The sequence below is a fragment of the Globicephala melas genome, chromosome 2 (genome assembly GCF_963455315.2).
Source record: "Globicephala melas chromosome 2, mGloMel1.2, whole genome shotgun sequence".
Taxonomy (NCBI): Eukaryota; Metazoa; Chordata; class Mammalia; order Artiodactyla; family Delphinidae; genus Globicephala; species Globicephala melas.
This window is the reverse complement of record NC_083315.2, coordinates 30698161-31824370: the sequence shown is the minus strand read 5'-3', so window position 1 is coordinate 31824370 and position 1126210 is coordinate 30698161. Positions and strand designations below refer to the sequence as shown.

At 46.3% G+C, this 1126210-nt stretch overlaps 10 protein-coding genes, 1 long non-coding RNA gene, 1 other non-coding gene and 3 pseudogenes across 26 annotated transcripts; 8 read left to right on the top strand and 7 right to left on the bottom strand.

Annotated features, from left to right (window-relative positions):
* Positions 1 to 2165: 2165 nt before the first annotated feature.
* KLF13 (KLF transcription factor 13) lies at positions 2166 to 46296 on the bottom strand. The gene is made up of 2 exons (XM_030878434.3): positions 45200 to 46296; positions 2166 to 6560 (listed from the first exon to the last, which is right to left on the bottom strand). The coding sequence occupies exons 1-2, from the start codon at positions 45786 to 45788 to the stop codon at positions 6271 to 6273; spliced, it is 879 nt and encodes a 292-aa protein (XP_030734294.1). The 5' UTR covers positions 45789 to 46296; the 3' UTR covers positions 2166 to 6270.
* A 181391-nt stretch (positions 46297 to 227687) lies between these two features.
* On the top strand, positions 227688 to 302484 carry TRPM1 (transient receptor potential cation channel subfamily M member 1). The gene is made up of 26 exons (XM_060293737.1): positions 227688 to 227823; positions 228905 to 229100; positions 231653 to 231866; positions 232495 to 232619; positions 233713 to 233884; positions 237648 to 237822; positions 238256 to 238379; positions 239739 to 239811; positions 240482 to 240582; positions 247747 to 247920; positions 249013 to 249147; positions 249893 to 249943; positions 252769 to 252909; positions 253794 to 253823; positions 259573 to 259865; positions 262284 to 262512; positions 273320 to 273442; positions 273986 to 274117; positions 276170 to 276298; positions 278632 to 278883; positions 279977 to 280151; positions 281665 to 281685; positions 282454 to 282598; positions 284053 to 284255; positions 285325 to 285457; positions 300651 to 302484. Exons 2-26 carry the CDS (start codon positions 229098 to 229100, stop codon positions 301906 to 301908), a joined length of 4611 nt encoding a protein of 1536 aa, XP_060149720.1. The 5' UTR covers positions 227688 to 227823; positions 228905 to 229097; the 3' UTR covers positions 301909 to 302484.
* On the top strand, positions 257284 to 258372 carry LOC115864572 (palmitoyl-protein thioesterase ABHD10, mitochondrial pseudogene; annotated as a pseudogene).
* LOC132596809 (uncharacterized) lies at positions 289600 to 311588 on the bottom strand. Of its 2 annotated transcripts, XR_009562817.1 has the most exons (4): positions 310891 to 311588; positions 310691 to 310779; positions 300634 to 301326; positions 289600 to 290161 (listed from the first exon to the last, which is right to left on the bottom strand). It is a non-coding gene; the product is annotated as an uncharacterized lncRNA (long non-coding RNA). The 2 variants fall into 2 exon arrangements; XR_009562816.1 differs by lacking the exon at positions 289600 to 290161 and having other exon boundaries at positions 298066 to 301326.
* A 188-nt stretch (positions 311589 to 311776) lies between these two features.
* On the top strand, positions 311777 to 356261 carry MTMR10 (myotubularin related protein 10). Its single transcript, XM_030878420.3, has 16 exons — positions 311777 to 312187; positions 312729 to 312789; positions 323255 to 323391; positions 325181 to 325253; positions 326036 to 326178; positions 332483 to 332573; positions 338738 to 338921; positions 340863 to 340950; positions 341032 to 341120; positions 343511 to 343641; positions 344755 to 344824; positions 345421 to 345491; positions 349207 to 349376; positions 350498 to 350668; positions 351910 to 352092; positions 353181 to 356261. Exons 1-16 carry the CDS (start codon positions 312128 to 312130, stop codon positions 353775 to 353777), a joined length of 2319 nt encoding a protein of 772 aa, XP_030734280.1. The 5' UTR covers positions 311777 to 312127; the 3' UTR covers positions 353778 to 356261.
* On the bottom strand, positions 353360 to 385520 carry FAN1 (FANCD2 and FANCI associated nuclease 1). The gene is made up of 14 exons (XM_070044845.1): positions 385458 to 385520; positions 383574 to 384980; positions 380664 to 380804; positions 377799 to 378000; positions 376009 to 376242; positions 371385 to 371516; positions 370643 to 370751; positions 369433 to 369552; positions 365965 to 366129; positions 365372 to 365519; positions 361623 to 361726; positions 360893 to 361087; positions 360157 to 360285; positions 353360 to 357493 (listed from the first exon to the last, which is right to left on the bottom strand). The coding sequence occupies exons 2-14, from the start codon at positions 384826 to 384828 to the stop codon at positions 357356 to 357358; spliced, it is 3072 nt and encodes a 1023-aa protein (XP_069900946.1). The 5' UTR covers positions 384829 to 384980; positions 385458 to 385520; the 3' UTR covers positions 353360 to 357355.
* An 11203-nt stretch (positions 385521 to 396723) lies between these two features.
* MPHOSPH10 (M-phase phosphoprotein 10) lies at positions 396724 to 412770 on the bottom strand. Its single transcript, XM_030878410.2, has 11 exons — positions 412639 to 412770; positions 410134 to 410812; positions 409424 to 409578; positions 408728 to 408899; positions 406495 to 406636; positions 405568 to 405635; positions 403983 to 404120; positions 401393 to 401503; positions 398558 to 398665; positions 397316 to 397546; positions 396724 to 396956 (listed from the first exon to the last, which is right to left on the bottom strand). Exons 1-11 carry the CDS (start codon positions 412725 to 412727, stop codon positions 396807 to 396809), a joined length of 2043 nt encoding a protein of 680 aa, XP_030734270.1. The 5' UTR covers positions 412728 to 412770; the 3' UTR covers positions 396724 to 396806.
* Positions 412771 to 413229: 459 nt separating this feature from the next.
* On the top strand, positions 413230 to 439080 carry MCEE (methylmalonyl-CoA epimerase). Its single transcript, XM_030878409.3, has 3 exons — positions 413230 to 413321; positions 421691 to 422028; positions 438640 to 439080. Exons 1-3 carry the CDS (start codon positions 413282 to 413284, stop codon positions 438790 to 438792), a joined length of 531 nt encoding a protein of 176 aa, XP_030734269.1. The 5' UTR covers positions 413230 to 413281; the 3' UTR covers positions 438793 to 439080.
* Positions 439081 to 452621: 13541 nt separating this feature from the next.
* On the top strand, positions 452622 to 453488 carry LOC138842563 (decreased expression in renal and prostate cancer protein-like). Its single transcript, XM_070045032.1, has one exon. The coding sequence runs from the start codon at positions 452622 to 452624 to the stop codon at positions 453486 to 453488; it is 867 nt and encodes a 288-aa protein (XP_069901133.1).
* Positions 452862 to 651298, top strand: APBA2 (amyloid beta precursor protein binding family A member 2). Of its 7 annotated transcripts, XM_060293724.1 has the most exons (16): positions 453301 to 453441; positions 489154 to 489269; positions 529645 to 529771; positions 541873 to 541926; positions 589518 to 590508; positions 606827 to 606907; positions 607973 to 608009; positions 626073 to 626218; positions 626951 to 626986; positions 628984 to 629070; positions 634797 to 634982; positions 638638 to 638817; positions 639671 to 639883; positions 641376 to 641495; positions 648197 to 648337; positions 651104 to 651298. In XM_060293724.1, the coding sequence occupies exons 5-16, from the start codon at positions 589558 to 589560 to the stop codon at positions 651173 to 651175; spliced, it is 2250 nt and encodes a 749-aa protein (XP_060149707.1). In that variant the 5' UTR covers positions 453301 to 453441; positions 489154 to 489269; positions 529645 to 529771; positions 541873 to 541926; positions 589518 to 589557; the 3' UTR covers positions 651176 to 651298. The 7 variants fall into 7 exon arrangements, with proteins under 7 accessions (XP_060149706.1, XP_060149707.1, XP_060149705.1 ...); XM_060293723.1 differs by lacking the exons at positions 453301 to 453441; positions 529645 to 529771 and adding an exon at positions 452862 to 453039; XM_060293722.1 differs by lacking the exon at positions 529645 to 529771.
* On the top strand, positions 467677 to 467952 carry LOC115864565 (NADH dehydrogenase [ubiquinone] 1 alpha subcomplex subunit 1 pseudogene; annotated as a pseudogene).
* A 1237-nt stretch (positions 651299 to 652535) lies between the features above and the next one.
* ENTREP2 (endosomal transmembrane epsin interactor 2) lies at positions 652536 to 1023651 on the bottom strand. 8 transcript variants are annotated; one of them, XR_009562815.1, is made up of 12 exons: positions 1023365 to 1023640; positions 827379 to 827435; positions 753653 to 753763; positions 717435 to 717569; positions 683935 to 684042; positions 674949 to 675109; positions 674271 to 674406; positions 667698 to 667773; positions 657920 to 658141; positions 657254 to 657328; positions 654006 to 656186; positions 652536 to 652907 (listed from the first exon to the last, which is right to left on the bottom strand). XR_009562815.1 is itself a non-coding variant. In XM_060293731.1 (12 exons), the coding sequence occupies exons 1-12, from the start codon at positions 1016588 to 1016590 to the stop codon at positions 655864 to 655866; spliced, it is 1485 nt and encodes a 494-aa protein (XP_060149714.1). In that variant the 5' UTR covers positions 1016591 to 1016686; the 3' UTR covers positions 652918 to 655863. The 8 variants fall into 8 exon arrangements, 7 of the variants coding, with proteins under 7 accessions (XP_060149714.1, XP_030734266.1, XP_060149715.1 ...); XM_060293731.1 differs by lacking the exons at positions 652536 to 652907; positions 1023365 to 1023640 and adding exons at positions 1009800 to 1009843; positions 1016554 to 1016686 and having other exon boundaries at positions 652918 to 656186; XM_030878406.2 differs by lacking the exon at positions 652536 to 652907 and having other exon boundaries at positions 652918 to 656186.
* NSMCE3 (NSE3 homolog, SMC5-SMC6 complex component) lies at positions 755883 to 757448 on the bottom strand. The gene has a single exon (XM_030878407.2). It carries the CDS (start codon positions 757357 to 757359, stop codon positions 756520 to 756522), a length of 840 nt encoding a protein of 279 aa, XP_030734267.1. The 5' UTR covers positions 757360 to 757448; the 3' UTR covers positions 755883 to 756519.
* LOC115864736 (U6 spliceosomal RNA) lies at positions 885273 to 885379 on the bottom strand. Its single transcript, XR_004044099.1, has one exon. It is a non-coding gene; the product is annotated as a U6 spliceosomal RNA (small nuclear RNA).
* Positions 1023652 to 1121718: 98067 nt separating the features above from the next.
* LOC115864560 (heat shock cognate 71 kDa protein pseudogene) lies at positions 1121719 to 1123749 on the top strand (annotated as a pseudogene).
* Positions 1123750 to 1126210: the final 2461 nt, after the last annotated feature.

The window sequence follows — 1126210 nt, the reverse complement described above, 5'->3', positions numbered from 1 at the left end:
GTTGTTGCTATTTTACGTTTCTTCATGGTTTTCACGTAGCCTATGTATGAAGAGGTGATGAGAATCACAGTCCTGGGTCTGTGCCTGGTAGAGCTGCGACCGTGGGGCGGAAGCACAGCCGTGGTCCAGGCCCTCTCCCTGCCCTGCCCGTCTCGGACAGGCCCTGCTTCGGAAAGCGGCTGGGGCAGTTCATGACCATGGGAGATGGACCACAACAGATGCTGTCCCTCCCCGCAGATCCCGGGGACCCCTGGCCCTGTCTCCACAGTGCCAGCCTGGCCCCCGTGGCAGAGCAGTTTGGGGTCAGTCTCCAAGGCTGACCTGGGGGACCTAGGTGGGCTGCATCTAGGGCATTTTCTGGACAAGCGCTGTGCCCTGCACGGGAACCTGCTTTTCTTTTCAGCGCTCCTGGGGATTGAGGCTGATAAGCTTTCTGTGGGGTGGGAGGGGGAATGTGATGATCCGAGGGCCCCGGGGTAGAGCCAGAAGAGCACTGACCCCCTGCAAAGCCTTCGCCCTCTCCCAGTGTTAAGGCCTGCCAGTTCCAGGCTGGTGTGCGCCCCTCAGCCAACCACATCCAACTGCTTGAGCTGGGTCATTTCAGTTCCCTCCCCTCCCAGAGCCTCTCCAACGCCCATCAAAGGACCGGCTCTGGCAAATAATGAATCATAAATTTTATTTCAAAATGTAAACGTCACTAAACATGCATACACGTTAAAACAATAAAATTTACAATTTAGTTAATTTTTTTTTTTTTTGCATAGGACATCATTACAATATAGAATCTATGCCTTACAAAATACATACAAAGTTTTATCCGAGCAAGCCAAGGCCAGATTGGGAACTGTACAACTGTAATACTTCACTGTAGTGATCCAGGAAAGACGAAACATGGCCTTCGGAAGCATGGTGTGGTGCTGGTTAAAAAAAACAACAAAGAAAGTTCCTATGGAAAAGGAAAACGTGTGCTCGATGGAAATGGTCTTGGACCCTTGGATTCTACCTTGGGATTTTGGCAAACAATTCCAGAGAAGCTCCATCGATGGCTTTGGGAGGAGGAGGGGCCCCTTGTGCAGAGACCCGGCGTGCACCCGGCCCACCCACACAGCAATTCCCGGCCCCGTGGGAGCCACAGCGGCCCGCGCCCGACAACCCACAGCTGCTCGGGAGAGCGACGCCTCCAGCCCGCAGGGTCCTCGGCACTTGGCACAAGGGACTCTCCAAGGTGAGGCGAGGGAGCGAAGCCTGCCACTCACACCCAGACAGGCACCCCGACCCAGGACTGGACGCTTCCCCCCGGGTGTCTGAGCCACACTGGGAAGTGGCCCCCTGCTCCATGGAAGGCAGGCTGGGGATGGAGGCATCTGGCCTCGGAGAGGCGGCCCTGGGCTGAGTGGGAGAGACGGCCTTCACCCAGACCTGTGGTTGCCGGGCAGGCATTCAGCTTGGTTTCCAAACGAGCACGTGCAGCAGCCTGTCGCCATGTCACTAGGAAGACGTCCCGAGCCCTGAGAGAAAGCTGCCTACGCGGCCCCGCTGACCCCCATGCATCCTGTGTCCCCCGCAGGGAATGCATGATGCGCGGGGCAGGGGAAGCCACTTTCTCCCATCCTGTTCATCTTTAAATAAAAGGAGTAAGGTTTTAAAGCTGCATGAGAAGGGGAGAGGCTGAGTGGGGTCGGGGGAACACTGCAAGTCCAATACCTCGATGGGGGTCAGTAGAAACCAAGTGTGGCCCCAGGCTCACGCCTCCCACCGAGTCCAACTCTTCTAACTGATGAGAGACAGAGTAGCAGGTGGGGGAAGGGCCTCTCCCTAAACGGTGTTCAGGCATTAATCAGTAGTAAGTTGGACTGTGCATCCGAATTCTGGTACAAAATTCTCTGGGATGTGTCTGGGACAAACCTTTGAAAACTCAGCCTCAGAATCGGGAAAATCAGTTACAGGACCTGGCTTTTCCCAGGGTGATCCTGAATTCAAAAAGGGTCAGCCCACACCCTTGATTTTAGCTTTGGAAAATATGGTCACCAGAATCGCACGTGGAATCTTTGGACAGAAAGATGTGGGTGACCTGCAAAGCATTTCTTACCGGCTACAACATGATGGATATAACAGGCCCTTCAAACCTTCCAGCACTCAGTCTTTAAATGACTTTGGAAAAAGGGTTTGGAAAAAAAAAAAAGTGATAGCTGTCAGAAGTCAAAAACATCAGGTAGCCTTGTAAACACAGCCGAAACCAGGAGTTGAGAAATGAGGGGACGCTATTGCTCAGATCACGCTTCCCTGTTCAGTGGCCCTCTCGTTTGCTGAGCTCTAGGGGCGAGTCCCTGGGGCGTGCTTGGACGCTGGCAGCCACCTTAGCACCTGCTTCTGGCAAGAAAAGCGGCCAGTCTTCTGGAGACACTGGGCTGGGGGGAGGGGAGGAGACTTGGAGACCCCGCTTCTGCCGCACTTCACTTGGACCCCAGAAAGCCACCAGCCCTGTCTGTGTGTCCCCAGAAGAGGGCTGGGGGCCATCTGTGGCCCAGCTGTCTGTCCCCACCTCCGAATCACCTTCCCTGGTCTGAGCTGTGACCCAGGGCATGGAGAGGTCTGGGGACCCCAGTGCTGCTGAAGTTTGCACCTGGAGGCTGCACCCTGGCGAATCCTGCACCTGCCCGGATGCGTGGCCTCAGAATAAAGGGGGATCGTCGTGCACCCCGAGTGCCGTGGGTGGGGTGCAGCAGGATGTAGGTAGGGCACCTCCAGGACCACATTCCCATCGAGGGCATCACTGCCCATTCCTACATAGCACCCAACAGGAGAGGACCCCAGGGCCCTTCGTGGAAGGGGCTGCGTTTTTCCCGATGGCTGTAGAATAGGGTAGGTGTATGGGGAGCTGACAACCCTAACATGGCTGACGCAAAGAGGGCTTCCTTGTTCGGGACATGGGCTGAACACCAGCCCCCTGGTTGAGTCCAGGGTCACCTGTAGGCCTTTTTGGAGGGAAACTCTCCCTTCAGTCAGGCAACCTTTGTTTTGAGATCTCTGCCCCCTTGGCCTTGCAAGCACTGGAGTCGGCCACAAAAGAAAGGTTTGAGTTTTCGCTACTGTTTCTAGGAGCTCTGGGGGTTCCTCACTCACACTGAAGCCAGCAAGCATGGCCATAAACCAGAAAAATGAAAGACCCTGAAACAAACCCAGGCCGGGAAGACAATTCTACATCTTAGAAAAAAATACAGGCTGTTCAGCAGGGTCGCCAACCGTGTAACTGCTTTCCGTGGGGGTCTGAGCGAGTGCGGCCTTCCGGGGCCTGCCACCGCACGCTTCTTTTCCACACGCACTCCACGTGTCGCGATGATGAGATGCTAGCAAGAGCCCATTCGAACTTAGCCTGAGATACATGGATTTTTCCCACCCTTCAAGTGAGATGAATTTTAGCCCCAGATGAGTCAGGTTGCCTGCTGGCTGGAACCCCAGGCCGAGTGCTTGGGGCTGCCGGGCGGGAGTTCCCTCCAGGTGACCCGCGGCAGAAGTACGGTGGCCTGTCTCCCGACCAGGCCCACTTCAGAAGGACCGCAACCTGCCATCAGAGAACTACTTTGGGAACGAAGACACACTCATCTGCCGAAAAGAGCCAACGCCTGCATATTTCTGTTTTAAGGCAATGTCACCCTTCCATCTATCAGACGGAACAGCCCTGGGTCACTTAGAGAAAACATTAAATTAAGTGCTCTCTTTGGAAACAGCAAACGCCCGCTCTCCCTCCCCCACCCTCCCACCCCGCCTCTAAAACAAACCACTCTTCTTTTATTCCACGATGACTGGGTTTAGAGTCCTTTTGCCCCCTTCCTATATGCAGAGAGCAGGGGGGTCAGAAACCCTTGTTGCTCCGCGATGCTGCGGGCAGGTCACAGGAAGCGCGGCCCCTCGGGGCACGTGGCTTCTCCCTGCCTTCAGGGACCCGTGCGGGGCGAGCACACCAAAGGACTTTGGAATAAAATTCCTGAACCTGGAATGTGAGTTCCTGAGACATGAAGTGTATTCGGAGTGTGGCGTTCTCTGCCCCACCCAGAAACAACTTTGGGAGGGACCTCCGAGGGCCCTTCCGGGCCTCACTTTGGAACCGGGCGTGAAGAGCTCTCACCCCAGGTGCTCAGGGCGCGGCTCCGTCCAGGTGGCCAGCACGTCCCGTTCTCTCTCCTGGACCAAATGCGAGCAGGGCTGTCACACAACCCAACGAGAGCCAGGGTGGGGCCACCCCCTCACCCCCTCACCCCACGACATTCCCGCCTGGTTCCCACCCATAGCAAGAGCAACGCTCCCGCACAGCTCAGGAGCTACCACGCTACTCAGAAGCCACCACCACACCACTGGCTGATCCCAGCTGACACACAGCAGAGTTAGAGATGGCAACCAGAGCGCTGCAGACAGCAGCCTGCCTGCCCCTGGCTGCTAGGGACGGAGGGTGCCCATCTGCTCTGGAGCCGCCCAGGGGCTACGAGCACCAGCTGGGCCTGGGTCTCCGGGGTTCCTCTGTGCTGCATCCCTCGCCACGACCGGCTCGGGGTGGAAGCAGAATGACCACAACCAAGGCACTCTGGGCTCAGGGAAGCCCCTCTATGGCCCTCTGAGGTCCCAAGGATCATCCCTCCTCATCGAAATGAACAGAGGTCTCTGCAAGATACCCCAAGTCCTTCCCAAACCCACACTCCCTGCCCCAACACACACACACACACACACACACACACACACACACACACTCACACTCACACACACTGTCCTGGGGACTTGTATTTACAGGCCCCGACTCCCTGGAGGAAGGGAAGGGAGGTGACTGGGCAGGTGGTGGCTTCAGCTCTCCACTGAGGAGTGCGCTGGAGCCCGGCCTGACCCACCTGCCCAGGTCAGAGCTCCGGGAGAGACGTCCCCGGCTCTCTGCCCGCCCCCGTCAGCACGGAAAGGCTGGCGGTGGGGCCCTGCACCCTACTGCCCCACAGGCCGGGGCCTCCCAGGTAGGAGGGGAAGGGAGGAGTCCAGGGGACACAGGGCTCATGGAGAAGCTGAGGGTTCGCTAATTCTGAGCTGGGGACACGGTGGGTCTGAAAAAAGCGTTTCCCACAACTTCCGTCCGGTGTTCCCCAGGGAGGAAAGAGAATGCACGTTCTCCGACTGCATTTCCCATGACATCCCCCTCGCCACCCCCCAACGTTCCAAGTCACAATGTTCCGGTCTCTTGCTACGGAACAGTCTCTGTGAAGAGCCGAGCGCGGCCACAGCAAGCCACACACACAGAGCGTCTGGCCGGGTGGCCCCGCTTTACCCATCGTGTCAAACAAAGGCATCCCAAGAGCAGGGCCGGTCGGGGAGAATGTGGGAACTGGACGCACCAATGACACCTTCGGACACCCTTGTAGGAGGCCAGTCAAAGAACGTGGTGTAATAGTGGAAGGTCCTGGGGCCTTCTGTGGGGACACAGCAGCGGGCGGGGGCCCTGGCCATGTGGACATCAGATGGTGCGGCCGGCTGCCCAACACGGGTTTGCATCTCTGCTTCCGGCGCTCCGAGGGGGACCTGGGCAGGGTCCCGGAGGCGAGGACCCCTACAGTCTCCCTGGGGAGTCCTCCCCTTACCCATCACGGCTTAAGGCGTCCCTCTGAGCCGTCTGCATTCTGAGCCCACTGCCAGCTGGGGCGAGGCTGAAGCTGGGCAGGGGGCAGGAAGAGGGAGTCGCGGGCCCTGCTTAGGGGGTCTGCCCTGAAAGCACAAGGTCGGTGACCACGGCTCCAAACTAACCGACCGGCCTATCCGCCGCCTGCGCTGAGCTTCACCTGCACTGCCTTGCCCCCAGTGTGTGCCCAAACCTAAAAGGAAATTCCAGAGTGCAAATCTATGTACAGAGTAAGGCGGCAGGAAGGGGGTGTCCTCACTGACCTCGTGGAACATGTCCATCCCTGAGAAAGGGGGGTTCAACACCGCTGAATCACCTTCGTGGGTATGTCTCTTGTGCAATCGTGGATGGTGTTTTTTGGAATTTTTTCGTTGTTTTTTTACAAATTTGACACCTGAGGTGAAGAAAATCGTTTTTTTTGTTGTCATTGACTTCATAAAGTTCTCTCTCTTCTGATTACAAAAGGAAACGACACGGAATCACGGGAGGAAGTGAGAGCATCTGCTCATGGCTATGGTAAGGAGGAGGGGCCGCGGGGCTGGGCGGGGCCTAGGGTGGGCGTGGCAAGGAAGGGCGTGGCTTGCCGCGGGCCCCGCCCCACCCCGCCCCGCCGCCGGCGCTCAGGGCGAGCTGGCCGGGCTGATGGTGGGGCTGCTGGCGTCCGAGCGGCTGTAGTCGCTGAGTGAGCCGGTCCGCGAGCCCCCGCCGCGCCGCTGCAGCATCCCTGGGTGGAAGTTGGCGTGGCGGCGCGCGTGCTTGGTCAGGTGGTCGCTGCGCATGAAGCGCTTGTCGCAGATGGGGCAGCTGAACTTCTTCTCGCCCGTGTGCGTGCGGTAGTGCCGCGCCAGCTCGTCAGAGCGCGCGAACTTCTTGTTGCAGTCCTGCCAGCTGCAGGCGAAGGGGCGCTCCCCTGTGGGCGACACGGCAGAGGGAGGGTCAGTCACAGCCCACACCCAAGCCTGCCCCTCCCTCCCTGCGCACCTCCCTCGGTGCCCCGTCTCTGACAGCCTCGGCGACAAATCCTTCAGGGTACAGGTGTGGGTGCCAGCGCCCTCCTGTCCGCAGGGTGGATGTAAGCAGACATCTCCCGAGAGGAAATGCCAGCATGCCAGGTGCTGCGGCCCCCTCAAGTACCCGGCACGGCGTGCCACACAGCACCCTCTGCAGGGTCAGCTGTCCCTAGGCGGTGGCGGGGAGCACAGGCCGGTCCCTGGGCTCTAAGAAGGGAAACTAGGAGGAGAGGGTGGAGGGGTCAGGGAGAGCTCGCAGGCCTGCAACTTTGGCCACAGCACCCTGGCCCCACCAGGAGCCCTACTCCAGAGGCCCCAAGCCCTGCAGGGCCTGCAGACAATTTGCTGACGCCAGCGCCCAGCCACCATTCAGATGGTCCACAGTCTCCTCATCTGTAACATGAATGGGTCAGGATGGACTATTTCCAGGGCCTGACAGTCTGTGACCGAGATGTCTGTTTACCGCAACAGGCTCCAACTAGAGTCTGCAGCTCCTCCTCTCAGAGATCTTCCAACATGGCCAACAGGCAGCACAGGAGGAGGCTGCGGGGTGACACCTAGCAGGGGGAGGTAAGGAAGGCTGGCTACGGTCAGCACCTCGTCCCTCCCTCCCATCCCCTGCTCAGGGCAAGGGTCAGGCCAGCCTTTACCCAGGCAAACTCTGAACCACGCACACACACAAAAGACATCAATTGCACAGGGAGAACCAGCAGGGGGTTCTAGCACCCCAGAATGCAGCCCTCTGGCACTGGGGCTGGCCACACCGTACACTTTCCTGCCCCGTTTCTCCCCCTCCCTCCCGGACTCTGGCCCTGAAGCTGAGAGCCAGCCCTTGAAGCTGGTCCACCAGTGCCTCAGCAGAGGAAATCGACACGGCCCACTCCAAATGAGCCCATCAACCTTAAATATAAACAGACACCCAAAGATGGCCAGACATCCAAGGAAAACCAGTGGCATGAAAGGGAAAGGCCAAGAGCAACAAAACCACTGACTCCAGAGGAAAAAAGAGTAAAGCCGGGAAACAGAAGAGAATATTAAGCTAAAAATTCTAATTAGCATTCTCAAAGAAATTTCAGATAAAATTTTATGCATAAAGCAAACAGGATAAAAAGGAAGTTCAGAGAACAAAAAATAGTGTTTAGAAGTTGAGAGTGTTGCTGCCCAAACAAAAATTCCATAGAAAAGCTGGAAACGTACTCAAGGAAATATCCCAGAAAAAGAGAACCAAAAAAACAGCTCTAGAAAACGTGAATGCTGCAGTGTTCTCTGTCTCCTAGCAATGCTGAGGCTGAGAGCTGTGTGTGGCTCTGTTTGCTCTCCTTATCGATTTTGTTATGGGGGGGGCAGGGTGGGGCGGGGTGGTTTCACAATCAAGCAAGAGAGCAAACCATCACTTCCCATCTGTTACTAACAGTAAGAGCTAGAAGTTCAGCGTCACGGAATCAATCCTGTGGGTACGACATCTAACTAACAGAAGACACTGAGGAAAAGAACAAAAAAATGGAGAAGAGGAAATTACCAAAGAAACAATAGAACAGTATCTGTCAGAGTGAAAAAAGGAGACAGGAAACTAACATGGAAAGGGTTATTAGCACAGAGGTGGGCCGAGGAGTGAGGAAAGGCTCCTGCTGTGAGAATACCTGCAGCGTCAGAACACTAGGTAACAAGAGACCCCAAAACTTACTGGAGAGAAAGGGGAGAAGCAGGTCGTCCGGGAGGGAGCAAGGCTGCAACACACACCAGACTTCTCGTAAGTTACACTAGCTGCTAGATGACAGAGAAACACAGCCTCCCAAGTTTACCTTGCACACTCTAGCAAAAATAAGAAAAAACTGAGAAGCCAGGGAAGTAAGCGAACAATGAAGGGTCATCCCAGGACAAGAGTGAGGGAGACTTGGTGGGCCACTGGAGCTGTGGGCCAGGAATCACAGAGGGAGGGTTACAAGAAGAAAGGGAGTTCCATGTACCATAGAGCATGATCAAGAGGCTGAACACATTTCAGGACACGGCCAAGGCACATACTATTCTTTGGTTGAAGGGAAAAAAGAGAGGCAATTAGTAACTCCAGGAAAAATAGAAGACATGTAAGAAAATTGTCTAAATTAGAAGCAAACTAAAATGCCACATGATTACGAGCAACGAAGGAAGAGCTCTGAGCCAAACACTGTTTCAGGGGCTTTTTGTGTATTATTTGTCCTTCACAACAACCCCGTGAGGTGGCAGAAGGGAATGCAGTTCCAAACAGAGGCCCTGGCATACGGAAGCAACATTCACACAGTCGTGATCATGTGAACCCCAGCACTACTTGTCAGTGTTTAGAATCGATCTTATAGACAAAGCCCATACCACTGATTCGTGGCCCCAGGAGAGAATGTGGGTTTAAGGGAGAGGTAGGAATACACCCATGTGCAGTCAAAGGAAATCTCTAAATGAGGTTAAAAGCTATAAGGATAATCAACAAAAGAATTAAAAACAATCATATAACCATCAATTCAGAAGGAGGTGGGGGAGGGGTAGGAATGAGGTAATTCCTTAAATTTCAGGGTAGGGAGGTAACGGATGGCATCTAAAGTTGATAAAATGAGAAACAGTAATAAAATCATACAGTTTTATTTATGGCAGTAACCACCGAGACAACTAAAATCAGAGCAGTATTGATCTCTAGAGAATAAGGCTGGACTGGGAAGAGGATATTTTTGCTGCTGCAAACTCTTTTGTGTTATGTGTCTTTTAAAAAAATCATATGCATTTATGTCTTTGATAACAATAAAAAGGAATGCAGAAAAGTAATTCTTTAAATATCTAGCCCAACACCAAGTCAGAATTTTAAAACTGTTAATCGGTTCTGGGGGCGGGGGGAAGAATCAATACAAAGTTTGAGAAATACCGCACACTAATCCCACCCTAGGAGATTCACAGCGCAGTTATCATTTAAGTGTTTGGAAAGGTCCAGCACGAAATACAGTGGCGTCCTTTCACGTGACCGGCGCTGCACTCAAGACTTTGGTGCACCAGGTCCAACAGATGAGGCTCAGCTCCTCTCTCCGTGGTGTACTGATGCGTGGCCTCAGACAAAGGCCTCACTGCCTGCAGGGGGGGGTAAATAGTGGCCCCACCAAAGATACGTCCAAGTCCTGACCCCTGGAACCTGTCAATGTGACCTTATTTGGGAAAAAGGTCTTTGCAGATACAATTAAGGTAGGGATCATGAGATGAGATCACAAACATTAGAAGAAAAGGGGGAAGGACTCCAGGGAGTGATGTACCCGTAAGCCAGGGGACTCGGAGTCTGGGGCAGCCACCAGACACTGGGAGGGGGGACTAACGCTGCCAACACTTTGACTTCACACTTCAGCGCTCCAAAACAGTGAGAGAGCATACTTCTGTTGTTCTAGGCCACCCAGTTTGTGGTTAATTGGTTACAAAAGCCACAGGAAATGAACACAGTGCCCCATCCTCACAGTGGGGTCCACGTGGGGACTCTACAGGGTTGCACACAACCAGCCCTTGGCACTGCGCCTGGTACAGGCCCAGTGCTTACTCCCGAGATGTTATTTTTGCTCTTATCTATTATTCTTGTCAACTAGGTCTCCTCGGATTTGGGCCTGCCGGGAGGGGCAGGGGGTGGGGGTGCTGGGCACAGAACCAACCCAAAGCCACACTCAGCCTTGCTTCCTAATGAACCCTGTGTCCTCACTGGGAGGCTTGTCCTTTTCAGGGTCCTTCTGCTGCAACCCTGGGAGGCGCATTAGATGTATATAATTAGAGACGGGATGCATGACCCCAGGGCGGCAGCGAAAGGCAGCATCCAACAGGATGGGATGTTGGTGCCCGGCAGCCCGGTGGCAGGTGGGGAAAGCCCAGCATCACTACTCGGCCGGCACGCAGCCCTTGGCCTACTGGGGCATCAGCAGCACGACACTTTTATGGAGCACAAAAGCAGTGCCCAGCCCTGGGAACGTGGGTGTGATGTCGACAGACAGGGCTCTCCCTGGTCCGTCCTCTATTCTTCTGTCAGCCCGTTCCAGGTGACCAATAAGCTGGTCCACAGACAGACGGATAAACCATTCAGAAGTTATGATGCAGGCTGGCGAGGAGCACCACCGGCTTTTGCTTGGTTGGCCTCTGAGTGGTGACATTCAAGCGGCACCGGGGAGGCTGACCAGGGGCAGCGGGAGAACTGCGAACGGATGGGGCAAAGGCAGCCTGTACAGGGAGACAGAGACCAGAGACCTCCACAACAGCACTGCTCACCCTTTTAGTAAGGAACCCGGGGAGCTTTTGTTCACCTGGGTTATGCCCATTGGCATTTATCGTAGAAATTAAAACAAAAACATTTAAACTCAAGCACATATTCCAGTAGCTGTCAGAAGGATGATGACATCACACATCATGCAGCCTCTGGAACATTCCACTGTATTCTTTTGAGAAAATAAAGGACAAATAATGCTATTGTTGAGAAAATAGTTCTGACCTCAACTGGAGGGTCTGGAGTCCCTGCAGGTGTCTCTGGGCCTCACTTTGAAAACCGCCACTGCCGCTCAGGGACTCACCCCAGGTGGCACGTGGCTGAGCTGAGCTAGGGGAGGGGCGGTTGCACCCAGAGCGGGGCAGGGGTCAGCAGGTCCGGGACCGGCGGGGCGTGCACCCGTGCACCAAACAAAGCCGAGCCTCTTCCTGGCCAGGCTCAAGTTCCGCACCTGCCTCCTCCTGGGATGCGACCGGGAAACAGCAGCGGTACCGCGGGGCTGCCACCGGAGGGAGCTAGGCCCAGCGCACAAGGGACCCAGACCCCAGACCCCTGAAGGGGGCCCAGGCCTCCTGCAGCCTCCCTGGAGCCTAAGCCTGGGGTGCGCACAGGTCGCTCTGCCCGCGCCCCCCTTCAGAAGCCAGGAGGGCGGCAGGTGTGTGGGCGTAGGGGGCACTGGGACAGGATGGCGAGAGGGCCTAGTGAGGGAAGGAGGAAGGGGGCTGGAAGCACAGGGAGGAGGGAGGGCCAGGGTCACTGTAGGGGGCGCTGGGGACCCCGGGGTTGGAGGGTGGGTACCCGCCAGTAGGTGCTAGGCCCCAAGGAGCCAGGACTGAGGGGTGTGGGTAACGGTGGGGGCAGGTCGAGGACCTGCTGGTGCTGGTCGTTGGGGGCGCAGTGTGGGCGCCGGGCCTGGGGGTATGCAGTGGCGGGAGGTGTATAGTTGGGGGCGGGCGCAGGCAGGTAGCAGGTCGTGCGGGCGGGCCGGGGGCAGGCAGGGCGGGGGTTACATAAATGTTCCCTGGCACCCTGCGAGGCGGCCGAGAGCAGTTGCCTCATCTTATCAGGGAACAGGGCGTCCCACACTCTTGCCCAAGCCGCAAGCCTGGGCGGGAACAGTATGTTCTCTCCGAGAAGCCACAAGAGGCTCCTCGCGGAGCCACCCGCCTTGGCCCCGCCCCAGGCCCGCCCCCCGCAGGTGCAGCTGGGCTCACTAGTGCGCATGCTCCGGCTCAGACCGCCTCCTGCTCGCCCTCCGTCAAGGGCGTGTTCCCCGTGACCTCCCTCGCCCCATCCAGCCTCGGCCAAACTGCCAGCCTCCACGGGGTGAAGGGAGGTGCTGGCTCCAACAGCACCTACAAAAAAGACCATCGTGGCTCTTTTCTGTCTGTGAGCCTCTGGTGGGCAGTCAGGGGCGGGGAGTTGGGGTGTGTGTGTGTGTGTGCCCTGAGCCAGGACCACAGCAACATCTGCAGAACAGGGCCCCTTCTGGGCGGTGAGTGCCGGGGCTCTACTGGCCCGGGCTCGGGGAAGCCTGGCTGGGCTTCCCTCCGTGGAAGGGAGAAGGGGGGAGAGGCATCTCTGACCAGGGGCCCTGGGACAGAAAAGCAGATGGTGCAGGGGTACCCAGGCCTGCAAGAGCAGAACTCAGTGAGCACAAGGCATCTATGCAGGTGTGTGTCTGGGGGGGATGATGGTGAGAGGCAGGGCTGGTCCAGAGAGTCAGAGGGTGGCACGGGGAGAGGCCTCCACAGAGAAACAGCTGCTCCCGGGCTCCCAGGCCCCAGCTACTCGCTGCTAGCAAGAGGCCTGTCATTCATCAATAGATAGCTCCAATCTGTGGTCGCCAGCATAGGGCTGCTTCCAGCTCCCAACCTCAAAACGGCCACGTTCTTCACTCCTGGGAGGCCCGCTCTCCCTCCCACTCTGAGGCATCTCGGCAGATGGCCGACCAACCACCAGCCTCTAAGGAAAGCCAAGCTGGTTGGGGTCAGCAGAAAGGCCTGTCCTCCGAGGGGGAGGCTGACTTCCCTATTTTCTTTAGGAGGACATTCGACTACTCTGCCGGTGGTTTACAGACCCACATGGAGCTGACACACAGATGCCCCATCTCCTGGGAAGTCCAGGCTGCAAGCTCTTACCCACCATTGTACAGGTGAGGGAGGTGAGGCCCAGGAAAGAGAGTTGCCACTCCGTGGGGTCCCCCTCACCCTAGGACTCAGCAGGCAGAAGAGGCGATTTCGGCATGGAAGCAGCCTCTGCAGGGGTCAGCGCCTGCCCCTCCCCAACTCCTGCACTCCTACTCATTTGTCATGGCCGCATCTCACAGTAACGGTGAGGGTTAAGTGGGAGAACACACAGGTGCTCAGAGGAGATATGCTGTTATCACTGGTGGGGCTCCTGGGGGCGTCCCCAGCCAGACACCAGCCAGTGCTCATCTCTGCTGAAACAGCCTGGCCCTGGCCTTGCCCCTGCCCTGGGTGCTCTCCTCCACCGCTGCTGTGGTGCACGCGTGTGGCTCATCACACGCTCCTGTGTACTCTCGCACATGCCAGGGCTGGCAGGACATGAAAGGAGGCGGCACCTGGCTGGAGACTGCTACACACAGCCTGGGGGCACGGGTTAAACGAGAAAATCCGCCTTCTGCAGATGCGTGTGTCTCCACGTTTGTACAATGGATGCAGGTGTATTTTTAAAAGTAGACATTTTGGGTTGTTGCTTTGCCTTGCTTTGTTTTGGAATAGGATAACTTGATCCTAAAATTCATTCAGAAAAATAAACACATAGAAACAGCCAGAAAAATGCTGAAGAAGGAGAATGAGGTGGGGGGACTGGACCACCAGATACAACATGCCGTTGCACAAGCTGCTGACCGGCAGTGGAGCACAGCGGAAATGCCTGGACCAGATTCTAAGATCATAGGAACTGTGTAGCAGAAAGCAGTGACACCTAAGGCAAGGCAGAAGGGCAGTGTCCAAAAATGTCTTAGGACAACTAGGTAACAACCAGTCCATGCTTCACACCTTAAACCAGGGTAAGTTCTGAAGGGATCAAAGATTTAAATGGGAAAAGTGAAACCACAGATGTTCTAGGGGAAAACCTGAGAACATTCCTTTAAAATGCTAAGATAGAAGTTCTTTCTATGAATCAAAGTCTAAAACCCATAAGTGAAAAGATTGATAAATTTGACAACAAAGTATAAAATATGTCTCCACAGAGAAAGTCACAAGGAAAGGCAAAAAAATAAATAACAAACTGAGAAAAATATATCTGCAGCTCTTGTTACAAAGGGCTAATCTCCAATACAGGAAGAGTTCACAGAAATTAAAAGGAAAACATAATACTCAATAGAAAAATAGGCAAGGGCTGTGGCTGACAGTTCATAAACAGGAGGTACAATGACTCCTGAACATCTGACAAGATGCTCAACATCGCCCATCAGGAGACAAATATAAATGAACCCCCAGAGACACCTGACTTTTCACCTGTCAGGGCGCTGAGACGGTGAGAACAGGTACTCCCACACTTTGCTGATGGAAGTACAAACTGCCACAATGTCTACGGAGGCCGACTTGGCAATAACTATCCAAGTGACAGATGTGCGTATCCTCTGAACTCACAACTCGGGGGAGCTATCTTACAGACACACCTGCACGCCTGCAAGATGGGATGTGTGCCTGACTACGCGGGGCGGTGCAGCAAAAGCCTCAAAACAATTCATGCCCTTCCAGGGCCCGTTACCTAAATTGAACAGACACCCGTAAGACAGAATCCTGTGAAGAAGGAGTGGAACACGTTCTGAACTGAGACGGAAAGGTCTCTGAGGGACAGCGCTGAGTGAGAAAAGCAAGGTCCTGAGCAGAACGCGCGGTCAGGAGGCTGAGTACTGCGTGCACACCCATGCACGTCTGCCTGTGTCTGCAGAGGTGCTCTGGGGGGGCATCTGAGAACCTGGAGCCGAGGATGGTGGGGGCAGAGAGCTGAGCGCACAGAGGGCAAGGGGGACTTGGAGAACTTTCCTTGGGAGATGACTTACCCGGATTTTGAAACACACAGTGCATTTACCTATTCAAAAAATTAAAAACAAATCTGTAGCAAACTAGGAAACAGTAGCCACAAATAACACAAATTGAAAAGCGGGTGTTAAATGAACAACGCTCGCATTCCTGGCCAGGCTGTTTCCACAGCACATCCCAAATCCCACTGCCACAGATACCAGTCCAAGGGCTCCCCTTAGAACCTGGCAGGGGGGTGGGCCTGAGAGCATGAGAAACTCAGGAACAGCAATTAAGTCCAATCTACTTTTCTAGAAGGAGTTCCCAGGGCAGGACCCCAGGGCTCCAGAGCCCCTGGTCCCACTGCAAACGGGGTTGGAAGGCATTCCCTTATAAAGAGTTTGACAGACCTGGCCTGACTTAAAAGACCACGGTGACGCATTCTAACAACAGCAGACCCAGGGCTGTAATCATGCACTGGAGGTCCCCCAGGCTCCTGTCATAAAAGCCGCTCTGTTCACCCTCCCACAACTGACTGACCCTTTGGAACCAGCCCAGGTGGACGGGGCAGGCGCCAGCTGCCACCCTTCCTCCCCTTGCAGCCCAGGCGAATTCACCCCACTGTCAGGACGCAGACCCCAAATTCCAGGCAGGAGAATCGGTGTCCTCGGCCAGAGCTCGGTGAAGAGGTAGGAACTGGGAGTCCTGTTCAGGCTACTGGGAAAGGGTTTCCTCTCGGACCATAAAAAGCCAGGATGAGGGCAGGGTGTGCGCGGGGCAGGGGGAGCGCGCACAGCGTGGAAGAGCCTCTGGGGCCTTGTGGGACTGGGACATCGGGGGTGGCACAGTCACCGGCGGCCACACGGAGAGGTCCGAAGAGACTCACACCGGAGCCAGACCGCAGGCCAAGCCCCTGGCCAACCTGGCCACCCCCGCCCCAAAGAAGCCGACTCTTCAAGGTCAGCCGGGGCCCCTGGGAGAGGGCCTGGTCCGGTGGGCCACGCGACCCCCTTCCTGTGCCACTCACCACGGACACAGCAGCGGCCTGCTCTCACCCGCTTCTCCACACAGCCTGTGCAACCACTCTGGCCCCACTTCCTCTTCCTGGGCCCCCTCCCCCAGCCCTCAGTTCCTCGCCGCTGTGCCTGCCGGGTAGGCCTGGATGGCAGGGACCCCACGGCGCACAGGCGTGTACTCTCGAGGTGCGCTACTTGGGACCCCACCCACCCCAAGACGCAGGCAGGGGTCAGGACGGACCATCTCAGAGACGGGAACTGAGGTCGAAAGTCAGAGTGACCTCCCCCAGCTCACACAAGGCGTGGCTGGCCCGCGTCCAGCTTTCCTCCTTTCCCACCGTGGACCGGGCTCGGCTGTGGCCAGCTGCCCATGCTGACCTCGGCCACAACGTCCCAGGTGAGAGCAGGAGAGGAAACCCTGGAGGCCACTGGCCCATCACCCAGATGGGGCCCAGAGGCCGGCACCTGCCGCCGAGACCACCCTCCCCACTCATCCCAGAATGCCCCCCCCGGCTCCCCAGGGAGGAGCCAGCAGCCCCCAAGCCTGGGCAGGGGTGTCCCTGCCTGCACCCAACGTGTGCCAAGTGCCGGGCGGCTCTCTCCTGAGAGGCTGGCCTGTCTGCAAGGACTGGGCGCCCAGAGGCAGCACCCTCAAAACCAGAGCCCGGCACCCCGCCTCCAGGCCCAGCACCTACACCTGGCCTGTTCCAGGTGCAAGAAGCAAGCCCTGTTTCCCTCAGGGAAAGAGTCACGAGGCTCAAACAAAACAGAGCCAAACAATGGACTTTTCAGAGTTGACTTCATAAAGCAAATAAATCAGAATAAAAATAAATAAGCCATTATACTATAGTCCTAAAATGCCTTTGGTTTTTGAGGGAGCTGATGCAAAAAAAAAAACCTCAGTCACTGACCTACTTTTGCTACAACAGTTGAAGATGCAGAAGACCTACCCCAGACACCCAGGAAGGAGCCCAGGAAAGCTCCCGGGCCCCACCCTCAGCAGCCCAGGTCACCAGATCCACCAGTGCCCGGCTAGCCTCGGCCACTTGGAGCAGTTTATACCCAGTTTTGTTTGTGGAGAGCAGATGCTGGAGCAGTAGGCCGGAGGCCTTGCCCTGCAGCAAACCTGGGTGCTGTTCCGTGCATCCCGGGCTGCACACACGGCGCAGGGGGGCCACCCACCACCCCGCGCTCTCCCCACCTGAAGAGATCCGCACTGCCCACTTTGACGGGGAACAGCACTCTCGGGGGCCTTCCAGATCAGGGGACAAAGGCCGGCCCCTCCCCTGTCACAGGCCTGGCTAGGGCCTGCCCTTCTCCTCACATCCTACCTGGTCCTCCACCTGTGCTTATGCCCTCCTCCGGCACAGCCTGGAGCAGATGTCCAAGGGGGCTGACCCTGGGGACACGGGCCAGGAAGGAAAGCAGAAGCCATTCTGAAATCCTCACCCCTGCAGTGCCCCCAGAAACCTCAGGGCTGGAGCGACCCCTTCCTCTACAGGTTCGCAGGGGACTAATGCCTAGGGAGGGCCAGTGAAAGCTTCCTCCTCCCCCCGGGACCCCGAGATGGTGCTCCTTGGAGTCGCCCCCAAGGTCACCGGAACCAGGTTTCACGTGCTGGGTGGGGCGGGTGAGCATGGAGCCGGCCGGCTGTCTCTCTGATGTTCTCGCAAACCACAGGCTGGGGTCCACTTACACACGCAGTTCCATTCCCACGGGCCAACCAGGAACATAGACCACAGAGCGGCTGAGCCCCACTGTCCTGTGCACATGGGAGACACACGTGCTGCAGAGCTATAACTGCAGGAAGGGCGCACGGTTATCTTGGGTGATCTAGGGAAGACGGGACTCACACACGTCCTTTCTGAATTCCTATAGTTTTCAACTGCACTGTTTTTTGCAGTCAGAAAGAATGCAATACACCAGTGACGTATACATACGCGTCCATACATATCTATATACGTATACAGATATTACAGACTTCTGTTACAGAATAACAGTCTCACTAAACTCCAGCTCAGCTGAATGGGCCTGCTTCCATGGAAGCCACCAGCACCCCTGGCCTCTGCTGAGGGAGCAGCGCTCATTTACACGCACGGGCGCACATGCCTGCAAAGGTCAAAAGGACCACATGCCAGGAATTTCAGAAAGGTGTTTTCCCTGTGCTTGCTAAGGGTTACAAAACACATTGGAAAATTTCCGTTCCCAAGGTCCCCTTTCAAATGGCAATAAGAAAATACCAATGGTTTCTGCCAGCAGGTGGCCAGCAGCCACTCCAGAAAAGGGCTCTGGAGTCTGGCTCTGTGTCTCTCACACACACACACACACACACACACACACACACACACACACACACACACACACACACACACACACACACACACACACACACACACACACACACACACACACACACACACACACGACTGGCTCACAACCCCATGCTTCTCCTAAAGGGACATGCAGGGAGAGGCATATCGGCTCCCACCCCAAAAGCTTCCAGATCCCGGACTACTACCCACAAGGGACTTTCTCCAGGTGATTGAACGCCCTGAGCGACTCGTGAGCTGAACCCAAAGAACAGACACATGTTTCCACTTCTTTCCTCTCTGTTTGATGGTCACTTCACTAAGTGCCTCCAGAGAGAAGTTGCGAGCATCTTCCCCGAGCTGAGGGGAGCGACTCGGTCAAGGCCCCGGCCCCCTTGACTGCAGTCTTGGGGGGAACATCCCCTGCCCGGGAATCTGTGATCTGCTGCACACTAGCCCTGGCAGCCGCTGACAGCCTGGGAGGGACATTTCAGGCCTTTCAGGCTATCTCATCAGAGGTTTTCTCAAACACCCCAGAAAGGCAAGGACATGAGTCTGGAATCCAAAACTAAAGATCCAGGTTTATTGACTTGATAAAAATGTTCTTCACGTGAGGCTGATCAAAAGCAAAGGGAACTCGTGTCGAAAATATATAAAGAACTCTTAAATCTCAACAGTAAGTGAACATTTGATTGTAGCACTGAACAAAAGACCCAAACTCAACTGAAGATGTACAGATGGCAAACACCATGTGAAAAACGCTCAATATCATTTACCATCAAGGAAATGCAGGTAAAACCATGAAATGGCACTACACACAAGTGAGAGTGGCTAGAATCCAAAAAACTGACCGTGCTGAACGCTGGTGGAGTAGCTGAAACTCTCGTTTGCTGCTGGCGACAATGCAATGTGGGACAGTCATTTTATAAGACGGTTTGACAGTTTCTCATGAGGTTAAACACAGACTCACTAGACAAGGCAGCAATCCCACCCTAGGCATTCGCCACGGGAAAAGACCCTTTATTCACAATCGGCCAACACTGGAAGTCGGCATTTTCTGCAGGTGAGTGGATGAACACGAGCTGCATCCACACAGCGGAGCACAATTCAACCATAAAAAGAAAGGAACCACTGATTCCTGCACACACAGACGGATGCACCTTAAATGCGTCTTGCGAAGTCGAAAAAGCTAGACCCCAAAATCTGTACCTTGTGTGACTATTCAGATGACCTTACACCAAAGGTAAAAACCAAGGACAGAACACACACCAGGGGTTCTAGGGGTTGAAGGATTGGGAAGTGGTTGACCACACAGGGGCATTTTTAGGGCGATGGAACTGTTGTGCCTGGTGCTGGGATGGTGGATACAAGACCCTGCATTTGTCAAAACCCATAAGCTGTACTTCACCATGAATGCGCTTGAATATTTGCAAATGTTTAGTCTGAAAAGGCGGCTGGGGATCCCGGGATGGAAGGCAGACTGGGACGGCAGACTCTGGCCCTATTACAAACACATGGCATGGCCTCCGGGGGTGGGGGATTGGGCAGGGACAAGGAGCCGTCAGGAGGAACTGCACTTGAACAAAGCTCTAGCTTCTCACGAGAGAATCCAGGGTAGACCATCCCCGAAATGCTTCACACGTATGCTGGGGCTGAACAAACAGGTGAACGCACGGTGGGTGGTGGGAGCCTGTGTCTCGCTGTTGGAGAGGGTGGTTATAGCTGAACCAGGGGGAGGCCAGTGAGCCCTTCCTGGGGGGCTGCCCTGGTGTCTGAGATGTCATGAACTCATGAGACAGTGTGAACCCATGCTTAGACGCGAGTGCACACAGAGGGATAAATGAGTAACGGTATAAAGGCTACGACTCATCCATGTTTCCTGGCTCTGTCCACCGGGAAGGGCTAGAAGCAGCAATACCCTGGGAGCAAGGAGCACCACAGCACCCAGATCTTGGTTTCTAAATACCACTTTCCAGTAGAAGGAAACAGGGATCTGTGGAGGAATGGCTCATTCTAGGACTAGAGCGGGAAACACACAAGACCAGCCTGAAGCAGCTTGTGAGGCCAGAAAGTGAGGAAGTGCACAGAAGCCAACATGTGGGGGGCAGCTCCAAGGGACACAGGAGCTAACCTGACCCAGTCCCTGCCCAAGGCTGGAACGTTTGAGCAACAAAGTAAGTATCAGCAGTAAGTCACGTGGGTACCACTCTCCTACTGATATGAAGTGATGAGAAGAGCACTTCACCTCTGTGGTAGTTTCCCCCCAAAGCCATAAACCCAGTCTCACCCCAAGACAAACACAAGACAAATACAAATTGAGGGACATTCTACACAATCCCTGGCTACCATCTCTCACAACTGTCAAGGTCAGGGGAAACAGGAAAGTCTGGGAACCTGTCCCAGCCAAGAGAAGCCTAAAGAGAGCTGACAGCTATAGTTCAAATAGTGAACTATGGAAAACCCATTGCACTCACATTTTGTGATCATGACAGCAGTGACCATGTGGCTTATTTCTGAGCAATAAGTCAGTACTTCTTAGATACTGCAAAGGGCTAGTACAGTGCCACTTGGGTAAAAAAGCAAATGCTGGTGAAAGTAAGTGATTTCCGAGGTTCCTCAGATGTGTTAGCACTGGCTCACACAGTGGCCACCTTTGCCAGCCAGACACTTCCCTGCTCAACACTTGCCCATTCCAAGGACAAATGTGTAGGAGCTGCTTGGCGACTGTGGCAGAAACAGCTAAGTGCCCACTGGCCCAGCACCCACTGTCCGGGTCTTCTTTTTCTTTCTTTTTGTTTTTTGTTTTTTTTGTATTTTAGAGTCTTCTCTTTCCAGACAACATGACTTTAGCTTTTGCAGCAGCATTGCACCAGGTTAAAATGCTTCCTGCCCGACTCCCTTGCAGCTATGATGGGCCTTGAAAACTGATTCTGGCCAATGAGTTCTGGATGAACCACGAGGTGTATTTTCATGATGAGGGGGGCTATATCAACTCTGCTTTTCATGCTTCCTCAGGGCACGTCCTCCCCACCCAGAGCCAGTCCCCCCTGCCTAGGTGAGTCCTCCCAGCCCGGAGTGAGTTCCAACGTTGCAGGACCAGCAGAGTCATGCGATCACCACCCTCTGGGGCAGCCCTCTCCTCTCCCCACAAAGTTGCCTTCTTGTTTGCCCTAAGAAGACTGCTGGCTGGGTGGGGCTCTGGCTGTCCTTCCTGGATAACATCTCTAGACAAAAGGAGGGCCCTGGCTGGTGGGCTGGACAACACAGCCCGAGAGGCAGCAGTGGCACCTGCGATGGGAAGGGGCTTTCCCTCCCAGCGCTGCGGCAGGTACACCCCCAGGCAGCTCCCGGCTTCTGGGCAGCACTCTGAGTCACCACCGACCATCAGACATCTGAGAAGAGCCTCTGACGTGGGCGGGCGGGCCAGAGCGCCAAACAGGCCAGCAGAAAGAGGCAGCCCAGGGGATGCAGAGGGGCGGAGATGAAACTTCCAGAGCTGTCACTCATGCTCAGAGGTAAGATATGGTGTCTGTGAAGCAAGAACAGGATGCTCCTTAAAGAGAGGAGACCCAGAAACTGGGTCTGAAAGCAAGGACACAGCAGGGGGATACGGCAGAGACTCAAATCTCAATCTCAGGGTTGCAAAGAGAACACTGAGAAAGTCTCACAGAAAAAGAGTTAAAGACAAATAAATGGATGACAAGTGAGCAAAAGTAAGAAAATGGAAGGATCCAGGTAAAGGAGCCCAGAGAGCCCAAGGACACAGAGGTGGGCCGTCATCCAGGGCGGGCAATGACGAGGCCACATTCAGGACCGGAACCTGGGCCAGGCAGCCCCGATTGAGACCACGCCCACAGCAGTTCCAAGGAGAGAGGAGCACATCAGGTACCGAGATCAGGAGTCAGGTGGCCGTGTCCTGGGAGCTGCCTGCTCCCTGTGATGCGGCTCTGACGGTGGGTGGGCATAGGGACAGGCGGGGGACCCTCTCCACTCCTCAGCTCCGTGGTCACCGGTGGAGGGAGGAGCGTGCTTTGGGCTTCGACTGTCTTTATTCCACGTTACTCGGCGCTACTCTAGCCTGAGACATGTTAGACTTTGGTTTCCGAATGGGGGCGCTCTGACACGTTAGGGGGTGTCCGGCGTCCCCTGCAGAGAACGGAGGGCGGCGGGGCTGCGGGGTGCTGCTCGCAGGCTCTGCTCTCTTGTCCAGCAGGCCTGGCCAGGAGGCCACCCTGCTCGCTGGACCTTACCCTTCCCCCGGTCCCCGAGGCCCACTCGCTGCTCCCCAGGCTGGGCTTTGGTCAGTGGCTCCGGGCCTGCCCTCTTGAGGCCAGGGTGGTGGCCTGCAGGCCGGGCTGGGGCCCTGGGCCCCGGTTGGGGAGCGGGCCTGGCCGAGCCAAGCGCCACGTTGGACCCCAGACTCTCCACGTCTCCTTGGCCCTGGAGGCTGGGGAGTTGCAGCCTCCAGGGGTCCGAGAGCCAGGAAGGGCCATGGGGGAGTGGGAGCGTTCCCAGAAACAGCCTGGTTTCTGTTTAAAAGGAGAAACAGAAGAGTCCTCCTCCTCTTCCTCACGTCCGTGCCCCAAGGGTGTAGGGTCCCCGCTGAGAGGGCCTGGGGGTCCCCGCGGCAGGCCCCAGGCCGCCCCCACTCCCGGCCAGATGGCTGTGGGAACTCTGGCCACAGACACCGCCGCCCCCCTTCCTGGCGCTATTCTTGGTGTGTGTCTCCCTTTGGGGGGAGGACGAGGGTGGAAATGATCAGAAGCTAAAATTAGCAAACGGCGAACAATTGAGGCCAGGAATCTGAGGTCGGCTGAGGATAACGATTTGTTTTCTGTGGCCCTGAGGTGGTTTGAGCAATAAAGGGAATTGAAAATGAAAACAAATCTGGAAGCTGCCCAACCCCTGCCAGGACCAGGCCAGACACGGGGCAGCTCGGGGTGGGCCAGCCAGATGGCAGGGACTCTACCCAGCAGGGCCCCTCCCGGGGCTCCCCTCCTCCCTCCCACGGGGACTTCCTGCTGCCGCCCTTCGAGCCGGCCTTCTCCCCCACGGCCTTGGTGACTTCCCTGGCACTAGCCTGGCTGACTTCTTCTCCCGTGGAGGCGCGGGGGGGGGGGGGGGGCGGCGGGTGTGGGCGGCGGGCCTCAGCGGGTGTAAACCCCCCGTGGTTGTGCCGTGAAGCCAGGCCTCCGAGCTCCTGCCTAGTTCCACGGGGACTCGCCTTTTCACCTGACCCAGTAAAACTGTCTGGGGACAGACCCGGAACTCAGGCCCAACGAGGGTCTCGCCAGGTCACACGGCGGAGTGAGGCGGGGTGGGGGGTGGGGAGGCAGAGGCCCTGAGCACACAGGGCGTGGCTAGGAGGCGGGCACTTTGACTCCCGACCGCCCCCAGGGGGGCCGGCCGCACGGTGGCCGCAGATGGACAAAGGGAGGGCAGCCGGCTCATCGGCACTAGGCGGTCAGGGAGCTGCACTCCCCTAGAGGTCGCACCCAGCGGTCCTGGGACCTGGAAGCAACGTCCCCCTTCCTTCTAAGGGCACTCGGCTTGGCCCTTCAATGCACAGCCTTTGCTAAAGCCCCCAGGGGCCTGGAACGCAGAGGCCACGAGGAGGCCCTGGCCCCGAGGATGGGGCTTCGTCCCCAAGACACAGCGACTGCCCTCGGAGACCCTTCCACGGGGCCAGCCCAGGGCCAGGGGCTGGAGCCACCGTGTGTGACTCCATTGTCACACGTGCACTCATCTCAGTCACCGAAGCTGCCGCAGGGTGCATGCCAGCCCACACCTAGCCAGGAGGGCCCAGACCCACACTCCCCCGGGAGGGGGGGGACGGCCAAGGCTGCATTTACATCTCCAGAAGCGCTGACCAGGGCCTGGCCGGCCACCGCCCTGGCCACCAGAGCCATATGTTCAGAGCAGAGAGGCAGGGGGTCTTGAGGGGTGGAATCGGAGTCCAGGCAGAGAGTCCCCGGCGGACGCCAGGGCTGAGGAGAGATGGAAAGCTCTGGGCGTGGCCTGAGCCCCAGAGATGAGAAAAGCTTCTGCGGCCGCCTTCCCAGGGCCAAGAGACAGTGGCGTCTGAGGCCAAACCACACGCCCTCCAGCCCTGAGGGCCGGGAGGTGCGGTGTACGACAGGGCAGTCTGAGCGTCCTGGGGTAAAGAGCGGGTCTGGGGCCTTCCCAGCCAGCCAAGTCCTGCAAAGCCCTTTGTCGACTTAAGAAAAATATATATGCACAACGCGAGAGCTCCAAGTTAAGCTGTATTTGGGGCAAAATGAAGACTGCAGCCCAGGAGACAGCGTTTCAGATAGCTCTGAGAAACTGCTCCGAGGAGGGGAGGGGAGGGGAGAGGAGGGGCCAGGATACACAGGAATTTTGCAACAAAGAGCAGGTAATTGGGAACGTCAAAAAGTTTTGTTAAATAAAGAAAACCAGATATCTCAAGTTAAGGAATTTAGCGCTTTTCTGGGTGTGGGAAGACGCTGGGCTCACTGAAATCCTTCCTTTGATGTGCACCTCAGCTATCTGGGGCCTGTATTTTCACATCCTGAGTTTCCTCAGGGCTCACCGCAGGGAGTGGCTGCAGTCTGATGACTGCTAGAAGGCAGGTATTCTTTTCAGCCCTGAGTTTTCTCAGGGCTCACCGGCTCTCCTTGGAGAGTTGCAATCATTGGTGACTGTGACATCCTTTGTTTATTGATATGGCAGGAAATATTCCATTTATAAATATTCCATTCCATTTATAAATATTCCATTTATCACCCTGGACACCTAACAACACCCTTCCTGCCAGGGTGCCGGCTGGGTGCTCTCACACACATTCTTCCTTTCTAGAAGGCAATTTGCCCCGAAATGCACATTCCCTTGCTGGCTCCCAGGACAATCACAAGGACAAGCCCAACCTGGGTGACAGAAGAGCAAGTCACAGGAGGTGTCACAGCTCCTCAACCCAGGGCCCGGTTAGGACACCAGGGACGAACAGATGAGGACGCACTGGGCAACCGTGAAAGGCCAGGTCCAAGAGCCAGTAGGCACTTTGGAGATGTGACCATGACAGAACGTTACAGTGAGTGGGAAAGGGCCAAACGTAAAATGACCGTGTGGGACGATACCACGTTTAATGTTAAAATAGACACGGGCTGACCTGTTAACGTAGTAGCTCGTGGGATTAAAGTTATTGCTTTTCCTCCTTGTTAAGTTTTCTCTCAATACTTTCCTGTCTCCCAAATCCTTTCACGAACATGCTTGACTTTTTAAATCAGAAATAAAAACAAATGCAATGCACTGAAATTGCAGTCTTCCAGTAAAGTCAACTTCTTACGAGAAATAGGAACACTCTCACATCTAACCTGGTCCCAGAGCACCAAGAGCGAGTCATAACATGGGTGGAGCACACATTTTCCAACTGTTGATGGGACCCAACTCAGAAGCTGCCACCCGGTCCAGGGATGGTGGATTTGGGTCATCTGAAAAGGCATGTCATTGCCAGGGACACTATGGAGCTCTCCGCGTGGCTGTCCACCCTCCTGGTGTCCTTAGTCTTGCCATCACTATTCATGTTCTTGCAGAAAGGTCCTCAAAGCTGGGCTCCTCACAGGTTCAAAACTGCTGCAGCCCCACCAGCACCCTGGCTTCTGGCCCGGCTTGCGGGGCATCTCAGAACCTGGTGGGCCTCGCCTGTTGCACTGGCCCGGACCACCCCTGAGGCCCTCCTAGAAGGCTGTCCCCACACCAAAGCCACCCTGTGGGCCCCTTGAAGTCAGCCAGGAGGCTTCTTTACACGTCCAACTGCTTTCTCTAAACACGAGTGGGTGAAGACAGGACCTAAGGGGGGCACTCTGCCTGAAACCTCACATACATCCCCCGAGACCTGTAATGAGATGAAGCTCACAGACGTCCACGCGTGGAAGAGCCTGGGCCACCTATGGGACGACCCTCCCCCACACTAGGATCACTGGGTCCCCATGCCCACTCCCCGCTGTGACTCAGGCAGACCCTTCCCCTCTGGCCTGCAACTTGCATACTGGCTTCAAAACAGAGGCCACAGGCCAGACCGCTCTGAAAGCTCGGGGACCCTGGGACCCTCTGAAGGGCTTCACACAGTAGGGAAGAGCCACACCATCCAGAGGAACGGCCACAACTCCCGTGACGGCTTCTCCCAGGACTTGGTGGCTTCGGCAACTCCCCTAGTGCTCCTGGTTCATCCAAGGCCACACGGCCGACTGCTGATTCTGCCGCCGGCTTTATGGGATTCTAGGGACGCTCGACCTTGTCTGCTTTAGTTAATTCACACCCAACCTCACACGGGCTGAGAGGCGCCGGAAGCTGTGACCCGCAGGGAGCCCCACAGGCCCAAGACAGGGTCGGGAAGCAGCCTGGAGGGACTGAAGCCCCCTCCTGCCACCCGCGCTTCTGACTCCCATCCTCCCGCTGGGCCCCCATCTCCTCCTCAGCCACCTGGTGGGCACCCCCGCAGGCTCACGCGGCAAGAGGCCAGGGCAAGCATCAGAGGGGAGGTGGCTAACCAGGGCTGACAGGCTGACACCGGCCAGGCCCAGAGACGGGGTCCAGGGCTGGGCAAGCACAAGGCAAGCACACCCGAAATCCCCGGCCCCCTGGACAACGGCCGCTCAACCGACCGGAGGGCTACTCCTCCCACCGCGGCCCCACGGGCACACACTTCCCACGGGGGCCGGGCAGGAGCTGCTCTGGGAACAGAGTGCCCGGGTCAAGACCGTGGGTGGGTCCCTGGAGAGCTCGGGGCAGCAGCACTTCCATGGGTCCCGGGACGCCCCCAGTGGAATGACAGTCGCACAGTGTGATGCTACAAAGCCCCTGTGGGTGGGCGGTAGGCCCCCACTCCCCCCCACAGCTGCACTTCAGTTCCAGACAGAACACAGGCCTCCACAAACAGCCCACGGTGGCCACCACGGCTGCAAAGCAGAGCCCAAGGCGTGGAGGCTGGCGAGCAGTCATGTCTGGACAGGTGGCTGTGCGGCTGTGACCTCGCGGCCAGGCCTGGGTGCCAGGAGGGCTTCCGGGGCTGAACACTGGTGAACTGTCCCCCAAGGGTGAGGACAGGGCCAAGCAACTGCTCTGGGAGGTACAACTGGGTGCCACATAATCTCTCTTTTTTGAGCTTTTCTGAAATTTCCCAAATCATTTACAGTTAACGTATCATTTTCAATAACGTGTGTGCACGTGTGCCATGCGTGGCCCTCCTCCTCCCAGAGAGCACTAGGGCTGGGCTGACACAGCCAGACCCTTGGGTTCTGCTGTCACTTTAGCGCAAAGCCAAGTCGGAGAGGGTAGCAGGGGCCACCAGCCACTCCGGTGTGCTTCGCCGAATCCTCTTCTCTTCCCTCGCGTGGGCAGCCTGACATCCTGCCAAGTCCTGTGCGCTTTTCTTCACTTTCCTCACCAGCAGAGAAACCCAGGGTTTGGGTCTTGCCTTCAGAAGTAGACAAGGGGTGCCCAGCAAGAGGAGGAGGAAGCCACCAGAGCCGAGGCTGACCGCGGGGAGCCGTCAGGAAAGCCGGGCTGCAAGCACTCGAGCATGAGAAGGGCTGCTAGGAACACACCTTCCCTCCTCCTGGGCGGGGGCTGTGCATTCCCCCAAAGATGCCCATGGAGGGGAGGGGCACACATGCAGTCCTGAGGCCCAGAAGCCGGGGGACATGAAGAGCACCATGACACCCACTTCTCCTTTCTTCTTCCCCTGGCCTCCTGAGTCATGCCGCTCCGCCCCCCCTTCTCTCCCCTCCCTTGGTGCCCCCAGCCAGACCCTGCTGGTAAGGAGCCCGCACAGGACTCCCCTTCCCACCATCCCTCACGACCCCTGGATGCCCACAGTCTGGGCCTGGCTCTCATCACCAAGGCAACATCCCTCCAGCCCAGACCTGCCTCCAGAGGAGCCCCTCTGACTTGCCCTTTGCCCCCCACCCCCCAGTGGCTGGGCGGTGCCTCTCTGCTCCCACCCCCAAGCCCCCCTCCCTTACAGGAAACTGGCTCGTAGCTTTGGAAAGACCCCCCCCCTTCCCCTCTCCCCACCCACAAGCACCAAGAATGGCGCTTCTCAAACCTCCGCCAGTCCAGCGTGGCCTCGGCACAGGAGCCAGCACTCTGGTGACCCAGGTCTCCCAAGTGGTCCCCAGGCTCGGCTGCAGGAGCCTTCTCCTCGGGAGCCTTGGTGCTGCCAGAGAAGCTCTGGGGGGATGCCTGTGATGCCAGGGAGACACAGCCCCAGCTCTGTGCCTCTCTGAGCGGTTTCTTAGCCCCCAGGCACTCCCACCTCCTGAGTGTGGCCCCACCACAGCCCTGGCTGAAGGCCAACGGGCAGGGCCCCTGCCCTGCCGGCCACCCAACCCACTGCTCCTGTAGGTACCTCCCCGATGGCAGGGGCTGTGGCGCGGTGGGCGGGGAAGCCGGCGCCGCAGGGCCACCAGCCCACCTATGGACTGACCACATGGGCCGACGACCGGGGGCCCGGGACATCCTTGAATGGGAACTGAAAGGTTCGGAGAACAGGTGATGCTTTCATTTCTTCTTCAATTGAAGGTGATGCCTTTGAAAGAGGAGGCATGGAAGTGAGCCGCTGTGACAATGTGGGCATCACCTCATGGAAGCCCCTCCCTAGAGCAGAGGCTGGGTTGAGGGTGGCAGGGTTCACCCCTGGCCTGGAAGCCCCCGAGGCCGAGGTCCAGGTAGGAAGAGGGAGAAGGAAGAGGTGGCAGTGGGGCTCCAGCAGGACCGGGCCCGGGGAGATGAGTGGAGCCAGGCTGCAGCTGGGGAAGGTGGCCCAGGGGTGACCGAATGTGGACGGTGGCATGGGGAGGAGTCCTGAGCACGTCCGTCTTACTTCTCACCAAGGGGTTGGGGACCAGCCCGGGAGGAAAGGCAGCTGGTGCTAAGGAGGCGCTCTGAGCTGAGAGAGGGAGGGAGAGAGAGAGGGGGAGAGAGGGAGGGAGGGAGAGAGAGATTGTGTGTGTGTGTGTGTGTGTGTGTGTGTGTGTGAGGGGGAGAGAGGGAGGGAGGGAGAGAGAGATTGTGTGTGTGTGTGTGTGTGTGTGTGTGTGTGTGTGTGTGTGTGTGTGTGTGTGTGTGTGTGTGTGTGTGGCGGGGTCAGGAAAAGGAAGAGGATACTTTCGCAACACAGATGGGTGATCTTCCCAGAAGCAGTGGAGCCCAGCTCATCGACCTGGTGTCCTGTGTGGAAGGTCGGGTTCCTGTGGGGACACACAGGCTGGAGGCTCACCCGGGTGCTGGGCGGCGGGGGCCTTTGCCAGGACTGGGGCTCGTGGGCACACTCGGGTGCTCGGGACGGCACAAGGAAAGCCTGTCCTCCGACGCCCTTCCCCTAGAACTGGGATCAGAGTCGGTGACCACTGACTTCACCCACAGGGTAGGAGAGGCGACGAGCCAGTGGGGGCTGAGGCCCACCCAGGAGGGCTCCCGGTCATACATGGGAAGGTACGGATAAAACACGGAGACCTGCCACCAGCCAGCTGAGCGGGTGCCCTGGGTCAGCGGTGTCCTGTGTTGGGAGGCGCCCACCCGCACCTGCTGCGGGGACTCAGCTCGGCCTCACGGCAGCGACAACCCCAGACCAGGTGGGTGCTGCCCAGCGGGGACATCAGGCCCCCCACTGTCGCCGGTGAAGGGGCGGGGGCAGCAGGAGCGGCTCAGCTCTCCGCCTTTTGAGACCCCACCCACTCCTCACCCTCACTCAGTGCCTCCTTTCACCCCAGGGTGCCCTCACCAAACGCTGTGCACAGGGCCCCACGGTGGGAGAGGCGCAGGCCTCCCAGGCCCAGGGCAGCTCACAGGGACAGGGCCGCATGGCGCTGGCCGTGCAACACCAAGTCCTCTAGGGACAGAAATGCCAGCCACAGGCAGGGTCTCGGCGGCACTCAGGGGACCGTGAAGAACCCCCCACCGTCCCCTGCCCCAGCACTGTCCAGGCACCCCACAAACACAGCTGCACACGCAGGTCCGTGTGGGCCACTGGCCAGGCCAGCCCCCAGCCCTGGCCCTGTCACCTTGACCCGCAGCCCTTCTCTCTCCTCGACAGCCCAGTGCTCCTGGGCCGGGCTGCAGCGGGGGCCGGGACCTCAACGCCCGGGAGCGTGTGGCCTCACGTGCCTCCTGGCTGGCCGACCCTGTCCCCTGGTGTGGCCCGGGTCGCATCACTGCCTCCTCGACCACAAGCCTGTGAAAGGCCCAAGAGGAAGCACCTGCCCCAGACCACAGGCCCCAACTCCCCGGCCTGGCCCCAAGCGTCGGGGCACCCAGCCTGCGGCCTCGGGCGCTGGACCTCGGCCCGCCGTGTAGAGGCAGGACCCTGCCCCAGCCTTGGGGCAGCCGGCACTATCCTCCAGGAGCGCAGAGGGGCCCTGACCACAGCCCCTCCCGCCCCACCCCTGCCGGCCATCCTGCCGGCTCCTTACTGCCCTGGAATCCACTGAGATGTGCTGACAGAAAGGTTCTACTGCTTTTAGGGAAAAAAATCTGTAAGCCTCAGAACCAGGACTCATTCTCCACATTCTTAGGACAGATCCTGTGACCCCGGCGTTTGGCCTCAAGGAGGAGTGTTGAAGGACAGCCCAGGCCTCCCGGAGCTCTCCCTTCTCACAGGTGGAAAGATGCCCCTCAGGCCAGGCTCCGGAGCAGGGGGTGACCCCCCATGAGCCAGGCCCACATCGGTGGGGCAGGGGCAGGCCACCCCAAATACCAAGCACCCGGCTGCGGCCAGTTTCCAGCCTGCTCCCAGCGGCCCAGCTGGACTTACGGGACACGTCTGTGCTACGGCCCCGGCCTGAAAATGGGGGCGAGGGCAGTGAAGAAGACGCTCAGGAAACCACTCTGCTGACCCCCAGCCCCGGGGCAGGAGTGGGGGGGGGTGTGGACCAGATGTCAGGACAAACCGGGTTCCCCGTTTGCACAGGAGGGAGGGGCGCGAGGCCTGCCTCTGGGGCAGGAGTAACAGGCTCCGACCTGACCTCGCAGGCACCAGGCACAGTGGGCAAGGAGGGGCCCCTGAGGGACAACTCTGCCCCCAAGGAAGATGGAAAAGCAGACGGAACCTGGACCAAGAGATGCCAGTCCCGGCCTGGGAGCCAAGGCGCCCTCGGGCCATCCGCCCCAGGCTTTGCAAGACTCCATCCTCCAAGGGGTCAGCAGCGGCCACCGTTGGAGCCTGCAAACCAGAGAGCATCCCATGACCTGGCTGGCCGGCTCTTAACAGCTCTGGGCCATGTGAGCAAAAAACCCTCCCTGGTCATTTCCTGTGCTTGGAAATCGTACCCTAACACATGAATCCTGGTCGGCATCACTGCGGCCCAGAGTGCTGCCGGCACAGGTGGGCACATGTGAGGGCAGAAGCGCCTTCCCGTTGTGGTCCCCACACAAGGCTGGACCCCATTCGCGCCTCCTTGCCTTCTCAAGCAGGTGAGCATCCTGAGGGCAGGAGTGGGGAGGGGCTCAGGTGTCGCTGGGCATGGCAGGGCAGGGTGAGGCCTTGCAGGTACAAAGCTACGGGAGTGCTGGGTGCGCCGGGGCTCAGGGGTCTCTCCACACTGAGGGCCGGGTCACTCCAGCCCACACGAGCAGGGGAGGAACACAGGTCCTCAGCACCCTCCTCCGTCCGAGCAAACCCCTGGAACAGCCCCTGCCCCGCTGGGGCACTCACAAATGTCCTCTGAAACGAGATGCCAGGACAGAGGAAGGACGGCCACGCTGGTGCCCAGGTGTCACCTCAGGATACAGGCCCTCAGCTCTCATACTCCTTCAATGTCGTCCCCTCAGACCACACAGGAAGCATCTTAATGCCAAACGCACTTATGCGAGGGTGAAAACCTAGCAGGAAAGGGGCACGAACTGTGGTTCCACAGCTGAAAAGCCAGCCTCAGGAGTGCTTTCATGCTTCCCTCTAGGAAACAATTCTCGTATCTGAAAACATAAAGCTGTGGCCCAAAAAAGAGAGAAGAAAGGGGGAATAAATCCACAGACGGCCCGAAGCTCCTGAGAGCAACTACCCCTGCAAACAAGAGGTGGGAAGCTACTGAGACCAGCAGCCCAGGAGGCCGTCAAACAGCGCCTGTCAGTCCTGAGCGGGATCCCCTGGCCCCGGGGACGGTGCCCTCTACCTGAAGGGGCCGCTTCCACTGCAAACAAGATCTCTAGCCTTCCGACCGAAGAGGCTGCCAGTCACGAAAGCCTCCCCGAGGTGGGCACCCCTCCCAACGACGGCCGGCTTCTGGAAGCCCCACCCAGAGTGCCCCATCCATCCGGGTGGGGTCATCTGGCAGGAATGGCATAGCCACTCATCACCATGAGACGGCAGAGACCAGTGACGCCCAGCAGAGAGGAGGTGGAGGGCGCCACCCCTACTTCTACCCCAGGCCGCGGGCACACCCAGAGCTGCTCTGGGGATAGGGGCCTGGGCTGTCACCTCAAGGTTCCAGTTCAGGGACTTCCCTGGCGGCACAGTGATTAAGAATCCTCCTGCCAACACAGGGGACATGGGTTCGAGCCCTGGTCTGGGAAGATCCCACAGGCCTCGGAGCAACTAAGCCCCACAAGCTGTGCGCCACAACTACTGAGTCTGCGCTCTAGAGCCCACAAGCCACAACTACTGTGGCCCGCACACCTAGAGCCCATGCTCCACAACAAGAGAAGCCACTCCAATGAGAAGCCCGCGCACTGCAATGAAGAGTAGCCCCTGTTCGCCGCAACTAGGCAAAGCCCGCGCGCAGCAACGAAGACCCAACACAGCCAAAAATTAATTAATTAATTAAAAAAAAAAGGTTCCAGTTCAGCGGCTTCTGTCTTTAAAGAGTGTGGCCAGGGCCAAGCGGCTGGTACCTGGTAACAAATGAGGCTCACCTGCATGGGCACCACTCCCTAGCCTAAGCACAGCCTCTGGGCAGCAGGCTTCCATAGCAACAGGCCTTGGGAGCCACACTGTCTGCACTGCCTTTCTGTGGCCCAGGATAGACTGGCACTTGCCAGGCGGGAGCTGAGGCTGGGACACAGCTCACCCACATGCAGAGCCACAGGGCAGCTCCAGGAGGCCCTGAGACATGAGCTGGCACCTGCTTCAAAAAAGTAGTTCTGAATCATCTGTTTCTTTCCAAAAGAGAAGTCAGCAAAACTGTCCATTCTGAAATTCTGCTCCCACAGGTTAAACAGACACACACACTCATATACACACATGCACACAACACACACTACACATACACCACACACAAACACACACCTCCCAATGGGTGCCTTACACACAGTCTCAGAGGACAGAGGTCAGCGTGCCCAGCCTGCTTCACAGCTGAGAACCTGGAGCCAGGCTCCCTCTGTTCTCCCTCCAAGGCCAGGCGTCCTCAGCAATGCTGCACTTTGCCTCTGTTTAAATGACTGTGCACAATCAGACAAAAAGGCCTTTCTCTGATAAAAACAAAACACCGAGAGGCTCCTGACCAAGGTTACTAAGACACAGCACACGTGGAGTCAAGCTTCCATGAGCCCGGGATGAGGCACAGCAACAGCACGGGACTCTAAGTCCAAAGTCCAGACGGTCAGGACTTACAAAGGGCACAGGGCACCAGGCACCAGACAGAACCTCTGACACCCTGCCCCGGTGACCCCAACAGACCCCTCCGCAGGGAGCTGCTTCCCACGCAGCTACCCGCGTGGGGTCGACAGGGAGGCCGGAGTGGGGGCCCAGGGGGCAGCCCTGTCTGTGCCGAGGGTAGGGAGCCAAGGGGCCTGCACACCCCCCGTGAAGATGGGCCCCTGGGCACAAACCTGCCGTGCCTCTGCAGACGGCCTCCTGGGTCGGATCCACTCATGGTAAAATCGGTGAGGTCAGCTTTCTTGCAGACTCACCTGGCACCTCCTCGGTGGGGGCAGACGCCTCTGCAGGAGCTAATTCACAGGTGGATGGAGCAGGGCAGCCCAAGGCAGCCCCAGGTAAAGGGCAAGGCCTGCCGCCAAGTCTCACCCACAGAGAGGTGCTCCCGTCCTGGCCCGGACCCTCTCAGGCACTCCCACTGAGATGGGACACCAGCCCAGCCACCGACGAGAGCAGTTACAGCTTAACATCAAACACCAAAGTGTCACCTTGTACCAAGGTATAAACTAGTTCATACCGTGGCCTCCCAGGAGGACCTGGCATGTGGTGGGGAGGGCGTTGCTTGGGCTCAGACAGACTTCTGGGCGCTTGTTATGGGGCTCTGAACACCCTGAGATGAGAGAGGCATCTCCCCAAAACTCGACGGAGCGTCATCAACCTCCAAGCCCACACAATCCCGGGGCAGTGTTTACGCAAGCACTCCCGCGCCGGGATCCTGCCAGCGCCCCGGCCTGCAACCGTGCCAGCTGTCAGCAGTGGGGGCCCTTTGTGCCACCCCCGCCCTGCCACGCCAGGGCCTCTCCACAGCTGAAAAGAAAATGCCCATGAATCACTGCAAGAAACATGCCTCCTGTAAAGGGAATATAAACGTTTATTAAGAAATTCTAGGAACCAGGTCAGGCATCTTGGTATCTTAGTCACTCCAGCTAATTAAAGAAAAAAAAAATCAAAATAGAAGCCCATCCTAGGAATATGAGACAACGAGAGCTTCTCTTGCCACAAGTACTTTGAGCCGCGGCTCAGCCGGTTGCCAAGGGGACCCAGTGTTTACCTCTCCCTCTGCTGTGTAGGAGGATGCTGACCTACCAGGAACAGCTAGGCCACTGCCTCTAACACCCCACAGGAAGGGCCGCCAGGGTGTCCCCAGGGGCCCAGACGACGGAGGAGGAAGCCACAGCCCCACCCCAGACCTCTGCCCATCGGTCTCCGGTCTCCGGGGCTGAGCCAGGCCACAGAACAAAGGAGAGGCGTCTCCAGGCCTCCCCAGCCTCCTGGGCCCTGCTCCCCAGCACACGGACCCTCCCCTGTGCCGGACCCTCCCCTGTGCCGAGGACTGGAAACCCCTGAGGGCAGGTTAAAAATGTGCTTAGACCCCAGGTGTGAGGAGAGGAGGAGGGAGCGGGGTGGAGGGAGAAGGGGAGGAGGAAATGTGAGGACCAGGCTGCACCCTCCACTGGGCAGCCACAGAGCTCGGCTCAGACCCCCATGCCAGGCTGCTGGCCCCGATCGAGGGCACAATGGCCCCAGAACAAGTACCCCACTGAGGCCTGGGAATTCACAACCTCCAGCTCGACTCCAGGATGCCCGCTCCACCCTAAGGCCAGCGCTGCCCCTATAGCCTCAGCTGGACACACACTGCGCCTTCCTCCTGGCTCCTGCAGGGCAAGCCTCGGCATGACAAGCCCCCTGCCTGCCGCAGCAGGAGCCACCTGGCCAGAGGCCTCCCGATGGGCTTCCTTCCACAGAAACAACTGTCCTGAGCTTTGGTTCGCATGCCTGCACACACACACGTGCACACACGTGTCTGCCTCCCGAGGCCCCGTGCAGTGCTGAACACGTGACGGGAGGAGCTGAATATGGGAAGGAGTTAAAACACTTGGTTCGTAAGTCAGGGAGACGAGCAGGGAAAGGGAGAGAAAGGGTGACGTTTTCCAAAAGCTAAAGTGAGTGAACTTAAGACTGACGCAACCTGTCCAAAGCAGGATGCTAGCACGGAACACCCAGCCCAGTATCAGGGAAGGACAGCTTCAAATCAGCACCTGTAAGAAGCCAAGGCTGAATTTCCTGCAAACCCCAGAGGCCTGCCAGTAACTTAGGGCAACCACCCTGATCGCCAATACGACATCACGAGGCCTATGCTGTGAATGCTCGGGGCCCCACCTCGAAGAGGGCTCGGAGAAAATACTAAAAGACATTTCATCATCATAAAAGATGGCATCCTGCAAAGGCCCTCAGACTCTCCCGGGGGAATACCCCCAGTGCCTTAGGCCAAGCAACAAGGCAACTTTATTTTTGAAAATTTTCTGGCTGTGCCGCACAGCATGTGGGATCTTACTTCCCCAACCAGGGATCGAACCCATGCCCCCTGCAATGGAAGTGCAGAGCCCTAACCACTGGACTGCCAGGGAATTCCCAAGGCAACTTTTGAAAACAGGATTTGCCATGCAAGCCGCCCAGAGAGGGCACTCTGGAAAAGACAAGGAAACCTGGGGAACCACCCTTGGCACCCAGGGCTGCAGGAGCTGGAGTCCCTGGGGGCCTCCTAACGCCACAACGCCTGTGCTCAGTGACAAAAATGGCAACTGATGAACAAACATGGGGAAATCCTTCCAGAGTGGGACTCGGGTAAGACCTCAGTGATGGGTGGAGGGGACCTGTGGATGGCGTCTACACCGCCTGAGCCCCACCGCCCTGCCATGCTCACTCAGCATGCCCAGTGGGAAAGGACCACCCACAGCCAGTGGGCAAACCAGAGTGGCCGGTTGGGGATGGAGGACAATGGTTAGAGGTTAGGGAAGCACGTGGGACTGCCCATCACGCAGTGATAGTATCAGTGGCAACTACGTGACTCATTCCCACTCACTGTCCCTCCTCCAGTGAAAACCTGTGAGGTTTGTTGCGGATAAGGGAGCACCCACGGTGCCAACCCCCCACCTCCCAGACCCTCTCCCTGATCTCAGACTTGGTTTTGAGCAACTCAGCCAGCCAAAGGCCCAGGCAAAATACCACTCCCCACCAAAGACACGCCTGGGCCCCTGGGGCCCCGCTCCGCCCCTCCTAGTGGGCTGAGGCTCGTGTGCGCCTTTTCTGGTTCCTCTCTTTCCCAACACTTTCTTGCAAAAACCTCTAGTTTTGATCTGCCATTAACTTTAGCTTCTTCCTCTGGCCCCCAAACAAGTTCTCTATCCTTTTTTTTTTTTTTTTTAGTGAGCATTTATACAACAAAAGTGAGTTAAAAACAAGTGAAAAGCTCAGAGAAGGAATTTACAGGAGAAGGAAATTCCTGTACTGCTCCCACTGGAGGAGAATGACCTTGGGTCAACTTAACCCAAGGGCATGAGGAGCCCCATCCGGGCCCCAGGTCCCTGCCTGGCTGCCCAGCCAGCACCCTGCTGGGGCCCCTCCCCGGGTGGGGGCAGGAAGCCCCCTGAGCTCCTGAGACCGCTTCACCCTCTTTCACACCTGAGCTTCCTTCCCACTGGCCACGTCTGCAGGACAAAGGCCGGCGCCAGAAGCCCCTTCGAGGCAGGAGCCTGACACAGGCAGAGCCACGCGCTCTCTGGTGAGTGACTGCCAACTAGCAAAGCTCTCCCACCACGCGCCCTGGGCTCTGGCTCCAGGAGCCAGGCCTGGGCCCTGTGCTCCGGGACCACGGGTCGCCCATCTGTGCAGGCAGGCCACGCCCCTGTGGCAGCAGCGCAGGGACATTTAAACTGAGGCATCAAGTCTCAGCACTTTTCCGAACAGGTCACCTTGGGACAGACTGGCCAATGGCCACAGAGTGCGGCCAAGTTCCTGGTTAGCAAGTGTTTTTTGCGTGATGAACTTCAAAAAAGGAGAACAATAAACAGATCCCCACCTCCACCCCCCGCACACACATCACAGTTAAAACCTGGAGCGTGCCCCGTGCTGTGCGTTCAGAACAATGTCAGTGCAGATGCCGCTCTGGGCCAGGCCGCCCGCACCACACACACGAGGCCCATGGCAAACGGGGAGGATGCCCCAGTCCACCCGGCTCAGCAGGGGACCGGGAGCAGGTGGAGGACACGGCAGAGCCCAGCCACCAGAGGAGCGAGGGGACGCAGCCCCCTCACTGCAGGGCCTCTACGCTGGGGGGGGAGGGTGGGCCCCGACGTGTAAAACTGAGCGTGGAACTGGGAGTCACAGGTTCCACAGAAACACGCTCCAGCCTCGGATGCTCAGGTCAGCCACAACACACAGGGTACCGCGCGCGTGCGTGCGTGCGTGTGTGTGTGTGGCAGAACTTGGGTTGGGTGAGGAGTCCTTCTGTCCTACGTTAAGTGCCTCGTGTCAAATCACTGCCTGCAGGGTAGAAAGTTAGAGTTCCAGCCTCCATTGTATTGGCCCAGGGCAGTGGCCAAGGCCTTCTGAGCCCGGTGCTCGGCTCTGGGGGCCTCTGTCCCCACTGCCCCATCCCAGCCACACCGCAGCAGCTGCTTCTGACCCGCCAGGCTAGGCGAACACTCAGAAGGTTGTTCCCATCTTGACGGGACACTGACTTCTCAAGAAAATAATCCCATTTGGGGCTGTGAAAGGAAAGGAAAACAGGCTCAGGTGTGTGGACTTAGATCCGTATTTGGGTTTTTTCTGGAAAGCATGTTGAGACCCACCAGGAAATTAAGTGTGTCACCGGCTGCAGGCCCTGCCCGCCCAGGCCTGGGAGACAGGTCACCAGCAGGCACAGAGCCGAGGTGTGGGTGGGCTGACTGAGAAGAACATGCCCACGAACACCTCCTGAGCTGCTCCAAATACCATCTGGAAACATCTGATCCAACGTAAAATCAGGGGATCCGGTTTGTTTGGGGGAAGGAGCTCCTAAGACTCTCCTGAGCTGCACTTTTACTTTAAAAAGACTTCCGACAACAAACCTGAAAAACCCAGCACCTGTCCAGTCAAGGACATTGGAGGATGAACAGAAGCCTGGCAGGTGGACTGGGCAGAAGGGGCTGAATAAAGGTGAGCAGACGGCACCCCAGCACGGTACCTGGCTCCGCGAAGGACCAGCAGCACCCTACCCTGGCCCTCTGGAAAGCCACGGTCTCAGAGCGTCACTTACTGTCAAAAAAGAACAGCCCTGTACAGCAGAGAAGCCTGGCAGACACCACTTCACCCGCGATCCAGCACTGTGGTGCACAGAGGGCCCAGCATCACCTGCGTTGTAGTTTTGACCAAAGATTGTTTAAAGTGGATCTAATCATGAGGAAACAATGAGACCAATGCAGATTGTGGGATCGTTCCATACGTCAACTGGCTTGGATCCCTGAAATGCCAATGCACCAAAGACCAAAAGATGGGGGGGCACACTAGTGTCTCTTAGTGTCAGATTGAGGGATACTAAAGAATTAGGACAACCAAATGCAATGTGTGATTAACCGCATCCCGGCTCCTGTATGGGCCACCTGGGAGGGTCACTAGAGAAGCTCAATATGGACTGTATGTTAGATAACGTGTAATATTTAGAGAGATGAGAGGCAGGGGAGGGAGAAAACATAATATTTAGAGAGGGAAGGTGGGAAAGAGGGAAGAAAGGATTTTTAAAAAGGGTGACAGAATATTAACTAATGACTCAAGAAGAAGAGTATTTGAATGTTCATCCTACAACCCCTTAACGTTTCAGAAGTAATGAGAATTTGTGGGGGAAACGGTGTGCGAAGGGCACTTGGGCTTCTAACACCCTGAGGCCCTGCTCATCCGCCGTTCCCTGGAACCCGGTGGAGACAGGCACGAGGGCACACCCACACCCCGAAGCCGGGGAGGCTCCACCCTCATCTGCTGTGCAACCTCCAGCATATTTCTTAACCCATCTGAGCCTGAGTGTCCTTATCTAAAAACTAGTAATAATTGCAGTGCCTGTTCCATAGGGTCCTTGTGAAGATGAAACAGTGTACTGGAAAGTACTGCAAAGGGAAGGCCCAGCCCCTGGCAAGCTGCGTGGATGTGCACGACACAGCGTGAGCACTGAGTGCGTCATTCTACAAGTTTTTATTTTAAAAACTATTTTTACTGCCTTCTTAGGGCACAAACCAGACACACCTTAACAGTGCCCTGAGAGCTCCAGATCTCTGTTGGGAAGGTCAGGTGTCACGGAGCGCAGGCCCCGGGCACGGCAGGGAGGACCTTGCAGCCTCTGCAGATGCCCTGGGTCTGCTCCAGTGCTGTGGGGTTTTGTGGGGTTTCTCAAGTTATATATTTAAACACACATGCGTGCGTGTGAATAACCCTTTGGTTTGCTTCCTCCCTTGCTTTTAGGCACCAGCAACGTATCTTACCCTTGCCCTATTGATATGCCACGTCTAGGAATCAAACAACCACCGGGATTCAGGATTCAGCCTGTCAGAGCAGGCAGGCCCTGAGAGCGTGGGGGCCGCCACGAGTGGACTCAGCAGCACCTTCTGGGAAGGGGCAGAGCCCCCAACCCTGTTGGTTCCAGAGGCTTGAAGCCACACACACAGGGCCTCTGGCTAAGTGAAGCGTGGTCCTAATCAGATGCTCACACAGGAGGGAGGGCCTCAAATCCGCTTTCAGCCAGGGGAGCGGGGAGCAAATGGCATCACATCGGTGCCCCCCACACCCGCCCAGTGCAGGCCATGCCAGGAGGCCGCCGGGGGCACACCTGACTGCGGCAGGGGCTGCGGGCCACCGGGTAAGCTGAGTCAGGATGGCAGGACAGCCGGTCGTGAGGGATGCAAGAGTAACAATGGTTTTGTTGAGTTTGTTTCAAATGTTCTCAATATGATGCTTTCACGTGTACAAAAGGAGAACTGGAAGAAGTTTAAAAAAAAAAAAAAAGTCAGCCAGAGACACAGCAGGAAACTTAGCACCGGGGAGACCAAGATCTGTCAGCCTGTTTCCTTTCAAAACATAATGTGTCCTTTAAGTCAACAGAGTAGCTCTACCACACATTTAAATGCTGCCTATGCCCCCGTCACTACCACCACCAGGTCTCAATCCCACACGAACGCCAGCTGGACACCAAGACACGCACCAGAGTCTACTGCTGCATGGCTTCTAACAGCACACAAACAAGAAGAGCAGCGCAGCTGTGCTTCCAGCAGGTAAGAGACTGGGTAAGTGACAATACAGGCACACAGCCGCACCCTGGAGTACTATGCAGCCACGAAAAAGAACGAAGCTGCCTCACTGAGCAAATACACAGGACAAAAGCCTCGGTGGAATGTGTTTGGTGGATCCTACATGTGTGTTTTTAAATCACCTACTCCATGGATGCACGTGCTTGCGTGTATACACAAAAGTCCATTAGAAGGGTCTGGAAAGGGATGCACCAGTAAAGGGCAACAGTGGTTAGCTGGGGGAGGGGAGGGTTGCACATTCTGTCTACACACTTCTGCACTGTTTGAAGAGTTTCACAACTAGGCCCACTGGCAGCCTGCGACTGTGAGCGAGCAGGGGCGGGAGCTGCTGGCCTGGCCGTGTCCTAGACAAAGTGCTGGCCTTCTGCCAGCTTGGTTTGCTCTGGGCGAAGGAGATCCTGGCCAGCCACCCTCCACTCTGACAGGCTGCCTTTCCAACGCAGCTGCCCAGGGGAGCACCTGCCAGGGGTCCGGGCGGGCAGCGTGCTTGGAAACCATGTTCTAAAGCCAGAGTTTGGGTTGGGGGAGGGGACCTAAATCCTTGCCCCAGTAATCTCACTGGGGATCGAATCCCTCGTTCAGTGGGTCAGGGTAAATTTCAAAGAAATCCTGCCCCAAATTATCACAGGAAATGGCTGAGACAGTGAAGTCTCACTCTACTTTCCACCCCACCCCACACAGGGCCAGGTGGCTAGGAACATCTCTCTGGGGCTGCAGGAGGGAGGGGCTGTGTCCAGCACAGTGCCCACCTTCCTGGCCAGGCCCCCAGAGCTGCTGAGACGGGCCCAGCCCAGGATGCAAGGAGAGGTTTTCGCCACTAGCGCTGGAGGGAAAACAGGGCACAGAGGCATTGTGAAAACAATCCTTTGTGGGAACAAATAGGTAGGAATGTATTTGTGATATGTCTGCCTAGAAAGACTGCGGCCACTCTGCTTGGTGCTCACCAAGCACCCCCTGCCCCCCGCCCCATCCTGGACAACAGGCAGGAACCTCCTCCAACATGTGCGACCTGGACAGCTGCGGGGGGCGGGCGGGGAGTCTGCCCTCAGAGGGGTCCAGAGCTTCCCTTCTCTAAGTCCTTGAATTTTCAAATCAGAGCCCTTCAGCCTCCAAGAAAATCTGTTCCTGGTCTAGGCAGTCACCAAAGCGAGTCTTAGCAAACCTCCCAGGTCTGGGCTGGGAAGCTACGAACAAGCAAATAACAAGGGGCTCAAGTTGCAAAGACGTTTGTGTCTCTGTTTTGTTTTATCATGAGCTTGCTATAACATCAACAGTTACCTAAATGTGACAGAGGGTCATGAGTTCCTAGGATGACCATTGGGGGACCACACAGCCACAGAGCTAACCAGGACAAGCAGCAGCTCTTTGCGTGCAGTCGGTTAGGGGTGGGGGTGGGAGATCAGAGCAGAGCCAGGAAGCCCAGGTGCCCCCAGAGTCAAAGATGCCCCTAGGGGACTTCCCTAGCAGCCCAGAGATTAAGACTTCACCTTCCAATGCAGGGGGTGAGGGTTCAATTCCTGGTTGGGGAGCTAAGATCCCACATGCTCCGCAGCCAAAAAAACAAAACATAGAACAGAAGCAATACCGTAGCAAATTCAATAAAGACTTTAAAAATGGTCCACATCAAAAAAAAAAAAAAAAAAAAACCATGACCCTAGGAACTCTCAAAGTAATTTCACGTACACACATCCTCGTTTCCCGCACACCTTCCAGGTGGTCAAGGGAGACATCACCAAGCTGCAGGGAGACCTGGGAACCAGTCCCTGGTCACAAAGCTAGGCAGAGCAAGGTGCCAACTGCCTCCTTGGCTACAGGTCATTTTGGTATTCACTCCCCACCATACAATTGCTATGGGAGTAGGGGGGGTCCCTAATGAAAGGCCTGGCATGACCTGAGCCACTGCCTGCAGAGACCACCCCTCCCACCACAGAACACTCTGGGAGCCCACAAACCAGGGGCTGTTGCTCGGGTCTTCCCAGGGTCACCTCTCGGTCACCCCCTGCAGCCAACTTGCCTTTCCTCTCCCTTCTGTGGGCTACCTCTGTCCCCTCTATGAACACCAGTGACTTATGCTCTGCACACCTGGGCTTAGCCTGGAAATAGGCTTCCTGGAGGTGCCCTGGACCAGAGGTAGATTCTTGGTTCATAAGCAGATTCACCTGGGGGACCCCTTAAACTGCAGTCAACATCTGGTACCTGGAAATCTGCATTTCCGAAGGCCCCAAGGGAACCCTGTGCACTCCTGACTTGGAGGTCTACAACTGCTCTGGAGGTGGGGCTCCAGAGTTTCTGCACACCTGGAGGTTGGGGCCGGCTTCCTGCTCTAAGAACAGACACAGTACTTTGCAGGCAAAGTACGGATCCATCCTCTTCTGGCTGCCTTGGGCTTACAGGCACCCCAGAGAGGCTGGCTTCCACCCCACTGTGAAGGCGCGGGTTCCCAGCGCCCCTGACTCAAGCATCTAGCCATCCTGCCCTGTGCTGCGCAGGGCACATGGACCCTGGACCAGGGGGGCTGAGGCAACCCGGAAGGCATCCCCCGGCGGAGGCCCGGGCGAGCCCCGCCCCGGGCCAGTCCCTCCGCAATTCGCGAAGCTGGCTACCGGGTGCTGCCGGGTGGAAGGCCACAGTAAAAGAGGCTGCAGAAAGGTTTTCCAATCAAGTTCCCTACCCAGTACTGGCCTCGCCTCAACGAGGTACTCAACCCCAGCCGCACCCCAATCCCTGGCCCCGCCCGGGTACTCGGGGTCCACCAGGCTCCAAACCTCGCTTCGCCCCTCCCCCACGACCACACCCACTCTTGCAGTAACGTCCCCACCCCCCTCATGAGTCCACACAGCCCGAACTCTGACTCAGACAGCCTAGAAACGGCCCGCCTTCACCCGCGACCCCACCACCTGCCACGTGGTTTGAGCGGCCACAGCATGGGACCAGAAATGCGGGGACAGCCTCGGGGGGGAAGAGGTCGTGAGATCCACGGTACCTGACACCCGCAGACCTTGGGCCGACTCAGTTCCAAATGTACCGGGAGAAACAGCCTTTCAGCTCTAGGTTCTTGAAGACTACTGCGGTTTTTAAATCAGTCATGTAATCAGTTTGTGAGTTATTTTACAAATGAGAAGATGAAACCTTTGATCACGAAGTTAATAGTATAAAGGCTTAAAAACTGTCCCAAAGGTGGAAGACCTAAGTGTCCAGAAGAGTTCGCGTAAGCTCAGATGAAATACACGATTCTTTAAACCAAACTGGGAAAGAAAGGTTGTTTACCCATTAAAAGGTTGTTTCCACTTTTGTGTTTAAAAAACAAAAAACCACCACAGAGGAATCAATGACAAAGTCCCGGACTCGCGCGAAGGGAAATGCTGCCCTGGGGTCGGGGGCGGGCGGCGGTCCGCGGATCCCAGGCTGCCGGCTCCGGCTGCCCGCCCCCGTGCAGGTGCTGCCTGCCCGCATCCGGCCCCGGCAGGTGAGAGCACGGCGGGGAGGAGGGCGGCGCAAACCCACGGGCAGGAGGCAGGGCGCTCCTTTCGAGAGAAAGCGCAGCGGGCCCCAGGAGCCCCTCGGGTCCGGCGCGCCCCCGCCGGCCGGAGGGGCGGGGCTCCCACAAAGAGCCGCGAGAGAGGACCCGGGACCGCCCCCCGCGTCGGCCGCCGCTGGCTCTGGTTTCGACAAATTAAACCTTAGAGCGCTGGAAAAATTACAGGAAGAGAAGAGCGAAGAATGTGCCGAGTGGCTGGAGGCAGCCCTGTCCCCGCGTGAACTCCGCCCGCCGCGCGCCCGGGCCGGCCCCTCCCCACCCGAGCGCGCGCCCGGCCGGCGGGGGAGGGGCCGGGCGAGGACACCCCTCCCCCGCGGCTCCCGGGCCGCCCACCTCCCCCGGCCGCAACCGCGGCCCCCACCCAGCTAGCCGGCACCTGCCCTTGCGCCCCCCGGCCTGGGCGGGGTCCCCGCCCCCGGCCCCGGCCCTGATGACGACGATCGCCCCCGCGGCCCCGCCCGAGCGCGCCCGGGGAGGGGGCGTGCCCGGCGGGGGCGCGGTCGCCGGGCGGGCGCCGGCTCCCAGCGCCGGGACCCGCCTCGCGCGGTGCGCGGGGTGTCGCCCGCAGCCCCAAGCGGCTCGGACAGGGGCGAGGCCCCTACCGTTCCCGGCCCGACCTCCCCTCGCTACCCGCCGGCGGCTCCGGGGGCGTGGCCGGGCAACTCGCACTGGCCCCGGGCCGCCCCACTGACCTGTGTGAGTTCTCAGGTGCGCCTTGAGGTGCGAGGATTTCCCGTAAACTTTCTCGCAGCCCGCGTAGTGGCACTTGTGCTTTCTCTGCGGGGACTCGAGGTCGGCGCGACTTCGACCCCGCCGGCCCCTTTGTCTGAGGCCGGGCTCGCCGCTCCCCGCGGGCCCCGGCTCTCGCTCCGGCTCCAGCCCCGCCTCGGGCTCGGGCTCGGGCTCGCTCCACGCCGGGCTGAGGGGCGCGGCCGCCGCGCCACCGGCGCCGGGGGAGGTGGGCTCGGAGGCGGGTGGTGGCGCGGGCGGCAGGCGGCAGGGGGTCCTCGCCTTCCGGGCCGCGGCGCCCTCTCTGCGCTCCGCGGGGGCGGGCGCTGGCGCTTGTTGGTTAAGGTCCGCCAGGATCCGCGCCACTACGAAGAGCGAGGCGCTGTCCTTGCCGTCGCGGCGCTCTTCGACGCGGGGCAGCGTGGCGGCGACAGCGGCCGCGCCCTCGGGTCCGGGCTGCGGCCCCTCCCGCGGCCCGTGCACAACCGCTCGGCTCGACATGGACACGAGGCACTCGGCGGCGAAGTGGTCCACATAGGCGGCGGCTGCCATGCTGCGGGCTCCGGCCGGCGGGCGGGCGGCACTGCTGGTCGCTGCGAGTCGTCAGCGGCGCATCCGCACCCACGGCCTCCGGAGAGCTGGCGGGGGGCGGGGGCGCGGCGCGCCCTCTCCGCGGGCTGGGCTGGGCGCGCAGCCGCCTCTGCCGTCACCCGCGCGGCTCCGCGTCTGCGAGGCGCCCGCCTGGCTGGGCACCGAAGAGTGAGCGCATGGGGGGCGCGGGCGAGTTGGGTCCCCGCGGGGCGTCAGGGGAGGCCTGCCCTAAGGATGCCGAGTGGCGACGTTAGGGACGACCGCGCCAAGTCGCGGCCGCAGCCTCGCCGCGCATTGTGGCAGGCGGGACAGCCGCCGCGCGCGCCGCGGCTCGGTGTGGGCGGCCCGGCCCCGGGGGTGGGCGGGGCCGGGGCCACATCTGGACCCGACGTCAGCCCCCAGCCACATCCTGGCGGCGCAGGTTACAGGCGGCGGCGGCGGCGGCAGCGGAGAGCTGCGCACGCGGAGGGGGCGGGGATCCCGGAGCGCGCATCGGCGGGATGGAGCGGTCACGCGCCCACGCCTGGGGAGGAGGCGTGGCCGAGGACAAGGGCGGACGCCATTGGCCCTCAGGTTCGCGGCAGGGCCAATCCGTACAGAGAGAGGCGCCCACCCGGCCTCGGGGCGTGCGCGTGCCGATGGGCGTGCCCCCTTGGCCGGCGGGAGGAGGGGCGGAAATTGGAGCCCGGAGCCGGGCACGCTGACGCACGACGTCCGAGGGCGGCGGGCTGGGGCGGGGCCGCGCCCCCTCCTTTCTGCGGCGGGGACCCCGCGGGGTATTTTCCTGTCGGAGCTTTTGTACCGTGACAGCCTTGAACCCCGGCGCGGAGACGAGCGCTCTGAAGGGCGCCCCTTTGTCCCTCTAGCCCCGCCTGTGCTGGGCGCGGCGGAGAGCTCGCCTTGCGGGGCTCGCCTCCGCTTCTCCCTTTCCTCTCCGGAGTGAGGTGCCCGGCGAGGAGGCGTGTCCGCTCCAGCCGGCGCGGAACAACCTCGCCGCACCCCGCCGAAGCCGGGTTCTTGGGCGGCCTCGCCGCGAGAAAGATCGCTCGCCCTCTGCACGCTCCTCCCCTGCTGAGTCCGGCGCTCGGCCCTGCCCGGCCGGGAGCGGGGTCTCGGGTGGGGAGCGGCCACTCCCGCCGGAGGGACCCGGAGCTCCCCGACCGTCCGGCGGCCGGGGATCGAGCCGCGCCGCGCTGCCCTTGAGCCCGGGTCATCCGGAGCCCGGCTGGCCCCAAGCTGGTGGTTAGCCTGGCAGCGCGGGTGATGTGTCCACCGCATCTTGCGTTCGCAGGAGTGAACTACGTGCCGGGGCGTCGGCGCCGCCGCTTAGGGAACGCAGGGCCCCTTCCTCCGCCTCCCCTCCCCAGGCCCGCTGCCAACTTCTCCCGGCTGCCCCTCTCCCACCTCAGCCGGGGAGGCTTCAAAAGCCACCGGCTGCGAGGGCCCCGCCCACCGCGCCTCACCCACCCACTGTCGGGCCTGGCGGAGGAAATGCTCCCTGCCCCGCCCCGCCCACTTGCCCTTGGCCCTCACCGGCGCCCTCACCCTCACTCTTCTCTAGGCCCCGCCCCCCCGCCGTTCTGCTACAGGCCTAGGCCATCACCATAGAGGGTAGAGACCGGAACCGATCGCAGCAAGCCCCTGACCCGGGGAGACTGGCCGGCGTCTGCAGCTCTTAATGGACGTTCAAACATGTCAGCTGCCCGCGGGGAGCCTGGAGAGGGAGGGCAGCCCAGGCACTGGATCCCTGCGGACCGGAGAAGAGGGGTGGGTGGGACAAAGTCATTCTGCGCACAAAATTAATAGCAGCCATTCTCACAGAATTAATTTGGGGCCTGGGTAGAAAAATCTCTTTCCAGGTCACTAAGGAGGAACGGAGACAGGCATTCTGCGTTGCATGTCATGGTGACCTGTAAACTGGTGTGGACGTTTGGGCGCCCTGGGTATCTGTGACTAAAACCCTAAAGTTCCTTCTCACTGGTGGAGTCCGTGCCCCCGGGAAGACCACACGGCATGCTATTTGGGGGGGGGGCTCTGTACCAGACAGCTGGGTCAGGTTCCTCTAAGATGGTCTCCTATTGGCAGGAAGTAGTCATTCTTCTCCCAGGCAGATTGTGTTGATGACATTTAAGAGATTTGTGTTCTGACCAAATAATGATTCAGAATGTTCCTGCAGTCTCACCACATGTCACAATCAGTCACTTCATTAAGGATGGAGCTGGCCCTACGTTGACTTACCAGCCACCCATCCCCTCCCCATCCCTCTCCAGCCAGCAGTATTCTGCCCAAGTCTTCGAGGTACCACATCTCTCCACTTTCTCCATGATCCCTCAGGACACCCCAGCCTAGGACACACACCTAGGAGTAGGCACCCTTCTAGACATTAGGCTTTGACCATTGACAAGACACCTGCCCTGGGTGAGGGGAGGCAGGCCTGGGTCAAGGGTCATCTGCACTGACACATACCCCACCCCCATCCACAGCCCGAAACAGCCCACAGGCCTCCGCCTGGATGCAGCCTCCCTGAGGATTTTGGCTGTGCCCCTGTGGCATTCTGGAGGCAAAACTCAGCCCCTTGGTTTATTTCTCAGGCCTTTAATGATTGTTCATGGGGACTTCCCTGGTGGTCCAGTGGTTAAGACTCCACGCTGCCAATGCAGGGGGCCCGGGTTCGATATCTGGTCAGGGAGCTAGAGCCCACATGCATGCCGCAACTAAGGAGCCCGCCTGCTGCAACTAAGACCCGGTGCGACCAAATAAATGAATAAATGTTTTACAAAATAAAATAAAATAAATAAATGATTGTTTATGGAAGGAGGCCCCAGGGCCCAGCAGACTACCCCAATCCCACATGGGAGTATCTTCCAGATACATATAGTTGTCTTCCCCAGAGGAAAATCTCACCATAGCCACGGGCCTGTGTTTTCCTTGCTTAAGAGGATTTTGACAGAGGTGGCTTCTGTACGTATTAGGTGGGTGAGGATCTAGTGTCAGATGGAAGGAACAGGATAAACAAAAGCAGGGTAGGGAGGATCAGCCCAGAGAAAGTGAATGGGGATGTGTCTGGAGTGAAGAGGCTGGACTGGAAAGGGGGCTGAGGTTTCCGCTGGAGGTGGTGGATTGACAGTATGTGTTGACTCTGACTTTTGGAGCCTCCTGACACAGGAGTAAGTTTGCTTGCTCTAAGGCAGAAATTGGCAAGAATGGGGCAAGCAAGGGAAGAAGTAACTGCAACAGGGTTGTTGAAGCTAAAATACTCAGCAGTCCTGAGAAAACGAAATCTTGAAATGGTAGCCAGGAAGGAAAACCAAGAACAAACTCTGGAGTCCCCCGAAGGTTCACCAATGGATGGCACTAGGCACCTCTGGATGCGGGCGTGAATGGAGGCTAAGATAATAGCTGGCATAAAGTCTGCTTAAGAAGCGCCCAGATCCTCTCACCAGATCTGTGCTGCCTTCCCCATCCTGATAAAAACTAGATGTCTGTCATCTAAAGAAGGTAAAAGGACACATCTTGGGCCGAGAGATACCATTCACAATTAAGGGCAGAGGTTCCATAATAGGAACAGAGGGGTTAAATGAACCTATAGGTGTTAGATGCTGAGAACATGCCCCATCCCCTCTTCTGGGTTTTCAGAATGGCCGCAGCCAGGAGGCTGAAAGGGTCTTTCCTGGGGCATTAGACCAGGCTGAGGGGAAGACCTAAACTTTCTGACACCTGTGGTTGCCCAAGGGAGCAGCCAGACCACCCTAGAGGGAAGGGCGCAAGTAATGAGCCCCAACGTGTGCAGAGCTTCTAATCGGGGTTTCACAGGCAGCCGAAGCTGACCCAGCATCTCAGGAAAGCCTGTGTCATGAAACCTAAAGCCCAATAGATTTTTTTAAATCAACTTGGAGGAAACAGAGACTATGCAGAGAGAAGTACATGGCAACGTAGTCATCAATAATGTCATCAGAGAAAATATCGCAACCCATGAAGCGAGGCCACATATAAAGAAACATTCGGAGAACAAACAAAAAGTGTTCTTGGAAATTTAAAGTAGCAGAAATGAAAAAAAAAAAAACCTCCAGAGAGGGATTGGAAGATAAAGTTGAGGAAATCTCTATGAAAGAAGAACAAAAGGAACCCCAAAAATGGGAAGCAGGAGAGAAAAAAATAAAGGGGGACCATCCAGAAAGTCCTTCGATCAAATAATAGGAACCCCAAAAGAGTGATCAGAGAAACACGGGTGGCAGGGGGTGGAAGTGGGGGGAATCATCATTTAATTCATCCTTAAAAAAATCTCTAAAACTCAGGGGCATGCACTGAAAGGGCCCACAGGGAGCTCAACGGGAAAAAATAGTTCTACCCCAAGGCACATCACTGTTGAAGTTCAGAATAATGGGGACCAAAGTGTCCTGACATTAGAAGTAGGTCACACAGAGATGGTCAGGAGCCAGAAGGCGAGAGGCAAAGCCTTGAGAATCTAAAGGAAAATTATTCTCCAGTCTTTACCCAGTGAAAATATAAACCAAGTACTTTGAGATGAATGAGATCTCAAAAATTTTTACCCATGGGTTCTTTCTCATGGTAGGATGCTACCAGAGATAATTCTTCACCAAAATAAAGAAGCCAATGGAGAAAGAGGGAGGCATGTGATCCAGGAAGGAGGCATTCAATGCAGAAGGGAGGGGAGGGGTGCAGAGGGCCACCAGGCCAGGCTGGAGCAGGTCAAATGCTCCATGGACATTTCGTCAGGAGGTGAAATAGACAGGATCCCTGTATCCATCAGGAGAAGCTGGGCCCGAAGTACAAACCACCTGCAAATCTCAAAGTTTTTTTTCTGGGCTTCCCTGGTGGCGCAGTGGTTGAGAGCCCGCCTGCCGATGCAGGGGACACGGGTTCGTGCCCCGATCCGGGAAGATCCCACATGCTGCGGAGCGGCTGGGCCTGAGATCCATGGCTGCTGAGCCTGCGTGTCCGGAGCCTGTGCTCTGCAACGGGAGAGGCCACAGCAGTGAGAGGCCCGCGTACCGCAAAAAAAAAAAGGTTTTTTTCTGGCCGTGCTACACATCCATCGTGAGTTGCCTGGGGACACCCAGGTCGATGGAGCAGCCTCTGTCTAGAACATGCCGGTCGCCATGGTAGAGGGACCCAGAGGTGTCCCTCATGCTTTCTTTCACACAAGATACACTGTCCCTCTCCCCAGGTGGGAAAACTTTTAAATCCTGACCTAGGGGCCAGAGACAGGGAAATCGGAGATGAGAAGGAAAACAGGGATTCAAGGCCAAGGGAGGTAGCATCCTGCTCGAGATCGAGGACCTCTGTAGGCGGCTCCACCCCACTCCCAGCTCCAATACACAATCTCAACATTCAGTGATGGAGAGGGACAGAATGACACAACAAACAGCCCAATTCAGAAAGAGGAGGAGGGGGAGATCCCAGCAGACAGTGTCCATTAGCAATTCTGAGACCCTGCTGGACAGATTTTGCCCCTCATCCTGGAGTGACTGGGTGAATAGTCCCAGTCTCACTCCCTGGGAGTCCCAGCCACCCAATTGTTCTACGGGCCCTGCTCCACCTTGCGGGGTTCCTCCTCCACCATCATCCTCCTTGGCTGTATGTTGCGGGAGAGGGGCCATGGGAATATGCCTTCCTTGGAGGCTGAGCAGTTTCCCCAGCCCACTCGCAGCCTGTAGAAGGTTAGAGGTGAAGGGTCATCTTAAGTTCCAGCCACAAACTGTATTAGTGCTTGTACATGGTTTATTTTGCCCTACTAGTTCCTCAACACTCTAGTTAATGTCTTACCTAATCTGTTCGATTCCAGCTTGCTTCATTGTCAGTGGCCACTCTCAAGGGCCTCACAAGACATATTTGTCTCAACTGAATTGCAGCTTCTTTCAGCCTCTTGGTCTTTGATGGTAGAGGAACACCCTCAAGTCTCTTTAGTCTCTGAAACTTCTAAGTTATCCCAGGGGACAATGTATCCCACGTTCTACCGCTGGCTATGTGATGACCATCCTTCCAACCTCCACAATCAGTGTCCTCACTGCCCACTGGACCAGCCTTTATACCAATGTCACATGCCTTTTTTTCCATTGCAGCCATGCCCCACTCCTGGTTACCGTTTTCTGTACCAGTCAGGAGCAGCTAAGTTATGCTTCAGTAACAAATAGTTCCAAAACTCAGTGGCTTCAAACACCATAAGTTTAGTTCTTAGTACCTGGAGGGTTGGCTGAGCACTCTGCTCTGTGGCGTGATCATTCCCACCCCAGCATCCAGATGGACAGAGCAATCCCTCTCTGGAACACTGACAGTCACCACATCAGAGGGAAGAAGGAAGGTCTGGCAATTAAATGCTTGGCCCAGAAATGACGCACATCACTTGTGCTCTTAGCTAGTCACATGGACCATCCTGCCCACAGGGAGCCAGGGGCAGCCCCACAATGTCCCCAGAAGGCAAGGAGCTGAACTGTGCTGAAAGCGTTAATGGTTTACACAAAATCTGATGTGACCTGAGAAAACTGGCAAAGAGTTTGGGGATGGATTAATGGTAAGGACATATAAAACTAAGCAAACGGAAGATAATCAAGAGCTCCAGAGAGAACAAAAGAAAGTCCATTGTCACTGACCACTTGGTTCAGCTGCAGACAGTATTTCCATAATGATCATTGTAAACAAGGAACATTGATCTAATGGAGGAACCAGGCCCCCAGAGATGCCCACGTGGGCAGAGGCGGCGGGAGGAAAGGGAGCCAAGTCCACACCTACATCTCGGAGATCAACCAACATCACCCCAGACCAAAACCTTGGGAGGCGGCAGTGTGATTGTGTGTGATGGCAGAATTCCACTGTGGCCCCCCACCTCCCCACCCCTGGTGTCCACACCTCCTCCCAGTCAGCCCAACACCAGCCCAGCTGTTTCTGTGAAGGGCTTTTGCAGATGTGAATTCAGTGCCACATCAGTTGACCTTAAGATGGGGAAGATTATCTGAGTGGGCCTGACCCAATCACATGAGCCCTTTCATCTGGGTCTAGGGTCGGAGACAGGGAGGTCAGGGAGATTGGAAGCAGGAGTGGGGTTTGAGGCACGAGAGATTCTCTGTTGCTGGCTTTGAAGGTAGAAGGGCCTCATGGCAAGGAACATGGGGGGCTGGGAGTGGCCTCCAGCTGACAGCAGACTGTCAGGAACAGAGGGCCTCAGTCCTACAACCACAAAGAACAGAATACTGCCACAGCCACCTGAGCTTGGAACAGGGCCTCAGGCCCCAGAGGAGAACATGGGCTCAGGCAATACCTTGGTTTTGGCCTGAGACAGAAAACCCAGCTGCACCATGCCCAGACTTCTGACCTACAGAACCGCAGGCCATAAATGTGTGTTTCCAGCTAAGCTTGCGGCAATTTATTATGCAGCAAAAGGAAACAAATGCATATACTGTTTGAGTTGTGGAAACGATCAGGTAAAAGAGGCAAGTAGGATTGTCCCTGGGGAGGGGGAAGGAGGGAAGGGAAGGGATTAGAGATGGCTATGTTTCCTAACCTTGCAGCTTTAAGCTATCTGCATGTAGAACTTTGATGTAAGGAAAAACTAAAATTGAAAGATCATGTCAGAGACTACCAGCCTCCCAATTACTTTCAATGGAATGTTTGTGTCCTCCCCAGATTCATATGTTGAAACCTAACACCCAATGATGCTATTAGGAGGTGGGCCTTTGTGAGGTGATTAGGTCATAAGGGTGGGACCCTCATGAATGGGATTAGTGTCCCTATAAAGGAACCCCACAGAGCTCCCTCACCCCTTCTGCGTGTGGGGACATAGTGAGAAGACAGCCACCTATGAACCAGGTCCTCATCAGACATCGACCATGCTTGGTACCTTGATCTTGGACTTCCAGCCTCCAGAACTGTGAGAAATAAATATTTGCTGTTTATAAGCCGCCCAGTCTATGGTATTCTGTTACAGCAGCCCAAACGGACTAAGACATCAACAAAATCCATCGCCTCTTTCCACAGCAGTGAGCAACCATACTTCCCACACACCTGTGCAGTTAGGTGTGACCAGGTAATTAGGTCCCCAGGGCAGGACTATGAGTCGAGGGGCTGTGGGCTTTTAAGAGAGTGAATCTCTCTCCTGCATCTTCTCGTTTCCTTTCTGCCTGCTGGATGCTTATGTAAACAAAGCCCTAGGGGATGATGGAGTCACGAAATAGAGGAGGCTGGAACCCAGAAATCTGGCCCAGGGTGCTCGCAGATGGTCACTGTGTTTGAGCCATAATAATCCAGGGCCTACCTGTTACTGCAGCTGAGCCTACCTTCACTAATACAAAGGTGGGAGGGGGTGGAGGGGATGGAAGGCAAACAACAGAAGAAGGCATATGAGGAGAGGGCTTGGTGGCATGTGGAGTGAGGTCTGTGCTTTGTGCTATAGTGTTCTTCTCTGGGGCTGGCTTCCTGGTGGCAGCCAGGGTTGCCAGCTCTGGGCATCATCCCTCCTCCTTCCCAGGGAGTCACTGATGGCTTGCCATGCTAATAGGAGAACAAGCCATTCTCTGTTGTATGACATGGGGGTGGAGCAGAAACCCTTTTCCACGTCCTGTCTCCCAGTGGTCCTGGAGTGCAGAATAATTCATCAGGGTCCAAATGATGAAAGCCAGCTTCACATCTGGTGCACGTTTACATGGGGAAAGATTAAAACCAGAAATGCTTCTGAGACCCAGCCATCCAAAGACTTAAGAGATATTTACAGGGTCGGCAACAAATGTATGAGGAAAGCATGTTAAAATGATGGATAGTCCCTTCCAGGCTTGCTGGAGCAGATGGCTCCCACTCCTGAGCTCAAGTGACGTGGGACCCCCCCCCCCCCCGACTTCACGATGATCTGGGAGGGTCTCTGGTCTCAATGGTAATTGTCTGTTCTTTTGTGAACCGCCTCCTCTGCCCCGACAATAAACCCCTAGTAGTCTGCCATTCGTAACTCGTAATCCCCTCCCTGGTGGATGCTCTGGGCCAGATGTTGCGTTTTATCCTTTTGAGTTGACTCTGAAATTCTTTCCCAGCACCGGTCAAGGACAATAAGTCCCAACCTTCAGGTAACGCTTCATAGCTCCCCTGACACGTTGACACACGTGGAAAAGGCACAAGAAAGGGGCCACTCCTTCCCACTCGACAGGTGAGAAAACCGAGCCTCAGTCAGGCAGAGAGAATTCCCCAAGGCCATACCTAGCAAGATGCAGAGGACGGGTTCTTTGGCCTCGCCATGGTGCCTGCATCCCCAACCTCTGGGAAGCTAGCTAATGAATGTGGGGATTTATCAGATCCATTAAATAAGAGCCAGGTTAGTCCATTCTGGGCTCTCATGGGAATCCTGTCTAATAAGTATTCCCGTTAATGGGAATGGGTGGATTTGCCATGAACGATGTAGGATAAAGACTCTAATTCTTGGCTGTTTGCATGTAGGACTTAGTGAAGAACTGAAGGATGATTGACAGGACACAAGGCAAGCAGTATTCTTCTTGTCAGTGATGAAGGGAGTTAGAAAGTGGGGCTGGGTCATGCCCAGTCAGGTGGGCACTTCGGTTTGGGCACCGGGGGTCTGCGGTCACCTTCCGGATCACATCCTCGTGCATTCACTTGGTTTTCTGGGCTTGGGCTTCCTATGTAGGATGGTACATTGAGAGAGTCAGTAGCTATTAGACCTGATTTTACAGTTCAACTAGTGGATTTAAAATTTTTTCCAAATGTAGTATGAGTTGGTTCTTTCTACTCGAGGCTCTTTGAACCGGAGCTTTCTGACTTGGGATTTGGTCTTTGGTATGAAACTTCTTTCGCATGTAAAGCAGAGAACTGCACAACCAGGGCTATTGATGTTCCAGGGAGAAAAAAAAAAAAAAAGTAATGTTTTCCCCCAAGGAAAAGGAAAGGAGAAGTTGAAAATGAATTAGTTTTAATCACATTTCAGGTAACTTGAGAGCAGCCAAGAGGCTGCCATCTCTAACCAGAAGTCATTTCCTGAAAGTCCAGAAATAGTTCCCACTGCAAACGGCTGACGGAGGCCCTTTGAGTGGTTTGCATTGGCTCTGGTGGGTCACCAGGAGGCAAGTCCTCCAAAGGCTCCTCTCCAAGGGGACAAGGATGCCCCTGGCTCTGGGCTAGCCACTAGACAGTGCTCTGTGACATTCAGTGCCTCGGGGCATGCAGCCCCTCAGGAAATGGGTCCTCAGTGAATGTGCCGTGTCCTTGAAGTCTCCCCTTAAAGACCTTTATCCACCCACGTGTCATTATGAAGCAGTAACTCCCAGGCTGGGAGAGCCTGACTCAGAGACTGGACCCTCTCCAAAGTGGGTCTGGTGGGCTGGCTTCCAAGAGCAAGTGTCCCAAGAGATGGAGATGGAAGGGCACAGCATTTTTTTTTTGCAGTACGCGGGCCTCTCACTGTCGTGGCCTCTCCCATTGCGGGCACAGGCTCCGGACGCGCAGGCTCAGCGGCCACGGCTCACGGGCCCAGCTGCTCCACGGCATGTGGGATCTTCCCGGACCGGGGCACGAACCCGTGTCCCCTGCATCGGCAGGCGGACTCTCAACCACTGCGCCACCAGGGAAGCCCTGGGCACAGCATTTTAAAAACCTGGCACCCAGAAGTCACATGGCAGTACTTACTTCCACAGTACTCTCTGGACTGGGGCAGTCACAAGGTTCCCTGCTTCAGGGAGGACACCTCTTGATGGGCGAGTAGCAAGGTTCTAGAAGAGTGTATGGGATGGGATGTATTTCTATGGCATTCTTTAGGAAATAAAACCTGCCATAGGGAGTGAGGGTGCCAGAGGCCTTTCCATGCAGAAGTGGGATGGTGTCTAATTCTACAGCAGTTCATAAGGACATTGGGGAGGCCTGAAAAGCCACAGCCCTATCTCCCTTCCCTCCTCCTGGGAAACCGAAGCTCTTTTTGAGAAAAAGAGGTGTTATTTTCTTTTAAAGATAAACTATAATTTTATGTGTCAAGGTGAGATACGTCTCCACTTCAAACTGTGGTCACTGTGGAATCTGGCCCCAGCGGGAGAGAGGCTCCAGCAGTCCGAGGGTGAGTTCCTGAGATGGTACCCAAGGCCACTTCCCAGAGGGAATGCTGAGAATGCCCCCCACAGAGCCCTGCTGCACCCTGGATGTGTCTCCCAGGGCCTTTGCAGGAGAGACAGGAGAAAATGTAATCTCTGGTCTTCCCAGCCTCCCTCGGAGGATCCCAATGGGATCTTAGGGGGCCCATGGAGATATGGCATCCCAGAAACCCCAGGACAGGGAGAGGTGGACCCTTGTCACCTTCTGCTCGCCGTGTGTGCCGGGGCTTCCTGTGGGAAGGCCTGGAGGGATAAGGCCTGGGGAAGCACGACAGTGGGACATGTGGACAGCAGAGCTGCCTGGCCGTCCTCTGGGTCCTTCCTTCTGTGGGCACTGCGGCTGCTTCTCTCCACCTGCTGTGCACAGAGTCTCCAGGGAACAGAGCCCCAGGAGGAGGCCTGATGGATGGAGGGACAGTCCTGCTGGTGGGTGGTTCACACAGCAGGCCTCCTGAGGGCCCTGGTCAGCAGGGCAGCTGCCCCACTGAGTATCTCGGATCCACCCTGCTGCAGGGGGAGCATGGGGAGAAGCGTGTAGCTGGAGCCAGGGGGCTTCCTAGATGCAGCCAGCAGAGGGGGAGGGGGTGTCTGGTTTGGAGACCCAGCTGGACCACCTCTACCACCTGGCGTCCGCATCCTAAAGTCAGAAGCATCCTCCTCCATCAGAGGATAAACACCCCAGTGTTAGAAAGGGCTCCAGATGATGCCCCACCCATGGGAGACAGCCACCAGTGGTAGCAGAAGGGGCAGGAGGGCAGGGTGTGGGTGGAACCACGCCTGGACTGTCCCAGACACCCTCAAACTCGGGGGCACCACAGAGGGTCAAACGGCTCTTGCTTTTCTCCCCAACACTTTACTTTGAAAGTTTTCACCCTGAAAGAGGAATGCATCGAACACCCTTTATGCAGATTCACCAGTTGTTGAGTTTTTGCCATGCTTCCCTTTATTTCTCTTTCCGTATATCTTTCTGTATCTATTTTTTCCTGAATTGTTTGAAAGTATGTTGTTAACATCATGACACCTTACTCCTAAATATTTCCAAAAATGAGGACTTGCTCCTTGAGAAGCCACAAAGCCATCATTGCATCTAAGAGGTTCATCGTCCTTTTATGACAGTTACATAATATGCAAACCATATTTAAATTTTTTGCAAAGGCTTTTAAGCTCTTTTTCTAGCCACACATCTCTTCTTTATCAATCAAACTGAGAAAGCCACACTCTCACTCAAACACGCCCTACCTTAGGTATCTCTATGGAGCCTGCCCACCTTGACACTGGGTGGGGGGTGGTGAGGGAGTCACCAGGGACCAGGATATCTCACTGTCCCCCTGCTATCCTGGTCTGGCCCTGAAGGGATGGAGCTGAGCCCTGACAAAGGCACCATGGGTTTTCCTGCCTTTAAGCGGCTTGGTCTTTAGACCAAGGCTTTAGACTGTAGACCTGGGCTATCTCAAGCCACAGGGCTGCCCTCAGGCCCCCAGGCATCTGTAGCCTTGTCCCCACCTGGTCACCATCTCACGCCTTCTTATAAAGATAGAGAAGAACACCCATCCCCTCCCTCAAACTGCCTTCCAGAAGGAAGGGGATTATGTCTGGAAGAAATCACTAGTCTACATTTGTCCACTCACAGATGACACCAAGCACTGTTCTCTGGTCCCCACCATGGCCCCATGGTATGGGCTGAATATTTGTGTTCCCCTCAATCCATTTGTTGGAGCTCCAACCCCCAATGTATTAAGAGATGGGAGGTAATTAGGTTTAGAGGAGGTCATGAGTAGGACCCCCATGATGGGATTAGTGCCCTTATCAGGAGTGGAAGAGACACCAGAGCTTCTTCTCTCCACCCAGTAAGGACACAGCAAGAAGCTGGTTGTCTGCAAGCCAGGAAGAGAGTTCTCACCAGATATTGAATCTGTCGGCATCTTGATCTTGGATTCCCAGCCTCCAGAACTTTGAGAAGTACATGTCTGTTGTCTGAGTCACCCAGCCTACAGGATTTTGTTACAGCAACCAGAGCTGACTGAGGCAGCCTGTGAGGAGGGGATAACTTTCCCACTGCACAGGGGAAGCCCTCTCTGAGAGGCGTAGGGGCCATACCAAGTCACACCCAGGGCCTAGGTTGCAGCCCTGTCCGGATTCCAAGCCCAGCTGATCAGTTGGAAATGCTTTGGGCTGCAAGTAACAGAACCCAGTCAACAGTCTCTTAAATAAACAGGGATCTCCCATCAGAAGATGACAGGGCTGGAGAAGTGCTCAGGGTGCCCATGGGGGCCCAGCATCTTCTCCCTACCCCTTCACCATCTTTAAATGTTGGCGTTTTGCTCTAGAAACACTGGCCACAGCTCCAGGTCTGCAACTGGAGCTAGAAGCTGAATCGGGGGGCTGGGGGGAAACACAGAAGAACACGACCTATACCCTCTGTAAGAAGCAGCAGCTTTCCCAGAAGACTTCTGCTTTATCTTAGCTCACCATGCCAGTCTCTGAGTAGATTGATGAAGCAATTCTCTGGGGCATGTCCCGTGTCGCCTCACCCCCCAACCCACCCAGCACCTGTTAACAGAGCCTGCTTTCTGACTCGGGGTGTTTGCCAAGTCGGGACTGTCCAGGAAGTCATTGAAATTCACAGTGCCCTGTAAGGTTTCATAGGATCCCTAGCAAGTGAGCATGCTCTGGTGTGTGGTGTTTGTTTTCCTAGTGGGAAGGGGCAGAAGACGGGGTGTTTCTAATTCCATACCTCTGGCCCATCTCTAAAATGTTCCAGGGTTTTCATGGTGAGGGTTGATGGCCTGTTTGTTGGAGGGATTTTCAAGTGCGCCATGGGCTTGGTCAAGGTGGCAGTGACCCCACGGAGCCTCCTCGCAGGCGGGAAGGGGGATCCCCTGGAGGTCCTTCTTCCTCCAGCCATGCATCATGGCTCTACCTTCTCCTGCTAAGATAAATGATGTCACACAGGATCACTGTAAAGTGGTTGGCCCTGGCAAGGGCTCAGTTCCTGGTCCAGTGGCCAGGCTGCCCTAAATGCCGCCCTTGCACTGTGACACTGAGTCTTGGGGTGACCAGGCCCCTCCCAATACTCCCACTTAGCCAGCCAGCCCTCTCTCCTCCAGGCCCAGCCTACCTGCAGCCTCTCCTTACAGCCTCCCCCCAACATGCCTCCTTTTTCGCCCGTGCTCCTCTCTGGCCCCCATTTCTCCTCCTGAGGCCCGGGCTCAGCCCTAACTTCCCCAGCTGATGAGAGTTATCTTGCCCGTGGCCGCACCTTTTTGTCATTAGCTGTGCTGGGCTCAGGCCTTCACAGGGGGCTGTGCTCCTGGGCTCCTCCAGCAGGACCCCCCACCTGGCCCCCCGGGGATCATAGGCACCCTCCACCTTCCTTGGGCCTCTGGTCAGTTTTGGACTTTGGGAAGTCCCAGAAGGAAATCACAGGGAGAGAGGAGGAGGGGCCCTCCCCTGGGGTCATCCTTGGGAGCAGGTCATGGCTTTGAAGGAACCCCTTTCCACTCAGCTGTTTCCCGGTTCCAGGTACTGCCTGCCTGCCCCATGAGGACCCTGGATGGTAATGGCCCCTCGCCTGCTCTTACTTCCCCGAGGGGATGCCCTGTCCCTGTGATTTCCCTACTTGCTAGCATCCTTGTCAAGGCCACATGCACTCCCCCAGGCATGTGGGCGCATTTGCATCTGTGGCCAGCCCGACCCTTGCCCCTCCAGGTTAGCTGGAAACACATACAGGGTTAAATGTTTCTCCCGAAAGCCGGGGTAACTGCAGTGTTCCCCACTGGAATACAGTTGTAAAGTGGATCTAGTTCCACAAATACTGGCTGATTGTAGGTATTGAGGTGTGGCTTCTGGGCTTAGTACCCAGGGCACCAGATCGCAGATGCTCACAGCCAGGACAGGAGGCCCTGAGTCAGGAGAAGGCAGCCGAGCTCTGGGGAGCCTCCGGGAGGAGTTTCCAGGGAAGGTGAGGCATGTGCGGGGGGCTGGGTGGGTGGGCTACCGGGTTTGCGGGTCCACCAAGGAAGAGAGGGTGTTGGGGTGCGATGGCAAAGGCAGCCCAGGACCAATGAGGCGTGCTCAGGGGCCGGGAAGTCTGACCGGCTGGAGAAGAGCCCTCCGAGAGGCAGGTGCCGCCTGCTGATGGCAGGGCCCTAGGAGCTTGTCAAGGGCAGAGGGTCATATGTTGGGGAGTCCCCGACACAGGCAGGGGCCCACGAGGGGCTCCAAGGGGAGTGCACAGGTTGGCCGAGGCAGCTGGATGCCCTAAGGAAGGATGGGTAAGGGAGGAAGGGAGAAGCTTCAGACGTTCAGGAAAGAAAAAGAGGAGGAGGGGCCTGAAGCCTTGGGGCAGCTGAGAGGATCATATGTTGAGGAGCTGGGTCCGCGGCTCTGCTGTGTGACACTGGGCTGGCTAGTGAACCTCTCTGAGCCTGCTTCCCCAGCTAAAAAAGCTGCTTTGTGGGTGGGGCATCAAATAATGCAATGCTCCAGGGGCTTCCCTGGTGGCGCAGTGGTTGAGAGTCCGCCTGCCCATGCAGGGGACACGGGTTCGTGCCCCGGTCGGGGAAGATCCCACATGCTGCGGAGCGGCTGGGCCCGTGAGCCGTGGCCGCTGAGCCTGCGCGTCCAGAGCCTGTGCTCCGCAACGGGAGAGGCCACAGCAGTGAGAGGCCCGCGTACTGCAAAAAAAAAAAAAAAAAATGCAATGCTCCAGCCTGGGTGTGGCACCCACCACGTAGCAGGTGCGTGTCCCCAGGCAGTGGTTTTCCCTCCTTCGAGTCTAGTGTCACTGTTGGTGACCTGGAGACCTCACTTCACCAGGCAAGGTCAGCCCCTCCCCCGGCCCCAGGCCTCTGGGTCTGACCCGGGCCGTGTCCCTTGCAAGGGCCGTGCTCGCCCCGCGGAGCCCGGAGGCCCCTGGGCGGCGGCTCAGGGAGCAGACGCAGGCAGCTGCTGCTGGCCCCGCAATGTGGCTTTTGTCAGCCGGGGTGGCTGTGGAGCTCAGGATGACCTGGGCTGGGGAACAATTCCCCAGGCTCGCCCGAGCACGGCTGCAAGCTCTCAACAAAGCCATTGGGCGTGGGGCGCAGTGCGGCCTTGGGCCCCACTTTTGTGATGCAGATGTGGCAGGAGGGGCCCAGCCTGCTCCCCCAGCCAGCCCCGTCCCAGCCACTTTGTGATGCAGATGAAGCAAGGCCTCCGGCACTTGCAGGGCGTTCCTGCCTGTCCCCACCACCCTCCCCAGCCAGGCTTAATGACTGTTACCCGGCACTGGCCTGGCCCGGCCCTGGCCCTCCGGGACTCTCAGTTCAGCAGGAGATGCCAGGACCAGAGAAAAGAAGTGGAGGCAGAAGACCACCTTGAATCGCACGACCAGCTGGGAAGGATGAGACCAGGCTCCTACGTGCAGACGGCACTCAGGCCACGCTGGCCAGGCCAGAGGACAGCGTCTGGGGTGGACAGCCTCGTAGGCAGAGGTACAGCAAGTGCCAAGGCCCCGATGTGGCTGGCCAGCTGCAGGAGGAGACTGGCTGGTGGGAGGAAGGCTCCTCCCTGGACTCCTGGGCTTCTGAAGGAAAGGGCCTGATCCCCACACAGTCGGGCACCCTTCCGGCCCCACCACACATTAGCCTGGAGGGTGAGTTAGCAATTTCTCTGAGCCTTTGTTTCGTCGTCTGGAAAACGAGGATAGGAGTGGCCTCTATCACAGGGTTCTGTTGAAATGAAATTAGATAATCCAGAAAAAATATTGAGTTCAGTGCCCAGCACATAACAGGTACGCAATGGCTGATAGCGATGGACAGACATTTGGCAATATTTATCAAACTTAGAGATGCATACACCCATTTCCCTATAATGCTACTTCTAGGAATTTATCCTACAAATGTCCTCACGTGTACAAAATGACACACATTCAAGGTTATTCTTCACAGATCTGTTTGCAGCAGCCAGAGATTGGAAATGACCCAACTGTCCATCTCCAGGGGTTGGTCACGTGGATTATGACCTGTCCACTCATGTAACAGTCCTCTTTTTCTGGGTGGGCGGGGGGGGGGGTGGCCTGTGGCGTGACTTGAGGGATTTTAGTTCCCGGACCAGGGATTGAACCTGGGCCCGGGCAGTGAAAGCACCGAGTCCTAACCACTGGACTGCCAGGGAATTCCCATGAACAGTCCTCTTCAGCTGAAACAAGAATGAGCATGCCCTTGTGTACTGGTACAGGGGACCTGATCGCACAGGAGCTGCAAGGGGTAAACATGGCCCTGCGCAACAAAGTCAGTGCCCTAGGAAAGGAGTGAGGCCCAGCATCACAGGGGCCTGGGGTCCACTGGCCCGGGGAGGGGGAGGATGTGCCAGGAAGGGTGGCATGCAGGGCCAGGGTAGTGGACGCACACACGCCTGGAGGTAGAGATTCTCTCCTGCAGAAAGGAACTGTCTTGGGGCAAGGTGGTGGCTCACAACACTGTGGGGATGGGGTGATGCAACCGGCCACCATGGCAACAACAGGCAGTTGTAATTTTCAGAAGGTGGGCAGTGCCCCGAGCACAGCAAGAGGCTACAGGCCCCCAGCAGGACTGCCTCTGGGAGGTGCCTTAGTCACCCTGGGTGTGCACGTGGCCACAGCAGTGTGACTCCCCGTCTGTAAAATGAGGATCTGACCCGTGAGGCCTCTGCACCTCGGGGCCTGGGAGGAGAGATGGAGGGAAAGGCTGGGAGCATGCGGTAGAGCAGGCACAGGGCTCCACTGATGCAAAGGCTGTTAGCCTCCCACGACCGGCCAAGAGGGACGGCCTCATCCCTCTTCTGTTCCCTGTCGCCCTCATCAGAGAGGGCTGCGTGCACCCCTAAATTTCTGTCACCAAAGCATCTTCCAGATAAGTTAATAACGACTAGAGAAAAGAAAGAAGGCAGACTGCGTTTCCTTTGGGCACGGGGCTTCCCAGCCATGCTGCCCACAGGGGCTGCGGCCTGAACCCAGGAGTGAGTCCCCGCCAGTCCGTCCACCTGCTTTCCAAGCCCCTTGCCCCCACCCGAGCCCTTCCAGTCTTTTTTATCAGGTTTATTTATTTTTTGCAGTGCACACGGGCTTTCTCTAGTTGCTGTGATCCAGGGCTACCCTTCTTTGCTCTACGCGGGCTTCTCATTGTGGTGGCTTCTCTTGTTGTGGAGCACGGGCTCCAGGCACACGGGCTTCAGTAGTTGTGGCGCACGGGCTTAGTTGCTCTGTGCCGTGTGGGATCTTCCCAGACCAGGGCTCAAACCCATGTCCCCTGCATTGGCAGGTGGATTCTTAACCACTGCGCCACCAGGGGAGTCCAACCCTTCCAGCTTTGAACCTGCTTGCAAAGTCATCCTACCACCCCTGGCTCCCCAGGAAGGCCCCGCCCCGACCCGACTGCTGGTCTCGCCCCTTGGCCTGAAGTCAATCTCCCTTGGGACATCACCAGCTATGAGGGAGGTGAGGGTGGGGGTCTGATTCTGGTGCTCAGCATCTCCCAGGCCTGACCCTTCTGGGAAGGACTGCAAGGGATCTCTGACCTCTGGATGTGGCGACCCCGGTCCAGTGGGCAGCCCTTCCTCTGTCCACATGGGACCAGGACACACAGGGCTCTTTCCACTGTGGAGACACCGTGTAGATGGATACAGGGGCAGGAACAGGCAAGGATATTGGGGGTGTCCTGTCTGCTTCCCTCCTCCTGCAGGTTCTCCAGGGGGTGCCCTGCCCCCTCCGCCCCTGCCTGGTGAGACCAGGCTGGCTCCAGGCATCTGCCTCCCTGTCCCTGCTTCTCCATGGCTGTCTCACTGACACCCCACAACCTGTGCATCAGCCCTGTCAAGAGCCTCTACCCTTATACCCCACCCTGCTCCACTCACACAGGCACCAGGGGCTGGAATGAGGAGGGGCTTAGAGTGCCAGCTCTGTCCTGGGGTGGCAGGGAGGGTGGGGCACCGCTGGCGTGCAACAGCTACCACGCTTATCACGAATAACGGGGAAAATCCACGCAATGTTCTAGGTCAAATTACATCTTGTGCGGACGGATTTGCAGGACGCCCTCTTGGGTCTTATTCACTCTCAGCTGGCGGGGGGATGGGTCTGGAGACACCCCTCCCCCAAGGTGTGAACTGATGCTCCTTTGTCTTTCACAGACATCTGTGCTAGTAGTGTGTGATCCCCATCACCACGGGAATAGTTTTATCTTCTGCAGAGGGAGTTTTTGGGGGGAGAGTGGTTTGAATGGCAAGGCTTTGGAGGAGCCTGAGGTCCTCTGCCCCTCCCTCTCCCCCAGGTGGAGTCAGACCCCGACGCCCCTCTCCCAGCCAGGTGGGCCCTGGTGAGGCTCGGGGCTCTGGGCTGTTGGCATCACCGCTGCCGGGGTAGGGGTGATTCCTGCGGGCTTGGCTTGGGGTCAGGGCTGCCCACAGTCGTGTTTGGGGTGTGGTCCCTTTACGCTGTACAAGCACAAAACCATCCCCCCATAGTCTTGAACTAACCAAGAAGATCTGCCCCAGCCAAATGACAGAAATACTGTGAGAAGCGAAGCATCTGTCATTTAGAGATAAGAGTCTATTTTAGGTTGAACCTGTTTAAAGATTATGTTCCTTTCATTCGAAATGCCACCTGGCAGTGCCAGCCTACGGGCACTTTGCAGCTTTGGGGACGAGTGTTCGATCTCTCTGGGCCTCAGTGGCTCTGTCGGAGAGTCCAGGGGCTGGGCTCAGATCCTCACCTTCCACCTGGGCCCTGAGGGCATAGACACATGCCCCTTCCCGCCCAGGCCCTGAGGACAAGAGATGCTCCACCCCAAGGCCCTGAGAGCAAGAGGCACCCCCCCACCCCCGCCAGGCCCTGAGGGCATGCTGGCTTCTCTAGACAATGGCTGTGGGGCGCAAACAGGGTGCCAGAGGTTCCCTCCCTGCTATGACAGTGGAAGCCCAGGGAACCTACAGCAACAAGGTCCAGAAACAAGCATGCTCGTCTCATCTCTGGGCCAGGGACCAAGCAGGGACCGCCCTGAGGCCTGTGCTCCTACTGCCCCCTGCCTTCCCAGCACAGGCCTCAGTGACTCCTTCCAGGGGTTTCCATGGCACAGATGACAACACTGGCTCTGAGAGGTGGCCTGGGCCTCCCATTCCCACTTCCAACCTGCTGGCCTCACCCCCTTCCCCTGGCCCGCAGCTTCTCCATGGCCACACTCCAGGGAGGACCTAGGGAATCCCGCTCTGCAGAATCTCATCCCGGAGCTGGACCCTTGCTGGGTCAGGGAGGGATGAGGGACCCTCCAGCCTGGCCCGGACAGACGGCACACCTGGGCGTATGTTTCTGCTCTGGGGTCTTCTCTGCCCACACCCTCTCCCAGCGACCCGCACACTGGGGCTGCTTCTGTTCACTTGCCCTCCGGCCTTCCTCCCAGGCTGTCACTTCTTCAGCAGAGAGCTCATGGCATCCGGAGAGGGCGTGCCTGCTCCCTCCGTCCCACGGTATCCCTGCCCCTCCCCCAGGCACACAGAAAAGTCTGGACTGGTCAGGGGATGGATATCCCCAATCCAGAAGCATCTCTCCACTTACCTCACCTTGATTAGGGGGGTTGCTATGGTGTTGGGGGTGTAGGGGGGCCCTCAGGGCTGGGGCCTTTCTCTACTGGTCTGGGAAAGTCTGTCTCAGCCACCAGTCCCATGTAATCATCCACAGAACTGAAATGAGTTAAACTCTTTGGGAGAGGCAGGCCCAGGTAGAAAGGCCTTTTTTTGCATTTTTTAAAAAGCCTGATGAAAATCCAATCCAATAAACATCTGAGGGAGCTGCTTCTTAAATTAAGTTTGACGTGTTACGATGTCATTCGAAAAGTAGAACCAAAACAGACGTCCCCCTGCATTTCTTTCCTAAACATTTCAGTGAATGAAAAGCCATTTTCTTGTGAGGTCTTTTATGGAGAACACTGGGCTCTGGACCCTCCCTCCAGAAGGCCTGATCTGGTGGGGACGCACTCAGGCCTGATAAGATCTCAGGCAGTGGGTCTGGTCCTATTAAGGCCCTGCGGACTAATCTCCAGCAGGCAGAGGACAGTCGGTGCCCACTGAACCAGGGACAGCTCTTTTTCTCAGATCCAGGACAAGTTTCTCAGGCATGACGCATCTCCCCTCCCCTTGAATGCTCTACTCAAAGAGGACAGCCAGGCAAGTGGGGAGGGGGACAATGTGGGTAGCTCACCAGCACTGCCCTTGACCTCTAAGGGAAGAAATGAGGAGGGGTCTTCCCTCCCAGGGTGCTCCCGAGAGCCGGGCTGGCTGGACATCCAGGCCCCGGCTGTGACCCGGCACCCAGACCTGCCCCACACGGGTAGGACACCGACTAGGGCGGGACGGGAGCAGAGCAGGCACTGTCCCCGCTGGGCACACACTTCACCCACACCCGGCCTTGTCATTGAGGAACCCTCACAGTCAGCGCTCTCCCCGGTCCAGAGGGGAGAAAACCCGGGGCCCGAGGAGACCTCCGCCTCTGCCCCAGTGCCAGCTCTGGAAACTCAGACCTCTCCTGAGACCCCAGCCAGGCCCGGCCAGTGCTGTGGAGTCAGCATTGAGGGTCTCCAAGAACCAAATTTTTTTTTTTTTAAAAGAGATGAAAATAGACTTGCCAACTTGTTTGTTTTTCTTTTTTGGCCGCGCGGCTTGTGGGGGTCTTAGCTCCCCAACCAGGGATCGAACCCAACCCCTCGGCAGTGAAACACGGAATCCTAACCACTATGTGGCCAGGGAATTCCCTGTCAACTTCTTATGTTGTCAATTAAAGGCGTTATGGCAAAAAACATCCTCTACCTACCATGAAGATTTCATTGAAAAAGAATGTTTTTACATCTGAAAAAAATATTTAAAAAAATAGATACATTCAGCTTTATACAAATTGACCAGGCTGCCCTCGTTTTCTCATTTTACCTGAGACCAGGGGGCTCTGAGTCGGCCTGGCGGGGTGGCTTGGTGGTGCCAGGGCACCGTGCAGGCCCTGCTAGCTGGGGACGGACAGCCAGGTCTCTGCTGAGGTTGCCCACTCCCCGGACACAGCCCTCCAGGGTCCCAGGGGTCCTGGGAAGCAGCGAGGCCAGCCCAGGTGTTTTCTGGACAGCATCTGGCCCGGGGCTCAGAGGACTGAGCAGGGTGCATCCTCCCTCCCCAGCCTGGCATCTCTGGCTTCCAGGGCTGGCACTGCCGGCCGGCCAGGGCTGCCCCAAACACGCGGCCTGTGCTCTGAGCCAGCTGCCAAACAAAGGAGCACTGTGAGCCTCCGCCTGGCGGGTGAGCACATGACGGCAGAGGGTGGGCGGTGGGCTGGACGGCTGCGCCCCGCCGCCTTCCTCCTGGCCAGGGCTCCCCGTCCTTGCATCTGACCCCACAAAGCAGGAGCCCGGCCAGACAGGGTTTGGGGGGTCGCGGGGACAGAAGAAAACACGGAGTTGTTATACCCTAGGGGAGGCCTCTTGTCCAGGGTCTTTGAGCTGGGGTCCTCCTGGGGCCTGCCCAGCACCTGGGCCTGGACTTCATCCAAGCCTTGTCCTTTGCCCTCTGTCACCGACACCTTCTCCAAGAGAGGACCTCAGGGTCCAGCATCCTCAGAGCCATGGCCCCGGGGAAGGGTGCACTGTGGGCCCGAGCCTGCCCCCAGCCCAGGGCCCCCGACACTCATCCTCCCTTCCCAGGGCACAGGGTCTCTGACATGGGGCCCCCAGCCTGTGCCACACTTGGCAGCCAGGAAGAAAACAGAGCCCCAGCGCCCCAGCTGTGACCCCAGGAGTGCGGCTTCCACACGAAACAGAGAAGAGCAAGACCGCTCTGCCCATGTCCGCCGACTCCTGCAGGGAGCCCCCAGATCTGCTCAGGGCTCTCACCATCTGAAAAACAAACCAACCCCAAATACCCCGACCAAAAAGCAGAGGGTCTTCCATACCCCAGCGTGTGCACGTCCACCACGGCATCCCTCTCCTTCCCAAACTCCGAATGACAAGGGAACGGTTGGTGTATTGAAACATCTTCTACACCATGGAATACTCCACTGTTGAAAAAATACTTACAAAAGACCCCAAACCAATATGAAAAGCATAGAGACCCCAGCTATTTCTCTGAAGACCCCATCTCGGTGAAGGGACCACCACCCTCCTCCTGGCCTAGCACCTCCCCAGGGTCCTCCCTCCCCTTGTTCTCTGCATCCCTCTGTCACACACCGTATGGGGGCCAGTGCCCCCCTCAGAGCCCCAAGAGGACCCTGTTCTAGAGTCCTCCTCCAGCTGGGCCCCTCCCCAAGGTGGACACGCCCACCCAGAGGCCACACCCCTTGAAAGCAGAACCTGGGACCTGCAAGTTCCCTGCCAATTGTCCCCACCTGCTTCCCGGGCTTTTGAGAGTAGGTGCGAAGGGAGCAGGTGGGCTGGCCAGGCTGCTTCCCTGGGCCGACCTGGGCATCTAGGACACTCCCTTTGGGCCTGGCCTGGTGGTTGTATGTCAAGGTGAGTGGATAGAAGGTATTTCATCAATGGTGTGTCCGGCTTGACTGGTCACTTTCCCACGCTGGGACGCTGGGCAGCTGGCCTCGCTCAGTGCTCTGCCCGGCAGGCATGCAGGACACCTTGGCCAGTGGCTTTCAGATCGGTCCCCTCCCTGGGCACTGCTGCCTGAGCTGCGCGTTGCACTCGCCAGCCCTCCTCCCCTGATGCTGACATGAGGCCAGACCTTGCTCCTTCCAGAGGCTCTGCGCACAGAAGAAGCAGCTCCAGCCTGGATACTTGGGGCCGGATCCCACCCCTGCACCCACCTCCTCCCTCCCCATGCACCCTGGGCACGTTGACCCCATGCCCTTGCATGCAGTCCTCCAGGTTTTAGAAGTGACTTCCCTCTTGGTCCCCCACTCTCTTCTCCCCGCTCCTGGAGAGCACAGGGGCTGCCTACCCATCCAATTTGAGGCCAATTTTGATTCGGGCTCCCCTCTTCTCCCCGATGATTTGGGGAGCAGTCTTCCTAACCCTCATCCCCTTTCCTGTCCTGCCAATAAGATGGGAGCACAAGTCTGATGGGGGTCCCCGGGGAAGGCTTCCTCTCTGAGAAGCTAGCCGCACCAATGTTGCCATGTCGGGATGTCACCTCTTTTACCAGCTGAGGGTGAAGCTACACCTTGAGGAGGGTTGAGCCTGGCATGAGGTGGCCATGGCTGTCCTTGCCTCTCCCTGGACTTCCTGCCACGACGTGGTCATCTCCGGACTCTGTCCAGCTTGAGCCTGGGTCTTTGTCATTGCAGCCCAATGCACGCCCTGCAGGTAGCCCTGCCCCCTCCCAGGATCAGCCCCTCATGTGGTGTTCAGCCCTCACAGTACATCCCTGAGGGCAAAGGTCACCTCTTGCCCATCGCCACGCCATGCCCTCACCCACCCCTGCCCCCGCGTGCTGGCTGCAGGCCAGACGCCTCCAGCGGTGTTCGGAAGACTTTGCTGGGACAACACGTTTCTTGTAAAAATGTCCACGGGTGAACCTGCCTGTTTTGTTGGGCAACATCCTCAAGATCCATGTGGTATTAGATTTCTGAGCTGGGAAAACATTTCTCTCTCCCTAGAGATTAATTAGCAGCTTCTATTACAGGCCTGCAGTCTCTATGCACAGTTCCAAAATCTAAATATTTCTGAAAGCCAAAATTTTTCCTGTAAATTAGTGGCTGACTCATTTGGTGGCAAAACCTGCCCTGGTCAGATATAAGGATTGTCAAAGTCTTAGAGTGAATATTTGCCCATTTCACCGCAGAAACATAAACGCACTTGATAACGCGTTGCTGCCTCGAGTCCTGTAAGGGTGTTGACGTGCAGCATATGCACTTTATTCCTGGTCTAAAATGCAAATGTTCTGAATTCAGAAAAACCTCTTCCCCCAAGGGCTTCTGGTAAGGACTCAACGGACTGTGGTAAATAGCAGGAACTTTGTAACATGTTTATTTTCCTTTTTTGCCCTGGCTGCCAAGAAGGTCAGATTTAAATAATTAAACTTATTCCCAACAATTAACCTTTGTCTAAAGTTTCTTAGGAGAATTATCCTGTCTTCTTATAACTTGCCTTTAAAAAATGATCTGTGCCATACAGCTTTCTTGAATTTGTGTATCTGATTTGAATTTTACCTGCATCACATTATCATCATTTAAGCAAAATGAGTATAAACTTATCACAAATGAGTGAATCCAGAGGACAGATGGGCCCTAAGTGTCCCTGTCTGCCATCCTGCCACCTGGGGGGTAGGGATGGGGGTGGGGCTGACACGATTATGGATCGTGTCTCTGTGCCTCCCTGCACGCCCAGGGGAAACAAGAGGCACTCCCCTGCCACCCCTGTGACCTCCATCCTGGTGGCTTTTCAGTCAGTGCATCCACTCTTGACAAACAACCAGCCACCACCCAGATGCAGGGACAGCCCACTTCAAGTCAGTGCCGATAACTCGCTTGCCCGTTTGCATCGTTGACTGACTTCTCCCCAGTTCTTCCATCAGATCCATCTTACTAGAAAACCTCAACAATAATGTCTGCACAAGTCATACATAGGGAGTCAATTTTAATATAAAATTATTTGTGAGGATATATAGAGGACAGGGTACATATGCTTATTATAATAATAAGGGTGACAATTGCTACATGATGAGGATTATGGGTGATTCTTTTATTTTTTTGACTTGCCATTCTGAATTTTCAACGATGAATAAGTATTACTTTTGTAATAACAATAAAGAATACAAGTTTGTTCTTAATCCCCTTTGCAAATACTATTACAGAGCAGTTTCTCAGGGCATGGCAACATTTTTCTAACCAAAAGCTTCACTGGATCTTCATAAGACACTTCCATGTGGATAAGCCAGAAATTTATCTTAAAATGCAATCCAACTGCACAAAAATTACTCCAGTTGAATTTCTGACTCTGTCTCCTTCACTGGGTAACATTTAAAAAGCTATTTAGAGCTTTGTCTACATGACATCAAAGCAGTCAGATAAGTCAATCATTCCAGTAGAAATAAACAGATTTTCACTTCTAAATATGACAGAGCGCTGGCAGCAGCCTAGCCCTCCTGCTGCAAATAAGTTGAAAACTGGGGAAAAAACCCCAAAACCAAAATATATATAAAACGACTGTTTGCAGACATTGGACAACAGGCAGTGAGGGAATGTGATCCCTCAGAGAAGCTAAACAAACACGACGAACCCATAATCTACCTGGCTTCTTGCCTGCTGGCATTTACTGAAGCCCAGCGTAGAGAGGAGACCCCAGCAGAGAACAGCAGTCCCATTGAGCTGAGGAGACAAAGACTGGAGTTTGGGGAGGCTCAGGAAGCTGGAATTTGTGAGGTAGAGGTCTGCATGGAGAGATCCAGGCAGAAAAGGAATTCAGAAATCTGCACAGGGTCCTTCTGTGTCTGTGGATGGGCACCACTGTGGACCTGCACAAGGGGGGATGGGCTGGACCAAGACAAGCACAAGATGCTGAAGGTATCACAGTCCTGAGTGCTCACTGGGTGGGAGGTGCTCCAGTTCAGACCAGCCAGAGCGGGTAGTCCTCACTGAATCCTGCATTATTTCAACAAAGACCCCAGAAAGGCCACACCTTAAGAATAAGGCTGAACAATGGAAAACAGTATGGAGGTTCCTCAAAAAACTAAAAATAGAGCGGCCATATGATCCAGCAATCCCAATCCTGGGCATATATACCCTGACAAAACTGAAATTCAAAAAGATCCACGCAGGGCTTCCCTGGTGGCGCAGTGGTTGAGAGTCTGCCTGCCAATGCAGGGGAGACGGGTTCGAGCCCTGGTCTGGGAGGATCCCGCGTGCCGTGGGGCAGCTGGGCCCATGAGCCACAACTACTGAGCCTGCGCGTCTGGAGCCTGTGCTCCGCAACAGGAGAGGCCATGATAGTGAGAGGCCCGCGCACCGCGATGAAGGGTGGCCCCCGCTTGCCACAACTAGAGAAAGCCCTCGCACAGAAACGAAGACCCAACACAGCAAAATAAATAAATAAATTAAAAAAAAAAAAAGATCCATGCACCCCTATGTTCATGGCAGCACTATTCACAATAGCCAAGACATGGAAACAACGTAAATGTCCATTGACAGAGGAGTGGATAAAGAAGATGTGGTACATATATACAATGGAATATTACTCAGCCATAAAAAAGAAGGAAATAATGCCATTTGCAGCAACTTGGATGGACCTAGAGATTATCATACTAAGTGAAGTAAGTCAGACAGAGGAAGATGAATATAATATGATATCACTTATATGTGGAATCTAAAAAATGATACAAATGAACTTATCTACTAAACAGAAAGAGAATCATGGGCATACAGAACAGACTTGTGGTTGCCAAGGGGGAGGGGTTTGGGGGAGGGATGGAGTGGGAGGTTGGGATTAGCAGATGCAAACTCTTATATATAGACTGGATAAACAACAAGGTCCTGCTGTATAGCAGAGGGAACTGTATTCAATATCCTGTGATAAACCATAATGGAAAAGAATATAAAAAAGAATATATATGTATATGTACATGTGTGTGTATATATATATATATATGTATAACTGAATCACTTTGCTCTACAGCAGAAATTGACACAACATTGTAAACCAACTAGACTTCAATAAAACAACAACAAAAAAATAGGGTTGAGATGGCCATAGATAAGGTTTAACAAAGTTTCCAGACATATTTTGAGAGGTTCAAATGGATGTACAGAGGAATTAAGTGCTTGTCAGAACAAAATGCAACACTCTGTAAGGAAAGAAAATAAAATCCAGACTTTAACAGTATAATATTCCCAAGTCCAGCATTCAATAAAAATTTCTGGACATGCCAAAAATGGTAGAGAAATGTAACCCATACCAAAATGTAACCCATACCAAACTCAAATAAATTCTTGACCAAAACATCGTATTCAAAATGCTAAATGTAAAGACAGATGAAAAACTCTTGAAAGCAGCCAGAGAAAAATGACACAAGTCAAGGCACAAGAGTTTGAATGACAGTGGATTTCTTATCAAAAACCATGGAAGATAGAAGATCATGGCACAACATTTTTAAAGTACTGAAAAAACAAACAAATGAACAAACACCTCAACACTGTCCCCCAAGATTCTATACCCAGTGAAAATATCCTACAGGAATGAAGGTGAAATGAAGACATTGTAAGATAAAGAAAAACCCAGAAAATGTGTTGCCAGTAGACCTGCCCTAACAAATATTCTAAAAAACGTTTTTAGATGTGAGGGAAATGATGCCAGAGGGAAATTGGGAACTTCAGGAACTAAGGAAGTACAGAGTGGCAAATATCTGAGTAGACATAACAGGCTACTTTTATCCCCTTAAATTCTGAAAGTACAAAGCGTAACACTGTCAGATGGGATTTTCGATGCATGTAAATATAATATATATGACAACTACAGCGTAGAGGAGGGTATGGAGACTAACGCATGCTAAGATTTAAAAATTTCTCTTGAAGTGATAAAATATTAACTCTATGTAGATTTTGAAAAGTTAAGAATGTGTATTGTAATACGTAGTGCAACCACTTTTTTTAAAGTACAAAGAGTAAAAAACTCAAGAATTAAAATGGAATACTAAAGAATATTTATTTATTTATTTATTTTTAAGAATCGATTTTATTTATTTTTAGTTGCATTGGGTCTTCATTGCTGCACACAGGTTTTCTGTAGTCGTGGCGAGCGGGGGCTACTCTTCAATGTGGTGTGGGGGCTTCTCATTGCGGTGGCTTCTCTTGTTGTGGAGCACGGGCTCTAGGTGCGTGGACTTCAGTAGTTGTGGCACACAGGCTCAGTAGTTGTGGTTCACGGGCTTAGTTGCTCCATGGCATGTGGGATCATCCCGGACCAGGGATCGAACCCGTGTCCTCTGCATTGGCAGGCTGATGCTTAACCACTGCGCCACCAGGGAAGTCCCACTAAAGAATATTTAAATAATCTAAATGAAAGAAGAAAAAAGGGAAACACCAGAACAAAAAATAATGGGAAGAAACAGAAAATAAATAATGAAATGGCGAACTATATCCAAAAGAATCAAAAATTACTTTAAATGTAAATGATGGAAACACAGAAATTAAAAGAGGTTATCAAAATGGAATAAAAAACAAGAACCCTTGTTTTTTATATGCAGTTTGTAATAAACGCAAAGGTAGGGATTCAGTAAATGTTTAGTAGAATTCACCAATGAAACTCTCTGGATCTGGAGATCCTTTTTCAAAAAAATTTAACTGCAAATTCCATTTTTTCAAATGACAAAACCCGGGTTCTGATAGTTTGTAGTTTTCAAAGGCTTGATTCATTTCATCTAAGTTATCAAATTTATTTGCATAGAGTTGTTCATAGAATTCCCTTATTGTCTTTTTAATATCTGTGGGGTGTGTCATGATATCCCCTCTCTAAGTACTGATGTAGGTAAGTTGTACTTTCTTTTTTCTTTGTCAATCTGGCTTGCAGCTAATTAACTTTATTGAGCTTTTCAAATAACAATTTTTCTGTTCTACACAATCCCTTACAGTTGGGAGTTTGATAGAGATTGTGATGAACCTGCAGATCAATTTGGAGAGTACTGCTATCTTAATAATATCGTCTTCCAGTCAATGAACATGTGATATCTCCCCACTTATTTAGGTCTTCTTTAATTTCTTTCAATGATGTTTTGTAGTTTTTAGTGAAAAAGTACTGCACTTGGATTGTTAAAATTAATCCTAAGTATTTTATTTTTTTGATGCAATCATAAGTTGAATTGCTTTATTAATTTCATTTTCAGATTGCTCATTGCTAGTGTATAAGAATGCAATTGATTTTCTATATCAATCTTGTATCCTGCAACCTTGTTGAGATCATTTGTTAGTTGTGAGAGTTTTTTTTTTTTTTTAGTGGATTCTTTATGATTTTCTGAATACTAGATCATGCCATATGCAAATAGAGAGAGTTTTACTTCTTCCTTATCAATCTGGATGTCTTTTATTTCTTTTTCTTGCCTAATTCCCCTGGCTAGAAGCTCCAGCATAATGTTAAATAGAAATGGTCAGAGTAGACATCCTTCTGCTCTTCATCTTAGGAGGAAAGCATTCAGTCTTCCATAATTAAATGTGACGTTTGCTGTGGGTTTTTCACAGATGCTCTTTGTTAGTTGAGAATGTTCCTTATGTTCCTAGTCTGTTGAGTGTGTTTTTTTTAAGTTATGAAAGAGTGTTGAATTTTATCAAATGATTTTTCTCCATCTTTTGAGATGTCCATGTGGTTTTGTCTTTCATTCTATTAATATAGTTTGTTACTATATTATTATTTATTAATACATGTTATTTTCATATGTTGAACCAATCTTGCATTCCTGGGATAAATACTACTTTGTCGTGGTGTATAATTCTTTTTACATTTTGCTACCTTTGGCTTTTTAGTATTTTGTTAAGAATTTTTGCATCTATATTCCTGAGGGATATTGGTCTCTATTTTTCTTTTCCAATAATACTTCTGGTTTTGGCAGGTGAGAATTCTATCAATGAACCACCAATGCTGTCTCTGGTTTTGGAATCAGGGTAATCTTGGCCTTATAGAATGAGTTGGGAAGTGTGCCCACCCCTTCTAATTTATGGACATGTGAAGGATTCCTACTAATTTTCTTTAAACATTTGGTAGAATTCATCACTGAAGCCATGTAGTTCTAGGTTCTTCTTCGTGGGAAGTTTTGTGATTACTATTCAATCTCTTCACTTGTTATACGTATGTCTATTCAGATTTTCTATTTCTTCTTGAGTTGTTTTCAATAGTTTGTGTCTTTCTAGAAGCTTGTCCATTTCACCTAGATTATTTAATTTGTTGGCGTGCAGTTGTTCATAGTATTCCCTTATAACCCTTTCTATTTCTGAATAGAAATTCCATTTCAGTAGTAATATCTCCTCTTTTATTTCTAATTTAGTCATTTAATTCCTCTTTCTATCTTTCTTTTTATGGGGAGGAACTAGCCTATTTAAAAGTTTGATAACTTTGTTGATATTTTCAACGAATTTAACTTGTGGTTTCACTGATTTTCTGTATTGTTTTTCTCACTCTCTATTTAATTTATTTCAGCTCTAATCTTTACTATATCCTTCCTCTGCCTGATTCGTGTTTAGTTTTCTCCACTTTTTCTAGTTTCTTAAGGTGGAAGTTTAGGTTCTTATTTGACATCTTTCTTTTTTTTAAATATAGGTACTTACAGCTATAAATTTCCCTCTAAGCTGTGATTTCATGACATCCATAAGTTTTGGTATAATTTGCTTTCATTTGATTCATCTCAAAGTATTTTCTAATCTCCTTTGTGATTTCTTTTTGGACCCTTTGGTTATTTAAGAGTGTTTTGCTTTGTTTCCATATATTTGCACATGTATCAAATTTTCTTCCAAATGATTTTTGGAAAATGTGCAAAGGCAATTCCATGAAAAAAAGTAGGTTTTTGAACAAATAATAATGTAACGATTGGGCATTCATGTACAAAAATAAACCTCAATCTAACCTTTGCATGTTGTAAAAAATGTATTCAAAGTTGATCATAAATCTAAATGTAAAACTATAAGCTTTTTAGAAGTAAATATAGCAGAGAGTTCTTAGACATGACATCAAAAGCATAATCTATTTAAAAAATGTAAACTGGAGTTCACCAAAAGTTAACACTTTTACTCTACATAAGGTACTATTAAAATAATGAAAAGGCAAACTACAGACTTAGAGATAATATTTGTAAGTGACAGATCTGACATATATCCAGAATATATAAAGCAATCCCTCAAACTCAACCCTAAGAAACAACCCAGTTTTTTTAACTGAGCAATACCAAGTGTGGGTGAGGATGCGGTCATTGCTGGTGGGACTGTAAAGTGGTTCAGCCACAGTCTAGCAGGTTCATATATATTTAAGCATTTACATTTACTATATGACCCAGCAATCCCACTCCTAAGAATTTTCCCTGGAGAAGTAAAAACTTAGGTTTACGCCTGTACACAAAATGTTACAGCAGCTCTTTTCTTAATCACCCAAAACTGGAAACAACCAAATATACTTCAGTGGATGAATGGATAAGCATTCTTACAATGGAATACTTCCCAGCAATAAAAAGGCCAGATTACAGATACATGCAACCACATTGATGAACCACAAAGGTATTAATCTGGGTGAAAGAAGCCAGTGCAAAAAAGTTACATACTGTGTGATTTTATATATATGACATTCTAGAAATGACAAAAATATGCGGCAGGAGCACAGACTAGGGGTTTCCTAGATTTAGGTGTGGGCAGAGATTCTGACCACAGAAGGCAGCATAAAGGAATTTGGGGGGACGTGAAACCGTTCTGTATCCTGGAGGTGGTGGTTAAGCGAATCTACACATGTATTAACATGCACAGGACTGTACTCCAAGAAAAGAAAAGATTGTTTTACTGTGTGTTAGTGTTAACAATATAAATCTGAAAAACAAATACTGGATGGTCTTAACAGAAGATGAAACGTGCAGAAGAAAAGGTAGTGAGCTTGAAGACCAGAAACTACCCTGAAGCACAGAGAGAAAAACAGCTGAGGGACATGAACACACTCACCTGTACGGCAATATCAGGGAGTGAAAGTTACCTCTAATTGGAATCCTCAGAGAGGGCGTGGGCAGATAAGATATATGAAGAAATAGTGATGGAAAACGTTCCCCATTTGATGAAAAATATAAACACACAAATCTAAAGCATGCAATGGAACCTAAGAAGAATCAATACGAAGAAAATCCCAGCAAAGGTCATTTCATTCAAATCACTAAAAAGGTGTGATGAGAAAATCTTAAAATCGACCAGGAGTAAAAGACACATTATGTATGGAGAACAAAGTTAATAATGCACATGAGAAACAATGCAGGGCAGAAGACAGTCAAATGAATGTCTTTAAAGTGCTCGGGGCCAGGGAAGTGTTAACGTTTTGGCGTAGAACAAATTTCTTCAGAAGAGAGTTGACAGTTTACAACAATAATATCAATGTGTTATGAGATTTATTACTTATGTAGAAGTAATGTATCTGATAACAAAGGATGGAAGGGGGAGATGAAAGTCCATGATTTTAAGGTTTACATCTTATTTGAGCAAGTAGAATATTACTTGAAGAGTTAACAATGGACATTATAAATCTAAAGTCACTAGTAAAAGGATAAAGATAATAGGTATAGTTAATGAGCCAATAGAAGAGATTAAATGGAATAGTTAGAAATACAAATCTAAAAAAAGGAAAGAAAAAATGAACAGGTGGACAAAAAGAAGACAAATAGCAAGATGGAGAATTTAAAGCCAACCGTAACTATCATTTTAAAGAAGAAACTAAATTAAAAGGCAGAGAATGTTGTACTGAATTTTTAAAAAGACCCAAATAATATTGTTATCTATAAGAGATATACTTTTAATATAAACCCCAGAGAGGTAAACAGTAAAAGGATGGAAAAATATGTATTATGCAAACACTAATCATAGGTAATTTGAATTGCTTCCTTAATACCAGATAAGGTAGACTTCAGAAAATTAGTACCAGATAAGGAAGAACATTTCATATTAATAAAGAGATCCATTCATCAAAAAGACATAATCATCTACTATGGGTGAACTGTGTCCCACCCCCAATATATACATTGAAGCCTTAACCCCCAATGTGACTATATCAGGAGATTGTCTTTAGGGGGCAATTAAGTTTCAGTGAGGTCATAAGGGTGGAGCCCTAATCCAATAGGACCTTATAAGAAGGGGAAGAGACCAGAACTCTGTCTCTGTCTGGCACATAAAGAGCCTAGGGGAAGACTACCAAGGAGAGAGGCTTTGCCAGAAACCAAACCCTGTTGAACCTTATCTAGCCTCCAGACTTTCTAGCCTCCAGAATTAATGTCTGTTGTTTAAGCCACCCAGTCTATGGTATTTATGACGCAGGCCCAGCCAACTAAGGCAGCATCTTAAATGCATATGCACATAATAAGAGAGCTTCAAAACACACCAGGCAAAAACGCATGGAACTGAAAAGAGAGATAGACAAGTCTCTTATTATAGTGGGAGATTTCAACACAAGATGCCCAGAAAAACATTAAGGATACAAAAGACTTGAACAATGCTATCGACCTACTTGACCTAATTGACATTTAATCACACAACTGTAGAAGGCACGTTATTTTCATGTGCACAAGTGGCATTCACCAAACAGGCCATGTGTTGGGTCATAAACCAGATCTCAGTACACTTAAAAGGGTTGGAAAAAGTACAGTAGTACAGTACTCTGACCACAGTGAAATTCAACTGGAAATCAATGGCCTGAAGGTGTCTGGATAATCACCACATACTTGGAAGTTATACAAGATACTCCTAAAAATTCCATGGGTCAAAGAAGAAATAACAGGGAGGATGAGAAAGTCTTTTGGACGGTATGATAGTGAAAACACAACCTATCAAAAATCTCAGGATACAGTTAAATAGTGTTTTGAGGGAAACTGAGGGCTTTAAATACTTGTATTAGAAAGGAGACAGGTGGGTGACACCTGTATCCATGACACTTTGGGAGGGGGCAGAGATGACACAGGATGGGCCGTGTGGCAGAGTGAGGGGTTAGGCACGGGGTCCTGAGCAAACAGAGGGAACCAGACAGGTGAGTCAGTGCCTGGTGGGGGGCTGGGGGGTTGGGGCCTGAGCCCCTTGAGTCTGAAGATGGAATCATGCTTTCTGGAGTTCACTGCCACCCAAATGCCCAGAGAAGCCGACGGGCAGTTTGGCGGGTGCTGGCAGAGGAGGTTGGAGCTGACGGGGGTGGGGTTTGGTGGGTGGCTGAGACCTGGTGGTGCAGGGGCTCAGACACCTAGCCAGCCCGAGTCTGTCTGAAGCCTCACAGCCTCCTTCCTGGAACTGACTGCCTGGGCTTTCGCATCCCATCTCTCTGAGCGGGGACAGGCCGGGCTGCTGTTCTGACCTTGCAGTGAAATCTGAATAATTGATGCTCCAGTCTAATGTTTCACCCAATTGTCATAAGGCAAGAAACACAAGCCCAGTGTGCAGGGAACAGGGCCCAGGACAAAGGCCGTTTTCATCGCCCCCGTTCCCCGGCCTCAGGTCTGGGGGGGCGGGGGCGTTTCTCCCCAGCACATGATCTGTGACAGGCGTCCTGTGTTCTCTCCCCTCCCGGGGGAGCAGAGGGAGGGATGATTGGGGAGGAGGCTCCCCAAGGACAGCGGAGCGGGGCTGCCTCCCTGCCCCCACCCCCTCCTGGCATGTGTCATCCGGAGCGTGTGCCCAGCTGTTGCTGGCTACCCGCTTGGCACCAGCTTCTCTGCTCAGAGCTGCTGCACGGCTGGCCCTACAAACACAGAGCTCTCACCCAAACAAACAGCGTAGATGGGGCCCCAGGGGCCTGCGGGCTCTGCGTGCTGGGCGGCGGGTACACGGGGAAGGGGGTGGGGAGGACATCCTAAGGACTCCCTGAGCTCCAGGCAGAGTCCAACCCTGTCTGGATTTCTGGCACTGGGGGGCTACGTATCATCTGTCACACCCTGAGGGAAACACCCACAGTCGATGAACTACAATCACACAGTTCCGTGAGCAGGGAGTAGGTGACAGTCAGACCGCTTCTGAGTAGGCACCCACTGCCGTGACAGCATGTCTGGGCGGGAGCGGGGGTTGCATGGGGGTGTCGACGCCAATCTGGTCACCGTTGGAGCTGCAGGAACAGGACTGGTGGGGTGGGATGCGGCTGGCTTCCCTGCAAGTTTTCCCAAATCAGTCATCCGTACTGTCCTGGAATGGCCCAGGAATCCTTAGTGAGCTCGAGTGAAGCCCGCTCTCCCCAGGTGAAGAGCACTGGGCCCTGGAGTCATTTTCGTAGTTTTGGGGCTCAGAGAATTAAGAGGGTCCACACCTTTTCCAGACGAAGAAGGGAACATCCTGGAAAGAAGATGAGGTTCTCTGGCCGGGTGTGGGGACCTTGCTGGTGGCATCTGGCAGCTTGCAGACCGAGCCTGGGCTTCTGGTGGTGAGAAAGGGCGTGGGACTTGAAGATTGCGGGGCAGAGCTGAGAGCAGGCCCAGCGCAGAACCAAAGCGCAGGCCCTTTGTTCAAAAAGGCACGAGGGCTTCCCTGGTGGCGCAGTGGTTGAGAGTCCGCCTGCCGATGCGGGGAACACGGGTTCGTGCCCCGGTCCGGGAAGATCCCACATGCCGCGGAGCGGCTGGGCCCGTGAGCCATGGCCGCTGAGCCTGCGCGTCCGGAGCCTGCGCTCTGCAGCGGGAGAGGCCACAACAGTGAGAGGCCCGTGTATCGCAAAAAAAAAAAAAAAGGCACGGGACGCGGCGGGGGGGTGGGGGAGCATTATCCTTTCTTCCAGGTCTCTCAACCTGTCATGGGTTTTTAACATTTTCTCTTTACTATTGTACTCCTTTGGACTTTGCACTCGTGGAGTGAGTGCAGACCCTCAGGGCTCTGCCCTGCACATCTGTGTGTGGGGTGTGTGTGCCTGACCCTCCCCGTACCCCATCCGGGCCCCCCAGAGAGTGGGCAGCTGAGAACCCCCACTGACTTCCCTTACAAAATGCAGATTCAAGGATAAAACTATGAAGAATTTCAAGGGACTTCCCTGGTGGCACAGTTGTTAAGAATCCGCCTGCCAAGGCAGGGGACACGGGTTCGAGCCCTGGTCCAGGAAGATCCCACATGCCGCGGAGCAACTAAGCCCGTGCACCACGACTACTGAGCCTGTGCCTGCGCTCTAGAGCCCGTGAGCCACAGCTACTGAGCCCACGTGCCACAACTACTGAAGCCCACACGCCTAGAGGCCGTGCTCCGCAACAAGAGAAGCCACCACGATGAGAAGCCCGCGCACCGCAACGAAGAGTGGTCCCCGCTCGCCACAACTAGAGAAAGCCCGCACACAGCAGCAACGAAGACCAAACGCAGCCAAAAGTAAAAATAAATAAATAAAATAATTGGAATCTTCTTAAAACAATAAAAGAATTTCTAAAGGGTGACTGCAGAGCCTTAAATCCTAAGCATGGCCCCTTCTGAGCGCTGGGCCTGTGCAGAGGTGGCACCCTCCCAGCTGGCTGTGTCTGCTGGGGCCTTTCTAAGACTAAGAGTGCTGGGCGCCTTGCTTGGGAGGCTGCTGGGTCTGGGTCAAGCCTTCACCCCAGGCAGCCCGAGGCAGCCACACCAGCGTGGAGAGTCAAGTTCAAGGCGGAGGGAAAGCCGTGCTGAACTGGAAACGGGATGGGAGCACACACCAGGGAGCTCTGTCCAGATCCTTTCTGGAGAGCCCCCATCCAACAGACCCCCTGGGAAAACAACCACCCAAGATGATGGCCCCCGGGGCCAAAGACCTGCTGACACAGTGGGTACAGAAGCCAGCCCCCTTCCCCGTCTGGCAGTTGCAGAGGCCCCAGGGTGACTGTAGGGCCCGCTGAGGCCTCAGGTGCCATGACATCCTGGGTCCTTCACCCCTCTGCCCAGTCCTGCCCTCTTCCCTTCTTTACACTTTCGGGGTACGTCTCCCAGTAAGAAGACTTTACATGGGATCACTTGCCAATGCCTGGCACAGATGGTTCGGGCGCAGGCGGTGGGTGGAACAAGCCACAACCCAGGGGCCGCAGCCTTTTCACCAAGGGTGAGCCAAGACGCAGTCCAGGGAATGGGACCTGCCGGCTGCCTGGGAGGGGTGTGAGGGACACAGGGGCAGGGGGCAGGCTGCTCTGAGACCACTGGTTGTGGAAGAGAGACATGACAGACCAATTCAGCCCGAAACGTGAAGGCCGGCGGGCCTCCCTGGAGCATCTCAGGAATTCTGATCTGGTGGGTGGTGAGGTTTGGGGGATAAAGGAGAGGATGAATGAGCTCAGGAGTTCCTCCTACGAGTGGTGGAGCTCTCGGCCTCGGAGCGAGACTTCTGCAAGGTCAGGGCTGTGGCGGGAGAGGTCTGGGTACATACAGAGGAGAACCTGAACTGCAGATCCCTTGAGCACACAGGACTGTGTGAGCGACCCCTCCCTTGCAGGAGGAAGTGCTCACCCCCACTCCCATCCTGCTAGAGGCCCACCCCGCCTGGCAGGTGTCTCACCAGACAATGGCTCCCTGGGGACCTACCTCCACCCTCCCTCCCTCTGGCAACCTGACTGCAGAGTTAAATCCCAGTGCAGCCCGACTGGGGAGGCGTGGACCTGCTGAGGCAGGGGAGAATTTGTTAATTTTAGTTTTTTTATTGTGGTAAAACACACATATAGCGTAAAGTTACCATCTTAACCACCTTGAAGTGTAAAATTCAGCCGTGTGAAGTACATTCACACTGCTGTGAAACTATCATTACCATCCTCTCCAGAACCCCTTTCATCTTGCAAAACTGAACCTCTGTCTCCATGAAACACAGGCCCCTCATTGCCCTCCCCACCCCCCCCCCACCCGCCGTCCGCAGCTCCAGGAAACCACCGTCTACCTTCCGCTATAAATTCGACTGCTCTGGGGACCTCACATAAGTGGAATCATCCATTGTTTGTCCTTTCATGTCTGGCTTATCTCTGCTAAGCATAATGTCTTCCAGGTTCATCCGTGTTGGAGCAGGTGTCAGAATGGGCGGGGAGGGGCTTTATGCCAAAGTCATGCAGGCTCAGGTGGGACCTGGCAGGACTGGGTCCTGAGGATGCAGGGGTGAGGAGGGCAGAACGCGGATAAGGAGAGCCGTCCATGCGGGTACACTGAGATGCGCACTTCGTGCCCTAGCGAGGACCCCAGGAGACAGTGCTACACTGTGCCCTGGGATGGCTCCTGGAAGGCGTGGAGGGAAGACGGCTCACATGGCTCTGCGCACGGGACCAAAGGCTCAGAGTGAGGCTGGAAAACCCAGGAGGGGCTGACAGACCCAAAGTGACAAGCAGGGCGCTGGTGAGGGGCACAGCGCATCGCTGTGTGCATTCCCTGTGGGTCAGGGCTGGTGGTGGAAGTTGCTGCAGGGACCCCACAGCGATGGGAACGAGAGGGTCTCAGTGGAACAGAGGACAGATGGTGGGGTCAGAAGCAAGGGGAAGGCAGTGACCTCAGTGACTCCAAGATCAGAGCAGCAGCTGGGGGCCTGCCGAGCAGGACCCACAGAGGCGAGCGGGATGGGCAGTCAACGAGGGTACTGCTTAATTTATAGAGTAAGTAACACTGGGGATGGACAATCAGGGGGCCGGGAGCAGCCACACCACGATGCCTGAGCCAGTAGTCAGACCTGGAGCCCAGCCTGAAGGACAGGCCAGCTCTGTGCAGGAGGCCCTGCCACCCCACAGCAGGTGTAGGCAGTGGCGACTCCCGGTCTTTCACTGGGGGACCACGCCCAGGAAGAGGGGAACACGGGAGACTTTTTAGGACTGTTGGACACAGGCTCCGAATTGATACTAACGAATGGAGACTGGGGGGGCTCACCACGGCCCCCTTGTGGGGAGGAGCAGGTGGGGTCAGGGCTCAGGTCAGGCTCCCGGCAGTCCCCTGCGTCGTTTCCCCACATCCTGATCGGATCGTTGAGATGCAGCTTCTTGGTGGTCAGCAGAACCTCCATGTGGGTTCCTTAATCTCGCGGGCAAGAGCTATCAGAGTGGGGAGGGCCAAGGGGAAGCGTCTGAAACCGCCCCCTCCCCTGGCCAGGATAGGAGATCAAAAATAGTACCACGTCCCAAGGGGGATGGCAGAGATGAGTGCCACTCTCGAAAAAATCCAGTAATTCAGGGGTGGTGGCCCCTGTCATATCCCCATTAGTTCACAGGTGTGGAGCTACAAAAAACTAGATCTATGATGGTAGATTATCACGAAATTATGGACTAAGTTGTGTCCCCCCCCATCCCCACCCCCAACTTCCTATGTTGGAGCCCTAACCACCCACGTGACTGTGTTTGGAGATGCGCCCTTTAAGGAGGGAGTCAAGGTCGACCGAGGACTGGTATTTTTTTTTTTTTTAAAGATGTCGGGGGTAGGAGTTTATTAATTAATTTATTTATTTTTGCTGTGTTGGGTCTTCGTTTCTGTGCGAGGGCTTTCTCTAGTTGTGGCAAGCGGGGGCCACTCTTCATCGTGGTGCACGGGCCTCTCACTATCGCGGCCTGTCTTTTTGCGGAGCACAGGCTCCAGACACTCAGGCTCAGTAGTTGTGGCTCACGGGCCTAGTTGCTCTGCGGCATGTGGGATCCTCCCAGACCAGGGCTCGAACCCGTGTCCCCTGCATTAGCAGGCAGATTCTCAACCACTGCGCCACCAGGGAAGCCCCTGGTATTTTTATAAGAGGAAAAGACACCAGTGATTTCTCTCCCTCTGCGCATACTCAGAGCAGGGCCATGCGGGGACCCAGTGAGAAGGCAGCTGTCTACAACCCAAGGAGCCTCAGGGGAAACCAACCCCGACAGCACCTTAAACTTGGACTTCCAGCCTCCAGAATGAGAGAAAACAAATTTCTCTTGTTTAAGCCGAGAGTCTGTGCTGTTCCGTTAGAGCAGCCCAAGCTTTCTATTCCATGAAAGCCCAACTTCTTTAAGCAGCAGCAGGTCAGAGGACCGGTCTAGCATAGAGATGAACACTGTTCAAGTGCCTGGGAATGTGGTCCTTTCCATCCCTGCGAGAAGAGGCTCAGAAACACTTTGCATCTGTGCTGGGTGGACCGCAGCACACATTTATCCAAAGGGGCCTGGGCTGTCTGGTCATCTCATGAACGGACTATTCATGTACACTGAGTTCTTCTTACAAACGGCTTGTCCTCCAAGCTCATCACAAATAGAGTCCGTTGTTTTTGGCTAATCTAAAAAACGGATAAAAATCACTCATGCCGGGGGTGGGTGGGAGTTGGCAGAGGCGGGAGGCGTGCTGGGACTGCAGGAAGGGCGAAGGGGTCCAGGCAGTCTGCTCACTAGAGGCAGCGACAGGAGAGCAGCCCCAGGTCGGGAGAGAGGAAGGGGTGCTGGAGATGGTCCCCGTGTGAGGGGCTGAACACACAGCACCAGTGGCAGGCGGCGGGGAGGCCTGTCTGGCAGGGGAGCAGGGGCCTGGCTGCAGATGGGAACACTTTGCAGATCCACCAGGCAGACCCCGGGGGGTCTGGGGACAGATCTGGATGGGGAAGCATTGAACGTGATAGCTGGGCGGAGCCCCACGTTCTTACAGCCAGTAGAAATGGGGCCCCGCCTGTGTGGGCCCCAGAGCCTGATCTCGGAGCACAGGCCCCACGCGGAGGGTCCCTATAGGACCCAGCTTGTACAGTGGCAACCAGGACCCACGCCAGGCGCCCCATGAGAGCACAGCCTGGAACTCATTGCTGACGCTGAGACGTTCCTGAGGTCCCAGGACCTGTGCTCTGTTGGGCCCCTCTGTCATCAGCCCGGCTTTGTCCCTGCTGCCTATTAATGCTCAGATGGGAACTGCAGCCCCTCTCCTCCACGAGCCCTCACGTGACAAGCCCCAAGCAGCGCTGATGTGATGGATGGGCTGGGCCCACACAGCCTCAGACACTCACGCTGAGCATTCCTGCCCCGCCCCGCCCAGGTCTCCCAGCCTCCTTGCCCCACCTGTTTGTGGCCTGGGCCTTCGGGAGTGGGGGGACCAGCCTCTCCTTCACCGCCCTCCCCCACCACTCTGCAGGTGGCTCAGAGCAGCTAGGAGCCTGGCAGCCTGGGACTCATCAAGCCATGGCATCTTCCGGTGGGGAATTCCAGAGCCAGACATTAGGATAATGAAACTGTTTCTACCTTGTTCCTTTGGGAACGAAGCAGGAGGTGCAACGAGCATGGGGTGTGGTGAAGTGGCCGGCCCTGCGGGGAGCCCACCCACCTGCCTCAGCCTCCAGGCCTCAGGGCTCTGAGAAGCAGGGGTAATGAGGCTGACTGAGGAGGAGGAGTTCCTCCACCACTCCTTCTCCACCTGCTCTGGGACCCTGTCCCCGAATGGCCCCCCCTGACAGGAGGTGCCCGGGGAGAAGGGATCGCAGTGCATTCACATCACCTGTGGCTGTGGCAGCCCCGGGGGCGACGTGGCCGTTGGTCCTCTGCACCCCACCTGTGACGCTCTTGGGATCCCTTCTCACATGTGCCCCCACTTCCTGCCAGGCCTCTAGCTGCCACCCCACCTCATAAGGTGCAGTGAGGATAGGATGAGAAACCCATCCAGCCCTCTTAAACCCCACCTGTGAGGGCACTGGGAAGGCCTGGCCTCCTGTCTAGTGGGGTCCTTGGGGCCTCGTGGCCGCCAGGGGCCAAGAGAGACCAAGGAGGCAGCGGCTGACGGAGGGCAGTCCTAAACGCTCGGCAGCCCTGCAAGGGGAGGGCTTCAGGCCCCAGCGCCCCTGGACCAGGCCTTGCACCCAGGATGCCTTTCTGTTGTTTGTTTTTGAGGGAGATCTTTTGAAAATTAGAGTAAACATGAAAAGAATGAATAGATGCATGTTTCCTTAATGTCAGCTTTTACTCTTTTTGTTTTGCAAATTTATTAATTTACTTTAATTTTGTTTTGGCTGCTCTGCACAGCTTGCAGGATCTCAGTTCCTCAACCAGGGATTGAACCTGGGCCATGGCAGTGAAAGCGCTGAATCCTAACAACGAGACCACCAGGGAACTCCCGGCTTTTACTCTTTCACACATTGGCGTCGAGTTCATTTTATCCAAAAGATTCAGGGGTTCTGCCCAGCATTTTCTCTGTAGTGTCCTGGACACTTAAGGCTCAGAGTGGCCACATCCTGGAAAGACGTCCCAGATCACCGGGGCAACGAGCCCACGTGGCCTGAGCAGCCCTGGGAAGAACAGCCCGAGGGATGAGGGAGAGCCCCGGGTGGGAGGGATGCCTCACACACCCCAGGTTTGCAGGGGAGGCTCCCTGTCCCGGGTGGCCCTGGAGACAGAATTAGGGTCTCTGGGGGGAGTAGCAGGGCCTTTGCATCTGCACGAAGGGCAGGGCTGAGGCCCACAGATGCACAAGGGGCACAGGACCGGCAGCAGAGAAGGGTGACCCTCATGGGTCCCCAGTCCAGCGGTCAGGGCAGCAGGGGAGGGTCCTCTCCTCCCTCCGAGAGCACATGATTCGGGACTGTGGGGTCACCTCGCCCACCACCCTTCTAAGGTATCCAGCTTCCATCAGGCCTGGGAGGCAGTTCCCGCTCTGGAGGCTGAGGATGGGGTCTGGGTCTGGGTCCAAATCCCTGTTCCTTGGCTGACCGGCCTCAGGAGCTGGACGGACGCTGGGGTAACTTCTGCAAACTGAAGCTTCCTGGTTTAGAAAATGGGATCAGGATCCGCACGTACACCCCAGGGTTTCGTGAGGAGGAAGCAGGATAACAAAACCATGGCTCTCAGCCACTGCCCGGAGGAGGGCTCTGTCTGAGTAGAGCTGCCGGGCCCGGGAGCCCAGCTGGAGGCCTGGCCAGAGAGGGGCAGCCCGGGCAGGCTTCTCAGTGCAGCACAGCACAGCGCTTGGGCTCCGAGGGACCGTCTGACGGGGTTGCAGCTTGCGGTGAGGGGGCAGGGCAGTGCCTGCATGTCCTCCCAGAGCAGAGGGAGCTCCAGGGCGGCCGCAGAGGCTCCTCCAGACTGGTCCTGAACCCCAAAGGGTGTTCTTCCCTCGGCGGGGAGCTGCGTGAGGCCCCTCTGCGTGCACACAGGTTCCTAGACAGAGCCAAAGCTCTGGCCGCCACATGTGGCTCTGAGCTCCCCCACCAGTGAGGGCAGGGCCTGGGGCCGTGGGGCATGTCTGGAAGCTACCAGAGTGAGCTGGTGTCCAGGGCTCAGGAGGGAAGGGGCCCTGGGGCAGGATGCACGGGACTCCTGACCCCCGGCCACACCCAGGCGGGCGGCCCCACCGTCGGGATCCTGCCTGGACTTCTACCAAAAGCCACACCCTCCCAAGCACTGCGGTTTAATTTTAATTTTTCTTTCCATTGCCAGGAACAGCCCAGCCCTCTGCGGAGGTCTCCTGAGACTGCCCTTTACAGCGGCAAGTGCAAAGTCCTCGGCCTGGCAGCCAGCTCTCTTACCGGAACCTGGGCCTGCCCAGCTCTGCCAAACCGAATGGGCTGCAGCTCCTGGAAGGCAGAGCACCCCGACCCCGACCCCGCCGGCCTCCGAGCTGGCCCGTCTCCGCCCTGGGAGGCCCCCTGCTCCCACCCTCTGCAGAGGACGGGGATCACAGGTGCGGCTCCAGCCTCTTGAGCCGTGCCCACCGCTATGGAGTCCGCAGGGCCTGTAGGCCGTTTCATCCTCCAAACTGGCCTTGGTATTGTTAGTAGCTCCATTTTGCAGTTGGGGTCTCTGAAGCTGAAGCAGAAAACTAGGAAGGCTGGAGCTGGGATTGAAACCTGGACCACCAGGGCCATCCTGGCGGGTGAAGCCGGTGAGCAGCCCACCAGTCCCTTGTTCTCAGGCCAGCCCGGCCACATCTGGGCCTCCTGACTGAGCTTTATGACCTGGAGGTCGGCGCGCCTGTGTTTGCAGCTCCCTGCCAGGCCCTGGGCCGGGGGGCTCAGGGCCTGGGGAGCTGACATGGACACGCCCTCCTCCCCATACTGACCACCAACGACTGAGGGAGCAGGGTGGGCGGGGCTAGGTGTTCCAAAGAGGGTGCCTTCACCTTCCCACCCCCCACGGCAGATGCCAGGGCCAGGCAGGCGGTAATGCTTTAATATCCTTGAATCAGACCATCACCAGGAGGAGCCGGTCCAGGCCTCAGCCTTGTGACGTCACAGAGGGCGAAGCATCTGGTCCATTCTAGAACCTTCTTGCCTGCCTCTTTCCCATGACCCCAAGGCCTGCGTCAGTTCCAGCCCTGCCCAGGGGGACACCTCAGACAGCCATCTGCTGCGTGCACAGCTTTTGCCCCTGTGCTGAACCGTCAGCCTGAGACGTGCCTCGACCTCGGCTAGGTCACAAGTTCATTTTCTCAGCAGCCTGCTCTCCCAAGAAGTAAGGACCTTTGAGTCCTTAAATATGCTCTATTTCTGAAGATCGACTCGCAAGACTTAAACGGTTTTAGTGTCTTCTGGGAGAGCTAAACCAGCTTCCAGCCCGCACCAAGTTCACATCCCAACAGAAGACCCCTGCCCCGTGAGGAGTCCACTAACAACCACCCTGGAGCTTTCCAGCACCGCTGGGTGGGAACTCAGACTCATCTTGTGATTTCAAGAGTGCCCGGCCCTGTTCTGACCGTGCACGGGAATACAAGGGCACAGGTCATCTACAACCAGGAGGAGAGAATGTCAACGTGAAATCAAGGGCCACTGAGTTAAACTGACAGCCGTTGTGCCGGGGGGGGGGGGTCTGTGGGCTCTATTCCTGCCCTTGGTGCCCCCTCAGTGTTTCAAGGGAACTACAACTCCCAGACGCCCTTGCAGCCATTTTGGGTTAGGAGCTGCCAATGGGAGGCCCTGGAAGGCGGTGACAAAGTGGGAGGCAGAGAGGAGCCCGCTTGCTGCTGGCTGCAGCTCCGATGGTGGCGGTGGGTGATGCTTCCTTGCAGTGACCTTGACAGTGGCCCCAGGAGCTTGAGCCACAGAGATGATGGGGGCTGGGGGTTACTGCTCAGGGGCCGAGGTGGCACCTCCAGAAGCTCAAATCCAGGTGCTGGGCTGGAGCAGCTTCCGGATTTCCGAGTGACACACGCTCGTCACCTATTCGCTCCTCTGACCTTTACAACACCTTCGTTACCAATTCCCACCACTAAATCCCTTCTGCTGAAAATAACTGGAGTGGTTTCTGTTTTCCGGGCTGGAAATGAACTGGCGGTGGAGCTGTCTGCTGGTTAAGTGCTTCCAGGTCTGGACATGAAGCCAGCTCTTTTCTGGCTCTCCCAGCTGTCTCCACACCTCAAGCCAGTCCTCTTTCCTGTCGCGCCTGCCTGGGCCCTGAGCCGGCTCCTCTCCCCACCCCCGCATGGGGCCCTGGGTCAGGGGAGGAACGTGCTGTGCTTGGGGACAGTCTGGGACTGCCTTCCTGAGTCATTCCGAGGCTGAGGCTCCAGTGTTTATTCTTGTCCAGCTTCCCGGGATTTCTAGAGTTCTCCCGACCCCAGCATCATTATTCCAGTCCTCTTTCGAGGATCTCTGAGCCCTAGTTTCTAGGGAATCCCACGTCCATCCCCTGCTCAGGCTCCTCTTCCCCAGCTCTCCCTTCCCCCTTCTCCCTTACAGCTGACTTCTGATTAAAATACCAAGATTGGGAGCTTCCTGGGTGGCGCAGTGGTTGAGAGTCCGCCTGCCGATGTAGGGAACGTGGGTTCGTGCCCCGGTCTGGGAGGATCCCACAAGCCGCGGAGTGGCTGGGCCCGTGAGCCATGGCCGCTGAGCCTGCGCGTCCGGAGCCTGTGCTCCACAACGGGAGAGGCCACAACAGTGAGAGGCCCGTGTACCGCAAAAATAAAAATAAAAATAAAAGCCAAGATTGCAGTGTGGCCCTGAGAGCGGCCCCTTGGTCTCATGGAGGACAGAGTTCTCTGGAAGGTGGCGTGGAGATGAGTCACCTTTTCCACGTTCCCAGAGGACACCACCTGACAGACCGCAATGTCTCTGCTGCACAGAGTCCACCTCCCCAAACAATTCTCTATTATTCTCGGGATTCCGTGAGCCGCAACAGTCACCTAGCCTTGACTGGGATCACCGTTTTTGACAGTGTTCACTTGGCAGTGGGGCTGAGCTGGCAGGGCCGAGAAGGCTTGCCCACCGCTCAGCTCTTGGTGGTCTCCACGTGGCCTGTCTGCGTGGGTAGGGCTTCCTCACAGCATGGCAGCCTCGGGGCGGCCCAGCTTCTCAGGTGGTGTGCAAAGGTGTGTGTGTGCCCTGGCAAGGGCAGGGGAGGGTGCTGAGGGAGAGGGCAGGATTGCAGGTGAAGCGTAAAGGTGTCATTTCCTCAGCTTATGATCCAGCATCGGGGCCCACACTGCAGTCTCGGGGGCCCAACTAATGCACATGCCTGGGACAGCGCTCTCTGAGCTTCCCCACGGGCTCCTGTGCACCATTACATGTCTGGCAGGAGCAGTGGGGCCCAGAAGGTGACCAGCAAGCGAGACAGTGCCCTGGAGGGGAGGAGGCCACAGAGACAACAGCCGCAGGAGGTGACAAAGACTTTCTCCCCGACCAAAGCCCAGCCAGCCGCTCTGACTGGGCTTTAACTGTGGCCCATAGAAACTGCAGACTCTCAGCACAGGTTTGTTTGTTTTTTTTTTTTTTTTGTGGTACGCGGGCCTCTCACTGCTGTGGCCTCTCCCGTTGCGGAGCACAGGCTCCGGACACGCAGGCCCAGCAGCCACGGGTCACGGGCCCAGCCGCTCCGCGGCATGTGGGATCTTCCCGGACCGGGGCATGAACCCGTGTCCCCTGCATCGGCAGGCGGACTCAACCACTGCGCCACCAGGGAAGCCCTCTCAGCACAGTTTTGTCCACTCTCCCCACCGTCACACACACTAAGCGACTTGACTAAACCTCAGCTCAAGGCTGCAAGCCTAGGATGAGACCTCAAGTTCCTGCCTGAGAAAACTCAGTGCCCCCAGGAGAATCGGTCTGTCCCGGTCAAACCCTGGTGATAGACAGAGAGGCCCCTACCCGCTGTGAGAGCAGTTACTTCACAATGATTGTCTCTGCCCTTTGAGATGTCCACCTCCCACCACCCAGGACTTTCCCCTCCAGGATGTGGGAGCTGTCTCTCAAGAATGCAAACGTTCAGGAAGTCACCTCACCCTGCCAGTCCTCTGTCTGGGAGGGTAAGCGTCCCATTTGGTGGGTGGGCACCTTGCTCTAACTTGCACCGCTGCCTCTAGTCCTAAAGACACAAGAAATTCCTTTCTCGCACCAGCTAACAAACCCAGTGGCCTGGGCCCTTGCCCCAACACACTCCAGCCTTTAAAAAATCTGCCCTGCGTTTCTCCGAAGTTGAGTTCCCTTTGCACTGGGCCCTCTTGCCTTCTGCAATAGTTATTCCTGAACAAAGCCTATCCCCCGCCTTGGCTTTGGCTGGGTCCGGCTTTGCTTATCTTTGCCGGGGGTGGGGGAAGTGAGGGGTGCTGGGGTCTCACTCTCACTGTTCCCTGCACGCATCCTGCGGGTGTCCCCTGCTCCCATCTTTAAGTAGTCTCTGCAAGGATTGGTGACACATAAAATAATGCTGATTTGTCACGGGTGACGGTCACGGAACTGAAGGCGACGCGATGGGCGTGCTGGTGGGATGGGCGCTTTCCCAGCATGGGCCAGGGAAGCGCAGAGAGGCCCAGGGCGCAGTGCCCTCGTGCTCTTACAAAATGCTCCTGGAATTAAAGTGCAATTTTTCCTTTTCCTTTTTTTTTTTTTTTTTTCCGCAGAGAGAAAACTTTTTCAGGACCGGACTCCACCCCTCCAGGCCTGAATCTGTCATGAAGCAGGCGTTTGATAAGAGTCTCCTGAACTGGCATGGTTTTCCCAGGTCTGTAGCTCGGGGCGTGAGTTTAGATCAGGGCCACCTTCACGCACGCACGGCAGCCGGACTCCGGGCCAAGCTGCTGGAGACCTGGGTGGGCAAGCCCCCTCCCCTCACCACCTCTGACCCCCAGGCTTCAGACTGAAGGTGTCCAGTGGAGAGGGGACCTGGGGCAGAGGGCAGGGAGTCAATCCGATCAAACTCGGCCGGGAACCTGGGGGGCCACCACTCTTGGGGACTGTAAGCTTAAATGACTGTGGACATGAGATGTTAATATGGAAACATAAATGCCAACCCCACCAGCGTGAGCCTCTGTGGTGGGGGGAGCATAGACAGCTCGGGGGAGGGAAGGCCCCCGGGTGCGTGCGTGTGTGTGTGTGTGTGCGCCCCTGTGCACGTGTGTGCATTTCCATGTATGTTCATGATGGGGTGTGCGCAGTGCAGCTTCTGCATGGTGGGTGGCCACCAGGTCTCAGGGGTCTGGGCAGGGCTGAGAAAGGAGCGGTACCTGCAGGCATTGGCCTTGGGAACGGGGACAGCTGTTCTGGCATCACTGAGAGGTCAGAAGATGACACGAGGGGCCCTGGGGGCTGGGGTCTTCTGGTGCCTGGCTCCTCCCTGGGAGGCTGGGGTTCACTTCCTGGTCCTGACAGAGGCTGGGCCCTCAACACGCCTGCAGCACCCACCCCCCCTAGTGTCCCCGATTCCTGAAACGTTGTCTCCTGCAGAGAACAGAGTGGATCCAAGCCTGGGGTGGAGGGTGGTAGTGGGCAGGGGGATGAACCAGAAGGCCTCCTTCTGGAAGGAGGAGAGCCAGTGCTGAGCCTGTGATCGGCAGCCCGGCCTGGTGACCCCAACAACCTATAGATCCCCAGGATAAAAGATGGGGGGCCCTACCACCGATGACGAACACAAAACAGGGGCCTCTGTGGACATGCCAGCAGCTCCTTCCCAGACCTTCTGTCTTCTGGGGCACCCTCTGCAGCCGCCTCTGCCCACCTCCCCACCAGCCGGGTCTGTCCTGTCTCCTGGGGACCCAGTTCTGCTCTCAAGAATAGCGGCCTCGGGTCCCCAGTGCACCCAGGCGCCCCGTGGTGAAACGTCAGCAGCACCCCTGGGGCCGCTCTGCCGCCCACCCCTCTCCGGCCTCAGCCAGAGGACAGAGCCCACGTCCCGTGGTCCACACTCTTCCCCATCAGGCGGGGGTCTTTGGGGACTTGAAAAGCAGTACCACCCTGGCAAACCTTCTCTCCTCGCCTTTAACGTAAACAAAACTGCCACGCACGCAGCGATATGAAGGCTGAAGCCTCGGGCCCAACTGCAGCTGTTTTTCTCTTCTTGTGGTTTCTCCTTGGGGTTAAGCAATGCTTCATTTCTCGGCATAACGACCAACCCAGGCCTCTCTCCGCAGTATCAACACGTCTGTTGGGTGGGGGGACTGGGGGGCTGGGAGGGGGCTCCGTGCCAGCCCTTGGGTCCCTGGGCTCCTTCCTGGCCTGTTCATAGCGAAGGAATGAGAGACCCCAGTGTCCTCCTAGGGCACTGGGCAGAGGGGGAGGCTGCTGAGCAGGGTTCTAGAAAGATTAAGACACGGTGAACGCCAGTCACAGCGGCCAGCGCTCTTGGGAGAGACATTTATCACCTACTGCATGGTACCAGCGTCTCCATGAGAGAAGGCACCCTGGCTCTGGGCCGGCACCCCCTTTCCTCGACCAGGCCGGGCTGCCCGGGGCCCCCATTCCGGTTTCCTGGAAATCAGCCCTGCCCTGTTTCCTCTTCTCATCCCTCACCGCACGCCCGGCCCCGGGGGGCCCTCCAGGTGTCAGGTGCTCACCACCTGTGGACTCATTTCTGAGACTGGGGAGGTCACCACAGGGTGGCTGGAAGTTGTGGAGAGGGCCCAGCACCCAGGGCTGATGAGCTTCCCGGCACCATTCGAGGGCTTCCCTGCACACCTGCATCCATGCCGGCCCTCAGGGGCTCCCACACCAGGAGAGGGTGTCCTCTTTGCCTGGGAGGCAGCTCCTGACCTCGACCCAGGCCTTCCTGCCGGCTCCCTGGGGCTGCCCTACCCACCCCGCAGGTCCCCAGGGTTCTCTAGGTCTTCCAGCTCCGCGACCAGACCTCTCCCTGCCTGGCTGTGGCCCCGGGGCCACACTGCGATGGACCCCAGCATCCTGGCCCACGCCAGGTGTTGTTCAGGGTGGCTGTGCTCTGAGTGATTCCACTTCCCTAGCTCTCCCTACAGTGGGCGGCCCTGGGAACCTAACCACAGTCTCTGGGGAGTCTTTGGCCTCCTGATAGAAGCAGAGCCACGCAGCTGGACAGCCCCATCCCCTCCCTGACTCCTCGATTGTGGGCCCGATCTGGAGTCCTCGCTGGTGGGAGAGACAGGCCTGGAGGATGCTCTGAAAGAGGGAGCCTGGACCACTGCCACGGCAACCTGCCGGGGCCTCCTGCTACGAGGCAAACAGCTTCCCTAAGCCTCTGCCAGGTTGTCTGCCTCTCGCAGGGGATGCATTCCTGACTGCTCAGAGCACCTGGAGTGCAGAGGAGGGGGCCAGCATCCTCTGACCCCTGCTCCCCTGTTCCCATGGCCTCAAGAGTGCAAGTTCCTCAGCGAGGGTGCACGCAACCCACCGGCTGTGATCTGAGCGGTGTCTTCTCTGAGCCTGTGCGGGCCTCCAGAAGCCCCTTTGCCACTCTCTCCCTGTCAACCCCTCTGGCCCAGAGTCTGCAAAGAGGGAGAGAGAAGGTGGGGTCTGGTGGGTCTGAAGCAGTCAGCTGGGCTGGAGTCTTCAGTATCAGTTCTTTGTAACCAGCCAGGGTGCAGAGCACTTCCTGAAATGTGCGGTTCTCCTCCCCCAGTGTCACATAGGGTCACCCACAGGACTTGTTTCCCTGCGGTGCTCTGAGACCCCACCCTAGTGCTCTGTCCAGGACAGGGCGCCCCTGCTGGAGGCCTGGGGACTGTACAAGGGGCTCCCTGAAGCTGCCACCACAAGCTCGGGACCTCACAGCCCCCTTCTCCCTCCTTCTCAAAGCCCAGAGTTTCTGGGTCTCACTCCTCAGGGTCTTCTTCTGCATCTTAAGCCTACAGCTAAATTTAAGCCTCAAGCTGCCACATGCAGGGTTCCTGAAGGTAGCCATGGGACGGGGCCCAGAGAGGGGCTGCCCGGGAGCCCAGGTGCTGCCCCAGTAGAACGCCCGACCAGCCGGGGAGGGTCTGCTGGGAAGACGCCACCTGGGCCATCATCTTCCATCCCACCCGTGACTGGGAGATGGAACCAGAGGAGAGAACAGCTCAGAAACCTGCTACAACAGTGGGGTTTCGGTTCAGCCAGCGTTTGGGGAACCTCGGCTCCGTGCCAGGACAGTGGCACCAAGAGGAACGAGCCAGATGCCACGGGACAGAACTGATTCCTAGATCTCCAGCCTGCCTGAGGGCAGGGGGAAGTTCTGGAGGCCTGGAGAGGGCGGGAAGCCGGGCTGGGTCGGGGGAGGGAGAGGGAGCGGCGCAGAAAGGGTGGCTGCAGCTCGGAGGGTGCAGGGCAGGAATCTGAGCATTACGTTGTATAAAGGAACACTTTCAGGTCCCCAGCCGAGGGTGACAGGCACAGGCCAGAGGTCCGGGAAGATTGCACCAGTGGTGCTGGCAGCATTTGAAGGCGGGATTGCCATGGCCTTCTAGGGGGATTCACGTGGGCCTTTCTGAGTGATGGAGTCAATGTGGGGTAAGTGAAGAGATCCTGGGAGGACAGTCACCTTATAAGTAGAAATGCAGTCCCCGGTTCTCGACCTCGCTGGATGAGGGATGCCGCCGACACTACAGAATGAGCTGCGGGATAAACATTTCCACAGTCCCCAAGGTCTTCGTGCTTAGGCCAGGTTTTCTAGAGCAAGAGAAATTCTGCAAACAAAAAAAAAAACCTATGCACGATTTAGGTCTTTTGCAAATAACCAATTCTAGCTGGCTTTACACAAAAAGAGGAACTTAAAGCAAGAAAGTCACACTGGAGTTTCTAAGAGCCCAAGGGCAGGGTGCGGCAGCCTCGGGAACCTCGGCCTGGGGCATCTCGGGATACAGGGTCTCCTCACCCCTTCAGAGGGGCTCTCTCTGCAGGGCGTGGTCTGTCCAGACCCCACTGTACAAAATGACGGCCCCCAGATCTCCCTCAAGTTTACGTCTCTGCAAAATGAGCTGGGGTCTCCTGGGGCCAGTTCCATCCTCCCGAGGAGGGGCTCTGGTGGTCCTGGCTTGGGTCTGGCTCCTGTCTCCTGGGCCAATCGGTGGGGCTGGTGTGGTGGCAAAGTCACACCGGGGACACTACTGTCTTTACAAGCAGAACTATTTTACCCCCCAAACAAAATCCTACCTGAAACTAAATATGCCGGGGGCATCCCTGGTGACGGCAGGCAGAGGGCACCAGGGCGCTCAGCGTCTGCCGTGCTCACCTCCTTCCCTCCATGAACCCCAAACAAACCTTCAGAGCCCATTTGAGAAATAAACAGGTCTTCCCTCCCTCAACACAGAGCTTACCCTCCTCCCCCAGGCTGCTGTCACCTCTCCTCCTCAACAGTGCACACCTCCTGGGTCCCAGGGGGCACCCCAGCCTCCCTGGGGGTCTGCTCTGGGTGGCAAATGGAGGGGCTGGTGGTGAGCGGGGTCAAGGATGTGCCTAGCATGCTTGCTGACATGACAGCTCCTCCATCCCTGCCCCTTCCAGAAGCCTCCTTCTGCCTGGACTCCTGCAAGGCCTAGGGGCCCAGAGCTCGCCCCTCCCTGGGCCAGCTGCACAGACCACAGTCAGGGGTCCCCTGGTTTCCCACCGCCACTGGCCCATGCAGGTCCTCTCATGAACCAGTAGTTTGACGGAGGAAACAACTTGCAGAGAAGCGAAAGGAAAATAAGGCAAACGGTACCAGCTCTTCTGCTACGTGTCAGGTCACTTACATTATCCAATGAATCCCTACAATAACCCACATCTTTATGAACGAATAGACCAGAGCCTGGAGCAGATCAAGTCCCCAAGGTCGCATAGCTGGTAGATGGCTGAGCAGATGCTCACGACTCTAAAGCCCTCACTTTCTGCAGTACCGCATCCGGAGTGGCATGAGCTGTCAGTGCCCAGTGGAGACCCGGAGCCCTGGGTCCCATCCACAGTGACCTCGTGCACACGGTGAGTGCGTCGTCCGGATTAGTTGACTCTAACCATGTCTCTCCCTGCTTGGAATCCTACAAGAGCCCCCGTGCTGTGCAAACATGCCACACGCCTAGGTAGGGAGGTTGGGCCGCTGTCTGCCACATCTGTGCTGCTCGTCAAGAGGCTGCCTACAGCTTCACAGATGAGTCAGTTCTGCACGTGACACACCCGTCCTGCCCGGTGCCTTGCACTGCGCTCATCCTTCTCCCCCACCCCGATGAATGAACTCCCCCCAAGACCATACTTCCTGGCATCTCCAGACACCTGCAGCTCCCTCTTCCCAGAGGGCCCTTCCCTCTCTGCAACCACGGCTGCACCCTCAGTCCCCTGAGCTTGCTGTGCTATTCGGGCCTGTTACAGGCCAAATGGGCTGTGATGGACTGAATTATTTCCTCCCCCCAAATTCAGAGGTTGAGGTCCCAACCCCCAGTACCTCAGAATGTGATCGTATTTAGACATGGGGTCTCTAAAGAAGAAATTAAGGTTAAATGAGGTCACCACAGTGGGCCTTATCCAATCTGACCAGCGTCCTTATGAAAAGGAGAGATTAGGACACAGACACGCGCAGAGGGACGACCACGTGAGGACACGGGGAGGAGACGGGCCATCTTCTCCAAGAAGCCAAGAAAACCAACCCTGCTGACACTTCACTCTTGGACTTCCGGCCTCCAAAATTGTGACAAAATTAATTTCTGTTGTTTAATTCACCGAGTCTGCAGCCCTGGCAGACTCATCCTACACAGAGAGGTGTTTAGAAGGTCTGTGTGCAGGGCCCCGGGCACACAGGGTGGGGAGGGGCTCTGGGCCCAGTCTCAGAGAAGGCGGTGGAACCTGTTCAAACACGGGTGGGTAGGGGGTTGCTCGGGGTGCCTGGGAAAATTGTGTCACCCTTCTTGGCCTCAACACTGCTCATCTCACAGAGCTGGGGTCACATCCAAGACAATGCCGGGGAAAGCCCTGCAAAGTCTGCAAATCACCTTTCAAACGTTCGTTTCTCTTTCTCCTGTTACAGCAACCGCCCAAGTTAGCAAAATGCACAGAATACGACCCTGAAACACAAGAGGTGGCCGGTGCCCTGATTCGTGAGTCCTGCAAAGACACGTGTCACGGCTGCCACTCCTCGGGGTCACACCAGCGGGGGGCCCTCCTGACTCTTCAGATCCAGCGGCAGAGCTGCTCTGCTCCCCCGGCGAGCCTGGGCGCCTGCAGTGGGCCAGGCAAAGGGCGCACAGAGACCACCAAGATCTGGTCCTACCCCCCGGAGGGACTCTGGCTTGGAAGGCATCTAGGGTGACCAGCCTTCTGGTTTGCTGGGACTGAGAGGGTTCCTGGGGCTCAGGACTTCTGAAAGACAGTGCCAGGCAAATGCATAGAAAACTCCAGAAGCAGCTGGCCTGGAAGAATGGTGAGCAGCCTGCTGAAGACATAGCTTTGGCACCAGCAGGAACCCACATCTCTGGGGCCGGCGTTGTCCTGAGGATGCCCTGCAGCCGTGTGTGTTGCTGCTTCTCCTACGAGCCCAGGGGTCCAGGGATGGGCGTGGGAGGGGACTCCTCAAAGTGTAACACCAAATAACCCCCTCGCCGAGTGCTGGCTGCCCAGCCCTGCAACTTGCGGCGTCATTGGTTTGCTAGCCTTGGTCCCCGGGGGGGTGGGGCAACCCTCCCCGAGTACAGAAGACCAGAGTCCCGCTGAGTGGGCAGTGGAGACTGACACCGGCTGTGTTGGAATCCTCAGGCTCCTTCACCAACAGGCGAAGAAGGGGGACCTTCTACTGCCTGGAGGGTATCCATCCTGATCCCAAGGGGAGGCTGGGAGCTGCTACGCACAGAGGCAGGAATAACCGGTCTGGGAGTCACGGGAGGCTCTGGGGCTCCTCTCAGGGCCCCCTGTCCAACCATAGAGTCAGGCAGAAGGTCCAACTACAACCAAGGCGGGAGACAAGCCTTCCCAGCTGAAGCTGAGCGAGCCCCCAGGTGAAGGGCTCCATCAGCTGCGGTGTGGACCTGGGTGGCCCTGGAGCCTGGGGGGTCCTGGCCACCAAAGGACCTCAGGACTAGTTATAGAAACGAAAACCAGCTGCCATGGGACATGCTCTTTCTTGTTTGCTGTGTATAGAATATTTTCCGTCCTCCTTTTCCTAGTTTTAAAATTTTGGTAAACTTTTTATGGAACTATAACATAAATACAGAAAAGCACACAAACGCAAAGTGTACAGCCAGGGGCACACAGGTGAAGACATCTGTGTATCCACGCCCAGATCAAGACACGAATGTGGGGGAGGGATAAATTAGGAGTTTGGGATTAACAGATACGCACTACCGTATATAAAATAGATAAACAAGGATCTACTGCATAGTACAGAGAACTACACTCAGTATTTTGTAATAACCTATAAGGGAAAGAATCTGAAAAAAAATAGATATATGTGTATGTATAACTGAATCACTTTGCTATACACCTGAAACCAACACAACATTGTAAATCAACTATACTTCAATAAAAATAAATTAATTAGTTTAAAAAAGACAGAACATGGCCAGCGCCCAGATGCTTCCCTGAGGGCCCACTCCCCAAAAGGTAACTACTGCTACCAAAGGGTTTTGCCTATTTTGAACTTCATATGCATGAACTCGTGCAGTCTATACTCTAAGGTAGGAGCTGGCTTCTTTCACTCAACTCAGTGTGTATAAGATTCATCGACGTTGTGTGTCGTATGTAGGCTGCCCACACTGCTTGCTGTGAAGGTTCTTTTTGTGCAGATACAAGCATTTGCTTATCTCTTCTACTGGTGATGGTTATTTGGGTGGTTTCCCATGTTTGCTTATTGCCAAGTGCTGCTTACATGTCTTTTGGTGACATACATAAGCGTTTCTGTTGCATACGTTCCTAGGAGTGGAGCTGCTGGGTGGTAGGTGTGTCTGTACTCAGCTTCGGTGATAAACACCTGTTTTCCAAAGTGATGATGCCAAGTTCTACTCCTCCCAGGAGTGTGTGGGCTCTGCTTTTTCCAGACCCTCAGCAATGCTCAGGAATCTGCCTTTTTCATTCTAGCCTGTTTGATGTGCGGGTGTTTATTTGTTTTTGTTTTTGTTTGTTTTTTTTCATTTCTCTCTCTCTTCTTTCTTGCACAGCTTTATTGAGATATAATGTATCCATTTAAAGTATCCAATTAAATAGATTTTAGTTTCTTCGTACAGTTATACAGTCACCACCACAATTTTAGAACATTATCGTCACCCCAAAAGAAGCCCCAAACCCTTTAGCTATCACCCCCAACATCCTATGCCTCCCAGTGCCTGGCAACCACGAATCTATTTTGTCTCTATAGACTTGCCTATTCTGGACATTTCCTATAAAAAGAATTATATAATATGTGGTCTTTTGTGACTAGTTTCTTTCAATTAGCTTGGTATTTTCAAGGTTCATCCATGCTATATCATGTATTAGTACTTAATTTCTTTTTATGGCCAAGAAATATTCCATTGCATGAGTAGACTGCGTTTTGTTTATCCAGTCACCATTTTAAAACATTTGAGCTGTGCCCACTTTTTGACTCTTATGGATAAAGCTGCTCTGAAATTCATATGCAAATTGTTGTGTAGACATATATTTTTGTTTCTCTTGGGTAGACACTGAAGAGCAGAATTGCTGGGTCAAATGGTAACTCTATATTTAACTTTTGAGGAACTTCCAGACTCTTTTCCAAAGTGTCTGCATCATTTAGCATTCCCACTGGCAAGGTATATGAGTTCTGATTTCTCTGCATTCCCACCAGACATCCTCATGTGTGAAGGGGCATTTCTTTTGGTTTTGATGTTTTATTTTTTTAAAATAATACTCTTTCTTTCTTTCTTTCTTTTTTTTTGTTTGATGTTCGGGGTAGGAGTTTATTAATTAATTTATTTATTTTTGCTGTGCTGGGTCTTCGTTTCTGTGCGAGGGCTTTCTCTAGTTGTGGCAAGTGGGGGCCACTCTTCATTGCGGTGCACGGGCCTCTCACTATCGCGGCCTCTCTTGTTGTGGAGCACAGGCTCCAGACACGCCTCTCTTGTTGTGGAGCACAGGCTCCAGACACGCAGGCTCCGTAGTTGTGGCTCACGGGCCTAGTTGCTCCGCGGCATGTGGGATTCTCCCAGACCAGGGCTCGAACCCATGTCCCCTGCACTGGTAGGCAGATTCTTAACCACTACACCACCAGGGAAGCCCTGCTGTTTTCATTGGTGTTTCCTTGACGACTTGTGAAGTTGAGCACTTTCTCATATGTTTATTGGCCACTAGGACACACTCTTGTAAAGTGCAGCCCCCCAAGCCTTCAACCACTTTTCCCTGTTGGATTGTCTGCCATCTTCTGTTGATTTCTAGGAGCTCTTTATGTCTTCTGGCTATGAGTCTTTCGTCAAATATATGTGTTGCAAACATCTTCTCACAGCTGTGACTTGCCTTTTCACTCTCTCATGGAATCTTTTGAACAGAAGTTCTTCATTTTAATATAGTCAGCCTGCTTTATCCATTTCCCCTTCCTTTCTTCCCTTCCTCCTCATCTTCGTCTTCATCTTCCTCTTTGTAATCTCTTCAGGGAACTGCCATGCCCCCAGTCCTTGTAGACATCCATTTTACCATATGGCCAAGCACCGTGGCACTGTCCTCTTCCAAGCCTAACTTTCAATGGTGCTCCTCCCAGGCAGCCCTGGGCAATGACTGAGTACCACCAATATGGTGCGATGAAGTGTTCCATTGTCCACCTGCAGTGAGCCCGTCCCTGTATTCAAGCTCAGACAGGTGACTAACCCCATCACAGACCCCACTTGGAGGGCTTGGCTGAATCAGCCTGGGTACAGTCAGAAAAACGGAAACCACTCTAGGTAGTTGCCACAGAGGAAAGTAAGACAAAGAACTGGTTACAAAGGCGTGGAAGGATGGAAGCGTGAAAGGGAGAAAGAGAGGACCAGCAAACCCAAGGCAGAAGGGATGGTATCAGGTATAAAAAGCACTAGTACCGCAGCCACAATATTTGTTTTTGAACTGGACTTGACTCCTACGATGGAATCTCTTTAGCTCCTATATACCTGAAAATTTACCAATAACTCTTGGGAATTCTTTCCACAGTATGAGCATTCTTAACCAATGAACGTGCTCACAGCAAACACGTGAAAAGATTTCCCTCTGAAGTTTCTCCGTCCTTTAATATGCCGAGCATCCCCCAGCTCTGGCATCCCCCAGATGATGGCAAGAAGCAAAAATCATGCCTCACAACGTGACAGATGGCACACACCGCCTTCAAAAAGTAGTTAAGGGTGATGTTCAATTACGAAGGAGTGGAGTTGTGGGTGGCAAAAGGAGCCAGATTTGTTCTGTCTGAGAGAAGATGCTGGGTGTAAGTTTCACCGGCCTGGTGAGCTGCAGTGCGTCCAGTTACAGAACCACATGCCAGGCACTTAGCTGTCTTGGGGTGACTACGTGTGCTGTTTTGAACAGCTCTAGGCAAAGTGAATAGATTCAATGTTATTGTCTCCAGTTTGGTTCACAGTGAGAGTACAAGGGGCTGAAAGAGTGACAGAAAAGAACAAATATGTCTAACAGACATATATTAGGAAGCCACATTCATGAAATAATCTATGGTTTCAGATCATTCAATATTCTATGCAATGAATATGACCACTAGAGCAGGGGTCTGGGTAGCGGGAGCCAAAGCACTTCCGTTTGGACATCACACTCACACTGCTCTGTGAAAGGAAGCTGCAAGGACTCAGTGTGCTTCTAGACACTACAGTCTTGGATGTGGAGCCAGAAATATGGCAGAATATATACTTGTAGAAATTAGAATTTTTAAAAAACACATTGCTTTGTTTGCTAAAAAATTAAAATTTGAAAACAATTTAAAAGAAGCACTAATACCCTCAGGCTAGAGCCCAGAGCTTGCACCTCCTGTTGCCCTACTGGAGAGGCTGGGGCTGGGGGAGAAGCTGGGGCTGGGGGAGAAGCTGGGGCTGGGGGAGAAGCTGGGGATGGGGGAGAAGCTGGGGCTGGGGGAGAAGCAGGGGCTGGGGGGAGAAGCAGGGGCTTGGGGAGAAGCTGGCGCTGGGGGAGAAGCTGGGGATGGGGGAGAAGCTGGGGATGGGGGAGAAGCTGGGGCTGGGGGGAGAAGCTGGGGATGGGGGAGAAGCTGGGGATGGGGGAGAAGCAGGGGCTTGGGGGAGAAGCAGGGGCTTGGGGAGAGGCTGGAGCTGGGGGAGAAGCTGGGGCTGGGGGAGAAGCTGGGGCTGGGGGAGAAGCAGGGGCTTGGGGGAGAAGCTGGCGCTGGGGGAGAAGCTGGAGCTGGGGGAGAAGCTGGGGATGGGGGAGAAGCAGGGGCTTGGGGAGAAGCTGGCGCTGGGGGAGAAGCTGGGGCTGGGGGAGAAGCAGGGGCTTGGGGGAGAAGCAGGGGCTTGGGGAGAAGCTGGGGCTGGGGGAGAGGCTGGGGCTTGGGGAGAAGCTGGGGCTGGGGGGAGAAGCTGGCGCTGGGGGAGAAGCTGGGGATGGGGGAGAAGCAGGGGCTTGGGGGAGAAGCAGGGGCTTGGGGAGAAGCAGGGGCTTGGGGAGAGGCTGGAGCTGGGGGAGAAGCTGGGGCTGGGGGAGAAGCTGGGGCTGGGGGAGAAGCAGGGGCTTGGGGGAGAAGCTGGCGCTGGGGGAGAAGCTGGAGCTGGGGGAGAAGCAGGGGCTTGGGGGAGAAGCAGGGGCTTGGGGAGAAGCTGGGGCTGGGGGAGAGGCTGGGGCTTGGGGAGAAGCTGGGGCTGGGGGGAGAAGCTGGCGCTGGGGGAGAAGCTGGGGATGGGGGAGAAGCAGGGGCTTGGGGGAGAAGCAGGGGCTTGGGGAGAAGCTGGGGCTGGGGGAGAAGCTGGCGCTGGGGGAGAAGCTGGGGCTGGGGGAGAAGCAGGGGCTTGGGGGAGAAGCAGGGGCTTGGGGAGAAGCTGGCGCTGGGGGAGAAGCTGGGGATGGGGGAGAAGCTGGCACTGGGGGAGAAGCTGGGGCTGGGGGAGAAGCAGGGGCTTGGGGGAGAAGCAGGGGCTTGGGGAGAAGCTGGCGCTGGGGGAGAAGCTGGGGATGGGGGAGAAGCAGGGGCTTGGGGGAGAAGCAGGGGCTTGGGGAGAAGCTGGCGCTGGGGGAGAAGCTGGGGATGGGGGAGAAGCAGGGGCTTGGGGGAGAAGCAGGGGCTTGGGGAGAAGCTGGGGCTGGGGGAGAGGCTGGGGCTTGGGGAGAAGCTGGGGCTGGGGGGAGAAGCTGGCGCTGGGGGAGAAGCTGGGGACGTTGGTCCTGGGTCTGGGTGGAGGCCCCTTCATGGCCAGGGCTGCAATTCCTGTGAAGGTGCTGCCTCTGCCAGGGGTCCTGGGGTCCATAATCACCTGACCACTGCTGCTACTACTGCTGTCCTATCCAAGCAGACACTTCCTCTTCCCTCTTGCCTCTGAGCTCCAGCTGGGCCTCCTGGAAGGACCAACACAGACGCAGTGGGCATGGAGCCCAGGGCAGAGCTCAGAACGCACTTGCCAGCACTGCCCACCTGTGCCCAGGGGTCCGCTCTCAGCTGCATGAAGTGCTGCTCTCCGGAGGGGCTGGGGCGCCATCCACACCCCTCTACGTGGTGCCTTAGCTCATCCTCTGTGTGGGGTTCATGGACAGCTTCCTGCGGAAGGCTTTGCTAAGCAACGACACTGCAGTGCCTTGAGGCTGCTGGTTTCTGCACATCTTCCTCACTGGAGACAGTTTCCTGAGGGCGGAGGATGTACCCTATTTGCACCTGGGCCGTAAACCTTGTGTTTGTTGAATGAATGATTGAATCCGGAATGAAGGAATGAGAGGTCTGCGCTTGGGAAAACTGGGGGTAGGTTGGGGTTTTTTTTTTCTCTGCATAGTATCTTCTTTCCATACTCCCAAGATCATAGATTCCCCAGCACGGCCCTCCCTGCCCCAGTGTGTCCTCCACATCTGGACCTGCGCCTGGTATCTGAGGATGTGTGATTGGCACTGTGTTGTCAAGGGGCTATTCCTGAGACTTGTGGCATAAAACACAGCTGGCTATTTCTAACCAGGACTATTTATAGAGAATTTATGGAAAAATAGTTACTTGTTTGAACAAATTTGGAAAATTCGGGTTTAAGCACCTTAAACATGATTTTTTAACTCTCTGAGATTTTCTCAGTAGTTTAATACGCTGATGTGACACTCCAGGAAGGGCACAAGTTAGCTGAGTTCTTCAAACTTGTGTAATCAAAAAAAAAAAAAACAACCCTTCGTTTTAGGAATATCTAAGCAGAGTTTGGTAGTTGGTAAAAATCTGACTTTATTTTTATTCTTTTAATTTAATTTTTATTTTGTATTGGTTTATAGTTGATTTATAGTTGATTACAATGTTGTGTTAGTTTCAGGTGTACAGAAAAGTGATTCAGTTATATGTATACATGTATCTATTCTTTTTCAGATTCCTTTCCCATATAGGTTATTACAGAATATTGAGTAGAGTCCCCTGTGCTATTCGGTAGGTCCTTGTTTTTTATCTATTTTATATACAGTAGTGTGTATATGTTAATCCCAAACTCCTAATTTATCCCTCTCCCCCCCCTTTCCCCTTTGGTAGCCATAAGATTGTTTTCTAAGTCTGTGAGTCTATTTCTGTTTTGTAAATAAGTTCATTGTATCATATTTTAGATTCCACATATAAGTGATATCGTATGATATTTGTCTTTCTCTTTCTGACTTACTTCACTTAGTATGATAATATCTAGGTCCATCCACGTTGCTGCAAATGGCATTCTTGCTTTCTTTTTGTTATGACTGAGTAATATTCCATTGTATTGGGTTGGCCAAAAAGTTCATTCAAGTTTTTCCGTAACATCTTATGGAAAAACCCAAACGAGATTTTTGGTCAACCCAATATATATATACTACATCTTCTTTACCCATTCATCTGTTGATGGACATTTAGGTTGCTTCCATGTCCTGGCTATTGTAAATAGTGCTACTATCCATGCATTGGGGTGCATAGATCATTTTGAATTATGTTTTTCTCCAGATATGTGCTCAGGAATGGGACTGCAGGATCATAGGTGGTTCTATTTTTAGATTTTTAAGAAACCTCCACGGACTTCCCTGGTGGCGCAGTGGTTAAGAATCCACCTGCCAGTGCAAGGGACAGGGGTTCGACCCCTGGTCTGGGAAGATCCCACATGCCACGGAGCAACTAAGCCGGTGCGCGACAACTACTGAGCCTGTGCCCTAGAGCCTGCGAGCCACAACTGCTGAAGCTTGGGCACCTATAGCCCATGCTTCACGACAAGAGAAGCCACTGCAATGAGAATCCCGTGCACCTCAACCAAGAGTAGCCCCCACTCGCCACAACTAGAAAAAGCCCGCACACAGCAATGAAGACCCAACGCAGCCAAAAATAAATAAATTAATTAAAAAAACAACCCCCCCCCAAAAAAAACTTATAAAAAAAAAAAAAAGAAACCTCCACACTGTTCTCCACAGTGGCTGCACCAATTTACATTCCCACCAACAGTGTAGGAGGGCTCCCTTCTCTACACACCCTCTCCAGCATTTATTGTAATCTGACTTTAAATATATTTATTTCGAAAACTCTTTGAATAGACAACATGTGCACACGGTATGAAATTCAATAGACACAGACAGAATATTATCCAGCCATAAAAAAAGAAGGAAATCTTGTCATTTGTGACAACACGGAGGGACCTTAAGGGCATTATGCTAAGTAAAGTAAGTCACGCAGAGAAAGATGAATGCCTTATGATCTCATACGTGAAATCTAAAAAAAAACCCCAAACAAACTAAATTCATAGAAACAGAGAACAGATTGGTGGTTGGCAGAGGCAGGGTGCGGGGTGTGTGTAAAATGGGTGAAGGGAGTCAAGGTACAGCTTCACTTATAACATGAATAAATCCTGGGGGTGTAATGTAAAGCGTGGCGACTATAGTTGGTAACGCTGTGGCGTGTATTTGAAAGTTGCTAAGAGACTAGATCTTGAAAGTTTTCATCGCAAGAAAAAAGTTGTAGCTACGTATAGTGATGGATGTTATCTAGACTCGTGGTGATCGTTTTGTGCTATATACAAATATCGAATCATTATGTTGTTCACCTGAAACTAATATAATGTTATATGCCAATTATATCTCAGTTTTGAAATAAAGAGAAAAAAAATAGACTGTTTCTAAAACAGTACGGAGAGAAACCCACATCTCAGGACTGGCTCCATGAGCCTGAGACTTGAGGTTGTCTATTGCCACGGGGCCCAACTTCTGCCCCAAGGGAGCAGGTTGCATGGTCCTTTCTCTCAGGATCTGAGATGGGTGTGGGTGCAGGTGGCCACCCTGCCGTCGTGGCCCCAGGCTGCCTGAGTGGCCTCGGTCCTGGGCATGGGATGGAGCTGAGAACCGGAGAACGAGGCCCGGACCTTGGAGGTACTGGACACACCAGTCGTTGCAGGAAAAGAGGGAAGCGAAGGCCATCGCCTGGTGCTCACTTCTTGGTGTCCTCTAAGCTCTGTCTCACCGGATACGCACAGAAGGAGCACACTCAGATGTGTCAGCCCCGCAGGTGCAGTGTTGGCCAGAATCATAGGGAAGAAGCACCGCCATCCAAATGAGGACCAATGGGTCCAGCATCCGGACCTCGGAACCCGCACGCTGGGCTCTGCTGGATTTCACAGCTACATCCATTCAGGGGGTAGACAGGCCACACGAGACCTTCCAGAAGGGGACAGTACAGCAAAGACTGTACTGAAAGACGGACGTGCCTTTGGACCAAGGCCTCTACCAATTTAGGGCTGGGAAGCTGCAAACACCTCGGGTTGCGGGCCCTGATGGTGCTGCTGGAGAACTGATCACAACCGGCAAGGAGAGACAGGAGAGTGCCTGCCGGCCCCTGGAACTAGGTTGAACACAGGAGCCCAGCTCAGAGCTGGCTATACAGGCTTGGGGTGTGGAGAAAAAGGGTGTGGGTGTTTCTGGGTCACTTACCATCAGACCCCTCACATGGGAAGGCAGGGACGCACACCCAGTTAGAAGCCTTGCAGTAGCCCAGGACTTGGAGTGGAGACTGCCCACCCCAATTTCCTTCTCTCCTGGCTGGTGGATCACAGGGCAGATGCTGTCATTGCTTTTTTACTGCATGGGGAGTTCGGCAGACCCCAACACGAATGGGGCACTTTGAGGGGTCACCCCTGACCTGCCAAGATTTGGGGGAGGGTGGTTCTAGACAGCTTTGGTTGTGGTATCATTTATTTATCACCGTATAATAAACCACCTCGAAACAGCATAAAATTAAAAGTATTGGTAATTTTGCTGCTGAATCTGGGACTTCTGTCCCAGGGCTTCTGCCAGTAGCTGCCTGTGGGAACGCCAAGTCTTCCAGTTTTTCTAGTCAGTCTAGAAAACCAATTTTCTTAAATATGGAAACTTCTCACTTTTAGCTAATTTTAAAACTACAGGGGCTACACAAGAGCAGCCCAGGGGCAGCCAGCTTGTGCCTCTGCCTTGCCTTGCAAGGTCAATTTGGAATGGCCCAGGGCAGGTAAGGCATTCCAGAAGCTTCTCTACTCAGCACACTGTTTGGTGCCTTGCCTGGGGTGTTCAGAGCCAGGCGTGGGTGAAAGGTGAAGTGGTGAAGGAGTGAGGAGAAAGGCTTCCCAGAGAAACCCCACTTGTTTTCTTGAGATCCAGGCAGTGGCTGAAGGCCAGAAGGTGGAGGATTACTGAAGACCATCTTCACCTCCTTAGTCTGACCTCCCTCTGGTCCTAAAACTACATTCTCTAGATGCTATCTCTTTCCCTCCAAAGCAAAAGGGAGCATGCATTAAGATTTAGCAACCCCTCACACCCTAGTGAGAATAATATCTCCACGCTGCATCTGACCGTGAGTAGGTAGTGAAGTTGTGTAGCAAGGAGGGAAGAATGCTGTCTGAGAAGGGCCAAGGGAGCTTCAGTGAACAGACAGCGTGGAGCCCAGAAAGGAAGATGAAAGGTGAACCGTTCGACAATATTCCTTTTACAAGGACACAATTGAATTTTACATTTTTATGGGGTGAACCAACACCCCCCCATCATGGGTCTATTAAAGTCCTAACCCCCAGGATCTCAGAATGTGATTGTATTTGGAGATTGGGACTTTAAAGAGGTAATTAAGGTGAAACAAAGTCACTCAGGTGAGCCCTTATCTCCTGTGACTAGTGTCCTTGTAAGAAAAGGAGATTAGAACACAGACATAGAGGGAAGACCATGTGAGGGTTCAGGGAGGAGATGCTCGCCTACATTCTAAGGAGAGAGACGCAGAACACAGCCCTGCTAGCACCGTGATGTTGCACAACTTAAAAGTTGAGTGTTATGTTTTATTTGGTGGACAAATTTGAGGACTTAAGCCGGGGACCCAGCATTTCAGATAATCTAAGGAACTGCTCCAAAGAGGCAAGGGCAGGAGGTGGGGTGGAAACCAGGATGTATAGGAGTTTTTGCAACAAAGACCAAGTCTCAGAACATCAAAAGATTACTGTTAATTAAAGAAAACCAGCATCTCAAGTTAAGGAATTTAGTGCTTGTCTGTGTATGGGAAGATGCAAGAGTCTGGGCTCACTGACATCATTCCTTTGATGTGCACCTCAGCTATCTGGGGCCAGTATCCTCTGCTTTCTCATCCTGAACCCCCTCAGGGTGCACTGTTAGGGGTGGCTGCAGTTTCTGATGGTTTGATGGTGGGCATTCTCTTTCCATCCTGAGTTCCCTCAGGGCTCAGCATCTGGGTGTCTATAATGTGATGGCTTGATGGCTGCAACATCGTGTGTCCATTGATACAGCAGGTGGTATTTTTCACTCACAGCCTTTTGCACCCACTGGCTAGATTTCCACATTGTAACAATAGGGCTTCACTCCTTTGGAGGACATATCGGATGGTCTCACTGAATCAAAATTCTCCCAAGGAAGGGTCATATTCTAAAAAATTGGTGTTGCCAACATGCGTGTGCTCTGACAGCAGTTCTGAGGGAAGAGCTCAGCACCCCGAACCTGAATCTCTCTCACCTAACCGCAGGTAAGGGACATTTGTCTTTTCCTGACCATGACCCAAATCTCCTCCTGCACTGGCAGGGAGTGCCCCATGGTGGGAGTTTGGTGGGAGGTGACTTCTGAAGCCAAAGTAGCAAGACCGTCCTTCCTCACCAGCCCACCCACCCAGCAGGGCACACAGGCCTGTGACCCGGGGGACGCTCCTGCATGAGGCCTGGGCTCCCCGTGAGAGGCGACATCATGAAGGGATGCCTAGACTTGGTACCCAGCCGGGCAGTGGGCTGCCCCAGATGGTAGGGCAGCAGCACCACCCTGACTGGCCCGGTCTGCAGTTCGGCTGCGCACGTGTGCCTACTCCACGTTCCCTTGGTTCCTGGGTGTTTTCCAAGCTTGGTTCTGCAGCCTTGCTTCCTGGTGTCCTTCTAGTAAAGGCCCTTTCTGCTGAGTCATGCCAGTTGTTCTGCGTTGCCTGCTGCCAGGCTCTAGCTATTGGTCTGGTGCCCAGGAGGGGAGGTGGGGCTGGTCCCCCGGAAGCTGGCATGATCTTAAAAGGCACTTGTGTGGTGCATGCAGTCTTTAAGCAACGGACGGGGACTCTGTCTTCGGCGAGTGGGAACGAAACCCGAGGGAGCCCTGGAGGAGTTCAGGGGACTCTGGGGGCTCCAGGCTGTCCAGTCCCAATCTCCCCATCCCAGTTGTCAGCCCCTGCCCTTTCTGATCTGGGCCTTGGTGTTTGCTGGCCTGTGCAGGAAGGAGACGAATTACACACCAAAGTAGCTGCTGAACCTGCCTAGTACGGACCTGGGGGTTCATCTGAGGGGGCGAAAGTGTAAGCAGGTTAGAGAGATCCACTGATATGAGAGCATTTGGCCATCACACAGAACTCAACATCCTGGAATGCGTCCTAGAATGATTCCTTCGGAATGGCTCTGGGAAGCTTGAGAAAAGCCGTGAATGGCCTAGTTTTTAAAGAGAATGGCAATGGGAAAGCAATGCCAGAACGTGCAAAGCAGACTGTGGAGGAAAGATCAAAGCTCAGGGAAGGAGCCTGCAAGACCACAGACAGAGAAAACAATCTTGGGGTTACCGAAGGGGAAAGGTGGGAAGGGATAACAGAGGTGTATGGGATTAACAGATACACACTACTATGCATAAAATAGATAAACAACAAGGACCTATGGTATAGCACAGGGAACTATATTCAATATCTTGTAATAACCTATAAAGGAAAAGAATCTGAAAAAGAATATATATATATATATATATAATGAAATCACTTTGCTGTACATCTAAAACTAACACAACATTGTAAGTCAACTATACTTCAATAAAAAACAAAACTAAACAAAAAGAATTGGTCAACTCTATGAGACTGGAAACCCCAGTATCTGACTCTGCTCCTTGGAAGGTCTGGAGGACACTTACCAAGATGGTAAGGAATTCACTGGTGGGGGGAGGCGCTGGCCACATTAAGAAGCTCGGTGGAGGCTGTCTCCGGCAGGGCAGCCAGGGCTGGTGGTAGGAGGTCTGATCACAGAACAGGGCTCCTAGAAGCAGTGGGGGTGACAGACCCCTGGAACAGCAAGGACCAGCAGCAGCCCGTAACTGCAGCACTTGTTTTTTCAAGTGGGTGTGATGACCATAATTATTATAATGGGCTACAAGGTCAGAATGAGGGGGAAGGGGGTGACGTTCTACTTTCAGAGGTCCATGCAATGGAGATGGCTTATAGCACAAGGTGTTCCTAGGGGCAAAACAGACGGGCAACCATCTAAGGTACTGCTGAACAGGCATAATCAAAAGTGTCAAAAATGGATTCACACAAAAATGTCTATCAGCTGGATGAAGAAAATGTGGCATATCCATACACAGAAATATTATTTGACCATAAAAAGGAATGTCACACTGTCACATGCTACACAATGGGAAAGACACCTGTCATGAAAGGTTGCATATTGTATAATTCCATTTGTATCAAATGCCCAGTATTCTGGCAAATACAGAGAGAAGTAGGTTAATCATTGCTGGGGGTGGTAAAGGGGGTGAACTGAGTCTGACTGCCAACAGGTACAGGGTTTCTTCCAGGGGTGATGGGAATGTTCTGGAATCAGATAGTGGCAATGGTTGCACAACCTTGTGAATTACTAAAAACCACTAAGTTGTACACTTTAAAACGGTGACTTGGATGTTGTATGGATTATATCTCAAGAAGAAAAGAGATGTATTCACAGAAGGCTATGGAAAGTCATGGTCTTCTGCCCATTTTCCAGACCTGAGCTGGTTTTCACATATAGACCCCATCGACTGAAGAGTAGGCTGAGTCCCACAGTGAGTGTAGACAGCAGTGATTCCTTCAGTCCTTCTCTGAAAGGGCCTGTGGCCGTCTCTTTGGGAAATGCGTCCTGGGAAAGGGGATTAACCAGGTTTGCAAGGGTGGTGGGATATGGTCCGGGGTGATACTGCTACTTGTAGTGCCATCAGGCCTTCCTGTTAGGGTGAGGGCACATGGGAGTTAGGTAACAAATGGATTCCTGACTCAAATCCATCACAGTGTGTTCCCTGGGCCCAGAGAACCGTCTGCTAATGTCCCGAGTTCTTGAATGTTTGACTAGAATGAACTCACTCAACAGTGAGCAGAACCCACAAATTGTTCCTTGTCCTGTAGAATAGGGGCTATGTGGGAAGGCCAAGTGGCAGCCCTGGAACTGGCCCCCTCTAGGTAAGATACTAATTCAGAGACAATACTACATTGGGGGTGAGGTGGAAAGGAGGATTATCAGAGAGTAGTGCCACTCAAAAACTTCAAGGTGGTAGCGCCCATCACCACCCCAGTTTAATTCACTAGTGTTTAATTTAATTGACTAGAATTTAAATCACTAGTATCTTCCCTGCAAAGACCACCCAGGTCAGGTGGGTGACAGTGGGCTACCGCAAACTGACCATGCAATAGTCCAACTGCAGCCACTGTCCCCTATCGGAGTTTCTTTATTAAACCAGATTAATATAGCCTTCACTCCACGGCCCGTAGCTATTGACCTGATGAATTTCATCTTTTCCATACCCATCAGAAGGAGGACCAACTCGTACTCACGTGTGGTGAACAAAAGTAAACACTAGTTTCAGGGGTAGAATGTAATGATTCAACATATGTATATATTATCAAACAATCACCATGGTAAGTCTAGTTAACATCCATCATCACACAGAGTTATCAATTTTTTTTCTTGTGATGAGAACTTGTAAGATCTACTCTCTTAGCAATTTTCAAATACACCACACAGCGTGATTAACTACAGTCACCACGCAGTACATCATATCCCCAGGACTTACTTATTTCATAACTGGAATTTTGTACTTTTTGACCCCCTTCACCCATCTCACCCACCGTTTCACACTTCACCCATGAATTCTTAATATATAAAAATCTGAACTCAATATGTTTATGCTCCACCCAGCAGAACAAGGACCTTGGACACTTGAACTCCATGTAACTCATGCTTGACATGTGTGTTTTCCTGTCTAGAACTTTAATTCTATCCTGATTTTCCCAATCCCACCAGGTATTATTCACACTGCTGGTAAAACCAATGGTTGTATTTATTTACCCTTACATGTCCTTTCTTCCACCTCAAGCCTCCATCTGAGATCTCTTTCATTCTCTTGAAATACATTTTTCAGAACTCCCTTCAATAAGAGTCATCTGGTAAGAAACTCCCTGAGTCTTTTTTTTTTTTTTTTTGCGTACGCGGGCCTCTCACTCTTGTGGCCTCTCCCGTTGCGGAGCACAGGCTCCGGACGCGTTGGCCCAGCAGCCATGGCTCACAGGCCCAGCCGCTCCGCGGCACGTGGGATCTTCCCGGACCGGGGCACGAACCCGTGTCGCCTGAATCGGCAGGCGGACTCTCAATCACTGCGCCACCAAGGAAGTCCTCACCTTCATTCTTGAAAGATTTTTCCCCTGAGTAGAAAATAATTAGTTTAGACAATTGTCCTATGAAGTTCTTTTTCCAGAGTAAATCTTACATAGTTGTCCAAAAAGTAAGGCAGAGACAGAGAGACAGAGACAGAGACAGAGACAGAGAGCGTGCTCCTGGTTGAAGCAAGGATGGGAGGTCCAGAACCTTCTTTGCTCAACCTGCCCCTCCTCTCAATCAGCCTTGAGCACCTCCTGGAAATGCCAGAGAGCCCCAGGATACAGTTTGCAAATTATTAACTTAAAAACTTACAAATCAACATAAACTCTCCATTGCTTAGACACTAAGAAAATCCAAAGGCCAGCACTGGTTGTGTCCATCCTGCCCTGTTCAGGGAAAAGACTCCCTGCATCTGAGGCAGGGGCTCTTCTGACTTGAAGAGGCCATTGTGCTGTGGGGCATAAATGAATTCTTACATCCGTGGCAACCACAGGGGGCCATGAAGGTTGCACACTACTCAAAGGCTTCCTTCTGAGGAGGCAAGTGGGTGTGAAGTCTAGTGCATGACCTACTCTTCTGACTGGTCCTGGATTAGATTAGGTCCCCTCTCTTCTAATTCACATGAAGGTTCTATACAAGCCAACCGTGGCCCTATGACCAGGATGAAATGTCATGATCACCACTCCTGCCTTTCTGAGCTCAGGGCCCGTACTCACTGGGCACTATAGACTTCACTGTAATTCTGACCCCAGGAAGGGGTGCCCTGGGTGGGGAATATAAGTGTTCAGACCTAGAAGGGAAACTTCCCATGCGCAAGTGAATTGGTGTCTGACTTATAGCCTTTATGTGTGCATGTGGGTGGGGGTGGGGGATTGACATCCCTGGACCCAGCAGGATTCCAGGAACTGAGGACCAGCCTTTGGCCCTGAAACCCCTGGAAGGCCCTTGGGAGATGCGCCCAGGCCTTCAGTCGAGGTCTCCCGCCCATCCTGGTATCAGTGTGGCCCTCCACTGCTGGCTGGGAGCCAGTCTTAACTTTCTGTCCACCCCCTCTTCCACTGACCCAGTGATAAAGCCTGGGATGAAACCCAGCCAACCAAAGAACGAGGCCGCCAGCAGCGTCTAATGCTCCCCTGGTGCCCGGGCCTGTGGTGATGGGAAAACACACATTGTTTGGGGGCGTTGCGGATACAGTACAGATTATTTTTAGCAAATTGTTCTGACTTAGTGAAAAACCTGAAAGATAGTGTTGATAATCATCCTTATTTTGGTGCCACAGATGGCACTGCTATAATTAGCTGCTTGTTTCTGGGTGATTCTGCTGTTCCCATGAGAAGACACCTTGGCTGGTGCAGAAATACATCCCTGAAGGTTGTCTTTATTGTTCAGTTCGGGGCTTGATCTTTCACTCTTTACCCTTAAGTATTAACAACACTTGTGAGAAAAAGTAAATTATTCACACGTCTCTGAAGCTAATATTAGCCTGAGCAAAAATGAGAGGGTTGGGTCCTCTTTGTTATCTGATCCTAGTGACAACTGGGAATTATGCCCTGCTGCCTGCCCTCCTCCTCTGAGGTACTTCCTGGGCCCCCAGCCAAGCCAGGCTCCTTTACCTCCTTCCACCCTGCACTCTCTTTCATATCAGCGTTTGTCATTTGTAATTGCAGATTTATCTGTGAGGTACTTGGACTAATGCCTGTCCCCTCCGCAGGACCATAAGCTCCACAGGGAAGAGACTGGAGCTCTGTGTGCTGTCCCCAGAGCCTAGGACAGGGACATCAGTGAAATGCCACTGCCAGAGTCAGGAGCGTGGGGAACCCACAGCCCCCAGCTCTCTTCACTGTCCCCCACCTGTGGGCTCACGGCACGGGCCTCTCTGTGCAGTGACAAGCAGTTAACAAAGCCACCCATCTTCGGGCAGAGGCATCATGGGATTTTCATGTGGAATGTGAATAAGATAAGGCTGAAAAGGGTGAAGCACATGTGAGCTGATGATCCTACTACAGCAAGTCCCCTACATACGAACAAGTTCCCATCCGAGAGCGCCTTCGTAAGTCCAATTTGTTCGTAAGTCCAACAAAGTTAGCCTAGGTATCCACCTAACACAATCGGCTCTATAGTACTGTACTATAATAGGTGTATAATACTTTTCACACAAATAATACATAAAAAACAAGCCAACACAAAAAATACAGAAAACATTTTTAATCTTACAGTACAGTACCTTGAAAAGTACAGTAGTATGGTACAGCAGCTGGCATACGGGGGCACGTTTGTAACTTTGAAAGTTCGAAACTTGAAGGTTTGTATGCAGGGGACTTACTGTATTAAAATTAGGTATGGGGCAGGGGGAGAAAGAGAATTGGAATTCCAGTAAGAGCGTCAGTTTCCTGGGAGCTGGTGTCTCTTTCAAGAGCTGGTCACAGCCACAGCCCAATCCTTCACAGATCTTTCTCTGGCAACAGGCCTCTGTCTTTTGCTAACTCCTTTCATAACCATTGCACCCTGAGTTGGGGTCAGCACCATTGTCTAAAGCAGGATCAGTGTAAGCAAGTAATAGATTTTCTCGAGAACATCTTATGAGATGAATCATCTGAACCTTTCCCTTTCCCCTGCCTAGTAGGAAGGATGGGCACTTTCCTCTGGATATGGCGGTCCTGCTTTGGCATCGCCTTCAATCCCATACATTTATTAAGAAGCATCATAGTGTCCAGTGCAGAGCCATGACTAACTCTTAGGCAACCCACATGGTAGCAAAACTGTGATGTGGTAAAAACAGTTTCTGGAAAGCACAGAGCCTCCCATACAGCAGGTATCCAATCAGTGCATCTCCCATCACCGTCCGTGGAAGCAACCTCTAAGACAGCGCTCAGGATCGTGCCCCCTGGTGCTCATACCCTCATGCAGAATCCTCCCACACCGTGCCAGGGCCAATAGAACAGGGCAAAAGTGATGGTGTGACATTTCCAAGATTAGGTCATAAAAGGCACTGCAGCTTCCTCTGTGGTTGAGCACTCTGTCTGTCTCTGTCTCTGTGTCTCTCTCTGGGATCACTTGCTCTTGGAGAAGCCAGGCTGTGAGCAGCCCTTTGGAGATGCCCACGTGGTGAGGAGCTGAGGCCTCCCGCCAGCAGTCCCTTGAGCGAGCGACCTAGAAAGCAGATTCTCCAGCACCAGTCAAGCCTCCAGAGACCCTGCCAGGGAAACCTCATGAGGGTCCTTGAACTACAACACCCAGGGGGCTGCTCCCAGATTCCTCACCCTCAGAACCTGTGTGCCATAATGCTGTTCAGGTGTGTGGTCATCGTTTGTCACACAGAGAAGGTAACTCATACACTAGCCGACTGCACCTCTGTCTCCTGGCTCTGCTGAGTCAGCCGGGAGCTCCGTTCTCTCTTAGCAGTGTACCCACCTTCCTTCTCCCCACTTCTGTCTCCTCACCAGCCGCCCCCTCCCGCTATAGCTCTCTGACCCTGGCTCAGCATTGACCATGACAGAGGGAAGGGCAAGGCTCCGGGGAAACCAGGGAGCCTCATGGTCCTGACCCCTGGCCTGAGAAGGAAACTTGACCTTGCTCCCCTCTCCATACATGGCTCAGCCCCATTTCCTAACTCTTCCCAACACTGGAACTCTTCTCCCCTCCATCCTTCTCATCTCACTGCAGGGGAGCCATGTCACCACCTACTTTCTTCAAACTGCCTGAGGACCATCACTCTCCTTGTCCAGTCCTGACCTCTTCCCTGCGTCCCAGCACCAGTGGCCCGTATTCCTTGGAGGCAATATTCCACCAACAAATCCGACTGCCGTAATTTGATGAGAGCTCCTGCAGAAAAGGGCAGGGAAGGTCTCCCACTGGCTGCTCAGGTCCAGGACTGCTCTACCCTGGGCACCGAGCAGACAGAGACCACTTCCATTGGATAAATGTCCCAATTTCCCAGTCTCCTGCACCCTCCTGCTGCTGACCCCTCCCCACTCCTGTCCCCACACCCGGTTCTGTAACACACCAGCTAAGACAGTGGGCCAGCTATGGGAGCCTCCTTCTCCTTTTCGGATTAAGTTTTCTTTTTTTTTTTCCTTAATTTTTTGGCCACGCCACGTGGCATGCGGGTTCTAGTTCCCTGACCAGGGATCGAACCGGCACCCTCTGCAGTGGAAGCGCAGAGTCTTAACCACCGGACCACCAGGGAAGTCCCAAGTTTTCAAGTCCCAGTTTTGAAAAACTGATCCCCACGTGTAGTGCACAATTCAAATAGTTTAGGCTCGTGATGAAATGCAGCTGTCCTTTGCCTCTCTCTCTCATCCCACAGTCCCACTCCCTAGCGACCACGGCTTTTCTTCTTTTTTATTTGCTTCTGAAAAAATAAGGATATGTGCTTTTAAAAAATGTATTATACCTTGAAATTGTTTTTGACTCTCTATTATAATTGTGGAGGATTTGACACTTGTACTCCACTGTGCTCCCACTTTCCTCCCTTACCCATCATCCTAATGTATCTTTAGATCATAATTTTTGCTTAAATTAATAGTCAGTGTTTACATTACCAGGACTATTGCTCATTGCTGAGCCAAACAGCATATGACCAGTATGTTCCTTTCTTATAATCCGCCCCTCCCACCACACTGGAGGTAAGTGCCGCCTTTCATTATTTTCAATGTCCTGATGGCTAACTTTCCCCCAAATGCTTCCACATTTCTGTCAAACTCCTATCAACTGTTGTTTCAAACGCTCTCACACATCAGGTAATCTAGCAGCTCTTCCTTCCCTGGAGGCCTCCCTCCCAGGCCGTCTGACTTGGTGCTCAGATCTGAACAGTTGCTCTCTTGGTCTGTGGTACAAACTATTACCTTGGGGCTTCTCTTGGCCTCTCTGTTGAGCTAGGTGCCCTACTTCCTGTGCCCCATGTCCTCCTCTTTCTTGGTTTACATGCTTGTTTTGCTGGAGCACATCCTCTAGTATCTCTCTAAGAAAGGATATACAGAAAGTAAAAATGTAAAGATGTTGCACACCTAGCAATACTTTTATACTCCCTCATCCTTGAAAGATAATTTGACTAGATGTAGAAATCTAGGTTGAAAATACTTTAAAAATTTCAAAGGCATCATTGTATTGTCTGTATCTTCCACCGTTGTGAAGTCTAATGCCATTGTAATACTTAAACCTTTGTGTGTATCAAGCTGTACCCGCCCCGCTCCCAACCTACCAGTTTGTAGGATTTTCCCTTTATTCCTGATGTTTCAGGTTTCATAATAACACATCGTGGTGTGGAATTTTAAGAGCTCCTGGTCCTGGCACTTGATGAGCTCTCTCTAGCTGGAGGCTCCCACCCTTCAGTTGGCAATTTTCTTGTATTGTTTCTTTGCAAATGTCTCTCCTTTGTTTTCTCTGTTCTCTCCTTTTGCAACTACAATTAGTAGGACACTGAATCGTCTGGACCAACCTTCTAGCTGTCTTTTTTTCCTTATTGTCAATCTCTGTCTTTTTCTAGAGGTTTCCTCCACCCTACCTTCTACCCCATCTATTAGGAATCCTCTTTCATGGGCTTTGATGACCCCTTCCTTACAGAATATTGATCTTGTCTCTTGGATGCAAATATCCTTGAAAATATTATGATAGTTTCATTAAGAGCTTCTCTTCTGCTGCCTTCTCTCTAATTCCTCTGAGTGCATTTTTTCTGTTTGCTTCATGCTGGCAGGTTCATTCACATATTCAGGGATCCTGGGCAACCTGTTCATAGTCAAGAGAGCAACACTAAAGTGCTCTTTGAAGATTTGTTGGGAGGAGGGAGTTTTAGGCTGGTGGGTAAAGCAGATTTCTTTGTTGAGCAACCTCATAGGTAAGCATTTGCAGGTCTCTTCTCTAGGGACATGTGCCCTCCCTGGAGTGCAGAGGTCATGCTGCTCTCTTCCTGGGGTAGAGTTGGGAAGGTGCTTTTGTGAGTGCTCTTAGTGTGAATTCTTTCTTCTTATACCCCAGCTCCTTTCAGTCCAGAATCCCAGCCCACCTTCTTCTGTCCCTGGGGTCCCTGAGCCCAGAGCCACCCTTCTCCAATTTCTCCAAAGAACAAACTTCCAGGTTTGTCTGGAGGTTGCAGTGGAGGAACACTGGGGTCCCACTGGCTTCCTAGACAGAGTTTGGATCAACTCCTTTTCTTGCCTTGACCACCCCTATGTCATTCCCACCTCCTGTAGAGCCAGCTGCATCCCCCTGCCCGGGCTCCTGGGTTCCAGAGTGGACGAGTGGAAGGGCCTGATTCTTGGCAGTAGACTCCCCCCCCCCCCCGTAGGTGTTCAGGTCCCAGCGTCCTCCTCTCGGCCCCACCTCTCTTGCATGTCAATCTACTCATCAGGAAAATGGACGTAACTGTGGTTCCCTCCCCTGAGGTTGCTGCGAGGTAGAAATGAGGTCACGGTGGTACCATCACCATGATGGCAGCCCCTCGGGCAAGCTCTGTTCCCCAGTGCACATTCTGTTTTTCCCACACAGGCCCAGGAAGAGGAGCCACACCCAGGGATGATGTGGAGTACTCGAGCTGAGTGCACCGAGCCAGGGAACGCTGTCCCCTCCACACATCCCGCCCCTGCCCATCCACGCAGCTGAGTGTGCCAAGAAAGGATGCTGCACTGGCTGTTTCACAGCCTCCCCAAAGGCTGCTGTCGGCCCCCTCCCTCCATACCCACGGACAGAAACACGCGCAAATGCAAAATAACAACGGTAATAATGTGAGCCGGCAGCTGAGACCTGTACGGCTAATGACAGTTTGAAAGAAGGATGAGCAGGCTCTAGGCCATCTACCCACCTACTTTTCAAATTACCTTCTCCAACCTTCGAAATGATGTCTGACTTTAGTAGGAAAGATGTGTGTGTTCACCACGCAAGGGAAGGTGAGCCTCGCAGAGCAGCCCTTGCTCTGTGCTTTTGGCGGTTTAACCTGTCTGCTGCAGAAGGCCCCTGGAAGAGGGCGGGCCCAGGGGGCGGCAGCAGGAAATGCTGAGGGGTGTCGCAGGGCCTGGGCCTGCTGCTGTGACCCAGGTTGGCCCACCTCCTACCCCTCCCCAGGGCTGTCGGGGCAGGAAGCCTTGCCTGGAGCCTCTGATGCCTGGAGGCCTGGCCAGACACGTGGACAGGCCCATCTCATTCCCACAGCTGTGCCCCTCGAATAGTATGTGGCCACGGTGGGTACACATATTTCAAATGTATTACAGAAAAGCCATTAAGCTTTGGGGTGGTTCATTTAACGACCTGGATATTGTCAGATGCTAGTTTAGGAAAATACAAGCTTAAATGTACATCATGTGGTAGAAGAAAAGCATTTGTTAGTTGCAGTGTCCTTCTCCTAAGGGGAAGGTGTGGTGGGTCTGAGACAGGCTGGGACCTGGGACCTGGGACCCTTTGCTTCAGTGCTTGCACCTGGACAAACGTCTGTCTCCTTTAGCAACAAAATACAAAGAAACTATAAGGGACTAGAAATAACTGCATGCATGGGCAGTTGGGGCAAATTCTGGACAACAACATACAAAAAGACCAAAAACCCAACTGCCACTTCTGAAGGTCAGGAGCAAAAGCAGGGCACTGCATATGCTCCCTGCACACAACACCACCAAGGGGATGGGCAGACCACCTAAGCCAACCCTCCAGCCTGAGCCCTGGACCCGCCCCTACCCTCACCCCATATAAGGAACCAGCTCGCCCTGCTTCGGGGAGCGGACAAGCAAGGGAACATGTTGTTTGTCCTCGCTCCTCACTGCTGCAACAGGGGCCCCAGTATAAGCCTTGCCTGAATTTTTGTCTGACCTCTGATCAATTTCTATTGATTAAGCAGGCCAAGAACCCTGGTCGGTAGCAGGTCTTTGCTCCCCAGCCAGGGGAATGAGTGGGGGAAGAAGGAGGAGAAGTGGGGTGAGAGGGGTGGAAATCTAAGGGAAGGTCCCTGAAGCCACTGGGACCCTGCCTAGGGTGAGAGGAAAGGGAGCTGCAGGGAAGGGCACCTTCGGGAAGGGATTCCTGGGCTGACTTGCTGCACCCTGGGGATGCAGAGCCCTCATGAGCACGCTTATGAGTTAATTCCTGGAGGGACAGGGAGTGAAAAAAGGCCGAATCCTGTTCTGAGTTGGCCCCATAAGAGCCCCACACTCAGGGTGCTGCCTCCGTCTCGGAGCTCCACCTGTGAAGTGGACAGCAGCCTTCCTGGCACATCAGTATGAACCCGCTTTGCCTCTCAAGTGGACCTTGGCTCTGGCCATGAGATCTGGGGACCCAGGAGCGATGCTCCAGGCAACTGCTGGGGTTTGGGCTGGTAAGAAAATAAGTCAATTGCAAAAGTGTCTGCAAGTCTGGCCGGTCCTTCCTGCGGGGGCTCTGACTGTGCTGTGCGTTGTCTTTCCAGGGCAGGTGATATGGACACCCGCCCCCCACCCCTCACCCCATCCCCCACACCCCACCCCAGCAGCAAGGCAGACCCCACTTCCGGCCCACAGCAGGCAATAGGGGAGCTGGGGCAGGCGGCCTCCCAAAGGCAAGGCTTTGATGGATAAAAATCTGAAAACGCACTTCATGCCAGAGTGAAACTTTAAAACAAGATGAAGGAGAAGAGAGTGGGAAACGGGTCTCCCACCACCTACCCCAGACCCCAGACCCCTTCTGTAGATGCCTTAGTCCTTTCAGGCTGCTGTAACAGAGTGCAGAGACTGGTGGCTTAGAAACCATAGCATTTTATCTCACACAGCTCTGGAGGCAGGAGATCAAGGTGTCAGTGTGCTTGGGATCTGGTGAGGGCTCTCTTCCAATGGCAGATGGTGGCCTTTTCTGTGTCCTCGTGTTGTGGAAAGAGAGTGAGACAGCTCTCTGGAGCCCCTTTTATAAGGGCACTAATCCCATTCATGAGAGCTCCACCCTCATGACCTAATCACCTCCCATCAGCCCCACCTCATAATAGCATCGTCACAGTGGTGGTTTAGGATTTCAATATATGAATTTGGGTGGGGAACAAACATTCAGTCTGTAACACCAATAAACACCAGAGGAACCCATGACACCAGTTTCCATGTTTTATGTGTCCTTCCAGGAATTAATTTCTATGCTTCTACACATAGACACACACACACATACACACACACACACACAAATGAAAGGATTCTACACACACTCTCTCTAGCTTCCTCTTTTTCATGAAGTATACTGTTATATACTTTGAGGGTTGCTATATATCATAGACCTACATATATACCTTTTTAAAAACATGACTGATAATTCCATATTAGGGATGTGCTATAATTTAATTAATATTATCATTGCTAGTATGTAGGTTGTTTCCACCCTTTTACAACCATAAGCAATGCTTCCACGAGCCTTGTGATAAACATCCTTGCACATGCATGTGAGAACACATACAGGACAAAGTCCAAAAATGGGATTGCTGGGCTGGAGCACACACATGTCTGTGGTTCTGACACACGTGCCCAAATCCCCCACAGGGTTTGTCCTTCTGGCGCAGTGGTTATCAAATGTTCTCAAACTTGGCCAATCTGATTTAGGTCTAAAGTAAGTTTCCACAGATGTTTCAGCCTGCATCTCTCTTACTGTAAGTGAGACTAAGCCTCTTTTCAAATGTTTAGAAGCATTTTCCTTTCCTGCGAAGGATTTCTATCCATTTTCCAATTCAGTTCTTGGGTGTTTTCCTTACTGATTTATAGCAGCCCTGTGCCTGTGACATAAATCGCATATATTATTATGCATATGATACTGTTTTCATATCATAGACATAAAGATACCTCGTTGTTTTAATGACTGCATGATAATTTCATTTTAGGGATGGGCCATAATTTTATTCTCAGTGGATCTTTTGCCTTTTTACTTTAATCAGATGCTTTCTGCCAGGCAGAAATATTTGGTTTTTATCTGGTATCAATTATGCTATTTATGGCCTGGGGTTTTGTAACATAAGCCTCCAGTCCTGGGAGCCCCTTTTAAGGCATCGTGGTGGCCAATGCATCTCCATGAAGCAGTGTCCCCAAGATGAGAAAGTTGCCACCTAAAAAGGTGTCTGACCCACATGGCAGTGTCCCCAGACACGGCCCCACCCCCTCCTATCACAAGTGTGACCCTCTCAGAGCAGGGGCCCGGGGCCAGCTTCAAGCACTCCTGCAGCCAGGGAGGAAAGGCCCAAGGCAGAGTTTTGGGTGGGAGGCCAGGTAGGGGGGGTCCCACACACTCTTCTCCAAGGCTGGAAGTGCCCGAGGCTGCCCCAGCTTCCTGCCGCCTGGTCTTTCCTGCCCAGCTTTCTTCATCCTGGAGAAACACGGTCCCCTGGGCCATCTTTGGCCCACGGGACACTGCCAAACATAGCAGTGAGCGGCTACTTTGTGCCAGGACCTGCCCTCCGGGTTGGGACTATGCTGCCCGCTGCGGAGGTCAGAGCTGCCCAGAACCCCAGGAGGGAAAGCCAACCAGAGGCGGGAGGCAGCAGGTGAGGCAGGACTCGAGGACCAGAGCCGGGGCTGCTTCCCATCGCGGACTTGGTGCGGAGACCCTGCCAAGCCGAGCGGGACGCCCCCGCACCCCCGGGGGGCAGTGCCCGCCCAGGACCCCAGCGACCCTGACGCCTTCGGGGCACCGGCCAGGCTCTGCGGGCTGGCGGGCTAGGGCTCCGGTTCTGACTTAACGCTGATTCTCGGTTTTCTCATCTATAAAAAGCAGGTGATGCTACGGCAGCCCCTGACGTCGGTGAGGAGTGACCCACGCGAATCCTCGGATCAGTGAGCGCTGCTCAGTGAGTGTAGATGGAGGGCCGCGAGCTGAGGCCACCCACCGGCCCAGTCAGGCACCACACACACGTACACACTCACTCATCCGGAATCACATGTCCCTGGCATTTTACTATGTAATCCTTACTGCAATGCTTCGCAGATGGGGTACATCTCAGTCATAGATTTTAGCACGCCCTGCACCTCCAGGATTTACCTGGACCACAAGGTCCCGATACGCCCCCTCTCCTGGGGGATGCTGTAGGATTTGGAGTAAAAAGTCAAATCGCACCTGTTAGCCCCGGAAAGGTGAGTCCCTCGCCCCGCTCCCAGAGGTGGTGACAGGCATAGGTATATCAGGTACTTGACAAATGCTGGCTTCCTTGGGACTGCCACTGCTTTCCCTGCAGAGCCGCCCAACTGCATAGGATGCTGGAGTGCTCGTGCAGTGACCACCGTGTTCGCTGGGAGGCGGGGTGGGAGCGGGCTGGGGCTGCCCCACAGGTGTCCCGCCAATCTCTCTGAGGCCCCAGCAAAGAGTTTTGCATTTAGAAGGTCAGGAAATGGTCCTTCTCACTGGGCTGCCTTGAATTATTTCAGCTGCACCAAGGTATTTCAAAGTCAGACCAAATAAACATTTGCATCTAAAAAAGGCAAAACAGGGTCATTTGAAATAGAGAAGAAAGCTTTCCCGTATCCGGAGGGTGAGGCCAGACTTTCCAGAGAAGCTGTGCTGGGTTTGCTTTGGTTTTGTGTGTTTGCCAAGGCACGGAGCTCCTCTTGATTCAGGAGGAAAGTATTTTCTTTTAAATAAAATGTGAGCCGACCTAAGTTTCCTTCCCTGATTTGCTCAGTGGCTACCCCGGCCCCCTGCAGCTGTCGGGACCGAATATTTAAAGGGTTTGCTTTTCCTGAGACGGCAACCATGACCCACTGGGCGTTATCAAGCAGTCAGGCCAGGACGGGGAGGAAGGGCTGCTCCCAGGCTCCCACTCGGCATCCCCCGCACGGGGTCAGACGCGACCCTCACCTGCCTCCTCCCTCTTCACGTTGGGCCCCGTGCCCAGGAGACACAGCCCCTCTTTTCCTGAAGAGTCTGGACCGAAACCAGTGTGGCAATCACCTTCTTTTCTTTTCTTCTAGCAATTATTCCCGCCCTCCCCCGGCTTAAACGCATCTTCTCAGTTAAACCTGAAGGGAGGGGACGTCTGCTACTACATTCCGTGTGCTGCCTCCATCCCCACCCGCCGTAGCATTTCCACCAATCGCTGAGCTCCTGGATGGCAACAGGGACAGAACACACCCTGGCCTCACCTGAGGTACGGATGCTCTCACACAGGTAGGTGCTGGCGTCTAAGCAGTCCACCCTCTGACTCTCACAGCATTCCTGCCTCAGAGGAGCGTCTACACAGACCCCGGCCCCTCCCGACCCTCCCTCTCCTCCAGGACCCCTTGCTCATTCATTCATTCAACCCTGCAGACACTGGGCTCAAGACGGCTCATTCATCACATCCAGGTACGTCCCCCTCCTCAGATCCTGTGAAACAGCAGAATAAATATAAAAACAAATACTTGGAAGCCCTGGAAAACTAGAAAAAGCGCCACCGGCAGACCAAGATGTGAGGGAATTTCCAGAAGAGAGAAAGCAGATGAGGTCAGATTAGTGGTGAAACGCAACATCGCCGAGGACCCACAAGGCTGGACCCCCGCCTGGAAGTGAGGGCGCAGTGGCCGCGGAGAAGCAGCCAGACACGGACATCTATGGGGAGAGGTACCTGAAGGGCCACCCAGGCAGCTGAGCCGGTGCCCCGCTTGCCCCTGGGATAAAGTCAGAGGGCAGCTTTAAAACACAACCGGGACCTGCAAGAGGCACCCCAGAGAGAGAGCAGGGCCGCTGCCCCATAACTGCAGTAAAATGAGACAGTATCCCCAAATCAGAGGCCCGTGGAGGCGCTCTGCCCTTGCACATCCCCGCCCGGCGTCAGGGGTGCAGGCTTGCTGTGACCGGAGTGGACAGTCCCTTACAGAGGGGATGTTTACTTGTGGGATCCATCAAGACCACAGTCCTCACACATGCTATGTTCAGGACCCTCTTGCCAGCTTAAAAAGGCTTGAGGGCCCCATAGAGCTTTCACTTCTCTGGAGCAAACTTATTGCTATTTACTGTAATAGAAGTGAAAATGAAGGAAAATTTTAAATATTTATGCATTTATTTAAACATGGTAATAAAGCCATCACACATGAACACAAATAACGTTTCTGAAAATAGCTCTTTTTCTAAAAATAGTTTATTTAGTAAGAAGACTGACACTGTTCTATATTTTTGTAAATCTCGCCAATGTCTGGCTTAACGGACAGCTGGATTTTCATATGTGTTTCTGATTTCAATCTGTTATGACACTGGAAAACTCTGCTGAACGCTCATGAGAGAAAAATGTCTTTGTATTCCTATTAAATAGTTCTGAGTCTGTGGACCCCCGCGAAAGAGTCTCGGGAACCCTCGGAGGTCCACAGACCACACTTTGAGAGCCACTGTCCTGAGACTCACTTACAAATGGGATGACAACCAAGAGTCCCCACACATTTGAAGAAGATTCTCTTGTGATGAATTCTTTCAATTCCTCTAAAAAGTATTAACTCACGTAGGCAGGTAAGTAAGTAGAGGTGATGGGTACTTAGATGGATGAACAAGGACTGAGCAGGCAGAGCTCTGGGTCACGAGGCTTCTCCGGGGTCCCCTGCGTGGCACCCAGGAGTGGGTGGGGGGTGGACCCTGGAGGAGGGGCGCCGCCCAGAGCCAGGCCCTGACATCTGGCATCGCTACTCTCCTTCCTTCTCTGCGATTCGCTCCAGCAGGTCCTGGAGCCCAAGTCCTCCCAGCAGATACAGTCAGTCGGTGAACCGTGATCTCATCGAAAGATGCACAGCTTTCGGGAGGGTCCAGGATCGATGAACCTAGATTAGTGGGAAGAGCGGCCCTAGGCGCTGTTGGGGGGAAGAGGGCTGGCTGACAGAAGGCCGGGGGTGGGGGTCAGGCACAAGGGGGGTGCGGCATCCTGAGCCCTGGACCCCTTAGACCTAGAAGGCAGATGCACCTTTCACCCATTTCAACCTTTCCTCCAGGGCTGGCCTAGGGCCCGGGAAGGAGGCAGGGGGGCGGTCTCCGGCCTCCATCTTCCTCCCGCTCACCCCGCCTCCTCCCCCCTCCCGCCCCTCCCAATCCTCCTCCCCTTCTCCTCTCCCTTCCTCTTCCTTTCTTTCTCCCCCCTCCGGCCCACTTGCTCCCGTCCTTCCCCTCCCCTCCCCCTCCTGTCCCTCCCCACCCTCCTCCGGCCCCCCTCCGTTATCCTCCTCTCCCCTCCCCCGTTCCCCTCCCGCGGCTCCGGCTCTCCGCCCCCCCTCCCCGGCGGCAGAGGCGGGCGGGGCGGCCCCGGGTTCGGGCCTCGCCTGGCGGCTCGCACCTGCTCGGCGGCCGCGTGGATCTCCGTGGGCGGGCTGGCGGGAAAGTGGGTCAGCGCGGGGCCGCGGCGGCTGCTGCTGTGCTTGGGGGACGCCCGGGGACCGGAGGCCTCTGCTGGGAGAGAGCGGGAGGCGGCCGCGTGCGACGCCGAGGGTACGGGGCCGCTGCGCCCCTTCCGCCCCGGAGTGCGCGCGGGGCCGGTGGAGTGCGACGGCCGCCGCAGCCGCCTCCCTCCGCGGTGCCTGGCCCGCAGCGCCCAGCACGCCCTCATGTCTTCCGACCCTGCCGGTCCTAGGGCCCCCGCTCCGGGACGTGGTCCCCGCCACCCCTCCCTGCCCCCTAGTGCCAGCCCCGGGCCTGCGCAGCCTGGAGCCCAGCCCTGGAGCGCTCCCCCGTGAGCATCTCTCCGACGCCCCCAGACCCTGGCTCTTCCGCCCGGGTGTTCTGGGCCTGGGTCTGCCCCCCGGGAAGCCCCCGAGAGCACCGATGCCAGGCGGCCCTCTCGTCTCTCCTCCCCGGGCGGTCCTCCTGCCCGTAGCCCCGCAGAGCGCTGCCCAGCTGCCAGCACCCCGGCAGCCCTGGTGCGGCTGCCCCGTAGGCTGTGCCCCTGGCCCCGCTGCAGATCCAGGTCACTGTCCTGGGGCAAGGACCGGTCACGGGACCGTGGAGGTGACCCGGCCCTCCAGCCAGCAGACCCCGGGTCTACCCCCAGCAATCTCCCACCCTCGGCAAACAGGCAGTGTCAAGGCCCTGCTGCGTCCTTGTAGGGCCGCCTGGTCCTGTACTCCCCGTGAACTACGCAGGTAGGCCTCGGGGCTCTACCGTCTCCTAACACACTCTGAGCTCTCCCACCTTGGAGCTCCTCCTGGAGTCCTGGAAAGCCCTACCTACCCCTTGGTCACCTGACCAATGGGTCACATTAGCCCAGAACCTTCCCAAAGCCTCTCACCAGAATGCTGTTCCTTCCCCAGGTTTGCATCCTCTCCCACAGTTTGCATCCTTCAGTAACCGTGTGGGTCCAGGAGGCTGGCTTCTGAACGCCCAGTGGAGCTGAGCTGGAAGGGTCAGGGTCTGCCACAGGCTCCTGGTGTGAGAAGACTTTGCTGTGGGAAGCCTGCATTAACCGCATCACTGAGATCGTGCCTGTCCTCTGTATTCAGCACCCGGCCACGGTCGAGACTGGGAAGACCCCTCATTAGTCTGGACCCAGGTCCCTGGAGCTCACCCGACTGGCCAACATTTGGTACCTCCCCTCCCACCCCAGGCTCTTAGGGCTGACATTAGCTCACGAGCCCTCCGCAAGTCCACGTAAAGGGACAGTTGGACACTTGGAAGCCGCCCACCCACACCGGGAGGGGTGAGGGCAGGGGTAAGGTGTGGGAAGAAAGAGAGTTGAGACAGGAAACTGGTTAAAAAACATTCTTCAGCACCTGGAGAAGCTCTAGTAAAGCAGTCAGGGGCTGCTCTGCTGGGCATCCGGGCTTCAGGTCAGCCAGCGCTGCAGTTGAGGGCCCACCCCGTCCCCTTCCTAGCTCTCCCTGTGGGGAAGGGGGGGCAGACGTGTTCCCCAGACTGCGCCAGGCAGGCCCTCAGCCAGGTCGACCAAGCATGGGTGCTCCAGAGTGAAAAGGACCTGAAACCCATCGGGCCCCGGACTCCCAAGCTCCTCACCCTCCCACCTGCAGACCCTTTGTTTTGAAAACTTTCACATGTTAAATAAATGGCAGTTAAATAGGAAAGAATCTGCATAACTTCTGACTGTGACCCTTACGGAGTTGGGCGGAGGGGATGCATCCACAGATTACACACAGGCAGATTACACACCCGCAGGGCTGGATTTGAACACCCGGTTTGCCACAAGAGCTGCCAGTTCATGCCACTTCCTACCCTTGGCGACAATGCGGCCTCAGAGCCCTAGCCCTGCCAGCTGGCTCTCAGGCGCTAGGACTTTAGACAAATCATCAAAACAAACGCAGAGCCTTGCGGATCTCTCGGTAAACACCATTCAGGAAAAGCCAGGCGGGCCCTGGCCATTTGGTTACAAGAAAGATTTCGATTCAGTTTAGCTTTGTTTTTGTTTGACTTTTTGGTCACAGGCTTGGTTATCACCTTTGGGAATCTTCCTTCCCATAAACTCCGGCGGAGTTCTGAGGTTCAGAAGTTCTCAGGGAAACCGACACTGGTTAATAAGGCTTGGAAGGGGCTTTTTTCATGAAGTAATCCTCCTTTAATGTCTGTTTACAGCTGGGCTCCACGTAGCAACAACCTCTGATTAAATGCCCAGTGTATGCTGGGGCAAGAGACGAATAATTGCAGTGCTTCATTTTCCCATGTGAAGATTAATGAAAGCTTTGCTCATTTTGTTAGTGTGGGAAAGAGGCAATGTTTGTATCTGGGCTTGAAAACTTTTCGGTATTGCTGTCCTGACACAGTGTGGTGCAGCGTGGGTTCTCCCTGTCATGGTTACTATACACCTTTGAGAACAGAACAAGCTTTTGGTGCCAGACCGTACGGTGGGGCATGGAAAGAGGTGTTCCCAGCCTGCCTTATATGTAAGGTTACACACTTACGTGGCAGGACACATTTCTTTCCCAAACACTAGATAAGTAATACACTCCACAAATGAAGATCATTTGTCATTAAAGATCTCAGCATTACTAATGTCTTAGACCTGCCACCAGGCTTTTCTCAAGCAAGAGAAGAAAATATGCCTACCTGTATAGCTTCTCATGGAACTTTCCTGCTCCGACCATGTGGGGGGGATGGAAAGGGCCTGATCTAGGAGTCAGAAGTCTGTTCAGGGATGAATTTGGCTATGACCTGCCTGCATTACGCTGCTGCGGAAGTCACTGTCCTTCTCTGGGTCTCAACTGCATTATATGTTAATAGAAGAGTAATCTCCCTTCCTTCCTCCCTCCTTCCCTTCCCTTCCTTCTTTTCCTTTTTTCTTTTTTTATTATGGAAATTTTCCATTTCAAACATAACCAAAAGTAGAGAGAATAGTAAGATGAGCCCTCATGTACCCCTCACCAGCTTCAGCAGTTACCATCACAGAAACCACCTTGTTTCATCTTTGCTTCCATTCACCCCACCCCCAGCTTATTTTGAAACAAATCCCTAAACATCAGTAATTTCATCCGTAAACATTTCAGAATTATATGACCTATCTATTGCTGCTGTCGAGTTGCTTGAAACAGCAATACTCTATTACGTCAAGATGCTGTGGGTTGACAGTTTGGGCTGGGACCAGCTGGACAGTTCTTCTGTTGGTTCTGTCTGGCTGTCTCACGTGAATGCATTTAACTGGTGACTTGGCTGTAGCCAGACAGTCTTTGATGGCCTCTTGTCTGGCAGCTGGTCAGGGTGCCTCCGTTGTCTACAAGGCCCCTCCAGCAGGCTAGCTCAGGCTTGCTGTCATGGTGGCAGCGTTTCATGAGTTTCCAGTGGCAAGAGAAGGCAAGCCCCAAGGAACAGCTACTTTCCAAGTCTCTGCTGGTGCCATGTTTGCTAATGTCCCATTTGCCACAAGTCGTGTAGCCCAGCCCAGAATCAACATGGGAGGGGGAGAGAAATGTACAAGGACATAGAAGCAGGGAGAGTAATTCACTGGGGGCTATTACTGCAGCAGTCTACCTTAGGGATATATTCCTCAAACATAAGCCCTCCCCCCTTTAACATAACCACAATTCCATTATCAAAGCTTACCAAATTAACTGCAAATCTTTAATATGGACGGTATCCACTGTATCTAAATTCCCCCATTGTCACATAAATGTGGAGAAATGGGAACCTTTGTGCAGCCACAGTGGGAAACAGAATAAAACGGGGGTCAGTATTGTTTGTGTGTAACCGTTAAGTTTTATATGAGTGTATCCACTCTTTTACAGTGTGAAATATATTTCTTTATCATCAAATAAGTTCTAGAAACCCTGGATTGGTTAATCCCAAAGGCTCCTTTGGGCACCAAGATTCTGCAGTTGTGTGTGCAATGTTTACAGAAACATGCCCGTGGCTTTAGGAACAAGCCCGTCTCTTCCAATGGTGAGGTTCTCAGGCAGCTCACCTTCCCTGGCGCTCACTGTCTCTAGGGCAGGGGACAGTGAAAGCGACAAGATCTGAAGAGTGCTGCTTTCTGCTATGATGATCCTTTCTGGCCAGTGGTTTTATCGTAGCATCTGGGTACATCTGCTTCCAGAAGTTCCCTCGCCTTCTGCTGATCCAGAGCTGCTACTGAAGCTACCGTCTGAGCATCTCCAGAAAGCCCTGGGTGCCCAGCAGGGTCCACCCTCAGAAACCCCACTGGAGCTCTGCAGTGTCCTACTGACTCATCTGAGGTCTTTTTGGGATTCTGCAGGGCTACGCTGGCTAGGCCAAATCGTTCAGGGAGGCTGAGTCACTTCCATGGGAGTATCTGCACATGGGACCCTCAAAACCCTTAAAGCACAAGGGCTGCCTGACCCCACACCCTTGCCTTACTTGCACCAGATGTGTCGGGAGACCAGGACACCCAAGGAGGAACTGGAAGGGGCTCAGCCTTCGTGCTTTCCTGTGGTTGGTTCAGGGTGGGCACGTGACCCGGAGGCCCAGGAGAGGAGCGTTTCCAGGAGAGGTTTCCCTCTGTCATGAGACAAGTGCACCACTTCCTTCCTGCTGGGGTCCTGGGGAGTGTGGAGTGTTGAGGATGTGGCCCCTGTGATCCATGGAGGAGAATTTGGACTATGCTGGGTGGGCCAGGGAGATGATGGGGAAGGCATGGCAGAGCCTCGGCAGTCACCCACAATCTCTCTCTCAAGCTTCTCGTGAAGGGCCTCCCCCACCGACACCACCCACAACCAGATGCTCTGAGCCTTGCAGCCAGTGGTGTCTGGCTGAGAGTCTCCTGCTCTTTGTTTGTGGAAGAGACACAGGCAGGGACCACGTGGGAGGTCTCTGGTAGGCCCCATGTGTTCCCGTGTTCCCACTTCGGGAGCTCCAAAAGTTGGTGGGCTTTGGTGCCTGCCTGGCACAGGTGCAGAGGAAGGATGCCCCATCCGCTGCAGACCCATCGCGGTGGGAGTGAGCAAGGGTGGTGGCAGGCTGCCCACTTTGTAATAAGCAAAGGGGAAGGGGCTCTCCAGAAACCAGGGCAGTTGTAACACTTCCAAGGACCTCCGGCTTTGGTCTGAGTAAGCACACCCCATTGTGATTTTATTGTCATTTGTTGTCACTTGAGCGGTCCCTTTAAGATTTCACCAACTTTAATTCTCTCAGGTGCTGTCATCTGTGCAGTAATACGGCTCGAGTCCTCGCAAGTTCAGTTGAAATATACAGTTTTCCCAGATGCAATATAGGAATTATTCTCTAAAATGTAACCGCACTATCTTAGGTCTGAACAGCCATTTAGCCAGGGCGGATCCGGATTCTGTGGGGTCTGAAGATTATATACTTGTGAGCCTCCTTTATGAATTAAATGTTGCAAATACAAAATTAGGGATGGAAGTGAATATTTAGAATGAGAAAATAAATCACAACTAATTAGAAACTTTAAAGTGCTGAAAAATGCCACAAACCCTGTAAATCCAGAAATATAACATAACACTAAAAAAATTAACTTCCTGACATAATTATATAATACTTGTTTTTCTGCATTTTTGGCTAGACTCTGATCACCTTTTTATAATCACCTTCTTACTGTATAATCACCTTCTTTTGTCATTTTTTAAATAAAGTGTATAAAAGACAATTTTTTGATGGCACAGGGGTCAGCGAACCTTTCCTGTAAAGGACCTAACAGTAAATATATTAGGCTTCATGGCCATGGGGTCTCTGTCACAGCTACTCAGCTCTGCCACTGCAGCATGAAAGCAGCCCTGGACGATGTGCAAACAAACAAGCATGGTTATGTTCCAATAAAACTTTATTTACAAAAACAGATGCCAACCTGGGAAGTGACATCAGCGAGATGGTAGACTAGGAAGCCACAGACACGATGACTCAACAACAATATATAGTCCATAAAGTCCTTACGAGGACTCCAGAAACCGGTTAGGAGGTCACAACATCCCAGGAAACTGAAAGCTAAGAAGAGCTGCACTGAAACAGGTAAGAAAAGCCATTTCATTTAAACCACATCAGCCCTTCCCCCAAGCAGGCACAGCTCACTATCAGGAGAAAGTGTCCAACTCCCAGCTTCTCCCTTGAGAGGAAAAGAGTGGAACATATATCCAACATTCCAGCTTCTCAGTGGGCTGCCCAAGAGACTGGTTTCTGTCTTGCCTGTCCCAGAGTGTGGACGCCTGGGGGCCACTGAAAACAACAGAGATCTCATGGCTTGTGGTGACACCAGAGTGCCTCCCCTACCACACACAGACACTAACACAGCTTGCTGTGATCAGGAGAAAGTGCCTAGCTCATGGCTTCTCCCTTGGGAGGGAAAGAGGACAATGAAACAAGGGTCCGACATTCCAGCTTTTTGGGGGGGCGCTGCCCGAGGAACTGGTTTCCGTTTTTCCTGACTCAGAGCACTGATGGAACTAGCAGATCTTAGATGCCTGGGGCCGCAGAGAACAAAAGAAAGCTCAGTGGCTTGATGCAGCTCCAGAGAACTTGTAGTACTAAAAGAAGACACCAGAGGGAGCTAAAGACTACAAGCTCCTGAGAAAGAAATCAGCAAACCTGTCTAGTTAGGAAATTACACAAACCCAGAGAGGACACATCCCCACAAAAGGTGTGAGAGGTCCTCAGAAGCTCTAGCCAGGCTTATTGGTGAAGGTCTTCCCCTGTACAAAGCCAGTCCATAAAGACTTGGAAGAGTGACTTTTTCAATTGCACAGAAGACAACATAAAGTAGCAAGAAATCAGAAAGAAGAACTAGGAAAACATGGCCCAACCAAAGGGACAAAATAAATCTCCAAAACCAACCTTAAAGAAACAGAGATCTATTAATTACCTGAAAAAAATCCAAATAATGATCTTAAAAGGAACACAAATAGACAGCTAAACAAAATCAGAAAAACAATGCATGAACAAAATGAGGATATCAATAAAGAGAAGCTATTAAAAGGAGCCAAACAGAATTTCCAGAACTGAAGAATATAATAACTGAATTGCAAAATTCACTGGAGGGGATCAACAACAGACTTGGTCAAGCAGAAGAAAGAATTAGCAAACTCTAAGACAGGTCATTTGAAATTATTGAGTCAGGGGAACAAAAAGAAAAAAGAATGAAGAAAAGTGAACAAGCCTAAGGAACATATGCAACACCATCAAGTGGTCCAATATTCACATTATGAAAGTCCCAGAAGGAAAAGAGGGGAAAGGGCAGAAAGATTATTTAAAGAAACAGTGGCCAAAAACTTCCTACATCTGAGGAAGGAAATGAACATCCAAATTCAAGCATCTCAAAAGACTCCAACGAGGATAAGTCCAAAGATGTCCACACAAGACACATTATAATCAAACTGTTAAAAGTCAGAGACAGAGAGAGAATCTTTTGGGCCTCTCACTGCTGTGGCCTTTCCCGTTGCTGAGCACAGGCTCCGGACGCGCAGGCTCAGCGGCCATGGCTCACGGGCCTAGCCGCTCCGCGGCATGTGGGATCTTCCCGGACCGGGACACGAACCCATGTCCCCTGCATCAGCAGGCAGACTCTCAACCACTGCGCCACCAGGGAAGCCCAGAGAGAGAATCTTGAAAGCAGCAAGAGGGACTCATCACACACAAGGGAGCTCCTAAAAAATTATCAACAGATTTCTCAGCAGAAATATTACAGCCAGATGGGAGTGGGATGACATATTCAAAGTGCTGAAAAAGAAAAACCTGCCAACAAAGAATACCATATCAGGAAAAACTTTCCTTCAAAAATGAAGGAAAAATAAAAACTTTCCTGGATAAACAAAAGCTGAAGGAGTTCATCACCATGAGACCTGCCTTACAAGAAATGCTAAAGGGAGTCCTCCAAGACGAAACAAAAGAATACTAGATAGCAACACAAAAGCATACAAAATTATAAAGCTCTCTGCTAAAGGAAAGTATGTAAACAAATACAGAAGTATGTAATACTATAATGGTGGTGTGTAAATTACTTTTAATTCAGTTGTAGATTTTAAAAGATAAAGGCATAAAAAATAACTATCACAATAAAACTTGTCAATGGATTCAAAATATAAAAAGATGTAATTTGTGACATCTATTACATAAAGCAAGAGGGAGAGATGTAAAGAAGTAGAGTTTTTGTGTGCGATTGAAGTTAAGTTGTTATCAGTTTGAAACAGATTGTTGTAACTATAAGATGTTTTATGTAATCCGCATCACAAACACAAAGAAAACACCTATAGAAGATGCATGAAAGAGAATGAGAAAGGGATCCAAGCATGCCACTATAAGAAATCAACAAAACATAATAGGAAGTTAGCTATAAGACATACAGAAAACTATGAAAAAACGGCATTAGTAAATCCATTGATGTCAGTAACTAATTTAAATGTAAATGGATTAAACTGCCCGATCAAGAGAATGGCCGAATGGATTAAAAAACAAGATCCAGTTATATTGTCTACATGAGACTCACTTGATGTGAGGACATACATAGGCTGAAAGTGAAAGATGGAAAAAGATATTCCATGCAAAGAGTAACCAAAAGAGAGCAGGATTGGCCATACTTATATAAGACTAAATAGAATTTAAGTCAAAACTATCACTAGAGATAAAAAGACATTATTTAATGATAAAAGGGTTAATTCATCAAAAGATATAACAATTATAAACATATATGCGCCTAACAGCAGAACACCCAAATACACAAAGCAAACACTGACAGAATTAAAGAGAGAAACAGACAGTAACACAATATTAGTAGGTGATTTCGGGACCCCACTTTTATTAATGAATAGATCAACCAAACAAAAGCTCATTAAGGAAATACTTGAATAGTACTTTAGACCAATTAGAGCTAGCAGACATATACAGAACACCCCCACTCAACAATAACAGAATACACATTCTTCTCAAGTGAAAGTGGAACATTCTCCAAGAAAGATCACATGCTAGGTCACAAACCAAGTCTTAACAAATTTAGGAAGATTGAAATCATACCAAGTGTCTTTCCAACCACCACAGAATAAAACTAGAATTCAAAAGCAGGAAGATAAATAGAAAATTCACAAATATGTGGAAATTTAAAAACACACTCTTGAACAACCAATGTGTCATAGAATAATTCACAAGAGAAATTAGAAAGTTAGAATCCCTTGAGACAAATGAAAATGAAAACACAACATACCAAAACTTTTGGGATGCAGCAAAAGCAATACTAAGAAGGAAGTGTATAGTCGTAAATGCCTATATTAAAGGAGAAGAAAGATCTTACATCAACAACAACTTAATTTTAAACCACAAGGAAAAAAAGAAGAAGAACAAACTAGACCCAAAGTCCCAAAGTTAGCAGAAGGAAAGAAATAATAAAGATTAGAGATGAAATAAATGAAATAGAGAATAAAAACATAGAAAAAAAATTGAGTTGATTTTTGAAAAGACCACAAAATTGATAAACCCTTAGCTAGACTAAGAAAAAGAGAGCGAGAAGACTCAAATAACAAATTTCAGAAATGAGAGGAGATATTGCAACTGATGCCACAGAAATAAAAAGGATTATGAGACTATTATGAACAATTATATACCAACTAGCTGGATAACCTGGAAGAAAGTGCTAACTTGCAGACACAAGCAATCTACTAACATGGAGTCATGAAGAAATAAAAAATCTGAATAGAGTTATAACTAGTAAGGAGATTGAATCAGTAATCAAACACCAACAAAGAAATATCCTGGATCAGATGGCTTCACTGGTAAAAGAGTAAAGAAGAATTTACACCAATCTCTCTCAAACAAACACTTCCAAAACTCAAAGAGGACAAAACACATCCAAAATCATTTTACAAGGCCAGCATTAAGAGAACTACAAATCAATATACCTGATGAATATTGATACAAAAATCCTCAACAAAATACTAGTAAACTGAATTCAACAGCACATTAAAAGGAATATACACCATGACCAAGTAGGATTTGTCCCTGGGATGCAATACGGTCCAACGTATGAACATCAATTAATGCATACACAACATTAACAGAATAAAGGACAAAAATCGCTCAATCATCTTGACTGATGCAGAAAAAGCATTTGACAAAAAGAATAAAAAACAAAATAAAATTAGAAAGATAAAAAAAATATTAGGAAAAATAAAAATAGAATTGAAACAACTGCAACAAGGTAAAATAAAACCACAAAAGAAAAAATGGGAGGGGGAACAAGCGAAAAGGAGAGAACAATAAGAAAGTATAAAGAATAAAATAAAATTAGAAAAGTAAAAGATTTATTAGAAAAACTAAAAATATAAATGAATCAACAACAATGAATCAACAGGGTAAAACAATCTAAAAGAAAAAAAGAAAAAAAAAAAAGGTCCTGGCTATGGGGGGCAGAGTTTAGCAGGGCTGGAACTTAGGCAGCGGTGGGGTTTAGGGTGGGGTGGAGCTTAGGTGGGGCAACTTTCAAGCATGGGGCGGGGCCTCTGCTTAGGACCTGCGTAGAAGGGGAGAGACAGCACATCCAAAGGGGGGCCTCTGGAGTGTGGAGTTCTGGAGTTTGGAGGTAAGGCCCTGGGTGAGGGTGTGGGGCGGGGCTTGGGTTCTTTATAACAGGAGGGAGGCTCTGAGGGCAGAGGATCAGGCCCGGGAGCCCAACAGGCTCCCTGGTGCCTAAGTGGCCAGGGAAAGCATTGGCAGCGTTCCCTTCCATTCCTCCATGCCTTTCCCTCACCGTCTCCCCCAGGGTCTCCCCTGTCCCCGCTGGACCCCTAACTGTGGTGGGTCCCACTGGGTGTAGGAACTCCTCCCTTCGCCCAGCCACCCCTCAGGGACTCCAGTCCCATCCTGCCTCCACTTCTCCTCCCCCTCATTCCCCCCACGCCCCACGTCCTTCCTACCTGGTCGCAGGGTGCTCCCCTTAGGTGTCCGTGGTCCCCCACCAGTGACTGGTAGGTGGCCTAGTTGTGCAAAGACGTGAAACGTCCTCCTAGACCATCGTCTTGACTCCGCCCCCATTTCACTATTTTGGTGGTGAATTTTTCCAACTGTTTCAACTGGAGTCATTGGACATTGTCAGGAGGAGATACATCTGAGACAAAAACATAATCTGATACTATGTGACATATAAAGAGTGTAACTTCACACAGATGTCCCCGCAGATTGTAATAGTGCTTCTACAAGTATGCCCTGTGTGCACAGAACTTATGATACACGCCTGGCTTGCAGAGACGGGTGGCTGGGAGAGGCGGGGGTCTCAGTGGATACTGGTGATGACTTGCCTGCTCCGTCTGGGCTGGGGACTCAGGCAGGAGGACTCCACATCCTTGGATCTGCTACACCCAATTCTCCACCCTCAAGCCTCCTGCTTGCCCTGAGCTGGCCTTTCCCCAGGGCCAGGTTGGGCGGCCCTTCCCCTCTGCTCACCTGGAAGGAGCCAGCTCCTGTCCTCCTTCTTGTCCACTCAGAGGGGTGGAGGGAGGCGCCTACAGCAGGCAGCCCCCACAGACCACCTTCTGGGGGTTCAAGTCCTCTCTTGTGGATTTCATGAGGCGGAGAGTCCCAGCGGACTTGTGGGTGGTGGTGAGGGTTGGAGAAGCCCAGGTAAGCAGCAATGGAAGGGACACCAGGCAGCCTGGAACCCCAGCCAGGAGGGCTCAGCTCCCACTGCCCCCCTGGCCTGACAGAAGAATGCCTGGATGAGCTCACGATCCCTTTGAACAAGCCAAGTTCTCCCTGAACATCTTTTTGATCCATATCTTGGGGTGATTTCTCCTCCTTGGGGGACTCACAGAGAGGAAATGGTATGAAGAGCCAGCAACCTGGGCACCCACGGTACCTCGTGGAGGCTTGGTTTTCTGGAAGCAGCGAGGGCCCTCAGTGGTGTTAGGGTGTTAGCGCAAGATGAGGACAGAGAAGCCATGCCCCTCCTGGGCCTCTGGGTCAGGTTTGTGTGGTACCTTTGGGGTGGGCTCTGAGCCCCCTGCTCCCTGAATCCAAGTCTCCTGCACCCAGCTTCCTATGGAAACTCACCGAGGCAGAGAAACTCACTGCTGGGGCCCTTAAGCCTGCGGGATTCCATCCCTTTGGTGGGATCGAGGGCTTTGGGGGATCGAGGTGCTCTGTCTCCCACCCACACCCCGCCCATCTTGTGGGGGCCTGAGCAGCAGGCAGATGGGGCCGTGTCTTCCTAACCCCTGAGCCGGCCATTCAGGGCACCTCTGTCCAAAGCAGCCATGACAGTCAGGGGGCTTTCATCCCTCTGTGCAGGCGGTCGGAGCAGCTGGGGCCGCACGGAGCCCTGCTTCCGGCCGCGGAGGCGGAGGGGAGGACCAGGCACTGGACTTTCTCTCCCTCCCTGCGTCTGCCCTGGGACCACCACAGTGTTAAGGGAGCTCGGGGTCCCATCACCACGCTGGCTGCTATTATGGAAAAGGAGGTTTGCAGTGGGAGCGGCAGGGGGTGACTTGCACTGCACACTGTCACAAACCAGGCCGTTGACGAGCAGTGGCCCTGGTGTGTTCTGTGACAGGATGAGGCCCTCGGGGTGCTCCCCAAAAATCCCCGGTAGACTCCAAGCGCCCCGAGGGCAGGGTGGGTTTTAAGTCTCTCTTGCTCATCTTTGTTTCTCGGATACCCAGTGGGCCCTTAAGAAGCGTTTGTCGACTGACTCTATGTTATTCTGGACACAAGGTAGAATTTGTTGTAAAAGATGAGTTAAGCATACTTACTTCATTCCTACGTGGCCATTTCTGCTGTTAGTGGGTTCTGGAATCCAGCTCTTACATAATTTAATGTCTGGTCAAGAGGAAAAGACTCACAACCCGCAGTCTTTAGGTGATGAGCTTCTCCCGAGGGCCAACGTCCCCGTAACCGGTGAGCCCAGGCCACATCTCCATCCTGGGCCAGGTGACGGTCTTCCAGGCCACCTCCCTTCTCCTGTCCAAAGGAGAAGCCAGGCAAGGACCCTGCCAGGGGTCGGGGCTGCAAGGATTTCCAGGGGGTGTGGGTATATGGAAGGTCTGAGAGCCAGCAGGGTCTTCATGGGTGGGCCCACGATGAACAGGCTGACAGATGTCCCTTTCCAGGGTCATATGAAAGCTGTGTGGTCGGGAGGGGGCCATCCTGAGAGCTAGGGAGGTGACAAGACTCCAGGCAGGCTGGTGGCCTGGCTCTGCCTCTCTCTGGATAGGTGACACTAGCAAGTTGTTCAGTTGCACTGGGCCTTCGTTTTCTCATGTGTAGAATGGGGATGATAATAGTGTGTACTTCGTAGCCTTACGGCAAGGTTTGAATAAATGAATTCATATATGTAAAATGCTTCAGCAGTGCCTGATCCGTGATGGGCGTGATGTCAGTGCTGACTTTGCTCTCTGGCAGAAGACGTCAACCCCCAGCCAGTGGCTCCACATTTCTGATGGGTAGCCAGGGTCGCGTCACACTGCTCACGGCTGGGCAGACCCATGGGTGACCGACCCAGAGAGACAGGGCCCAAACCCAAACTTTGGGAGTCATCTCTGACCCACAGGTGAGCCTCAGAGGTGGTGGAGCATTGGGGAAAGTGGGAGAGAGCAAGAGAGGCGGCGGGACAGCTCCCAGCCAGCCTTCCTGAAGGTTCCGCTGTGCGCCAGTGAGGAGCGGCTGGGAGGTTGCCCACCGCATCAGACACAGTCCAGACAGCACTCAGCCCAGAACCCGTGTGTGGGAGGGAGGGTGTGGGGCCTGGGCGGTGGGGGGTGGGGGTGGGGGGAGCCCTGGGCTAGAGCCAGGATGCAGGCCAGGGAAATGAGGATGGGGCAGAGTGACATCACTGGGCCTCCCTGCTGGGGGGGACCCCTGTCTCATGGGGACGCAGCCGCACTGGTTCTGAAGGGGATGGGGACTCAGGTGGCAGGGACAGCACTGCCTGGGCTGAGCCCATATGAGAAGTGGCCCTGGACACGCAGCCGGGCGGCAGGGGCTGGTGACACAGCAGCCGGGCTCTGAAACATTCCCATTATATGACACAGAGCAGGTCATATCAGCACAGATCGAGGATGACAGATTTAGGAAGTCAGAGGGTCCAACCTGCTGCTCCTGGGAGCGGAAGCCGAGGCCCAGGCGAAAGCACCCAGCAGGGCCCGACCTGCAGAGACTCGGAGGGGCTGGAGGACGTCCCCTGGACGTGGACTGGCCTCTTTGCTACGTCAGGTCCATTCCCAGGCCTCTTCTTCCACCAGGAGGCTCTGCATGAACTCTTTCCAGTTGAAATACTGGCTGGTTCTTGCAGGCAAGAAACCTCCAGGGCTGAGTCTGACTGTTGTCAGAAAGTGGCTGACAGGCCCCACCTGCTGGCGACAGGCGTGGGGAGGGGAGGCCCTCGGTGACTCGGAGACTCGGTGACTCGCAGCACCGGCCTGCCAGGCTGATAGCTGGAGCCGGGGGTGGTCGTGAGCAGGGCACCTCCTCACCCAGAGCTCCGTGGGCCCATTGCTTCTTCCCCTTCAAATCCCCTCTTTCATAAATGAACTTATCTACAAAACAGAAACAGACTCACAGACATAAAGAACAGACTTGTGGTTGCCAAGGGGGAAAGGGAGTGGGGGAGGGATGGATTGGGAGTTTGGGATTAGCAGATGCAAACTAGTATATAAAGGGTGGATGAACAACAAGGTCCTCCTGTATAGCACAGGGAACTATATTCAATATCCCTGTGATAAACATAATGGAAGAGAATATGCAAAAGAAAATATATATGTATGACTGAATCACTTTGCCGTACAGCAGAAATTAACACTACATTGTCAGTCAACTATACTTCAATAAAATAAATTTTAAAAATAAATCTCCTTGTTTCACTCATTACAGAAGCCACACACACATTCACATACCTGGACACAAATGTAAAAGAGAAACCAAGGCCAATTTTTGCTCCACGTTAACTGCTGGTAAGTTATGAACTTCCTTAATGGAAAGAAAACTCTGAGAAGCCGCAAGCTTGTGTTTTGCTTCTGACTGTTTCTAGGTGAGCGTGATGCAGTGGAAGAGGCCCAGGGAAGTGGGCGGGTGGGATGGGCGGGGGTCGGGCCCCCACTCTGGTCAGAGCCACCAGACTGCCACCTGGTGCTCGGGGTCTTGGCCAGCAAAGGGGAGGGGGCTGCTGGCAGCCGATGACATTCCCTCCACAGTTTCTGCCCCGGACCCTGTACCCACCTCCCCAGGGCCAGGAGCCCGAGGCGGCCGGTTAGGACAGCTGTCCTAAACCCAGCAGCTCTCCCAGCCCTCCAGGCCAGGGGAGCCCAGCACCCACGACGACGAGCTGGGACCAGGATGTCACAGACGTGGGTCTGGAGCAAGCAGGGTGGGGCGTGAGGGATGAGAAAGGCAGAGGCCGGCCGTGGAGGGGAGGCTGAGGCCCAGGCTCCCCTCACTTGGGGCAGCTTTACAGAAGGAGCTTCTGGGCAAGGCTGTGTTCAGGGCGTGGATCCCCAGGGTCCCCCTCCTCTTGTAACTCAGGGAATCATGCAGGAGCTGGGGAGAATCCCCCATCCAGGGGAGGCCCTCCCCGGCTGTTTCCTGAGGACGCCAGGCAGGCAGGCTGACACCTGGGTTTTCTCTGCTGGAGGAGTTTTTACAGCTGAGACTGGAGCTGGTGTCTTGGCCCAAAGGTCGGGGTCTAGAGGAAGAGATGGGAAGGGGTGCCTCGTGACTGGGAGGCAGAGACGAGCTGGGAGAGTGAGGCGGATGGGAAAGGGGTCTTCCTTCAGTGTGGCCATGAGACACACTGCCAGCTCCCGGCCCTCTGTGAGGACGGCAGGAAAACACGCCCGCCCGCCCATTGCTCAGTATGAGAGTGTAGAGATGGGATAAAGTACAGAGAATGACTTCAAAGGTGCAGGGCGAGCCCTGAGGTCACCCCTGGGTGGCTCCCCACATCTCGATTGTGTTTAAAATGCTCGTGAGAAGTCCCTGGACCCTTGAAGGCCACTTGCGTGCACTCCAGAAGCAGGTGCATTTTTCCAGGCTAAAGAGAAGTAAGTTCAATGAGAGGCTGGGCCCTCGAGGGGACCACTCGAGCAGCATCACGGTGGTTGATGTAGGAGCAGGAGATGAATCCCGAGGACCTGCTAACCGAGGGGGGTGGGGGGGATCATATTATCACTTGCATCTCTGGCTCATTTCAAGATTCCCTCTTTGCCTTTGTCTTTCAACAGGTTGATTGTGATGTGTCTTTGCATGGGTTTCTTTGAGTTGATCCTACTTGGAACTTACTGAGTTTCTTGGATTTATATATTTTCTTTCATCATCTAGTCTTCAAGTGTGCTGATTCTTTCTTTTCCCTGCTCAAAACTCATTTTATATCTCTCTAGTGAAATTTTCATTTCAGTTATTATATTTTTCAGCTCCAGAATTTCTTTTCGGATCCTTTTTATAATTTCTATCTCTTTATCTCTTTGGATCCTTTTTATAATTTCTATCTCTTTATCAATACACTCATTTTGTTCATATGTTGTTTTCCTGTCTTTGTGCATTTATTTCTTCCTTTAGTTCTTTGAGCACCTTTAAAGTCTTCACCTAGTTAGTTCACCATCTGGACTTACTCAGGGACAGTTTACGTTGATTTATTTTGATCCTTTTGATGATCCATACTTTCCTGTTTCTTTGTAAACCTTGTGACTTCTTTTGTTCAAAAGTAGACACTTTGTTCTTATAATGTGGTAAATCTAGAAATCAATACCTCCCCCTTCTCCAGCGTGTGTGTGTGTGTGTGTGTGTGTGTGTGTGTGTGTGTGTGTGTATTTTATTGTTGTAGGGTATCTCTTTGCTGGGAATTAGCCCCAGATAAAAGCTTAAGATTTTCTCAAGTCTTTTCTGAGATTGTGCCTTCCCCTGCACGTGCATGGTGACTTTCTAACACCCATATGCAGTTGTTTTTGAATGTCCTAATCCTTAAATTTCTGGATCCCAAAGGGGAAAAAGAGAAAAGAGGAAAAAATCAAATTCTGATCCTTTAAATTCCGTGGAAACCGCATCAGCTGGTGGGGGTGGAAACAATAGCAATCAAAGGCAGACGTCAGCAATCAGAACACAGAACCCTGAAATTTAGAAGACAAAGTCTTTATTGCCCACCTGGGCTCCGGCAAGCCCCATCAGGAATTTGGGCACAGAGGCCTGCCACAGGCCTGGGGGGTGGGGGAATGGGTAGCTGATACCCACACTGAAGGCTGAAATTAGCCACAGTTTACCAGCCAAGCTTTCCCTGGGAGCCCCACATGTTCAGATAGACTCCAGGGTGTTGTCCCAGACTAGTCGTTTCAGAACTGTTTCTGCTAGCACAATTGTCAACTAGGGGAGAGATGGGTTCTTGGTGCTCCCTACTCTACCATCTTCCTCGAATTCATTTGAGTTTTTTTTTTAATAACTTCTATTTCTTTGCTTCGATTTTCCACTTTTTATTTGTTTCAAGAGAATTTGTAATTAATTGTGAAATCATTTTTATGGTGGTTGCCGTAAAATCTTTGTCAAATAAATCCAACATCTGATTCATCTCAGTGTGCGCCTCAGTTGATTGCTTTTCTCATTTAAATTGCAATTTTCTTGGTGGTTAGTGTGATGTGTATTTTCTGTTGTAGCCTCAACATTTTGGCTATTATGTTAAGGAACTCTGGGTCCTATTTCGAGTTTTTATCTTAGTAGGCCGTCACCCTGTTTAGGTTTAGCAATGCAGCTATGACCTACTTTTGTGAGCTGTGTTCTAATGACAATCAAAATTTCCAAGTCTTTGTCATGCATCATGCTTTTCTTAGTCTGTTTGGTTTATCTCATGCAACTGGGGCTCCTACTGGTCCCTACTGGTGATGCTTGAGAAGGAAGAAGGAACTTCCTCAGACCAGACCCCCTGGTGCCTCTAGGTGGGGGAGGGTAGTCTCCAGCCCACAGGGCAGAGTGCTTCCTGGGCTAGGCGTTTGGAGTGGCAGGAGAGCAGTTCCCTTAACCTGGATTCCCCCTGGACAGTGCTGCCCACTGCCCATCTGTCTCAGTCTCAGGGGCACACGAAGACCTCCCAACCAGCCACTTGTTAGGGTGGTTCCTCTGGCCTTATGCCGCCTGGCTGCATGCTGTCCAGGTGTGAGAGGGGAGTCCTGGACCTGGCAGGGAAGAGGGTCACTTCATCTGACTGCTTACTGACCACAGAGCTTCTGATCAACCCCCCTCACCAGTCCTGCTGGGCTTGCCTGGTGTGGCTGGTGGGACTTCCATTCAAACAAGGGGAGGAAAGATTCCACCTGGGCCATTTCCTGTTGCTAGATTGGTGGTCAGGAAGCACTGGTCCTAGGTCAATTTTTTCATTAGGGTGGGGGGGTTATATGATATCCCACCTCCATGTTGTTCGTCCAGTCCTGGGGCCCCTGACCAGTTTGCCTTCATCGTACAGCTGTTCAGAGTTCTTGTTTGATTGTCTTTCGTGTTATTTCCAGGACTTATGATTGTATTTCATAGGGAAGAGTAGAAAGAGACAAGTATAAATCATCTTGTCTGGACAAGAAGTCTGGGTCTGATGATTGCTATAAGCTACTAAGTTTTGGGGTAATTTGTTGCATATCCAGAGTAACTGGGACACTCTTTAAGAAAAAAAAAATCAACATGTCACACTTTTGTAAATTGAGTCAACAAAGGCATGGGAACGTGTGGCTAGAGCCCTTCCCAGGACCTTGGGAGTGTCCTAGACAAGTGAGGGTGTTACCAACCAGGGCCCTTGGCCCCCTTAATCAATAGAAATTGATCAGAGACCAGACAAGAAATTCAGGCAAGTCTTTCCTGGGACCCCTGCTGCAGCAGAGGGGAGTGAGAACAAACAACACATTCCCTTGCTGGCTCCCGGAAAGGGGCCGGTGGGGGGTGGGTGGGGGGGATGGGCTGGTTCCTTATATGGGGTAAAGGGTAGGGGCGGGTCTAGGGGTTGGGCTGGAGAGGGGGGCTTAGGTGGTTTGCCCACCCTTTGGTGGTGGTGTGTGCACGGGGCATGCACGCTACCCTGTTTTTTCACCCTACACCGTGTTTCTGCTCCCGGCTCTTCAGAAGTGGCAGTTGGGTTTTTGGTTTTTGTATGTTGTCGTCCAGAATTTGTCCCAACTGCACATACACGCAGTTATTTTTACTTTTGATCAATTTACTTATTTTATTTATTTATTTTTGACTGTGTTGGGTGTTCGTTGCTGCACGCGGGCTTTCTCTAGTTGAGGCGAGCGGGGTCTGTTCTTTGTTGCAGTGCGTGGGCTTATTGCCGTGGCTTCTCATTGCAGAGCACGGGCTCTAGGCTCGCGGGCTTCAGTAGTTGCAGCACGCGGGCTCAGTAGTTGTGGCTCACAGGCTCTAGAGCACAGGCTCAGTAGTTGCAGCACACGGGCTTAGTTGCTCCACGGCATGTGGGATCTTCCCAGACCAGGGATCGAACCCGTGTCCCCTGCATTGGCAGGTGGATTCTCAACTACTGCGCCACCAGGGAAGCCCCATGCACACAGTTATTTTCAGTCCCTTATAGTTTCTTTGTATTTTGTTGCTGGAGGAGAGGTGTGTCCAGGTGCAAGCACTGCAGCAAAGGGTCCAAGGTCCCAGCCTGTCTCATTTGGTTCTGGATGGGAAGTTCCACCAGCTTCCTGGGCGACCACTGTCTGCCCCTAATCTTTGAAGAGCAGCAGTGGGCCATTCTCCCCAGGGCCCTTGTGAGGATGTATAGGTAATATATAGGGGGGTCCTCGGCACATGCAATGTAATGATGCTTGACAAGTTATTGCCCTCACCTTTGCTCTGTGCAGTTTTTAAGTCTCTCAGTTACATTTGTAATTAAGTATTTTATGCATGGAGTACATTTTGAGACTCTCAGGTAATTCCCTACTTGCTCTAGGCAGGCAGAAGGGGAGAGGAAGAAATGAAGAAAAACACAACAAAAAGGAAGTAGGGCATTTATCAGGAAGGCAAAGGAGTCCCTCCCCCAACCCCATCCCTAGCAGACCTTCCTTTACATCTCATTGGACGGAAAGGATTCTCCCACATCACCCTGCAAGGGAAGTGGGCACATGCTGCCCCAAACAAAGCTCCATGCTGTGTGTACAAAGAGGAGGAGAAAGACTAGGAAAGTCCTTAGCAGTGTTTGTGTAGTTGGCTTTGACAGCTTCCCTCAGGGCCTAATGACTCAGTCAGTCCCGAATCCTCATGGCCAAAGTGTCATGTAGCATGTAGCATGTCATGTAGCATGCCTGCTACTCAAGCATGGTCGAGGGACCAGCGGCATGAACATCCCCAGGAGTTTATTGGGAATTGAGTGTGCAGATCCCCGGGATAATACATGCGCATTACAGACTGATGTGAGCTGGTCCACCTCATTTTTTCTATTCTGAAGGACATCGTGGGGAGGTCATGCCATCCTGGGTTCCACACAGATCTCAAATTGGAAGCCCCCAGCTCTGGCTGTCCTGGTCATCTAGAGTCAACAGGGCTTCCAATGATCCCCATCTGAATCTGCCTTGTTGGGGCAGTAGAGTGTAGATGGTATGGTATAGGAACTAGGTGAAGACAGCGGGTGTAGATGGTAGGGTACAGGCAGTAGGTGTAGACAGTGGGGTGTCACTGTGGAGGCCAACAGAGTGGAATAAATGCTGAGAACGCGGATAGGGTGCTAATGCTGGGCTGCATACTTTACTGTCATCACATTTGCAGCTCATGATTATAAGCATAATTATTAATAATTCAATAATAAACGAATTGTTCCCCTTTGTGTAACCAGCTGAATAAGCTTGTTTGCTAAAAAAGAGACAACAGGCCCCCAATGGAGTCACTTGTGCTAAGCTCCCATTGAGACAGGCTGGGACTTGGGACCTGGGACCCTTTGCTGCAGTGCTGCAATGCTTGCACCTGGACAAACACCTCCTCAAGCAACAAAATGCAAACTATAAAGAACAAAAAAATAACTACATGCATGCACAGTTGGGGCAAATTATGGACAAGATACAAAAAGACCAAAAACCCAGCTGCCGCTTCTGAAGAGCTCAGAGCAAAAGCAGGGGGTCAGGAGCAAAAGCAGGGTACTGTGCGTGCCCCCTGCACACACCACCACCAAAGGGGTGGCCAGACCACCTAAGCCACCCCTGGACACACCCCTACCCTCACCCCATATAAGGAACAAGCTTGCCCCCTTCAGGGAACAAGCAAGGGAACCTGTTGCTAGTTCTCACCCCACCCCCCCACCCCCTTCTGCAGGAGGGGCCCCAATAAAGCCTTGCTTGAATTTCTTGTCTGGCGTCTGACCAGTTTCTATTGATTAATGAGGCCAAGAACTCTGGCTGGTAACACTGTCACCAAAACAAGACTTAATACCTAACTTAATTACAGTTTCAACTTCTCCCAGGAGTGGAATCTTAAACTAGTCCATCAGAAATTACCTGGCTGGAAATGTAAAGTAGATAGCTAGTGGGAAGCAGCTGCATAGCACAAGGAGATCAGCTCAGTGCTTTGTGACCACCCAGAGGAGTGGGATAGGGAGGGTGGGAGGGAGATGCAAGAGGGAGGGGATATGGGGATATTCATATGCATATAGCTGACTCACTTTGTTATACAGCAGAAACTAACACAACATTGTCAAGCAATTATACTCCAATAAAGATGCTAAAAAAAAAAAAAAAGAAAGAAATCACCTGGTTGGTACTAGCGAGGTCATCATCAGCCTGCTGGACCCCTGTCCCCCCCCCTCCAAAAGAAGGTGACTTTGCCACAAACAATCCACTCTTTGCTGGTAACTTCCTTGTCCTGCCCCCTTCTGCCTATAAAAATCTTTCATTTTGTACAGGGAGCTCCATTCTATCTGCTAGATGGGATGCTGCCCCGATTTATGAATTGTTGAACAAAGCCAGTTAGGTCTTTAAACTTTCCTCAGTTGACTTTGTTTTTTAACAGAACATTGTGTGTAATTGGAAAGCTGGTGCATTGCGCAAGGTAATATTGGTGGAGACTGCAGCCCAACACTGCTTCCAGGAAGAGGGTAATTACTCTCTCTTTGTTCTCAATGCCAACCTGAAAAATCTGTGGGGCTCATTGATGACTATACGATTTCAGACCCAGGTATCCCTCTTCTAGGTCCTCAGTGTCACCCCCAATAACATCCCAATGCGCTGAGTGAGGGGCCCAGCTCAAGGATTGGAACTCGCTGGCCGTCTGCTGGCCGTGGTCCAGGGTCCTTCTTGGGACAGTGTGAGCACGGCCTGCGGAGCATCAGTGCCGGCCCCCAGCCCGATTAAGCTCTGGAGCAGAGACCTCCAGCTCGGTCCCTGGACCTCTCCAAACCTCTCCACGTGGGGGCACAATCCCACCCGCAGCTCTGACTACTCCAGAGGGACAGGCAGGGCTTGCAGGACTGGCCCACTGCACAGCGTCCCCAAGTCTAGGACCAGTCACGGCATCCGCTCAGAGGATGGCCACCCCTGCTTCTCCTTGGGACACTTGCAGCCACGTTTCTTTTCTCTCTTTCTCTCTGGATTTTATGCCTTCACAAATGTGATGACATTTCTAAAGTTCCGAGTTGGTGAGGTTTAAGATATTTGCAGACACGCTTCAGAAAACCAGTGCTTAAAGAAACTGGAGTTCGTCCAGGTCATGTCTTCGGTCAAATGCTCATCTCGAGAAATCCAGATTTTATTTGCTCATCTGATAAGAAAAACAATGGGCAATCTCTAGGTCCATCCATGTTGCTGCAAATGGCATTATTTCATTCTTCTTCTATGGCTGAGTAGTATTCCATTGTGTATATATATACCACATCTTCTTTATCCATTCCTCTGTCGATGGACACTTAGGTTGCTTCCATGTCTTGGCTATTGTGACTAGTGCTGCTATGAACATTGGGGTGCATGGATCTTTTCAAATTCTGGTTTTCTCCAGATATACGCCCGGGAGTGGGATTGCTGGTGAAGTGATAAATTAGGAGATTGGGATTAACATATACACACTACTATATATAAAATAAATAACTAACAAGGACCTACTGTATAGCACAGGGAACTCTACTCAATATTCTGTAATAACCTGTATGGGAAAATAATCTGAGAAAGAGTGGATATATGTGTAGGTATAACTGAACCACTTTGCTGTACACCTGAAACTAACACAACATTGTAAATCAACTATACTCCAATAAAAATTTTAAAAAATAACAACAAAACACAATGGGCAATATGTCAACAGCCAGATTTTTTAAGGAGTTTGTTCAAATTATACTGTCTTAAAAATGAGCTTTTCTGCTCTCTTATTAATGGAGAGGACACAATTATTAGGATCTTGCCCAGTTAAAAGTGGGTGTCTTCATGGATTTTGCATACAAACATGTGTGTATGTGTGTGTGTGTTAACTATGCAGCCCTCAGGAAGGAGCAGGGACCATTCAGTCACTGCAAGTATCACCAGGCAGCATGATGGCCCTGAACTTCCTTACTCGGTGGGACCCTCAGCTCCTTCCTGGCACCCATGAGACCCCCCAGAGACATGGACCACCTTTCAGACTCTCTGTCCATTTCCCAGCACATCAGGGACTCAGCAAACTCTCACTGAGGGCAGAGATGAAGAGAAGGGCTGGTTTCTATTTGTCAAAAACAAATTCTGGGGCAGTACATTCGCTGCATCAAAGTCACCCTGACCGGGAGGGCCATGCACACAGAGGTGGGTTTTCCCCGGGGCAAGTGAAGCTCAGACGCAGGCCCCTCACTTTTATGGCCCTTGCCAAGGCCCTGTACCTACTTCTGCACTTGTAAGTTTGTAATAGTTTCTTCAAGAGGTTGCCCCAAATTGTACAAGCTTTGGGCCTTGCTAAACGCAGACCTGACCTTATAGATGCACCTAGAAACACAGGGAAGGGAGGCTGTGAACCTGCCGGGATCCAATTGGCTGCAGACCCGGATTCCACTGAAAGTGGCTGCTGGAGCCCCACCCACTGTGGTTCTCTGCCTCATTGTGGGCGGGGAAGACGGAGCACCTTGACAATGGCACCCTGCACACCCCCATCTGTGGGTGAGACAGTGAGAAAAGCGAGTGATATGGGTTGGCCTAGAACAACTCCACTACAGCAAACAGGATCCCAAAGCCCCTGTCCGGGACCTTCCTGTCCCACCATACGCCCACCAGGACCAACAGCTGCCTTGTCATCTTGTTCCCTCCATGAAAAAGGAGGGGTTTGTCCACAATGCTTTCCATGCTCTGTGGCAACAGATGATAAATGAAAGCATCAGCCTTGTGGATTAGTATGGGCAGGAAAATATGATGTGGTGTGTGGCACGGCATGGCACGATGTCTGGTGTATGGTGTGGTCTGTAATATAGTATGGTGTGGTATGGTGTGATATGTGAAATGACATGACATTCTTTTTTTGTTTGTTTGTTTTTTGCAGTACGCGGGCCTCTCACTGTTGTGGCCTCTCCCATTGCGGAGCACAGGTTCCGGACGCGCAGGCTCAGCGGCCATGGCTCACGGGTCCAGCCGCTCCGCGGGATGTGGGATCCTCCCGGACCGGGGCACGAACCCGCGTCTGCTGCATTGGCAGGCGGCCTCTCAACCACTGCGCCACCAGGGAAGCCCCGACATGACATTCTTGAACTCGGAGTTTTTAGGATGTTGGTGATATCAGCCCACGTAGCCTTTCCTCTGGGATCCACCTCTAGTGCTCATCGACCCTGGAATCCAGAGTGACAAGAGGGGTCTGCCTACACTGCCCACCCTGCCCCTGGGTCTTCTGTCCGATGGTGTTATGAGTTGGAAGGTGTCCCCTCCAAAATTCCTCTGTGGAAGTTCTCATGTTACCCCAGGATCTCAGAATGTGACCTCCTTTAGTAGGAGGGTCTTTGCAGAGGTAGTCAAGTTAAAACAAGGATGTCATTTTACCCTCACAGCCACCCGTTGGGCCCATGAGAGGATGAGGGGCCCCAGCTCAGAGTTCTGTCCACAGCTTCGCCTCCGCTGCTCCCAGGGGTCTCTCAGGCCCCTTTGCTTCCTTTCCTGTCTCATTCATAAGAGTCAGCCCTGCCCACACTATATCGTCATTGGCTCCAGGGACACTCTTAAATTCACCTCGCTCTTCCCCATTGCTTTCCCACCCATACCCAGCAAATGTGCTCAGTCCTTTGCAAATGTCAGACACTCAACAAATGGATGTTGAAAACAGCAGAATGGGTGACCGTGGCCCCCATTTGTCACCGTAAAACCTCAATCACGGCAGCCAGACCTCAGGCCTTACGTGACGGAGTTTCCTGCAGTTTACAAGGGACTGAGGGCCGCTAGGGCTTTTGCAGCTGTGGGAAATAAAGACGCCCGAAGTCCCACGGCCGCCACGTGGCCGGGCCAGCACTGAGCCCAGATCTCCCGGCACGGAGCAGGCAGTCTCGGGGAGAGGGCAGGGCCACCTGTCTTGTCCTGCGATACAGGGGCAGATGGGGGGCCAGATGGGCCATAGGGAGGACAAAAGCCACCCCGGGCTGCTCTCCCAATACAGGTGATCACCCCAGCTTCTGTGTACGGGCTCAGCTCCGGCCTGGCTCCACAGGCTTGCCTTTAATCCTGATTTAGGACGCTCCCTAATGCAGGACACTTAAGCCCGGGGAATGGGGCAGGAGTAATAACATTTGGGCTTAGTGTGAAGTTAATTCTTTCCACTCTTTGGGGTCTGGAGATCGCGGAGAGCGTGGGTTTCTCAGGCACATGTAAGGACATGAGCTCTCTCGGGCTCTGTGTTTGCAGTAGGTTCCCACCCAGTCTGCTCCCACCCGGGGAGGAGCCCTCCTCCCCGCAACCTTGACCTTTCTTTGGGTGCTGCTATGAGGAGACATTTTTCTTCATTGGCCCCAAACAGCAAAGCCTTTCTGTGTCCTGATAAACCAGGGGGCACACTTTTAAGAGGCAGACGAGTCTATAGAAAGAGGGGGAAGGAAGGAGAGAGACGGAGAGGCAGAAAGAGAAAACAGCAGAGAGATAGAAGGACAGAGAGAGGAAGAGATTTACACACACAGTCAGGGCAAACATAATGTTCTTAGTGAAAACCAGAGGCTCCTGCAGCCCTGACACCCAGACTTGATGAATAGATGAAGATACAGCTGAGTGCCAGGCCCACCTAGAGCAGACATTACTGATCCATTGCAGAGTTCTTTATTCCTGGCTTGTTTCAGGTGTCTTCCAACCCAGAGACCCGGCAACCACAACCCTATATATTTGGCAAGAAACTCTATCAGAGCAGTCATTTTATTCTGTATTTGGTAAATATTTATTTTTTTTGGAGGTGGGGGGAAAGTCTGTGAATGGGAGTCTTTTTTTTTTTTAATTGAAGTATAGTTGGTTTACTATAGGATGTGTTAATTTCTGGTGTACAGCAAAGCGATTCAGTTATATGTACCTATATATTCTTTTTCATATTCTTTTCCATTATAGGTTATTACAAGATACTGAATATAGTTCCCTGTGCTATACAGTAGGACCTTGTTATCTATTTTATATATAGTAGTTTGTATTTGTTAATCCCAAACTCCTAATTTATCCCTCCCTCCCTTTCCACTTTGGTAACCATAAGCTTGTTTTCTATGTCTGTGAGTCTGTTTCTGTTTTGTAAATACGTTCATTTGTATCATTTTTTTTTAGATTCCACATATAAGTGATACCGTATGATATTTGTCTTCTTCTGTCTGACTTACTTCACTTAGTATGATAATCTCTAGGCCCATCTATGTTGCTGCAAATGGCATTATTTCATCCCTTTTTATGGCTGTGTAGTATTCCATTGTATATATGTACCACATCTTCTTTATCCATTTATCTGTTGATGGACATTTAGGCTGTTTCCATATCTTGGCTATTGTAAATAATGCTTCTATGAACATTGGGGTCCATGTATCTTTTTGAACTAGTTTTCTCTGGGTATATGCCCAAGAGTGGGATTGCTGGATAATACAGCAACTCTAGTTTTAGTTTCTTCAGGAACCTCCATATTGTTCTCCATAGTGGCTGCACCAATTTACATTCCCACCAACAGAGCAGGAGGGTTCCCTTTTCTCCACACCCTCTCCAGCATTTATTGTTTGTAGACTCTTTAATGATGGCCTTTCTGACTGCTGTGAGGTGAGACCTCATTGTGGTTTGGATTTGCATTTCTCTAATAATTAGCGATGTTGAGCATCTTTTCATGTGCCTGTTTGGCATTCTGTAGGTCTTCTTTGGAGAAATGTCTACTTAGGTCTTCTGCATTCCTGGTAAATATTTACATTTACTGTCCCACTGGCAGAAGGTAAGCTCCTTCGGGGTGGGGATCTTGTCTTTAGGAATGAAACTGACCTAGAAGTTTCTAAACAGTGGATGATGTCAATCATTAGGGCTCATTCTTTCTGAATCAACCCCTCCTGCTCCCACTCCAAGTTCAGCAGCTCTGCCCACAGAGTCCTGGAGCTGAAAGATGGACCCCCCCCCCCCCCCGCCGCCTGCAACCACCAGGGAAATATCCAGATTTCCTTCATCAGTGACTCATGGCAAAATCTCCCCAGTGAGCTGGGGTGAGAGCCTCCCGGTGTCACCGGGAGACAGGTTTGCAGGCAGGGAAAGTGTCAGAGGGGGAAGGAGGGAGGGAAAAACTCATGTTTCCACAGATGCAGCTGTGGGATCGGTCCTTCTGTACCAAGTACAGGTTTGATTCTCTTCAGACCAGTGTTAGCGTAAAATAACTTTATTGTTGAACGCTAAGAGTCTAAAGGTAGTAGGATTGTATCTGGTATGTGTGTTAAATCATTAATAATCAGAGCTTTTGATTAACCAGAACTCCCAATTGGGATGGCTAGTGAGGATTGATTCGGCAACTATGCCTCTAACTGCACCTGAGAACTTCAAAATCATCCATCCCCTTTTTTTTTTTTTTTTTTTTTTTGCGGTACGCGGGCCTCTCACTGTTGTGGCCTGCTCCCATTGCAGAGCACAGGTTCCGGACGCGCAGGCTCAGCGGCCATGGCTCACGAGCCCAGCCACTCTGTAGCATGTGGGATCTTCCCGGACCGGGGCACGAACCCACGTCCCCTGCATCAGCAGGCAGACTCTCAACCACTGCGCCACCAGAGAAGCCCTCGTCCACCCCCTTTAACCACCAGACAAGGTCCCTTACACCAGGTGGCCTCCATTCAAATTCCTTCTGCCTCAAGCCTGTTTTTTTTCCCCCCCATTCCATCTCAGCTGAGAACTCAATTAGCACCTGTCAGATCAGTAAACACAGGATGTTGCAGCCATCAAGCCATCACATTATAGCCACCCGGAAAGTGAGCCTTGAGGGAGCTCAGGATGGAAATAGGATGCCCACCATCTAGCAGTCAGACACTGCAGTCACCCCCAACGGTGCACCCGAGGGGCTTCAGGATGAGAAAACGCAGGATACTGGCCCCAGATAGCTGAGGTGCACATCAAAGGAATGATTTCAGTGAGCCCAAATTCTTGCATCTTCCCACACATAGAAAAGCCCTAAATTCCTTAACTTGAGATATCTGGTTTTCTTTAATTAACAGTAATCTTTTGATGTTCCAGCTACCTGATTCTGTTGCAAAAACTCCTATATATCCTGGTTCCCCACTTTGGAACAGTTTCTCAGAGTTATCTGAGATGCGGTGTCCCGGGCTTAGGTTCTCAGATTTGTCCACCAAATAAAACTTAACTCTCAACTTTCAGGTTGTGCATCTTTTTTCAGTCAACACAGCTTAGGGATAAACTGTTACTTTTAACTCTAAATAAACATGTTACACATCATCCCCTTTTCTTATCTGCCTGAGCTCACCTAGAACAAACATGATTAGGAGTCATTTCTGTCTTTATCTCCTTGATTGTAGGGCTGGGATGAGGGCGTTGCTTCCTGATGCCACAGACAAATCGGACAGTTGCCTCTCTCTTCAGCCAGCCTTCGGGAAACTCCACCCAAACTCCACGTCTTTGCTGCTCCAGGGTTACTTGGAACATTCCGGGGTATCACTGAGCTATTCAAACTCAGCAGCCTGCCCACAGACCCTACCTCTTCACTATCCCAGCCGTCTATTTTGCAAACAACACAAGGGAAGGATGTCAGCAGGTCAGTGTTGACACTTTGGAGACCAGTCGTGGAGAACAGGCCGCAGCCAATGCTGTGCTCGACGGCTCCAAAGTAGATGTGCAGGACCCGGCAGGCGGCCGCCCTCACTGCCCCTTCATAAAGAGTGTGACTGTCCCTCATAAAGATGCCCCATCCTCTTATCCAGACACACTGTTCCAGACACCATGACCTAGCCTATGTGTGTCCAGCTGGCCGAGCTGAAAGCAGGCAGCTGCCCCTTGACCGCCTGGGCTGGGAAAGGGAGGGTCCAACCCCTCGGCCTCCTGAGCAGGAACCAGAGCCTCCAGGAGGGCACCCTTCTCAACACATGGATGGGAGTGGATAGAGAACAAAACCCCACAATTGTCCCCCCATGGCTGCTGAGTGTACTTCCACGTCCCCGGAACTTCACCGGCCTGGGGAGGTATAAATTGGGAGTTTGGGTTTAGAAGGTACAAACTACTATATATAAAATAAACAACAAGGACTTACTGTATAGCCCAGGGAACAACTATATTCAATAGCTTGTAATGACCTATAATGGAAAAGAATCTGAAAAAGAATATATATGTGTGTGTGTGTGTGTGTGCGTGCGTGTGCGTGCGTGTATAACTGAATCCCTTTGCTGTACACCTGAAACGAATACAACTTTGTAACTCAAATATACTTCAATTAAAAAAACCAAAGAAACATGAAAAAAACGAGACCCAAATGTTCAACCAAAGGCAAGGATGCGGGGTCCGGAGAAACAAATCACGGGTCATGTGATGGACAGATTCTGACGGACAGTCCCCTCACTGCTCAGACCTGTGGGGCTGTCAGTCAGGATGCTTCCCTGAGCAGCTGCCCCTTCGCCCACATGGGGATTCCAGGCTCAGAGGCCACGGTCTGGCTGCTGTGCCAAGGACAAGGCGAGGAAGAGAGATGGGGAGAGAAGATGTGATCAGGGGAGCGTGGAGGCTCCTCCTCCATCGTCCTTCTCGCCTGCTTCCTTCAACTAGAAGAAATGTGCCACACGCAGGGCGCACCCCTTCCTTTTCCTTGAAAGCAAGAGAAACTACCATTTAAGCAAAAGAGGAAGCAGCCGGGCATCTTGGAGCGGGTTTTGTTTATTCTTCAGACACTCTGCTCAGTAGCGGCCCTGGAAGGAAGTTGAACAAAGGAGGCGCCGTCACGAGGGGGAAGGCTTCGGGAAAGGTGGGCGGCAAATTGGATGGGGGCCGAGAAGGACATGGGAGAAAACAGACTTTAAACCCTGACCCCTTCTCTCAAAAAAGAAAAGTACGTTAAAAAAAAGTGCAATGTATAATCCTATACGTATATAATTATTTTTCATGACATAAATAATACCGTAACATGCTCTATTTGTATAAAATCAAGCAACACACAAAAAAGCAAAAATCCACCTTAATTATCCTCCCCACGTGGGTGCCCCAGTCCCCCTCCCTGGACCTGCTCCTCTCAGCTGCTTTTTGGCCTCTTGCCGTACATTCAGGGCCGACAGACGGTGTGTAAACACACGGGAGGATGCAGTCTGGGAAGACAGTATCAAACACTTGTCCTGTATCCACTTAAAACTGTAGCTGGGATGTCTTTCCATAGCCCCACCTCACTCTGCAGCACCTGCCTACTATCTCAGAGTATGGATGTACCATCGTCTACTTACCAACCCCCTACCAATAAATACCTAAGTAGTTTGCAGGTTCAGTGAGAACCAGCAATGTTTCAATGAGAATTTTACTCACAGCTTTGTGTCCACGTGTGCACGTCTCTTGGCGGTAGATGGCCAAGAAGTGGATTTTGAATATTCATAGAAGCGGCCATTTGCTTTCCGTACCAAGTAAATTTCTTTGCCCATTTAAGTTTTTTTCTTCTCCAGAAATTTTTCTTTTTTCGGTACGCGGGCGTCTCACTGTTGTGGCGTCTCCCGTTGCGGAGCACAGCCTCCGGACACGCAGGCTTAGCGGCCATGGTTCACGGGCCAAGCCGCTCCGCAGCATGTGGGATCTTTCCGGACCGGGGCACGAACCCGCGTCCCCTGCATCAGCAGGTGGACTCTCAACCACTGCGCCACCAGGCAAGCCCTGCAGAAATTTTATAAAAGAAAATAAGTAGCACCTGAAATCTCAAAACTCTGAGATAATAAACATTACCATTTTTTATACATACACACGCGCACACACAAAGACACCCACATCTACATGAGTGGGCCTCACCAGCATGCATTATTATAAAAAACTTAAGTGTAAGGTCGGATCTTAACAAACGGCACCGCGAAACAGAGGAAAGCTTCAAGTGAGCTTTATTAGGGAGCGCTCCCGGGCGAGGTTCACTGGTCCGAGAGAAAGGGGCCCGAGAAGTCGCACCCGGGCGAGGGTTGGGCAAGACTTTATAGGGGAAGAAGGGAAAGGGGTGTGGTGAATCTGGGAGGGCGCAGGGTATTCCTTATTTGGTGGTCTTTTCGGGTATCCTGGGGGACCGTTAGTCCCGCCCCTCGAAAGGCGGGGCTGGGTTCAAAGTCCCCAGGTCAGTTCCTGGAACTGGGTGGTCCGGAGAATTTCGGTCTGATGCAACCTGTGAATCTGATTGTGTTCCCCTGCCTCGGGCCAGTTGGCCTTACATTAAGTACTCTTTGAATGCAGTCATTTTCCTTTTGACTTTCTCTCTCTTTCAACTCCCCACCTCCCTCAGGCACTAATCTTTTTAATCTAATATGGACTTCTGGTTAAACATGGTGGACTGAAAATATGCATTAACCTCTGCTCCCTCCCCAAACCCCACTAAAATGACAGTAAATGGATGACAAAGGCATTATCCCTAAAAGACAAAGAGATCAGCAGAATACCGGACAGCACTCGAGAAATGCCCAGGACATTTGGGAAGCTGGAAAGCAGCTGGGTTGACCGCTATCCTTGATTCAGCAGGGCTGGGGGAGCTGAAACCTCGCTGCCTTCAGTGGCAAGCCCACAGCTGATTTGCCCCTGATGACCCCAGACATTTCAGTATTGAGGGGCATCTGAAATCCTTTGGGAAAATATGAAATCAGAAGCAGTTTTAAGTCAGCCCAATAAGCAATTTGATCTCCAGGTGGTCTCCTTCACCCCTCAAGTGACTTCCCTCCCCTCTCCTGGTAGGAGATGAAGTTGCTGTCTGCTGGGGTTGAATCATAAGGCCCGTGGATGTGGGAACCCCATGCACAGCCCAGGGAATGAATTCCACTCTGGACACAGGGCACAAGTGGACGCGAAATGCTTGGGACCACTCCTCCCTGTGAAACTTAACAGCCAAGCTTATCCTCCCAAGTCAGAGGCTGGGGGGTTTCTCTCTGCAAGAATTACTTTATAGAAAAGATACACAGATGCTGGTGTTACCAAGGCTGTTGCCCCAGAATCACACCCCTGCCTTCCCTCAGATGGAAACCAATTACTCTTATCTAAGTTTTGGGAGAAAGCTACAAAAAGATAAAAACAAGAACTGGTTAGAACCAACTAGGCCCAAGATAGAAGGAGACTTGACATCCAGTGGACCTTGAGCCTCATTACATGCGCATTGTAATTCATTAGCTAAATGATACACCCATCAGCCCTTGACAGTTGACAGTTGCCATGACAACAACCAGAAACTCCCCTGCAAGGGGAGTTGCCTCAGTTCCGGGACCAAACCACAACCCTGTTCTCAGATAACTCATGAATATTCCTCAAACTCTTTCCAAATCCCTCCTTTTTAACTCAACCCTCCTATAGATTTGATGTCTCCCACCAACACCCCCCCTCACAATTGGGTTGAGCAGTTGATTTGCAAGCTAGGTTCCCACTTCTCCATCCTTTGACCATTGAATAAAGCTTGTGCTATTCCAGTCTCAGCATCAGTTTCATCACTGGCTGCATGAATCTGATCAAAAAAAGAAGATGGCGAAGATGAGAGATCTTGGCCCGGCCTAGGATCCCAGTGTGGGTTCAGTCGACCAATTTGGTAACACTAGCAAGTCCCAAATACCAGGTCCACGCCAGCCCCCTCTTCACTGAACTCAGCAGTCAGGCACGCTCTCCAAGCTCTTATTCCTAAAAAGAACATTTGAGAAGAGCTCATCACAGGAAAGACAGAAACCAAACCAAATCAAAGGAAAAAGAACTCAGAAGAAACAGAAGCAAGGCAAGGAGCAGAAGAAAAAAAATTTCTTTTAATACAATATCTTCAGAGAGACAAGTGAGTATTGCATCTGTGGTACCAGATGTTATTTTTTAAATGTAATTTATTTATTTATTTTTGGCCGCACTGCATGGTTTGCAGGATCTTAGTTCCCTGACCAGGGATCAAACCTGTGCCCTCTGCAGTGGAAGCACGGAGTCCTAACCACTGGACCACCAAGGAATTCCCCAAAAGTGTAATTTAGGGAGTGAACAACAGCTCTTGGAAATTAATAACTCAATAGCTAAATTCAATTTTAAGGATGGCAGGAAAAGCTGGGGACATTTCCAGAAGATAGGATCGAAAGACAAAGTCAAGGACGTTAGGAGATAAAAAGATTTAAAAAAAAAAATCAGAGCATCAATCTAGAAGGCCCAACATCTGAAGAATAGGAGTTCCAGAAAGAAAAAGCAGAGAAAATGAGGGAATGGGGGGGTGGCGGTGGGAATTTAAGAAATACTAATTGTGTGGCTGGACCACACTGGCTGCAATTTGCCACCTCCCCTTTCTGCATGACTGAGCTGTAGCCTACTCACAAGGAATGCACCCAAACCAGATGAGTTCCCTGCCAACTTGTACCCTTGCCTCCATGTGATATGAAATTGAAGAATGCCTTTTTGCTGGTGCAGAGATGGTTAATGCTGCTCAAGGAATAATGGTCAAGAGACCCGGGTAAAAATCCCGGCTCCTTTCGGACTAGATGTGCTTCTCCCTTAGTAGTCAGATTCTGTATTTAGCTTTGGCCCCTTTAAATTCCCCTGTACCCCTTTCCATGGTGCATTGTGTAACAGGGAATGCTTCCAGATCCCTGTCTGCCCATCCTACCTGTATGTAAATTACATGCAATAAACTTCATAATTGTACTTTATGGAGTGCCTGCTTTTTTTTTTTTTTTTGGCTGCCTTGGGTCTTCATTGCTGCACGCGGGCTTTCTCTAGTTGTGGTGAGCGGGGGCTGCTCTTCATTGCAGACCATGGGCTTCTCACTGTGGTGGCTTCTCTTGTTGCAGAGCACGGGCTCTAGGTGTGTGGGTTTCAGTACTTGTGGCGCATGGGCTCAGTAGTTGTGGCTCGCAGGCTCTAGAGCGCAGGCTTAGTAGTTGCGGTGCACGGGCTTAGTTGCTACGAGGCATGTGGGATCTTCCCGGACCAGGGCACGAACCTGTGTCCCCTGCATTGGCAGGTGGATTCTTTTTTTTTTTTTTTTTTGCGGTACGTGGGCCTCTCACTGTTGTGGCCTCTCCCGTTGCGGAGCACAGGCTCTGGACGCGCAGGCTCAGCGGCCATGGCTCACGGGCCTAGCTGCTCCGCGGCATGTGGGATCTTCCTGGACCGGGGCACGAACCCGTGTCCCCTGCATCGGCAGGCAGACTCTCAACCACTGCGCCACCAGGGAAGCCCGGCAGGTGGATTCTTAATCACTGCGCCACCAGGGAAGTCTCGTCTGCTTTGTTTTTTGGTCTCAAAGTTCTTTCTCAGTTCTGAGGATATTATTCAATATCTTTTGAACAATAACGTTTCCTAGAACTGAATAACATGATTTTCCAGATTGAATGAGCCCATTGTTTCCTCCATAATTTTTTTAAAAAATACCATACCAAGGTACATCATACTGAGATTTCAGTACACAGGAGATAAAGCAATAACCTCCAAATAGGAAAAAGAAAATCACATTCAAAAGATCATGAATCAAAATGGCAAGGCACTTCTCAACAGAACATCGGGAGCTAAATATAATGGAGCAATGCTCTCAGTATTTTGAGGAAAATGATTTCCAGGCTAACATTTTTATACCCAGCCACAGCATCAATCAGATATGAAGGTAGAATAAAAACATTTTCAGTTAGGCAATATCTTAAAAAATTATACCTCATATATCCTTTAACAAAAAGCTATTGAGCACCAAGTGAGGAGGCAAACCAAGAAAGAGGAAAACATGGGCTCTAGGAAGCAGGGTCTCACACAGGAACAAAGTGGAGGGACAGAGCGCCTGAGTGCCAGCCCAGAATGAACAGGCAATTGACACAGGATGTACATAAAAGGCCGTGTTGCCAGGTTAACAGGGGAGAAAGCGCATACCCAGGGCTCAGAGGAAGGAGCTGTGACCCAAGGGGCTGGGCCTTTGTTCTGATCTTGCTTCCAGACTCTGGAGTTTGGGTTCCGTCCTCTGGAGGCTCAGCCTGCAGCTGTGGGCTGTCTGCCCCGCTTTGCCCATTTCTGCTCTGCCCACCCAAATCCCTCCCGTGTGACCACCCTTTGCAGCCATCAGTTTCTCAAAGTGGATTTACTTTCAATCGCCATTTGCTAAATCTGCCCCCTCTAAACCTTGGGGGGAATGTAGGGATTAAGCCTGATTACAGATGTTATAGAAGGGCCCGCCTGGGAGCACCGGAGCGGGAGTGGCTGGAACTGGCACCCGCTCCGCCTGGGCTGACCCAGCTGCCCCGCGGGGGCTCCAGGCTCTGGACCCCTTTGCCCGGCCCCGCAGGGCCACCACGGGGGCTGTGCCTCCACCCATCCAGGGATGCGGGAGGCATGCTCATGGGTTCCTTGAAGAAGATGAGCAGCTCCTTCAAAAGGGGTTCACTCAAGAGCTCCACGTCGGGGTCACAGAAGGTGAGTGAGCCGGAGGGCAGCCTGCGCGCAGGGGGACCACAGGACGGGGGATGTGGGTTTCCCGCTGTACCGCTTTGCAGCGCCCACAGAGGATGGGGATGGGGGCCCACGTCTAAAGCTCCTGCATCAGAACCACTTCTCGTGAGGGGGCCTCACACTTCCCGTCACTGTACCCGACACCCATACCCTCTAGGACTGCCCCACCTTGCACACGCTCCCCACGGCACACGGGGAGGCGCTGGGAGTGTGAGCCGTGCAAGTGTGGAGTCTCACACCGTGATGCTGCCCCCTTAGCTCTCGGTGTCATGCCTCCCATTTCACCTTCATTCCTCATCACGTTTGTGCGAGAATCATGTGGACTTGGGGAACCCTCAAGTGACCATCAGAGACACCTCAGAGGCCCCGGGAAGGGCCAGGTGGCTCCCAGGACTCAGAGCAGGCTGAGGGGAAGGGGCTGTGAAGCCCCCGCCCCTGGGCCCCGGACAGGGCCTTGCAAAGAGGTGTGCTGATTTGGACACCTACATGTGCTTTTCCCAGGTGGCCGGACTGGGGGCCCTGGGCACCCAGGGCTGCCTTAAATGACCCTCTGAGTGCAGGGGGCCTGGACAGGCCACCACCTCACCCTGCTGCCCTGACTACCACTCAGAGGGGTGGTGAGATCCAGCCAGGGGCCCAGCCTGGGCCACCCTGGAGGCCTCTGGACACCTCCTTATCTCCCCAGGCTCAGGGGGGATCTCTGCTTCTTCTGTGGCGTGCCCACTGAGGGCAGAGGTAGGGGAGGCAGCGGAGGTGCTCGAAGTGCACGAGCAGGGGCACACCCTGTGTGGGCAGAGGGGACAAATTTCTCCCACGAGCTCTCACTAGCACCACGTGCAGGTGGTGCTCCAGGAGCTGGACCCGAGCCGGGAAAGGTCACTCACCTGGGCTGGAAGCCGAGGGGTCACCACACAGCTCACCAGGCTTCAGAGTCCCAGCTGTAACTGGGTGGGCAGGTGTGGGCAAGTCTCTCACATCCCATGAGCCTGAAAATACAAACGGAAAAAATGGAAGGCTTTCTTTTTTTAATAAAGAGTTAAAACTAAAAAAACTAAAAAAAAAAAAAAAAAAAAGAGTTAAAACTGCTTCAGAAATAGGAAGGCCCCATCCCTGGGGGGCTCCGTGGGGCATCTATCTGCTTTTGTGCATGTATGAGTCAGCGTTCTTTTTAGGGACAGCGCACACCCATGTCTTGTGCATATCAAAATCTGCAAACCTACCGCAGCACTTGGCAGGAACAAGAGACTCAGGTGCAGCCTGGGGCCACGTGACCTCCTCCTCCCTAAACCAACCCGTCCACACAGCTCTTGATGATAAAGTCTGAAAAGGAGCAGGCTTTTGTTTTTCTCGAAAGTGACGTCTCCTGTTGACCTGTGCCAGGTGTTCTGCCTCATGCTGGTGATGGCATGGGAGCTGGGGAGGCCCCAAGTTGTAATAGGCAGGTTCTGGGCGCAGGAATTCGACAAGATGGGAGGAGGGGGAAGCACTTAAATTTTGCTCAAGACTGAAAAACAGCACCTCACTTATACACACACACTCACGACTTTTGCTGCAGGACCACACACTGCCAGTTACAAGTCTAAGAACAAAGATCTCCGCCACGGCCCCCCACCCTACTTCCGAGGAGACAAACTCCTCGAAAAGCAGAGAAAGTCTTAATGGCATCCTTTGCCCTGTTTATAACAGCCCTCAAGCTGAGAAGCAAAATTGCTGATAGAAAAGTGAATGACGACACCTATGGCTATGAAGGAAGCTGCTCTTTAAGGCGGGGCCAGGAAACAGCCACAAAGTCACACAGGCAGAAAGTGCACGGTGCTCATTCTGCTCTCTCACATACTTGGCCCTACTTTGACATCACTAGCTTGCTGCCAGTTCCCTATTTCCTAACCAGAAGCCACATCCCTCTGCCCAGTGTTCACTGAAACACACTAGCTGTCCCCACGGGAAAAAAAGCAACACAAGGTACAGCGTGTACAAGCCTCCCTGGGCTCATCTCGGCCGGACCTCTCATTGTCAAAGGCAGATCTGACCCTTTGTCCACGTCTGGTCAGCTCTTCCCGCTTCTGAGGCTCTTCCTTTGCTTTTAGACAGACAGGGATGGCCAGCGTGCAGTCCCGGGGCCATGAACAAAACCCAGTGGACTTTGGAGCCCCTGGAGCTCCATCCTCAGCTCCATCCTCAGAAGGTCCCCCTTCCAGAAAAAGCCTCGAGTATTTATGTGGGAGATAGAAAATGTGCCTGTGATTCTTTGTCTTCACTTTGATCCCTGTCTACATTTTATTTAGCTAAAAGATGCAGACAACGTTTAGAGCCCACAGCCAAGGTCCTAAAGACAACTAAATAATAGTACAGCCCAGCAATTATACCCTAGAGTCGACCTCGAAAAATTGTACACAAATGCTCGTGTCAGCATCGCGTGCTGCAGAAAATCAGAGAGAACCAAACGATCCATCTAGGAGAGTGAGGATCAGCCTCTGTTTATTCAAACAATGGAATACTCTACAACTCTTGAGATGAATAAGCAAGCCACTTGTCTCGACATGGATGCATTGAATAAAAAAGCGAACCCTGAAAGTGCACTCTTTACAGAAATTCTAGAACACAGGAAAATTCCACATAAATACATATATTTCTTCAGGGTGGAGGTGGTTAGCTGTATCTGTAATGTACTCTCTCTCTCCCCCTCCTTCCTTCCCTCCGTCCTTTTAAAGCGGAAAAAAAAAAAATACGAAGCACATATGGAAAGTCAAAGCATCTGTAACAGGACTGTGGGTCCTCACTTATCTGTTGTATTAGTCATGTCTCTGATTTTGAAATCAAAGGCATGTTTTCATGACTTTTAAAAACTGTTCTAATACTTTTAAAGGAGGCCACGGGGAGAGTGAGGGTAAACCCAAGTGTCCTGACCTGGGGCTGCCCCAGCTGACCCCACAGAAGATGAATTCTGAGTGATGACAAAGCACATTACAAAGTCAGGCTGAGAAGGGACTCCTGTAAACTCGCCCTGAGTTTTCTGAGCTTCCTTCTTCCGGTCAGTGTGCTTTGCTGGCCCCCTAGCTTCAGGCTGGGGTCACGGCCATCGGTGTCACCTCCTGCAGCCCCGCCACCCCTCCCCGCAGAGCAGCAGCGGCAGGAGGTGTGTGTCCAGGTCAGGGACAGGGCTCCTACCTCAATAACCTTTGGCACTAGGACCAGATCCAGCTCCCCAAGGGGTCGTGCCAACCCCACTTCTCAGAGGGCCTTGCTGGAACCTAGGGTGTCATGTACACCCACATAGCCTGCATCTGGAATCCACTTGAATGCAGAATTCCACACGTAAATCCAAAACAATCCCCATTCTGGAGCGGGAGGGGACCCCGGCTCCCCACTCCTTGGTAAAGGCCCTGAAGGTACCAGACCCATCCCAAACTCACCCGTCCCTCTACGGCTTCCCCGTCACACACAGAGCAAAAACTGAAATCTGAGGGTGGTGAATGGCCACTTGTGGTCTTGTTAAATTTTCAATCCATTATAGACCGGTACCTTCATAGAATGCAATAAAAATGAATTACTAAAAAATGAAATTTTACAAAGATATACAAAACTGAAGCCTTAAGGTTTGTAAAAAAGTTATTAAATTTAACAAACGTCCATTGATTCCTTCAAATTGCTGACCGACGCTGCTCTTGCCTTCTGCCCTAATGGTCTGCAGCCCATGCTGGGAGCACAGTGTGAGTCCAAGTGTCCAGGAGACCACACGTTCCATTTAATCCCCGCCCCCACCCCGGGGAGCAGGGACTCTGGTCCCCTTTCAGGCTGAGAAAGAGTCGCAGAGCGGAGCCAAGCCAGGGGAGCCTCAAGCCGGCCCCGTCTTTCCCCAGGCGCTGCGGTGCCTGACCCGCCAGCCTCTGAGCTGGGCAGGGGGGCTTGGGGGGGCTCCCGGGCCGAGGAACAGGCCCCAGACCCCGTGCCCACACCTGAGCAGAGTTCCCCAGGCAGCCGGGCAACCCGTGGGAGAAGGGGCACAGGGCCTGGGTGAGGTAGGGGTGCCACAGCGGGCCCCAGCCTGCGGACAAGCCAGCCAGCCGGCAGATGCTCCCTTCACCCACGTGACGATGGGTATTCCTGGGGACAGTGTGTCCAGCATGTCTCTGGGGCCGATGGGTTTGCCCCACCTGCCGGCAGGTCTCAGCTTCTCCTTTGCTTGGATTCCTCCCTGTTGTGCAGCCCCTACCTTTAGCCCGGGGGCAGAAAGATCACGGGTCTGGTTCTTCCACTCTGAGAGGCCCAGACCAGGTCGGGGAGTGGGGAGGAGGGCAAGGAATGGGCTTTGGGGTCATTGGCTCAAAGGACACTGCCCTCTGCAGGACCAGAGAAGGGGCGACGGAAGGAACTGCCAGGGAGACACGAGGCCAGAGGTGGTGGGTTGGGCTGCGGGCTCTGTGTTTGAGGAGGTTGGCGGGGAGGACGATGGAGGGGAAGCACCCAGGGGCTCAGGGCTGATGCTGCGTCCAGGCTGGGCTGAGAGGCACCCCTGGGCTGCTCAGGAGTCGAGACCTGGCCAGAGCCCCCCGTGGCTGCTGCATCGTCCATCTAGCACCCCCCCCCCCCACCTGTGGCTGCTGCATCGTCCATCTAGCCTGCAGCTCTTGCTTCCCGCAAATACTCAGGGGGAGCTGCGTGACCCTGGGCAGGTTCTGCCCCTACCCCGCCCCAGGGTAAAGGGGATGCCAGGGGGAGAGACCCTTGGAAGGCGGCCCTGTGGATTCCGTGGAGGACTCTGGCCAGGAGAGTCGGGAAACATTCGGTTGTTTTGTTCAGTCAGCCTGAGGGTGAAGGACAGGCATCACAGGCTTGAGTAAAAATCTCTGATGCGTTGGGAGTGGCTGTACTTAACGAGATGTCCTCTTGCTTCAGAACCCCCAGGGGACCCTCTAAAACCTAACACCAACTAAACCCTGGAGACAGCAGCCCCAGGGCGTGCTGAGCCCCAAACTAGAGGGACCACAGAGTCCCCTGTTAGAGATTCACAGCACACACCAGCATATTAAAGGTTCTGATAAGTCTTGCAAGAAAGAAACTTCCATTTAACTCAACATGCCCTACAGAAACCATTTTCATGTCACTAGTTTTGGAGCCCAGGCCTGAAACACCATGCTAGGCTACAGGAAAGGCAGGAGTTGGCTCCTGGGGGTGAAATACAGAATCCCCCTCACTCCTGATTCCTGCACAACCTTCATCCACCCAGGCCCCGGGGTGCGGCCGTCATGGAATGCCGAAATGTTTGTGAAAGAAAGGAGGAGAAGAAAAAGATTTTGCCACCAAAAGTCACTATCAAAATGTTGAAGTTCACCAGCAGAATATTTTTAAGTTGTAGCTGACACTCTTGGCAGGATGTCTGAAGGAAAGAGGATTTGAAAGGTGCACATAACCGGCCACTGCAGCCACTGCACCCCGAGGGCTCCGTGCGGCTCCCAGTTCACGCGCAAAGGCGCGAAGACAGCATCCGGTTTTCAGGCCCCCTCCAGTTACACACAGCAAGCGATTGCTGAATGCCTTGCAAACACTTGGTTTCTTAAAAACAGCCAGAGACCCTCCCTCCTTAATCTGATCTGGAATGCTGTTTTCTCAGGGATTTATATGACGTCACTGGGGGATGCAGCCAGACGGGTCTCCTCAGAGACCAGGGTAACTCTTTTAGCTGCGCGCACTTCTGAAAGCCACCTTCTCTCACCCACCCCCAACCCCAAAGCCATCAGGGGCCTCTGGTCTTGCTCTGTCCATTCCTGTGTTTCCCAGTGTCACCCAGAGCGTCCCCAAAAGCCACAGTGGCACCCCAGGCAGCCAGCAACCTGGAAGTTTTCGTGTCCTCCGAGGTGGGCCAGAGCCCTGGGGGGAGGGTCTCTCCCAGCTCCTCTCTGGCTCCTCTTTTCCTTCTCCTTCACCCCAGGTTTTGCATCCCGCCTGGTCTCCCCAGCCCTCACCCAGGTCCCAGCACCTGCCCCCTTCCACCCTCAGGTCCCTCCCAGGCAGAATGGTGATGCTTGTGGTTAGGCTGATCCAGTGTTTTCCCAGCATCCTGACGTGTGACATTTTCCTGTAAAGGGTCCAGCCGTATCTCAGCCCTCGGGGTGTGCATGTGCGGGGTGTGGGAGCTTGTTCTATTTCTAGGTGTGGTGTACAGGGCATCTGCGGGCTGCCCAGGGCCACGGCAGACCCCTGGTGTTCAACCCCGGGTGCCCGGCTCCTAGCAAGCCCCGGAGATGATCAGCCCACCCAGCCGTTTTATAGCCGGCAGAACTGAGGCCACCCTGGGCGCTGTCTGCATGCTGGTCAACCAGACAGCCGCCACCCTGCTCCTCAAAGGTTTCTGGGGGAGGACTAAATACAATTGCTCCCGGAGGTGGCACGATGAGCATCCTGGAACAGCATCAAGCCAATGGGAGCTCTCCTTCTCTGGCCTGGATGCTGGGCTTCTGTAACTTGCAGGAGGACAACACCCACCAGCTGCTCTTTCATCTTTCTGTTCTCCCATGGGGGAGGGACAAGCTTCCCCCATTCCCAGAACAAGGCCACTCCTGCACGGTGAGAGGCCCACAGGCACCTGACAGCTCCTCCTGGCTGACTCATTTGTTCCTGGGGACTTCGATCTCCATGATGGAGAAGGAGCCTTCCCCCCTTCGCCACGTGGGGTGCTGCTCAGTCAGAGCAGCCACCCTGAGGTCCACAGCTGGAGGGTTTTCCTGGGACCTCATCGCTCACCCCAGGCTTATTAGCACAATTTCATTCTTTCATCTGCGTTTCAAAAGGTCCAGAGGCCAGGGCCCTGCTGTCCTTAGGCCTATGGTTCTGATCCATTTCATTGGAAGATCTTTGAATGGGAAAGTCATCTTGTGGCTTTGTCCCTTCGTGAGACCCCTGGGCTTTGCCTGGCCTGTCTCCCTTCCCTCCAAAGACACACTGAGCAGCTCTTGGGGAAGGCTGAGGATGCAGTGGCAGCCCTGGTGACCTCCGACCCTCCCCTTGCTCCCTGGTCCGTGTTGCATTTCTTCCATTGCACACAGCAGATCAGAAGCCACAAACCAGGGCTTCCCTGGTGGCACAACGGTTAAGAATCTGCCTGTCAATGCAGGGGACACGGGTTTGAGCCCTGGGCCGGGAAGATCCCACATGCCGCGGAGCAACTAAGCCCATGCGCCACAACTGCTGAGCCTGAGCTCTAGAGCCTGTGAGCCACAACTACTGAAGCCTGCACGCCTAGAGCCCGTGCTCCGCAACAAGAGAAGCCACTGCAGTGAGGGGCTGCGAGCCATGGCAAGGAGTGGCCCCACTCGCCGTAACTAGAGAAAGCCCACGCACAGCAACGAAGACCCAATGCAGCCAAAAATAAATAAATAAATTTATTAAAAAAAAAAAAGAAGCCACAAACCAAGCCCTTCACCAGACCTGCCATCCGTAGAAGGCAGCTCAGCTGCCCCCCACCTCCCTGGGGCCTCAGCTCTCTTCAAAATTCCCTCCCCAGGAGTTTTTCGGCAGCTAAGAAAATTCATGGCTTCTCCACATCAAGTCCATCTGTGTCTTGGGACACGCTTCCTCTTGTGAATGCAAGTAAATGTCTGGAAAAGGTGCGACTGACCCTGAGAGGTATCACACCATCTAACAGTGGGCTTTGCTGGCATCCTTGATCATCAGCTCTGGGGCGACACCAGCACCCAATCTGAGAGCAGCCTGGAGTGCTAGAAAAGAGCCAGGGGGAGGGGGGAGGCCTCAGTCCAAATCCCAGTTTTGCTGTGTGGCCACAGGGAAGCCACTCAACCCCTGTGGGCTTCAGTTTCCTCATCAGTAAGATGAGTTGGTTCTGCATGTACCTTTTCACTAGAAAATTCCTTCCTTTCTACATGTTTTATGCCATGAAAAACGAAAAAAAAAAAAAAAAAAAACCCAAACAAACTTGTAACAGGTCACAGGTTTAATTTTTAGAACACTGGCTGAAAGGCAAACCAAATCCCATGACGATCCGCTAGGAAGTTGTTGGTAGAAATGTGACATGGTTCTCTGCAAACCCACCGTGGTGTTTTAGTAAAGCCAGGTGCCCGCCGTCATTCCCCAGCGAGCACATCTGAGCCCTGCTGCATGCTGTGGGGTTCCTTCTGGAGCTCAGGGGCCACTGATGGCAAATCAGAAAACAACACCACTGTCAGGGGCAGACATCCAGCAGGGTCAGCCTGAAGATGTGCACCACGAAGGGCCAGAACATGAGGACAGGGGCTGCAATTCTTCGTTGGTCCCAGGGAAGGAGACATTGAGCAGAGGTCAAGGAGGGGAGGGAAGGAGCCATCCAGACGCCTGTAGGAAGAGCATTCAGGCAGAGGGAACAGCCAGTGCAAAGGTCCTGGAGCAGGAGGGTGTCTGGTGAGTTGGAGGAGAGTGGAGAGGGAAAGAACTGGGGCGGGGGGCGTGGGGAGCAGCAGGAAACAGAGAAGGACCTGGAGGCCCTCAGCTCTGGAGGCCACCGCACAGAACTTTACTGCAGTTGGCTTTTACCTGTTATGAAGGGTTTTGATTCAATAGTAAAAGGGAGATTGTCCAGGAAGGCTGAGATTTGGGATTTGTTGCAGGGGGGGAGAGGTTGAGCTAATTGTCTCTGGATTAGACTGGATTTCCCTTGCCACAGGCTTGGAAGAAATGCTGGCTTGAACAATGCAGTGCTCCAGATGCTTTCTAATTTTACATGATGCTGTGACATGTATTTCACGGTGGAAGACAGTCCCTGTGTTCATAGGGCAAGCATGACAGGGGCTGGCAGGGTGAGGGGAAACACACAGGGAAACAGAGACAACATTGCAGTGGCTGGGGCGTCCTGCTCCCCTGAAACCCCAGAGTCCACGTCAGCGCCTTCCTGGCCCCCTGCTGCCCGTCCCCCTCACCCCACATGCAGAGGAAGCAGCACAAGCCCCCCCCCCTCCCTGAGATAAAGCCCACCAGCCACATTTTGCTTACGGCTCCTACACGCTCAGACTGAAAAGTATACACACGTGGAGGGGTTTGCAGGTGGAATCATCTTTACTCAAATGGGATCACATAATTCTCATCACTGCAACTTTAGTGGTCCATTTACTCTTTCAGGGAGCATCCCTATAAACTAGTACATTTAGAGCTAACTCTCTCGCATTTCTGGGTATTTCATCCATATGTGTGTACCTGTAATGAGGACTTTCTTTCCCCCCCGCCCCTTCCCTGCCCACGTAGCTATGCATGTGTAACACGGCTTCATTATCACTGTGCTCCAATGAGCAGGCAGTAGAGTCTGTGCACATAGAATGTGTACACATATCTTGGGTTCTTGTCAGTGTTTGCTTCTAAAGATGGGATCAAAATTAACACGTTTCTCTGTATTTTGGGACATAGATGATTTAAGATTCTTGAAACCAGGCCAATCCCTTCATTTGAGGAAACCGAGGCCCAGAAAGGGGTGACCTGCTAGACTTGACTGGGCCTCCCTTGCCCCGCAAGACCCTGTCCCCCTCCCCCCTCCCCCCTCAGCGCTTCTGCCGACATGGCGCCCCGCGGCTCCGCCCACTGGTCCTGCGGTCTGAGAGCCTTGCACGCGCTGCTCCCTCCCCCGGGCTTCCTCCCCCGGGCTGCCCTCCCCAGATGCCTCACTCATTCACTCCTTCAGGCCACCCCGTCTGCAGCAGCCACCCCCCTTAATTTTCCCTCTTTACATGACGGATCCGCTTGTTTATTCATGCTCAGTCTGACTAGAGTAACAGCTCCAGAGAACAGAGCTCCGTCCACCTTGGCGGCCCAGCTCCGCAAAACTGCAGCCCGAGTGAGTGAGAGGGTTTCCTTGGGCCTGGAGGGCCCTGTCGGGGACGAGCCCGCCGTGGGGTCAGCGTTTCCCTTGTGCTCCTTGGCATTCTTTTCCTTCATTTCCTTTCTGCAGCCAGATTCCCACCATCCGCCTCTCCAGCCCCTCTGTGGTTAGAGAGACTCTCTGGTACCAAAAACGAACAAAATACATCTGCACTTGAATCCCCCTGCCCACTGCGAGGTGTTCCAACTATAGATGCCAGAGGTCTCCCTTGGGAGGGGTGCTGCAGCCAGCCACGCCTCCTTCCCTAGGGTCTCCTATCCCCCCAGGCCCTCGGAAGAAAATGCGCTTTTTAATACCGGTAGTCGTGGTTAATAGCAAAGGGGGTCTCTCTGGCTGGAGATCTGAGGGGCGCTCATTTTGCTGGGTAGCCGGTGGCCGTTCTAATACAGAATTAGGGCTCGTTGGGTAGTAACAAAGAAATTGACTCTACCTGGCTGTTTACCAACTGGGACCGGGCAAGTCCCAAACGCCACCGAAGTGCTGGGTCAGCCAGCTGAGCGCGGTGTCGTGGCGGATGGCCTTAGGCTTGGACGAGAAGCCCCCACTGCATCCTCCGCTGGTCCTGCGGATGCGCTAAGCGCGCCTTTCTGCTCCTGGACCCTGCGGATGCGTCTGTAGCCTCGGCAGAACCCGGTGCGCTTTTCTTGGGTTCCTGGAGCGGCTCCTCAGGGCCGTGGGAAAGGGCGCGGGACATCCTGGCGAGATGGAGGCCCCTCGCTGGGAGGTCAGAGGTAGAGGAGCCGCTCTGGGGCCACGGAGACCGTGGGAGGAAGGGTGTGCGCTCAGGGGGCCAGGCAGCCCTGGGGGTCATGGACTCGCCTGCAGCCCGCCCCCTTGGGCTGCAGGATCCCCAACAATCCCGAGACAGGGGGCTGAGGGTGACTTTCAAGGGTAATCCGCGTAATGGCCCAGGAAGTGGGGTGGCAGCTGGCGCGGCTAATGCTCCTTAATATCCGCTTTCATGTGATTAATGGCTGTGGATAAATCCTTGAACCCGGCAAAGCGGGCCGACGGCTAAGCCTGGCCGAGAGCATCACTTTGGGTTATGTTGGGAGCGGGGAGTATTTCAGCGATTTAACATTTTAACGCAACAGTTTGAGGACAGCAGCCATTTCTATTTAGTAGAAATACTAAAAGCCAAATAATAAAAGAGGTGAGGACCTGAACTCATGGAGAGGGCAGAAGGGACAGGAGGGAGCCTGGTGCTGGGGCTTGAAAACGGCCGGAGCCCCAAGTGCCTTTTCACTGCTCCTCCCGCGGGGCTCGCGTGTCTCCTGCTGCACCTGGACCACTCTAGGCTGCACCAGTGATAACACCACGAGTGTTCTGCCACTATATCGTCTACGCATCTTTTCTCAGTATGTGGTCCCATCTGCTTCTCACCAGGGGTAAACAGCAGGATCAGTGCAGACGGGTCAGATGCCAGGAGGGGCATTAGGCAGGTCCACAGACGCACCAGGCATTAACCCTTCAGTTGCCAGTTCATGGAGAGGTGCCCAGGGTCCCAGGGGAGGCACTAGGGCACCTGGGCAGCTCTGGGCAATGGCTATTTCCTGACCTATATGGAGGCATCCTGATATTTTCCCATCTGGAAGTGCATCCTGCTGAAGACCAGCCCTGCCTGTAACATGGAGCAGGCAGGTGCTTGCTTCCTAAATTACAGGTGAGAAAACTGAGGCTCAGAGAGCTCTGGAACCTGCAAATGTCCCCACCAGAGCCAAGCACTGGCTGAATTCGACATGTTCTTTCCCCTCTGCCAAGTTGGCCTGCTGCTGGAACTGAGGGTCATTGCCCCAAGGCGGCTCTCACTCATTCTCCAATGTTCCATAACCTCTGGGCCAGGAGAGGCACAACACACAGGTGTCAGATGTCCCCGCCCACCTGTCCTCAGGGGAGGAGCCCTTGTCTCTCTCCCAGGAACAGCGGGCTGCGCGGAGACAGCTGCCTCTGCCTGGGGCACCCAGTGGCTGCTCTCCCTGAACGCACCCTCCCTCCTCATCCTTCCTGGTTCTCGGTGGTGGTGGTGGGGGGAGGGGCATTCCTGCGGCACCTCTTCACTCCCCACAAGCAGCCAATTTCCATGCCAGCGTCTAGGGCCGCCCTCAGAGCGACCACAGACAGCTGACAGATACCCGGGCTCTCCTGAGCATGTGCTAAAGTTGTAAGTCAGCATTGTTCTTTATACCCATGACTTTTACCCTATACAGCCGACCTCCATTCCCATTTATAAGACCCTGCTGATCAATGGTATGAGGTTGAGCCATTGACAAATTGCCATTTGTATGGGTCAAAACCAGCCAACCAGCAGCAATATTCTGTTCTTTCAGGGAGTTGTCAAATTAGAGCCAGCTACAGCTCTGTGGAGGTCAGGTGGGCTCTGGAGGCGGCCAGGTGGGGGCAGCAGAGAGCTGAGCCGGCACAGCCAGGGTCCACAGGTGGGGCTGGGGCCAGAGCCAGGGCCAGAGAATGACCTGTCAGGGGCCCACCAGATGACCCAAAGTGAGAGGGCCACACTGCCTGGGAGCCCTTGGCTGGACAGAGCTGGAGGGTGAGCACAAGGGTGGCACCGTTACTGGGGCCTTGCACCAGCCGCTCGGGATAGGCCCTCCTGCCCAGTGTAGGCCAGCTCACCTGCAAAGCCCCCCTCCCCATCCTACCCCCACTCCCCGACCCCAGTCCACAGTGGAGAGATGACCTGGCCAAGAGCAGCGCCACACAAGGCTGGGGAGGCTGACCCACACACAGCTCCCGGTGACTGAGACCCTGAGCCCAGTTTGGGCTTGTGTGTTTCCCACAGGATTCCTTTCCACTCCTGCTGGTGCCCAAGGAAGCCCCACGCGAGCAACATGGGGGCCTCGGCACTGGATGCAGGCTCCTTTGGTTTGAAGCCAGAGGGGCTTTTGTCAGGATTGGCTACAAAATTTGCTGGGTCCAGTGCAAAAGAAAAACGCTGGCTTTTTGTTCAAAACTGATTCGAATTTCAAGACATCAGGAGCAGAGCATAAGACCAAGGGCAGAGTCCTTCTGCGGGCAGGACCCCCTGTGAGTCACAGGTTGGGGTTCATGAAACCGGCTCTGGCTTCGTCTTGAGCCTGGATCCTGTCTGGAGTGGGTTTGGGGAGGGGGCGGCTGCCTTCTGCACATCCATCTGCGCCCAGCAGAGATGCCGGCGGCTCCAAAGCTCTGGAAGCAGGGAACCCCTGGCCCGGGCAGCCAGTGGTGTCCATACTGCCCTTCCCACCCCCTAATTGTGAGCAGGAAGGGAGCTGTGACACCTGAAATAAGAACAGCACCAAAGTCCTGAGGCTCAGAGGCAGCATGGGAACCTTCCAGGTGAAATGGGGAGTGTGCCCAGGTACGCACACACCTGTGTGACCCGGCCTGGTCACAGCAGCCAGCATCTTTTACAGTTCATGGCTTCTCGGGAGTAGGGCTCAGACAAGAGAATTAGGAACAAAGATAAAACCATGCAGTTCCACAAGAGAAGGAGGAGAAGGGCGGAGGAGGAGAGGGGCCAGACTCTACGGCAGCTGGCTGGGGCAGCCCAGGGCACCGAGATAAGGATGCTGTCATCTATTTCCGTCCCACGGCTGAATATTGCATGTTGCCGTGGATTGCTGAATAGTGTACATTTCACTCCTGGGCGGCAGCAGGCTTGGTCCCTCCCAAGGTAGGATGGTCACCATTCCTGATGAGCGCATTCTGGAGCTCATGGCGAAGAGGGGAGCCTTCCATCCTGTCTGCCCTGTTTGACAGAGTGGGGAGGGGTCCACAGTCAAAGACCTGGCTGATGAGCTCCAATGTCTGTCCTGGCTCTGCCGAGGACCAGCTGTGATGTACACTGTCACCGGCTCCCTGGGCTGAGTATCCTCATCTGTAAGACAAAGGAAAGAATGCCGCCTTCCTTCCTCACCAGGTATAGACCTGCTTGCCACGGAGGCCCCAACCTCCAGCCCCCAGGCATTATTTTCTTTCTAACACTTAGACCAGATTGGTTCATTTCATATCCTGGGAGGCCGGTGTCTGCCCTAAGATGTCTGAAGATCTCTGGTCCTCCCATTCAACGGTCACTGCTGGTTCCTGTAAATTCTTGATGCCCGCCCCTCCCCACGCAGCCCCAGAGCCTCCGAAGGAAGCTCCTGCAGCTCTCGTCACCACCATCATATCCCAAGTGTGGAACTGCACCCTTTGCGACCCACCCCCCAAACAACCTTTAGCCAAGGCGGTTATATGAGGCCGAGGTGTAGTGAGGGTTTGGGAGCAACCGTGAGATCAAAATGGAATGTTAGGATCGCCATCTCCCTGTGCTGAGCTGCCCCAGCCTGCTGCCATGGAGCTCTGCCCCCTCCCACCTTCCCTTGCCCATCCAATTCACCTCACTTATCTTGTTTATTTGCCATCTCTGTGTCTTCTTCGGTGAGGTGTCCAGATCTTTTGTCCATTTTTAAATTGGGTTGTGTGTTTTCTTACTGTTGAATTTTAAGGATTCTGTATATTGGGGATGTAAGTGCTTTATCAGATGTGTCTTTTGCAAATATTTTCTCCGCGTCTCTGGTTTGTTTTTCCATTCTCTTAACAGTGTCTTTCACAGAGTAGAAGTTTTTCATTTTAATAAAGTCCAACGTATCCATTTTTTTTCTTTCGTAGATCATTCTTTTGTTACTGTATCCACAGTCATCACCAAACCTAAGGTAACCTAGATTTTCTCCTATGTTATCTTCTAGAATTTTATAATTTTGTGTTTTACATTTAGGTATTTAGTCCACTTTGAGTTAATTTTAGTGAAAGGTGTAATTTATTTGCATGTAGATGTCTGCTTGTTCCAGCACCATTTGTTAGAAAGACATCCCTTCTCCATTGGATTGCCTTTGATCCTTTGTCAACGATCAGTATATTGTATTTGTATGGGTCTATTTTGGGGCTCTCTATTCTGTTCCATTGATCTATTTGTCTATTTTTTTCTGCACTAATACCACACTATCTTAATTATTGGAGCTTTATAGTAAGACTTGAAGTCAGTCCTCTGGCTTTTTTCTTGTTCAGTTTTGTGTTAGCTATTCTGATCTTTTGCCTTTCCATATATACTTTAGAATCAGTTTGTCAATATCCAAAACATACCTTACTTTGGGGGATTTTTAATTTCTCACCATTAGTTATGATGTTAGCTGTAGAGTTTCTGTAAGTTATCTTTATTAAGTTGAGAAAGTTTTCCTCTGTTCCTAGTTGTTAAGAGTTTTTATGATTTACAGATATTGGATTTTGTCAAATGTATTTACTGCATCTGTTGATATAATCATGTGATTTTTCCTTCTTAACTTGTTGATGTGATGGATGACACGAATGTTGAGCATGAATGAAGGTATCCTTGAATACCCGGAATAAATCCCACTTAGTCATGATGTTTAACTCTTTTTATACATTATTGGATTCAATTTGCTAATATTTTGCTGAGGAATTTTTCATCTATTTTCATGAGAGAAATATTGCTGTAATTTTCTTGTAATGTCTTTGTCTAGTTTGGGGATTAGGATAATGCTGGCCTTGTAGAATAAGTTAGAAAGTGCTCCCTTTGCTTCTATCTTCTGGAAGAGATTGTAGAGAATTGATATAGTTTCTTCCTTAAATGTGTTGTATAAATCACTAGTGAACTCATCTAGTTTCCTGGTGCTTTCTGTATTGGTAGCTTATTAACTACTGGCTCAGTGTTTTAGTAGATATGAACCTATTCAGGTTATCTATTTCTCCTGTGTGAGTTTTGATAGATGGTATCATTCAAGGAATTGATTCATTTCATCTAGGTTATCAAATTTGTGTACATAAAGTTGTTCATAGTATTCCTTTATTACGCTTTGAATGTCCATGAGGTCAGTAGTGATAGCTTCTCTTTGATAATGATATTAATAACCATGTCTTCTCTCTTTTTTCTTGGTTAGCCTGGCTAGAGGTTTATCGATGTTATTAATCTTTTCAAAAAGTTAGCTTTTGGTTTTATTTATTTTCTCTGTTGAGTCTCTGTTTTTCATTTCATTGATGTCTGCTCAGATTTTTATTATTTCTTTTCTTGTGCTTGTATTAGATTTAATTTGTTCTTCTTTCTCTAGTCTCCTAAGGCAGAAGCTTAGCCTGTTAATTTTCGGTATTCCTTCTTTTTAGTAAATGCATCAAGGCTATATATTTCCACCTAAGCACTACTGTTGCTGCATCCCACAGATTTTGATTAGATGTTTTTACATTTTTATTTAGCTCAAAATATTTTAAAATTTCTTTTGAGATTTCTTCTTTGACCCATGTGTTATTTAGAAGTGTGTTATTTAATCCCTGAATATTTGGGGATTTTCCAGCTATGTTTCTATTACTTATCTCTAGTTTAATTCCATTGTGGTCTGAGAACATATTTCGTCTGATTGCTAGTCATTTCAATTTGTTGAGGTGTGTTTTACATCCCCAGATGTGGTCTATCTTGGTGAATGTTCCACGTGAGTTTGAGAAGAATGTATAATCTGCTGTTGTTGGGTGAAGTATTCTATAAATGACAACTAGGTCCAGTTTACTGATGGTGCTATTCAGCTCAACTATATCCTTATTGATTGTCTGCCTATTGGATCTGTAAATTATTTATAGAGGTCTGCTGAAGTGGATTAGTCTATTTCACCTTACAGTTCTATCCGTTTTGTCTCACTTATTTTGATTCTCTGTTGTTAGGTACATAGTCATTAAGAATTGTTATGTCTTCCTGGAGAATTTTCCTCTTTACACTATGTATTGCCCTTTTTATCTCTGATAAATTTCCTTTTCCTGAAGTCTGCTTTGTCTGGAATTAATATAGCCAGTCCAGCTTCCTTTTGATCTGTGCTAGCGTGGTAGAGTCTTTCCTCACATTTTTACTTTTTGATTTTTTATGTTTAAGGTGGGTTTCATGTAGACATAATATAGTTGTGCCTTGTTTTCATTATACATTCTGACATTTCTGTCTTTTAATTGGTGGGTTTAGACTAACCACTTTTAAAGTGATTATTAATATAGTCAGATTAATATCTACCATATTAGTAACTCTTTTCTATTAATTGCATTTGTCCTTCTTTGTTTTTAAAACTTTCCCTCTTTTTCTTCCTTCTCGGGTATTAATTGATCATTTTATATGATTCAATTTTCTCTCATCTCTTAACTTATCAATTATACTTCTTTATAAAATTTTTAAGCAGTTGCCCTAAAGTTTGCAATATACATTTGCAACTAATCTAAGTCCACTTTAATAACACTGTGTCACTTCGTGGGTAATATAACAGAGTATTCCCATTTCCTGTCTTCTATTCCTTATAACGTTCTGTCATTCATTTCTCTTACCTATAAGCTATAATCACCCAATACATTGTTACTATTATTTTAAAATAGTTAGCTATTAGATTAATTGATAATAAAAATAAAAAGGTTTATTTTACTTTCATGTATACCTTCTCTAACATTCTTCCTTTCTTTATGTAGATCTGAGTTTCTGACCCATATCTTTTTCTTCACTTGAAGAATTTCTTCTAGCATTTTTTTCTACTGGTGACAAATTCCCTCAATTTTTTGTCTGAGAGAGTATTTATTTCTCTATTTCTATAGGATAATTTCTCTGGATACAGAATTCTAGGTTATTGGGGTTTTTTTCAGTACTTTATTTCACTCCATTCTCTTCTTGCTTGCATGGTTTCTGATGTGATTCTGATATAATTCTTATCCTTCTTCCTCTATAGGTAAGGTGTTTTTTTATTCTCTTGCTTCTGTCAAGATTTTCTCTTTGTCTTTGGTTTTCTGCTGTTTGAATATGATATGGCTAGGTGCTGATTTTTTGATATTTATTGTGCTTGGCGTTCTCCAAGTTTCCTGGATCTGTGGTTTGAGGTCTGTCATTAATTTTAGAAAATGCTCAGCCATTATTACCTCAAATATTTCTTCTGCTCCTTTTTTTCTTCTCCCTCTGGTATTCCCATTATGTATCTGGTATTCCTTTTGTAATTGTTCTATAGTTCTTAGATATTATATTTCTTTTTTTTTCATTCTTTTTCCTCTTTGCATTTCAGTTTTGGAAGTTTCTATTGATATCTTCAAACTCACTGATTCTTTTCTCAGCCATGTTCAGTCTACTGGTGAGCCCATCAAAGGCATTGTTCATTGCTGTTAAAGTGCTTTTGATTTGATTTGATTTCCTTTTGATTCTTTTTTAGAGTTTCCATCTCTCTGCTTACATTACCCCTCTTTTTGCATGTTGTTCTTTTTTTTCCACTAGAGCCCTTAGTATGTAATCATAATTATTTTAAATTCCTAGTCTGCTGATTCCAAAATCTCTGCTGTATCTGAGTCCAGTTCTGTTGTTTGTGTTGTCTCTTCAGACTGTTTTTCCTTGTCTGCTAGCTTGCTGTGTAATTTTTTGTTGAAAGCCAGACATGTTATATTGGATAATAAGAACTGAGGTAAATATAACTTTAGTTTGATGGTTTATATTTATCTGGCTAGGAGTTACACTGTGTTTACTGTTTACTGTATCTGTAGGTGTCTAAGGCTTTACTTTCCTCTAGTGTCTTTCTTTTTTTGCTCTCCCTGTTGTCTTTGAGTTCCCTTGAAACTCCTTAGAGTCTGAGCCTTGCGGTTCACTTGGCTGTAACCCTATTATTATATAGGAGCCATGTTGTGGTGGTAAGGTATGAGGGGCAGAGAAGCATCCTATCAACCTAAGATCAGGTCTCAGTCTTTTAGTGAGCCTGTGCCCCTGGGCTCTGACCTTCACAAGTGCTTCTCAGCGTTTTTTCTCCCACTTACAGGAGAGAAGAAGACTGGAGGGGTTTGGAGTTGGGTATTTCCCTTTCCCCACATCGTTTAGGTTCTGACTAAGTAGTTTCCCTTGAGGGCAGATGGGGAACAGAAGGCCCCCCGGCATGTTTCAAAATGGATATGTTTCCTCTCCTGCTGCCAGAAGCATGGGGAGATTTTTCTCTGATCTTCACCATGAGAGCCTCATGGGGGTTCCTGGAGGTAATACTCACAAAATTGGGGGGGCCTCCTAAGACTGGGCCCCCTGGAGTTTTTAACTCTCAAGCTGGTCCAGTCTGCTTCCAGCAATTTGTCAATTACAGTTTAAGGTTTCCTAGCCTTTCCTGGGTGGTGGAGAGGGCAAGCTGGGGGACATGGGGGAGTCTGAAGTTGCATGTGTCAAATACATTTGAACCAGGTCATCTCTGAGAGTCTGTGCACTTTGGATCAGTGACCCTACCTGCATAGATTTCATAATGGATGAAACTATGGGTAAATCATTCCCCCCAGCCATCCAAACTTAGCCTCAGAGCTTTTGCCCTTAGAGATGAGACTGTTTAGCTAAATTTATCTCTGGTCACTTTCATGGCTTTAGAAGGCTGTGATTCTCTGTACTTTCCTGTCTCTCCAGTTTTCTGGGTGTTACTTCCTATGACCTTGATTCTCTTATGGATTTAAGAAGATTTTTCTTGTTGTAAGAGTGGGAGTGATTGGGACTTCCCTGGTGGCACAGTGGTTAAGAATCTGCCTGCCATTGCAGGGGACATGGGTTCGATCCCTGGTCTGGGAAGATCCCACATGCCACAGAGCAACTAAGCCCGTGCACCGCAACTACTGAGCCTGTGCTCTAGAGCCTGTGAGCCACAACTACTGAGCCATCAGGCCACAACTACTGAAGCCCGTGTGCCTAGAGCCTATGCTCTGCTACAAGAGAAGCCACCACAATGAGAAGCCTGTGCACTGCAACAAAGAGTAGCTCCCACTCGCTGCAACTAGAGAAAGCCCATGTGCAGCAACAAAGACCCAATGCAGCCAAAAATAAAACATTAAAAAAGAAAAAAGAGTGATGACTTTCAACATCTTTACATATCCAAGCAGAAAACAGAAGTAATTTTCAAGTATTTAAATTCTGTATCTATTTTAAATCCCATGCGATATTACTGCTATTATTTTATATAGTTATCCATGTAAATGTACACACACATGTACTATTTTCATTGTTCTTTATTCCTTTCTGCTCCATACTTCCATCTGTGATATTTTTAGCTCTCTCTGAAGAACGCCCTTTGTAATTCTTTTAATATGTGCTTGTTATCTATAAGCCCTCTGTTACTCTTTGCCTGAAAAAGATTATATTTTCCTTTCATTGTTGAAGGATATTTTTCTGGGCATAAAACTCTAGGTTGGCAATTGTTTCCTCTCAGCCCTCCGAATAGATCATTTCATTCTCTTTTGACTTTCTTTATTTCTGTGGAGAAATCAGCTGCCTTTTTTAGTAGCTGTCTGCTCTGTTGAAGCTAATCTGATTTTTTCTCTGCAAACTCTTAAGGCTTTCTCTTTGGTTTTCAGCAATTTCGCTATAGTATGTCTAGATACACATTTCTCTGTATTTATTCTGCTTGGAGTTGATTGGGATTCACAAGTTGTGGATTAATATCTTTCATCAGTTTGGAAAATTCTCCGCCACTATCTTTTCAGATGTTGTTTCTACTCTGTTTTTCTCTACTCCTTCTGGGATTCCATATAAACACTGTGAGAACTTTTTTATTGAATTCTCTGTCTTTTATCCTTTCTTCTATGTTTTCCTTACTTTTCTCTCTCCTACTCCATTCTGAATAATTTCTTTTAATTTGGCTTCCAATGCATTACTTCTCCCTTTAGTTGGTCTAATATATTGTTAATCCAATCCATAGATTCTTAACTCCAGTTACTAAATTTTTCAGTTCTAAAATTTCTAGTTGGCTGCTTTTCTAAGCTGTTAAGGTATTTTTTATCATTTTACACTTTCTGCAAAAATTTTAAACTTTGTCTTGATCATGTAAGGATTATTGCATTAAAGTCTGTATCTGGTAATTCATGGAACCCCTGGAGTTCTTTTCTATTGTCTGTTGTTTCTGCTGGTTCTTTTTCATGTTGTCATGTATCCCAAAGTGTCTGCTTATGTTTGGCTGTGTGTCAAATAAATTATATTTGAGAAATCATTTGTAGAAATAATTTGAGGCTTAGGATGATGCTATTTTCTTTCAGAGAGGATTTTCTTTCTTTCTTTTTTTTTTGCGGTATGCGGGCCTCCCACTGCTGTGGCCTCTCCCGCTGCGGAGCACAGGCTCCGAACGCGCAGGCCCAGCGGCCACGGCTCACGGGCCCAGCCGCTCTGCGGCATGTGGGATCCTCGCGGCATGTGGGATTCTCCCAGACCAGGGCACAAACCCGCGTCCCCCGTATCGGCAGGCAGACTCTCAACAACTGCGCCACCAGGGAAGCCCAAAAAGGAAGGAAATTCTGACACATGCTACAACACAGATGAGCCTTGAGGATATTATGCTAAGTGAAATAAGCCAGATACAAAAAGAAAAATATTGTGTGATTCCACTTAAATGAGGTACCAGAACCCTCAAAGTCATAGAGACAGAAGGTAGAATAGAAATTGCCAGGGGGTATGGGGGAGGGGAGAGTGAGTGAAAAAGTTCTGGAGTTGGATAGTGGTGATGGTTACACAACAAGTGAAAGTACTTAATGCCATGAAACTGTACACTCTAAAATAGTTAAAATTATAATTTTTATGTTGTATATAGTTTACCACAATAAAAAAGTTTTAAGTTAATTAATTTAGAGTGTTTTATAGGTGTGTAAAAAAATGTTGGCTGTTATTAGCTATTCTGAGATGGGGACAAAGAGGAGGAGCAGATGATATTTCATCATTAAAGAGCCTCGGGGCTGTTTGGACATGTCATGGAGAAGCCACCCACTTCTCCTGTTTCCAGGTTAGAGTCTAGCCCATCCCCTGCAGTTTCCCAGACTACTAGGTCAGGCAACTTCCCACTTCCCCATGCCCCACGATGACCTGACACTAGGGCCATGGTTTCCAGAGTGGCAGAGCAGAACCCTCAGAAATATTTCCATTTCTAAACCTATACTCACATTTACTTGCACACACGTAAAAATCTTTATGTTAAATGCCCTGGCCAGCAGGGCATTTAACACTCAGGGGAATACCTACCAGGCCCATGGGGACTCCTGGGCTATGATGATGTCCCGCCCGGGGTCGGGGAGCTCACATCTGGCAGGGACCATCGGCCTGTGCACAATCGTTCCCATCCAAGGCGGAATGGAAGATGCTAGGGAGCCAAGGACAGCACAGCCCCCAGGCTGGACCATCCAGGAAAGAGTGCGTCCTGCTGGAGATGCTGCCCCCGCGTAGAGCCTGGCACAGAAAGTGGGGCCCACTCTTCACAACATGCTGGATAAAACGTCAAAGTCCAGGAAAGAGGAGGGAAGAAGGGCGGTCTGTAGATCCCTGCAGGGAAAGGGCAGAGTCAGCTGGTTTGATGGGGGTGAGAGCAGGACCACAGAGGTGGGTTTGCACAGAATGCTGAGCACAACCAGTGGTCCTGCAGAGTGCCCTCCAGTAGCCACAGGACAGTCACCAGAGCACCCTCTGTCCCTGGCTGTCTCCAGGTCCTGTCTGGCAGGGGGCTCAGGGGGCAGATCCTGGAGTCTGAGAGGGCAGGAGTCCGCCTCCTCTTCCCCATGATTTAGCTGGGACACTTCTGTCAGGTACCATTCCCTGACTGGAGGTGGGTGAAAGTGTGTCACAGTGGGAGTGATTCGGACAGAACCCACATTGGTAGTTGATCCCACCTCACCAAAGCCAAGGGAGGTTTCAATAGGGACCATCAGCCTCCCATCTCCATGGACCTCAGGGAGGCAGTTTGCTTCAATACAGAACAGTCATCAGCCCCTCAGACGGTTAAGCTCCTGGTACCTGAGGGTGAGGCTTCCCAAACCCTTCCTTGTGACACTTTGGATCTGAGAGACATTTGCTGGTACTTCAGAAGAAAAGGGGGGATTCAGGGTCAAACTAGTTTGGGAAATGCTGGGTTACCTAAAAGCAAAGAGGTTTCTTCATTGTAGGACTTCTCAGAGCCTTTCACATCCTAACATGTGAATCTCTAAGAGGAAAATACAGTATGCAGAGTGGCCCCAGTTAGTTCACATGGGATCATTTTTTGAGAACATCCAAGCTCTGAGGAGCCCAGTTTAGAAATTTAGAGATTTTATTTTATTATATTTCTGGGCAGGCTCGATTCTCTAAGAGCAGCATCTCTGAGTTAGGAGCCCCTCAGAGCAGATGACATTCCTCTTCATCCCAGTGACTTAAAAAAAAAAAAAGTTTAATTGGTACCTTGGGAGGAGGGAACTGGGCATGACGGGAAGGAGAAACCTCAGCTAACGAAGTTTCCCAGCACTAGGGGAAATTTGGGACTCGTTGCTAACAATCTCTTTAGCCAGCGTGTTTGTCATTTGCTTGCTTTCTGAATCAACTGGGAAAGAAATGATGACCTGAAAAAGGTAGAATGATTCAGCCCTGAGAAAGAAGGAAATCCTGCCCCCCCCCTTTTTTTTGACAACTCAGATGGACCTTGAGGGCATTATACTAAGTGAACTAAGTCAGACAGAGAAAGACAAATACTGTATTATATCACTTATACATGGATTCTTTAAAAGTTAAGCTTTTTTAGGCTCTCAGAGAAACAGTGATGATTACTAGGGGCTAGGTGGTGGGGAAAATGGGGAGAAGCTGGTCGAAGGGTACAAAGTTTCAGTTTAAGATGAACAAATTTGAGTATCTAATGAACAGCATGGTGATGATAGTAAAATACTGTGTCACACAGCTGCATGTTAGGAAGAGAGTAGATCTTAAATATTCTCACCACAAGAAAAGAAATGGTGACAGGGTGGAGATGGTAGCTAATACTATGGTGGTAACCATTTTGCAGTTTATCAATGTATCAGATCGACCCTAGTACACCTAAAACTTACACAATGTTGTGTGTCAATCATATCTCAATAAAGCTGGAAAAAAAATAAATGTAATATGAGACCTTGGAACAGAAAAAGAACATTAGATAAAAAACTAAGGCAATCTGAATAAAGCATAATCTTTAGTTAGTAATAATATGTCAATGTTAGCTCATTAACAATATACCATAGTATATATGGTACCATAGTAATGTATGCCACATGTACACATTTATATCATAGTATAAATGGACCATAATAGTATGTTAATATTATTAGAAGAGTACAGGGGAGACGGAAACTCTCTATACTGTCTTCTCAATTTTTCTGTGAATCTAAAACTGTTTTTAAAAATAAAGTCTATTAAAAAAATTTTTTTTGAAATAGAATGCTAGAATCTTTCCTGCTGTTTCCAGAACTGGCCCTTACCCACTGTAAGCTCTGTGCTCTCACACTGGCCACCTCCCTCCAGAGCGGTCCTGCCTGCTCAGAGACTTCAGGAGACTTTTTTCCAAGAGATTACAAATCAAAGACTTGTTCCTAATTAAAATAAGATTCAAGCGACAGGAGTACTCAATGCCTAGAACATTTTGTTTAAAGCTTTACTGAGATTTACAGGATGTTCCTAAATTTTTGTTTTGGTGCTTTTTTTTTTTTCATTGGTTATTGCAACAAAATTGGATAAAATCCAAATTTTAGTAGCGGTGAAGCGTCACTCAGAAGAGATGAGGCTGGTAGGAGATTATCTTGAACACCATTACGAGCTCTCCCTTTCCAATGAGACGTGAGGTGTGAGACAAATAACTTATGCTAAAAGGATCACTGGGAGATAAAAGGGGAACCTGGAGCTTCAGGAAGCCAGCTGTGCCTTCTCACAGATGGGCCCTGAAAGGTGCCTCAAAACACGGACACCCGTGACAAAGGAGAGCCCTGTGCGTAGAACGTGTCCGTGCTCTGAGGCATCTTTCGGGGCCCATCTGTGAGAAGGCACAGCTGGCTTCCTGAAGCTCCAGCTTCTCCTTTTATCTCCCAGAGATTCTGTGCTGATGCAGGCCGCTGCTATAAACAAAGTCAGACAGAGGCAAAATGACTTCTTGTATGGTTCCTGCCCAAAGCTCTCCTCAGAAACACAGACATCTCAAAGGAAGACAAGGTCACACTGACTTCCACATAATTGGACCCACATTTCGGGAGACTCGCCATCACTCCAGAGTGAAGATTAAAGAAGTATTAGCCACGGCGTTTGGAATTTTGAATAAGTGCCCTCCTCGCTCCCACCAGAGGGCAGAAGATTACATTCAGACGTGTAGCGACTCCAACACTGTGATGCGGTGGGGCTTCTTACACGTGGGTGGTGGGCTTACAGATGAACCAGATGTCAGGAACTTGGTAAGAAAGAAAACCAGCTAGGAAAATGCTCACTCCTTGGCACTTCCAGAAGCTCCAGCCTTGGCCAGGCCAGCCCGCAGCAGCAGAAGGTACATTCCCTCTTTGCCCAGACTGGCCACCCCAGATCCTGACATTCACACCATTGTGAGACTCCTACAAAGCTTTGAGACAGTTGGTCATTTCCACCGCAAAATCACCGGCTTTCTTTTCACTGTAGAGATTATTCTGGAAACTATAATGTAGTCAACGTTTGGCAGGGTTTTTCTGCCCATGGACTTGTGATCCCAGGACACTTCATCTGCCAACATTACAACATAACCCACTGAGAAGCCAAAAATAAATAAATAAAAGAGAAGAGAAAAAGAATGAAAAGAAAGCTCCCGTGATCAAACAGGAAGCGGTTGTCCACTTGGGATCCTCCCGTTGGTCCTTCCATGGGAGGCTCTCTGGGCCTGTGTCCTGCACTGCAGAGTGGCCGGCACTCCAGCTTCCGCCAGCCTGGAGCTGCGTGCAGAGGAGGAGGGCGATGCGAAAAGGCTGCTGCCAATATTCAGCTACTGACCAGCCAGGCATCCTTTGGAGAGTGACCGACACATTTTGGCCAACTTGGTCCTTGAGGTTCACCAGGAAGACCCTCTGCCTGTCAGACAGAGAGAGGGGAGCTTCCCAGGCCTGCAGACCAAATGTTTGAGGATCTTCTTTCCCCCAAGTGGCAAAAGTTACCTTGTTCTTCGGGCAGTCGGTGGAGGATTTCCAGAGCAGTGGAGGCAAAGTTTATGATGATCAAAGGCATTGATGGGCCTATGAGTCTCTGCCTGATCTAGTTATCCATTTATTTATTTATTTATTTATTTATTTATTTATTATTATTATTATTTTTTGCGGTACACGGGCCTCTCACTGTTGTGGCCTCTCCCGTTTGCGGAGCACAGGCTCCAGACGCGCAGACTCAGCGGCCATGGCTCACAGGCCCAGCCGCTCTATGGCATGTGGGATCTTCCCGGATAAGGGCACGAACCCGCGTCCCCTGCATCGGCAGGCGGACTCTCAACCACTGCGCCACCAGGGAAGCCCTATTTATTTTTATGATTATCCTGATCACAACACCAAAGGTTTTCATTTCTGCTCTAGCCTTCCTCATGCTAGAGGCATTGTTCGATGAAACATGAGTTTCATTTACAAAGCAAATGTATTTGTTTAATATATCTACCACTTTAGCTTCTTGATTTCGGAGATTCTGCTGATGGAGTCGCTCACAAGTCAACACCATCTGGTTTTAAACTTTATGTAAAAAATTCAGAGATATGGAAAGTGGATGCTCACACCTGCAGCCGATCCCAGGAGTAGTATAGTTTGCCACACAGATATAAGTCCTACCTCAAATGAGACTTTGAGAAGGAAGGTATTTGGAACAGGGCCTCCAGGTCAGGATTCACAAACCTTTTGCTTGGCCAGTGCTGGCCTGAGCCCTCGGCACTCCCCCGCGCTCTCCTACCTGCCCTCATGTCCCAGCCTGGTCTTCTCCTTTCCCTCCCTCCCCATCACCTGTCCTAGCCTGGGACCCATGCTCCAGTCCACAGGGCCTGCTGGTCTGCCTGCAGACCTCCTGTATCCCACCTCCAGCTCTTTGCCTAAAGCGCCTCCTTTCAAATCTGCCACCTGGACTTGCACCCAAACTACATGCCCAGATGAAGCAACCCCCCCTTCTTTTAACAAGTTCTCTCTCCTTTCATATTTTCCTGTGGCTTGGCAAGTGTGATTAGAAAGAATCCCATGGCCTGCCTTGTATTCCAGTGTGTCGGTGTCAGTGCCATCTCCCCCATTAGCCTGTGAACCTCGGGAGTCATGTCTGAGCCATGCCCACTGCACAGCCTAGAAGAGGCTATGTCAGTGGTGAATTGAGTCAAGTGGACAGAAAATAGCAAGGAAGCAAGAAGCCAAGGCTAGTAAGTAAAGTTAAGAGACATATGTGACAAACTGGGGGAAATTATCTGCCACTTTATCATAGTCACAAGCTTGCCATCTTTAATATATATGAACAAGATTTAAACACAGAGGAAAGAGCCCTATAAAATGACCAGGGGATGTGGAAAGTTCACAGAAACAGAATGCAGGTGGCCCTTAAACATGGAAAGATGCCCAGACTTACTCATACTAATATAAATGCACATTAAAACTACACCGAGGGCTTCCCTGGTGGCGCAGTGGTTAAGAATCCGCCTACCAACGCGGGGGACATGGGTTCGAGCCCTGGTCTGGGAAGATCCCACGTGCCGCGGAGCAACTAAGCCCGTGCACCACAACTACTGAAGCCTTTGCGCCTAGAGCCTGTACTCCGCAACAAGAGAAGCCACTGCAATGAGAAGCCCACGCAACGAAGAGTAGCCCCCACTGGCCTCAAAAAGAGAAAGCCCGAGCACAGTAATGAAGATCCAATGCAGCCAAAAATAAATAAATAAAAATATTTTTAAAAAAACTACATTGACCTACAGACATCTAGTAGAATACTCCACCCAACAGCAAGAGAATACACATTCTTCTCAAGTTCACATGGAACATTCACCAGGATAGACTATATGCTAAGCCTATGTAAGTTTAAAAGGATTGAAATCATACAAAGTATGTTCTCAACCACAGTGGAATTAAATTAGAAATCAATGACAGAGAGAAATATGAGAAATTCACAAACATGTGGACCTTAAACTATATACTCCTAAGCAACCAGTGGGCTAAAGATGTCACATGAAAAATTAGAAACTACTTTAAGATGAAGAAAAGTGAAAGCACAACATACTAAAACTTATGAGATGCAGCTAAAGCAGTGCTCGGGGGAAACTGATAGCTGTGGACACCTATATTAATAATGAAAGACCTCAAATCAATAATCCAACCTTCAGCTTTGGAAAACTAGAAAAAGAAGAGCAAACTAAACCCGAATCAAGTAGAAGAAAGGAAATAAGACTAGAGTAGAAAGAAATAAAATACAGAATAGAAAAAACAGTTGAAGAAATCAATGAAACCAAAAGTTGGTTTTTTCAAAAGATCAACAAAATTGATAAATCAGCTAGACTAACCAAGAAAAAAGGGAGAAGACTCAAGTTAGTAAAATCAAGAACGAAAAACAGGATACCACTACTGCTTTTCTAGAAATAAAAAGGATTTTAAGGGAATACCATGAACAACTACATGCCAACAAATAAAAAACCCAGATGTAATGGACAAATTCCTGAAAAGACACAAATTATTGAAGCTGGCTCAAGAAGAAATAGAAATATCTGAATAAATCTGTAAAAAGTAAAGAGATTGAACTATTAATTTTAAAATTTCCCACAAAGAAAACCCCAGGCTCAGATGGTTTCGCTTGTAAATTCCACCAAACTTGTAAAGAAGAATTAATACCAATCTTTCACCAGCTCTTACAGAAAATAGAAGAGAGAGGACATTCCCCAAGTCGTTCTATGAAGCCAGGATTACCCTGATACAAAAACCAGACAAGAGCATCACAAGAAAAGAAAACTATAGACCAAAACTCTACTGAGACACCATTTCTGAATAAGATTGGCAAAAAACCCAAAAGTTTAACAGCACATTGTGTAGACAAGGCTGCAGGGAAACAGAACTCTCGTAAAATGCTGGTGGAAACGCAAGATGGTACAACCTCCATGAAGGGGAATTTTGCAATATTAGCAAAATTACATGTGCATTTACCCTTAATCCCAGTAATCTCACTGTTACGAAACTAGAGATGACTGGCAAAATGCAAAAGGAACGTGACAAGGCTTTTTGTTGCTATGTGATTTCTAAAGACCAAAACCCACCTAAGCGTCCATCTGGTCGAATCAATTTTTCATCCATTCACTCAAGGATCTGGGCTACGCAGCTACAAAAAGAAATGAGATACGGCTAAGCAATCCCCAGGAAAAGTGGAGAAGTGCAAAAAAAGCAAGGTGGCAATAAGTGTGTAAAGTCCTCTACCATTTCTGTGAAAAAGATACATGTATCTATATAGACACAGAATTAATATTATATACTAATACTCAAAAGCAGACAGATTAAAACAAAAAAAATGTTTTAAAGTTTAATCTTGGGGAGATACTAAAGTTTACTACGGGGGAGATAGAAATAGTAGCCAGACACTTCCAAATAAATCTTGTTTGCAGTTTTGACTTGGGAACTGTTTATATTATATATTTATATATACATAAACTTCATAGTTCTGACTACTGAAAAGACCTAGAAACAATTCAATTCAGAAGCGGATACTGGTTTCTAAATACCACTTCCCACTAAAAAGAACCATGGCTCCTTGGAGGAATAGCCAAGTCCAGGTCTAGGGGAAGAAATGTACAAGATGAGCCCGATAGCAAGGAACTTCTCAGATGCTCCTGGTGTCATGCCAGAAGGATTCAGGAGCCCATGTGAAATTGGGACAATTCACAACAGTAAGGAAACAGTAAAGGAAATTAGTGTTGTGGATTGAAACGCATCAAGTATGTTTCAAGTTCAACGCATGAACTATGAATTCACAGCTGACACTCTGGAAAAAGAAACATGTTAGTCACCTTGGGAGGGTGCCAGGGAACAAACTCATTTCTCTGGAAATGGAAACCTTTTCCCTGCCTTTCCTGTGTGAACGGTGTTAACCGACGTAGTCAGGGGAAGCTTCTTGTAGATGAATTCTACAAGAATAGAATAAACGAGGCTAATAAACAAGACAGGGATGGTGGAATGACGTCACCATCTTGCAAGTCCTAGTGATGTCCAGGCTGTAGACCATCGCCATCAAGGTCCACTGACCTCACAGAAGGGAGAAAAGCGACATTAGGTGGAAGGACAGACACCACCCGTGAATCTTGCCAGGAAGTCCTCCCTGGACCGGAACAGGCTTTGAGATCTCACTGTTGGTAGGGAAATGCAGGGGACAGAGGACCAAGAGAAAAACATCATGGGCTTGTCTCCGATTCTCCTTGGAGGGAACCCAAACCAAGACCCCCCCAGACAGAGTGTGGGCGCTGCCTCCACCCGGGGCGCCCCTGCCGCCTTCTCAGGGGTCCACACTGCAGGGACGCACGGTCACTGTCCCCATTCCCCTCACCAGCTGTGACCCTGTGACCACAGGCAAGCTGCTCACTTCCTCAGAGCCTCGGTGTCCTCATTCTTCACCCAGGAGAAGAAGTACGCCCACCTCTGAGGCTGGGTGACGACTGAGTGGATTAATTCACAGACTGCAGACCTGGTACCACGTAACTACCTGCCCAGTGCTTCTTTCCTGTCGCTGGTCTTGGTGCCGTTGCCATTGGCTCGGACGGCTCCCTGGACACGTAATAATCCTCACACACGAAGAGCCCGTCCACAGCTCTAGAACGTCGTTCCCAAGCACCTTGCCATACGAGGAAGAGACCCCCCAAGAATGGGGATGCTGCCCAGGATCCCCTGCCCCCTGCAGCCCTGGCTCAGAGCCTGCCAACAGGAATATAATGGGAGCCACAGCAGTGAGCCCCAAGAGGTCTTCGCAAATCTTCTAGTAGTCACTTTTTTAAAAAGTAAATGGAAGCAGGTGAAAAAAAATAATAATACATTTTATTCAGAAAAAAAATCAGATTGCAAATTTTTTTTATAGAGAAAAAATCACATATATTTTTATTAACATAACCTGTTAGCATATTATATTCCTTTCTGGTCCTTTTTTCTCAAAGTATATTTTTACAGTTAGAGTCAAACAGTACATAAAATTGACTCCTACTTTCCTCCTAGGATGAATCATATTGAAATTTAACATATTGAAATAAAATATATTAAAATACTAATGATATATATTTAAAATAATACATTATTTTCAACCCCAAACATCCAAAATATCATTTCAACATGTAATCAGTAAAAAATATTATCACCAGTCTTGGCCATCCCATGTTTTTTATGCTCAGAGCACATCTCAGTGTGCACCGGCTGCATTTCAAGTGCTTGGTCACCAGGCAGACGGGGCTCAGGCCACCATGTTGCATGTGGCAGTCCCAGGGTGCCGGCCCCAGGAAGGAAGGGTGCTGGCTTGCAGAGGTCTGGGGATCGCATTCTCTCTGTGTTATCTGACCCTGAGAAGGGGTCTATGTGACCATTAACAGTCGTGTTCACTGGCTGGAGAGGCACTTACTGGCCAGCTGGGATGGGGCTGTCCTTGGCACTGACCACGTGGCTTCATGCTTTGTAGCCATGGTGCGGTCCCTCCCGTGGGGCCTCCCTGGCTGCTCCCAGTCTGATTCCTGATGTCCCAGGAATGCCCTGCATCAATAATTCTGCCTTGGCCATGCAGTCAGACCTACAGCCACTTACAGCATCCCCTCTGCCCCCGAGGGACTCCTGCTAAAAGCCGTGAGTCTATCAGGCCTGCAGAGCCATCAACAGTTTATAAGGCAGACAACTCTGCTGCCGGGCCAGAGCAGTGGCTGGGCAGGCGGACACTGCCGGGCTCACCCCCAGGCTGTGCACCTGCAAAGCACGGCGGAAGTCACACTTCATCCCCCGCAACCCCCATGCACCCACTCTGCTGGGGCAAGGTTGTCAACCTTTGGTGGGCACAGACCTGAGAGAAGCTGCTGAAAGCAAAGGATGGACCCCCTCCCTAGAAAATGGCCCAGCCCCCCTGCCCAATCCTGCATCCACGTCCAGAATTCAGAGGCTCCCCGAGCCCCTGGGCATCCCCCCGGTGTGGGTACGAACTCCTGCAGCTTGCGGTGGGGACTGGTTCCAGGCTCAGGCTGCAGCCCCTGGGCTCTATGGGATGAACACGACAGCCGGGGCCAGTCAATCTCCTCCCCGCTTCACAGGCTCTCTGGGCAAGCAGCCACGTGACTCACATGAGCCTCAGTCTCCTCATCTGTAAAGTGGGAACTGCCCTAACGGCCCTTGGGTCCAACCTGTCTGCACCTCTGTCCCTTCCTGTGATGAGGGAGGCAGCCCAGGCCGAGGAGACTTACAGGTGGGAGGCTGGGGTGGGTGACTCCCCTGCGTGGAGGGTCACGTAAGGGAGAATTTCAGGGTTTGGATGTCTTCTTTCCTGTCAGGCTGAGAAAGCTCACTGATCACTGGCTTAACCATGCGTTATAGCAAACCCCAAAAGCTCTCCTTAGGGCGGTTTTGGGGTGACTATGGATACAGGTCACTCGGGCTGCTGATGGAGTAGGGACCGCGAGTCTTAGGGGCGCCTAGACAAGGATGACAGTCACATGGGACTCACGCCGCCCTCGCACTGGAGTTCACCTCAACCTCTGGTCCAGCTTCAGATGATCTGAAAAGGATTAGTGATTAGTGCCATGTGCTGCCTTCCCCCAGCTCCCCAGGGCTGGGCACCGCCGGCCTGATGAGGGGCTTCTGAAAGAACCATTTTGTCCAATTGTCTCAATTATGCAAATAGTGCTGACATTTCTAGCTGAAGGGCTGGTTGGGGGAGGGTCACTTCAAAGGGAAAGCTCTCGCTCCCCTCCCCTCCCCCCAGATCCCAAGGCTGCTTTTGTGGGATCCCCCATTGAGCAGCCTGGCGTGGGTTTGGCCGTGGTTTCCTTTCCAGGCCTGGGAGCAAGGTCACGAGACCGTAGCCTCATGGGGATCATGAGGGATCAGCATAGGGGCTCACATGCTCTTCCTGCGGATGTTCCCTCTTAAAGGGTGGGCCCTCCTCAGCCATCCTCCTGCCTGGCCAGAGGAGGAGGCCGAAGGAGGCCGGCTGCACCCTCTCCACCCTGCTGCTGCGGCAGGTAAGCTCTGATGTGGGTAAGCTCAGGCTGGCTGGACAAGGTCCTGTGGGAATGACCAATGAATCCATGCTCCCTGAGGGGACAGGCCCCTTGTAGCTGACCATCACCAGGCTTCAGCATCTAAATGCAGGGGCCGGGGGTCTGCTGGGAAGCCCCCAGCTCCAGGGCTCAGCATCCTGGCCTCTCAGTCCCTAGCACCTCCACTCTTGCTTCCCGGAGAATGTGAGTCTTCCCGAGAGCCTCCGAGAGCGCTGAAGTTCCTGGCGTTTATCAGCCAATATTTTAACCGTTAGTTAAAACCTCAGGGGAAAGACTGATTCGGCTGTGAAGAGAGCTGGAGATTCCTTCTCACTGCCATGGGTAGTGGGAGCTGGTTTGTGGAAGGCAGTTCCGCAGTAGGTGCCCAAGTCCAACAGTTTCATGTCTAGGGATCCATCCTAAGGAAATAATCCTAAAGGAGTAATGTAAATATAAGCCAACATTCTAGAGCGTCGTTCGCTACAGTCACACATAGGAAACAATCCAAATGCCCCAAATCGAGGGTTGGGCACATAAATCATGGTCTATCCACAGGATGAGATGTAATGTAGTCACTTTTTAAATGACAGAGAGGAATGCATAACGACAATGTAGGATGATCACATTTCTCATTACACACATACACACAGACACGTCTAATCTATTTGTAGGAAAAAGCCGAGGAATACATTGAAATGTTAGCCAATATTTTAGATGGAGGCTGTATGCGTGATGTTTATTTATTCCTTTGTACATTTCTTTTTCTTTTACTTTAACAATATTCTATAACAAATACATCTTCCTTTTGTTACCAGAAGTTGTATCTTTTTTTTTTTTTAACCTTAGCAAATATAAGCAGAAATAGTGGGGATGTGGGAAAGGATGAAAATATTCACGGGAATTGTTCCTGGTTGACCAGAGATAGGAGATGAGAATAAAACAGGGGAGAGAGGTCGGGAGAAAAAAGACAAGACAAATTTGCTCTGTCTGAATCAAGTATTTAGGGAGGAATTGAGAAGGGAGATAGGCCTCTCTGGGAGTGGACTTGAATAATATGGGCTTGATTTTTGGGAAGGGTTGTCTTTGGGAATGTTCGCCAAATTACATTTTGCAAACCGTCACGCAGCAGTTTTAATTCGTGGCGTTTGCAGTGATATTTGTAGCATAAAGTGGTCGCTCCCTGCCGTGTATTTTAGGCCCCAGAAACTGTAATTGGAAACATCAATGAATGTGGAGGGTGTTGCTGTCATTGTTTATGTTTTATTGGTTATTTTCCAGGAGAAGTCTGGGATTTTGTTTGGTTTGGCTCTTTGCAACCTCATTTATTTGCTTTGCAAAGTTGATAAGTACAAGACACAGAATGACGCTCCGGCATCATAAGTGGTTAGTCGTCATTCTGAACTAAGTGAAAACAAAACAGACTTTCTATTAACTTACAATCCTCTCAACTTGGAGCATTAGGTATTTTTAGAAAATTCTCTTTTGCTTTGTTTGAAAATGTTTTCAAGATGTCCTATAATTCTGTGTGTGTGTGTGTGTGTGTGTGTGTGTGTGTGTGTGTGTGTGTGTGTGTGTAAGTTCTGGACCTGGGAACATAGAAGCCCTCAACCAGGGGACTAATTGGACCTAGTCTCTGACCTAGAGATTAATGGGGTTCAACATCTTAACACCTCCATTAAAAAGACAGTCTCTGATTCACTTTGTTATACAGCAGAAACTAACAACATTGTAAAACAGTTATACTCCAGTAAAGATGTTAAAAAAACCAAAAAGAGTCACCAGGGATACGTTGAGACATAGAAGGATCTTACCTGCCCCTCTTTCTCTAGATTTAATGTTAGACTCAGCAGTCAGTGAATGAATGACAGCATCCGTTGGGAGCAACCAGGGTCCAGGAAACGGCTGGTGCACACGTCACACACAGCAGCAAGTTTCCTAGGCTCCCATAGAAAGCACCTACTAGAATTTATCTTTACGTTTTCCAGAAACTGTGTCTTCAATTGCTATTCAAGGAGGGGGGAAGAATGCATTTATTATGCTAGAGATGCTTAAAGAAAACTAGCTAATGTCAGCCCACAGAACTCCCGTCCGCAGCTGCTGGGGCCTTCTTGTTGCTGGGTGCCTCCCCGCCACTGCTTCTGGCTGTCACCCCCCTGGTCTGCCTTCTCCATGAACATGGGGAGGACAGAGTGTCCCACTTCTGTTCCCCAAGGGTTGGTCATGCTTGATATGCCCCAAGGTAAAGGTAATGCTGAATTAGCGGATGGCCTCTCTCCATGGACCATGGCCTCCGTGGAGACAGGGCATCAGAGCGGGCAAATTCATCAGGCATGGTGAGGTAGAAAGCATGCTGGCCAGAGAGCATGACAACAGCATCCTATTTTGTTTGTTACTCGTTGTAAAAGTGATATATGAATATGTAAAGTTGTACAACCATGTGGAAGAGCCAAGTATAGGTCCTGCTTCACATACTTCTCCTAATCCACTCCCCACTGCTGACCACGCTTGGTGGTTTGATGTCTGTCATTCTGGACTAGGGCTGCCCGATCACCTGGGGCACAGATATCATTTTACATTGTAGAGTAGCTGCATCCAAAAGAGGTGAAGCAATGTCAAAATAAGTGAAATTAATATAAAAACATATTTAACTCAATATATCCCCAATATGATCATTTCAATATGTAGCCAACATAAAAAGCACATTAGTGAGATACTGTGTGTCGTTTTTTGAATACAAAGTCTTCAAAATCCAGCCAAACATCTTTTCTTTTTGAGGTCTAATGTTAGACATAGCAAATGGTAGTTTGCTGTTTTAAACTCACAGCTCATCTCAACTCAGACCGGGCTGGATTTCAGATGCCCAATAAGCCACATGTAGCCAATGGCTACCACGTTGGATTCTAGACGTTTACATCTCAAGGTTGGTTCTTGCACAGCTGGATAGTACCAGAAAGATCTTACTACAACTTTTTTTCGGTTCATAATAGAGACAGTTACACTTTAGAACTTAGAGTTCTATTTTAGTCTTTTTAATAAGTGCATGATACAGTCCATCGTAATTGGTTCAACCAGTCCCCGATGTAGATGAAGAAAAAATTGGTGCTTTCCAATTTTTCACTCAGTTCAAAAGATACTGCAACGAACACCCATATATGGCCTTGTACACGTCAAGGTATTTCCAGATAACAGGTCCCTGGAAGCGGGTGTGCTGGTCAAAGGGTGTGTGACTGGACTCGACAGATGCTGTCCCACTCCCTTCCAAAGACATGCTGCCAGAGGTCTGCGAGAGGGGCGCCGGCTCTCAGCCAAACTGGCCACCAACTGGCCTTGGGATTTGGACCTCAGTCCCCTTAAAACCGAAGTAAAACCTAAGGGTTGGCCTAAACACTCCTGAGTTCCTGAATGCCCAGCTCCGTGGCTGTCATGGCGGTGGTTCCAGCCCATCCGTTTGGCGCATAGAGTGGTATGTGGGTGAGAGGTGCCCGTGTCACCTTCAGCAGGGCTGGCTTGGAGGGCAGGTGAGCAAACGAGCTCCGCACCACCTTGACTGAGGTCAGAAGACAACACTCAGCGAAGACCCTAACTCTGTTATTTGTACAATTACGATTACACTAATTCTTATTGATATGGGATCACGTATTAAGTGTTGTCACAGCGAAGAGGCAGCGGGGCAAGGGACAGCCCAGGCAGGCAGGCTTCTCAGCTGCCAGCCTCGGGCATGCCTCCTGATGGCGTGGCATCCCGTACCCTTCCCCACCCCGGGGGCCCCAGTTCACACCACAGTCCCTGAGGGAATAGGAGTGCTGGCTACCCAGGAGCCGACACCTCACAGGTCTACGGCCTGGGTCTGTGTTCACGCATGCCACCCATGCTCTGGGCATCCTCACAGGTCCCGAGAATCCTGGGAGAGGAAGCCCGGGGGACAGGAACCTGGAGGGGGTTGAAGGACTGAAAGCACCCCTGAAAAGGAAAGGGCATCCCCCACCGGGGCCAGGTGGGCACAGGGGGACTGGCCTGGTCCTGCCACCCTCTCTTCCATGGGCACAGGACTGCACCCTCCCCACCACTGAAAACCAGATCGGGATCTCAGGCAACTACAGGGAGTCCCTGTAAACAGCACCTTCCTAACTCACTTGCCCTTCTAAGCAAGTTGTCCGGGTGATGCTGGCCAAGCCAGGAAGGGGCACTGGGGAGGGACCCCCAGATCCCTGTTTTCATCCCCAGGCTCCCAGGCAACCAGGGAGGGGCTGGTGAATGGGAGGAAGGGAAGCTTGAACCAAGCATCTATCCCCTGCTACGTGATTCTTTTTCTCTCTCCTCCTTTTGTTTATTCTTTTAAAATATTTTATCATGAAATACAGTATTTATAAGAAGTGTATATCTGCATAGAGTTTAAAGAAGAATAACAAAGCAAGTCTTGTGTATTACCACTCGGACCCCCCTGGTTCTCCTCTCCTCTCCCACAAACACCCTGACTTTTGTGATGCTCACCCCTTTACTTTTCTTTTCTCTCTTGTTTTGCTTTGAGGTTGACATGGTTTTAAGTTTAAAAAATAATTTATTGAGATGAAATTCATATAACATCAAATTAACCACTTTAAGCTGAACAGCTCAGTGGTATTTAGTACATTCACGATGTTGTGCCGTCACCACCACCTCTATCTAGCTGATCAGAACATTTCCATCACTACAAATTAAAACGCTGAACCCATTAAGTGACTTCTTCCCATTCCCGTTTCCTCCACCCTCTTGGAAACCACCAGTTTGTGTTCTGTCTCTATGGATTTATCTATTCTAGTTAATTATTAATCTAAGTGGAATCATACGGTGAATTACTGTGTCTGGCTTCTCTCCCTCAACATAACATTTTCAAGGTTCATGCACATTGTAGCCTGTATCAGTACTTCGTTCCTTTTTGTGGCTGAATAATAATCCCATTGTATGTATGTACCACAGTTGGCTTATCCATTCATTTCCTGAATGGCTTTTGAGCCATTTCCACCTTTTGGATATTGTGAATAGTGCTACTCTGAACATGAGTGTACATGTACCTCTTTGAGTACCTGTTTTCAATTCTTTGGGGTATCTACCTAGCAGTGAAACCACTGGGTCATATGGTAATTCTACATTTAACTTTTTAAGGAACTGCCAACCTCTTTTCCAAAGCAGCCGTATCATTTTAACGTTTCTACCAGCAATGTATGAGGGTTCCAATTTCTCCACATACTTGACAATACTAATTACAGTTGACCCTTGAACAATGTGGGGGGTTAGAGGTGCTGACCCCCCAGCACAGTCGAAAATCCACATACTGCTATCTCTGCCTCAAAAACAAAGACATTGATAAATGATTCACCCAAGGGCAGGAAATGAAGAAGTCTGGCTAGAATCAGGACTCAAACCCTAGTTCTTTTGATTCCACACATTATGATCTACAATCAGACACAAACTTTTCCCCACATGCAGTTAAAGATCTGTAAAGTGAAAATACAGATACTGTATTCATTGAGAAAATCCTCACGTAAGTGGACCCGTGCAGTTCAAACCAGTGTTGTTCAATGGTCAGCTATACTTCCTTTTGTTTTGGGAAGCTCTTTTATTATGGCCATCCTGGTAGGGGTGAAATGGTACTTAATGGTTTTGATTTGCACTTCCCTGATGACTAGTGATGTTGAGCATCTTTTCATGTGTTTGGCCATTTGTACATCTGCCTTGGATAAATATCTATTCAAGTCCTTCACCCATTTTTAAAATTGGATTGTTTCTCTTTTTGTTTTTGAGTTGTGAGACTTTTTTTTTTTTTTTGCGGTACGCGGGCCTCTCACTGCTGTGGCCTCTCCCGTTGCGGAGCACAGGCTCCGGACGCGCAGGCTCAGCGGCCATGGCTCACGGGCCCAGCCGCTCCGCGGCATGCGGGATCTTCCCGGATCGGGGCACGAACCCGTATCCCCTGCATCGGCAGGCGGTCTCTCAACCACTGCGTCACCAGGGAAGCCCGTGAGACTTTTTAATATGTTCTGGATACTAGACCCTTGCCAAATATATGATTTGCAAATATTTTTCTCTCATTCTGTAGGTTGTCTTTCACTTTCTTGATAGTGTCCTTTGAAGCACAAACATTTAAATTTTGATGAAATCCAGTTTATCTATTTCTTCAATTATTGTATTATACCAAAAGCATGAGTCTATGAATCCGTTGCTAAAACCAAGGTCGTGAAGATTTACCCCTATGTTTTTTTCTAAGAGTGTGATGGTTTTAGCTCTTACATTTAGGACTGGTCTGTTTTGAGTTAATTTTTGTATATAGTATGAGATAGGAGTCCAAATCCATCCTTTTCCATATGGATATCCAATTTTCCCAGCACCATTTGTTGAAAAGACTTTCCTTTTTGCTGGCCTTGCAGTGACCATCCTACGGGCCAGCAGTCCCTAGCCTCTTTGTGTCACAGGAACCCAGGGTGGCTCTCAGGCCCGTCTCCGCCCCCATCCCCATGCCCCCAGGAACGTGCCTTCTGGGTTGTGAGCCCAGGTCCACACAACATGGACCTCACCACTGCCATCCAGCAGCTATGTGGCCAGCAGGAGGGTCAGCCTGCCAGGGTCACTAGCCACTGTTGTGGGCCAGGTGCCAGCCATGTTGGAGTCTGAGGGAGAAGGACCAACGCGCCCTCTATAGGCACTCCTCAGAATACGCTCCCCTGATTTGAACTGCATGGGAGAAATTTGATAAGAACTCTATGATCAAAAAGCATGACTATATATAAGGCCTGGCACTGCCCTACATGCTGGCATGTCATTGTCAACCCTCACACAACCACCCAGGGGACTCCCAGCCCCAGGACTCTGAGCTGATCAGAAATGACCTTTGCACAATATTGCAAGGTCACAAAGCAAGCAACAACACAGCCTGCCTTTAAAATACTGATATTGTGTTCACCAAGGATTTTTTTTGCATTGATTTCATTTTTTTAATGTTGTGTGAAATGTTATTTACCTTAATCACTGAATTTGCGGTGCCCCAACATGAGTGCCTGACTGGCCTCACCCTAACCCCGGCCCCCGCCCATCAGCCGAGAAAGGTCCAAGAGCATTTCACCCACTCAGCAGATTCTGAGTGAGCCCGGATTTCTTCCCCGGGGTCCAGAGGCAGGCCTACCCTCAGAAGCATATCCTCTGACCTGTCTCTCCTACACTGGAACATGCAGTTCCTTGAGAGGAAAGACCCAAACGGAGGGGCAGGAAGCTGAGCGCAGCACGGGCAGTGGGGCTCAAAAGCTTGTTAAAATACAGAGTCCTTGGCCCCAATTCTGATTCCAGGGCCTGGAGTGGAGCCCGGATATCTGCAGGTTTTTTTTTTTAACATCTTTATTAGAGTTATATCCGACATAAGCAGATGTCATAAGTAGATATCATATGCATAAGCTGATGTGAGTTGGTCCCACGAGGCCTTCATTCCAGGATATCAATGCTGTGTTAGCTTCTGCTTTATAACAAAGTGAATCAGTTATACATATACATATGTCTCCATATCTCTCCCCTCTTGCGTCTCCCTCCCTCCCACCCTCCCTATCCCACCCCTCTAGGTGGTCACAAAGCACGAAGCTGATCTCCCTGTGCTATGCGGCTGCTTCCCACTAGCTATCTATTTTATGTTTGGTCGTGTATATATGTCCATGCCACTCTCTCACTTCGTCCCACCTTACCCTTTCCCCTCCCCGTGTCCTCAAGTCCATTCTCTACATCTACGTCTTTACTCCCGTCTTGCCCCTAGGTTCTTCATGACCATTTTTTCTTTTTTTTTTTTTAAATTCCATATATATGTGTTAGCATACGGTATTTGTTTTTCTCTTTCTGACTTACTCACTCTGTATGACAGACTCTAGGTCCATCCACCTCACTACAAATAACTCAATTTTGTTTCTTTTTATGGCTGAGTAATATTCCATTGTATATATGTGCCACATCTTCTTTATCCATTCAGCTGTTGATGGACACTTAGGTTGCTTCCATGTCCTGGCTATTGTAAATAGAGCTGCAATGATCATTTTGGTACATGACTCTTTTTGAATTATGGTTTTCTCAGGGTATATGCCCAGTAGTGGGATTGCTGGGTCATATGGTAGTTCTATTTTAAGTTTTTTAAGGACCCTCCGTACTGTTCTCCATAGTGGCTGTATCAATTTACATCCCCACCAACAGTGCAAGAGGGTTCCCTTTTCTCCACACCCTCTCCAGCATTTATTGTTTGTAGATTTTTTGGTGATGGCCATTCTGACCGGTGTGAGATGATATCTCATTGTAGTTTTGATTTTCTGCCGTTTTTTAAATTTTTATTTTCAATTGTGGTCAAGTACACATAACGTAAAATTTAGCATTGTAACCGTTTTTCAGGGTACAGTTCGTTGGCATTAGGTACATTCACATTGCTGTGCAACCACCACTACCATCCATTTCCAGAGCTTTTTCATCTTCCCAAACTGAAACTCTGCCCCCATTAAACACTAACTTCCCATTTCCCCTCCCCCAGCCCCTGGCAGCCACCTTTCTACTTTCTGTCTCTCTGAATTAGACAATTCTAGGGACCTCATATAAGTGAAATTAGACAGTATTTGTCCTTTTGTGACTGGCTTATTTCACTTCACATAAAGTCCTCAAGGTTCATGCATAGTGTAGCTGGTGTCAGAATTTCCTTCCTTTTTTAAGGCTAAATAATATTCCCTTGTATGGATAGACCACACTTCCATCCACTGATAGACACTTGGGTGGCATCCTCCTTTTAGCTATTGTGAATCACGCTGCTATGAACATGGCTGTACAAATATCTCTTCAAGACCCTGCTTTCAATTCTTTTGGGTATATACTCAGGGGTGGAATTACTGGGTCATATGATAATTCTGTATTTAATTTAATTCTATATTTAAATTTTGAGGAACCATCACACTGTTTCCCACAGCAAACGCACCATTTTTAAATCCTACCAATAGTGCACAAGTGTTCCAATTTCTCCATGTCCTCACCAACACTTGTTATTTTCTGGGTTTTTTTTTTTTCTTTTGATAGTAGCCATCCAAATGCTGTAAACTGGTATCTCACTGTGCATTTCTCTAATGATTAGTGATGCTGAGTATGTTTTCATGTACCTGTTGGCCGTTCGTATATCTTCTTTGGAAAATGTTTATTCAAGTCCTTTGCCCTATTTATTTAGTTATTTATTTAGTTAGTTATATTTTGGCTGCATTTGGTCTTCATTGCTGTGCGCAGGCTTTCTCTAGTTGCGGCGAGTGGGGGCTACTCTCCATTGCAGTGTACAGGCTTCCCATTGAGGTGGCTTCTCTTGTTGCGGAGCATGGGCTCTAGGCATGCGGGCTTCAGTAGTTGTGGCTCGCGGGCTCTAGAGCTCAGGCTCAGTAGTTGTGGTGCACAGGCTTAGTTTCTCTGTGGCACGTGGGATCTTCCCAGACCAGGGCTCGAACCCATGTCCCCTGCATTGGCAGGTAGATTCTTAACCACTGCGCCACCAGGGAAGTCCCTTTTGCCCTTTTTTAAATCAGGTTGTTTATTTTTGTTGTTGTTGAGTTGTAGGAGTTCTTTATATATTCTGGATATTAATCCCTTATCAGATATATGATGTGTAAATATTTCCTCACATCCCATAATTGCCAAATATCTGCATCTTTAACAACCTCCCCCATAATACACTTTAAGGAACACTGGCCCAGACTCTGAGGACACCTTTCCAGAAGCAAGTTTCTGGGCCAGGCTGTACGTAGGGGCAGGGGAAGGTACCATCAGGAGGGCTGGCTCCACTCAGCACCTGCTAACCCATTCCAGGAGAGGGGTGGACCCTGGCCTGAATACACACTACCTAGATACGGGTCTCTGGCTCTGGAAGAAGAAGGCTGTAAGGGTGGCGCAGGTTCTGGTGCTCAGAAATTGGTGGCTTCCCCCATTCACAGAACAAGGCATGTCCCAGGGCACGACCTCATTCAAATTGTGATCCTGAAAAGCAGGGGTTGTCCCGGAGTCCATCCTATGATGGGGAAGGAAGACCACCCACAGCTGTAAAGCACAGCTTGTGTTGAGGAGTGTCTGCCTGGCTTAGCTTTGTGCAACCCTGTAAATGGGGAGCAGAGACATCTGACCCCCAGGCAGGGGTGTGACCTGCAGGAGCTCTCTGCTCAGATTCCAGACCTGGGGCTAAAATGATGGGGTGGGGTCTCCCTGAAGGGCCACAGTGGGGAGTCGCAGCCAAACCACCCAGAAGCGACCTGTTGGACCTGGGGCCAGGGCCTCCTACAGTAGTGGGGTGAGAGAGTAAAGTGTGGGGCGGGAAGGAAGGATTGTGGGTTTTAATCCTCTGTGCATGTGAAGATGGGTGGTTTGTGCCAGCGCTCTGGAGAGCTCCCAGGCACGTAGGTGCTGCCCCAGGTGGGGTCTGCAGGTGCCCCCAGCGGCCAGGCAAGGGCAGGGCGGGGTGTGTGGTGACCCACTGTCCCCTGCAGCTCTGCAGGACATCAGTCAGAGTCCCCACGTCCCCAGGGCGGTCCAGAGCAGCCGGAAGTCAAGGTTTTCACAAAGGACTCTCCCTCTCGGTTAATAACAACAGCTAATTCTTCTCTTAATACAAGGTCAAACCAAGTCCACGTGTGGGCCAAGTGCAGCTGTGGGATGAGAGCGTGAGACGTCTGCTCTAAATAGACACATGAAGACAGCGGTTTCTTTCAGCTAAATTGGTCCACAAATCAGTCATTTCACTGTGGCATTTGCTGTTAATTTTGGCCCACGAAACAGAGCCGCTGAGTAAACAGAGACTCGCCCAGCAGCAAACCAGCTCTTAGGTTCCCAAACCACTTCCTGAGGCCGAGGCCCGGCTGCCCTGTTGCCTCGGTCCCACTCTCCCCTCCCCACCTCCCCTGTCCCCCCATCCCAGCCCTGCCTTCTCCAGGGTGTCCCCCTGCAGCCTGCCCTACCCTCCTGCACCCTCCCCAGAGGCTCCTCCCCGTCTACGTGGACCTGTTCCAGAACGTCCTGGTGCCCCTGCTTCCCGGTGAACCTCTCCCGGGGGTGAGGCTGGCTGTCTACACTTCCTCAGGCCTTTGCCCTAAAGCCACATAAAAATCCAGAGGATGATCGAGCATCCTGTGACCACCCCCCGGATCGTACAAAGGCTACCTCGGTCATGTTTGTAGCAGATACTTCCTTCTTTTCTTCCTTTCTTTAAGCAAACAAACAGGGCTTCCCTGGTGGCGCAGTGGTTGAGAGTCCGCCTGCCGATGCAGGGAACAGGAGTTCGTTCCCTGGTCTGGGAAGATCCCACATGCCGCGGAGCGGCTGGGCCCGTGAGCCATGGCCGCTGAGCCTGCGCGTCCGGAGCCTGTGCTCCGCAACGGGAGAGGCCACAACAGTGAGGGGCCCACGTACCGCAAAACAAACAAACAAGCTGTCAGGGCCCGTTCCCACGCCCATCAGCCCACTTCTCTCTCACTTCCCTCCCACACCTTCCGGCCCATCGTGGGCACACGGTCCCTGGTAGACAGCACTCCGAGGCCCCCGAGACGCTGTGTCTGTCCTCCGCCTCCCCGGCCTTGCATCCTCAGCCCCCTCCACTGCTCCTGGGGGTTCAGGGCCGCCGCCTTCCTCTCTTCTTCCTGCAGTCACTCCATCAGCAAGCAATCCCAGTGACTCTCACTGTCTAGCATTATCTAGATATCGCCTGTGTGCTGAGTCCCATTCGTGCCACCAGCTGCTACACGACACCTCTGCCCTCCCTGCAGGTCCAGTGGGCGCCTGGAGCCTACAGTGTCCACTGCTGGGAGCTGGCTTTCCTCCTCAGGCTGGGCCTGCGTGGCCCCCTCCACAAATCACACCACCAGCCGCCCGCTCCGCCAGCCAGAAACCCAGGGTCGCGCTTGGGCTCCTCCCCTCCCTCCATCCTCACGGGCAGCAGGTCCCTTCCCCGCCTGCCAGCCACACCGAGTATCTCCTGTCCGCCCACCCACTCCCAGCCTAGCCCCGGCCTCCAACCTCTCTGGCCTGGACCACACTCCGGTCTTCCCACGGGTGCCCTGCCCCCCTTTGCCCATGTATAATCCAGTCTCACCAGCTCATGTCACTCCCTGCTCACCAGTCACTGTGGCCTAAAGGCCCTGCAGAATGAGCCCCACCTGCCTCCCCAGTCACCAGTTATTCCACATTCCCAGCCCAAGCCCCTCAGCCACCCCCCAACCCCGCAGCTCTTCCCACTACACACTGTTCCCTCAGTACGCACTGTTCCCTCCCCCTAGAATTCTCTGCCAGTCTTTCCGTTCTCAGTTGAAATGTGGAACATGTTTGGCAAAGACTTCCCAATGCAACAAGGCCCCGGCCCCATGTGCACACCCCGTACTCTTTCATACCCTCTTCTCTTGTCCCTTCCTACTGTTCCCCAATCTGCAGTGCTCTGGCTTATTTGCTGCCTTGTTCGTTGGCCATGAGCTGTTACCTGACAGCAATGGAAGCCTGGCTCACCTCCACCCCAGCTGGTGGCTCTGCACGCAGCCTCACACTGGCCACACAACGGGCCCCCACATACACGGGGTGTACGAAGATATGGCAGCTTGGTCTGTGCCTGCTCTTCCCTTACCAAGAGAAGCCCCCACTCAAACGTTCCTCTCGTGCTGGGTCCTCTCCTGCCGCTCCACAGCCCAGCCCCCTCCTACTCAGATGCGGGGTGGCACAAGGCATCTGCCCTCCCCCCCCAAACCCCGTTCCCTTGCCTTTCTGCTCCTTGGTACCACCCCTCCCCCTCCGCTCTCCAAACCTGTCCTCACTGTACTGCTTCCCACCTGCTGCTCCACCCAGCCCACCACGCCCCGGCCCCAAGCGTCTTCCAGCCACCTCTCCAAATCCTGCCCACCCTTTGAGACTTAACTCCCTGCACTTACCCACCCCCTGAACTCCCAGCCCCTCGTGGTCTCTGAACCACCAGTTGAAGCCTTGCTGACACGCCACCTCTGTTTCTGTTTGCATCTTACTACCCTGTGATAGAAATGCAGTCGTCCCCCCTCATCCGTGATTTTGTTTTCTGCAGTTTCAGTTACTTGCGATCAACCCAGTCTGAAAATATTAAATGGAAAACCTATTGACAGAGAATGTCTTATTCTTTTTTTTTTTTTAGAGTTGCAGAAAATTGACAACTGTTCTATGATTCAGGTAACAATCCCCTACTGATAAACAGCAGGTGACTCCAAGCCTTTTGATATCATAAGCAGTGATGCAGTAAATAACCCTGGACATGCGTCATTTGTTCAGGCATATCTGTAGAATAAAATCCTAAAAATGGCACGTCAAAAGGTATAAGCTTCATAATTGTGACAAATTATTGCCAAATCACCCTCGATGGCGAATGTACCAATTTCCAGTCCCAGCAGTGGTGTTATATGAATACGTATTTCCTCACAACCTCCAATATTTTTTTTTCTTGGAAAATACTTTAATTCTCCCAAAGAGCCATTCCAAAAAAAAAAAAAAAAAACCAAAATACATGAAGGAGAGATATACACTAAGATAGAAAAAACTTGGTAGCTACATAGGACATCAAAAACTGACCCATTCAAGAAGATGCTACATTAAGTCCTTTTTAAAATGATTAATATAATACCTTTTAAATAATTCAGAGATAAAAGTTCCAATTTTAAAAAGAAGAGGACAAATCAGATAGCATAGTTAGAACTTACGGGGTGATTTCACCAATTAGACAAAAGAAAAAATTGTCCAGTCTTCCTGCAGTCATCAGAGGCCTGCTCAACAGGTGAACATGAACATCTGCTCAGAGATACTCAGGATATTGGTCAAACTAATAGAAACAAAGCATTCACATAGTAAAGAAAATATATCACTAAGATCGAAGACTGGATATGCTTATGCTAATTGGCTTTCACCATGTATTTTCTTCACTAACAGCCACTTCTCATGGATATAGTTTGTAGTCATAAAAATAAATTATTTTATAAAACAACAAATCCCAATTGCATGTTAATATTGTTCAACTCCTCTTAGAATGGTTCACTTAGGAAATGTCCAAGTATATAATCGTGCTGTCAGACCTCAGAGTGACCTGAAAATTCTTCCCGTCACACTCATCCCAGGAACACTTTGCCTTTTGCCTTTTTGTTTTAATATATCATCATCATGTTATAGTGAATATTGCTATTTAATTTTCCATAAATAAACATTCTAAACTTTTGTATATGATATGAGAATAGTTTTCTGGTTGGCCAGAAAATAGTAATAGTAATTTTGCTCAAAAATATAGGTGCTTATAATCAAACAATGGGATTTATGGTACACACTTCAAAAATGCTGAAGATCAAAGAGTATAGCAACTGTGAATATACTTAAGGATTATCATTTAGTTAGTTTATATTATTCTACCAGTTTAATACACAAATTGTAACCTTCTAATTGCTAGTTCCAAAGACTCACATTGTACATAAAGAATCTTCAACAGCTGTCAAAATTCTCTACTTTTTCTTTCCTATAAATGTCTCGATTGGGAAAGATAAACACAAAAAGAACTGTATGGTTTTCATTAAAATAGGAAAAATAGAAATTAGGGAACACTGCATCCTTTACAGCATCCTGGGTCCCTAGAATCCTCGTGGAAATACACAGTTGCCAGTGATACTAACCAAACAGAATGACGGTTTTTTCCAGGGATAAGTAGCACCTACTTTATACTTCTGGAAGGAGGGGAGTGTTATAGCTTCTTGACTTCTCCCACTGCTTGAGATTCTGGAAAGGGTTTGCCAACTACCTGATATATGTATACCAGGTACATCTAGCATGGAGGAATTTACTGAGAGGTAGGTGAGTTATAGGTCAAATCTCAAGCTTCCCTGAGCATTTGTCCAGAACTAGGCCCCAGACTTCCTTGAAGGCTCCCTCAACATATGTTCAACCACACTTGTATTTGGGAGGTTCTTATATTGAACATGGTCTAAGGACCACAGTTACAAATCCATTTCTCCACAGTCTACTCCTTGATCCTTAATGAGTTATTTAGCCAGTAACCATGAGGTATATATTTTTGTGTATTTTGTAACTGGGGATCATAAATCCCCAGACATATATAAGTATGATTTTATGGAACACAATCTGTTCTTTTTGAGCATCATCATGGACTTAGGGTTTTTTACAGATTCAACTAGTTCTAGTTATTATAATCATGGTCTTTTTCATATTTAAATTATCAAAATTCAGTCAATAAAAGGTCTTTGAAGTTGGCATCTTTGTCAGTACTTCTAAACATCTTGGAAAGTATTCTTGCTTTCTCACAACAATAATATATTCTAGACCAGTCTTATTTATTCTGGCTGCAAACATAAATGCAGTGTTCTCCAAACAATTCTGGCTCATTTTAGTTGACAATAGTATCTGCAGAAGGCCAACAAACAAGATATTTAAACTCAGAGAGCCTTAGTTTCCTCTCTACAATGAGTATTTTAGAACACACTGAGCACGCTGAAAATGTTTTCTAAATACTATTACCCATTATACAGAACCAGGGCTCCTTGGAGAAATGGCTCACTTTAAGCCTGGGTGAAGAAGTGAACAAGACAGGCATATAGTATCTTGTTACAGAAAGAAAATAAGTACTCAAAACAATGTGCTACCTAGAAAAAAATTTAACAAAAGAAGTGATTCAGTGTACAAAAGACTTGTACACTTGAAATTATAAAACATTGTTGAAAGAAATTAAAGAAGATTTAAACAAATGGAAAGATAGCCTATGTTCACAAATTGAAATGCTTAACATAATTAAAATGGCAATATTCCCCAAACTGATGAAGTGATTCAGCACAATCCCCATCTAAATCCTAGCTGCTTTTTTTTTCCTCCCAGAAATCAACAAGCAGAGCCTCATATTCATATGGAAATACAAGGGACCCAGGAAAACCAAAACAATCTTGCTCCCTCTGCTATATTTTGGAAGAGTTTGAGAAAGATAGGTGTTAGCTCTTCTCTAAAAGTTTGATAGAATTTGCCTGTGAAGCCATCTGGTCCTGGACTTTTGTTTGTTGGAAGATTTTTAACACAATTTCAATTTCAGTGTTTGTGATTGGTCTGTTCATATTTTCTATTTCTTCCTGGTTCACTCTTGGAGGGTTGTGCTTTTCTAAGAATTTGTGCATTTCTTCCAAGTTGTCCATTTTATTGGCATATAGTTGCTTGTAGTAATCTCTCATGATCCTTTGTATTTCTGCAGTGTCAGTTGTTACTTCTTTTTCATTTCTAATTCTATTGATTTGAGTCTTCTCCCTTTTTTTCTTGATGAGTCTGGCTAATGTTTTATCAATTTTGTTTATCTTCTCAAAGAACCAGCTTTTAGTTTTATTGATCTTTACTATTGTTTCCTTCATTTCTTTTTCATTTATTTCTGATCTGATCTTTATGATTTCTTTCTTTCTGCTAACTTTGGGTTTTTTTGTTCTTCTTTCTCTAATTGCTTTAGGTGTGAGGTTAGGCAGTTTATTTGAGATGTTTCATGTTTCTTGAGGTAGGACTGCATTGCTATAAACTTCCCTCTTAGAACTGCTTTTGCTGCATCCCATAGGTTTTGGATTGTTGTGTTATCATTGTCATTTGTTTCTAGGTATTTTTTTATTTCTTCAGTGATCTCTTGGTTATTTAGTAGTGCATTGTTTAGCCTCCATGTGTTCGTATTTTTTTACAGATTTTTTTCCTGTAACTGATATCTAGTCTCATAGTGTTGTGGTTGGAAAAGATACTTGATACAATTTCAATTTTCTTAAATTTACAAAGGCTTGATTGGTGACCCAAGATATGATCTATCCTGGAGAATGTTCCATGAGCACTTGAGAAGAAAGTGTATTCTGTTGCTTTTGGATGGAATGTCCTATAAATATCAATTAAGTCCATCTTGTTTAATGTGTCATTTAAGGCTTGTGTTTCCTTATTTATTTTCATTTTGGGTGATCTGTCCACTGGTGAAAGTGGGGTGTTACAGTTCCCTACTATTATTGTGTTACTGTCGATTTCTCCTTTTATGGCTGTTAGCATTAGCCTTATGTATTGAGGTTCTCCTCTGTTGGGTGCATAAATATTTACAATTGTTATATTTTCTTCTTGGATCGATCCCTTGATCATTATGTAGTGTCCTTCTTTGTCTCCTGTAATAGTCTTTATTTTAAAGTCTATTTTGTCTGATATGGGAACTGCTACGCCTGCTTTCTTTTGATTTCCATTTGCATGGAATATCTTTTTCCATCCCCTCACTTTCAATATGCATGTGTCTTTAGGTCTGAAGTGGGTCTCTTGTAGACAGCATATATATGGGTCTTGTTTTTGTATCCATTCAGCCAGTCTATGTCTTTTGGTTGGAGCATTTAATTCATTTACATTTAAGGTAGTTATTGATATGTATGCTCCTATTACCATTTTCTTAATTGTTTTGAGTTTGTTTTTGTAGGTCTTTTCCTTCTCTTGTGTTTCCTGACAAGAGAAGTTCCTTTAACATTTGTTGTAAAGCTGGTTTGGTGCTGCTGAATTCCCTTAGCTTTTGCTTGTCTGTAAAGGTTTTAATTTCTCTAACAAAACTGAATGAGATCCTTGCTGGGTAGAGTCATCTTGGTAGTAGGTTTTTCCCTTTCATCACTTTAAATATGTCCTGCCAGTCCCTTCTGGCTTGCAGAGTTTCTGCTGAAAGATCAGCTCTTAACATTATGGGGATTCCCTTGTGCGTTACTGTTGTTTTTCCCTTGCTGCTTTTAATATGTTTTCTTTGTGTTTAATTTTTGAAAGTTTGATAAATATGTGTCTTGGCATGTTTCTCCTTGGATTTATCCTGTATGGGACTCTCTGCGCTTCCTGGACTTGACTATCTCCTTTCCCATATTAGGGAAGTTTTCAACTATAATCTCTTCAAATATTTTCTCAGACCCTTTTTTTTTCTCTTCTTCTTCTGGGACCCCTATAATTCGAATGTTGGTGCCTTTAATGTTGTCCCAGAGGTCTCTGAAACTGTCTCAATTCTTTTCATTCTTTTTTCTTTATTCTGTTTTGTGGTAGTTATTTCCACTATTTTATTGTCCAGGTCACTTATCCGTTCTTCTGCCTCAGTTATTCTGCTATTGATTCCTTCTAGTAAATTTTTAATTTCATTTATTGTGTTGTTCATCATTGTTTGTTTGCTCTTTAGTTCTTCTAGATCCTTGTTAAATGTTTCTTGTATTTTCTCCATTCTGTTTCCAAGATTTTGGATCATCTTTACTATCATTACTCTGAATTCTTTTTCAGGTAGGTTGCCTATTTTGTCTTCATTTGTTTGGTCTGGTGGGTTTTTACCTTGCTCCTTCATCTGCTGTGTATTTCTCTGTCTTCTCATTTTGCTTAACTTACTGTGTTTGGGGTCTCCTTTTTGCAGGCTGCAGGTTCGTATTTCCCGTTGCTTTTGGTGTCTGCCCCCAGTGGGTAAGTTTGGTTCAGTGGTTTGTGTAGTCTTCCTGGTGGAGGGGACTGGTTCCTGTGTTCTGGTGGATGAGGCTGGATCTTGTCTTTCTGGTGGGCAGGACTGCGTCCAGTGGTGTGTTTTGGGGTGTTTGTGAACTTATTATGATTTTAGGCTGCCTCTCTGCTAACGGGTGGGGTTGTGTTCCTGTCTTGCTAGTTGCTTGGTATAGGGTGCCCATCACTGTAGCTTGCTGGTTGTTGAGTGGAGCTGGGTGCTGGTGTTGAGATGGAGATCTCTGGGAGAGCTTTCCCTGTTTGATATTACGTGGGGCTGAGAGGTGTGGTGGACCAATGTCCTGAACTCGGCTCTCCCACCTCAGAGGCTCAGCCCTGAGACCAGTCTGGAGCACCAAGACCCTGTCAGCCACTTGGCTCAGAAGAAAAGGGAGAAAAAGAAAGAAAGAGAGAAAGAGAGAAAGAGAGAGAGAGAGAGAGAGAGAGAGAGAGAGAGCGAGAAAGAAAGAGAGAAAGGAAGGAAGGAAGGAAGAAAGAAAGAAAGAAAGAAAGAAAGAAAGAAAGAAAGAAAGAAAGAAAGGTATTAAAATACAAAATAAAAAAATTAAGAATAAAAAAATTAAAAAGTATTTAAAAAAAGAAAGAAGAGAGCAACCAAACCAAAAAACAAATCCACCAATGATAACAAGTGCTAAAAACTATACTAAAAAAACAAAAACAAAAAACCGGACAGACAGAACCCTAGGACAAATGGTAAAAGTAAAGTTATACAGACAAAATCATACAAAGAAGCATACACATACACACTCACAAAAAGAGAAAAAGGAAAAAATACATATTTTTCTTTTAAAATAAAGGAAGAGGGCAACCAAATCAATAAACAAATCTACCAATGATAATAAGCTCTAAATACTAAACTAAAATAAACATAAAACCAAAAACAAATTAGATGCAGAAAGCAAACCCCAAGTCTATAGTTGCTCCCAAAGTCCACCGCCTCAATTTTGGGATGATTCGTTGTCTATACAGGTCTTCCACAGATGCAGGGTACATCAAGTTGATTGTGGAGATTTAATCCACTGCTCCTGAGGCTGCTGGGAGAAATTTCCCTTTCTCTTCTTTGTTCGCACAGCTCCTGGGGTTCAGCTTTGGATTTGGCCCTGCCTCTGCATGTAGGTCGTCTGAGGGCATCTTTTGGGAAGTCTGAGGTCTTCTGCCAGTGTTCAGTAGGTGTTCTATAGGAATTGTTCCACATGTAGGTATACTTCTGATGTATTTGTGGGGAGAAAGGTGATCTCCACCTCTTACTCCTCCGCCATCTTGAAGGTCCTTCTGCTGATATTATCAGTGTTGGGTGGGGATGAAGCGACAATCTGCCAAAATCTGAACCATCCTTGCCAGGTTTGGGGTTTCTGTAGAGATGTTACCTCTACCAGGTCTGACTGCCATAGCGCAGGAAAATAGTGCAGTCATTCCTCCTAGCGTAGAATGTACTTCAGAAGAAGATGTTTAAGGGGTCAGTGGCCCCTCGCTGTCTCCCTGGAGGCAGCCCTACAACAGTTGCCGCAGTCAGAGCACCACCCCGAGGTGGGGTACATCAAGCCTGCCCTCAGCTCTCGGATCCCACCTCCAATATTTTTAATTCTAAAAATAACATTCAGTGAATCTGAGCACCAGTTAGAAAAATTACCTGTAAATTAATTAATAAAAAATGACTATGGTGTGTGGGGAGCCTGAAAGTCTGGAGAAGATGGGGTCTTGAGAGCAAATCAAAGACCTGACCCTAGACTGGCCGACTTTGTCAGCTTCTCCGGTAACTCACGTCCACACCAGGCTCCGTGGGGCACTGGCTTACTCCAGGGGCATCATTGTTCTCCCTTTGCAGACTCTGACTAGCATACAAAACCCAGGTTGTAGCCCTATGGAAACCATGAATACATACTTCTGAGCCATTTCTCTTAAAAGAAACCAGAGCTAAGATCCTGAAGGACTTGTGTCCACCATTCTTGGACGTGTCTATTCAGATGTTTTGGACAGACTTCCTGTTACTACTCATTTTATAAAAGCAAAAGAATGAACTCTGAGGATGGCTTGGGAATATCTTGGTCTAATTTCCACTTTTTTTCTCTTCCAGGGACAGAAATCTTGGATAGAAAAAACCTTTTGCAAACGAGAATGTATCTTTGTAATTCCCAGCACTAAAGATCCTAACAGGTAAGTTGGAAGCCATAATTAAGACATTATTCAAACTTGCACTTCTCTGCCAGTTGCCAGCAACGATTCTGGTGTTTGGGGGAGGGAGAGAAGAAGTCAAGGACAGCTAGAACTTATGCCCCATGTGAGTCATTAACCAGGGAGTCACCTGGGCTATAAGTTCCTCTGTCAAGATGCAGACAGCCTCAGGGGAGAGGCGCTGTCCTCCATTCACTCATGTGAGTTTTCACAAGCAGATGGGCCCACACTTTCCTCTTAGACTTAGTGAGATCAAGGAGCTGAGGGCTTTAGACAGATTTCCAGGGTATCTTCTGGCCTTTTTGTTAGAGTTCCTAATGTTATAACACACTGGGAAGAGAAGGGCAAACTAAACCTGAAAGAAAGAAAAGGGAGGAAATAATAGAGAATAGAATGGGAGTTAATGAAATAGAAAATCTTAAAACGATAGAGAAAAATCAATGAAATCAAAAGCTGTTTCTTGGAAAAGAGCCACAAAATTGACAAACCTTTAGCTAGATTGATGAAGAAAGAGAGAAGACTTAATTCTAAATCTAAAATCTTAATTCTAGAATCAGAAATGAAGAGACATTGCTACCAATCTTACAGAAATAGAAATGAGTGTAAAGGAACACTATGACCTGTATACCAATGACAATAAATTAGATAACTTAGATGAAATGGACAAATTCCTAGAAAGACACAAACTGCCAAAATGATTCAAGAAGAAATACATAATCTGAAGAAACCTATAAGAAGTGAAGAGGCAGGATTAGTCATCAAAAATTACCTACAGGGGCTTCCCTGGTGGCACAGTGGTTGAGAGTCCGCCTGCTGATGCAGGGGACATGGGTTCGTGCCCCGGTCCGGGAGGATCCCACATGCTGCGGAGCGGCTGGGCCCGTGAGCCATGGCCGCTGGGCCTGCACGTCCGGAGCCTGTGCTCCGCAACGGGAGAGGCCACAACAGTGAGAGGCCCACGTACCACAAAAAAAAAAAAAAAAAAAAATTACCTACAAAGAAAAGCTTAGGTCCAGAGGGCTTCACAGTTGAATTTTACCAAATATTTAAAGAAGAACTGATACCAATTCTTCCCAAGCTCTTTCAAAAAATAGAAGATGAGAGAGCACTTCCCAACTCATTTTATGAGGCCAGTACTACCTTGATATTAAAACCAGACAAAGACAGCACAAGAAAGGGCAATTACAGATTAATATCTCTTGTGAATATGGATGCAGAAATCTTGAACAAATACTATCAAACCAAATCCAAAAACATATAAAAAGAATTACACATCATAACCAACTGGGATTTATCCCAGGAATGCAAGGTTGTTTTCACAGCAGAAAATCAATTAATGCAATACATCAAATTCATAGAATAAAAAACAAAAATCACATGATCACCTCAACTGACACCAAGAAAGTGTTTGACAAAATCCAACACCTTTTTACGATTTAAAAAAAAAACAGAAAACTAGGACTAGAAGAGAACTTTCTCAACCTGATAAAGAGCTTCTGTGAAAAATCCATGGCTAACATCATACTTAGTGGTGAAAGATTGGATGCTTGCCCCTAACATCAGAGACAAGACAAGGATGTTCAGTCTTACCACTTCTATTAAAATTTTACTAGAGGTTCTAACCAAGGCAATTAGGTAAGAGAAAGAAATAAAAGGCACCCGTATTGGAAAGGAAGAAATAAAACTATTTCTATCAGCAGATGACATAATCTTGTATATAGAAAATCCTAAGGAATCACTAAAAAACTATTATAACTACTGAAGAAGTTCAGCAAGTTTGCAGCATACAAAATCAATATACAAAAATCATATATATTTCTATAAGCTTGCAATGAACAATATGAAAATGAAACTAACAGAACAATTCCATACACAATAGTATCAAAAAGAATTAGACACTTAGGGATAAACTTAACAAAAGAATTACAAAATTTATATCTGAGGGGCTTCTCTGGTGGTCCAGTGGTTAGGACTCACTGCCGTGGGCCCAGGCTCAATCACTGGTTGGAGAACTAAGATCCCACAAGCTGCGTGGCACGACCAAAAAAAAATAATAATAACAAAACTTATATCTGAAAACTATAAAACATTGTTGAAAGAAATTAATGACAATCTAAATAATTGGGAAAACATTCCATGTTCATGGATTGGAAGACTTAACATAGTTAAGATGGCAATATTCCCAAAATGACCTACAGATTCAAAGCAATCTCTATCAGAATTCCAGCTGACTTCTTTCTAGAAATTGACAAACTGATTGATATGGAATTGCAAGGGACACAGGATAGCCAAAATAATCTAATAAAAAAAGAACAAAGTAGGAGGACTCACTTTACATGATTTCAAAACTTACTACAGACCTACGCTAATCAAAGTAGTATGGTACTGGAGTAAGGGTAGACATACAGACCAATGGAATAGAACTGAGAGTCCAGAAAGAAACCCATTCATCTATAACCAACTGATATTTCAGCAAGGTTGCCTAAACCAATGGGGAAAGATTAGTCTCTTCATCAAATGGTGCTGAACACCTGGACATCAAAGGAATGGATTTAAGTCCCTACATAACACGATATAAAAAAATTAACTCAAAATCGATCAAATATCAGATGTAAGAGATAAAACTATAAAACTCTTAAACAAAAACATAGGAGTAAATCTTCATGACCTTGGATTTGGCAAATAATTCTTTGAAATGACACCAAAAGTATGAGCAGCAAAAGCAGCAAAACAAATATTCTTTCTTTCTTTCTTTCTTTTCTTTTCTTTCTTTCTTTCTTTCTTTACATCTTTATTGGAGTATAATTGCTTTACAATGGTGTGTTAGTTTCTGCTTTATAACAAAGTGAATCAGTTATACATACACATATGTTCCCATATCTCTTCCCTCTTGTGTCTCCCTCCCTATCCCACCCTCCAGGCGGTCACAAAGCACCAAGCTGATCTCCCTGTGCTATGTGGCTGCTTCCCACTAGCTATCTACCTTATGTTTGGTAGTGTATATATGTCCATGCCTCTCTCTCGCTTTGTCACAGCTTACCCTTACCCCTCCCCATATACTCAAGTCCATTCTCTAGTAGGTCTGTGTCTTTATTCCTGTCTTACCCCTAGGTTCTTCATGACATTTTTTTCCCCTTAAATTCCATATATATGTGTTAGCATATGGTATTTGTCTTTCTTTTTCTGACTTACTTCACTCTGTATGACAGACTCTAGGTCTATCCACCTCATTACAAATAGCTCAATTTCGTTTCTTTTTATGGCTGAGTAATATTCCATTGTATATATGTGCCACATCTTCTTTATCCATTCAGCTGTGGATGGACCCTTAGGTTGCTTCCATGTCCTGGCTATTGTAAACAGAGCTGCAATGAACATTTTGGTACCTGACTCTTTTTGAATTATGTTTTTCTCAGGGTATATGTCCAGTAGTGGGATTACTAGGTCATATGGTAGTTCTATTTGTAGTTTTTTAAGGACCCTCTGTACTGTTCTCCATAGTGGCTGTATCAATTTACATCCCCACCAACAGTGCAAGAGGGTTCCCTTTTCTCCACACCCTCTCCAGCATTTATTGTTTCTAGATTTTTTGATGATGGCCATTCTGACTGGTGTGAGATGATATCTCATTGTAGTTTTGATTTGCATTTCTCTAATGATTAATGAAGTTGAGCATTCTTTCATGTGTTTGTTGGCAGTCTGTATGTCTTCTTTGGAGAAATGTCTATTTAGGTCTTCTGCCCATTTTTGGATTGGGTTGTTTGTTTTTTTGTTATTGAGCTGCATGAGCTGCTTATAAATTTTGGAGATTAATCCTTTGTCAGTTGCTTCATTTGCAAATATTTTCTCCCATTGATTTGAGTCTTCTCCCTTTTCTTCTTGATGAGTCTGGCTAATGGTTTATTAATTTTGTTTATCTTCTCAAAGAACCAGCTTTTAGTTTTATTGATCTTTGCTATCATTTCCTTCGTTTCTTTTTCATTTATTTCTGATCTGATTTTTATGATTTCATTCCTTCTGCTAACTTTTGGGGAGTTTTTGTTCTTCTTTCTCTAATTGCTTTAGGTGCAAGGGTAGGTTGTTTATTCGAGATGTTTCCTGTTTCTTAAGGTAGGATTGTATTGCTATAAACTTCCCTCTTAGAACTGCTTTTGCTGCATCCCATAGATTTTGGGTTGTCGTGTCTCCATTGTCATTTGTTTCTAGATATTTTTTTATTTCCTCTTGATTTCTTCAGTGATCACTTCGTTATTAAGTAGTGTATTGTTTAGCCTCCATGTGTTTGTATTTTTTACAGATCCTTTCCTGTAATTGATATCTAGTCTCATAGCGTTGTGGTCGGAAAAGATACTTGAAACAATTTCAATTTTCTTAAATTTACCAAGGCTTGACTTGTGACCCAAGATATGATCTATCCTGGAGAATGTTCCATGAGCACTTGAGAAAAATGTGTATTCTGCTGTTTTTGGATGGAATGTCCTATAAATATCAATTAAGTCCATCTTGTTTAATGTATCATTTAAAGCTTGTGTTTCCTTATTTATTTTCATTTTGGATGATCTGTCCATTGGTGAAAGTGGGGTGTTAAAGTCCCCTACTATGATTGTGTTACTGTCGATTTCCCCTTTTATGGCTATTAGTATTTGCCATATGTATTGAGGTGCTCCTATGTTGGGTGCATAAATATTTACAATTGTTGTATCTTCTTCTTGGATCGATCCCTTGATCATTATGTAGTGTCGTTCTTTGTCTCTTCTAATATTCTTTATTTTAAAGTCTATTTTGTCTGATATGAGAATTGCTACTCCAGCTTTCTTTTGTTTTCCATTTGCATGAAATATCTTTTTCCATCCCCTTACTTTCAGTCTGTATGTGTCTCTAGGTCTGAAGTGGGTCTCTTGTAGACAGCAAATATATGGGTCTTGTTTTTGTATCCATTCAGCCAATCTGTGTCTTTTGGTGGGAGCATTTAGTCCATTTACATTTAAGGTAATTATCGATATGCATGTTCCTATTCCCATTTTCTTAATTGTTTTGGGTTCGTTATTGTAGGTCTTTCCCTTCTCTTGTGTTTCTTGCCTAGAGAAGTTCCTTTAGCAGTTGCTGTAAAGCTGGTTTGGTGGTGCTGAACTCTCTCAGCTTTTGCTTGTTTGTAAAGGTTTTAATTTCTCCATCAAATCTGAATGAGATCCTTGCTGGGTAGAGTAATCTTGGTTGTAGGTTTTTCTCCTTCATCACTTTAAATATGTCCTGCCAGTCCCTTCTGGCTTGCAGAGTTTCTGCTGAAAGATCAGCTCTTAACATTATGGGGATTCCCTTGTGTGTTATTGTTGTTTTTCCCTTGATGCTTTTAATATGTTTTCTTTGTGTTTAAGTTTTGAAAGTTTGATTAATATGTGTCTTGGTATATATCTCCTTGGATTTATCCTATATGGGACTCTCTGTGCTTCCTGGACTTGATTAATTATTTCCTTTCCCATATTAGGGAAGTTTTCAACTATAATCTCTTCAAATATTTCCTCAGTCCCTTTCTTTTTCTCTTCTTCTTCTGGAACCCCTATAATTCGAATGTTGGTGTGTTTAATGTTGTCCCAGAGGTCTCTCAGACTATCCTCAGTTCTTTTCATTCTTTTTTCTTTATTCTGCTCTGCAGTAGTTATTTCCACTATTTTATCTTCCAGGTCACTTATCCGTTCTTCTGCCTCAGTTATTCTGCTATTGATCCCATCTAGAGTATTTTTAATTTCATTTATTGTGTTGTTCATCATTGTTTGTTTGCTCTTTAGTTCTTCTAGGTCCTTGTTAAATGTTTCTTGCATTTTGTCTATTCTATTTCCACAGTTTTGGATCAGCTTTACTATCATTATTCTGCATTCTTTTTCAGGTAGACTGCCTATTTCCTCTTCACTTGTTAGGTCTGGTGGGGTTTTATCTTGCTCCTTCATCTGCTGTGTGTTTTTCTGTCTTCTCATTTTGCTTATCTTACTGTGTTTGGGGTCTCCTTTTTGCAGGCTGCAGGTTCGTAGTTCCCGTTGGTTTTGGTGTCTGTCCGCAGTGGCTAAGGTTGGTTCAGTGGGTTGCGTAGGCTTCCTGGTGGAGGGGACTAGTGCCTGTGTTCTTGTGGATAAGGCTGGATCTTGTCTTTCTGGTGGGTAGGTCCACGTCTGGTGGTGTGTTTTTGGGTGTCTGTGGACTTATTATGATTTTAGGCAGCCTCTCTGCTAATGGGTGGGGTTGTGTTCCTGTCTTGCTAGTTGTTTGGCATAGGGTGTCCAGCACTGTAGCTTGCTGGTCGTTGAGTGAAGCTGGGTGCTGGTGTTGAGATGGAGATCTCTGGGAGATTTTTGCCGTTTGATATTATGTGGAGCTGAGAGGTCTCTTATGGACCAGTGTCCTGAAGTTGGCTCTCCCCCCTCAGAGGCACAGCACTGACTCCTGACTGCAGCACCAAGAGCCTTTCATCCACACAGCTCAGAATAAAAGGGAGAAAAAGTAGAAAGAAAGAATTAGTAGAAGAAGAAAGAAAGAAAGAAGGGAGGGAGGGAGGGAGGAAGGAAGGAGGGAGGGAAGGAAGGAAAAAAAGAAGATAAAGTAAAATAAAGTAAGATAAAATATAATAAAGTTATTAAAATTAAAAGATAATTATTAAGAAAAAAGAAAACGGATGGTTAGAACCCTAGGACAAATGGTGGAAGCAAAGCTATAGACATACTCTCACACAGAAGCATACACATACACACTCACAAAAAGAGGAAAAGGGGAAAAAATCATAAATCTTGCTCTCAAAGTCCACCTCCTCAATTGGGGATGATTCATTGTCTATTCCTGTATTCCACAGATGCAGGGTATATCAAGTTGATTGTGGAGCTTTAATCGCTGCTTCTGAGGCTGCTGGGAGAGATTTTCCTTTCTCTTCTTGGTTCTCACAGCTCTCAGGGCCTCAGCTTTGGATTTGGCCCCGCCTCTGCGTGTAGGTCGCTGGAGGGCGTCTGTTCTTCGCTCAGACAGGACGGGGTTAAAGGAGCCGCTGCTTCCGGGGCTCTGGCTCACTCAGGGAGGGGGGGGGAGGGGCACGTAGTGCGGGGCGGACCTGCGGCGGCAGAGGCCGGCGTGACGTTGCACCAGCCTGAGGCGAGTCGTCCGTTCTCCCAGGGGAGTTGTTCCTGGATTCCGGGACCCTGGCAGTGGCGGGCTGCACAGGCTCCCCGGAAGCGGGGTGTGGTTAGTGATCTGTGCTCGCACACAGGCTTCTTGGTGGAGGCAGCAGCAGCCTTAGCGTCTCATGCCCGTCTCTGGGGCCCGCGGTTTTAGCCGCGGCTCGTGCCCATCTCTGGAGCTCCTTTAAGCAGCTCTCTTAATCCCCCCTCCTCACGCACCAGGAAACAATGAGGGAAGAAAAAGTCTCTTGCCTCTTCGGCAGGTCCAGACTTTTCCCCGGACTCCCTCCCGGCCACCGGTGGCGCACTAACGCCCTGCAGGCTGTGTTCATGCCGCCAACCCCATTCCTCTCCCTGCGCTCCGACCGAAGCCCGAGCCTCAGCTCCCAGCCCCGCCCGCCCCGGCGGGTGAGCAGACAAGCCTCTCGGCTGGTGAGTGCCGGTCGGCCCTGATCCTCTGTGTGGGAGTGTCTCCGCTTTGCCCTCCGCACCCCTGTTGCTGTGCTCTCCTCCGCGGCTCCGAAGCTTTCCCCCTCCGCCACCCGCAGTCTCCGCCCGCGAAGGGGCTTCCTAGTGTGTGGATACCTTTCCTCCTCCTCGGCTCCCTCCCACTGGTGCAGGTCCCGTCCCTATCCTTTTGTCTCTGTTTATTCTGTTTTCTTTTGCTCTACCCAGGTACGTGGGGGGTTTCTTGCCTTTTGGGAGGTCTGAGGTCTTCCGCCAGCGCTCAGTAGGTGTTCTGTAGGAGTTGTTCCACGTGTAGATGTATTTCTGGTGTATCTGCGGGGAGGAAGGTGATCTCCGCGTCTTACCCTGCCGCCATCTTCCCGGAAGCCCCCCTCTTCTGAATAACTAGGCTTTAAAATGCTTAGGCCCTGGATTCTACCTCACCCAGTTTCTGACTAAAACTGAAGTGGATTTAGCCCCTACCTGGCTTCCGAATAACTAGGCTTTAAAATGCTTAGGCCCTGGATTCTACCTCAGCAAGTTTCTGCCTAAAACTGAATGGATTTAGGCCCTAAGCAGCTTCTGAATAACTAGGCTTTAAAATGGTTAGGCCCTGGATTCTACCTCAGCCAGTTTCTAAAACTGAAGTAAATATACTTTCAATGTTACTTGTGTAGAGAAATGTTTTACATTTCTTTAGCAACAGAATAATTCAATAATATTGAAAAATCATTGCAGGTCAACTCTGCATGGGGGAGCGTGATTGTCCTTTGTCACAGAATATTCAGTGATTGATGGCCATAGTCATGTTGTCAGGACACCAGAAAGACTAAAAATGTGTTCAGTAGGGAAGGGCAACCATCCAATGTGTTTAGAATAGTCTGGTATTTATACTTTTCTGGTATGGAAATAGATATGCATTGATTATCTGGAAAAGGACATCATAAGTGGCATTTCTGTCTCCAGTAAAGCTGGATAAGGAAGGTGTTAGGCTGCTTCTGTTCAGGTTAACTCATCTTAAGGAGGAAAATGTTATAGAAAGACTGAGCTTTGCCTTTGTTTTCAGGTGTTGCTGTGGCCAGCTCACCAACCAGCATATCCCCCCTCTGCCGAGCGTAACAGCCAGCAAAAATGGAGAGGAGAACAAGCAGGTGGAGACTCAGCCCGAAAAATGGTCTGTTGGCAAACACACCCAGAGCTACCCAACAGATTCCTACGGGATTCTCGAATTCCAGGGTGGCGGATACTCCAATAAAGCCATGGTAAGAGGGGCCTTGGGAAGGGATGCCACTGAGCCGCAGCTTCCATCAGAGGCCCCGCCTCCCGGACTGCAGACACCTGGGTCTTCTTTCAGGGGTGTGGCTCTATCTTCCTAGAGTTTTCAATGCAAAGACAGGAAATATATCCACACACTCGAGTTTTTAGCCATGAGATTTGGAAACTGGGCGCTATGATAGGGAACACGGAGTATCCTTTAAATCCGTACCAAGATTGTGAATTCATACATCACAGTCCAGCCCCACTCTACAAAGATACCACCCCATCTCCAGTGATGAGAGACGAATTATGTTGTTTGTTTTTTAGGGTTGTTTGGGACTTTGTTTTGTTTTTTCTCACAGTGGACATTTACCACCCCCCTTACATGGGTTAGGAGTTTCTGGAAATATTTCCCTCTGAAGTCCACACACAGCCTCTCTGGGCTTGCATTCAGCTGGCCCAAGAAGACGGAGGCCTTTCACATTTGCATGTAAACAGGGAATGCCCTCTGCCTTTCTCATGAGCCCTGCCAAGAGGGGAGGCGTCAGCACTGTGATCCCTTTCAGCTCATTCTGAATAATGCTCTCACGTGCCCAGTGAGACCATTTTTGCAATTTCATTCTATTTCACCGGCCCAACATCATTGTTCAAATAAAATTCAGTTGTGTTCCAAAGACCACAACGTAAGGTCTTCTGGAAGGGCACCCTGCCTACTGGCCTGGACACAAAGAGGCTGTTCACAGGGGCCAAGGCATCTGCTCATTAACCTCTTCTTCACCTTGAGGGGAAGGTCCAGCCCCGAGGTTGGCTGTTGATCCCCATTCCCAGCACCCACTCCCTCCTCATCGTCCTGGCCAACCTCTGGATCCACATTCTAGCTGAGCCAGCTATGGAATTTTTAAAAAAATTTTTTATTGGAGTATAGTTGATTTACACTATTGCGTTAGTTTCTGCTGTACAGAAAAGTGAATCAGTTATACACAGACATACATCCACTCTTTTTAAGATTCTTTTCCCATATAGTCATTACAGAGTGTTGAGTAGAGTTCCCTGTGCTATACAGTAGGTCCTTATTATCAATAGTTATCTATTTTTATATAGTAGTGTGTGTATGTAAATCCCAATCTTCCAATTTATCCCTCCCCCGCCTTTCCCCCCAGTAGCCATAAGTTTGTTTTCTACGCCTGTGACTCTATTTCTGTAAATAAGTTCATTTGTACCATTTTTTTTAGATTCCACATATAAGTGATGTCATATGATATTTGTCTTTCTCTGTCTGACTTATTTCACGCAGTATGACAATCTCTAGGTCCATCCATGTTGCTGCAAATGGCATTTTTTCATTCTTTTTTATGGCTGAGTAATATTCCATGTATGTATATGCATGTGTGTGTGTATGTGTGTGTGTGTACCACATCTTCTTTATCCATTCATCTGTTCACAGCAGACAGGTTGTTTCCATGTCTTGGCTACTGTAAATAGTGCTACAATGAACTTTGGGGTGCATGTATCTTTCCAGCTTTGGAATTGATGCCTTCAAGATTAGGGTTGCCATTGGATAAAGTGAACAATATTCTATTTTGGAACATGTTTGCTTTTGATTGCATCTAAAGTGTATATAATTTCAGGTAATTCTGAACTGTGATTTACCTGTGATTTACATAGCCCAACAATGACTAATTGTTAAGAAGTTTTACCTAAAAGTACATAAATTCATAAGTTGCTCTAAATTTTGTGTAAACCTGGCAGGTATATTTCCTAGAAGTTTCAAAAGAGCAAAAAGTATCCAGAGATAAAATCAAACAGGAGTAATTTCTGTGTTCCTAAGAATGCTAGACACATTGAAGAAGTATTTCAAATTTTGTTTAGAACTATAAATGGTCTTTGCTTTCAAATTTTAAAATGTTTCCTTTAAACTCCAGTTTTATTTTCTACAAATATGTTTCTACAAATTTCCTACGAATTTGTTAATTTGGAGACATTTGCGCATATATGCGTGTGTGTGACTGCACATAATTTTTGATGAACTCATTAAATAACTAAAATAAGTCTTTGCTAATATTACTGTATTTCATTATTGGAAATTTTCAGGATTCCTTTTACTCTCAGTATTAACTATTGTCATTATAGAAGTTCTGATACGATGAAAATTAGCTGGGAACTTTGATAAAATAAATCATCCTAAGGCAATGAAAAAAAAAGATTAAGGTTGCTAGGTAAAATATAAGACCCCCAGATATATTTGAATTTCAGTTAAATAACGGATGAATTTTTAGTATAAATGCATCCCAAATATTGCAGGAGCCATAATTATACTAAAACATTGTGCATATAAAATTCAAGTTTACCTGTGCATTCTCTATTTTTATTTGCTATATCTGGGAACCCTCCAGAGTTCCCTTCCATCGTTTGGCCACAGACTCACACAGAGGGCCCCAGAACCCCATGGGAGAGATAGCCAGGCGGCTGTTGCTTGGACAGGAACAGTAGCCTTGTTCCGCGTGACACAAGAGTCAAATCGAAGAACGAGTGTTGAGGGTCACACCCTCTTTTGCAGTATATCCGGGTCTCCTATGACACGAAGCCAGACTCACTGCTTCATCTCATGGTGAGAGACTGGCAGCTGGAACTCCCCAAGCTCTTAATATCCGTGCACGGAGGCCTCCAGAACTTTGAGATGCAGCCCAAGCTGAAGCAGGTCTTTGGGAAAGGTCTGATCAAGGCTGCTGTGACCACTGGGGCCTGGATCTTCACTGGGGGCATCAGCACAGGTAAGTGCAGGCTGTATCCCTTGCTGCAAATGTACAAACCCAGAGCTCATCGTGGTTCCCAAAGAGCTTTTGGATAATTATCATTAAAAACCAGAAGATACTGCATTCTGATAATATTTATGGCAGAATGAAATCTTTATTCGGTAGCTCGTTTTTATTTCAGTATGATCATGATAATGGTCAACATTTCTGGCACCTACTATGTGTCATTCCTTGAAGTGAGCCCTGTACAAGCCTCATTTTCACTGAGGCCCCTGACAATCCTTTCCCGATCACATGAGGGAGGTCACCAAGGCCCAGAGAGGTTGAGGAACATGGCAGGCCATCTGACTCTCAAGTTTAGCTGAACGCAGCCAAGGCCTGCCAGAGAGACCCCTCATACTTCCATCCTTAGGTCTTGGAAACTTGTAAAGACAATTCCTGCACAGTTGCTTTGGTTTTGGTTTTGGTTTTCCCTTTTCTAGGAGCTAATGCAGGATGACTAGCTATTATGAGCTCAGACTTTCAGTGTCTTAACCCTGTTCTGTAGGAAATGTGGAGTGGTTCAGAGCTGGGGTCCCTGAAGTTCATGAATAGTGGTTTGATGGGAGGTAAGGGGCCTACAGATATGACTTATGGCCTCTCACAGGTGTCATCAGCCACGTGGGGGATGCCTTGAAAGACCACTCCTCCAAGTCCAGAGGCCGGGTTTGTGCTATAGGAATTGCTCCCTGGGGCATCGTGGAGAATAAAGAAGATCTGGTTGGAAGGGATGTAAGTATTTTCTCCCCGGAAATGGGCAATTTTCAAAAATCAAAGTCTTTGTTTTAACTAGATTTCACCTGCAGGTGTAGGAGATAATAAAGCAAGGTCCCATATAGCCTTTATCTTTTCCCCAAAAGTAAAAACTTGCAAAACTATGATACAAGATCAAAACCAGGATAATTGATGTCAGTCTAGTCAAGATGCAGAACATCTACTAGGAGCCCTCATGTTGCCCTTTTCATTCATTCGTTTTTTTATTGAAGTATAGTTGATTTACAATGTTGTGTTAATTTCTGCTGTTGCATATATATATGCGTATATATATGTATATATACGCATATATATACACACATATACATTGTATACGTGTGTGTATATATATATACACACACACACATTGTTTTTTTTCATATTCTTTTCCATTATGGTTTATCATAGGACACTGAATATACTTCCCTGTGCTATACCGTAAGACCTTGTTGTTTCATGTTGCCCTTCAATATCCATACCCGATTCCCTCCTGCTTCCACTCCTGCCTTAACCCCGGGAGCCACTCATCTGCCCTTCATCCTACAGTTGTATCATTTAAAGAATGTTATGTAAATGGGATCGTACAGTATGTAACCTTTGAGGGCTGGCTTTTTACTTGCCACTTAATTCTCTGGAAATCCATCCAAATGGTTGCATGTATCAACAGTTTACTCCTTTTTATTGTTGAGTGGGGTCCCACCGTATGGATGTACCATTTATCTGTTGAAGCCTATCTGGGTTGTTTCCAGTTTGGCTACTGCAAATGAAGCTGCCATAAACTTTTGTGTACAGGATTTTGTATTAATGTAAGTTTTCCTCTCTCTGCAGTAAGTGCCCGGGAGTGTACTTGCTGGGTCATCATGATCTGTTGGGTTGTCATGATCTAAAATAATTTTTTCTAATTTGATATAAAAATTTACAGAAAAAATCCTTCAATAGAGAGGCTAGGGAAGCGAGAGTAGGTTGAAGTGCACAATTAGGTGAAGCTGTCGCTCCACACCCATATATTCTTGCTTCCCCTGTCTTACTGTCCAAGTTTTGCAGCTCTGACTTGTGCTGTGTATTTCGTCAGGTGACACGGGTGTACCAGACTATGTCCAACCCCCTGAGTAAGCTGTCTGTGCTCAACAACTCGCACACGCACTTCATCCTGGCTGACAATGGCACCCTGGGCAAGTATGGTGCCGAGGTGATGCTGAGAAGGCAGCTGGAGAAGCACATCTCTCTGCAGAAGATCAACACAAGTAAGTTCTGGCCACGGCCACTGGGCTGCCCTGAAAACCAGGCTGGAAGAGAGAGCACCGGAGGGTATTTAGAGCCTTCACCTTGACTCTTCTGTGACCATCAGGAGATGACTTAGCAAGACCCTTTCCCTTAGCCACCTACCAAGTCACTGAGCTGGGCTGTGATGCTGTCTCAAGTTCACGAGGAGAGTGGACCCGAGAAACAGCCCCACAGCCGTTTTCACGGTGGTGGCATCTCCCGCCACGTTGCCAGTGGTTTTCATTCCTTATAATGATTATAGTTAGTTTTTTAAATTTTATTGGAGTATAGCTGATTTATAATGAATGCTGTGTTAATTTCTTCTGTACAGCAAAGTGACTAAGTTATACATATATATATTCTTTTTCACATTCTTTCCATTATGTTTTATTCCAGGATATCGAATATAGTTCCCTGTGCTATACTGTAGGACCTTGTTGTTTATCCATCCTATTGATAATGGTTTGCCTCTGCTAATCCCAAACTTTTTAAATGTCTGAACAGGAAACACATTGGTCACTCAAAGGCTTGGTATGATTCCTTCTATCAACTACATGCTCTGAGTTCATTAAATTAAATATCTCAGTAGCTCTGGGTCTCTCACCAGAGATGGGCCAGGTGGGGAGGCCTCTGGAGAGGCCTGCAGGAGCTGGCTGCTCCCAACAGGGCGCCCCCCACCCCATGCTGGTCCAGGAGGATGCTGAGGTCAAGCTAGAGAGAAAGGAATGGACCTCAGTCAGATGAAACGATCATAACAACTGGTTAGAATTAAAATAGCTGGTGTCACCTCTTGGGGCACTGAGTTCATAACTCAGTGATTCTTACTGTCAAGCAATTGCTGAATGATCTTAAAGAGTATTTTGTTGTAACCATTACTGGTAAGATTGCGAAAGACAGTCTAGGCCTGGGAAATGGTCATTTTAAAGCATAATTAAAGGGTCTGTGAGACTGCCACGTGGTTAGAATGACGGTCTGCCATGACAAGTGGTGGGTTTCTGGGTATCAGCTCCCTGGCTGATGGTTCGCACATTTTCGCTGTCTTGGCCGTGTGCGCGTTCACACCGACCAGCCTCCCCTGACCGTGTGACCTGTGGGCTTCCCTTTGTCATCCTTTGCCTAGGGTTCTGCGTGGGGCAGGGACAGCAAAGGGGTGCTCAGTTGTCACCTGCCACGGCACGGAGTTTCAGGGGTCCAGCCTAAACCACGAAGAACCAGTTCTCCTCTGTTTCTAGAAAAGAAGGTGATTTGGCCACCGGAGTCCCGAAGATCTCAAATGTCAAGCCTTGCTGGGGTTGGAAATCTCAAGGGCAGGGCCCATTGTCATCTTGGTCTATTTCTCCAGCATCTCTTGGCCAGGCGCCTGCCTGGCACAAAGCAGACGGTCAGCGCATAGCTGCTGAAATGAACCTAACTGAGATTATTCTGGTAGGAGATGGCAGAGTTGTTCAAAATATTTAAGAGCTCCTGACTGTAGAAATGCATCGTGGAAGCAAACCAGAAACTCTGAATTTCCCCACTTGAAGTTCTTAGACCTTCTCCTAACTGTGCTGGCAGATTTTATCCAAAGGCCTTCAGAATTGTGAGACCAAGGACACATCTCCTATTCACCATCTATTAATGTTGATCAAATAACTCCCATCACAACTAACGGACACCTGGTGAAACATGCTCAGAATATAATCTGTTTTAGCCAGTTTGGGGTAAAATTGTGAAATAGGCAAGTTTGTCTTGATGCCAAAATATTGGCTCTCTGTACACCAATGCCGAAATGAGATATGGAAAGAGTTTTGGAGGAGAATTGAAAGAGTAGCTTTATTCTTTGCCAGGCAAAGAGGAAACACAGCGGGCTAGTGCCTCAAGAACTGTGCTCCCTTCCTGGGGAATAGGGAGAGGTTTTATAGCCCAGGGCTTGTGGTCGGGGGTAGGTGATAAGGCTCAAAGTAATGAAGATCTTGCATTTCTTTTCTTCTGCAAATATACAGCCAAAGCGGTTGTCAGGCAGCTCAGCAACCAGGTCTAGTGTCCCTGAAGTTATTGGCCCATGATCTTCTTTCTGAAATGAAGAGTGCTACGAGGAAGTGTAGGGGGAGAAGAAGTGCCAAGTGCAGAGTGCAATTCACATGGAGTCAGAGAGTAATTATTTTTATGAAGGATAAGTCTAGCTACAAGTGCTTGTTAGTAGTAACAGCTAAAAAAATAACCAAGATCACTTAACTCTTTCAGGCCTGTTTATGCTGTTTCCCCAGCCTGTTCATTGTTTCTTTGTTTTCCTTTTCTATCAGAAAAGTCTTATTTCTATGTTGGCTGCAACAGCCTCTGCTGCTCCTTCGCTCCCACTATCTCCCCCTGCCCTGGAATCCTGGGTTCTTGGGATGCTCTTGCCACCTCCTGCTTCCCAGAGCCCTCCCTTCGGGTTCTGCCACCAAAAGTCAGCTTGTCCTACCGTGTTCCCAAAGAGTCCTGTCATCTCATAGAGACAGAGGGAGGACTCTGGGTACAAGGTATTAACTGGTGGGCTAATGACGGTCTACAGATTTGCCCTCCTGGATAACTCACTGCCTATTCCAGCCCCTGGAGGCTGAATCAACACCTACTACGACACTGCATACTTACACACCACTTGAGGTTGACAAGGACCTTGATAGCTGAACAGTTTCTTATACTTTATATCTATTGCTCTTTTAGGAGGTAGAGGAGGCCCTGTGGTGATTCACCTGTTACGGATGGTTCCCTGCTCTTCAGGGTGGCCTGGTGATTGGCCCCATGTCATAAGGCTAATACGTGTGAGGCCAGGCATTGAACGGAGTTCTCCTATCGCTGGTCCAGACACCTTTTGCTGTGTCATTCTTGAAGGGACAGCCATCCAGGGTGGGAACTTCACCTGGGGCAAGGCAGCAGGGAGGTATTCTTTTAGCAAGAAGAGCCTCCCGTGTTTCTCACATCTCACCTTGAAGTAGTCCGTAAGCCAGTTGAGTGATACATGGAGTTGAACCACATGTTTTGGAAAGTTTGTAATTTAAAGGCTCTGCTTCTTCCAGTAAGGCTATAATATGGGGTTTGAATAAAAGAATGTAAACAGTCATCACATCCTGAGTTCCTTCAAGTCTCCTGGTGAACACTGACTCCATATAAGCATACTTCCAGGCCTAAAGGTTTTCCTCTTCACCATGTTTCAGGAATTAGAGTGAGTGCTCTTGAGACAGGCTGGGACCTGGGACTCTTTGCTGGGACCTGGGACCCTTTGCTGCAGTGCTGCAATGCTTGCACATGGACACACCTCTCCAGGAGCAACAAAATACTAAGAAACTGTATGGGACTGAAAATAACTGCTTTCATGCGGGCAGTTGGGGCAAATTCTGGACCTAAAAGATACAAAGAGACCAAAAAATCCCACAGCCACTTTTGAAGAGCCTGGAGCAAAAACAGGGTGTCCGGAGCAAAAACGGGGTACTGCGCATGCCCCCTGCACACAATACACCTAAGCCACCCCTCCAGCCTGACCCATGGACACGCCCCCCTCACCCCATATAAGGAACAAGCTTGCCCCCCCTCGGGGAGCAAGGGAGCCTGTTGTTTGTTCCCACTTCCCGCTGCTGCAGCAGGCGCCCCAATAAAGCCTTGCCTGAATTTCTTGTCTCGCTTCTGGTCAATTTCTATTGATTGGGGAAGGCCAAGAACCCTGGTCGGTAACACTTGGATGGGGCCATGACCGTGGTCTGAAGGTGGATGTGGTGTGTGTTGCAGGACTGGGGCAGGGTGTGCCCGTCGTGGGCCTCGTGGTGGAAGGGGGCCCGAACGTGGTTTCCATGGTCCTGGAGTATCTCCGAGAAGAGCCTCCGGTCCCCGTGGTGGTCTGCGACGGCAGTGGCCGGGCCTCGGACATCCTGTCTTTTGCACACAAGTACTCTGAAGAAGGAGGGTAAGATTTCTGATATGTTACAGAAGGTGGGGTTTTGAATGCCTTCTTGTTAGGCCCAGAGGAAATCGTGATCCATCTAGCTGTTCCAAAAATGTAAAAGAAGGAAGACTTACTAGCCCTCCTCTCCCACTTCCCAAGGTCAGCAAGTGAGGGAGCTCTGAGGAGCGTGGTGTTTCTTACGGATTCTTTCTCAGGAGGGAAAATGCTCTCTCCCAACTGCATTTTCCCTTGTAAGTTTTTCAACAAGCCTGGAATTTAGGACAAGTGTGAACACAGTTTTTGACTATAGTCCTTTTGGGTCTGCTATCCTGGGATATCCTCCAATGATAAAGTTTCAAATCAAAGGTACCAGACGGGCATAGAGATGTCTGATTTATTCACGTACAGATTTCACCTGTGTTGTTTTCTTCTCTTTCCCGTTTCCTTCGAACAGGATAATCAATGACTCCCTCAGAGACCAGCTTCTAGTTACCATTCAGAAAACATTTAATTACAACAAGACACAATCGCATCAGCTCTTTGCGATGATCATGGAGTGCATGAAAAAGAAAGAACTTGTAAGTGTCTTGAGTTGACTTCCCAAGTGCTCCACAGAGAGAATTATGTTTCCTTTCTAATTCTGCCCATGTGTGCAGGATGGAGTAGTTCCTATTTCCATTCACCCTTTTCCAAGAGGCATTTTACAGATCCTGACCCAACTGGTGGTTCTGTCCATGTGCGGGAAGCAGGCTAAGCATAGGCAGATTCTCTTCGGAAGAGGGACACGGGTGCTTCAGATCTTGTAAATGTCAGGGCACTTCAGGCCACATCCCACAATTCTGAGGCTCATGATATCAATCAGATTCAAAGCATCAAGGAGTGACATGTGCCATGCTTTCAGGTGTACTTACAAAATTCTACCAAATACACTCATTTTCTCCCACTCTTTGCCTCCTTAGTTACGCTTATAAGGAAGAGGCACTCTTGTCGCACAGAAGACAGCCTCTTCGAAATTCTAAATCTATAAGTTTCCTACAGATATATCAAATCTGAGTAGAGATGACTTTGTCATCTTCAAGAGCCATTTAGATATTGACATGTACATCCTGCATGAGCTCCCTCAGCTCCAGATGAGGTAAAGAATAAAATAAGATCCAGGCAAGGATTCAAAATCAGGATGAGCAATGCTGTTCTTTCTGAATCAGAAGCACCTGGTGCAAAATCATGTCGCTCTCGGGATTGCTGCATTAGCGTCAGACTCTGTGGTCCTTTTTATTTATTTAGTCATTCATTTATTTTAACATCTTTATTGGAGTATAATTGCTTTAATGTTGTGTTAGTTTCTGCTGTATAACAAAGTGAATCAGCTATATGTATACATATATCCCCATATCCCCTCCCTCTTGCGTCTCCCTCCCACCTTCCCTATCCCACCGCTCTCGGTGATCACAAAGCACTGAGCTGATCTCCCTGTGCTATGCAGCTGCTTCCCACTAGCTATCTGTTTTACATTTGGTAGTGTATATATGTCCATGCTCCTGTCTCACTTTGTCCCAGCTAATCCTCGCCCCTCCCCATGTCCTCAAGTCCATTCTCTATGTCTGTGTCTTTATTCCTGTCCTGCCTCTAGGTTCATCAGAACCATTATTTTTTAGATTCCATATATATGTGTTAGCATATGGTATTTGTTTTTCTCTTTCTGACTTACTTCGCTCTGAATGACAGACTCTCGGTCCATCCACCTCACTACAAATAACTCAATTTCATTTCTTTTTATGGCTGAGTAATATTCCATTGTATACATGTGCCACATCTTCTTTATCCATTCATCTGTCATGCCAGATCTTGTTTGTGGTCCTTTTTAAGCAACTCCCCAATTCTCCCTCTTGTTTTCCACTTTGCTTTACTCAGTCTTTTCACGATTAATCTGTTTTCAGGTCACTGTGTTTAGAATGGGTTCCGAGGGTCAGCAAGACATCGAAATGGCAATTTTAACCGCCCTGCTGAAAGGTGAGCTCTCAGGAAACAGCCACTCCTGTCCTTTCGTGCTGGCCTCCCCGGAGCTCTGCTTGTGGCTGGGAAACCCCTCCCCCCTCCTCCCGCCGGGAACTGTGTCTGCTGGGGATGGAACCCCGAGCCCGCCAGGCTGCCTAGAAATTATCTCAGGATAAAGCCGTGGTAAAACGATCGGGCTCGAAATGGGTTTCTTGGGAGGGGGACTTTTCTTGACGGGCCAATGGACCATGATGGGCTGAAGTCAAGAACCAGTTTCTGTCTGTAACTAGCTCATCACAGGTTTGAACTCACAGAGGGTAAGCGTGAAATTATTTTTCATTTGCGATCCCTGCATCTCGCAGTGCTCTGTCCAGTTTCCCCGGCCCACTCCTAACGACAGCTGCCACCTGGCTGCGCATGGGGTCACCTCTCTGCTCCACTGGGAAGGGGAGGGGGCTGGAGGAAAGGGGCGGGGGTCACCATCAGGCTGGCTGCTTGGTAGTGCTGAGCTGGTCCTCGGCTTTGGGGCCTGAGTGATCCCTCAGGGGCCAGAGAAAAGGCAGCCGTGCTTATTTCCAGGCTGATGCTGAGCCAGCCTGGGGAAGCCTGTGTTCCCCACCCAGCCCCTGTCACCCCCAGGCGACCCAGGCATGGAGTGAGTAGTGCCCCATCTCTTGCCTTCCAGGCACAAATGCATCGGCTCGGGACCAGCTGAGCTTGGCGCTGGCCTGGAACCGCGTGGACATAGCTCGGAGCCAGATCTTCGTCTTTGGGCCCCGCTGGCCGGTGAAACTAAGTGTTTTTCAATTCATACCATTTGTCATGACTTTGTACAGAGGATGCATTAATATGTTCTCCCTTGTGTCGTGGATCTCAGGAAGTTATCTGGGCTTTCTGATGACCCGATGTCTAATCTTTAGGATTATTAGGAAATGTTGCTGTTTCATTTCAAAGAACCAGCAAGAAGAGCTCCTAGCACTAACTTCAGATTCAAACCAGTGCTCTTGAAGAAAGAGCACTAAATATTTTATCATTGCTGGTGAACATGGGTTTTTACCCTTTTAAAGAAAAAGAAGAAAGAAAATAGCTCATTAAAATGAAATACAATGATTGCATTGAAAGCATTAATTTTTCAAATTATGTTCCATGAAACCCCGGCGGCCTAGGGGACTCTGTGAGTGTGACCTTTGTGTATAGTCTTTGGGATGTGGGGTGTGTGTGTGTGATTTGGTGTATTGTGTGTGTGTATCTGTGTGTAGCACGTGTGTAGGTTGTTAAATGTGTGTGTGGATGTGTGGTGTGTGATTGTGCTGTGGTTTACCGTGCATGTGGTGTATGTCCGTGGGATCTGTGTGTGTGTGTGGTTGTACGTGGGTGTGGTGTGGTGTGTGTGGGGTGATGAGCAGCTTTTAGCCTCCCACTCCTTCAATCAAAGCAGCTTCTTTACAGACTTGTGGTTGCCAAGGGGGAGGGGTGTGGGGAGGGATGGATTAGCAGATGCCAACTACTATATATAGAATGGATGGACAACAAGGTCCTACTGTATAGCAAGGGGAACTATATTCAATATCCTGGGGTAAACCATAATGGAAAAGAACATGAAAAAGAGTGTATATATATATATATATGTTTATAACTGTGTAGCAGAAATTACCATTGTAAGTCAACTATACTTCAATTTTTAAAAATTATTTTTTTTAAAAAAGCAGCTTCTTGGATGGGTTTTGTAGATTGGGACTCAGGGTAAATTTTTGTTTGCAGAACAGGCTCTGCTGCTTCAAAAGGAGTTTGGAATATCTAGAGGGTTCATGTTGGACTTTAAAAACCATATTTCTCAAAACCGGCCTGGTATATCCCTGCAAAAGGCATTTCATTTTTCACACTCACCCTTTATTTAATTAGCGTGAAGAATTTAAGGAATCAGATGAGTGTATTAAAGGAATAAGATACAGGGTTGGGGGGTGTGGTTTGTGCCTGTTGTTTACCGAACTACGCAAATTAAGAAGAATAGCACAACACCTTAAATATTTTAATTCCTTTTGAATCTCCTGGTTTTAACACTCTTGGTAAAGGACTTGAGAGCAAAGTGAATTGCTCCATGAATGGTTATGAGGCAGCTTGCTGTGGCAGAGAATCTAAGAGATTCCAGAAAGGATTGCAAAAAAGGGCTCTGTCATGAGCTCCCAAGACCAGCTACTCAGTAAGAGGGATCCCGGCTTTTGTTTGCTTTTTTTTCTTTTCGAGCGGCAGCTTTCTGAGGATGAGGTCCTGAGTCAGCCACACAGAGAGGGCCAGGCTTTCAAGATTACAGAAAGGACCTGACCCAGGGAACGGGCCACACACGCAGGCCTTACCTGGCCTGAAGCAACGGCCTTCAACCGTCTTCTTGTTACAAAAGCAATAAGTAATTTCCAGAAAGCGTAGAAAATACAGACAGGCAAGATGAAAGAAACAATCACTCATGACTGCCCCCCCATAGAAAAATTCAGCAATACCGTGTGTGTTTTATAATTTCATTTTTTCACTCTTATGTTGGCATTAAATATTCTCCAACCTCCTTTTTCATGTTGCTTAGTGTTTTTTGCTTTCTATTATCCAGTGGAGGCATAAATACGGTTTGAAAAGCAAATAACAGAGCAGTGTACCATGAAAAACAGAGCCCTCACACCCCACCTCCCAAAGGCACTCAACTGTCCCCGTGTTCTGTTTTCCTGACGGTGGCCTCTGTTCGTTGACATAACACGTTTTATCACTTTCTCGATTAATCACGTGTAGATGTGTCTTTCAGTTCTCCGCTTGGAAAGAGAAGGCAGTAGCTCGCTTGCCCTGCCTGCTTTGCCCCTCCTGCGTTTGATGCCTGTATGTTTAATTCTCTTATTGGTTATCATGATAGCTTTGAAACATCAACTTGCTTCATCAACGTTAGGCTCCCATGTTGTAAAATGAGGAAATTAATGGCTCTACACATCACCTTCCTTTCCCTGCACCATCAATGTTCCTACTTGGGTCAACCTCATCTTCTACATGATGGAGATGGTTGATGTTTACACGTCGTTCTGTAATCCTCACTCAGGTCTGTTTATGTCTCACTCTTTAATCATCACATTTTCATAGTGGTCCTTTATTTTTATTTTTTTACCTGGATTTTTATTTTTTAAGTGGGTATTTGCTTCCAGTTCTTGACTGAGAACAATGAATTATGTTGCTATGTACATTTATGTGCAGGTCTTATGTGGACGTATGTTTCCATTTCTCTTCAGTCGATAGCTAGGAATGGATTTGCCGGGTGGATGGAAAATGTATGTTTACCTTTTTAAGAAACTGCGCGTCTGTTTTCCAAGGCAGCTGTAGCATTTTACATTCCCACCAGCAGTGTAAGGAGAGTTTCTCTATGTCCTTGCCAATATTTGGTATTGACAGATATTTTAAAAGTATTCTAGTGATATGTAGTAGTATCTCATTATGGTATTTATTTATTTATGATCAGATATATTTTAACCTCAATAAAGGAGGGACAAGCTTCAAATAAATTTCTAATATAATTCTTATTTAAGACATGCATATTTTTTCTTTTTTAAAAAATTGAAGTATAGTTGATTTACAATGTTGTGTTAGTTTCAGGTGTACAGCACATATATAATTCAGTTATTATGTATATAATCTTTTTCAGATTCTTATCCATTAAAGCTTATTATAAGATATTGAATCTCGTTCCCTGTGCTATACAGTAGGTCCTCATTGTTTATATTTTTTAATTGAGATATAATTGACGTATGATGTATTAGTTTCAGGTGTACAAAGATTCGATATTTGTATAAATTATGAAATGGTCACTACAGTAAGTCTAGTGAACATCCATCACCACACACAGTTACAGTGTTTTCTCTTGTAATAAGAACTTTTAAGATCTACTCTCTTAGCACCTTTCAAATACACAATACAGTATTATTAGCTGTAGTCACCATGCTGTACCTTGCATCCCAAGACATTTATTGTATAACTGGATGTTTGTATCTTTTCACTATCTTCATCCACTTCACCCACCCCCACCCTGCATACTAGGCCTTTATGTTGATTCTAAAAATGGAGAAAACAGAAGACTTTACTGTGATTCTGTACGGATTGTTCACTGCTGAACCTAACATTATGGCTGAACTCAAAGAGAAAGAAAGGTAGCCCTGGGTCAATCACCTGGGCCACACAAAGGAAAATACAACAAGCATCAAGGTTTCTACAGTCCATCCATTGTTTAAAATTATGGGACCTTTGAGTTTCCTTCATATTTGGACCATGACTTATTTGAATAGCTAGATGTTTGCTTTCCCTTGCATTTCCAAATTGATTCTCTTTTTTCTTCATAGCATATGCCTCACATCATTAAGACGATCTATTCTTTTAATTATTACTGTCCACTGAGTGCAGTTCCCTTTCTTCTTGTAGAATCTTTCAAAGCCTCGTGTTTCTCTGGATGCTCTCAAAGTTTGCTGTGCAGCTGACCACATCAGACACCCCTGCAGTGTGTTGTCAGACAGGCTCAGTTCTTCCCACATTCCACGTCTTCCTCTCTCTCAGATTTCTTTTTCATTTCGCTGCAGTAGATCTTCAAGTAATTTTTTTCATGAACATGTGTGGGAAGATAACCATTCTCTGTCTTTACACGTCTGAAAACACTCTGCCACACACCAGGCTCATGGTTGCCATGTGATCCTCCTCCAATTAAGATGAACCCCTGTCTTTTCTCAGATGTAGTTTGAGGTCTGCTCTTTATCTTCAGTGTTTAGAAATTTCAGAAGGACATGTGTTCTATTTCAAACAAATGAGAATGAAATGTACAGAGACAGCAAACTCAAGGACTCATATGGCCACTCATGTGCCATTCATTCTGCTTGGCTGTCAGAGGCCCCTTTATGATAAAGACCCAAGTCTTTCCCCAGCTCTGTGAAATTTTCTTCTACCGCTTCTTTGAGTATTTCAGCCTTCATTTTCTCTCTTTCTCTTCCTCTGGAATTCCTATAAGTTAAGCAAATGTTGGTCCCCTTGGGCTGATCCTCCATTTTATCATTTCTGTCTCTCTATCATTTTGCTGTAGGTTTTTGGAAATCGCAACTTTTTCCTTAGCATTTTTTTGTGCTATTTTTTTAAATGTAGGCAATCCTTTTTTTTTTTTTTTTTTTTTTTTGCGGTACGCGGGCCTCTCCCTGTTGTGGCCTCTCCCGTTGCGGAGCACAGGCTCCGGACGCACAGGCTCAGCGGCCATGACTCACGGGCCCAGCCGCTCCGCGGCATGTGGGATCTTCCTGGACCGGGGCACAAATCCGTGTCCCCTGCATCGGCAGGTGGACTCTCAACCACTGCGCCACCGGGGAAGCCCAGGCAATCCTATTTTTGATGTGTGAGAAAGCTTTCTTGTTTTCTGATGGTTCCATTTTCATGTCAGCCTGTTTTCATCTCATGAATGCAATATCTGAGGATACAAACTGTACTTTTTTTAAGTCCTCTCCTGTTCCCTGAATTATCTCTATTTTCTCCCTGGTCAGCTGTTACCATTGTTCATTTTGTCCTTTTCTGTTGCAGGTCCTTGCTTGCCTATCCCCATTTCAGAGTGAGGGATGGGACAGAATAATTAGTAGAAGGAGCCTATTTTACAAATAGGTTTTTCTCCTCCCTGGGAGGACTGACCAAGAGTTCCCCATTTAGGAGGGGGTTGTCTACTGAACAGCTTTTCTTTGTTCTCTGCAGATTGGAGCAGGCTGGTGTGGCGCTGGACCTCCCTATGCAGGCCCTCCCTTTTTTTTTTTAACATCTTTATTGGAGTATAATTGCTTTACAATGGTGTGTTAGCTTCTGCTTTATAACAAAGTGAATCAGCTATACATATACATATATCCCCGTATTGCCTCCCTCTTGTGTCTCCCTCCCACCCTCCCCATCCCACCCCTCTAAGTGGTCACAAAACACCGAGCTAATCTCTCTGTGCTACGCAGCTGCTTCCCACTAGCAATCTATTTTATATTTGGTAGTGTATATATGTCAATGCCACTCTCACTTTGTCCCAGCTTACCCTTCCCCCTCCCCATGTCCTCAAGTCCATTCTCTACATCTGCATCTTTATTCCTGTCTTGTCCCTAGGTTCTTCATAATCTTTTTTTTTTTTTTTTTAGATTCCATATATATGGTTAGCATATGGTATTTGTTTTTCTCTTTCTGGCTGACTTCACTCTGTATGACAGACTCTAGGTCCATCCACTTCACTACAAATAACTCAATTTTGTTTCTTTTTATGGCTGAGTAATATTCCATTTGTATATATGTGCCACATCTTCTTTATCCATTCATCTGTCGATGGACACTTAAGTTGCTTCCATGTCCTGGCTATTGTAAATAGAGCTGCAGTGAACATTGTGGTACATGACTCTTTTTGAATTATGGTTTTCTCAGGGTATATGCCCAGTAGTGGGATTGCTGGGTCATATGGTAGTTCTATTTTTAGTTTTTTAAGGAACCTCCATACTGTTCTCCAAATTGGCTGTATCAATTTACATTCCCACCAACAGTGCAAGGACCCGCCCAATTCTTCAGCAGACATTCTTCCGGGTTCTGCCTGGGGTGAAGCCCAGGAGTAGAGTTGCTCTGCACCTACCCACTGGGGAGGGGGCGTGACATACGAGAGGGGATGGGTGGTCTCCTGCTCTGTAGACAGTCCTTTACTAATCACCATGCTTTCTACCCACCATTTACTCTCCCTCTTTGGAAATCTGGTCCCACCTCCACTATTACCCCCACATTACTCATCCTGGGCTTCAGCTGCCTCACCACAGCTTTAACTACCCAACAGCATTTCCAGAAACATCTTAATGGCTCTGGTCTGCCTCTTCTCCCTGAAATGAATTTTTCTTTTCCATAGTCCTCTGTTTCCTGCTATCATTTCCATGGGAAGAGAGGGAAAGCAGGAAACACGAGATCAAGACCACAACCTGGAACCAAAAGTCCTTCTTTGTCTCCCCCACAATCAAGTATATGGTCTCTCAGGTCTTCCTTTAATAGTTGAAGTTCTCCATCAACTATGTGCCTATGACTCTGTAGTCTTTCTAGAATTCTTTTTTTTTTCAATTTATTTATTTAATATATTTATTTTTGGCTGCGTTGGGTCTTCACTGCTGCCCATGGGCTTTCTCTCGTTGCGGCGAGCGGGGGCTACTCTTCGTTGTGGTGCGCGGGCTTCTCATTGTGGTGGCTTCTCTTTAATGCAGAGCACGGGCTCTAGGCGCACGGGCTTCAGTAGTTGTGGCACCCAGGCTCAGTAGTTGTGGCTCACAGGTTCTAGAGCGCAGGCTCAGTAGCTGTGGCACATAGGCTTAGTCGCTCCGTGGCATGTGGGATCTTCCCGGACCAGGGCTCAAACCCGTGTCCCCTGCATTGGCAGGTGGGTTCTTAACCACTGCACCACCAGGGAAGCCCTGACCCCTTCACAATTGTCTTCTCTGGTCTTCATCAGCTGTCACAGACACTTCTCTTTGGCGCCTTTAAACTTACCTCTCAGCACCCTTTCCTTCGGGCAAAAACACGCTCAGTCAAAACTTCAGCCACTTTAAGTACATGAGTGCACTTCATCAAGCATATAAGTAACAGACGGTCATGAAATCAGGAGCTTCTCCATCAGGCAGCCAGGCCTGCAACAGCTGAGTATGTGTGCGTGTGTGTAGTCACAAGTATGTGTGCCTGCGTGCATGTCTGTGCGTGGGTGCTCATGTTTGCACAAGTGTGTGTGCATGTGTATCTGTGTGTGCACCTGTGTGTGCATGTGCACCTGTATGTGGGTGCATGTGTACCTATGTATGTGCATGTGTGTGCGAGCGTGTGCATGTAGAGGGGAGGGGCGGTCTGTGCACTTGTCCTGGGACATGGGTTGGCTTTAATCCCTTTCCCAACTCTGCCTGCTGTGGACTGCAGCCCCTGGGAAGCCTGGCCCCCCCAACAGATAGCAAGGCCATGGAGAAGGAGAAGAAGCCACCCACAGGGACCACCAAGGGGGGCAGAGGAAAAGGAAAAGGCAAGAAGAAAGGGAAGGTGAAAGAGGAGGTGGAGGAAGAAACTGACCCCCGGAAGCTCGAGCTGCTGAACTGGGTACGTGGGACGTGTCTGCTCCCGTTTCCCAGGCTCCTGGGGACCTTGGAGCCAGTCACCCTCCTCCAGGGAAGGGGGCAGTTCTTGCTGCCTCTGCCGCAGCCCCACCCGGGGCCCCGAGCCCAGGAGGCAGTGATGAAGCATTGTTGGGACAGTGTCAGTATTTCAAGTGGCTGGCAGGATGTCACAAACGCCAAATGGTCCTGCTTTGGGGGAGAATGAAGTCACTCACAGGGGAGGCCCGGGCCACCTTGCCCCCCAGTGCCTTTCTCCGCCTGCAGACATTTGGATGTTTGTTGCGTGGAAACACGGGAAACAAATCAATCGTGAATAAATGCAGCTCAGGGACAAAAGATGGAGCCTGTGATAGGGATGCATGGGTAACTGCAGTCGGCTGGGCTGGGAGGCTGAGACACGCAGCACCTGTGGTTCTGGCCTTGCTGCTGTCAGGACACAGCAAGACAGGGAGCTGGGCCTCTGCGGTGCCCTGTGAATGGCATCATCGCAGTCACTCACCCTGGTGGCCCGTGGCATGCCCACAGGGGGTAGTTCTCAGTCAAGGAAACATTCTCCCCAGCAAAACCTCACGTTACATTGAGCGCTGCAGGTTCCACCATTGTTGAAGGGTAGAGACACAAATGATAACTAATAGTAGATAAAATGTTACAGTCTACCACCTCAAAAAAACATTGTATATGGAGATCCGAGCTTGGAGACTCAAGCACTGATTGCAGTTTTATTTTGAATTTCCTTCTCATGTTTACATTACAAGAAAAGCTAATCAACTCTATTTTAATTTTTTTAAAAAACCTGATAACTAGAGAGCCACCAGTTTGGCTGTCATTTTGAACATTTTTCACTTTGTGTTAAATGTATCCATCTGTGATGCTTTGATATGACACCTAGGGACAAACTGAGAAGGAAGGAGGGGGCAATGGGGCATGTTTACTCAGGACAAAAGGTAAAGAGAGCCTTGTTCAGGATGCTCTGGGTCTGGGGGCCTGAAGAGGCTTTCTGAGAGCTTCCAGGGTCCCCTGCCCAGTGTCCCTGTCCCTGCTGAGGCACTCACGCCCCTCTCCTGGGCTCGTACAGGTGAACGCTCTGGAGCAGGCCATGTTGGACGCGCTGGTCTTAGATCGAGTAGACTTTGTGAAGCTCCTGATTGAAAATGGAGTCAACATGCAGCATTTTCTCACCATCCCGAGGCTGGAAGAGCTTTATAACACCGTGAGTGGTCCAGGAGGAGGGAGGGCGGAGGGGAGCTAGCCCTGGGGGTGCAAGAATGCACTTGGAGGAGCATCCCCATCAGAACACGGCTTCAGCGGGAGGTCCATCATTTAAGGACGACTGCTCTCACCTGACACACGGGCTCGGCGGATGGTCCCATCTTCACCCACCGCCACCATGCTAGCCAGCACCCCCATCTGTAGCATTAACTCAGGGGTGGTGCACGAGGACAAGTTTATACAAAGAGTCCAGCCCCCGGAGTCATTAGCAGAGTGAAAAGATCCCGGGGTGAGCAGTCATTTGTTCCTGGGGACTCCCACGTTTTAAGAGGCTTCGGTGAAAAATGGAAAACTGAGTTTGCACAACAAGGAGCTCCTGATATTAGAATGAAAGTGTTTGGATGAAATCCTCTTGGCTTTTATTATTACCATGTGAATTTTGAGAATGTACATTTCCTTCCCCATTCTAAAATTTTAAGTAGCACAAGTGGTCCTGGGTGGTTGCTTGCTGAAGCTTGATGAACTGTTAAGAAAATATAGTACGTCCTAAGATGCTCTTTAAAATAATTCAATAAAAGGTATTTAACATATTTTTGAACATGTGGGATACTTCTTACCCATGACCAGTCCTAGTCCTGTCTTGTAAAAGACACAGGACTTCATTAATTCTATAAAGTAGAGTTGGATTTTACTCCAAAAGCTGAACAGAAAAACATATTTAATATGGCTGAATGTTTCTCTTTCAGAGACTGGGTCCACCGAACACACTTCATTTGCTGGTGAGGGATGTAAAAAAGGTCAGTCTGCTCTTTCATAGTCCTTTACCTGTTGACGTCTTTTAATGAGACCTTTTTTTTTAACATCTTTATTGGAGTATAATTGCTTTACAATGGTGTGTTAGTTTCTGCTTTATAACAAAGTGAATCAGTTATACATATACATATGTTCCCACATCTCTTCCCTCTTGTGTCTCCCTCCCTCCCACCCTCCCTATCCCACCACTCCAGGTGGTCACAAAGCACCGAGCTGATCTCCCTGTGCTATGCGGCTGCTTCCCACTAACTATCTACTTTACATTTGGTAGTTTATATATGTCCATGCCACTCTCTCACATGCCACTTTGTCACAGCTTACCCTCCCCCCTCCCCGTGTCCTCAAGTCCATTCTCTAGCAGGTCTGTCTGTGTCTTAATGAGACGTGTTTTAAAGCAATTTTTAAAATTTCCAAATGTGTTGTCATCTTATTGGAGGCATAAGAAGTCATGAATTCCTCTCTCCATGAAAAGAGTTTACTTTTAAAAAATGTCATCTTCTTTAAATGAAATGTTCATCCCACACACAATGGGCTTGCGCTGAATGACTGTTTGACAGTGGGTTGGCCCCCTCACCAAGGCAGGAGCGCCAGCCAAGGGGTGGGCTCCTCACTGCTGCCCAGAACCCCCACGCTCTGCGTGTTTCAGATCTGCCCCTCATCCCTTCACGGTGCCTCTTTCCAGAAGTCCCAGCAGGATGGGCCTCATGTCATTCTGTGTGTCCTGTGCAGCAGTTCTTGGTTCTTTCTGTCTCCTCTTTAGTAAGTGATAGATGCTTTCCCCCATCCCCAGCGCTGCTAATGCCTTAGAGTCTGCCTTCTTGTAGGATCCCGTCCACTCCCTGTTCTGTCCTGGTGTTTCTTGGGTCCTGTCACCACAGCCTGGAGGGTCAGACCAGGTTAACGCAGAGCAATTCATTCGGCCAGAATGCAGTCCCTGGCATGCAGAGTGCAGGACGTGTACTCATGTTCTGAGCAGAAGGAAGTAACGCAAAGGAGAGAAGAAGGCCTTCAGCCAGAGTCCCAGATAGGCTGGTCAGACCTCATACAAATATCTAATTTTGCTAATGTGAGAATTGGGCTTTTACTATGCACACTCATTGGATCAGAGCAGAATCAGTGGATCTGGGAACCAAGAGAGACCAGCAAGTGCACTTGTTTCCCACTTTCACAGATTTCTTAGATTCAGAAGCACTAACATTCAAAAGCCACAGCTACTCAAGTGTAGACCCAACCACGTCTCTCCTAAGTGGCTTCCATCATCCTCCTCCCACCCTCCCCAGACACAGGCCGCCCCCACTTAAAACCTCCACGTCTCATGAAATTCAAGCTCCTGCTAAGAAACTTGCACCCACTGGGCCTAACACATACCCACCACACGTGTTCTGTCCCAGGGCCGTGCCCGTCTCACATCTGCAGTGCTCTCCCCCCTCGACCCCTACAGCCCCTGTTCTGCCCACTCCTACCTCCACAGGAAGCCCTTTCTCACCCTCCCAGCTGCCCACCCTAGCAGAGCGGGGGCCTGAACATGCTGCTGCATCGGGACTGCGGGTGGCTTGGCCCTTTTTCCCCAAAAGAGCAAGCTCCCCAAGGCAGGGCTGTATCTCCTTATCCCCTCATATGGAATCCCCGACTTGGTCAAGGATCACGGTAGGGGCTGAACAGACTTGCAATGGCTGAGTGAAGGATTCAGTCCTCATGTACAGGGAGGACATTTGGAAGGTGTAGCCTCCATGGGACGGACCCCAGGTTTCTACCATCATTTCAGCCATAGGAAATTAACCAAGCAGGAAACAGCACATAGCAAAACATCCTTATAATGGACCAGTCAGCTCTGCCTCCTGGATAAGCCAACTGCCCTCTGGCGTGAATGACCGACTTACAGATGCATTGATGCCCCTCTGCACTCCTCCCCTCCACCCACACGCTACCTTTATCTCAACACAGCCTCTTCCGTTCTGCTGCAGGACTCTGCCCCTTCACCGACTCCCGGGCACATCAGATAGTTTGCAGTGTTTGTGTTCTTACTGAAATCTGAGGGGTCCCCCAGAAAGTCACAGGGCACCATGTGGAGCTTTCCCTAGAAAGTTCCCGGCCCCAGGGATATTCTGTCCGCCCACTGTCTTCCACAGAGTCCTCCTGCCTGCCACGCTGCTCATTCCCTCCTTCTGCAGAAAATCTGGACGCCAGCCCCTCGAAACTGGATTCTCCCCTGCAAGCAGCTGTCAAAGCACCTTCTCAACAAAATGAATCTGCTCTTTGCACCAGCTACACCATCTTTCCTTTATGTATTTTTTCCTTAATCAATATTTTTTTATCAAAGCATAGTTGATTTACAATGTTGTGTTAATTTCTGCTGTACAGCATGATCAGTTATACATTTATGTACATTTTTAATATTCTTTTTCATGGAAGGATAGTTCATAATGTTGGGTTAATTCCTGCTGTACAGCAAAGTGATTCAATTATACATATATACATTCTTTATATATATATTCTTTTCTTTCCCTTATGTTTAAATGCACATTACAGGCCATTCTGTCCGAGCTCATGGACAAGCCCAGGCCTCTCCCCTCCAGCCTCATGGGCTTCTAATTCTTCTCATTGGGAAGTCTAACCCATTTTCTGGAACATGGTTTACCCCCTTATCTCCCACAATCCTATGGAAACAGACTGAAGATTGTTTAATGCCCCGTTGGTACCACCAACTTTCACGTCGTAGGCAGGAATGACCATGATGCCGAGGTGTTGCCGAAGTCCACGCTGTGGGTCCCTTCTCGCAGGGCCTGAGACACAGCTTCTTTTCTTACAGGGCAACCTTCCACCCGATTACCACATCAGCCTCATAGACATTGGGCTCGTGCTGGAGTACCTCATGGGGGGCGCCTACCGCTGCAACTACACAAGGAAGGGCTTCCGGACCCTTTACAACAACCTGTTTGGACCCAAGAGGGTAGGACTCAGCGAACACGTGGTGTTCTGTGGTTCCCGGAATCACATGTGGTTCCTTGCTAGCCTTTCTAATAACTCAGCCGCTTCAAAGCCGAACTCATCACCCCATCCCCCAGCACACCTGCCCATCCTCCCGCAGTGGCTCTCGGTGGGAGGTCTCAGCATGCCTCCAGACGCCCAGGCTTCACCACGCACCTTCCTCCCTCAGCTCGTGGGGCCGCACAGCCCAGCACTTGCCCCTGCCCCATCCTTTGTTCGCAATAGCCTTCTTCCCAGGCTCCCTTGTCTCTGCCCTCTCCCATCCATCCTGCCGCTGGACCCGCCCCAGTTCTCCAAAACGAGGGACCCAACAGTGCACTCCCTGCTCAGAAATTCCCAAGGATCCCCAGCGCCTGACGAAGCACTGTCAAGCTCATGATCACAGCATCTAAGAGTCTCCCTAGCCATCCCCACCGTGTTGTGGGCAACCATGTACCACTGCCAGAATCAAACTCTACTACTGTGTCTGCGGCATCTTCCCCTATCAAAACCCCACGTGTGCCGCAAGCCCAATTCACGTGTGAGATCTCCCATGAAGCCCTCGCCTCGCCCGCACTCAGAGCTCCATAGCTCTGTGTCTCCTCTGTGGGTGAACTTCTCTGGTTCTACCTGGGATGCGGGTCCCATGTCTGCACATCTCTCTCCTCACCTGACCTGGGCTGACAGAAGCAGAGGTTCCATATTAAAGCATTTCCTTTCCTTGGGTTTGTCCTTAACTGTTAACGATACCAAGTACTTTTTAATCTATTATTATTGCTACTAAAGATATTACTAATGTACAACCCCCAGTATCATAACATCAGTTATCTGATTCCATTCATTTTTTTCTCCCCTTTCATTATGCAGCCTAAAGCTCTCAAACTTCTGGGAATGGAAGTAAGTAGGACTTGTTTCCAATGGCTTTATGATATTGTGGTTAAGTGTGTGGAGCCCTCTTCGTTTTGTATTTAACATAAAATTGCACACGTTTGTTTTCCATGAATAAATCCACTACACCACACACCAAAATTTACTTGGATGATTTAGTCAAATTATGTAAAAAAAGATCACAGACATGTTTCAAAAGGTAAAAGCCACCCCATTCATTTTTATCAAAATCAAGAACAAGTCAAGCACATCCATTATTGTTGGCATCATTAACCCCACTGGTTTTTAAAAGTGTTCTGGGAATTTTACCACGTGAAAAAATAAATAAAGGAAGGATACTTTAAAAAGGGGGAAAATTATCATTGGCAAAAAAATTTGGTTTCTAGAAAACCCAGACGCATTGACAAAGTTTCCTCATAATAGGACAAAAGTATCCAGAAATAACCTTAACAAGGAAACTCAAGAACAAAGCACTAGGACTTCGCTGGTGTGCAGTGGTTAAGAATCCTCCTGCCAATGCAGGGGACATGGGTTTGAGCCCTGGTCCAGGAAGATCCCACATGCGGTGGAGCAACTAAGCCACAGCTACTGAGCCTGTGCTCTAGAGCCCACAAGCCACAACTACTGAAGCCCGCGCACCTAGAGCCCGTGCTCTGCAACAAGAGAGGCCACCGCAATGAGAAGCCTGTGCACCTCAATGAAGACCCAACGCAGCCCAAAAAAATAATTAATTAATTTTAAAAAAAGCACTAGACATGAAAATATATAAATGAGTGAAAGAAATATCATAACACAGAATATTAAGACTGTCTATTGTAAAGACTCTTCTCAAATTCATGATTCAAATAGCATCCCAATTTCTGTATGGATACAGGGTAGGTTTTGATTCTGTGTTCACAGTGGACACCGACCTTCAGCGTAACTAGAAGGGTTATGATATGCAGCTTTCCGTAAGTCCATGCTCTCTTAGGTTGGTTGCATCATGTTGGCTTTATCTGTTGGGTGAAGGTTTGGTGGAACTCTCCTGTAAAATAGCCTGGTCCCAGTCCTGTGTTTTAGGGGCATATTTTTCACTGCCTTTATAATAATTTTCATAACATGAGTTCATGGAGCTTTTCTATTTTCTAGAGTCAGCTTTGGTCAATTATATTTTCCTAGCAAACAATTTACTTCTAGACTTGCAAGTACTTTGGTATAAACCTTTACATAGTATTCTAATTTTTTCAATATCTTTAGTTGTGTGCTATTTCTTGTTCCAATTTTTTTATATTTATATCTTCTCCCTTTTTTTCTTAACCGTACTTGCCTTCAGATTTGATTGGTATTTTTGCTTTATTAAGCAACTTTCTTTTTTCTGTTTTCTATTTTATTAATATATTTTATTTGTATTCATTCCTTCCATATACTTTATATGGAATTACTGTGTTATTTTTATTGACTCAATTTGAAAGCGAAGTTTGCCCATTTTCTTTTTAAAAAAATTTTTATTTTAATTAATTAGTTTAAAGGAATCAATCTATACTGACAGATTGTCAAGGCACTGGGATAGATGGGGGAAGATTATTTGGGAGTGTATGAGAAAGAGGCCCTTCCCAAGGGACTCCAAATTATACCATATTTATAGTGTTCACATCATTTTTTTTTTTTTTTTGGCCATGCCATGTGGAATGTGGGATCTTAGTTTCCCAGCCAGGGATGGAACCTGTGCCCCTTGAAGTGGGAGCATGAAGTCTTAACCACTGGACTGCCAGAGAAGTCCCTGCCTATTTTCAATCTTTCCTGTATGCCAATAAATGCATAAAGAGTATAAATTTTTTCTCTGAGCATTGTTTTCATGGTATCCCACAGGTTTGGGTAAGTAGAACTTTCATTGCAATTCATTTCTAAACAGTTTATACTTTCCTCATTAATCCACAAGTTATTTATAAGTGTATTTAAAATTTTCCAGATACAGAATTTTGTTATTGTTGTTATCCTACTCTTGTTGATTTTTAATTTTATTCTTTGAGTGTATACTACATGATTTCTGATATCTGGAATTTGTTGATATAGAAAATCTCAAAAGAATTAGGGAATAATGCCAGGTGGAATTTTGTTAATGATTCATGTGTGTTAGAAACATGTGTACTCCCGGCTTGTTGGGTACAATACGTATACGTCTTTGTCAGATCAAACTTGGTAATGTTATTGTTCAATTTGCTTCTATCTGTACTAATTTTTTCAAGTTGATTTCTAAGTGAGGGGTGTTTAGAGGCTCTTACTGTGATTGTGGATGGGTCAGTTTCTTTTTAACTTCCAGTTCATATCTTTTGTTATTTTATTGGGTTGTTTCTTTTTCTTGTTGCTTTGTGGCTGTTCTTGCATTTTAGGGAAATTAATCCCTTGTTGGTTATATTCTTTCTCTAGCAATCTTAAAATTACTTTAACAGAATTTGCATACAACTGGTATTTTAACAATACAATGTATTATTGAAAGATAGGCTTAAAAGGGTTTCTGTTTTACAGCCTTTCATTAGTCCTTAGTGGATTTTTATTTGACTGGATATATTCTTGAAAATAAAGCTATGTTTATTTTTTAATTTCCATAATGTCAATTTTTAACCTATATAGACCAACCTTCCTAAATGACCGAAACTGTAGTTTTACTGGGACAAATTAGAAAATTTGAACAAAAACACTTTTAAAATTCATTAATTAATTAATTTATTTTTGGCTGTATTGGGTGTTCATTGCTGGGCACGGGCTTCCTCTAGTTGAGGCGAGTGGGGCCTACTCTTCGTTGCGGTGTGCGGGCTTCTCATTGCGGTGGCTTCTCTTGTTGTGGAGCATGGGCTCTAGGTGCATGGGCTTCAGTAGTTGTGGCACACGGGCTTAGTTGCTCCGCAGCATGTGAGATCTTCCTGGCCCAGGGATCGAATCCATGTGCCCTGCATTGGCAGGCAGATTCTTAACTAATGTGCCACCAGGAAAGTCCCTGAACAAAAACATTTCAATCTAAGGCAAGATACCATAGTTTCAATTAAAATGTCAGACAACTCATTATAAGGTTATAAAACTTGGGTTAGTCATGAACAACATGTGATAGGAATTGGAGAGCCAGTCTCCCCCCTCACCCCCACCCTGCCCAGCCACTCCAGCCGTGTGTATGTGGGCAAATTATTCAGACTTTGGGTCACAACTTCCTCATCTGATGGAATGGAAGACATTCACAACCTCTCAGAGTCAGTATAAGAATAAAAGTGGATCATTGACAAGAAAGCTGTTTGCAAAAGAGCAAATACCCATTTCTGTCATTCTACTGGGTACTGAAGCCCTAGCCTGGAGTAGTCTGAGCCCCATATATTTCCATGACACTCCTGTGTTTCAACCCCAATTCTCCCAGTCATGACAGACATTCCTTTAGGGTCCTTCTCCGTTTTCAGAATCATCCCTCACAATCCCTTTAGGAAATGGGAAATGTTGACCGTGTTTCAACCCCAATTCTCCCAGTCATGGGAGACCCTCCATTTATAGCACATCCATGAAAAGACAAAGCGCATTCAAAATGGAGCACTTGTGGGACCTCCCTGGTGGCGCAGTGGTTAAGAATCCGCCTGTCGGGGTACCTTGTCATAGGTGGGGCTGGATGGCCGTCTCCTTCGGCTTCCACTGTGGGCTCAGCACGTTACTTGCACCGAAGGCCGAGCCGGCACCACAGTGGCTCCCAGCTTGCAGACAAAAGACATCAATCTCTTTCCTTAGTCGGCCAGACCTTCCAAACCTGGCTCATAAAAGGCTAAAAGGCAAAAGTCTAGGAATTATCTTCATCCCTGGCTATATTAATATGAATGGTACAAAAGCATTGGCGATTGAGGAGTTTTGCAAATCTCTAGGTCACGCCTGTATAAGCTTTGATTACTCAGGAGTTGGAAATTCAGATGGTAACTTAGAAGAATGCACAGTGGGAAAATGGAGAAAAGATGTTCTTTCTATAATTGATGACTTAGCTGAAGGACCACAGATACTAGCTGGATCTAGCCTCGGTGGATGGCTTATGCTTCATGCTGCAATCGCACGGCCACAAAAGGTTGTTGCTCTTATTGGCATAGCGACAGCTGTGGATGGCCTAGTGACACAGTTTAATCAGCTTCCTGTTGAGGCAAAAAAGGAAATAGAGATGAAAGGTGTGTGGTCCATGCCATCAAAATACAGTGAAGGAGGAGTTTATCGCATTCCGTACAGTGTCATTAAAGAAGCAGAGCACCACTGCTTGTTACATAGTCCTATTCCTGTGAACTGCCCTATAAGATTGCTCCACGGCATGAAGGATGACATTGTATCATGGCATACGTCCATGCAGGTTGCTGACCGAGTAGTCAGCACAGATGTAGATGTCTTCCTCCGAAAGAATAGTGATCACCGAATGAAGGAAAAAGCGGACATTCAACTTCTGGTTTACACTGTTGATGACTTAATTGATAAGCTTTCAACTGTAGTTAACTAGAATCACAGTTTTAGTTGGAATGTTAAGTAATGGACCCAGAAGATGGAAGAGGGATAACAGATGAAGGACCCTGATACTTAGAAGGTTTTTTTCTCTTATCTCTACCTTGTAAATATCATGTGCGTATTTAATGATGTATTTGCACAAGTGATTCAGATTGTGAAGAAAGAGCCAGCTGCTGTTTGAAAAATTTTCTCCTTCCTTCAATCCTTGACTTTTTTCATTAAAATATTTCCTATTTCTTTATTCAAGAGATGTTTACCTTCTAATGCTTGTGTTAACTGTGCCAGCTCTTACTTAGAATTGCTAATAAAACTTGATTTTTTTGTTTTCTGTTTGGTATCATTGTATATGGAGATCTGCAAAATTATTTCTGATTTTAAAATGCGGTTTACAAAATATAGGAAAATGTTTATTGAAATAAATCTAAAATGACTAGAGAAATGTCTGAAACATAATAAATTTCAAAATAAAGCTATTACTTTATATATTAAAAAAAATAAGAAGAATCTGCCTGCCAACGCAGGGGACACGTGTTCGAGCCCTGGGCCAGGAAGATCCCACATGCCGTGGAACAACTAAGCCCGGGCACCACAACTACTGAAGCCTGCGGGCCTAGAGCCCCTGCTCCGCAGCAAGAGAAGCCACCGCAATGAAAAGCCTGCTCACCGCAACAAAGAGTAGACCCCGCTCACGGCAACTAGAGAAAGCGTGCAGCAACAAAGACCCAACACAGACAAAAATAAATAAATAAATAAATTATAATTTTAAAAAATGGAACGCTTGCTTCCTTAAACCATTAGTAGGGAAACAAGACATTTTTCTCCATCCCCTTTTACATTTTTCCTATTAATCTCCGGTTCAGCGGTATCTGGCAAACGAGTGTTGGTACTTGAAGACTCCCCTGAGGAAATAAGCTACAGGCTTTATCTCTCCCATGGGGTGACTTGGATTGAAGTGTTTTCTTTGTTTTAGTTTTGCAGCATCTCTTCAATTTTTAGAGGCTTCTGGGGAAAAAAACCCTGCCAACCCAGGCGTATAAAGTCTTCAAACAGTAGTATGCCTTTTCAGCTCATTTGGTCTTCGATGGTTTACTTCTCATAATAAACATGTGCATCTTTTCAAAAGAATTAGTACACTGGTTGGAAACCGCAGATGTACTTAGAATTCTCTTTATTCCCTTGGAGGGAGAGGTTTCCCTTTTTCCAGTTGTCTTGAAACCCTTTGTTGCACGTTTATGGCAGAACCATGGCAAAGGTGCTTCTCTCCCCTCAGGATGATGAGCCTCCAGCCAAAGGGAAGAAAAAGAAGAAGAAGAAAAAGGAGGAGGAGTTGGACATCGATGTGGACGACCCCGCCGTGAGTCGATTCCAGTACCCCTTCCATGAGCTGATGGTGTGGGCCGTGCTGATGAAGCGCCAAAAAATGGCGGTCTTCCTCTGGCAGCGGGGGGAGGAGAGCATGGCGAAGGCCCTGGTGGCCTGCAAGCTCTACAAGTCGATGGCCCACGAGTCCTCCGAGAGCGAGCTGGTGGACGACATCTCCCAGGACCTGGACAACAACTCAAAGTGAGTGTCCAGAGGGAATTTAAGGACCAGGAGACACTATGGTCCTGAGCACTGTCCCTTTGCTGGGAAGGGTGGCAAATGTATCTCTCACTTAAGTACAATTACCTTTAAAGCTTGTTCATCAAGTGCTTTGTCCATTGTGTCAGCATTTTTCCTTCTGTCTCTCTGAGGCGTTTCTGGACTCTCATTGTTTTTGTTGACTGCCTTCTGGTGCAAACTATGGAAACCCAATTTTAATCAATATATGTTTTTTGTTGAAATATAGTTGATTTACAATGTTGTGGTAATGTCTGCTGTACAGCAAAGTGACTCAGTTATACATATACTTATATATACATATATATACATATATATATACACATTTTTAAATATTCTTTTCCATTATGGTTTATCACAGGATATTGAATATAGTTTTCTGTGCTATGCAGTAGGACCTTGTTTATCCATTCTATATATGAAATCTTACCCCAACTTCCCTCCCCCTTGGCAACCACCGGTCTGTTCTCTATGTCCATGATTCTGTTTCTGGGAAACACAATTTTAGTGCAAAGACAATGAGACCAATTTTCATAAGGAAACAACCTTAGTGAACCTGTGCCCTTGGACTTGACCTTCACAAGTACCTCTGGATGTCCCCCCCTTAGGACGGCTACAGGGGGCTGGAGTTGGGTATTTCCCTCCCTCTAGTTCAGTTAGGCTCTGATAAAACACCAATAGGTTAAGCTCTGGTTAGCCAGTTTCCCCCGAGGGCAGGCCTTGTTATGAAGAATAGAGTGCTCTGGGCATAGTTCAGAATGGACCCTTTCCCCTCTCCCAGATGGCAGCATGAGAGGATTCTTCCCCCATCTTCTCTGTGAGAACTTGGTGGGGCTCCTGGAGGTAAAACTCACAAAAATGTGGACACTTCTCTAAGCCTGGGCCACCCGGAGCTATTAACTTGCAGACTTGTCCTCACGGGGCCTCCAGAAATTCATCAATTACAGTTCAGGTTTTCCAACCTGGCGCTGGTTCCCCGGGTTTGTGCTCCATTAAGTTGTGATTCTCAGTATCTGCCTTCTGTCTTTCCAGTTTGGTGGACAGCAATTTGCCCTGTGACCTCAATTCTCTGATGAATCTAGAAAAGTCGTGGATTTTGAGTTTGTTGAACTTTTGTACTTTTTATTAGGACAGAGTGGCAACTTCCAAGTCCCTTACGTGTGGAACCAGAAACCGGAAGTCCCCGTGCAACTTTACAGACGTGTGAACTTGAATTGTACACAGGCCCCTCTGCCAACATGTAATATCTTTGTTTTGTGAAGCACCCTGCTTATCTTTCGGACTGGATTTCTAAAATCACTAGCTGACTTCTAAACATCAGGTGTTCAAGACTCTTACAAATAGGGAGGTGTTCCCCTGCCTCCATCTGTTGGCAAGCCCTGTCCCTCTGCTTCCTAGAGGACCCTCGTGGTGACCCCCTGCAGCCCGTGGGGCCTGAGGCCAGAAGATACTGCAGAGTCTGCGTCTCCATCCCCCACAAATAATGCCTCCCTTTTTCATCCTTCCACTCAGAACTGGCATCAAATCTTCTATAAAATGGAGAAACAAAAGCAAAGAAAGGTGATCCCTATAGGACTGTACCTTAATCACATCGATGCCACACAAAAAGTTGAAGGAACAAGAAGTGTTCATGACTATCATTAAATCCTCGCATCAGGGTCATGTGGAAAGGGAATACATCTTATGTTCACAAATCACCTGTGTCCCCTTCTCCATCCGCCACTTGGTTCCCATCACTCCCCCTCCCCCACCTCCAGCAATTGGTCCTCTCCGCTCTGGGTCCCCATGGCAACTAGACCTTGTCTCCTTCACAGCACTGAGAGCGCTCTTGTAATCCATGTGTCACTGAAGTATTACACTCATACAGGAGAAGGCACGTGTGCAAAACATGCAGCTTGGTGACTGTTCACAAACCCAACACACAACTTTGACCAGCACCCTCAAGAAACAGCACCCTACCTGTGCCACCAGCCCTCCTGGAGGCCTTTTCAATGTCCACCTCTCCCCTGCACCAAGGATGGCCACTGTTCTGACTTCCGGTCCCACAAGCGCTGTTTTCAAACTCTCATTTGCCATCTTTTCCATCTGCATCCCTGTTCCGTGAATGCCTGAGGGAAGGGGCTTTGTCTTTGCTCTGTCCCTGGGGCCTGAGGGGCAGACTTGGGCTCCACCTAAAGCTCCATCTACAGCAAGAGCAGTCAGCCCCTGACATGGCTAAGCACAGCCCCTGGCCCCTGGCCGTCCCCCCTGGGGACATCCCCTGGAGCTCCCAGAGGACAGGGAGTCACAGACTCTGTGTCCTGTGGCTCCACGACATCCCCGCGGACACAGCTCTCGAGTGAAGAGCACGTGACCACCCTGCTCCCATTTCTGTCTCTGCAGAGACTTTGGCCAGCTTGCTGTGGAGCTCTTGGACCAGTCCTACAAGCATGACGAGCAGATCGCCATGAAACTGCTGACCTACGAGCTGAAAAACTGGAGCAACTCGACCTGCCTCAAACTGGCTGTCGCAGCCAAACATCGGGACTTCATCGCCCACACCTGCAGCCAGATGCTGCTGACTGACATGTGGATGGGAAGGCTGCGGATGAGGAAGAACCCTGGCCTGAAGGTATGCGTGACGTGGTCGGTAAGCACGGTATAGTGACAAGTGCCACCCGTGAGCTCTGACTCCCTGCCTGGCTGAGCTAAGCGCTTGCTGTGGTTTATACATCCATGACTCTGAACAGCCCCAGGAAGGAGATGCCATGGCAATCCTTGTCTTACAGGAGAACTGGAAGCTTCAAGATTAAGGGATAGGATCTGAGCTGCAAGGCATGGGTCTGGCTCCTGAATCCACGTGGTCTAACGCCAGAGCCTGACCTGCAGCATGAGTGGCTTACAGGCTTGGAGTCCACCCTAACTAGCCATGCATCCCTGGACCAGCCACCCGCCACTATAGTGGACACCGGAGCTCTATTTCTATAGATGCCCTTATAACTCTGAAATTGTCTGATATCGTTTTGTTTTACTTTTTAAAAACTTTTACTGAAATATAGTTGATTTACAAGGTTGTGTTAGTTTCAGGTGTACAGCAAAGTCATTCAGATATATATATATATATATATATTCTTTTTTTTACATTCTCTTCCATTATACGTTATCACAAGGTATTGAGCAGAGTTCCCTGTGCTATACAGGAGGTCCTTGTTGGTTATCTATTTTATATATAGTAGTTTGTGCCTGTTAATCCCAAACTCTTAATTTATCCCTCCCCCTCTTCCCCTTTGGTGGCCACAAGTTTGTTTTCTATGTCTGTAAGTCTATTTCTGTTTTGTAAATAAGTTCATTTGTATCCTTTCTTTAGATTCCACATATAAGCGATATCATATGATATTTGTCTCTCTCTGACTTACTTCACTTAGTATGACAATCTCTAGATCCATCCATGTTGCTGTAAATGGCATTATTTCATCCCTTTTTATGGCTGAATAATATTCCATTGTGTATATACACCACATCTTCTCTATCCGTTCATCTGTCAACGGACACTTAGGTTGCTGTCTGATATCATTTTAATTGGCAATGTTTTCATTCTATGGGGTTTATGAGAGAATATGAAGCTATGAAAGTGTCTGAAAAGGATTTAGGGGATAGAAAATTGTACTGAGACCAAATCCCATCTCTGCTGTTTACTACCGTTAATGACTAGGTTATCTTAAGGAGAGATTCTAACCTTCAGATAACCTACTCTGTGATGGCAATATTATACTGAGCTCATGGGATTGCTATGAGGATAAAGAAAAGACCATATATGTTATCCTGGGCATCAGGGTTCTGACATACAGAAGGCACTTCATTTCTTAAAAATATGTTGGAAACTGGGGCTTCCCTGGTGGCACAGTGGTTGAGAGTCTGCCTGCCGATGCAGGGGACACGGGTTCGTGCCCCAGTCCGGGAAGATCCCACATGCCGCAGAGCGGCTAGGCCCGTGAGCCATGGCCGCTGAGCCTGCGTGTCCGGAGCCTGTGCTCCGCAACGGGAGAGGCCACAACAGTGAGAGGCCCGCGTACCGCGAAAAAAAAAAAAATGTTGGAAACAGTTCTCAGAGCTTTCTGAGATGCTTTTCCTGGGTTTTATAATCCTCAAATTTGACTTGAATAAAAATTTCCATTTCTTTCTTTAAAAAAAAATATAAATGTCATGCCTAATTGCCCAATTATATACAATGCACTAAGCTGATATTATACATAAGTTTGGATATTAATAAATAGTTTTTAGAATATCAAGAATAATGAGAAGATCCTGAAGATTTTTTTTTTAAAAAGAGCAGGTTTCCTACAAAGCGATGAACATCAGGTTGGCATCAGACTTTCCGTTAATAATACTGAAACCTAGAAGGCACTGAAACAAGGCCTTCATAGTTCTGAGAGGATTTGGAACCTGGATTTTTTTTTTTTTTTTTTTTTTTTTACCCAGTCCAGCTATTTTAGACATGAGGATAGGATATCTATTTAAGATAGACAAAGATTCAAGTTATATACTTTCTACTTACTCCTTCAGAAAAAGTACTTCAGCAGGCATTCCATTGAAAGAAGCGTTCAAAATTGCAAGAACACAGGTGATGTGGAATGCAAGAAACAAGCCCCAGTTTTTAAAAATCCCCATATGAGAAAGCAGTTGGATGAAATGAGTGCAAAGAGTCAGTGATATGCAAGAAGAAAGTACACAGAAGAATAGAAATGATTCCAACAAATAGATGCAGTGACTAAGATGCTATAAAGGATCAGGGGTATGGGTTAGGGAAACAAAAAGAGTTCATAATCATTAATGAGAAAATAGAAGTAGAATCAAATACCAGGGAAAACAAAAAAAACTGCACACAAAAGTTAAGGCTCGGTTATGATTTAAATTAAAATTTGGTACGATTTTTGAGTGATAGAAGGTAAAAAAGACCATTTGACCTTTGATACCATGATCAGGTTTCTCTAGTAGCACCAGAATTCTACATTAAAATTGCAATCACAGCACACCATGTGACTGTACAATAGACAGTATTTTATACGGTAATAAAAATGTAAATGCTTTTTATTGATCTTCAGTTTTTTAGAATAATCCAATAGACAGAGTATTGAAGACCTAAATATAAATCCTAAATACAATACAAAGGTTATCAAGTATGAAACTACGAAAGTAAAGGTACAGCTAAGAAAAGTTGGCTGGTGGGAAGGAGAAGAGAGAGGGGTAAACAGCATAATATCCCCATGTTGTAAAGTGGGGAATCAGAACTGTCAAGAGTTGTTGAAACAAGAGGTGAAGATTCCAGTTTATTGTGTAAAGTTACAAAGGTAACTTCATAGGAACTGAAAATACCGATGTGGTTGTTAAAAACGGGAGCAGAGGGGAAGGAGATAAATTAAGATAAAGTCTCATCTAAAATAATAGGATGTCTATAGATATTTAGATGACTAAGATAGTACTTAAATTAACAAAGAAATAGCAACATAAGATATTGCCTATGTTGCTAAAAATATGAAAGTATCCATAACAGCTAAAACTAGAAATAGAAGCAAGTGTCTCAAACTAGAATTCAAAAATTTCTCTTGAAGACAAATTATATGAAACTATATATTTAAAAAAACACACTGAGAACCTGAGTACATCAACCCAGAATAACCAACATCAAGACACACTTTAATAAAGTTATTGGATTTTAATGAAAAAAAGAGTTCTTTGAGCTTCTAGGCAAAAAAAAAAAAAAAAAAAAATCAAGTGACTTCTAAGGGAAAAAAATTCAATTATCATCAGACTTTCAATAGCAACCATTTATGTCAGAAAAAAAAATAGTATGTATCATATAAAAATACTCCCAGAAAGAAAATTGAGGCAAAGATTTTATATCTAGCAAAAGTGATGGTCAAATATAAAGGGTACACATGACATGTTGCCAACAGGCAAGAACTCAGGGAAATATTGTTCCTATGAGCACTTTCTGAAGAATCTATTAGAGAAAGAATCTCCAACAACCAAAATAACCAGAGAGGCATCAGCAACAGGGCTGATAGCATCAGATACATATTTACTTGTAGTGTTAAAACTAAGTGACAGTTAAGTGGGAGAGAAAATAGTATATAACAGCTATATGTTCTGATAATATAGATATAATAGAACCATTTAAAAATGAGAGGAGGGACTTCCCTGGTGGCGCAGTGGATAAGAATTCGCCTGCCAATGCAGCAGACATGGGTTCGAGCCCTGGTCTGGGAAGATCCCACATGCCATGGAGCAACTAAGCCCGTGCACCACAACTACTGAACCTGCGCTCTAGAGCCCTCCAGCCACAACTACTGAGCCTGCGCGCCTAGAGCCTGTGCTCCGCAACAAGATAAGCCACAGCAAGGAGAAGCCCACACATCTCAACGAAGAGCAGCCCCTGCTCGCTGCAACTAGAGAAAGCCCGTGCGCAGCAACGAAGACCCAACACAGCCAAAAATAAATAAAATTACATCTTTTAAAAAAATAAAATCAAATTAAAAAATTAAAATGAGAGGAGAATGGGGAGCACCTGTACAAAAAAAAGTGTAACTTTTCAGTAATCATAATTAATAGTGGTAGTATTAACATCATTATTCTGAAACTATTAAGTTAAAGCAACTGATTAACAGTGAGATATTTTAATTCTGTCACCCCCCTCTGTCCTTGAGAACTAGGACTTGGTGTGGAAGAAAAGGAAACACAGATGTAATCTGGAAGAGGATAAGCAAAAAAGCCTATAGTACTTAATTGGAAGCATCAATATGAATTCATTCCAGCTCTGGCCAATGAAAAGCCTAGAAACAAAGACCTACCCAAAAGCATGAACAGTCCTAGTGCCCAGACTGTGGCCTTGAAATATCATTTCCCATTCACTGAAGCCAGAACTTCTTGGAGATATGGTTGATTCCAGGTCTGTAGCAGGATATGTACAAGATGAGCCCAGAATAGTTGACACACCAGTTGTTAAAGAAGCTATCAAGGACCCCTAGGGTCAGATCAGGGGGAGCCAGGAGCAAACATGAAGAGGCTTCCACTGGCCAAACGAACAGGACAGTTTGACCTTCAATACTATTACTAATAGTAATGAATAGCAAATATCTTTAAATCCATGAGTTCATAACAATATTTTTAAGTAAACATATACACTAATAAAGAACTATCAGGAAGAAAAATTAAGAAAACAGTCATTCCATATACAGTTGTATCAAAAAGAATAAAACACCTAGGAATAAATTTAACCAAGAAGGTGAAAACCTGTATATTGAAAACTATGAGATATTCATGAAAGTAATTGAAGAAGACACAAATAAATGGAAAGATATTCCATGCTCAAGGATTAGAAGAATTAATATTGTTAAAAAGTCCATGCTACCCAAAGCAATATACAGATTTAATGCAATCCCTATTAAAATTCCAATAGCATTTTTCACAGAAATAGAACAAGCAATCCTAAACTTCAGGTGGATCCAAAAAGTTTCCCAATAGCCAAAGCAGTTTTGAGAAAGAAGAACAAAGCTGGAGGCTTCATGCTTCCTGATTTCAAACCTTATTACAAAGCTATTGTAATTAAAACAATGGAAACAGGAACATAGATCAGTGGAACAGAATAGAGAGCCCAGAAATAAACCCATGCATATATGGTCAATAAATTTATGACAAAGAAGCCAAGAATATACAATAGGGAAAGGATAGTCTCTTCAATAAATCATGTTGGGAAAATTGGACAGCCACGTGCAATGAAACTGAACCACTATTTTATACCATACCCCCAAATTAACACAAAATGGATTAAATACTTGAACATAAGACCTAAAACCATAAAACTCCTTGAAGAAAACATAAGCCCTTGACACGGTGATGATTTTTTTTAATCTGACACCAAAAGCAAAGGCAACAAAAGCAAAAATAAACAAGTGGGACTACATCAGACTAAAAAGCTTCTGCACAGCAAACGAAATCATCAACAAAGTGAAAAGACAACGTACTGAATGAGAGAAAATAGTTGCAATTGTATGTCTGATAAGGGGCTAATATCCAAGATATATAAAGAACTCATACAATTTAAAAGCAAAAAACAAAACAAACCAACAATCCAATTAAATAATGGGCAGAAGATCTGAATAGACGTTTTTCCAAAGAAGACATACAGGTGGCCAACAAGCACATGAAAATATACTCAACATCACAAATCATCAGGGAAATACAAATCAAAACCACAATGAGATATCACCTCACACCTGTCAGAATGGCCATCATCAAAAAGGCAAGAAATAAGAAGTTTTGGCAAGGATGTGGAGAAAAGGAAACGCTGGTGCATTGTTGGTGGGAATGTTGGTGGGTGTTCAGCCACTATGGAAAACAGTATGAAAGTTCCTCAAAAAATTAAAAATAGAACTACCATATGACCCAACAATTCCACAACTGAGTATTTATCCAAAGAAAACAACACTAACTTGAAAAGATATCTGCACCCTAGGTTCATTGCAGCATTATTTACAATGACCAAGACATGGAAACAACTTAAGTGTGCATTGATGGATGAATGGATAAAAAATTGTGATATATATGTACATATATATGTATGCAATGATATATATACACACAATGGAATATTATTATATATACACAGTGTATATTTTATACTTTTATATATATATATACATATATAAAATGGAATATTATTCAGCCATAAAAAAGAACGAAATCTTGCCATTTGCGAGGTGGATGGACCTCAAGGGCATTGTGCTAAGTGAAATAAGTCAGACAGAGAAAGACAAATACATTATGATCTCTTTTGCATGTGAAAACTAAAAAAACCAAAGAGCAAGTTCATAGACACAGAGAACAGATTGGTTGTTGACAGAAGCAGGGGTGAGGATGGAGTGGGAGAAATGGGTGAACTGGTTTTTATTTTTTTAGTTTAACTAAATTGAATACTTTATAATAAAAATAACCCACAATGAGATAGCACTACACACCCACTAGAAAAGCTAAAATTAAAAGCCTGACCATACCAAGTGTTGGCAAGCATGTGGAAGAACTATAACTCTTCTATACTGCTGGTGGGAATACGAAATAGTTAAAAAAAGAAAAATTAGTTACCTTCAGTAGCTGATAGGAAATCAATTCATTATCTTGAAAACAGGTACATAAAGGGGAAAGAATCAAGCATTTATCCTGCATTTTCTATATGAACTGAACCACTGGGTAACCACTGAGTAGATGAGGGAAACATCTCTTTGTAAAATTATTCCAGCCAAGAAATGGAAACCAAATGATAGCATTAGAACAGCACCAATTTTCAACCCCAGTGAGTTGATGAATTGACATCAACTGCTGCTAACATCACCAAAAGAGAAATGGTATACTTTTTTTTTTTTTTTTTTTGCGGTATGTGGGCCTCTCACTGTTGTGGCCTCTCCCGTTGCGGAGCCCAGGCTCGGGATGCGCAGGCTCAGTGGCCACGGCTCACGGGCCCAGCCGCTCCGCGGCATGTGGGATCTTCCTGGACCGGGGCACAAACCCACGTCCCCTGCATCGGCAGGCGGACTCTCAACCACTGCGCCACCAGGGAAGCCCAAGATAAACGGTATACTTTTTAATGAAAGAACATGCCATCTACAGTCTTGCCATAGGGCTCAAACCTGAGTCTGTTTTTGTTTCATAGATATGTTCATTTGTGTCGTATTTTAGATTCCACGTGTAAGTGATATATTGTATTTGTCTCTGTCTGACTTACTTTGCTTAGTATGATAATCTCTAGGTCCATCCAGGTTGCTGCAAATGGCACTATTTCATTCTTTTTTATGGCTGAGTAGTAGTCCATTGTATATATGTACCACGTCTTCTTCATCTAGTCATCTGTCGATGGACATTTAGGTTGTTTTCATGTCTTGGCTATTGTAAATAGTGCTTCTATGAACATTGGGATGCATGCATCTTTTTGAATTATTGTTTTGTCTGGATATATGCCCAGGAGTGGGATTGCTACATCATATGGCAACTCTATTTTTAGTAACCTTCATACTGAACATATCTACAAAGCAGAAACAGACTCACAGACATAGAGGACAGACTTGTGGTTGCCAAGGGGGAAGGAGGGGTGGGGGAGGGAAGGATTGGGAGTTTGGGATTAGCAGATGCAAACTAGTATATATAGGATGGATAAACAACAAGACCCTACTGTATAGCACAGGGAATTATATTCAATATCCTGTGATAAACCATAATGGAAAAGAATATGAAAAAGAATATATATAACTGAGTCACTTTGCTGTGCAGCAGACATTAAACACGACATTGTAAATCAACCCTACTTCAATAAAATTTACAAAACAGCCTGGGTCTGGTCCAGCCTCTTCATCCAGCTGCCAAGTGGCAGGAGAAAACAAGGGCAGAGGAGCATCCCCAAATCCACTCCGTGATGAAGTCTACAGGTCCAAATGTTCTATCTCTTCAACCCATAAACAACCAGGAAACATATATTTTAAAAAGCAATTTTTAAACATGCCAGAATTTTAAAGAGCAAGATGAAACTATAGAATCTATAGCAGTGCTGTCCAACAGAAATAAAATGCAAGCCACATATGTCACTTTAAATTTTCTAGTTAAGAAAGTAAAATTTTTAATAGTTACAAAAAGTTTTTTAAGTACATTGTAAAAAGTAAAAAGGAAGCAGTTGAAATTAATTTTAATAATATATTTATTTAAACCAGTATATACAAAATATTATCATTTCAACATGTTTTTGAAAGGAAAAAAATCACTAATGAGATAGTCTATATGCTTTTTTTTGTACTAAGTCTTTGAAATCCAGTGGGTATTTTTCTATCATTTCCTTCTTTACCTAATGCTACTTTTAGATATAATGTCTACCCAAAGGTATAAATATTTGTAAACATCAGACTTCCTCCCAAGCATTTTTTTTTTTTTTTTTTTTTTTGCGGTACGCGGGCCTCTCACTGTTGTGGCCTCTCCCGTTGCGGAGCACAGGCTCTGGACGCGCAGGCTCAGCGGCCATGGCTCACGGGCCCAGCCACTCTGCGGCATGTGGGATCTTCCCAGACCGGGACACGAACCCGTGTCCCCTACATCAGCAGGCGGACTCTCAACCACTGCGCCACCAGGGAAGCCCCCTTCCAAGCATTTTTAATTCACAACATAAATATATAATTATTTTAAAGCAGGGATGGTTTGTTCTTTTTTTAATTTAATTCTTTGACTAGGTCATAAAGACATGCACATATTAAAAAATTAAAACTATTTTAAAGTATAAGTGACAAGTCTCCTTCCCAACTCCTGTCCCCCATATGGCTTGTTCTACCCATTGGCAACCACTGATATTTGTTTTTTATGTATATTTCCATATATAAAACTACTATGAATAAATATTCTTTTTTTCCTTTTTTTCATGATGAAGTAAATATTCTTTTTTTTTTTCTCCTTTTCACAAGGGTTGGCATCGTTATTGTTTTGTACCTTCCTTTTTCACTTCCTCTGGGACACAGAATATTCCTTCATTCTTATCCGCTTCCCCATTTCTCCTTCATGGTCGATGGCCACAGTTTATGACCAGTCCCCAGTGAGGCCATGGAGGTCACTCCTGCCTGGGGGTGCTACACTCACTGCCACCATGAGTGCTCTTGGACACATACTGTATCTCACTTATCTGCTGTATAAATGTCCAGAAGGGGAATTGGTGGCCCCGTGGGGATATGCACTTGCAATCTTGATAGCTGTCCCTCTGTGGAGGTGTCCACCTATAGTGTAGGGAATGTCTTGTTTTCCCACAATTCCACCAATACAGTGTGTGAGCAAACATTCCAATCTAATGGTAAAAAATGAGATCTCTGTGTAGTTTCTTTGAATGTCTTATTATGAGTGAGGACAAGCACATTTTCCTCTCAGTACAAATGTCCCTAAGTTCACTGCCTTTGCCCATTTTTCTGCTGGGTTGTTAGAATTTTTCTTCTTGACTTCTAGAAGATCCTTTCTAATTAGAAAGATTAGCCCTTTGCCTGTCACATGAGCTGCAAATATGTTTTCCCAGAAGTTATTTTTTACTTTGGTTAAGGCATGTTTTCATTGTGCAGAAGTTTGTGATTTTTTTTCAGTATCAAAGATATTGATCTTTATTTTGATTGCTTCTTGATTTGGGAGCCTAATTAGAAAGGCCTTCTCCTACTCTCCATTTATGAAAGAATTTTCATGTGGTGATTGTTAGTTGTTTTATCTTCTGTCTGTGCCCCCTCCCTTTCTTTTCTTTCACAAAATATTTGAGCTAGATGCAATTTATTCTGGTGTATGTGTGAGATATGAATCCAACCTAATTATTTTCTAGATGATCACCCAGTTTCTCAATACAGTTTATTAAATAGTCATCTCTACTCCTCCCATTGGAGGTGGTGTTTGTATCACAAATTAATTGCCTATGTGTAGTTGAATCTTTTTCTGGACCTTCCATTCTGCTCTATTGTTTGGTCTCTTCGTGCACCTGTACCACTTTGTTTTAATTATTGGTGCTTTATAATATAATTTTTAGTATATGGTAGAAATAACCCTTTTGTGTTACTCTTTTTTTTTGAGATTTTTTTTTTGATGTGGATCATTTTTAAAGTCTTTATTGAATTTGTTACAATAATGCTTCTCTTTTATGTTTTGGTTTCTTGGCCGTGAGGCATGTGGGATCTTAGCTCCCCAACCAGAGATCAAACCCACACCCCCTGCATTGGAAGGCGAAGTCTTAACCACTGGACCGCCAGGGAAGTCCCCCTTTTGTGTTATTCTTAATAATGGATTGCTGAGGGAAAACTTTAAAAAATTAGCATTGAACACTGGGGACAGAGTTCCGTATTGGAGACACACTGCATGGCACTGACAAAAATGTCAAGGGTTTCCATCTATGAGCTAGGCCATCCTTTTGCTGTCTAGGCAGAGCCCAAGTAAGTCCTACATTCATGAGTCACGTTTGTCTTCCAACTCTTGGTCCATATATTCACATTTACATCTAAGTTATTCCTATATAAAATATTTTTGGTCTACTTCACTAGAGGTATCATTTCATTTATTTATTTATTTTTACTTACTATATTTTACTTTAAAAAATTGCCTGCTTTGAAACGCTATTGCTAGATCTTCGCTTTTTAAGTCAGGATTCCACACAATACTGCTTGCTGTTCATCTAGAAAAATCTGGTGGATGATCTTAAATTTCTCAGTGTCTGCAATTCTATCAACATAGCAAACAGAATAAGCCACAGACCGTCAGAGCAGAGATAGACCTGTTCCAGGGCTGCTAGATTACTGATTAATGCTGAAGATCATAATTAAAAATTTTTTGCCTATAGTGGGAAAATTTTTAAGAATTACCATAGCTTAAAAATCCACTTTTCTCTTCATACCTAGGTTATCATGGGGATTCTTCTCCCCCCGACCATCTTGTTTTTGGAATTTCGCACCTGTGATGACTTCTCATATCAAACATCCAAGGAAAATGAAGACGGCAAAGAAAAAGAGGAGGAGAATATGGTCAGTGATACCCTTGATTCTAAAAGTATCCATCAACTCTCATTTTCAAAATAGTTGTGATTTCTCTCGCCGTGAATTTAGAAACTGCAAGAATTGGGGACATTTATAATCCTTGATTTTTTTTTAACATCTTTATTGGAGTATAATTGCTTTACAATGGTGTGTTAGTTTCTGCTGTATAACAAAGTGAATCAGCTATACATATACATATATCCCCATATCTCCTCCCTCTTGCGTGTCCCTCCCACCCCCCCCATCCCACCCCTCTAGGTGGTCACAAAGCACCGAGCTGATCTCCCTGTGCCATGCAGCAGCTTCCCACTAGCTATCTATTTTACATCTGGTAGTGTATATATGCCCATGCCACTCTCTCACTTCATCTCAGCTTACCCTTCCCCCTCTCCGTGTCCTCAAGTCCATTCTCTATGTCTGTGTCTTTTATATCCTTGATTTTTGAGGCACCTGTCTGTTAAATATGGTGCTGGAGTCCAAGGCGTTTCCCATCTGGCAGCCTGCTTGCCACATGCTCTGCTCTGTTTCCAGGATGCGAATGCAGACACTGGCTCGAGAAAGGGGGACGAGGAGAATGAACAAAAAAAGCAAAGAAGTGTTCCCATCGGGACCAAGATCTGTGAATTCTACAACGCTCCTATTGTCAAGTTCTGGTTTTACACGGTAAGTTCCCTGCCCTTAGCCTTCACCATTTAGCATGTTTTAGACATGTCAGAATCAAGAAAATTGTCAAGGGCTTAAAAAAAGTGTTTTTTTAAAAAAATCAATGGATTAAAATTAATTATGAAAACAGAAGTGGGACTAACTCAGAATCTTCAGCTAAAATTGGATCTAGATAGATATCTTGTCATATATTTATACATAGGAATGTGGTCATCCTAGCCCCAAATACACCGTTTCATAAAGCAAAATAGTCATATTCTATTTGCTCAAGATGAAGGATTTTTCAAATGTCTTTAGTAATACAAACTTAGGGAAGTAGAGTTTTATTCCAACAATGAACAAAGATGACTAGTATTTAGAGAGCAAGCTCACAGATGTCATTTTTCAGGAGACTGACGGGGTTACTCAAAGAGTAGGGTTGAGCCCAGAGCATGAAGTCCTGGAAGAGAGGAGCAAATCAAGGCATCTCTGCTCTCAAGTGCAGGCCACACTGACCTCGTGACCACACACTCTCCTCCGGCCCCATCAGTGGCCTCTGTCTGGACGGCTCCAGCAGAGTGATGCACCCAGAACAAGAGTGGTCCAGCCTTATGCACGTGGATGGGCAGGAAAAGTGGGGCGAGGAGACTGGAGCAGCTTGGAAGCCTTTGGAGGAAACTGGCTCAGGTGCAGGCCGTCCCAGCAGGGGTGGCAGGCATGCTGTGCTTCCTGCAACCACTGCGGTCCGTGGGAGGGACAATATTCATGAAGTCCCAAATGCCAAGCAGCAGCACACGCCTGGCACATCCTGGCACTGCAGTCCCATTAGTGACTGGGTGCGAGCAGTGATGGGACGTGAGGGGCCAGGTCCAAAGCCATGGACAGGGTAATGGATGAGGAGGGCAGAAGGCAGAGCCAGAGCTCTGCGGCGTGGCACCCAGGGGGCTGCATGGGGACCCAGGTCAGCTATAGCCTGGACACCCAACCTTTTGGCAGCCACATCTGGCGATACCACCAAAGCCATAGCTGCCCACCTGTTCTGGTCAGAACCAGCTGAGGACCAGGAAGATACCTGGCCTCCACAGATGCGTATGAAGAGTGCGGGGCCAGGGGGCTGATGAGCCTTGGGCGTCTCCTCAGGGCCTCTAAATGCTGCCTCTGGATGTGGGGAGGGGGTCGCACATTTTATAGCTTGCCAGGGGTTCCCAGTGCAGCCCCACTTTGAGAACTCTTGCTCCAATCCTCCTGCAAAGACTAGATAGTGGATACATGGGATGCTACCTGTATCCTGGTAAAACTTAAACAATCAGGAGGGAGGCATCTTTTAAAAAAAAAGAAAAAAGGCTGCGAACCACAAATATAGTTGCTAGTATACACCCTCCCCCCACCTACCCAAGACTTCAGAAGGGGCCTGTACCCGTGGTGCGTACAGCTTCAGAGTGAATCAACCTCGGTCATCTTCAGACCACCCTCCCTCCACCTCATAGCTCACTCCCATATCCCTCCCAACTCTACATGCCACAAGGATAGGCACCCTGCTGTGGGCACAGCACATCACAGACATATCAGGGCTGACTGAGGGGCCTCAAGACAGGTGTGTGTACCTGGGAAGACACCTCATTGTCAGCCTCCTCCCTTCGAACCTCCCACATCCGCCAGCAGTGGAAAGGTTCAAGAAGGAAATTTGCAAGTCAGGGAAGAGTCAGTAACATTTTCCAATTTCCAGGAATGTAGAGGGCACACCAGTCAACTACTAAAAGTTTCCCGACTCATCATAATTTCGTGCAACTTTATAATTTCCCCTTGAGGCTGATAGTAGCAACAAATGCATCTTCATTTAGAGAATGGACTGTCAGCGCCCATATTGCACTAAAGTACAAAATGCCTCCCCATCTGCCTCAAAGTCCTCTGCCTGCACTGGTGATGTGAGTGGAAGTTTTCCTCTAAAGGATTCAGTGCATCTGGAAATGAAAATTTGTTTTAGAAGATGTGTCCACTTGTAAATAGGGTTTCGAAGCTTTTTTCAGGCACATGTGACCTCCCCAGACACTGCTCACAGTTTCTGCCTTTCAGATATCTTACCTGGGTTACCTACTGCTGTTCAACTACGTCATCCTGGTGCGGATGGAGCGCTGGCCCTGCCTCCAGGAGTGGATCGTCATCTCCTACATCGTGAGCCTGGCCCTGGAGAAAATTCGGGAGGTGATGCTCCAAAGGCCTGTCCCAGCCCCACCCACCACTGACTTCAATTCAGATGTATCTTCTTTTAAAAAAAAAAAAAATTTTTTTTTTTTTTTTGGCCACAGGGCGTGTAGGATCTTAGTTCCCCAACCAGGGATCAGACCCATGCCCCCTGCAGTGGAAGCACAGAGTCTTAGCCACTGGACCGCCAGGGAAGTCCCCAGATGTAGCTCCTTATTTTAAAAACGTACTGTGCAAATCCCAAGTGCCGTGGAACTTTTCTTTCGAGGTGTCACAATCCCAAGTTGATTCAGTTCCCTTCTTGAGATTTATACACCTTCTGCTTCCAACTGAATTTGAACTTGGAAATCAAAACACAAAGCAGAATAGATGGTGTTTAGTAATAAAAATAAGTCTGAGTGCCTAGAAAAGCAGCATAAATGCTGCCAGGTACCTGAGATAAACCAATGACTCCAATTGGGTACAAATTTGGGCTCTGTTTTCTCGGAGCTGGAAGTAGAAAGGGAGATGTAGGACATGACATTTCTCCTGTAACTCAGGACTTTGAACCACACTGTCCTCCCTCCAACCCAGAAGGGGATTCTTGTGCAAGGGGTTTATTAAAGGAGAGCTCCCAGGAGAGCAGAGAGAGGCAACAGGGTGACCAGGTCAGAAGAGGGGACGGGGCTGAGCAAGGTGTGGCTTCAGTGGAATCTGTCCCTGGCCTAATCCTGCAGGGAGCTCTGAGTGTATTTAATACTGTAGAGTCTGTCCCACTTTGACCAAAGGGAACAGACTTTTGTACCCACATCAGCCAGCCACCAGCATCTCTGGGAAAGTGGCTGCAATTGCCCAAGGGGGCAGGTGGGAGCCGAACAGCGGCACCTGCAGCAGATGGGGGCTGGGCGCATCCACCTGGTGGAAGCCTCCAGTGCCTCTGGGCAGGCTGCCAGCGCAACTGCTGCAAACAGAGGGAACAGGATTTTCAAAGAAGTGTTGGAAGAGGACAGACACCATCTCTTGCAGACTCGTGTCACAGGAGACTTGAAACTAACATGTAACTTCAAGAGGGCAGCCCCTGCAGGCTGCAGAGGAAATATGGGCCAGGTCCTTTTCTTTCTAATATCACCTGCAAGTTTTAATTCTTTATATCAGCTTGTAAAGGAAAAGCTTATAGCCAAGAAAAAGTGAACTTGAGAAAGCACACAGCAGAATTTCATATTCTTTCTCCCACTGATAGAGAACCAATATTCTTATTTTGCAATCAGCAGTGACCCTTTCACTGAACTGAAAAATTATCACTGGCAACTTCTTCCCAGGAGAGCTAATTCGAGGCTGTCAGTCTGATGACAGCCCGAGAAACGCAGAGTGCCAAATCTAAAATGTTATAACCCATCTCCTACTACTCCTGTTTCTTTTCTAGCTGGGCTTCACTCAAACTTTGCCCACTTTACAACTGGGATTTCCCAAGTGGCCTGCCGTGCCACCTCTAGGGACACCGTGAGCTCACTGAGCATCAGCCATATACTGACACTGTTCTTTACCCCCAGTTATAGGAAAGAGGGTGGGCGGCCATCAGTCAGAGTGCACAGGTTGTTAAACTAGTGAACGCCTTCTGGGTTGGCCCATAAATAGCCACCACCCCATCCCACCTCTGGAGCCCCCAGAACCTCCCCAGAGTCTCGGTAAGTAAAGGGGTACCACTTTTAAGACCCCCACCCTGCTGCACGCCATAGCTGCGTACGTGGGGCTTGCTCTAAGTGTGCCCGTGCCTGCTGCTTGTTACATATATTCAGGTTTACTCTGAGGAAGTGTCCCTTTAATCAGTGGTGATTTTGAAAGGGTAAGCTCTCAAGCAGGAGAAAATCAAGTTCAGCTTCCCCCTGACTTCCCACCTCTGAGTTACAAAGCAATTTTGGCTGATAAACATTTCCCATCCTGGTTCTGCCATCTCCCCTGGGTGGACTGCCCCTCTGTGGGACCACTCAGGTTTATCTCTGCTCTAGAGTTTTCCTCCTGGACTAACTGGAACGTGGGCTCACAGGCAAGTGTCCAGAGAATTAGAAAAGGGATCAAAAGGCAGCTACTTTAATTACAGCCAGAGGGACATAATTTAGAAGGCATTTCCTGAGAGTTTGTGAAACCCTGACTCCAGGCATACAGAGGATTTTGTGGAATTTCCCTTTCTAGATATGTTTTTCTGCCTGAGAAGATTAGTACTTAGAAGTCTTGAGCAGGAAAGGGGACCAGATGCCCTGGAATGCCGCTCCAGTCCTAATGTCCCAGGATTCTAAGAAGACAAGTCTTCCAATACCACACTCCCTTGTTTTTTGTTCTTTGGCATTTCTTTATAGATCCTCATGTCAGAACCCGGTAAACTCAGCCAGAAAATAAAAGTTTGGCTTCAGGAATATTGGAACATCACAGACCTCGTGGCCATTTCCATGTTCATGATTGGAGCCATCCTCCGCCTACAGAAGCAGCCCTACATGGGCTATGGCCGCGTGATCTACTGCGTGGATATCATCTTCTGGTACATCCGTGTCCTGGACATCTTTGGTGTCAACAAGTATCTGGGACCCTATGTGATGATGATCGGAAAGATGGTTAGTCCTGACGCCCCGTGAGTAACTACAGACACCGAGACTGTGGTTAGGACCTGAGGCCAGGCCTCCAGCATGGCTCTGTTGCATTTCATTTGACCTTTCCCTTGCAGTTGGTTTCCTACAGGAAATGTTCTTTGCTTTAAGATACACAGTTCTTCTACATACCGACAATTTAATTAAATCCAATTGATGAACATGAGGTTGAGGGCCTACTGTAGGTACATGGATTTCTGGCAATAACCCGATACATAACCTCCTAACGTGCAGTAGAAGCCAGAGACAAAGGGGGCCCGGGGTCACCCTCCCCGACCCCTACTCCAGACAGTCTTCCAGCGCATGTGCTCTGGCATGGAGTGCACACAGGCAATTCGTGTGATGAGGTCAAGACAAATCCATGGCAACATTTACTCCAGAACAGGCCATAAAATATGAAACTAAAAATGAACCAGCAGATCATCCTTACATCACTTAAAATAGCCCAAGTGTTGGGACTGGTCCCAGAAGAAAGGAAGTCTTCCAAGCTTAGGAATAACTCTTTGTAGGGCAAGTGGTTTTGAGCAAAGGGCTATATGGTTGAGCTAATCCCAGCCAGGGCCCTCATCTTCAGGGATGTTCAAAATTAGGAATTCTGTGAGGTCAGTATCCATAGTAACCAGAGCATTTTGCACTGTAACTACTCACTGTTTGTATAATGAATGAATATCAGTATGTGCTCTCAACTCACGATCTCATTACCTCCTTAGATATCTACTGCTCTTACTCCTTAGTTTCCCTCACAAATTCCTATATTTTCCATAATTGTTCCCTTTCTCCATTTGCAGTTGTAGTTACTAGAGGAATTTATTTATGGGTAACAATAGAGGAGAGGAAAGATTGAGAGCATGAGATGAGAATGGCAATGTTCTAGAATAAGGTGTATGCATTGCATGAAGTACAAGAATCAGTAGCCCATGGATGGGATGGAGGGAGGGAAAAGAAGCTTCCTCCATCCTAATTAAGCACTCATGAAGTCTTTGAGGAGCACAGTGTAATGAACCAGGTGAACTTGGCCCATGAGTCAAGACAGTAAGAGGCCCATTTCCTCTCTCCTCAGATGATCGACATGCTGTATTTTGTGGTCATCATGCTGGTGGTGTTGATGAGTTTCGGGGTAGCCCGTCAAGCCATTTTGCATCCAGATGAGGAGCCTTCTTGGAAGCTGGCCCGAAACATCTTCTACATGCCCTACTGGATGATCTACGGAGAGGTGTTTGCAGACCAGATAGACCGTAAGACTAGAATTCATAGTAAGATTCTCTTCCCTGCTTCCCAAGGCAGATGATCAGTTCCAAATTAATGGAAGAGCCTGTGTTAATTTGGGAATAAAGTATTTTTTATTCTGCCATAGGCATCAAACTATTTTGTGAAGAAATCAATGCAGATTATGAAATACAGAGTTTTGAGACATCAGTCCTGTCTTCTACTCTGAGAACCACTAACTGGAATTCTGAGTCTTACATCCCTTGAGCATGTCCGACACATGAATGTAGTCCCAATGCCAACATCCTAATTTTTCTTCAACCTGAATCTTTTTCTGCCCTGAGATAGAGCTGGTAGTGTTATTTCAGTCAAATGAGATAGTGACTATTGCCATGTGCCATCCTCTTCTTCAAGCTTCAAAGCCCATTTTCCACATAGCTATCCATTTCCTCTTCACTCCTGGAGTGATATTTTTGTATTATCAACAGTATTCTGGATGTTAGCAGAAGAAATGAGCTGCAATCCTGCATGGATTTCTGGGGAATGCAGGCCCCAGCTCTGCCCAGGCTGAGCTGGTAGGTCACAGTGTCTCTTGTGTTGTAGGGAAGTGAAGTTCAAATGCTCTTATGCTATTTCACCCAGACAGTTACAACATCACCAATGAACGAGCATCTTCAGACAGGACAATAGCATGGCTGCTGCTTCCAGTAGAAGCAGAAGCTTCTTGAGAATAGAAGGTTCTGAACATCCTTGCCTTGTAGGAAATGCAGGGTTGTTTGGTATATCTCCACTAAGTGAGACTGATAACCAGTTGCACAATGCCTTCTACCTACTGGCTTTCATCACGTGATTCAGAACACATCCTTATCATGAGTATCTCAGGGTCAGTTAGCGAATGTGTTTGTAGCTTGGTAAACCAGAACGTAAAAATCTAATTTGGTTTCAAAGGAATATTAGCTTCAGTAAACATACATAAATGCTAAAAGTCCCTGGATCCAGACGTAAGTTGTAATATTTTTATTTTTTTTATTAAATTGGGTAACAAGAGAAGATGAAGAGGCAAACTTGAGGCTATTTTCAGTAACACCGTGAAATGTAGGTTTTCAATTCTTGGTCTGATTATTTCATAATAATTTTGTATTTATTTGTGCTTATGATGTGTTTGTGTTGGGATACAGGGAATGCTTGATTAGTCAACCTACATGTTAAAATGATCATCTGTTAGTAGCCTCATGTCTTTTTCACAGTTTTTTTCACTAGTGAGTTTTACTATTGCTTATGACGTGGTAAAATAAATATTCATGAAATATATATACATATATTTCCTATAATTAATAATGTGTAAAATTCTCCTAAGCAGATCACTGTTTCCAAGTGTGAATCTGTAATTCCCAAGCTTGAACACTTTACATTTCTTGACAGCAAAACAGTTCTTGTGTTGTTCATCATTTATTTGACTTTTCTCTCAACTGTCTTATTTTTTTTCTTCCTTCGCGTCAAAACTAAAAAAAAATAAAATGCTGCTTTCCAATCACGCTATAGTCTACGCCATGGAAATCAATCGTAAGTTTATGCATAATTGATGACTCTAGTCCATGACATGTGTGTATTAATTAGTTTCTTCCTCAGCTAATTACCAATAGTCTTAATGCCAGTTTCAAATATTTCTCTTGTTTTCTGGTGTCAGTACTTTTGTAAACGATAAGGAAGTGAAAAGTAAATAGACAATAAATTGATGGATATTACTTCACTAATTACTGTTGAGAGCATCCTATCTTTTTCATCAGAAAATAAGTCCCATATGATCAAAGTGGCATTTCAAATGAGCAGAGAGAGAAAAGATTCTTTTTCAAACATCACTCAGAACAGTCAGTTAATGGATTGGAGGCTAGAGGGGATCCGTACCTCCTACCTCACAATAAAATTATTTTCAAAGTTAATGTACAAATGACCAAGAAGACAACATAAGTTAATGTTAAATAATTAGAAGACCCAATCACTTTCTAATGGATAACAGTAAAGAAACCCATAGACGCATAGATAGATGCGTCTGCTTAGAAATGAAGAACTTCTGTATATGACAAACACAACACAGAAATGAGAAAACGTTTACAAATATAACAAGTTAAGAATGACTGTCTGTGAGTGCAGAAATGAGTTCCTTATCTCCTTTGTATGAATTGATATTTTTCACATGGAAAATTATTGCTTATGAAATCAGAAAAAAAACATAGTAAAAAAGAAATAGGTCCTTTAATAGCATAGGTCAGTTTATTTATTCTTTTCATTCTATGTAAAAGTCAAGTACAAAAAGACAGACTCTCGTTTCAGCTCCTTGTGGTGACAACCAGTACGATGAGGAGGGCAAGCGGCTCCCTCCCTGCATCCCGGGCGCCTGGCTCACGCCCGCCATCATGGCTTGCTACCTGCTGGTGGCCAACATCCTGCTCGTGAACTTGCTCATCGCCGTTTTCAAGTGCGTGTCACCGCTGATGACCGTATATTTGTTATTTATTATTTTACAGATTTTCAGTGTAATCTCGGAAATCTCCCAGGCTGCCCAGGATTTACATGGAATTCCACTAGGGCTTTCAAATGCGTAGAATTTTTCACAACGTTTTTTTGTTCAACAGTTATCAGCCTTCATGTATTCCTAAATCAAGAGTTGACACTTAAATACATTTAAATTCAATCTTGGTTAGTATTTTAACACTTTTGGCTTTTTTTTTTTTTTTTTGCGGTACGCGGGCCTCTCACCGTTGTGGCCTCTCCCGTTGCGGAGCACAGGCTCCGGACGCGCAGGCTCAGCGGCCGTGGCTCACGGGTCCAGTTGCTCCGCGGCATGTGGGATCCTCCCGGACCGGGGCACGAACCCGCGTCCCCTGCATCGTCAGGCGGACTCTCAACCACTGCGCCACCAGGGAAGCCCCTTGGCATGTATTTTAATCTAATGAAAATATTTTCTTAGACGAAAGTCTCCTGAGACAGAGAAGATTTATCAAACTGAGCCTTGAATTCATTATCAGAGGCACAGAAAGCAAAGTTAATTTCATAGGCTGTGACAATTACTGTACTATTATATGAAATATTTTTCTTATCACTTACCGAATAGAAGATAAAATGGCCTAAGAAAGAAAAGGCTTAAAATCCACAATCAAATTTCTTGTAAAACTTGCCCCTTTTGTCATGATATGTTGAGGATGTGACCATGCTTAATAAATGTTGGAAAAATTTATTTTAGTTTCTAAGATGAAAAATATAAGGGAAAAATCCTTCACAGAAATATAGACTTTCAGAGCTGACCAGGGCATTGGAGAGAATCTGGTTACACTCCGGACTTGACAGATGAGAAGATGAAGGTTGACAGAGGTTAACTGACTTTTCTAAGGTCCCCGTGTAGACAACACGCCTGATCAGGATTCCAACAATTCTAGGCTTACTGCCTCCCACTGGAAACTCAAAGAAGACAAAAGACTGTACCTACCCAACATCCAAAATAACCCACCTTCAATCAAAATGTTCAGTAATTAATCAACTCGGTTCCAAAAAAATGTAGTCAGCTAGTTGACTGAATTTAAAGTTTAAATACTTCAAAATGCTTAGTGGGATGGCTCATACCTTTAAATATATGAAATAAAATTTCCTGAGCAGTCAGTAGACTGTGGTGTGGTTTTGCAAGAAAGCAGTGGGTAGCAATTTCAATACACTTAATTCTTAATTATTTATATGAGTAAAACGTCCTTGAATGTTGGTAAGCCACGCTGATAGATAAACCAAAAGACAGGTCATTCAGAGTCAGTACTAACTCGTGGAATGACCCCAAAAGGCCATTTCATCTCATATTTTCAATTCAGTGGGAGTAATTCTGATTGCCCTGGGAAATCACAATTAAAAGTAATACAACTAACTAAACATGTATTCTTTTTAAAGCAATACCTTCTTTGAAGTAAAGTCAATATCCAACCAAGTGTGGAAATTCCAGCGTTATCAGCTGATTATGACATTTCATGACCGGCCAGTATTGCCTCCACCAATGATCATTTTAAGCCACGTCTATATAATCATTATGCGTCTCAGCCGCCACTGCAGGAAGAAAAGAGAAGGGGACCAAGACGAACAGGATCGTGGATTGAGTATGTGCAGGACTCTTTCATTTCTATCTTGGGCTAATCTAGAAAGACCATTCTAATTGGATACCTGCATGGAAATCTCCTTAAACTACTTAAATGTGTGAAAACACAGCACTCTATCCAAATGCTATTCTTTGCAGAATGCTTCTTATTTTATGCTGATTTTATTCTAGTTTTGTTCATTTATTAGTAATTCATATCACTGAAAGTCCACTCATGAAGAGATGAGAAATTGAGACAGTTCTTGAAAATAACTTTTCTCTATAAAGCCAATGTTCCTTTCAAAATGTTTTTTTTTTTGCGCTACGTGGGCCTCTCACTGTTGTGGCCTCTCCCATTGCAGAGCATAGGCTCAGCGAGCCGGCTCCGCGGCATGTGGGATCTTCCTGGACCGGGGCACGAACCCATGTCCCCTGCATCAAAATGTTTTTATACATATACATTTATTTATTTTTGGCTGCGTTGGGTTCTTGTTGCTGCGCGAGGGCTTTCTCTAGTTGCGGCGGGTGGTGGTACTCTTCTTTGCGGCGCGTGGGCTTCTCATTGCAGTGGCTTCTCTTGTTGCGGAGCACGGGCTCTAGAGCACAGGCTCAGTAGTTGTGGCGTACGGGCTTAGTTGCTCCGCGGCATGTGGGATCTTCCCAGACTAGGGCTCAAACCCGTGTCCCCTGCGTTGGCAGCCAGATTATTAACCACTGCACCACCAGCGACGTCCTCAAAATGTTTTTAGTGTGTTGCATCTAAAGAGAATGGGAAAATACTCCTGTCCACTTGACTCTATCCATAAAATACATGCAAAACCTTTTCCAGAAAATCATACTTGGTTTCGCTTTCCAAATAGCTGTAATTTGGATTTTTGTGTTAAAAAGTGAGCCGTTTAGCTCCACCAGAAATATCAATATGATCGCCGCATATTACAAGGAGTCTTTGTGTGATATAACCAGTGGCGGGAGCAGGGCGCTGCCTGCCAGGGGTTGGGAAGGGAGCTTGGTTAAAGGCGGGCTGTGAAATTCGAAAGGGTGCATCTACCTGGCTGGTTTCTCACGTGGCAACCGCTTCTGCCTTTGCACAGAGCTGTTTCTCAGCGACGAGGAGCTGAAGAGGCTGCACGAGTTTGAAGAGCAGTGTGTCCGGGAGCATTTCCAGGAGAAGGAGGACGAACAGCAGTCGTCCAGCGAGGAGCGCATTCGTGTCACCTGTGAGAGGTGCGTCTGGGGCGTGGCCACCACGGGGCGCGGGGCGCAGGGCCAAAGCGTACGGCTCCTCCGTCCTGTCTAAGGGGAATGCCAAGTCCATTTACACATTCACTCCCAGTTCTCCTGTTGACTCAACGTTGGCTTTTGAACGTGTTCCCCACCCCCCAGAGTAGTGTGAAAGTTCCAAACGATGGTTATATATTGTATATAGAATTGAATGATGACATTTATCACAAATATTCCAGGCCAAAACCAAACCAAAACAAACAAAACCCTGATGGTTCTTGCCCGCCCCCAAAGTGGGCACTTTTACAATACAGTACATGGAGAGAACCGTCAGGTGCAGGGCTGTGTAACTGCTGGGGACGTTTCTCCACGCCCTTGACATATGTTGTTGCCTTGGCCAAGTGTGGTCGGCCCCGGCTTGACCTCCTGATCCTGACTTGTGCTCTCCTTGCACCTTCCCAACACCTTTCCAACCTCACGGAGCAGAGGTACAGGAGGGGCAGAGGCGTCTGTCTTGGGTACCCAAAAAGGTCAGCATCATCAAGATGTCAGTGCTTACTACGTGGGGAATGGACGGCTTGCCTGTATGGGGCAGTGAGTAAATGAGCAGAGGAGGGCAGGTCAGGGAGGAACAGAAAGGGTGATGTGTTCCATACTTTATAGTATTGCTTTTCCTGCGGCTGCAAACTGCAGAGCAACCAGCAAAGGTAGACGGGAACAATCAACCCGCACTAGAGACATTTTTTGAATCATAATTTTTGAGAACGTTGGTCACTTCATAAAAGCAACTGAAGCTTGTTAAAGAGCATGAGAATTGATAAAACGTTGTTCCAAAGAGTTTAATCAACAATGCATGTAGAAGGATGAGCTTGGCGAGGGAGACATGCCTAAGGGGATTCCAGAGCATCATTCTATCCTGGAGTCTTCAGCATTAAAGTTTTCTGATACCGTATATATCGTCTGATATACGTGTGTATATCGAGAAACATAAAAACATGGTAGGACTTCAAGAGAATATTTCAGCACATACTTCCCAATCAGGGGCCCCAGCAATTATAGCAGAATTCACGATACACCGTGAAATCTTCGTGGTGGGTGTTCAGGCCAGTGCCTCCACCTCAGCCCACAGGAGGGATGATGCCCCCGGCAGCTGCAGAGCTCTACCCCTCCCGCCCTCCTAAACCTAGTCAACTTGCAATCCTACCAGCCAAACTCAAAGGTTATCTGCACCAACCTTCGGCCTTAATAAGGTATATTTTCAATAAAACTTTGGAACACTTCTTTGCTATTTTACTGGTAATTACTAACCTTTCAAGATATAATCATGATTTCCTTACGAGAAAGCTAAAGCGCCCCCATCTTGATAACCTAACTTCCACTTTCTAGGTGGACATTAACTTGAATGGAATCACAGGCGTAATTTACCATGGGTGGAAATGGTGTTCTCTCTCACCCTGCCTCCTCCCCTCCTCCCTTCCCAGAGCAGTGTTTGGATTTTTACCCTTTTTGGACCAAGGCTCCAGGGATGTGGTTGTCAGGTCGCTACCAAATTGCATTTTCCCCTCGGGGCTCCGAGCACAGGTAAGAGGAATGAAAGTGCGCGGGACGGTAAAAGCAGGCTACTTCCCGTTTGCCTTGGCCGAGCTGCCCGGGGGTGACGGGAGCACATTCCTGCCCCTCCGGTTCCCTTTGTTGACTCTTTCTTGGCTGAATCATAGGTGAACGCCAGAGACAGAAAGAGGAGGTCCGGAAAAGGGAGCTTTCCTTCATCCTAACCAGGACCTCTGGGGTGCAAGAGATGGTGGGAGAATGGGAAGAATTAGCTATTTCTACCTAACTGTTGGCACCAGTGATGACTTTTTTTTTCTTTTGTTGAAGTATAGTTGATTTACAGTGTTGTGTTAGTTTCAGGTGTACAGCAAAGTGATTCAGTTATACATCTACATATATCCACTCTTTTTCAGATGCTTTTCCCATATAGGTTATCACAGAATATTGAGTAGAGTTCCCTGTCCTATAAAGTAGGTCCTTGTAGGTTATCTGTTTTATGTACAGTAATGTGTAGATGTTAATCCCAAATTCCTAATTTATCTACTTCTTCTGTAGTCGCTTTTTTTTTAAATTGAAGTATAGTTGATCTACAATGTTTCGGGTGTACAGCAAATTGGTTCTGTTATAGTGGTTCCATCATACATATATATACATATATATATATATATAAATTCTTTTTCAGATTCTTTTTCCTCATAGGTTATTACAAGATGTCAAATATAGTTCCCTATATAGTTATACAGTAGGTGCTTGTCACTTATCTATTCTCTACATAATAATGTGTATCTGTTAATCCCAAATACTTAATTTATCCCTCCCATCAGTGATTACTTTTAAAATCAAATTTTTGAGTACTCAGATGTTTCTGCCACTTCTTTAATCTTCCTTATAGATTTGCTTGCTTTCATTTTCTGTGTCACCATTTGCCGTTTGATGATTTTCCTGTTCTTCTCTCAGTGGGACCGGCCCCAGCACCATGCGGACGGCAGGGTCTGGTTAGGGGTTAGCGTCTGTGATCAACACCGTTGGTGTTTTTCCCTTCCTGACCTCCCTGTGGTCCGGGCACCTTGCAAAACCTGGGCCAGTGATTTGCAAACGTGTTCACACCGGAAGTGTACATACGTGTCGTGCTCCTCCATGCAGGGTGCTTTGAGGGCTTAGGTTCAGGAACCAAATTCATGGCTTTCCCCTATTGCTTGGAAAGGTATATATAAAATTCTACCAAACTAACCATTTAATAGAATTTCAACATTTTGTAAATTCCAACATTCAGTCCCTCAAGAAGAGATGTACCATGTGACTCAGTTTTTAGCTAACACAGCGCTAGTTGCAGCCGGGCATTTAACCCAAAGCCCCAGCCACCGGCCCACTCAGCTGTCTCAGGGCACCGCCCTCAGGCTTTTCCTCCCAAAACGTCCTCCCGGAGCTCCATGAATAGCACCACTGCCATCTCATTCAGCAAGACAGTCACTGGCAAAGCATTTGGAGTCCTCCCTCTTCTGCACTAACAATCCCCAAGTCAGATAACTTACCCTCACGTATAAATCATGGTCCACCCACATCTTTCCTTCTCTACCCTCAGCACCTGAGTACAAGCCAGCATCATTTTTCACTTGGGTTCCTGCAGCTGTCCCCTCAGAAATCAGTCCTCGGAATTCAGTCCTGGTCTTTCAGTCCATTTTACACCAGAGAGACTCTAACCAGCCCCCACAGCCCCCATCACCAGCTCGCCTGAAAAGCCCCCTCAGTGGCTCCCACTGCTCCTGGGCCCATGAGGCCCTGCCATCCGTCCAGCGCACCCTGGACTGTCCGCCCCTCATGCTCAGTCCTCCAGTCTTGCTGGCCCTCTTCCACCCCCTCAAAGCCACTGCTTTCTTCCTGCCACAGGGACTTTGCACATCCTCTTCCCTCCACCTGCTCATCTTTTGGAACTCTGCCCAAATGCCAATTCCTTCTGGCAAACTTCCCTGACCGCTTCCCACCTTAGTAGACTAGGTCAGGGCTCTTGGAGTCTAAGCCCCACGAAAGCAGGGACCAGCTACAAATTCCACTCACCACGGTGTTCCCAGAGCCTGCACATGGCCACGTTAGCAGGAGCTCGATTTTTGGGAAGGAATGAATGACTCCAAAGTTTGTCTCTTGATTTGAATGCAACTTTCTGTCCTGTCCTCCATGAGTTCCCTCCTGGAATATCAAATAGGAAACCAACGATGCTCCCTCTGGATTCAAAACTTTGGTTTTACTCTTAGGGATGAGGAACAACCTCAGTATGCAAATGATTCTGGTCCCTGGAAAAGGAAGGATCCTTCAGATCAGTAAGATCAAAACAAGAGTTGGTGTTGGTACATGTTGTCTCTTTGCCCAAAGGCATAATATCAGATAAGCAAGAGGGCTGGTGCGGGGACAGCATTTACAAATAACTTCCCAGCACGACCAAGGTAGAACTGGTCAACCTAAACATTCTATTCTCGTCTCACCAGTTTAATAACTGGTAACAAGTATCCCTATCAATTGAAGCTTGAAGCCCACCTCTGTGTCTCTCGCAAACCCACTGTCGAACACACCTTTCTTTTTGTGCTTTGGCATCCCCATCACTGGTCCACAGGTTCCAGAGCAATTGAGTTGGAAAGAATCCTTTCCGACAAAACTGTGTTAGAGATTCAGCTTCCTTTTCTCGAACAATGAGAATTATGTAATCCAGCGTGTTTACCTTTTTTCATGGCTTCAAGGAAGCTTAGCACCAAACTTAATATTTAATTATAACAAGTGTATTATTGTAAGGTTTGGGAATGTGTGGTGTATATTGCTCTCCTTATCTCCTCTACTCTTTCATATATTTTATAACATTTACATAAATTTATTTTCTATGTCTGATATTTCAAAGTATGCAGGATATAACTCATAAATCACACATTTTAAATGCAGTTGGTCCTATACTTAAGGAGCTATAGGTCGTAGAGTAGCCAAACCTATAATAGCAGGCTCTGATTCCCCCAAAACCCTCTGGGTTAAGTGGTTTCTTGTCATATTTGTGGATCTGGGTTAAGGTCTTGGGTTTCCTGTTGGCTTGATGGGAAATCAGCAGCTGATCTTGAGATCTTCTTTGGCGTCCTCTTTCCAAGTGACCAGGAAGAGAAGATTATGGTAAGAAAGACCCTGACAAGAAAGACAAGGAGAGAAACAAGACAGTAATTAGAAAAAGACCTGAAAGAAAGATCAGTCTTAGAAAGGAGGTGGTGATTCCTCTGATGGAGAGAAAGCCGTCCAAAGACACACACGTAGGGATGGAGAAGGTTGGGGAAGAGCTCACCTGAATGCCTTAATCTTATAAATTAATAAGAGTCAAGGGTGCTTGGATGATGGGGGAGGGGTGGGATGAAGTGGTGGAGTTTTGACATGCCTAGTAAATGACAATCTTGTCCCTTACCTGACTCTGAAAGCCAATTCAGAGAAAGATGCAGACATCAGACAGAGGTTAAAATCTCAGCTTTATTAGTAATAAATGTTGTGCTAGAGGGTGTGGTCCAGTTCTTGCCAAATGCACACCCCAGACGTAGATGTCCCCACCCAGTCACAGGCAGCACCAGCAGCCTGAAGGCCTCCCTTCTTCCCTGCTAAGCTTACCGTTCAACCTAGACAAACTGAGAATCCACGCGTCCTGCAGGCAGCTGGCTCCCAAAGAGAGAGAGAGAAGCATACTCATGTCCTGGTCCCCAAACTCCAGCCAGAAAATTAATTCTCTCAAGAGTAAATGAGGGACTTCCCTGGTGGCGCAGTGGTTAAGAATTCGCTGCCAATGCAGGGGACACAGGTTCGAGCCGTCGTCTGGGAAAATCCCACATGCTGCGGAGCAACTAAGCCCATGAGCCACAACTACTGAGCCCGCATGCCACAACTACTGAAGCCCGCACGCCTAGAGCCCGTGCTCCCTGACAAGAGAAGCCACCGCAATGAGAAGCCCATGCACCACAACAAACGGTAGCCCCCACTCACTGCAACTAGAGAAAGCCCGCGCGCAGCAACAAACACCCAACACAACCAAAAATAAATTTATTTTTTAAAAAAAGAGTAAATGAAAGGCTGAATCACCCAATTGACCAAATGAAACCCAAATGAAAAAAAAAATGAAAGCAATATAAGAGACCTATGGGATAATATAAAACGTGCCAATCTATACATAATAGGGATCCTGGAAGGAGAAGAAAGAGAAAAGGGGATTGAGAATGTATTTGAAGAAATTATGGGCTCTCACATGTATTAATGTTGATTTTGTCAGGGATTGCATTCTGTGTTCTAGTGAACAGGCCCTTCCTTCTACACAAAGCAAGTGTGTGACTCTGAGTACACTAATTATTGTTATTTGTTAAATGGATCTGATTGAGCTGTAGCCAGATTGACTGATGCATCTTTACTAAAGTGCATGTGACAACACAAAAAATAAAAAAAGAATACTCTGCCTGGTAAGAGTGTTGTAGGCCTGAGGCCTTGGGCCAAGCAGTATCAGTTTGGTCAAATAGTTTATGCTAACAATATGATTCATGGTGAATGCCTATTTTTTCCTGGGGATCTGGAGTCTGAACAGCTGAGAGAAATCATGCTGGCACTGCATGTCTACATGACTGATCCCCAGTAAAAACCCTGGACACCAAGGCTCAGGTGAGCTCCTCTAGTTCCCTGGCTGCACATCTTATCACAAATCATTGCTCAGAGAATTAAGCACATCCACGCAACTCCCCTGGGAAAGAAGTTTTGGAAGCTTGCACCTGGTTTCTCCTGGAAATCATGCCCCCCACATCTTTCCCTTTTCTGTCTTTTAATTTCTATCCTTTTACTTCAATAAACCAGAGCCACAAGTGTAATAAAAATTAAAAAAATTATGGCTGAAAACTTCCAAAACCTAAAGAAGGAAACAGATATCCAGATACAGAAAGCAAGCACAGAAGGTCCCTAACAAGATAAACCCAAACAGACCTGCACCAAGACATATTATAATAAAAATGGCAAAAGTTAAAGATAGAGAGAGGATTCTAAAGGCAGAAAGAGAAAAACAAAGAGTTAATTACAAGGGAAACTCCATAAGGCTATCAGCTTATTTCTCTGCAGAAACGTTGCAGGCCAGAAGGGAGTGGCAAGATATATTCAAAGTCCTGAAAGGGAAAATTCTGCAACCTAGGAATACTCTACCCAGCAAGATTATCAATTAGAATAGAAGGAGAGAGAAAGAATTTCTCTGACAAGCAAAAACTAAAAGAATACAGCAATATCAAACCTGTCCTACAGGAAATATTGAAAGTTCTTCTCTAAATAGAAAAGAAGTAAGAATCTATGCGAAAGAGAAAATCACAATTAGAAAGTAAACCACTTAAGTAAGCCGGTACACAGATTAAATGAAACGCTGGAGAGAGGCCAGGAGTTTTACAGTCACGGAAAATTCCGACACGTAAGAAGAAGCAATAAGAATGGTGGAAAGGAACCCGCCCAGCAACATTACAGACTTGAAGCCAGTAGGGAGGATTTGAGTTCACCTCGAGGGAAAATGCAGTAGGAAAGTTGCTAGCCAAGAGATTGCCTGGTGGGAATAATAACAACCCAGCTGTGACTTTGTATTGGGCCAAGTCAGTGTGGCTCCGTGACTCTCATAGGTGACCGTGACATACTATAGCCCAAGGGCAAGGATGCAGAAAATGAGTGATGCATGAGGCACAGCAACAGGGAGGCTGATGGGACCTTGCGGGTACCATGGTGATGTCAGGGTTTGCAAATGGCAGCATAAACATATTACATCGCCTCCAGCCACCATTTATTCCTGCCCAGCCCTGGAGTCCTAGTCGTGATAGATGAAGGCTTAGGGATTGTCACTACTATGTTGGAAGTAAGGGAGAGACAACCCAGGATATATCAACAAAAGCTTCACTGAGTGCCTGACCCGAGTCTGGCCAGAGTAGAGAACATAGTCAGAAAAGGCTAATGATTTAGATGATCTGAATTCTAGAAACCAAGGAGGTCTGAGGTGTGGCAATGTTGGTGTGTATAAATGATGCAGCATAGAGGTAGAATCCCAGAGAGCTTAATATTCTTTCAGCAACTACTCAGACTTTTGCTTACTAAAAAGAATGAGGACAGAAGATTTAAGACTTGAGTCTTGTTCTTTGTTTAGTCTTTCACATATAAAAACTCCGTAAGTAAGCACAACCAGGTTCTACCCTGGCTGTTCTCTCTACAATTACTAAACTTAAAAGGCAGCCCCATATGAAGAAGCAGATGGAAATTAAAATAGCTGAATGTAGAATTTGGACAGGATGAGACAACTTTATGATCCTGAAATTAAATGACAGGGTAGGAATAGTCTTAAAACTCAATATAGGCGACCATGGGATCTTGAAACATGGATTTCGTCAAGTATGAACTGGACCTTGTTGCTCCACTAACATTAAGTTTTTGTGTTAACTTTTAACTCTATCATTAAGGAAATGTTCCCATGTAATTTATGAGATGACTGTACATAAAACAAGTTTTAATAACTGGCTTACTACAGAGCTCCCAGCATCTATGTTCTGTTCTTAGGAAAGACACACAGGACTCTTACCTTGAGAACGTGAATTTGGACATTATATTTAATAGATCAGAGTCTATGAAAGTCCAATAAAGTTATTCCCTACATAGGCATATATTCTCTTGGAAGTCACTACAGAAGTTCCACAAATTTTATAGATTGTCGTGCCTATTATTTGAATGGAATGGAAAACATTATTCACAGTGCCTTAACAAAAATGCATTTTAGTTAAACTCCTTTCAGGTTTAGTGGTATAAGATTCAAAGTCAAAACCCCTAGGTACTAGATATACTGAGATACGGATAAAAAATATTTGAAGATTTGTAACCACCCCTACTCATATGGTCACATCATTCTATACCTGTTCAGCACCTAGAGTTCAGGGAGTACTTTCACTGAAAAGGTTTTTATTTTTTTATTTTTTATTTTTTTGCAGTATGCGGGCCTCTCACTGTTGTGGCCTCTCCCGTTGCGGAGCACAGGCTCCGGCTGCGCAGGCTCAGCGGCCATGGCTCACGGGCCCAGCCGCTCCGCAGCATGTGGGATCTTCCCGGACCGGGGCACGAACTCATGTCCCCTGCATCCGCAGGTGGACTCTCAACCACTGCGCCACCAGGGAAGCCCACTGAAAAGGTTTTGAAACTAAACTGAAACTGAAATCACAGCCCACAGAAAGCATCCATAAAAGATAAAAAATGATAAACTGGTTTTCATCAAAATAAAAATCTTTCGCTCTACAAAAGACACTGCTAGAACAATGGAAAACAAGGTACAGACTGGGAGAAAACATATGCAAATCATACATTTGCTGTAGGACTTGGGTACAGAATATCTAAAGAACTCTCAAAACAATAATAAGGGGGAAGTGACCCAGTGAAAAATGGGCCAAAGATTAGAAGAGACACACCGGGGAAAACATAAGTTTGGCAAATAAGTATATGAATCTATGTTCAACATTATTAGTTATTAGTAAAATGCAAGTTAAAACTACGATGAGATACTTCTACACACATATCACAGTAGCTAAAATTTTTAAATATCAGTAATACCAAGTGCCAAAAATGACACTGAGTACCTGCTGGTACACATATACTGCTCATGGGAATATAAAATTCTGAAAAATGGTCTGGTAGTTTCTTTTTTTAATTGAAGTCTAATTGATTTACAATGTTGTGTTAATTTCTGCTGTACAGCAAAGAGACTCAGATATATATATATATATATATATATATATATATACACATTCTTTTTTTATATTCTTTTCCATTATGGTTTATCTCAGGATATTGAATATAGTTCCCTGCACTATACAGTAAGACCTTGGTGCTTATCCATTCTATATGTAATATTATAGTTTGCATCTGCTAATCCCAAACTCCCAATCCATCCCTCCCCCACACCCCCCGCTTTGGCAACTACAAGTCTGTTTTCTATGTCTGTGAGTCTGTTTCTGCTTCAAAGATAGGTTCATTTGTGTCATATTTTAGATTCCACATATAAGTGATATCATGTGATATTTGTCTTTCTCTGTCAGATGTACTTCGCTTAGTATCATAATCTCTAGGTCCATCCATGTTGCTGCAAGTGGCATGATTTCATTCTTTTTATGGCTGAGTAATATTCCATTGTATGTATGTACCACATCTTCTTTATCCATTCAGCTGTCGATGGACACTTAGGCTGCTTCCATGTCTTGGCTATTGTGAATAGTGCTGCTATGAACACTGGGGTGCGTGTATTTTCTTGAATTATATTTTTCTCCAGATACATGCTTAGGAGTGGGATGCTGGGTCATATGGTAGTTCTACTTTTAGTTTTTTGAGGACCCTCCATACTGTTCTCCACAGTGGCTGCACCAGTTCACATCCCCACCAGCAGTGCAGGAGGCTCCCTTTCCTCCACACCCTCTCCAGCATTGATTTGGCAGTTCCTTAGAAAGTTAAACACACGCTCATCATATGAACCACTCCTAGGTATTTATCCCAGAGAAATGAAAACTTATTGGTTCAGCCACTCTGGGAGTCAGTATGGAGTTTCCTCAAAAAATTAAAGATAGAGCTACCCTACAATCTAGCAATCCCACTTCTGGGTATTTATCCAAAGGAAATGAAAACAGGTTACCAAAGAGACATATGCACCCCATGTTTATTGCAGAATTATTCACAAGAGCCAAGATATAGAAACAACCTAAGTGTTCGTCCATATCATGTAATACTACTCAGCAAGGAAAAGGAACAAACAACACATGCAACAACTTGCGTGAATGTCAAAGACATTATGCAGAAAGAAGCCAGTCTCAAAAAGTTACCTACTGTATGATTCTCTTTATTTGACATTCTCAGAAATATAAAACTATAGGGATGAAGAACTGATCAGTGGTTGCTAGGATTAAGGGTAGGGGAGGGTGTGACAACAAAGATTTAGCACAAGGGAGTTTTGAGGGGTGGTAGAATTACTCTGGATCCTGATCATGACATTGGTTATAGAAATTTATACATGTTAATATCCATAGAACTGTACACCAAAATAAAAAATAGTCAATTTACTGTATGACAGTTTTAAAAAGAAAACATGATGTTAGAAATATGACGTATTAGAAATATGTCGTTTAGACGAAATCAACGTTATTTAATGGGAAAGCCAAACAAATCGCTTTGGACCTAGAACAGTTTTTTGTTCTGTGCTGAAAAATTATTTCATTCTGTGCCTAAAGGAAAGCAGAATTAAGACGTCACAAGTTAGGGACTTCCCTGGTGGCGCAGTGGTTAAGTATCCACCTGCCAATGCAGGGGACAGGGGTTTGAGCCCTGGTCTGGGAAGATCCCACATGCTGTGCAGCAACTAAGGCCATGCGCCACAACTACTGAGCCTGTGCTCTAGAGCCTGCGAGCCACAACTACTGAAGCCCGTGAGCCACAACTACTGAAGCCTACGCGCCTAGAGCCCGTGCTCCGCAACAAGAGAAGCCACTGCAATGAGAAGCCCGCACACCACAATAAAGAGTAGCCCCCACCCACCGCAACTACAGAAAGCCCATGAGCAACAGCGATGGCCCAATGCAGCCAAAAATAAAAAATAAATTAAAAAAAAAAAGATGTCGCAAGTTTGGAAAGCTCATATCTCACTATGAGCTCTGTCGTAAATGATAAATTTCTCTTATATGTTTTCCTGCCATTCAGTGTGTCAATAGATATGGGGCTCTTGTCAAATTGTTTCCTACAGAGCCTCTCTTTCCCCATCTGAAATGGAAATCTCTCCTTGGATTTCCATCTACGGATGTCATGTCAAGGTTTGTGAAACATGTCTAAGTCATTGTGGGAAGTCACAGAACAAGGCTGACATGGGAGATAGTTCCTCACGCATCCTTTTTGTTAAGCATTCCAGATCGAAGTGAACTTCACCTCAGTTTTTTTTTTCTTTCTTCTTTCACACATACTCTAGAAACTCAATACGACTTCCCTTGATTTGGCATAGCTGTCTAAAATGTGCTGTCTCCACCTGGTTGCTGTTTACGATGAGCTTGAAATAGCATCTGACAAGTTTTCTTAACCTAAACCACATCGTGAAGCTTTGTTTCTTCCACAGCTTCAAACTAAGGGGGTGGCAGTAGGGATGGGACATTTACAGGACACCTAAAGAGGGGTCCTACACGGAGCTTGAAAACCTATTCAACGCAGGGGGAGGGAGGTTAGGGAGGTGTAAAGGAGACAGAATCAGATGAGTTTGAGGTTTCCTTTTTCTGTGTGAGTGGCCAGCAATGCTGTTATCTGGATTAGGTCACACAAGGAAAAAAACAGGCAGAGAATTATAAAAGATTTGAGAGGAAAGATACGTATCTATATTTTACCAGCTTATTTATTTTTAAAAGTTTGCACAGCTGCTTTAATCTCTAAATGTTGTGTTTGTTAAAGGATTTCAAGTCTGTTCCAGAGGCAATGCGGTTTTTAACACAAAAGGAATGAATCCTTGGGGAAGTAGATTTGAAGTGAGCAAGGAGACATGACATTTAACAGAGAAAACCAAGTTGGACTTGAAGTCATGGAAAATTAAGAGTGCAAAGTTCTTCTGATGGTCCCTGAAATACAGGACAGGGAACACTTAGAACCTGTTGTCGGGTTCCCTATGGTAGGGAAGCTTTTTTTTTTTTTTAATTTATTGAAGTATAGTTAATTTACAAACTAACACAATGTTGTGTTGGTTTCAGGTGTATAGCAAAGTGATTCAGTTATACATACACATATATATGTTTTCCCTTATAGCTTATTACAAAATATTGAGTAGTGTTCCCTGTGCTATACAGTAGGTCCATGTTGATTATCTATTTTTTAAAAAATTAATTTTATTATTATTATTTTTGCAGTACTCAGGCCTCTCACTGTTGTGGCCTCTCCCGTTGCGGAGCACAGGCTCCGGACGCGCAGGCTCAGCGGCCATGGCTCACGGGCCTAGCCGCTCCAAGGCACGTGGGATCCTCCCGGACCGGGGCACAAACCTGTGTCCCCTGCATTGGCAGGCGGACTCTCAACCACTGCGCCACCAGGGAAGCCCCTGATTATCTATTTTAAATACAGTAGTGTGCATCTGTTAATCCCAGTAGGGAAGCTTTTAAAGAAGGAAGTCACGTCTCCTCATACATGGTGAACTTGGCGAAGTTGGTCCTCCTGGTGGCAAACTTCCAGGAAGCCAGACCCTTCCTGATCAGATGATGTGATTTCCTAAGGGACATAAAAATAGTCCTCTCCTCATGAAAAGGGTTAAGAATGGAAGCCAAGGACCCTCCCACACAACGGAGCGCAGCTGTCAATGTGGCCAACAGAAGTAGAACATGTGCAAAAGCAGTTCTGGGAGAATGTAGGACAAGGTAGCTGCAGAAGCAGCAGAGTGGGGAGAGCCCAGGAGATGCAGTCAGGCGGAGGGCGGAAACGGTGCAAGAAGAGCAGCAGGTAATCAGGAAGTAGAGGAGAGGAAAGCAAGCGCAGGTGAGGGATTTTAGAAGGATATGCAGAGAGGGTAGCAAAGCCATATTAGACACAGACTCGAAGCAAACTGGGTGACCTTAAAGTCTGCCTATACATTTCCACAGAAAGATAAAAGATGGGCAAGAAGCAACAGATAACGAAAGTACAAAGTGTTTGCCTTCACCCACGGATGAGCTTGTGAACAGACCACCACACTGCCGGGTGCAGAGGGTCCAGAGGCTCTCAGTGGGAGCCAGGATCCCCTCTGCCTGGCTACCCCAGGACAAATTCAACTTTTAGAAGGTAGTCCCAGGTCCTGGGCATAACTTGCTGCCTTTTAGAGTTAAATTTCATAAGCCGATGGAAAGAATTCATAGTGTATGTATTCCTGAAATATAAAATATAGTCTACACCAGCAGGCTTCAGTTCAGGCAACACTATGGTCTCATAGGCTACTGCCTGATCTTCTAGGAGTTAAAAAAATCTAACAGCAGATATTTATAATCTGTCATGATCTTTCTTTCTTACAACCCCATAAGGGAATACCAATTATTAAATATAGCGAACAATTTAAAGTTACTGGTATTCTTCAGATGATTTAATGACCTCTTGTCCCTGAAGTAAACCATCTGATAATCTGAACTTAATTTTTTGTCTTTTTAAAAATTTATTTCATTGAAGTATAGTTGATTTACAATGTTGTGTTAATTTCTTCTTACAGCAAATTGATTCAGTTATACATATATATATATATTCTTTTCCATTATGGTTTATCCAGGATATTGGATGTAGTTCCCTGTGCTATACAGTAGGACCTTGTTGTTTATCCATCCTATATATAACAGTTTGCATCTGCTAATCCCAAACTCGCAATCCATTCCTCCCCCACCCTCCATCCCCTTTGGCAACCACAAGTCTGTTCCCTATGTCTGTTAGTCTGCTTCTCTTTCATAGATAAGTTCATTTGTGTCATAATTAGATTCCACATATAAGTGGTATCATATGGTATTCGTCTTTCTCAGTCTGATTTACTTAACTTAGTTATGATATTCTGTAGATCCATCCATGTTGCTGTAAATGGCCTTATTTCATTCTTTTAATGGCTGAGTAATATTCCATTGTATATATATATATATATATATACACCACATCTTTATCCATTCCTCTCTTGATGGACATTTAGGTTGCTTCCATGTCTTGGCTATTGTGAATAGTACTGCTGTGAACATAGGGGTCTTTTCAAATTACAGTTTTCTCTGGGTATATGCCCAGGAGTGGGATTGCTGGATCATATGGCAACTCTACGTTTAGTTTTCTGAGGACCCTCCATACTGTTCTCCATAGTGGCTGCACCAATTTACATTCCCACCAAGAGTGTAGGAGGGTTCCCTTTTCTCCACACCCTCTCCAGCATTTGTTGTTCATAGATTTTTTGATGATAGGCATTCTGACTGGCATGAGATGCTATCTCATTATAGTTTTGATTTGCATTTCTCTAATAATTAGCGATGAATCTGAACTTAATTATTAACAATTCATTTTCCGAATTCCCTGAACTTCAAATAAGGATGTTATTGTATTTATTTTGTCATGATAACCATTCATTGCTGACAGCTATACTCAAAACTCAGAAACCTAACTGCTAGTGTCTCCCTTTATCATCAGAGGCAATGTGATGTACCAGATGAGAGACCAGAGCTGGTGCCCCTGCTGGTGCCACACTCTTTGCCAGCTGTGCGTCCGTAGGCAAATTACTTACCCCCTCCGTGACTTGATTTCCTCATCTGTAAAATGGGGATGGTGATAATAGTGCCTTCTTCATAGGTCTGTTGTGAGGGTTAAACAAGCCTAGAATAGGACCTCGGTGAGTACGTATTAATGAATACATAAGGCATTTAGAGCAATGAACAGTAAATAGCACCATATGCGTTAACCATATTTCTATTATTTTCTGATGCTCCTCACTGTAATTTTCAGTAGTTATATTAGGAGAGTGTGAAGTTTAAAAATATGCCCCAATCAGCCCATGATTCCCAAAAGCCTGCAAAATCATACAGCAACAATAACATTATATTTTTGGTTTTAATCCTTAGTTCATCTCAGTGTAATAAACCTACCCCTTTGTATCCGCCAGAGTTGAAAATATGTCCATGAGGTTGGAAGAAATCAACGAAAGAGAAAACTTTATGAAAACTTCCCTGCAGACTGTTGACCTTCGCCTTTCCCAACTGGAAGAACTATCTAGCAGAATGGTAAATGCACTGGAAAACCTCGCAGGAATTGACAAGTCCGACCTGATACAGACCCGGTCCCGGGCTTCTTCTGAGTGCGATGCAACATACCTTCTAAGGCAAAGCAGCATCAACAGTGCCGATGGCTACAGCATGTACAGGTATCTTTTCAACGGGGAGGAGTTGTATGAGGATGCTTCCCGCTGCATGCCACCAGGGACAGGGTTCAGGAAAAAAGTTGGTTCCTTCCGTGTGAAGGAAGAGAAGGACCAAAGAACGCACCTGGTCCCAGAGCGTCAGGGCAGCCTTCGCCTGCCACCCAGCACGAGCACGCCAGCATCCCCAGATGGCGATCGACTTGCATCAGACAACGTGAAGAGCACCTCAGAGCCGAAATTAGGTCCAGATGTTGGGATTTCAGCTGAAGATGATGAAAGGCAGGCAGACTCTAAGAGAGGAGAAACGAGCTCCCCAAGTTTCAGTCAAACAGATGTTATGCACGGACAGAACAATTCGGATTTTCAAAGCACTCAGCTAACAGTGGAAACAACGAAGATAGAAGGCACCATTTCTTATCCCCTGGAAGAAACAAAAGTGACCCGTTATTACCCTGATGAGACGTTCAGTGCTTGTAAAGCAATGAAGTCCAGAAGCTTTGTATATTCCCGGGGAAGAAAGCTGGTCGGCGGGGTTAACAAGTGGAGTGCAGCTGGGGACCAAACATGCCCCTCCACGGTTGAGCAATGGACCACAGAGTGGAGGTATCAAGTTCAAAAGATTATGCGTTCTCAGAGCACGGATATCCCTTCCTTTGGGTCTGAAACAGCAGTGCAGGCTGAGCATCAAGGGCATTTCACAGACACCGAAGATGAAAACTGTGTTTCTGAAACAGGCCCTCAGATCTCTCGTTTGTCACTAGCTGTTACTGACAGAACTGACAAGGAAAACTTACTGTCTGTGAAAACACACCAAACTTTGGGATTCCCATCTTTAAGGTCAAAAAGTTTACACGGCCATCCTAGGAATGCTAAAGCCATTCAGGGCACCTTAGACAGATCTAGACATGCCAGCAGTGTAAGTAACTTAGCAGTTGTATCCAGAATTACAACGGAAGACCTGAAAGTTAAGCGAGAGAAAAATTCCTCAGAAACTGAATGCTAATGAGTTTTGTTTCTTTGATTTTTCAGTCAGAACAACTGATGAGTCCCATCTTGGTCATCTAAACATCATCCATTTCTGAAATCATTTTCATTAAAAACGTTTGACAATTTGGACTTATTTAAAATTTAGAGTTTAATTTTAGTGCATTACAATTTAACATGTAATGCACTACACTTAATGTTTTGTTAGCACATGTTTGTAAACTTAGCTTTTTTAGTTGGAGTAGGATCAATGGAAGTGATAATGCTCCAGTCACGATAAATGGCTTCATCTCTTTATTTCTGGGGGCAACGAATAGCCAAAGAAATGCCTTTGGGTGACACCAGTAGGTTACTTAAGGGAGTAAGCAACTATGTAGGAAAGGGAAATGAAAGACAAAGCAAACATGAAAAAAAAAAAGGAGGGGTGGAGGAAAAGAACAATAAAACTATGAGGTGCAAGAAGTGAGAATTGGAAAGGGGAAGTAAACATCATATGTTCTTTATGGGTTTCTGTTTATTTTATGTTTTAACGCTTTATGTTTTAAAATTACACGATGGAAAAAAAAGGCCACGATTATATCAAAGGTCACACTGTAATAGGGTAGGGTGACCAAGAGTTTTGTTAATGTGTAAAAATAAAGTATCCCACATGAATTTTCCTGTTGTCATCTAGTCCTTGATGGCAAACACAAATTAATTGTACTTCTGTCTACACAATGGTTGGTGTAAAGCTGTGGCTAAAACCTAAAGGATACATACATGTTCAAGGTGGGAATTCTCAAGAGCTACAAAGACGATTCGTGGCTAAAAACACAAGGTGTGCTTCAACTTGTAAGTTCAAAGATACAGCATCGCCATAAACTGGCAAGGGGCAGGGGGAGGAGAGAGAGAGAGAGAGATTAATTCACTGCAGTTATGCCAAAGGTACTAATTAGAGACCACAGGAGACTTGAGAGTTTAATAGCCAGATGAGAGTCCCTGAACTGAGCTGGATTTGGGACTATTTAATCAATCCTGCTACCTGTGTTATTTGACCCAAGGATAAACCCATTCCATTTGACCTCATTCCTAAATCTCTGCTTTGGGTGCCAAGAAAACTTGCAGCCCTTTGCCACAACCTAAAAAAAGCTTTCTCAGAACAAGCTGGAGAACCTCTGACAGCTCAAGAGAGCAGGTCTGAAGAAGGCAAAGCTTTTGTTTGGAATTCTCCACCTGTCCGCTTATTACACAGGCCCATTTTGTAGGTCACTCCCACCTTGCCTCAGGTGTGGGGCCTGAGTTTATTCCCAGAAGTCTCACTGAGTGTCCTGTAGAAGTGTTGGTTGAAAGGGATGTGGTTTTTTTTCTTAAGGTATTTATCTTACAGACCCAGAATGTGTACATTCTAATGGTGGAATTTCAGAACCTACGGCAGGGACTTTTCTTGTAAACCCTGAATCATACAATATAGCTATTTATGTGCTCTACCAACTCTGTTCGACTCAAATATTAAGGGCCTATTACGCAGGGCACTAAGCCAGACTGCTTGTTATTATATTGCTATTATTCCAATATCATTCCAATTTTGCTAAATATGGAAAACTGAATATTAAGAACTAATATCCAATCTGATCAAATCTAGCAGTATCTAATACATTAAAATAGAAACACTGCACATGTTCAAAGCACTTAGCATAGACTGTTGGTGGGAATATAAAATGGCGCAGCCACTATGGAGAACAGTATGGAGATTCCTTCCTGGGCATATATCCAGAGAAAACCATAATTTGAAAAGATACACGCACCCCAGTGTTCATAACAGCACTATTTACAATAGCCAAGACATGGACGGAACCTAAATGTCCATCGATAGACGAATGGATAAAGAAGATGTGGTATATTTATATAATGGAATATCAGCCATAAAAAAGAATGAAATAATGCCATTTTCAGCAACATGGATAGACCTAGAGATTATCATACTAAGTGAAGTAAGTTAGAGAGGCAAAGACAAATACCATATGATATCACTTATATGTAGAATCTAAAAAAATGATACAAATGAACTTATTTACAAAACAGAAATAGACTCACAGACATTGAAAACAAACTTATGGAAGCCAAAGGGGCTGGAGGGATAAATTTGGAATTTGGGATTAAGAGATACACACTATTATATATAAAATAGATAAACAAGGACTTACTGTATAGCACAGGTGACTATACTTAATATCTTGTAATAACCTATAATGGAAAAGAATCTGAAAAAAATAGATGTATATAGGTATAACCGAATCACTTTGCTGTTCATCTGAAACATTGTAAGCCAACTATACTTCAACAAAAAAATAAAAATTATTAAAAAATCATTTCGCATAGAACTGTCTTAGTAAATTAGAATTATATTTCTGTTCTATGTAAAACCTAATAAGAAACATAATGAGGGCTTTTATTCTTATATCCCATAAACTCTGTCACACTCATAAATGAGTTATGATGTGATATTTGATATGAAGTTTAAAAACTCATTTTTAAATTTCTATCAAGGGGAATTAAGAATTGAACTATCAAAGACCTTGTTATAAGTGACTCTCTCCTTTGAGACTGTATGATTGCCTACTTTCTGTACATACAACTGCATCACCACAAGGCTTCTACAGGTTTCCATAATTTAGGTTTCAAAATTTAAAAATTAAACGTTAATGTTGTCATATAGTTATTCCATATCAAAAATGCATTTTACTGGATATAAATTGGAAATAGAAATGAAATTATTGTCTTATTATCTCCTACATAAAAAAGCAATTTTAAAGATAATTTTTATTATAAAAGATACAGAAAATCACACAAAACAAATATATGTCTTAATTATTGTCAGATGGACATCCTTTATAACCACTACCCGTTTGCATAGAATTTGCCAGCCACCCCAGAAGTTCCAAAAGTTCCTGTGTCAACCACCTTCCTCCCCACAAAAATAACCACTCTCCTTTTATAGTAACCACTTCCTTGCTGTAAAACAATGACTCCAAAACTGGGTGGCTTGAAACACCTATTTTATTATGCTCATGGATCCTGTGGGTCAGGAATTCAGACAAGGCATAGCAGGAATGTCCCTGATTTGTAGTGTCTGCTGATTTCCAAGGTGTAACTATTCCTACCCTGGCCAACACCAAGCTACTCGTGTGACGTCACTGAATGTGGATTTGGGGAAAAATGCTAACAATTTGCTGCTGTGAGCCAGTACAAACTGGCTACAGCACTTCAGTGTCTCTGCTCCACAGTGTTTGAGCTGGGAAGACTCAGTGTCTGGAGGCTGGAATCATCCAGAAGCACCTTCCCTCACAGGTCTGGGAGTTGATCCTGGCTGTCAGCAGGGATCTAAATCTCAGCTAGAGTCCATCCACCAGAGCACCTGTGCATCGCCTTTCCGTGTGCCCTGGGCTTCCTCACAGTATGGCAGCCTCATAGGAATCAGTTCAGGGTTCCAAAAGTGAATGTCCCAGTGAGCAAGACAGAAATATTGTTTTTTATGACCTCGCTTCCACTGCATTCTCTTGGTCACAGGTGAGTCAGTAAGGCCAGCCCAGACTCAAGGAAGTGGGTCATATTTGGGAGGCGTGTTGAAAATTTTGCAGACATGCTTTAAAATCCCCACACTTGCATTTCATTATAGCTTTATCACCTGAATGTTCCTTAGCACTAGAGTTAAGCATCCCTCTTTTTTGTTTTTTAATTTGCTGATTCCCCTTCTATCCGTTTCTCCTTCTTATAGTTCATCTGTTGAAGAACGTGGGTCATTTGACTTGTAAAGTTTCCCACAGCCTAAATTTTACTGGTTGAACAGTCATATGCAGTTAGATGTGTTCCACTCTGCCTGCAAGTTGGCAGGAGCATTGAGAGGCTTGTTTAGGCTTAGGTTCGATCCTGATGGCAAGGCTACTTGGGTGTTGTTGCTTCTTTCATCATGAGGCACATCTATGTCTACTTGCCTCTCTTTTTGTGATGCCAGTAGCTGTTCATACTCAATATCTGGATCCCTTCATTCATAGGAGGTTGAAAATTTTAATACTCGAATCCTATTATTTCTTTTTCTTTTATTATTTAGAATACTTTATAAAGAGATGATTCCTTTCACCTACTATTTGATTATGCAGTGGTATAGTTCATACTGTACAGCAGGGATAATGATTGACTTTTCCCATTTATTTGCCAGTTTTCAAGATAATGAATTGGCTTTTATCATCTTCCAAAGGTGACTGATAGATTTTTAAATATATGTGTGTATATATATATATATATATATACACAATTATGATCGCATGAATTGAAACATGTGATATGTTTCAATCCATTGCAATTATTATCCTTTTACATTTTCTTTCCTTGAGTACCTTAAATATGTTACTCCATTTTCTTTTTTTTTTTTTTTTTCTGGTCACGCTGCACAGCCTGTGGGATCTTAGCTCCCCAACTAGGGATTGAACCCAGGCCCCTGGCAGTGAGAGCGCCGAGCCCTTACCACTGGACCGCCAGGGAATTCCTGTTACTCCATTTTCTTCTGACATAAAGGATTGTTTCCAAAAGGTCTGATGATAATCTAATTTTTTTTCACCTAGAAGTCATTTGTTCTTTTTGTCTAGATACCCAAAGAAATTTTCATTATTTTTCCTTTAAATTCCAATAGTTTTACAAGAATATGTCTTAGTGTTGGTAATTCTGGATTGACGTTCTCACCTGCAGTGTGTTCTCTCAATGCATAGTTTCAAAGCTCTTTTTTTTTTAATTTCAAGGAAGTTCTCTTGAATATAGTTTGCAGTATCTCGTCTGTCTCCTTATCTCCTCCCCTGCTTTTCCCACAAAGGCTCTTATTGTTTCTTCAAGGGCTGGATCTCCTTCGCTTATCCTCAATATTTGCCACTTTCTCACTAATCTTTTTTAATCTCTATTGATTTTTGAAAATTTTTTCTGCTTTTTATCTTCTGCTTCTCTTAAGGCATAACAAATTGTGTTTATTCACCCTTGGGTTTCTTTTGGTTTAGTCTTCATTTCTGAAATAATTCTTTCTCTTATTTCTAATTCTCTTCTGAATTTGTTCATTTAATTCCAAATATTCCTAATTCTGATTTACGTAATTCATTCATGTCTCCTATCATTTTCTTTGTGTCTTTTAGCTCTTTGAAACGCTGGGCGTTGGTTCTGATCTGCATTGAGGGCATGTTTTTCTGATGTGCTTTTACTGTCTACAGGAATGCTATTCAGTTCTTCTCTTTTTCATTACAATAGTTTTCTATAGGATTTGACTTCCATACTTTCCCTTGGTTATTTTTATGTGAAATTGGTTTTCTCAAACTTTTTGAAGGAGGCAGTTGTCAGGATAGTTTTTCTAACTTTGCAGAGAACCTTTTACTTTCTGGCTGCGCCATGTGGCATGCAGGATCTTAGTACCCCAACCAGGGATCGAACCTGTGCCCCCTACATTGGGAGCTTGGAGTCTTAACCACTGGACCAGCAGGGAAGTCCCAAGAGAACCTTTTTTATTTTTACAGTCTAGCATTAAAATTTTGTAAAGTCAGCTTACTTTCAGAGATTTCCTGATCCTCCATCTTTACCTGGACCCTCTCTTTCCTTTGTCTCTCCTTGGCTCAATTTTGCTCCCATGCCAAGCAGTTTGTCTTCAGTGTGGGTCCCTTTCCTTGAAGGAAGCCATGGTAGGTCAGTTTCAAGAGTTCCTACAGCAATATTGTTCCATCCCTCAGACCTCACCAGGAGCCCTTGCACTCTCAAACACCACTTTGTACTTCACCTGCTCTTCTCAACCTGACTGGGTGGGCCAGTAAATACCTTCTGGCTATTTGGGGATTCTTCAGATGCCTCATTGATTCCCTTTGCTGATATAACAAAGGTCTTGTAAGTACTATGGTTTGCTCCTACTTGCCTATATTTTGGAAATCATAGGGATACCATTCCATTTAGATTTGTGGTTAATGTTGTCCATGGGCCTCTGGTTTTGCTTTATAGTTCCTTTCTCTATTTTCATGGGGAGACTGAATAATTATGCTGCTGTTGTCATCTTCCCAGAATTCCCCCTCAAGAAACAGATTTTTTAAATGACTTAATAGTCATCTTCCAGGACCATATACTCAGGCAATGGTATAGTTTTGTAGACATGATACTTAACCACTGTACACTACCTCTCCCACTGCTACCACCATCACCTTCTTTTATCTGGACTCTTCTGATAGCCCCCAACTAGTCTTTTTACTGAACGTAGGGTCTGGCTGCTCATTGCTCTAAAGCTAATAAGGGGGCAAGTTGGTGGAAAGTTTGCTTGATTTCAGAGGCCAGCAACCAGGGGTTGGGGGAGAGGGCAGACTCCTGTTCAAAGGCCGACCCCCCCCCACTGTGGGGGTGAGAGCTATAAAAGCTGAAGGAGGGGACTACATGTAGAAACAGCACAGGCAGCTCTGACAGTCATCTTGAAATTGGTCATGGGGTGGTCTGATCAGCGTCATCTTGATGGCTTTCAGTACAGTTAATCTTTAGTTCCAGGGTCGGTTTGTTCCCATTTCTGAGGGCAGCTCTCAGAATTGTGGCAGCTTATGTCATGGCTACAGCCTGGTCATCATGTAGTTAACTTCTTCCACCTGGTGTGGGTTTCAGTAGCTATAAGACAGGTCACAGGATATGGCTCAGAATATTATCCATAGCCCTTGAGGAGGAACTAAAGGTCCTTGACTTTGCTTAATGACTAAACTATTACTATTTTGTCCTGTTTGATTGTTTTCCTTTGCTTCTGCATTTTCTCATTTCTCTGATCGAATTTATTCTTTGACTGAAGTTTTCCTGCAGACAAAAGGCGGGCTGAGGGCATGGGGTGCATAGACCATAGTAGGGTCCTGCTCCATTTCAGTCTCACTGCTTCCACCACGCTGTACCTGTACAGCAGGGGGAGTGATTATTTTTAAATGTCAGATCACGTCATTCTCAGCTCAAAATGTTGCAGAAGCTTCTCAATTTTCAGGGCCTATGTGATCTGGCTTCTTTTTCTCTGACCTCTTCTTCCACTAGATTAGGCTGCTCTGAACACACCAGGCAGGTTCGCACCTCAGGGCATTTGCACGGCTAACCCCTCTTCCTCCTGATCTCCGCCTGGCTTGCTCCCTCACTTCCTTCCATCTCTGCTCAAACGTCATCTTATCAGAAAGGCCTTCCCTGACCACACCCCATCTCCCATCGAAAAACAAAACCCTCATCTTCTTCCCATTTGTTTTTCCTCATGGCACTTGTTATATATTAATTTTTTATATCCTTCCACCTGGAGTGAAAGTGCAGGAAGTAGAAACTTTGTCTTCTTAGTGACCCAAGTCGTTTTTAGCACAGAGTTAGCAATCAATACAAATTTGGTAACTGACTGAATGAATATATTAATTACCTAGCACCTAATAGATATTCAAGAAATGTTAGCTCTTTTTTTCCTCTTCACAGGGAAAAGGAAATGATCTGTACAGAATGCCACTATCCCCTGTGATAGGAGAACCAATACTGGAAACAGAGTCAGAAAAATAGGGGACAAAATACTGACATCAAAACCAAAGAAGGAGACAGTCAGCTATTTCGAATGTACAGAGTATCAAGGATATCAGGACTAGTGCTAGGAACTGCATTTATTCTCCCAAAATTCAGACGTTGAAGCCCTGACCCCCAATGTGACTGTATTTGGAGGTAGGGCTTTTAGGAGGTAATTAATTAAATGAGGTCATAAGTGGTGGGGTCCTAATCCAACAGGATTAATGCCTCTATAAGAAGAAACACCAGAGTGTGCTCTAATACCCTGCACCCGTCCACCACCAACCCTCCTCCCTCAGCTCTCTCCACTGTCTGCAAGCCAGGCAGAGAGCTCGCACCAGAATTCCATCTTGCCTATACTTCACCTTGGACTTCCCAGCCTCCAGAACTGTGAGAAATAAATTTCCGTTATTTAAGCCACCTAGTTTGTGGTATTTTCTTATGGCAGACTGATACAATTACATATCTGAAAAGGCCCTAAAATTCAGGGTAAGTCAGGACAAATCTGGAAATCAGAGTTTTTCCACTTTTCGACTGTATGGTCACTTATTAGAGTTGTAGATCCTAAAAAAACCTGTATGGCAAAAGCCAAATTATAGTAAGTCGTTTCAGTATAAAGATCCACATATTCCTTGAAGAGTATTTGTGGAAAAAAAATAAATTTTGTCTAGTTTTATTGAGATGTAATTGACATACATCACTGTATAAATACAGCTTAAGGTGTACAGTCTAATGGTTTGACTTGCATATATTGTGGAATGATTACCGCAATAAGTTTAGCGGGCATTCATCATCTCATGCAAATACAATAAAAAGAGAAAGAAAGAAAAAAACGCTTAGGATTTACTCTCCTAACTTTCCTATATAACAGACAGCAGTATTAATCATATTTATCATGTTGTACATTACATCCCTAGTACTTACTTATCGCCTAACTGGAAATTTGCACCTTTTGACCACCTTCCTCCAATTCCCCTTCCTCCCATGCCCTGCCTCTGGTAACCACAAATCTGATCTTTTTCTATGAGTTTTTTTTTAATGTATTTAATAGAGAAAACACGGACTATTCATAAAAAGGTGTTAAATATATGTGCACAACACTATCTTTAGCATCTATAACTCAATGGGCTTAACATTTTAAAGTATGATTGTGGTTTCCGGTCAAAATGGAATCATATGGCACTCAAACAAGTTAACCAGAAAGATCAGTGGGGTTCTGGATCCAGGATAAATTATTTTCCAAAAAAACGTACCTTTTGAATCTTTGTTTAAATCCTTTAGTGTTTCCATTAGCAACACTTGTCAGTATGATTGTGATTCATATGTCCACATTGGAGCTTCCCTGTGACATTAATTATAATATGCTGGATTAGGGATTTATTCTTCAAAGCATAAGAAAAATCTAGTCTCAACTAATAGATTTACCAAAATGAAACATCACTAGCCCCCTTACCAAAGGCTGCTCCAGTTCGGAAACATGCTAAAGAGTTCAGAAATGCCCTGCGTTTGATATGCTGAAATTCGCTGGTTCTTTGCAATTAACGGGCAGATATTCGGTCCATAGCCTATTCGGTCCACACCACTAAGGCCTGACTCTTGCTGGGCTTTTGATCATTTATCTGCTCACTGGTATTTTTACACGTGAGGATAGGCACGAAAAGAAAGGAAGGTAATTTGCTTAATATCTTTTTCCACATTAAAGTTTAATAAAGAGGGTAGAAGTTAAAGTAAATGGAGGAGTCCGGGTTGCCTGGCAACGTCCTCCGTCAATAGCCTCAGCACCCCGTGGAATTCAGCAGCAGGACACCCCAGTCTCAAAGCTTTCCGCACAGACAACCGTGTGATGGGAGAAAAATCTCCCCCAGTGTCGACCTTGAAGGCACCGCGCTGACCGCCTGATCCCAGTCACTGCCGGCTGCCCCGGGCCGCCTTCCCGGTGCCCGTCCCTCACACGCTGGCCGCAGACAGCGTGACCGGCTGAGCCCAGGGTTCCAGGGTCCCCTTCCCCCGCCCCGGGCTCCTCCCGAAGAAGGAAAACGACACTGGTCGCGCGAGCTGGAGGACTAGCGAGCAGCGTCAAGAGGGTTGTCCCGGGGACAGGGGGACCGCGGGGCAGTCGGCACGGAAGCTTGAGCAAAAGCCGGGGCCGCCTCCCGAGACCCCTATGACCCCCGCCGGCCGCCGTAGGTCCCTGCTGGCCGCTGTGACCCGCCTCGGGCCGCCCCCCGCGGCTCCTCTGACCCCCGCGGGCCGCCGTACGTCCCCGCGGACCGTTGTGGACCCTGCCGGCCGCCATAGCAGTGCTCCCACCCCCGCCCGGACCGGCCTTTCAAGATGGCTCCCGCGCCCCGCTCCCCCCCGGCGCTCTCGCTGAGGGCCGGGCAGCGGCGCAAGGCGCCAGCCTCGCGTTCCGACTCCCGCGCGGCCTAGAGGCCGGCAGCGGCCGGCCGCCGGCCTGCGCGCTCCGTCTCTCGGGGCGGGGCGGCACGCCGGGCCCCTTCCGGGGATGGGCCCGGGCTCCTCCCCGCTCGGGCGGGCGCTCAGCCGTGTCCACGCCCGTCAGCCCGCCCGGCCCGGCTGGCCGCAGACCGAGCCCGGGCGGCCGCACGGGGAACTCTCAGCCAGCGGGCGTCGGGAGGCGGATCCCGGGCCCCGACCGGGACGGGCCGAGCCGAGCAGGCGGCGGCACCATGTTCTCGCTCAAGCCGCCCAGACCCACGTTCAGGTCCTACCTCCTGCCGCCGCCCCAGGTAAACAGCCGTCTCCCCGCGGCGCCCTCTCCTCGTGTTTCCGGGGAGCCGAGCACGGGCAGGCCCAGGAGACTGCCCCGTCCCCCGTCCCCCGGACCCCGGCGCGGGGAAACCGCCTTCCCGGGAACCCCGCTGGCTCGGTGGAAACTTGCAAAACTCCGCCGCAGCCGTTCTCGGCTTCGAGACGGGACTCCAGGGAGCGATCGGAGTTAGGATTTATTTAGCCCTTCGCCTGGCGACGGTCTCCGTCGTGACCGCCGGCAGGATCGCATCGCCTGTGGGCACTTAGTGGAAGGGGTTACTTACCTGTCGTAAATGTGAACACCTGGAAGCGGCACTGGCGGTTGTAGTATTTTTATGGCCAGACTCTCAATTCCATCACGAGCAGATCCTTACAAGAGTTCGGTAAAAATGTGTAAGAATTTAAGTGGGGGGAATACGTGGCTGTAGCCTGTGTCATCACCTAGAAAATAAAATTTGCTTTTATCTCTCAGGCGGGAAAAAAGTTTTGATTTTGATTTGTTTTGCTAATGTATTTCAGACTGACGATAATATTAATTCAGAACCGAAGATTAAAAAACTGGAGCCTGTTCTTTTGCCAGGTAAACATGAGTGTTCTAACAGATACTTTAGTAATGTGTTTTGGCCTAAGATTATTCCACCAGCTAGTACCATGTGGTTAACTTTCCTCATTTACTTTAAACTTTAGCCACTTAAAAATAACGACTGAGGATGGAAAAAAAAAAAAAAGGATTGGTTAGAACTAAAGGACAGCAACAAAAAGTAATGATTAATTGGTGTTTGTCCTTGAAAACTTAAGCATCGTAGAAAACTGTCAAGAATACCACTACCTTATTTCCTTTTCGTCTCCTGAAATGTTCTTTTTTAAAGCGATCATGAATTGCTTAGGTGGTGAAAGGACTTTTTGCCCTTCTTGTCCATCTGCAATTTCATGCATTCATGGTTAATAATCAGATCACATTTCAATAGTATAAAAAGCGACTTTTATTATGTCTGGGTCTCTATACCAATAACAAAGCTTAGTGAACTTTGAATTACTTACTTGGCAATTGTTTTTTGAAGGTGTCAGCTGTGTTTGCAAATCTTGTTTCAATTTAGAATAGGGCTTCCCAGCAGAGACACTATAGATGTTTTGGGCCTGATAATTCTTTGTTGTAGGGTTGTCCTGTGCATTGCAGGATGTTTAGCAGCATCCCTGGCCTCTACCCCCTAGATGCCAGGAGCACCACCTCCTCTACCTCCTACTTGTGGGAACCAGAATGTCTCCAGACATTGCCAAACCCTTTTGTTAGGGGGTGGGGGGAACCCTAGGGGCAAAATTTTCCCCCTGTGGAGAAGCACTGGTTTAGAACAAAATTGAGGTTAGAAGACCTTAGAGGTAGAGGTAGGAATTGATGGTAAATTGGAGATTAGTTTTAAAGCGTATAATGCATTTATTTGATTGGTATTTTGAGTTGTATAATAATTATGTAACAGCTAGGAAGTCAGTTGTTTAATCTGATTATTAGGGAAAGTAGCCAGGAAAGCCTGTTTTAAACATGAAATATAATCAAATACCAGTTTGTGTGACTACTATCAGTATTTTAAAATCTCAGTTGTTATTTAATGCTAAATCTGATAAAATGATTAGAACTCTATAGGTAGTAATTGAACAAATAGGGTAACTTAAAATTTTGTGCTTTAAAATTTTAAATATTAAGTAGGAACAAACAAATTTAAAACATAAACCTATGGTTCCCTATTATAGATGTTAACTCTTAAAATTGTTTTAAACTTTATTTGGGGAGTTAGTTATAACTATTTTCCCTTTATTTTGTTAATGCTTTTTAGCCAAACAGTATGTACTAAATAATCCTTTGTACTTGTCCTGGAAGTGAACAATAGAATTAATAAGTAACCTTTGCTCCCTGTGTGTGCTCTGTTTTGGTCTTAGTCACTCCAGGCATTTAAACAACCCAGCGGCAAACAGTGCTCTTCCTGAATGAGTGCCTGTGAGCTATTGAACTTTGGGTCCTTTTACCCTGAACAGGCCCTGTTCTTTGATTTCCCCCTTCTGATATTTGATTTGATTTGACACTAATAAACCACATGGTCTTAGCTACAAATGATAGTGCTTGATTTTCTTTAGTTAACTTCTATATTTAAGCTTTGCTTGTGAAATTGTTACAAATATCAGTAAGCTCAAAGAACTTTACATTGAGCGATTATCTTTTCTATAGAATTAACTAAAAACTTACCTTTCTGTTAAAAAGTCAGCGTTTTCTGGGGAAGTTGTAAACCCATTTCCTGACTGTCAGTGGTTTACTTGTCTTAAAAGTCATAGCTAAGTCTGGATCCCCTGACCTGTGGTAGCTTTTCTTCATTGGCTCTGTGTGTGCATACGTGATGGCTTTGGCCCCCGGATTCTGTTTGCACCTAACCTATTCCTCACAGAACGTTTAGTCAATGCTAAATTAGTGTGTCTTTGCCCTCCTTCCCCACCCCTTCTGTTCTTACCTTCCCATCCTGGTCTTCCCATGCTCTTCCCGTTCTTTCTGTCAGACCCCCCCCCGCCCCCCCTTCCCCCCACCCCCGTCATGGTCTCTGTGCCCTGCTTCACCTCTAACCTCACCAACTCCCGCCAGAACCTCTGTTGCTCCCTTTTCAGCCTGTGCAATCTGGAAGACAAGTGGAGAGTAACTGAAGCATTGGTGATCTATAAGACCTGGGCTGCACTAGGGCTTTGCCTAAGAGGGCTTCATAATATAGTTCTGGCCTTCATTATAGTCAGAAACCAAGAGAAAACTTGGCCAAGTCACCTGCGGCTTTGCACAGGCACGCGAAACAAGGAAGTAATTGTTCAGAGGTATAGTGTTGGATGTTATGCTTTGGCAAAATGCCTTGGGTTCAAGGATATCCTACTTCAGTTGCCCAAAGTTTGAACTTTTAATTCAATAAGCAGATGAAAATTGAAACACAAAATCAATTGTTTATTTGCAGTTACCAAGTGCTCTGTTGAACTTAACGAGGCTGAATTTAAAATGATCTTCAGCTTTTATTAAACAAAGAAAACAGAAGAAATTGACTAGGAATTTAATTTAGATTGTGGTTTATGTTAGTAATATTCAGCTTGCCTGGTTCATGAAACTCCTTGAGATGGAGATTGTATCTAATTCAGTTTTGTGGTACCCAGTGTCCAGCATAGTGCATCGAGATGTTGGTTGAGTGAATGACAGTGAAAGGACCCCTCAGACCACCTGCTTAAATTGTTCCCGTAGCCATGCGTGTGCGCGCACATACACAGACAAACAGACCAACTCTCAGGTTTAGGAGGAAGGGGAAAACTCTTACTTTATGCCATGTGTCTTGCTCTCTCCCAAAGCCACACTTCTCAAGAAAATTGTACCTGAGCCTAGAACTGAAATACAGTGCTCTGTCAAAGCACCTGGCCTTTGCCTAGGCTTTCTCTTCATCTTCCCGTCATTACCTGAATCTCATTCTTTGACGATTGTGTTGTGTGTGTAAAATCACCCCAGTCCTTTTGAAAAGAGGGAGAGTATGAATTCTAAACTGTGTATGTGTGTGTGTGTTCCAGCATATGTTTGTGAGAACAGGTGTTGCCACACTAAGCTTGTGTCTGTTTGGGTAGCTGCTGGGCTGGTGGATCCGTTCACTGAGTCTGTGAGCACCTCCTGGGTTCCTGGCTTCATGCTAGCTGGGAAGGTGCTGGAGGAGGAGTGGGCTTGAATTGCAGCAGGGCTGGGGCAAGCTCCATGCTGCCTGTGGACAAGGCAGAAGACTGTGACCTGGACCAGTGGTTCCCAGATTCTAGTCATGGCCTGGCTGACATCAGATCTGGATGAAGTTTTTATCAGCCCTTGGTCAAATTGAGAAAATTAAGAAAAATGCAGGTTTTTTCCATAAAGCTAAATTGATTTGCTTTAAATTCTGAGATTATGTCCTTCCAGCTTCTTTGGTGTAGATATGTTCTTCTAGTAGTAGCTGTGACTTTAAAAAAGTTTTTAAGTTAGCTCTTGTGTAGTTTCCCTGAATTATTTTTGTAGTATACCTGTTTTGTGGAATCTGAACTGGAAATCACTCCATGAAATTATTGTAATATTATAGGTACAATTTAATGAACACTCACACAGAGAACATCAGTTGTTTTATCTGCCTGGAGTCTTTCCACCATCTTCTGAGAAATGCACCCTCTCTCTTCTGACAAATTCTCCTTCCCCATCTCCACCCAGCCCGGGGTTCTCGTGTGGCCAGCAAAGATGATAACCCACCCCCAGACTGCTAGCATGAGCACAGGTTTGCCTCTGGATGTTTTCAGATTGGTACTGAGGAAAGAGATCCTTTTCTATAGCGCCATCCGTGGCTGAAGCACCAGCAGACTTGTCCAAAAGAATGACGTCACGTGTTGAGAGCGGCAGAGGCAGAACACCGAGGGAGAGTTCTGATGGTCCCATTTTCCTTGAAGTCCAGCTGACACCAGAGCCACAGAATATTTCTTTTTGCCAGGCTAGTTCCGGGCATGTTTCTTACACTTTCAACTAAGATCCTTAACTAATATATGATATAGCTTACAGGTTACTCCTCATGACAGGCCTGTCAGGAAGGTACCAGTTTATCTTCCTTTGACAGGTGAGAAAACTATACAAGTCATAGAGGTTAAGTAACTTGTCTAGTGTTGCCCAGCAAGCAAGGGCAGAGCCAGGATTAGGAGCCTGACTCCCAGGCTATGTCTTTAACCACTAAGCAGCAGGGCCTGCCTGACTGTGCTGACACCAGGGTCCAGATTTATGCTTTGGGATTGGATAGCCGGTGGGTTGGATGTCGTCCTAGAGGGAGTGCTCTAGGTGAGGTAAAAAGAGCTCTGTCCTCGGCTCTGCCCTTTCCACAGCAGACAGATTTGACCCAGCTTGACAAGCAACTTTCAAACGATTTCAGCTGCCAGAAAATGGAATGTCTCGGGAGTCAGTGGACTTCCTGTCTCTGGCCGAGCTGAGCAGAGGCTGGTGGAATGCCAACGGCTTTGTCGTGAGGGGATGAGATTTGCAGCGAGTGGGGCTCGGTGGGCTTTCTCTCTCCTCTCTCTCTCTGGGACATGATTTTTTTTTTTTTAGTATTTATTTATTTATTTTGGCTGCACTGGGTCTCAGTTGCGGCACACGGTATCTTCATTGCGACATGTACACGGGATCTAGTTCCCGACCAGGGACTGAACTCGGGTCCCCTGCATTGGGAGCACAGAGTCTTACCCAGTGGACCACGAGGGAGGTCCCTGGGACGTGATCATTTTAGGGATCTGTGGGGTGGGAGGGGGATGGCCTGAAGTGCTGTGGCCACGGCCTGAGTTGATGGTTGAGTGGGTACTGACTGCTCATTCCGTACTGCTTGGTAGAGGGGGAGCAGCCGAAGAAGAGGGCTTCTGCCCTGAGTCTCAGTTCACTGGCAAGTGCTTCAGTGGAGGAGAGCCGAGGTTGTGCAGGCTTGGAGGAAGGGCACCTGAGCCGCATTTGGGGAGGGCCTGGCAGTCGGGAGAGGACTTGTGCTCTGCCCCGTGGTGCCCGCTAAGACTCAGCCTCTGTGCACAGGCGAGGGTCGGCTCGGCCCTCCCTCTTCCATCTGCAGTGCCAGCAGCACTTCCATTAGGAGATTAACTAGTAGATCGATAATGAATGCACTGATTGTCCGAGTCTTTTGTAATCAGATCAGAAAGGGATACGACCTAGGGCCATCCGGAAAATGAAAATAGCCATTGTTGGGCAGCTGTCTTGTTTATTGCTTTTTTTTTTTTTACATGTTCACTGTTTGGACCATTTATGTTCTACTGTCCTCTACCTCACTGTACGTCTTATTTCCTCAACTAGATTGTGACTCCCTTAAAGCAGACTGTCTCTTTCAGGTGTTTTTTGTTTTGGTTTGGTTTTTTGTAGATAGGCTTTAGAGATCCTTGTAGACTGAATTTCGTAGTATTTTAACTCTTAGATACCCTGCTTTTGAAAGACAGAAGGCCTTGTAACTGCTCCTTGGAACCATGAACGGTTTATCCAACTGCGGTGTCTTAGCATTGGGTCTGTGCCTCACCTGGACAACCTTCTTCTGAGCGTTTGGAGCTGTCCATTCCTCCAGCGCCTGTTAGAGGACCTCAGGTCACCTCCTTACTCCTGACCTTGCAGCTCCTGCTCAGAAACTCTTCGTGAATCCCCTTAAGGAAAATCCTGCTTAAACCAAAAATAAAATCCAAAGTCTGTAACCTCTGTAGTTTGCTGACACTCACCTTGCTGACCTCTTGCACTGTTTCCCAATGTTGATATCTGCTTCACTCAGACCCAGATGCCTTTTTCCTTATTCAGGCCTTTGTTTTTGTGATCATGTGTTCTCTCTGTCTTAACCCTCATCTGCCTTCAAGATTCTCCTCTGGTTTCTTCCTGAGGTCTGCACTGCTGACCTTCCTCCAGCCCCCATCGTGGGTAGCTCTTACTGGACGTGGTACTTGATTCCATGCTTTTTTGTATCATGCGTGACCCTGTGAGTACCAGGAGCGGCCTCCGATGTCTTGTGCTCATCTTGTACAGAGTTTCAGCTTCCCTTAGTAACTGTTAGGCCACTTTAATTCCCGAAGTTCGCTGCAGCTCAGGTGACACTTGGACTACCCTGGCTTTAATGTTGGAAGTCCTGCACGCCAGGAATCCCCAGTCCCAGGCTGTCTGGGATGGTCACTCACTGAATGTAAAGCCACAGACTGAGCTATGCCTTGGGCCTCTGCACATTCCGTAAGTTAGCTACTGTGTACAGTGAGGCTTTGTCTTAAACTATTTTTCAAGCTAAAATTTATGGGAAAAATTATTTTAATTCATCAAACATGTATTGACTTTCTAAATGTGTAAGGTATTATGAAAGATAATGTGACATAATTTTTGGTTCTCAGGGAGTTAAAAACTTCCCTAGCTATACCATTTAGAGACTTATTAATTTTAATTATATTTCCTTTCTTATTTATCTTTACAGATGAAAGGGTCTTGAGAAAACAAACTTTGATGATTTATTGATTCCTTCCCAGGTTATAGTAGAACGTCTTGGCCCATCATCTTCTAATTTAGACAATTTTTTCTCTGGTGCTTTTTGCATATCCTGCACTGAAGCTCGCTTCCTGCTTTTTCTTTCGTGCGGCTCCTATCGCTTCCTGCCCGTGGTGTGCTGGCAAGTGCCCGGTGCTGAGGGTCCTCCCACATGGCTGGCAGCACACCGCCCTCCTGCCGGAAAAGCCCAGGAGGACAGTCTCTGGGAGCTTTGAAGCTTCAGTTCAAAGTTTCCTCCTCAAGGTCACTAATTTAAAATGTAGCAAGAACCGTTTGGGCGCTCTTCTGTTTCTGCATCTGTCCCCTCTGGAAAGAGGCGCTCTGAATCCCCTGTTTCTCTCCCGCCTGTGAGCTGGTTTCCCGGCCCGCAGGACTGCAGTTCGTGCCTGGCAGTAGCTGAGGACAGTTCCTACCCAGGGTTTCCGCTTTTTTTATGAAGTATGAGCAGAGAGCCGTGCTGCATGATCCATGTATTTTAGAGAATGGTTCCATGTGAACAAAATTTAGTGTCGTCAACTAAAACTCAAGCCAGGTTAACTTGGTGCTTATTTTATTACATGCTTATGATAATAAGAAGTCCCAGTTCGGCATCTCCCCGGAAATGCCCTCCTTTTCTTCTTTCCCTCCATCCCACCCTACTTCTTTCTATCCCCCAGGCCCATTTCCACTGTCCACTAAGAAAGCTATGTAACAGTTTTCCTTCAAAGACCATAACCCAGTGGGTCCCTATTTTACTGTTGTTGCTGTTGTTTCGTATATTTCTTGTCCATCTTCTTTTCTTTAGTAGTTTTATTTTTAAATAAACTTGGATTTGTAAAAGGGTACAAATAGTTAACACATACTCTTCACCCAGCTTCCCCTAATGTTACTATCTTATAACCTCGATAAATTTAGCTGAACTAAGAAACTAACAGTACTGTTAACTAAGCTGCAAGTTTTATTGACATTTCCCTAGTTTTTTCACTAATGGCCATTATTTTAGCGCCCCTGCCAGGACACCATGTCTCCCTAGTCTCCAGCCTGTGACAGTTTCTCCGTCTTTACTGATGGATGATGAATTCTTTCATCTTGGCTCCTCTATCCTTTTGAAATGTCCTCTCTCTCTTTCTCTCTCTCTCTTTCTCTCTGTCTCTGTCTCTCTTTCTCTCCCCCACCCCCATTCCCCCCTCTCTTTTTCCCTTCCCTACTTTCTGGCATTCTGGAACTATCAGAAGCTCCAGATTCAGTATGTCTTTCCTCTGCCCCAGCCCTGGAGTCAAACATTTCTCCACTGAGTCCTGGTTCATTTTATTGGAGAATGGTATTTAAATACCAAGATCTGAGTGCCGAATGTGGTTTGTTACTGGAGGCGTTTTCAGGAGACAGAGTAGAAAATGAACACATGCACACTAAGCCATGTATGCACACACCTCCCTTTGTTTCTTTACCTCTCCATCTTTGTATATATTAAGATATACCTGAGTTTATACCAATGTCTCAGACTCTAATCTAGCCCCACAGAGTTCATTCACAGATTTGTGCTTAATTTTGCTTTTTTATGATGGAGAATGGGGAGCAGAGCAGTTAGGCCTGGATTTCAGCTTCACTTCTGCTGAGTGCTGCGGCTCATTGGTGAGAAAGGAATCTTTTGACCTGACTGTGGCAGACACATTCTGGGGGAAGGTTGTTGGTCCTCAGTGCTGCTGAGCAGGCCTCCCAAGCTCTGAGGGCATTGTACCATTGCAGGTGGAAAGTGCCTTTCCTCTGACAGGATACGCCTGAGTACTTCTTCCAAGGCTTGTTTCACATAATGTTAAGAGTTGTCACTTAAGCCACCATCTCTAGCACAGAGCTGGGCAAGCTTTTCCTGTCAAGTCCCAGACAGTAAATGTTTGAGACTTTTCAGGCCGTGAGGTCTCTGGTTGCAAGCACTTAGCTCTGCCTTTGTCCTGTGGAAGCAGTCATAGACGGTACATAAATGAATGTGCATGGATAGGTTTCAGTAAAGCTTTATTTACAAAAACCAGGGGGCTGCATCTGGGTTGGCCAAACCCTGGACCCATTAAATGCCTTCTCCTCCTTTCATCTTTGTCACATTCTCGCTGCCTTTGTGGACTGGATATGTTACATTTGTGCCCTTGGGAAGAGAGTCGGGTTGGTGGAGAAGTGCTGCCCAAGCACGTGCATCATAAACGTGGTTGGCTGACGGCACTAGTGTGGCCGTGTGTCCTGTCCCACAAGCCCTCCATCTCTTCCTTCCCACTGGTAGATTTTGCAGCTCTCTGTGCGTGTGGTAGGCGAGCAGGGGTGGCTCTGGGACAGTTTTCTGACTCATGTGCATTCACCCGCCAGCACTTATCTCCTGACCCTCTTGGCGCGTGGCCGTGTAACGTCACTGGTTTCTGTCTGTCTGGAACCACTCCTGCTCCATTGGTGGTGCTGGTCTGGTGAACCTGGAGCAGTGAGTGGTTCATTCACTCGGGTGTTCAGCACTCATTGACCAGGCCCCTGCCCCATGCTGAGCCTTTGCCTTGCAACTAAAATGTCAGCATCAGAGAAAAACCAGTCCATTTTTGACCCTCATGGGGCATGTGATCCTGAGGGTGAGACAGGCAGTGGTTTTGAAATATGTAGAGTATGCATAATTGCAGCTGTGGTCATTGCTGGGAATTACAGGTAAATGATGCTGTGATTGAGGGAGTTAATCTAGGCACGGAGAGTTTTTAAGGCATTCCTGAGAAAGCGATTGGGCTGAGGCAGAAGGAAAGCATATTCCAGGAAATGGGCACAGCATGTGCGAAGACCCCATGGATCTTTGCAGTCCGGCCCCTGAGAGGGACTAAAAGGCCAGTGTGGCTGGAGAGGGAGAATGAGGACAGCGGCGGGGCTCAGGGTGCGGGGGGTGGTGGGGAGGAGGGCGGGAGGCTACGTGGAGGAGGCTTGTCTGCAGAAGAGACAATTACTCCATTGGTCTGAGCCGAGAATTTGACATGGGCACGTTTGAATTTAATCCTCAGGTAAATGTTAGGGTTCTGTTCTTAAAACTCGTCTTGTACATTTAAGAACTTTGAATAAAAGTTATTTTTGCAGTTCAAATTTATTATAACATTTTATGTAAGAGAGAGGATTGTTCTGAGACTCTAGTTGCTCTCTGTGAATTGGTGGGTGTTTGGGGCTTGTCAGCAATGGTTCTGTCCATCACTATTAGAGGTGTTTGTACTGACAGAAATAGGCAAAGTAGCACAGTACCCTAACTCTTCTACCATGGACCCTAGAGAATGATTACTTAAAAATGTCCCTGGGTCTGGTTGCATTTTAGAACTTGAAATTAAGGATTAATGATGACCAAGCTTTAAATCAATTGCAGAAAATTATTCTCTTCAAAGAACATTAAAACTTTTGTTTCAGTTTCTTATATTTATTTATTTAGTCTTCCATTTTAACTCTAAAACTATATTTTAAAGTTTTATTGCCAACTAAGTTATAATGTGAGTGCAGAGGGAAATTCAATTTGTCTTTATGGAATGTATGTTAAAATAAATAGATTGCATTATTAATTTTGAGGTTAATACTGCATTGTTTCTCATACTGAATTGTCTTAGGAAGGAATCTAAGATATCGGTTTGGGAGATCAAGTCACATGTTAATAAAATACAAATACCCCATCAAATAATACTCTGAAGGAGACAGTGCAGCGTATTTCTTCTCCAGGGCGCCTTTCGGTAAATAAATAATGAGAGACAGCATGGCATAGTAAAGAATGCAGACTCCAGCTCAACCCTTCTGGTTGAACCATCTCAGACCCTTAAGCTCTTTGTGCCTCAGTTTCTGTATTTACAAATGGAGCACGATGCCCCATTGTGACTGTTACCGATGTGAGGTCCTGGTTCAGTGTTTCTTCTTATCATCATCATGAAATCTTCCTTCTAGGTCACACAGCGCCTGTTGACATTTTTGGTGTGGTTGTAGCTCACACAATGATATGTTTCTTTTTGTAAAGGAGAAATTGTCGTAAATGAAGTCAATTTTGTGAGAAAATGCATCGCATCGGACACAAGTCAGTACGATTTGTGGGGAAAACTGATATGCAGTAACTTCAAAATTTCCTTTATTACGGATAATCCAATGCCATTACAGGTGTGTTTGATTTGTATGCTGTTTAATCGTATCAGGGCTTTTGACTCTGAGCAGTATGTATTATCAATATTATATAAAGCACAGATATGGGAAAATTATAATAAAATTACTAATAAGTGATTAATATAAGTTTGGGAATGTATTATGTTAAAATTCAAAATAAAGTTTAAGGAGAATGTTGAGACTTGAGGAGTATAATTAGTGAGATGGTTTTAAGTCACATTGCTGTGTTTATCCTCTGTGATCTTTGCTTATATATCCTTTTCAATAAAGGAGTTATTCTTTCCTTCTAAATATTTTAACCTATCTATAAAAACAAAGGTATCCTTTTTTACTACTCATAAAGAGAAAAAATTGTATAGCAAATAATTTCATAGATGCTGCACATTTTACATATTTTATAGTATCTTTAACTAGTATTTTTCCAAAAAAGTCAAATTCTCATTTCAAATTTCTAGTAGTTAGAATGAAGAAAAATATTGATAAAGTTTTTCTTTAATAACCCTCTTGCTATTTTATATTCTTACTGGAAAACAACAGTTCCATATAATTTGAGTTTTCAAAAAGTCAGTCATGGGCTTCCTTGGTGGCGCAGTGGTTGAGAGTCCACCTGCCGATGCAAGGGACACGGGTTCGTGCCCCGGTCTGGGAAGATCCCACATGCCGCGGAGCGCCTGGGCCCGTGAGCCATGGCCGCTGAGCCTGCGTGTCCGGAGCCTGTGCTCTGCAACGGGAGAGGCCACACAGTGAGAGCCCCGCGTACAGAAATAAATAAATAAATAAATAAATAAATAAAGTCATTCGTTTGTCTAACTTAAAAATCCTGGACTTTCCCTCAACAACTATTTTCTGTTTTGATTTGTAAAGTGTTATATATACACTTTTACTCCCTAGACCTTTATTTGTAATAGTAATATTTGGATGTTAACTCTAAACTTTTGACTGAAGCACGTAACTATGGATAAGTGTATTTAAATCTATTGCAATCTGTAGGTATATTGAGACTAAATTTAAGGCATTTACAGATACCCAGTATGTAGAGACACAGCTTATTTGGCTGTAAACTTGGGTTTTTCCTTTTATTTTTGGCTTTATTTCAATCTTTGGCTCCAGATTTCACTATAATTGAGACCCATGTACCTGGAATAGCTTAAATCCAATACCACTAATAGGAAAAATAACCCAGTGTCCTACCAACAGAAGCTTAATAGCATCAACAATGTCCTTAGTCTGAAAGTGTGTATAAAAAATGGGTTTAAAAAATAAGCTGCAGTTTGACTAAAGATTTTTATTTTGAGTAGACTTTCTGCTGTAAAAAGTTATTTTCTGCTCTAAAATCTCCATTGTGAAACTCAAGCCATGATTTTACCCATTAAAATCTGATGACTTTGGAGCCCCTTTTTTATATTATTTTAGTGACAGTTTAACCAGAACTAGGTATGCAAGTGTTTGCCTGTGAAGTGATTGACAGTATAATATCACATATCCTGTATGTTATAATGACATTGTTGTATATAACTTGACCTAATTTTATTGTTTAAAGTGTGGGAAGAAAGGTGGAGAGAATGTGAACACAGTATGTGTTTCTCTCTTCCTCCCCTTACTTTCCTACTGAAGTGTGTTCTGTGATAACTATAGCCTTAGAATTGTCATAGCTGCACAGGCAAAAGCTTTTGTTCTTTTTAGAGATGGTCGTTGCAATTTCTTATCACACCTAAAAGTAAGGCTCATATTACCATCGTGAAGTTATTGGGAAAATAATTAACATGAATATATTTTTTTATTTCAGAAATTCCATTATAGAAACCTTCTTCTTGGTGAACATGATGTCCCTTTAACATGTATTGAGCAAATAGTCACAGGTATGTTTTATTCTTCACTCAGCCCCTAAAAGCTGGTTCTACTCGGGAATTCTTGCTTGAAGAGTTACACCTCTCAAATACTTGGGCTGGAGTTTTATTTCTGTAGGTTTTTTGCTTTTTCCCTTTTTTTTTTGAGTCCCAGGAAAATTAATCAGTAAATTATTTTTAAATGGAGATATAAAATATATGGCTTTTAAAAAATATTTATTTATTTATTTATTTATGGCTGCATTGGGTCTTCGTTGCTGCGTGCAGGCTTTCTCTAGTTGCAGTGAGCGGGGGCTAGCTACTCTTTGTTGCGGTGTGCAGGCTTCACATTGCAGTGGCTTCTCTTGTTGCGGAGCACGGGCTCTAGGCGCACGGGCTTCAGTAGTTGTGGCACGTGGGCAAAGTTGCTCCATGAAATGTGGGATCTTCCTGGACCAGGGATTGAACCTCTGTCCTCTGCATTGGCAGGCGGATTCTTAACCACTGCACCACCAGGGAAGTCCCAAAATATATGACTTTTTATATTTTCTAGTATTTGTCCTCTTTTTAATTAAAATTTTAATCATTAAATATAGATGGTGGTGGTTTTGTGCAAAGAAATATCTTTAATATCATCCAAAGCAAAGTTAAAACTGATCCCCCAAAGTTCTAGGAATTATACACAAATATGAAAGATTCTAAAGAAGCAGTACTAAGTGGTGGGTGACCTTCCGATTGTTTTCAGTAAGAATTTGTTAAAGTGTACTAAAGAGTGAATATCAAGAAAGGAATTTTTTTATTTTTTTATTTTTTAGTAAATGACCACAAAAGGAAGCAGAAAGTCCTGGGCCCAAACCAGAAGCTGAAATTTAATCCAACAGAGTTAATTATTTACTGTAAAGATTTCAGAATTGTGAGATTTCGCTTTGATGAATCAGGTCCTGAAAGTGCCAAAAAGGTAATCCTGTTAAGTTTTATCATTGGTTTTGCACTATATTTACCAGTTGCAGTTCTGTATGGAAGTTCTCATTTCTCAATTGCTCAGTTTTTTGTTTTTTGGTTTTTTTAGGGGAAGTTATTTGATATCTCCTTATGTAAAGTCAAAGCCAGGGACGTTAATAGAACTGTTTCCTTGGACTAGTTTATGACTGCTTTAAAGTATTCTATGTAATTTTTTAATCAGCTCCTAAAATATGAAAAGCTGTCATGCATATCTTTTACATTAAGACCATTACCAGCTGTTTTTTTTCTTGGTTAAAAAGATTGAAAAGATGGTGATGTATTGTAATTGAGGTTTGTAAGACTTTTAATTCAGTACCTCAGAGCTTTATCAATAAACTAAAAGCTAGACTTAGGTTACATAAGGGTTAGGTAAATGTGTAGTTATAGGAGGGGTCTAATAAATATTAGTGCTTTAGAGAAATTTTAGTGAATTAATTTGATATTCCACACAGGCGGCTAAAAGCTAGGGACTTTTTAATTGGGTTGTTTTTCCCCTGCCTTCCGGGGAATGTTTATTGCAAACTCGTGGAGTAAGATTCAAGGGCAGAAATTCCTCCTTCTTTGATTCCAGATTTTGGGTTTAGCAGAGGAGTGAAGCTGGTGGTCCTAAAGCCCCCCGGGCCAGTCTGTGGTTCAGCAAATGCAGAGAATAGTAACAGAATCTCCAGAAGCCTGCTCTCATGTATCGGGAATAGAGGAACGATGAGGGAGCTTTTGTGCCACCAAAAAGGGGTGCATTTGTTTTCCATGGTCAGTAAACTTACTGCAGTAAATTTTCTGTTGATATCAAAATGTGGCTGTCAGAAAGATCTTAAGGCAGCTGTCTTCTTATGGTTTGGTGAGGAGGTGATAGATTTATTTTTAGAACCAGAGTCAACAGTTTCTTTATAGGAGGGCAAACACGAAATGAATGTCTGACCATTGCAGCTAGGCTATGTAGCAGAATGGTGGTGGGATCTGTGGCTAAACATTTTCAGGTAGAGTGTGTATAACTACTTTCTTCATGCTGCAGGATGGGAAATTCAGCAGATAACTTTTAAGACTACTTTTAGCCATTCAATTCTGCAGTTGGTGATTTTGGCATTTTACTAACTTGAGATGCCTATTATGTAGAAAGACTTTAGAATTAATTAGGTAGTAGACTGTGTATAAAATAGTTTAGCCAAGTTACTTTCTTGAACTCAGATGTAGTTGTAATTTCATCAGAGCATCAGGAATCTGCTTGTGAAAACGTTACCTTCAGGATGTGTATCATTTCAAGAACAGGGACACCATGGAACTTAGGAGATGGGGTTAGGACACGGTATTTTTAAAATAAGAAATTGATACAGTGGCCCAATATTCTTTTAGAAAGTTGATATCTCTCCCATTTTCTCCTCTATTTTTCAGATGACAGTATTTCAGTCATTGCAAAGCATAATTATCTGGCTCGTTCTTGCACCATCTAGAGTACTTGTTGGTCATGTTTGATGTGTGAGGCAGTGCACTAAGTTTAGTTGAGGAGATAAAGCATGAACAAATGAAAACAACAGTACAAAGTAGCAGCATAAAAGATGTTCCCACATAAATGATTAGCTTCCAAATGAATGAAACACATAACAAGTGCTGTGGAAGTTCAGAATATCCCTTCCCTGTTGTTGCTGCTGGTAAGTGCTATAGGGGGCCTCCTTGAACCGTCTACTCAAAACAGGCTAGGCTGGTCCAATTTTTTATGCCCTTTCCCAAGACCAGGTTTCTGGCAAAAATTCTTTCCCCACTGTTGTAAAATATCAAAAGCAGTTACCTCAGACCCAAAAGAAATACTCTCTTTGTATTTGTACAATCATAAGGGGGGAAATACAGAAAAGAAACAGTGGCATTAAGAATATAAATGGAGAAATTTTTCCCTGATTTACATGTTTTCAAACACAAAGGGTTAAGTCATGTATGGCAGCCAAAGCTTAATGGCTTCATGAGTTAAAAACAAAAATTCTAGCACACCGTGTTATTTCAAGTGAAAGTTTTCATCTAAAATTAGGTAACAATTGGGGAATTACAGCTTGATTCTACCTCCTGGAAATTTTGAATGCTAACTTTTCTCTGGAAATGCTTTGATTTTTGTGAATTGTTTTAAAATGACCAGATGCATGTTCAGAGTTCTCTGGTGGGTAAACCATTGATTATTTTTGGAAATACTGAAAGCAGTTATATTCCTATTTGAATTAATGAAATCTCGGAATGCTAAATTGGTTCACATTTTGTTAAATATCGCTCTAAAGCCTTCTGGTAATCTAGCTGGTGTTTCCTGAGTAGTATTATGACAAAATTAGATGACATTCATCCTCATTATTCTTGGATTGTAAATAAGGATTTTTGGGAAAGGTCTATGTAAAGGAAAAAGGAATTTGGATATCTAGAATTGGACATCTGGCCTCAAAGCAACTTTGAGCCACCATTTCCTTTTGAAGAACCTTTGCTGAGGGGCAAAAGATTGTTTTTAATGATTTATCACTTACATAAAAAAATATATAAAAGATGGTAAGTGAAATATATGCCCCTTGTCTCCACTTCATTCTCAAATTAGTTGGCTCTGATGAACCACTTGTTCAGGCATAGTTTCTAGAAATAAAAATTCAACTCATCTATTTAAAGAACAAGTTGGCCTTTCCTGAATTGCCATTTTTGCCTTTAATCTGAGACTTACTCCTCGGTGGCTTTCAGACCACAGAAATGCAGGAAACCAGTTTTGTTTGCCCACGTGCCAGCACTGGCTGTGTGTTAATCTTCTCCAGTGCTGTGCCCCCAGCTGGTCTGGGAGGAGAAACCACCAACCGTGGGTACTTCTGGCTTCTGTCCAGACAAGAATATCAGCCTTGGTCCAAAAATCACCTCAAAAGTAGTTTACTTTTTTTTCCTCCAATTAAATATTTACCATAATTTAATGTCTTTAATAAAGATTTTCTTCATTTTCTCTGATAGCCAGGCCAAATGAACTATTTCAGGGGCAGTTTTTAAAGATGTAGAGAGAGGTTTTTCTGAAATTTTTTTAACACTTAGGGAGTACATTGTAAAATTAGAATAATTTTACATGAAAATGAGACCTACTTTTTTAAGTCAAACTCTTAGTGATGGAATCTAGGAATGTGGGTGTAGGCTTTTTAAATAGTGTGTACAAAAAAGCTAAAGGAAGAGGACTTCTGGGAAAAAGCTCAAGGAAGAGGACTCCTGGCTTTCTTGATCTTCTCAGAGTGTCCTGCAGTGACAACAGGAATGTAACCCGGATGACACAAGTTGTGTGTACCTTTGTCAGGGTTCCTAGAGGTACCCCGTACTGAGGTTACCTGAGCTAAGTCCTACACACTTGTGGTTACACTGCTAAACAACAGCTATAGTTCAGGCTGTGTCCCCTTCCCCCCCAAAATCAACCATTGTGCAAGTGATTAAACTGAGTTGCTTTCACATTATTACAGTATTTATAGTCTTCCTTAAATGTGGATGCCATTAAATAAGCTCATTTGTTTCCTAACCTTTATAAATGTGAGATTGTGCTATTTTAAGGGCTTTTTAGAAATGGGCTACGTTGGGTTTTGCCTAGCAGATAGGCTTTGTGGCCATAAAAAACATATTCCATCATCAGTGATGTGTGCATTTCTTTTGTGTAAACAAGGCCCATGACTGCTTTCTGAATGTCTCAGAGAAAGTGATATCTAGTATTATTGAATTGGAGCATTTTCCTGACTATATTAGTAACTTATTTTGTGAACTAGTATTTTTAGTGCAGCAGCTGTTAAGCACAAAGACCCTCCAGAAAGCTACTGATGAGATGGCAGAAATGCAGGGGTCTTCAGGGCTTCCTCAGATCTGTGCAGAGAGACCTCTCCTGGTCTCTTTCTCTAAATTATTAACCTGCTCTCTTCTTCCCTCACTGTAACACTGTACATCCTCTTCCCTGCTGGATTTATTTTCCCCTTTGGCACTTATCATTGTCTAATTTACTGTAGTCTTTCCTGTTTCTCTGGTTTAGTGTCTGTCTTCCCCACTAGAATGTAAGCTTAATGAGAACGGGGTTTGTGTCTGTTTGTTCACTCCCGCATCCGTAGGACGTAGGACATGGTGGCGGCTCTGTAAATACCTGTTGAAGGAAGGAGACCTGGTGCCTGCCCTTGAGTAATTGAACTTTGTGGTAGAAGTAAAACAAAGAACCTATGTCCTCCTTTTTATCCACTCTCATGACTATTGGGTGAAGACCTGGAAAGTACCGCTCCATAAGCACAGTTAACTGAAGAGATGCTTTCTATTGGAACTATTGTTATTCAGAGAGAACGGGAGGGTTTCCACAGTCAATACTGTGCAGTTGGCTCAGTCTGGGAAGGCTGGTGAGGACAGACACAGCGTGGTTGGCTAAGCAGCAGGGAAGGGTTTCTCGAGCAGAGTGTGGCCGAGGGGATGGCGAGGACTGAGTGAGACACGATATGTGCTTCTAGACCAGGGACGGCTGAGGGGTGGTGGGGAGGGCACGGGATGGCTGGTAGAGGAGAGCTGGTTTGGTGAAGAATCTAGAATAAGAAGGTTTAATTTAGTATGCAGGTATCTGGGAACCACAGCAGATTATACGGAGAACAAAGTTGTTGGTCAAAATTTGATCTTTGGAAGAGAACCCTTAAGTGTTGTTGATTTTTTTTTTTTTTTTTTTTTTAAGAATGTAGGGAAACCCACAAAGATGCCGTAAGGCGAGTATGGCTTAAGGTTGTGACTATGATGGTGTAGAAAAATGGGACAAAAATGAAAAAGAATCTTGAGGAAAGTGCAACAAAGCTTATAAACTAAATATGGTGCCCAGAGGAACAGGAAGTGATGAGGACTTTTTCAAGGTGTAGATTTCAGTAGTTTGCTGCTGGAAGAAGTGCTTTAAAGACTGTTGAGCAGGTAGGGGATGGGAATGTAGGTCACTGTCTCCTAAATTTCCTCGGTGGGAATCTCATAGAAAGCTCTCCCATAGGCATTACATAAGTTTCAAGGAGCTTTCTTCGTTGTTGTTGTTGTTGTTGTTAGTCAAAACTAAAACTAATGATAACTCTGTTCTCTTAGATGTATGTTTTAATTTAGTAAGACAGGAAACATTTATTCTATAGAAGACTCTTAAAATATATTTTAAACAAGCAACTGACACATACTTACCAGTCAATAGAATTTGCATCAACCCACCCCAGACACCGCTAATTTGACATGGACTAACAATTAACTAAACTTCTTGCTTGCTCACTGTTAAAAGTATATCATTCTGGCTTAATGCTTTTTCTTCTAAATGATGCTTAATCTTTTGAAGTAAGAACATTCTATTATTCTCTCCTTGCATATGTCTTCAGTTTCTTCTGTCTTCTTTGCTCATTTAAGAGTGTTTTCTCCCATGGTCTAGTCCAGGGCTTTATGGGCACAGAGCACTATCTTTCATTCTTTCCAACAGCAGTAGAGGGTAATCGCAGCCATGTTTCCACACGTGGCCTCCTCCCGAGGCCAGGTGTATGCCAAGGTTATTCATCCTCACCGCAGCCTAGGTATTATCTTCATTGTACAGGTGCGCAGATCGAGGCTCCAAGAGATGAGTTGACTTCACACAGGTTACATGGCAGGTGCTTGGTAGAGCTGGGATTCAAGCCCTGATCTGTTGGATTCCAAAGCCCACACTTTTTCCACCATAGGCATAGTCTCAAACCATTTTATTTAAACACAGTTTTTTTGATGTACCTCTTTGAGCCGCCCATGTACTTCTGGATTTCTTACTAATTTTTTTTTGTAAGAAAAAATTGTAGCTTTTCTATTAAGTTTAGATTTTTAATGCATGAGGTAAGAACATTAAAAGTTCATACCTAACAGTAAGCCTTCCAAATTGATGGTATTAAATCATTATAGTCCATAAAAAATGAAACTTCTCTTTTTCTTTTTTTTAGGAGTGGATATGTCACTGCCTTTTTGGAGAATGCTTCATTAGTTTTCAAGTTTTGTTTATCTGAATAAAAGTACATTCCTGTTAAAATTCAACTCAGCAAACACTTACTGAATACTTAGCATGTAGTCACTAAAGATTAAACAGTGTCATGGGGCACAACAATGAATGAAATCCCTGGCATTAAGGAGCTCTTTCACACTCTAGGTCAACAGGAAAACATGGAAATAAGTCTATAATCCCTGCCCCAGATGACGCTCCCACACTCAAGGCCTTATTGTACATTTCATTTAACTAAGTGTGTTGAAATCAATTCTAAATGTAGAATTTTTCCTAGGTATGCCTTGCAATAGCTCATTATTCCCAGCCAACAGACCTCCAGCTACTCTTTGCATTTGAATATGTTGGGAAAAAATACCACAATTCAGGTAAATATGAAAATATTAACTATTGTGACTAACTTTACATTGTCTAAATTTTATTCTTATGTTTTATGAGACGCCTCCAAGTACATGAGCTTTAATGATTGTAGAATTATTAGCTTCATAACTGTTAGAGAAGTAAGCACTATATACTAAAAGAGATAACATTTGTCAGATAACATTTAAAAAGTGACGGGGAAGAACCTATAAGCAACTGTAAACATAGGCTTATGAGAATCATGTTAAGTATTTTGCCTGTAGTCACTGGCTTGTATTTTATGATGAAGGAAGATACCTCTCCCTCCCCGCCTGTTAGTTGGTAACTTGAGTTAAAGTAATCTTATCTTTTAAGAAAACTGGCAGAAAATTAAAAGATATTTGAAACTCATGATCTTTTTTGGCAAGGTGTGATTTCATGCAGAAGCTGAAATGGCTAAACTTTTTAGTGGACTTCATTAAGATTGTCAAAATATTGATTTTATATTTCTGAATAAGATTCATGAAAGGAAGATGAGCATTCATCCAAAAGACAAGTGTATTTTAAACGGTTTTTATAAAAGTGAATAGTTCTGTACACATACATGTCAGTGATGACATCACCAAGGAATATTCCAAGTGATCGTGTAATTCTGTGCATTCTTTTTATATACAAAGAATTGTAATTTTGATCAACCAATTTTCTTTTTTTTTAACCTCATAAAAGGCTAGAGAAAAAGCAATGAGGTCATGTCTGACATTAGCTCCTCGTAGGTTAGTGACCACATGTCCATTTGCCTGCTGGATCATGTGCTCTCCCAGTCTTCAAGGGAGAGAGATGACTCAGCTACACGTTTATAGTGAAAGGGCCGTTCACCCCAGCCAGCATGGTCTAAAATAAATTACTAATTTTACTGGTCCTTTACATTTTGTTACCTCAGAACATATATAGTAATTTAAATAATCTGTATAATAAAAGTATATTCCAGTATCACTGTATTGTAAATTCATTAAAATGTAGGAACAATACACAGTATCTGCAGATGCATATGGTATAAGTACACTGTAAACGCCACAGGGATGATATGCAAAGGTCATAGCTTTTATCTTATGGTACTAACAGAAATGGGGTAACGAAATACTTATAATTTAATTTTTCTTATCACTGTGCAACTAATTGTAATCTAGCCTTGAAAAATACAACTAATTTTTAAAGTTCATTTCTTAACATAAAGAAAATTCACTTATCGTCCGAAAATAAAGTATTGTAGATCCGCACTAGTAGCTAGGCAAACATTCCTTTGGCGCATCTTCAGCTGCAGACCGTGATCATCAGGGTTATCCTCAACAGGACTCTCACCCAGAGATGTGAGAGAGTAACTGAGATGAAAGCTTCAAGGGGCACAAGAGTCGTAGGAGAGCCTTTGATTCCCACTTGCATTTGTTGATGATCAAAACCAATTCTGGATGATACCTTTTTCCTAGTAGATGATACCTTTTTCCAGTCCAGGGTACAGACCCATGAGTTCTGCACAATGTTCAGCAAGTACAGTGAACTTCATTATGTGTTTGGTGACGTGATGCCTGCTTCAGTTACTTCTCACGGTTGTCTTCATCCGTTCCTCGTGGGCATCTCTGGGTTGATAGCAGTTTATTCAGTCCATAGCTTTCCTACTACTGGTTTCCTTATTCCCGTCAGTCACTTCTCTGTATCTTCTCATATGTAGCTTGTGGAGAAAATAACGATTGATAAGTAACACTTAAAATATTCAGGAACACTTTTATATTGCATCCTTCAGACTCCTCCTCCTTGACAGTCACTTCATAAACATAACACTTGGCCAAAGTTTTGTTAAGATTCCTCATAGGGTAACATCCTTTCATATCCTTCCATGCTGTTGCAGAAGCATAAACTGCACCTTTAAGAGCAAAAGAAGCCTGAAATTTCCACACACTGCAGTCAGAATTCATTAATTTGTGAGTGAAAGAGGCCCAATAATCCACTCTTGAACTTCTGGATGACACCTTGATTCATTGGCTGGATTAAAGAAGTCCTTTTTGCAGGCAGGTAGGTGACAAAGCTGTTTCCACAAATAAGATGTGAAGCTAGAGGATGTCCCCTGCAATTGTCTAAGAATCTGGCCTTAGGCCTTCTGAGGTTTTCTTTCGTGTTCGGCATCACTTGAGTGAAAAGCCAGTCATCCAGGTTCTTCTGCGAGGATCCTGAAGTATGGGGGATGCCCAGCACCCACAGGCTTCGGGACGCTCCGCATGCTGACACCGCAGGCGGCACTGGCACAGACAGGAACGACGGTTCTATTTTTGCTCTTTTAACTTGAAAGAAACCACGAGGATGCTGTTTTCACCAGTTAGCTTATTATTGGACAAATAATGTCCCAAAAATACAGATCCATCTTTGTTATAAAATTGATAAGATGTCAGATTATACTTCTGGACTAAAGAATTGAAAACCTCAGGTTACCTGCAGCCTCAGTGTTGGCAGCTCCACTGCATGACAGACACCTGCTTGCAGATGCAGTGACATAATCTCAAGGTGCAGTGTAGGCTCACAGCAGAAGATGGACATTTTCAGTGACGTTATTTTACTTCGTAATTTTATCCTTTTTTTTAAACATGGGTCTTAGTATTAGGTTTTCCTTTAGATGCTTATTTGAAAACCACTTACAGAGGACAAAATCCATTTGAAATAGTGTAGAAATTTTTAAAGTTTGTTGCTTGTCAGTTTTGTTAATATTTTCAGTGTAGCTGTAAATGGTTGTGATTGGTCCTCGTGTCTCGGGAATAGGAGTACACCAGCCTTGTGCACCGGAATCCCTGGGGGAGCTTTTAGAAAGACAGCCATGCTGGCCCCACCCCAGGCCCATAAAGTCCAAATCTCCTGTCTGAACCACTTTGTTGGCTCCGCTCTCTTGAACTTCTTAATGATCGCAGTTCTGTTTTCCCCTTCTTCACCCTTCTTTGTGACTTCTCATTTCTGCAGTGTCATCAAAGCGATAGGCTTTCTTTTCATTTGTTGACAACTTTTATTGTCTTTACTGTTGCTTGAGGCCATTCTAAATATGGAGGGGGTAGTTAAGTGGAAACTCTAAGATCATTTCAACTTGATCTAGGATTAGACTTGTGAACTGTGTCACAGAAGATAATGACGGTCGGGAGGGCTGACCTTGTTTCATTTTCAGTTGGCTGAGGAGGGGTGTCCTAAAACCTCAGTCAGGTAACTGTCAGGGGAGCCAGATCTTCCTAAGACGACTGGCTTGGCCAGTGTGTTGCTGCAGCCCCTATTAGTAATCCACTAGTAGAGCAGGCCACAGGCATTGGGCCTCTGGGACCTTCTGAAAAGCATTAAAATTTCCAGACTTTCTAATGGCAGATTGGGTACCTGCTACACATTCCATAATAAGCTCTCACTGAAGATGTTGAGTGTGTCAGAAATCTGGTCCTGGTTGCTGAGAAATGGACAGGTTCTACACAAGTAAAACCTGTGAAATAGCAAACAGTACTAGATCTTGTAGTTGCTCTCACTTTGTGTTCAGAAAAATTCACCTACTGTTAGTTAGATCTTGAGATTTTATATGTTTTGCCAGAGGACCAATCTTGTAAACAGTGAGCATGTTCTCAGCCTAGCTTCCTAAGTCTGTAACCTCAGAACACTGAAAAGTATGCAGATCTGGACTCCCAGCTAGGGCTGAGCTGCCAAGTATTTACATAGCTCTTTACAAAGTTCCAGTGTGTCTTGGTGGTGGTGGTCATTGCATGGCGGGGACCTCTGTGCAATGTTGAATAGTAATGATGGTAGCAGGTAGTGTTTCTGTTCCTGGTTCTAACAAGGATGATGTTTGCTGTGTGTTTCTGATAAGTACCCTTTATCAAGTGAAGGAAATTCCCTTTTATTCCCAATTTGATAAATTTTTCTGTATTTTATATCATGAGCACGTGTTGGACTCTTTCAAATGTTTTTCTGCACTTGCGAGGGTTTTTTCCCCTTTAATTTGGTCATATGATGAATTCCTTAGGTTTTCTAGTATTGACTAGCTGCTGTGGTTTTTGGTGCTCTGCTACACAGCGTGTGAAATGGGAATTGCCTGGAAGTTCCACGCAGGTTCCGTGTTCTGGAGAGATCCCAAGTCCCAAGTTCCCCAGCACGTCCTCTGGTGGTGGTTACTCCAGAGCAGGCACTGAGACAGAGTGGCCCACCAGAATACGGGCTTAGAAGTGGCATTTTCATTTTTAACAAGCTCGGTTAAAATCAGAATCATCATCATTATAATTCTGATGCCACTTAAAGGATAAAATGCAAAAGTGCTAGCCCGGCACCTGAGACCCTTTATAATCTAGAGTAGCGCCGTCCAGTAATGGGAATGTTCTGTCACCTGCATCGTCCAGTAGAGAAGCCACTGGCCACATGTGGCCATTGAGCACTTTAATGTGCCTGGTGCAACTGAGGAACTGATTTTAAAATCTTTGTTTAATTTAAATTTCAGTTGAAATTTAAGCAGCACGTGTGGCTGGTGGTTCCTGTCTGGTGCAGCACGGGTTGAGAGGCTAGGCCCCGTCGCGTTTCCCAGCCTCCCTTCCGCCACCTCTGGCACCCTTACTGTGCTCGCTGTAGTTCATTACTCGGTGCTGTGCCGTCCTTCCGCATGTCTTACGTCCCGCTCTGCCTAGCACGCCCGTCTCCTCCTCACCAGCCACCTGCGAGCATTTGGATTGGCTGGTTCCTCAGGACTCTGCTCAGAGCTGCTCGGGTCGGAGACCTTCCCGTCCCAGCCTGCAGCCCCAGCCACAGTGGGCTTCCCTCTCCGCCCGCATCGCTCTCGTCCACCCGGCGCGCTGTCACCAGCGCCTCAAAGTAGGGGTGAAATCTTAGCTCGCTTGTCAGTTTTCAGGCCTTAGCACGTGGTAGGTTCTCAGAAAATACCTGTTTTGCACCAGGTTTAGTAAATGGTCCACGGGAACGGGCGTGGCATGTTGAGGGGACAAAGAAGGGTTTTCACGGCTGCAGGGGGATGGGAGTTCGGCAGTAACGGGCAGAAACTTTAGTTACAGGGCAGGTCTGCGAGGGCTCTTTAAGAGAGGCTGTTTAGGTTTGCTGGATTCAGTTGGAAATGAGTATGATTGCACAGTTGGGGGCAAGGGTAGCGTCCTGAAAGCCTGATTTCAGGAAGTGTGTCCTGTGGCAGCTGCAGGCTGGTCTGAGTGCAGCAGAACATCAGTCGGGCTGTCAGCTGAGAGACTGGCCGTGGTTGCAGCCTGCACAAGGAGACCCTGGGCCAGGAGAGGGATGGCGTCTGTCACCCAGATCAGGCTGCCTGTGGGGACACCTTCTTTCTCTGTGGTCACTCTGAGGCCCTCCTGAGGCTGTGCGCATGCTCCCAGCAGGTGGCCGTGCCTCTCAAGTGGAGAAGACTCCTTGCTAAGGAAGGTCAAGTCCAGGCCCTCTGCTGAGTCTCCAGTGGACTGGCACTCTGGTGGAGGCTAAGGAATCTATGTCACCTTATCAAAGAAAAATCGTGTAGATATAGGAGACCAAGAATGTCATAGCGAGTCATACATAGAGAAGGGTTAAGAAGTAAACACTGGAAAGATGAAAGATTCGGACAGCTTGAGAATGGAGTTGATTGTTGGATGCATTTATTTTTCCAGGCAAAATGTGGGGAGAAAACTAGCAGTGACTTGGATTTACGCCATAGTTTGGGGTAGGGAGTTGAGGGACGCTTGTGAATGGTGTCCGTAAACCGGTAGGGATAGGAGACAATTGGAAGTTAAGGAGGAAACGTGAGCAGCAGGCATCGGTCACCCTTTCAGAAGGTGGCCAGTAAAAGGGAGGGGAACTGTGTAGCGTAGTAGTGAGAGTGGTCTAGTGTGGTCACGTGAAAGCCCTTTCAAAGCCAAGTTTGCCCGTTTGTGAGTGAAGGCATTGAAGGCAGAGCCAGCGGAAGGACAGGGTATCGAAGGTGCTGCAGGGTGGGGACGAGCTGGACGAGGACGGGACACAGTGGGCTGTCCTGCGGGGGGGCCGCCCCTTGCCCAGGACGGCCGGAAGGGGTAGGGGGGCTTTGGAGATACCTGAGACAAACAGGGAAGAGGTGCCACATTGCAGTGTGTTTGTGACAGGAGGCACAGAGAGGAGAGGGAATTTGAAGCAGAATTAATACTATTGCTTTTTCTTACAGCCAGCAAAGCTAATGGAATACCCTCAGGAGGTGGAGGCGGCGGTGGCATTGGAGTTGGGGATGGCAGCAGCCAAAAAACTCCTCTGTTTGAAACTTACTCTGACTGGGACAGAGAAGTCAAGAGGACAGGTGCCTCCGGGTGGAGAGTTTGTTCCATTAACGAGGGCTACATGATATCCACCTGGTAAGTCCAGCTTTGACAGTGTTGTTCATGGCTGGGAGTGACTTCTTAGGAGTAATCATCAAACTCTGCTGTCATTGATAACTTTCAAGTTATGGCTAATGGAATATTTATTTTTAATAATGTTTTAATGAATATTTTGTTTTTAAAGATAAGGACTTTTTTTTAAAACATAATTGCAATGTCAATATCCATTGAAAGAAATTGATAATTCCAGTAGTATTGTCAATCATCCAGTCAGTGTTTATTTGCGTTCGTATCTTGTACGTGTCTTTTACGGTTGGTTTGTTCAGATCAGGGTCACATTGAACTTGCATGATCTGTCTCAGGCTTTTTAATCTATGATAGTCTCCTTCCATCCCTTTTTTTTACTTGCCTTTTTTTTTGTTGACAAAACTAGGTCAAATGTTCTGTGGACTTTTTCCCTTTCTAGATATTTCTGGGTTTATCACTGTGGTGTCCTTTAATGTGTTCCTCTGTCTACTGTATCTGAAATGTTAGCTAGCTCTAAGGGCTTAAATAATTACAGCTGACCTTTGAACAACACGGATTTGAACAGCGTGGGTCCACTTCCACACAGATATTTTTTTTAACGGTAAATACTACAGTACTGCAGGATCCCCGTTGGTTGAATCTGCAGGTGCGGAACCATGGGTGTGGAAGAAGCACATACCAACTATAAGTTATATGCAGATTTTCGGCTGCGCAGAGGGTCTGCACACCTAACCCTGGCATTGTTCAGGGGTCAGTTGTAATTAGATTCAGTTCCAGGTTTGAGGCAAGAACGCTTCCTCAGGTGGGCTGGGCACCCCCTGTGGCATCATGGGGGCTCCAGGCATCATTGTGACGCTGACTGACCTGTGGGCCCCACAGCAGTCAGCCTGCTCCACCCAGTGCTAAGTTCCCCTTTTATAGAATGGGTTTAGCTGCCCAAAATGGTTATTCATTAGCAGTGAGGATCATTGCCCAGATCCATTATTTATTGAGGATTGCTATTGTCATATTCCAGTTCTATCGAACTCTTCTCTCAGCAGCTCTTTAGTACCTGAAATACAGTTTGTATGAGGAAGGCAGTATCAATGTTTACTTTTTCCCCTGTACTTAACCAGTTTTCAGAAGGAGCTGTTTCCTAGAATCCTCCAAAAGTGACCAGAAAATTGTTTTTTAATTTTTTACTTGTTTAATATTGTTTAGTATTCAGATTTGGGGGATGCTTTGTTTTAATGTCATTCAGGTCCTCCTTAGTTTTTTCAGATAAGCAGTGTTGTGAACAAAGTACGAGGACCTTCTAGGAGTGCAGTGCTGAGGAAGGGGCTTGGGAGCACACGGCTTGAGTCTTCCTCTGCCTCCCCTTGAATTTGAACTTTGTGGCCAGCGTGCATTATGTGTTGAGAAGCCTGTGACAGGGCCTGCCTCTGTCCCCTACCTGGCCGTGTGAGCAGAGGAAGGAAAAGAGATGTCTTCAGGTGCAGTGAGCTTGCCTGGTAGTAACCGCTCTCTAACCCACATCCCGGAGTCCACCTGCCTTTGGGAGATGGGAAACAGAGAAGGGGGAGATGAGAAGGGGGTGGAAGCTTCTCGGGAGATTTGTGGGCTTGGTTTGGTTTGGTGTGGTGTGCCTGGTATCTCCTACCCATAGCCTGTCGAGAGAACGATGATGGACATGTTTTTCAGAAATTGCATATGTTTGATTAATAGTCATTCTGGAAAATATTTCAGATGCTTCCTTTGGATTGTTCCCCTGCTATGAGTATAACGACTGTGTTAATTGAGCACCTCGCACGTGTTTTAGACTGAGATGTCTAGGCTCATCAGTGGCACCCACGGTGCCCACTGCACGGCCACTGAGTAGGGTGCACGTTAATTAAATGTGGGGTCTGCAGAGCACGCTTATCCTGCCTGAAGCACAGGCTCTTACATTACGATTCGTGTTTTCCTCTCCAGCCTTCCAGAGTACTTTGTAGTGCCAAGTTCTTTAGCAGACCAAGATCTAAAGATCTTCTCCCATTCTTTTGTTGGAAGAAGGATGCCAGTAAGTGATATCTGTTGGATTTCATTAATACTATTGTCCATTTTTCCACCCAGTTAAGTAAAGGCTCTACTTCTCTCCTAGTTCTGGTGCTGGAGCCACTCGAATGGCAGTGCTCTTGTGCGCACGGCCCTCATAAAAGACATGCTGCAGCAGAGGAAGATCGACCAGAGGTGAGCGGGAGACAATCCTTGGTACTTGGGCATCTTTCGTTGTCATAGCGAAGTACAGTAACCTCCTGACTAGCTAAAGATAGCTGGGAAGCACTGTGTGTTCCATACAAGAATTACTGTGGAGAAAATTGAATATATTAAAATTAACATTTAAGTTATATTAAATGTAATTTAATACTTTGGCTTATAAGACACTTGAAGGTCTTACGTTGCTGACACTTTTCTATAATGTTGCTTCTAATGAACTTTCAAAGTGCAGTGATTTCCAGTTGAGACACTTGAGGACAAATCAGATTTTTCGTGTAGTTCAACGTGTCCTAGGTCTGCCAAGTCACGATAACTAAAAGTGGTGTAATTGGCTACCGTGAGCAAGTTTGTCGTCATCTGCCGAAGTCCCCAGTGACCTCCGTGTTGGTGAAGCAGGAGGCCTTTCTCAGGCGTCCTCACACAGTGGGCACCGCTGTTGGCCAGGCTCTCCCCGGGCCCCGGCTTCTGCCCCCCTCCATCTCCTGAAGCTCCTCGTCCCCGCTGCACTCCATGCCCCTGCCAGCCCGTCCTCCTGTCTCCAGGCACGACAGAGCTTGTCTCAGGCCACCTCCCCTTCCCATTCCATATTCCCTTCTGAAAGAAGTTCATCTGCATCAGTGGCTTTAGTGACTGTCAGATTTATATCTCCAACCTAAGTTGACACTTTCCACGTGGAGGTCTCAAAGTCCCTTTAAATTCATGTTCAAAACCAAACTCAAGTATATGGGCACCACGCACCCCCTGCCCCCACCCCAACCCCAGCCTGCTCTCAGGAACCGAGGAGTCATCCTGATGCCTGTCTTTCACTTCCCTTCACGTCCAGTCCGTCATCAGATTCTGTCCTTCACTTTTCAGAAACCTTACCCCTCTCCTTCCACCCCAGCTCCACCTCTGCCAGTGTGTTGGAGGGGCCTCATCCTTCCTCCCGTGTCTCATCCAGGACCATGCCCTGTCCCTTCTGGGCTCCGGCCGCCCTGGGGTTTTGCTGGTCTTTGGTATCTCCTGACTTTTGGCTGTGCTGCCCCCTCCTCCTGGACCACCTTCTTCATGCTAGTCAATGAGCACTCCGCACACACACAACCACACACACACACCCTGCCACACACACACACCCTGCCACACACACACACACACACACACACACACACCCATCGCTTGGTACTCGCTCGTTTTCTGCACCTGCATTCAGACATCACTTCCTTAAGATAAGCCTTCCCCTGTCTCCCAAATTAGATCTGGCCTCAAGTTACACATTCGCTATATCACTATAATTTTCTTCTTAACACTTATTTTGGTTTCTCATTGTACGTGTGTGTTACAGTTTGATTACTGCCTGTCCTTACGCGACCGTGAGGTGACAGAACTGTGTCTGTTTTGCACACCATTGTTCAGCTATATTCAGCACCCAGGAAATACCTGCAATTGAATATTTATTCAATACCTGTCCAATAAATGAGGAACAAAGGAAAAGATCTTAGAAAACAGGCTCAGAGAGCCTCAGAAATTGTGTATCACAGTCTGTTATTGGGACAGCCAGGTCGTCCGTTTTTTCCACAGTGCCATAACTGACAGCCACATTTGCTGAAGCAAATAACTATCAAGTGACCCTCAAATGACCCTTCAGTTTTCTGGAGAGGGTGACTGCAGTCCCACAGGTCCGTATTCTCTCGTGGATTTAAATTTCGCTTTAATCACATTAGTGATTAATGTCCATTCTGTCCTACCTTGTCCTGCCTTGTGGACATGTCGCTGATTAAGTGCTCCGTCAGGAGTGTTGCTATGAAAGGCAAGGCTGCAACACTGTTAACTAGAAAACCTTAGAACCGGTGGCAGTTTTAATTATTTAACTTAAGCGAAGAATTACTTTAATTCCCTTTGTTTTTTCAGCTATTCTATTCTTTGTAACTAGGACAGATTCTCTTTGTTGTCCAACCTCATCTCCACCCTTTTTCCCTCAGACACGTCATCATCGCCCCACTGGCCCTCGCTAGGTTTCTCCAACAGCCAGGCTTCTGTTCTACCACAGGATCTTTGCACTAGCAGCTCCTCTGCCTGGAACACTGTCCCCCGTCTTTGCACAGCTCCTGGCCATTTGGGCTTCAGCTCCGGTATCATCGTCACGGAGGAGCGTTTTCTCACCACGTGACCCGAGCTAACCTGCATCCACTCTGTTCCATCACCCTCAGCGTTCACCACGGCCTGTCGTCTCTCCTCTATCCCCCTCCCCCCACCAAGAGCACAGACTGCATGTCCCTCTCTCTGTCCCCAGCCCTCAGAGCAGTGCCTGGGCTCACAGCAAGCACTCAAAAAATATGTTTTGAATACATGAATGAGTAGTGACTCAAGGATTTTGTCTTTATTAGGATTTGTAATGCCATAACTAAAAGTCATCCGCAGAGGAGTGATGTCTACAAATCAGATTTGGATAAAACCTTGCCCAATATCCAAGAAATACAGGCGGCTTTTGTAAAACTTAAGCAACTGTGTGTTAATGGTAACTTCATTTCTATTTTATATATATGTAAATAATGAATGGGTGATTATATGAGGCATGTCAGGAAAAGTGACATTACTTAAAAATTTAGAAATAGGTATATATTTAAGTAGAGGCTCGTTGAAATATTTGTACAAATTACTATTGTATGAGAATGTCAGGAGCTCTTAGAAAATGAAGTTTAAGCTGCTTTTAGTTTTGTAGGAAAAGTGTACCAATTAAGTCACTTTCAGATCATGAAAGGTCTGGTAGGATGCTTCTGTAAAAGTGTCTGCTCAGTAGAACAGCCTACTACCTCACAGACAGACTTACGAAGACCTTAATGTATTCAGTTATATTTTGAGATACGTGACTTGACATGAATTCCAAACAGAGCCATGTTATAATCTGTGCAGCCTCAGAGTTCCCATATGTCTGTTAGAGCAGATGCTTATGGGGTGCTTTCGATGTACCCTGGAGGGATGACTCACTTGAAAGCACCTTTGGTGTGAAGTGTGCACAGAGAGAGAGCCCCTTGTCACCAGGCGGCAGGACTGGCGCCGGCTTGGAAGGAGAGCTGGGAGGGGGTGTGCTTAAGAAACACAGTGACTGTGTCTTTCAGCCGTCCCGTGAGCAGCATGTGGCTGAAGCGTGAGGCGAGGGGCACCTCGAGACAGGCCAGGACAGGCCCCACCAGGAAGCTGCCCCGTTTCCTGCAGGGGTCAGCCACCAAGGACATGAGAACCGGGCGCTGGCAGCAGGGAGGGAGGGAGGGGCAGGCCTACAGTGAGGAAGCTGAGGAGGGGGCCGGGGTCACCTAAGCACTTGCTTAGGGGGCGGAGGCCGACAGACTCTCCAAGCTTTCCCTGGGAGAGCCACAGGGAAGGAGATGGAGGTCTGGGGAACGCTTTGTTTTGTTTCTTATAGAATTGTGACGTGCCTTCTTAAATGTTTTTATGACTAAATGCAAAGGCGTAACACTTTCTTAAAGCCAACTTTTAAATGTTAAAAACTGATGTATCACCTAGCTCTCAATTTGATCATGAAAAATAAGCTTAAGAAGCCTGAAAGTGTTATATGCCTGTATATATGTGCGTGTGTATAATTATATATGTATAATTATATTAATTACAGAACCATTTGAAGAAACTGAAGAGAAATGGCTGTCTTCACTGGAAAATACACGGTGGTTAGAATATGTAAGGTGTGTACAATTGCTTTCCTTTTCTCTTATTTTGAAATAATTATCAAGTCACAGGAGGTGCAAAAGTATTACAGAGCCATGCACTCCTCACCAGCCCCCCGGTGGCAACGGCTTACATAAGTAGACTATGGTTATCAAACCGGGAAACGGACAGTAGTACAAACTACAGTTCTTATCCAGTCTCCCCAGTTTATACGTGCTCTCATGTGTGTTTCTGTGCAGTTTTACCGTGTGTAGATTCACGTGACCACCAGCACAGGCAGGATGCAGAGCTGCTCCGTCACCAAGGCTCCCACCCCCAGCCCCAGCATTTCCATCCCCGTCCCCTGGGAACCACTGATCTCTTCCCCGTCTTTATAGTTTGGTGATATCAAGAATGTTATGTAAATCAACAAAGGTTAATGAATTTCCCTGATATAAAAATCAGACTGTACTCTGTTGATGAATCGTATAAATACTGAAGAAATTCCAAAAGGTTATAGAGAATATAAACATGTATCGTGAAAGATCAGATTTGCTTGACTTCACGTACTTTAAAAAATATATTCGTGGTGGAAATTTGGTTTTTAACAGTATTTTTCCATTTCTCTTTCCAGGGCATTCCTTAAACATTCAGCAGAACTTGTGTATATGCTGGAAAGCAAGCGTCTGTCTGTAGTCTTACAAGGTAATTCATTACTGACAACACTGGTCCCCCGGCCAGCCATTTTGACTGGAGATCCACACCCAAGTAATTACATGCATCTTAGCCATCTCCTACTTACTGCATGCCACCAGATAGATACACTACAGATCCCGCACATTATTAAACAGCGGCACAAAGACCTCAGACAGAACAGAAAGGAGTCAGACTCTTTGCCCTGTGTTAAATCTGCCTTCCTGTATTATGGCAAGGGTGGGTCACATCCCTCACTGGATTCAGACAGAGTGTTAATCTCGGCGGAGCATCCTTTCTCTCTAATCTTGCTATCTTTCTGATTCATACAAATTTTAGTTGAAATGCCTCTGGCTCATGCTAGATTGTGACTTTAAAGAAACAGTTTGGTATCACGAAATGGACTGAACTGAGTAGCCAGCAATGTGAATTTTGTCTAGTGTTTGGTAGGAGTAGATGGCAATAAAAAAAAAAAATCTTTCAGTTAAGCAAAGAATAATTGTATATTAAATAACTTTACAGCTAATAGCATTTTTAAGCTTCCGGATAAAGTTTAATAAACCACAAGCTACCTGATTTTATAATATATTCATGCATAGTTCATGAATATGCTGTGCTACTGAAGCTTACAGAAGTATTTTTACCAACTGTCAAATTCAACTGACTTTAACAAAGTAAAGTGACAAGGCTTAGGGGGAAAAGAAGAAGAGTAAGTCGCTGTTTCCAGTAATCCTTAGCTCATGCCGGCAGCGCGTATGTAATTCACAGACGCATGGAGAGCCAGCCATTGAGAACCCGCACCTCTCGCAGCCAGTGGTGTTCTCATCCGTTCCAAGACGCTACTTAGCACACTTCTTCATGCATTCGTTGCCATGTAAAATACCTCAGAAGAGATACTGAGCCTGCACTTTACTAACACTTTATTTTAGAATGTGTTTTCTAAACAGTTTATTGAGGTATAGTGTACATACTATAAAATGCACCTGTTCTGAATGTGCAATTCAATACTTTTTAGTAAACGGAGTCCAGTTTTAGAAATTTTCCATCACCCCGAAAAGATTCCTTGTGTCCCAACCCCAGGCAACCACTAATCTGCTTTCTGTCTCTCTAGATTTGCTTTTTCTGGAAGTTTCATGTAAATGGAATCATGTAGTATGCGGTCTTTTGCCTCTGGCTTCTTTCATTTCACATACATGTTTTTGAAGCTCGTTCACGTAGCATGTCTCAGCAGTTTGCTCCTTTTTATTTCTGAGTAGTGTACCATTGTTGTAAATACCACATTTTATTTATCCATTTACTTGTTGGTGGACATTTGGATTGCTTCCACTTTCTGGCTGTTATGAATTATGCTGCTTTTAACATTCACATAAACGTCTTTGTGGGGACATCTGTTTTTCTTTATTTTGGGTAGATACCTAGAAGTAGAACTGTTGAGTTATATGGTACGTTTATGTTCAGCTTTGTAAGAAACTGCCAAAGTGTGTTCTAAAGTGACTGTACCCAATTCCCCTTCCCCTCAGCAGTGTGTGAGGGTTTGTTTCTGCACTTCATCGTGTACTGTTAGGAGTGCCGTCATTCTAGTAAGTGTGAAGTGGGAGTTCATTGCAATTTTTATGTGCATTTCCCTAATGCATACCATGTGCTGACTGGCCGTTCGTGTATTGACTTTGGTGAAATACCAAATCTTTTGTCTATTCTTCAGTTAGGTTGTTTTATCATTGAGTTCAAAGAATTCTTTACAATTCTAGATACAGGTTCTTTGTATCTTTATAAGATTTGCAAATATTTTCTCCTAGTCTGTGGTTTATCTTTTCACTTTCTTGATGACTTTTGAAGCACAAATTTTGAAATTTTGATGAAGTCCAATTTATCCATTTTTTCTTTTATGAATCATGTCTTTGGTGTTATATGTAAGAACTCTTTGCCTAATTCAAGGTTATGAAGACTTTCTCCCATGTATTATTCTGTAAACATTTTATAGTTTTAGCTCTTACATTTAGGCCTATGATTCACTTTGAATGAATTTTTGTGTATGATGTGAGGTAAAGGTCTATATTCATTTTCTTTGCATGTGTGTTTATTGCATTGTCTCAGCAGCATTTATTGAAAAGACTGTTCTTTCTCTATTGACATGCCTTGGCAAAGGTCTGCTGACCGGATCTTTATTTTTGGACTCTCAGTTTTACTCCATTAATCTGTATGTCTGTCCGTACGCCAGTACCACATTATCTTGAGTGCTGTAGCTTTAGAGTATGTTTTGAAATTAGGACATGTAAGTCCTCCAACTTTGTTTTCAAATTGTTTTGCTAATTCTAGGTCCTTTGCATTTCTGTATAACTTGTAGGATCAGCAAAAAATCCTATTGGGATTTTGATAGGAATATGTTGAACCTGTAGATTGGGGAGAATGCCATCTTAACAGTATTCAGTCTGCCAATCCATGAAATGAATATCTCCATTTATTTGGGTTTTCTCTCACGTCATGTCAGCAATGTTTTATAAGTTTTCAGTGTACAACTCTGGCACTTATTTTGTTAAATCTCCCTGTAAGTATTTTCCTTTTGATGCTATTGTGAATACAGTTGTTTTCTTAATTTCATTTTCAGGTTTTTTGTGTACTCCTTGTGATTGTGTATAGAATTCCTGCAACCTTAACTAAACTCATTCATTAGTTCTAGTAGTCGTTTGTGGATTCTTTAGGATTTTTTTTCCGTACATACACGTGTTGTCTGCAGACACAGTTATTGCTTTTTCCTCTCCAATCTGGATGCCTTTGAGTTCTTTTTCCTGCCTAACTTCCCTGTGTAAGTTTCCAGGACAATGTGCAGTAGAAGTGACAAGAGCAAACGTCTTGTATTGTTGCCCATCTTAGGAGGAAAGCATCCAGGCTTTCACTAATAAGAATGATGTTAGTTGTAGGTTTTTGTAGATTCCTCTTATCGGGTTGATATTCCCTTCTATTCCTAGTTTGCTAAGAGTTTTTATCCAGAATGAATGTTGGATTTTCATCACACAGATGCTTTTTATTCATCTAATGAGATGATTGTGTTATTTTTGTCCTTTATTTTTTTATTACGGTGTGTTAGATGTTAAACCAACGTTGCATTCTTAGGATAAATTCTTGCATTCCTGAGATAATTTGGCTTGCTTATACTTGTTGATGACTTTTACATCTAATCATAAGGGATATTATTTGATAGTTTTCTTCTGATTTCTTTGACTGGCTTTGATATCAGAGAATTACTGGCCTCATTAAAAAGAACACCAGCTACAAAAGACGCAAGGGAAATATTTGCCACCATTTTGGATGGTGGTGGACAGTTCCGTTTCTCTCATTCACCCGTGAGTCACCATATGAAGCTGTCAGTAGAAAGACTGCATGATATTTAATATCCTTGGCACAGAAATAGAATGGGCTCTGGAAAGATTTCTACCACAAATCACGTAAATGTAAAAAGTGTGAGAGAGATGCTTCTAATTATCTAGAAAACATTCAAATATAAAAAGCCACCTCCTCATTAAACATTACTTTAGTTGATCTAAATCTTGATCTAAATCTAAAAGTTTATAATGTTTTAGAGTGGCTGGGCCTGAATAAAATTTCCTAACATGGGTGATTTTGAAGGCCGCCCAGGCACAGAACACTGAAGCATACACTTTGCTTCTCCTTCCTTTCTCTCTTAGCATTTTTCTACGTACTAATCATTTTCTTTCCATCTTATTGACAGAGGAGGAGGGAAGAGACTTGAGCTGTATTGTAGCTTCTCTTGTTCAAGTGATGCTGGATCCCTATTTTAGGACAATCACTGGATTTCAGAGTCTGATACAGAAAGAGTGGGTCATGGCAGGATATCCATTCCTGGACAGATGCAACCACTTAAAGAGATCGGAGAAAGAGGTAACAAAACCTTCATGCCTATTATCAGTCCTTCAGTGTGCACAGGATAAAACCTTTCGTTATATGAAGAGATGCTCCATCCGTAAAGAGATGAGGAGACTTTTTAAATATTGCCTTCAGTACATCTTAGCTTCTTGGGCCAAGACTGACTCATGGATTAGAGTCCAAGTTGAGGTACTTATGAAGATTCTCATAACTATATAGATAAAACTCTTTAAAAGTTGCCCGTTGAATTTCTCTAAGTTGAAAACTGCTTGAAGAAATGCTGCATTAACTCTTCTGCAAGCAGACAACGAGCATGTTAGATATTTTGAAAAATCAGCTTTGGAATATCATAGTTTCTTAAAATGGGGCACGTACGTTAAGAATGGCAAGTTGAGGGGGCATCTTTGTAAGAGCTGCGGGGTTGGTGGCTGCATGGGGTCCTAGTGGAGCTGTGACAGGCCCTGCAGGTGTCTTGTGGTCAGGGTGGCTCCCGAGAGCACACTTTGACTCGTGCTGTCTCATGTAAAACAGTCTCTGTCATCTGAGGAAACCTCAACAGTGAATGCTTCACTTCTGAAACGCTAGGACTCGGGGAAGCACTGGGCAGGAGGCAGTAGCTGTCACAGTGGCTGTTGTAAGCTGCTGTACTTGGGGGTGCACGCCGTGACCCCGAGGCCACGCCAGCTGTTTTCTGAAACTCCGAGAAGGTTTCCGGACGCTGAGTCTGCAGGGTCCACCAAAGAGTTGTTTCTTGGTCTTGGGGTTTTGTGGTTTTTTGTTTTGTTTTAAACATTCTAAAGAATTGTTTCCAGGATCAGCTGGAACACGTGAAACAAGTATTTCACTGTCCCCCATTCACATGGCCACACCCTGCCCGTCTGTTGACTTTGCCACTTCAGCTTGGTGGACTTGGTGGGCAGAGGAGGGCTGTGATGATGTGTCTCAGACCAGCCTAGTTCTTAGGTTAGACATGGCCGTCTGATGTGCTCACGTCCCCTTCGATCAGCTTCGGAGCCAAGTGCTCAGGCCTCGCTGTTTTCTTATTAATCTCTTCCTTCATATCAGCAAGAGGTTTGGAAATAGATGTGAACACTGAAGGGCAGCATTGAGTAATCCCGTTTCAACGTGTCCGCCAGGCTCCCGTGTTCCTGCTGTTCCTGGACGCCACGTGGCAGCTGCAGGAGCAGTGCCCAGCGGCTTTCGAGTTCTCCGAGACCTACCTGGCGGTGCTGCACGACAGCACCCGTGTGGCCCTGTTCGGCACCTTTCTCTTCAACTCCCCGCACCAGCGCGTGCAGCAGAGCTCGGTGAGTGGCGCCCGCCGTGGCCAGGGTGAACTGCTTTATTGAGATAGCATTGAAGTACAATCAGCTGTGTGTTTAAACTGTCTTAGCTACCATTTTATGCGGTCATTTCTGAAGGAATTATTTATAGATGGTTAAAAATCCAGGAACTTGAACTTGTTTCATTTTTATCAGTGAGCATTTTATGTATTTCTCTCTGATGTTTATTGTTCATAATAAGCCAACTGAAAGATGTAAATCGTTTTAACTGCTGTAAATGTCATGCTTTTGTATTTATATTTTCACATTTGGGCTGTCTGAATGGGTAATGGATAAGATCCTGTTTGAGGACATTTGTTTCCTAGGTCAGCAGAATAAAAGTTGTACAAAGCAAATTATTTTTCTTCAAGAGTCCTGTGGAGAAGAATTTGAGAGAGGAAATGTAGGCGTGACGTGAGACTGTGGTTCTCTCAGGGCGCTGCTTACTGGATGTGCTTAGACCCTCATGCCGCGTGGCAGTCACCTTTACGTTAGGACCATTGGTTTCTAGTCCCAATTCCTTGACTGAGAGGAAGAACCATGAGTAAGGAGGGTCTCAAGCCAAACTTGAAACTATCTATAGCTTCTGGTTGCCCCTGGTGGAACCTTCCGGAACCACAAGTTCTGTCTCACCCACATTTGGAGCAATGAGTATAGCCAACAAATGCTGCAGTGACCACTGAGGGAGACAGAAAGGACAGCTCTCGTGGGCCTTCAGGAAGACTTTGGTGGAAGGGGGGCTGCCCTCACAGTGAGCTGTGGGATCCTCAGGCCCGGGTCTGGGAAGGTGCTGAGCCTGGATTCCTCATCCATGAAACTGCTCCATCAAATCAGTAGTGGAGCAGACACTCTGTGAGCTGAAGCATCACGAGGAGCATCCTGAAGAAATGCGTTGTTCAGGATTGGGGGTGTGGATGCATAAGGAGATGGGTTTATTCAGGCCGTGGCACCAGGGAGAACTCCATTCACGAGTCATACTCACCAACACGCTCATTGCCCAGGGGCCCAGCTCCCCTCTCGGTGCAGGGGTCCACGCGCTCCTCCGTGTGAGGCGCCAGGAATGTCTGTTCTCGGGAAGCGGAGCGTGCTGCTCCAGTGGGGTTGGAGGCGCTTTAGTTCAGACAAGTTCATTTGTATGATGATGAACGACCGTCAGAAATGAATTTACTATGAGAAAATCTTAGTTTGGCATCTTTTCACAAATGTTCAAATATTTTATTTTGCAGGAATTTGCTATAAGCAAAAATATCCAATTGGGTGATGAAAAGGGTTTAAAATTCCCTTCAGTTTGGGACTGGTCTCTTCAGTTTACAGCGAAGGATCGCACCCTTTTCCACAACCCCTTTTACATTGGAAAGAGCATGGCTTGTGTACAAAACGGTTCTGTGAAGTCTTTTAAACGGACAAAGGTAAGTTACAGAAATGCACTAACACTAAAAAACCTGGTATTTGCTCACACATAACCAAAAACATCTTTTTCAGAACAGAGTATTAAAAGTCCAGTCACTTCCCCTGACAGCATTGCCAGTGTAGGTTTGGAGGGGTCATTCACTTCCTCACTCAGGTGACCCCACCCCGACTTTTCGTCTTGCTGTCTGAGGCCCACACAGCCCTGATCGTCATCTCAAGAGTCAGCAGTTGCAGCCCTGTACCCAGGGCCCTGCTCCTGAAGCCCGTCCGCTCAGCCTGTTCTAGAATCAGCAGGTCTAGCTTTTTTCTGACCAGAAATCTTAGAAACTCACACTTCAGCAAATTATACGCAGACCTTGTTTTACTGCACTTGCTTTATTGCACTTTGCAGATACTGCATTTTTTACAAATTGAAGGTTTGTGCAAACCCCGCGTTGAGTTCGTCCGTCGGTGCCATCTTTGCAGCAGCGTTTGCTCACTTTGTGTCTCTGTGCCACATTTTGGTAATTCTCACAATCCTTCAAGTTTTTTCATTATTATTATATTAGTGATGGTGATCTTTGATCAGTGATCTTTGACATTGCTATTGAAAAAAGATAACTCACTGAGAGCTCAGATGATGGTTCACATTTTTTAGCAATAAAGTGCTTAAATTAAGGTATGTACATAGTTTTTTTAGACATAATGCTATTGCACACTTAATAGATTACAGTATATTGGAAACGTAACTTACATATGCCCTGGGAAACCAGAAACTTCGTGTGACTTGCTTTATTGCGATACTCGCTTTACTCCGGTGTCTAGAACCGAACCCACTGTATCTCTGAGGTCTGCCTATAATGAAGAGGATATATCTCCCCCCACCCCCATGCAGGCTACAGCCTAGGCAGAATCAAGGCCTAAAAGTGTTAAACTCCAGTGGAGGAGGATTGGAATAAGTATTACCAGGGAAGGAACGAAACATTCTTTAGGTTGAAATTCTACCAGTTTTTCCTAATACCGAGTTTATATTTACCATTACACTTCTACTGTCTTTCTAAAAAGGGAAGCTCCAGGAAAATAATGCTAAAATCTGTCTTCTGTACAGAAAAGCTACAGCTCCACACTAAGAGGAATGCCAAGTTCCTTAAAGAATGGAATCATCAGTGACCAAGAGTTACTTCCCAGGAGAAATTCATTAATATTAAAAGTAAAGCCAGACCCCCCTGAGCAGAGCGACAGCCAGGACAGGGGTGCGGAGCAGTACTTCCGAGAGTGGTTCTCCAAGCCTGCCGACCTGCACGGGGTGATTCTGCCGCTTCTGTCCGGAATGCACATCAAACTGTGGAAACTCTGCTACTTCCGCTGGGTCCCTGAGGCCCAGATCCAGCGCGGGGGCTTCATCACGGCCTTCCACAAGGTCTCCCTGCTGGCAGATGAGGTGGACATGCTGAGCAGGGCGCTGCGGCAGCCCCAGGGCAGCCCCCCGGAAGCCCCCTGCCCTGAGCTGGTCCAGAGCAGGGTGTACTTCCGCGCTGGCGGCCCGCACGACGCCCCAGGGACACCGGACTTCCTCTCCTCCTCGTTTCCCTTTTCCCCAGTGGGCAATCTGTGCAGACGGAGCATTTCAGGGACACCGCTAGGCAAGTTTTTAAGTGGGGCCAAAATATGGTTATCTACTGAGACACTAGCAAATGAAGACTGAGGCGGGGTGGCTTTCTGAACATCCTGAGGGAGTGAGAGACCTTCTCCTCTGAAGTAAAACTGCCGGCCGAGGCGTTTGAAACTCTAATCGTTCTATACGTAAGAATAACAGTTGAAATTTGCACTAATACTTTAAAACATGTTGAATTATGCTTCCTTCACAATATTTTTAAAAGATAGGCATAACTTTGTTATTTATGTCCTCTTTCTATCATTCTAGGTCTGGCTCATTTTTAGATCATTTGCAGGCAGACATTCCCACGATCTTATTACTGTGGTCAAACTAATCAGGTTTTGTCTGCGACATTTGTTTTGTCTACATCCATTTTTCCAACCACCTCCTAAAGGTTCCCTGATCCTCAGTTGGATTAGCAGCCCAGAGAAGCAGACATCAGGAAAGTTAAGAAATTAGTGTTTAGTATATTTTCAAGGAGCATCCAGTAAACCCCAGTGGGCGTTAGTAGGTATTTGTGTATTTATCTGGTCACTTTCTATTATCTCTAGTTGAGCTCACCTGAGAGTTGTGTGTTCTCACACTGTAATTTATTTTAGATCACTTTGGGACCGTAGATCACTGTGTTTTAAAATCATGAGTTTCCTTAGGACTAACTTTAAAATGATATGCACTGTTGACTTTAAAAGCATTTACTATAGATAATTAAATTTAGAAGTGCCTTTGACATTAATATTAAGATATGAAGAACACAGAGTAAAACAATTTGTTTTTTAAATTAGGGTGTCAAAGTCCCACTGCACATTGGAAAGAGGCTGGTCACACTCGGCATTGTACCGACAGCCAGGAGTCCCCAGAGGCACACATCCCTCTGAAAGTCACCGAACACAGTGGGTCTGAGGCAGGGTCCAGGTCGGGGCGGCAGCATCACTGACACCCACCCTCAAAGTAGAGGCCCCGTCACAGTCTAGTGGGGAGCACTCCCGGGGCACTTTCCCTTGGAAGTCAGTGATGAGGTCTTGAGTCGGGTCACCTGAGTGCACAGTGCTTAGGAAGGGAGGACAGGAGCCTAACAACGGACTTCTCTCAAAATACTGCCACTGTAAAATGGTGAGCGCACCCGCCCCACCCAACCCATGACAGGTGTTCAGAGGCACAGACAGAGGTGTGCTCTCGTCTCAAATTCCCGTTTTCAGGTTGTGTCACAAGAGCCGAGCCAAAGCTGTGGGCCAGAGCTGGAGCTTACTGTGGCCATGCTGGTCACAGCCTCCCCAACACCCCTGACTTCTGTGTAAAAGATGGATGTTTTCAATGTGGCTGTTTTTAGAGTTTCTGAAACTGCCATCTTAAGCTTTTTAAAAAACGTTTATAGTAAAGTATCTAGTTAGCTTATGTCCTTTTTTAAAACAATTTTTTCCAAAACTGTGTGTTTTACCTTTATATGTAACAAATAGATGTTTCTATTTGAATTATTTGCCTTTTAAAAATGGTTGGATAATGTCTCTGAACTTACAGGGACAGAAGTTCCTATGCAGTCTTAGGAAATCCATTGTGTGGATAAGCCCAGTGTTTTGCCAACTTGTCTAGAAAGTAAGGGCTTTCTTAGTTTATATAAATAGCACTGTTGCCATTAAACATTTTAAAGTCCTTGATTAGAAACCAGCTCCGGTCCCCTGAAAACCCCACAGCATATCCTGCCACTGGAAGTGTAATAATTTTTCTTCCTTTTTCATTAGGCTGCTTTTTTATTATTACAAATTGTTCTAAATTTGTTAGTTTTTTTGGGTTGAGCATTTACTTCTTTATAGCTTTCTTCCCTCTCACATTTATTTTAACCCTTTTAGTAATTTTTTTTGATTAACTTGCAAGTTTAAAAATGATTAGGTACTATTAATACTGTTTTAAAATAGAAAATGTGCATATTTTTGTATGATAATCAAATGTAGTATAGTTTTTTGTTTTATTTTTGCTGAACAGTTGTTATATAATGATTATTGTGCTACAGTTTTATCGTGCATAATATGAAAAACAACTATTACAGCCTTGAGTCCTGGCCCCTGCAGAGCTGCCTGGCACCACTCCTGGCACGGAGGACGTGTGGGGACAGAGTCCAAATGTGGTTCTGGACGCGGACACGGAGCCTGTGCTGACAGAGGGCCACACAGGCGTCAGGCAGCTCCGGACTCGCTAGGATCGGACTTAAAGGTGTACCATGTCTTACTGTTTTGTGATGGAAACCAGTTTTAAAACCAAAAATTTCTAACTTTATTTAAGAAAGTATATTAATCTGTGCTAACAGAGGGTGAAAAGTATTCAAGGCGTCCTTCAACAAAATCTGCTTGCTGTAGCAGTAACCTCAAGCAGTTAAAACTTGAGAGAAAATGAAAACCTTTGTGCCTAAAATTGACTATGACTTGGGTTAAAGTAGGATGTGCATGAAGGTGAGAGACCCTGCTTTTCAGCAGTGGTGAATGTGAAGGAAGTGTTGACTGCTAATAAAATTTCCACAGGAATCACTGCCTTCGTTGTCAATACGAGTCCCCTGCAAGAACACAGAGCATCAAGAAGCGAGGGTGTTTTCTTCAGCCGTGCTTGTGTGTCGTCCACCCGACGCTCTGCCTGCTGTAAAGCAAGGCAGAGATGGGTAACATTTCTAACCTCAGTGCACAGCTGGCTGTTGTCACGGCCATGTGGGTGTCCTTCCATTTAACAAATTAAAAAGCTGGGGAGCACCATTTCCTTAAGAAGGTCTTGGAACTAGTCTCTGGGAGCGGGAGCCTGGCCCGCCACGCCTGGGCCTACCGTTCTGATAAACCCCTTCCCGCGTCCACCTTCCCCAGCCCAAGGCTCTTCCAACAGTGACGGCAGCCCTGTACCTGCACACCTTGGAGATACTGCAGGTCAGTTCCAGAGCCCCACAATAAAGCAAGGATCTCGATAAGGCAAGTCACGTGAATTTGCTGGCTTTCCAGTGCATATAGAAGTTATATTTCCACTATACTGTAGTCTTTTAAATGTGCAGTAGCATTATGTCTAAAAAAAGTGTTCTTACCTTGAAGTATTTTAAAATACTGTCCTGCTAAAATATACTAACCACCATCTGAGCCTTCAGCAAGTCATACCGTAACAAATATAATGATGATGAAGAAGTTTAAAATATTGTGAGAATTACCCAAATGTGACCCTAGACCTGGAGTGAGCAAATAATCATAGAACAAGAATTTTAGCAGCCAAATGTGTAAGGGCAGTATAGAAAAACATAGATAAATTAAGGAATCTCCATTTCCAATATACTTTTTAGGAAGACACATTGTGTATGCTCCTTTATAAAAGACACAAAGCTGTGAATCATCTCCTTTTGGGGTGGGGGGTTCCAGCTTTCCTATAAGTCAGATGCATCTAGCTCCTGAAACGGCCACCAAGGTTTTGACCTTTTTAAAAGTTCATTACCTGCTCTATGGAATCAGTGAGTGTCCTGAAGCCAATACCAAGGTTTGTGATACACAGACACTGTACAGTGATGAGTCCTTACACTGCCAGGTTTATTACGACAACAACAAAATTAAATAAGATGTAGTGACACTTGACGCTTCTGACGCTCTCAGATGCTCCCAAGCCCACGGCTCTCAGTTGGGGCCCCTGCTCTTGGCTCCGACTGCAGCCACATGGCAGACCTCCACGTCCGCCCCCAGCCGGTGCAGCTCATCCAGCCAGATCATCTGCTTCTGCGAAAGACGGTCACTGGGGCCCTTCACTTCCACCAGCTGGGAGACAGAAGGGTCATTCAGGTAAGCTACGGTAGTTTCCACTGACAACTATTTAGATGGCGTATCCTCTATGCTGCTGTACTTACATGTGTATAGCAACTAAACATACACATATGATATTCAATGAGAAAGTTTCCTTTTCTGTAGAAACCAGACAGTTCACAGAGGATTAGGAAATCGATTCGTAATACAGCAGTTGAAAAATAGTTTTAAAGCACACACTGCACTGTTACTCTCCTGCTTAACACGCCTCAAACACTTTGTCAGGTCTGCAATTAAACCCAAACTTCTTGCCATGACCTACAAAACTGTGTAATCTGGCGCCTGCCAACCACACCAAAGGCTTCCTCTCAGTTCGCGAGACAGACAACATCTGCCCAACCAAAGGGTAGACATTCATCACGCTTGCTGTTCCCACCGCCTAGGACACGTCTCCCTGTTCTTCACGTGTCTGACGTCTTCTTCCGTGCTCAGCTTAAATTCATCTCTAAGAAGGGTCCTTCCTATGCACTTCTTCATGGTGTTTATCACAAGATAAAACTGCTCATTACATATCAGCTCCATGAAAGCGTAACTGTGTCAGTTTTGTCCACTGCAGATCACCAAAATTCAAAACAAAGCAATAAAAACTATCCAAAATGAAGTATAGAAAAAAAATTTTTAATGAAGAGAGCATTTCAGCAACCTAAGACTAGTTTAATTAGAGTCCCCAAAGGGAAGAAGACAGAGAAAAATATTTGAAGAAATAATGGCCAAAAATTTTTCAAATTTGATGGAAACTAAACCCAAAGATCTAAGAAGCTCAGTGAACCCCAAGCACAGAACCATAAAGAACACAACACTAAGAAACATCATAACTAAATTGCATAATCAGTGAAAAAATGAATCTCTTAAAAGCAGCCAGAATTTTTAAAAGCCAGAGGGGAAAGACTACTGATTTCTCGTTGAAAACAATACAAGCTAGACAACAGTGGCCCAATATTTTAAGGTACTGAAAAAAAACTCAACAGAATTCTTTGCCCAGAAAAAAATATCTTTCAAAAACAAAGACTTAAAGTCTTAAAATATCAATATATGAAACCTAAATAATTCATTACTAGCAGACCTCCATTTCCAGAAATGTTAAAGGAAGTTCTTCAGTCAAGAAGAGAATGATAGTACATGGAAATCTGGATCTATATAAAGGAATAACAAACATTAGAATTTGTATCTACATGAGTAAATATAAAGACTCGGTCAGCTGTAGAAAGCAAAAATAATGTGCCACAGGGTTTATAACATGTCGAGGTATAATGTATGAACACAGCACAAAGGCTGGGAGAGGAGATATAAAAATATACTGTTGTTATGTGCATAAAAATAGCCTGTTGTTATGTGCATGATAAATGAAGATCCCACGTGCCGTGGAGCAACTAAGCCCGTTCGCCACAACTACTGAGCCTGTGCTCTAGAGCCTGCGAGCCACAACTACTGAGCCCGAGTGCTGCAACTACTGAAGCCTTCACACCTAGAGCCCATGCTCCACAACAAGAGAAGCCACCGCAATAAGAAGCCTGCACACTGCAACAAAGAGTAGCCCCCACTCGCCACAACTAGAGAAAGCCTACACGCAGCAATGAAGACCCAATGCAGCCAAAAATAAAATAAACTTATAAGTGTATCCTTTAAAAAAAAAAATAGATGACAGGTTTAAAGCCAAACATGAATAACATGAAATATAAATGTTCCAAATACCCAATTAAAAGGCAGAGGTTGTCAAATTAGATTAAAAAGTAAGACCCAGGTAAATGCTGCCTACAAGAATATATAAGAAACTCAAATATAAAGAAAAAATATGTTAAATGTAAGAGAACAGAAAAAGTATCCCATTAAACTAACCAAAAGAAAGCTGGAGTGGCTATATATCAGTTCAACTTCAGAGCAAAGAACCCAGGAATAAAGGAAGGTCATTTCATAATGATAAAGAGTTCATTTCATCAAGACATGACAACCCTAGGTTTATACATCGAATAATATATGAAGCAAACATTGACATAACTGCAAGGGAGAAAGAACCAAATCCACAATTACAGTCAGAGACGTCATATGACACTGATTCATTAAAGAACAGATTAGTTTCTCAGAAAGGACTTGTACCAGAGGTTTTTTTCATCTCAAAACTCAATAATAAGGAAGCCACCAGCCTGTGATGGGCAGCAGGGTGAGGCAAGGGAGGCATCCAGCCTACAACACGTGAGGAAGTGCTCACTCCTGGAGCTTAGAAAACAGCTCCCAACCATCCTGGCCTCCTGGAGCTCACACCTACAAAATCTCCACCCTTGAGCGTGGACTTGCTGCTAACAGTGACACAGCAAAAGCAATGGAACTTCACTGCCAAGATCAGCTGCTAAGAGACTGACTTCCGTCTTGCTCACACCCTGGCCCTTCTCACTCACCTGCTCGGATGAAATACGCTGCCATCGGGGGAGCTGCCTGCAGAGAGGCCCACATGCCAGCACCAAGGGCACCTCTGCCAACAGCCACCGAACAACCCCAGCCCTCAGTCCAGCAGCCTTCAAGGGATTCGGCCTTGTCAACCACCATGCTAGAAATGCCTAGATTGTGGCATTAAGTTGATCATTAAAGTCACCACCATGACTTTCCATTCTGGCTCAACTGACCTTAACGTGGTGACTTTGGGAGCTCCACACCACCAGGTCAGGGAGGCCCCCTCGGCAGTGTCGGAAGTCCATGGCCAGGCGCCGGCACACACCACTGAGGATGGGGCCCCCCAGGCAGGACACAAGATCCTGGACACGAAACACAGGGACAGTCAGCCCTCCCCTGGGACGGAGATCCTGAAGCCCCCCCCAGTGACTGTGAGATGGGGCAGGGACTCCATGTGTCATTCAGCAGAGATGCGTCCAGGAACACCAAGTGCCCTTCTGCTGCTTGTGCTGGGGCTCCAGAGCCAGGGGCTAAAATGCCCCCGGCCAGCTCTGGGGACCACTTCTCCTTGGGTCAGTTACCAAGCTTCTGCCCGGTCGGAAACATCCGGGGAGCAGCTAAGGAAGAGGGAATTTGGGGTAAGCATTCAGGAATGTGACAGTGATGACCCTCAGAGGCCAGCAGTCACAGGACAGGGATGGTGTCCGCCCTCCAGGGGCCACAGGCCAGGCCAAGGGAAGCTGCCAACCAAATGGGCAGAAGGCGTAAGGGAGGCTTGTTCATGCTTGTGATTGTTCCTTCAGTAAGAGGCCTGTGGGCTGGGGTACCACACGTACACACACACACGTACGTGTGTGCGTGCATATATACCCACACACATACACGTGCATGTAGGCATGCGTGTGTGTGTTTTGTTACAGTTGCCAAAAGGACACCTTGCATCAAGGAATCCTGCCTGCAGACCGTCACCTGGGCTTGCTGAAGAGAAGCAAAGCGATCCCAGCTGACAAGGGAGGCCACCCTGCCTTCCTGGGCCTGCCACACGGCTGCCACCCAGGCCCGCAGGCTCTCCGCGGAGGCACCGTGAATCTGCCGCAGCCGGGTCTCGATGGCCGGTGCTCTGCTGGCGAAGAAGCTGTCCGTGCAGAGGTCCAGCGGGGCCGCCTGTGTGCAGGGAAAATAAGCTCACACTGTGCCTGGGGAGGCCGGAGTCATGAGAAGAGTCAAGATCAAATTTGGGAACTGGCCAATCTGATGAAGTTGACACATTCTTTTTCTCAAAAGACATGTAAAAATTACCTAAGTAATCTGATATAAAAGCAACTTATTACACTGGGTATTTTAGAGTAATAATTTGCAAAAAGAGCTTTTAGGTTAAACTGGTGGAACGCTTAGCCGGCACATGTGACAAAGCATATGAGAGCACCTGGGCCCACCTGGGTGAAGCTGAAGAAACTTACACTAAAAGTTTCAAACGGAATGATTCCAGTAAAGTAGGCTTAAAGTTTAAAACTTAACATACTTACATTTTAAATTGTATGAATCACATTTTAAAATTAAAAGCTATCCTTATGGTGGAATTAGCACCAGGATCCAAAAGAGGGGCAGGTTTCTGATGGCTGCAGAGGCGGGGCACCCAGGCGGGAGTGACTCACGCGCGTGCAGAAGTGTCTGCTGCCTGAAAACGTGCCATGATTACCTGGTAGGCGTTTCTGAAGGCGTCTGGTATCCCGTCCATGAAGATGACATCCCATAGGAGGAGACCGTACAACGTGCTGAAGGTGGACCCTTCCCCGTGAATCCCTGAGACAAAGTCACACACACACAAGAAAAATCCATTTCTTCTGTTTTTTAAAAACCACTACCATATCCTACTGCCTACTCAATTTGAAGAAAATAGCAAATATTTTACATTCAAACGCAAATGCTGTTTTTGTTCCATTCCTAGGTCATTTTTTTACATTATGTTGCTTATATGCAGAAGCCTTGTTTAAAGGCAAAAAATCTTAGTAATCATGAGAAAATTCAAATGCACATTTTGGAGCTAGAGTGGAAAAACCTAAGGAACACGTTTAAAAATAAAAGCAGATTCCCTCCTCAGGCTCTGGGGGTTCCATTCGGTGGGTTCGGAGGCGGGGGCATCCCCTGAGGGGCTCTGGGGCAGGGGGCCCCTCGGCCTCACTTGGAAAAGCCCTCTGGGAAGGAGTCTGGGTGCCCTGGGAGCCTGTGCCCTCTGACCCCATTCGCCTCCTCCACCCAGTACTCCTCTGCCTCGGCCTGGACACCGTGCCCAGGGTTTCTAAGACTTGGGGTTTTACAGAAAGCTTCCGTGTCAGAGACCACCTAGTCCAGACGCCCCCTTCACCCCACATCCAGACCACACGATGGGGCGGTGACCTCAGAGGCCAGGCCCAGCCCCAGGCCGTGTGAACGGCAGAGCAGGGTCCGCAGGGCCAGAGCCTCCCGGAGAGAGCCGAGCCCCACCTGGCCCCTCAGCACACCTGACGCCTGCACCCCCTGAACAGGCTGTGGCATCTCTCCGGCCAGTGGGCCCCAGGCATCGCACATGAGGTCAGAGGCAGCACAGGTCCCATCAAGGCCCGCTGGAGGCAGCCCTGGCCCAGGCTGCGCTGTGCGCCCCCTCAGCTGGCCCCTGCCCCGCAGGCCGTCCTCCGCTATCCGCTCGGGCCGCCAGCTGAAGCCTCGCCCTGGAGCCCTGCACCCTGCCGGGCCCGAGGGAGGCAAGCCTGGCTTTCCACCCTGGACAGCAGCATCCCTGAACCCTGAGCCGTCGGCGAGCGTTGGTGCTGTTAAGTCCAATCATTTGAGGAGATCCTTCTGAGGAACTCTGAAAGAAACTTCACCAGAGGGTCTGAGGTCGCCCTCACACCAAACCTTCTCCAGAGGAAAGACCCACAGCAGGGTTCTGCTCAGGTTCACTGCATCAATCTTAATAAAGGAAAAAAATATTTTATAAAAAAATTGATATTCCAGAATCGGAACTGTCCGTCTGTCTTTCAAGCTCATGGCTAAACTGAAAGCATTCGCTGCGTGCGGCTCACAGCCGGCAGCCGCCTGCCCAGGGCCTGCTCCTCCTCCCTTGACGCCGGGTTACAGGGCTCCCGCCACGCCGCGGGGACCGATCCTGCATTCTGTTCTTTTATTCCTAACCCTCCGGGTCTCCTGTATCTCTGTCCTGACTGGCGTGTGCACTTCGTCCTCAGTAGCATCACCTTCCCGGTAAGCGATACAGACATCACACAGGTTCATCTTAACCATCACCTTGGACACGCAGCAGAGAGAGGCCCGTGTGTTACGAGGTCCCCTCCTGCGGGGTCGTTTTGTGTCCTCACTCATCTGAATGATCACATCACACTCCAGTGAAATGATGTCCTGATTTTCACATACGTGAAGACACCTGAGTGTTCTTCAACCTAGTGACCCTTCAGCACAGACATGGGGGGGCCTGGCCTGGACATGTGGACCGAACCCGTGGGCCCCCTGGGAGTAACCACAGGAGCCAAGGTCTGGGGTCTGCTTCCAACATTAGGGGGGACGGCGGATGGAGGAGGGCTGGGTGAAGCAGGGGGCGCGGGGAGCTCGGCACACCCCTCTGCTTTCCCATAAAGGCATGTTCCGCAGCTTCCATGACATTAATAACAAGTTATTTTTTAAAAAAGGCTAAAGCCCCCCCGCCCCAGTCCCTCCAAGGTAACCGCCCAGCCGCCGTCCTCGTCGCCCTGACGGGCAGCTGCAGCTTCCTCTGCGGTTCCCTCACGGTTTTTATGTTACTTTTCTATTCAGTACATTCACTAAGGACAGAGACTGACCAGTTCCTTTTACCAATTATAAGGCAAATTCTCACGGTCTTTTCTTTAGTCTGGCCTTAGACAAAGCACTGAATTTGCAGCTCCTTCTCCAAGGCCAAAATGGAAGAAAGCAAAGGGAAGAGGGCTCACGGGGACACACAGAAGCCGAGCCACCTCCAGTGGACGGGAGGGACGAGCAGACGATCTTAACACAGCTCTGTGCTGCTCTCAGGTGAGCAGGCCCGCGGGTGACGACCCTGAGGACCCGGCGCGGGCCCCACACGCGTGGGCAGGTGGGCGCGGCCCCTCCACTGTGTCTGGACACCGGTGCCTGGGCTGCTGACAGCACACAGGCCGTCACACACGAGTCACCACACGTCTTACTCAGGTGTTTCTCAAATGGCCAGGCCCAGCTCCCGAACGTGGACCCCTTGCCCTTGGCGTCTCCTGGCTGAGACCCGCATGCCGGGGACGTCCCCAGGATGGCCCCGGGGGCTGGGAGGGGGGCTGGGGGCTGCTCCCAGCTCTCAGAGGGGACAAAGGACACACAGGCTTGGGAGGAAGCGAGGGACAGGATCCAGGTCCGGGCCCGTCCTGGCTGGCCTGCCGCATCCCCTCCCCGGCCAGGGAGGCTTATCACCTCCCAGAGGTTCCAGTGCCTCTGCCAGCCGCGGGGTCTCTCCCTCTGGCGCCTTCATCCCCGAGCAGCAGAGACGCCGGGTGCCCTCTCCAGCCCTCCTCCCCTCCCCTCGATGGCCAGTGGGAGTCCTCAGCTCCCAGTTCCTGGAACCAGGCAGAATTAATTCCCACTTGGGCTCTACACAGTTCAGAAAACGGCTTCTGAGTGAAACCCACAAAGTCTGAACAAAGAGGATGCCAAGCAGACCAGAAAGAAGAGAACCAGGGGCACCTGGTCCTGGTCCCTCTGCACATCTGGCCTGAGACACAGAGAGCATCTCATCAGCGGCTCAAAGAGCAAAGTCCCGCTCACCCCTGAGGGGCCGCAGACCACCTGCCTTGCAGCCGTACACGCCCTTGCACACCCACACACACACACACCCCCACCACACACACACAGCAGCCCGGTTCGGTGGGAATCAGCGGTGTTTCTCTCTTGCGAGGTCACGTCCATCATTTCACTCTGAGGCCTCAGCCCCCAGGAGACGCAGCAGAGCGGGCGCGGCTGGAGGGGCGGGTGATCGCACACGTCTCTTGGGAAGGAAGATGGGAAAAGCTCCAATTCTTACTGACATTTGCTCTCCTCCCTCACCTGGGCTAGAGAGCTCATTTTACAAGGAATCTGACCCACAACTCTTCCAACCATGTCTCTGGTCCCAGGCGTGACGTCCTGTCAGGGCTCGGCCCTCCATCCTCTTCACGCCACCCACTCCCCCAGACTGCCGGGTACTCTTAGAAGCAGCCTGGCCCCGGCTGCCCTCCTCTGACCGGCTGGCTATCGGCAGAATCTCGTGGTCCTCTGCCCCGTCCTGTCCCCCTGCCTGACACAAGCTCTGAGGGTAACCCGGCCTCCCTTGCTCCTCGCGTCCCCCCAGAAGGCGCCGCCCTCACGGGTGGCAGGTGCGGACACTGGCTGTGGGGTGGGACACCACCCACTGTGGCCACACAGCCCCAGCGTTACCCTGGTCGAAGCCACAGCGTCTGTAATGGGCCAGCGCCAGCTCCTCCACAGAGCACAGGACGGTGGCAGGGGCGGTCCCCCCAGCCTCCAGCACGAAGACAGACTTGCCCGGCCCAGACTGCGGGCAGAGCCGGCCCGTGACGGTCACCTGCGGGGGGGGGCAAGGGGAGGAACACCATTAGCTTTCCTCCTGCTCCAGCCCTGCACACCCGGCTCTGCTACCCCAAGGACACACTGTCCTCCGCCCCCAAAAGGCCACCCATCCTCAGCGCGGTGCCAGGCCATGTGACCCGCACCTTGGTGCCCATGAGGACGCAGGTCACAGCCTGGCCCTCTGCTCTCTGGGGCCCTGACCAGGCAGGGGGACCTGGAAAGGCTGTGAGCTGCTGACTCAGGAGTTTACAGAGTCACAGCCCCTGCCGGCCCAGCCTCCCAACGCCCAGGTGAGGACGGGGGCGAGGCCAGGTCGCTGCCCACAGCAAGCCAGAGGGTCTTTGGAGTCGACAAGAAACACGCGCTGAAAACCTCTCTAAGGCTGTGTTCAGGAATAAAAACAAGAATTCATCCCAAGTGCCCCAAGAATATTTACTTACATGTTTGACGTCACCCACAGTGACTTCTGGGAGCTGACGGAAGAGGTGCGCGTACTTCTGGCAGCTGGGAGAGGCCCGCAGGCGCACGGCCCTCTGATACAGCGAGAGGCGGTGGCCTGTCCGCACGTCCGGATCCGCCAGCCCTGCTGTGATGCACTTGATGGCCTAGCAAAGAGCACGGTGCCTGTCAGCGTCCTGAAGTCCCCGTGCAGCATCCCCTCGTTTCACGTGACGGGAAACCCCACTGTTAATTAATCATTCATTTTGCTAATTAGTGGTGGGCAAAGCAGCCCTTCCAGAGACAAGGACATTCCCTTAGGTCCCATGCCGAGCACAGAAGCAGCACAGACCCCGATGCAAATGTCTGGGGCACAAGCAGCCGTGCTCCAGACACTATGTCCTGGTCACACGTGTGGACACAGCCTATCTCAGCTGCCACACCCTCAGGAGATGGAGGAGGCTGGGGAGAGGGACCTGGTCCGGGATGCGCTCGGGGCACCACCCAGGGGCTCGGTATGCAGAGCAGGCACCTCTAGGGCAGAAGCCCGGCCGTCTGACCACCTCCCAGTCCCAGGGAGCCTCATTTATAGGGAGAAGAATCTTAGGTTTGAAGGGGTTATGCATTTTCTAAGGTTATTCAGGGCTGGACAAATAAACAAAAATACTGAAAACTACATGGGATACTACTTCACACCCACTAGGATGACTGTACTCAGAAAAATGGACAATAAAAAGTGTCGGCGGGGATGTGGGAGAAATTGGAGCCCTCGTGCTTTGCTGGCAACAATGGAAAAACGATCCAAATACTGTGAAAAACGGTTCGGCAGTTCCTCACAAAGTGATACACGGAATTACCACGTGACCCAGCAACCTCACGTCCAGGTACACGCCCACCACGACTGAAAGCAGAGTTTCAAACAGATATTTGTACACAGTAGTGCTATTCACAACAGCCAAACAGTGGGAACAACCCAAGTGTCCATCTACAGATGGGATCAACACAACGTGGTCCGTTTACACAATGGAGTATTATTCAGCCTTGAAAGGCAAGGACACTGACACCTGCTACAACATGGATGAGCCTTGAGGACGTTATGCTACTGAAATAAGCCAGGCACAAAAGGACAAAGATTCCATGATTCCACTTCAGAACAGGCAGATTCCTAGAGACAGAAGCAGACTAGAGGTAACCAGGAACCGGGGCAGGAGGGAACAGGAGGAACTGTTTCACAGGAGCAGAGTTTCTGTTTGGAGGATGAAAAGTTTGGGGAACAGACAGTGATGATGTTTGAACAACACGGTTTTGAACTGCTCGGGTCCACATATGCACAGGTTTCTTCCAGTAAAGACTGCAGCACTGCACGGTCCACAGTTGGTTGGATCTGCAGACACAGGACCTCAGAAATGGAGGGCCAACTACAAAGTTATCCGTGGATTTCTGACTGTGCGGGGGCAGGGGGGCTCGGCGCCCCGATCCCCGAGTTGTTCAAGGATCAGCTGTATAATTAACGCCACTGAACTGTATACCTAGAGATGGTTAAACTGCAAGTTTTCTTTGTTATATATATTTACTACAATAAAAGAATAAAAAGTTTTTAAAAAGCCCTGAAAATCAGTGAAGATCAGGCCATCAGAGCCGGGTGGTGCAGAGGAATCAAGCAGAGAACGAGGCGGGGCTGCCGCCAGCTCTGTAGCCCCGTGGGAGCCGCGCTGGCCGCAGGGAGGGGCGGCCTCGGGCTCAGCCTGGCCTGGCCGGCTGGCTGCTGGGCACCTGCAGGCACGAGCCTCTGCTGGGCTGGCAGGTGCCCTCCCTGGAGACTGATGTAGAGAAGGGAAGGAATGGTGACAAAGTAACAGGGGTTATGAGCATGGCCGGGAAGATTCTTGGGAAAAGGCAAAAAGGAACCAGGGTTTTCCATCTGTCTCAAAGATAACCTCGGAGTATGAGTGAACGCTCCTATCAGCAGACCCGAGCAAGGGGAAAGTCTATCAACTCTTTGGAACCTTTATTTCAATGAAAGAGACAGGCAGCGCGCACACACCCTCTGTCCACGCTGGGTGAGGGGCCACCAGAGGCCTCTCCTGCCCTGTCAGCCTGAGTCAGCGCCAGGCGGGGGCACCACACCCGCCTCCGGGAGAGGAAACAGCTCTCCCGGCTGGAAGCACTTGAGGTAACAAGGCACCTTTTCAGGTTAAGGCAGTAAAAATAGTATGTCATCGTCCACCACCGTGGTCAAATTTTCCAGCTCTCCATCATCCTGATTCACTTGACCTGCCCCTGGAGAAACAAAAGCTCCCAGAGCCGTAGTGCCTCTGCTCAATGCAAACACGAGGTTGGCAGGGACAGGGGATCGCAGGTGGCCACACAGAGGGCCACTGTCGCCACCTCGGGAGGCCCCGCCCTGCTGGCTGCAGCAGCTGACAGCCAACGCTGTCCTCGGACTCACAAGGTCCCCGCCACAGAGAAGGCAGAGCCTGGAAGGGAAGGCGCCCGCCCTGCTGAGTCAGACACCACGTCGCACGGTGGGAGGAACGCCTTCCATCTTTCTCCCAGGAGGCCCCGGGCAACGAGTGAATACAACCACCATTTCCAAAACCACCATTTCCAAAACTGTGTGGAGGCGGACACATCTAACCCTCCAGCTCCCTCCACCCCTAGAACTTCATCCCTGAATCCCGACACGATCCTGCGGCCGACACACCCACCAACCCCACTGTCACCCCCATATTCGCGCCCCTGCTACTTCTTCTGGGGTTGGAAGAACACAGACAAAGAAGGATGTTTAAGAAATCAACGTTCTAAATCAACCACAGTCCAATATAAAATAAAAATTAAAAAAAAAAGAAACCAGGGGCTTCCCTGGTGGCACAGTGGTTAAGAATCCACCTGCTGGTAGGTTCTCCCTGGTCTATCAGGAAATCGGCCGGCTGTATTTGCAGTGCCCCTCGCTAACTCTGCTCTTTGTTCTCAATAAACTCACTCTCATCTAAAAAAAAAAAAAAAGAATCCGCCTGCCAATGCAGGGGACACAGGTTCGAGCCCTGGTCTGGGAAGATCCCTCATGCCGTGGAGCAACTAAGCCCATGTGCCACAACTACACTGCACTCTAGAGCTCACGAGCCACAGCTACTGAGCCCACGCGCCTAGAGCCTGTGCTCTGCAACAAGAGAAGCCACTGCAACGAGAAGCCCACGCACCACAAGGAAGAGCGGCCCCCGCTCACCATAACTAGAGAAAGCCCACGCATAGCAACGAAGACCCAACACAGCCAAAAATTTAAAAATTAATTAATTAAAAAAAAAAGAAACCGATGTTCTAAATCAACCGTAGCCCAGTATAAAATAAAAGTTAAGAAAAAGGAAATCAACGTTCTAATTACATTTAGATTTTTAAGGTATTAACAGTTTGCTATATTTTTAAATGTATGCCAAACTGAACAAAGGCTGGGCGGCTCCGCAGCTGAGTACCGGCTCCAGGCGCTTCAGGTGCTGGTGCAAGTTGAGAGCCAGCCGGTCCCACCACCGGCCTCTGCTGTCAGGACAGTACACTTTCTGGGACAAAAGGTTTTCAAGCTCCTTGACGGCTTCCTGTGGCAACAACAAGGGATGCGCATTAGACACCTACACACCAAGCGTCTGCCATTATACTGAGTAGTCAGGAAAATTGTCAAAGTATATCTATACAGCATTCCTCTCCATTCTAAAGTAAGGCTCAGGACGCGGACTGCCAAGTGGGGCCCCGGGACGTCCCTCGGGAGTGGCCTGAGCTCCGGAGGCGCCCCATGCTTCTCAGCAGGCCCCCCACCAGCTTGTGCAGCTCGGCACTCTCTGCAAACCAGGTCGGCAGCACAGGCCAGACACGGTCAGACTCTGGGCAGGAGCAGTGGCTGGGCTGCAGGCCCATGTGCATCTGGGAACCCAGTCGGTCACAGGGCCGAGGCTGTGATGGGCAGGGGTCAGGACAGGAACAAGGGGGTCTTCACCCAAACACCCCACCTCAACAGGGGGACTTTCTGGTCTAGGTTTACTGGTCACGCTTCATGTTCATCTTTGGTGGTTCCCGGATCTCTTTGAAGGATCTAACGCATCTCCCGAGAAAAACGCACAAACCCCACAGACACACTCGCAGATTCCCCGAAGTCAACCCCACAGGGCCTCTGGGGCGGGTCCACAGACCCCTCGTGGGGGACCCACTGGCCCAGCCCTAGCACATTCTCTTTGTAAAACACCATGTTTCAATTACACAAGTGTCAACACAACAGAAGCTCCCTCCAGCAATCTCACAACGTTTAATACGAGGAGGGATACGACTGAACTTCTCATTCGTGATTATAAATTATTTCCAGACCGTCCACTACTGCTGCCAGGGAAACACAAGCAGAGGTGAGGTTTCTGCCTCAGGGGTTTGGGGAGACCCTCCCTGTCACACAGGCTGCAGAGACCATCAGCGGCTCCCTGCGGAGCTCTGACCGTCACCTGGCCATCCTGGCGCACAGGCGTCAGCTCACAGCTGGCGGAACAGCAGGTCGCCCTCGGCCGTCTTCCTACCGACCAGGAGATGGCAGGTGCCCACGGGAAGCAGGCCCTCGTCGCATCGCCGTGTGCTGACCAAGTACTTGGGAGAAGTCAAGAGCCAGCCCCCTCGCTAAGAGCCGGGGGCGGGGGCTTGTGCACTCACCTGGTACATGTGAAGTCTCTGCAGTATTTCAACAGTTCGGGACAAAATCCTCGTATAAACCCAACCAACGGTAAAACACCGGAGAAAGAGTGGCAATTTCTCGTGGTATCTAGAACAAAGACGTACGCCAGCAGTTTAGCGCTTTGTTTATGTGTTGTAAGACAATCACAAGAAGTGACAGAGCAGACTGAATTCCTACCTTTTAAGAAGATGTATTCGGAACACTGCCTGTCGTGGGCAGTTTTCTACACCACAAATCTACGCTCTCACAGCCACCCTTCCAAGGTCCCCCAGAAAGCGGTGTGAAATGAGGGCTGGAGGTCAGCAAACGCCCGCCCTCGGGCCAGACACAGGGCTCCCACCTGATTTTATACAAACCCAGCGTATATATACAAACCAAACGTGATTTCCACGTTTCTAAATGGTTAAAATAAGTCAAAAGGAGAAAAATAGTCTGTGGCCTGTGAAAATTACATGAAACTCACATTTCGGTGTCTGCAAACACACCTGCATTGGGACAGCCCCGCCCACTCGCTGGGAGGGAGGTGGGGCACGCTCACAGCAGGACAGCAGAGGCCAGTGAGCATGTGGCCGGCAGAGCCTGACCACTGCCTAGCTGGCCCTCCACGGAAGAGGCTACCAACCTCTGTCCGACAGGAACCCAAGTTCCTTAGTTGTTCTAAGCAGTTAGAACAACTCGGCTAGACAGTAAACTTTGACAGGGACCCGAGAACCACTTCACCTCAGGGACGGGTGGCCTTTCAGTCCGTCCCAATCCTGCTTTGCACACCGAGCGAGCTCCCTGGCTTCCTCCCAGGCCCCGCTGGCCATCGCGGTGGAGATGTCGTTCAGCATGTGCGCGGCCGCTGCGTACCTGCAGGAGGCGGGGGGGGGGGCCAGGCCATCCAAGCTTCAGGGGTGAACGAGCACTGACACACAAAATTCCACATCCTGTCCACCACGTCTAACTCTGCTTTTGAAAATACGAGCGTTACATTTTACCTCAGTAATGATTTGATGTATTACCCGACGGGAGTGGCCTAGAAAAACTCAGACAGGCTACCCAACCGGAAAGATGAAAACACTCACACCGCGCTAGTACATAACACATCCCGTTATATGCATGTAATACTGACCCGCGCTTCCTTTCTGACTTTTGATGCTCGTTCATTCAGCAATCTGGCAACCTTGTAAACAGGTAACTGACTTCAGAATTACACACAAGCGTAGGTTTGGTCATTTAATCATTGAGCCAGAGGCAGACAGAGGGATGCTGCCCGAGCTAAGAGAACTATCGGGGATTTTCAAAAATAACTTCAGGGACAGTCTTTGGGAGACGGCCATGCTGAAGTGTTATGAACACACTTCAGTGAAGAAAGACAACTTGCCAGGGCACCTGAGACATTCGCCCAATCAGTTCTCTAACACTTCGAGGGCACAGTCATTGTGTTCTGGACTCACACTTAAAAGAAAAAGCACGCGCGAGCAATATGTGCAAATACTATCACGTAGAGTAAAAGACAGATGTAGAGCTGAATCACTTTGCTGTACAGCAAAGATTAACACTGTAAGTCAACTATACTGGAATAAAATAACTTTTTTTAAAAAAAGAGTAAAAGAAATGGCCTCTAAATATAAAAATTTGCTCATGAACGCTTCGATCTAACTCTCTTTTTTTGTTGTTGTTTTTTTTTGTTGTTTTTACGATACGCGGGCCTCTCACTGTTGTGGCCTCTCCCGTTGTGGAGCACAGGCTCCGGACGCGCAGGCTCAGCGGCCATGGCTCACGGGCCCAGCTGCTCCACGGCATGTGGGATCTTCCCGGACTGGGGTACGAACCCGTGTCCCCTGCATCGGCAGGCAGACTCTCAACCACTGCGCCACCAGGGAAGCCCGATCTAACTCTCCTATAACGTGCAACTGGACAATTCTAAGGTCGATAAGGAAAGAGAAACAGGGAGAGGGTGCCCGGAGGTTGGCCCACCCGGCAGGAGTGCCCTCCCGCCCACCTGAACCAAGCCCCCTCTTCACGAGCCCACTGAGCCCAGCGCCAGCCCCACGGTGCCGCCATCGCCGCCTGCACGGTCACCAGCCCTCCCTCCCGTCTCCCAAACCTCCCCCCCAACCCCCGCGCTGCCAAGAACAGCATCCCTCCTGCACCCCGATCTCTGTCTCCTGCCCTCCGTACACCTGGCTGAGAGCACGGCTTCCCCGCAGCCCCCCTCGAGCAGGGACAGCTCTCCTCACTCAGGGCCCAGACGGATGGAAGCATCCTCCTCCCTCCCACCTCCGCCTCCAAATCCTCCCACCTCCGCCTCCAAAGCCCCCACCTCCGAAGCCCACGCCTCCTCCTTGTGGGCACCTGCCAGCGCCCCCCACCCCTGTCCCTGTCCCCTCTGCCTTGGTCTCCCTGGGTCTCCCGCCACGATGGCCACGACTTCAGAATTCTCCACCTCCTTCCTCCCTGATAACACGATTCTCCACCCTCTTCTCAGCCACCCACATGCCCGTGACCACTGAGACCTTCTGTCCCCAATGGACCGAGTCACCCTCAAGATGCTGACTTCAAGCATCTCCTCCACTGATCCCCGCCCCCAATCCTTCCAGCTCGTTCACTGCTGACAGCAGCTCCCCACCTTCACCAAGGCCCCACCTCCAGAACGGTCCCTGTCCCAGCCATAGTGCCTCCTGTCCTGCAGGCCCACAGACCACGCCTGGGGAAGAACACACACCGGCCACAGCCCCACCCTGGTCGGGGTGCCCTGGCCGCTCACTCCTCTGGGCCTGCACCAACTCCCCGAATCGTGCTGAAGACGATCGCAGAGCCAGGCCGGCTGGTTTCGGCACGTGCTCACACACCTCGGCCCAGCCCTGCTCGAGGGGTCCCCAGCCTCCACCATGGCAGCCTCAACCCTGCCCACATCCCAGTCCTCCCGCCGGTGCTCCGGGGCCCAGGAGGTCCCCTCCTCCTCCTCCACCGACTGCCTCTCCCTTTCTATGGGTTTATCTACACGTGCACGTACACAAACACACACACACGAGTATCTCCTACCCTGAAGACACCAGGGAACTAGACCGCCCTGCCGTCGCAGGCCGCCACAGCAGGGGCTGCTTCTCCGAAGCCCAGTGGGCCATCCCACTCGACCTCACTGCCCTTCCTCCGGGCGTTCAATCGAGCCCCATCCTGACACACCTTCTTCTTCTCCGGGTCCGCCCACCACACACACCCCTGGTTCCCTGCCGCCGCCCATGTGCTGCCCAGCCCCTGGGCGCTGGCTGCCAAGCTCCTTCCTCCTCTTCTCCCTCAGGGACCTCATCCCTGGCCACGTGCTGGTGACTCCAGTTCCTCCCCAGGCCGAGCTCCGTCCTGGGCTCCTGACAGCACGCCCAGTACCACACGGGGCAGCTTCAGTCATGGGGCTGGGGGCATCCCCCCACGGCATCCCAGCCCCCCCCCCACGTCCCCCATCTCATCTGATGGCGCCACCACCCACACCAAAACTCACTCCTTTCCTCCCCAACATCTCGCACGTTCACTTCTCTACAATGCCCGCCACTGCCAGCCCAGCCAACACCTCCATCCGGACCACCAACGCTCAATTAGCCTCCTGCCGCCCCCCAGCCGCCACTCCACGGGACACTTTTGTAAAACGTGCACCAGATCCCTCGCCTGCCTAAACCCCTTCCCCAGCTCCCCATCCAGCGGATATGACCCAGTCGGCTCACCGGGGCTCTGAGGCCCAGCGTCCCCTGACCTGCGGTCCTGCCCAACCTCCCCTTCACAAGGCCCCTGAGGTTCCGGCCAGAGGTCAGCAAGCTCTCTCCTGCCCACGGAGCCTGGGCGCGGGCACCCAGACCCCTGCAGGACCGGCTCCTCCTCATTCTCAAGCCTCAATTCCAACCTTTCGGGGACACTCTCTGCCTCGCACTATCTACACAGGACTTCTCCAGCCTGCCCCGCAGTTATCATATTATTCTGTTTTCTTTCCTGTCTTCCCCAGTAAAGCGTAACCCCACGGCGGCAAAGACCCTATCTGTTCACACTGCAACTCCACCACCTGGCACGTAATAGGTACTCAACACTCAACCCATGGGCACTGAATAAATGAGAAAAGAAAAGAAAGGATCAATTATTTCAAGTACCAAGGTGGTGGGAAAGGTTCCTCAGGCCAGGTGTCACACTACTGGTGTTGTATAATCACCCTTCCTGAAGTCACTTCAACCAGATTTCGTTTCCGTGCTACAGCCCTCTGCATAACAAAAGAATGTTGACTTATTTTTAACATTTATAGGATACTACTTTCTAAAAAAAAGACATGATGGTTTATTTTTTCTCCCTAGCCTCCCCACTTCTGAACTTGTCAACCATGGTTTTGTCAACCATAGAACTGAAAAGCAACCTCCCTTAGATACGCGGTAATGATGACAATTCTACCACTAAGATGCACTGAGCAATCCCCACAGGCCAGGCTCTAAGCACGCTTCACATATCAGCACAGATCTGTGGGAATGTACTATTATCTCCCCATTTTGCAGATGAGTAAACTGAGGCACAGAGTAGATTCATGGTTCATTAGAGAGACCGGAACCTGGCTTCAGAGTTCTCACCAAAGAGAACAGCACCAAGTCACTAAAAACAAAGATGTAAAAGGACATGAGACGAAAGAAAGCACAGTCAGAAGAAATATTCTTACTAGAAGATTTGACTAAAAAAGTTATTCTAACTGAACACAAATAGGATATTGAATTTCCTGATAACTATGGCAAAATGGGCTAAAATCAGTTTATACTGACCCTGTTTTGATACAATAATCTCAAGAGTTTATTTTTTAAAGCACATACTAGACAACACTTAAACAACTTTCCTAAAATCAAATATCAGAATCAATTTCTGCTAAATTTGAGTCATAAACCTTAAATCAAGAATCAAAAGTGAGGACTTCCCTGGTGGCACAGTGCTTAAGAATCTGCCTGCCAATGCAGGGGACACAGGTTCGAGCCCTGGCCCGGGAAGATTCCCACAGGCCGCGGAGCAACGAAGCCCGTGCACCACAACTGCTGAGCCTGCGCTCTAGAGCCCGTGAGCCACAATTACTGAATCCCGTGTGCCTAGGGCCTGTGCTCTGCAACAAGAGAAGCCCGCGCACCGCAACGAACAGTAGCCCCCGCTTGCCAAAACTAGAGAAAGCCCACGCGCAGCAACAAAGACCCAACACAGACAGAAGTTTAAAAATAAATAAATTTTTTAAAACAACGATTTTGGCTATGAACTCATGTTTCTGTTGTGGATGGCAAAAAATAATAACAAAGCCTTCTACATAAATTTTAAAATACACAGATTTCATAGAGAGCAAACACGCCCTTACCTGATGAGATCCTCTCTATCCTGGAAGATTTGGGTTTTCCGACTGACGGTATACCTGGGAAACTCCATGCGGCCAAGGTTGACCAGCAGTACCGTAGAAAGCTGGCCCTGCCCGCCACAGGCCGCCTCCTCCTCTTCCACCTCGTGGGTCAGTGAAAACAGCAGCAGGACCCGGGAGAACACAGCCCGGGGGTCTCTACACACTCTCAGAGACTGTCCCACCCAGTCTTTAGCTCTGAAAAATACATGATATGGAAATAACTCTCTGGCTTTTAAGCATTTGGATGTCAGATTTCACAAATTATTTCAAGCTAAACAGCATGCATTTTTCTAAGCCTGAAGCAAATCTCCCACCTCCAACTGTGTGACTTAAAGCATTTCTTAACCTCTCTGGGGCTCAGAGCCCCACCTAGGAACACGGTGAGGATTAGATGAAATTGTATCTGCAAATGATTTCATGCACTGTTTGCCTCAATAAAAGAGCAGGATAGGGTTTACGCTGGTCCTGAACATGTGAAATACCAGGAAAACTCATGAAAGTGTTATCTATTTGACACTAGCAATTCTCAAATCTTGACTCCAGTGACACTTGAGATGAAATAATAGGTATTTACGTAGAACGTCGCTACCAAAGGCTCTTGGTAAGGCGGCATGTTAAGCCCAGGGCCCTCCGGCTCCAACAACTGCAACACCACACACGGCAGGGTTTCGCTACTGACATCCGGGCCGGGTAACTCTTTCCTGGGGGTGTGATGCCCAGGCTGTGAACTAGAGGATGCTCAGCTGCGTCCCTGGCCTCCGTTCACTAAACGCCTGTAGCACCCACTACCCACCTTAGTCAGGACCATGAAAACGACTCCAGACGATGCCGGGTGTCCCCTGGAGGGCACAGTCGCCCCCAGCTGAGAGCCACTGGTCTAGTGGAGGACCTCACACTTTCCTACCAGCCCAAAAGCCATTAAGTCAAAAGCAGAGTGGCATCCCTGGGGCGTGCAGAGATCAGTGCCACCACCACAGCCGAGAGGACACAGGGGTGGGATTCCCATCACACCACCATTTACTTGAGGACCATTCACCGACAGAGACTGCCAGAAAACACCCTCCTCCTCCATCTCCATGTAGAGTCCCAAGGAGGTCCAGCGGACCGACATTCCAAACTCCTATAAGAATAGTAGTTAAAACTGCATTTTTCTTGAATAATAAAATATTAGAATTTGCCAAGGGCCTAGTGCCTCTAATCTCTTGCCTCCTGATTTTTCTTGGTCCTAGAAATCAGTGTGGTATCTTAAGAATTAGGAATAATAAACCAAGAAAGAATCCAGTCTTTATAATAATGGTTCACCGCCTTCTCAACCTAACTGCAATTGAAAAAAACAATTACAATCTGAAAATACGTACCACCCATCATAAGAGTTAATGTGTGCTATCAGGACTTCCCTGGTGGCGCAGTGGTTAAGAATCCACCCGCCAATGCAGGGGACATGGGTTCAAGCCCTGGTCCGGGAAGATCCCACATACCATGGAGCAGCTAAGCCCGTGCGCCACAACTACTGAACCTGCGCTCTAGAGCCCACGAGCCACAACTACTGAGTCCTCATGCCACAACTACTGAAGCCCGTGCACCTAGAGCCCGCACACCGCAACAAAGAGCAGGCCCCGCTCTCAGCAACTAGAGAAAGCCCATGCGCAGCAACGAAGACCCAACGCAGCTTAAAAATAAATAAAAATAAATAAATTAAATACGTGCTATCAACATTTCAAATGTTTTTACTATAACAATAGCCACAAAACCTTTTCAAAATCACTGCACCAATGCCAGGCTGATTCTTGCGCCAAGTGCAGACTGAAGGCTGTTTGGCCAATTTGAGAAACGCATTCACCAGCTGCTGCTTCTGCCCATTGGGGTTCACCAAGTGGAAGGTCTTTGCCAGGGCTTTCAGTTCCGGAGCAGAAAGGAGCTCGAGCACCTCAGACAGTTCTTGCAACTCAGATTCTGAAATATTAAAAAAAAAAAAAAAAAATTTAAAGTAGTTTTAAATAAGCTTACTGTTTTCTAGATTTATTTACTTTAAGAAGAAAATTCACATGCAAATAAAATGAAATGCTACTGTAGAAATTTTAGTTTGCCAAACTGATTGTTAAAAATTACGGAAAACAGATATTTCACAAAGGCTATAAAACAACAGAACTTCTCAAAGAAAATCTGAATAAAATAAAGACCCACATGGATAGCCACTGGTACATCGCTCACAACAGAACCTACGGCTGGGCCTCTCCAGAGCAGGTCAGAGTCAACTGTTCATCAGCTGTCCTCTCTCCACACAGGCCTGGGGCTGAGAAGACTTTCATGGGGTCACTTGCTCGGCACACATGTGTACATCACACTATTAGGGGACCCAGACAGCAAGGCTGACCCCCGGGATGCAGCTGAATCAGAGCTGGCTGGTCTCTGGCTTCACTGCATCCACAGCTTAGGGCAGGGCCATCTTCCTCCAGGCAGCAAGTCCTCACTGGGTGTACACTGCCTGCCAGGTAGCACCTGCCCATGGCATACAGTGAACAAGCTGCATCTGTGCCCACAGGGAGCTTACCTCCTAGCATAATAAATGTCAGGGGTGACAACTGCTACAAAGAAACACAAAGCTGGCAGCAACATGGACGGACCTAGAGATGATCATATTAAGCGAAGTAAGTCAGAAAGAGAAAGACGATTACCATATATCACTTATATGTGGAATCTAAAATATGACACAAATGAACATATCTATGAAACAGAAACAGAATCACAGACATAGGGAACAGACTTGTGGTTGCCAAGGGGGAGGGGGGTGGGAGGGATGGATTGGGAGTTTGGGATTAGCAGATGCACACTATTATATATAGGATGGATGAAAAACAAGGTCCTACTGCATAGCACGGGGAACTATATTCCATATCCTGTGATAAACCATAAGGAGAAGAATATAAAAAGAATACATATATGTATAACAAGCACTTTGCTGTACAGCAGAAATTAACACAACACTGTAAATCAACTATACTTCAATAAAATTTTTTTAAATAAATAAATAAAAGGAGGAAGAATGAACTAGGAAAAAAGAAGAAAGAAAAGCAAAGCTGGGCAAGGCAAAATGGACTGGCGGGAGGTGGCCGTATTTGACACTAGGTGGTCACGCAAGTCCCTGATGAGGTGACACGGAGCAGAGCTGGATGACAGGAGGGGGTGAGCCGAGTGGGAGCAGGCACAGGCTCTGAAAGAGGGGTGCACTCAGCCAGAGCACCCAGGGAGCAGAGTGAGGGGACGGCCAGGGCTACACCCCACTGGGCTGTGCAGACCACGGTGGGACCTGGGCAGGACTGAGGGCAGCGTTAGGTCACTGGGGTTCTGCTTTTGTTGCTTAACTGTCATTTAAAGGTAAGTCAAGGCTCAGGGCTTCCCTGGTGGCACAGTGGTTAAGAATCCACCTGCCAATGCAGGGAACACGGGTTCGAGCCTTGGTCCGGGAAGATCCCACATGCCGTAGAGCAACTAAGCCCACGAGCCACAACTACTGAGTCTGCGCTCCAGAGCCCGCGAGCCAACGAAGAGTAGCTCCCGCTCGCCACAACTAGAGAAAGCCCGCATGCAGCAACGAAGACCCAACGCAGCCATAAATAAATAAATAAATAAATTTATTAAAAAATAAATAAAGGTAAGTCAAGGCTCACCTGGCTTGCCTGTTACAGCTGTAGATTTCTGGAACCTGCACCTAATCTTCCAGGTCAGGTGAGGACACAAGCTCTCCAGTGCCCCTGATGGCCTGATGTGAGGGAACCCGGGGTCCCGCTGCCTGATCCCTTATAAGCCCTCACATCCACGGAGCCTCCAGGCCTCTCCCCCAAGGCTCCCCACTCCCCCCAGCCAGGCCCACCACGTCACCCTAACTGCACTTACTTACTGCTCTGCACTACAAACTCTGCCGCACAGAAACCGTCTGGCTTTGGCTTGATTCCCCTATTTCAGTCTAAACGGTGAACAACTTGAACCCAGGACTCACATCTTTCATCCTCCTTATACCCACGTTTCCAGTACAATATTGTACTCAACACATGTAGGGACCTAGTGAAAGCTACTGATGAGACCACCAAGGTTACCTCATATTCACATGGGCTTAAATCAGTGAAACAATTCCTGAGACAATCAACCTACAAATTATAAGAGCTGCCTGTGTATACATGGGGGGCAAATTAAGGTTTTAGAGGCAATACTAGCTTCAAACAAACCAGCTTTGTTCCATCAAAAAGATGAGAAAACTGGGTAAGATGAGTCAAGCTCTTGCTGGAAGGAGAGCCAGGAGGGATGAGTTTCCCCTGTGGACCCAGACACCCATCTATCCCTAGGTGACTTTACGGGACTAAGCCTGGGACCATCAGAACACAGCAGCAGGCCATCTTTTGTTATCCTAGGAGTCTTAACTCAGGCTGAGGATGGCTTTAACAACACATGAATAATTTGTCGTCCTAAGAAGATTCAAAACTCAATTTAAAAAGACATACACAATTACTATTTACCAGGCACCAATCAGGAGACGACACCAAACTAACATCAGCCTCATTTTGCAGAAACTGGATTCCCTACGTCGGATTTTCAATTTGGTTCCCCTGGACAAACCGTACCCGTCTGCAGGAAGCCTGCATGCGTCAACTCTCTAACCACCGGGGTTAAGTCAGCGGAAATCTCTTCATATTCCAGTTTGTTCATCTTAATCCAGCCGAATTTACGTTGAAAAAGTCTGACATATAACTTCTGACCGCTAGCTGCAACAAAGTTAAGAAAAATAGTGAAAAACCTTCTATTTCTTCTCGAAAACATATGCTATAATTTACTTTTGTAAACTGAGGTGAGTAAAACAGGCTGTTAGAAATACACAGAGGCTGACTCAACGGATCTTCCAAGAAAATCATTTTCTTCCTTAGGAAGACGTAACATTTCAAACACAGAGTCCCGTGGCGATGTCTCCTTGGCCTGTATGCCTGTCACTGCAGGACAGGAGAAGCATGAGGATGCAAAGCCAGCCCTGCCCCCCCAGTTGTGCAAGTCTTTGGAACTGAGACTCCCTTTTCTCTTCTATTATAAAAAGGAAGAGGGGGTGGGCAGTAACACCATCTTCCCAAAGTTGGTGAAAAGATTAAACACGATGAGGTATTCAATAATTAGTGTATAAACCATAAAAAAAGTTCCAAAGTTGGTAATGATTATTGGCCATTTAAAAACCTAAGACCCGGGTTCCCTACTTTCTAGCCAACATTTCTACTCCCTCAAAAGAAACCCCCCAGGGTTCCCGTTATTTTGTTCTCTCCTTTTGGTTTAATATGCATTATTCTATTTTTGGCTGAAAATCATCTGAAAAGAATTTTCCAAAAATAAGTCTAGCTTTGGTGGGGTGGCCATCTCTAAGGCAGTGATCTCCACCAAGCTATTTAATTAATCTGGTCTCAAGTTTTCCTATTACCCAAATTATCTTTAAATTTCTAACTCTAAAATGGTATGGGGACTTCCCTGGCGGTCCAGTGGTTAAGACTCCACACTTCCATTGCAGGGGATGTGGATTCGATCCCTGGTCGGGGAACTAAGATCCTGTATGCTGCATGGCGCAGCTGAAAATTTTTAAAAATAAAATAAAATGGGGCTTCCCTGGTGGCGCAGTGGTTGAGAATCCGCCTGCCGATGCAGGGGACATGGGTTCGTGCCCCGGTCCGGGAAGATCCCACATGCCGCGGAGTGGCTGGGCCCGTGAGCCATGGCCGCTAAGCCTGCGCGTCCGGAGCCTGTGCTCCCCAACGGGAGAGACCACAACAGTGAGAGGCCCACGTACCACAAAAAAATAAATAAATAAAATAAAATAAAATAAAATGGTATGACTGTATTTGTTACATCTTCAACATTTATTTCTCTTTTTTCTTTAAAGAGGCAAAATCGACTTGCAGTAGTTATTTTTACAACAGAGACACTGTAGATGATTCTCTGTGGAGAGCAAGCCACAAGAATCTGCAGAACTTACACTAAGAAACTGCTCCTACTTCTCAATCATACTGAAGCCAGGGGCCACCAGCTATTCAAACAATTGCTCACATGAATGCAAGCAGCACCCAACCAAAGATCTGTGACCACCCCGGATACGACAGTCAGTGGGGGTCATTCACACCCACAACGGGGGAGGCCAGTGCAAGTAGAGATGGAAGCTGTGTGGATACTTCATAAACTGTTCAAAGGGCTTCCCTGGTGGCACAGTGGTTAAGAATCCACCTGCTAATGCAGGGGACATGGGTTCGAGCCCTGGTCCAGGAGGATCCCACATGCCGCGGAGCAACTAAGCCCGTGCGCCACAACTGCTGAGCCCGCAAGCCACAACTGCTGAAGCCCACGCGCCTGGAGCCTGTGCTCTTCAACAAGAGAAGCCACTGCAATGAGAAGCCCGCGCACAGCAATGAACAGTAATCCCCGCTCGCTGCAACTAGAGAAAGCCCACGCGAAGCAACGAAGACCCAATGCAACCAAAAATAAATTTATAAAAAAGAAAAAAAAAATTTTTTTATTATGTTAAAAAAAAAGAACTGTGCAGAGAAGTATCACCCACGTGTTAAAAAGTAACACAAGCAGAGCCATAGTTTCCTTGTGTGAATGTAAAACCGAAGCCTTTCTCTTAACCATTATTGGTAACACTCAGGATTTCTTTTTTTTACTCTACTGGGACTCAGGCCTGCTACTATTACTAGAGGTCAGCGTGGCCCCCAAGTAAGGTTTTCCTACTCGGGAGGTACTCAGTTGCACAGAGCCATCAAGGCCCTTTGGATGAGCAGCCATCAAGGGCCGGGGTGAGGGGGGGGGGGCGCTCTTGCTCCAAACCTGCGCTATTGGCTCACAGCCACCGCCGGCTGCCACGGAACTGAGGCATATTTTTAAACGTACTAATTTACAAAATTTAAAAAGAAAAAAAAGACCAAAAAAGTTTTTAATGTACCAATTTAGCTTGAAAGTTTCCACTTCCTGCACACCCTGACTTTAAAAGGTAGAGTCCAGGCAACTAAAATATTGTTGGACGAAAAGAATATGCCTGAGTATACCTTGGTTTGTTTTTTTCCCTGTATTTTATTTTCACTTTTGAGGAAGTGGCCTGCAAAAACAACAAAATCACCTAACAGTCAGCTTGATTACGTGCCCGAAATGCAAAGTACACTTTCCTAAATCACACTGTGTTTTTTTTTTCTAATCTGGGACAGGTTGTTTTACAACCATCAAATATACAAAAACAGGACAAAGAGCTGCTTCCAATACAACCAAAGTACAGCTTGTAAGGATGATACTGCAGAAGCAGACATCACCAGGCCCAAAAATCTTGTCTCTTTTACAGGCATATCTTTCTCTAGATGAACTCTCATTGGCTGTGGGGCCCATGAGTACTCCCAGGGGACTCCCAAAACCACACTGACTGCTTGTGGTCATGAGATTTCTGCCTATCACATCTCAGACCAAATCAGGGCAGCAAAGGGGAAACAAAGCCTCGAAAGCAAACACGTTCAAGATACCTGATAATTGATGAAATTTAGTTATAATGCCCTTCTCGTGCTCATCAAAGAGCATCCTGTCTTCTTCATTCTCAAACACGGCTTTCAGCACCACGAGGAAACTCCGAAGGTAGTAAGGATGGTCTGGCGGTGCTGGACTTGTTACACGGGAAACATCACAGCTTGACCCCTGCTCCAAAGGAGTTCGGTCAGTGCTTTCATTCTTTAAGCCACTGTCACCTTCTGGAGGAAGTGCTTGGCTGTCACTCCATATAGAAGCATCGTGTGTAGAATTATGAGATTTTGCCTCCCAATGTGATGACTGGGTTGGAGCTTGTGAAACAAAAGTCATTTTTACCTCTTCACAACCACCTCCTTCACAGTTTTCAACACCTTTATCATCTGTTCCTTTGATACTCTCCTGCTTTGCAAGATGGTCCTCTGAAGCAGACTTTAATTTATGTCCAAGAGTTAAATCTGGTGAAAGTAACACGGGAGCATTATCTGAGAAGGTGGGGGTGAGAGTTGACCTCCCACATTCCTGTGCAGCCATTAGGCCTTCACCTTCCATTATTGTAGAGCCTCCCACAATATGTTCGGGAGTGCTTGGTTCCTCCAGAGAATTACAGGCAAACATGTTTTCCTTTTGAGAACTATTCTCCAAAAGCTGATCCTGGCCTTCCATCTCTGAACACTGATCCACCAGGCTCCTAACCCCTGTGGACGAGAAACTCTGTGGACTCTGATTGGCGAATCCCTCATTCTTATCTATTGATCTTTTAGCCTTTATGTATCTTCTGGACAATTTAGATGACAGGCTTCCCAGAGGGATGACTTTCACATTATGATGTCTCAGCCCATCTTGATTTCTGCACACTGCGTCACCATTACTCTTAAAATAGGGGCTGGTCTGCTGTTTTATGCCCATTTTTGCTGAATCGCTTTGGCCAGGGGTTAAATTGATCTTTGATGGTGACGACTTCTCTGGCGTTACCTCTTCTAAGGCAATATTGGTCAAATCTACTGTGGACACATTTGAACTTAAGTCAGCAGGCCCAGGGTCAGCTGGAGTGATGTCACCGCTGTTAGCACACGTTTCATCAAGGTGACGGTTTAGGTCATATCTTGGCACCATTTTACTACAAATGGGGCAGGCAAGTTTAACAGGTGGTACATTGTTAAAAAACGCAATAATAGAGTTAGATTCATTTTTTTTAGTTTTGCTGCTTGATAAACTTCGAGGTCTTTTTTTTGAGGATTTCCCTACAGACATCATGAGTATTAGAAAAACTGGGTGTTTCAAGTAGTAAAACACAAGAAATCAGCAGGGAAAGATAGCAATGATTTACTTTTACTCCCCTGAATTGAAATGATAAAAAGTAGGATTCTATTGGACTTCATGTTATTCATTTAGTCAGTTTCTTCTCCCTACAAAATAAAACGCATGTGGATTAATAGCATTTTATGAATTCCACAACAGAGGGGGTAAGCTCTAAAACGTGCAATGGCAGAATCCCATGGGATGAGAAAAACCCTGCGCTTGGAACATAAGACCAAGGCCTACTCTCAGCTGTCCACGCGACCTCAAGTGTGTCCCTTAGCCGAGAAATGACATGGGGATAAGTTCTAAGACTTCTCTTTAAGATCGAAAATCAGCCGTTTTAAAAAGGGAACATCTGACTATGCCAGGTCCTTTTTTAAAAGCACCGCATCATTAACTTTTTCCAGGAGAGAGAATGCCTATCCCGCCCTCACAGGCCTGCACAAAGAATCGCCCAAAGTCTCGGGCATCTGTCCATGCTTGGACGCCCCCCCGCCCCCGCCGTCCCCCCGCAGCTCTGGCCGCCGAACCTAAGGCTCGGACTCAGCCACGCCCGCCCTCCCCGCGGGGCCGCGACCGCACACCTGGGATGAGCACCTGGGATGTGCACCTGGGGCTCCGCCGCCGGCTCGGCTGACCTCCTCCCGCCCCCTCCCTTCCTTCCTTCCCCCCTTTCCCCCCTTTCTGTCCCCGCCCCCACCCCCTCCCGGCCTCACCGCCCCAAGCCGCCAGCTCTCCCCACCTCCCACCCAGCGCCCGCGACCCCGGCCCGGCCGCCCCATGCGTCCTACCTGCTCCGCGCGCCAGGCATTCCCAGCCGATCCCCGCGGCTCGACCGCCACAGGCTCAGTCAGAGGAGGCTCGAGCGATCGATCGCCCCTCCCTCCCACTTTAAAGGCATCCCGGGTCCAGGGAGGCTTACCCGGTGGAGGTCAACCGAGACTCTGCCCCTCCTACCCTCCGCACCTGGGGGAGGCGGGCCGCCGGGAACGTGGGCAGGTTGCTGGTCGGGGTGCATTTGGAGTCCGAGGAAACCGGCCTCCTGGGAGGAGACACAGGCGTGGACTCGACTTAGCCGGAAAGCGCGTGCTGGGGTTCCCGGAGGAGATGCCGTTCGCCGCCTGAAGCAATAAATTTAAACATAAATGTTTCCTTTGCAATAGATGCCCATAACCTCAAGAGCAAAGAAATAGATCAAGAACAAGGACCTACTGTGTAGCAGAGGGAACTATATTCAATATTATCTTGAAATAACCTATAATGGGAAAGAATCTGAAAAAGTATATATACTTTTATACATACTTATATATATATACATATAAAATCACTTTGCTGTACACCTGAAACATTGTAAATCAACTATACTTCAATTAAAAAATAATAAAAGAATGATAAAATGTCAGGTAATTAGGGAGTGGTGAGTTTGGATATTTCTTACATTAAAATGTAGTTTTCTTTGTGTTAATATAGTTTAATATAGCCAGGTTACATAATTTAAAATAAGGGCCATGGGGCGTCCCTGGTGGCGCAGTGGTTGAGAGTCCGCCTGCCGATGCCGGGGACGCGGGTTAGTGCTCCGGTCCGGGAAGATCCCACATGCCGCGGAGCGGCTGGGCCCGTGAGTCATGGCCGCTGAGCCTGCGCGTCCGGAGCCTGTGCTCCACAACGGGAGAGGCTACAGCAGTGAGGGGCCCGCGTACCGCAAAAATAAATAAATAAAATAAGGGCTATGTTTAACAACGGCAAAATTACTGAAAGTTTATCAGTCAGCGCTTGAGTGCTGATGTCAGCTGGTTCCAGCACCCCCTGACGGTGACCCGGATGGAAGCTTCCTGAGCGCGGAGCGCCTGTCTGTGGTCCTTTACCACCGCCTGCAGCAGCGGCCAGCACTGTGTGATTACTCCATAAATATGTGTCAAATGAATAAATGAGCAAACCAAAGAGAAAATGGACGTGAACAGGGAATTCATCGACAAATATGTATTGAGTGCCTCCCTCGTGCCAGGTAATGTCCTTGGCTCTGAAAATATGGCCGTGAACAGAATGAGGACTGGGGGGGGAAATCCTGCCTTCATGGAGAATTCATTCTGATGGAGGAAGATAGAGAAAAAACAAAATATACGTAAATTATGTAGAGAGTTTAAAAGGCGAGTATTGATTAAATAAAATTCCTATTTTATGGCAAGATGAGAAAAATTTAAACATAAATGTTTCCTTTGCCCATTTGGGCCTCTGCATTAGTATTGTGTCTCCTGCATCTGCATTAATCAGACCTCCTTAGGAGATAACATTCCTTTTTAATCTCATCAAGGGTCACAACTCCTTAGGAGAAAACCTTCCTTCTTAATCTTGTAAGGGGCCACAATGACCCATGACCACTACTCACTTGGTATAGATCTAGACTGTGTACACTGTCAGTAATACATCATTTAAGGTACAGCCCTGTGTCTCAAAAACTTACATAACTGTGCCTTAACCTCTAACAGGCAGAACAGTTCTCGGAGCTTTCTGAGAGGCTATTCCCGGGTTATAATCCTCAATTTGGCTCAGATAAAATTTTCTATTTCTTTTTTAGATCGACTGATTAATGTTTTCATCGACGGTGCTTTGAAGAGAAATCAAGCAGAAACATCGTGGTGGGGGGCGGGAGGGGCATTACAGTTTGAAAGAGCGGTAAGGAAAGGCCTCACTGAAAAAGTACTATCTGAGCAGACTTGAAGGAGGGAAGGCAGTGGATGTTCCAGAGAGGAGAGTTGTAGTCAGAAGAAACAACCTCAGGGAGTGTAACAGAGAGGGTGCCCCAAGGTAGAAGCTCGCCTAGCAAGTCTAAGGACACCCAGAAGGCCAGGAAGACTGGAGCAGAAGTGAAGGAAGAGAGATAGCAGAGGACAGGTCTTGTAGGGCAATGGTAGTGAACTTTTTTCTGTAAAAGGCCAGGTAGTCAATATTTTAGGCTCTGCCAGCCATAGGGTCTCTGGTCAAAGTCTGCAGTGTGCAGTGTGAAAGCAGCCATAAACAGTACATAACAAAAGAGTGTGGCTGTGTGCCAATAAAACTTTATTTACAAATAGAGTCAGCTGACCAGATTTGGTCTCTGGCTGTAGTTTGCTGACACCTGATATAAGGCCTTGTACATCATTATATGGATTTTAGCATCTGCTTTGAGTGTGTTCAGCAACATATGGTTGGGGTAGGGGAGGCAGGGAAAACAAAAGGCGAATGGAGTAATCCAAGGACGGTGGTGCCTGGGGTTAGCTGATAAAAAGTAGTTAGGAATATTACCCAGCCATGAAGAAGAATGAATTGATGACATTTGCAGCAACATGGGTGGACCTAGAGATGATCATACTAAGTGAAGTAAGCCAGACAGAGAAAGACAAATATCGCAGGATATCACTTGTATGTGGAATCTAAAAAAAAAATTATATAAATGAACTTATATACAAAACAGAACAGACTCACAGACACAGAAAACAAACTTATGGTTACCAAAGGGGAAAGAGGGAGAGGGATAAATTAGGAGTTTGGGATTAGCAGATACACACTACAAGATAGATATATATACAAAATAGATAACCAACAAGGACCTACTGTATAGCACAGGTAACGAAATTCAATATTTTGTAATAATCTATAAGGGAAAAGAATCTGAAAAAAATATATATATGTATAACTGAATCACTTTGCTGTTCACCTGAAACTAACACAACATTGTATATCAACTATACTTCAATAAAAAATTTTAAAAAATGAAGTAGTCAGATTCTGGATACATTTAGAAGGTATAAGCAACAGAATTTGCTCATGGTAGAGAATGTAAGGTATGAGAAAATTCAAGGACTGCTCTTAGGTCTTTGGCCTATCACCTGGGAGGATGAAGGGAAAAGGTTTAGAGTTCAGTTTTAGATGTGTGTCTTTGTCCATTCAGGCTGCTACGACAAAATACCACAGATTGAGTGGCTTATAAACAATGGAATTTTATGTGCCACAGTTCTGGAGGCTAGAAGTCTGAGACAGGCTATCAGCATGGTTGGGTAAAGGCCCTCTTCTGGATCCCAGACTTCTCACCATGTCCTGACATGGTGTAGTGGAAGGAGCTAGGGAGCTCTGGGGGGGGGTGGGGTCTAAGGACACTAATCCCATTCATGAGGGCCCCAGACTCATGGCCTAAGCAGCTCCCAAAGGCTCCACCTCCTCACACAATCCCGATGGGCAGTAGGATTTCAACATATAAACCTGGGGAAGGGGAGAACACAAACATTCAGACCACAGCCACGTGTAAGTTTGAAATGCCAGTTAGACATTCTTGTGGCTAAAAGATACTTAAATTTATTAACTAAATCAGGCCAGGAAATATAAATTGGGGAGTCATCAGGGTCTATATGGTATTAATATACGGCACAAAGGAATGACTGTGGATAGAGAACTGAAAGGTCAGAAGGCTGGACACTCTGATAAGAACAGGAGGGAAGGTGAGGATGAGGCAGCAAAGGAGTCTGAGCTGCAACCAGAAAACAGGTGTGTGGTATGTGCTGAGGATCAGGGGGTGTCGGATGCAGCTAGAAGGAAAGTGAGGTGAGGTCTGCAAGCAGCCATAGATACAGCAATGTGGATGGCACTGTTACCTGACAGAAGCCAAAGCTGTGGAATGGTGATTGCAGAGGATTCTAGAAAGAGTGGGGAGACAGGAATTGGAGACAATGTGGGGACCCATTCAGTACCCTGGAGTTTGTGTGAAGATTATTTTTGTTTGTTTGTTTTTTGGTTTTTGCGGTACGCAGGCCTCTCACTGCCGTGGCCACTCCCGTTGCGGAGCACAGGCTCCGGATGCGCAGGCTCAGCGGCCATGGCTCACGGGCCCAGCTGCTCCGCGTTATGTGGGATCTTCCCGGACCGGGGCACGAACCCGTGTCCCCTGCATCGGCAGGCGGACTCTCAACCACTGCGCCACCAGGGAAGCCCATCACAGACTTTCTTATCTCCCATTTGCTCTTCTAGAAACCCATTTGCTCTTCTAGAAACCCATTTGCTTTTCCCTAACAGCCATTTCTACCCCCTTTCTTTTCCGTGCTAAATTAGGTGTATAAATCTCTAACTTTAACCACTTACCTAGCTGCTTCTTTTATAAACTACAATATGTATATGAATAATTTCTTCTGTTAATCTGTCTTTTGTCAGTTTAATTCACAGGCCCCTAGGGACTCAACCTAAGAGGGTAGAGGAAAAGTTTTTCCTCTCCAACAGCAGAAAGTATAGATGACTCTTTCAAGCAGTTTAGCAGTGAAGGAGAACAGACAGGTAGGGCAGAACTAAAGGGGGAAGTGGGGTTAAGAGTATTGTTATTTAACAAATTGTTGGAGAGGGTGTGGAGAGAAGGGAACCCTCCTACACTGTTGGTGGGAATGTAAGTTGGTGTAACCATTATGGAAAACAGTGTGGAGGTTCCTTAAAAAACTAGAGTTACGGGAATTCCTTGGTGGTCCAGTGGTTAGGACTCCACATTTCCACTGCAGGGGGCCCGGGTTTGATCCCTGGTCTGGGAACTAAGATCCTGCATGCCCCGCAGCATGGTCAAAAATCCCATAAGCTGCATGGGGCAGCCAAAAAAAATCAAAAAACAAACCCCCCAAAACAAAAAACAAACTAAATATTGGAACTTCCCTAGTGGCACAGTGGTTAAGAATCTGCCTGCCAATGCAGGGGACATGGGTTCAAGCCCTGGTCCAGGAAGATCTCACATGTCACAGAGCAACTAAGCCTGTGCGCCACAACTACTGAGCCTGAGCTCTAGAGCCTGCGAGCCACAACTACTGAGCTCACATGCCACAGCTACTGAAGCCCACACGCCTAGAGCCCATGCTCTGCAACAAGAGAAGCCACTGCAATGAGAAGCCCATGCACCACAATGAAGAGTAGCCCCCGCTCGACGCAACTAAAGAAAGCCCGTGCGCAGCAACGAGGACCCAACGCAGCCAAAAATAAATAAATAAATAAATTTATAAAAAATGAAAAACTAGAATTACCATGTGATCCAGCAATCCCACTCCTAGGTGTATATCCAGAGAAAACCATAATTTGAAAAGATACATGCACCCCAGCGTTCACAACAGGCAAGATATGGAAACAACCTAAGAATCCATTGATGGATGAATGGATAAAGAAGATGTGGTACGTATATACAATGGAATACTACTCAGCCATAAAAAAGAATGAAATAATGCCATTTGCAGCAACATGGATGGGTCTAGAGATTATCATACTAAGTGAAGTTAAGTCAGAAAGACAAATACTGTATGATATCACTTATATGTAGAATCTAAAATGTGACACAAATGAACTTATCTAAGAAACAGAAACAGACCCACAGATATAGAGAACAGACTTGTGGTTGCCTAGTGGGAGATGGGTGGGGGAGGGAAGGACTGGGGATGTGCGATTAGCAGATACAAACTACTATATATAGGATGGATAAATAACAAGGTCCTACTCTATAGCACAGGGAACTATAGTCAATATCCTGTGATAAACCATAATAGAAAAGCATATAAAAAAAGAATGTCTATATGTGTATAACTGGGTCACTTTGCTGTACAGCAGAGATTGGCACAGCATTGGAAATCAACTATACTTCAATAAAAAAATAAAATAGAATAGAATAAAAGAAAAGAAAAGAGAATACCGAAGACAGGAGTGGAGGGGTGTAGGGAGGCAGAGAGAGAGAGTGTGGTCTGGAAGGGGCAATGAGCAGCAAGGGCATCTAATCCATCCACCTCCAGGCCAAATGAAGACTGGGGGAAAAACAAAACAGAAAACTGCCACCATTTGAAAAAGCTGCTGAAGAAGCCATGTCCTCAGGGGAAAAAAAAAGACAGGGAGTATTACCAGAGAAAGAGATCATTTTATAAAGTTAAAAGGGTCAGTCATGAGGAAGACATAAAAATCATAAATCGTTGTTTCTAATAACAGGGTTTCAAAATACAGGAAGCAAAAACTGACACATCAAAGGAATAGACAAATGCACAATCATAGAGATTTTAATATCTTTCTCTAATTGGTAGAATTAGACCCCCCTTCCCCCGCAAAAGTAAGGATATAGAATAACTGAACAGAACTATCAAAGCTCTGGACTCATTGAAATACAGAGCTCTATGTGTACCTGTAGAGCACATATTTTTTCCTTTTCCCAGTGGTATAAGTTTAATAATTCTGAAACTGCTTCTTATATCATCTAGAAGCAAATGAATAAATATACTGAAGACAATGGGAGTAAGATTTCTTACTGTTGGAAAAGGTGTTACAAGTACGGAAAGAATGAAACTAGAATATAATGTGCTGTGGTACTGGATTAGAATTGGAGGTATTGATATGAACCCATGCATGAAATACATCACACACACACACACACACACACACACACACACACAGTTTCCCGGCTCTGTCTTTTTTTTTTTTTTTTTTTTTTTTTTTGGCATTACACGGGCCTCTCACTGTTGTGGCCTCTCCCGTTGCGGAGCACAGGCTCCGGACGCGCAGGCTCAGCGGCCATGGCTCATGGGCCCAGCCGCTCCGCGGCACGTGGGATCCTCCTGGACTGGGGCACGAACCCGTGTCCCCTGCATCGGCAGGCGGACTCTCAACCACTGCGCCACCAGGGAAGCCCCCGGCTCTGTCTTTTAATTGGACCTAGTAGCAACAGTAGCAGTGAGCATACCTAGCACCTAGACCTTTTGTTTCAAAATACCATTCTCCACTAAGAGGAGCCAGGGTTCCTTGGAGAAATGGCCAAATCCAGGAAAAGTACAGGATAAAGCCTGGGATGTTTTGTAGCACCACAAAGGAAGGAAGTGCTCAAAGAATGATGGGGACCTATCATGACCCAGGAATCACCTTGAAGGGCCTTCCACTGTAAAGTCAGGGACAATTGGAACATCAAAAGTGATAAGAAAGGATTATAAACATTAAATAATATAGAAACTTGAGTCTATACTGATATAAATAAATGAGAAGGGAAAGCTCTTCCTTGCAGTAGAATGTCAATAGATACAAAAGAAATGATGGGAGTTAGAAAATCATCAGTGGACACTCAAATTTGTGAGTGAAAGTTTGGTGAGGAGCAGGGTATTTACAGTATCTCCACTATAAATTACTAATTATTAAAAAGAAAAGATAACTTTATAGTGGGAAAGCCTGACATCACTTTAACAAACTAATCATTTTCCTCACCAGCTTCACTGGGACAAATGGATATCAAACCTCTGTTGATGAGATACTACAGACACATCACTGCTATGGTTTTCTTGCCAAAAATGCTAACCTGAATCTAATCATCAGAAAACAGACAAATCCAATTTTGAGGGACATTCTATAAAATAACTGGCCTGTATACTTGAAAAATGTTACAGTTAAGAAAGACAAATGCTCAGAAACTGTTCCAGATTACTAGAAGCTAGAGATGTAACAGCTAAATACGAGTGACCTTGGAATGACCCTGCACTGGGGAGCAGCACTATAAAGGATGTTATTGGGACAACTGACAAATTTGAATATGGACGGTGGATTGGATAACTGCACTGTGTCAATGTTAAATTTCCTGATTTTGGTGATTATACTGTGGTTATATATAAATGATTATTCTTATTCTTAGGAAATACATAATGATGTATTTAGAGGTAAAGGTCCATGATGTCTTCAACTTACTCTCAAACTGTTCAGAAAAAGAAAGAATAATAAAGCCAATGGGGCTAAATTTATTGGAATTTTCCTGGAACTTTAAAATATCAAAATTAAAAGCTAATTAAGGGACTTCCCTGGTGGCACAGTGGTTAAGAACCTGCTTGACAATGCAGGGGACATGGGTTTGAGCCCAGGTCCAGGAAGATCCCACATGTTGCAGAGCAGCTAAGCCTGTGCGCCACAACTACTGAGCCTGTGCTCTAGAGCCCGCAAGCCACAACTACTGAGCCTGCAAGCCGTAACTACTGAAGCCCGCACTCCTAGAGCCCGTGCTTCACAACAAGAGAAGCTACGGCAATGAGAAGCCCACACACCGCAACGAAGAGTAGCCCCTGCTTGCCGCAGCTAGAGAAAGCCCGCACACAGCAACGAAGACCCAACGCAGCCAAAAAAATTAATTAAAAAAAGCTAATTAAAAACGATACAGAAAATAAACACATAACAAAATGCTCAATCCCATTAGTAGAGAAACATAAATTAAAACCACACAGATTCATCGTATTATACCTACCAGAATAGCAAAAAAAAATTTTAATTCCCCCCAAGTGCTGACAAAGATATGATTAAGTGCAAATTTGTATGACTTTGAGAAACAATGCCACGTTATCTTTTGGACTTCCTAGCCAGCAATTCTAAAGTACCTTAGAGGCTAGAGCCTACACTAGCACTGTGATGTTCAAATGGGATTATTCATAATAGTGTAAAACTGGAAACAAATGTCTTCAAGAGAATGGTTAAATAAAACTGTAGTATGTTCATACAATACTATGCAGCAGTGAAAATGAATGAATAGGATTATGGATAAATTTGAGGGATGTCAACAAAGATAAAGCAACCTATCGATATAATATTCTATTTTCATAAAATTCACATATTAGGAAAATTAAACAATGCATTGACTATGGATATGTGACTATATGGTAAAATACAACAAATGCAAAGGAATGATAAATGTGAAATTCAGAACTGCGGTAATTCTTTACCTCTTTACACAGATGAGTGAAGCAGACAGTGCATTGTTTTGTTTTTAGGTAAAAGGTGATTTCACAGATGTTCTATTGTGCTTCTAATTTATATAGAAAATGAAATGTATGTAAATATTCTACCAGAATACACACTTCATAAAGTTAGGAACTGTTATCTGTTTCGTTCAGTTATAACCCTGGTACCTACAATAGTGTCTGGCACAAATCAAATATTTAGAATGAATATAATCTTTATATCAAATGTGATATTAAAGCAGCAAATGGATTGATATATCTCACCCAGATGTGGGGGGAAAATGTGGAGATAAGTGACTTTACTCTGCAAATATCAAACTTGGACAGATAAAAATGAATCATCGCTCCAGGATCAACATCTGATCCTGACAGATTATCATAAACAAATAATCATTACGAGTTTGGGATTAAAATATACACACTACTATATATAAAACAGATAACTAACAAGGACCTACTCTATAGCACAGGGAACTATACTCAGTATTTTGTAATAACCTATAATGGAAGAGAGTGTAAAAAAAGAATATATATATATATATATATATATATATATACACATATACGTAACTGAATCACTTCGCTGTACATCTGAAACCAACACAACACTGTAAATGAACTATATTCCAAGAAGTTAAAAAAATAATAATCAAGGGAAAGAGAACTAAGCTAGCCATGAGTGGGAACTGGAAAACTGTTTTTTGTTTTGTTTTGTTTAAATATTTATTTATTTATATGGCTGCATCAGGTCTTAGTTGTGGCACGCGGGATCTTCGGCTGCAGCATGTGGGATCTAGTTCCCTGACTGGGATCAAACCCGGGTCCCCTGTAGGGAGCGCGGAGTCTTAGCCACTGGACCACCAGGGAAGTCCCCAAACTGTTTTTAGGAAGAAAATAGCAACTCCTAGGGTCACTCCAATCACCACTAAAAATCCTGACACTTTCACTAAGGCTAGAGGGAGACCAGGTGGTTACTCCAACTGTTTTGTTTAGAAGACAAAGGCACAGTAGGGGAGAGAACTGTGTCCTGAATAAGACCTGAAACAAATGACAGTTCAGTACTGACTGGGGCACCCTGAGGGGCCAGCTTCTTTGTCAGCAGGACCGCAGATCACAAACCTCCAGGCTCCTGACGACTGTGACTGTCCCTTCGCTATTGCTTCAGCTTCAGCTTTGTTCTCATCCTCTACCCACATAAGGCTTAAGACATTTCTACCAAGAGCATAATGTGAGGGCTTCCCTGGTGGTGCAGTGGTTGAGAACCCGCCTGCCAGTGCAGGGGACACGGGTTCGATCCCTGGTCCGGGAAGATCCCACATGCCGTGGAGCAACTAAGCCCTTGCGCCACAACTACTAAGCCTGTACTCTAGAGCCCATGAGCCACAACTACTGAGCCCATGAGCCACAACTACTGAGCCCACGTGCCACAACTACTGAAGCCTGCGCGCCTAGAGCCCGTGCTCCACAACAAGAGAAGCCACAATGAGAAGCCTGTGCACCGCAACAAAGAGTAGCCCCCGCTCGCCACAACCAGAGAAAAAGCCTGTGCACAGCAACAAAGACCCAACGCCGCCAGAAACAATAAATAAATAAAATAAAATAATAAAATAAATTTTTTAAAAAAGCATAATGTGAGACCTGTCAGACAAAAGGTGGTCTTCCCTGGGTGGGAGGTTGAGACAGGGAGCACCCAGTGGTCGTGGAAGGCTCCAAGGACCGCCAGTCTGTCCTCCCAGCAAGCTCACCTCCTCTCACGGCCGAATCACCCCCATCCTCCTGCATCTGACGGGGACAAGACTCCCCGGCCTCCGCGAGCCTCTGCTCACATGACATGAGATCACTTCCTAAGGGGAAGAATGTAAGGCACACGCATGGAAATCCCACTGTTCTGTGAAAGGATGACAGGGCAGTGGGAGAAGAAAATCAAGGCCTCTTGAAGACACGTGAGGACCTCTGCTGTGGACAGCTGGCTGTGAGGGGGTTTCCAGCATGCAGGCCCGCCCCCTCACCAGCTGGGCCTGGGGTGGGCACACCGTGGGGAGGGTCTGGGAAGAGAGGTCCCGCCACATACCCAGATGAAGGTTTGCTCTTCTCAAATATCTCCATCCATGCAAAGAAAAGTTCTCAAAAATTTTATTACAAAAAAGAATGACAGAATATAAGCTTACATGTTACTATTTACATTATATGCAAAATCTATTACAGCTTTAATTTATGAACAGAAATATACTGTTTTTTCTTCTTTTTCTTCTCTGTTCTCTTTGCATCATTTATTTGCATTTTTACTTGATCTTGTAATTTAGAAAAGAATGCTTGTGATGATTTTAAGGCTTTGTCTTTACCTTCATCCTGCAATTAAAAAAATACAAGTTCACGTTGTAAGATGTGCTTAAAGATGAAAAAAACCAAATGATTAGAACAGGGCATCAAAGTATAAATATGAAAAAGAACTAGACAAGAACATGAAAACTTACATCAGTTAGTGCAGAGATATTATATACATTTTACGCTGCAACAATGGTCTCACAATGTCAGGTGACCGTGAGGACCCTGTATTAGAAAGCCGGCCAGTCCCCACGGCCTCTCCCGTCCCCTTCCCTCCACAGGTGGGCAGCGGTGGCTGGCTCGGCTACTCCGCCACCCGGATCACCTAAAGCTTGCCATCCGCTCCCCTTCCCCCTCCAGCAGCTTTCCTGCCCCATCCTCACCTTTAACAGTGAAGCTCTGCCTGTCTTGGTTAGCTGCTTTAACTTCTCGGAAGCTACTGCTTTGGTGTATTTCCCTGCTCGGTCTGGGTTGCTCTTTTCAAGAAGTCTTCTCCGCTTTTCTTTCTCCTTTATTTTCAAATGCTTTTGATATTTCTTTTTCCTCCTTTCTCGTTTCTTGTCTGTAGCTGTTTTCTCAGCAGCTGTTTTTGTATCTCCAGCTTTATTTTTCTCCTATTGAAAAACAACCACAAACACACTCATTCATCTAAACTAACAACTCAGGAAATTAGAAGAGAAGCAACTCTATGGAATGTGGCTGATGGGCTGTACACCGATGGCCAAGCGAGAAGCAGAGCATCCCTGCCTACACTCTGAAGGGCTCTGGTCACTCAGCTCTCTAAGACCCAGGATGCGTTCTCTGACGGCGACAGTTCAGTCCCAACACTCCTTCACAAAGGCAGCCTGGAGAGCAGGCGTGTCAGGCTGTCCCTCCTGGAGAAGCATGGAGACCCCAGCCGGGGCTGCAGTCACCTGCCCGCAGCAGCCCAGCTCTGAGCTGCTGGCAGCCATGGGGGGCTGACGGCAGGAAACCTAGCTGGTGAGGGTCCATTTCCTCCCTTTTCTCTTCTGCTGCCAGCCCAGCCTAGCAGAGGTGGCAGAGGCTCTGAAGGGGTGAGTGTGGGTGGAGCAAAGCAAATGAGCACAAAAAAGGAGGGCCGTGCTGCCAGGTGCCAGGAGGCCGAGGCCTCAGCAGAAGCCACCATTACTGTGCAAGGCGAGAGCTCCCACGCTCACAAGGCAGGGACAGCCTGCATGTGGTATGTCCAACTCCTCCCAAGATCCAAATGCTATTACTGATAAGCATTACATGGATACAACACAAAGGGGGAAATGCTGATTAATATCAAAGGATTGCTAAATATATGCAGTTTGTTTTAAACCTAACACCTAAGCTAACAACCTCAAACTTCTAATATTCAAACTGAATTATAACAATATACTGATGTTAGATATTTACAATTAGCTTTTACAATATTTCTCAATCTGTATCTCACAATAATACCTGATTACAGAAGACTTGTATTTGAAGATTCTATATTATTAATGTGATTACACTTGGAAACTGCTGAGCTACGTTAGAATAAAGACTACAAGCTCAAGGAAAACGAGCTTAAATGGAGATCTGACTAGAAACGACCAACTTATAGACAGAGATTTGAAGCTTCAACACTGGCTTCTCACCTTGACTTCCTCTGGGGCCAGGAGGGCTGCATCGCTGACACTCACTGGGGCGACCTCCTCCATGGTGACGGCTGGCAGATTCGACACAACTTTAATCTCTGGGACAGGCTAGAAAAGAGACAACACACTTAACAGGAAGTCAGAAGTGGTCCTCACATAAAATATTTAAATTGTGAACCTACTGAAATACATAATACATACAATACTTCATGGAGATTATTTCTATACTTTTTCAGGACCTGTCTGCCATATTCAAACCCACGTTCTTTCATCTGTTAGTAAATCATTTCCACCTGCCATGTAGGTGTATATTCTCAAACAATCCTATCCACCGTTTAACAGAATCTATTGGTGTCTGTAAGTGTTATCTTGCCTTTGGGTATAGGAAAAAAGCTCACTATAAGAAATACACGGAAAACGCTGCAAGGAAAGGTGCTTATTGGAACAACATGTCCCAGCAACTAAAAACAGATGTTATAAAGAGAAATATGAAATGATACTAAGTTGTTTTGGAAAATGAAGACAGTACTGAAATAAACACAACCTACAAATTATAAAAACAGGAGGAAAGAATGCAACACTAACTGAAGGGCCATTTGTTTGTCCTTTAGTTTTTTTATTCTTGAAAGAACTGCCCAAGGGATTCAGAAGTTACAATGGTTGCACCCCACTCACGGTAGTAAAAGGGCAATGGTCATGGAAGACTTACACTACTGCTCTGTACACTAGTCCTGCCCATCTTGACGCAGGGACAACGGGGTCCGCAGTGGAGTAAAGGATGAAGTGGGAAAGAGTAGGTGTCCTGAGCGAACACGAGACTGAGCCCCAGGAGACAGGGCTCTGTCCCAAAGCACAGTGCTGTCCACCTCACCAGCTCATTTCCTATCACAGTCCTGCCCACGTTCCAGTTAACGAGGCAGACATGCACCCCAGGATCCTTCATAAGGAACAAAAACAAGCCCTGAAGACAACAGGGTCCTGGACTCTAAATAAGAGAAGAATGTCAGAGTGTGAAAGAAATCATCTCTTCCCCTGGACCGCTGTTCATTTATTTATTGGGAGCACTGTATTCCATTCTACAATTTAAAGAGAAATATACAGAAAATGGAGACAACCCAAAAAATAACAGAAACTGATGACTGGTTAACAGTCATGGAGATGACTTGTGAAATACCAACCTGAATATGAAAAAAGCAATATCAAGAGGAAGCTAGACCAGAAATGACATTTCTGACAAGGAAAAAAATAAGAAAGGCTTTTATACTGTGGCCCAAGATTCCAAGGGATGTCTGAGGACTTCCCCATAGCCGGCTCCAGGCTGGTGTGAAAACACAGCCGCAAAAAAAAAAAACACAACTGTGGGCTTCCCTGGTGGTGCAGTGGTTGAGAGTCCACCTGCCGATGCAGGGGACATGCGTTCGTGCCCCGTTCCGGGAGGATCCCACGTGCCGCGGAGCGGCTGGGCCCGTGAGCCATGGCTGCTGAGCCTGCGCTCCACAATGGGAGAGGCCACAGCAGTGAGAGGCCCGCGTACCAGAAAAAAAAAAACAAAAAAACCCCACACAACTGTGGGGCTTGAAGATGAGTAGTGAGCAATGAACCATCCACTAATGAGTGCACCTGTGCCATGGGGCTATGAGGGAGAAGGGCAGAGACAGACGCGGGAAGAGGAGGTGTCAAACCTGAGACCCTACAGATGGAAGAGCCCGGAGGGAAGGAAGGAGACCAGGGTGGCCGGGGAGCAAACCACGGGGACCAGAGGGATGGGAAGGAGTCATGTCCCGTGGGGCCTTGTAAGCAGGGAAGGGATCGCATTCTCCACATGAGTAAGACCTTTCCACAGCAGGACCTGCTGGTCAAGAAGGTGGAGACATCCCTCTCCTCTCTTCACCTGCTCACTATACACGGTCAGACCAAGCACTCTGAGACTCTCAAGATGGGCCCCACCACCAAAAACGTACCATCATGTAAAGGACACCAAGATTAAACAAAAACAAAGAAGCAGGTGATGACCAAATACTCACATAGGAAAAGTTACCTGACCATCAAAGGATCGGAAAGGACCTCGGAGGTCACCACCTCCTCTGTACAGACAGAACGTTAGGCAATTTGCCTACGTCACGAAGCCACTGAGGGGCAGACAGACTCAGGTCTGACTCTGGACTAGCCCTTGATGCTCGACATCCCACTTCCAGACAACACAAGTGACCCCCGGGGGCACCAGGCGAGCAAGTACCAGGAGGCTGGTGCAGCATGTTCTGCAGGCTCACAGAAGTTGGTGAGCAGGAGGGAGCTGCGGAGCAGATGGGCACTGAGCTGTCCGGGCGGGAGTCGCAGAGGCAGAGGGGGAACAGCACGCAGTGCGGAGAGCAAGGGCCCAGGAGTTAGGGCTCACCTCCCGCCCCGAAGCCTTGCTGTCCTCATCTGCAAAGTGGAAGGAGTAGTATCTGCCTCAGGTTCTGTGGGGTAAGAGTTAGTGGACATGACGGACCTAATCTGACAGGTGGCAGGTGCTCAATAACCGCCAGGTACAGACACCACACACGCTCCCAAGACCATCACACAAGCAACCAGAGACCAGACAAGGAAGAAGGGTGGGAACTGAGGAGACCCTGTGGCTAAGGTCAAGGGTCTGGCAGGGACCAGCAGGGTAGAGCCAGAACTGTCATGGGACCAGACACGAGCCTTCCTCATGGGAGGCCCTGCCTGTAATTTATGGGGAATTCCCGCAGGTTTGTATCCTGAAACCAAATAAAGCACGAGTCTCACAAAAGCTCAAAGAGGAATTACAATCACATCTGCTCTGTCTGTTCACTGAGATGTAAACACACTTACCGGCTTAGGGATGAAATGGAAGTTGGAGAGGGCATCCAATTTTAAGAAGAGGGAATCCATCATCTTCTGAATTTCTACGTGCTCTGGATTTTCTTCCTCTGCTGATTTTTGCTTAGGAAATAAGTTCAATGTTATCAGACTAAGCAGCGTCACAGGCATCATAGGACAAAACACTCAAGGCCGATAAGGGTATCACCAGTTTCTCGTCGCCAGGCTTCAGCTCCAAAGAAACATTCCAAGGCAAGATCGAAGTCACCAATACCAGGGCGGCACTAGCACCCACCCAAGAAGAAACAGGACGTGCACTTGAGAAGCTGTCGCAACTGTATCACTAACATTTAGAACGTACAGTTTAGTTCCCTTGATGTTTACTTCTGTCAGTAACTAAACTACTCCCACTAGGATGGCTATTTAAAAAGAAACAAAACAGAAAATAAAAAGTATTGGCCAGGTTGTGGAAGGACCGGAACCCTTAGGCAGTGTGGTGGGAACGTAAGATGGTGCAGGCACAGTGGAAACGAGTCTGGCAGTGCCTCCAAAAGTTACACAGAGAATCACCATAGGAGCAGCAATTCCACTTTTAGGTACATGCCCAGGGGAATTAAAGCAGGTACTCAAACAAGTACATGGACACACATGTGCATAGCTGCATTATTCACGAAAGGCAGAAACAGCCCAAATGCTCATCAACCGGTGACTGGATCAGTAAATCGTGGTACACACACAACAGAATACTATTCAGCTATAAAAAAGGGGACAAATTACAGACACGTCACAATCCTGAAACATTAAGCTAAATAAAAGGCATCAGACACAAAAGGTCACAGGTTGTATGACTCCATTTACATGAAATATCTAGAGTAAGTAAATCCACAGGGAATGAATGCAGATTGGTGGCTGTCAGGGGAGGGGTGACGAAAATGTTTTTGAATTAGATACAGGTAGTGGTTGCACGACACCATGAATGCCCCTGAACTGCTCTCTTTAAAATGGTTAATTTGTTATGTGAATCTCAACTCAATTAAAAACAAGAAACAAAGCAAAAAACAAAACTAAGGAGTTAATGAAGATTTTGTAAAATTATCCAAATATTCATTTGGATTGCAGGGACAAACGTATATGTAATTTGTTAAAGATTTTTCTGATTAAATCACATTGGAAAAAATTGACAGCAGTTTTCATTCCACTAAGAAAAGGTAAATTTCACACTTCTCTTTCCCCATGCCCCAAATGCTATTCTAAGAAGCCAAAAGTTTTTGTTTGGTTACTTATTGATGAACCCATGAAAAACCACTATCACCACTACCACTCATCACTGGGAAGCAACTGGCTCTTTACCCCGGTTGCCCTAATGCCACAGCACACTCAGGTCTGTGTGTCCAGTGTCTGTCAGTGCCCCCTTCCAGCCATGCCCAAGCACATACTACTGCTTTTTACTCCTTAAACTTAACACCTGTTTTAAAATCCTAACCACGTCCTTTGCCCTCATCCCAGGTTGTACCTGTGAAACAATGCATCTGACATCCAGCATCTTCCTGACACACACAGATCTAAGGGTTAAGGTTCATTCACATGCTGTTTATCAGCACTCTGCTTATTACCTCCAGGGTAGCTGCTAAACTTCAGGAAATTCAGATCATCCTTCCTTGCCAGACTAACTCTTAATGGAATGAATGAGGCTAGGATTAGCCTAAATTGAGTCCACACTCAAAAACTTGTGAACTGGCTGCTGATGTCCAAGACAGAAATAAAATTAACATTTAAAGACCTGATACGAGCTACATAATTTCATTTTTACCTCTCATGGTTACCAAATACTTTCTGTATTTACTGAATCTCCTCATAGTAGCTGGATTTTCACTAAGCATTGACTGAAGTTGTACACATCTCCCTTCAACTACCACCCTGGGCGGCAAGGCAGCCGGGAAAAATTTTAATTCAAATCCTTCCAGTTCTTCAGCTTCACAGTGGCATTAGGGCCCTATCTGCTGTTGCTGCCTAAGTGGCATTAATTAACACAATCTGGATGGAATCTTAAATGCTCTTGCAGGATAAAAATGCCACTTCATCCCCAGGCACATACTGACCACATTCCCAGCAAATCAAATGTGAAGGAATAATTCCATTTGTCATATTGGGAATACAACATTTTTGGAAATATGACTTTGTCCTATTTAACTAAAAGTATTTTTTAACACTCTAAGTAAAAAGAAACAACAACCAAAAACTCACCAGACCTAAATACATGAAGGAATTCACAAATAATCTTATAAAATTTAACAACTTCTAAAGTACAAATGAGAAATGGTTTCTAAATTGTAGCATAATTGCTGAAAAGTTAATAATTAGCTGTGAAAGTATCAGGTGACCAATGAGTAACTGCAAAAAAAATCCCCTCTGCCCCTGACACTCAGTGGGAACACTGCAGCCCCTCTATTCCTAGCATGCTCTGTCTCACACTAAACAAGGTGACCCCAAAGTTCAAGACTTCGGTATTTCACACATTTCGACGAGCAGGTAGAACCTGCAGAGGTGGCTCTCCACCTCTCCTCCCTGAATGACAACGGCTTCGCCTTAGCAGTGTCCTTACCTGGTTGAGTTTGATGTACTCCTGTTCATAAATTTCAGCAAGGCTCAACTTACTCTTCTCATGGTCCAGTGTTAAACGCTTTTTATACTCATATGCATCCTCTTTAGGTTTTTCTTTACGTACGACATCATCCCAAGCCTAAAATATGAAAGACACACAGAACACAAACTGACAGATAAAATCGGTAACTTCTTTCTAGGCTCCCTTAAGAATCTTCCTCTGGAGGGACTTCCCTGGTGGTGCAGTGGTTAAGAATCCGCCTGCCAGGACACAGGTTCGACCCCTGGTCAGGGAAGATCCCACATGCTGCGGATCAACTAAGCCCGTGTGCCACAACTACTGAGCCCACACTCTAGAGCCCGCAAGCCACAACTACTGAGCCCATGCGCCCAAACTACTGAAGCCCGCGGGCTTAGAGCCTGTGCTCCACAACAAGAGAAGCCACCGCAATGAAGAGTAGCCCCAGCTGGCCGCAACTAGAGAAAACATGCGTGCAGCAACGAAGACCCAACACAGCCAAAAATAAATAAATAAATAATAAAATAAAATAAATTTTAAAAAAAAGAATCCGCCTGCCAATACAGGGGACATGGGTTCGATCCCTGGTCTGGGAAGAACCCACATGCCACAGAGCAACTAAGCCCGTGCGCCACAAGTACTGAAGCCCACACGCCTAGAGCCTGTGCTCCACAACAAGAGAAGCCACCACAGTGAGAAGCCCGTGCGCTGCAACAAAGACCCAACGCAGCCAAAAATAAATAAATTAATTTTTTTTTTAAAAAAGAATCCTCTGCTGGAATATTATCTTTCCAGAGTAAGCAAAAGCAAACTGCAGCAAAAAGGAAATCATTTTCACCATTTGAAATGACTACTCAAGTCACAGGAAGTATTATGCAGAAAGGGCATCACTCAAGTACCCTTTTTTGTTTTAAACACGTCTCTCTCCTGGTTACCAACTTGAACTCCACAATTCCTTATCGTGGTTTGCTCAACAGTTAAGACAAGAGTTTGCTTCATTTCAACTTTAAAGATTTTCTGCATATAGTACCCATCTTTCAAACCCTTCCTATTTTAAACAAACAAACACATGTTATAAAGCCATCTCGGGACTTCCGTTGTGGTCCAGTGGTTAAGACCCCTTGCTCCCAGTGCAGGGGGCCCGGGCTCGATCCCTGTTTAGGGAACTAGATCCTGCATGCCACAACTAAGACCCAATGCAGCCAAATAAATAAATAAATAGTAAAAAAAAAAAAAAAAAAAAAAAAAAAAAAGGCCATCTCTTGGTGCACGTGTCATGTACCCAAGTTTTACTCTAAGTTTACAAAATAAGATCAAGTTTTAAACAAAAACTCTTTGGTCACCCCATTCTCCTCAGGCACGACACCCGTCTTTGTTGTGTGACGGCAGTGCCTCACACAACAAAGGGCAAGGACACTTCTGGTGTAGACTTAGGGCTTTTAAATGAAGAACTGATAGAACAAATATTCTATGAAAATAAAGTGTTATTCCTACTCCCAAAATATTCTTACATATTTCTAAACATTTCAGTGAATTTTGAATTAAGTTAAATTTCATTGTTACTGACCTGATCTTTTATCCTCTGCTTAATGATATCTTCTAGTTGAACAGTGGTTTCCTCTGTGATCACAGGTGCTAAAGGAAACAGGACATGTGCTCATTAGGTATATAGAAACTAAGCAGTGGTTCGAAAAGGGTGGTCCTTGAACCGCAGCATCACCCCCATCTGGGAACGTGTTAGAAATGCGAATTCTTGGGCCCACCCCACACCTCCTAAATCAGAAAGTGAGGAAGAAAAAGGGATACCTCTGTGTGTTTTAACTAGCCTTTCTGATGCTCCCTGCAATTTGAGAACCACAAAACTACAAAATACATATGGTAGCAAATGCTAACACTTTTAACCCATGCACCTGGGGACTTGCCCCCTCTTTTCCATTCTCTAGCACTAAATAAAATAGAAATTCATTTTGACTTAACGGGTACAAGAAAGAATTCAATGAGATAATCAGGGTTCTGGCTGGAATCACAATTTAATCACTGGACAATGACAGCAGGCACTGTAAGCAGATCACTAGCAGGACTGATTATGGACTATACATTAGGCATCGCTAGTATAGTAGTAATTCTTGGGTGGATTAATGGTATTGTGGCTGTACAGGGGAATGTCTTAGTTCTTAGAAAAAAATAAAAGTACTCAGGACTAAAGTGTCATGATATTGGCTACTTACTTTCAAATGACTCGGGGAAAAAAGTGCACACACACAGTCACACACATAAATGGGGGGAGAAAGCCAAATATAGCCAAAACTTAACAACTGTTGAATCCAGCTGAATGGCATACATATGTCCACTGTACTATTTTTTCAACTTTTCTATATGTTTACAAGTTTTTAAAATAAAAAGTTTGGGGAAAAGAAATATTACTTCAAATCTATGAGAACCATAGAAAAGGCACAGACACGAACAGCTGCAGGAGCCCGGTGGCCACACGCACCCATACGGATGGCGTGGTCAAAGTGCAGGGTCTCTTCTAGGAGGCTGTTCTCAGGCCGCTTCTGTGCTGTCACTTCCCCTTGAAGTTGCCAAGGTTTCTTTTCCAACAACTGTTTTTCCAAAGATGCAATTTTTTCATTCATCTAAGAGACAAAAAGAGTTACTACGTGTTTAGGGAAGAAAACTAGACTTACAGTTGAGTAAAAGCAACTAATATTTTTAATAGTGGGAGAGCAAGAAAGGTACTGTTCCTGAACACAATTCTGTTTTGTCCTTGCCATCTTTTAATGATGCCAGTAGTGACCTCCTATTCCCGTCCCCTGCGGTGGGATGAGGAGAGGTGGATGACCTCTTTCCCCCACTGATTTGGAATGCCATGTTTATAATTTACTTACTTCTCCCAGCAGCATTTGGGTATATTTCTGGGCTCTGTTCTAGTCAAACGACCTATTTATTCACAAGCCACTATCAATTTTAATTATCAGAGCATTCCAAGACTAAGTAATTTTTTATTAGAACATCAATATTTGATGGAGCCTGACCCTCCTGACTCCACACCCACAATCCAAATTATGTCTTACTTCTGAAAAGGTGGCATCTATAATGACCTCACAGTGTATAAAATGCCAGCCTTTTCAGCTACCTTACTGAATTATTGTTCCTAATAGCTTTTCAATTCATCTGCTTGGTTTTTCTAGTATTCTCTGCAAATATTAATGCTTTCACTTCAGTTTTTCTCACCTCTTATCATTTTCTTTTGTAGCTGTCCTGGCTAAATAACACTTCTACAAGAATCTTAAGTAACAGTGGAAATAGTAATAGTGGTAGTGGGAATAGTCTTATTCTTGATTTTAAAGGGATGTTTCTAGAATTCTCCCATTAAGCATGATGGCATCTTTTGGCTAGATGTGTTTGTATTTCACTGGAAGTTAAAAAAAAAAATTAGGAATGGATATTGAATTTTATTAAATGTCATTTTTGACATATACGGAGGTGACCATATGGTTTTTCTCCTTAACCTGTTCTCCTAACAAGTATTAAATTAATAGATTCCCTAATCCTGAATCAAGAGGATGAGGCCCACTTGGTTGTGGCAGCATTATTCTTTCATTGAGCTATTTTGGATTTTTGCATCAATATTCATAAGTGAGACTGTGTGTGTTTTAATGTTACCTTTATCAGGTTTGGGTATTCATGTTACAATAGCTTCACAAGAAAAGTTTGGAAGCTTTACTCTTTATATGTAGGAACTGATCAAACAGCACTAAATTATCTACTTCTTGAAGGTTTGATATAATTCCCCAGTAAAACTAAACCTGCTTCTCTTTTTTTTTTTTTTTGCAGGGGTGTGGGGAGGGAAGGACACTAACTCAAGAACAAAGTTCATATTTTCTTTCCATTTTTTTTTTCTTAAGACTTTTTCTTCTGGGAACAATCTGACCATCATGTGTTTAACTCAGATTCTCTTTTTTTCTTGGCTGCACCATGCAGCATGTGGGATCTTAGTTCCCCAACCAGGGATCAAACCCGCAACCCCTGCAGTGGAACTGTGGAGTCTTAACTGCTGGACCACGACGGAAGTCCCCCCAGATTCTCTTTTTAAAATGATTCTTTTGATATCCTTGGTATCTTTGGTTATTTGCCTAGTCTCACTTCGAACTGTGTGATCTAATTTTAAGATAGTTAAATGATAAAAGCCAAATATTTGGAGTCAGGCTGTACCTATTATTTTCAAATAACACTTTGTTTGTCTGAAATTGTCACAAGGAAATAATTTTTATCGACTCTGGAAGATGTGTTTGAGATGGTATTAGTTAAAATTCTGGCTACCTGGCAACTCGCAGAAGCCATCTGAGATAGGCAGTATCCTTAAAAGCAGGTGAACCAGTTACCAGGAGAGGCTCACAGGACAGCTAGTTAGGAAAAACATGCCCCAGGTATAAAGACAGCACGGAGAAAGAAAAGAAACAAGTTTTACAGACGGGCCCCAGATTGAAAGCCATAGCTTGGGAAAGGCAGCATTGATTTTTGCAAATTAGTTGCTTCCCCTTCCCACATCTCTATACAGGGTGCTACAGAAAGCGGCTGCAAGTTGTTTTTTTTTTTTTAAGGACAGTTAAGTGTTCCACCAAAAAAAACACAAAAAACAAAACAGGGTAGATTAGTTAGTAGTCTGTGATTTCCACAGTCATGTCAAGCATATGAAAAAATTCCTTAAAATTCCTAATTATTACCTTTTCCTGTCTTATTTCAAAAGAGGATTTGACTTCATCAGAGTCTTTCTGTACATTTAAGACATTTGTATCTTCAGTTTCCTCATCATCTGGCAAAGCAAAGGTCACTCTTTTCAAGGTTTCTTTGTGTTGTTTACTGTCTCCACTTTCTTCAAGGTCATTATCTTCATCCCTGTAAGACCAAAACACTTATGAAAGGAAACACACCACTTTGTTAGAAAAACAAAAAGAAACAAACTTAGTAATTTAAGTTCTTCTTTTGTAGACTTAATGCAATTAAATATTCAGAACTTCTATAGTCATTCAGTTACTAAGGAACAGAAGGAATTATTTAGGTGAAACAGAACGAAGTGTCCAATATATAGAAAACAAATTTTTCATCAATCTATAATACAAACTTATCTCACCAAAGTAACAACAGGGTATTTTTACTGACACAAAAAAACAAATCAGAGCTCCTGGTAAGAAGGGTTTGCATGCTAGTGCCAGTGACGCTTAACTGCACTAGATCATCTCTGACGTCCCTTCAAATTTGGAGACTTTCCTCTGGCTATCCTGAGGTTCTCTGATCTTAGAGAATCTACTCTCTGATCTTAGAGAATCCCAATTCTTAGGACAATCACAGCTGACAACCAGGAGTACACAAATAGGATGGGGTACCTCCAGCTTACAGTGTAAAGGATTCAAAATACTCACATCTCAGAAAAGCTTTCTTCTCCTTCTTCAGCAATTTCTTCCTCTTCACTTGAAGCCAGTTCATCACCATCATCATGGACACTTGCTATGTCTCCATCACTTTCAACTGGATCAAAGAAATCTTTGTATTTCAGGTTTCTGGAACTTTTACCTGACTAAAACATAAATACTTTTAAGACCTTAAATCAAGAATAGAAAAATACATTAAATCATGCATAAATGTGTATGCATACTGTACAGGGGAAATTGGCAACTAAAAACACTACCATAAACCGTAAGAAAGAACTATTAGACCACAACAAACTGAATGGCAGTATAGATTGATTTATGACTGATTAGATAGAGCACGATATTCTTTTCTCTAAATCTTCTAACTACAATTATTTCCAAAATATCCCTGCCTAAATAAAGTATACAAATGCCTTCCTTTCACTCTTATTTCTAGTGTTTGATGAAAATCCATGTTTGAGGGAAAATTCTGAATCTCTCTAACATGTGTGACTGTGGTTCTGAAGCTACAAAACAAGTGTTCTGTGATAAGGAGACAATGGCTCTGGTTTAATTTTTCCAGTCTTTCTTTTTCAACTGATCTAAATATTTCACTTAAGCCCTGGTGAGTTTTGAAGTATTTTAAACCTCTTCTGGAGAAACAGAACCCCATCTAATTTGAGGAGGCAGAAAGAATGCTCTGTCCTCTCCCAAAACTTTACCTTAAGATCCTGACTTCCAAACAGTCCTCCGTCTTCATCGGAATCGACATCTTCAAAAAAATCAATATCCTCCTCATCTTCATCACCTTTTTGTTCCTCTTCCTTTTCTATGTTTTCTAAAAAGCTCTCCATTTCAGACAGTTTGAAGAATTTATCATCTACTATGGACTTTTCTGTTGGTTTCCTAGGCACTTTGTTTTGCACCTTGCTCTGCTGTTCCAATTTGCTGATATCAAAGTCAAGATCAGAGTCCTCATCACTGAAATCTGGGCTTTTCCTCAGATCCAATTTGCTTGAGTTTATAGCTCTCTCATCCTCTTCAGGATCATCACCACTCAGGTCTGACACTTTCTCTTCCTCCTCTTCCAAATCTTGTTCTAGGTCCTCCTCACCACCGGCCTCCATCTCTGAGGCATCCTCTTCACACTCTTGCACCTCATTCTCTGAGAGAAGACTGATGTCTTCATCTGTAATGGCTTCACTAACTGCATTCTGGAAGTACTGTAAAATTGGTTCATTCTGCAATTCCAGTTGTTGCCAAATCTGCTCATCATCAAAATTATTTATCATCAGTCTTTGTAAAGGACTTCCACGTTTCCTGTCATTCTCCAGTATTTTATTAAAGTCATAAAGTACTTTTGTTAAAGAAGTAAACTTTGATGCCAGTTCATCTTGAATGCTATTAAGGGGACAAGGAGGAGTTAAATTAGATTTATAATTATAGGTAACAATTTCACAGCACTCAGAATTTTTTTAAAAAGCCCAACTCTTGGGCAAAATCAAATTTTAAAAAAACTGAAGTATGGCTGATTTACAATATTATATTAGTTTCAGTGATTACTTATTATACTCCATTAAAAGTTATTTCAAGATAATGGCCAAGACAATTCCATTGCTATACAATATATTCTTGTTGCTTATCTATTTTATGCATAGTGGTTGGTATTTCTGAATCCCACACCCCTAACTTGCTCCCCCGCACAACTGGTAACTACCATTTTGTTTTCTATATCTGTGAGTCTGTTTCTGTTCTGCTATATAAATTCATTTGTATTACTTTTTAGATCCCACATGTAAGTGATAACACACAGTATTTGTCTTCCTCTGTCTGTCTGACTGACTTCACCAAGCATAATATTCTCTAGGTCCATCCACGTTGCTGCACATGAAATGTCAATTTTAAGTATGTATAGATTCTGGCCCCCAACAGTGTATTATCTTGCCAAAGAACCACATTAGTATATAAAAGGTGTCAACCAAGTATCTGTGAATCTGCTATCTGGATTTCAGACAGGGAAACCGTGCCAGATCTATTTGCCTAAAGATAGAGAGTGAATCTTAACCTTAAATTCTCAACTCTGCTAGATTACAGGCCACTCCATTCAGTCAGCCCATAGTCAACACTTGCTTTGGTAAGAAGGGTCAGAGAATACCTCTCTGAGGATGTGACATCTGAGATGATACCTATTTATAAGGAGACAGTCTTACAAAGCTGTGAAAACATGTACTCCAGGCAGAAGAAACAGCAAGAACAAATTTCCTAAGAGAAACGCACTAGGTGAGTTTGAGGAGCAGAAAAATGATTTAAATTTATGCTTTGGAAAGAAGCCTGTCGAGGAGAAGGAATGAAATTAGTGTGATCAGGAGGCTGATGCAGGCATCCGGGCAAAGGATGCAGAACTGCGCTGGGATTACAGCTGTGAATACGGTGAGAAATAATCAAATTCAGGATAGTATAGTTCCGAGAACTGACAGGATTTGCTAATAACTGGATGTAGAATTGAGAAAAAGGGAGACATCAAGGAAGTAGCTTAGTTTCGTGTCTGAAGGACTGGAAAGACAGAGGTGCTGCTCACTGTGACAAGGAAGGCAGGTGGCGAGCATGGGGAAAGGATCTCAGGGAGGGCAGAGGACAGGGAGCAAACAGAACCAACAGTTCATTTTGGATATACTAAATCTGCGATGCTTAGAGTGTATGGCTGTAGTTTCTGTGAGCCTCAAGGTCGGGTTTCAAATATAAATCTGAGAGCCATTTCCTAGATCTTTTCACAGTCTTTGAACAAAATACCACAAGCTCGTGCTGGGGAGACGAAAGACAGCCTTAACTCTCGAGAAGCTCAAGTCGTGGGGTAGATAGATAAGCGACAAGTTAATACTTTCAATTAAGTCTGATGAGTAAGTAAGCACTGGGTGCTCTGGGAGCACATGGAGAAAAGCAATCCACCCGGTGCGTCTGGCGGGGGCGGGGCGGCAACTGAGGCCTCGAAACAGTAATAACCCAGTTAGTTTGATTTCAACAGCACACGACTGGGAGATCCACACTACACAGCTCTTAACCATCTAAAAAAGTATGATAGGCTAGGGGAGCGTAAACTACCTGAAATCTGAGGAAAAGGGAGCTCCCCTTCCCTTTGCCTTCCCCCTACTCTGGAACTTGCCGGGGGTCCGCAGCCCGCGCCCATGCGAGTCCTGAGCTGCACCAGAGCCCGGGCTCCGAGCACTTACGTGAGGAAGCATTCCGGGCGGTCGGTGGCTTTACCGACCTCCCTCAGGCACCGCTCCAGGGTCCGCCGACGCCACACCCGCGGGGCCATGGCTGACTGCCGCTCCGAACACAGCGCCGCATGCACAGGAGGAGAGCCGCCCGGAAACCACGCCACAAAGACGCGCCCCGCCCAACTACAGCCGCTAGCCGAAGGTTCCGCGGCAAACAGGTTCCGGATCCACCCCCAGCCACAGCCAATGGCAGCCCGAGAACTTTCACCAAGGGGTGCGGGGGGCGGCCGAAGGGGGCGGGGCAGGAAACCGAAAATCGCCATTGGTCAGCTCGATGAACTTTCTCCAAACTTTTTGTTTTATATTTCTGAGGGGCCCACAGGAGGTGTCGCGTCCTCCTTTTAAGTTTCTGCTTTAGATGCACTCGGTGACTTCAATACGTTGTGTAGTAAAAGAGAGGACCCGCTCCCAACACCCACGGGAACGCAGCACCACTTGTCACGTCCCCTAGCCTCGTCTGCCCCGCCCCCAGGATCTCGCCCCGCCCCCTAGTGTTGTCTGCCCCGCCCCTTCGGGCTCTTGTCCCGCCCCCCACCGCGCCTTCGCCCTTCCGACGCATGTGTACGTCGGGAATTAGCTAACGCTTTCCAAGATGGCGCGTGTGCTGAAGGCGGTAATTGCGAGCGCCGTAGGTGAATACTCTCCGGGCTCGGGGCTGTCCGAGGGTGGGGTGTGCGGGACGGGACGCCAGGGCCAGAGGAGGCCGCTCCGTGGCCAGCGCTCCTGGGTCTGCTGCGCTCTGCCCTCGAGATGCGTTCCTTGGCCGCTGTCAGCACCTTTAGACAGAGAGAGCCAGCCTTCCAGGCACGACTGGGTTAGCGTGGGGTTTTCCTTGTGTGTTTGCGTGTCACAGTCACCACTTCTCTGAGTGGCCGCGGAGGCGAGGGCACCCGGCTAAGGGGCAGCAAGGCTGGACCAGAAGTAAATGCAGTAAATGGCAGAGGGACAGTGAGGTTGTGTTTACCGCACCCCGTGAGAGACGGGGGAGAAACCAGAGGAAGGACAAGCCTTGTGAAAACGCAGGCTGAACTCTGGGCTCGGCCAGCATCCTGCTGAGAACTCTGGAAGGTCAGTTGTGTAAAGAATACGGAAGGAGCGTTTTTTCCCACATGGCCTAAGATATTTCTTATTTTGTATAAAATCAGGGAAGAAAGCAGTAGACTGATTGGAAGGTTCCTTGAGTTTTCTACACCACCATTAAAAAAAGTAGCCTCAAGTTTTCTGTCACCCCAGTCCATCTACTTTCTCCTCTTTCTCTTTTTCTTTTCTTCATCCTTCATCAGAGGGGCAACTATTTCCCTTAATCTGAAATTCCCTGTTAGGAAAGAAGTGCCGAGTGGTGACGTCTCTGAGTTGCTCCTGAACGTCCGTGACAAATCCTTCAGCTGAGCACCTTAAGAAAGTGTTTAAGGGGATGAACTTTCAATAATGTTAGGTTTCTCTCCTAGAAAGTGCTGTATGTTCCACCTATTCAAACTGACAGTTCAAGTCGTCTTTCGAAGTCCCGTCTCAAACTGAACATGTTCTTTATCAATCTCTGTAGTCTTTCTTACCAGGCACAAAATGTCTTATGCATCTATCATTGCAAGTCACCAGGGCTAAGTGATGAGAACCACGCAAAATGTGCCGTAATAGTTGTATCTGTCTCAGCTGTGGATCCGTTTAAAGAGGTGATATGTATACAGGAAAAAATATAACAATAGGCTGAGCACAACTTATTAAAAATTAATCTCTAATTAATAGGTGATACTCAAGGTTTGATAATAACATGCCCTCCTGGCCCCTCTTTCCTCTCCTTGGTAAAATACAAGGCAGCATCTGAGCTCACATACCGTTGCAATAGCCCTTTTCAAAAGAACTCATAAAACAGTCATCTCATCTCTTAGAAAGCTGTCTCTTAGAAAATAGACATTGCCCATAGAACATACACTGAAGATATTAAAAACTGAGAACCAAAGAATGGTAAAGAATGTCAGAGGGATGAGAAAATTAAATATCATGGTTGCACAACATCAACTTTGTTGTCAGACAGACCTAGGCTTAAGGCCCAGCTTTGCCACTCAGTGTGACCTGCAAGGAAATTAATCAGGTCTATTTTTTTTTCTCTAAGTGGGGAAAATCTGAAGTACTCACTGAACTTTTACTATTCTCTCTAATTTATGGCCATTGAGACTAATAGGCAGAGCTGGGTCACCCCATGATACACTCCTGCTTCAGAATTTGTGATCACAGTTTGTATAGGCAAGATTGTGTGGTAGCATTGTTGCGTAAAAGTAATGACAAAATTAACCTGTGCGTCTTTATTGGGAGAGGTCAGATCAGCGAGGTGTTATGCCATGGGATCTGTCCTACACCGATGAAAGATCCCAGCAGTATGGAGAATGCCTAGAGACTGGGCCATATCTGCATTGGGGGTAATAGGTTCTATAAGATATTAAAAAGAGTTTCCAAGATGAAACAGCAGTCATGAGCAGTGTGGGCGAATTAGAGGGTTACTAAAGCAACTGATTTCAACTTGGAAAAATTGTAAATCAGTATTCCTGTATCAAAAAGTGAAAAGAATACTATGCTTATAATAGCTTCCAGCAGCATTATTCCATGAGGATGTCAGTAGTCACTAAATATTGAAATTCTGTCAACAGTGTTCTAAAATCAGAGCCCACAAGAGTAGATTTTCAAGAGTGAAAGAAGAGTAATCTCCTTGTCATAAAAAGTAGTAAGTTATGGATTGATGAAATGAAACAGTGACTACAGGAGCACTATGTGTGCCAAAACATTCTCCAAATACAAACAATTCTTTAGTTATTAAATAAGAGTTTGAACGTAAGAGCAGTACTGTGTATAGGGTAGGTGCACAATCAACTTTTTCCTTTAAAAACATAAAATGCCTTAGAAGTCAGAGATGCTTACATTTATAAGCAAGTTATTGATGTAACCTTTTTAAAAGTGACAGTAATGATAATCCTTGGAACTTATAATGTACTTTGTGCCGGGCACTTTTCTAAACCTTTTGTATGTAATATTCGCTTTAGTCTCATGACAATATTATGAGGTAGGTATTATCTTCCTATATGAGAAACAGAGGCACAGAGAGGGTAAGTAACTAGCCCAAGGTACACACCAATGGTAGCGTCAAGATCTGAACCACAGCAGTCTAGCACAAGAGCCCACATTCTTAACCATAAAGCATGCTACCTCTTATACTTACACACAAAACCTGAAGGTGAACATATAAATAATAATTTGAATATTAGAGAAGAGGCATTTTTACATGTGTATTTTTAGAAATACTTTTATTCAGTAGTTGTTGGGGGGAAATTAAGGGGAAGGGAATATAACTTCCAAGTCATATATTTATTGCAAGAACTGAATACTAATAAAGATGCATGTTTCTTTTGTAACTTTTATGCACATCTTTGCATAAAGGAAAAGCAAAATGAAAATAGTGTATTCCAAAGGCTGGCTTTGATCTATCCTATTTTAGAGGCTTGAACCTTAGATGACTCCACTTTTTATTTCATTGTGGTTGAATATATCTAACTTAAAATTTACAGTTTTAACCATATTTAGGTATGCAGGTCAGTGGCATTAAGTACCTTCATATTGTGCAAGCATCATCATCTCCAGAACTTTTTCATCATTCCAGGTTGAACCTCTCTGTACCCATTCAACAATAACTCTCCCATTATCCCAAACCCTAGCCCCTGGTAACCACTATTCTACTTTCTCTCTCAGAGTGTGACTACCCTAGGTGCCTGTTATAGGTGGAATGTGTATACAATTTATATACAATGTGTATCCTTTTGTGACTGGCTTGTTTCCCTTAGCTTAATGTTTTCAAGGTTCACCCATGTTGCGTTATATGTCAGAACTTCATTCCTTTTTAAGGTTGACTAATATTCCATTGTATGCGTAGACCATATTTTAGTTATCTTTTCATCTGTTGATGGATACGGGTTATTTCACCTTTTGGCTTTTGTGAATATGCACTTAGGAAATGGGTATATAAATATCTCTTCAAATTCCTGCTTTCAGTTCTTTTGGGTATATATCCAGAGGTGGGTTGCTGGGTCAAATGGTAATTTTATGTTATGACCCCACTTTTAAGGAACATGAAACTAGCAGAAAAACAGGAGAAGCTCAGAAAAAGAAATCAGGTTAAACACACACAATTCGTTCCAGTTTGGCTTGCAAAGGATTGGCTTTGTGAAAAAAGTTAGTTTTGAAAATGTAAACTGAACCTGTTAAAGACAAGAGTGGCCAAGTTACATGACTGTGAGGATAGATCTGTGATGGAGTCATATGGAAGTGGGGTAACAGAACTGTTGTCTATTTAGTAACTGCAATGAGTAAAAAATTATTCCTAATCATAGTTTTAAACAGGATGAAAATACGTGTATGGTGCCTCTGGTTGAATGCTGAAAATGAATGGGTTTCTTACCAAACTAACTTGAACGCACTTGTGATGAACGACTTTCGAAGTATGTCTGTCTCCTCAAACCAGATGTGCAAAAATTCAAACTTAAAAACTTATTACAGGGGCCTCCCTGGTGGCGCAGTGGTTAAGAATCCGCCTGCCGACGTAGGGGACATGGGTTTGAGCCCTGGTCCGGGAAGATCCCACATGCCGCGGAGCAGGTAAGCCCGTGCGCCACAACTACTGAGCCTGCGCTCTAGAGTCCGTGAGCCACAGCTACTGAAGCCCGTGCGCCTAGAGCCCATGCTCCACGACAAGAGAAGCCACCGTCATGAGAAGCCCGCGCACCCCCCACCCGCTGCAACTAGAGAAGCCCACGTGTAGCAAGGAAGACCCCATGCAGCGATAAATAAATAAATAAATTCATTAAAAAAAACCACTTATTACATGTTCTAAAATTAGATTATGTGAAGTCTGTACAACTTTGCAAATATACAAAAAACAGAATTGGACACTTCAATTGGGTAAACTTTATAGTATATAAATTATATCTCAATATAATATCTCAATATTTATGTTAAGAAAACCTCATTACAAATGATTATTCACATTCTATGACACTTTATTTACAAATTTAACATATAATTTCTTTAAACAGTAAGTACCGTTAATGTGTTTGAGTATAGACCCTTGCAGCTAAACCTTTTCTTACTTGGAGTCGATGTCGAGAAAGCCTGGTCTGAAATAAAAACAATCTGAATGGAAAGGAATGCAATGTTATTTTTAAGTCAAGGCACTAAAAGTATTTAGCAAGAAACAATATTGAAAGAAAGTTGAAATTAGAGTTAATCTACATCCAGATTTGGTAACATATCCATTTCTTGTACATCAGATTCCTGACGTGAGTGAAAGTCAGTTGTTCATCTTTACAATCCTGTTGTTTGTTTTTTTTTAACACTCCTATTTTTAAGTATCTCATACCTTTATTCACACCTATGTATACATTGTAGTTTATTCATGGGAAGTAATCCTTTTTGGAATAGTCACGAATTGCACATTATGGAGTTCAAAGTAATGTAGTTCTATTGTACTTTCTGAGAGAAACCTAAAACTGAAAAGCTGTGGATTCCTATAGTTGGGGTGCAATCTGAAATAAAAATATCTTTTAAAAGTTGGCAAAAGTCAAAGGAGAAACTAATATTTTTAAAGTTCAGTTCACAACAAATTCTTCAGCAACACAATTTTTAAAGTATCTGTAAGGATCTATATCACTGTAACCCCTTTATTCTGTTTCTTACCCCAATTTGCTTGGTCTGTAGGATTTCACATTTCACTCATAGACTCCTCACTAACACTTTTTTTTTGTGGGTGTAAAATAATATCTAATTGTTGTTTTGATTTGCTTTTCACTAATGGCAAATGATGTTGAATATCTTATGTGCTTTTTGGCCATTTTTATATCCTTTACCCTTCATTTTATAATTTATTTTATTTATTTATTTTTGGCTGTGTTGGGTCTTCGTTGGTGTGTGCGGGCTTTCTCTAGTTGCGGTGCGCGGGCTTCTCATCGCAGTGGCTTCTCTTGTTATGGAGCACGGGCTCTAAGCCTGCGGGCTTTAGCAGTTGTGGCTCGCGGGCTCTAGAGCACAGGCTCAGTAGTTGTGGCTTAGTTGCTCCACGGCATGTGGGGTCTTCCCGGACCAGGGCTCAAACCTGTGTCCCCTGCATTGGCAGGAGGATTCTTAACCACTGGGCCACCAGCGAAGTCCCCTACCCTTCATTTTAAAGAAGTGGAATTATTGAATTCTCACCAGTATCACCATATTTATTTTGTCCTTTTCCTAGAATATATGCTTTAGGGGCCAAATAAAACCAATAAAGTGATGTTTCCTTTCACAAACTAGTTTACACTTCTAGAAGTAAGATCAACTAAAATATGGCCATAAAACCTTGATTTTTACATTATATAAAGATGTTACTATCTTTCTATTTTCCTAACATACAAAGAAGATTTTGTGTTCTGTTAAAAGGAAAAAGTATCAGTCATTCTTGTAAACTGTTCCCTCCTCTCATTTCCAAATGATAAGGAAGTTATGGAGAAAGTCTGTAGTGAGGCTTCTAATAGCATGAGTTGCTTGAGCTTCCTTTTCAGTGCCAGAGTTTTTGGAATGTTCCGAAAGCAAACTGGCATAGGATATAAAGCTTCACCTTCACTTGGACGTATTGTAATTTACTCCTTGACAATTGCCATATGTTCCATTGCTGGCAATAGAATGCCAGCCAGAGAACCTCCCGCTGCCCCATCTCTTGTAAAGTTATCACTGGTAAGGAGAATTCAGAAATACCCAGACTCACTGTTTGATATACTCTTAAAGTTTCACAGAGCAAACAACACTAGCGTATGTATTACTCTACAGCTCGTTGACTGTATCTCCAGTTTTTTTTTTTACTACAGATATGTTCTGTATTGAACTTTCATTGCAAATTGCACACAGAGATGCAAGGAAGGAAGGGAAGAGCAGTCTGACTGATGGTTTCGTTGGTTGTTAGCATTTTTAAAATTCACTGCCACCATGCCCTTCAAATGGTTTCTTGGTCTCCACAGAACCCTGCATGCCACTCAACCAGCAAACAGTCCCTGTGTGTCATTAACAATAAGAATGGCTGAATTTACTGTACACCTGTTACAAATGTCTTGCACTGTAGTATATTTTTTACATCAAATATCTAATTTTCACAACAAACCAGCAAGGTAGATATTTAGTGGGTAGTACCAGTATTTTTTAAAAAGCTAAAATAAAATACAATAGAACAGAAAATATTAGAGCACATCACATCTAGTAAGGATTAGGTATTCTTTTTATAAAATTTGATTTCAGTGGTACATTTATGTATGTGTGTACTGGTTTGGAGTACACTTGAATTTCATGATGACACAATGAGTCCAAAGAACTGGAGTCACCAAGGAGAACACAAGACCAGGTGGGACAGTGCGTAGAGAAGAGACAGAGCTGGATGACCTTAGTGTTGGGTGTCAGCCCCCGCCAGCCAGCGGGCCTCTCCCAGTGGCCAGAGCAGGACAATTTGCCTGTACACGCTCCCCTTTGCCACAGTCCAAGGAACCCTGTCTCCTCCCTGTGGAGGACAGGTGTGACAATGGAGTTGGCCTTGTGACAGTCATGCTCTAAGCAGAGACAAAGGAGCATTTATTGATTCTGAAAGAGGGAGAGTCCCCACAAGGTGATTAGAGCCACTCAGGCTGTGGGCTCTTTATCTCTTGGTGAGGAAGCATTCCAGGCCCGAGGCCCATCCTCCTGCGGCTGAGGAGACTGCCTTCCTGACAAGGTATATGGTCTTAAATCAGATCAAATAGTGCCACTTTAATTTCCCTGTTATCAAAAATTTTAGTAAAGGGGAATTAATTTTATGTTAGCTGAAGCTCTGTAATACTAGGTACTATTTAAAGTGTTATTTCATTAAGAGCTAATAACCCTTTGTTTAAAATATGTATTCTTCAATTTGCTGTTTCATACTTTTTTATTAAGTGATGTAGTTTTGCAGGATTATATTTAGACCTCGTACACGTATATAGTTTTCATTCTGGGGAGAACCTGGCTCTTAAAGTCCAGTATTTTGGGGACTGAAGAAATAGTAGTACATGGGGAGAACACATTGCAGGCTGCTTCAGTTTCCAAATGAAAGGTTTCTTCACATTAGAAGCAGTTCTGCTTCTAATCCTTCAAAATTATAAGAACAATTTAAAAAAATCGCTCAGAGGAAACTCTCATAAGTTTAAGTACCCTCTTGATCTTTGCTTGTTTTTCCCCCAATAATGAGATATTTTCCTTAGTTGGTAATCATCCAAATAAAGTACACATTAAAAGGTATTTATAGGGCTTCCCTGGTGGCACAGTGGTTGAGAGTCCGCCTGCTGATGCAGGGGACACGGGTTCGTGCCCTGGTCCAGGAAGATCCCACATGCCGCGGAGCGGCTGGGCCCGTAAGCCATGGCCGCTGAGCCTGCGCGTCCGGAGCCTGTGCTCCCCAACGGGAGGGGCCACAACAGTGAGAGGGCCCGCGTACCGCAAAAAAAAAAATAAAAACAAAAAAAAGGTATTTATGGTTCTAACTTCAATGAACTTACTGCAGAACGTAAGACAAAAAATTGGTTGTAGGTAGAGAAGAAAATTGCTTGCTATCATCATTAAATGTATGTCGTTTCACTATCACATTCAAACTTACCCTTTATAAAATGCAGAGAATAGCAAATAATCCTTAATGATATGCAGCTATCCTTTAAGTGTTATTGGTAAATATAAGTTATTATGAAAAATGTCATCCTTTGTCCTGAATTTAGAAAGCTCAGAATTAGCTTTTTAATTCCAGACAGTTATTTCAGAGCAGAGTGAGTAATTCTGACATAAGTTTTTTCATTTTTGTACTCTGATTTAATTTCACTAATTAAAAAGAAAAGGTTTGTAAATAATTTTTACATATATGATTATATTTTGTTTTTTCAAAAATTAATTTTAGAAGGGCATCAATTCTCAGAAGAAGGATCTCAATGCCTGCTCCATTTTTCAGGGCTTTTTCCCAGACTTCAAACTCCAGTTCCAACAGTAAGAACTTTTTCCATGTCCCTGTCGTCACATCAAGCGGCTGGTCCTGTATGGAACCTCGGTCGACTCAATCATGTCGCAGTAGCAGTGCCAGACTTGGAAAAGGCCAAGGCATTTTATAAGAATGTTCTCGGGGCCCAGGTGGGTGAGACGGTCCCTCTTCCTGAGCATGGAGTATCCGTTGTTTTTGTCAACCTGGGAAATACCAAGATGGAGCTGCTTCATCCGCTGGGAAATGACAGTCCAATTGCAGGTTTTCTGCAGAAAAACAAGGCTGGAGGAATGCATCACATCTGCATTGAGGTATTTTAATTAGTTTAATCCTTGGCATTGTAAATATCTCTTTTAAAATGTCTTTTACTTTTGAAGGCTACATATTGCCGCTGTCATCAGAAACTTCCATGAAGTTCTTTCAGGGAAATGGTAAAATTGGTTCTCTTCAAGGATGGATCTATAGATATATTCTCTTTCCCTCTAGAAAACTACAAATAATAATGAAAGTATGTTTTATTGAAGTCTGGGTTCAACTATACAAAGGCCACTGAAGTTGGCCAAAACAGATTTGCGTCTTTGCTGTAGTATTTATTGACCACATACGACCTTCCATGCAATAGGAACACACTGCTTTCGCTGTCACAAGGCAATTAGAAGAAACAAGCGACAAGACTTTATAAAGTAAGAATTTCCGTATACATGCCTATTATTATAATTATTTTCTATCTTTAAAATTCTAATAACTTGTTCCTTATTACAAAGGCAATACATTTTCAATTACTGACTGTGATTTCTCAGATCTTTTCAGTTGCATCTGCTAACAATTCCTGAAAAAAACCATGAAGTGTTAGACAAGAACATTCTCATTAGAGAGACTTTATCTGTAGATGTTCATGTTCAGATAACTGCCTTTGGAATATCAGCATTACCAATTATGCTTCAATTTAAATTATTTTGGTAGGACAAGTCTCTTGATAGAAGGAATGACATAATTCATAGTTAGGCCTCATTCCCAATCCAGGAGAGGGGGGGGGTTTGGTTCCAGCATGAACCCAAGGATTTATTCAGTTTACATTGCAAATATATTTGAGAGCCTACCGCGTGTACTCCACTGAGGGCTTGGATTCAGCAGTGAGTAAGAAAGGCATGGCCGTGCCCACGGTCAGGAGGGGCAGCTGCTTACAGTGCACTGGGATAAGCAGAATTAACGTGTCTTCTTAGTTGTGCAATGAAGGAAAGATTGATTGCTCCTGGCAGGCCAAGGAGGTGGTAAGGTATCGCAGGGCATGAGTTACAATGAATGTGAAGGAATCCCCAGGTGGACAAGGGGAGGAAGGTATTCTAGGCAGAAGGAAAGCACATAGAAAGGCATCGCGTTATCATAACTACCAGCATTGTGTCCTCTGGCAGGATACGAAATACTAGACGTGCCTTATTTAATCCTCGTAGCTACCCTTGAGGGCTATATTAACCCCATTTGACAGGTGAGTAGTTAGAATAGTTAACTTGCCTGCAGTCACATATGTAGGACATGGCAAAGGTGGGGTTCAAACCCAGGTTTGTTCTGATTCCAGGATCTGCACTGTTAGCCATGGCGCCAGATTGCCTTCATTGGATTAGCTGAGATTAAAATTTCAGGTGGGGAAGCCATAAGGTAGTAGACAAAGGAGCTAAACAAGGCCTAATATTTAACCTTTATCCCTTTTTTAGGAGGTTAATTTTGGCTGCAAGTCTTTGTTTCAGTGGACTTGAGGGCTTGTCTAAGTCTCCCCAGGATGAGAAGCAGGATCCTCAGCCCTTGCATGCACTCATCTCTCTCCCACACTGTACTGTCTGTGTTCTACATCAGAGAACCCAGGCCTTCAAAGGAAGCCACTGTGAGTTAGAAGTTCAGTTAAGTAAAAAATAGTGGAAGTTGAGTAATGTAAAAGTGAATTCAAAAGTCCCGATTAAAGGGGGGAAATGAAAATGTTTGTCAGTATAAAATGAAGGTAGGTGATAGGAGGAGTTGTGAAGAGTGGTTAGTTAGCTGCTGCATTAGTGTGTCACACACCCCATCATTAGTCTCTGCTCTCTGTAAAAAATAACATGTCTTGACTGGGTAGATTTTATTTTTCTATTCTCAGTCTAAGATGAGCTGTCCCAGGCTGATGGCTGCTGTCAGTAACATACGACTTACAGGGTAGCTCCAGGCCTCACCAAAGGCAGAGAGAGAATACAGGGCAGGTATCTTCAGGGGGTGATCTCGAAACCAAACATATCACTCCTGTTCCTGTCGTTGGTTTGGTCACATGGCACACTCGACCTCAAGTGTCGTCTGTATTCAGGCACTTACATGCCTTGCTAAAACCTGGGGCCTGGTATAATTAAAAGGAGGAAATGGAAAGTGGGTACTGGAGGCCACCAGTTTATGCTAGTTGGTAATTTTTAAAAGTGGTATTGCAGGGATAGCATGACACTTTTTTCTGAATGAAGATATGCTTTAAGGTGGAGTCATTTGAGAATCATTGTCACCTGCTGTGGAAACCTGTGAAATGAAGTTGTTACCGCACGCAGGGGCTTGGTTCCCTAACTCACCAGAGAGAGCAGAATTCCTCACCGATCCTTGAACAGGAAAAACATTTTTGTTGAATGAACCTGCAGAGATTTCAGAGTTAATTATTTTACCATAGTGTAACCTAGTCTCTCCTGCTGATACAACTGAGGTCTGAAATTGTCTTCCACTGGCAGTACAAAGGTGATAGAACTCGTCAGAAAATATTTCTTTGGTCATTCCAGGTTCTGTGGCCACATAATACATTATCCCTACACTTCAGGGTGTGATGACAACTATTGTATCTTGCTGGGGATTTTGTGGGTTGGGAGTTTGGGGGAGGGTTCTGCTGGGCAGTTCTTGCTTGGGGTCTGTCCTGCGGCTGCGGTCAAACATGGAAGTGAGGCTCCGCCGGGCCGGGTGTCCCACTCACGTGCTGGTGGCTGCTGCTGGCTGGGCGCCGGGTGTGCAGCTGGACCTCCCAGCAGAGCACATGTGTGTGATCCCTGCAGCTCCACAAGCTGAGGGCGCTTCTCAGGACAGTCGGACTTCTTACCAGGCAGTGGACTTGCTGACTCCTTACCGGCCAGAGTGAATGTCCAAGAAGGCCGGATGGGACTGTGTGGCATTTCCGTCCTGGCCTCGGAAGTCCCACAGCAGCACTTCTGCTGTCTGTTGGTCATAAACAAGTCCTCGAGGCTGACCAGATGCAGGGGGAGAGGAGAAGCTGAGAGGCTCTGGCCGCGTCTTACAAGTGCTACAGCCATCCATGTAGTGATGTGTTCTAAACAGAAGGAATGTGTGTGAAACTTCTAGAAGGTCTAGAACGATTTTATTTTCAAATAGCCAGAAGTGGGAACCAGGACCATTCCCTCTGCAAGAGGAGGCAACCTGTCTACCCTTTGTGAATAGAAGGAGACTCAAGAGAGGGGTACTTGAAAGGTGGAAGGTGATAAATACACGTGTGTTTGGCTTTCCCTAGAGGAAGTTTGGAGGTCATCTTGTTCCGTCTTTTTCTTGCTGACGTGCGCACCGAGCAGCCTCAGTTGTCTGGCACAGCTGTGCTGACGTGCATGTGTGCTTCTGACCTTTCGCAGGCCTCTCCCTGAGGAGAAGTTTCTGGTATCGAATAGAACTACCCCTGCTTTCGCTAAATAACTTAGACAGCAAGGTATGTCTCAGTGAAAACCTTAAAGGCCACTGAAAATATTTACTTATTCAACAAATTAGTACTGTTGTAAAAATATTTAAGTGCTTCCATGCTGGTCGGTAAATAGCTGCTGCTCTAAACCTTCTGAGTAACATCCTCCTTCCAGAAGGACCCTTCTCTGAGACCCCTCAGACATCTCCCCCCGCCACACACACACAATTCAGCAACTGAAGGCTTACTACTCAGCACAGCGGGGGTCCTCCAGGACCCTGGATAAGGTGCCTTCTGTTCTGTTTGGTTGCTGCCTTTGTTATGTTCCTGGTCGTTAAGCATTTTCAGAGTCACCGTGACTTTCACTGCATTAGGTGCCGGGATGTGTAGCTACCCAAAAAAGTCCCGGTCCTCTCAGGATTGCCCGCTGCTTCACGTTTTTATGTGTGCCCTGCACTTCCCACAGAGGATTAGAGGTGACTGGCCAAAACACAGCCTATGAGATACCAAAGGATAAACCTAAGTAACAGTGCGAGTTAGAACAAAGAGGAAAATGAATCAAGAGAAAACTCAAGGTAAGATTAGTGTACCCACTCGTTCTGTCAAATATTTCCTTCTAGTTGCCAAAACAAAAGGGAAAATAAATACTATTACAAACAGTCGTGGCCCCTTCCCCTTCTTCCCCTCCCTTCGTGCCATCCTGGAGACTTTAGGTAGAGCAGAGCCAAACACTAGTGCACGCTGCTGGGGAGAGCGGGGGAGCCCAGAGCGGGGTGCGGGGCCACGTGAGTTGAGGGGCCCCCGCGAGCAGAGCTGCCTGCTGTGGGAAAGCTGGAGGCCGAGTAGGGTACCCACGTGTAGGGAGCTTCCAGCTCAGGGTGTCCGAGTCTGAGCAGAGGATGCTGCCAGGTTTGGGGCGTCAGAGTGAGAAGGGCAGCAGTGCTGGGGGCCAGCCCGATGCAGGGAGTGGGGTCCCAAGCATGTTGGGAGCATAGAGTGTGAGAGCCTGAGCAGAACGTGTGCGCGTGTGCATGCACGTGCAGGGGGCACCTGGCGTGGGGAGGCGGGGCCTGAGCTGTGTGTGGAGTGTGTCAATGCCAGGGGAGACGATGACTCATGGGGAGGTGAAGCCAAGCGGGCTTGCGGATGGGGTGGCCGCTATGGGCAGTCAGGGCCTGAGCAGGGTGAGGAAGGTGTACACACGTTGGGGCCACTCTGTGCAGGAGGGGGGGACCCAAGCAAGGTGGCGAGGACTTGAGTACGGGGAGTGGGGTGGGAGGCCCTGATGCAGGGGGCCAGGCCCAGCGAATGGGAGCTTAGGTGGGGTGAGGAAGCAACCAGATGGGGTAGGGGGAGGACATGTGGGGTGAAGCGAGCGTTGCTGCGGGAGGGGCAGCAACAGGGTAAGGACTGGTTAGGGGGGAGGTGTATCAGGTGAGCGGGTATAGCTCCCCAGTGTCGGCGATGGTGGTACAAATACACAAAGGATGTTAGATTATGAAAGAAAAAAACTTTAAGGTGAGAGACTAGCCAGGTAGCTTATTTCCTGCATGCTGGGAAATGTCTGTTCTCCAATGAAGAAGAGAAAATTCTACTTTTTGAAAAACTCCATTCTCATTTCGGCTTTACAGTAAACCCTAGGGAATTGCTAAGCTCTACAAGTGATCTGTGTATCACGGGTTCCCAGACGTGGGGCTTTTGTAGAATGATAACATTTCCAGAGAACAAAAGAAGTGGGCAGTTTGATCAGGTTTTTTAACTTTCTCTGTTATTTAATAAGGAAAAATTTTAAAAATTCTGTCTCTTGCTAACATCATTTTGGAAAAGAAAGGGCATTTTATTACCAAGAAAAAACAGAGGAGAAGAAAAAGGAGAAATCCTCTTGGAATAAAAGAGTTCTGTCAATTAAGATATTTACTTTTTTTAATGTTTTATTATCAACTGGTGAAAATTTCAGAGCAGCATTTGGGAAACTTTCTATATAGCCACCACCAGACCACATAGCAAGTATGGAAGCTAATGTGTGCCCTTCTGCAATAATCCCCAGGACTACACAGGAACCTTCTGAACACGATACAAAGTGAGAACAGTGTTAGGTTTGCATAATTCACTTAGTTTTTTGTTTTTTGGGAAAAGACAGTTGAAACAGAAATGTTTTATTCAGACTTTTAATTTTAACTTCCATGGATTTATATCAATTTGAAGATTAAATTCATTCATTATTGGTATCAATAAGCACTATTATAATTTTATATAAAATAAAAAGCCTATATTTTTAAGATTAATCAAAATATGCACCATTAAAAGTAGCACATTATTACTTATTCATAAATTTTGGTCACTGTGAATTACATACCTTAAGGTTTTTAAAAAGATGTTATTTAGTCCAACTTCTTGTCTTTCAACAAACAAGATTGCATTGCCAGTTTCAGATGAGGCAGCTGAGGACCAAAGAGAGTATAAGATTTACCTGAAGGTTCTGAATTCTGATTGTGACAATCCAAACATTTTTTTATGTGGAGTACTGTCACTCTTAATTTCCAAATTACAGGGGAATTCCCAGACACAGACACAGATACAATACCCCCAGACACAGATACAATACCCCCTGCTGCCTGTCCCCACCCTACCATACCCCCCCAAACTGATAAGAAGTTGAAATGAATAGCCCGGATATTCACCAATGACATTTAAGGTCTTACAGAGCTATATGATACACAATTGTAATTGTACAAAGGACTATAAAAGCAGATTTTTTTAGATGCGTTATTATTGACTATGTTATTTTTATTACTTAGGGGGACAGACTTAATTTCCCAAATCAAATTACTTCGCATTTTTTCTAAGCATTCTTTATACCCTTAGAGTAGATAATGCATCTACTTTCAATTCAGAAAAATTAAAACATTTTTATTTCATTCTTTTTATTATTGCCAAACAGCACATTAGGAGCACTCTTAGAAAATTGTTAATTTTATGGCAGTACTCTAAACAGAAGGATGGACATGATACAAGATCTTTAAAATCAAAGTCAATGATAGAAATAGTAACAGAAGTAGAAATAAATGCTAGTACAATGTCAATTAGGCATTTTCCCCCAAAATCTAAGTTATTAAATCTTAGAAGTATTTCTTGGACTAAGGGATACTGAAGAAGCAGTATACTAAAAATTAAGATGCAATATCAGGGGACTTCCCTGGTGGCGCAGTGGTTAAGAATTGCCTGACAATGCAGGGGACACGGGTTCGATCCCTGGTCCGGGAAGATCCCACATGCCACAGAGCAATTAAGCCCATGCACCACAACTACTGAGCCTGCTCTCTAGAGCCCACGAGCCACGACTACTGAGCCCGTGTGCTGCAACTACTGAAGCCCGTGCGTGCCTCGAGCTCATGCTCCACAACAAAAGAAGCCACCACAATGAGAAGCCCGTGCACTGCAACGAAGGGTAGCCCCCGTTCGCCATAACCAGAGAAAGCCCACGCGCAGCAATGAAGACCCAATGCAGCCAAAAAAATATATGTATATAAGATGCAATATCAGAAATGTGGATATTTATAATTGAGTAGAATGTTCTATAATGAAAATATCCATGATCATATGTAGAGTAGAAGTTATCAAAAGGGCACTGTGAAAACAGTCATGATTCTATTATGAAAAATTTCAAACATACAAGAAGTAGAAAAAAATGTAGTGAACTCCCATATTCCCATCACCCAGATTCAACAGTTTTCAAGATCTTGTCACACTTTGTTTCTTCCTTTGTCAAACTGTTTAAAAGTAATTCACAGGTCATTTTACCTTTATGTAGTTTGTGTCTCTAAAAAATAAATAACCACAATGACGTTATCATATTGATCAAAATTGACAAAAATATATCTTTTGTCACCATCATATACACAGTTATAAATCACATTTACTAGATTGATTCACGAATGTCCTTATAGTTGATGTGTTCTAATCAGGACCCAAACAAGGTCCACTTATTACAAATGTTGTTAATCTCTTTAGGTTCTTTTTTAAAAATATATTATTAACATCTTACTAGTGCAGTACATTTGTCACAATTAATGAGTCAAATCGATACATTATTAGTAACTAAAATGTATACTTCATTCAGATTTTCTTAGTTTTTACCCAGTGTCCTCCAGTGTCCTTTTTCTGTTCCAGGATCCCATCCAAGTACCACATTACGTTTAGTTATCATGTCTTTTTAGGCTCCTCGTGCCTGTGACGTTTTCTCAGACATTACTTGTTCTGGATGGCCTAGGTATGTTTGAGGATTACTGGTTGGTTTTTTTTTATAGAGTGTCCCTCAGTTGAGATTTGTCTGATGTTTTTCTCATGATTAGACTAGGGTTATTGATTTTGGGGAGGAAGACCACAAAGGTAAAGCGCCATTCGCATTACATCATGTCAGGGGTACATACTGTCCACATGACTTATCACTGCTGATGTCGGCCTCGAGCTCCCGGCTGAAGAAGTGTCATCATGTTTCTCCACTGTAAAGATACGATTTTTTTTTCTTTTTCTCCGTATTATAATCTTTAGGAGGAAGTCACAGTGTGAAGCCAACACTGAAGGAATGGAGAGTTATGCTCCTTGATCATTCCGTAAATTATTTGGAATTTTTCTGTATGGAAGATTTCTCTGTTTTCCCCCATTTATTTATTCAGTCATTTATTCTTCAATCACTTAGTTATTCAGTCATTTATTTTATATTAGTAATGAGCTATACACATTTATCTTATACTTTAGACTATAATCCAATACTACTTTATTTTGTTGCTCAAATTGTTCCAGCTTTGCCAGTAGGGCATTTTGGTTGACTCCTGTGTCCCTTTGACATACCCTATCTTTTTTATTTTTCCTCCCATGCTTCCTTATTTTCTGGCACTGCAAGATGCTCCAGACACATCATCTGTGTTCCCTCTGCTAATCTTGAACTGGCCATCTCCCCAAGAAGCCCTGGCTTCTTTCACTAGAGAATGGTATTAGAAACCAAGATCTGGGCTCAAGATGTGCTTGTTGCTACTGGGGTGTCATTGCTTCTAGGCCTTCTCAGCTAACAGAGCAATGACCTATGTGTGTGTATGCTGTATATATACATATATCTGTAAGCATGCCTGTATTCATCCATAACTCATAAGATGTCTGTTTGACATGCTCATGAACTCATGAGTTCATACTGATGTCTCTGACCTTAATCCATTACCACATGGACCACTCTAGCCTTCTCCCTTGCTTGTCTATAACCCCTCATTCCAATAGGGAGAAACTTGGCTCCTACCATGTGCCATCCCTTTACTTAACTGTTCAATTTCCGTATGGATATATAGTGATTGTATTAATTTCCTAGGGCTGCCGTAATAAGTTACCACAAACTTGGTGGCTTAAAACAATAGGAATTTGTCCTCAGGTTCCAGAGGCCAGAGTCTAAAATCAAGAGGAAAAAATACAGAAGGAACAAAAAAACAGAATAGAGCATAAGAGAGATGTAGAACATGGTCAAAAGTTTTAGCAGAGTATATGTGGAGTCCCAGAAAGAGAGAGGAGAGAAAATAGAACAGAAGCAATCATTGAAGGAATAGTCGACAAGGACATTACCAATCAGAGGTAAGACATCAACCCACAGATTCAAGCTCCACAACCCGGAGCAGGGCAAATACAAATGACACCACCTGAGTGCCCCACAGTCATGTTGAAAACCAAGGATAAAAAGAAAATCTTAAAAGCAGTCAGAGAAAAACAAGACAACAGAAGTTATGAAATGACACAATATGTAGTGACATTTTTTAGGTACTGAAAAGAAACTGCCAATTTAGAATTCGGTCAATAAATCCAGCCAAGATGGTATAACAGAGACCAGATTTATCCTTTAGCCTCAAAGAAAAAAATTTAGACAAAATATATGAAATAACAATTTTTGGCATTGGACATCCGGCAGCACAACACATTTCTCAGAGAAAGAAAACAACCAAGGTAACCCTACAATTTCCCAGCTTACTGGCTGGAGAGAGTGTTTCCAGGCTGCAGTGCAGGAAGGGAGGATCCAAGTGAAGTTCAGCAGCCTCCCTGCGTTGAGGAGGTGGGAGCAGAAAGGATGGGGAGGCCGTGGTGGTCTGAGTTTGCCGTATAAAGGACTGGAAAGAGAGAGCTGCATGGAGAGTATTCTCCAGAGGTCAGCAATGCCTCTCAGCTCTTCATCTGAATAGTGAACAGTGCATGCATGTGAGGATGCTGCCTGAAGCTGGGAATAGCACTCCTTGAAAGGATTAGAGGGGACAATCCTTACACAGAGGTTGAAAAAGCCATGTTCTTACCAACCATAGTGGAGAGACCTTGTAATTCATGAGACATTGGGTAGAGTATTCAGAAGAGCTTTGCATTAGTTGTGAGGAAAATTAGTCCTAGACTTTGGGCTGCTCTGATCCTTCAGTAGGTGAGTGGATAAATAAGCTGGTACATCCAGACAGTGGAATATTTTTAGCATTAAAGAGAAATGAGCTATCAAGCCATGAAAGGACATGGAGGGATCTTAAATGCATGTATTACTGAGTGAAAAAAGCCAATCTGTAAAGACTGTATATTGTATGATTCCAACTATATGGCATTCTGGAAAAGGCAAAACTATGGAGACAGTGAAAAGATCAGGGGTTGTGAGGGTGGGGAGAAATGATGACTAGGCAGAGCAGAGAGGATTTTTAGGGCCGTGAAAGTACTCTGTATGATACCAAAATAATGGATACATGTCATTATACATTTGTCCAAACCCGTAGAATGTACAACACCAATAGTGATCCCTAAGGTAGACTGTGCACTTTGGGTGATAACGCTGTGTCAGTGTAGGTTCATCAGTTGTAGCAAATGTACCATCTGGTGGGGGATGCTGATAATGATGGAGGCTGTGCATGCTCTTGGGGCAGGGACTGTGTGGGAACTCTCTACTTCTCAATTCTGCTGTGAACTTAAAACTGCTCGAAAAAAGTAGTCTTTGGGACTTCCCTGGCGGTCCAGTGGTAAGGATTCTGTGCTTTCACTGCCAAGGGCATGGGTTCGATCCCTGGTCGGGGAACTAAGATCCTGCAAGCCACGCGGCATGGCCAAAAAAAAAAAATACTCTTTTAAAAAATAACATAACCCCCTGTCACCCTAGAATTCTAACCTTGATGAAAATATCCTTTAAAAATGAAAGTGAACTGAAAACATTTTTAATTAAACAAAAATGAGAAGATTATGCCCAGCAGACCTGTGCTACAAGAAATACCAAAGAAGTTCTTCAGGATGAAGGGAAATGATACTAGGTAAAAACTCAGATCTTTAGAAGAAATGAGGGGCACCAGAAATGGTAAATATGTAGGTTAAAATAATAACTTTTTTAATACCTTAAATTATGTATGAGACAACTGACAATTGAAAATTTTTAAATGCATTGTAGGGTTTATAACATAGAAGTAAAATTTATGACAGTAGTATAAAGGATGGGAGTTGGGCAAATGGAAGTATACTATTGTAAGTTTCATATATTATACATGCAATGGTAGACTCAGATAAGATCAAAATATACATTGTAAACTCTAGAGCAATCAATAAGAAAATTAAGAGATAACTAAAATGTAATTAAGGAGATAAAATCAAACACTACGAAAATACATGTTTAAACAAGAGGTCAGGAGAGGAGGAACAAAGTATTAATGAGACAAAAAAAGTAAGATGATAGACTTCAATTTAACTATATGAGTATTACATTAAGTTTCATTGGATTAAACAGTAGTTAAAATGCAAATATTATGTATCTGGATTAATAAAACAAGACACATCTGAAAATGAAATTAAAGCAATTTCATTTACAATAGCATCAAAAAGAACAAACAAAAAAAAAAGAACAAAATACTAAGGAATAAATTTAACAAGAGAACTGTCAAAATTGTACTCTGAAGACTATGAAACGTTGTTGAAAGAAATTAAAGAAGGCCTGAATAAATGGAAAGATATTCTGTGTTCGTGGATCAGATGACTGAGCATTGTTAAGATGTCAGTATTCCCTAAATTAATCTACGGTTTCAGTGCAGTTGCTATCAGATTCTCAGCTGGCATCTTTGCAGAAACGGACAAACTACTTGTAGAATTCACATGGAAATGCAAGGGATCCCAAATAGTCAAAGCAATCTTGAAAGAGAAAAACAAAGTTGGAGGATTCACACTTATTGATTTTAAAACTTACTACCATCAAAGGTAATCAAAATGGTGTGGTACCAGCATAAGGATAGAAACAGAGATCAACGGATTACTCTAGAATTAAGAGTCAGACATAAACCCTCATACTTGATTTGCAGTGAGGGTACCAACACCCTCCAGTGGGGGAAGAATAGTTTTTCAACAAATGGCTTTGGGACAACTGGATATCCACATGCAAAAGAATGTATTGGAACCCTTACCTCACACAATATGAAGATTCTTTTTATAGCTGGACACAACACAGTGACACTTGGATAGGTGAAAGGCAGAACTCTTTGTTACAGCTCCAAAAGAGAGAAGGCTGCCAGGTAGGGCATGTGGGGTTGTACTGGGGACAGGGTAACAGCAACTGGAGCTGTAGAAGGTAGCTGAGTGGGACAAGTGGAGGGGGGTTAGCTAGGTTTCATGGGTTCCCTGTAGATTAGCTAATATGAGTAATTCTGTGGGCTCTGGGGCATAGGGACTGTACCCAGTTGTCTGGTACCTGTCTCTGCAGCAACTAAGGTGGGCACATACTGGCCCCAGGATATGAGAGCCTGATAACGGAGGTGATTGGCATGCGGGCTTAATCAGTTGCTCCAGAATGAGAACTGACCAGCCTCTACCAGGGCCTCAAAACTGGGTTAAGACAGCATTTCAAAAAAAATCCCCCAAAGTTATATAATACCATATAAAAATTAACCAAAAATGGATCAAAGACCTAAACGTAAGAGCTAAAACTATAAAACTCAGAAAAAACCATAGGTGTACATTTTCATGACCTTGGATTAGGCAATGGTTTCTTAGATATGACACCAAAAGCTCGTGATAAACAAGAAGGTTGATAAGTTCAGCTTCATCAAAATTAAAAACCTTTGTGTAACGACAACTCGTAGAATGGGGGAGAATATTTGCAAATCATATATCTGATAAAGGACATATCCAGAATATTCAAAGAACTATTACAACTTGTCTTTATCCTTAATAACCTTTTATCTGCTTGATGTGTCAGCTACTGAGAGGTATGCATGTTTAGTTTGTTTTTTATTTTTCAAGGCAATACTGTTAGGTACATGAAGATTCAAGATTGTTTTATCATGTTGGTCGATTGTTTTTAGGTTGTATATGTTTTTACTTCTGTTAGTATGTTTCCTTTTAAGTTCTGTTTTATCTGATATTAGTGTTGCTATATCACTTTCTTGTGGTTAATATTTACCTGGTATATCTTTTATCCATCCCTTTACTCTTTTCTTGTGTGTGTGGTTTTCTTTAGGTCTATTCCTAGAAGACATTTATATTCTAAAAAGGAGCATATAGCTAAATTTTTTTTGTTGTTTAAGTATATCTCTCTCAATCAACAAATATATTTAAAAATTTTTATATTCGTATAATCTCATTTTATAATTCATAAATTTAACCTGTCTCCATTTATAATAACTACTAATGTACTTGAACTTTTTAACTTTTTTTGGTTTTTATTTCTTTTTTCCTTTTTGCCTTCTATTGAATTGAGAAACTTTTTTTTTTTAATTCTTTCTTCCTCTGCTATTTTAGAGATTACAAATTCTAGTTCGATTTGTTTAGTAGTTAGCCTTAATTCTTTTAACTTACAGAAAACTTCAAACACAAAAAATGACAGTCATATAATGAACTCTTATGTACCAAAACCCAATTTCAACAGTTATCAATTCATGGATAATCTTATTCCATATATACTCCCTCCATCACATTATCACACTTCCCTTTTCTTATGGTAATGTGAAGACATTTCTAGACGTTATGTAATTTCATCCATAAATATTTTAGTTGTGTGTATGTGTTTATTGCATTTTTTATGTATTTATACAAATCCATAATGGCACCTAAAACAAAATTAATGGTAATCGTCTAATATCATGAAATACCTAGTAGGTATTCAAATTTGTTCTTCTATAACTTTTTATAGTGTGTTTGAATTAAAATCCCAATAATGGGCACACAATTGCTGCTGGTTGGTATATCTCCTTTGAGCCTTTTTGTTGTCATTTAGTTGTGTGTGTGTGTGTGTGTGTGTGCGCGTGTGTGTGTAAGCAGGGGTCTTGAATGATAACTTAGCTAGTTTAAAATTCTAGACTGACATAATTTTACCTCAGTACTTTGACATCACTCCCGTATCTTCTGGTCTCTGTTCCTACTAGTAAGAATTTGTTCAGTTCAATTGTAGGGAGTTGTTGTTTTTCCCTGAGAGCTCTTCAGATATTCTCTGTATCACTGATGTTATTCAGTTTCTCTATTATATGTATAGGTATTGGTTTGTCTTTATTTATCCTGCTTTATTCTCAGGTGCACTTTTAATTTGAGGACTCAAGTCTTTCTTCAGTTATGGAAAATTATCAGTTATCTATTCAAATATTGCTGTTGTCACTCCATCTGGTCTCTCTTTCTTTAGCTCAGTTTTGCTAGAATATCTGAATCTGTCTTCCATATCTTTTAATATTGCTTTAACATATTTTTATCTATCTTCACCAGTCCCTGCTATGTGCATATGCCTTCAAATGCCAGTGGAATCTTGTCCATGAACTGTCACCAAACTCTTTTGTTCAATAGGCAACACTAGAGAAGGACAAGTTATCGTCTAACCATTAAGAAGAGTCCAGATTTCCCTTCTTATAACCTAAATGTTTATTAGTAGGGGAATGATTAGGTCACCTTTCGTATTTCTATAAAGTAATTAGTTAGGACACTATGTAGTAGGTTAAAAGTTGTTGACCTATATGTACTACCATGAAAAAATTGCTAAGATATATTACATAAAAAAGCAAATACAAATAATGCATACAGAAAGCATCATGTACCCCTGTACACACATGCACACACACACAATGTATGTGTGTATGTGTGTGTGTGTATATATATAAACTTTAATTGATATACATATTAGTTAGCCAGACTGCAAAGTTCAGAGCCAGCTATGAAGTTTAGAGGACACATGGTCCTCCAGAAGACCACCCTTACTCGGTATCATCTGCAAATTGAGGGTTTTCCAAAACCACCCTCATGCTCAATAACGCCCTAGAAATGCTCACAGAGCTCCCCAAAAGCTATTACGCTCATTCTTATGGTTGATTACAGAGAAATGATACAGACCAAAACAGCCAAAGGAAGAAACACAGAGGGCAGCGTCTGGGAGGGCTCTAAGTGCAAAGCTCCCATTCTCCTCAGGACACGTGACCGTTCTGGCATTGATGTGTGACAGTATGCCTTGACTATTGCCAACCAGGGAAGCTCACACAAACTGAAATGTTGAATTTTTCTTGGGGCTTTACTACTTAGGTATGGTCGATAGATTGATTGCCCACATGGTTCAACTCAGTCTTCAGATCAGCTGATACCGTGTGACCCATAGCTCCTACCTTAAATCACATGGTTTCTGGCATGGCCAGCCCCTACCCTAAGACTATGATGGCCAGCTCTACTTTAAGATCCAGATTGGTCAGCTTCTACCCTAAACAGAGACTCTCCTATCAGGTTATATAGGTTATCTCCCACAAGTCAAGGGCAAAGACACTCCTATCAAGGTTACAAAAATTATCTCCCAGAAGTCAAGGCCAGAGCCCTCGTAGACAAAACCAGATTCTTTACTACTTCATACATATGTAAGGATTATAAATATATTTTAAGATTTGGAAGAGCATACATCAAACTGAGGGCAGTAGTTACCTCTGGAGCAGGAAGTATTATTAGTGGTAGTCAAGGGGTTCTTAGCTCTACCTGTATGTTTAAATTTTCATGTACTGTATAATTTTTAAATTATCTTTAAATGGAAAGACTGAATTTAGACTAACTTTGGGAAAATGGAAAAAGAAGTCAAATTCAGTAGAATGAAATTCATTATATGCAGATACAAAAAGGGAAGCTATCAGGAATCCTACTGTTCTGAGAAAGATGAGACTAGACCAGCTATTTCAAAATAGCATGAAATGACCATCATAGTCTGGGCATGACTTTGAAATAGCTGTCAGGTTTAAAAAGAAACATTGTCAGGAATGTACAAGTAGAATGTACTCTGAAGAAATTATAGTTTATTTATAGTAACATTTAGTATCCTTATCAGTGGTTTGACCAGTTTTAGAATCCAGTATGTAATCCTGGGCTCTTTGAAAGTAAGATTGTATAAATATGAACATTTGTTAAATCTATATTTGGGTACATGGGTGTTATTCTCTCTGGATTTTTTTTTTATTATTGTTTGTAATGCTATTAGATCATTAAACTCCAGGGTGATGTATGACTGGCTAGGAATACAGGGATTCTTACTATCCCTTTCTATCCACTTACTGGGCTCCAAGTCTAGGAGGATGATTTTCCAAGACAGAGGAGAATTACTCTTCCATCAGGTATTTAGAAACAGATTTGCTCCTTTCCTAGACTGCTAATAAGGATGAAGAAAATAGAAATGTTTTAGAAAAGACTTGCAAAATTATAAATGTTTGCATTTTTTTAGAATGGAGAAAAACATTTTGGTGACAGTTTAATAGTGATTTTCATGTATATGAAGTTCTAATCTCAAAAGTAATAACCAGACAGTTTGTCAGGTGAGAGGTTTGGAGATCAGGGAAGCACTCATATTTGCTGAGTACCTTCTATAAACTGTGCTCGAAGCTTCTTATCTGTTATTTTAATCTCTTGGCCATTTATATGGCAGGCCTCATGTCCCTCTTATAAATGAAGAACCCAAGGCTCTTAGGAAAAACAATTTATGCAGTATCGTCAACAATACTGCTAGACGAACATGCTATGAAGTGTAGCATACATTATTTAGGTTGTAAGAAATGTTTACTAATGGTGAAAGTTCTTAAGCATTGTGCTTGCTTACCTAGGAAAATTTAGCAACTTCTCCTTCTCTAGAAGTATTAAGCTTATTTCTGTGCTGGTTTAAGAATGGTTCTGCCCAAAGGCAGAGAGCTCGCAGTTTCTTCTAAGCCTTACGGTATTATAATTTGGTATTTTTATGATCTCAAATTGTTCTTATTTATTTCCTTTTCTCAAGGTGGATAATATAAATGCAGCTGTGATGGATTTGAAAGACAAGAAGATTCGTATTCTAAGTGAAGAGGCCAAAATAGGAGCACACGGAAAACCAGTGATTTTTCTCCATCCTAAAGACTGTGGTGGAGTCCTTGTGGAACTGGAGCAAGTGTGACTTCTATTCTCAAGAAATTAAATTAATTGCCCTGAAAAAGCCTTATCAAAATGTGCTTTGGCATTGAGTTCTTCACTGCTTCCATCACTTAAAAGTTAAATCTAATCACAGAAAGAGATTTTTAAAAATTATATGTGTGTGTATATATATATATACACACACATAAAATATTTGCTAATTACTTTGGTTTTTTTCCTGATTTGGAGAAAACTTTGATTACTAAGTACTTATGGAATATTATTAAAATCATATTCATAGAAATAAATTATTCCTGTTCTAAAACGGGGTAATTGAGTACTGTGTGTGTGTGTGTGTGTGTGTGTGTGTGTGTGTGTAAGAATGGATGCACAGAGGACACCTGACAGCTGTGCATGGCTACATATCTGAGACAAAGTGATTTCTAAGGATGTTACAGAGAGTTTTTTAGAGCAAACTGTTTAAGGTTAAGGAGTTTTTACCTCAGAATTTTTGCTCTTCTGGAGCAGCTCAAGTTCCTTATGGGCCAGTATTTTGGGTGCTAGTGCTAGATGTATGAACAAGAAGTTCTGTGGAAGATTTGGTGCCTGATCTAGTGGATGCAATAGATAGATGAATTTTTTTTAAAATCAGTAAACATGGAAAGGGCAGGGAATTTGTAGTTATCTGTCAAGTACTAGGATACCACAGCAGGTCCTAGAAGAATATACAAAATGAATAGAAACCCACTGCCATGAAATTTATGGTCCAGTTGGGAAAACTACTTCATGAACTAAATGTACTTATAAAACAACATGAATGAGTTGAAAAGAAAAGGAAAGGGAAAGGAATATAGATCTCAGAGATTGTGCTTAGTTAGAGGCATATCAGGTTTTTGGTCGGACTCCCAAAGAGAAACAAGTATCAGATGAATTTCAGGAATCACAGATGTATGTATGGAATGCACAATGTATGGGAAAGTGGTTGGTCTTAAATTCATGGATGATTAGATGTTGAGTGATGAGTAGTGTGCGCACGTTGAGCTTGTGGTTATGGAAGACAGGTATAACATCTAGTTATACTTGTCGTTTAGAAGTTACAATAAAAAATTATAGCATTATCTGACATTCTCAATGCTTGTAGAGGTAATATTTAAGATAACTGTATCATGGGGGGACGGGGATAAAGGGACTTAAATGGTGGTTAAGTTTCAACATTCCACCTGAAGAGATAAATGCTAATACTAGTAGACTGTAATAAATGTCATATGTATATTGCAATCCCTAGAGTTACCATTGAAAATATTAAACAAAGAGATATACTCATAAATATAGATAATTCAGAATGGAATATTGAAGAATGTCCAAATAACCCACTTGAAGACAGATAAGGGGAAACAGGAAAAAACAATAAAATGACAGACTTACATCCTAACATATCAATAATTACATTAAATGTAAGTAGCATTAACATTTAAAACAAGTAAGACCAGGGAATTCCCTGGTGATCCAGTGGTTAAGACTCTGTGCTTCCACTGCAAGGGACCCGGGTTCAATCTCTGGTCAGGGAACTATGATCCCACAAGCCATGTGGCGCGGCCAAAAAAATGAAATAAAAAATAAAAAGACCATGTAAAATATGCTTTGCGATCATAACTGAATCAAACTAGAAATCGATAACCGATAACAGGAAAATCTCCAAAAACTTGTAAATTAAGCAACATGCTTCTAAATAACCCATGGGTCAAAGAGGGAGTTTCAGGGAAATAACAAACATTGAGCTGAATGACAATATGTAATCTGTTTTATAAAGTTCACTTTGTGAATTTAATTCATAAATTGACAATAAAATTATCTCATAAGCAGAATAAAATTTGGTAGCAATGTTTGCAAAATATGACGTGTAGTAGATTCTATCAATAGCCTCCTAGCCTCTATTCACCATTTTCTCCCTAATAGAGTCCTGACTTTGTTAGATACCAGTGCTTAGTCCCTCTCCACACACAGATAAGGCCTCAGGTAAAGTCCCCAAGTTGGACTTACATTCCATCACCCTTCCAGTGACGGGTTCACAGTGTGTGATCTGTATCTGCACAAAGAGCGTGAATAAAGGTTTCTAGAGGCTTCTGGGAATGTTCTTTTCCACTTCTCAGTGAGAGTCATGAGAGATCAGTCTGTCCAGATGTGAACAAGCAAACAGGAACCAGAACTATGGAAAAAACACTTAGGTCAGGGTGATTCTGGTTGGCAGAGCAGAGAAACAAAAAAAACCTTTTCAATGACATTTTCAAAGAAATTATTATTGAGTAACAAGTTGAATCTATTATAATCGTGGGGGTTTTTCTTTAGTTAAGAAAAAACTATTTTCACTGAAAAGTTATTTCTGAAAACTAAAAATATTTATCCACTACATCTACATAATTTTAAAACCTTTATATGGCTTTTACAAACATTAAAAACAAAACAAGCAAACTAATTACTCTTATTACAATACTTATTCAGATATTTTAATAAATGCCTTAGCCGTATCTATCTGCAAGACCTCATTACTGCATTTTTCTGAAAAATTCAATTTTTTTCAGTATGATAATATTTTAAAATACATGATTGCCTAAGTTTTCATCAAAATTATAATTTAGAGTTTATATATTAGAAATTGTTGACATATCCAATTGACTCTTCTGTGTAGAACATTTATGTTTTTTCCTTTTAAATAGTCTTTATTATTTTTTAGAGCAGCTTTAAGTTCACAGCAATATTGAGCAGAAAGCACAGAGTTCCCATATAACCCCTGCCCCACAAATGCATATATAGCCTCCCCCACTATCAACACCCACACAAGCATGGTACATTTGTTACAGTTGATGAACTTAGACTGACATCATTATCATCCAACATTCATAGTTTACCTTAGGGTTCACTCTTGGTGTTATACATTCTCTGGGTTTTGGCAAATGTAAAATGACATGTATCCATCATTACATATTATACAGAATAGCTTTGTTACCCCACAAATCCTCTGTTCTCTCTATATTCACCTTTCCCAGCAACCACTGATCTTTCTACTGTCTCCATAGTTCTGCCTTTTCCAAAATGTCATATAATTGGAATTATGTAGTATTTAGCCTTCTTAGATTGGCTTCATTTCACTTGAGAGCTCATTTCTTTTTAGTGCTGAGTAATATTCCATCATTTGGATGTACCACAGTTTATCCATTTACCTACTGAAGGACACCTTGGTTGCTTCCACTTTTTGGCAATTATAAGTAAAACTACTGTAAACACAGTGTGCAGTTTTTTGTGTGGACATATTTTTCAGCTCATTTGGGTAAATATCAAGGATTTGTTTCATTTTGTAAGAAATTACCAAACTGTCTTCCAAAGTGGCTGCACCATTTTGCATTCCCAACAGCAACGAAAGAGAGTTCCTATTACTCTACATCCTTGCCAGTATTTGGTGTTGTCCGTGTTCTGGATGTTGGCCATTTTAATAGGTGTGTAGTGATGTCTTGCTGTTTTAATTTGCATTGCCCTGAGGACATAGGATGTGGAGCATCTTTTCATATGCTAATTTCCCATCTGTGTGTGTGTGTGTGTATATATATATATATATGTATATATGTTCTTTGGTGAGGGACCAGTCATGCCTTTTTCCCATTTTTAAATTGAGTTTTTGTCGTTGTTGAGTTTTAAATGTTCTTTGTATATTTTGAACAACAATCCTTTATGTTTATCCTTTTTGTCTTTTGCTAATATTTCAGTCTGCGGCTTGTCTTCTCATTTTCTTGACATTCTCTTTCACAGAGCAGACGTTTTTAAGTTTCATAAAGTCAAACTTATCAATTCTTTCTTTAGCTTATCAGTTCTTTTTTTTTTTTTCCCATGGATCATGCCTTTGGTGTTGTATTTTAAAAATCACCACCATGACCAGTGTCACCTAGGTGTTCTCTTCTAGGAATTTTATAGTTTTACATTTAGGTCTATAGTCTATTTTGAGTTAATTTTTGTGAAGGGTACAGAATCTGTGTCTAGATTAATTTTTTTGCACGTAAATGTCCAGTTGTTCCAGCATCCTTTGTTGAAAAGATTATCTTTGCTCCATTGTATTGCCTTTCCTCTTTTGTCAAAAATCAGTTGACTGTCTTTATGTGGGTCTATTTCTAGGCTTTCTATTCTGTTTCATTGATTTGTCTGTTCTTTCACCAATATCACACTGTCTTGAGTACTATAGTTTTATAGTAAGTCTTAAAGTCAGGTAGTGTCAGTCCTCTGATTTTGTTCTCCTTCAATATTGAGTTCTCTATTCTGAGTCTTTTGCCTCAGCATATAAACTTTAAAATCCCTTTGTTGATTTCCACAAAATAACTTTCTTGAATTTTGATTGGGATTGTATTGAATGTATAGATTAAGTTGGGAAGAACTGACATCTTGACAATATTTTTTCCTATCCATGAATATGGAATATCTCTCTGTTTATTTAGGTCATCTTTGATTTCTTTCACTAGAGTTTTGTAGTTTTCTTCATACCCATCTTGTACATATTATGCTAGATTTATACCTATGTATTTCATTTTGGGAGGTGCTAATGTAAATGTTAATGTGTTTTTATTTTCAAATTCTACTTGTTTATTGCTGCTATAGTAAAGCAATTGACTTTTGAATATTAACCTTGTGTACGGCAGCCTTGCTATAATCATTTAGTAGTTCCAGGAGGGTTTTTTGGTCAATTCTTTTGGATTTTCTACATAGATGATTATATCATCTGTGAACAAAGACAGTTGTATTTCTTCCCTCCCAATCCGTATACCTTTTATTTCCTTTTCTTGTATAATTGCATAATTAGAATTTCCAATACAATGTTTAAAAGAAGTGGTGAGAGGGGACATCCTTGTCTCCTTCCTGATCTTAGCAGGAAAGCTTTGAGTTTCTAACCATTAAGTATGATGTTAGTGGTAAATTTTTTTGTAAATTTTCTTTATCAAGTTGAGGAACTTATGCTTTATACTTTGCTTGCTAAGATGTTTTTTAAATCATGGATGAGTGAATTAATTAGGGTTCTCCAGAACCCATATATATATACATATATATATATGTATATACATGGTTATGGAGGCCAAGAAGTACCAAGATATTCTGTATGCAAGGTGGAGAACCAGGAAAGACTGGTATAATTCAGCCCAAGTCCAAAGGCCTGAGAATTGGGAGGCTCGTGTTATAAGTCCCAGTCTGAGTGTAAAAGTTCAAGAACCAGGAGTGTGGATATCTGAGGGCAGGAGAAGACGGATGTCTCAGCTCAAGCAGAGAGAGTGAATTTTTCCTCCCTCCACCTTTTTGTTCTATTTGGGCCCTCAAAGGATTTGATAACGCCCACGCACACTGGGGAGGGTCATCTTCTTTCCTCAGTTCACCAATGCAAATATTAAGCTCTTCCAGAAACACCCTCACAGACACACTCAGAAATAATGTTTTACCAGCCAACTTAATTTGTAGTACTTATGATAAACTCTCTCTCTATTACTCTTTCATTAAAGTCTATTTTGATATTAATATAGTTACACTTGTTTTCATTTAGTTAGTCTTTGCTTGGTCAGTCCTTTTACTATCAATTTTTTTGTTTCCAAGCAGTTTGGTTTTTTGTTTCCTTATTATTGAAGTATAGTTGATTTACAATATTGTGTTAGTTTCAGACGTACAGCAAAGTGATTCAGTTATACATATATATTCTTTTTCATTTTAGGTTATTACAAGGTATTGAATATAGTTCCCTGTGCTATACAGTAGGACCTTGTTGTTTACCTATTTTATATATAGTGTATTCAAGCATTTTGAGCATGTGTCTTTTACAAGCAGAATATAACTAAATTTGTTTTTTTTTTCTTTGTGTCCAATTTGAAAATAACTTTCAGTTGGAAAAGGACATGTGCACACACACAGACACACACACATACACACACACATGTTTATATATCTTCCCACACTGTGGCTGAGGATCAGAGAAGTCTCCTTTACTTGAAATAGATTTCATATTTCTGTTTCCTGACGTTTTACTTTTGCAGGGTGATTTATAATAGGAGGAGGCAAATAAATCTGAACTCCATCCTCTTAATACCGGCAATGCATCTCTTACGTATTATGATTTTTAAAAGTATCTTGTGTATATAGTCATAATCTCTCATCCCTTTTTGTCCCTTATGTTGATCTTTCTTATCATAATTGCAAAAGGTTTATTTTCCTTTCAAATAATTAGTGTTGATAAACTCTTTTCAAATTACCCAGTTTGAGTGGGTCATCAACTTCCTAACAGATATATAATCGTTGTATAAATGTATTTTATCATTGAATAAATGATAAATGTTTTTCTTTTTAAACTTTATTTTCTCGCCCATAGCAGAACATTTTCATCTTTTGGGAGGGGCTACTCAGCATCTTCTTAACACCTTTCCTAAGTTCCTAAGTTTGGAGGAACTTCTTATCTTTTGAGCTCACGTCTCCCCAAGGCAGAAACCAGAAACTCACATTCTCAGCCTCCCTTGCATCCAGGGCACATGCGTGTGATCAGTCAGACCCCATAAGATTTTATTCAAGGAAGGGAGCTCAAGAAGTAAGCACCATGAAACCCCTTCCAGCCGCAGTAGTGGTAGACATCCAGCTTGAAATACAGAGAGCTGACATGCCCGTGACTAACAGAGGTGGCAACAGGCATCACAGGAATTCTCCTGTGTGGGGTCCTGCAGTGTTGTCTGTGCACTGCTTCTGCCATATAGCCTCAAGCACGAGCCTCTGGCCCACCTGCAGTTTCTGCGATTTATCCTATGTCATTTAATAGATTCCTTTTCTACTTCAAGTAGCCAGAAGAGGTTCTGTTGTTCCTCTCCCAGAGGATTTTATTCCCAGCTTGCTGTTCAGAGACACTCTCCCAACTCCACCAAATCAAAGCTTATTTAAATTTACCAAAGTTTTTTTTCTTTATAAATTTATTTATTTTTGGCTGCGTTGGGTCTTCGTTCCTGCGCGCGGGCTTTCTATGGTTGCGGTGAGCAGGGGTTACTCTTGGTTGCAGTGTGCGGGCTTCTCACTGTGGTGGCTTCTCTTGTTGCGGAGCACGGGCTCTAGGTGTGCGGGCTTCAGTAGTTGTGGCTCGTGGGCTTAGTTGCTCTACAGCATGTGGGATCTTCGCGGACTAGGGCTCAAACCCGTGTTCCCTGCATTGGCAGGTGGATTCTTAACCACTGCACCACCAAGGAAGTCCCTACTAAAGTGTTTTATTGACTTATCTTCATTAATGTTTCTGGCATTTTATTACTTCCTCCTGGATTCACTTTTCTCCTTATATTATCCTTTAGTAATTCTTTCTGCAAAGGTGGAAAATTCTCTAAGTGTGTCTGAAAATTTCTTTGTTCCATTCTCTCTCTCAAAAGATAATTTTCCTGGGTATGGAATTCAGTGCTTAAATTACACAGGTATTTTCCTTCAGCACATTAAAGCTCTTATTCATTATCTTTGTGTACCAAAGGCTGCTAACAAGAAATCCGACGTAGTCTAATTTTTATTTATGTATAAGTAATTTGTGATGTATCTGTTTTCTCTGGCAGCTTGTCCTGTTCTTCTTTTTCTTTCTTTTTTATTTTATTTTATTTTACTTATTTTTTTGGTAGCACAGCATGTGGGATCTTAGTTCCCCAACCAGGGATCAAAGCCATGCCCCCTGCAGTGGAAGCACGGAGTTTTAACCACTGGACCGCCATGGAAGTCCCACTTGTCTCTTTTTTCTTTATCCTTGATGTGCTGAAGTTTCACTCTTTGTGTGTGTGTGTGTGTGTGAGAGATGAACGTGCATGCATGCACACACATCACTCTTTGCAATTTCTGTTCAACACCTTGTATATTCAGCCCATGTATTGATTTGTTAATTTCGGTAATTACTTTTTTTTATTTCCAAGTATTGAAATTGTTCTTGTAACAATTCCTTCTTTATTTCTCTGAGGTATATGTATTTTAAAATCCTTTTCAGATGCTCTATTATCACTGTTCCCTTGGTTCTTCCATTAATTGTATTATCTTACATTCGTGGTATAAAATTTCCTCAGGTATATGCTAATTTCTGGTTCTGCACTGACCTTCCATGAGAGAATTCTCCCCAGTGTGTTCTGAGTTGTAAACTACTCCCTGCAGGCAGACAGCGAGCTGGAGGCAACACTGTGCAGCCAACATCAGACCTGGGCCTCAGCCTCCAAATGGCTACAGCCTCTCCTGCTTCTCCTGTGCATTTTCTTTCCTTTCCTCTTCTTTTTAAAGAAAAGATTTACCATTTCAAGTCCAAGGAGTTTCTCTTTTTTGACTCCAGTCTTAGCTATGAATGGATTACTTTGCTTTAACAATATTTTCTACACAGATGTTACATAGAAGGGAAAGATTTCAGCACGTGGTCAAGCTGCTCTCTTGACAGTAGCTTTTTGTCTGTTGAAACCACTAAATAGTGAGACTTCAGAGGCCAGGAGCCAAACGTGGCTGCAGACTGCCGTGGGGATGGCAGTGTGGGAGCAGCATCGGGGCCTCATTTGGGCGGGGCGGTCCTCTGTCTCAGGCTGGCAGCACCGTGAGGGTCTCCTCTCCTGCCTGCTCAGCCCTCCCTGCTGGCATCTGCTGAGGTGCCTGTGATTCCTGGATCTCTGGTCAACCTCCAGGTCTCAGCTCAGTTTGTCCTGGGCCGGGGCCCCTAGCTGGGGGCGCCGTCTGCCTTCCCCAGCCCTGCTCCCTGGGAGCTCTGTGAGGCTGCCGCCCCAGGCCCCTCCGCCCAGGAAGCCCCTGGCCTGTCCTTCCTCCACTGCTGCACATTGAGGCCTGGGGAGCCCCTCAGCTGGTGGTTCTCAAACTTCCACGTGCAGCAGAATCACCTGTAGGGTGTTAAAATATAGGTTTCTGGGCTCTGCCCCCAAGAAACTCCAATTCTGGAGGTCTGGGGTGAGGTCTGAGAATTTCCACTTCTAACCAGGTCAGACTGGTGGGGAACCACAATTTGAGAGTCACAGCCCCAGACAGACAGCAGGGACTGTGCTCCCCTTTCTCTCCTAGCCCCAGACCTTGCCTTTGAAGTATCAAAGCCAGGAATGTGGCCGACCTCTTCTCTGATTTTCCTGGCTTGGGGACAATACTCACAGCTAGGAATCACAGCTGGAGGGCTGAGGGAAGTCTGGGGTCACAGAATGAAAACAGCATGGATCGGCACGAAATCATCCGTCCAGTTTAGTTGGTATTTTAAAGTGCTGGTCTTTTTCTCTTCAAGAAGCCATGTACATACGTACCTTTAAAAATCACACTTTTTTTCTTTTTCATAGTTATTCCCTCCTCCACTTGGAATAAGAGACTCTGAGAACCGGATGGGACCACAGCCACCTGGAGAACATTCATATTACACAAATCGGGGGCTTATCTTGTTAATCACTGATGCTGTACCTGCCTCTCATCAGGAAGCTGTCCCAAGCCATCCCTTGCCGAGGGGGTTCAGATCCCTTCCAAATGCTCTCCTTGACACCCACGGTGAGCTTTCAAGACAGGTCCAGACAGCCCTCCTGGCTCTGCTGTGATGGAGTTCCACAGTGGGCTCTGCCCCCTGCCTGCCCACCGGTTCCCAAACACACCCTCTCTGGCCGTGCCCAAAGCAGACCCCTCTGGAATTCTCAGGTTGGGTCCTGCAGTCCTGCCTAGATGCCCCCTTCCCCTGGGGAATTGTTATGTCCCCAGCCCCTCTGTGCTCCTGCCCCTCCAGGCTTTGATCTTGTTCATCCGGGTCCCCACGAGTCTGCCTTCATGTTGTGTCTTGGAGAACAGCATTTGGAGTCTTGGCCCGTCCCTCCCAAGAAGTCTGACCTCCGTGTGAAGAACGACCCACCTCCAACACCCTCCCCACTTGACCCAAGTTACATAATAAGGAGTGTCGAGGAGTAGCCTCACACCTGTCACAATCTGCCCACACTCTGTCCCCCACTCACATTGGTGGTGATGCCACGTCCCACTCCTTGTCATCAGACTCGCTCAAGGTACTGCCCTATGACGTCAACCCAGCTGTCTCCACCATGTCATCTACTTACCATCCATCCCTCACATACGAGCTACATCCCCACCTTACGGCCTGTACTACTTCCCCTCTATCATCTACACAACAGAGTCTCTAGAATAAAGGAGGTCTGCCCTGCGGTGAAATTTTTGTCCCCACCTTTATCAAAATGCAGTGGGTAACTTCTCTCACAAGAACAACAAACCTCTGCTTTTTCTAGACATGCCAGCACCTGCGTGGTGCACCCCTCTTCAGAGGCCCACCCGAGGGTGAGGCCCTTGCTCCACGTTGCTCCGCAGATACCTGTGTCCTGCAGCCCATTCTGTGTGGTCACTGAAGGTCTGAATCTGGAGGGTCAGGAGCCAGAGGATTCATAGTTATAATCATCCACCTATTGCTATAAAGCCTGAATTTGGGGGCAGAATCTACGTCCTGAAGTTGGTCAAAAAAATCAACAGTATTTACTTTGGGGGAAGGTCCTTTGCTTCCGTGGTTGGCAAAGGCATTTCCATACTACCTCCCTCTGTGTCTGCTAAAGTAAAGGAAAAACCTGTTAGAATGGGATATAAGTCTAACAGGTTAGAGTTCACTCAAATTCACTCTAGTGAATTTCCCCAGTGACTTAAGTCCTGAGGGTAAAAGAATCAAAGACCTCCATGGGGGTGGTTCCATCCTGGACCCTGGGGATTTTCGAGGTCAACTCGCTCACCTGAACAGAGGAGGAAACCATACGAAGGAAGCCCCAGGTGACCTACTTGGAGCCCTGTCCTGGCTGGTGTCTTAGCTGGGGCTGGAATACAGGACCCCTGGCTCCTGGTTCAAGGCACTTCGACTGCATAGGATGAAGGGGTAAGGAAGATGAGCACAAGTGCTTGGTGTTGACGAGAGGTGAGACCCAATGAGGCTTGTGCCGAGGGGTGACTTATGGAGAGCGGTTCTGCTGACCCCACAGAGAGAGGGCATGTGTGTGTCAATCAAATCCACTAACATACTCAGGGGGGGAATGAAAGAAAAATTAACCTTCTGCCTTTTGGGAATGTCCTCCCCAGCCTATGAGGCAGAGCATTAGTCTTCTGCCCTATATAGGGAAGGTGTGCATTATTTGTAAAAACTAAGTTATGCCAAGTGCTGAGGAATTGACAGGTTTTTGGCTCCACTTTCCTGCCTTGTGGGAATTCTTGCCTAGCTGGGGAGCTTCTCTTGGCTGAAGGGCACGGGCACCAAGCCTGCAATTCAAGAATACTGCCACTAGGTGGAGACAGGGAGCAAGACCAGTGGTTCAACCCTACAGCCAGGGAGGTATCTATTGGGTTGGACAAAAAGTTTGTTTGGATTAAGATGCTATGGAAGATACCACTTTAGTGGCATCAGATGGGGTCTATTTCCTTCCCTTGGGGAAAGGGACCAGGGATTTCAGATGTCTGTTATTCTCCAAAGGGTTAAGAACCAGGGTTTTGAATGATAATTTAAAAATTTTGCTTTGGGATAGATAATAATATTATATACTTCAAAAATAGAAGAGGTAATCAGTGAAAAGTCTTCCTGTGACTCCTGCCCTAGCCACCAGTTTCCTTCCCACAGGCGACCAATATTTATGAGTTTCTTGTGATCCTTCCAGAGAGGCTGTATGATGGCACACAAGCAGGTGTATGCTCGTTCTTTTTTCCCTTTTCTGTTTTTACACACGTTGGTACATTGATCACATCTTCTGCTCTTTGTGCTTTCACTTAACAAACTATCTTGAAACTTCCATGTTAATTCATCATATGGTTCCTTGTTCTCTCCTTGTATTTCAGGGTTTGAATGTGCCCTCACGTTTTTAACAGTCCCCCAGTCAAGAATACCGAGGCTGTTTGCAGTTATTTGTGACACAATAATGCAGTGAATAACTCTGAAAAATAATATGGCTAGCTTGCACATGTGTGGTATACATGTTTAAAAACTCCTAGATGGGCTTCCCTGGTGGCACAGTGGTTAAGAATCTGCCTGTCAATGCAGGGGACACGGGTTCGAGCCCTGGTCCTGGAAGATCCCTCATGCTATGGAGCAACTAAGCCTGTGCACCACAACTACTGAGCCTGTGCTCTACAGCCCGTGAGCCACAACTACTGAGCCCGCGTGCCACAACTACTGAAGCCCTCGCTCCTAGAGCCTATGCTCTGCAACAAGAGAAGCCACTGCAATGAGAGGCCCGCACACCACAATGAGGAGTAGCCCCCGGTTGCCGCAACTAGAGGAAACCCATGCACAGCAATGAACACCCAATACAGCCAAAAAAAAAAAAACCTCCTAGAAATAGAGTTCTTAGGTCAAAGGGCTTGTACATTTGTAATTTTGATAGAAGTGATCTAATATTCCTCCATAGAAGTTGTGCTGATTTACACTTCCCAGAAGTGCTGAAGTTCGTGTTTCTCCTTGCCCTCTGGAACATATTGTGTTATTGCACTTCTGGGTCTCTAACAGGCAAAAACCATGGCATTCTAGGTATAGTGTTACTTTGCATTTATTATTCTGAATAAGGAGGACATCTTTTCAGATGTATAAAAGTCATCTGTATTTCCTTTCCTGTGAACTCTCTGCTCCTTACCTTTGTCTATTTTTTCTTTTGAGTTGTCCTTTTTTCTATTTCTAGATGCTATCGACATATTAGGGAAGTTGACTGTTGGTGAAATGAGTTGCAAATATTTTGCTTCCGGTTTGTTGTTGACTTTGCTTATGGTGGTGATTGCCAGGCAGGGATTTTTATGAAGTCAAATTTAACAGTCTTTTATGTTACAGCTTTTCAGTTTCGTGGAATACGGAGAAGAGCCTTCCCTACTCCAAAATTCTCTACAAATCCTCTGAAAAGAGATGGTTGGCTGGAGCCCGGCAGACTCAGGAGTCCTGAGTGAGGCTGGGGCGGGCCTGTGCCTTTGACCCCATGGACTGTGAACATCAGCCACTGGGGCTCCTGTGTGCAGCGCTGGGGTCTCACCCTGTTGGTTGGCCCAGAGCTTGCCCATGGGAAGAGGGGACCACAAACAGCAAAGACAGCTTACCTCAGGGGCCAGAGGGATGGGTCAGGAACCTGCCCTTGGCCTGCTTCTGGGCTCTGCCTTTGTGGCCTTCTTTTGGCACTTGAGCTGCAAAGCTGCCCTACCTGGACACACCTCTGCCCCCCTCCCACCCAACTGGAGGCCCAGGCCCTCTGGGTCACTGCGAGCTGCTGGGGCTGCCAGAGGGAGCTGGGGAGCAGGGAGGGAGACAGGCCCACAGGGCCCATTCACAGCAAGTCCACACCAAGTCTGCGCTGGTCCGGCTGGGGACTCAGCCTGTCCCAGGCCTTCTGCTCAGGGCAGCAGGATGAGGCCCACGCAGGTCTCCTCTTCCCTCTTCAGAACTGCCCCCACCGCAGTGGCACCCCAATCCAGCCAAAAGAAGAGACAACAGAAGGCAAATAATCAGGATTTGAGCGAGGGAGTCACCAGAGCCTGGCTCGGACCGACAAGGCACCCTGCGCACTACTCCAGGTGGAGCCCGCAGGTTACACGACTGTGTGGGACCGAATGAATGGCCAGAGGGGTCAAAGGTGACACCAGCGTCTCCAACATATCCTTCAGGGGGTTCCAGGGGGATTATTCCCACTGTAGGGTGGATCACCTCCTCTCCTTGGGATGTGTGTGGGGAGCTGGAAGTGGACAGGGTTTGGGTCCTCTCCGTTCAGGACTGCAAGGAGGGAAAGGGCTGGGGCGAGGCCCTGGGGGAGCGGAGGCCAGTGGTCGAGGCCAAGGCAGCACAGGACATTGGAAATGGGGTGATGGGATGGTTCCCAGGGATCTGGCATGCAACCAGCGACTGGGGGATCTGCGGCAGGTAGGCAGCAGGGGTCCTCCAGTCCGGAAGGGGCTCTCCGTGGCCGAGATCCCCCCAGGGCTTCTGGCCTAGGGCTCCCTCTCGCCACGCCTCCGCGCGGGGCCGAGCGCTCGGGCGCGGTCGCCGGGGCCCCTCCGCCGAACGCGCTCGGGAGCTCGCCAGGGGGCAGCGCGGCGCCCAGGGCAGGTGCGGGCGCAAGAAAGCCTCGCTGTCACCTGTTCCACCCGCCGGAGGATCAGACCCCAACGGCTCCCTATCCCGCAGGTCCCGGGCGCGCCCGAGAATTTGTGTGCTCCCCAGGGCCCGGGGCGGTTGGGGGGCCGCGGCTTCCACAGCTGGGCTCGGGCCCCCAGCCCCGAAGCCGGCCCCGCAGCATCCGGACCCCAGGTGCGCCCTCCTGCCCTCTGACTGTCCCGGCGCGGGCTCAGGGGAAAGGGCTGGGCACGCACGCATCTTTGTCCTCCTCCCTGTCTTCCCGCCGCGCGCTCTCGCCGGGCTGGGGGCGCGGGCGAGGCCGGGGCGGGGCGGGGCGGGGCGCGGGCTGCCAGCCGCAGGCCGGTGCGGGGTGCACCCGCGGGCCGCGCCGCGTGCGCCGGGCAGGGGCGGCCCTGCGTGCCGTACGCCGCGTCCGGGGCGCGCCCGCTGCTATCCAGCTTCCCGGGCTCCGCAGCATCTTGGTGCGCGGCTCACAAAGAGCTGCGGCGGCGGCCCGGCGCTCGGCCTCGCTGACGGAGCGGCGGCGGCCGGCCGGGGCGGCAGTGCACCCGCGCGGCCCCGCGCCCGCACCAGGTAAGCGGGAGTCCGGGCCGCCCGACCCGCCCACGGCCGCAGTCTGAGGGCGCCCGGGCGGGAGCGGGGGGCTGGGGCGCGGGGGGCGCCGGGGGGTCGGGGGGAGCAGACTGGCGTCCCCTGGACCGGCGGGCGGGCGCGGCGGGGCCGAGCCGGCGGCTCGCGCATCCCGGGCTGGGGGTGCCGCGGCGAGGGGCGACCCGGCGCGGAGCCGGGGCGCGGGCCGGCGGTGGCTGCCCGCTTGGGTCCCGCCGGGCTGGCCGGGCCGTTGGAGCGTTCCGCGGCCCCGCTGGGCGCTGGCACACAGTCCCCGTGCCAGGCGGCAACTCCCCAGTTTAGGGTCGTTTCTGGGTTCCCTGCCTCCTGGGAAGCCGAGCTCCGGTCTTCCAGCCCTCCCCGTTTTCCCTTTATAACGAGGCCCAGCTGGAGAAACTCCTCAATTAAAAATTCCACGGCCAGGTTCCCCTGGGCGGCCGGCGCGGGGCTGGGGGCGAGGCGCGGACCTGCCCCACCGTCCTAGCCCCTTCCCTTCCCACCCCTCCACCACCCCGGCCAGGCTGCTGCTGGGAGGTTGGGCTTCTGATGGTCAAGGCGAACGGCGAGCCCCCCCCCGCCCCCGAGCTGGGCTGTGCGCCGGGCGGGCCTCGGTGTGCCAAAGCCGGGGACGTACTTGCCCTGGAGCCGGTGCCGGTGCCGAGGGAGGGTCTCGAGGGGCCCACCCAGCCGGGGCCTCGCGGAGCGAGGAGGCTGAGATTAGCCTGTTGGTCTCAACTTAGTATTTACTTGCAGAAGGAAGACTTGATTTTTTTCAAAGCTATTCGGATACGGCCAGGCAGGGGCCAGCCTCAGATCTGGTTAAGCGAACTCACAAATGGCCGTGGGGACGGTCAAGTACCCCAAACCGGGCATCTCCTTTGTTCCCTTCATCCTGTGGGCTGAGCTGTCCCTGACCTCTTCAGGCTCTGTCCCCTTTCTGAGAATTCCACCCCCTACCGCCTTTGAGATAAACAGTGGGTTTAGAAATAATGACCTGAAAGCTTCGAGGGTGGGAACAGGACAGCTTTTCCTGGGGTTCACATTTGATGTGCTCTGTGGGTACCCAGCACCTGGTGGGCAGCTGCTTCCTTAGGCCTCTGGGTTAGTGGTCTTTCTGGTGAGGTGAGGTGGGGCGTCTCTCGCCTTCTTGTGGGTGGTGTCCATCCTGCAGGGGACACGGGGATTTCCCAGTCCACAGCTGCCAGGACCCCCTGCCCTGTGCCCTCACTCCTGGGGGGCTGTCCATACTGCCTCCACTTGCACTCAGGAGGGGGGCCTCCTGAGCGGAGAATGACCGCGGCTTGTAGCCTCCTGGGACTCTGGGTGGTGTCCAGGGCGAGTTGGAGCTGGCTGGGGGTCAACTTGCTGAGCGGCAGCCTCCCTGGTGGGCACCACAGGACTGGCAGAGAGACCCTTGGAGTGGTCTCCAGGCTGGGCCAGGTCTGCATGGTGGCACTAGTTGTGAGGTGCCCTGTCTCTCCAGACCTCTGCTCATGGGTTGGGGAGCAGGGTGGTGTCCCTCCCCCAGTGCCTGCCTTTCTGTCTCCAGGGTACTGGGCTTCTTTGCCTGGGAGAAGTGTGGGCTGAACCAGATGGGGTGTGTGTGTGTGTGTGAGTGTGTGTGTGTGTGTGTGTGTGTGTGTGCATGGGAGCCGGGGTGGGCTCTGGCAGGCTGGTCAGTTTCTTACTCTTTTGCACCTTGCTTGCTTTCTCGAGCACCCCGGGCTCAAGCTGTGGCTTGTTAACTTGTCTGCATGACTCTCTCTTGATTACTTCTAACCCTTTTTTTTTTTAAAAAAAAAAAATTCGTTTCACAGGAATAATTGGTGGGGATGGATTGTGAAATGGAGGCGCATAAATAATCCAATTTGCCAACTGAGCTAAGAAATGCTGGATAAAAATAAAAGATAATTGTCAAAGACACCAGTCGCACCCCTGAAACTGAGAGGGAGTGCTAAAACACCTTGATGTTTCCTAGACACAGCTGAGGAATTCAGAGGAGAAGCACGTGTGGTGGTAGCCAGGCTTTGTTGATTGGGTGTCCCCTGCGGCCTGTTGGGGGAGGGTGGGGGCAGAGCCTGGAGGCACAAGCCCCCTCCAGGCCTCAGCGCCTCCAGGGCGCCCCGCCTTCCCATCCTTGACCCCCCCCCCAACACCTGACCCAGAGCCTCAACAGGTCAGCGCCTCTGGTAACACTAGGGTCTGAAGTCGTGGAGAATCCTTTATTGTCAGGGGAGTCAGGAGGGCTAGGAGCAGGTGGGCACAGAGGCCCTGAGCTCGCCTCAAGGCCTTGCGGAACAGGTGGCAGAGAGCAGCATGCCTGCCTTGCAGCCTGGCCTTGAGAGAGTGGGCGAGAGCCTGGGCTCACGTAGCCCTGACCTTGCTGGGGTGGGGAGTGGCGTGGGCACTGACCGCCATGCGGCTCCATCCCCAGCATAGGTCATGTTTGAGATGACTGCCTGCCAAGTGGGGGCTCTGGTGCCCGGTTGATGGTCGGTGGTCGGGCGTGTGCCCACAGAGGGGATTCTCTGGCCCCTTCCTCTCCCGAGACCCCGCCCACCCCCTGGGTCGGGTCCAGCAGAGCACAGGCTGAGTCAGCCGTTGTGGGCGCCGTCTTCGCTGCCTCTCCAGCAGCCAGTCCTCTGCTCTCCCTGTCCTCCTGGATGACAAGGGAGCCCAGGGAGGGCAGTGACCTCAGTGTCATGCAGCTGGGCTATCTCTGTGGGGCTCGAGATTCCTGAGTCTGCTTGGGAACCCCGTCCGTTTTGGCGGGTGCTGTTGCTGTGTGACTTGTGATTTCTGTGCCAGCTGCAGGGCGTCCCAGGGTGAGCTGGTCTGGTGTTTGTCACTCAAGCCCGCAGTGGCTCCCCAGTGCCCACTCCATACCCACATTCCTCAGCCTGATTGTTTTTCAAGTTCCCTTCCTCACTCCCAACCATACTGTCCAGGCTCTGGTCAGGCAGACTCACTGCCCAGGCTTGCTTTGCGTTGTCCCCACTCCATCCCCACCTGCCACCTTAGCCTGGGGCCCTGTGTCCATCCTTGATCATCCCAGATGAATATGGGCTCTTTCCCTCTTATCCCTTGGTCACCAAGTTTGCCAAGCTCCTGCCTACCTCAGGGCCTTTGCACCTGCCCTTCCCCTCCCTGGCACATGCCTCCTCCAGATGTCCACCTGGCTTGCTGTCTCACTTCCTTCTCTGTCTGTACTTCAGCTCCCAGACCACCCTACATAAATTAGCATCACTTCCCCCTTTCATGTTAACCTTGCTTTGTGTTTCTTCTTAGTACCAAATACAGTTTGTTATTTATATACTTTGTTTATTCTGTCTCTTACTGCTCCAACACAGAGACTTTGTTGACCTCTGTATCCCCGGAGGAAAAATAGTGCCTGGCACCTCGTACATCCTCAGTGGTACTTGTTGGATGAATGAATGAGCAAATGAATGAAATCCCAGAAGCATCATGCTTCCTTCCAGCACAAGCCTGGCACCCTGCTGCTCCCTTCCCAAGACCCAGCGCCGGAACCAAGCTGGATTCACTGCCAGAGCCTAGAACAGAGCCTTGCCCACAGTGGACAGGCAGGAGAGAGCCGTGGAATGGTGGGGGGCAGGTCAGATGTCGCAAAGGCCAGAAGACAGCGTGGCCAGGAAGGCCATCCAGCCCCGGGAGTGCGCATTCTGATCCTTCACAGAAACTCCCTTTAGGATTTTTCGGTTGTCTGGATGTTCTGCACTCGGGCTGTCCCTGCAGTCAGCTGGGTTATGGATGTGCTGGGAATGATGCCCCCTCTTTTTTTTTTTTAATATTTTATTTTCTTTTTATTTATTTGTTTGGCCGCGTTGGGTCTTTATTGCTGCATGCGGGCTTTCTCTAGTTGTGTCAAGTGGGGGCTACTGTTCGTTGCAGTGCGTGGGCTTCTCATTGCGGTGGCTTCTCTTTGTTGCGGAGCACAGGCCCTAGGCGCGCGGGCTTCAGTAGTTGTGGCTCTTGGGCTCAGTAGTTGTGGCTCGCGGGCTTTAGAGCGCAGGCTCAGTAGTTGTGGTGCACGGGCTTAGTTGCTTTGCAGCATGTGGGATCTTCCCGGACCAGGGCTTAAACCCATGTCCTCTACATTGGCAGGCGGATTCTTAACCACTGTGCCACCAGGGAAGTCTGATGCCCCACTTGGCCAGGTTCCCTTTCTCCTCCATCTGGAGGTTTCTAAACTGGTCTTTTCCCTTATGTCAGACCCGACGTCTCCAGGCTTCCGGCCGCTCTGCCTGACCCTGTTTGCCAGTCTTCCCCCACCTGATTCTCCCTGCCTGTGTTCTGGCCCTGCTGGGGAAGGCGCTCTGGTTTTATAAAGAGAAAGGCTCTGCCACTAATCCCGGAGGCCTTGGGCGAGTCACTGGCTTTGGGAGCCTTTCTCAGCATCTGTCACATGTGCATGACAGCTCTCGCCGAGATAGTTTTGAGGTCCAGACGAGATCCAGCATTGAACTGATTTGAGATACTGGTACGTGATGACCAGAGCTTTGTGGGGTGCTGGTGGCCCTAGGCCTGCTGTGGCTTCTCCTATTCTACTGAGAGTTTGAAGGGTCAGCTCTGCTAGCTTCATGCACAACCTAGTGAGAGAATGTAGTGCTTCCTGGAGTGTAAAGTGCCATTCTGGTGTAAGGGGCTGCACCTGTGCTTTTGCGTCTAAAGGATCAAAATTAAGAAAGAAAAGATACGGGGTTGAGATGCCGGCGTCTCCTGACCACAGAGATGTTTGCATCTTGTGGTTTTTCTGAAAACGGAAGCATGCTGGCATTCGAAGGTGGTTTTGGATGGAGAAACCAACTGGAATTAAACACATGTCGTTGGGCACTTCTGTTGCCTTCTCTCCCTCTGCATGAGCTGTTTTAAATAGTTTCCCGCCAAGCCCGAGAGACAGGTCTTCACCTGGCAGTGAGGAGGCTGAGAACCAGGCAGCTGTGACTTGCCCGAGGGGGCTGCTGTTTCAGGGCAGCGCTGGTATTGGATGGAGAGCACAAAGCCCCATGACCATCCCCCGCCCGACTCCCCCATCTCCTCCATCCTCCCTAACCCCCCCATGTCCCACTGGGGCCCAGTTTGCATCAGATTTGTTTTTTTTTCAAATTAATTAATTAATTTTTGGCTGCGTTGGGTCTTCGTTGCTGCGCGTGGGCTTTTCTCGAGTTGCAGCGAGCGGGGGCTACTCTTCGTTTTGGTGCGCGGGCTTCTCATTGCGGTGGCTTCTCTTGTTGCGGAGCACAGGCTCTAGGTGAGTGGGCTTCAGTAGTTGTGGCTCACGGGCTCTAGAGCACAGGCTCAGTAGTTGTGGCACACGGGCTTAGTTGCCCTGCGGCACGTGGGATCTTCCCGGATCAGGGCTCGAACCCGTGTTCCCTGCATCGGCAGGCGGACTGTCAACCACTGTGCCACCAGGGAAGCCCCCTCAGATTTGTTTTTAAACTGGGTAGGCGTGACTAGGACTTGTGACGACTTATACCATGGGTACAGGGGTTCATTTTCAACCTGTGCCTAGAAAATCTGATGGTGGTGACCCGTTGCCCTGAGCTCTGGTTGGCGGTTGGAGAATAATGGACATGTCACAGGTGACCCAGAGCCCTTCATGGGGACAGCAAGAGGGCTTGGGAGCTTGCCACCCAGGGCAATAGCTAACATTGTTGGTGGATTGGTAAGGTGTTTTCCTTTTTTCACTCGGAGGTACCATGGATTCTTTGCACTTCCTGCCCCTGGAATCAACTCTGAAATGTTCAGGCACTTGTTCTGGACAAATTTTAATTAGTCAACAGTCAGTGAGTAGGAGCATACTATTGGCATTTAGAATTTTCAGTTGGGAGATATACACATATATATGTATAATTGTATTTTAAAATATATATATATATATTTATTTCTCATTGGATTGGTTTTACATTCGCAGAATGGATTCTCAAGCAAGGCAGCTCTAAATATGTTTTTCTCTGGGCTTCCCTGGTGGCGCAGTGGTGGAGAGTCCGCCTGCAGATGCAGGGCACGTGGGTTCGTGCCCCGGTCTGGGAAGATCCCACGTGCCGCAGAGCAGCTGGGCCCGTGAGCCACGGCCGCTGAGCCTGCACGTCCGGAGCCTGTGCTCCGCAACGGGAGAGGCCACAACAGTGAGAGGCCCACGTACTGCAAAAAAAAAAAAAAAAAAAAACACACAAAAAATAAATATGTGTTTCTCTGAACTGTTGTGGGCCCCGCTAATTTTCATTTAAAAATGGAGTGTATAGTTTTTCCCAGTTTGTCTATCAGTTGACTTGGAAAAATCCATTGTTTCGAAACTAGGAGACCCGTTTGCTGAGTGAGTGCCTACATTAAGGATGATGGATTTCTCAGACCCCTCTGGCAGCAAGCGTGCACGTTGCTCAAATAAAACACGGTTTACGTTCCTCAGTCTTTTGGTGTTATGAGCGGGCCATGTGCTCTGACATATGTCCATGTTATCCAGAGCTGGTGACAGCTGTCAGGGGTGGGGAATCGGAAGTTCCAGAAAGCCTCCAGCAGCTGGCCAGCCAGCCAGCGTGGCTGTTGGGAGTTCAAATGACTCCTTCTAAGAGGGGCACCCGGAGGCCTGCGCTTCCTTCCTTGCCAGCCACCAGCTGTGGTGAGGATGGAGTGCGACCAGATGTGTGTGCGTGAGCGTTTGTTACAGTAGAGTGCCTGGGTGGTGCCAGTCACCAGGCTTGGTGTGTGTGTGTGTGTGTGTCCGTGTCCCCAACTCGCCTGCCAGGCCTCAGACACCAGGTGCTACCTTGGGTCTCTGGCTGGTCCCCGCTGGTCGCAGTGAGAGCTGGTGGTTGACTGCTGGACAGTGGGTCTTGGCCCCGGATCCCAGCCCTGCCTGCCTGGCCTTGACCGCTAGATCCTGAATCCCTGAGGCAGGCCTGACCTACGGCCCCTCCTGGACGTGCCTTTATCAGTGTACGTGTGCCGCGAAGATTCTGCCTGTGACCTTTCCCTGCCCTTCGGGTGGCGGACAGGAGCGAGCCAGTGTGTGGTAGGGTGGATGTGCCGTCTGCTTCCTGCTCTTGGGGGGATATCTCTGTGCTGTTTCTTGGGTTGGAAACTCTGACAGCAAAAGCCCCTCCAGACCAAGAACTCTTGATTGTGTCTCTCCTTCGGGCTTTAAGAGGTTTCAGCTTTTCAGTTAATTGCATTTCATTAAATAACGGTTTTCTTCGTGATCACAGGCTGGTTTGTGCTTAATCAGCAGTGAGGACTGTGTGGCTTCAGTGGCTGTGACCGCGCCCAGGGGCAGAGGCGCCTCTCGCTTGCATCGACTTCATGGGGGAGCTGCTGTGGGGGCCCCTGCATGTGGCATCGTGCTCCCCACTCCTCGCTTTGGGAACCCTTGCCTTCACTCTGCGTGTGTTGCTACTTTCATGTGTCGTATAAGATGACTTGTCTAATAATGGAAATAAAGGGGTGCCAGGCACTTAAATGGCAACCCCTTCCCCACCCCCGGCATTCACCTCCCGGCCCTCTGATCTCTTGGGTCGCTGCAATGCTAGCCCCCGAGCCCCTTTGCTGGGAGCTCCATCTGTCCATCCATCCATCTGTCCGTCCATCCAACAGGTATTTCCTGAGCGCCCGCTCTGTTCCATCACTCCCAGTCCCTGTCAAGAGCTGACTGGAGTAAGGAGAGAAGAGCCGAGAGGGGGGCTGCTGTGGAATGCGGGCGGGCATCGGAGTCCAAGGCTGCCTCTGGCTCTAAAGTGCTCCCGGAGCAGCCCAGGCTGGAAGGTTTGAGCGCCCGGCATGGGGGGTGCGGGTCAGGAACCCCATCCTGGAAGAGTGAGTGGGTTTGCCCGTCCAGAGCTCAGGCCAGAAGAGCCTCCAGGCAGAAGGGCCAGCCTGGAGTGGGGGACCCGGTATGGGGGTGGAGCTGAGTGTCTGGCAGCAGGATAATGTGGTTTGGGCAGGTCAGCAGGAGATGGTGGGTCCTGACCGTCAGGGGCTTGAGCTGCCTTGGAGGCCTGGGGGAGTCTTGCTGTGGTTGGGGGCAGAGCAGGTGGGGTGACACGCACTCTACCCGCCATTGTCCCGCTGAATCTAGGAGGTGTTTGCATCACCCAGCTTCAGGACCAGTTGGGCCGCCGGAGGGGTGGTGAAGGATGAGAAGGAGGCTGTGATGAGAACGGGGGGAGGGCGTGGGGATTGGGCGGGGGAGGTACATGGAGGGGTGCCTTGAGGCTCGAGGGGGGCTCTAGGAGGGGTGCTGCCAGGAGGCGTGGGGAGGGAGGAAGGATGGAGCCCGACACCTTCTGTGGGAGGAGGCTGCTGCCGCCACGTCCCGGCCTTGCTAGCTCGGATGTTTAATTTTACCCTTTAGAGATTTACAGGCTTTCTAGATTAAATTGCCACTATTCCTCTGTAAGAACGACAAAGTCCATGACAGACCATAAATCACATTATTAATTTGCTTACATGGTGTCAACCTCTGTGGCCCCACTGACTTACTCGGAAGGATGCAGGACGCCTGGGAGACAGGGAGGCCTCTGTCCAGTTGTCAGCGAGCGTGAAAGGCTAGAGGGACCCAGGTCGCGGTGGCCAGGCCGCTCTGCCCACCAGGTGGCCGCCCTCATCCCGTTGCCAGGGCTCCTGGTGGCTTCCTGGCCTCTGTAGGGAGGGGGACCGACTTCTGCACCAGCCGTGCAGAGGGCAGGGGGCGTGGGGAAGCCGGGCTGCAGGTCAGGAGGCTGGGCTCCAGTGGCCTCTGCAGGCTGCTGAGCTCTGGGGGGTTCTTGGAGAGCTCCTCTCAGGAGCCCCGAAAGCCTGGGCACGCGAGATCCTGCCCAGTCTTCCCCTTTCAGGCTCTGGTGGGCTGTTCATCCTCCGAGTAATGATGGGTCAGAAAACATGTCTTACAGTTGCTCCCCTTTCCGGACCTATGGACAGCCTGCTCTTTGCGTTGGCACGGGTGGGGGTGGGCACCATTCCCTCTCCGTGGCCCGAGCCTCGGCCTCTGCGGGGAGCTGGCTAGGACGCTGGTGAATGCGTCTTTCACAGCTTACTGCCGTGCGCTGGAGCTGGAAACTGCCTGCTAATTGTGGGGCAGTTAGAAGTCATGATTTGTTGGGAGAAAGATGCATTTGTTGGGGTGGGGGACTCTCCCTGTGTGTTGACCTCTCTGCCTCCAAGGGCCAAGTGGCTGCTCCAGGTGGGGACGGGTGGGGATTGCGTGCTGCAGGGGGGCAGGCCTGGGGCTCGCTCCCCTGACGGTTTTCATCAAACCCCGAATATTACGCTGCAGTTCGTGTTGACTGGTAGCCCGACCCGGCTTTCTTCCTTTACAGTGAAGTAGAGAAGCCAGACTTGGTGTATTTAATATCCGATATTTCATGGCAGAAAGCCAGTGGTCACACTGGTGGCGTGGCTGCCTCTGTGCTCACGCGTGGTACCCACAGCCGTAGGTGGGCCGTCCCGTGCAGCCTTGATTAGCAGCTGCTGCCGACTGACTCAGGAGATTCTGTAAAACCCACATGTATTTGTAGAAATACAAAGAGAGTTTAACGTCCCAATGTAATGGTCACTTCCTTGAAGTGAAATTAGCTCTGGTTTCAAGGAAGAAAATGGAAGCATAACACATTAATTTCGGGCTGAATTGTGTCTCGCTCACCTGAGTTCCCAGCTACAAAAAAGTCGTGCGTTTTCCTTATGGAAACCGTCTGCACTGACAGAGTCCTGGAGGCCGTGGTGGGTGTTCATCATCCAGAATTCACGGCAACGCATCACTCACATCCATCTGGACCTCACATCTCAGGCCCTGACACCAAAAACACATGTTCCCCTCCACACTGTGTGCTTCGTGGAATATGTTCTAACAAATTACTCATCTTAAAATAAAGCACTGTCCAAGAAAAAGGCAAACAACTGAGTAGGAAAAGGGACCAAAGACATTTCACCAAAAAGAAGGCCCAGTAGCCATATGGAAAGGTCCTCAACTCCATTAGTCATCAGGGAGGGAAATGAAAAATAAATTGTAAATGTTTTAGGGTTCTCCATAGAAACAGACCATAGTGTGTGAGTGTGTGTGTGTGTGTGTGTGTGTGTTATATTTTTTTGGTTTTTTTGGCTGCACTCTACGTGGCTTGCAGGATCTTTGTTCCCCGACTGGGGATTAAACCCGGGCCATGGCAGTGAAAGCACCGAGTCCTAACCACTGGACCGCCAGGGAATTCCCGATATGTGGAGATTTATTATGAGGACTCACATGATTATGGAGGCTGAGAAGTCCCCAGATCTGTGGTCAGCAGCTGGAGGCCAAGAAAGCTGGTGTGTAGTTCAGTTTGAGACTTGAAGGCCTGAGGACCCAGGGGGCCCATGGTGTGAATCCCAGCCCAAGGGCAGAAGATGAGGTGAGAGGTCCCAGCTCAACAGTGAGGCAGAAAAAGGGGCAAATCCCTCCTTCCTCCGTCTGTTGTTCTGTTCACGCCCTTAGTGGGTTGGACGCCCACCCACATTGGGGAGAGTGTCTGCTTTACCGAGTCCACTGATGCAAACGCTCATCTCATCCAGAGACACACAGACACGCCCAGAAATAATGTTTAATCTGGGCGCCCTGTGGCCAGTCAAGTTGACACATAAAAGTACCCACCCCAATTTGATACCGTTACACACCACCAGAAGGGCTAAAATTGAAAAGAGCAGAAACTAGGCATTGAAGAGGTTGTGGAGCGGCTAGAACTCTGATGGTTGATCGGGGTGTAAGTTTATACAGCTGCTTTAGGAAGCGGTTTTGCAGTGTCGCCTAAAGTTAAAAATGCACGTACTCTGTGACCAGCAGTCCCGCTCTGAGTGAAACTGGGTGCAGTGTGCATACGGCCACTGTCGTGGGCTGCATGGTGGCCCCTAAAGATGGCAGGTCCCCATCCCTGGAACCTGTGAATGTGACCTTACATGGTGAAGCCTTTGCAGACGTGAGTTGGGACACTGAGATGAGGAGATGATCCTGGCTTATCTGGGTGGGCCTTGCATGCCATCACAAGGGTCCTTTTTTTTTTTTTTTCGGTGCGCCCCAACCAGGGATCGAACCCGGGGCCCAGTCCTAACCAGTGGACCGCCAGGGAAGTCCCCACAAAGGTCCTTCTAAGAGAGAGGCAGAGGGAATGTAGACACAGAGGAGAAGACAGTGACCACGGAGGCAGAGATCGGAGTGATGTGGCTACAAAGCAGGGAATGCCGGCAGCATCGGCAACTGGAAGAGGTGATTCTCTCCTGGAGCCTCCAGAGGGAGGGGGGCCCTGCGAACACCTAGATTTCAGCCACTGAAACTGCTTTCAGGTTCCCGGTCTCCTGAACTTGAGTTGGTCAAAGGCACGTGTTTGTGGTGATTTGCTCCAGGGGCCCCAGGAAACTAACAGAGCCCTCCAGACGCATGCACCAGAGCATCCGAAGAAGCGTGGTTGTCAAACTACAGATGACCCAAGGTCCACCAGCCGTAGACTGCTCTGTACACTGGGGCTTATCGCACATGGAAACCATCCAGCAGGCACTGCAAGTGTGTGCAGTGGCCTGGATGAGTCCTGCCACGTGCTGTTGAACCCAAAACCCAAACCCTAGAGTCCCTAGTCCCTACCGCATGGCTCCACTGATGGGAAGGGCAACAGGCAACTCTCCCATGTGGGGTGGGAAGTCAGGGTGCCCTTGGGAGATGGTGATTAGAGGGGGCACCAGGAAGGCACCGGGCTTCTGGAGGAACTGACAATGTCCCATTTATTTCTTTTGTTCTTTTTAAAGATTTTATTGATGTAAATTAAAACAATGTTGTTTTAATTTCTGCTGTTCAGCAAAGTGACTCAGTTATACATACATATTCTTTTTCATATTATTTTCCATTATGGTTTGTCACAGGGATATTGAATATAGTTCCCTGTGCAATACAGTAGGACCTTGTTGTTTATCCATTCTATATGTAATAGTTTGCATCTGCTAATCCCAAACTCTCAATCCTTCCCTCTCCCACCTCCCTCCCCCTTGGCAACCACAAGTCTGTTCTCTATGTCTGTGAGTCTGTTTCTGTTTTGTAGATATGTTCATTTGTGTTGTATTTTAGATTCCACATATAAGTGATATCATGATATTTGTCTTTCTTTGATTTACTTCACTCAGTATGATAATCTCTAGGTCCATCCATGTTGCTGCAAAGACAATGTCCCATTTTTTTTTTAATTAATTAATTTTATTTTATTTTATTTTTGGCTGCGTTGGGTCTTTGTTGCTGCACACGGGCTTCCTCTAGTTGCGGCGAGCAAGGGCTACTCTTCGTTGTGGTGCGTGGGCTTCTCATTGCAGTGGCTTCTCGTTGCGGAGCACGGGCTCTAGGCGCGCGGGCTTCAGTAGTTGTGGCACGTGGGCTCAGTAGTGTGGCTCTCGGGCTCTAGAATGCAGGCTCAGTAGTTGTGGCGCATGGGCCTAGGTGCTTCGCAGCATGTGGGAGCTTCCTGGACCAGGGCTCGAACCCATGTCCCCTGCATTGGCAGGCGGATTCTTAATCACTGCACCACCAGGGAAGTCCTAATGTCCCATTCTTGATCTGTGTGAGGTTTGCCTGGGTGGGTTCCACTTTATGATAAGGAACTTTTCAGTGTCTATATTAAACTTCAATAAAAACTGAAAAAGAAAAAAAAAAGAGCAGTACAGCATCATGGAATCTTCAGGGAGAACTTTCAATTGACTGACTCATGGCTTATTTTCCTGCTGGAACAATAATATCAAAATCAAGATTACATTTAATTTAATGTGAGATGATTAAATGTGGCCATTCCACCAAGTGCTTATTAATATTCAGATGCACATTGTATTTTCTAAATGAAATCAGAGTCCATAAACCCAAGTAGGATGCTGAGATCTATACACAGGTAATTGATATGGATAAGTTCTCTCCATGAGAGTTTTTCTTCCTGCGCAAGGGCAGAGCTGTGCACTTAAGGAAAACCAGACACAAACAGCCCGAGCCCTTGAGGGTCACAGGCTCTGTGGTTTCAGGTGAGTGGGAAGCCAGAGAGCTGTAAGAAGAGATAACGGAGCGAGATGGTGTGTATGAACAGCTCCTTTGGGTTGACCCAGAAACTGGGTGGGGATTCCGAGGGGCCCCCTGTCCGGCGCTCTCCAGGCCACCCTGCCCATCACACTGAGATCCTAGAGGTCCCTGCTGTCTGTGTCCACAGCGCCCCCTGGCAGCCTTCCCGGCCCCTCCCACCCCTCCAGTTGTGCTGGGAGACTGTCCATCAGCCGTCCAGCTTTGGGCTGGGTCCCACGTGTGGTCATTGCATCCGAGCTTGCGCACACGTGGTCTGTGTCCTGCGCCGTCTGAAATAGACAAGACCCACAGCATAGTGGTCTCCTCTGAGGTGGTCCACAGAGATGCGAGGGAGGCCGGGAGGTGACACCTGGCCTCAGTGGTCCTAGGCATGCTCCTGGCTCCACTCTGCTGGACTCCTGGCCCAGTCCTCGTGCTGGGATAGCACGGAGGCTTCAGCCGTGTGGCTCGAGGATCAGAACGGGGGTCTGAGGGCTGTGCCTGGACAGGCGGAGGCTGGGGCCTGGGTGGAGCTGCACCCACCCTCCAGGGCCCGTGGGGAGCCAGCCTGGAGCAGCGGGCCCTGCAGCTCTGCTCAGCCTCTCCCCAGGGTCCTGTGGCTGCTGTTTGTGATATGGAGAGCACCTCTGCTTGAGCGTGTGGGGTCCCAGTACATTGTCCGTGGTTGGGATTTTAGGAGGGGGTCATATCTGTGGGTGGTGTGGTTCAGAAGTCTAGAAACGCAAATTCGCTGAGCCTAGTGAGTGCCCTCCAGCTGCACCTCCTGCAGCCTCCCTGACCGCACGGTCTGCAGTGCATCTCCCCGGCTCCCCTCTTACGTGGCCAGTGGGTGGAGGAGGGTGTGGCCCTGGGCCAGGAGCAGCTTTGCCCTGGATGGTTAGCTAGGGAGCTGGACTTCCGCCAGGGGCCTGCCCGCCTCTTGCTGGCCTGAGGGCTGCTCCTGGCAGCCTGGCCACCCCGGGGACATCGGGACAGCTCAGAAGGAGACATTTCAGCGTGTGCAGAGGGAAAAGCACCACGCTGGGTTCTTGCACACTGGAAACGGGGCGGAGGAGGTTGGACCCTCAGGGAGCTTTTGATTTGTGTGAGATAAGAAGAAAGGGCCAGTTACCGGAAAGGGATTGAAGCCGGGTCACCTTTAAGGAGCTTGGAAGGAAGTGTTTGGCCTTGGTAACGGTGTCGCGATGTGGTTCGAGATTCTCCCCAGGATCGCCATCATGGCCGCGTGCTTATTCATTCCGGGAATGGCCACTGCACGCATCCACAGGTTCACTCACGGGGGCAAGGAAAAAAGGGTTGCCCATTATTCATATCAGTGGAATTTGATGGAAAGAGATAGGCGCCTCTCTGGAGTTAATCGTTACTATGTGTCAAAGGGTTTGGAGAACATTGATTAAGGAAGCATTTTCTTTTCTTTTTTTTTTTTTTTGCGGTACGCGGGCCTCTCAACTGTCGTGGCCTCTCCCATCGAGGAGCACAGGCTCCGGACGCGCAGGCCCAGCGGCCATGGGTCACGGGCCCAGCCGCTCCGCGGCACGTGGGACCCTCCCGGACCGGGGCACGAACCCGCATCCCCTGCACCGGCAGGCGGACTCCCAACCACCGCGCCACCAGGGAAGCCCAAGGAAGCATTTTCTTGATTGATGAAAAATAACTCAGTTATGCTTGTCTGCCCCTGCTAGAAGGTTATGCAGTGTATTTTGTAGTGTGTAATAAAAATAAAACAAAAAAGTAAAATAAAAAAAAAAAAAAGAAGAAGAAAGGGCCAAATGGGGCTTCTGTGGGGTGTGGCCACAAAGGGAGATTCGGGTCTGCAGGAGGTGGTCCCTGCTGGTGTTGACTAACAGAAATGAGGGGGGACGGAACTCCCCCCTCTTCAAGCGTGGGCTGTACCTGGTAACGTCCTTCCAAAGAGCACAGCCTGGAAAAGGGGAAACAGAGGAACTTGACCGTGGAGAAACCGGATAACCCCTCCTCGGCCACGGGATCCAGGTCCACCAGCAGTGATGCGTCGCCTTGATGGTGTGCCCCTGCATGGGATGTGATGGGGATGGCTCTTCAGCTCTGTGGCCTTTCTGCCCAAACCCCAAAACTTCTATCTAATCACAAGGAAAACAGCAGTTCAATGCCAGCAGAGGGGCGTTCTATCAAATACCTGAGCAGCACTCCTTAGAACAGATGAAACCGTAGTTTCACCAAACTCTGAGAATCTGTCACAGCCAAGAGAAGCCGAAGGAGACAGGATGTTTAAATAGAATGGGTGGGATCCTGGAGCAGATAAAGGACACTGGGTTAAAACCAGGGAAACGTCAATAGAACGTAACCTTGGTTAGCAGTAACGCACTGATATTGGTTCATTAGCTGTAACAGATGTGCGACTTGGATGTAAGATTTAATGACTGGGTAAATCAGATGTGAGGGTATTCTATGGGAACTCTGTACGATCTGCACAATTTGTTTGTAGGTCTACAACTATTTAGAAAAAAAATGTCTTTTGAAAGAAATTGGAGGGCAGTTTGAGTCCCGTCACCCCGGGGTTCCTGGCAGTGGGACCTGGGCTCAGAGCCTTGCTGTCCATCCCCCTGCCCCCGTCCAGCTCCAGACCCTTGGCTTTGTCGTCCCTGTTGGTCTTCCTTCTTTCCTCTCCACATGGAACCTGAGGGAAAGTTCAGTCCAGTATTTAGAATAGATTTTTTTCATGCCCCAGATTTCTGGGTGCTTGGAAAGAACCAGCTTCTCAGATGCAGTCTGCGTGGGTGCTGGGGGCCATCCCCAGGTGAGATAAGCCCCCCGGTAAGCTTGCGGGCACCCTGCCCAGGTTTCCTCTGTCTGACAACTCCAGAAAGCGCGCCCTGGGCCTCTGCTTCCTTCTTTTTTTTAAAAAAAATTTTTTTAAAATAAAAATTGAAGTATAGTTGAGTAACAATGTTGTGTTAATTTCTGCTGTACAGCTCAGTGCTTTGTGACCACCTAGAGGGGTGGGATAGGGAGGGTGGGAGGGAGGGAGACGCAAGAGGGAAGAGATATGGGAACATATGTATATGTATAACTGATTCACTTTGTTATGAAGCAGAAACTAACACACCATTGTAAAGCAATTATACTCCGATAAAGATGTTAAAAAAAAATTTCTGCTGTACAACACAGGGATTCACATATATATATATATATATATATACACACACATTCTTTTCTTTATATTCTTTTCCATTATGGTTTATCACTGGGTACTGAATATAGTTCTCTGTGCTGTTCAGTAGGACCCTGTTGTTTATCCATATATAATAGTTTGCCTCTGCTAATCCCAAACTCCCACTCCACCCATCCCCCAGCTCCCTCCCCCTTGTCAACCACAAGTCTGTTCTCTATGTCCATGAGTCTGTTTCTGTTTCATAGATAAGTTCATCTGTGTCATGTTATAGATTCCACGTATAAGTGACATCATATGGTAATTGTCTTTCTGATTTATTTTGCTTAGTATGATCATCTCTAGTTGCATTCATGTTGCTGCAAATGGTATTATTCCTTTCTTTTTTATGGTATTCCTTTGTATATATGTACCACGTCTTCATTATCCATTCATCTGTCGACAGACATTTAAGTTGTCTCCATGTCTTGACTATTGTAAGTAGTGCTGCTGTGAATATTGGGGTGCATGTATCTTTTCGAATCAGAGTTTTCTCTGGGTATATGCCCAGGAATGGGATCACTGGATCATATGGTAATTCTATTTTTAGTTTTTTGAGGAACCTCCATACTGTTCTCCATAGTGGCTGTATCAATTTACATTCCCACCAACAGTGCAGGAGGGTTCCCTTTTCTCCACACCCTGTCCAGCATTTATTGTTTGTAAATTTGGGGGGATGGCCATTCTGACCTGTGTGAGGTGATACCTCATTGTAGTTTTGCTTTGCATTTCTCTCATGATTTCTGCTCCCTTCTTATGTGTTGAGGTCCTGAGACGGCTGCCCTCCCCTGATCAGCCCTGGGGCACTTCTGTGAGTGACCAGTGACCATTTTTTTAGGGGGTGACATTGCTCACAGCCGACATCATGGACCAAAGCTGATGTGTGTGCGGTTGGCAGTTCAGCCAGGAGGCAAAAGGGAGCTGAGCGTCTGTGTTTCTGGGCTGACTGAGGCTTCATGGCCAGCGCTGAGTAGGTGGTCGGGACAGCTGTGTTTCCACAGGAAGGGTGGCCTGGTGGGGACACGGGAAAACGGGTCCAGCCGGCAGCTGGAACCCTGGTTTGGGGTAATTACATCTTCTTTAACTTTTGTAATGGTCACTTCCAGTATTTTTGGAGGAGGTGCAGGATTCAGAGGAAGGAGTGAGCCCCGCAGGGGAGGAGAAGCCCACTCAGGACCCCGTCTTGTAAATGAGCCCAAACAGTAAGGATGGAGGGTGGGAAGGGCTTGTCTGGACCCGGCCTGCCTGCCGAAGCCCCCCGCACGCTTTGCAAGATGACGTGAGTTACAGATGAGATGATCCTCGCACAGGGTTACGGTGGCATTGGGCACGTGGGAGGCGCTCGGCGTGGTGGGGCTGGTGTCTCCTGGGGGAACGGGGGACCTGCACCGAGAGGGTCAGTCAGTCACGGCCCCTCACAAGTCCCTGAGAGGAAATGATTCCTGTGGGTCTCACGGCTCATCTGGATTTTAGGACAAGATCATGTTGAACCCTATGAAACAGCTGTTTTTGTTAAGTCAGAAGTGGTCAAATATAAGCAGCGTCATACGGCTTAATGCAGTTGTTTAGTATTAAAGCAGTTTTGGGCAAGAGAGAACACTTTTTCTTTTAACAACTTTAGTCATCGCAAGCCTCCCAGTTCATTGTATTAGAAAATAGAGATCAGCAAACAGGAAACTTAGACATCCTGGATTTTTCCTGCAGTGGGGGGTGGGGGGAGGCATTGTTCACGTGGGTTCTTCTGTGTGCTTGGCACGTGCACAGCTGCCCACACGCCTCCCCCTGTGCTGCGCCGGGGGCCTCTTTCTTCGACCCGCAGCGATGGGAGTTTGTCCGTCGTGCACTGACCCATGCCCCTTGCTTGGACATTGGGCTTGTTTAGAATGTTTTTCTGCCCTGAACGATGCTGTCATAAACACCCTGTAGCTCTGTTTTTCTTTTTTCTAAAATTTATTTATTTATTTTTGGCTGTGTTGAGTCTTAGTTGCTGCGCGCCGGCTTTCTCTAGCTGCGGTGAGCGGGGGCTATTCTTTGTTTCGGTGCACGGGCTTCTCATTGCCGTGGCTTCTCTTGTTGCGGAGCACAGGCTCTAGGCACGCAGGCTTCAGCAGTTGTGGCATGTGGGCTCAGTAGTTGTGGCTGGCGGGCTCTAGAGCGCAGGCTCAGTAGTTGTGGCGCACGGGCTTAGTTGCTCCGCGGCATGTGGGATCTTCCTGGACCAGGGCTCGAACCAGTGTCCCCTGCCTTGGCAGGCGGATTCTTGAGCACTGTGCCACCAGGGAAGCCTTTTTCTTTTTCAGCAGATCCCCATGATTCTTTCCTTATGGTATATTTCCAGAAGTAGAATGGCTGGACCTAATGTGAAGGCTGCAGATTGACCTCCAGAAAGGCTCCATCGCCCACAGACCCTGTGTGAGGGGGAGAGCCTGCCTTGCTTCTCTCCCTTCCCCTTTCCTGTCCTCTGCCTCCTCCCTCCCCTCTCTCCCCAGCCTTCCCTTCTCTCTCCCTCTCTTGTCCTCCGCAGGAACATTCTCTCTCTCCTCCTCCCCTCCCTCTCCCCCTTCCCTCCCCCTGCTCCTCCCCCTCCCTCCCTGCTCCTCCATCCCCTCCCCTCCCCCGTTCCTCCCCTCCCCTCCCCCTGCTCCTCCCCCTCTCCTCCCCCTCCCTCTCCCTCCTTTGATGCTGCACCACTGAGCAGGGGTCCAGCAAATAGCATTCCAGCTGACCACCCTGGGGGGCCTCCCAGCACACAGGCTCCCTAGGGCCCCTGGTCTGGGGTTTGCTTTTGGGGTTTTGAGGGGAAACCAAGAACCCATGGGGGAGCCTGCGGGGAGCTTCAGAGGCTTCCCTGTGACACACAGGCTGATCCTGAGGTGTGATAACCTTCTTCTAGGGAGACATCCCTTCCCTGAGAGCACCCCACCCCTATGCTGGGGGTGCTGGGGCGCTGACCCCATGGGCGGGAACCCGAACCCTGGGCTCACAAGCCATTATTTATTTAAAAAATACCTTATTTCCCTGGCGATTTGGCAAATGGATTGACGCCAGGCCCTCTTCCTGAACCACCTGGGACCACCCGGTGCATGAGTCAGGCTGGTGGCCACCATGGGGCCCTTGGCCTGGTGTCCTGTTCCCCCTACGCCGTTGGCTGCCCTGAGAATCCAGGGAGAAGCTGCTGCCAGATCCGGCGGCCCCAGGAGGGTCTTTGTCCTCCTTTCACAGAAGCAGTAGATTCGTGGATTCGCTCTGTTGAGCTGGAAGGAAGAATTTTTAAATTTCCTCCGGTTGAAAAACCCAAAATGGAACAATCTACATCAATTCCCCCAAATTGGACTTGTAGGCAAGTACTTGGAGAAATGGACTATTTCCTATGCATGGAAGCAAAGTCTGTGGGAACCTCCTGGTAATGAATTTTAAAGTGCTTGTCTACTCAGTCTCATTCCCAAATCCTGAGAGTCTTAAAAACCAGAAGCTGGAGGCCTGGGGGGTGGGGGGCAGGACTCCCCACTCTGAATGGTGGGGAGGGGGCAGCTGGGGAGGCCCACCCTTCTCTGCTGCGGTTCCCTTCCTCCAGGTCAGCAGCACTGTTTGTCAACAAGCGAGACCGTCTCTTCTACCCGAAGATTCTGAAATTTAGGAGTGGTTTTGAGCCCTCTTTACGTAGATGCCGTGTTCTGACATGCAGAGTTTCCACGTATTATTTCGTTACCAAACGGTGAAAGAGCTCATAATTAACATGGAGATATGCCATCTCTGTGTTTAAATATTGCCTTCTAATAGTGATCTCGTGTCTGTAGAGGAGAGAGCCATCTTCTGGCCGCAGAGCGTGGGGTTGAAGGACCCTGGCCTCGTGGGTGGGGTCTGCAGCCTGTGGGTTGGGGAGCCTGCCCCGGGCTGTGGGCTGCAGATGGGGTGTTTTGATTATTGCCGCCCCATCTTCCAGGAACCCCCTTCCCCTCTGAGGTTCCCTGACACCCCATTTCTGGCCTCGTTCAGGCTCACTTTCTCCACTCATACGAGGGTGCCCAGCGGGAGGAAGCGGCAGGGCTTTCCGTGTCATCTTCAGAGCTGATGGAAGTGGAACCAGGCCAGCCGTGTCAGAATTTCGTGGGGGAGCAACTGGCAAGAAAACTCACTCTTCCCCTGTGGCACCAGAACCTCTGGTTAGAGGGATGGCCAAGAGTAGGAACAGGACGTCCACCGTGGACAGGAAGTGGCTCCCAGCATGCGGGAGATGGAGACCAAGTCCAAGGGCCCCGGATGGGAGACCAGGATGAGTGAGGTCTGATGCCAGGGGGCGGGTGGGGCTCGGTTATTTGAGAAGAGTGTATTTCCCTGATCAGCGGGACAGGAGTTCCATTTCATTGGGGTCCTTCCTTCCAGTTTGGGATGGGTTCTGGAATGGTGGTGGTTGTTTTTTTCTTTTTTTGGCCATGCTACACGGCTTGCAGGATCTTAGTTCCCCCGGCCGGGGATTGAACCCGGGCCCCCTGCATTGAAAGCGCAGAGTCCTAACCACTGCACCGCCAGGGAAGTCCCTGGAATTTGTATTCTAAGTGATAAAAAGGGGCAGGCGACTTTTCATGGCGGTGGGGTTAGCTTTGTCAGGTCCCCCTGACCTGGAGAGGTAGTGTCATTAAAATCCGGTAACTCAAGCAGTGCAGTATGATTAAGGACTTATTTATGTCATTGCGTTTTACTCGAAAGTTTGAAATCTGTTAAGGTGACTTTTAGGATTCTTGGTGTGGGTTGGGGACAAGTCTTTCTGTGGGTGGGTTTAATACTTTCTGTGTGCCCCTCGTTTCCTGGGAATCACTGAGGAACCGCTCTTTGATTTTCAATTTTAAACCCTTATCTTCCGACAGTCGGCCTCATCCGGAGCAGAATGGGCTGCAATTACAGTCGTCCTAATGGGATGGGTTTTATTTCGAGTGAGTGGACTGCGACAGCATTTCACTTCGTTCGTATGACTGCTCACCATCGCCCATTTTTTCTTTCGTTTAATGGAAAATGTGTCGCTGAAGCTGCTTCACAGTCCTGGCCCCATGGTGGCCTGGGCGGATCCTGGCTCAGATCTGAGGCCACCTGTGCGCATCATCGGACGGGCCAGCCATGGCCCAGGGAGGGAGGGCGAAGGAGGGGCCTATGTGGCTTTTATTTTGCTGCATTTTGTCCAGAAACATTTCGTATGCTGGGCCGAGTGGTTTTGATTTGGCCTTCAGCAGGAGCAAGGCATAGCAGGATTTCACGGGCTTCTGTGATGGCCAGAGATGCTGGCCAGGATGCAGAGGCAGGCGGGTGCCAGGTGGGATGGAGGTGCAGGTCCCAGAGAGCCTGGCAGGGCCTGGCCATTCTCTGCCACAAAACTGTTTGCTTTCACTGACATTGGAGCGCTGGGATCAGGGTCCCACCGTCGACACGACCACTCACCGCCTCTCCCCACAGCTGGCTCGTGAAACGTTCCAGAGTCAGAGAGTATCTGAGCTGTTTGTTGTAGTGTCTCAACTTGGGAGAGCTCGGTCACCCTTTCAGCCATAAAGTCTGCCTTTCCCCAGAGGAGTAGATGTCAGAGAAGGTGTGTTTTCTGTTTGAATCAACCCTGATGCAGCCTCGGAAGTACCAGAAAGGGGATCTCGCCTTGACACATACAGCTGGGAACCCTTGCATTTCCAAAGTCTGTTAAAAAATCTTAATGCTTGTTAAAAAAAAATCCACTCTACCATTGGTAAAAATATCCTCTTGTGCGTTTGCAAATGATACCTCTGCCTCTCTCAGGTGCCCCGTGAGTGTGGGGTGGTGCTCCTGAACGAGGCTGGAGCCCCTGGATTTTCCGGAGCCCCCGGCCTGGCTCCTCCTGTGAGCTGCTTGTGCCATAGAAAGGGCACCTCCCCCTGATTTTGATAAGAAGGGCCTCTGGGCTCCTCACCATTCGGAGAAGCAGTGGAGTATCTTCTCTGTCTCTCACCTCATCCTCCCGGAGTGAGTCTTGCTCCTTGTCCCTTGACAGTCATTCCACCAAAGTTATTTTTTATTTTTTAAAAAATTTTTAATTTTAAAAAATTTTTTAAAATTAAAAAAAAATTTTTTTTTTCCGGTACGCGGGCCTTTCACTGTTGTGGCCTCTCCCGTTGCGGAGCACAGGCTCCGGACGCGCAGGCTCAGCGGCCATGGCTCACGGGCCCAGCCGCTCCGCGGCATGTGGGATCTTCCCGGACTGGGGCACGAACCCGTGTCCCCTGAATCGGCGGGCGGACTCTCAACCACTGCCCCACCAGGGAAGCCCTACCAAAGTTATTTTTTAGACAGAGGCTTCTCTCTCGGTTGCCCCAGGCCCGGGGCCCCTCCACGGGGAGAGGAAACATCTGGGAACATCAGCTGATGAGACGGCTGTTGCGCCCCCCACTCTGTCTTCTGGCATCAAGGATATCTTAATTTTTTTAAGTTTTTAAAATTGTGGTAAAATATACATAGCATGAAATGTACCACTTAAATCATTTTTATTTGTACAGTTCAGTGGTATTAAGTACAGTCACTTTGTGGTGCAACCGTTACCACCATCCACCTCCAAAACTTTTTCATCTTCCCAAACTGAAACTCTGTCCGCATAAACACAAACTCCCCATTTCCCCCTCCCCCAGCCCCTGGAAACCACAATTCCACGTCTAAGTGAGATCACGTACGTAGTGCGTATTTGTCTGTCTCTGTCTTATTTCACTTAGCATAATGCCTTCTAGGTTCATCCACAGCATCACAAATGATAGGATTTCCTTCTTCTTTTATCTATCTATCTATCTATCTATCTGTCTATCTATCTATCTATCTATCTGTCTATCTTGTTTGGCCACGCCTTGAGGCCTGCAGGATCTTAGTTCCCCAACCAGGGATCGAACCCATGTCCCCTGCAGTGGAAGCGCAGATTCCTAATCACTGGACCGCCAGGGAATTCCCTCCTTTTTTTAATACTATATAGTAATCCACTGTGTGTACGTGTGCGTGTATACATATATGTATATATATATGTGATATATTCTTTATCCATTCATCTGTCTATGGACCCATATTGCTTCCATGTCTTTTGCGGCGAGCGGGGGCTACTCTTTGTTGCTGTGCTCGGGCTTCTCATTGCGGTGGCTTCTCTTGTTGCGGAGCACGGGCTCTAGGTGCACGGGCTTTAGTAGTTGTGGCTCGCGGGCTCTAGAGCACAGGCTCAGTAGTTGTGGCGCACCGGCTTAGTAGCTCCGCGGTATGTGGGATCTTCCTGGACCAGGGCTCGAACCCGTGTCCCATGCATTGGCAGGCGGATTCTTAACCACTGCATCACTAGGGAAGTCCCCTGCTTCCATATCTCGGCTATTGTAAATAATGCTGTAATGAACATTTGAGTGCAGATACCTCTTTGAGATAGTGATATCATGTTTTTTTTTGGATATATACCCAGAAGCAGAATTGCTGGATCATATGGTAGTTGTATTTAAAATTTTTTGAGGAACCTCCATACTGTTTTCCATAGTGGCTGCACCAATTTACATTCCCACCAACAGCACGAGGGCTCCCTTTTCTCCACGTGCTCATCATCGCTTGTTATTTGTTGTCTGTTTGGTGATGGCCATCCTAACAGGTGTGAGGTGATACTTCACTGTGGTTTTGATTGGCATTTCCCTGATGATCGGTGATGTTGAGCACCTTTTCATGTGCCTGTGGCTATTTGTATGTCTTTGGAAAAATCTGTTTAGGTCCTTTGCCCATGAAAAAAATAGTGTTTTTCAGAGTTGTATGAGTTCCTTACGTATTTAGGGGTTCCTTCTTTTTTAAGGCCGAGTCACATTCCGTTGTATGTACATGCCACATTTTGTTTATCCGTTCATCCGTTGGACATTAAGAATACGTCGTGTAGTAGAAAGAACAAAGCGGTGAGACCTTGGTCTCTGCGGTTCACAGCCTCTGTGCGTTGGCAGGTGGGGGCTGACCACACTGGTGCTCGCTCGCTTCTGCTCTCAGCAGGTGCACATGTAGTCTTCACGGGCGCCTGGGCCTGCTGCTGAGACTGGAGGGTGCAGATGGGTGTGGGAGCCAGTCCCTACCCCCAAAGAGCAGCAGGGACAGGCCAAGTGAATGACACCTCCTATCTAGGGCTTTAACAAGTTCAAAAAGAGAAAAGAGCTTGTATTCATCCTGAGGGCTGCATGGTCACAGGCCACCCAAAGGATGTGCCTCTGTTCCCAGAATTGGTGGGAGATTCTCTGGCGGATGTGTTTCTCGCAGAGCCCTTCGTCAGGATGGGAGCATCTGCCATGGCTACTGTGATCACAGTCAGCGGCACAAGAGCCCAGGAGGTCCTGCTACGTGTTGCCTCTCGTATAAGGATGTCAGTACATTTTATCTGAAGTTGATAATATATCCAGAAATAGAGGTGTAAAAATATTATTTAGAGAGATGGAAATAGCCACCAGAAGAATTAAAATCTGAACTAAGGAAGAGGATTGGCAGTGGCGTGGGGAAGTTGGGGTCAGGGAATATGGCTTTTCATTAGAAGCCCCTCCAGTATGGGATTATTCAGCCTGAGTGAAAGAATCGTCTCGTTTCTTCAGGTCTTTGCGGTAGCCAATGACTGACCTGTGTAGTTACGTGGTAGCTGGGGTCAGAGGTGTCTGTCCTCAGGTATGATGGCAGTCACAGTGTAAGGTGTCCAGTAGCACCAGGCAGGAAATGGGAAGAGCTCAGGGACTGGTGGGTTAACAGTGTCTGGCCCAGTAATTCCTGCTGAAACCTTAAGGGTGGGCAATAAATGAAAGAGCTGCCCCGGCAGATGTGACTTGCATCCTAACAGCAGTCTTCGATGTCTTCTGTCAGAGGCATGACGGTTGGGCCATTTCTCATCCGTGGAGACGGCTGGTGAAGGAGGTTTCAATCCAGGGCACCTGGACAGTGCTTCAGTCCTCTACAGCACACCACCCGCGTAGGTTGAGAAAGACAGTTAACAGTTTTTTTTTTTTTTTTGGTTCTGGCTTTTAAAAAAATATAATTTTATTTTTTTAGTTGAAGTATAGTTGTTTCACAGTGCTGTGTTAGTTTCCGGTATACAGCACAGTGATTCAGTTATATATATAGGAGAATATATGTATATTGGATTGGCCAAAAAGTTCGTTCGGGAGCGTACGGAAAAACCGAACGAACTTTTCGGCCAACCCAATATACATAAATAGGAGAAATGTTTCTTCTATATTCTGTTCTCCCACGGTTATTTTCTTATAGCCCTTGTCCCAGTGCACCACAGTGATTTGTTTTCATAGATGTCAAAACCATGGCTGGTTTCCAGAACATCATCTTTGGAAATTCTATATAGCAATGAAGCAGGTTTTCTCTTTCCGTTTTTATATAGCTGCGTCTATTTGAAATTTTAGTTTCATATCACATTTATCTAACAGTGTGTCCGCTCGAGATAGTTTGCATTCTATTGAATGGGCTTGATAGGAAATTATTAAAAAATTCAAATATTAGAGTTTCAAGGATCATAAGTGTTGATTTTTAGGGAATGTACCAATTTTCATCTAAGTGATTCTTTTCCAAAAGGGAGGGTCACGAAATGGATAACCTACGTTTTCTGGTTTTTCAGTAAGAAGCACTGATTGTGTTTTTTAAAGAAAGAACCATAAGAATATGTGATTTTAATTTTGGCTTCATATTAATACCTTCAGAAACAGGAAGTTCTCTGTGCTTGGGTTGCGCATCTTTGAGTTTCCAGGAGTTAGTGCACTGAGGCCTGATCCAGGGAGCTGGACGGTTTGAGTTCTGCTGGCTGCCTTTCCGCTCTGTCCAGGGAGACCAGATCCCAGAGGAGGACAGCAGCAATTAGGCCTTGTTGGGAAGAAAGAACACAGCCACCAGCACTGGACCGTTTTGCTTCCCCTGAACAAATAAGATAGTGCATTGCTGGCATCTGTAGCTCCCGTAGGGCCGTGTGGCAGGGGTTGGCCTGCGGGCTTGCTTGACAGAGACAAGATGCCCACACCCAGGGCTGCTCTGCATGGTCAGGGAAGGAGTTTAATTCATTGACAGTTTAGGGGCTAATGGTATTCACTTGTTCTGTATGGAGCTGGGGATGGATTCTTTCTCTTTCTTCAATTTAATAGAGCTTTACAAATCAAAATACATCCTGCTTAAGCCATTCAGAACTGTTTCCCGTTAAAAAAAAAAAACCCAAAAGGTAGCCCCTGTGATGATCCCCTCGCCCACCCCACACCATGGTGGCTTTGTGGGCAGTCTTCTCGCTGCCCTGAGCCCATCTGGACATGTTTCTGCTTCTCATCAGAAAGGGAGCTGTCACCAGTGCAGATGGGAGACTCACGTTAGCTTTAGTGATGGGAAGACGGAAATAGAAGTTTCCTTGATACCACCATGCCAAGTGAGATAATGAGGCTGCATCTTTGCTGCTAGCCGCTGAAGGCAGACATCGCTAGAGTAATTTGGATTAGTGGGAAGTTGGAACATATTGTTTTCAAAGAGATTTCAAGAGCATCATCTTTGGAAATCCTCTACAGCTATGAAGTGATTTTTCCCCCTCAATTCTACTTATATAGTAGTATCTGTTTGAATTTTTCATTGGTTATCTGTTCCCTCTAATAGTGTATTTGCCTGAGCTGTCTCGAATTCTATGCAATGGCCTTGGCATTAAATTGTCTTAAATATTTTTTATTGCTATTTGGAAGACCCGGAAATATTTCCAGTGTTCGTATTTGGGTCACAGAGATGCCACTTTGCATCATTTTGTCATATGTAAGGGCCAGGCTATTTCAAGGAAGGTCCAGAGAAGAGACTTGCTATTTCTGAGAATATCCGATGGATTAGGAAGCACGGATTATTCAAAGATCTGTCCTTTGCGCTTTGAAATGTGAAATGGAAAAGCTGTGCTCAGGGGCAGGGGGATTTGGAAACTGGGAGGGAGCGGGTCAGGCTCCCTGCTTCATTCAGAACCCACATCCTGCCCTACCTGGCCCAGCATCACAGCATCGTGGAAGTGAAGATGCATAAAAAGCCCGAGTTCCAGCTGCTGGCTCCTAACTTGGGCGGGCGTGGGTGAGGAGGCTGGGTGGCTGGTGGGTGAGGTGCTCCATCCAGCCTGGCACCCTCTGGAGGCTGATTCTCTTTATTCTGCAGATTTCCCTGGGGACTGTGGGGATGGCCTCGTTTCACCGGGGCGCCCTCATATGGTTATGGGACAGTCCCACCAGGCTGCAGCGTTGTGAGAGGATGAGACCCTGGCCCCAGTGTCACCTGATTTTTATCCTTTGCTTCCTGGGCCTTTTGCTTGAAGGTACCTTGAGTATCTTGTGTGTGCATTTACTTCTAAAATGTGCATTAGGGACATCCCTGGTGGTCCAGTGGGTAAGACTCTGCGCTCCCAATGCAAGGGGCCCGGGTTCGATCCCTGGTCTGGGAACTAGATCCCGCGTGCATGCTGCAACTAAGAAGTCTGCATGCCGTCACTAAGAAGCCCTCATGCTGCAACTGAAAGATCCCGCATGTCGCAACGAAGATCACATGTGACTCAACTAAGACCCGGTGCAGCCAAAATAAATAAATAAGTAAATAAATAAATATTAAAAAAAAATAATAAAATGTGCATTAAGCGTTTTGTAAGATTTCAGAGACATAACATCCATCAGTGTATTCATTCACTCATCATTCAGCAAGTGCTTGTGGAACACCTACTGTGCACCGTGCTGCGTGGTGGCCTGGCCATGGGCTGCCATGCCCTGGGGAGATCATGTTCTGGTATTGAGCACATCCGCACTGTCCAGGGCAGGGACCGCTGAGTTTTGTCCCGTGTAAATCAGATGCCTTGCACCGTGGTTTGCTGTGTTACAGGCAAGGACAGAAGGCAACAACTTCCAGACAGACGTGGCGGGCTCGGCCTACCTGCCCAGTGGCCGAGCTTAAAGCCCATGGGTCCACACCTCCCAAGACAACATCCCTGCCATTTGTGGGGGACACCGAGGGGCGGGCAGGGTGGCAGGGTGATGGGCCCCGTGTGTGCAGGGTGCTGGGTCAGGTGATGGACTTACTGCAGCCGAGGAGACATCAGCCCCCACCTCGTGGGGCTTCGGTTTGCAGAATTTTAGCCGTTATCAATATTTAAAAAAATTTCTCCTGGTTGTACATAAAATCCCTTAGCTTCTTGCAGCGTGTGCTGAGGCTTTAATGCCATTCTGCAGATGTCCTTTCGTGATGCAAGAGGGCTTCCTGAGAAGGGGCTGGAAAGTGGTTTTCATCCAGCACTTTTGGCAGCACTGTCTGGCAGGTTAGGGTGGAAAGAGGGTGGGAGGTGGCAGGGGGGCGCTCACACCCGCTGTTTCGTGGTTTCAGATCCTGGGAAAGTTGCTCACTCCCAAGCATGGTTTATAGGAGAATCTAAATTGCCTCAAGCGACTTCTGAAAGGAAGCAGGCTTTATTTTCATTCATTAATTAATTTGGTTTTTTAATTTAATTTTTTATTGAAGTGTAGTTGATTTACAATGTTGTGTTAGTTTTTGGTGTACAGCAAAGTGATTCACTTATACATACATGTACATATTCTTTTTCAGATCCTTTTCCATTATGGTTTATTACAGGATATTGAATATAGTTCCCTGTGCTATACATTAGGACCTTGTTGTTTATCTATTTTATATATAATAGTTTGTATCTTTTAATCCCAAACTCCTAATGTATACCTCCCCCACTTTCCCCGTTGGTAACGATAAGGTTGTTTTCTTTTTTAAAAAAATAGCATACAGATATTGCTACTTCTTTTTTTAAAAATTAATTAATTTTTGGCTGCATTGGGTCTTTCTCTAGTTGCTGGGAGTGGGGGCTACTCTTCGTTGTGGTGCATGGGCTTCTCATTGTGGTGGCTTCTCTTGTTGCGGAGCACGGACTCTAGGCCCATGGGCTCTGTGGGCTCCAGAGCGCACGGGCTTCAGTAGTTGCGGCGCACGGGCTTAGTTGCTCCGCGGCATGTGGGATCTTCCTGGACCAGGGCTCGAACCCGTGTCCCCTGCATTGGCAGGCGGATTCTTAACCACTGCGCCACCAGGGAATTCCCATAAGTTTGTTTTCTATGTCTGTGGGTCTGTTTCTGTTTCATAAATAAGTTCGTTTGTGCCATATTTTAGATTCCACAAAAAAGAAGATATGAAAATGCTGTCTGCTTGATTTTTTGTCTGTGAAGGGTTTTTTGGTTTTTTTTTTAACGTCTTTATTGGAGTATAATTGCTTTACAATGGTGTGTTAGTTTCTCCTTTATAACAAAGTGAATCAGTTATACATATACATATGTTCCCATATCCCTTCCTTCTTGCGTCTCCCTCCCTCCCACCTTCCCTATCCCACCCCTCTAGGTGGTCACATAGCACCGAGCTGATCTCCGTGTGCTATGCGGCTGCTTCCTACTAGCTATCTGTTTTACGTTTGGTAGTGTATATATGTCCATGCCACTCTCTCACTTTGTCCCAGCTTACCCTTCCCCCTCCCCGTGTCCTCAAGTCCATGTTCTAGTAGGTCTGTGTCTTTATTCCAGTCTTACCCCTAGGTTCTTCATGACTTTTTTTTTTTCTTAGATTCCATATATATGTGTTAGCATATGGTGTTTGTTTTTCTCTTTCTGACTTACTTCACTCTGTATGACAGACTCTAGGTCCATCCACCTCACTACAAATAACTCAATTTCATTTCTTTTTATGGCTGAGTAATATTCCATTGTATATATGTGCCACATCTTCTTTATCCATTCATCCGAAGGGGTTGACATTGCAGTGGAATATTTAAGCGGGGTTGGGGCTTGGGCCATTTCGCGGTAGGGTCTCCTTTTGGAGGCCCATCGTTCTTCTGAGGATGCCCCTGGCCGGCCCCTGGGATTTGATGTCCCCCAGATTTCAGGAGGGGGCTGTTGTCACCAGCTGCTTCTCTTCCTGGGTGGGCACTCACGGGGCCTATGCCACCTGTGCTCCCTGCACCCCTCAGCACAAACCCCTGCTGGAGTGACCCCACTGCCCCCAGAGAGGGGTCAGGGAACGCGTCCCGCCCTGACCCTGACCACCCTCTGTGGGTGCTGCTCCAGGGGAGGATGTGCGTCTCACCCTCTTCGTCCAGGCGCTCCTGGGCCTGAGTGTGGCTTCTGCCTGCTGCTCCTGCGTTCGTCCTCAGCAGCCGGCCCCGTCCTCCCCGGGCGTGTGTGTGCGCACGCACACACTCGCCACACACACACACACACACACACCCCATACACACACACACACACCATACACCCCATACACACACACACCACACACACACACCCCATACACACACACACCCCATGCGCGCGCACACACACACACACATACCATACACCCCCACACACAGACACCCCATACACACACTCGCCATACACACACCATACACCCCCCCACACAGACACCCCATACATACACACACACACACCATACACACACCCCATACACACACTCGCCATACACACACACCATACACACACACACACCATACACCCCCCCACACAGACACCCCATACATACACACACACACACACACACCATACACACACCCCATACACACATACACACCTCATACACACATCGTACACATACATCATATACATACATCACACTTACATGTATCACATACCACACCATGCACCACACACACACATATACCCATACCATACACATGCATCATGCACACACCACACACACATACACACATGTGAACCCCTCAGTGAGTGAAACTAAATTCTCAGTTTCCCCCAGATCAACACAGCACCGCCTCCCCTCCCCTGGTCCAGTGCAGCCCTGGGCCCAGGTCCTGGCCCCCATCACCTCCTTGTGTCTGGTCCCCGCCTGCCTGCGTGTTTCCGTTTCCCCAGCCGCCCTATGCTGTGCGTGTTCTGATCCCCTCTGCCAGGGGTGACCTTCCTTCCCGAGGAGCCTCGGGCCCCTGCACTCTCCACACACGCCCCCTCCCTCCTGACCGCCGTTCCCCACTGTGGGTTTCCTCAGTGCTGACACCTCCCAGCTAGAATGTGAAACCCTCAAAGGCACAGACTATGGGTTTCATCTTAATACTGCTGAATAAGAAACGCATTTTGGTAAAAGACCCAACCAGTACGCACGTATTTAATAGAGTCAAAGTGATGCCCCCTTGGCCTCCTCTCCCATCTGCATGCCGTCCACAGGGGAAGTGCTGGCAGGCATTGGTGGGAGCCCTTCCGGTCTGTTCTGTTTGCCTTTGCGTTCATACATGGACTTGCACATGTGTATACATGGTCTAGCTGGCTTGCCGTGTCTGTAACTGGGATCTACACACACACAGACACACACTCGCAGACATGCACACATGCACATACTTCAGCTAACTTGCCGTTTTCACTCAATACCAGGCTTGTAAGATTTCTCTCTGTCAGTACATATTGGCCTACCTCTTTAAAAAAAGTCTCAGAGTATTCCAGCCTGTGGGCTCTGCCCTAATTTATTTAACCATTGTCCTATTGATGGGCACTTAGGTTGCTTCCAGTTTTTAAAAAGATTGCTGCAGTGAAAATCCCTATACTCACATCATTTCATATACATGTGACTCCTGGAAATGCAGTTGCTGGGTAAAAGGATATGCGTGTTTAAATTTTTGATAGAGAAGGCGGAATTGCTTTTCTGAAAGGCGTCACTGGGACTCCTTCTAAAGAAATAAATTTTTTTTAAAAGGAGAAAACCAAAGAAGTTATTCACCACCAATAGCTAAATAAAGAGAGAGTGGTTCTCCCTCAGACCATGAACTGTGAAATGCCACAGCCAGGGAGAGGCAGAGGATCTAGGCAAAGGTTGACATAGTTCCTAAGGTTTTCTGTGCTGTCCCCCTCACCCCGCAAAGCAGTCCTGGGGAAAGATGAGATGAACAACCAAAAGCCTGAGAATCTACTAATGCCCCACAGTTTGGAGAGAGGAACACTGTGTGTGTGGTGGGGTTGGGGATGGATGCTCTCGGAGCCCAGTGACTCTCATTAAAGTCAGGAAAAACCTGTCCTCCAGGGGTGCTGCCCAAGGTCTGTTTGCACTGCATTCTGGGAGAATCCCTTAGTTCCATCTATCAGTTTACCCATCAGCTCCTCAATTATACCATTCTTACATTCAGCCTTCTGCATATCAACCACCATATTTTTTTGGGGGGGTGTGGTTTATCCCAGAAAGGCAAGGTTTATTCAACATTTGAAAATCAATCAACGCAATTTACCACGTTAGTAGAATAAAGGTGAAAAAAAACGGTCTTCACAATAAATGCAGATAAAGCATTGGTCAAATTCAGCACCAAGTTTTTTACTATTATGAATAAAGCTGCTGTAAACACACATGTACAGGTTTTATGTGACCGTAAGTTTTCGTCTCACTTAGGTACATATGAGAAATGGGATGGCTGGGTCTTATGATAAGTGTTTGTACAACTTTGTAGGAAGCTGCCAACATGTTTCCCAAAGTGGCTGCATCATTTTGCACCCTCATCAGCAAGGTATGAGTTATAGCTGTCGCATTTCCTCATCAGGATTTGGTTTTGTCAATGTTTTTTTTGTTTGTTTTTTGTTTTGTTTTGTTTTTTTAAGCCCTTCTAGTAGAGGAATGTTGTTACGATTCTTTTTTTTTTTAAAACATCTTTATTGGAGTATAATTGCTTTACAGTGTTATGTTAGTTTCTGCTGTATAACAAAGTGAATCAGCTATATGCATACGTATATCCTCATATCCCCTCCCTCTTGCGTCTCCCTCCCACCCTCCTTATCCCACCTCTCTAGGTGGTCCCAAAGCACAGAGCTGATCTCCCTGTGCTATGCGGCTGCTTCCCACTAGCCATCTGTTTTACATTTGGTAGTGTATATATGTCCATGCCACTCTCTCACTTCGTCCCAGCTTACCCTTCCCCCTCCCTGTGTCCTCAAGTCCATTCTGTGTGTCTGTGTCTTTATTCCTGTCCTACCCCTAGGTTCATTAGAACCATTTTTTTTTATAGATTCCATATATACATGTTAGCATACGGTATTTGTTTTTCTCTTTCTGACTTATTTCACTCTGTATGACAGACTCTAGGTCCATCCACCTCACTATAAATAACTCAATTTCGTTTCCTTTTATGGCTGAGTAATATTCCATTGTATATATGTGCCACATCTTCTTTATCCATTCATCTGTCGAACCACCATATTTTTTAAAATTTGGAAGCATAATTATTTCAGCAGTTTTAGGTTTACAGAAAAGTTGAGCAGAAAGTCCCCATGTGGCCTGTAACCCCCATACCCCCTAATTTCCCCTGTTATTAACATCTTGTGTTAGTATGGTACATTAGTTACCACTGATGAGCCAATATTGATACACAACCGTGGGGATTTATGAGCTGCTGCAAACCCTTTCTCAGGGCACACCATGTGAGTGGCTGGGCACAGGGAGGGAGGCACTGTGTCACCTGAGTCCTGCCGGACGTCACAGCAGATGGAGCCGAGGGCCTGAACCTGGCATGCACTGGGGTGGCCCCACTGGTGGCTGTTGAACGGAGGGTGGGTGGGCCATTGACCGAAGACGCCCTGATTCCCAGGCAGCCACCCCTACCCACTGTGGCTGGCCTGTGGAGCAGGAGCGTGGCTGAGAAGCTGGCTGCATTTTTAGCCTCAGGGACACGTTGCGCGTGGCAGCTTGCAGCCCGTGGCAGGTGCCGGGGTGGGTGGGTTCAAGGCGGTTTTGCAGCATGGGGAGCGTGCAGCTTCAGGGGCTGGCAGGCACTCAGTGTGATCTCAGCGCTCTCAGTGGCGTGCTCCATTGCTTCCCGTCCGCTGTAGCTGGTGCCTTTGACCCCAACCCGATGCTCCATCCTCGTCTCTCGGAGTCGCTTCCCCATCTTTGCTGCTTTTTGCATTTATCCTCCCCTTTCCTTAAGGCTGGAATTGAGGCCCATGTCCTCGGCTTGCTGGCTGCAGTGGCATGTGAAGTCTCTGGAAAGCTGTGCCTTTGGCAGGCCGGGAGCCTAGAGGGAGCAAGGAGATGTGGCTGGGAATGATTGTGAAAACTGCAGAGACAAGACAGGCTGAGAAGATTGTGGTTACAGCTGGAGTTCAGGGACGCCTCTCCCAGTTGGGTTTTGAAGGATGAATAGTAGTTTGTCAGTAAGATTCTAGAGGCGTGAAAAGGGAATGGCTGAAACGCTGGCCTGGAAGGTGTGAGACCCCGACAGCATTGGGTCTTGGGGGTGTGACGGGGGTGAGGCTGCAGGGATGGGCAGAACACAGACCCGGGAGCTCATGGTCCAGAGCTGATCACCGCGTGGTGCAGCGCCATGCTTCCAGACCGCATTAGAGTCCCTGGCTGTAGGTGGGGGCAGGCACGGTGTGATTTGGGCCGGGTGTCATCTGCGTGGAGGGTGGAGGGGGTCCGTGATTGGATTTAGGAGGCCCCCAGCTGGGTAGCCTGCTCTGTGGACAGGAAGCATGGCAGGAGCCCTCCACGTCAGAGCTCAAGGACTCTTGTAAGTTAATGCGGGTCTGTGCCCTCACTGGACAGGCAGGGAGACCAGGCTGCCGGTGCTGGAGTGGGGCCTGATCCCCACATCTCAGCGCCCCTGGCATCCTCCGAGATGAGGAAACGGAGCCCCAGGAGGTTCTGGAGCCTTCACAGGCTGTAAGGGCAGAGCTAGGTCTGAGCCAAGGTCTCTCTGTGGCCCAGCTGTACGCAGAGATGCAGGTGCCGCCCCTGCCAGGGTGGCTCCCCCACGTGTCAGGGAGCAGACGGTGGCCCTTGCACACGGGGTGGCTTGTGCTGCACACCCGCACATGCACACACTCACCCTTTCTTTGACGAGACTTTGTTTAGTGCATCTTGTAAAATTCCTACCCCCACTGCGCCGTGTGCAATGCACACAATTTTAAGATAACCCAGACATCACCAAGCTCTATCTTGTGTAGCATTTTGGTTTTTTTGGGAAAACAAGTTGGGGACAGAACCTTGAAGAATATGCTTCCTTTCCTGTCAGAGCAAAAGGAACCTGTAATCTTAAGGCCACGGGGTTTCCTGCATCTTCCTCCAAAAAGGTTAGAGAAATGCATCCCCAGGAGACCGGGGCCAGTGGCTGCTTCCTGAGTGCCCGCTGGCTTTTGGGAGTAGAGGGAGGGCTCCCCTGAAAACTTGGGGAGACTCATGATCACCTTGCCACTCTTTGATTTTCAAACTGTTGGGTGGCTCTGTGGACCCCGGGAGCTCTGATCACAGAGTCCTGAGCTGCTTTGACGTCAGGCACAGGGAGCTTTATGGAGCCTGTGGTCCGGCACTGCATCGGAGAACTTCCTTCTGCTTGTCCAGGAGCAGCCTGTGTGCTCAGCCCGCTGACGCCAGCCTGTGTCCTCTTTCATTTCAGTCTCTGGAGCATCCGAGCGTCGCTGCATCTCGTCTGCATCTCATCGGGGGAGCTGACAGCCGGGCCAGGACCGATCTGCGGATGGCCCAGGGTCCCCAGGCGCCTGCAGCTTCCCGGTGAGTAGGACCTGCGGGGTCACCACGCTGTCTGCCCTGCGTGCCTGGTCATCTGAGCATCTGCACTCACAGGCTGCCCGGGGGCTGGGGGACAACTGGGCCCGCCCCCCTCATCTTTCTCCAGCAGAAGCTCCAATGCAGCTACACTCACGTGTTTCACCGTTTTCTGTTTTGACAAATTGATGAGGAGAAAGACGAGTTTGGGGCGTCCCCAGAGGACAAGCCACGCAGAGCAGACGTGGTTTCCTGTCACCCTTCTTCTCTCCTTTCAGACCCACCTTGTCCCCTTCTGCCGCTGGGGATGCTCCAATCTGAGTGGCGCCGTTGCCCGCTTCCCGCTAGGGTGCTGTTAGGCCAGATTATGATATTAGGGGAATGCTGGCCTCATAGAATGTGTTAGGAAGTGTTCCTGCCTCTTCTAATTTCTGAAATAGATTATAGAGAATCGGTATCATTTCTTCCTTAAATGTTTGGTACAATTCAGCAGAGAAACCATCTGGGCCTGGTGATTTCTTTTGGGAAAGTTATTAATTATTGATTCAATTTTTAAGATACATATAGTTATTCTGTTTGTCTATTTCTCCTTGTGTGAGTGACTTTTGCTAGTACATGTCTTTTAAGGAGTTGGTCTGTTTTATCCAAATTATCAAATTTGGGGGCACGGAATTCTTTGTAGTACTCCTTTATTATTATCCTTTTAATGGGCTATTATTATCTTTTTCTGTGGGATCAGTGTTGATGACTCCTCTCTCTCTTTTGGTGTTGGTAGTTTGTGTCTTCTTTTTCTTGGCTAGCCTGGTCAGCAAAACAGATTTTGGGTTCATTGATTTTCTGTATTTCCTCTTCGTTTTCAATTTAATTGATTTATGCTCTCATTTTTATTATATTTCTTCTGCTTGTTTTAGGCTTCAGTTTCTCTTCATTTTATTTCCCAAGGTACACGCTTAGGTTATCGATTGGATATTTTTCTTCTTTTCTAATGTATACATTTAATGCTATATATTTCTAAGCACTGCTTTTGTTAAATACATTGTGGAAATTCTGACAAGTGGTATTTTTGTTTTCATTTAGTTAAAAAAACTTTTCTTTTGATAGTTCCTCGTTGACCCATGTGTTGTTTAGAATTATGTTGTTTAATTTCCAGATATTTGGGGATTTCACCCATTTTCCTTTATTGATTTTTAGTTTAATTCCATTCTGCTCTGAGAATGTACTTTGAGTGATTTCAACTTTTAAAAAACTTGTTCATGTGTGCTCTATGGCCCAAAATGTGTTCTGTCTTGGTGCTATGGTCTGAATGTTTGTGTCCCCCCCAAACCCCGCCCCAAATTCATATGTTGAAATCGTAACTCCCAAGGTGATGGTATTAGGAGGTGGGGCCTTTGGAGGGTGACTAGGTCATGAGGGTGGCATGCTCATGAATGGGATTAGTGCCATTATGAAAGGGACCCTGCAGAGCTCCTCACCCCTTCTGCCATGTGAGGACACAACAGGAAGTCTGAGATCCAGAAAGGGGCCCTCATCTGACCAGGCTGGCCCCTGATCTCGGACTTCCAGCCTCCCGAACTGTGAGAAATAAATTTTTGTTGTTTGTATCGCACTGTAGTATTAATATTTCGTTATAGCAACCCATACGGACTAAGGCACTTGGTAACTGTTCCATGCAAGCTTGAGAAGAATGTGTATTTTGCCACTGTTGGATGGAATATTGCATGCATGTCAGTGAGACCCAGGTGATGGATAGTGCTGTCCAGGTGAACCATCCTTGCTGATTTTCTGCCGGCTTGTTCTATCAGTTACTGACAGGGGATGTTAACGTTGTCAATTGTAATAGTGGATTTGTCCTTCTCTCTTTGCAGTTCTATCAGTTTTGCCTCATATATTTTGATGCTCTGTTAGGTACATAGCCATTTATTATTGCGATCTCCTGTTGGAGAATTGAATTACGTATCATGCGGTAATGCCCCCTCTTTATCCCTGACAGTTTTCCTTATTCTAAAGTGTGCTTTGTCTGAAATGAGTATTGGTACCCCAGTTTTCTTTTTTTCTTTTTTTTTTTTTTTTTTTGCGGTAGGCGGGCCTCTGACTGCTGTGGCCTTTCCCATTGCGGAGCACAGGCTCCGGACGTGCAGGCTCAGTGGCCATGGCTCTCGGGCCCAGCCACTCCGCGGCATGTGGGATCTTCCCGGACCGGGGCACGAACCCGCGTCTTCTGCATCGGCAGGCGGACTCTCAACCACTACGCCACCGGGGAAGCCCCTTTTTTTTTTTAATTTTGAAATGAGATTATTGTTTGTTTATTTTTTATTGGAGTATAATTGCTTTACAGTGTTAGGTTAGTTTCTGCTGTACAATGAAGTGAATCAGCTATATGCATACATATATCCCCTCCCTCTTGGACCTCCTTCCCCCTCATCCCACCCATCTAGGTCATCACAGAGCACCGAGCTGAGCTCCCTGTGCTTCAGGTTCCCACTAGCTACCTATTTTATACATGGTAGTGTATTTATGTCAAACCTAATCTCCCAGTTCATCCCACCCTCCCCTTCCCCGACTGTGTCCACATGTCCATTCTCTACGTCTGCGTCTCTATTCCTGCCCTGCAAATAGGTTCATCTGTTGGTACTACAGTTTCCTTTTGGAATTAGCACGGTATGTCCTTCTCCATACCTTTACTTTCAACCTAAAAGTGTCTTTATATTTTAAATGGGTTTCTTGTAGACAGCATGTGGTTGGGTCTTGTGTTTTTATCCACTCTGACAAACTCTGTCTTTTAATTGGTGCATTTAGACCATTTACATTTTAAATGATTATTGATGTATTTAGATTGATGTCAAACTTTTCTTTTTTTCAATTAATTTTTATCGGAGTATAGTTGATTTACAATGTTGTGTTAGTTTCTGCTCTACAGCAAAGTGAATCAGTTATACATATACATATATCCACTCTTTTTTAGATTCTATTCCCATGTAGGTCATTACAGAGTATTGAGTAGAGTTCCCTGTGCTATACAGTAGCTTCTTATTAGTTGTATATAGTAGTGTGTCAATTCCAATCTCCCAATTTATCCCTCCCCCCACTTCCCCCTTGGTAACCATAAGTTTGTTTTCTGCAACTGTGACTCTATTTCTGTTTTGTAAATAAGTTCATTTGTACCATTTTTTAGATTCCACATATAAGTGGCTAGCACACTTTTCATTCACTGTCTTCTGTTCTTGCCACTTCCTTTTCTCACTTCTCTGGTTTTCATTGACCATTTTATAGGAATCAATTATATTTCTCTTAGCTAATCATTTTTAATTCTTTGAAAATTTTTTATTGTTTGACTCAGAGTTTACAATATACATTTTTAAGTAATCTAAAATCCATCTTCAAATAACACAATACTTCTTCAGATTTAGTGCAAGTCCCTTAAAACAGACTATTCCCAGTTCCTCCTTCCCGTCCGTTGGGACACTGCTGTCATTCATTTCCCTTACCCATAAGCTAGAATCATCACAATACATTGTTACTATTAGAGTTTTAAATAAACAGTCATCTTTTAAATCAAATAAGAGTAAGAAAAGTATAAGATTTTATTTTACCTTCATTTATTCCTCCTCACACACTCTTTCTTCATATAGATTCAGGTTTCCAAAGTATATAGTTTTCCTTCCATTTGAAGAAGAATCTTTTAATATTTCTTTCAGGGTATGTCTGCTGGTGACAGATTCCTTCAGTATTTGTCTGTCTGAGAAAGTATTTATTTCTCCTTCACTTTTGATAGCTAGTTTTGCTGGATATAGAAGTACAGGTTAGTGGAGTTTTTTTTTCTTTTTCTTTTAAAGCTTTGAAGATTTTCACCTATTCCCTTCTTGATTGTGTAGTTTCTCACAAGAAGTCTGATGTAATTCTTATCTTTGTTCCTTTATAGATAAAATGTTTCCCCACCTGCCTCTAGCTTATTTCTTGATTTTTCTCTTTGTCTTCAGTTTGCTACAGTTTGAGTATGATATGCCCAGGTGTAGTTTTTGTTGTTGTTTTTTGTTATTGCAGTATAGGATTTACAGCGTTGTGTTAATTTCTACTGTACAGCAAGGTGATTAAGCTAAACATATGTATACATTCTTTTTTATATTATTTTCCATTATGGTTTATCACAGGATATTGAGTATAGTTCCTCGTGCTATACAGTAGGACCTTGTTGTTTATCCATCCTATATATAATAGTTTGCATCTGCTAATCCCATGTTGTTGTTTTTTAAAGTATTTATTCTGCTTGGTGTTCCTTGAGATTCCTGGATCTGTGGTTTGATGGTGTCTGTTGTTAATTTTAGAATAAATGTTGGCCATTATTAGCTCAAATATGTTTTCTTCCTCATTATCTCTTTTGTTTCCTTTGGGTCTTCAGTTATACGTATGCTGTATCTTTCAATATTGTCCCGTGGTCCTTGGATGCTCTGTTCTATCTCTGCTTTCACCCCCACACTGGCCTTATTTTTTATTTTGCATTTCAGTTTGGGAAGTTTCTATTGGCCTATCTTCCAGCTCCCTGATTTTCCCCTCAGCCGTGTTGAGTCTACTGATGAGCCCATCAAAGGCATTCTTCCTTTCTATTACCAGTTTTTAAAAAATTTCTAGCATCTCTTTTGGATTCTTTCTTAGACTTTCCATCGCTCTGTTCATATTACCCTTCTGTTCTTGTATGCTGTCTACTTTTCCCATTAGAGCCCTTAGCATATGAATCATAGTTCCTTTAAATTCCCAGTCTGAGAATTCCAAAGTCTGTGTCATATCTGAGTCCAGTTAGGATGCTTGCTTTATTATCTCTTTAGAATATGGGTGTTAAAAAAATTGTTTATTTTTTTGCCTTTGATATGCTTTCTAATTTGTTGTTGAAAGTCAGATATGTTGTATTGTGAAATAGGAACCGAGGTAACATGCCTTCTTGTGGGAATCTGTGTAAATCCCATTAGGAGCTGGGCTGTGTGTCGTGTCTGCTGAAGCTGTAGGTTCCAGAGGCTTCAGACTCCTCCAGTGGCCTTGGTTTGGCCTCCCCTCTGGACACTGGGCTTCCCTCAGTCCTGCTCCTCAGAGAGGGTCTGGTCTTGGAGCTCCTTCAGCTGGAATCCACTGTTATCAGACAGGAGCCCTGTTGGTGTGGTGGGAAGGTGTGGGGGAGGGCATGTGTTACCTGAAAACTGGGTTCGCCTCTTGGTGGGTGTTGAGCCCAGAGACACAACTAAGCGGAGATCCGGAGAAAGAAGGATTTATTAGTTGCAGCAAGTAAGGAGAACACCAGGGATCTTTCCCAAAGCAGCGTCTCCCCAGCAGCAAAATTGGGGAAGTTTTAAGCTTAAGGGTACATGCATATTCATGCGGGGGCTTGAGAAGAGCAGAATTCAGCATAGAACTTCAATCAACAGAGTACAAGCTTTAGTTGATTGAAGTCATGACGGCCAACATCATCATTCCATCCTCCACCTGGGTGGGGGCCTTAGTTTCTGCAGAACTCAAAGGCGTGTTATTATGTGTATCCCCTGAGGACCCAGGACCCTGCCCCAAGGCTGCACTATTGTTTCTTGACGGTTCCTCCCTTGTCCCTGGATCCCCTCCCTTCCCTGATTAGCAACTGTTTGAACCTGCCCATTGGAACTCAGGGAAGGTCATGGGGGCTGAATGAAGCCTATTTTCTGTAATCAAGAAATGGGGGACACAGAAAGGCTTTTGTGCCCAGGAGCCCCACAGGGTCCTGTTCCCTTTCAGCAGGTTCTGAATGAATAAACTAAAAGTGGTAAATAAAGAGGCCAAGCCACTTGGTCACGGTGACGGCTAGTTTGTAGGATTTCTCTTGTGCGTTGTGGTTTTGGGGAATTTGAAGCCCAGATGAGGGAGCCTGTATCCGGGAGCCTCCGGAAGTCCTCAGTGAATGGAGGAAGTGGCCCACAGCTGCCACGCGAAATGCAAGATGATGATGGTGCTGGTGGTGGTGCTGGGGCTGTGGCCACACCAGGCAGCTGGGTGGGCCCAGCCACACAGAGGCAGGTGGGCTCTCCTGCTGTCACTTCTAAATTACTAGCTGTTTTGCCCTCTTACTGTGGATGAACCTTCCATCCCACCCCTTTCCCTATGCCTGCAGTACTTTGTTTTGGGGATCACAATAGCGGGCCTTCCGCGCGTCAAGAAAAACAGAATCGCCCCCGTCCTCCATGTCTTGTCAGCGATCCCTCCGCCAGCATCGAGTCTCATGAACAGATTTTTAAACTGTTGCCATCTGTTCTGCTCTTAATTGCAAGTGTAAAAAATATTATTTTCCCAATTGCATCAGGGGAAGGGGAAAAATATGTATTCCTAAAGACCAGAGTTCTTGAATGAGGCAGCCTGGCTCTGCTGCCCACTCGCTAAAGATGATGTTGCTTCTTTGCTCAAATGGAAGCATTTTATAGCGGTGGTTTACTTACAGGGTAGTATTGGCCCACTTACATCTATAGAACAAGAAGTCAGGAGAAGGGAGAAAGTGGCCGATTTACCATGGAGGCGCAAAGATCCTGTCCCCCCACCTCTCAGAGGGCCCAGCCCCCTGCTCTACCAGCAGTGTGCTGTCAGGGGTATGTCCTTGTGACCCCTCCTGCTGCTGGGGGTGTTTCCAGATGCAGGCCAAGTGTCAGGGCTGTTTTCACCCTCAGAAGCTGGTGAATTCGGTCTGGGCTAGTGCTGGGCTAGTAGTGCTAACGCCAACCTAGGGGCCGGTGTCAGAGCCGTGCATCCTACCCAGAGGACGGACATGGCAGCATTTTCTGTGGTTCTGAACTGGGTTTGGGGTGACAGAGAACAGAGTGCACGTGTGCACGGCACTTGTGTGCGGAGTCTTGTGGCCGGAGGACACCAGGTCCAGCCTATTGGAGGAGGGCATGTCCTGGCTCGGACCCCCTGTGGAGCTGACGCTGGTGTCCCCCAGAGACTTCAGAGCTGGAGGCCGCTGTCCCCACTACATCCAGTCACCTGGACTGCCAAGAAACGAGTGAGGCATAGCTTTAACTTTGCCCCCACTGTCCCTCCGAACCTGCTCCAGGGGCTACTTCTTTCCTGGCCCAAATGACCCTTCAGGGAGGCCCTGGAACTTTCTGTTGTTCTAAGTCAATAACATGTTCTCTGGTGACTTTCAATCCCAGGAAGAGTCTCATTTCAGGAATACAGGTGAGCCATCGTGGACCCTCTGGAGCTTCTCCTGTCTGGCTGGAGCCTCACCCATCTTGGGAGTGGGCAGTGGAGGGAGGGCTGTGTGTGTGCTCTTTTCCTGTTGCTGTAGGAAGGGGGACCCATTCCAGGGCCCGAGAGTGGGGTCTTGTCAAACACTCAGAAGTGAATTGTTGGGACTTCCCTGGTGGCACAGTGGTTAAGAATCCGCCTGCCAATGCAGGGGACACAGGTTCAAGCCCTGGTCTGGGAAGATCCCACATGCCGTGGAGCAACTGAGCCCGTGCACCACAGCTACTGAAGCCCACGTGCCTAGAGCCCGTGCTCCACAGCAAGAGGAGCCGCTGCAGTGAGAAGCCCGCTCACCGCAACAAAAAGCAGACGCCACTGGCCACAGCTAGAGAAAGCCCGGGCACAGGAACGAAGACCTAACGCAGCCATAAATAAATAAGTTAATGAATTGTCTGAAGAGACACATGTGCTGACAAAGCAAGAGACTTATTGGGAAGGGGCGCCCGGGCGGAGAGCAGTAGGGTAAGGGAACCCAGGAGGACTGCTCTCCACGTGGCTTGAAATCTCAGGTTTTATGGTGACGCGGTTAGTTTCTGGGTTGTCTCTGGCCAGTCATCTTGCCTGGCCCATATTTGGTGACTCAGGGTCCTTCCCGGTGGTGGGTGCATCTCTCAGCCAAGATGGATTCCAGTGCAAAGGACTCTGGGAGGTTGTCAGGGCATATTATGGGCTGGCATCTCTTCGCTCCTTTCAGCCCCTCCTGAATTCCCCTGGTTAGTTTTCGGTGGCAGCACCATGTTCCTTATTGGGACGTCGTGCTGTGAGACAGCTCAGGCAAGCGCTCATCCTGGCCAAGGCGGGTGGTTTTGGTCAGTGGTTCCCTAACACCATCTCTTGCCTCTGGTGGCCAGGGTTGGGCCATGAGGGTCAGAGCATCTGGGTAAAGGGTGGTCTTACCCCTCAAGGGGCTGGGTGGCACTCTCAGGGGCCAGCAGATGTTACTTCTGCATTGTCCTCTCCAGGGGCACTTCTGTCAGAATGTCCTTCTTCTTCTTATTATTATTTTTTTGGCGGTACGTGGGCCTCTCACTGTTGTGGCCTCTCCCGTTGCGGAGCACAGGCTCCAGACGCGCAGGCTCAGCGGCCATGGCTCACGGGCCCAGCCGCTCCGCGGCATGTGGGATCTTCCCGGACCGGGGCACGAACCCGTGTCCCCTGCATCGGCAGGCGGACTCTCAACCACTGCGCCACCAGGGAAGCCCTGTCCTTCCTTTTTAAGACTGAATAATAGTCCCTTGTATGTATAGACCACATCTTCTTTATTTATTCATCTGTTGATGGACACTTGGGTTGTTTCCACCTTCTGGCTATTGTGAATTGTGCTGCTATAAACGTGGGAATGCAGATGTCTCGTTGAGTCCCCGCTTTCAGTTCTTTTAGGTGTATACTCACAAGTGGAATTTCTGGATCAGATGGTAGTTCTGTGTTTATTTTTTTGAGGAACCTCCATACTGTTCTCCATAGTGGCCGCACCATTTTACATTCCCACCGACAGTGCAGAAATGTTCCAATTTCTCCATATCCTCAACAACACGTGTTATTTTCTGAGGGTCATTATTATTTTTTTTTTTTGCTTTGTTTCTTTGTGGCAGCCATGCTAATGGGTGAATGGGTATAAGATGGTAGGTACTTGCTTTGTATGGCGGCATCCACTGGCTTCACGAGATGTCTTGGAGCGGATGCAGTGTGATCTAATGCTGAAGCCATGAGTCAGCTCAAGGCAGTGGTGCATCAGTGTGGGCAGAGGCTGAGCTCTGCTGCACCTCCCTAGGAAATCTGGGCTCTCTTGTGATGCCCTGCAGGTGCAGCCAGGGTCCTGGGGTGCTGCGGGGTGCAGTTTGGAAACCACTGTCCTCGAAAATGAGCTTCAAACAAGTGAAGGATGGGAGAGAGTGACATAAAGAGTGGGGGAGGGACTTCCTTGGTGGTCCAGTGGGTAAGACTCCGTGCTCCCAATGCAGGGGGATCCCTGGTCTGGGAACTAGATCCCACGTGCATGCCGCAACTAAGAGTCCACGTGCCCCAACTAAGACTTGGAGCAGCCAAAGTAAATAAATAAATATTTAAAAAAAAGAGTGGGGGAAACGTAAAACACGTAGTTATGTGTGGAATTAAGATGAACTGAGGGGACTAAGTGTGGTGTAAATGGCTCCGTGCTCCATCTCTGTATTTACAGCCCTAAAAAGTGAGGAGAGACTTCGACAGAATGTAGGTAAACATTTTGGGTGGTTTTCTGGAATCGTTTTAGTGGTACTGTTAGCACTGCTATTCTGAGCAGGTTTTGTGTGTCATGTGAGATGAAGCAAATGCATAATCATGTGATCTTCCAGTTTGAGGACTCTGAGGACCAGTTTTCAGTGGGGAGGAGAAAGGAGATACAGAGGAAAAATAGTGAGGAAAAGGAAACCCTTGTAATCCTGAACTTGAATGAACTTGAATGACAAGGTCAATGTGAACTCTTGAACCCACTGTGTTCCCCAGAGAGGCCTGGAAATGGTGGCCTCACCAACAGCAAGAAGATAGCCAGGCCCCTGATGGTGGTCTTGAAATACGGTTTTCTACTAAAAGAAACTAGGACTCCTTGGACAAACAGCAGATTCTGTGTCGAGAATAGGAACTGTACAAGTTGTACCTGGAACATTTTGTCAGAGCAGAGAGGAGAGGAACCATCAGACCCACTAGAATGGTATTAAAAGGGCCTGGGACTTGAAGAGGCCAAAGATGGGACAATTTGAACATCAGTAAGAGGAAAAACTGCAATGTATTGAAATGCATCTAATATGCTTAAATCCATGAGTTCTTTCTTTTTTTTTTTTAAATTGAAGTATAGTTGATTTACAATGTTGTGTTAGTTTCAGGTGTACAGCAAAGTGATTCAGTTATATATATATATATATATATATATACACACACACATACACACACACATAAGAATATATATATTCTTTTTCAGATTCTTTTCCATTATGGTTTATTACAATATATTGAATATAGTTTCCTGTGTTATACAATAGGTCCTTGTTGTTTATCTATTTTATAAATAGTAGTGTGTATCTGCTAATCCCAAAGTCCTAATTTATCCCTCTACCCTGCTTTTCCCCTTTGGTAGCCATAAATTTGTTTTCTATGTCTGAGTCTGTTTCTGTTTTGTAAGTAAGTTCATTTGTATCATTTTTTTAGATTCCACATATAAGTGATATCATATGGTATTTGTCTTTCTCTTTCTGACTTACTTCACTTAGTATGATAATCTCTAGGTCCATCCATGTTGCTGCAAATGGCATTATTTCATTCTTTTTTATGGCTGAGTAATATTCCACTGTATATATGTACCACATCTTCTTTATCCATTCATCTGTGGAGGGACATTTAGGTGGTTTCTGTGTCTTGGCTATTGTAAATAGTGTTGCTAGGAACATTGGGGTGCATGGATCTTTTCTAATTAGAGTTTTCTCCAGTAAATCCATGAGTTCTGAATGATACCAAGGAAGACAAAATGAAACAAAAAAGCCTAATTGGTCACCTCATCTTGTTTCCCTATGCACGTGGCACCAGTGGGCAGCCTAGTGGCAGGTGATGGGGTTTCTGTGTATAGAAGGGGTCCAGCACGTGGATGCATGAATGGACACCCTGGGTTGTGCTGATGCCAGCTGACATTGCAGAGAGGGAGGCATCCGGACCTCACGGCCTCTGGAGGAGGAAGGACGCCATGTTGCCCTGGAAGTTGTTTGCCTCCAAATTCTAATCTGAAACACATTCAGCCTCCAGATCTCACCACCAATTTGCTGGTACACAGAGGACAGGGGACAGTATTCTGCTAGGCTGTGGGGACAGTCATCAAAATCCCAGCCAAGGGAAGTGCTCTCCGACAAATGATTCAGTGTCTTCAGTGGATTGAAGGAGATGTGTAGGGCTGGGCACTCGGTGGGAAATGGTTAAGGAAAGGTGAGATGGTGATACCCCCAGAATTGGGGGTGGTCATGGGGCACATGGCAGGGGCTTTGTCTCAGAGCGGCACGGGGGATGCCTCTGGGGCGGCCGGCACGGTCTGTCTCCTTATCTGGTTGAGGTTCCAGGGTATTTAATAGTCATTTATTAGGCTAAATATTTGCCTTATGCTGTTGCTGTTGTTTTGTATGTGGGTTGTTTTTTTAATTGAAATACAGTTAATCTACAATGTTGTGTAAGTTTCAGGTGTACAGCACAGCGATTCAGTTATGTATGTGTGTTTTGTTTTTTAAAAAAATTAATTTATTTTTGGCTTGTTGGGTCTTCGTTGCTGTGTGGGCTTTTCTCTGGTTGTGGCGAGCGGGGACTACTCTCTGTTGCTGTGCACAGGCTTCTCACTGCGGTGGCTTCTCTTGTTGCGGAACACGGGCTCTAGGTGCACGGGCTTTAGTAGTTGTGGCTCACGGGCTTAGACGCTCCACAGCCTGTGGGATCTTCCCGGACCAGGGCTCAAACTTGTGTCCCCTGCTTTGGCAGGTGGATTCCTAACGTCTGCGCCACCAGGGAAGCCCTGTATGTGGGTTATTTTGACAATAAAAACATTAAAAGAAGACATTTAGGAAACCGGATCACGAGGGTGAACGTCCAGCCTGGTCCTGGGAGTGTGACGTATCCAGTCACTCTAACCTTCTCCCCTTCCTGCAACACACGGCTGACTGCGTCATTTCTCATATTTTCTACCTTAGACCTTTTATTGTAAACTTACCCATAAATATACTTGTGTCTTTGGTTCTGAGATTTCCAAAGGGTGTATGGAGTTGTGTTTTCATTTTTTCTGTGATTCTTATTCCATTTTCTTTCCTGTAAGGAGCTGTGTTAGGTCAGGTCCTCTGAGAAGCAGACTAAGGATTAGATATGTGTGGATTTTGTTGGGGGAGCAGCCTGCAAGGAATCTGGGGAAGGGGTGTCAGACAGGAGGCGGGGGGGAGGAGAGGAGGCTTCAGGTGCAGCCCAAGGAAGGCAGAGCTGCCTGGAGGCACCTGTGCAGGATCCATGTCTCCCAGGGAGGGTGGGGTCTGCGTCAGGGCCTCAGCTGCACTCAGCCCGTGGGACCTGCTGTGGAGTCTCAGCCTCGTGGAGTGAGTCCCCCAACATTGATTTGGGTGGATAGCCTTTTGCTTGCAGTCAGGTTTTTCAGGAAACGCCCGTGAGTGGTGGGCGGTATGGGTGGCAGTGTTGGGATCCTGGCCAACACGGCTGGCTAGGTGGCCCCGGGGCACGTCAGGTGGCCGCGCTGGGCCTCGGTTGGCTCACCTGTAGCGCAGGAATGCTGATGGACTGGTCCAGAGCACAGGGACAACACGGGCCCATCACATGGGGCTGGTGCTGGAGCATCTCTGTGGTGTTCTTAGCTCTCAAATGTAAATACTGCGACCCACCCAGAATTACAGGGCAAAGCTAATGGAATCAAGAACGTAAAACTTCCCTGCTCCCTCATGCAGCTCCTCGAGTTTTGGGATGTTTCAGTTCAAAGGAGACGGGCCTCCCTGACTGCTGGCAGCATCGCCAGGTGAGCTCTTGGAGGCTGTAACACGAAAGCCTTATCTCCTGCCCCTGGTCTTGGTTCCGGTTCAGGCGCCCCTCCATCTCCTGGGTGGTCCCAGTGTCTTCCAGGGAGCGCTGGTCCTGCAAACCCTCCAGATGAGCCCTTTTTGGGTGGCACTGTTGATCTCGTCTGATGGATTAGGAAACTGGGGCTCAGAGGGGGACTGTCGGGGCCACAGCTGGGAGGTGAGTGTTCAGGGCTGCAAACAGCCCACTGCATCCTGGGTGGAGGGAAGCTGGTCGCCGGTCACACGTGTGAGGCCCCCGCCATCGTGAGTCAGGGGCTTTTCCGGGGGCGCTCATCTGCTGCCCTGCCTCCTTCACCCCCTCCCTGGGCGTGGCTGCACGCCTCGCTCCATCCGTCTCTCGCTTTCCACTCCAGACCCGAAGGCCCCGCTTGGCAGGACTCTTTATGGATCCGTCGGCCCCTTTCTGCGGGCCTCACTTGCCTGCTTGGGGGCTGTAGTGGCCCTCACGATGCGACATCACAGCCTGCAGCCGGCTCCCTCTGCAGGAGCTCCCCTGGACCCCGGGACAGCCTCCCGACTAACCCTCGAATCCTGCTACCTCCAGTCCCTCTCCACTGCGCCGCTGACTGGTCTGTCCGAGGAGTGTGTCTGACCGGGTGTTGGTACCGGCTGCCGCTGCTCTCGGGATCCAGGGAAAACCTCTTGTCTTGGGGAGCACAAGCCTGGCTCCTTGTCTCACCCACCCCTGTCACCCTCCACGCTCTAGGCTTCAGTCCCCCAGAACTTTGTTTTCTGGTCCTTGAGTTTACCTCCAAACCATCGGCCATACTTACTGTGCCTTCTCCCTGGGACGCCTCCAGGTCCCGATGTCCTAACTCTTCCTTCTCCTCTGCACGTGGTGTCTACTTACAGAAACAGGACCCCGTGGCGCCTTTCCTGGTGCGAAGCCTTTCCATGTTCTCCACTTCTTGTTTGTAAGGAATAGGCTTCATTCAACCTCCTTGACCTTCCCTGAGTTCCCAAGGGCAGCTTCAACCAGTTTCGAATCAGGGAAGGGAGGAGAGGCAGAGATAAGGGAGGAGCAGTCAAGAAACAATAGTGCGGCCTTGGAGCAGGGTCCTGGGTCCTCCTCGAGGAATATACATAACAATGTATCTTTGAGTTCTTCTGCAGGACCCAAGGCCCCCACCCAGATGGCAGATGGTAACTTCAGGCTGAGCACAAGACGCCTGGAGCACTGCCCTGTTACCTTGCTACCAGCCAATCAGAAGAAAGTCACACACCCTGCGGCCCTCACCCCAAATTTTGCCTATAAAAACTTCTCCTGGAAAACCCTCAGGGGGTTCGGGGTTTTTGAGCACGAGCCACCCTTTCTCCTTGCTTGGCCCTGCAGTAAACCTTTCTCGGCTCCAACTCTAACGTTTTGATTTATTTGGCCTCACTGTGCATTGGGCTCACAGACTAGCGTCAGCAACGTTAACTCCTCCCCAGGAGGGCTTCCTGGGGCTAGGGGTGCCCCGTGTACCACCCCTCATGGGACAGGTCACACATCTGTTCCTTGGATGTGATGTCCCCTAGGGTGTAAGCTCTTGGCGGGCAGGACCTGTGCGTTTTGTAACGTCACATCGAGCTTCCTGTTTGAGGAGTGAATGGAAGGGCTTTAAAGTGTGTAGATCTGTGCAGGGAAGGGGCAGGAAGGAGCCTCTGCTTCACACTTAAGTTGTGAAAAAGAGATGCTAGAGAGGAACATGAGAGGGGGTTGCCGGGAGCCCCCTCCTGCGGGGGGGATGGTGCGTGGAGAAAGGTCTAGGCATTGTAGCCCTGCCATGTTGCTTGCCTCCAGTAGGTTTTGGAGTTTTGTAGAGCCTGGAAGAGCGGCCAGAAGGGAGGCTGGTAGGAAGGTTGGGGTGTAAGGCCCCTGGGCTGGGGTGGAGGACCCTCCCCGCCTCTCCAGGCAAATGGTGGGCTTCCTCCTTCACTCAGACTTTGCCCTGGAGAATGGAGCCCTGTCTTAGGGCCATCTTGGGGAGCACCAAAGCCGTGCAGGAAAAACGTATGGATCCACAGGGTACCTGGTAACCGTGCCATCCTGTGATTATTGGAACTTGAGGAAAAGTGAAGTTTTGTTTGGAGTAGAGAGGGCCTGCAGTAAGGAGACTAGTAGAGCATGAATATTTATCTCAGTAATCAAAAGTTTAAAGCAGGAAGCAATGTAAGTAATACCTCAGAGTGTCTTGGGGTAATCCTGGCCGCTGACGGTTGTTAAAGTTTGTAGTCGCATGGATCCTTGGAGCTTTCCCGAAGTATCCATGCTGGGTGATGTTGTCAGGATTGTTTTGTTGGCATGAAGGATATGGGGGCTTGATGTGAAACTTTCACACTGCAAAAAGAGGGAGAAGTGACGTTTTCAGTGTGTTGGCCAGAAATCTTAAAGTAATGACCTACACTCATTGTTTTTTTGTTGTTTCGCTCTCCCCAGGAAGACTGACGGAGAGAGCGTTAGCTCAGAAGGTTGGTACTTTATTTACAGAGCATGTTAAATTTAACATAAGAGTCACAATGAAGAGAAGGACTCTGGGTCTACAGTGTATAAGAAGTCTTCACCTAACAAGTCTGCTTGGCTCTTTGTGTCCACACTTGGTGTGACTTGTTGTAGTAGATGGATAACAAACTTATTACTGTTACGTGCTTGGGGAGATATAGCTTCACTCTCCGTGCGTGTGTTTCTGCCTCATGAGTTTTGCTTTTTTTTTAATCCACTTAATTAAGATCTTGGTTTTGTTACAGATAGGATTCTAATGTAAATAGAGTTGAATGGTTCCCCGAAGATGTCCACACCGTGGTCCTTGGAGCCTGTCAGTCTGTTTCTTTACACGGCAAAAGGGACTTTGCAGATATGACTGAGTTAAGGGGATTGAGATGGGGAGATACCATGGATTATCCCGGTGTCATCCAGGCCTGATGTAATCATGGGGTCCTTGTAAGAGGGAGGCAGGAAGAGCCAGAGGAGGTGCTACGATGATGTGCCTTTGGAAGCAGAGGTTGGAGGGATGCACTTTGCAGATGGAGGAAGGGACCACAAGCCACGCAATGGGGTGGCTTCTAGAAGCTGGAAAAGACAAGGAAACAGATTCTCCCCTAGACCCTCCAGAAGGAACCAGCCTAGTCAACACCTCATCTTTGACCCAGTGAGACACATGTAAGATGGTAAATTTATGTTGTTTTAAGTCACTGAATTTACGGTAAGTTTTTGCAGCAGCCATAGGAGAAAGTACAACAGAGACCTACTGACTGACTGAGCTTTAAAAGGGTGTCAAGGTCAGCCAGTTGTTCTCTCCCTTCACCATGCTCTTTTTGCTATCGTCTGTGTAGCATTCCCCTGCCTTTCGTGAATAATGGGAGAACGTCTTGGGCACCAAATCTTCTTTTCCCTGCCTCAGTGCACTGGCACCTTTTGGGAGGTGAACGTTCTGCCTGCTGCTCTTCTGGAATGATCCACGTGGGGCCATTAGTGGGAAACATCTGCTGAGATGTGTGGCAGCTCCCCGGGGAGTGATGAAGAGGCACTGAGGTGTGCTCGCCCCTCTGGGGATGTGACTGCCCATCCGTCCTTGTGGGCGTGGCCAGGTGTGTATGTGCAGGGAGCAGAGAGGATCCAGCTGTTCTTGAGGGGTGGTGCCTTCTCCCCAGAGCCGTCAGGGGGTGGTCATCCTCCCATCTTTCCTAACACCAGCCCCAGGTCCCTGGAGCTGCCACTCAGCCTCCAGGGGTGAGAAGGTGAGCTGGTTGCCCCTAGCCCGGCCTCCGCAGGCTTCTCTGCTTCTTCTGACCGGTTCTACTTCCATGGTGGGCAGCAAGGGGCCTGGTAGCCTGGCCTCATCACCAAGGATGGAACGGCTTGGCTGCACAGCCACCTTGGGACCAGACCTCCCAAGGTCTGGGATGGCTCCGGATGGCTCCGAATCATCATAAAATCTGTCTTAAAATCAGCGCTGGTTTAGCCTCAAAAAATGCACCTCCAGAGGTTAGGAAAGCTCAGTTGTAACTATCGCTAGGAGCTAATGATGGATTTATTATTCAGTATTGGGATTATACTCTAGTCCGTTTATGGGTTTTTCCTCTAAATTGCTGATGGTTTTTTTTTTTTTAATTTATTTATTCATTTATTTATTTTTGGCTGTGTTGGGTCTTCGTTTCTGTGCGAGGGCTTTCTCTAGTTGTGGCAAGCGGGGGCTACTCTTCATCGTGGTGCGCGGGCCTCTCACTGTCGCGGCCTCTCTTGCTGCGGAGCACAGGCTCCAGATGCACAGAGCTCAGTATTTGTGGCTCACGGGCCCAGTTGCTCCGTGGCACGTGGGATCTTCCCAGATCAGGGCTCGAACCCGTGTCCCCTGCATTGGCAGGCAGACTCTCAACCACTGCGCCACCAGGGAAGCCCTAAATTGCTGATGTTTGAAGTGGAAGCTTTCGACGCTGACTAATGCTTCTACTCCAAGATTGGCTTTCGGGCAACTTATTTATAAATAAAGCGGCTTTTTAAGGAACACCCGCGAATTTAAACAATAATTAGTATAATGAGTCGCACAGCCAAATGAGGTGGTGGGGAGCACAGTTCTCCAGATGGGGACGTGGGAATCTGGGTCCCTGTACCCTGGGGAGAGAGACGATAGCATGGTTATTTCCACATGTAGAGTTATCCTGGGTTCAGGGGGCATTTGTGTATGTGGATCCATTCGATTTTCAGAATAGCCCAGGGTTGGTTTGTGTAGAACAGAAGCCTGAGGCAGGACTTTGCCTAGTGACCCCACTCATCAGAGGGGCCGCTCACGTTTGCCTCGACCCCGGTGCTCTGTGTTGCGAGCTCTTCTGGTACTTACGTTTCTTTCTTTGCCTTAGTGGCCATTTCCCCTCCTCCGTCCCCCAGTATCCTTGTTCTCTTTGACTAGTGGGGAGATCTGATTATTTTTGAGAAAAGCATTACAGTTCTTGGAGAAGTCTGCTCTCTGTTTGGAGATGGTTGGCGTAACTCTTAAGAGGGCTTTCTGCGCTGGATAACTTCAGAACTGGGCAGATGCGAGGGTGGGGGGAATGGTCTGCCTGAGAGCACTGGGTCCCCAGTTCTGTCCCTCCAGCCCCTCAGCCGTCAGGAGCTTGTTTCTGTTTTCCAGCAGCTGCCTCTGTTCTCTTATTAGAGGCATACGTTATAAACGCGGACACGAGCTGTACCTCGTGGGCTGGGGGTCCCAGGGGGCTGCTGCAGGTTGATGATATTCATTCCGCTCGGGCGGAGGACTGAGCAGTGTGGGAATGAGACACATCACGGGGGACAGCTTGAGTCCCTCATGCCCCGTGCAGTGCTCTGAAACCTTCAGGAAAGCTGCCACACCTACAGAGGGGCGTGGGCCTGGCGTGTGTGTGCGTGTGTGTGTGCATGTGTGCAGAGAGAAGAGAGGAAGGCATGTTTGCAAGGAGGACAGTGTCTAAAAGATCAGAATTCAGTAGAGACAGCAGGTCACAGCCCAGAGAGCTTCAGGGGAATCAGTGGACGTCTTGAGGGGTTTCTCACGGTGCGTGGAAAGGTGTGCACCAGCCAGACCGTGCGGATCGTGAGGAGAGGTGCCTGCCTTCCTCGGAGCCGTGCCTTTCTGTTGCTTTTCGTTGGTAGAAATGTAAATTGGTTCAGCCACTGAGGGAAACAGTATGGAGGTTCCTCAAAAAACTAAAAGGAGAATTACAATATGACCCAGCAATTCCACTCCTGGGTATTTATCCAGAGGAAATGAAAACAATAATCCATAAAGACATATGCACCCCAGTGTTCATAGAAGCATTATTGACAGTAGTCAAGATGAACACAGCCTAAGCACCCATCAGTAGATGAATGGATAAAGAAGATATGTGTGTGTGTGTGTGTGTGTGTGTGTGTGTAGTAGAGTATTACTCAGCCATAAAAAAGAATGAAATTTTGCCATTTGCAGCAACATGGATGGGCCTGGAGGGCATTATGCTTAGTGACATAAGTCAGACAGAGAAAGACAAATACTTATATGTGGAACCTGAAAAATAAAACAAACTAATGAATATAACAAAAAAGAAACAGACTCACAGATACAGAGAAACTAGCGGTTACCAGTGGGGAAAGGGAAGGGAGGAGGGGCAAGATAGGGGTAGGGGGTTGAAAGGTACAAATTACTACGTGTAAAACAACCTACAAGGATATATTGTACAGTTAAGGGAAATATAGGCATTATTTTGTAGTAACTTTAAGCAAAGTATAATCTATAAAAATATTGAATCACTATGTTGTACACCTGAAACTTATATAATATTGTATATCAACTATACCTAAATTAAAAAAAAAACTTTGAAGTTTAGGATGGTTTTAGATTTATGGAAAAGTTTCACAGGTTGTACAGAGAGCCCCCACGTACCCCTCACCCAGCTTCCATATTATTATTATTATTTTTGCGGTACACGGGCCTCTTACTGCCGTGGCCTCTCCCATTGCGGAGCACAGGCTCCGGACGCGCAGGCTCAGCGGCCATGGCTCACGGGCCCAGCCGCTCCGTGACATGTGGGATCTTCCCGGACCGGGGCACGAACCCATGTCCCCCGCATCGGCAGGCAGACTCTCAACCACTGCGCCACCAGGGAAGCCCTGTGGTCTTTTTTTTTGATGTAGATGTTGAGGTTCATTGGGGAAGGGGAGGTAAAACTGGTCTCCTTGGTCACGTCATGACCCTGTTGCTTCCTCTGGCCTGGACGACCTGACATCTCCGTCAGCCTGGAATCCCAGCCTCCATTCGGGTTTTGTAGGCTCCAGAATTTCTGAAGAAATGAGGATTCATATGGTTGGTTCAGACTCCCACCCCCTCGTCACATCACTCCCTGCCAGCATCTGTGCCTGTATCCTTTGAGCTCCTCCTGAGACTGGAAAAAATGTATCCGGCTCCAAGCCACCCCCTCCTTATTTTAGCACCAGGTGCTACCCCTGGAGCTTCCCCCTGCCCTCCAGCGCCGTTTCCTCCTCTCTACTGGATCCCTGGCTGCACGCACATGACGGCTTTTATCTCCCATCTGAGAAAAAAGAAAAGTCTCTTGGTCCCACTTCCTCCTCCTGCTTCTGTCCTATTTTTCTGCTTTGTTTTGCTGTAGAACTTCTGGGAGGAGTTGTCTCTACTGGCTTTTTCCAGTTCCTCCCCGCCCTTTCTCTCTGAAACCCGCTCCAGTCAGACGTTCCCCCTTCCTACTGATGCGTCTACCGACTCTGCTGAAACTGCCCATCGAGGTCGCCAAGGACCTGCAAGTCCTCCTCTCCCTTGACTTGTAATTTGTCCTCTCCCTCCCCCCGAACTGCTTCTTCCCTTGGCTCCCAGGGCTCCATATGCCTGCGATTTTCTTCCCACTTTGGTCAGTCCCCCTACTGACCTCTGAGGGTCGGAGGGCCCCCGCCTCAACCTGTGGACCTCTCCTCTGCTTCATCCACACTCACACCCTGTTGACCTCACCCAGTCTCATGGCACTAAACCCATCATATGCTGAAACATCCGAAACTTATGTTTTCACTCTGACTTCTCTCCTGAATGCTAGACTTGTGTATCCAACTGCCCATGAAACATCTCCTCTTGAGGTCTAAGAGACCCCAACTCGACAGGTGCCAAGCTATCCCCCACCATCCCTCCTAACTCCCGTCTCTCGTTGTAATACATGGCAGCTCCATCCTTCCTGATGCCTGGATCAGAGTCTTGGAGTCAACTTCGTTTCTTGTCTTCCTCTCAGATCCTACATCTCATCAGTCCTAGAATCCCATCCCTGGTCACCACCTGCACTGCCCCATCATCTCTCCACTGGGCTGTTGCCCTCGCCTCCAGCCTTCCCATGTCTACCCTGACCCACACCTTTCCACCCAGGTGTATCTCTATATGGCAGCCAGGTTACTGCTTTTTTTTTTTTTTTTTTTTTAGTTTTATGGAGTATGGTTGATGTACAATGTTGTATTAATTTCAGGTGTACAGCAAAGTGATTCAGTTATACATATACATGTATTCATTTTTTTCAGATTCTTTTCTCATAAAGGTACAACATCTACAGAATATTGAGTAGAGTTCCCTGTGCTATACAGTAGGTCCTTATTAGTTATCTATTTTATGTATAGTAGTGTGTGTGTGTTAATCCCAAGCTCCTGATTTATCCCTCCCTCCCCTTTCTCCTTTGGTAACCATAAGTTTGTTTACTATGTCTGTAAGTCTGTTTCTATTTTGTAAATAAGTCCACTTACATCATTTTTTAAAAATTAGATTCCACATATAAGTGATATCATATGATATTTGTCTTTCTCTGTCTGACTTACTTCACTTACTATGATAATCTCTAGGTCCATCCTTTTATTTTATTTTTAAAAAATTTAATAGAGTATAGTTGATTTACAATGACTGCTTTAAAACTTAAATCAGATCATGTCACTTTTCATTCCAGAACCCTCCAGCCTGCCCCCATCCCCCTCTCACTGAGTAAAAGCCAGAGGCCCCTCCTTGACTGTTTCTTCTCTGACTTCACTTCCGAAAACTCTACTGCAGAAACCCACGTGGCCAGCAGCATCACCTTCTTCCCATGTTGGTCCACACGTTCCCCTGTCCACGAGGCCTCTGCAGACGGCCCCCTGAGTACTGGTTCTGGTCCCAGCCCCACCAGGAGCAAAGTCAGGCAACTTCCTGCCCCCCCTGCTCCCCACGTCCTCAGGACCCCGGGACCTTTCTAAGTCTAGGTTGCTTGGCCTCTGTGGGTTTCTACATGGGGAGGGTCCCCGACTCTGGCCATCAGGGTTGCGTGCATGTAGACACTGACTGCTGGGCTTGGTTTTCTCCAGACATTTTACATCACCACCCAAGATATATATAAATTATAGGTCTCAAACAGAAGTTTCAGGAAACGATTTTTACACTCATTTGAGGTGATGCATCCTGTACAGTATTGTACTTCATTTTTTTTTGTGTGTGTGTGGTACATGGGCCTCTCACTGTTGTGGCCTCTCCCGTTGCGGAGCACAGGCTCCGGACGCGCAGGCTCAGCGGCCATGGCTCACGGGCCCAGCCGCTCCGTGGCATGTGGGATCTTCCCGGACCGGGGCACGAACCCGTGTCCCCTGCATCGGCAGGCGGACTCTCAACCACTGTGCCACCAGGGAAGCCCTGTACTTCATTTTTAAAATTCTGGTTGCTGCTCAACCAGTGGACCTCATGGTCTGCCCGTGGGTCCCCGCAGTGTGTAAGCCACAGCTCTTTCCAACACATTCATCATCTTAGAGGTGAGAAGCCTGAGCCGCAGAGAGTTACAGGTTTAGCCAAAGTCACATCAGTTAACTCACCGAAGAGCCAGGACTAGCACCTGGTCCTCTGATTCCTGTCCTGGCTCATTTTTTGGATCTTGTAATTAATTTTAATGACTGTCCCATTACGGCTGATTTAAATTACCCCAGGGAGGAGCATCAGCTCTATTAGAGAAGTTTTATTGTAGCTGCCCACCTGCTCTATTCAAGGAAGTGCATCTTTTGTGGAATTTCTTCTGGGTAATTAAGAGGGTCTAAGAACCCAGTCTTATAGTCATTGATTTAACTGTAGATAACAATGAAGTTAAATTTAAAAGCTGGTTCCATCTGCAGGGGCATATGAGCGATTTAAATTAGAAAAGGTGTTCACCAAAGCACTACCTAGGTGCCTGGGGAGGCATGCCTGCCCTTGTGTGACTCTGGACCAGCTCCCACATGGCACCCCGAGGGCAGGGCTATGGTGGGGGGCAGGGGTCACCATCCCATTCCACTGGGCGTGCTTAGGACAGAGCCTTGCGGGTTCTGGTTCTGTCTGTCGGCTACTTGCACGTTGATAGGGATTCTGTGCGCATCAGGGTTGGAGCAGCTCTGATCTGAGGATGATTGGTTTTTGGTTTATAGTTTTTACCATTAAGTTGGTCATCCTCAGCGACCAAGGGTTCATAGCGTTTGGTTGCCTGTTTAGGGCACCATGCTAGGTTCTAGTATAATACAGTTATGGCAGCGCTCTCTGGGGATTTGCTGTCTGGTGGGAGGGAGGGGTGAGGCACACAGCATTAATCATGGTTTTAGAAAGTGGAGGTGCCGCGGGCACCCCGAGGCAGGCAGGATTTACATGCATGAAGGGGGAGGGGGAACTGGTAGGGAGGGCGTCATCAGCAGGAGGAGCTGCGTGAAGAAAGATGTAGAGGCAGGAGGATGCTGGATATAGTTGGGGACACCTTGCACCTGAATGGAGGCAGGTGACAGCCAGATTTTGGAAGGCCTTAAATCACATTGGAAGCTATTTGGACTTTATCCAGTGGGTCATGGGAGCCATTGTAAACTTAAAAAAAATACTTGTTTTTACAGAGTTTTATAAATTGTGGCATGTTTAGTCCATTTGAGCTACTGTAACAAAATACCATAGACCAGGTGCTTAGAAACGACAGACATTTATTTCTCATGCTTCTGGAGGCTGGGAAATCCAGAATCCTGGCACCAGCAGATTCGGTGTTTAGTGAGAGCTTCCTGGTTTATAGATGATGTCATCTTACAGTGGAAGGGGTGAGCTAGCTCTCTGGGGTCTCTTTTTATAAGGACACAAATCTTTATGAGGGTCAGAGCCCTCATGACCTATCACCTTCCAAATGTCCCACCTCCTAATACTGTCACCATTGGGGATTAGGTTATCAACATAGAGAATTTGGGGGGGACACAAACATTCAGACCATAGCCTGGTAAAAGACACAAAACATAAAATTTACCATTTTAACCATTTTAAGGGTATAGTTCAGCAGCATTAAGTACATTCACATTGCTGGGCTATCATCACCACCATCTCTCTCCAGAATTCTTTTCCTCTTGCAAAACTGAAACTCTGTCCCCACTGAAAACTAACTCCCCATCCCCCAGCCCCACCCCCACCACTATTCTGCGTTCTCTGATTTTGACTCTCTTAGGTGCCTCATATAAATGGAATCACACAGTTGTCCTTCTGTCCCTGGCTTACTTCACTTGGCATAATGTCCTCAAGGTTCATCCACGTTGTAACAGGTGTCAGAATGTCCTTCCTTTTTGAGGCTGAATAGCATTCCATTTTATGCATATACCACATTTTGTTTATCTGTTCATCTATCAATGGACATGTGAGATGCTTCCACCTTTTGGCTATTGTGAATAATGTTGCTAAAAACATGAGTGTATACATACCTCTTCTAGTTCCTGCTTTCATTTATTTTGGGTATATACTCAGAAGTGGAATTGCTGGATCATAGGGTAGTTCTAGTTTCAGTTTTTGAGGAACCTTCATACTGTTTTCCATTGCTTGCACCATTTTCCATTCCCACCACCAGGGCACAGGGTTCCAGTTTCTCTACATCCTCGCCAACACTTGTTTTCAGTTTTTTGGATAGTAACCGTCCTAGTGGGAGTGAGGTGATATCCCCCTGTGGCTTTGATGTGCATTTCCCTGATGGTCGGGTATGTGGCATGTCTTCTCACCTGTGGGAGCACTGTGCCCTCTGAGCGGGAGTTCTGTGGTGGGGAGGTTTGGGGTGGGGGTGACGTTGTCCCTGGTACTGCAGATCAAGCCCCCGACTCATGGCTTTGGTGGCCTCTGTGGGAACGTGGGGGGTCCAGGATGCCCCCCGCAAGTCCAGAGGGAGCACTGTTGGGTTTGGCCACATGCCTGTCTGCACCAAGCCCACGCCCTTTGCCCTGGGACTGTGTTCCCGCTACTTTGGGTTGCAGTCAGAGGAGCAGGGCAGGCTAGGGGAGTATTGAAGCCAGTGCATCACTGTGGGTGTCTCTGCAGGACTGTTGGTCATTAGTGAGGCTCCTCCTCCTGGGCACATGGGAGGACTGTGCTCCTCCACTTCCTGTGGGGTAGAGGTGACCACATGACTGCTTTGGCCAATGAAACATGAGCAGAAGTAGCAGATGCTTTAAGAGCAGGTCCTTGCTCTCTCCCCAGTCACATCCATCTGAGAAGCACATGTTGAGATAGAAGTGGCTGACCTGCCCTGGAGAGTAAACATTGAGTCAGCAAGATAGAAACTCTTATTAAAATAGGGCACTGTGATTTAGGTGTTATTTGTTACCGCAGCACAACCTAGCCTGTTCTGACTGACGTAGGAGGAACCTGAAAACTGTTTTCAGTGCAAAGATAGGTTAAGATAAAAATGTTTCATTTAGAGGTAACTCCCTATGCTCCTTGATACCTCGAAGTACGGAACCCCTCAGATGCAGCAGAACAGTTTCCCAACAGGTAGTGGGCTGCATTTTCCTGTAGGTGAGTCCCAGACGTCAATTATCAGACGTTAATGGTTTCATTTGCCAGCAACACGGAGCTCTGGCCTGACTGCCCACAGCCCTCCCTGTGTGGGGCTGGGAGCTGGTGAGAACTCCCAGAATGACTTCTGTATTTTCCAGTGTTTTGCAAATCCAGATTTAGCCAATTTAGATTTTAGGAGACAATGCCAAACTCCGTGGACCTCATTACACTTCCAAAGCAGGAGGGTCATTCTCGTTAGTAGTTATTCTCCACTGTTTTTGAAAACAGAAATGCCTTTTTAATAACAGAACATATTCCACACCTTCCCTACTTGGCTGTAGTCATGTTTTTAGTACGATTTTGGTCATTCAGTAACTATTCCTCTAACAGATCTTTTTAAGTTTAACTTTCTGTTTTAGAACTTCTCAGATACTTACAAAAGAAGAGAATTGTATCATTGGTCTTTGTCATGGGATTGTGTCCCTCCAAAATACATAGGTTGAAGTCCTAACCCCTGGTACCTCAGAATGTGACTGTATTTGGAGATAGAGTCTTTAGAGAGGTAGTTAGGTTATAATGAAGTCATTAGGGTGGGTCCTGATCCAATATGACTGGTATCCTTATAAGAAGAGTTTAGACACAGACATGCACAGAGGGAAGATCATATGAAGACACAGGGAGAAGACAGTCACCTAAAAGATAAGCACAGAAACCTCAAGAGAGAGCAGCCCTGCCCACACCTAGATCTTGGACTTCTAGCCTCCAGAATTATGAAAAAATGAAATTTCCAGGCAGTGGTCCTTTGGTGTGGCAGCCCTAGCAGACTGATACGGTCCCATGCACTCTTCTCCACCTTCAGTATTTAAACAGTCTTCACGACTGCCTCTGATGTGCCAGGAGTGTGGGGCAGACAGCTGAGAATTAGAGACGGCGCCTGCCCTTGTGAAACCTACCGTCTGTGGAAATTGGAAAAGTTCACAAGGAAAAGCTGTAATTGACTATAAATACACGACATCTGTAAACCTTAGAAATCATCGCCGGAACACATAACGCAGTTGGTCTCCCAGCAGCGCCAGGCAGGTGGATGAATTCTCCGAGCCCTTGGAGCCCTATTGTGTGCTCCTGGGACCAAGGCTTCAGGCAGGAGATGGGTTTGTGGTGTAAGTGGAGGAAGATAGAGTGAGCAGTATGGCCTCAGTCAAGCCAAACCCGTTATGTGGATGGGAGTCAGGCCACTTCGGAGCAAGCCCGGCCGGCGAGGACCAAGATGCAAACACCATTCTTACAAGATAAAGAAGTGAGGGGATGAGCAGTCACGATGAGAAGTGATTCATTTGCTTATGGATGGATTCATCCAGCATTCCTTTAAATACCAAATCCCCATGTACGTTTAAAAATACCCATTTGGCTCAGAAACAGTAGGCTGAGTGAAAGATGCCAGATACAGAAGAACACATATTGTACGGTTCCATTTATATGATGCTTCCAGAAAACGCCTAATTATAGGGAGAGAAAGCAGCTTCGTGGTTGCCTAGGGTTGGGGATGTAAGCAGGGATGGGCCAGGAGGGAGTGTTGGCTGGGGATGGTGGAGATGTTCTAAGACTGCGTTGTGGCCAGGGCTGAGCATCTGAATACATTCCCTGAAAATCGTCACCGCTTATAATAGGCAAGTTGTGTGGTATGTAAATTATACCTCGATGAAGCTGTAAAAAACACTCATTTCAGCCCTGTGGAAAATCATGGGAGTCTTCTCAGAGGAAGTAGGCTCTGAGCTGGATGTGAAGGACAGAGTGCCTTCGGGTAAGGAGAGACCACCGGAGGGAATTTCAGCTGGAGGGACACCATCCTGGGGGAGGGGGCTGGCCGCTGGCTGAGATGGAGGGAAGAAGATTGTCACAGGTGAGAGCATCAGGTCACAGAAGGGATATGCAGCAATTCTCAAACCTGGTTGCACATTCCCACCTCCTGGAGAGCGTTTCTAAAGCACAGATGCCTGGGACCCATCCCTGAGGATTTGGATATAATTGGTCTTGGGCGGATCCCAGATGTAAATTAAAAAAAATTTTTTTTAATGAAATGATAATTCGTTTCTAATTCTGTCATTTCTTTTTTCACTTCCCAGCTGGAGTGCTTCTATAGATGCCTCCTTCATCTGCTATATATATGGTTTACCAGGGGGACATTTCATAGAGAAAAGGCAGGGCAAACACGTCATTCTTTTACTTCATTTACCACTTTCAAAGATGAATGTGTTTCCCATGATCCTCCAGTACGCTTTTTAAAATTTAAACTATCATTGTGAACTCATGGGCTTGGACATGTTTGATAGGTTTCAAACCCTTGCAATCATTATCCTTATTGAAGTTCAAATTGTCCTACCTTTGGCCAGTGGGAGTGTCTTCAACTTGGTCCTTGAGACCTTTGGACACACCCCTACTCAGCTTTTTTTTTTTTTTTGGCCGTGCTGTGCGGCATGCGGGATCTTATTTCCCCAACCAGGGATCGAACCTGTGCCCCTTGCAGTGGAAGCGTGGAGTCTTAACCACTGGACTGCCAGGGAAGTCCCCCTACTCATCTTTGATAGCTTCCTTGCCTTTTGCTAATGAAGTAGTTTTATTTTTTCATCCCTCTCTCACAAGCTCGTGAGGTATGCCTTCCTTTTTCATTCTTTCAGTGGTTGTCCTAGAGGTTATGATATGCAGCCTTGACCCATAGACTCTAGTGATTATAGAGTCATCTTTAAATCGGTACTTGAACCACTTCCTGGACAATACAAAGTCTTTACATCCAGACATCAGTATTTTTTGAAAGCTGCGCAGGAGCTCTTTGTCTCATCCGGGATTGAAAAGTCTGGATGGGTGGATGGTGGATGTATTGAGGACATTGACAGCTTGTAGGGGTAGAGCAAAGGCCAGACCTGAAGTCTTCAGTGAATAAGGAACAGTGTGAGTTTCTTAGTTGGTTATCAGGTTCAGATTTTAAGGAACAGTTTTCTAATTCTGTTTTTGTTTGTTTGTCTGGCCTGATGTGGCTGTAGTGACATTTTCAATTTATGGATCCTTTTAGAGCTGGGAAAGAGGGATGCCCTTTTGCAGAGATGCTTATGTCAGTCAGGTGCTATAGGAATTGAAATTAACATTACTCAGCCCAGGCCTGACAGGGGGATGCCTTTAAGATTCTCAGCATGAGAGTTTGAATGTTCACAGGCCCCAACTCCTCCCCAGATGAGGGGTCTCCCCTCTGCGAGGCGCATCGTTGAGGGCCTTGGTGATGAGATGAGATGTCGTCTGGGTCTTCCGTTACCATCTGACACGTGAGGAGGTGGAAGATTGATGAGAGCCTTCCAGACATATGCTCAGAGCCGCATGGCTGGTGTCCTTGCAAAGTATCTGTTGAAGATGCTGGGATGTCTGACCTGTGGCATGTCTCAGTCTTTAGATGGTTACACTCATGGTGCACTTCAGCGGGTCCTTTGGTCCTCTGTCTCCCGCACGTTGGCAGTTGTACCACTGGACCGTCAGATTCAGGTTGCAGCTCCCCTGCCGAGATTAGAGGAGACGCACCATGTCTGTTTGTTCCTCTTTCTGCGAGTTTGAGGCACCCTTTGTGGTCCTCTGTTACGGCTGCCCTGGCAGACTAACAGCCACCAATGCTTATGTTAGTGCCTTGTTGGTCATTTCAGTCCTCGGATAGATTCCTCAGGAGGACCTCGTGAGACCAAGATCCTTAAGTCCTTGCATTTTGGTGTCAGGTTGCTCATGCCCTTCATACGTGAAAGTCAGTTTTCCCGGATAGTAAATCCTTGAATGTCTTAAATATGCTAGTACACTTTCTTCTGGAGGTAATCATTGTTGTCAGAACGTCTGATGACAGTCTCATTTTCTTATGAATGATGTGCTCTTTTGCTCTTGGAAGTTCAAGGGATACTCCCCCCTCCTCTTTTTTCTTGATGTTTGTAGTTATTTTACAGATGTGTCTTTTTTAACTTGAAGTGTAGTTGACTTACATTAACTTGACACTACATTACATTGACTTATGTTAATTTCAGGTGTAGAACATAGTAATTCTATATTTTTATAGATTACACTCCATATGAAGTTGTTATAAAATATTGACCATATTCCTTGTTCTGTACATTACATCCTTATCACTTATTTATTTTATACCTAGTAGTTTGTACATCTTAAATTCCTTCACCTATTTTTGCCCCTCTCCCCAACCCAACCCACTCCCCTCTGGTAACCTCTAGTTTGTTCTCTGTATCTGTGAGTCTGTTTCTGTTTTGTTGTATTTGTTCATCAGTTTTATTTTTAGATTCCACGTATAATCGAAAACATGCAATATTTATCTTTCTCTGCCTGACTTATTTCACTAAGTATATACTCTCCTGGCCCGTCTACATTTTTGCAAATGGCAAAATTTCATTCTTTTTTATGACTATTTGTGTATGTGTGTGTGTGTGTGTGTATATATATATATATATATATATATATATATATATATTTGATGACTTGACTATTGTAAATAATGCTTCTATGAACATTGAGGTACATATGTCTTTATGAATTAGTGTTTTTATTTTCTTTGGATAAATACCGAGGAGTGGAATTGCTGGATGGTATGGTAGTTCTATTTTTTATTTTTGAGGAAACTACATACTGTTTTCCATAGTGACTTCACGAATTTACATTCCCACCAACAGTGCACGAGGGTTGCCTTTTCTCCATATCCTTGCCAACATTTGTTATTTGTGGGTTTTTTTTTTTTTTTTTTTGCAGTACGCGGGCCTCTCACTGTTGTGGCCTCTCCTGTTGCAGAGCCCAGGCTCCGGATATGCAGGTTCAGTGGCCATGGCTCACGGGCCCGCCCTCTCCGCGGCATGTGGGATCTTCCCAGATTGGGGCACAAACCCGTGTCCCCTGCATCGGCAGGCGGACTCTCAACCACTGCGCCACCAGGGAAGCCCTGTGGTCTTTTTGATGATAGCCATTCTGATGGGTGTGAGGTGATATCTCATTGTGGTTTTGATTTGCATTTCTTTGATGATTAGTAATGTTGAGCGTCTTTTCATGTGCCTGTTGGTCATCTGTATGTCTTCTTTGGAAAAATGTCTACTTAGGTCTTCTGCCCATTTTTTGATCGGGTTTTTTCACTGTTGAGTTGTATAAGCTGTTTATATATTTTGGATATTAAACCTTATTGGTCATATCATTTGCAGATATTTTTTCCCATTCATTAGGTTGTCTTTTTGTATTGTCAATGGTTTTCTGTGCAAAACCTTTTAATTTTAATTAGGTCCCATTTGTTTATTTTTGCTTTTGTTTCCTTTGCCTTAAGAGAGAGATCCCCCCCAAAATATTGCTACGATTTAGTCAAAGAGTATTCTGCCTATGTTTTCTTCTACGAGCTTCATGGTTACCATTCTATTCTTTCATTTCTAATTTTATTTATTTGGGCCCCCTCTCTTTTTTTCTTGATGATATGGCTAAGTGTTTATCAATTTTATTTATCTTTTCAAAAAACTGGCTCTTAGTTTCATTGATCTTTTCTGTTTTTTTCTATTTCTGCTCTGATCTTTATTATTTGTTTCTTTTTGCTGACTTTGGGCTTTGCTTAGTTTTCTTCTAACTCCTTTAGGTGGAAAGTTAGGGTGTTTATTTGAGATTTTTGTTGTTTCTTAAGGAAGGTATGTATTGCTATAAACGCCCCTCTTAGAACTACTTTTGCTCTGTCCAGTAGATTTTGGAAAGTTGTGTTTCTGTTTTCATTTATCTCAAGGTATTCTTAAATTTTCTCTTTGACTTCTTTGTTGACTCATTAGTTTTTTATTAGGATGTTGTTTTGTCTCCATGTGTTAGTGTTTTTCTAGTTTTCTTCCTGTAATTGATTTCTAGTTTCAAAATGTGATCGGAAAAGATGCTTGATATACTTTTAATTTTCTTATAGTTATTGAAAGTTGTTTTGTGGCCTAGCATGTGATCTATCCTGGAGAAAGGTCTGTGTGCTCTTGAAAAGAATGTGTATTCTTCTATTTGGGGATGGAATGTACTGAATCTGTTCAGTTCATCTGATCTAATGCTCATTTAAACCCACTGTTTCCTTATTGATTTTCTGTCTAGATGTTTTATCCATGGATGTAAGTGGGGTATTAAAGTCTCCTACTATTATTGTGTTACTCTCAATTTCTCCCTTTATGTCTATTAATATTTGGTTTATATATTTATGTGCTCCTATATTATGTGCATATGTATTTAGGAATGTTACATCCTCTTCTCTGACTAACCCCTATATCATTACATAGTGCTCTTCTTTGTCTCTCATTATAGACTTTGTTTTAAAGTCTGTTTCATCTGATACGAGTATTGCTACCCCAGGTTTCTTTTCATTTCCATTTGTATGGAATATCTGTTTCCATCCCTTCACTTTCATTCTGTGTGTGTCTTTTGCTCTGAAGTGAGTCTCTTGTAGGCAGCATATAGATGGGTCTTTTTATTCATTCAGCCTCCCTATGTCTTTTGATTGAAGCATTTAGTCATTGACATTTAAAGTGATTATTGATAGGTATGTACTTAGTGCCATTTTGTTACTTGTTTTCTGGTTGTTTTTGTAGTTTTTCTCTGTTCTTCTTTTTTTAGTCTCTTTCCTTTTGGTTTGATGATTTTCTTTAGTTTTGTGTTCGGGTTCCTTTCTCTTTGTTCTTTGTGTCTCAGCTGGAAGGTTTTGATTTCTGGTGATCATGAGCTACATCTATATCTACTTGTACTTATATCTACTTGTTTAACCTGATAGTCATTTAAGTTCAAACACATACTAAAAGCTGTCCATTTTTTACTACTTAACCCCCTATGTTTTATATTTTGGTGTCCTGTTTTACATCTGTCTATGTATCCCTTAACCGTTTATTGTAATTAGGCCAGTTTAGTGGTGATGTTTAGTTTTTAGTTTTAGTTTTTGCTTATTGAGGCAACTCTCTCTCTCTTTCAGTTCTGAATAATAACTTTGCTGGGTAGACTATCCTTGGTTGTAGGTTTTTTCCTCTAAGTACTTTAAACATGTCACAGCACTCGCTTCTGGCTGGCAAAGTTTCTGTTGAAAAATCAGCTGATAGCCTTAGGGGAGTTTCCTTGTATGTGACCCTTTGTTTTTCTCTCTTTTTCTTTAACTTTTGCCATTTTAATTATGGTATGTCTTGATGTAGGTCTCTTTGGGTTCATCTATTTTGAGCCTCTCTGTGCTTCTTGGATATATGTTTCCTTCTTCAAGATAGGGACATTTTCATTCATAATTTCATCAAATACATTTTCTGCCCCCTTCTCTCTTCTCTTTCTAGGACCCTTATAACATTATACAAGTGTATGTTTGTACACTTGATACTGTCCCAGAGGTCCCTTAAACTATCCTCATTAAAGCAATTTTTTTTGTTTTTGCCGTTCTGATTGGGTGATTTCCATTAATCTGTCTTCCAGGTCACTTAGACATTCTTCTCTGATACCTGCTCTGCTGTTAATTCCTTCTAATATATTTTTCATCTCAGTTATTGTATTCTTCAGCTATGGTATCTGATTGGTTCTTTTTTTATATTTTCTAGTTCTTAATTGAACTTCTCACTGTGTTCCTCTGTTCTTCTCCTGAGCTCAGTGAGCAGTTTTATGACCACTGCTTTGAATTCTTTATTAGGTAAATTACTTATCTTTGTTTCATTAGGATTTTTCTCTGAGGTTTTATCTTATTCTTTCACCTGGAACATATTCCTCTATCTTCTCATTTTGTTTGTCTTTATCAGTTTGTCTCTATTAAATCAGGTGAAACAGTTGTCTGTCTCAGTCTTGAAGGCGTGTTATTATGGTGGACCATCCCTGTGTAGTCTGCATGTGTCCAGTGGCTTGGCGGAAGAGCTGGCACAAGTCATGTCTGTTACTGGGGTGCACTGGTGGCCATCACCCCAGAGTGGGTAGAGGCGGAGGGGCCAGATCCTGAGCCTGGTGTGAGCCAAGGCTTTTCACCCCGTGCAATGGAGGTCACCCCCTTGGTGGGGGATGGGGTTGGAGCCAGAGCAGTTGGAGCCAAAGGCTGGCACCAGCTGTGTCTCCTCATGTGGCGTGGTGGTGTTTGCTGCCTTGGTGGTGAGTGGGGACGGGGTCAGAGGGGTTGGAGCCTAAGCCCTTCCTGAGCTGCTGCTTTTCTACAGTGATGGTGGTAGCGGCCTTGTTGGGGGATGTGGTCAGGCTATGAGAGGCTGGAGTTGCAGTCCAGAGCGAGCCCTGGATTTTTTCTGGTGCAATTGCCTTGGTCCCTTGGAGTGGGACCAGAGCAGGAGGGGCTGGAACCAGAATCTGCTGCAGGCTGGGGGTGATCCTTACAGGCTGGCCAGAGCCTCAGGCAGTTTTCAGTCTGCTGCCTATGCCCTGGGACTGGGAGCAAGCAGGTCTCTCCATGCGCCCTTGAGCAGAGTCTCGGTTTCCTGTGGCTCTCTGGAAGGACCTATGGGTTTTTAAACCAGTCAGAGAGGCTCGTCTTCCTGATGCCAGACCCCAGGGCTGGGATGCCGAATGTGGGGTGTGACCCCTCACTCCCCAGGAAGGGTTCCCAGCCTGTGATATCCCCTCCTCTTCTTGGTTGCCCACCAGGGATATAGGTCCTGAAGAGATCACTTCTTCTCCCTCCATGCAGATTCTGTGTGTCTCTTTCTTTATATCCTTGGTTGTAGAAGATCTGTTCTGTAAATCTTCAGAGAGAGTTGCTCTATATATAGCTGTATTTTTAAAAAATATTTATTTATTTATTTGGCTGCATCGGGTCTTAGTTGTGGCGTGCGGGACCTTCGTTGTGGCATGCAGGGTCTTTAGTTGCGGCATGTGGGCTCTTTTAGTTGCGGCATGCATGCGGGATCTAGTTCCCTGACCAGGGATCAAACCTGGGCCCTCTGCATTGGGAGCATAGAGTCTTAACCACTGGACCACCAGGGAAGTCCCTGTAGATGTGGTTTTGATGTGTTCATAGTCGGGGGGGCAAGCTCAGATCTTCCTACTCTGCCATCTTGATCCTGCCTCTAAGATATGTCTTAATGCTGGTCATTCTGGGTCAGTATTCTCAGGTACATGGTGGGCTCTTTCAATAGGTAACTTAAAGTTTCTTAAGTTAAAGTTTTAACTTTAACTTAAGTTAAAGTTTTTAAGAAACTTAAAGTTTCTTAAGTTAAAGTTTTTGTTATTTGTTCTTTCCCCTTGCTTTGGTTTTCTTCTTTATGAACTCATCAATGTCCTGGATCTTCTTTGCTTACCTTCAGTAACTGTCACTTTCTCTAGACTTCTCTTTTACCTCTTTATTTATTTTTGGCTTTCAACACTTTCCTCTTCTTCATCATCTTTTTTTTTTTTTTTCGGTACGCGGGCCTCTCACTGTTGTGGCCTCTCCCGTTGTGGAGCACAGGCTCTGGACACGCAAGTTCAGTGGCCATGGCTCACGGGCCCAGCCGCTCCGCGGCATGTGGGATCTTCCCGGACCGGGGCACGAACCCGTGTCCCCTGCATCGGCAGGCGGACTCTCAACTTAATTTCTTTTAGTTCAATTTGGAACAAAGATTACATTTTTATCTTCTCTGTGAGCATACATTTTTGACATGCTTTCATTGTCTGGAGGAATGTTATTTTGCTCCTTGCTCTCTCTCTCTCTCTCTCTTTTTTTCTTACAATAGTCTCTTATAATGGTATTTGATGTTAGTGTTTTTCTGTTGATCTTTTTGGTGTGAAATTAGTTTTCCTGAACTTTTGGAAGGAGACATGGTTCAGGACAGCTCTTCTATATGCACAGAGCTTTCTCTTCTGTTATTTATGTGTAGTGCTACAAAAAAATATGACCTGAGATTTCCTGAGCCCTGTTTCCCTTCCCCGCTTGTACTTGGCCTTCCCCTTTCCTTCATCTCTGTAATCTCTGTCCTGCTAGATTTTGATGCCACTCCCAGTGGTTTTCCTCACCATGGAAGGGAGCCCTTGTTCCAATTCAGAGAGGTCACAGCACCTTGGTCCCCACTGTAGACATTTTATCCCACTATTGCTGCAGAGAAAGTCCATCCTGTTCTCCCCACCTGGCTTTCCCGCAAACGTCAGTCGTGGCTCTTCCGGGCTCTCCTGTTGTCAGGTTTCCTGGTCACCCCGCTACTTCCCGTTTCTTCTGCAGATGTCAAGACCACACAGGTCTTGAGACTGTTAGTACTCGATTCCTACCTGCTTGTGTTTTCAGGTTTGTGGGGAAACATTGTCACCTAGTTTTGTTGTAAATGTTGTCTGTGGGTTTGGGGTTTTAATCTATAGTTGCTATGTTTGTTTTAGGTGGGCATTCAGGGAGGTTTCAAAACCCTGCTGCTGACCATGCTTCCCTCCCCACGCTCTGCCTTGAGGCTTGCTTACCGCCTGTTTTTTTTGGTACCATGCTGCCGATCACCTGACCCCTCGGAGCACATCTGTTCTTTTCTGTGGTTCTGCCAAGTTGCTAGTTCAGATCCAAACAAGCACCAGAAGGTGGATTTGGAAGGGAAGAGATGCTGTCTATGAGTTCCCGGCGGGAGTGCGTCCTGGGGGAGGCAGTATCATTCCCCTACTTCTATCACAGAGGAGTGTGGTTTGGGCAAAAAAGGGAGAAAGGGAAGCAGCATGTGACAGTATGAAGCGCTGCTCTGATCCAAGTGGCTGCTCTCGACACCACAGCAAAGAAGAGGCCGTATTGGATCTGGGGACCCATCCACCCTGGTTCTAGCTGACTCCACTGGCTAAAGGAGTGGGTGGCCGTGTGGACACCCTGTCACAGGCAGTGCTGTGGGGGCTTCCTTCCCACCTGCATGCTCACTCACTCTCCCAGTCTGCCTGATGGGTAGATTTCCCATGCGACCAGAAGGAAAAGACTAAACATGGCTGAAGATTGAAAGGACCAAAAGCTTACAAAATTCCAAGTGAGGGCAGGATGAGGAGCTCAGGTCTGAATCATCCCGTAGTTCCTGGAATGTTCCCACTTGGATGTCTCAGCCAGAGTTGGGGAGAGCACAGCGCTTCCTCCCCTGGCCCATCTGGGGTGTGGTGACTGCCCAGGAAATGCCAGCATCTCTCAAGCGGGGTGAGATCAGAGGAAGCTCCTAGCGGCTTGCCTGGCTTTGTCAATCCTGAGTCTCAGAAACACAGCAGCGCTCTTCACCGCTTGTTCAAGCTGAATTGTTTTTTCAGAGCAGGCAGCTTCACTTCCCGTTTCTTCCTATGTTTCCCTTTACGTGGCAGAATAATATTAAACCCTCCCCATTATTCTGTAAAACCCAAATAATACAACACACACTACACAGCCTGGCGTAAAACAACTACAAACGCATGTGCCGATGGTTTTGAAAGCGATACACAGATACATGTATTTTCCAATCTCCCTTATGGCGACGGCCACTACATCTTGGGAACACGCTTTGCTTTTTCTGTGTCATAAAGTCCAGAACTACATCTTGTCACGTTTAGAGCCTGCAAAACCATCCTGATGTCTTATGGTTCTAAGTCATCAGGAAGGCTGCTTTCAGAAAACTTCATACGATATGGGGGGCAGGGGGGTGGCGCCCCGCCCTCAGTGGGGAAATGCTGAGAACAGGTCTGAGATATAGTAACTCAAGTATTGGCTATTGAGGGAGTTAAAAAGAGGGACTTGGAAAGCGTGTGGGATCAGAGGTTCTGCTTCTGGGAGAGCAGAATGTTCCCTGGAGGCCTGGTGTGAAAGGGAGGAGGGGTTAGCTGGAGGAAGGATCTCAGTGAGAGGACAGAGCATCATGGGGTAAGAATGAGAAAGACCAGAGAAGGGGGGAGGGGTGGAGGAGGAACATCTCTATTACTTAGCGAAGAAGTTAGACTTCAGAGCAGAATGGGAAGAGGGCAGGGCTGAGCTAGGACCCTGAGCAAAGCCACACAAATCCCACCCTATGTACTGCACCCCCTGCCCCAATCTCCTGCTGTTGCTGGTCCAGGCAAACCAGAGAGTCTAACTGAAATAAGTATAAATTCAAGCCAACCTAGGCTCCATACAAGGTAAGGAAAATAGAAGTGAGTCACAAAACGTGCAGGCCTGTGAAAACAGTCAAGCCATAAAGGGCCACGAGTAACCTATCATTAACAAGCCATTGCAACTGTGAAAAAAGCACCACGAGTGCCTCCAAACTGGACCGCTTGATGCAAGTGGACACGGGCCAGGAGGGATGCAGTCAGCCCACCTGGCCAGGGCGTGGTCCTCCCAGCATCATTCAGTTCGTCCACCAAAGTGCTGTGCTTCCCGCCCCTGAGGGGCTTACAGGAGTCAGCTTTGAAGGACCACCAGCCATTCCTTCTCAGGGCAGCCTGGCTTCTCTGGGGGTGGGGGGGAAGCTGTGAGGACTCTGACCTTGAGCTGGAACCCCGTTTCTCTCTCTCAAGTCCCCTGGGACCCCCCGACCCCGGGTGTCGTCAGGCGTGTGTCCTTCATAGGCTGCCACTTGGCAGTCTCAGGCACGACCCCCCTTGCTACCCTGGGTCAGTTCTTGGAGCAGGTCCTGTGTTGTTGGTCTGTCCATTTGTCCGTCAGATACGAGTGGGCGGGCATGAGCTCTGCTGGGGTGGCCCGCCCATCCCGCCCCCAGCTGGGCCTCTGAGGGCGCTGGGCCACCCAAGGGCTCTGCCGGGCTGCGGTGTGATGCAGCCTCGGCATCTGGGGTCCCGGCTGGCGCAAGGTACCCTGCAGACAGGAGGGGGCAGGGCAGACCTCACCCTCGCTCCTGGGGGTCTCGGGGGTCCCGGGGGTGGTAAGATATTTGCTCTTCACTCGGGAGACCGCCTCTGCTCCCCAAGTAAGACAGAAAGCGAGGGGCCTTTTCCCATTAGAAACAGGGTGAACATCTTTCCGAGGCCTCACCTGGGAGAAGCTAGGACACGGTGTGGGGGGGCACCCTGTCCTTGTGCCACTCACGGCAGGGTTTGGAGGAATCACACACAGCGCTGCAGGGCCCTGGGAGGAGGGGCACTGTGCTGCGTGACCCAGGAGGACCTGGCGTGCAGGCGGGGGAGGGGTGGGCTTGGGTGGCGGGGTGGGCAGGGATGCGGCCGGAGGTGGGCCAGGCCCCACCTGCCAGTTTGGACACGTGGACGGGCCAGCGGGGCACGGGGGGCAGACGGGGTGGGGGCAGGTCTGAGACAGAGTGTAGGCAGGATGCTCTGCGACGGGGGACACAGCTCCCCAAGGCCCGGGTGACTCTTGTTGGTTTCCGGAGTGTTCAGCATTGCTGCTGGTGGGCTTCTCCTCTTGGGCAGTTGTGAAACAGAAAACCCGTCCGGAGCCAGCCTCCCCCTGCCCAGCACTACGTGTGTCCCAAGTGTGGACTCCTCTCGGTGTGGGTGCTGCCCTGCTGAGGCCTGTGGGGGGCCGGGGGCAGCTGGACGCCCCACTTCCCTGACGTCCCCCAGGTCCCGGGGGGGAGTCTGGAATTGCTGGTATCACCAGGGCTGTGCGAGTAGGTAGTGCCCTGCGAGGTACAGTCTCTCGGGGGAGGGCGGGGGGAGGGGGGGCTCAGCACATGGTGAAGTGAACCCGGGGCCTCTGACCCTGCAGGTTTGGCCCCGACTGTGACTTTGAGCTGGTCACCTACCTCTGGGTCCTCAGATCTTCGGGTGTAAGACAGGTGGACAGCGGAGTTCAGAACTGATTTGCTGAGCCTTCCTTGGGTCTTCGTATCCGTCATAGAAAGAAAGGAAAGGAAGGGAGGGAGGGAGGGAGGGGGGAAGAGGGGGCGGGCAGGGGATGGAAGGAGAGGGCAAGCCAACGCAACTGTAGCCTGCTAGTCATAGCAGTGCCTATGTATGAGGCTAATGAAGAGAACATTTCATTGTAAAGCAACTACTATTTTAAAAACATCAAATTAAAAAAAAAAAAAGAGTACATTTCTGTCTGAAAGCCGCCTTGAGGTTTTCCGTAAACACCGAAACGTGAGCCGGGGTCAGAGCTATTCTTCAGAGAGAGGGAGGTGGTGCAGACATGTTTGATGTAAATTGTGCCCTTTAGCCCTCACATTGGGTAGCATCTCCACGGACCACTTAGGCTTGCCCTGTTGCTTTTGGAGAAGTAAAAAAAAAAAAAAAAAAAATCTGATTGAGTTAAATCTAATTCCTGCTAGATTATGATCGTTGTAAGGCTTGAATGGTGGGCCTGCCTCCATACTTGTAAAGAATTCAGGATTTTGTGTAAAAACCACAGTGAGCACAGCCTAGGATTTTGACACAAGGCAGGATTTAGTGCAACATAATAGAGCTTTCATTCTGTTGCTCTCCGGACTGACAAAGTCATGGTATCTCCTTGGGCCTCAGTTTCCTCATTTATTAAGACACCTGAGGTAACAGAAAACCCGTGCCCTGTTGACATAAACTTTTCTTGTGTAATTGAAAAGTTCAGATGGATGGTTTCAGGCAAGGCTTGATCTAGTAGCTTGACCTCTTTTTCCTGGGTTCAATTTCCTTCTCTCAGTCCTGTCTTCTATTATATCTGCTTCATCCTAAGGCTGGTTTAGTAAGAATATTCTGACTGTGTATATTTCTGCTTTGCCAGTAGAGGGTTTGTATTTGGTCCTCAAAGTACTTGTGTCTTATTTAAAGTCTAGTCATTGGAAAAGAAATTGATAAGGATGGACCCAAACAAAGTTAAACAAAACAGCAGATTGTCATGATAAAGCAAGACTGGAAAGAGGCCTTTGACAACCATGACCACCTGAAGGACACACTGATGATGTCCTGAGAGCAGCTGCCTCCCTGGGCCTAGCGGGAGCATCGCACGCCTGCCTGCGGGGCTGGCATCCAGCCTGCTCTGGCATCCGGAAGTGTAATTAGAGACCTCAGTAATCGGCCAGCTTTGGTGATGATGCCAGGTTGGAATAACCTCTGTGGAAAAGTGAAAGCTCTCATGAGATACATCTTTAACACCAAAGGCAGCCTGGTACTTGGGTTAAGGTCCTGGCACGTACAAAGTCACAGGTGTATCAGGGAGGGGAGTACCTTGGGGAAACAGGAAGTCATCGCAGGCCGGCTGTGGGATTCACTGGAGAGCAGACCCTGCAGCAACAACAACGTCCCCCTCTTTTGGGGGGCTTGGATTACCCCAAGAAGCCTGAGGTTTGGCAGGTGTAAACACTTCGGCTTACAATTCCAGCCCCGCTACCCTCTCCCTGTGTGTTTCACAGGCATGTGTGGGGAGAGATATGCAGGGTGACCCTTGCCTGAGCCCAGCCCTACTTTGAGAGTGAAATTCATTTCCTTGTCCTCCTTTTCCAGATGAGAGGCTGTGTATTGGTGGTGTGTGTGGTGAGTCACTGGCCTGGATGACGCTGCTAGGATCCTGTTCTTAACATACAGTTTGGAGGCCTGACGTGGCAATTTAGTTTCTTGTCAGCTTTTGCCGGTACGTTATCTTCTAGCATCTCTGTTAGCATACTTAAAAAAACCCAAACCTGGCTTTCACTTTTCTCCTGGAGGCTGGTGGGGGATGTGGAAGCCCCCAACTTGTGTAGTAAACAGGTGGCCTCCAGGAGGGGTGTCACCTCCCTGACCCATCCCCCCGCAGCATGTGAGGGGGTGTCAGTGAAAAATCCGATAAGAATCACGCTAAGACGAAAGAAAAGAGAATTTTATTCAAGCCAAATTGAGGATTATAAACCGGGAAACAGATTCTCAGAAGCTCTGAGAACTTCAGTGATCAGGAGTTAGAGACACAGTTTTATATACATTTTTGAGACAAAGAAATTATGTATCATACTGACAGGTTAGCACTGTGCACATAATTCAACAAAGTTGTTTTATTTTTCAATTATGCATGTACAGACAAGCCTTTGGTCAATGTGACCCCTTGTACCCTTGTATGAGATGAAAAAGAAGTATATTAATCGTACAGTTACAATATTACAATGCTGGCATCTAAAGGAAGAGGCCAACTTTTCTCAAAGGTTGATTTCATCCTCCTGCTTTGAGGAGGTCTGCTTACTGTTTCATGTACGGATAGATGCACGTTGCACATTGGGAAAGGCCTGCCACAAAGGGGACATGTCGTTTGTTTTTTTATTTTCTTTCTGTCTTAGTTTGATTGTCCTGCCCTAGAACATTTACGATTTTCCTCATCAGGAACCACCACACACCACATCGCTCCCAGGATGGGCCGGAGAGGCCCGGGGACAGCTCTGCACAGCTCAGCCCCTTTATCCACCAGGTAGAGGTGCCCCTGCATGACCCTCAAGGTAGAATCCTGTCTTCTCCTGGAACACTCATGATTCGGGAGAGAGTGGGCCTGGGGAATGTGTAGGAAGGGGTTTCAGAGTAGTTTAATGGGGTCCACTTAATGGGGTATAAGTGGTGCTGGGTGGCCCCTGACTTGCCCCAGGAACCTGCCTCCCTTTGGACTTACAATCTTCCTCTTGAACATGCAGCATCCTCGAAGGGCATCCAGACCCTCATGATGAGGTGAGGAAGTTCCCGGCGGACTAGGGCTGGCTGCTGTGGGTACATAGGGGACAAGCCAGGGGATTCTGGAATCCGGGAGTAAGGACCCTTCCTGTTCGACAGCCAGGTGCTGTCGATGAGGCCCTGGGTGTGGAGTCCCCCTCTGAGGGGCTCCCAGAGGCTGACGAACAAGCACTTCTTGGGGCGATGAGTGCTGGGGAGAGGCAGCTGCAGGGCAGCAGGCTCTGGTGGCTTTATAACAAGAGCCATGTGTGTCTCCCTTAGTACCTGTGGACACCTCATTGAAGCCACAGGGCCATCCTGTTACCGACCAGGGTTCTTGGCTTCCTTAATCAATAGAAATTGATAAGAGACCAGACAAGAAATTCAGGCAAGGCTTTATTGGGGCCCCTGCTGCAGCAGCGGGGAGCGGGAACAAACAACAGGCTCCCTTGCTTGTTCCTTATATGGGGTGAGGGTAGGGGTGTGTCCAGGGGTCAGGCCAGAGGGGCAGCTTAGGTGTTCTGTCCGCTCCTTAGATGGTGTTGTGTGCAGGGGGCAGGCGCAGTACCTGGCTTTTGCTCCCAACACCCTAGTTTTGCTCCAGCCCTTCAAGAGTGGCAGTTGGGATTTTTGGTCTCCTTGTATCTTTTTGTCCAGAATTTGCCCCAACTGCGCATGCACGTAGTTATTTTCAGTCCCATATAGTTTCTTTGTATTTTGTTGCTTGCGGAGAGGTGTGTCCAGGTGCAAGCACTGCAGCAGAGGGTCCCAGGTCCCAGCCTGTCTCAATCCCATGACATCAGTTTACAGGAGAATGGTATTATCCCCATTTCACACCTGAGGAAACAGAGCTGCTGAGTCCTGAGCTAGCATCCACCCTCAGCCCCCCGACTTGGCGCCTCTGCCTTGATTTCCTCCAAAGGAGGGTCCACCATTGTTCTGAAAGCTGTGGAGGGACCGGGGGACCCCCATAATCCCGGGGGTCTCCTCTGTTTCTGAAGCAGAGCCCGAGGTTCAGGGTGTTGGAGGAATGGTTGTGGTCACAGCTCATGGGCAGAGAGGTGGGAGCTGAAGTCCAGTCTTGGTCTCAGTGCCTTCCGCCGTCTCTGGGTCTGGGCGAGCTGCTGGGGGTGCCGTCCAGCTCCATGCTGCCTGCTGCCCCGGCTCTCCAGGACCTGTCTCGGGCTGAGCTCGAGGTGGCCACTGCAGGCAAGTTTGGGGACATCATGCCCTTTGGGCTCTTGTCTGAGCCGGGTCCTGACTGGCTGGGAGATGAGGAGACAGACAGTCAGGCATCCTGGTCCCCAGCAGCTGAGCATGGCTGTCTGGGCCCTGCCCTTCAAGGTGAGGGCGGAGGATCACTGGGGGCGGGACTTCTTCCTCACCTGCGCCACCTTTGGTGCTGTCAGAGGGCCCTGATAACAGACACGGTCCCCTCCACCATTTGCATTTCTCATCACGTCTTTTTCCTCCTCTTGTCCTCGGGGTGCCAGCCGGAAAGCGTGAATAATGAGAACAAACACAAATGATCCAAATTCTCAGTGGTCATTTTCCCGACAAGTCGGGGTCAAAAAGACACTAAAGGAGTGGCTTAACCTCCTCTGTCACCTCGTCTGAGTGCTTTTTTACAAAAGGAAAGCAAGCTCGGAATATCTGAGGCATTACTGTTGCTTCAGCTGTCGCTTTATGGCAAGGAAAGTGGTTGTTTCACTTAAAATGGATTTGGACGTAGTTCTTGGAATGAGTAAATTGAGGAAAAGAGCCCGTGTGAGATTTTGGACTTAAGCCCTTAAGTATGAGGATTTAAAGTAGGCGGTCTTGCGTCGTTCTGTGCTGGTCCTTCAGGACTGGCAGAATGGGTCTGCTGGGTGTGACTGGTGTGGCTGCTTTAACTGGACCAGTTGACTCTGACCAGCCCAACTGCTTCTCAGGAGTGAAGCGTCCTTCTGCTCTCTGGGACCTGCAGGAGAGGGAGGGACGTGTTGATGACCAGATCCTGGCTTCTGGGCAGCCCTGCCACGAGGCTAGGGAGAACAGGTAAGGGGGTGGGCCACCCTGAGTGCTGCCAGCCCTCCTCACCCCCACAAGACCCACCCGGGGATCTGCTACCTGCCTCTTGGGCTCAGGCACATACTCTCTTAGCCTGAAAAAGTCTCCCTATTTTTTTTTTTTTTCTTTTGGCCACACGGAGTGGCATGCAGGATCTTAGTTCCCCAACCAGGGATCAAACCCGTGCCCTCTGTAGTGGAAGTGCAGAGTCTTAACCACTGGACGGCCAGGGAAGTCCCAAAGTCTCCCTATTTTAATATGTTAATAGAGCACATCCTTCGGCCCCCTCCTGCCCTACCCAGTCACAACTTCCCATGACTCTCCACCCCTTCGTTGGGGCTTTTCTAAGTTCTTTATGTCCCCAGGAGGGAGGTCATTCCTCAGTCACCCAAAAGGATGAAGTGCGTGCCTATCGCGGGTTCCTGCCTTTTACGATCCACCATTTGCGATTATTAATCAGTGTGAGTTAATTCAAGTCTTTTGCATTAAATTTTTGTCATAAGATATTCAGCATACAAAAAGGTAAAAAGAATCATGTGATGAACACCTGTGTACCCACCACCTGCTTAAGGTGGAGAGTATTACTGTATTGGTTATCTATTTCTGTGAAACCATTTATGCCAAAGTGTAAGTGGTGTAAAACAATAAACATTTATTATCTTCTACGTAGAGTCTGTGGGTCAGGGATCTGGGAGCAGCTCAGACCCCAGGGTCAGCTCCCTGGGCTCAGGGTCAAGATGTGGGGCTGGGGCTGCAGTCATCGGGGGCTTGGAGGATCCACATGGCTGTTGGCAGGAGGCCTCAGTTCTCAGCCGTGTGGACCTCTCCATGGTACTGCTTGGGTGTCCTCACGGCATGGTGGCCAGCTTTCCTCAGAGTGAGTGATCTAAGAATAGCATATGCCTTTCGTGGTCTGTTCACTAGAGGCAAGTTACTAAGTCCAGCCCACACTTAGGGAAAGGAGAGGTAGGCTCCACCTTTTGAGGGGAATGTCTAAGAGTCTGTGGACATGTTTGAAACCATCACAATGACTAACACAGCTAGAGCCCCTCCCTGCCGGCACCCCCTTGTCTCCCACACAGAGGTACCTGCTGTGAGAGTTCGATGTTCACACTCACTGCGTTTGTCAGCGTACCTGCTGCGCCTGTGATTTTTGCATGTCTTGAAGCATGATGTAAATGATATCTAATTGTGTGTTTTTTCTGTAGCTTGCCTTTTTTGCTTCACCTTATGTTTGTGAGATTCATCCATAGGCAAATGTGTAGCTGTCATTCAGACCTTTTCGCTGCTGTGGGGTTCATTGTAGGAATGTGATGTAATCTGTCTGTTTAGGGGCTCCCCAGTTTCTTGCTGTTAAGACAAGGCTGTTAGGAATATGCAGTGCGTCTCTGTGTGACCATGAGCCAGATTTGTCTAGAATATTTAGCAAGGATGGGAATTGTTGCAGGAGAGAGTACACGAGTCTTCAAATTTTCTCAAAGCAGCTAAATTTGTTTTTCAAAGTGGGTCTCCTGATGAGCGCTCCTGCCAGCTGTGTGTGTGAGTCCCCCTTGTCCTATGCAGTGACGACACTTGGTATTGTCAGATGTTTTTTTTTTTAAGATATATATATTTTTAATGCTTTTCTTTTTTAAAAAAATTTATTTATTTTTGGTTGCATTGGATCTTCATTGCTGTGCGTGGCCTTTCTCTAGTTGTGGAGGGCGGGGGGCTACTCTTCGTTGCCATGCGCGGGTTTCTTATTGCGGTAGCTTCTCTTGTTGCGGAGCAGGGGCTCTAGAGCGCAGGCTCAGTAGTTATGGCGCACGGGCTTAGTTGCTCCGCGGCATGTGGGATCTTCCTGGACGATGGCTCGAACTCATGTCCCCTGCATTGGCAGGTGGATTCTTAACCGCTGAGCCACCAGGGAAGCCCTTGTCAGATGTTTGTAATGTTTGGTGGGGGAAGCGTATCTATAAGGGGTCTTAGTTTGCATTTCTCTGTCTGCCAGTGAGGTTGAACATCTTTTCATATATATATATATTTATTTTATGTATTTATTATTCTGTGAATTACTAGTTCATGCCTTTTGCTCAATTTTTGATTTTCTTATTGATTTCTTAATGATCCTTCATTTGGTTTACATATTATAAATATCTTTCCCCATTTCTTCCTACCAGCATAATGTGGGAGCTAAGAGCATGGACTTGGGGGCAAGTGGCAGGATTAAATCCCAGCCCTACCACTTCCTGTGTGGCCTCAATACCTTATATGAGCCTGTTTCCCCATCTGTAAAATGGGGATGATGACCACCCTCACTACCTTGCAGTGGTGCCGGGAGGATTAAAAGTTCTCACCTGTGAAGCATGAGTGCCTGTCATGGCGAGCACAGGATGGACTGAATAACCTTTACTGCACCAGGCCCTGAGTGGCCCCCCAGACTGTGTGCCTGCCCTGTCATTTTGCCCAGAGCTGTCCAGAGCGCTGCGTCCTCTTTTGATACGATTGGCAGGCAGTGCTTCTCTCTGGCTCCCAGTCTCCTGGATGACCCTCCCTTCAGCATCCCTGAGCTGCCTGAATAGAAAACGAAATCCCAGCCTCTCTCCAGGAGATGGCAGGGGGATTGGAAGGCATCCGGCGCCTTGCAGCAAAAATAGAAGCCTCACTTGCTTAGGAAGGAATAATAATGAGGAGAGCCAGACAGACCCAGGCTGGGAGGGTTCATCTCGACCCCCGCTTCCCTCCTGGCGTCTTTGCAGACCTGGTGGATCGCTTTCAGCCTTGGCACTGAGTTCTGGTTTTTTATACCTTAGTGTCGCACTGTCCTTTCCTTCCACAAAGCCAGGGAAGGAGGCCAGAACACAAGACTGGTTTAATATCAAGAACCACTGGAGAAACGTGTCAGGATTGCACTGTAAACACCCCTGCCACAAAGAGCAGGGGGAACCGTGCTTCTGTCCTCAGGTCACCATCTGCTGCTCAAGGTCAAGTTTATGGAGGATTAAGGCCCAGTTGAGTCAGGACACCTTTCATTGATTCAGCCCCAATGTTAATTAGCTCAACACTGTGTAAGGAGCTCCCAGGTTTATTTAGTAGAACCCCAGAGGATTTTACATAAAAGCAAACATGGAGGGACTTCCCTGGTGGTCCAGTGGTTAAGAACACACCTTCCAATGCAGGGGACGCTGGTTCAATCCCTGGTTGGGGAACTAGGATCCCACATGCCATGGGGCAACTAAGCCCGTGCACCACAACTACTGATCCCTGGTGCCTCACATAGAGAGAAGCCCAGGCACCACAATGAAAGATCCCTCAACTAAGACCCGATGCAGCCCCCCAAAATAAATAAAAATAAAAACAAACATGGAAAAAGTAAATTAGAGATATTGCACATTATAGCTGGTTTGGGTTATAGCAAATTTCTGGGCTTTGAAACAGATGGAGCTACCCCACATCTCTGTTGCCAGCTCTGCCTTCAGGGTGGCCTCACAGGCCCCATAAGGGGAGCAAAGACCCCCTTGAAAGAGGAGTCCCTACTCAGTAAACTAATCACAGAGAAAGTCTCCCTATTGGAATCTGGAGCAGGAAGTGAGGAAACTGGGGGCAGAAGGTTAGCATCCCCAGTGGCCCGTCGCCTCCAGACTTGGAAAGCTAAACTTCCAAGAATGGAGGGTTTTGACCATTTTAATGGTAACGATTTGTATGTTATCCTTAATTCAGTATTTTTTTTTTTTTTTTTTTTCCGGTACGCGGGCCTCTCACTGTTGTGGCCTCTCCCGTTGCGGAGACGCGCAGGCTCAGCGGCCATGGCTCACGGGCCCAGCCGCTCCGCGGCATGTGGGATCTTCCTGGATCAGGGCCCGAACCCGTGTCCCCTGCATTGGCAGGCGGACTCTCAACCACTGCGCCACCAGGGAAGCCCCTTAATTCAGTATTTTAAGAGCGTGTTTAGAAGCCACCTTCTCAAACAAAACAATTGCTTTTTGAGACCTTTGAAGTTGGATTTGAAAGCCAGTCTGTGCCCCAAACATTTGCACAAATGAGAATCTGAAGGTTTGAACTTTTGATTCTAAAGACACAACTTCTTGCCCAGAAGGAGCGAAATAATACAGGCAGGTATTTATAAGTGGAGTTATTAGCATTTGAGGGCTTTCCTTGCTGGGGGACTCCGTTATTTAGAATTTAAGATTTTTACTTATAAACAGCCCATTGGTGCCCATCAGTGGAGCATCTCAACTTTACCATCACTGTCTCCCAACACCGAGCCCCTTTCTTACCATGATCTGGGCTGCGTCGTCCACATCCATCGGGCTCTGAGGACCTGGAGCCCCTCCCTGAGTTCAGCCCCTGTTTCCCCATGGTCACTGGTCTGTGGCCGGTTCTTGGGGCCCCAGTTCTTTCCGCGCCCTGTTATGACCCTGCTATACCCATCTGACATTGTCCCTGTGTGTCCCCTCAGGAAGCAGCAGACCCCCTGCCCCCACCCCGGCCCCACAATAAACCACATATATCCCAACCTGGGGGAGCATCCGCGCCACCTCCGCAATTCCATCCTGTGGTCCCAGCCACACCTGAGGGGACACTGGGCCACCTCACTGCATCCCCTGGGGCAGCTTGGCTGAGCTGCACAGCCAGGTCCCACAAGCCACCTCGAGTAGCGGCTTACCTGCCAGATGCTCCTTTGCCAACTGACTGTCCCCGCTGCGAGGCAGCCTGTGCAGGCGAGTCCCATGTCCACCCGGGCTGGGCTGAGAAGACCGTGCAAGCATGAACCCTCCTTCCAAGCTTTCCCTTGCGATAGTCCCACAGATGCCTGGTTCTCAGTGCTGGCTGCAGCCACCAGGCTAGGACCAGCAGGAGCCACATCTGAGCTGGCTGTGATGTGCTGATGATGTCTGCCTTTGATGCACCCTGACCATGGCCGTGGTGCTCTGCACACACCCCTCCCAGCCCCCGCTGAGGGCTTCTGCTCAGTGGGGCCCCATCTTCCATCAGGAAGTGCTTCATGGAACCTGGGATATTGCTGCTCATCAGATCATACCTGTTCTACACCACAGCTTCCCAGGTATCCCCACACCTGTGTGCCCAGGGGCCAGCCCCTTACAAAGGCCAGCATTGCCCATTTAACTCAAGGAAATTCAGCCGTAGCTCTCGGGTCAGCTGGAGGAAGAAATCTGATTTTGGACAGTGGGATGGTGGTTGTGCTGTGTGTGCCCCCGGCCGCTCTGTAAGACCGAGAGGTCAGCGCACCATCTGCAGGCAGACTTTCCGCCTCTGCTGTGGACAAGTGACCTCTGTCCCCTGCTCCTTGAACCCAGGTGCCCCTCAGGACAGCTCCCAGGTCTGGGAGTCCGTGAAGCTGTGGATGTTGCCTTAACTTTGTGAGAAAATGCTTATGAAGATTGGTTCTGAGCCCTCTCCCACCAGCACTGCCCCTTCCTGGGCTCCCTGGGCAACATCTCCTGCTCTGGGTGAGGGGCCCTGTGATCTGGCTTGTCTGGGGCCATTGCCATTTTCCTGGTCCCCTTTCCCAAACCCCCTGGGCCACCGTGGAGCCTCAAGGATATTTCTGAATCTGGGACTTCCCACTGATTCCCCTGCCATAACATCAAAGGCGCTGAGTACCTTCATCAGCAAAGCTGTAAACCATACACTCCAAGGAATATTTGGAATTTCTGTTTATCTCCCGAGTGTCTGGAAACGTAGCACTTCAAAGGCTCTATTTGATCATAGATCCAATTTATTGCCAGAAATGTGCATGTGGAATAACGGGGACCCTCCAGTGGCAGTGGAGGTGGCATCCTGTGAGAAAATGAATTTCTCCCGGAGCCGAACACCAGCTGCCTCAGCAACAGTATTCGCAGGAGAACCGAACCTGGTGGTGTTTGAAGTCGGGCAGCTGAAAGGCTCTTCGTGGAAGTGTTCTCTGTGCCTGGATTCAGCTGTGGGGTCAGCGCCCAGGGCCAGGGCCTGCCTTTCGTTCTGCACTCGTTCTGAGGGCTGGGGGCCCTGGACCCTGGAGAATCCAGTTGTCAGCATGTGGGGCAGACGGAGTCTCCTGGGCTCCTGGGACTTCCTGTTTCTTGTCTCACCAGGGAAGTTGGGCTGCAGGGTAGCCTAAAAACCAACCAACCTACCTGTGAATGGACCAACAACTTAGACAGTGGCTTGTTCTAATCTTGTGGGGAGAGACCTGTGTGCTTAATTTCCAGCCTGGAGGTTGATGAGGGATTATTCAAGGAGTGGCTGTGAGTTACCAGAAGATCAGGCTCTTGGACTTCTGTCTAGTCACAAGTGGCCGAGAGGGACAGAGGAGGTGACCTGGCCATGGCTGCCCCCAGAGGGGGTAGGAAGAGACCCGGGACGTGTGTTTGGTACAAAGAGGAGTGACTGGGCCACACATGGCTGAGAAGAGCCTGAATGTTCCAAACCGTATTTGAATCTCCAGGTTCATCCTGGCCTCTTGACGGCGTGGGCCTCCCGGCTGTGCCTGGCCAGGTGGCGGGTGGACTCAGAGCCAACCAGGGAGGCGACAGCGGACCCCCAAGGACTTCCTGGATCTCCCCACTCACGACTTCGTTGGACTTGTCTTTGAGATGAACCATCTATCTGGAGTTGCAGGTCATCAAAAAACACAGCCCTGCTGTAGACAGTGCAAGCCAGGGGTCCCCAGAGCCGGGGAGAGGGCACCGCTGAGGGAAAAGAAAATTCATATTTTTCTTTAGAGAAAATGAAAAGTGGCACTGGGTCCAAGTGGTAGGTGACCTTGCTGTTGAGCTAAAATGCTGCTGGGAAAATGAGAGAAGACAGACATGAAAAGAATGCTAATGAATAGCGGTGGACGGGAGCCCGGAGCCCTGACTCCCCGCCATCCACAACGGGTGCTCGCGTGTAGCCTATTAATAGACACTTAAAAACCGATTCTAAATTGAGCTAAGATGTGGGCCTGTTTTCTGCTGGTGGAAGAGCCTTACGTAAGGCGCCGGGTGCCGCTGGTTGTCCTTCCAGAGTGCTTTGATGGTTGCACACCTTGGTTGGGAACCCGCGGGGAGCAGGCGGGATGTTCAGGCTCCAGGTGGACGACACTGTCCTTTTGAGCGGCTCGAAGACAGTGGGGTGGCAGGGAAGCCTGCAGACCAGCTCCGGGGTCCCCCAGGTGCTTCTGGGCCTGGAGGGGTGGGAGGTGCTGGACTTCTGGGTGGATGGGCCCCTCCACGGCCCGCGGTGTTGGGGGTGGTGGTGGCTGGAGGGCCAGGAGGGAGGGAGGGACAAGTGCGGAGGACTCCAGCCTGTGCTGGAGGCTTCCAGGCCCCTCCCTGCTGTCCTTCTTGGTCACTACTGGTCAGAGCTGGGGTGGGGGGTGCCCAGGCAGGACAGTGACCTTTCTGAGCGACCTGCTTGAGGTCACAGAGCGAATCTGGGACAGAGTGAGGAATCGAGCCCGCCCTCCCAACGCCCCGCTGCCCAGGGAAGGGTTCTTGCCACTGGATGTGACATTTAGTATGAGCGCCAGCCTCCTGGAGGCGCTGTGGTGGTGGGGTTTGGCGGAAGAAGGGACAGGCTGTAGATTCTGGTGACCCCAGGCAGTGTTCTAGAGGTGGGGTTTCATCTTCCCATCCTCCTTTAAGGTGGTTCCCACTGTCCACATTTTACACATGATGGAGCCGAGGCGGACGCCATGAAGGGATTTGAGAGGCAGCAGAAGCACGTACCCGTGGAAAGAAATTGAACAGCGATGCAAACATCCAGCTCCCCCTGAGTAGAGCCAAGCAGGTTACGGTGCTGTGGCTTGATCAGAATGGAAGCGTCTGCAGCCTTCTCAGGGTTAGAGCATCATTTTCCCCTTATCTATGGACCTGAGGCATCTGCACCGGGCCAGTTTTGGGTGGCTCCCAAATTTCCTCATTAAACCCCACTGCTAGGAATGTCTGTCCAGGGAAATGAGAGCGGCTGTCGGGCTCCCTTAGAAAAGTGACAACACTGAGTCCAGAGTGGACCTTTGTGATGAAGTTGAAGCCGTTGGCTGCCAGTGCCGCTAGCAAGACCCTGTTGTCTTCCCCGAAGAATGACGCCATCCCCTATGACTTCAGACCCCAGGGCCAGATTGAAGGTGGACTTCCCGACCCGACCAGCACAGCTGTTCATGAAATGCTCCCAGTTCTTCCGTTCCCAGCAGATGGGATGACGGTGGGGTTGGGGGGGGGGGGGACGCGGCCATTGCCATGGTTTTGAAAGGAACCAAGAAATTCCTTTATCACTTATCCTGTCTTCAGCCATATTGGAGGGAGGAAAGGAATTTGGATGTGATATTTCAGACCCAGAAACCCCGTCCTCTTGCACTACCCTGGGCTCCCTGTCCCTGCAGAGGGACGGGCTGGGGCTTCTCCTGCCCCGCCATGAATTCCTGATCCAACCCATGGCTCTTGCCATCCTGATGCCCTTGACTCTGGCTTTCCTCTCCAGCCCGAGTTTGCAAAGCATCCTCTGTTCAAGGGGACTGTGAAACCCAATGTCCTCTTTTCTGTTCTCTTTATAAAACTGCACCCCCCAGGAGGAAGGGTGGGCTGGGAACCTGGGCAGAGGAAACGAGAGGTGGCCTGCCTCCTCTCTGTCTCCTTTAATCTCTTTTCATCCCCCCTGCAGTCCCCACACGCACACCCACCTCTTCTGAAAGTGTCCCAGAATACCGGTTCTGCCAACTAGCGGGGTCAAGCTTTGTTGTGGGAAAATACATATTCATGAGGGCTTTGAGGCGCTTCATTGAAATGCTGAGAGTCTCTGCAGCCAGAGTGATACATAAGCCATCGCTTTATTTGTCCAACACAATGTGAAGGCAATAATCGTGTGATGAATGGCTAAAGAAACATTTTAAGTATTTGTTTCCGCGTGATTTCTGATCACCTCATTAGAATTACAATCGGGTCACTTTCCCAGGTATTCAAAGCCTCTCACTCATTTAAATTTCTGTGCTCTATAGGAGCACCCTTATCATTCCTGAAACCAAAGTAAATTCCTCTCTCTTCTTCTGTTTTATTCCAGAAAGATTTCATCATCAGGAGGGTTTTCGGGACCTTACCAAACCGCTAGTTTTCGGTAAGAAATAAGAGGTAACCTTGCATGGCGTGAGGTTTTGCTTCTGACGTGTGTGAAACGGGGCTGTTTTACTGGAGGGACGCTGCCCTGCGGGTGGGGCTGGGCAGCTGTCCTAGTTCTTTACCTCCTGGGGAGCTGGGTCTGTATAATCAGTACTAATCTGAGCACAGAGCATCTGAAGCTGGGGTCTGATTCACAGTCAAGGGCCGTTGAGCCCTGGGCCCACTGCTGGGCACTTACGTTGTGTCCACGAAAAAATTAATCAGTCATTCTAAGAAAGAAATGGAAAATTTTATTCAAGCCCAATTTGAGGATTATAACCCAGGAAGCGCATCTCAGAAAGCTCTGAGAACTGTTCTGTCCGTTGGAAGTCAAGGCATAGTTATATAAGTTTCTTGAGACGGAGGGCTACACATCAAATGACTTCTTATTGACAGTTTACATGATCCAGATCTAAGCGTCATTGTGACCCCTTACGAGATCAAGAAGAGTGTTATCTTTTAAGGCCTTGTCCCATTGATGCTCGGGGAGTGTTGCCTTTCATGCTTGAGCAGGTATTTCTGTCATGGGGGAGGTTTGGTCGATGCACAGTGCAGACACACAGTGCACAGTGAGGGGAGAGAGGAGGCCACAGGGCAGAGAAAATGTTTTGTGTAGATTTTTCTGGTCTTGCCATAAATACGTATTTTCTTTCTCAGTTGCCCGGAAGTGATGCCTCCCCCAGGCTCCCCAGTGCACACACGAGATCCCCTCCTCATTATACTATGCTTCTGTAAACCACAGTCCTCATGGTGTTACCAAACTCCGGTTCGGGTGCTCACCACTCAAAAGCCAGTCATTCGGGAGGCAAGTGTCAGTAGAAAGGAAAGGTGCGATCTGAGGAGATCGTGGACTCATGTCCAGAGACCAACTCCGAAGATTCTAATCAGCCAGGACAATTTTTAAAGGGAAAAATGGGGGAAAGAATCTTAGTGAATCATCGAGGCAAGCGGTTGCGTTCTGCATCATTCTCCATTGTGTGTGGTCTGGCGACTCTTCAGATGTTGCCTTGCCCACGTGATCTGCCTGCAGGGCTACTGCGGGGGTAGAGGGCTAGTTCTTCTTTTTTTAAAAAAAGATCTTTTGGATGTGGACCATTTTTAAAGTCTTCATTGAATTTGTTACAATATAGCTTCTGTTTTATGTTTTGTTTTTTTGGCTGTGAGGCATGTGGGATCTTAGCTGCCTGACCAGGGACGAAACCTGCACCCCCTGCATTGGAAGGGGAAGTCTTAACCACTGGCCTGCAAGGGAGGTCCCAGCTAGTCATTCTTTAACTACTTCATTCTTCGTTCTTACTTCTTTCTGTCTAGGAAAAAATCGACAGGTTAGGCAAGGCATGGTACACATTCAGGGGAACCTAAGTCAGGAGTTAGTTTCAATTGCTTCGTGATCTCATTCCTATAATTAGGTTTTTAAGGTTTGAGGGGGACAGAAATGGGTAAACAGGAAAGGGGCAAAAGTGCTGCTTTCAATGGATTCCATCATTTATTTGTGTAACTCCCACCAGATTCCTGTTCAGATTGAAAGTAGATACACATCACCAACAGTGCATACCGTTTGAAACCTTCCTCTATTACTGGTCTACGAGAAGTCCACCATTTTGAAATGCCAGGATGCCGAGTAGAAGACTTTAACTCTGATTACAAAGAGCACTCTTTTTTTAAAAATAATTAATTAATTAATTTTTGGCTGCATTGGGTCTTCATTGCTGCGCACGGGCTTTTCTCTAGTTGCGGCGAGCGGGGGCTACTCTTTGCTGTGGTGCGCAGGCTTCTCATTGCGGTGGCTTTTCTTGTTGCGGAGCATGGGCTCTAGGCGCATGGGCTTAGTAGTTGTGGCACACAGGCTCAGTAGTTGTGGCTCGTGAGCTCTAGAGCACAGGCTCAGTAGTTGTGGCACGTGGGCTTAGTTGCTCCGTGGCACGTGGGATCTTCCCAGACCCGGGCTTGAACCCATGTCTCCTGCATTGGCAGGTGGCTTCTTAACCGCTGCGCCACCAGAGAAGCCCACAAAGAGCCCTCTTAAGCTTACCAGGGGTGAGGGGCGGCCCCGAGTCGCTGCCACCTTGTGGGTGAAGCTGTCCTGTGGCCCTCATCCCACTGACCCACGGTGGGCTCTTGGCTTCCTCTTGCCCTGGAGGGCCTGTACGAGCAGATTTGCACAGGTCTGTAGGCCAGGTGCCAGGCAAGCACTGAAATGCCCAAGGTCGCGAGGCCCCTCCACAAGACCACCAGAGTCGAGAGTCAAAGCCAAACGGCAAGGGTCATTTATTGCAGGTTCGAACCTGGACCTCCGCGCACTCGTTGCCGGTGACGCTAAGAGGTGCTGGCGGAGTTTAGTACAGCTCTTTTATAGACCGGTACAAACATAGTCGCCGATTGGTTGACTTTTAAACAGAGACACTAGTCGCCAATTGGTTGACTTTCAAACAGAGACACTAGTCGCCGTCTGATTGGTTGGACGGTTGCGGGGGGGGGGGGTCAGCAGGCGTAATTACAGAAGCGAGAGCGGCTGGTTAAGTTTCGGTTTCCTGAGGTTTCGTTTCTTAATTAGAAATACTTAAGGCGGGGCCATGGTCGCAAAAAGAAATAGTGCAAACAGGAGGACTGATACAACCCTAGCAGTGCTGCGGCCTCCACCAGCCCAACGGCAGGGCGTCGGGAGGCTGTGCGCCCAACTTCAGGCGGCGCTCCCAAATGTGGCAAGCCCAGCGCCGCGCCCTGGAATGGTCCTTTTTCGGCCCTTCCCCTCCGGAAAGAACAGAAAAGAAATTCCAGGAAAAGCACAAATTGAATGCAGGGCGTCAACTCAGTCCTATTCTCACCAAACTAGAACATAGCCCCCTCATTCCCCCCTTTCTCATGAACCAGAGGAGCCAATCTTGGGTCCTCAAGGCTCCGTTTCTTCAATTTCTGAGGCCTCGCAGGGCTGATATTGTGTTCTTAATATCATTAGCTGGACTGTATTTATCCTTTCGCGAACAAAATTCATGACTTTACTGAGTATACAGGGACCTATAGTGAGGAGGAGAAGGAGGCATAGTAGAGGGCCCAGGATGGGGAGGAGGAAGGGGAGCATCCCATGAAATCCTGACCAAAGGGGATTATCCGCTAATTCTTGCCGGCGGCGAGCTAGGTCTTCCTGGAGCTGGTGGATCTTGTTTCTTACAATGCCTGATTTATTTGCATAGAAACAACATTTTTCTTTTAGGGCGAGGCATATCCCACCCTGTTCAGCTGTCAGCAAGTCTAAGCCCCTCCTATTCTGTAGGACCACCTCGGCCAGCGAATCTAATTGGTCCTGTAAGTCCTGAATGGTCCCAGAGAGAGTTTCTACATCTTCTATTAATTGCCTAGACAGCTGACTATAGGAGTGAAGGGAGACCCCAAGACCCGTACTCCCTGTGGCCACAGCTCCTGTAATTCCTAATCCTACCAGGAGGGGTAGGACTGTAATGGCTCGTTTGGTTCTCCCTGCCCAGAGGTCAAAGCTGGGAATGGGCAACGGGGTGTCTCCCGAGATCAGGTCTACATTGGGGAGAAGGGTGGCCAGGGTGCAGACCCCTGTCCAATTCGGGGGTAAATAGGTGTATGCTAGGTTACTTCCACAGACAAAGACAGTGGTATTAGGACTACAGAGGGAGGAGTTCACGGGGATATATTGACTACATCCAGTGGATGAAAGGATTCCCAAGTCAATACTGGCGTTAGAGAGGGAATCGTTCTTGACAAAGCATGAGGTATTAAAGGTGGTTGAAAATTTTGAAAATTGTATGGGGAACGGCTCGGGGAGTGAAGTAGGGTTACATCGTTCGCTGATATTTAAATTGGCGAAGGTGGGGATGGCTATAGGGCGGGGCGGTCCTTGAGGAAGGCAGAGCCAGCAATCCTGTGCTAAGTTGGGGTTGGTGGTATTCAAAAGCGCAAAAGTAGCTTCTAGTATGGACATGGTCTGGGAGTCCAATTCAGAGGGATCGACCTTAGGGAGAATTAGGGGGTGGTAGCTGAGCTGTGGGTACAGATGCCGATAGGCCTCTTCTATTTGTCTTCGGGTTTCTATCTGGCGCACTGCGTCCTGGGGCCCCCCACCGTCTGACATATGTGTGGGGGCCCTGGTATTCCAGCATACCGGGGTCCCGGGGGTGCCAGTGCATCCAGCCTGAAGGTATTTATTATCATCACTAATGGTGGGGCTTTTATTATTCTGTAGTATGGCTGTGAAATAAGTCTTGTTATTGGCCCCTATACATTGCTGGTAAGAGGAATAGCACATGCTATGCATTGATTCCTGGAAGGTGGAACAGGGGCAAGTGGCTCGAGGGGGGAGTGGCTTAGGCTTATGGTAGCATTGCCAGTTTTGAGAGGCCCCGGTAACCCTATATTCCTGAACAAGATACGCAGTTATGCCCCCGCAGTCCTGCATATGAGTATACCCTCGGGGAACAACAGGAGTCTCCATAGTACCTCCCCTGCACTCGCACGGTGCACCATATAGTAGTTGTATTAAAGTATTCTTATTGGGGGGAGGGCCGAATCCTCCCCTCGTGGCCCGAGGGTTGAGGGTTAGGACTATCATTAGGGCTATCAACAGTACCTTGGTCATCATGGGGGAGGGTACGGCGCAAAGTCAGTTTGAGGGGATTGTTCTTACTCCGGTCAACAGTCCAGGTGACGTCAGCTTTAGTGGACTTGATGAGGTCAGAAAATGGGTCCACCGGCTTGACGTGTGTGTGATGGATCCAGGCAGCTATGCTGTCCACCTTGATGGCTGTCGGCGTTGTCAGGATGATCTGGTAAGGTCCTTTCCACCTGGGTTCTAGGGTCTCTTGTCGATGGCGTTTGACAAGGACCCAGTCACCTGGCCGGAGCTGGTGTGGAGTAGGTGGGGGTCCTGTTGCATATAGCTCTTTTAGTTTGGGCCAGATTGTCTCGTGTATCCGCTGTAAGGCTTGGAGGGAAGACAGGAGATTATTTTCTGGGTCCAATTGGATAAGGTTAGTCTTTAGGTTAGGGATGATAGGAGGAGGCCTACCATGCATTATTTCGTAGGGAGTAAATCCTAGCTTATAGGGGGAATTTCGCACCCTAAACAGAGCGTAGGGGAGTAGGACTACCCAGTTAGCGCCAGTCTCCATGGTCAATTTAGTCAAGGTCTCTTTTAGAATTCTATTCATCCTTTCTACCTGTCCTGAACTCTGGGGGCGGTATGCACAATGTAATTTCCAATTAGCCCCAAGTATGGAAGCCAGATCCTGACTTACCTTAGAAACGAAGGCTGGCCCGTTGTCGGACCCTATCATAACTGGAAAGCCATACCTGGGCAGGATCTCTTCTAGTAGCTTCTTAGCTACTATTCGTGCAGTCTCATTCTTGGTTGGGAATGCCTCAGTCCAACCTGAAAAGGTATCTATAAACACCAGTAAATATTTATACCCATATTTGCCAGGCTTTACCTCCGTGAAGTCCACTTCCCAGTAGGCTCCAGGCTGGTTTCCTCTCTCCCGGATGCCAGTGGTTGGCGGGTGGGTGCTGGCATTATGGAGTTGGCAGACTGCACAGTCAGCAACCAGTCGTTCAGTCTTCTCGGAGACATTTTTAATTTTAAGTCCAGTCTGCCTGATGAGATCCTGTAGCCGTCGGGCGCCCAAGTGGGTGCTACGGTGGATCCGTTCAAGGACCAGGGTTCCTAGTCTCTCAGGAAGGAGGATATTGTTCTTAGCGTCCCGCCACCATCCGTCTCTAACCTGGGTTAGAGGAAGCTTGCTCATCCATCTGATGTCATCCTCCGAGTAGTCGGGTTGGGGCGGTGTTTGGCTAGTCCCACCCCCCCTGTTTCTGCCCATGCTTCGGGGAACTGCTGAAGCCATGACTCTATATCTTGATTTTGGGAGGGTGGTTCCTGGTGAAGTCGGTACTCATCTTCCAAGTTCAGGGTGAGCACAGATATGGGTTGGTCGTGAGGGTCTGTTACGATTGGCCCCTCTGGCCGAAAATGAATTTGTGCTCCCATTTTAGTGAGTAAGTCCCTCCCCAGTAAGGGGCAAGGGCTATCGGGAATGACCAGAAAGGTATGGGTTACCCTTCCCGTGCCCAAGTCCACAGTTCTCTGAGTGGTCCATAGGTAACGTTTGACTCCCGTAGCTCCCTGGACCCAGGAGGATTTGTTAGAAATTTTCCCGTGGGGCTTAACCAAGACCGAATGCTGTGCCCCTGTATCCACCAGGAATTGGACTGGTTTCCCCTCCACTCGTAGGGTTACCCTGGGTTCGGGGAGGGGCTCCGAACCCCGTCCCCCCTACTTTGTATCATGCGTAAACAGGACTGGGGTGGCGTTCGGTTGCCATTGCCCCTGGTTGGGGCGCGGCTGCCTTTTCTTGGGGCATTCCCGAGCCCAGTGGCCCTTTTCCTTGCAATAGGCACATTGATCTCTGTCCAATGGTCGCCTGGGAGGTCGAGTGGCTGGGGGGCCCTCTTGATCTTTCTGAACAATGGCCGCCAAGACTTTAGTCATTTTCTCAGTGGCTTTAAGTTGTTTATCCTCTGGGGCGTCCCGGTTATTAAAGACGCGCTGGGCGATACGGAGTAAGTCCTGTATCTGTTTGCCCTCCAGATCTTCTAACTTCTGGAGTTTCTTTTTAATATCAGGGGCTGCCTGGTTAACGAAGGACATTACAATGGCGGCCTGATTTTCGGGGGCCTCTGGATCCATAGGGGTATACTGCCTAAAGGCTTCCATTAATCTTTCTAAATAAGAGGAGGGACTTTCTGTTTTACCTTGTACGATTGAATATACCTTGGCCAAATTAGTGGGCTTGCGCGCGGCAGCCCGGAGACCCGCCATTAGAGTCTGGCGATAAATGAGCAGTCATCCCCTACCTTCTCCGGTGTTATAGTCCCATTCATCCTGCGGGGGGCGAGTTAAGGGAAAAGCTGCATTGATGAGGTCAGGGTTAGCGGTGGGTTGACCATCATCTCCAGGAACCAGTTTTCTCGCCTCCAGCTGGATTCGCTCCCGTTCTTCGGTAGTGAATAGGATCCGGAGGAGCTGTTGGCAGTCATCCCAGGTGGGCTGATGAGTGAACATAACGCTATCTAGAAGAGCTATCAAGTCTTTAGGATTATCAGAAAAACGGGCATTCTGGGTTTTCCAATTATATAGGTCACTGGTAGAGAATGGCCAATACTGGAGTCGGGGGTTCCCTGTCTCATCGGGAGGGCCTATTTCTCGCAGGGGTAGGGCTATGGTGGAATCAGGATGGCGGAACCCTGGGTCGCGCTGAGTGCGTCCGCGAGTACGCCCAGCCGGCCCCTGGGAATTATTTTCATTGGGCAGGGGGACCGGTAGTGCCTCTGCCTCTCGGTCCTCCGGTTCTGGCCTGGGTGGCCCTCCGGGAGGGGCCGCAGGAGGTTCTACCAAGGGGAGAGGAGCAGAGCCAGGAGCAGGAAGGGGGACTGGTTGTGGGGCCACAGGAGGAGATTGATATGGGGGGGGGTCTAGGAGAAGGAGGTCTTGGCTGTCAGAGAGTATGGGTGCAGTTCGGGTCTGAGGCTTGGGAGGTTTAGTTGGTCGGGCCGCAAGGATCTTACATGACCCTGATGACAAAAAGGGGGTCATCCAGGGAGGAGGGTTTTCTACCAGGTCCTGCCATACCAGGATGTAGGGGATCTGGTCCGGATGGCCTTCTTTTCCTGGCAAGAAAACTCTAGATTTAACTTTTAGGATTATAGGAAGACAAAAGGTACCCTCGGTGGGCCAGCCAACCCCGAAAGTTGGCCATTCAGAGCGGCAGAAGGTAATTAGTTTTCTTCTCCGGATATCCAGACTGAAGTTGTGTCCTCGGGACTTTACATCCCCGAAATTAGCGAGAAGGAGGGAGAGGGGGGTACTCTGTGCTTGGCCCATGTCTAGGTCCTGGAAGAGATTGATTAGAAAAGGTTACTCTGAAAACAAAAGTGATTAAGAGCAGTCCCAATAGCGGAGTCTGTAAAAGGAGGAAGGGGAGGTTATCGCGTGCGCGCTTCAGATGGGCTGCCAGCCCCAGATGGGTCGTGGTGGACGTCTCCAACCACACCCGACTAGGTGTCCTATAGCGCGTCCGCCAGGACTGTCCTAGTCCCCAAAACAGAAGGTACCCTGAGCCGGCTTACTTACCGATCGGTTGTCAGCGATGACCCGTTGACCTGATGTCTGGTGGGCTTGGGGGCATCCCGGACGAGCCCCCAAATGAAATGCCCAAGGTCGCGAGGCCCCTCCACAAGACCACCAGAGTCGAGAGTCAAAGCCAAACGGCAAGGGTCATTTATTGCAGGTTCGAACCTGGACCTCCGCGCACTCGTTGCCGGTGACGCTAAGAGGTGCTGGCGGAGTTTAGTACAGCTCTTTTATAGACCGGTACAAACATAGTCGCCGATTGGTTGACTTTTAAACAGAGACACTAGTCGCCAATTGGTTGACTTTCAAACAGAGACACTAGTCGCCGTCTGATTGGTTGGACGGTTGCGGGGGGGGGGGTCAGCAGGCGTAATTACAGAAGCGAGAGCGGCTGGTTAAGTTTCGGTTTCCTGAGGTTTCGTTTCTTAATTAGAAATACTTAAGGCGGGGCCATGGTCGCAAAAAGAAATAGTGCAAACAGGAGGACTGATACAACCCTAGCAGTGCTGCGGCCTCCACCAGCCCAACGGCAGGGCGTCGGGAGGCTGTGCGCCCAACTTCAGGCGGCGCTCCCAAATGTGGCAAGCCCAGCGCCGCGCCCTGGAATGGTCCTTTTTCGGCCCTTCCCCTCCGGAAAGAACAGAAAAGAAATTCCAGGAAAAGCACAAATTGAATGCAGGGCGTCAACTCAGTCCTATTCTCACCAAACTAGAACATAGCCCCCTCAGCACCTGGTACAGGGGAGGTTTGTAGGATATGGGTTCTGGGCTAAAGGTGCTGGCCTCTTCTTCTGGGGCCAAAGACACGCCAGTGGCTGGGTAGTAGGGAAGCTGGTGTATGGGTTGGAGTATGTCTGAAGAAGAGAACATCATTAGGGGTTAGGAGGCCGAGCCAGGCATGGTGAGCATGATGACCAGAGCAGGTCCCAGGTTCTGGTGGATTCCATGGGTTCTTATGCATTCATGGTGTCGACTGAAAAAAAAAAAAAAGTACAACCTAAAGGTTAAGAATTATGTTTCATTTGGTGGACTTTCTGAGGACTTCAAGCCCAGGCACAGCATCTCAGGTAACTCTAAGTGACGGCCCTGAGGAGGCAAGGGAGGGGGAGCCAGGACATATAGAAGTTTTTGCAACAAAATCATGTAGTCGGAACATCAAAAGATTACTCTTAACCAAAGAAAACCAGATATGTCAAGTTAAGAAAATTAGCGCTTTTCTATGTATGAGAAGATGCAAGAGTCTGGGCTCATTGAAATCATTCCTTTGATGTGCACCTCAGCTCTCTGGGGCCAGTATCCTGTGTTTTCTCATCCTGAGTTCCCTCAGGGCTCACAGCTGGGGCTATGGTAATGGCCGATGGCTTGATGGCCGCAGCATCCTTTGTTTGCTCATACTGCAGGCAACATTTTTCATCCACAGTGGGAAGGAGCATTTGCTAGTTGCATGGAGCAGCGCTGGGCAGCCGTCCAGAGTGCCGTGTGTAGGGTGGCTTTGGGACAACCAAAGGAGAGGGAAACTGCATTCCCCAACGGGGAAGCTCTGTGTGAATTCTGAGGATGATGACGACCACCAGTGGAGATGGGATCCTGGAGTGTCTAGACAATGGTTCAAAGCCATGGTTTTGCCCCTGGGGTAGCAGAAGAACACAGGCCTCGCTACTTGGAGCTGCTGAGAGATCATTGTTTTGTAAAGCAAGGCAGCTTCATTTATTCCACCCGCTGATCCAGCATCTACCCTGCATCTACGGTGCTAATCACTGTGTTGTGCTTGGGCAGGAATTCCCTCACGTCAAATTGGGGAGCGTTCTTGTCCCAAATGTCCTAGATGGATTCCATGGTGGCTTTGAAACCTCACACCTCAGATTGGGACTTGAACCCAGTCACACCTCGGGTGGGCCTTGAACCCACAATTTCCCAGCTGAAACTGCACACCTGGTCTCAGGACTTAAGGAGGCTCAGGTTCTTTATGTCTCGATGCAGAAAGACTTCAGCAAGAGGCAAAATGATAGGTAAGAAGTATACTTATTAATGTAGGACGCTTGTGAAGGCTACAAGCAGACAGGCAAGAGGGCTCTGCCCTGGGGACTAAGTGGGAAAGCGGGTTTATTTAGAGAGATACACACCCCATAGACAGAGTGTGGTTCATCTCAGAAGGTGAGAGGCCCTGAAATATGGGGTGATTCGTTTTTTTTTTTTTTTTTTTTTTAAGTACGCGGGCCTCTCACTGTTGTGGCCTCTCCCGTTGCAGAGCACAGGCTCCGGACGCGCAGGCTCAGCGGCCATGGCTCACAGGCCCAGCCGCTCCGCAGCACATGGGATCTTCCCGGACCGGGGCACGAACCCGTGTCCCCTGCGTCGGCAGGCGGACTCTCAACCACTGCACCACCAGGGAAGCCCTGGGGTGATTAGTTTTTATGGGCTGGGTAATTTCATAGCTAGTGAGTGGGAAAAGAAGGGGCAGTGATTTCCAGGAATCAGACCACCACCCACTTTTCGGCCTTTTATGGCCGGCCTCAGAACTTTCATGGCCCCTGTGGATGTGTCAGTTAGCTAGTGTATTACAATGAGCATATAACGAGGCCCAAGGTCCACCAGAAGTCGAACCTTCTGCCATCTTGGGCCTAGTCGGTTCTAACTGGTTTATGTCATGTCCTCCACGGCTCTGTCATTCTTTTAATGGTTGTGCCCTGCCCCCTCCCCCAGCTCAGCTTTGAGAGTGTGCGAGTGGGGCACAGCCACAAGGCATTTAAGGGGCATAGAACAATCAGCCCCCCTCCAAGGGAGCGGAGGGTGAAACCTCAGAGGAGTTGTATGATTTTTAATGGGTTTGGGCATAGGAATCAATGAGTATTTTTCTGAACATTTCCTCAGCTGTCAGTCTTCAAAGCGTGTGAATTTACTTTTGTGCTCTCAGCAAAGCCTTTTCCTTCCGGTTTGATTTTCCACTTAGAGTTGTAAACATACTTCAGCCTTAAATAGAGTAGATGCGTCAACCGCCCTCCGCTGCGAAAATGCTAAAGGATTTTGGGGGATTCTGGAAGGGGAGGAGATTTTTATTATAATTGACAGTAGGGATAGCTTGTGAAGGTGTTGCAGGAAGGGTGACCCCTTCCGGGGCCCAAGAGTGGGCTCTTGTCTAACACTCGCAGATGAACTGTCTGAGGAGACACACGTGCTGACAGAGCAAGAGACTTTATCGGGAAGGGGCGCCCGGGCAGAGAGCAGAGGGTAAGGGAACCCAGGAGGACCGCTCTCCACGTGGCTTGCAGTCTCAGGTTTATGGTGATGGGGTTAGTTTCCGGCTTGTCTCTGGCCAATCACTCTGACTCAGGGTCCTTCCTGGTGGTGCGTGCATCTCTCAGCCAAGATGGATTCCAGCGCGAGGGTTTCTGGGAGGTTGTCAGGACATATTATGGGCTGGCGTCTCCTGCTTCCTTTCAGCCACTCCCGAATTCTCCCTTTAGTTTTCCGTGGCAGCACCGTGTTCTTTATCGGCACCTCCTGTTATGAGACAACTCAGGCAAGCGGTTATCGTCGTTCCTGGCCAAGGTGGGCGGCTTTGGTCAACGGTTCCCTGACAGAGATGTTACTGATGGAGAAGTAGTCTCACAAATGGCAGTGAAATTCTGGCCTTCTGGGAGCCCAGGGTCTAGCAGCCACCACACTCCATCTGCTTTCTAGGGACTTTCCACCATGAAATTGGCTTCTTGAGGATTTTCTTAACGAAATTGGAATTGTCATTGCATTCTGATGGATACCATGGGGCAGTTCTGTTTGTGCCTCTAGGGTATAAGGTATTTCCTTCTTCTGAGCCCAAAAAAGACCTAGTGGAATATTTATGCATCCCAAAATATCATTAGAGTATCAAAATCAGCTGCAAATGATGAGAGGCCAAGCTCTCTTGCCAGTTGCACTCACCCATCTGCAGTGTGGCGGGACCGTCATTTAAGTGAATATACTCATCAGGCTTCTCTGCAGAAAAGCATATTTCTTCTGTGAGAGAAAAGTGGCAATGAGATGGATATTTTTAACTGACAGTTTTGCCAGAATGAATCTCTGGGAGGAGAGATCTTCGGAGAGAAGAGACCTGGGTATATTTATTTTTCTACCACAAGGGAACCGTTCTGTAACTTCAGAATACTAATCCTCAGAGTGTGCCTGCTGTCCTTCCACAGGATAACTTTGTGAATATGCTTCCACTCATAGTAAAATTTGGGGGCTGTGTTCTAGTTTTTTCCCCCTGGGAGAATTAAATTCTAGGCCTCACTATTGCTATGATATCTATCCACCAGGCCCTTGATCTGTAAAACGCGTGAGTCATAATTATAGAAATTCAGGGATCATCCTGAAGGAAGGTTGGAAAGATTAATAAGCTGTGTTTAAATCATGGGCAAGTCTCAGAAAATACATGAAGTTAGAAGATGTTGCATTTGTGAAAATGGCTGGCTCTTAGGATGTCAGCATGCCCTTGCCCAGGTACAAACACATGCCAGTGCTGTGTAAAATCTGGCCGAGAATGGTCCTAAAACATAAGATCCTAAGAAAGACAGAGATATTCCCAGTCACCAGACAGTAAAATAAAACATGAAGTGGAGCTTCTGTAAGAGTGGGGGAGTGAGGTTCCTGATGGAAAGTGACGGTTCAGGTTTGTGATATCTTAGTAGGAGAGACAGAATCGGATGGATGGACAGGGTAGTGAGCCTTGTAAAAGATGCTTACCTGTCTGGGAACCCAGGTGATGGCAGAGGTGTGTTATTGACCAGGTGGGAAAGGATGCAGGACAGCGGTTGTCCATATGGGAAAAGAGCAAATGAGATCCCTACCTCACAGCATACACACAGGTCAATGCCAATAGGACTCAAGAGGTAAATGAAGGGCATGATGTTAAAATACATAGAAGAGATTTTCTGTATGCCCTTGAGGTAGGAAAAGGTAAGACATACACTTGCGCGCAGACACATCATAAAAGACCATTAATATTGGCAACTTCCTTAAGAGAAGGGGCACTAAAGTTTAAAGCAAACTACTAGCTGGAATAAATATCTGTGATGCATTCTCTGTAAGAGATTGGTATTCTGTTTGTATAAAGAACTCTTTCAGGGCTTCCCTGGTGGCGCAGTGGTTGAGAGTCCCCCTGCCGATGCAGGGGACACGGGTTCGTGTCCCGGTCTGGGAAGATCCCACGTGTTGCGGAGCGGTTGGGCCCGTGAGCCATGGCCGTTGAGCCTGCGCGTCCAGAGCCTGTGCTCTGCAACAGGAGAGGCCACAACAGTGAGAGGCCCACGTAACGCAAAAAAAAAAAAAGGACTCTTTCAGATCAATAAGGAAGAAACAACATAATTGAAAAAAGTGGGCCAATAAGAAGAAGAAGAAGGTGTTAAGGTTTTCAAGCCTGAACAGTGTGTTCATGGCTGTTGGTGAGCTTGCTCTCTACCCCTGCTTCTCTTGTGTTTGAAAAGTTGATAAAAGAAGAGGTTCTGTTGAACACCTCAGTGTAATTGAATGGGGTCCTACTGCTCTCCGCTTACAAAATCAGACTCACAAATGTTGGTAGAAAAAAAAAGTTGTCTTTAATCAGAATGCCGGCAATCTGGGGAGATGGTGGACTCAGTGTCCCCCAGAAACCACCTCCGAAGATTCTGCTTGGCCACGAAAGTTTTTAAAGAGGAAAAAGGGGAAGTAATCTCGGTTAATCATGGAGATGGGAGGGTCAGACTTGTCGCCCTCCCCGCCATGTGCAGGCTTGTCAGTCCTCGTGATCTTTCTTTAGATGCCAACTTGTTCACGTGATTACTGAAGGGGAAGCTAGGGAAGAGATCTGGTCATCTGTTAATTCCTTATTCTTCATTTCTACGTCTTTGATCTACAGAAAGAACTGACAAGTTAGGCAAGGTATTGTGTGATCAAAAGATTTGAAAGGTGTGCTTGGGCCGGAGATGAGTAGAGCCTGGGGGTGCCTGGTTTAAGGTTAGTGACAGTGTAGCTCTGCTAAAGTGACAAGGAAAGGGGCTTCCTGCTAAAGGTGGTTTCCTGCAAAGAACTGCTTACATCACGTGTGTGCTCCACACAGCCTCACTGCTCCCGTGTCCCTCTGGCAGGGCTGTCTTACTCCTTTGCATTGGCTAATAATCCTCTAACTCACTGTAATTGCTGACTTCCTGGGCTGACCATTTTACAGGCAGTTCTGCATTCCTCTCTTCATTGAAATGCTCAGGACTTCTTTTTTCTCCCCCAGCTTTATCGAGGTATAACTGGTCTACCAAAAACCTGCACGTCATTCATGTATACATCTTGCTGAGTTTGGACAGATGTATCCACTTGTGTGACCTTCACCACAATCTAGGCAATAAACATACCCATTGTGTCCGAAGGTTTCCTTGTATCCCTTTGTTTTTTTGTTTGTTTTGTAGTAAAAACACTTCACATGAGATCTACCTTCTTAAAATTTTTTTTTAGAAACATAGCATCCCTTACTGTTAACTAGGCGCTGTGCTGTGTGGCATCTCTCTAGAACTGATTCATCTCGCAAACTTGACACTTTATACCCCCCTGCACCCCCCCCCATTTTATTGTCTACCTCTGTCCCATTGACTGTTTCAGATGCCCCACATAAGAGGAATAATGCAGGCTCCATCCTTCTCTGACTGATGTATTTCACTTAGCATAATGTCTTCCAGATCCCTCCATGTTGCTGCAAATGGTAAGGTCTCCTTCGTTTTAAAGGCTGGGTCCTGTTCCATTGTCTGTGTAGACTGCATTGTCTCTATCCCATCATCTGTCGGTGGACATGGGTTGTTTCCATGTCTCAGCTGAGTGAGCCAGGCTTTGCACAGTGGTGTGGCTGGGTTGCTTCAACAGCAGCGTCCGTGCAGGTGGTCTTTTTGGCGCTCTTTCTGGCTCTCTTTTCTATGTGCTTCTCTCCATCTCGATGGACAGGGCTCACAGGCTCCCTTTTCAGAAGCTTTAGTTGGGCATTTAAGCCACATTTAAGCCTGCCCTGTGCTCTCCTGCCTGAACGCTGATCTCTTTGTGGGCTTGTTCACCCACTTGTTCTGACCCTTCACCGTGTCCACCATGGATCGTCGGTGCTCAGGGAACCTGTGATCGCTGTGTAGCTCTGACTTCTCACACTTTCAGAAGCTCATTTTCCTCATCTGTCAAGTGGGGACTCATGGTTTGGGGGCGTGGTCGTGAGAACGAACCACATCACAGATGGGGAGGGAGTAGCACATAAAAGCTCCCCACTGCTGTCATTTCCTTCCTTGGAGGAAGCAGAGAGCAGCCATTGCGATCTGCTTTCCAGCCTTTGTGTGTATGTTCTCAAGTACTTGGAAACGTCTGCTCTGACACCATTTTTTTTTTTTTTTTAAGTTGCATGTTAGGAGAGAAAAATTTCATCAACACCTTTTTTAAAAAATGAAAAATGTGTCAAGAAAATAGCACTCCGAGCTGCCACTCTGTTGAGCCCAACATAATTTGTGTGATTAAATGAAAGGAAGTTAGCCATTTCTGTATGTAATTTTTTATTAATGATATTCAGATCCAGTTAATTATATCCAGTTCTAATTAATTACATGAGTGTGTACATTGGTCTTCTCCAACTGTGCTCTGTGGAGTCCCAGGAGATGTTTCCGAAAATAGCAGCCCACATTCAGGTCGGGCTGGGACACACTGTGTGTACTGCCCCCACTTGGGTCCCAGAGTGCCGTATTAAAGGCCTTGACAAGTCCTGCAAGAAAGCAACTCATTTAATTCACTTAACACATCATTTTCCAAACTTATTTTTACCATACGTGCTTCTAGATCCACCAGGAAATGCTACTTGAAGTCAGAACAGTTCTTATACCCTAGCTTGGTCTTGGACTGCTTGATAAACAGCGTTTATGTTTATGGAGACATTCCTGAAGTCTCCCCCCCGAGCAACACAGCTGGGGTCTCCCCCATTGTGACAGATTGTCCTGCAAAGAGTTGTGTTTTCATACAGTCTGTGGTTACTGCAGACTCATCTTGGACCAGTCACGTGATCTCCTTCAGTCAGTTTACACATCTGTAGGGAAAAATGGGGATGGCATGCCAGCCCTTCAGGGGGGCTGTCAAGGTGAAGGTTAGTCCTTGGAAGTGCCCCCGCCACTCCTGCCTGTGCCCGTCTGTGGCAGAGACCCTTATTCACAAGAAAGGCCAAATCGTCGACCGTGTCCTGGCCTCAGGGCTCAGATCTGAGACTCAGCTCCTGGCAAGGTCCTCCTAGGAGGTGTGAAAGGGAGCACCTGACCTCCGCTTTGGTGATCAGCCTCCAGGGGATGTGTCCAGTGCTTCGGCGGCCATGCACCCTGAGTGTTAAGGGAGGTGACGAGTGGACCCTGGGGGAAGGTGGCCCGTCAGTGTAGTTGGTTGTGCAGAAGGAGGTGACACTTGACCGCACATCTCGAAAGGTGAGTGTGCTTTCCTGGGAGAGAGAAGGACGGAGGCGGGGCAGGACCGGGGTGGGGGGCCTGATGCAGGAGCCAGAGGATGAGGTAGCAGGGGCCAGACTGTCCTGTTTTTTTTTTTGTTGTTGTTTTTTGTTTTGTTTTGTTTTTTGTGGTACGCGGGCCCCTCACGGCTGTGGCCTCTCCCGTTGCGGAGCACAGGCTCCGGATGTGCAGGCTCAGCGGCCATGGCTCACGGGCCCAGCCACTCCGCGGCATGTGGGATCTTCCCGGACCGGGGCACGAACCCATGTCCCCTGCATTGGCAGGCGGACTCTCAACTACTGCGCCACCAGGGAAGCCCCAGACTGTCCTGTTTAGGCGGACATGCAGAACGTCAGGCAGGGCTTCACCAGGGGGCTGATGCCAGAGATGAATGTGGAAGTGGGGTGCAGGGGTGAAGCCCTGAGCCCTGGTGACACCTCGTGTGGCCCTGGGGAGAGATGATGCATTGAAGGCTGTGGGGTGGAGGAGGGCCCCAAGGAGAGACCCTGGGGGAAGAGTGTGGGGAGGGTCCCTCCTGGAGAGGGAGTGGTTGGCGGGGGGCAGGAGGTGGGAACTCAGGAGAGAGAAGAACTTCTTTGAGGTGGGGAAGAATTGTTGCATCCCCGCTTCAGGAGGGGTGGAGGCGCTTTTGAGGGGTGGGTGGAAGCAGGGAGTCAGGCCGTGGTTGGGGGTGGACTCGGTGAGGAGCTGCAGGGGCCTGAAAGTGGGCAGAAACCAGGGCAGGCAGACTCGAGACTCTCAGTGGCCATGGCCGGGTGGTGGCAGGTGGGAGACAGAGAAGGATTTTACAAATTTATTTATTTATTTTTGGCCACGTTGGGTCTTCGTTGCTGGGCGCGGGCTTTCTCTAGTTGCGGCGAGCGGGGGCTACTCTTCCTTGTGGTGCGCGGGCTTCTCACAGCAGTGGCTTGTCTTGTTGCGGAGCACGGGCTCTAGGCGCACGGGCTTCAGTAGTTGTGGCTCTTGGGCTCAGTAGTTGTGGCTCACGGGCTCTAGAGCACAGGCTCAGTAGTTGTGATGCACGGGCTTAGTTGCTCCGCGGCATGTGGAATCTTCCCAGACCAGGACTCGAACCCATGTCCCCTGAACTGGCAGGCGGATTCTTAACCACTGCGCCACCAGGAAAGTCCCAAGAGGAGGATTTTAAAAGACAAAGTGTATGTAGTCTTTTTCTTTTGCATGAAAACTGTCCAAGCAGGGCTGGGGGGGGGGTGTGGAGAGGAGAAAGGGTGTGAACAGAGGGAACAAGGTATTTTTCGGTGAGGATGGAAAATGGATGTTGGGTGTGGGTCAGGGATGTGGCGAGAAGAGGTAGGTGTGAGGTTGCAGCGAGGAGGTAGAGGGGCTTGGGTGCTGGTGGAGAGAGCTTCTGATTTTCTGGAGGGAGAAGAATCCAGGCATTTCCAGCTGTGACTCTCTTCTCTCTGGGAGGCAGCGTTAAGCTTGTGATAGCAGAAAGGAATCCCCGTGATGGAAATACATCTGGCACCTGCGTTAATCTTTTGAACGAATATCTCCAGTCGTGGCCACTGTGCTTTGGGACGGTGGATATGGTTCATCTTAGGTCGATTCTGAGAGTCGTCCCCAAGGACGACCCCCAACATTGTTTTCAGCCATGACGGTGCTGGCATATCTGTGTGGCTTCCCCAAGTCCTGGCTGAGGAAAAGCGGTGCTCCTTGGGATGTGTGTCTGGTTTTTTTGTCGCTACTCTGTCTTGCCAGCCCTGCTTTGGGTCCTGCAGCCCAGAGTGTGGTGGGAGAGCTCGGGAGCTGTTCCAGGCTGAGACCTGGCAGTTGCCAAAGAAAATTTACTCTCTCCTCTGATGCCGTGAGATTTCACATCAGAAAAATCAAACAGCTTTGGGGACCGATTAGCTTAGAGATAAATCCTAACTTCCTCCCCTTCCCTCAAGCCTCTGGGGGGTTGGAGTGGGTATGCAAGCCGGGCTGGAGTTTGCAGCATCCTGGCTGTGCCCAAGTTCATTGCAAGGACTCTGTCGGGCTCTGGAAGCCCCGCTGGCCTCTGTTCCTCCGTGAGGTTCTGTGTGGGCACAGGGCAACCTGGGAGGCAGGCCCCCTTTGCCTGTGATTTCCCTTCTCTCTGCCAGCTCATTCCTCCCTCCCCTACCCCTCCCCAGCTGATCCAGAAGCAGCAGTAGCATCCCTCTTCTGCCCTGTGCCAGACAGCCGTAGAAGCAGGCTGAATCAGAGCTCCTTCAACTCTGAAGATAGATGTCCTGATTCCTGCTTTCCAGAGAGGAAGATAGGCTCGTGGACATGAGGTCTTAGACACGCAGAGCTGAGCTGGGCTCTGCCGGGCACAGTGTAGTGAGGGGAGCATGCATCATGCCTCCCCGGTGGACCCGGAGGCATCCCACCTCCTGCAGCTGTGGTTGCCCAAGGTCATTATTACTCCTCCAAGGCAGGAGGATACCCAGAGAGCCCCTGAGGCCCAGCCCTGCTTTGATGGAAGATTGCTTTGTGATGTGAAGCTTCTTTGTTCTCTCATCCAATAAAGGACTTGGGGTGGGGGGCAATGGGGAGTACTTAAGGAGTACAGGGTTCAGTTTTGCAAGATGGGGGATGGATGGGGGTGATGGTAGCATAGCAGTGTGAATGTACTTAATGAAGTATATGCGTAACAGTGGTCTAGATGGTAAGTTTTATGTAGTGTTTATTTGACCACAATTAAAAAACAAAAGAGAAAGAAACACAGCACCTATCTGGTAAACACTGACTCTTACTATGGGGACAACCAAGGAGACACTGAGCGCATATAGGTTCTCCCTATAGGGTTATTCTCCACGCTCTGAATTTCCGCCTTCCCACCATTCTGGGACTTGGTTTCCAGGCTCTCCTGTTTATCTCCCCCAAATGTCATTGTCACTGTCTCTGTCCTTCTTCCAGTCTCGCCCAGGTGGGAGGCTGCTCTCTAGGGTTGTTTTACCAGGATGGGGTGTGTTTTGTGTACGTGTGTATGTCTCTGTGTGTATGTGTATGTGTGTGTGTATGTGTGTGTATTTGTGTGTATGTGTGTATTTGTCTCTGTGTGTATTTGTGTGTATGCGTGTGTGTATGTCTCTGTGTGTACGTGTGTATGCACGTGTGTGTGTATGTATGTGCGTATGTGTGTTGTGTGTGTCTCTGTGTGTATGTCTCTGTATGCATGTGCGTGCGTGTGTTGGGAAAGCTGGCTGATCCTCCTCCCAGATGCTGGGCTACCTAAAGTGACCCAGCCTGGGGACCCTCCCCAAGTGCCCTTCACCCTGCAGTGCACCAGGGGCTCTAGAGCAGGCACTGGGAAGCCTGACCCACAGAAGTTAGGGCAGCAGGCAGAGCCCCAGGTGGAAAGAAAAACCTTGAAAGACCTGCCCCTGCCCATAATATGGTGCCTTCTCTAGTCTCATCCCGATTGTGTCCCCTCCTTCACTATGACGGTGCACACCCTGTAACGACCAACTGGACTTATTAACAGAAATGACTGAAAGTGGGGAGGGGGAGGCTTTGGAGATTCACCTTTTTAAAGCGTTTGTTTTGAATTGCGTAGTGTGCATGTTATAGGCCATAACATATTTTAAAAAGTAGGCACTAGTAGATTTTATTCCATTTGCAACTTCAGGACAAAAAAAGCTGTATTACAATATGGTACAGTTTCTGTGAAGAGATTGTTCCCTAGTGTCTGTCATACTGGAGGCTAGTTTTCTGCCCTTCAGAACATGTTTTTGTTTTTTTATTTTTTAAATTTATTTATTGAAATATAGTTGATTTACAGTGTTGTGTTAGTTTCAGGTGTACAGCAAAGTGATTCAGCCATATATAAATATATATATATATATTCTTTTTCATATTCCTTTTCATTATAGGTTATTCCAAGATATCGACTGTAGTTCCCTGTGCTATACAGTAGGTCCTTGTGGTGTATCTGTTTTATATATAGAACATTTTTTTTAAAATAAGCTCTTTAGTTGAAATAAAACAGACAGAAAAGTACAAACATTCTAAGTGTTTATTGCCATGAATTTTCTCAAACTGAACACATCTGTGTAACTACCACCCAGACAAACAGGTAAAGCATCACCAGAACTCAAGAACCGCCCCCACCCCAGTGTCCCCTCCCAGCCACAACCTCCAATACCCAAAGGGAACTGAATCCTATCACCAAATATTTTTGCTAATTTTTTTAGTTTTCATAAATGAATTTCTACCACACGTACTCCTTTGTGGTAGCTTCTTTCACTCAACGACAGTCATTCATAGTTGTTGCGTGTGCAGTAGTTTCTTGATTGTCACTGTCAGATAGTTTTACATTGTCTAAATATATAAAAATGTATCCATTCTGCTTTTGCTGGACATTTGGATCTTTCCCACGTTTTGGTCATCGTTGTTGCTGAGAACATTCTTACACGTTTGGTGTGCATCTGGTTGCATTTCTGTTGTGTATCTACCAGGGATGGAATTGGTGGATCATAGGACGTGGATTATGTTTATATTTTAGTGAGTACTACCAATCAGATTTCCCAAGTGGTTGGAACAAATACACTCACACCAGCAAGGCTAAGAGTTTCATTTGTTCCACATCCTTGCTAATCACTGGGTTGTCAGTCATCTTAATTTTAATTCTGGTGGATGTAGAGTGGTTTTCTTTGGTTTTCATTTGCATTTGACTGAAGACTAATTTCAGTACCCTTTTTTGAATATTTTTATTGTTCTTTTGGATGTCTTCTTTTGCGAAGCTCCTGTCTTTTGCTCGTTCTCCTGTTGGGTTTTCTTTATCTTTGTGCTGTGTAGGATTCTTTATGTGTTCGATACTTGAGACCTTTGTTGGATGTATGTATGAAATGCAAATGTTTTCTCACACTGTTTCTCACCTTCAGAGGTATCTTTCGATAAAGAGGAGTAGCTTATGAATCTTTGCCTTTAAGATAATTGCTTTTTGTGCTCTGTTTATGGAATCTATTTGTACCCCCAAAGCATGAAGACATTCTCCTATGTTAGCTTCTAGAAGCTTTATTGTTTGAACTTTCCCTTTTAGGTCTACAATCCACCTGGAGTCCATTTTTTATGTATGGTGTGAGGTAGATGTCCCGATTCATTTTCCTCCTAATGGGTACCTGGTTAATCTGGCACCATTAATTACCCCACTGCTCTCTCTAATAAAGGTCTGATTCCATTTCTGGTGTTTGCCTACTGACAGCTCTCAAACCCCATCTCCTCCCTTTCCTTCTGCCCTACATCTGGGCAAGCTGATAACAAAGCTTGCCCACAGCCTTGTGTGCTGCTGGTGGGAGGGTCAAACCACAGAAGCCTCAGCCCCTGTGTGCAGACTCTTCATGGCCTCGCTCCCTAACCAGCAGGGCACTCCATCCCACTTTCTGTCAAGCCACTCACGCCATTTTTGGACAGGCTTTTGTTCCTGCCACGTTCTCCCCAGAAAGACCAGTATGTAAGTAATTAATCTCTTCATACCTTCTTTTTTGTAAAAATTGAAGTATAGTTGATTTACAGTGTCATGTTAGTTTCAGGTGTACAGCACAGTGATTCAGTTTTATATATATATTCTTTTTCAGATTCTTTTCCCTTATAGGTTATTACAAAATATTGAGTGTAGTTCCCTGTGCTATATAGTAGGTCCTTGTTGGTTATCTGTTTTATATATAGCAGTGTGTATATGTTAATCCCAAATTCCTAATTGATCCCCTGCCCCTGTTTCCTCTTTGGTAACAATAAGTTTGTTTTCTATGTCTGTGGGTCTGTTTTGTATCATTTGTATCATTTTTTTTGAGATTCCACATATAAGTGATATCATATCTTATTTGTCTTTCTCTGTCTGACTTGCTTCACTTAATATGACAATCTCTGTGTCTATCCATGTTGCTGCAAATGGCATTATTTCATTCTTTTTCATGGCTGAGTAATATTCTATAATATATATAATATAGAATAGAATAGAATATATATGTCTCACATCTTCTTTATCCATTCATCTGTCAATGGACATTTAGGTTACTTCCATGTCTTGGCTATTGTAAATAATGCTGCTGTGAACATTGGGGTGCATGTATCTTGTCAAATTTGAGTATTCTCTGGATGTATGTCCTGGAATGGGATTGTAGGATCATATGGTAACTCTGTTTTTAGTTCATATGTTGATATGTGTGTGGTGTCAAGAGTCTCTACATCTGAACCAATTTTAGGTGGGGAGATAGATTCCACCTTCCATGGCACGATCACAGCACACTTCAGTGTCACTTTTTTGTAAACGAAATTACTGTATGTATGTGAGTTTCTATTCAATTCCACTGTTTGTCTGTCCTGGTACCAATACCACAATACTTTAATTACTGTGCTTTTATACTAAGTGTTACTTTTGCTGATTTTAAGTTCTTCAGTTTTGTTATTCAAGATTCTCCTGCTTTGTTTGGTTCTTTGCATTTCCGTATAAAATTTGGAATCTTTCTGTCAATTTCCGTGTAGACATTTGCACATAGAACCCTGTTGAGATTTTGATGTGAGTCCTTTGAATCATAGATCTATTCAGAGGGAGGTGAAATCTTTATAATAGTAGGTCTTCCCATACATGAACATGTAATTTCCCTCTCTTTTGGTCTATTTTAATTTCTCTTGATACATTTTGTAGTTTTGAATATACATCTTTTGTTAGATTTCTTCCAGGGTATTTGAGTATTGTTTTGGTATTTCCTGTTGTTGCTATTATAAGTGGCATTTAAATTTTTTTTTTCTGTTGTAATTGCTTTTCATGGGTGTGTATAAACATGATTGTTTCTTATATACTTTCCTTGGATCCAGCAACTTTGTTAAATTCAGTTATTCTAATAATTAATTTGCAGGTTCTCTTACATTTTTCAGATGCATAATCATGTTGACTGAATAATGAGAGTGTATTTTTCCTTCTTTGCACTGATTGCAAACCCCACTTCAGTGATTCCCCACTTAGGGGCAGATCTTTCAGTATCTTACTTTAAGTTATGCTAATTTCTGTCAGCTTTTTGGTGAATACTCTATATGAGTCAGAACATTCCCTTTTATTTTTAGTTTGCTGCAAGTTTTTATCATGAGTGGGTGTTGAATTTATCAAATACTTTTTCTGCATCTCATTAAATAATCATAGAATATTTTCCTTTTATTTTAGTAATATGTTCAGTTATATGATGGATTTTTTTAATGTTAAACCATCCTTGCATTCTGGACTAAATTCAACTGAATTGTCATATGACTTAATTTTTATATATAACTTGTTTGATTTGATAATTTTTTATAGCTTCTTTGCAACTGTGTTTAAAAGTGATTTACCTTTAATTTTATTTTCATATAAAACCTGACCATATTTCAAGGTCAGGTTTTGATATCAAGGTATTTGGTGGCCATTTAAAGTGTCCTCTTTTTATGTTCCCTGGAAGATTTTGGGTAATACTGGTGTTTTGTTGTTGCTGTTTGTTTTCGTTTTTGGTTTTGCTTCTGTATTTGGAAGAATTCAATTGGGAAGCCACTGGGGTCTGAAGTTATTTGAGAAGAGGAAAGAGAATTTTAAATTACAGATGCAATTTCTTTAGTAGATACATGACAACTTGGACATTTTCTTTCTTCTAGTGTCAGTTTTGCTAAATTGTGTTTCAGTAATTTGTTCATTTTGTAAAAATTGTCACAATTATTAGTGTTAAGTTGTTCATAATATCCATTATTATATTTTACAAGTGATATCCACCTTTTCATTTCTGATACTGTAATCTGTGTACTTTCCCTCTCCCTCACCTTTTATCAGTATTTATTTATTTATTTATTTGATTTTTGGCTCTGTCAGGTCTTAGTTGCGGCACGCGGCATCTTCATTGCAGTACTTGGGCTCTTTGTTGCAGCACGCGGGCTTCTCTCTCTAGTTGTGGTACATGGGCTCAGTAGTTGCGGCATGCAGGCTTAGTTGCCCCGCGACATGTGCGATCTTAGTTCCCTGACCAGGGGTCAAACCCACGTCCCCTGCATTGGAAGGCGTATTCTTTTTTTTTTTAACTTATTTTTTATTTTTATTTTTGGCTGCTTTGGGTCTTTGTTGCTGTGCGTGGGCTTTCTCTGGTTGTGGCGAGCAAGGTGTACTCTTTGTTGCGGTGCACGGGCTTCTCATTGCAGTGACTTCTCTTGTTGCAGAGCATGGGCTCTAGACGCACGGGCTTCGGTAGTTGTGGCAGGCGGGCTCAGTAGTTGTGGCACGTGAGCTCTAGAGTGCAGGCTCAGTAGAGGTGCACAGGCTTAGTTGCTGTGCAGCGTGTGGGATCTTTCCGGACCAGGGCTCGAACCCATGTCCCCTGCATTGGCAGGCGGATTCTTAACCACTGCGCCGCCAGGGAAACCCCAGAAGCTGAATTCTTAACCACTGGACCACCAGGAAAGTCCCATCACCTTTTATCAGTCTTGCTAGTGACTTACATATTTAATCCCCCCACTCAATAATCAACAATTGGGTTTGTTGATTTTTCTCTACTGTACATTTGTTTTCTGTTGTTTTTTTTTCCCTGCCCTTATATTTCTTATTTCCTTCCTTTATCTTTATTTGGGTTTAATTTGCTGTTGTTTTCAAAGTACTTGAGAGTAAATGGATATCTAGATTATTTATTTTTCCAGCATTTCTTGTTTGCTAGTAAAGGAATTTAAGGTTGTAAATTTCCTTGTAAGCCTGCTTTAACAGTAATCTACTTTTAAAAAAAATTGTGGTAAAAAACACATAACATTAAAATTTACCATCTTAACCATTTTTAAGTGTACAGTTCAACAGTATAAACTGTCTTCACATGTTGGGAAACTTATCTCTAGGACTTTTTCATCTTGCAGACCTGAAACTCTATACCCATTAAAAAATAGCTCCCCTTTTCCCCCTTATCCCAGCCACCGGCAACCACCATTCTTTCTGTTTCTATGAATTTGACTATTTTAGATGCCCCATATGAGTGGAATTGTACAGTATTTGTTCTTTAGTGATTAACTTATCTCACTTAGCATGATGTCCTCAAAGTTCATCCATATTGTAGCTTGGGTTAGAATTTCCTTCCTTTTTAAGGCTGAATAATATTCCGTTGTAAGGATATGACACATTTTCTTTATCCATTTATCCATCGATGGACGTTTGGGTTGTTTCCCTTTTGGATATTGTGAATAGTCCAGCTATGAATATGAATGTGTAACACTATTTTTTGACATGTTGTATTTCCATTATTAACCAGTACAAAATGTTTTTGTTTTGTTTGGTTTCTTTTGCGGTACGTGGGCCTCCCACTGCTGCCGCCTCTCCCGTTGCGGAGCACAGGCTCCGGACGCACAGGCCCAGCGGGCATGGCCCACGGGCCCAGCCGCTCTGTGGCACGCGGGATCCTCCCAGACCGGGGTATGAACCCGCGCCCCCAGCATCGGCAGGCAGACTCTCAACCGCTGCGCCACCAGGGAAGCCCAGTACAAAATGTTTTTAATTTTTGTATTTATGTTCTTTTGTGTTCTATCTATTATGTTGTATATGTGGGTTATTTTGAAGTGGTTCATTTCCAAACGTCTGCATATTTTCTAATTATATTTTTGTTATTTATTTCTAGCGTAATTACACTGTAGTCAGAAACATATTCTTCGTGATTTTAACATTTTGAAATTTGTTTGGATTTGTTTTGGACTTGTCTACCATATGATTAATTTTGACAAAGTTTTCTATGTGCTCTTGTGTGTAGTTCCTCAGTGCGGTAATTTTTCTCTGTTAATGAGGAAATTTTTGGTAACTATGGTGTTCAGACCTTCTAATTCCATTCTGAGTTTTGTCTGCTTGTTATAAATCATTTACTGAGAGAAGTGTGTTAAAAAAGTATCCCAGTGTGATTTCAGATTTGTCTTTTTGCGATTCGTTTTTTTTCTCCCCTTATAAAGTTTGAGAGTATATAACTAAGTACATATACACTTAGAATTTAAATTTACAATTTATTCCTAGCAGGTTGCCCTTTTTTATCATGAGTTTTTTCTTTTTTCCTTTAATAATGCCTCTTTTCCTAAAGCCTACTTTGTCTAAATAGTAATATAACTACACCAACTTTCTTTTTTTAAGTAAATTTTTTACTTTAGAATAGTTTTAGATTTACAGAGAAGTTGAAAAGATAGTAGGGAGAGTGCCCATATATCCTGCACTGACTTTGCCCTGTTGCTAACATCTTACATTCACACGGTACATTTGTAGCAAGTAATGAAACAGTATCAATACATTATTATTAACCACAGTCCAAATTTCATTCAAATTTTCTTAGTTTTTACTTAATGTCCTTTTTCTGTCCCAGGATTCCATTTAAGATACCACATTAAACTTAATCTTCACATGTCTTTAGGTGCTTTTAGAGTGTGGTAGCTTCTTAGACTTACCTTGTTTTTGATGACGTTGACAGTTGAGGAGTACCGATCAGGTGTTTTATAGACTGTTGTTCAATTTAGGTTTGTCTGATATTTTTCTCCTGGTTAGACAGGGCTTATGGGCTTTTGGTCAGGAGACTGCATGGGGAAGACTGCCATTCTCGTCATATTAAATCAGGGTGCAACTGACCACTGTTGATATTAACCTTGATCACCTGGGAGTTATGCCCCATCTCCATGAGGCAGTGTCTGCACAAAGTATTAATATATGGAGGAATTCTGCATGGGAGATTTTCCTCTTTTCCCTAGTTTATTGTTTACATCATACGAACTCAGGGATATTTATTTTATACTTCGGGTTATGCAGTACTATTTTATTTATTGTTCAGATTGTTTCAACTTTCACCCTTTTTTTTTTTTTTTTTCTGTACGTGGGCCTCTCACCGCGGCGGCCTCTCCCGTCGCGGAGCACAGGCTCTGGACACACAGGCCCAGCGGCCATGGCTCACGGGCCCAGCCACTCCGCGGCACGTGGGATCCTCCCGGACCGGGGCACAAACCCGCGTCCCCAGCATCGGCCGGCGGACTCCCAACCACTGCGCCACCAGGGAAGCCCCACCCTTCTTTAATATATCCAAATTCAGACTCTGTTTCCCTTCTCTCCAGAAATTTGGCACCTCAAGTTCTCACTGCTTCAGTAGCTCTAAACTATAATTTCTTGTTTTCCCAGTCTCCTAAGATTGGGGGGAAAGTTCTGCTTAGTCCTGTTGCCTGGTAACCACCACTTTCTGCTTGTTTTCAACCTCTTGGCCGACCGTTTTGGCTTCCAAGGAGATTGCATTAAAATACAGAATGGATAAACAACAAGGTCCTACTGTATAGCACAGGGAACTATATTCAGTATCCTGGGATAAACCATAATGGAAAAGAATCTGAAAAAGAATGTATAAATATATGAATAAGTGAGTCACTTTGCTGTACAGCAGACATTCACACAACATTGTAAATCAACTATACTTCAATTAAAAAAATGAAACTAAGCCACGTTTGGTGTTCAAGGATTCATGACTGAAGAACAGCCCTGTCTGTCTCACTGATGTTTATGTGACTGTTACTGTTAAGGGAAAAGAAGGCCAAGGATGTCTGTTTCCAAGCGCGATTAGAGAGAGATGAGAGTTGTGCTGTCGAAGAATCAGCTGTCACGTTGTCTTATTCCTTAACTGGATGCCATAAGCCAATTACAGTGAGCGAGACCCTGGAAGATGAGTGAGGTCCCTCACTTGTGTCTTTTACAGCCTCTTTAGTAGATGAGATTTTCCCATTTTAAAAGACAGACTGTCCCCAGATCTCCTGGGGTGACGACCCCAACTGCTAGTGGGTGGCGCCCCTCCCGTCTTGTGCCTGGCTGCCACCCTGGGATCTGCACTCACCAGTTTGGTTTGCTGGTGGATCATAAGGGGAGGAGGGGCAGATGGAAATATCTTAGGACCCAGACCCTGGACAGCATTATCAGTGGGAGAGCTTATCATGCCAGGAATACATTTTGTAAGAAAAGGACTCATGGTACCTCCCTGGTGGTCAGTGGATAAGACTCCGAGCTCCCAATGCAGGGGGCCTGGGTTCAATCCCTGGTCAGGGAACTAGATTCTGCATGCCGCTACTAAAGAGTTCGCATGCTGCAACAAAGACCCGACACAGCCACGTAAATAAATATATTTTTTAAAAGGGCTCATCAGGAACTTGGGATATTATGCTAATGGGAGTTCTTTTTAAATTAATTAATTAATTTGACTGTGCAGCACTCAGTTGCAGCACTCGGGATCTTCCTTGCGTCATGCATGGGGAATCTAGGTGAATTCTTAACCACTGTGCCACCAGGGAAGTCCCCAGGCTGTTGTATTTTTGTTACATCAGCACAAATAGACTAAGACATCATGGTTGAAATTTCTAACAGAATCTGAAAATCTATGTTTTTCAAACAGATGGACTAAAAAGAGTATGAAGAGCATGGTATATCAGTAGGCTCAGGCTGCCATACAAAATACCACAGCCTACGTGGCTTAGACAAATGAAATTTATTCTGCACAGGTCTGGAGGCTGGACATCCAAGATCAGAGTGTCAGCAGGGTTGGTTTCTTCTGAGGTCTCTCTCGACTTGCAGACGCCCACCCTCTCGCTCCCTCATTACATGGTCATCCCTCTGTGTATTTGCACGTCTGGGGTCTCTCTGTCTGTCCAGATTTATCTTCTTATGAGTACAGCTGTCAGATTGAATTAGGGCCCACATTAACAGCCTCATTTTGATCGAATTACCTCTTTAAAGGCCCTGTCTCCAAAGAGAGTCATATTCTGAGATACTGGGGGTTAGGATTTAAAGATATGAATTTGGGGGGTATACAATTCAACCCAAAACAAGCACAGGACTGAATTTTGTTTTTGTAGTCTAATCTGAAAATCTATTTGATTAGGTATATTTAATCCAGTGATGCTGATATGTTTGGGCTATTTTTGAGATATTTGTTGGTTAATATTTTCTTATTGCTTCTGTTTTGTTGTGTGGATTGCGTTTTCTGTGTTCCTTTTGTTTTCCTCTAGTGATTTAGAAATTATGCATCCTATTCCTTTTATAGAGATAACTCAGAGATAAACTTGTATTTTTCTGTTGCCACCTGGACTTGATGAATGTGCCCTCCTTCCTTAGAAAACAAAAATATTGGCATGATCTTACTTCCCTCTGCTTGCTGCCTCAACCTCTCCGCCCACATTGATGGTATCATTTCTAATTTTAGTCCTAGAATTCCAGATTGTTGAAATATTTTACAGTCATTAGTAATAAATTTTACTTTTTTCCTCCTCCTCATCACTGTTCCTTTTGTATTTGTGATTCCTCCTTGTAACAGTACATTCATCATTTACTTATATTCTACTTGAATGTCTGAAAGTGTTGACATCTTGACTTCTCGCGTGAAGGACAGTTTGGCTGGGTATAAATTCTGACCAATGTCTTTTCCTTGGAACTTTGGAGATACTCTCCCATTGTCTTCCTGCGTCCAGTGTTGCCCATGAGAAGTGTGACGTCAATCCAATAATCTGGTTCTCGTTGCTTTGTGTGTAACCCCCACCCCTGCCTTCTGAAGCATGGAGGATTTTCTCTATCCTTGTTCTGAACGTTCACTGTGATGCGTGCAGCAGAACTGTTGGCTAGTCTCTAACAGGCATCCTCCCTACCTTCTCTTTTCCTTGCTGACAAGACCCCCAGTGCTGTGTGACTGCCTGGCCCTAGAGATGGAGGATGGGTGGTGTGCACCTGCCAGCTGATCCTACTCTCAGACTCCTCCAGTCACCCTTGCTTGCTTGGGGCCCTTCCATCCTGGAATCTGTCATTTTGGAACAACCTTGGAGTCTCACCCACTTTCCCCAGCTGTCCTTCCACCTGGGGCTGTGGTTTCATTCTTCCGTCTGAGTCTATCTGCCTTCCTGTTCAGTGATTTGTACAGTTTCTGACCCACCAGAGTCACCCTTCTTTTCTTATCCAGCACAGTTTTATGACTACTGTCGAGGGGGCTCACCATATCTAAAAGGGATCCTTAGGGAAGTCATTTTTAAACTCTTGGGCACATAATGATCCGAGGTGCTTCATACAAAGATAGATTTCCAGGCCCACCTCTCAGCAGGTTCTGATCCAGGAATCTGTTTGAACCGTATTTTGAGAAATAGTGGTTTCATCATTACCTTGGGTTTCTGTCTATTTCTGAGTCATTTTCAGAAAAAGTGGCTTTAGTTGCTCTGGGAAGGTGGGGAACTCCAGAGGGCTTGAGATAGATGGAAAAGGCCTTGAGGTTTATACCCAAAAGCCAATAAATGGTTTTATTTTTATAATTGCGAGACCCATCCCCTAAATTACACAGTATGTGCTCCTTTAGATGCTCTGGTGAACTAGTCTTAGCATATGGGTGGCAAGAATTTCTGAGTACAGAAGATAGGGTGAGTACATGAATGTCTGAGGAAGATCCCAAGGCTGGTGTGAGGAAGGTCTGTCACTTGTAAGAAATATCTGAATGAGACCCTACTCCTTAGTTAGCAGATATGAAGGACAGCTGAGCTTGGGACAGCATAGCTGCACAGAATTCTGCCATGCAGACTACATTATACCTAAATTCTGAATCCCAGGATGGCCAGGGGATCACCAGGGAAGGCTGTAGACTGTACGTAGAATGGTATTTTTTTTTTTTTTTTTTTTTTGGCCGGTACGCGGGCTTCTCACTGCTGGGGCCCCTCCCGTCGTGGAGCGCAGGCTCCGGACGTGCAGGCTCAGCGGCCATGGCTCACAGACCCAGCCACTCCGCGGCATGTGGGATCTTCCCAGAACGGGGCATGAACCCGTGTCCCCTGCATCGGCAGGCGGACTCTCAACCACTGCGCCACCAGGGAAGCCCCAGAACGCTATCTTAATACCGAGGAAAGGAAGTGGTGTTAGCAGGAGGAGACTGTGGGTAGAGGCCAAAGGTATGTGGTAAAGGGGACTTCTTTGAGAAGGGCCATTGAGAGCAAGAATGCCCAACTCTTGGCAGCAGGGGAATAGGTATCATCTCCGTGAGAGCAGGAACTTTGTCTTGTTTGCCTCTGCCTCCCCAGTACCCGTGGTTGGTGTGTGTTGAAGGACCGGAGTAATATCTGTGCAGCTGTGATGGGTACATTTATGTGTCAACTTGGCTATCGTGTCCAGTCGCTCGGTCGAACACCAGTCTAGATGTTGCTGTGAAGTTGTGTTTTACACACGATTAACATTTAAATCACATGTAAGGCAGATGACCCTCCATGATGTGGGTGGGCCTCATCCAATGGCTTGAAGGTGTTTTGAGAAAAGACTGAAGTCGCCAGAGAGGAAGCAATTCTGCCTTCAGATCCAAGGCTGCCACGTCAGCTCCTGCCATAAGTCCCAGGCTGCCCTGCAAATTTCAGGCTTACCAGGATCCTGTGAACCAATCCCTTGAAATAAATCTCTCCGTCTACCTCCTCCTGGTTCTCATTTTCTGAAGAAGGCTGACTAAGGCAAAGTTTCCTCATCTGATCTGGTCACCGTCCACCTGGCTGTCTCACTGACTTCTGACGTGGGACAACCTCAGATTCAGGGACGAGCCGTCTGTCTCTTCATCTCTTCATCCCCAAAGTCAGCCCTCACTGTCCAGACCAAATCTGCCATCGCATTAGTGGCACCGACTGGTCCTGTTCTGTCCTCCGCGCTCTGGCTTCAGATCCCGAGCCCCGAGGTCAGGGGCCCTGGGGTGGTAGCCTGCTCCACCCCGAGGTGGGCCTCGCGGAGAGGGTGGGCAACACCCACAGAGAGATGCCTGGCCACAGCATGGGCAGCGGGAACTCCGCAGCTGCCAGGACGAGATGGGGCCGTGAGGAGGTCCGACTCCCCTGATCACAGTGGGAGGGGAGTATTTCCATCTTTATCCAAGCTGTCCTGCCCAGATATGGCCTTGAAATCCTCTTTTCTCTTTCATGTTCAGGAAGGACATGTGACTGGGGGCAGGGACCAGGGGGGCCTCGGCACAGCTGTGATGACTGCATTTAGCTTCTCAGATCTGAAACCTGCGAATCTGTTTTCCCGAGAAGTCCTGGCATTTTTATCCTTGATTCCAAAGATATGACCACTGGAGGGTGGGCAGGTGGCCTGGCGTCCCATCCAATGTGGTGTTAGATGAGTGGCATCAGCCCCACCTGGGCACCTGTTAGAAAAGCACACCCTCAGCTCCACCCAGATCTCCTGACTCAGAAGCTCCGAGGGCGGGGCCCAGTGTTCTGAGCTTTAACAAGCCCTTGGGTGACTCCCGGTCTCTAAAGTGTGGGGACCACTGGGTGAAGGAGCTGTCGGATGCAAAGCTGGCCAGAGATGGCACGAGGGGACAAAAGAGCCAGGGCCTTGGGACTGAACACGGACAGACAGGGCCCTGAGTGGGACCCTAGAGCCCCCTGACCCAGGACAGCTCTCGGGTCTTTGTCCCCAGTTGGAGGCTGAGCCCAGAGGCTGCTGGCGACAACACCTCCCCCCACCTCCCCCCACCCCAAAACTGGCGCTGGCTGCACCCTCTGCGGCAGGTGATGGACCAGGCGGCTGGAGAAGTGTCCGGGGTCCTCGCCAGAGCCGGCTCCGCCCCTCATCCCTGACTCACTCTGCACAGGGGAGCCCCGCCCCCCGACTTCTCCATCACCTGGCAGCCCTGTCACCTGCCAGCCACACATTCTGCTTAGCCTCCCCCTCACAACTGCCAGCAGACAGCCTAGGTATCTTTTTGAATTTTTATCTTGAAAAGCCACAAGCAGGGACCTAATTTGTAACTACCCACAGCCTCTCCCCTCCCCAGACTTTTCTAGGGTCACAAGGTGTTACTTAGGAGACAGGGCAGCCCAGGTCTCCTGTGGGGAGGATCAGAATCATTGTGCAGACATCAGCCAAGAGCCGGGATGACACAGCTGAGCCCAAAGGTGGTGGGGGGCAGCTCTGGAGAAGTCTGGGGAGCTGCCCGTCAGTAGACCCCCAAAACTGGGGTATGGGTGGAGCTGGCTCTTCTCCAGCAAAGGACGAGGGCCCGCCCCACTCAGGGCTAGGGAGCCTGTGTGTGGGGAGTTTGGGGGTGCAGATACCCCAGGTGCCCTCCAGAGGAGAGGCGGCCCGGCAGGTGACTCCTGCATCTTCTTCTCTTTTGCAATCTCCCCCCACTGCCCACCCCACTCAATACCCCAGAGTTCCCTGCTTCCCACAGAGGAAACGTGTAAGAAAGTTACACATAAGTAGAGTTAAATTATTTAAAATGAGCCAGGAGAAGCTGGCTATTTAAAGAAATCCCGAGGGAGATCTTTTATTCAGAAGATCATCATGTGATGGAGTATCCTGCCGTCCTGCCGTTTTTCTCCACCTCGGGAGTTTTGTTTCAGCATTTTGCGTTTCCTTTACACCCTTCCAGCAGTCATTGCTGGTGGATGTGCTGGCCCCCACCTCTGCAGAAAGTTACAGAATGTTCCGGGGGGCCGGCAGACAGCCTGGGAGAATTGCGGGAAGGATGGCGTGAATGAATGATTGTGTGACATTCAGGTTGGCCATCGCCTGGGTGGTGCTTCCAGGGCGTTTGTTGGGACGGGGTTGGGGGCTCGCAGGAGAGGAGGGTCTACAGGTGTCCCTGTGTTCCACGAGGCGGGCAGGGAGAGACAGCTCTCCGGCCTGGCTATTTCCGGCCAGAGTTTCCTGGGACCGGGGACAAATCAGTGCCAGAGTGAGGCGGACACTTGACTGTTCTTGTTAGAGGGGCCATTCCCCTCCCCGCCCCCATGGACCCTGCCTCCTGCATCCTGAGCCAGGTCCACACTCCAGCTGTCACCTCTGGGTGAGCTGCTGGGGCTCTGCGCTCTGACGGTGCTGCTGGCCTGGTGACAGCTGGCTCTTGCTTTGGCAACAACCTCTGCCCCCCCACCCTCGCCCTCCACTGTCTGAGTGAAGCACCCGCTCTGTGTTCTGGAGTTGGTGAACCGTGGCTTCTCAAAGAGCTGCTCCCTGGGCACGTCCCTCCCCAGCCCTCCTGGGAAACTCCCTTTTCTGGCCCCAAGTGGCCTCAGCCTCAGAGGGATACTTGAGAACTAATGGGATCCCGGCTGTGGAGGGGCCAAGGCCTGACACATTTGTTCCTATGGCAAAGCATGTGGTGACACCAAGTGGCCCCTCCATGAGGATGTAACACGACAAAGAGAGCCTGGTAGGGAAGTAGGAGAACTAGTCCCAGCCCTCATGCTGAATGGACACTTCTGAAATGAGCTGAGAGACAGAAATTCTCAGAAGAGAAATATAAACTAAAAAAAGAATACTATAGAAAATTTAGACCTGAAAATATAATATCTGAAATAAAAATTTCCCTAGATGGGGTCAAAAGCAAAATGACTATGACACAGGAGAGAATCAGTGAAATTTAAGCAGATCAATAGAAATTATCCTGAATAACAAAGAGAGATAATGACTCTAAGAAATGAGCAAAGCTTTGGGGACTTATAGAACATTATAAAATACTCCAACATTTATACCATTAGAATCCTTTAATGAAAGAAGAAAGAGCTTGTTACACAAAAATATTTGACAGTATCGTGCCTGAAAACATCCCATTTTGGTGAAAGACATAAATTTACAGATTTAAGAACCTCAAAACTGCCAACAGGATAGACCAAAAGAAAATCACACCTAGATATATCATAATCAAACTGCTGAAAACCAAAGATAAAGGAAGAGTCTTGAAAGCAGCTAAATTAAAAATGACACACTGAATATAGGAGAACAATGAGTTGAGTAGCTGTGGATTTCTCATCGGAAACCATGGAGGCCAGAGACAATGGAACATCTTTAACATTCTAAAAACAAAACAAAACTATCAACCACAAATTTTGAATTCAGTGAATAAATCCTTCAGGAATGAAGGTGAAATAAAGACATTCTCAGATGAAGGAAAACTAAAAGGATTTGTTGTCAGCAAACCTGTTTACATGAGTTGCTAAAGAAAGTTCTTTAGGATGAAGGGGAATGATACCAAAGGGACTGGGGAGTTCAGGAATGGAGGCAGAGCAACAGAAATGAAAAAGTATCTGAGTAATTATAATAGACTATTTTTCACCTCTAAAATTCTTTAAAATACTTATGAGGGTTTTAAGCAAACATTATGACACTGAGGGTATGTGTGTGTTAATGTATATAGATATAATACATATGACAACTATATCATAAATCCTGTGGATAAAGGGACCTATATGGTTGTAAGACTCCTCCATTTTATTTGAAGTGGCAAAATGTTAACTCAAAGTAGAACATGAAAAGATATATATGTATTATATATATGTGTATATATATACATATATGCACAATATAATATATATATATTAATCAATAGAGCAAGCATTAAAAAAGATACAAAGAATTATAGCCAAAAAGATAATAGATAAATGAAATACTAAAAAAAATTTAAACAATCCAAAAGTAGGCAGGAAGTGGGAAACAGAAAAACAAGAAACAAAGGAAACAAACAGAAAAATAATAAGAGTGGACCAAATCCAACCATATCAATAAATACATTAAATATAAATGGCCTAAACACACCATTTAAAAATACACATTAATAGATTAGATTAAGAAACAAGACCTATCAGTATATGCTTTCTACAAGGAATCCACTTTAAGTATGATGACACAGAGATATTACAAATAAAAGGATGGAAAAAAGATATACCATTCAAATACTAAAGAAAGCTGGAGTGGTTATTTTAACACTGGAGAAATTCTACCTTAGAACAAGGAAATTTGCCAGGGATAAAGAGGACCACTACACATGATAAAAGGTTTTGTTCATCAAGAAGACATAAAAACCCTAAACCTGTATGCTGCTAGCAATAGAACTCCTCAGTACATAAAGCAAAAACTGATAGAACTAAATGGAGAAAAATGGTTAAATCCATAATTAGAGACTTCAACATTACCATCTCTATAGCTGATAGAACAAATAGATAAAAAAGCAACAAGGATACAGAAAATCTGAGTAACACTGTCAATGAATATGTCCTAGTGGGCACTTATGGAACACTCTACCTCACAACAGCAAAATACACATTCTTTTTCAAGTGCACATGGAGCCTTCACCAAGATAGACCATATTCTAGGCCAAAAACCAAACCTTAACAAATTAAAAATAATCAAAATCCTGCAAAGTATGTTCTTTGACCATAATGTAATTAAACTAGAAATTGCTGATAGGAAGATATTGGGGAACATCCCCAACTATTTAGAAATTAAACAACATATATCTGAACAATCCATGGGTCAAAGAAGAAGTCGCAAGGGAAATTAAATATTTTTAACTGAATGAAAATGAAAATATATTAATTTGTGGGATGCAGCCAAAGCAGTGCTTACAGAAGAGTATATAGCATTAAATGCTCATATTAGGAAAGAAGAAAGGTCTCATCAATCTGGGCTTCCATCTTAAGAAATGGACCAATTTCTTGAAATAATTCCCAAAACTCATTCAAGAAGAATTGGAGAACCTGAATTTTTCTATTTCTATTACAGATGTGAAATTTGTGGTTAAAAAACCTTCCAAAAAAGAAAATCACAGGCCCAGATGGTTTCACTGCTGAATTCTCCGAAACATTTAAGAGAATAATACCAATTCTGCACAGTCTTTTTCAGAAAATAGAAGAGGCAAGAATACTTCCATATTCACTTAATGAGGCCAGCGTTGCTCTCATATGAGGAGATAAAGATATTGCAAGTTAATTACAGGCCATATCCCTTATGAACATAGATGTAAACAAATTCTTAACAATGTATTAGCAAAGTTAATCCAGCATTGCCTAAGGACGGTACATTATGGCCAGGTGAGGATTTCCCAGGAATGCAAGGCTGCTTCAAAATTCAAGCTTCAGTCAACACGTTCCACCATGTTAACAGGGTAAGAAGGAAAACCATGCAAGCCTCTTAACAAGGGTGGAAGAAGCATTTGACAAAGTGCAATCCATTCATGATTAAAAAAAAAAACAAACCTCTTAGCACACAGGAATGGAAACATCTTCAACCTGAAAGAGGGCGTCTACAAAAAATTTACAGCTAAGATCATAGTAGTGGTGAAAGATCGTTTTCCACCCAAGATCAAGGACAAGGTAAGGTCTTGTGGCTCTCATCACTCCTGTTCAACACCATCCAGGACGTCCTAGCCAGTGTGCTAAGGCAAAGAAAAGAAATAAATGGCGCGTAGATTGCAAAGAAATACATAAAACCAACTCTTAATTGCAGACTACATCATCATCTGCAAAATCCCTTGGCATCTACAAAAAGCTCCTAGAATTAATAAATGAATTTAGTAAGGTCACTGTACAACAATCAGTTATATTTCTGTATTATATCAATAAAGCAATTGTAAGAAAACATGAACATTTACAATGCACCAAAAAAAGAGAAAAGGCATATGTTTATATTTAACAAAACATGTATAAGATTTGTATGCTGAAAACTACAAATACTGATGAGAGAAATCAAAGAACACCTAAGGAAATGGAAAGAAAGATCATGTTTCTGCTTTGGAAGGTTCAGTATCGTTAAGATGTTAATTCTCCCCAAATTGATGTATAGATTTGATGCACTCCCAATCAAATTCCCAGCAGGATTAAAAAAAAAAAAAGAAAAAAGGATATCAACGAGATGATTCTAGAATTTATATGGAAAGCCAAGGAAACTTGAATAGCTTAAACAATGGTTAGAGCCAGGGTGCAAACACACCCTGGTTACATGCTGGAGAATTCTCCAGAAGATGAAAAACAAGGGAACTCCTTTGAGTGGTGTACTTTGAATCCTTAGGGATTGTATCAGTTTGCTAGGGCTGCTGTAACAAAGTAACACAAACTGGGTGGCATAAGCTACAGGAATGCATCGTTTCACAGCTCTGGAGGCCAGAAGTCTGAGATAAGGTGTCAGCAGGGTTGGTTCCTTCTGGGGGTTGTGAGGGAGGGTCTGTCCTGTGTCTCTTCCCCAGCTTCTGGCATTGCCCATCTTTCCCTACCCTGTAGATTTCTGCCTTCCTCGTCACATGCGTTCTTTCTCCCTGTGTCTGTCTTCAAATTTCCCCTTTTTATAAGAACATCAGTCATATTACGTTAGAGCCCACCCTAATGATCTTATCTTTGCTAGGTCTTCAATGACCCTACTTCCTCACAAGATCACATTCTGAGGTCCTGGGGGTTAAGGGATTCAACATATGAATTTGTGGGAGACACAAATCAGCCCATAAATAAAATGAGATTTATTTGAAATCTTCACAGTGATGTTTGCACTTGCAAGTGACTAGAAAAATATGAAATTAGCAGGACAGCCAGCAGAAATAAATCCACTTTTCCCTGGAGTCTTGTCTGCCTTCCCTGGAGGCTGTCTGTTTCCTTATACCAGGATGGAGCTGGTAAAGGGCACTTGGCAATGTCCCTCTTAGCACAAGGCCTTGGCATGTGCAAAAGTTGGGCCCCTTCTCAAGCATGTTGAGAAAAAGGTCAGTGATGGTAATGTTTTGTTTAATTGCCTTCTTGTCTGGACCCTTGCTTTTTTCCTAAAGGCGACTGGGAACAGGGGCTGACTTTGGTTAAGTCACCACTATCTCCAGCTGTTCTCATGGGAGAGAATTAACTTATTACTATTAGGAGTAACTAATGAGAACAGCAAATGTCTGCCATCCCAGAAGTTCCTTGGGTGCCAAATTGCTATACGTTACAGCATGAACATGGGTGACAGGTGTAGATTACATTGTGGGATGTTGAAAATACCAGCTCCTGGAGACTTGCTATTGGTAAAGGGCTGACAGCATTTAAAAATTGTATTTAAGGGACGGATCATTCCATTTTGTTCATTCTGAGAGTAGGACATGGTGGGACAGATATCCTGGCATATCGAAAGCCCAGATGGAACAAATCATGCCCACCCGTGCCCTGGGACTCTTTCAAGGGATGCTAAGACCCCCATCCTTCCTCTGAAGAAAAGCCCACTGACAGGTGTGGCTGCAGAGGGCTCACACTCCACGGCACTTGTCTTTTTATTTATTATTTGTCTGTAGAAATACCACACTCAGAAATGAAGAAAGGAGGGAAGTGAATAACAGTGTCCCATCACTCAAAGGCAACGCTTTGCTGGGATTTTAATGTATTTCTTCACAGTTTGTTCTGTGTTTATTTGGTTGTGAATAAATTATAACAGCACATTTTATACAATACACTCTTTGTAAATATTTTAATCACTGCATAATTGTCTTACAGATGTGCTAATAACATTGGCTTAACTGGGATCGGCTCCTGGAGATTTGGCGTGTGCTCAACATTTTTGCCGTTCTTACTGACATTTTGCAAAAAAGAAGCACACCCCTCTGTGACCCCAAGCTAGGTGGTATGGTCTTGTGTGACAGTGTTGGATGTCAGCCTGGTTTCTGAAGACTAATTTATTAACTCTTGTAGAATTCTGAAGATTAGTTAATTTCAGAGCTCGTGGTTGTCTGTGACCTTGCAGCAAGATGCTTATTCAAGGTCTCCTGTCTGGGATGTTTGAGCTGATTGTACAGGTGTACTCCAGGACTGTTTAAACCCGTATTGTGTGTAGTCAAAGCAACTGTGTTATATTTGGAAGGAAAAAAAGAATATTATCTTTACAACATGGGAGACCCAACTGGGAACAAGATTGGGGGCAGCGACAGTTCGGCCGAGTCCATAGCTCATTTGTAAGATAGCGTTTTAACGCAGCCTGTGTTGTGGCCCCTGCATCACTATGTTTCACCTTGGTCTGCTGTCTTTCAGCTCTTCTAAGAGCTGGCTAATGCTGTTTCCTCTTACAGAAGAAAAATGTGGCTTAGAATAAGGACAGTGGAACCCTTTAGTGTTGACAATGAGCCTTTATTTCCCACATCTCATGAGGATGTTCCAGGAGGAGAGTGGTGAGCACCGAGGCAGGGGCTGCATTTGTATTGATTCATGAGCCGTTCTAGAATTGAGTATGGACACAGGGCCTCATTTCCTTGGATGCATAGCAGATAGTCATGCTTCTCCTGAACATTTGAATTGCTTTCCAGGTGGTCTTTTCTGAAGGATTTGTCTTTAATATGATTAATCAGAAGCAGAGGACCTCCTGGGAATGTAAATTGGTGCAGCCACTATGGAAAATAGTATGGAGAGTCCTCAAAAAATTAAAGGTAGAGTTGCCGTATGATCCTGCAATCCCAATACTGCATATATATCCAGAGAAAACTCTAATTCGAAAAGATACATGCACCCCAATGTTCATAGCAGCACTGTTTACAACAGCCAAGACATGGAAGCAACCTAAGTGTCCATCAACAGAGGAATGGATAAAGAAGATGTGGTAGATATATACAGTGGAATATTACTCAGCCATAAAAAGGAATGAAATAGTGCCATTTGCAGCAACATGGTTGGACCTAGAGATGATCATACTAAGTGAAGTAAATAAATCAGACAGAGAAAGGCAAATATCATATGACATCACTTATATGTGGCATCTAAAATATGACACAAATGAACTTATCCACAAAACAGAAACAGACTCACAGACATAGAGAACAGACTTGTGGTTGCCAAGAGAGAGGGGGCGTGGGGGAGAGATGGATTGGGAGTTTGGGATTAACAGAGGTAAACCATTATATATAGGATGGATAAACAACAAGGTCCTACTGTATAGCACAGGGAACTATATTCAATATCCTGTGATAAACCATAATGGAAAAGAATATAAAAAAGAATGTATATATGTGTATAATGAGTCACTTTGCTGTACACCAGAAATTGACACATTATAAATCAAATATACTTCAATAAAATTTAAAAAGAAGTATACATAAAGAAGCAGAGTTCCTCAATATGTTTGCCGACACCCCCCTCCCGCCCACTGTCGGGGTGGTGAATGCTCTTCTGGCCACACCCCTCCTGGGCCTTTTCTGAGGACCTGGACCTTGGATTGAAAAAAAAGTTTTAAAGGGTCCTGGGTAAAAGGCCTGGAGTGAGGAAAATGGTGTAGAGCATATCCTTAGGGAAACATCAAGACATTATTTATTATACAGAAATAAAACACAGTTTGTGTGCTCAATAGGGGAAGAGTTAGATAATGTCCATTGGGCCAGGAAATATCATGTAGCCATTAAATAATACTTCATAGAGAGTTTCTACTGCATTCTCTCCCTTCAAATGTCATTTAAAATGTTCCTCAACTCCCTGTATGTAGTAGGAAAAAAAAGTGTTCATGGAAGTGAGGCCAGTGTGGGTTACTCTCTTATTTAACCCACTTCAAGCCCTGCAGGCAGGGCCATCATTTCCAGTTTCCCAGGAGGGGAAGGCCATTCATCCATTAAATATCTTGCCAAAGGCCTGAGAGTAAGTGGAGGTCTGAATTTAAACAAGGACTTTCTGTCTTCATCTTTAATAGGAGGCTCTTTCTCTTACACCAAAAGTGCCCCTGTAGGTTTGATGTAATTCTGCAGACCCTTCAAAGACGCGGCTGCCCTCCCGGGAGGCCACCGGGTCCTTCCATTTGTATCCACGGAAGACAGAACTGTTTGCACCATCAAACTCTGGAAAAGCCAACAACAGCCTTGTATTTAATGGGGAAAACTTTTCAAAAACTAGATCATTCACAGGGACCTGCTAAGCCCTATTGGAGGCTGAGGCAAAAAGAAAAAAGTCAGTCATACCGATCTTTATTTAACATTTTGATATTTTGTTCATTGTGGATTTTTTTTCCATTAAATTTTGATTTTTTTTTTAAGTATTCCATTAAAGTCGTATCTGTTTTGATTCCTGAGTTTTTTTGGCGCCCTGTTAAATTTTGCACCCGAGGTGAGTGCCATGCCTGCCTTACCCTGGACCAGCCCTGGTTAAAAAGTAAAGGCATTTTCATTACAATTGGGAATAAGTCAGGGGTGCCTCAGCCCCACTGTCATGTAACTGTGGAAGGGCAGTACAGCCAGACAAAATGCTGGAAAAGAATAAAATTATCAACTAAAACTATTGGAATTTAAAAATGGGCTTATAATACAAAAGCAGTAGGGATTTTTTTCCTGTGTACCAACAATAGTCAGATATATATGATAGAAGAGAATATCCATTCCCCATGGCTACAAAAACTAATATGTCTTAGAATCAGCTTCCTCTGACATGTCTACAGCTATGAAGAAACCCACAGTGCTGTTGACATTTAAGACTTGAATAAATGGGGAGATATTTCTTGAGTGAAAAGACTCAATGTTGTGTGTATAAAATTTCATCATTGTTGGGCAGTAGAAAATAGAGTGGGAGATGATTTTGCAGCGAGCTGGCAGCAGTGGCTTGGCCACCTGGATTTTTTTGTTGAGGCGAGAAAAGGAAGGATCCTCTATTTTTTAAGAGTGGACAGAGGTGGGTTGTCCTCGGCCAAATCTGCTTGCTTCAAGGGACAACGTGCATGCCACCTGGAGCCAGAGGAAGTGTGTTCTCTCTGACATTGCCTGGGCCTGTGAGCTGCACCCCATCCCCAGCTGCAAGGAGTGCAGATTTCCCTTGAGGGTGGCCAAACATCTCGTCTTGAAGCAGGCAAATCTGGCCACTATCTGGAACCCTTTATTATCTTGAAATATTTAGCCCGTCTGAAAAGCATACATGCGGAAGGTAGGGAGCAGCTTAGTTTCCTCCCAAACGATCGCCCCAGTGGTTTTCAAATTTTGTACACATTAAAAACCTGGATGCTGGATCACGGCTCTACCAATGAACTTGGAATGTCAGGCGTGAGTACCCGTAAAATTCCCCAGGTGGTTCCAGTGTGCAGCCCAAGTATCCCAATACCCCTCACCAAATAGACTATTCTTTTCCACATGCCTTAGGGTGACCAGCCATCCTGGTTTTAGCACTGAAAGTGCTGTGTCCTCGGAAACTGTGTTCAGTCCCAGAAAACCGGGATGGCTGGTCACCCTACATGGTAGAGACTACATTCCTACGTGAACATATGTCTGTTTCTGGACTTTCTCATCTATACCATTTCTGTCTGTCCAGCAACACTACCATGCCATTTTAATTACCATGACTTTAGAGTATAGTTAAATGCTTGATAAGGCAAGTTCTTCTCACAGTCTCATGTTTTAGATCTTTCCCAGCTATTTTCACAAGTTTGTTCTTCTAAATGAACATAAGAATTACTAGGTCAAGGTCTCCCCAGTATTCCACTGAGATTTTGGCTGGGACAGCCTTAAATTATAGATTACTTTGGACAAAACTCTAATTCGAAAAGATACATGCACCCCTATGTTCATAGCAGCACTGTGCACAATAGCCAAGACATGAAAACAACCTAAATGTCCATTGACAGAGGAATAGATAAAGAAGGTGTGGTACATATATACAATGGAATATTACTCAGCCATTAAAAAACAATGAAATAATGCCATTTGCGGCAACATGGACATAGATATTATCATACTAAGTGAAGTAAGTCAGAAAGAGAAAGACAAATACCATATGATATCACATATGTGGAATCTAAAATATGACACAAATGAACTTACCTATGAAACAAAAACACTCATGGACATAGAGAACAGACTTGTGGTTGCCAAGGGGGAGAGGGGGTGGGGGAGGGATGGATTGGGAGTTTGGGATTAACAGATGCAAACCATTATATATAGAATGGATAAACAAGGTCCTGCTGTTGAATATAGCACAGGGAACTATAGTTGATATCCTGTGATGAACCATAATGGAAAAGAAAATGATAAAGAATGTGTGTGAGTGTGTGTATATATATATATATTTATACACACACGCACACATATATACATATATATGTATAAAACTGAATCACTTTGCTGTATAACAAAGATTAACACAACATTGTAACTCAACTATACTTCAATAAAATAAATTTAAAAATTATAGGTTACTTGGGTAACATTAATAGGATCAGGATCTGCTCTATGTTACCATATACTTTAGTCCTTGAGTCTTACATTGGCCAGTAGGGTGTTGTATATAGGTGTGGGCATACACATCTAGGTGTGCGTAAGATGTTGTCCCCCCCAGATGACATAGAATTCAAAGTTAAGGTAGTAAGAGATACTGTGTACCTTGGTTTATCCTTTGACAAGGATGTGAATACCTGCATTGTGCATGGCCTGGTGTCAGACCCTGGGGAGCTACAGAGATGCTACAGAGATGGTGCCCTGCCCTCTGCAAAGAAAAGGGACCCGTGTGCTCCTGTGCAAGTAACCACTGGCCCCATTGGCCCTCCACCATCCTGGTTTCCAAGGCATAGGGATCTGGTCACACCTTAGCCATCACATTCCATACACACTTTAGGGACCATTTTGAGGAAGGCTTTTCCTGGAGATTGTGTCCAAAAGAGTGTTTGCCAAGTGCCTTGTATCATTCCGACAGTAGGTGGCACATCTGTTGCGGTTGGCTGTACTTCGTGGGAAATCTGCTGTACAACAATGCTTGGTACTCCTGATGCATCCTCTCTGATAGGCTGTATTTTAGGGAACACTGGACACCTTGCTCTCTACCAGGAACAGATCTCTGGAATGGGCTCGTCAGTTTCAGGGTTTGGGGATGGGGTGACTTGGGAGGACGCTCAGACCCTGCAGGGTCCATCTCAGTGACGGTTTTCCTGGTGTGGGACCACTTTCAGGAGTGTGGGCTGCTCTGGGGAAGTGATGTGGATCTTTTAGTGTCTAGCGATGCTGTGGAGACACGGCCACTTGTGAGCCTCTCACTTCCCTAGAGGATGGGAAGGGTGTTTCCATTGGTCTCCATTCCTCTAGCCGCCTGTCCCCCAGCATCTCCCGAAGGGGCTGAAAGAGAAATCTTGTGTCACGTGCCTGCTGAAAATTGCCCAATGACGCTGCATGGTTTGTGGGATAAAATGCAGGGTCCTGGGCGGTGGGGTACAGGACCCTCCCAGTTTGGGCTTTGCGGTGCCTGGTGGTGCCGTGACCCATATCCCGTAAGCAGCAGCCACGTCCTTTGCATCGCGTCCTGGGTGTCCCCCTTCTCCTGGTGGTCCTCCCTCTGGAGTTCCCCTTCCTGGGCCCCCACCCCATCGAGCCGTGAGGCTCAGGCTCACGTCCCATGTCTCTCTGTGGCACTCGGCCTGGATGGCTCCTGGCAAATCTGGTCAGTGCTGTGGTTTGGAGTAAGGAGGAAGCAGAGGCTTGTGTGTGCCGGGGAGTGGGGGATGAGCTCGAGGAGGGGGGCGGACTTGAGATGGGCTTCGAGGGGCAGCGGATTTCAACTTGAAAGGGGTAGGGCACCTCCTCATTGGCTTCATCATGTCTTTGGAATGAAAGCTTCTCTTTTTCTTTTTGAGAGCAAATAACCTGATCTTATGACCGTTTGTCTTGGTCCCTTGGGCTCCTCAATCAGTGAGCATCTTCACAAAGTCATGAGTGAGACGGCCGACAGGCACATGAAAAGATGCTCAACATCGCTAATTATTAGAGAAATGCAAACCAAAACCACAGTGAGGTACCACCTGGCACCAGTCAGAATGGCCATCATTAAAAAGTCTACAAACAGTAAATGCTGGAAAGGGTATGGAGAAAAGGGAACCGTGTTTCACTCTTGGTGGGAATGTAAATTGGTGCAGCCACTATGGAGAACAGTATGGAGGTTCCTTAAAAAACTAAAAATAGAATTACCATATGACTCAGCAATCCCACTACTGGGCATATACCCTGAGAAAACCATAATTCAAAAAGACACATGCACCCCAGTGTTCATTGCAGCACTATTTACAATAGCCAGGTCACGGAAGCAACCCAAATGCCCATCGACAGACGAATGGATAAAGACGATGTGGTACATATATACAATGGAACATTACTCAGCCATAAGAAAGAATGAAATAATGCCATTTGCAGCAACATGGATGGACCTAGAGATAATCATACCAAGTGAAGTAAGTCAGAGAAAGACAAATATCATATGATATCACTTATATGTGGTATCTAAAAAAAATGGTATAAATAAACTTATTTACAAAACGAAAACATACAGACAGACATAGAAAAGAAACTAATGATTATCAAAGGGGAAAGGGTGGGGGAGGGATAAATTAGGAGTTTGGGATTAAAAGATACATACTAGGGCTTCCCTGGTGGTGCGGTGGTTGAGAGTCCGCCTGCCGATGCAGGGGACATGGGTTCATGCCCCGGTCCGGGAAGATCCCACATGCCGCGGGGCGGCTGGGCCCGTGGGCCGTGGCCGCTGGCTCCGCAACGGGAGAGGCCACGACGGTGAGAGGCCCGCGTACCGCAAAGAAAAAAAAAGATACATACTACTTTATATAAAATAGGTAGACAACAAGGATCTAATCTATAGTTCAGGAGACTATATTCAGTATCTTGTAATAACCTGTTGTGGAAAAGACTTTGAAAAAGAATATATATATAAAACTGAATCGGGCTTCCCTGGTGGCGCAGTGGTTGAGAGTCCGCCTGCCGATGCAGGGGACACGGGTTTGTGCCCCGGTCCAGGAGGATCCCACATGCTGCGGAGCGGCTGGGCCTGTGAGCCATGGCCGCTGAGCCTGCGGTCCGGAGCCTGTGCTCTGCAACGGGAGAGGCCACAGCAGTGAGAGGCCCGCGTACAGCAAAAAAAAAAAAACCAAAACTGACTCACTGTGCTGTACACCTAAAAGTAACACAATGTTGTAAATCCACTATACTTCAAATAAAAAGAAAAAAAAGAGAGGGAAGTCTCGAATGAGCGGGGAGTTGGGGGGAAAGCAGCAGGCGTCCTGGGGGTCGTTGGGGCCTCCTCCTCCAGCCCCGGTGTCCTCCTCTCTCTTTGGCAGGTGTGTGCGCCGGTCCTGACACACCAGTCAGCTGGGGTGGGGGCGTCACGTCGTTTGAACAGACTCGCATTACATCGCTCTGGTGTAAACCATGCTGGCGGGGCGTGCTTCTCGGGCTCTGACTGTCCTGTCCCCTCTTCCTCCCCACAGTGGCTGCCCGTTGGTGACAATGGCCGCGTGACTGCCCGCCATGGCCCACCGGAAGCGTCCGAACACGGCGAGCAGCATGCTGGACCACAGGGCGAGGCCGGGCCCGGAGCCCGAGAGCGAGGATGCTGAGCTGCCCCTGGAGGAGTACGTGCCCAAGGGCCTGGAGCTGGCGGCCCTGCGGCCCGAGAGCCCTGTGCCCGCCGAGCAGGGCGGCCACGACCACAGCCCCGACGGGGACTCCAGCTCCGACTACGTGAACAACACCTCCGAGGAGGAGGACTATGACGAGGGGCTCCCCGAGGAAGAGGAGGGCATCACCTACTATATCCGCTACTGCCCCGAGGACGACAGCTACCTGCAGGGCATGGACTGCAACGGGGACGGCTACCTGGCCCACGACGCGCACCACCTGGAGACGGACGAGTGCCAGGAGGCGGTGGAGGAGTGGACGGATCCGGCGGGCCCGCAACCGCACGGCCACGGGGACCAGGACAGCCCCGGCTACCGGGACGGCCGCCTCCCCACCCCAGAGGTTGAGGCATCTATGCTGGAGGCCCAGGACCAGGAAGAGGGCGTCCACTACTGTCCCGGCGAAGAGGCCTACCAGGACTACTACCCCACTGAGGCCAACGGGAACGAGGGCAGCGCATCCCCCTACCGCCCGAGGCGCGGGGACGGGGACCTGGAGGACCAGGAAGAGGACATCGACCAGATCGTGGCCGAGATCAAGATGAGCTTGAGCACGAGCAGCATTGCCGGTGCCGGCGAGGCCAGCCCTGAGCATGCGCCGCTGCGGGCGCCCGAGCTGGGGCCCGGGGGCCCCTCGGAGGCCTGCCCGCCTGCCGAGGCCCGCCGCGGCCCCAGCAGACACGAGGGCCGGCCCAAGTCCCTGAACCTGCCTCCGGAGGCCAAGCACCCCGCAGACCCCCAGAGAAGCTTCAAGACCAAGACCAGGACTCCTGAGGAGAGGCCCAAGTGGCCCCAAGAGCAGGTAGGACCCTGGCTGTCCCCAGGGGAGGGGATGGAGGGGCCCGGAGAGCAAAGGTGCTGCTGTAACCTGTAGATCAGAATGTGTGCCTAGCTCTCCATCCCCTCAGTTATGTGTGGATGGCCCAGCCGCTCCTGTTCACCCATCAGGGGCCTTAGTTAAATGTCAAGAAAATCTGGTGGAAGGCAGACTGGCAACCAGGGCTCCCAGGAGACACTCAGCCCACCCAGAAGAGGTTGGGTCTTAGTGTGCCTGCCCTGGATCTGCTCACGTGGGGGTGGTCCCTGTGACGGTTGCCCCTCACCAGGGGGTTTCTTCAGGCTGGCCGGACTTCGGCAAGGATGCGGGGCTACTGGCGAGCGCAGGCAGCTGCGGCCGGTGGTTGGGGGTAGCCTAGCGTCGAGGGGCAGCGACCTGAGTGCATTTCACTGGGGATGGTTTTATTGGGTGACACTTCTCTGAAAGCCTGGGGGCCTTGGCATGATGGCCGATTAGCTGTAAAAAACCGTTTTGCAAATGATTATTTGAAGGTTTGACGAAGTCTTGGAGAAGAGATGTATGCTAATGAGGCCAGTGGGTTTAAGCGTAACTATTTTCTTTTAATTATAGCAAAGTGAGTGTGTATTCTAATGAACACTCTTGACAAGCTGCCTTTCAAAAAAAACTTACGTGTATATAAAAAGAAGATGTGAATATTAGACGCATGTAAAGGAACTTGTGTTTAGCTAAATCTGTGGACAAATGAGAACGAACTGCTTTCATATTTTTTAAAGGCTTCATTAATATTATTTTTTTCCCAGAAGAGTTCATGCATTTGACAAGTATAGATAGTGAGAGCTCGTGTTTGGGCAACAAGTCCTATCGACTCACTGTAGGTTTCTGGAACTTCCCTTTGATGCTTTTTTTTTTTTAAAGATCGTTAAGCATAAATTGACTTCACTTTCGGGGTGTTCCTGTCATTTGAGGCCGTTCTGTGTGTGCTGGGGGCTCTGGGGTGTAAAGAAACTGCTGTGCGCTAGCAGATGTGGAGGGGCCTCCAACAATAGCGGCGGCTCTGGGGTCAAGGTCTGGACTTTAGGGAACAGTACTGCTGTCCTTCTGCAGTCCTGGCAGGGCTGGACTCACCACCCCGCAGCGGCAATGGTGCCGCAGGTCAATGTGGACCACGCGAGGCAGATGACGTGCTGAGCCTCGCCAGGACAAGTGATGCCTGGACAAAGTTCTAGTCAAGAGAAATGATCTCTAGGGCATATGGTGGGGAGTGCACGAGACCTGATGTTGGCCTTTACTTAAACCACATGCCAGTTTGAGTGAAAATGCAGCCCTTTGGGTTGGAGGGCTGGAGGTGGATGAGGGTGGAGGTGGGGGCCCAGAGGAGGTCTGTTCTTCAGACGTGGCGTTGGTTGGAAGGGCAGGTACATTTTCTCCCCAAATAGAGTGTTTCCTTGAAACAAATGCTCTCTTCCAAGACCCCGGAAAGGCTCATTTATGCTGGTTTATTATTGCCTAGCTTTTCTGGCTTTATTCACTCATTCATTCACAAGTTAATTCCATCAAGGGGAGAGGCTGGCGATTCCCAGCTCGGGGCGGACAAGGGCCCCCGAAGAAACTGGCCTCCTCTTGAGGGCTCTGCCCTGGCTGGGTCATCATGTCTTGTAGACCCGAATGGCCCATCCAGATGAAGAACACTTTGAAATTTGATCAAGTTGAGCCGCTGGTGACAGGAACCGTCTTGAAAGCAAGATGTGTGTGTGTGTGTGTGTGTGTGTGTGTGTGTGTCTGTGTGTGTGTGTGTCTGTGTGTAAAGAAGGAAGTTCCCTGGGAAGTTTGGCAATTCTTTGCTTCAGACCACAGCCTGCCTTTCTAAAAGGAACCCCCTTCTACCCTGGGAATATCCAGGCCGTGTGGCCAGCAAAGTCCTGGCCCCCAACAGGTGCACAGGGTGCTCCTGGGTCCCACGCCAGCACCCCCAGTACTGTGCACACAGTGAAGGCTGTGGTGGAAATCACCTGAGGGAGAAATGGACAGCATCAGCCATCTAGGTGCTTAGACTGTTGGTTTATAAAGCATGGTCCACGGCCCAGCACCACCGGCGGCAAGGACTGCCAGTGCCAAGCCTGCATTTTGTTTTGTTTTTTTAATTAGTTTTTATTGGAGTATAGTTGGTTTACAATGTTGTGTTAGTTTCTGATGTACAGCAAAGTGACTCAGTTATGCATATACATATATCCACTGATTTTTACATTATTTTCCCATATCGGTCATTACAGAGTATTGAGTAGAGTTCCTTGTGCTATACAGTAGGTCCTTATTAGTTAAGGCTGCATTTTAGCAAGATGCCACATGCAGTTTGAGAAGCAATTCTTGGAGGACTCCTGTTGGAGGAGAAGTACATAGATAGCATCCCTCCTTTCTTCCCCTCATTTCAAAGCTCGAAAAGTTATGTCGTGGGTGCTTCTAAGAGTGCTGAATAGCACTTCACTCAGTCGCTGTACGGACAACAATATTACAATAGAATTAGAAAGGGGACTGTGGTTCCCACCTTCTCAGACTCTGGCACTGAGCATAAACAATGTCTCTAGCTGCCATCGTGGTCCCACGTGTGATTCTGCCATCCTGCTTTTAAAATCTGACATGTTGTAAATGTCGCTCTGTGTTGTCATATCATTTTCATGATCCTTTTTGCCAACCTTTGAAGTTCAGGCAATGGGCCATCTAATTGATTTCTCCGTACATATCCTGCCCTGGAGTGTGCAGGTTGCGGGTGGCATTTTCTTTTATATGCGAGACTATACAGACCTCTTTGTATGAGGGAGGCAGGTTTTCCTCCTTTGGATTTATTACTTGAGGATAAATTCCCAGGCTATGCATGAATGCTGACCCCATGATCCTCTTGTCTGATACTTTATTTTTCTTCTATGAATGGTTGGTGCCTTTTATCTTTTGGGGTCTCGATGCTTTTCCACTTCCTAGCAGCACTTTATGCGTGCACCACAGATGTTACTTTTTGCTGCAGATGTTTTTCTTTAGCCTCTTTTCTTTTTTTTTTTTTTTTGCGGTACGCGGGCCTCTCACTGTTGTGGCCTCTCCCGTTGCAGAGCACAGGCTCCGGACGCGCAGGCTCAGCGGCCATGGTTCACGGGCCCAGCCGCTCTGCGGCATGTGGGATCTTCCCGGACCGGGGCGCGAACCCGTGTCCTCTGCACCGGCAGGCGGACTCTCAACCACAGCGCCACCAGGGAAGCCCTAGCCTCTTTTCTTTTGAAAAGGCTCCAGTTTGCAGTTAGAGCTGCCCGCATGCAGCTCTGAGGAGACTGAGAGGTCTGCACAGGGGCACGCAGGTCTGGAGAACCTGAAGGAGGTGTACTTGGCGTTGTGGGAAGCTAGAGTGTGATCGTGGGGAAAAGAGGAGACCCACGTGTGAGTATTTTTATAGGAAAAAAGTTTTTTCAAATCAATGAAAGTTTATTGAGGACATTTTGGAAAATAGAGGCAAAAAATATTTTGCCCTGTGACATTGTAGAATTCCAGCATCGAGTTTTCATTTTGTAGTAGCCTACATGGGGAAAGAATCTGAAAAGGAATATATCTATAACTCAGGTGACTTTGCTGTACACCTGAAATAACACAACATGGTAAATCAACTATACTTCAATAAAAAATAAATTAATGAAAAAACAAAACAGGGCTTCCCTGGTGGCGCAGTGGTTGAGAGTCCGCCTGCCGATGCAGGGGACACGGGTTCGTGCCCCGGTCCGGGAAGATCCCACATGCCGCGGAGCGGCTGGGCCCGTGAGCCATGGCCGCTGAGCTTCCGCGTCCGGAGCCTGTGCTCCGCAATGGGAGAGGCCACAACAGTGAGAGGTCCGCGTACCGAAAAAAAAAAAAAAAAAAAAAGTTTTCAAATCAAAGAGACAAATTGCCTCTCAGGATTTCCCCGAAGCATCCGCTTAGAGGTGTTCTGTAAACAAGGTGTGCCTCATCCTTATTTTTCATGGATTCGGTATTTGTGAATTTGCCTACTCACTAGAGTTTATCTGTAACCTTAAAAATCTATACCCATGGCACTTATGCAGTCCTTTTCAGACATGCACAGACAGGCAAAAAAATTGAGTCATTCAACACGCCCGTTCCCAGATAAGTTTGAACAAGGAGATGCCCTGCCCTCTTTCAGCTCATACTATGAAAAAGTGTCCTTTTTGTGGTCCTTTTAGTGCTGTGTCTTCTGCATTTGTGTGCTTGTTACTGGTGATAGAATGACCCCCAAGTGCAGTGCTGAAGTGCTGTCTAGTGTTCCTAAGCGCAAGAAGGCTGAGACGTGCCTTTTGGAGAAAAACACGTGTGTTGGGTGTTTCATTCAGGTGTGAATGACAGAGCTGTTGGCCGTGAGTTCAGTGTTCACAAATAACAGCATGGTACATTCAGAAAAAGGAAGAAGAGTTTGCCGATCTGTACCTGGGGCTGCTCCACGGAGTGCTGGAGTAACATCTACAGTGTGTGAGGGAGTGATGGAAAAGTGGCTAACTTTGTGGATTTGTGAGATGACCACCCATTCAAAAACATCTTGTTGTAAGGCTGAAACCCTAACTCTGACCCTAGCCAATGAAATTGACAGTCTTGTTATCCCGGGTCAGGAAAATGTGAAACTCTTCTCAGCTAGTGTTTTATTATATATACTGGATATAATTAATTATTTGTGAGTAATACATAGTAAATAAGGTGTCTTTAAATAGAAACATACATAGAACAAGGTCATGTATGGATCGGTTGGTGAAATGTGGGGACCAGAGGCTCAGGGGAAGCTCACGCTGTATTTCCTCTGGGAACGGTGGTCCAGGATCCCCTCCTTCAGGGTTCACGGCAACTTTATTGAACATCACAGCCACGAACAAGGAGAGCTGACCGTATCGGGTTGGCAGATGACTTTGAGAAACTCTGCTGCAAAGCCTTCCCCTTCCTAGAGATCCCCTCCGTGCTCACATGGGTGCTGCCTTCATCCCAGACTCCCAGCGACGAGGACTCTGCAGCCCTGCTCCGCCCGCCTCTCCCGAACACTCTGGAGCCTCGAGCCCTTTTCTCTCCCCACAGGAATACACCAACCGAAGATGCACGTCCTAGGGGCAGAGGGCCAGACCATGTGACATCCCAAGACCTGTCCCCGTATGGCTCAGTCCCAGGATGGTCACCGTCAACCCACAGTGGTGGGAAAGCTGTCACCTCTGTCACCTGTGGGACCCGTGGCTTCGGAGGATTTAATGTTTCTTGTTTTGCCATTTGTGGAGAATCCCTGGGTGATGGTGGAGGTGACGCCGGTGTGGGTAGTGACGGCCAGCACCGTGCTAGGGCTTTATGTATGTGATCTCAGTGAATCTTAGAGCAACTGGAAGAGGTAGGGACTAGGGTTATTCCCATTTTACAGACGAGGCCTTTGAGACCTGTGTGGGGTCAGTACCGCATCCATGGTTACACAGCATGAGGCCTGAACAGTTTGTTAGGGCAAGTCTCGTACCTGTGACACTGGGCAGCTCTAGAAGAGGTGATGCCAAGCTCAGCGAGGGGGTGAGTGTGGGTGAGTTTCCTCTGCCCTGTCATCTGTTTACTCGTTATCCGTTATCACGAGACCTGACGGGCTCTACCGTTCGCGGCGAGTGTGTCCTGGCACCAGCAAGGTGACAGGCAGACACCAGACCTTCGGCCTGTAAAACTGTCGCAACGTCCTGACTTCATGAGGGCTCAGGCCATAGATCAAATCAATCAAGTAGAGATTATTCATGGGGCATTTTTCTTAATTTTGTTGAGCTTTGGTGACATGAAATATTTTTTTTTTTTTTTTTTTTTTTACATACAGCAATTAAAGGATGCATGAGTTGGGTCCAGCCAGATGCATATTGAATATCCAGATAGAATGGCCGTTTCTGCATCTGCCAGGGTGGTCCTCTGCCCTTTGGCAGCGAGGCCGGGAGTGTGGAGGGAGGACCCCACCCGGGCTGGTGTCACAGCTTAGGAGGACCGGGCGAGTCCTCAGTGCACCTCCTGTGAAGAGGGGTGCCCCCCATGCTCCTGGGGGCACGGTAAGAGCATGTTTGTCCAGCACCAGAGATCGTGGTTCTGTGGGTCTTTGGGGTGCCTGGGGTGACAGGCTCTTGTGGTCCCTGCTGTGCGTCTGTGTTTGGCAAGGACTCGCTTGTGACAGCTGTTGTGAGATCAGGTCCTCCAGAAACACCTGCTCTGTGCCCGAACTTCTTTCAGAGACTCTCCGTCCTCTGCGCCTTGTAGATTCCTAGGGTTGCGGCCTTCCCTGGCCCTCCGTGCCCCTGTGGGCTGGGTACACATCAGGGCTTCAGTGATCGTAGAGATGGAGGCTTCAGATTTATGTGACCACCACGTGGAACAGCTCCGCACGTCTGGAGGGCAAACCAAAGGCGTGTTTTGATTCTTTGGGGTTTTCATGATTTCTGTTTATTATCAGCCCAGCCAGTGCTTTCTAGAAAGAGCCCTCTGACAATAGAAAAAAAGAAAGACCAATACATCGTAGTCAACTTAATACAGCAGTTAGAGGGAGGTGTGATCCAGGGCCCCGAGGCCACATCACACACACGAGTGTTCAGCCTTGCTCCCTGTGCGGGCGCCTTTGCTGTGATTGGCGTTCAGTCAAGACTTGCTTTATGCAGGACCTTTGGAGATGGTGGCAGGAATGCTGACACCAAATAGGGAGGGGGAATATTAGGGGCAGGGGCAACCTTGGTCTGCCCTGTGTAGGGGGTGATGCTCCCACTGGGCTCACATGTGCCTTGTTCCGCGACGTATGAAGCAAGTTTGAGCACCTGCTTTTTGTAGAGGACCCCCTGGCCCTGAGGGGCCGAGAGAAGAGCATCCTGGGGTCGCTGGTGCCCCGGTGGAAGCAGGTGTGCCAGGGACCCTGGTGCTTGCAACAGTGCCCAGGTGGGAAGAGTCTGCCCAGACCTGGCCCCCAGGCCGGACCAAGCTGGAGAAAGAGCCCTCGGGCAGGTGCTGAGGACAGAGCTTGCGGGGGGTGGAGGGGGGGAGGGGTGTCCAGGAGCATGGCGGGACAGTGGAAGGTCCTCAACACCCCCGAGGCCTCCGTGGAGCGCAGCTGGCCTCTTCCTTCCTGCAGCCCTGCTCCAGTTCTGCAGCCGTCCCCACACCTCTGCCTGCCTGCCCGGGCATCAGTCCTGGACGTCCCTTTGCTCACGGGGAGGGTGCATGGAAGGGTCCCTGGGCTCCTGTGCTCCTCCCCAGCCTCCTCCCCGCCCAGTGCGCCTGCTGTCACTAATTCCCGGGACCGCCCTGGAAAACGAAATCCAGGCCTCGGCATCCTCAGCCCCTCGCTTGGTCTGCCCGAGCTCCCAAACTTGACTTCTTGGAGCCCATTTGCCGAGTCAGCGCAACGCCCTGATGTGATTTTTATGAAGCCTCTTGACCTGTGACTAGAGGTGGCTGTTACTTTCATGGAACAGTTCATCTGGCAGGAATCTGGGCTTGCGTCAGGGCTTTTAAAATCTAGTTAAAGCGGGGCTTCTAAAACACTGTCTTTATTGTTTGGGAAAATCACGTGAAGCCCCTCCCCTAACAGTAATCTAGAAAGTTCCTTCCCTGCCCCCCTCCTCCACCCTCGAGAGAGTTGGGGCTAGTGGTTAAGAGCGCAGATGGCAGAGCCAGGAAGCCTGGACCTCCCTCCGCTGCACCAGCTCCTGGTTCGGGAATGTTCTGGACATGCCACCTGGGGCTGTGGGAGCAGAGCTGATTGGGTCAGTATCTGGCAATGGATGGTGAGGGGCGTGGAGCGCTTGCCGTCAGGATGAGGGTGCGGGTCTTACATCCGTGGGAATCTCAGGAGGTGGGGGAGGCAGTCAGGTGAGGCTCTGCACGCAGACTGGACCGTGCTGGGCCGGGCAGGGAGCAAGATGATGTCCCCATTTTCTGGGGTGACATCAAGGGAGGGACGAAGCCAGCAGGGTGAGGCAGGATGAGAGGAGGCATGGGACTGGCCAGGGACACCGTGGAGACGGGTGGGGCCTGATGGGTGGGGGTGACAGGTGGGATGGGAGCAACTCCCCGGGTGCCCTCAGACTCTCCCCTCTCTGCAGGCCCTCTTCAGGTGCCCCCCTCTCCCCGCAGGGATTTCTTGGGGGGCGGTCCTCACATCCTCCTGGTGGCATCCTCAGCCCCTTTCTGCTCTGGATTCCCTGATCTGGGGGGCCGTGTGGCAGCCACACATCTCCAAGGGTGCCCTGATTTTCTCACACTCGATTCTGAATTGAAAGTTAACTGAGATCCCCGCTTTCCAGGCAGATGAGCTGGGCTCCAGACCACCGGTTTCTCTCTAATTCCAAACGCCATCCCTCCTTTACCCGGGGTTTCTGAACGTAATTCCCACTCCCCACCTCCTGGGCTGGCTGGCGTCTGTGAGCCCTCCCACGCAGTCCGTGCGAACTGCACGATGTGCCGGGCCCTGGGGGTGCAGAGATGAAAGTGACTTAAGCCTGCATCGAGAAGCTTGTTCTAGAGGGAGACAGACAGGCAGAGACTCACCATCCATCCGGGTGGGGCTGGGTGATCAGCAGAGACGCCGCTGCCCAGCCCATGAGTCCCTTGCAGGCTTCCTGGGGACGGGCTCCCGCGTGGGTGATAAGTAGAGAGGTCTCGGGACTTTGAGGGGGGGCTTTGGGAAGTCAGCTGACCAGGCGGGCTGAACGTGGAGGTCACGGGCGTCCTTAGCATGCAGTGGGGTTGGGGATTGTGACGGGGGCCAGAGCCCTGGAGGAGGACAGGTGGAAGGTGAAGGACTGGATTGAGGATGCTGATGAGAGAGGGACAGAGCAGGGCCATCAGGGGGAGGGGGAAGTGGGAGGACCCTGAGCATCTCTGGTGGATGGCCAGGGCAGAGGCTCCCATGTGGGAGCACAGGGGATGGGTGGGGAGCGTCTGTAAGGGCAGGCAGGGAGGGATCTGAGGAGATGCCAGCAGGGAGAGGGTGCCCACCACGTGTGGAGCTGGGATTGCGTTGCTTTGACTCGAATTGCACTGCTTGGCCAGTGGTGTGTGTCCAGGGCAGGTTTCGGGGAAGGAGAGAGGTGGGTGGGGGACTGAGGCAGGGCGCTGCCCGACCTGCATCTCCCGTCCTCGGGCCCCTGCAGCACCGCCACCGTCCCCCACATGTGCCAGGGGCTCAAGATACATCCCACAATATCAGTCAGTCACATGACATTCCCCAGGAGGTGCAGGGCTCCATGGGAGAATATATAGTAACAACTTCTGTTCGGGGAGAAAGACCACATTGCTGAGCACGAGATTCGGAGATGAAACAGCATGGCGATGGCAGTCACGGGGTTTGCACCCCAAAGCGCTCAGATAGCGGTCAATGCTAATCAGTTACTAAAAAAGACACGGCACTGTGTCTTTAATAGGAGGCTAACCGAGAATAGCTCCCAACCCTACATCAGATAATACCATGGACAGCTCAGGAAAACTGAGCATAGCTCAGAAAGGCTGAGAAGGGGGTGAGGCACAGGATGGCACCCCAGGGCCTAGCGTGGACTCGAGACCCTGTCAAGACCACAGTCAGCCTTCGCGGAAGAGAAGCTGGTCTCTCCACCTGAGACCAAGCCAAGGCCCAGACTCCTGGAGCTGAAGGATGCTTGGATCTGGGCTTGCGGAACCTCGTTGCCCGGCTGCTCAGGTTGGTTTCAACAGCCAGCAGATGGTCCTCTTAAGAGCTGGCGGTGTGCTGTCCTTGGTGCTGAGGCACTGCCGGGTCTGCCCCACGGTTGGCCACCCTGCCGCGCTCTGGGTGCAGTCAGGCCAGCAGGTCAGCGAGCCTGCGCTAGACTTTGGCCGAGGGGTTACTTCTCAGGACAGTGCTCGGGGCACCATGTCAGGTAGGAGGGAGGTTGTTGTTCGGGGCGTTGCCTGTTTGCCCTCCTTGGTCAGTCCTCCTCTTCATTGGCCCTGACACTTGCAAACGGCCTCTGATTCTGCCTCTGGGACCCATTGGCCCACTCTGACCTCTGGTGCAGCCCTATCCCTCCCCTCACCCTTCCCACTTCGACTTTGGATCTCACGCTTCCCCTCAGATCAGCCCTTGGTGCCGGCTGGGAGACCTCTGTTCCTGACCTTCACTTCCAGAGCTCCTGGGTCTCTGGCTGTGGAGGGGTATGCACTGACACAGACTCACCCACCCAAGTGTCTTCCTCAGAAGGGCTCACACCCAGACCACCCCACACCCAAGCCAGGTCTCTGGCTACTTCTGCTGCTGCTTTCTTTTCTAGTCATTGAAAATAGATGCTCTCCCTTGCTGTCATCTATTCCCTTCTACATTCATTCATTCGTTTATTCATTCACGGGGACCCAAGTATATAAAAGATAGCATGCTGGTCACTTTTAGAACATGAATGTTAATTTCAAGAAAGGAGGGATGGTCTAGCCATTCACCAGTCCTCAAAACCTGCTCCAGACACAAGAGTAGTGGCAGGTCAGGGTGCTTCTTGCTACATTGGATTTGCAAATCACGGGAGATGTCATGAAGTGGAATTGCTGCCCGAGGTTTTTCTTGCCTAATATCTTATTAATATTTCATCTCCAGCCCTCTTTTAAATGCCAAGAAAAATGAAATCGGATGAATTAAGCCAAAGGTTTCCAAATCACCTAAAATATGGGCCATTTGGCCCATACTCAGAGATCATGGCCTGGTAATTTTTACAGTATTTGTGGGAAGATTGATTTCTCTTCTGCGCCACAGTTATAAGGATCCAGTTCCAAAAAAAGACTTTTACATACAAAGCACTATTGTTCAGCCCTAAACAAAAAGGAAATTCTGACACCTGCTACAACGGGGATATACCTTGAGGCCACTATGCTGAGTGAAATTAGCCAGTCACAAAAGGACAAATCCTGTATGATTCCACCCAAGTGAGGTACCTACATTAATTAAATCCATAGAGGCGGAAGCGGGCTGATGGTTGCCAGGATAGGGGCGGGGGGAACGGGGGTTAGTGTTTAAAGGGGACGGAGCTTCCATTGGCGATGATGAAAAGTTCTGTGGCCGGATGGTGGTGTTGATTGTACATCAGTGTGAATGAACTTAATGCCACTTAATTGTCCACTTAAAATTGGCTAAAACGATACATTTTATCGTATGTATATTTGCCACAATAAAAAAAAAGAAGAAAGAAAAGGCTCTTGTCTCATTAACTGGCCTGAGCCAATTTGAATCATCTAAAACTAAGTCGAGCCAGTCTGAGCCCATGAAGGGGCAGAGGAGGGGTGGACGCCAGATTATGAATCCTGCTGGGCTTTCACAGAGCTCATGCAGACCACTGGGGTATGTAAAATGGTTGAGCTCATACCATGTTAGTATCATTAAAAGAAGAATATGGGGCTTGCCTGGTGGCGCAGTGGTTGAGAGTCCGCCTGCCGACGCAGGGGACACGGGTTCGTGCCCCGGTCCGGGAAGATCCCACATGCCGCGGAGCGGCTGGGCCCGTGAGCCATGGGCGCTGAGCCTGCACGTCCGGAGCCTGTGCTCCGCAACGGGAGAGGCCACAGCAGTGAGAGGCCCGCGTACCGCAAAAAAAAAAAAAAAAAAAAAAAAGATGCGATCATCCCCAGAGGGATAGCTATGATAAGAATAAAGACTTTATCCAAGCTCTCCTCCTCCTGCAGATAAATATCACAGAGTGGCCTGAATCGTAAGAGGAATGGGAGCAAAAGAACAAAATCGTCATTTTCCGGAGCCACCTATTTGTCAGGGGATGGATTGGAGGGCCTTTGAGAGGAGACCTGGAGGGCGCTGATCAGACCGTCAGTGGCCCCGTGGGTTATGCTCTCAGCTTGGCCCCACGGGAGCATCCTCAGTGTCGCTGCCTCAGCTGCCCCTCCTGAGCTGGAATGTCCGATGCGTCGGGCTGACCGATGCCTTGGAGAACAGAGCAAGAAATAACTCCTGGAGAAGACTCCGGCAGCACTTGGGGTTTCTCTGACTCGGAGTTGTGTCTGGGGGCAGATAAGACAGTCCAGCGGCTTCCCTGGCTTTGCTGTCTGTCCCTCACTGAGCTCCCCTCCATGTCACTCACGTGCTTGTCATTCGGGACGGCGCTCGGAAACACGCAGCTTTTGTTCCAGATGGTGTGAGCGGGCGTGTGCTTGTTTGCTGTTATTCCATCTGAAGCCATGTGAGGTATATTGCCAGATTTTCAGTTTAATCCAGCAGACACAATCAGAATTGACACGTGAAAAAATCCTAGCTTTAGTTTCCCTAACTAGAGCCAAGATATTTATTCGAACAGTTTATTCAAATTAGTGTATTTTTCTTACAAGCAAGTCATCTCTGCCCTGAACAGGCGTCCCTGGTCCTGGCATTTTGTGACCAGCCTGTGCCATCACATCGTGCTCTGGTCTCCGGGCTCCATGGAGTGGGGTTTGGGGGGGGTCCCCACTGCATTAGCATATTTCAGGTCACATCTTTCACTCCCCCCTCCCCCCCAGCAATGGCTGATGGGGGTTCCAGTGGGTGGCACTGAGAACGCCCCACTACAGGTACTGGATGAGGGATGTGGCCCTCCCATCCCTGTTGGCATCTTATTTTGAGGTGTGCCTGGCTGCTGTACCATGGGGAGGGCACAGAAGGATTTAAACAGCATCTCCCTCTGAGATCCATATGGGCCTCTAACCATGTTCATTTCAGATCCTGTGTCCCCTGCTGCCAAGCCCCCCATCCTGGCCCCTGAGATGAAAATTTGAGCACCAGATGGGCTCTCCCAAGGAGAAGCAGTGCAAGCCGTCCTCCTGCCTCTCTGGAAACAACCCCGGCTGTTTATTATGAGATGCAGTTGTCATGGTGATGAGTGGTCGGAGGGAGTTAGAGAAAATGTTGGCCTGGAGGGAAGGGTCGAGCCTGTGGAAGCTTTGAGGAGAAGCTGCCCTTGTACGTGGACCTGAGACCTTGTGTTGCCTGTGGTCACCACGTGCTGTGGCCCCACACTGAGTTGTCTGGGAGATGGTGTAGGGCACTGACTTCCAGCCTGGGTTCCCCTGGCCAAGCCCGAACTGTGTCCCCCAGAAGGGATACCTCTTCCATTTGCCAGAGACACCCAACACAAGGCCAGCGTCAGTCCTGGTGTTGCCGTTTCCCACTATGTATTCAGCACCTTGATGACAGTCTGTTGCCCCATATGATGGTCCTCTTTCTGCCAGAAAAATTAGGTCCTAGTCCAATCTGTAACATTTGTAGAAGGAGTGTTATCTTAGTACTTTTGGGCTGCTAAAACAGAATACCATAAACTGGGGGACTTAGAAACAACAGACATTTACTTCTTAGTTCTGGAGGCTGGAAGTCCAAGATCAAGGCACTGGCAGATTTGGTGTCTGGTGAGAACCCAGCTCCCTAAACAGCCATCTTCTTTTACATCCTCACATGGCAGGGGGGACGAGGGAGCTCTCTGAGATCCCCTTTATAAGGGCACTAATCCCATTCATGAGGACCCCACCCTCATGAGCTCATCTAATCCTAATCACCTCCTAACAGCCCACCTCATAATACCATTGCCCTGGGGGTTAGGTTTCAACATATGAATTTTGGCGGTGGAGGGTGGGGGACACAAATACTCAGTGTGTACTAGGTGTGGTTGACCCTGTTTTCATTTTTCAGTTGATTGGTTGGTTTCTTTGGGGTTTTTGGAGATTCCTGGTGCCTGTTCGGCTCCTTGTAAGGCAGTGCAGGCCTTCACGAAATGAAGTTTGTGAACTCAGCCTAGGGACGGTCACCAGGTTAGAAATTTCGCAAACAAGAAGGTAAAATACTGATGTGCTCTAAGTGGATCTTGAAATTGGGAGGTGTACAGGACAGCAGAGGGTTGTCTGGGGCATGTCCCACATTAGAGCCTTACTTAAGGCAGACGCGAGCACCCTTTGAGGTGAGAGACCCCTTTGGACATTACAGGAGGTTTTTCCTCGTGTGTCTTGTCCACAGCGGGAGGTGCAGAGCCAGTAGGGCTGTGGCAGGAGCCCATTAGGAGTTCGAGAAGAAGCCTGGCTCCAGTGGGACCCTGGCAGGAGTGACCCCTTCAGGCTCAGCCCTGCAGGAAGGGGCGCTGTCTGCTCAGCTCGGGTAGCATGGATCCGTGGGGGATAGATTAGACCTGAAAGGAGAAGGATGGGGCCAGACCTGAAAGGAGGGCTGTGATGGGTGGAGCAGGGGGCCCCAGAGCCCTTCCTCAGGACAGACCAGAACAGCGGGGCCAGGTCAGGGCCCACCGGCGCCGTCTGGGGGCTCACGGGGCTTTGGGGTAGGGGCAGTCCTTTGGGCTTCCAGCAAGGAAGAGGGGACAAAGCAGACGTCTGACCCTCCTGGCCCCATTTGTGCCCTGCACCCCCTCTGCTCCGGGAAGGCCTCATTTCTTCCTGTGGGTTGAGCGAGCCCAGATTGCTCTTGGGATGTGGCACAAATCTGCCCGGTCCTTAATACCCAGCCAGCTTTGTCCACCTCCTGTCTGAGCCTCCCCTCCACGCCCACGGCCTCTGAAGCCCAGTGGTACCTGCAGTCATGGAGAGGATGCTCAGCTAGAATCCCTGGTCTGCCTGGTGCACAACCCCCCTGTTCCCTTCAGGGCTAGGACGGTGGGCCTGGGTCTTTTCATTTTTCTCTAACCCCTGCACGGAGATCTAATGAAGTCACAGGCCATGACAGTGACAGTCTAGGGCAGGGAAGACACGACACATGGCTGTGCTGCCTGAGCCTATGGGTACCTGGCCATTCCTGTCCACACCTGGAGCCTCAGTCCTCTTACCTGTAAAGCAGGAATGGGCACATCCATCTCATATGGGAAAGGATGTGATCAATAATGTTACTTATTTATAAATAAACATAATGTAAATATAATGTATACGTATGTTCATAATATAAATTTATTTATTTGTAAATAAAACTTATTAATGTCATTGACATCATCATATTGTTACTGCTTGATGATTTATTTCCAGAAAGTTCTGGAACTTGACTTAAGATGCTGGCTCACCAGAGCCTCCTTTGGGGTTTGGACAGTGATTTCAGTGCTTGGATCTGGAGAGATCTTCTGGATAGTGCAGGGCATTAAGTAGAGAAAATATACCTAAACTTTAAATTTTGTTCATTGAAGTAAGAAGAATTTTGGGTTGATGTCTTCCTTAAGAGAAGACTTATGACATGTCCTTGGGGCATTTTTCCTCTAGTAGTAGACTGACTAATTTGCATTAACTAAAGAATTTAGATTTTTGAATTTGCATTGAACTAAGAATTTAAGTTTGTTAGAAATATAATTTTAACCCTTGGACACTGTTGTTGGGAATGTAAAATGGCTTAGCTGCTGTGGAAAACAGTATGGTGGTTCCTCAAAAGATAAAAAATAAAATGACCATAGGATCCTGCAGTCCTACTCCTGGATATATATATATATATATATATATATATATATATCCCCCAAGAATTGAAAGCAGGCACTCTGAGAGATATGTGTACACCGGTGTTTGTAGCAGCATTATTCACAACAGCCAAAAGGTGGACGCAACCCAGGTGTGCATGGACTGATGAATGGATAAACAAAAGAGTGGTCTGTATAAATGGTGGAATATTATTCCACCATTATACAGTGGTCTGTATAAATGGTGGAATATTATTCCACCATTTATACAGTGGTCTGTATAAATGGTGGAATATTATTCAGCCATTCTGACACCTGCTACAACAGGGATGAACCTTGAGGACATTATACTCAGTGAAGTAAACCAGTCACGAAAAGACAAATCTTGTATGACCCCACTCGTACGCGCTCCTTAGAGTAAATTGATAGCGGGAACTGGTGGTTGCCGGGGGCTGGCGGTGGGGTGGGAATAGGGAGTTAGTGTTTGATGGGGACAGAGTTTCAGTTTTGTAAGATGAAAAGTGCTCTGGAGATGGATGGTGAACGTTGCATAATAGTGTGAGAGTACTTAATGCCACTGAACTGTACACTTACAAATGGTTAAGATGGCAAACTTTCTGTTATATGTATTTTACCACAATTAAAAATAATAATAAACAAGAAGTTAGAAAATATGATTCAAGTAATTTTTTAGAAGTATAAAAGTATACATATTATTGGCAGAAAAGTTAAATTATATCTGTATGCACACACACATACCTATATACACATGCATTTTACAAAATTGTATCATATTGTATCTCCAGTTTTGTGTCTTGGTTTATTTTTCTTTTTTTAAATTTAAATTTTTATTTATTTTTTCTCACGTGTGAAAACACCATCTTTGTCTTTAACTTCCCGGTTTCCAGGTTTGCAATGGTTTGGAGCAGCCGAGGAAGCAGCAGCGCTCTGATCTCAATGGCCCTGTTGACAATAACAACATTCTAGAGGTAATTTTTCCAAGGAAGAGAGTTCTGGCCCAGGGCCCTGATGTGGGAGCTGCCTACCCTGTGTTCATGGGCTCACCCTCTCCACCATGTTCTTGTCCCACCCAGTGCCTGGGGGAGGGGGGGGGGTCCCATCAAGCAAAGCCCGGTGGCCCTGCAGGACGAGGAAGGGAAGGCCCTTTCCTGTTGACTCAGACCCACACCACGGTGTGCCCATGTGTTGCCTTTGGTGCGTGGGGGTCATTGGTGCTCCCCGATTTGACAGAAACTCATTCTGTCCCATTATCTGACAGTCATGTTCTAAAACAGGATTACTCAAGGGTGGCACCATTGACATTCGGGGCCAGATCCTTCTTTGTTGTGAAGGGCCATTCTTTGCACTGCAGGGTGTTTAGACACATCCCTGGCCTCTACCCACTAGATGCTAGTAGCAGCCCTCCTCCCCCAGTTGTGACAACCAAAAATGTCTACAGAAATTGCCGTATGTCCCCTTGGGGACAAAAATCACTTGGGTTGAGAACCACAGTTCTAAACCAACAATGTGGTTTTAAAAAACAATCCCATGTAAACTTTCACTGCCGTGATGGGGAGGTTATTAGAATGAGGCCTTAAGCAAGTTATTTCCCTTTTCTGGATAACATGGTTTGGATGAGATTTTCTAACTTGGATGAAATAACTGTGGCCACCCATGCAGTGGCGTCTGGTCTCCTTCCTTGCTTTTAAAGATGTACCTGGAAATTCTCATGCCCACCAGTTAGGGAACCACTGGGTATATTCCTTCTAGCAGTGACATGCTAATCTGGTTTTAGCTGATGGCCTTTTGTACCCCAGGTTTTCCATGAGAATTGGTTACATGTACCCCACCCAAACATCATGGCGCCGGAAAGACACTGGTTTGCTGTAAGGAGCTGACTTCTTGGGAAGACCAGTCATGATTAATTAATTATGGTAATTAATTACCATAATTAATCACCACCATTAATTATGGTAATTAATCAACTTAACCTAGATCTTATGGGCTAACTACTTAAACCTATTGTGTGTGTGTGTTTTCATATTTCCTAACAGACGAAGAAGGTGGCATCATTTCCAAGTTTTGTGGCTGGTAAGTGACTGAATTTTCTCTCTTAGGGGGCAGCTGACATATTTTTATGTCAAAGCAAATGGGACTTTGACTTTTGATTTTCTCCCACAAAGCTTGTGTAGAAAACACACCTTCAAGGGGAAGGCAGTTCTACAATAAGGCAAGGTGCTCGGCCCCACGTCTTCAATGGGAGGGGAGAAGATCCAATTGATTAGGGAACAGGAGACCATCCCATTTAATTATACTTTCAGTAATGGCCTCACACATGACACGATGATTGAATTAATAGATTGAAATGTCTCTGTATAAGCTGCTAATTATGATCTAACACTTTTGATTAGGGTGGATATAATTGCATCCAAATTTAGACTGCTAGTTTTTTTTTTAAAGACTCTTCATTTCCTTCCACTCTCCTGTCTCTTTTGAGGAGGTTAATATTGTATTTTAACATTCAATTAAAAAAAAAAACAACCCAGGGCTTGCCAGGCGGCGCAGTGGTTGAAAGTCTGCCTGCCGATGCAGGGGACACGGGTTCGTGCCCCGGTCCGGGAAGATCCCACATGCCGCGGAGCGGCTGGGCCCGTGAGCCACGGCTGCTGAGCCTGCGCGTCTGGAGCCTGTGCTCCGCAACGGGAGAGGTCACAACAGTGAGAGGCCCGTGTACCGCAAAAAAAAAAAAAAAACAACCCAGCTGATCTGTTCTGTGTCACTTTTGGTGTGGGGAGCACTCCTGCTTGGCTGTTGTCTGAAGGGCATCAGGGAACCCCCGGCAACTCCTTTAGGATGCCCTCCAACCACACGGTAAAGAGCCTCTTAAAAGTAGAATCTTTGCTTTGCCAGGAGGCTGATTCCTGCTCTTGCTAGTGGGTCACGATAAACAATGTGAAGTTTATTAATTCTTTCAATAAGCTGGTAATTGATTTTTATGAATATTTATGCGAGCAAGGTACATTAATCTTCAGAAGTAAATGACTTTAGACTTTCGCTACCCTGGTTTTCTTTTTCAGTAAAGAACTAAAAAAACCCGGGAAACTGAAGCCCTCAAATTCCCTTTCAAGGGACTGACTGGTTTAAATCAGGCTAGCCCAACTCAAACTGGTTAAAAGTGAATTCACTGGCTCAACCCGGTTGCAACTGGTTCCACGTTATACTGGCTCGGTGTTGTTCCAGCTGGATAAAAACCAGTTTTGAACTGTCGGAACCAACATTACACAATTCCAATAGCCTTGACCCCACTTTGACCGATTCCAGTAGGCTCAGATGGATTTCGCTCAGCAGTTTACATGTGGTTTGGGGTACATTTTAGCTGGCTCAGACTGGATCACACTGGTTTTCATCAGGTCACAGTAGATTATGATGATCCCAGTCCAGCCTGCTAGTGTGGTTGTTCCAGGACCCAGGGACTGGCAGGACCCAGCATCTCCTTCATAGGGAGGATGTGGCACATCCCAGCTCCAGTCTCCTTGGTGACCAGGATGCCAGGATGGGGCTGTGCCAGTCCACTGGTCTGGCGATGGAGGCTCTTGTGGATCCAAGAAGCTCACTTGTCTTTTGTTTTGTTTGCCTACTCCGCGCGGCTTGCGGGATCTTAGTTCCCCGACCAGGGATTGAACCCGGGCCCCCCACAGTGAAAGTGCCGAGCCCTAACCACTGGACCTCCAGGGAAGTCCCGAAGCTCACTTTTCAACGTATTTCATGGCGCCATTTGGGCAGGACTCCCTCAAACTGTCTGGGGGGATGATTTGCACATGAAGCTCCCCTGGCTTGAATCGGCCTCACACCTGCAGGGAGGGGAGGGGGAGGGACCGGGAAGCAGAGCGTGTGCCTGGGTGCCCCGAGTCAGACTTCCAGAAGACTCCCCGCTCTGTACCAGCTGACTGTTCTAGACCAAATCAAAACAGCTGCCTCCAACCAACCCAGACTGGCTAAGGCTGCTTGTGACCAGCTCAAGCCAGTGTGGACCGCCTTACTTGAGAGTGTCCTATAGAAGAGAAGCCCTTCAACTGTTACGAAAATGTAGCGATCTTAAAGCAAACACACACCCCTTCATAGCAGAGGATTCATATTCAACAGAGACTTGAAGGACCAAAAGTCTGACTCAGGAACAGGAAGAGATAATGATGAAACACCCTAGGATGGAATGAATGTGGGGAAACCACCCCCAAATTAGACACGTTGATCAGTTAAGAATGCATTTCCGTGCACCTACTGGGAGCTTGTCCAAACAGGGAAGCTTGTTGTGTACTGAGGTCCAGAGGCGAGTGGCTCCTGGCTCCATGGGTGTGTGACACGGGGATCGGCCTTCTCCTCGGGTGGGTCACCTCAGCCCCAGCCAGTGTCCGTATCCTTCCGGACACCACTTCCTGTTCCGGGCAAGAAGCAGAGAGAAAAGGGCAAAAGTCCACACCAGCCATGGTAGAGATGGGAAAGATGGTGACTGCGTCTCGATGGAAGATGCATCTTTGCGGGGTACAAAGCTTTGGACTTCCCATGGAGGGTACCTTGTAACCGGATGTGTCCCTCGAGGGGCCCCTGGAAGCCGTACCCAGGGAGTGAGTGTAAGAGGTGTTGTCTCCTGGGACACTGGGACGGCTCCACACACCCTCCCTGATGGGCGTTTCTTACCCTCGTGCTCGAGGCGAGCGCCTGGGCGGCTGTGTGGACGCTGTGTGGACTCTCGGAAGAATCCAGCTGACAGACTGTGCTTCCTGCCTTATTCCCTCTGAGGAAGCAGCCCCACGTCTGGTTGAACTTAGGAGCCCTCATGACTCTGAGTGTTTAGTTGAACCTTAAAGTCCCTGATGACCTCTTTGTCTCCCATCGGCCAGAGATGTGCCAGTGACTGCACCCTGAACCTCAGGCTTGCCTGGACCACTGGGCTTCCAGGAAGGAGGGGAGCAGGTCTGGAGAGGGGGCTGGAGGGGATATGCCCTCGGTGTCGGCCACACCCCGTCTGGCAGGCGAGCGTTCCAAGTGCAGTGGAGTCTTCGGGCACGTTCAGTCCTGCGGCCCGAGGTCTCAAGGGCTGAGAAGACCCACTGTGACCTTGAGGAGGAGTGGGCCTTCTGCCAGCTCTGCACTGCGGGAAACCTTCCTGGAGCCTTGATGAGGGAGAGCCTTCAGTCCCAACTCATGCCTTACTTCACATCCTGTGTTGTTAATAATAATGAAAGATGAAAGTTAACAGTTACAGTGATGCCGTCTTCACATGTCTCAGGCGCTGGGTGTGTGCCAGTCCCTGTGCTGGGCCCTGTGCATCTCATTCACGTCAGCCTAACTCACAGGTTAGGAAGCAGTGAGGCTCCTCCGAGCCCCCATGGCTGCCAAAGGGCGGAGCCTGGCCTTGGACGCACGTCTGGGTACTTGACAGCCCGCCTTCCTTGCCGAGCTGGTTTCCTGACTCCCTAATACGCCTTCATTCAACACCATCAGTAACGGGCCAGATAGTCCTTGTCAGCGCTACTCGGGCCCGGCACAGCACTGATGCCTTAACCATGCTGACTCGGTGGCCTCCTAACAACCCCCAGGGACGGTGCTGCCACAGATGAGTAAACCGAGGCTCAGAGAGGGCGCATGGCCAGGTGGTCCCTGCACAGCCGGGATGGGAACCGGGCTGGGGTCTGAGCTCGCCGCGCCCTGCTGTACTGTCCGAGCAGCCCGCCGGGTGCAGCAGGAGTGGGGCTGCCTTCACCTGGTGAAGATGCACAGCTCCAGTTCTGGGGAGCCCACTGAGGATAACCTTCCAGATATCAGAGCTGCTGGCCCCCCTCAGGCTCGGAGTCACCAAGTCATTGAGGGAAGAGCCCCCCTGGTGACCACCGTCTGTGGGAAGACGCTGGCCCTCTCGGACCCTCTTGGTTTGGAAGGTTGACACTGCAGGGTACCTGTGGAGGGTGGACCCCTGCACAGAGCTCTCCCACCGTCCCGTGGGGAGGCATCCCAGGCGGCAAGGAGTAGCAGGAACGCCAGGATGTTCCCTTCCGCGGGCCGTGGAGGTGGCAGCGTGCGTCCACGTGGGCCAAAGGGTCACCTGCTTCTGAACGAGTATATGTGAAAGTCTAGCTTTTCTATCAAACCAGACATGTGCTTATTAAAACCCAAAGTCTGGTGCTGGTCTCGGGCAATGGAGCCCCACAGCACCAGCTTCAGCACCCAACAAAGGCTGATAGATGGCGTTCTGTTCCTCACACTGCTCTCCCCCTGGTCCAGCAGCCAAGGCTCCTGTGAGGTGTCCTGGACCACCCATACCCCACCAAGACCCTGGGCTTGTGCTCAGATGCCGCTGGTCCTCCAGTCCAGGGCCCCTTAAAGGGGTCCTTATACCCTGTTGTCTGAACCTGTCAGTGTCCCACCGTGGGTGCTGGGAGATCACGGGGGCCTCACTCCCCGACTTCCAGACCTTGGGATGTGCTCACCTCACACCTTCCCTCTCTGAGGGGTCCTCACAGTGGTGATGAAGCCACTTGGCTATATTCATACACTGGGCACTTCAGATCTGAGCCTTGGTTTGCTCTTAAAGTAAGCAGTTGGGGTGAACCTGTCCACGTAAGACTCCTGAGTTGAAGGCAGCTCTCACCTCCTCCTTGTCAGCCCGTGACAGGGGCAGGGCTCCCGAGCCCAGAGCAGGCCTGGGTGGACACGTGGGCCCCCTGGGTCTGGGGTGCTATTGGCCGGAGGGTGGGAGTCAGAAGAGAGTGGAGTGCTCCATAGAGGGCTTAGGAAAACCAAAAAGACTCCTCCTTGTTAGAAACAAACAAAACCATGTGAGATCTTGTCTCCAGTATTCTATTTGCTCAGCATGAATAGGGCTTGGACCTGTTTTTAAATGGGAACATTTATTCACCAATAGAGGTTTGTTAAACTTTCTGTGAATAGTGCTTGGATCAATCCAAGAGCCATAAGATTGAAAAATGATTTCTACCCTGGAAATCCCTGTGGTACCTTCCCCTTTTCTATCTGCACGTCCCAGACCCCTAATCCCTCCCTGCAGTAGAAGCCGTTGTTAAATTTCCTGTGAATCCTGCCAGAAATTTCCTGGACATATATAAGACTATACATAGAGCTTTTTATTTATTTTTTAATATTTTATTGAAGTATAGTTGATTGTAGACCTTTTTCTTAAAATAGATACGGGCCACGTGGGTCTGCACTTAGTTCTCTCACTTCTTGGTAGATTCCACTTCTTGATAGATTTCTTGGTAGAGACAACAACTATAAATTCACCTAATTATTCAAGTGCTAACACAGGAGTCAGTGACGTGGCCCTAGGATGCCCTACGATGGGGTATTATTAATCAGCCCCCTCTGGACTGATGGTTACATGGTTTGCACTCTGTGTAGTGCTGAGCAGCCTCGTGGGTGCTTGTGATCAGGTGTGAGTTGAGTTCTTTTCTTTTCTTTTCTTTCTTCCTTTTTTTTTTTTGGTTGCATTGGGTCTTTGTTGCTGTGCGCAGACTTTCTCTAGTTGTGTCGGGCTAGTCTTCGTTGCGGTGCACAGGCTTCTCATTGCGATGGCTTCTCTTGTTGTGGAGCACAGGCTCTAGGTGCACGGGCTTCAGTAGTTGTGGCGCATGGGCTCAGTAGTTGTGGCTCGCAGGCTCTAGAGCGCAGGCTCAGTAGTTGTGGCACATGGGCAAAGTTGCTCCACGGCATGTGGGATCTTCCCGGACCAGGGCTCGAACCCGTGTCCCCTGCATTGGCAGGCAGATTCTTAACCACTGCTCCACCAGGGAAGTCCCATGGTGTGAGTTGTTTTGGAAAAGCACTTCCTGGATAGAGCGGGGTTACAGGTTAGCATCACGCCTGCTTGGATAAAGATGACCAGATTGCTTTCCCAAGAGGCAGAGAGGTCACATGGCTCTCCATCATGTGTGAGCATGTGGGTCACCTGTACTGTGTGCCATCCCCCTGTTTGCTCTTAGCCCCAGGCTGATGGGTGGAAATAGGTATCTTGGTAGTTTCATGTGCATATTTTCCATCAGAAGTGAATCCCAGATACCATTTTCCTATGCTTATAAGCTGTTTGTGTTTCTTTCCCTGTGCATTGCATGTTTATTTCCCTTGCCCATCCCTCTGTCAGATTTTTGGTGTTTCTTATTTATTTGTGCTGTTCTTTACATATAAAGGAAATTAGCCCTTTGATTTATATTGCAAAAGTTTCCCCCAGGTTACAGTTGTCTTTTGAATTTCTTTTTGTACATTTTAAATTTTGCTGAACATTTTATGTAGTCAAGTGTATTTATCTTTTTCCTTTGAGGTTACTGAGTTTTTGAGATTAGTATGACCTTCACAGTCCTAAGATATTTTGCAGATAAAGTTTTCTTCTAGAGCTTTTATGATTTTATTTTGAATTAATTAAATATTTGATTTATTTGGAATTTACTTTGGTATATGGATCCAGGAAAAGTTACATTTCAAATGAGACAGCTAACCAGTTGTGCCAAAGCTATTCAATGAATCTTTTTTTCCACTGGTTTGAAATGCAGCCTTCATCATACATTAAATTTGCCATGTACATGAGGGCTGTTTCTGGATCTGTTACACTGATTTGCCCACTCAGGTTCCCGAACCAGGCTGCTTGCTTTCCTGGATTTATACTGCATTTTATTCCCTGGTACAGCTAGTTCTTCCCCTTGTCACCATCATTCCTGATCACAAATTCCCTGGATCCTCTCGCGTATTTATTTTTCCATAGGAACTTTAGAATCAGTTTATCTAGGTATGCAATAAAAATTCCTATTGTTTTTTTAATTTGGCATGCCATGCATTAAATTTATCTATATAGGGGAAGTGTCAGCTTTACAATATAGAATCTTAGCCAGAAAAGGACTTATCTTTCCATTTATTCAAGCTTGTTTATCTTCATCAATACAATTTTTTTCGTAAAAATCCAACACACATGTTGTTAGTTTATTCCTTGGTGTTTTATCCCTCTTATTGCTTTTGTAAATCGTATCTCTTGTTTCGTTATTTTTTCTAACCTATTACTATTTGTAGCTACAAAGAAAGCTATTGATTTTTTAATATATTAAATTTGGAACAACTGCCTTAATGAATTCTTTTCTTTTTTGAGTAGATTTTTAGTTGTTTTCTTGGGTTTTTCTTGGTACACAGTCATGCCGTCGGCAAATAAGAATGATTTTTGCTGCTTCCACTCTTGTTTTCTGTTACTTTTTCCTCTTGTCTAATTGATGGGGTAGAATGCAAGGAACAATGCTCTAAATAGTGATTTCTTTTAAAATGATGCCTTTTGGGGAGATGCATCCTTTTAATTTTTTATCATAAAAAGTTTCAAACGTATACAAAAGAAGAGAGAATACTATGATGAGCTTCCTGTGTCCTGAGCTTCAGTCTCGACCTGCTCACGGCCAGTCTTGCTTCCTCTACATCCCCACCCTCTCCTAGATTATTCTAAAGCAAACCTCAGATCTCACTATCCTCTTTAAATGTTTCGAATATGTATCTCTAAAAGATAGGAAGTTTGTGTTTAAAGATACTGCAATACTATTACCACAACTAAAATCAAATAATCATTTCTTTGTATCATTTAATCCCCAGGCAGTGTTTGCCTTCCCCCAGATTACAGTGTGCTTATCTGTATGAGGTCCAGACAAGGGCCATGCATCGAGATCAGCTACGTGTCCCATTCTCTTATGCGTCTTATTTTATAGGTTCTCTATCCATCTCTCTTTTTTCTCATTGACAATATTTTTGTTGCTGCTCTTGTGGAAGAATCTGTATCATTTGTTTCATGGAGTGCTCTGCAGCCTGGATTTTGCTGATTGCATCCTCCTGGGGTTATTGCTGTAAAATGTTGGGTGTTTAGATAAAGAGGCTTGATCAGATTTAGTCTGGTTGTTTCGGGCAAAAACCCCCAACCTTCATAGGTATTGTGTTTTTCCACCAGGCGGCACAGGCTGGTTCTTTGTTTCTCTCTTTGTGATATTAGCAACCATTAATGATCATTGTCTGGATCCAGTAATTGATCAGAGGTTGCAAAATGATGGTGTTCTAGTTCCATCCTTTCTCATTTCTTCTTGATTATCTGGAGTTTTCCCCTGCAGAGAAACTTGCCCTCGTCAGATATTCAGTTACCCAGAGTACAGTTCATATAGGAAAAGCTAGTTAACTACTTGATTTCTTCTCTTTATTTAAACAATTTTAAATTAATAAGTTTCCCTAACAGCCTCTACAGATCAGCACCATCAGGCACTCTAGGGTCGAAGCACGGTTGGCGTGTCACACTGCGTCGTGGATGTGATCCTTATTGGCGTTGAGGTTGTCCTGTCTTTGGCCAGTGGGAGCCTCCCGAGGTTGCTTCCCGAGTCCTGTCAACATGACCCCTGTCGTCTTTGATAGCTTCCTGGCTTTCTGGTATGACTAGGTATTCCAGGCTCATCTTAAACACCTCTCGATTGAGGACTAGGACAAGTTGTTTCTAACAGGAGCCCTGGGAACTCGTACTAAGAGACTATAATCTGCTCACTGTGGGTGCTCATTGCTCCTGATTTGGTCAGAAGGGTAAGAAATGTATCTGTGGTGGGATGGCTCCCAGTGAGCCCCACCTGCTGGTATTTGTGGCCTTGGGTAACCTCTCCCCTTGAGAGCAGGTTGGACTTATTGACTCACTTCTAGTGGACAGAATATGACAGAAGGGATGTCCTTCCCAAGATTAGGTTACCGAAAGCCTGTGACTTCTTTTCTGCTCTTTCTTGCTTGCCTACTCTGCCACGTTGTGAGTGGCTCTGTCAGATAGATGCCCACGTGGGGTCTCTGGCCAGCAGCCCTATAAGTGAACTTGGAAGTGGATCCTCTCCTATTAAGATGGCTACAGCCCTGATTGTCATGGTGACTCCAGCCTTGAGAGAGACCCTGACCAGAGGCACCCAGATTCCCCACCCACAGAAACTGAGATAATAAATTTGTATCATTTTAGCTGCTAACTTTGGGGATAATTAATTACCCATATGTATATATAAGTAACTAATATTCTGTATATTTTTAAGATAAAATACATCATGATTCATACTGATGCTTTGCTAGCACTATAGGGATTTTTACATTTGTATCTTCCTTTTCCTAGGTCCCAAATCCCCAGTCTCAAGGTCACCAACGTAATTCTGCATTTGTTTTATTCCACTAATCATACAGCAGTCACAGAATAGCAATACCAGTGTCACCGAGGACACTGGATTACAGTATAGATACAGTAAAGATTTGTTTGCACTGACTTTTGTCTTTAGAGTATAGCTCACAAGGGATGGACCAGCAAATCACTGCATTCGACAATCATTGGGAATGGTTCTTCTCTTTGTGATTAGGTCATAACTGGATACATATTTAGATTCATTTTTCTTTTAAATCTTAGGAATTTACTCTTTAAAATTTAATCTCGTTTTATAATTATATAAAGTACTTACATGGTTCAAAAATCAAACGCACAGGGCTTCCCTGGTGGCGCAGTGGTTGAGAGTCCGCCTGCTGATGCAGGGGATACGGGTTTGTGCCCCAGTCTGGGAAGATCCCACATGTCGCAGAGCGGCTGGGCCCGTGAGCCATGGCCGCTGAGCCTGTGCGTCCGGAGCCTGTGCTCCGCAACGGGGGAGAGGCCACAACAGTGAGAGGCCCGCGTACCGCAAAAAAAAAAAAAAAAAAAAAAAAAATCAAACATACATAACAGCGTACATGCACAGATATTCAGTTCCTTTCCCTATTACCCCTCTCCCCTCAGTCCTTTCCTCCCACTGCAGATAAGCATTTTTGACATTTCACATACTTTTCTTATAAGCATATCTTCCCCTTTCTTGGATAATGAGTTGGGTAACCCCCGTCTCTCCATCCTGCTTTTTTAACTTAATCCTGAATCCTGGATGTGATGAGTTCCACGCTGCGCAGGGCAGGGCAGTGTGTGGAGGACTCTGCTGCTCCAGAGACCCGCCCGACCCCCGTGCAGTTGGATGTTCCCTCTGCAGGAACATTGGGGTGGTTTCCAGTTTTTTTGCTGTTACAAATAGGGCTGCAGGAAACAACCTCATGCATACGCCTTTTCCTATTTTTGCCAGTTTTTGTATTCATCCTGCTTTTTCTGGGAAGGAGTTCTCGTGGGCAGATTTATGCACTGTATCAGGTTTGGCTTTGACCTTTTTTCCTTGACTCCCTGTTTTTGAGTCGCTTCCTCCCAGTGGTCAGTGACTTTATCTCCAGCCAGTGTCTAATGCTCCGCCCTGTGCATCCCTCAGGCCTTTCCTCAGTGATGCTGCCCCCTGCCTGCAGACCCAGGCGTGGCCTCTCCCCGGGAGTGTCCCATGGTCTGGCTTTCAGACAGCGTCTTCTCTTTTACATCAGCCTTACAGGATCACCTTTACCCTTGCACGGCTTCTCAGAGGCACCGCCCTGGCTGTGTTGGGGTGTCTGGCTCTGGGACAGGCTGATGTGGTGGGCAAGGTATTGGGGGCAGGCAGAGCCCACTCGGGGCCAGACACCACCCGCGCGTCTGCCCAGTCTCATGTTCCTCCCTCTTGCCTCCTCTCCCTGTTCCAGGCCCTTCCCAGGCCGGCTCTTCTATGATCTGGGTGCTTCCTGGACATGGTCTCCGTGCCCCGCCTGCTCCCTGTCTGTCCTTCCCGCCCTGTCCCGTCAGGGCTATGCCCCTCCTCCCAGTGGAGTCAGGTCCCCCTCTGCCTTTTGGATCCCCAGCCCATCTGACATCTTTCCTCCCCTGTATCTTCCACGCTCCTGGCCACTGGCTTCTGAACACAGTATCCTTCCCTGCGTCTGCCCACACCCCCATGCTCACTTCCCCTGCTTCTTAACTGGGACTTGGGACTGGCTGCCTCCTTCTCTGTTCCTCCCTCACACCCCTCAACCCATATGGAAGGTCACTGCCCCATAAGCACTAGGGTACCTTTCTCCTCCCACCAGTGCTGCACAGCTGGGCATGCCTCCCTATCTAAGGCCCTTCTTTTCCTGGCCGCCCTCCACCTTCTCTGTCTGTGTGCCCTTCTTTGTCTGTTTTGCCTGTCATCTTCCACCACCTGGACAGAGAGCGTCGGAGCTCAGCAGAGCCCTGCCCCCACCCGGCTCCCTCCTCCCCTTGGTGATTCTCCGATGCCTGCAGCTTTACTTGGCACCGACATGCAGTTCCCTGGGACTCCTGAGTCCAGCTGCCCCCTGAGCTTCTTTTGGGGGACTCCAGGCTCCTGCCACTAAACTTGCTCAGAATCCTCCCCACCCCCTAAGCTCAGAACTCTCCCAGGGTCCTCTTCTCAGTGAGTAGCAGCTGTATCCATCCAGCCCTGCAGTGAGCTCTCTAGCTCTCCATCCTTCCTCCTCCAAGCCCCCTCCAGGTCCTACTGATTGAACCTGCAGGGTGAATCAGTCTGTCACTGTCTGTTCATCACCCTGTTCCACATCATCATCATCATCATGACCGTCACCATCATCGTCATCACCATCATCATCATCATCATCACCACCATCACCATCATGATCATCATCACCACCATCATCACCATCACCATCACCATCATCACCATCATCACCACCATCACCACCATCATCATCATCACCACCATCATCACCATGATCATCACAATCATTATCACCACCACCATTGTCATCATCACCGTCATCACCATAATCATCACCAGCACCATCACCATTATCACCATCAGCATCATCACCATCATCACCGTCATCATCATCATCATCACCATCATTATCACCACCATCATTATCACCATCATCAGCATGACCATCACCACCACCATCATCATCACCATCATCACCATCACCATCACCATCATTACCACCATCATCACCATGACCACCATCATCTTCACCATCACTTGCTTGCTAGGACTCCTTCAGTAGCCTCCCAGCTTTTTTCCCTCCCTCCCCTATGTTGTTCGCCTGTCTGCAGCCTGAGTTACTTTCTAAAGGCAGAGAGCTTGGGCTCCTTCCCTGACTGATACCCTGGAGCGACAGTCCTGGATGTGGCCCCAGGATCCTCACATCTGGCTGGCACTTGCTCTGCAACCTCAGTTTATCCTGACTGCTGGCCCACCCCCTGCATCCAGCAGTTTGCACATCTCCCTGCCACACCAGGGTCTTTGCACCTGTTCTTGCCTCAGCCTGAGAAGCTCTCTCCTCCTCTCCCTCTGTGGCTTGTTGATTCCCTTTCACCCTCCAGAGCGCAGCCGCCCCAGATCCCTCCCAAGGGCGGGCTTCCCTGCTGCTCCTCCCTGGCCACTGTGTTCTGTCTGTGCCACTCACCATGGGCCATCCTGATGCATCTACTTTGTGACTGTGGGCTCCGTGTCTTTGGTCACACAGGGCCTCGTGGAAAGAACTTAGAAATGCTTTGTGCCTGAGTCAGTGACTGATCTTGGGCAAAATTATTTGACTCCACATAGACCGTGCTTCTTTGTAAAATTAGGACACTGAGGTCTGCTTCATGAGCTTGTTGCAGGCCGGATGGAATGGAGGTTGCCCAGGAGTCTGGTGTGTTGGGGTGGGGCTGCACTCGGAGGCTTTCTGGACTCACACCCACAGTTCCATCCAAGGCTGTGCCCTAGCTCCACCTTGCCCCCCCCTCCAAGACCCCAGGGAGCAGCAGGCACAGCTGAATTCCACTGGCTGGAAGCCTTGTCCACCCCCCACCTTCAGGATAATCCCCCCAAAGGTGGCAGGGCCAGGGGCTCCAAGGCATGGCCCTGGGGACCTCCCACCCCTTCCCTGTTCAGAGAAGCCAGTGGGGCGTCCGGTTCGCCAACGGGTGTTTCAGACGAAGGCTTCCTCCATCGGGGAACACACTGAGCGCCTTACTTTTTCTTATCCAGGCTGTACAGGGACATTCTGATACATGCACGTACAGGTATTGTCATGCAAAGATAGTTAATGGGGAAATCAGCCTCTGGGGAGACCGAATCTCTTTCAAACCTCTCTCTCTCCTTTTGTTGTTCTGTCTCAGCTTAGGGTTCTTTCAAGAGTTGAGCAAAATAAGGACAGTTTATACCCAAACATGCAGGGCCAGCTGCTTTAGTCTTAGAATGAAGCCGTTTGATCCTCGGTTCTGCATTTGGTGATTGGAGTTGAGAGCTGTGTCTGTGGAGCTGAAGTACCCCCTCCGCTCCCCGCCCCCCGTGCTGGCCACTACTCTCTGCGTCCTGATGCGAGTGGGGCTGGGTGGGAGTCTGAGTGGCAGGAAGGTGCTGGAGGCACTGTCATGTGTATTGTTTCCTCTTTGAAGAAAGATCAAAGCAGGAGTGAGAAGACCCCCCTGCCCCATGGAGGGCGGCCTCTGCGGGAGTTGTAACAAAGCCCGCAGTCCCTCCCTGGCCTCTTCCCTAGGAGCAGGTGTCCACGGGTGCGAGTGGTGGACCCCACTGCCCGGGATGGGGCGCCCTTCACAACAGGAGCCTGTGCCCCCAGGTGAGCCCCAGATCTGGTGGGGACATGGGGCCAGCCTTTAGTAAGGCTACTCTGGGGCGTGGAGTGAGACAGAATGGTCCAGGGAGCTGACCAAGGTCCCCCTGGGGAACTGGCAAGGGGAGCATTAGAAGACAGAGGCCTCAGAAGGTCTACCCTCACCCCTAGGGATGGGGGGGGCACGGAGTGTCATGTGACCCCCCCCACCCCACACACAGGGCATGGGGACACTTGCTGAGGACCAGGCCCTGGGTGCTGGCTAGGGGTGTGCAGCGGGCGGTGACCCCAGGGCTCCTGGGACCACCTGGACTTTCCCCCAGAACAGAGTGACGCCATCTACTGGTCAGTAATGGTCACTGCAGGGAGGGCGGGTGACTTGGGAGGGTCGGGTCCTCTGCAAGAGATGGACCCTGGGACCATATTCACCAGGGGAGCAGATGGCATGAGACGGTAGAGACGCAACTACCCTGCTCAGGAGCCCTGAGGAGCAGGGTGGAGGCTGCTGCCTTGTGCTAGACGCCCTGTTCCCTCTGTTGGGCGTGGCTTCTGCCTCTCCCTGGCTGGTGACAGTCCCCTCAGCTGCTGATGGACTGACAGGGAGGGGTTCCCTCCCGGTGCCTCCCCTCTCCCATTATCCCCTCCCCTCCTTTGGCACCCCTAGCCCTGCCCACCTGGGAGAAGGTTGCTCATCTGCTGAGCAACGACCAAGGTGCCTGAGATGGAAGGGACAGCCTGATTTGACCCTGGCCGTGGAGCCCCTCGAGGGTCAGCCAGCTTTGTCTCCCTTGTCGGGAGCAGAGTCCCTGGACAGCCGCCTGTCAGCCCCTGAGTGCGAAGCGGGTGCTGGCCTGTGCCTGGCAGAGGGGTTGCTCCTAAGATGAACGTGGGAGGGGAGCTCTTGTCTGCTGGAGGTCAGGTGGTTCCAAACAGGCTGCCCGGAGTGGGACCCAGTATGCGCGCATCAAGTTCAGATTCCAGGTCCCCCCCTCCGGCTTCCCTGAAGGGGCATCTCCGAGGCAGGGGAGGGACTCTGCAGGCTCCTGGGGCTCTGCAGGTGATTCTGGGCTCGGCGGGGCTGCCTGGGGTCTTCCCCTCTCCCTCCTTCCCTCCTCAAATGACTTCAGCTTCAGCTGTTTTTAAATGACCTGCCACCTCCCACCACCCCATCAGGTACGGGAGGTTCTGGGTGTTGGGTGATGGTGGAGGCTGTCACCCAGCATGTGGCTGCTTTGGGTCTGGTCCCGGCTCTGTCGCTTACATCTGCGTGACCCACCCCCCCATCCCTTTGCCCTCTGAGCCTTTTGAGCTGGGTGCAAATGAAAGCTAGAATTCATCAATTAAGGCTTTGCATTTTATATGCTTTTAGCATTTAGGAAACTCAGACTTTTATCTTTGCAAAAACCCTGTCGAGATAGAAATCAGGAATCCTCTCCCTCCACCCATTTTGCTGGCGAGGAAATTGAGAGAAAAACAATTAGACGGCTGTCCCCAGGGCACAAAGTCTGGTCCATGGTCCAGCAGGGCTGGTGGAGGAGCCCAGACCCAGCCGGGTCTCTGGACCCCCAGCCCGGCTCCATGTGTCCCCTTAGAGCTGACCCTGCTCCCCTGCAGACATCTGGGAGCTGCGAGGATGTCACTTGATCATAACACCCAGAAAACACATCCCTTGTCACTGTCCCCCATCCCATCATTTGGGTCTCGCTTATCTGTTGCTCCTAAGATGAGCCTTTTCCATCATCAGGTCCAGACAGTGTCAGTGTCTCTTCAGCCTGGGTTTGGCTTCCTGCACACTGGTTCTCAGCCTCTGAAAAGACCTTGCTTCTGAGTTTGCTTTGTTCACGCGACTCTAGGTGTCCAGACACAGGGCACCTCCCTGCCTGGCCCCCCTTGCTGTCCCAGCACCCAGGACATGGCCTGGCCCTCAGCGCGGATGGGCGGCAGGGGGCGGGGGTGCCTTCCCTGTGCTGCAGAGTTGGGGGGCGGTTCCCGTGCCCCACCCCCCTGGCACAGTCCCCGTGCTACTTTCATTACTAAAGTACTTGGGGAGCCCTTCTCTGTGCCTGGCCCACTGCTAAGCCCTGGCCCTGCCTCCCTGCGCCCTGGGCCCTGGGGCGAGCTGGTGCCGAGGCCAGAGGCCTGGGGAGTCACTGGTTCTGTATCGGCGCCCCGTCCCGGGTGGCTCTTCCTGTCTTGGGTTGTCCGAGAGGCTGAGCACAGCTGCAGGCTCCCCTGTTGCTCCCCCAGCAGGGGGGTCTAGAAGCGGTCACAGAGCAGGACTGCCTTGCAGCTGCCCGCAGCCAGGATCACACCCTCTTGGCCTCAATGCTGCCTTGAAGCGTGACTCTCTCCAGTCCGGGTTGGGCTTGTGGTGATGACGGTGCTTTGTGACCTTGATAATTTGAAGTACCTGCCCCACAGAAATCATTCCTTCCTGCTCTGCCCCAGAAAGGGCACGTTGTATCTGCGAGCCCAGCTACAGAAAAATAGGATGGGAAACCCTCGATTTGAACATTCATCGGGGGACATTGTGACTTTCTTGGGTTGCCTTTTTAAACACTGAAAGGGTGAGATTATAAACCTGCCAGGAGCTAGGTCCCCACCAGGCCCTCCAGCCCCTCTCCCCACACTCCCCACCCTTCCTTCTCCCCCCCTGGAGCCCAAAGCCCACTGCCCCAAGGCTGCGGAGCGCTTTGACCTCCTCCAGATGCAGCCAGGTCAGCTGCTTGCAAAGAACCTTCCCACAGAGACGGATGTGGTGGGGAGACCACGCTGAGGGGGCTGTGAGCTCAGCGGGGACCCCCCTGAGCAGGTTGTCACCTGAGAACGAAGGTGTGGCTTCACTGACACGACCCCAGGCCGACACTGGATCTGGGGCAGGTGTCTACACTTACTCTCTGAAACGTTCCTTCTCTTGAAACCTCAGGAGAAGATATGTATCTGGGGTGCCTGCAGGAAACCTGTACGTTATGCTTTCACTCGAACAAACCAGCTCCGTGGGCTGGAGGTGGGGGAGAGGAAGGGTCCTGGAGGGGAGGGATGGGGTGGCAGGTGATCCTCAGGCCCCAGGTGGGGACCCCGCTGCTGCACAGGAAGGTGGAAGGAGGGCTGGTCAGATGCCCACCGCACAGGACGTGGGTGTGTCTGGGAGCAGAGGTGATGCTCCGTCCAGGACACACAGGAGGGGCAGCAGGAAGTGCAGGAGGATGGAGAAAGGTATGAAATAGCCGTGCACAGATGGGGAGGGAGCGCTTCCTAGAGGAGCCCGTTAAGGTTGCCAAGGAGTTCTGAGGGCGTCCAGGGCCATGAATTTGTAATGGAACCACTTTGGCTTGCTGGGGACTTTTTCCAGCCAGAGGAAGCCTGGGTAGAGTTTTGCTAAATCTCCAGGGCAGGCAGACAGGATGTGAGTGAGGAAGCTGAGGGCTCGGGGCAGGTGGTTTTGAACTGGTGAATGGTGCCATCCACTCTGGGTGAGTGGGTGGTGTCAGAAACAGTGGTTGAAGCTGAGACTGCAGAACACTGGTGGAGGGAAGGGTCAGGAGGGGACTGCTGGCCCTGAGGGCTTGGGGATGCAGCATAGCCAGCCCTGTGGACACTGGCATGGCTTCGGGTGGCCTAGCTCAGGAAGGAGGGGAGCCTGAGAGCCAGGGCCATGGTCCCCAAAGAAGGGCTCTGGCTGGAGGTGGGCAGTGAGAGGGAAGAGGCAGGGAAGTGAAAAACGTGGTCGTGGGCCTGCGAGCAGGGCTGAGCAATGGCCTCCAGGTTGGCAGACTGTGGACTCAGGGCCACATCCTTTGGCCACCAGTTGCGTGTGTGAAGCTTGGCGGCGGTGCAGCAGGCTTGCTCACACACACGCTGCCTGTGCCTGCTTTGGTGCTCCAGATGCTGAGGTGACTAGTTGCAAAGAGATAGCAAAGCCTAAGATCTTTGTCGTCTGGCCTTTTACAGAAAAGGTTTACTGGCTCCTACCTAGAGGGGCCTGTCCAGGAGACAGGAGCCACTAGCCACGTGTGGCTGTTGACATGTCAGCTAATTAGGATTGCATACAAATTTTAAATTCAGTTCCTCTGTTGCACTAGCCGACATGTTCAAGTTCTCAAAAGCCACGTGAGGCCAGTGGTTCTCGTATTAAACAGCTCAGAGGTGGAATGTTCCAGATCATGCTGTTGGCACCTCAGGTCTCAAGACAGCTGATGGAACAGGGACCACGTCATCCAGCCTGGACCTGGGGTGCATGGCATGGGAGGAGCCGGACAGGCCTTGTGAGGGGTGTGCAGGCTCGCGGGAGCCCCAGGGCACAGAACTGGAGCGCGGTGGGCAGTTCCCATCACCGTCCGGAGTCGCGAGGGCTCTGGGGCAGGCATGGAAATGTTGGGGAAAGGGCGCCTCTGGGGTTGCAGCATACGGTTGTCCCCTCGGAGGCCCAGGTGCCTTCAGTGACAGCTGCCTGGCTCCGGAATTATCCTCCTGACACCATGGGTGCAGGGTTTCCTGGCCGGGTGTTGATCTGTGCAGTTACTTGTACGGTGTGCTGTCGGTAACGGGGGCAGGAGCCCCGCCCCCCCTACTGCCTGCAGACGTTCAGCCGCCTCCTGTGGCCCCTGGCCCCGCTGCCTTGCCTTTGTCGTTCAGGGCTGAGAACTGTGCCCCCTTCAGTTCCAGGGCCCTGTGAGCCAGAAGACCTCATCGATGGGATCATTTTTGCTGCCAACTACCTGGGCTCCACCCAGCTGCTCTCGGAGCGGAACCCATCCAAAAACATCAGAATGATGCAGGCACAGGAGGCCGTCAGCCGGGTCAAGGTAGGGGCGGCCCAGGAGCGCCCGGGTTCCCTGCAGGGAGCGCTGGAGCGGGGTGGGTGACACGGCCCGCTGTCCAGCGCTGACCCCACAGCCCTGTGCACGAGAGTGGGAATGTCTGAGGTGCCTGTCGGGGCCGAGGGAGAGTTTGCCTCGGATGAGAGGACGCAGGCTGGGGACAGAGAGGCTCCATAATGAGGAACTGCCACGGGGCCCCCAGGACACGTGATTTTTAAAATGTAATGTTCCGAAGCATTCTAGTCACGTGTTTGTATAGAGCCTCTCATCCCATTTTGACTGCCTCTGTATCTTTACTGCCAAAGTACTTGCAGAAAGGGAAGCAAAAAAAATCATACGTTTTATTTAAATCTATGACCTCAAGAAAAGCTCTGACGCACTTGCAGCTCTCGGTGCCCGTCATTCGGATCACCTGGGGTTGAAGGGTGGGTGCAGCCGGGCAGGGGAAGGATAGGACCAAGTCAGCAAAGCTGATGGGGTCAGGAGGGAGGGGCGGTGGTCTGAGGAGGTGCCCCTCTGGGCAGTCGGGGGTCTCCCTGCGGGGTGAGGAAGGATGTCAGCCCTCCCTCCCCCATCCTCACTGTACTCTGACTTCCTCGACGGAGGGGGAGGGGCTCCAGGCATGAGCCCCGCGCGGTAGTCGGGAGAGGGCAAAGCAACCTGTCCTTCCTTCGCTTCGCGTCCACCTGTTTTTCTTTTCTCTTTCACGCTGCTCAGAGGATGCAAAAGGCTGCTAAAATCAAGAAGAAAGCGGTGTGTAGGATGTGGGGTTTGCTTGTGTTTCTGTGGCATGTCCTGTGCAGGGGGAGGGGGCTGGGGGAAGCCCCAGGAACAGAGACGATGTGGCAGATGGGTTTTTCTCTTCCTTTGGTAGGTCAATGCTAGACTGTTGAATGAAATCACAGACACTTTTTTTCTTTAAGCCGCCCACTTACGGAAGCATTTAATCGTTGCCCTTTTTTTCATTTTTCTTTTTTAGAGTCTCCATGAGCTAGAGCATGGTTACTGCCATGATGTGGCCGTTTTGTGTAGACGTTTTTAAATGTGGCATTTGATGCGACCATGTGATGCGTTCAGTGCCTAGGGCCCCTGTACAGAATTAATTAAATCGCTCTGACATTTAGACTCATTAAGTTTAATTTACTGAATCGGGATGATGAGAAATGCAGTCTGCCCAAGGGATGCTTTCTCTATTGAGAAGTTTCTGGAGCATGGGCAGACTTTTAAAAATCTCGGGTCGACCTTCAGTTGTTTGCTCATCAACCTGGTCGTTTAGTAAATGCTGGGCACGTTTTAACTGGAAGTATCCAGTGCTCTGTGTCCGAGGGGCTGTCCTGGCACTGGATTTTGCTTGGGCAGAAGGAGAGCTAGTCCTCTGTGCCCGCCTGGAACACCAGGTTCCGGCAGTGCGGCCAGAGGACCCTGCCCGGGGTCTCCCCTCCCGCTGCAGTGAGGCCTCCCTCCCTGTGATGCTTGCTCTTTGCCCAGCGGCCTCTCCTGGGATGCCTTCAGCTGCGGGCAAGGAAGGGACTCACGCATCTCCCTCTGCCCAAGCCACGTTGTGCTGGGTGTCTCCAGGCACAATGGAACGAGCCTGGCTTTGCAGACCTGCAGTGGGGTGTGCTTTCCCCAAGGCGACGGCCCCCACCCACAGTCACCCCGTGCCCCCCTGACAGCTGGAGCAGGACAGTGCGGACCACAGCCTGCTCCTTGGGTCTATAGTCCGGAGAGCTCAGAGGGGTCGGTGTAGGCAGACCAGACCGTGGTGCCAGCCAGGGCCAGCGGTTACCTCCATGAAGAATTGTTCTTTCTCTCGGCCAGGAAGATGCTCAGGGTCATTGCCAAGGGCCCCTTCACTGATCTGCCCGCAGCTGGCCAGGCAAACAATGATAAGAGGGTCTCCATGAGGGACCAGCGTCCCCGGCATAGAGTCCCCACCCCAGGGATTTGCTGGTGACTGTAGGGCTATGGACCCCCATCCACAAGTGACTACAAAGTGACCAGAAAGGAGTATTTATCTTGGTGGAGAAACCCAAGAACTCGCATGTCACTGCCACTGCACAGTAGTATTTAGGATCCCCTGGGACAGGCTGTCCCAGTTTAGGGCAGGCCCCGAGCAGTGCATTCAGCTTCCAGAACATTCTTTTGCACATTGCTCCAGCCGTATGATGGGTGTACCCGGGAGATGACAAAACGGGCATCTGTGGGATGGCTTCTCCGGTGTCCTGTGAGGGCAGCGCCCCGTCTGGTTGAGGTCTTGCTTCCCTAGGGTTTTTGGAAGCTGGACCGATGCTGCTGGGGGTTGACATGACTGTGGCTTTAAACTAGAAGAAAATGCAGATATGCTAATCCACCTTCTTGGAAGAATTCCTTCCCCTTTACCTGGGGATACTTGGAATCCCAAATCCAAGAAATGTAGCTCTAATCCACAGACCCTGTGTAGCCGCCGCGTTCCAGAAGGGTGGGCAGGCGGCTGCAGTCTGGATGCTGCGACACGAGCCCCCCAGCGTCCAGCCCCCTCCGGGCTCAGCCTCCTGGAAGCGGTCCCCCCTCCCACTCCTGTGCCAACTGCGCTGAGCGAGCTCACTCAGCTGGGATGTGCTGGGGAGGCCTGTGTTTAGACTCCCATGGCTGCCTCTGCTAGGAGCTTCTCCCTCTAGGGGCGCTCAGGGTCCTTCGTGAGATTGTCAGGCCTTTGTTTGAGTTAGTTTTTTTAAAGGTTTGTAACAGTCTCCACCATCCTTTCTTAGAATTCTGAGGGGGATGCTCAGACGCTCACCGAAGTGGACCTCTTCATCTCCACCCAGAGGATCAAGGTGTTAAACGCAGACACACAGGTGAGCTTTGGAAGACGGTGCTTTAAAATCGTGCGCAGGAGCTCCCAGGAGAGCCAGGTCGAGCTGCAGACCCCGTCTGCGGGGGTGACATGGCGTCCCCGGGACAGTCCCCCCCGGCCCCTGCTGTGAAACGTAGAGCAAGCTGGGGGCGGGCAGCAGCCTCGGGCCTAGTGGGGTGAAGCTGGCGATCAGGTATGCACAGCAGCAGGGATGAAATAGAGACACCATGAAGGGGAGCCGGGTAGCGGGGGGAGGGCGTGTGCTCACCATCGGGATTCTGGAACGGCCCTCTCGAGGCCTATGCGTGCGGGGCTGGGAGACGGAGCTGGAGGGTGGAGATCCCGGTGGCCCTCCGCACCCCCCCCTGCCCTGCCCCAGCCCCAGCGGCGGAGCTCCAGAGGGGAGGGTCCTACGATTTCCTGCCTGTAAACCACATGCCCAGCTCGTGTCTGACCTCAGTTCTTCTCGTCTTCCTGTGCCTGGATCCGTGCACAAGCCTGCCATTGTGGGGAGACAGGCGAGCAGACACAGGAGCCAGGTGGAGGGGGCTGGGAGCTGGGTGTGGGCAGGGGCACGGGTGGATGAGCTTTGCAGTACAGGAGGGAGGGAGGTGGCCGAGGACAGAGATGGGGAAGGGCCCCACTCGTTCTGGGGATGGGTGAGGCCGGCCAGACGCTGGGGTGCCGGCCCCTTACTTCTTGCTGTTGGCAAGTGGTCCATATCGCGACGCTGAGTATGTGGGCAGCCAGTTCCCCAGGACCTTCTGCCCGATGGTGTCACATCCAGCAGTGACCTTGTCAGACTCAGGTACAACGTCAGAAATGCAAACTGGTGATTTTCTCTTCTGTTCTGCTTCCAAGTTTTACTGTCTAAAGTGCTTCTGTGCAGAAGAGCTTCTTTTTTTCTTTTCCCCCCTTTTTTTCTCTCCCTTTTTACTGTGGACTCCCAGATTTTTTTTTTTAAACTTGTGTTATAATCCCTTACCATCGTTATTCTCTTGGGTGCTCAAATCACCCAGATCTGGCCAGGGCCTTCCCACTGGGCCCTGTGCCGTCCTGGCAGTCTGCCCGTGGTCTCGGAACACGTTCCTGAGACAATGAGATGTTCTCCGCCCTCCTTGCACTCCCTGCCCGACACCTGGAACCGGCCATTCTTCAAGGAGCCGTGGTTCCTGTCCATGGGGAGGGAGGCACAGAAGCAGAGACCTGGGTTGCTGGCTCTGCCCATCATTGCTGGGGGGCCGTGGATCCTGGGCCCTAAAGATGAACCGAGCTGGACAGTATCTGTTTTTAAAAGCCAGGAGTTCATACACGTGCCTCCTATTTGAGACCAGCTCCATAGGGTCCTGCTCACCTGCCCCCTACTCCGTACGCACCCTGGTCCCACAGTGTAGGTCGTGGCTCCTGACTCCCTCAGTGTGTTTTCTCGCTTGGTCTCTCCTGGGGTGGACCATGCCCATCGCTGGGCTGCTGGGAGGAGGAGCACAGCTTGGCTCTCAGGTAGTGGATGAGCTGGCTGTCACCCCTCAGGACCCCGTGGGCGGGAAGACCTGACATGTGGGGACAGAGGAGGCTGCAGGACGTGTCTTGGAGTGGCACCATGACGTGGCTCCTGCTGTGGCTCCCTCCCAGCCCCCGTGCCCTGCTGTCCGGCCACCGTCTTGGCCCTCTGATCTTTGTGTCCAGCTGCCCTGTCCCCCGTGGGGCCTTGAACTTGGCGAGAACTGAGGGAGCCGCCCAACCAGGTCAGGCGTAGGACACTTCACAGCCTCGGGCTTTGTTTCCTGATCTTTCGTGGGCAAACTGTCTGGATTAGATCCTCCCTCCCGCGCCCCCAGCCCTCATCCACCCACCTGTCAGGGTCCCCGAGGCCACCCCAGGTTCCATAAGTTGATAAGAGGCCTCAAGGGATTCAGCATATAGTTGTACTCAAGGCTGTGATTTACTACGGCACCAGGATACAGAGCAAAACCAGCGAAGGAGAAGATGCCTGGGGCTGAGCCCAGGGAAACCCAGGGTCCTCGCCTGATGGGGTCACGCAGGATGAGCTGAACTTCCCAGCCGCGAGCTGCGACGGCACGTGTGAGACGTGGGCCATTGGTAAGCTCGAGAGCGTCAGCGCCCAAGGTCTTTACTGGGGGCTGGTCACATAGGCACCTGTGCTGTCTGCCATGCGTCAAAGTCCCAGGCTCCTGAAAGCAAGCGGGGCTCAGGCTGGAGCACGCTGCTTGCCCAAATGCCTCAGGCAAGGTGAGCCGGTCTTATCATGTCAGGTGGCATGTCGGGAACCCTCCTGAAATCCAGGTTCCCAGACGGGCCGAAGGCCACCTGCAGGCAGGCTTTCTGCGGACAGTGTCAGGCCTGTTCTGTCAGCCCTTCTCTGATGCTCCTGCATCAGCGGAGACTGGAAACCGGGCCCATCCCTGTGAACTTGAGGACTTGGACAAGTTTCCGGACATCTCGGAGCCCTGTTGATTCTCAGAGGAGAGTCCGGCGCCGGGCCCCTTGAAGGACAGATGAGGCGACTCAGAGCAGGGCTCACATATGCCAGCCCCTTCCCCTCACTCCTCCCTTCCCTCCTCTGGGTCTTTGGTGTCTGAACAGGGCCCGGGGACAGGGCGTCCGTTCCCAAGAGTGGGCAGAGCCAGAAGCCACAATTTCCTTTGCTTTGCTCGTTCAAGGTCGGTCCTTAACACACGTGGGCTTTCCATCCCGCCAGCCGCAGCATCGTGGCCAAGTCACGCACAGCCGCTGCCCAGACCAGCATCTGTTGGCCGGTGCTCACCTCCCGGCTACAGAGCAGGGCTGTGCTGTGGTTTTGACCATCTGTCTGTGCTGGCTCTTGGCCCTGTTGTGTTCTTCCTGAAGCTTTGCTTTCGCCACGTCGCTTCTTGGGTTCTCTCCTAGAGTCCTGACTGCCACCGTAGACCTCCTGGCATCTTCTCCTTCTCCCACATGCTGTTCCCTGCCCACATCCTCTGCGGAGGGCTGGCTGAGCCCCCATAGTCACAGCTCCTGCCCTGGGGAGCCTCTGGTGGCTGCTGGAGGTGCCCGCGGCTCCCCGGGTCTCTGTGGACAGGAATGTTTCAGAACCACAAAGCAGGAGACCTCGGGGTTTTCAGCCTATGTGGGCTGCCCCAGGGACGTGCTACTGATGACTGGGATCTGGTGTGGAGGAGGATGTGCCCCTGATCTCCAGCGGGTCAGGTGTACTGGGGAAGCCCGAGGCTCCCTAGGGCTCAGGTTCAGGGCCACTGGGTTGGCCGAACTGTGCCAGGCCAGGGGAAGGGCAAAGTGAGGACGGCATCCAGGACCACCAGGACAGGGTCCTCGACGGGCAGCATCTCGCTGGAGGTCCCGGGCAGGAGGCAAGCTGGTCATGGTCCTTCTTATTGCCCCTCCAGTGGTCTTTGAAGTTCAACTTTAAGAGTCCTCCCCCTTCTCTGGTTGAGCTTCACCTCTGCTCGTCGGAGGTATTTAAAGAGTGTTTTCATTTCCCATTTTCCAGCGGAAAGCCCCCGTCGCTCTGTCCCATCGGGCTCTCCTCACTGTGGCAGTTTGCGGCATGGTCGGTGCCCAGCATCTTGCTCTCTCATTGTTCATCTCCTCCTCCCGGCGTTCCTGTGCATCCTCACAGCCGGGTCTCCCCACGTGGGGAGTCCTCGTTCTTCAGGGGAAGCAGCTCCCTCCTGGGTCTGCTCCCCACCAGCAGGGAGAGTCTGCTCCCCCGTCCGTGCCCACCCACCTCCTCTGCGGAGCCTGGTGGGGAGTGAGGGCTGGTGGCCTCATCCTGCATCTGCTTTGCAGGGAGCAGGTCTCCTGTGGGTTGGTAAGCAAAGCCCTACCATTGATGGGGCCCTGTCCCCCTCACATGAAGAGGCCCTGGGGGAGAGAGAGAACTCGGGGTGTTTGCACACACGGTTGAGAACTAGATCTGGTGGGATTGCTCTCTGTTCTCTTCCATGATGGAAACGTCAATGACTTTTCTTGCTGGAGTACAGCGGGTGTCTGGGTCATTTCTCGTAGCGTTCTTGACTGGGAGGTCAGGGCTGGTGGGAGAAGCAGAGGTGCCCGGCTCCCGAGGAGCCCCCATCTCACTGGGAAGATGGGACACACCTGGTTCCCTGTGTGCTCAGGAGAAAATGCTGGCCGCCCTGAATAAGACAGGCCGGGTTCCCTGTCTACACACCCTGGAACCTCGGAACTGGCCTTGGGGAGAGGGAAGGTCATGCAGGGTTAGCTGGGGGTTGGGGGTGGACGGTGCTTCCTAAAGATGAACTAACTGAGCACTGGCCCCTGCAGGCTTTGGGGTCACCGAGAGCGAGGAGAACAGGAGCTGGGAAGGTGGGTCAGAAAGGTTCCATGAGCCGTGGCCTGGCTGCCTGGCCGAGGTGTCTGGGGAAGCCTGGCCAGTCGTGGGCACTGTGGATCGTTTGAGAGTTTGCTCTGAGGTCGCTGAGGATGAACTGGAAGTGTGGTGGTAGGAAACTGGTTTGACTGTAAAATAAGAAATGTTAGCAGAGAAGCTGGGAGGCAGGAACAGATGCAGAGACTGTGGGAACTCGAGTGGCCGGTTGGGGCAGGAAGGGGACGAGGCCACGTGGCGGGCGGCCTTGTCTGGGAGGAAGCGGGCTCTGCTACTGACAGGTGCTCGGAGATGGGGAGAAGCTCATTTCTGACACCTGGGGGTTGAGTCAGGTGTTTCTGAAAGTGGCTGGAGATCAAGAGATGCTGAAGAGCCACCTCCACTGTCCCCTTTCCAGCGGCCCCTCCCGGAAGGGGGTTCTTGTGGTTATAAACCGCAGCCCCCCACCCCGAGCTGGCCAGAAAACACAGCAGCTCCAGGAAGTGTGCAGAAGTGGCTTCTGTGACGAAGACGGGCTGCAGAGGTTGCAGAAATGCCCCATTTTCTTTTCTGGAAAGAGGACAAAGGCCTAAAGGACCAGCTGATTAGTTTCTCAGAGCCTCTGTGTGCAGCCTTGTTAGGTAGGGGCCCCGGGAATGATGCTTGGTAGAGATTTCTGCCAGATGACAAAAGCCATCGAGAGGGATGGGCCCGCCAGGCCCCGGGGGGATTGAAAGACTGCGGAGACCCATCCATCAGAGTCAGGCGGGCTACCTCGGGAGCCCCTGCCCAGGCCCATGCTGCTTGAGCTCCTGGGACGAGCTCAGCCCTGGGAAACACTGGCTCTGGAGCCTTCCTCCTCTGCTTGGCAGGAAGTCTGAGCCAGGCGCCCTCCTTGCAGGGAGAGGCGCCTTCTCCAGAGCCACAGATGGCCTCCGATCGGGTAGGGACGGGCCTCAGCTGCTGCCCCTCCTCCACAGGACCGGGAGCCCCACCCAGCATCATGCCCCCACGAGCATCATTTTGGAAGCTGCAGGGCTAAGGTGAAGGCACATCACCTTGACTGGGAATCACCGCCCTAAAATGCTCTGTTCGCTGGGGCAGTGGCTCTCTACCCTGGAGACTCTGTCGCTCAGGGCAGATCTGGCCACAGCTGGAGATCTTTGTGGTCGTCACAACTTGGGACGGAGGAGATGCCACTGGCGTCTAGTGGGTGGAGGCTAGGGATGCTGCTAAACGTCCTACTGTGCCCAGGACACCCTCACAGTATGGAATGGTCCAGCCCCAAACGTCAGGAGTGTCGAGACTGAGAGCCCCCAAACTTGGGTGTTTTTTAGGGCTTGTTCCCTGTAACGCAGGCCCTCTCATGCCTCTCCCGCCAGGAGACCATGATGGACCACGCCCTTCGCACCATCTCCTACATCGCGGACATTGGGAACATCGTGGTGCTGATGGCCAGGCGCCGCATGCCGCGCTCAGCCTCCCAGGACTGCATCGAGACCACCCCTGGGGCCCAGGAGGGGAAGAAGCAGTATAAGATGATCTGCCACGTGTTTGAGTCTGAGGATGTAAGTAAATGCTCGGGCGTGATGTTCCCCTCCCGACGGCCCAGGCCCCATGGGCTCTGTGGTCCCAGGAAAGCACATATAGGATGGGGATTCTGTGCCCCATCATGGACGCTTCCAGTGGAAGTGGTGATTTTTCTAACACTCTGAGTTTGCAGAGACCATGAACACAGCTCTGTTTCGCTTCATGAAATAAGTTTTTCAGGAGCTGTTTGCAAATGGAACCGTACTTAAATATGCCGAGGAGCTCTTTGACAAGGTCCTTTAACAAAACTTTGTTCTCCCCAAATAAAGTAGCCCTTGACTAACTTTTCTGTTGAGATGCACGCCCCACACTCCAGGGTTGCAAATGGGGAAGCGCCTCTGCTTCTGCTCATGGCCATTTCAGGCCATAAGAAGTTGGAAAATCCAGTGCACCCTTGGACAACATGGGTTTGAACTTCGAGGGCCCACTTACCCATGGACCTTTGTCAGTAGTAGATGCTACAGCGCTACACCGTCCGCCTTGGTTGACTCCGCGATCATGAACCGCGGACACGGAGGAATTGCGGGTACGGAGGGCTGACTGTAAGTTAGACACAGATTTTTTATAGACTGTACAGAGGGTCACAGCCCCTAATCCCCATTTTGTTCACGGGTCAACTGTAATTCTGACGTTTAAAATACCGCAGACTCGCTAAGAGACCATAAGCCCTTTGACTCCTTCCTTGGATGGGATGAGAGCATCTTTCTGAGCCTGGAAGAGGGAGAAAGGGACTGGGGAAGGGAGCTGCAGGGCAGGAGGTGAGCGGGGTCTCTGGGCTGCCCCCCCAGGGCAGGTCTGATTCAGGATCACCCAGGAGGCAGCAGCTGAGCTGTTCTTGGGGCTGTTGCCAGAGCAGGATTTTAAAAAATTCTCTCTCCTCCACGGATGCTTGGAAAGGGCATTCTCGGTTACCAAGGGCCTTGAGGGCGTGTCAGGGACCCGGAGCAGTGGGGAAGGGTCCCAGTGTTTTCATGTTTGAATGCAGGGTGGGTGGAGGCAGTGACCTTTTTGCTGAGAAATTGAAGTCACCTACAAGTGCTCTGAAGCAATGACACATTTATAGGAGAGGAAGTTTACCTACAGACTCACCAGTGCACACACGTGTTCCTTTCACCATTATGCAGATGTCTGTGGACACCTGCATGGGAATTTTTGTTTGGCTTATGGCTCGAGGAATCTCTGAGACCCGGCCTGGGGGCATGTGATGGGCCCTGGAGAAGGGCTGTGGTGATGGGCAGGGGAGGCAAGAAACAGGCCAAGTGGCAGGGGGTGAACAGTCTGCTGGCTCGGGGAGCAGGAAGGGGCTCCGAGGTGCCCACCGTGCCCCGGGTGCTGCTGCGGCCTGGGTTTCTCTATTCCGTGGGAGAGAAGGCTGAGAGCACAGGTGGGGGCGGGGCTCCAGGTGGTCCTTGAAGGCACATGGGAAGGATGGGCTGGGAGGGGCGTGAGGGGATGCAGCAGCCATCCTGAGAGTCGGGCCCTGATGGTGGCCCCATGCGGGTCCGACTGCTGCTGGGGTGAGTGGAGGATCCAAGGGTCCAGTGAGAGCAGAGGGGGACACCTGGAGAAAATGGAAGGTGGCCCTAAGGACCCTGGTGGCCCTCTCAGACTTTACGTTTCCCTTCTGTAAAGTGGAGGGCAGTGCAGGTGAGCCGAAGAAATGAAAGGGCTGGGGGGGCAGGGCAGCCTCCCTCGCTATTCGCCCACCTGCAGGAGGCCCCCTCTGAGTCCCAGCCTCCAATGCCAGCCCCTCGGGGAGGCCCCCGTGACGCTCCCTACCTTTCTGGGCTCACAGCCTTGGCTGTGACCTGGGGGCAGGAGCGATTCTCCATGACTGGCCCCAGCTCAGGTGGCAGGGATGCCAGGACACAGGAGACTGCAGCCAGCCGCTGGTGGGAAGACGCCGAGGTTCCCGGACTGTGCCCCATGGAGCCCAGGCATGGACCACCTTGCCCTCCCAGGTGCTCCCCCAGGTGATGGGCGCCTACCAGGCAGAGCTCAGAGGGGAGGCTCAGGGCAGTGGGCAGTGGGCAGGGGGAACGAAGTGATGCTCTCACACCCCCTTCCCAGCCAGGGGACCCCAGTCAGAGGAAGATGGACCCAGAGGCCTGGGGGCAGCTGGTGTCAGCAAGCCTGAGACCCCGGGGGGGCAGGGCACATCCAGGCCTCCGGGTGGCCCTCGGCCCTCCACCCTCCATCCTGGGACCAGCCTCCTCCTGGAGGCCCCATTGGATCCTCAGCTTGGCCTGAGCCTCGGGCCAGGCGCCCTTCAGGACCTGCCACCGCGGGGCTCCCTCCACTGTCTCCATACACGTCTGGGCCAGTGGCGCCACCTGGTGGTCCCGGGGCTCCGTGCCTGTGGCTGGTTCTCCCTCTGAGCAGAGCCGCCAGACTGCCAGGACACTGCTCCTGGGGGCGGGCAGGGCTTGGTCCTGCCTAGTGGACCCGGGCTTCGCTCCTGCAGACCATTCGGGGCCCAATTTGGGAGGGCCGTCTGGTCTAGAATCTAAGGACTCCGAGCTCTCCCTCTGTTATGCAGCCCAGCCCGCTTTCTTCAAAGGCTTATTCATTTGCAGCCCGAGAATCATGCAGCGTGTAGAGCAAGAATGGGATTCAGGCCGAACCCCTCAATTCCACGTGTTTTCAGGCCCTGTTGACCCGAGGTTTGCTGAGGGGTCCCACTGCTCTCCCCCGGCTGCCTGGCTGCCAGGGTGCTTGACGTGGCCCAGGAACTGGGTCCTTAGCCCTCACTTCCCATGGTCCTTTATCTGCACACCGGCAGGTGGCATGTAAGCTTTGACAGTGACTGTTCAGAGTCCAGCCTTCTGCAGTATCAGATACAGTCCAGTCCATAGAAGTGGTCCTGTTGAAGTAGAAAGAAGTGATTTGCTCCACGATTTGCCCTGTGCTGGTGTCCCCAGGGCCGCACGCTTCTCGTTGGCCTCAGCCTGACATGTCCCCACGAGAGCAGCTGGACACACATCCTGCCCGCACCACCCCCCCGCAGCTGGACTGGGTCCTGTTGCTCCAGAGAAGTAAATACTGGGTGGGTGACTGACAGTCTCTGTGACGTTCCCCAGAGGATGCACCCCCCAGTCAGTGTTTGGAATAGGATGGGTGGGGGACTGCCCTGGCGGTCCAGTGGTTAGGAGTCCACGCTTCCACTGCACAGGGCATGGAACTAAGATCCCGCATGGGCCAAGTAAATATATTTATTTAATAAATATTAATTTAATTTTAAATAAATTAATTTAAATTTCATTAAATTAATTTAATAACAACAAATATTTAAATAAATAAAAAACACTTGTTAAAGAAAAAACGATGGGTGAAAAGAAAATATAGTACAGTCGCCAGTGAAAACAATGAAACTATGATCATTAGCAAATAATTCATAATTTCCCCAGACGTTATGGGAAACTGTGCTTTGTCTTAGGATGTCTGGGATGTAAGGGAGCTCGGGTGGGGGCAGGCAGGGCACCAGCAGCAGAAGGGCTCCCCCGACAGAGACCCGGGCCACGGTCTCTCTGTGGCTCCTCAGAGCCCAGGCAGGGGCCCCCGTGCAGGCTGTGCCGTGGTCACCCCTCGGGGCCCGTGCGCCTGCCCGTCTCCATTGGGCGCCCCTCCCCACAGGCTCAGCTCATTGCCCAGTCCATTGGCCAGGCCTTCAGCGTGGCCTACCAGGAGTTCCTGCGGGCCAACGGCATCAACCCCGAGGACCTGAGCCAGAAGGAGTACAGCGACATCATCAACACCCAGGAGATGTACAACGACGACCTCATCCACTTCTCCAACTCGGAGAACTGCAAAGAGGTGGGTGCCCGGGGCGGGGGGCACAGCTGGCAGGCGGGGCGGGGTCGAGCCTTCCTGGTGTGTGGCCCCTGCCTTCGCAGTGAGCACTTGTGTGGGAAATGCGGTGCTGTTGTAGGGAAGAAGCTGCTGACGGTCAGTCTTAAAATGACCTTGAAAATGTGCCTTTTAATGCTGCTATTAGATGTGGGCTCAGCCCCTCGAGGTGTTTCTGGAAAGCGTGCGGGAGGCAGCTTGAAAACGGGGAACTTGGGGCTCTGCCCAGGGTGCTGGGAAGCCGCCCGTAGTGAAGCCTTGGCAGGTTCCGGTGGGTTTGCTCAGGGGTCTCTAGAAAGTTCTTCAGAGAAGAGGAGAAAATCCCTGGGGGTGGCCTGTACCCTAACTGCTTGGGAATGAGTGAATGATCCTGGCTTGTTGCTGAATGGATGAATGACAGGCAGCTTTCTGTGAGTGACCCGTGAGGCAGAGAGGAAATAGAAGGACTTTTCCAGACAAGAGCGCCGGCCGGGCTGGGTGTGCATCTGGACTCTGAGAACACGTCCCTCTAGCCTCCGTGTGTTTGGAGGGGTGGGTGCGGGAGCCGGGACACTGGGGCCGAGCTTGGGGCTAGAGGAGGGGGTCTGTGCTCCTGGTCCCGAGGATGGTTGGGTGGGTCCCAGGAGGCCTTGGGAGCCAGAGCTGGACGAGGCCAGGGAGACAGCAGGCTGGCCGCGAGGAGGTGGCCTCGGTTCTGAGGGCAGGACAGGCACCTGGCCCGGGTCGGCTGGTCCTTCCGGGATGCTGGGCAGAGGCCCAGCCCCCAGTCCCCAGCCCCCATCTCAGGTGGGCCTCTCTTACCCTACCCATTTCCTTGCAGCTGCAGCTGGAGAAGCACAAGGGTGAGATCCTGGGTGTGGTGGTGGTGGAGTCGGGCTGGGGCTCCATCCTGCCCACCGTGATCCTGGCCAACATGATGAATGGAGGTCCAGCTGCCCGCTCGGGGAAGCTGAGCATCGGTGACCAGATCATGTCCATCAACGGCACCAGCCTGGTGGGGCTGCCGCTCGCCACCTGTCAGGGCATCATCAAGGTGGGTGCGGGGCCCCACCTCGCTATATCCTCGCTGCTTTGTAATCCCCCCTCACCCGCCAGAATGCTGAGCCCAGAGAGACCCACCCAGTGACTTTGAACCCAAGACTGTACCATGGCCCTGACATCAGAGAGGGACCTGGGCTGCCCCAGGTGAGGGCCAAGGACCTGTAGATGTCGGGTGACCAGCTTGTCTTAGTTTGCCTGGGACTTTTCACCTGCTGGGTAAACAGGGAGGTTGGTTCCCCTGCCTGGATCTGAGCTGGGAGGCTGCTCTCACCGTCTGACCCGTGAGCCTGCAGGTTCGGGAGATGCAGACCCTCCCTAGAGAGAGTCACGCTGAGGGGACACAAACAGGTGGCCCCTGCTTGTCTGTGAGAGCCCCCCGGGCTGAAGCGTCAGGCAGCCATCCAAGGGGACCTCGGCATGGCGGTGCCTTTGCTCTGTTCAAGGGTCCCAGGCAGTGGCTCAGCCTACGGGGGGCCATCTGTCCCGCGGCTCATTCCCTGCAGCCCTGCTGTGGTCTCGGGGCTGGAGGATGGGCCTCTGTTCTCCCTTGTCACTCAGAGATGAAGGCCCTGTGAGGGGGCTCCTGGACCTGGGGACCCAGTCCCAGTGGGTACTGTGTAGCTAGACAGACAGACAGGCACAGAAGAGGCCTTCATCAGAGGTGCCAGAGGCTTGGCCAGCCGGGACCCTCGCTCTGAGGGCTGCAGCTCCTGGGGCAGTGTCTAACCTGGGCTGTGATGGGTGTGTGTGTGTGTGTGTGCGTGCGTGCGTGCGTGCGTGTGTGTGTGCGCGCGTGCGCGCACGTGCACACGCGCATATGCACACGTGCACAGAGGAGGAGCTCCCTGCTGCTGCAGCCACGTTCAGGCCGGGCCCCTTCCCCTCCCCCCACCCAACCCCAGGACCATGGCCGCAGCATCCACTGTCCTCTGGGGCCTGGGGCCTCCCTTGGCCTGTCTCGGCACAGACACCAGAGCCTCCTGCTGACAGGTTTCTGCTCTGCCGGCTGCACCCTGTCCTCGTCCCACCCCCAGCATGAGAGTCCATCACTGGAGGATGCTTTGTTTTGAGGAAGGCGCCCCCACCTTCCCAAACAGGAAGTCCTCCTGCACTCAGCATGGCCAGGGCCCCTCCTGGGCACCACCAAGTGTGACCTAGTGCACAACCCGCCTCTTGGTTGTGCACAGGGGTGCTCGGAGCCTGGCCTTGCCCCCAGGGCAGCTTTTTTTCTCCCAGGTCAAAGGGCACACCAGAGCACAGGGGCCACGGCACGCACTGCCACCTGGGATGCAGTACCCCTGCATCCGGTCAGGGTGATGCCTGCATCCACGCACAGAGGGACACCAGGGCTGAGAGGGGCCTGCCTGACTCGGTCCCCCAGCTCCCGGGGCTCTGCCCTGCCACTGGCTCACCCTCCCAGGCCCCTGAGGTTGTCCTCCCAGTGGCATCTGATACCCACTGGGTCTCCCGTTCCTGCTCCGCAGGGTCTGAAGAACCAGACACAGGTGAAGCTGAACATCGTCAGCTGCCCGCCGGTCACCACCGTCCTCATCAAGCGGCCGGACCTCAAGTACCAGCTGGGCTTCAGCGTGCAGAACGGCATCGTGAGTCCGCTTGGCAGCCTCCACCGTGCACGTGGACGGCCTGGTGCAGGGAGCTGGGGGGCAGCTCTCCGTCCCTCCAGAACTGCTCCTGTCTGAGGGGGCAGGTCCAGGCAGGGCGGGCGGGCCAGCATGTGGTCACGGCATGGGTCCCTCCAGCCCTGCCCTCGGCACCCTCGTCCCAGTGGTGGCTGTTCTCTGCAGACCCCAGCTCTAGAGTGGAGGGAGGAGTCCTCCCACCCCTGCAGTTGGGACCCGCAGCCGATGGCAGTGTCAGAGTCACTGTGTGCAAGACACCCACCCACTCATTCATTTGTTCATTCATTCATTCGCTCATTCACTCACCCATTCCGAGCCGTGTGTGAGGTTCCTGAGCTGTGTCAGGCGGGGCCCCAGCCACTGAGGAGGCAGGAGGGCCTCCAGGAGGAGGTGATGCTGGGCTTGAATGAGTGCTGGTCTGGCCAAAAGTCTGTGCCTGTTCCTCAGGCTGGAGTTCTTCCCTCCAGAGTTCCCACCTCCTCTCTGACCCTCTTGAGCTCTGTTTCCTGGGTCGTTTCTCCTGCAAAGGTCCCAGTGGGCAGGGAGGGATGTGGCCACAGATGGAGGACAGAAGAGGGAAGGCCGGTCATTTCCAGATTGCTTACGCTAGCCCAGAGTGCTAAAAAGCCAAGGAAGAGTTGTGCGGTGGATGGGGGTGGTGTCAGGTTGAGGGGGAGGACGTGTGTGTCCCTCCACGGTCACAGAGGGGACACATCGGGAGAACGTTCTAGAAACAGGACTACAAATGAGACAGAATTTCCCCCGTCACTACCTGGCGCAGGAGTGTGGAGCGTTTACACGGGGCCGGGGAGAGTCACAGGACATCTCCGTCCCCTCTGGGTTAGGGCGCACTTGCTGCTGTAACAGGTGTTCCGCGGATCTCAGCGGACTGAGAGCTGATCTGTTGTTTGGGTCACAGTCCAGCGTGGGAGGGGCTTCGCGCCACAGGGTCGCTCAGGGGCCCAGGCTCACCACCCCCCAGGGCGCTCTTTGTCTGACGGGCGCAGATGTGGCTCTGGCCATTTCTGTCTACATCCATCTGGCCAGACAGGGCTCAGTCACATGCCCCACAAACACAGGGCTGGCCGGGAAGGTGGTTCAGCTGGTGCCCAAGACGTAGAAGGAAAGGGTGTGGGTGCATCTGAAGCTGACATTGGCCGTACCTTCCCAGCTGTGTGACACTGGGCAAGTCACTGAAGCTTTCTGGGCAGATTGAGAAAATCCATGAAGTACCGAGACCTCCAAGGAGGGCCCACTGGGCCCAAACTCTGCAGAGAAGGAAGGCCCCTTGGCACCATACCCAAGCACGGGGGCCCAGCCAGGCTGTCTGCACCCCCTGAGAATTTCTTTCCGGAACATGGCATCTGCCCCGGGAGTTGGCCAGTTGGTGGTCCAGCTAGTGCCACCCTGCCCGGCTGCTCTGCACACACATGTGTCCGGGGCCGTGCAGGAGGTTGCCCAGGGTCCCTGCCTGCAGCTTCTATGCGCACCGTGTGGATGGGCCTGGGAGCAGCTGGGCGGGCCTTAGACCTGCCCCTGACACCCTGAGCCACCATGCAGGGCCTGCCTGGGTGCCGTCCGCAGGACCTCTCTCCCTGGGGTGGGGGCAGGTGGGTGGTAGGGAGGACTGTCAGTGACCGGCAGCCCCTGAGACGGCCCTGCTTGTGTGACCCTGAGGGCTGCCCCTGCCCTGCTGGGCAGCCTTGTGGGGCCCAGGCTGTCCCTCCTGCATGGCCCCGGGGAGCTCGCCATCTAGGTGGGCCTGGTTCATGGTCTTTGTAAGATGCAGCCCCTGTCCTGCTGCAAGCCTTGCAGGGGGATGGCGTGATGCATCAGGGCCGGCTTTCCCCTCAAGGCCAGGCTCCTGGGGGGTGGCCAAGGGCTTTGCCTGTTCTTGGGGCCCGATGCGCCCCCCCCCAACCACCAAAAAGCAAAATCCTTCCCCTGCAAATACTCCCTCCAGCCAGTTCATTTTAATCCTCACTACAGCCTAATAAGGAGCATGGGGACTGGTCAGGAAGCTGGGGCACAGAGAGGTTTAGTAACTTGCCCTGGGTCACACAGCTGGGGAGGCCGTAGGGACCGAGGTGGGGAAGGGGGACGAGGAGACACAAGAAAGGGGGCTCTGCCTAGAGTTTTGTGGGGGCTGAATTGAAGCGAGCGGGAGAGGAAGGGGAGGCAGTGGAGAGGACAGGTGTGGGGTGGCCTGAGTGTGGCCTGGCCCTGAGCCTTCCCTCTCAGAGATGGGGGAGGGGAGGCTGGCGGGGGTGCATCCCTGGGGAGTTACAGGAGGGGTCTCTGCGGCGGGGGTGTGTGGGGATGTTCCCAGGTTGGTATGAGTCGCTGGGAGGCTGAGGCCAGGGGGGCTTCCCACAAGGTTTGGGGGTGTCGGGTTCAGGGTCACAGCAGATCTGGGGTCTGGAACTGGGGAAGTATTACCCGCTGATTCTGAAGGCAGCGTTGCCAGGCTGCCCTTCCCGGGTCACAGGTGTGCACACAGGGGTCCTGGTGCCGCCCACTGCTTGGTGCCTCTGCTGCTGGTCCAGGGTCCGAATCCCACGGTGTGTGTGCTTGGGGCCAGCTGTGGACGAGGAGCTGCGTGGCCCCCAGCGCCACCCACCCACCAGCTGGCATCCTGCCTCTGTGAATGGGGGTGCGCGTGCTAGGGGCCAGGAGGCAGGGGCCATGGTGGCTCCCGGGGGCTTCCCTGCCCTGAGAGCACCCGGGAGGCGGTGGCTGGAGAGCAGGTGGCGGAATGCCAGGCCGGAGGTGGTGTTTGTTGGCCCCAATGCAAACCCGGTGCCGTTTTCTGCCTGATGCCTCCAGGAACGTTGCCTGTGGCAGGTGCCTGTTTCAATGTCTGGGGTGAGCAGTTAGGTGAAGTATGTCCCAGCGCTGGGGCATCAGGTACGTCTGGGTGTTGTCAGGTGAGAGGTGAGGGGGAGGGGCCCTCTGCATGGCTGTCAGTGTGCACACACCGGTGCGTGTGCGTGCGTGTGTGTGTGCGTGCGCACTCAGGTGCGTGTGTTTGGGGGCTGCCAGCCTGAGCACTGGCCCCGAGGATCTCAGTGTAGCTTGTGTTTTCTTTAAAGCAAGAGGCCCTGTGGCTGAGAAGCTGGATTACCTTGTGAAATCTGCCCCTCTCTCCCCCTTTTCTTTTGGCCCCGACTCTCTCCTAGAACTTCTGCTTTTCCTGGTTTTTTTGTTTTTTTTTCAATTGTGGTAAAATACAATTAACGTGAAATTTACCATCTCAACCATTTTCCAGCGTTAAGAACGTTGACATTGTTGTAGAACCAATCTCGAGAACTGTTTCCATCAGCAAAACTGAAAGTCTGTTCCCGCGAACACTGACTCCCCACCTCCCGCTCCCCCAGCTCCTGGTGACCAGCGTGCTACTTCCCGTCCCTGTGAAGTTGAATATGACATACTTAGGTACCTTATATGAGTAGAATCATACGGTTTTTGTCCATCTGTGACTGGCCTGTTTCACTCAGCAAAATGTCCTCAAGGTTCATCCACGTCATAGCATGTGTAGCAGGATTTCCTTCCTTTTTAAGGCTGAATCGGGTTCCATTGTGTGGAAACACCCCATTTTGGTTGTCCGTTCCTCCACTGATGGACACTTGGGTTGCTTCTATCTCTTGGTTACTGTGAACCGAGCTGCCGTGAACATGGGCGTGCAGGACTTCTGGTTCTCCAGTCTGTCTAGTTCCATTGCTGCAAGACTTGTAGGCCTGCTGGGGCATCTGTCTGGGGTATCAGTCCATCTGTCTGTCAGTTCTAGGAACCGGGAAAGGCCACCATCTGGCCAGCTCTTCCTGCAAACCTGGGGCTTCCCTCTAGAGCCCGTGTCTGTGCGTTGGTCTGGTTAGGGAGGGCATCCCCTGTCCCCATGCACAGATGAGGACACAGGAACAGGTAGCTGAAGGGACCTGCCCCAGGCTCCCTTCTGGGCAGTGGCGGGGCAGGCGTTGGCCTGCACGGCTGTCGTGGGGAGCTTGCCCTCTGCCCGTATCAGATGCTGGAGTGTGTGGTCGGCGTCAGTGGGCGAGCGCACGCGTGGACCTGAGCCATCTGTGAGCTGTGCAGGGGCTGTCCTGTTTGCATCTAGGGTCCCGGGTGTCAATAACCAAGTCACAGAGGTGCCTACAAGGCCCTGTCGTGGCCAGCCAGCCGCCTTTCCTCCCACTGGGACTGCAGGGCCCGCAGAGCCCACGGATCACATGGGCCCCGCAGATAAGTTCACTGCATCCCTGGAAAAGTCTGCTGACCCCTGAGTTAGTCCTGCACAAGTGCTTTTCCCATTTTCAGCTTCATTACGCCCAAAGTACAAGGCATTCGTTTGCAGACAGGCCCCAACTGAGCCAGTTAACGCTCCTTCTAAATGGACCCCTCCTCTCTGTTCCCACAACACCATGGAAGAGATCAGGACGTCCGCAGCTGGGAGACACCAGCGTTCCTCCTGAGAGGTGCACCCTGAGAAATTAGAGCAGCCCAAGGCCCTGGGTTCTGGGGGCACGCCTCGTTTCGGAAGACCTGCCGCCCGCACGCATGTGTACGTGCATGTGTGTTTGTGTGTGCATGTGTACAGGCGTGTGCCCACATGGCCCTCTCCTCAGCACTTTCTGCTCCCCTCTTGCCCCCTCTGCCAGCCTGGCCCCCCAGGTTCCAGCCGAGGTCCCCTGCCAGGGTCTGAGTCCATCTTCCTGGCAACCCCCTCTTAAGGTGCAAAGCTATTTTCTCCCTCTCCCTGTCCCCTTCCCCTCTTTACCTTCTGTCCCCAAATCTCCACCATGAGGGAAGACTCTACCACTAGGGACTTAGGGAAACAGCGCCTGCTACGGGGTGTCCCAGCTTCCATCAGGAGCACCTGGGCCCTGCCTGACACCTGCCAGGTCTTCCTGAAGCCTGGATCTTCGAAGGGCACAAAATGCCCTTAAATCATCTGGGTGGGGGGGGGGATAAAAGTTAATCCTTGATACTGACAGGTAGGCAGAGCCTTCACAGCACAGGATGGCTGCTCCCCTTACTGGAAAATGGGTGGTGGGCTCAGCCCGCTTCTCTTTCTCCACCCTGAGTCCGGTCTGGCCCAGGTGCTGCTGTAGGAGTGGCCTTGGGCTGTGACATCAGCCTGCATCTGTGTCTCCTTCTAGAAGAGAGGGGTCCTGAGGACTGGGAGGGACCTCGAGGGCTTCAGGCACCGCACTGGGATTTACACACACCTACGCACAAAGTGGATCTGGAAAGACCACAAAACAGATGACAGGTGGGAGTCCTGCAGGGGTGCCAGGGCCAGCCTGGGGTCAGTGGCCTTTCAGCCTATCTCAGCCTTCAGAAGATGCCAGGCCAGTGCCGAGGGAGAGCACAGGCAGCTGGGCTGGAGGGGTCCTGTCTGGGGGTGGAGAGTCAGCCCCTAGCCAGTGGAGCAGCCCGGCCAGGGCCGGGATGGGAAGGGGCTCTGACCCAGGTACGGGCCCCAGGTGGCATTCGTCACAGGGCATGGAGGAGGCCTCGCAGCGTTGAGCCTCGCGGTGGGAAGGGAAGAACACCAAGCCTGCGGGAGGCTGGCCGTCCTGCCTGCACCTGCGCCTCCTGCGGGCAGGCCAACCTTGACCTTGTAGGAGGCTGGCCAGAATCATACGAGGACCCCTCAAAAGCCCTAAAAAGCTTCTGGTGGCATTTTTGGGTTGAGGAAACCGTACAGACCAAGGCCTCCGTGGGTACAACGAGGCTGTCAGGTGATGGGGGGTGTCCCCCGGGCACTCGGGGGACAGGGTCCCACCAGCCTGGGCCACTCCTCCCACCAGACTCTGGGCTCGGCCTTCCTCATTCTCAAACACGTCTGGTACAGGGCAGCCTTCAGGCAGGACGGCTGGGATACTGCTGCAAGGGGCCCAGGGTAGAGGTGCCTGGCGGAGGTGGACAGGGGAGACCTCCAGTGCGGGTGTGGCTGTTCTCGGGCAGCCTCGGCCCCAGGGACGTTGCCGTCTGCCCTCGGCTGGGGGTGGATGAGAGGCCTGGCACCCTGCCTGTTCCCTCCCGCCCCAGCCTCTCTTGCTGCAGTGCTTTCATCCCACCCCCCTCCCGTGGCTCCCACAGGGCCCCGGGGACCCCCCCGGGCGCAGCTGCCCCCCCCCCCGCTCTCCATGGGCCCTGGGGCTGCTCGCCCTCCCTGCTGTCTGCATGGACCCACCTTCTGACACCCAGTGTTTAGTGGATCTCACACCCATGGGGGCTGCATCATCTCTTTCCATTTGTCGGCTGGTGAAATCACCACCTCCCCGTGATGGGGGAGCAGTGACCGTCTTCACTGGAAAGAGGAGCAGAGTGGCTGCTGGCGAACCTGCCAGATCGGCTTTACCTGCACACCTCCCGGCCTCCACACCCCTGACCCAGGAACAGAGGCTCCGGGGGGCTGGGGCGGGGTGGGGGGGCAGATTCCAACCAGCGAGGGCGGTGGCGGGGGGCGGTGGGGGGACAGGCATTCCAAACCGTAACCTCCCAGTTGGTGAGTCGGCAGACGGCATGTAGGAGCGTCTCCCCGGGGGCTTCATCCTGCGTGTGATGAATTCTCCTCCCCGTCGTTGGGGGCTGGAGGCGACTGGCGAGCGTGGCGGGGACCCTGTGCTGACCCGACCACCCTCCGCCCCCGTGTCGCTTAGATCTGCAGCCTCATGCGCGGGGGCATCGCGGAGCGGGGCGGCGTCCGCGTGGGCCACCGCATCATCGAGATCAACGGGCAGAGCGTGGTGGCCACGGCCCATGAGAAGATCGTCCAGGCGCTGTCCAACTCGGTGGGAGAGGTGAGAGGTCACTGCCCGAAGCCAGAACCGGGCTCTCGGAGCCCAGATGTTTCCATGGCCGACATCTAATCCCCGAGGGCGTGTATAAGGTGCTGGGGAAGCACCCCAGAGCAAAGCCTCCCTTCTGGGCAGAGCCTGTCCCTGCGGGGACCTGGGCACATCTGCTGGCTGGCGCGCTCCCACCCGGACCTTCCTGAGCCTCCTCCGGGGCTGCATCAGCTGAGCACGGCTGTGTCTCCCATGGGGGAGCCTTCTGCAGGCGGGCTCTGGCACCACCTCCTCACCCCGGGTAACTGTGGCTGATGGGATGGGGGTGGGCATTCGCAGGCCGGCCCTGCTGTGCTCCCCTCTCCCACTCCGCTGGCTGTACCCGCCTCCTTTTCTGCTTCTTTCTGGCATCAGTGCGATGCCATGCCAGCATGAGGGTGGACGGGGTACAGAGCGGGGAGCTCAGGAGGGAGCAGGGTACCTCAGCGGGGGACGTAAGATGCTGGGAGTGGGGGTACCAGCCCAGTGCTGGGAAGGAGGCCTCCCCGGTGCAGGGGTGTGTGTGTGTAGGTGTGTGGGAAGCAGGGAGTCAGGGTGAATGGGTGAGTATCTCCCTGGGTGAAGCCTGGGTGACAGCAGCGCAGAAGGGGCAGACAGCGCTGAGTGGCGGGTGACACGGGACGGCTGTGGAGGCAGGTGCTGGGCGGGGAGTTTAGGTTTGATTCTGAGGGCGGTGGGGACCCAGGGGCTGTGTGGGGAGAGGGCACGGCTTCCTCTTTGGAGGCTGGTGGGGGGAGCATGTGCTGTTCCCTGAGGGGCCTTCAGATCACGTCCGGTCAGGACACCTTTCCTGGGGCCACGTTAACCCACTCAGTATTTTGTGAAAGTCCCAAGGCTGGGGGAGGAGGCCTGTTTCCCTGCATGGGTGGTGGCAGACAGCAGCTCTCAGGAAGGAGGGGGCCAGGTAGGCGCCATTAGCCTTCTCTTACAAATGGCTTCAAAGAAAGGAAAATCCAATTGTCCTAAGTAGACGCCTCGAGACAGCCGCCCCGCTGGGGCCATCAGTCGGGCGGGGGAGCTGGGCTGGGAGCGGGAGAAATGCGTCCGACTGTCTGGACCTGAGGTGAATGGGTATCAGTCAGGCTGGGCCTCAGGCCCAGGGTGTTGGAAGCCGGTCCTGGCTGGTCCTGAGAGATGAGCTTGTCTGCCTGTGTTTTCCATCATCCCTGAGCACATTCGGAAAAGGAGTCACCGATCACTAGATCTGGTGTTTTGCTGGGCCTTGGGGGTGGGTTTCAGATTGAGGAATTAGAATGAATCTGCTGATGGGAAAAGGCACTGCAGGCTGATGAAGGAGCAAACATCTAAGTGGATCAGACAGATCCTGGTGTTGGGGGCCAGGGGGGGAGCCTGGGTGACAAGAAAACGCTTCGGCCAGACTGGCCATCTGGGTTGGTCAGATAAGGCCCGAGAACGGCTTGCCCGAGGAAGGGCAGTCCTGGGGGGTTGGCTGCACGCCCCTGGGGGTGGCTGCACCTGCGGCCGCCTCTCCCTGGGCGCTGGAGGTCTGCCAGCCCACCCCCTAGAGCCACGGTCACCCACAGGGGCCTGAGCACGGCTGGGTCCCGGGCTAGCCTGCGGAGCAGAGTGCTTAAAGGAAGCAGAAGCAGAGCCCGGGGCCCAGGCGGGATTTAGGGTATGTGCCCCCCACGGTTGGCCTCTCCGGGCAGCCGTCTCTGTGCCTTGCTGGCGTACCCAGCCTCTGTGGTGCCAGGGACTGAGGTCAGGCCCCAAAGGCTCATTTGCTAACTGACCCCCAGGGGCTGGGGGGCTCCAGGCCTCCGCCCGCCGCACACGCACTTTGTGTGTGAGCCTCTGGGTCTCACGCCGAGGCAAAGCTTGCCCCTTGCAGTTTCCAAGGAGGCCTGGGCGCCCCAGCCTGCCTTCAGCTCGGTGCACAGTCAAAAGTCCAACTTTTTATGCACCTGGTGTCAGCCTGAGCTGAAGGGAAAACGGCCCTTGACCGCGTGTAAAACCCTCTGAAGACCTGGACGGGGCGCCCAGGTCACAGTCCGCGCAGTCAGGGTACGCTTTCTAAGCCGCCATCGGGGTGGTGACCACGGTGTCGACTTGAACAAATGCACAACGTGAGAGTTGTGAGTTGTTTTATTTGGGGCAAAATGAGGACTGTAGCCCAGGAGACAGCATTTCATATAGCTCTGGTAAACTGCTCCCAAGAGGCAGGGGGGGAGGTCAGTATGCATGTGATTTTGGTGAAGGGAGGACATGCAATGGAGCACGTATTTTTTGCAGGAGGTTCTGCAAGTCTCCTGAGGGTTACAGCTAGTCATGAGCAGCAGACGTCACCAGGAAGGATCTCGGTGTTTTTCTAGATATGAGGAGATGCAAGAATTGGGCTCATAAAATGGGCTCCTGAAAATATCTCACTATCTATCTGAAGACCTGTCCTCCCAGTTTTCCCCAGAGCACAGAGGGCCTCATTCCTGATCTCCACCCTGAACTCCTTTCAGGGGGTGTTGAAGGTCAGCAGCTGCAGTGGCACCTGCTTCAATCCTTGTAGAGGTAGATGGCAAGTGCCCAAGACAAGTGCCAATTTGTAGCTGACAGCCCACAGGTCATTCTTCCTCCCCTCTGGACGCTGGTACTTTACACAGGACACGCTCAGGGGACTTGGGCATCGCTGGCCTCGCATGCGGGGGACGGGGGCGGGAGGCGGAGGCAGGGAGGGCTGGGTCAGCCCCTCTCTCTCATTGGCAGATCCACATGAAGACCATGCCTGCCGCCATGTTCAGGCTCCTCACAGGCCAGGAGACCCCGTTGTACATCTAGGCTGCCCGCCTGCACCCCAAGGAGTGGGAGCCGGACCCAGGACCCGACCCCTGAACCCACAGCCCACCTGATGACACTGGCTCCTCCGAAGGGCATGCCCTCACCACCCACTTTTTTTTTTTTGGACCAAAAGGGGTCTTTATCCAAGGAGAGTCACAGGAACCAGTCTTTGTAGAACAGTCACGTATTTTGCCACATTCTGAATTTTCTCATTGCGACGGACAAGGGTTTGTCTGTACGTCCGTGTGGTGTGGAGCCGTGGAGGGCGAACGTGGGGCCCCCGGATGCGGCTGTGCGGGGAGCCCCTCGAGGACAGCGCGCTCCAGGGGGCAGCAGCGGTGTGCCCCGCCCTCAGCTGGGGCTCGGGTTCCTGTGGGGAGGGCGCCCCACTGCCCCGATGGCTGAGTGTGGGCAGCCAGCTCTCAGGATGGGACTGGTCACTGAAGTTGGGGGACACGTGGTTGTATTTCCCGAGAAAGGAGACATCCCTGAGTTACGTAAATGGTGAGATCCACAACCACAAAACTCCATGACTATTTAGACGTCACCATTTTGACTTTTGACAACAAACTGCTCTTCAGACGTTAGGATTTTCCGACGACCCGTGACCACGTCTGCTGCCCGTGCCCGCCTGTCTGCTGGCCCCTGGACGCCCCCGGGCAGCCTTCCACAAAGGCCGGTGGCCTCATTACAATCTCTGTCTACACACACGCATCCACATGTGAGCTCCCCCCTCGGAAACCAGACCCTCCCCGGACACCTGGAGCCTGCTATCCCCGGGGGCCTGCGCGTCCGGGTGCCGTCACCGTGAGCAGTGTTCCAGTGCGTGTAGGTCAAGTGCAGCATAGTCTAGATCCGCCCCGCAGAGCTCAGTGTTCACGATGTCATTTTGTCCGGAAGTCTCTCTCTTTGGCCCAGGCCTTGAAGATACACTGTGACTTAAGAAGCCTTACCATGCAGTAACTAAGCTCTAGGACCACTGGATGAGGGTGACCTGTGTGTTGCATGCAGCTGACCTTGGGAAGACTCGCTAATACCACTAATAAACCTGAGGTCATGATGGAAAGCTGTCCGTGTGGCTGGTTTGTTGACGGAGAAGTGGCCGCCCAGCTTTCCTCTAACTCCTCCCCTCACAGCCCGGCTCCGGGTGGGGGCCCTCCCTGCCAGGTCTGAGGGCTCCAGGCACCATCCCCGCAGGAGACAAGCTCCTGACTAATCGGATGAGGGAGAGTGGGAGGCTCGGGCTTCTCCTGGTTCAGATGGGAATCATCTCTGGGAGAGGTGTGTGCGTGTACAGAGCAGAAAGCGGCCCACCTATAGCCTGGCTCCTTCCCTGGGGCCGCCCTGCAGCCCGTCTCACCTGATAGCAGGACTTGGCAGTGCTCCCATCACTGACTGCGTTCTGTGGTCACCGTCCTGGTCCTGGTGTCCCCTGGCATGGGGATCTGGGGTGAGCATGGACTCTGGTCAGAAGCCCTGGGTGGTGTTCCAGCATGTTATCAAGGGACACTGGGCAAGCCGGGCCCCTTCTCTGGCCGGGATCTTAGTTCCATGCTGTGAGCCACTAGGCAGCGATGGCCCACACCCTGGGGTGAGAGCTGGAGGGAAGGGGCCTCGGCTCAGGGGGGCCCAGGGGTATGGCCCTGCAGCGCCCAGAATGAGGCAGGTGAAGGGGCTCCGGAGAGGAAACCCACGGCTAGCAGATGACGGGGGGCAGGCGTCCCTTCATGTGCTACACATTAAAAAAAAAAAAAAAGAGAGCTTTAAGCCAGGGGCCTGCATTCCTCCCAGAAGCTGGGGGACACGTCCCACAGAGGGACAGCTGTGGGCCGGGCGCCTGCCCGCTCCCCTCACACCCCCAGGGTCTGTCTCCAGAAGGATGTTAGGGAACACAGTCAGGTGCCAGGGGTGGGTCGTGCTCCGTGGTCGGTCGTCCGGACTGAGCCCTCGCTTGGCACCTGGTCACCAGCAGTACACACGGCTCTCGGCATCTGTCCCGATCAGACCTCAGAGGCACAGAGGCCAGAAATAGTTTTTATTAAAACACTGATCATTATGAAAACACCTTGAGGTACATTAAATAAATACAGCCTGCCAGTTGTACAAACAGGCTTGAAAACAATTTCCTATAAATTCTGCCTTAATAGCAGCATCCGTGGATCAATACAGCTGTGGGGGAGAAAACATCCATTCGAAATAAGCTTTCTTTTATGTGGTTTGTTACACGCATTTAATTTGTGTCATTGTCACCAGCTGAAGAAGCCCTTAAGTCCTTGTGAAGGATAAGCACCCCCCTGTTTGCCATAGAGTAGGGGTCTGGAGTTCCTCCAGCCCAGCATCCTTGTGGTCCCTGGGTGGGGGTCTAATGGCAGTGCCAGACAGGCACTGGCCCTGTGCTGGCCCTCTTTTTGGTGGGGGAGGTCCAGGAGAGCACAGGCCCCGGGCCCTGTGCAGGGGGCATCCTGGGCCTTGGCTTCCAGCGCAGCCCGTGGGGACCTGCCTGCTGACGTGTTAACGAGAGCAAGGAGACCAGGGCCGAGCGGACGAGGACGCACCAGTGACGGGGGGACACTGCCTTTCCCCTTGGCTATGAGCCGACACAGCCTGGGGCTCAGGGCGCTCGATGCCGGGGCTGCTGGTTCCCAGGTGCCGCCGAGCAGAGCGGGGTTGGAGGTACCCGGGCTGGGGAGTCAGACCCCGGCCCGTTGCCAGGCACCTCTCTCTTCCCGGGACCTTTCCTGGGAGCCAGGTGCCTGGGCCCTGCAGGAGCCGACGTGGGCCCTCAGAAGGTGTCAGCCCAGCGCTGTAGAACTGGGTACAGTGTACTCACCCGCAAGATAGAGATGCTGTGAGGACACGTGTGAGGGCCGAGCACTTGAGAACGGCCGGCCGGTGGGCTTCAGGCCAGAGCACCTACCTGCACCCAGGGGGAGGCACAGGCTGTGGCAGGTGCTCGGAGGCAGGAGACATGGCGCCCTGCAGGGAGGGGAAGCAAAAGACACAGAGCAGCAGGCCAGGCCCCCTGGAGGTCACCCAGCCTGCGGCAGGGTAACAATTCTGATGCCCGTGAGGTGGGGCTGGACGCAAGGGCTGGCCTCACTCGAGAGGCAGCCTGTCTGAGACCTGCAGGCTTGGCCCAGGGCCCTGCCGTGAGCCCCCCACCCACGTGAGACCCCTGCAGCCTGCTAAGCTCTGGTTGCCACCCCAGAGATGCCTTGATGCCGAGGCCAGGGCGCTGGGGCCATCCATGCTTTGCTGGGAGGCTGAGGGGAGGCCCCTTGGAAAAACCATCAATTTACCTGCAGAGAGATTTACTTTTGGGGACTTCAAAAGCCCTCAGTTGAGAAAAATTAGAGTAGAGATTTCCCGTTTTATAGTCTGGATAAAGTGCTCATAAATTCTCCTCTGTGATGTCTCGAGCGGAGAAGTTCCGGCTATCATCACAAGGCCTGATTTATATATTGGTCCAGCTCTCACCTCCGGACGGCAGTGACCGATGATAACATTAGGAAGCAAAGCGTTGGCAGCTGACGAGGGGCTCCTCGGGGTGTCTGGCAGCCACACTGCAGGATGGCACAGGTATCCCCGTGGCTGCAGAAAGTCCTTGAGGACAGCGCTGCTCCACGACCCTGGTTGGGAAGCAGCTGCTGCTGAGGTTGCCAGAACAGGGCGGCCCAGGGGTCCTAGAAAGTCCAGGGCACCCAAGCTGCTGTGGTGAGGCTTCTGCGCACCCAGCTCGAGGTGGGGGTGGTTCACGGAAAGGAGTGGTCGACAGGTGGCATCTTCCAAAGCAGACGTGGCGGCTGCCGCCCGGCTGGGGAAGGGGCTGCTCTGAGTCATCAGAGACCCCTGAGGCCAGTCTGGCGAGGGCAGATGTGGGAGAACCCCGGGGGCTCGCCATGGGGGCTTATTGTTACGGGGCAAATAACTACTCAAAGTGCTCTGTGCTGAGCTGGCTAAAGAGACAGTGGAGAGACAGCCAGAGAGGAAGCTGGGAAAATGCCCTGGGGCAGGGAGAGGCAGGGAGGGGTTGCCCGGGAGACAAGGTGTGGGGGTTGGGGGTGCAGGTCCCTCAAAGCCCCTTGCCACAGGGTGGCCGGGCCCCCCTGGGGAGTCCCTCATTGTATGTTTGTTCACAGGGTGGCCCTGTCGCCCTGCGGGCATAAGGCTGGACCCCCGCTGCCATCTGGGCTAGAATGACTTACTTTCTTAAAAATCAGCCTCTAAGAAAGGGTTGATCATTGATTCAAACTGCAAGGGGAAGTGGGCTCATTGCCTGATGGACTCCTCTACCCCTTTAAACACTAAACTAAATCGGGGTGGGGGTGGGGACTGGGGTGCAGGAGAATCCTGCTCTTCCATGGCCCCGATTGTGAAGATACTTCAGTTTCTTTAGCTACATGCGTGTCCCCTGCCACTGGATCGCTGTCATGTGGCTAGTTCAAGGTGCTACCTGCCTGACAACAGGGAAGAATTCACGATGGACACGAGAGAGTCATCCACTGTATCACTGGGACAGGTAGGAAGCGTCAGCCCCCAGAAAACAGCCGATGGGGTCCCCCTGGAGGAGGGAAGGGCCTCCGCCGCTTGATCCACCCGGGGAAGCAGCCTCTCCCCACAGGCCCGGCGTCCCCGGCAGGGACTCTGGCACCAGGTCTGTCCATGTCCACATCCAGACGGAGGCGCCTTCACAGCTGGTCCAGGACGCGGGCGCTGAGGACGGCCTCCTCCACGTGGCACTCCTCGGAGGGGATGGCCGAGCGAGCGGAGCCCACCACGTGCCTCACCTCCACGGGAAGGGAGCAGCTCGAGTGTTCCAAGAACTTAGCCACCAAAACCCTGGCGTCCGCGTAGGCCTTGCTGTCCACTAAGGAGTGCGGCCGCTCTTTGGAGACTGTCTGTAAGGCCTCTGGCTTTAACCGCTGGTCCGTTTTCCAGGCATCTGGTTCCCTGGGGGGTGAAAGCTGGGGCCGACAGGCACAGGCAACCATGACAGAGTGAGACAAGGAAGCTGAAAACCAAGGGAAAATGCACCATCTGAAAACACCCGACACAAAACAGAAGGCAGCCGTCCACTAACTTCTCCGAAAAGCAAACACAGGGATGCTTGGGACAAGCTTTCCGCTGGGATTTCTGTGTTCCCCAGCTGACCGTCGCTTCGCATGTCCCCTGGCATGGCCTGGCCCCTCGCAGCCCTGAGTTCAGCCTGCAGTAACCTAGAGGGGCCGCAGCCTCCTGGAGCCGAAGGCTGGAGATGGGAGGGCAAGATTCGAAGCCGGCCAGCGAGAGAAGTGCAGGGCGGGGCAGGGGTCTCCATTCTGTGTGCCTCTCTGCTGGAATTCCCGAGCTCGCAGGGGGGCTGCCCCTTCTCAGCCTTCCCCAGCTCAGTGACCTTCGCCCTTGTGGCTTGGGTGGCATTTGGAGACACGTCTGCCTTAAGAGCAGAGCTGGGGGTGGCAGAGGGGCAATGAGAGCGCCCTCCCCACGTCAAGGGCACAGACAGCAGCCACCTCTCACGAGGCAGCAGAGTCGCCCGAAGCCCAGGGCCTTGTGCTCAATGCTCCCCAGGCCGAGGGCAGGGAGACAGAACCAGCTACCAGCGGGCCCCAGCCACTCCAGATGACCCTCCAGAGAGAGAAGCTCCGGGCGGTCAGCTGTGACCAGCTCGCCAAGCACCAGATTAAGACCCGGTTGCTCAATCTACGTTTCAAGTCACACAAGGAAACACGTCCTGGGTGGTCTGGGGTATTTCTGGTGGCAGCGAGCAAGCCTGGCAGTTAAGCATGTGAAACTGTGTAAGATTCACACGGGGGCCCGTCTCCCCTCCAAAGAGAATCTCATAAGTACATGACACAAGCAGCCGTGTGGTGTTAAATTAGCTGTAGCCTCTAATACATCTGCCAAAAGAGCAGGGGAGGCAGGGCAGGCCCACCTTCCAAAGCCCAGAGATCTGGGGCATCGCGTGCCTGGGTGACCCTGGGAGGGGCTGTGTTTAGACACAAGGCAGCCGAGGACCTCTGGTCACCCCTGCCCCCCACACTGTGGTTATCAAAGGGTTTCAGAAAAAGAGCGTCTCACCGGTTCCCCGTGCAGCCCGGGACAGTCCTGCTTCAAGGTCCTGGCTGCAGGATGGGGTGTGTGACGAGGCATCACCTGAACCAGAAAGAGAATTCAGTTAACACACAGCCGGGGAAAAGGAATTCCCGATAACACCGGAGTAACCCTCCTGAGGATAAGAAATGGATTTCAGATGCAAGAGCAGCAGAGGAAAACTCCTGAATTTAAGCCAGCCGGCTCCCAGGTGGCTCCCACCCGGGGCAGGTGGCGTCCCCAGGGCCCGTCACTTCCTCAGCGTGGCCCCGGGCACAGGTAGCAGGCCAGTGCCACTGACAAACCTAGTGTCCCTCATCCCAATCCCCCTCTGCATCTGGGGGTCCGGGCCCCCAGGAGGCATGTGCACAACAGTAACTGTCACGCAGCCGAGAGGAGGCTGAGGCGACAGGGCGGTGAGTAGGATGCAGGGGGACGACTTGTGATCAAGCCACCGCAGCAAGCCTGGTGGGAGCACAGCAGGGGCCCCAGACTGTCCGCCCCCCTTACAGGCTCTGGACATCGAGACCACATTCCCCGTGTGGCCCTGAGGCAGGGCCCAGGGCTGGACTCCACTCCCAGGGGGCACCGAGGCCTGCAGTGTCCGGGCAGAGCCAGGCACGCCCTGGGGACACGGGGCTGGGCCAGCTGTACCTGACGCCCTGGAGGGGCCCCACGAGGTGGGGTCGCTGGCAGAGCGGGCCACGCGCCTGGGACCTGGCCGCGCCCGCGTGCCCTGGGGGGGGCCCTCAGGGGATGTGCGGCGCGGGTGTGCGGCGGGCAGCAGGGTGCCCGTGGGGCCGTCAGAGGGTGGGCGGCTCAGGCCCGGCGTGGCAGTGCCCTCGGGGGCCAGCAGGCTGGAGCTGTCGGCCGGCGCTGCAAGGCAAAGGACACGGCGTTAGCGCTGGTGCTGGGCAACTACCAAGCCGCCCCCACACGGGACAGTGCCGCCCACGCGCCCGTCTGCCACCCAGGGTCCTCCCAGGGGGTGGGGGCAGCCCAGCCTCTAAACTCCAACCCTGGACAAACCCTGTCATCTTGCGGGCGTGGAAATCCTGCCCAGGCTGATAGTGCTCTGTGTAGAAAGTATGGGGGGACCAGACGATCCCCCAGGAATCATTCCAGGAGGGGTACGGGTCTCCACGAGAGACTCCAAGTCAGAAACCAGCCGCGTCTCCCATCCAGGGCATCCCCTGGGGGGTTTGAAGTACAGGAAGGTGGGGGTCACGTGCTCAATGGGCAGGGCCCATGCAGAGAGAGGTCGGGGCTCTGAGGGACCCCAGGGCACCCTAGCCAGGCACCGGTGCCCACCCCACGCAGGGGGTGCAGCTTGGGCCCAGAGTGCAGCCCCTCGTCAGGCAGGTGGGGTAGCCCAGCCCTCTAAGAACAAACCCGCCCCCCCCCCCCCCCGCAACTGTGCCAAAAGGCACATCCTCAGTCCAGCCCTGCCCGGCTCGGAGGGTGGGCCCGGCCATCAGGGTGTGAACAAGCCCCAGGGGATTCTGATGCCCCGAGTGTGAGAACCGCTGCTCTGGACCGGTCATGTCATGCCGCTTACGCTGGGCTTTACCCCTTGCTTCTCCGCAGGTGGCCCCTGGGGTGGAGGCTGGACCAGAATCTGTCTAAACAGGGTCCCCAGTGGACCTGTATACACATCAGGGCTTGAGGAGTGCTGCCCTCTACCCTCTTCTCTCCCATCACCAGACCACCCCCGGGCGCCCCTCCCTAAGGCTCCTCACTGCCCCCCTCCCCCCACTGAAGTAGACGTTCAAGGCGAGTGGCCCGCGTGGGGAACATATGCTAAGAACCACAGCAGCCTGAACTCTTACAGTGGGGGAGGCTTTGAGATCTGTTCCTTCCTCCCCTTCCTGTGGGTCCTGGGGGAACTTCTCTGCTCCCAGGGGCCCTGCGAGCCCCACATCTGTGCACATGTCCTGTGCCCAGGGCCCACCCAGTCACCCCCAGCCCACAGCCGAGGAAACTCTGCTGAGCGAGGGCGGGGAAGAAGGTGGCAGGCCACCGAGTGGGAGCTGGCGGAAAGCGGACCCATTCCGGAGCACACGTGTTCGGCGCCCCCCCCATCCCCTACTGTCTGCCGCTGCCCTCCTGAGAGATGCTTTGAGACCATCAGTCCCATGAGTCCACCTGGAACAACAAAGATGAGACAGACCTCACATCTCACATACAAAAAAAAAAAAAAGAAAAAAATTCTTCAGGACGATTAATCCTTTTCTCCTTTAAGATATCATAAGAGTAGAAGAAAATATGGGAGAATAAATCTACTGCCTTGAGGGGGTGAAAGACTTTGTAAACATGATAGAAACCATAAAGGAAAAGCTTGATAAATTTGACAACAGCAACAAAAACATGGTAAACTTGTGTACGGCAAAGGCCTCATTAACAGGCTTCAAGAAGCAAAGCCTGAACTGGGGAAGCAAACCTGCCATAAATAGAGTCACTCTTACACATTTTCTCACTTCTCTATTTAACAAATATTTTTCTTATAAACCAAAAAAACAAAACAAAAACCAAAAACAACCAGAAATAAATAAATGCAACAGAAATAAATGGACCCAAAACAGACCTACAAGTTGATGATAGATGTGTAAAAAGGTGCAGAAACTCAATCCTGTGTGTGTGTCAAGTTCACCTACAAGGACGGTAAAGGTCCCCAGGAGTGACAATGTCTTGGGGTGTCACAAACACTCTTGGTGGGAACATAAACTCGTCATAAAACCCTTCCAGGACACAGTGTAGTCAATACATCCAAGTCTAAAATACACATTCCCCTGGACTCAGCAATTCCCCTCACTGGAATTTATCCCAAGGAAGTAATTGGTCAAGTGCTCAAGACCAAATGTATAAATGTAGAAAAGAAAATATACTTTCCTGTCTCCTTAGAAAACTTCAAACCTAGACATTGTCATTACTAACACTCTCAAAATCTTTTCAAAAATCACCCAGCAAGTATATTAAAAGTCTTTTGAATAATATTCATTCCTTCACATTCTTTTTGATCCCAATTCCCTCTCTCTCTCTTCCACAGCTTTACTGAGGTATAACTGATATGCAAAACACCTGTGCCTATTTACTGTACATAATTTGATGAGACTGGACATATGTACACACCCTTGATCCCAAGTTGCTTTTTTTTTTTAATTTAATTTTTTTTTGTGGCTGCATTGGGTCTTCATTGCTGTGTGTGGGCTTTCTCTAGTTACGGAGAGTGGGGGCTACTCTTCACTGCGGTGCACGGGCTTCTCATTGGTGGCTTCTCTTGTTGCAGAGCACCGGCTCTAGGTGCATGGGCTTCAGTAGTTGTGGTGCGTGGGCTCAGTTGTTGTGGCTCGTGGGCTCTAGAGCACAGGCTTCAGTAGTTGTGGTGCACGGGCTTAGTTGCTCCGTGGCGTGTGGGATCTTCCCGGACCAGGGCTTGAACCCATGTACCCTGCATTGGCAGGTGGATTCTTAACCACTGCTCCACCAGGGAAGTCCCCCAAGTTTCTTAATGTCAGTGAAAATCCAGTGGTTGAGTTCCTCAAGAAAATGCAGAGAGTCATGAGTGACAAATGTGACCTAGCTCTGAATATAAGTAATTAATAGAAAACTTATAAAATTAGGACAGCATTACAGGAAAAGCTGTAAGCCCAAGGCTGGTCACTCTCATTTCTGCACACCCTCCCCTCCAGGGTTGTGTCATGTGCCTACATTTTTATAGAAGTCATAATCGTGGTGGACCTCCAGGGTTTCACCTAACGGATCGAAAACATTTTTCCTAGTGATATATTCAGCTTGTGTAACACATTTTCCTGAACTCTTATTAATGGACTTCATTGTCCCCCTCAGTTTTTACTGTTATGGAAAAGGCAACAACTTATCTGCATGTTTACTTTTCCTTTTTCTGCATTACTCCCCGGGGGTGATTCTAGAAGTATGAACACATCTAATGGCATAAATATTTTCATGGCTCTGCATCCCAAACGCTTTGCCAAAGCAGTGGGCTGACTTACAAGCCACCAGTTAGGGCCCCCATGTCCTCATCACTATTTTGTTATTTTAACAAATAGCAAAACAATATTGTTTAAAAAACAATAACAGAATCTCCAAAAAAACAAAAAAAAAATTCTAGAGCTAATAAGCGCACTCATCAAGGCTGCAGGATTCAAGGGGAACGCATGAGTGAATCCCCTCCTATTGATTCAGAGTCAGTCCCATGTACTGACGATGAACACGCAGAAACCAAAGGTGTAAACCCAGTGCCATCAACAGCTGCTCCAGAGAAAAATGAAACACGAAACACACACACTAAGGAAAGCTGCCCAGGATCTGTATGCTGAAAACAATACCGTGAAACCAAAGCTCGAAAACCATGGAGACAGACTGTGTTCACGCCTCGGAAGACTCAGCTTTAGAAAGACGGCGATTCTCTAAAATATGGCACAAATGAACTTATCTATGAAACAGAAACAGACTCACAGACGTAGAGGACAGACTTGTGGTTGCCAAGGGGGAGGGGGAAGGGAGAGGGATGGACTGGGAGTTTGGGATTAGCAGATGCAAACTAGTACATATAGGATGGATAAACAACAAGGACCTACTGTATAGCACAGGGAACTATAGTCAATATCCTGTGATAAGCCATAATGGAAAAGGATATATATGTATAACTGAGTCACTTTGCTGTACAGCAGCAATCAACATGGCATTGTAACTCAACTCTACTTCAATAAAAAGAGAAAGATGGTGATTCTATCCAAATAGCTGTACAGGTTTAATGCCTGTCAAGATCCCAGCCAGGGAGACTTCCGTGGCAGTCCAGTGGTTAAGACTCCATGTTTCCAACGCGGGGGCCATGGGTTCGATCCCTGGTCAGGGAACTAAGATTCCACCTGCCGTATGGCCAAAACAATGATAAAAAAATAAATTAAAAAAATGAAACACAAATACATGGAGGCTAAACAGTGTGCTACTAAGTAATCAAGAGATCCCTGAAGAAATTAAAAAAATACATAGAAACAAATGACAACAAAAACACAATGACCCAAAACCTATGGGACGCAGCAAAAGCAATTCTAAGAAGGAAGTTTATAGCAATTCAATCTCACCTCAAGAAACAAGAAAAATCTTAAATAAACAATCTAACCCTACACCTAAAGCAACTAAAGAAAGAACAAAGAAAACCCAAAGTCAGTAGAAAGAAAGAAATCATAAAGATCAGAGCAGAAATAAATGAAATAGAAACAAATAAAACAATAGCAAAGATCAATAAAACTAAAAGCTGGTTCTTTGAGAAGATAAACAAAATTGATAAACCATTAGCCAGAATCATCAAGGAAAAAAGGGAGAGGATGCAAATCAATAAAATTACAAATGAAAAAGGAGAAATCACAACTGACACTGCAGAAATACAAAGGATTATAAGAGACTACTACAAACAACTATATGCCAATAAAATGGACAACCTGGAAGAAATGGACAAATTCTTGGAAAGATACAATTTTCCAAGACTGAACCAGGAAGAATTAGAAAATATAAACACACCTCTCACAAGTAATGAAGTTGAAACTGTAATTAAAAATCTTCCAACAAACAAAAGCCCAGGACCAGATGGCTTCACAGGTGAATTCTAGCAAACATTTAGAGAAGAGCTAACACCCATCCTTTTTAAACTCTTCCAAAAAATTGCAGAGGGAGGAACACTCCCAAATTTGTTCTACAAAGCCACCATCACCCTGATACCAAACGAGAAAAAGATATCACAAAAAAAGAAAATTATAGACCAATATCACTGATGAACATAGATGCAAAATTCCTGAACAAAATACTAGCAAACAGAATCCAACAACATATTAAAAGGATTATACACCACGATCAAGTGGGATTTATGCCAGGAATGCAGGGATTCTTCAATATAGGCAAATCAATCAATATGATACACTGTATTAAGAAATTAAGTAATAAAAACCATATGATCATCTCAATAGATGCAGAAAAAGCTTTTGACAAAATTCAACACCCATTTATCTCCAGAAAATGGGCATAGAGGGAACCTACCTCAACATAATAAAGGCCATATATGACAAATCCACAGCAAACATCATCCTCAATGATGAAAAACTAAAAGCATTTCCACTAAGATCAGGAACAAGACAAGGACGTCCACCCTCACCACTCTTATTCAACATAGTTTTGGAAGTCCTAGCCATGGCAATTAGAGAAGAAAAAGAAATAAAAGGGATACAAATTGGAAAAGAAGAAGTAAAACTGTCACTGTTTGCAGATGACATGATACTATACATAGAAAATCCTAAAGATGCCACTGCAAAACTATTAGAACTAATCAATGAATTTGGTAAGGTTGCAGGATACAAAATTAATGCACAGAAATCTCTGGCATTCCTATACACTAGCAACGAAAAATCAGAAAGAGAAATTAAGGAAACAATCCCATTTACCACTGCAAAAAAAAGAATAAAATACCTAGGAATAAACCTACCTAAGGAGGTGAAAGACTTGTACTTAGAAAACTATAAAACACTGATGAAAGAAATCAAAGATGACATAAACAGATGGAGAAATATACCCTGTTCTTGGATTGGAAAATACAATATTGTGAAAATGACTATACTACCCAAAGCAATCTACAGATTCAATGCAATCCCTATCAAACTACCAATGGCATTCTTCACAGAACGGGAACAAAAAACTTTACAATTTGTATGGAAACACAAAAGACCCCGAATAGCCAAAGCAATCTTGAGAAAGAAAAATGGAGCTAGAGGAATCAGGCTCCCCAACTTCAAACTATACTACAAACTACAGTAATCAAGACAGTATAGGGCCTCCCTGGTGGCACAGTGGTTGAGAGTCCACCTGCCGATGCAGGGGACACGGGTTCGTGCCCCGGTCTGGGAAGATCCCGCATGCCGCAGAGCGGCTGGACCCATGAGCCATGGCCACTGGGCCTGCGCGTCCGGAGCCTGTGCTCCGCAGCAGGAGAGGCCACAACAGTGAGAGGCCCGCATACTGCAAAAAAAAAAAAAAAAAAAAAAAAGACAGTACAGTACTGGCACAAAAATAGAAATATAGATCAATGGTACAGGAGAGAAAGCCCAGAGATAAACCCACGCACATATGGTCACCTAATTTACAACAAAGGGGGCAAGAACATATAATGGAGAAAAGACAGCCTCTTCAATAAGTGGTGCTGGGAAAACTGAACAGCTACATGTAAAAGAATGAAATGAGAACACTCCCTAACACCATACACAAAAATAAACTCAAAATGGATTAAAGACCTAAATGTAAAATCAGGTACTATAAACCTAGGGGAAAACATAGGCAGAACACTCTTTGACATAAATCACAGCAAGATCCTTTTTGACCCATCTCCTAGAGTAATGAAAACAAAAACAAAAATAAACAAATAGGACGTAATTAAACTTAAAAGCTTTTGCACAGCGAAGGAAACCATAAACAAGACGAAAAGACAACCCTCAGCATGGGAGAAAGTATTTGCAAATGAAACAACAGACAAAGGATTAATCTCCAAAATATACAAACAGCTCATGGAGCTCAATATCAAAAAAACAAACAACCCAATTAAAAAATGGGCAGAAGACCTAAATAGACATTTCTCCAAAGAAGACATACAGGTGGCCAAGAGGCACATGAAAAGATGCTCAACGTTACTAATTACTAGAGAAATGCAAATCAAAACTACAATGAGGTATCGCCTCACACTGGTCAGAATGGCCATTATCAAAAAATCTACAAACAGGGGCTTCCCTCGTGGCGCAGTGGTTGGGAGTCCGCCTGCCAATGCAGGGGATGGGTTCGTGCCCCGATCCGGGAGGATCCCACATGCCGCGGAGCGGCTGGGCCCGTGGGCCATGGCCGCTGGGCCTGCGCGTCCGGAGCCTGTGCTCCGTGGCGGGGGAGGCCACGGCGGTGAGAGGCCCACATACTGCCAAAAAAAAAAAAAAAAAAAAAATCTACAAACAACAAATGCTGGAGAGGGTGTGGTGAAAAGGAAACACTCCTGCACTGTTGGTGGGAATGTAAATTGATACAGCCACTATGGAGAACAGTATGGAGATTCCTTAAAAAACTAAAAATAGAACTACACATGATCCAGCAATTCCACTACTGGGCATATACCCTGAGAAAACCATAATTCATAGAGTCATGTACCACAATGTTCATTGCAGCTCTATTTACAATAGCCAGGACATGGAAGCAACCTAAGTGTCCATCGACAGATGAATGGATAAGGAAGATGTGGCACATATATACAATGGAATATTACTCAGCCATAAAAAGAAACAAAATTGAGTTATTTGTAGTGAGGTGGATGGACCTGGAGTCTGTGATACAGAGTGAAGTAAGTCAGAAAGAGGAAAACAAATACTGTATGCTAACACATATATATGGAATCTGAAAAAAATGGTACTGATGAACCTACAGGCAGGGCAGGAATAAAGACGCAGACATAGAGGATGGACTTGAGGTCACAGAGCGGGGAGGGGGAAGCTGGGACAAAGTGAGAGAAGCATCAACATATATACATCACCAAATGTGAAATAGTTAGCTAGTGGGAAGCAGCTGCATAGCACAGGGAGATCAGCTTGGTGCTTTGCGACCACCTAGAGGGGTGGGACAGGGAGGGTGGGAAGGAGGCTCAAAAGGGAGGGGATATGGGGACATATGTATGCATATGGCTGATTCACTTTGTTGTACAACAGAAACTAACACAGCATTGTGAAGCAATTATACTCCAATAAAGATGTATTAAAAAATTGAAAAAAATGATGTATCTTAAAAAAAAAAAAAAGCTTCCAGCAAGGTATTTTGTAGATACAGGTGAGCTGATTCAAAAATGGATATGGAAAGGCACAGGCCCTACAGTAGCTGCAACCTTGACAAAGAAGAATGAAGTGGGAGGCATTCCTTTCCTGATACTGAGGCTTATTACAGAGCGACAGCCATGAAGACAGGGTGGAATTGGCAGAGGGGCTGACACACAGATCAATGGGACAGAACAGAACAGGGACCCAGAAGCAGACCCATGCAACTATGCTTGACTGATTTTTGACAAAGGTACAAAAGCAAGAAACAGCCTGGAACAATTGGACCTATACGGGCAAAAAGAATGACCTTGACCTCAACCTCACCCCACACAGAAATTCCGTTACTACCTGCTTGGCCTGCAAGCCCCCTGCCAGAGCTTCTTGTGTGTTCCTGCCTACCCTCAGGGCTGGCCCCTCAGAATCTCTCGGGGGAGCCCAGCTAGCTGCCCAGGGTCGTGAGGCAGTGAGGAGGGCCCAGCCCTGCTGAACGCCTCCAGAGGGGCATCTCAGACACCCTGTCCATCTCCACCTGCCCCGAGCCCACAGATAGAAACGGGCCCTGGAGCCGCCATGCTGCCTGGCCTTTCTAACCATGCTTTCCTGGAGAACTGGTGGTTTGTGGGAATCACGTGACTGGAATGGGGGCCCCGGCTGCAGGCCCTCCCCCCACCCCAAGCTTTAGAAGGCGCTGCGCCCTGGAGTAGCCTCTGGAAAGGTGGTCACTGGATGCCACCTCTTAGACAAGCTCCTGACGGCTGCCTGGACTCACCAAGGGAAGGGCAAGGTCACTTCCACATTCAACTGTAGCGACCCGGGGCCCCTGCCGCTCAGAGGTGGCCTCGTGAAGGATGGCCCCTCCTTATTTCTTAGACGTTACTTGAAGTGGGGACGGCAGCAGCACAGAGGGCCACCACGGTCACGGTCCTTTCTGGGACGCTTAGTCATCTCCCAAGGTGGCTGACTTTGGTCTCCAAATAAATGCACCCACACGAGCCTGCTGGGGACCTCAAGACGAAAGCTCCCCAGGGACGCCCCCCCCACCCCACCCATCTGTTCCCCCTGCTGCCAAGCTTGTCTGCTTGCCTGTCACCTCGGACCACCTTCCCCACCCCGAGGTTTGTCCTGTGGCTCCCACCCCGTATTTGGGATCTGACTTCTCACACTTTTCCTGCCACGCCCTCCAGGACACAACCTCAGGCCCCTGCCCTCCAGCCTCCCCCTCCGCAGCCAGTGGGCAGGGAGCCCCCAGCTCTGGATCCCCCCGGCCCAGCCCAGCCTGGTACGATCTTGCTCTGGAAAGGGTCCATCGCAGACTGCGTCGCACTCTTCTTCAAATCCATACTCCTCGAGTGAGAGAGAAAGGGCGCTGGGGGAGGCGGACAAAGGCCTCCAGGGAAAGCAGGAGGCCTCCCAGCTCTGACCACTGGGGGCAGGGAAGGAGGACAAGTGGAACCTTCCATGTACTTAGCAGGAGAGGCTGCAGCAAATTCCCCCCCTTACAGAGGAAGAGAAGGAAAAGGGAGGAGACACAGCCTGGAAAACTACCAACTTAGTGTTTCAAAGACTGAAAAGGGTACGATTACCTTGCGTGCTGAAGCCCGCGGTGGCGTCTGGGTCCCCGGAGCCGGGCTCGGTCACTTGCGGGTCCCCACTTGGAATCTACGGGAAGAAAGAGGAGGCCGCGCGTGGGTACTCTGCTGTCTGTGGGGCACATCACAGCAGCCTCCAGAACGGCAGGCTGACCCTAGAGCTTGTCTTCTAGAGACAGGTGCTCAGGTTGCAATCTTCTCCCCTAAATGTGTGGGGTGGGGGGTGGGGGGTGGGAGGGTGAAGATGCCATTGCCAAGGCCAAAGCCCCTTCCTCGGACCTTCTGCAATGAGAATCGTGTGCCCCCGAGGGCCCACCCTGAGCCCACTCACCTTCCGCTTACGGGCACCATTTGGGGCTGGTGGAGGCCACACAGGGTCCCCCCTGTCACCAGAGGAGGTGGGACAGCCCCTGCCCTCACTTCCCACCCCCTCCTCTCTTCCCTGAAGAGTAAGCCCACGACACCAACACTCATGACACCCCAATGCTTTGGGCCGGCAGTTTGGACACAAGTGGGCACTGAACGAGCTCTGGACGCCCCAGAGCTGCACGTGCCCTGCCCTCCCTTCTGCCTTCCGCACGTGGGATCAAGAGGCTGTTCCCAAGGCCGCCCTCCCTGCCTAAGCTCTGCCGGGGTCCCAGCCGCACAGGGGGCCTACGCCGGGTAGAATGCGGGGCCCCGAGCCCAGTCACATGCCATCCCTTCCTGGTGGAGGCTGGCCGTGAAGCTCGAATGGGGTTGGACCATCATCACACTTTTGCAGCTTTCTTCTTGAACGAGAAGAAAGGCCTCGGGAATGTGAGGGGAGAGACCAGCCTCCTCTGCTGGTCAGGGATGGGGCACGTCTGCTCCCCGCTTGCCGGGCTTGGATCTGCCCCACGCGAGCGCGTCTGTCCCATTGCTGCTTTAGGGCACAGCGGCCCCTCCCAGGCCGTGCGCCTGAAGGCCATGAACCCTGTATGCACGTGCCCCTCTGCCATCTCAAAACACGATTTCTGGCCCCTTGTGGGATTTCAGAACTGCTTGCCAATCATGAGCTGGGGGAGGCCAGGGAAGGTGAGGCGGGCCCCTGCGGCCTGGTCTGGTTCCAGCTCAGTAATTATATTTCTGCCTCCCTGGACTCCTGCCCCTTCAATGGGGTAGCTGATGGCGCCCACCTCTCCTCTGTCAAGCGGGCTGGCGTTGCAGCAGGTGCCGGGCTGCTGCTGAGCAGCAGAGAGCTGCTCAGATGGTCCCTTGGATCCCACGTGTATGTAATACCGTCCTGCACTCAACGCTCCCTCTCTGCCAGGGAGGGGAAAGGATGGGAGAATTCACACCGCCTCACACCAATACCCTGTGTGGAAAATCTCTGTCAAGAATCTCCTGCCAAATCAAAAAAAAGGGACCATGCCCCGGAGGTTCGTTTCCTTTCATACCTCTCTTCCTGTATCTAACCCTCAACTGGACTCTTTTTTTCTTTTTTGTAGGGGTGGGTGGCAACTTCAGTCCTGAAAAAAAAGCTTCTGGTAATAAAGAAATATACATAAAACAAGAGAAATAAAACACACAGTGAGACAAGGTCGGGAGGAAATTGGATGCGTGTCATACTTTGCAGAAGCATCGCTGGCTTCCCTCTGGCGCCCGGTCAAATTTGGTTTCAAGAGGAGACAGCTCCTGGGAGCAGGAAATTGATCACCTCCGGCGAGCAGGGTGTCAAGCACTGAATTAGAATGTGGCCTCCCCTGATGTCCAAGGCCACCTTGCCGCAGCAAGGCCGCTCACTTCACAGGGCATTGTCCATGAAACACAAAGGCAGTGGAAGAGGTATATTTGCGGCATAGAATTGAAGTTGAAATCCGAGTTTAGCAATAAAGGTTCATAACACAGCTCCCGCAGGGCTGTGAGAGGAGAAGCCTCATGTATAACGGAACGTGGACGCTCCAACGCCTGCATTTATTTATTCCCAGAGGCACTATTTTGACCACTTATCGTAATTGAAAACTCAATCGGCATTTAGGCAAATAAGCCAAGTTCCCCTCATCTCCCTTTCTCCTAGGAACTTGGGGGGTGAAGACGTCCTATATGGAAATTCTACGCTGTTTCTGTAATGAGTTTCCCACTCCTGGGTGAGGTCAGCTGGCTATGTCCCAGGTTTACAAAAAGCTGTTATCAGCCATCACGGAAAAGGTGCACTAAGGTTTTCGGCTCGTGTCCCAAGGCAATCTTCGAAGCTACTTCACTTACAGACTTTCAAATGTAAAGGTCATTTCATTCGAAAATATAAATAATAACTTCGAGGACTTGGGGTTGGACACACCTCTGTCACGTCCATTGCCTTTCTCACCACTTCTCGTCCCACCTGCCATATTGCCACCGAAATTCCTAAAGCACTGTTGGGCCACGTCGACCCCAAACGCCCAACTGTTCAAAGGCAGCTCTATAGTGTGGCATCCCAGGTCATGGAATCTGCACCCAAATGATTTCTGTGAACCCCCTTCCTGCCCTTCAAGCCCCCACGAGCCTCCCTGGTTCACACGCCTGGTCCCACGCAAGGTGGCCCAGCTAGTCCTTGCTCTGAAGCCCCAGAGAAGCCCATTCTCTGGTCCCTGTCCTGTGACCACAAGGAAGCGAATCCCATTGGTCTCCCGATCCTATAGCCCGTGGACTGGCGCAGAGTCTCACGGGGCCCCCAGAACACACGCTGTCATTCACACAGGGGCATCAACTAGGCAAATTCTCAGCCACTTCCCTGCTGTAGAAAGAAACTCCCTCCCTCCAATCTGGCCCCCAAAGCCACAATCTCAGGCCACGGGAAAGAGAACGCATCGCAACCCAAGTCAGAACGGAACCTGAATGTGGCTGAAACACGCGGGTCAAAACGAACGTGCTGGCTCAAGGGGGGGCTTTTCTTCCCAAATGAAAAATCTGTCCAGATGAGCGGTCTCTGCCGCACACAGACCTGCACAGCCTCTGCTTGCCTTCCAAGGGGGCGGGCGTCCAAACAAGTGCAAATAGGCCATTCATATGCGTTTGTCCTAACAAGGGGGTAATTACCTCCTCCTGGCCAAGGCGGGGGGGTGGGGGGGGTGGGGGGGGTCCTGCTGTAAGATGGCTGCTCGTGGCTGTCCCGTCGGGGGACTGGGGGAGGGGGGAGCTGGCAGGTGCAGCCTTCCCTCCGTGGGCGGGATGGGATCCTGGACTCCTAGACTCCCTGGGGGGTGTCTGTGGAATTGAAAAGTGCTGTCAGCCCACGGGGTCAGAGAGAATCAGCTGACGAGGTGCAGCTGCCTCCTCGGTGCTGGTGGCGGCGGGGGGCGGGGGGGTGCCTGTGGCGGCCCATTTATCACAAGTGCTACCAGCCAGGTGGGCAGCCCAGGAAAGGGCGGGGGCCACGTCCTCCCGGGGATAACATTCATGCAGGGGCTTGTAAGCTGGCGGTTTCTGAGCCAACGCAAGCTAATGTGAGACAGGCCTTTGCCCTTCAAAAGTTCCTCCCCAAAATCTTTTGAAAGAAATCTCCATTTAGAGAATTCCCCATTCTTTTGGAAAATGAGGTCACGTGGGTCTTAGAACCAGTATTAACATCCTCTGATATAGTCTATTCTTCAGAAAAAAAAGTAAAATAGTGATAAACACTAGGTGCACGTGTCGGGTGTGCATCAGATGTCACACCCAAACCAGAGGCTGCTTCCCAGCACGCCGGGTCCTTGGAGGCCCGGCGAGGCCGGGAGCATCATGGCGGTTCTCGCCGGCTCCAGCTCCGCCACTCGCCACAGGGTGGCGCACACAGACCCGTGAATCACGCACGGTTCCTCTCTTCTGGACATAGAGTAACAGCTCACAGGGACGAAGGAGAGGCAGGCTGGAGCCTGCAGCTCTGTGAGGGCAAAAGGCAGGGCCGCCGTGCAGAGGGGGAGGCGGCAGGGCTCCTCCCGCCCACAAGGTGGCCGAGGAGAGTCACACAGCCTTGTGGGCTTCCTGGGGTTTCCAGGCCCCTGGCCGCCCTGCTCGGTGTCCCTGCTGGTTACAGGGCGAGCTGCCCGTCTGCACCTGGTTCAGTCCCCTCCTGCCTTCCAGGGACCTCTCTCTCCTGGCCCTGGGGAGCCGGCTCCGCCCTCCAGCCCTGGCATATCCCCATGGTAACCCCTCCCACTCTATTCCCACCCACCCCCTCTAACTACCTCCTATCCAGCCTCTTCATTGATTTACTCCAGGCCCCAAAGGTGTCCTTGGAGCAGCCGCAGTGGGGACTTTGGTAGCCACGCAGATTCTCCGCAGCCCCCTGACCCTGAACTCCGGAGCCCTGGAGGTGTGCCCGGCCATCTGCATTTGATTGACAAGCCCTCCAGGGAGTCGGGAGGCCCACTGGAGGCTAGAAACAGTGGTCCACACCCTTGCTTCCCCTCCTCACATCCCATCCCCTCCGCTCCCTGAGGCCATCTGATCCTACCATGCCCCCCCCCCCCCCCCCGCCCCGCCCCACCCATCCCCAGCAGCTGCTCCTGCCAAAGTCACTGGCAGCCTCTCAAAAGGTGAGCCAGGTGGACAGGGCTCAGTCCTTCACAGCCTCCGGGCAGCATTTGGCCCATGCCTTCCTCCCTGACCACTGGTTTCTGAGTCCAGGCTTTCCGGGACCCCACCCCATGCCCTCTCCTAGGGCCTCAACCTGTCCGGGTCTCCAGGGCTTCCATGACCATCTTTGCAGCGAACCATGATCTCTCTAAGGCCCCGACCTCAGATCCTAGCAGCCGTGGACACTTGCTTGGATGTTCTGATGACCCTGGCACCCAGTGAGGCCCAGTGGGTGGGTCGGCCCCCCACCTCATGCTCACCCCTCCCTCAGAGCCTCTGCAGGAGCTGCTCCGTCCCCAGCAGCATCCCTGCCTCTCCTCCCTGACCTGCGTCCTGCCGCCCACAAGCCGAGGCTTCATCTCCCAGGGTCCCTGGACACACGCAGGGACCAGCATCCCTGCCCAGGGCCCTGCAGCACCCGGGGCTCCACTCAGGGCTCTGACTGTTACCACAACAAGCGGTTTCCGTTGACAATATTGATTTGAACTGTTTTTATCATGAAGAGAAAAATAAACCCACTCCAGGAAGGCAGAATGCTTTGCTCCGCTTTAAAGGGAAAAATTCCAGAGAATTTCAGTTATTATAAGTCTAGAGATGACAGTCATGGTCACACCACTGCCTCCTTCCTCACAGCTCCATGCCTCTGTTTCTCCCGTGGACAGGAAAACAGCCAGGAGTCCCAGCCGAGTCCCTCTGCCGTGGGGGCCTGGAGAGCCTCAGGACCTCTCGGTGGGAGCAGGCCTGGAGGGAGGCCCCGGGGTGTCAGGAGCCTCTGCCTGGGCCAGGGTGGGCTGGGGGGCTGGCCGGGGCTAGGGGCTGCTGAGCAGTCCCTCCCCAGGACCCCGAGGAGAGTCTGTCGAGCCTCGTCCCTTCCCGTCACACAGCCACTGGCCTGCAGGACTCGATCGCCTTGTGGACGGCACTGTCTCTGGTCGCATCCCCTGAACGCTGAGCCCAGCACAGGGGACCCCAGGGCTGATACTCAGGGGGTGGCGGGAACGGATGGGCCCTGCCGCCCGGCCAGCTCACCACGGGCACCTTCTCACAGGGCGACAGTGCGAGGTTGGGGCCTGCACCGCCTCCAGGCGAGGGGCTCCCGGTGGGGACACGTGTCAGGGCAGCTCCGTGGCCGCTGAGACATCACAGCGTGCCCCTGGTGCTCCGGGTCTGTGTGTGTCTCCTCTGACAGATGCGCAGGGCCCAGGAGTGGCTGCAGCCCCGTCCTGGTGCCCCTGCTCCCTTGACGGCTGCCCACCACGCCCCAACCCCTATGGTGCCCTGGGGGACACCCGCATGGCCCTACCACTCCGTCTGCACTTGGGCACCATATGGCCTTTCCCGGTGCTCACATCTCTCTGCCCTGGCTGGTGCCCCTCGATATTCAGCAATGACAATGATGAGGGTGAGGATAATAATACCAAGAAAGGGCACATGGCTTTTGCTGAGTCAGACCCTGCCACGTGCCCAGTCCTGTCCATTACAAACATCCTGTTCCATCCGATGTGCTTGGTACTATTATGACCCCATTTCACAGATGAGGAAACAGAGGCCGCACGTCCCGAATGCCTGCCCGCTGGGATCAGGCACCTCCCTGGCTGTAGCTGCCAGGCCTCTGACAAGACCAGGAATCCAGACGAGCTCTCTCAGGTGTCCGGATGACTTTGACAGTGGCCTGTAGCTGAAACAGCCCAGAGACCCCTGCATACTCAGACCATGGCCCAACCCCACCCCGGGGGGCCTCTGCCCACGGGTCAGAGCCTGGGCCCACTCTTTCTGCACTGTGTCCCCAGCACATCTGAGGGGAGGCAAGGAAAGTCAGCACAGACGTAGGGTTGGAATCCCCGCCTGGCTGCCATCTCTGCAGGATCTGCTCGTTGCACCTGCTGCCTCTGCTCCCCCATGACCGGGCTAAGACGACCAGCGTCCCACAGCTTTGCTGAAAGGCTGAGGGAGACGCCAGCGCAGGCAGCAGGACCGGGAACGGGGAACTGGCCTGTCGGGGTCGGGCCTCACCTGGCTGGTGGGGGTCGGGCCCACCACGGCCTCGTAGGGCGGCGGGAGCTCGGCGGGGTAGAGCAGGCCGGGGCTGTTGATGGTGACGCGGTACAAAGTGCCGAATGGGGAGGAAGCAAAGTCCAGGTGGAGGCCCCTGGAAAGGCAGAACCGCGGAACATCACTCCTTGGATAAGGAGCCCGGACCCGTCCCGTTTCCCTCAAAGCGATCAGACCGATTCCCCACCTGGAATTCTCGTGTTCGTGAAATAAAAGCCTCATTCGTTAGGCAGTCCTCACTTTTGTTTTTTGCTGGAAACTGACACTTTCAATAAACTCTATGGCCTTTTCCATGACAATTAAAACCATCGTACAGCTGATTCAATCTTTAACTAAATGTGACATGTTCTATTAAATGACCATAAACCGACAGCAGTATTGTGTTTTGTGAAGAGTGGAACAGGGCTGCTCCTGCCTGGCTGGGTTTCTTCTCTGATGCCCTGCAGTGAGGCCAGCGGAAACGCACGGGGCTCTGAGCCCTCCCACCTCCCCGGGCTCTGCTGTCTGATCCAACAGGCCTTCGTTCGCCTCCCCCTCTGCTCACCTTCCCTGACAAGGAGCACCTCCCCTCCCCCAATGACGGCCTCCCATCCTTGGGCCCCAGCATAGCTCAGGGAGGTGTCCCCAGGGAAGACCCACCTGTGGGCCTCAGTGGTGGGCGTGCAGGTGTACTCCGGGGGATAATAGGGCGGAGGGGGCAGTGGAGGCACAAACTCATCAAAATCCAGGGTCTGGTGGAGGACAGTGCCATGCGGGGTCATGCAGGCTGGGCTGACGGAAGGCGCCCTTTGTGGAAGGAACTGCAAAACAGAGAGGTTCCGAGATCAGGACGGCTGCTGTGGCTCTAACGTTATGACATACGTCTTCGTTATGTCTAACGAAGGGAACTGTGCAGAAGCTTTAATGATGCACTTGGAACTCAGGTACTTAAACGTCAGTCAAACCGTGACGGCTAAACACACATTTAAAACGGCAGTTCCGGGAGGATCACCCCCCCCCCTGCTCCGGAGCCTCAGCACGTTCGGTTCCCACGCTGCTACGCAGATGCCTGTCTTCTGAGGCAAAGCACAGTCCGGGAAGTTAGGTTCTGTTCCTGCCACTAAACCTGTCTCCTCTGATGAAGAGCTTGTGGTCAGAGGGGTGCCTGCCGCCCAGGGCTGAAGACAGCACTTCCTGGAGTGAGTTCCTGAGAAAACACCAGACTCTCAGGATGGCCCTCCTACGCCCTCCCCAACCCCTACAGTGAAATAAACTTGGGCAAAGCCACTTTGGTACTCCCTCCTCGGGGCCCTGTCATGTGCATTATGAGTGTGTTCAAGGCCCTGAGAAGGCCTGCACCGAAAAAAATCTGTTAAATTGTTTAGCCCATTCATGGAACATTCCTCAAATATTCTGTGATGGGCCCCTTTGGACACACAGTATCCATCACTATTTGGCAGTTCTAGGGAATTCACACACTTTGGAAAAACTCTGCTCTGAGGGAAAAGAATCCTTCATGAGCTCTAGAACATTCTGGGGGGCAGCCTCAAAACTGAGAGGCTGCTTGAGCAATGTGAGGTCACATCACTTAAAATGAAGCTGTCTCTGCCTCATTTTCCATTTTTGTTCTTGGGAGGCACCACCCAATACCTGCTGCTCCTTCCATGGGCCACTGCTCTCCAGAGATGACCTGTGGCGTGGAGGTAGCCGAGGCAGGCTCCAGGTCCAGGGGACACCTCCCCAAGAGTGCCTCCAGCTGTGGACAGACCCCAGGCTACTGGACACTATGCTCTGGGACCTCCCACTGCATGGGGGGGCGGCAAGGGGTGAGTGAGAGCAGGACCCAGAGTCAACTGTCCATGGCCAAGCAAGGACAGTTCCACGAGGAAACAGTGAACTCTCCAAGCTCTGCAGGAACCTGCAGAGATCCACAAAGGGTTAATGTAAAAGATGATATTTGAATGGGCCTGAAAGAGGAAGAGGATTTCAATGAGTAGGCTCACAGAAGGGGCTCCGAGCTCAAGAAGAACAGGTGAGCCAGTGGAAGATGTGTTTACGGAGAGCAAATTTCGGTAAGGCTCTAGAAGTTACTTCCTAATTCTGGGGGCACTGGGGAGCCAGCGAGGGTGCTGGAGCTGGGCAGCAGCTCTACTGAAGCCGTGTGGTAGGAAGTGCCTCGTGGCAGCAGCGGGTGCGGTGGTGGAACATTTCTGGACAAGTACGGGTGAGGTCGCGATTCTGAATACAGTCCAGAGCTATGAAATCAGCAAGCTCTAGACTAATGCAGAAAGAAGTGGTGGGGGGCATGTCTAAACGTGTGACACATCAGACTGCACACGTCTAAACGTGTGACACCTGCCTCCTCCACACACAGAGCACGGTCCTTGCCCCTCCAGCTGGTGTGACCCACGGTTTGTATGTTTAGCCGTCTGAGATAGGGGTACATCCATGGCCAAGGGTGGGGTGGACGTGTCTGCCAGCCTTGACTTTGGAAAGCTGCTCGCCCTGCGGCTACTGCAGGAAGCTGAGCAGCCAGCATGAAGCCAAAGGTCCTGGAGGTCTCACGGGGGAAGATTTTGAATTAGCCTTATCAGAAATTAGAAAAATCAATAACATACTCAAGTGTGAAATGCAACAGCCAAAGCGCTTTTCTGTGGAAGATCCAATCCCACCAGGAACGCGAGAGGTGAGGAGGTCCAGGCAATCCTATTAGCAGGTTTAAATGAGTCAATGCAGTCGCACAAGGGAGGCTTTTTAAAGTCTAAACGACCGTCTCCGTTTCTGCCCTAAACTCCAATGGCCTTTCCAGGGGGGGCATTGGCCTATCTTCGTGGAAGCGTGTCAGACTCAGCAGCATTTATCCCGGCTCCTTGGCTTCCACAGCCGGAGGCCCGCGAGTCACACCGACATCTCCCTTGACACCCCTCAATATCTGTCTGACGAGGCAGCGTCTGTATGGGAGCCCAGGGGCACCAGCTCTGGACTCTGCTCTGAGACAGGGGTGTTGAAGGTCTGCACCCTACGGTCCCAGGCTCCCTTGCAGCTGGCGTCCTGTTAGGTTCTGCCAACGGGGACGCGAGGGGGAACCCGGTGAAGAGGCGGCAGGGAGGGGGGTTCCTGTCACTGCTCCTGCCCCTATGTCCTCCAGCTCTAAGGGTGGCAGAGCTTCTGCTGTTGTCTCTGTGTAACCTCCAGGCCCTCCTTGCTCCTCTGCCTTTCACCCCCGGCTAACCAGCTCCCCGCATGAGCTATGTCGAGCTCCTTTTCTCTCCTGGGCCCCGGCCATGGGGTCCATCATGGGGTCTGGTGCCGAGGGCCCAGCAGGTGCTCTATAAGCATCCACTCCACAGGTGAACACCCGCCTCCTCACTGCCACCTCCCGGTAGCCCCCAGGTTATCTCCTCCTTGCAGAAGCATCTAAATCATCTCTCTGCCTTGGTCTTCTTCCTCCTGTTCTGCTTTAAAAAGCTTTGTTTAGGGGCTTCCCTGGTGGTGCAGTGGTTAAGATTCCATGTTCCCAGTGCAGGGGGCCCGGGTTTGATCCTTGCTCAGGGAACTAGATCCCACATGCATGCCGCAACTAAGAGTTCGCATGCCACAACTAAGGAGCCCACGAGCCGCAACTAAGACCCAGCACAACCAAGCAAATAAATAAATTAATTAAATAATAATTTTTTAAAAAAGCTACGTTTAATCCAATGTGATGAGGTCACTCCCTTTAAAAACTCTTTTACGAGACCTCTGCTCCCTGAATCCCCACCTAGTTTCCAGCTTCTTTACCCACTAACCCGCTGATGCCCCAAATTCCTCCATCTGCCATTGGAACCAACCCCAAGTACCAAACTCAGGCTGTTCTCTCCCCCCAGATCCCGCCTCCTCTCACCCAGCAACCTCCTGGTCATCCTTCAGGACCCACAGAAATGCTTGCTGCCCACCCGCACCCTCCTCAGCCCCTCATCTGCAGGGCGATGGCCAGGCGGAGAGCCAAGCCTGCATCTGGGCGCGCTGGGGAGGAAACGCGCCCTGAAGCATCCCTTCTTTCCCAGGGGGTTGTGCTTGCCCTGGGCCACCTGTAAGAGCCCTGGTTGGTCCGTGTGGTGACAAAGGTACACCTGTGCCTGGTGAGCGAAGTGAGGTTGGTACCTGGTTGAGGTGTTCACACACCTGGCATGGGCATCATCGCCCAACCCTCGTCATCCATAAAAGAGGAGTTTGCATTTTAGACCCTGCCGGGGAGAAGCCCATCCTCAGGGGTTTGTTCCGGGAGGTAGGACCCATCTTAGGCACGTGCTATCCTTGGGAGAAAGAGCAGGATTATTGCCACAGTAAAAGTTTTCTGAATGGACCTCTTGCTGGTGAGCTGGAGCTCTCCCCCTGTGCTCTGGACCCTGGAGTGATGCCCGTCCCGGTCACCCGGCTGCTCTCTGGTCCTGCCACCCTTGGAGGAGCAGGGCTGCCTCCTCAAACAGGTTCAGACCAGTTTTAGTTACTACTGTAAATTGCAATGAAATTAAGAATGCAGATGGGAAAACTTGCTTGTTCCGTGAAAACCGAGTTGAAGGCTTTGGAAAGACTCGATAGCTAAGCAGGAATTGCTGCTAAGGTAGGTCCCGGCCAGGCAGTCACAACAGGGTGGAGGAGAATCGTAAAATATCCAATCCAAAGGAACTAAATTTGGAAATCATGGAGGCTGCGAGTTCCATGAACTTGATGCAGTAAACACAACCTGATACACCAAAGAGACCCATAATCAAAGAGAAGATCATGGCCCCAAACCAAGACTGGGGGACAAATGCTCATTTGCATGTTTAAAGCCAAAATAAGACGTTCATGGTATGTATCATTTTTATGACTGTCTGCTGTGGCTGGCTTTTTAGGTCAAGCAGACACCCATTACTGGTCCTGATCTGAGAGGGTTAAGTAGCACCTACGACTCAGAGACCTTCCTGCTGAACCCAGACCTCAAGGAAGGTCACTGTGGGTCAGAGGAGGGCCGGCCTCAGTGGGGAGAACTGGAGAGGGGAAGATACAGGTGAACTTGAGTGATCTGCGGGTTCCCAGGGGGCACTACATCCCTCCCTGTCCGGCCAGCACCCATTCCGAGCTCCGTGGGCAAGCCCACAGTAGCGTGTCTGTGACGGCCACGGTACCCTGCCTGCAGCTTCTGCAGCAGCTCTGCTCTACAAGGTGTAGGATGAGTGGAAAACATAGATGACTGTAATAAAAGATGAAGTTAACCAGTGTGTGCGAAATGGAGATGCAGGTAATAGCAGACCACATCCCCGAGGCTAGGTGGTTGGCAAGGAAGTAAGTGGGGAGGAAAATAGTTTCATGGAAAACTGAGATTACACTTAGGAAATAAAACTAAAGATGCGAGATTATAGGCACTTCGGAGGTAAATGCTTTCTCCACTAAACTGTATCAATACACTGAATTTTATCATCAGATGGTCTTTTGCCACTATTTCCAAACACATTAGAGGAATTCAGCTTCATAAAGTCTGACAATAGACGTAACAATTTGCATCTCACGTAGATATGCATTCATTATATGCATTCTCCCCAAACTCTTAATCATCCCCAAATGCTGGTCCACAAAAATAAGAATAAAATTATGGGTTCCTTCCACGTGGGCTAAGGCCTTTGCTATGAGTCGCAGTCTGCTGATGGGTGCCCCGTGGTTCTTCCTGCATAAACTACACCCGTAAGACATTCTCTGACTTTCCAGTTCTGTGTTTTTACAGCAGAGCCTGAACTTCAAGGTACTTGGGGAGCAATGTGTGTGCAGACACCCCTTCGGTTTTTTTCAGGTTTCATCCCAGCCCCTTAGAGTTGTCTGACCCACTTCTAAACTGACGGCAATATATTTAGTGACCCTCTTTCCCTGACTCTTTCCAGAGCACTCAATTTTGTTGTAAGAGACATAACTCTCTTTTTGCACTCATATTTCATTGGCTCACGTAGTACTAGAATATGTACTTAGAGTCCACATACCACTGGCCTAAACTGGTCTGGGGATAGATACCACTGTCCCTTGGAAAGCTGATGACCCAACTGCTGGGAGCATAAATGGCCCATGGGTGAACCGCAGAGGCTGCGGCGAGTGGGGGTGTGCTGTGGGCAGCAGGAAGCGCATCTCCCAGGTGGGATGGAGAACCGCAGCTGGCTGGCCAGTCACGTCAGCACAGGTTGGTCAAGAGAGTTATACTGGGGCTTCCCTGGTGGCGCAGTGGTTGAGAGTCCGTCTGCCAATGCAGGGGACGTGGGTTCGTGCCCCGGTCCGGGAAGATCCCCCATGCCGTGGAGAGGCTGGGCCCGTGAGCCATGGCCGCTGAGCCTGCGCATCCAGAGCCTGGGCTCCGCAACAGGAGAGGCCACAACAGTGAGAGACCCGCGTACCGCAAAAAAAAAAAAAAAAAAAAAAAAGAGAGTTATAACTGTATGTACAAGGAGAACCATTTGCAGAGGCAGAAACAGAACCCAAATCAAAAACAAGTAGCAACTCAGATAGAGAAATGGCCAAATAACTGCCGTGACTTCCATCTCATGGACCACTGCAGATATTCAAACATCTCTCTTTCTGTTGACTTAGCTGGATGGCCATGATTGTTTCAGGTTATAAGATTAAGTTGTAGAGTAACATACGTGGTGTGATCCCATTTTGGCAAAAAGAGAAGGAATAAATGAAGGAAGAAAGGGAAGGAAGGCGAGAAAGATAGAGAAAAGGAGGGAGGGAGGAAAAAAGGAAGATAGACTATGTTCATATGTTTCTATAAGTCCTAAGAAATCAAGAAACAAAGGGAAGATTCACTGCAAATTGTTCTCAGGAGAATGCAGTGGGGGAGGGGAGATGATCAACTTTTTCTTTATATACCTCTATATTTTATTTGTTTCAATGATCCTATGTTACTTTTTTTTTTTTTTTTTTCTTGCAGCACGCGGGCCTCTCACTGTTGCGGCCTCTCCCGTTGCAGAGCACAGGCTCTGGACACGCAGGCTCAGCGGCCATGGCTCACAGGACTTACCGCTCCGTGGCATGTGGGATCCTCCCAGACCGGGGCACGAACCCGCGTCCCCTGCATCGGCAGGCGGACTCTCAACCACTGCACCACCAGGGAAGCCCCCTATGTTACTTCTTTAATTAAAGAGTTTAACAATATGAAGTAAGAAAACTAAAGTCAACTATATCTCAATAAAGCTGGGGGAGACTTGTAAAAAAATAAAAAGAGCTTCTGAGCCATCCTCAGGGATAACGTAGCTCCCAGCCCCATCCGTCAGGGCGTAACCATGACCCCCTTGGGCTGTCCCACTTCTCCAAGGACACAGCACGTGTGGGCAGGCTGGCCCAGCCCCTGACCCATGTGGTAACAGCCAACCTCCATGTGGCCACCATGCTTTTTCAAAGCCCACTGACACATTATCTAAGTCATCCTCTCAGTGGCCCTATGAGGACAGTAGGATGTAAACAGTCTTACTTAGAGCAGAGGAAACTGGGACAAATGGGTGGTGATGTGCCCAAGGTCAGGTGCTGGTCCCACGGGCGCCACAGTCATGGGCTCCCCGGTGGCTCTGCAGGTCAGTGGGGTAACCGGCCTTCTGAGGAGAGTAAAGCTTGGTCTGTTCCACAGTCCGTGGTCACAAAAGGAGAAGAAAACACGCCAGCAGCAAACTCATCGATTTCTATTTCCAAGCCAAGGGTCTGAAGTAAACTTACTCACCAAGTATAATACTTAGCCATGAAACAGCCAGGGGTTCTAACGGCAGCTGCTGTAATTGCAGCTATACTTCACATCTGGTTGACAAAGTACATCGAGGACCACTGCCTTTACGGTCACAGCTGCGATGTCCCGATCACAAACCGGGACGTATTCCCTCCACGTATTTAAGAATCAAAATAGTTCACATCTGAGTTCTCACCAGATATTTAAACAGGGCCCCTCCTGAGTGAGAAAAACGAGGTTCAGGGAGGTTCGTAGGTAAAAGCCGTGGGATCCCGACCCAGATGTAGCTGACCTCAGGCCCAGGATGCCAGGCCGCTCACTTTCTACACGGAGGACTGACAATGACCTGCACGTTACGTTTCACCACATACACCATCTTAGCTACGACACGCTTTCTTCTTACTTAGTTGGTAATTTGCATTTTAATTCTGAAAACCTAGGGAATAACAAACCTGCAGCATTTCCAGCCCCGTGGTTCTGTTAGTTTGGCCAAATTGGTGTGATATTTCCAGATCGAGAGTAAAATCGGCTGAGGCGACCGGAGCCCCACAGTACTTAACCTTCCATTACACGACACGCTGGAGAGAATCGCCAGCATGAGGCCTCAGCGAGCAAGGCCTGAGGTTCATCGCTGCTGAAGAACCGCTTAATGAGGTATCTTTCAGAAGACTGCCGCCTCTCGGAAAGGTCGGCCCGGCTGTGACAGCTGTGTGGATGTACACAGGGAGAACGAGGCTGCACACGATCAGAGCCAATGAATTTTTAACGCCTGCGTAATGATGCTCTCTGGCCCTGCACCTTGACGCACGGATGCACTGCCACGGGGTGGGTGAGAAACAACAAATCAAACAGGCTCCTATAAGAAAAACGTGCCTTTTTTTTCCATGAGATGCTTAAAACATTGGGGAGGGGAGGCAGGGCAGGTCTTGGAGGGGCCACGGGGAAGAGGGAGGGCAGGGTTCCTACCCTTAGCATGAACAGCAATGTCTTCCCATCACTTTCCCTTTATTTGCTGACTTTAGTGGTAACGTAGTGAGCAGTGGGCTGTGTTCCACTCACACAAATAACGAAGAGCCGTCATTATTTATTGAGCACGTATTAATAAGTGTGTGACCTCTGCTCTTGGCCTCATCACTCCCATGGGGACCAGCGCTTCCTCTTCTCTAAGACCCTGGCCAGAGGTTCTAATGATGGCTGGCCAGTGACCTGTAGCTGGATTTTGAGCTCAGGGTTAATTAGCAAATCTGCAAAGCACAGAGGAGCAGTTTTTCAGTTTGAGAAGAACTCATCTTCTAAACAATCTTCCTTTATTTTTTTTTTATTTTTTGCGGTACGCGGGCCTCTCACTGTTGTGGCCTCTCCCATTGCGGAGCACAGGCTCCGGATGCACAGGCTCAGCAGCCATGGCTCACGGGCCCAGCTGCTCCGCGGCATGTGGGATCTTCCCGGACCGGGGCACGAACCCGTGTCCCCTGCATCGGCAGGCGGACTCTTAACCACTGTGCCACCAGGGAAGCCCCGAATCTTCCTTTATTAAAAGTGAATTCTGAATAGAGGCTTGCTCTGGAGGTGCCGGGCCTAGAGGACATCTCAGGCTACAGGACTGTTGCTAAAATTACTCAGGGACACAAACCAGGGGCTATCTAGAGGCACGTGATGGTAGCTGGACCCTGTCAACAAGGAGCTCCAACAACACCTCAAATAAGTACATCAGTGGCAACAAATGTGTGAGTTTTGTCTTCCAGAGGGCAGAATGGAGTGACCTCCAAGGATCTCCAAGTCCCACGCGCTGTCGGGGCTTATTGTCCTTGGGGCTTCTGGATGGAAGCCAGCGGTGCCCATGATACATTGGTCTCAAACTGGCTGGGGAGGAGGGGCTGGAGCCTGCCATTTTGAGTGTGCTGGGGAGGAAGGGGGGCCACTCACCATCTGCAGGACGTCAGCGGAGACCATCTGCATGCAGCACATGGCTGTGGCCAGCGCACACACGATGGTGGACAGGACGTTGAGGGCACACACGCTGAAGAGCAGTTCCTGTGGGAAAAGATGCGGGAGGACGTCAGCGTCATCTTGGCAACGCAGACGGCAGGCTCCTGGGCATTGCCGTCAAGGTCCAGGATGAGGATGTTCAATTGTGGGTTTCTTTTTTCATCATCAAAACTGGCCTTTTATAGACACATTTGTTTATTCTTGGTTTCTACATGGTTGATCAAATTACTCTTAGATACTAAGTGATGTCGTTTACAATTTTGATAATTATTAGGTAGTCACTGTCTAAGAAAATCTTCAAATTGCCAACATTTGAGTAGGTGGGCAATCTTTGTCAATTATAAAGTGTAACTGAAAATTTTGATAAGAATTCCAAGTTTTTTAAACTTCTTTTCTTGAGATTACTGTAGATTCACTTGCAGTTGTAAGAAATCATAGAGAGATCCTGGATACCCTTCCCTCAGTTTCCCCCATGGTAGCATCTTATAAAACTATAGCATGATATCATAACCATGATTGACAATGATACAGTCAAGACAGAGAACGTTTCCATCACCACAAGAATCCACCCTCCCTGCCCGTGTTGCCCTTTTATAGACACACTCACCTCTCTCTCCCTGTTCCCCACTCAATCTCCCTTTCCAGACCCCTGTCAACCACTAGTCTGGTCTCCATTTTTATAATTTTGTCATTTCAAGACTGGTATACAACTGGAATCATAAAGCATGTAACTCTTCAGAACTGGCTATTTTCACTCAGCATAATTCCCTCAAGATTCATCCAAGTTGCTGCATGTATCAATCGTTCATCCCTTTTTATTGCTGAGTTCCGTGTTTGTTCATTCTCCAGCTGATAAATAACTAGGTTGTTTTCAGTCTGGGGCTATTACAAATAAAGCCCAGGAGCATTTGTGCACAGGTCTGTGGGTGAACATGAGTTTTTATTTCGCTGGGATAAATGTCCAAAAGTACAATTGCTGGGTCATACGGTAACTGAATGTTTAGTTTCATAAGAAACTTCCTAATTGTTTTCCAGAGCGGCTGAAACGTTTTACATTCCTACCAGCAATGTATGAACGATCCAGTTTCTCTGCCTCCATGCCAGAATTTGATATCACTATTTTATTTTAGCGATTCTGATAGGTGTGTAATGATATAGCATTGTGGTTTTAATTTTCATTTCCCTCACAGCTAATGATCTTTTCAAGTGCTCATGTGCTATCTGCTCATCCTCGTTGGTAAAGTCTCTGCTCATAACTTTTCCCATTTTCTAGCTGGACTGTTTGCCTTTTTTTCTTTTTTAACTGAGTGTTGAGAGCTCTTTGTGCATTCTAGATTCTAGTCCGTTGTCAGACATGTGGTTTGCAAATATTTTCTCCCCAGTCTGCAACTTATCTTTATCTAGCCCTAGATCGTGGTGATTTTCTCTTTTTTTTTTTCTAAAAGCTTTTATAGTTTTACGTTTTACGTTTAAATCTGTGATTCATTTTCAGTTAATTTTTGAATAAGGTGTGAGGTTTAGATTAAGGTTTATTTTTATGGTTTTCATTTTGATCTCTACATATTCATTGCTAGAATACAGAAATGTGGTTTGTATCAATATTTGTATTTATCTAGTATCCTGTAACCTCGGGATTTTCTTCCATGTTTAATTTCTTCCTTCCCAATTTGTATGCCTTTCATTTCCTTTTCTTGCCTATTAGCACTAGCTAGAATTTCAAGTATCATGAATAAGAATAAGACGAATAAGACGCCGAGATGAGATATCTTTGTCTTATGCTCTCAGAGGGTTCACTCATAGCATTTTAACTATCCAAATACGATTCATTCTTCTTTAGATAATTTACTGTCAAATCCATGCCAGAAACAGAAAAAAAAATAACCACGATTCACAAAAATGACCAAACATTTAGAATAATTATATGTCCTTCAATATACACACTCATACGCTACTCATACGATAAATGCAGAAAATACTGTAAATACTCCAAAAATTATTAGGAAAAATGGATCTTTCACCAGAAAGACCATGGTATTAATGAGGTTAGTTTCAATTTTCTAATCAAGGGGTTGACAAATCCTCAAGACGAGGTGGGACGTACTCATTGTATTTCCTCGTTAACATGAATTGTACATGCACTGTGAATGTTTCAAATGATGGTCTAGTCTGGGAGCATGCACAGGTCTTGCTCATGGATACTTGAACCCATGTGTTCTAATCAACGGCATCCTTTAAGAAAGTTCCCCAATCTTCTGTAGGCTGCTGTGACTACAGAAGGCTTTGCCCAACCCCCTTCCTCAGAACCTGCTCATTTGTTCTCAAGACTGCCTGTAAGATAGCCAGAAAGGGTGTGATTATGATAATATTACAGAGGACAAAGTTAACCTACCATGCAAATGTGAATACAGAGAACAGAGTCAGGTTTTGGAGATTTGTTAGGTGGAACTGAAGCAAGTCTCAGCTTAGGGCTAATTATTCTCCACTCCTGAGGTCAGAGTGTTCTGAGAACCCTGAACAAACGTGGGAAGAGTTGCTACTCCCAAATCTGAGTACTGGACACTGTAACCTCTAATCCTTTTCTCAGACTCAAATAGTTTCTTCATGTGCGTCGGCTAATCAGCATTCAACTGAATACTCCAGGGGGCCCCTCTGAAGATCCCAGGGTTCTCTCCCCTCCAGTATCCTGTCCTCGGTCTCCCTCAGACCCTCAGCTCTGTCAGCTCAACTCAGGGAGTCTGCAGGGATCCCCCTGAGTTCCCCATCCTGCACTGTCCCCTGGAGACTCTCCCCTCATCGGCTGACCATATTTCAAGGATCACTGTCCTTCACTGTCTGATGTTCAATGTCTTCGTATTTTGTCAGGTTTTTGTTGCTGTTCTTGTTTCAGGTGGGCGTTTAAATCCAGTCCCTGTAACTCTGTCTTGACCAGAAGCTCTTCGTGGCTCTTAGGCTCATCTAAGTATCCTCTGTAACATTCTTAGGGCCACCTCAAGTGTCCTCTACGAAGTTGCTAAAGACGGAGTAGGATGGGAGCTCAACTGTGGGAAACGGCAGGCACAGATGGGGTTGGGAAGAGGCTACGGTGTTTGGATTTTATTTTGTAGGCAATGGGATACTTCTGAAGATGTTTGATGTTGGGAAAGAGATAACGCAACCTGTTTTCACAAATGATAGAGAGACCTTTTGCAGAACCTGGGACATAGTTGGTGCTGACCGTTGAAGTGAATGCCCTTCTGAAAGTAACATTAATTTTGAATATAGTCTCATTTGCAACCAAGTAAAACTACTAACAAAAAATAAGCACAAATCATAACCTTTTGTTTGAATAAGCGTCATGAGGCAAAGACTGCTTTACGTCTCACGGAGCATATTCACTGGAATCACACACCAAAAAGACTTCTTTTCTTCTTCTTCTAGCTGTTTAAATGCATGGCTTTTTGCTAGATGACGACACACCTGGAATTGTGTCTATGTGTTTCTTCAGAATTCTCTTTCTGGCTTAAATAGTGCCTTTACCTCTGCCCTTGGATGGGCAAGCACTGAAATCCAAGCTCTATAAAATCTCTTTACAAGGTCATTCAAAATGGCAAGCGTGAGGACAAGGTGGGTCTTGCGTAGTGTATCCTGAGTTTTGCTGCTGGTCACTCTGCATACTTCCTCGAATACAATTAAGGAAATCATGTCTATAACGAATCAAGTATAAAACAAAAACAAAAGGAGATACTTAGGGAAACCTACGAATGATAAATTCTTTACAAATTCTCTCCAAGACGAGTAAATTCCGAATATTAACAACACAACAGAGAAAGGTGACAGCCGGGAGAAATTACGCATTAAGAAACATACAAAATTTAGGATTTTGATTCCCCTGTTTGTTGAAAATATTATTGTCCAGAGGACAAAGGGTCTTATATTCATTACCATTAGCTAATTCACCAATTTTTTTTAACATGTTTTTGTTTCTTTGAATAAAAAAGAGATTCCAGAGGAGACTGTTATCAGGCAAGGTATAATGAAGGAAGATGAGGAAAGGCTCATAGCGTAAAAAATAAGCGATGAAACCCATGGCTAACGATAACCGTACATGTGTTATAATTACAAGGGATGGGGTTGGGCTTTATCAGAATTATCCTCTGGAAGCTTCCCAATTACTTGACACAGTAATCACTATCTTAGGGAGTCTTTCATGGCAACAACTGGAGTTCAGTATGGAAACACAGGATGTTAGGAAAGGTCAGTGGACGTGGTGCAGAGCCTGACGAAAGAAACCACGCCTGTCATTATCTTCTCTGTCCAAGGTGGGAAAGGCCAAGTCAAGAACTTGGGTATGCCCTGATCACTCTTCACCCAGACCACTTCCTGGGGTTGAGTTTGCAACAGGCCTCCTGGAGGAAGGAGTTAACATGTCCACTGGACAAAGTGGAGGCTCACTACAAAGGCAGCGGATTCTCCAGGCTCAGTGTCCCCTTTCTGTAATGCCCACCACATGTGCGGGCATCCATGAGGGGCCTTTGTATCTTTCCCTGAGACTTGAGGGGCATGAAGAACTGACACAGCATGAAGCTCTGGCCACTGCTTTTGCCATGAGTGAGAAAGTCCTTTGTCTCTGAACCGGGAGTCTCATGTCTTCTGCCAGAGAAGTAGCAGCAAATTCTAACAGGAGCAGCAAATTCTAACAGGTGCAGCAAATTCTAACAGGCTAGTTTGTTAGCTTGAAAGCAAGTAAAATCTCAGACCCTGCACAATTCCTGACAGCATGTTTTCCTCTTCAACAAGAGCAGAGACCAGTCTTCTGCTATTCTTTATAGTAGACGACCTCATCAAAATAGGGGTCTGGTAAATACATGTTTGAAAAACGTATGGGATATTTCATTATTCTTTTCTAAATTTTCAGTTTAGACTAGAAGGAAATCACAGGCTTAATTTCCAAATTGCCAACCACACGCCAGAAAAATTTACCATCACCTTGAAATAATGTTTTTTTTCAGAGCCTTACATCAAGATTCTGCAAAAACTCTTGGTCATATGATCAGTGTGTGTGTGTGTGTGTGTGTGTGTGTGTGTGTGTGTGTGTGTGTGTGTGTGTGTGTGTGTGTGTAAAATCTGTGACTTCCATTTTTCATAAAATTTCTCAAGGGATGAGCCCATCCTGGAACAGATCACATGCCATTTGGCATTTAATTTGTCTCTAGAAAGCAGTTCTTTGTGGGGCTGGCTGGAATACTGATCCTACAAAAGGAGCTAAAATTAGGCTGTCACATGGAGAAGGTAAGTGATTCATGGGGGAATCTGTGAAAGTTGTAATTTCAAGACACAAACATCCTACCTGGAATCCCTATACGTTTAAGAATTTTTAGCCTTGCTCTGGCCTCTCACGTGCCATCAACAACACAAATGCTACTACAAGAGGCCAGGTTTGCTCCTCACACAATATGTGCTATTTGTTCAAAGGCACTTTTAACTTTCAGCAAAGATCCATGAGGAAATTTACACACTCCACAATGGTGCACAACTGCACCTTATTTGGGAATTCAAAACCTATCCTCTGCCCTCTGAAGTAATAGCTTTTAGCCTTTAGCTGAAGAACGTAGACTGCCTAATTATAATATGTATAAACAACTATAACTCATAGACTATTTTCTTACAGTTCTATCAAGTTTGAAGATCAAGGAAACTATTTGCCACTTTTCCAGTATTCAAGGATGAGTATTCAGGCAAAAAATATATTTCTTTGGTGTGTGTGCAGGGGTGGAGGGGATGTACACACACACATATATTTTAATCTTTTTAAAATTCCCTTTAGATTTATTTTTTGATCCAGTGGGTTGTTCAAGAGTATGTTATTCAGTTTCCATATATTTGTGAATTTTTCCAGTTTTTTGCTGTCATTGATTTCTAGTTTCATTTCATTGTGGTCAGAAAAGACACTTAGGGGCTTCCCTGGTGGCGCAGCAGTTGAGAGTCCGCCTGCCAATGCAGGGGACACGGGTTCGTGCCCTGGTCCGGGAAGATCCCACATGCCGCGGAGCGGCTGGGCCTGTGAGCCATGGCTGCTGAGCCTGCGCGTCCGGAGCCTGTGCTCCGCAACGGGAGAGGCCACAACAGTGAGAGGCCCACGTACCGAAAAAAAAAAAAGAAAAAAAAAAAGAAAAGACACTTAGTAGATTTCAATCACCTTAAATTTGTTAACACTTGTTTTGTGACCTAACATGTGATCTATTCTGGAGAATGCTCTGTGTGCACTTGAGAAGAATGTGTATTCTTCTGCTGCTGGGTGAAAAGTTCTGTATGTCTAAGTCTGCTGGGCTCATTTTGTTCTAGTCCACTATTTCTGTATTGATTTTCTGTCTGGATGTTCTATTCATTATTGAAAGTGGATTATTGGAGTCTCTTACTATTACTGTATTACTAATTTATCCTTTCAAACCTGTCAATATTTGTTTTATACACTTAGGTGCTCTGATGTTGAGTGCATATATATTTACAATTGCTTTATCTTCCTGTTGAATTGACCCTTTTATCATTATGTCATTACCATCTTTGTCTGTAGAGACAGTTTCTGACTTAAAGTCTACTTTGTCTGATATAAATATGGCCACTCCTGCTCTCTTTTGGTTTCCATCTGCATGAAATAGCTTTTCCATCCCTTCACTTGCAGCCTATGTGTGTCCTTGAATCTGAGTGTTTTTGTAGACAGTACACAATTGGATCTTGGTTTTTGGTTTAATACCCATTCAGCCACTCTGTATCTTTTTATTGAGGATTTTGTCTTTTTACATTAATTACTGATACGGTAGGATTTACTATTGCCATTTTAACTGTTTTCTGTTTGTCTTGTAGTACTATTTTCTCTCTTCCTGTCTTCCTTTGTGTTGCATCCTTTCTTTTTTCTTGTTTCTGTATTGATAGGTCTTGATTCCTTTCTCTTTTTCTTTTGTTTAATTTTATAGTATTTTCTTTCTGGTTACCACGGGTATTCCATAAAATATAGTTATAACAGTTTTTTATATATATACACATATTAATATACATATTTCCTATAAATTCTAGATTTCTAAAAACTCACTGTGATCCTAATTAGCCTCTAGCTTTAAAATAAGATCAAACAAAGAATTACCCTATATTTATGTGAATTTTAAAAATAAGTTTTGTCAAGAGATTTTTGAAAGAGAAGGGTCCCGCACACATCAAAATGTATTATAAATCTACAATAACAGAATAGTATGACATTGATAAGGAACAGAAGAGAGTCCAGATATAGATCCTTAAAATAATGAAAAAAGTGGCACATTACATAACCTGTGTTGGGATAACTGACTATTTTTAAAAAACGAAAAGACAAATCTATATGTGAAAAAAAGAAGAGAGGAAAATTCTTCCTTGTGAACGTAAATGCAAAAATCCTGAGCAAAATACTGGCAAAGTTAAATTAGATAGCGTATTAGAAACACATTATGAGCGAGTTTGGTTTATTCCTGTGTTACAAGAATGTTCTAACATAAAATAATCTAATGGAATTCATCACATTAAATGAGAAAAACCATATGATAATCTATTAAGATTAGATGTCAAAACAGCAGTTGATATGTCAACACTAGTTTAAAAGCTCCTAATAAACTAGAAATAGGAGAACTCCCTTAACTTAAAAAACTCTACAGAAAATACCAGGAAGGAGATGGAGATGGTGGCCATTATCACTTCTATCCAACGCTGTACAGCAGGTCACGGCCGTTAAACTGAGAAGACATTAAACAGAAGTAAACTGGAGGAGAGATCAAGATGGCGGAACAGAAGGATGTGGTGCTCACCTCCTCCCACAGATATGTCAAAAGTACATCTACACGTGGAACAATCCTCACAGAAAACCTACTGAACGCTGGCAGAAGGTCTCATACGTTGTTCGTGAATTCCATATTTGCGAATTCACCTACTTGCTAAAATTTATTTCTAACCCCCCAAATCAAAACCCGTGGCACTTCTGGGGTCATTCGAGGTCATGTGTGGAGCAGCAAAAAATCTGAGCTGCCTGATGGGCATATTCACAGCTGAAGTTGAACCAGGCAACCTCTGCCTTCTCATGTAACTCATACTATAAACAAGTGTCCTTTTCCAGGTCTATTTACATGTGTCAGATAAGCTTTGCAGAAGCATGAGTTACAGTGCTGTTGGCCTCAAGTCAACAATAAGCACACATAAAGCAAGGTCTGTACTGACTAGCTGATAAAAATGTTGTGACCAGAGGCTCGCAGGCTCCTCACCTTGTACTTCCCCTGGGAGCAATGATCCTGTATTCACTAATCCAGTGTTGCTGCAGCTTCACAGAAATAACTACTTCAAATAAAGAGAATCAAGTGTATTTGTTAAACAAGATCTAAAAGGCACAAACCGTAAAGGAAAAGATTGATAAAATCAGCTATACTGAAATGTTAAAACTTCTATATGAAAAAAGACACCATAAAAAAAGAAAAAAAGGTCTACAGACTGAGGAAATATTTGTAATATGCATAGTCAAGAAAGGATTAGTATTTGGAATATATAAGAAATCTCAAAAAATAAACAGACAAGCCAATATGCAAATAGCAAAAGATATGAACAGGTAACCCAAGGATGAAGTAACACGATGGTTCTTAACATGAGACTGTGTTTCTCCTCCTTGTGGTCAGGGGATGCGTGTAACTCACTTAATGAGGTACCATGTTCCTCCCCTCACAATGGCAGAAGGAGAAAGCTTGGTGAGGACCTGGGAAATGCAAATCCTGATGGAGAGCCGGTGGCGAGCACGTTAGCACAACCTCTTTGCAGAACAACTTGGCGACTCACAATAAAGTAGAAGATGCCTAAGGCCCGGGACCCTGCAATTCCACTCCTAGGAATGTCTCCTGGAGAAATGCTCACACAGGTGCCCAGGGAGACATATACAAGGATATGCAGAGCAACGCTGCTGGTGATACAAATGTCTTTGAAGGCATCCAGATCTCCATCCACAGGGGAAAGGGAAAATAAATGCTGGTCCATCCACACAATGGAAGACTGTGTAGCAGGGGAAACAGACCAGAGACCTGCCACCAAACAGACGACTGTCACCAAATGTCCCCTGAAAGGAGGGAGTTAAAGGTGAATCCGTACAAAAAGAATAAACACCATCTGCGTGAATCTGAGACCAGGCAAAAACTAACCTCACTGTTTAGGGACACAAATATATGATGAACAGCAAAGGTGCAGGGGACATGAGATGCAGCGGGGGAGGGGGAGGGGAGAGGCACTTCCACTGAGCTGATGATGCTTTCTTGTCTAACTCACATGATTGACACACGGGGGTTCACTGTGTTACTTTTCAGACCATTCTGTGTATCTTAAATATTGCCTAGAAAGAAATGTTCACAATAAGTCCAGACAGTGCATCTGCTAAAAAGAAAGAGCCCCATCTGTACATCAATGCACGCACCACCACCTCTATCAGCTGGTCCCCGCAGTACACAGCAGGCACACTCAGTGGCTGAAGAAAAGGTAATGAGTCATCTCTGTGCAGGGAAAAGCAAACCCACAATGAACACGCCAAACCAGCAGTAGCAGGGAGCGGCTAGCACCCCAGGTACAAAGGAGGGAGCCAGGTTCCTAGGACCCAGCAGAAATAGAGCCCAGAGAGGGGTCCCTCCACCAGAGCAGGTAAAAACTCACAGCCTGCGAGAGGAGGAGGCTGGAAACAGATGGCCTGACCTCTCTTTCCATCCTCCCATCTCCTGCTGGTGCCTCTCACTGGGCGAACCCAACCAGAGGCAGAGAGAAGAGAGTCTGGTGATGCAGAATGCAGAGACCAGCTTGAGGGGCCAAAGTGAGGCCAGACAAAGGAGGACAGGAAAAGGAGGGGGGATGGGGCAAAGAGAAAGAACCAATTATCAGTACCTAGCATAGCTGTCTATCAACTATCTCTATGATTAATTGAATAAAGCAAAGTTGCTAATACAGTATTAATAAAGCTCCTGGTTTAGGTTAACTTTTTTACATATATAAATGCATTTTTTGTAGAAAAAAAGTCTAGAAGAGAATGTATTCATTGCAGGATTATCTATCTATATACCTGTTTATCTATGTATCTATCTACTTATCTATGATCCATCAATTATCTATCGATTTAGTTTTTAAAACTTTCGCAATGGTCAGTTATTGCTTTTATAATGGAAAATATTCAGTAAGCTTCTTTTTCAGTCCATGGAGTGTTGAGGAAAAGCCCTAAGGTTTACTGTATAAAATTCTCAGAATAACTGTGGGAATCTGTCATAAGTCTCGACATTCAGGATCAGTCTTAATGCTACAAGTTTTCTCAAATAAATGCCAAGTAACATAAAAATAGGTGACGGCGGGGGGTGGGGAACCCAGATGACAAAATTTTAAACCAATCTTCCAGGCAAGAGACCTTTTCTCGGCTATGATCAGTTTCGGTTGTTTTATCCACCAATATAGCAACTCTACAACAAATGCTTTGAAAAAAAATAAAATGCCAGGGGAGGGACAGATTGGGAGTATGGGACTGACATATACACACTGCTGTATATAAAACAGATAACCAACAAGGACCTGTTGTATAGCACAGGGAACTCTGCTCAATACTTTGTAATAACCTAAATGGGAAAAGAACTTGAAAAAGAATAAATACGTGTGTACGTATAACTGAATCACTTTGCTGTACACCTGAAATTTACATAACATTGTTAATCAACTATACTCCAATATAAAATAAAAATTAAAAAAACAAAACAAAACAAAAAAACAGAGAAAAACCAGAGACCAGTGGTTTGTTACTGGCTCCTGGAGCTGGTGCTGAAGTTGGGATGAGAAAACCAAGGCAGCGGGAAGCTGCCAACCGTGGACACGGCCTCAGACACAGCCAAGGGTTATGAAATGAGCGTCTGTCAAATCCACGTGATGGGGGTGGAAGTTTGGCCTGTTCCTGACATCATACCTAGTTCTGAAAAGGTTCCATTGGCAACATCAACATGCTAGGCCAGTGGCCAGGGGCAGGTTCATTCCTACACCCAGGGCAGGGGTGCAGCCCCTGGGGTCAGGAGCTGCCCACTCTGGTGCGTCCTGGGCAGGCCCTGCAGGAAGCGCTGGGCAGGGAGCACCGCCTCCACGTGGTCACACAGGGGACCGGGATGCCCAGGAGGGCAGGGCTCAACAGCCACACGGTTCCTGGAGAGCCCCAGAGCGGGGGCCGTCCGTGAAGGGTGCTGACTGCTGTCAAGACGAGAGGGGCAGGGGGGACCCTCTGAATAAGGGGAAGGACAGGGCGGAGTTGACCGCACTGGAAACCAACCACACGTCTACACGGAGACCAGCACACCACCTACACGGAGACCATCGCGGGGCAGACCCATGCCCGACAGAAGAGGCTGCTTCCCTCATCCCTTCACCTGCCAATGCCCAGAGGGACAGGACCTGAGAGGGACAGGATGGACATGTCCCAGACCTCGGCCCACAGGTGAGGGGCAGAAGAGGAAAAAGGGACCAGGCCCCCCTCACAGGAATGGGGCATCCAAACTGCATGTGGAGGGAAGCTCTGAATGAGACCAAATTCTGCGTCCGGACCTGGACGCAACCAGAAAGTCAGAGGGGCAGCCCGAGCTGCATCATTTAAGGAAGGAGATTCTGCCGGCACCTCGGAGGCAGTGACGCCTAAGGACTCAGTCACCGGAAGGAGCTCTGCGAGGCGGGGGACCCAGCGCCCCCGGGGGCAGAGCGGGTGATCAGGTACTGCTGAAGTGACTTAAGTGCTCCTACTTCAAATAACAAAGCTCCAAGAGGTGTTCTGTTTCCCTGTGGAATGATTTAGAACCTACTGCAGAGCACAGGCAGTACTCACTACTCTGTAATGAAGAAACTAAAAACAAAGTGGATACACGTATATGTACAACTGAATCACTTCGCTGTACAGCAGAGACTAACACAACACTGTAAATCAACTATATGCCAATAAAAACTCATTTTAAAAAAATTAAAAGAAAAAACCAACAACTTTGCAACTTTCGACACTATGTTGTATGCTTATTGGAAAGCCATTTAGAATCTTTTTTTGTGTTAAAACACTCCTGTCATCTATAAGCCTGAATGCTAAGGTCTAGAAACCAGTACTGACCACGGTGGACAAGGTCCTCGAGGGTGCCTGTGGGGCACATTTCCGTGAACCTCAGTTGACTTCAATTACTGGGCTTCATGTCCTACTGCAAAATAAATTCCCCAGGACATAAAGAGCAGAAACAACCCCTAATGTACCTCTTTTGCCTAGGAATTGAGGGCCAGTTAGATTTGAGCCTGCTTAAAGGAAAATCTCAGCCTTGAAGGAATCAGTTGGTTGACAGGATAAATCCACACAGTCACAAGGCTATCAATTTAGCTTTGATTATGCAAGACAGTCACTGTTAGAGTCCTCTGTCTGGGTAAGCGCCGTATTAATCCAGCATCCACTTGGCACCACTGTCCTTTAAGGCCAGGAAGGACAGCTACACGGTCATCAGGGCATCTGGAGGGGGTGCATCTGAACAGAGGGAGGTCAGCCAGCGAGGACGCTGTGGGAAAGGAGGACCCAGACTGCAGGAACTGTCCAGGGGTCCAGACCCCCTGAGGAGGGCCACTGGGGTCTCACCCGGCACAGGCCAGCAGGGATGGATGCAGAGATACATCCGTCTCTGGAGTAGGAGCCCCATTCCCGAGGCTTGGTGAGCAGAGCCTGGGGCGACGGGAGGATGGGGCGGGGAGGGCGGGGGAGGACCAGAGAGGATCACAGGAACACAGACTCCTATTCTTGCTCCACGGCAATACCATCCATGCTGTTGGTGAAGCCAAAATCCTAGCGTCACCCTTGGTTCCACAGGTTCTGCACACCCCACGTCCAAGCCCTCCGTGGCATCTGTCAGTGCAGCTGCCAAGCTCACCTGGAATCTGTCCTCTGCCCCGGCCGCGCCTGTCTGCCCTGGACTGGGCAGTGGCCTCCCCAGTCCCCAGTGGCCACTCCTGCCCGTTGGCAGTGCACGCTCCAAGAGCTGCAGGGTCCCTTCTTCCTCCCAGCTTACTGGGATGTCCACGCAGCTGATCAGATCTCCGCTCCTTCCCTGGCCTTCCGCTCCCTCCCGCCCCCTTCCTGCCTCGACACCAGGGCAGTGCTCTCCCGTTCTCTCTAAGCACCAGCTCCACCTCGTCCAGCTCTGGCCCTGGGGACACTGGCCTGCCTCTCTAACTTCCAGCTCCCAGGCTTGGGCAAGTGGCCGGGAAGGTGGCAGAGCAGGAGGGTCCAGGAGAATGCTGGATGCCGGGACTGCTGTAGACCGAGTTCGTCAGCAGGCACCAACCCTGTTCAGTCCCTCAGCCTCTACACGACCATGATAGAAGATGGCACTGAAGCCCCCCGCCCCCAAATCTCCCTGATCTTCTTTCCATCACTTCCTGTTCACACCACGCAAAAGATCCATGGACTGGAAGCCTCCAGCCCCGCTCTCTTCCTGCTGGGTGTGTGGCTTTGAGAGTCTTCTCATTGTTCCGTGGCCTGACTGTTACATCTGTGAGGTGTGGACTGGCCCAGATTTGAAACTGAAGTAGGTCAACTCCTAGGGGTTGGCAAAGGGAACCCGCCTGGGAGAGCTTCTGCCAGGCGTGTGCAAAGCTGAATGTAAAGTTCAATTAGCTCACTATGGGGGGTTCTGGAATGCAGAGGAGGAAGTTACCAGCCTCAGAGAAGGTTGGGTACCATTCATTTTGCTGTCTTCTGTGACTGGTTATCACGTTTGCCTTTATTTCAGTCAATTCAGAAATGCACCCATAATGTTCATTTCTGGGGACAAACACGACCAAAATGAGTAAGTTATTTATCTATAAACATTATGAAGCATTTTCAGGTATTTAACAGTTGTAATAACTACCTGTATTTATATTAATTACTTTCAAATGTTAACTACATTTTTAATTGCTTTAAAATAGGTCTTAGAATCTCTTTTCTTAGCAAGTACACAATTGATGATAGCTACTTATAAGTGAAAACTCTACAGTTAAAATTACTCTCTTGGGGGCTTCCCTGGTGACGCAGTGGTTAAGAATCCACCTGCCAACGCAGGGGACACGGGTTCGAGCCCTGATCCAGGAAGATCCCACATGCCTCGGAGCAACTAAGCCTCTGTGCCACAACTACTGAGTCTGCGCTCTACAGCCCGCGATCCACAACTACTGAGCCCGCGTGCCACAACTACTCAAGCCCACGAGCCTAGAGCCTGTGCTGCGCAGCAAGAGAAGCCACCACAATGAGAAGCCCTCGCACCGCAACGAAGAGCAGCCCCCGCTCGCCTCAACCAGAGAAAAGCCTGCGTGCAGCAACAAAGACCCAATGCAGCCAAAATAAAATAATAAAATAAATACATTTATAAAAAAAGTAAAAACAAAGTAACTTTAATAATATATTAAAAAAATTACTCTCTTGATAGTCAAAAAAAAAAAGAAAAGAAAATCCTGCTCTTTCATTTTGATGAATGTGGGAATATTTAAGATTCAAGAAAATGTCGTAGACCTTATTTCAAGCATTATTTTGAAAGATAAGACAATATCAACCCTGGAAGAAAAATGTGCAAATGAGGGGCTTGTTCAGATTGCTATTTCCTAAATGAAAGACACCTGCCGGTCTGACTGGCTTACAGGCACTGGCCCTGAGTTTCAGGACGCGCCCTCATCACTAGGTGATGCCCCTGGGTCACATCACTTGCAGGTCAGTGTTGATTTCGTACCATCTTTTTCCATGTATCAAAGGACAGTTTACTCCTTGCGTGACAGAATGGAACTGAAGGTAACTTCACTGGTGTTTTACTCAGCTGGCAAGAAAGGGACAAATTCCCCTTTCCCGGGAGTCTGTCAAAACTAGAAACACCTAACACAGGAGCCACAAAACTTCATCACCACCTTGTAAAGCAAGACCTTCCTTTCACAGACTGGTTCACAGGCAGAACACACACCATGCTGCAGCCCTTCACCTGGCCTGCTGATAAAGGGAATGTATGCCTCCTAAAAGTTCTGTTCAAGGAACTAATTCCTCCTCACATATGTAATACATGAATTTGTGGTTCATCGATTTTCTAAGAATTTTTTTAAAAGACAGTGAACATAGTTTAATTTTGGTGATTCAGAAGGTAACCGTTTTCTCGCTGGGCGTAAGCTTGTTCCGAGCATGTGTGTCCACTGCCCTGTGGCTAAGCCGTGGTCCTGGGAAGCATGCCTACGTGTCCACTGCAGATGGCAGTGGGAGCCGGGCCATGAAGCCCGCTCCACCATCATGACCTGCGTGACCTTGGGAAGCGGTCTCATTTCACGGTGCCTCAGTGTCCTCATCTGTAAAATGGGAATGATGGTATCTACCTCTCACAGGGTTGTGAAGGTGAAATTAGTTCACAGATGTGAAGGGCTCAGAGCAATGCTCAGCACACAGCGAGGTTCGATAAACATCACCTATGGTCATGATGTATGGCCAGTCACCTGAGGACCTCCATCTGCTCAAAAACACCAGAGAATGAATTCAGCAGAGGACTTTTGGGCCTCATCCATGAATGCTTAAGGAAAATAGCCCCAGGAATGATTAGATGACCAGAATGCCCTTTTGTGGTCTAAACAAATTTTATATCGTTGTTCCCACCGTTCAATTAATGGGAGAAAAGAATTCTGATGTCCGCCCTCCTTTTCCTATCCTGCTGTTTTTCTGCTTCCTGAAGGTTCTGTCCACCGCTGCTTGTTTTAACACCCCCTCCCTGACAGAGGTTAAATGTGAGTGAAAGTGGTTTGATTAAAACCCAGGCAGAGGGTTTCCTTGGTGGCGCTGTGGTTGAGAGTTCACCTGCCGATGCAGGGGACACGGGTTCGTGCCCCGGTCCGGGAAGATCCCACATGTCGCGGAGCGGCTGGGCCCGTGAGTCATGGCCGCTGAGCCTGCGCGTCCGGAGCCTGTGCTCCGCAACGGGAGAGGCCACAACAGTGAGAGGTCCGCGTACCATAAAAAAAAAAAAAAAAAAAGATGATCAAGTCTGTATACCAAAAATTATAACAGTTTTCTTGAAAAATGCCACAGAATGCTAAATAAATAGAAAGATACACCAAAAATTATCATTCTCAGCAAACTAACCTAAAAATGCAATGCAGTTACAATGAATGGCTCTGTGTGTGTGTGTGTGGTGTGAGGGGAAGGGAGATGGGGAAGGGGTGGGGGAGGGGGAGAGGGTCCACAAAGGGCCAAGAATAGCCAAGACAATTTTGAAGAACAAAGTGGAGGCTTATCCTACCAAAAACAAGACTAACAAAGAAATAGTATTTAATATAACGTGCTATTGACCATGAGTCAAGCCATATACCAAAGCAAAAGAAAAGAGACCCCAGAAATAGATGCCTTCAGACATAGAAACTGGACATATGGCCATAAAACTAAATGAACACAGACCTGTGCTGTCATAACTGAGGTTTATCTATCTGTGAAAAACAAAATAAAATTAGATCCGTATCTCATACCACATGCACAATTAAGCCTCAGGTAGATTAATGAACTACCTGTGAAAAGCAAAGTTTTAAAACTTATGGGAAAAAAATCCAGGATATTTGTATAACCTCAGGATGGGAAAATATTTCTCTTTTTTTAAAGGTTCTTGGGAATCCCCAGGGGACCACATTAAAAAAAATATATTTATTTACTTGGCTACGCTGCTTCATCATTGCGGCACACTGGATCTTCGCTGAGTCATGCAGGATCTTTAGTTGTGGCATGCGGGATCTAGTTCCCCAACCAGGAATGGAACCCAGGACCCCTGCATTGGGAGTGTGGAGTCTTAACCACTAGACCACCAGGGAAGTCCTGGAAAATATTTCTTAAACACAACACAGAAAGGGCACATCAGACAGGAAATGAATTTGCATCAAAACTGAAAACTTCTCTCTGACAAATGACATCCCAAACAAAACTAAACGACAAGTCACAGAGTGCATGAGATTTTTATGACAAAGGTCATTGTTCAGAATCAAGAACAAAGAACCCAACAGGAAAACAGACAAAATAGGCAATTCACTGATGAGAAACGTAAATAGCCAAGATATTGACAATATGTGACAAGTCGAGAAGAATCTATGTCAAGAAGTCTTGGCAAGGATGTGGCCAGAGCAAGGGCACCTCTTCCACTGGCAGTGAGAATGTGAGTCTGCATTACCCCTTCGTCGAGAAATGGGAAATGTTTTGCAAAAGGGCAGATGCACTTTCCTTTCATCCTGGCAAGTATGCCTGCTGAGAAGATGGAGCACAAGAGCCCATGCTGAGGAGGGCGTGACGGTTCTTTCTAGTACTGTTCCAACAGTAAAAAAATTGGAAACAACTTATATCCGTTAACATGAGACAGATAAGCAAGTTGTGGAAAAGCTACATACATTCAAGCTACATACATATCCATGCGGATCAACATCAAAGAGCATGATGGTGGGTGAAAACAGAAAACTGCTTATGGTACCGATTATGTTAAATTTTATGTAAAATTTTAGTGAATTATGCAAGCATGCAGGGGAAAGGCAAAATCAACCTCAGGATCGTGGCTGTGCCTGGACACCCTCTAATTTCAGACATAGAGAGGGAGCCATGGCCGGGGTCTCAGTGGGGTCTGTAAAAATATATAAAATTGCAATAATATGGTTCTTGTTTTTTAAAAAGATAGAAGCAAACATTGTAAACATGATGAAACTGGACAAATACGGGTGGCACTTGCTACATTACTCTCAGACTTTCCAGTCTGTTCACCTGGTTCCTCTTGCAGGGTGGATACGCCAGGAGGTGAACGGGGCCAGGCCTGCCAAAGGCATCGCTGTTTGCACAGAAACGACCTTGAGCCTGTGGCCGCACCGTCCCGTGTCCTCCTACGCGGATCCCATTGGTGGTGAAGAAAGCACCAGATCTGGCATTCAAGACGGAAATCTGGGTCCACCACCAGTTACGAGACTGTAGCTCTGACACTGCATGTCCTGGAGTCATGTTCTCGCCTCTAAAGTGTCAATGATAAAGTCTGCCTCGCAGACCTCGCTGGGGCTGGGGTCATGGTGGGGAAAACAGCGTGATGGATCTAAAAGGCCCTGCACTTGGGGACCTAGAGATGATCCTTCTAAGTGAAGTAAGCCAGACAGAGGAAGACAAATATCATATGATATCACTTACATGTGGAATCTAAAAATATGATACAAATGAACTTATTTACAAAACAGAAACAGACACACAGATACAGAAAACAAATTTATGGTCACCAAAGGGGAAAGGTGGGGGGAGGGATAGATTAGTATAGGATTAGCATATATACACTACTGTATATAAAATAGATAAACAACAAGGACCTACTGCATAGCACAGGGAGCTATACTCAGTTTCTTGTAATAACCTATAAGGGAAAAGAATCTGAAAAGGAATACAGATATATGTTTACATACTGAATCACTGTGTTGTACACCTGAAACTTACACAACATTGTCAATCAACTATACTTTGATTAAAAAATAAAAATGTAAATAAATAAATAAAAAGGCTGTGCAAAGCGGGTCACAAAGGATGGCTCCCAGAAAAGCCAAACTGGGGCCAAATGTAAAAGAACACTTAGGTATCAGTCCTCTGCTAAGTCGTTTATCTCGCAATAATTCTGCTCCCTCAGCCGAAGGCTCTGTCCTGTGGTCCCTCTCATCTTGGGCATCTCTGTGAAGGCCTGGGGATATTAAGCCACTCCAAACGATTTTGCTCAGCTCTGCTATGATTATCTTATGCCTTCCTCAAGTTTCCATAACCAGTGCTTATTGATTTTTGAATCAAGTCAAATCCCTAAACGGATCTTTGAATTCCTGCACTGGCCCATCTCCATCTTTCTGGTCTTTGCTTTTATCCCTTTTTTTAACTGTCACTCATCTGTCACAAAGACGGTTAACAGCTTGAGGTATAACTGACGTATGACAAAATGCACATATTTTAAGCACAGAATTTAATGAGTTTTGACACACGTATACACCTGGGTAGCCATCACCACAATCAAGCGAGTGAATCTATCCACGGCCCCCAGTTGCCTCTGGCTCCTTTGTTACAAGTAGTTCTGTGCTCTCACTTTCTCTTCTGCCGGTTTTATGCATTCTTTCAAATGGCCTCATCATTCAATTATTACTGAAAAATTTTCCATCCCACGTATTTTCCTCCTAATACCCTCCTCCTCCCAGCATCCCTGTGCTCATTTAGAGCCCGGAAAATAACTACATGCTTTAGAAATAACCTCTAATCTCCAGGAGTGGGCTCTGTGCTGTCTCTCCAGTCTGTATATGGAAATCAACAGCCTGCTATCTGCCTCCCCCTACCAAAAAGGCAATGGGACTCCTCCTGAAGGCCCTGGCTTTGTTTGGGGACTAGAGTGAAAATCAGTTCTATTATTACTCGTCCTGGGACCATCCCAGACCAAACAATGTGTTGCTGGCCCTCATCATAACCCTCCTCTCAGACCCTGACATCGAGACTGTGCTAGCCTCGTGGAGATCCTGCAGCCGAGGGGGGAGGGCCGTGGACCACCTCCTTGTGGGTCCTTATCTGAATGTGCTGAAGACTGCGGGTCCTCGTGTGAGGGGGGTCCGCCCGTGTGGCCCAGCACCAGGCCCTGCAGGCCCCCCAGGAAGCTGCCTTTCACTGGCTACATCACAGCACGTCCCCTGGTGATGGCTTTAGGGTGTCCACTTGGGGAGGGTCCAGGGCAGCAGTCTGGGAGGAAGCTGTGTTTGCACAGCGTGTTGCCTTAGACCTTAAAAATGTCCGCTGTCCATTTCAAATAATGAGAGGGTTCCTGCCTATGCGATGACGGGGGTCTGTAGCACTCCTTTCCCAACTGGAATCCCCTTGGCACCATAATCGATCCCACAGCTGTGCCACCCGCCACCTTGATCCCCCAGTCCCCAGGGCACACTCTCAAGGTAGAGGATGGCTGCCAGTGACTTCCTAGAAGGCCTCATGCAGCTCACTCGGAAGCTGGGCCCCTCTTTCTTTACTCTGGTCTTACATGCAACATATATGGCAGAAGTTACAGAGGGTTCCAGAAAGGACTGGTTGGTACTCTTCCTTGACGTCCAGTGTGATACAGGCTTTCCCCTACTGTGACTTGACTGGATTAAGGGAGGCCCACATAGCTGGTAAAACATCACTTCTGGGTGCATCTGTGAGGGTGTCCTGGAAGGGACCAGCAGTTCAATCAGTAGACGGAGTAAAGGAGACACCCAGTGTGGGTGGGCATCACCCAATCTGCTGAGGGTCCTCGTAGAGCAAACACGCAGAGGAAGGGAAAATTTGTTCTCTCTGCTTGAGCTGGAAAGTCCTTCTCCTCCTGTCCTTGGACATTGTCACTGCTGGTTCCTGAGCTTTCAGATTCAGAACAGGACTTATATCCTATGTCCTCCCCATTCTCAGGCCTTGGGACTTGGACTGAGTTATATAACCCGCTTTCCTGGTTTTCCAGTTCACGGACAGCAGATCCTGGGGCTTCTGGGCCGCCATAACCACATGAGCCAATTCCCATAATAAATCTCTCTCTCTCTCTGTATATATACACATTTTCTTTTTTGCAAGAGATAGTTTATTAACGCATGCCATGCACATTGCATGCGACAAGCCTAAACCAGAAGTAACTAAAGATGGTGGCTCAGAATCCCAGCTTCTGTAGCATCTTCAGCAAAGGACAATGAAGTCGTAGAGAAATGATAGGACGAAGGAGGGCAGTTTTAAGCTTCCAAAGTTGGCAAACTGTGTTGGGAAGTATACGGAAGGAAAGTGATGGAGTAAGGTTTTTTAAAAAGAGGAGTCTATTTCATGCAAGTTCTTTAGAGAAAGATACACTGAAAAGTCGAAAAACAATGACTTTTTGCTGAATACATTATTATGATGGCTTTTTACTAGGTGAAATGCTGAGAGGAAAACTGACTAATTCAATGGGAATTTATAGAAATATGTCATCCAACTGGTTATGCTGTCTTAGGCAAGATACTCAGCCTCCAAGACTCATTTCCCTAATAGTAAAATGAATGGTGAATTTCTTGCTAAATATTCCACAAACCAATTTTTATCTTTGGAGCACAACGATTTTATGAAAATGGGTGATGCTACCGTCTGAGATCACCAATCATACCCTTCGTGCTTTTCCACTGGAATCTAGAATAGATTGTGTTTTCCCATTGGAATCTGGAATAGGAGATGTATAGAGATATTTTCTGTTGGTTCTTTTCCCCTGGAAAACCCCAACTAAGACAGCTTTTTTAGAGGTCTTCAGACATTTCAGTTAGAATCAGAGGTATGTATATGGCCAAGCACTGTGTCATGTCACCACTGTACCCAGAGCTGTGTGTGTGTTTGGTATCGTTCAGCAAGAGAATGCAAATGTGTTTTCCTATCTTCCCACTTCCTCAGTTTCTTAGATGTCACCAATTCTTTTCTTATAGCTAACCCACCCCATCACCTCTGCATACATAACATTTTATTCATCATTCCACTCAGCAAAATAATGACTCTCCCTTAGGATGGAGCAGAGGATTGAAAAATGCTTTTATAATTTAACACTTTAATTTCCTGTCACAGTGGAAATAGTGCACTACCCTGTAATTGTCTGTTTCACTTGTGACTTTCCTCCGCCAGACCTGGAGGGCAGACTCTACATCTTTTATCTCTGGACACCCAATGTCCAACCCAGGCACAGAAGAGGTGCTCAAAACAGTGACTGAATGAATGAATTAAAAACCCTCATTGAGGGACCTCCCTGGTGGCAGCAGTGGTTAAGAATCTGCCTGCCAATGCAGGGGACATGGGTTCGAGCCCTGATCCAGGAAGATCCCACATGCCTCGGAGCAACTAAGCCCACGCGCCACAATTACTGAGCCTGCGCTCTAGAGCCCGTGAGCTACAACTACTGAGCCCATGTGCCACAACTACTGAGCCCACACGCCACAACTACTGAAACCCACATGCCTAGAGCCTGTGCTCCGCAGCAAGAGAAGCCACTGCAACGAGAAGCCTGTGCACCACAATGAAAGAGTAGCCCCTGCTCACCGCAACTAGAGAAAAGCCCGTGCTCAGCAACGAAGACCCAACGCAGCCAAAAATAAATATTAATTAATTAATTACTTTTAATAAAAAGAGTAGAAAACTATCAAAAACTTAAAAAAAAAAAAACCCTCACTGATTTCAGAGACTGTTCCAGAGTGTCGCCCAGGGCCCCATCCCTCTCTGTGAGCCACTGTGAGCCAAAGAGATTTGGTTCCTGCCTCCGTGGGGCTTACGGTCTGGATAGGGCATGCTTACAATCCGTGGTCACTGTCATGTGAAGATAAAGTACAAGGAGCTGTGAGAACTTAGGATGAGGGTGCTGGTCTAGCCTGAGGGCTGGAGGAACGCTGACGGCCGGAGGATGAGGAAAAATGAGCCCATCGCAGTGGAGAGGAAGAGCCTTCCAGACACGGAGAGATTCGTGTGCCAAGACCCCAGAGCACGGAGCATCCTGCGTGTGTCCTGGAGGCTAAGGAGGCCAGGGCGGCTGTGGGAAGGGGACAGGCAAGAGTGTCACAAACTGAGGCCAGACAGACTCTGTGAGACATGCTCCGAGATGTAGGTCTTTGCCCTGAAAGCAAGTGCGACCTCATGGGATGTGCAGCGTTAATGTCAGTGTGAGGTGATGGGACAGCGGCCAGGGAGGGTGGCGGGAGGAGAGGGAGGTTGGGACCCCTCCGTGGTCCCACTGCAGGGGTGCTGGGATGACTAATTTTGTGTGTCAATTTGGCTGCCCTGTGGTGCCCAGGGATGTGGTCAAACATCATTCTGGATGTTTCTATGAGAGTGTTTTGGGGTGAGCTTCACATTCATAGCAGTGACCCTGAGTAAAACAGAGTGTCTTCCAAATGGGGATAGGGGTCATCCAACCAGGTGAAGGCCTGACCTCCCCCGAGGAGGAGGGATCCTGCCGCAGACAGAGATGGCCTTTGGACTTGAACTCAGTTCTTCCCTGATGTTCATCCTGCTGCCCACCCTGCATATTCTGGACTTGTCAGCCTTGTAATCATGTCAGCCAATTCTTTAAATATATCTCTCTCTCATATGTACGCACAGACGCACGCGTGCGCACACACGTGCACACACACACAGACACACACACATCTTATTGGTTCTGTTTCTCTGGAGAACCCTGACTAATACAGGGGAGAAGATCTGAAATCGTCATTTTGGAGAGTTGAGGAGAGAGATGGGCAGGGGAAGGCAGGACAGGTGCTGCACAGAGTGGAGCGCAAGGTGAGGCAGGTGCCAGGTGAGGCAGGTGCTCACGGTGTAAGGTGCCCAGCCACAGGCCTCACGACGCGGCCCACTGGTCTTGCTGGGTGCAGATGAGGAGGGAATGTGGACAGTTTGGTTCATCCAGGGAGTGAGCGCCAGCAGAGAGGGGCTAGGAACAGAGTGGTGGGGCTTTTGGACACTGGTGCATGTGTCCTTGAAGGCATGGATCTGGCCCCTGGGCAGGGAGAAGGATGGACTCGCATGGTGGAGTCCAGCTGAGGCTGGGGAGAAGGCCTGGGGGAGAGGAGGCCGGACAAGAAGGCTGCAGGAGCCCAGGCTGGGGCCATGAGCTGGGGCGTCCCGCCAGGCCATCCTGGAGGTGGCAGGGCTCAGGGAAACGATATTGGAGTGTGTGGCGGTGCTGGTGTGGAGGACATGGGATCTGGAGACTTGGGGTTAAGAGAGGGAGATGCCAGAGCTCTGCAGGGACCAGCGCCCGGAATGCTGTGGCTCTTCCCTGCAAAGAGGAGGAGACGGGGATAAAACCGCCCGGCGGAGGGACAAAGGCGGTTTTATCCCATCCTGCGGGGCGGGCAGTGCTGAGGGACTGCGAGAGGCAACCAGCCCAACGAGGCTGCCCGCACAGGGACTGCTACAAATACATCCCTAGAAATACTTCTATGTCAACATCTGAGTCTCCCGGACCTGGTTTTAACTGAGCAGGTACAGATAAGTCACAGGCCTCTTGGGTGGAACCTCTGTTCTGTAGGATTATTCTAAGTATGCCATACAGACTTGGGGCTGCAGACATCCCACAAGACTCAGTATCACAACCACACAGGGGAGAGCGATGCCACCAAAATCAGAGGGTGGGCAGGAAGGCTTCCGGTGGCTTTGGGAACCAAGGGCAGAGATGCCATTCAGGAATGTGGTCGGCATCCCCACCCTATCATGGGGGCGAGGTGGGGGGAAGCCTTGCCAGAGATAAATTGTGCTCGATCTCTCTGCACATTCCCTTACAGGGACCCCGTGACTGCTAAGTGGGAGATCGGGAATTTCACATCCTTCTCATCTCTGTCTGGATTCCACTTGGCCAGAGGTACCCGTGAGCCGCCCCCTTGGGGATCCAGGGGTGAGAAGAAAGCTGTATAGAGATATGACCGTCTGTCTTGCTCTGTGTGGCTGCCCACTTCAGAAAATGGGAAGGTTCCTTCTAGCAGGGTGTGTGTGTGTGTGTGTGTGTGTGTGTGTGTGTGTGTGTGTGTGTGTGTGTGTGTGTGTGTGTGTGTGTGTGTGTTTATTGTTTCACACTGCCAGTCAATGCTGTGAGTTTTGTCACAAAATATTAGTGTTCACTTATTCTCAGAACCATTTTTATTTCTTCAGCATGGTTAAAAACTTACTCAAGATTAAATGATTATTTTCAGGTCCCTAGGTATTTAGGAAATTGTCTTACTGGGATTTTTTTCCCTTTAACTCCCTTAGAGACATAGAAAAGGATCTTCAAGAGAAGATAAGGAAGCATATAAACTCAATAACTGATTGATTTCTTGGGAAGCTTTTATCTCCTTGTCCATTGATAAAGTTTCTTTAGGTAATTTGCTTTACTACGGCTCAATAAATTAAACCAGGTACTTGAAGCAAACAACCAAACGAAAAAAGATCTTTAACTCTGTTTTGAATTAGAATTACATCATTATAATAAAACCATAATGATATTCTGGGATATAGCAAAGAATGAAAGTTGGGATGGATATAATATCAACACATGACGAAGCATATTCCATCAACTAACAATTCCAATTTGTGTAATCTTTTAAAAATTCTATTAATACTGATCAGAAAATATGTCACAATCTTGTGCTGGGTTTGACTTGGCAAAGACAACCATTAAACTACCAAAACATCTTTTTATCATTTATTTTGTCAATCTTCCAAAAGCCTAGACATTATCTTATCAGGAAAGGGGACCTCCTTTGGTCGCAATTCCCACCACTGTCCAGTGCTTTGGGAAAGCGGAGGCTGAAATCCTAATTTTGAGGCCACCCTCTTTATGGACTTCATAATGGGATGCCCCCTAGCCAGGTTCCATCATCAGTGAGCAGGCACTTGAGTCTTGGAGAACTGAGACTCTCCAAGGAGACCTGCCCGTCAGCAGACTCGCTCAGGGACCCAGGAGGAGCCATCTGACCCCCTCTGGGCTGCTGCCTGCTCAGCCACATGCTAGGCAACAGGATGCTGCATCCGTCCAGTTCTACAGTTCTGAGGATCCCTGCCCTGCACGATGGAGTTCCGGGTCCCCTCTATGCCCTTTGCCCTTTCCCCTGCCCTCACCCTGTCAGGGTGGTGCAGCAAACCTGGGCATGGCAGGAGGCATTATGTTTGAGAGATGCTGGTCTGCCCCCAGGATCCAGGATTCGATGCGGCTGGGGAAAGCTGAAAACAGATCCAGGGAAGAGGGCTCAGAGCCCCCAGACACCCGAAAATAATCTGAGGGACAAGTGAGGCAGCATCCCCACCATCTTCTGGGTTCCAGTTAGACTCCTTATCAGCCAGGAAGAAGACCAGTTTCTGCTTGTTTTCCCTGACGGTGGATTATGCCTGCACAACCTTCCAGATATCGGGAGCGGTGGGGGGGAGGGTGGTGTGAAGGTCAGGAAGAAATCAGACCAATCTCCCTAAGTCACCATCAGTTAATTCAAACACACCTCAAATCAACAGAGTGTCGATTCCCAAACCAATTATACGGGATTTCCTGGGCACAAACTGAGTTCATTAGATACAAAGTATGAATAATCCATCATCTAATATGGAAATTTAGGCAGGGAACATCACTAATCAGATACCTAGAGCCTCAAGTCAGACATTAAAGGACCAACAAACCCACTCTAATTGCTGATCAAAACAGCAGGCAAGGGAAACTAATCAAAGTGACATGCCCGTTCGTGCCTTTCCTCTGGCTCCCAAGGAAATGTGCTCAGCGGAGGAGCAGGCCTGCCCCTCCCCACGTGCCTCCTGCCACCCCCACACGTTCCGAGAGTTTCAACATGGAGAAGCCACCCCAGGTCCCTTCACAGCGGGTGAGTCACCGAGCACAAGCTGGCTTGCATGACTTTAGGCATAATGAGCATATTAAAAATGACTGCACAGTGCACACTACTGTGTATAAAATAGATAAACAACACGCTCTACTGTATAGCACAGGGAACTATATTCAATATCCTGTAATAAACCATAATGGAAAAGAATATGAAAAAGAAGATATATATATGTACAACTGAATCACTTTGCTGTACAGCAGAAATTAACATAACATTGTAAACCAAGTATACATCAATTAAAAAAAAAGAGTGCACGACTAATTACAAGAAAACTAGAGAATGTGGTACTTGGATCTACATGAATCTCAGAGGAAGAAGTACCTATATTTATGAAAAGGAAGTACAAAACCTTAATTACGCTAAAGCCTATTTAAATAGAGCACGATGCTTGATAGGGGTTAGGACTTGCCTCTAGTGCTTTGAAGTATCCATGGACCTCAGAAAAGATCTAAGAAAGGGATAAAATACATGGAAACTCCCCCCCCCCCCGTGTAATTAACTAGCTACAGACATCCTTGGGGGAAGGCTGGGACCAAACTGGGAAGGTGGCGGCTCAGTCTAAGATCTAAAAGTAGAGACACAAAGCCTCAAGAAATAAACGACAAAGAAACAGACTGAGAGGTGAGCTGCCCAAATCCGAGATCACGTCAGAAGCAGAGCACAAAGATAACAGTCACTGCAGAGAACAAGGCGAGGAGGAGAGGCTTTAGGAAAATGGAGCAAAGTGAGGTGGAAAAGAAAGAGTTGTAAAAACTAGAGAAAAAAATGATAGTGATGAAAGGTCAGAGTGGTCCAAGGAAGGCACAGTTACCCTCAAACTAAGAGAACAGAAAAAAAAATTCAAATGCATAGTTCAAGAAAGTTTTTCTGAAATAAAGCAAGATGCAAACTCACAGGCTGAAAGGTGCACTGTGGACCATGGAAATTTGAGAAGGACTGATCAGTGTCAAGACATATCATAGTGAAATTAATGGACTTGATCATTTAAAAACACCATTGACATAGGACCAAAACCATGTTGCCTTGTATCGGACAGGCTGGGCTAGGTTACGCTGTGGTAGCAAACATCCCCCAGGTCTCAGTGGGTTAAGACAACAGAGGTTTATTTCTCATTCATGTCATGTGTCCATTGTGGGTACTTGTGGGTGAGTTATGGGGTCTCTGCCCACGGTAGGAACCCAGGCTGATGGTGCAGCCAACACTTATGATTTGCCAGTTACTGTGCCAGAGGGAAGGAGAGCCCCGGAGAATCTCACACCACAGGTACACACTCGGCCTTGGAAAAGGGATCCATGTATGTTCCACTCACGTGGCTCCAGGCACCCAAAAGGGCACTAGGACTAGGTCTAGGGGAACTTGGAGAGTTAAAAATATTTTTAAACAACACTGATGACTACCACATACCAAAAAAGGGGAGAGCATTATGCCGATATAAGATCTTTCTCTACAGCAATATTCGATGTCAAAAGAGAATGGCACACCATCTATAAACCCCTAGGGGGTAAATGTGCTCCTCAAAAATTCTATACCAGGGAGGTCATTATGGATAATACCTCCCAGTTCTGCTTAGGATGCAGACAGCTAAAAAGAGCATTCACCCCACCATTACAAAAAAAATAAGACACCGGACACTCTGCAAATTCACATCTTAAGTTGATCCCATCTGACAGCTAAGGTCGCAGGGCAACCAGCTAATCCAAATGCCAAGGAAAGACAGACACCTCTACGGAGAGATAGGAGGATGGGCTTACCCGGGGCCGATGCTGTCAAACAAGTTCTAGTGGAAAAGGTGGACCAGAGCATATAGGGAACTTCGCAGAGAGATGGAAGCTACATGTAAGAATCAAAGGGAAATGCTAGAAATGAAAAGCAGTCACAGAAACCACAGGGTCACCAGAAGGCTCGACAGAGCTGAGGAAAGACTTACCATGTGGGGTTGATTCTGGGGAATGCAAGGCTGGTTCACCATTCAAAGAAAGACAAATACATGATATTGCTTATATGTGGAATCTAAAAAAAACGATACAGATAAACTCATATGCAAAAGAGAGATAAACTCACAGACATAGAAAGCAAACTTATGATTACCAAAAGGGAAGAGGGGGAGGGATAAATTAGGAGTTTGGGATTAACATATACACACTACTCTATATAAAATAGATAACCTACAAGGTCCTACTGTATAGCACAGGGGGCTATACTTAATATCTTGTAATAACCTATAATGGAAAATAATCTGAAAAAGAATAGATATAGATATATATGTATGTATAAGTAAATCACTTTGCTGTACACCTGAAACTAACATAACATTGTAAATCAACTATACTTCAATTAAAAAAAAAAACGTGATTCGCCGCATTAGCAGAATAAAGAAGACAAAGTATATGAACATCTAAGTAGACGCAGAAGGTACTTTGACAAGACCAACATCCACCATGATAAAAACTCTCAGAAAACTAGGAATAGTAGGCAACTTCCACAACCAGATAGTGTACATCTATAAAAAACTCAGAGCTAACAACACATGTAATCCCTAGAATCAGGAACAAGGCAAGCATGTACGCTCCCACTACTTCTATCTGACACTGCTGGAGATTCTAGTCAGTGCAATAGGCAAGGAAGAAGAATCAGAGGCAACCAGATGGGAAAAGAAGACGTAAGATGGAATCTTTCTGGTAATCAATAGCACATGATTGCCTCCATAGAAAATCCAAAAGAATCTATAAAAGAGCTACTAGAACTAGTAGGTAAGTTTAGCAAATCACAGGATAAAAGCTCAGTCACAAAAATCAAATTTCTATATATAAATGAACAAAAGACAATTTAAAAAAAATTAAGTACCATTAAAAGAGCACCTGTACACATTAAATACTCTAAGCATACATATTATAAAATACGTTATGCTCTATATACTAAAAACTACACAACACTGATGGAAAAAAAGAAACACTGATGAAATCAAAGAAGACCTAAATAAGTGGAGAGCTAAACCATGAATATATCCGTTCTCTCCAAGTTGATGTATACATTCAGTGCAATCTCAATCAAAATTCCAGCAGGATTTCTGTAGAAATTGAAATGTTGATTCCACAATTTATATGGAAATACAAAGGAACTAGGATAACCAAGACAATTTTGGAAAACAAAAACAAAGTTAGAGGACAGCAGTAAACAAACTCTTACTTCTAAGAGTCCCTTGTCTTCCTGATCTTGGATGAATCTCAGCTCCCCCCAGAGCCATTGCTCCCTTTCCAGGCCCTCGGCTGGGGGGCAGGGGCAGGCTGGTCACTGCTGCTCTTTTTTTAAATTTAATTTTTTATTTTATGCTGGAGTATACTTGATTTATAATGCTGTGTTCATTTCAGGTGTACAGCAAAGTGCTTCAGTTATACATATACATATATCCATTTGTTTTCAGGTTCTTTTCCCATATAGGTTATTACAGAATACTGCATAGGGTTCCCTGTGCTATACAGTAGGTCCTTGTTGATTATCTATTTCATCTATTTTATGATTATTTTATATATACAATGTTTATATGTTAATCCCAAAGTCCTAATTTATACCCCCCATCCCACATTTCCCCTTTGCTAACCATAGGTTTGTTTTCTATGTCTGTTTCTGTTTTGTAAAGAAGTTCATTTGTATCATATTTTTAAAGATTCCACATATAAGTGATATCATATTATACTTGCCTTTCTCTGTCTGACTTACTCCACTCAGTATGATAATCTCTAGGTCTATCCATGTTGCTGCAAATGGCATTATTTCATTCTTTTTTTATGGCTGAGTAATATTCTGTTGTATATATGTACCACATCTTCTTTATTCATTCATGTATCAATGGACATTTAGGTTGCTTCCATGTCTTGGCTATTGTAAATAGTGCTGCTATGAACATAGGGGTGCATGTATCTTTTCAAATTATGGTTTTCTCCAGATATATGCCCTAGGAGTGGGATTGCTGGGTCATATGGTAGTTCTATTTTTAGTTATTTAAGGAACCTCCATACTGTTCTCCATAGTGGCTGCACCAATTTACATTCCCCCCAGCAGTGTAGGTTCCCTTTTCTCCACACACTCTCCAGCACTTATTATGTAGAGACTTTTTGATGATGGCCATTCTGACTTATATGAGGTGACACCTCATTGTAGTTTTGATTTGCATTTCTCTAATGATTAGTGATGTTGAGCATCTTTTCATGTGATTTTTGGCCACCTGTATGTCTTCTTTGGAGAAACGTGTATTTAGATCTTCTGCCCAGTTTTTGATGCGGTTGTTTGTTTTTTGATATTGAGCTGCATGAGCTGTGTGTATATTTTGGAAATTAATCCCTTGTTGGTCGCTTCGTTTGCAAACTGCTGCTCTTTCCACCTCAGTCATAAATCCTACCTCCTCTGGGCCTCACGCCACCAGCACTACCTCTACTTACATTTTGGAAACAAATTCATTGAGAAGTTTGGTGCAGTCTTTCTTTTCCTTTAACTCTTACCATTGTCCCAGGCAACGCGATCGTCCATGGGGATGAGCCATTCAACGAGGCTCCCAGCTTGGCTGGAACATCTTCAGTGTCCTTCACTCCATTCCATTCAAGCCGCCCTATCCCTCATGGCCTTCTCGTCAGGGCACCAGAACAGTGGACGAGGGTGGACAGCAAGCTCCCCCAGGCCCAGCTGCGTTCTTGGAGGGAGCGTTGTTGACCCCACACCATCCTCACTGTTCAAGCCAAGGTCACCTCCTCAGGGGCTGGAGGGGGCCCCTGAGTGCAGCGTTAGGAACTCCAGGCCTTGGGGGAGCAGGCCAGATACCTCCAATCCATCCACCGGGGAGAGGGGTGTGACTTGATCACTTCACCACATCTGCACACCCAGGCAGTCTGCAGCATTGTAAGATGCCCTGGGGGCGTGCCAGCTTCTTCGGGGTGGGGGCGGGGCGTTGCACTGTCATTATAATGACCTATTGTCTTATGACGCTTTTTAAATATGGAAAGAAACAGTGCCCGGGCTGAGCAGAAGACTTAGGAGTAGGCAGAATGAGATCAGGGTGAGCACGGCTGACGCTGGTGGGATGACGCTGAGCACCCCCAGGAGCTATTAAGGTAGAAGCCGTGGCCATACTCAACGCGAGGCGGCAAGGAACACCCTGTGACCAAGAGGATGGGCCCTTGATTGCTGCCTTCTGGCTTCCTCCAAGCCCCTGGATCTGTCGCTCTGGTGGGCTGCTGGGACCAATGAGCAGGGACCATCCTCCCTGTGAAACAGGGAGGTGCTGGGGGCCTCAGGCACAACCTCTATCTCTGTGGCCACTGCTCGTTTGCCAGCCAGCTTCCCAGGGCACTGGAGTTCACAGGGAGTTCCCCAGACCTGCTGGTTCACCATTGCCAGTATTTGAAATGACACCCATGGAGGACGAACCACAGGCCCCTGTTCCAGACAGCGACACTGCTCTCCATTCTCCCAGGTGCCAGCGTGGCTCTCTGGAGCCTCCAGATCCCCACACACTGCAACCCTTACACACGTATGTACTACAGGGCTCCCTGTATACCGTAAATACCATTTTATCACCCACCAAGAGCTGCTTGGACCGTAGCTGCATCTTTCAAAAAATGTTTAGCAGTTTAGTTTCAGGGAAAAGAGAAGAACTGGGTTCATTGTTCATACACGTTTTTAAGCGGCCAATGTTAATTTTCAGGAGTAGGAAAAACTTGTAGGAAGAAAAAGAAAGAAGTGATATAAACAATTTTCCATGTCATTAAAGAGAAATCAGATGCTGTACATAAGAATAGATTGCCATGGGAGACTATAAAATTTCTTGCTCCAAATATCTTTAAAAAGGCGAAATAAGTACCCATCTGTTCCCTGATGATGGAATAGCAAAAATGTTGGCTCAGCCATAAAAAAGAACAAACTAATGCCATTTGCAGCAACATGGAGGGACCTAGAGATTATCATACTAAGTGAAATAAGTCAGAAAGACAAATATCGTATGATCTCACTTATATGTGGAATCTAAAATATGACACAGATGAACCTATCTACAAAACAGAAACAGACTCACAGGCATAGAGAACAGACTGGTGGTTGCCTAGGGGGAGGAGGGTGGAAGAGGGAAGGATTGGGAGTTTGGGGTTATCAGAGGTGAACCCTAAACTCCCAATCCTTATATATAGGATGAATAAACAACAAGGTCCTACTGTATAGCACAGAGAACTATATCCAATTTCCTGGGATAAACCATAATGGAAAAGAATATAGTAAAAGAATGTATGTATAACTGAGCCACTTTGCTGTACAGCAGTAATTAACACAACATTGTAAATCAACTATACTTCAGTTAAAACAATGTTGGAGGGACTTCCCTGGTGGCACAGTGGTCAAGCATCCACCTGCCAGTGCAGGGGACACAGGTTCGAGCCCTGGTCCGGGAAGATCCCAGATGCCACGGAACAACTAAGCCCATGTGGCACAACTACTGAGCCTGAGCTCTAGAGCCCACACACCACAGCTACTGAGCCCGCGAGCCAAAACTACTGAGCCCACGAGCTACAACTACTGAAGCCCGTGTGCCTAGAGCCCGAGCTCCGCAACAAGAGAAGCCACCACAGTGAGAAGCTCAAGCACCACAACAAAGAGTAGCTCCCACTCGCAGCAACTAGAGAAAGCCCGCATGCAGCAACAAAGACCCAGAGCAGCCAAAAATAAATAACTTAAAAAAAAATGTTGGAAAAGCAGTGGCACGCGTCACATCCACATCTGCAACAACCTCTTTTAACACATTCAGCCCTGCTTCACAGATGTGGGAGTCAGAGAGTGAAATGGTGGAAATGGAAAACCCAGAAAGTGAAACCTTTAAAGTGGAAATCTCTAATGGTTTAAAACGCTCTCTGGAAAGATACTCCCTGCTGCATGTGACCCAGCTGGATGAACTAAGAACTGAAAGGAACGCAGTTAATAAAACCTTCCTATGAGATGTCGAGACGCCGCAAAGATGGGATGGGAGGTGGAAGCAGTGGAGCCTGGGTCACCTTTAAGGTCAGCCGCACGGTGTTGCAGTCCTCCCTCAGCGGGTTCAGCTTCAGTGTCTCTCCAAGGTTGCTGCAGCCCGACGACTGATGCTGCATCTCACAGCAGACACACACCTCGACGCTGTCGAACTTAATCTAGACAGGAGTACACAGAGCTCACGGTTAAAACCGGGCACGTGCTTGAGCTACACACACGCTTAAGAACACCATGTGACAAGCAACTCATCTCGTTTTCTTTAAATAATAAAGCCAAGACGATTTTTTTAATAGACAAAAGACATCAGAAACACTATTAGGAATTATTTAAAATTTCTATTTTAAAAGCAATTAATAAAAAAATAAATTTGAAGAAACCTAAGCTATAAAGTTACAGAAAATTACATGAAGTTGAGCATGGAGACATTATCACATGTCTGTGATAACATACACTCTGTTCCCACGGTCAGCAGCTCCCGTCTCCCTTCATGGCCTAGCAAACTCCTACTCATCCGTCAAGACCCAACTCAAGCGCCATCCCTGAGGCCCTGTCTGGTTTCCCTCTCGGGAGCTGCTTGCTTCTCCCCTGCTGAAGACTCACTTTTTCAGCAGCAGTGACTCGTGTCTGTGTGCCCCCAAGGGCAGCTGCCACATCTTAACCATTACAATGTTCACAATGCCCAGGAGGTGTGGGCCTTCAATAAGAGCTGAATGAATAAAAACACCTGGGAAAATGAAAGACTATGGAAAGAAAAAATGCAGTTCAAGTGTTTTTAAAAGCTTGGACCCCAGGAGGAGAGCCACAGAGCACACCTGAGCCGGACCTGCAGCTTGAAGTGGACCTGCCCTGACCTGGCTGCAGGAATGAGAGAGAAATCACTACACTGCACACGCACACAGTTGTCCCCACCCATCTCCAGTCCTGGTCGGGTTGTCACACACGCACCCAACTGTTCACAGCCTTGGGCTTCTGGAAAAGTGAACTAAAAGAGGGACAGCCATAGGTCAAGGGCATCGTCCATGGCCAAATTTTCATCTATTTTAAACCTCTAGACAGTTTATCCTTTACCTATTTTATGCCTCATCTTTGCTCTTTTCATTCAGTCTTCTCAAATAATTTATAAATCACTACACGTGTGAGTGAGTGGGGGGGACCTCGTGTGTCCAGGACTGCTCGTTAGCGATTCTCCAAATCTGTGCGCAGGCCTCGGGGGCAGGACGGGAGGCAGGGGGAGGAGGGCGGTGTCCGCACAAACCACTGTCCCCTGCCACAGCCACCCACCTACGGCAGGAGGGGCTGCGAAAGCTGCCTTTAGAGATGCTCATGCTTTTAGAGATGTCTCCAGGCTCCAGGGCTGAAGCCCGGCTAAAGGAGCCGTACAACACTCCGGGAAATAGTGCAGCCCACACCTGACCCCGCACCCAACCCTGGAGGTCCACAGGGCCCGCTGCCCACCAGTGTCAGGGCCGCCGTTGGTAGAGAGGCATGGGCCAGACCAAGGTGAACGGCCGTGGCTCTCTGGCCACTGAAATCTCCACGGTCATGTCATTGGCAATGTTTATTTCTGGTCTCAAAAAACTGGAAAAGAAGGGTTATGATTCTCGAGGCCAAGTTTTAAAAGGTAACGAGGGAAAAGGTAAAACTGTTAAAAGGTAAAACAAAGGTTAAAAAAAAAAGGTCAAAGTTCACCCCAGGTGCCCCTGCCCATTGGGGGTTCTGAGGTCCCCAGCCTTGGGTGCCGGGTGGATCCTGGCCATCAGAGCTGGGCATGTGCTCAGGGAGAAGACCACTCTGCCTCAGAGCATCCTGGACCTGAGGTGCATGGGAGGGGAGCTGGGGCGGCACCACCCAGAACGGAGGCCGGAGGGAGGCTGGTGGACAGGCTCTCTCCTGGTCAAACTCTGCCCAGGCTCCCCCGAGCCCTCTTCCCCACAAGGCCTCAACCATGGCCTATAAAGGCCTGAAAACACAAACAGGCTCTAACAGCTCAAGGCAACATCCCTACAGGACTTGACCCCCCCAAAAGTGCCTGCCTGAGAAAGCCCAGGGCTGCCAGGAGAACCGGCTGCTTTTTCCAGCCTCGGGAGAGGGTCCATGTCCCAGCCTGTGTGGGAGGGGAGCCTGTCTCCGGTGACTGCCAGCAGCTGGCACAGACAGCGGGCATCTTCGCATGGACCCTGCTAACCCGTTGTGATTTTCCACTTCCCTGACTCTACTGAGGCCCCACTCCCCCCACCCCCACTCCCTCATCCTTCCTTTAACACGCCTGGTCACCTCTGTGCAAACTGAAGTCGAGTTCAAGCACACACTCGACTCTCCTCCCAACTGCCACATTCTACTTCTAATGAAAACCTGTCCTCACCACTTTGAGGTAGAGCTCTGTCCATCTTTGACAAGGCCCAGCTCTGGGGAGCTGAGGCTTCTGATTTCCCCCTGAGGCAGCCCGGGGCAGGGGCCTCTTCTTGGCCTTCTCCCGAGGTGTCTTACACACCCGCCCTCAGCCCACTGTTTAAGGCACTGAGATTTACAACAAGAGTGAACAGGAAACAAAATTGCTGAAATCCCTGTATGGAACTTTATTTCTGGTTCTCTTTGCTAGAAAATATTTATTCTGGAATTGGAGGCCTAACTACATAAAATTTCTAGGGGTTGATTTATTTCTCATCTGAAGCAGGATTAAGACAGTATGGGAAGGGGCGGGCTATGGGGACAGAGACGGTATTGGAGTGACAGGGAACCATGGGCTCCCAGTGGCCTGCAGAGCCTGGGGACAGCTGTGAGATGGATGAGAACATTTCAGAGGCCAGGTTGTGTGCACGACTTTCACTCCCTCCTGTATAATGTCAGTGTGCTCTATACAGGCAATGATGTGGTTTCCAGTACCCACATGTTTACCCAAACTACCTTTGCCTGAACAATAGAGAGATGGAGGCAGAAAACCATACAAATAGATGGAGAGATATACCCTGTTCTTGGATTGGAAGAATCAACGTTGTGAAAATGACTATACTACCCAAGACAATCTACAGATTCAATGCAATCCCTATCAAATTACCAATGACAGTTTTCACAGAACTAGAACAAAAAAATGTTTTAATTTGGATGGAAACACAAATGACCTCAAATAGCAAGAACAATCTTGAGAATGAAAAACGGTGGTGGAAGAATCAGGCTCCCTGACTTCAGACTATACTACAAAGCTACAGTCATCAAAACAGTATGTTACTGGCACAAAAGCAGAAATACAGATCAATGAAATAGGATAGAAAGCCCAGAAATAAACCCACGCACCTATGGTCAACTAATCTACGACAAAGGAGGCAAAAATATACAATGGAGAAAAGACAGCCTCTTCAATAAGTGGTGCTGGGAAAACTGGACATGTAAAAGAATGAAATTAGAACATTCTCTAACACCATACACAAAAATAAACTCAAAATGGATTAAAGACCTAAATGTAAATCAGATACTATAAACCTCCTAGAGGAAAACATAGGCAGAACACTCTTTGACACGAATCGTAGCAATATTTTTTTGGATCCATCTCCTAGAGTAATGGAAATAAAAACAAAAATAAACAAATAGGACCTAATTAAACATATATGTTCTTTAAAGCATTTTTATCATGGATTATAAATGAATACATGAAGGTCCAAACAATAAAACTGTGAGAAGGTAAGATAGGAGACTACCTTCATGACCCTGGGATAGGGAAACACTTCTTAAACATGGCTCAAAATGTGTTAAGAATAAACAAATGACTCATGTGTTTGACTATTTGTAATTAAAATTTTTTTCATCAAACAATACCCATAAGAGAGTAAAAATAGGAGATTTTGCATCACATGTGACAGATGACTTATATCCAAAACAAACAAAAAGCTCTGTCTTAAATATTCAGAAAAAGACAAACAATCCCTATGAAACATGCGATATTGAGCCCCACCACAATAGTACTCTGAGAAACAGAAATCAAAATAAAGTGAGATGTCATTACATCCCCATCAGAATCGCTAAAACTGAAGAATAATGACAATAGACAATACCAAGTGAGGATAAGGATGTGAAGCAACAGGAATGCATACACTTCTGTGGGGTGTGAATTGAGACAGAAATGTTGGAAAACAGCTTGGCAATATCTACTTAAGTTAAAGATTGCGCCTCAATCTAACATAATACCCAACAGATATTTCCATCCTAGGACTATATCCAACAGATATGCATGCAATGGTTACAAAAAACATGTACTGGAAAGTTCATAACAACATTACTTAAAACAGCTTCACACAGGAAAGAGCTCAAGGTCCGTCAAATGCAGAATGGATGAATAAACGGTTTTATATTCATACCATGCAATACTATAAAGCAATGAACATAAATACAGCAACATGCCACACGAGTATACCGCACAGCATGTCAGATACAAAAGAAATACTTCTACTGAAACGAAGTTCAAAAAACCAGACAAGGGCTTTCCTGGTGGCGCAGTGGTTGAGAGTTCGCCTGCCGATGCAGGGGACACGGGTTCGTGCCCCGGTCCGGGAAGATCCCACATGCCGCGGAGCGGCTAGGCCCGTGAGCCATGGCCGCTGAGCCTGCGCGTCCGGAGCCTGTGCTCCGCGGCGGGAGAGGCCACAACAGTGAGAGGCCCGCCTACCGCAAAAAAAACAAAAACAAAAACACAAAATTAAACTATAGTGTTCAGAGGTGCATGCATAGCTGGTACAATTGTTTAGAAAATTAAAGATGTGAATATCATAAAGATTAGCATAGTGATTATCTTTGGGGGGGTGGAGAGGCAGTGAACTGGGAGTACATAAGGAGGGCTTTGGGATGCTGGGGACACTTTATTTCTAGACTTCAGTGGAGGTCACATGGTTATTTGATTCTTGATGAATTGCTAAGCTACATATTTTTGTTTTGTGCACTTTCCTATATGTGTTTTGTGTTTCTCAATAGAAAAAGTTAAAAACCGATGGGCTTGCTTGAAAGTAAATGAAATGTAAAACTTAAATTCGGAAAAGAATGAAAACAAAATAATAGAAAACAGTAAAAAAGAAATTTAACAAACATAAAAAGTGAAACTAATGGAATAGACATAAAGGTATTAGGACGAATAAAGCCTAATGATGATTCTTGAACAGACCCCAAAAAATAATAATAATAATGCAAATCCTTGGTAGGATTGATTTTTGAAAAAGAAAGCCAAAGTAAACAACACTAGGAATGAGAAAGGAGATTTAACTATAAATATAGTAGAGATTAAAAGAATATGGGCAGCTCTACAGCCATAAATTTGAAAATCTAGAGGACATGGATAATTTCCTAGCAAAATAAAACTATGATACTGAGTCCATAAGATGCAGTAAACATAAAGATCAATAACCATAAGAGATTGGAAAGTCCAATATGGCATTTCAGGCTGAGTTCACTCTGACCTTTAATGAAAAGATAATTCCTACGTTTTAAAACAATTTCAGACCAAGAGACAAGGAAGAAAACACCACAGTTACCTTATAAAGCTAGCAAAGCCTTACCAGCAATTCTGAAAAGAAAAAACAAAAGCTCCCCACCCCCACTAACAACCAAAAGGCCAATTTCTCCTTTCAGTTAAAAAAAAAAAACAACCCACAAATATTCTAAGCAAAAAACTGGCCAACTGAATCCAATGCTATATTAAAGGAATTCTATTCCATGGCTGTATTAAAAAGGAATCTTGAATGAGAACTATACAACCCAAGTCAAAACGCCTTAAACAAGAAAGGGAATTTGTAGATTCATAAAACCAAAACCAGAGTCCAAGGTTTGGAACTCAGGTATGGTGGCAGCCAGGTACTGAAATGGTCTCGGTGCTGTCTTTCTCAGTCTCTGGCTACCCTTTCCTTAGGGTTGGCTCTGTACTCAGAAAGCATCTCCTGAAAACACGTCCAGAACCTGGAAGCTTAGCAGCCTCACTGGTCAATGTGTGCATTCCGATTGCTGCAGCCCCAGGCCTGGCTGGCCACATAGCAAAGGGAGAAGTAAAACTTTGTTCTGTTAAACATTTTGTATTTACTTGTTTCCAAAGCCTAGGTTACCCTGAAAAATACCCAAGGCTCATTTTAGAAACAGAATTCTAGAACAGTGGTAAATCTATTAAGAAAATTTGTTCCATCAACAAATCAAAAGAGAAAAATCATGCGATCCTATAAATAAATATCATAAGACCACTGCATAAAATTTAGCAGGCGTTCATAATAAAAACTGTAAGTCAATTAAGAATATGAGAAAACAACTTAAGTTTGACAAGGCTTTTATCAAGCAAATGTCAAAAGCAAACATCATTTGAACTGGAGAAATACTGCAGGCAATGCCCCTAAGATCAGGAATGAGACAGTTATCCACACCCATGACCACAATTCTACACAATTGTTTTAGAAACTCTAGCTAATTTAATAAAATAAGAAAATACTGTAAGCTGTGTAAATATTGGAGAAGATGGAATTATCTTTCTTCTCAAATGTGGTTGAATATCTAAAAGAATCTAAGAGACTATACTAAAAATGACGGGAATTAAAGAGTATTTGTTACATTGGTTATAATAAATATGATACTAGTAACAACCAATTTAAAAAAATGCTAGTAACAACCAATTAAAAATTTTAAAAAACAATTAAAAAATATGATACTAGTAACAACCAATTAAAAAAAGAAAAAATATTCTATTATAACAAATATAAGATACTTAGAAATTAAACACGACAATTTAATGACCTACGTGAAGCTATGTATAAAATGCTATTAAATGGCAAAAACTCAGGTACAGGAGATGTGGGTCATTTTATCTGGCTGCCCGCTACCACTGAGCCTTCCTCCCAGTTTGAGGAATCTCTTCGTTACGAGTCTTCCACTTTTACCAGAAAGGCTTCCCCAGGCGGCCTTGTGGCGAGAGAGCAGGCAGACGCCCCAGGCTCCCCCACATGGGACATGACAAGCCTGCAGGAGACTCTAGGTGGGAGCTTGGGATGCAAAGAGGCTTGCACTGAACCAGCTCCACTCTGGCCCTGCAAGTAGCAGACATGTGCTCCTTCCAGAAGGGCAGGATCTGGGGTTCTGGGGGCAGCGTCCAGAGCCCACAGTCAGCGGGGTCAGCCACAAGCCCAGGGGTGATGACAGGGTCCCCCTCACAGCAAGCAGTTCCTTGGTGTGATTTTGGACATCACTCCTTGCGTGGCGTTGTAGTCCCCAAACATGATTTCTGGCCATTCTGGAGACTCTGAGCTATTGAGGGTCCTATAATAATTCCTTCAGGAGGAAAATAGCTCAAGTTGGTTTCTTCACAACTTAGAACCCGGACTGATACATATGGCCTGAATCCGTGGAGGGCACAATCGGCTCCCAAGTAGAAATCTGTGACATCCTGAAAATGCTGGTCCTTCCCAGGGACGCACAGGTGCGCGGGTACCCAAGCAGAGTCCCAGTGGAGTGGATAGAACTGGGCAAAAGTATTTTAAAGACTATTTGGAATAATAAATGTGCAAGAATTATCCCCCCCAAACTGGAAAAGAATGATAGGAGGAGTGGATGCCTTAACAGACATTAAATTAATTATCCAGATGCTATTATCAAAACACTAAGGTAACAGCTTAAAAATAGACTAAGAGTTCGACAGGATAGAATAGTTTCAGAAATTAGACTGATAATCTACAGGAATCCAGTATATGAGAAGCATTTCAATGCAGTAGGAAAAAGATAGTTTGCTAATAAAGGGTGCTGGCATAATAGGCTGTTCATCTACAGTTGTCTCAAAAACATAAAAAGAGAAATTTTTTTTGTTTTTATTGATGTAGAGTTGATTTACGTTACGTTAATTTCTGTTGTACAGCAAAGTGGCTCAGTTACACATATATATTCTTTTTCATATTCTTTTCCATTATGGTTTATCACAGGATATTGACTATAGTTTCCAGTGCTATACAGTAGGACCTTGTTGTTTATCCATCCTATATATAATAGCTTGCATCTGCTAACCCCAAACTCCCAATCCATTCCTCCCTGGCCCCCTCCCACCTGGCAACCACCAGTTTGTTATCTATGAGTCTGTTTTGTTGATATGCTCATTTGTGCTCTATTTTAGATTCCACATATAAGTGGTATCATATGATATTGTCTTTCTCCTTCTGACTTATTTCACTTAGTAAGATAATCTCTAGGTCCATCCATATTGCAGCAAATGGCATTATTTCATTCTTTATGGCTAATATTCCGTTGTATACATGTACCACTGGATATATATATATATCTTCTTTATCCATTCATCTGTCGATGGACATTTAGGTTGTTTCCATGTCTTGGCTATTGTAAACAGTGCTGCTATGAATACTGGGGTACATATATCTCTTCGAATTATAGTTAGTCTGGGTATATGCCCAGGAGTGGGATTGCTGGATCATATGGCAACTCTATTTTTAGTTTTTTGAGGACCCTCCATACTGTTCTCCATAGTGGCTGCACCAATTTACATTCCCACCAACCGTGTGGGAGGGTTCCCTTTTCTCCACACGCTCTCCAGCATTTATTATTTGTAGACTTTTTGATGATAGTTATTCTGCCCGGTGTTAGATGATACCTCATTGTAGTTTTGATTAGCATTTCTCTAACAATTAGTTACATTGAGAATCTTTTCATGTGCCTGTTGGCCATCTGTATGTCTTTAAAGATAAAATATATTTGACTGATCATCTAAATTAAAACAATAAAAATACAGGAATATATAAAAGAATGGTTGCAGAAACATGGATGTGTGGAGTCCTTTGAAAAGCAAATCAAGAGTCTCAGAATCTGTGAAGTCTCAAAACAAAAGACAGACCCGGACAAAGCATGGGGGACAACTGGCCAATGAGGCCTGGGGCCAAACAGAACACACACGTTTCCCACTGAGGCCCCCAAGCTTCTAGGCTGTGGGTCTGGAGCTCCTGGATATATTTTCAGGAGATGGGCAAAGAGTTAATATCCCTAACAGCATTAGGAATGAGAAAGGTGACATAAATACAAGAGCAGGGGGGATTAAAAATGAGAAGAAAATGCTGGGACTAACTGTGCCAGTAAATCTGAATATCTAGAAAAAATACAGGTGACCCTTGAACAATGCAGGGGTTTGGGGTGATGACCTCTGTGCAGCCCCAAATCCGTGTATAACTTTATGGTCGTCACCCCCGATTCTGGGCAGCCTTCTCTGCCACTCCAGAGGGACTGAACCCCCCTGAAACTCAAGTCTCCTGCTCCCCATGCACATTTCTCCCAGAGCACTGGTCCTCCTGCAGGGCACTTTACTCAACTGCCACCCCATCAAAGTGACAGGGCACAGTCCCAGGACAAGGGCTGCCTTTTCCCTCTGCATCCCCCGGGGCTATGCAGGGCCTGCATGGGGTGGCTGCTCCCAGCCAGCTCGGAAATAAACCGATAGATGAAGAATGATAGGAAGGAAGATGGATGCAAAAGTGTCACTTTGGTTAATCCCATTGGCTCTTAAAGGCTTCAAGGAGGTTTTGTAATCATTATGTTTTCTATTTTCTGTATTTTGTAATGCTTTGACATCTTGGAGCCTTGTTCATCCTGGAGGGAGTGCCTTTCCAGGGCTGGCTAGTTCCTGGATAGGGAACAGCTGGCCTAGGAGCCTGCCTTTCATGTGAACTGCAAATCCAGCACCCACACCCCAGCCACCTCCTTTATCTCTCACACTCCAAGCCAGTAGTCCCCCACCCTAAACACCCCAGGGCCAGGGACCTAACAACTAGGGACAACCCTCAGGCCCGAGTCTGCTGGCTCTATTCAAACCAGCCGATCCTAAGCTTGCTCTGAGCACCTACCCTGCCTCCCCCATTCCTTCCATGAAAACCACAATAAAGGCTCATGCCCATACCTTCCCTTTGCTCCGTCTGCCTCCTGACTGGCCCTGGTGCTTCCCCGTGTGGCCCTGCCTGGCCTGGGCTGCCCCCTCTTCTTAGAAACTGTGAATAACACACTCTTCTTTCAAGGCAGCTGTTTCCGTGTCTGTCATCCGGCCGTACCTGGTTAAAACAAATCCTGGGTATATTCCAAAATAGGCTTGCAACTTAAAGCATGATAAATCCTTCTCCAACCACCTGTTACCCTAATTCATCTCATCCTTAAGTATATTTTCAATAAACACCTGTACTTCAAATGTATTAATGCATATCCTAGAGTGAATCTCGGGGGTATGGAATACGTATCAAGCATTACTCCTAACGCTCAAGATCACAGGATGTAATAGAAAATGTTCTTCTGTAAAATATGCAGTTATTCAAATTTCTCCATCACAATGGGAAGAGTAAAAATCAACATATTTCTCCAGTCTTTCCCTCAGATGACTTCTGCATTTCGCTTTTATCACTATAGTTTGCTCTGTAGTAAAATGGCAAACATACACACACCATCTGCAGGACAGTAAGGCTAAGGCAGGGGTGTGCTGGGTGCGGATGCACCCGGCCGGATGCAGACCTCTGGGCGTGTGCTGTGACCGGAAACTCCAGCCAGGACGGGAGCAGGACAGGCAGCCCGGCTGCAAGCCTCCGTGTGATGGGAAGGCCACTCCTCGGCCCCAGCACCCTGGACCCTTCTGGTGTGCTGCCCGGCACCCCTCTGAACCCCCCCAACCCCCCGACTCGGGGCGAGTCCTGGGCATCTTGGGAGCGGAAGGCCAGGCTGATAAGTGCTAATCACTGGGCAGGGAGGCTGTCCCCAGACCTCTCAGCAGCCAGGCCCCAGCCCTTGGTCCACTAACTTTGAAGCTGTGTCTCACTTCGCCTTGGAACCCTTTACTCTGAGAAAAGGGGAAATAGAGCTTTGGTTACACAGAGACTGGATACCAGGTAGCCTGGCGGTCAGCCTGACTCCTGGCACTTGCTGGGTGTTGTGGGCTGGGTGCTGGCACAGGGGCCCGGGTGTGTGATGCTCCAGCACTGCCCAGCCTGACACTAGGGGAGGAGGGTCCCAAGGCCAGGTTTGACCAGCTTTCCTCTCTGTGGCTTCAGCGAGGCCAGGGCCCCAAAAGTTCCCATTTGGCTTGTTCTTCGGAGTCTTTCCAAACTCATTACAACTTAAATTTCCACCTCTAAACTGACGTTGTTTTTGTCCCTACGTTGCTTTCATTATGCTATTTCACTCTGTCAAGGAAGCCTGATGGTGATGACTGACCAATGTTTCTGAATTCCACTCTCTACATCACTAAAGTGCGTTAGGATATGGGCACGCTGCTGATGAAAGCAAAGAGCTGCTCCATTCTCTTTCATTGCACTTTGGAACGTGTATCACAGGGTCAATGCGAACATCCATTAACAAAATTCCCTTAAAACCCCAAATCTGTTGAGAATCTAGGGTTTTGTGTGTTTTTTTTAATTGTGTGTGTGTGTATGAAACATTTAAGGAAAAAAGGTATCTAATTCCAGAGATACAACTTTTATTATAGAAATCATAAAATTAAGCTTTTAATTTTAATTAAGCTAAATCTTCCCTGAGCTTTTAGGGAAAAAAACAGTACCTGCTTTTTATTTATATCATCAGATATTTTACCTTTATTTTGGTCTTCATTTTGTCAGAGTCTGTTTGCTAATTTAGCTGTTGCCTCTGCAACAGATGCTCAAATTATTTGTAGAATAATAAATGTAACAGAGGCATAGACTTTTAATGTTTCATCATGTGAGTGCCACTGCGAGAGAGACAGAGAGAGACAAAGACAAACAGAGACAGACAGAGAGACAGAGACAGAGACACAGAGACAGAGACACAGAGAGAGACAGAGATAGAGAGACAGAGAGAATCAGTCTAAAGAGTGTAGAATCTGAAGGTTGCCATTGTAACATTCCTGCCAGGGAGCCAGCGGTTATCTTCATAGGACACAGCAAAAATTTCTACAGACTTGGGAGTTTTTACAAGACCTTTTTGTTCAAATGACACTCTCAAGGACGGCAGAAGTTGGTAAATTATGACTGTTCACATCAGCCTCCCTGTTGATCAGGGAAACGAGACGGCTATTCTTGAGATGTCCCAGTCACAGGAGAGGCGTGGAACTGGTTGGATGCAGATGCCTCTTCTGGACCAGCGGGAGTGGGGCCTTCACCTCCTCCCTGCCTTTTGTTAATGACATAGAGTCATGTTTTTTTAGGCCAGACTCTGAAACGTCATTAGTTAGCACTGTAATCAAAGCAGAGCCCGACTTGGCTGGCGGAAATGGAGAAAGGGCTGGTTAACAGGAAAACGAGACGCATTTAGCATGTTTCTTCCAGAGAGACCCAAGCAGGGATGTGTTGCCGCAGCAGTGTTTGGAATAACAGAAACATCGCCAAGGACCTAAATGAGGTTCTGGGGTCAAGTTAACTTGGGAAATAGTGTCTTAGAAAATGAAATGGCCCCTCTCCTGCGTGGTTTCTCAGCCTGTAATCTTCCCCTGCCTGTCGCCACCCTCACGGGAGGGGATTAAGTTGCCCGCATCCCTCCCCTCCTCCTCCTCCCTCCACCTCCCTCCTTTCTCCCCCTCCTTTTTTTTTTTTTTTTTTTTTTTTGCGGTACGCAGGCCTCTCACTGTTGTGGCCTCTCCCGCCGCGGAGCACAGGCTCCGGACGCGCAGGCTCAGCGGCCATGGCCCACGGGCCCAGCCGCTCCGCGGCATGTGGGATCTTCCCAGACCAGGGCACGAACCCATGTCCCCTGCATCGGCAGGCGGCCTCTCAACCACTGCGCCACCATGGAAGCCCTCCCCTCTCCTTCTTTTTAAAATAACATCCATCATGTCTTCCACGCCGAACACTCCAAAGAGCCCACCGGGAGAACTGGGGAAGGAGGAATTGTGGGGGGCTGCTTCCCCTCCAGGCCCCCAGCTTTGGGGGGCGACTGCAGGGCTGCCGGCTCCCTCAGGCTCAGCAACCCCCCACCAAATCACTCTGTTTCCAGACACAAATGCCTGTCCACTAGTATTTGTTCATCCTAAACCATAACAAAACCATCCACCAAGAAAGAATGTTTTTACTAGTTTCTAGTAAAAACTAGTAAACTGGTAAACCAGTTTACTAGTTTTCTCCTTTCCGAGAGGGGAGGTGCCCTACCCACCCCACCTTGCCCCGCCCTCCATCTTCTACAGCCGGACTCCTAGCTCGGCATCTCGGCGCCCACGCCTTTCTTCCTGGTGAGCCTGCTGCTCTGACAATGGGCATCTAGGGGCTCTGGGGGACGCAGACACCAGTGTGACTGGTGCTCCCGTCAGGTGAGCCACTAACACCCTCAAGAACGGCCAGTTTCAATCACCACTTTTTCTTCTGGAGACCACACTTCCGGCGGATACTAGAGGCCCGCTAACTCACTGGCCCAGTCAGCCCGGCTCAGCAGGTGCCTCTGGGGCCAGGGTGAGGGCTAGGGGACAGAGGGTCACCTGAGAGGCTGGCCTTGGACCCCCAGCTCCCTCCCCAGGCCTCCCCCACTTCGGCATCTCCGCAAGAGAAAGGCGGGTGCTCTGGGGAGGGTGGAGAAGAGGATTCATCACGTCTGACACCGACGCACTCCCAGCTCCCACCCTGCTCTGTCCCCCCGGACACACGCAGCCCCACTCAGAAGGCAAGAGAAAAACCCTACGTGTGTGGATACCTGGGGGGTCTCTCGAGGAGTGCCAGGTGATGTATGGGGGTTCACGATGTCGGGAGAGATGACGTTAACCTCCCAGTTCTTGCTACATTTCCGTGAGCAGTCATGGGAGGCAGGGCAGCGAATCGACCCTGCCCACGGCTTTCACCCAAATTTATGTACACGGACGAGGCAACATTATACAGCGGGTAGCTGGAGACTGGAAGAGATGCGAAGAGGTCCCGAAGTGGCCCAGCCATGAAGTCACATGGATGAAACCACCAGAGGACTTCCCGAGGCAGGTGTCAGGTCCAGCGGAGAGAAATCCCAGGGTCTGAGTCCTTCCAAGTCCCCGGAGACCAGAGGGACACTCAGCCTGGGCTGAGGCTGCCAGCTCTGCGCCCCGCATGCCCCTGGGCTTCCATCTCTCAAACTCCGGTTACCCTCGGACCTGAAGCACCCCCTCCCCAGGGAGCTTCCCTGCATCACTCAGGCCCCAGCCCACCTGTCACCTGCTCAGAGAAGACTGGGCCACCTTGGCACATCTCCTTGCTCCTTTCCTTGTAGCCCTTCCTGTTACCTGACTCTCCTGTTGGCTCGTCTGTCACTCACCTCTCTGCCTAGAACATGAGCCACACACGGAATGCAGAGCCAGCACTTGTCTGACTTGTCATTGCCACATCCCTGGCACCCGGAACATTCCAGACGTGTGGCTCTGCCTCTGTGTGAAAATGTATCACCCAATGAATGCAAGTACACAGGACAGATAAGTATTTGTATGCAACCACCATTGGCTTACTGTAAACATATCAATTTTTATTTTGCTGAGCATGTCTTCTTTGCTAGGGAACTTTGTGGTTTGGAGTCAGGCTGCTGCGTTAGCCATGAAATCTGTTTACTGATGATAATGGCAAATTCACATGCAGGTGAATTGAAAAAGAATTGTGTTACTACAAAGGGAACAGTTCTGTGTCATCACAACAAACGACAAAGAACAGTCAGACGCTAACTTCCTTGTGAAGCCCAGAGAGGCCGACTATTCTTGACCCACGATTAGTAGAATAAAACCTACACCTTTCAGCAACAATGGAAGCCTGAAGGAGAGGGTGGCGAGGAGACCCCGAGTGGGCCTGTGTACTTTCAGCTGAGTTTCCTTTCATCTTTAAAGCCAGGCGTTCCCAACAGCCCCAGCCAAAGGCTGTGTCCTCTCCTAATTTATTATTCATCACAGTGAAGCTAAATCAGGGTTGCCCTGGTTACGGTGGGGCTCCTCTGAGGGCTGTGGCTTCCTAATTAGTGTTGGCTTGGTTACTGGATGCTTTCCATTTGGAGATTAGAGGGCCGGTAATAAATGCAGCTGTAAGTATCAAGAAAAAATTCTAACAGGCTCTGGAAAGAATGAGACAGTCATAAAATCAAGGTCCTCCTCCAAAATACACCATTGAGGATCTCCACCTGAGGTCCTGATGAACTCAGCAATAAGAAATAGAATAACTGGCTCATAAAAATAGTAGATGACTTTTAAAAAACAATAACTGAATTGTGAAACTATTAATTAGATGACTTTGGCTAACCGAATTGGGCTGTCACACACAGAATGTTCAATTTGCAATAAAGACCCTGCTCAGACCAGCATTCAGCAAATGTTCTCTGAGTTCCTGCCATGGCCTTGTTCTGGATCCTGGGAGGAGGATGAGTCCTGGGGCGTTTGGAGGACTTGCGGGAGGGAAGATGACAAGGAATGTGACCTAAGAACAGAGTTTCCAGAAAGAAAGAGACAGTGGTGCCTTGAGTGGGCAGGAAGCAGACTTGGAGGGTCAGAATTCAGCCTGGGTCTCTTCTCAGAAGCCCAGCACCTCACCCCTCTGACATCAGGCTGAGATAAGGGTTACTTGGCTGCAGGAATCCGAGACGTGTTTGTGAGCATCTGGGGATGCGTGCCCTGTGTCTGGAGCCTGGTCTTCAAGTTGCCTGGAGTTCAGGTGGGGCCGCTACAAGGCAGTGAAAGTGACAAAGGGCACATTTAGGGTGAGGGGTCTGAGATGCTTCCCCCATATCTACACTCAAATGGGACATGTGGGGCATGAGGGGCCCTAGAATTCATTTGTACCCCAAGAAGTCCCTAGAAGAGATAGGAGAACCCCAAGCAGCTAGATCTGGAGGTGAGGCCCTGGAGAGGACCTCAGATGTCAGCAGCTGATGCCAGTGCAGGCCAGAGAGGGCTCAGAGGACAGCACAGAGCAAGCGCCACCCCGCCCACCCTCACTGCTGTGATGCTCAGTCTGGCCCCCCAGACCCAGATGCCACCAGGGACAGAAAAGGAGAAGACGGAGAGGGGAGAAGTGCTGAAGGGCTGAATGCCTTCTGGAACGAGATAATGTTAACCTTGGAGAGACTGTCTGCAGCTGATAAGAGACTAAATCACTGTGTAGTGATAAGGGTCAAGGTTATTTTTCCTAAATCGGTAGAGACAGGCCAAGTCAAGGGGAGTATAAAAAATGAAGAATGCATTTCTGCAGTTCTAAGGCACCCTGTAAAAATTTAAACACACCATATAAAATACAAGTCAATAGGACTGAGACCAAACATCTCTCACAAGCATAAATAGGCTAAACTTACCAATTAAAGGAAAAAAGAAACCTTTAAAATATGAAGTTAAGTGAAATCAGCCAGACACAAAAAGACAAATATTGTATGATTTCACTCCTGTGAGATCCCTAGAGTAGTCAAAAATCATAGAGACAGAAAGTAGATGGTGGTTTCCAGGGGCTGGGGGAGGGGAGAATGGGACGTTATTGTTTAATGGGACAGAGTTTCTGTTTGGGAAGATGAAAAAGTTCTGGAAATGGATGGTGGTGATGGCTGTACAACACCAACAATGTGAATATATTTGATGCCACTGAATTATACAATTAAAAATAGTTAAAATGGAAAATTTCATGGTATGTGTATTTTACCACAATAGAAAAAAGACTCCTACCTTTGCAAGCTAATTAATATGCTGTTTAATTATTAACTCATAAGTATAATCAAGAAAAAATTTCAAGATATATAAATTACCATTGATATAATAGATAAAACCTTGCTTACAGAGGAACGTAAGTTATAAAAATATTACAAAATATTTATGAAAGAATACTATGAAGTATTGATACTCATGACTTTAAAAATGATTCAAAGAAATCATAAATATGAAAAAATGCAAAACCTGCCAAATAACTAAATATCCTTCAAACATCACCAGTCTCACATAATTTGACTGATGAAACTTTTCAAAGGGTCACGGAACAGATGGTTCTGTTCTCACAGTCTTTATACCATTACAGAACATAAAAAAGGAAAGAACGCTTCTCTGTCTTCCAAACCCACTACTATAGTGATTCATCCTGTTTATGGGCTACGGTTTTTTATTCCCTCCTTCCTCTCCCTTTTCTTTTGGTAGGATACTTGTGTGGTTGCCATATATTGTCTTTTCATCTTGCTCATCCTTAACATGGAAGTTCTGGCCATACTGTAGCTTTTCTTTGCTATTATAAGAAAAATCTCTAAACATGGAAATTAAACAACTCACTTCTAAATAATCTATGGATCACAGAGGAAGATTCAAAAAACTTTAAAAACACATAGAACTGAATGAAAATAAAACATCAAAATATGTGGGACATAGCTAAAGCAATAGTAGGAGGAAAATTTATAGCACTCTATACTACATAAGAAACTAGGAAAGATCTCAAATCAATAACCTAATTTCTACCTCAAGAAACTAGAAAAGGAAGAGCAAAATCAACCCAAAGCAAGCAGAAGGAAGGAAATCATAATGAGCAGAAATAAATGAAGTTGAAAACAGAAATATAATTGAGAAAATTGATGGAAAAGGAACTAGTTCTTTGACAAGAAAAAATTGAGAAACCTCTAGCAAGAAAAAAGATAAAGGATACATATTACCAATATCAGAAAGAAACAGGAGATATCTCTATGGACTCTGCAGACATTAAAATTGTGGTAAGGGAATAATATGAACTCTACACATATAAACTTGAAATTTAAATGAAATGAATCAGCTTCTTGAAAATCACAACTACCACAACTCACCCACAGGAAACAGATAATTTGAATAGCCTTATAACTATTAAGGGAGTTAAGTTTATAATTTTAAATCTCCCCCAAAAGAAATCTCCAAGCCTAGATGGTCTCACTGGAAAATTCTATCAAATGCTTAAAGAAGGGCTTCCCTGGTGGCACAGTGGTTGAGAGTCCGCCTGCCGATGCAGGGGACACGGGTTCGTGCCCTGGTCCGGGAAGATCCCCTGTGCTGCAGAGCGGCTGGGCCCGTGAGCCATGGCCGCTGAGCGTGCGCGTCGGGAGTCTGTGCTCCGCAACGGGAGAGGCCACAGCAGTGAGAGGCCTGCGTACCGCAAAAAAAAAACCCAAACCAAACCAAACAAACAAACAAAAACAACAAATGCTTAAAGACGAATTAGCACCAATTCTACACAATTTCTTCCAAAAAGAAGAAAAATTTTCCAATTTATTTTATTAAGCTATTATTACCTTGACGCAAAAACCAAAGACAATTCATAAAACAACAGACTGATATCTCTCACGAACTTAGATGCAAAATATCCCCAACAAAATATTACGAAACTGAATCCAAGAATGTGCAAAAATGATTGTAAACCATGCCCAAGAAATATCTATTCTAGGTATGTAAAACTGGTTAGCATTAGAAAATCAATCAATGTAATCTACCATATCAACAAGGTAAAGAAGAAAAATCTTGTGATCATATCAATTGACAAGGAAAAAACATTTGACAGAATCCAAAACCTATTAATTTTAAAACTTCTCAGAAAGTTAGGAATAGAAGGGAATGATCTCATTTTGAAAAAAAAAAAATATATATATACACACACACAAAAGAGAAGGAAAATATATACAAAAATCCTATGGCTAATGTCACATTCACTGTGGAAGGCTAAATGCTTTCCCTTTAAGACTGGGAACAAGCAAACATGTCCACTCTCACCACATTCATTCATCATAGTACTAAATGTTCTAGCTAGTAAAATAAGGCAAGAAGGTGAAATAAAATGCACATAAATTGGAAGCAAATTCCAAGGAATTTATCCAAAAACTAGAACAAATAAGTGAATTCAGCAAGGTCACAGGATACAAAATCAACATACAGAAATCAATCACATTTCCATATGGTAACAATAAACATGCAGAAACTGAAATTAAAAACAAATGTCATTTACAATCACTCCAAAGACAACAAAATATTTAAGTATACATTTAACAAAACATGCACAGGATCTGTATGCAGAAAATTATGAAATGCTGATGAAAAAAATCAAAGAAGATCTAAATAAATAGAGATATACCATGTTCATGGATCGGAAGACTCAAGATAGAAAGATGTTAATTCTCTCCAAATTGCTATGGAGAATTAATGTAATTCCTAGTAAAACCTCAGCAAGATTTTTTTGGAGCTGGAGACAACATATTTTAAAATTTACATGGAAAGGTACAACCTGTAGAACAGCTAAAACAAATTTGACTAAAAAAAATAAAAAAGTGGGATGAATCACTCTACCCAACATTAAAGCTTACTATATAGATACAGTAACCAAGACAGAGGTATTGGCAGGCAGTGTGCCCACTAACACACAGATCAATGGAACAGAACAGAAAACACAGAAATAAACCCACACAAATATCCCCAACTGAATTTTTCACATATGTGCAAAAACAATTCAATGGAGGAAGGAATGTCCAGAGCAGACAATCATTGGCAAAATAAGGAACCACGACTTAAACCCCATACTTAATATAAAAATTGACCCAAATGGGACTTAAACATAAGATGTAAAACTATAAAACTTTTAGGAAAAAAATATGGGAGAAAAATGTTCAAGATCTAGTGCTAGGCAAATAGTTCTTAGTCTTGACACCAAAAGCATCATTTATGAAAGGAAAAAAATGATAAATTGAACCTCACTGAAGTTAAAAACTTATATTCTTTGAAGAGGTTGACAAGACAAATCACAGACAGGGAGAAAATGCTTGCAAGTCACATATCTGAAAAAGGACTAGTATCTAGAGTATATGAAGAAATCTCAACACACAGCAAAGAAGTCAATTAGAAGACAGGTAAAACACATGAACATTTATTTCTCCAAAATGTGTATGCAGATGGCAATGAAGCACATGAAAAGATGTTCAACATCATTAGCCATCAGGGAAATGCAAAATGAAACCATGACATATGACTACATATCTCTGAGAATGACTAAAAAAAAATATATTGACAACACCAAATGCTGATGAAGATGTAGAGAAACTGGATCACTCATACATTGTTTTGTTTTTTTTTTTTAGTTTTTATCATATACCTTTTATTCTTTGCATTTTTATTCTTTTTTTAACATCTTTATTGGAGTATAATTGCTTTACAATGGTGTGTTAGTTTCTGCTTTATAACAAAGTGAATCAGCTATACATATACATATATCTGCATTTCTCCTCCCTCTTGTGTCTCCCTCCCACCTTCCCTATCCCACCCCTCTAGGTGGTCACAAAGCACTGAGCTGATCTCCCTGTGCTATGCAGCTGCTTCCCACTAGCTATCTATTTTACATTTGGTAGTGTATATATGCCCATGCCACTCTCTCACTTCGTCCCAGCTTACCCTTCCCCCTCCCTGTGTCCTCAAGTCCATTCTCTATGTCTGCGTCTTTATTCCTCTCCTGCCCCTAGGTTCATCATAACCTTTTTTTTTTTTTAGATTCCATAAATATGTGTTAGCATACACTATTTGTTTTTCTCTTTCTGACTTCACTCTGTATGACAGACTCTAGGTACATCCACCTCACTACAAATAATTGGTTTACAATGGTGTGTTACTTTCTGCTGTATAACAAAGTAAATCAGCTATACATATACATATATCCCCAGATCTCCTCCCTCTTGTGTCTCCCTCCCACTCTCCATATCCCACCCCTCTAGGTGGTCACAAAGCACCAAGCTGATCTCCCTGTGCTACGTGGCTGCTTCCCACTAGCTATCTATTTTACATTTGGTTGTGTATATATGTCCATGCCACTCTCTCACTTTGTCCCAGCTTACCCTTCCCCCTCCCCGTGTCCTCAAGTCCATTCTCTATGTCTGCATCTTTGTTCCTATCCTGCGCCTAGGTTCTTCAGAACCTTTTTTTTTTTTAGATTTCATATATATGTGTTAGCATATAGTATTTGTTTTTCTCTTTCTTACTTCACTCTGTATGATAGACTCTAGGTCCATCCACCTCACTACAAAAAATTGCTTTACATTGTGTTAGTTTCTGTTGTATAAAAAAGTGAATCAGCTATATGTATACATATATCCCCGTGTCTCCTCCCTCTTGCACCTCCCTCCCACCTCCCTATCCCACCCCTCTAGGTGGTCACAAAGCACCGAGCTGATCTCCCTGTGCTATGCGGCTGCTTCCCACTAGCTATCTGTTTTACACTTGGTAGTGTATGTATGTCCATGCCAATCTCTCACTTCGCCCCACCTCCCCCTTCCCCTCCCCGTGGATCACTCATACACTGTTGATAAAAATGTAAAATATATGGGAGTGTGGCTGTTGCCACCCTGGAAAAGTCTCTCATAAAACTAAACATATAGTTATAATATGGCAATTGTATTCTTGGATATTCATCCCAGAGAAATGAAAACTTACGTTCACATAAAAACATGTACATGAATGTTCATAGCAGCCTTATCCATAATAGACAAAACCAGAGTTTGCCCAGGTGTCCTTTAAAAGGTAAATGGTTAGACATGCTGTAATCTGTGTGGACCATGGAATACTACCCAGCAATGAAAAGGAACAGACCACTGATGTACACAGCACCTTGGATGAACCTCCATGGAATTAGGCTGAATGAAAACAGCCAATTCCAAATGGTAACATACTGGATGATTCCATTTATATAACATTTTGGAAGTGACACTTTTTTAAAGAAATAGTGGGCAGATTAGGGGTCACCAGGAGTTAAGAATGCGGCAAAAGGGAAGTGGGTGTGGTTATAAAAGGTCAGCATCAGGGATCCTTGTGGTGTTGAAATACTCCAGTGTCCTGACTGTGCTGGTGGATACGCAAACCTACACAGGTGACAAAACTGCATAAAACTCAATACATCCACTCTCACACCCATACAGACAAATGAATATAAGTAAAAATGGGGAAACAAATGAGATGGGTTAATTTATGGTTACCAAGGGGGAAAGGAGGGAGGGATAAATTGGGAGATTGGGATTGACATATACACACTACTATGTATAAAATAGATAACTAATAAGAACCTACTGTATAGCACAGGGAACTCTACTCAACACTCTGTAATGACCTATAAGGGAATAGAATCTAAAAAAGAGTGGATATATGTATATGCACAGCTGATTCACTTTGCTGCACAACAGAAATGAACACAACATTGTAAATCAACTATACTCCAATAAAAATTTATTAAAAAAACAAAAGCAAGCATTCAGAGAACAAAAATAAATAAATAAGATGGGCTGATTGTATCAATGTTAATATTGTGGTTGTGATATGTTACCACTGGGGGAAATTCGACAAAGCATACAGCAGATCTCTCTCTATTATTTCTTTTTTTCTTTTTTAAAAGGTTTCTTTATTAATTTATGGCTGTATTGGGTCTTCGTTGCTGTGCGAGGGCTTCTCACTGTGGTGGCCTCTCCCACTGCAGAGCACGGGCTCTAGGCGTGCGGGCCTCAGTAGCTGTGTCTTGTGGGCCCTAGAGCGCAGGCTCAGCAGCTGTGGTGCACGGGCCTAGCTGTTCCACGGCATGTGGGATCTCCCCGGACCCGGGCTCGAACCCGTGTCCCCTGCATTGGCAGGCGGACTCCCAACCACTGCGCCTCCAGGGAAGCCCCTCCCTGTATTATTTCTAACAACTTAATGTGATCCACAAATTTCTCCATAAAAATTTTCTGATTAAAAACATTTTAAAACTCTATATTAATGCTAACTCTCTTCTGTTTCTATTCTAGAAACAAAGAATTTGTGAGTGACATTTCTATAGGTGATCATTGTGGAGTAGCATTAAATACAAAACAAGTCTTTGTATCCATTTTAAGAGGGTTTTGAGAAGAGATTTTTTCAGATGCAATATGTAGGATGTAAAAGCAAGGGATCTGTGGGATTCTGGTTTATATAAATTATCTGGTTGATACAGACAGACTTTCACTCTGCCCATTTCTAAAATAAAAGGATTAACCATGGACAAATTGTAAATGGCATTCTTTTTTTTTTTTGGCCGTTGGGTCTTTGTTGCTGCGTGCGGGCTTTCTCTAGTTGTAGAGAGCAGGGGCTACTCTTCGTTGTGGTGCATGGGCTTCTGAATGCGGTGGCTTCCCTTGTTGTGGAGCACAGGCTCTAGGTGCGCAGGCTTCACTGGTTGTGGCACGTGGGCTCAGTAGTTGTGGCTTGTGGGCTTAGTAGTTGTGGCTTGGGGGCTCTAGAGTGCAGGCTCAGTAGTTGTGGCGCACTGGCTTCGTTGCTCTGTGGCATGTGGGATCTTCTTGGACGAGGGCTCAAACCTGTGTCCCCTGCATTGGCAGGCGGATTCTTAACCACTGGACCACCAGGAATTCTATGTGTTCATTCCACTGTAATCTTCGATTTACTCATTTATTATCCACCATGAAAAGCGTTAATGTAGAAAAAGAAACAAGTGGAAGTTGATATATAATTTGCTCCTTTCTCTAGCCTCTCATGTATTCTTTTGGTCTAAATTGGAAGGCATTTGTGAATTTCCTCTTAACAACCAGGTTTAGCCATACTTTAAACCAAAACATTTAATTTTCTTTCCTTTGTAACAACTTGAGAGGTGACTGGGGTTGGGGATGGAATGAAAATGTGGATAACTGCATAACCCTTTTTGAATGACAAATTCCTACAAAAACACTGGATGCCCGACTCAATTATAAACTGTAAAAATGATTTACTATCCAAAGTAAGTAAATTTGGGACTGACCTATTGTTTTGAACCAACTCCATCACTGTTTCCTGAAGTTTACCATGAGTAATCGAGAGCTGGGAGAATCACTCTAAACAGTTTAAATAAAGGTCGAGATGATTTTTCCAAGTGCCTTAAATTACATGAGAAGTAACAACACAGAGGCAGGTGCACACACACAGAAAGGCATAAGCCCTGTGATGATGCCCACTGTCGAGTAGCATCAAATACAAAACAAGTGTATGACCAGCATCCTGGGGCTGGTGGATTATGAGACTCTTGCTAATACTTTTGTCCTGACTCCAAGGATAACATGTGAGTAAGGGTGCAGTACACTTTTGGTATTTACATATGGGAGAAAAGATCTGCCTTTCTTTCATCACTCATTCAGCAACTATTTTTTCCTCCTTTCTCCCTCTCTCCTTCCTTCCTCCATCCCTCCCTCCTTTCTCCCTCCCTTCTTCTTTCCTCCCTTTTCCCTTCCTTCTTCCCTTTCTTCCTCCCTCCCTTCCTCCCTCCCTTCCTTCCTTCCTTCCTTCCTTCCTTCCTCCCTCCCTCCCTCCCTCCCTCCCTCTCTCCCTCCCTCTCTCTCTCTCTCTCTCTCTCTCTCTCACACACACACACACACACACACACACAAAGGAACATGAGCAAAGGGGACAATGAAATAGCCTGGCTGGGGTGGGATGGAGTATGCAGGAAGTCACAAAAGATGAGGGTGTACAGGTAAAGAAAAAATGGTATGTTAACGGATGGACAAGAGGAAAATACATCAAATGAGAAAACTCCAGTACAGAGGTGTGCTGGTAAAAGTTTAACAACTGACTCTTCAGAACAAAACTGCATACATATATGTACATATATAAACTAATTATAAATGTTAATAACACAAAGGATGTGTATCAAGTAATTAACAGTAACAAAAATCTACATCCTACCCATCATTCTAAGTATATTCTACATACTTACACAACTACATGTTATTCATCTAGAACTTCAGTGTGACTTGCTATTTCTTTTTTAAAAACAGCTTTATTGAGATACGTCACATATCATACAATTTACCCATTGAAAGTGTACAATTAAATGGTGTTTAGTATATTCACAGATATGTGCAACCATCATCAGGGTCAATTTGAGATATTCATCACCTCGAAGAGAAACCCCACACCCTTTAACTATCATTCCCCTTCTCCCTTCCTCCAGCCCAAGACAATCATTAATATACTTTCTGTCTCTATAGAGTTTCTGGTTCTGAACTTTCATATGAAGAAAATCATACAAGATGTAACCTTTTAAGTCTGGGTACTTTCACGTAGCATAATATTTTCAAGGTTCACACGTGTTATAGCATGTATCAGTATTTCATTCTTTTTTTATGTCTGAAAATATTTTTATGTCTGAAAAATAGTATGGATAGACCACATTTTGCTCATCCATTCATCTGCTGATGGACATCTGGGTTGTTTCCACCTTTTGAGTATTATGAACAATGTGCAATAAACATTTACGTATTTATCCACATTTTTGTGTGGATATATGTTTTCATTTCTCTTAGGTATTTACCTAGGAATGGAACTGCTAGGTCATACAGTAACTCTACGTTTAATCACTGAGGAACTGCCAGACTCTTCCAAAGCAGCTGCACCATTTTACATTCCCACCAAGCAATGCACGAGGGTTCTAATTTCTCCACATTCTTCCAACATTTGCTGTTATCTCTTTGATCTTAGCCATCCTAGTGGGTGTGAAGCAGTTTTGTGGTTTTGATTTGCTTTTCCCAGATGACTAATGACGTCAAGCATCTTTTCATGGGCTTGTTGGCCATTTGTATACTTCCTTGGAGAAAGGTCCATTAGATCCTTTGCCCATTTTTTTAAAAAATAAATTTATTTTATTTATTTTTTGCTGTGTTTGGGTCTTCGTTTCTGTGCGATGCTTTCTCCAGTTGTGGCGAGTGGGGGCCACTCTTCATCGCGGTGCGCGGGCCTCTCACTGTCGCGGCCTCTCGTTGAGGAGCACAGGCTCCAGAGGCGCAGGCTCAGTAATTGTGGCTCATGGGCCCAGTTGCTCTGTGGCATGTGGGATCCTCCCAGACCGGGGCTCGAACCCATGTCCCCCGCATTGTCAGGCAGACTCTCAACCACTGCGCCACCGGGGAAGCCCCTCCTTTGCCCACTTTAAAATTGTTTTTTTTTTAAAATTATTGAACGATAAAAGTTCTTTATATATTCTAAAAACATGTCCCTTATCAGGTACATGATTTGCAAATATTTTACCCCATTTTGTGGACTTTCTTTTCACTTTCTTGATAGTGTTCTTTGAAACACAAAATATTTAATTTTAGTGAAGTCTAACTCATCTATTCTTTTTCCTGATGCTTATAAGGTCACATCTAAGGGTTCTCTGTAATCCAATGTTATGAAGATTTACCCTTATGTTTACTTCTAAGAGTTTTAAAGTTTTAGCTCTTACATTTTAGGTCTTTGATCTAATTTAGTAAATTTTTGTATATGGTGTGTGGTAAGGGTCCAATTTCACTCTCTTGCATATATCTATCCAGTCTTCCCAGCACCATATGTTGAAAAGACTATGTTCCCCACTGAATGCTCTTGGCACCCTTATTAAAAGTCAGACCATAAATGTTTGGGTTTATTTCTAGACTCTCAATTCTATTCCATTCACCTATATGTCTATCCTTAGGCCAGTACCACACTGTCTTGATTCCCATCGCTTTGCAGTGAGTTTTGAAGTCAAAAAGTGTGAGTCCTCCTATTTCTTCTTTTTCATGATTGTTTTGGCTATTCTGGGTCCCTTGCAATCCCATATGAATTTCAGAATTAGCTTGTCAATTTCTACAAAGACATCAACTTAGATTCTGATGGGGATACCTTTGAATCAGCAGATCAGTTTGGGGAGTATTGTGATATAGACTGAATGTTTGTGTCCCCTCAAAATTCATATGCTGAAATCTAACCCCCAGTGTGATGGTATTAGGAGGTTGGGCCCTTGGGAGGTGATTAGGTCATGAGGGTGGAGCCCTCATGAATGGGATTAGTGTCCTTATAAAAGAGACCCCAGAGAACTCCCTTATCCTTTCCACCACGTGAGGACAAAGCAAGAAGATGACCATCTATGAACAAGAAAGCAAGCTCTCACAAGACACCAAATCTGCCAGCATCTTCATCTTGGAATGCCCAGCCTCCTAAACTGTGAGATAAATTTCTACTATTTATAAGCAACCCAGTCTGTGGTATTCTGTTTTAGCAGCCCCAAAGGACTAAGGCAGTTAACAATGTTAAGCCTTCCAATCCATGAACATGGGATACTTCCCCAATTATTTAGATATTCTTTCAACAATACTTTCATTGTTTTCAGAGTATAAGTTTTGCATTTCTTTTGTTAAATTTATTACTAAATATTTTATTCTCTCTGATGCTATTGAAACTGAAATTTTCTTATTTTCATTTTCAGATTATTCATTGTTTGGGCTTAGAAATATAATAGATTTTTTGTGTTTTGATCTTGGCCCTGCAACCTGGCTAGCTTTATTAGTTCTAATGATGTTTTAGCAGATTCCTTAGGATTTTCTATATATAAGATCATCTCATCTGTGAATTGGGGTAGTTTTACCTCTTCCTTTCCAATCTGGATGTCTTTGATTTCTTTTTCTTACCTGGCCAGAACCTCCAGTACCATGTGAATAGAATTGGCAGGAATGGACCATCTTCTCTTGTTCCCAGTCTTAGACAGAAAGCATCCAGTCTTTCACCATTAAACATAATGTTAGCTGGGGTTTGTTCAGATATCTTTTGTCAGGCTAAGGGAGTTATCCTATATTCCTAGTTTGTTGAGTGTTTTTGTCATGAAAGAGTATTGGATTTTGAAATTCCTTTTTCTGCATCTATTGGGATGATCATGTGATTTTTTTTGCTTATATTCTATTGATACAACATATTACATTAATTGATTTTTGGATGTTAAGTCAACCTTGCATCCCTGGCATAAATCCCACTTGGTTATGATGTATAACTCTTTTTATATGTTGCCTGACTCAGCTTGCTAGTATTTGGTTGAGAATTTATACATCCATATTCATAAGAGGTAGTGGTCTGTAGTTTTCTTTCCTTGTGGTGTCTTAGTCTGGTTTTAGTACAGAGTAGTACTGGCCTCACAAAATAAATTGGGAAGTGTTCCTTCCTCTTCTACATTTTTGGAAAAGATTGTGAATAATTGGTATTAATTATTCTGTAAATTTTTGGTAGAATTCATCTGTGAAACCATCTGGGCCTGTGCTACTCTTGGTGGGCAGTTTTTTCTCTTCACTTGTTATAGATCTATTCAGATTGTCTATTTCTTCTTGAGTCAATTTCAGTAGTTTGTGTTTTTCTAGAATTTGTCTATTTCATCTAAGTTATCTAATTTGTTGGTTTAACTGCTTATAGTATTTTCTTATAATTTTTTATATCTATAAGGTTGGTAGCCCCCCTTTAATTTCTGATTTTATTAATTTAAATCTTTCCTATTTTTTCTCAGTCAAGCTATCTAAAGTTTTGTCAGTTTTGTTGATCTTTTCAAAGAACAAGCATTTGGTTTCATTGATTTTCACTATTGTTTTTCTATTCCCTATTTCATTAATTTCTGCTCAATCTTTATTATTTCCTTACTTCAACTTGCTTTAGGTTTAGTTTGCCCTTCTTTTTCCAGTGCTTTAAGTTGGAAGGTTATGTAGTGTTTTGATATCTCTCTTCTTTTTTAGCATGGGTATTTAGTTATAAATTTCCCTCTAAGCACTGTGTTAGAGTGCATCCCATAAGTTTTGGTATATTATGCCTTAATTTTCATTCATATACAGGTATTTTCTGATTCCATATTAATTTCTTCCTTGACCTGATTACTAAGGAGTGTTACTTAATTTCCACATCTTTGTGAGTTTTCCAACTTTTTTTGCTATTGGTTTTTAATTTCATTCCATTATAGTCAGAGAATATATTTTGCATTACTTCTGTCTTTTAAAATTTTATTTAGGTCTGTTTTACAGCCAAGCATATGTTCTGTCCTGGAGAATGTTTCATATGTGCTTGAGAAGAATACAGTCTGTTGTTGTTGGGTGGAGTGTCCTATGGATGTCTGCTAGGTCTGTAGTGTTGCTCAAGTCTTCTACTTTCTGGTTGATTTGATCTTCTGTCTATTTGTTCTATCCATTACTGAAGGTGTGGTATCAAAGTCTCCAGTTATTACTGTTGAATTGCATACTTCTCCCTTCACTGATGTCAATTTTTGCTTCACGTATTTTGGTGCTGTGTTATTTTGGCACCATTTATATGTTTAAAACCATTATATCCTCCTGATGGGAAGAACTTTAAAAAAAATCATTTTAAAATGTACATCTTTATCTGTAGCAAAATTTTGACTTATTTCTTCAAAAATCATTATCTATTTTTATTATTCAAACAAATCAGCCCACAAATAAATGCTTGATTGGAATTTTTGTATACGTTAACCAGTAAAGTGAAAGTAAAAAAACAAAGCTCTATCTTGGAACATGACTCAAAATGAGCAACTTCTTTGCTTTTAGATAGTGGAAGAATATGTCTTCAATTTTTTTGTGCTATGTACAGTGTCATGGCTATGGCCCTCCTGGGTTCTTCGAAAAGCCCTTTGCTAATTCCTATATGAAAAAGGGCTGCACTCTGGCTCCCCCTGCCAGAAATCCCACATCAGACTTGAGAGGCACACAGGAGGCTGAGATCAAGCTCTTCAATCAGAAATGTAAACAGATAAGGAAGAAGGAGGTGGTGATGTGCTTTCCATCAAAACACCCGCCCAGGTGTCAGATCTCCTGAGGCCACCCTCGTTTTGGGGAGCTACATACCCCCAGGAAGCCTAGGCAGAGACTAGAAGGATGTCCAATTAGTGGTCAGGTCACACTCACAGCAAGATAGCCCAGCTTTCCAGAAAACAAGAATAAATCACACTGTCCCTGCGATGTGACGCATCTATTTACAAAGGATTTAAGGTGTGATCGTGGGCAAGCACAACATAAATCACATGATTGTTTGCTTTCAGGGAAAGATACCTCTCCCAGTTACATGCTTGATGTGGCTGGAGAGGAAGAGCTCACATTTCCTACAAAACTGGACGCTGTTTTCACATCCCTTTGTTGTGACACATAAGCTATGGTTTAGGTTCCTTGAGATTCTTCTCTACACAGGAAAGTGTTCCCCATGTAGTCAAAGACTGATTTTGACCAAGAAGAAACAAGACATATTCTTTACCTCCATCGTCCAGTGCTTCTCATCTTTTCCTCTTTTAACCATTAATTCTAAAGTGCTACGAAAAACAGAAATTTAATGATATCCTAATGGTTAAGAGCAAGGTTAGAATCTGATGCCAGCACCTGCCAGGGGCATGACTTTGGAAAAGTTCCTTAACTCTCAAGGCCTCAGTTTCCTTACCTGTTAGTGGGGATAAAATAGTACCTGTCTCTCAGTCATGGCTGTCAGGAGTAAATGAATGAACGCATGTGATGTGCTCAGAACAGTGCCTTGTACACAGCAAGTGCTCAAAGAAGTTTGCAATCCTCACCACCATCATCATCACGCAGCAGTTAGCATTAGTTTGGCATAAAAATATTAAAGAGCACATTTCCATCTCATGTTTGAACATATATCAAAATGAACTAAATATATAACTTTTATGAAATTTTCCACCTAAATTTCTAATTCTTGGCAATACGAAGTAGGACAAATATTTTAATTCACTCCATACTGAAACACAGCAGGACCCTATGGGGCCTGTCCAGGACCACCTCCCCCTCTGCCCAAATACCCTCCGCCTGCCTTTTGTCTGCAGAAGAACTTTGGTCAAAGAATAAATTTAATCAGAGAAGTGAGAAAATGCAGGAGCAAAGGAAAACAGTCAAACAAGACCAAATAATAATAGTTTAGTCATTAAGCAAAGTCAAGGACCTTTAGTTCCTCCTTAAGGGATATAGATAATATTCTGAGCCATATCCTGTGAGCTGTCTTGTAGGTACTGAAACCCACACCAGGTGGAAGAAGTTAACTACATGAGGACCAGACTGTAGCCATGACATAAGCTGCCACAATTCTGAGAACTGTCCTCAAGGAAATGGGAATAATCCGACCCTGGAACTGAAGATGAACTGTACTGAAAACAATCAAGATGACGCTGGTCAGACCACTGATGACCAATTTCAAGATGACTGTCAGAGCTGACTGTGCTGTTTCTGCATGTGGCCCCCTCCCTCAGCCTATAAAAGCTCTTGTCCCCTGATCAGCAGGGGGGAATTGGCCTTTGGACATGAGTCCCCTTCTCCCCCAGTTGCCAGCCTCCAAAATAAAGCAAACTTTCCTTTCCACCAACCTTGCCTCTCAAGTATTGGCTTTTGAGTGGTGAGCAGCCAGATCCAACTTTCGGTAACAATACTACGGTGAAGGAGGATATATTTGTTTCCTTTATAATAAAATTATTACCCAACTATATTAAAATTAAAAACAAGGACAAGAATGCATTTTCACTGTGGCCGTGCCTGTGACAACGAAACAATGGAGATGGCCAGACCGCCTCTCGGTGCAGGTAAATACAGTGACTATGGGGAAATACACACAGCCGCCAGAAGAATGAGGGGCTCCCTGAATATACGTCCATGGTAATGTCTCAAGATAATATCACTGAGCACGGAAAACGCCACAGAAAAAAGTATACGGTATAAGCGTGTTTAAAAATAAAACTATATGTTTGTGAATGTACAACATGCACACCCACATGTACGTAAACATATACGCATATACGAGGGTCTGAACACATCTCATCCTAAAGGGATCACAGGTGTGATGGGGAGTGGCAGGCAGACAGTGAGAGGGGAGACGTCCAGTTTTATTCCAATTCATGTATCACCTGCATCTTTTCCAATGAGAATCTATTATTTCATATTAGAAAAAAAGGAAACAACAACAAAAAAGCGCCTTTTCCGTTAAAACAATGTACTTATCAACACACGACGCATTATATTATATTGATCTGCATCTGAAAAGCATTCTGTTAGGCTTTCATTTTAAAAACACTGTAAGAATGTGAAAGTAAATCCCAAACTTCTGCAGGATGAATTGAAAGAATTAGGTCATAACTGAAAACAGATTTTTAAACAAATTTTTGATGCTGTGCAATATTTCATTGTACCAGCAGTCGTAAGTTAAACAAAACATGATGAGGCATTTAAAAAGACATTTGAAAACCCATAATGGTTTTAATTGTCATTAACCTAAAACGGCATGTTTACTTAAAACCCCCAGATAATGTTTTACCTTCCTCTAGGGCTCTTAGGAAAAGAACGGCTGGGATACACTCGCTGATTCACTCACAGGCCAGGATAGCACCCAGCCCTGGATGTGGCCTTGTTCCTTGTGGGGTTCTGCCAAGTAGGGAATGATGGGAAATGCCAGTACTCGGCGGAAAACTGACGGGATGCCAAGAGAACAACAGCAGCTGGGAGCCTCTCCAATAAGGGGATGGGGGGAGGCCCTGCCCTGGAGGTACCGACACCAGCTGGGACTTGGGATCCTTTGCTACAGTGCTTGCACCTGGACAAATGTCTCTTTGAGCAACAAAATATAAAGAAACTATATGGGACTAAAAATAACTGCGTGCATGTGCAGCTGGGGCAAATTCTGGACAACAAGATACAAAGAGACCAAGAAGCCCAATTGTCACTTCTGAAGGGACGGGCGCAAAAGCCCATGTAAGGAGCCAGTTCACCAGCCTCTCAGGGAGCGAGTTAGCAATGGAACTTATTACTTGTTCTCCCTTCCCCTGCTGCAGCAGGGGCCCCAATAAAGCTTGCCTGAATTCCTTGTCTGGCCTCTGATCAATTTTGATTAAGGAGGCCAAGAACCCTGGTCAATAACTGTACCACCTACTCTGGAATCCCACAACAGGAGCAAAAGCCACTCAGTATTTGTTGAGTTATGAATGTGCACAAAGGGTCATCTTCTCTGCCATGTTTATTTTAGCAAAAGACTTGAAACATCCCTAACTGATCCTTCATTAAGTGGTGGTTAAACAAATTATCATCCATCCATCCATCCGTCTGTCTGTCCATCTATCCATCCATCCATTTATCCATCCATCCATCCATCCAACCGTCCATCCGTCCATCTACCCAGGGCTCTCTATTTAACAGCTGGAAAGGGCTCCAAGGGCTGATGTACAAATGTCACCAAGCCACAGGGTTGGCTGACAAAAGGGATGTGAATAACGGTAGGCAGAAGAGACATGTGTGTAAGAATGGTAACACAACACTAATATGCACAGAAAATATCTGGCTACCAAAAGCTTTCTGAAGGGGATGCTAGGAGTGTGGAATTGAAAAGAGACCTCATAATTATAATAATTTATATATAAGAAATTATTATGTATAATAAAACTTAGTTAACTTTTAATTATGCAGAGGAAAAAGACACACAGATATGGAAATGTACTAGATACACTAAAGAAAAACAAAAACTGCACTGAAGGATTTATAAAAATAATTTGGATAAAACCAAAGCATGCACAGTGTGCCTGAAAGAGAAAACATGATGTTGTCAATGTGTCCATTCTCCACCAAATTAATCTACAATTTTAATATGATTCCCATTGAAATTTCAAATTGATTCCTTTGAGTCTTGAAAAAAAAATTTCAAAACTCATCTGGAAGACTAAACTTCTAAAAACAGGCAAGAACTTTTTTAAGAAGTAGATTCAAGTCTGGGATGGGGGTGGGGTAGGGCTTGCCCTACCAGTTATAAAAATATAGAGTTAAGGTAATACAAGTGGTGCTGTTCTGTGTATAGCACAGGGGATATAGCCAACGTTTTATAATAACTGCAAATGGAGTATAATCTGTAAAAACATTGAATCATTATGTTGTATAGCTGAAACTAATATAATACTGTAAATCAACTACACTTCAGTTTCTTAAAAAAAGGTAGTATTGTTCTGGAATATGAATAAACAGACATGGGAATGGGACAGAATGAAAAGTCCAGAGATAGGCAAATAGTCACATCTGTATGTGTGTGTGCATACCTATGATAATGCGGTCAGAGTAGATACCGGCTCTCTTATTTTATTTTATTTTTTTTGCGGTACGCGGGTCTCTCACTGCTGTGGCCTCTCCCGTTGCGGAGCACAGGCTCCGGATGCGCAGGCTCAGCGGCCATGGCTCACGGGCCCATTCGCTCCGCGGCATGTGGTATCTTCCCAGACCCGGGCACGAACCCGTGTCCCCTGCATCGGCAGGCGGACTCTCAACCACTGCGCCACCAGGGAAGCCCCCGGCTCTCTTTTTGACTATCCAGCATACATTCCTGCCTTCCTTCCCTCAACCCTTCCTAACACTACCTTAGTTTGGAGGATTATCTCTTGGATTCCACTGGTGGGACAGCTAAGCAGATTTTTTCTTACCCTGGCCAATCAAAATGCTCCCGCCCTGGACTCTGACTCTAGGACCAACGGACAAAGAGGTTAAGAACCACAGGAACTGTTCACTCCTGCAGAACTGCATCCTGAGGAATTCAGGGTTCCCACTGCAGACCCCCACTCTGGGTCAGGTTTTTGCAGCCACAGATGCTCTTTTGGAACCAGCCAGTTTCCAGGCTTAATCTCTAACCCCTTGGATATTCAATAGGTCCCACCATCTCTCTAATAAATGGCCTTTGGCTTTGTCAGTTTTTGTAACTTGCTACCAAAGGACTCAATGTTCAGGTGGCATTTCATATCATCAGGGAAATATTAGGTTACTCAGGTAATAGTTTTAGGAAAGCTAGCTACCCATTTTAGAGGAAAAGGTTAAATTCATCAAATAAATTCAAGGATATTAAAGAGTTAATTATAAAAAAAAAAAGCACACCAGGGGAAATTATTGGGGTAACATGATCTTAGGAAGGAAAAGGTCTTTTTATTGGTTCCAAGGTAAGACCACGAAGGAAAACTTTAACAGCTTTGAATACACAAAAATTAAAAATTTTTCTATGTGAAAAATAAAGGGCAAATAACAATCCAGAAATATATCTGACCATATAAGCTGCAAGACTCAAAACCATAATATACAAAGAGCTCTTGCAAATAAATAACTGTTAAATCTAAAAATGGGTAAAGGTCCCAGTCAAATCACAGAAGAAAAAGAAATATAAACGGTGCATATATAAATATATAAAGTATATGTAATATGTAAATTAAAAATTGCATATAATTATATATAATTACATCTTTCCCATCCTTTCATGCAGCATACAGTATAGGGAAACAGGGTCTGAGATTAATACCAGGAGAAGTCAACCTTTCAAGACTGGGCATTTGCCTTTCTTTTGGATCTGGACCTCCAGCCACTTTCACTTCTTGTCACCCCAGTCACTCTGTCTTGGAAAATTGGAATCAGAGAAAAAAATGGCTAATCCTGTGTAGGTTGCCAGATTTTACCATATTCACCACATTTAGTACTTAGGAAAAGAGAGGCTACCAAGTTACGAACAGAAGTTAGCAAGTCGCCCTTTCTGTTGGTGATGGGGCTCCAGGTTGTGTCAGTTCTTGGTAGTCCTGGGGAAATACTGCACTACAGCGAGGATACTCTGTGTATATCATATTGGGATGAAATATGATCAGTGTGAGCTCGCCCACACTGAACAGAAAATAACAAGACTAAGCTCTCAGTTTTGGGGACTCAGTAGGTGTTTCAGCACTCACCTTACACTAGACTTGCTGGCCTTGGTAGATGAGGAATGTAAAGGGCAGCAGCTCCCCTTTGAACCCAATGGCATGGCTACAAGAAACGTAGGCACTGCCCTGCTACAGAAAAGCTTCAGGTAGTTCAGCATAGCCCCTGACCTCTCAGAAATCATGGCCACAGGTTGGCAAGTACATGGGCAGCTATGAGGGGCATGGCTCTAAAGGTAGCCTTGTGCCTTCTCTAAGTTAAAGAAACAAACACCAGCACCCCCATACCCAGCAGCCAGGGTCACATCAGGGGTCACACTGCACCTGTACTGAACGTCATGGGACACGCTCTGATTTCTGCACCAGCCACATGCATATGTTACCGAAGCAGGAGCCAAGTTATGATAAGGAATGATGGTTACATTCAACAAACCAAAATGACCCCCTACCATGTCCATAGCACACCATCTACGGTTTTCCTAGATTGAAAAGACAGTTCTCTTTTTTAACTGAAAAATAAGAACTAAATTGTTTGGATGCACTCATTATCAAGCTTGTATGTATCTCGGCACTTAAAATCGACTTACAAAATTGATTTTTAAAAATTCAGTGGAGACAAAAATCAATGCAACAAATATTAAAATAAAATCGTTACTAAAGACATTTATTTTAAAATAGCATTACACTAATATACTATTAGTAACTGACTTATGAGTAGAACCAGTTTTAATTTAGGAGAATTTAAAAAAGTGAATCAACGTTAATTCCTTAACACTAAAACATCAGAATAAATCCAAGGATACAATAAAATTATTTTTGAAATCACTTTCATTCAAAATCAAAGCCTAGGCCCTTTATCAAAAGGTCTGCATTTCATTACTCACCAACTGACAGCCTTCTAGGGAGTTGACTAGCTGAGCGTTCTGACAGGAGAGAATTGAACCAGCCAAATTCAGCATTACACATACTGCAGAGAGCAGCATGAAAAAGGTAATCTGGAAACAAACCAAACAAGAAATTGATTATTCACTTGGAGAGACTCGAAGGAAAAATTATTTGGCTTTCAAAAAGCTTTCAGATGATCCAGTAATTATATGAATAACATTTCTATGTTTTCAAGGAAAGTATTATTAAAATTTCAAATTCATATTACCTTAAATCAAATAAAAAAGGTAAAGTCTCTGAAAAGCCATAGCCAGCAACCATGATTTTATTTGAAATATACTATAAAATATTTTAGAAGCTAAACTTGAAAATACTATGCATTCTACAGTCTCAAAAGTGTTACATAGTCTCAGAAATAACAAGTAATAAATTACTAAAAAGAAATCAAGTGAAAGATGTTTATTTATTAGAATGTCTGTAAGTTTATTTCTTTTAATTTTTGTTATGGAAAATTTCATACATATGCAAAACCAGAGAAAACAGTATAACGCCCCGCATACCCATCTCCCAGCCTGTAAATGTACTCCATATTTATTGAAAAAAATCTTCATGTAAGTGGACCATGCAGTTCAAACCTGTGTTGTTCAAGGGTCAACTGTATATATTATTCATATATTAAACATTATATTGTATTAACTAGACAATGGCACAATAGCCACAAACTCTTGACACCTCTGGGAAGGGTGAAAAGATACAAGGGCTTGATCTGGTCTGTAATGTTTTCCACTTTAAAATTTGAAACAAAATGGAAATCTACTGATGGTAAATTATTAACATCTCTACAAGAAAAGTGTGGGGAAAACATGTGCCTCAGATATAACTGACACTGCATAGTGCATAATGATATTTTCTGCCCCATACAGATGAAAATCCCAGCATTAGAACACCCCAGAGGGGAAAGCGGTCATTGAGTAAGCAGAATGCTTAGCCAGGAGGTAATTCATACACTGAAATAAATGCAAACCAAGAAATGCCTTTAAGGACCAACTATATTCACTGATAAAATAAATGCAAATTCCAGTTCAACAGAATAAAGTAAAACCCAGTCATCTAACCCATTGCTCCACACCACCACATACCCACCAGATTCTTCTAGATGACTCTAGTCCAGGGTTGATCAATCCACATTTTTCTTTTTTTAAGTATTTACCTCATTTCATGATTAATTTGCAGTACCTTCCCCCCAAACAATCATACTTATTCACCTGCTGAATAATTAACAGTTGAACTTCTGTATATAAACAGCATTTTGCCAGAGGCTATGGAGAAATACAATGAAAGGCCACTATACCAGCTTTTCTTCAGGCTCATTTAATCCATACAACTAACTGTGATATAATTATTGTTGTTCCCATTTTACACATAAAGAAATTGAGATTAAGGGAGCTTAAAACCTATGCCAAATCACCATGTTGCCACAGCATGAGCCGTAATCTGAATTCAGTCTATCAGACAACCTCGAAACCCCATATGCTATTCACTACACTACAGAGACCTCTCCAACCTGGGGTAGATCTTACTTTCTACTCTTACTGTTTACATGGGCTCTACTCACCATAAACCATGAGTTATGTTTTTCCATAAAACCATACAACAGAGTCAGACTAGAATAGTCATATTTTTGAACCAGTAATTCCAATTCGAGGAATGATTTAGAACAAGATAATGAAAGAAAACCTTTAAAAAATTTTTTTAACTGCTCCAGACCAAGAATAAACAAATTTTAAGGAACAAAGTAACAAGTAAAATCCCCCACAGCCCCGGACTGTGCCAAGATCTCTAGGTATACTTCCCTATCTGATTATCACACTACCACACACGACAACATGCATCATCAACCCATTTTACAGGTGAGGAAAGGTCTGTATACAACCTAACCTGCTTAAATTCCTACAGCCAGTTATGCAGAGGGAGGCTCTGATCCCACGTAGTCTGATTCTCAAGTAGGTATGGTTAATCATTAACACTTTTCTGTGACCCACAGAAAGAAATATATTTTACATCATGATCCAATATGCACACACACATAAAAATAGAGCAACTTCCACAAAACACTATTTACCTGAATGATACGTGGTAAAAATTTTCTTTTTTTGTTAAGATGCTGTTTTTCAGTAATGAAATCTTCTCATGACTTACGGTTAAAATAAGTGCACAATGCTTACTTGCTTCAAAAATACAGTGTTTATTATAACTATAGTAAAAAAACCAAAAAAAAACAAAACACAAAAAAAAAAACCCAGAAAAAAAAGGAACTAAATGGTCAGCCACACAAAAACTTATCTGGAAAAAATACAATGCATACATTGCTTAGAATGACTCATAACACTTACACACATGGGAAATATGTTTTTAAAATGGCTATGCTAAGATAAATAGAGATATAGGCAGTTACATTTTAGTTTTCAATTTATAGACTTTTATTTTTCCTTACAGAGTTGAGTAGTCCAGAGGCCAGACAAGAGCCACTTCGTTTTATTTCCCTGGTATGAAAGCAACTTACTGACGTGTTCTTTCTTTTAAATGTCTATTTCCATAACATGGTACAAAACTTTCCAATTCGCTTTATAAAGCTAGCAAGATTTTTATACCAATAAAAAAAATACAGACAGTAAGACAAACCAAAACAAATCATCCCCTAATATTTTTATAAATGAAAATTCGGAACCAAAGTGACTTATAATATCACAAGAAGAAAAGATTGCAAACACATCCTAAAACTATTACACACATTTAAGGGTTACAGCAAGATGCTCCCTCCCACCCCCAGCCCTTCCCCAGGGTCTCTCCGAGTCTGTCTCAGGTTTCAAGAGGAAGGGGCTGGGGTTGGGGCCGTGCCCTCGGTCTGGGGTCTGGCCCTGGCCTCCTCCTCCGCCAAAGCCTCACAGTACTGCGCCGGCCAGTCCTTGGGATCCTGATTGTGGACTTTGGCCACGAACTTGAGCACCTTCATCTTGCTGGTCTCCAGGTTGGTGCGCGGGCCCCACTGGAGCTCGTAGTCCACGGGGTCCGTGTGCGGGATGCGCCGGTACTCCAAGTACCGCTGCCGCACGAAGTCCTCGGTGATGAGCTTCTTCGGGTCCCCGAAGATGAGGTGTTTCTTGGTGGGGTGCACCCCGAGGCGCCGCAGGAAGTCCCAGACCTCGGTCTCCTTGATGCTGTTGCCCTTCATGAAGATAAGCCCCAGCACGATCATAAGCAGCCCGGTGGTGGGAGTGCCCTGGTCGCCGCGCATCTCCGCGTCCTCCTCCACCGGCTCCAGTGTGTTGACCAGGATGTAGGTGTTACTCCGGGGCTCCAGCTCCACCAGCCGGTACCCAAACACGTACTCCAGGCGCTCGGCCGCCCGCCGCAGCAGCTCCTGGAGCACGTCCTTGTAGTCCCCGACCACGTGCCGCAGGATGTCGATACGACGGATCGGGATCTTCCTCTGGTCCTTGATCAGCAGGAACTGCACCAGCTCCGCCACCTTCAGCTCCAGCTGCTTCTGCGACCGCGGCCCCGGCGCGGGGGGAGCCTCGGCCCGCCGGCCGCCCTGCGACGCGGCGCCGCCCGGCCCGCGGGACGTGCTCGGGGCCTCCTCGCCGCCGCTGCCCGGCTCGGCCTGGGTGCCGGCGCGGCCCCGGCTCTTCGGCTTTTGCGACATGTCGCGGCGGCGGGTCCCGCGCTACGCGAACACCCCGCAACTAGCGGCTGAGGGGATGAGGGTCTGCGCGTAGCTCCTCCTGGCGGCCCTGGGCGGGGCCGGAGAGGGCGCGGTTGCGTCACAGAGGCTGCGCGCTGCGTCAGGGGGCTGCGCGCTACGTCATCGAGGCCGCGCCGTGTCTGGGGGTCGGTCTGGTTCGGCTGGTGGTTGCGCGGTGGCGGCGTCTCCGCGCAACCCTGCGGGTCCCAGCCGTGTGTTTTATTAGAATTAAGTGTCGTCCTTACGAAACCCTGAAGATAGAGAACAGGAAGCAAAGGTCCTGAGCGAGTGTGCGGCTCAGCTCAGGACCGCACAGCTCAGGCCAGATCCGTAGAAAGTATCGAGAGCTCTGAAATCGGGACTGTTTGTAGGTGGAGGAGACTCCCAGGAAGAACGTGGGAGAAAAATAAGGCTAAGAGCGTGGAAGGGAAGTAAAAGCATTTCTTTCCCCACAAAACTGGGCATAAAAAGGATAAAAGACCCTGAGGACTAGTTTGCCGTCGCCAGCCGCCCCCCCCCCCCAACCATTTCCTACCAGTAACTTTCTCTAAAGCCCCTGAGTCTGTTTAGAAAGAATGGTAAAGGCAGCCTTGCCTCGCAAGCAGGGCTTTCCCCATCTTTTCACCATTTTAGCATTGATACTCTGTGCATAATAAACTCCAGCCGGACAGCTGCGTCAAAGCCATCCCAGAAAGCACATTTTAGTTAGGTCCGGTGAGTTTATCTTTTGGAAAGCACATGCTCATGGAAATTGCCTGGGCCCACACCACAATTTTTGCAGAAACGGCTAAGAGAACGCTACCAACAGAGAAACGTGCTCTCTCAAGAGATTACCGTTTAATTTTGGGCATCCCTGATCAAGAATTGCAATCATGTGAATCTCTTAAATGTCTTAATATATCAGCCTTAGGACTCAATGAGAAAGAAATGAGAAAGAAAAGAGAACCCAAGGGTATCATCCCTCATAATCTGTGACGTGCACTTTATATAAATAGATACATTTTTAAATTGTGCAACTCTAATAGCCAGTGTGAGTCATTCCATTAACTCATACCATTTGCAGTCTGCTGCCATTACTTCCACAGAGCTCAGCAAATGTGTTCCTTTTGTATTAACTTACTTGCAAAGAAGAAACTGAATTTACCTCTCTTTTTTTAAAAAATATATTTTATTTACTTATTTTTGGCTACATTGGGTCTTCGATGTGGTGAGCGGGCTTTCTCTAGTTGCGGTGAGAGGAGGCCACTCTTCATTGTGGTGTGCAGGCTTCTCACTGCAGTGGCTTCTCGTTGCACAGCACGGGCTCTAGGCACGTGGGCTCCAGTAGTTGTGGCACGTGTGCTCATTAGTTGTGGTGCACGGGCTTAGTTGCTCCACGGCATGTGGGATCTTCCCGAACCAGGGCTCAAACCCGTGTACCCTGCATTGGCAGGCGGATTCTTAACCACTGCGCCACCAGGGAAGCCCCCTCATTGTAGTTCTGATTTGCATTTCTCTGATGATTAGTGATGTTATGCATCTTTTCATGTGCCTCTTGGCCATCTGTATGTCTTCTTTGGAGAAATGTCTATTTAGGTCTTCTGTCCATTTTTTGATTGGGTTATTTGTTTTTTTAATACTGAGCTGCATGAGCTGTTTGCATATTTTGGAGATTAATCCTTTGTCCATTGATTCGTTTGCAATTATTTTCTCCCATTCTGAGGGTTGCCTTTTCGTCTTATTTATGGTTTCTTTTGCTGTGCACAACTTTTAAGGTTCATTAGGTACCATTTGTTTGTTTTTATTTCCATTACTCTAGAAGGTGGATCAAAAAAGATCTTGCTGTGATTTACATTAAGGAGTGTTTTTCCTATGTTTTCCTCTAAGAGTTTTATAGTGTCCGGTCTTACATTTAGGTCTTTTAGTCCATTTTTAGTTTATTTTTGTGTATGGTGTTAGGGAGTGTTCTAATTTTGTTCTTTCACAGGTAGCTGTCCAGTTTTCCCAGCACCACTTATGATGAGACTCTCTTTTCTCCATTGTATATTCTTGTCTCCTTTGTCATAGATTAGTTGACCATAGGTGCATGGGTTTATCTCCGGGCTTTCCATCCTATTCCATTGATCTATGTTTCTGTTTTTGTGCCAGTTCCATACTGTCTTGACTACTGTAGCTTTGTAGTATAGTCTGAAGTCAGGGAGCCTGATTCCTCCAGCTCCATTTTTTTTCTCAAGATCGCTTTGGCTATTTGGGGTCTTCTTCTCCATACAAATTTACACATCCAACATATTAGGACAGCAAAACAAACAAAACTGAGCTAAACTAAGCAAGTGCTGGAGAGGATACAGAACAACTGCTAGTGGGATGTAAACGTCACTCAGATAAACAGTTTGGCAACATCTTACAAAGTTAAAGTTACATTTACATCTGACCCAGCAACCCTACTCCAAGGTATTTCACTGAAAAAAATAAAAATTTACATCCATACAAAAACATACACACAAGTGTCTATAGGAGCTTTATTCATAATCACCAAAAGTGGAAATAAAGCAGTATTTTAATGGGTTAAGAGATAAAGCAGCTGTGTTACATCCATACAAATGAATAGCACCCAGCAATAAAAAGGAACACAATTACTTATAGGTACAGCAGCATGGCTGAGTCAAATGCATCATGCTAAACTCATGAAACCAGTCTCAAGAGAGTATGTTTTGCATGAGTCCATGTAGATGACCTTCTGGAAGAGGAAAAACTACAAGAATGGAGAACAGATCATTTGTTTCCAAGGATTAGCAGTGGGGTCAAAGACTTGACCATTGCAATGTGATGATCACGGGGCCCAGGAACAAGTGTCAGGACTGCCAAGCAGTGTGGCGGGTACGCTGTGGGCTGCTGTCACAACCAGGGCCAGTGATCCTTTGGGACGGGAAGTGGTACCCAGCCTGGGGCAAGTGGGGTGGGTACAGGCCAATCGTGGGAGGCCCAGTGCTCAGGGAGCGTAAGCATTCAGTGGAGGGAGTAAACTGGAGTCGGGGTGACCCGGAAAATCTCCAGGACTACAGCAATCCTTGGTGATGGAAGCTGGGGACAGAGCACGTGGCGCTTTCCAAATACAGGGGCTTAGGGCATGAGCTTGCTCACTTGAATATTAAAGGAAATGGTGATCCTGTATGGCTGGAAGACTTAAGACACCAAGATAGTCACATTTACCGAGAAGAAAGAGGTATCTTATTTCAAGGGAAAAGCTAAATATAACCAGTGTAGAAGACCATGTGACAATGTCTTCTTAATTAACTTTTAGAATTCAGCACATTTCTAAAAAGATAGACTTTTCTTTCTGATCACACTAAGCCAATTTTTAATACTTGTCTGATATTTTTTTCCCAAGAGGAAGTTCTATCAAAGGACCTGAGACCGACAGAAAAGAAATTGGCAAATATTCTTTTTTATTTTTAAGTTCATTTGCCAAGAACCCAGCTGTTTAAAGCAGTAGTTCTCTCTAGCTTTCTGTAACTAAATGAGAACATTAAATTTCAAATGTATCTCTCTCCTAAAGCCATACAGGGTACCCTATCCTTTCTTCTATACAAAAAATATAGGATGATTACTTGCTCAGACAGAATGAAAATTTGAACAGCCACCTTGTAAAAATTAATAATATATGATTTTCAGCTAACATATAAAAATACTCGAAGTTGAATAAAATAAAAGTCAAGGGACTTCCCTGGTGGTCCAGTGGGTAAGACTCCACGCTCCCAATGCAGGGGGGCCCAGGTTCGATCCCTGGTCGGGGAATTAAATCTCACATGCATGCTACAACTAAGACCTGGTGCAGCCTAAATAAATAAATAAATACTTAAATAAATACATAAAATTTTTTTAAAAAAGAAAATACTTATAAAAACAAGTCAAATAAAATACTTGAATATTTAAATAATCTGAACATACTGATCACTCCCATTACCGTTATCATAAATACCACTTGACAGTGAAAAATTAATATTAATAAGCTGGGTGGTTTGTAGATGAGACATTTAGACACAGATTCTTCCCACTGGTGTTTATAATCCAGCTTTGGGTGAAATATAAATATAGCAAAAAAACATAAAAGGAAGAAATCATATTCAGGGAGAAAACAACTTCCCTATTGCTATAGACTGAACTGTGTCCTCCCAAAATTCTTACGTTGAAGTTCTAACCCCCAATGTGACTGCATCTGAAGATAGGGCTTTCAGGAGGTAAATTAAGGGTAGATGAGTCATAGGGTGAGGTCCTAACCTGGTAGGATTTGTGGCCTTTACACAGAGGGTAAGAGCAAGAGAGTATGGCCTCTCCACGGGCACCCAAGGACAGGCCATGTGGTGACTCGGCCAGAAAGCAGCAAGTCAGGAAGCGGGCTCTCGCCAGAACCTGACCAGAACTTTGAGACAATCCACATCTGTTGTTAAGCCACCCCGTCTGTGGTGTTTTGCCATGGTCGCCCCAGCTGACCAAGACATCTACTAAGGAGTTTTTATTTATCCTATTTTAGAATAATACGTTTGGTTAAATGTCAACTAATGAGTGATAATGTTTTTACATATTTCTGTGACTTTTCTGGGAGACAAACAGTTGAAAATTATGTAAGTTTCTTTCCCCAAGATCCCTGTCTACAGATCACTTCTTTTATATACACTGTAACCTCAACAATTACCACCACCACCCCGAACAAAAATTTGGACCCTCTGATGCTTGTTTAAACACGGGGTGACTTGTTTTGACACTTTTTCTAAACTCACTCCTGGTAAAGGCTGGTCACAGACAAAGCAGAGAACTCTTCAAGTCTCAGCCTCAAAAGCTCAGTGACATTACCTCAGGCAGGTCAGTGTCACTCAAAAAGCATGGTCTGGGGCCCAGCTGTCACCCCTCGCCCACTGGCTGACCCAGTGGGATCACCTCCTTTCTCTCTGACCCCGTGTCCTCTTCAATAACACGGGGATCAGAGCTTTCCTGGGGTCAGTGGGAAGGTGAAAGACACAAACATAAAGCGCCTGGGGCAGTTCCTGGCACAGAGTAGGAAGCGATTTCTAGAATGATTGACAGTGTTACAAGAGCAGAAAATGCACTCGGAGAGTAGTCATGGATTCGAGCCTGGTTCCCAGAGTAATTTCTTTAAAGAATGTCTTCAGCTCTTGTCTCCCAAAGCCTGCTCACATGTTGTGGGACTGTCAACACCGTCACGGTAATTGCCGCCATGGCCCGAGGTCCCCTCCCGCCCTTCCTCACATAGGTAGCATCACACAAAGAGCACAGGCTCCAGACCAGGACTCTCTGGGTCCAAACCTCTGTGCCTCAGTTGACTCACCAATAAAAGCTGTTTGATAGGAATGCCTATCACACAGGATAACGTGAAGAGTTTAAAATGGTACCCATTGAGCCCTCTGTATAGCCTGGTACAGGTGGTCCTCTGTGGATGTCCACCTGGCCTCTGCGGGTGACTGAGGTGCAAGGCCCCCACCCCACCCCGCTCGGGTTCCCTCCCAGGTCTTCTCCGTGGAATGCAGGCCCACAAACCCCAGCTCCTCGTGAAACCTACAGGGCAGACGGCTCAAGAGATCAACCAAAAAAGGAAAACAGAGGCACAGCGTTCTCTCTGAACTGAGAGGGGCCTTGGGGACAGAAATAAGTGGCAAAACAGGAGGTCCCAAAGGCTCCTGACTCCTGCCCTGCCCTCATCTTCCAAGGTAGCCGTGAGACAGAAGGTAAGCTGGCAGCGTCCTGAGAATTCTCACCTGCAAGTCACTCTAGGGAAATCCCTTTGGAATAGAGGCTCATATCGTGCATGTATGAGCTCCACAAAGGAAGAAGGGCCAGGATGGAGGGCCGGGCCAGTGCTTGTGGGGTGGGACCTGCCCGGCTTGCCCAAGGGGACAGTGCTTGAGTTTCTGGGAGGAAAATAAGACCCCGGGGCCTTCGCAGCGGCGGCCTCGGTGTTTTGGTCTCCCCACCCTCTCCTGGGGGTAGAAACCAGGCTGGTGGAGAGCCACAAATTTGTCAGCATGCAGGAGCCCAGGAGCACAGGCCAGAGCATTGCGACAGAGCGCTGCCAGGTGCACCTCCAACAGATACGCTCCCGCGACAGCACAGGTAAACACACAGGACCAGAAAAACTGCGAAACAGCCTGACAACTGACCAGAAAACAGACACCAAGAAACGTAAGCTCCCAGAGCACCATACGGAACCCCAGATCCTAATCAGAACATCAATCCAACACCGGGAGGACTGGAGCTGATACACGGGGAGACAAGAGTCAGAACTGAGGAAGCCAATCACAGGGTGAGAATTAGACCCGCACCATCATCACACAGATAATAAACAACTTGGAAAGTGAGGAACCGAGCAGATGTGAGTGACAATCTCAGTAACACCGGGGGTAAAGTGTGAGATCGCCACCTTAACTGTGTGGAGGAAGAAAGAGAGAGGTGATAAAACAACGAACAGGGTCTGGGGGGCACTGGCAGTGTTCTCCCTTCACTCTAGGAACTAGCGTGTCTTCTTGGGAAGGAGAACCAACCTCAAGTTTAGAAGTAACTTTGGTCTCACATCAGTGCTGCTTCTGTTAATTTCAAATAAAAACAACTGTTTAAAACCTAGACAGTGTCATTCCCTAGTAGCTTCTGTCTTTTACCAGCATATGCATCCAGGGATTTCTCAATTTATAGACACTGAATAGGAAAGACTGACCATTTCTGGGTGGTATCAATACAACTCTGTTAATTGCTTTTGCTGTTGTCATTTTCTGTTGTGCTTAGTTTATTAGAAATGTGCATGGGTTTAATATTTTTTGATGTCATCATTAATGTAAAAGGAAGACAATCCACTCAATGTTCCTTCGATAAACATATCTGTTGAACACTGTAAAGCTGTGAGCCAGACGAAGAGCTCGCCCAGCTGCAGGTAAGATCAGGGAAGCTGGCAGATTCGGGAAGACAGAGGCTAATCCAAACGCAATTCATTCTGGAAATGCAAGCGCGATTTAACATTAGGAAATACAGTCCATCACATGCGTAGAGCTGAGGAGAAAAATAACACGAGCATCTCAGGGATGCAGAAAAGCTATGCGATTCAGCATCTGTTCATATGAAAAACACTCAATAAAATAGGAATTGAGGGAAAGGATGAGTCTATCCCAACATGATAGAAGATATATGTACATTTACAACATAACCCTCAGCTCGAAAACCAGCATCTTAATGAACACGGGAGAACGTGAGGCTTTTCTGCTCTAGTCTGCAGCAAGACAAGGGCACCCTCCATGTCCATGACTCTTCAGCACCGAGTTCGAGGGATTCACCCATTATTTAGACAAGAGAAATAAACTGAAGGCATAAAGACTGAGAAAGAAGAGGTTAAATTATCCTTATTTGTAGCTGATGTGCTTATACATGTGGAAAGTCACGAGTCCTTGTGCCAAACAAGCACACACACACACACACACACACACAAACAGGAAGAAAACTTAGTTTTAAAAAACAGCTTGTAAAATAAATACACAAAATCAATAATGTTCATTCACACCAAAGACAGCAGTTGGAACACATAGCTGAAGACCACATTTACAATAGCAAAATAGGTAAATAAGTACTATCACTGGAGACTTGAAAAGAAATGTCTAAAGCCTGTATAAACAAAACTGTGAAACACTCAGGAAGAAAAAGGAAGTCTGAATAAGTGGAAAGATATGCCATGTTCCTGCACAAGAAGATTCAACATCACATAGATGTCGATTCTCTCAAAGTTAATCTACAAATTCAATATCATATCAATTTAAAAATCACATCATTGTTTCCTAAAGCCAGGCAAATTGATTATACAGTTCATTTAGCAGAACAACCAAGCCAGAATTGCTAATGAAACCTTAGCAAAGCAGAACAACAAGGAAGGCTAACCATACCAGATACTATAGTGTATTATAAAACCTCTATTATCAAAACAGCATAGTGATGGTGTATGGATTCACAGACCAATGGAAGAGAATCTAAATATCCAGAAATAGACCCTTTGTCTGTGGAAATCTAGTATATGATAAAGTTGCCATTTAAAATCACTGGGGGAGGACTTCCCTGGTGGCTCAGTGGTTAAGAATCCGCCTGCCAGTGCAGGGGACACAGGTTTGAGCCTGGGTCTGGGAAGATCCCACATGCCGCGGAGCAACTAAGCCTGTGCGCCACAACTACTAAGCCTACGTGCCACAACTACTGAAGCCCGCGTGCCTAGAGCCCAGGCTCCCCAACAAGAGAAGCCACCACAATGAGAAGCCCGCACACCGCAAGAAGAGTAGACCCTGTTCGCCCCAACTAGAGAAAGCCCATGAGCAGCAACGCAGACCCAGCACAGCCAAAAATAAATAAATAAAAAATTTTTTAAAATAAAAAGAATTGTTTAAAAAAATCACTGGGGGAAAAACGGACTTTTTAATAAGTGGTATTGATATAACCAGGTAGCCACATAGAAAAAGAAAAATATACATCTGTTTTGCACAAATTATATCAGGATTAATTCCAAATAGGTCAGAAACTTGAGAGAGGGAGAGATCCCATTTAATATTAGAAGAGAACAAAGAGTTCTTCCCTCTATGACCTACAAATTGAGAAACTGCACTATTACTCACACTCCAAAGCAATAGAGAAAAGACTGATACATTTAACTACATAAAATAAAAATCTTTACATGTCAAAACCCCACCAGAAGTAAATAAAAAAGACAAATGATACATTAGGGAGTAGGGTGTAACTTGCATCACAGACAAAAGCGTAACAGCCCTCCGTATAAAGAGGACAATGCAGCTGTAAGAAGGATAGGAAATAACTCTGTACAGAGACCAACCCCCAGGATATACCTTAAGTTACAAACCAAGGACCAGGACAGTAGGACAGTGCGTGTAGCACGCACATATACAGGCAGTGTGCGGAGAGTGCACATGCTCGCTTATCATTTTTAAATGAAAGCATAGGGACTTCCCTGGTGGTGCAATGGTTAAGACTCTGAGCTCCCAATGCAGGGGGCCCAGTTCAATCCCTGGTCAGGAAACTAGATTCCACATGCATGCTGCAACTAAGAGTTCACATGCCACAATTAAGGAGCTGGCGAGCCACAACTAAAGGAGCCCGCGAAGCCGCAACTAAGGAGCCCACTTGCTGCAACTAAGAAGCCCACTTGCTGCAACTAAGACCCGGTGCAACCAAATAAATAACATAAATAAATAAATATTTTAAAAAACAACAAAAAAGCGAAAGCATAAAGCCAAAACCTACGAGTGGTTGCTCTGGGGTGGGGGTGAGGGTGGCAGTGGCGGGGGGCAGGGGCATGGAGACATAGAAACAGAATAAACGGGACAGGGGTGACAACTAGAATCCTCCAAAAATCCTTTGTTGTACAGATTTGACTCTGTAACAGTAAATCATAAAATGAAATTCAATCAAAACATCTCTAAAATCAGAACAAAATGAAACAGACCAGTATACTGGGTTGGCAGCTTAACTACAGAGAATGGTTTTATGAAGACCGTAAAATAAGTAATTTCACTGTATCTCTCTAGGAGTGTACATCCTGAGAGATAATCAAGGGATATGTGGGTGCTACAGCCCATCTGGTCCAGCAAGAAAAGATAAGAGAGAGAGATTTAAGTGACATAACAACCAAATACAAAAAGACAGAGGGACACAGACAGATACAGTTAGAGAAATCGGAACATTGCATAGTTGATGATAAAACAAATCACTGGTATTTATTGGCATTGCGGCTATTTAATTTTCTTTCAGAGATACATACATACTTCAGTGTTTTGAATGAAATAATATGATGCTCAGGATTGCTTGAATAATCCAAGGGAGAAATGGTAGGGGATAGTGGGGAAAGAATGGCCAGGAGTTGTTGTAGCTGAGTGATGGGTGCACAAAGGTTCAATGCATATTATATTCTTTACCCATGCATATGTTTGTGCATATTATTAATTATGCCTGTGTCTGTGCATAATTATCCACAATTAAACATTTTTAAAAAACATGAAAAATGAAGGTTCAGATCGCAGCTCTGCTAGTTAGTCATGTAGCCAAGTTTTTAGAATGTCCTATGTTTTGGGAACCACAGTTCCTTCATTTTTAAAAGAGGGCTCTTAAATTGAAGTCAGAAGGCAAATTAACAACATCACCAAGGCCCATCATGGAGAAGAACTGAACTAAGGCTAGTTATTTTTTATATTTATATGAACAAAAAACAAATAAATACGTAAGTATAATTCTGCCAAATTACTAAGAACATTTTACTTAACACAAAACCAAAGTAAGATTGCAAATGATGCTTTCAAGGGGAAACAAAGAATTGAGCATTTCAGTTTCATAATTACACAAAATAGCAATGCTATAATAGGACTAAATTGATGCCCAAATGTATCTCTCAATTATTGCCAAACTCAAATACCAGATGCAATGCACTAATTCTGAGTAACATCCATAGAACTACATACAGCTATTACCATAAATAATATTAAATTTGTGGGACCACAGATGCTATACTAAGTCTGATGTGCCTAAAACTTTGCTGACATATTCTGCCCTATTGTTTCATAAAAAACCACAGTAATCAGATTAGGTTAATTATCAAGCCACAGACAAAAGATTCTTCCTTTTAAAATACCCGGGTAAACAGAATAATTTAAAATGAAGAAATATTTTAATAAAAATAGACAGGGACAGACCTCAAAGCATTAAGGAACTAGATCTGTACACTCTTGGGGTTTACATTCAAAGACTCAATCTAATTTAAACTCATCACTTATGCAAAACGGAACACGAATCTCCCATTAAAATTATCATAACTGCTGGCTTGTTAAAACACTCAAGTGTATTACACATACCAGAGGAAAATTCAATATTATATCATTCCAATAATGTTTCTCTTTTAATGCAGAAAACATGGGGTTCGACCATAAAGCAATGGGAGATGCTACAGATTCATGCAAAATTTCCTTTCCTGTTTTAGAGGGCAACCACTCAAGGAGGCAGCAGGTGTCACAGCAGCAAAGTCCAGAACTGCCACACCTGTGACAGGTATGGGATGGCGAGAAGGAGGAGTCCAGCCTGATCCACAGAAAAGACCCGAGGTTGATGTCTGGTGAATAAAGGGGACCAGGCCAGGCGTCCTCCTGTGATGCTGCTGTGGGTGTGGCTTTTTCACCGTGGGAGGGCAAGTAATTTTAAAACCATGTGAACTCACCTCCCAGCTGCCTTCTTTTGAAAACAGGCTCTCGCTGGGTTTATCAATCGCCCACCCAAACCTGGCTCTCACAGTTAGCACATAACTCCTGATTTCAGGTGTAAATTTTCATAGTTTCCAGACAGCTGTTCATACATTGATGGCAAGTTCTCCACACACTTGGAGTAATGATGCCTTCCTGTCAGTTGGCTCAGTGTGAGAGATGCAAACCAGCAAAGATTAGGGGGAAACCAGTGTCTGGATGCTCGCTCCACACATCTACTGTCAGACAGCCCTTTCCTCTGCAAAACTGATACCAAGAGAAGCCAATTTGCTAAGAATCACAGGTAAAATTAAAACCTAAAATTTAACCATATGCCCCCTAAAATACCTATTCTATTTTTTGTTAAAGCTATGAAAAATAATTATTCCTCACTTCTACATTCGAGCTGCATCCTCAAACTGAGGGAGAATCCTGCAGGAAGGTGCTAGAGTGTAAGCAGCTTTGGGCAAGAAAGAGCTCTCTGCAGGAGGCCCCTTTGTCTTGTCACCAGCCTTAAACCAGGCACCCCCAGGCTCTACTCATCTCCGGCCCAAGCACACCTTTCAAATCTTGGTAACCTGTCGGTTCTTCCCGTAGATCAAAGACGTAGAAATGAAGAAGAAGTAATTAACAGATGACCAGATCTCTTCCCTAGCTTCCCCTTCAGTAATCACGTGAACAGAACAAACTGTGTGAACAGGATAGCATCACGAGGATTGACAAGCCTGCACACGGTGGGGAGGGTGATGGGTCTGACACCACCCCCCATGTCTACGATTAACTGAGATTACTTCCTTTTTTCCCTTTAAAACTTTCATGGCCGAGCAGAATCTTCGGAGGTGGTTTTGGGGGACACTGAGTCCACCATCTCCCCAGATTGCCAGCATTCTGATTAAAGACAACTTTCCGTTCTACCAACACCTGCCCCTCTTGAGTATTGACTTTTGAGTGGTGAGCAGCTGGACCTTATTCAGTAACAAGAGAGCTTCTCATTGCTCCCATGGTCACTGAACATATCTGAAAACAGTAACAGCAGCCTCCTTTCTTTTCCTTTCACATGAATGGAAAGAGGAGGTTGTGTGGGGGTTTTCCACACCCGCAACCAGTTCTCCAACTCTCAGACGCCAACTGGGTGTCCCACAATTCCAGTCAATTCTGACACTAACGAACCAGAGTTCGTGCGAGCTCCAGGGTTCAGGGCTCAGCCCCACACCACTGCCCCCACCTCGGAAGTTAGTCCTGAGACCTGGGGCCACCTGTACTTCTGGCTCCAAATCAGGGGTTCCCATAACCCCTGCTGAGGTTCAGTAATTTGCTAGAATGGCTCACAAAACCAGGAAAACAATGCCTCCTGCTTTATTATAAAGGATACAGCTCAGAACAGCGAAATGGAAGAAACACATGACAAGGTGTGGAGGGCCTTGGTGGGCGGCACAGAGCTTCCATGCCCTCTGTGGGTGCGCCACCCTCCCAACACTGCCACGTGTTGACCAACCCCATTATTTAGGGTTTTTTTAATGGAGGCATGATTGATTAAGTCACTGGCCATTGGTGACTGAACTCAATCTCCAGCCCCTCTGCTGTCCCAGGAGGCTGGGGTCTGGGGCTGAAAGTTCCAATCCTCTAATAATAGCTTGGTCTTTCTGGGACAGCCCCCATCCTGAAGCTGTTTAGAGGACCCCAGCCAAGAGTCATCTCATTAGCAGACAGAAGTCACTCATCACTCAGGAGACTGGAAAGGTTTTACTCAGTGCCAGGCACAGTGAACAAAGAACAAATGCATATATTTATTATACTGCAAGTTGTTTCAACCCTCAGGTTTCTCCTTAGAGACTAGTGGAGAGAGACTAGTAGAAAATCTGGATCAAACCCTCCTTCAAAGCACTAACTAGTTTTTTTAAACAAGAAGCTCAGACAGCTCTAGTCTCCTCTGCAGTAAGACAAGGATGTTTAGGTTGAGTGAATTACAAGATCACCAACTGTTGAAAAACTTTCTGAATTCCCAGCTATCCAAACTAATTCCTGCCATGCATTTGACAGGGGAGCATGGGAAGGGCACTTCCTGACCCCATGCCCCTCTGGCCTTCCTGTTATACCTAAGGGGGGGATTAAAAGGCCAAGACACATGTATGAAAGCACAGGGCCACGGCCCATAGGAGCCTGAAATCACAGAATGCTTTCCCCCAGCCCCATAAACCTCCCCACGATATTAACATGGCTCCAGTACCCTTACGGTGGATTTTAGCTGAAAGAGCTTGCAAGACACAAGGAGCGGTCCTTAGGGAAGTCCAAGCCCAAGGGAAACAGATGACTCTGAAGCCTCTGGCACCTCCAGCAAGAACAAACATCAAACAGAAACCAAATCCCAGCCCTGTAAACATAAAATCTCACATTTACGGCCTACTGACCTCAGCTCTTATTACCCAATACACTATGTTAGTTTTTCAACAGAAAATTACACGGCAAGAAAAAAGTCTAAAGAGACAGAGCAAACAACAGAACCAGATTCAGAAATGGAAGTGATTTTGGAATTATTAGATGGGATATTTAAAATAACTATGATTCATATGCTAAGGGCTGTGATGGGAAAAGTGAACAACAAGCAAGAACAGATGGGTAATGTAAGAAGAGGATGGAAACTCAGAAGGAATCCAAGGAAATACTAAAAATCAAAAACACTAACAGAAATGAAGCATGTTTTTGATGGGCTCATTAATAGTCTGGACACAGCAAGGAAGGAATTAGTGAGCTTGAAGACAGATCAATAGCAACGTCCCAAACTGAAATGCAAAAAAAAAAAAAAGAAGAAGAAGAAAGAAAAACAGAAAACAGAAGATCCAAGACCTGTGGGACAATTAGAAAGGTATAATATATACATCACACCAAAAGGAGAAGAAAGAGAGAATGGAACAGAAGAAATATCTAAAGTGATAATGACTGAGAACTTTCAAATTTAATGACAGACCTCAAACCACAAATCAAGAAAGCTGAGAGAACACAGAGCAGGAAAAGTCCCCCCAAATCTGCACTTAGATATATCATATTCAACCTGCAGAAAACCAAAAACCAGGAACAAATCTTGCAAGAAGCCAGACAAAAAAATTACACCTGCCTTGTAGAGCAACAAAGGTAAGAATTACAGTGGACTTTTTGTCAGGAAAGCAAGTAGGAAGAGATGGAGTGACCATTTAAAGGGGTTAAAGAAAAATCCCACCAACCTAGAATTCTGTATCTGGCAAAATTATCCTTCAAAAGTGAAGGAGAAGACTTCCCTGGTGGCGCAGTGGTTAAGAATCCACCTGCCAATGCAGGAGACACGGGTTCAAGCCCTGGTCCGGGAAGATCCCACATGCCGCCGAGCAACTAAGCCCGTGCACCACAACTACTGAGCCTGCGCTCTAGAGCCCACGAGACACAGCTACTGAGCTCGCATGCTACAACTACTGAAGCCTGCACGTCTAGAGCCCGTGCTCCACAACAAGAGAAGCCACCGCAATGAGAAGCCTGCACAGTGCAGGAAGAGTGGCCCCTGCTCGCCGCAACTAGAGAAAGCCCGCGTGCAGCAACGAAGACCCAACACAGCCAAAAATAAATAAATAAATTTATTTTAAAAAAACGTGAAGTAAAGGCTTTTTTGGTGTTTGTTTCTCCAAGAAATAAAAATGGAGGGAATTTATCTCCAGCAGACCCGACCTGAAAAAAATGTTAAAAGAAATTCTTTGGGGAGAAGGAAAATGAAATAGGTCAGAAACTCAGATTTACATGAAGAAAGGAAGAGCACTGAAGGAGAAATAAGAGAAAGCAAAATAAATTCTTTTACTTTTCATATGTTTAATTCATCAAAAGGATAACTCTCTCTTTAAATAACAGTAACAATGTGTTGGGTGATTATAGCTTATGTATAAATGCAATGATTGATAGCAGTGTCACAAGGGAGAAAAGAAATTGGCAACACTGTTATAAGGCCCCTGTAGTAGGTGTGAATCAGTATAATGTTATTTGAAGGTGAATACAGATCAGTTTAAAATGCATGTTGGAAACTCTAATCAACTATATGCCAATTTTAAAAAATAACAAAAAAATTAAAAAATAAAATGTATATTGGAAACTCTAGAGCAACCACTGAAAAAACCTGTAAGAGAAGTATAATTCTTATGCTAAAAGAGGAGATAAAATGGAATCATGCTCAATTAAAACCAGAGAAGGCAGGAAAAGATACGGGAAAAAAAAAAGAATAAATGAAAATAATAGAAAAATGTTACAAACATGGTAGATATTGGATCATGTTAGTTAGATATGTATCTAACTGTGTCAATTCAACTATATCAATAACCACATTTAAATGAGAATGACCCAAACACCCCAATTAAAAGACAGAGACTGTCAGAGTGGATACAAAAGCAGAGTCAACTATATGTGGTCTACAAGAAACCCACTTTAAATATAGAGACTCAGGTAGATTAAAAGAAACGGGACGGAGGAAGTTATATCATGCTATGGTAATCAAAAGAAAGCTGGAAGATCAAGAATTAGCTTCAGACAAAACAGACTTCAGAACAAGGAAGATTATCAGGGAAAAAGAGGAGCATTACTTAATGATATAAAGGTCATTCTCCAAGAAGACAGCACAGTCTTTAGTGTGTTTCCATCTAACAACAGAGGGTCGGAATAAAGGAGGCAAAACCTGATAGAATTGAGAGGAAAAATACACAAACCAACTATGATAGCTGAAGACTTCAACATCCTCTTTCAGTAACTGACAAACCAAGCCAGCAGAAAGTCAGGATAGAGTTCAACCGGACAGCACGAACAGTCTATTTGACCTAACTGATCTACAGACGACTTCATCCAAAACAGTAGAACCCAGGTTCTTCTCAAGCTCACATGGAACATCCACCGAGACAGACCACATTCTGGGCTAAAGAACACACATGGACACATTTAAAGGTGTAGAAATCATCAAAGTATGATCTTGGATCATAGTGGAATTAAATGAGAAATCAGTAACAGAAAAACAGCTGGAAAATGCTCAAATATTTGTATATTTAAGAACACAATTCTAAATATTATATGGTTTAAAGAAGTCTCAATTAAAATTAAAATATATTTTGAACTAAATGAAAATGAAAATACAGCTTGTCAAAATTTGTCATGTGCAGCTAAAACAGTGTTTATGGGGAATTTATAGCATTAAATGCATATAATAGAAAAGATGAAAGATCTAAGTATCAATAATCTAAGCTTGCACCGTAGGAAACTGGAGAAACAAGAGCAATTTAAGCCTAAAGCGAACAGAAGAAAGGAAACAATAAAAATTGGGGCATAAATCAATGAAATTGAAAATAGGAAAACAGAGACTTGAAGACGATATTGTTAAGAGAAGGAAAAAGACAAGCCACAGACTATAAGAAAATATGTGTCAAACACGTCTCATAAAGGACTTGTATCTGAAATGTATGAAGAAATTTAAAACTCGACAATAAGAGAACAAAAAACCCGATTTCAAAAATGAGCAAAAATCTGAACAAACCTATCATCAAAGAAGATACATGGAAGGCAAGTAAGCATATGAAATAATGCTAGACATTACTGGTCATTACGGAATTGCAAATTGAAACAATAATAAGATACCACGGCACACCTATAACAATGGTTAAGATCCAAAAACTGACAGTGCAAATTGCTGCAGACCAACAGGAACTCTCATGTGTTGCTGGTGGGGATGCCAAATGGTACAGCCACTTGGGAAGACAGTTTCGATGTTTCTTACAAAACTAGACAAAGTCTTACAATATGATCCAGCAACCACACTCCTAGGAATCTACCCAACTGATTTGAAAATGTCTGCACATGAATGTTTAAGCCAGCTTTATTCATAATTGCTAAAAACTGAAAGCAACCAAGATATCTATCAATAGGTGAATGGATAAACAGAAACTGTGACACATCTACACAATGGAACATTATTTGGCAGGAAAACGAACAATCAAGCCACAAAACATACGAATGAATCCTAAATGCATATTAAGTGAAAGAAGCATGAAAAAATACATACTGTGTACTATGGCCTGAATGTTTGTCTTGCCCAAATTCATATGTTGACATCCTAACCCCCAAAGGTGAGGATACTAGTGGGTGGGGCCTTTGGGAGGTCCTTAAATTATGAGGTGGAGTCCTCATGAGTGGGGTCAGCCTCATAAAAGAGGCTCCAGAGAGACTCCTCACCCTTTGGCCATGGTAGGACACAAGAAGTCTGTGTCCTGAAGCAGAGCCTTCACTCAACCATACTGGATCCTGGATCTCTGACTTTCAGCCTCCAGAGTGTGAGAAATAAATTTCTGTTGTTTATAAGCCACCCAGTCTGTGGTATTTTGTGAGAGCAGCCTGAACAGACTAAGACACTGATTCCAATTACATGACATTCTGGAAAAGACAGAGAACTTTAGCAACAGTGGAAGGATGAGTAATTACCATGAGTTTGCAGGGAGCGGGGGTGGGGGTGTGTTGAATAGGTTAATGAGCACGAGGGATTTTTAGGGAAGGTGAAACTATTCTCTGGATACTGTAATTGTGGATACAGGACACTACACGTTTGTCACACTCCACTAAACGGTACAGCACAAAGCACGGACCTTAATGTATGCAAAATTTTTAAAGTTTTTAGGAAGTAAGAGGATTCCAGGATGTAACGCAGAATGTGGCAAAACAATCTGTTTTATAAAAATAAGAAGCAACCTCACTGAAAGGGATGGGAGGGAGGGGAGCTGCCCTGAGTAACCCTGGAGACGAGTGAAGTCTGTAAAACTAGAGGCAAAGGAAACGGCATGTCATCTGAGTTCTAGTTCACAGAGTTGCTTCCCAGGGGGTATGGTCCACAGTCCTGATACCACTGCACATGTGTCCTGGCACCGACAAATCAGTAAACAGATGGTGGGCGGTGAGAGCCTGGCTTCTCACTGCTGGGGTGGAGGCGAGGGGTGCGGAAACTAAGATGACCCCCGTGGTCATGGATTAGAGTTGGGGAATCACTGTGGACTCATGTTTAGCTTAATATAGATACCAAGGGGTACATATTGCAAGATAATAGATATCTGGTCTTCATCCCAGTTCCTGGCACAGAGCTCCTAAAACACCTGTAATTTCCTAAGTGATAAGAATGACAGGATCATCTTCTGTTATATTTGATTTCTGTCCCCACTTCCCGAAACAAATCCAGAGCATAAAGGTGAAAGGAGTGACTTTTGTTATTTCATAACAAGCCCCCTTCCATCACACCTGAGTTGATGTTAAAGCGATGACTTCTGGAAAGTCCCTAAGGATGGGGGCTGGTTGCCAGAGGAGGTTTGGGATTTTCAGCCCCATCCCGTGACCTCCAGGGAAGGGAGAGGGGCTGGAGGTCAAATCACCAATGACCAGTGATTTGGTCAATCATGCCTTCGTAATGAGGCCTCCAAAAACCCCTCACCAAAGGTTGTGGAGAGCTCCGGGTTGGTGCACCCGTGGAGGTGCCGGCAGGGAGGTGCGGAAGACAGCACAGAAGTCCTGTGCCTTTCCCCCACACCTTGCCCTCTGCATCTCTCCCATCCGGCTGTTCCTGAGTTGTATCCTTTTATGATACACTGGTAATCCAGTAATTAAAAGGTTTTCCTGAGTTCTGTGAGCCTTTCTGGCAAATTATTAAACCCGAAGAGGGGTCGTGGGAACCCCCAATTTGTAGCCAGTTGGGCAGAAGTTGCAGGTAACCCACGGACCCACCCTTGCCATTGGCATCGGAAGTGAGGGGCAGTCTTGTGGGACTGAGTCCTTAACCTGTGGGATCTGATGCTAACTCCAGGCAGTTAGTGTCAGAATCAGACTTAATCATAGGACACCCAGTGGTGTCAGGACAGCTGGAGAATTGGTTGGTGTGGGGTAAACCCCACACATCTGGTGACCAGAAGTGAAGTATTGAGAGCAAAGAGTTTTCCTTTCACAATCAGAAATGTTTATAGGTCTGTATATATACATGTAAGGGTATGCATATGTATATTTCCATGCTCTTGCAACAGGGAAGAACAAATCTGACCCCATATTAGATCTGTTTCTTTTACTTTAACCTTTGTATTCTATAGCTTTTGCTTCCTTAAGAATGTTGCCTATAGCCTGAAATATACAGGAGAGCCTATTCTCAGGGCTCTGACCTTTAAGAGTCCATTCATATAGAGATAAAAAGGTGCAGAACAGAGAATAGCATTTGTCTTGTTGGAGGTTTACAGGAACATCGTGACCTGACCTACGTGGAAAGCTGCAAGTAAAAATGGATCCCGACACCCAGAAGTTTGCAGCAACCAACCACGCCCCTCCCTCACCTGGCCTTTAAAAATGCTTTGCTGAAACCCTTTGAGGAGTCTGGGGTGTTTTGGGCAAGAGCCACCTGTCTCCTTGCAGGTCCCTGCAATAAACCCTTCTCTGTTCCAAACTCCGACTGCTTAGTTTGTTTGGCCTCACTGTGCAACAGGCACACAAACTTGTATTCGGTAACATTCTGTCAGCTGAGAGGACCGAGAGGCAAAGCCTCTGAGAAGCAACTGACACGTCTCATACCTGGATTTTGGTTTCTAATACTATTCTCCAATCACCAGAACCACGGCTCCTTAGAGAAACTGCTGATTCTAGGACTGGGGCAAGAAACATGTAAGATGAGCCTGGGGTATTTTGTAGTGACAGAAATAAGAAAGTCACACACACACAAATAACCTCACATGGGTGTGGGTGTGACAAAGGGACACAGGAGCCAACTGGAACAATTTTAGCAACATGATAAAATAGTACTGGTCCATAACCCAAAGTGTAAAATAAATGTCCATGAGTTCATACCCATATAAATGAACAACTGAACAGGTAAATAGCTGGAAGAGAAGAGACAAATCCCCCATGCAGAAGAATTCCAAATAATTCATGTAGATAATTCATGAATAGAGCTCCTCCCTCCCTAAGTGAGGGCTGTGTGCAGTAATGTCCTTCCAAAGAGGACAGGACAAAAATGGAGAAGGAAACGGGGAATTTCATGGTGCAGAAACCTGCCGATGGCTCCCCCAGCCGGGGGTCAAGGTCAATATCAACAGTCATAAGTCAGGCTGACAGTGTGTGTCCTTGATAGGATGGGATGAGAATGGCATTTTCCCTCTGTTTCTTTCTCTCCAAAACCCATAACCCCAGTCTAATCATGAGAAAGACATCAGACTCCTCCCAGGAGAGATCACCCTACCTGACCAGAATGCCTCAAAACTGTTAAGGTCATTAGAAACCGGGCAAGACTGAGGTCACAGTCAAGGTTGCCTAAGGAGACGCCATGACTAACATAATGTGGGGTCCCGACTGGAAGAGGAAGGACATTAGGGAAAAACCCGGCAAATCTGAATAAGCTATGGACTTTAATGAATTATGTGTCAATATTGGCTCTTTAATGATAAAAAATGTACAGTGCTAATGTAAGATGTTACCAACAGGGGAACTACAGGAAATCTTTATACTGTCTTTGCAACTTTTCGGCAAATCTAAAACTGTTCTGAAAGATCAAGTTTATCTTAATAATCCAAACAGCAGTCATGAAGCATGAATATCTCAGACAGTCACACCCTGCCTTGTTGCCAGTTGCTTTTATGAACAAACAGATGCCGGTCACTCCAGGACCCCAGGGCTGGCCCAGGGGCTGTGCCCTCACGACACACGGGGTGCAAAGGTGAGCCGCCTGCCCTGGATTCAGTCCCTGAGTGCAATTAACTTACAGGTGGTATGAGTTTCAGGCTGTGGGGATGGGGGCTTAACACTTGCTTGCTGACGTGGGGAGGAAGAATCTTAGAGCACGATTCTCAGAAGGGCCGGGAGGGCTTCCCACGGGCCGCAGGCAGCAGGCTGATCACTGGCCGCCAGCACCCCAGGTGGTGGGAAAGCACTCGGACACCCACGAGGGACCCGAGAGGACGGCCAGGTGCGATGGCATCACCCCTCACGGCCTTGTCGTGACGGCCACAGTGCAATACAGATGGGGCTGGGAATTGGAGTCGGAAAAGCTGTCTGGGTTCTTCTGGAAGCACCGGTGAGTCACTGGTGCAGGTGCTACAGCGTGGAGCTCCGGCTCCACTCCCTGCACACTTCTGGGGGCCGGCTTTCCAGTGCGGTTTACAAGAGAGGGTCTCACCTCCCTGCACCAGAGGCTCCCTTGGGAGGTCTCAACATGTCCCAACAACTGGGCACACCTGGCATCAATGCCCACACTCACCAGTGATGGGACGGCCACTCGCCTTGAGGACTCCATTCACCCACACTAACTCCACTCAGCCAGAGAAAAGAGCACCAAAGCTTAGAGACCCCCAGAGCTGATAGTCCGGGCTTCTTGGGAGAATGGAAGGGGTCTGATAGACCAAGAGTCCGGTTTCCCCAGGCACCACACCTGTGGCATTCACTTACCTGTGTAACTGGGATGTCGGCATCACCCCCAAACCATAATCAAATGTTCTCTATGAAATTCTCCAACACCGTAATAGCTGTCTTCTTCTACTGTAATTAGGTGAATATACAAAGCTAAATGGCATGTTGGAAAAACCAACTAGAAAAATAAATAGATATCGTTCATATCTGAACACTAAAGCATAAATAATAAATGTTAATAATTTAGACATACAATGAGATAAAGTGCACTGCTGATTCGGGCAAAAATGCTGACAATTAAAACAAAATGTAGAGCTTCCCTGGTGGCACAGTGGATGAGAATCCGCCTGCCAATACAGGGGACATGGGTCTGATCCCTGGTCCGGGAAGATTCCCACATGCTGCGGAGCAACTAAGCCTGTGCACCACAACTACTAAGCCTGCACTCTAGGGCCCGCGAGCCACAACTATTGAGCCCACGTGCCACAACTACTGAAGCTCACATGCCTACAGCCCGTGCTTTGCAACAAGAGAAGCCATAGCAATGAGTAGCCCCCCGTTCATCGCAACTAGAGAAAGCCCGTGTGCAGCAATGAAGACCCAACGCAGCCAAAAATTAAAAAAATAAAAAATACCTTAATAAAATTTACACCAATACCAGCTAATATAAGAGGTCAGAGAAAATCATTGGATTTCTCATCCCGTCTTCAAAGAAATAACTGAAAACAAGAAATTTCAAAAGGGAAGATGGAACAAAATGATGAAATTATGACTCCAATGTAATTCTATAGCCATAATCTTGCATGTAAATAATGAATTTGAAATGCAAAATCTGTGGTTTACCTCTAGATCACTGACACTAGGTGATTTATACTGGCTAGTTACAGGTAGCTTCTAATGGATGTCAACACTGACTATTTTTAAATAGGAAAAAAAAAAAAAAAGAGTAAATGCTCATTTGGCTGAAGAGTTTTGAGATGGTTTTTCCTGAAGGGAGGATGAGGAGTTGTGTGGCTTCTCAAGCCCTTTTGGCCTGTGATGCTGTGATAAGCAGACAGCCGCGGTGAGAGGCAGGGCTGCTCGTGGCCAGACCACACACAACAATGCTGTTCTTTCTGCCATCTTTAGGAAACCAAGCTGCCACATTTTCTAAAAACGTAATACTTGGATTTTGAGTCTTTTCAAAATGCATTCTACTTAGTGCACAGGGTGCGAGGTAGGGTTCACTGCTAGAAGATGGGAGAAGGTCTAAAAAGGTGCCTCTCAGGAAACTGACCCTAAGAAGCAGTAAGAGCCTGATGAGACCAGGGGCAGGGGTGGGGGGGTGACAAGATATAATGCCGGTCACTGGAGGCCCCAGAAACCAGAAGAGGCCAGGACAGTGGTCACAGTCTGTCTTCAGAACAGAACTAGAATGGATTTCAGGAAAGCCACCAGAAGCAGGAAAAAGAAGTCTAACCTCTGAGCTGAGAGTAGGGGGTCCATGCTGGGGCCCGTGAGGACCCTTAGAAGAGGTTCCTGCAAATTGAGCCCTGGGCCTGGGAGGCAGCCTGGCTGACAGTGCAGAGGCGTCCAGCCCCTGACCTGAAACAAGGCACGTGGGGGTGGCCTGCCTCCTTCGGGGACACCTCACTCCCTCTGCTGACTCCCCTGTGGATGGCCAGGGCCCCTGGCCTCTGGGGTGGGGGGGCAGTGGGGAGCCTACAGGCACCAGTATCCATTTCCCTCTAGCAGTGATGACCCTCTTTCCTGATTTGTATGACTTTTTAGTAATAACATTTTCCCCACAGCTTTGCCCATTTTCTCTTATTCCCCAAGAAAAAAACAAGAAAAATATTGGTTTTCAGAGGTTATCTTATGCTATGGGTTGAATTATGTCACCCTAAAATTCTCAGGTGGACGTCCTAACCCCCAGTTCCTCTGACCTTGTTTGGAAATAGGGTCTTTGCAGACGTTGTTAATTAAGCTGAGGTCACACTGGAGGAGGGTGGGGCCTAAGCCCATATGATTGGTGTCCTTACGAAAAGGGGACATTTGGACACAGACAGACCTGCACACAGAGAGACTGCCATGAGAAGATGGAGGCAGGGATGGGGGGATGCGTCTAAAGGCCAAGAATGCCAACGATGCCAGCAAACCCCCAGAAGCTGGGGAGGGGCCCGGACCAGATTCTCCCTCAGGACCCTCAGAAGGAATCAAGCCTCCTGATACCTTGATATTGGACTTCTAGCTTCCAGAACCCTGAGGTTCTAAATTTCTGCTACTTAAGCCCCCCAGTTTGTGGCTTTGTTATGGGAGCCCCGCCCAGCAAGCTAACACAGCCTGTAATGTTACCTTTAGGTTTCCACAGATGTTCCAACAACTTCCCTGGGGCGCGATAACCCGGAAAACGAGTGAGAAGGCCCTGGGGGCCCCGTCACTGTCACACTTCAAGGCACCTGTGCAGTACTCACAGGGCCCCCAGGCCGCCTACTAGAGCTACATGACTGTTGCTGGTAAGCCCAGAGCTGAACACAGTCCACTGCAGACAATGCTTCTCTCAAGATGGTAAGACTTTTATAGCCGCTTCCCTTCTCATAGGAATCAATTCTGAAAGGCATGATTTTGTACTTAGAGGATGCTAAGGGCTGGTTATACAGTCTGTGCTATTATGTTCAGCATTTGAACAAAATATTAAATATTAAAATAGAGCTTTAAGTTGAATTTCGATTGAGTTTATTAAGATACTTTCATGTTGACATTCTGTACTAAATTAGAGATGGCTTCTTCTCCCACTGAGAAGTGGAGACTCATTCCCATCCTCCTGCATAGGGGCTGGCCTTTGTGATTTGCTTGATCAAAATGGGACCTAATTAAACTTAAAACCTTTTGCACAGCAAAGGAAACCGTAAACAAAACAAAAAGACAACCCACAGAATGGGAGAAAATATTTGCAAACAAAGCAACCGACAACAGATTAATCTCCAAAATATACAAACAGCTCATGCAGCTCAATATCAAAAAACAAACAACCCAATCAAAAAATGGGCAGAAGATCTAAATACACGTTTCTCCAAAGAAGACATACAGATGGCCAAAAATCACATGAAAAGATATTCAACATTGCTAATTATTAGAGAAATGCAAACCATAACTACAATAAGGTATCACCTCACACCAGTCAGAATGGCCAACATGAAAAAGTCTACAAACAATAAATGCTGGAGAGGGTGTGGAGAAAAGGGAACCCTCCTACACTGTTGGTGGGAATGTAAATTGCTACAGCCACTACGGAGAACAGTATGGAGGTTCCCTAAAAAACTAAAAGTAGAGGTGCGATATGATCCTACAATTCCACTCCTGGGCCTGTAGGCAGAGAAAACCATAATTCGAAAAGACACATGCACCCCAGTGTTCACAGCAGCACTATTTACAACAGCCAAGACATGAAAGCAACCTAAATGTCCACCAACATATGGATAAGGAAGATGTGTATATATACAGTGGAATATTACTCAGCCATAAAAAAGAATTAAATAATACCATTTGCAGCAACATGGTTGGACCTACAGATGATCATACGAAGTGAAGTCAGACAAAGACAAATATCATATGGTATCACTTATATGTGGAATTTAAAAAGTTGATACAAATGAACTTATTTACAAAACAGAAACAGACTCACAGACATAGAAAACAAACCTATGGTTACCAAAGGGGAAAGGTGGGGGCAGAGGGATAAATTAGGAGGTTGGGATTAACATGTACAAACTACTATGTAGAAAATAGATAATCCACAAGGACCTACTGTATAGCACAGGGAACTTTACTCAATATTCTGTAATAACCTATGTGGGAGAAGAATCTGATAAAGAATGGATACATGCATATGTATAACTGAATCACTGAAATAAACACGATATTGTAAATCAACTATACCCCAATATAAAATAAAAATTAAGTTAAAAAAAAAAGAGACTGTGACACAGTGACACTCCGGGACACAGCTGGCAGCTTCTTCCTGAGTCTCCCAGGATGCCCGCTCAGGGGGAAGCCAGCCTCTGTAAAAAGAGCCATTGCCATGAGCTCGCCATGCTCTGAGGAGGCAGCCACACGGAAAGGCCGTGGGAAGAGAGAAAAGGGTCAGCCCCTAGCTGTGCCCCCAACCCCAGCCTGGCCACTGCACACGTGTCAGCGCAGGAAACTTTTGGATATTCCAGCCCCAACAGACAGGACATGAAAAGGAACCAGGGAACCAGCTGATAGCCAGAACCCAGTCCCCAAACATAGGGCCCCGTCCAGACATCCCAGGGCACCCAGCCGCCTGGCATGGCTCCAGCTCTGATGAGACATCTCCGCTGTGCCCCGCCTAAATCCTTCACTTCCAAAATCATGAATAGCATAAATGGGTGGCTGCTTAATGCCACTCCATTTCAAGGTGGCTTACAGGGCAGCAGCAGATACCCGGAACACCCTTTCTGTGAAGTAGGTTTTCTTTCCAGACGCTCATGGATTTAGGTGGGTTTATCCGGAGGCTCAAGTGTAACTGAGATTCCATTAAAAATGCTTTTTAACAAACAAGTGCGACGAATCTATCTCCCCACAACACAGGACTGCACTGTCTCTGTCAGAGCACATCTTAGATGGTGAGGTGGCCCAGGAAAATATGCATCTCATGTTCATACTCTCTAACAGCCACCCAACTGAAACAGAGACTAAGACAGGGGAGAAGTAGCAAAGTGCAGCCCACCTCCAATGCAGTGCTCAGAAATTTCAACAAAAACGAAGTCAGCTCTGATTTCAAGAAGGCATCAGACATGCCAATGAGAATGTGGCCGAAGATCACGGAAACATGAGTTCTTGTGGCTCAGCAGGGCCCCAGGTCACCCACCCCGACCAGAGGTCCCCTCACAGCCCCAGCTGACCGGAGAGGTGTCCCCATCGTGTCTCTTGGAGAAACTGCCCGCCCCAGCTGCCCGCCTGCCAGGCTTCAGAGGCCAAACATCTTCCTCTCCTACAAATCTTCCTCGCTGGACTGGAAACCCTTTCCCACTGTCACACTTGTGCAAACTGTGACTTCACAAGCAATGATATTTGGATGTGTGGTCTGTGCTTTGTAGATAACCTGCACTAAATAGTTTTCAAATGAACAAGGAAACCACCATTAACATGCTTTAAAATTAAAAAGCAAACGATTAAGCCCTAAGAGCAACCTGAGCCTGGGTGCCCTCGGAGGGGCCCTTGCTCCCGAGCACGGCTGCACCGTCTGCTTGGGCCTCGTGTCGAGCCTCTGTCATTCCTGTTTCCACAAAGATACCCCACAGCTGGTTCCCGGCAGGACGTTATTCAGAGTTAGGTCTGCAGATGCCAAAGCCTGTGAGAAAAATGTCTGGATGGTGCCAACCCAGTGCCAGACCAGCCCCATCCCCAGCAGCACCCACATCCCCCCACAGATGATAAACTGAGGCACAGACAGAGCGGTGAGCTCCCTGAGACTCCTGGTGATCAGTGAGAGAGTGGGGATTCTGACCAGGCAGCCTGCAGACTGTTCACACGCGGGACGCTGTGTTGACTTTGAGCAAATCATTCAGCCTCTTGGAAGGCATTCTCCTGCATGGACTCCCTGAGCGGTCAGGCACACACGTGGGAAGCATCTCCCGGTGCTTGTGCAAAGGGAGTGCCAGAGGATCGGGCATGCCGATACCGCCCCGTCTACTGCTCTTACTGTGCCCAGCGCTGCCTGGACCCCGCAGGGACGGGGCCAGCACTGCTGGGTGCGGGCAAGGTGGCACCAAAGCCACTGGCCCAGGGCTGTTTAGAGAGATCGGAGAGCGATGCCACAGCCCCTCTGGAGATAAGGAGTGCGGGGAAGGGTGGTCTGATATGGGACGGGGCTTAGAACGGGAGACAGACCAGGAAACCTGGCTGGCAGAGACTGAGCAGGTGGAGGGCACTGGCCCCCAGCTCGGGGCGACGAGCACAAACATGGGGCCCAGAGGTGGGGGCGGTGAGCAGCTTCTGCAAGAAACTGGTCCCCATCTCATCGGTTATCCCCGAGGCTCAGCCCACGCCCCCAACCACTCAGCTCACGCCCTTTATTTTATGTTTTTAAAATTTATTTTATTGAACTGTAGTTGATTTGTGTTCATTTCTGCTCTACAGCAAAGTGATTCAGTTATATATATATTATATATATGTGATATATATAATATATATGTATAAAACATATACATAACACTCTTTTTCATATTCTTCTCCATTATGGTTTATCACAGGATATTGAATATAGTTCCCTATGCTATACAGCAGGACCTTGTTGTTCATCCATTCTATATATACTAGTTTGCATCTGCTAATCGCAAACTCCCGATCCTTCCCTCTCCCACCCCCCTCCCCCTTGGCAACTACAAGTCTGTTCTTTACGTCTGTGAGTCTGTTTCTGTTTCGTAGATAAGTTCATCGGAAGTCACGCCCTTTAAATACCTGCTCACCACATGCGCTAAGCAACAAGAGTACATGCCTTTTCTTTCCATAAAAATGTTATGCTGGCTTCTTTAATTGCAGTATAAGGGTTTTCTTTTCTAAATACCATCTTCCAAACAAAACAACTGTGAGAGGCGGAGTCAGTGTTTAAAACTGAGTTGGTAGAATGATTGATTGATTCCGAACACACAAATTTTCAGGTGACCAGCTGGGCACCGCAGCCTGGGCTGCCCTGTCTTCCACATCTGGGACCAAAGGAGCACCTGGCCCACAGAGGTCTTTATGTCAGTGTTTTCAAGGCCTTTGAAGGTGCTGCCAACCTCTGCGGGAATGGGCCTATTCCTAATTCACCGGCTCCATCATGTGTAAGCCTCAGTAACTGGGGCTGCATCTCTGATTTATTACAATGATGCTCAGGTGCCTGGCACTAGATGAGGCTCCCGGCGGCCGCCCAGAGTGCCCACCCCTCAACCCAGCTCCCATGTAGACAGGAAGGGGCTGGTGCGTATCAACATCCGGGAGACCTGGCCTTCCGAGAGGTTATTGGCACAGGGCAAAGGAGAAAAGTAAAGCGAAAACCAAGAGGAAACATAAGAACAGGTTCTGATGTCTTGCGGGGTGGAGTGGAACAAGTAAATAGGACTTCATGGGACAGACCGAATGTGTTGGGAGAGCCCCTCCGAGGACAGGGGATGCCCCAGGATGGGCCTGTGGCTGTGACCTGGGGGCGATCTCGGAGGTGAAGGCATAAAGGGAATCATGCCCTGTAACACTCACAGCCCTTCCTCTGCCATATGTCCTGATAATATTTCAATCATTAGATCTGAACTAAATTCAGATTTAATTTACCAAATAATGTTATAATGAGAACGGCAGCGGCGCCCAGCAGCACTCCAATTTATGCATAACTTCAAGTTAAGTAACATCTTTTGACTTGCAGAGAAAGATGTCTAATTAGGAAGATTTTCAGATATAAAGAACTGTCATTGTCAAGCATGTACTGTCATCATGATAAAGTCACACATTCACACAGGGAAACATTAGCCTGTAATAAACGGGCCGTGTACAATGAGGTCCCGGATCCCCCAAAAATGGAACGTGGCAGCGAAGGTGCTGGCACAGGGACCAGCTCAGTCCTTCCTTGATGTCATTGGCTGTGGCCATCCCTTTGCCTTTAGATGTAGCCACAAGATGAATATTTTTGCCGTAAAAGATTATTTTTTATTGCATTTTATTGTGTAGTAGTTTTCTAGCTGGGTATAGTCTGAATGAGAATTTATATTAGGATAAGATATTTAAGATTTTCTTTAAGCACTGGTGTTTAACAGTCTCTCTTAAGGGTGGCTTCAAGGTTACTCAAGAGAAAATTATTAAGAAGTCTGTCAATCAGATACAATCACAGTGACCAGAGGAAGATAGTACAATAACCATAATTCTGCAACCCTACCCAAAATGAGGGTAAAATCACCCTATATGAAAACCAATACACATACTAGGTTTTGTGGTAGCATGAAGAAATGCCTCATGAAGTCAGCCTGGAGGGTCAGGGAAGAGGTCTCAGTGGGTTCTGTGGGATGAATAGGAGTTCAAATACATGCACTGCAGGTGTGGGCCTCTTGTCCAGCTGAGCCGAGCAGGACAAGGCTGTCTGGCACCGTGTGGCTAGAATGTGGGCGCTGGGGGTGCACCTGCCAGGGAGAGCAGAACAAGTCTGGGGGGGCTTGGCAAAGGCTTTGCAAAAGTGGCCTGGCCAGAGCTGGAGAACGAGCTACTGTCACTTCCACAATGTACCACAGAGGCTGACACGTGCCGGGTGCCACCCAGACACCGTGCCTGCCCTCTTAGGAGTCCAAGGCAGTGGGCAGAGAGGCGAGGAAGCAAAGACACTGCCCCCTGTGACAGGCGCTATGGAGGAGACAAACAGGGGACTTGATGGGGAGTCGTGGCGGCCTTATATGGAGGAGCAGATGGCACCTGGGCCTGCAGCCTGCATGAAAGGAGCCAGGAAGAACATTCCAAGCATAAAGGGAGATCTTGGAAAGTTCCAGAAATTGTCAGGAGGCCCAAGGGGCTGTTGCACAGGGCATCACTGGACGAAGTCATTAGCTTAGGCAAAGCACTGCAGGCCAAGGAGAGAAGTGGGACTTTCTTCCACAATATGATGAGAAACCAGTGAAAGGTTTCAGAAGACATAATGATAGGAGCCCATTTTCATCCTTAAAGAAGCACGCTGGTCAGGCGCCCAAGCTCACAGGAAGATTTAGCAAGTAGAAGAGGTCTCCCCTTCCTCTAGATCATGCAGCGGACTCCGGCCTTCACCCCTCGGCCAGGGCCCTCCTGCAGGACAGGAGGTTCCTGATTATGCCTGCTGTGGAGATTAGGATGGCGGCTGGAACAAGAGAGGCAGAGAAGAGAGGATGCTGATACCTTGTAAAGAAAGACCTGGTGAGACTGGATGTGCATGTGTGGGGGGGTGAGGGAAAGGGATTGTTATGTGTTCCCTGCACCTTAGTTACATCATCTTTAAGGCCCTAACGACGTAAGCTTTCAGTTCTATGCAAGCACTTCACACAGCAGGTTTTCCATCGTGCTTGTGCCACATTTTCCAACCCAATCCTCTATGGATGGACTCTGGGTTGTTTTTGGTCTTTTGCATCACATATAATGTTGCCATGAGGCATCATTTCAGCCCGCCTGCAGGATCAGCCCCAGAACTGGGATTCCTGAGGCAAAGGGTAGATTAACCTATAGTTGGTTTAGTACTGCCAAACCATCCTCCTGGGAACTGTGCCATTTCACACTCCTATCAGCAAAGTCTGAAATGGCCTGTTTCCCCACAGCCTCATCAAAAGTTATGTTGTCCAACTTGTGGATTTCTGCCCAGTCCGATAGGTGAAACGTGGTATCTCAGTGTTGTTTTAATCACATTTCTGTTATCACCGGTGAGGTTCACAATGTTTTCATGCAGTTAAGGCCATTTGATTCTCTTTCTCTGTGAATTCTGTCCACATCCGTTTTTCTTTTGGATACGTCTGGTTCTTTCCTTATCAATGTCTATGAAGTAGAAACATTTGCGGTCTGAGTTAGAAATATTTTCCAAGTTTGATGTTTTGCTTTTCGGTGGGCTTGCTTTTTAAAATGATTTACTTAGCTGCACAGAAGATTTTTACTTTTATGTTGTCACATTAAAAAACAAGATTTTTTTATAGCTGCACAGAACACCATTTGAATTGGTGAAAAGGAATTTGGCCCAGATTTAGAAAGATCTCTAAATGTATTGTTAAGTGCGGAAGGCAAAGGGGCAAATAAGCATGCTCCTTTTTGTGTAAGAAAGAAGAGAAAATGGGAATCTATGACCTATTTGCTTTTATTTTCATAAAGAAGCTGTGGTGGTTCATTTTATGTATCAACTTGGCTAGGCGATAGCACCCAGTTGTTTGGCCAAACACCAGTCTAGATGTTGCTGTGAAGGTATTATTTAGATGTGATTAACAGTAAAATCAGTGGACTCTGAGTAGAGCAGATGACCCTCCAAATGTGGGTGGGCCCTCACCCAATCAGTTGAAGTCTATAAGCAGAAAGACCCAGGTTCCCCAAAGTAGAAGCCATGTTCCCGAGACTGTAACATAGAAACCATGACGGAGTGTCTAGCCTGCTGCTCTGCGGAATTCGGTCTCAAAACTCATCATCAACTCTTTCTACGGATTTTGGACTTGCCAGGCCCCACAATCGCATAAGCCAATTTCTCAAAATAAATCTGAGTATACCTATGTACGCCTACAGATAGACAGATATAGATGCACTCATACATACTTACGCACATACACATACATTCGTATATGTATATACACACACGATTGGTTCTATTTCTCTGGACCCGACTCACACGGGACTACTAGGAGGGTTCCACAAGAAATGAATAAAGTAACTGCATGTAGGAGGGGCAGGGAAGGGCCAGCTAGGACAAGGTGCAAGTGGGAATTCTCAGTTTAGACCTTGTTCTCCTCAGAAATTCTAAACCATGTAAAGATGTTACCTGCTCAAAACAGAAAATAAAATTGAGGGCAAAGCCCACTTTTAGATATAAACTAAATTCAATGCTACATAAATTGAGGAATAAAGGTTATTTGTTTTATATAAATGTAAGATACAAAAAAGGAATTAACCAGGTTTATTCAAAAGATGAATTCCTGAAGAAGACAATTTTTTAAAGCACTGAGACAAAATTCTTTCAAACGTGACACTATATACCGTATTTTAAAATACACAATATCCTAAGACTCAGAGGAACCCGAGGTTGGAGAAGAGTGGCACCCAGGATGGGGTGGAATGGTTGCCGGGGCCTAGAGGACCCACGTTGCGGGGGGAAGGCAGGCGCGTGCCTCCTTTTCTGCACCAGGGTCCCACCTACCGTGGAGGCACACTGGCCTCCTCAAGCGCAGGAGAGCCCAGGCCCCAGGAACACTCAGTGGGGTCATCTCTGGACCACCGAGGCCCATGAAGCCCCCTCACCCAGAGTGACACCCTTGTGACACCCCCTCAGGTTTCCGCCTCCTGTCCTGCTCACCCTCCCAGCCCCGCACACCTGCTTCCTTGTCTTGGACTCTGCTTTTGAGGTAACCTGAAAATAAGTCCAGCGTGGAGAGTTCTCTTGTTACTGAACGCAAGTACACGTGCCCGATGTGCTGAGGCCAAACAAACCGAAACATCGGCGTTTGGAGCAGAGACAGGTTTATTACAGGACCAAGCAAGGAGATGGGTAACTCATGCTCCCCGCAAAAAACCAAATTCCCTGAAGAGTTTCAGCAAAGCATTCTTAAAGACCAGGTGAGGGGGGGCATGGTTGGGTGTTACAAACGAATTGGTTACAAACTAACTGGTGTCGGAATCCTTTGTCCTTGCAGCTGTCCACATAGGTTAGGTCACAGTGTTCCTGTAAACCTCCAAGGAGACAAATGTTATTCTTTGTTCTGCAACTTTTAATCCCTATATGAATAGACTCTTAAAGGTCAGAGCCTTGAGAATGCACTATTATGTATATTTCAGGGTACAGGCAACATTCTTTTATAAAAGGTGCAAAATCAGCATGACTGAGCACAGGAAAAGGAACAGATCTAATATGGAGTCAGGTTTGTTCTTCCCCATTACACTCTGGAATGAAGCAGATACTAAGGAATTGAGGCCCCCTACTCACTCATACCCCAGGCGTACAAGCTGGTTGTGTCCACCTCCTGCCAGTGAGGCCACATCCTTCAGTTGAGGCCACTGCCCAAGAAACATCCCCTAGTGAGGCAGAATAGCAATAATAACAGTAGCAGACCTTTATGTTGATCTAAGCACCTTACCATTAACAATTTTAATTCTCACCACAACCCTGTGAATTATTATTATTGTTCTTGTTTTCCAAAGAGAAAAGCTGAGGCACAGAGGAAGCAACTACATTTCGAAGGTTTGCCAGCAAACAGCAGAGGCAAGGTTCACATGCGAGCCGGCAAGCCCCAGAGTTTGTGTTCCTAAGGCAGACGCCGTCCCACACAAGGAATGCCAAGATGAGGGCTTCAGAGGACCTGGGCACCAGAAATCAAGGAGGAGAACAGGAGCCAGCAAAGGCAGGGGAGAAGCCGACTGCAAAGAACAGAACCAGGCAGAAGCCTGCGACAGAAGCTGAGGAAAGAGGCCAGCAAGACACAGAGAATGGTCACCAGCTCCTAATGAAACACTCCAAGCGGGAGAGTCTGGGAAACGTCTCTGCCACTGCCCTGCCCCGCCCCCAGCCCCCCAAGGGCCTGGACTGAAATCCAGTCTGCGCTCTGCTCCCTAAGCCAGGGACCTGTTGTTTCTTCCCAGGGCTCCTTGGAGAGACGACAGATGTAGGGACAGAATCAGTGGGTGGGGCCTTTGGTTCCCATTTTCTCCATAACTTAATCCTACAGAAAGGTTCCATGAAAGGCATCTTCATTTAGCTTCACACAGACCTTTCTGCGACTTCTAAATTCATTATTTCACTTCCCTCTCATCCTCTGTGAAACCAAGAAGACTGATGGTGATATTACTTAGTTTTTCCTTAAGAGATGATGTAAACTTCAGAAAATGCTCCAAGTTAGAAGTCATTCATTTCAGAGGTTCTCAGCCATACACAAAAGCTAAAGCCAAACTCCAAAAGGGACAAGTCACACCTTCAGTGAAAATTCTGGTCAAATCTTGCCTTTCCCAGCTTATCTGGGCATAAACTGGAATTTTAAGCCACAGGCCAAGCATTAAAACTAGAGCTTCTGATTTACTTCTAATTTGATCTGTACCTAGTTATTTATTAAAATAAATTCACAGAAAAGTATGAATTCACTTCAGAATGGCCTCTCACACACCACCATCTCAAATGCCCTTGAAATGCCCCCAGTTAAATATAATCTGAAACTGATCTTCCTTGTTCTTGGACTTTTAAAACAAGGAATAATTTCTCATCTTATACATGATTTCTTAATTTTTCAGGTTAGGTCACTTTTCTCCTTTTTTTCTATATGAGGGTGTTATTTCATTTTACACACACACACACACACACACACACACACACACACACACAGAAATAGGACTTCTTAAAGTGAATCAAAAATAAGATGTCCTGCTACAATAAAGTAATTCTTACCTAACAAATCATGGACAAAGGAGAGCGCTAGGAAGTGGACAAATGGTGTCGTCATTGAAAAAGATAAGAGTGAACCGGAACTAGGCGTCCCTGTGATTGGGCAGCACCTAGAGGGGCTCGGTAGGGGTCACCGCTGGCTGGTGAAGATAAGCGTGGGCTGAGTGACGCACAGTCCTCTCACCCACAGGACCGAGGCAGTGTAGACGCAGTACACCTGGTGGCAAAGGCCCGCTAGCAAATTTCTCTCTTGCACTAGAGCCTTGACAAGAGAATTCTCCCTGGAGACCAAGCTTCCTGGTCACCATCACTGATGTCTGGCGGGAGGCATGGAGTCAGGCTGAACAACTGACAGGGGACACAGTCCGAGACTGTAACAAGGAAGAACAAACCTGATTCCATACTGGATTTGTTCTACTGCTTGCGCTTAGTCATGCAGGCTCTGAACCTTTGTGAAAGAATGTTGCCTGTAGCCTGAAATATACAGGAGAGCCTATTCTCAGGGTTCTGACCTTTAAGAGTCCATTCACATAGGGATAAAAAGTTGCAGAACAGAGAAGAACATTTGTCTTGTTGGAGGTTTACAGGAACATCATGACATGACCTATGTGGACAGCTGCAAGAACAAAGGATTCCGACACTAAGACGTTCTCAACACAACCTCACCCCTCCCTCACCGAGCCTTTAAAAGTGCTTTGCTGAAACCCTGTGAGAGTTCGGGCTTTTTGGGACACAAGCCACAAATCCTCTTACTCGGCCCTGCAATAAATCTTTCTCTGCTCCAAATTCTGACATTTCCGTATTGTTTGGCCTCACTGTGCGTCAGGCACGTGAACTTGCATTCAGTAAGAAGACAAATGGGAAATATTGTTACATTACTGAACCAGGGTCCAAGAGGTTGGGGGGTTTAGCTGAGAGAGAGGAAATTTATAGGGGATAAATGTACAATCTTGCACTTGAGTTCCCAAAAGGATCAGCTTTAAATTCCTAAATACATTTATTTGGTCCAAAATATTTTAGCATGCCTTCAAGGATGCAGCAATAAATAAAACCAGTAAGTGACCTTCATGGGGTGAGAGGGCAAGAGGCTAAATAAACCATGTAGGGTATTAAAAGGTGGTCCGGGGGAAAGTGAAACAGGGGAGGGGTCTGGGAAGCAGTGCAGCAATTTTAAGCAGGACTGGCCTCACTGAAATATTGACATTTGTGCAAAGAACTGAAGATGAGGGGGCAGCGCTGCAGCTACCTGGGGAAGAATCTTCCAGACTCTGGGAATGCTGAGGGGCTCAGGGGTGAAGGAGGAAAGTACACAGACTTGGGGATCTCTGGCTTTATTCTAGGGGAATGGGGAATCTTTGGAGAGTTTCCAATATGGGGGTAACAAATGTGACATCAGCTTTGAAAGATCCTTGTGGTCTAAAGCAGCTCAGTGGAAATGGTGTTCCGTGGCTTCTGTAACAGACCTGTGACTTTGCAGAACCTTGATAAAAACCCAGCCCGACAGGAAGATGGGAAAGGCAGTGTGTGAGGGAGGGGCCTGCAGGGTGTGTGATCAGCTCGTGCACAAGTGCACAGTTCTCGGATTGACTGGCATCAAGGTGAAGCTACGAGCAGCACCCGTCTTCTGGTTTCAACCAGTCGAGGGTCCCTGTGCTTGGGGTCAGCAGTTTTCATCGGGTGGGGGTCTGCTTCCTGTAACAGCAGCTTAGGAATGCGTGTCAGGCTTTTGTGTGTATCTTTCAGGGAACTGGGAGTTCGGGGACTCTGCTGTGTGGCTGGTTTATAGACTAAATGGTTCCCAGTTTCCCGGCCCAAAAGCTACTCTTTGTTTCTCCCTCCTCACATGTCCTAATCAGTCCCTCTGGAGCAGCCCTTTGAGACTCAGGGGAGGCCTGGGAGACTAAAGCAAAGACTTTTACTTCAAGGACAGGGTCTCAAGGCTTGTACTCGGCTTCAAAGCCCCTTGTCTTTGATACTCCTCAGTCTTGACAGGAGCAGGTTCAGGAGAAGAAAGGGAATAGCATGTTGCCTAAGAGAGGTTAATCCTATAGTAGGCAGAGGAACTTGGTTTTAGGGGGATTCAGTTTCAAATTCACATAAGAAGTGCTTTCAGCCACAGGGTGTCACATGAGTAAAATAGCATAGCTCGAGTCTGGCACGAGGTAGGTAGGTACCTAAGTAAAAAAAAAAGAATGAAATAATGCCATTTGCAGCAACATGGATGGACCTAGAGATTATCATACTAAGAGAAGTAAGTCAGAAAGAGAAAGACAAACACCGTATGATATCACTTACATGTGGAATCTAAAATACAATACAAATCAACACATCTACGAAACAGAAAGAGACTCACAGACATAGAGAACAGACTTGTGGTTGCCAAGTGGGGGGCGGGGGAGGGAAGGATTGGGAGTTTGGGGTTAGCAGATGCAAACTATTATATAAAGAATGGATAAACAACAAGGTCCTACTGTAGAGAACAGGGAACTGTATTCAATATCCTGAGATAAACCATAATGAAAAAGAAACTGAAGAAGAGTATATATATGTATAACTGATTCACTTTGCTATACAGAAGAAATTAATACAACATTGTAAATCGACTATATTTCTATAAATTTTTTAAAATGTAATTTTAACTAAAAAAAAAAAAAAAGAAAAGTGAGGGGCAGGGAAGCATGGGGAAGGGAAGAAGGCTGGTGGATACTGAACACGGGAAAAGCTTCTGTACTGGTGGTTGGATTGCGTCCCCCCAAAAGGTATGTCCACGTCTTAAGCTCCCAGACCTATAAATGCCACCTCAATTGGAAATAGGATCTTTGTAGATATAATCAAGTTAAGGACCTTGAGATGAGAGGCTCCTGGATTCAGGTGGCACCTAAACCCACAGACTGGCTTCCCTATAAGAGAAAGGATCAGCGGACTGCACACACAGACACAGAGATGACGCAGAGGTCAAGGCCACATGGAGACAGAGGCAGACTGAAGGAATGTGTCTCCAAGCCAAGGGATGCCAAAGACTGCCCATCCCTGCACAGAACTAGGACAAGGAAGCGTCCGTCCCCAGAGCCTCCAGAAAGACCCAACCCCGATCTTGGACTTCTGGCCTCTAGAACCGTGAGAAAAGACATTTCTGCTGTTTTATCACGTCTGTGGTCATTTGTGATAGCAGCCCTAGGAAACAAACACAGCTTTTGTGTGGAAAAAGCAGCCTCCTGAGTTACGGTTTCCTTCCCATAAATCCGATTTTAGGCCCTGCTTCTCAACCCAATCACGCAGCTGGGAGGTCTCAGGCACCCCAAGCTCCCACTCCCCTCAGCTACCAGAGGCCCATCTACCTGAAAAGAGGAAAATTCTGTTTTGAAAAAATTTCCTTGAGGATTACATATGAAAAGGTAGTCAGAATGAGAGAAAACAGATAAACTCCCTAAGGGCCCACACACCAGCTTCCTGAGGGAGGGAGAACCTTCCGTCCTAGAGAGTGAGGCACTGGGTGAAGACAGGTATAAGGAAGACAATCAAAGAGCCGGGGTGGTGAGACAGGTGCAGAGGTGAGATGCAGGGAGAGATTTTGTAACAGGAAGGAGCAAATCTGACTCCACATTGGATGGTTTCTTTTACTTTAACCTCTGTATTGTATTGCTTTTGCTTCCAGTTAAGAATGTTGCCTATAGCCTGAAATAGGAGAGCCCATTCTCAAGGCTCTGACCTTTAAGTGTTCAACAGTTTTCCATTCATATGGAGACAAAAAGTTGCAGAATAGAGAATAACATTTGTCTTGTTGGAGGAATGTGGTAACCTGACCTATGTGGGCAGCTGCAAGAACAAAGGATTCCACGCCAAGAAGCCTGCAGCAACCAACCCCGCCCCTCCCTCACCTTGCCTTTAAAAGTGCTTTGCTGAAACCCTTTGGGGAGTTTGAGGCTTTTTAGAGCAGGAGCCACCCGTTCTCCTTGCATAACCCTGCAATAAACCTTTCTCTGCTCTAAACTCTGATGTTTTGGCTCGTTCGGCCTCACAGTGCATCAGGTACATGAACTTGCATTTGGTAAGAAGACGACCTAAAAATTCATGCTGCAAAAAAGTGACAATCCCTCAGACACAAGCCATCCTGGTTCTTGTAATAAAATTGCAAACTTAAAGAGACATCATGGGAAACATATCAATTTTGCAACTGTTTTTAGGATTTTTCAAGTGGATAAAGAGATTTTCATGGCACTCTATGAGAACAATTAGTTGAGGAGGTCTACAGAGTTCCTCATGAAGTTTCAAACCAGGGCTATTTTTATACTGTCCTACACAGAAACCCATTTTGTTTGTAATTTATGACTTCTGATTAGAATTATACTTGTTTGTCTCTCTGATCCTTCCTAATAGACTATAAGCTGCTTGATGCTGAGATTTGACTTAGCTGATCTTTGAACCCAAGCAATAAGTAACATGGACCCTCCAAGGGCTGGGATAGCAACATGTATCTGCCGAGAGGCAGTTGCCAATCAGTAGATTAAGGTAGGTTACGGGACAGGAATAGAAATAGAAGAATTTGCATTGGGGGTTAGAGTAATAGAAAACGAGCTCTGAAACCCAGAAAATCAGAAAGAGGTGGTATTAACAAAGGGATCCCAGAGTCAGGGAACACAGCCAAGATCTGGGGGCTGGGGAGGAAGGATGGGCTGGGGATGGAGGATGACACTAAGTTCTAACTATTTCCTGTAATAGCTCAGGCCAGAGAGCAGCTGGAAAACACCCAAGTTCCTGGATGCGTCTCCTTCGAATTCTTTAAAACGCATCAAGCTGTTATCATTTCCAGGCTTCTGTGCCTCTGCCCCTTGGCATTCTGTGGCTGCCTCTGAGCACGCTTCACGCCTGGAATTATTTGTTGGTTGATATACTTGTCTTCTGTCTGGCCTCCCCAGCTGCCCATCCCAGTGTGATCTGACCCCTTTTGTTCATCCTTGCATTTTAACACCCAGGTCTTGCCCAGAGGCGCCTCCAGTGAAAATACCGGTGTGCCAAACAAATAAACGTGGTCCATTTCACAGGCAAACCCCTGCATGCTTACCCTGACTAACGTCTCACCCGATACAAAAACCCACTTCTTAATCATATTGAATTAGGGAGGGAAAATAATACAATTATATATAAATCTAAAGACAAGATGGGAAAAATGCCTCCTGTAAGTTAAATGGGGTAAATAAAAGTGTAATTGTCAGGTTTTTTTCTTTCCATATAATTGTTAACTAACAATTCTGATCAACTACTTCAACATTAGCTAACGAGATCATTCAGAACCTTAGACAGCAGCCCTCCTGAGCCAGGTGGACTGGCTGGGGCTGCTCTCCTCCAGCAGCGGCTGCTTTCCCGGGGCCTTCCCAGAAGTTCATCAGGCTCGACCTGGTCAGCACAACTCCCTCTGCCCTGCAAAACCTGCTCCCACCAGGAAACGCCAGAAGCGTGTGTTCTTTCCCTCATGGTTCACAAAAAACAAAATCCTACCATACATTCCCATATTAAAGTAGAATAAGGAGATTTGGTTTTATACCCACACAACTGCAAATACAAAACACGAGTCATACTGTGAGATCCAGATTAACATACCTACTGAAATACACAGAACAGTTCAATCAGGAAAGTTACAAGCTCTATGGCATACAAATTGGCATCCATCATGAATACATGAGTTTTTGACTTTTTATATTATGCGCATGGGGCTTATTTGCATAGCAAACTGGCAAACAGGAATGTAAACTAATGATACAAATAATAACAAATTGGAAACATCCCAAGCTGCCAGATACAGGAAGAAGGCACTGTTTTAACTTCCTAGAGTATGAAAAACTTACAGTGATAACAATTAGTTCACAGCAAGGCAAGAGGGGAGGAAATAGCACACCAATGCAGAATAAATTAATATGAACTGTTTTCCATTTTCTGCAGACACTGAAGACCATCTTATCTCTGACGAGAGACATCTCTGTTTATGGCTTCCCCACATGTGGAAATACAAACACTACCAACCAAGCTATAAATTATTTATTAATTCACACAACTTTTCAAATTGAGACTAAACTAATTTATTCATTTTACAAAATCAGGTGTGAAGATATACTGTCCATAGCTGATGGATTAAGAAATTAATATTTAAGTATATTATTTTATGTTATGGATGTAACCAACAGTGAAAGTAAAGATAGCATACAGCAGCATTAAAAGGTAGTTATCTATCAAATAAAGCATCAATGAGCAAAGAGGATAAATCAAGAAATGATAACACAGTCATATATTACGTGGTGACATGGTAATACCCACCAGAAAAATTAATATCAAATTATTAAAATTTCAGCCCCCAAGGAGCAGAGGCAGAGAAGGAGAAGAGGAAAAGTGACCTCACTGTTAGCGCTTCTGGACCAGATTCTCCACCCTTTTTCTTCCTGAGTTATCTGCCTTTGACTTATTAACCTGTCGTTATTTGAAATATTCTGCCCACTCATCTTTTCTTGACACACATCTTCACCCCATCTGTGGCTCACTTTTTACCTTTACGGTATTTTTCTGAAGCACAGAACTTTGTCAGTTTTAATATTTTCCTTCATGGTATAGCTTTTCTTTATGCTTTTGGTCTTGTTTTACTTTTTAAATTTAGGTCTTTAATTCATATGGAATTTACTCTCAAGTTTTGTGCGAGGCAGGGTCTCCCATTGTTCCGTATCATGTTTTTGCATGGATATCCAGCAGGACACATGGCTTTTATTGAATGGTCGTCCATCCTTGTCCAGCCAATGTAAATAACATCATTTCTGAGATACATCAGATCCAATATTCATGGGTGTGTGTCTGGGCTCTTTATTCTGTTCCACTGATCTATTTGATTTTCCCTATACTAAAACCATACCGTTTTAATTACAGTGGCTTTATAATAAATCTCAATATCTGGTAGAGTGAGTCCTACTTGCTAGATCTACTTCAAAAATAGATTGGCTATTCATGGATCTTTTACTGTCCTGTATGAATTTTGGGAGCAGCTAATTAAGTTTCACAAAAAATCCCTCCGAGATTTTGATAAGAACTGCTCTTATATCATAGGTTAATTTAGAAGGACTTCCATCTTTATGACATCAACTGTCCCTGGCTAGAATATGCTCTTTTCATTTCAACAGGATTTGTATGTCCCTCAATAAAGGTTTTATTAAATTTAGTCATAGCTTTGAATTAAATTTTTGAATTACAATTTTCAAATGGTTTACGCTATTATACCTGAATGCCTTTTGTTTTGTAATTTGATGATATCTTCTTGTTGGTTCTAATAGTCTGGAAGTTTTCATGGATTTTCTATGTAGATAACCAAACAGTAAATAAATAGAGATAATTATGTTTTTTCCTTTCTAATTCCTCTGCTTCTAATTTGTTTCTTTTGTGTTTTTTTTCTGGTACGCGGGCCTCTCACTGTTGCGGCCTCTCCCGTTGGGGAGCACAGGCTCCGGACACGCAGGCCCAGCAGCCATGGCCCACGGGCCCAGCCGCTCCGTGGCACGTGGGATCCTCCCGGACCGGGGCATGAACCCGTGTCCCCTGCATCGGCAGGCGGACCCTCAACCACTGAGCCACCAGGAAAGACCCCTCTGCTTGTAATTTATGCTTTTCTTGTCTAATTTCATTGGCTAGAGTCACCAGGACAAAATGAATAGGAGTGACGACAGCAGTCATTCCTGTATTGTTCCCTATTTAATTTCAAACATTTAAAAAATTTAATTTACCACATGCTATAGGTTTCTGGTAGATAATGCTTTAACAGGTAAAAGGAGTTCCTTTCTATCCGAGTTTTTATATTATGAATTTGAATAAATGCTTTTGTAGCATTTATTGAGAAAAATCATATGGCTTGCCATCTTTAATTTTTTAATGTTGGAAACTGATAGATTTTAAAAGTTAATCCAATCTTTCTTTCTGACGTAAACTATATTTAAGTGATAATGCATTTTAATATAAATTCCTACAATTTGCTATAATTTTTTTGGCCATCTGTGCTCATCAGTGAAATTGGCTTATAATTTTTTTCCTCTACTTTCCTTCTCTAGTTTAGCTATTACGTTCAACCAGATTAATAAAATAACTTGAGTAGTTTCCCCCTCTATTTTTTTTTTTACCATCTTTATTGGAGTATAACTGCTTTAAAATGGTGTGTTAGTTTCTGCTGTATAACAAAGTGAATCAGCTATACATATACATATATCCCCATATCTCCTTCCTCTTGCCTCTCTCTCCCACCCTCCCTATCCCACCCCTCTAGGTGGACACAAAGCACCGAGCTGATCTCCCTGTCTTATGCAGCTGCTTCCCACTAGCTACCTATTTTACGTTTGGTAGTGTATATATGTCCATGCCGTTCTCTCACTTCGTCCCAGCTTACCCTTCCCCCTCCCCATGTCCTCAAGTTCATTCTATACGTCTCGGTCTTTATTCCTGTCCTGCCCCTAGGTTGTTCAGAACCATTTTTTTTTTTTTTTTTAGATTCCATATGTATGTGTTAGCATATGGCATTTTTCTCTTTCTGACTTACTTCACTCTGTATGACAGTCTCTAGGGTCCATCTACCTCACTACAAATAACTCAACTTCATTTCTTTTTATGGCTGAGTAATATTCCATTGTATATATGTGCCACATCTTCTTTATCCATTCATCTGTCAATGGGCATTTAGGTTGCTTCCATGAACTGGCTATTGTAAACAGTGCTGCAATGAACATTGGGGTGCATGTGTCTTTTTGAATTATGGTTTTAAAATATGGTACATGCCCAGGAGTGGGATTGCTGGGTCATATGGTAATTCTATTTTTAGTTTATTAAGGAACCTCCATAATGTTCTCCATAGTGGCTGTATCAATGTACATTGCCACCAACAGTGCAAGAGGCCTCCCTTTTCTCCACACCCTCTCCAGCATTTGTTGTTTGTAGATTTTCTGATGATGCCCATTCTAACTGGTGTGAAGTGATACGTCATTGTAGTTTTGATTTGCATTTCTCTAATAATTAGTGATGTCGAGCAGCTTTTCATGTGCCTCTTGGCCATCTGTATGTCTTCTTTGAAGAAATGTCTATTTAGGTCTTCTGCCCATTTTTGGATTGGGTTTTTTTTTTTTTTTTAACATTGAGCTGCATGAGCTGTTTATATATTTTGGAGATTAATCCTTTGTTCATTGATTCGTTTGCAAATATTTTGGAGATTAATCCTTTGTTCATTGATTCGTTTGCAAATATTTTCTCCCATTCTGAGGGCTGTCTTTTTGTCTTGTTTGTAGTTTCCTTTGCTGTGCAAAAGCTTTTAAGTTTCATTAGGTCCCATTTGTTTATTTATTTTTATTTCCATTACTCTAGGAGGTGGGTCAAAAAAGATCTTGCTGTGATTTATATCAAAGAGTGTCCTTCCTATGTTTTCCTCTAACAGTTTTACAGTGTCCAGTCTTACATTTAGGTCTTTAATCCATTTTGAGTGTTTTTTTTTGTGTACGGTGTTAGGGAGTGTTCTAATTTCATTCTTTTACATGTACCTGTCCAGTTTTCCCAGCACCACTTACTGAAGAGACTGTCTTTTCTCCATTGTATATCCTTGCCTCCCTTGTCATAGATTAGTTGACCATAGGTGCGTGGGTTTACCTCTGGACTTTCTATCCTTCTCCATTGATCTATATTTCTGTTTTTGTGCCAGTACCATATTGTCTTGATTACTGTAGCTTTGTAGTATAGTCTGAAGTCAGGGAGTCTGATTCCTCCAGCTCCATTTTTTTCCCTCAAGACTACTTTGGCTATTCAGGGTCTTTTGTATCTCCATACAAACTTTAAATTTTTTTTGTTCTAGTTCTGTAAAAAATGTCACTGGTAATTTGATAGGGATTGCATAGAATGTAGATTACTTTGGGTAGTATAGTTATTTTCACAATATTGATTCTTCCAATTCAAGAAAATGGTATATCTCTCCATCTGTTTGTGTCCTCTATGATTTCTATCATCAGTGTCTTATAGTTTTCTGGGTACAGGTCTTTCACCTCCTTAGGTAGGTTTATTCCTAGGTATTTTATTATTTTTGTTGCAGTGGTAAATAGGAGTGTTGCCTTAATTTCTCTTACAGATTTTTCATCATTAGTGTATAGGAATGCAGGAGGTTTCTGTGCATTAATTTTGTATCCTGCTACTTTACCAAATTCATTGATTAGCTCTAGTAGTTTTCTGGTATCATCTTTAGGATTCTCTATGTATATAGTATCATGTCATCTGCAAACAGTGACAGTTTTACTTCTTTCCGATTTGGATTCCTTTTATTTCTTTTCCTTCTCTGATTGCTGTGGCTAAAACTTCCAAAACTATGTTGAATAACAGCAGTTAGAGTGGGCAACCTTGTATTGTTCCTCATTTTAGAGGATATGGTTTCAGTTTTTAACCATTGAGAACAATGTTGGCTGTGGGTTTGTCATATATGGCCTTTATTATGTTGAGGTAGGTTCGCTCTATGCCCACTTTCTGGAGACTTTTTATCATAAATGGGTGTTGAATTTTGTCAAAAGCTTTTTCTGCATCTATTGAGATAATCATATGGTTTTTATTATTCAATTTGTTAATATGGCGTATCACATTGATTGATTTGCGTATATTGAAGAATCCTTGCATTCCTGGAATAAACCCCACTTGATCATGGTGTATGATCCTTTTAATGTGCTGTTGGATTCTGTTTGCTAGTATTTTGTTGAGGACTTTTGTATGTATGTTCATCAGTGATATTGGCCTGTAGTTTTCTTTTTTTGTGACATCTTTGTCTGGGTTTGGTATCAGGTTGATGGTGGCCTCATAGAATGAGTTTGGGAGTGTTCCTCCCTCTTCTATATTTTGGAAGAGTTTGAGAAGGATAGGTGTTAGCTCTTCTCTAAATGTTTGATAGAATTCGCCTGTGAAGCCATCTGGTCCTGGGCTTGTTGTTTTCAGATGGAATGTCCTATAAATATCAATTAAGTCTATCTTGTTTAATATGCCATTTAAAGCCTGTGTTTCCTTATTTATTTTCATTTTGGATATCTGTCCATTGGTGAAAGTGCGGTGTTAAAGTCCCCCACTATGATTGTGTTACTGTCGATTTCCCCTTTTATATAAAGGCTGTTAGCATTTGCCTTATGTATTGATGTGCTCCTATGATGGGTACATAAGTATTTACAATTGTTGTATCTTCTTCTTGGATTGGGTCCTTCATCATTATGTAGTGTCCTTCTTTGTCTCTTGTAATAGTCTTTATTTTACAGTCTATTTTGTCTGATATGAGAATTGCTACTCCAGCTTTCTTTTGATTTCCATTGGCATGGAACATCTTCTTTCATCCCCTCACTTTCATTCTGTACGTGTCTCTAGGTCTGAAGTGGGTCTCTTGTAGACAGCATATATACGGGTCTTGTTTTTGTATCCATTCAGCCAGTCTATGTCTTTTGGTTGGAGCTTTTAATCCATTTACATTTGAGGTAATTATCGATATGTATGTTCTTATTACCATTTTCTTAATTGTTTTGGGTTTGTTATTGTAGGTCTTTTCCTTCTCTTGTGTTTCCTGCCTAGAGAAGTTCCTTTAGCATTTGTTGTAAAGCTGGTTTGGTGGTGCTGAATTCTCTTAACTTTTGCTTGTCTGTAAAGGTTTTAATTTCTCCGTCAAATCTGAATAAGATCCTTGCTGGGTACAGTAATCTTGGTTGTAGTTTTTTCCCTTTCATCACTATAAATATGTCCTGCCACTTCCTTCTGGCTTGCAGAGTTTCTTCTGAAAGATCAGCTTTTAACCTTATGGGGATTCCCTTGTATGTTATTTGTTGCTTTTCCCTTGCTGCTTTTAATATGTTTACTTTGCATTTAACTTTTGATAGTTTGATTAATATGTGTCTTGGCATGTTTCTCCTTGGATTTATCCTGAATGGCACTCTCTGTGCTTCCTGGACTTGATTGACTATTTCCTTTCCCATGTTAGGGAATTTTTCAACTATAGTCTCTTCAAATATTTTCTCAGTACCTTTCTTTTTCTCTTCTTCTTTTGGGACCGCTATAATTCAAATGTTGGTGCATTTAATGTTGTCCCAGAGGTCTCTGAGACTGTTCTCAAGTCTTTTCTTTCTTTTTTCTTTATTCTGCTCTGAGGTAGTTATTTCCACTATTTTATCTTCCAGGTCATTTACCTGTTCTTCTGCCTCAGTTATTCTATTGATCCCATCTAGAGAATTTTTAATTTAATTTATTGTGTTGTTCTTCATTGTTTGTTTGCTCTTCAGTTCTTCTAGGTCCTTGTTAAAGGTTTCTTGTATTTTCTCCATTCTATTTCCAAGATTTTGGATCATCTTTACTGTCATTACTCTGAATTTCTGTTCAGGTAGACTGCCTATTTCCTCTTCATTTGTTTGGTCTGTTGGGTTTTTACCTTGCTCCTTCATCTGCTGTTTATTTCTCTGTCTTCTCATTCTGCTTAACTTACTGTGTTTGGGGTCTCCTTTTTGCAGGCTACAGGTTCGTAGTTCCTGTTGTTTTTGGCGTCTGCCCCCAATGGGTGAGGTTGGTTCAGTGGGCTGTGTAGGCTTCCTGGTGGAGGGGACTAGTGCCTGTGTTCTGGTGGGTGGGGGTGGATCTTGTCTTTCTGGTGGGCAGGGCCACATCCAGTGGTGTCTTTTGGGGTGTCTGTGACCTTATTATGATTTTAGGCAGCCTCTCTGCTAATGGGTGGGTTGTGTTCCTGTCTTGCTAGTTGTTTGGCATGGGGCGTCCAGCACTGGAGCCTGCTGGCTGTGGGGTGGAGCTGGGTTGAGACAGAGACTGAGACAGAGATCTCTGGGAGAGCTCTCGCCAACTGATATTCTGTGGGGCTGGGCAGTCTCTGGTGGTCCAATATCCTGAAGTTGGCTCTCCCACCTCAGAGGCTCAGGCCTGACACCAGGCCAGAGCACCAAGACCCTGTCAGCCACACGGCTCAGAAGAAAAAGGAGAAAAGAAAGAAAGAAAGAAAAAGCTATTAAAATTAAAAAAATAATAATAAAAAAAGAAGAGAGCAACCAAACCAATAAACAAATCCACCAATGATAAGAAGTGCTAAAAACTATACTAAGATAAACATAAAAATCAAAAACAAATCAGTTGCAGACAGCAAATCCCAAGTCTACAGTTGCTCCCAAAGTCCACTGCCTCAATTTTGGGATGATTCGTTGTCTATTCAGGTATCCCACAGAGGAAGGGTGCATCAAGTTATTTGTGGGGATTGAATCCACTGCTCCTGAGGCTGCATGGAGAAATTTCCCTTTCTCTTCTTTGTTCGCACAGCTCCTGGGGTTCAGCTTTGGTTTTGGTCCCACCTCTGCATGTAGGTCACCCTCAGGCAACTGTTCCCGCCCAGACAGGACGGGGTTAAAGCAGCTGCTGATTGGGGGCTCTTGCTCATTCAGGCTGGGTGGAGGAAGGGGTACAGTAGTTATAACTGGAATGCAGGGCGAGCCTGCATGACCTTACAACAGCCTGAGGTGCGCTATGTGTTCTCCCAGGGAACTTGTCCCTGGATCATGGGACCCTGGCAGTGGCGGGCTGCACAGGCTCCTGGGGGTGTGCGGATAGTGACCTGTGCTCGCACACAGGTGGCTGCGGCACAGCGTTAGCATTTCATGCCCGTCTCTGGGGTCTGAGCTGATAGCTGCGGCTTGCGCCCGTCTCTGTAGCTTGTTTAGGCGGTGCTCTGAATCCCCTCTCCGTGCGCACCGCGAAACAATGGTCTCTTGCCTCTTAGGCAGTTCCAGAATTCTTCCCGGACCTCCTCCCAGCTAGCTGTGGCGCACTAGCCCCCTTCAGGCTGTGTTCAAGCAGCCAACCCTCTCCCTGGAATCTGACCTCCGAAGCCGGAGCCTCAGCTCCCAGCCCTCTCCCACCCCCGCAGGTGAGCAGACAAGCCTCTCGGGCTGGTGAGTGCTGGTCAGCAGCGATCCTCTGTGCAGGAATCTCTCCGCTTTGCCCTCTGCACACAGGTTGCTGCTCTCTCCTCTGTGGCTCTGACGCCCCCCGCCATCCCCCATCTCTGCCAGTGAAGGGGCTTCCTAGTGTGTGGAAACTTTTCCTTCTTCACAGCTCCCTCCCAGCGGTGCAGGTCCAGTCCCTATTCTTTTGTCTCTGATTTTTCTTTTTTCTTTTGCTCTACCCAGGTACATGGGGAGTTTCTTGCCTTTTGGGTAGTCTGAGGTCTTCTGCCGGCGTTCAGTAGGTGTTCTGTAGGAGCTGCTCCACACGTACATGTATTTTTGATGTATCTGTGGGAAAGGTGATCTTCACGTCTTACTCCTCGGCCGTCTTGAAGGCCCCCCCCCCGCAGCTTTATATATCTATTCTTTTTCAGATTCTTTCCCCTTATAGGTTGTTACAGAATATTGAGTATAGTTCCCTGTGCTATACAGTAGGTCCTTGTTGGTTATCCATTTTGTATATAGTAGTGTGTATTTGTTAATCCCATAGCATTTTTTAAGTATTAAAAATATATCATTTAGTTCCCTCATTTACAAAAACGGCAAAAAGAAAAAAAAAGAAAGTCTCCTGCGGATTGATGCATTTGCTGGTGTGGGTACTTCAGAAAAAAAAGATGAGACGAAACACTGCACCCAAAAGAGAACAGGTCACAAAGAGCACAGGCACACCGGCCATGAGCTCCCGGTACCTGCCAGGTGCTGAGAGGTGCCCCGGAAGGGTCCTGTCTGCAGAGACTGTTTGTCTGTACGTGTCTGTGTGTAAGCAGACGTGTGTGTATGTGTGTGCTTATGCACTGTGCATGCATGTGTATATATCAGTATGTATGGGAATGTGTGTGTTGTGTGTATGTATGTACGTTTCTGCACGTGAGGGTGTATAGATGTAAACAAGTGAATGCCCACAGCACTGACCATTATATGCTCCCCAGAGCCAGTACCTCGTTTAGTTGTTACAACGACCCCCTATAATCTAAATACCATGGCCACAGTGCAGTCACTGGTCTTTGAGGCAGGTTGCTTCATTTTCCATATCACACAGGTGAGTGAACTGAGCCTCATGGGGATGGAGTCACTCATCCAAGGCAGGAGCTCTATGGTGGGGAGACTAGGGTGTAGAGGTTCAGAGATTTGCTGAAGGTCATACAGTGAATAAGAAACGGAGCCTGTGCTCTTAACCACATTATTATGCTTCCCAGTAAGCAAAGCTCACCTTCCTTTCAGGAACGTGATAAAAAGACACACATACGTGTATTATATACACACATAACTTTAAATAAGACCTTTCTATTGTAAGGGAATGGGGGTGTGTTGAGGACATCAGGGGAAAAAGGGTTAACTTTAAAATAAATATTATGATGAAATCAGAAGAAATCCTTGGGAATTTTCTATATGAATTTCCCAGTGACAAAGGGACATTGCTTCTATGAAACAGGAGCAGACTGCAATGATAGGAAAGGAAGGGATGAGAATAGCTGATGACCAGAAGGAAACACACCAAGATAAGAGGCTGCACAGAAAAAGAGACATACCAAGTGAAAATCTGCACTGAAAATAGTAAAGAGCAGGCTGGATACGGAAAAGAAAAATCAAAATCGTTAAAAATATTTAAAACATTTGCTGTAGAGTAGCATTTAAGTTTCTTTCCAATTTTGCTAGATTTTTCTGCTTGTGCTCCAGACCCGCTGTGCACCCTTTACTGCTGCCTGGGGACTGGGCTCCCCTGTTCTCCAGGGGGTTCAGACAGAGAGGCACTGAGGGGAGGGGGGTGGGGAGGGGAGACAGGTGAGATTCTTATTCCCTCTGCTGGACCACGGGACCTGGCAGTGCCCGCCTTCTACCCAAGGCCACGCCTCTCCTCAGGGGGTCCTTTCCTAGGAACTCCCTGCTCTCTCCAGGCCCCAGTGCCTGCCCTCCCTCTACCCTACAGGCCTAGGGGTGGTGCTGGCCCTAAGGTCTCTGCTTCCCCTGCTGGCTTCTTTCAGCCATGCCCTCCCCTTTGTAAACAGTCTCCTTTTTAAACTTTACCTACTCTGATTACGGGCAGATGCCCTTTTACTGTACTTCGCAGATACTGCGTTTTGTACAAATCGAAGGTCTGAGGCAACCCTGTGTCAAGCAAGTCCACTGGCACCATTTTTCTAACAGTATTTGCTCACTTCATGTCTCTGTGTCACATTTTGGTAATTCTCACAATATTTCAAACCTTTTCACTCTTATACTTGTTCTGGTGGTCTGCGATCGGTGATCTTTGATTCTACTATTGCAAAAAGATGATGACTCACTGAAGGGTCAGATGATTGTGAGCCTTTTTAACAATAAAGTATTTTTTAATTAAGGTATGTACATTGTTTTCTTTAGACATAATGCTATTGCACGCTTAGACTACGGTATAATGTAAACATAACTTTTATATGCACTGGGAAACAAAAAAAAAATTGTGTGATTTGCTTTACTGCAATTTTTGATTTATTACAGTGGTCTGGAACCAAACCCACACTATCTCCTAGGCCTGCCTGTATGTGATCTGTTTCCTGCTGGACCCTCAAGGATGCAGAGGATGTAGAGCTCCAGGCATCCCCAGGAGAGGGTCCCTTATCTGTTTTATAAACTGTGGTTCTGGATAATAATTTGAGTTTTTTAAGAGTTCCACTTGCTTAAAAAATAAAGTTTAAAAACAACGGATGAAGCTAAACTTGAGAAAGCCAAAAAAATTAAAAAGGGATAGACATGAAAAGAAAAAGAAAAAAATGACCAATAATACGTTTCCAGAGAAGACCTGAAAACAAATAAACAAATAATCCTGTTCTCATTACAGAATGAAACTCACACTGGCTTCAGAACTTTCCTCAAATTACTAATGCCAGAAAAAATGGTTACTCGGGAATTCTGCATCAAGTCCAACCGCTCTTGTGTGGGAAGGAACAGATGGCTACTTTGGCTGACACACGGTCTGAGGAATATATATCCCCGTGTACCCAACCTAAAAAGATGGACAAAAATTCGGAGGACAGGCTGAAGTCAGTCCTTAGACGATCAACAGGGGAGTGAAACCACCAGGGAAATAAATAAGGGAAGGTTACACAGCCCGAGCTCTAAATATAAAATGGAAACGTGAAGAGGGTCTTAGATGCACAGAATCAAAAATGCTAACATTCATCTTCTGCAAGGAGAAAATGTGATAATCCACTTCTTTGGTAGGTATACCTTACCTACACTGAAATATTCTCTAGTTCCCCAGTGGTGGTGTGTGGAGTGCTACGGGTGCCCTGGGCCAGGTGCGGGGTCTGCAGGCCAGGCATCTGCAGAGGCTCGTGGGCAGGCCTACTGATGGCGTGCCCCTGATGCCCTCTGAGAGCCCTGGCTCTGTTCTCCCAGCCCCCGCCCCCTCCCAGGACCCCTCAGTATCCTGACTGGGCCAGAATGAAGGGGGCCTCTTTGGCAGCATCCCCCATGGCTGGGGAAGCTGGTGGCTCACCCGCACGCTCCACTTTCCCTTGGGGGAGACATCGTGGGCTGAGACGGTTCTCTGGGCCCTGAGCCGTGCTGCCTTGGGGGAGGGGTGGAGCAGGTAAAGGGAACCTGGTCCTCTTACGGTCTTCAGTGCATCCCATCTCAGATAGCGTTTGCTCCAACAGTGTCCTGGGACTTCTCTGCTGGAGTCCCAGAACACAAAGGTACTCTCTTCTGTGGGCGACTGTCAAAAATTGGCGTTCTTTAGGGGGAAGATGGTAGAAAACCCCTATTCTGCCCTACTGATGACGTCACCCCAGGAAGGACTTCTTAATGAAAGATACCCACACCCATGCACAAAAATTAACCATAATGAAAGGGACTGATAAGGAAAGGTGACCGTAAAAAAAGTGAGATGGTAAGTCAAAACCTGGAAGGGGATATTTTCACATTTTTAAAAAAGAAACAACCTCCAAAAGATGTAATATAAAGAACTTCTATGAATATTAAGAAAAAGATTAAACAATAAAAATGGTAAAACAGATAAACTCACATACTATGGAACAGGAACCGCAATGGCCAGTAAAGACTAAAAGTTGGCCTGTTTCATCAGGAATAAGATAAATGCAAACTGAGACCATGAAGACTCTGTTACACCCACCAGATCAGCAAACTTAACATCAGCCCTATGAAGTTCTAGAACAAACGTGGAACACTGCTGGACATCGACATTATACAAATTCTTTGGGAAAACCATTTGACGTTATTCCATAAAAATGAAAATATTCATCCTGGTGACCACTGATTCTAGGCTCTTACACCAGTGGAACCCTCACCCACGTACACAAGGAGACTGGTATTAAAACATTCACAGAAGCTCTGTTCATAATAGCAGGAAAGTTATATAAATGCCCACTTGTCCACTAAAGGAGAACAGGCAAATACACTGTGATATATCATATATTCACATGATGGAATACTGTACCATTAATTATAAAGATAATTCATCTAGATGCACAAACATGGATGAACCCACAACTGCATGAATGAAAAAAAGCGAGTCATAGAGGAATACAGGTTGTGATTCCATCTATGTAAAGTTCAAAAACAAATAAAAATAATGCGTTATTTAGGGACACGCTCATCTGTGGCAAAAGAATGATGAACGTGAAATCCCTGCTCTGAAGAGAAGCAGGAGATGAGATGGGGAAGAGTCCAGAGGGAGGCCCCAGCCTGGGTGACTCACATTTCTTATGTTGGTTTCAAAGTTATGCTTCACAACTTTACACACATTCCACTGTATCTGTCATATATTCATGTTTAATAACATTTTATTTTAATAAATATTTCATCATTTAAAATTGAACAAAGAGCTATATTTTAAATGCAACTGTATCAAATAAAAAAGTAAAGTAAAGTAAAGCACACTGAAAGCAGCGTTTTTAGAAAAAACACAGCATAAAAATCGGAAGTGCCAATAAAAATGTAAAAACAGAAAGATAAAAAGAATAACAAATACTTCACAAATAAATAAAAGATTTCATAATAAGTAATTACCCTAGTTTAAGCAGACTGATTTGCATGAGAGTCATACCTACAAAAATAGAGAAATTAAAGTAAAAATGATAGGCAAAGATTCAGGCAAATTTGAACAAAAGGAAAAGAAGGTTGGTGCTTTAATTTTAGATGAAGCAGAATTCACAACAATAAAACATTAAATTGGGACAAGACCACTTTATATTAGTAAATGCTGCGATCCACGAATAATGAACACTAGTATATTTAAGAATATAAAATCCAAATGGAGCAAAAAGTGATGGAAATAGGAGGCTGAGAGAAACAGAGCTGTAGTGGAAGATATTCATGTGGATCATGAAGCAAAAAGCCGTTTGTAGAAAAAGATGAGATGAATCTGACAGTGGCTGGGTGGGGTGGGGGCAGAGCCCTGCGGTGTTTCTCAGTCCTGTCCCTGCATTTTCCAGTTTTCTATCGCAGGGCGGGGGCAGGGGGCACTGCCTCGACCTGTATTTGGAGAGGACACCACACATATAAGAAAGGCAGAAAATTTCTTCCTTCCTCCTAAAGTCAATCTGCAAATAATCAATGCAACTGATTTTTAAAAACCTAAGTGTCCATCGTCGGATGAATGGATAAAGAAGATGTGGCACATATATACAATGGAATATTACTCAGCCATAAAAAGAAACGAAATTGAGCTATTTGTAATGCGGTGGATAGACCTAGAGTCTGTCATACAGAATGAAGTAAGTCAGAAAGAAAAAGACAAATATCGTATGCTAACACATATATATGGAATTTAAGAAAAAAAAATATCATGAAGAACCTAGGGGAAAGACAGGAATAAAGACACAGACCTACTAGAGCATGGACTTGAGGATATGGGGAGGGGGAAGGGTGAGCTGTGACAGAGCGAGAGAGAGGCATGGACATATATACACTACCAAACGTAAGGTAGATAGCTAGTGGGAAGCAGCCGCATAGCACAGGGAGATCAGCTCGGTGCTTTGTGACCGCCTGGAGGGGTGGGATAGGGAGGGTGGGAGGGAGGGAGACGCAAGCGGGAAGAGATATGGGAACATATGTATATGTATAACTGATTTACTTTGTTATAAAGCAGAAACTAACACACCATTGTAAAGCAATTATACTCCAATAAAGATGTAAAAACAAAAACAAAAAACTTCTGAGAGTCATTAGCTAACTGCCTATATAGTGCTATTTGAAATCAACTTCAATCCATTTTTCCACCAATTGTTGAACCACACAAAGTGAAGAGCAAAACAAATTAGAAACCTCTGAGTTTTCTTTTCATTCCCAATCAGAATCTTTGTATTTTGATACAAATTGAAACCTATAGTGATTTGATTCAATGTACATAAAAATCAGGGTAAAACATGGATGTTCCAGTATTACCATCACTTACTCTACAGGATAAAATTATTCAGGGATCAGAGATAAAGCCCATGAGTAATATTCTTCATTAAAAGAGGTTGGACATTTGAAAGAAAATCTGATAGCTAATAGCCTATAAGTAACAATTTTTTAAAGCTGGGTAGGTAGAGACAGTTCCTCAGAATTGCATATTAAATTCACTTTCAATTAGTATGGTTCAGCATTTTATTCTTATGATTTATACGCTTGGTAATACTTTTAAAATTAACTGTGCTGCACACAGACACACCACATACGTCTCAGCCATAATAATTTTTCTAATGCTATATCTTTATAACAGTAATTGCCTTCTTTCTGAAAGAATATGCATTTGGAATCTAGTGACACTTCATTTATTACTTTTCTTATATTAGAGCTACCTCAGCGTATTAGACTTTTTTTTTTTCCCTTAACGACTTTTTTCTATTAGGAGACCGTGAAGACCCCAGGGAAAAGGAAGTCCATTAGGGGAAGGAGACACTTTAGAGGCGCAGGAATATCTAAGGTGGACATCAGACAGTTCTTGTCAAGAAGGGACTGGACAGGACATCCTCCATTTCCTGTGAGTTACAGATGCTTTTGACACACCTCTATAAACAGAAGTCTCATCACTAATACAGTGAGTTAAATCACCAACACAGCAATTAAGCACAGGAAGGACATCGCCAGCCACTGCACCTGCCCCTCTCAGTTGGGGAGTCACCCTGTCCCGTAGACCACCCTGCTTAAACCACTTGGACCAGGAGACAGAAGGTCCTCTGGCCCCAACACCAGACTCTCTTTTCCAGACCATAAGCATCAGACGATAAGGCCAGCACTGGGGCAAAGTGAGCGTCCAGGAGTCCTTTACTTAAGTACCAGCAGGAAGCACTCTAAGAAGCTGCCCCAAGGACCCGCAGGGCTGCTCGGGCAAGTCACCATCTCCTGATGCCGGAAGTGTTTCCGCACAGGCCAGGGACAATGTGAACGCGAGAGAGAAGTGCCGTCCCTTTCTCCCCAAAGCTTCTATGGTGGCATTGACTCCTGGACCCTTGGACCTTGTACTTTTCTTGCTTCTTGGATTTGTTTACGTTATTCCGCTGGCCGGCAAGGACCCCACTCTCTGATCCACCTGCCCAAACTCCACCTGTTCGACACCTACGCTGAGTTGCATCCTTACTGTAAGATGAATCAGTCTTTCCCCACCTCAGCCCTTATGGAAGTAGCAGGACATGAGGAAAAGAGCCGACACTTTGAAAGCAAACAGACCTGGATTTCTCTACCCCAGCTTCTGAGAGGACTACCCCTGTGACTGCGGCCAAGCACACATTGCTGTGGAAGGGATGCTCTGTTCGTCGCTGGTAACAGTGAGCACCCATTCTGCACGGCTGCCATGCCTGGATGCACAGAAAGGGCTGGGAGCACCATCTTCCTTTCATCTTTCTAAACAAACTTCATATACAATCATTCCTTAACTTACTAAGTTCTAACTTGCAACTATTCCCTATTACATCAATATTTTATTGCTATTTCTATTTTTCCAATTCCTATCAAGTCCTCATCTACACTAAACTTGTTTTTGATTAACGTTTATTTACTGGAAAATAGTTGATTTACAATGTTGTGTTAGTTTCAGGTGTACAGCAAAGTGAGTCAGTTATACATACACATGTATCCACTCTTTTTTAGATTCTATTCCCATAGAGGTCATTACACAGTATGGAATAGAGTTCCCTGTGCTATTCAGTAGGTCCTTATTAGTTATCTATTCTGTATATAGAAGGCAAGACCATTACCTTGTGCTTCTTTGTGTCCAACTCCTCACACAGTCTCCATGTCTTGCATGATGTATTTTAGTGCAACCACAGGCTCTAAGCCTCATCGCTTGATGGTTCTGAAACCTACTGTGTGCTGACCATGTCCTTTATGTGTCCAGGCAGACACAATAAGGAACTGGCTACAAGTCAGAATCAGCCCAAGGTTACACATATAAAGGTCATCTACTTAAGGGCACCAGGAGACACGTAACCAAGTCTCAGCAGTGAAGCAAACTCTGCTCTTCTGGAAACATCTATAAAGGTGCCCACAACTGGAGCTACTAAGGGGTTTATCATAATCAAGACATTAACCATGGACTGAGGGTCCAGCTTTCTACAGCTCCCCTCACGGCACATTAACCAATGGACATGGGTACAAGTACACCATCCAAGCCGTAGGTAAAGATACACATAGAAAGTGTCTAGGACTCCATCCAAGGCAGGCACGGGGACACCTGCCGATGGTGGCCCACCCTCCACGAGGTCCTGAGCTCCCCAAGACGGCCCGTGTCCTCAGCGTCCTTCCAACAGACCTCGCCGCTCTCTGGTCTCTGCCCTCTTGGGAGAGAGTAACATTCCCCAGGCTGGACTACAGAACAATTCACTCTTTCTGAGAAGATTCTCAACAGTCATTCAGAGGTAACAACCAGGGAAAAGCCTATTTAAATTGTTTACAGGTGCAATTCAATGCATTTAATTCATTATGCTTTCAAGCACACAACTACCTTACCAGGTATCTCTGTCTACCTTGTTTTTAATCTTCCTGTCCAACCTCATGATCTCTTGCAAAAAGCAAGTTTTATTACATTTTCATTTAAGAATGTGTCTGATGCATTTCTCCAAAGAAGACATACAGATGGCCAAGAGGCACATGAAAAGATGCTCATAATCGCTGATTACTAGAGAAATGCAAATCAAACTACACACTGGTCAGAATGGCCATCATTAAAAAGTCTACAAATAAAAAATGCTGGAGAGGGTGTGGAGAGAAGGGAATCCTCCTATACTATAGGTGGGAATGTAAGTTGGTGCAGCCAGCTGAAAAAAATGGAAAAAATTATGGCGGTTCCTTAAAAAAAACAAAAAATAGAGCTACCATATGATCCAGCAATCCCACTCCTGGGCATATATCTGGACAAAACTATAATTTGAAAAGATACACATACCCAAATGTTCATAGCAGCACTATTCACAATAGCCCAGACATGGAAGCAACCTAAGTGTCCATCCACAGATGAATGAATAAAGAAGATGTGGTATATACATACACACAATGGAATACTACTAAGCCATAAAAAAGAATGCCATTTGCAGCTACATGGATGGACCTAGAGATTATCATACTAAGCAAAGTAAGTCAGAAAGAGAAAGACAAATACCATATGATATCAATTGTATGTGGAATCTAAAATATGACACAAATGAATCTATCTACAAAACAGAAACAGACTCACAGACATACAGAACAGACTTGTGCTTGCCAAGGGGAAGGGGGGTGGGGAGAGAAGGATTGGGAGTTTGGGATTAGCAGATGCAAACTACTATGTACAGGATGGATAAACAACAAGGTCCTACTGTATAGCACAGAGAACTATATTCAATATCCTGTAATAAACCATAATGGAAAAGAAAAAAAGAATGAGATGGATCAAAATTAAGGAATTTATACTGAAAAGTGATTTAAGTAAATATCAACAAATGTCATGTTGTAATAAAAATGAGTATTTTTTTCAATGACCACTTCTAATTTCACTTGGCCTTGAGTGGTTTCATTATGCTATAATTTAATTAGTCCATTTCAGTCTCAATTTTCTGGTTAGACATGTTCCCCTGATTAAATTTAATACTATTAGTAAATTTAAAGACAACTGTATTAGTCTATTTTCATAATTAAGATAGGGGGCTTTAGATACTTCAGCTGCTGCATTAGCAGCATAAAATATTGCCTTATAAATACGGGTATACCCTAATTCCTTCTCGTCCTCAGCACTAACAAATGAAGCCTTCATCTTTAATGTGATCAAGCAAAATACATTCTTTTGAATGTATTCAAGAGGTCATGATCTTGACTGTGAGAAACCCCCATAGTGGATTTATAACGAATTTTCTGAATAAATAATGACTGCCAATACATTTACATTAAACATATTAACCTTTAACTCACCTAAAATTTTAAATAGTGTATTAAAGTTATATTTGTGCTCAATTCAACGGGCTTGAAAGAAAGCCCTACAGGTTTCCTACATCTCATATTAAAGGTTAAAGTGATTCATACATTTTTTTCCACAAAATATGGCCAAACATACAAACCTGAAGGGAGACCAGGACTGAATTTCTGATGTGCACATCAGGAAACATTTTTGCTAGTACAAAAATTCAAAAATACGTAAAAAAAGAAGCTGATATATGCAGCGTAAGATTTTAAGCTTCCTTACATTGGACAATGATCGCCATAGCAATGAAGAGAGAGAAAAACCCTCATCCAGGTGGAAGTTCGTTCATCATTCCCTTCCAATTCCTTGCCTTTGCATGTGTCATTAAATATTGCAGTTGAAAATAACAAAAAACCAGAATCCAAGCAGAATGGAAAGGCAATCAAAAAAGGCAATTTTTCTTTTTCATTAGTTGCCTGAAGGCATCCAACAAAATAGACACTATGGTAAGAATCAGTGATTTACACCTGAGTATAAATATATAGGAACTAATTATCAGACCCCTATTACTATCACTTCTGGTCTGGCTCCAGTGAATTAGGTTCCAATGGACAAGGAGATGTTCTGGCCAGTGCACAGCAGAATCGGGAGCTCAGTAAGGCTCCTGGCGCCACACACCGGACTCACCAGGGCTAGAAGCCTCCCTGCAGCTGAAGAAGCTCCCAAACACCTGCTGGAATGAATGCAAAACTAGGGAAGCCCCCATCTGGAGAAAACAAAATATGAAAGAACAAAAAAGTCCTCCATTTGGCAGCTTCTAATGGAAAGGAAACCATGAAATAATTAACTGGACGTGAGAGTGTTTTATTTGGTCTGATCGCAAGTGCAGTGAGTCTCCATCTGAGGCGTTAATAAGGAAGCTGGATGACGCCTCAGTCAGTAAAGAAGGAGGTTTGTTGTTGTTGAATTTAAAGGACTCGAGGAAGGCGGCAGCCCAGCGAGGAGGGCAGAGCCCACGGGCCAGGCGGCTTGAGCTGGTGTCACCCACTGTGGATGCCCCACACTGTCCCAGGTCCCATCCCTCCTCCTGGTGTAAGGCGGGATGACAACAGAGGTGCCCCCGGCATCAGGAGACCGTCGGGGCAAGAACACTCGGAAAAGGCCAGGCACATGGTGTGTTCTACATCCGCGCATGTCAGTACGGAAGCCAAACGGAGATGATGCAATGGCCCTGGAGCAATGGTTTTCCACGTGCCTCGGGGGGTTCAGCAGGATGGAGAAGCGCCAGAAGCTCAGAAACACATCACCTGGGGGACAGCTGAGCGCTGCCACCAACCAGCTGCACAACCCTGAGCGTGACTAACCCTGGCAGCCCTCACATCATAGAGCGGCACTTAGGAGAGCGTCTGGACCACAGAGGGTGATGGATGGGTGTCAGCAATCGTGGCTGTGACCATCATCAGCATCACCATCTGTCCGGGACACGCACGGCCTGAGCCACTGCTGACCTTCACCATGGACACTGCCGACGGAGACAGAGGGAGGGAAGGCAGCTTCACCTGGGGGAATAAAGTCAGGTGCGCCCTACCCAGCTGCTCACCTCCCCAGCAGCCTGCACCAGATCCTGCCCGTCCACCTGGAGCTCCCCTTTCACAGATCCCAAAGACGGCCTTGGCCTTGGGGGGCAGGCCCAGCCGGGCGGGGGAGTAGGAACTGCTGCCCACCCCAAACAAGAAGACAGGAGACACCCAGCAACCAGCCACCAACTACCTCCGCTCGTCCACATGGTCCTTCTTCCGTAAGTACGAACAGGAAACCAAAGATGCCACACGTCTGAGGAACACTAATATCATGAATAAGGACCTAAAGGAGTTGAGACCAACTGGCCAGTGGGGGGAGCTGAGAACACGGGGAGGCAGGAAACCTGATGAACAAAATTCGAATTAATATTAGGAGGCGATGGCACCCCTAGAGTGCATGCTTCCTAAACTGCGAACACAGTGCTGAGAAAAAGCAGCAATTAGAGAACAACAGAGGATTCTTTGAAAGCAACACAGGTGTCGTCAAAATGAAAAATTCAGCAGGCGGGTCAAGCAGTAGCATGGATATGGCTGAGGCCCAAACTAGTCATCCAGAAAATAAAACAAGAACTATCCCAGCAAGTACAGAAAAAGAACATGTTAGAAAATGTTAAGAATTCTATGGCATCGGTTTATCTGCCTGCAGCAGGTAGTACATCCTTTTACCTACTCTGAGTAGCATAAACTCGAGAAGGCTGAGAAATACACAGGAGAGATATAATCAATAATTAATGAAAGAAATTCCCCTGGAAAACTTTTCTTGAAATATCCAATAGACAATTAGCTCTATTACAACACTTCACTACCGTGTGTTGTAACCAGATATAAAATCAACACACAATTGTCTTTCCAGAAATTATAACAGAAAACATATTCCCATCTCTCAACATTATAGATGTAATTTTCCTAGAATGCAATCACAATCAAACTCAAATCATTATCAGCTGAGAACTTTACAAACTGATTTTAAAATTTACTGAAGAGAAAAGGCACAGAAGTAGCCAAGAAAATTATGAAAAAAATCAAAGAGCAATTTATTATAAAGCTAGACTAATTAAAACATTGTAGTACTGGCTTAGAAATGGACCAACAGATTCATGAAATAGGGATTAATAAACACACCCATGTCCATAGCAGCGGGGAGGGGACACTTCAAATGCGAGAAGAAATATTGAACATTCAAAAAATGGTGTTGGGGCTTCCCTGGTGGCGCAGTGGTTGGGAGTCTGCCTGCCGATGCAGGGGACACGGGTTCGTGCCCCCGTCTGGGAAGATCCCACATGCCATGGAGCGGCTGGGCCCGTGAGCCATGGCCGCTGAGCCTGCGCGTCCGGAGCCTGTGCTCCGCAACGGGAGAGGCCACAACAGTGAGAGGCCCGTGTACCACAAAAAAAAAAAAAAAAGCTAACAATTCTGTATTTTTTTTAAAAAGGCATTTCATCAAAAATTCAAAGACAAACAACAGACTGGGATAAAATATTAGTCACCTGAAATGGAAAATAATTACTATATTAAGAAATCCCACAAATTACTAACAGTCTTACAGAAAAATAGACAGAAGATGTAAACAAGCACGTCACAGAAAAATTCAAACGGGCAATGAAATCTTGTTATTTGTTTCCTTTATGTCTCATCTATTCATCGTCTAATTTTTCCTTTATTTTCTGTCTTCTTCTGGATGAAGTGGGTACTTTTTACGACTCCATTTTATTTCCTTTGTTAGCTCATTAGCCAAGTCTTTAAAAAAATTTTTTTTAATGGTGGTGGTTGTGTTGGGCTTATAGTATATATATTCACCTTATCACAGCTCACCACAGAGCTTAAGAGCCTTACACTGTATACTTCTATCTTCCTGCATTTACACATTTTTTCCATATATATGTTATAAATTCCATAATATCTTGGTGTGCTTTTCTTCATACTTCCTGTTCTTTGTGCACATGGAGGTTCTCAGATCTGTGGGCTCGTAGTTTTATCCAATTTTGAAAAAACATTTCAGTATTATTTCCTCAAATAGTTTCTTCCTGTCCATCCCCACTATTTTAGGTACCCATTCCACAGATATGAGGCTTCTTGAAATTTCCCCACACAGCTCACTAATGATTTTTCCATTTTCCACAAAATTCTTTTTTCTCTGTGTCCTACATTTTGGAATAATTTCTAGTGCAATGCCTTCGAGTTCACTAGCCCTTTCTTATCTCTGATCTAATCTGCTGTTCATCTTGTCCAATGAATTTTTTCTCCCACTGTAGTTCACTGGAAGTTCAACTGGTCTTTATACTGTCTCTACTTTTAAACATCTGCAATACAGTTATAACAACTGTTTTAATACCTTTGTCAGCTATTTCTAACATCCAGGTCAGTCTTGTATCGGTTTCAATTGGTTAATTTTTCTCATATGTCAGGTTGCATCTTCCTGTTTCTCTGCATGCCTAGTAATCCGATTATGCGTGCTGTCTTGGGCGGATAATTTTGTATTCCTATGAATATTCTTGAACTTTGCTCTGGGACATGTATACATTACTTGGAAATGGTTTGATTCTTTTGGATCTAGCTCTCAAGATGTGTCAGACAGGACTGGAGCAGCATTGAGCCCGGAGCTTATTATTCCCCATAACGGAAGCAAGATTCTGCTGAGTATTCTACCTGCTGTCCCAATGAATCAGGAGGTTTTCCAGCCTGGGCGGTGCCTGGTGCGGCTCCTTCTAAGCCTCTCATTGGTTCTTTCCTGGCCTCAGCTGCAAGAGCTGATCAGTAACAGCCGAATACTGGGAAGGGATCATCTGTGGGTCTCCAGGACTTTTGTAAGCTCTCAGGCACTTGTACTGAAAGCTCTACCCACCCTGAAGTCCCGGCCCCTCAGCTTGTTCTCCTTAACTCAGCTAGTGTGCCAGGCTCTGCCCAGACTCCCCCTACCTGTGCTGCAGCCTGGGGACCCTTCTCACAGCTGGACACGGGCAATCTTAGGACTTACCATGGATGGTGGGGCATCAAGGTAGAAGGAATACACTGTTGAATCGGGCCAAGGTTAGTGACATGGGCCCACCAAGCAGAGATTCTGGCATTCAACGTCTTAGCTGGAGGAATTAGGAAGGATTCTTGCTGTTTGTTTGGCTCAAATACGAACCCCAAGGTGGGCTGCACTAAGTGAAGTTGACATGCCAGACCTTCTAGGTATATCCTCGAGGGAGGAACTTAAAGGCTGGGGGAGACTGGAATGACAGAGTGCACTCTTCACGTAAGACCTGCTCACCCGTCCCGGAGGATCCCGAGAACACAGCTTCCACCACGGCGTAGAGAATACATCTGTGAGGGGAGCCCCAGCACACTTGAGGAGCCCTGAGGGACTCTCCCCTGTAGATCAGAAACTGCAGTAGACATGCCTGTGCTGTCAGCAAACTAGGATCCCCAAGTGCATGAGGATTCTGGGATCCCAGGGCGGCAGGGGCCGAGTGGCGGTACTTCATCACCAAAGACCAGGTGGGTGTGGCTAGGGTGATGGGCAGTGGGGCCAGAGCAGCGGTTCGAAGAGTCTGACTCACAGAGATGCTTGGTGTTGGCTCATAGAGGTTCTGCCTCTCAGACTGAACCCTAACCGATACACATTCCCATCGGGGTTGATAACATTTAGCAATAAAAGTAAACCACTATCTGAATAAACCAAAAAGTCAGACTCCTCAACCACTATAACATAAAACACAAACAGTACTAAACACATCACTCTATAGGGCACTCTGATTCCTACAGATTAGTACTTTTCAAAATATGTCTACTTTGCTCTTAAAAAACTATACTAAATAAACTGTAATTTGTTACATATAAAAATAAATTCTAAAAATGTTTTCAAGCCCGTGGTTATTAGTTTCTCAATAGTATTAGTTATCACAAATAATCTAGTGGCCAGGTCAGAACTACCCATTCAAGTTTTTTTTTAAGTGTACAGTAGTCCCCCCTTATCTGCAGGGAATACATTCCAAGGCCCCCAGTGGATGCCTGAAATGGCAGAGAGTACGGAACCCTGTATATATCAATATGTACCCGTGATAAAGCTTAATTCGTAAGTTAGGCCCAGTAAGAGATTAACAATAATAATAATAAAACAGAATAATTATAAAAATAGACTGTAATAAAATTTATGTGAATGTGGTCTCTCTCTCTCAAATATCTTATTGTACAAATGTAATGCCTTTTCCATCTTAACTAAGTGCTTATAGTGTACTATGGCCATACCTTTTGCAGTTGAGGAGTGACAGCAAAACTAGCATACATTTCTTTTTCCTTCTTCACAATTTCACAGATAGAAGGTTTGTTCTCACTGTAGATCTTGGCACACTCAGCGTACGCGTTTTCTTTCCTTATTAAGTCTAGCACTTTTACAGCTTCTCTCTGGTGTATCCAGATTGCCAGCATAACTACTCTTGAGCTCTGGGGCCTTTATTAAGTAAAATAAGGGTCACTTGAATACAGCACCGAGATACTGCGACAGTCGCTCCGATAACCCAGATGGCTACTGAGTGACTAACAGGTGGGACCCACTGGACAAAGGGACGATTCACATTCCAGGGGGGTTGGAGTGGGATGGCATGGGTTTCACCACAATACTCAGAACAGAAAGAAATTGAAAACTTATGAATTGTTTTTTTTTAATTAAAAAAAAAATTTATTTTACTTATTTATTTTTGGCTGCGTTGGGTTTTTGTTGCTGTGCGCTGGCTTTCTTTAGCTACGGCAAGTGGGGGCTACTCTTCACTGGGGTGAGCGGGCTTCTCACTGCGGTGGTTTCTCTTATTGCAGAGCACGGGCTCTAGGCACGCAGGCTTCAGCAGTTGTGGCTCGCGGGCTCTAGAGTGCAGGCTCAGTAGTTGTGGCGCACAGGCTGAGTTGATCCACAGCATGTGGGACCTTCCTGGACCAGGGATCAAACCCGTGCCCCCTGCGTTGGCAGGCGGATTCTTAACCAGTGCGCCACCAGGGAAGCCCTTAGGAATTGTTTATTTCTGGAATTTTCCATTTAATATCTTCAGACTGCAGCTGAGGGTGGGTAACTGAAACCGTGTAAAGTGGGACCGTGGATGGTGGGAGGGGCTCCTGTACGACCTGTGATCATGTGTGAGACTGTTTCCAATACTGATATATGTATAAGCAATCAGAGGACATGCCACTGAATCTTTCAAAAACATGAGCTAATCAGAGCTATACAATCTGAATCTTAATTGGCATCTAGCGTAATGTAGAACCTTTTATAGTTTGATGTAAGGAAGACAATTATCTCAATCATAGGAGACACTCAGCACATAGAAAAAAATGAATGAAAAAAATGTGAACATACGTATTCTCTACTGGCGTAGCGCCTGCCTTGTTTCAGAATTTGGAAAGGCTCTTAGAAAATACGATGGTGAGAATGTCACAGCATCTCCCTCCTCCTCCCCTCACATCACAGGCCCCAGCTGGAAAGGGCGGCCTCCTTCCTGCCCCCATCAGCCAGCCTGCTGCCCCCACCTTGTCCTCCTTCCCAACGCAAGTCCCTCCACCACCCACAATACATCAAGTCGCACTGGCCTGAAGCTTACACCCCCTCCCTCACCTCACTCTGTCTGACGGGCTCAGAGTGAGGAAGAGAAAGGAGGCCCAGCAGGGCTGTGACGGGCCCACACTCACCAGCCCGTCGGAGGAGAGATATGGTCAACCGACAGAGGGCAGCCCCCGCAGCCCCACATCAGCGTCACTCCTGGCCTCCCCCAGCCAGCCTGCGAGGCTCTTCCAACACCTCGAGGGGCAGACACCTCCCTTCAGAGAGGGCAACTTGCTCTGGTGGTCATTCGCAGGGGTGGGGCGTGTCGTGTCCCCCTGGAAATGAACCAGAACTCACAGTGGCCTCTTCAGTTTTATGCCTCAGGAAGATGGAAATGTACCATTAGAGTAAAGGATAAAACTGGAGCTTGATATAAAATAACTATTTATCAGAGAAACACACATCAAAACTGCAATGAGATTATTACCTCATGCCCATTGGACTGGCTATTGTCAAAAAGGCAAGAAATAATAAATGCTGGAGAGGATGTGGAGAAAAGGGAGCCCTCCTACACTGTTGGTGGGAATGTAAATTGGTGCAGCCACTATGGAGAACAGTATGGAGGTTCCTCAAAAAATTAATAATAGAACTACCATATGACCCAGCAATCCCACTGCTGGGCATATATCTGAAGAAAAAGAAAACACTAATTTGAAAAGACACATGCACCCCGATGTTCACTGCAGCACTATTTACAATAGCCAAGACATGGAAACAACCTAAGTGTCCATCAACAGAGGAATGGATAAAGAAGATGTGGTACATACATACAATAGACTATTACTCAGCCATAAAAAAGGTAAAATCTTGCCAATTGTGACAACATGGATGGACCTTGAGAGTTTTATGCTAAGTGAAGTAAGTCAGACAGGGAAAGACAAATACTGTATCATTTCACTGGTATGTAGAATCTTAAAAACAAACAAAACACAAAATAAACGAACATACCAAAGCAACCAAAAACAAACACGTAGATAACAGAGAACAGAATAGTGGTTGCCAGAGGGGAAAGGGGCTCAGTGGAGGAGTGACGGATAGAAACTGGATATTTGGTGATGAGCACACTGCAGCGTACACAGATGTAGACATACAAGGCTGTACACATGAAATTTATATGATGTTATAAACCAATGTCACCTCAATAAAAAATAATTCTCAAAAATAAGGAATTATTTAAATCAAGACTTCAAGCTATTCTAGCTGTGAGACCCTAGGCAAGATATTTACCTTTCTAAGTCTTCCTTTTCTTCTGGAAAATGGGGATAAAAACAGTAGCTTACTCACAAGGATACTGTGTGGATAAGCTCAGCGGATCCCGTGCAGGGCTTAGCACGAAGGAAACGCCCAGCACGTGGTTCCTGTTAACAGTAGTTTGTAGGTGGGCCCTACATGTTGTGGAACAGGATGAGGGGCTTGGACGCAGACGCTCGGAGGAGGCTGGGGGGAAGGAGGGCTTCCAGGAAGCAGCGAGAAGCGAGCCCTAATGAGTGGAAGGGCAGGGCAGAGGCCAGAGGGGTCGGGGAGGACCTGTCAGTCGGGGCCCACACCACATGCCGGCAGTCCAGAGGGTCCAGGTGTCAGGGTGAGGCTGGGAAGGGAGGAAAACTAAGGCCACATCAACGCTCACAGTTCAGAGAGTGAGTTTTCTGCTAACAAATCAAAAGTTGTATCATCCTGGTCAACAGACAGAAGAGTGTCCTTACAGCAGAGACAACCAGCTCTCCGCCAAGACTCTGTCCCCACTCCACAATGTGGGCCGTCTCTGGGAGGGACCCGTCCAGGGAGGGACCACCTTTTTCAGCTTCCTTCCCAACCAGACACGCTTCGGGCCCCGTGACGAGCCCTCCCCACTGGTGTGACGTGCAAGCATGAGTGTCCCTTTCAGGCCAAGGAAGTCAAGGAGCACGGGTTTCTCCTTCCTCTCCCCCCTTCACTGAAATGCAGGGGACCCCACGGGCCTGGGGAGTGCAGGGCCACTGGTGGAAGCAAGCGGGGTCTTTGAATCTGGTGTGGGGGGAGCAGCCGCTGCCTGGAAGGCCCGCCTGGATGGGAGCAGGAAGCAGATGTTCACGGCGTTAAGACACGAAGTCTGGGGTCTGACAGCAGCTGGTGTCACCCTAACCGACCCCTTACCTCCCTGACTCAGCAAAGCAGCCAGTTGAGCTGGGGGAGCCCTTCCTCCTCGTCTACCTGGAGAGCTGCTGGGCTGTGCGGAGCTGGGGGGTGAGCCCCTGGAAAGCTCGGCTGCAGGGGCTCCCGCTGGGGCCACCCTCCTTGGGCGAGGCCCCGAGACCCACCCTACTGCTGCGGGCACCCCCCCACCCCAAGGACACACCTGCGCCACCTGCACAAGGAGTCCTGACCCCTCAGCAGGCATGAGCACGTGCATCCTTCACGGTAAGATGCCCAGTCCCGAGAAGCTCCATCCCAGGGTAGGGCTGGGGCAGGCGTGCGGTGGCCGGGGGACGGGTGCCCTTTCTCCCATCCCACGCACCCACCCGAAGGAGGGCGGCTTTCCTCTGTCCAGACGCCAGGCTGAGGGCCTACTCTCTCTGCCCTGCAAGGTGGGGGTAGGTCAGGAGGGATGGGCAGGTTGTCCCCGTTTCCCTGAAGGGGACCCACGGCCCAGTGTCTGCCGCCATTTGCCCCTGCACAGAAGAGTCAGTGTCTCAATACACAAGCCGTGATTTACTTTAAAATAATCCAGCAAGGGGCTTAGATGAAACAGGACCAGTCAATGTTGATACCATTGAGGACGGATAGGGGTACACGGGGTTCACTATACTAGTCTCTCTACTCTGGTGAATATTTGAAAATGTCAATATAAAAAAATTTTAAGGAAATTTCTCAGTATTTTGTATAAGAGGAGGCCCCCTGAATTAAACTACCCCTCCCTCCCAGTGCCTTTTCAGGATGTCATGATTCCCCTCACGAAGGAGGAGGTGTTTACAACAGACAAGATTTGTGTGTCTTTTTCTATTTCCATTAATATTTAGTATGTCATTATCTCCAAGTCTAATCACTTAAAGAAGAGATTTTAAATAATTGATTACTACCTAAGAGGAAAAAAATCCATGCCGTCTTTTTCATTATCCATCAAAACCCAGAAAACCTCTCTGTATAGTCCTGACGTGGACACATAAATATATTAATGCACATGCTGAGAAGAACACACATACAAATCAATAGACATAAATTCACCCCGGGTACTTTCAGATGGAAAAACCATCATCCTCTTTCCACCCCCCGTGTGGCGTCTTCCTCCCCAGCATGAGGCCTGACCCCATAAGACAGGGCTCCAGGGGCACCCTTTTCTTCCTTCTTCCAAAGAAACATCTATGCAAAGAAATACCAATACCTCATAGAGTTTCACAGTCTCCAAAACACACAGAAAGCTAACATTTCTCGAACTCGGATGAGCTACGTCCTATTGTGTGATCACCCGTAAGCATATGCATGTGCACGATCGTGTTTATCAGTCCAGAGAAAACGCTTGCATCTGCACTTATTAAAATGTCTTTGTTGGTGGCATGTCCTCCAAGAGGGCACAACACCAAAAAACAGAAAGAGGATGGCCCGTGAGCGCCCGTGGAGGGGGCAGCAGGACGCCCAGGGTCAAGACGAACGCGCCTTGAAAGCACTCACAGCTCCGCGGGCAGAGCCCTGCTCCATGGCCGCACGGGGACCCGGATGCCACTTACCACGAGGGACAGGGGCCTCTTCCAGGAGACGACGCCGATAAGTCCCGACAGCAGCACCTGGAACAGAGGGAGCAGGGGGTGAGGAGCCTCCCAGGACTTTTCTAGAGCACAGCACGCAGGCAGGAGTGGGTCATGGTGGTGGGTCTGTCCCTCCCGACAGTCACACCCGCAGCCACCACGCGGGGCCAGAGTGACCAGCTCGCAGGGATGCCGAGAGCAGATGCGCTTTCTGAACGAGCCTCCCACCCACCCCGGGCCCTCAGCCTTATCCCCCCAGGTCCTGAGAGACACTTGCTGTGTGATTTAACATCACAGACAGCACTGAACACACTACTTTGGGGAAGGCGGTGCTGTCCCCACTCACAGGTCACGCGCAACCTGCCCAGCGGCCTGAAGGCTCCCTCTGTTCTCCCACACCTGGGACCCCCCCCCCAGCCCCTACAGGGGTCTCCCCTTCACTCTCACCCCACCCAGGAGGCTCCCTCGCTGTCCACACTGGCTCTAAGCTGCCCGCCCCGGCCCAGGCCAGCCCTGCCCGACCCCTGGCCCCCGCCCTGCCGAGCGTGTCCCCCCAGAACCTCCCCAGCAGTGCCCCCTCCGCCCTGGCTACCCTGTCGCCCTTTGTCTGCCAACTCCCAGGAGAACCACCCTCGGCTCCTGGCACACCCTTCTTCCGGGCTGCCCCCCAAGCCCACGTCAGACCCATGTTTGCTGATCCCCATATTCCCAGTCTCCTTGTGTCCAGGCAGGGCCACTGGACCACAGAGACACAGCTGCACCCCACGCCCACTGCCCACCGCAGTCTGCCTTCAGAGGGGTAGCTGGATGCAGCAGACAAGGGCCGTTACCACCTTGACTTTCCACAGTGGGCCTGGGCCAGGCAGTCCGGGACCAGGCTGGAGGGGCCGGGCTGCACTTCCCCGGGATTCCAAAAGGACCGACCCCAGACCCAGAGCAGAACGCGCAACTGAACAGACCCACAAGGTCCCGATGGTGACAGAGCCCAGTTCACCCTCCAGCACCTCTGCACTGAGCAGGACCGAGTCTTAGACCCTGCAGCCTCCACCCACCCAGTGCCGTGCTGGTCTCAGATGTCCAACAACACCCGGACCAGTTGTCTTTATATGAAAGGCTTTAAACCTTATTCACACACGCGCGCGCGCACACACACACACACACACACACACACACTTAACAGAAAAGAATGAATGGAAGAGCTTCCGCATGCTCTGCTCCCCAGCCTGTCACATCTACCTTCTCTCTTCAGGGCACGTACCTCTTCCAAACGCAGCCAGTGCTGCAAATGTTAGACAACCGTTTTCCCACCTCCCGAGTCTCCCCTCTCCGTGATGCTGCCCAGCTCCAGCTGCAGCCATCACAGAAACCCTGGGCTGCTGTTCCCCACCCCCCTGCCCCACGGTCTCCGAGGCCAAGTCTCCGTCATTCTTCTCCACGTGCCTCTAAAGCCGCCATCTCCCCTTCCGCACCCAACACTCCACCCACCAGAACACCCTCTCTGGTGTCGAATTCTTCCTCCTCAATGGACACACGACTTCCCCCTAGTCATTTTCCGTTGGACTGAGCTGCCATTTCTCCTAAGGATAGGCTGTCGGGACTCTCACCATCACCTCATGCTGGAGAGCGCACACCCTGACCTCTTCTCTCCACCTCCAAACCTTCTTGTGGAGAATCCAAAACTTCTGCCAACTCCGCCACCAACATCTGAGCTCCTGGCGCGTTCAGGAGCCGCAGTCGTGAAGCTGGGTTGGCTCTTCCTCTCGACACCTCTCCTCCCCCTCTGCTTGCCCTCGCTCTCATGATTTACCTGCCTGGACGGGGTGCTCTGCCACTCACTCACCTCTGCCCCTCCACTGGAACTGCGCTGGACGCCTGTCAGGTGAATGTCACCTCCCTGGACGGGCAACCAGACCCACACAAATCCGGTCCCTGCTTTCCCACCAGCACCGCCCTAAGTGACCCTCCACTCATGTCCTGGCCACTTCGGGCACCAAAGCCACTGCATTTCTCAAACACGAGCCCTGGAACGGAACCCCTGCAGGCTGTCTTCCCTCCATACTCAGCACTCCCCTCCTGTCACCGCCCACCTCCTGGCCCCCTGCCTCAGCCCCACCCCTTTCTCTTCCTTCAGATGATGGCCAAGCTCTGGGGGCTGAGCTCTGACCCCACCATCCGCCTAGGATGGGGCTTCCACAGTGTCCTCTGTCTGCCCTTCACACCAACACTGCCACGCCCAGACTGAGGCTGGAGAGAGGATGAGAATTCTCAGACTATCTCCCAGAAGATGTCCACTTACGCTCTGCCTTCTCCTTCTCATTTCTACCAGATGAAATTTCACCCATCCTTCCAGACGTGGCCCAACGCCTCCTCACCCAAGAAGGGCCTAGGAATTCGAGGGAACATGGGGCCCCACTGAACTCCCAAACCACCCCAGACCTCTCAAGTCCTCTCTGATACGCACAGACAGAACTCCTTCATCTTCTAAGCTGAAGCTGCTAAAACTATCAAGTCTCGGGCTTCCCTGGTGGCGCAGTGGTTGAGAGTCTGCCTGCCAATGCAGGGGACACGGGTTCGAGCCCTGGTCTGGGAAGATCCCACGTGCCACGGAGCAACTAGGCCCGTGAGCCACAACTACTGAGCCTGCGCATCTGGAGCCTGTGCTCCGCAACAAGGGAGGCCGCGACAGTGAGAGGCCCGCGCACCGCGATGAAGAGTGGCCCCCGCTTGCCACAACTAGAGAAAGCCCTCGCACAGAAACGAAGACCCAACACAGCCAAAAATAAATAAATGAATAAATAAATTAAAAAAAAAAAAACTATCAAGTCTCTACAATGACCAGGCCACTTACAACAGGGATTTTACTGGACCTCCGAAGAGCAGGGGTTTCTAAACACAAAGGAAGTTAACAGCACTTATCTTAGGCCACAGTAAAAATTCTTGACATTTCCCATCTTCATCATGAAGTTATAATTCCACAAATCCCCTCAAATAATTTTACTTCCAACAAACATGGACTATTTGCTTCTTGAAGATAATTTACATTTCTAAATATCAATAATAACTATAATTGGGAATGGGTCCAAGTCCCCTATACGAAGGCAAAGAATAAAACCATCAAACGCAATGAGGCATGGAGATCCCGACCTTGTATAATGCCTTCCCCTTGAGTGTGAGTAGGATGTGCTATTCCGTGACTCTCCCCAGGGACGGCATCTTGAAATGATGTTGCCCTGGCAACACCTTGACTGCAGCCTGTGGGACCCTGGCCAGTTGACCCTACTAAGCCATGTCCAGACTCATGACCCAAGAAATCTGTGAGATGGTAAATGGGTGTTGTGTTAAGCTGCAAAGTTTGCAGAAATCTGCTCTGCAGAAATAGAAAACAAATTGTCAGGGACTGAACGTCTGTGTCCCCCCCAAACCCATATGGTGAAGCCCCAACCCTCAATGTGGTGGTATTTGGAGGCAGGACCTTCAGGAGGTGATTAGGGTTAGATTAGGTTGTGAAGGTGGGGCCCCCATGATGGGATGGTGACCTTATAGGAAGAGAAGGAGAGAGAGATCTCTCTCTCCACATGTACACACCATGGAAAGGCCACATGAGGACACAGAGAAGTGAGCTGTCTACAAGCCAAGAAGAGGGCCCTCCCCAAAACCTGACCATGGCAGCATCCTGATTGCAGACTTTCAGCCTCCAGAACTTCAAGGAAACACATTTCTGTTTAATCGGCCCAGTCTATGTTAATTTTTTAAATTTAATATTTATTTTATATTGGAGTATAGTTGATTTACAATGTTGTGTTAGTTCCAGGTATACAGCAAAGTGATTCAGTTATACATATACACGTCCATTCTTTTTCAGATTTTTTTCCCATATACGTTATTATAGAATATCGATAGCGCTCCCTGTGCTTTGCAGTAGGTCCTTGTTGATTATCTATTTTATATATAGTAGTATGTGTATATTAATTACAAACTCCTAATTTATACCTCTCCCACCTTTCCCCTTTGGCAACCATAAGTTTGTTTTCAATATCTATAAGTCTCTTTCTGTTTTGTAAATAAGTTCATTTGTATCGTTTTTTTTAGATTCCACATATAAGTGATATCATACGATATCTGTCTTTCTCTGTCAGACTTATTTCACTCAGTAGGACAATCTCCAGGTCCACCCATGTTTCTGCAAATGGCATTATTTCTACGATATTTTGTTACTGCAGCCTAAGCTTACTAATACACTAACATTTCCAGAGTGGGATGCTGGATTTTTGTTCCGAAATATCCCCTCTCCCTCCACGTCTGCTCTCAGGTAGAGCTGACTTCTCTGCCTCTGGTACAGAAACACCAGCACCAGCTCTAACAAGGGTGACTACGTTAGAGTGGAGGAGACTTTCAAAGACCAGATGCTAGGCTCCTCCTCCCTGAGGGTGCCTGCTCCCATCCCCATGGCAACCAAGGGAGGGGACCATATCCCTGCTCTGAAAAGACAGGGACTTAGGTTGAACTGCTGTTTGCTCTATCCTAGCAACAAGGCAGGACGATGTTGCATGTTCTGCCATATCGGTAATTCTGCAGGCTTACTTTGTACCACTCCTGTGAGAAACGGCTCCTGCATCTAGCTGGCCAGTGAAATTATATCTCAAGTACCCTCTGTCCTGTTTAATTTGCCAGCATTGTTCTTCAAAGTCTGCAGTTTACAAAGACACTGAAGTGGGTCAGAGAAGAGGAACAGACAATTCAGTAGTTGTGAAAGAAAAGCCAAAAAGAACAGGAAAGGCATCATGCTGCCCAGAGAGGAGGGTTAACTTTCCCAGCACCTGTGAGTTGCTGTGAGGACGCCAAGTGGCTCTTTTCTCCACTTCCCCACCCAGCCTACAGAGATGCAAGAGATAAAATTAGAAACGAGAAAGAGCTTCCTGCTGTTGGGAGCAATGAGAGGGGATAAGAGACTGCGGGGAAGTAACAGCAGCTTTACAGCAGAAGTCCTTGCCTTTGATTGGTGCTGCCCCTGTACTCCGAGGCCCGGAATAAATCAGTCCTTTAAATCTTGTCTCTGAGACTGAAAAGTTATTTCACTGACTAAAATCAGGAACTTTCTTCAGATCTTCCAATCTGGTTCAAAGGCAAACAGTAATGCAACATTTCGGGTAGTGAAGCAACTGCTTCCAGAATGCAGACTTGAAAACCAATTAAATTATTTCACAAAATATATGGCCGGCTGCCCCACAGCTACAGTGGTACCAGTTTACCACTAAAAAGCCAGCATGCACGTGTCTGGAGAAAGAACTGCTGTTGCAATAAGGGCACAGATAGTACTCTGAGCTGCTCAGAATGAAAGACGTCTGTGGGTCCCCACCTTCCAAACCTTCCGGATTGCAGGCCTGCGCTACGTGGGCCTCATGGAGTAGGTGATCCTCCTACTTTATCCCACCTCCATTTTCTTCTCTTTCAGCCTGGTTTTCTTTGTCTGGGTCTCCCCGGGGCCACATGGCCAGGTTCCATCAGGTGTGAAGGCCCTCAGCCTCCTGAGTCCATTTCGGCTCCCGTCTGGGAAAGAGACACCTCTGCAGCCTTCCCATCCCACCCATGCCTGTGCCGCCTTCCCTCAGCACATTTCCTGCTCCCAACCGTTCGCTTTCTCTGCATATCAGTGCATCAAACTCAGAACATCCACAAGGAAAGCCACTCTCCTCAAAGGACCTTCTCCACAATAGAAAAAGAACTCTGCAGCTTTCATTTGCTTTTCATATAGTAGCAAAGCTATAAATCGATGACAAAGTTGCCCCATGAAAGAAAAAAAAGTAAAATCATATAAATGTTATAAATAACTCAGAGCTGAGATACACACCACCTGTTCTAGTGCAATGTGTGTTTCCTTGATGCAAATTAGCTCACGTACGCTGGGTACCAAACTCATGTGCCCTGACTCTGCCCTGTAATATGTAGGCTTCTCCAGAGCTGTTTACTCTGAAATTAGGGTAGTTTCTAGACCTGACACTGGATTTTGTTATTTGATGAGTAATGTCACACATATATTATTATACTTTTAAAAATAAGTTGATTTTAAAATGTTTTAAAATAATTAGTTTCCTTTGTAATCCTGTATATTTTATTTCATGCACTTAAAAACCTCATTCTGAGAGGGACCCCAAAGACCTCACCAGACTGCTCTACCAGAAGTTAGGAACCCTTGATTTAGAAATCCTTGATTCAGTGCAGATCTTTTAATGGCAAATTCCCCTTTTTTGTTTATCTGTAAATTTCTTACTTCACCTCATGCTTGAAGAGTAGTTTTGCTGGATACACAATCCTAAGTGGACAGTGTCTTCTCTCAAGAGCTTGAAGATATTATTCTACTTTCTGGTTTCCACTGTTGCCATCAAGAAGTTGGCTGTCGTTAAACTGCTGTTCCTTGAGGGCTGTTGCTCACTCTTTAAAGACTTTTAAGATTGTCTCCTTGCTCTTGGTGTTCTGAAGTTTCTGCATGATATGTCTATGTGTGCATTTCTTTTTCTTTATCCTCTTTGAGATGGACTGTGCTTCTGAATCTGTAAATTTATATTTTTCATTAGTTCTGGAAAGTTTTAGCCAGTACTTCTTCAAATATTTTCTCTCCTACATCCTCTCTGTCGGGGACCCCAATAGCCACATGCTGATCCTTCCTACTTCATCCTCCAAATCCCTTAGTTCTTCTTTCACATCGGCCACACCCGTGCCGCTCAGTATTTCATTCTGAATATTTTCTCCAGGTGTATTTTCCAGATGACTAATTTTCCCTATTAATCAGCTGTTGAACATTTGCATTTGTTTAGAAAAATTCAATTGTTATATTTTAGGTATTTAGAAGTTCTATTTTTACCTTTCCCCAAATACAGCTATTTGCTTCAGATAGTTTCTTGTTGCATGCTCATCTTTAGGATTCTGCCCATAATTACTTTAACTGTTTCACGTTCAGAGGTTCTAGAGTCCAAGGGGGTAGTGAAAGGAAGGTGTCTAAGTCTGTCCTTCATGGTTTCTGTTGACCCCCACTCACTGCAGCTGGCTTTCTTTGATGCCTGCATTCTTGGAAGTCTTTTGTTGTGAATACAGCACTTGATCTTCATCAGTGAGTTTCTATGGACCCCACATGGAGGAATTTTTCCCAATAGAGTTCTGCCAGTAACCAGGGAGCACCCAGGATTCGTTAACACTATGGTCTCCAGGGACCTCATGGCACAGCATGGAGACCTCAGGATGAGCCCTTCTGGCCAACCTCGCTGTGCAGGGGGTAACCAGGCTCAGGGCAACCTCCCTGCAGCCATGCACTGCTCTGACCGCTCCCTGCTCCCTGGACTCCAGCCACCTGCGTGTGTGTGTGTGTGTGTGTGTGTGTGTGTGTGTGTGTGTGTGTGTGTGTGTGTGTGTGTGTGTGTGTGTGTGTGTGTGTGTGTGTGTGTGTGTGTGTGTGTGTGTTTGCAGATGAGGTGGGGGGCCTCAGAGACCTGCAGTGCCTCAAGAAGCATGTCTTTTGTCCAAAACCAAGGCATAGGCAGATCGGTGTCTGGTGAGGCCCACTTCCTGGTCCATAGACAGTGGTCCTTCCACTGTGTCCTCACTTGTGGAAAGGGTGAGGGAGCTCCTGGAGTCTCTCCTATAAGGGCACTAATCCCATTCATGCGGACTCCACCCTCATGACCTAATCCCCTCGCAAAGGCTCTACTCCAAATACCATCACACTGGGGACTAGGATTTGACGTGTGAATTTTAGGGGGACACAAACATTCAATCTACAGCATCCAGGATGTCACAGGTGATTTTCTAATGTATAAGTTACAAATATTAGTATATTTTTATATTGGTTTATATTACTTTAATTTTTTTTTTTTTTTTTTTTTTTTTGTGGTACGCAGGCCTCTCACTGTTGTGGCCTCTCCCGTTGCGGAGCACAGGCTCCGGACGCGCAGGCTCAGCGGCCATGGCTCATGGGCCCAGCCGCTCCACGGCATGTGGGATCTTCCCGGACCGGGGCACGAACCTGTGTCCCCTGCATCAGCAGGCGGACTCTCAACTACTGCGCCACCAGGGAAGCCCTATTACTTTAATTTTATATTAATTTATACTAGTAATATAAATTACTAATGTGTTATGCAAAATATAAATTACTACAGTTGATTCCCTCTCAAATCCAAAAGCTAAATGTACCTATTAACACTAAGAAATTGGGAAAGTGGCCAACAGCTACAGGCAAATTCTTCACAAACTTCAAAGCACAGAGATTTCCGACACTATTTAATTTTTCTCTGAGCACAGAGGGCGAAAACAGGAAACTTTCCAAATTTTTTTTTACAAATGTCAGCATAACAATTACAAACCTGTAAAATATCAAAAGAGTAGAAAATAGACCAATTTTACTTATAAACAGAGGAACATCAATTTTTAAATAAAATGGTAGAAAACAATTTAGCAGTACATTTAGAAGGATAAAGAACAAGGCAAGGGGTTCATGTCAGGAATGAAAAGATGGTTCACTAAGAGGAAATGTAGTAATAAAATTAATCATTAATATGATAAAAGGGAAAATTATGGTAATTCAGTAGATGTAGAAAAGGCATTTGATAAAATTCAATCTCCATTTTTTACAAAAAAAAAAAGTTCTTCATTTAATAAGATAAAGATGCCCACAATCACCACTTATATTTAAAATTCTTCTGAAAATACTAGTGTGGTGTGTAGACCAGTGAGAGGGTCCCAACGACCTCCACCTCTGGTGTACGCCTTCTACAGAATCCCCTCCCCTTGAGGATGGGAGGGGCTGTGAACCTGATGGATTTCGATCTCCTTGGGCTGAGGTTACACTATGTGACAAGGGTGAAAGGATTTTGCAGCCATACTTGGGTTCCAAATCAGTTTGAGTTAACTCCCTTAAGTCAATCCAAGGGAGTTTCTCCTGGGTGGGCCTGACCTCATCAAGCAAGCCCTCTGGGTCTCGGCCCTTCCTGAGTCAAAGATTTGAAGCACGTGGGAGATTCTGCACTGGCCTTGCAGGGTGCGCTGCCCTGTCGTGTTGTGGGTGGGCTTCTCCATCCCACAGCTTGCAAGAAAACCACGAGAACGAGTTCTGCCCACACCCTAGGGAGTGTGGAAGCGGATCTTTCCCTGGTCAGGTCACCAGACGAGGCTGCATGGAGCCTCACCTTGATTTTAGCCTTCAGACCCCGAGTGGGGACCCAGCCCAAATGCTCCAGACTCCTGACCCACGGAAACTGTGACATAATAAATCTGTGCTGTTTTAAGCGTCTATGCTTGTGGTCATTTGCTCTGTAGCAACAGAAAACGAATGTAAGTACTGGAAAGGGGGGCAAAATTACTACTACCTGAAAACGATATACTTATCAAACTAGAAAACCCAAGGGAATTGATAGAAAAGAAAAGAAAAAGAAACCATAAGAGGATTCAGTAAACCATCTGGTTAGAAAAGTAACATACGAAGAAAGTATATTACGATCAATACTCACATTTATTGAGCACTGACGGTATACCAGACACTTAACCAAGGTTTTATACTTTACCTCTTTGGATCCTGACAACCCTGAAAGGCGTGTGTGATCTTTGTGCCCTACTGCACAGATGAGAAAAGTAAAGTACCGAGAGGTTAAGTGACTCACCCCATTCTAATGTCAGGATATAAACTCATGAACTACAGAAAAAATAGCTTTCACATAGGCATGTAAGAAAAGCCCGGTTAGAAAAGAGGATAAAATTAAGGAAAGATTATTCCATTTGTAACAGCAAGCAAAAAGGCAGACTGTCTTAGAATAAACAGACTAATGTGAAATGAAGGAAAGCACTATCAAGAAAATCTCAAACATCTACTGAAATCATAAAATACTTCACTATTAGATGGAAAAAGATTCATTTCTTTAAATAGAAGGACGAAGCAATACCTAAATCCCATGCAATTCTCATTCACATACTAAAAAGGGGAAAAGAAAACCTATCCAATCAAAAGTGTTGGGACAACTGATTAGACACTTGGATAGAAATAAAGCTTAATCTTTACCTCACTTTTTATACCAAAAAAAATTCCAGAGGAACCAAGAAGTAAATCAAAACATGAACACCCTAGAAGAACATGGCAGAATCTTGAAAGAATCTTTAGAAAAGAAGTCAGCCTTTTGAGCCACGACACAGAATCAAGGGTCCTAATAGAAAAGATGAATGAATTAAATATTTATTTTTAAAAAGCACCTGCATGTGATGAACAGAATCTTGGTTCTCAGTCCTAGGGCCTCCCTGTATAAGAAGTACAAGGCTCTGACATGTGACGTGGTAGCCTCTGGACAGAGTGGGCACAGTGCCATCCCCACCCAATGTTGGCCTTGGCCATGGGAGGTGGGCGTGGCCGCCAACCCAAGGCACCCCGGGGGTATCACGTGTTGCCCCTCGCCCTCTGCGCTCCTGCCTCCCGGCCCACAGAAAGACACAGCCCCATCAGCCTGGGCCCCAGAATGGACACATGGCACAGACCTAAACCCAACCAGGAGCCTCCAGCCCGAAGTGCGGGCCCCAGTGGCCTGCAAACCCAGAGGAGAAAATAAAGGTAGGCTACTGGCAACTATTGACCTTTGGGTGCTTCTTTATGTAGTCATGGCAAGAGCCAATGAACATATATTTATGTTTAAAAAGAACATAAAATCAGAGACCAACTGCACGTGGGAATAATATTTATAATACACTCAATAAACAAAGGGGTGATTGTCTCAGTTCACAAAGAATTCATATACATTCATAAGAAAAAGGAACCACTCAATAGAAAAAAGTGACTAAGGATTCGGAATAGGAAGTTCACATTTTTAATGGACAGTAAGCATATAAAGGGATGCTTAAACCTACTCTGATTTTTTAAAAGCAAGCCAAAAGAGGAATATTTTTATCAATCAGACTGTAAATGTGTTTTGGTGGAGTTTGATAAAAACCCAGTGGTGGCAAGGGGCGGGGGGAAGGTTCCTCTCGAACATTATGGGTGTTGGTATAAATTGAGGCAGCCTGCCTTGGGGGCAAGTTCATAAACCTCCCAAATTAGAAACTGCACATACTCATACTCGGTGATGGGAGTTTAGCCTACGATGTGCTACCAGAGGTACACCACACTGTTTACTGCAAAAAGCTGTAACCAGTGGGTAATAATAAAGGGCTAGTTAAATAAACTTTGATATTTACATATAACGTGAATATACGCATTATGACATTTGAGGTAGATCTGTTTGTGCTGTTGTGGAACGGTCTCAAAGATAAATAACTGACAAGACACAGCCTGGTGTGCAGAAAATGAATCCCATTTGTGTAAACAGAAAGGAACGGGTGCTGGTGCATACAGAAATGTTTCTCTGGAAGGAAATACAAGAAACTTAATGATGGGAAACCAGATTGGGGAGGGGGCAAAAGGATGCTCGCTTTTATGTGTGTAACCTTCAGTAATACTAATCTTTAATCCCTGTGTGTATTATGCGATGAATATTTTAAACTAAGCATACAGTTTGAGCCTGTAATTCCTCTTCTAAGAATTCCAGATATTAATCAAAGTGTTATTTATCATTTTGAAAATGGGGAACAACCTGGGTTTTCGGCAAGAGGGAACTGCTTATCTTTCAGATCCTTCCCAATTGCTGCCGTTGAGTCTCGTTATGGAAAAATATTTAGGGCCATTTGGAAAAGTTCACACTACATAAAAGGAAAAGAAGAAAAGGAAAAGCAGGCTACAACATGGTTGGGAGGGGGGATAATTTCCCTTCTTTAAGTAGATAAATACAAATGCCGACACGCAAAAACACAAAGAAACTAGCACGGAACCCGAAGACGCCTCTGATTACCTCCCGAGAGTGGGATTTTAACACCCTCCGTGAAACCTTCTACTTCCCACGCTTTATACAGAAGACAGAAAGCACTTTATTGAGACTCAGGCTAACATGGCTGGTTCTGCCTTCTCAGGGGGCGGGGGCATACCTGAGAAACTGGGAGATAACCCCCTGCCATGCCCCCTTCCCCAGGTGGGAGTCCAGCGCTTGCACTGTTGGGCCCTTTGCTTCACAACAGACATCAACGGACTCTGCAGACTTACGGCTGCAAAGCTGAATAAAGGGGGCAAGAAACCAGAACCCCAGCTCTTGGCTGGGGGTCCGACACTGACCCACAAGTGTGTGTGGGGAGCAGGAAGGCCTGGTCTCCCCAGAGATGCGCCAGCCAGGTGGCCATGGGCAGTTCCATGTGGGTTGCCCCTCTGTGATGAACAATGATAAAAAATTTAAGACATACACTTGACTTTCAAAGATGGATCCCAACCAGCACCCAAATGTATGCGGGACCCTCCTGACCCCCTTCTTTCTCTCAGTCCAAGTGGGAAAGAAAGCACAACACGAAGTGGGCAGTTACATGGCCCAGTCTGGAAAAGACTATTATATAAACCATTTACAGATCATGTTGATTCTCTTCTTTTAGGAGTCTCCTCTTTGCACAACAATAAAAACAATGTATTTGTTGATACAGAACATTAATTCCATTAAAATCGCATTACGTGTAATGAAAAGCTATCAGAGTATAATTATGCAAGCGAATTCACAGATCCACATCAACTTTTTTTTTTTTTTTTTTTTTTTTTTTTTTTGCAGTACGTGGGCCTCTCACTGTTGTGGCCTCTCCCATTGCAGAGCATAGGCTCAGCGAGCCCGCTCCGTGGCATGTGGGATCTTCCCCGACCGGCGCACGAACCCATGTCCCCTGCATCAGCAGGCAGACTCTCAACCACTGCGCCACCAGGGAAGCCCCACATCAACTTTTAAATCCACTGGAACGACAACAGGAAGTGAGCCTGTCTGGTAGACAAATTGCTCCTTCATTTCCAGATGATTATGAATAAAGACCACTGCACTAATGTTAGAAACCTCATGCTGTTTATGCAAACTCCAAAATCTAGGACTGTGCCTTCAAGGTGCCTTTGCCTGGGTTTCCCAGGGCTGTTCTGCTCTCAGTGCCTGAGGCTGTGCTCCTGAATCCTGAGTCTTCTGAGTCAGTCCCACCCCAAAGCACGCTTCCTTCTTGGAATTCCTGCCCCTGGAGCCAGGGGGCTGGGCCCTGAAGGACCCCCCGAATTCCTGGACATTCACGGTTGCCCCTCGGAGGGCCCTCTGTCGCCCAGACCCGTAGGCTGCCGGCCCATTCGCCCCACCTGGGCCGGATGTCCCCCCCAGGTGCCCCCCTCTCCGGCCCTCTGCCCTCACACCAGCCCTGGCCTTCCTCGCTGCCCAGGCCACACCAGAGACCTGGGTGCCAAAAGAGTCTCCTGTCCTGGAACTTGGTGAGGTCCCGGGAGGAGGACAGGGGAGGAAGGGGCATGGGGACTTGATTCCTGCAAGAGGCCACCAGGAGTGCTCCTTATGCCGCTCCCATGGGTGTGTGAGGACCACCCCCGCTGATGACCGTCCAGCTGATCCCGTCCCTGGGATCCCAGTGAGGCCCCTGGCCCTCATTCACGGCCCGTGTCCACCCACAGGTTAGACGCTTCTAGGACCCCACACAGAGGCTGGGGGACTGGACAGCTGTCCTATGCTGATGCCATGTAGGGAAGGCGCCGAACAGATGCAGTGACCTCCCCAAGAGCGGGCAGTAGGGCTGGCACCCCATAAGAGCCATTTCCATCCCCACTGCTACTGCCCCTTCCTGCGACTGGCCCTGAGTCCGCCTCCAGAACTCTCACGTCTGGTCAGCAGTGGCCTTGGGGTCGCCAAGTCCAGGGAATCTCCTTCAATTCTCATGGTCCCACTCCCGCCTTTCCAGAACACCCTCCTGCCTTGGCTGCCCCCATCAGACCCCCGCAGCCACCCCTTAATAGGGGCTCCCTCACCCCCCTCCCCTCCCCTCCTCCCCCCTGCACACACCATCTTTCCTGGGAGAGCTCGCTTTCTCCTGCCCTTTGCATCTAAACCCCTTCTCCTGGCCTCTCTTCCTTGAGGGCCTCCTGGAAAGTGCTGGAGCGGGTCTGACTCAGTGTGGCCCATGGCCCGATTGCACCCCTGCAGCCAATGGAGACATCCCTGCCCCGCCAGAGGTCCGCCGTGCACACAGGTGTGCAGGTCAGAAACCCAGACTTACCCACTTCCCTCCATCCCCCACCTCACTCTCAAATCCCATCCAAGGTACGTGCATCCTACTGTCCAACCCACACTGGACCCCGCTCCCAGCTCCACCCACACCTGCTATCTGGTTGTCTCTTCTCACCTTGAAACCATACCCTTTACCTCGCACACTTGAGGCCCATGAGGGAGAAACAAAACGATTCACCCAGACCTCCAAGCTTGTTTGGCAGCAACCTTAGATACGGGAACAACCCGACTGAGCATCGCGCAGGCGCACTGAGGGACCAGAGTGATCGGCAGCGAACATTAGAGTCAGAGGCTGAACCACAGCCCAGCCCCCGCCATGTAACACAGAGAACCCCTGGAATTCACCACTGCGACCCATGAAGAGGCATGAAGGACAGTCGTGCATGTGCAGGGCGCTCTCCAAACTTCCCCTCACCTTCCACCCATGGTTTCCGAGTTCCTCCCCGCCCCCTCCCCAGGTCAACGTCAACAATCAGTGTCACCCTAGGAAGCTCAGGGGGACACAGAGCTGCTCATCGCCTCCTGTCTCCCTGCAGGGCCGCCTGCAATAAAGCCTGTTCTCTCTGCAGAAGACGCCTGCCTGGTATCTGGCCTTCCCTGGACAACGAGCCCACCTGTGGTTCCAACTGGACCCACGGCGACAGCCCTCCAGTGGGTCTCCCTGCCCCACTCCTGGCGGCACCTCTAACCTTTGTTCCACGGGGAAGAATCATCTTAAATGCAAATCCAACCAAGCCACTCTCCCCAACTCTTCCTGTCAGTGGCTTTCTTCTGCCCTCAGGGTAAGTCCCCAAGCTTCAGGCTCAGAGGGTCCCTGCCCACCTGTCTTGCCTCCTCCAGGCCCCTCCACCACGGTGAGTCCCTCTGTCTCCCCCTCCCCTGCACAGCTAATCACCCAGAATGCGGAGCCCCCTGGGGACCCCGGCACTGGGACATCAGCACCCACACTCCCATCGATGGGCTGGCCTTCCTGCTGCAGCAGGTGCTGGGGACAAAGGGCACGTCTTCCATAAATGGTCACGCTGACCGGGGGCCTGGTCTCCCAGTGTGCATACAAGCGGTGTGTCCTGAAGGCTCTGTCTCTAGACCGTCAGCCCCGCCCACCTCAAGGTACCCTTCTCACCTGGGCCCCTCCGGTCCTGCAGCCAGCTGAGGGAGCATGGCCCTGGGGAGCAGTGTTCTGACTTCTCCCCTTTATTTTATTGTACAACAAAAGCAATGCAAGTTCAATGTATAAAAAATTAGGAAAGTCAGACAAACGAAAGGAGGAACATGAAACCACGGATCTCTCGTTACTTCTACAACTTCTGTTAGATTGAATTCTATTGGATTCTATTGAAATAGATTTTGATAAAAATAGAGTCAGAGTGTTGTCAATAATCTCCCCTCATTATAATATATAATGTATCATGATCATGACATGACACCTGGTAAGTATTTATTTACAACACTTTAATGGCTGAATGGTATTCCATTGTATGAAAACACCACCATGGACTTAAAGAGTCATTTATTGCCTTATAAATATTTGCAATCACAAACATTACGAGTAAAGTTTTTTGAACAGGCATGTACATATATGAATACTCAATTTTTTCTGATCTAAGTGATTCCTTTTATGAAATTATGCAGAAATGGCCAATATCTCTTATTGACCTATTCTTTTGCAAACTGTCATGCACTATAAATTGTGTACAGTTAAAATATATCTGTATGTTTATATATATTCTAAGTGATTCTTTTACATGATTTGAAAAGCCAACTTGCTTCCTAGAGAGGCCACCACTTACAGTTGTTTGGGTTGTTTCTTCTAGTATTTACTTTCAAATTTCTCAGCTTGATGCTGTGACTGACATGTGACTGTGAAAGTTGAGGATTTTCACCTCCCCGGCAATCCACGCACACACCAGACACAGCCAAATCCACACACATCTTGCTCTTTCCCGATTCCAATGCACTAACAGCCCAACACAGTATTTGGTGTTTACGTTATAATGGCTTTGTAAATATTATCCATAACTGAGCCACTAGGAGTACTGTAATTACAGTGCCTTTAAAAAATCATATTACAGGGGCTTCCCTGGTGGCGCAGTGGTTGAGAGTCCGCCTGCCGATTCAGGCGACACGGGTTCGTGCCCCGGTCTGGGAAGATCCCACACGCCGCGGAGAGGCTGGGCCCGTGAGCCATGGCCACTGAGCCTGCGCATCCGGAGCCTGTGCTCCGCAACGGGAGAGGCCACAACAGTGAGAGGCCCGCGTACCGCAAAAAAAAAAAAAAAAAAAAAAAAAAATCATATTACAATATTTAATTGGGGCTAACCACCTCATTTTTCATTTCATCTTCTATACATCCATCATAAATCATCCCAAGCCTAGGGAGGGTGGGAGGGAGGGAGACGCAAGAGGGAAGAGATATGGGAACATATGTATATGTATAAATGATTCACTTTGTTATAAAGCAGAAACTAACACACCATTGTAAAGCAATTATACCCCAATAAAGATGTTAAAAAAATAATAAAATAAAATACTAAGCCATAGCCAACTAAAAAAAAAAAAAAAAAAAAATCATCCCAAGCCCTCTGCAGACCTGAGTGTCTTCTTGCTGTGTCTGAGCATATCGAGTGCTCCGTCCACTCGGGTTTCCTTGGGTGTGTCCCTTGTGGGGCCCTCCAGCCCTGCTCCCCTGTATCTGGCCATCCTACTGGCCTGGTGCACCCAGCTCCCGGGGACTTGCCTTCATCTGGGACTCCCCTCTGCCTCTCTCCTGGGCTGCAGCCACTGTTTCCTTGATCCCGTGTTTTCCTCTCTCTCATTTTTCTCCCCATTTTTTTGGACAGACCATATCTTCCAATAATTCTCAGAGAAAGGATCCAGAGCAGGTAAAACTTCTGAGACCCTGCGTGTCTGATACGTAGAGACAGAAAGTCTAAGTTGTAGATGACCTTCCCTCAGCACTTTTTAGGCGGTGATTTAATACGTTTTGACTTCGTGTGGCTGCTGAGGAGTCTGCTTCATTCATCAGCAAATATTTACCAGGCACTGTTCTAGGCCCAGGGAGGTCGGCTGTGAAAGAAGGGGACCCCCAGTGCCTCCCTCACAGAGCTGGCACCCTAGGGAGCAGGGGAAGGGGAGACAAAGGATGAGTGAAACCATGTGGTTGTGTTAGAAAGGGACACAGAAGATGAAAGACAAGACCAGGAGAGGGGGAACACAGGAGATGGAAAATCCTGGGGTGATGGATCCCAACAGGAAGGACGGACATGGAGGGCAGGAGGGAACATAGGAAACTACCCAGAGGCGGGAGGGTCTTTGTTTTCATTTACCAGGTGAAGTACTGGGTCCTTAGTCTGAATCTGCAACCTCATACCTTTCCCTTCTGGAAATATTTCTGGTATTATTATTTTATAAGGATTCTCTCCCCTTCATTTCCTTTGGTCTTCACTATTCCTATGTCTCTTCTCTGGCTCACCCACGCATGCCTTTTCATCCCCGTTTCCAAGTTCCTGGTCTTTTTTGTCCAGGTTTATGAGAGATTTCCTCAACTTTATCTTTCAGCCCTTCTGATGATTTTCTTAACTTCTTTAATTTTGAAAATTTTCCAATAGTTACAGAAGCAGAAACGATAAGAAAATCCAATCCACCTCCTTAACCCATCACTTAGATGAACGACTTTGCCGTATTTGCTTCATCTCTTTTTCTTTGCTTTTTAAAATAAATTACATACATCGTGATATTCCACCCCTAAATCTTCTGATAGGCATATCTAAAAGTTAAGGATATTTTTCTATATTACCACAAAGCCATCAATACATCTACAAATTACTAATAATTAATAAAATATCTTGGTATTATCAGTAAAGCTCAATCCTTCTTCAAATTTCCCAGATTGCCTCCAGAATAACTTCTTACAGTTGATTTCTTCAAACTTGGTTCTAATAGCTAGTAATTAGGAAGGTATATATATATGGTTTTCATTTCTGCTGGGTAGCTTTAAATTTTCAGTTTGTTCTTTAACCCACATGGCTCTGGTTTTCAGTCAAGAGTAAACAGTACTGACATGATACTATACATAGAGAATCCTAAAGATGCTACCAGAAAACTACTAGAGCTAATCAATGAATTTGGTAAAGTAGCAGGATACAAAATTAATGCACAGAAATCTCTGGCATTCCTATATACTAATGATGAAAAATCTTAAAGTGAAGTCAAGAAAATACTCCCATTTACCATTGCAACAAAAAGAATAAAATATCTAGGAATAAACCTACCTAAGGAGACAAAAGACCTGTATGCAGAAAATTATAAGACACTGATGAAAGAAATTAAAGATGATACAAATAGATGGAGAGATATACCATGTTCGTGGATTGGAAGAATCAACATTGTGAAAATGACTCTACTACCCAAAGCAATCTATAGATTCAATGCAATCCCTATCAAACTACCAATGGCATTTTTCACAGAACTAGAACAAAAAAATTCACAATTTGTATGGAAACACAAAAGACCTCGAATAGCCAAAGCAATCTTGAGAACGAAAAACGGAGCTGGAGGAATCAGGCTCCCTGACTTCAGACTATACTACAAAGCTACAGTAATCAAGACAGTATGGTACTGGCACAAAAACAGAACGACAGATCAATGGAACAGTATAGAAAGCCCAGAGATAAACCCACGCACATATGGACACCTTATCTTTGATAAAGGAGGCAGGAATGTACAGTGGAGAAAGGACAGCCTCTTCAATAAGTGGTGCTGGGAAAACTGGACAGGTACATGTAAAAGTATGAGATTAGACCACTCCCTAACACCATACACAAAAATAAGCTCAAAATGGATTAAAGACCTAAATGTAAGGCCAGAAACTATCAAACTCTTAGAGGAAAACATAGGCAGAACACTCTATGACATAAATCACAGCAAGATCCTTTCTGACCCACCTCCTAGAGAAATGGAAATAAAAACAAAAATAAACAAATGGGACCTAATGAAACTTCAAAGCTTTTGCACAGCAAAGGAAACCATAAACAAGACCAAAAGACAACCCTCAGAATGGGAGAAAATATTTGCAAATGAAGCAACTGACAAAGGATTAATCTCCAAAATTTATAAGCAGCTCATGCAGCTCAATAACAAAAATATAAACAACCCAATCCAAAAATGGGCAGAAGACCTAAATAGACATTTCTCCAAAGAAGATATACAGACTGCCAACAAACACATGAAAGAATGCTCAACATCATTAATCATTAGAGAAATGCAAATCAAAACTACAATGAGATAATCATCTCACACCAGTCAGAATGGCCATCATCAAAAAATCTAGAAACAATAAATGCTGGAGAGGGTGGGGAGAAAAGGGAACACTCTTGCACTGCTGGTGGGAATGTGAATTGGTACAGCCACTATGCAGAACAGTATGGAGGTTCCTTAAAAAACTACAAATAGAACTACCATATGACCCAGCAATCCCACTACTGGGCATATACCCTGAGAAAACCATAATTCAAAAACAGTCATGTACCAAAATGTTCATTGCAGCTCTATTTACAATAGCCCGGAGATGGAAACAACCTAAGTGCTCATCATCGGATGAATGGATAAAGAAGATATAGCACATATATACAATGGAATATTACTCAGCCATAAAAAGAAACGAACTTGAGCTATTTGTAATGAGGTGGATAGACCTAGAGTCTGTCATACAGAATGAAGTAAGTCAGAAAGAAAAAGACAAATACCGTATGCTAACACATATATATGGAATTTAAGGGAAAAAAATGTCATAAAGAACCTAGAGGTAAGATGGGAATAAAGACACAGACCTACTGGAGAACGCACTTGAGGATATGGGGAGGGAGAAGGATGAGCTGTGACAGGGCAAGAGAGAGGCATGGACATACATACAACTACCAAACGTAAGGTAGATAGCTAGTGGGAAGCAGCCGCATGGCACAGGGATATCGGCTCGGTGCTTTGTGACCGCCTGGTGGGGTGGGATAGGGAGGGTGGGAGCGAGGGAGACGCAAGAGGGAAGAGATATGGGAACATATGTATATGTATATGTATAACTGATTCACTTTGTTATAAAGCAGAAACTAACACACCATTGTAAAGCAATTATACTCCAATAAAGATATTAAAAATAAATAAATAAAAAGAGTAAACAGTATTTGTTAAAGCCTCTACAGAGTAGATAAGTTTTCTGTTTTTTGCCATCTTCATCATTTTTAATTGTAGAAGTCAGTAGCATTAATTAGAATTGTGATGTTGTACAACCGTCATTACTACTTTTTCCAAAATATTTCATCATCTCAAACAGAAACTCTGAAACATTACATTTGGTGAATTTTCACATAATATACAATGTGTAGCCAAAATCCAGATTGGGATATAAAATGTTTCCAGCTTCCAACCGGCTCCCTTATGCTCTTCTCTGGTTAATGCCTTCCCAGAGGTAACACCAGTCTGACCTCTATCACTGTGGATTAATTTTGCCTGAAAGTTAATTAATATAAGTGGAACCAAACTATGTATTAGGCTTCTTTCACTCAACACTGCCCATGAGATTCATCCATATCGTTGCATGAATCAGTAGTTTGTTCTTTTTTTATTGCTACATAGTATTCCATTATATGAACATATCACAATTTATTTTTCTTCTCCATTCATTCTCCTATGAATGGACATTTGGGTTTTTTCCAGTTTGGGGTTATCAGAAATAAAGCCTCAGACTCATGGTCATAGAGAACAGACTTGTGGTTGCCAAGGGGAAGGGGGTTGGGGGGAGGGATGGAGTGGGAGGTTATAAGCAGATGTAGCAGATGTAAGCTATTATATACGGAATGGATAAGCAACAAGGTCTTACTGTGTAGCACAGGGAACTATATTCAATATCCTATGATAAACCATAATGAAAAAAATATAAAAAAGAATGTATAATATATATAACTGAATCACTCTGACGCACAGCAGAAATCAACACAACACCGTAAATCAAATATACTTCAACAAAAAATTTAAAGATAAGAAATAAAACCACTGTGAACATTACTATGTAAGTCTTTCAGTGAAAATGGATTCTCCTTTTCCTTGGCCATTGTATTAGTCTTCTAGGGCTACTGTAACAAAGTACACAGACTTAAGCAACAGAAATTTATCTTCTCGCAGTTCTGGAGGCTGGAAGTCCCAGATCAAGGTGTCGGCAGGGTTGGTCCCTTCTAAGGCCTCTCTCCTGAGCTTGTAGAGACACGCCAACTTCTCTCTGTGTCTTCATAGGCTCTGTGTCCTAATCTCCTCTTCTTATAAAAACACCAGTTATGTTGGATTAGAGTCCACCCTAATGACCTCATTTAACCTTAAATCCCTCTTCAAAAACCCTGTCTCCAAATACAGTCACATCCTGAGGTACTGGGAGTGAGGTCTTTAATATATGAACTTGGGGGAACACAATTCAGCCCACAACAGGCACGTACGTGGGACTGACATCACTTGGTCACAGGATGAGCATGTGTTTACTTTTTTTTTTTAATAGGTCTTTATTGGAGTATAATTGCTTCACAATACCATGTTAGTTTCTGCTGTATAACAAAGTGAATCAGCCATATGTATATGTATATCCCCATATCCCCTCCCTCTTGCGTCTCCCTCCCACCCTCCCTATCCCACCCCTCCAGGTGGTCACAAAGCACCAAGCTGATCTCCCTGTGCTATGCTGCTGCTTCCCACTAGCTGTCTATTTTACATTTGGTAGTGTATATATGTCGATGCTATTCTCACACTTCAGCCGAGCTTCTCCCTCCCAGGCCGTGTCCTCAAGTCCATTCTCTATGTCTGCGTCTTTATTCCTGCCCTGCAACTAGGTTCATCAGTACCATTTTTCTTTTTTTTTTTTTTGATTCCATATATATGTGTTAGCATACGGTATTTGTTTTTCTCTTTCTGACTTACTTCACTCTGCATGACAGACTCTAGGTCCATCCACCTCACTACAAATAACTCAATTTCGTTTCTTTTTATGGCTGAGTAATAGCCCATGGTATATATATGCCACATCTTCTTTATCCATTCATCTGTCAATGGACATTTAGGTTGCTTCTGTGTCTTGGCTATTGTAAGTAGTGCTGCAATGAACACTGTGGTACATGTCTCTTTTTGAATTATGGTTTTCTCAAAGTAGATAAGGTTTTAACACAATTATATGGTTTTCTCAAAGTAGATAAGGTTTTAACACAATTATGCTATCTGTCCATCACTCTATCACACTTCTCATTCTTTGTTAACATAATTTGGGATTTTAGATCCAAACTGTAATTATATTTTTATGTTATATTCCATGTCTTTTGATAATAACTTTTTTCACAGGTTCAGTGATAACGAGTTTCAGTCTCCACGTTAGTCCCACGGTCACCAACCCCAGCTGCTGACACTCTAGTTCAAATTGTTGAAACCATTTTTCTCCCAAGGAGGTTTGACGACCCGGAGGCCACCAAGGCATCACACTGCCTGGAGAATCTTTTCACATGCTTACTGAACACACGCAAGTCCACTTCTGTGAAACGCCTGCTGAAGCATTTTGTCCATTTTTCTATTGAGTTTTGTGGCTTTTTTCTACTGATTTGTGGGAGTTCATTACACAAAGTCACAATCAGTTATGTGTACTGCAAATATCTTCTGCCACTTGTCTTTTTACTTTCTTTATGTCTTTCAATTTTAAAAAAACCTTTAATTTAAAGGTAGTTATATTTTTCAAACATTTTTTCGGTTTTGGTATTTTTGTGTCTTGTTTGGAAAAAAAAGTCTCCTAATTCTGTGATGGAAAAGCATTGTCTTGCAGTTTTCATATTACTCTAAAAGTTTTAACGTCTAGCCCTTTAAACTACCTGAAACTGATTATCCCATATAGATAACCAGTCGTTCCAGCACCATTAATGGTGGACTGCCTCCCCTCTGTGCCTGATTGGCCAGAGAAATCTCCACCAGACAGCACAGTCTCACATCTGTTTCAAGGTTAGGTTTTACCTACTGATGGGTCTACTCCTGTACCTAAGCTTAATTTCTCTAACTTTAGAATGAGTCTTGCTTGATACCTGCTATCATAAATCCCCCAAACTTCTTCAGGAATCTCCTGACTTCTACTGGCCAATAGTTCTTTCATATAATTTTATAATTAGGTTGTTAAATCCCAGCTCCCCCCCACCCCTCCCCACAAAAAAAGATCCTGTTGGGAATTGTAATGGACTAAATTGCATTATAAATTGAATCTAATTTGGGGAAAAAAAATCATCTTCACATACTGAGTCTGCCTAGCTCTATAAATATGGTATATTTCTCCATTTATTTAGGTCTTCTTTAACGTCCATCAATAAAGTTTTATAACTTTCTGCATACAAGTTTCAGACATCTTTTGTTAGGTGTATTTCTAAGGTTCCTTGTTTTTGTGCTATTGTAAATGATATCCTTCTAAAAATTACATTTGTCTGTTGCTGAAGTATAAAGACAGAATTGGATTTTGGTATATTAATCTTCTAGCTAACTGCCTTGCTAAACTCTTTTTCTAATATTATAGTTTATAAATGTTCTGACTTTAAAGGGAATACCTAGGAATTCGTCCATTGTATCTGAGCTGTCAAATGGACATGCTTTTGTCGACTTTTTGATCTCTTCTGTATCTGTAATTACATCCTCCTTTTCATTCACAGTAGTGGTTATTTGTGTCTTATTTTTGTCCTTGCCCATTCATACCATATTTGTCTATTTTGTTAAGACTTTTCACAGAACCACCTTTTGGCCTTGTAGATTCTCTTTGTTGTAGCTTTGTTTTCTATTTCATTAATTTCTGTTCTGAACTTTGCTTTTTTTGAATTTATTTATTCTCTAAGTTAACTTGAGCACTCAGTTCATCCGTTTCCAGCCTCTATTCTTTCTAAGTACTTAAGGCTATTAATTTTCATTATAATTTCTTCTTTGACTAATGAGTTATTAAAATGTTTTTTAAATTTCCAAATACGTTGGCACCACTTATCTTTTAATTATTGATTTCTAACTTTATTATGGTCAGAAAATGTGATCTCTTTGGATCTATCAATAATTGTTATGTGTTGAAATTTCCTTCCTTTCATGGCAAGATTGGTCAATTTCTCTCTCCAGTTTGATATCTTTTTCTTTATATACTCTGCAGTTATTTTATTAAAGTATATAAGCATAGAATTGTATCTGCCTGGTATATATGTAATGGCCCTCTCCCTAACAATGCTTTTTAACTTAAAGTCTATTTTGTCTGATATTAAAATAGCTCTGCTGGGTTAATATCAAGATAGCTTATTTTTTTTTATATCCTTTTACTTTCAACCTTTCCACTTCTGTGTGTTGAAGGTATGTCTCTTGAAGGCGCATGTAACTGAGTTCTGATCTTCAATCTGATCTGACAATGTATGTCTTTTAACAAGTAAGTTTACTCCGTTTACATGTATTGAGATTATTGAAATATTTGGATTTGTTTCTGTCTTTAAAAAATATTATTTGCCTCACTTTTTGTATATTTTTCATCTCCTCTCTTGCCTTTTATTTTGGGTTGAAATTTTTCTTATTTCATTTATTTATTTCTACCAATTTAGAATTTAGAGTCTATTTTTTTTCTTTTAATGATTTCACCCTGAAATTTTACCATCCATATTTAACAAGGTCTAAAATTAAACAACAAATGAACTATCCTTTCCAGTTTCTGGAAGTCATGTTTTCTTCCAGGTTAGTGAGGACTGAATTCCTGAAATTCTCATCTGAATACTACGACTCTGTTTTGATTCTTCTAGATTCTGCTCTTTTCCCTGTTCCGCAATATATTCACAGACCACACTGTTGGATCTTTTCTCTTTACTTATTTATTAACAAGATGAAAGATAAATGAACTCGTTATGAGCACACTGACTTGGTCCTGCTTTTTGTTTACTCATCTGGTAGCATAGCCCCTTCTTGGATCTATTATCTCAATGTAGGTTTACGTCCACAACGCCTAGCGAATTATGAGCTTATGAAAGGCATTTACCTGATGGAGCAGATTATTTTTCAAGTGATAGTTTCAAGAAACTGTTTCTCTGGATTTTTGATCCAAAGCCCTACACAAGAATCAACAACTTCCAAAATATTAATACACTGTGACCAGGGTTCACCAATCACAGCCCCTCACACAGTACTTTGCTTACATACTATCTCTTACCCTCTTCCTGCCAAACTCTGTCACAGCTTTTAAAACTCTGCCTACACTTCCTAAAACAATGAAGGCCCCAGGACATGTGGAAGCGGGAGAGAGAGCACTTGGCTGGCTTCACAGCGTAGCACCATAAGGACAACAGATTTTCACAATGATTATCTCACCAAGCATCAAGTGTGAGGTGCACATTGTTCCCCTTCTTGCAGACAGAGAAACCAAGTCTCCAAGATGTGAAATAACCTGTTCAAGGAAACAGATCTAGCAAACTGTAAAGTCAGCCCTGAGAAGCCTAACCAATTTCATGAAAGAGTCAACAGTGAGGAGCCACAAAGCTGTACCAAAGAAGTGATTCCACACTGAAGTAAGACTGTTTTAAGTTTCCAGGCCTACCTGCAATCATCTGAGTAAAGAAAAGAAACTTTCATGTAGGTAAAATATATAAGTAGTATATATTCTCTAGCAGATATAACTCATGGCTATTTTCCATATAAATCGTCTCAAATCAAGATTTGATTCTAACAGCTCTAATTCTAAAAAGAAGAGTCATGAACAGGAGTAAAAAGACCCCTGCACTCACTGCTTCTGCAACCGCATTTTCTGCAAAACTCTGCAGTTCTATTTTTAACATTTGATTACAGCATCAACAGAGCTATATTCCATAAAAGCAATTATATTTTGCTCAGCAAAAAATCAGAACAGAATAACATGTGGCATACTAACAACTGTCAGAATAGAAGCAATTTAGAACATTTTGGGATAATGATTGGGATCATTTTTCAGGATTTACAGCGAACACATTTTAACGGCATGCTACCATGGGGCCTACTGCAATGCTTAAGTTATGCACTACACAAACCAAAAATGCACAGAGAGCCCAGTATTTTATCAAAACATTAATAACAGCACTCGAGAAACCTAAGCTTTTATCACACACTTCCTACTCACCAGCTCTCTCCATGTATAAAAAGCAGCATTTAACTTAAAGTACTTTCCTTTTCTTTAAGGGCTTTCTCTAAAGGTCTGTGAAGTGGAATTGCTCAACTAACACAGGAAAGGCAAACAGGTGGCAACCCCCTCCCATGACTAAGTGAGACCATGCTTATGTGTCGCAGCACCGCTCCTGGCTGAGGGTACACGCGACCTCAGGATCCTCCCCGACACAGTATTCCAGGCACCGTAACTCAGAGTTCGTGTTGGTAGGTCATATCTCCCCTACATGAAGGTCCTAGACAAACAGGCTAGGGCAGTTAGGGGGATGCAATTATGTTTGATTCATGCCTCTAAGCGCAGGTCATGGTTGCACAGGTCTTCCAGGTAGAATGGAGTGGTTAGTAGCACATCAGTGTTCCTATCAAGAACAACCAGAAAAGTGAGACAAAATATGGGAACCAACTCCTTGGAAGCAGCTGAGAGCAATGAAATTCAGAGAAGCTAAAGGAAGGAGAGACCCTCCCTCCTGGAGGGGAGCCAGCCTCTGTAGCTTCCTTTATCCTAGAGACTTTGTGCAATTCCAGGCACAAGCAGGAGCCCGAGAACCCTGGCATGGCTTCAGGTGGAGACTTGGGGTCCAAACACAGAGCTGGCTTTCCCCTCGGGACATTTTTCAAATTCTGAGGGCAAAATATATAACTCTTAACAAAAAGCCACTGAAAGCACAGTGAAGACCAAGATTGTAATTTGGAAACCCCAGAGAGAAGTGCTGTAAAGAATACAAAAGACTCTCCTCTGGAAACCCTAAAAGGCCAGAGCTCAGAAGAACAAGACGCAGCTCACCTGGGCTGCAGACCAGCTCTGACACAGCAGATCCTGGCTGGGTGAAGGCAATGGCCACCAGGTAATGAAATCAGCCGACCGACTTCAAAACAATTACTATGTCCAGGAAAACAGGGAAAAATATGAACAAAATAAATGAGAAGAAGAATTCACCAGATAATTACAGTCTTTAAAAATATCGGGGACTTCCCTGGTGGTCTAGTGGTTAGGGCTCCATGCTTCCACTGAAGGGGGCATGGGTTTGATCCCTGGTCAGGGAACTAAGATCCCACATGCCATGTGGCATGGCCAAAAAATAATTTAAAAAAAATTTTTTTTAATCAAAGAGGAAAATATAGAACTAAAAAACCAATACCCAAAATCAGTAACTCAAAAGAAGGGTTTGACAGCAAATTAGACACAACAGGAGACAGGACTAGTTAACTAGAAGACAGGTCAATTAAAACAAATACCCAAACTAAAACAGAAAGAGAAAATTAATTAAAAAGAGTATCAGATAGAAGTAGGACATAATGCAAGGCCTAACGTGTGTGATTCAAGTCCCAGAAAGAGAAAAAGAGAATAGGGTGGAAGAGAGAATGGCCGAGAATTTTCCAAAACAATTAAAATATCAAATCACAAATTATTCAAGAAGCTTTTCAAAGCCAAGCTGGCTTATTACAGAGACAGAGAGAGAGAGAGAGAGAGAGAGAGAGAGGTTACATAAAGAGAAAATCTGAAAAGCAGTAAAGGGTGGATTTAGACCACATACACGCTACTTTCAAAGAAGTAACAAAAAGACTGAAAGTCAATTTCAGAAATGATGAAACCACCTTTAAAGTCCTGAAAGAAAATAACTGCCAACCTGGAATTCTATAACCAAGAAAACATCATTCAAAAATTGAAGATGAAGTTAAGACTTCTTCAGACAATCAAAGCAGAATTTGTCACCAGCAAACCTGCACTAGGAAAAGCAAAAGGAAAATGATCCAGAGGGAAGCCCAGATACGCAGGAAGGAATAAAGACTGATGAAAGGGATGAATGAATACTGACTGCAACCAAACTTTGGAAGCTCTGAAAGAGACAGAGAGGTGGTACTGATTTAGCAGAACTGAGAACAAGGGATCCCAGAGCAGCAGCGGCGGAGAAAACAGAACAACCTGTGTACATCTCAGAACCCCCAGAAGGTTCAGGCACAGGCCTCACCGAGGACCTCTGGAACTGGGGCTGAACTGATGCAGACAGTTCCAGGGGTCTGGGGGCTGGTCGAGGAAATAGATAGACTAAAAGAAGCAGTAACATACAACAAGCTTTACTTTATCAGGTGGCCCCTGGCTGCATGAGAGGCGAAGTCCCTCGGCATGACCCCATTCAGGGGCTTAAGGCCAGGGGACACCATCCAGAAGGGAGGAGAGTGAGGCTGGAGGTAGAGGAGTGTTGGAGAGGGGCTTGCACCTTCAGACGGGGTCACTCAGCAGCACGGTGGGGAGTCTCTGGGTCAGAGAGGTCCGAAGGGCAGCTGCGGCTTGGGGTCTTATAACCATAAGGCCTGATCTTATCAATGGGCAGCAGAAGCTGGGGGAGGTTTTGCAGAGTATGCAAAGCAGGAAGGTTCTAAATGCTAAAAAAAAAAAAAAAAAAGGAAAAGAAAACAAATTCTGCTTATTCAGGCCATTGTATAAAATAACTGAACGTGGGGACTTCCCTGGTGGCGCAGTGGTTAAGAATCTACCTGCCAATGCAGGGGACACAGGTTCGAGCCCTGGTCCGGGAAGATACCGCATGCTGCGGAGCAACTAAGCCCGTGCGCCACAGCTACTGAGCCTGCGCTCTAGAGCCCGCGAGCCATAATTATTACTGAAGCCCGTGAGCCTAGAGCCCGTGCTCCGCAACAAGAGAAGCCACTGCAATGAGAAGCCCTCGCACCACAATGAAGAGTAGCCCCCACTTGCCACAACTAGAGAAAGCCTGTGTGCAGTGACGAAGACCCAACATAGCCAAAAATAAATAAATAAATTTATTTTAAAAAATAAATAACTGGATGTGTAAAAATTTTAGTTTGGAACCAGCAAGCTTTCGACTGAACAGGTCTCAACCCACGGTGAAGAAATAAATAACCTAGGGCCCAATGCACAGAGGCCATCTTTGGCCATTTATATAACAATTGAGAAGGGGGGTTGCTGAAATAAGAAAGGAAAATTGGGCAAACCACTTGAAAAAATTTAAATCCCTAGATTCCCCTCCCTTTACTCCACCAGAATTCTAGAGGTTTCTTCCCTGAAAAGGCTAAAACAAAAGATCTGTGGTGTGGGGACTGAGCACCTCCAATTCACATGGTAGCAGAGTGAGCCAAGAGAAGGCATGTTGAGGCCACGCCCTCTGCCACTGCAGCATCTTATTAGATGAAACACAGGATGTGCTCCAGGACAATGAGGATTCAGAGCCAGAATGAGGAAGACTTGAGATCCAGAAAAATGGGCAAATAGGATTCCAAATATCACAGCAAAGGGAGTGTCCAGGATGACCACTGTGCAGCAGGCTTAGTGAGTCATCAACCCAAGAGAAAAGAGTGAGGAATCTGAGAAGAAAAACGGAACAGAGAGATTATCTGCTGGAACTGACTTTGTGCAAAACTGTACTGAGAGGCTACGGCAAGAGAACGATTAAGAAAATGAAAAAGCAAGGCAAGTGTCAACTTCAGGAAAACAAAAAGTTAGCTAGGCAACAATCATAATACACTACACAGCTTTGCTGTGAATAATATTTGCATATGCATGGTAATGTAAACCCAAACACTGACTAAACTAAATTTGTAATATACCCACTCTGGAGGGTGAGGAACGGGAAGCAGAGAGGACAGTGAGGTAAAAAGCTAAAAATCTTCACTGCCATAATGATGCCTAAACTGATGAATCGGAGAGCGCAGGATCTGCATCCCATGTAGATATGTGGAGATGTGATGTCCAGAATAAAACCTAAAAAATCAGAAGTGATTGCCTCAGGGCAGGTTAGGGCAAGGAACTGCTGGGCTTTCCTATTGTTATTTGACTTTTAAAACTATGTCCTTATTTTATTAGGCAACATAAAAATTAATTTTAAAAAGAGACATGAATATTTTTCTTTTTAGTAATATAAAACTTGAATTATTAATTTCAAACCACAAGTAATACCAGCATCTCTAATGCCTGTGAGAAGACAGCTGATCCTTTTACTTTTTTTTTAAATTTGAAAGCGTTTAAACTATCCTGTTATGCCAAAACTCCAAAATCTCCCCATTTTTCATGGTACCATGGGGAAATACAATCTGATGTTTCTACCCACAAAACACCAAAGAGATTAAGATCAGTTAATTTCTTCAATGATTATTTCATGATCAATGAACTCTAAGTACTGGACAGCAGCCAACATCATTCCAGTTGCTGATGGTGGAGCCCCAGAAAATAACTCAAAACGGGGACCCGCCAGCTGAAGGGCTCTGAGCAAGTGACTGCTCACCCAGGGTAAGGACCCCACGGACCTTCTCTCCTGCCTCTCAAGGGGTTTTAACCACCCTGAGAGGGGATGCTGGGGCCGAGCTAAAGTCCCTGAATTATAGAGAGAAAAGAAGTGTTAAATTCTTGGATCTGAAATGAGGGGAAAGCAGAGTATAATCCAGGAGTTTAGGGTGGATAAAGCTGGCAAGTTTGTATATTAAATGAGGGAAGAATAAGAAAGATCTCTGGTGGCCATAAGGCCGAAGAACTCTAGAGGGCAATCATGTTGAGAGCTGCAGGCTCTTGGCTGTGCAAGGAAAATCCCCCACCCACCACCGTCTCCCGTACAAAGTCATTAGTACATTTGTTTTTGGATGCTTCAGAAAAGATGCTTTTGTAGGGCTAGACTGGGGTGAAGGGAAGGTGACAAGGACTCACAAAGGTTTTGAGTGTCAGATTTGGATAAGACAGGGCAGTGCCGAGACAGCCCCTGAGGGTAGGGATTTGGGACAATGGAGCCCGTAACCTGCAGAAATTAGAAGAAAGTTTGGGGAGGGCTTGGGACATCTTGGCCAAAAGAACTGATACAGGTGCCAGCCAATTATACCAGATCTTGCGGGCAGGGGGAGCTGGAAGGAATCTGAGATACATAATCAAATGAAAAATTCTGTGGTAGATGAGAGGGTTTCAGACTGTTTTCCACAGAAGACTATCAATAGTTTCTCAAGGCACACATATAAATCAATGAGGTCTGAAAACATGACATAGTATATATATCCCTCTCACAAAGAGTCACAGGGTACATCAGCACAACAAATACATAATATACACAATAATACATAGGGCAGGAAACAGTTCAACCCTGAATAACTGGGCCTTCTCCAAACGTGACCTTGGAATCTTTTTTAATTCAAAATACACATTTAACATCGTGCATAACCAGTCTTGCACTGCACACACTATATAGGGAACGCTGGCATAGGAAATTATAGTGGGAATTCAGAGAGAGATAAGGTGAAGTGTTTTTTCTTTTCAAAATTGAATACCCTTTCTCTGACTATGTAAATAATATACACTCATGTTGCTAAATTTAGATAATATGAAAAAGCATACAGAGGAAAAAATAGAATTTACCCATACTACCGCACACAGAGATAAACCAACGGCAACATGTAAAGCATATTTATACCTCGACTTGTTTCGATTCACAAAGTTCATTTGATTTTTTTTTTTCATAAAGACTTCGCTCAGAGTACACAGTTTTTCATTTAGAAATATATTGTGGACATCTATGGACACCAATCCTCCAATGATGGGCTGTCTCACTCTTCTCATTCTACTGCACATTCTATTTCTACCATCAAAACCCACCAGATAACATATTTCCAAATATCTCTGATGATGACTACACCTTTTTTAATAGTTTTAAATCCTCTTTATTCTGTTTAGAATTATTTTTGTACTGCATTCGGTTTGATCTTATAATGATAGCCCTACTTTCTTTTTCCTGGCCCTTGTGAGATAATAGCTCTTCGCAGATGCTTTGGTCTGTTATTTTAAGCATGTTTTTGGTCAACAGCATCTATCTGAATTTTGCTTTTTGTCCCAATCCAAAGCACTGTCTTTTACTAGGGGAATTTAAGCAACTTGCATTTATTGGGATAGCTGACAATCTGATGTTTCCCCCTGCTATCTTATTTTTATGCTTGTTTATTATTTTTTTATCTTCTGTTTTTCTAACTTTCCTGTCTTTTGCTATTTTGGCCAACTTTTCTATTTGTTTATTTCCTTGTTCTAATCATTTGAAAATTACACATTTCTTTTCTATTCAAATTTTTAAATACCTACTTGAAAATACATACCTACATGTATATCAATGGCACATATACTTATAGGCTCTATGCAAGATGGCAAGATTTTCTACTCCACCTGACCTCCCAGATTTTATTAAACAACCACAACTACTCAAACTTAATTTTATATTTTATTTGTTTAATTGCTTACTGCTGCATTGTTCATACCAATGTGTCTCATCTTTTGACATCTTTTATTGATAACTTCTTTTTTCATTTGGCTTACGCATGTCAAGTAATTTCTTCTTTCAGAAATGGAAAGCAGAGACTATGAATCTATTGTATTTCCAAAGGTAACTATTATTTGCCCATTTATCTGAATAAGCTTAGAAATTTTGCGTATAGAAAGCCTACAGCAACCTAGCTTAATAGTCTTATTCCTTCTAAAACATAAATGTTCCTGCATCACCTCCTAGCATTGGGTTTTTGGTTTTTTAAATTATTATTTATTCTATTTATTGAACTATAGTTGATTTACAATGCTGTGTTAATTACTGCTGTACTGGGTTTTGAGGGTTAGAACCTAGTATCAGTGTGATTCTCTTTCCTGTGAAAGTGGATGGTTTTTTCTTATCTCATGCTTATCTTTTGTTTTTTTAATCACTGATTCAGAAAAAATCAAAACTGAAATACCTACTATCTGCCCACCCAGTGTCTGGCATCTACTCTCCATGTCCCTTAGCTTTTCTCTCCCAACTCCCCCATCTTTATCCCAAAGGAATCCTCCTTTGGTCTAACTCACTCATCCAGGTCTGCTCATGGGAACATTTTCATGTCCTGTCTGCAGACACTGCATTTCACGCCCTTCTTCTGCAATGTGACTTCCTTTTAGATCTCGCTGAGGTCATGAGTCAGAGCTGGTATGAAGTTTCCTTCCACATCTCTATTTCACTGTATGCCACTGAGCCCAGAGGCTTCCTGACATTAGTACATGATATGCCCTAAATACTAATACTTGCTTCAAAACGCCCTGCGTCTGAGCACCAAGCAGTCGGGGTGATTCCAGGAGGAGAGGCCACGCCTGTCACACAGAAGCACAGGAGAACCATGGCGTCAGGACCAGCCCCAGGGCTCTGGCGGCTGCTGCCCTGGGAGTGAGCAGCCTGGGAGGCCGAAGAAACCTGTGGACGTGCAGCGCCCAGGAGGGACGGCAGGATGGACCCTCACACTGCAGCGGGGCTTTGTTTCTTGTTCTTTGACCCTGTGTGATTCATTTGGTTACACTGAAAGCAAACTCGGCTTTTCTGCTGTACTATTCCAAGTATCTCTATGTCTCTATAAGCACTCTGTGTGATATTAACCGTGGTTCTTCCCATGTTTCCATTCTTTTTAGGCCTAAATCATTATCCCGCAGCTACTTTGAAATAAATGTGAGCAAAGCACTTTCCCTACCCCCCAGTCATGAGACTCCCAGGGTCGGGGGCTGGGGACGGAAAGGCAGACCACCTGAGCCCTGACCTTCAGACTGTCTAATTGGGGGTTCCTGAGATGGGGCCCAATCGATCTGTTTCTCCGGCTGCTGTAACCAATCACCACAAACCTAGAGGCTGAAAACACACAAGCGAATCACCGCACCATTCTGGAGGCGTGAAGTCCAAAACGGGGCAGTGGGGCCGCCTGCCTTCCAGAGGCTGCAGGGGAGAATCCGCACTCGGCTCATCCAGCTTCAGGGGCCACCCGCTCCCACCTCTGCTCCCATCCTCACCCCCCTCCCTCTTTCCCCTCTAAGGACCCTTGTGATGACACTGCCCGCCCCGCCGATACTCCAGGATAAACCTCCCCGTTTCAAAATCCATAACTTACTCGCGTCTGCAGAGCTTCTTCTGTCATGTCAGGTAACATTCTCACAGGTTCTAGGGATCAGGACAGGACACCATGGGGGGTAGGGGCGTCGTTCTGCCCACACACCCAGGGATCTGAACGCTTCACAAGAACCAACAGAACACAGATCGAGAAGCACCACACCGTCATTGGAACCTGTTCTTTCAGGACACTCTCTGAGCCCTCTTCACCTTAGAAGTGCAAAACTGACACCATGATGAACAAACGGATCGTAATATAAGCAGAATACTCCCTGGCTATTTATTAAGGTAAAATACTGCAATATGCACCTAACCTACTTATTATAAGAATTAACTTTTCAGTGAGATATCAAATGAGAAAAAAGACATGTTTAAGAGTCAGTGGAAGATGCAAACTATTACATATAGGATGGATAAACAACAAGGTCCTACTGTATAGCACAGGGGACTATATTTCAAGATCCTGGAATAAACTATAATGGAAAAAAATATTATATATGTGTGTATATATGTGTATAACTGAGTCCCTTTGCTGTACAGCAGAAAATATACTTCAATTTTAAAAATTAAAAAAAAAGAGTCAGTGGAGTAAAATAATCATCAAACCAAAAACCTGGGCTGTGTGTGATGTTTGTAGGGTCACTAGAAGTCCTTTCCACAACGAAATCAAGACGAGCCCCCGTGGTGAGCCCTGCGCATTCCTTCTCAGGGCTTTCACACTGAACTTTAGACAGCTGGCCTCTCGTACGCTCAGAAAATATACTTCCATTTTCACTTTTTCATTTCTCTTAAGCTTTTTTACCAAAAGGAAAAAAGTGAAATTTCTCAACTGTTGAACATGTTATTAGGAAACAGAATTTTCAATAGCCAGGTTCTCAGTCCATGCCCGTATTCCAAATGTGTCACTATTTATTATAAACAGCACACAGAATTGACAGATTTTATAACGTGGGAGTTTCCTGGGCTGCCATTCGTCAGCTGATATAAAAGTTAGTGTAATGAAAATGTCAAGAAACAGCATCACATTTAGAAACCATGAAACACAAAAATGGAGCTGTCAGTCATCCTGAACGCTCGCCAAATAAAAAGTTTTAAAGAGAGTCATGGGTCATCAGAACCACATGCCACAACTTCCACTGCACAGAGATGCACCAGGATTATGAAAAGAATCTAAGATCTGTCAGGTGGCTGGTCACACCAGCTCACACCAAATTTGCTCTCAACGGGCACGCCCGGATCTATTTTCACGTTAACTGCCAAAACAATCGTCTCCTCTCCCCTGTGCTTGCTCTGTTAAGGTTTACTTTTTGGATGTGGGTTCCTATGTGAAATCTGGGATTTTATATTTGTATGTAGATTCTATATCACATTTAACCCATTAAAAATGTCACCTTCTTTGGTTTCAGCCCTTCCTCCCCTCTGTCCCGATTCTGACAAGAACTGGTGGGAGGGAAGGAGTTTGTGGTTGAAACCGACAGACAGCAATGATCTGAAACTGTATTTCCTGAGAAGCAAGCAAGGAATCAGCTACAGAACGCCAACAGGCCTCAGCGATACCCAAGCCCAGCCCAGGTGAGGGCACCTCCATGACTGCGGTGGGGGGTGAGGGAAGGAGACCCAATGAAAAGAGCCAGAATGAGGGGGTCACGCAAATCAGCCGGGCTGCATGAGGCGCTCATGCCTGACGTAAGGCCAGAACACCCACCTGCACAGACTCTCAAGTCCTACTTAGCCCATACTTCCTCTGGCTCATGGACCCCAACCACCATGGACACACTGTCTCTGAGGAGAAATGGATTCTGAGGGAAAAGGCTGGGAAAGGAAGAGGTGGGAAAGTGTTGACCACTCCAACGGGCCCCAAGCTGGCTCAGGAGTTGGCAAGGAAGCCACAGAGATTCACAGAGATGGATGTGGCTCCCCAGGCCAAGGACGGGGCAGACGAAGGTCAGGGCCAGCAACATGGTCCCTCAGGTCCCTAGATCAAGTGATGGTGACGCCAACCAACTAGACCTCCAGATGACCTCGACAACACAGAACAGAGGGAGAAGCAGAGGGTGAGTCAGAGATCCTGACTCCATCTCCCCATTGACAGAAGGCTCCGTCCACCATGCACATCTCCATTCATGTCACCTGCTCAGGGAGAGGCCTTCACTGAGCCCCGGTCCAAAGCAGAGCCCTGGCCCTTATCTGCTGCACTGCAATTTTATCTCCTTCTCAACACCTGTCACCATATGAAATGGTTTGCTTATTTATCACCTGTCTCCCTTCTCCAGAATGTAAGCCCACCAGGCAAAGACCTGGTCTGTCTTGTCCAACACAGCATCTCCAGCTCCTAGCACAGGGCCTGACTCACAGAGCAGGCACTCAGATCACTGTGGAAGCATGGATGCATGGATGCATGGATGGAAGGGTAGATGGGTGAGTAGATGGATGGAAGGGTGGATGGATGGATAGATGGATGGAAGGGTGGATGGATGGATGGATAAGTGGATGGATGGAAGGGTGGATGGGTGAGTAGATGGATGGAAGGGTGGATGGATGGATGGAGAGGTGTATGGGTGGGTAGATGGATGGAAGGGTGGATGGATGCATGGATGGATGGATGGATGGATGAAAGGGTGGATGGATGGGTGGATGGATGGATGGATGAGTGGATGGATGGAAGGGTGGATGGGTGGGTGGGTGGGTGGATGGCAGAGTGTGGGTAGATGGATGGAAGGGTGGATGAATGGATGAATGAGTGGATGGATGGAAGGGTGGATGGGTGGTTAGATGGATGGAAGTGTGGATGGATGAAAGGGTGGATGGGTGGGTGGGTGGATGAATGGATGGATAGATGGATGGGTGGGTGGGTGGGTGGGTGGGTGGATGGAAGGGTGGATGGGTGGGTAGATGGATGGAAGGGTGGATGGGTAGGTAGATGGATGGAAGGGTGGATGGATGGATGAGTGGATGGATGGAAGGGTGGATGGATGGATGAGTGGATGGATGGAAGGGTGGATGGGTGGGTAGATGGATGGAAGGGTGGATGGATGGATGGGTAGATGGGTAGATGGATGGATGGGTAGATGGGTAGATGGATGGAAGGCTGGATGGGTAGATGGATAGATGGACAGATGGATGAAAGGGTGGATGGGTGAGTAGATGGATGGAAGGGTGATGGATGGATGGACGTGTGTGTGAGTAGATGTATGGGTGGATGGGCGGGTGGATGAGGGAGTGAGGGAGGAAGGAAGGATCACTCTGCACAACCGGGCCTGATCTGACCGGGCTTTAATGATCCTGGAGGTCACCACCTCCTGCAAAATCGCCAAGGACCCACTTTGAGTCTTGGGAAATGAAACGGGCAGTGTCTGATGACTCTGTGCTAGGGGACGCCAGGGCTGCCCTGTTCCTGGTCTTATTGGCACTGCTCCTAGGAGCTCCCACCCTCCCCAAGTCCTTCCAGTAACTCCCTTTTTGCTTGAACCAGGCAGAGTTGGCTTCTTCTGTCCCCGAATATGCCCCGTTCCAGAAGCGCAAATTACAGCTGAGAGTTATGGGTGCTTACGATGTGCCTGAACTGTGCCTGTTTAATCTCCACAGGGATCCGAGGTGGGAGGGACTGTTCTGATCTCAGGAGAAAAACACAGAGGTCTGAGTGGCCAGGAGACTTACACTATGGCCACATGGCTCGTAGCAGGGGAGCCAGCATGTGAACCCAGGCCATCAGCTCCAGCATCCGTGTTCCGGACCAGCACACAACTCTCCCTCCTGCTCAGCCACTCTGACCCCTGCCGGCATGGCTTTATTGTGATGAAGCAGTCTTTCATAAGTAAAGAATTCCAAATAGCTCATCTTTTTAATGAATCTAAATGTTTACAAATCAGGTCTACTTGTGGGGGCACCTACGGGTCATCCTGAATCTTTTACAACGGCTGGATGCAGCCTGGAATCATTCTCCTAACAGCATATTTCCATAACTCGCCCCAGAAAGATTGTACAGGCACACCTTTAACAAAAATGTAACCCGCAAAGTAAAAGTTACTCTGTGGAACCCTTCCCCCAAATTCATATAATCTATACATAACCCTTTCTGTTAAAACTATTTTTAGGCCTAAGCAACAGTAAACTCATCAGTTTGATGATAATTTTATAATCCCTGGCATCTCCAGGAGCAGTGTATATGGAGCACAGCCTGGGGAAAATCAGTAAATAAATTAAAAAGCAAAATAAATCATATAAGCTTATTTTCACAGGAAAAAAAATTATATTGCAATTTTTATAAGGGCAAGGAGTGGGAGGTGGAAGCAGAGATCAATCCATTTCCCTCTCACTCCAGGTCTGAGAATCCTCATTTTCTATTCGTCACATTAATGAAATGAACACAGACCAGTCTGATTAGGAGGTCTGAAATAATGGGAGTACCGACGCATTTGCATTTTCTTTCAGTGTGAACAGGCTATTCTGATAGTTAGAAAAACAATGACAAATTGCAGGAGACTTCATCCTTTGTTGCTTGGAAATGGCTCTCTGGCCATAATATACCATATCATTGCCAAATGCACCTAGCTTCAAGTCAGGAGCAGAGTGGATGGTGTTAAATACGAAATCAGTGACATGTTTTCTCAATGCATCAACTCTAACTCTAAATTAAAGACTTCTGTCAACTCGAAATAATTCCTGTACATTCATTGCTGTTTATAACCGACATGGGAATTTTTTGCAATGAGAATAAAACCCACCTCCAGCCCTGAGCCCTGGCCCTCCCCCTGCACTTGACCAGCCACCCCATTCCTCCGTCTGTCCCCCGAGCACAACAGCTGTGCCACGGCTCTCGCACGGGTTTTCATTTTGAATTTCAGTTGCTCACCTGTCCTGCCTGGGATGCTCTGCCCCCGGGTCTCCTCTCCCCCCACGCCTCTTCACCACCCTGGTCTCTTCTTAAACCTCATTTCCCCTAGGAGGTTCTCCCTAAAAACTGCTCTAGTGTCATCGTCCTCATCTGTACTTCCTTACACCTGGGTGAGGGGGTCTCTGCCTGACCCTCTCCCCCTCAAACGTAAACTCCACTAGAGCCAGGACCCCTAGTCCCTGGCACAAACAGCAGGCCTCGGGGACAGCTGCTGACCAAGGCCGCAGGAATCACCACAGCAAGGCCCCTTGCAAATGGGCTGGAAAGAGCACAGGGGGCCTGCCCCATCCCGGCCTCGCCCTCCCCGTCTCCTGCACTCCCAGCTGCCAGCCGCAGCACCCGCAGGCCCTCATCCACACTGCTGGGAGGAGCCCCCAGGCATCCCTGCGGGCCTGGACTCAGGCCACTCCACTGCTGGTCCAGCACTGACCTCCTGCCTCCTGCCTCCCACCCCCCACCCCCGCTATAAACCAGGCTCAGTCACGCCCCCAGCTCCCCAGGCCAGGCCCCCTGGGTGGTGGCACCTCCAGCCCTCCAACTGTTGGAACCCCCCGGCCCCAGCACTGGTGGCTGTGTCCTCCCCAACATCATCCTGGTGCGTGTCTCTCTCCCCCTCAGAACTGGGCCTTTGGGTGCATTTGCATGGCAGTGAGTGACCAGAATCTGATCATGAAATTAATTCCTGCCTCGGAAGGATCACAGCTGCCCCTTTCCCCTTTGATGTTCATTTCTTCTTTGAACTAATGATCAAAGATCTCCTTTGCCCTTAGAAGTCCTAAATGCCAGTGATCATGGACCCATGCTTCTCTCTTCAGGCTGCTCACATTCATTCACATATCCACAGAGGCCAATTTATTTAATGGTATAAATCTTCTTCCCTGTCACATAGTTAAAAACGCATTCTTCCAATCAAGAGGAAATAATTCCCAGAAGGCTCCTTTTCTGACAATGTGGCTCCTGATAAGTCGAGAGGGGGTTCCCCCATCACGTGTTGGAAGGCAGACCCCCAAGCCCAATCCCAGGAGGAGAAGCCTCCCTCGGTTTTCCTTCTTTTCCTTCTCTTCCACTGCTTGTCCCCCAGGGGGAGATCCCCGTGACACCCAAGGAAGTCTTCCACTGGAAAATCTGGGGACCCCTACACTGAAGGACGTACCGCTCCCTTCTGGCCCTGAGGCCTGTACATCCTCCTTCCCTAAACAGAACCCTCTTCACTTTTCATAAAGAATCAAAAAAGGTGATCCATTTACCTAACGACTCAGAGCCACCAGTCCTGTCACTGAAGCCCCACACCCAGCTGTATCTGTCATCGTAAGACTTATCACTACCAGGCATTATACTGTAGATAGCTTCGCTGGTCGGTTTACTCTCTGCCTGTACTAGAGAATGCGAGCAACGGCCCCTGGAAAGAGATGCCTAGAGGACCTGCTGAACGAACTGATGAACACGTGGCTGCCATGGCTCCGCGAGCACAGCACTTCTCGTGTCTTGGTTTTAGGGATTCAAGAATCCCCTGACGTCTTTGACGTCCATGGGCTTCCGTGACTGCAGAACCCAGCAACCCATGGGCAAATGTCCATGTACTTCATTGTTTCTGCTTCAAAAGAGACTGGTGATCTGGGACGGGCCTGGTATTATCATGAAAGCTTTTAGAAAGACCCGTTTCCCCGACACAGAGGTCTCTGTGGTCAACTGTTCCCTGGTTCTTCCCTAACAGGGCTCACATGAGACGCTGTACAATCACTGGGCATTTGTGTGATGAGAACCACGTTCTGGCCTTTTATCCACATGCCCCCACCTGTTCAGTGCCCCATATGAACCCAAAGCTGTGCCACGGATCGTAAGTCAGGTTCAACGTCCCTGAGAGGACCCCAGGCTGTCAGTTACAGGCACCCAGATGCACAGAGACACATCCACACGCTGCGAGCAAACAGCTAAGAAGACAAGAGTCCTGCTTCAGTGGGCTCGACCTGAAGCATCAGTGACCGAATTACTTCCATAGCATTGCAAGGCCTCAAGTGGGACGAACCGTGTCTCACACCACAAAAAAGGCTTGTGTTGCAGATGACCTTTTCACAGTGGGATTCTGGTATAAGATCAACACGACAGCACGGCAGACATGGGCCAGCTGTCACGAGACTCCAAGACTGGGTTTCTCAAAGCGGGAGTTCATGGCGTCCAGGGAATCTCAGATGTGACTAAGGTTGAGAAACTGCTCTCAACTCGGGGACACTTTTGTTTCCTGCCGCCACACTTTAGATGTGGCCTGCGGCGTCTAGGGGACTGAACGGCTGGTTTTATTTTACTCTTCCCTACTTTCTCCCTATTTGCTCCTCCCTGCTTGACAAACCTGTGTTTTCTCCTTTCAGCGACTTCCCCCCATTTTCCTTTTGAGGGGAGATGGTCTTTGACATTTGCGGGGATTATTTTACTCATTTGTTTAACATATCCTGACCAGCAAGCCCACTCCTGAATACGTACCCTAGAGAAATGGACACGTGTTCACAGAAAAACTTGTACACTAATGTTTATAGCAACTCTATTTCTGATTGTCAAAAAAAAAAAAGACTGGAAACAACCCAAATGTCTTTCCATGGATGAGTGGACGAACAGGTACATTCATACAATGGGATACTACTCAGTAAGCAAAGAAAGGAACTATTTATACAGTAACAATCTGGATAGACCTCCAAGGCTCTATGCTGAGCAAATGAATCCAATCTCAGAAGCTTACATGCTGTATGAGTCCATTTACATGACTGTCTGTGAAAGACAAAACTACAGGGATAAAGAGATCAGTGGTTGCCAGCACCTAGCGGTTGGGGGAGGTTCGTCTATACAGCATAAGCATGAGGGTGTTTTCTGGGGTGATGGAACGATTCTGTATTCCAGCACATGTAAGACATGCATGTGTCAAAATTCAGGGAACTGTAAGCCCCATGTGTTAAAATTCATTGAACTATACAGTCAATTTTACTGTATAGTAATTTAAGAATTAAAACTATTTTAAAAATCAAAGATACTTCTTCACGGAAAAAAAAAGATCACTGAACACAATCTTTTAAAAATAGTCTATGGAATCTAATTAAGCCAGGAGCCACAATCCACTAGTGTTGTATCTTCAAGCCAGCAAAACCGTGAACTCAGAGATCTGTAGCCCGTCTGCTCACCCGAAAGTTCCAGGGTGGGAGTGAACTTGCCAATTCCAAGTCCTCGAAGAGAGAGGAATAATGCAAATTTCAAGGGAGGACACCCCAGCTCCTCAAAAACCCACAGACGCAGCCAGACCCAGATTTGGGTACATCAACTTGGCACTCCCAGGAAAAAGCAAAAAGCACGTTGTCCCAAGGTAGCGCATCCTGGATGGTGCTTGGGGCAAGTTTCTAGTACTGCTTGTTTAACTTTTATGTTGGCAATATCATCGTGTTCTTTCTTTCTTTTTTTTCAGATGATAAAAATTACCCAAGCCTTCAGAGCATCTTTATAGGATAGTTTTAGAAATTGTCCTTTGGTTCTGATCAAGCCACCTTACAGGAGGAGAGGAAGGGCAGACATAAAAATAAGGCGCTCACTCAGCTTCTTTCAAGATAATGTGGTTTTTAAAAACTATATATGTGTTATAAAACACGTTGTTATCGATGAGGCAACCAATGTAGTAGACAGGACAATGGTGACAAAGCTAGATCCAGGCCCTGGGCTAAGAACACTCAGGTCCATGGAACCGGTCCAGCTGGTCATCTCACTCAGAGTGAGAGCATGTGAATTTCCCACCATTCCATGGGACAGGAGTTCAGATGCTGCAGGTCTCGCCATCTGTCATTTCCTGTTCATGCACAGGAATCACACTGTAAAACACCTGACCTTCACGTGGAGAAGAAACACGTCCCTGTTTGATTCACGTGTCACATACTCAAATCATCTTTTCTATGTCAGCAGTATCCCACGGGTCTTGTCTATGTGCATCTGCACAGGGAGAGAACCACCGCGGTCATCGCGAGGAAGTGCAGGCAGATAGCCTCCAGGGGACAAGGACTTGGGGTCAGCAGCTTTTAAACTTTGAGAGAATTTTATTCTCCAGAGAAACTCCTATGCGGAATCCAATATTTAAAACAGGTGTTTTGTTAGCAGAGATTTTATAAGTTCAAATTTTAAATATTTATTATAGATTCAATCAAGAGAACACTGAGATTGGAAAATGGGATTATACAGGACAGCCAAAGTCACATCAGCCCAGGAAGATAATTGACTTCTAAGTTTAATTTTGGTTGCCCAGTATAGAGAAAATTTTGAAAACAGATCGGTTTTACTTGACAATATTAGGATGCTCTTAAATTAAATGAATCCAGAAGTTAGAGTCAAAATACAAGGAAACAATGATATCAATGCTGAATTGTTAAACTGAACCAGTGCATGGCTTATCCACTAGTTTAAGTAATAATTGGTAGAAAATATTTTTCAAACATATTTGTAACATTATGAGATGGATTTCCCATAATGTTATATTTTAAAACATACTACTTCAGTACGTACCGAATCTTGAGACAAAATTTCAGTCAAATTTACCTTGTTTTCCCTGCTGACTGTAAAGCTTTCCAAGGACTCAGAAGGCTGGAAGGGAGTAAACTGACAGGATCTGGGGGCCAGGCATATTAAAAAAATCACTAAAACCTTGTTTTAATCTTGAGTTGTCTTTCATATTCTGCTTCATTAACTGTCCCAAACTGAAGCCCAGGAAGATATCCCTGGCTTGTCCTGCAAGTTCTCAGCATCTCCAATCCATGCAAGAGGTCAGTGGGAAATCAGCTCATTGAAAGAAACCGGGGGCTCTTTCCAGTCCACGATGAGTTCTCAAAGCCTGACATCTGTGGGGGACTGTCAAACTTTCTTTCCTGAGCATGTGAACCAAAGGCCCAGATTTAAGAAAGAAACCATAATTGCAGTGTTTTTGCAACTCACTGTAAAATATAAAAATTAAATAAGTAAATGTTAAAATTACTAAAATAAACTGATTATTTGGATTCTAAGAGGAGATGAGTAACCAGTTCTAAACACAAAAATAAATAAATGTTGAAGGATGTCCTACAGACACAGTCTTCTGTATCAGGTGGCCTGTTTTGAGTAACTGAGCACTTTACATAACATTCCAGCTCTAATTTCTTTTATTATTCAAAATTCTGGAGCTAGATTTAGAATTTGGATAATTAATAAGATCACCCCTTCCTCTTGTTCCTGATTATCACTCATCACGGTCCTGTTTGCACTTCTCTTGCCGACTGTAATCACTTATTTGAACCAGTGGCTCATCAGCTCTTCATTAGTGCCTGTAGGTTAGATAAAATGTGCTTGGATTTCCAAAATAACTGCAAATCACATTGGTGTTGACAGCAAAGAGGTGAATTCCCAGAATATTTTCAAATAAGACAGTTCCCCGCAAGACCGTGGCTCTTGAGTGAGAAAAGTGGTGTCCTCCTGAGTGACCGAGAACTCACCCCCCCCTCCAGCCCTGAACATCTACCCTAAAAACACTCCCGTGGCCACAACTCCTGGGCATCATCTTAGCCCCAGCCTCAGCATGTGGGAACATGTCAGTTACTTAAGTAGGAACAAGGAGTGAAAGTCAACAAGAATTCAATACAAAATTTAAAAGCCAGAGTCCCCTAGCTAGCAAGTCGAAAATACAGCTGCCAAGGCCCCGTCCTGGAGAGTCAAACTCAGAAGCTCTAAGAGCAGAGCTGGACACCGGGATCAGTACAGCCTTGAACACAGCAGACCTGGATCCAAACCCTGATCTGGCCTTGAGCATCTGTGTAGATGTACACATAACAAGCTGAACTTGGTGTTTTCATCTTTGAAAACGGAGATGACAGGAATTCCCTGGTGGTGCAGTGGTTAAGAATCCACCTGCCAATGCAGGGGACATGGATTTGATCCCTGGTCTGGGAAGATCCCACATGCTGCAGAGCAACTAAGCCCATGTGCCACAACTACTGAGCCCACGTGCCGCAACTACTGAGCCCACACACTCTAGGGCCCACGGGCTGCAACTGCTGAGCCCGCGTGTTGCAGCTACTGAAGCCTGTGCACGTAGAGCCCATGCTCCGCAACAAGAGAAGCCACCACAATAGAAGCCTGTGCACCACAATGAAGAGTAGCCCCCCTTGCTGCAACTAGAGAAAGTCCACGTGCAGCAACAAAGACCCAATGCAGCCAAAAAATAAATAAATAAGTAAATAAAGGGAAATAGCCCACAGCCCCATGGGCAGCAGTGAGATTACAGACGTAATGAAGGGGAGAGCCTCACAGTCCCACCCCTATGACGGCCCCCCTTATAAAGATCACAGAGGCAACCCGCCTACAGGGGAGAACAGACTTGGAAGATTCAAATGCATTTCATGAGACAGAGGAACAGGCCAAACAGCACCATGAGGAGGCAACCAGACACCCAGAATGTGTGTCTACAGGTCAACTGACCTCTTCAATGAATTGCTGTCACCAAAATAAAAAATGGGGGACTTTATTCGAGGAAAGGGATTTAATGAGCCAGAGAAATAAGATACAAATAAGTAAGGGGGGACTGAAACCTAGATTGAACGCTGTGAGGCTGGACTACAGTTGGAAATATCAGTATGAACAAACTCAGTTTGGCTTAAGAGAGACAGACACAGACTGATAGACATAGATAAACACAGAAATACAGAAATGTTACATCTGGGTTAATATACGTACAGTCATCCCTCATCGTTTGCGGATTCCATATCTGCAAATTCACTCACCCCCTAAAATTTATTTGTAACCCCCAAATCAAGACTCAAGGTGCTTTCATAGCCACTTGCAGCCCCACATGTGCACAGAGCATCAGATAATTTGAATTGCCCGATGCACAAGGTCCCAGCCGAGGTTCCCAGCTGAGGTCAAACAAGGCTCTGCCTTTGTGTTTCAGCTCACGCTGTAAACAAGTGTCCTTTTCACCATCTACTTAGTGCCATGGTTTTTGCATTTTTTGTTGGTGATTTCATTGTTCAAAACGGCCCCCAAGCATAGTTCGGAAGGGCCATCTAGTGTCCTAAGTGCAAGAAGGCTGTGATGGGGGCTTCCCTGGTGGCGCAGTGGTTGAGAGTCTGCCTGCCGATGCAGGGGACACGGGTTCGTGCCCCGGTCCGGGAAGATCCCACATGCCGCGGAGCGACTAGGCCCGTGAGCCATGGCCGCTGAGCCTGTGCTCCGCAATGGGAGAGGCCACAGCAGGGAGAGGCCCGCGTACCGAAAAAAAAAAAAAAAGTCGGCTGTGACGTACCTTACAGAGAAAATGCGTGTGTCCTTTAGGCCTGGGTCACAGTGCTGTGGGTTGTGAGTTCAATGTTAATTCTCCAGGTGAAACCCTATTGAACTAAATTTTATTTTCACCTTGTACACTTGAGAGCTAAAGAGACCATTAACATGGGAGTAATAATGGGTCAAAATTTACAAAATAAAGTACTGCTTTGATGTGGGAGTTGATTAAAAAATGAATCAACAATACATGTTAAATAAGATGCCTTTAAACAGAAACACACATAACACATGGTTATGTATTGATTGGTTGACAAAAATGTTGTGGCCATGGTCTCAGGAACCTAACCCTGAATTTCCCCCAGAAGCAATGGTTCAGAGTTTACCAATCCAGTGTTCAGGGCAGCTTTATAAAACAAAACTATCCCAAATACTGAGAACTGACTATACATTTATTTCCTAGTTCTGTCCCCTAAGATGGCCTAGAAGCAATGATACCTCATTAGTAACTAGCATCCAGACTGTGGTTTCTAATGCCCCTCTCCAAAAAAAGGATAAATGGCTGATAACAGGGCTGGGGCAGGGAAAATGTAAGATGCGCCTGAAGCATCTTGTAGTGGTAGAAAATAAGGAAGTGCTAAAAGTAAGGGCGGGCGGGGGGTGGGGAGTTGATGGGAAAACACTGTGTTAAAGAGACACAGGAGCCAAGTGGCTAAAGAAAGAACAATTTGAGCAACAAAGTAAACAACCACAGTATTGAATTATAACGTAAGAAATAAGATAAATATCCGAGTCCATATTGATATCTCAAATGACTGAATAAATACATTTACACAATGAATACATAAGTTTAATAAGTAAATATATTTATTCAGAAGTGACAAATCTTCCTTAAAGAAGAATTCCAAATAAAAATTGTAAAAGAAAGATGGGAACTAGGAAGTCACCACCAGAACTCCACAGTGATGATTGCTGAGGCCAAGATCCGCTCAAGGATGCTCGTCAGTGGTCGAAACTTTACGGAGAAACACGATATTTACATTGCCTCAAAGTATCTCCCCCAGAATATTTATTCATTACTGTGGTTTTAACGTATGTCCACAAATTTCTTCACCAGGTCCTCCTGGAAGGACCTCTAGGAGGTGGAGCTTAACCCTCCCCCATCCAGTGTAGCCTGGATTTGGTTACTGGCTCCTAATGACTAGAGTTTGGGGAGGGGAAGGATGGTGACTCTGCAGCGGAGAAAACTGCACCACCTTGACCAGGGGATCAAGAGAGACGGACACAGACTGATAACATCACCAGCAATAAGTCAGACGTCAATAGCATCATATGAGGCAATGAGAAGAGTACCTCACCTCTGTGGTACTTTTCCCTCCACCCATAACCCCATCCTGATAATGAGGAAACATCAGACAAACCCACATTGAGGGACGTTCTACAAAATGCCTGACCAGTATTCTTCAAAAGTGTCAAGGTCATGAGAAACAAGGAAAGGCTGAGGAAATATCCCAGATTAGAGGGGTCAAAAGAGACATGATGATTAAATGATGCATGTACCCAGGATTGGATCCTGGAACAAAAAAGGTCGTCAGCGGGAAAACTAGTGAAATCCAAATAAAGTCTGTAGATTAGCTGATAGCAATGTTAATGTTTACTTTTCACCAATTTATCATGATTTCGTGAGATGGTAACCTTGGGGGCAGCTGGGTGAAGTGTTTGGGAACTCTGCCCTGATATATGAACAATTCTCCTTAGGGCAGCAAAGGTACGGTCCACCTTGGAGTTTGGTTCTATGGTGAATAACAAGCACACAATCATTTGCCAAAAATGAGGTCAGCTGGTTCTCAAATTCTAGAATCTATGTATAGACAAGCATGAGAGCTGAAATACCATTCAAAGCAAAGGCCCGGGTGACAGCAGTTGGGAGGTAAAGGGACAGGTGAGGGAGGCCGGACTTCCTCTCTCACCCAAGAGATCCTGTCCTAAGACAGTGCACCACGTTAGAGAAGTTTAAATTCACGATTTAAAGTCATAAAATCATTACGAGAAGAAATATAAATTATAAACAAGAGAAAACATGAGGTCAGAGCAGGGGACCCATAGAGACAGTCGAGGTCCATACATCCCTGTGGCCACTAGACACGTGAACAGGTAGTGGAAGTCAGAGTGACCAGAGAAACACAGGTCAAGGATCATTTTACACTCATCTCACTGGGAACAATCTTTGAACTCTGACAATGCTCAGGGCTGGAGAGAGCAAGGATCTGTAAGATCAAGACACAGGAGGATTGAGTGGGGAGGGAGGGAGAATGTAAACAGAGGGATTGCTCTGAAAAAGAGTTGAACGTTACCTGCTAGCATTGACCATCCACACACCTTATGCCCAGGGTCTGACTCTTGGGTTTATAACCCAGAAGAAAACTCTTGAACATGTGCACCAGAAATGAGAATGAGAATGTTCACAACAGCAACAACCTGCAAACGGCTCAAATGTCCATCCATGGGGAGCAGGTGATGTTGTCATAGCACAGTCAAAATGTGTAATTACAGCACTCACACAACACGAAGGAACTTTAACAAAATACTATTAAGTGGAAAAAGGTTAGTCCAAAAAGATGAAATACAGAGTGGTACTCTTTTTAAAAAGGTAAAAACAACCAAAGTAAAAACATACTTTTCAGCATATATAGATACAATAAGATTATATAAAAAGGAAAGTGAGGGAATTAGATAAGATTCAGGCAGTGCATTAACCTGAGTGGGGAGAAGCAGGGGGTTAAATGGGTCCTACTGTGAAGGACCCATTTTGACTGCAGTGGTGGGTTTTATAAGTACTTCTTATGTTTCTAAAAATAATAACGAATTTAATAAGGTTGGCCATGCATGCAATGGTGAGAGAGTGTGTATGAATAAAAGGATTAGGGTTGGACCCATTTTGTATGCTTGAAGTCCACTTTATTTTTCAAAATAATATATCAAAAAGAGCAATGTAAGCATATGATTTACATTCATGCAGGCAACAAGCAAAGGAACTAAAACCTGACCCTGAGAACCAGAAATAGGACTGGGGCTGCAAGAATAAGGCGAGAAACTCTGACTTTCCATTTTATGCTCTTCAGTATTTAGGATGCCACCGTAGTGCTTTTCAATCATAGGAAATATATCTAATCCCTTACACGTGGAAGACTCTAAGGGCTGTGTGTGGTGTGGCTATGCCCTTGGTGGCAGAGTCCTTGGACCCGTCAGTGCCCAGAGGAGGATGCGATTTCCCCAGGCTTCACACACTGCTGCTCTAACACCGCAAAACCCAAGGAGCACGAGATAAAGGCCAACTGTTGATAAGAATTAAAAACAGAAATAAAATTCATGAATGTTGATCTGGCACCTAGGTCGGTCTTGAGCCGCAAGAACCTCAGTGCACATATCCTTTCAAATTTCCAGATATTACAAAACGTCCTGACTGAGTGAGATGTCAACCGGAAGTAGCTACCCTGCCCCGTGAGAGGGTCAACGGGAGTTGGTGCAAAATGACCAAAGTGAGCTCTGCCACCTAATTCTACCTGAGGCCTCACTTACCATCTGCCCTGCCTTCCCCATGGGATGTTACGAACGGGGTCAAAGGAGACAAAGATGCTGACAGCCATGTGGATAGCAGAGCAGCACAGGCTGGGGGCTGGAGGTCTGACATCACGGGGTCAGCGGGCTGGTGTCTCCTGAGGCCTCTCCCCTTGCCTGGCAGACGGCTGTCCTCTCCATGTCCTCCGATGGTCTCCCTCTGTATGTGTGTCCTAATCTCTTCTCCTCTTAAGGACACCAGTCAGATTACATTAAGGCTGACTCTGATGATCTCGTTCTTCCTTAATTATCTCCTTAAAGACCCTATCTGGAAATTCAGTCCTGTTCTGAATGTATGGGGTGTTATGCTTTCAACATATGAACTTTTACAGGGATACAACTCAGCCCATAACACTGTATAAATGCTGTATGACTGTGATTTTTATGATTTCATGTGTGGTAACTATACCAGCAGGTTGAGACACATATACGTTCATGTGTGTGTATCTATGTCTGCACACACACATAAAACATTCTCTTCCTACCTCCCCACAGAAATTAATTTCTAAGGTCCTGTTTCATGCCACATAATACTGACCTTGAACTCAATAGATTTCCAAGGAATTTTTACCTTGCAGACAGTTTGGATTTATGGCTATAACACTCCTTAAAAGCCATTGTTCTCATTTCTGTTGGTGTGTCTAATTCCCTGAGAAGGTATCATAACACTATGGGATTATTTTATGCCACAATTTTTTTATTGTGGTAAAATTTACACACAGTGAAATTCACAGACCACAAGAATACAATTATGTATAAGGTTTGACAAATACATACACCCTGTAACTAACATCCTGATCAAGACAGGAGCGTTTCTGCCACCCCGGGAAGTTCTCCTGTGCCCTTCCCAGTTTTACCCTCATAGGCAACTACTGTTGCTGGGATTTCTACCACCATTGATGAGCTTTGCCTGTTTTTGAACTTCCTACAATGAAATCATAAAACATCCTAGTTCTGGGCTTCCCTGGTGGCGCAGTGGTTGAGAGTCCGCCTGCCGATGCAGGGGACACGGGTTCGTGTCCTGGTCCGGGAAGATCCCACATGCCGCGGAGCGGCTGGGCCCGTGAGCCATGGCCGCTGAGCCTGTGCGTCCGGAGCCTGTGCTCCACAACGGGAGAGGCCACAACAGTGAGAGGCCCGCGTACCGCAAAAAAAAAACAAAAAAAACACTCTAGTTCTTAAAAACTGATTTCTGAACACATCTTCCCCCACCGCATTAAATAATTGTTATAGCTGTGACGTAATTTCCTTTTCTTGTTTTAACACCTGGTGCAGCTAACATGCATGTCACTTTGCACAGAGTACTATATGTACTGAGAACACTTCTACCCTGAGAACACTTCTACCCATGTCACTTTGCACAGAGTACTATATGTACTGAGAACACTTCTACCCTGCCTACAACAGAATATTATGCATTAATCATAAAATTTTCTGAAGTAACCTCAAGTTAACGTTTCATCTATATAATCATACCACCACTTTCGAACATTAACATGTTGAAAAAGATCACCCCCAAGTTTCCAAGTCTGACTGGAGAAGAGTACAAAACTGGGACAAGTGGTGTCACCATAAATATCCAGTTTCCAAAAAATAACTCAGCTGCCATTTTTCACATCCCTGTTCCCCAGCCACACCAAGTCACCCAGGCCTGTCACTATGGGGCAGGGCGGCCCTGGACACAAGGGCTCTCCCTGCCTGCTCCCCTCCACCATCCTCAGAGCCCCCATCACTGCTCCCTACCCCCCGTCTTCCTGAACCCCACACCCCTCTCCTCCAGGGTCGGCTCCATCCCTTCCCACGTCCCTCAGCCTCTCTGCTGCGCCCTTCCACCCATCAGCACACAGACCGTCTCCCCATCCAAAAAACTAACCTTCCCCTGGTTCCTCAAATAATTAAACACAGGATTACCATATGACCCAGCAACTCCACTCCTAGGTATATACCCAAGGGCAGTGGAAGCAGGGTCTTGAAAAGGTATTCGTCCACCCATGTCCCTTGCAGCATTATCCATCATAGCTAAACTGTGGATGCATCCCAAGTGTCCATCGATGGACAAATGGATAAACAAAATGTGGTCTATCCATACAACAGAATATTATTCAGCCTTAAAAAGGAAGGGAACACTGACACCTGCTACAGCGTGGATGAATCTTAAGGACATTATCCCCAGTGAAATAAGCGAGACACAAAAGGACAAACATTAAATGAGTCCACTTATATGAGGCCCCTAGAACAGTCAAATTCCAAGAGACAGAAAGTAAAACGGTAGTTGCCGGGGGCTGGGGGGAGGGGAGAATGGAGAGTTAGTGTTTCACAGGTGCAGAGCGTCTGTTTGGGACGATGAAAAGAGTGCTGTGGGTGCATGCTGGTGGCCCACACTAAGTGACTCATGATCCAACTGCCCAAGCCAACGGACCACTCTCAGAAATCAGTAGAATCTGATGCTGTTTAGCCAGTTCCACAGCTGCAAACCCACTGCTGCCTTGGCTCTTCCCCGCGATCCCTGAGAGACAGTTGTGTGTGGGTGTGTGGGTGTGAACACACTTTATAAATAAGGCACGCATTTATGAATACACACGTGTGTATCCCATGCTCGCACAGCTGTTTGTGGGCCACCTGCTCCCACTGCCAGGCACCGTGCCGGTCAGTGTTCACAAGAGACCATCTCATCGAATCCCCCAAACCATCCTATGTTGCTTCCTGACTCTCCCACCATCCCCAGTGATTCTTCCTTGCTTTCTTTCCTGGCAGTGTCACATGATGGTCCCTCGGGGTTCTGTCCCTCGCTACCTTCCCAGGAGAGCAGGGGAGCTCAGGCACCCTCTTGGCCCCCTGCTCTTTCTGTGGCAATGGCTCCGAGGCGCCGTCTCCAGCCTGGGCCTCTGCTGAGCTCCAGACACTCTCACCATGTGCTCATCCCACTTACACATGGATCCCCCCCGGACTCTCAAACTCGACACAGACAACGCCAACACCATTCCCTCTCCAACATCTGTGTTCCTCGTTCTAAAAACCTCTCTTGTCTCACAGTTGTTCATTTGACTCAAAATCTCAGTGGTTTATAGGAATAACAACCCATTTCCCACCTCCCGATCAGTGTCCGGGGATTGCAGTGGCTCAGGTTCACGCTGTCCTCCCTCCAGGACGAGGCTGGGGGAGTGGCCACTCCCGCCATGTGGTTCATCACTAAACGAGGACAAGAGAGGGTGAGCCAGGCGCTGGTTCCCGGGGCTCCCGCTCAGAAATGATGGAGCCTCATCCTCGGGGACCGGCCACCCTTACCCCTCTGGAAAGAGCCCTCGGCTCCCTCAGGCACAAGATGCTCTGCATTTTCTCCACAGTGAAGCCTCCAGCACATCTATGGGAAGACTGGACCCAGCCAGAAGTCCCTGGGTCAGATCATTTTTGCCTCAAATTCCATTCATTCACTCGCATTTATTGAGAACCAAGCAGCAGTGTTGAAGGGGCCAGGGGCACACCAAGGAAAAAGACAAAGATCCCTGCCCTCAGGGAGCGCACATCTGGGCAGGAAGCGACAAAGCAATGGACATGATAAATAAGTTATATGGTATGTCAGGAGCTACAGGGAAAGCAGGGAAGAGCTGAGTGAGGTGAGAGGGATCAGGACACCCACGGCGCAGGGGACGGGGCACACAGAGCTCAGTAGACGGTGAATGTCACACCGTAGAGATTGCTGTCCATGGAAATACATTAGACTTACAAACAGCTACTGACACACGAGGTCGTCAAGATACAGATTTTATCTTTTCATCTCAACCTTGACAACCTGGGATGATGGAAGCGCTCACGGCAAGAAAAAACTCCCCGTCTGGGTCCTGATGGAAGAGTTTGCACCTGGTGATCACCCCATCTCCCCAGTGCGGATCCACTGTCAAGAAAGGGGCAGGGGGCTTCCCAGGTGGCACAGTGGTTGAGAGTCCGCCTACCGATGCTGGGAACGCGGGTTCGTGCCCCGGTCCGGGAAGATCCCACATGCCGCGGAGCGGCTGGGCCCGTGAGCCATGGCCGCTGAGCCTGCGCGTCCGGAGCCTGTGCTCCACAATGGGAGAGGCCACAGCAGTGAGAGGCCCGCATACCGCAAAAAAAAAAAAAGAAGAAAGGGGCAGGATGCGTTCAGAATAGGATGCATCCATGTCTCCAGGTAAACTTTATATAAATCAGACAAACCCTGTGAACGTTGGCGTGGGGAGATGACTGTCCAAACCAGGTACGCGGGGCCCCCCTGGGGCATTGGGTAAAGGCCAGTAGCTGCCCCAACAAGTCCCCCACTAACCTGGAAGGCTGTGCTCTACCAGCTGTGAAAAACAACCCCTGGAACCCAGCCCTGATTAGAATGTTTCTTCTTGAAAAAATCGTATTTCATTTGTAATATCAAAGACAGGGAACCTGGGCCACGGTCAGCAGCGGGTTCTTCTCGAGAGAACTGGTTCTTCTCAGCAGTTTGTCCTGATTTTCAGCAAAACAGGCCCCGGTGGCCACACAGGTGTGCACTCACAGGACGGCACAGTCAGGGCAGCAGCCTGGGTCCAGGCCAGACAGAAACCACGGGTGGTGACCAACCCCCTCTCCCCAGCAGCCCTTTCAAACCAGGGCAGCATCTGGGAGGAGACACACCTCGCGTTCTCATCCACTTAGGAACAGAGTGTAGACATAGGTTCTGGTAACTGGGAGGCCCCACCGCACTTCTGGGCCTAAAGGGGGCAGAGGTTCTGGTGGCCTTTACAGCTGTCGCTGTTCCCACAGTCATCCCTCAGGGGTGGCTGCTCACCAGCCCCCCTGTGCTACACAGGTCAGAGCGAAGGGGTCCCCGGCAGCCACTGTCGTGGGCATCCTGCAGACACGGCCGAGGCCACCAGTGCACACAGGGGAGCCGAGGTTCTGACCAGCTCTCCCCCGGACCAAGACCTTCTCCCTGTGCTGGGGTCTCGAGCATGCCCACCGCATTCCCAAACACCAGAAACGCAGGGAAGAAGCTCTGCCCTGGGAATGAGTGAGTTAGGAAGAACCAAGGAGCAGGACCAAGTCGACATCTGTTAGACCCTCAAAGCAGCCTCGGGGGGCTTCCCTGGTGGCGCAGTGGTTGAGGGTCTGCCTGCCAATGCAGGGGACACGGGTTCGGGCCCTGGTCTGGGAGGATCCCACATGCCGCGGAGCAACTGGGCCCATGAGCCACAATTACTGAGCCTGCGCGTCGGGAGCCTGTGCTCCGCAGAGAACAGGAGAGGCAGCGATAGTGAGAGGCCCGCGCACCGCGATGAAGAGTGGCCCCCACTTGCCGCAACTAGAGAAGGCCCTCGCACAGAAGCGAGGACCCAACACAGCCATAAATAAATTAATTAATTAAAAAAAACCAAAACAGCCTCGGGGCAAGGCCACGGCTCTGATGGGTGTTCCTCACTCAATGACAGCAGGATGACCAGGTGTGGAATGCATGACCTAACGCCAATCCGAGTGAAGACGACTAGAGAGGCAACACATCTCTGAAAAGAGGACACGTGGTCCTGTACTGACCACTCCTAGGCCGAGACCTTGACTCTAGAGAAGGGAGGGACCGTAGCACCAACAAGGTTGAAGTACGGATGTGCTGGACCTCTAAGACCATGGAAGACAAAGCTGTGGACCGATGCTGACCCCCCCCCCCCCCGCCTCCATCCTCACAGAGGACCCATCTGCTTGGGAGCCAATGCGTCCAACAAGCACTGCTTTCCCAGACCACCAGACCACCTTCGCCTGGGGTGGCTGTGTGACCCCGTTCTGGCTAAAGAGATGCATGTGGAAGTCTGCTATGCGGCACTTTGAAGACTTTTTCTTCCCTGAAACAGGTGCTTTCTGTTTCCAGGTCTCGCTGCCCAGCAGACAGACATATGATGGGGATAGGAGGTCACGCTGCTGTAACCCTGAGACCAGAAGCGTGGGGCAGAGCCCAATGCTGAAAGTGGCAGGCAGAGAGAGGAAGAGCCTGGGTCCCCAGTGGCTCCATGAGATGGGGAGAGGGTAGGATCAGCCTTTTCTTTACAGTTCATATTGTTTCACTTCCGTCCTCCTTCTCTATGGCTGCTGTGACAAATTACTGCAAAGTCAGCAGCTCAAAGCTACACAAATTTGTCATCTTACAGTTCTGTAGGTTAGAAGCCAGACACGGGTCTCACTAGGCCGAAATCAAGGTGCCAGTAGGGCTGCGTCCTTTTTGGAGGCTCTGGGATGAATCCATTTCCTGGCCTTTTCCAGCTTCTTCTCACACTCCTTGGCTCACAGCCCCTTCCTCCATCCGCAAAGCCAGCTGTGTGGTCTCTCTCTGACCCCTCACCGTAGCCACATCTCCTTCCAGCTCTCCTCTTCTGTCTTAGAAGGACGCTGGGCTCAGCCAGATAAGGCCGGGCAATCTGTCTTCTCAAGGTCAGCTGATTAGCAACTTTAACTCCATCCACACCCCCTTTGTCGCATAACCTGAAAGGTCCCCAGGATTAAGATGTGCACGCCTGTCGGGGGTGGTGGTGGTGGTGGTTATTATTCTGCCAACCACAAATTCTTACAATAAGCATAAACTCCTTCTGTAACTGGAAACACAAGTCAAATAATTTAAAATTATTTTTTAGGTTCCACATATCAGTGGAAACATACAGAATTTGTCTGACTTATTTCACTTAGCACAATACCCTCCATATCCATCCATGTTGTTACAAATGGTAAAACTTCATTCTTTTTTATGGCTGAGTAGTATTCCATTGTAGGTACATACCACATCTTCTTTATCCATTCCTCTGTCGTTGGACATTTAGGTTGCTTCCATGTCCTGGCTGCTGTAAATAGTGCTGCAATGAACATTGGGGTGAATATGTCCTTTCGAATTATGGGTTTTCTTTGGATACATGTCCCGGAATGGGACTGCTGAATCATATGGCAACTCTATTTTTAGTTTTTCAAGGAACCTCCATACTGTTTTCCATCGTGGCTGCACCAAGTTACATTCCCACCAACAGTGCACGAGGGTTCCCTTTTCTCCACATCCTTGTCAACACTGGTTATTTCTTGCCTTTTTGACAATAGCCGTTCTGTTAGGTGTGAGGTGATATCTCATTGTTGGGACCATGATCCAACAAATTAGAAAAGTAATCCAACTTTTGAAGCACATTGAATCAAGTAAGCCATCGAAGATTTCCACAGAGAAAAGAAGCCGTTCTGTGGCTGGATGAGGCTAAAACACATCTAAGCACCTGTGCTACCCAGCAGATGTGCCTCCCCCTCGCCAGACGCATGGTGAGGGGAGTTCTGAGCAGCACACGGCTTCATGATCTACCAGGCTGAGGTCCCCTCACTACCACCCACTTCCCATTCCATCCAAAAAGTATCCAGGGGGCTTTCCTGGTGGCTCAGTGGTTAAGAACCCACCTGCCAATGCAGGGGACACGGGTTTGAGCCCTGGTCCCAGAAGATCCCACATGCTGCGGAGCAACTAAGCCCGGGCGCCACAACTACTGAGCATGTGCCCTAGAGCACGCGAGCCACAACTACTGAAGCCCGCGCACCTAAAGCCCGTGCTCAGCAACAAGACAAGCCACCACGATGAGAAGCCCGCGCACCACAACAAAGAGTAGCCCCCGCTCGCCACAACTAGAGAAAGCCCACATGCAGCAACGAAGACCCAATGCGGCCAAAATATAAATTAAAAAAAACAAAACAAAACTTATCCAGGTTCTTGAATAACTTTTTAGTTTCTTAAAAATAAGGCTAATGTAACTTCCAATTATTTAATTTTTCCATTTAATAAATATAGTAACAAGGTCCTTTCCTTTCTTTCTTTTATTGAGTTATAGTTGACCTACAATATTATACATTTCAGGTGTACAAAATTACAGAACACTTCACGAATTTTCATCTCATCCTAGCACAGAAGCCATGCTAATAATCTCAGTATCGTTCCAATTTTGGTACAGGTGCTGCTGAAGTGATCACAAGACCCTTTTCTTTCTAATTTTAAGCTACCAGGTGTGCTTGTAAAAACACTGGCCTGCAGGTGGATCGTTCTTCTGTCTGGACACAAGCCCTCCTTAAAACAGCACAAAGGGAGGAAAAGACATCCCTCGTGAACAGCGGGGGCTTGCAGACGTGAAGTGAAGATACACAGTGGACATTCAGGAGTCCCTGTGGCTGGCACCCGTCAGCCCTTCAGCCCTGATGTAGGGATGCTCCTGATACGGAATTCACCTCCTTCAGGAACCTCAGAATCGGTACCTGGGCACCAAGCAGGGCAGCTCTGACTGCCTGCTGTGGAAAGTCGGCCTGGGTCACAAAGTCCACTCTGTACTGTACCCTAAATGGCATTAATGACTCTTTCCGCCAGTGCCCTGGCATTGAGCATTGATACAACCAACGTAATCGTATGCGTGATGCTCACGGGTAGGCAGAGAAACCATCAACAAATGAAAGTGTTCATCTCAAGAACCAAAAGAATGCAGAGCTCTATCTTTTCGAATCAGTGATGAAACAGTTCACATGCAAGCTTCTGAAAACTCTTTCCCATGATAAATTTTACGTTGCCTCAGTAAAGCTGAAAATGAGACGGCTCAACCAGGAGGATCAGAGTTAATCTCGCTTTCTCCATCTGCTTCTCTAGGTAACTCACACTATTTGAAATTAGCTTTGGAAAAAGTAATCTGAAAACATCTTTGAAAATAGAAGATACACAAATACAACGTGGGCTTTCCAGAGATGATGACCTAGGGACACTTAACTCCAAGAACACCATCCCCTTGTCCTCCCCCACCCCCAAGGCCCCTGAGGCCAGCTGCAGACTGCACCCTCCCTGCTGGTCAGTAAAGGAGAGCCCGGCCTCCAGGAGCTCAAGGCAGCAGACCCTCCGAGCCGCCCCCAAACGCGTGCACCTGGTCTCTGATTCTGAGGCTCCCTGGATAGAACGACACACCTGCTGGAAATTTTGCGGAAACACTCCTTCATTTAAAAACAAACACTGTTCATTTAGGAAATGGCTCAAAAGAGACGAGAGGATGTTATTACGGTCACTGCAGGATGGGCCAGATGAGAACGAGAACCGGACATTAAAGCGTAGTTGCCGAACTGGGCTTTTCCTTTCATCTAGGAAACTGATCTACCCCAACCAGAGGGGTCTGACTGAAGATGAGAAAGGAAAACACTGAGGTCCGGGGAAGCAGGGCAGCCTTCGCACAGGTCTGGAGTCCCTTGTGACATCTGAACGAGGATCAGAGGGGCAGGCAGCAGGTTGCAACGGCCTCCATGAAGGGACACATGTGAGCAGAGGCCCTGGGGAGGCCCGAGAGGGTGGCCCACCTCTGGGGACATGGAAGACTGCAGCGCTGGCTGGACATGGGAGAAGCGGGGGAAGGAGACTGACCGGTGAGATGCACACAAACACCGACAGCTCTCTACGTTCATGACATGCTGAACGTGGGTAATGACCCCTTATTTATTCTATAGAACAGACACTCAGCGGCGTAAGTTACCAGTATGTCACTCATCCTCAAGGACCACTAAAAGCACAGAAGATGAAAAATGACGAAAACTTTACTATTAGAGAAGAAAACAGATCTCATGCCCATAGCTACACTTTGAACCCATTACCAAAATGATGTGCTGACTTCAGACTCAAGACCTTTATTTACTATTTTTACCATCCTCAAAGATTCTGTATCACTTTATGGTTTAAGTAGCCAAACACTTTGTAGATTATTACACATAAGGAGGAGGGTTCTTCATCTTTTTTTTTTTTTTTTTTTTTTTTTTGCAGTACACGGGCATCCCCCTGTTGTGGCCTGTCCCGTTGCGGAGCACAGGCTCCAGACGCGCAGGCTCAGCGGCCATGGCTCAGGGGCCCAGCCACTCCACGGCACGTGGGATCTTCCCGGACCGGGGCACGAACCCACGTCCCCTGCATCGGCAGGCGGACTCTCAACCACCACGCCACCAGGGAAGCCCTAAAAAGCGTTTCTTGAAAAAAACAGATAAGTTCTAGAATGTGAAATGCCTGTTTTTTTATATTGTTACCTTGGCTCCTTTGAAATGCGTAATTTCTAGCTTCATCTTGTAGACTTTCCGACAGAGACAACTCTCAAATAACTCCCTGAACCCAGACTGGAAGGGTTTAATACACATTTCATTTACACCAACTCACACACATGTAGTGGCTTAAGGCTGTCGCTGGCTGTTTGCTTTTCAGCAGCCCTGAGTCAGGAGCTGATGGACCCACACTGCCTCAACGCCCACTTCCACGCAGGCAATATGGGCATGCGGGTGGCGGGAAACCCCAGGCGGCAGGGATTTTGAGCAACAAGTAACCAGAAAAGGTAACCCAAGACCCTCAGCTGCCAGGAGCCTTGGAAACCCCAGGGAGGGGCCCTCCTGCCACCCTGTGACACAACCAACTTTGGCTAAGAAGACGCTGAACCTGGAACACAGATGACCTTTGTGCTCTAACATTTCATTTTTCTAAGTGGACTCTGACATCAGGGTCCCTCACGCTGCACCAAACGAAAGTCCTACCTGCCTCGGCTTCAGAAAGCAGATCCTAAGAAGGGAGGAAATCCTGCTGCTGCTCGGACGGCGTCTGTCCATCCTCCAGATGTGGGCGCCACTCCCCAAGCTCCCCACCTCCTCTTCTTTCCTTAAACACTTCACTACCAGGAGCTATCACCTGTCAACTATAGAACCATTTGATTCACCTAAAGGAATGTATTTAAGGGGTGCCTCACATAACAGTCAAAGACAAACCCCCAAAACAAGCAGGGGGTAAGATGACGGGGTAGTCATGCCCCATGAGAAGTGGAGGCGGCTGGAAGTGGGAGCGGCAGGAAGGGCGGGGGGGCGGCAGGAAGGGTACGAAGGACCTAAAGCCAGGGGCCGGGTCAGGCTGGAGGAGCAGCAGGAAAAGTGAGCAGAAATGGGGGGAACAGCCGAGAGGGGCCAAAAGGAAATTAACTGGACGACAAAGACCCAAACAATGAGCCGACAGGAAAGGAACCAGGCCCCACCCCCCTTCCTCCCACCCTTGTGACAGTCAGCAGAGGTACTGCCCACACACAACAGAAGGATGGGATCAGAAATATCCCGGGGTTTTTGTTTGTTTGTTTGTTTTTGTTTTTATTTTTTGCGGTACGCGGGCCTCTCACTGTTGTGGCCTCTCCCGTTGCGGAGCACAGGCTCCGGACGCGCAGGCTCAGCGGCCATGGCTCACGGGCCCAGCCGCTCCGCGGCATGTGGGATCTTCCCGGACCGGGCCATGAACCCGCGTCCCCTGCATCGGCAGGTGGACTCTCAACCACTGCGCCACCAGGGAAGCCCTATCCCGGGTTTTAAATGCCAGGTCAATGCTACACCAAGGGACCCCTGAGAAGACAGCCACGGTCACCAGCTGTCACCAGACAGGACAGTGCAGGGACAGAAAACTTAGCAACGTCCCCAAAGGCAGAGGTCACAGTGCTTTCATGTCCAGCCGACACTCTCATAACTGTGTCCTCAGAGTGGGAGTGGGCATGGAGGGGTCACTGCAGTTCAAGTCTATTCACAAACCTCCTCTGTCTTTGGAGGGACTAAAAACACACATTGACCTAACTGAGAGGTTAACCATGGGTGTCTGGCCCTGACTTCAAAACACAGGGAACACTCAGTCCTGCTGAGTGGAATCTTTGCAAGGGTCCATGGACTCCACCTCTGGGAAGCAGACACCCAGGGAGGGGACTAGTGGCTCTGTCCCAGGGCCACACAGAAGGGACAGGCCTTGGCCGATGCTCCAGGCCGCCTTTGTGTCCAGTTTTGACAGTAATACATCCTCCAGGAAGGACGTGGCGAAAGCACAGAAAAGAATAAAGGAAATAATATCCATCACCCCCTGGAGATAACCACTGCTCACGTTTTGACCTGGTTGCATTCAGGCGTTTTTTTTTTCCTGCACACATACATTGTGCAAAATTGGAATTCTACTGTAGCAGGAATCTTGTTGTGTTTGTTTAACATAACATGAGGATTCCCCCAGGCCACTGAATATTCTTTGAAAATATGCTTTTAATGGCCATATAATTTAGAAATGACGGACTTCCGGGAAGATGGCGGAAGAGTAAGACGCGGAGATCACGTTCCTCACCACAGATACACCAGAAATACATCTACGCGTGGAACAACTCCTACAGAGCATCTACTGAACGCTGGCAGAAGACCTCAGACCTCCCAAAAGGCAAGAAACCCCCCACGTACCTGGTTAGGGCAAAAGAAAAAACTAAACAGAGACAAAAGGATAGGGACGGGTCCTGCACCAGCGGGAGAGAGCTGTGAAGGAGGAAAAGTGTCCACACACTAGGAAGCCCCTTCGCGGGTGGAGGCTTCGGGAGGCGGAGTGGGGGAGCTTGGGAGCCGCGGAGGAGAGCACAGCAACAGGGGTGCGGAGGGCAAAGCGGACAGATTCCAGCGCAGAGGATCCGGCCGACCGGAACTCGCCAGCCGAGAGGCTTGTCTGCTCGCCCGCCGGGGCGGGCGGGACTGGGAGCTGAGGCTCCGGCTTTTGTCGGAGCGCCGGGAGAGGACTGAGGTTGGCGGCGTGAACACAGCCTGCGGGGCGTTGGTGCACCGCGGCTGGCCGGGAGAGAGTCCGGGGAGAAGTCTGGAACTGCCGAAGAGGCAAGAGACTTTTACGTCCCTCTTTGTTTCCTGGTGCACGAGGAGAGGGGATTAAGAACGCTGCTTGAGAGAGCTCCAGGGACGGGCGCGAGCCGCGGCTAAAAGTGCGGAGCCCAGAGACAGACATGAGACGCTAGGGCCGCTGCTGCCGCCACCGGGAGGCCTGTGTGCGAACACAGGTCACTAGCCACACGCCCTTCCGGGGAGCCTGTGCAGCCCGCCACTGCCAGGGTCCCGGGATCCAGGGACAACTCCCCCGGGAGAACGCACAGGCGCGCCTCAGGCTGCAACGTCTCGCCGGCCTCTGCCGCCGCGGGCCCGCCCCACACTCCGTGCCCCTCCCTACCCCCGGGCCTGAGTGAGCCAGAGCCTCCGAATCAGCAGCTCCTTTAACCCCGTCCTGTCTGAGCAAAGAACAGACGCCCTCCGGCGACCTACACGCACAGGCGGGGCTAAATCCAAAGCTGAGCCCCTGGGAGCTGTGAGAACAAAGAAGAGAAAGGGAAATCTCTCCCAGCAGCCTCAGAAGCAGCGGATTAAAGCTCCACAATCAACTTGATATACCCTGCATCTGTGGAATACCTGAATAGACAACCAATCATCCCAAATTAAGGAGCCCTGTGGATGAAAGGCTCTTGGTGCTGCAGCCAGGAGTCAGTGCTGTGCCTCTGAGGTGGGAGAGCCAACTTCAGGACACTGATCCACAAGAGACCTCCCAGCTGCACATAATATCAAACAGCAAAAATTTCCGAGAGATCTCCATCTCAAAGCCAGCACCCAGCTTCACTCAACGACCAGCAAGCTACAGTGCTGAACATCCTATGCCAAACAACTAGCAAGACAGGAACACAACCCCACCCATTAGCAGAGAGGCGGCCCAAAATCATAATAAGTCTACAGACACCCCAAAACACACCACCAGACGTGGACCTGCCCACCAGAAAGACAAGATCTAGCCTCATCCACCAGAACACAGGCACTAGTACCCTCCACCAGGAAGCCTACACAACCCACTGAACCAACCTTAGCCACTGGGGACAGACACAAAAAACAACAGGAACTACGAACCTTCAGCCTGCAAAAAAGGAGACCCCAAACACAGTAAGATAAGCAAAATGAAAAGACAGAAAAACACACCACAGATGAAGGAGCAAGATAAAAACCCATCAGACCTAACAAATGAAGAGGAAATAGGCAGTCTACCTGAAAAAGAATTCAGAATAATGATAGTAAGGTTGATCCGAAATCTTGGAGATAGAATGGACGATAGAATGGACAAAATGCAAGAATCAGTTAACAAGGACCTAGAAGAACTAAAGATGAAACAAGCAACGATGAACAACACAATAAATGAAATTAAAAGTACTCTAGATGGGATCAATAGCAGAATAACTGAGGCAGAAGAACGGATAAGTGACCTGGAAGATAAAATAGTGGAAATAACTACTGCAGAGCAGAATAAAGAAAAAAGAATCAAAAGAACTGAGGACAGTCTCAGAGACCTCTGGGACAACATTAAACGTACCAACATTCGAATTATAGGGGTTCCAGAAGAAGAAGAGAAAAAGAAAGGGACTGAGAAAATATTTGAAGAGATTATAGTTGAAAACTTCCCTAATATGGGAAAGGAAATAGTTAATCAAGTCCAGGAAGCACAGAGAGTCCCATACAGGATAAATCCAAGGAGAAATACGCCAAGACACATATTAATCAAACTGTCAAAAATTAAATACAAAGAAAACATATTAAAAGCAGCAAGGGAAAAACAACAAATAACACACAAGGGAATCCCCATAAGGTTAACAGCTGATCTTTCAGCAGAAACTCTGCAAGCCAGAAGGGAGTGGCAGGACATATTGAAAGTGTTGAAGGAGAAAAACCTGCAACCAAGATTACTCTACCCAGCAAGGATCTCATTCAGATTTGATGGAGAAATTAAAACCTTTAGAGACAAGCAAAAGCTGAGAGAGTTCAGCACCACCAAACCAGCTCTACAACAACTGCTAAAGGAACTTCTCTAGGCAAGAAACACAAAAGAAGGAAAAGACCTACAATAACAAACCCAAAACAATTAAGAAAATGGGAATGGGAACACACATATCGATAATTACCTTAAATGTAAATGGACTAAATGCTCCCACCAAAAGACACAGATTGGCTGAATGGATACAAAAACAAGACCCATATATTTGCTGTCTACAAGAGACCCACTTCAGACCTAGAGACACATACAGACTGAAAGTAAGGGGATGGAAAAAGGTATTTCATGCAAATGGAAACCAAAAGAAAGCTGGAGTAGCAATTCTCATATCAGACAAAATAGACTTTAAAACAAAGACTATTAGAAGAGACAAAGAAGGACACTACATAATGATCAAGGGATCGATCCAAGAGGAAGATATAACAATTGTAAATATTTATGCACCCAACATAGGTGCACCTCAATACATAAGGCAAATACTGACAACCATAAAAGGGGAAATCGACAGTAACACATTCATAGTAGGGGACTTTAACACCCCACTTTCACCAATGGACAGATCATCCAAAATGAAAATAAATAAGGAAACACAAGCTTTAAATGATACATTAAATGAGATGGAGTTAATTGATATTTATAGGACATTCCATCCAAAAACAACAGAATACACATTTTTCTCAAGTGCTCATGGAACATTCTCCAGGATAGATCATATCTTGGGTCACAAATCAAGCCTTGGTAAATTTAAGAAAATTGAAATTGTATCAAGTATCTTTTCCGACCACAACGCTATGAGACTCGATATCAATCACAGGAGAAGATCTGTAAAAAATACAAACACATGGAGGCTAAACAATACACTACTTAATAACGAAGTGATCACTGAAGAAATCAAAGGGGAAATCAAAAAATACCTAGAAACAAATGACAATGGAGACACGACGACTCAAAATCTATGGGATGCAGCAAAAGCAGTTCTAAGAGGGAAGTTTATAGCAATACAATCTTACCTTAAGAAACAGGAAACATCTCGAATAAACAACCTAACCTTGCACCTAAAGCGATTAGAGAAAGAAGAACAAAAAAACCCCAAAGTTAGCAGGAGGAAAGAAATCATAAAAATCAGATCAGAAATAAATGAAAAAGAAATGAAGGAAACGATAGCAAAGATCAATAAAACTAAAAGCTGGTTCTTTGAAAGGATAAACAAAATTGATAAACCATTAGCCAGACTCATCAAGAAAAAAAGGGAGAAGACTCAAATCAATAGAATTAGAAATGAAAAAGGAGAAGTAACGACTGACACTGCAGAAATACAAAAGATCATGAGAGATTACTACAAGCAACTCTATGCCAATAAAATGGACAACCTGGAAGAAATGGACAAATTCTTAGAAAGGCACAACCTGCCAAGACTGAATCAGGAAGAAATAGAAAATATGAACAGACCAATCACAAGCACTGAAATTGAAACTGTGATTAAAAATCTTCCAACAAGCAAAAGCCCAGGACCAGATGGCTTCACAGGCGAATTCTATCAAACATTTAGAGAAGAGCTATCACCTATCCTTCTCAGACTCTTCCAAAATATAGCAGAGGGAGGAACACTCCCAAACTCATTCTACGAGGCCACCATCACCCTGATACCAAAACCAGACAAGGATGTCACAAAGAAAGAAAACTACAGGCCAATATCACTGATGAACATAGATGCAAAGATCCTCAACAAAATACTAGCAAACAGAATCCAACAGCACATTAAAAGGATCATACACCATGATCAAGTGGGGTTTATTCCAGGAATGCAAGGATTCTTCAATATACGCAAATCAATCAACGTGATACACCATATTAACAAATTGAAGGAGAAAAACCATATGATCATCTCAATAGATGCAGAGAAAGCTTTTGACAAAATTCAACACCCATTTATGATAAAAACCCTGCAGAAAGTAGGCATAGAGGGAACTTTCCTCAACATAATAAAGGCCATATATGACAAACCCACAGCCAACATCGTCCTCAATGGTGAAAAACTGAAAGCATTTCCACTAAGATCAGGAACAAGACAAGGTTGCCCACTCTCACCACTCTTATTCAACATAGTTTTGGAAGTTTTAGCCACAGCAATCAGAGAAGAAAAGGAAATAAAAGGAATCCAAATCGGAAAAGAAGAAGTAAAGCTGTCACTGTTTGCAGATGACATGATACTATACATACAGAACCCCAAAGATGCTACCAGAAAACTACTAGAGCTAATCAATGAATTTGGTAAAGTAGCAGGATACAAAATTAATGCACAGAAATCTCTGGCATTCCTATACACTAAGGATGAAAAATCTGAAAGTAAAATCAAGAAAACACTCCCATTTACCATTGCAACAAAAAGAATAAAATACCTAGGAATAAACCTACCTAAGGAGACAAAAGACCTGTATGCAGAAAATTATAAGACACTGATGAAAGAAATTAAAAATGATACAAATAGATGGAGAGATATACCATGTTCTTGGATTGGAAGAATCAACATTGTGAAAATGACTCTACTACCCAAAGCAATCTACAGATTCAATGCAATCCCTATGAAACTACCACTGGCATTTTTCACAGAACTAGAACAAAAAATCTCACAATTTGTATGGAAACACAAAAGACCCCGAATAGCCAAAGCAATTTTGAGAACGAAAAATGGAGCTGGAGGAATCAGGCTTCCTGACTTCAGACTATACTACAAAGCTACAGTAATCAAGACAGTATGGTACTGGCACAAAAACAGAAATATAGATCAATGGAACAGGATAGAAAGCCCAGAGATAAACCCACGCACATATGGTCACCTTATCTTTGACAAAGGAGGCAGAAATGTACAGTGGAGAAAGGACAGCCTATTCAATAAGTGGTGCTGGGAAAACTGGACAGCTACATGTAAAAGTATGAGATTAGATCACTCCCTAACACCATACACAAAAATAAGCTCAAAATGGATTAAAGACCTAAATGTAAGGCCAGAAACTATCAAACTCTTAGAGGAAAACATAGGCAGAACACTCTATGACATAAATCACAGCAAGATCCTTTTTGACCCACCTCCTAGAGAAATGGAAATAAAAACAAAAGTAAACAAATGGGACCTAATGAAACTTAAAAGCTTTTGCGCAGCAAAGGAAACCATAAAGAAGACCAAAAGACAACCCTCAGAATGGGAGAAAATATTTGCAAATGAAGCAACTGACAAAGGATTAATCTCCAAAATTTATAAGCAGCTCATGCAGCTTAATAACAAAAGAACGAACAACCCAATCCAAAAATGGGCAGAAGACCTAAATAGACATTTCTCCAAAGAAGATATACAGAGTGCCAACAAACACATGAAAGAATGCTCAACATCACTAATCATTAGAGAAATGCAAATCAAAACTACAATGAGATATCATCTCACACCAGTCAGAATGGCCATCATCAAAAAATCTAGAAACAATAAATGCTGGAGAGGGTGTGGAGAAAAGGGAACCCTCTTACACTGTTGGTGGGAATGTAAATTGATACAGCCACTGTGGAGAACAGTATGGAGGTTCCTTAAAAAGCTACAAATAGAACTACCATATGACCCAGCAATCCCACTACTGGGCATATACCCTGAGAAAACCATAATTCAAAAAGAGTCATGTACCAAAATGTTCATTGCAGCTCTATTTACAATAGCCCAGAGATGGAAACAACCTAAGTGTCCATCATCGGATGAATGGATAAAGAAGATGTGGCACATATATACAATGGAGTATTACTCAGCCATAAAAAGAGACGAAATTGAGCTGTTTGTAATGAGGTGGATAGACCTAGAGTCTGTCATACAGAGTGAAGTAAGTCAGAAAGAGAGAGACAAATACCGTATGCTAACACATATATATGGAATTTAAGAAAAAAAAATGTCATGAAAAACCTAGGGGTGAAACAGGAATAAAGACACAGACTTACTAGAGAATGGACTTGAGGCTATGGGGAGGGGGAAGGGTAAACGGTGACAAAGCAATAAAGAGGCATGGACATGTATACACTACCAAACGTAAGGTAGATAGCTAGTGGGAAGCAGCCGCATAGCACAGGGAGATCAGCTCGGTGCTGTGTGACCGCCTGGAGGGGTGGGATAGGGAGGGTGGGAGGGAGGGTGACGCAAGCGGGAAGAGATATGGGAACATATGTATATATATAACTGATTCATTTTGTTGTGAAGCTGAAACTAACATACCATTGTAAAGCAATTATGCTCCAATAAAGATGTTTAAAAAAAAAAAAAAAAAAAAAGAAATGACTACTGTAACCATTCTGCTATTGCTAGAGATTCAGGTGGCTTCCAATTTCCAACTAAGATAAATAAAGCCACAGTGAGTATCTTCACACATACATTTTATTGATATCCCTGATTTTAGTATAAACCCTTCAAAAGAGGATGACTGAGTCAAAGGGTATAAACATTTGTTTCCCACAAGATTGCCCCCACTGACATTGCCTCCAGTGGGTATGAGAGTATTTACCCTCCTATATGCCGGCCCACACTGAGGATAAATATTTGAAAGACCTTTCACCAGTTTGGTGGAAAAGAAAAGAAGGAAGGAAGGAAGGGAGGGAGGAAGGGAAGAAGAAGTGTTTTAATTTGCATTTTTCTGATTACTTATGGGGTTCATCACTTTCTGTTTATTTACCTTTCATATTTCTTCAGGGACATGCCGACTAGAGTTTGTTGCAGACTTTTTCCATCTGATGGTAATGGGTTCCTATTGATTTATGACTGCTTTTAGTATAATAAGGATGGATTGGCAGGTAGACAGTGTTATGTCCTGACTTGCCGATTCTGGTGATACACACAGGATGCTAATGCACTTGTGGTCAGCTGTTTCAATCTTTCCCTTATTAAGTCTTCCACGCAAGTAGAGTGTCATGGTCCTTCAGCTGGGAATCCAACCCCAGCTCCCCCACTGTGTGTCCCTCTCTTTGCCTCAACTTCCTTGATTGCAAAAGGAAGATAATGAGAGTGCATTCACTACATGAGGTCAGTACGTGGCAGACAATCTGGTAGCTGGCCCTGAACGACCCGCCTCCTGGTGTTCACATGGAACCCCTTCAGGTCCAGCCTGAGGAGTGCCCAGGGGCCTGCCCACAGCCGCCGAGTGAGCTCGGAACCCAGGTCCCCCTGCCCTCCCCGGGCAGCACCTCGAGATGACGCAGCCCCGGCTGACACCTTCACTGCACCCTGGGAGACCCTGACCCGAGGACCCGGACAAGCCGTGCCCGGATTCTGACCCACAGAAACTGTGATGTACGAGCGTTGGTTGTTCTCAGCTGCTAAGTCTAGGGGTGGTTTTTTATGCAGCAGGAGATAACTAACACATGATACACGGAAAGTACTCAGAAGAGTGCCTGTGGCAGATTGCAAAAGAGTCTAGCGCACGGCCACTCCTCCCGTGAAAAGATGGAGTCCTTCTCCCCGCCTGGAGCTGGGCTTGACTGTTAACTTGCTTGGACCAAGAAAGCAGAGGCACAGGTGAGGCAGAGATCTGAAAGGCACCTGCATACCAGGGCTTGCCCTCTTGCTACTCTCAGAACCTACCACCACCCTGCGAAGGAGCCCCCCCTGCAGGGCTGAGACCACATGGCCAAGTGACCCCCGATGTGCCCCCAGCTGACAACCAGCCCCACTAGACGTGCAGGAGGCCATCCCTGCAGACCCGAGTGGGCCCAACCAGAGAGCCACCCGGCTACACCCAGCACACATTCCCAACCCAACTCACGGGCTGAATGAGTTGCTAATGGGAAGTTCCAGGGTGGTGTGTCATGCAGCACTCGCTGACTGACAGAGCTGCCATTCTCATTACCACTACTGTTATTCTCTTGGGATCAATTATGCGGCCACTCATATTTCTTAGCAGTGCATTTATGCTTTTACTTTTTACTTTATCCACTGGAAACTTACTGTGGTATATGATGCTAGGTTTCATATATTAGAATCTAGAGGATTGTAGGATATCATTTCCATTCATCACTTCTATTTGTATACTAGCAAACCTTGAACCAATACCATATGAGCTCTGTTTTAATTTGGGCCAGGATATTATTATAGGCTCTTCTGCTGGGGCACGCCAGGACAAACTCTCATTAATCCAACTGCAGGGAAGGTGTCAGAGAAGAACAGGGATATGAATCTAGGACCAGCAGGTAGAAGAGGTGCAGACAGTTGCCGTTACCTGAGGGAGGACCCCAAGGCACCGTCCTCTGAAATCAACACTAAACCCATTCCAAGTCTCTCCATCAGTCAGTGGTCAAACCCCACAAGCTCTCTCCACGGGCAGCACCAGGCACTGTAGGGGGATGGGCAGGGTGCAGGCAGAGATGGCACAAGGCCTGCTCTCCATGCTCACAACCTTATGGGGGGACAGTCCCACACAAAACCTCTGCAGATCGTATTTCAAATACACACAAACACAAACTAACACAATGCAAGCAACATAATGGCTAACGGGAGCTTAGGAGTCCCTGAGGTCAATCATGGAAGACTTCCTGGAGGAGGGTTTTCAGATTTTGAGGCATAGGATTTAGCAAAGAGAGGGTGTGTGCAAAGGCAGCAAGCAGGAAGGAATAACTCATGTACAGTGAGCAGATTTCTATGGTTAGAGCAGAAAGTCTGAACAGATACACTAAGAAGTGAGTTTGATGAAGAGATAAGCATCAATTTGATTGGGGGATCATTCAACGTTACGTCTTCAAAACAAGTAAGCAAACAATGTTTTGTTAGGTAACATGGGAAGAGACTATAGGTGGAGCACTGACCCCTCTGCTATTGAAACAGTCTGTCATGGACACAGCATCCCCAAACCACTCCAAGACCTGCCTTCTCCAGAACTCTTAGGAAGTGGCAAGAGAGGGATCTCAAAGGGCAGAAGGTGTCATAGTGCAACTCCCAGAAGCAGAGATGCAAGAGGCCAGCACGCCTGGCTGTCCATGTCCAGTCACTGATTCTTAGCGGAGGGCAGCCGTGGGTAGGCTAAGAAACTGACTTCTTGGCTTCTTTACATTGTGGTGAATATCAGCTCTGATCCTAAAAGTTTAGAAATTAAAACGTGAAAATGAGTGGAGCCCTGATCTACAGGACCTGCTCACGGCCCTGAGGTCAGTAAGGGCACAAACCCTTCCCCGGTCTTTCATCCCTGGCAGACCTCCCACCCTGGGAAGCAGCTGTACCATTCAAGACAGTGGCCCCGGTCCCGAGGCTTTGCGGGAAATCTGCACCAGAACTGACTCAGGCACTCGGGGCAGAGGCGCCAAAGGGGTCAGAGCGCGCCCTGAGCCCTGATGAATGCCCGTCCTGTGGGTGCTGACACCAGGGCCCAATTCTGCTGCCGTGTGCTTCACTGCGCCTGCTCTTATGTATCCCTGTGACTGTACTCAGGGGTTAGGAGCAGAGGTTGTTCTGGCCAAGCTCCCCTCCTCTCTTCGTGTCCCCACGGACCCTCGTCCCCTCCCCACCAATCAGCAAGAGGCTGTTGGGCGTCGCCCATATAGGTACACCTGAGAGATGCCCCAGGGGCTCCTCAGAACCCAGATCTGCAGTCTGACCTTGTTTCCCACCAACATGGACCACACAAACCCTGAACTCCACGCAGCAAGTCGGCGGCCAGACGGGAACCTCTCGCCCGTAACCTGTGGGTGGGGTGGTGGCTTCCCCACACCTGAAGGAAGCGGGTGTCTGGTCTCAGCCCCAAAGTGTAGGCCCTGAGCCCGGAGTCGGAGCCGCGGGCACCACAGAGCAGGACAGCAATCCGAGCCCACCCAAGCCTCTGCCCAGCCTTGGAGGCATCCCCAGGAGTGAGCCAAGGTCATGGTCACCCCTCCTCTGGACCCCAGGTCTGCCCAACTTCTCCCAGTGCCATAATGTTTAAACGATCAGAGCTAGGAATACACTTTCATGTAAAAAGGGCAAACTCCCTACTGAGGGTGACAACTATGTAATACAATGTTTTCTCTGCCTCATACTCTTGTTCACTTTGTCTTGATTCCTAAGGAAGACACCCCTTTTCTTTCATGCAGCAGTATGTTTTTTTCTTAGACGCCACAGTACTTCTTCTCAGTTTGCTCTTCCTCAAAGAGCCTCGTCCAGACCCGCGCTTACTATACCCAGAGTTGTGGATTTTCAAAGATGTCTGCACTTACACTTTCCCAGGTGCAGGGCCAGGGCACCCATGGCCTCTGTCTCTGGTACATTCGATCGACAGGGGTCCCAAGAAACCGCCGTCTCCACCACTCGCTGTGCGGTGCACAGCCAGCCTCCACCCACAGCTGTTCTTCTGGCCAACCCAGGAGTTTGCTCAGCATGTAAGCTCGAAACAAACTAGAATGATGGGGAGGGAGGGACATGCTACGCTGGGGTGACAGCCCCATAAAATTGTTGCTGCAACATTCCCTAGGCGAGAACAGTGAGCCCCCATCATCCTCCCGGAGGCCAGGCGCGCTGTGCCAGGGGGTGAAGGGAGCTGGGCAGGACCGCCGGCCTCATTAGGTACTCTTCACTGTTACTATAAGCAACAGTCATTTCTTAAGTTTTCATAGGTACCGTATGTTAATCAAACTAGAAGTCATACATTAGGGTATGTGAGGATTATCATGATGACCAAGGACTTATCACCCCGAAAAGAATGGCCTTCAGACCGGTTAAGGGAGGTGGGTGGAGTGGCGAGGCCAGGAGGTGGTGAAGCCAGGGTCCCACGGAGACTTAGCTTTCCCGAGTGACTCACCCCCGCACCTGTGCAGCAAGGCTCTCGGCCCAGGAAGGTGACGGGCCCCCTGCCCTCGCTCTGTGCTGGGGAGTCCAACCTCTGTGCGGTGTCTTCTGTTAACACAATTCTCAATTCAGTCCCTGGATTGGCACAAATGCCATCAGAGCCGCGTTAATATGTGACCAGCCTTCATCAAAAGCTGTAAAGTGATCTACTTTCCAATCTTAAGTATAAATACCTAAAGACAATGGCTTCAGACTAACCCTTCAATTCCAAAAAATAGGAAACCATCCACGTGTCAGTTGCAATTCTTAAATTAGCATGTCTAACTAGAGTCAAGTCATTGACATATTTGAGATATTTAGCAATTACCAAAAGACTGTCAGGCTTCTTCTAAGCTAAAACCTCTACACACTCACTGGAAAACTACAGACGCTGGCTGACCACCAGGTGAGGAGCGAACGTCCAAGCCACCAGCCTCACTTTCTCAATTAATAAGCACTTGGTGGTGAATAACACCTAGAAGTTAAGTCTTCTTAGGAGCCCTAAACTGACAAGAAATAAAGCTACTCAGCTTTTCAATTATTTTCTGATCTCCTTCTAGCTTTCATTTAATGGAAAAACTTGTCAAGTTACAACTTTATGTGCCTCGCTCTACAGCATTTATTTTCTACAAATGGGATTTTCTCAAGACAATAACTATACTGACAACACTAGGCTGATTGCAAGAAATGTGTTTTTACCTATTTTCATGAATGTTGGACATGCCTGATGCTGTCCTATTTTGTAAATTTACTGCCTTGTATTGTCACAGAAAACCCCGCTGACTATCCTTTATTTCCCATTGTATAAATGCCAACTTTTATTTAATTCAACTGTCACATAAGTTTGTTAGCCAAATATAGTAGTTGAGACTGTGCTCCAAGTCAAGGCTTATACCAGTATCAAAAAACTCAGAAAACATGAGTTGGTTCCCCACCATCAATTTTTTTAAAATTAATTTATTTATTTTTGGCTGCGTTGGGTCTTCGTTGCTGCGTGCGGGCTTTCTCTAGTTGCGGTGAGCGGGGGCTACTCTTTGTTGCAGTGCGCGGGCTTCTCATTGCAGTGGCTTCTCTTGTTGCGGAGCACGGTTTCTAGGCCATGCGGGCTTCAGTAGTTGTGGCACACGGTCTCAGTAGCTGTGGCTTGCGGGCTCTAGAGCGCAGGCTCAGTAGTTGTGGTGCACGGGCTTACTTGCTCCTCAGCATGTGGGATCTTCCCAGACCAGGGCTCAAACCCATGTCCTCTATGTTGGCAGGAGGATTCCTAACCACTGCACTGCCAGGGAAGTCCCCCCCGCCCAAAATTTTTGATGATCCAAAAGTATACCAATATTTTACCCCAAATGAACTAATTATTCATTTGCTGGGGTTTTTTTAAATAGTAGTAAAGTACATAGAACACAAAATGTACCATCTTAATCATTTTTAGGTTACGGTTCAGGGGCGTTAAGTCCATTCACATTACAATCTCCAGAATGCTTTTCATCTTGTAAAACTGAAACTCTGTCTCCTTTAAAGAACAACTTCCCATCCCCTGCCCCTCCACCACCCCCCCGCAGCCCCTGGCAGCCACCAGTGTGGCTTTCTGTGTCTGAATTCGACTCCTCTAGGTACTTCGTGTAAATGGAATTGTACAGTATTTACCCATTTGTGATTGGTTTATTTCAGTTAGCACAACGTCCTCAAGGTTCATCCAAGCTGGAACATGTGCCAGAATTCCCTTCCTTTTTAAAGGCTGAATAACATTCCATTGTTTGTAAAGACCGCATTTTGTTTACCCATTCATCTGCTGATGGACACTTGGGTTGCTTCCACCGTTTGTTATTGTGAATAATGCTGCTATGAACATCGGTGTGCAAATAAATATCTCTTCGAGTCTCTGCTTTCAATTCTTTTGGGTGTATACTCAGAATTGGAATCGCCGGCTCATATGGTAATTCTGTAATATTTTAAGGCGCCCATGCTGTTTTTCATTTGGTATTCTTAATAATACAACTGGATAGAGGGCAAGTGATGGCCAAGTGACTAGTGTACTCAGCGAGTTCTTGGGACCACTAAGAGTTCCACCACTACCTTTTTAGCAAAGCAACCCTTTTCTTTGGGGTGTGACCCCTTGTGTCCCAAATGCAGGCAGGCATTGGGCAAATGGTGGCTGCAGGCTATCATGGTAAAAAAGAAATTCCAACCCATTAGAACCCTTCACAATAAAACAGATACAGGATTCTAATAGATGTATAGTTTCTAATCTTCTTTGATAGTTTTTTAAAATAATGAAGCGTAGAAAATTCTGGTTAAAAGTGATAACTTGACCTTCTCCACCTCTATTCTGCCCCAAAACCTCACAGGCACAGAGCCCCAGGGACAGGAGATGGGGAAGTGTGACCCTGGGTAAGAGGATCCAACACATGTTTAAAGCCTAAACACAGACACGAGAGGGTGAGCTGGCAGCTGTGGGGGGGGTGGGAGGGGTAGCTGGAGGCACGGGCTGACCCCTTGCAGAGTTCAGGAGGCTGTGGGGTCTGAGTCACCAGGAATCTGGAAGGCAGGCTTCAGGGTGCCCACCGGGCTGAGGGCATGTGTAGAAATAGGGATGTGTCCTTGAGCGCCCAGGGCTGAGAGGAAGGCTGGGCGCAGGGACTGACCTTCAGCAGGCTGCAGGAGGCTGCTTGGGGGATGGGAGTGTTCCAAAACAGGGTTGTGGTGCTGGTCACCCACCTGCATTATTTACGAAAAATCATTGAGATGGACACTTACAATGAATCAGTGGTGTAGCCTGTAAATCGTATCTGAACCAAACTTTAAAATAGATCGATAACCACAAATATATACATGATCAAAACACTGAGACACCATCGACTGACAAATTTTAGATTTTTTTTCCTGCTACCCAGTGAACAATGAGTCAGAGAACAAGACAAAGTCAGTTATAAAAATGAAGAAATGATAACTGTACATGATCTAGCAATCCCACTTCTGGGTATACACCCCAAGGAATTGAAAGCAGGGACTTGAAAAGATATTTGAACACCCACGTTTATAGCAGCATTTTATTCACAACAGCTGAAGGCCAGAAACAACCCAAGTGTCCATCAACAGATGAATGGATAAGCCAAGTATGGTCTATGCATACAACGGCATATTTTTCAGCCTTAAAGAGGAAGGAAATGCTGACGTGCTACAGCGTGGATGAACCTGCGGGACACCATGTTGAGTGAAACACACCAGTCACAAAAGAACTAATACTGTTTGATCCCATTTCTTTGAGGTCCCCGGAGCAATCAAATTCATAGAGATGGAAAGTCCAATGGTGGTTCCCAGGGACTGGAGGGAGGGGAGAATGGGATGTGAGTGTTTAATGGGTGCAGGGTATCAGTTCTGCAAGATGAGAAAGGCCTGGAAAGATAATGGCTGCACAGCAATGTGAATATGGTGTTTTTTAATTGTTATTATTTTTATTGGCGTATGGTTGCTTTACAATGTTGTGTTAGCCTCCACTGCACAACAAAATGAATCAGCCATATACATACAGGTATTCCCTCCCATTTAGGTCACCACAGTGCATTACATAGAGTTCCCTGTGCTATATAGTAGGTTCCCATCAGTTGTCTATTTTATGCAGATGGAGAGGTATACCAATTTCTTGGATTGGAAGAATCAATATTGTGAAAATGACTGTACTACCCAAAGCAATCTACAGATTCAGTGCAATCCCTATCAAATTACCAATGGCATTTTTCACAGAACTAGAACAAAAATTTTACGATTTGTATGGAAACACAAAAGACCCCGAATAGCCAAAGCAGCCTTGAGAAAGAAAAACGGAGCTGGAGGAGTCAGGGCCCCTGACTTCAGACTGTACTACAAAGCTACAGTAATCAAGACAGTATGGGATTGGCATAAAAACAGAAATATAGATCAGTGAATGTAGTTTTTAAAAAAATTTTTCTTGAGGTATAGCTGATTTACAAAGTTGTGTTAACTTCTGCTGTACAGCAAAGTGATTGTTTTATATATTATGTATATATATATATATATATATATATACTTTTTCATACTCTTCTCCATTATGGTTTATCACAGGATATTGAATATAGTTCCCTGTGCTACACAGTAGGACCTTGTTGTTCATCCATCCTATATGTAATACTTTGCATCTGCTAATTCCAAACTCCCAGTCCTTCCCTCCCCTACCTCCCTCCCCCTTGGCAACCAGAAGTCTGTCCTCTATGTCTGTGAGTCTGTTTCTGTTTCGTAGATAAGTTCCTTTGTGTAGTGTTTTAGATTCCACATATAAGTGATATCATATGGTATTTGTCTTACTCTCTCTGACTTACTTCACTTAGTATAATCATATCTAGGCCCATCCAACAATGTGAATGTACTTAACGCCACTGAGCTGTGCACTTAAAAATGGTTAAGATGGTGAATTTCATGTTAAAGATACTTTACCACAGTAAAAAATAATAACAAATGTCATTTTTTTCCATAAAACTGGAATAAAAGCAAACGAGGAAAAGACCTGAAGCGGTTCGCTGGGGCTGGGGTGTGCATGCCCAGGGTGGGAGGGGCAGCTGTTTTCATTATCAGCCTGTCAACACTATTTGACTTGAACTCTGTTGTGCACTAGACAGATTTTTTAATATTAATTTAAAAACATAATGGGGAGCAGCGGAAATGAAAAGAAAAGCAAACTGAGGAAGCTGCACGCCAATAAGCCCGGTGTCAATCACGGGCGGACGAGAGGGGATTATCCAAGCAGAAGGCTCCTGTGTACTCAGGAAGAAGCGCCAGGCCAGACCCATCTTGCTTTGCCTTTTAATAAGGTCAAGAGATCGGGGGATCAGAGGAATGCTAAGGAGATAAGGGTCTTTATTTCAGCAAGATGTTAACACATGGCCGGAGCAGCCCCCCACTGCATGGCCTTGGAGAGATGTAGGCGGGGGTCCCGGGCCCCAAGTAAAGCCCTGGCCTGGCCTGGATAGTGGACAGGAACAGGTTCAAGAACATGGGGGATACGACATCAGCCTGCGCTCTGAAGGGCCGCACCCCAAACCAAGATGAGATCATCTCAACAGTCTAGAATGCTAACTTTTTTTTTTTTTTGCTGTATGCGGGCCTCTCACTGTTGTGGCCTCTCCCGTTGTGCAGCACAGGCTCCGGACGCACAGGCCCAGCGGCCATGGCTCATGGGCCCAGCCGCTCCGCGGCATGTGGGATCTTCCCGGACCGGAGCACGAACCCGCGTCCCCTGCACCGGCAGGCGGACTCTCAACCACTGCGCCACCAGGGAAGCCCTAGAATGCTAACTTTTAAAGCGAACAGAGGAACTCAGCAGTGTTGCAAATGCTCCGTATTTTGATACCAAAATGCGTAAAATGCCACGAGCAGCAGACCACCGACAAAGGAAGAAAGCGTGGGGTTCTGGGTGGCCACCAGCTGCCCCGAAGGCAGCGGGCTAGGCAGCTGCCCATACCACAGTGGAAACAGTCACCGGCTGTCACCCCGCCCTGCCATGTCCAGGAGGATAAGACATCCAGAAAGCGCCAGACGGAAAGCGGGTGACAAGCCTCTCAATGTGCAAGGAGAACAAAAAGCCTTGCAGGGAACGGGGTGCAGAAGTGGTTTCTCCACTTGAAGGATCTGACGTGGAAAGGGGAGTAAGGAATGTTCCCAGCTGTGCAGGAAGAAGCAGGAAAGGAGAGTCACTGCAAAGTCAGATTTGGGTCAGTTAGCGCTGCCTGACCACGGGGCTCCCCATCACTGGCTCCAGGAGACGCGGTACTCCCAAATCAGAAATATCCCGGATGGTACCCTGCGTGCTGCAGACGGGTGATTTAACGGAGCTATAAAAACCTAATATCCCACAACGTAAGAATAACGGCGGCAATAAAAGGAAACACTGACATTTATTCGGTTTTTACCACAGTCAGGCAATGCTGAGTACACGTTCGTTGCATCCTCACTCTGTAATTCTTTGATATCTCAATTTTATGATCCATTATAAATATCATCAACAAACTAAAAAGAAATGAAGATATTTGGTATAATCATGAGTGCTTCAGGATGATAGTCATATCTAAATGATTTTTAAATGCTTTAAATTTAAAAGGAAAATTTTATCCGTTTAAAACAAAAACGAATTGCCTAATACTAACACCTAATTAGTATTAACACCAAACAGCCTTCCCCTTTTAGAGACATCAGTGGTACACCTAAAAATTTTCAGAGTCAGAAAGTTCTCATGGAAGTAGGTGTTTCCTTTGTTTGTTTGTTTGTTTGTGACGTGGGATCTGAGATCATTGACACTAGATTAGGCCGGGCCTGGATGTGCCCGATGTTGATGAAACGTTAGGTCCATCCATTTATCCAACAAATATTTACCGAGTGTCAGGTGCTGTTCTACGTGCTGGAGAGTCGGCTGTAAACGAGACAGATGCGGGTGGTCACCAAGAAACTAGGAGAAACAGGTACTAAAGATGCAGGAGGAAACAGACAAGACAGCTCACAGAGTGAAGAATGCAATGCAGGGGGCAGGGCAGCAGCTGAGGGCTCCTTTAGGCTGGGTGCTGGGGAAGGGGAGCTCTGAGAAGGAGGTGGGGGATTGGTGACACCACTGGAGGGATGCACGGGTCGGCTGTATAGGTTCTGGAGCTACTGAGGGGGGAGAGGGAGATTCTTCCGACAAGTGGGAAGAATCTGGCTTGAGGGTCAGGAAAATCAACATGAGCTGAGTGGGGAAAAGTCTCCCAGGACCACAGGGCACACTGAGAGTTTATGCAGGGTAGTGAGGAGGCTGGTTTATGTCTCTGCTGCTGGGCATAGAAGTGTGCAGAAGGGCAGGAAATACAGTGAAAGGAATAGCAAGGAAGGTGCGAAGGATGGAGAGGGGCGGGGGCAGCAGGGTGTGTCTGGCAGGCAGAGCCGAGGGGCGGAGTGAAGGAAAAGGAGGAATCAAGATGCCTCATAGGACACTGATTGATTTGCATATATTGAAGACTCCTCCCATTCCTGGGATAAACCCCACTTGATCATGATGTATGACCCTTGAATGTGCTGTTGGATTCTGTTGCTAGTGTTTTGTGGAGGATTTTTGCATCTATGTTCATCAGTGATATTGGCCTGTAGTTTTCCTTTTTTGTGACATCTTTCTCTGGTTTTGGTATCAGGGTGATGGTGGATGTGATACACCATATTAACAAACTGAAGGAGAAAAACCATATGATAATCTCAATAGACGCAGAGAAAGCTTTCAACAAAATTCAACACCCATTTATAAAAACTCTCCAGAAAGTAGGCATAGAGGGAACCTACCTCAACATAATTAAGGCCATATATGACAAACCCACAGCCAACATTGATCTCAATGGTGAAAAACTGAAACCATTTCCTCTAAGATCAGGAACAAGACAAGGTTGCCTGCTCTCACCACTATTATTCAACATAGTTTTGGGAGTTGTAGCCATGGCAATCAGAGAAGAAAAAGAAATAAAAGGAATCCAAATCAGAAAAGAAGAAGTAAAACTGTCACTGTTTGCAGATGACATGATACTATACATAGAGAATCCTAAAGATGCTACCAGAAAACCACTAGAGCTAATCAATGAATTTAGCAAAGTAGCAGGATACAAAATTAATGCACAGAAATCTCTGGCATTCCTATACACTAACGTTGAAAAATCTGAAAGAGATTAAGGAAACACTTCCATTTACCACTGCAACAAAAAGAATAAAATACCTAGGGATAAACCTACCTAAGGAGACAAAAGACCTGTATGCAGAAAACTATAACACACTGATGAAAGAAATTAAAGACGATACAAACACAGATGGAGAGATATACCATGTTCTTGGATTGGTAGAATCAACATTGTAAAAATGACTCTACTACCCAAAGCAATCTACAGATTCAATGCAATCCCTATCAAACTACCAATGGCATTTTTAACAGAACTAGAACAAAAAACTTCACAATTTGTATGGAAATACAAAAGACTCAGAATAGTCAAAGCAATCTTGAGAAAGAAAAACAAAGCTGGAGGAATTAGGCTCCTGGACTTCAGACTATACTACAAAGCTACAGTAGTCAAGACAGTATGGTACTGGCACAAAAACAGAAATATAGATCAATGGAACAGGATAGAAAGCCCAGAGATAAACCCACACACATATGGTCACCTTATCTTTGATAAAGGAGGCAGGAATATACAATGGAGAAAAGACAGCCTCTTCAACAAATGGTGCTGGGAAAACTGGACAGCTGCATGTAAAAGAATGAAATTAGAATACTCCCTAACACCATACACAAAACTAAACTCAAAATGGATTAAAGACCTAAATGTAAGGCCAGACACTATCAAACTCTTAGAGGAAAACATAGGCAGAACACTCTATGACATAAATCACAGCAAGATCCTTTTTGACCCACCTCCTAGAGAAATGGAAATAACAACAAAAATAAACAAATGGGACCTAATGAAACTTAAAAGCTTTTGCACAGCAAGGGAAACCATAAACAATACTAAAGGACAACCCTCAGAATGGGAGAATATATTTGCAAACGAAGCAACTGACAAAGGATTAATCTCCAAAATTTACAAGCAGCTCATGCAGCTCAATGTCAAAAAACAAACAACCCAATGCAAAAATGGGCAGAAGACCTAAATAAATATTTCTCCAAAGAAGATATACATATTGCCAACTAACACATGAAAGGATGCTCAACATCACTAATCATTAGAGAAATGCAAATCAAAACTACGATGAGGTATCACCTCACACAGGTCAGAATGGCCATCATCAAAAAATCTACAAACAATAAGTGCTGGAGAAGGTGTGGAGAAAAGGGAACCCTCTTGCACTGTTGGTGGGAATGTAAATTGATACAGCCACTATGGAGAACTGTATGGAGGTTCCTTAAAAAACTAAAAATAGAACTACCACATGAGCTAGCAATCCCACTACTGGACATATACCCTGAGAAAACCATAATTCAAAAAGAGTCATGTACCACAATGTTCACTGCAGCACTACTTACAATAGCGAGGACACGGAAGCAACCTAAGTGTCTGTCGACGGATGAAAGGATAAAGAAGATGTGGCACATATATACAATGGACTATTACTCAGCCATAAAAAGAAACGAAATTGAGTTATCTGTAGTGAGGTGGATGGACCTAGAGTCTGTCATACAGAGTGAAGTAAGTCAGAAAGTGAAAAACAAATACCGTATGTTAACACATATATATGGAATCCAAAAAATAAGAAGTTCTGATGAACCTAGGGGCAGGACAGGAATAAAGACGCAGATGTAGAGAACGGACTTGAGGACATGGTGAGGGGGAAGGGTAAGCTGGGACGAAATGAGAGAGTGGCATGGACATATATACACTACCAAATGTAAAATAGATAGCTAGTGGGAAGCAGCTGCATAGCAAAGGGAGATCAGCTCCATGCTTTGTGACCACCTAGAGGGGTGGGATAGGGAGGGTGGGAGGGATACGCAACAGGGAGGGGATATGGGGATATATGTATACATATAGCTGACTCACTTGGTTACACAGCAGAAACTAACACAACATTGTAAAGCAACTATACTCCAATAAAAATGTTAAAAAAAATAAAATAAAATAAAATAAAATGGATAACCAACAAAGACCTCTGCTCAATATTATGTAACAACCTAAATGGGAAAAGAATTTTAAAAAGAACAGATATGTGTATATGCATAACTGAATCACTTTGCCGTACACCTGAAACTAACTCAACATTGTAAATCAACTGTATTGTACTCCATTATCAAATAAAAAGTAAATAAATAAATACACTGTGGGGTGGAAGATGCCTCATAGGTTTCTGACATGAGCCACAGACAGGTGTAAAAGCCATTCTTTGGAGATGTGCCCAGGGAGTTTCCCACCCAGTGTTCAAATCCAAGCAGTTGCCACAACAGTAACTGGCAGATTCGTGGCCGATGCATCTCTCGCTACACAGGGACAGGTTGTGGCAAAACATCACTGTCGCCCTCAGAGATCAGAACAAAGTATGATCCTGCTTGCAGGGAGGCGGCTTGGCTAAAATGCTAGAAAGGACCACCGAGTCTTCCTGTCCCAGTTACAGGCCCTCCCTGAGGCTGGGTCAGAGGGATTAAACGCAGGGTTCGCGGCGTGAAACAATCACATCATCCTGCTTTCATCATGTCGTTCCTTATAGGACCAGGATCATTACCCTTAAGATTTAAAGTTGAACTGCCAGGCACAGAACCGTCCGGCTCTGCTCCCTCCCAGAGGCCCATTCTGCAGTGACTCACTTGCTTTTAAATGCACTGTTTCTTCCTCCCTTACACCCCACATTCAGGACACCCACACCCCACTGCCCTTCTCCACTCTCCACTGGACAAACCCCATCCATCTACCACACTCGGCTCAAGCACGCCTCCTCCTTGAAGCCTCTTCCGATTGCTCCTGCTTACGGCCATTCACCGGCATCCGGATGTTGAACCACTGCCTCGAGACCCCACACTGCTCTAGACCCCCATCACTCCTTCTCCTGAGGACAGATGGCGTGTGCTGCTCCAAATGCAAAGATCATCACTGCCTTGCTTTTATCCCTCAAAGGACCTAGAATAGTGTTTCCAGCACCAGGAGCAAAACCCCTTCCAACTACTGATGGATTGGTGAGTTTACAAAATTGTGAAGCCATGAATATTTCTAAATGTATAGTGAACATATTATAATTGAGAAACTCCAACCTGGCAAACATTTGTTTCACAAGCTGATCCTTGAGGTGGGGTCTGATGTGCAGTGCTGGACCACCAATCACGCTCAAAAGTGAGTGATTAATAGAAGGGAAGACAGATAAACAATCCGACTGGATATCTGCAGAGTTGATTATATTAATTAGCAAAGCTTCAACTGTGTCTGAAGTTTTTTTCTCTATTGTTTGGAATGCATTTTTATTAAACTTTGAACATTATTTTAAAATACAGTCCTAATCATTAACCAACAAATAGATCATTTGCTTACAGTCAGATGACGATTAACTCTGTTTTGAAACTGTTGAATAGGTAAAGATTTTCTTATATAACCCTAGTTCAGGACTCCAGCAACTGTGAGGCTATACCAAAAAAAGTGCAAATATCAATTTTTTAAAAATTTCTTCTAGTTTAAGGTCATACCTCTCATAGGACCTGCACAAAGGCCATTTCAGCAACCCTGCTTGGCCGAAGGCTGGGAGATGCTTTTTCCCCCAGGCTCAAGCCAGGATGGGGCTGACACCGGAGCTGGGTAAGGGGTGGGGGGGTGTCCAGGGTGGCCACCCTCCCATCCTGACAGTCTCCTTCCCAGAAATTCTGACACCTGCCACAACATGGACAAACCTTGAGGACATCATGCTAAGTGAAACAAGCCAGTCACAGAAGAGCAAATACTGTATGATTCTACTTATACGAGGTCCCTAGAGGAGTCAAATTCCTAAAGACAGAAAGTCGATGCTGGGTGCCAGGGGCTGAGGGAGAGGCGGGTAGGGAGTTAGTGATTCATGGGGACAGAGTTGCAGTTTTGCAAGATGAAAAGAGTTCGGTGGACGGATGGTGGTGACGGCTGCAGAGCAATGTGAATGTACTTAATGCCACTGAACTGTAAACTTAAAAATGGTGAAGATGGTCAATTTTTCTTATGTGTATTTTACCAAAATTAAAAGTAAAAAAAAAGTCTTCTTCCAGCCCCAAAGGCTGGCTTCAATTCAAACCTCCCAGGAGGAATCCAGCAGGGCCCCTCCTTAGACCCCAGCTGCAGTGAGGAATGCTCGTGGAAACATTGCCACCTCTGTATTTCTGTCCACGCTTGAATTCTCTTTACCACCATGGGAGTACTTTGCTCTCCTTTTCCAAAATCAACGCCCATGGGTACTCAGAAGGAAGAGCTAAAACCACTGATTTTCTACAAGCAAGCAGCAGGGGGGTGGTATTACGTATGTTCAACACAGCTTTAGAAAGTGTAGAATGGATTTCTTTAAATCGCCAGGAGCCTAAGAGCAAAGAACTGATGCTGAATTAAATAACGCTTCACAAACACACCATAGAAAATCACAACATGCTCGTAATACGGGCAGAATAGGGCAAAGCTGACTGAGGAGGGGGAGCCCGCATCCCCCACGTTTGCTGCGTTTCTGGTACCCAATTCGCCGTAAGTGCAGCCTCCCTGGGCCCGTGTGTCCTGTTCCCAGGATATACGCTGCCTGTGAGCAGGGCGGGCATGTTCTCAGGCCTCACCCCAGGGCAAACTTCCCCTCAACTCACCACCTCCCTCTCTCACACGCAGCCCCATCCCTGCAGGCCAACCCAGGGGTGGTACATCCCTGTCACTGTCCCCTCCGCTCATCACGGCTGACACTGCCAGTCAATCATGTCACAGCCCAGATGCACCTCAAAAATCCTTCTCAATCCTTCCAGAAACTGCCGGAAGCCACAATCAACTGATGGGCATTGGCAGGTGAGGGAGGCACCTCAACAGTCCTGAGAGTGGCCAGCCAGCCAAAGAGAGTGCCTTCCAGGTGTCTGAGATGAGACAACCCCTCAGAGATGCTGAACAATTCCTTCCTTTGACCCTCTTCCTAGATTAGCTCATTGCTTAATTGCTAATTAATGCTCACTTCTTGATACCAAGTCACCATTACAAATTGCTCTGGTTCATCCAGTCATTTGACAAACATCATGTTTTGTTCTACATCAGCAACCACTGCTAGGTATGGCCTTACAGGGTCCTAAAAGACTGGCTACGGGTCTTTGGTTCCACACGGGGCACGCGGGCAGACATAGGTGATCCCAGGGCTGCGCGGCTCCCCAAACCAGCCACGTGGACCCACTGGGCAGTGTGTCCGCACTTTGTCCTCCAGAGCCTTCTTCTGAAAAAGCGAGCGTCTGCCCCAGCCACCCGAGGCTCAGCATTCCAGGGAGGGCAGGGCGCCCGGGGGCCAGATGTGAGTTCGGGGACCCTCTCCATCCCTCGAGCTGAGCGCCCCGGGAGGCACTTCCAGGCAGGGACAGAAGTGGACACGGCGCACAGGGGGGACAGGCGCCCCCGTGGGAGCCCCGAAGGGCGGAGCCGGGAAGATGAAAAGACAGAGGCGCGTGCAGCCGGGAGGAGATCCCAACCCAGGAGCGAGGGTAGGGTGAGCCGCAGTCACTTAATCCCGCGCATCCCCTCCCAGGAGCTTGGAACCCCGCTATTAACACTTCAGAGAACAAGGTTCTCCTGACAGCACGGCTGGCCTAGTCTCCCTCTCCGGGGACCGCTTAACTGCTGAAGCCCTGGCCCTAATCTCATTGTCTAATGTCAGTGGTAACAATTCAGCAGAGGATAGAAGAGGAGGAAGATGCCAAACCCACCTTAAAAATGCTTTAGACTAGGCAGCTCTGCCTTCAGAGTGTGTCTATGTGTGCATACAGCCATGTACACACGCATGCACACTTACACACATACACAGACATACACAAATACACACATGCACATTAGATGCACGCTTACACATACACACACCGATATACACTTACACACAAATATATATACACACAAATACACAAATATACACTTACACACATGTACCAAAAATGCACTTACACACATATCCAACATATACAGACACATGTACAGACATATAAAATACACATATACATACACGTGCACACATGTACACAAATACACACACATACGCATGCACACACACATATCAGACTCCTCTTTTCTCTAGCTTTTAAAGATTTCAGGGTTAAGCTTACAAGCACCTACATTTGATGACTAGAGAGGGAATGAAAATGCATTATAAATATCTGCTGAAGGAGGACAGGTAGCAACTGGTGGGTGGGTACCCTTGGTCCCTGATTTGGGTGGGGGGGAAGGAGGGCAGGGGTGAGGGCTGGGGGCAGGAGGAGGAGGGAGCAGGACAGCCCACCAGCACCCACCCCCGCCTTCTATGCCCAGCACTGCAGCTGGTGTCCCCGTTGGACAGGACAGGCTTTGCTCCCCACTTCCACCTGGGCAACAAGCATCCCCACAGGTGTGTGTGGCCCCTCCCCGTAACCCCTCCCCCCCACCTGCGGTGTGACTGAGTCAGGGGAGCCTCCCTGGGCAGCTGGAACATGCCCTCTTCTGCAGCTGAACAGCAGCATCTCTTTCCCTGGGAAATCCATAAAACGTGAAACAGAATAAGTGAACATCATCAAACAGGGAAGCATTCCTTTCAGTGAACTTCCAGAGCTGCTGCAAGTCTGCACTGCTGGGCACACTCCCCTCCTGCCCCCGCCACCTGCCCGAGAAGGACAAATGAGCCACAAATGAGCCAGGTCCTGTGCGTGCAGAGTACCGGGCGCAGACAGGGAGGGCCACTGCACTCAGGAAGGCGTCCCCTCTCCGCCTCAAGGTTCCAAAGCCCTCGCTCAGGGGGGCAAGGAAGTGCCCTTCAAAGATAAGGTCACCGAGGGGACCCGTGGCAGCCAGTGAGCATCCCCAGTAGAAGGAGCCCAGCTGCCTTTCCCTTAGCTGTTCTGTGAGAATCCAGACCCCGTGCAGCCAGATCTTCCAATTTTTTTTTTTTCCTGTGGTACACGGGCCTCTCACTGCTGTGGCCTCTCCCGCTGCGGAGCACAGGCTCCAGACGCGCAGGCTCAGCGGCCATGGCTCACGGGCCCAGCCGCTCCGCGGCATGTGGGATCCTCCCGGACCAGGGCACGAACCCATGTCCCCTGCATCGGCAGGCAGACTCTCAACCACTGCGCCACCAGGGAAGCCCCAGATCTTCCAGTTTTGCCAAAGGGTTTGTGATCCATATTTTACTGTGAACTCTCCCAAGTTTTAAATGTTAGCAAACAAACATTTGGAAACACTGCATGAGCTAAATAAAACATATCTGGGGGCGGGCAGCCACCCGCGGGCCTTGGTTTCCTGTGACCTCTGAACTAAAGGACATCCTTCAGGGTTCAGGGTGAACATGAAAATATGAGTTAAAATAAAGAAATATTGAATTGTCAGAAAAGACGTCTATCCTGATTTATGCTCTGTCAGTACTCAGCAAGAAAGCCAGGGTCACAGGCACCACGGGCTTCAGTTCACAGCAGGAACGGAAATTCCCACCTGAGGCTCACAGCAGATGGACCTCAGGGCCAGAGCCCAGCCCCCAGCTCTGTCCCCCTGGCTGAGCCTGGTGACCTAGCTCTCACTCATGACAATCAGGAAAGCTCAAGGCCAGGAGGCCCAACAGGCTCTGGGAGGCTCCATGCAGCCCTAAGAATGGTGAGCATGTCTGTGACGGGTCCACAGCCTCATCAGATTCTCAAAGGGGCCCCAGACCCTGGAAAGGGCTCCTGCCCTCGTAATCCCCTCCTCTAACAGATGAGGAAACTGAGGTCTGAGTGGTTCTAGGCAGCACAGTCAGGACCAAACGCAGGGCTCCCCTCCCACGCCAAGACTGGTTCTCGGGAATTTCCCTGGCGGTCCAGTGGTTAAGACTTCGCCTTCCAATGCAGGGGGTTCGATCTCTAGTTGGGGAGCTAAGATCCCACATGGCTTTCAGCCAAAAAACCAAGACATAAAACAGTAGCAATATTGTAGAAATTCAATAAAGACTTAAAAAAAAAAAAGATCCACATCAAAAAAGAAAAAAAATCTTAAAAAAAAAAAAGACTGGGTCTCGGATGAAACATGGACAACCTTTAAACATCCACCAGGGGCCTGGGTATCATTTGGGCCGTAAAGAACAATGCTGAAGTCCATGAACGCTCATTCCTGTCTCGTTCGCCCTAGTCACGGGTATGCCGTGGGCTATGACAGACATTGAAGCAAAGGCCCACGTCCCAGCACCCACCCCAGGGCCTCACCCAAACTTGCAGGGAAAGTCCAAACCACCAAGCTTGGAGCTGGCAGGTGAGCAGGGAGGCTACAGATGATTCTGGGAAACCGGCAAGGATAAACCATCTAAGCTGCTTCTGTTCCCTTGATGTTGGGCCTTGGGTCACGATCACCTGGATCCTCAAGCAGCAGAGCCTCGGCCATGTACGGTGGGAGCTCCCACTCCCCTCCCAGTGCCCTAAGGCTCAGATGCAAAGGGTTGGCTGGGCATGGCCACCAGCACTACGGCCAGCCCTGTCCTCACAGCCCCCAGATGGTTGGGAGTCTCGTGACCAGCAGTCCTAGGATCATGCCAGCTGCAAGCACTGCACCCGCCCTGAGACAGATGGCCCAGGTCCAGCCCGCCAGAGACTCACCCACTGCAGGGGCACCACCCTCAAAGGCCGGTCAGTGCCAAGGTTGGCCACCCTGGTGAACTCAGGCAGGCTGGGGCCACCCCCGCTCTATCTCCTTGCAGTGGGCTCCTTCCTTCCTTCCCTGCAACCTGGCCACCAAGATTCCCCTCCTGAAAGGATGTCCCCTTGTCCTGAAGCATCCGCCCCTTCCCATCCAGTCCTCACGTCCTGCGGGATCTTTCTTTAATTCCATGAGAGGTCAATGCAGCAGCCAGAGCACCGACAGACTGGTTACCAGGAGCTGCACGGCGGCCAGGTTGCCCAGCATCTGTATGACTTGCCCGCCAGGAAGAGATACCTGGGAAGGTACAAGGCAACCAGGAAGCTGCACGGAAAGCACAGGATTCAGCACCACGACAGGCTGGGCAGCTGATGCTGCCACTGCTAGCCCAGCATGGCTGGTGCTCCATCGTCCAGAAAGGCTACGTCTGGCTGGTCGGGGTAGCCCCCCTAGGCCAGGGCTCCAGAGACAACAGCCCACAGAGGTTAGTCCCCTGGAAGAAACAAACGTTCATCTCAAGTTAAAAGACAAATGATTACATTTCAGCTCCGTGGTTCTGTCCAATCTTTCTGGTCATCTCTCCCTGACAATCTAGACATCCTGACCGCCGTGGGTGGGCGTGGGAAACCTTAAACCTCCTCCGCCACACGGTTCAAGGCCGTCTCTCAGAGGGTCATCTCCGTGGACACCTCGCCTCATTCATTCCATGTCAATTCTTCCTCGTTTCACCCTGAGAAGGAAACCCCATGTTCCCGTTGCGGAGGCACGTCCTCATTATTATCCTGCAGAAACCTGTGTGCCCCACGTTGTACAATCCAAACAGAGTCTGGCCCTCCACCAAGAGCACGGGTTCACACCAAAACACATGCAGCATGGAACAGACAGGCACGAGCCAAGGAAGCCACAGACAGGATGAAGAGGCACCCTACCAAATGGGAGAAAGTACTGGCAAACCGTGTATCTGAAAGGGGCTAGTATCCAAAATATATAAAGAATGCATACAACTCAATACCAAAACCCCCCAAACAATTCAATTTTTAAAATGGGCAGAAGATCTGAATAGACATTTTCCTGGAGGAAATGCAGGTGGCCAAACAGACGCATGAAAAGATGCTCAACATCGCTCTTCATCAGGGAATTGCAAATCAAAAGCACAATGAGATATCACCTCACACCTGTCAGAATGGCTGCCGTCAAAAAGACAAGAGATAACAAGTATTGGTGACGATATGGAGAAAAGGGAACTGTTGGTGGGAACGTGGATTGGTGAAGCCACTATGGAAAACAGTAGGGAGGTTCCTCAAAAAATTAAAAATAGAACTATCATATGATCCAGCAATTCCACTTTAGTGTATATACCCAAAGAAAACAAAAACACTAACTTGAAAAGATATATGCAGCCCCATGTTCACTGCAGCATTATTTACAACAGCCGAAACAACCTACATGTCCATTAATGCAGAGGTCCCTAACCCCCAGGCCACGGACGGTACCGCACAGTAGGAGGTGAGTGGCAGGCAACCTAGCGAAGCTTCATCTGTATTTATAGCTGCTTCCCATCGCTCGCATTACCGCCTGAGCTCTGCCTCCCGTCAGATCAGCGGTGGCATTAGATTCTCATAGGAGCTCGAACACTTCTGTGAACCGTGCATGCGAGGGATTTAGGTTGCGCACTCCTTATGAGAATCTAATGCCTGATGATCTGAGGTGGAGCTGAGGCAGTGATGCTGGCACAGGGAAGCGGCTGCAAATACAGATTATCATTAGCAGAGAGGTTTGACTGCACAGAGACCATAATAAATCAATTGCTTGCAGACTCATATCAAAACCCTATTAGTGAGTGGCAAGTGAAAACAAGCTCAGGGCTCCCATTGATTCTGCATTATGGTGAGTTGTATAATTATTTCATTATATATTACAATGTAATAATAATAGAAATAAAGTGCACAATAAATGTAATGCAGTTGAATCATCCCAAAACCGTTCCCCATGCCGGTCCGTGGAAAAATTCTCTTCCACGAAACCAGTCCCTGGTGCCAAAAATGTTGGGGACCACTGCATTACTGGATGAATGGATAAAGAAACACACACACACACACACACACAAATATATACACATATATATATAAAACACACACACACATACAACAGAATATTATTCAATATTACTCAGCCTTAAAAAAGAAAGAAAGCTTGCCATTTGTGACAGCACTGATAGACCTTGAGGGTATTATATTAAATTAAGTAAGTCAGAGAAACATAAATACTGTATGGTATCACTTATACGTGGAATTTAAAATAAAAAAACAAAACAAACAACAAAACAAGTTTATAGATACAGAGAACAGATTGGTGGTTGCCAGAGGTGAGGGTTGAGGAAGTTTGGTGAGATGAGTGAAGAGGGTAAAAATGTTCAACTTCCAGTTATAAAATAAGTAAGTCCTGGGGAGGTGATGGACAGCATGGTGACTACAGTTAATAATGCTGTATTGTGTACATGAAAATAGCTAAGAGAGTAGATCATAAAAGTTCTCTTCACAAGAAAAAAATTTGTGACGATGGGCGGTGATGGATGTTAACTAGACTTGGGTTGGTCACTGTATTTCGCAATAAATACAAATATCGAGTCATCATGTTGTTCACCTGAAACTAATATAATGTTACCTGTCAATTACACCACAATAAATATAATTAATTATTTTAAAGAAACAACAGAGAGGCAGAGTGGGGTGGGGGCAACAGGCATGGTCTGGGGCCCTGTGTCGCCTGCACGATGTTGACAGTAACTCCATTCCTGAGGACTTGCTGGGGACAGACAAGGCTCCTGGGCCAGCGCAGGTTACAGCAGGCGCAGGACCTTGTAAGCTCTGCGTTTTACTGTGATCACCACCAAGCCGAGCAGGAGAGCCACACACCAGGCTCTTCCTTCCACACAGGCTGGGCTCTGTGATGACAGCGCTGCTGGAAGATGCTCCCCTCAGCTCCCGTAACAACCTCCTGCAACCCCAGACATGGACTGGGATGCAGAGGGACTATCCACCCCCAGCTCTGCGGACAGCAGTCAACTCTGAACCAAGGCAGCCAGCAAAACAAGACCTGGTGGCAAGAGAGACACCACCAGGACAGAGAGAGGGGACCCCTCTGTTCCCCAGAGTGGACACGAGACCATCACAGGAGTCCTGAGAGACAAGATGTTACTGTGGCTGCTGGTCCTGGTGTCCACTCCCCCTAGTCAACCATTCAACCTGGGCAGGCATGTCTTCTGTCTCCAGGGAAACCGGACCCAGTGGGGAAAGACGACTGGTCCATGGCAACAGGCATCTGATTTCATTTCTCAGTGATGCCCCTGCCAAGGGTGGCATCTGTATCCTGATCACATTGATATCTATCCATGAGATAATAGTCTATTAAGGAATACTCACAGACAAGATAATCATATTTGGGGAAAATGTGACAGATGGGCAAATGAAAACAAATGCAAACTTACACAGTGTCAAGGGGCAACAGTCTGAAATCTAGAGACATGATACATACATAGAAATTTTAGAAAGCAGATTACACTGTTCAAGATGCAACTTTAGCTCTGTAATTTTTATAACTACAATTGGAAATTCTTTTTGTCCTCAGAATAATGAAACTGGTTATTTACATAATAGGTATGAGAGTTTGAAAAAGCGTATTGTGTATTTTATTATAGGCTTAGTTTCAGAAACCACTGTAAAGTTGACCTCCCACCAAAAGGAAAAAAGTCTATGTTCACGTTTGTTAGGATTCATGGGGAGGGGGGTGGTTAGCGGACTCCTTCTTATTTTCAGAAGGCATTCTGGGCTAAAACATCAGAAGGAAATGTCACGACAACAATAAATAGGTCAGACATTGGCCCTACTCTCCGAGAGCACATCCAGGCAAAGGGCGGTATGTGAGAGCTCGTTTCTTCACACCTTCACCAGCAATGGGTTTTACCATCCTTTAACTCTTTTTTGATTCAATAGACAAAATATATCAATACTAACATAACACTAGCAGCTGATACTTATTCATAATGATCCAGGCATAGCATTAAACAAAATTCTGCATAAATTTTCTCAACCCTCACAACAGTCCAAAGAGTCAGGAATTATTATGCTTATTTTACGTGTGAGAAAACTGAAGCTTGGAAAATTAAAGCAACATGCCCCAAACCACATGCTGAAGATTGCCAGGGATGACGTGAACTTAAGTATCTAATTCCAAAGTCCAGGCTACCTGAACAACAAAAAAGTCATCTTGTCATCAATTTCTCTGACTTAATTACTAGTGAGGTTTTTTAACAGGACTCAAACCATGTTTCTTATGTTTATCGGCCTTTTATATTTGTTCTTTTTTGAAACTGCACATTCATTATCTTTTTACTGATTTTTCTACTGGAATATTCTCTTTTTTTCTTATTGCTTTGTTAAACTCAACACTTATCAAATACTTTAATACATTTCCTACCAGGGGCAAATTTTTTTCTGAGCTTTCTGTCTCTAGTTTTAGTGAAGGGCCAGTAATACATTTTAATAGCTAGCTGGAAACATCTCCCCTCATGCCTTTTCCTTTATAAAAATTTCCTCGAATACAGCTTTTCTATTTCTTCCTTGGATACTAGTCCGTTTTGGATTTTACTTCTTAAGAAAATGTGATGGCATCTTTTCATAGAAAAACATCTGTTTCAATATGATGTTCAAATATATTAGAGGTGCACAAACATTTCTTATTTTAAATGCTTACCTCTGCATTACCTACCCCTCTTGTTCAATATAATTTTCTTTGTTTTTCTGCTTTGGGGGAAGAAGATTATTCTTATCACATGATTCTTTATCTTATTGGTCTTTTCCAAGAATGAGCGCTCAGGTTTCTTCATCAGTTCTACTCTTTTTATGTTTCCTAATTTTTCATCTCCAATTTTATCTTTATTCCCTCCGATTTTTATTTGGATGTGGATTATTGCTTTTTTTCCTAGTTTACTTGAGTGGCATGTCCAGCTCATTTAAAAAATTTTTTCCTGCTTAGCAATAAAAGTACCAAAACTATACATTTTCCTATGATCATGCATATTTGATAGAGAGTATTACCGTTATGTCCTTTTTGAAATTTTTCACTCAATATTTGGTTCTTCTTATTTCTGTGCATTTTTATACTTAGGCTACAAATGAAGGCTTCCTAAAAGAGTATTACTGTTTTCTGCACTTTATATATAAGATATCAAGCTATATTTTAAGAGTTTTGATTTCTCCCCTTATCCGAGGGTTATTTGGCCTAGTAGATGTTTTTATTTATTCATTTTTATTTGTTTCTTTGCCGTTTTTAAAAATGACGATTTTTTAACCTATCCCTTTATTAAATTCTAGCTTTACAGAATGGTGGTCATAGATCCATCATTTCCACATTTTAGAATAAGCTGATATTTTCCTTAAGACCTAGAATATAATCAATGTTTTAAATGATTCATCAATACTTGAAATAAATAGTATTTTCTGGTGGAACAGAATATTGGTTATAAAACTATTAAAGTATCCTTTTATATCATTAAATTATGTCATATCTTTATTCATTTTGCCTTACTCTCAAAGACAGAAATGAGCAACTTTGAGACGACAACTGCGATTTTTGTCAATTTCTCACTGTATTTTTCTCAGTTTTTATTTTATGTATTTTGAGGTTGTATTTTTAGTAAATGATCAGGGCAATTTTATCTTCATTGTAGCACTTTCCTTTCGTTACCATAAAATGACCTTACTCATTCTTTTTGATGCCTTCTGCCTTGATTTAACATTGTTTCTTTTCATCTGGACCTGTCCTGTACATCTTTGTCCATTATTTTTAACCTTTCCTGGTCCCTTTTACCCATGCTGTTTTTTAAAAGCTTATGACACAGTTGTATTCTCTGAGTAAATCTTTGTTAATGGGGGAGTTTCAGCTGTTTACTGTAAGAAGATCCACTACATCTGATCTAGCTATCTTCCTTCCGTCATCCTGAGTACCTGACTTTTGAACTTCCCTCGACGTGTGGTTTGTAACACACCCCGTCCTTCCTGTTCACCTCTCCCCAGCTCCCGGGAGCCTGGGAGCATCCTGGCTACTGTCCTGAGAGCTGGTGCTTCATTCCCCCTCCACGCGGCAGCCCAAGCCCAGCCCGCAACACAAGCTTGGCCACAAAGATGCTCTCAGGACCTCCATTCTGGAGCAGAGTGGATCTGGGTGCTTGTTACGCAGAGATGTTCATTTTGTAAAAAAACACATTGAGCTGTGCACCTAACAATTTGTGTAATATGTTAGACTTCAATAAAAAGTTCAAAAAAACAAGGCCTGGGGACAGAATCTGTTGCTAGGAGACAAAGAAACCAGGATTCTGGCTTTGGTTATTAGCTCTCAGAGCTCAGAGGATGGGTATACACCGAAACCTATGAAATGTTTCTGGGAATTTTAGTACTAGAGAAACACCAAGCCTGGTCAACAATGATCTCAGATGACCCTATACCTGCCAACCAACCCCAGGGCCACAGGATGGGGCTGTGACAGTCGCTGCCCTGCAGGGACATCCTGCCCATCTCTGATGTGGGAGGTGGCAGTGGTCCAGAAGGTCTCCTTGCAGATCAGACCCAGGTGCCTGCAAACCATGTCCAGACCCTGAGCTGGGGGAGACACAAGCCTGTGCCCTCTTGGGGAGGACAGGATTAGGGTTCAAGTCATGCAGGCATGGGCATTCCTAAAGTCTCCCTGGGAAGAACAGGGTATGTGGACCTGAACAGCGGAAAGGTGGGACCTGCTTTAAACACTTGCTTCTACCACGCTGGACAATTACTGTTCTGTGGGGCACATTCTGCTTCCCTCCAGGGAGCACTGCCCAAGAGAAAGGCAAGCATCAGGTGTTATTTAAAATTTCTTAGAAACCACATTAAAAAGAAATTAATCATATGTCTCCCCAACTCAAGCCATCCAAAATATTATTTCAACATGTAAACAAGATAGAAAATTATTAACAAACTATTATACACTGTTTGATGGACACCACGTCTTTGAAATCCAGTGGGTGTTTCACAAACACAACATAGCTAAATCTGCACCTGCTACAACATCACTTTTAGGGGTTCATCCCAAGGAAATAACCAGACAAGTATCGAAAAAGGTATATACAAGAATGGCCATGACTGAAAAAGCAAAAAGCTGTGAGATCTTCTGAGTACCGCTCACACCCCTCGGGAAGCCCAAGTGGCCTGGTAAATGCAACACTCAGTGCCTCCTCCCCCTCCCCTCTTCGTTTGCTCTGCTGAGTCCAGGCCAGTTGGGTGCTCTGCTCCATGGCCCCCTCCCCTCTGCTAGGAGATGGGAGACCAGGACCCACACCCATTTACCAAGTTCCCCCTCCTTCCACCAAGCCCCCTTCCTCTGCCCATCAAGCCTCATGGCCTCCCTGCCCTGGCTGAGGACCTGCCCACTCTGAGAGGGAAGAATCCCCTTAGGGCTGCACACCTGCTGACTTCTTGGTGTGTGTTGTGTTTCCATCCTTTTACTCTAGCTGCGTGGGGCCCCAAATCCTGTGTTTCTGGAATGCTCCTGTGAGATGCAGACACCCCCAGTCTATGGACCACGCTTCCAGGGCCCTAAGCACCTAAGGGCTCTGTCTGAATTAAACAGAATTAATTAATCTAAAAACACTCGTAAAGCATAAAGATTAAAAATATTCAACTGTATGCTTAACATGCCCCAACTTTCAAGCAGATGCAAGATTCATGCATAAGATGGACTAGTTACACACAAAAATAAGGAAACCACATGTTCCCTCCACAGCTGAGCCTAGAGTGAATTAGTCCTGAAATCACCACACCCACTTATAATCTGATGAAAATTCTGAAACAATGCTAAGGCATAAAGATTAAAAATAACAATTTTTTAATTATTAAAAATTATAAAATTATGGAAATATTAAATTATATGCCTAACAGATCCTGGACACTCTGGGGTTGAAGGCGAGGAGAAGGCCACAGATAAAAGGGCAGCACCTGAATCTCCCCTTAAAATCACAGAACTTAGTCCTTGACAGCCCTGTCCTTGTTAGGACGGCTACCGTTCTCCTCTGACTTGATGAATGAGCTGGTCCCGCACCTTCTGCCCCCACATACAGCTGAACATTGCATTTTTAAATTCTATTTAACTAACAGACTTAGAGTAGTTTGGAATTCACAGCAAAAATCAAGCAAAAATACAGAGAGTTCCCACATACCCCTCCCCCTACACACCCAGTCTCCCCCGTCATCAGCATCTCCCACCCGAGGGGCACATGGGTACACTGGATGACCCTGCATTGACACATCATCAGCATCACTCCAGGTCCACAGCTTACATTAGGGTTCCCTCTTGGTACATTCTATGGAATTCAACAAATAAATACTGACATTTTAGTATCCACCATTATAGTATCATACAGAAGAGTTTCACTGCTCTAAAAAACCCCCACACGCCACCTATTCATCCCGCCCTCCCTCCCTCCCTTCAAATCCCTGGGCAGCCACCGATCTTACTGTTTCCACAGTTTCACTTTCTCTGGAATGTCATATGTTTAGAATCATACAGTATGTACCTTTTCAGATTGCCTTCATTTAGTAATTTGCATCAAAGATTGCATTTAAGGTTCCAAGTCTTTTCATGGCTTAACAACTTATTTCTCTTTACTGCTAAATAATATTCCATTGTCAGGATGGAAGCAACCAAGGCCATCTTGGTTGCTTCCAGGTTTGGGTAATTATGAGTACAGTTGCTATCAGCATTTGCGTGCAGGTTTTTGCTTGGAAATAAGTTTTCAGTTCATTTGGGTAAATACCAAGGAGCACGACTGCAGGATCATGTGGTAAGTGTATGCAAGGTTTTGTAAGAGACTGCCAAACTGCCTTCCACAGTGCTGCACCACTTTGCATCTCCATCACCAATGAATAAGAGTCCTGTTGCTTCCGCATCCTCGTCAGCATTTGGTGTTAGCAGTATTTTGGATTTTGGCCGTAACAGATGTGTAGTGGTATCTCATTGTTGTTTTCATTTGTAATTCCTTAATGAAATATGAAATTTTTACTAACGCTTACTTTCCATCTGTGTATCTTCTTTGGCAAGGTGTCTGTTCAGGTAGTTTGCCCATTTTTCAATCAGGTTGTTCGTTTTCTAATTGTCGAGTTTTAAGAGTTCTTTGTCTACTTTGGATAACAGTCCTTTACCAGATATAACTTCTGCAAATATTTTCTGTCTGTGGCTTGTCTTCTCATCCACTTGACAGTGCCTTTCGCAGAGCAGAAGTTTTCAATTTTAATGAAGTCCAGCTTATCATTTCTCTCACATATCATGCCTTTGGTGTTCTATTTAAAGAGTCATTTCCAAACCAAAGGTCATTTAGATTTTCTCCTCTATGTTATCCACTATAAATGTTATCTTTATGTTTTTTATTTAGGTTCATGATCCATTTTTAATTTTTGTGAAGAGTTTGCACGTGGCTGTCCAGTTGTTACGGCACCATTTGTTGAAAGCACTATCTGTTCTCCACTGAGTCAGCTTTGCTTGTTGTCAGTTGATTACGTTTGTATGAGTCTGTTTCTAGGCTATCCATTCTGTTCCAATGATCTGTGTGCCTATTATTTTGCCAATAGTACACCGTCTTGATTATCATAGCTTTATAGTGAGCCTTGAAGTCAGGTAGTGTCAGTCTTCTAACTTGGTTTTACTCCTTCATTATTATGTTGGCTTTTCTGGGTATTTGTCTTTGTATGTAAGCTTCAGAGGAAGTTTGTTGATATAAATACAAAATACCTTGGGTGCACAGCAAAGTGATTCAGGGGTGTGTGTGTGTGTGTGTGTGTGTGTGTGTGTTTATATATATTTATATAGGGTTGGCCAAAAAGTTCCTTTGGTTTTTAAGTAAAAATAAGAGACACATTTTTCAAAAAGACTTTTGTGTCCAGGAGTCCCACTGGGTCCTGCTTGATTTCAGTAGGTCAGATCCAGGCATTTTACATGCACTTATTCTCCCAGAAAAACCGAGTGCTAACCCTGACACTGTTCTACAGGCAGGGAACAGGTTCAGAGAGCCATGTGGCTGACAGGATCATGGTGCTCCAGCTGGGTGTCAGGCCTGAGCCTCTGAGGTGGGAGAGCCGAGTTCAGGATATTGGTCCACCAGAGACCTCCTGGCTCCACTTAATATCAAATGGCGAAAGCTCCCCCAGAGATCTCCGTCTCAATGCTAAGACCCAGCTCCACTCAACAACCAGCAAGCTCCAGTGCTGGACACTCCATGCCAAACAACTAGCAAGACAGAATCACAACCCCATCCATTGGCAGAGAGGCTGCCTAAAATCATAATAAGATCACAGACACCCCAAAACACACCACTGGACACAGTCCTGCCCACCAGAAAGACAAGATCAAGCCTCATCCACCAGAACACAGGCACCAGTCTCCTCCAACTGGAAAAAAAATTAGTTAAATCATCTAGTACTCTTCTTGTACTATTTCATTAAAGCTCAGTATTTCAAACTTAAATTTTTTACAATCAAAGAGCAAGGCCAAAGCTGTTAAAGCACCCTATTCATCTGGTATAATACTTTTATTTCTACTGTTGGTTTGAATTTTGTTTGTTTGTGGGTTTCTGGGTGGGCAGGGGCTGCTAAAATTCTCAGGCAGGGAAAAGAATCTCAAGCAAGCTACACCAGACTCACATTTATCACATGTAATGTACTTAATTCTCAAACCTTTCATTCAATTGTACCAGAATACATTAAAATGTATTCTTGAATAAGTATCTATGGATGAAAATGCTTAATACTAAAATTAGGTTGGGGGGAGGGATAAATTAGTAGTTTGGGATTAAAATATACATACTACCATATATAAAATAAACAACATACTACCATATATAAAATAAACAAACATAAGTTCTCTTTCATAGAACTGCCATCATGGATGGAGAGGTACCATTCAGGTGTGTAGCATAGGGAACTGTACTCAATATCTTGTAATAACCTATGATGGAAAAGAATCTAAAAAGGGATATATCTATATATCTATATCTCTATATAACTGAATCACTCTGCTGTACAATGGAAACTAACACAGCATTATAAATCAACTATATTTCAATAAAAAAAATTTAAGAGACAAAAATAAAATAAAATTATGTCAATTCTCCTCTAATACATCTATAAATAAAACACAAATCCAATCAAAGATCCTAACAGTTTCTCACAGAACCCGACACACTGATTAAAAAAGTTCATGGGTGGACTTCCCTGGCGGTCCAGTGGTTAAGACGCCGCACTTTCATTGCAGGGGGCACGGGTTTGATCCCTGATCAGGAACTAAGATCCCACATGCCACGTGGCGCGGCCAGAAAAAAAAATTCATGGGTAAAATATTTAAGAATAAAATTTTTTAATTAAAGAAATACAAGAAAATTGCCCTAAGAAAAACCTCAACTTATTATAAGGCTACCAGTGTCAGAACTCACAAAGAGACCAAAGCCAAAATAGAAATTCCATAAACAGATCGACATACACAGTCCCAAAATCCTGGGGTAACTGGCCATCGGTTAAAAAACAATAACTAAAACAATTCTACTTCATACTACACATAAAAGTAAACATGTAGATTATAGATGAGTATGTAAAAACTTTTTAACTTTTAGAAGAAATTATAAGAAAATTTCTCTATAATATTAGCATATGGAAATACTTCTTAAATAAGACAAAAATCACTTAAGAAAATTTTTACATATTTACATCAAAATTTAAACTTCTTATGGCAAGTGACAGTCTAGAGTCTAGGATAAGGTATTTCTAACATATTATTTGAAAAGTATCCACAATCTATAGAGATCCTGTAAATTGGTAGGAAAAAGCAAACACACTAACAGGAAAATTAACAAGGGACAGGAATAGGCAATTTAATGAAGAAGAAATCCCCATAGCAAATAACATAAAAATAAACACAAACTCATTAAACTCAGGAAATACAAGCTAAAACAGTGATACATACCCTGAGGCAGATTTACTACAAAGCTAATGAAGTGTAAGCTTCATGACCCCCTCACTCATGTGGGCCCTTTACAAGGCCCTGGCTTCCCATGGTATTCACACAGTCATACGCTTTTGCAAACTTTGTAAAAGTAATTGTTCATGGATGTTTTGGAATCTAATAAAGAGGAAGTTAAACTGGTTTGGGATACACTGATGTGATTCGAAGTCATGTTGGTATAATTAGATTGTCACTACCCTTCCCCAGGAGGACTGGTGAACAGTGACACTTCTGCTGCCCTGTGCCAGTTCACCCCACGCAGTGAAATGCAGCCTGGGTCCAGAGGTCCAGCCACTATAAAACATGCTACAAAGCACTTACCGCAGATGGACAAGGAAGCATCTTAAAATTAATCTCTGGACAAGTAAACTTGAAATGATCTAAAATTTTACCATTCCTACATGAAAGAAACTTCATGGACGTTTCTAAACTACAGTAATCTAAATATGCTGAAATAAACTTTTCTAGATTATTAGGGGGGAAAAAACACTGTAAGGAATGATGTCAGCAAAAATATCAAACTAAGGAGATGCAAAATTCTACCTCTCAATAAAAGCAATGGCAAAACTGTCATAATCAACTTTTTTAGGAATTCTGAAAATTATCAAAGGTTTACAGCAACACAGGAAGTGTTTATTCAAAGAAAAATGGCTAAATCTCAGTAAGAACAGTGAGTTCTGTGTGGTTTTTTTACTACAGCCCCATCCCCCATTCCCCAGCAGTACCCTTGAAAATAACAGCCCACAGTCATAGTATCAGAGGGAGCAGAATGGGCCTCTTTCACAAAGAAATGTCATTATTTCTTTTAACCCGTCTGGTGGCTCCCTGGAAGACCAGATCAAAAGGCTTATTTTTATTTTATCTGACTACGAATTCTCCCAGTGCTAAAGTTACTACTCAGGGATATTTGTTGAAAACATTTCCAGGCAAATGTTTCATTCACTATTGCCTGGGGTAATACATAACAGTCTGGGCAAACAATACCCTAATCAGAAAGCTGAGGATGAAAGACTGGGGAATGAGAGGCCCAGAAGAGCTTTGAAAAGTTCTGAAGTATTCTTGGGAACCTAAAAGTCCATGCACGTGCAGAGCTGCGCCCATGCTCCAGAAAGGCCCGAGAAGGCACTAAGCTCTCACCTCTGGCTGACCTTGAGCTCTACACAAGCCACCTGTCTGATTATGAACAGGCCCCGACATGCACACACAGCCTCCTGGCAAAGACAGGGACATTTTTGTGTTGCAGACATTTAAGGAAACGTCTAATCATTAGCAGACCACCAAGCTCTCAGAACAGAGACTGCAGCGGCCACAAACAACAAAGAATACAGACTTCACAAAATTAGCTCAGAAAAGTTACCAACAAAGAACAACTCCAAGGAACAGAAACAACAAAGCCTGGAGTGAGGGGAGAACATGGTTTCCAGAGTTATGACATAATAATAGGCAATATGTCCACTTTTCAATGAACAAAATAAGGCATACAAAGAAACAGGAAAATATGGCCCAACACAGGAAGAAACAGCAATCGAAAGACACTGTCTCTGAGGAAGCATAGACACTTGGACTTACTGGACAAAGATATCTTTTTTTTTTTTTTTTAAGATTTTTTTCTTTCTTGATGTGGACCATTTTTAAAGTCTTTATTGACTTTACATAGTAAAGTCATAGTATTTGTTACAATACTGCTTCTTTTTCATGTTTTTTGGTTTTTTTGGCCTCAAGGTATGTGGGATCTTAGCTCCCCGACCAGAGATCAAACCTGCACCCCATGCATTGGAAGGCAAAGTCTTAACCAAAGGACCACGAAGGAAGTCCCTGGACAAAGACTTTAAATAAGCTTTTAAGTGTTAAAGAACTAAAGGAAACCATGACTAAAGAACTACAGGAGAGCAGCAGAATAATGTTTCACCAAATAGAGAATACAATAAAGAGACAGAAATTAAAGTAGAAAAAATAATAGAAACTTTGGAACTGAAAAGCATACTAACTAAAATTAACATTTCTCTATAGGGGCTCAACAACAAATTTTAGCAGGAAGAGGAAAGAATCAGTGAACCTGAAGATAGATCAATTAAGATTGTCCAGGCTCGGGGGAAAAAAAAAAAAAAGAAGAAGAAAAATGAACAGAGCCTCAGAGACCTGTGGGTGCCACCACAGTGCTCCACATACACATTTTGGGGATCTCAGAAGCACAGGAGAGAGAAGGGGCACAGAGAATATTTGAAGAAACAATGGCCTAAAACATTTCATATCTAATGAAAAGCATTGATCTACATATCCAAGAAGCTCAGGTAGGATAAACTCAAACACTCACCTAGATACGTCATAATCAAAGTGGCAAAAGCCAAAGAGAGAATCATGAACACAGCAAAAGAGGAGCAACTCATCACGTGGAATCAACCCTCAGTAAGATGAAAGGCCCATATCTCATCAGAAACCATGGAGACCAGCAAGGCAATGGGATGACATTCAAATTGCTGACAAAAAGCTGTCAATGAAAAATTCTATCCACCAAAACTGTAGTTCAAAAATGAGGGAGACATTGAGACATCCCCAGATCAACAAAAACTCGAAGTTCATAGCTGCCCTACAAGAAATGCCAAAGGGAGTCCTTCAGGCAGAAGTGACAGGACACTAAGTAGTAACTTGAGTCTATGTGAAGAAGTAGTGGCCATCACTAGGGGTAATTACACAGGTAAATACAAAACACAATATAAATGCATTTTTGTTTGTCACTTCTTTTTTTCTATCTCATGTAAACCACGTCTACATGAAGCAATGATTACAGGTCTATGTTGATGAGCACACAATGTATAAAGATACAATTTGTGACAACAGCAGAAAGAGAGAGAAGAATGGAGCAAGGTTTCTGTACACAATTAAGCTGGTATTAATAATAACTGTTTTGTTATAACTTAAAATGCTAACTGTAATCTCCAGGGCAACCACTAAGTAAACAACTCAAAATATATAGTAAAAGAAATGATAAGGGAATGAAAATGGTACACTATTAAATAGTTATTTACCCACAAGAGAAGACAGTAACTGGGGAGCAAAAAAGACTTAAAACATAGAAAACAAACAGTCAATGGCAGAAGTGAATTTTTTCTTATCAGTAATTACATATTATGTAAATGGATTAACTGCTCCCCCAAAAAGAAAGGATTTGGCATAACAAACTAGAAAACATGATCAAACTACACCTACATGGAGCCCTGCAAGAGACCTACTTTAGATTTAGATTTAGGTTGAAAGTAAAAGGGCAGAAAAAGATATTCCATATAAACAGGAACCAAAGGAGACCTAGAGTGTATATACTAACATCAGACCAAATAGACCTTAAGACAAAAATGCTATGATAGACAAAGAAGAACATTATACAATAATATGAAGGTCAATCCATCAAGAAGATTTATATAAGAATTATAAATACACGTAACAACAGAGACCTTAAAATACACGAAGCAAAAACTGACAGAATCCAAGGAAGAAAAAGACAATTCAACAATAATAGATGGAGACTTCAATATCTCAGTTTCAATAATGGATAGAAAAACTAGACAGAATATCAAGCAAGGAAAGAGAATATCTAAACGACTATAAACCAACTCGACTTCATAGATACAACAGCAGAATACACCTTCAAGTTCATACAGGACATTCATCAGGATAGAACATATGTTGGGCCATAAAACAAGTCTCTACACATTTTTTAATTGTATATTTTTGATGGTGACTATTTTTTCAAAGTCTTTACTGAATTTTTTACAATATTGCTTCTGTTTTATTTTTTGTTTTTTTGGCCGTAAGCCATGTGGGATCTTAGCTCTCTGACCAGGGGTCAAACTCACACCCCCTACATCAGAAGGCGAAGTCTTAACCACTGGACTACCCATGGAAGTCCCCAAGTCTCTACACCTTTTTAAAGATTCAAATCATGCGAGATGTGTTCTCTGACCATAATAATTTTTTTTAAAAAAGAGGGAAATTTAGAAAACTTCCAAATATGTGCAAATTAAACAACACACTCCAACCTAAGGCAAATAAAGGCATTAGACAGGTCAATATACCTTGTGAATATAGAGGTAAAACTCTTCAACAAAATATTAGCAAATCTAATCCAAGAGCATATGAAAAGGATTATTCACCATAACCAAGTGGGATTAACTACAGAAACATAAGGTTGCCTTAACATGAAAATCAATCAATATAATACACCATATTAATAGAATAAAACACAAAACCTACATGATGAACAGATGTACAAAAAGCATTTGACAGATTTCAACATTCTTTCAAGATAAAAACACTCAATAAACTAAAAATAGAAAGGAACTTCCTCAAGCTGATATAGGGCATCTATGAAAAACCAACAGCTCATATATACACTAACAAACGTAAGGTCGATAGCTAGTGGGAAGCAGCTGCATAGCACAGGGATATCAGCTCGGTGCTTTGTGACCGCCTGGAGGGGTGGGATAGGGAGGGTGGGAGGGAGGGAGACGCAAGAGGGAAGAGATATGGGAACATATGTATATGTATAACTGATTCACTTTGTTATAAAGCAGAAACTAGCACACCACTGTAAAGCAATTATACCCCAATACAGATGTTTAAAAAAAAAAAAAAACAGCTAACATCATACTTAATAGGGAAAGACTGAAAGCTTCCCCTAAGATCAGGAATAGACAAGGAGGTCCACTGTCACCACTTATACTAAACATTGTATTGGAGGTTCTAGCCAGGGCAAGGAAGTTCTAAATAAAAAAATTATATAAAATACATCCAGTGTAGAAAAGAAGTAAAATTACCACTGGAGTCAAATGATATGATCATATATATAGAAAACCCTAAAGAATCCACTCACACACACACACAAACCAAACGTATTACTGCTTATAATAAACAAGTTCAGCAAGGTTAGAGGAAAAACTTCAAAAAACAAAAATCAGTTGTTCTTCTATACACTAACAATGAACAATATGAAAATGAAATTAAGAAAACAATTGCATTTACAATAGTAGCAAAAGAATAAATTTAACCGAAGATGTGTAAGACTTGTACACTGAAAACCATGACATTGTTGAAAGAAATTAAAGATGACAAATAAACGTAAAGACAGCCATGTACACAAATTCAATGCAATCCATACCAAAATCCTAATTAAATACTTTGCAAAAATTGACAAACTAATCCTACAATTCATATGGAAATTCTAGGGACCCAGACTAGCCAAACTATCTCAAAAAGGAACTACAAAGTTGGAGGACTCACACTTTCTGATTTCAAAACTTACTATAATGCTACAGTAATCAAGACAGTGCAGTACTGGCATAAAGGTAACTAAACAGATCAATGGAATAGAACTGAGAGTCCAGAAATAAACTTATACAATTTGTGGGTGATACTGATTTTCAGCAAGGGTGCCAGGACCATTCAATGGGGAAAGAACAATATTTTCCAAAAACTGTGCTAGGACAACTAGATATCCACAAGAAAGGAATGAAGATGGACCCTGTCTTATGCCATAAACAAAAATTAACTCTAAATGTTTCAAAGGCCTATATTTAAGAGCTACAACTACCACAACTAAGACCCAACGGAGCCAATAAATAAATAAATAAATAAATTTTTTTAAAAAAGAGCTACAACTACAAAACTCCTAGAAGAAAACATAAGTATAAATCTACATGACTATGGAATAAGCAACAGTTTCTTGGATAGGACACCAAACGCACATATGACCTAAGAAAAATCAGATAAACTGGACCTCATCAAAAGTTAAAACTTTTGTGCATCAAAGGATACTATTTTTGTTAATGAAGTATAGTTCGTTTACAATATCATGTAAGTTTCAGGTATACAGCACAGCGATTCAGTTTTATTTATATACTTTATATATATATATATATATACACACACATTCTTTTCCCTTATAGGTTATTACATAATATTGTTTCCTGAGCTATACAGTAGGTCCTTGTTGTTTACCTATTTTATCCATAGTAGTGTATGTATGTTAATCCCAGTCTCCTAATGTATCCCTCCCCCCACCCACCAAAGGATACTATTTAGAAAATAAAAAGACAACCCACAGAATTAGAGAAGATATTTACAATATTTACAAATCATATTGGGTCTGATAAGGGTCTAGTATCCAGAATATATAAAGGACTCGTACAGGTCAACAATAAGAAGAGAAATAACCCAATTAGAAAATGGGCGAAGAATCTGAATAGAGGGGGCTTCCCTGGTGGCGCAGTGGTTGAGAGTCCACCTGCCGACGCAGGGGACATGGGTTCATGCCCCGGTCCAGGAGGATCCCACATGCCACGGAGCGGCTGGGTCCGTGAGCCATGGCCACTAGGCCTGCGCGTCCGGAGCCTGTGCTCCGCAACGGGAGAGGCCACAACAGTGAGAGGCCCGCGTACCGCAAAAAAAAAAAAAAGAATCTGAATAGAAATTTCTCCAAAGAAGATATTCAAGTGGCCAATAAGCACATGAAAAGAGGCTCAACATCATTAATCATTGGAGAAATACAAATCAAAGCCACAAGATACCAATTCACACAAACAAACAAACGAAAAAGGAAAACAAGTGTTGGAGAGGCCATGGAGAAACTGGAACCCTCATACCTTCCTGGTGGGAATGTAAAATGGGGCAGCTGCTTTAAAAAGCAGCCTGGCAGTTTCTAAAAATGTTAAACATAGAATTAAACTCAGCAATTCTACTCCTTGGTATGTTAGATAGATAGATTAGAGAACTGAAAAGGTATGTTTTATGTTCACACAAAATCTGGTACACTAATGTTCATAGCAGCATTATTCATAATAGCAAAAAAGTGGAAACCACCCAAATGTCCATCAACTGGTAAATGGTTAAACAAAATGTGATAGAGCCACATAACAGAATACCATTTGTCATTAAAAGGATGGAAGTACTGTTTCACGCTGTAACGTGGATAAACCTTGAAAACATGATGCTAAGTAACAGAAGCCAAACACAGAAGGCACATATTGTATGATGCCAGTTAAATGAAATGTCCAGAATAGGCAAACCCATCGGGACAGAAAGCAGGTTATTGGTTGTTAGTGGCTGAGGGGAGGGGGAAATTGGAGGCGACTGCTAATAGGTTCGGGATTTCTTTGGGGGGTTATGGAAATGTTCTGGAATTAGTGTGATGGTTGCACAACACTGAAATATACTGAAAACCACTGAATTGTACACTTTAAAATGGTGAATTTTAGGTTATGTGAATAATATGTCTATAATAAAAAAATAAAAATAATAAAATCATTTTAATCAGCAATGCCAAAGGAAAAAAACCTAAGTATCTTTTGAGAATCTAGGGAAAATGAAATGACAAAATCGTTGTCAGGAATAGGCAGTCAAGGAGTATGTGGCAACATAACGTAGAAAAAGAGTATTACAGAGGTGTGTCAGGCAAGTCTTTAACTTTTTAAAATGTGCTTTTTCTAGATCGTATGATCTATCTGGTACATTTTAAAGCATTTGTGGTGACTTATTTTCTCATTCTAAATAAATATCCACTTTCATGTCTAAATTTGTATTTGCAATTTTGTATTCTTTCTGTTAAAAGAACTGTAAAAGTTGGGTCCCACGAAACCTGGAGAGGAAGTGAGAAAATAATAACTCTTCTTGGCCCCAAATAGGAGTTCAAACTGACCTAAACAACTGGAAAAGCAATTTGGGAATTTTAGTGGCACTAAGGTGCCCATTCCCTGACCCGAGAATTCTTCTGGGTGTGGGCTGTGCCGACACGTTTGCACCTGAGCACAGGGACACGAGGGGACATTCCAGTCCCTGCCGCCGCGGGGTAAAGGCGGGTCATCAGAAACATGCTGCATGGTCATCACAGCACAGCACAGACAACTGGGATCTATTCTCCAAGGGAATCACAAACAGGCAGTAAATGAACCTGCACCACAGAAAGGATGTGAGAAACCACACAAGATGCTCCAAGCACGTTTCAGAATGACACACAGTTAATACCACTTGTGTGATTTTTTTAAAAAACACACGTGCAAGCTTTGTATGTTTATTCTGCAGATACAGAAATGAAGTAAAAAGGAAGGTTTTCTTTGGTTATGAAAGGAACAAGATAGGCTGGGGGAAGATACAAGAGAGACTATAACTGTATCTATGATGTTTTCGTTCTTTAAAAACATTGTGAAGAACTGATGCAAATACTTCAAAGCTTAGGCATCTAATTCTGCATTGTGCAAATACACATATTCTTTGGCTCACTCTCTGACCTTTTCTGTCTGAAGCTCGGTTGAGAACACTGACCTGAGCGGAAGAAATACTTGAATCTTAACACATTTGTCAACCAAGAGCGGGAAAAACAGGCAAGAGCAATTCAGGAAATGCTAAGTAAAATAATGATACGTTAACAGTTTTCATCTATCAAACTGGAAGCGTTGGCGGCTCCAGTTTGATAGATGGCCGCGGGAGAGGCCACGACAGTGAGAGGCCCGCGTACCGCAAAAAAAATAAAATAAAAAAGTCACCCTCTTTTCATCCGCACTGAGATTTTCTTTTTAAATCCCTCTTTAAACACTTCCTTTTGTGTGATATCTTAACCTTAAGTACTGAACCTTAAAGAAAAGCTGTTTTCCACTCATTGCTTTTAGATTCACTCTCCCTGACCTTTGAAAATGGCAAAAGAAAGAAATGGGGTCACATGCTTTAAACGCCCAAGCAGCAAAGGGACCAAGTGACAAATCCAGTTAGAATACCAAGCCCCAAGAACCCTAAAGCCATATGCCACAGACCCCTCAGCCTAATGAACCACGATGTTGAACATCAAAATGTAACAACACTAAAAGTTCAAGTGTTCTCTTTGAAAAGGAGTAGGAAAACCCTAAAACTCCACAGAACCTAGTTTGCAAAACCGCGGATCTGCATTCCCATCAAGAAGAAGCAAACAGACGCAGGATCTTTCCCTCTACAAAAGCCAGGCCTCCTCTACCTTGTCCACGGAGGAGGGGGACATACACCGGGTGTGATGCACATATGTTGCAATACTACTGGGGAGATGGGTGACACAGCTCAAGGCCTGGGGGGGTGAACAGGAGGTTCTCACTGCAGCAAGATTTTTACAGTATTTGCTCAGAAATGGTGAGTATTTGCTCCAGCTTAGAGGTACTCCCTCTGGACGCTGCCTGTCTGTCCACATCCCACAAGAGCATCCCAACCCGAATGCAAACCCTCAGCTTAACGGACAACACCCATCAGCAGGAGCATCTCCAAGTCCACGTCCTGGTCTCTGAGGTCTGGAGGCACAGAGATTTGGGGCACATTCATGTAATCAATAGATATTAATGAAGGGCCTGATTGGTGGCCAGCACCGGTCCAGACCATGGGTGGACAAAACAAACAACAATCTCCCCTTGTGGGGCTGACAGTCTATACGAGAGACGTCCTAAGTAAGCACCTAAGGAGGTGATGAGTGCTCCAGGGGAAAAGCAGAGACCAAATAAGGGGACCAGGGGTGATGGGGGGAGGCCTAGGTTTCCGTTTTCATTTTTTCTATTGTGCTAAAAGAACACATAATGTAAAATTTACCATCTTAACCAGTTTTAAGTGTATAGTTCAGTAGTTGAGCATATTGACACTGTTGTGCTATGAATCTCTAGAACTTTCTCATCTTGTGAAACTGAAACCCTGGACCCACTTCCCCACCCCCGCCCTGGCAACCGACACTCCACCTTCTGTCTCTATGAATCTGACTGCTCTGGGCGCTTCGCGTAAGTGGCATCATACAGCGTTTGTCCTTCTGTGCCTGGCTTATTTCATGTAGCAAAATGTCCCCAATCTGTGTTGCAGAATATGTCAGAATGTCCTTCCTTTTGAAGGCTGCGTCCTATTCCACTCTACGGACAGATCACAGTTTCTTCATCCATTCGTTCTATCCGTCCATGGACACTTAGGTGGCTTCCACTGAGCACTGTAAACAGTGTTGCCATGAACGTGGGTGTGTGGGTGTCTCTTCGAGATCCTGTTTTCAGGGAAGGCCTAGTTTTAAACAGGGCAGTCAAGGTGGTTCTCATTGAGAAGGTGGCATCTGAGGAAAGACTTGAAGGTGATGAGAGAGAGGGGGCCATGCACTGTCTGGGGGCAGGGGGAGTGGACAGGTCATGACCAAGGCTCTCAGCTGGGAGCATCCTGGTGCAGTGGGAGGACCAATAAGAGGGCTGAGAGGCTACACGGGTAGGGGTGGGGGATGGGGGAGAGAGATGGAGACAGAGATAGAGAGAGACAGAGAGAGGGAAGAGGAGACTCGAGGTCAGAGCGGGCTGACCACGCAGAGGGAAAGGAGGACAGACTGATGTCCACGTTAAAAGAGGTTGCAGGTGGGGTGGAGAGGTACTGCAGTCATCAGACGAAGATGACCATGGCTCAGACCTGCAGGGGCAGCAGAAGAAAGAGGCAGACAGTCACCTTCAGGTGGACTTTACGTTCCCATTAACAGGGGGATGTGGGGTCAGGGTCAGGTCCCAGGTGCGCGGCCTGGAAAGAGTGGAGCTGCCCGCAGCTGGGGCAGGAAGCCTTCCCAGGGGGCGGGGCGGGTAGACACCCAGCCCGGGCTGCCCACCGATGTCCCTGTCACTGACCCGCCCCCCCTCCTGCCCCCTCCCCAGGCCCTTCCCTCTTCTTTCCTTGCACGGCCTCTGTGGCTCCGTGCCACCTTCAGTGGAGGTGACAGTCCCCACTGTTAAACTATTTCCAGTCACTCTCTCATCAGTAGCTCTGCACCCTCACCCACATTTTCAGAGCAGCTCCCACAGACGTCCGTGAGCGCAAAATCACCTACTTTCTAAAGACGGATGTCTTCAAAGCCCAGGGCTGTTCGGGCCAGAGTGCATTAAGAGAGTAAAGAATGGAGATTGAGAAAATTAGTTATGGACACAGCAGACGGCTAAAGATCTTCACAGGCAATGTCAGTCCCCACCCCCTGCAAAACATCCCCTTGTGCTTTCCCTGTCCAGGTAAAGGGACAGGATGCCACCATCTCAGCAAGGCCCCACTGTCCTCATTTCCCATGAAAGAACAACCTTCAGTAGAATCGCAAGGTCCGCATGAAAAGCCAGGTTAAAGGCTTACTTTAGAATTTTGGAAAGAAAAGTTGTGACACCCATTCAAGGAATTCTAGGAATTCACAATTAAAGGATTTCTTAAAGTTCTGAGTAATCACGATGCAACCTACTCAGCCATCCTACAAATCCTGACTAAGGGGCAGGACACGAGGCGGACAGTGCAGGGGCCAGGATGGGTGGCACCTGAGTCCTGAGCTTCAGCCCACACCTCCTGGTGGGAGACAGGAGACTCCACAAGCTCACAGTAAACCTGGCTGTGGGGTACGTTTATACTGAGTTTCAACAGTGATGCTTAAAATCGTTTACAGTATTACATGCAACAGTGATAAAGAAGACAGTCACCGAACCGTGACCCTGAGACATGGCAGACAACAGCGACCCAGTGGAGGAATCGGAACACAGCAGGTCAAGACTGACTCTGAGCTGAGGATGCTCCGGTCACGGCCCAAGAAGGGCACGGAGCCAAGAAAGGCCACACGCGGGACTCGCCCTTCAGGCCAGCATGCACAGGTGAGGGCACAGGCGACACCGCAGGGCCACCCACCCTCCTCGCTCTGCCAACCGACGACTTACAAAGTCAACTACGAAGGAGGTCTTGGAGACAGAAAGGCTGGGCCCGCTCCTTACGCAGCACAGGAAAGAGTGTGAAAATCACACTCGCATCCTCATCCTGACACTGATGCTGCCACTGATGAGGTAGTGACGTCCACTATGAGTCTCAGTCTCAGGAACAAGCCCCCAGTGAGTCAGTTGCCTGGTCTGTGATGGTGGCTGGGTAAAGCCTGGGCTGCGTTAACCTGATGAGGATTTCAAATTCCAGAAGACCTCCTTCCCAAGAGCTCTCATTTCATATATAAATATATACACATACATATATATATGTGTTGTTTTAATTTGACTCTAACATTAAAATTTACCTTGAAGGCGACCTGCTTGGAGAAGGAGCTCATCAACAGAGTCTGACTTCCCCCCCCCACTCCCCTCCACCTCTCCCTATGCAGGGGGGTGGGAGGGGACAAGGAGGGGGCCCTGCAGCTGCCCCTGGAGCCGCCCCGGGATGGCCCCGTCCCTGACAGAGGTTTGGGGGCAGGGAAGTGAGTGATCTGAGGGGCGAGAAATGGTTAAAAACTCAGGGTGACAGGCTATCAGATCCAGAACTCTTGGCCTCATAGTATTTCTAGTGATTGCCATTCAAGCTATCCATATATGTTGGACTTGCAATCTGAGAAGAAAAACAACAAAATACCTTGTTTGACTTTGTGGATATATTAATTGGAGAAATGTGATTGTTCTTAATTACTAAATCTATGTTGTAATACCATGTTTTTCATTAAACACATCAGACTGAATCTCATGGGTTTTCATTTCAGCTCTAAACCCCAGTTCACGTCCTTTCTTCACAGCCTTGCTTTCTTCACCATCGATTTACTGGACACCTACTATGTGCCAGCCCCTGTTCCAGGCACTGCAGATACAGCAGAAAACAAAACAGACAGAATCCCTGCCTTTGCAGAAGAGGAGCAAACAAAAAATAGTAACCAGAAATAATAAACAATACCCCCAAATAGTAAACAACCACAGCAACACATGGGTTCTGTAGTGCCTTAAACCACTGAAGTTGACAGTCTCACAGTCCTGGAGGCTGAAGACCGAGATCAAGGCGTCTCCAGGGTTGGTTCCTTCTGAGGGCTGGCAGGGAGCGTCTGCTCCAGGCTTCTCTCCATGACTTACAGGTGGCTATATCCTCCCCCTGCCTTCCCATCATCTTCCCCGTGTGGGTCTGTATCCAAATTTCCCGTTTATAAGGACACCAGTCAGACTGGATTAGGGCCACCCCAAGGATCTCATTCTACCTTGATTACTTCTGCAAAGACTCTACCTCCAAATAATGGCATATTCTGAGGTGCTGGGGGTTAGGACTTCAACATATGAATTGGCAGGACACAATTCAACCATAACAACAGGAAACAAAAGTCACCCTAAGAAAAAGAGAGGCATTCAGACAACCACGGACGTTGTGGTCCCCTCTCAGCATCCATTCCTTCCCCCACCACCCCAAAAAACGAAACAGCCGTACTGAGGACAGACCCACCCAGCTCCGGGAGCTCCCTCACAGGTGCAAGCCAATCACCATAAACTCTTCCCCCGGCCAGAGCATTAGACGTGGGATGGACATACTCTAGGGCCTGAGCAAAGGTGGATTCAGGGCAGTCCTTGACCACTGTGACAGTCAGGCAGTAGGCCACGGCCTAAGTTGGCCCAATTAACAGAAAGTCTAAAACGCTTGCTCAGACAGGGCAGTGTGAAGATGTGAGGCCTGGAACTGTTGCAGCCATTTTGCCGCTGCGAGGCCAAAGCTGAGCCTCAGAGGAGGACAGAACCAAGAGAACAGCAGAGAAAAAGAATCTAATCTCTGATTAATAAACCCACTTGAAACTCATCCTGCCTGCAGAGATCCACAAAGCCAGGGCGACAGCAATGCCAGGAAAATCTGATATAAAACTATCAACACAAAGCTTTTACTGGTGAACTTAATCACATTTAAAATAGAGAACTCACCACTCTCACTAGTATTCAGGGGATAGCTCTGTCCACTCGCACTGGCAAAAAAGTGAAACAGTAATAATACTAAGTGCTCATGAGCATGTGGATAAAAAGTAACGCTCAGATGCAGGCATGGATGTGTAAATCAGCATGGACCGTACAAAAATGACCCCCTTCTGCCTCCCTCCCTCCTGCTTCATCAGAAGATGCCTACACCCTAATGCCCTGTGACTATGCAAAAGAGACCCTGAAAAGACGATAAAGGTGAGGGATCTTGAGATGGGCCGACCACCTTGGACTATCTGGGTGAGAGGATCCATCTAACCCCACAAGCCACGAGAGCCCTTAGGAGCAGAGAACTTTTCCCGTTGGACTCAAGGTTGAGGCAGGAGAGATGTGAGAAGCCACTGCTGCTGGCTGTGCAGACAGAGTTGGAGGCCACTAGCCAATGAATGTGGTGGCCTCCAGAGGCTGGGAATGACTTCGGCTGACAGCCAGCAGGGAGAAAAGGATCTCAGTCCTACAAACACCAGAAACGGAATTCTGCCAGCAATCGGAACTGCTGGAGTAAGGAAATGGATTCCCCCCAGGGGTCTCCAGGAAGGAGCACAGCCTGCCCAGGCCTTGACCGTAACCCAGTGAGACATGCCACGGGATTGCTAACAGAACAGTGAGACCATAAACCTGAGTTGTTTTAAGCCACTAAACGTGGCAATTGCTGCAGCGGCCCGAGAAAACACAGACAGCTGCCTGGAAAAGCAGCACATCCGAAGCCAGCACAGCCAAGGAGGGGCATCCCCCTGCAGCAAGTGCCCACCCAGGTGTACACCCTACAGCAAGTGCTCCCGCCACCACTGGTGGGACTGTCCTACACCTGTGGAGGCACCAGCCACTGAGGGCTCTTAGGCACTTGAAAGGCAGTTAGTACAACTGAGGAACTGCAGTCTTTTTTTTTTTGGTACGCCGGCCTCTCACTGTTGTAGCCTCTCCCGTCGCGGAGCACAGGCTCCGGATGCACAGGCTCAGCGGCCATGGCTCACGGGCCCAGCCGCTCCATGGCATGTGGGATCTTCCTGGACCGGGGTATGAACCCGTGTCCCCTGCATCGGCAGGCGGAGTCTCAACCACTGCACCACCAGGGAAGCCCCTGCAGTCTTAATATAGTTAGTCTAAATTAACTTAAGACTGTAACCATCACAGGTGATGCGTGGTTCCTCCATTGGATGGCGGTGCCCACAGCAGAGATTCTCTAACACTGCTGCACATTAAAATTTCCTGGGGAGATTTTTAAACGCTGATGCCCAGGCTGTGTGCCAGACCAATGACATAGAATACCTGGGGGTGGGAGCGAGACACATCAGCATTTTTTTAACTCTCCGGGGATTCCAATATACAGGCAAGTCTGAGACCCAGTGCCCCAGGGAGACACCCCACAGGAGCACACGTGGTCAGATACAAGGATGGTGGCTGAAAACCCCCCCCGCCCCCGCCTTGTAATAAATACTAAACGGAAAACTGTAAGGTTCCCATTCATTCAATGGAATATTAAGTACACGGCATTCAAAGTAAACGATGAGATCTACACGTATCACCATGGGTAAGTCTAGAAAGCAGCGTTGACTAAAACGAAGTAGAGGGAACACCACTGACAATAAAATACCATTTATATGAATTTTAAAAATACACCAAACAATGATACATGTTGATTATAGACACACACACAGAACTGATACCAAGTTCAAGATGGCAGCACCTGCTAAGGAAGGAGAAAGCGGGGGCTGGGGGCCATGTACAAAGGGAGCTTCAGTTGCATGTGAACTTACTTCATTTTAAAAGATTTGAAGCAATTACAGCAAAATATTATTTGTTACAACTGGATGTTAGGACCCACGTGCATATTATATATATTTTCTCTACACTCTTCTGGTGCATTAAATTTTCCATCATCACAAAAAAGAGGACGGAGGAGTAGATCCCATGGTGGGCAGCACAGGGGATGGTGTTTCTTTGGTGGGGGAGGGTGGGGGCGGGGCAGTTGGCTGGACTATATTATCTAGAGGGAAAGAAACTAATTCCTAGTGTTCCTTCAAGTGGAGAGCCAATTCTCTTCAAGAATTTAAGGACTAAAGCAATTATGAGCCCTTCTTAGAGAAAAAAAAACTACTGGATAACAAAATCTGGCCATGCACACGTCAACCAAAATAAGGGAGCTAGGGATGCCCTTGGTAAAGGAAGCAACTTCGGAGGATAGAGGCTGTGGTGTAGGGCTGCTGGGGAGCACCAAATGCCCTCAAATATGGGATGATGGTGAAATGCTGCAGCCAGTAGGGGTGCAGAGGAGAATACAAACGTTACTAGCCCTGCCCTTATAAACGCTAAGATCTAACTAGCAAAAAACAAGCTGAAAAAGGGGAAATAACAGTGTTAATATATATCAGACACAGCCTATAAATTATAATACTAACTCCACCTTCAAAATAACTCTGTGACAAAGATACTGTTACTACTTCCATCTCACCAAGGAGGGAAATGGGTCACAGTGAGGCTTCACGATCTGCCCAAGGTCAAGCAGGCAGTGCACTTGGGCAAGTGCCCGAGGGACTTGCACCCAAGCTGTCTGGGTGCAAGTGTTAACCCCTGTGCTACACTGTTCCCTGAAATACAGTGTGCGTCTGCTGATTCCCTCTGCAGTGGTGTTCAAGAGACAGTGTGCAAATCTGAACTTCTAGTTTTTAACTTCTAGTTAGAAAAAGAATGACTGGATAAACAACAAGGTCCTACTGCGTAGCGCAGGGAACTATATTCAATATCCTGTAATAACCATAATGGAAAAGAATATGAAAAAATATATATATGTATTGGGTTGACCAAAAAGTTCGTTCGGGTTTTTCGTAACATCTTACGGAAAAACCCGAACGAACTTTTTGGCCAGCCCAATATAATTGCATCACTTTGAAGCAGAAATTAACACAACACTGTAGGTCAACTATACTTCAATAAAATAATTTTTAAAAAAAATATTTAACTGATATAGTGTTAAAATTTTTTAATATAAAGAGATTAAAAAAATAACCCCAACCACTAAAGATTTCTCATAACCTTTTCTACTGGACTGTAAAGCATATTCATATTCTATTTCCTGTTAAATTAAAGCAAAACCAAATTTACATTTTAATATTCATCCTTAAAGTAAAACATACAATACAGAACTCTCTATACACATCCCCTCTGCTTACATCCATGAACAGAGGGACGCCTGAAACGCTGCTCCCCAGGCATCATGGGTAGGCTTGTTCTTGACGGCGGCATTTTGCATGTGTGGGTCTTTTTCCTTTATTTTCTTATACCTTTCTGTATGGCTTGAATGTTTGATAATGGGTATTTATCATTTTTCACAACAAAGTTATTCTCAATACAATTTCCACTTAATGATACTTTGAAAAGACCAAGTAAAAAACACCAGGCAACGTGCCTCCTGTAGAAACAGAAGGAAAAGGAGGAGCATATGGACATTAAGAGGAAGAACATTCCTCCAAAAATAATCACAGGATCAGAAAGGTCTTTCAAAGACTGGCATCCTGCATGCACTGCAGGCACACAGCACCCTGTGAGCCCAGGGCTCCTTCGAAGGAGACGGCAGACTGTGCTCAGAAGGCACCGGATAAAAGAGCAGGCATGCCACGGAGACTAAAAATTTAAGTTCAGGAGAAGAGTCCACAAAGAAGGAAATACAGATCAGAACTTACACCCTGCAAAACCAAACCACTGGTAGAGGGAAAAGCTTTGGAAATTCTATCAGACTGCAAAAACAAAAAGAACACCACTTGACAAAAGACTCCTGTAGTGAGACAAAACAGGAGATGTCACAGAATATGAGAACAAAATGTGTAGAAAAAAGTGTTTCACGATGAGCTGCTATTTTCCAAAAAAATACAACCGTGGTACAAAAGCAGACAATTATTTTATGGAAGAAAATCTCTCTCCACAAGCATGTATTATAGATACTGCCGGAAATGCTCTCTAGGCTGTATAAAGGGACCCGTTTGTCTTACCATGTCAAGAAAACATGTCGGCACATTTACTTGGAGCATCACATTTCTTGGTATCTAAAATAATAGACACTTACCATTGCAACAAAAAGAATAAAATATCTAGGAATAAACCTACCTAAGGAGACAAAAGACCTCTATGCAGAAAATTATAAGACACTGATGAAAGAAATTAAAGATGACACAAATAGATGGAGAGATATACCATGTTCTTGAATTGGAAGAATCAACATTGTTGATGACTCTACAACATTGAAAATGACTCTACTACCCAAAGCAATCTACAGATTCAATGCAATCCCTATCAAACTACCACTGGCATTTTTCACAAAACTAGAACAAAAAATTTCACAATTTGTATGGAAACACAAAAGACCCTGAATAACCAAAGCAATCTTGAGAACGAAAAATGGAGCTGGAGGAATCAGGCTCCCTGACTTCAGACTACACTATAAAGCTACAGTAATCAAGACAGTATGGTACTGGCACAAAAACAGAAATATAGATCAATGGAACAGGATAGAAAGCCCAGAGATAAACTCACGCACATATGGTCACCTTATCTTTGATAAAGGAGGCAGGGATGTACAGTGGAGAAAGGACAGCCTCTTCAATAAGTGGTGCTGGGAAAACTGGACAGGTACATGTAAAAGTATGAGATTAGATCACTCCCTAACACCATACACAAAAATAAGCTCAAAATGGATTAAAGACCTAAACGTAAGGCCAGAAACTATCAAACTCTTAGAGGCAAACATAGGCAGAACACTCTATGACATAAATCACAGCAAGATCCTTTTTGACCCACCTCCTAGAGAAATGGAAATAAAAATAAACAAATGGGACCTAATGAAACTTCAAAGCTTTTGCACAGCAAAGGAAACCATAAACAAGATCAAAAGACAACCCTCAGAATGGGAGAAAATATTTGCAAATGAAGCAACTGACAAAGGATTAATCTCCAAAATTTATAAGCAGCTCATGCAGCTCAGTAACAGAAAAACAAACAACCCAATCCAAAAATGGGCAGAAGACCTAAATAGACATTTCTCCAAAGAAGATATACAGACTGCCAACAAACACATGAAAGAGTGCTCAACATCGTTAATCATTAGAGAAATGCAAATCAAAACTACAATGAGATATCATCTCACACCAGTCAGAATGGCCGTCATCAAAAAATCTAGAAACAATAAGTGCTGGAGAGGGTGTGGAGAAAAGAGAACACTCTTGCACTGCTGGTGGGAATGTGAATTGGTACAGCCACTATGCAGAACAGTATGGAGGTTCCTAAAAAACTACAAATAGAACTACCATATGACCCAGCAATCCCACTACTGGGCATATACCCTGAGAAAAGCATAATTCAAAAACAGTCATGTACCAAAATGTTCATTGCAGCTCTATTTACAATAGCTCAGAGATGGAAACAACCTAAGTGTCCATCATCGGATGAATGGATAAAGAAGATGTGGCACATATACACAATGGAATATTACTCAGCCATAAAAAGAAATGAAATTGAGCTATTTGTAATGTGGTGGATGGACCTAGAGTCTGTCATACAGAGTGAAGTAAGTCAGAAAGAGAAAGACAAATACCATATGCTAAAACATATGTATGGAATTTAAGAAAAAAAATGTCATGAAGAACCTAGGGGTAAGACAGGAATAAAGACACAGACCTACTAGAGAATGGACTTGAGGATATGGGGAGGGGAAGGGTAATCTGTGACAAAGCGAGAGAGAGGCATGGACATATATACACTACCAAACGTAAAATAGATAGCTGGTGGGAAGCAGCCACATAGCACAGGGATATCAGCTCAGTGCTCTGTGACCACCTAAAGCGGTGGAATAGGGAGGGTGGGAGGGAGGGAAACGCAAGAGGGAAGAGATATGGGAACATATGTATATGTATAACTGATTCACTTTGTTATAAAGCAGAAACTAACACACCATTGTAAAGCAATTATACTCCAATAAAGATGTAAAAAAAAAAGAAATAAAAATATTGAATCACAAAAAATAAATAAATAAAATAATAGACACTATTCCCTCCCTTCCTCCCTCCCTCCCTCTCTCTCTCTCTCTCTCTCTCACACACACACACACACACACACACACACACACACTCACACTCGAGATAAGAAGGTCCCTTTAAGCTAAACAGGAGCTCAAATATAACTTGAGGATTGTCAATAAACATAACTCCATCACATGAATAAAAATGAATAGCTTAAAAAAAAACAGTGGTGATGTGATGGCAGCAAGATGGTGGAATCGTTGTCTATAATCATTCCACACAGAACATCGATTTTGACCCACCACCCACGGACAAGAGTACCTTTGTGGGAGTTCAGGAGTCCAAAAGTTCCAACACAGCATTGAAGCAAAAAATCCAAGAGCAGAGGCACTGAAGAGAGTAATAGGAACAGTTTCACTTTGCCCGTGTCACCCTCCCACAAGGTGGCAGTGCTCAGTGCCAATGAAGGCCCCTCAGCCTGCAATGTCTTCAGGAGGGAAAATTAGAGTTTGAGAGGGCTCCTGGCTTCCCCAGCTCTGCAGGACACAGCCCTAGAGGCCCACTCCTTTCTTGCCCTGCCCAGAATACTGAGGTCATCTGCTCTTAGTACCTGCCCTGGCTTTGCGGGACTGAGAGATGGCAGACAATCTTAAAAACTCCCCGCCAAGGGGCTTCCCTGGTGGCGCAGTGGTTGAGAGTCCGCCTGCCAATGCAGGGGACGTGGATTCTTCCCCCGGTCCGGGAGGATCCCACATGCTGCAGAACGGCTGGGCCCGTGAGCCATGGCCGCTGAGCCTGTGCGTCCGGAGCCTGTGCTCCGCAGCGGAAGAGGCCACAGCAGTGAGAAGCCCGCGTACCGCAAAAAAAAAAAAAACAAAAAACAAACAAAAAAACAACTCCCCGCCAAGAAGGAACAAAAAGTATGGAGGAGGCATACCCACAGAAAAGGTCCGAGAAAGCCTCAGAATCCCTAGCTGGACTGACTGGTGAAGCTATTTCTCCCCCAAAGTCAGTCAGTAAAGACCAGAGGAGGTGACTGCTTCTTCAAATGCAGGAACAGGACAAGGATACCCACTCTCACCACTTCTATTCAACACAGTACTGGAAGTCCTAGCCACAGCAATCAGACAAGAAAAAGAAATAAAAGGCATCCAAATCAGAAAGGAAGAAGTAAAACTGTCTGTTTGCAGATGATATGATCTTACAAATTAAAAATTCTAAAAACTCCACCAAAAAAAACTGTTAGAACTAATAAATTCAGTAAAGCTGCAGGATACAAAATCAATATACAGAAATCAGTTTTGTTTCTGTACACTTCACAATGAATTATCTAAAGAAAAAATTAAGAAAACAATCCCATTTAAAAGAGAATATATATATATATATATATATATGAGTAAATTTAACAAAGGAGGCAAAAGACCTGTACAATGAAAATGATAAGACACTGATGAAAGAAACTGAAGAAGGAACACATAAACTAAAAGATATTTCACGTTCATGGATTGAAAGAATCAATACTGTTAAAATGTCCAAACTACCCAAAGTGACGTACAAATTTAATGCAAATTCCCAACCAAATGCCCTGTCAAATTCCCAATGGGATTTATCATAAAAATGGAAATAACAATCCTAAAATTTTTGTGGAATCATAAAAGACCCTGAATAACTAATGTAAACCTGAGAAAAAAGACAAAACTGGGGCATCACACTTCCTAATTTCAAACGCTATTACAAAGCTACAGTAATCAAAACAGTATGGCATTGGCATTAAAACAGACACACAGACAAATGGAACAGAATAGAGAGCCCATAAATAAACCCACACATATATGGCCAACTAATCTTAGACAAGGATGCCAAGAACACACAACAGGGAAGGGACAGTCTCTTCAAAAAGTGGTGCTAGGTAAACTTGATATCCACATGCAAAAGAATAAAACTGTTCCCCTATCTTACACCACTCACAAAAACTTACTACATATAAACTAAAGACTTAAATGTAAGACCTGAAACTAAGAAAATTTTAGAAGAAAACATAAGGAAAAAGCTCTTTGAGATTGGTCCTGGCAATAATTTTTTGGAAATGACACTAAAAGCACTGACAACAAAAGCAATAACAAAGAAGTGAGACTACATCAAACTAAAAAGCTCCTATACAGCAAAAGAAACAATCAACAAAATTAAAAAGCAAACTGTGAAATAGGAGAAAACATTTGCAAACCATATACCGGATAAGGGATTAATATCTAAAATATACAAGGAACTCACACAACTCAATAGCAAAACAACAACAAATAATCCAATTTAAAAATGAGCAAAGGACTGAATAGACATCTTCCCAAAAAAGAGATACAAATGGCCAACAAGTACATGAAAAGGTGCTCAACATCACTCATCATCAGGGAAATTCAAACCAAAACCACAATGAGATATCACCTTATGCTTGTTAAAATGGCTTCATGAAAAAGACAAGAGATAACAAGTGTTGGTGAGGATGTGGAGAAAAGGGCACCCTTGTGCACTGCTGGTGGGAATGTAAATTGGAACAACCATCATGGGAATGATTGTGGAGGCTCCTCAAAACATTAAACATACAACTACCATATGATCCAGGAATCCCACTTCTGGTTATTTATCTGAAGGAAACAAAATCAATGTCGAAGAGGTATTTGTACTCCCATGTTCACTGCAGCATTACTCACAATAGCCACAACATGGAAACAACCTATATGTTCAGCAACAGAGGAACTGATAAAGAAAATGTGTGTGTGTACCCACACACCACACATGGAATATTATTCAGCCATAAAAGGAAACCCTGCCATTGCGACAACATGGATAAACCTAGAAGACATTATGCTAAGTGCAATAAACCAGATAGAGAAAGAAAAATACTGTATATGATCTCACTCATATGTGGAATCTTAAAAAAAGATTTTTTTAAAAATTTCAACTGATAGAAACAGAGAATGGTGATTTCCAAGATGTAAAAACATCTTCCCATTTCCGCTAGAGGGTAGGGGAAATGGGAAGATGTTGGTCAAAGTGTGCAAACTTTCAGTTATAAGATGAATAAGTTCTGGGCATGGTGACTATAGTTAATAATATTGTACTGTACACTTTAAATTCACTAAAGAAGTATATCTTCAGCATTCTCACCACAAAATTTAAAAAGGCAACCCTGTGAGTTGATGGATGTGCTATTTAATTGTGGTAGCCATTTCACAATGTATACATATATCAAGTCTTCACATCGTACACTTTAAATATATACAACTTTATTTGTCAATTATACCCTAACAAAGGCGGAAAAAACAACGGCAAAGTCCAAAATATATAAACTGAAGATAATTCTGGTTTTATCTGAAATATTAAATATTATAAATAAAATAATATAGAATAGAAATAATCTCAAAAAAGATGACAAACAGATGTATACTTTACAAGTATTAGCTAAAGCTGACAAAAGTAAATAATCTTTTATTTGGATAATTAGAGAGCAAAACGACCATCAAACAGCCATTCAACTCTGTGATGTATGACCTATGAACTCACTTCCCACTTTCATCCTTCCAGAATTATTTACATTACTATTTATAATGGCCAACAAAAAAACAATGCAATTCCAAGCCTGGCAAGTTGACCCTGTATTAAATTTACCCATCAATTCTACACAAACCTCCCATGTTTCCTATGAAAAAAGAGATTTTTCATAAAAAAATAAGAGTCATCCACATACAACTTAAACCTAAAAAACAGCATTGAAATATTTTAAATTTGAAAAGCCTATTGTAGAAATCTACAAGAACTAATAAGTGAGTTCAGCAGGGTTGCAGAATACAAGATCAATACACAAGATGCAGCTGAATTTCTATATATTAATAACAAGTACTCAGAAACTTAAATTTAAAAACAACATTATTCAAAAATTGTGAAATAAACAGGGGTAAGTCTGACATAAGATGTATAAGACCTGTACACTAAAAACTAAAAAACACCTTTGAAAGAAATTTAAGACCTCAATTAAAGACCTAAATAAATGAAGGGGTATAATGTGTTCATAAGACATAAAACTCCATATTGTTACAACATCAATTCTCCCCAAATTGATCAGTAGAAGTGATTTTTCAACACGGGGTGACTTTGTCCCTCCAGGAGATATCTGCAACGTCTGGAGACATTATTAGTTGTTGTAACTTGTGAGCAGGGGATAGTTCTGCTATCTAGTGAGCAAAGGCCAGGGATGCTGCTAAACAACCTGCAATGCAGAGGACAGCTCTCATAACAAAGCATTATCCCAGCCCCAAATGTCAACAGTGCCAGTGCCAAGATTGAGAAAATACTGATCTATAGATTTAATGCAATTCCAAAATCCCAGCAGGCTTCATTATAAAACTGAAACACTGCATCTGAAATTCACATGAAAATCCAAAGGATATAGAACAGCTAAGACAGCTCTGAAAAATAAGATCAAAGTTGGAAAATTAATACATCCTGATTTCAAGGTTTGATATAAAAGTTACCGTATGTTGAGAGAGAATTCTCCATGTATTTCTACAGTCTGGGCTTTCTGAGCAATCAGCATGGGAATAACACAGTGAGAGGGTGATGTGAATGTCTTGAAAGCCAGAGAGAGATTTAGAGAGATTTAGAGACTCATCTCCCCTGTAGCCATTTGCTTATATTCCAGTGTAATAAACCTGGGAGAGAAAGAACAGAGATGCCAGCCACCCTACATGAATCCACAGCTTCTCTCCTAGGGTGCAGCTCCCCCATACTTATGGGGAACAGCTGGGACTCACCATGACGCCCCCCAGGGGAACTGACACAAGATGCACTATGAGTAATAAAACGTTTGTTCTTGGCTCCAGAGACCTCATTTCCACACACACACACACGCGCACACTCACACACATGCACACACACACACACACACACACACACGGGTTTTCGGGAATTTTTTAACACAATAATCAAGGCAGTGTGGTGTTAGCATCAAGATAGACAAATAGACCAATGGAGCATTGCAAAACTAGACCCACAAATACAGGGACAAAAAATGTTGACAAACATACGAAAGCAATTCTGTTGAGAAAGCCAGTCTTTTCAACAAATGGTGCTTGAAAATTGGATCTCCTTATGGAAAAAAATGAAATAAACTTCAGTGTTTATCTCATACTACAAAAAAAAAGTTAATTTCAAATGACTCACAGACTTCAATGTACTATAAAATTTGCATCAAAAGAACAAAAGAAAATCTTTGTGACCTTGGATCTGGCAAAGATTTCTTAGATACAATACCAAAGCATGAATCATAAAAGAAAAAAATTGAAAAACTGGACTTCGTAAATATTTTAATGTTTTGTTTTTTAAAAGTCTTAGTGTCCAAGACACTGTTAAGAGAATGAAAAGACAAGCCATACAGTAGAAGAAAATAATTGCAAAGCATATATATTGCAAAGGATTTGTACCCAAAATATATAAAGAACTCAGAAAATTTAATAAAAAGAGGTATGACAGCAAAAACAGCAGAGTAAGGACCAATGAAAAGTCTCTCCACCATAAAAGCAATGAAAAACTTGCTTTTTCATGGCCAAAAAAAGTCAGAATCAACTTTTCAAGAACTTTAGAAATAAATAAGAGGTTTGCAGCAATCTAGTGAGTATTTATTAAAGAAAAACAGCTATATCTCAGTAAAAACAATGAGCATTTGCGGCATTTTAGCTTGCCCTATTCCCATCCTACCTCCCAAGCTCCACTGTAGCCTTGAAACTAACAGCCCACAATCATGGCGCATACCAGCAGTCAGGCAAAGCACAGCAGAAGCTGCCTCAAAGCCCCATTCCCAGAGAACTGTCACAACGTGACCTGTCTGCCCGTTCTCTGGAAGAACCCACTCAGAAGGCTGTCTTTATTTGACCTGATTCAGAGCCCACTCAGCACGAAAAGTCTTTTCCCTGGGAATATTTGTGGGAAACAATGGAAGAAAACTTAATAATCACAGCTACTAGAAGCAATGGATAACAAAGGGGCACAAAATAGGCTGACCAAAAAGCTTAAAGGAAAAAGCCATGGAACGAAATGTCCATTAGGCCTTGGAAAAGCTCCAACATACTCCTGAAAATCTAGAAAGCCACAGCATGAAAAGGGTTATGCACGAGCCAGGGACTGTGCACGTGCTCAGGAAAGGCCTGAGAAAGCCCTAAGCACTTGTCTCTGACTGACCTTGAGGTTCTGTGCAAGCAGGCAGTGAATGGAGCTGTAAGCTAACTGGTTGCGTGTAGAAAGTATGGCTCAATATCTACACACAGCCCTTCTGTAAAGACCTCTACGATTCTAACTCATTCCAGGTATTTAGGAAATTTCTGTCTGATCATTGGTTGACGCCTAAGCTAACTGAGCAGAGAATTCAGTAGTGACACCTGACAAAGAATACTAACTTTACAGAATCATTTTAAATCACTGAACAAGCAACAATAACAAATAAACTAGGAAGGGGGAATGACCAAATATCCAGAGTTGCCACATTATATTATTTAGAATGTCAAATTTTCAACAAAAGATTATGAGGCATACAAGTAAACAAGAAAACATAATCCACATACAGCGGAGAAATACAGTAATCAATAGAAACTTCCTGAGGAAGCCTAGATGTTGGACATACTAAATAAAGACTTTAAATAAGCTATTTTAAACATGTTCAAAGAATGTTGTCTCACCAAATAGAGGATATCCATGAAGACATAAAAAATAATAGAAAGAATGAAATGGAAATTCTGTAGTTGAAAAAAGTACAATAATTTAAAAACTTCCTAGAGGAAATCAACTGCAGATTTGAAAAGGCAGAAAAAAAATGAGTGAACTTACAGATAGGTCAATTAAAATCATGCAGTCTGAGGAAGAGAAGAAAAAAGAATGAAGGAAAAGGAACACAGCCTCAGCCTCAGTAATCTATAAGACATCATCAAACATACCAAGACACATATAATGGGAGTCTCAGAAGGAAAGGAGAGACAAAAAAGGGCAGAATGGATATCTGAAGAAATAATGGCTCAAAGTTTTTATGAAAAACATTAAATAGGAGGTATAACATCCAAGAAGTTCAACAAATTCCAAATAATATGAACTCAAAGACAAGCACACCTAGACAAAGCATAAAAAAGTTGTTGAAGGACAAAGACAATGAGAATATGAAAAGCAGCAAGTGAGAAGCAACTGATCATGGACAAGAGAGCCTCAATAAGACTAGCAGTTAATTTCTTATCAGAAGGCAATGAGATGAAATATTCAAAGTGCTGAAAGAAAAACTCTCAGCCACGAATTTTATATACAAAAAAATTATCATTCAATAAGGCGAAATTAAGAAGTTTCCAGGTAAACTAAAACTGAGGTAGTCTGTCACTAGCACACTTGCCCTACAAGATATACTCAAAGGAATCCATTAGGCAGAAATGAAAGAACACTAGATAGGTAACTAAAATCCACATGAAGAAAAAAAAGCACCCGTAAGGTAACTACATAGGTAAATATTAAAAATGGTATAAATTTTTGTAACTCTTTTCAACAATCTGATATAAAAGACATCTACATAAAGCAACAATTAAATATCTCTGTTGATGTAGTTCACAACAGATAAAGATGTAATTACATAACAGGAACAGAAAAAATGATGGGTAAGGAATAGGGACACATAAAAGCAAAACTTCTGTAAGCTATGGTAATTAAATTTACTTGAACTAGATTCCTATAAATTGTTCATTTCAATCTCCAGTGCAACCACTATAAAATAACTCGAAAATGTAGTAAAAGACAAGGGAATAAAATGACACACCGGAAAATATGCATTTAATGCAAAAGGCGGCAGTAATGGATGAACCAAGAAAAAAAGAAGACGTAAGACATATAGAAAACAAACAGCAAAATAACAGATATAAATACTACCTTACTAGTAATTACATTAAATGTAAATGGATTAAACACTCAAATTTTAAAAGGCAGACATTGATAGAACAGATTTTTTTAAAATAACGCAATCCAACTATAAGCTATCTCTAAGGGAAACACTTTAGATTCAAATACACATATTGATTGAAAGTAAAAGGATGGAAAAAGATATACCATGCAAACAGTAACCAAAAGGGATCTGAAGTGGCAACACTAATATCAGACAAAATAGACTTTGAGAGAAAAGATATTACTGGAGACCCCCAAAAATTTAATAATGATAAAACTATCACTCTAACTAGAAGATATAACAATTGTAAATATATGTGCACCTAAAAACAGAGCCCCAAGATATATAAAGCAAAAGGTGGAAGAATTTAACATAGAAATAGATAATTTGACAATAACAGTTCCTGCGTTTCCACCTCGAAAATGGATAGAATATCTAGACAAAATATCCACAAGAAGATAGCAAACTTGAACAACTCTGTGAACCAACTCAACCTAACAGACACCTATAGAACACCCCACTCAACAAAAGCAGAATATATTCTTCTGAAGGGCATATGGGACATTCTCCAGTATAGACCACATGTTATGCCCTAAAACAAATCTGTGTAAATTTGAAAGGACTGAAATCATATAGAGTATGCTCTCTGACCACAATGAAATGAAATTAGAAATCAATAATGGAAGGAAAACTAGAAAATTCACAAATATGTAAAAATAAAACAACCCACTACTAAATAATCAATAGGTCAAAGAAAAAAATCTCAAGAGAAATTGGGGGAGGGGGGCCCAAGATGATGGCTTAGGAAGATCCTGAACTTACCTCCTCCCACAGACACACCAAATCTACAGCTACACATGGATCACTTCTTTCTGAAAAAGATCTGAAAACTAGATGAACTGCTTCTCCACAACAGATAAAAGGGCCAAACTGAGACAAGTAGGAAAGGCAGAGACATGGTCTTGCAAAAATCCCACCCCTGGTGCAGCAGTGTACAATAGGGAGGGGTCTCACCACTCCAGCACTTCTCCCGGAAAATCGAGGGGTTTGTGCCCCACATCAGGCACCCGAACCCCTGGGATCTGCATGAGAGAGACAAGCACCCCAGATGTCTGCTCAGTAAACCAACAAGGGACCCAAGTGCTATAGAAAACTGAGATTCCCCCTTTAAAGGGCGTGCATGCAATCTCACTCACCCCAAGACCTAGCAAAAAAAAGCAGTTTGAAAGGCGCTTAGACTATACGTGAAGAACACTAATTCTGCTAATCTAAAAGCATACACTGGAAGGGCAGGGGTCGGCTGAAATTCTTCTTGGAGACAGAGGTGCTGATGGACACTGTTATTCCACTTTCCACCTACCCTGCCAGCACAGGCGGGCGAGATTGAAGGCAGCACCACCTCTCTACCTCACTAAGACAGGCAGGGGTGAGTGTTGGTAGCACTATCCCACTGCCTTGCTAAAGCCCGAGAGTGTGGGCAGGTGCAGAATTCCCCCACTCCCCGGTTGGGGAAGGTGAGCAAAAGTGGCCATGGCATTCTCTGTTCCCAACCTAAAGCCAACATGTGCACAATGGCAAGGCACTGTCCCAATGCACTGCTGAAACCCGGGGGCACGTGTAGTCAAGATGTTTTCTCATTGCCTTGCTGAAGCCGGGGAACATGTCCTGCCCTCTGCACTCTTAGGCTGCCTTGCTAAAGCCAGTGGGCCCATGCAATCCACACAGGGGGCACCCCTTGACCACCTGGCTCTGGTGGCCAAGGGGACTGGCGTTACTGGGCTCCAGGGGGCTGTAACAATCAGAAAGACAGTTCTCAACAGGCCACTCCCCCCACTCCCCCCACCCCCCCCAAGGCACTGCAAAGGCAGCGGACTGAAACACAACCCCAGTCTTCTTATGAAAGGCCTGTTTAGTCAGCCTGGAGCTTTCCCCTGAGGCTTCAGATTTCCCACACATCTGGAGGCTAAGGAGGCACTCCCAGGGCACATAAGTAGGGAGACATCACTCTTGCACATACCTCTGGCCTCACTACAGATCAACAAAACCACCCAGAAAGGAATTATTGCACTCATCTGGAGACCGGATTTTCGCAACTGTCACCGAGGGGACACTTCCAGAACTCCTAGACTGGAGGCCAGAAGGGATTATGACCACGGCCCCACAGGGGCCGTGTATGTATTTTCATACTTTAAAAGCTGCTGCCTGAGGGTGTGACTCCCAGTCAGCCTGAAACTAGGTGACAAATAAGATTCCTCCCCTTGGAACACTGACAAATCTTGGCACACCCTCAACACAGGGAATATCAAGAACAAACCAGGCAATTTAGACAATCACCAAGGTACTAGAGACAACCAAAAGCTAGGACAAGGTGGAACAAGAAGGTTCATCATCTAAGCAAGGCCACTCCTTCAAGGCTGAGAGAGGGAGCTGTTTCCTTTAATACAAAGACACAAACACATGAGGAGACAGAGAAACATGTTCCAAATGAAAAAACAAGATAAAACCTCAGGAAGAGACCTAATGATATGGAGATAAGTAATCTACCTGATAAAGAATGGAAACTAATGGCCATAAAGATGCTCAACAAACTCAGGAGAAGAATGGATGAAACAGCGAGAACTTCAAAAGAGATTGAGGGCTTCCCTGGTGGCGCAGTGGTTGGGAGTCCGCCTGCCGATGCAGGGGACACGGGTTCGTGTCCCGGTCCAGGAAGATCCCACATGCCACGGAGCGGCTGTGCCCGTGAGCCATGGCCGCTGAGTCTGCACGTCCAGAGCCTGTTGCCCCGCAATGGGAGAGGCCACAACAGTGAGAGGCCCGTGTACCGCAAAAAAAAAAAAAAAGAAAGAGAGATTGAAAATATAAGAAAGTACCAAACAGAAGTCACGGAGCTGAAGAATACAATAGCTGAACTGAGAAATATAAGAGCAGCCTGGATAAAGGACAGCTCAGCAAGCTGGAAGACAAAGCAATGGAACTCACCCAGAAAGAGCAGCAAAAAGAATTAAAAAGAAAAAAAAGAAAATTTAAGGGACCTGTAGGGCATCAAGCAGAATAACATTTGCATTATAGGGAGTCCCAGAAGGAGAAGAGAGAGAGAAAGGGCCACAAGATTTATTTTAAGAAATAACAGCTCAACCCTTCCCTAACCTAGGAAGGAAACAGACATCCAGGTCCAGGTAGCCCAGAGAGTTCCACGATGAACCCAAAGAGAGCCACACCAGGACACATTATAAAAAATGTCAAATGTCAAAGTTAGAGAGAATCTTAAAAGCAGCAAGAGAAAAACAAACTGTTACATACAAGGGCACCTCCATAAGACTATCAGCAGATTTCTCAGCAGAAACTCTGCAGGCCAGAAAAGAATAGCGTGATATATTCAGATCTGAAAGGGAAAAAGCTTCCAATGAAGAATACTCTTCTTGGCAAGGTTATAATTCAGGATTGAAGAACAGATAAAGAGCTTTCCAGACAAGCAAGAGTTTAAGGAGTTCAATACCAAACAAAAAACAATACCAATACAAAAAACATTGGTTCAATACCAATACAAAAAGCATTGACAAGATTTCCTTAAGCTAAAAAGAAATGGCACTAATTAATAACAATAAATGAAACCTCATTACAAAAGGTAAATACATAGTAAAGGCATGAGATTAATCTTAGCTATTATGAAGGTTGTTAAAGGACAAAAGTAGTAAAACTAAAACTAAAATAATTCGTTACGGGGTACAAAAAATAGACAGATATAAAATGTGACGTCTGTGAAAATGAATAACAGAAACCCTCATTCAAAATGGAGTCAGGAAGTCCTGAAGTGGGGGATCTCCCACACATATCACTCATCACAGTGTACTATACATGCCCCAGTAGGAAGAAGCTTACTTTACACACCCCAGCAGGAAGAAGGAAGATTTTCTCCTTGTCCAGCAACAACCCAGCCAATAAGAAATTGCCACAACCCCAAACTCTGCTCTCCTCCAATGAACTTTCCTTCAGAACAGCCCCTCCCAACTGCCCCCTTTCCTCTCCTTTGTTCTCCAGACTTACCTATGGTTTGCCATAGTTTGCATATCCTGAATTGCAATTCCTCTGCTATTCCCAAATAAACTCGATTTTGCAGGCCAAACTGCTTACCTTTTTGTTTTAAAGGCTGACACATCAAAAACATAAAATATGAAGGGGAGGAGTAAAAATATAGAATTTTGGAATGCGTTCAAATTTAAGTTCCTATCAACTTAGACTATTATATACATAGGATGATACATGTGTGATACACATGTGAACCCCACGTTAACAACAAAGCAAAAACTTATAGTAAATACACAAAAGAAAATTATAAAAGACTAAACATAAAACTAAAAGTCATCAATCCACACGGCAAGAGCAAAAGAGAAGAAGAATGGAACAGAGAGGAACTACAAAAACAGCCAGAAAACAAGAGACTGCCTACAAGAGACTCACCCAGAAGTAAGGACACACACAGACTGAAAATGAAGAGATAACAAAGGATATTTCATGCAAATGGCAACAAAAAGAAAGCTGGCATGGCTTTATTCATATCAGACAAATAAAACTTTAAAAAAAAAGACTAATAAAAGACAAAGAGGGAAACTATACAATGACAAAGGGGTCAACCCAGCAAGAAATATGACATTTATAAATATATGTGCCCAACATCAGAGCACCTAAATATATGAAGCGAATAGTAACAGACCTAAAAGGAAAAATTGACAACAAACAATAATAGGAGGGGACTTAAACACTCCATTTATATCAATGAATAGATCATCTAGATAGAAAGTCATTAAGAAAGCATAGGCCATAAACAACACATTAGACCAGATAGACTTAATAGATACCTACAGAACATTAAATGCAGAAGTAGCAGAATAAAAATTCTCCTCAAGTTCACATGGAACATTCTTCAGGATAGATCACATGTTAGACCACAAAACAAGACTCAATAAATTCAAGAAGATGGAAATCATATTAAGTATCTCTACTGGCCACAATGGTATGAAACTAGAAATCAATTACAAGAAGAAAACTGGAAAAACTACAAATACATGGAGATTAAACAACACGTTACTGAACAACTACTAGGTCAAAGGAGAAATCAAAAACTACCTAGAGACAAATGAAAACAGAAACATGACATACAAAAATCTATGGGATGCAGCAAAAATGGTTCTAAGAGGGAAGTTCATACCCATACAGGCCTACCTCAGAAAACAAGAAAAGTATCAAATAAACAACTTTACATTTTAAAGAACTAGAAAAAGAAGAACAAATGAAGCCTGAAATTAGTAGCAGAAAGTAAATAATAAAGATCAGAGCAAAAATAAAGTAGAACTAAAAAAACAATAGGAAGAAGAAACACTTCCAAATTCATTTTACAGGGCTAGCATTACCATGGCAACAAAACCAGAAAAGGACAACACACACAAAAAAGAAAATTACAGGCCAATATCTCTGATGAACACAGATGTAAAAATCATCAACAAAATAACTAGCAAACCAAATTCAACAATACATTAAAAGAATCATACACCATAATCAAGTGGGATTTACTCCAGGGAGGTAAGAATGGTTCAACACCCTCAAATCAATCAATGTGACACAACATTAACAAAATGAAGAATAAAAATCATATGATTATCTCAATAGGTACAGAAAAAGAATCTGACAATATTCAGCATCCATTTATTATAAAAACTCTAAACAAAGTGGATATAGAGGAAATGTACCTTAACATAATGAAGGCCTATATGACAAACTCACAGCTGGTATCATACCCAATGGTGAAAAGCTGAAAGCCTTCCCTTAAGATGAGGACCAAGACAAGGATGCCCACTCTCCCCACTTTTATTCAACATAGTATCAGAAGTCCTAGACTCAGCAATTAGGCAAGAAAAGTAAATAAATGGTAAACAAATTGAAAAGGAGGAAGTAAAGCTGTTACTATTTGCAGATGACATGATAATATATATAAAAAACCTTAAAGGGCTTCCCTGGTGGCGCAGTGGTTGAGAGTCCGCCTGCCGATGCAGAGGACACAGGTTCATGCCCCGGTCCGGGAGGATCCCACATGCCGCGGAGCGGCTGGGCCCATGAGCCATGGCCGCTGAGCCTGCGTGTCCAGAGCCTGTGCTCCACCAAAAAAAAAAAAAAAAACCTTAAAGACCACACACACACACACACACACACACAAACTGTTAAAATACCTGAATCTAGTAACATTGCAGGGTATAAAATTATATACAGAAATCTGTTAGTAACATTTCAGGGTATAAAATTATATACAGAAATCTGTTGCATTTAAACACACTAACAGCAAACTATCAGAAAGAGAAATTAAGAAAATCCCATTTACAACTGTATCCAAAAGAATAAAATTACCTAGGAATAAATTTAACCAAGGAGGTGAAAGACCTATACACTAAGAACTATAAGACACTGATGAAAGAAACTGAGGAAGGCACAAATAAATGGAAAGATATTCCATGCTCATTTTAATATTGTTAAAATGTCCACATTCCCCAAAGCAATCTACAGATTCAATGCAATCCCTATCAAAATTCCAATGGCATTTTTCACAGAACTAGAACAAATAATCCTAAAATTTGTATGAAACTACAAAAGAAGAGGCAAAACAATCTTGAGAAAGAACAAAACTGGAGGTACCATGCTCCCTTTCAAGCTATACTACAAAGCTAAGTAATCAAAACAGTACAGTACTGTAATAAAAAGAGATACATAGATCAATGGAACAGAATAGAGAGCCCAGAAATAAACCCACACATACATGGTCAATTAATTTATGACAAAAGAGGCAAGAATATACAATGGGGAAAGGACAGTCTCTTCAATAAATGGTGCTGAGAATATTTGACAGCTACATACAAAAGATTGAAACTGGACCACTATCTTACACCGTATACAAAAAATTAGCTCGGGCTTCCCTGGTGGCGCAGAGGTTGAGAGTCCGCCTGCTGATGCAGGGGCCGTAGGTTTGTGTCCCGGTCCAGTAAGATCCCACGTGCCGCGGAGCGGCTCGGCCCGTGAGCCATGGCCGCTGAGCCTGTGCGTCTGGGGCCTGTGCTCCACAACGGGAGAGGCCACAACAGTGAGAGGCCTGCGTACCACAAAAAAAAAAAAACATGTATGGACCTAGACTGTATTATGCTAAATGAAATACGTCAGACAGAGAAAGACAAATACCACATGATTCCACTTATGTGTGTAATCTGAAAAACAAAACAAAACCCAGACTCATAGATACAGAGAACACATAATGGTTGCCGGAGGTGAGGACGTTGGAGGAGAGGGGTTGGAATGGGTGAAGAGGATCAGGAAGTACAAACTTCCAGTAATAAAATAAATAAGTCATGGGGATATAACGTGCAGCATGGGGAATATATAATAACATTGTATTAACTTTGTATGCATGTATGCATAGTAACTAGACTTATAGAGTGGATTATTTCACAACATACAAATACTGAATCACTAATATAATATTGTATGTCAATTATATGTATGTATGTTATATATATATGTGGAAATTGGAAAATGCTTTCATATGGATGAAAACAAAACCATAGCATACCAAAATTTATGGAATGTAGCAAAAACAGTGCTTAGTGGTAAATTTAGAGCTATAAGTGCTTATATTAAAAAAGGAGAAAAATCTCAAGTCAACCTAACCTTCTACTTTAAGAAACTAGGAAAAGATCCAACTAAAGCAAACAAAGGAAAGAAACAGTAAGACTTAGAGTGGAAATAAACAGAAAATTTTTTTAAGTAGAGAAAATCAATGAAACCGGAATTTGGTTCTTTTAAAAGATCACATTTTAAAACTGAAAAACCTTTAGATACACTGACCAAATAGAGAGGAAGAGGGAGGGAGAAAGAGAAAGAGAAAGAGGACTCAAATTACTAATGTCAAAAATTAAAAGTGAGCATATTACTACTGATCTTACAGAAATAAAAGAATTACAAGGGAATACTACAAACAACTGTATGACAAAAAGTTAGACAACACTGATGAAATGGATAAATTCCTACAAAGTTACAAACTACAGAAACTGATTAGAAAGAATAGAAATTTTGAATACACTTATAATAAGAAAAGAGATTGAGTTAACAATCAAAAACGTTCGTTTAAAAAAGGCCCAGAATCAGATGGCTTCACTGGAGACTTCTACAAAACATTAAAGAAGAATTAACATCAATCCTTGACAAACTCTTCCAAAAATTAAAGAGGGAATAGTTTTCAACTCATTCTGTGAGACTAATATTAGTCTGATACCAAAATCCACAAACACATCACAAGAAAACTACATAACAATATTCCCTATAAATAAGACTGAAAACACTCTCAACAATGTATCAGCATATCAAATCCAGCAACATACAGCAGGATTATGCACCATGACCAACTAGAATATATCTCAGGAATGAAAAGTTGATTTAACGTACAAAAATCAGTCAATATAACACAAAATATTAATTAAAAACAGGGGAAGGAAATGGTATGGTTATCTCAATATACACAGTAAAAGCCTTTGTAAAAAAACAACTTTTCATGATTTAAAAGGAAAAACAAAACAAAACCTCAACTACTAAGAAATAGAAAGGAATTTCATCAGCCTGATAAAGGGCATCTACAAAGAACCTACAGGCTACTTTAGACTGAAAGCTTCCCCATTAAGATCAAGACCAAGACAAGGATATCTGTTCTTACCACTTACTCTTTTCTATTCAACATTATACTGGTGGTGCCAGCCAGGGTAATTAGGCAAGAAAGTGAAATAAAAGGCAACCCAATTGGAAAAGAAGAATTAAAACTATATTTTCAGATGACATGATCTTCTAGATATAAAGATCTTCAGGAATCCACAAAAATATTACTAGAGCTAATAAATGAGTACAGCAAGGTTGTGAGATACAGAAATCAATAAACAAAAATCAATTGTATCTCTGTACATGTGCAACGAACAATCCAAAATTAAATTTCAGAAAATAATTCTGTTTACAACACCGTAAAAAATAAAAAAGGAATAAATCTTTAGCAAAAGAAGTACAAGATGTGTACACTAAAAACTACAAAATATCATTGAAGCAAATTAAAGAGTATTTAAATAAAAGGAAAGACAGCCTTTATTCCTGGACTAGAGAACAGTGGTCTCCAACTTTTTTGGCACCAGGGACCGGTTTCACGGAAAACAATTTTTCCATGCACCAGGCCGGGGCGGAAGGATGGTTCACGTGGTAACACAAGTGATGGGGAGCGGCAGATGAAGCTTCGCTCACTCAACCACCACTCACCTCCTGCTGTGCAGTCCACTTCCTAACAGGCCACGGACCGGTACCGGTCTGTAGCCCGGGGGTTGGGGACCCCTGGTTTAGATGGTGATACTCCCCAAATTGATCTAAAAATTCAATACAATCCCAGCTAGACTTTTTGCAGAATTGGATAATATGGATCCTACAATTAATATGGAAATGCTAGGGATAAGAATAGCAGGATTCACATTTCCTGATTTTAAAACTCACTACAAAGCTACAGTAATCAACACAGTGTCATACTGCTATAAGGATAGATAAATCAATGGAAAAGACCTGAGAGTCCAGAACTAAACCTATACATTTATTGTCAATTGATTTTCAACAATAGAAAATTCAATATGGAAATTCAATATGGAAAAAAACAGCCTTTTCCACAAACAGTGGAATAGCTCCATGCAAAAGAATAAAACTGAACCCCTATTTCACACTATATATAAAACCTAAGTCAAAATGGATCAAAGACCTACATATAAGAGCAGAAACTATAAACGTCAATATGGAAAATTCAATATGGAAAAAAACAGCCTTTTCCACAAACAGTGGAATAGCTCCATGCAAAAGAATAAAACTGAACCCCTATTTCACACTATATATAAAACCTAAGTCAAAATGGATCAAAGACCTACATATAAGAGCGGAAACTATAAAAGTCTTAGAAGAAAACATGGATAAAAACCTTCATCATGTTGGATTAATGGTTTCTTAGATGGACACCAAATACAAGCAACCAAAGAAAAAAAAGATATTTAACCTCATCAAAATTAAAACTTTTCTTGTTCAATGGACACTATAAGAAAGTATAAAGACAATGCACAGAATTAGAGAAAATATTTGCAAAGCATATATCTGATAAGGGTTTAGTATCCAGAATATATAAAGAACCCTTATAACTCAATAATACAAGACAAGAATACAAGGTGTGTTCTTCCCCAGGAGAACACACAGTGCGCCTCAGACTGGTGCAACATCACTCCAGCCTCTGCCGCCGCAGGATCACCCTGCATCCGTACCCCTCCCTCCCCCCGGCCTGAGTGAGCCAGAGCCCCTGAATCAGCTGCTCTTTTAACCCTGTCCTGTCTGAGTGAAAAACAGACGCCCTCAGGCAACCTACACACAGAGGCGGGTCCAAATACAAAGCTGAACCCCAGGAGCTGTGCGAACAAAGAAGAGAAAGGGAAATTTCTCCCAGCAGCCTCAGAAGCAGAGGATTAAATCTCCACAGTCAACCCCATGTACCTTGCATCTGTGGAATACCTGAATACACAACAAATCATCCCAAATTGAGGAGGTGAACTCTGGGAGCAAAGGTATATTCTCATCACTTTTTCTCTTTTTGTGAGTGTGTATGTGTATGCTTCTGTGTGTGATTTTGTCTGTAGAGCTTTGCTTTTACCATTTGTCCTAGGGTTCACCCTATCCATTTTTTTGTGGTTTTATTACTTTAAAAAATTATTTTCTTAATAATTATTTTTTATTTTAATAACTTTATTTTATTTTACTTCATTTTATTTTATCTTCCTTCTATATTTTCTACCTTTTATTCTGAGCCATGTGGACGAAAGGCTCTTGGTACTCCAGCCAGGCGTCAGGGCTGTGCCTCTGAGGTGGGAGAGCCAAGTTCAAGACACTGGTCCACAAGAGAACTCCCAGCTCCATGTAATATCAAATGGCGAAAATCTCCCAGAGATCTCCTTCTCAACACCAAGACCCAGCTTCACTCAACGACCAGCAAGCAACAGTGCTGGACACCCTATGCCAAACAAATAGCATAACAGGAACACAACCCCACTCATTAGCAGAGAGGCTGCCTAAAATCATAATAAGGCCACAGACACACCCAAACACACCACCAGACGTGGACCTGCCCACCAGATAGACAAGATCCAGCCTCATCCACCAGAACACAGGCACTAGTCCCCTCCACCAGGAAGTCTACACAACCCACTGAACCAACCTTAGCCACTGGGGACAGACACCAAAAACAAGGGGAACTATGAACCTGCAGCCTGTGAAAAGGAGACTCCAAACACAGTAAGTTAAGCAAAATGGAAAGACAAAAAAACACACAGCAGATGAAGGAGCAAGGCAAAAACCCACCAGACCTAACAAATGAAGAGGAAATAGGCAGTCTACCTGAAAAAGAATTCAGAATAATGATAGTAAAGATGATCCAAAATCTTGGAAATAGAATAGAGAAAATACAAGAAACGTTTAACAAGGACCTAGAAGAACTAAAGACCAAACAACCAGTGATGAACAACACAATAAATGAAATTAAAAATTCTCCAGAAGGGATCAAGAGCAGAATAACTGAGGCAGAAGAACGGATAAGTGACCTGGAAGATAAAATAGTGAAAATAACTACTGCAGAGCAGAATAAAGAAAAAAGAATGAAAAGAATTGAGGACAGTCTCAGAGACCTCTGGGACAACATTCAACGCACCAACATTCGAAATATAGGGGTCCCAGAAGAAGAGAAAAAGAAAGGGACTGAAAAAATATTTGAAGAGATTACAGTTGAAAACTTCCCTAATATGGGAAAGGAAATAGTTAATCAATTCCAGGTAGCACAGAGAGTCCCATACAGGATAAATCCAAGGAGAAACATGCCAAGACATATATTAATCAAACTATGAAAAATTAAATACAAAGAAAAAATATTAAACTCAGCAAGGGAAAAATAAGTAACACACAAGGGAATCCCCATAAGGTTAACAGCTGATCTTTCAGCAGAAGCTCTGCAAGCCAGAAGGGAGTGGCAGGACATACATAAAGTGATGAAGGAGAAAAACCTACAACCAAGATTACTCTACCGAGCAAGGATCTCTTTGAGATTTGATGGAGAAATTAAAACCTTTACAGACAAGCAAAAGCTAAGAGAATTCAGCACCACCAAACGAGCTATACAACAAGTGCTAAAGGAACTTCTCTAGGCAGGAAACACAAGAGAGGGGAAAGACCTACAATAACAAACCCAAAACAATTAAGAAAATGGTAATAGGAACATATATATTGATAATTACCTTAAATGTAAATAGATTAAATGCCCCAACCAAAAGACATAGGCTGGATGAATGGATAAAAAAACAAGACCCATATATATGATGTCTACAAGGGACCCACTTCAGACCCAGGGACACATACAGACAGAAAGTGAGGGGATGGAAAAAGATATTCCATGCAAATGGAAACCAAAAGAAACCTGGAGTAGCAATTCTCATATCAGACAAAATAGACTTTAAAATAAAGACTGTTACAAGAGACAAAGAAGGACACTACACAATGAACAAGGGATTGATCCAAGAAGAAGATATAACAATTGTAAATATTTATGCATCCAACATAGAAGCACCTCAATACATAAGGCAAATACTAACAGCCATAAAAGGTGAAATCGACAGTAACACAATCATAGTAGGGGACTTTAACACCCCACTTTCACCAATGGACAGATCATCCAAAACTAAAATAAATAAGGAAACGCAAGCTTTAAATGGTACATTAAACAAGATGGACTTAGTTGATATTTATAGGACATTCCATCCAAAAACAACAGAACACACATTCTTCTCAAGTGCTCATGGAACATTCTCCAGGATAGATCATAGCTTGGGTCACAAATCAAGCCTTGGTAAATTTAACAAAATTGAAATTGTATCAAGTATCTTTTCCAACCACAATGCTATGAGACTAGATATCAATTACAGGAAAAGATCTGTAAAAAATATGAACACATGGTGGCTAAACAACACACTACTTAATAACCAAGAAATCACTGAAGAAATCAAAGAGGAAATCAAAAAATATATAGAAACAAATGACAGTGAAAACAAGACAACCAAAAAACTATGGGATGCAGCAAAAGCAGTTCTAAGAGAGAAGTTTATAGCAATACAATCCTACCTTAACAAGAAACATCTCGAATAAACAACCTAACCTTACACCTAAAGCAATTAGAGAAAGAAGAACAAAAAATCCCCAAAGTTAGCAGAAGGAAAGAAATCATAAAGATCAGATCAGAAATAAATGAAAAAGAGACGAAGGAAACGATAGCAAAGATTAATAAAACTAAAAGCTGCTTCTTTGAGAAGATAATCAAAATTGATAAACCATTAGCCAGACTCATCAAGAAAAAAAGGGAGAAGACTCAAATCAATAGAATTAGAAATGAAAACGGAGAAGTAACAACTGACAGTGCAGAAATACAAAGGATCATGAGAGATTACTACAAGCAACTCTATGACAATGAAATGGACAACCTGGTAGAAATGGAAAAATTCTTAGAAATGCACAACCTGCCAAGACTGAGCCAGGAAGAAATAGAAAATATGAAGAGACCAATCACAAGCACTGAAATTGAAACTGTGATTAAAAATCTTCCAACAAACAAAAGCCCAGGACCAGACAGCTTCACAGGAGAATTCTATCAAACATTTACAGAAGAGCTAACACCTACCCTTCTCAAACTCTTCCAAAATATAGCACAGGGAGGAACACTCCCAAACTCATTCTACGAGGCCACCATTACCCTGATACCAAAACCAGACAAAGATGTCACAAAGAAAGAAAACTACATGCCAATATCCCTGATGAACATAGATGCAAAAATCCTCAACAAAATACTAGCAAACAGAATCCAACAGCACATTAAAAAAGATCATACACTATGATGAAGTGGGGTTTATCCCAGGAACGCAAGGATTCTTCTGTATACACAAATCAATAAACGTGATACACCATATTAACAAATTGAAGGAGAAAAACCATATGATCCTCTCAATAGATACATAGAAAGCTTTCAACAAAATTCAACACTCATTTATGATAAAAACCCTCCAGAAAGTAGGCATAGAGGGAACTTTCCTCAACATAATAAAGGTCATATATGACAAATCCACAGCCAATATCGTCCTCAATGGTGAAAACCTGAAACCATTTCCACTAAGATCAGGAGCAAGACAAGGTTGCCCACTCTCACCACTCTTATTTAACACAGTTTTGGAAGTTTTAGCCACAGCAATCAGAGAACAAAAGAAAAAAAATGAATCCAAATCAGAAAAGAAGAAGTAAAACTGTCACTGTTTGCAGATGACATGATACTATACATATAGAATCCAAGGATGCTACCAGAAAACTACTAGAGCTAATCAATGAATTTGGTAAAGTAGCAGGATACAAAATTAATGCACAGAAATCTCTGCCATTCCTATACACTAATGATGCAAAATCTGAAAGAGAAATTAAGGAAACACTCCCATTTACCATTGCAACAAAAAGAATAAACTACCCAGGAATAAACCTACCTAAGGAGACAAAAGACCTGTAAACAGAAAATTATAAAACACTGATGAAAGAAATTAAAGATGATACAAATAGATGGAGAGATATACCATGTTCTTGGTTTGGAAGAATCAACATTATGAAAATGACTCTACTACCCAAAGGAATCTACAGATTCAATGCAATCCCTATCAAACTACCAATGGCATTTTTCACAGAACTAGAACAAAAAATTTCACAATTTGTATGGAAACACAAATAGCCAAAGCAATCTTAAGAAAGAAAAACAGAGCTGGAGGAATCAGGCTCCCTGACTTTAGACTATACTACAAAGCTACAGTAATCAAGACAGTATGGTACTGGAACAAAAACAGAAATATAGATCAATGGAATAGGATAGAAAGCCCAGAGATAAACCCACGCACATATGATCACCATATTTTTGATAAAGGAGGCAAGAATATATAGTGGAGAAAAGACAGCCTCTTCAATAAGTGGTGCTGGGAAAACTGGACAGGTCATGTAAAAGTATGAGATTAGAACACTCCCTAACACCATACACAAAAATAAACTCAAAATGGATTAAAGACCTAAATGTAAGGCCAGACACTATCAAACTCTTAGAGGAAAACATAGGCAGAATACTCTATGACATAAATCACAGCAAGATCCTTTTTGACTCACCTCCTACAGAAATGGAAATAAAAACAAAAATAAACAAATGGAACCTAATGAAACTTCAAAGCTTTTGCACAGCAAGGGAAACCATAATCAAGATGAAAAGAGAACCCGCAGAATAGGAGAAAGTATTTGCAAATGAAGCGACTGACAGAGGATTAATCTCCAAAATTTACAAGCAGCTCATGCAGCTCAATTTCAAAAAAACAAACAACCCAATCTAAAAATGGGCAGAAGACCTAAATAGACATTTCTCCAAAGAAGATATACAGATTGCCAACAAACACGTGAAAGAATGCTCAACATTCATTAAAGAAATGCCAATCAAAACTACAATGAGATATCATCTCACACCAGCCAGAATGGCCATCATCACAAAGTCTACAAACAATAAGTGCTGGAGAGGGTGTGGAGAAAAGGGAACCCTCTTGCACTGTTGGTGGGAATATAAATTGATACAGCCACTATGGAGAACAGTATAGAGGTTCCTTAAAGCACTAAAAATAGAACTACCATATGACCCAGCAATCCCACTACTGGGTATATACCCTGAGGAAAACATAATTCAAAAAGAGTCACGTACCAAAATGTTCATTTCAGCTCTATTTACAATAGCCAGGACATGGAACAAACCTAAGTGTCCATCAACAGATGAATGGATAAAGAAGATGTGGTACATATATATAATGGAATATTACTCAGCCCTAAAAAGAAATGAAATTGAGTTATTTGTAGTGAGGTGGATGGACCTAGATTCTGTCATACAGAGTGAAATAAGTCAGAAAGAGAAAAACAAATACCGTATGCTAACACATATATATGGAATCTAAGGAAAAAAAAAAAAGGTCATGAAGAACCTAGGGGCAGGATAGGAATAAAGACACATACCTTGGCTTCCCTGGTGGTGCAGTGGTTGAGAGTCTGCCTGCCAATGCAGCGGACATGGGTTCGTGCCCCGGTCCGGGAAGATCCCACATGCCGCGGAGCGGCTGGGCCCGTGAGCCATGGCCGCTGAGCCTGCGTGTCCGGAGCCTGTGCTCCGCAACGGGAGAGGCCACAACAGTGAGAGGCCCACGTACCGCAAAAAAAAAAAAACAAAGACACATACCTTCTAGAGAATGGACCTGAGGATATGAAGAGGGGGAAGTGTAAGCTGGGACGAAGTGAGAGAGTGGCATGGACATATATACACTACCAAATGTAAAATAGATAGCTAGTGGAAAGCAGCCGCATAGCACAGGGAGATCAGCTCAGTGCTTTGTGATCACCTGGAGGGGTGGGATAGGGAGGGTGGGAGGGAGGGAGACGCAAGAGGGAAGAGATATGGGAACATATGTATATATATAACTGATTCACTTTGTTATAAAGCAGAAACTAACACACCATTGTAAAGCAATTATACTCCAATAAAGATGTTAAGAAAAAAGACAACCCAATTGAAAAATGAGCAAAGTACCTGAACAGATATGTCTCCAAAGAAGATATTCAAATGATCAATAAGCGCACAAAAAGATTCTCAAAATCTTTAGTCATTAGGGAAAAGCAAATCAAAACCACAATGAGATACTATTTCACAACCACTGGGAGAGCTAAAATCAAGAAACTGCAAAATACAAGTGTTGGTGAAGATGTGGAGAAACTGGAGCCCAAAACAGTGCTAGTGGATATGTAAAATCACGCAGCCACTTTCGAAAACAGTTTGGCAGTTCCTCAAAATGTTCAACACAGAATTACCTATGACCCAGCAATTCCACTCCTAGGTAAACATCCAAGAGAACTGAAAACATATGTTCACTCAAAAACTTGTACATAAATATTCATAGCAGCATTAGTCATGGTGGCCAAACAGTGGAAGCAGCCCAAATGCCCATCACCTGATGGATGGATAAACAAATGTGGTATATCACTACAATGCAATTTGTTACATGCTACAACTTGGGTGAACCTTGAAAACATTTTGCTAAGTGTAAGAAACCAGACACAAGAGGCCACAATGAAGATGTCCTTTAATAGGTAAAGATAAACTGTGCTGTATCCATCCAACAGAATACTACTAGGCAATTGAAATGGATAAGCTACTGCCACATGCAACAACATGGATGAATCTCAGAGGCATTATTATACTGAGTATAAGAGGCCAGTCTCAAAAGGTTACATACTGCGTGACTCCATTTAAGTGACATTCTCAAAAAGACAAAACTGTCGTGATGGAGAACACATCTGTGGTTAGCAGGGGTTGGAGTGGGGGAGAGGGTGTGAATATAAAGGAGCCACATGAGATAAGGGCGCTTTTTCAGGTAATGGAACTGTTCTCTATCTGATTTTGATGGTGGTTATAGGAATCTATACATGCGTTGAAGTTCATTGAACTGTACACCCAGCCAGGAAATAAAAATGAAAACGTAACCACAAACAGAAAATAAAGAAACAGGAATAAGTCCCTAACATGCACATTCTTTTTTTTGTTTGTTTTTTTTGGCCGCACTGTGGCATATGGGATCTTAGTTCCCTGACCAGGGATGGAACCCACGCCCCATGGAATGTAAGTGCAGAGTCTTAGCAACTGGATCACCAGGGAATTCCACCATGCACATTCTTTAGTATTTAATTGGAAGAAATGTTCGCAACTCAAAAAAGAACAGGTTTGAGACTTATTTCAAAAATGAGCTAATCCATTAAGTATGTATTAAATCCAAACGTTTCCAATGGGTAGATGTAATACGCTATAGCAGGCAAAAGGTGCAGTGTATATACTGAAGTACAAGAATTAACTGTTGAAGTGTGGGTGAAAAAAGTAAAATTAAAATTCCATGTATATGACATAATGCTAAGCTTGGGGAAAAAAGCCTTCCTATATAGATTGAACTGAAAAGCCCTTGCAAACATTTCAGTCACCTGATAAAAGAAAACAAAAAGAGAAAAACTAGGGTCACAACTCTGCACTATGATAGTGAAAATGTCCCTCTTCCTAAAATCAAGCACTCCCCTCAAGCTTCTAGAAGATGGTGTTTCTCTTAGGTAGCCTCGGTCTGTCCAAATCACCCTGCCCAACCCCACTGACAAATTCCTGGCTTCAAGACAAGCCCTCTCCCCCAGACGGCTACCTCTAACTGCCTCCCGAGCAGACACTTGAGAGCAGCCAGGTAGCAAGCCCCCCCCAATGTCCCAGCATGTCACCCCACACCCACCTTGTGCCACCCCATTTTTCTAACGTTGCCAGAGGACCACGTCTGCTCCCGCGCTCCCATCCTCTCGTCCATCATTCCCATCTGGCTGTATCACCTCATCTTCCTCAAAACCTGTCCTGCAATAGTCACCAACCATCTCCATGCTGTGGGACCCAAGGGATGCATTTCTGTTCTCTTTGCCCAACTTCTCAAATGTCATCAACCCAGCTGAACGCACATTCCCATTTTCTGCTCTCAGCCTCTTTTACACCCCATTCTCCTGGTGTCTCCTGCTCTGGCCACTCTGTTGGCCGCTTTTGCTGACTCAGCCTGCTCCCCTGGGCTTCTCGATATTACAGTGTTTCAGGTTCCAGGCAAAGTCCCTCATTTCTCTGCACTCTCCCCTTTGTGGCCCACCTCTCCTGCTCCCGGTGCCACCTTTATGCCCCTGCTCAGTTTGTTTCAGGATGTTTTCTAATCAGTCTGAGATCTGAGTAAATGTTGCAATAAAATGAGGGTTGCATTAAAAAGAGGGAAAACGAGCTTGAGAAGTACTGCTTCACGTGACCCTCTCCTCAACGAAACGAGTAGAAAAACAAATACGTCTAAAACATTCTTAGAAAAATAAAGCAGTCAACCAGTTCTCTGCCCTCTTTCACCCAGGTATTTGGCAAAACTTGCAACCTTCTTCTCATCCGCTCTTACTGAAATTTAGTCCTCTGTGAAATGAAAGACAGAACTTACTATGGTCATCCCTCAGTATCTGCGGGGGGTTGGTTCCAGGATGCTGTTCGGCCACCAAAGCCTGCGGATGCTCAAGTCCCTTATATAAAAGAGCACAGTACAGCTGGCCCTCCGTGTCCATAGATGGGGAACACCTCCCTCGCTTCCTCACCAGGGTGCAGAATCAGAGGAGTGCCGACAAGAGGGCTCTGCAGACCCACCAGTTTTACCACCTGAGTTCTTTGTGGGCCGTGGAAAAGCTGACGAAAGCTGTGATGCTCTCCTCAGAAAAATGAACACACACACAAGACACAAGCTTCTGTGCACAACGTCAAGGGTCCACGTGCTCAAGCTCGTTCCCTGACCCACAGACTCAAGCTCAACACCCTGGACTGTGGATTCCTGGGGGCTCCCCTAGACTCACACAGACCTCCACCCTATCAAGTTCACTGCTAAGACTACAAGAAACGAGGCCCAACGAGAAAGATCGTGCACAACATAACCAAGACCTGACACGTCCTGCAGAGACCACGCCATCCATTCACTGAGTCCAGGTTTACTGAGCTCATCCTACATCCCAGGTGCTCTTCTAGTTGAAGAAGACAGACTCCAGGACACCTGTCCTCAGGGAGCAAACATCCTAGTGAAGGAGTATTCTTGATCTTGGGTGGTTAGTGGTATCACTTGACAGCCTTTGAGATTCCATTCCATAAAAAATCCCGTCAAGATGTGTAAAGCATCTCTAAATCCTTCAAAATAAGAAGCTTTCGTCTCAATGTTAAGAGTTGACTGAGAAGAAGAAATAAAAAAAAAAAAAGATGAGCTGGCAGAGCAGCTGCATATCCTTCTAAACTAATGAAGGGATGCTCATCCTCCCAGATGCCCACTCCCAGCAGAAATCTAGCCTCCATCACCAAGCGAGAGTCACACATTTCTGCCACAGTCACAGGCATCTGGTACGATGGCCTCGTGCCACTGCAGAGACAATGAGCCAGTTCCAAATGGTAAAGGAACCCAAAACTAAAGACGTAAAATCAGAGACCCTAAAATGAGCCAAGTGATACTTCCTCAGCAAACATCTCCTGATGGCAAATCAAGCACAAAGGTCTCATTAACAAAGAACTGTAATTCTAGACAGTGGGAGAATTAGTTCCACCATGAAACGCTATATGCCAAAGCTCTTGTTTAATTCATTTAATTATAGGTCTCTGCATTTGAAAATTATATTCTTGTGTTTCAGATAGCCCCAAAAAATGAAATGCCTAAACTCCATCAGTAAGAGAACGGTTACATAGATGATGTTTTATAAAACAGAGTAATATGCAACCATTAAAAATAACTGGGTACACACTACTATATAAAATAGATAACTAATAAGGACCTATTGTGTAGCACAGGGAACTCTACTCAGTACTCTGTAATGACCTATACGGGAAAAGAATCTAAAAAAGAGTGGATATACGTCTATGTATAACTGATTCACCTTGCTGTACAGCAGAAAGTAACGCAACATTGTAAATCAACTATACTCCAATTTAAAAGAAAACTGGGTAAACCCCTATTACAGTTGACCCTTGAACAACGTGGCAGTTAGGGGCACTGACCCTTCATGGAAGTCCTTGTATAACTTTATAGTCAGTCCTCCGTATCTGCTGGTCCGCATCCTCGGGTTCAGACAACCATGGATCGTGTAGGGCTGTATTACTGAAAAGAATCCACATATAAGTAGACACACAGTTCAAACCCATAGTGTTCAAGGGTCAGCTGTATATTACTCAAGTGACGTGTATTGTTTTATCTGCCTAAAACTTTATTCTTCTCATAAACTCTCCTTCATCCCTTGTGATTCTACCTGGAACTTGCAAATCATACGGCCGCTGTGACTCATCCTGGGATAGGAATCACAGCATGAAAAAATTAGCTATTAGTCTCCCTTAGGACTTTCCCACCTGGAAAACAATTATGGGGCTGTGAGCACATGAGCTTACAAGAGCTTCGAGTGGCAGAAACCCACATAAAGGGTGTGTGCACGTGTGTGTGTGTGTGTGTGTGTGTGCGCGCGCGCGCGTGTGTGCGTGTGTGTGCGTGTGTGTGCCATCCCAGTATAAACATAGGATGACTGCCCTTACACAGGTTTTAATAGTGTGGGAGGCAAAGACAGAGGAAATGCTCCTTCTTTATGAAATTCAAAAGAAATTTTAGGATTATCAGTAATATTTTTCTTCCTCTTTAATATGTTTCAAATTAAAGGAAAGGCACCAGTGTACCACTGTCAAGACCCCAAGCTGCATTCCGTAACTCCACTTAGGCGTCGGTTATTTGGAACTGAAAACATTTTTCCAGAGAAACCGTGCTACAAACAGCTGAGGTTAGAGCCCAAGCCAAATCCATAAATGCTTACTTAAACCATCATTTACTTAGGGAAAACTACATTTGTTAAAGTCCTTCCTATGTGCCAGACATTACGTCCTCCAAAAACATTAACTCATGTATTTCTCGAAACAATCACGGATGGGGTTTTACCTCCTAAAATGAGCATCTGTGAAGCATGAGGTAACAGGCCCCCCGGAGCTCCAGGTGATGGGTCTTCACTTCATTTCCGCCATAAACTCACCCACAACTGGGACGCTCCCCGGCGTGGGGGGCACGGTAGACAGAGCAGAGCTCCCCTCCGGTGGAGACCAGGCTCCCAACATGCATCCTGGATCCTGGGCCTCCGCTGGTTTCCTATGACCCTCCTCTCTACTATCTGTACAAACGCACACCACCATTAAGCCCTGCCCTGCCTCCCCCTCCAGCCACCCTCCACTCCCTCCTTCCTGTCTCCCCAATCCCACCCCTCTCCGCATCCTAGCCTCTCTCATGCCATCCAGCTTCTGCCCCAGCTGCTCGGGCCCTCAGTCCTTTCCTTGCCAAACCCAGTGGATGGATGCATTGTGGTCCTCAGATGCTCTGGCCTGTCTGCAGCATGGGCACTGCCGTCACACCTCCCCTGCCTCCTGCAACACCTCTCTCCTCTTCTCCCAGTCCTGGGACCACTCCCCCATCTCCTGCTCTCATTTCTCTCCTAGTTCTCCTTAGGACACCGCTGGTTCCTGGAGTCCTGTCCTCGGCCATGAGTTCCCATCACACATGCTCTTCTTGGGTAACTGCATCTATTTCCAGAGCCTGAGCCCCCTGGCATGGAGACAAAGAATCCCAGATCTTTATCTAGGGACCTGCCAAGAAAGATCCATCAGGATCAGGAGTCAGCTGCCTCAGCCCTAAAGACCCCAGGCTGAAACCAAGATCCCTTTTCCACCTGCCTCCCGGCTCGGATCCTGTCCCACTTCAGGAAGGCCACACATCATCGGCATCTCAGTCTTCAGGCTTACAAGTACTATCATGCACATTCTCCCATTCAATCCCCACGAAAACCTGTGGACAGGCAGGACAGGCATCGTGTTCCAAGGGTTCCCGGGATTTGTTTCTATCAGGCACGGTTAGACATGCAGACGCAAAATGCCTCTCACAAGGAAAGAGCTTTGAACTCAGTTTTCTAGAAACAGGAGGCACAACAGACCACGCAGGGACACACAGGGAGGCACCAGTGTCGGTCAGGAGGCAGAGGGATGGGAAGCAAGGCCTTTATTGTGGACTCTGCAGGACGGAAAGGGCGAGGCAGGGTGAGGGGATTAGCCTTGGCTGATTTCGATAATTGCAGAGTGCTCCAGGGGGTAGAGGCTGTCCCGAGTTGTCTAGTACCCGGCCCTGGGGTGGATACAGCAGCTGGACAGGCAGACAGGGGTCCGGAATGTCAGAGCCCCGTAGAGGAGGGGGTTGGGAACACGCACTCTGGACTGGCTGGTCTGGCTTTAAAAGCCCCGCTCGCAGAGGAGTTATTTGCTATCTCTAGGAACTAGCTAGTCCTGGGAGGGGCGGTCTCTCCAAGGTCGCAAGATGTCAAAGCATCAAAATATAGAAAATAAAAAGGCATGATTAAGACACACTGAAACCCTGTCGTACAGGGAACATCCTAAAAAGTGGTTCACTTTTTTTGATGTCATTTATTTTTCTTAATTAATTTTTATGGGAGTAGAGTTGCTTGAGGTTCACTGATGTGACCAAGTTCAAATGGGCTAATAAAAATTCTACCTTAGAGTTTATACAGCATTTACATACATTAGATACATTCATTTTTTTAATTGAAGTATAGTTGATCTACAATGCTGTGTTAATCTCTGCTGTATAGCAAAGTGATTCAGTTATCCATGTATATATATTCTTTTTATATTCTCTTCCATTATGGTTTATCACAGGATACTGAATATAGTTCCCTGTGCTATACAGTAGGACCTTGTTGTTTATCCATATATAATACTTTGCATCTGCTAATCCCAAACTCCCAATCTATCCCTCCCGCATCCCCTCTCCCTTGGCAACCACAAATCTGTTCTCTATGTCCATGAGTCTGTTTCTGTTTCACAGACAAATTCATTTGTGTCATATTTTAGATTCCACACATAAGTGATATCATATGGTATTTGTCTTTCTCTTTCTGACTTAATTCAGTTAGTATGATCATCTCTAGGTCTATCAATGTTGCTACAAATGCATTATTTCATTCTTTTTTATGGCTGAGTAATATTCCATTGTATATATGTACCACATCTCCTTTATCCATTCCTCTGCTGATGGACACTTAGGTTGTTTCCATGTTTTGGACATTAGCTCTGTTTAGATCTCACAAGAACTCAAGAGCATGGCAGCTTTATGACCCTTCTGCTTCTGAGGGGAACAGAGCTCAGAGGTTGACGCAGTTTCCCCTACGTCCCCGACTAAGGAAAGGCGGGACTGAACCTAAGCCAGGCCTTCCCTTCCAGCCTTTGCATGAGGGCCTTGCCACACAGCCTCCCAGACCCCAGGCCCCATCAGAAGCCCCGGGGTGTATCAGGCATCTCTCAGTTATGAGAGTGTCAGCAGGGGTTGCCTTTCCCGCTGTCATCTCCCACACTCAGATATGCTGAAGACACCTCTGTGGGGATAATATGCTTCAGATCATGCATTTTTATTCCAGAACAAGGCTTCAGATTCAGTCTGGAGCTGCGTTCTCATCCAGGGAACAGGACTGAACAACACACTACTCCCTGAGCCCAGCCCCACAGCAGTGGTTTCTGGGGGGGTAGGGGTGGGGGACTGTGGGGACCCAGAGGGGTCTTCATATGACCATGCTGTTCCTGGCATTTGGGGAACAGTGTCCAGGCCAGAATGGTGACCATCCTTCAGTACAAGAGGTACTAACCTTTAAATATTAATGTGGGTGAAAACATCAGTTTATATAACAATCTCAACCCAAAACTCGCTTCCACAATTAAACCCAAGGTGTTTTCCACTGTTCTACACACTGGAGTTGCCCAGGAACGCAACCCCTACCAGGTCAGTCGAGAGAACTGGAGTGTTACCAAGAGCTGGGCACCCTTTTGGCAAATCCTATCATTGGCGACAGCACCTCATCCTGGCTGCAGGGGCAGCTGTCACATCCATGGTGACCGTAGGCATAGGTGCAAGGACGTGGTCATTCATTATGTGTCTTAGTGGGGGCTGTCCTAAGCAGCAAATCTGTATTATTTTATTGAAATGGACTTTCATTTATTTTTATACTACATTTAGGGCTTTATCATGCTTTCTGGAAATCATAAGTGAGACTATATTAGGCTTTCTACGACTCCCATTTGGGGAGATAACAAAAATATTGTAACAATGGGCAGTGGAGTTGGATGGGGTTTGGACCACCTGCAGCCTTTCCTCTGGGTCCCACCCTGGATCCTGTTAGCATTTCAGAGCTCAAATGCAGATCCATCTCCAAATGGCTCTCCACATAGGTCTGGGATCAGCAACAGAGAAAGAAAAGAGAAGAGAGAACTGCATTCCTTTATTCCTCCTCTCTGTGTCCTGAGCACACTTGTCCCTGTGCACATTCTCTGCCCCCAACTGGCTGCATCTTATCGTCCTCTAAGTTTTCTTACTACCTGCAATGGCTCTTTATCACTCCTGCCTTTGCAGATTCTTTGCTTATGCCTGACTCTCCTTGAGGAGATGGGGACACAGTACGGAGGGGAGCAGGCAGGTTTTTTTATTTTTATTTTATATAGGAGTATATAGTTGATGAACAGTGTTGTATTAGTCTCAGGTGTACAGCAAAGTGATTCAGTTATACATATACCTATAATCATTCTTTTGCAAATTCTTTTCCCATTTAGGCTATTACAGAGTATTAAGTAGAGTTCCCTGTGCTATACAGTAGGTCCTTATTAGTTATGTATTTTATATATAGTAGTGTATATATGTCGATCACAATCTCCCCATTTGTCCCTCCACCTCACCTTTCCCCTTTGGTAACCATAAGTTTGTTTTCTAAGTCTGTGAGTCTGTTTCTGTTTTGTAAATAAGTTCATTTGTACCATTTTTTTTTGATTCTGCATATAAATGATATCTCACTTCACTTAGTATGATAATCTCCAGGTCCATCCATGTTGCTGCAAATGGCATTATTTCATTCTTTTTAATGGCTGAGTAATATTCCATTGTATGTATGTACCACATCTTCTTTATCCATTCATCTGTCAATGTTCATTTAGGTTGCTTCCATGTCCTGGCTATTGTAAATAGTGCTCCAGTGAAAACTGGGGTGCATGTATCTTTTCAAAGTATGGTTTTCTCTGGATATATGCCCAGGAGTGAGATGGCTGGATCATATGGCAATTCTAGTTTTAGTTTTTTAAGGAACCTCCATACTGTTCTCCATAGTAGTTGCACCAATTTACATTCCCACCAACAGTGTAGGAGGGTTCCCTTTCCCAGGAACAGGCAGTTTTATCCACCCATGCAGGAAACATTTTAAATGCCTAGTATCTTTTTCACCAGAACTCCTCACAGACATTCCAGACTCTGAAATTGACCATGAAATGTAAAATAATTCAGATTTTCACATTAAAAGTGTTTAATACTTGGAAAATGGGCAGGTGTGGATTACCAGCCATCTTCCACCTTGAGGAGGGCCTGGGAGGTCAGGCAGACTCCTGGCTCAGAGCTCAAGAAACTTGAAAGAAAAAAGCAAAGCTGACTTGGGAAGAGCCAAACCCAGGGGAAGGATGGTTGAGGGATCAAAAGCCTGCCTGAAACCTTCCGTTTTTAATGTTTATCCTATATTATGGACAGCAGTTTTGAACTTCTGTCGCTACCCTGTGACTTAAACATTTTATTCAGAAAACATCACTGGTAAACAAAAAGCTCAAGAAGTGAACTTGGTTTACTAAAACTGGCGAGTACATTTTAAATATGTTCTGCAAGGATGAAATGCAGTTAACACAAGAAGGAGAGGGTGTTTCTAACATGGGGTATTCACCACTGAGACGCACGATAAAAAAAAAAAAAACCTGCTTGATGATTTAGGCATCTCTTCAGAATCACAGGCATAAAACACGACCATACCTTCCCACTGGCAGACACACAAAACCAGAGCCTCCCAAACACTTGCTGTAGCAGCTCCAACACCAGCTGTTCCAGCAAGTTCTGCGAGAAGCTGCAGTCACAGACGGCCCTGGTCACTCATGTGCCAAACAGCAGCCTCTTCCAACCCAAAGCTAACGTCTCACGTTAACAAGTGGGCTGAGCAAATTAAGTGAGCTAAACCAGTGCTTAGCCTGAGTTTCAACTTTTACAACTTTCTGTACATGCTGTACAGTCGTCCCTTGGTATCCGCAGGGGGTTGGTTCCAGGACCCCCATGGATACCAAGTCTCTCATATAAAATGGCACAGTATTTGCACAGAACCTACACCCATCCTCCCACACACTTTACTTGTTTTGAACTTGATGAATTGAACTGTATTTTTTTACTGAAGTACAGTTGATTTACAACGTTGTGTTAATTACTGCCGTACAGCAATGTGACTCAGCTATACATATATATATTCTTTTTCATATTCTTTTCCATCATGATTTATGACAAGATGCTGAATATGGTTCCCTGTACTATACAGTAGGACCTTGTTGTTTATCCATCCTATATATACCAGTTTGCATCTGCTAATTCCAAACTCCCAATCCATCCCTCTCCAACCCCCATCCCCCTCGGCAACCACCAATCTATTCTCTATGTCTGTTTCTGCTTCATAGGTAAGTTCATTTGTGTCATATCTTAGATTCCACATATAAGTGATACCATATGGTATTTGTCTTTCTCTTTCTGACTTACTTAGTATGATCATCTCTAGGTCCATCCATGTCTCTGCAAATTGCACAATTTCATTCCTTTTTATGGCTGAGTAATATTCCATTGTATATATGTACCACATCTTCTTTATCCATTCCTCTGTTAATGGACATTTAAGCTGTTTCCATGTCCTGGCTACTGTAAATAGTGCTGCAATGAACATTGGGGTGCATGTATCTTTTTGAATTATGGTTTTCTCCAGGTATATGCCCAGAAGTGAGATTGCTGGGTCGTATGGTAGTTCTATTTTTAGTTTTTTAAGGAACCTCCATACTGTTCTCCCTAGTGGCTGTATCAATTTACATTCCCACCAACAGTGAAAGAGGGTTCCCTTTTCTCCACACCCTCTCCAGCATTTATTGTTAGTGGATTTTTTTTTTCCTGCGGTACGCGGGCCTCTCACTGTTGTGGCCTCTCCCGTTGCGGAGCACAGGCTCCAGACACACAGGCTCAGCGGCCATGGCTCATGGGCCCAGCCGCGCCGCGGCATGTGGGATCTTCCCAGACCGGGGCACGAACCCGTGTCCCCTGCATCAGCAGGCGGACTCTCAACCACTGCGCCACCAGTGTAGCCCCTGTTAGTGGATTTTTTGATGATGGCCATTCTGACTAGTGTGAGGTGATACCTCGTTGTAGTTTTGATTTGCATTTCTCTAATACAGACTTACATCATTTTAACAAAAAAGTAGAGACTGGAATTTATCCCTACTAGATTTCAAAACCTACAAAATCCAAGATCTTCCCAAGAATTAAAAGCAATTCTCAGATTAACATACTTATCAAATAAATAAATTCCATTGGTATTTCAAAGAAAATGAAGAAAAGACATTAAACAGAAGGACAGAGATTACAGCCAAGATTCTCAACTATCCCCCTGAAACTGGGTGGCATATTCACCATCCAAAGACAGCAGACCCCTCCATGCTACTCTGGTCTCTGCTGGAGCAAAAGGAGGGGAGCATGCACTGAGCACCTGTTCTGTGCCCTGTAGACAGACTATTTCACTGAATTCTCCAACTTGGGGTTTCCCACAGGGCAGGCTCCTCATCACCACTCTGCAGGGGCAAAAACTGAGGCTGGGCAACTCGCCCACGGCTGCCCAGGCAGGAAGCACCAGGCGGGTCTAGTGAGGCCTCCATCCTCTTCCGGGGCACCATGTTCATCTGCCCCTGAATCCACAGCATATCAAACTTCAACTCCAGAAGAATTCCAACCAACCTATGTTTTTCTCCTACCATAAAAAGTATGCATTTTGGTTATAGTAAGTAAGTATACACTTTAAATATAACAGATGCTGTGACCCTAAAGAAGGGCTCTGGCCTGCAGATGTACTTGTAACCAGTGGGAAGAGAGAAGCAGTAGCCACGAGAAGTGACCACGAAATGGTTGCTGGACCAGAGTCAGGGACAAGAGATACCTCTTTAATGTTTTCCAAATGAAATACTTCTCAGCCTACGCCTGTCAACCTGGTGGGAAACTCAATTTCCCCATGTCGTGTAAGAATCCCAGGGTGGATTACGCAGCCCAGAAAAATGTGGGGAAAGGTCCATGACAGTCATCACTGAGCCTCTCATATTCCAGATCCATATGGTCCATCCCAAAGGCACTGATGGTGGCAAGGATTCTGTCTCCAGACATCTACAGCCATCCACACTGTGGAATTTATACCCCAGTAAATAAGAAGAGTCTGGCATTTCTCCCTGAGAGAAAGGGAACTTCCCACTCTGGCTGACCAAGGCTCAATGCTCTCCGTGAGGGGCAGGAGAAGGGAAAGACCACCCCTGCCTCAGGAATAAGCCAGGAGCAGGCGTGGCCCAAGCAAAGAAAGCAGGTCCACATTTGGGTCTGTTTTAAATTGTGCTTTGCCAGGACCCCAGGAGGCCCCAGGACTCAGGCACTAGAGAAGACGCATCAGGCTGAACTGCACACCGCTGCCCATACTGGACCACATGTGACCCACAAAAAGGGCAACTTCTTAGAATCAGCCCAAGACCACACAGCACAGGTGGCCCTGGGCTGGTGTGGTCTTTTCCAATAAGGAACATGTGGGGATGTTTGAGCCAACCCAGCTCTGACTCCAATCTTCCTCTCACAATCCTAAATACTGAGAATCGACTCCTCGCTGGGGCCTTTGAGAGGATGGATAGGCCCATAACTAAAAAGGGTTCTGTGGCAACATTGGGTTAGACTTTATAAATGTGGCTCAAATTCCCGGGCAGCCCAATGGTTAGGACTCTGCGCGTCCACTGCAGGGAGCACGGGTTCGATCCCTGGTGTGGGAACTAAGATCTCACATGCTGCGGGGCTCGGCCAAAAAAAAAAAAAAAAAAAGTTATATAAATGTGGCTCACGCATCCCAAAACCCGTAAATAGAAGACTGAGCTGCCAGGATATTATGATGACTGTTCTGTACTTAACTCTTTTATTTACATGCCTTCTTGTTCTGAAAAATATTTCAGGGGTTTTATTTCACCGTGACAAAAGGGTTGCTTTAGCCACAGTACAGAAGGAAAGGATAAAGAAGTATACTACTTTTTTTTTTTTTTTTTTTTTGCGGTACGCGGGCCTCTCACTGTTGTGGCCTCTCCCGTTGAGGAGCACAGGCTCTGGACGCGCAGGCTCAGCGGCCGTGGCTCACGGGCCCAGCCGCTCCGCAGCATGTGGGATCTTCCCGGACCGGGGCACAAACCCACGTCCCCTGCATCGGCAGGCGGACTCTCAACCACTGCGCCACCAGGGAAGCCCTAACAGTCACTTTTTAAATTCATTTTATTAAGGTTTTTAAATTGTGGTAAAATATAGTACATAACATAAAATCTACCATCTTAACAATTCTTTTTAAAAAATTTATTTTATTGAAGTAGAGTTGATTTACAATGACGTGTTAATTTCTGCTGTACAGCAAAGTGACTCAGTTATACGTATATGTATTCTTTTTCATATTCTTTTCCATTATGGCTTACCACAAGATATTGAATACAGTTCCCTGTGCCATACAGTAGGACCTTGTTTATCTATCCTGTATATAAAGTTTGCATCTGCTTAACAACTCTTAAGTATTCAGGTCTGTGGCATTAAGTACATTCATATCGTTTGTAGCCATCACCACTATCCAGTCACAGAACTCTCTTCATCCTACAAAACTGAAACTCTGAACCCATCAGACACTAGCACCCCACGCCCCCTCCTCCCAGACCCTGCCACCCATTGTCCTACTCTGTGTCTCTATGGATTTGACTAGCCTAGGGCCCTCCACCATATAAATGAAGTCATACAGTATTTGTCTTTTTGTCTCTGGCTTATTTCACTTTACATAATGTCCTCAAAGGTCATCTACGTTGTAGCAGACTTCTGCATTTCCTTCCTTTTTTTTAAGGCTGAATACTATGCCATTGCACGTATAGACCACAGTTTGTTAGCCATTCATCCATCGACGGACACTTGGGCTGCTTCCACTTTTTGGCTACTGTGAATCATCCTACTTTGAACATGGATGGGCAAATATCTCTTCGAGTCCCTGTTTTCACTTCTTTTGGGTGTATACACACCCAGAGTAACTTCTTACTTTTAAAGATACCCTCTACACTGAGTCAGTCATATGTGGTTTACAATAGGAATCCGGCACAAGCTGAACAAATCACGACTGTGTCAACTAAAGCAGCACGTACACCAGGGGGCTCCCACCGTGCCTGTAAACCAGACGTTGACCCCTGCTCCCGGGACACACCTCCGGGGCTCACACCTCCTGGGACACACCTCCGGGGGCTCTCACACCTCCTGGGACACACCACCGGGGGCTCACACCGCAGCTGACACAGGTCATGACCTCAGTTCTAACATGCGACATAATTTGGTCTTAGGAACTTGGTGAGATAGTTTCCATTTTTCCCTTCAAAGTTACCTAGTGGGGAAAAAAATGCTGTCTTTGACTTTTTTTTTGCAGAATTTAAAATTTAGCTACCAATTTAAAATTTAGAAGCCAATGACACATTTCAGGCTTAGAAAAGACACCAAAAATTTCCCCCAAAGAACTTTGCTCAAACCTGCAATCTCTCTTTAAATTTCATAATGAAGGTGACCAACAAGGTTGGCTTGATTCTACTACCAAAATAGTCTCAAATTTTCTATCCTCTTTCTTTGTTCTTTTTTAAAATTAAATTATTATTCATATTTTCTGTAAATAAGTGTTTATTTTTTAAAACTTTTTTTTTTAAATTATTTATTTTATTTTTTATCTTTTTGGCTGTGTTGGGTCTTTGTTGCTGCGTGTGGGCTTTCTCTAGCTGTGGAAGCGGGGACTACTCTTCATTGCAGTGCATGGGCTTCTCATTATCGTGCCTTGTCTTTGTTGTGGAGCACGGGCTCTAGGTGTGCGGTCTTCAGTAGTTGTGGCATAAGGGCTCAGTAGTTTTGGCTCACGGGCTCTAGAGCGCAGGCTCCATAGTTGTGGTGCACGGGTTTAGCTGCTCTGCAGCATGTGGGACCTTCCCAGACCAGGGCTCAAACCCGTATCCCCTGCATTGGCAGGTGGATTCTTAACCACTGCGCCACCAGGGAAGTCCCAATAAGTGTTAACTTTAACTAGAGGTGTTTACAAAACACATTCTCTTAAATATAACTTTTAAATATTTTTATTTTATTATATATTTATTTTGTATAAATTTACTTTATTAAAACATTTCTACTCTGCATAATTTTATTCTACACACTTAAATGTGAAAAACTGATCCAGGGCCCTTTAAGGAACTCATTAATTTTATAAAATACAGTAATACTGCAGAAGAATGACTCAGAACATTCTCCAAGCCAGATAAATAGATACTAGAGTAAGGATATTTGCACATTCAGTATTAAATGGCACACAGAACAAAATAATCCATGGCTAGTTCAAATTCAAATTCATAGAGACAGAATGTAGAATGGTGGTTGCCAGGGGCTGGGGGGAGGGGAGGGTAAGGAGTTGTTGTTTAGCAGATATGGAGTTTCAGTTTTGCAAGATGAAAAGTGTTCTGGAGGTTGGCTGTACAACAATGTGAATGTGATTAACACTACTGGACTGTGCACTTAAAGGTTAAGATGGTAAATTTTATGTTATGTGTATTTTACCACAATTTTAAATTTTTTTAATTTTTTCAAATTAAAAAAAAAATCATAGTTTTTGCGTAACTAATGCTAGGCAGGACTGGCCACTGGTCAGCAGGAGAAGACTGCTCACAATTACTCATAACTCCACAGGCAAGAAGCAGAGATCCTGGTTAGAGTAAGGTGTTAACGTCCACTTCAGAGAAGAAGGGGTGCAGCTCTGAATTCAGTCCTGGATTTCCTTAAGTGTAACAGTGACATTTCCTTACACTTAACAGTCCTGATGCTGAGGTGCCTCACGCAATCAACGTCAAATAAATCTGCTACCTGCTAAGCAGATGTGTAGACTGAGAAAGAGCTGTGGCTGGCTGTGCATGCATAAACGTAACCAGGCATGAAAGGTACTGGTTCCTAGTGACACGTGTCTGCACTGGTGGTACCAGGTGGTTGAATGTGAGCTTAAATTTGAATACCTAACTGGCCCTTCGAATTTCTTCAAAAACAGTCCCTATGATATATAACTAAAGCTAAATATTATCCTGTGGACAGAAGGTTGCCTTTCACACATCTAAGATGTACAACTAAAATAAGCAACAGCTGCCCAATCTTGTGGGTAGATCATAAAATGTTCAAAGTTGGGACCAGTTGATGAAATTGACGGATGCACTGGGACACTTCTCTGTCCAAAGTTCCAGCTGACTTTCCGGAGCAGCTGTTTAATTTCCACAGACACATAATGCAATTATGGAAAAAGGCGAATTCAGAGATTAACCAAAGAGGGAATGCAGGCATCTCATAATTTTCAGTATGCCTTGAAATTATGCTGTCAATCCTAAAACTGTGCAAGAGGTCAAGAACAAGAGTATGGAATATAAAAAGTATCCTGATAAAGGCTGCCAACACAACCATCGTGGGCCAAAAGAGATAACAGAAAAAATTATACTATGAATGCTAGGAGAGTTTAAGAATCAAACTTTGTGACAGTGAAGAAGAAAACAGAATGAAGTGAGGGGATAAATGCAGCTACCATTGGTTAGCTATTTTATGGAAGCAACATTTATTACAGTGTTTCTTTTCTCCAAAAAGATGCTGCTTAACAGAGGGTGGTCTTTATAAGAGAAGGTATGTCATTGGTTTTACGCTATGGTCATTTACTATGTGGTGAGCCCAGTCACTTTTGCCATAATGAAGAACAGTTTGTTGCTGAAGGCCACACTGTCTCTCACTTTTTTATTATTAATGTGATGCAAACTCTTCTGATGAAGCGAGAATACAGACTTTTTTTTAAAATCAGTCAAATATGGACACTGTAAAGTCAACCTCTAGTACTACTAATAAACAACTGTTTAACTGAAAACTGTTACTCCTAAGCAGATCCTAAGCATTGTTTAACATGTTTAAGATTGGTGTCATTGACCACGCTTACCTGAGAAGAAAACACGTAATCAATTTAGGAAAACACTGAAAGTACACGTAATAACTCTACATCACTACTAGACATTTAAATTTCACAAAGACAAAAGAACTGGGAGTAGGAACCAAATTTGGAGTAAACATAACAGAGGCAAAGGAAGGTGAAGGACCAGATACAAGTGGCAGACTGGTGAAGAGGAGGTAGATCTCACCAAATACATGGCCAAGGGTGCTGTCACTTCATGAAAACTACAGAAGAAGGTGTGATGGAGCTATGAAACTATGATTAACCTATCTAGAAACACACATAATAATAAAACTAGAAGATAGAAAAGAGGAAATTTTTAATAATAAAAAGCAATGGAGCAAGAGATAAAGAGCATTCAAGAGAAAGTCATTTGGAAGACAGGTAAAGAGGGTCCAACATATATATAACTGGAGTTCTCAGCAAAAAGAAACACTAAAAATTATAATTCCTGGGTTCACTAAAAACTATAATTCCTGAAGTTAAAAAAAAAAAGATTTAAAACTAGGTATCAACTCAATTTTTTAAATGGGTAAAGTACTTGATTAGACATTTCTCCAATGAAGATATACAAATGGCCAACAACATGAAAAGAGAGTCAACATCATTAACCAACAGGGAAATGCAAATTGAAGCCACAATGAGGTATCACCTCAAACCCATTAGAATGACTACAATAAATAAATAAATAAATACGTAAATAACAAGTGTTGGCAAGGATGGGGAGACCTGGAATCCTGTGCACTGCACATGGGAATGTGACATGGTGCAGCCACTGTGGAAGTTGCATGGCTGTTCCTCAAAAAATTGAAAACAGAATTACCATATTACCCAGCAATTCCACTTGTGGGTATACACCCAAAAGAACTGAAAGGAGGGACTCAAAGAGATACCTGTACATCCATGTTCACAGCAGTATTATTCTCAACAGCCAAAAGGTGGAAACAACCCAAGTGTCCACTGATTGATGAACAGATAAACAAAATGTGATCTATGCATACAATGGAATATTATTCAGCCTTAAAGAGGAAGGAAATTCTGATACCTGCTGCAACGTGGATGAACCTTGAGAACATGATGCTAAGTGAAATAAGCCAGTAACAAAAATACAAATACTGTATGATTCCCTTTATATGAGGTCCCCAGGAGAGTTAAATTCATAGAGACACAAAGTAGAATGGTGGTTGCCAGAGGCTGAGGGGAGGAAGGAACAGGAAGTTGTATAGAACTTCAGGTTTGTAAAATGAAAAAGTCCTGGAGATTGGTTGCACAGCCATGTGAATATACTTAACAAGACTGAAATGTACACTTAGAAATGGTTAGGATGATACATTTTATATTATGTATATTTAACCACAATTTTTAAAAACTAAATTAAATTAAACTACATATCAAAAGAGCACATCATGTAGCTAAACACAGACACACACACACACACACACACATACATGCAGCAGACCAGCCACACTAAGACATATTCCAGCAAAATCATTAAGGAAGAAAGGATAATGGTACTACAGAAGCACAAAAAGTTACCTCCAACACTTTTATACTTTAGTTCTTTGGGGAAAAAAACTGTACCTTGATGCAAGTAAGAAAAGAGTTATATTTTTCATTGTAGGAGGTACATAAATGGGGATTTATTATATTACCCTCTATGCTCATCTGCATGCTTGAAATATTTGATCACACATTCACACCTATTGGCTCCCATAACTGAAAAGGTCAGAGATTAATGCTGTCTTCAGGACAAGCTTGAACCAGGAGCTCAGTGTCACCAGAGCCCCAATTCTTCTCTACCTTCTGCTTTGCAGCCTCATCCTGGGCCCCACAAAGAAATCCTCAAGCTTTCTTTTATGGTGACTAAGTATCTGTGGTGGTTCCCAGTCTCAAACCACCATTCCATAGCAAGCCAGAGCATTTCTTCTAGAAATTCCATTTAGGTCCTGGAATTCACTCTCTCACATTGACTGAAGTTGGGTTCCTGAAGCAATTGCTATGACAAGACAGTGGGTACAATGATGAGTTTAAACTTACTAGGACCCACTCATGGAGACAGAATTGGGGTCAACCCTAAGAATGGAAAAGGGAAACGGAGATGAACGAAGGAGAAACGGATTCCGTGAGGCACCTGCAGCATCTCTGACAGGGCCCGTTGTCCTTGTGGTAGCTTCTCAGCTTCACAGACACTAGCCCTCTGCTGACCCCTCTGGGACCCCCAGACATGATCAGACACACCTGTGTTTGCTGTGAGGCCATACGAGGCCCCTGCTTTGCTACACATATATAGTAGGATTCATATAAAAAGCACAAGGTCCTTTAGAGATAGGACAACTTTTATAATACTTACCTGAGGAAGACAAAACAAATTAGAAATAATTTTCCCTCACTTCCTCCTAATCCTGACCAAGAAAAAAAATGAAGGGAAAGCCAGCACATAATTAAAATAGAGTTGATAGTCAATGAACAAGTCCTACTCAAAGATGAGAGAGGCTGAAAACTTCCCCTGGGTACTCACTCCATGAATACTCATTCATCTACTGCAAAAGCAACTCATCAATAATTTAACTCACTTAAGAAAGGATCTTTCCCATTATTTTATCTGGATGCTATCTTATCGTGATGTTTGGAAGTCTGACAGTTACCAAAGCAGATAAAAATACTAATGCTCTAAATGCTAAGATGATCATTAATAATACATTTGGACTGAAGCTTTCTTGATGACTTTTGCTTCCTTGTGCTTGCCATAAATTAGCTTTTTTAAAAAAAGCTAAAATCTAAAGCATTTGCAGGACTCTAAAACCACCAGAATGTAAGTGAACTAAGTCAGAGAAAGACAAATATATGATATCACCTGTATGTGGAATCTAAAACATGATACAAATGAACTTATTTACAAAACAGAAATAGACACACATAGAAAAACAAACTTACGTTACCAAAGGGGAAAGAGGGGGAGGAAAATACTAGGAGTTTGGGATTAGCAGATACACACTACTATACATAAATAGATAACCAACAAGGACCTACTGTATAGCACAGGGAACTATAGTCAGTATCTTATAATAACCTATAATGGAAAAGAATTTGCAAAAGAACGGATTTATGCACATGTATAACTGAATTACTTCTGTACACCTGAAACTAACACAACATTGTAAATCAACTATACTTCAATAAAAATAATAATAGTAATAATAAAAACCCACTAGAATGTAAGCACACTCTATTTATTTTTTTATTGGTAATATTATTTTTATTTATTTATTTATTTTAGGCTGTGCTGCGCAGTTTGGGGACTCCCAGCATTGCTTGATCACCCCTCCTACATCTGGACAATGTCCCCAAGGTAGAAGCAAGATGCTGCTGTGCAGGATCTAGTTCCCCGACCAGGGATCAAACCTGGCCCCCCTGCACTGGGAGCACAGGGTCTTAACCACTGGACCTCCAGAGAAGTCCCAGCACACTCTAATTTAAAACAAAATTCATCACCAAAAGTTAACCCACCTAATAGTGATGTTCTTCGTGCTCATTTATCTTTCTCCAAGGCCCGACTGACAACAGACTCATTCATTCATTCAGGCGGCAAACATTTACTAAGTGTCTTACACATTCTGGAAGGGATCTGAAACACCACACTTCCTGAGCCCTTTTTCACAGATGAGGAAAATCAGGTCAAAGAGTGTAAGTGATCTGCCCACAGGCACGGAGCTAATAAACACGAGAAGTCACAGAAGCAATCACGTGTCCTCAACTCCGCCTGATGCCCTGGCCGTCCTGGCACGCCTCCTCCCTTGTGCCTCCAACTCGGTCCTCCTCCCGACAGACAACACTACTATAGGAGGCGTTACTATAGGAGGCGTTTGTCTCCAGTTTGGGGACTCCCAGCATTGCTTGATCACCCCTCCTACATCTGGACAATGTCCCCAAGGTAGAAGCAAGACCTCATCCAGCCCCCTTGCAGTTGGGCCTCAGGCTTGTGACTCAGCTTTGCCATCGGTGGGCACAGCGGGGAGGCAGCAGTGGCTGGTGGAGCTGCTGGCACTCGATCCCCAGCAAGCACGGTGTCTGTGCTGAGTGGTGGTCACAGAGCTGTCTTCACTTGTCACAGCCCAGCGCAGTGCTCCTGGCACTGGTCCTGGCTACATGGAGTTTTGCGAAATTGGCTACAAAAACGGACTCTGTTTTTTGCAACTAAGAACCCTGACTGCTATTCCACCTATGTACTCAATTATCCAAATGCTCAGCAGATATGCCTCAGAGCTATATTCAAAGTAAAGGGAGCCTCTGCTCAGAACTTCACTATGCATCCCCAGTTCTCAGCTACATACCCAAGTCACAAACTTTAAAAAATATAAATGCTTCTTTTCTATAAAAAAGACAATGATGGAAAGAGAGAATGGGCTTGTGCCAAAATGTTCCTGTAGGCATATTTGGGGAACCTGTACTTCTTTTCTTTATCGAACAACCTTTATTCATCCTTTTATAAACAAAATGTCCCATTCATAATTGCAAAAACATTTTCCTTCAGTGCAAAAAGAGTTTTTTTGTTCACATTTTCAATAAACTTATATAGATCAAAAACAGACAGAGGGGGACTTCCCTAGTGGTCCCGTGGTTAAGATTTCACCTTCCAGTGCAGGGGGTGTGGGTCCAATACCTGGTCGGGGAGCTAAGATCCCACATGTCTCATGGTCATAAAAACAAAAAATAAACCAGAAGCAATACTGTAACAAATTCAATACAGAGGGCTTCCCTGGTGGCGCAGTGGTTGAGAGTCCGCCTGCCGATGAAGGGGACACGGGTTCGTGCCCCGGTCTGGGAAGATCCCACATGCCGCGGAGCAGCTGGGTCCGTGAGCCATGGCCACTGAGGCTGTGCGTCCGGAGCCTGTGCTCTGCAACGGGAGAGTCCATAGCAGTGAGAGGCCCGCATACGGCAAAAAAAAAAAAAAAAAAAAAAAAAAAATCAATACAGACTTTAAAAATGGTCCACATAAAAAAAAATCTTAAAAAACAAAACAAAACAGTACATGTACTTTTAGCAATATGTACTGAATTGTCAAATGCCTCCTTACTTTAAAGAAAAAACATTCAGAAGATGGCACAGTGAAAACCAATACCAAATATCTTTCCCCCCAAATTTAACAACACAGCAAAGCTGGGCCCAAGCCACCATCCGAGCTGCAGAGCAAGTCCCCACAGCTCCGGCGCTGCCCTCCTTGGAAGCAGGAAGCAAGCGAGAAGCAAGTTAATAAAATCCTGAACAACCTCACTAACAGCCACCAACTTCAGAGAGTAGCAGAAGGGAAACAGCTGATGCAACCTCCAGAGAATAAGGAGAATTTCCCCCAACACTTCTGTGTCATCCCAGAAATAGAAAAAAAATACTGCGACTCCCGCAGAGAGGAAAGCAAGACACTCTTTCCAAGGGTTACAGCAGGGAAATGTTTAAAAATGACACTGCAAAAGGAATCGTCTTCTCAACTGGACAGGATGGAGGGGGGAAGGCAAAGATGTCTAAGGGCCTTCATTTCCTCGTCTGTCTAAGATAGGGCCTAAAACTGGTAAACCCAGAAAGAGTCTTCAACTTGGTATTTAAAGTTAAAATGTAACAACAACAACAACACAAAAACTAAAAATAAGAATATAAGAAACAAAACTCAGGAAATAGAAAATGTGATAATTTTTTCATTTTCATAGCAAGCAAACAACAGATATAATTTAAGAATTGCTAAACCATGAAGGAGAAGGTTATATCTAATAAATACACAGATTTAGACCAGTAACCACTGTAAAAACTAAAAGGAGACTAATGCACCAGGAGAAACACCACAAATATACACTCAGGTAACAAAAAAGGAGGAAAAATGCAATTAAAAAATGAACGATATGGCAGCCAGGGTGATAGAATTAGGACCCAATGTACCTGTTTTATCCCCAAATGCAAGTGACACAGAATTAGGGTAACTGGCAAATGATAGGTTGCATCTGGTAAGCACAAGAGAAAAGAGAAAGAGAAAGAAAATGAGAAAGAAAAAAAAAGAAAGAAAGAACCAAGGGGGAAGGAGCACCATCACATTTTAACACATAGTGAATCGAAGTCCATCCATTAATTCACTGAACAAATGCACATCAACTGTGTACAGGTTCTCACAGGCCAGGCTTTACAGGCAGAGTAGTGTACAGAACCTTCGTCTTTATGGGGTTTCAATTTTAGTGAGACAGACAAACAAACAGAAATTAACAAAAATTAATTTCAGGTAATATTAAGTGCTCTGAAGGAAAATAAAAATCGGGATAAGAGAGTGGAAAGAGGATGGTCAGGGCAGGCCTCTAGGAGGAGGTGATGACAGAGCAGACCCCAGCGAAGGGTTTGGGGCTTTCCCACTTACTTGCTAGGTTTATGAACCATGCAGCCTGTTCTTGGGGCAATTTGCAAAATCTGCCTCAATCTAAAATGCATGGACCCCTCCACCTAGAAATCTGTTGGCTAGGAAATTCCCTATGAAGGTGCTTACCCAAGTCAGCATATACTTTCAAAGTAAGTTTTAACAGGAATGGAAATCACCTAAGTGTGAGATCAATAGGCGTTTATTAAATAAATGATGTTCTAGTTATTCAATAGAGCACCACGAAGATTTAACAAGAAGTACGCTGAAAACCACAGAGCCACATCGTTTAGTGACAGTAGAAGGCTGAGAACAGGGCACAGGGTATCTCCCCTTCTGACTCACCCAGGGACCAAAAGACGTCCTCTTCCTTGGAACACCTCTGGGGAAGGGAAGGAGACTTCAACCTCTCATTCTGTACCTTTCTGAGTCCCTTGAATTTTCTAACAAGATGCTGTACGCTTCCCGTTTGTCCTGTAAACACCCACAGCAGTTATCTGGGCTGTGGATACAACACATGTGACAGCTGGGTCTGTGTGACAGCTTCTCCCCAGGGAAAGAACTGAGGTTGCCATAGAGGCGTGTTTCCTCTTCTGGGAGTCTTTATATTCTCAAAAACTAATGATAGTTTTTAAGTAGAAAAGATTTAAGGAGAAAAGCACTCTAACAACAAAAGACGAAATGGTGCTAAAATACTCCCATTCTCTTGATTATATGAAAGCCTGCAAAATCCTACCGCAGAGCCCAGGCAGTGAACACTGCTCTACGTAAAGGCAGCCCTTCCCCACTGTTCAGAGGACCCCTACCCCAGTGATCCGGCCCCCCACGTTCAGATCCCCCACCCAGCCCCGTTGGCACGTGCCAACCAGTTCAGACCTGGGAGAGAAGAGCTGTGGGCCAGGCCCTCCCGATGACCCTTCGAGGGCCGCCACTTCTTCCCCCGCCCCCCGCCCCCTCCGTCCCCTCTTTCCAGAGCTCAGCAGGACCTGGGTCTCCCTGAGCAAATCAGACACACCTCTGGTGATACACGAACAATTCTTTATCCACCACCGCTCTGCCCACACCCTCCGCTGCAGCCCCCAAATCTTCTGCACGTGTGCGATAGCTTCTCCCCAAAGAAAGAATCAAAATTCCCCAAGAACAGAGACAATAAGTATTTCCCAACTCATGGGTTTATTCAGTATTTTCAACACCAGAAAACGTCAGGAACCAGTTTTTCCACGAGTGGTGAAAACAAAACTTTACACTGAGCCTTGCCTGCAAGATCACTCGGGGTAACCCCCCAACCCCCCGGCTGACTCGTTCGTGCAGGTGTCTGGCGCCCTGACCTCCTCCGATTTTCCTGTCTCCATCATGATCTCCTCCTCCATTCAACGGTTTCTCCCCTGAAGGGTTCTCTCCCCTGGCTTCAGCCCTACGCGGTCTCTACATACACAGACACCTGTAGCACCGAGAATGTTCGGAAGTTCACCACTCCAAGTGTGACTCGGGGGGCCGGGCTGTCGTAGGGCGAGGACTGGAGCAGCCATCTCAGGCCCAGAGCCTCTGTCCCATGACCAAAGGGATGGACACTCTGTCCCTGGACACCTGGCTGTGCATGATACACCGTGTGGCCTTTCAAATGTGTCCACATGCAAATAACCCAGGAAGAGCTAGCTTCACTCACTTACAAAGAACACAAAAGTACAAGACGAGTCTTTCTACTGCTTGCGTGATGTGAGTTCTAGGCGGCTCCTCATGTCCAAACCTGGCAGCCCCTCCCCTCCCCCCCCATGCCCCACCCTTGCATTGAGGGAGGGTCCCCAGCCAGGCTCCCTGCATCCCGTATGGTGCCCCCACTGGGCTCCCGAGGGCTCTTTCAGGCCAACAGACTCAGATCAACACCACCTTCGGTGACCCTGACTTTGACTCGCAGGGAGCTGGGGTGGGGTTTTGGTTTCTTGCTCTGAAAGCTCAGAGCCAGATGCAAACGGATCCACCCCATTCCTCGCCACTGGCTTCGCAGAAGGGGTGGCAAAGGGTAGAGCAAGAGTGAGACCCGCTCCCATCCCCGGCCCCTCTCCCCACCTCCAAGCCCTCCCTGCATCGATGCAATGAAGGGACCCGTTCCAGACTCTAGCCGGGGTAAAGCAGCTGCCCCGGAGCGACCCAGGTCTCCATGTGACACAGGGGAGGAGGGGCTGGCAGGACTTCTGGACGCCCACACCCACTCGACAGTCCACTCGACAGGCGGTGTGCAGTGCTCACTCGGGACCGAGGGGGAATACATCACTCCTCGTTGAAGGGTCTGCAACGTGAGCCCACCTCAGTGACCCTGCTCCACTGCCAGGACCCTGGGGCAGGAGCCGGGCCCTCCGCAAGCTCCCCTGGGCGGCCGGGTTCCCACGCTACCCCCTTGCCAGAGCACCGGGGTCACAGACCTGCCCCGATGCCCAGAAACCTGTGCCCACTGCTCTCATTTATCTTAGAAGGTTACGCTGTTTACATTCTCCAGTAAGCTTAATGAGTAAAATGACCATTTTCTATGTATTTACCAACCTATAGCAGAGTCTGGCTTGGAAACAGACTCAGATCCAGTCCCCACTGTCCACAAATGAGAAAAGCGGTGCTCAGAGGTGAAGAATTAGCCAAGTCTTTCTTCAGTCAGTCCACAGACTTTTTCTTAATTATTTAAAAAAAATTTTTAATTGAAGTATAATTGATTTATGATGTGTTAGTTTCTGGTGTACAGCACAGTGATTCTGTTTATATATATAATATATATATAAGTAATATTTTTCAGATTCTCTTCCATTATAGGTTATTTTAAGATACTGAGTATAGCTCCCTGTGCTATACAGAAGCTCCTGTTGTTTACCTAATTTATACACAGTAGTGTGTATCCACTAAACCCAAACCCCTAATTTATCTAGTTCTTAAAGGCTGGGTTAGTCCAAACTGCTGGGTCCACCACCCCGGAACTCATGTGACCTTTCACATATGCATTTTTCAAGATGACTCTGGACAAGGTGTGAAGGGCAGACGGGGGGACAAGAGTGGAAGTGAGAAGCCAGGTAGGGGCCATGGGAATGATCTGGAAAAGAGACACACATGGGGGACAGGCATAGATACTTGAGAGGAAGAGTCAACAGGACTTGGGGACCGACAAGACGTGGGTTAGCTGCTTTGAGGAACCAGGTGGGTGTTGAGTGGGGAGTGGTGAAAGCACCCCCGAGACCCAGGAAAAGACACCTGCATGGAGGGAGGATGAGGAACTTGGGTGGGGACTCCTGAATTTGGTGCTGAGGCTCGTCCAAGTGGAGATGGGAAGGGGACAGTGCGTGTCTCAGAGGAGGGAGAACGGTCTCAAGTGCGAAGAACTCTGTGAGTGAACCAGGCGCCCACTGGTGCAGGGCGAGAGGAGCCCCCCGGAAGGTGTAGCCCACCCGGGCGCATCCCCATCCTGCAGGGTCAGCCCCGCCCTCGGCGAGTCTGTGGCAGAGGTGGACCTCAGGGGACAAGGCAATGTCACCAACCCCGGCGAGCGTACCACTGGCCCTGCTGCCTCTGCCCCAACCTCACCGCATCTTGTGGGGTGGTCCTGAGGATCCTGAGCCTGGGCCATGGTCTGCACAGCCCCCACTGCAGATGCTCTGACCTATCATCTCATCTAGGGGCGTCTCTCTGCCTCCACCGAGGGGCCCTCACTCCGAGCTTCCTTTGACATGCCTCACATGTACACAGAAACCTCCAGACGTCTTTATCCCACACACGGGCCACGGGAACTCTCGGGCCCAATCATTTAGATGAGAGGTCAGCAAACAGTGGTCCGTGGGTCAAACCTGGCCTGCTGTGTTTTTGTGAACAAAGTTTTGTTGGGACACAACTACACCCATTCACTTACGAAGTGGGTAGGGCTGCTTTCACACTGCAGTGGCAGAGTGGAGTCCTTGCCATGGAGATCACCCCGCCCACAAGGCGTGAAATACCTACTGCCCTGGACAGAAAGGTTTCCTACCCTGGTCTAGACACTTCCTTCCCCAGCGATGCCTTGTGGCTCCTGCATCAGACTGGAAAGCATGAAGGGTGAAAGGGCTCCAGCAGCCCTCCGAGAGGGGGGGCAGTCTCATCCACCCACCTGGAGTCCGCCATGTGCAGTGGGGTGAGATGCCAATGTACCGTGTCCCTTCTCGGGGACCCTTTCTCTTTAATTTCAAAAAGAGTCTTTTAATTGTTCAAAATTGCACAAAACAACATCATACCATGGTAATACTGAGTCACTGGGGTTACTCTACAATAGATGCACGGCATACCGTTTCCAGAAACGAGAAATCAAAGGGCGCTCGGGTAAAGGGACGGGGTGTGGTGGGGGGAACAATGGGACCAGGTGATGGGCTCCAAAGTAACTAAACGTGATGTTTCCACAGCAAAGTACACTATAAAACAACAAACCAGAGGCCAGAGGGAGCCAGTAGGGGGCAGGGGTTGCCGAGGCTGGGGTCTCCGCAGCCACAGCTGCGTCTCCAGGGCAGAGAAAGAGGCTTTGAAAAGATTGGCGTAGCCTCTTCGCTCCAGCTTCTCAGGGTTCTTCTCTTACCTCCAGAGGGCTTTCTGCCTCCCCTTCCTGACAGCGTCCTGCTAGATGGAAAAACGCTTCCATCCTCCGTTTACCAACACAGTGCTTAAGACTAAAACAATCTTCAGGCCTTTAAGCTTTGCTCTCAGTAGATAAAGAAGAGCTCCCAGCACTGAAAGATTCCATTTCTCGTAAAAACGCCTGGTTTTCATGACTGTTGTCTCTCCAGAGACTCAAGGAAGTCAGTGTTGGGACTCAAAGCTGAGGAATGAGTTCTCTGTTCTCTTACCCTAAAGCCATGAATGTCCTCGAATGAATGGGTGAAAGAGCTGCAGGGTAATATGATTTACAGGAAGTTTAAAAATGGGTCCCTTTAAATTCTCAGAAATACTGTTCTTGCAATAACTAGAGTGAGGGCCAGAAAGTTGACACCAGGCAGTGGAAAGAGGGGTGCAATGCAACTTGGGGAGCTAGCCCAGGATGCAAGGGAGGCAGTTCTGCCATCCAGTCCCAGATCGTGTGAGCTGCTCCCCCTGAAGTTCTCTGCCAAGGCAGCTAATCTGGGTGCCAGAGAAGAAAAACAAGATCACTGAAAGATGTGAAAAAAATTTAAGCTCAGTTAACGGTGAAGGAACCGGAGGGAAGATTCTGGATCAGTGTATATGTGAGAGAAGGTTTTGGAGATGAGACCCCAGACCACAGGTCCCAAGGGCAAAAGCAAGACATGGGACCCAAAGAGCAAGTGACTACAGTCTGTCTGCAGAACTACAGATGGGCCTCAGACCCCCAGACCCCCTGCTCTCAACCCAGACTTACAGCACTGGTGTCTGCTCTCAGGCAGAAACCAAAAGAATGCTGTACGCACCAAAGAAACGAGCTTTCTGCCTCGTCTGCTTCCAAAGCAAGAATTCACACCCCAGAGCAGATGCTCTCTCAAGCACATGGGAGGAGAGTTCCCACCCAACATCCAAAGGTGAAGCTGCCAGGTGACCTGCTTTGCCCACACCTAGACAGAGCGAGGTCAAGCCCCTGTTCAATGGGTAGGACAGGAAAGCAAGGAAAACATGCCAAGCACTGCTATGAATCAACTAGTCCCTCAATGATAAACCCCAAAGGACACCAAGAACAGCCAGACCATTAGGGATAATCAAAACCACAGAAGAGGCAGATTCAGAAGAAAAAAATAGAAAAACGCTAGAGCAAACAATTCGAGAATAAGAAGAAACCTTCTTGACTTAATTAGTACCCTCAGGCAGAAATGGAAAATAATGCAAACAGAAAATAAGAGGAATATTAAGAAAAATTAGCAGAAAAGATGAAAGACAGCATCACAATCTTAATTATGGTTACTGTATCAATACAGGGTTCATCTCCCCCGGGTGGTTACCAAGCTGTGCTGGTGTCCAGAGAGGCTTGGAACAAGGGTGCAGACAGTTAGCCAAATCAGAATGAAATGCAGAAACTTGCAACTGATGTTGACCCACGCTGGAGTCCCAAACAGAGCAGGGGAGACCTACACCACTTTGTCAGATGGTTTATAGAAAGTGTTTGCACCTGTTCTCTAGGTTTTTGTTTTTGAACCTGGTAGCCTCGTTTTGGCTCTGTAATCAGAAGGATAGAAAAGACCCCGCCTCAGATGAGACAGTTGGTCTCAAACACCTTGGGCTTCACAATTCAAAGCGCATCCTGTGTGGCAGAGGAAGGCCCCTGGGTGGGGGCGGAGGGGGGGGGAATCCAACTTCTGTGATATCTGCTTCCCTTGCCCTTCAGAAAAGCCTTGGGATTGACATGTACACATTACTACACTTAAAATGGATAACCAACAAGGACCTACTATAGCACAGGGGACTCTGCTCAATATTATATAACAACCTAAATGGGAAAAGAATTTGAAAAAGAAGAGATATGTGTGTTTGTATAACTAAATCACTTTGCTGTACACCTGGAACTAATACAACATTGTTAATCAACTATGTTCCAATATAAAAAAATTAAAAGAAAAGGAAAGGCTTACTCAAGTGCAGCCTGCAGACCCCCAGGGAGTCCTTTCCATTGGCCAACCCTGTCTCTGCTGCAATTATTTTTTAAAATTTCAACACCTGATCCAGAAGCTGAAGCTGAAACTGAAGAAATCTCTCAGAGGATAAAGTAAAAAGTAGTGGCATGGCAAATAGGAGAGAAAAGTTAAGATGCCCAGAAGATCAACCCAGGAGGTCAAACAGCCAACAAACAGAAGTTCCGAGAAAATAGAAATAAGGAAATAATCAAAGAAAAATATTTCCAGTATCAAAGGGACACACTGAGTGCCTAAGTCCCTTCACGAAATACTGTGAAATAATCAGGACACCATGAATCAAGAGTAGACCCTAGAAGCTTCCAGAAAGGAAAAACAGGCTAGGTCACCAACGGAAGAAGATGAATCAACACAGGATCAGACCTCTCGTCAGTGACATCTGATATAAAGACAATGGCGCACCTGCCACCAAAGAAGTAACAACAGGGGACTTCCCTGGCGGTCCAGTGGTTAAGACTTCGCCTTCCAATGCAGAGGGTGCAGGTTCAATCCCTGGTCAGGGAGCTAAGAGCCCACATGCCTCCCAGCCAAAAAACCAAAACATAAAACAGAAGCAATATTGTAACATATTCAATAAAGACTCTAAAAATGGTCCACATCCAAAAAAAAAATCTTATAAAAAAAAAGTAACAACAGAAAGGTTGAAAATATTTAACTCCAAGGAATGGGGAAGGCGGGAGCTAAGGGTTCGATTTAGCACTTCGATTTGCACCATTCCATGCTGTTTTAATTTCCATGAAATTAAGTCAATAATACTTTTATCATCATCATCACAATCACCATCAAAAAACAGAGAGAGATACATTGCGTGCTTTCACCAGAATATGTGATATCACGGCTCTTTCTCTTAAACTCTGATTTTATGCGTCTCACCTGAGAGGCACACCATCTGGACCACAGGTGTAATTCTTGAAGTCAACGGGCAGGTGCCTTGCTCAGGGGCTTTCTGGCTTTTTGTTTCATTTTCTTTTGGTTTTTGTTATTCTTTATACAGACAAAAGATAAAGCATCATATATATATACACACACATACATATATATGTATTATATTTACACATTCTCTTTTTTCGAAGAGAAAGTCAATCTTCAGAAGCTATTTACCACTAGTTATGACAGACTCCAGCTCTCTTAATCCACTCACACCTCTTGGGTGTTACTTCCTCATCTTGAAAAGGGTCAGCTCTGAGCCTCACAAGCTGCCTCGGCACCAAAAGGCAATGACAAGCATGGAGAGAGGCCCCGGGGACACCAACGCTGAATTTAATGAATTGGCAGGTGAAAAGCAGATGCTTTGACTTTTTCTGAGACTGGGTCAAACATTAGTTTCTACAAAGGCAGCGTCCCTTAGTGAACAGTTGTAAAGAGCTCTGGGGGGTATAATTGAAAAAAAAAGATGTATTCTTTTTAAATCACAAGATTCTGATGAGTATATGCTCTTTATTATACGTATTATACTTAATATACATATATAGTATATGCTGCTTATTAACATGTTAAACAGGGACCATTCTCAGAGTCCTTTCAAATTCTGAGGGTTCCAAAAATGTATTTCAAAATCGCTATTTGTATCACTATCAAAGCCATAAGCTACAATTTCTCATTATAGATGAGAAACAATACCCATCATTACGTCGCATCAATGTTTTTCAAAGAAAAATTTGCTTTTTCGTTAAGTCCTAAATTCTCTATACTTTTTCTGTAAAAGGATGAGCTGAAATGTTAAGGATTTATCTTCGAACAATTAAGTTGCTTGTCTCTGTGATAGATAATTACGTAATAGGCTCTGGTAGCTGCTGATGCAAAAGAAGTAGTTTGTTTCCATTTATCATGTACTTGACTGAAGGCATCCCCCTCCCCACAAAATGCCAGTATCCCCAATTCCTGTGGTCTCCACCTCACTGTACCGCACCCTTTAAGTGAAATAGGACACTTTCATCGTCACTTGGATGCAAAGGAGGTAAGAGCAGGCCATAACGATCAACTGAAGCTATCAAGGTTAGATGGGTAAACTGCCTAAATGCAGAAACAGAATCAGGCAGGCCTGAGCCTGGGCATGTCTCAGACAGTGGGCCCGGAAATCTCACCTTCCCTAGGAATTGTACCTCGTCGCTGGAAAGGAAGGTCTCAGGGCTGCACTTGGTCAGCACACAGGCAGGCGTGCCTCCAGAAAAGAGAACAGGGGCCATTACACGTATGGCCCCTGTGGGGAAGGTAAAAGTTGTTCTCCCAGGACCAGAGGGTCCTCACTTCATCAGGCAAACTTCTCAGCAGAGGGTGTGGTCCTGCAGGCTGGAAGGCAGCCCTGTCACAGCCGCCTCTGCATCTTCCCTGCGGCCCACCATCTCTCCTTCCATCACTGTCACCCCAATGCCAGCTCTGCAAGAGCAAAGTGCTCGCATGTGGTTTGAACTCATCAACAAATATGGAAATAATACAGAGTCGTCTTAAGAACCCATCACCAGCTTTATTATATTTTCCTGACTCTGCAATAAGACCCTAGGATACACTACTTTTTGAACTTTTCAAGATTCAAATTCAAACTTATCCAATAAAAGACTGAAATCTGAAGCAAAAAAAAGTTCTCCCTCACATACTCAAATTATGTAGACTATATAATGTTCAAAGTCTGTTTTCTTTTGAACTCATCTTTCAGAATGAAAGATGACACAGGGACACAGAAAGATGACACAGGGACACAGAAAAGTTCCAAAGGTTTCATCCTGTGGGGTTTGCAGGATAGGAGGCGAGGGGGTGGCCAAACTAAGGGATGAGAAATTACAAAGAAACCATTTGGCTTGAAGGAGAAGGCTAGCAATGATATCATTCAATTGGGTGTGCTAACAGAAAATTCAGATTTCAATCGATTGTCAAAGATGAAAATATAACTATTAGGAGAATGGAGACGCACAGGAGAAGGGGTCTGGGGAATGGAATAAAAATCAAAATGGGCAGAAGATCTAAATATTTCTTCAAAGAAGACATACAGATGGCCAAAAAGCACATGAAAAGATGCTCAACATCACTAATTATTAGAGAAATAAAAATCAAAACCACAATGGGGTACCACCTCACACTGCTCAGAATGGCCATCATTAAAAAGTCTACAAATAACAAATGCTGGAGAGGGTGTGGAGAAAAGGGAACCCTCTTGCACTGTTGGTGGGAATGTAAACTGCTACAGCCACTACGGAGAACAGTATGGAGGTTTCTTAAAAAACTAAAAATAGAATTACCATATGATCCAGCAATCCCACTCCTGCACATATACCTGGAGAAAACCATAATTCGAAAAGATACATGCACCGCAATGGTCATTGCAGCACTATTTACAGTAGCTAGGACACGGAAGCAACCTATATGTCCATCACCAGAGGAAAGGATAAAGAAGATGTGGTACATATATACAATGGAATATCACTCAGCCATAAAAAAGAATAAAATAATGCCATTTGCAGCAACATGGATGGACCTAGAGATTATCATACTAAGTGAAGTGAGTCAGACACATAAAGGCAAATATACAATATTGCTTATATGTGGAATCTAAAAAAAGGGTACAAATGAACTTATTTACAAAACAGAAGCAAAGCCACGGATGTAGAAAACAAACTTATGGTTACCAGGGGATAAGGAGGGGAAGGATAAATTAGGAGATTGGGATTGACATATACGCACTACTATATATAAAACAGGTAATAAGAACCTGCTGTATAGCACAGGGAACTCTACTCAATACACTGTAATGGCCTATATGGGAAAAGAATCTAAAAAAAAAAGAGTGCATATATGTATATGTATAACTGATGCACTTTGCTGTATACCTGAAACTAACACATCATTGTAAATCAACTATACTCCAATAAAAAAATTTTTTAAAAAGCAGCTTGAAAAGAGATATGTGTACACCCGTGTTCATAGCAGCATTATCCACAGTAAGCCAAAAGGTGGAAGCAACCGAAGTGTCCATCAACAGAAGAATGGAAAAACAAAATATGGTCTATCCATACAACAGAATATTATTCAGCCTTCAAAAGGAAGAAAATCCTGATGTGTGCTATCACATGGATGAATCTTGAACATATTATGCAAAGTGAAATAAGCCAATCACAAAGGAAATACAACTGTATGATTCCATTACACGAGTTGCCTGAAATAGCCGAATTCACACAGACAGGAAGTAGAAAGGTGGCTGCCAGGGGCTGGAGGTGGGGAAATGAGGAGTCATTGTTTAATGGGGACTGAGGTTCAGTTTTACAAAAGTTCTGGAGAGGCTGGTGGTGACGGTTGCACAATCGTATCAATGTTCTTAATGCCACAGACCTGTATGCTTAAAATGGTTAAAATCATAAATTTTATGTTATGTGTATTTTACCACAATTTTAAAAATACATATTTTTTTAAAAAATTAATTTTATCAATCCAGCAAAAAGAAAACAGAAAACAGTAAAGTATAATAATAAAGTCAAAAGGAATGACTAAATCTATCACACATCTTAATAAATGGGAATGGCCTAAATTCCCTGAGCTGTCTAACTTAGAACAAATCTTTCCTATGCTAGTCTGCAGAAAAATACGGAGAGCTCACCAATTTATGTTACAAAACCAGCACAACATAACAAGGTTTAATAAAGATAGTGTATGCTTGTGTACATGTGTGAACGCACAAACTCCAGACCAATTTTGTATGTGGCTATGGAAGCAAACATCTTAATATTACAGCACATGGATTCTAACAATATGTTAAAAGAATAAGTGATAAGGATGATTCCAGAAAGCCAAGGATAATTCAACATTAGGAAATCAATCAACATCCTTCAGTACGTCAATTACTGAAAAAGAAAAACCAAGGGATTACATAAATAGATGACACCTGAAAATTTCAGCAGTCATTCCTTGTAAGAATTCTAAACAGGAAACTACGTAAGTTTGACTTTTAAATTCCTAATTTGAATACTGGACTAGAGAGCAGGTGAGGGAAACATTTATAAAGAACATTCTGGGGACAACTGGCAAAATTTGAATATGGACTGTGGATAGTGTTGTATCGATGTTAATTTCCTCACTTTTACAGTGGCTTCACGTTTATGTAATGCCTATTTAGGAAATATACACTGGAGTATTTAGGGGCAAAGGGGCATGCAACGTACTCTCCAGTGATTCAGAAAATATATGTAGATGGAGGTATCAATCAGTCGACCAACTGATTGTTCAGGGGGTTTGGGGGTCTGGAAATGACAAAATGAAAGGGGCAAAATGTTAATAATTGGTGAATCTGGGTTAAGGATATATGGCATTCTTTGTACTTTTTTGCAACTTTTCTCCAAGTTTGAAATTACAGCAAAATTTAAGTCATCAAAATTACCTACCTAATAAGAAATAAAAGCAATGAAACTAAAGCTTTTCCCAGTAAATTCAAGAGCAAGACATGAATGCTTCCTTTCACAGTACCATTAAAACTGAAGATTCCGATTAATGCAATAAGGACAGGAGTACGCAGCATATGACAAATATTGAGATATGAAAACACTGAATATAAAGAAACAATTATTTATAGATGATATGGATGTAGAAATGGAAAGCACGAGACATTTACTTTAAAAAGTAGAATAAATAATTTCAAAATAAGAGAGAAAAGTCAACAGTTTCTCTGTATAGGAGCAGTAAGTCCTGGAGAAGGGGAAACTTCAAAGACAACACAAACAAACACCACAAAAGCTTGGAGCACATTTGACAAGAAAGGTACAGCAGCCATAGGACAGAGGGTTAGAACACTGCACCTGCTCAAATATTTAACATTCATATTAAAAACGTTAATCACTGAAGCAAACTACAAAGATCCAACATTACATTGTATCACGAATAAGCAAGAATATATGAATCCTACCTTGCCTGGTACCAAGAGTGAGGCCTCAGACATAGAGAACAGACCTGTGGTTGCCAACAGGGAGGGGGATAGGGGAGGGAAGGATTGGGAGTTTGGGGTTAGCAGATGCAAACTACTATACATAGGATGGATAAACAACAAGGTCCTACTGGATATATAGCACAGGGAACTATATTCAATATTCTGTAAGAAACCAAAATGAAAAAGAATGTGTATATGTGTAAAACTGAATCACTTTGCTGTACAGCAGAAATTAACACAACACTGTAAGTCAGCTACACTTCAATTTAAAAAGAGAGAGAGAGAGAGAGAGGCCTGCTTTCTTTTTATTTGAATTTGCCCGGTATATCTTTTCCAGTCCTTTTATTTTTGGCCTTTCTAAATCTCTTCATTTTAACTCTATCTCCAGATGTTGCTTTGTTAAGTCAACCTGAAAAACTTTTTAAACTCGGTGAATTAAGCCCGTTTATATAATGTTAGTACAGTCTGTATGTGTGGCATCAGCTTTGCAGATTTTTAGCCTTATATTTATAACACTGACGCACAAACTCAGTCTTTTTGTCCGTGGGCTGCAGTCTACTTGCGTCTCTCTCTGTGTTTCTGTAGGTACGTAGGAAGGATTTGGTTCTAGTTGCTCCTTTTATATTACTACCTTATATAACTCCCTTAGCACCCTCCACTTTTGGATATTATTACCTCCCTCCTATGAGCAATAATGTAATTAGCTAGTAATTGCTTCTTCATCTCCCCTGCCCCCCGTCTCCCCACCCCCACCCCCGCCACCTGCTCTTCCTAAAGCATCCATTTTAGTCACCAGTATTCAATCTGCTGTTAATCTGTATGGTCTTCAATAAACTTAACCTTCCACTTCTTGCTTTGTCAGTTTCCAGAGACATTTTTCCATCCTAGCTCACCCCAATGTGCCAATTAAGGAGCTGATTCTACTTCTCCCTCATCTCCTTCCATTTATTTTTCTAGCTGTACGGTTCCACATAACCCAAACGTCTAATGCTATGTATTACTCTGCCTCCCTTATTGCTATCTTTGAGTTTTAATTCTACAGTGAAACCTAGTCATTGTTCATCACTAGACCTTATGAAAAGCTTCACCATCATTGAACAGTTTTCTGAAGCTCACTCTCTAGTAAACAACTATGAAAGGGCTCACTAGGGGGAACAGTCCCAGAGTTCTTGCAAATTCATAACCCTCTCTCTGTTTCTGCTTTGTAAATAAGTTCATTTGTATCATTTTTTTTGATTCCTAGAAGTGATATCATGATATTTGTCTTTCTCTGACTTCACTTAAAGAATCTGAAAAAGAATGGATACATATATAACTGAATCACTTTGTTGTACATCTGAAACTCACACAACATTGTAAATCAACCCTACTCCAATACAAAATAAAAAATTAAATTTAATGAAACAAAACTCTATGTCTCTGGCCTTTATATTTAAAGGACAATTCTCTGAAGACAGGATGCTTGGCTCACAAAGGAAGCAGATTAAAAGCACTGAGGTTTTATCCCAGGTGGAGGAAGCACACACCACCCTGTGTCTCCCACTGATTGCAGCCGTGGACCTGATGGGATGCAGAGAATAGACCACTGGGAAACTCAGAGCAAAACAGCAGGCAGATGGGTGGAGAGCGCTGGAACTCCAGTTACTACCACAGTGGCAGAGGGTTGTCATTGCTCCCTCTTGAGCATGCATACCCCAGCCAAAATGCAACACAGCCCAAAACCCACAATTGAGCATGCGGGCAGACAGACAGGGCCCGGGAGAAGCCCCCGAGCTCTGGCTCAAGGATTTGGAAATCGGCTCCCTAGTGCCCAAAGAGAGTGAGCAAATCCCCAGTGTTTTTGCTTCTGGGTTTCTCTCTCTTCTCTCTGCAGCACTCTCACACCCCAGCACCCAAGCAACACCACAGCAGAAACAGGAGCTGGCAACGCACAGAAGACCCTTCCCCTTTGCCTGCTCCAGAGGAGGGGCTTGGTCCCAAGAGGGCGGGACAAAGCCTTGTTGCTGGTTCTCTCGCTTTGTCCCCCCACTGCACGGCCCCTAAGCAAGACAAGGTAAAGCCCTAGCATTCTTTTGTTTATTTTTATTTTTATTTCCATTATTCTAGGATGTGGGTCAAAAAATATCTTGCTGTGATTTACGTCAAAGAGTGTTCTTCCTATGTTTTCCTCTAAGTTTTATAGTGTCCGGTCTTACAAAAGGGACCTAATGAAACTTAAAAGCTTTTGCACAGCAAAGAAAACCATAAACAAGACAAAAATACAACCCTCAGAATGGGAGAAAATTTTTGCAAATGAAGCAACAGACAAAGGGTTAATCTCCAAAATATAAAAACAGCTCATGCAGCTCAATAACAAAAAAACAAACAACCCAATCAAAAAATGGAAGACCGAAACAGACATTTCTCCAAAGAAGACATACAGATGGCCAAGAGGCACATGAAGAGATGCTCAACATCACTAATAATTAGAGAAATGCAAACCAAAACTACAATGAGGTATCACCTCACACCAGTCAGAATGGCAATCATCAAAAAATCTACAAACAATAAATGCTGGAGAGGGTGTGGAGAAAAGGGAACCCTCTTGCACTGTTGGTGGGAATGTAAACTGACACAGCCACTGTGGAGAACAGTAGGGAAGTTCCTTAAAAAACTAAAAATAGAACTACCATATGACCCAGCAATCCCACTCCTGAGCATATACCCAGAGAAAACCATTAATCAAAAAGACACATGCACCCCAATGTTCATTGCAGCACTGTTTACAACAGCCAGGATATGGAAGCACCTAAATGCCCATCGACAGACGAATGGATAAAGAAGATGTGGTCCATATATACAATGGAATATTACTCAGCCATAAAAAGGAACGAAATTGGGTCATTTGTAGAGATGCGGATGGACCTAGAGACTGTCAAACAGAGTGAAGTAAGTCAGAAAGAGAAAAACAAATATCGTGTATTAACGCATCTATGTGGAATCCAGAAAAATCATACAGGTGAACCCATTTGCAAGGCAGAAAGAGACACAGATGTAGAGAACAAATGTATGGACACCAAGGGGGGAAAGGGGGGGTGGGATGAATTGGGAGATTGGGATTGACATATATAGATAACTAATGAGAAGCTGCTGTATAGCACAGGGAACTCCACTTCGCTGCACGGCAGGAGCTAACACAACATTGTAAAACAACTATACCCCAATAAAAAAAAAAGTCACGCATTACTCCTAAAAAAAAATCTTTTTAAATAAACTTAATATTTACTTGAAAAAAAAAAAAAAAACAAGCCCTAGCATTCTTGGAGGACTGGATAAGAGAAGCCCCAGGGAAACAGAAAACATCAGGAAGATCACAGAGGGAGGAACTGCGGGAGGTGATCCCTGAAATTTGTTTATGAACTACTGGGCTCATCCCTGAGGTGAAGACACGACCCTAAACAGAATCCTTTCTTGTTTTTTTAATTTTTATTGGAGTAGAGTTGATTTACAGTGTTGTGTTAGTTTCAGGTGTACCGCAAAGTGAATCAGTTATACATAGACATATATCCACTCTTTTCTAGATTCTTTTCCCACATAGGCCATTACAGAATATTGAGTAGAGTTCCCTGTGCTATACAGAACTACAGGATAGATCACCATCCCAGAACCAGACTGGCCACTGGGCGTTGTATGTGCAGGACAGGCTGAAAAATACTACAAAGACTTTGAAAACTGGACTGACATCAGAATGACAATCCACAGAAGGCTGGGCTCCACATGGTGTAAATCGGAGAGAATGGATAGCCTGTTAACACAAAGATAGCAACATTCTTTTTTAAAAAATTTTATTGAAATATAGTTGATTTGCAATGTTGTGTTAATTTCTACTGTACAGCAAAGTGATTCAGTTATACATATATAAATACATATTCTTTTTCAGATTCTTTTCCATTATGGTTTATCACAGGATATTGAATACAGTTCCCTGTGCTATACAGTATGACCTTGTTGTTTATCTATTCTATATATAATAGCTTGCATCTGCTAATCCCAAACTCCCACTCCATCCCTCCCCCGCCCCCTCTCCCTTGGCAACCACAAGTCTGTCCTCTATGTCTGTGAGTCTATTTCATAGATAAGTTCATTTGTGTCATAAAAAATAGCAACATTCTTAATTGCATTTAAAACAATGTAGAGACTCACAACATAATATTCAAAATGTCCAGGATATAATCCAAAGTTACTCAGCCTACAAAGAATTAGGACTGTCAACTCCCAGGGGAAAACATAATCATTGATAGATCTTGGAATGATCAAAGACTTTAAAGCAGTGAAGATAAAAATGTTCCAGTAAGTAAGAGCGAACGTTTTGGGAATGAATGAAAAGCTACAAAAACTAAAATGAAAAAAAAACGAGTTGATATGAAAGGAAACCCATGGAAAGTTTTAAAACTGAAAAACAGAATAACCAAAGTAAAAATTTCACTGGGTGAGTTTAATAGCAGAATGGAGATGAAAGGAGAAAAAGTCAGTCAACTCACATGGGAACAACAATTTAAATTACCATGGACTGCTCATCAGAGAATACGGAAGGCAGAAGGAATTGAAAGAACATCTTGCATCTCCATTCTGCTTTTCATTCACTTCCAAGAACGCATAACCCAAGAGTGGCCATGAGGATAAACCGGATGGACCCAGGTTCAGGGTCATCCTATAGAATAATAAGGCTTATACTCTTTAAGACCATGGAAAACACAAAACACAAAGGAAGACTGAAGAGCGCGAAGAGAAATGAGACACATGCATATTCCTGGATAGGATCCTGGGCCAGAAAGGGGAAAGGAACACTACTTGGACAGTTGGTGAAATTGCAATGGAGTCTATGAATCGGGTGACAGTGTTCTTTCAATGTTGATTTCCTAGTCTGGAGGAGTTTGTGCTGGTAATACAGAACAGTATCCTCGAGTGGCGGTGATATACTCTGAAATTACTAGGGGTGATGGGGCATCACGTCTGCAGCCTGCTCCCAAAAAGGTCAAGAAAAAAACTAATGATAATGGATTTTTTTTCCCCCACTGAGGAAGAGAGACAGGGTACACAAGTGCAAGCCATGGGGCAAATACAGTAAAATGGTTACAATCAGGGAACTTAACTGAAGGGATACAGCACAGGAGTTCTCAGTTCTGTTCTAAAACTTTTCTACAAGTTGGAAATTTCAACTTTTTCCCCCCAAAATTTACTTTTTAAAATATTGCTTTGGGCTTCCCTGGTGGCGCAGTGGTTGAGAATCTGCCTGCTAATGCAGGGGACACGGGTTCAAGCCCTGGTCTGGGAGGATCCCACATGCCGCGGAGCAACTAGGCCCATGAGCCACAACTACTGAGCCTGTGCGTCTGGAGCCTGTGCTCCACAACAAGAGAGGCCGCGATAGTGAGAGGCCCGCGCACCGCGATGAAGAGTCGCCCCCGCTTGCCACAACTAGAGAAAGCCCTAGCACAGAAACGAAGACCCAACACAGCAAAAATAAATTAATTAATTAATAAACTCCTACCCCCAACATCTTAAAAAAATAATAAAATATTGCTTCACCTTTTCTAGCAAAGAATTTATTTGGCTATGAGAATTCCAATGCACAATACAAATGACTAGGACTTTTTATCTGGATGCCCAAAGGATTTTTTCCTTATCTTTAACATTCATTATTTTACAGGGATATATCTCAATGTTGATTATTCTGCACTGATTTCCCGCCCCCCCCCCCCACAGTTACATGGTAGACACTTTCAGGTCTTCTTTTATTTTTAGGAAACTTTTCTTGCATTATAGTTCTAAATATTTATTTTATTCCATTGCTTTATTCTTCTGTCTTAGACACTCTAATTGTATATATACATATATCAGATCTCTTTTGCCTGTCTCCTATACTTTCTAATTCACTCTATCCCTTTCTTTATTGGCTATTGTTTTCATTTTTCTCCTTTTCATCCTGTATTTTTACTCCTGTGCTGTCTATGGAAACCATTTGTTCTTGTGTTCCTTCTGGACACAATTTAGCCTTCCTTCCTAAAATTCATTTTTTCCTAATTCTTTCCTGACATCAATCTGTTCTCATTTCATAATTTTCTGTTACCTAGCCATATCCTTTGTCGTTTCTAAATTTCTGCTGGATGTTACTCTTTCAAATTGTTTTTTCTTTTAGCTTATCTTGAAATATTAGTTTATGATTTTTCTGGTGTGCTCTCATTTTCTGTAGCACCATTATGTTCATTTTCATCATTTTCCTTTGAATCAATTTTGCATAAAGTTACCTAATGTTCCATTTTTTGTTCCCCATGTATGAATGAGGTGGATTTTCCCGATGTGAGAAGAGAAAGCTCCTAAAGAAGGGAGGATGGGCTAGGACAGCTTTCCCAGCCGGGCTCTATGTATCTGTAAAGAACTCAAGTGTGAGATCTCTATGTATCCACTTATTTGTTTCTCAGAGTTAAATCCAGAACCCTCATAAAGCTCACTCCCACCCTGGCCCTTTGCTCCAGCTCTAGACCCCCGAAGTCCTTAATTTCCAAGACCACACTCTCTGCTCGGGGTCTTCTCTTTTGCTGCTGGAGCAGTTTCTGAGATCTCTTTCCCCCGACCTGCACCGTCTGAACCTCCCCTGCCTTGCCGTCTGTGTACCCGTCCTGCTCAGTTTGGTTTATGTTTCCAGTCATTCAGCTCAGGGTAGGGCTCTGACCTTCTAGGAGAAAAGACTCACTGTGCATTTGTCGGATGCTCCCAGGCTTGTGCTCCATGTCCCTGCACGGCTACTGTTCTCACCCACAACCAGAAGCCCCAGAGCACCTCTCCGGCGCCCACCCACTTTGCCGCTTGAGTAACTCGTGGTGATTTTGGTTCCCACAGCCTGTCAACAGCTCCCGTTCACTGCCCACCACCCACGCCCCGCCTCCCCTGCTGTTCATCTGCAGCTCCGGCTGCTGCTGGTAGACTGGCTACACCGTCTATGTCCTGACCTGTGGGCGTCTCCCATCTTTCATCAACCTGTCCTTGCTCAGCTTTTTCTAGGATGATCTTAGAAACTGGTTTACTTTTCAAAAGCAGTTTAGGGGAGACTGAAAAATCTGTCCCCATGAACGCATCCCCATAAAAGATTTTTCTGAAAGGTATAAAGACAAAGGACAAAGAAATGAAGATGCAAACCATGTTCCTGAATTGGAAGTTTTCATATGATGAAACTGTCAGTACTTCCAAAATTGATCCATCAATGTAATGCAATTGCAATCCAAATCCTAAGAGGGTTGGGCTTCCCTGGTGGCGCAGTGGTTAAGAATCCGCCTGCTAATGCAGGGGACACGGGTTCAAGCCCTGGTCCGGGAAGATCCCACATGCCGCGGAGCAACTAAGCCCGTGTGCCACAACTACTAAGCCTGTTCTCTAGAGCCCGCAAGCCACAACTACTGAGCCCACGCACCACAACTACTGAGCCTGCGCTCTAGAGCCCACAAGCCACAACTACTGAGCCTGCGCTGTAGAGCCCGCGCGCCAAAACTACTGAGCCCACGCTCCTAGAGCCTGTGCTCCGCAACAAGAGAAGCCACTGTAATAAGAAGCCCGTGCACCCCGCTTGCCACAACTAGAGAAAGCCCGTGCACAACAACGGAGACCCAATGCAGCCAAAAAATAAAATAAATTTTAAAAAAATCCTAAGAGGGTATTACTGGAAACTACTAATTTATGAGTAATAAACACAGATATTTTAAAGTTAATACAGAAGAAGAGCCAAGGCACTTTTGAAAAAGAAAACAGTATGGAGGGACCTGCCTGACCAAACAGCAAAACTCACCAGGATGTTGCCTTAATCAGAAGTATGCGGTATTGACCCTAAAACAATGAAGAGAGTAAAGTTGTCACGGGATGTGACGTACAGTATGGCGACTATAGTTAACAACAATCCTGTACTGCGTGTTTCGAAGCTGCTAAGAGACTAAATCCTAAAAGTTCTCATCCCAAGAAAAAAGAACTTTGTCAACTACGATATATATGGTGATGAATATGTAAGTAGACTTATTGCAATAAGTAGACTTATTGTGATCATTTTGCAATACATACAAGTATCGGATCATTATGTTGTGCACTTGAAACTAGTATAATATTCTGTGTCAATTACATCTCAATGAAAAAAAATAAAAGAGAGTAAAACTGAATAGAATCCAAAACATAAGCATAGGTACATAGGAACTTTGCAAGCAAATAAAGTTAGGCCCTTTTTTCATACCATATGCAAAACAAATTCTGGATGATGTAAAATTTGAATGCAAAAAATAAATAAAAACATTAGAAGGAAATGTAAAGGAATGTTTGTGTGACCTCTGTAATGACAACCATCTTAACTAAGAAAACAGCCCTCACACTGCAGAAGAGAAAACTAACAGATTTGACTACATAAAAAGTTTTAAAATTTTATATACGGTAAAAGACACCAAAAATTAAGGCACATGAGAAATGAAAAACTGCAAGAAAACATTTGCAACATATGAGAGAAATAACCATGGAAAGTCAGATCAAGTGAAAACAATGAAATATGTTTTTCTTCATCAGAGGAATAAAATGTTAAGGAATGCTAACAGCCTGGGCTGGTGAGAGGGTGGCAAAAGGGCACCCTGGTGTCATGCTTCTCTGGGCAGGGATGACTGCAACCTTTTGTGGAATTAATCTGGCAATATCTAATGAAATTCCAAATTTGAATACCCTCCGACAAGCCATTCCACTTTGGGGAATTTATGCTCAGAAAACAAGCACTGGTCTCTAAGGCTAGATAAGCAGCATTGTTTATAGAGACACAGAACTGACACAGAGTATTCTCAGCAGGAAAAGAACTGAATAAATTATAAAAATTCATACTATGGACCCTTATGCAGTCATTAAAAATAATGGGAATAATAAGAATAATAAATTATGGCTGGGAATATTTATTATACACGAAATAAAAGAAAAAAAAGAAGCCACGGAGTAAGGTGTGTAGTATGACCTCTTGTAAAGATTATTTAAAAGAAAACAAACATATTCCACACATATACATAAATCCTAATATTTTTGTGATTGTAAAGGAAAGTATGGAAAGGTCACATGAAACAACACCATCAATGCAGGTTACCTGTGGGTACAGAATTGGGAAGGAAGAAGGCACTGTCGCCATTTTCTTTATACCCTTCTGTGTTTTCAGTTATTGCAACAAGCATCTGTTGCTTTTGGAGTATAGTGTTGCTTTTAAAGGAAAAAAAATACATACACACACGTGCATAAACATTCAGCTCCTAAGGGCTATGTCTGGCTATGTCTTTATCAACACGGGTAACTGGCAATGTGGATAATTCACAGGGTACTTATTTGTTGCTGATGTCCTGGGCATGAAGAGAACCTCAAAGAAAAAGAATGAGGCTGGTCTATCAAAGGATACCTACTCGAGACCTCCACTAGTGCCAGAGGCAGCACTGCAGATTTCCTTCCCCTCCCCTTTAATTCCATTTTTAATATGTTTTATTACATATACTAACCTGTTTAGTCTATTCTATGATATAAGGTTCACTTTTTTAAAAAAAACTGAATTCGATGATCATTTAAAAAAACACACACAGCCCTGGTAGTCTTCTAAACTGTTCATATAGATCATCATCTCTCAAAACGGGCCAAGCATCTATCCCCTGGGGAAGTCAGCCCACCCCTAATTTCCAACTGGATGGCAGGGGCCCAGAACAGGACCACCATTTGCAGGTGGTTCTCAAGTCACTGAAACAGCAGCTGCTCCCTGTCCAGACCTGCCGCCCCTTCCCGTTTCCAACCTTGCCAAGGACCCCCCAGCCTTGTCCCCGATCCTCAGACTTCCTCAATTTCCCTAATTTCATGCCTCCCCAAAGTGCTCTTGAATCATCACCTTTCTACACATATTTTGTGCTTTTCCTAAGAAACAGGTGTGTCCTCCCTGTGGAGGCTCTACCTTTGACCCTTTACACCTGCTCTATTCCACCACCCCACCACCCCCATCAGCCTCTGCCTGGGGGGCAATTAAGTCTAATGGCTAGGACTGTGGCCTCACAAGTCAGAGCAACTAAGTGCAAACCTGCATCTTTATTGCTGTCCTGCTCCTAGGTTCATCAGAACCATTTTTTTTTAGATTCCATATATATGTGTTAGCATACAGTATTTGTTTTTCTCTTTCCAACTTACTTCACTCTGTATGACAGACTCTAGGTCCATCCACCTCAGGCAGATCAGCTCGGTGCTTTTTAACCCCCAGAGGGGTGGGACAGGGAGGGTGGGAGGGAGGCGCAAGAGGGAGGGGACATGGGGATATATGTATACAGACAGCTGATTCACTTTGTTGTACAGCACAAACTAACACAACATTGTAAAGCAATTATACTGGAAAAAAGATGTTAAAAAAAAAAGTGCAAACCTGACATTGGCCAGGTGTGACCTTGGGCAGGCATGAAGGTTAATTTTATGTATCCACTTGACTAGACGAAGGGGTGCCCAGATAGACAGGAAAACATCATTTGGGGGTGTGTCTGAGAGGGTGTCTCTAGAAGAGATTAGCACTGAAATCAGCAGACTGAGTAAAGAAGGTCACCTTTATCCACGCAGATGGGCCTCATCCAAGCCAGTGACGGCCTGAGTAGGACAAAAAGGCGGAACAAGGGCAGATTCACTCTCTCTGAGCTGGGACATCCATCTGCTCCTGCCCTCGGCCATCAGCACCCCGGGTCCTCAGGCTTTGGGGCCAGGCTGGGAATTACACCACGGGCCCTCCAGTTCCTGGGCCTTTGGACTTGGACTGAATTATACCAGCAGCGTGCCTGGGTCTCCAGCTTGCTCACATGTATTTATTGGTTCTCTTTTTCTGGAGAACCCTGACTAATACAGCAACTTCTTTAATCCCTCTTCACCTCAGTGGACTCTGCAGAAGCTGCCAGGACATCTCAGGGCTTAGGCCTAGCCCTGGAGACAGCCTTAGTTCTGCTGCATCTCACTGGCTAAGGCCAGTCAGAGGTCCAGTCCAAGTTCAAGTGCAGGGAACTGTGCAAGAGCAGGGGCGCCAGGGGCCACAGACGAAATGTGCTATCACAGCATGAAAAACACTCAGCTTAACGCCTGGCACACGGTACGTGCTCAATAAATGCAAGCCATTTTCTTGGCTATTGTTTTTTCTTCAATAAAGGAAAATTATTTTTACAATGGTTCTTCACCATGGACACACCACAGAGAAGGCCTAGCAACCTAGAGAGTGCTAAAGAGCCCACACCTCTTATTTCAGGAAATGCAGAGGAAACACAGGGCAGCCCTAAACCACGCAGAACAGATTTTGGTGTAAAGCCGGCCATCTTAGTCACCATTCGTAAAAGAAAACGATCCTTGCAAAGTGGTTTCCAGGTCCAGGCAGGCAGGCACATCCATGGCAAGGGGCCAGTGTTAGCGCCGAAAGCCACGCCAACATGCAGACCTGTCCCAACATCACTGGAACCAACCACCATGTCTGCAAAGGGCAGAGGTCATATGTAAAAAATGGTATATACTGTTTGGAAAGAAGTGTAAAGGTGCATGTGGTAGATTCAGTTTCAAGAAAGAAAACTAGCACATGAAACAGTGGGTGTAAAGAGGCGGGGAGCAGGACGTGGACGGAGAGCAGAATCTACAACCTCTAAAACGTAAGCAGAGAATGTTGTTCACTGTTGTCCCCAGAGCCTAGAGGCACGTCTGCACACAGCAGACACGTGTGGAATTATTCTGAATCGCAGGAAGTTAGGACTAATAGGTTATAGCTGTGGAAAGGAATAACCATGAATCACCCAAACTGAATCCATGGATTACATATTTATTTAACTCTTCAGACTAAAATGCAGTGAATGTACATTTTTCACATAAACAGCTTTTCTACCGTTTTTGACGAGTGTTTTCCCTTTTAAGTTTATTATTAAAAGGCAGCTCTTTTTCCATGCCCTTTGAAAGTGCCAAAGCCACATAGCTAGGACTAGGTGGAGAAGCAGAGGCCCAGGGAGAAGCCAGGAAGAGAAGCTCATTTACCAGTCTGCCACCTGTAGGCCGCTCCAGCAGACACAAACTCGCGCCCACTAGACAGACCACATGGAAACAATGCATACTAAATCATGCTAAAAACTGAGCTACAGAGGTAGGAAGACTATACAGGGGCCCGTTTTAATCATGATTTCTGAGTCTTGCTTCCAAACCCCTGTCTTTGATTAGAACACTGCGAGCTATGGCCTAATTAGCTATAGCTGATGTCCTAATCAGCTCTCAAAGACTCACCCCTGGTCTGAAATAAGCTTTGAAAATTAATACCCCCATTAGGATGAACCACCATACCTGTATTGATCAGGGTGTCACAGAGTCAGTTCTGCTCAGATCTCATTTTACCAGCCGGGCATCGGACTTAGAGAACAAAGGCCATTACAAAAGAACAACAACAACAAAAAGCGAAGCTGGACAGAATTTTTAAATTTCAAAACTCAACAACAAATAGCAAACATTCGTTACAAAGGCTTGGTTTGGATTTCTGGAGGTGGAACTTAAACACACTGGGTTTACAGTTTAAACCTATAAGATGTACTCCGGCACCAGAAACCAAATGTAGTTACAGATGTCAAGAGTTCGCAGAACAAGTGCCTCTCTTTATAAAGACTATCTGCTCTGCATCGATTATTACCGTTTCCATATGTCCGTTCTTTACTAATACAGGAAAATACAACTTCAATCAAAAAATACCCCCCAAAATTAACTCTTGGAGACAATCATTTCCTGTAATGGGATTTCCTGGTGGTTTTGCTCCTATGGAGGTTTGTCAGCCACTGGATTCTCTAATTTGGGGGGTCAAAATCCTGAAAATCGGTCACCCTCGCGGCGACGAAGCTCACTGAACACGCCCCCCGACGCCGCCAGCATTCGCTCGCCCAGGCCCGCCGCCCGCTGAGCTCGCCGGCCCGTTCCCGCCAAACGCGGGACGCGCCAAGTCCTGGACGCCAAGCGGGTGGGCGGCCAAAGCGGGTCCGGCCGGTTCCCGCCGCCTCGACTGACCCGCGACCCGACGCGACGCGCCCTGCTCCCCAGTGCCCGGCCAGAGCCGCCGCGGAGGCCCCGCGCACGGAGCCGCGGCCCGGCACCAGGCTCGCACCCCTGCTCCCGCCTCGCTCAGGGCCGCCCAGCCCGCCCGGCGGGTCTCCGGCCCCCGGGAAGCCGGGGGCCCCAGGGCGCAGCCGCCCGCCTCGGAGCGCGCCCGCCGCCCACCCTCACCCGAAGGCCCCTCGGGTGGTCGCGGGCGCCTGGCTTCTGCTTCCTCGAAGAAAAGTTACTTCGGGACCAGCGCGATGGGAAAGGGAAAGCCACGCTCCCAGGGCGGCGAGCGGTGAGTCGGGTCCCCGGAGTTATCCTGCCCGAGTTTTGAACCGCACCCCGGGCTGCGGCAGCTCGCCCGGGCGCTTGAGCCCCGAACCTGGCGCCCGCGGGTTGGTGGGCTCGCCCCCCCCGTAGCCCCGTGCGCGCCCGACGCCGACACTCACCGAGAAGCCGGCCCAGAAGGGGCAGGAGTGGCGGACGCGGGCCGAGGTGGTGAGCGCCAGCGCAGCGAAGCTGACGGCCACGATGAGGCATCCGAGCGCCATCTGCGTGGCCCCGAGCGCCAGCACGATGCGAGAGCGGCCCGGGCACTCGCGCAGGCGGGACAGGCTGCGGGGCAGCGCGGCGGGGCGCGGCGCGCGGAGACCGCCGGCCGGAGGCATAGCGCCCGCACGCCTCTCCTGCTCCCGTCCGGCCCCGCGCGCCGCCCCTCCTCACCGAGGGTCCGAGGCAAGTTGCTTCAGCTGCGGGGTTGGCCTCCCCGCGAGCCGCGGGGGCTGCGACGGCAGCGCGCTGGGAGCGGGCCGGGCCGGGCGGGGAGCCGGGCACCCGCAGCCCCCGCCGGTGCCCGCGCCCATGCCGCCGCCGCCGCTCAGCAGGGCCGCCCGCCGGCCGCGCCGCGCTGCGCCCTCTCCCGCCCGCCCGGCGCGCTCCCCAGCTCAGGCGCGGGAGCGAGCCGCCGCCGCCGCCTCTGTCCCCGGGCGCGAGCCCCGCCGCCGCGCGCGGGGCCGGGGCCGGGGCCGGGCCCGGAGCTCCAGCTGGGCCCGAGCGGGGCGGGAACGGGCTGGCGCAGGTGTGGTCCCAGTGGCTGGGCCTCGGCGCTCGCGCCCCTCGCCGCGGAGGGGAGTGGGGATCGCGGGCGCTTCAAGGGCGAGGGCGGCAGGCGGAGCCCCGGGCCAGCGGCCCGGCCGCGCCACAGGGGGCGAGCCGCCGCCTAGCCTGGGGCAGGCCCGGGGCGCCGGAGGGGCGTGCGTGGCGGGGCGGGGGTCGGGAGGATGTGAATTCCGAGCGCTCCGTCCCAGGTGTGGCGAGCAGGAGCCGCTCTCGAATGCGGAATTCCAAGATCCAGAATTTCTGCAGTTCCAGAATTTCTCAAGGCACCACTGAGAACTCGGCCCTGGAGGGCGCGGCATTTAGAATATTCTCAGCTCACGAGCGGATGTCTCTTGCCCACCTTCCATTTGCAGGGCTTTTGATACAAGTAAAAAGTTGGGGCTGAAAACAAATTGCACAAAACGAATTTAAATGAACTGTATCATGAAGGACCTACGAAATCGTCTCTACTCCCTTTTGCCCGTATTAGGTTTTAAACACCTGACTGTTGGCTTCCTTAGGGTACCAAGAAAGCTTGGAAGTTTTGTCACAATTCACCTTGTGGCCCTGTTGATGTGACCACTTTAAGACTGCCAGTGTTGAAAAGGCTTGTGTTGACATGAGAGGCCCACGAGTGTCAGGCGACCTAAGGAGGTTAGACACAAAGAGGCAACGTTCACAGTAATAATAGTGGGAAATGGTGGGTCAGTCTTACACAGCCTCAAGGCGGGACTGAGGGAGTCCGCCTGTTGATCTGGATCGGCGACACTGCAGCGTCTCGCCCCAAAATATTTCAGTTGCTGTGATGGAAAATTACATCTTTAGAAGAGATACTGATTCCTTTGGGGCTGATGAGCCTCTATTAAAATGCAAATTCCTCTTGAAGGGGCAGTAGCTCAAGCCTTTATCAATCAACACCTGAGCAGGGATGGGATTTATTTTCCAATTCAAAGGGATGGCCCAAGGATGAACAGGTGTGGGAATTCCACAGGTGAAGTGGCTGACCTCAGAACGCTGGCCTGTGGCCAAAGCTACTCCTCCTGCAGTTCTTACCTGTAACAGGACTGAGCCTCTGACTGGCATGGTTCTGAGCACTGGAGTACAAATTCAAATTTCCTGGAGACATTCTCTATCTAGAAATGTGCAGGCCAGCACTTTTTAAGGGCTTGGAATTATACCAAACAAGATCCTGGACTGCCAGGAAGTTAGGTTCTCACTGTAGTCAACTCACTCATTCATTCATTTATTCATTCCTCCAACAAAAGATCACAAAGGGCCCTCTAAGCACTGGGCCCCCTTTTAGGCTGTCAGAGAACATGGGTGAACAGAACAGCCAACCCCTTGCCTTCCAGGGGCAAGGTGAGAAACAGATAACAAGCATAACAAATAAGTAAGTTACATAGAGTTTATTGACATTATGTAGTATTTTAAAAAATATGTTAAACACTCACCGTGTACCAGACACTGAGGGTGTAAGGATGAGCAGAAGCAGACCAGCTTCCTGTACTCAGAGACCTTTCAGTGTAGTGGGGAGACCAGCAGCATATGGATAATTGCTCCAAGGCCAATTGCAAATGGTTCAGTGTTACGGAGAATTCTACACGGTGCCAAAAAACAGATGATAAGGAGCTTTGGAAAGAGCTTTCTGACCACAGTATAGAAAATGGATTAAGGGATCCCCAAGGGAATGTAGAGAGATGAGATGCTGTTGCTGTCATGGAGGCAAGAGGTGACAGTGTTTTGGATTAACGTGGAGAATTGGATGGATTTGAGGCTGTATGGCAGGTGTCAGTGGTGAATTAAACATGGACTAAAAATATAGGGGGCCGCCAGTTGACACACCATGGGAAGAGTGACCAAGTGTTGGAAACCTCCAGTGAACTCCCATTTACGTATTAGATGTGCTTCCAAAATATATGTGAATCAATTCCTTCTATTTATAAATGACATGGAAAAAGCTCCAGGCAGCGCAGCAGGGGATTTTGGTGTAGGTGGGTTAGGATAGGGATGTACCTCCTTGGTGAAATTTGATTTGGGGGCTGACGGAGAGACTGATCTAGAAATTTAAATTACTTTGCTCTTTTAAAAATCAATTCTGTATTTTAGAAAATCTTAAAGTTCTGTCATATTAAATGCAATAAATAATTAAGGTGAGTCAATTTCCTAGAAGTGAATCATAAAGAAAGGAAGGAGGGAGGAGGGGAAAGGGGAGGAGAAAAATAGGGAGGGTAGGAGCTGGCAACTCCTTGGCCCTCTTTGCTCCTCAGTGCTTTTCTCTTGTGAAAGGTTGTAGTAATACATGTCCTAGTGTTATGGGAGATTCCTGGAGACCCCTGGAACCACCTTATAGCAACTTTTTCTTCTCCCTAAATCAGATAAGACTAATAGACCATTGTTCTTTTTTAAAAAATTTTATTGAAATATAGTTGATTTACAATGTTGTGTTAATTTTTGCTGTACAGCAAAGTGACTCAGTTATACATATATATGTATATATTCTTTTTCATATTCTTTTCCATTATTGTTTATCACAGGATATTGAATATAGTTCCCTGTGCTATATAGTGGGACCTTGTTATTTATCCATTCTGTATGTAATAGTTTGCATCTGCTAATCCCAAACTCCCAATTCATCCCTCCCCCACCCCCCTTCCCCTTGGCAACCACAAGTCTGTTCTCTATGTCTGTGAGTCTGTTTCTGTTTCATAGATATGTTGATTTGTGTGGTATTTTAGATTCCACCTGTAAGTGATATTACATGGTATTTGTCTTTCTCTTCCTGACTTACTTCTCTTAGTATGATAATCTCTAGGTCCATCCATGTTGCTGCAAAATGGCATTATTTTATCCTTTTTAATGGCTGAGTAATATTCTGTTTTATATATATATATATGTATATGTATGTGTGTGTGTATATATATATATATATATATATATATATATATACAACATCTTCTTTATCCATTCATCTGTCAATGGACATTTAGGTTGTTTCCATGTCTTGGCTATTGTAAACAGTGCTGCTATGAACATCGGGCTGCACGTATCTTTTCGAATTGTAGTTTTGTCTGGGTATTTGCCCAGGAGTGGGATTACAGGATCATATGGTAGCTCTCTTTTTAGTTTTTTGAGGAACCTCCATACTGTTTTCCATAGTGGCACCCACCAACAGTGTAGGAGGGCTCCTTTTTCTCCACACCCTCTCCAGCATTTATTATTTGTAGACTTTTTTTTTTGGCGGTACGCAGGCCTCTCACTGTTGTGGCCTCTCCCGCTGCAGAGCAACAGGCTCTGGACGCGCAGGCTCAGCAGCAATGGGTCACGGGCCCAGCCGCTCCGCGGCATGTGGGATCTTCCCGGACCGGGGCATGAACCCGTGTCCCCCGCATCGGCAGGCGGACTCTCAACCACTGCGCCACCCAGGAAGCCCTATTTGTAGACTTTTTAATTATGGCCATTCTGTCCAGTGTGAGGTGGTGCCTCATTGTAGTTTTGATTTGTATTTCGCCAATAATTAGTGATGATTAATGGGGAGCAGCTTTTCATGTGCCTGTTGGCCATCTGTATGTCCTCTTTGGAGAAATATCTGTTTAGGTCTTCTGCCCATTTGTCGATTGGGTTGTTTGGTTTTTTACTATTGAATTGTATGAGCTGTTTGTATATTTTGGAAATTAAGCCCTTATCGGTCGTATCATTTGCAAATATTTTCTCCCAGTCCGTAGGTTGTCTCATTATTTTGTTTATGGTTTCCTTTGCTCTGCAAAAGCTTATAAATTTGACTGGGTCCCATTTGTTTATTTTTGCTTTTATTTCTATTGCCTTGGGAGACTGACCTAAGAAAACATTTATGTCAGAGACTGTTTTGCCTATGTTCTCTTCTAGGAGTTTTCTGGTATCTTGTCTTATGTTTAAATCTTTAAACCATTTTGAGTTTATTTTTGTGTACAGTGTAGGGGAGCATTCTAACTTCATTGATTTACATGCAGCTGTCCAATTTTCCCAGCACCACTTGCTGAAGAGACTGTCTTTTCCCCATTGCATATTCTTGCCTCCTTTGTCGAAGATAAATTGTCCATAGGTGTGTGGGTTTATTTCTGGGCTCTCCTTTCTGTTCCATTGATCCATATTTCTGTTTTTGTGCCAATACCATGCTGTTTTGATTACTGTAGCTTTGTAGTATTGTGAGACCATTGTTCTTAAGCAAAGAAGGTGGCTGAGCTTTTTGTGAAAGGCAAGCCTCACGCCTTCTTGCGCAAAGGGGAGATAAGTAATTCTGATGCCTCCCTTACAGGCCCCTTGTTCCAGATTCCTGCTCTTTTCAACATATACCTCTCCATAAATGGGTGAGAAATGAACTTGTCCCTTTGTGTCTCCTATAAGACAGAAGAAATTTGTACTTGGATCTCACAATCCCTACCTCTGGAAAAGTAATAATCAGCAGAGAACTCCTCTTCCAGGAACAGCAGGCTAGCGAATTCTCCTGCTGAAGACAACTAAGAAGCCAAATGAAATATTTTTTAAATATGTTTTTTTAAAGCATCAAAGAATTATGGGGATAATGAGAGAATACCAGGCCAAGATCTAGGAGGAATCCAGAGAGTTATGCAGCACTTGGACAGCTTCTGCCCTGAGCACTTGCATTCTGGCTCTGGCAACCACACAGGGTTAGAAAGATGAGTTTTGAGTCCAGGTCCCTCCAAGGGTGGGAACCCAGGAAGCCAGTCCCCTGCTTTGTGATGGACCCCCAGATGGCTGTGCCTGGGGATTAAGGGAGTAAGCCAGCCTTCTCTCTGGTTGCAGGTGCCCAGAAATCCCAAACTCGAAATTTGAATTAAAGTAATTCTGCATTGCTGAAGCCTCTAGGAGCTGACAAAAGCAACTGAAAATCGTCTCTGGAGAAAAATAACACCAAAATAACATCATCCTAGGCCTCAAATTATTTCTAAAAATAACATTTTAAAGAGTCACTTTCCTTTAACTTCTTCACTATGATAAAGGACATTTATGAAAAACCCACACCTAGCATCATACTCAGGGTGAAAGACTGACAGCTTTTCCACAAAATCAGGAATGAGATAAGGGTGTTCATATTCACCACTGCTATTCAACATTATACTAGAAATTCTGACTAGAGCAATCAGCCAAGAAAAAGAAAGAAGAAGCATACAAACTGGAAAGGAAGAACTAAAATTGTCTCTGTTCACAGATGATATTATCCTATATTTATAGAAAATCCTCAAAGAATCCACAAGAAAGCTACTAGAGGTGATAAATTCAGCCAAGTTGCAGGATACAAGATCAACGCACAGAAGTTAGTCATTTGTTTATATACCAGCAAAAAACAACCTGAGGAGAACATTAATAAAGCAATTCCATTTACAATACATGTAAAAGAATAACATACCTGGGAATAAATTTACCCAAGGAGGTGAAAGATTTGTATACCAAAAATTATAGAACATTGCTGAAAGAAATTAAAGAAGACCTAAATAAATGGAAAGACACCATGTTCATGGATAGGAGGACTTAATATCAAGACATCAATACCCAAAACACTCTACAGATTCAATGTAATCCCTGTCAAAACTTAGATTTTTTTTTTTTTTGCAGAAATGGAAAAGCCAATCCTCAAATTCTTCTGGAATTGCAGTGGGCCCCAAATAGCCAAACAGTCTTGAAAAAGAAGAATAGAGTTGGAAGACTCACACTTCTGGATTTCAAAACTTACTATAAAGCTACAGTAATCAAAGCAGTGTGGTAGAGGCATAAGGATAGACAGACCATTAGAATAGAATTGAGGGTCCAGAAATAAATCCATCCATTGAACACCAGTCGAGTTTTGACAAGGCTGCCATTCAATGGAGAAAGAATAGTTTCTTCAACAGATGGAGCTGAGACAACTGGATTTTCACAGGCAAAAGAAGGAAGTTGGACCCCAGCCTCACACCATGTACGAAAATTAACTCAAAATGGATCAAAGACCTAAATATAAGAGTGGAAACCATAAAGCTCTTAGAAGAAAAAATAGGTATAAATATTCATGATCTTGGATATGACTGTGGATTCTCAGCTATGACACCAAAACCATGAGCAACTAAAGAAAACCTAGATAAATTGTACTTCATCAAAATTAAAAATTTTTGTTCATCAAAGAATACTATCAAGAAAGCAAAGGGACTTCCTTGGTGGTGCAGTGGTTAAGAACCTGCCTGTCAAGGCAGGGGACCCAGGTTCGATCCCTGGTCTGGGAAGATCCCACATGCCGCGGAGCAACTAAGCCCGTGCTCCACAAGTACTGAGCCTGCACTCTAGAGCCCACAAGCCACAACTACTGAGCCCACGTGCCACAACTACTGAAACCCACATGCCTAGAGCCCATGCTCCACAACAAGAGAAGCCACTGCAATGAGAAGCCTGCACACTGCAACAAAGAGTAGCCCCCGCTCACTGCAACTAGAGGAAGCCCATGCACAGCAATGAAGACACAACACAGCCAGAAAAAAAAAAAAAAAAAGAAAGCAATAGACAAACTATAGAATGGGAGGGAATATTTGCAAATTATATAGCTGATAAGGATTTAATATCCAGAATGTATAAATAACTCCCACAACTCAAAAACAAAAAGACAAACAACCCAATTTTTAAATTGACAAATATCCGAAATAGACATTTCTCCAAAGAAAATATGTAAGTGGCCAATAATCACATGAAAAGATGTTCAACACCACTAATTAGAGAAATGGAAATCAAAACCACAGTGTAATACCACTTGGCATCCATTAGGATGGCTATTAACCAAAACAAAACAAACAGAAAATAGCCAAGTGTCATTGAGAATATGGAGAAATTGAAACCCTTGTGTGCTGCTGATGGGAATGTCAAATGGTGCAGCCACTGTGGAAAACAGTATGGAAGTGCCTCAAGAAAATTAAACATAAAATTACTATACCCAGCAAACCCACTTGTAAGTATATACCACAAAGAATTGAAAGCAGGGACTCAGAGAGATATCTGTACTACTATCTCCTGAACCTTGAGGACATCATGCTGAGTAAAATAAGCCAGTCAACAAAGAGACAAATATTCTATGACTCCAATTATATGAGGTGCCTGGTGTAGTCAAATTTATAGAGACAGAAAGTAGAATGGTGGTTGCCGGGGGTGGGGGGAGGACAGATGAGGAGTTAGTATTTAATGGGTGCAGGGTTTCAATTAGGGAAGGTGAAAAAGTTCTGCAGATGGATGGCGGTGATGGTTGTACAGCAATGCGAATGTGTTAGGTATATTATACCACAATATGAAAAAACACAATGAAATACCACTTCACACCACTAGGATGACTATAATAAAAAATTAAAAATGAAAAAACCCTGCAAATCACAAGAGTTGGCAAGGACATGGAGAATTTGGAACCCTTGTTCATTGCTAGTGGGAATATAAATTTATCACATGACCCAGTAATTCCACTTTTGGTGTAGAATTGAAAAACAGTGACTTGAACTTGTTCCCCAGTACCCTCTGTTCATCACCAACAGCTCTGGAGCACGTTTGTTCAGATAACTGTAACTGGAGGGGTGAAACCATTACAGGCATCTCTGGGCTTTGATAAGAGAATAACTCATGTATGAAAACTTTGACTTGTCTCTGTTCATTGGGTTATAAAATGTCTATCTCATTATCACCTGGGAATAAATTTAACCAGGGAGGTGAAAGATTTATACACTGAAAATTACAAAACATGGCTGAAAGAAATTAAAGAAAACATAAATGGTTGGAAAGACACTGTGTTCATGGATAGGAAGACTTAATATTAACCTGTTAATACCTAAAATGTTCCACACTTAAATAAAATAATTAAAGTACAATTTAGTACAGAGAAGGAAGAAATCTAATTTTGACAGGCCTTGAAACACTCATAAAACCTCATAGTTTCTGTGATGAGATTTAAATTAGATCGCAAATAGATAAAAGTATTTTGCAAACATAAAAGCACTTTGTGAATGCTGGGTGATGTTATTCCATCAGTAATGAGTTCCTTATAAACAGGAACACAGTTTCATTCATGCTTTCAATCCCTTAATGTACCTGGCATAGTCCTTAGCAGATTGTAGTATTTAATTACTATTTATTTCAATTGAATTCTCTATCCTAAACTCTATGTTAAAGTTAAATTTTTTATATATAGAAAGGATAAAAAACAAGGTCCTACTGTATACCACAGGGAACTATATAGTCAATATCCTGTGATAAACCATAATGGAAAAGAATATAAAAATGTATGTATGTATAACTGACTTTGCTCTACAGCAGAGATTAACACAACATTGTAAATCATCTATACTTCAATTAAAAAATGAAAAAAAAATGTAAAGATAAAATAAGTAAATCCAAAGTTAAGTCTTTAAGACTTCTGAGCTACTGACTAGAATTTTGTGAGAAGCCCCTGAGAAATAAATGATGTTGGATTACTCAGGAAGGGCAATGAGGCTAAGAAGTAGGTTCCCCTTAAATTAACTCAACCAGCACCATTAAGTCAGGTTATTAGAAACATATATTGTAATGATTTCGTTAGAATAAGCAGTTATTCATATTCACACACACTGACTCAAACAAAATTATGCATGAAAGAAATGTTTTGCCTTCAGGGAAAATGTATCAAAATTACAAGTCAAGCCACATGAGATTTGGTAATTCTCAACCATCAACTGAACAGAAAATAATGGAGTAAAATTTGTCATTTGGTTTTGAAGGATGAGAGTCACCTTCAACGAGAACTCCTTGAATAGCTTTTTTATTGTTTAAGTATGAAACAAAAGTAAAGCACTTTGCTCACGGATAAATGGGAAGTCCCTGGAAAAATAAACATCAGGGCTCACTGATCTTCAGTGTCAATTACGTCATTGGCCCCACTTTTCACAGTGCAGATATAATTCTCAGGGGATAGTTGGCCTTTCTCATGCAAGTAAGCTGTATGCTCAGTGACAGCTCAGACCATCCAGCAGCCCCCACTTCTCTCTCTGCTCTCCCAGACATGTTCCCCAGCCCTCCGCTCCAGCAAGGCACTGGCCTCTGCTTTTTTAGCTTCTGGATATCAGTGGGCCATTCCTGCTGAGAATGACCTACTTCATCAACTATGCAAACTGTATCTCTAAATGCTTTCTCACATCTAAAAGGCAGGCAGGCCAGCAGAGTAGTTAGGGCATTGGTGCCTTAAATGCTGGTGTCATACGGCCTTGGTCCAAACCCCAGCTCCATCACTTCCTACGTAATGTAATAACAGTACCTGCCATATAAGCTTCTTGTGAGGATTCCATGATTTAATTCATCTAGAGTACTTAGAACAGCACTACCATACGGCATACACTAAGTGCCCATTATTCTTCTGTGATCGTGACACCGTCCTGTATGAAAGCAGTCCTGTTGGGTTCAGCTGATCCTGGCCCAAATCAGCAGAACAAGTTAGGTCAGAAAAGACCAAAACGTAAGTTAGATGCATAGGATATGAAACCAGAAGGTGAAGTTAGGTTAGGACCCAAATGCCAAACCAAACCAAAATAGGAGGAAGGGTAAGCCTTAACACCATTGGTAGACAGAGCAGAGTACAGATGTCCAGCAGAGGTGACTTGGTATCTGGAAACCACCTTCCAGGACACTGTAGGGAAAAACAAACTAAGCTGTTTCCTCAAATACTGTATAGTAACTTTAAGGAGAGAATTCACAGTATTTCTTTGGATTTCCCACAGTTCTCAGAATAGTGCCTTATTAGAATAAACCTATAGTAAGTATCTTTTGTTTGATATTGATACAGCTTTCTTAAAATAATTTATATTTTTCCTGATGTCATCCATCTATTCTAAAATATTATTAGTGGTATATGTGCAAAGCATTGTCCTAAACATGTAAAGATCAATAAGGCTCAGTGCCAGACCTCATATTTATTTTTTTAATTTTTTTTTGCGGTACGCAGGCCTCTCACTGTTGTGGCCTCTCCCGTTGCGGAGCACAGGCTCCGGATGTGCAGGCTCAGCGGCCATGGCTCACGGGCCCAGCCGCTCCGCGACATGTGGGATCTTCCCAGACCGGGCCACTAACCCGTGTCCCCTGCATCAGTAGGTGGACTCTCAACCACTGTGCCACCAGGGAAGCCCTCATATCTCTTATGGATTAATTTCTATCTAGAATTCAAAAGGCATTATTGTAAGGCCTTTATTAGTTCTACTCTTCCAACTATACAATATTCCGATAACTTTAGGATAAATGGACAAAGTAATGAAACTTCAGAAATCATTGAGTGATTTAAATGTGGGATCCAGACCAAAACCTCTTCCTAGGAAGTTCCAGACTTGATTATAATGATCCCCCTAACCTGGAAAGGTGGTAGAAGTCCCTTTTCTACTCTTGCAGAATTCCTTCTTGTTCGGGGCAGTGGGGTGGGGGGGGACATTCTTTGTTCTAGTAAGGCCTTCAACTGATTGAATGAGGGCCAGCTGCCTTATGGAGGAGAATCTGTTTTGCTCAAAGTCCACTGATTTAAATGTTAATATCTTTCAAAAAATACCGTCAAAGAAACATACAAAATGATTTTTTATCACATATCTGGGCACTATGGCCCAGCCAAGGTGACCAGAAAATTAACCATCACAATGATGAAGTCAAAAAATACCTAAACAGGGACTTCCCTGGTGGTCCAGTGGTTAAGACTGTGTGCTTCCCATGTAGGGGGTGTAGGTTTAATCCCTGGTCAGGGAACTAAGATCTCACATGCCACATGGCAAAAAGAAAAAAAAAAGAACTAAACAAATGGAGAGACACACTGTGTTTGTGGATTGGAAGATGCAACATAGTAAAGATGTCAGTTCTTTCTGAATTTCCCTATAGGTTTAATGAAATTCATGTCAAAATCCCAGCAAGGCTTTTTTTAGACTTAATTTTAGATTTGTGTGAAAAAGCACAGGCCCTAGAATAGCTAAAATAATCTTGAAAAAAAAGAGTAAAGTGGGAAGGATCACTGTACTCAATACTGAAACTTACTATAGAGATATAATAGTCAAGATATTGTGGTTAGGGCAGAGGGATAAACACATTGAACAGTGGAACTGAATAGAGAACTCAGAATAGACCCAAAACGATATGTCCAATTGATTGTTAAGATAGATGTACAAGCAATTCAATGAAGAAGGAGGGATAGGCTTTTCAACACATGGTGTTGGAGCAATTATCTATAAGCAAAAAAAGTGAACTCCATGGGCTTCCCTGGTGGCGCAGTGGTTGAGAGTCTGCCTGCCGATGCAGGGGACGCAGGTTCGTGCCCTGGTCCGGGAAGATCCCACATGCTGCGGAGTGGCTGGGCCCGTGAGCCATTGCCGCTGGGCCTGCGCGTCTGGAGCCTGTGCTCCGAGACGGGAGAGGCCACGGCAGTGAGAGGCCCGCGTACCGCAAACAAACAAACAAACAAAAAAAAGTGAACTCCAGCTTAACTTCACACTTTATACAAAAGTTAACTAAAAATGGATCACGGGATTAAATGTAAAACAGAAAAAGAATAAAAAGATTTCAGAAATAAAGGCTATGCTAGAAAAAGTTACAAGAGTGAGTAAATACAATTGCTAATAACCTGAGAGAAATAAAAGCTAAAAAGGAAGATGAAATTTAAATCATTGGGACTTCCCTGGAAGTCCAGTGGTTAAGATTCTGGGCTTCCAATGCAGGGGGCACGGGTTTGATCCCTGGTCGGGGAGCTAAGATCCCACATGCCACGTGGTGTGGCCAAGAAAATAATAATAATTAAATCATAAATAAAATAGGTAAGAAAAGATTTGTGAGAAAGCATATACTGAACAGTATTAAAGAAGATCGAACATATGGCTGAAAGGAGCTCCTGAAAAAGGAAACTAAAGCAAGGGAACAACACAAATATTAAAAACTATAATTCAAGAAAATAATACTAAAAAAAGACTTGAAATTGCATATGGAAAGAGTACACTCTGTGCAAGAGACTATCAAACCAGTATGGTCATTACCAAGACATATTGTAGTAAAATTACTGAACTCTAAAGAAAAAGGAGATATCCTTTGGGTATGGAGGCAAAAAGAGCAAGTGGCTCTTAAAGGAAATAATATATTTAACAATAATGCATTATGCCAGAAAATCAATGAAGAAGCATTTCTAAGATAGTCAAAAGTAAAGAAAATGTCACCCAAAGATTTTATATCCAGAAACTGAACTTCAAGTATAAAGCTCACATATAAACTATGATCAGTGTGCAAGAACTCATGGAATATTGTCCCATGAGCCCTTGATGAAGAATCTTATTCGTTCATGAACCTCGAACAAACAAAATAACTAGAGAAACTTTAACATAAGTACAGGCTGAAGAGCAATAAATATAAATTTCCTTTTAGAACTAAGACTAAATGAGGACCCTACCTCATAACATATATAAAAATTAACTCAAAAATGCATCAAAGGGCTAAATATTAAAACTATGAAACTCTTTGAAGAAAACATAGCTATAAATCTACGTGACCTTGATTTAGGCAATGGTTTCTTAGCAATGACAAGCACGAGCACCAAAGAAAGAACAGATAAACTGGATTTTATCAAAATTAAAAATTGTCTTCAAAAGACATTATCAAGAAAATGAAAAGACAGTCTATGGAAAGGTAGAAAATATTTACAAATCACATATCTTATAAGAGTCTAGTATTCCAGAATACATATTCTTTTAAACTCTTGCAATTCAACAAAACAAATAACCCTATTAAAAATGGGCAAAGGGGGCTTCCCTGGTGGCACAGTGGTTGAGAGTCCGCCTGCCAATGCAGGGGACACGGGTTCGTGCCCTGGTCCAGGAAGATCCCACATGCCGCGGAGCAGCTGGGCCCGTAAGCCATGGCTGCTGAGCCTGCGCGTCTGGAGCCTGTGCTCTGCAACGGGAGAGACCACCACAGTGACAGGCCCGCCTACAGCAAAAAAAAAAAAAAAAAAAAAAAATGGGCAAAGAATCTGAATTGACAATTCTGCAAAGAACATATAGAAATGGCCAATAAGCACGTGAAAAGATGTTCCACATCACCAGTTGTTAGGGAAATGCAAATCAAAACCACAATGAGATACCACTTCACAGCCACTAAAAGGGCTGTTATTACAACGATGACGAGAGCAGGTATTGGCGGGATGTGGAGAAAATGGACACTTTGGATGTGCTGGTGGGAATATAAATGGTGCATCCACTTTGGAAAACCATTTGGCAGTTTCTCAACGTGCCCAGCTTAAGTTACCACAGGACTCAGAGATTCCACTCATAGGTAAATACCCAAGAGAATTGAGAACATATTTTCACACAAAAACTTGTACATGAGCGTTGATAGCAGTATTATTCATAGTCACCCAAAAATGATAACAGCCTGTGTATCTCCAACTGATGAACAGGCAAAATATGGTGCATCCAAACAATGAAATGTTTTCAGCCATAAAGAGGAATGAAGTAGTGAAAAATGCTATAAGATAGATGAACTTTGAAAACATTATATGAAAGAAGCCAATCACAGAGGACCACATAATTGTATCATTCCATTGATATGAAATGTCCAGAAGAGGCAAATCCATGGAGACAGAAAATAGATTAGTGGTTTCCAGGGGCCTGGGGAAGGAGGAATAGGAGTTTCTCCTAATGGGGACAGGTTTCTTTTTCAGGTGATGAAATATACTAAAATTAGGTCGTGGTAATGGTTGCATTCTGCTGTGAACACACTAAAAACTACTGAATTGCACATTTTAAAAGGGTGAATTTTGTGCTATGTGAATTATATTTTAATAAAGCTGTTCTATTTCAAAAGACCAAATGAGTGTTAAAAGAAAAAGTGTAGTATGTACTGGTTATGTGCTCCACTATAAACTGAATGTTGTGAACCTCCAAAATTCATATGCTGAAACCTAATCCCCAATATGATGATATTTGGAGGTGAGCCTTTGGGAGGTGATTAAGTCATGAGGGTGGAGTCCTCATGAATGGGATTAGTGCCCTAATAACAGAGACCCCAGAGAGCTCCCTCGCCTCTTCTGCCACGTGAGGACACAGGAGGAAGATGGTCATCTATGAACTAGGTAGCAAGCCCTCACCAGACACTGAGTCTTCTGGGACCTTGATATTGGAATTCCCAGCCTCTGGAACTGTGAGGAATAAGTATCTGTGTTTATAAGCCACCCAGTCTGTAGTCTTCTGTCATAGCAGCCTGAATAAACTAAGACATGCTCTGACAATGTAGCTATAATACGACTATTTTTTAAAACTGGAGTTGAATGGGAAGAGCAAATGCAAAAGCTTTAACTGTGTCCAGTAATTAATTGGCTGCAGTAGGATTTGCATTATTATTATGAGACGCTTTGCACATAATACCAGATTAAGCAAATGAGGAATTATGGGACATTCTAATTCTATCATTTTTTGTGTCCTTGAGAACTAGGATTCTCAGTGTAGAGAAAAGCAGTTAGAGATGCAATATAGATGTTAGATAAAATTCCTGCAGTCCAGAATTTGAATTGGAAATAACAGTATGAATTTATGAACTATTTTGTCTATCTGTGTAGCTTACTCTGTGTGTGTGTGTGTTTCTCTTCATTCTGTCCCCTGAAAAAGCCTAGAAACAGTGACCAACCCAGTTGCAATGAATATCCCTAGTGCACTGATTATGGTCTTAAAATACCAGTTCTCAATAAAAGAATTGGCTGATCCCAGGTTTGGGATCATACCAGATAGCAAAAAGCCATGAGAGATTATTAGAGTAATGGCAAAAGGAATCAGAGCTGACTTCAGAAGTTTTTACTTGCTAACAATGGGAAATTTTGAGTGTCAATTAGGATGCTCATTGCAATGCATTGGAACTTATCAAATATGTTTAAATCCATAGGTTCATGATGATATTTTTTAAAAACTCATTGGTTGCTCTCAGGATGATAGGGAAATAACTCATAATCTTAAAAACTGGCAAATAACAAGAAAATTATCAGGCATTTATCCTGTCTTTCTTATATAAAATGTACCCTTGGGTAATCAGATAGTAGGTGAGGGGAAGTATCATTGTATAATAATATCAATTATTACTGACAAGTGATCATTGAAAAAAATATTGAATTAAGATATCGCCACTTTGCATCCCACAATGAATTAATAGATACAGGAATTGAGCACCAACAGCTGCTGACATCAAAAAAAGAGTGAGGGCTTCCCTGGTGGCGCAGTGGTTGAGAGTCCGCCTGCCGATGCAGGGGACACGGGTTCATGCCCCGGTCCGGGAAGATCCCACATGCCGCGGAGCGGCTGTGCCCGTGAGCCATGGCTGCTGAGCCTGCGCGTCCGGAGCCTGTAACGGGAGAGGCCACAACAGTGAGAGGCCCGCGTACCGCAAAAAAAAAAAAAAGAAGAGTGAAAACCAGACATGATGGTCCTCCTGATGGAAGGACACATCATTTGTATCTTGTGAAAGGGATTGAGCCTGACTCCAATCCAGTCTTTGGATCCAGCTGCCAATTGACAGGACACCCAGAAGGCAGAGTAACATATTGAATTGTACCATGAGAATGCAGTCAGCAAAAGCCAGACTGTCAGATAGTCCAGGTTCCTCCACAGATAAATTGTAGGGAAAAGAGAAGGATGGTGGGAAACCTGGAGATTGAGACTTGAAAGACATTACAAAATTTTTAATGGGCAAGACTAGCCTGTAGTGTCTAGGGAGAGATGCTTGAATGTTAAAACTACAAAGAAGTGAAAGGAAGTGATGACTACAAGTCAGAAAGTGGTTACTTTGGAGGAGGAGGAAGGGGTTATCATCAGGATGGGGCAGGTGGGGGGAACTCTGGTGTCGTTTGTGGTTAATTTCTTCACCCGGGGGCATGGTTACAAGGCCACTCACCTTATAATAACTTACCCAGCTCTACACTTGATGTGTGTGGATTTCTGTATCTGTTTTCCCTTCCCTTCCCTCCCCCACCCAAAGCATGTTTATTTACATGAGATGGAAAACCTCACATTCTTGGCTTGTCAAGTTCGTCATGACCTTCCTGTACCATGACTTTTGTGCCTGTATCGGAGAGAGAGAGTGAATTTTTAAACAACTCCATTTTGTGTCTGACATCCTTGAACAAAGATGTATGTGCTGCTCTCCTGCGATGTGCCTCTGTGCATCTTCATTCATCCTGGAAAAGGGGCTGCGTGTCATCTGCCAGATGCTTCTTGACAAGCAAACCCTTCATAGGACGAAAGGGAGCCACGGCTGGGAACACCTCCTTCAGCCCCGCCCCCCGCCGCCCTGCCCACCTCTGCAGTCTTGTAGATGCTAACGTACACTGTGTGCTGTGCCGTGGATTTACAGCTATTTGGATGTCGACTCTTTTTTTTAAATTTTATTGAAGTGAGTTGATTTACAATGTTGTGTTAATTTCTGCTGTGCAGCAAAGTGACTCAGTTATACACACATGTATATATATTCTTTTCATATTCTTTTCCATTATGGTTTATCACAGGATATTGAATGTAGTTCCCTGTGCCATACAGTAGGACCTTGCTGTTTATCCATCCTATATATAGTATTTTGCATCCGCTAATCCCAAACTCCCACTCCATCCCTCCCCCATATCCCCTCCCCCTTGGTGACCACAAGTCTCTTCTCTATATCTGTGATCTGGATGTCAACCCTTTATTCCTCCCAGACTTAATCTGCAGCAGATTTGTCAAAACAGGCAGCTGTGAAGCAGAGTGGGAAAAAGCAATAAGTTTGGAATCCAAACACATGGCCCAGCCGGCCACCCCTCCCTGCCCTATGACCAGGGCCAGGCCACGTGCCATTCCTGCCTCCATCACCTCATCTGGAAGGTGGGGGTGACTCATGGGGTTTGAGGCTTCAGTGAAGAGACGAACATAAAAGCAACTTGTAACCTCAGCCGTGGAATGTCTGCCTCACTCTTCCACACTTTCAATGAATTTCTTTCTCTGTCAGTACCTATGACTCTACAATGGGTCGCATTATAACTCTGCCCATCAAACACAAAAAAATGGCCCAAAGAGCTTGACGCCCTCGCAGCAAGACCACTGGGAAACCGAGGATCGAGAGGAAGAGCCTTGGGATGTGAAGACTCAGAGCCATCCGGCCCAGATTGTCAGGCGGGTCCCTCCTGAGGAGCCTGGGGTTCACGGCCAGCGGCCACAGCTGCCTCAGGGCCAGGAAGAGGAAGCCAGCCTCTGACCCCAACCACTTCTTCCGGAGCTGTTCTGGTTCATCCAATCTATTTCTTGGTGCCCTGTGTACGGGTTCATTCTACAGGTTTTGAAAAGAACACAAAACAGAACAGAAACATAGCCATTCTAATTCTCGTTTTACAGATGAGTATAAAGACCTAGGAAAGCTTAGAGACTTCTCCGGCATCTTCCAATGAGTGACAGGCACAACTGTGGCCAGAATGTAGTTCTTCCAGATTCCAGGCCAGCATCCTTCCCACCAGGTCCCTCTCCGTGGTGCCTCAAGGCTCTGTCTTGCCCTCATGGACAAGAAATTGAATGGGCAGCTGGGCCACCAGGGGTGGCTGTTCCCTGCACAAGGACACCCTGCCCAAGGACGCCCCGTCAAGGGGGCTTGGTGAACTGAGTGGGTCTAATTCACCCCCACTCACCAGGCCAGGCACCCTGGCCTGGCGCTTGTCCCTTTCTCATTTTCTGCTCGGCACCAAGGTGCTGTGCATACTGGCCTCAGCCCTGGCCACCAGTGTGACCAACTCTGTGTGCCACAGCTCTCCTGCTTTGCTCCTCGGACCACTTTCAAGGTGTCCTTCCATCCAGCCTGCAGCTGATGTGTGGCCATGCAGACAGGTGAGTTTTGGATGAAACACATCAATCGAATTGTGAAGCCAGGTCACTTTTCCAACAGGCGGTGTCCTTGAAATACTGGTAGGACGGGAAACTGTAATAGCATGTCCCGGCCACTAGGGTACCATTTAGGAAATTACATCCTCGGTAAAATTTAGTAAATTATGGTTGTAGTTTAGTAAAAGTAGGCTACTCTTTGGTAAATTAGTGTTTCAGGGCAGTGGAATCATTTACTGTACAGCACAGTATCCAAGTGACCTAAAATCCTTAATGCTCCTTCCAGATGAGCCTGTACAAAGGAGAAAGCTTCCATGTCAGAAAAAAATACTCAGTTTAATTATAATTCATGGAGAAGGGAGAAACCAAGGGTCCTCGGAGGTCAGAGGGTCCCCCTGTGTTCTGTAAGGAAGACAGCTCAAAGCACAGTAACTGTACGTGTAAATGTCTCCAGAATGGATCCAAGATGCTAAGCCTTCCACAGCCTCACAACTTCCAGGAAAAATTAATTTGGGGGGAGGAAAGAAGGAAGGAAGGGAAATTTTTCATGATTGATATAATGGGTTATTTAAAGATGTAACACAAAAGGCTTTTAAGGGATCCAAATATTCATAAACATGCTGATAGGATGACTGTGCTTTACAAACGCTCTAACATAAATTATTGTTAATATGCAAATAACACCCCAGAGGACCTATAATTTGATTCTCCTCAGAATTTTAACAAACTGCTGTGTCAATTAGCTATGAATACTGTCTCCATTAATCTTATACATTAATTAAACCTTCAAACGTTACTGTCATTTATCTTTTGCCAGTCTCCCGTCAGTCATTATTAAATACAACTTCTCATTTCTTTCTTCTTAAAAAACATCGCTTTTGGGCTTCCCTGGTGGCGCAGTGGTTGAAAGTCCACCTGCCGATGCAGGGGACACAGGTTCGTGCCCCGGTCTGGGAAAATCCCACATGCCACGAAGTGGCTGGGCCCATGAGCCATGGCCGCTGAGCCTGTGCGTCCGGAGCCTGTGCTCCGCAATGGGAGAGGCCACAACAGTGAGAGGCCCGCGTACCGCAAAAAAAAAAAAAAAAAAATCGCTTTTTTTCTTAAATCTTTCCAAAACGGTGTAACATACTAAAAGAGTTGAGAAAAATCTGTCTTTGCTAAAAGATGCCCATTGCAAGTCGATTCCTTCGAAAATAATTAATTTTCTTGAAATCAATGCCTAACTCATTTTTCAGTCTTCTTTTAAAAGTTTCACTTAATTTTAGAAGACTCTTGTAAGGAGAACTTCTTTCCTGTCTTCATGCCCCTAAAAGGGCTGTATGGCATGCACAGTTCAGGTTTGTCTACTTCTTTGCTCCTCCCCATAAGAGAGGAGTGAGTTACTTGGTTAGTGATTGGACCACATTACCTGTAGGACAGTGATGCACATCTCACCTGCTATGCATTGAATTGTGTCTCCGAAGAGGGTATGTTGATGTCCTAAACCCTGGTACCTGTGAATGTGACCTTATTTTCAAATAGTCAAGTTAAGATGAGGTCATTAGGGTAGACCCTGATCCAATGTGACTGGTGTCCTTATAAGACCAAAAGAAGAAACACAGATGCACCTACAAGCCAAGTGGTGCCCAGGACTGCTGGCAAACACCAGCAGCTGGAAGAGGCAAAGAAGGATCTTCCCCTACAGGTTGCATAGGGAGCAGAGTCCTGCCAACACTTTGACCTTGGACTCTTGCCTCCAGAACTGTGAGAGCATAAACGTCTGTTGTTTCCAGCCACCCGGTTTGCAGTATTTTGTTACAGTGACCCTAGGAGACCAATATGCCACCCTTGTTCCCTCTGCCTCTTGGATCTGTTTGCACCCAGCATGGTGACGGCCTGCTCCAGCCACATCTGATCTTTCTGATACAGCTCTCACCTGTTGCAAAACTAGGAAAATCAGGGTAATGAAGTGCTAAAAGTCTAGGTTGTGGGAGAAGGGTCCCTGCCCTCTCTCTAATCCACACCTGTCACTTACCAGAGGTGCTCCAAAACTTTGCTTCACTTTGTTCCTTGTGTCCATTTGCAGATGCTTATAACGGGGAGGCAGCTGCTGCTAGGCTGTGACATGCTCCCCATTTGTGTCTCCCTGCACACCCTGTGCTGGTTCACAAGTTTGTGTCAGCCCCAAATCCACCCGCTAGGCTCTGCTCTGCATGATGGGTACGCTCCAGGGTTTCCTGCCTTCTTCATCCAAGTCCTGCCATCTCTCGAGTAACTTCAACATCCTCATGACAGCCCACCCAGCAGTCTTGACCTCTCACCTCCTGCAAAGCCTCACCTCCGTGTTCTGCTCCACTGCATCTCAGCCACCCCGCTCCTGGAAGCACACCCACATTTTGCCTTCACCAGAAGCAGCTCTCCTCCAAGATAATGACCATGAAACCCATCCCCTCCCTGAAGTTTCCAGCTTGATCACTCAACCGTGACCACCCTTGGACCACTGTTTCTCCTGTGGATTCTCTCCCATCTGTCCAGGCCCCTCCACTCTGCACAGCAGCAGACATGTCATATTTGGTCAGGTCACTCTGAGCATGTCAATCTTCTTCTTAAAAAGTAAATCATAAAAAAGTATATAGAGATGGAGAGCAGAACAATGGTCACCAGGTTAGGGAGGGGATGATGGTGGGTGTGCCTACAAAGAGGTACCACAAGGAAGCCTTGTGGTGATGGGACAGTCTCTTGATTGAGGTGATTACATGAGTTTCCCTCAAGTGATTTTTTTTTTTTATATTTCTTTAATGCTTAAACTGGGGCAATATGTTTTTGGGGAGAAAGACCACAGAGGTAAAGCATCATTCTCAGCACATCTTACCAAGGGGACATACTATCAATAAGACCCATCACTGTTGATGTTGACCTTGATGACCTGGCTGAGGGAGTGTTTGTCAGATTTCTTTCCTGTGAAGTGACTGTTTCCCTCTCCCATGCTGTGCTCTTTGGAAGGAAGCCACCACACACAGCCCACAATTAGGAATGAGAAGTTATGTCCGTCTCCTTAAGGGCTGGGTATCTACATAAATTACTTGGAATTCTGCTCGGGAGATTTGTATCTTCTCTGCTATTTACTTATTTATTCAATCATTTATATAAATGTGGACTCGTGAATATTCATTTTGTGGTCTGTATACTACTTAATTTTCTTGCTCAGATTGTTCCAACTTGAGCCACTGGGAGCTCTTCAGTTGGCTCCTGTGTCCCTAGGACAGGCCTTCATCACGGTGGGTGTTTGGGTTTTTTGAGCACTTCCTTACTTTCTGGACCACAAGATGCTCCTAGCTCATCTCATATATTTCAAGCCTGAGTCCTGGATTTAGCCATTCTCTGGGGAACCCTGGTCCCTTCTACTGAAGAATGGTATTAGAAACCAAGGTCCGGACAGTAGGCATGCTCATTGCTGCTGGGGAGTCACTGCTTATAGGCCCTCAGCTCACAGAGCAAGGAAATGCGTGTGTGTATACTAACCTGTGTACATACACATATCTATAAGTATTTCTATATGTAACCATCTCTAACTGTATTAAGATAAACATGAGGTCTCCAGTTCTAATCCATTACCACGTGGATCCCTCTAGCTACTGCCCTTGCTTATCTGTAACCTCTCACTCCTACAGTGAGAAACCTAACTTCTACCATGTACTTCATTAATCATTTAATTCCGGGAAACCTGTACAGTGGTTTCAGAATTGTTCACTCATACCCACACGGGGAACAACTCTGTTAGCTAGAGTACAGCACTTGTGCATGGTTCTTTGTGCCTTTAGTCTTAGAGACTCCATTCATTTCCAAAGTTACTTAGGTCAGCACTTTATTCCCTACCCTCTTCTGTGAACTTGTTTCATACATTTGTTTTATATTTAGATTCTTTTGACACATTATGCATTTCATCCTAGGACCCCTAACCTCCTAATTTTTTTTTAATTTGCGTAATTAAGGTTTACTCTCTGTGCTGTAAAGTTCTTGGGTTTTACCAATGTTTGTCTTCCTCATTATAGTATTATACAGAGTAGTTTCACCACTCCAAAAAAATCCCCTGTGCCTCACCTGTCCAATCGTCCCTCAGACTCCTAAATTTCTGGCAACCACTAACTGTATAGTTTTGCTTCTACAGAATGTCATATAATTGGAATCATACAGAATGTAGCTTCTTTCACTTAACACTATGCATTTAAGATTCATCCATATCTTTTTGTGGCTTGACTCCTTCTAATTGCTGAAGATACTCCATTGTCTGGTTGTACTACAGTCTGTTCATCCACTCTCCCACTGAAGGACATCTAGGTTTCTTCCAGTTATTGGCTATTATGAATAAAGGTGCTCTAAACATTTGCATGCAGGTTTTTGTGTGGACATAAGTTTTCAGATTAGTTGGGTGATACCTGGGAGTGTGATTGCTGGATCCAATGGTAAGACTATGTTTCATTTTGTAATAACTTGTCAAACTGTCTTCCAAAGTGGCTGTATTTGGGTGTTGCATTCTAACCCAGCATGGAATGAGAGTTCTTGTTGCTCCACGTCCTCTCTAGGAATTGGTGTTGTCAGTTCTTTGGATTTTAGCTGTTCTAGTAGGTATTGTATGTAGTGATATCTCATTATTGTTTTGATTTTCAATTCCCTGATAACAAATGATGTGCTACAGGTTAATTATTCTAAAATCATCCCTGTGGGCAGATACCCCCCCATTATTTAAGTGACTTACAACTAATAACCATATTGATTCAAATATTGATTCAGCCAGTTACTGAAGGGAACGTTTTGCAGCTACTTTTGCTTGGACTGTTCAACAGTTTATTACATGGTTTAAAGTTGGTATTCTATATTTTTTTATTGAAGGATAGTTGATTTACAATATTGCGTTAATTTCTGCTATACAGCAGAGTGATCCAGTTTTATTTATATATATATATATATATAAAAATTATGGCTTATCACAGGATATTGAATATAGTTCCCTGTGCTATACAGTAGGACCTTGTTGTTTATCCATCCTATATATATAAGAGTTTGCATCTGCTAATCACAAACTCCCAATCCATCCCTCCCTCACTCCCCCTCCCCCTTGGCAACCACCAGTATGTTCTCTATGTCTGAGTCTGTTTCATAGATAGGTTCATTTGTGTCATATTTTAGATTCCACATATAAGTGATATCAGATGGTATTTGTCTTTTTCTGACTTCACTTAGTAGGATAATCTCTAGTTACATCCATGTTGCTGCAAATGGCATTATTTCATTCTTTTTAATGGCTGAGTAACAGTCCATTGTATATATATATACCACATTTCTTTATCCATTCATCAGTCCATGGACATTTAGGTTGTTTCCATGTCTTGGCTATTGTGAATAGCACTGCTATGAACATAGGGGTGCGTGTATCTTTTTGAATTACAGTTTTGTCTGTATGTATGCCCAGGAGTGGGAATGCAGGATCATATGGTAGCTCTATTTTTAGTTTTTTGAGAAACGTCCATACTGTTTTTCATCATGGATGCAACAGTAAAGTTGGTATTCTGTAACTGCATTACAGAGATATTTTTATCACCAAGATTATATGTGTTTTAAAATTTTCAAACCAGAATTACTGAATATATGGTAAAAATTTGAGGCTTCAATGATCTATTCATCCATTGCTGAAGTGACTAAAATCTTAACTCTGCAAAGTTACTCCCCGTCCCATCTCCATACACGAATGTTCATCCTTTCAGAACCCGCTGATAGCAAGTCCATCATTTTTCATAAGTGGATTTTGAACCACCTACTCATTAAATTATGCAACCCTGAACATAATCAGCAACATGCTTCCCAAGACTCGTCAGGGAGGACACCCTCAAAGGCACTGCTGCTGGACATGCAGGAAACTTAGGTAAGAGAAACAATAGTAATGTGGCATTACTTGAAGGCTACATTGACCATCCACTCATTTAGACACATAAGGACAGAAATGGATTAGAATTGATTGTCACAATGACAATGCCCTGAAAAACAGACCATGAGGTCGTGCTTCCCAGATCCTCAGAGCTTTTCTGGTCCATCCAGGCTCCTTTGGAGCCCTGGTGGTTGAGATTTTCATTTGGTTCTTACAGCTGATAGAGCAAACTTCAGGAAGCAGAAGTAGAGGAGGAAAGATCATGAAATTAGGCACTGGATAACTGGGCCCAGCACCTAATACCAGTGCTTCCTTGGGCAAGTCACTCACGCTCTATAAGCCTGTTTCTGAGTGTGAAAATCAGAAAGTAACTGCGTTATAACCTCTGCTTTGTCAGGATTCAGTGAATACTACATACAGAAAACAGCACCATCGTCTGACAGTCTCGCAGCCTGAGGGAGCACAGAGATGCGCTTTGTTTGCCCTGCTCCGTGATACATTGTCTGAAAGCTGGAGTCAACCTTTTCACATTGGGAAATTTCATGTATAGCTGAGATTGCTGGCTTCTTTTAAAATCGTGAATGGACCTCACAACTCCTGGGCCTACATTTCCCAGAGCTGAGTAGCAGCCTTGCCCTTTAGACAGAGCGTAAGCCCTCCAGAGCACCTATACAATTATAAGTTGTTGTTATTATTCTTGGAGAGAACTTAGGGCAGACTTCCTAAAACCTAAGAGGCCCCTGGACCTACATCTTGCTCAGAGTAAAGCTGAGAGTGGTCTCTCCAATGAGAGAAGGCACAGTTCAGTTGGTTGAGCAGAATCATTGTGTGCTCCATCGTTCCACATCTCTGCTCTGAGCACGCTCGGCGTGAACACCACTTTTTAGGCAACACACTCTGACGTCAGGCAAGATGCTTGAACAAATTCCACAGCCAAGCAACCCACCTTGTTAACATTGTTCCTAAGGCAATGGTATTGCATGGGCTGCTATGTTGTTCTGCTCATACCTTTCCATGCTCTTGCCACCTTTCTTTCTCTGGGTTTGTCCAAATTGGAACTGTTGGCAGTGTCCACATTCCCATGGTCAGCTCTGTCTTCTGTGAGTCCCTGATTTGTTCTAGAATGCCATTCATGTCCAGCTCAAATTTCACTTCCATCTTTATCGCTTTGTGATTCTTTGTTGCGCTTTCATCTTCGTTGGCCAATTCTTTCTTCTGATTATCCATTTTCATAAAGTGCCGATGATGAGTGGGCTGATCACTGAGAAGCAAGGAGGCACCACAACTGCACACTTTGCTGCCAGTGCATGAGCTGAATGATCTGCTGGAATCAGGAGGTTCGCCCAGCAGTTGGGGTTTTCACAGCTCTCTGGGGGATTCTGACTCTCGGTCAAGTGTGAGATCCACTGGAATAGGTGATAGAACAGAGAGAAGAAACTCCAAAGGCAACTTCTGAACGAGGGAGGCTCCAGCTGAGAGCCTGGGTGGTAGCTGTTGTCTGCCCAGGGCTGGCTTAAAAAAGCAAAAACAAAAACAACTCTGTCAAACACAAAGCAAAAAGACCACAAAAGCCCTTCTTAAACTCTGATTAACGTGCAACTCTGATTTTTTTTTCTGCAGGACCCAATTGACAACCTAAAAATTAAATATTTCTATATGGCAAGATTTCTCACCAAAAATTAAGATGATCAACAGGAGAGAAGATACTTGTAGTTACAATAGGGGGAAAAGATCACTATCCTGAATACGCAAAGAACTCACAGAGAAAACTTAATAGAAAACTAGATAAAGGATGTGAGTGGGCATTTCACAGAAAGAAGAAATACTGGCTAATTCTGAATGGAGAGGTAAGCAGTTGTGTTAGTAACGAAGTAATGCAGTCATGGCAACAGGATAGGCTTCTTGCCTGTCAGAAGGCAAAATAATTTTTTAGGGCTGATAGCATCCAGTATTAGAGTTTCAGAAAATTGGGTGAATGGGCCACATTCTGACACTGTTGGTGAGAATATAAATTGGTACAATTTTTGGTTCTGTCAATTTGATAATCTTTTAAAACTTAAAAATGCACATTCTTTGTGAACCAGAAAAAAAAAAATTTCCACAAGACATGCACCACAATATATTTTAAAGAAATCAGCTATTACACAGTTTAATTTCAATAAGATACCTTCTTATTCATAACATATTATATCAAGTAATTCTCAATTTACTTTCAGAGTAATTGTGTCATAAATCCCTGAGGTCATGGTGACTCTCACCCAGGGAATTATATCTAGCAATAACAAAAAGCATTGAAAAGGAGTAACCTACTCAGAACATTTCAAATATTTTGAAATTCAATGTGGAATTTAAGCTGAGTGTTTTTATTGCTTTTGGTGTCGTAACAGAGAGCTATTTTCCCAGGGGAAAAAAAAAAAAAGCTTTGGTCCCCTATTACATCCAGTCCATTCTAAAGAAGCCAATTAGAGGAGAGAAAGGAGTGTGGTGAGTGGGGTAGAGGGGGTCCTGGAGCAGAGAAGGAGACAGTCCCTACTAGTGGGTAAGAAAGGCGGGCAGTGGCCATGCCCTGTGCACTCTGGGCTCACTACACAGGGGACACGCGCCGTGGTGTTTATAGGGAAATTCAAAGGCAGGCGAACCCCAACCACTCCCAGAAATGTGCAGAGAATGTTTTGGGGTTTTTTAACATTATTTATTTATTTGGCTGCACTGGGTCTTAGTTGCGGCACGTGGGATCTTTAGTTGCGGCATGCAGGATCTTAGTTGTGGCATGCGGGATCTTAGTTGCTGTGAGTGAAGTCTTAGTTGCAGTAGCGGGATCTAGTTCCCCAACCAGGGATCAACCCCAGGTCCCCTGCATTGGGAGCGTGGAGGCTTAACCACTGGAACGCCAGGGAAGTCCCCTGGCTTTTTTATAGACTCACTTTCTGTAAGCTGCTACCTGGTTATCCAGTGGTATAGCTCATATAGGAAAGACAGGAAAATGTTGGATTCTTTCCTTTGATTTCCCAGTTTTCAAGATAAAAGACTTGGTGCCCTAACATCTGAAGGTGATCAATTCTTTTTGTCTTAATATTACTATTAATTCATGGATTTAACGTATTTGATGGATTTCAATCCGTTTCAATGATTATCCTTTTTAAAGCTTAAATGGCTCAATCTTGGGTCAATCTTTGCCTCTTCAAGTTGGCGCCTAGGTCCCTATGATCTGACTCTCCTGGTCCTCGACAGCTTCTCTGCCGTCTGGTGTCACAAGATGTTCCAGCCTCATCTTGTATGTTTTCTGCTCCAGCCCTCAAATCAATTATTTTGAAGCCCTTGTTTCTTTTGCTAAGAAGTAGTATTTCAATGCCATAGAATGGGTCATTATTTCTGGGCTGTTTTGGCAGACAGGGTTAGAAAAACAAAGTAAATAAATAAAATAACCTCTTGAGTTTATATTTATATTAGTCAGGGTTCTCCAGAGAAACAGAACGAATTGGAGAGATATAGATAGATATGTTTGTGTGTGTGTGTGTGTGTGTGTGTGTGTGTGTGTGTGTGTGTGTGTGTGTGTGTGTGTGGTGTGTGTAGATAAAGATAGATAGATAGATGGATAGGCAGATAGGAAGCAAAGAAATTGGCTCACAAGATCACATGATTCTGAAGGCTGAGAAGTCTCTATCTCCAGCCAGCTGGAGACCCAGGAGAACTGATGGTATAAGTTCCACCCTGTGATTTCTGTTATAGACTCCACACATGGGAGGAAGGGAGCTCAGGGTCTTCTACTCCACTATCTTGTCTTCTGCCTCTAAGAAGGAAATTGTTAAAGATGATATTTATGAGTCCCACCACACACCTGCAGATTCATAACTTCTTAGAATGGGGAGCTGATCACAAAGGGATTTGTATTCACTTTAAAGCTTCAGAAAAACATGTTTAGGTAAGTAGTTACCTTCCAGTTTCCCATCAGGATCAGATGAGCCGTATTAAGAAATAACATCACCTGTTCCCTGCCCACAGAGTCTGTTTATTCCTCCTGTGAGAGAATCAGTGTTGTACTAATTAAGTGCTCCAGGTGATTCTAAGGTGAGGCCAGGGTTAAATACGTGAGCTCTTGGTATATTCGTGAGAGTTAAGCCCAAGCTTTAGTCCAAGGAGAAGCAACAGTGTCTGTTCTGAGTTTGGAAGAGTGTCAGTGCATCCCACATACTTCATTGTAGTGGAGTTTTTGGACATCTATGAGGAAAGAATGTGTGTAGACAACAAAGGGAAACCTCAGTGTGGTCTCCATGTAAGACCTGATTATTCCTGAATCTCTCCTGAGACCAAGCGTGGGAGAGGTTGGCCTTTTCAGCATTTCAAGGTCCTTCTCCCTGTGGGTGCAGTGGGAGCAGGTGAGGAAGCTGTGCTGACACCTTTGAAGGTATTCAGTATATTCTCAAGATGCTGTTGTGATTCCTCCACATAATACTGGTGAGAAAACAACCCAGAGCAGGAGGAAGAAGAGGAGGAAATGGCGGCGTCTCAGGTAACTGTCCTGTCCTGGGTCAGAGGCTCTGTTTGCTTTTCCTCCTGATATGTCTTGGATTGAGAACCTGCAAAATTTTAATTATCTCCTTTTGATCTTTCTGCCTCATGAGGTTGTTTTCAAGCACTTATTTTTTCTTTTATTCTTATGACCCTCAGGATCAGCCTTTTAGAATAATTCTCTGTCGTTTCCCAGAGCCTTATTTTGGTAGTCGACCTCCTTGTTTCCTATAGAGTCTGAAGAATTCTCACCATGATTTAGTGACATCCAAGTATTGAAAATATTCCCTTTGTGAGCGATTAACACAGAAATTCATTGACATCCAAGATTCCCATAGGGATGTGGTTGGGTTTGGGGCTCCTAGGGTAGAATGAGAAAATGTAGTTATTCTCTCACATCCGGATGCAGGGTCAGCTTTTTGGATAGGATTAAGAAAATGCATGTATAGTTAGAATGACCTTAGTGATCTTGAAGTTCTCAGACTTCTGGAAAAAATTAAGAAAGTAGCAGAGTCTTTTCCCTATATTGATAAGAATGCTTTACTATTTTTTTTTTTTTTTTTTTTTGTGGTACGCGGGCCTCTCACTGTTGTGGCCTCTCCCGTTGCGGAGCACAGGCTCAGCGGCCATGGCTCACGGGCCCAGCCGCTCTGTGGCATGTGGGATCTTCCCAGACCGGGTCACGAACCCACGTCCCCGGCATCGGCAGGCAGACTCTCAACCACTGCGCCACCAGGGAGGCCCTGTCTTACTATTTAAATGCACTATTTGGAATACAGAACATGGAAAGAATATAAGGATTAAAATTTTCATAAAACTGGCCTTTAAAAAAAACTTTATTGATGTATAGTTGATTTACAATGTTGTGTTAGTTTCTGGTGTATAGCAAAGTGATTCAGTAATATACATATTTTTTTCATATTCTTTTCCATTATGGTTTATTATAGGATATTGAATATAGTTCCCTGTGCTATACAGTAGGACCTTGTTATTTATCTATTTTATATATAGTAGTTTGTATCCACTAATCTCAAACTCCTAATATATCCCTCCTTCCGCATTTGTTTGTTTTCTAATTCTGTTTCTGTTTTGTAGTAAGTTCATTTGTATCATTTTTTAGATTCTACATGTAAGCGATATGATATGGGATCTGTCTTCCTCTGTCTGACTTACTTCACTTTGTGTGATTATCTCTAGGTCCATCCATGTTCCTGCAAATTATTTCATTTTTTATGGATGAATAGTATTCCATTGTATGTATGTACCACATCTTCTTTATCCATTCATCTGTAGATGGACATTTAGGTTGCTTCCATGTCCTGGCTATTGTAAATAGTGCTGCTATGAACATGGGAGTGCATGTATCTATTTCAGTTAGAGTTTTCATCTTTTCTGGATACATGCCCAGGAGTGGGGTTGCTGGGTCGTATGGAAACTATATTTTTTGTCTTTTGAGGAAACTCCATACTGTTCTCCATAGTGGCTGCACCAGTTTACATTCCCATCAACAGCATTTGTCATTTGTAGACCTTTTAATGACTGGCCATTCTGACTGGTGTGAGATGATACCTCAATGTAGTAAAACTGACATTTTTTCAGGATAGATTCAGATTATGATTCCTTGGGTTTCTTTTAATATTTATTTATTTTGTTTATTTATTTTGTTTATTTTTTTGGCTGCGTAGGGTCTTAGTTGCAGCATACAAGATCTTTTATTTCGGCACGTGGGCCTCTCTCTAGTTGTGACGTGCAGGTTTTCTCTCTCTAATTGTGGTGCATGGGCTCAAGAGCACTTGGGCTTTGTAGTTCGTGCCACACGGGCTCTCTACTTGAGGCGCGTGAGCTCAGTAGTTGTAGCATGTGGGCTTAGTTGCCCCATGGCATGTGGTATCTTAGTTCCCCAACTAGGGATTGAACCCGTGTCCCCTGCATTGGAAGGTGGATTCTCTACCACTGGATCACCAGGGAAGTCCCTATGATTCCCTATTTTTGCCAAAAATACCCAAGCAGTGATAATGTTTCCTTCTTTGTGCTTTAGTCACCTGATATCCATTTATCACACTACACCTGTTGTTTACTGCTTCAGGCACTTTCTGTGAGATTCTTGCACTGGGAATTCTTGCATTTATGTAAGTCTCCTACAAATGCATAAGTCCAATTTGTTTGTAAGTCCAACAAAGTTCGCCTAGGTATCCAACTAACACGATCAGCTATATAGTACTGTACTGTAATAGGTTTATGATACTTTTTACACAAATAATACATAAAAAACACAAACAAATGAAGGATCCTTGGGATATGAAGGGAAAGGAAACAAGAGCCATACACCCAGGTACGTGTGAATGGATGAAGCAGATGACACAGGTGAGAGGTCCAAAGATCACCGAGGAAGTCAAACCTTATAATATGGTTTGGGAAGATCTGCTTCAATGGAAATGAATTTTGAGAAACCCAGGCTTACTTCTGTTGCTGTCACTGACGGACATCTGCTGCATTCTTGTGCTCACATCTTTCATGTATTCTCCTTCAGCTCCAGTGATTATCCCTCACATCCACACCAAGAGCCCAAATCCTCCTCTTCCTATGATGACCTGCATTTATCCCGCTGTCCTTCCATTGCTTTTAAGGGCTTTGGAAAAACTGTTTACATTTCTGAGTATCTCTATGTTAAGCTTATTTTTTAAAGTTCTGTTTCTGCTTCAGGTCTGAAGTGCATGAGGGGAATTGTGGAGATATTGAGATTTGGTGCCAAAATTCCAGGAATACTGGGGACAGATATTATGTTTTCTGCTTTATAATATCTAATCCCATGGAAACGTCAAACATCACCCTAACAAACTTCAGACTAAGTAATTACATCAGAGTGGAAAGCACCTCCCTAAAATGATAAAACGTAATCCTCAGTTTTACTTAAAAATTTCCTTGTTTCTTGTATGAACTAATATTAGACATTTTAAGTGTATTTGTGCCAAATCTTTAATGTTAAATTATCTATTATGTCATAGAATTATTAAATAAATTAATACGTAGGGGAGCTTAGAACACTGCCCACAATATCTCGAAGTCTCAATTCTTATTTAATTTCTTAATATCTATAATTTTATAATTTGTCTTATTTAAAATGAAGCTTCCTTGGACTGTGTCCCATACGTTTTCACTTTCTGATTAATTTCATATCAAAATCATCTAAGATTTTAGATACAAAGTATCTAATGTAACATGCTTAGATGAACACTGGTTTGGTAAAGAGTGAGTTAGAGAAGTAGATGAACTCCATATTTATGAAAAAATTTGGTTCATAAATTTAAGATTACTGTAAGCAAAAAGTAATCATTAGTTTTTCATCTACTCTCCTCAGAGTTTATCTGAATCATGGTATAATTTAATTGTAAATGTTTATTTTATATATCAGTGATTGCATATTTTAAAACTTTCATGTTTTTCCTTTATTTATAAAGGTGGTTCTATTTTTGTTCTAAGGAATGGGCTACAGCCTTGTTAATTTGTGCATGTGTATAAGCAATTTGTTAATAACATTAAATTTCTCTACTGTCATTTAAATTCTTATTCATTCACAATCTTCATTAGAGTTTAATACGAATGATTTTAGTGCATTTTCTGTGAAATTCTTGTGTCTTGAAACACATGCCAGTGATGGAAAATGGTTGTTTTTTATGGGTACAGTGTCACAGATGAAAATTAATGTTATTTAGAAGGATTCTTTTTTAATAGTACATATATGTTGCATTCAGAATTCAGGGCAATAAATTTTCTCTTATTCTTTTTTTTTTTTTTAAATCTTTATTGGAGTATAGTTGCTTTACAATGGTGTCTTAGTTTCTGCTTTATAACAAAGTGAATCAGTTATACATATACATATGTTCCCATATCTCTTCCCTCTTGCGTCTCCCTCCCTCCCACCCTCCCTATCCCACCCCTCTAGTGGTCACAAAGCACCGAGCTGATCTCCCTGTGCTATGCGGCTGCTTCCCACTAGCTATCTATTTTACGTTTGGTAGTGTATATATGTCCATGCCACTCTCTCACTTTGTCACAGCTTACCCTTCCTCCTCCCCATATCCTCAAGTCTATTCTCTAGTAGGTCTGTGTCTTTATTCCCGTCTTATGCCTAGGTTCTTCATGACATTTTTTTTCCTTAGATTCCATATATGTGTGTTAGCATACGGTATTTGTCTTTTTTCTTTCTGACTTACTTCACTGTGTATGACAGACTCTAGGTCCATCCACCTCACTACAAATAACTCAATTTCGTTTCTTTTTATGGCTGAGTAATATTCCATTGTATATATGTGCCACATCTTCTTTATCCATTCATCCGATGATGGACACTTAGGTTGCTTCCATCTCCTGGCTATTGTAAATAGAGCTGCAATGAACATTTTGGTACATGACTCTTTTTGAATTATGGTTTTCTCAGGGTATATGCCCAGTAGTGGGATTGCTGGGTCGTATTGTAGTTCTATTTGTAGTTTTTTAAGGAACCTCCATACTGTTCTCCATAGTGGCTGTACCAATTCACATTCCCATCAGCAGTGCAAGAGTGTTCCCTTTTCTCCACACCCTCTCCAGCATTTATTGTTTCTAGATTTTTAAATGATGGCCATTCTGACCAGTGTGAGATGATATCTCATTGTAGTTTTGATTTACATTTCTCTAATGATTAATGATGTTGAGCATTCTTTCATGTATTTGTTGGCAATCTGTATATCTTATTTGGAGAAATGTCTGTTTAGGTCTTCTGCCCATTTCTGGATTGGGTTCTTGGTTTTTTTGTTGCTGAGCTGCATGAGCTGCTTGTAAATTTTGGAGATTAATCCTTTGTCCGTTGATTCATTTGCAAATATTTTCTCCCATTCTGAGGGTTGTCTTCTGGTCTTGTTTATGGTTTCCTTTGCTGTGCAAAAGCTTTTAAGTTTCATTAGGTCCCATTTGTTTATTTTTATTTTTATTTCCATTTCTCTAGGAGGTGGGTCAAAAAGGATCTTGCTGTGATTTATGTCATAGAGTGTTCTGCCTGTGTTTTCCTCTAAGAGTTTGATAGTTTCTGCCCTTACATTTAGTTCCTTAATCCATTTTGAGCTTATTTTTATATATGGTGTTAGGGAGTGTTCTAATCTCATACTATTAGATGTACCTGTCCAGTTTTCCCAGCACCACTTATTGAAGAGGCTCTCCTTTCTCCACTGTACATCCCTGCCTCCTTTATCAAAGATAATGTGACTATATGTGCATGGGATTATCTCTGGGTTTTCTAATCTATTCCATTGATCTATATTTCTGTTTTTGTGCCAGTACCATACTGTCTTGATTACTGTAGCTTTGTAGTATAGTCTGAAGTCAGGGAGCCTGATTCCTCCAGCTCCGTTTTTCTTTCTCAAGATTGCTTCGGCTATCTGGGGTCTTCTGTGTTTCCATACAAATTGTAAAATTTTTTTTTCTAGTTCTGTGAAAAATGCCATTGGTAGTTTGATAGGGATTGCATTGAATCTGTAGGTTGCTTTGGGTAGTAGAGTCATTTTCACAATGTTGATTCTTCCAATCCAAGAACATGGTATATCTCTCCATCTGTTTGTGTCATCTTTAATTTCTTTCATCAGTGTCTTATAATTTTCTGCATACAGGTCTTTTGTCTCCTTAGGTAGGTTTATTCCTAGATATTTTATTCTTTTTGTTGCGATGGTAAATGGGAGTGTTTTCTTAATTTCACTTTCAGATTTTTCATCATTAGTGTATAGGAATGCTGGAGATTTCTGTGCATTAATATTGTATCCTGCTACTTTACCAAATTCATTGATTAGCTTAGTAGTTTTCTGGTAGCATCTTTAGGATTCTCTACATATAGTATCATGTCATCTGCAAACAGTGACAGCTTTACTTCTTCTTTTCCGATTTGGATTCCTTTTATTTCCTTTTCTTCTCTGATTGCTGTGGCTAGGACTTCCAAAACTCTGTTGAATAAGAGTGGTGAGAGTGGGCAACCATGTCTTGTTCCTGATCTTAGTGGAAATGGTTTCAGGTTTTCACCATTGAGGACAATGTTGGCTGTGGGTTTGTCATATATGGCCTTTATTATGTTGAGGAAAGTTCCCTCTATGCCTACTTTCTGCAGGGTTTTTATCATAAATGGATGTTGAATTTTGTCGAAAGCTTTCCCTGCATCTATTGACATGATCATATGGTTTTTCTCCTTCAATTTGTTAATATGGTGTATCACGTTGATTGATTTGCGTATATTGAAGAATCCTTGAATTCCTGGAATAAACCCCACTTGATCATGGTGTAAGATCCTTTTAATGTGCTTTTGGATTCTGTTTGCCAGTATTTTGTTGAGGATTTTTGCATCTATGTTCATCAGTGATACTGGCCTGTAATTTTCTTTCTATGTGACATCCTTGTCTGGTTTTGGTATCAGGGTGATGGTGGCCTCGTAGAATGAGTTTGGGAGTGTTCCTCCCTCTGCTATATTTTGGAAGAGTTTGAGAAGGATAGGTGTTAGCTCTTCTCTAAATGTTTGATAGAATTGGCCTGTGAAGGCATCTGGTCCTGGGGTTTTGTTTGTTGGAAGATTTTTAATCACAGTTTCAATTTCAGTGCCTGTGATTGGTCTCTTCATATTTTCTATTTCTTCCTGGCTCAGTCTTGGCAGGTTGTGCATTTCTAAGAATTTGTCCATTTCTTCCAGGTTGTCCATTTTATTGGCATAGAGTTGCTTGCAGTAATCTCTCATGATCTTTTTGTATTTCTGCAGTGTCAGTTGTTACTTCTCCTTTTTTATTTCTAATTCTATTGATTTGAGTCTTCTCCCTTTTTTTCTTGATGAGTCTCGCTAATGGTTTATCAAGTTTGTTTATCTTCTGAAAGAACCAGATTTTAGTTTTATTGATCTTTATCGTTTCTTTCATTTCTTTTTCATTTATTTCTGATCTGATCTTTATGATTTCTTTCCTTCTGCTAACTTTGGGGATTTTTTGTTCTTCTTTCTCTAATTGCTTTAGGTGCAACTTTAGGTTGTTTATTCGAGATGTTTTCTGTTCCTTAAGGTTGGATTGTATTGCTGTTAACTTCCCTCCTAGAACTACTTTTGCTGCATCCCATAGGTATTGGGTCGTCGTGTCTCCATTTTCATTTATTTCTAGGTATTTTTTGATTTCTTCTTTGATTTCTTCAGTGGTCACTTCGTTATTAACTAGTGTATTGTTTAGCCTCCATGTGTTCGTATTTTTTTACAGATCTTTTCCTGTAATTGATATCTAGTCTGATAGCATTGTGGTCAGAAAAGTTACTTGATATGATTTCAATTTTCTTAGATTTACCAAGGCTTGATTTGTGACCCAAGCTATGATCTATCCTGCAGAATGTTCCATGAGCAGTTGAGAAAAATGTGTATTCTGTTGTTTTTGGATGGAATGTCCTATAAATATCAATTAAGTCCATCTTGTTTAATATATCATTTAAAGCTTGTGTTTCCTTATTTATTTTCATTTTGGATGATCTGTCCATTGGTGAAAGTGGGGTGTTAAAGTCCCCTACTATGATTGTGTTACTGTCGATTTCCCCTTTTATGGCTGTTAGTATTTGCCTTATGTATTGAGGTGCTTCTATGTTGGGTGCATAAATATTTACAATTGTTATATCTTCTTCTTGGATTAATCCCTTGATCATTATGTAGTGTCCTTCTTTGTCTCTTGTAATAGTCTTTATTTTAAAGTCTATTTTGTCTGATATGAGAATTGCTACTCCAGCTTTCTTTTGGTTTCCATTTGCATGGAATATCTTTTCCCATCCCCTCACTTTCAGTCTGTATGTGTCTCTAGATCTGAAGTCGGACTCTTGTAGACAACACATATATGGGTCTTGTTTTTGTATCCATTCAGCCAATCTGTGTCTTTTGGTGGGAGCATTTAATCCATTTACATTTAAGGTAATTTTCAGTATGTATGTTCCTATTCCCATTTTCTTAATTGTTTTGGTTTTGTTATTATAGGTCTTTTCTTTCTCTTGTGTTTCTTGCCTAGAGAAGTTCCTTTAGCATTTGTTGTAATGCTGGTTTGGTGGTGCTGAACTCTCTCAGCTTTTGCTTGTCTGTAAAGGTTTTAATTTCTCCATCAAATCTCAATGAGATCCTTGCTGGGTAGGGTAATCTTGGTTGTAGGTTTTTCTCCTTCATCACTTTAAATATGTCCTGCCAGTCTCTTCTGGCTTGCAGAGTTTCTGCTGAAAGATCAGCTGTTAACTTTATGGGGATTTTGTTGTGTGTTATTTGTTGTCTTTCCCTTGATGCTCTTAGTATGTTTTCTTTGTATTTAATTTTTGACAGTTTGATTAATATGTGTCTTGGCGTGTTTCTCCTTGGATTTTTCCTGTATGGGACTCTTTGTGCTTCCTGGACTTGATTAACTATTTCCTTTCCCATATTAGGGAAGTTTTCAACTATAATCTCTTCAAATATTTTCTCAGTCCCTTTCTTTTTCTCTTCTTCTTCTGGGACCCCTATAAGTCGAATGTTGGTGCATTTAATGTTGTCCCAGAGGTCTCTGAGACTGTCCTCCGTTCTTTTCATTCTTCTTTCTTTATTCTGCTCTGCAGTAGTTATTTCCACTATTTTAACTTCCAGGTCACTTATCCGTTCTTCTGCCTCAGTTATTCTGCTGTTGATCCCTTCTGGAGAGTTTTTAATTTCATTTATTGTGTTGTTCATCACTGGTTGTTTGGTCTTTAGTTCTTCTAGGTACTTGTTAAACATTTCTTGTATTTTCTCTATTCTATTTCCAAGATTTTGGATCATCTTTACTATCATTATTCTGAATTCTTTTTCACGTAGACTACCTATTTCCTCTTCATTTGTGAGGTCTGGTGGGTTTTTATCTTGCTCCTTCATCTGCTGTGTATTTTTCTGTCTTCTCATTTTGCTTATCTTACTGTGTTTTGGGTCTCCTTTTTGCAGGCTGCAGGTTCATAGTTCCAGTTGTTTTTGGTGTCTGTCCCCAGTGGCTAAAGTTGGTTCAGTGGGTTGTGTAGGCTTCCTGGTGGAGGGGACTAGTGCCTGTGTTCTGGTGGATGAGGCTGGATCTTGTCTTTCTGGTGGGCAGGTCCATGTCTGGTGGTGTGTTTTGGGGTGTCTGTGGCCTTATTATGATTTTAGGCAGCCTCTCTGCTAATGGGTGGGGTTGTGCTCCAGTCTTGCTAGTTGTTTGGCATAGGGTGTCCAGCACTGTAGCTTGCTGGTCATTCAGTGAAGCTCGGTGTTGGTGTTGAGATGGAGATCTCTGGGAGGTTTTCGCCCTTTGATATTATGTGGAGCTGGGAGGTCTCTTGTGGACCAGTGTGCTGAAGTTGGCTCTCCCACCTCAGAGGCACAGCACTGACTCCTGGCTACAGCACCAAGAGCCTTTCATCCACACGGCTCAGAGTAAAAGGGAGAAAAAGTAGAAAGAAAGAAAGAGGATAAAATAAAGTAAGATAAAATAAAATAACGTTATTAAAATAAAAAACAATTATTAAGGAAAAAGTTTTTTAAAAGTAAAAAAAAAAAAGCACGAACAGAACCCTAGGACATGATGAAAGCAAAGCTATACAGACAAAATCTCACACAGAAGCATACACATACACACTCACAAAAAGAGGAAAAGGGGAAAAAAATAATAAATCTTGCTCTCACAGTCCACCTCCTCAATTGGGGATGATTCGTTGTCTATTCAGGTATTCCATCAATGCAGGGTACTTCAAGTTGATTGTGGAGCTTTAATCCGCTGCTCCTGAGGCTGCTGGGAGAAATTTCCCTTTCTCTTCTTTGTTCGCTAGCGCACGGGGCTCAGCTTTGGATTTGGCCCCGCCTCTGCGTGTAGGTCGCCCGAGGGCGTCTGTTCTTCACTCAGACAGGACGGGGTTAATGGAGTAGCTGATTCAAGGGCTCTGGCTTACTCAGGCCACGGGGAGGGATGGGTATGGAGTGTGGGGTGAGCCTGCGGCGGCAGAGGCCAGCAGGACGTTGCAGCAGCCTGAGGCGCACCGTGCCTTCTCCTGGGGAAGTTGTCCCTGGATCCCGGGACCCTGGCAGTGGCGGGCTGCCCAGGCTCCCCGGAAGCGGGGTGTGGATAGTGACCTGTGCTCGCACAGAGGCTTGGTGGCGGCAGCAGCAGTCTTAGCGTCTCATGTCTGTCTCTGGGGTCTGCGCTGTTAGCCGTGGCTCGCGCCTGTCTCTGGAGCTCCTTTAAGCAGCGCTCTTAATCCCTTCTCCTCACGCACCAGGAAACAAAGACGCAAGAAAAAGTCTCTTGCCTCTTCGGCAGGTCCAGACTTTTCCCCGGACTCCTTCCCGGCTAGCCGTGGTGCACTAACCCCTTCAGGCTGTGTTCACGCTGCCAGTCCTCTCCCTGCGATCCAACAGAAGCCCGAGCCTCAGCTCCCAGCCCCGGCCGCCCCTGCGGTTGAGCAGACAAGCCTCTCTGGCAGGTAAGTGCCGGTCGGCACCGATCCTCTGTGCGGGGATCTTTCCGCTTTGCCCTCCGCACCCCTGTTACTGCGCTCTCCTCCGCGGCTCCGAAGCTCCCCCACCTTCTCTTATTCTTTTTTTGGGGGGTTTTTTGGGGGGGGTTTTTCTGCGGTGCACGGGCCTCTCACTGTCGTGGCCTCTCCCGTTGCAGAGCACAGGCTCCGGACGCGCAGACTCAGCGGCAATGGGTCACAGGCCCAGCCGCTCCACGGCATGTGGGATCTTCCCGGACCAGGGCACGAACCCATGTCCCCTGCATCGGCAGGCGGACTCTCAACCACTGCACCACCAGGGAAGCCCTCTTATTCTTATTTAGCAATTCCACACAGTATGCGTCCTTTTTTATTGGAGTATAGTTGATTTACAATGTGTGTTAGTTTCTGGTGTACAGCAAAGTGATTCAGCTATATGTATATACACATTCTTTTTATTTTTAATATTCTTTTCCATATGGTTTATCATAGAGTATTGAATATAGCTCTCTGTCCTGTACAGTAGGACCTTGTTGTTTATCCATTCCATGTATAACAGTTTGCATCTGCTAATCCCAAACTTCTAATCCACCCCTCCTCCAAGCCCCTCCCCCTTGGCAACCACAAGTATGTTCTCTATGTCTGTGAGTCTGTTTCTGTTTCATAGATAAGTTTATTTGGGTCATATTTTAGATTCCACATATAAGTGTTATCATGGTATTTGTCTTTCTCTTTCTGATCTACTGCACTTAGTATGTAATCTCTAGTTGCATCCATGTTACTGCAAAGGGCATTATTTCATTATCTTTATGACTGAGTAATATTCCATTCTATATATGTACCAGGTCTCTTTATCCATTCATCTGTCAATGGACATTTAAGTTGTTTGCATGTCTTGGCTATTGTAAATAGTGCTGTTATGACCATAGGGGTACACGTATCAGTGTCTTTTGAATTATAGTTTTGTCTGGATATATGCCCAGGAGTGGGATTACAGGGTTATATGGTAGCTCTATTTTTAGTTTTTTTAAGGAACCTCCATACTGTTCTCCATAGTGACTGTACCAACTTACATTCTCACCAACAGTATAGGAGGGTTCCTTCTTTTCCACACCCTCTCCAGCATTTGTTATTTGTAGAATTTTTAATGATGGCCATTCTGATTCGTTAGTGTGAGGTGGTACCTCACTGTAGTTTTGATTTGCATTTCTCTAATAATTAGTGATGTGGAGCATCTTTTCATGTGCCTTTTGGCCATCTGTATTTCTCCTTTGGAAAAATGTTTATTTAGGTCTTCTGCCCATTTTCTGATTGGGTTGCTTTTTTGTTGTTGAGTTGTATAAGCTGTTTGTATATTTTGGAAGTTAAGCCCTTGTCGGTCTCATCATTTGCAAATATGTTCTCCCACTCCTTAGGTTGTCTTTTCGTTTTGTTTATGGTTTCCTTTGCTGTGCAAAAGCTTATAAGTTAGATTAGGTCCCTTTTGTTTATTTTTGTTTTTATTTCCATGCTTTCTTTTTTATGATGTGTTTCCCCCAAATTAGTTAATTTCACTTTTTTTAACCTATATTTCATGACTGTAAATGATAATTTTCAACTCAGTACACTTAAGACAATGTGGTGTTGAATTCAAATCTGACTTTTCCATATGTCTATTGCCAATAAAATATGTGATTTTTTATTATTACCCCTACTGTGTACCTGATTTATCAATATTATTTGTCTTCTTGGTTAATGACCAGTGTTTGTTTTATTCTGACTTGGTGAGTAGTTATGGAAATAATCTTAATCTCTCATCTATTTTTTAATGAATTTATTATTTTTATGAGAAAATTTTGAATTAAAAGTATTTTTTTAAGTTTTTTACACTTCTATTTTGGGTATTTAATTTTTAATTATGAGAAGCATATCACAATATGTATCATCTTCACCATTTTTAACTGTACAGTTCAGTGCATTAATTATATTCACGTGATTGTGCCATCCATCTCTGGATAGCTTCACCTTGAAAAATTGACTGAATACTCGTTAAACAAACACTTCCCCATTTGCCTCTACTCCAAGCCTCTGTCAACTAACATTCCACTTTTTAAAATGAGGTTAACTACATTAAGTTGCTCACATAAGGGAAATACTATACTTTCTGTCCCTTTGTGACTATTACGTATCACAACATAATGTCTTCAAGATTTATTCATGTTGTATCATGTGACAAGATCTGTTTCTTTTTCAAACTTGAATAATAATACACTGTATATGCTACATTTTCTTTAACCATTCTTTTATGCATGAATATGGGGCTGTTTCCTCTGTTACTGATTTTGTGAGTAATGCTCCAGTGTAGCTGAGTGTGAAAATGTCTCTAACAGATCCTCCTTTGAAGTTCTTTATGTACATACCCAGAAGTGGGAGAACTGGATCATATCATAATTTTACGTTTAATATTTTGAGAAAACTCCATATTTTTTTAATGCTTGTTATGTACTTTTTTATGTTTCCTTGAACAGTAAATAAGGATCCTAATTTCTCCATATCCTTGCCAACATTTGCCATATAAATATATCATAGATATAATATAGATACATAATATAATATAGATAGAATAAAGATAGAATATAATATATAAAATATATGTGTAGTGGTCATCTTAATCACTATGAGGTGATACCTCATTGTGGGTTTTTTATTTCTCTAATAATAACTTATTTTGAGCACCTTTCACGTTTCTGTTTTTATTTGCATATCTTATTTGAATTAATGTCTGTTTAATTCTCAGCCCATACATTATGGTACTTGTTTTTTGAAGTTGTTGTGTTCTAGGAGTTATTTATGTATTCTTCACTTTGCTTCCTTATCAGATATTTGCTTTGCAGAATTTTCTATTCTTCCACAGGTTGCCTTTTCACCCCATTGATTGTTTCCTCTAATGTGTAAGAGTTTTTCATGTGATGTAATCCTTTTCAATTCCACTGCTTTTGTGGCTTGAGCTTTAATTTCATATCCAAAAAATCACTGCCAAATCAAATGGCATAAAACTTTTCCCCTATGTTTTCTTCTAGGAGATGTATAGTTATATGTTCATATTTCAATCTTCAATCCTTTTTGAGTTAACATTTGTATGTGGTATTAGTTAAGGGTCCAACATCAGTCTGTCACATGTAAACATCCAATTTTTCCAGCTCCATTTCTGTATGAGACCATCCATTTCCATTTGCTTGTGATAGGCACCCTGGTTGATGATGATTTGACCATAAACATGAGAGCTTCTATCTGTGCTCTCTATGTTGATCCATTATTTTGTTTCTGTCTGAGGGTTTGTACTGCCCTTTTTTTTGACAACTGTTGCTTTGTAGTATGTTTTAAAATCAGGACATGTCATGCCTCCAACGTTCTACTTTCTTTACCAGGTTATTCAGTATTTTATGATATTCCACATACATTTTAGAAGGAACTTTTCTATTTTTGCCTAAATTGTCATTGGAATTTTTTTTTTCAGTACACGGGCCTCTGACTGTTGTGGCCTGTCCCGTTGTGGAGCACAGGCTCCCGACGCGCAGGCTCAGCGGCCATGGCTCACGGGCCCAGCCACTCCGTGGCATGTAGGATCCTCCCGGACCATGAACCCGTGTCCCCTGCATTGGCAGGCAGACTCTCAACTACTGCACCACCAGGAAAGCCCTGTCATTGGAATTTTGAAAGAGAATGTTCTGATTCTATAGATCCCTTGAATAGTATTGACAGTTAATGATATAAGTATTCCTATCCAAGAGCATGGAATGCGTGTCTGTTTATTTACATCTTCTCGAGTTATTTCCAGAAATATTTATAATTTTCACCATACAAGTCTCCATTTCCTTCGTTACATTAGCTCCTAATATATTATTCTGTTTTAAGCTAGTGTAAATGAAAATATACTCTTAATATCTTTCTTGGATTATTTTTTGTTACTGTATAGAAACACAACTAATTTTTGTTTAATTTTGAATTTTGCTAAATTTGTTTATGATGTCTATGTTTATTTGCTTTTTAACATAGATGCTTTAAGTTTTTCTATGTAAGATTTTGTCATCTGTAAACAGAAGTATTTTACTCTTTCCTTTTTTTCTTTGCATGATCATTTTGATTAGGCAATCCAGTACGGTGTTGAATCCAAGTGATGAGAGTATGAATTCTTACCATTTTCTGAAATATAGAGAAAAAGCTTTGTCTTCTACTATTGAGTATACTGATAACTGTGGCCTTTTTGTATGATTTTTATTACATTCTGATAGTTTTCATTAATTCCTATTTTTAGTGTTTTTAACATGAAAAAGTCCTGAATTGTCTATTTATCTGCATCATTTGATATGTAGTGTGACCTTAATTCTTTGTATGTGCTCTTAATATATTTTTTAAATTTCCATTTGTTGAAATACTTTTGAATTCTACAAATAATTCTGAATTTTATTGGTGTACAATCCTTAAACGTGCTTCTGCATTCATTTTTCTAGTATTTTATTGAGGACTTTTGTGTCAGTATTCAGCACAGTTATTGGCTTGTAGTTTTTTTCTTTTCTTTTTAAATTTGTAGTATCTTTGTCTTTGATATTGGGTAATGTTGGCCTCATAGAAAGTGTGATAATTTCTCTCCTCTTCACACTTTGGAAATATTTGTTGAGAATTGGTGCTAATTTTTCTCGAAATGTTGCTGGAATTATCCAGTTAATTCATCTGGTTCATAGATTTTCTTTGTTGGGAATTCTTTAAAATTGGTATTTTGTCTACTTAATAGTTGTAGGTTTGTTGTGATTTTTTAAATTCCTTCCTGCTAAATTCTAAGTAGGCTGTATCTTTCTAGAAGTCCAATTAATTATTCATAGTAGCCTCCTTTAATTTCTTTTATTTCTATAGTATCATTTTTTTATCTCTGCTTTCACTTCTGATTTTAGTTGAGTCTTTTCTGTTTTATCCTTAATCTAGCTAAGGGCTTATCAGTTATACATAAAATTGTATGTATCTTCACCGAGATTACTAAGTGGGATAATTTATTATTTGGTATCTTTCAGCTGTATCTTCTCATGATATCCAGGGTTTGATGCCAAAAAAGCCAGGCATAGAGGATTTATTCCAAACCATGCTGGTCAGAAAATATGAAAGCTATTGCCTTGGAAATTTAAACTTAATGAAAGACTGGGAAAGTAAGGGGTCATGTGAAGGGCTGAAATTATGTTATTATGGACATAATCATATTGGGACAGTTTCCCATAATAAAAGCATTACTGCCAAAGGAAACCAAGGGTATAAATGAAAGTGGGAGAAACTATACTTTACGTCAATATCTTTGGCAGAAAATTATGTTTTTGTAAGCAAAGACCCACATCATTTTTTTTACCATACACATTCTCTGCATGGAAATTTGGAAAACCTGTAAAGTCATCTAGTCTATACTGCAAATACTCATTCAGGCAATTATGAATATAGGCTTGGATTAAACATTCATTTAAACTTGTCTGAAGACAAGGGATTTTATTTTATTTTATTTATTTATTTATTTATTTTACGTTACTTCCATTTATTCCCTGGGCCCCATGCAAATTTTTTTTCAAGACAAAAATCAATTTATTGTTTTGTTCTCATCTCCTCAAATTTAGTGCATTTTCACTTACATTCAGTGTCCAATATTTTACAGCGCTTGATTAAAAGGTACACACTCCTACATATAAAATAGATAAAGACAAGAGATTTTAAAATGAAGAAAAACATCCCAATGTGACCAATTTGAGAGATCCTTTTGCAAGTGTTCTTAATTCCTTAACCAAGAAATATTTTCTCCATGTTCTAAAACCTGTAATGCTGATAATAATGGGAGAGTCGTTATTCAGCCAGCATTGTTCAACAGGTATCATAGTGTAGGTAATATGAAACAACTCTTCTTGGGTAGTAAAATGAGTAAGGCCTTAAGCAAGAGTTCTATTTTCAACAATCACAGGAGTGTTTATAATGGTGCAAGAAGTTATCCATGCATTGAAACTTGGAAAAACTTTGACCAAGACTCAAATCTTATGAGACGTCAGAATTTAACTTTCAGAGAACCATCTTAAAAGTAATAAATGTAGAAATGTCTTTTATCAAAGCTGAAATCTTACTGTGTATAAGAGTGTTCATATTGGAGACAAGGCTTACAGATGTAGTGAATACGGTAAAGTTTTTAACCAGTCTTCAAAACTTACTCAACATCAGAGAATAGAGAGGAGCATTACAAGTGCAATAAATGTGGGAAGGGCTTTAAGCAGTCATTAAATCTAAGAAGACATAAGAAAATCCATACTGAAGGGGAATCTTACAAATGGAAAGAATGTGGTAAAGACTGTAAATTGTGTTCAAACCTTAGTCAACATCAGATAATTCATCCTGGGGAGAAACCATACAAATGTGAAGAACATGGCGAAGCCTTTACCCAGGGCTCAAATCTTAAGCAGCATCAGCGATCTTATATTGGAGAGAAATCTTACAAATGCACAGAATGTGGCAAGGCTTTTAAAAGGCATTCAAAACTTTCTGAACATCAGAGAACTTATATTGGGGAGAAACCACAGGACTGCAAAGATTGTGGCAAAGCATTTACCCAGGGCGCAAATCTTAAGCAGCATCAGATGCAGCAGAAAAGCCTTACAAATGTACAGAATGTAGCAAAGCCTTTAAAAGGCATATGCACAGTTTACTCAGCATCACAGATTTCACACTGGGGGAAAACCATGCAAATGTAAAAAATGTGGCAGACCTTTCTTTAATCAGCGTTCATGTCTTACTCAGCCTCAGAGATCTCATACTGGAGAGAAACCTCCCAAGTGTAGCCAATATAACAAAGCCTTTAACTGGCTCTCGAAACTTTCTAGACATCAGAAAATAGGTACTAGGGAAAATCGTACAAATGTGGAGAATGGGACAAAGCCTTTAACCAGAGTTGTCACCTTGCTCGACATCAGAGTCCATGGTGGAGAGAAACCCTGCAAATGTAATAAGTGATGAAAGATGTTTGTCTTAAATACATACTTTAGGAAACACCTGAGAGTTCATAATGGAAAGACATTTGAATGACAAAAAAAAATTAAGTCATCAAAAATAAATACTAATCCAATGCCAGAATACATAGTAGAAGCATTCAATCAATACCGCTTTTCTGGCATTACTCTAAATCAGAATATCGTAGAAAATAATCTAAAGACAAAACACTTATAGAATTTATTTGTTGGTATTGATTACAGGATAAAGGGGATGGATGTTTGGACAAGTAAATCATTATCAATACCCTTATTTATATCAGCACTACTTGAGATTATTTGAAAACAAAAATTAATACAATTCAACTCTCAAATGACTGCATGTTATGCTTTTCTTTCTAGTGTGAATGTACACTCATGTTTTTTTTTTAATAGATCTTTATTGGAGTACAGTTGCTTCACAATACTGTGTTAGTTTCTGTTTTACACCAAAGTGAACCAGCCATATACAGACATATGTCCCCATATCCCCTCCCTCCTGAGCCTCTCTCCCATCCTACCTATCCCACCCCTCTAGGTCATCACAAAGCACCAAGCTGATCTCCCTGTGCTATGCTGCTGCTTCCCACTAGCTAACTATTACGTTCGGTAGTGTATATATGTCGACGCTACTCTTACTTCGCCCCAGCTTCCCCCTTTCACCCCGTATCCTCAAGTCCATTCTCTATGTCTACATCTCTATTCCTGCCCTGCAAGTAGGTTCATCAGTACCTTTTTTTTTTTTTTTTTGCAGTACGCGGGCCTTTCACTATTGTGGCCTCTCCTGTTGTGGAGCACAGGCTCTGGACGCACAGGCTCAGCGGACATTGCTCACGGGCCCAGCCGCTCCGCAGCATGTGGGATCTTCCCGGACCGGGACACGAATCTGTGTCCCCTGCATCAGCAGGCGGACTCTCAACCACTGCGCCACCAGGGAAGCCCCCTTTTTTTTTTTTTAGATTCCATACATATGTGTCAGGATACAGTATTTGTTTTCCTCTTTCTGACTTACTTCACCCTGTATAGCAGACTCCAGGTCCATCCAACTTACTACAAATAACTCAATTTCGTTTCTTATTATGGCTGAGTAATATTCCATTGTACATATGTGCCATAACTTATTTATCCATTCATCTGTCAGTGGACATTTAGGTTTGTTCCGTGTCCTGGCTATTGTAAACAGTGCTGCAATGAACGTTGTGGTACATGATCCTTTTTGAATTATGGTTTTCTCAGGGTATATGCCCAGTAGTGGGATTGCTGGGTCATATGGTAGTTCTATTTTTAGTTTTTTAAGGAATGTCCATACTGTTTTCCATAGTGGTTGTATCAATTTACATTCCCACCAACAGTACAGGAGGGTTCCCTTTTCACCACACCTTTCCAGCATTTATTGTTTCTAGTTTTTTGTTTGTTTGTTTGTTTTTTGCGGTACGTGGGCCTCGCACTGTTGTGGCCTCTCCCGTTGCAGAGCACAGGCTCCGGACGTGCAGGCTCAGTGGCCATGGCTCACGGGCCGAGCCGCTCTGTGGCATGTGGGATCTTCCCGGACCAGGGCATGAACCCGTGTCCCCTGCATCAGCAGGCGGACTCTCAACCACCGCACCACCAGGGAAGCTCTGTTTCTAGGTTTTTTGATAATAGCCATCCAGACCGGTGTGAGGTGATACCTCATTGTAGTTTTGATTTGCATTTCTCTAATAATTAGTGATGTTGAGCATCTTATCATGTGCCTCTTGACCATCTGTATGTCTTCCTTGGTGAAATGTCTATTTAGGTCTTCTGCCCATTTTTTTTTTTTTTTTTGCGGTATGCGGGCCACTCACTGTTGTGGCCTCTCCCGTTGTGGAGCACAGGCTCCGAACGCGCAGGCTCAGAGGCCATGGCTCACGGACCCAGCCGCTCCGCGGCACGTGGGATCCTCCCGGACCGGGGCACGAACCCGTGTTCCCTGCATCGGCAGGCGGACTCTCAACCACTGCGCCACCAGGGAAGCCCTTCTGCCCATTTTTTAATTGGATTGTTTGTTTTTTTGATATTGAGCTCCATGAGCTGTTTGTATATTTAGGAGATTAATCCTTTGTCTGTTGTTTCATTTGCAAATATTTTCTCCCATTCGGAGTGTTGTCTTTTTGTCTTGTTTATGGTTTCCTTTGCTGTGCAAAAGCTTTTAAGTTTAATTAAGTCCCATTTGTTTATTTTTGGTTTTATTTCTGTTACTCTAGGAGGTGAGTCAAAAAAAAGATCTTGCTGTGGTTTATGTCAGTGTGTTTCCTATGTTTTCCTCTAAGAGTTTTATAGTGTCTGGTCTTACATTTAGGTCTTTAATCCATTTGGAGTTCATTTTTTTTTTTTTTTTTTTTTTTGCGGTACGCGGGCCTCCCACCGCTGTGGCCCCTCCCATCGCGGAGCACAGGCTCCGGATGCGCAGGCCCAGCGGCCATGGCCCACGGGCCCAGCCGCTCCGCGGCACGCGGGATCCCCCCGGACCGGGGCACGAACCCGCGTCCCCTGCACCGGCAGGCGGACCCCCAACCACTGCGCCACCAGGGAAGCCCTGGAGTTCATTTTTGTGTATGGTGTTAGGTGGTGTTCTAATTTCATTCTTTTACATGTAGCTGTCCCGTTTTCCCAGGACCACTTATTGAAGAAGCTGTCCTTTCTCCATTGTATGTTCTTGCCTCCCTTGTCGTAAATTAGGTGGCCATATGTGTGTGGGTTTATCTCTGGGCTTTCTATCCTGTACCATTGATCTATATTTCTGTTTTTGTACCAGTACCATATTATCTTGATTACTGTAGCTTTGTGGTATAGTTTGTAGTCAGGGAGCCTAATTCCTCCAACTCCTTTTGCCTTTCTCAAGATTGCTTTGCCTATTCGGGGTCTTTTATGTTTCCATACGAATTGTAAAATTTTTTTGTTCTAATTCTATGAAAAATGCCATTGGTAGTTTGGTAGGGATTGCATTGAATCTGTAGATTGCTTTGGGTAGTATAGTCATTTTCACAATATTGATTCTTCCAATCCAAGAACATGGTATATTTCTCCAACTGTTTATGTCATCTTTGATTTCTTTCATCAGTGTTTTATAGGTTTCTGAGTACAGGTCTCTCACCTCCTTAGGCAGGTTTATTCCTAGGTATTTTATTCTTTTTATTGTGATGGTAATTGGGATTGTTTCCTTAATTTCTCTTTCTGATTTTTTGTTATTGATGTATAGGAATGCCAGAGATTTCTGTGCATTAATTTTGTATCCTGAAACCTTACCAAATTCATTGATTAGTTCCAGTAGTTTTCAGGTGGCATCTTTAGGATTTTCTACGTATAGTAATGTCATCTGCCAACAGTGACAGTTTTACTTCTTCTTTTCAAATTTGTATTCCCTTTATTTTTTTTTTTTCTTCTCTGATTGCTGTGGCTAGGACTTCCAAAACTATGTTGAATAAGAGTGGTGAGAGTGGACATCCTTGTCTTATTCCTGACCTAAGTGGAAATGCTTTCAGTTTTTCACCATTGAGTATGATACCTGCTGTGTTTTTGTCGTATATGCCCTTTATTATGTTGAGGTTGTTTCCCTCTATGCCCATTTTCTGGAGAGGTTTTATCATAAATGGGTGTTGAATTTTGTCAAAAGCTTTTTCTGCATCTATTGAGAGGATCATATGGTTTTTATTCCTTAATTTGTTAATGTGGTGTATCACATTGATTGATTTGCATATATTGAAGAATCCTTGCATACCTGGGATGAATCCCACTTGATCATGGTTTATGATCCTTTAGTGTGTTGTTGGATTCTATTTGCTCGTATTCTGTTCAGGAATTTTGCATCTATGTTCATCAGTGATATTGGTCTATAATTTTCTTTTTTTGTGATATCTTTTTCTGGTTTTGGTATCAGGGTGATGGTGGCTTCGTAGAATGAATTTGGGAGTGTTTCTCCCTATGCAATTTTTGGAAGAGTTTGAGAAGGATAGGTGTTAGCTCTTCTCTAAATGTTTGATGGAATTCTCCTGTGAAACCCTCTGGTCCTGGACTGTTGTTTGTGGGAAGATTTTTGTCTTTTTTATAAATTTATTTTATTTTTGGCTGCATTGGGTCTTTGTTGCTCTGTGCAGGCTTTCTCTATTTGCAGTGAGTGGGGGCTACTCTTCATTGCAGTGCACGGGCTTCTCATTGCAGTGGCTTCTCTTATTGTGAAGCACGGGCTCTAGGCGTGCAGGCTTCAGTAGTTGTGGTGCACAGGCTCGGTATTTGTGGCTCACGGGCTCTAGAGTGTGGGCTCAGTGCACAGGCTTAGTTGTTCTGTGGCATGTGGGATCTTCCCAGACCAGGGCTTGAACCCATGTCCCCTGCATTGGCAGGCAGATTCTTAACCACTGCACCACCAGGAAAGTCTGGAAGATTTTTAATTACAGTTTCAATTTCATTGCTTGTGATAGGTCTGTTTATATTTCCTAATTCTTCCTGTTTCAGTCTTGGAAAATTGTACTTTCGAAGAATTTGTCCACTTCCTTGTGGTTGTCCGTTTTACTGGATATAGTTTTTTGTAGTAGTCTCATAATCCTTTGTATATCTGTGGTGTCAGTTGTGATTTCTCCTTTTTCATTTCTAATTTTATTGATTTGTGTCCTCTCCCTTTTTTTCTTGATGAGTCTGGCTAAGGGTTTATCCATTTTGTTTATCTTCTCAAAGAACCATCTTTTAGTTTTATTGATCTTTACTGTTGGTTTCTTCATTTCTATTTCATTTATTTCTGCTCTGTTCTTTATGATTTCTTTTCTTTTACTGACTTCTTTGGGTTTTCTTTGTTCTTCTTTCTCTAGTTGTTTTAAGTGTAGGGTTAGATTGTTTATTTGAGATGTTTCTTGAGGTGAGATTGAATTGCCATAAACTTCCCTCTTACAACTGCTTTTGCTGTGTCCCATAGGTTTGGGGTCGTTATGTTTTCATTGTCATTTGTTTCTATGTATTTTTTTTATTTCTTCTTTGATTTCTTCAGTGATCTCTGTGTTATTTAGTAGTGCACTGTTTAGCCTCCATGTATTTGTGTTTCTTTACAGTTTTTTTCCTGTAATTGATTTCCAATCTCATAGCATTGTGTTCAGAAATGATGCTTGTTACGATTTCAGTTTTCTTAAATATTCCATGGTTTGATTTGTGACCAAAGATGTGGTCTATCCTGGAGAATGTTCTGTGTGCACTTGAGAAGAAAGTGTATTCTACCACTTTTGGGTGGAATATTCTATAAATATCAATTAAATCTATCTGGTCTGTTGTGTCACTTAAAGCTTGTGTTTCCTTATTTATTTTCTGTTTGGATGATCTGTCCATTGATGTAAGTGGCATGTTAAACTCCCCTACTATTGTTGTGTTACTGTCCATTTTTCCTTTCATGGTTAGCATTTGCCTTATGTATTGAGGTGCTCCTATGTTGCGTGCATAAACATTTATAATTGTTAAATCTTCTTTTTGGATTGACCCTTTGATCATTATGTAGTGTCCTTTGTCTTTTGTAATAATCTTTATTTTAAAGTCTATTTTACTGGATACGAATATTGCTACTCCAGCTTTCTTTTGATTTCCATTCGCATGGAATATCTTTTTCCATCCCCTCACCTTCAGTCTGTATGTGCCCCTAGGTCTGAAGTGGGTCTCTTGTAGAAAGCATATATATGGGTCTTGTTTTTGTATCCATTCAGCCAGTCTGTGTCTTTTGGTTGATGCATTTAATCCATTTACATTCAAGGTTATTATCGATATGTATGTTCCTATTACCATTTTCTTAATTGTTTTGGGTTTGTTTTTGTAGGTCTTTTTCTTCTCTTGTGTTTCCCACCTGGAGAAGTTTCTTTAGCATTTGTTGTAAAGCTGGTTTGGTGGTGCTGAATTTTCTTAGCTTTTGCTTGTCTGAAAAGCTTTTGATTTCTCCGTCAAATCTGAATGAGATCCTTGCCCGGTAGAGTAATCTTGTTTGTAGGTTTTCCTCTTTCATCACTTTTAATATATCCTGCCACTCCCTTCTGGCCTGCAGAGTTACTGCTGAAAAATCAGCTAATAACCTTATGGGGGTTCCTTTATATGTTATATTTTGTTTTTCCCTTGCTGCTTTTAATATTTTTTCTTTGAATTTAATTTTTGTTCGTTTTATTAATATATGTCCTGTTGTATTTTTCCTCGGGTCTATCCTATATGGGACTCTCTGTGTTTCCTAGACTTGGGTGACTATTTCCTTTCCCATGTTAGGGAAATTTTCGAGTATAATCTCTTCAAATATTTTCTCAGACCCTTTCTTTTTCTCTTCTTCCTCTGGGACCCCTGTAATTTGAATGTTGGTGCGTTTAGTCTTGTCCCAGAGGTCTCTGAGATTGTCCTCAATTCTTTTCATTCTTTTTTCTTTATTCTGCTCCTCAGCAGTTATTTCCACCATTTTGTCTCCCAGCTCACTTTTTCATTCTTCTGGCTCAGTTATTCTGTTATTGATTCCTTCTAGTGTATTTTTCATTTCAGTTATTGTGTTGTTCATCTCCATTTGTTTGTTCTTTAGTTCTAGATCTTTGTTAAAAAATTCTTGTGTTTTCTCAATCTGTGCCTACATTGTATTTCTGAGATTCTGGATCATCTTTACTATCATTACTCTGAATTCTTTTTCAGGTAGATTGCCTGTTTCCTCTTAATTTATTTGGTCTTGTAGGTTTTTACCTTGCTCCTTCACCTGGAACATATTTCTTTGCTATCTGATTTTTTTTTTTTTTTATGAGTGGCATTGTGTTCCTGTCTTACTGGTTTTTTGGCCTGAGGCTTCCAACACTGGAGTTTGTAGGCTGTTGGGTAGAGCTGGGCCTTGGTACTGGGATGAGGACCTCTGTGAGACCTCACTCTGATGAATATTCCCTGGCGTCTGAGGTTCTCTGTTAGTCCAGTGGTTCTGACACAGAGCTCCCACAACAGGAGCTTTGGCCCAACCCCCAGCTCGTGAACCAATATCCCACAAGCTGCGTGGAGTGACAAAAAAAAAAAAAGAGAGAGAGAACAATAACAAAATAAAAAATAAAATTAGACTAGGAAACTAACAGATATGTTAGAAAAAAATATAAAAATTAAAATATAGATGAATCAACATCCGCAAGGTACAACAGTTCCACAATAGCAAGAAAGAGGAGGGAAAAGAAAAAAACAATGGGGGGCTTCCCTGGTGGCGCAGTGGTTGAGAGTCCGCCTGCCGATGTAGGGGACACGGGTTCGTGCCCTGGTCCGGGAAGATCCCACATGCCGCGGAGCGGCTGGGCCCGTGAGCCATGGCCGCTCAGCCTGCGCGTCCGGAGCCTGTGCTCCGCAACAGGAGAGGCCACAGCAGTGAGAGGCCCACCTACCGCAAAAAAAAAAAAGGGGGAAAAATGGGCTGTGGAGGGTGGGGCCTAAGCAAGGGCGAGGTTTGGGCAGTGGGCAAGGCCTATGCTTAGGACCCACAGGGCTGGAAAAGGCTTTGGGGGCTGTGAGGGTGAGGCTTAGGCTCAAGGAACAGAAGGGGCGCAGGCGTGCCCCCCACCTCTGGTCTCACGGCTGAGGGATCTCAACCGGGAGCCCAGCAGGCTTCCTGGGCTCGAGCGGGTCGGGCAAATGCCCTCCTCTCCTCTCCTGCTCCTCCTGTCCCGGAGGGCCCCTCCCACCTGCCTCTCCGGATCTCCCTGGCCTCCCTCCTATGCCCCCAGGACCCACACGGCCTGGAGGGTCTTTGGAGAGCAGGGGACCGGCCTGGGAGCTCAGCAGGCTCCCCAGGCCAAGTGGGCCAGGGGATCTCCCTTTTCTCCTCTCCTACTCCTCCCAGAGGGCCCCTCCTGCCTACCTCTCCTAATCTTCCCAGCCTCAGGGGCGTTGATCCTGTCTGGCCTCCACTTCTTCTCGCCTCTCTGTCCCCCTACATCCTACCGGTTCACTTGGGGGTTCCTCCCATCTCCTTGGGCATCAGGGTCCCCCACCAGCAGCCGGCAAGCGCCCCAGTTGTGGGGAGACTCTAACTCGGTGTCTTCCCACACCACCATCTTGACTCCACCCTCTACACTCACGTTTTTGATTGTTGATGCCTCCGAGGTAAGAGAAGTCCTTCTATATTAGGTGGCAATCGTTTATTTTTACTACCATGGGTGTTTAAAGACCCTGTAATGTAAAATGTACAATGAAAATCTAAATGGACATGACGTTTGTCATTGATTTAAATCATTCCTGTAGATCCCCGTTAGTTAAGTGTTCGGGGAATCATTCTTTGTATTAAAGACAGAACACTCTAAGTTTTAAATAGTTTTGCCAATTGCTTTTTGGGATAAAAAGATGGCAGTTCATTAAAATCCTGATAAACATTCACTGAATCAATAGATAGAAGTCATGAATATTAGTTGGCATGTTTTTTTTTTTGGTTTGGGTTTTTTTTTTTTGCGGTACGCGGGCCTCTCACTGTTGTGGCCTCTCCCGTTGCGGAGCACAGGCTCCAGACGCGCAGGCTCCGCGGCCATGGCTCACGGGCCCAGCCGCTCCGCGGCGTGTGGGATCTTCCCGGACCGGGGCACGAACCCGTGTCCCCTGCATCGGCAGGCGGACTCTTAACGCCTGTGCCACCAGGGAAGCCCTAGTTGGCATGTTTGAAATAAACACATCTTCATCCATATCCAGAAAAGCATAGGTAAACCTTGTATTAGAGATTATAAAATTCGTGTACATCCATGTTTACTAAATAATTAGCCTCCCTTTTGTAAACCATCCAAATCATAATTCTCAGATCATTCTACCAGAAGAAAAATGCTTCTGAATGTCTGTAATCTGTATTTTGATAGAGAAACATAGGTGGATTGTTAAAGGTTTATTTAGGCTCTATGTGAACTTGTATGTTAATTAACAAAACGGAATGGTTTTTAGTATGTTAAACTTGATGTGTAATGAATGAAAATCAACTTCTCCCACATTATTTAAGCATTATTTTGGGTAACAAATAACCACAAAAAACTATCTGAGAACAGACTGGGGTGACATCTGTAGTAATCCCTTTCCTATTGGCCTTAAAGCTCAAATAATTTGAGATTGTATTTTTCATAATTTCTATATTGTATTTTTCCTCCTTTTTGTAACTACTGGCACATTGTGGTGGTTATAATAAGGATAATACAGGAGGATTGTTGAGAGCTGCCGAAGCTACTGCCTAATACTGCTTCCTCAGCAATTTTGTGTAGCCAGGCAGCCTCCAGGTGCCTTGAACTGACACCAGCCATTCGTATGAGCACGTGCACTAGAAAGCAGGATACAAACTCACACGCAAATGCAAGTTCTTGCTGTGTCTTCCCCAGTAGCCCTTGTGATCAGCAGTCTTCCAGAAACCCTGGTCCCTCCTCTCAAGTATCCTTTCAGTAAGACCCTCAGAGCTTATGAAAATCCTGCTCAATTGGTTTTAATACAACAATACACACTTAACCCTGGAAACCGTAAGAATTTCACCCATTGTCATGATAAAGGCATGAGCCCAACTACTGTGACGCTGTCTGCCTGCATCTTGCCTTGGCCTCCATGAGTGAGCCTTCAAGGTTTGCTATTAATTATTACAGGACCTGTGAGTAATAAACTCATTTGCTTCAATTTCCCTTCTGGTCTTTTACTAAACCTGGATTCACCGTGCATTACTGAGAGCTTTATTTTTTTAAATGTTAATTTAGCAAAGTCACAAGTATAATGAAAATCCATACTTTGAGCCAATATTTTAAATTTTGACACTATATTTTTCTTTGCACACGTTTCTTTGCTCAGCAGATGGAACACAAACTTTTTCATGATTTTGATATACAGGGAATGCAATATGTAAATATATGCAGATATATTTAGGAGTAAGAAAACTAAGAAGGAAGAGTGTGTGTGTACACATAGTATTAGAAAGAATTTAGAAATAATGGATCATAATTGGTAATTTCAAAATTGTGGATGAATTACAAACTCGACACAGATATGTAATATAAATCTATTTTGTCTGCTTTACATTGAATTCATTTATTTCCATATGTCACAAGTCATGATTGAGATGCTCTCAAACCATCTTGTTTACTTGCCTGTTTATCATGAAAAATCTAGTTTATGATTTTATTTTCAAAAATTCGTAAACAATTGCTTTCATGATATGCTGAGACATTTTAAGGATGGTTTTCATTAAATTTAATGGTGTTCAGAAATTAATTTAAAGATGAGAATAACTCCCCAATGAGCATATGAAGTTGATTTTGTTTAATTAATACATTATTACTTCTTAACTGGAGAGGAACACTAAAATGACTTTTCTTCAGTTATTGTTTCTTCCACTTCTTATAAGTAACATTATCAAAGTTATTCATTTTAGTGTGACAGTTAGATCAGGTGAAAACCTGGAGACTTCATGAGTCATGGGATTGTTTAGGCATGTGCGTGAGGTGAACAAACACACATGATGGTGATGGGTGTTTAATAGATATTGTAAAATTAGAAAAATATTCTAATTTGAGTGAGACAGAAAATGTGCAAAAGAAAGAACTGCATGAATCCTGCATGTGGAGAGAGGAGACCTGTTCTCTTGTTGCACAACTGACCCTCAGAGTTTAGGAGAAAAATCTACTTGTTTCGTTTCCTGATTATTTCCAGGTTTTTAAAAAATTTAACCTCGTTGTCATCCTTGCTAACCATGAGTCCCAGTCATTGTCCTTCCTTGCCTTCATTATGGACACAGAGTTCTCACTGCTTTCCTCACCCCCAGTCATCCAAGCAGGGCCTGGTAGTTTCTGATGTGTACTTTCAATTTTTTCTAAAGCAATGAGAAACTTAAGTGATGAATTTGAGGTCACTTATAAGATTCAAGTGCAACGTTGCGATCACTTAATTGTGGTAAGAGTGGAGCAGCTTCAGTGGACCAGGAAGACCTGGTCCTGGACCTGGACCTGGAAGCTTCCAGGACTCAGAAAGTTAGCTCTAGGAGACGTGTGAAGACTGAGCTCTGCTCAGTACTCTGTAACAACCTAAACGGGAAAAGAATCTGAAAAAGAATAGATACATGTATATGTTATAACTGAATCACTTTGCTGTATACCCAAAACTAACACATTGTTAATCAATTATACTCCAATATAAAATAAAAATTAGAAAATAAAAAATAGACACATAAGACTTGCTGAAAATACATATGGGGAGTTCTTTCAAAATGTAGAGAGGCAAGCACAAGGGGGCTCTCTTTAATTCTCCAAGGTCCTAGGCAACTGGCGGTGGTGTGCAAATGACAGAGATGGAGACTTGCCAAATGTGCTGAATTCCAGAGAATACAGGAAATCAGATACTGTCCTCTTTATTTAAAATATTTCCTGGGAAGTACTGAGGACTGGATGCTGTTAGTAGAGATTATTACATTTTCCCAGGCTCAGATCAGTGGCAGTTGGATGGAGAGGGGTGTGGAATGAAAAACTTTGTTAACATAGCTTTAAAATGTCCTGTGGCAGACTAGATGTGGAGATGAGGAAGGATTCTGGACACTGTGATAGGCAGGTCAGCACGGCATGTGCTGTGGTTTTACAGAAACCTAGGTGCCAGGTATATACCTGCAACATAAATTATATCTCCTTTAAATGAGTGGCCTTCCAGGGAAGCTGACCTGCAGATGTCAGGGACCCTTCTCACTTCCTCTCAACAGAGTGATGGTCTTATGATGAGTTCTGGGTTCTGTACCAAGCGTCACTTAGTTGGGTGAGAAGTTCACCATAAGAGGCAGTGAGCATTTCTTTTTCAAACAGTTTATTTAGTTTTTAAGCTAGAAGTTCTCAAGGTTTTCACAGCCCATTTTTTCTTTTAACGCATCTTGATTGGAGCGGAAGGACAATATTTTCAGTTGTGGTAATTGATACAATGGAGTTGGTATCAGGTTATGCTCATGTCTAACATTGGTATAAATGAAATATAAGAATCTGTGTTTTTCTGTAACTGGTAGTTTGTTTTCAGTTATACCAAGAACAGACTAATGCATATGTATAGAAAAGAAGATGTATATTTGGTGCTGTGTACACAGGTAATAGGTAGATGTTCAATGGCTGCGAAAACAAAAGGGACCTTTTTTTCACTTCTTCTCTCTGACATGGTTTACATGCAGTGTTGTGCGTGTTTTTGTTCTCTCATAACCCCAATATGTATGGTTGACACACTGTCAAGCATCAAACCATGTTCCATGCAACAAGAAGGAAGCTGTGTGAATCTGATAGGACATAGGGGTTTTGATTTGAAGCCACTCCTTTTTGATTTGGGGAACAACATCCCCCCCTGCCCTTCTCGCCCCGTATCATTGTTCAGAATTCTATCAAGTGACCACTCTAAGGAAATACATGTTCTGTAGCACAGGGAACACATGAGAAGATATTTGTGAATGGCTGATGTTACTTGCACTCTTTCACAGAGCCTGACACAAAGGATATTACAGATGGTTAAATGTTTGAATTCAGGATTGTGTGGCCAGTGCAAAAAGGAGTGGTGTGTAGGGGACTTTGGCTTCATTTGGGCCAATTACCTTTCTCTGTTGTGAGTTCTGATGTCACCCCTTGAAGGACCATCAACTGTCAGGAGAGGTTATGGTGATATTGATGATGATGACAATGATTTGTATGTCTTTGAACTTAAGGATAAAATAGTTTCTAATATAATTGTCCCAGAAAATTGTCTTTATGTTAAATTGCTTTTATTTCACTATATAAAATAGGCAGGGAAGTGACTAAATGGGTTCAAATAGTGTGACTCTGGAGGTTAAGTTTCTGTTGGTCAGGCTTAGGGAAGGACGGTGAGGGAATGCCCCGGAGAGCCGGCGAGAGCAGTGCAGGGAGCCAGCTTCTTCCTCAGCCCCGCCCAGATCTGCCCCCTCGGGAGGCTGCATCCAGGTCTATCCTCACCCTGGGTCCTCCCCTCGCTGCACAGGTTACAGGAGATCAGAGTTTGGTTGGCTGTTCCTCCCACACTTCAGTGGCAGATGCTCGCATTTTGCTGAAACCCAAAAGCGGATATGTGAGAGCAAAGACCTGTATGTTTTGGAGTCTTAATTTCTCATTAAATCCTGCATTTCAAGAGCCATCCCATCCAGTACCCTGCTTTCCATTCCTGCAAGTTCAAAAATGTAAATAAACATGTGTGTTGTGAAATGATTTCCACATTCAAGCTAATTAACCTGTCATCTCACTTATTTGCATTTTTTTCCGAGAACACTTCAAATACACTCTCTTAGCAAAAGTATAATATACCCCATAACTGTTTCACCAGGCCGTACTTAGATCTCTACAATTCATTCACCCTGCCTAAGCAAATTTTTATACCATGTGACCAACATCCCCTGTCTCCCCACAGCAAGTTCCTGACAATCAAATTTCTGCTGTTTTATGAGTTGCACTTTAGTAGTTTCCACATATAATTGAGGTAATACAGTATTTTCCTTTCTGTGTTGCCTTATTCCACTTAGCATCATGTCCTTCAGGTTCATTCATGTTGTCCCAAATGGAAGGATGTTCTTTTTTTAAAGCTGACCATATATCACATTTTCTTTATGTAATTATGCTAGTCACCAGGGAAACAATAGTGAGATGCCACCTCAAATTTCTAGATGCCTAAAATTAATTAATTAATTTAAAAAAAACAAAAACAGGGCTTCCCTGGTGGCGCAGTGGTTGAGAATCTGCCTGTCAATGTAGGGTATGCGCGTTCGAGCCCTGGTCTGGGAAGATCCCACATGCCGCGGAGCAACTAGGCCCGTGAGCCACGGCTACTGAGCCTGCGCGTCTGGAGCTTGTACTGTGCAACACGAGAGGCCGCGACAGTGAGAGGCCCGCGCACCGCGATGAAGAGTGGCCCCTGCTCGCTGCAACTAGAGAAAGCCCTAGCACAGAAACGAAGACCCAACATAGCCAAAAATAAAATAAATAAATTAAAATTACCCTGTATTGCTGATGGGGGTCTAAAAAAATACATCCAGTTAGGAAAACTGATTGGCTTTTACTTATAAACGTAAAACTATACGTAAAACTTTATCTACCCTATCAGAAAAAAAAGTAAACAGGACACAATGAAAACTCTGAACTTCTAAGATACCCCTCCTTTCTGTATTCCTCCAGCCATCTATAGAGATCTTCTGTTGTATGCAAATACTTTAAAAAACCAATGATAGGGAAACAGAAGAAGAGACAGAAATGTGAATACCAGTATCTGCATCGTCATGGTTACTATGAGACTCCTAGTGCCCAAATCCCAGGGTATTATGAGGGTTAACTCCAATAATACCTGTGAGGTCCCCAAAACAGTGCACCATAATCTACTTGTAAACACATAGTAGATGCTCAATAATCGTTGCACTAATGACTATATACATGTTGTCGTTTTCCAGATAGAGACTTACTCAGAGGTTACAGCCTTTATCGGCCGTGTGTAAACTTTAAAGTGCCAGCAAAACTTGTGGTCCTTCAAGATGGTGATGGTGGTCGTTAGTGGAACCAACAGTAGTCGTGTTGAGATAAGCTGGTTGGTACAAGGGGCTGAGGTGTGGTGTGCCTGCTTTCTCTAGTGTAAGGACACTAAAAATGGGTCTCGGAGAGTAGCATCAGCGCAAGGAAGAAACCTGATAAAGATGCAATCCATGGGCCGCACTCCAAACCTGCAGAATCACAATTTCTTCAATGGGTGCTGGAAAGCTTTGTATCATAGGAAAGTTTGAGAGGCAAGATTTACATACGTGCTTATCACTCTAGGCTTACAATAAAGATGACATGGTGAGTTTTAATAAGTACTATCACCTGTGACCTCCCTCACAGATTCTGGGTGGGGGTGGTTTTTTAAATGAAGTAGAGTTAGTTGAGAGTCCGCCTGCCGATGCAGGGGACACAGGTTCGTGCCCCGGTCAGGGAAGATCCCACATGCTGCGGAGCAGCTGGGCCCGTGAGCCATGGCCACTGAGCCTGTGCGTCCGGAGCCTGTGCTCCGCAACGGGAGAGGCCACGACAGTGAGAGGCCCGCGTACCGCAAAAAATAAATAAATAAATAAAATAAAATATTGTGTTTGATTCAGGTGTGCAACATACTTTCAGGTGAACATAATTTATATAGATTACAAATAACTTTGTTTTGATTAGGTGCTCCAGGCAATTACAGGGTGAAACCAGGGTTAATCAAGGTGGCTGTCAGGTGTATTTGTGGTGTGAGAGTTGAGTCCAGCCTTTGGTTCAAGGAAAGGTAATAGAATCTGTGTGGGCACATCAGGTCCTTGCAACCCACGTGCGCCCTTGCTATAGTAGAATTAGTTGTTGACTGTGGGACAGGCGGGCCTGTGAAAACAGGGCAGGAGAAGACACGTTTTGCTTTCCCTGGAGGAGCTCATTTTTTTCTGAATCTGTCACATGACCTTCTCTGCATTTCAAGATCCTTCCACCTCTGACTGGGGGCGTAGCATGTGAAGGGGCTGGGCTGATGCCTTCAAAGAGGTACAGGTGTGATTTCTCTCCACAGTATCGCCTGAGAAAGAAACCTCAAAATGGAGGGGGAAGAGGAAGCAACGGCAGGTTCTCAAGTAAGTATTGTGACCCAGGTCAGCGGCTGTGTCACCTTTTTTTGCTGAAATACCAAGTATTTAGAACTTGCAAACATTTACTTCTGTAGCTCTGGTAGTCCTAACAAATTTGTCTTTGATATTTTTCTGTCTTTCCTAATGACGGCCATGGGTAAGTCTTCCGGATAGTCCTCTCTTATATCCCAGAGACTTCTTTCTGTTTTCTCCATCCAAACTCGCTTTACAGCATAAAGAATGCCTACCGTGAATTGCTGACTTGTAAATGTTGAAAATGTTCTCTTTTTGTCAAATCAGCTTGGGGGATGTGTTGATACACAAGATTCCCACTGAATATGGGGTTGGGTCCTGAGATATCAGTGAGGAAGGAGAATGTGTAATATTTAGGCCCTGTCTGGATCCAGCATCCGTATGTGTAGACTAGGATTATGAAAATGCACCAATAATGCAGATTGATATATGGTCCAGGGTAACTCAAAGTTCTGAAAAAAAACAAAAACAAAAAAACCCAGAGCTGTCAATTGCCTCAAGGAAAGACTTACTTATTTAAAATACACAAGAATACAGGATATCAGAATTATGTGTGGCTTTAAATGTGCTTCACCCTGTTCTCATAATTAGATTAATTTTTTTTGTTTGTTTGCTTATTTGCAAAACTATCATAGCAATGATGAGTCCTGCGTGCATGGGGCAGCTGCTATCAATTTGTCCCATTATAGTTGATGCTAATTTTGTTCACTTGGCTCAGGGCCTGTCTGCCGTATTCCTTGACTGAGAAGCTAACAATTTTCCAATTATCATTAATAGGGTCTTGGAGGGATTTACTGAGAGATGTGCATAAACCATTGCATTTAATCTGAAAACTCCCCCTGTCTAGTTCATTTCCCTTTACTTGTAGATTGCTTTGGAATGGTTCTCACCTTTGTTCAGCCTTTTGTTAGTAAATGTTCTGTAAATTCCCTTTTTTTTTTTTTTCTTTTTGCGGTACGCGGGCCTCTCACTGTTGCGGCCTCTCCAGTTGTGGAGCACAGGCTCCGGCCGCGCAGGCTCAGCGGCCATGGCTCATGGGCCCAGCCGCTCCCCGGCATGTGGGATCTTCCCGGACCGGGGCACGAACCCGTGTCCCCTGCATCGGCAGGGGGACGCTCAACCACTGCGCCACCAGGGAAGCCCTATATGCCTTATTTTGAATAGAGTAGTATTTGGAGGTAGATTTGAGCATCTGCAGTTTAGAAATACTTCCTAAGTGTCTTAAAGGGGCTGTCAGGAAGTAGTATTTGGTGAAGTAACTTTCTATGACTTACAATGTCCTCTCTTCTCTGTTGAACACAGTATTGGATTGAAAATTGTAGAATTCCCAGGATGAGTCATGTTCCTTTTTTTAATAAAAAAGGTCTTGCTGTCTCGAAGGGGAACCTGGCCACTTTTTTGAACAGAGAAAAGAACCCCGGGATGTGAGGAAAAGGAGACAACAGTCATACACCCAGGTATGTGGGAATGAATGAAGCAGATAGCACAGGTATGATGTCCAAAGGTGAAGGAGGAAGCTAGGCTTTAAAATGTGGGTTGGGAAGCTCTGCTTCAATGGAAATTATTTTGAGAAGCCCAGGTTTATGTCTCTTGCTGTCACAGAGGTACATCTCCATCTCCTGTGTGAAGGTTTGGGCTAAAGAAAAAGCAAAAAAGCGAAAGGTTGTCAAAAACCCTAGGGGTAACAACATGGGTCAGAGGGAGAACTGGTCTGTGCTACAGATTGTGGTACCAGCTTCCAGCTTGCCTGAACTGTGAACTCTAGGGTGTGGGGCTCGTTGAAATGGGATTCAAGACTGGTGAGCTGGAGCCCCGCCCTGGGGAAGGGAGGAGACTGTGAGTGGAGGTTCTGGCCCTGGGCGGGGCTGGTGTGTGCTACAAGTCCTCTGTGAGCTGCTCAGCATGAGGTGGGAGACTCAGTGCGGGCGTTGTGGTGTTATTATCAAGGGTGGAGTCTGGTCAGGTGAGGGCATAGCGGTGCTGGTGTGTTGCTGGCGTGAGAGAGTGGGGGCAGGGAGAAGTGGGCAAAGACATCACACTGAGTCCTCAGGCCACGCTGCACCTGGGTGAGGTGTTCAGGGACTACGTGAGGAAAAAGCGCAAAAGGAAGTGTGGCTCTATGTGGTGTTAAAGATAAAATGATGCACATTCACAGTTTCAAGAGTTAATTTGAGCATCCTTCTACTCAGTTCCAGTAGCCTCAAATCAAAGGTGGTTAGGAGCACTTTATCTGCAAAAGCTAGGGGAGAGGTTTTGCCAGAGAAGACACCACATCAAAGCAAGGATAATATTTGACTGTATCTTTACCAGTCACCTTGTGTTTGGAAAGCCTAGTTGGCTGTGTGTGATTGGTTGTTCTTAATTTATTTTCTCAGATTAAAGTGCCTTGACTCTGGATTAAGTTTTGTTTGCTTATTATAGGCTACCAAAGCATGAAAGTCACCTCAACCTAATGGCCTCCTTGTTTAATTACTTTAACACTGGAAACGCAGTGTTATAATGGGACATTATACTTTTCACTCATTCGCACAGTAATTTAGCAATGCTCCACATAGTGTAGAAATGCAGAGTCACGTTGGTGCAAAAATTTCATGTCCCAGAACCACCCAAGATAAGCCACATGTGTACAAATCAAAGATCCACGTTCTGTGATCACAAGAGAAAAACACATGCAACTATGCAAATGCATAACCAGGGAGTGTCTCAGTAAATTCATTTTATTCATAATTACCATGGAATATGATGTCGTGTGTTTGGGAATGCAGGAAACCCATTTCTACTGGTGCGACGATATCACCTTCATATGTCATTGGTTAAGGAACGTAATCTGATAGAAAGTTTGATTTGACAATATGTATGTAAATATTCAACCATGTACATAATATTAAGTGTTTGTCTATGTGTGGATGCATATTATACAAATTCAAATATAATTTCAGTTACACGTGGAAATGCATAGCAAGGAGGATATACTTGGAACTGATGATGTTATATCTGGAGAGAAAACTTTTATTGCCTTTGGGAATGGTTAATTAATGGGCACTGTTACTTGACTTTTGTTTATATTTTACAATATTTTACAATGTTTATTATTTTATAATTAAATTCATTCCTATGCATAGTGCTTTCCTATCACTGCCATCACATATGACCACACATTGAGCAGTTTAAAAAACATTCTTCAGTTCATAAGTTAGAAATCCAGTTGTTTTTGCTGGACTTTCTGTTTAGGGTCTTCCAAGGTCAAAAATCAGGGTTTCATGAGGCATAGGTTCTTATCTGCAACTTCCAGGGTAAAATCCACTTCCAGGACCATTCAGGTACTAGACAGAATCCATTTCAATCTGTGAGCCCTCTGTGGTGACACTTTGCACCCGGTGTCCCTAAAGGAGAGAAGAAATATTGTATCATTGTTTAATATTTTTTTTCTCTAATCCTTTACTGTGTATTCAGTTGAAGGGATTATCACGAGTATTTTATATAAATAAGATTATTACCTCAAGGTCTCAAATTAGAAACTATTCACAATTAAGTTATGATTTGAATACAAATCATGGAATTAATGAATAGGAGAAAAAATGAGTGACCTTCAGTCTACCCACTGCAACTACCATCACCCCACCTCCACCCCTCTACTCCATCTTTCTCTATTCCTCTGTGACCTTTATCTCCAGAACTAATTCTTCCCCTTCTAGGCATCTTTGTTGCTCTCCCATGTCCGTCCTGTGCACTTTAGACCTCCATTCCCATGAAACCTCTATCCCCTGGATTCCAGAGCTCTCAGCCCAACCCAACTCCCCCTTCTATTGCTCCCAAACCTTTTATCCTTCATATCTTCCTTCTCCCTTGCCCTTTATCCTGCCCTCATTCCAATGACTTCAGCCCATTTCTCATGTCCTGTATGTCCAGTGCCCTCAAATGTTCCAGGCATCAGTATTCACATGTCCTTGGTTTCCTCATGATCCTGCACCCATTTCCTCCAACGCTATAATTCCTGACCCTGCAATTTCCTCTGCAATTTTTTGGAATAGTTCGAGAGAAATAGGTGTTAACTCTTCTCTAAATGTTTGGTAGAATTCACTTGTGAAGCCCTCTGCTCCTGGACTTCTGTTTGTTGGAAGTTTTTTATTTTTTAATTTTTATTTTACATTGGAGTATAGTTGATTTACAATGTTGTGTTAGTTTCAGGTGTACATCAAAGTGCTTCAGATTAATATATACATATATCTATTCTTTTTTAGATTTTTTTTCCTATATAGATTATTACAGAATATTGCATAGAGTTCCCTGTGCTATACAGTAGGTCTTTGTTGATTATCTATTTTATATATAGTAGTGTGTAAATGTTAATCCCAACCTCCTAATTTATCCCTCTCCCCGACCTTTCTCCTTTGGTAACCATAAGTTTGTTTTTGAAGTCTGTGAATCTGTTTCTGTTTTGTAAATAAGTTCATTCATATCATTAGATTCCACATATAAGTGATATCATATGGTATTTGTCTTTCTCTGTCTGACATACTTCACTTAGTATGACAATTTCTAGGTCCATCTGTGTTGCTGCAAATGGTATGATTTCATTCTTTTTTATGGCTGAGTAATATTCCATTATATATATATATTCCACATCTTCTTTATTCTTCATCTGTTGATGGACACTTAGGTTGCTTCCATGTCTTGACTGTTGTAACAGTGCTTCAGTGGACATTGGGGTGCAGGTATCTTTTCAAATTACAGTTTTCTCTGGATATATGCCCAGGAATGGGATTTCTGGATCATATGGTAGCTCTATTTTTAGTTTTTTAAGGAACCTCCATACTGTTCTCCATAGTGGCTGCACCAACTAACATTCCCACCAGCAGTGTAGGAGGGTTCCTTTTTCTCCACACACTCTCTAGCATTTATTGTTTGTAGAGTTTTTGCTGATGGTCATTCCGACCAGTGTGAGGTGCTATCTCATTGTACTTTTGATTTGCATTTCTCTAATTAGCAATGTTGAGCATCTTTTCATGACCTTTTTGGCCATCTGTATGTCTTCTTTGGAGAAATGTCTATTTATATCTCCTGCCCATTTATTGATTGGGTTTTTGTTTTTTGATATTGAGGTGGATGAGCTGATTGTATATTTTGGAGATTAATCCCTTGTCAGTCGCATCATTTGCAAATATTTTCTCCCGTTCTGTGTGTTGTCTTTTTGTGTTGCTTATGTTTTCCTTTGCTGTGCAGAAGCTTTTAAGTTTAATTAGGTCAAATTTGTTTATTTTTGTTTTTATTTTCTTTAGGAGGTGAATTGAAAAAGATATTGCTGCGATTTATGTCAAAGAATATTCTCCCTATGTTTTCTTCTAGGAGTTTTATTGTATTTGGTCTTACATTTAGGTCTTTAATCCATTTTGAGTTTATTTTTGTGTATGGTGTTAGGAACTGTTCTAATTTCATTCTTTTACATGTAGCTGTCCAGTTTTCCCAACCCCACTTCTTGAAGAGACTGTCTTTTCTCCATTGTATATTCTTGCCTTCTTTGTCATAGATTAATTGACCATAGGTATGTGGGTTGATTTCTGGGCCTTCTATCCTGTTCCATTGATCTATAAGTCTGTCTTTGTGCCCGTACCATATTGTTTTGATTAATGTAGCTTTATTGTATAGTCTGAAGTCAGGGAGCCTGATTCCGCCAGCTCCATTTTTCTTTCTCAGGATTCCTTTATCTATTCTGGATCTTTTGTGTTTCCATACAAATTTAAGATTTTTTGTTCTAGATCTGCAAAAATTGCCATTGGTAATTTCATAGGGCTTGCAATGAGTCTGTAGATTGCCTTGGGTAGTATAGTCATTTTGACAGTATTGTTTCTTCCAATCCAAGAACATGGTATCTTTCCATATGTTTGTGTAATCTTCCATTTCTTTCCTCAGCATCTTATAGTTTTCAGAATACAGGTCTTTTGCCTCCTTAGGTAAGTTTATTCCTAGGTATTTTTTTTTTTGATGCAATGGTAAAAGGGATTTTTTCCTTAATTTCTCTTTCCAACCTTCTGTTGTTAGTGTATAGAAATGCAACAGATATCTGTGTATTAATTCTGTATTCTCCAACTTTACCGAATTCATTAATGAACTCTAGTAGTTTTCTGGTAGCATCTTTAGGGTTTTCTATGTATAGTTCATGTCATCTTCAAACACTGAAAGTTTTACTTCTTTTCCAGTTGGGATTCCTTTTATTTCTTTTTCTTCTCTGATTGCTGTGGCTAGGACTTCCAAAACTATGTTGAATAAAAGTGGCAAGAGTGGACATCCTTGTCTTGTTCCTGATCTTAGAAGAAATGCCTTCAGCTTTTCACCACTGAGTATGATATTAGCTGTGGGTTTGTCATATAAGACCTTTATAACGTTGAGGTATGTTCCCTCTATCCCCACTTTCTAGAGTTTTTTATATTTTATTTATTTTTGGCTGTGTTGGGCCTTCGTTGCTGCGTGCAGGCTTTCTCTAGTTGCAGCGAGCAGGGGCTACTCTTCACTGTGGTGTGCAGGCTTCTCATTGCGGTGGCTTCTCTTGTTGCGGAGCACGGCCTCTAGGCATGTGGGCTTCAATAGTTGTGGCACGTGGGCTCAGTAGTTGTGGTGCATGGGCTTAGTTGCTCCATGGCATGTGGGATCTTCCCGGACCAGAGCTCTAACCCATGTCTCCTGCATTGGCAGGCAGATTCTTAACCACTGCACCACCAGGGAAGTACCCTCTAGAGAGTTTTTGTCATAAATGGATGTTGAATTTTATCAACAAAAAGCTATATCTGCATCTTTTGAGATTATCATATGATTTTTATTCAATTTGTTAGTGTGGTGTATCACACTGATTGATTTCATATATTGACAAATCCTTGCATCCCTGGGGTAAATCCCACTTGATCATGGTATATGATACTTTTCATGCAATGTTGGATTTGGTTTGCTAGTATTTTGTTGAGGATATTTGCGTCTACGTTTGTCAGTGATATTGGCCTGTAATTTTCTTTATTGGGGTATCTTTGTTTGGTTTTAGTATCAGGGTGATGATGGCCTTGTAGAATGACTTTGGAAGGCTTCCTTCCTCTGCAATTTTTTCAAATAGTTTCAGGATAGGTGTTATCTCTTCTCTAAATGTTTGATAGAATTTGCCCACGAAGCCATCTGATCCTGGACTTTTGTTATTAGGAGTTTTTTTAAATCACACTTTCAATTTCAGTACTTGTGATTAGTCTTCTTTTCAAAGAATCAGCTTTTAGTTTTATTGTTCTTTTCTATTGTTTTCTTCATCTCTATTTCACTGCTTTCTGCTCTGATCTTTATCATTTCTTTCTCTCTACTAGCTTTGGGTTTTGTTTGTTCCTGTTTCTCTAGTTGCTTTAGGTGTAAGGTTAGGTTGTTTATTTGAGATTTTTCTTGTTTCCTGAGGCAACATTGTATTGCTATAAACTTCCGTCTTAGAACTGCTTTTGCTACATCCCATAGGCTTTGGATCGTTTTGTTTTCGTTTTCATGTGTCTCTAGGTATTGTTTGATTTCCCCTCTGATTTCTTCAGTGATCCATTGGTTTGTTGGTAGTATATTGTTTAGCTTCCATGTGTTTGTGTTTTTTGCAGTTTTTTTCTTTGTAATTGATTTCTAATTTCATAATGTTGTGGTTGGAAAAGATGCTTGATAAGATTTCAGTTTTCTTAAATTTATCAAGGCTCGCTTTGTGGCCCAACATGTGATCTTTCCTGGAGAATGTTCCTCATGTACTTGAAAAGTAAGTGTATTCTGCTGCTTTCAGGTGGAATGTCCTATAAATATCAATTAAGTCTATCTGGTCTTAATTGTGTTCCTTGTTTATTTTCTGTCTGGATGATCTGTCCATTGGGGTAAGTGGGGTGTTAAAATCTCCCAGTATTATCATGTTACTGTCGATTTCTCCTTTTATGTCCGTTAGTATTTGTCTTATATATTGAGATGCTCCTATGTTAGATGCATATATATTTACAATTGTTATATCTTCTTCTTGGATTGATCCCTTGATCATTATGTAGTGTCCTTCTTTGTGTCTGGTAACAGTCTTTAATTTCTATTTTGTCTTAAATGAGTATTGCTATGCCATCTTTTTTTGATTTCCATTTGCCTGGAATACCTTTTTCCATCCCCTCCCTTTCAGTCTGTATGTAGCCCTAGATCTAAAGTGGTTCTCTTCTAGACAGCATATATATGGGTCTTGTTTTTGTATCCATTCAGCCAGTCTATGTTTTTCGGTTGGAGCATTTAATCCATTTACATTTAAGGTAATTATCACTATGTATGTTCTTATTGTCATTTTGTTAATTGTTTTGGATTTGTTTTTCTTGATTTTTTTTCTTCCCTTCCTCTTTTATTCTCTTCTTTTGTGAACTGATGACTAACTTTAGTGTTGCGTTTGGATTCCTTTTTCTTTTTTGTGTATCTATTGTCGATTTTCAGTTTGCAGTTACCATGAGGTTTTGATATAGCAGTCTATCTATGAACAAGATTGTTTTAAGCTTCTGGTCTTTTAATTTCAAACATATTGCCAGTATCCTGCGTTTGTACTCTCCTCTTGTCACATTTGTTGGTTTTGATATCATATTTATGTGAATGATTTCCTACTATTACTGTATGTTTGCCTTTACCAGAGAGCTATCCCATTTTGTAATTTTCTAGTTTCTAGTTGTGGCCTTTTCCACCTAGAGGAGTTCCTTTAGCATTTGTTGTAAAGCTGGTTTGGTGGTGCTAAATTCTCTTAGCTTTTACTTGTCTGTAAAGCTTTTGATTTCTCCATCAAATCTGAATAAGAGCCTTGATGGGTAGAGTATTCTTGGTTGTAGGTTTTTCCCTTTAATCATTTGAAATATATCGTGCCACTCCCTTCTGGCCTGTAGTTTCTGCTGAATAATCAGCTGATAAAATTATGGGAATTCCTTTGTATGTTATTTGTTGCTTTTTCCCTTGTTGCTTTTAATATTTTCTCTTCATCTTCAGTTATTTTCAGCTTGATTAATACATGTCTTGGCATGTTCCTCCTTGGGTTTATCCTGTATGGGACTCTCTGCACTTCCTGGACTTGTATGACTGTTTCCTTTCCCATGTTAGGGAAGTTTTCAGCTATTATCTCTTCCAATATTTTCTCAGGCCCGTTCTCTCTCTTCTCCTTCTGGGACCCTAAAATGCATTGGTGCATTTAATGTTGTCCCAAAAGTCTCTCAAACTGTCCTCACTTCTTTTCATTCTTTTTTCTTTATTCTGTTCTGCTGCAGTGATTTCCAACATTCTGTCTTCCAGCTCAGTCATCCATTCTTTTGCCTCATTTTTTCTACTATTGATTCCTTCCAGTGTGTTTTTCGTTTCAGTTAATGTATGGTTCAACTTTGTTTGTTCTTAATATCTTCTTGCTCTTTTTTAAACATTTCTTTTACCTTCTTGGTCTGTGCCTCCATTCTTTTTATGAGATCTTTGATCATCTTTACTATCATTACTCTGAATTCTTTTGGACAGATTACCTATCTCCACTTCACTTAGTTCTTTTGGGGTTTTTATCTTGTTCCTTCATCTGGAACATATTCCTCTTCTGTCTCATTTTGTCTAACTTACTGTGTTTGTGGTCTCCGTTCCACAGGCTGCCAGATTGTAGTTCCTCTTGCTTCTTTTGTCTGCCCCCTGGTGGGTGTGGTTGGTCCAGGGGCTTGTGCAGGCTTCCTGGTAGGAAGGACTGGTACCTGCCCACCGGTGGGTGGAGCTGGGTATTGTCTCTGTGGTGGGCAGGACCATGTCAAGTTGTGTGTTTAGAGGCGGCTGTAGGCTCAGGATGACTTTAAGCAGCCTGTTTGCTGATGAGTGGGGCTATGCCCCTGCCTTGTTGGTTTTTTGGCCTGAGGCCTCCCAGCACTGGAGCTTGCAGGCTGTTGGGTGGGTCCCGGTCTTGGTGTCAAAATTGTGACCTCCAGGAGAGCTCACACCAGAGTACTCCCTGGTACCTCCACCACTAGTGTCCTTGTCACCACAGTGAGCCACAGCTAGCCCCCACCTCCCCAGGCCACCCTCCAAGACCAGCAAGTAGTTCTGGCCCAGGATCCTATGAAGTCACTGCTTTTGCCCTGAGTCCCAGTGTGCATGAGACCTTGTGTGTGTGCCCTCCAAGAGTGGAGTCTCTGTTTGCCTCAGGCCTGTGGAGTTCCTGCAGTCATGACCTGCTGGCCCTCAAAGCCAAATGCTTTGGGGGCTTCTCCTCCCGAGGCCAGACCCCCAGGCTGGGGAGCCTAGTGTGGGGCTGAGAACTCTCAGTCCTGTGGGAGAACCTCTGCGACTATTATTATTTTCCATTTTGTGGATTGCCCGTCTGGCCACTATGGCATTTGATTATCTCATGAATGCACCCCTCCTACCATCTCATTGTGGTTTCTCTGTCTTTGGATGTAGAATATCTTTTTTGGTAAGTTATAGTCTTTTTTTATCAATGATTATTTAGCAGTTAGTTGTGATTTTGGTGTTTTCATTAGCAGAGGTGAGCTCAAGTACTTCTACTCCACCATCTTGTCTCCAGCCTATCCATTGTAGATCCTAGCATTGGCACTGAAGGTGGAAGTGTGTTGTGGGTACCAAGGGAGAAGATGGAGGAGCAGGCTTCAAGGCCATGGAGAGGACCGGCTGGAAGAGGGCAGGCATAACCTGGAAGTTTGGTGTTTTTTTGTAACTGATTCAATGTCATTACTGGTAATTCATCTGATTATATTTTCTGTTTCTTCTTTGTTCACTCTTGGGAGAGTGTGCATTTCTAGAAATTTGTCCATTTCTTCTAGGTTGTCGATTTTATTGGCATATAATTGGTCATAGTAGCCACTTTATGCTCACTGGTATTTCTGTGGTGTCAGTTGTTACTTCTCCTTTTTCATATCTGATTTTATTGATGTGGGCCCTCTTTTTTCTTAATGAATCTAGCTAAAGGTTTATCAATTTTGTTTATCTTTTCAAAGAACAAGATCTTAGTTTCATTGATATTTTCTATTGATTTTTAGTCTATTGATTTCTGGTTCATCATTATGATTTTTTTTACATCTTTATTGGAGTATAATTGCTTTACAATGGTATGTTAGTTTCTGCTTTATAACAAAGTGAATCATTTATACATATACATATGTTCCCCTATCTCTTCCCTCTTGCGTCTCCCTCCCTCCCACCCTCCCTATCCCACCCCTCCAGGTGGTCACAAAGCACCAGGCTGATCTCCCTGTGCTATGCGGCTGCTTCCCACTAGCTATCTACCCTACGTTTGGTAGTGTATATATGTCCATGCCTCTCTCTTGCTTTGTCACAGCTTACCCTTTCCCCTCCCCATATCCTCAAGTCCATTCTCTAGTAAGTCTGTGTCTTTATTCCTGTCTTATGCCTAGGTTCTTGATGACATTTTTTTTCTTAAATTCCATATATATGTGTTAGCATACGGTATTTGTCTTTCTCTTTCTGACTTACTTCACTCTGTATGCCAGACTCTAGGTCTATCCACCTCATTACATATAGCTCAGTTTCGTTTCTTTTTATGGCTGAGTAATATTCCATTGTATATATGTGCCACATCTTCTTTATCCATTCGTCCGATGATGGACACTTAGGTTGTTTCCATCTCCGGGCTATTGTAAATAGAGCTGCCGTGAACATTTTGGTACCTCTTTTTGAATTATGGTTTTCTCAGGGTATATGCCCAGTAGTGGGATTGCTGGGTCATATGGTAGTTTTATTTGTAGTTTCTTAAGGAACCTCCATACTGTTCTCCACAGTGGCTGTATCAATTTACATTCCCACCAACAGTGCAAGAGGGTTCCCTTTTCTCCACACCCTCTCCAGCATTTATTGTTTCTAGATTTTTTGATGATGGCCATTCTGACTGGTGTGAGATGATATCTCATTGTAGTTTTGATTTGCATTTCTCTAATGATTAACGATGTTGAGCATTCTTTCATGTGTTTGTTGGCAGTCTGTATATCTTCTTTGGAGAAATGTCTATTTAGGTCTTTTGCCCATTTTTGGATTGGGTTGTTTGTTTTTCTGTTACTGAGCTGCATGAGCTGCTTATAAATTTTGGAGATTAATTCTTTGTCAGTTGCTTCATTTGCAAATATTTTCTCCCATTCTGAGGGTTGTCTTTTGGTCTTGTTTATGGTTTCCTTTGCTGTGCAAAAGCTTTGAAGTTTCATTAGGTCCCATTTGTTTATTTTTGTTTTTATTTCCATTTCTCTAGGAGGTGGGTCAAAAAGGATCTTGCTGTGATTTATGTCATAGAGTGTTCTGCCTATGTTTGCCTCTAAGAGTTTGATAGTTTCTGGCCTTACATTTAGGTCTTTCATCCATTTTGAGCTTATTTTTGTGTATGGTGTTAGGGAGTGTTCTAATCTCATACTTTTACATGTACCTGTCCAGTTTTCCCAGCACCACTTATTGAAGAGGCTGTCCTTTCTCCACTGTACATTCATTCCTGCCTCCTTTATCAAAGATAAGGTGACCATATGTGCGTGGGTTGATCTCTGGGCTTTCTATCCTGTTCCATTGATCTATCATCCTGTTTTTGTGCCAGTACCATACTGTCTTGATTACTGTAGCTTTGTAGTATAGTCTAAAGTGAGGGAACCTGATTCCTCTAGCTCCTTTTTTCATTCTCAAGATTGCTTTGGCTATTTGGGGTCTTCTGTGTTTCCATACAAATTGTGAATTTTTTTGTTCTAGTTCTGTGAAAAATGCCATTGGTAGTTTGATAGGGATTGCATTGAATCTGTAGATTCCTTGGGGAGTATAGTCATTTTCACAGTGTTGATTCTTCGAATCCAAGAACATGGTATATCTCTCCATCTATTTGTATCATCTTTAATTTCTTTCATCAGTGTCTTGTAATTTTCTGCATACAGGTCTTTTGTCTCCTTAGGTAGGTTTATTCCTAGATATTTTATTCTTTTTGTTGCAATGGTAAATGGGAGTGTTTCCTTGATTTTACTTTCAGATTTTTCATCATTAGTGTATAGGAATCCCAGAGATTTCTGTGCATTAATTTTGTATCCTGCTACTTTACCAAATTCATTGATTAGCTCTAGTAGTTTTCTGGTAGCATCTTTAGGATTCTCTGTGTATAGTATCATGTCATCTGCAAACAGTGACAGCTTTACTTCTTCTTTTCCGATGTGGATTCCTTTTATTTCCTTTTCTTCTCTGATTGCTGTGGCTAAAACTTCCAAAACTATGTTGAATAAGAGTCGTGAGAGTGGGCAACCATGTTTGTTCCTGATCTTAGTGGAAATGCTTTCAGTTTTTCACCATTGAGGATGATGTTAGCTGTGGGTTTGTCATATATGGCCTTTATTATGTTGAGGAAAGTTCCCTCTATGCCTACTTTCTGCAGGGTTTTTATCATAAATGGGTGTTGAATTTTGTCAAAAGCTTTCTCTGCATCTATTGAGATGATCATATGGTTTTTCTCCTTCAATTTGTTAATGTGGTGTATCACGTTGATTGATTTGCGTATATTGAAGAATCCTTGCATTCCTGGAATAAACCCCACTTGATCATGGTGTATGATCCTTTTAATGTGCTGTTGGATTCTGTTTGCTAGTATTTTGTTGAGGATTTTTGCATCTGTGTTCATCAGTGATATGGCCTGTAGTTTTCTTTCTTTGTGACATCCTTGTCTGATTTTGGTATCAAGGTGATGGTGGCCTCGTAGAATGAGTTTGGGAGTGTTCCTCCCTCTGCCTTATTTTGGGATCGTTTGAGAAGGATAGGTGTTAGCTCTTCTCTAAATGTTTGATAGAATTCGCCTGTGGAGACATCTGGTCCTGGGCTTTGTTTGTTGGAAGATTTTTAATCACAGTTTCAATTTCAGTGCTTGTGATTGGTCTGTTCATATTTTCTATTTCTTCCTGATTCAGATTTGGCAGGTTGTGCATTTCTAAGAATTTTTCCATTTCTTCCAGGTTGTCCATTTTATTGGCATAGAGTTGCTTGCAGTAATCTCTCATGATCTTTTGTATTTCGGCAGTGTCAGTTGTTACTTCTCCTTTTTCATTTCTAATTCTATTGATTTGAGTCTTCTCCCTTTTTTTATTGATGAGTCTGGCTAATGGTTTATCAATTTTGTTTATCTTCTCAAAGAACCAGCTTTTAGTTTTATTGATCTTTGCTATCCTTTCCTTCATTTCTTTTTCATTTATTTCTGATCTGATCTTTATGATTTCTTTCCTTCTGCTAACTTTGGGGTTTTTTTGTTCTTCTTTCTCTAATTGCTTTAGGTGCAAGGTTAGGTTGTTTATTCGAGATGTTTCCTGTTTCTTAAGGTAGGATTGTTTTGCTATAAACTTGCCTCTTAGAACTGCTTTTGCTGCATCCCATAGATTTTGGGTCGTCATGTCTCCATTGTCATTTATTTCTAGGTATTTTTTATTTCGTCTTTGATTTATTCAGTGATCACTAAGTAGTGTATTGTTTAGCCTCCATGTGTTTGTATTTTTTTACAGATCTTTTCCTGTAATTGATATCTAATCTCATAGCGTTGTGGTCAGAAAAGATACTTGATACAATTTCAATTTTCTTAAATTTACTAAGGCTTGATTTGTGACCCAAGATATGATCTATCCTGGAGAATGTTCCATGAGCAGTTGAGAAAAATGTGAATTCTGTTGTTTTTGGATGGAATGTCCTATAAATATCAATTAAGTCCATCTTCTTTAATGTATCATTTAAAGCTTGTGTTTCCTTGTTTATTTTCATTTTGGATGATCTGTCCATTGGTGAAAGTGGAGTGTTAAAGTCCCCTACTATGAATTTGTTACTGTCCATTTCCCCTTTTATGGCTGTTAGTATTTGCCTTATGTATTGCGGTGCTCCTGTGTTGGGTGCATAAATATTTACAATTGCTATATCTTCTTCTTGGATTGATCCCTTAATCATTATGTAGTGTCCTTCTTTGTCTCTTCTTATATTCTTTATTTTAAAGTCTATTTTGTCTGATATGAGAATTGCTACTCCAGCTTTCTTTTGGTTTCCATTTGCATGAAATGTCTTTTCCATCCCCTTATTTTCAGTCTGTATGTGTCTCTAGGTCTGAAGTGGGTCTCTTGTAGACAGCAAATATATGGGTCTTGTTTTTGTATCCTTTCAGCTAAGCTGTGTCTTTTGGTGGGACCAATTAGTCCATTTACATTTAAGGTAATTATCGATAGGTATGTTCCTATTCCCATTTTCTTAATTGTTTTGGGTTCCTTAATGTAGGTCTTTTCCTTCTCTTGTGTTTCTTGCCTAGAGAAGTTCCTTTAGCAGTTATTGTAAAGTCTGTTTGGTGATGCTGAACTCTCTCAGGTTTTGCTTGTCTGTAAAGGTTTTAATTTCTCCATCAAATCTAAATGAGATCCTTGCTGGGTAGAGTAATCTTGGTTGTAGGTTTTTCTCCTTCATCACTTTAAATATGTCCTGCCACTCCCTTCTGGCTTGCAGAGCTTCTGCTGAAAGATCAGCTGTTAACCTTATGGGGTTCCCCTTGTGTGTTATTTGTTGTTTTTCCCTTGCTGCTTTTAATATGTTTTCTTTGTATTTAATTTTTGACAGTTTGATTAATATGTGTCTTGGTGTATTTCTCCTTGGATTTATCCTGTATGGGGCTCTCTGTGGTTCCTGGACTTGATTAACTATTTCCTTTCCCATATTAAGGAAGTTTTCAACTATAATCTCTTCAAATATTTTCTCAGTCCCTTTTTTTCTTCTTCTTCTGGAACCTCTGTAATTCAAATGTTGATGTGTTTAATGTTGTCCCAGAGATCTCTGAGACTGTCTTCCATTCTTTTTTCTTTATTCTGCTCTGCAGTAGTTATTTCCACTATTTTAACTTCCAGGTCACTTATCCATTCTTCTGCCTCAGTTATTCTGCTCTTGATCCCATCTGGAGTATTTTTAATTTCATTTATTGTGTTGTTCATCGTTGTTTGTTTCATCTTTAGTTCTTCTAGGTCCTTGTTAAATGATTCTTGCATTTTGTCTATTCTATTTCCAAGATTTTGGATCATCTTTACTATCATTATTCTGAATTCTTTTTCAGGTAGACTGCCTATTTCCTCTTCATTTGTTAGGTCTGGTGGGTTTTTGCCTTGCTCCCTCATCTGCTGTGTGTTTTTCTGTCTTCTCATTTTCTTATCTTACTGTGTTTGGGGTCTCCTTTTTGCAGGCTGCAGGTTTGTAGTTCCAGTTGTTTTTGGTGTCTGCCCCCAGTGACTAAAGTTGGTTCAGTGGGTTGTGTAGGTTTCCTGGTGGAGGGGACTAGTGCCTGTGTTCTGGTGGATGAGGCTGGATCTTGTCTTTCTGGTGGGCAGGTCCACGTCTGGTGGTGTGTTTTGGGGTGTCTGTGGACTTATTATGATTTTAGGCAGCCTCTCTGCTAATGGGTGGGGTTGTGTTCCTGTCTTGCTAGTTGTTTGGCATAGGATGTCCAGCACTGTAGCTTGCTGGTCATTGAGTGAAGCTGAGTGCTGGTGTTGAGATGGAGATCTCTGGGAGATTTTTGCCATTTGATATTGTGTGGAGCTGGGAGGTCTCTTGCGGACTAGTGTCCTGAAGTTGGCTCTCCGACCTCAGAGGCACAGCAGTGACTCCTGGCTGCAGCACCAAAAGCCTTTCATCCACACGGCTCAGAATAAAAGGGAGAAAAACTGGAAAGAAAGAATTAGTAGAAGAAGAAAGAAAGAAAGGGAGGAAGAAAGAAAGAAAGGAGGGAGGGAGGAAGGAAGGGAGGAAGGAGGGAAGGAAGCAAAAAAAGAAAGAAGATAAAGTAAAATAAAATAAAGTAAGATAAAATATAATAGAGTTATTAAAATTAAAAAAATTAAGAAAAAAAGAAAAAAAATTTTTAAAAAAGGTCGGATAGAACCCTAGGACAAATGGTGGAAGCAAAGCTATACAGACAAAATCTCACACAGAAGCATATGCATACATATTCACAAAAAGAGGAAAAGGGGAAAAAATCATAAATCTTGCTCTCAAAGTCCACCTCCTCAATTTGGGATGATTCATTGTCTAAAGGAGGGAAGGAAGGAAAGAAAAAAAGAAAGAAAGAATATAAAGTAAAATAAAATAAAGTTATTAAAATAAAAAATAATTATTAAGAAAAAAATTAAAAACAAAAAACGGACGGATAGAACCCTAGGGCAAATGATGGAAGCAAAGCTATACAGACAATATCTCACACAGAAGCATACACATACACATTCACAAAAAGAGGAAAAGGGGAAAAAATCATAAATCTTGCTCTCAAAGTCCACTTCCTCAATTTGGGATGATTCGCTCTCTATTCATGTATTCCACAGATGCAGAGTACATCAGGTTGATTGTGGAGCTTTAATCCGCTGCTTCTGACGCTGCAGGGAGAGATTTCCCTTTCTTTTCTTTGTTCTCATAGCTCCCAGGGGCTCCGCTTTGGGTTTGGCCCCGCCTCTGCGTGTACGTCGCCGGAGGGCGTCTGTTTTCGGTCACACAGGACGGTGTTAAGGAGCCGCTGATTCGGGGGCTCTTGCTCACTTAGGCAGGGGGAAGGGAGGGGCACGGAGTGCGGGGTGAACCTGCGGCGGCAGAATCCGGCGTGACGTTGTACCAGCCTGATGTGCGCTGTGCGTTCTCCCGGGGGAGTTGTCACTGGATCCCAGGACCCTGGCAGTGGCGAGCTGCCCAGGCTCCCCGGAAGGGGGGTGTGGATAGTGACCTGTGCTCGCACACAGGCTTGTTGGTGGTGGCAGCAGCAGCCTTAGCGTCTCATGCCCATCTCTGGTGTCCGCGCTTTTAGCCGCGGCTTGCGCCTGTCTCTGGAGCGTCTTTAAGCAGCGCTCTTAATCCCTTCTCCTCACGCACCAGGAAACAAAGAGGGAAGAAAAAGTCTCTTGCCTCTTCGGCAGGTCCAGACTTTTCCCCGGACTCCCTCCCGGCCAGCTGTGGCTCACTAGCTCCCTTCAGGCTGTGTTCACGCCGCCAGCCCCAGTCCTCTCCTGGCGCTCCGACCAAAGCCCGAGCCTCAACTCCCAGCCCCACCTGCCCCAGCAAGTGAGCAGACAAGCCTCTCGGGCTGGTGAATGCTGGTCGGCACTGATCCTCTGTGCGGGAATCTCTCCCTGCTTTGCCCACCGCACCCCTGTTGCTGTGCTCTTCTCCGCGGCTCTGAAGCGCCCCGCTCTGCCACCTGCCGTCTCCGCCCACGAAGGGGCTTCCTAGTGTGTGGAAACCTTTCCTCCTTCACAGCTCCCTCCCACTGGTGCAGGTCCCGTCCCTAACCTTTTGTCTCTGTTTATTCTGTTTTCTTTTGCCCTACCCAGGTATGTGGGGGCTTTCTTGCCTTTTGGGAGGTCTGAGGTCTTCTGCCAGCGTTCAGTAGGTGTTCTGTAGGAGTTGTTCCACGTGTAGATGTATTTCTGGAATATCTGTGGGGAGGAAGGTGATCGCCGCTGATTTTTTTTTTTTTTTTTTTTTTACTAACTTTGAGCTGTGTTCTTCTTTTTCGAAGTCCTTTGTGTGTATGGTTGCATTGTTCATTGAGATTTTTATTGTTTCCTATGGTAAGCTTGTATCACTGTAAACTTTTAGAACTGCTTTGGCTGTGTCCATAGATTTTGGATTGTTGTGTTTTCATTTTCATTTGTCTCTAGGTATTTTTTAATTTCCTCTTTGATATTTTCAGTGATCCATTGTTTGTTTAGTAGCATATTGCTTAGCCTCCATGTTTGTGTTTTTGCAGTTTTTTTTCTTATAGTTGATTTGTAGTCTCATAGCATTGTGTTTATAAATGATACTTTATATGATTTCAGTTTTCTTAAGTTTACTGTGGATTGTTTTGAGGCCTAGCATGTGATCTCTCCTGGAGAAAGTTCCATGTGCACTTCAGAAGGAAGTGTATTTGGTTACTTTTGGATGGAATGTTTTATATATATATATATATATATATATATATATATATATATATATATATACACACACACACACATAAAATCCATCTGGTATAATATGTCATTTAAGGCCAGTGTTTCCTTATTGCTTTTGGCTGAATGACCTGTCCATTGATATAAATGGGGTTTTAAATTTCCCTACTATTATTGTGTTACTGTCAATTTCTCCCTCTATGTCAGTTAATACTTGCTTTATGTATTTAGTTGCTCCTATTTTGGGTGGATATATATTTACAATTGTTATATCTTTTTGGATTGACCCCTTGATCATTATGTAACGTACTTCTTTGTCTCTTTTTAACAGTCCTTATTTTAAAGTCTAATTTGTCTAATATAAGTATTGCTACCCTGGTCCTCTTTTGATATCCATTTGTATGGACTACATTTTTCCATCTCTCTACTTTCAGTTTGTGTCTTTAGATCTGAAACGTGTCTCTTGTAGGCAACATTTTATACAGATATTGTTTTTGTATCCATTCAGCCACTCTATGTCTTTTGCTTGGAGCATTTAGTCCATTTACATTTAATATAATTATTGATATATATGTTCTTATTGCAATTTTGTTAATTGTTTTGGGGTTGTTTTTCAGGTCTTTCTTGTTCCTTTCTTCTTTTTGTTCTCTTCACTTGTGATTTGATGGATATCTTTAGTCTTATGTTATGTTACCTTTTACTTTTGTGTCCATGTGTGTCTCTATTACAGATTTTTAGTTTGTGGTTACCATCAGTCTTATACATACCCATATATATATACATATACCCATATATATATATAGTTATTTTATGTTGCTGATCTCTTCATTTCAGTGCATTTTCACAACCTGCATTTATACTACCCACCCCTCATGATTACTGCCTTGATACCATATTTTATACATAACTGTTTTGTGTGACCCTTAACTGCTTATTATCTATAGATGATTTTACTACATTTCTCTTTTAACCTTCCTACTAAATTTGTGCATGGATGATTTCCTACCTTTACTATATGTTCACCTTTACCAATCAGTTTTTTTCCTCTTATAATTTTCATGTTTTTTGCTTAGAGAATTTCCTTTAACATTTCTTATAAAGGTGGTTTGGTGGTTCTGAACTCTTTTAGCTTCTGCTTGTTTGTGAAGCTTGTGATCTCTCCATCAAATCTGAAAAAGAACCTTGCTGTTTAGAGTATTCTTGGTTGTAAGTTTTTTTTTTTTATCACTTTCATCACTTTGAATATATCCTGCCACTCCCTGCTGGCCTGCAGAGTTTATGCTGAAAAGTCAGCTGTTAGCCAAATGGGAGTTCCCTTGTGCTGCTTTTCTCTTGCTACCTTTAACATTCTCACTTTAATTTTTGCCATTTTTATTACAATGTGTCTTCATGCTTTCCTCTGTGGGTAATCCTGTATGGGACATTCTGTGCTTCCCAAACTTGGGTGTCTCTTTCCTATCCCAGGTTAGGGAACTTATCACCTATTATGTCTTCAGTTATATTCACAGCCCCTTTTTCTCTCTCTCCTTCTTCTGGATCCCCTATGATGCAAATATTAGTGCACTTGTTGTTGTCCCAGAGGTCTGTTAAGCTGTCCTCATTTCTTTTCCTTCTTTTTTCTCTTCAGCATCAGTGGTTTCCACTACTCTGCCTTCCAGCTCACTGCTTCATTCCTCTATATCATTTAGTCTACTGTTGCTTTCTTCTAGTGTGTTTTTCATTTCAGTTATTTTATTCTTCATCTTTGATTGATTGTTCTTTATAGTCTCTAAATTTTTGTTGAAAATTTCTGGCTTCTTTTTGCACCCATTCTTCTCCCGAGTTTTTGATCATCTTTATGATCACTACTCTGAATTCTTTCTTGGGTAGATTGCCTATCTCCACTTCACTAACTTCTTCTTTTGGGGTTTTATCTTATTCCTGTTTTTGGAACATGTTCCTCTGTCACCTAGTTTTCCCTAATTTGCTGTTTATATTTTTATGTATCTCACAGGTTGGCTATGTTTTTTTCCCAGTGTTGGAGAACTGGCTTTTTGCAGGAGACCTCCTATATGTCCCAGCAGTGCACTTTCCTCTCAACACCGGAGCTTTATGCTCTAGAGGTTTCCCCTGTGAGGGCTCCATGGGTCTTTCTGTTGTGGTGGGCTCATTATGTGGGTGGTCTGGTAGGCTTGGTTGGCCCCTGGTCTGGTTGGTTGCTGGGTCCTGCCTTGTGTAGAGGCTTGTGGCTAGCTACTCTGTTAGGACTGTATCAGGAGGTGGCTTACTGCAGAACCATGGGGGTACCCAGGGCTAGTGCTGCATTACTGGTGGGTGGAGTCAGTGTCCAGGAAACCCCAGGGCTGTTGCTCGACTTCTGTGGGTGAGACCACATCCTGGAGTCTGGTTACAGGTCCCAGGGGTCCCAGAACTTGTGTTGGATCATTGGTGGGTGGGGCTGCTTTCTGACACAGTTGGCTGAAGGGCCTGGGGTATCTTGAACCTTCTGTTGAAATGCTGGTGCTTGGCACCAGGGCCCAGGTGGTCCCAAGGAAGGATCTGGCCTGCTAGTGGGTGAGCTATGTCTGGAGGTGTGGGGCTGCGGTTTTCTTATGGCTGGGGTCTGCCCACTGGTGGGTGAAGCTGGGCTTGAGGCTACAGCAAGCTTGCTGGTGGGTGGCCTAGGACCCAGCCAGTCCCGGGGCATGGTCTGCCCGCCTGGTGGGTGGACCAGATCCACAGACTGCAGGACTGTGGTTTTCTTGTGGCTGGTGTCCACCCTCGATAGGGAAGCTGGTCCTGAGGCTAGAGCAAGCTCTGTAGAGGGTGTAGCTCGGACCCATGGAATTCTGGGGATGGTGCCTGCCCACTCGTGGTTGGAGCTGGGTCTCAGATTCTCCGGCTGGAGGGCCCTCAGAGTCTCAGGTTTAGTGCCTGTGCACTGGAGCATGGGAACATGTCTTGGGCCCTCTGATGGGCAGGACCATGTCTTGGGCCCTCTGATGGGCAGAACCATGTCCGGAGGTGATTGTGAGCTCACAGTCCTAAGGCAATCTTTCTGCCAGTGGGTGGGGCTGTGTCTGTGCCGTATTAGTTGCTTGTCCTGAGGCGTACCAGCACCAGCTCTTATAGGCTCTTTGGTCTGGGCAGGGCTGGGTATTCGGGCTATAAGCTAGAGGGAGGGTTCCAGGTTGGCATTAGCCAGCACCAGTGTCCACGTGGTAGAACGAGCTCCTCAAAATGGCTGTTGCCAGTGTCTGTGTCCCCAGGGTGAGCTCCAGTTATCGCCTGCCTCTCCAGGAAGCTCTGCATAATCAACAAGTAGGTCTGACCCAGGCTCCTATCATATTACTGCTTCTTCCCTGGGTCCCACAGCATGTGCGATTTTTGTGTGTGCCCATTAAGAGTGAAGCCTCTATTTCCCCTAACCCTCTGGAACTCCTGAAATTAAGCCCCACTAGCCTTCAAAGCCAAATGCTCTGGGGGCTGGTTTTCTTGGTGCAGGACCCCGTGCTGAGGAGCCCAATGTGGGGCTTGGACCTCTCTCTTTTTTTTTTTTAATTTTTGAATTTTTTTTTTATACAGCAGTTTCTTATTAGTCATCAATTTTATACACATCAGTGTATACTTCTCAATCCCAATCGCCCAATTCATCACACCACCACCCCCACCCCCCGCCGCTTTTCCCCCTTGGTGTCCATACGTTTGTTCTCTACATCTGTGTCTCTGTTTCCACCCTGCAAACCAGTTCATCTGTACCATTTTTCTAGATTCCACATATATGCGTTAATATACGATGTTTTTCTCTTTCTGACTTACTTCACTCTGTATGACAGTCTCTAGATCCATCCACGTCTCAACAAATGACCCAATTTCGTTCCTTTTTATGGCTGAGTAATATTCCATTGTATATATGTACCACATCTTCTTTATCCATTCATCTTTCGGTGGACATTTAGGTTGCTTCCATGACCTGGCTATTGTAAATAGTGCTGCAATGAACATTGGGTGCATGTGTCTTTTTGAATTATGGTTTTTTCTGGGTATATGCCCAGGAGTGAGATTGCTGGATCATATGGTAATTCTATTTTTAGTTTTTTAAGGAACCTCCATACTGTTCTCCATAGTGGTTGTATCAATTTACATTCCCACCAACAGTGCAAGAGGGTTCCCTTTTCTCCACACCCTCTCCAGCAATTGTTGTTTGTAGATTTTATGATGATGCCCATTCTAACTGGTGTCAGGAGAGACCTCATTGTAGTTTTGATTTGCATTTCTCTAATAATTAGTGATGTTGAGCAGCTTTTCATGTGCTTCTTGCCCATCTGTATGTCTTCTTTGGAGAAATGTCTATTTAGGTCTTCTTCCCATTTTTCGATTGGGTTGTTTGTTTTTTTTAATATTGAGCTGCATGAGCTGTTTATATATTTTGGAGATTAATCCTTTATCCGGAGCTTCCCTGGTGGTGCAGTAGTTGAGAGTCCGCCTGCCGATGCAGGGGACATGAGTTCGTGCCCCTGTCCGGGAAGATCCCACATGCCGCGGAGCAGCTGGGCCCGTGAGCTGCTGAGCCTGCATGTCCAGAGCCTGTGGTCCACAATGGGAGGGGCCACAACAGTGAGAGGCCTGCTTACCGCAAAAAAAAAAAAATCCTTTGTCCGTTGATTCGTTTGCAAATATTTTCTCCCATTCTGAGGGTTGTCTTTTTGTCTTGTTTATGGTTCCTTTGCTGTGCAGAAGCTTTGAGGTTTCATTAGGTCCCATTTGTATATTTTTGTTTTTATTTCCATTACTCTAGGAGGTGGATCAAAAATGATCTTCCTGTGATTTATGTCAAAGAGTGTTCTTCCTGTGTTTTCCTCTGAGAGATTTATAGTGTCTGGTCTTACATTTAGGTCTCGAATCCATTTTGAGTTTATTTTTGTGTATGATGTTAGGGACTGTTCTGATTTCATTCTCTTACATGTAGCTGTCCAGTTTTCCCAGCGCCACTAATTGAAGAGACTGCCTTTTCTCCGTTGTATATCCTTGCCTCCTTTGTCATAGATTAGTTGACCAAAGGTGCGTGGGTATATCTCTGGGCTTTCAATCTTGTTCCATTGATCTATGTTTCTGTTTTTGTGCCAGTACCGTATTGTCTTGATTACTGTAGCTTTATAGTATAGTCTGAAGTCAGGGAGTCTGATTCCTCCAGCTCCTTTTTTTCCCCTCAAGACTGCTTTGGCTATTCGGGGTCTTTTGTGTCTCCATACAAATTTTAAGTTTTTTTGTTCTAGTTCTGTAAAAAATGCCATTGATAATTTGATAGGAATTGCATTGAATCTGTAGATTCCTTTGGGTAGTATAGTCATTTTCACAATATTGATTCTTCCAATCCAAGAACGTAGTATATCTCTCCATCTGTTGGTATCATCTTTAATTTCTTTCATCAGTGTCTTATAGTTTTCTGCATGCAGGTCTTTTGTCTCCCTAGGTAGGTGTATTCCTAGGTATTTTATTCTTTTTGTTGCAGTGGTAAATGGGGGTGTTTCCTTAATTTCTCTTTCAGATTTTTCATCATAAGTGTATAGGAATGCAAGAGATTTCTGTGCATTAATTTCGTATCCTGCAACTTTACCAAATTCATTGATTAGCTCTAGTAGTTTTCTGGTGGCATCTTTAGGATCCTCTATCTATAGTATCATGTCATCTGCAAACGGTGACAGTTTTACTTCTTCTTTTCCAATTTGTATTCCTTTTATTTCTTTTTCTTCTCTGATTGCCGTGGCTAGGACTTCCAAAACTATGTTGAATAATAGTGGTGAGAGTGGACATCCTTGTCTTGTTCCTGATCTTAGAGGAAATGCTTTCAGTTTTTCACCTTTGAGAATGATGTTTGCTGTGGGTTTGTCGTATATGGCCTTTATTATGTTGAAGTAGGTTCCCTCTATGCCCACTTCCTGGAGAGTTTTTATTATAAATCGATGTTGAATTTTGTCAAAAGCTTTCTCTGCATCTATTGAGATGATCATATGGTTTTTAATCTTCAGTTTGTTAATATGGTGTATCACATTGATTGATTTGCATATATTGAAGAATCCTTGCATCCCTGGGATAAATCCCACTTGATCATGGTATATGATCCTTTTAATGTGTTGTTGGATTCTGTTTGCTAGTATTTTGTTGAGGATTTTTGCATCTATGTTCATCAGTGATATTGGTCTGTAATTTTCTTTTTTTATAGTACCTTTGTCTGGTTTTGGTACCAGGGTGATGGTGGCCTCATAGAATGTGTTTGGGAGTGTTCCTTCCTCCACAATTTTTTGGAAGAGTTTGAGAAGGATGGGTGTTAGCTCTTCTCTAAATGTTTGATAGAATTCACCTGTGAAGCCATCTGGTCCTGGACTTCTGTTTCTTGGAAGATTTTTAACCACAGTTTCAATTTCATTACTTATAATTAGTCTTTTCATGTTTTCTATTTCCTCCTGGTTCAGTCTTGGATAGTTATACCTTTCTAAGAATTTGTCCATTTCTTCCAGGTTGTCCATGTTATTGGCATAGAGTTGCTTGTAGTAGTAGTCTTAGGATGCTTTGTTTTTCTGTGGTGTCTCTTGTAGCTTCTCCTTTTTCATTTCTAATTTTATTGATTTGAGTCCTCTCCCTTGTTTTCTTGATGACTCTGGCTAATGGTTTATCAATTTTGTTTATCTTCTCGAAGAACCAGCTTCTAGTTTTATTGAGCTTTGCTCTTGTTTTCTTTGTTTCTATTTCATTTATTTTTGCTCTGATCTTTATGATTTCTTTCCACTACCTTTGGATTTTGTTTGTTCTTCTTTCTCTAATTCCTTTAGGTGTAAGGTTAGGTTGTTTATTTGAGATGTTTCTTGTTTCTTGAAGTAGGATTGTATTGCTATAAACTTCCCTCTTAGAACTGCTTTTGCTGCATCCCATAGGTTTTGGATCATCGTGTTTTCATTGTCATTTGTCTCTAGGTATTTTTTTATTTCCTCTTTGATTTCTTCAGTGATCTCTTGGTTATTTAGTAACGTATTGTTTAGCCTCCATGTGTTTGTGTTTTTTACGTTTTTTTCCTGTAATTCATTTCTAATCTCATAGCGTGTGGTCAGAAAGGATGCTTGATATGATTTCAATTTTCTTAAATTTACTGAGGCTTGATTTGTGACCCAAGATGTGATCTATCCTGGAGAATGTTCTGTGCGCACTTGAGAAGAAAGTGTAATCTGCTGTTTTTGGATGGAATGTCCTATAAATATCAATTAAATCTCTCTGGTCTGTTATGTCATTTAAAGCTTCTGTTTCCTTATTTATTTTCATTTTAGATGATCTGTCCATTGGTGTAAGTGAGGTGTTAAAATCGCCCACTCTTACTGTGTTACTGTCGATTTCCTCTTTTATAGCTGTTAGCAGTTGCCTTATGTATTGAGGTGCTCCTATGTTGGGTGCATATATATTTATAATTGTTATATCTTCTTCTTGGATTGATCCCCTGATCATTATGTAGTGTCCTTCCTTGTCTCTTGTAACATTCTTTATTTTAAAGTCTATTTTATCTGATATGAGTATTGCTATTCCAACATTCTTCTGAATTCCATTTGCATGGAATATCTTTTTCCATCCCCTCACTTTCATTCTCAAGGTGTCCCTAGGTCTGAAGTGGGTCTCTTACAGACAGCATATGTATGTGTTTTGTTTCTGTATCCATTACACAAACCTGTGTCTTTTGGTTGGAGCATTTAATCCATTCACGTTTAGGGTAATTATTGATATGTATGTTCCTATGACCATTTATTGTTTTGGGTTTGTTTTTGTAGGTCCTTTTCTTCTCTTGTGTTTCCCATTTAGAGAAGTTGCTTTAGCATTTGTTGTAGAGCTGGTTTGGTGGTGCTGAATTCTCTTAGCTTTTGCTTGTGTGTAAAGCTTTTGATTTCTCCATTGAATCTGAATAAGATCCTTGCCAGGTAGAGTAATCTTGGTTGTAGATTCTTCCCTTTCATCACTTTAAGTATTTTGTGCCACTCCCTTCTGGCTTGTAGAGTTTCTGCTGAGAAATCAGCTGTTAACCTTATGGTATTCCCTTTTATGTTATTTGTCATTTTTCCCTTGCTCCTTTTTTTTTTTTTTTTTGCGGTACGCGGGCCTCTCACTGTTGTGGCGTCTCCCATTGCGGAGCACAGGCTCCAGACGTGCAGGCTCAGCGGCCATGGCTCATGGGCCTAGCTGCTCCACGGCATGTGGGATCTTCCCAGACCGGGTCATGAACCCGTGTCCCCTGCATTGGCAGGCGGACTCCCAACCACTGCGCCACCGGGGAAGCCCCTGGTGTATGAACTTTTTAAATTGCTGTTGAATTTGGTTTGACTTTTTGCTGAGAATTTTTGCGTTTATATTCATCAGGCCTATCAGCCTATAGATTTATTTTCTTGTGGTGTTCCTTATCTGGCTTTGATGTCAGAGTAATGCTGTCCTCATAAAAAGAGCTTGGGAGTGTTCCCTCTTCCTCAATTTCTTGGGAAGAGTTTGAGAATGATTGGTGATAATTATTTTTTAATGTTTGGTAGAATTCACCAGTGAAACCATCTGGTTTGGGGCATTTCTTTGTCAGGAAGTTTGTGTTTATTGTTTCAAGCTCCTCATTTATTATTGGTCTGTTCAGACTTTCTCTTCAAGATTGAGTCTTGGTAGTCTTCATGCTTCTGGGAATTTAATTATTTATTATAACTTATCTAATTTGTTGGTATGTAATTGTTAATAATATACTCTTATGTTCCTTTGTATTTCTTTGATGTCTCCTCTTTCATTTATCAGAGTTTTTTGACTTCTCTTTTTTTCCCTTTGTTAATCTAGCTAAAAGTTTGTAAATTGGCTTCATTTTTTTTCTTTTTCATTTTTTTTTATTTACTTATTTTTTGGGGAGCTGCGTTGGGTCTTTGTTGCTGCACACAGGCTTTCCCTAGTTTCAGTGAGTGGGGGCTTCTCTTGTTGTGGAGCATGGGCTTTAGAGCACAGGCTCAGTAGTTGTGGTGCATGGGCTTAGTTGCTCCACGGCATGTAGGATCTTCCCGGACCAGGGCTCGAACTTGTGTCCCCTGCACTGGCAGGTGGATTCTTAACCACTGTGCCACCAGGGAAGCCCAAGGCTTTATTTTCTAAAACACCAACTCTTGGCTTGATGTTTTTCTTTTTTTTCTAGTCTTACTCCATTATTTATTCTCTAATCTTTGCTCTTTCCTTTCTTCTCCTAATTTTGTGTGGAATTCTTTTTTTATACTTCCTTAATGTATAAAGTTACGTGGCTTTTCTTTTGAAAACTTTCATTTTTTTTAATGTAGACACATAAGAACTACTTTTGGTGTACTCTCTAAATTGTGGTATTTTGTATTTTTATTTTTCTCAAGATACTAATTTCTTTTGATTTCTAATTTGACCCATTGGTTATTTGGAGTGTGTTGTTTAATTTCCATGTATTTGTGAATTTTTCAGGCTTTTCTCCTATTGAGTTCTACTTCCATATCATTTTGATTGGAAAGCTCTGAGATATGATTTTAATGTTAAATGTGTTAAGGTTAGCTTTGTGTCCCAGGAGTGATGTATCCTGGAGAATGTTTTATTTGTCCTTGAGAAGAATGTGTTTTATGGTGTCCTTGAATGGAATGTTCTGTATATATCTGTTAGGTTTACTTTTCTAAAGTGTTAAGCAGGTCAGTGTTTTCTCATTAATTTTCTGTCTGGATGCTGTATCCACGTTTATATGTGGGGTATTGCAGTACCCTACTATTATTTTATTGCTTTTTCTACATGTAGTATTTGTTAATGTTTGCTTTAAATATTTACATGCTCCAGTACTGGGTGCTTATATATTTATACTTATAATGGTCTCTTGATAATTTGACCCCTTGATCACTGTATAGTAACGTTCTTTGTCTCCTGTGACTGATTTTGATTGAAAATATGTATTATATCATATACGTATAGTTACTCCTGCTCTCTTTTGGTTGCCATTTGTATGAATTACCTTTTTACATCCTCTCACATCCTTTATATGTCCTTAAAGTTAAAGAGAGTCTCTTGTATACAGCATATTGTAGGTTCTATTTTTAAATTAATTCAACCACTTTCTGTCATTATTTTTAGAGAACTTAGTCCCTTAATGTTTAACTTAATTGTTGATAAGGGCTTACAATTACCCTTTCATTGCTTTCTCTTTGTTATTGTTGTTGTTCCTTTGTATTTTTTTGACGTGCTATGAATTAATTCTTTATCTGTTGTGCAATTACAATAGATTTTTCTTTGTAGTTCCCATGAAACTTAAATATCTTGTAAAATATATTTAAATTAATAATAACTAATCTTTAATTTCAGTAAAAACTCATTATTTTACATACATTATATCTATTCTCATTATTTTATGTAAAAAATAAATTATCTATCCCCAGAAAAACATTTTTATATATACAGACATATATATACACAAATATACATACATATATATACATATACACACATATATGTGTATTGGTATATTTTTTCTCTATATATAAGATTTATTATTATATTGAAGGAAATAGTTTGATTTTCCTTTTCTTCAACTCTATATTATCTTTATAAGGAGTTCATGATAATTTTATTCATATAGGCTTTTCATGTGTTGTTAGATTTATTTTTATTTTATTTTATACTTTTAAAATTGCAGCCTAAAAAAAGAAAATAAAAAAAAAATTGCAGCCTACCTTTTAATATGCCTTGTAACTGCTTGGAATGTGTCTACATGAACTGTGTACTATATGCTTATGTTATAGTCTTTACGATATTTTATTGTCTTATTTTCTGAAACAATAATCCATTGATTCTTTGGGCTTACTAAATATATATCCATATGCTCTGCAAATCGAGATGATTTTAATCCTTCTTTTCCAAAGGTAATTTTTTGACTAATTCATCAAAGTGTTAAGTAAGTTAGGTATTCATATCTCCTGTTGATTTTTCAGACAGAGGAAATTAATCTGTTATTTCTCTATAGGTTACCTAGTGTTGGGGGTATGTGATATTTCTTTCAGTACATATGTATTAATATCTTCTTTACTTTTTAAATTATTACCTGTAGAATTCTACCATGCTACTTTCTTTGTATCTATCAAGTTGATCACATGCCTATCATAAATTTATAAGCTGAGTAGTTAATATATTTCCTAACAACCAAAACATTGGAGTCCTGGTGTAGGATTCACTTAATCTTGGTATAACTTTTTTTTTCTAAGTTAGGTTTATTAAGCTGTTATTCATCTTTTGCTTTAAGTTTTATTGAGATATAATTGACATACAGCACTGCATGTTTCAGGTGTACAGCATAATGATTTGACATATATACATCATGAAATGATTATCACCTAAAATGATTATCACAATCAGTTTAGTGAAAATTCATCATCTCACATAGGTAAAAAATTAAAGAAATAGCAAAAAAATGTGATAACTCTTAGGATATACTCTCTTAACAACTTTCATATAACATAAAGCAGTGTTAATTATGTTTATCATGTTGTACATTAAATCCCTAGTACCTATTATCTTACAACTGGAAGTTTGTACCTTTTGACTACTTTCATCCAGTTCCCCCTCCACCCACACGCTGCCTCTGGTAACCTAAAATCTTTTTTTCTGTGACTTTATTTGTTTGTTCTTGAACTATAATTGACCTACAATACTGGTAGTTCCAGTTGTCCAACATAGTAATTTGATATTTCTGTACATTTAAAAATTATCAACACAGTAAAGTGTGTTTATGATATGTCACCGTACAAACATATTACTTAGTTATTGACTATATTTCCCAAATTATGCCATCTCATACCTGAGACAGGTTTATTTTGCATCTGGAAGTTAGTACCTCTTAATCCCCCTCACCTATTTTTTCCTCCTCGCACTCCCCTCTCCTCTGGCAACCACCTGTTTTTCTCTGTATTTTCAAAACTGTTTCTGTTTTGTTACATGTTCATTTGTTTTGTTTTTTAGATTATTCAAATAATTGAAATCATACAGTACTTGTCTTTCTCTGTCTGACTTAGCATGGTATCTTCTATGTCTATTCATGTTCTCTCAAATGGCAAGATGTCATTCTTTTCTTTGGCTGAGTAATATTCCATTGTGTGTGTGTGTGTGTGTGTGTGTGTGTGTGTGTGTGTGTGTGTGTACATAGATGCACAGACATCACTTCTTCTTTATCCATTAATTGATGGATACTTGGGTTGCTTCTATATCCTGGCTATAATAAATAATGCTGCAGTGAATATAGGGGTGCTTATATATTTTCTAATTAGTGTTTTCTTTTTCTTCAGATAAATACACAGAAGTGGAATTGCTGGAACATATGGTAGACCTGTTTTTAATTTTTTTGAGAAATAGCCATACTTTTATCCATAGTGGATACACCAATTTACTTTTCACAAACAGGGCACGATGGTTACCTTATCTCCACATTGTTGTCTATATTTGTTATTTGTTGTCTTTTTGATAATACAGTATTCTGGAAACTGTGACATGATGTCTGATTGTTGTTTTGATTTGCATTTCACTGATGATTAGTGATGTTGAGCATCTTTTCATGTGCCTGTTGATCCCCTGTATGTCTTGGAAAATTGTCTCTTCAGATCCTCTGCTCATTTTTTAACTGGGTGCTTTGTTCTTTTACTCTTGAGTTTTATGAGTTCCTGGTATATTTGGGGTATTAACCCTTTATCAGATATACAGTTTACAAATGTATTCTCCCTTTCAGTAGATGGCATTTTCGTTTTGTTGATAACATCCTTCCCTATGCAGAGCTTTTTGGTTTAATGTAGTTCCATTTGTTTATTTTTGTTGTTGCTTCTCTTGCCATAGGAGATATATCCAAACAAATACTTTTTTTTTTTTTTTTTTTTTTTTGCGGTACGCGGGCCTCTCACTGTTGTGGCCTCTCCCATTGCGGAGCACAGGCTCCAGATGTGCAGGCTCAGCGACCATGGCTCACGGGCCCAGCCGCTCCGCGGCATGTGGGATCTTCCCGGACCGGGGCACGAACCCGTGTCCCCTGCATCAGCAGGCAGACTCTCAACCACTGTGCCACCAGGGAAGCCCCAAACAAATATTACTAAGACTGATGGCAGAGTGTACCGCCTATGGTTTCTTCTAGAAAATTTATGGTTTCAGTTCTTACATCTAAGTCTTAATTCATTTTGAATTTATTTTTGTGCATGTTAAGGGAGACTAGTCCAGTTTGATTCTTTTGTAGGTAGCTTTCTAGTTTTCCCAGCACCATTTATTGAAGAGGCTGTCTTTTTCCCATCATATATTCTTGCCTCCTTTGATGTAGATAATTTATTGGTTCATTTCTGGAATCTTGATTCTGTTACATTGATCTATTTGTCCATTTTTGTGCCAGTACCATAGTGTTTTGATGACTGTAGCTTGGTAGTGTAATCCGATATCAGGAAACATTATGCCTCCAGCTTTGCTTTTCTTTTCAAAATTATTTTGGCTATTTGGGGTCTTTTGTGTGTTCATATAAATTTGAGAATTATTTGATCTAGTTCTGTGAAGCATGTCATAGATATTTTTATAAGGATTGTGTTGAATCTATAGATTGCTTTGGGTAGTGTGGAAATTTTAACATTAATTCTTCCAATCCGTGAACACAGTATATCCTTACATCTGTTTGTGTCTTCAATTTTTATAAGTCTGTTATAGTTTTCTTTTTTTAATTTTATTGAAATATTGTTGATTTACAAGTTGTGTTAATTTCTGCTGTACAGCAATGTGACTCAGTTATATATATATAATATATATAATATATATATATTCTTTTCCATTATGGTTTATCACAGGATATTTAATATATTTCCCCATGCTATACAGTAGGAACTTGTTCATCTATCCTATATCTACTAGTTTGCATCTGCTAACTCCAAACTCCCAATCTTTCCCTCCCCAACCCTGACACCCCCTTGGCAACCACAGGTCTTTTCTCTATGTCTGTGAGTCTGTTTCTGTTTCATGGATATTTTCATTTGTGTCGTATTTGAGATTCCACATATACGTGATATCATATGGTATTTGTCTGACTTACTTCATTTAGTATGATAATCTCTAGGTCCATCCATGTTGCTGCAAATGGCATTATTTTATACTTTTTAATGGCTGAGTAATATTCCACTGTATATATACACATCTTTATCCATTCCTCTGTCGATGGACATTTAGGTTGCTTCTATGTCTTGGCTATTGTAAATGGTGCTGCTGTGAACATAGGAGTGCAGGTATCTTTTCGAATTACAGATTTGTCTGGGTATTTGCCCAGGAGTGGGATTGCTGGGTAACATGGCACCTCTGTTTTTAGTTTTTTGAGGAACCTCCATACTGTTCTCCATAGTGGCTGCACCAGTTTGCATTCCCACCAGCAGTGTAGAAGGGTTCCCTTTTCTCCACACCCTTTCCAACATTTATTACTTGTAGACTTTTTAATGATGACCATTCTGACTGGTGTGTGGTGGTACCTCATTGTACTTTTGATTTGCATTTCTCTAATTAACAATGATGAGCATATTTTCACGTGCTTATTGGCCATGTGTACATCTCCTTTGGAGAAATGTCTTTAGGTCTTCTGCCCATTTTTCATTGGGTTGTTTGTTTTTTATTATTGAGTTATATGAGCTGTTTATATATTTTGGAAATTAAGTCCTTGCTGGTTGCATCATTTCCAAATATTTTCCCAGTATGTAGGTTGTCTTTTCATTTTGTTTATGATTTCCCTTGCTGTGCAAAAGCTTGCAAGTTTGATTAGGTCCCATTTGTTTATTTTTACTTTTATTTCTTTTACATTGGGAGACTGACCTAAGAAAACATTGTTATGATATATGTCAGAGAATGTTTTGCCTATGTTCTCTTTTAGGAGGTTTATGGTGTCTTATAGTTAAATCTTTAAGCTATTTTGAATTTATTTTTGTGTATGGTGTGAGGGTGTGTTTTAGCTTCATTGATATACGTGCAGCTGTCCAACTTTTCCAACACTAATTGCTGAAGAGACTTTTTCCCCATTGTATATTCTTGACTCCTTTGGTGAAGATTAATTGTCCCTAGGTATGCAGGTTTATTTCTGGACTGTATTCTGTTCCATTGATCCATATGTCTGTAGGTTTGTAGTATTGTCTGAAGTCTGGGAGGGTTATGCCTCCTGCTTTGTTCTTTTTCCTCAGCATTACTTTGGCAATTCTGGGTCTTTTATGGATCCATATAAATTTTAGGATTATTTGTTCTAGTTCTATGAAAAATGCCATGGGTCATTTGATAGGAATCGCATTAAATCTGTAGATTGCTTTGGGTAGTATGGCCATTTTAGCAGTATTACTTCTTCCATTCCAAGAGTATGGGATATCTTTCCATTTATTTAAATCATCCTCGGTTTCCTTTGTTAATGTTTTGTAGTTCTCAGCATATAAGTCTTTCACCTTCTTAGTGAGGTTTATTCCTAAGTAGTTTTTTTTTTTTTTGATGCGATTTTAAAGGGAATTGTTTGTTTGTATTCCCTTTGTGATACTTCATTGTTAGTGTAAAGAAATGCAACTAATTTCTGTGTGTTAATCTTGTATCCTGCTACCTTGCTGAATTCGTCAATCAGTTCTAGTTGTTTTTTGTGTAGAGCCTTTAGGGTTTTCTATAAGTAGTATCATGTCATCTGTGTATGTGACAATTTTACCTCTTTCCTACCAATTTGAATAGCTTTTATTTCATTTTCTTGTCTGATTGCTGCAGCTAGGACTTCCAGTACTATGTTGAAGGGAACTGGTGAGAGTAGACATCCTTGTCTTTTTCCAGATTTTAGTGGGAAGGCTTTCAGTTTTTCAGTATTATTATAGTGGTAGTGGGTTTATCATAAATAGCTTTTATTATGTTGCAATATGTTCCCTGTATACCGACTCTTGTAAGGATTTTTGTCATGAATGGATGTTGAATTTTATTGAATATTTTTCTGCATCTATTGAGATGATCATGTGTTTTTGTCTTTTCTTTTGTTGATGTCATGTATCACATTGATTGATTTGCATATGTTGAAATATCCTTGTGACTCTGGTATGAATCCAGCTTGGTCATGGTGTATGATCTTTTTTATGTGTTGTTGGATTCGGTTTGCTAATTTTTTGTTGAGAATTTTTGCCTCTATATTCATCAAAGATATTGGCCTGTAATTTTCTTCCTCAGTAGTGTCTTTTGTTTTGGTATCAGGGTGATGGTGCCTTCATAGAATGTCTTTGAGAGTGTTTCCTTCCTCTTCAGTCTTCTGGAAGAGTTGGAGTAGGATCACTACAAGTTATTCCTTGTATGTTTGGTAGAATTCACTTGTGAAACCATCTGGCCCTGAATTTGTTTATATAGGGAGGTTTTTTTAATAACAGATTCGATTTCACTTCTAGTGGATTGGTCTGTTCAAGCTATCTATTTCTTTTTGATTCAGTTTTGTTGGACTGTATGTTTCTAGAAAGTTGTCCATTTCTTCTAGGTTGTCGAACTTGTTGGCATATAATTGTTAATAGCATTTTTATGGGGTTTTTGTTTTTTTGTATTTCTGTGGTATCAGTTTTGATTTGTCCTCTTTCATTTCTTATTTTGTTTATTTGGATCTTCTCTCTTTCTTTCTTGGTGAGCCTGCCCAGAGGTATTTCAATTTTGTTTACCATTTCAAAGAACCAGCTCTTCATGTGTATTTTTGGGGTTTTATTTTTTATTGTTTTCTAAATCTACATTTTATTTCCTCACTGATCTTTATTATCTCCTTCCTTCTGCTGACTTTAGGTTTTATTTGTTCTTCTTTCTAATTCTTTTAGGTGATGGATTAGGTTGTTTGAGATTTTTCTTGTTTCTTAAAGAAGACATGTGTTGCTATGAACTTTCGTCTAAGAACGGCTTTTGTTACATCCCACAGATTTTGTATAGTTGTGTTTTCATTGTCATTTGTCTCAAGGTATTTTTAAATTTCTTCTTTTATTTCATTGTTGACCCATTGGTTTTTTAGTAGCATGTTGTTTAGTTTCCATGTAATTTTTTTTCTCGTTTCTTCTTCTGTGGTTGATCTCTCATTTCATACTGTTGTGATCAGAAAAGATGCTTGAGATAACTTCTATAGTCTTAAATTTCTTGAGGCTTGTTTTGTGCCCTAGTATGTGGTCAATCCTTGAGCAAGTTCCATGTACACCTGAGAAGAATGCGTATTCTGCCTTTTTTGGATGTAAAGTCCTGAAAATATCAATTAAGTCTAACTGTTCTATTACATCATTTAGGATCTCTGTTGCCCTATTAATTTTCTGGCTGGAAGATCTGTCTGTTGATGAGAGTGGGGTATTTAAAGTCTCCTACTACTATCTCGTTGAACGCGGCAGCAGCTCTGTAGGTTGCTGTTTTCTCCTCCAGTGGACCTGGGCCTGCACTCCAGCAACCATGTCTAAGAGACCTGCAGTTGGCATTGATCTTGGCACCACCTATTCTTGTGTGGGTGTCTTCCAGCATGGAAAGGTGGAAATAATTGCCAATGATCAGGGGAACCAAACTACCCCAAGCTATGTCACCTTTACTGATATCGAACGATTGACTGGTGATGCTGCAAAGAACCAAGTTGCAATGAATCACACCAACACAGTTGTTGATGCCAACCGCCTCATTGGACGAAGATTTGATGATGCTGTTTTCCAGTCTGATACGAAGCATTGGCCTTTCATGATGGTGAATGATGCAGGCAGGCCTAAGGTTCAAGTAGAATACAAGGGAGAGACAAAAAGGTTTTATCCAGAGGAGGTGTCATCCATGGTTTTGACAAAGGTGAAGGAAATAGCAGAAGCTTACCTTGGGAAGACTGTTACCAATGCTGTTGTCACAGTACCCACTTACTTTAATGATTCTTAGCGTCAGGCTACCAAAGATGCTGGAACTATTGCTGGGCTCAATGTACTTCGAATCATCAACGAGCCAACTGCTGCTGCTATTGCCTATGGCTTAGACAAAAAGGTTGGAGCAGAAAGAAATGTGCTGATCTTTGATTTAGGTGGTGGCACTTTTGATGTGTCAATCCTCACTATTGAGGATGGAATCTTTGAGGTCAAATCTACAGCTGGAGATACCCACTTAGGTGGAGAAGACTTTGACAACCGGATGGTCAACCATTTTATTGCAGAATTCAAGCTCAAACACAAGAAGGACATCAGTGAGAACAAGAGGGCTGTCTGTCACCTTCGTACTGCTTGTGAGCGTGCTAAGCGCACTCTCTCTTCCAGCACCCAGGCCAGTAGTGAGATTGATTCCCTCTATGAAGGAATTGACTTCTATACCTCAATTACCCATGCCTGATTTGAAGAACTGAATGCTGACCTGTTCCGTGGCACACTGGACCCTGTGGAGAAAGCCCTTTGGGATGCCAAGCTAGACAAGTCTCAGATCCATGATATTGTCCTGGTGGGTGGTTCAACCCGCATCCCCAAGATTCAGAAACTTCTACAGGACTTCTTCAACGGGAAAGAACTGAATAAAAGCATCAACCCTGATGAGGCTGTTGCTTATGGTGCAGCTGTCCAGGCAGCCATTCTATCTGGAGACAAATCTGAAAATGTTCAAGACTTCCTGCTGTTGGATGTCACTCGTCTTTCCCTTGGAAATGAAACTGCTGGTGGAGTCGTGACTGTCCTCATCAAGCACAGCACCACCATTCCCACCAAGCAGACGCAGACCTTCACAACCTACTCGGACAACCAGCCCGGTGTACTCTTTCAGGTTTATGAAGGTGAGCGTGCCATGACCAAGGATAACAACCTGCTTGGCAAGTTTGAACTCACAGGATACCTCCTGCCTCCCGTGGAGTTCCTCAGATAGAAGTCACTTTTGATATTGATGCCAATGGCATCCTCAATGTCTCTGCTGTGGAAAAGAGCACAGGAAAAGAGAACAAGATTACCATCACTAATGACAAGGGCCGTTTGAGCAAGGAAGACATTGAACGTATGGTTCAGGAAGCAGAGGAGTACAAAGCTGAAGATGAGAAGCAGCGGGATAAGGTGTCTTTGAAGAATTCTCTTGAATCCTGTGCTTTCAACATGAAAGCTACTGTTGAGGATGAGAAACTTCAAGGCAAGATTAATGATGAGGACAAACAGAAGACTCTTGATAAGTGTAATGAAATAATCAACTGGCTTGGTAAGAACCAGACTGCAGAGAAGGAAGAATTTGAACATCAGCAGAAGGAGCTGGAAAAAGTCTGCAGTGCCATCATTACCAAGCTATACCAGAGCGCAGGAGGCATGCCAGGAGGAATGCCAGGAGGAATGCCTGGGGGCTTCCCTGGTGGTGGAGCCCCTCCATCTGGTGGTGCCCCCTCTGGGCCCACCATTGAAGAGGTGGATTAAGCCAGCCTAGCATAGGTTTAGCATTGTTCCACACAACATTGAAAGATTTCTCCCTCTGTGTCTGTTAGTATTTGTTTTATATATTTGGGTGCTCCTATATTGGGTGCATATATGTTGACAAGTGTAATATTCTCTTCTTGTATTGATCCTGTTATCATTTTATAGTGTCCTTTTTTATCTCTCTTTGTAGTCTTTGTTTCAAAGTCTATTTTGTCTGATATAAATAGTGTGATCCTGACTTTCTTGTCATTTCCGTCTGCATGAAATATCTTCTTCCGTGTCCTCACTTTCAATCTATGTGTGCCCTTTGCCCTAAAGTGGGCCTCTTGTAGTCGGCATGTTTTAGGCTCTTGTATTTTAATCCAATCTGCCACTCTGTGTCTTTTGATTGGAGCATTTAGTCCATTGACACATAAGGTAATTATTGACAGACATGTATTTATTGCCATTTTAAACCCTGTTTTCCTGTTGATTTTATATTTTATTTGTCCTTTTGTTTTTCCTTTTGTGTTTTGATGGTTTTCTTTTGTATTATACTTATATTTTCTTCTTTTTGGGTTTTGTGACTCTACTGTATATTTTTGATTTCTGGTTACCCTGTTTTTCACGTGTGTTAACCCCTTCTTTTATTTACTTGCCTTAGACTGGAGTCATATAGGTTCAAACATTTTCTAGGGAAAAAAATCTACATTTCCTTCCTCTCCTTCCCCACATTTTGTGATTTAGATGTCCTCTTTTACATCTTCGTGTTTATCCTTTTACTGTTCCTTGTGGTTATCATCACTTTCACAGAAAATTTTTCTTTTGTTTTTTTAAATGTGTGTACTGGCTTATTTAAGTGATTTATTTTCCAATTGTAATTTTCTCTTTCCTATAGATTCTTACTACTTTTCTGTTTAGAGAAGGCCTTTCAATATTTCCTTTAGGATAGGTTTAGTATTGCTGTATTCTTTTAGTTTTTGCTTGTCTGAGAAGTTCTTTATCTCCTATTCGAAATGATAATCTTGCTGGGTAGAGTATCCTAGGTTGCAGATTTTTCCCTTTCAGGACTTTGATTGTGAATATATCTTGCCACTCCCTCCCTGCCTGCAGCGTTTCTGTAGAGAAATCAGGCTGATAGCCTTATGGGGGTTCCCCTGCAATTAACTCTTTGTCTTGCTGCCTCGAGAATCCTCTCTTTAATTTTGCCATTTTTATTATAATATGTCTTGGTGTAGGTCTGTTTGCGTTCATCTTGTTAGGGTGCTTCCTGTACCTAGATATCTGTTCCCTTCTTTAGGTTAGGGAAATTTTCAGCCATAATTTCTTCAAATGCATTTTCAATCCCTTTTTCTCTATCTTCTCCTTCTGGGATCCCTATTATGCATAGATTGGCACACTTTATATTATCCCATAGGTCTCTTTTATTGCTTTCAATTTTTTTCATTAGGCTTTCTGTCTGATGTCCTGATTGGGTGATTTCCATTATTCTATCTTGCAGATCACTTATTCGTTCTTCTGCATTATTCATTCTGTTATTCACTGCCTTTAGCTCAGCTTTTGTTTCAGCGAATGAATTTTCTAATTTTTCCTGGTGGCTCCTTATAGTTTCTAGTTCCTTTTGACAGTGATATGCATTTCTGTCCCTAGCCTTTCTTAATACCGTCAGTATTTTCATCATCTCTTTTTTGCACTCAGTGTCTATTAGATTGAAGAGGTTGTTTTCATTCTGTGTTCTTTCAGGAGAATTCTCTTGATCTTTTAACTGGGAGTGGTTTCTCTGCTTCTTCATTTTACTTATATTTCTCTTGCTCTGTGAGTTTAGGAGAAACAGTTGTCTACTGTGGTCTTGGAGGGGTGTTTTTATGTGGGAACATCCCTGCATAGCTTGTGTGGATTTAATATTTTTTGGCACGAGGGCTGTTTTCAGTGTGGATACCTGCCGTGTCTTTCCCTAGTGTATGGTGGCCATTGATAGGAGATGTGACTGCTGTTGTGGTGACCAGAGCCTGCACTGTGTATTGAGTGGGGCCTCCTCTTTGCTCTGTGGTTGTCACTGCCCTGTCAGGGGCAGGGTCTGCTCCCTAGTTGTTGGAGTAAAGGCCACCAGATCTGTTTCTGAGCTACGTTTCTGGGCTGCAGTGTGAGGTAGATGGGATTGGAGTGCTGCTGCTGGGAGACGAGCCACTGCCTATTCCTCTGCCAGAGCTGTTCACTGGTGAGCATGCTCTGTTGTGTCACCTGTCATCTGTTGTGCAGGTTCACAAAGTACACTGTTGTTGGCACTGCCCTCGGTCCTGTCTCAACCTTGGAAATGCTAGCAATTGGCCCTGGTGTCCCTCAGGCATTGTTTTCACATGGCCACCAGCACAGATCCACTGAAGTCAGGTACCGGGACCACATTGGTCACACATCCAGACCCACTGTGGGATCTATGGGGGCAGCTCAGACCCTGGCCCAGCCCAGCACCCATGTGCAGGCACCCATGTTCATGCATCCACGTTCGTGCACCCACAAA

Coding starts and splice junctions, on each gene's coding strand:
- KLF13 (XM_030878434.3), bottom strand. CDS start 45,788: ATGGCAGCCGCCGCCTATGTGGACCACTTCGCCGCCGAGTGCCTCGTG. Junction 6,561..45,199: donor GCACCTGAGAACTCACACAG/GTCAGTGGGGCG, acceptor TGTCGCCCACAG/GGGAGCGCCCCTTCGCCTGC.
- TRPM1 (XM_060293737.1), top strand. Junction 231,867..232,494: donor CACTGGGGGCATCAGCACAG/GTAAGTGCAGGC, acceptor GGCCTCTCACAG/GTGTCATCAGCCACGTGGGG. Junction 233,885..237,647: donor TCTGCAGAAGATCAACACAA/GTAAGTTCTGGC, acceptor TGTGTGTTGCAG/GACTGGGGCAGGGTGTGCCC.
- MTMR10 (XM_030878420.3), top strand. CDS start 312,128: ATGTTCTCGCTCAAGCCGCCCAGACCCACGTTCAGGTCCTACCTCCTG. Junction 332,574..338,737: donor GAAAAAATACCACAATTCAG/GTAAATATGAAA, acceptor TTTTTCTTACAG/CCAGCAAAGCTAATGGAATA. Junction 340,951..341,031: donor TTGTTGGAAGAAGGATGCCA/GTAAGTGATATC, acceptor CTTCTCTCCTAG/TTCTGGTGCTGGAGCCACTC.
- FAN1 (XM_070044845.1), bottom strand. CDS start 384,828: ATGATGTCTGTAGGGAAATCCTCAAAAAAAAGACCTCGAAGTTTATCA. Junction 370,752..371,384: donor AAAGGCCACCCGTCCCTGAG/GTGAAGTGGTTC, acceptor TCTTTGTTCTAG/ATACCACGAGAAATTGCCAC. Junction 357,494..360,156: donor CCCAAAGTCACCACGTTAAG/GTCAGTTGAGCC, acceptor TCTGTCTCCCAG/CTGGTGGAAGTGAAGGGCCC.
- MPHOSPH10 (XM_030878410.2), bottom strand. CDS start 412,727: ATGGCCCCGCGGGTGTGGCGTCGGCGGACCCTGGAGCGGTGCCTGAGG. Junction 410,813..412,638: donor CGCCCGGAATGCTTCCTCAC/GTAAGTGCTCGG, acceptor TCCCCTTAATAG/CATTCAAGATGAACTGGCAT. Junction 406,637..408,727: donor TTGAAATAAGACAGGAAAAG/GTAATAATTAGG, acceptor TTTGTCTCTTAG/ATGAATGAAAAAATTGCATC.
- MCEE (XM_030878409.3), top strand. CDS start 413,282: ATGGCGCGTGTGCTGAAGGCGGTAATTGCGAGCGCCGTAG. Junction 413,322..421,690: donor GGTAATTGCGAGCGCCGTAG/GTGAATACTCTC, acceptor TCCATTTTTCAG/GGCTTTTTCCCAGACTTCAA. Junction 422,029..438,639: donor TGCATCACATCTGCATTGAG/GTATTTTAATTA, acceptor CCTTTTCTCAAG/GTGGATAATATAAATGCAGC.
- LOC138842563 (XM_070045032.1), top strand. CDS start 452,622: ATGCAACCAGCGACTGGGGGATCTGCGGCAGGTAGGCAGCAGGGGTCC.
- APBA2 (XM_060293723.1), top strand. CDS start 589,558: ATGGCCCACCGGAAGCGTCCGAACACGGCGAGCAGCATGCTGGACCAC. Junction 634,983..638,637: donor ACGTGTTTGAGTCTGAGGAT/GTAAGTAAATGC, acceptor CCCTCCCCACAG/GCTCAGCTCATTGCCCAGTC. Junction 638,818..639,670: donor ACTCGGAGAACTGCAAAGAG/GTGGGTGCCCGG, acceptor ATTTCCTTGCAG/CTGCAGCTGGAGAAGCACAA.
- NSMCE3 (XM_030878407.2), bottom strand. CDS start 757,359: ATGTCGCAAAAGCCGAAGAGCCGGGGCCGCGCCGGCACCCAGGCCGAG.
- ENTREP2 (XM_030878406.2), bottom strand. CDS start 1,023,583: ATGCCTCCGGCCGGCGGTCTCCGCGCGCCGCGCCCCGCCGCGCTGCCC. Junction 684,043..717,434: donor CCGTGCGGCTGACCTTAAAG/GTGACCCAGGCT, acceptor CTTTTCCCACAG/GAACTGCTCTTCAGCGTGTG. Junction 675,110..683,934: donor CCGCTGACGTCCTGCAGATG/GTGAGTGGCCCC, acceptor TCTGTTTTGCAG/TTCCTTCCACAAAGGGCGCC.